At 42.5% G+C, this 1,153,433-nt stretch overlaps 4 protein-coding genes and 1 long non-coding RNA gene across 5 annotated transcripts; 3 read left to right on the forward strand and 2 right to left on the reverse strand.

Annotated features, from left to right (window-relative positions):
* The first annotated feature begins 17,621 nt into the window (after positions 1 to 17,621).
* On the forward strand, positions 17,622 to 721,263 carry LAMA2 (laminin subunit alpha 2). Its single transcript, XM_054974995.1, has 63 exons — positions 17,622 to 17,766; positions 171,904 to 172,074; positions 176,725 to 176,837; positions 208,595 to 208,837; positions 270,825 to 271,004; positions 273,893 to 273,982; positions 279,155 to 279,272; positions 281,700 to 281,878; positions 282,356 to 282,455; positions 290,900 to 291,060; positions 296,720 to 296,860; positions 301,230 to 301,403; positions 400,114 to 400,215; positions 401,055 to 401,266; positions 417,868 to 417,979; positions 441,035 to 441,148; positions 447,157 to 447,284; positions 450,553 to 450,639; positions 467,517 to 467,728; positions 475,952 to 476,058; positions 486,459 to 486,639; positions 490,521 to 490,657; positions 498,942 to 499,178; positions 513,588 to 513,731; positions 518,937 to 519,116; positions 519,280 to 519,468; positions 519,557 to 519,690; positions 527,991 to 528,108; positions 530,214 to 530,348; positions 531,549 to 531,673; positions 536,660 to 536,746; positions 541,035 to 541,090; positions 551,882 to 552,024; positions 552,526 to 552,624; positions 561,769 to 561,880; positions 565,379 to 565,541; positions 569,086 to 569,296; positions 581,077 to 581,193; positions 583,751 to 583,914; positions 584,668 to 584,806; positions 593,537 to 593,639; positions 611,111 to 611,227; positions 618,119 to 618,301; positions 624,665 to 624,819; positions 628,472 to 628,615; positions 630,602 to 630,735; positions 636,615 to 636,774; positions 640,129 to 640,253; positions 644,276 to 644,438; positions 646,408 to 646,552; positions 647,814 to 647,952; positions 662,076 to 662,196; positions 665,325 to 665,501; positions 665,934 to 666,082; positions 676,435 to 676,611; positions 678,208 to 678,400; positions 707,958 to 708,070; positions 709,389 to 709,578; positions 712,501 to 712,656; positions 715,119 to 715,272; positions 716,700 to 716,830; positions 718,686 to 718,908; positions 719,676 to 721,263. Exons 1-63 carry the CDS (start codon positions 17,655 to 17,657, stop codon positions 719,831 to 719,833), a joined length of 9,237 nt encoding a protein of 3,078 aa, XP_054830970.1. The 5' UTR covers positions 17,622 to 17,654; the 3' UTR covers positions 719,834 to 721,263.
* Positions 505,981 to 507,143, forward strand: LOC129326702 (uncharacterized). Its single transcript, XR_008596727.1, has 3 exons — positions 505,981 to 506,538; positions 506,695 to 506,814; positions 507,054 to 507,143. It is a non-coding gene; the product is annotated as an uncharacterized LOC129326702 (long non-coding RNA).
* A 60,607-nt stretch (positions 721,264 to 781,870) lies between the features above and the next one.
* Positions 781,871 to 866,769, reverse strand: ARHGAP18 (Rho GTPase activating protein 18). The gene is made up of 15 exons (XM_054975537.1): positions 866,561 to 866,769; positions 836,123 to 836,322; positions 832,859 to 833,094; positions 825,718 to 825,790; positions 816,299 to 816,453; positions 814,740 to 814,905; positions 810,683 to 810,774; positions 808,201 to 808,278; positions 807,317 to 807,476; positions 805,724 to 805,806; positions 804,986 to 805,192; positions 802,568 to 802,732; positions 791,197 to 791,321; positions 787,203 to 787,264; positions 781,871 to 786,964 (listed from the first exon to the last, which is right to left on the reverse strand). The coding sequence occupies exons 1-15, from the start codon at positions 866,674 to 866,676 to the stop codon at positions 786,873 to 786,875; spliced, it is 2,010 nt and encodes a 669-aa protein (XP_054831512.1). The 5' UTR covers positions 866,677 to 866,769; the 3' UTR covers positions 781,871 to 786,872.
* Positions 866,770 to 907,819: 41,050 nt separating this feature from the next.
* TMEM244 (transmembrane protein 244) lies at positions 907,820 to 928,974 on the reverse strand. Its single transcript, XM_054994581.1, has 6 exons — positions 928,942 to 928,974; positions 919,049 to 919,134; positions 918,442 to 918,515; positions 913,124 to 913,249; positions 910,535 to 910,579; positions 907,820 to 907,914 (listed from the first exon to the last, which is right to left on the reverse strand). Exons 1-6 carry the CDS (start codon positions 928,972 to 928,974, stop codon positions 907,820 to 907,822), a joined length of 459 nt encoding a protein of 152 aa, XP_054850556.1.
* A 56,299-nt stretch (positions 928,975 to 985,273) lies between these two features.
* L3MBTL3 (L3MBTL histone methyl-lysine binding protein 3) lies at positions 985,274 to 1,150,409 on the forward strand. The gene is made up of 21 exons (XM_054996165.1): positions 985,274 to 985,299; positions 1,012,988 to 1,013,099; positions 1,043,896 to 1,044,007; positions 1,045,918 to 1,046,077; positions 1,048,773 to 1,048,908; positions 1,050,238 to 1,050,319; positions 1,051,113 to 1,051,204; positions 1,053,847 to 1,053,951; positions 1,058,675 to 1,058,810; positions 1,067,414 to 1,067,505; positions 1,075,024 to 1,075,175; positions 1,078,901 to 1,078,977; positions 1,094,010 to 1,094,095; positions 1,095,768 to 1,095,878; positions 1,096,924 to 1,097,038; positions 1,102,523 to 1,102,628; positions 1,114,119 to 1,114,268; positions 1,137,000 to 1,137,091; positions 1,140,528 to 1,140,691; positions 1,147,000 to 1,147,062; positions 1,149,138 to 1,150,409. The coding sequence occupies exons 2-21, from the start codon at positions 1,012,998 to 1,013,000 to the stop codon at positions 1,149,279 to 1,149,281; spliced, it is 2,277 nt and encodes a 758-aa protein (XP_054852140.1). The 5' UTR covers positions 985,274 to 985,299; positions 1,012,988 to 1,012,997; the 3' UTR covers positions 1,149,282 to 1,150,409.
* Positions 1,150,410 to 1,153,433: the final 3,024 nt, after the last annotated feature.

A 1,153,433-nucleotide genomic window follows, 5' to 3' on the forward strand; every position in this document is an offset into this window, starting at 1 on the left:
GAATCTACTGCATGAGAGTGCATGGGAGTCTGGGGGGTGGAGAAAGAAAATAGAAAAGGAGTATGAAGGGAACCTGAAATTTCAGAACTGAGGTCCTGATCTTCCTTATTCAGGATTCACCTACATTTTATTTGTTTTCTCTTTCATTATTGCTTTCCTTCTTTTTTATTGCCTCTTCCTTAATCCATTCTGTCATTAACTCTCTCTTGATTTACATAATAGAATTCTGGGTTAGATCTCTTTCTTAGAATCATGATGACCTGTTACAGCTTGCCGTGAGATTCATTCATTCATTCATTCATTCATTCATTCATTCATTCATTCATTCATTCATTCATTCATTCATTCATTCATTCATTCATTCATTCATTCATTCATTCATTTATAGTCCGCCTTTCTCACTGAGACTCAAAGGCATATTACAGAGTACAATCCGTATCAAGTATATTTCCATACAGTATCAAGGACATTTCCATAAACAATGCCATAGGGTAAATAGATACAAGTTTAAAAAGACATAGCATTAGCAAGAATCCAATACGAAGTAGAAGAAAATACTGAAACAGAACATCATCACTTCTAGGATTGACATTAGACAACTTAAAGCACAAGTAGTACATAGGAGTACATATTTAAAGCAACAGATAATATGTAAGGCAACATAATGGTGAAGTCTAAGGTCCCTAACTCATTAGCAAAGCATCTGAGACCCCATCCCTACAATACAGCCTTCCCATTTGAGTAAAAAGCCTTTTTGAATAATTCAGTTTTCCATCATTTGCAGAAAGCCAGGAGAGTGGGGGCTCTCCTGACCTCCTCAGGCAGGTCATTCCACAGGGTAGGGGCCACCACAGAGAATGCCTGTGTACGTGCTGCTGTTGATTTTGCCCATGTGCAGCCTGGCACCTGCAGGAGACCCTGTTCAGATGAGCGAAGCTGCTGTAGAGGAAGATAGGGAGGGAGGCAGTCCTGCAGGTATGCTGGACCAAGGCCATGAAGAGCTTTGTATGTAATAACCAATACCTTGAATTGTGCACGGTAACTGATAGGTAGCCAATGGAGTGGCTGTAGGATGGGAGTGATGCTCATGGTCCTGCTCACTCCTGTTAACAGTCGAGCTGCAGCATTTTGCATTAATTGGAGCCTCCTAGTTAGCTTAGATGGGAGATCTTTGTATAATGCATTATAATAGTCAAGCCTTGATGTTACCATAGCATGGATCCAGGTGGCCAGGTTGGCCATGTCGAGATAAGAAGCCATCTTCCGGGCAAGAGTGATGTTTTTGCCGCTGCCTTAACTTGTTTTTCTAGTAGTCATGCTGGATCCAGTGCTGTGTAGTAGCTCTGGGATACATGGAAAACCTATGTTAAATCAAGATTATTTGTAAATGTTTCAGCCAATTAAAATATTAAACCATTAAATTCATCATTTTCAAGAACAGACATGATTAGGACATCAAAAGAACTAGCTTTAAGTACAAAAAAGTGGAAATTTTGCCAAGGGTGAGTTCAGACCATAATCCAATATTATGGAAAGCAATAATGGGTCGGAGAAAAGTAAGATGGAGAATAAATGAAGATCTATTACAAAATCAGGACAACTTGAACTATTTGAGAGAGGAGGCAAAACATTTTTTTGAATAAATAATAATAATGAAGTTTCAATCCAAATGGTTTGGGACACATACAAGGCAGTTATAAGAGGAAATTTAATTTTATTAAACAACAAGGACAAGAAAAGAAAACAAGAGAAATGGCATGAAATTCAGGAGAAATTGCATAAAAAAGAACAGGAACTAAAGAAAAAATCTGGGAAAAAATCAATAAGACAAGAAATTAAAATACTGCAGGAGCAAATAAGAGCCATTAGCAACAAGGAATTAGAAAGGAATTTAAAGGTATTAAAACAGAAGTTATTTGAAGGAGCAAATAAACCAGGAAAGTACCTAGCCTGGCAACTGAAGAAGAAAAAAGAGAAGAAAATCGTTAGTAGGATAATGGAGGAAGGAAAGGAATTGAAAGATCATCAAACAATTAAGCATGCCTTCTACAAATATTATGCGAAATTATTCCAGAGGAAGGCAGTAAATTTGGAAGAAATAGACCGATATTTGCAAAAAACAGATCTACCAAAGATAACAGAAGAAATGAAGCAGAGACTGAATGCTCCAGTAACAGAGGAAAAAATTGTACAAGCAATAGAAGCAGCAAAGATTGAAAAAGCACCAGGACCGGATGGGATCACTGCTAAATTCTACAAAGTAATGAAGGAAGACCTTGTACCGATATTAAAAGATATAATGAATGATACACTTCAAGGAAAAGGACTTCCAGATACATGGAATGAAGCGAGTATTGCTTTGATCCCGAAAGAATTACAAGACTTGACAGATGTGAAAAATTACAGACCAATTTCGCTTATAAACAATTACTATAAAATAATGGCAAGAATATTAGCAGACAGGCTTAAAATATGGTTAGTGGACTTTATAGGAGAAGACCAGGCTGGATTCCTACCAAACAGACAACTAAAGGACAACTTGAGAGTGGTTATAAATGCCATTGAATATTTTGATAAGCAACCAGACAAAGAAGTTGGCTTTTTCTTTGCAGATGCAGAGAAGGCCTTTGACAACTTGAACTGGGACTTTATGTTCGCATGAATGGAAAAGATGGACCTAGGCAAAGAATTTATAGAAGCAGTAAAAACAATATACAAGGAACAAAGAGCGACAATCTGTGTCAATGACGACCTGACAGAGAAGTTTGAAATAAGAAAAGGTACAAGACAAGGATGTTCACTATCACCGTTGTTATTTGTGATAGTCTTAGAAATATTACTAAGGCAGATCAGAGAAGATGATGACATAAGAGGAATAAAAATAAAGGGATCTTCCTATAAGTTAAGAGCATTTGCAGACGATGTGATGTTTATAGTAGAAGATCCACTACAAACTCTGCCAAGACTACTGGAAAAAATTAAGGAATTTGGAGATTTGGCAGGCTTCTATATAAATAAAAAGAAATCAAAAATAATAACTAAGAACATGACCAAGAAGAAACAACAGGAATTAAGTGAAATAATAAAACTGTGAAGTGGTACACAAGACTAAATATTTGGGAATGGAGCTGACAGCTAAAAATATTGATTTATTTAATAATAACTATGAAAAGCTCTGGACACAAATTGAAAGAGATATGATAAAATGGAATAAACTAAACGTCTTGGTTAGGTTGGATTGCCACAGTCAAAATGAACGTGTTTCCTAGAATGATGTTCCTAATACAAACAATACCAATTGTAAAAGACAAAAAACAATTTGAAAAATGGCAGAAGAAGATATTGGAATTTGTGTGGGCAGGAAAGAAACCAAGAGTAAAGATGAAAGTTCTTTGTGATGCTAAGGAAAGAGGTGGAATGTAGTTACCTGATCTTCGACTTTACCATGAAGCGATATGTTTAGTCTGGCTAAAAGAATGGGTGTCTTTAACCAATCATAAACTACTAACTTTGGAAGGTTATAATAAACTATTTGGATGGCATGCATATATGTGGTACGATAAGTATAAAATGGACGCAATGTTTCAGCACCACTATTTGAGAAGAAATTTATTGTTGACTTGGCTAAAGTACAAAAAAATTATAGACCAGAAGAAACCACTTTGGATTATACCAGCTGAGGTGATCAACCCAAACTTAGAATATAAAGGAAAAGAATGGCTTACTCTCAAAGACTTAACAGAAGTAACAGATAATGAGTTGAACCTTAAACCAAATGAGGAGTTGCCATTCAAATATGGTTGGTTGCAATATAGACAAATTAAAGACTTATTTGATTCAGACCAAAGAAAAACAGGCCTTAGAATCAAGAATTCAGAGCTAGAAGAATTACTGTTGGGAGATAATAGTAAAATAATTTCTAAAATGTACAAATTGTTATTGAAGTGGTTTACAGAAGATGAAACAGTCAAGGTGCAAATGGTAAAGTGGGCTATAAATTGTAATAATGAAATAACGATGGAAGTATGGGAACAATTATGGAAAAATACTTTAAAAATATCAACATGTACCAGTATTAGAGAGAATGGCTATAAAATGTTATATAGATGGTACTTAACACCGAAAAAATTAGCCATAGCCAACAAACAGCTATCTAATAAGTGTTGGAAATGTAAGGAGCATGAAGGTTCTCTATTTCATATGTGGTGGACTTGTCCTAAGGCTAGAGACTTTTGGACCAAAATATGTACTCAGATGTCTTTGATACTTCGTTATAATGTTGCAAAAAATCTAGAAATGTTGTTATTATCATTGCATTTGGAAGATGTTAATAGAAATGATAAGATATTGTTATATTATATGATATCAGCAGCTAGAATAATATATGCTCAGTACTGGAAGAGAGAAGAAATACCTGAAATTGAAGAATGGACAAGGAAATTGTTGTATATGGCTGAAATGGACAAACTAACAAGAAATTTGAAGGAGCAAGATCTAGAAGCATTTTTGGAAGATTGGAAAAAGTTGAAAAAATACATGGAAAAGAAATGGGATGTTAAGGGACAATTATGGTCTTTCGAGGGGTTTTAAAGAAATTAAGTAAGATAAGATATAATTAAGATCTTTACTAATAATAAGAAAAGAACAACTTTAGTATAGAAATAAGGTATTATTAATGAGGGGTTGGAGTGCTGTTGGAAGTCATTATCAAAAAGGGGGGAGGGGAGGGGGTGGGGAAATATACACAGGGGAATTGGAATGTATTTGTATTTGAAAGTGATTATATATTGACCCATCCAATAAAAATCTATTTTTAAAAAAGAAAAAAATATTAAACCTTGGATGAAAGGTTGACATTCTCATAATTTACCAAAGGACTGCTTCACATACTATATTGTTAGAATGTATATTTAAGAGCTTAGATCTGGTACCTGATATGCTTCTCTTTGTCCATCCACTGCAGAGCATGTTCTTTTTATGCTAGGCACTTCGAAACTCCTGGAAAAATATCCATTTTCTGCAAGTGGAATAACCTAGCATCAGAAGAATTGCACTTTGCAGCAGAGGACTACTTCTACAACTAAGAGAAGTGCATGTGTGCATCATGCACAACATCAGGGCACACCTGGGCTAGTTTCCAGGTGTTATGGTGCTTGACAAATGTCTTCTTTTTGCCTCCCCACTTACTTCCCCTGTAAGCATTCGGCTCAGCCTCCGCCATGTTTAATAGCTATTTACTAAGTTACCTGTGATATAAGAATCACAAGGCCCATGGATTAAATACAGTTTGATTTGCAAACCGGGGAATTCTAGCTAGCAGTTGCTGAGTCCCTTCAGGGAGATAGAGGCATGAATGGAATGCCAAATGTAAATGCAGAGTGACCAGAGGTGATTTGTTTACTTTCAACTCCATGTGAAGCCAGCTCAAAAAAGGTCTCACTGTGTCATCCCACTTAGCACATTCCTTTCCCCTCCTTTCATGATGAGATCCCCAGCCCAAGATTGAGGAGAAATCAATTAGCACCCATAAGTTTTTGTAATTCGTTCCTGGGTAAGGTACATTCCCCAACTAAATTCATCAACTCAGCTCCGGAACATTAATTTGCAAACGTTCCTTTATAATTCAACAGGAGAGCAAAACCTTACCCTTTTGTCCCGTGCCGGCAGCACCAATCAAAAGGTAATCAGACCTTTGTAATTCCCAGGAACTGATTATTGGGGTCTTTGTTCCAACGGTTGGGAGGGCTCTCCAGCCTCAGAGCATGTTTTGCCCTATAAGAAAAGGGACTCCTGCCCCATTCAAATTGTACATGCTTACTGGATTCAAGTGCTGTTCCCTTGGGGTTACTTCCCTAAGTCTCTCTCTCCTGGCCAAGAACATGGGATGTTTGAAGCTGCTGTCTTCCTCCATGGACCACGCCACTCCTCTGATCAGTAACTAACTATACCTCCCCTCCCACATGCTATTCCACCTTCTGCCTAGCTTCCTAGGACTCTCTATGTGTGCAACCATTTTTATTATTTGCTCCAGTTTATGTGCATTTTCCTGTTTTAATAAAATATTACTCTTTAAACTCAAAGCACCAGCCTCATCTGCTATCTTGGGGAAGGCACTCTGTAAAAATTGGTGAAAATCCCGTTGTTATCTCTCTCGCATAGCCGTCTTCCTTGCTGATAATCCCCCCATACTCTCTTACTCATGAGGAGACCAATTCCAGTAACATCACCCTCATGCACCTTCCATCTGCAGAGCAGCATCCTATGCCACTTGTTCACTGTCTTGCCTCTCTCATCCTATTGCTGCCTCTCCAGAGGAGCTATGCAGCCAGTGTATGAGGAACTGGATGGTGGCTGCTGCTTGGAAAAGGGCAGTTTCAGGAATGGTGGCTGATGCCTGTGCCTGCTGCGAGGAAGACGGGGAGTGTGCAGCTCTCTGAGCAAGAAGATGGTGATGTTGCTCAGCCCCAATAACCACACATCACCTGTTGATAGGTAGTTGCTGCTGCTGCTCCTCCTTCAACCCACCAACTGCCTTATGGGGGCAACAGGGAGAGGGATCTACGTCACTACTCATGAGGATGGGAGACTCAGATTTGCCTCATAATGCAGTGTCACTTAGTGTCACAGTTCACACAGTTCACACTGTGAAATGTTCAGAATAATAGACATTTTGAACCAAACAAGAGTATATTGGCAAGATAGTTTATTGACAGCAGTTTGACTCTGGTGGCCAGCTGTCAGCCTGGAGATCTGGCCAGACACTTTAAAAGCTGTGAAGTAATAAGTCACATGTTGGGGGGCTGTGAGAAATCACAGAGGAGATAAATAATTGAGAAATTTTCCCCAAACCAAATCTTTCCATCCAGAATACTACAAGCTCATAGGAGCTTGTGCAAGCCAATTCCTCCTTCCTGATCTATTTTTAAGATATTTCTCCCCTGCTTAATTGCTTGCAACAATCCTACTCTCCTGTAGGAAATGAGAACCCACAGTCCTTTTCAGGCTATATGTTGGAGTACTTACAATGTTTTTTCTATATCCAGAGGAGTTAGCCGTGTTAGTCTGTAGTAGCAAAATCAAAAAGAGTCCAGTAGCACCTTTAAGACTAACCAATGTTATTGTAGCATAAGCTTTCGAGAATCACAGTTCTCTTCGTCACATGCATGGAGGGCAAAAAGAAACTGGTCAGATATAGAGGAGGAGAGGGGAGGGCGGAGTAGATGCAAACAGCTCCTTCTGATATGGAGATCAGTTAAGGAAATCAGTTACCTCTGATAATGAGATAACCATTCATATTCCCTATTCAGTCCCAGCTTGACAGAGTCAAATTTACATATGAATTCCAATTCAGCAGCTTCCTGTTGGATTTTGTTTTTGAAAGGTTTCTGTTGAACTACAGTGACCTTTAAGTCTTTGATGGAATGTCCTGGTAGATTGAAGTGTTCTCCCACTGGTTTCTGGACGTTGCCATTTCTAATGTCAGATTTGTGTCCATTTATTCTTTTGCGTAGAGGTTGGCTGGTTTGTCCAATGTACAGAGCAGATGGACATTGTTGGCACATGAGGGCATATATCACATTGGAGGATGAGCAGCTGTAAGAGCCAGAGACAGTGTAGTTGATGCCATTGGGTCCTGTAATTGTATTCTCTGGGTAGATATAAGGGCAGAGCTGGCATCTGGGTCTGTTGCAGGGCCTGGTACCTGTGCTGGTGACTCTGCTAGCCGATTTATGATTGTAAGTGAGAAGTTGTTTAAGGATGGGGGGCTGTCTGTAGGCAAGGAGAGGTCTTCCACCCAGGGCTTCTGAGAGAGAGGTATCATTTTCCAGGATGGGTTGTAGCTCACCTATGATACGTTGGATGGGTTTGAGCTGGGAACTATAGGTGACAACAACCAGTGGTGTTCTGTTGTTAGTTCCTTTAGGTTTGTCCTGGAGCAGGCTGTTTCTGGGTACTAGTCTGGCCCTGTTGATTTGTTTCCTCACTTCATTTGGTGGGTACTGTAGCCCCAAAAATGCTTGTTGTAAATCTCTTAAGTGGGAGTCCCGATCAAGAGCATTGGAGCAGATACGGTTGTAACGTAAGGCTTGGCTGTAAACAATTGACCGAGTGGTATGTTTAGGGTGGTAGCTGGAGGCATGTAGATATGAGTATCAGTCTGTGGGTTTCTGGTATAAGGTGGTATTTATCCGTCCATTATGTAGTTGTACAGTGGTGTCCAGAAAGTGTATCTGTTGTGTAGAGTGGTCCAGGCTCAGGTTGATAGTAGGGTGAAAGTTGTTGAAGTCCTGATGAAATCTCTCAAGGGCTTCCTTCCCATGGGTCCAAATGATGAAGATGTCATCCAAGAATCTTAAGTATAGTAGTGGTTCCAGTGGATGGAAGCTGAGGAAGCGTTGCTCCAAGTCCGCCATGAATATGTTAGCATATTGTGGTGCCATGCGTGTGCCCATGGCTGTGCCATTAACCTGTAGATATAAGCTGTCACCAAATTCGAAGTAATTGTGAGTGAGTACAAAGTGGCCAAGTTCAGTGGCGAGGTGTGCTGTGGTTTTTTCCGGGATAATATTCCTTATGGCTTGCAGTCCATCTGCATGTGGGATATTGGTGTATAAAGCCTCCACATCCATGGTTGCTAGGATGGTGTCATCTGGTAGGTTGTCAATGGACTGTATTTTCCTGAGGAAGTCAGTGGTGTCCCGTAAATAGCTGGGTGTGCTGGTGGCATAGGGCCTGATGATAGAGTCCATGTATCCTGAGACTCCTACTGTGATAGTGCCTATTCCTGAAACAATGGGGCATCCCGGGTTACCTGGTTTATGGATTTTGGGTAGTAGGTAGAATCTTCCTGGTTGTAGTTCCTGGGGTGTGTCCGTATGGATGCATTCTTGTATGTCCACGGGGAGAGTCTTTAATATTTTATCGAGTTCTCTTTTGTATTGCTCCATAGGGTCAGAAGGTAGTATTTTATAGAATGTTGTGTTGGAGAGTTGTCTTTCTGCTTCTTGTAGGTAGTTTTGTTTGTCCATGATGACAACTGCTCCGCCTTTGTCAGCTTCCTTGATTATGATGCCAGAATTATTTTGGAGGCTGTTTATGGCATCTCTTTCTGCATGGCTGAGGTTCTGCTTTAGGTGTTGTTGTTTGTCAATTATCTCAGCCTGGGTACATCGACGGAAGCATTCAATGTAAAAGTCCAATGAGGAGTTCCGGCCCTCAGGGGGTGTCCATGTGGAATTCTTTTTTCTGGAGTTTTGTAACGATGATTGTGTATTGCTGGGTTGGGAGGGTGATTGTTGCGGTGATGGTGTCTGTTCAGAGCTTTGTTCATTGTTTTGTTCAGCAGAGTAGTTGAAGAATTCTTTCAGTCTTAGGCATCTAAAATAGGCCTCCAGGTCTCCACAAAGTTGTATGGTTTGTGCGGGTCTGCTGGGCTCAGTTTGTGGCTGGAGAGGTTGATAATATTGCTAGGTGGATGCAAAGTGTTCTTGTTCCCAGTTGCATGCAGGAGTTTTGAGAATTTCTTCTCCTTCTTGTTCTGTAATTCAGTAAGTAGTGTGCAATAGATAGTTGCTCTGGTTTTGGTAAACATCTGCCAGTTCCTGGTCTGTGCAGAGGGATTGTTTTTCATGGAAGAGTCTAGTTCAGAGATCTCTTGCTTCATCCATTGTTGCTTGCTGTACATCAGTCCAATGAGGTGAATTAAGAGTTTCCTGGATAAGGTGCTGCATAGTTTCTCACTGTAGTCTGTGTAGTAAGTGGATTTAAGTGGGTTCCTCACACAGAGTCCCTTGGGTAGAATGTCCAGTTTTTTGCATTTAGAAAGGAAGATGATGTCTGTTTGTATTTGTGCCAGTTTCTTCATGAGGTTGATGGATTTCCTTTCCATTCGGCTGAATGCGGTGTTTTCCATGGTCATAGATCCAGAGGAGTTAGCCGTGTTAGTCTGTAGTAGCAAAATCAAAAAGAGTCCATATCAGAAGGAGCTGTTTGCATCTACTCCGCCCTCCCCTCCCCTCCTCTATATCTGACCAGTTTCTTTTTGCCCTCCATGCATCTGACGAAGAGAACTGTGATTCTCGAAAGCTTATGCTACAATAAAATTGGTTAGTCTTAAAGGTACTACTGGACTCTTTTTGAATGTTTTTTCTAGAAACCTGAAAAGTGTCTCAAGTAAGCAGATAGGTCTACCTGGTCTGTAGATGGCCCCATTTTACTACCCTACTGATAAGCATTCAGCTGTGATGTGTGTGGTCATGTCATATCACATATAAGGTATGTTTTCCAGAGGAAATATAATGGTGGGGATATAAGCAGCCTTGCTATCTTCCCATATATTGTGTCTATGTTCCCCCCAAGCTCAAGTGAACATACTTGGGTTCATTACCATTTTACCCTTACAATAACCTTAGCAAAATGGATTACATAAAATCATTTTGAATAGGTTAAAGCCACCCAGTGAACTTCATGGCCATGGCTTAATGGATAGAGTGATCATGTAAATGCTAGCATCCTCAGCATGCTTTATATACTTATTGTACAATTCTATTCAGAGTTATCCAAATCAATGAACTTAGACTGAAGTAACTCTGCATTGGATTGCACAGTTAATCATTTTAAGTAGCATTGATTCAGAAAACAAAACTATCAAAAAGAAGTTCTTGAGTTTTCATATTCACTCCAACAACACAATCATTGAACCTAAAAGCATCAACTCTACCATGTCTTGCTTATTCACTTGTTTATCTTCCAGAGTTACATATGTCATCAAGCATCAGCAATGCCCTTCAACTCTCTATATTGGACAAAAAAGACATTCCCTTAACAAAAGAATCAATGGGCATAAATCTGATATAAAAAATCACAACATTCAAAAACAAATGGGAGAACATTTCCATCTGCCAAAACATTCCATCTCTGACCTGAGAGTAGCTGTTATCAAGCAGAGAAACTTCAAAGAAAAATTACAATGCAAGATTGCTGAAATTGAGTTTATTTGCAAATTTGGAACAATGGATCCTGCAAAGTTTGAATCAGGACACAGGATTTTTCTCCCATTAAAGATGCTAATTTTCTGTACTTTACACCCAGGCTCTATCAAGTTAACTACAACATGTATTATAGCTAGCTTCTTGACACTCTAATTTACAATACCCCTCCCACCCTCTGCTTGGATTATAAGGACTCCTTCCTTCTTCCACTCCTTGTATCTGATGAAGGGAGCTCTGACTCTTGAAAGCTCATACACTGGAAATCTAGTTGGTCTTTAAAGTGCTCCTGGACCTTCTTATAGACCAACCATGGCTACCTACCTGAAACTATCCAGCTTTCAAACTCACTGATATGTAACTGCTCTTAAATATCTTTACAGATCAACAGAGGGTCTATCCAAACTATGTCTTTACTAACATTCAAAATCAGGATTATCTTGAATATATGGTTCACACTAAGAACTGAATGTCTATGTGTTTCATCACTGGGTAAGCAAAATACAGAAAAATGTTTTATGTATGCTTAAGAATGATTGATAGCTACAAAGGCATTATTTATGCTGTCATTTTACTGGGAGAAAATGCATGCCAATTCTGAGAAAGCATAAGAAATAATGTGAGTCCTTTGAAAAAAGTGCAAATATCTACAGCATATGGGTCCAGATCTCAATATTGCTTCCTGTGGCCAATGAAAACAACTCTGTTCAACATGGATGAGTACTGGAGAAAACAAATGGATTGTATTTATTTAAACAGAGCAGAACACTTTGTCAGCACAATGCAAAGTGCATCTGAATTGAATTTTGCACCTGATGTAGCTGAGGAAATATGTGAAGAAAGTAGGGTAAATGGAAGATGTCATGTGAATTGTCAGGACAGTGTATCTATGGCAGACTTCTTTATGTTGGTAATATGTCATTTGGTGACCTGTGCATCATCTTGAGTTGCCATAGGCATACTTTCCTGTAACTCTCATGCCAAGTTACAGCAAGAATTCTCTGAGATTGCTTATTGTTGTCCTGGAGCATTTGTCAGGACAACAAACCTCTCCTTAGCTTTTAACTCACAATGTGCCCTTCTTTAAGATGCTGGGAAGCAGTATTAACTGGGATATTTCATAGTTGCAAGGAAGATGTCTGCTTTTTCTTCTGGGAGCTGATCAAGATAATATATACGTATGAGCAAAGTGTGCCTCCAGTTTTAATACAGAAATAAATGTGTCCTAGAGATAAAATATTGTCCACAAAGGGTTGTGCCACAGTACACTGATCTTCAAGTTGCTCCAAGACTCTTTCAGACTAGTCCTAGTTATGTTTATTCCAATGTAAATCCCAGTAAAATCAATGAGATAGGTTTTTGTGTATGAGAGAACTACTATCATCCAGTATTGGCTGTTTTTCTCTTATCCTGCAATGTGTATGATGTGACACATCATGTGAAATTATTTCTCTGGAGTGCATTCTAGATGTTGAAACCCTTGAAGTTTCATTTTTGTAACTTCTATATCAATGTGTTTTCTTGTCCTGTCCTCTTTTCTTCTATTACATTTTTTCGCAGTCTTGAAACTCAGCATCCTCCTTGGCCATCTCAATTCTGTTGTCAAGACCTTTCATTGGCTGTCCTTCTGATCCAATATTTCGACCACAGAGGAAGAATGGCATGACAATTGAATCATATGTATTGATTTTTGTTTCTAATGAAATATCTTCGGCCTTCCAAACCTTTATTAAGATGTCTGTCCTTGGCAGCACATACTCCAGTCCTTTTTCTATAATCCTTATAGCTATTTTATGTTACCTTTACAACTCGGCTTCATTACTGACCTTCCAAAGAATATAAATTATTCTGCTAGAGTGTCACACACTTAGGAACATCATCTTGTACTCTCTTTCTCCATTCAGGGCAACAAAGTTCACTATGTTGTTAAACATATTTCACTAATGAACAATTGGAGCTTCCCTTGAAGACAACTTAGAGACACTCCAGTTGGTATAGAATGTTGCAGTTCAGTTACTATCAGGATCTAGGTGGAATGTGTACATCATATGCATTCTGCAAACATTTCATTGGTTATTATCACTTTTAATTTTCTCTCAGTAGCAGATCAAGTTCTCCTTAGCCTGGCAACAGCAAAAGTCATTTACTTGCCTTGTATTTGTCCAAAAGTAGCTTATAAATATTTTATTTTACTTATTCTTTGTTGCACTAATTTAATGTCTGTATTTTAAAAAATAAAATAGTTTGATCTAACCAAAAAAGTCCAGCATATGATGCTCTTGAATAAAACACATAGTATGTTTGAAAAAGCCTTGCCTGTTTCGTTCCAAGTTGCTTCGTTGTAGCAAGCTATTCATGTATAGTCCTAACACGGGCCATTGATAGATAGAGACAGAGACAGAGACAGAGACAGAGACAGAGACGGAGACAGAGATAGAGTATAATATATAGCACATAGTAGCAGGACTTCAGGGCCACTTCACAGGGCAAAATTTTGAAAAGCAGCATGGGCAACGTTTTCCTTGTGACTGCCTTCTATCCAGACTTTTCTGTAGTTGGACCCTGACAATCTTGCTGTGGGGATGCAAAGCTTCTCTTCCTTTCTTAACTAGCTAAGGTATTGATTTCTGTATACTAGATCTGATAGATCATTCACATTAATGCTTGCTCATTGATCTTCTAGAGTATAGTATACAAGTTCTCTTGAGACCTTTTACATTAATCAAATTGGATTTTAATATGGTATGCTTGAGTCATATTGTAGTAAAGATACTTCCATATTAATACTGGTAAATTAAATATGAATTAAATGCCTGTCAGTTTCCTCTTTGCCAGTTGTGAAAATCTGCTGTGATGAGACAGCTGAGTACTACATCAAAAGGGATCAAATTCCCAAGAGAAAGTTATGTTACAGTGTAATCCTATGAATAACTCCAGTAACTGTTTATATGATGGTACCGTTAGTCAGTTGCAGCAAAACCAAAAAGGGATCTTTGGCACCTTAAAGATGAACAAATCTACTCAAGATTCAATGGACAGGTTCATAAATTCATTTTAATTAATTAATTAACTAATTTGTTCATTCATGGGCAGTTCATTAAATTCATCTGTGTCCAGATTTCTGTTATGGTGTAAAGGACAGAGAAGGAAGCAGTGTGGGAGGCATGAGATTCTCTGCTACGCTGTGAAAAGAAACTGGCTGGAACAATCCATGTGACCAAACTATTACACGACCAATGAAATGGCAACTTACTGTGCTGATGTAATTTAACTACTTAGTAAACTGATAATGTGTAAGACCCGGTCAAGGAGTGGCAAAAAATGCACCGTGTATCTGCACCATAACAGAAATCTGGGTGAGCAGTGAACTGATAAAATTATCCTCAATGCTTAGCAGAACATTACAGGCAACTCATTTAAATGTGTGTTTTCACACACATTTTAAATTCCCTCCTTTCACTTTTAAAATCCTGTCTACAGTCTACAACAGGGGACTCCATCAGAAAGCTTGCCAGCTGCTGTAGAGTAGCCTGTGTATCCTCTAGAAGACCCAGGAAAAGATAATTAAAAATGGCTCTAGGCTTAAAAAAATAAAGTTTTTATCTCATAGGATTTCTTTCTGTGCTGCTTAGCTGATATCTTCCAATCTTGTGCTCTTCCTAATCCATGTTCTATTGCTAGAACTGAATAAAATTTAGTGAACATGTTGGGGAGGGCGAAATAGCTCAGGATATTTTTTTTTTACTACTCAGAAGCGTTCATTAAAGAAAAGTGTGGCTGTCCCTGGTCTACATAATTGGGAACTATCATTATGTTTCAATCATCATGTAGATTTTATTCCAATTTTCAAACCAACACTTGGAGGTTGGGAGCAGAGAGAGAGTATGTATTTCCCCTACACCCCCCCACCCCATACTGAAATAAAGTATGAAAGAGGCTATTACAATCAAAACTGTCCCTTGGGAAATGTGTAGTTACCCCTCAAAACTGTCTCAAATGGCTGAGAGGCAGTGGTGCAGTAAATGGGAAGAGGTTGAAGTGGGAGCTATGACTATGGCATAGAACTTACTAAGCTGTTTCAGCTTCACTGTTTACACTGAGTAGCACATGGACGCACTATATCTGTGTTCTCAATTAGAGATGGGCACAGAACAAAAAAAAAATGAACCAGGAGGTTCATGGTTTGTGGGTTTCACGAACCATGAACCACAGAACTGGACCAGTTATGAACTAGTTCATGGTTCGTGGTTCATGGGATTTAAATGCCCCTTTACAGCCTTAGCAGCAGCAGGGAAAGGGGCGTTTAACAGTTTAAAGGGCCCTTTCCTGCCTTGCAAGCGGCAGGTCCCTTTAAACCATCAGCTGGCAGGCGACAGGGGGTGGGGAAGCGGGCTGCCTCCTCTCTTGCCTTCTTGCCCCTTTGTCAGCACTGCTGTGCACCCTGGCAGCATGGTAGGTGGGGAAGCCTGGAGGCAAGCGGGGAAGCAAGCTGCCTCTCTGCTTGCCTTCCCATCCCTTCACCAGAGCCACTGGGTGCCCAAGCGGTGTGGCAGGCAGGGAAGTGGGGAGACAAGCAGGGAGGCAGGCTGCCTCCTTGCTTGCCATCTTGCCTCTTTGCCGGCTCTGCCGGGCACCCCAGCACCATGGCAGGTGGGGAAGCGGGGAGAGAAGTGGGGAGGCGGGCCACCCCTTCCCGCCTCTTCATTGGCGCTGCGGCAGGCAGGAAAGTGGGGAGGCAAGCAGGGAGGCAGGCTGCCTCCTTGCTTGCCATCTTGCCTCTTTGCCGGCTCTGCCGGGCACCCCAGCACCATGGCAGGTGGGGAAGCGGGGAGAGAAGTGGGGAGGCGGGCCACCCCTTCCCACCTCTTCATTGGCGCTGCGGCAGGCAGGAAAGTGGGGAGGCAAGCAGGGAGGCAGGCTGCCTCCTCACTTGCCTTCTCACCCATTCGCCGACCCTGCTGGGTACCCCAGCGGTGTGGCACGCAGGGAAGCAGAGAGGCAAGTGGGGAGGTGGGCTGCCTCCTCGCTTGCCTTCTCGCCCCTTTGCCAGCACTGCCAGGCACCCCAGTGGCACGGCAGGTGGGAAAGTGGGGAGGCAAGCAGGGAAGCAGGCTGCCTCACTGCTCACCTTCCTGTCCCTTTGTCGGAGTCGCCGGGCGCCCAAGCGCCGTGGCAGGCGGGGAAGCGGGGAGACAAGCGGGGAAGTGGGCTGCCTCCTTGCTTGCCTTCTTGATCCTTCACCAGCGCTGTCAGGTGCCCCAGCGGCTTGGCAGGTGGGGAAGCGCTGAGGCAAGCGGTGAGGCGGACTGCCTCCTCGCTTGCCTTCTCACCCCTTTGCTGGCACTTCTGGCTGCCCCGGCGGCATGGCAGGCGGGGAAGTGGAGAGTGAAGCTGGGAGGTGGGCCACCCCTTCCTTCTCCTTCACCGGCACTGCCAGGTGCCCCAGTGGTGCGGCAGACAGGAAAGCGGGGAGGCAAGCAGGGAGGCAGGCTGCCTCCTCGCTTGCCTTTTCACCCATTCGCCGGCCCTGCTGGGCACCCCGGCGGCGTGGCATGCAGGGAAGCAGGGAGGCAAGTGGGGAGGTGGGCTGCCTCCTCGCTTGCCTTCTCGACCCTTTGCTGGTGCTACCAGGCACATCAGTGGCACGGCAGGTGGGAAAGTGGGGAGGCAAGCGGGGAGGTGGGCTGCCTCTTCACTTGCCTTCTCACCTGTTCGCCCGCACTGCCTGGCGTCCCGGCTGTGTGGCAGGTGGGGAAACGGGGAGGCAAGCGGGGAGATTGACCACCCTTTCGCTGGCACTGCCAGGTGCCCTGGCAGTTCTCAATATGTTGAGTCAGTTACGCGCTGTGAGTTGTATAACTCAATGGAAAAAAAAACATTTCTGTAGGTAGTGGTGCCCTGATCCAAGCTCTGTCATTTATTCATAAATCCACACTCCCAAGACTCTATGCTGCTGGTTTGGCAGTACATGTATCACGTGCTCTCTTTTGCCGCCTAACAACATTCCCTGCCTATTATAAAATACAGTGTTCTAATCTGCTCCAGCTTAGTTTTATCATTAATGTCCTGTTCTCTCTTCATGCCATCACCACCCATGAATGTGACCTTTTATTTACAAAAAATCTAAATATATCAGGTGGCACTATACATGTTTTTTTTTTTAAAGACAAGTTCTTGCCTACAAATTTATAATGTTTTACATCCCTTGGGGCTAATTTTGTACCTAGCAAATCTGATGTGGAAATGGTACTCTAGGTCATTTAGAGCAAGCCCACCTACCAAACCAGATTTAAAGGCTTCCTAAACCTTTCTGTTTTTTAAAAAAGTCTTTAATGATGTGACCTTGCTCCCATATCTCCACCCTAGGCAGGCATATAACCCCCCTCCCCCCTCTTAATGTGTGCTAAACCGAGTTACCTCCCTCTTTGGAAAGGCTCCCTGATTGTTCATTGTCTTGTGACCCTCGGCCCCTTGGCCGGTGCCTGGCTTTGGAGTGAGTCTGGCTGGGGGAGTGAGTAAAACCAGCCGCAGAGGACAGGGGTGTGTCCTTCCGCGGTCCCCTCCCTGAGGCAGCCAGAGGCTTCACTGCCTCCCAGCAAGCGTCTCTTCTCACTCGTTTCGCTAGCCAGAAGGCAGAGAGGTAGCGGTTTTTGCTGCTCCGGAGCAATGGCTCGGGCAGCTTTGCCGCCTCTCTTGGTCCTCACCGCGTTTTTACTGACCCGGTGCACCACTCAAGTTTTGCGGCAGCAGCAGCACTTGGCAGCGCCACAGCAACGAGGTACAGTATGGTTTGGCGGCATGGAAATAGTTCCTTAAAGCTGTGCATCCTAGTCTCCCTGAGGAGTTTCTTGTGTGTGTGTGTTGGGGGGGAATTCCCCAAACAAACCCCAAACTCCATTCTCTTTTGCTTCTTTCTTCTCTTCCTCTCCCCCCTCCCCCTTTGTCCTGAGGCTTTCCCCCGGTGACAGTGAGGGAGAGAGAGAGTCTGCAAACTTGGCAGCAAGTTGGCAGCGAGGTTTTCCTGCCAGTGGTAGCTCTGAACTGCATCTCACAGATGGACCGAAGAAGCACTTTGGAGAGCTGTGAAAGTCGGGATCTAAGTTTCTCTCTTCTAATGAAGCTGTTAAACAGGCTGCTGGGCTTCCACGCTGCTCTGGGGAGACCTCGCTTTCGTGAGGAAATTTGATTACTTCCCCTCTCCCCCACATTTTGAAACAGATTCTCATTTTCATCTTTTAAGCAGAGGGGTCTTGCACGTGTTAGTAGTTATACATCCATCGCCGCCACAGCCCCCCTTTAAAATGAGTCATATGAATATCGGTCTTCACATAGTTTGGAGTTCCTAAATATGAATGGGGGACATGTCATTCTCCTCTGAGAAAGAACACTCACACCCCATGTTCTATTATTATTATTATTATTATTATTATTATTATTATTATTATTATTATTATTATTATTATTATATGTAGGTATTTATGTATGCCAGGACCTGTACTAAGCAGTTCTACATACTGAGTGTCGTCATTTACTAGTGAGTTACACTACAATTTCAGTTCAGTTTAGGCTACGTCTGTGATGGTAGTTCCAAATGAAAGTTACAATGAATGAATACTAGGAAATTAAAATGAACATGGAATACTAAAGCATGACTTCTGGACACACAATATTTTGTGTTTATAACTATATAATTCTGTTGCAGGAATTATTTGCATATTTATTTGTTGTTCATTCTTCAATGTGATCAACAAAAATGGAGAAAATAATTTGGAGATGACGCAGACACATGATTCATATTAATTAGTGACAGCAATTGCTTTAAACTCATCTGAGATACATACAGCTTGATGCTATGAATAATGACTTGGAAGTCAATCCTGCAGTAAAAGTACATAAGCTTGTTAGTAATTAAACCCCAAAGCCTGATGTAACAATAATCACTGGCCATGTTAGGAAAAATATAATTAAACAATGCTAGAATAATGAAGATTGATCATAGTTTTAATGCAACAATCCAAATGTAATAAAAAAAAAACCCTGCAAAGCATCTAAGGACCTTTCATCCATCCCAAGGTTTGGGTGAGAGGGTTACACTTACTTATTAGTTGTGATGTATTACCCACTTTAGAATCTCAAGCAGCTGGCTTCTTGATGCTATTTTTGACTCTTAGGGAAGATGAATGGGGCTTAAAAATCCTATGCACACATGCTTGGGAGTAAATCCCATTGAAATCAGTAGGACTTAACTGCTAAGTAAATGTGTATAGGATTGGGCTGCACGTGTCTTCATAGAATTTAAACAGCATTACAGTAAATTAAGAGGAGAAAAAACTAACCCTGATATGTTAACTACATTTGGAAGTTGACTCATTGGAAAACAGGGAACAGTCAGTCACATTTTAAAATAGCACATTTAAAATATATCATGGCATATAGTCACTACAGTTGTCCTCTATGGTAAAAGGACTTCTTTAGCATTTTGTCACCTTCTCCTCTTACTGATACTGTTATTATTGTTCTTATAAGGAAATATATAGAGATTCATCAAAGTACACGATAATTTACAGAGTAGCATAAGCAAAAAAGACAAGCCATTTCCATGAGGCCTTTGCAGTTTACTCTTCCTAAGTAAGTGCAAATGTGGTTATTTGTTCTTGGGCTTCGTTTCACTTGACAACGAGTACTGTATTAAGTGGTAGATTTTGTGAAAGAAGGCTCTTAAGGAGGCACATAGGTTACAGTTTATTCTGAAAGCTGCGGAAAATAATTTTGGTCATTAGCATGGACAGCTAGACGTGAAGTAGATGCCAGAAATAGATGAAATGTTTCAAAGTGTAATATGGTCCATGGGAGGGTACATATTTGCCACTGCCCTGCTCAAGCAATCTGCTCTGCAGAATAGGTCTTCAACCCCGGAATCTTAGGGGTTAAGACTTATGTCCAGTAAGTATGTCACAGGTCAGAACCTTTTAAAACATTTCTTCCCTGCTGGTAACATTTTGCTACACTAGTACAGGCATCTCCTGAAATATGTCGCTCATCACAAGATCCTCTGTATGTAGAAACATGACCTCACAACTCAATCATAGCAAGAGGATACTATATCCCTCAAAAGGATACAGTTTGCCACTGTTCACTGCGAGATACTATCTATACATTTTTATTCTACCATTTCTCCAAGGGGCTGAGTATTGCTTACATCACTTTCTTCCATGTTAGGTCCCAAACAACCGTGTGAAGTAGTTTAGGCTGAGAAAGAATAACTGTCCCAAAGTCACCCAGAGGCTTTGTGTTGACAGGAATTATGAGTCTGTGTTTCCCCTTGTCTAAGAATCCTAAGCACTTTTCACTGCATTGGTCCTCATCTGTGATGCACTGTGTCTTGCAGTGATCCCTGAGTCTTGCCATTCCAAAATCAAAAAGAGTCCAATAGCACCTTTAAGACTAACCAATTTTATTGTAGCATAAGCTTTTGAGAATCAAGTTCTCTTCGTCAGATGCATGTTACAGAGACTGGTCAAATATAGAAGAGGAGGAAGGAGAAGGGGAGGAGAGAGAAGAGGCAATTGGGGGGGGGAATGGCCTCTTCTCTCTCCTCCCCTTCTCCTTCCTCCTCTTCTATATTTGACCAGTCTCTGTAACATGCATCTGACGAAGAGAACTTGATTCTCGAAAGCTTATGCTACAATAAAATTGGTTAGTCTTAAAGGTGCTACTGGACTCTTTTTGATTTTGCTACCACAGACTAACACGGCTAACTCCTCTGCATCTATTGCCATTCCAAAGAAACCTGTTAGGGTGAAATGAGGAGAGGATTCTGAGAAGTGCAAGATTGAACCAGTTTAATAACGAATCATAAGTAGGCTCCATATCTTTATGATGCTTCTGTAAGTCTCTTCTACCTAAAGCCACTACTGAGGTCCTCTAAACTATGTTAAAATCCGTGCAGTTATTCTGCCCTTTCTCACTGCAGAGGTGTTAATCTTTACAAACAATATTATGTGATAAATGTTGTCATATTGCTTTGAAATATTTTGGTGTATTACTGTGAAATATGTCAAAAGTATTTTGGGCCACGACACAGTTAAGACTTCATACAAGATTTCCAGATGGCTATTAAAATGTAGGTTCCAGCACATCTTGCACCTCAGACAATATGCTAGTCTGTAATTCTACTTTATAAATTGTTTGGAGACATCTGCGGTCAGAAACCTGGAGTTAATTTAATATTTAGCTCTTTGCCTCATATGTTACTTATTCTTCTGTTGACTGAAGTATAACCCCCCCCCAACACATCAGATCTGCTAAGAAAAACAGTATTTTAGAGTGTTGTCTCTTAAAGATCAGAACATACTGTCACTTAGGCAGACATACCTAAAAGATATATAGTGGCTCTTTAAAAGCAAGTTTGCACACATTCCTGCTTCCTTCAGAATATTAGAAAGACTTTTTGTAGGAGTGGAGAAAATATTTTAAGCAGTTCTATGAAGTGATTAAGAAAATTCTCAAAGCTTAGAAGAGTTGTAACTTTTATAGACAAGTTACAACATGACATGAATTTAAGTTTCAGATTTTACGTTGCAGATTTAAGAACTGAGCATTTAAATCTGTATAGTCAGAGTCAGTTTGAAAGTTAGATAATTATTTGGATGTCAATACGTGAGCCAATTTTGATATTTTCAGGTGTGTTAGCCATGTTGATCTGTAGTAGAAGAGCAAGATTCAGGTCCAGTAGCACCTTAAAGACCAATGAGATTTCCAGGGTTTAAGCTTACGAGAGCTTCTTTCATCAGCATCTTCCTTGTATCTTTGTGACTAGTAAAGTTGCAGAAGTGCAACTTCTGCAGAAGTGCAACTTCTACAAAGACACATTCATTGAAGTAGCATAATGATTAATGTCAGCTCCAGTTTAAAAAATAACAATTCAAAATTATTTTGCTCTCTGAAGAATGTCTGATATTGATTATGGTTTGAACAGCATGATGCGTTGATCATGTATGGCTGCTGTGTAATGATGTACTATAGGTGATTTTCTAGACTATTGTTTTGTATGCTTCACAATATTTAACCTGTTGCTCCTGCTTAGTCATGGCTCTCTAGAGCTCTCTCAGCCCCACCCACCTCACAGGGTGTTTTGTTGTGGGGATAATGATAACATACTTTGTAAACTGCTCTGAGTGGGCATTAAGTTGTCCTGAAGGGTGGTATATAAATTGAATGTTGTTGTTGTTGTTGTTATTATTATTATTATAGAAGAAGAATGCTTAAATTCATATGGAAAAATATCCTCCAAAACAATTATTTCTGTGAATGGTATTATACATACAGATGTCTGCATTCTGCCGTCCAGAACAGTATAACATAAACTGCTTATCTGTGTTTGAGAATACTGCACTTGGCAAAAATTTATACTAGTATTCTGCAAAAAGGTGAAATCCTGCCCTCAAGTCATAGTTAACTTATGGCAACCCCTGGTGGGGTTTTCATGGCAAGAGACTAACAGAGGTGGTTTGCCATTGCCTGCCTCTGCAACCTTGGTCTTTGTTGGAGGTCTCCCATCCAATTAAGAACCAAGGCCATCCTGCTTAGCTTCTCACAAGATCAGGGTCTCCTGGGCTCTCTAGGCCCAGGAGAAAGTAAATTCTTTCACATGGATGAAAGACTGCATCTTTATTCAACAAGTATCATTTATTGTTTCTTTCTATTTAAATCTAATAATAAAAGAATTTATTATTATAAATTCATTCATTATAATCCATATATGATATTCCTGCTTTTCAATATTTATTTAGCCAACACAAGAAAGAGTAGACTATTATGCACTCTTCTGCCTTTGAAAAAATGTCAGAAAACCCAGTTAGTTCAAAATGTTGCTAGCCAATTATTGTTGAGTGCAAGATGGAATGACGCTATTACCCTTATTATATTTCAATTGACTACCAGTTTGAATCTGAGCCTAATTCAAAGTACTCTTTTTGACCTTTAAAAATCCAAGTGGTCTGAGCCTAAACTACCTCAAGGATCACCTTCTACAATATGAATGTTCTCAATGGAGACATGAAGATGTTCTGATCCATGAAGCTTGCATGCCTCTTTCTTGGCTAGTGTTCAGGAGGACACTTAAAATTTTCCCCAGCAAATATTTGGGCTATTGCGATTGCTAGTAGACTGTTTTTATCTTTTGTCTGCGAGGATAGGCTCCCATTTTGTTTTTACTTTGTTACTAGCTGATTTGTGCATTTTTATTGACAGGTGTTGGTTTGTTTTATTGTTATTGGTTTATTGTGTTGTGTATTGCTTTTCATGAATTTTTTAAGTTGTTGGATGACTCCATGACATGAAAAAGTGTACAGTCCTGATATTACTGAATCAGTTGGAATTGTTGATTTTACTGATGCCAGAACTGAACCATCTCCTTAAATAACAGCTGGCAATATAATCTCTTCCTTCATGGGTGCATCTGCATCACATAATTGCTGTGCTGCTTGCCAGAGTTTTCCAACAGTATATTTTTTTACTCAACAAGACCTACAGCAGCCGCAGCAATGATACACCAGTTAACTGTTGAGAAAACTTATTTATTTATTTATTTATTTATTAGATTTATATCCCACCTCCCCTGCAAGCAGGCTCAGGGCGGGTCACCATATCATAAATATTAATAAATATAATAATCCATAAAAACTTATCACGAATAATAAATATATTTTCCCAGTCCAACTCAAGTATTCTTTCAATATCCAGTTCTGATATAAGGTGATAGTTTGATGTATATAAATACTGTTTTCTTAATAATAAAATATAGCCTGATACCAAAATCAGCTGAATTCTTGCATTTGCATTGCAACAACTTGCCATGCTTGGCTGCTTTAGCAGCCAGAAAAATTCCATGGGTGTCAGATGAAAAATGCCATCACTAAGCATAAGTGCTACAATGAGACGCTGGTTAACTCCCATATGTGTAAATATTTTGTTAGATTTGTATAATTAATTTATCTTGCTTACAGCTAGCAATGGAATTTGACAAACTCTTCTTAAAGTTATGAAGTTGTTCCTTTAGTAGATATTTGATAAAATGTACAAGTATTTAGTATTTCTAAATTATGCACTTATAAATCAATGAATAAGAAGAGCTAGTGTGGCTAGAATGCTGGACCAGAATCTGGTAGACTAAGGGACTCATTGGCTAGAACTGTCTCACTGTTCTAGTCTGACTGACCAGTGGTTCCATCATGTTTATTAGTGTCTTTTGTGGCAGGAAAAAACAAATGATTGGATTGTGTATATGTGTAATAAAATGTAGTTCTTTTTCATGCTGTCAGAAGCAAAAGAATCTGTTTTTGAGATGGATTCCTGTGGCTTGGAAAGACAGCCTCTTAAAACAGCACCATTGTTTCCAGAACACACATTCTGTTGGTTAGAGATTTAGAGAGAGATGTGCTTCCTCCTCCCACTCACTTCTGTATTGGACAATTCTTTAGTGTGGGTGGTAGTCTTCTGCATGAAGAGCCTGTACTTACTGTTACCAGTAGAATGTGAATCTTTCTGTCCGGTCTAACAAAATATATATGAACTAATTACTAAGACCAGTCTGAATGTAAGCTAAGCAGCCACCAAGACATACATTTTGCTGCAAAGACCACAGTGTGTGTCCACTGCTGAAGGTGCTGCTCACCAATTGATGGCAACCCTCCCAAGAAAGCAGAAGGAGATTGAATCTTGGAAGGGCAGCAATGAAGGGACTTGAAAAGAATAAGGATGTCTTTCTGGGTACCAAGATCAAGATATTCCAAGCTATGTTAAGATATTCCATGCTATATTATTTCCCTTTACTATGTATGGATGTGAAAGTTGGACAGTGAAGAAAGCTGACTGGAAGAAAACTGACTCATTTGAAATGTGGTGCTGAAGGAAAGTTTTACAGGTACTACAGACAGCTAAAAAGACAAGTAATTCTCCCTAAAAGTTAAAATGAGGAAACTGATGTTATCATCCTTTGGTCACATCATGAGAAGACAAGACTCACTGGAAAAGACAATAATGCTAGGAAAAGTGGAAGGTAGTGGGAAAAGAGGAAGACTCAAAATGAAATGGCTGGACTTAATAAATGAAGCTACATCCTCTAGTTTGTATGATCTGAGCAGGGTTGCCATAAGTCAGAAGCATCTTGACAGCACACATAACATATACACACTCACACTTGCTTATACTTCTAGACTGTGTGGTAAAGATACAGCATTAAAAAGTCTATAACAGGCATTCTGAAACAACAACTATTGGTTACAGACAAATTGATGGGTTAAGGCAGAGTTAACTGACATAGAAGTGCCAATCCTTGAAAAAGAATGATGGTTCAGGCTCAAATCATTTGTTCAAATGATTTTCTTCATAAATGAAGCTGAGATCTTGGATATGGATTATTCATATTGTGACAAGCTTGATATGTTAGTAGAACATTCAGCTAGGAGTGAAATGATGACTCTCTGGGTGAGAATAAAGTGTAATGTAGCCCATGAAACACATTTTGCTTATCCCACAATAGGTTGGTACCACAGAAAAGCATCTTTCAGTCTACCAAGTGGGGCAGACTGGAGGAAAAGAAGGGCTGCACCCCCAGCTGGCCAAGTCCCTGCCCTCACAAAACAGGGAGGAAGAGCCAGCCAGCCCTGCCTCTCACTCTGAAGAGCTACCTGCTTGAGTTGCACAGCCTTCTTAGGGTACAGAGTTGTACAATTCCAATGTGGGTAATGAGAATACAAATGTTAGTAGGAGATGTTTGACAAAATGCCATGGTGCTTCTAGAAGCTAGGAAGGAATGCTGAGAAACCAGAGTAAAATCAGAAATAGAATGAATAGAGTGACTATGGAATTAGCAAACTCGTATCAAAATAATAAGTCCAGGCAACTATAAACTCATAAAAAGGGTATCTCAAACTCCCATCCTTTTTAAGTAGGTTCTGTGCCCGGACTTTTCTTCCAGAGCCACAAGCACAAAATCGCTAGACCCTTCTTCCTTTCCAGGCAGGCAAAATATGTTTACTTCTCCTCTGTATTACTCTGCTTTCCAAATCTAACCTTCCACATTTATTTACCAACTTTCCATCTCTTAGCTGTCTGGTTTAGTGGTTAAGAGCAGCTGGACTCTAACCTGGAGAGCTGGGTTTGATTCCCCACTCCTCCACTTGAAGCCAGCTGGGTGACCTTGGGCTAGTCAGCTTCTCAGAACTCTCTCAGCCTCACCCACCTCACACCACCTCACAGGGGGATAGCTGTGGGAATAATAACACTGTTTGTAAACCACTCTGAGTGGGCATTAAGTTGTCCTGAAGGGCAGTATTTAAATTGGATGTTATTGTTATATCATCACCATCATCATCATCATTCTTGACCTGTCTACCCTGCTACTAGCTAGTTTTCCCAGTTTTTCCATATGGTCAGGGACTCTCTTATCAGGGTCTCCTTTCTAGTTTATCCCACTGCACCTTTCAGTACCTTTGGAGCAGCTCTTCACCTATTTCCTTTTTCTGGCTCGGTTTGCTCTGGACTAGCCATGTGGGAGAAGCATAGTTTGGGTAGCAGCAAACTGTTATTGGGCCTTTACTTATAGTTAACATGACAACACACTAGGACTGTGAAAACATGAATGGTTTTAGTCGATTGCTGTACAAAATTATAGCGGTAACATTGCAGCTACTTACTGTTTGGTATCTTTGCCTTGAGTTCACCACTGTCTTTTCTGTACCTTATATAGGCTAATAAATCCTATTTAGTTGTACTGATCTCCATCTTCTTGAGAATTTATTGTGCTAGACCTAGACACACAACGAGTACAACACAGTTAAATGGTTCCTTCTTGTCCCTGGACTTGTATTTCTAGGGTTTGCACATGCAGAGGATGCTCTTTGTAAGATAGACCTGAAGCAGGAATGGGTTTGGATAACAGGCTGTTGTACCCTTCAGCTACTTGGGGCATTTTTGACTATGTCAGTAATACTAACTGATCAGAAATATACATTTTAAATCTGTATAAATTTGAAAATAAATGAAACAGTGCTTCTGAAGAATGTTTTTGTTAGTTTTTACATGAAATATGCTCATTTTTCAACAAGCACCATTGTAGAAGGGGCATTTCTCCTTGAGTATGACAGGACAAAAGAATCTCTCTTATATGGTACTTGATAACTGATTAATTCAGTATCAAAAAGTTTTAACAATCAGTTTAATCAACTCACTGTTGCCAGCCACAAACACACACAAACAGAGTGAGAGAGAGAGAGAGAGATGTATGCGTTTGTATATGAATATACATGGATATATCTACGTAAATTAATGTAAATCAAATATATGATGCAATTGAAATACACATATATTCAGTCAAATGTATTTACATCCATGTCTTGGTATATAATGTTGTGGGCAGACAGGCTTATTCATTTATTATATCTGAGGAATGAAGAATGGTAATTATCTCATACCTTCTTCCATAGTAATTTTAGTATGGATGATCTAAGAATTAGATTATTTTTCTGGGGCATAAATACAGGTAACCAAACAACCTTCTCTGGGTATTCTTCATGCTATTTTTATGTTGTCATAAGTAATTATAAATGTAATTGAATTTTGAAATTATTTATGCAATAACACCATCTAATACCCTGCATAAATTATCGAAAATCATTCAGAACCTGTCAAAATCAAATTTAAGTGATTTGCAACCTTAAATGAGATACTTTATTTTCTCATTTCCCCTCTATTTTTATCTTATAATAGCAATATATGCCTGTAGTCAGGGTAATTTTCATGTATAAATGATAACCTTCCCCTGGGTAATGACCCAAGATATCGCTAAGAGCCACCAACCCTCCTTGCTGGCTATTAATCTTCCTGAAATGCCCTGTGACTTAACTGTAATCTCCTAATTGTATTTTAACAGGTTGAAAACAGAATTATTTCTTTGCATTTTGTCAATCATTATGTACTCCTCTTAGCGGGAGACTTTTTTCCTTCTGTCAATTGAACTCCTAGAAAGAAAAGCAAATTACTTAATACAAGTACGTACTTTTGAAATCAACAGAGCACAGCGAGTCAGATAAAATCACTGTCATCATATTCTTCTAGTAAGTGAGATTATTGCCTGTGGTGGTAGTCTAGTTGCAGAACTAATCTCCTGCTGTAATGGCTCAGTATACATCACTTGTCATTATTCATGGCTGTATTGTATAAAGATTTGTAGGGGACACTGAAGAAAAGTACCTCAACTGGAACTTTGATTGCAGTGGTGTAACAATAAAGGCTCTCGTTATTTTCCTTCACATTAAATGTATATTCAACACTATACATGGTCCTCATAGAGTAATAGTGGAATACTGTCTCCACTAACTATGCCCATATTAGAGGAAAGATATAAGAAAGTCCAAGTCCACATTGTACGAATTATATAAGATGGTGTCCCGAATCTTCTTAGATGAAAAGTCGATAATGATCTCGCGAGGCAGCTGACGCTTCGTTGCATATTTTGAAGATGTCCGACGGACTTCCAAAATGTCGCTTTTTAACTCTTCTTTAGTTGCCTTTGCGGATGTCGCCAAAAGTTCCGACATCAAGTCCTTTAAATTTTCACTTTCCTCCTCCTTCACATTCTGGAGACGCAATACCGTCTGAGCACGATCCACTTGTAGCCCTATCAGTTGATTCTCCAAAAGCTTTACTTCTTTGTTTGTTGCCTTCATGAGTTCTGCGTTTTCCCGAGCAGACTGCTCTGCCCCCGAGGCTGCTTCCTTAATGGTTTTCATTTCACTCTCAATTTAGCCAACCCTTTGACCGATTTCATTCAGCTTATCAACAAAGGGCTTTATAGCTTCGACGACCGACCGCTTAACCAGCTCTTCAAGAGACTCTCCTTTCCCCTGCAAGGCAGCCGAAACAGATTTGCCCATAGCAGGGCTCTGCTTTTTCGTCGCCATCTTAGGGGGGGGGGGGAATCTGCCAACTAAGTTCCGAGACTCAATGAAGGGGAAGATATCCGAACCTTCTTAGCTTCAACTCCCACCAATCCTTCGCATACGCTTGAAATGACAGAAGGGATTCGCTACTTACAGGTTTTCACCTTAAATCTGCTTTTTGCCATTCTCCATGGCCTGGCAGCACGCGATGTGCTGCGCAAGTCTGCCGGCCTCCGTAGGAGCAAACGGGCAATTTACCCCCTGCATCGACTTCAGGGGGCTCTTCCCGGCACGCTCCGGACCCTGACCCCCTCACTGGGAGTCCGGGGGGTTAACCCTCGCAGGTCAACCGCCCGGTCAGGCTGCTCGGGCGCTTCCTCCCGGACCTGCGGAGAGGAGCGTCCAACATGGCCGGGAAAACGAAACCGAATCCAATATATATACCGCCCTTCAGAACAACTTAAAGCCCACTCAGAGTGTTTTACGAAGTATGCCACTATTATCCCCACAACAAAACACCCTGTGAGATAGGTGGGGCTGAGAGAGCTCCAGAGAGCTGTGACTAGCCCAAGGTCACCCAGCTGGCTTCAAGTGGAGGAGTGGGGAATCAAACCTGGCTCTCCAGATTAGAGTCCCACACTCTTAACCACTATACCGGTTGATGTATGAAATGAGCAAGTAACAGCCAGTTAAGGCCCATGGAACTTTGAGAAACAAAGGGAAAGGGAGAATTGAGAAAACTGTATAGTTGTACAGTCAGACAGGCTTTAAGGAATGGCTAGGGGATCTGTTGTCTCAGAGTCTGGCTCCTGAGGAGGCACATAAATATAGTGTGGTAGTAACGTGAGGTTCACATATGATGTGTAGTTGTTCCAGGTCTGAGGGAAATCTAAAGGAACAGTTTGCTTGCTTAGTGAAGATCTGTGTGAAAAATTAGTTTTTGAGACTTGATCTGTGAATATACCTTTAAGAATATGTTACTATTTTTGAAACTTCCGAGCTTAAGAACTATTCTGAAACCAATACACTTATCAAGACTCTGCAACCATCATGCTTATGTACTTAGTTTCAGGTAGGTAGCCTTGTTGGTCTGCAGTGGTATCTGATGAAGGGAACTTTGACTCTCGAAAAGTTATGCCCTGAAAATCTTGTTGGTCTCTAAGGTGCCACTGGACTCAAATCTTGCTTATATTTATATATAATAAATTCTGCTTTTGGTTAAGCAAAAAAAGGATCCCTTTTGTCCTCACAACCACTCCTACATGCTATCCATTCTGTCATATTACTGTCTATAACAAAGTCTTCCTATAATACCAGTAAAACTGAGGAGGTCTAAGGTGAAAGCCTTTGGTGGCAGCAAAAAGGTTTTAGGAACACTGAGGGAGTCAGGGTCCAGCAATGTATAGGTCACACAAGCAGGTCAAAACACCACAGATGGTGTTAGCAGTGGGATTCAAATCGCAAAGGGAAGGTGTTCTCCAGGTTTAAGCCTGGGTAAAGTTGAGAACACCTGAAGCTGTGTTTGTCTGGACAAAAAAAACCCTAGTGTTAGTTGTGTGACCAGGGCCCACCTGAGGTAAAAGTTTAAAGTAAAGTAAGGAGGGGCTGTAATAAAGTTCCAAGACAAAATCATTACACTAACCAAGACAGGAAAGGTAAATAAAAGACTTATTACACCAATACACTTGTAGAAGGTGGAGAGAAATTATTAAACTATCTTTTACTGATTACTTCACTGGTGACAGCTTTCCTACCTTAAGAGTCCATGCACACTATTCAGTTTTGTTTTATTTTAGGACCAGTAGAGATGAAGGTGGTGGCTACAAAAAACAATCCATATAATACTACTAACAAGATAATATATTTCTCTTTTGGTTTTCACAGTCTCCAAATCTGTACTCCCAACTTTTTCATACAAGTTCCTTAGATAGATCAAAATGGATGGCCGTGTTTGTCTGTCTGTAGCAGTAGAAAAGGGCAAGGGTCGCAGCTGACATCTTCAGATACTCACAAAAGCTCATACCCTACCACAAATTTTGTTAGTCTAGGTGCTACTGGACTCTTGCCCCATTCCTTAGATAAAAATACTTCTTCAGAAAAAAAATATACTGTCTTCCTCAAAAAAAGCACACCCTCTTATTACTGAACAACAAAATCTTACAGAAAACAGTAGCACCCGGCTGTTTAACTTTGTTGCCTAAACATAGTATTTTCAGATTTCCCACTAATTGTTCTTTACCCCAACTGTGTATGTCACCATATCCATCCATGCCAAATTCACATCCAAAAATAATTATTTCTAGGTTCAGTGTCTCTTTGCCCCCTCACTAGTCTAGAGATCTAGTCTAGATATTTTCTCCTGCTCTTGGGATGTTGTTTATTTTGAACCCAGTTTTAGAAATGATAACTACTGATCCCACAACATGCCTTAAACTCAAGTCCATTGGCTGGTGCCAAGTTGAGTCTTCATGTCTCTGACAATTGCATACCTCCTTTGCCTACAAAACCACCCTGTCAATAGGCTGCATAATGGTAAACTTGCAAATTAAAACAATTAATTAGGTTAACTCTATACTCAGCCCTGCTCCATGCTTTATTAAACACCCCTTTAGACCAGATATACCACTATTTTTAGATTTCTACTCATGATTGCTTGAAATGCCTTCTCTCCAATCTCAGCTACAGTAACGATATAAATCTGAAATTAGTGAGATCCAAAGCTAAAGGATTGAGCCAGTAGTCACCTTAGCTCTCCTGAACATTAGAACTGAGGGCCAAGCTACAAGTAACAAATGACACTTGAATGGCAAGTGGATTGAATGGAGAGCAAGTGGAGGGAGGGCAAGTGAACAGGGAGGAATACACTTGCCGTTCAAGTGTCATTCATCTCTTGTAGTTTGGCCCTGAGTAAAAGGCAAACCATTGTTTTGCATGTGAAACTTATTGTCTTTAATGCAAATATTCCAATAATGCCACATTGGACTGAATTTTTCCTAGGCATACTCTTCATCTTTCTTTTCTGAACTCTTTTGTACAACATCTCTGTCCATATCACATATCTTTTCTAGCTGCTCAACCTCACTAGTCCAAACTGAGCCAGCAAAAAAGTTGCTAAAAGACAGTGGTTCACTCTGTGAATTAAACAAATAATATACCCAGTAATATACCCAGTGAGAGCTGCTGTAGTATTGTGTAACATAGTGGTTACACACTGCTGATTACCACACTGCTGATTCAAATCCCACTACTGCCATGATCTTAGCAGGTGTCCTTGGGTAAGCCACTCCTCTCAGCCCCAGCTCCCAGGCTGCATTCAGGGGATAATAACAATACTGATTTTGTTCACCACTCTAAGTGGGCACTGATCTGTCTAGAAGAGTAATATATAAGCTGTTGTTGTTGTTTTGTCACCCTTACCCAGATTTTCTTTAGATCACCTGTTTAAAACTTTTCTAACTTGGACATCTGCACAAGAATTTTGGAAGTCTTTGTATGAAAGTTTACTCCTAGTTTATTTTTAATTGGCCAAGAAACAATTTCTGTTTTCAGAAATATGCATTTTCTTTCCTCACTACCACAAAGTGACAGAGTGAAAACATGCATGTACAAAAAGTGAACTCTTGATAAAGTAATTTATTTAAACAAAAAAACTCCAGATGTTGGTTGGTTAGTTGTGGGGAGTTTTGTTCATTTCTGCTGTTAACAGATGTGCTCTCAATTTTTCTTCTTTTACATGACATAGATATCCGAGTACAGCCATTTCCCATATGCCTCCCCCCTTTCTGGCTTCCTTTGAAATTAATTTTTCATTTAAAATATGTCTATGCCACTTTCCACCCAAATAGGACCTCCAAGATAGTGAACATTACTGTAAGTATGATCATACTGGGTAGTTCTGCATCGTTTAATGTCATACCAATTTTGCTTATGTTTTGTTTCAACATTGTTTTCAGTTCTGTATCAGATTTCTGCTTGCTTTAAAATTTCTGCAATTCTTATCCTATTATTTTGTTTACTGAAAGTGTCAGCCATTGATCATATTTGCTTATATTGTGTAATCCATCTTGGGTCTGAGCGAGAAGGTAGACTATAAATAACTTTCAACATTAAAATAGCATTTAAAGTAAAGTATAAAACATATAAACACGCGTAACACCAAAATGAAGGAGGGGTCAATAACAGTTATTCAGGATATGCCTTCATCCACTGACAGAAGACAACAATAGAGGGAGAAAGACAATTTCTTACATAGGGAGTTTCATAGTTTGGTGCCACAACTGAGAAAGCCCTTCCTTGGGTTGTCACCCATATATTTTCAGATGGTGGTGGCACCCAAAGATGACCGAAGTGGATGGGTAGGTTCATATGGGAGAAGATGGTCTTTAAGATATGCTGCCCCCAAGCCATATAGGGCTTTACAGGTCAATACTAGCACCTTGAATTGAGCCCATAAGCAAATTGGGTGTCAGCGTAGATGTAACAAAACTGGAGTGATATACTCTCTATGTCCCACTCCAATCAACATTCCAGCCACAGCATTCTGTACTTCCTATAGCTTCTAGAAAGTCTTCAAGGGTAGCCCCACATAAGGCACATTGAAGTAATCTAATCTAGATGTTACCAAGGCATGTACCACAGTGACAAGATTTTTCCTATTCAGGAAAGGCTGCAGCTGGCTCACCAGCTGAAGATGGTAAAAGGCACTTGTGGAGTTGTGGCTACTGCTGCCACCTGTTTATCCAACAGGAGCCCTGGGTCCACTAGCACCTCCAAACTACGAACCTTCTACTTAGGGGGAATGCAAACCCCATTCAAAACAGAAGCTATCTCAGTTCATGGATCAATCTTTCCTCCCCTACCCACAGCAGGACCTCTACCTTCAGGAACCTGTTCCTGGTTTCCACAGCCTCCCTGGGATGTGGCCAATTATGAGGCAAATGTCTGTCAATTTCACCAATATATTTTCTTTAAAATGACAACTAATGCACATTTGATACACATCTTAATGATTTATGTTTTATTTTTAAAAATCAGACCTCAGAAATCAGAGAAGAGGGCAGTGAAATAAACAGCAGTGGGACGGGTAGATTGATAACACAGTAAGGTGCCTGCTGCCATCTAGTTGCAGAGCAGTCTGGGCCAAAATCAGGATGGGAAGTTTTCTCCTCTACTAGTCAGTGGAGGGATGTGGCATGGAAAGTATGAATTATTTATAAATGATGGACATGCATATTCACTCAAGTGGGAAAAATATTCTTGAAAACACACTACAGTGCATGAAAATGCAAGTATAATTTCAGCCTGGGTCAGTATGAGGCAGTTTCATATGTTCAGAATCAGAATTTGTTGCCAACAATACATTTTAGTTGAAAAATTTAACTTGCTATCAGCTATTTTTTTTTTAAAAAGGCATTCTCGAATCCAACCAGAATAAATAATGAAATTTATGTATACTAGAAGGTCATACAGGAAAAGCAAAAATATCCTTCAACCGACTAAAAGACTTCAAAGTAGTATTTTCTGAATCACAACTGATTTTAATCAGCACTCTTTTAAAAATTGTGTTGAATGATATGTTTCCTTTTTTCTAACTTCATGTTTGTACTTTTTATTAAGAGTTATATATAATTAAAAACAAACTTTAAAAACTACAATTACACACATACTAATGAAACAAACAAAAACAACTAATCAACATATAAAAACATACATAATACAGAAAAAAACTGAGGCTTGTAATGAATATATGCTTTGAAAAAATTGTGCCACATGATTAATAAAGAAGATACTTGTGAAATGTCTGAATATACTTGCTCCAGCACTCAAATATGACACGAGGCAGTAATTCCACAGACAAGCTTGACACCCCTTCCTCTACCTGCTGACAATTATGTCCTGCAGGCCATTACAAAGATCAACCAAATAGAGGTCACATCCTTCCTTGGAAAGGTGGACTCCCATCACTTTTATAGAGGTGCTGCCTATCATACCTAATCAAAGGATGAGAAATGCTGGCCCCTTTGTTTGCTAAAACAGCCTTTTCAAAGGCTGTCTTGACATTCCTCCTGGCCTTCTTGATTCCATCCAGTTTGCTTGCACCTCTCCAGAACCTCTCTGAAGGAGTTCCATCCAAACCAGCTGCAATTCAGGGCATAAATGTCTAATTCTTTCTAATCCTTCTGCACCCTAATTATAAGTGCAGGACCTTTTGTCTGCACCAGAACACTCTCACCTAAATGAATAGCCAAAACATCAGGACATCTGGCTTTTCTCAAAACTTGGTGGAGAGAGAGCAGAACCTGGCCTCACAACATCCTCCATTTACCACACCATATGATGCTCGCAAGAGGGGAAAGGCCAAGCTGTAACTCAACTAGATTTGGCCCTCCTTTTCTTTGAAAGCCAATCGAGTGACCTCGCAGTTTGATGTAGTGGATAACAGCACAGAACTCTAATCTGGAAAACCAAGTTTGATTCCCCGTTCCTCCACTTTAAACCAGCTGGGTGACTTTGGGTCAGTTACAGCTGCTGGACACACTCTTAGCTCCACCCACTTAACATGGTGATTGTCATGAGGATAATAATAATATACTTTGTAAACCGCTCTGAGTGGACATTAAGTTGTCCTGAAGGGCAGTATATAAATTGAATGTTGTTGTGTTGTTGTTGTTGTTGTTGTTGTTGTTGTTAAAATGAGGACTCTGATGGGGCTTCATGATATGCACACACTTGCAAGACGAAGTGTATGTATTATTCTCAAAGCTGACTCAGTTCAAATGGTCAAACAGGACCTGTGTTACCTAACTCTTGAAAATCCTGTATCGCCTCTGGCCAATCAGCTGTCTAACCAGGCCAGGTAAGTCCATGCCTGCAGCTGTCAAAGCAGCACCAAACTGAAACAAACAGTCCCCAAACAGCCTTGGATTGTCTCCTGGCCAATCTACCATGGTTCTTGACTTGATAGGGCCCCAACTTGCCACAGATCCCCATCTGACTGATCTGCTGTATCATGTAGCCCGGAAGGTTCCAACTTGACTCAGGCTTTCCCCTGCTGGTCTGTTGCCTCTCTCAGTCAGGCCGGTCCCCCTTCCTGCATCTCTCTCAGCCACTTTGTATCTCTCAGGCTGGGGGGGGGACACTTTGCATCTCTCTTAGCCAGGCAGCCCCCTCCCATCCTGCATCTCTCTCAGCCACTTTGCATCTCTCCAGGCTGAGGAGAGGGAACTTTGCATATTTCTCAGCCAGGCAGGCCCACTTTGTGTCTCAGCCAGACAGGCCCCCTGTTTTGCATATCTCTCAACACCTTAGCATCTCTCCGGGCAAGGAAGCCCCCGCCCCTTTGTATCTCTCTTGGCCACTTTGCATCTCCCTGGACCCAGCAGGCCAGGCAAATGACTTTCTGTTGCTGCACGAGGCATCACTCACCATTCCCCTATATCTATCAGCCTGACAGGCCCCACCCTGTCTCCTACGGTGTTCCTCCAGCCTAACCATCCAACCAATATCCAGGTTAACTTTCTTCTGTGTGCTCCTCAGTCATTATGATATATCCCTGATTAAGAACATTAAGATGGGCTCTTCTGGATCCAATCAGTGGTTCATCTACTGTAGCATTCTGTCCCGTTTTTGACTGACATTAAATTTCAAACAACATAGAACCAACTTATGTGGTTCATAAGTTGGTTCTATGTTGTTTGAAATTTAGTGTCAGTCAAAAATGGGACAGAATGCTGCAGTAGATGAACCACTGATTGGATCCAGAAGAGCGCATCTTAATGTTCTTAATCAGGGATATGTCACAATCTCATAACCAAGGGCTCCCACCTTTCATCAGCTAAAGGTACCCCTAACTCTTTGGCTATGTTCTGAAAATGTCTCATGAGCTGCTCACATTTGCTTAAATGTGCTCTTCCAGCAAACAGAAAAATCATCAAGGTAGTGTGAACAACACAATGTGCCTGACCTCTCTTTGAGTCATGTAATAAATTGCTCAAAAGCAGCACACAATATAGAGCAAGTAATCAGTAAGGTTTTGTCCACATAAAAGTCCCCTTGGGAAAAAAACCCCCAAGAAGATCAAAGTCCTCAAGGAGGATGGGTAATAAGCAGACTTAATGTTACACTTGCCCAGTAAAGTCTCTTTTGCCACAGTACTACAACATCCTAAATGCCCTATGAAAAGAACCATACCTAACCAAGACCAGTTCTTCAGGGATACCATCATTGAACTCTCCACCCTTTGGAAAAGATAAATGGTGAATAAGCCTATATTCACCTGGGACCTTCTTAGATACAACTCCTAATGGGGAAGCCCGCAAAGTTGGCATGGGCAGCACCTTAAAGGGGCTAACCACCCTACCTTCCTCAATCTCTTTAGCCAACTTACTGTAACTACCTCTTCCAGACCTGTCATTGATTTAAGTTTCTTGGACATACAATGCACCCTAGCTCCCTTAAATGGAATTCTTAAAAACCTTTGGAAAAATCCTGACCCAAATACAATGCATCAACTTGATTGGGGTAAATCTGCAATAACTGTAACAGTTGAGCCAATTTAATTGGCATTGTAGCCCTTCTCAGGCCCTAAACTGCGGGGGCTTCCCATTTTGGCCCCACGATGCCCTGCACCTCCATAGAAGCTCTTAAATTTGGAACACATGCTGCCTGGAAGGGGGCCACCACACATAAAACAGTCATGTCAGAATTTACAAGGCTTCTTATTGCACCTACTTCCCCCAGTGAAGTCCCAACAGACAAGGTGGGATTGAACCCACTGTTTACCCATGGAATTCAATGGGGCTTCAGCCAGACCTTTGGAAACCAGGTGACCCCTGTATACATAATGCCCACCTACTGCCTGAGCAGGGCTGGTACACTATGCCCATAACTGTTTTTCCTATCCCAAAGAAGACCTAGATCCAGAGCAGCTCGCATCCTGAACATCTCATCGTACCTTAACCATGCTGGCCCAGTATATTAAGTAAAAGCTCTATGAATTATGTCTGGATATTTCATTTGGGTTTGTGTTCTTGTTGTTTTTATTAATATTTCATTAAAGCGGAACCTCTAGCAGGCTGCACTTGAATAATTACTCCAGTATATATAGTATAGGTGGTTAGACCATGTCTTTTCCACCGATTTCCATTTTATCTTCTCTGTGTTCTCCTTCTTACTTCTCTCTTTCTGCTCAGGCTCTCTAAATAGTAAACAGAAGATATCCACATATTCCCCCCTCCATATTTTCAACTTTATGGCTGGAAACAGATGATCACCCAGAGGCAGGGAAACCTCTCCATGAGGGTAATGTTGTAGAAGGCAAGCCACCCAACCAAAGATCCTGTTGGCCTCAAGATTGGAGGAGTCCCCACCATTCTGGGAGCCTTTGACCCTTCCAAACTTGCTAATAAGCTCCATATATTTGCCCTGGGTTCTGCCCATAGTTAAGACAAGGAGTAGGCCCTGAAGACCAGGCCCCCATGCTCTTCAGCAGTGCTTGTTCCTCCCCACTCAGAGCCTGGCAGAGCAGAGTTCCAAGCTGGTATGGCCAAAGGGATGCCCCATCCGTGGGGTTAAGTTCTGCCTCACATGAGCCAGAACTCCCTACTGCTGCTTCCATTGCCATCTCTGGAACCAGTGTACATGCAACATCCACTGTAGCCTCAGGCATTCCTTTTTCTTCACTTTCCAGTTGTGCTAATCTGTCAGAAAGGTCAGATAACACCTTAGACTTTTGTGCCCTACATGATAGCTTTGCAGACGTCTGCACTCCCTCAGAAGATTCCCCACCTAGTCTTGTCTTCTGGCCCCTGGCCTTTCCTAGGCATCTAGACATGCCACAAGGTCCCTGAAGATCAGGATACTTACATCAGGAGTCTCCAAGTTGTGGGGTAGATACGTGCTCCCCCTTCCTTTTTGGTAGCTTTTTCTTGTTGGTATTCCACCATGCTGTTACAGCAATCCACAAAGCCTGACACCTAATAACTGTGATGATTGTCCTTTAATATACATTTATTCTGTTTGTTGTAAATTAACTTCTATTCATCAAATCCACGCACTGCTACCCAGAGGTTTACTTCTAATCACTTGTTCTGACCTTTTCTTCCTTTGCTCAAAATCCCAGTTCTTGCAAAAGCAGCCACAATAACATAATATGACACTAATAGCAGTTCTTCAGGCCTTAAAAAGGCAGCAGAATTTAGTGGGGAAAATTGGGGGCAGGTGGCTTACCAACACCCACCCAGGGAATGTAGATCCCTGCTATGCCAGTATCAATAATGTATGAAGCAATTCACCCTTCAGAGTGGCTGCGAGTCACCCCTGCAACCTCCAGGTAGGCTTTTACTGTTGCTGCTAGTAGTACTCCTACCAAATAAAGTGAAAAGAGTGTGTGGGAGGGAGAAGCCTGGCTAGGCCAGAGGCCTGTAGGGGCTGGATCTAACCCTGCTGTAGCCTTCCCAGCTGATTACAACAAGCCTCAAATGTAAATAAGAAAAAGTCTCTGCCAAACCACTGAGCCTGGTGCTGGGCCCTGGTTCCTGCTTGGAGTTTGAAGGCAGCAACCAGGGGAATAGAACAGCTTCTCTAGGGTTGCCAGTCCCCTGCTGGGGGCAGGGCATCCTCTGCTCCCACCCTCCACCTCCTGCACCCCGTTTACCTGGCTGATGGGGGAGGAACGCACCTCCTGGGACATACTCCCAGGTGGCGCTGCATGCTCCCGTGGGCCCAATTGGGCCCAAATAAGCCTGCTGCAGAGTGCAGGAGTACTCCTGTGCTCCACAGCGGCCAGATTCGGGTCAGATCGGGGTGCTGCAAAGCCACGCAATGATATCACCTCGGAAAAAGGGGGGAAGGTAAGTGCCTTGTCCCCCACCTCCCACTGGGAGGACAGGGGGACCTGACAACCCTAAGCTTCTCCAAGGCAGCTTCTGTTGCTTAGGCCCAAGGGCCTCCAGCAAAGTCAGCTATCCTCGGCCCACTGAAGGATATCCCTTCCTACACATACTTTTTATGAGTCCTGCTGACTGTGCTAGGCCAACACTTAGCTCCTTAAGGCAACCAGGAAGGCTCCAGGAGGCTTTCAATCTCTGTGGCAGAAGGAAGGGGGCATTAGAGACATCTCTTACAGCCCCCACCAGATTGGCTGATCATCCTCAGCCCCAGCAATCAGGCCTTGTGCCACATTTAATCACGTGGCCTGAAGCTCACCTTTTGTGATTCAGATTCACAGTAGCCCTGTTTACAAGTTACAATGAATGCATGTACAATCTGTGTACAGTGTACATTTGATTTTTAAAAATTATACATATTTTGAGTAATTTTCATGTTACATTCAATACATGTATACCTCAAAGTGTGATTGAAAGAGTAGATATATCCAGATTCTTGTCCCCAGTTTCATTTGTAAAGTGAATACATTTTGGATCTTTCTTTCAAACAGGTGTATGCATGTACAAGACATACAAGATGCAGGATGCCATGAAGATACTTAACTGTTGTATCCCCATTTTTACCATGTACCACCTTTTGACATGCTGCATAAAACAGGACCAAATCCTGTTTTCATATTGGAACCACCATTGTTATGTCAATAAAAATTGGATTTAAATTTAAAATAGTTTTAGGAAAGTCAGTCAGTCACTAATAGCCTATTAGAAATTTGAGATCGCTTTGCATAAAATACTTCTACTGCTTTTAGAAAACAGTCCCGATTCAGATGACCAGGGCCATATTGATGCCATTTAGAAGCTTATGATGTAATCTGTAACCAGGTGATCATCTGTAACTTATAACCATATTGTTAAACTTAGCATTATCATCTATCTAGTTATCTGAGTGCACTATTAAGTAATCGCAAATAATAATCAGAGGGTTTTGTGAATCAGCCACTGGGAGAAAAGGCCAGGGCAAAAAAGAAAGGGGTCAGCTAGAAATGGAGAAACTGATGAGGAAAAGCAAATATTACAAGGATATGAATGTTTTAATCAGAAATTACTTAAATTCATGGAACAAACTTACTTTAAAACAAGGTGCCTGATGAAGCACCTGTTTTTACTAAAAGTTTTAGAAGGATATAATTCTGTTTAGGATTGCACTGCGTATATGCTAGTACAAAAAAATATAAGTCTGAGTATGCAGCTTCTCCTACTATGACATGAAACATACTTGATCAATTTAAAACATACTCTGTGAAGTGATTCTGCAAACTATGTGCAATTAATCTTTCTTGGGATGTTGTAAGGCTGAGTTTAAAAAGGATTGGATGAATTCATGGACAGTAGCTAAGTTTAGAGCTGGCAGCCAAGATTTATCAGGGAGTGAAACTTAATTTGAAAGGTATCTCTGAAACTTGGAATTTTATAAGTTATTGAATGACAAGGTGAGCCATAATGAGCAACAAGGACAACATGTTCTTGGCATTTTCATATGAAGTCCTGGCATCAACCATTGCTTGAAACTGAATTTTTTATCAGGCAGACTTGATAGGACTCTGCTGTATATGATATTTGTGTAAACAAAAGAAATAAATTTTAAAGTTAAACATAGTACAGAAGTGATGTATTGGTTGGAATCTTTAATGGACATACATGGCTTTAAGTAGTTATCAGTTTCCTGGAAGTATCCCACATAAAACAAAACATGTCAGCTGGACTTAGTGAATATCTGCTTTAAAAAATTTAAGGAACAAGATTGTTCAGAATGTTTTTTCCAGGCCCATTTATAGGATAGAATAAATATTTGTTTTAGTCTGGCACATTTATTCCACTCCTACGGACATCAACTGTAATGGGATGCCCAACAACTAGGTGGCTCAGTGTCTATCTTCCTCAGTGACTGGCCTTACTATTTGAGCTCTCAATCAAGCAGGCCATTTTGGAAAGTACAGGAAACGTATCTTGTAGATGCTGGGCTACCATAGGATGTACTTCCCAATCATGTTCCGTATTTAACAAAATTAGTAGCTATGTCCATATTCATCACATGTAGTTGCTACAAAAGCCCCAAACATTTGAGTGGTAAGCATACCTTTTTGTGTCTAGCCCATGCCAGTCATACTCCACATTCCCAGCCACCTCTAGCTCCCTATGCCTTGAATGGATCATGACAGTTGACCCTGGCCTTTGAATACCATATTGGTTAAAAGGCTTGACTGGTAAGGGTGCCATTCCCCCACCTGGGACAGGGATCTCCTGCTCCCACCTTTTCCCACCCACCCCCACTTACCTGGCCAGTGTGGGGGGGGCGCAGCCCCCTGGCGCACCCTCGGGCGGCGCATCACACTCCCACACCCACAGCGGTCTGATTCGGGCTGAATTGCACCTCACAGCGGGCCCAATTCAGGATGAATCACAGCCTGCAGCAGGCTGATTCGGCCCCCTGGTGACCACAGGAATGCTCCCGGGCCACCCTTTGGCCTGCGTGGAAGTGACATCATCATGTGACCCCCCCCCCCCAGAAGCACACGCACAAGGATGCAGAGAGGTACATGCCAGGCTCCTGATTTCTCGCCAGAGAGACCCTATTGACTGTAGATTTTTCTGTAGAATATTTACTGGCTTGTTGAGATTTATGATGATGGCTTTGAACTTTCTATGTACTGTCATATGTAGAGGTTCATTCTTGAGCCTGTGTATGATGTTAAGTGAATATCAAAGTCATTCCTTTCATCCTCAGATGGGGAAGGAATGATAATTACCCTGTAGCAAAGAGTAGTCAGTAAAGGGAAAAAATGATTTCCTCGGGATTTAGAATATGAAAGGAATAAATTAGGGCTTGTGTTGTGTGTGGGCAGCTGAGTGGAGAGAATCCTACTTCTTATAGAACCCACAGTCAGAAGTTCTATTCTGTTGCCATCTCGATACAATTAAGTTCTGAGAAAGGAAAGAGGGACCGGTACTAACCTTAAAAGTCAGTTCCAAGGGGTATGTTTTCTTTTATACTAATAAACAAATAGTAAATTTCAATTCATCCGTTGTGTCCAGGAAATTATAAATTAAATAATTGTTCAAGTGTCCTACATATACATCTGGATTTGGTTACTATTTTCACATCCTATCCAGAGCAAGTGCATCATGACATATTGGAAATCTGATAATGTTACAAAAGCCTCTGAGTGCCATGCATTCTCTTCTGGAGTGCAGTTTCCTGTAGTCTTGCAGATGTGCCAGATAAAATAAATGGGTGTCCAAAATCAACTTCCATTATTACTGTTCTTTTTTAGTTCCTGTCACTGCTGTGATTTGCTGTTAAACATAACTGTACATAAAATTGAGGAAGTAGTACAGAGTTTCACCCCCTTGGAGTTTTTCATTGACACAATTTACTTTTAAATGAAAAGCAAATGTAGCTTACATGGATGCTTTGTAAAGATAACATAGTTAATATTGCATTTCTGTTATGGCTAGGTGTATAAATACTTATTTTCAATGTGATGGACTTCCAAGGTGCTGTTTACTTTCAAGTTTCTCCCTTGGGAATGACTGTTATTTATCATTCCATCCTACTGACATTAATATTTCTGTAACTAGGCTTCATAAGCACATCTCTCTGTTTCTTCCCCCCCCCCCTCCCATTTAGTTACAGTTAAACAAAATGGACAAACTATGTTGTAAATGAAAAACCAAATACAATATTGTTGCTCTCTTAAATTCGAGTTTTACAAAAATAATGTTATTTTCAGTGCTTAAAAGTTAAATACTGCAAAACATTATCAGATTGGAGAGTGTTCCACTGGTAAAATGTGTCACCTGCTACTTCCGGCATAACACTCTCCCTCCAGTGGTGGCAGAGGATGTTTTCTGATTCCCCCCTCACTAGAGACACCATTTTGCCTTCTATGCTGTTTCCAAATCCCTTGTTTCTGAAGAACAGCATTGGCAGGGTGCTTAGTGGGCTGCAGAAGGAGGGAGGAAGCACAATATTTCTGTTTCATCCGCAGATGGTTTTGTTTCAGCATAGTTCTGTTTCATCAGCAGAGCGACACTGTTGGTTCTTTGGGTCGAAAATAAGTGCCTTTATTTATTTATTGGACTTGGACCCCTCCTTATGTTTCAAATTCAGAAACTTAAGGAACTTAAAATGTATTAAAAATCTAATCCCTTAAATTCACACTATTTAAAATTCCAAGGTGAATATTAAAAATAAATACAAACAGTATAACTGCGTGCCAAATGACTCCGAAACACAACTGAATGCTCTGTGTTCCTGAGAGAATTTCCTACAAGGTGGTTTCACGACATAGCATAGGGTTGCCAGATCTCTTACTGTCAACTCTCTTTTCCCACTGCCACTTGGAGTAGCAGCAGGAGGGAAGCAAACAAAAATCACTGTCATGCTGATGGTGTGACATTACTTCTGAGGGAAACCTGCAAGTAATGTCAGTCCTCCCCAGGAATTGCCAGAAATTCAATGGTTTTAGTATATAGTTTCCAGCCATTCCCAGAACGCTGTGACATTGCTTTTAAGTTTTCCCTAGCAGTGATGTCACATTATCACCAATGGCAACCCCCCATGTTCTTGCCCCCAAACTCCCATGCCTAGCAACCATAATATGGCAGTTTGCTCTGGATGCATTAGCAAAGTCTTCTAAAGGTGCCACCCTGTAAGTGGGTATGATCAGGGCTTTTTTTCTGGGAAAAGAGGTGGTGGAACTCTGTGGGTTGCCCTCGGAGAAAATGGTCACATGGCCAGTGGCCCTGCCCCCTGATCTCCAGACAGAGGGGAGTTGAGATTGCCCTCCACACTGGAGCGGCACGGAGGGCAATTTAAACTTCACTCTGTCTGGAGATCAGGGGGCGGGGCCACCAGCCATGTGACTATTTTCAAGAGGTTCCAGAACTCTGTTCCACCGCGTTCCCCCTGAAAAAAAGCCCTGGGTATGATCAACATCTGCTCATATCCAAGCATTCTTTGTTGCATTTCCACATGGTGGAATGGCCTGCCTGGTGAGGTCAGAAAGAGCTATATACTTTTATTGTTGCACAGCATAGAACAAAATTGTTCCCAAAAGCCTTTTGATAAAGGAAATAGGATCACAATCAATGTCTGTGAAATTTTAGGTAATTTTCTATGCTTTGTTCATTTTACATATACTGTTCTTTAATGTTGTAGTCAAGTTTTGTGGCATTGTTAATTGTACCTATTATACTGCTTATAATTGCATTAGCTTTTGTTTCTCTGCTCTTGCAACTACAGTCTCAAGTGCCAATAGTTCAACAACAAATAAAAGCAATAATAGTAACAGCAACATACAACAACAACAATAATGATAGCAGCAAAATTATAATCATTACAGTTAAAACCCTGGATTGTCCAAATATGGCTATCTGTTAGATTTGATTACATATGAAAAAAAAATTGGCTACTGCTAAAGTAATATTATAATCACTTCCAGCCAATAAATTCTGTGATTTATAGTAAGCTGGGACACCAATCCGATCCTTTAAACAGGGAGAAACAAACATGATTCCATACCTTTGGAATTTTGGACAGTCCAATAGACAATGGAGCAAGGTGCCAAGGCTCCCTGTATCGCAGTTTCAGCATCTATCTGCTAATGGAATCCTTCCAAAATAGCCATATAGTTCTCCTTTTGAGATTGATTTAAAATGAACCAGCATAAAGGCTTGTCAATATTTAGGGACCATCAGGTAATTGAGATATGCTGGGCTAGTTTTTGGATTTGCCGGTCTCAGGTAAAGAAGAGAACAAACTCTGCGGGTCCAATTTCTAGTACTGAGCTCATCTAAATCATAAAGATGTCTCAAAAATCAAATTTTTAGTAAAAGTCAGACTGGGGCAATCAATGTCATTAGGGAAAATCCCCAGCCAATCCAGGCTAGAGGTTACCAAGTTCTGCCAGTTTGATTTAATGGCATCCATCCTTAGTAAAAACAGCCCACCCAATCCCGGAGAGGCATGAATTAACTTGAGCCATACTCAAAAAGCAGATACCAAGGCCCTTGCTTCTAGGAAGCGCATATTTAATTCAGCTTTCGTACAGTTCCTGCCGCACAGCGTGGAGCTCCTGTGATTCTTTGAAGAAATCTAGTAGAAAAAGTATCAAGTTGATCATGGCAACTAGAAATACAAATTGGGGAACCATCTAACAACTGAGCTCCCACTTTCAAGTTATACACTAAGAGTGCCGCAGGTATATATTGGCCTCCTTTAGAAAAGAAAAAAACAAGTTATTGCATTGGTCATTCAGACAGTTAACTGTTGGGTCCCCTCAATATGTTGTTTCCATGACAAATTTTATCAAAAAAGTATTCCCAAATATTGGAATTGTTTAAAGTGTTCTAACTTTTGCCTGATAATTTTACAATTATAAATTGGAGGTTGCTGTCACTTTGTAAAAAAATAACCTTAGGCTTATTATTATTGATTTCCAATTTTTCTCTGGTACAGTACTGAGAAAAGGATTTCAGCAAATGCCAAAGGCCACTCGGGTGCGGAAAAGGAGGAGAGTATCATCGGCATATAACAATTCAGGAATTTCAACATTGGCTGGGAGGAAGAGTGATGGTCAAAATTCATCTCTGAGGAGTCAAAATTCATCTCTGATTAACCCCTCTTGGCAGAGGAAAAGATCTAGACAAGTGTCTTAGATTGGTACAGCAGCCACATGAATAGGAGGGCTCATATAGTCCTTCAATTAGCCACAGCATTCTGAGGTCAATGGAAGTGGTTCACAACTTGATCTGTAGCTGGTTTCTTAGTAGAGTCAAAAGTTGCTCATAGATCGATGAAGGCAACATATAGGGAACTATTTAAGATCATATATTTTTCCTGCAGATGGTAGAGAATTGTGACTGCTCAGGGCCAATAAAATGTTCTGATTGAATCCAGTGTTCCCGTTTCTGGTGTAAATATGAAGCATATAATTTCCCTAGCACCAACAAAAGACTGATCGGTTGGTAATTAGCTGGATTGAGTTTGTCCCCTTTTTTGATAATTGGTAAAATGATGGCTTGATGCCAGGATCTGGGCATTTTGCTTGAGTCGTTGATTAATGTAAAAATAGGTACCAGAAATTGGGCTCAATATCCAGTATTGGAACAAAGGACTTTGGGGATAACCCAATTGGGCCCAGGGACTTTCCCTGGCTTTAATTTCCTGCCCCCTTTTCTTTAATTTCTTGATTAAAGTCTCTCTCTCTCTTTGGGCAAGATTCTGGGCCAAGCTTGGGAACATTTCTTGCTCCCGCAGAGACTCTTCATTCATTGGTGGTCCGTCGAACAGGCTGATGTAATATTCTTCCCAAACTGCTGGAGAAATGCAGCAACCCTTTCTCCCACAGCACCAGAGACCAAGGACCAAAAATTTTTTAAGTCATTGTTTTGAGAGGCAAGAATTAGAGAGTTCCATCCCTTTCTACTTCCTTCATACTCTGACCACTTGCTTGAATTTCCTTTTAAGCTGGTTCAACTCGATGTATGTTCGGGAACTGTAAGTTCTTCTCAGCTTGAACTTGAGTTATTTGACATTTAAGAGATCGGCATTCTTTATCAAAATAGTTATTATTGCCTGGCAAATGTTGTTTCCTGTTCACCCTTGAGTCTCTAGAAAGGATTGGTTTCAATAGCCCCACAACCTTGTCCAGCATTCCTGAAGGAATTCTGGAGGAGCTTCCTGGAGTATGATAAATTTTGAAAGATCTAAGGAATTTTAAAGAGCAGCCACTTTTCCTTCCACCTCTGCATTCCATCAAACTGGTCTGAGTGTAGTCTGGGCCCTCAGGAGGGGAGCTTGATGTTCTGGAAAAGATTCCCCTGACAAACCCACCAAGAAAAGTGTAGCCAGCAGGTGGTTGCTGCCGAGATAAGGCCCCACCTGTAAATTAGCAGCAAAAGTGAGTAGTGCAGGGGAAATAAGAAAATGATCAATCAGGCTACGCTCTTGAGGGAAGAAAAACGTATATTCTCTGAATTTATCCACCCACCTTCTACCATTGAGCACTACCAGATCATGTTCCAATATTAAATTCAACATCTTCAGTCCTGATTGGTTGATTTTTACTGTCCTTAGAGCTTCTATCGTAGAAAAACCTATCTCCAAGAGATGTAGATTTTCTGTTTCCTTTCAGCAACCAATCCTTATCTTGAGCACCAATATGTGTGTTAAAAACTCCAGCAATTATTAAGTTAGCCTTGTAGAAAGATCAGCTTAAGAAACTTAAAAAATTCCCCAGTCTAATCCAACAATTTTTGACCTATCATTGCTTGAAAAGGGTGGGGGGAGTTAGATTGACACAACAACAAGGGCAGTTCTGGAAGCTCAAGGTATACTGCAAGTGCCAGAGATAGAAGTTCAAAAACCTGGCAAGGCCAGCTATTGGGTGCCCCTCTCATCCATTTTTGTGCTTTCAAACAATATGATATATATCCTGTAAGGGAGCAACTTTCAAGGCTCCAAGTTTCCTGGAGCAAAAAAATAGAATGCTTACGTAGAAAAAGTTCAACTACAGAAATTTGGATTTGAACCCCTCCCCCTGCAATGTTCCAGGTAACCAACTTCATAGAACTCTCCTATCATTGCTGAGGGATCTCTGTAACAGTGCTAGGATCTATTAGAATGCAACCATTCCTCTTTTGGATTGTAATCTCAGGTTCCGGGGGTGGGGGTGGAGTGGGGTGTAAAAAATTTCAACAAGAGTATTCAAGTTGACACTGCTAAATTTCTGCCTTAATTTCTCCAAATTAACATCAAGGTAGTGGAATCTTTTAATCATTTTATCCTGCTCAGGAGTGAAGGGCGCTAAAAGAGGTGAAGAAGTTAGTTTAGATCGCATCCCATTCCACTTTGCCTAGGATTGCATTGTTTTTAATTGTGTAATCTGCTTTTAGTCTCAGTGAAAAAAGTAAATGAAGTACATATAATTATCTGATGTTTCTGGCAGCAAACATACGAAGTTCAAATAAAAGAAAAATGTACATTGAAATCTATATAGGTATCAGTCACTATCACATTTGTATCCTCCATTCCTGTAAGAAGCACAATGCATTTTTCATTGTTTTCATTTCTTCTTCCTTAAACAGTTAGGAACTGTGCTATTTGGCTTGTATAGTGGTATACGTAGAAGAATAAATGTCCTTTGTACATTACATGTTAGCTGCAGGAGACACTATTAGAGTAGAATTGTACCTTTGGCAGGTACAATCATCGGATATAATGTAAATTACTACTGGCCTTGGTAGTCAATTATCAAAAGTCCAAATTCATTGTCTTTGGTAAAAAATCTCAAGCACACCATAAATGGCAACTTCATGGTAACAACATTGAGGAGGTCCCCTTGATCAAAGATTAGTTTGGTCAGTGCAAGCTGCTCAAGTTAAAAAAAAACTGGCTACAGCAGAAACAAATATAATCTGTTGCTTCTTTTTTTCATCTGGGGTTCAGTATATTCCAGCTGCCATTAAACTCTTCAATGCCAAGGTGGCCGTACAAAGTTTATATGGGGCGAGTATTTGGATTGATAAAATAGGGGAATCCTTTGCAGCACTGTATCTTGGGTTGCCAGCACCTGGGACAACTCCTGTCAGGTGCCACACGTCACCACATGTGTGCGTATACAAAGTGCATGTGTGCGCGCTCCCAGGACTGTGTGATGATGTCACTTCCAGGAAGTGACATCATTGCGCAGGGTGCAGCAGCCCCCGGGAGCGCTCCCATGATTTGGGCCATGGCTCTCCTGTCTGCGGGGCAGGCAGCCAGACTGATGTGAGCAGCCTCTCAGACCCTCCTGTGCAGCCGTCCACGCTGCCACTGCCAGCTTTGCATGCCCAGTGAACCAGCTGCCCCATTGGTGAGGCAGGTGGCCAGGGCAGTGCAGGCAGGCTCCTAGCTTTCCTGCGCAGCCACCCATGCTACCGCTGCGAACTCCGCATGCCCAGCAAGCCAACTTCCCCGTAACCACAGTGGGCGGCCAGGGCGGTGCAGATGGCCTCCCAGCCCTCCCACGCAGCCGCCCGCGCTGCTGCCACCAGCTCCATGCACTCCCGGCCAGCAGCCATGTCTGGCACCCTCTCTTTGGCGCCACCCGGGGCACACAACCCCCCCTGACCCCCTTAAATATGGCCCAATCCTTTGATTCAGTTCTCCTTAAATTTCTATGCTCCATCTCTGGAAGTCCAAATTGTGTAGCGGGGGTGGCCCTTTGACTCAAACTGGGACAATCATCTCTTGAAGCTCAGGCTTGGATTAAGATTTTTTTTCTCTTAAACTTAAAATCATACACTCAAACATCCAAGGGCTATTTCAGCTTGATTAGAGAGGACTCTTTTGTTTCCCATTGGGATAAACTTGTAGAGCAACAACTCCAGTTCCTTAATCTTTCCTTGGACTCCCTCCATCCAGTCACCAGACAAGAAGCCATGAGAATGATTAAGAACCATTTATTTAGGTATGACTAATAGCAAAATTTGTAGAACGTGGTGTGTTTGCCCTACTCAAGGTGTTGGTATTCTTCCTGACTATTGCTTCCTGACTATTGCTCATATTTGACTGTTCCTTGGTATAGGTGTGCTTTTATTGGTGCACCTAAATGCCTTACCATCTAGAATTCTACAAGGGAGGTATCATAGGGTACCATATTCTGAGATAGATCAAGATATTAGTCTATCTGTAGCAGTAGAAAAGAGTAAGAGTCCAGTAGCACCTATAAGACTAACAAAATTTGTGAGCTTTGAGCCACAGCTCACTTCTTCAGATAAGGTGCTACTGGACTCTCACATATTCCGAGAGTATGTGACTGTGGTACAGGTAGTGTGGACAATCTATATCACGTGACTTTTGAATTCAGCTATTTTTCTGAGGCTAGGAATTTTTAAATTTTTCCTGTGCTCCAAAATATAGAGTATATATTTTGGAGCACATTACCTCTTTTATTAGAAGATAATAGTAGATCATCACTCTTTCAGTTGTGAAATTTTATGCACTTTTGATTGATGTGGTCTAATTTTTAAATTTTAGTAGTCTGCTCCAAAGTTATGAAGTAGTATGAGGTAGAGGGGGGTATGTTAATATTGCAAATATGGTAATATTGACAGTGCCATCACTTGGATAGCCCAAGCTAGCTCGCTCAATCTCTTCAGTTCTTGGAAACTACGCAAGGTCAGTCCATTTAGTGGCATGTAGCATATTTCAGTAAATATTGCCCATAATTATCTCTATTGTGACACCATCCAGGTTTGATTACTATAATAGGGTGTATTCATCCATCCTCTAAGCAGCCTTCCTTCAGCCTAAGGATTCCACTGCCCAGGTCATCACTATATTCAATAGATCAACCAAGTTTTTAACGGGCTTCAACCTTGCTGACTAGAAAATTCCAAAGAGAACTTTTTCATCTATAAGCCTCCTGAGGACAATAAAATATAGGTGTTAATTGGCTCATATCACTACATGTGGTTTAATATACCTGACCTGGAAGACATGAAAAGAGCTTATATTCATATTTTTCTAACACTTAGATTATGTGACCTGCTGAGAGCAGGTTTATATTGGCACACTGAATTCCAACTTGTTTATCTCTTCTGCTGTTAAAAATTTTCTACATTACTAGATGAGGCTGCAGAGCAGAAGCAGAAGTACAAAAGCTACTAGTGCCTTTTCAAAAAAATATTGCTAGATCACTGTTTCTGTACTGATGTTGTACAGTTAGAAAATCTCAGTCATCAATAGTTTGTAAACAATTGGAAAACAAAACAACTAGGTTCACAAAGTTGTGAAAGCATACTGGAGGAGAGTCCTATCACTAGGTCACTCATTATGCTACAAAAAACCTCAGTAATTACTGGCAATGATAAAGCAACTGCATTTCGCACATCAATTGCATGACAACAAATGCTGTATTGAGAAAAAGTGTTATAGTTTTTGAGACACAAAACACTGTGCTTTGAATGTTTAGAAAGTACAGTGATTCTTGAACAGTAGTGTAACCTTGAGGGAAGATAGGTAACAAAATAAATGGGAAATGTAATGCTTTCATTACATTTTTTCAAAACAACAAGTTTATTAAATGTATATGAAGGGTATATCATTGAGAGAGAGACAGCAAGAAGAAATAATTACATAGTACATGTAAACGGAATTAGTACGACTAGTTTTTTTGGCAGGAAGAATGATGATGTCCTTGTATTTGTGCAGCTTGACTGTGATTGAACCTTGTTTTGAAATGAAGCAGCAGCAGCTGTGGCCTTGAGTATCTTCTGAGAGTAGGTGTGGTTCACACCCACCATCCCAGCAGGATGGTTTTTGTTTTATTTGGTATGAACTTGGCTGCCTTGTAACTGAACTTGAATGAACACAGAAAAAGTACAAATTTTCCTTTGAGATGAGCTTATTCTTTTTCCTAGAACAGTGTGCCAAAAAGGAAGGTCTTCAGCTTCAATGGTGTCAGACATGAAAAACAGTCCCTGTGAGGAAGGTTTTTTTGTCCTTCAAAAACTTTAGTTGGCAGTATGGATGTTCCTCATATCACCATTGAGAACAGCATACAGACCAGAGAAACCTTAAACAGAAGTGGTTTCAGCATAATACTATGCAGCAGTATTTCAAGAAGTGTGCTTGGACAATACTGAAATGTTATTTATGACTGAAGTATTATTTATGATAAGTTCAACGATTGAAGGAGAGGCAGTTTTTTGCCATTTAATGTCTCACAGTTCTGGCTTGTTAGGACTTAATAGCTGAACGTATTTAGATAGATAAAGTCTGTGAATTCAATGTATTGAAGATTGCTACCCTATTTATTTTGCCATAGGCATAGGGTTGCCACTCACCAAGAAATAGTAGGGGACTTCCTAGCAATGCTCCCTATCCCTAGCCTTGCTCAACGGAGCAACTGGGAGGAAATTGGGGGGGTGGGGGTGGAACAACACATGGAAGTTGCTTTCTGTTTCAGAACAGGAAACGATGTCATGATGCTCTAGGAACTTCAAACTTCAAAACAGGAAGTGTCTTCCAAGAAGTCTCCTTCCTCTTCAATGCTCCTAGGGATTGCCAGCCAAAGGTGGATTCTTCAGTTTCTTGACACCATTACAAAATGGGAATTAAACCACAGCACTTGAAACAAACAAAGAGCAAAATATTTACTGAAGCTTTTGTAATATCTACAGTGAACACAATATTTACTACAAATCACCAGAAACACACACATTTTATGTAAGGCAATCTAAAGCAGAACTTCATGGCTTTATTGCTTTTTGTATGAGTTTTGAACTATTGAGCAGTTGAACAAAAACAATAAAAATTCTTCCTTTTTAGAAACCTGACTAGATAGATTTCTTTACAGCAATTGATCAAAATCTAAAAAATTAACAGCAATTCACAATTATCCTGCTGCATTATAAAATAATAAAATGGCAACATTCTATCCTTAGCTAGGAATGTAATACTTTTAGATGTTTGTGTTCATATATTCATAGTAGTTGCAGCTTGTAAAGAAGTTGTTTTGCAGGTGATGGTTCTGAGTATGAACAGAGAATGTGTATAACGTTTTTATAAAATTGCTGAAACCCCACCGTTCAGGTGTTTGACAGGAACAGGAGAGCAGTGGGAGTCTGAAAGACCCACACAATTGGCCCCTCTTCTGTGGTTTGGTCATTTAAATGTTAGCTCATAGAAAAATGGTTCCCATGTGGGCAGGCTAATGTCTTAAAGGGCCCCTAATTCCACACTAAGTAGTGGGGAGTCCATCAAACAATATGCAACCAGTTTCAAGCTAATTTTATGTTCTGTATTCTGCTATTCCTACTCCATTTCTGTATTTCAGTGAGTACCTTCCATGTACACATACAATTTAAGTAGAAATGACATATATTAAGGCTGGAACCCAGGTATCTGTCATATTCCATTGCTGTGAAGCTTTCCTGCAGAGAAATACACTTTAACTGCAGTTTCACAGCAGGTCAGTACTTGCCACTATTCAAATATAAAGGAAAATGAAAAAAGCCAACTGTATTTTAGTGACCTGTTGGCATTTAACTTCAGTGTTAGTTCAGATATAACGTTCAATACATTATTGGCTGTAATTGCAGCTATTCCATGCTTTTCAAAAAGTAGTTTGTAAAACACGTCACCTCCCCTGACAAAAGTCTTACCATTCCCTTTATAGAATATGTCTTCTCTTGAAGAAAAATTACTGTTGACATTTTTCACATAAAGCCACCTCGCCCTTTAAATCTTATCCAGGTGGAGATAAGAGCTTTATCCTCAAAGTTAAAGCCCTGCACATAAGAACAAAAATAAGAATGCCTGGGATAGAATAGAAAACAATTGTGAGCAAAGGACCATACTTTCAAACTCACATTTTATTCCTATAATAAACAGAAAATGTTTGAAGAACTCAGGTTTTTTTTAAAAAGAAGTTGTTCTTACTGCCAGTTCCCACTTGATCAAAAACTGTAAGTGGCTTGAAATAATGTTTTTGCTTTTCCGCTATGACCCCATCTTGCATACATAAAAAGCACAATTAATTTTAATTGAGTTTAAACATATCTTCCAAAAGGAATATAAAATGTCAGACTAAAAATTCTAAATGATAAACCCTGTTTTCGAAAATCGAAAGGTGCTTTATACTGTTAGAACACTGACTCTCTAGCTCTGTCTATTCTGACTGGCATCAGGTCTTTCTCAGCTCTTATCTGAAGTATATTTAATTGAAGATGCCAGATCTTTGGACATTATGTTTGAAAAACATGTATCATTGAACCTGATGCTGTCAAAACAGCATAGACCTATATATTGGAAAAGCAGCTTCCATACCTCTGGCTGTGTATGTGAACTCTGAGTAAGCAGTTATGATGACCTATCGTTTTTGTAAGGTTTCTAAAGTATATTCAGAGTGGCACTTGAAGAGAAGAAATGAGAAAGTTCTGTTTGGGAAATGAGAATATCAATTGTGTCCTAAAACTCTTTACACTGTATTCTCTTAGAAGAGAATAGGAGCACATCCACTGGCTTCGCATTCTGTGTACAGTTGAGTGTTTGCATTGAGGTGCAGGGATATTGGTAAAAGTAATGCCGACAGTAATGCTACAAAACAGAGTTGCCAGGTCCCCCTTAGGGGAAGCTGGGGAATGTGTGCAGGGGGTTGGGGGTGGTGGATACTTACCCTTGCACCCACCCTCATCTCTGGAAAATGACATTTCTGTCATGATGAGGAAGTGATGGATTGCACCAGGGGCTGATTGTTTAAAAACTGGCTCCAGATACTATGAGAATCAGCCCCAGCTCAACCTGTCACTTCTGTGTCATGCTGGAAATTGTCATTTTCAGGTGACACAGGTGAGTGCATGCATGCTTCGTGCACAAGCCTGAGGGCTGGCTTCCCCATTTCCTGGAGCCCTCCAGGTCAAGTAAGTAGCAGCAGGGAAGTGGCTGGTGGGAGCTGGAGGAAGGGGTTCTCCCCACGTTAGTGAGGGATCTGGCAGCCCTGATGCAAGAAACATGGTATCAGTTATGTTGAGGTGTCTTCACTCATACAAGTGAATGTGTTGTGGGGGGATTGCTATTGAATACACACATAAGATGTCTGAAATAAGTTTTTTTTAAAAAAAAATCAGTTTGGGTGTCAGGATTGGGCTTGACAATTTCTCATCAGAGAATGAGGACACCATGGTGGTAGATCGCATGGAGGGCAGAACTATGACGGATCCTGAAGTACCTGGGCACTTTGACCTCCAGAGGCCATCAGGGGACTTGTGGCCATAGGTGGCTATTGGACCAAAAGCCTAGGAGGCTTAGGAACATGAGGCAGCACCATAGCCTGGGACTGCTGAGGGACCCATGAAGCAGAGCAGCTTATTGCCAGGGATTTCATGGTTGTTCCTAGGACTTCAAGAGCAGAGCAGACAGAAAGCATGGGCAGAAGCCCATGGACTGCTGACTCTTTGTATCCGTGATGAACCTTGTGTTTGTTGAATAATGAAATGAAGTCTTGATTGCTTTTTGACTTTTACATTTTTTGGTTAAATTTTCAAGTAGTACAAAGCCACTATATTACTATATTTTGTGGGCACCTGACCATCCTAATTGAGTCCTAAATCTTGGTTATGATTCTCTAGTGTATGGATTTTTAGTACTTGGTCTGATTTCTATCCTAATCTGACACTTTAGTCATAGAATGATGGATGTTCTGAAATGTCCCTGTCTTGAATTCTCGATTATTCCTCTTATTATCAGTTTCAGTCTTGCATGGAATCTTATGTGGTTTTATCTTTGTTCATTTTTAGAATTTTTTTATTACTTATTTTCTAGGAATCAGTTCAGTTCCTGGCTCTGAGGCCTGGCCAGACAGATATGGCCTTGCAACACTGGAGATTCCTCCCCCCCACTCCCCAGTACACTTGCAGGATCATGTCAAATCATTTTGAACAGTTTGTGCTAGGAGGATGACATGCATGGCCCATTTCCATAAAGAGCTGTGAGTAATCCTCCAAGGAATACAGAAATGTCTTAATTTTTGTAGGCATATTCACAAAAGCAACATATAAGGCATTCAGGGAATGTTCTCAGCAAGGATTAATTATTTTAATATAATAAATATTGGCTCAATTCAGGCCATCCTACAAAACATGTTTGTATATGAGCTCTGGACTTTTCCTCTCCCCCTCATATACAGCATCTTTCTCTATTTCCTGTTGTCAATGCTTGGTGAATTGTGACGGCCTATGGCTATAGACAATAAACTTTTGACTTTGACTATTTCCTGTTTAGCACTGTTTAGTTTGCAATGACATCTAAATTACAATCCATGATTAGTTCTTGCCCTCCAAACCAGAATCAGAAATCTACTTCAAACGCACTGATTCTGATTCCAAAGGGAAGCACTGGCATTTGTTTGCCAGTTTGGATATCACAGCAAACTCTAGTTATCACTAAATGGGTAATTGACAGGAAAGCTGTGCACAAGAAGAAAATAGAAGAATCACAGCAAACTCTAGTTAGTACTAAATGGGTAATTGACAGGAAAGCTGTGCACAAGAAGAAAATAGAAGAATCACAGCTTGTTTTCAGTTAACAACCACAAAGGATCATCTGAAATGAGACACAGTATTTGTCTGGTTGTCATTATTTTCAAAATAATGGACTCGACAAAGGAGAGACAGTGTGTATAACATAAATTAACAAATAAATTTGTGCTCTGAACACCTAAGCCTGAAGAAAATTTATGTGTGGTCTCAAAGCCAACTTCTAGCATTTTATAGGCTAGCTTGTCTAATTAACTGTAATACATCAGTTCTCTGGATTTTCCTCCCTTATTCTGGAAAAGTTTGTGATTTTGGGGTTAAACAGATGATGTACTGAAAGTTACATGAACTGTCCTCCCTGTCTTTATATCTTTACGACTCAAATGTAGTGATTAGGGGTCTGCACCCCACAAAAAATAAAAATATCCAGGCTATCTAGATCTGTATTTGATTGTGGGGTGGTGGGCTAGGCATTTGCCCCAACCCAGTCACAGGGCTGCAGTCAGGCTCTGGGGGTCTGTAACTCGGACCTCCAAAATGCAATCTTGGCCAAACTTGGAGGGTGGTTGGAGGAGAGACGGCTGAAGACTTGCTGTGAGTTTGGCATCTCTGAGAGCAAAGGGATGGTCCTAGGGTCCCCCAGAAGTGATGGACCATGGACCAGCGAACTGGTCTGTGAAGAGGGGCAGGTCCATGAAAAGTTCATGGTCTGTAACCCATGAAATGCTATTGATCACGGACCAATGGTACATGATTTTTTCCGGTCTGTGCCCATGTCTACTAATGAGATGAGATTCAGGAGATTCAATCATACAGTCAAGGAAGTCAAGAGAATGAAAGAAAACTTAAAATTATTAAATTAATTTTTAATTTTTTTTAATAAAACAATGCACAGTTATAATCTGTACAATATTTTAATATTTGCAGTTTTCACAGGCTTAACTTTGTTGTGCTCATTATGCACATGGTGCAAGTAATTGAAGACTTTTAATAGGATATAGTGCTCCCAGTGCATAAGGGTTTATTTATTTAAATATTTATCAAATGGAGGGCAGCTTACAGTTTAACTAAGAATCCCTCAACAACAATAATAATGCCCAAAATTACTAATTTAAAACCAGAAAGAAAGTAGTATATTAAGGAGCATTATGGGCAGTAAAAACCAGTAAAATTCACTAAAAGCTCAAGAGAACAATAATGTTTATTTATCTGGTGCCTAAAATTAAATACACGTGGTGGGGATTCCACAAACAAGGCACCATTAAAAAGACCTCACCTAACCTATCTGATCTGATTCTTTTAATGGGTGACTGAAATGTATATAGTGCCAAGACTTCCTTGTTGGGATAACAACTGAATAGCTATATAGACTGAAATATCTATATTATAAGCAGTAGTAATGCCACATAGTTCCTGCAATATGGTTCCTATCAATGGGTAGGATTCAAACTAAATTTTCCAATGGCAGAATGGAACTTTCCACCTTACCCCTCCCACAGCAACTCACTGATCTCCACAAAATGCTGATTCTGAGGGATAGGAGACTCTGGGGAATGGCATGGTGGGGGGAGTCTTCTGTGGGAAAGGGGATCCGTGGAAATTGCCTAGTCTAGATTCAACCTAGTTCCATACAGATTCTGTGAACTTACATAGATGGTCATATTGGATAAAGTTTCTTCTCCACTCACTGAAAATAAGAAAAAAATGAGAGCCACACAATGCTGGGTATAATGCTCCCTGTATTTGTGTTGTAGCATAAGCTTTCGAGAATCAAGTTCTCTTCGTCAGATGCATGATACAAACCAGTTTGTATCATGCATCTGACGAAGAGAACTTGATTCTCGAAAGCTTATGCTACAATAAAATTGGTTAGTCTTAAAGGTGCTACTGGACTCTTTTTGATTTTGCTACCACAGACTAACACGGCTAACTCCTCTGTATTTGTGTTGTTTGTGTTGACGTGCCATCTGTGTTATGAAAACATCTTCAGTATATATTACTGACTAAAAGAGGAGAGAGCCATCTTAGAGAACCACATACCTGAGCAGCATTTCACCCAAGAAGGCCTGCCTAGCCTCGACTAGAGCCAGGGCCTTTTCGGTCCTGGCTTCCACCTGGTGGAACGCTCTGTCTGCTGAAATCAGGGCCTGGCAGGACCTACTATCTTTTCACCAGGCCTGCAAGACAGAGTTGTTCCGCCAGGTATATGGCTGAGGCTGGGCTTCCTCCGCCCTGGAAAAAGGGCTGTCTAAATCTTAACCCTCCCTATGAAGGCTGTCCACCATCCTGTTTTAAATGTGTTGTTTTTAATGTACATGAATTTTTTAATTGTATTTTTAATGTTGTTATCCGCCCTGAGCCCGCTCGCAGGGAGGGCGGAATACAAGTCTGAAATAAATAAAAAATAAAAATAAAAAAGGAAGATGCTTCTTTTTTGCTTTTTACTTTTATTTCTAGTCAAGCCTTCATTTTCTGACATTCCTCTTTTGGCTGTGCTGTCAGATTCTCTGCCATATCGATGATCCACAGAAAAGTGTTTTATATTTTATTTTACCACTTAGCACTTTTAATTAGCAAAAAAATACAGATAGATAATTGCTGAATATAATGTTGCCTACAAAGCAATCAGTTATCTCTGGCTTTTAAAATACCTGGTGGTTTCATTTCCATTCTTTTATTAGATACCCCTCTGTGTAGAAAAGAGAGGAATATATATCCTCCTTCTCTAGTGTTGACTGGTCTGGCTTGAAAACCAGCTGGAGAGCAGGAATGGGCATAGAGTTTCTGGTGATTTCTGGAGAAGACCAACATAATTTCTTGGAACTGATATTATAGCCTCACTGATGGCCATTCCTTTTTGTTCTCCCACTGTTGCTCAAGAAACAGGGGCCAGGGTATTTCACCATGGGACTGGCAACCCTATTCTTCTGTGCTCAAGATACAAGTTAATATCTAAAAAGTTGAATGACACCACACTGTAGAGAGTAGAAGAATTTTACCAATATACTAAAAAAAGTGCTGGATAATATATCAAGGAGTAGTTCAAGAGTGGCTTGTTCACAAAAGATAAGAGAATGAATGTTCAGTTTTTATTATGCCTGTTGATCTCTTCCTTGAAGTACATGGAAAATAAACCCACCCAATTGCGTTTGGAGTTTGATAGATGAAAAGAGACAAAATTTATTCTTGGCTAGTGACTCTTGAATTAGATTGAATAAAGTTATCAGTGCTAAAAAGAAAGGACAGCTGGTATTACATATATTTTACACTGATATTTTCATCCATTATATATAGCATAATGAAAATGTCAAGGTATTTAGGGTTTTGCTCGCTTCTCATTAAAGTTAGCCCGAAAGCTTTTGTGAAGTATCGAGGTGTATTTTGTTCACGGTTCTTTTTACTGGGAAGATGGCTCTCTTATCAACTGATAAGCTGCCAGTGTAACTTCTATGATACCCATTGGTTAAAGCAGTATATTTGGAAACTATGTACTTCTCTTTCAGTCGTAAATAGAGAGTTATATTTTTCTAAGCCTGTTGAAGTTAGTGGTCTTGAAAGGGTATAACTCTGTTAAGGATGGTGCTGTACTGTGAATTTCTGTAAAGCAAAAGCCAAAAAGGAAGAAATCTTTAAGAACAGATTTAACAACAAAAACAATTTTTAAAAAGGTGGAAAGTGCTGCTTATGGTTACACTTTTTGGAGATCTACTAATTGTAGATTATTTGAAGACTAAAGTCCTCAGGAATATTTCCAAAGCATTTTACAGACTAGAAATAGGGATGCCAACCTGCAGGTGGTAGCTGGAGATCTCCTGGAATTACAACTGATTTCCAGGCAACAGAGATCAGTTCCCTTGGAAAAAATGGCTGCCTTAGAAGTGGACTCTATGGCATTAAATCCAGCTGAGGTCCCTCCCTTCCCCAAACCCCACCATCCCCAGGCTCCACCCCCAAGAAATGTCCTAATCCGGAGCTGGTAACCCTAACTGGGAATAATTAATCTAAATGTGCAATGTGTTATTGTTTAGTGGGGTTTTTAAGTGCTGGGGTGGTGTAGTGATTAGAGTTTCAGACCTGGATTCAGTTGCTGCTCTGCCACAAATCTCACTGGATGATCTTGGGTTCATTCTCTCCTAACCTTCCTCACAGGTTATTGTAAGGATAAAATGGGGGAAGGGAGAACCATTTGTGCTGCTTTGAACTCCTTAAAGAAAAGGAGTATCTAGTAAACTTGTACTAGATAGATTAAATATATAGTTAAATATATGCATCAGCCTTAGGCCAACTCAAGCCATTCATTCATGCAGCCTATACCATCTTCTCTTCCCAAGTCAAACCAGATGAGATACTGGAAGATCCGTGAATGCATTTCTAGCACAAATTTTATTGTGAAATAGCTGCAGGAGGCCTTGGTCTGGATCATAGACATGTTGAAGGGGTAACTCATCCACCCAGATCAGAATCATGTTGAGCGGGTAATCCATTTCCTGACCTCAAACATCTCTCTCCCTCCTTCAGTTATTATTTTCCTTGTTGGGGAAGATACAAAGCCAATTTTTAAAATCTTTTCTCAAATGAGAGAATTCCAAAGGCCTGTCTGAAAAAGTATGAAAGTAAAATAATTACCCCTATCTATCCTACGCATGCACCATGGTGCTGATCTGAAATGGTTATTTAACAAAAAAATGCACTGAAGAAGTTCCATGTCTAGAGCTGCTGATGTCTTATCTGGTTTGATGTTGAGCAACAGCTTTCTAAGGTTTCAGACTGAAGTTATACCCAGATAACAAATCCTGCTGGGCCCTAGTCTCCTCAGACAGAGAGTTCCACCAGGTCGGAGCCAGGACTGAAAAGGCCCTGGCTCTGGTAGAGGCCAGACGGACCTCCCTGGGGCCAGGGACCATCAGCAACTGCTTATTAGCTGATCGAAGCGACCTCCAGGGAACATATGGGGAGAGGCAGTCCCGAAGGTATGCTGGACCCAGTCCGCATAGGGCTTTATAGGTCAACACCAAAACCTTGAACCGGACCCGGTACTCAACTGGTAACCAGTGCAGTTGACAGAGGATGGGTGTTATATGTGCCATGGCTGGAGCTCTGGCAACCACTTGTGCAGCTGCATTCTGAACCAGCTGCAGTTTCTGGGCTGCCATTCCCCTAGTGGGGGTGGGGAATCTCCAGCTCCTAGCCTTTGCCCCCTGCCTCTATTTACCTGGCCAGCAGGGGGAAAAGGCAATGGGCCCAGAAGGCAAGAAACCTAATAGGCAAGCACACAGTGGGCATGCTTCTAGTGGGCACAATGATGTCACTTCCTGGAAGTGACACCATTGTGCCCAGTGGTGAGCATGCTCCCACACTTTGCAGGGGCCCAGTTTTGCCCGCAATGGGCTGAATTGGCCCCATACAAAGTGCACAAGCAAGCCCGCTGCTGGTGCAATGATGTCACTTCTCGTGACATTATCATGTCAAGGTCAGGAGCGCATGCATGCTTAGTGCATGCGCAGGAAAGAACCTCAAGGTAAGTGCCACGACTCTCATATACACAGGAAGGGTATAGGGACCTGGTAACCCTAATACATAATATGCCATGAGGTATTTGAATAGAAGTGGAAAGAGGCCAAAGAGGACGTGCTGTGTCTCAACATACTTTTGCTGCTATAGGCTGGGAATAGAATCCCCTTTCATTTTGTGCTGAAGCTGAGGGTTGTTCTAGCCATGGAATGGGAGGGGAACCACTGCAAGAATAGTTTCTCCTTACAAACAAGAGCCAAATTGAATGGGTGCCTTAATTTTTTAAAAAAGCAAATAGATAGTATTGGGTTTGCTTTTCCTTTTTATAACGAGTGTCAGCAATTTTATTAAACTGTAAGTTATATCAGATTTCTTCAGGGTCACAAAATGATCTGATCTAGGTTTGGTCATATGAAAATGTAAAAAATGTAAAAAGTGTTTAGAAATTTAACAGATTAATTTGATGAAGAAAATACTAAAATATGTATGTTTCAGACCGGGATTTAAAACTGTGAAAGAGACTTATTTTAGACTGTTTACAAGCCTCTGGGTGTGATTTTCAAACTAAATCAATGGATATGCCATATTTATTAAGTAATAAGAATTTAAAAATTATAATTCCCACAAATACCTTCTTTACAATTCCATCAGAACTAGTTATGTAATGCTGTGCAAAATCTCCCTGGCAGTAGTTTCATAAACTAAACTCAGTGTGAATTTGAAATTATTTTCATAATGTAGCCTTTGTTTCCTTATCATATACACTGTTGTATCTACATATGGGCTTGCAACAAGCTGCATCTGTCCCAGTTACACGATAGAAAAGAAATTATTCCAAGAATGCTGTGACCACAGCTAAGCTACAGTGTAGAAGCATAATGTTCCCCACAGTGCGGCTTAATGACAGAATGGTAAGGCCGAACAACTGGCAATCCTTACTATGTTGTGGAAGCAGATTATATATGTGAGTGATTCTTCTCTTTGTCCTCCAGGACAGGTTTATAAGAATTCCAGGTGATGAAATCATGTGACATTGTAGAAACTATTATCACACTGCAGCTACCACAGATACAGTTTTCGAGGCATGAGGGAAATGGTCTAAAGAATATTGCCAATTTACCATGCAAATTATAAGACTGCTGCTTAGGGTATCATTTGAAGAAGGACGAGAAAGATCAGAGAAGACCACATGTTTCTTGGGGAAAATGTGCGTAATGGAAAAAATGAGCCAAAATTATGCACAGAACTTGGTGGTTTGGCTTGTTAAAGTGGCTTCCAGAATGCTAAACCAAATCCAGGAAACAAGGTTGTAACAACTCCCCTCCACTGAAATGTTAGTGTGTTTTGTTTCAGTACTTACTGTACAAAGGCCACACAGGCAGGCCAGACAGTGAGGGGCCATCTGACAGCATCTTATTTTCCTTAATGGCAAGTCTGTTTGCACTCATCGTGCAACCAGTTGGCTCCAAAGGTGAGAGACTGAGCCCTTCATGTTAACTCCATTGGCAGGAAGGGGATGTGCGTGCTGTGTATGGGTGAATTTTTACCCAGTGCTTCCTGGGCAATGAGGTTATGGCATTGGCACTGAGTGGTTCATAGGGATTAAAGATTTGCTTTGTACCAGGGATGGGAGCAGCAGACAGCATGGTATCATCAGGGCCAGCATTGCAATCACCATCTCTTTCTGTGTGGTTTTACACACAGTGGAAGGAAAGGTCAGCCAGGCAACATCTATGCCGGCATTCACACAAATGTGGATTTGAGGAGGAAGGAGGCTCCTTCATCCTCTGAGCCTCTGGCTGCTGCAAAGGTTCATGTTATACAGATTAGAGTGAAAATTGGAAAGAAAAAGCAATTATTAAAGGACGGCCAGGAGGTCCCAGGCATGTGGAACTGGTTGATGCCCATTCAGTGACCTTCTGCTGCTGCTGCCCTTTGCTTAGGTGCCATGGTGCCCCATGGCCACTCACTGTGACTTAAGAAGTCCTCCAAAGGTAGTGGATTGAGGAGCACCAGGAAGAACTTCTTCTTGCTCAGAAAGCCTTAAGGCTTTGGGGGCTTTTCTGATTAAAACTGTTAACCCAATGCTAAATGATGGGAAGGTAGCTGCATGTATTGCACAGTCGCACATGTACGCACCCCCAAGTCTTTCCAGATTAGTATTCGTTGTGGAAGGACTGATCTGGGGGGCTTGTTCCCACCTTTTTTTCTTCTTCAATTAGATCTGGTTTAAGTTTTAGTCAGAAAGGGTGACTGGCAGTCAGCAATCTGTCCAGTCTCCCACTTGTGAAAAATAGAGTGGGGAGGGAAATCCTCCCTCTACTTCCCTTCCTGTGAAGGAAAAACCCTAGCTCTCTCTTTCTATGCTCTTTTATGCACTGTGCAAGGACAGGCTAGTGGCTGGTGGATTTAAATCCCATCCCTGCATGGGCTCCTGCAGCAAATTAGGGAGGAGGATTCATCTGAATGGCCCCTCATCATGGAAATGAAACAAGATGACACAGGGAAACGTGACTTAACAGCAGGACTCAAAGGAAAAGAATATTGGTTTTGTCACTAAAACAGGAATCTTTTTTTTTTCATTTCGTTGTGCTGTGTTGGACTGGTTGGCAATAGAGTGCTTTCCTTCTTGCATGCCATGCTGGCACCCCTTGTTTCCCACCATTGTGCGCCCAGCCTCCACTGACACTCACCTTTGTGGTCCATTGTTGTGTGAGTTTTCATGTGCTTAAGGAGAAACTCATTGGATTGACAGGTTTTTGGACAATGAGAAAAGAACTGTGTGTGTGCAGCTGCTCCACACTTGCCTTGAGTGTGCTTTCCCCATTCCTTGGGGGTCCATGCTTACAAACTCATAGGCCGTTTCCGTATGGCTTACCTGCCTCCAGAATGTCGCGCCATGTTGCGGGGAAAACGCGAAATATCGCGTTTTCTCGTGCGAGTTTTGCGCGACGTCTCGCGACGTCGTACAAAACTCGCGCGAGAAAATGCGATATTTCGCATTTTCCCTGCAACATGGCACGACGTTCCGGAGGCAGGTAAGCCGTCTGGAAACGGCCATAGTCAATGGAAGAACTGTATTTTCTGTGTGATTTTGGTGCTGTTGTATGCAAATACAGCTGCCCCAGAGCCTCACCCCCTTGAAAAGATGAGTGTGCATTTGCGTATGCATGGTTAACACACATGCAAGGGGCTGAAACTCATGAAACAAACAAACAAAAAATGGATCAGTTCTGAACCTGCAGAAACTGGTAATGAGACACAATTGTTCTTTAACTGCGGAACCAACACTGAAATAGAAACTTTCTAGATGCACTCCCCTAATATATTCATTTTGGACAGGGCTAAAGCCTGAGCTGTCTTAACCAGATCCAACATTACCTGAAGACTCACTCACACTTGATTTTTCTATGCTTCTCTACTTTGCTGCCCGTTCCATAGAACAAATTGTGATAATAAGACAGGTGATTGTTTTGTTTAAAAGAAATTTTTAAAAATTAAGCTAAGAAAATACATTGCGTTTGTGTATTATGTCAGCATCTGGGTCCTTTTTTATGTCAGGGAATCTTGGCTTGCAGGCTTTGCAAGAAGAGCTATTGCATTCTGTTGGCTTTTGTTATGGATGTTTGTTCTCACATGAACTTTTTGAGGTCAAACTTATGATGACTCAATCACATACAGAAATGAGCAATGTAGGCTCATCAAAAGTGAGAAAAGCATGGAAAAATTACCACTGTCATAGAAATCAGAGGGCAGTTGGGGGATGCTTAACCTGCTTCTTCTCTGGGGAAGCTGGGATGCATAGATGCAAGTTCTCCAATTCAGGAGCCTCATCCAATCGCTTTGAAATGGTGGATTGGAGTGTTGAGAAGGATAAGAAGGAAGAGTTTGGCAGTTTAACTGCTGACCAACTGACAGAGGGGACGGTTGTTGGATTTTGATGGAAGAAGGGTTAGGAAGTCTACTGGTTAGGTAGGAAATCTATTAGGGACTTAATGTATAGGTAGGTTTGAATGACATTCCTGTCAAAAAACAGTTACCGGTTAAAAGCCTTTTTTATTATGAGTTTCAATCAATCAAACAAGAAAATTGCTTCATAACTGTTACACTTTTTCAGGCCCCATCAGTAACTTTGTTACTGTAATACTGCCAGGACTGAGAAAAGGAAAACAAAGACTCAACCAAGACTCGCTTACCACTGAAATAAACCTGTTTCTGAAGAGCCAAGCTACAAGTGACGAATGACACTTGAATGGCAAGTGAACAGACTCATGTTTATTCCTCCCTGTTCACTTGACTCCACTTGCACTCCACTCGATCACGTAGTGAGTCTGTTCACTTGCCGTTCAAGCGTCATTCGTCACTTCTAGCTTGACCCGTAGTTGTTTTCATCATGCCTACTGTATGGTTCCTTCAAGCCTTATAGTCGGCAAAGTGAATGCCTACTGGCACCGTGTCCAAGCATTGTTCTCATTGAGAAGACGAAGTAGTCCCAAAAGCCTCAATTATAAAAATAAAAGTATATATTTAAAAAAGTTTGTAGGGTGTGAAATTTTGGTCCGTAGTTTCTAGGTGTGAAGATGGGGTGTCATCACAGAAGCACACTAAAAAATGTGAATAAACATTTGGAGTAGTCCTAATTTTTGCCACTTCAATGGTAAAGTACATTTGTTGCAGTGCTGGCAAAATTGCTGGTAACCTAATCACAACACTTAACAGTATTGGAAACCCAATCACAAGCACATGTGCAAATTTTAGGATTTAATTAGTGGTCCAATAAATTTAAATGAGACAAATCAGAATGAAATCAAAATCATTTGGCTTGTAGATTTAACTATGACTACAGAATCCATCCTATTGAACCCAATGGGAAAAGTTTGAATTTATACGAATAGAAATACATGAGTAGAGAAAAATTGTAGTGAGACTCTCAACAAAAGCATAGGAAAGCATTTGTGGCTTAATTCACTTTACTAAGTCTTCACAGGAACATTCTTGGATGTACACTTGCAACTAAATTCAAAGGAAATAGTGAATTGGAACCAAGATGCATAAAGCTTCTATTTTCTACTGCAATTAGGGTTGCCAGTCCCCTGCTGGAAACGGCGGATCCCCCACCCCCTCCACCTCATGACCCTCCTTACCTGGCTGGTGGGGGGAAAGGTGGGCGAACATGCATCCTGGCGTGTGCTCCTGGGCGATGCACTGCATTCCTACATGCTGCAGTGAGCCAATTTCAACCTGAAATGGGCTGGATTCAGCTCCAAATGGACCAAAATCAGCTTGCTGTGGAGCACAGGAGTGCTCCATAGCTGGATGCGCCACTCTATGAGTGCTCCCGCGCTATGTAGTGGGCTGACTTCAGCCCAAAATGGGCCCAATTCAGCCCCAAACAGGCTGAAATTGGCCTGCTGCAGAGCGCAGGAGCACTCAAGGGCCTGTCGCACCACCCTGAGATTGCGGGAGCACTCCCAGGGCAGCATGTGTCCTATGCAATGACATCCCTTCTTGGAAGAGACATCATTGCATAGCCCCGGGAGGACATCTGTAAGGTGAGTGCCAGGTCTCCAACCTCCTACCTGGAGGTTAAAGGGACCTGGCAACCCTAACTGCAATCTAGAAGTTTACTGCAATTGTGCATTAGCAGATACACATATATTTTCAGGAGGTTAGCCACCTCAAAAGTTATACCGTGGAAATCTTGTTGGTCCCTAAAGTGCCTCTGGACTAAAATCTAGTTGTACTACTGCAAACCAATGCAGCTAGCCCACCTCGAAATATACATGTACATGTGTCATGTCTGTACCCCATCCATGCCATTGTTTGATGCTGACCTGTTATTCTGAACCAGTGTTTAATACTATAGCTTGATGTCATGTTGCCAATGCCATAACTGCTTTGCTTTCACAGGCTTACTGAAGCTGCAGGTGTCTTATCTAACGGCTTTGGGAGCTCTCAGTACTTCTGACCTTGTACACTGCTCACTACCATGAATTACTGTGTTTCAACTTTAATCTCCTGCTTTCTCAGTGTCTAGACTTGATAGTTAAAATATGTGAGAAGTTCTCAGGATGGGTTCGCGCCAAAAGTTATGTTTTACTGATGGGAGGGGGGAAAAGGAGTAATTGTGTTCTTTGAGAGAAATGGTTTTCCCACATGTTGCCATTCCTGTCAGCCTTGCTGTACTGCTTAGTTGCTTACCTGGCTTCTAAGTAATCCTATGGATGTATCTGTGGAAATGATCTGATTCCTGAATAAAACCTTTTAACCAAGAACCTGGATTCTTGCTGTAATGGTACAGGGGTCTATCTGCCATAGCCTGTCATCCATAGCTTGACAATCTGCTAATGCACAATTGCAGTGAATTCCGAGATCATGGTAGAAAACAAAATGTATAAATATGCATCATGTGCCCATATAATGGCATGCATCAGGAATCAAATGAGACTGGAAGAAAGCATTACAGCAATTTAACATGAGACTACATATGTTCAATGCACATGTTGTGCATACAGGGATAGCTACATGCATGTGCTGCACCACATCATGCATGCATTTCTACATTTTGGACTGTGTGAACTTGTTCCAACTTTGACCCGGATAGCCCAGGAGAGCCTGATCTCGTCAGATCTTAAAAGCTAAGCCGGGTCAGCCTTGGTTAGTAATTGGATGGGAGACCTCTAGTGAAGTCCAGAGTTGCTGAGGCAGGCAATGGCAAAACCACCTCTGTTAGTCTCTTGCCATGAAAACCCACTGGGGTTGCCATAAGTCAGCTATGACTTGAGGGCACTCTCCACCACCAAACTTGTTCAGAGGAGTTGCTGAAATTCATGTTTTGATTATTCGTACATGTGCTTCCAATTCATTCACTGGTTCCTTCAATAAGCCCAAGTATGTTTCTGTAGAAGACTGTCAATATTAGGGGAATCTATGCATAGGAAGACCGAGAGGCAAAATCGAAAATGGCCTGCTCTGCAACAGAGAGGAAAGTGAGAAAGAGCAGGCTTTCCCCTGCCTAACATGAACCTAGGACTGAGGCTGCTGAGGCGGCAGCCGTGGCAGCTTTTATGGAGGGCTGGAACTACTGGCTTGCATCTGCCTCACGCAGGGTAAGTGTTGCTTGCTTGTGGCAACAGTTGTTTATACCTGCTGCATGCAGGCAAATTCCACCAGTTTGTTTGGGGCTGAGATGGCCCTGGGGGGAATATACCAAGACTAACACCATGAATGGGGTATTTGTTTATTTCTTACTTTTTTACTTCATTTATTATCTGCCTTTCTTGAGGAGACTCAAGGTGGATTACAGAGTTATAAAGACAATGCAATCAAAGCCTGTGTCTGTCTTTAAATGGAGAACACAAGATCTTCTATATCTGCAGTATTCTGTTTCTGTGTGCAACACATATCCTCTATATTTAAATGTACAGATACAACTGAACCCTCCTAAACAAATACAAGCACTCACTTTATTTCAGTCTAATTTCTTATGGCCAAATATTTTTTATTTACTGCTTTGTTTTAACTAGCTTTTTGCTATATGGAGAAATTATGATAACCTTTTGTTTCAAAATTCTTGCTTTCCTGATCATTGGACTTAAATTTTCAGGCTGTATGATTAGCAAAAACCCATTTGGTGTGATAGGATGCTGGCAATTGCAAGCATGGGAAACTTCAAAGGCATTATTTCTGGAATGAAGCTCTGTAGTTCAGAAGAACAACACATGTTCTGTCATCATGAATGCATTCTTCCACCACATGGTGATCTTTGGAAGTGAAAGGATCCAATTCATGTTTGACTCCCTATTGAAATGATAACTTTTGTGAGGAATGTAATAGAAATGCCTGCTTTCACCTTAACTAAAGTGGTTAATTAAGATGAAAATGGTGGTAAGATTAGTTTAGTATTTTGTCAGGAACTGTTTTTCTCTTGTGTCTCACATTATCATAGGGACTACAGCAAAACATTTGGAAGTTAGAATCTCAGAGGGGAAAAGTTGTGGGGGAGGTTATAGTGAGTGCGTGTTTTTAAAAGCTAAAGAAACTTAAATGCAGGTTTTGACAACTGGGAATGTTATATTGACAACTGGGAATGTTGTAAATTTGACAACTTGGAATGAATATGCTTATTTGTTGTTTATTAAAATATTTATTGGCTCTTGGCTCAAGGCCGTTTACAAGTAGCTACTAAAACATTACAGACTGAAACCAAATACCTCCCCCGCATACCCTCCACCAAAGATGCTTGCTATTTGTACCTCATTGCAAGCCTGGCAAATAAGCAAGTTTTGCAATGCCTCCTGAAAAACTCCAACAAGGGGGCTCCTTTCACCTTTTTTGATATAGGAAGATATAGATGTGCCATCCCAGTGCTACCAAAAAATTAAAACCTTCAGATTGATCTCATAATACTCTTCTACGGAGTGTGGAAACATAAGAAGCCTAGTTCCAGTAGTAGGAGCCTTATTCCTTCTGCAGTGGAAGGAAGTTATATGATCCAATCCTCTATTAAGCATAATAACCGTAATGTAATATCCATATTTGCTATATAATGTTTTGGTAGTTAATTGTAAACTGGTAACTTTAATGTGTTGTTTTTCATAAAACATAGCTTTTGTGTAATGCCAACCATTTGTATTTGCTTTGTTCCCACAATAATTCATTATTTTCAAGGGATTCAAGCTTTCTTGGAAACAATTTCTCCATGCACAAATTTATAGCACCTGATCTCTCTTCAGACATAACTTTGGTTTTTGTATTATGAACAAAAGCATAAACAAGGAAAAGGTTACAACATTTGGATTATTTTTTGTGGTTAAGTGACTAGCAATGTTTCCATTCAAATTATAAAAACTGGAAAATAGCTTTAGTAAGACAATTTAGTTTTCTGTGAACAGATGTTACTCCAATATAAATGGTAGCTACAGCGCTGTAGTTAAAATACAAACTCTTTTGATTCAGTATGTTTAAAACAGAATGAAATTAAATTAAATAATGCTTATAATATGGAGGGTTCAAGATGATAAATCAGTTAAATGCATATGTAACCCTCAGAGTCCCGAGGGCCAAGTTCAATGTCTAGAGATATGTTTACAAATTCAAAATGTAAATCTAATTTATTTAAATATAACAACACAACTATGAAAACTTTTCTAAAGTTATCAATAGTGGGTCAGTAACCAGTGACCCCAGAGCAGAGTCCTACTCACAATCCACTTGGTAGAGTGTACAGGCAGTTCTGTGGGTTTGGCCAGAGGCTATGCCTGAAACAGCATCCCAAATATCCAGAAGGCCTTGCAACAGGAGGACTCTTTTTGTGAAGATGTATGAATCCTGGAGCTTGCTTGTTGCCCTAGGAGCAGTTCCCCTTTCCTCCTGGCAAGATGAAGTGGGGCAGCTCTGTACTAGGGTGCTGGTCTCATGCAGTCAACAGAGTTCAGCTGCCAGCAATTTCTGCTCTTCCCACCTAGCAATTTCAGCTTTATGACTTTCTCAGATCCAAAGCTTGGAAACAAGCTTCACCTTCCAAGGAGCAGTAGCTTCAGCATTCCTCTCTCCCTTCCAGTCTTTTCAGCTACCCTAGTGCTGCTTTATACTACCTCTCCTAGTCACAGCGACCTTTTTTAACACATGCCCCATGAGCCTTTGCTGAACATCAAAATTAATACAAACCTAGGGACACTTCAGCTATCTGCTAATCCTCCTGTCTGCTAGTCTGGTCTATCTATGTAACTGTAATCTATTAATCAGACTTAGGTCCTAAGCCCCAAGCCCTTTTTTCAGTACAGGCCTACATATATATTTCCAGAGAAAATAAATTACCTTGAATATTTTAAGATACTCTTGTATATTATTTTACATATATAGTATAGATCATGCAGAGTAATGAAGAATAGTTTTAAAGAGATTGTTGTGTATCATTACATTTTTTGCTTGATATACAATGTTTTATGAAGATTTGGATCCAATTTTTTGGTATCTGTAATGCGTTATTTCCTGTAGTTTAAGGCATTGTAAAGGGCTCCATCCATTAGCCTGCGAGAATCAGACAATAAAGCTCTTCTAACTATGATATGGTCATGTGGAACTAGGATTTCTGAAGAGGCCCAATGTACAATGAAGTGTGGGCACCACACTTTCAGCAAGGTAATTTCTGTGGCTTATCCAAAGTGTGGTGGCTGGGAATCCATAGTGTATCAGACTTTTTGGGGGAATTCATTCTGAGACAAATATAAAAGGTGTGAAGAGGAGAAAGTGGTTGCTTGAATGTACCCAAAGTTAACGCGACACAGTGTTGTCCTTATAGATCATATAAATTAGGCCGTATAAATTAGGATGCTTGCTGTTAGCCAACAAGGTTTATGATTTTGTACAAAATTCAGAAGATAGGGACATAGTAAGTTAACTCTCCATGTGATAGCTGACTATGGACTACTTTCTATACAGTGTCCTTTTGTACCACACAAACAGATTTTTTAGAAAGGAAGCCAAGTCATAAAAGCATGAGAAAAAAGAAAAATAGAGGCACAAACATGAGAGAAAAGTGTTTTATATAAAGAGCTATGAAAGACCATGAAAAGAAAGGAAATGAAATGATATGAAAATAAAGGAAAAACTGGTTCACAGAGACTTGTATTCTGGAAGAAAATCAGCTATTCTTAGCTTTCACCTGCAAAGTATCTTTCTGTGTCTCTGTGATGGGTCCTGCATGTGGCCAAACTATCAGGCCTTCTCCATTTTCACTTTCTCCTCATAAAATAGTCTTTCATTGCTGAGAAAACTATTTTGTAAATACATAGAGAGGCAGATACTCTCTCATGCTCATATATAAAGTGAATTACTCATAACCTAAATTCTGAACGTTCTTTTGTGTTTCATATTTAGTATGCATGTATCCTACAAAATCTTTTTCTGATGTATTATGACTGATATAATCGCTCCTTTTATAAGTTGACAATAGGACAGGCTCAGAGTGGGCATTCTTGTACAGCACCACATTGTGTGCTTTATTATATCCAACAACGAAGCAAAAATGTCTCCTGAATCTGGCCAAACCATGTGTTCTGATCAGTTAATTAAGAAATATTTTTTGTCCGTACAGGCACATGCATTGGCATGTCAGTGGGAGGGTAGATGGGGAAGCGAGAATCACATCATTTTGTTACGACTATAAATTGTATATTCATTGGCCTTGACATAGTTATTTTTGAAATAGGATTTACAGAGCATTTATATGGTCCCTATAACAGACCCCCCCCTTCACTCCCCCACTGTGAGGCAAATTTTCCCTCCAAAATTCAGTTGGCCTGCTTTTGCTGAGCATCCTCAAGTAGCACGTTAATTTTTGTGGTTTGAAAGTCTGTTTGTCCCTCCCTGACTGTCAGATATAATTTTGGCTTTTTAGCCCAGCCCAGGAACTTGATGGGGAGAAGCAAGAGCCCTCTTCCTTTTTGTTGGAAATGGCACTGGAGACTGTATAACATTCAAAACGCAAGGATTGAATAAGTGTAGTCAGGGAATGAAAGTGCTGTGGTAAAATTTTGTTACACTTTGAGTAACAGGCTAAGTAGTTTCCTTAAAGCTTAGTTTCTTATGTTCTTGGTTCTTAGCAGTGAGAAGTGTTTAACTTATTACTTTAGTTACAGTAACGTTTCTTCACAGAGTTTCCTATGACCGCTCAGGTTTTCTGGAGTTAGTTTATAACTATTTTCCCTTCACAACAGACCCAGGGTCATCCTCAGAGCCAAACCCGCTTTAGAAACTGGGCAGGAATTAATCTTCTCCTAACCCTGCTTTTTTTGGCTTGAGAAGGAGTCTAACTTACTACCGAGTCACTCATGCCAAAACTCACTCCCAGTTCTATGGTGTCTGTGTCAAGCAGGCTTCAGCTTCTGCTGGCATTTATACTAAGAATTCTTAAATACAATTCTTCTTCAAGACAGTGATGTTACAGTTAAGACAAAAGATTTCTCTTCCCTCACTCCAGAGGGGAACCTGTCTGACCTTCCCTGTCAGAGTCACTCTATGAACAATCCTGTCAGAAACCCACTGTCAGCCCTTCAGCTGGGTTCTAACTGACCAATCAGAGAGGAGGAAGCAGCCTGTCACTCAAGCTCTCTATTCCAAGCAAGAGTTAACTCTTTTCCTCCCAGCTCTCTAATTTCTGCACTTAGAAAACCTGCTTTCAAATGTAGTTCATCACAGTCCCAGTGACTTACTAAAAATAGTATAACACCAACGTAGATTAGTTAGGTCAATGATGGCAAACCTTTTTGAGTGCCCAAACTGCAACACAAAACCAACTTATTTATTTCAAAGTGCCAACACAGCAATTAAACCTGAATACTGAGGTTTTAGTTAAGAAAAAACAACTCATACAGTTGTCCGAACTAATTAACATCTCTTTCTCACTCACTCAGGAGCCACAACTGAAAGAAAAGCAAGTTAAATCAAAGCAGTTTGCCCTTCTTTACACCAGCAGCCCGGCTTGCAAGCAAGCAAGCAAGCACTCTCCCTCTCTCTCTCTCTCTCTCACTCAAGAGCCACGACTGAAAGTAATGCAAATTAAATCAAAGCAGCTTACTCTTCTTTAGAAAGGCAGCCCAGCTGCTGCCTCTGCTTCCTGCTGTTAAAGAGACGGGCAGCAGGGAGGCAGCCTTGAGGAAAAGGAATCATGTGGGCAGGGCCAAAACCTATGTGATCTCTGCTCAGAGCTACTGGAATGCCATTCCAGGCATTCCCCCTCCAAATGAGCCCTGGACCTAGCAATCAGCGACTTGGCTCACGTGCCCACAGAGAGGGCTCTGCGTGCCAGCTGTGGCACGCATGCCATAGGTTCGCCATCACTGAGTTAGGTACTCTCCCATCAGAGTACTCTCATCAGAGACAGAAAAAAGTATCAATAGCTGACAGCATAGTAATTCCATCAGAGACCCTAGCCACACAGCAGGTACCAATCAACTACAGAGTGACATATTAGCAATACTGCTACACTACCTATGCACAGAAGGAACCAGTCCACAAATGGAAATGCTGGCACACATGACCACAACTCCTATCCCCAAAACAGAATATGGAAAACACAGTATAGTGCCTTCTGTAATGTAAAAGGGAGCGGGGAGAGGACAGGGTCCTTTCCAGGGCTGATTTGGCCTTGAAGGGAGGAGTCAATGAGCCCAGGCCTGGCAGCAACAATCAGGCGACTTGATACCAACATGAGTTGCACGATTCCCCAGGCCCAGCTGTTCACTGCAGTTCAACAGCAGCCACCATATGAAAGCCAGTGTGTTGTAGTTAAGAGTTTCAGACTAGGATCTGGGAGATCTATATTCAAATTCATACTCTGCCATGAAATCTTGCTGGATGACCTTGGGCCTGTCACACATTCTCAGCCTAGCCTACCTCACAGCGCTGTTGGGAAGAGAATGATGTAAGGTGTTTGGTGTCCACATTGTGGAAAAAGGTGGGGTGTAAATGTGATAAAAATAATAAATAAAGCTGAACATAGGGACGGGGTAAAATGTGGGTGGGTGAGACAGTGGGAAGGAAGCAGGGGAAAGGATATGGGGGCTACCAAGAGGAAGGAAGAGGAAATACTGTGGAGAGGAGGATATGGAGAAAATGGAAGTGCCACTTGTAAGTCCTTGCAGGTTTCCCACTGTGAAACTGGGCCCAGCCTAGCAGCCAGATTGTGTGGTGCATTTTGGGTGGCCCCATGTAAAAATCAAGAGGATCCATGAGGATCCGTGCTTTTGAAGTATGTTTTTGTGCTGTGGTGGTGACACGGATTGGTGGGTGCGTGATTGTTTGGGTGCTGTCTGTAGATCAGGACATATCTATAATATGAAGGCCTTTTTGTTTTGTTTCAATATAAAAATCATATGAATTCATGAGGAGCTGTTTAAAATCATCTGGACCTGACTTTTACCCCCTCCCTTTGATCTGTTCCCAGAGACAGTCATTCCACTCTGCGCGGGTGGGGGGGGGGCTTCATTCCAGGCTCAAATATGGTTGCCAGCTCCAGGTTGAGAAATTCCTGGAGAATTTGGGGTGGAGACTGAAGAAAACAGGGTTTGGGGAGGGGAGGAACCTCAGGAGGGTATAATGCCTTAGAGATCTCCCTCCAAAGCAGCCATTTTCTCCAGATGAACTCAACTTTGTGGCCTGGAGATCAATTCAAGGAGATCTCCAGCCACCATCTGTAGGCTGGCAGTGGCAACCCTTGGCCCAGAGCAGAGCAGTGCATCTAAGCTTGCGCAGAAATAACAGAGAACAGCGCCTCTGCAGAGCACTTTCTGTTCTCAGAGGAAGATTCTCTAACTCCATTCCATGTTCCCATTGCAACTTTTTGGTGCTATAATGTATCTCAATGGAGCCAATGCAGATCAATTGGCATTTGCGGCTCCTATATCTAACGGAACTTTCCTGGGAGCAGCCCTTTGGGTGTCTATAACTCAGACATATGAAATCCAATTTTCACCAAACTTGGCTGGAGGAAAGCCTGCTGAAGACTCCCTGCGAGTTTGGCATCTCTGAGCATGAAGGGGGCTTGTCCAGGACCCCTGGAAGTGACAGACCATGGACCGATGAAGTGGTCCGTGAACAGGGATAGGTCCATGAAAAGTTCATGGTCTGTGGTCCGTGAGACGCGATGAACCACAGACCAATGCTCTATGGTTTTTTCTCAGTCCATGCCCGCCTCTCCTAATAAGTACCAGCTTAGAATAGTAGAAAAATATAGCTCACAATTAGGGAACAATATCTATTGAAATAAAATTTAAAAGTATTCAAACTTTAAAAATTCAGAGTTTACCTCACATTCACTCCCCCACCCCCCACCCCTTTCTGTGTGGAATAAATGGGTGCATAGTAAGGTTACATTCCAGCTCTTACACTCATACATACTATACACAGCCCAGTGGTCTGCTTTTACACCCATGCCTCTCCAGTTGCATCAGAGGTTGTAGACCCTATCCAATCTCCAGGGCTTTCTTCCCTTTAGCCTTCCAACCCTGTCCCCACTGCCAGCCAATTACATCAAGGCCTGAATCGTTGTTTTACAGTTTTGCACCCAAGACATGATTGTCCATTGACCTGGTCATTGGTGACATCCCCAGCCTAGTTGTCTCCAAATGCTGGCATCTCGATGCCATCCATCTGCATAAACTCTTACTAGTGAACTGGGTCTCATGCTCTCATTCGTAACACTGTGTGAATCATTGTGATAAACCCAATAGTTGCCCTGTAAGTACCAATGCTGTGTGTGTGTGTGTGTGTGGGGGGGGGGGGTTAAATCTCTTTATGTCATACTGCACTTCCCAGGCCTGTTGGATCTCATTGTTGTCATGAGATTTAAGATTGACATGAGATTGTCATGAGATTGTCATGTTGTTAATGAGATTAAACAAAGTATTGCCAAATGTTCCATCCACAAATTCCTTAGTATCTTGGGTCATTCATTTTTCTGTGATGCTGGATTCTCTACCAACTTGCAATAACTCCCCTAAATGCATAGCTCATTTATCAATGTACTAGTATCAAAAGGTAAAGGGCGGGCAGGTGGGCATTGCTTTCTCCTTCATGACTGATCCCGGCCAGGGGAAGGTGGAGGGCAGACATTGCCACTTGCTCTGCTCCTGATCCAAGCTGGGTGAAGGGGGGTGGACATTGCCACCTGTTCTGCTGCTGATTTCAGCTGGATGAAGGAGGGTGGGCATTGCCACCTTCTCCGCTCCTGATCCTGGGCAGGTGAAGGGAGGGTAGACATTGTTGCCTGCTCCGCGCCTGACCCCTGCCGTGCACCTCATCTCAGCCAGGTGAAGGCAGGGGGTGGGCATTGCCGCTTGCTCCAGATCCCAGTCAGTTGAAGAGGGGTTGGACATTACTGCCTGCTCTGTGCCTACCCTGGCCGGGTGAAGGTGGGGGGCAAGCATTGCCACCTGTTCTGTACCTGATCCCAGCCAGGCGAAGGGGGAAGGGCATTGCTGACTGATTCACATCTGATCCTGAGGAGTGAAGAGGGGCGGGCATTGCCACCTGCTCAGCACCTGATTCTGGTGAGTTGCAGGGGGAGTGAGCATTGCCACCTGCTCCACTCCTGCTCCAGGCTGGGTGAAGTCAGGGGGCGGATACTGCCACCTCCTCCGCTCCTGATCCCAGCCACATGAAGGGGGGGACAGGCATTGCTTGTTGCACTGCGCCTGATTCCATCCAGGTGAAGGGGGGCGGGCATTGTTGCCTGCCCCATGCCTGATCCCAGCCAGGTGAAGACAGGGGGCAGGAATTTCCACCTGCTCCACACCTGATCCCAGCCGGGTGAAGGGGGGTGGGCATTGCCTCCTGCTCTGTGCCTGATTCCATCCAGGTGAAGGGGGGCAGGCATTGCTGCCTGCTCCGCGTCTGATCCTGGCTGGATGGGGGCGGGACGGGCATTTCCACCAGCTCTGTGCCTGATCCTGGTCTGGGCTTCCCACCACTGCATGCTCTCAGAGGGATGGTCTGCCTCTTCTGGTCTTCCCCCCACAACAGCGCCCTCTGGAGGCGCAGCAGGAGAGGAATTAAGTTGTCTGGAACATTGTTAGCCTTTTCTATAGCGGTATGAGAAAGGGGTATGTGGTTGTGAAAATTCCTTCATTTACTTCATTCCTCATCAATCCTCTGACTAATGAGTTCAGTGGCTGTTATCTAGGATAGGTCCCTAGCAGATGAAAAGTCTTCTTGCCTCACAAGAGACCATTCTCATCTTGTCATTAACTATAGGCTTACAGCTTTTCCAATCACACAATACTTGCTCAGTGCACCTGTCTTTCACGTAGCAGTTAGCTGCAAAACAGTGCTGCCAAGATAACTTTTATATTTTATTTATTTATTTATTTTATCGTATTTATATTCCGCCCTCCCCGCAAGCAGGCTCAGGGCGGATAACAACATTAAACATATATAACGAATAATAAATGTGAAAACAATAAGATGTATGAAATATCCAATGCAGTTAGATTCTCAGTTAGATTCTTTAAAACTTTCTTCCCTGTGTTGAAGAGTTCTTTAGAAGCTTAAAAGGAATCCCTCAGGATGCAAATCAGTAATGGTGGGTTAAGACCTTTAAAACAGACTATCAAACTGCAATGTGAAGTTGTAGGAGAATGTTTGATTTACAGTGTAATCCCATTCAGACCAAGATTTGTTATCTCAGTCAACAACTTCCTGAATCCTCAAACCAGCCTTTTAGTGCACTGCTCAAAAAGAGGCCAAGTCAAAACTCTCCTCTTAATTAAACAAAATCAATTTGAAGATTAGTTCTTTTTTTAAGTATGGTTATTTTTGTGCCGATTCATTCTTTTTTGGGAGTATCCTTCAGTTTCTGGATAATATGTACTTTGAGCTGGAAATAAACATGTTTCTTAGTGTCATTTGCCTTGTAATTGTGTGACAGGTTCACTGTGCTTTTACAATGAATTATTTAGTATCCTGACACTTCCTTGATTCTCTTTGTCTCATTCAGTCAGATTGCTGGTGAAATGGATGTGTGATTGTGCTGAGAAAAAAATTATGACCGTCTAAGTGAGATAAATATTCTGGGTTGATAACAGAATACCCTCCCCCCTCATTTTTATGATAGTTTAATAAAGTGCTTTAAAAGGCTGCTGATTTCCTTAGCAAACAAAGATGCAGGAGGACATGTTCTTCTTTCAATACTGTGATATAGTGTGGCTATCGTACAGAAATGTTGGAGAACTGCACATCATCTTTTTTTTTACATTCTGGACCAGAGGATGAGGCGTGGAGTTCCCTGACAATAGGGACTTTTCCTGGATCATTTTAGAAAGCAAACATTGAGAAAGCAGTCTTGTAAAGGTTTTCATGAATAAGAAACAGCATGTACCATTTTTCCTATGTCAAATTTTCTCAGCAGTGTTTCCTTGCTGGTGAGGTCAGCTGCTAGTGATTTCTTCTGCAAACAGCTTCAACTCCAAATATTCCACTCAGGTTGCTACAGATGTGATAGGAGCAGGGCCGGCGCGCCCATAGAGGCCAGGTAGGCAGTGGCCTCAGGCGTGAGGGCCCTGGAGAGGCGCCGGAGGGGGTGTCGGGGGCCGAGGCGCGCACCGCGGAGCTGGCGTGGCTGGCTCGCAGCTGCTGTAGCCAACCAGCCCTGTGCCGCTGCCGCCACCACCACACACCCCCAGCAGGGCGCAGCAGCCACGAGCCGCTGCCGGGGTGGCATGCGGAGTGCGGAGCAGCCTCCGCCCACCACCCCAGCCATCCACCGGCGAATGCCCCACCTTGCGCTGTGCGATGACGTCATCACACAATGATGTCATCGCACAGTCTATGGTGCGCGCTTGCGGCGCACGCGCAGGGGGGTTGCCACAGGCGCCAGAGACCCTGGCGCCGGCAGTGGATAGGAGATGAAGTGGCATTTCTAGAATGTACATAGCAGAAACGATATTGCTTCATTATATAAATGGGAACCTTCTGTAGGAAAGTAGGGCCTCAAACTCATACCTTGATGCTGCAGGATGTGAGCAGAAACATTAGTCAGTCTTGCCTCTAGCTATTGTAGTTGCTGTTCCAGTATCAGATACTTGGTTAACACTGGCACCCACTGCCAATCCGTACAAACTCTCTAACGCCAGAAAGAATCACAGGTAATCCACAGGATTGTGCCCTTACCACTGGCAGTGGCTTCTGTATTGTCTTCAGTCTTAAATAAAGAATAATATTTTGATGTATGCAAAATATCTTCTGCAATATAAGCCTGTGAGAGGTGTTCATTAGCTATATATTTTTCTCAATGAAGCTATTAAATGTTAGCCCATTCCCTCCTTAATAAATAAATACACTCACGTCAAGCAAAAATAATAATTATCTGTTTGTTTAAATATTACTTTGTACTTTGGGAAGATACTTCTGGATTTCTCCCCTAAAATTGAAAGTATTTAAAAACCAGCCTTGCAAGTACATTTACAATAACTTAGATGAAATGCAACATACCTGGTTATGCTGCAGAGGATCTGAAATTGTATTAGTGTGTAATAATGTGTTTTAACAAGTCAGCAATTTCATGTAGTGGTAAAGTTATACATTTCTACTTCTAATATATATATTAATATATTAATACATATATTAATGTAATAAGACGTTGCTGATCTAGATCGTACTTAAATTTTATGCATGACTGCCCAGATTTCTTGTTTATATACTCTTTCGGAAATGACCAGGTTAATGTCCAGGTTAGTTCAGAGAAAGCCAGGATTGGATTGCCTTCTGTCCAGACTCAGACGCCATGGCTGGCTCCCTGGCCAACCTCCCATCCTCAGCAGGTGCCGCGGCCAGCCCCTCGACCAGATCCCCACCCATGCACCTCAAAGTTACACCTGGAAGTGCAGGTGGAGGGGGGGCCAAGAGATGCAACCCAGGCGGGGAAAAGTCCTGCAAGCCCAATGGAGCAAAGCACCACCAAGAACCCTGCCAGCCAGATGGAGCAGAACATCGCCACCAAGAACCGTGCCAGCAAGCCCAGTTGCCCTGCGGCCCCCAAACACCCAGAGGCCCTGACAGAGCGGCAGGGACACGAACCGCAGCAAGGGTGGGGCTGCCCGAAGATGCACAGCCAAGCTGGAGCCACAGGGAATCATCCCACCCTCTGGAGCTATCCAAAATGGTGAGCCACCTCAGAGATGAAGGACCAGTCAATGACTGGCCCACTAGGTGCAGCCTATGAGAGGAGGCAGGGCCGGGGGAAGGAATGGTCAATCCACCCCTGAAGGGGTAGAAGGAGGGCAGATCGAGGCAGTTGTGGCCACCACTGGTCCAGGTGTTGGGCCTCACCCTGAGGGCTGGGCTCCAGGGTGGAGTTGGTAAGCAGGGGGGAGGGTATAATGAGGGCTCCTTTTTCGAGGGCCAGGGAGGAGGAAGGAGATCTGTTCCTGCAGTGAAAGACAGCCTCCTCTGGAAGCACACAGCAGCAACAGGGGTATAGTCCCCAGGACAGTGAGCCCCATTCTGAGGCCTTGAAAAGGGTAGGAGCCCTCCAATGCCGAGGGAAGTTGTTTGACCTGAGGCTGATTAGGCGGCTCTGAAGACAGAGACCAGGGGCCAGGCGGCATCTCTGCAGACAGCACCACGGTGGATAGGTGCACGAGGGGCAGGGACATTCCCAGACCCGACACCTTCATATGGTATTTTGTTGTTCCCAAGTGTGGATCCAGAGTTGTTTGTCTCCCTGATAAAATTAAAGATAGTCTGGTGAAAGACTCTAAAAATAGTTTTTGCTAGCAGATAAATGTGTTGTACAGGCTAATACTGAGCCTTTTCTCTTGTTACAACATACCTTGGGACTTGGAAAGCAGTAGCACAAGTTTATAGACAATTTCTAAATTGTCCCTTATCCAGGCACTATGGAGGGCCAGATCTACTTTATTTTAGCAACAGAATTGTATCATGAGCTTTCAAATTATTTTCTCTGTACACTTACTTGGAAGTCAGCCCTATTGAATTTAGCGGGGCTTACTTCTAACTAAATATAATTAAGGCCATGCTGTAATTGTATCTTCTCTGTAATATTGTTCTGTGATTTAAGAGATCATGCAATATGATTTGTATTGGAACTTCATACAAAACCATCTAAGATCCTTATTAAAGAAAGATCCCTTTCTGATTTGTGATAGTAAACTGAAGTGCTTTCCGGTTTTCCCACATGTGCTACATTTTCTCAAGTTTAAAAGATCTTTCAGAATGAATATCATTGTATACTACCAAGACTATAGGATGCAAGTAAGCCTGTTCACTATGAAAGTAATCTCCTGACACTTAGCAGAGTCTTTCCTGAGTAGAGGCTTGCTAAAGACTTGAGGAATTTCTCTTATGTTATTCTCTTGGTAAAAGATACTGACAGTTCCTGTATTGATTTCACCAACAGCACAAGCAAACCTATGGTATAACATGATCACTGTGAGTGTTTGGATGCTAAGGGATACATATTTAGATTGAAAGTACATCTCAATGGAAATTGCTGCACCTGCTTATGCTATTTTGTGTTCTGTTACATAGATTTCTGTTTTAGGAAACAACATTTTATGTTGACATTATTGTACAATAACACATGGTTCCTAAGCTGCTTTATTTACAGCACTTTATTGTTTATGTAAAAACAGAATTGTTTCTTCAGCATCATGCATTATGATGCTTATGATATTTTTGTAATATTTTTAAAAACTCTGATCCCTATGTATCACAACATATAAGTATGATTGATAATTAAGCATAGCAACACTTTTTGTGTGGAAAGAACTGTTTTGTCTATCTAGGCTTAGCAAGTACCTGTCAGTGGCAGGCAAACTCGTGGTGATTTGCCTCTCTACCTGCTGATCCCTGGTGATCACTTGGAGGTAGCAAGTCACCAGGAGATCACCCAGTATTGGCAGGGAGCCTAGATAAATTGCTAGACACGTGCACTTCCACATGCCATGTGATGACATCACTAGGGGCATGAATCTAGAAATTTTAATTGTGGTTTCAGATCTGGAGTTATTAAGTGAAATGTTTAATGAGTTAGGGTATTTTTCCAGTGAGGTGTTCCCAGGTCAAGATCAAAATTTGTTTTTTCCCTGTTTTCATGATTTTTATAGCTATTCTTTTTAATGGGGAAGAGAATGGGGACCAATTGGAGGCTCTGCAGCAATTGTTTTGGGTCTTAACAGTACCAATATTGCACAGAATCCAATCCTCCCTGTTATTTAAAGAACCTCTAAGTTTTGATTAAACAAAGGGGGTCCACAAGGAGAATGATGGAGGCAGGAGGAGGAACAGGGGGAGGAGAATGGCAACTTTCTGCAGTTTGGGATTGGCTGGGAGTGCTCTTTGCTTCTTCCCTTGCAATGATCTGATTGGAAGGGAGAAATTCTCCAGGAAATTAGTACAAATTCAGAGTGACATGCAAGCTCTTGCAACATTGCTGGTAAATGCTGAAACTCAAAAAGAATCACAGATTTTCCAGGAAGGGATTTGACTACAAAGTAGCCAGGACTAGTGTTTCCATTTCGGAGAGTCACAAAAAAGACCCAGAAACAGTTATTTTTGTGATTTCTACAGCTCTTGATTTTCATTACGCACATTCCTAGACATCACTTGTGTTTAGACCAATGGATTGGCCCCAAACACTTTGAAGCAGGGGTAGGATTAGTACCCATGCTCCCCGTGGCTCAGCCTTTCCAGTCTTTCAGTAGTTGCCTAGAAAGATCTGGCAATCCTATTTCTAGCACAAGCTGAAAGATAACATAAGACTTGAGATTTGGACTTTTTAGGAAGCTTTGATTAAAAGCTCAGATATTGGTTTGCTTTAATTAAAAGCTTAAATGCATATATGGGTATTAAAATTGACAAATTCCAAAGTAAAACTCTGAAAATTATTCAATTACTATAAAATTAATCACCTAGCTAACTCATATTTGTTCAGCTATAGAAACTGGTATGTATAAACATTAAAAAGGAAAGTCAAATTAATGTGTAAAACCAGTGCTATGTAAAACAACAATGGTAGCAAGCCAGTCTTATGTTTGCTTTTGTAATTATCGGAGAACTCTTCCAGGAGCCTATTGAGTTCCAGTCTACAGGAGGAGGTAGACTGTTCTGTAGCCCACTGCAATCATTTTGCTAAGCACTTTGTGGATAAAGTCTCTCACATCTGTTCCAGCTTGGACTCTATATTAGCAGTGAGAGGATCAGATGGTCCCAGTGTGTCGATTTGTTCAGTTGTGTGGAATACCTTTCAGATTGTCCAAGCTGAGGATGTGGACAGGATTCCTGGAAGTTTGAGAATGACAACCTGCTTGTACGACTTTTGCCCTGCTTGACTGCTTAAATATCCTGGCCCCAGGAGTTAGTAAATGCCTTCTGAGAGAGGGGTGATTAGTCCTGCCTTGAAGCAGGCAGTGGTGCATCTACTCCTAAAGCAACCTACTCTGGACCGAGGAGAGCTGAATAACTACTGTCCAGTCTCAAATGTACCATTCTTGAGCAAGGTGATTAAACAAGTGGTGGCTGGGCAACTTAAGGGATTCCTGAATTAAGCATATTTTTTAGATCCATTCCAATCTATTTTCAAATCTGAGTATGGGACTGAAACAGCCTTTGTTGCCCTGGTGGATGACCTGCACTGGGAGATGGACAGGGGAGTGAGATCGTGTTAATTCTCCTGGACTTCTCAGCATCTTTTGATACCATCAGTCATACTATCCTTTTGAGGATGAGACTTACAGGTACTGTTCTATGGTGATTTCAGTTCTACCTCAATGGTAGGTTTCAGAGTTCAGAGCTAGGGGACTATTGCTGGGTCCCTTCACCTCTGGCCTACAGGGTTCCACAAGGTTCCCTCATGTCACCCATGCTTTTCAATATCTATGTAAAGCTGCTGGAAGAGGTCATCTGGAGATCTGGGCAGAGTTGCTGGTGACATTCAACTCTATCTCACACTCCCAGAAAATCTCAAGGAGGCTGTGGAAACTATGAACAGGTATCTGGAACCAGTTTTGGAATAAGTGATAACAGAAAGTTAATCCAGACAAAATGGAGGTGCCTACTGGTGGGGTGAAGTTTTCACTAGGAAATGAGTTATCTCCTGTTTTGGATGGGAGTACACTCCTCCTAAAGAAGCAAGTTTGGAGCTTTGGATGCTCCTGGATATGGGCCTCCTGTTGAATAAACAGATGGCAGTGGTTGCCAGAGGTGCCTTTTAACAGGTTCAGCTGGTAAGGTAGCTGCAAGCCTTCTTGGAGGGGAAGGATCTCTTGTCACTGATAACATCTAGATTACTGAAATGTAATCAGCTACAGTTGGTACAGAATGCTGCTGCTAGAATGTTTCCTGGAGTGGGTTATGGGGACAATACAACTCATTTACACTGACTCCACCCCAATTTGTTTCCAGGCCCCTAACTGTAACATCATTGTCTTGAGGAAGAATTCTAATAGAGAATTCCAACCTTAAAAGCCAGCACAAGCTGAAACCCATTTACACAGCCACTATAGAATTGGAGGTGTGTTCTTGGCAAGAGTGAGCAGATAGTAAGCAGAGACTCCTATTCAAGCCTAGTGAAGGAGGGTCAATTTTTCTTAGAAGAAGAAGATTAATTCCTGACCAATGTCTAAAGGGGGGTTGGCTTTGAGGAGGACCCCAAGTCTATTGTAAAGAGAAAACTATTTTGAATTAATGTCAGGAAGACTGAGTTGTAAAAGGGAACTCTGTGGAGAAACATTGTTGCTATAACCAAAGTATTAAACAAAACACCTCTGACAATCGAGTAATCTACAAAGAGCAAGAAATGAAATACCAAACTAGAACTTTCTTTTCCAACCTTTACAAAGAAGGAGCCATAAAAGAAGAAGAGATGGAGAAATATTTGCAAGAGACACCAATCAAAGAGTTTACGACCGAGCACAGAAATATTCTAAATCAAGCAATAACAATATAAAAGATTAACTTTGCCATCAAAAAACTAAAGTCCATATAAGGATCTTGTGTCCAAATGAAAGCACCAGAGATGGCTGCACTAGCTGAGCTGTCACGCCCAATGCACAGCACCGGTTTGTTCTGCTGTTTTGTCTTCCTGACGTCCTCAGGGGCGGGCTCTCCTTTATATTCTGTAATTCAAAATTTAAACAGGCAAACCGCATACCTATTTGTATATACAAACCCAAGAGGTAGTTAACAACTATTCTACTCCGCAAAGAAGCCCAATGGATCTTTAAACTTAATACACTGAGATCTTTGGGGTTAAACAATGACTTAGACCTCTCCTGCTACCTCTGAAATGCAATCTCTTGTACTCGATATGTCTGTACCTTTAAATTTTTTTACTTTGTTGATGTGAAATTGTATTTAAACACACCTATTTTGGGTTCGGTCACTGAAACAAGCCGTCTTGATTGTGTTGAATAGCCTGGAGCTACGATTGTAAATTGCTATTGGTGCAGTGTTTATAATTGCTTTTCACTGGGTAAGTTCATGTACTACCTCTTGGGTTTGTATGTACAAATAGGTATGTGGTTTGCCTGTTTTAATTTTGAATTACAGAATATAAAGGAGAGCCTGCCCCTGAGGATGTCAGGAAAACGAAACAGCAGAACAAACCGGTGCTGCGCATTGGGCGTGACGGCTCAGCTGGTGCAGCCGACTCTGGTGCTTTCATTTGGACACAAGATCCTTATATGGACTTTGTTATTTTCATTAATTTCCACTAGTGAGTGGATCAGAACCTTTGTACTGGTGCGGTTTACCTAGTGTACAGAAGCCTAATACATGCACCTATGATTAAGTTGTTCAATGTTTATGAATCTGTGTGAGTAACACTAATTAATAATTTGGAAGTGTACTTTATTCATTACTGCCACCCACTTGTTTGGTTTCACTGTCTGTGATAACATCAAAAAACTAAAGGCAGCAAAGGCTCCAAATCCAAATGGGCTGACGGTTGCCTATTATAAATTGTTTGATGATATATTAGCCATAGCCCTACAAAAAGTGATGAAGGAGATACAAGGCAGGAAGATCCTACCACGGACATGGCAAGAAGCAAATTTAACTTTAATACATGAAGAAGGGAATGATCCATTAATACCACAATCATACAAACCCATCTCTTTAGTGAATGTGGATTATAAGATATTTTCAACAATAATGGCAGAAAGATTAAGATGTATCTCAGAAGTAATCCATGAAAATCAAACAGGCTTTATCCCAAAGAGATACATGAAAGACAACATCAGATACACAACACAATTGAATATTCAAGAAGGAAGAGCAAAAAAATTGCATTTATGTTTCTAGATGCTGAAAAAGCATTTGATAATATGTCTTGGAAATTTTTAATGAAAGCATTGCAAAGAATGAATTGTGGGACTGAGTTCTTGGAATGGATGCAAAGTATCTACACCAACCAGCAAGCCAGAATCCTTGTCTATGGTTCATTTATGGAGAAAATTGAAATAACAAAAGGAACATGACAGGTGTGTCCAATGTCACTGTTACTGTTCATTATTGCCTTGGAAATTCTGATGGTGAGAATCTGGCAAGACAGTAGAATCGATGGAATAAAGGAGGGGAAAGAGATATAAAATGAAATCCATGCAAATGATGTGGTTATATCAGTGACAAATTCAAACAACTCTTTGACTTATATAATGGAACAAATATTAAAATTTGAACAGTACTCTGGATATAAGTTGAACAAAAAGAAAACAAAGATGATGTTATTTTCAACAACAACAAAGAAACAAGAAGAGATTAGAAAAATAATGGACTGTGCCATCACTACAAAGCCTGTAAAATATCTAGGAATAAATGTATCAGCATGAAATAAGAACCTATATAAGGATAATTATCAAAAAGTGTGGACAAACATTACTGAAGACTTGCAAAGATGGGAAAAATTGAATATTTCATTGCTAGGAAGAATCTTTGCTGTTAAAATGAATATACTACCATAATTGAATTTCCTGTTTCAAATGGTCCCAATTCATAAAGAACAAAAGATTTTAAATAAGTAGCAGAAAGTGATAAATGACTTAATATGGAAAGGGAAGAAACTAAAAATAAGATTTAAAGTATTACAGGATGACAAAAAATGAGGATTGGCAGTACCGAATATTAAACGGCGGCATTGGTTTGGATAACCAATTGAATTATAAATCTGAGTAGAAGACACATCAAATTGAAGACAATGGACACTAAAGAGAGCATTCATAATTACTTATGGCTTAAGAAATCACTAAAATCCATTCAAAACAAGATGGAAGAGCTGGACTATTTAAAATATGGTTTCAATGCAGAAATAGATTGAACCCACCCACCTCACCATTGATGTTGCCAATAAATGCTCACTGTGATGTTGCCATCAGAAATAGAATTTATTAGCTCAACTATGAATCTATGATAGACAAGCAAGGAAATGTGAAAACTTGCCAAGACATTCAAGCTCAAGGGTTGATGTATCACCAAACAGTATCTATGTTTAAAGAACAAACTCTCAAAGAAGGTGGCAGATTAAGAGAAAAAACAGAATTCATGTCATTAATAAGTGGCGACTTGAAGCATTTGTTAGGCAAAATTTACAAAATTTACTGTAATATCACACAGAAATGGAGCTAGTCAAAATCTCTATGTTAAAATGGATGAAAAGCTTTGGAGAAACTATCCTATGAATCAATGAGAAGATCTATGGACTAAAGATATTAAATTTACAGATTGTCAGTTGTTAAGAGAGAACTGGTATGAAATGTTCTTTAGATGGTATACTGCCCCCAAAGACATCATAAGAATTAGTGAGGAGGACTATAGTGGACAGGGAAATGTTAGTGCTCGGATGCAACATTTTATCACATGTGGTGGACATGTAAGAAAGCACGAAGATAGTGGATAAAGATACATGAGGAGAGGTAGAACATTCTCAAGCTCAGGCTTGAGCTAAACCCAAAAAATATACTACTAAACATTTTACCGAATAATGTTACAAAAGAACAGGGATATCTTTTCTAATACATGGTGCCAGCTGCAAGAGTACTATATGCATGAAATGGAAACAGATTTGTGCCCTGACATAGCGGAAAGACAAGATGTACAAATATGCATCAGTGGCCAAATTAACTTCTTATGTGCAAAATAGACCGACCAATAGTCGAATTCTGGAAAAAATGGAAAGATTTATTTGATTACTTAAGTTAAAACTAAGATAAATTAAGGTAATTGTGTTATAAAGATAAAACACAGGAGAAATGACTGATTAAAAATTATTGACATTAAAGTTTGGTATAAGCAACTAAGGAGAGGGGATAAGAGCTATTATATAATTTAGTTGTACTGTTATATACTCTGACTATATCTTTCTATTACCTTAATCTAAATTTAAATATAGTGCTTGTATAAGTTTCTGTGCACTTTCTATTGTTATATCTTTTCTTTTTAAATAAAACAAACAAAAAACTCCTGTTGTGGACCACCCCAGCCCAGACCCACAGCCAGGTCCCAGCCCCTCAGCCCCTCGGCTTCTCGGCCCTGGGAAATCTTGGCAGTTAAAGATCAAGTTTATTTTGCCTGCTAAAGGGTACAAAGAAGGAGGAGCAAGGTGCTGTAAAACAGCTCCCCATGAGACTGGCTTAGTCAGTGCCAAGAGATGAAGTGGAGAGGGAAAGGGACACAGGCAGGTACATACTGCTAGGGTTGCTTGCTCTAGAACACCAAATGCTGACCGCCTGTTCATTGTATGTCTTTTCCATTCTACCATGAGTGAATGAAATGATAACAGTGTATGGATCCTGAGTTACTCCAGCCAGGCTATATATCTATATGGCAAGACAATTCCAGGACATGTCTGTTCTAGAAAGATTCTGTGCACAAGGACCTCTGCTTTTATTAAAGTCTGTCTTTTATTACAGTTACTGAAATAAATCTGTAAGCCGCTAGTGCTGCCTCAGCAGCTGGATAGTAGACATGGTGTATTTCCAGAGCCAGTGAGAAAGGGGGATCCAGGTGACAAAATTCCCCGGACCCAAACTGAGCTTGAAGGCCCATGAAGCTGGAATTGTATTACATTCAATAGCAAACTAAGTAAGGGATTCCCTGGGAATAACTACTACAGAAAAGAAAGGGTATCTCATCCCCAAGGAGTATCAAACTATTTCAATCCAATACTTTAATAGTTAATTTTTAGAAATTTTTTCATTTAATTTTTTAAAGTGACAATGTGCTCTAGTGCATATAATAAATATAATAAATAATAAGAAATAATCATCCAATAAATAGTCATACATCCAATAAATAATCAATACAATCAATGGCCATTCCTTTCCTTAATCCACTGTTCAAGAACCCTGCCAAGTCTGTCAAAAGAAATCTTGAGTTGTTATTTCTTTGATTTCAGGTTCATAGAGGAGAATACACCAAGGAGTCCCAATGGGCTTCAAGATAAGAGCAATGTCTTTTGCAAATTTGATGAAGGCAATAACATCAGTTTAACATGATTAAATCTTGTCGTGCTCATCGACATTTTCTCCCCCACCCCCCAACACTTTCTTTTCTCTCTCCACTCCTGATTTCAGGGCTTGAAAGATAACAAAGGGAGAGAATGGTACCCAAATGGCTATCCAAGTTTGTTCCCTAGCTTCTAGAGGTTTCTCTCTGAGCGTGTCCAAAGTGTATGTCAAACAATATTACTGAGTGAATGTTTATGCAAGGATCTCTCTCTCCCCCTCCCCGGATCCTGTGTTTGTGTATGTGTGTGTGTGTGTGGGGGGGGGTTCTTCCTGGTTACCAGTGGGAAAATAATTTGCCATGGAGAGAGATTGCATAGTCTTCCCATGTTACAACTTTACCTTGTGAGGAATTAACATCACCGACCAACTTCACAGAAGCCACTTAGACAACTCATGAATCTCTGCTATAAAGATGTTTACTAACTCAAGATAAACATACACAGAAATAATAATAAATGCAGTAACCACAATCTAAATTACAACAGTGTCTGAACAGCAACAAGAGAAGTTAGGAGTTGGATTACAATTTCCCATTTACAAGCAAGTGTAAACACCAGTTTTTTACCTCTTAAGTCTAAGGATTATTATTATTATTATTATTATTATTATTATTATTATTATTATTATTATTATTATTATTATTATTATTTTATCGTATTTATATTCCGCCCTCCCCGCAAGCAGGCTCAGGGCGGATAACAACATTAAAACATTTAAAACATTTCATTAAACATAAAACATTAAAAACATTGTTTAAAGATATTAAAAATAGCAGCACTCTTTTCTTGGTGGCAGCCAAGATTTTCTTAGTCAAAAATCTGTACAATAGCAAAGGAACAGTTACTAAAGCAAATACTAGGAAAATACAACTAAAAACGTAAGCAAAGGGACAAACATTGACCACCATGCATTCCATAAGAAAAAGAATTTTGTTTCCACCCATACATCTAGGTTACAGTGATGATGTAACTTTGGGATTTCTCTATCATGTTTAATTGTGGGTGGTGCAAGAAAGCCATACAACCTATCTTGAAGAGAAGACAGTTGATACGCTTTTCTCTGCAAACCTTTACAGAAGATCTTCAGACTTCAGCAGTGCACATTAAGGCACTGCAGGAAAGCTGGCATCAAGAGGGCAAGAACAGGAAAGGTGACACAAGAAGACATGCCAAGTTAGGGAAAGTGGTGCTGTGTGTTCAATAGGGCTTATGTCTTCTGTGTGCCTTAGTTCAAGCCTATTGCTTGTCTTTATTTCATGATATTTATTTCTAGATATGTGGGTGCATAGGATTAAAGCATCACAAAGGAGTCTGCCTGCATTTAAGCATGTTTATTAAGAAGTAAATTCTACTGAACTCAGTAGAATATACTTACAGGTAAGTATATATATATAAAGTCAGACAGCTCGTCCTATGTAATTCAGAGAAACAGGCAGATATTGTTGTTAAGGTCTCTGTTCTGTAAGAGAGAATATGAGAATGATAGTTGGAAATAAGGATCAAAAGAGAAAAAGCTTTGCCATCTTCAGCAGTTTAAGTTGTGTGTGAAAAAGGAATGAATGAAGCCCAGAGGGAGAACTTATCTAACTTCTTTTCTTTCAAAAATATGATAACCCAAGCAAATTTGATCTCATCAGATCCTGTAAGCTAAGTAGGATCAGAATTGGTTTCTAACTGGATCGGAGACCACCAAGGATGACCAGGGGTTGCTATGAAGAGGCAGAGGCAATCAGGGCTGGTGCTGGAATTTCTGGCGCCTGAGGCCGGGGGCAGCTTCCGGGCTATTGCCACCCCCACACGCGACTGCATGACCGGACTGTGTGATGACATCACTGTGTGTGACATCATCACGCAGCATGCTGCTGCGAGCCCGCCCCATTGGCATGGCAGGCAGCTGGGATGGTGCGCCAGTGGCCTCCCAGCTCTCCCGCTCAGTTGCCCCGTGCTGCCCTGGCCGCCTGCCGCACCTGGCCTGCAGCTGTGTGCAGGCAGCGGCGGAGGCAGCGGCAGCATGGGGCACTGAGTGGCAGGGCTTGGATGCTGCCCGCTCAGACTGCCCCGCGATGCCGCCACCAGCTTATGCTCCTGGCCAGGTGCAGCAGCTGCAGGCCAGGTGAGGTAGGTGGCTGGGGCGGCACGTGGGAGTCTTCCCAGCCCTCCTGCTCAGCAGCCAGCACTGACACCGCCAGCTCTGCAATGCGCCCCCCCGCCCCCGGCACCCCCTCCGTCTCCTCAGCACTTGAGGCAGCTGCCGGACCTGCCTCCATGGATGTGCCGGTTCTGCAAACCACCTCTATTAGTCTCTTGTCTTGAAAAACTCAGAAGGGTCACCATAAATTGGCTACAACTTGATGACACTCTCTACCACCAGTTTGTGTGCATTTTCTTGAAATCTTTCCAGGTCATGAGTTGCCCCGCAACCTGGACTCAGAGCCTGGAGCCTACCTGCTGCTCACTTTCCCCTGCAGGCCGACAGAAAGCTAGGTTACAAGCCCTCTTAACAGGCCAACATGGGAGCAGGCAAACAGCCTGCAGTGGTGGGCACTGGCAGTGAGAGACAGCAGCATGGCTGGGGATGCCTAGGATACACCTGGCTTGCCTTGACCTGTCAAGGGACAGTGTTGCCACACAGAGCAATGCTGATGGAAGGTGGTGAAGGGAAGCAGGCTTGGTGGACTTCTGGGATGTGCTCCACAAGGGTGGAGTTGAGCTGCGTGCCACCTGGCAGACAGGCAGACAGGCAGGCAGCCGGAGAGCTAACCTTGGCTGGGAGAGGAGAACCGGCCATAATGGCAGGGTGAAGATGTAGGAAGAACCCAGTGCTGAGGACACATTGGGAAACTGAACCCACCCTTGCAGGGTCCAAGAACAGCTAGGACTGGCCCTCAAGGGAGGGGTTGGCCAAGGCAGAGGGAAGTATGAGTGGCATTGGCCCACACCTTGGACTAAGCCCTGGAGGCAGGATCTTGGAAGTGGAGCTAGGAAGGGAGGAGATAAAAGATCTCCATAAACCCAGGCCATAGAGGAGATGCTAGGAGGTATTGTCCTTGCTACTGAAGTGCCCCTCTTCTAGAGAAGGTAGATGGAGCCAGTAATGCAACCTGGCTCCTTTCCTACATCTGAGGCCAAAGGGGGAACCCCTGCAGGGCATGTCAGCAAGATGATAGAGAACTAGCAGGTGGCTCTGGGGCAGGAGGGGTGTGACAAAATCCATAATATGTCACTGGTACTCTGGGTTGTGCCTGACCATACTTGCATGCTTTTATCCTTGGTTTTTGTATAATAACTTTATAGCAATATAGTAGGACAAGAATCCAAAGAGGCAACTAGAATGAAGTTTTATCTGATTATTCAATTCTTCCAGTGCTTTTATTTTAAAAGCATATCCTATGTCAACTTTAATCCAGAATTGCATGTAATCTCCTGTGGGCACTTGGTGTTCAAGCACTTGTGGTCATTCTCATTCATTTGAGCCTTGGGGGCAGGATGGACTTGTAAGAGCTACATTCTATTTTCACAGTAGTCAATTGAAGACACACACACACACACAAATTACTACTATGGAAAATAGTCTTTCCAAATGATGCATGACATCATTTGGTTCCCATGCTCCATGCCTTTAAGGTTTTACTCAAAAAAGTAGAATTTCAGTGCTTACCTGTGCTAGTTGTTTGTGGCTTGTTTTACACCATATCCTATTGCACTGTGCACCGTGCAAATCAAAAGTAAAATTTGTTCTTTAATGATCCTGGGTCTTTTCCTTTGTTTTTTCCCTAATTAACAATTATTAGTATATTCATGGTAACAGGAAGCCAAGTGTTTTGTTATTATATTTGGTTTGGATCAGGGTCATATGGGGGGTGGGTGGGGGTGGACTCAGGTGAAATCTTTGTCCACAGGCCTATGGTGGCTCTTAGCAGCCATGTGTATTTTCATGATAAAAGTATTTGTGGTTTTTTATGGGCCAAGATTTGTGTAAACTATGAATAAACATTGGCATAGTTACATTTTATCACATTTCAGCTGATGAAACATTCATTGAAATTCTATATGACTGAAGAACTAGAAATGCATCACTAAATAGTTAAGTAGACTGAGTGATAGTGCAAGAAAAATGTAATACATGGAAGAATTCCTCAGTATTTTGTTCACCTAAATTAAATGCAAATACAGATGTTTGTAATCTCTCGATTGTTAAAAAATGAGTAAAACATCTGTGTAAAATAGCTTCTGTACTAAAGTATTTCTTTTTTTTTATAATTGGTCACTTAAGAAAACTCTACATATTTCTTCATTGTGTAGAAGGACGCCCTAAAGTAGTAGTTAATTGACACTTCTGGACAATCTTGTTAAAATCGTGCTTGAATTTTAAAGGGAAATAATGAATGTTTCCATGTCTGTTTTGTGGTTGCTTACACTGTGTCTGATAGCTGACAGATCTTCTTGAATGCAGTAGTTACAAACATTCTATTTCTAAACATCTACACTGGCATTTTTCCATCAGACAATCACAAGTGAATGAGTGGGATCCCAATAGCCCTTCACATGAGTGGAAGAATTTCTACTTGTACATGGCGTAGGCATCATCCGTTATTTCTGTTGGTTTTCCTGTCTAGGTGCAAACTGTGCTGAATCCCATACCATTCAGGAGGAACCACAAAATCTCAAGAATGGATTTTTGGGAAACACAGGAAATGTAATCAGAAAAAGAAGGCAGGAAACCCCTCTCGCGTGAGCTGAACTCTTATCTCAGGTCTCTAGATTCCATCCAATGAGCACAAACTAGAAAAAGCTAATTGTGATTAAATTCCATTGAGTGCAATGAGATAGGACTCTGCCTCGAGAATTAATAATTCCTTCTGAACTTGGTATATTTATATTTATATTTATATTTATATTTATATTTATATTTATATTTATATTTATATTTATATTTATATTTATATTTATATTTATAGCCCACCCTTCCCACAAGTGAGCTCAGGGCGGGGTACAGCAATAGAATGACAATAAATTAAACAATAAAATCATCGTCTCAATTATCACAAACAATTTCCAGCAACCTAGATGGGCCCCCCCTTCCCTTTTCCCTGCACATCATACACATAAGAAAGGGTGGAGGTGTGACTATAACTTCGACTATAACTCATCATGCATGGGGGGGGGGCAGATGATCATATGGACCTCCTGCTGGTAGCAGGAAGGTTGATTAGGCCAGTGCTGGCCTCAACCATATGCCTGGCAGAACATCTCTGTCTTACAGGCCCACTGAAAAGATACAAGATCTTGACAGGCCTGAGTGTCTTCCAACAGAGTTCCACCACGTTGAGGCCAGGACAAAAAATGCACTGGCCCTGGTTGAGGCCAGTGGAGCCTCCCTGGGGCCATGGACCACCAGTAGGTGTTTATCTGCAGATTTAAGTGCTCTCCGGGGTACATACAGGGAGAGGCAGACCCCCAGGTATGCTGGTCCTAGTCTGTTTAAGGCTTTATAGGTCAAGACAAAAACCTTGAACCTGATCCAGAACTCCACGGGGAGCCAGTGTAGCTGTAGTGATCAGTGTTGCAAGACTGTGCCCACATTACCCTCCATAGTCATGCCTGATGCCAAAGTGCTAGTTGTGACAATGTAAGGGACCGTAACCAGTAGCTGAAGCATATAAAACTATGCTTTTCTCAGCCAGTTTGCAGGCATGGTAAAATTCTTTGCTGGATCTATCTGCTCGTAACCACCTAGGCTCCATAGCAAGATTTACAATGCCACAGAGTTACACCTTTCTAAGCCCAGTGACTCCAATGAGCTTAGAAAGGTGTAACTCTGCTTAGAACAGCAGTGCTAGTAGCATATCCTTAGACCAAAGCAATGGAAACAAGATAAACATACCTATGATTTGTTTCTCAGCCTAACGTATTTTCTTGAAATGAACATTTTATTCTGTCTTGTGTGACCCCCCCTTCAATTGAACTCATATAGAAGAAATTAACATCAGATAAATTCCTTACAAAGTTAATTTAAAAATAATAAAGCCTAGTAAGATACTTACAACTACAGCATTTTTAATAATTAGTCATATCAGAAATGGCACTTCTGAAAGAAAATAGCCATTGATGCAGTCATCTTAGCTAAAGTACTTCAGAGAAGAAAGTAATTTCTGTTGTGCCTCTTGATTTTACCCAGCCATATTAATTATCTGAATTTATTCATTTTGCTGTGGGCTGAGTATTTGAGAGTTATATGCATACGTTTATGAGATGAGGTTTTGAAGCATCCTGTATCCAAATTGTGGTTAGAACAGAGCCCTTCATAGGAGTTATTTACTTCTAATAAATAAATAAATAAAAACAAAAGAAATTGTGTCGTAAGGTAAGAGCGCAAAAATGTTTCCTATTTCATAAGTTTTAGAAACAAATCAGGAGACTATATGCAGATATGCAAAATTAGAGGAATGCTGCTTACTATTTGAAAAGCAAACTAGGGTTTATATTCCTATTTATTACATTTCTAACCTGCCCTTCCCACAAGTGGGCTCAGGGTGAGGTACAGCAGTTATAAAAATATAATATAATACAAATATTAAAAACAATTCATAAAACAACAGTTCATCATAAAATCAACAAACAGATAATTACTGTCCCAAGATGGGGTCAATTCCAGATGAACCAAAAAAGCTCCTTTTGGTTTCTTCGAAAGGCCGTCATTTACTACCTTAATCTCTATCATTCTAGCCTTTCCCCACAAACGTCATCCCTTAGAGATGAGTCATCTGTTCAACTAAGTTGGCTGGATAATGAAAATTACAGTGAATGAATGAAAATGACATTTGCTCATCATGATCAGAAACCAGAAGGAGTAGGAGACGTTCCTTCCCTTTTACTCTTCCTCCTCCTTTCCTTTGTCCCCCCTCCCCACAGCATATACTATGCTGGGCGCAACTGCTCATGTGGCTGAGCTGGCAGTGACAGCACTGTTGGGAAGAATTTGTCATCCCTGCAGAGGATTAATGCTATGTTCACCTGAGCTTTGAGGAGATAGTGGTTGAATCACTGCACAGTATGCACCATCAGCTCCCAAACCAGCCCAGCCTCTAAAGATTTGGTGCAAAACAATTAACTCCAGGTTTTCATGAATTGGGATGGGTGAGACCCATAGTGGCTCAGGAGGAAATGAGATTCTGAGCTGGCCTGGACAACAGGCACTTGACATGAATGTTGAAGTTCCCCAGAACAACCAATCTGCGGCTGTCCAACATTATGCCTGAGACCACCTCCACCAGCTCAGACAGGCACTCACTAGAGAAACAGTAGAATGCCTAATCTATGCCTGTATCTCAACACAAGAAACAAAGTGGTGTTCATAGGCTCAGCTCCCATAATTCAAATGTGGCATGTGGCTTGATTGGTTGGGGTTGAGAAGGTTCAGCCAATCAAAGGGGGAGCATCAAGGAATTTATCTAACTGCCCCCTTTCTTCAGCCAGCATTCACCACAGCAATCAATCCTCCCTCTTTCCCAGAGTGAATCACAAGAATAGCTGGTTGCCAGTTGGGGCTGAGCAGGAATTTTGGGGGTTTCTCACCAAACTGATAGGTGGAGCCGCTTTTTTGCCTGCTCGGTAATATTTTTGGTGATAGGGGTTAAGTAGGCCTGGTTAAATCACTGGTTAGGCAATGGCTAATTTGGCAGGAATAGGGTGAGGTAGGGTTAATCAGTAAACACCCTGAGGCATCATGGTGACGGGTGTCGGTGTCCAGAACAGGCTATCACATGCTGTGCAGTTGGGTGTGCTGTGAAGGAGCACCCCGGGTGCTGAGTGGCATCTCTTGAACCTGGTAGGTTCGAGAGGTCCATCAGGCCCATCAGGGGAGGTGGATGAATCTGTGCACCTCTCAGTACAGGAGGGCTGCGCAGGCTATGATAAAAAGGTGGGCAAAACTGCCTGCCAAATTTGGAGTCAGGGTGGACTTGCCTGGTGGGCACCCAAGGAGAATGTCTAGTGTAGCCTGCCCTCAAATAGTAAGCTTAGGTTATAAGTGTTGATGGAGATAAACAGTGTAAAGTTAAATGTTTAACTAAAGAAACAAACTAGTTGACCCACATAACTTGTATCTGTGTATTTATACCCCATGTCATATTTGAGTGCTGGGGCAATAATCAATTCCAGCAATAGTTTGCTCTAGGAACCTATGGAAGGAGAAAATCAGTTAAATGATAGCCACCCCTCTTCCCTGACCTTCATATTGGGGCTGAGGAAGGACCAGTTGACCAAATGGATTTGACTGAGAGCCCGTTTAGTGTAACCGTTAAGAGTGCAGGACTTTAACCTGGAGAACCAGGTTTAATTCCCCACTCCTCCACTTGAAGCCAGCTGGGTGACCATGGCTCAGTCACATCTTCTAGGAGTTCTCTCAGCCCCACCCACCTCACAGGGTGTTTTGTTGTGAGGATAATAATGACATACTTTGTAAACTGCTCTGAGTGAGCATTATGTTGTCCCGAAGGGTGGTATATAAATCGAATGTTATTATTATTATCATATATCCCGTTGTTTTCTTCAGCCAGGTTTTAGTCATACAAGCCAGATTGATATTATCGTCCTGTAACAACTGAGGCAGGAGTTCAGGAATCACTCAAGGGGCAATTTTCCATTGGCATAAATGCTGAACAATAGCATTGTGTCCCCATTCATTGCAACAACATCCTCATCTCTACCCAGGTCTCACACTCCATTCAGAATGAAGTCCAAGATCACCTCTCTTCTGGTTGGCTCTATTATCAGGGATTCCAGTGCATTAATATATGATGTCTATAATCCTTTATTCTCTGGCATGACATGAACACTCATTTGCCTAGCCAATATGAGGGTAGTTGAAGTCACCCATTGTTACATTACTATTTTAGTCTCCTTTTTTATTTACTTCTGCATCTCAAAATCACCCTCAGGGTTTTGATTAGACAGACAATAGTACATCCCTGCTTTTAAGTTGCCTTTAGGGCTCAGTATCGCCACTCAATTGTTCTGGTTATTTATGAATTTGGCTCTATGTCATTCTTCAATATACTGGCCAACACTGTATCCCATTGATTTCCTCTATTCCACCAGGTTTCTGAAATGCCCACTTGTCAGACTCTCCCTACACCAGGTCAGAGTCTGGAGCTGTGGTGCCCTGCAGCATCCCCCTTTTTAAAGCCCAGCTGTTGATGTGCCTCAGAATCTGGAGAGGAAGAGGGTTATTGCAGCTCCTGCCTCATCCTCTGCCAGTTGCTGAAGCTCCTTGGGAGTGGTCTGGCCCTTGTTCCTTGACCTGACCTGGGCCAGCCCAATAAAGGATTGGGAGAGCCCCCAATTAGGAGAGCCCAATAAAGGACTCTCCTAATGCCTCTCTTCAGGGATGGGCCCAAGGTACAGTAATTGAAAGGAATCTGGACCAATGTCCTCCCTGTCTAGACCCACCCTTCTCCTAAGCCCACCCTACTCAGAGGCCTTAAGAGGCTGTTCTGCTCAGATCCTAGGAGGCCTCAGCTGCTGCTGACTTCCCCCTCTAACTTATTACCAGGTACAGTGTGCTGCCTGAGCCCTGCCTTGAGTCATGTACCAAGCCTCCAACTCTCTGAGGCAACTGCTGGTGCACTGTTGGGCGTGGTCTTGTACTTGGTCCTTTCCCCACAGTTCCTGGTTGAGCTTCCTGCCTTAGTGGTGCCTGGGTGAGGTTGCCCCCCCTGCCAGAGGCTCCACTGGAGTAGGTGAGTGCAGGGTTTGGGCCATCATCCCTGTATACTACTATATCTCAAGTGGTCTCCAAATCCTTAGGAGTGGATTTGGAGGAACTCAGAGGGCTTCAAGTAGGAAGAGGAAGGTGGAATCCCTTTCATGACTTTTGTTATATTCACAGTTTGCAGGACCAAGTCAATGGGACTCAGTTCTGAGAAAGTGTGTTTAAAATCACAGAGAACATTAATTTTTTTCATAGTAACTCTTATCCAGATCTTCCTGTCTCAAGATTCCAAAGACATGTGAATGGCACTGCTGCAGTAGTTCAGCTGGAAGACTGTGTGTCTCTTCAGCATGTGTGGATTTATTTTTTCCTTTGGCCTTGGCCAAAGATAAAGCCCACACACAGGAAAACTTATGCAGACACTGGCTGAGCAGCAGTTAGCTTTCTTTTCTTTTTGTTAATATATATTCTATGACTATTATTTCCTTGGACTATATAAATAGATTAAGGACAAAACTGATGAGTCAAAGTGGGGGTGGTTGGTATCCAATCTCACTGTTACTGATTTGCCTTTGTTGAAGCTGGGCCATTTCCACACTACTCACCTTCAATCGGAATGCCGTGGAACGTTGCGAAAAAAACGTGGAAGATAGCACTTTCTTGCGCGAGTTTTGTGCGACATCGCACAGAACTCATGCAAGAAAACACTATCTTCTGCATTATTTTCTGCAACATTCCGTGGCATTCTGATTGAAGGTGAGTAGTGTGGAAACGGCCCTGGTCTTGTTAAACTAAGATCTTTTTGATTAATACAACACCTTTCACAGAATACAGTGCAAAGTAAAGTAGTCTCTATTGTTGTCTCCTCATTTGGGCAACCATTTTATCTACCTTTTCACTTTTGAGTTGCTTCTCATTTGGAATGTTCTGGAAAAGGTTGTAAGGAATGGAAGAAAATTGCAAGGTTAGGCTCCTTAGGATAATTCACATTTCTGTGTGTCTGTCACAGACACAGCATTAAACCATGAATCTTCATTTCTAGAGCAGAGAATAATCCTACTATATAAAAGGGAAGCCATATTGGTGATGATTCACTTTTTATCACCATGCAGGCACACTCACATGCCCCTCCACAGGGATAAAAGGTGAATCTAGGGCAATACAGCTTGCCTCAGATGCCCTGAGTAGTCCACTGCAGTGGCCATGGAAGGACCTTGGGAGGGCCATGCTTCCCCTGCCCCCTTCCACCCCGCCCCCATTTACCTGGCCGGCATGGGAAAAAGCAGGGAAACGCACTCCCACGCACCACAGTAACCACTTTTCAGCCTGAAATGGGCCAATTGGGCCAGCTTTGGAGCGCAAAAATGCTCCAGGGCCCATTGCACTGCCCCAGCAGCACTCCTGGGCTCTGCAGTGGCCCAATTTGGGCTGAATTGGGACCAAACAGGTTTGCTGCACAGCTCAGGAGTGCTTTAGGGCCTCTTGTGCATCCCTGACAGCATTCTTGGGCTGTTTCAGCCTGCTGCGGAACACAGGAGCACTGCAGGGCCCCTTGTGCTGCCCCAGCATTGTTCCTGGGCTTCGCAGCAACCCAATTCAGCCTGAAACGGGCCCAATTCGACCTACTGCAGAGCGGTGCTCCCAGTAGCAACCCGAATCAGGCTGCTGTGGAGCACAGAAGCACTCCAGGGCCCATTTGCACCACCCCAGCAGTGTTCCTGGGCTCCATAGTGGCCCAGTTGGTCCCAAAACGTGTCTGAAGTGGCCCAAGTCAGTCCACTGTGGAGTACAGGAGCGCTCCCCGGATTGTCACGTGACCTGCACAATGTCGTCACATCCTGGAGGTGACATCATTGCATATCCTGGGAGTGCCCGTGCTTTGGGTATATGAGGACATCCCAAAGGTGAGTGCCACGTCTTTCTGCCCAGAGGATAAGGAGACCTGGTAACCTTATGCCTGCATGAGGCCTCTGAAGGGCCAAGGAGATGGCAGGGAAGCCCAGCATGGTGGCGCAGCCCTCCCAAGGCCCCTCAGTGGCCACAGAGGTGGCAGAGAGACCCAGCATGGCAGTGTGGCCCTCCCAAGGCCCCACAACTGGGCCCTCCAAATCAGTTTTCTAAAGCCCGTTACATTTTTCCACACAATGGGCTCTGTTGCTAGTCTTTCATGATTTGGATGAAACAAACTATAGTTTTCTGTGAACATGAAGGCATTGAACTTCCTACGTGTATACAAGGAGAGAGAACAAGCTTATTCCTCAAACAAAAGCTATGGTTTGTAATTATGCGTGACCCTGCCATCATAGTGCACCGAAGTGCACCAGGCCAGAGGTCATAGTATAAAATGGTACATGACAACATATCTGTTTCACTGTTCAGAATATGTACTCTTGATTAAATTATCTGTTGGGCATTGCAGGTAAATCAGCAATACAATCTTGTCATAGGTAACAAACTGTGATTACAAAGTCTAGAAAAAGCAAAAGGGCGAGGAAGAGTGCAAACTTGGTCATTCTATATAAGGCCAGATAATTAATGTAGCAGTGGAAATACAGTGCAGATGCTTAGCCCATTTCTTCTATCATGCTTATTTTCCAGAGTGCTGGAGGCACTATTATTCCCAAACATGGCCCTGTAGTGTTGTCATGTTCATTTCAGCACCGGTGCTAAAAAAGGGAAAATGGTAGAGATTACTTTCTTTTCTGATACTTACAAGTAGACTCAGGTGGAACTTGTATTCTGCTCTGACTTTCCCTACTTGTACTGTAGGGGATGTTTTCCTCACTGCAGCAGCAGCAGCAGCACACACTCAACAAGCACCTTACGCTACTGACAATCAATATGTGTAATAAAAAATATAGACTCCTTTTATTATTTCCAAAGCTTTGTCACTTGACTAAAGCTGCAGGCTCTTTTATCCTCCATGGGGATTGGCATTAAAAGCAAAACTAAATAATAGAAACTGCAGATTACTAGAGGGACCAAGTGTTGAAAAAATGCTAAAAAGATTCACAAAAAGCAAAGGATCACATGAGAGGAAACTGTATTCAAAGAACACATTCACTTGCTTCTTGCTAATTCAGTCGCCATTGTACTGGTAAATTCCAGAGTTTCTGATAGATAAAACATGTAATTACAACACATAGTAGTTCTAAATAATTTGAAAAATATTAAGCTTGTGTTTTTTCCTGTAGCCTGTCATGAAGTGATGTGATCATGAAGGGGAAAACAAGCACAACATTTCCTCCTCCTCCTCCTTTTTAATCCTTTCTTTCTCTGAATCATTGTTATGAATTTATTTGAAGTGTCTTATGTGTTGTGGGAGAAGTCATTAATTGCCTTTAAACGGTATTGAGAATCTCAGTAGTACAGTCAGATTTTTAAAGATAGTGAAAGTAGTAAAATGGCAGCCTACAAAAGCATGCATTTGGTAAGGGATGTTTGACCAATTGCAGTTCAGGCAAGACTGTGCTTTATCATAGTTCCTTGTTTCTTTTTGTTTTTTAGGCAGTCTTAAAAATGTATTACTGTTGATTAGAGAGATACAGAACACAGTTCATCAGATATTGTTACTGTGTAATTCCTGTAACACTTCAGCATTGTCCCTGGACGCAGTCTTTCAAGGCAGTAAAACTCCTGCTTGCATCACTTCCTGCAAACTGTGCAAAACAGAATTATTCAGGAGACCTTTTTTACACAGGTAATAGGATGTACTCTAAGGAAATGGCTCAAATAGATGCTTTGATAAGGGATAGGGAGGGGCTGTAGACTGTACTACTCTGCAAAATTGTTTATGTTTTTTCAACATTGTTTTGGCTCTGTATCAGATTTCTGCTTGTTTTCAAATGTCTGCAACCTATACCCTATTGTATTGTTTATTGAGTCTCCCAGCTGTTGATTGCATTGAATTACAATGTGAAATCTACCATGAGACTTGGTGAAAAAGGCAGACTATTAAAGAAGGAAGGAAGGAAGGAAGGAAGGAAGGAAGGAAGGAAGGAAGGAAGGAAGGAAGGAAAGAAGGAAAGAAAGAAAGAAAGAAAGAAAGAAAGAAAGAAAGAAAGAAAGAAAGAAAGAAAGAAAGAAAATACCATCCATTAGTCTCAAGATGTATTGCCTGGCTCCTTTTCAAGCACCATTGAAATGAATGGAGGTTATGAATCAGACTCAGCAATGCTCAGTGGACTTCATCCATAGATATGATTCTTTCTTTCTTTCCAAGTGGGTATTATACTGGGTTCCATAAGATTTCTATGTTAAATAATTAGCCACTTTCCGTTTTAAATAATATGGCCTCTTTATGATATAGCTTACATTCCCTTCTGTACTCAGGCTATTTATTTTCAAAGCAATTACTTCCCTTCAGAAACCAACTTTTGGCATACAGTATCTGACCTTTTATATTTGTGTTGCTCAGCTATTTGCATAAAAATATGTTCTTTGATCATATATCAGATCAGGCCTATTTTCATATTATGAGTTCAGAAGGCCAACTGCTATTCAGATCACATCTTCCTGTCCTTTAATTATGGAATTATTAAGGTTGAAGTTGACTAAATGACCGCGAACACCAGTCTCAACTCAACCCACTGCTCAGGAGGACCATCAGCCTTTCAGTTCTCACTGACCGACCTAAAATAGAGTGAAGTGATGCTGCAGTGATCACATGAAGCTGCCTTGAACTGAGACAGAACACTGCACTATCGAGGTCACTATTGTCTTCTCTGACTGGCAGCTGCTCTCCAGGTAGAGGTCTTTTGCATCACCTACTATTTTATCCACTGAATGGGGGGTGCTGGGGTTTATCCTGGACCTTTTTGCTGCTAAGCAGATGCTGTACCACTGAGCCACAGCTCCTAACCTAATACCTGATATTGCTTGTTAAGCAAAGGATTTAAGTGAGACAAGGTCTATACTCAAGAGAAATGGGGAAATATTGATTGATTTAGAGTATTTAACAGTCAGGCAACACCAGGAAATACAATACAAAAATAATTGTCTATTCAATAGCCTTTCCAGAAGACCCCAAAGGTAGATGTCTGCCTAACCCCTTTCAGGAGGCTGTTCTACAGTATTGGGGCAGCAACAGTGGGACAAGCTCAGGACTGAGCTGTGATGGATTGTATTTTCAGAGAGAGAAGACTCCTAGGCATTCTGTTATGCTGAGTGTAATTGCAACACAGTTTCATATTGAGAGAGACAGTTTTTCAGGCATATGTGCCCCAGATCATAAAGAGCTTAAGATAAATACAAGTTAGGGCCCTTGGCCCAGCCTAGGAACCGGCAGGAGACCAGGGAGAGCAAGGACATGGGCTGTCAGCAACCATGGGAAAACAGGAAGTGATATCCTGTCTCTCTAGGTATTGCTGGAAAACCATAGAGTTTATCACAATTCCTGAAGAAGACTGATGTCACTGTGGGTTTTCCCAGAAGTGACATCATGCTGTTGCTGATGTTTTTTTTTTTTTAATTATCCAGCCAGCTGCTGGAGTGCCAATGGGGAACACTCACTGGGGGTGCAAGATCTCCCACCTCTCCAGTGGGTATTCCCCAACCCTGTCACCAGCACTTTAAACTGCATCCAGAAACAAAAAGGCAACCAGTGAGGAGACTTCAGGATAGGCAACCTCTGTTAAGTGGTTTAGTAAATAGCTGATAATTAAAGTTCTACTGCTTTTTATTTCAGAAATGTCTGCTGTTGGGTAGATAAGCCACATAACATATGGTACCTTCTTTAGTTGACAAAATTCTGGTGCATCTATGTGGGGTTTTTTGCAGCGTATACAAGCTGAACAAGCAGAAGGGATGTGTGCTATATATGGTGTGAACTGGGCTGTGCCTTGGCTGTTTCACTGTCATGTAAAAAGGAAATTCCTTATCTTTTCCCTTTATTTCTAGGGAATAGAAATGGAACAGTAGGTCAAACTAGGTGAAACACAACAAGTATATATCTTATTAAGTTCCACATGGTATTTACAAAAGGGATTAAAAAAAACAGAAATAAGTATGGTTTCTTCTACTCAGTGCCAGAATGAGGGGGATAATCAGATTTCATTCATGTAAACAGCATTAGCACCAGCTGTATTATCCCTTTGGTTATTATGATGCAGTCTATGAGCTGTCTGGACGATGCTGAATTTATGTTTATATCTCTCTCAGCCACACACACTTTAAAAGTATTTAAATGCAGTTGGCTTTTTTAACCAAATGAATGAAGTTGCCAGTCTGTAAAAACAATATAAACATATGCTTCTATTACACAAAAATGTGAAGGCCAACAGGAAAAAATTTGGATGGGTATTAGGGGTTCAGGATTTTAAAAAGTCTGCATCAACTGCAGAATTGATTTTCCCCTTTGTGTGTGTGTGTGTGTGTGTGTGTATGTGGTTTTTCTCCCTTTTCACATACCCCAATGTTTTTTTCCAGCAAAGTCAAACTAGGGCTTTTCTAAAGTGCAGGATGTTTTTTCAGTGTGAGACCAGGCCCTGCTTTTCACGCCCTCCCCCCTGCATCCTGATTGGTTGAACTGCAACCAATCCAGATTGTTTTTTTAAAAAAGCTTGCCAGTTTCCTAAGCCTGTCTGCTGCAATATGGCTAAGAAAAATTTTAAGAATGGACTAAAAAGTCTGTTGTGTGTGCAGGCTAAACTCAGCAATAAGAAGTAAATCCCTTGTTTATTTTTTTAAACAACAGTGTTGCAACGTTGTAACCTTGGTGCATTAAACCAAAAAGATACTTTGCAAGTTTCCTCAGCAGATCAGCTGAGGAAACTGACTTGACCTCAGCCCATCAGCTGATGGAACTGATGAGTCCTCAGACAATCAACTGATGAAACAGCCCACAACAGAAATGGTATTTTTAGGGTGCAAAAAAATAAACAGACACCACTTTACTTCCATTCCCTCAAGTTCAGAATTACAGACCTTGAAAGTGAATCCGATCCTTGTGGACTGAATACCCAGAAATCCTGGTATAAGTATACATGCGAAAAACACCCATGTTGCAAAGACATGACTAGAAACATGGATGGTTGTAGTATAGTTAGTGACAGTCAATGTTTAAATGCTCTCTATTGCTCTGCATGTTTATTGGGGGTGTGCATAACAGAAAAAAATGAACCAAAATTACACACAGAACTTGCTGGTTCAACTTGTTAAAGTAGCTTTCAGAATGCTGAACCAAAATTGGAGAAATAAATTGAAACAAGACCCTCCCGCCAAAAAGTGTGTAGGTTTTGTTTCCATTCGTACCTTGCAATAGCAAGCAGGCAGGCATTGGGTTCACTGTACATGGCAGCATCTTGTTTTCCATGCCCGTTAGGTCCTCACAAGGGGAGACTCCTCCTCTCTTTGCCTGTCAGCTTTGAAAATGTTAGGAAGGGAAACTTCAGTCAGAGGCTGCAATTTGAAAGGCAATTGCCTGGGAGTAAACATTACTGATTATTAAGGGATTTACATCAAAGTAGACCTGCTGGGGTGGTCTCTCTCTCCTTGCTTTCTCAATTAGCACACTTGGGATCACTGTGAGAAAGTGTGTGTGTGTGTGTGTGAGAGAGAGAAAGAGAGAAAGAGAGAGAGAGAGAGAGAGAGAGAGAGAGAGAGAGAGAGAGAGAGAGAGAGAGCGCTGTTGAATCAATCAAATGATAAAAGCTTTAGATCTGGAGGACTTAACCGTGTTAGTCTGTAGTTGCAAAATAGTAAAGAGTCCAGAGGCACCTTTAAGACAAAACAACTTTATTGTAGCACTAGCAACAAAGCCTATTGTGGGGAAAAATCCAACGGGCTCTAGAAAGGGGAGGGTGGGCAGGTGGGCATTCCCTCATCCTCTGTCACTGAACCTGGCCAGATAAAGGTGGGGGTGGGCATGGCCACCTCTTCTGCACCTGATCCCGACCAAGTGAAGGGGAGGAAGGCATTGCTCCACACCTGATCCCAGCTGGGTGAAGGCAGGGGGCAAGAATTGCTACCTGCTCTGCTCCTGATCCCTGCTGGGTGAAGTCGAGGGGCGGGCATTACCTCCTGTTTTGTGCCTTATCGCATCTGGGTGAAGAAGATGTGGGCATTGCCTCCTGCTCTGTGCCTGATTCTGGCGGGGTGAAGTGGGGGGTGGGCATTTTCGCCTGCTCCACAGCTGATTCTGGCAGGTTTAACAGGAGGCAGGCATTGCCTCCTGCTCCATGCCTGATCCTGGCTGGGTGAGGGGTGGTTGGGCATTGCCTATCAAGCTATGGATGACAGGATCTGGTAGACAGATCCCTGTACCACTGCAGCAAGAAATCCAGGCTCTTGGTTAAATGGTTTTATTCAGAAATCAGATCATTTCCATATATATGTCCATAGGACTACTCAGAAGCAAGATAAGCATCTAAGAAGCAAGAGTAAAAATTGACAGGAATGGGAACCTGTGGAAAAAACCTTCTTCTTAACACACACGTTTGCTCCTTCCCCCTCCCAACAATAAACATGATTTTGGCAGGCACTCTGTGTGAGAACATCTCTCATATTGTACTATCAAGTTGAGTCATGGAAGCTGGAAGCTCAAATTAAATATATACCGCTGGTTAGGAAAGGCACAAATAGGTTTAGGAAAAGGCCAGCATGGTTAACAAGCAATGTAATAGAAGCTGTAAAAGGTAAAAAGGATTCTTTTAGGCAGTGGAAAACTAGTCGGAGTGAGGTTGATAAAAAGGAGCATAAGCTGTGGCAAAAAAAGTGCAAGTCTGTGATCAGACAGGCAAAAAGGGAATATGAGGAGCATATTGCAAAGAACATAAAGAAAAACAATAAACAATTCTTTAAATATATTAGAAGTAGGAAACCAGCTAGGGAGGCAGTGGGGCCCTTGGATGACCAAGGCGTAAAAAGATTACTAAAGGGTGATAGGGAAATGGCCGAGAAGCTGAATGCGTTCTTTGCTTCTGTCTTCACTGTGGAAGATAAGAAGTGCATGCCCACTCCGGAAGCACTGACTTTGGGAGGGGTTTTGAAAGACCTGAGTCACATTGAGGTGACGAGAGAGGAGGTTATGCGACTGCTAGATAATTTAAAAACTGATAAATCACCGGGCCCAGATGGCATACATCCAAGAGTTCTGAAAGAACTCAAGTGTGAACTTGTAGATCTCCTCACAAAAATATGTAATCTGTCATTAAACTCTGCATCTGTTCCTGAGGACTGGAAGGTAGCTAATGTTGTCCCCATCTTTAAAAAAGGTTCCAGGGGAGATCCGGGAAATTACAGGCCAGTCAGCCTGACGTCAATACCGGGTAAGTTGGTGGAAACTATTATCAAAAATAAAATTAGTGGGCACATTGATGACCAAAAGCTGATGAGGAAAACTCAGCATGGGTTCTGTAAGGGAAGATCTTGTCTCACCAATCTGTTAGAGTTCTTTGAGGGAGTGAACAAACAAGTGGACAAGGGAGACCCGATAGATATTGTTTATCTTGACTTCCAGAAAGCTTTTGACAAAGTTCCTCATCAAAGGCTCCTAAGTAAGCTCAGTAGCTATGGGATAAAGGGCCAAGTCCTCTTGTGGATCGAAAACTGGCTAATTAATAGGAAACAGAGAGTGAGTATAAACGGGCACTTCTCACAGTGGAGGGTGGTGAGCAGTGGGGTGCCACAGGGGTCGGTATTGGGTCCAATGCTTTTTAACTTGTTTATTAATGATTTGGAATTGGGATTAAGCAGTGAAGTGGCTAAATTTGCAGATGACACGAAATTGTTCAGGGTGGTGAAAGCCAGAGAGGATTGTGAGGCACTCCAAAGGGATCTGTCGAGGCTAGAAGAGTGGGCATCTATGTGGCAAATGAGGTTCAATGTAGCCAAGTGCAAAGTAATGCACATTGGAACCAAAAATCCAAAATATAAATACAAGTTGATGGGGTCTGAACTGGCGGAGACTGACCAAGAGAGAGATCTTGGAGTCATGATAGATAACTCACTAAAAACGTCAGCACAGTGTGCGACTGCCATAAAAAAAGCTAATGCTATGCTAGGGGTTATTAGGAAAGGGATTGAAAACAAATCAGCCGGTATCATAATGCCTCTGTATAAATCGATGGTGAGGCCTCATTTGGAGTACTGTGTACAGTTCTGGTCGCCACACCTTAAAAAAGATATCATAGCACTGGAAAAAGTACAGAGAAGGGCAACTAAAATGATTAAAGGGTTGGAACACTTTCCCTATGAGGAAAGATTGAGGCACTTGGGGCTCTTTAGCCTGGAGAAAAGACGACTGAGGGGAGACATGATAGAGGTTTACAAGATAATGCACGGGTTAGAGAAGGTAGAGAAAGATGTGTTTTTCTCCCTTTCTCACAATACAAGAACTCGTGGGCACTCTATGAAATTATTGAGCAGTCGGGTTAGAACAGATAGAAGAAAATACTACTTTACACAAAGGGTGATAAACACATGGAATTCGTTGCCACAGGAGGTGGTGGCAGCTACAAGCATTGCCAGCTTCAAGAGGGGACTGGACAAATATATGGAGCAGAGGTGCATCAGTGGCTATTAGCCACAGGAGATAGATGGTATTCTCTTTGTGGGGAGGTGGTGCTCTGTTGTCTTGGTGCTGGAAGGAAGGCAGTGGGAGGGCTTCTGGTGTCCTGGCCTCACTGACAGTCCTTTAGATGGCACTGGATTTCTAGCCACTGTGTGTGACAGAATGTTGGACTGGATGGGCCACTGGCCTGATCCAACATGGCTTTGCTTATGTTCTTATGTTCTTAGAACATCTCTCATATTGTACTATCAAGTTGAGTCACTGGAAAGCAAGACATAGCAATGAACAGGAGTGAGTAGTATACAAGGTCATGAGGACTGAAAGTTTCAACAGTTTGCTAGATAAACACCTGCAATCATTCTGTGAAAGAATTGAACAGAAGAAACAGTTATGGCCCTGGTAATAGGATATCAAGGTACAGCATGAACCATTGATTTAAAGAGCTTTAGTATTGGCATGGATGGGGCTCAGACATGACATTGCCACCTGCTCCACTCCTGATCCCAGCTGGGTGAAGGCAGGGGGCAGGCATTGCCACCTGCTCCATGCTTGATCACAGCCACATGAAGGGAGAGATGGGCATTGCTACTTGCTCTGCGCCTGATCCCAGCCAGGTGAAGGTGAGGTGGGCATTGCCACCTGCTCTGCTCGTGATCCCAGATGGGTGAAGGGTCGTGGACATTGCCTCCTGCTCTGTGCCTGATTCTGGCCAGGTGAATAGGTATGGGAATTGCCACCTGCTTTGCTCCTGATCCCAGCTGGGTGAAGGCAGGAGGCAGGCATTGCCTCCTGCTCTGTGCCTGATCCTGCCCTGGGCTTCCCGCTGTGGCATGCTCTCGGGAGGTCTGACTTCGTTATCTGGGCTTCCCTCCACAGCAGTACCCTCTGGAGGTGCAGCAGGGTAGGAAGTGAGTTATCTTTTATATAGCTTAGCTTTTTATATAGTAGGATAAGCTTTCAAGAACTACTGCTCTGACGAAGATGCTCTTCTTGTGTAAGAATCTGCCAAGTAACCTTCAAAAGACCACTGTTTGTTAGTAAGAGTTTTATTGAAAAGTTACTAGTTCATGATCTTACGAGGTCATTTTCAGGAATGGTTAGCATTCCCCCCCTTTCAGGCATATATAAATACATACATACCTATACCTATACCTATACCTATACCTATACCTATACCTATACCTATACCTATACCTATACCTATACCTCTGCCTGCCTGCCTGCCTGCCTGCCTGCCTGCCTGTCTCTCTCTCTCTCTCTCTAATTCTGCTTTCAGAAGAGTGTTGATTGAAGCACTAAAGTGGCCTAGGATGAAAGTGTTCCTGAAACCACTAACTGATGTTTTTCAGAGAAAACACATCTTTTAAGGCAGTCTGGAAACCGCATCCTCTGCCATGTGATCTTTTTTCACACAGTATAGAGATGTAAACTTCATATTCTAGGTGTATGCTTAAGCATATACGTAAAAAATGTAATATGTGAAGTAGTTCCAGGCTGCAATTTCAGTCACATCAACGTTATATAAATAATACCTATTGAGTGACAGCAGTGAAACATGTGATCAGGTGTACTCCTGGCAGTGAAAAAGGCTCTAGGAATGAATCCTGTCTCAAATTAAGCCCTATCTTTCCTCTAATACAAAAAATGACACTTTTCTGAGCTATATTGCCCACCTGTATAGATGGCTCTCCCACTGAAGACACCACACTTCTTACTTTTCCCCTCAATGCATGTCTTTCCCCCCAATTTCTTCTCATTTGCAGTGGGAAGTTCTATAACCTTACATTTGTGTCCCAATTAAGGACAATATATTTGATGTCTATCTGGGGTATATCACTATGTGGAAATCAACTTTCTCAACTATTTTCCTGAACTTGAAAAACCTCTAGGAACAAAAGTAGTTCATTTTCTTCAGTAGTTCATTATCTTCAGCAAGTAAGCCCAACTGATGCAATTTGGACAGTGAGATATTCTTAATTATTGGGGCTTTTTAAGAAAATGGCTTGATGCCCCCATTCTTTTAACCCTTTCACTATCCAGTGTAATAGTTTCTCTTGTATAGTAGTGTATAAAATTAAATAAATGTCATTAAAATGTTTTTTTTAACTCTACATAGGGCTAAAAAGTCAGAGACTCCAGCTGGTGTAGAACTCCACAGCTCACTTACTATCGGAGCTAGACAGAGCAGGCATATTACTCCCATTCTGCACTCACTCCATTGGCTAACCATCAGTTACTGGGCTCAATTCAAGGTCATGAGTATCACATCCAAAGCTCTTCATGGCCTTGGCCCCTCATATCTGTGCAACCATCTCTCTCCCTATATTCTACCACAGCAGCTTTGCTCAGGGCCTTCTGCAGATACCTACCTGTATTTGGGCAAAATAAACAGCTCTCTGTACATGCACTTTCTCTATGATAGTTCCCACCTTATGGAATGGCCTGCCTGAGGACACCAGGAAAGTTCCCACTCTCCTTGCTTTCCACAGACAATGCAAAACTGAATTATTCAGGACAGCTTGTATGATGTTCTGTCATCCTTAAACAAAAGAAATGGCACTGGAGGTGTTTTTAAAATTCTAAAAATAACTAAAGTTTATTTACTTTAGAGGGGAAAGGTCAGGTGAAATCAGGGGCTGAAAATTTCTTAGGTAGTTCAATACACACACACACATGTTCAGTACACATATATCTATATTACTGAGATAAAATCTGAACATGCACAGACTTCAGTTCTTATGCACTTCACAGATACTTAAAGTTTTTTGTTTTAAGGCTTTAGTTCCGTTGGTTTTCTCCAAACTAGTATACTTTCTTTCAGTATTCTTTTTCTCTTCTGGAGTGAGGAATGCTGGTACCCACTTTTTAATACCCTGATCCCCTTCTCTTCACACACCTGTGCTTTCCTTCAGTTGTTAACTGACTCCGAAGGTCTCCTCAGGCAGTTTCTAACCACATCTGACCAAGGATCTTTTCACTCTCCAGAGCTACTGCCCTGTTTGACTAGGTAAGGAAACTCTCCTCTCTTTAGATCTATCCCCTTTCTTTGGCCTGTTTGGGAGTCTGCACCTACTTCCCAAACTTCCGTGCCAATTTTCCCTAGTTCTCCTGCTGGTCTTAAAACTGCTCTCCATTAGGACTCCATCTCCCAACTCTTCACACTCAACCTCTATCTGCTAGCTCATGCTATCCAATCAAATCCCTTGGAGTAGCCTGTCACTCAAAGCTCTCTGATTCTGTGAGGGATTAACCCTTAACAGTCCTGCAGCTGTGTGTGTACAACCCTTCCAGGCTTTTTAAAACATGCCATCTATCACAGTTCGCTACTCAAATTATAGAACTGTGTCATATGAATAGCTTAAAGAGATGACTTTGTGAGGGACTGGAACTGTATCCTATGCTAATGGGTAATGTCTGCTGATACAGATAATTTCCATGTTGTTAAAGATGTCATGTTAATTAGTTAAGCTTTATTGCAGAAAGATTTCATCTTTTTGTTCAGATTTATGCTTGTTTTCAAATTTTCTGCAACCACATTCTTTATTATATTGTATTCAATTGTGTTTGCACTTTGTAATCCACCTTGAGTTTAACTGAGAAATGCAAACAAACAAACAAACAAACAAACAAACCTAATATATAGTCTCAGGCAGAATTTAATTTGTTAGATTTATTTATTTGCTGTATTTTTTCCTGCCTGTTCTTGAATCCAGTTGTTGGATTCCTGTAAGGTTCTGCCAGGTAGATCTCAATAACTTCACTACATGAGACCAGAACTGCATGAGTTAAAGCTTTATTGATAATCTACTAGTTCAACAATCCATTACACTATTTCAGGTTCGTTGCCAGGAATGAAGTTCTGCACCAAGCCCCAAGCCTATATTGAATTCTAAGTATAGCCCAATTTCCACCCCCCTTAGCTACCAGCCTCCAATAGCTACAGTGTATGTGTAAAGCAAAAGTAAAACAAAGCAACTAGGAATGAAAGCAGAGAGGATGTTTTAGAAAGTTCAGGAGTTTCAAGGTTATGTATCTATGACAACAGTTCTTTTTCTCAAGCTGAAATTTGGAGACAGGCAGATAAGCTCAGGAGCCCCCCCCCCCTTTGCATGCTTTCACAAGACAGAGATAGAGGAGACAGTCACAGCTCCTAATATCAGAATTCTAGCATAAGAGCACAATGTCCAGTAGAGTCCAGTCCTTTGCCCAGGCTCTTACTGATCAGATCAAGGGTTGTCAAGGGTATGGCAGGGGATGCCAAGACCCTGACAATGCAATACAGAAGAGCTTCTGTCTTAAATAAAGCACAGGTTATACTCTCATATTTATTTTTTATTTATAGTCCATCTTTCTCACTGAGACTCAAGGTGTATTACATTGTAAATCAATATGATCAACGGCGAGGACATTAAATAATCAAAAACAATAGGGGATGCATTGCAGAATGTTTTAAAAAAAGCATACGTTTGAATACAGAAATACACTGCTGAAACAAAATGTAAGTAATTTGACATGACATATTAAATGATGTGTACCCAGTAGGAGCATATCCACTGACAGTACCTAGTAGTATAGTCTACAGACCATATAAGATCCTCTTCCAGGATACTGAAATTAATCTTTGTTATGTGTTTACAGCAGATACTCACCAAGGAGAGAACCGAACAGTTTCTTTTCTTACTAAAGTGTCTCTTGAAATGAAACAGATAGTGTGGTCAGGGGAAATGTTTTTTCCACAAGCTATTGGATTCCATTTCCAGATTGCACTGTAGCTTAATCTCAAGCATCAGACACTACAATCCTGTTTCTGAATTGCTCTCCCTTGTATTTTTGTTTTCTGTTGGGTTGGCTGAGGGTACATGCATTATTGTTTCCTTGCAGAACACCAATTGCATTCTTAAACCTAGGGAATTATGTTTGCTGCTGTTTGAACTGCTGTAGTATGTTAAACAAAAAGAAAAAAGAAATGAATATTTTACATGTCTTGCTGGCATCTCTGTCTCACTTGCTGTACCTCTATTGAATATTCATCAAATTAATTAGATGGTAGGTCTGAAATACCTGTTTTTTATTACATATTCATTGATGGAATATTACATTTTTGTTCTTTTGATGTAACTCAGAGTGCTGTACCGGTAACTCCTGTATTACTCAATCCCCTCTTCTCCAGCCCCCACCTTTGTTCATAACCATTTCATCCCTTCTGATTTATGTCTGTTACGTGTGTGTGTGGTCATGAATTCTAAGTGTATTCCTATGAATAAAAATAGGTCAGTTGCTTGTACAGATTTAGGGGGGAAAACCTGCTGATGCCTTTTAAGACTCTCATTTGACGTGCTCAAGTTTAAAATACATGTCAGTCAAGGTTGACAACACTTCTACCAGGTAGAGCCCCTGAAATAGCTGCGCAGAAGATCCCCCTCCTTTTTTTTTAAATGCTAGGAGCTAAATCAATTTCTTTTGAGGATCATCTTTTAAAAATCTCTGGGATAGAAAATGAGAGGGGTCTTACTCCCTGAGCAGTTAAATATAGATGTGACACACTATAGATGGGCATTTTCACAAGCCTGACTGCTGTCACTGTATGAGTTTTGCTGTATTGTGCTCATTTTGTTGCTGTAACCCAGTAGCCGCACACCAGCTGTTTCTTTACCTGCACAATTCTTAAACAGGCTTATGAGATGCAATAGTTAGAGATTTCTTGCCCATAGATAGCAATTAATCCTAAACATAGTTGCAAAGCAATTTAGCTGTTTTAAATACTGGACTATACTGTCACACTTTCCTCTTTTGCTTCACATTTATATGAGCTATATACTTTTTTCCTTAATAAAACCTGAAACATTACTTGGTGCTAAAATAAACTTCCTGGCTACGTGAGAGTGCCTTTGCAGGCTGTCTTTCCCTATTTTACAAGCTTTCATATCCTATTAAGTCTATTTCCCGATTTTAGTGTTCTAGGCAAGGACTTCCATATTCAAGTTTATCTGGAAGCTTGGTAATGTAAGAACAAAAATCTCTTTGATTGGCTCTAATGAACTGTGAAAAGAAGGAGTTCATAGAATAGATCTCTCAGTGTTCACCCTGCTCTTTCTGGGGGGAAAACATACCTGTTTCTGAGGACTGAGGGGGATCCTCAGAAAAAAATAAAACAGAATGTAGTATGAGGGACTAGAGCAAGAATCTCTAGCTAGACTTGACAGCCTCATAACACCCACCAAAGTATTCAATCAATATGTGAAAAAGTAAAGTGGTCTTGCCAAATGTGTTGTTCTCCATATAATAAATGGTAAAAGTGGAAATTTCCCACAGCAGGAACACCAGGTAAACACTAATAAATTACTATCATTCGAGAGAAGGTTCATCTAAAAATACCTGGTGATGTGCCACAATAACATGATAGTCCATTCAAGTTTAAATCCTCTTACTAGTATCTCTGTAGAAAGGGACTCAAAAATAATGAAAAATAAGTTTATATCTTAGAGCAATTAACAGCTGAATAATTTCTATATTTAAGTAGCCTAATACTTTGAATTAGCATGATAGACCAATCTATACACTATCAATACCATTCAGGTGGTGTCATTGAAATACCTCAGAGGAAGGACTATACATGCCAATATCTGAAGGATTTAGAGGATTGGAACTGATGTATATACTCTGCAAGAATCAAAACAGTTGACAGTGCAAGTGCAGTCCTAAACAGAACTACAACCCTCAAAATCCATTGAAAGCAGTGGATTTAGAAGACTTAGAATTATGTTTAGGATTGCATGGTAACATGATAACTTGGGAACATTTGATCAGCCATCTCTCGAAGCAATAATTATTCATCTCTTAAAATCTACTCTGAAGAATCATTCCAGCAAGCCTCAGTATCAATAACAGAAAGCACTTAAACATGACAGAAAGCCTTAACAGATGAAATGTGAACATAGTTCAGTGAAGTATCTGAAGATATTATCTGAGGGCCAAGCTACACATGACGAATGACACTTGAATGGCAAGTGTATTTCTCCCTGTTCACTTGCCCTCCACTCAATCCACTTGCCGTTCAAGTGTCATTCGTCATGTGTAGCTTGGCCCATAGTTATTCAAAACTGGAATTGCTTCCAACAGGTACCAAATATATTTAACAAAGATCTCATATACAGACAATTGCAGAGAATGGAAAGATCAATTAGAAAAAAATCCTGAACATATACTAGAACATATTCTAGCTTACTCCTCTACTTAATGCCCTACAGAGACTGTTGCCAATAGAAGTGTGCACCAAAAAGTTTTCATTTTCAGTTCTGGGTAATTCCAGAATAATTCAGTTTGTTCTGGGTCTGCTTCTGTTTGTTTTGTTTTCATGAGTTTTGGTCCATTATGTATGCATGAGCAAACACTTGCTGTTCTTTTCATTGGGGGTGGGTGGGAAAACAAGGCTTTGTGGCAGCTGTTTTCACATTTTACCAAAAATAGCATTAACTATTAGTACCCCTCCTAGTATAAACCATAGATCCACTGAGTTTTTCATCAAGCACAATAACACGTACACAACAATGGACCTGTAGAAAGTGAATTTTGGAAGAAGCAGCAGCAGTGGGGTGCTTCCAAGTAGAAGAGCGCTCCAACTAGTGCAGTGCAGCTACATTAAAAACAAGCCTGCTTCATGTTCACTTTTTTCTTTTTGTATAGTGCCAATAACTTACTACCTTTGCATTCTGCTGTTGCCTGTTGGTTTCATGTTTCCTTGTTCTTTGTAGTTTTGTTCCCAATGAAGAGCGAAGCCAAATCCTTCCTTTTGATGCTTGGAGTTCCACTGCAAAACAGGGCATTCTCAATACCAATCTTCTCCATTGCCCAAGTGCAGGAAGGCAGAATGATTGACTGCATTCCCCCCCCCCCAGTTTTCCCTATAAGTTTTCTTTTTGCTTTGGGGGCAGGTAGATTTGAATAAACAAGTTTATTCAAATGTAAGTCTCATCAAGATGGGTAGTTGTATTTGTCTGTAGCAGTGGAAAAGAGCAAGAGTCCAGTAGCACCTATAAGATTAACAAAATTAATGGTAGGGTATGAGCTTTTGTGAGCCACAGCTCACTATCTGATATCTGAAGAAGTGAGCTGTGGCTCATGAAAGTTCATACCCTACCACTAATTTTGTAAGTCTCATGTTATTCAGTAGTGCTTACTCCCAGGGAAGAGTATTTCAGCCTGTGGATTTCAGCTTGTGATTGAAGTCTCCCAAATGTTTCCAAATCTGATAGGAGGGGCGGGGTCACCCCCCCCCCCACCGAGGGAGTGTGAGGACCTGATTGGCAAGGAGGCAGAGAATGTCATTTCCTGGGTAGCTACAGGGCGGGAGTGAGGTGGAGAGATGCACTCATGCACATTGGTCTCATTCCCCCTTCCCACCAACAGAGCTAATTAAGAACATAAGGCCTTCCCCTCCTTGGGATCCAATTGTTGAGCAATCCAGGAAAACAAGCTTCTGCCATGTGAGGCCAACCCAGTGCCTGCCTGCTGCTGGAAGGCACGAACCAAAACAAAACTCACAAACTTCTTGGTGGGAAGAACTCATTCCAATTTAGTTTCCCTGATATGGTTCAGCATTCTAGAAGGTGCTTTAACAAGCCGAATCAATGAGTTCTGTGTGTATTTTCAGCTCGTTTTTCTGTTATACACACCTTTAGTTGCCAGCCATATAGTACTATTCTGGGCAGAGCCGCATCTTTCTAAGTCCCTTGATTTCAATTGACTTTAAAAGATGTAACTCTGTTTAGATAGGTACTGATGATTCATGCCAACTAGATATGGAGTAATAACTAAGAACATAACTGAACCTTTACTACTAATACAATCCTGACTCAGGTCTTCAGAGTGATGATGATTACACCTTGTATTGGAAAAATGTGTTTATCATATATCAAATTCCATGTAGAATCATACTAAACTCAATCATCATGCTGAAATACCTTTATGTGTACCACTGAGGGGGGAAAAAACATTGATGAAAAAAATGCCAAAACCTGGCCTTGGAAATAAAGCACACTCGGAAACAATTCATATAGTTGTGCTAAATATGGCCAAAATATCCTGAAACAATGAGAAGGAACACATATGCCACAAAGGAACACAAAACAAAAAGCCATAATTCTCCAGCCTTGTCATAAAACCAGTAAATTTCTAAATAGTCACTGATACTCTATGCAGAGAGATATTTTGGTTTTGAGAATCCTAGCCGAGTAGGAATCAGGACTCAGGACTGCAAGAAAAACAGGAAATAATAATAGTCGTAATATTTATGTAGCACTTTTTCTAAAGTCCATTATCTTGGTTACCTTTACCGTTTCCTTTCCTTTCCTGGTACAGCTCTTTTGGCCAGAGTCTTAAGACTGATCCCGCATTAACAAAGACCAAAATACTAAAACTACTGTTGCCAATAATAGTGATAAATGAATCTCACTCCAGTCACAAAAATTTCCTAATTTTAGGCTGGATTACTAAAAAGTAAGATGCCAGTGACCTGGTTATGTATGGGTCCTTATCTTGTAAAAGAAAAGAAAGGCTCTGATTAATATTTGTGAGCTGCTTCTTCTCAAGTATCTAAGTAATCCATCTTTGTGTCTCCTCACTGAAATTTGGGCATTCAATTACTAGATGAGCCAAGGTGCCTATCTTCCCTGTATTACAGAAACATTTACATTCTGAAAAGGGAATTTTCAAAAAGTGACCTTTCATTTCTGGAGTTAGTACAGTGTTCAATCTAGCAGCCAAAAAAATATCTTGATATCGAGGTATCGTCATGGATAGACATGGGCACGAACAGAAAAAAAAATGAACATGGTGTTCGTTGTTCATTGACATCCACGAACAATGAACACTGACGAATATGATCCTGTCATGAACATGTTTGTTGTTTGTGGGAGCCAGCAGGCTCTCCTCCAGCCATCAAGATTCCTACTGCACCACTCCCAGAAACCCTACCTGAGCAGGCAGCAGGAAAGGTACCAGAGCCTGGCAGCAGCCCCAGAGCCTGGCAGCAGCCCTGGAACCTGAAGGGCTAGATCCCTATCCCACCATACACAAAGAAGATTCAAGCTCCAATGCACTCACCCTGTCTCTCTAACAACAGCTGTCTCTCCCTGAAAGCCAGAGCTGGGAGCCCCCCTGGTCTTTTCCTCTTGTAACAAATTTGGAGCTCCAGTCCACACTTGGAAAGAAGACCTGCCTATCAAGCTAAATTGGGTTTAGATTGGGGTTTCCAGGGCAACAGCAGGAGATCAGACAGAATTCAGACAATCCCTGCCTGAGTTGCCATGGGAATTGATTGCAGGTGCCAGACTGTCTGGCTTGACGAACAGCAACGAATGAGGCTTGCAACAACCACCTGTTCATTTAGAATGGGGCCTCATGAACAGCTTGTTCGTGAAGAGCAGATTGGGCTGTCCGTGGGTTTTTTAAAATTCGTATTGCTGTTCATGTACATCTCTAGTCATGGACTTTAAATATGCTGGTAAAGTGTCTGGAGGTTCGAGTCCATTATATGCAAAGGAACAGACTAGGGCTGTGCACGGGTGGGGAGATTCGATATTCCCACTTCGGGTTTCCCCGAAGTGGGAAACCGATTCGGAATACCCCCAAATCCAAAGTGGCAAGCCGCTTTGGATTCAGCTTCCGGAGATCGCTTCGGTATGCTCTGTGAAGATTCGGAGCATACTGAAGTGAGGTGGGGAAACTCCCCACCACCACCACCCACCCTCCCTGGGGCAACCCCTCCACCCCGCAATTTGAGGGGCAGGAAGGGCCTTCAGCAGTGCGCCGAGGCCATTTGAGGGGCAGGAAGGGCCGGAGGAGGTGGCTCCAGCCTTCCCCACCACCCCGCAGGCTTGGGCGGTGGCACAGCAGCGGCAGCATGGCAGCAGAGGTAGGTGGGGGAGGTGGGGGGAGGAGGGGTTGATGTTTAAAGGGCCCCGCCGCTGCTTGTAAGCAGTGGTGGAGCCCTTTAAACAATTTAATTTAATTTAATTTAATTTAATTTAATTTATTATATTTATATTCCACCCTCCCCGCTTTCGCAGGCTCAGGGCGGATAACAAATACAAACATGTTTAAAAACATTTAAAAACATTAAATAATACATTTTAAAACATTTAAAAACATTAAATATAACAATTCATGCTGCATAGTGGTTCATACATGCCTCTGTGTTTGCATAGGGGTGATGGTTTAACCCCCCCTTCACGGGGGGGGGCGGGCACTGCCCGGCGTTAGCCATATGCCTGGCGGAATAGCTCTGTCTTACAGGCCCGGCGAAATGCAAGCACATCTTGCCGGGCCCTTGTCTCGCAAGACAGAGCATTCCACCAGGTCGGGGCCAGGACTGAAAAGGCCCTGGCCCTGGTCGACGCCAGGCGGGCCTCCCTAGGGCCAGGGACACTTAAAAGATGTTTTCCGCCAGAGCGGAGAGTCCTCCGGGGCTCATATGGTGAGAGACGGTCCCTCAGATACGTCGGTCCCAGTCCGCGTAGGGCTTTGTAGGTTAACACCAAAACCTTGAACCTGATTCGGTACTCCACTGGCAGCCAATGCAGCTGGCGTAGCACTGGTGTAATATGCTCCCACACCGGTGCTCCAGCAATGACCCGCGCTGCTGCATTCTGTACCAGCTGTAACCACCGGATCAGGCCCATGGGAAGCCCAGCGTAGAGCGCGTTACAGTAATCCAACCTAGAGGTGACCATTGCTTGGACCACTGTAGTCATGTCACGGGGAGACAAATAAGGGGCAAGCTGCCTGGCCTGCCGAAGATAATAAAAGGAAGACCTGGCAACTGCAGTGATCTGGTCCTCCATCTTCAAGGAGGATTCCAGAATCACCCCCAGGCTCCTAACCCTCGGGGCCAGTGTAAGTGCTGCCCCATCAAGTGTAGGAAGCCGAGGTCCCAAAGCCATCTCCCCACGACCCACATACAGGACCTCCGTCTTTGTGGGATTCAATTTCAGCCGACTTTGTCTCAACCAACCAGCCACAGCCTCAAAAGCACGCTCCAGGGCATCAGGGGCCGATCCAGGCTGCCCGTCCAACAACAGATAAAGCTGGGTGTCATCCGCGTATTGGTGACACCCAAGCCCGAAACTCCGCACCAGCTGGGCGAGGGGGCGCATATAGATATTAAATAATAATGGAGAGAGTATCGCTCCCTGTGGCACACCACAAACCAGTGGCCTACGAGATGACTCCCTCTCCCCGAGCGCCACCCTCTGTCCCCGATCATGGAGAAAGGAGACCAGCCACTGCAGTGCTGTCCCCTGAATCCCCACATCGGCAAGGCGGTGGGTCAAAAGCTCATGATCGACTGTATCAAACGCTGCTGACAGATCCAGCAAAATCAGCAGTGCTGATCCGCCCTGATCCAGATGTCTGCGGAGATCGTCTGTGAGGGCGACCAACAATGTCTCGACCCCATGTCCCGGGCGGAAACCAGACTGGAAGGGGTCTAGGGCTGAGGTCTCCTTCAGGAAATTCTGCAGTTGCTTCTCTGCTGCCCGCTCAATCACCTTCCCCAAAAACAGAAGGTTGGAAACTGGTCGGTAATTGAGCAGGTCAGCAGGATCTAATGATGATTTCTTCAGAAGAGGCCGTACCACAGCTTCCTTCAGCGCCTTGGGAAAAACCCCAGAGCTCAAGGACAGGTTTATAATCGCCTCCAAGGAATCGCGAAGCCCGTCAACACTGGCTTTCACCAGCCATGATGGGCACGGGTCCAAGGGGCACGTGGTAGGCCGTACCACATGCAGAATCCTGTCCACCTCTTCCCCAAAAAGAGGGCTGAAATGATCTAATATGGGTCCCGAAGGTTTCTGAAGCATTTCCAAATGTTTCGGAAAGCTTTGCTTCGGTATTCCAAAGCGGGGCCAGCATTCTGGCCCCTCTTTGGGAATACGGAGGCTACCGAATCGGGTCCGCTTTGATTATCTTTACCTGAAGCAAAACCCGAATAGCGCAGCCCTAGAACAGACCCTTCTTGCTCGCTGATTTGTGCTTCTGAAATCTAGCAGCAATAACTGCTTTTTGACCCTTTGGAATGAGGTTTTCTCACTTCCTTCAGAAAGCAGTAAAATTGGAGTAAAGCCTAATTGTTCCAGTCTCTGGTCAACTAGCCTCTTCCATTTACTTTGGAAGGGATCTTCTCTTAATCTAAAAAGGAGTTTAGATCTGTAGTTAAAGAGGCTCTTGATTCGAAGTCTAAATGCATCCAGCAAAGCTAGTGATTCTAATGAAGAGATTGCAAATTCTTGACGGATAGCTATACTGGATACGCATTTTGGTAACCTGGTTATTTTTCTCAGGAATTTTAATAGGTTTTGGGAGAATGTAATACCTAAATATCTAAATCTTGTTACTTGTTCAATGTTCGTATCTGCCATCCTCCAATCCTTTTTCTTCAGATGGCATCCTCTTGCAAAGACAACCACTTCGGATTTCTCAGCATTTATAATTAAGCCTTCATCAGCACGGTAGGAGTTAAAGCTAGCCAGCATGCATTTCAATCCTATCGATGTGCGAGAAAGTAGAGCAGTATCATCAGCATAAATTAGGATTGAGAGATCTTGATTGTTGAGGGTGGGTGCATGGTGGGTAGGTTCTGAAACTGCTTTAACGATTTAATTGATGTAAAGATTGAATAAATAGGGGGATAAAAGACAACCTTGTTGGACACCTTTAGATGTTGGGATGGGATCCGTAGTCTGGCCTTCAGGGCTACATCTGATTTTCACTTCTGTGTCACAATACAATCTAGTCAATAGCCATAGCAAGTGCCTGCTGATCATAGTTTCCTTTAGCTTCTGCCATAGTCTAGTTCAAGATATGCTATCGAATGCAGAGTATAAGTCCATGAAGGCTACATAAAAATGATTATTTTCTGTAGTGGTATACTTTTCAATCAAATGAGCCAAGACCAAGCAGTGATCGACTGAAGAGCATACTTGGCAGAACCCACCTTGTTCTTCACTCAAAATTTCTGACTTCTCCATCTATTCTTTCAATCTTATGCTTAAATAAGCTTCATATAGTTTCCCGATTACTGAGAGGAGGGTAATTGGGCGATAACTCTGTGGGTCCTGCCTTTTCCCTTTATTCTTGAAGATCGGTACCACCAGAGTTTTCTTCTAGATAGATGGAATACATCCTGAATCATTTATCATAGAAAAGAGGGGAGTTACCTTTACAATAATTGTCAACTAGACCAATACAAGTGGGGACTCATAAGGATGTGCAGGGGGCATCTCATTTTTCTCTCCCCCACCACGCCCTGCAGGGGGAATCTCATTTTTCTCTTCCCCACCATGCCCTCCTTCCCTTCCCTGCCTCCCCATAGCCTCTTCCCCTTTTACTGCTTCCTTCTCTCCTTTCCATGCACCTTTGTCTGTATCCTCTGTCTTCACTTTTACCTCTTCCAGCAGCATTTCTCCTATGGTCCAGTTGTGTGGAACCTGCAAGGACTTGTGTGTGTGGGGTACTTCACTTTTCCCTGTATCCCCTTTCCCACTCTATTTCCTCTTTCCTTCCTCCTGGCAGCCTCCATATGCTCACCTTTCCCTACATCATGATCTCCTTCAAACCCACTAAACAGCTTACTTTTTATCTACCCCCATCTTCACTTATATTTCTTAATTTACTTCATTTATATACTACTTTTCTCCACAAAGCAGCTTATATCATTCTTCTTTCCTCTATATTATCTTCATGACAACTTTGAGATGCAGGTTAGGCTGAGAGTGTATGACTGGATCAAAGTCATCCAATGAGCTTCCACAGCAGAGTGTTGATTTGAACCTGGGTCTCCCACATCCTACTCTGAAACTCTAACCACTACACTACACTGGCTTTGGGCAGGGGGCTGCTGTTGAGCAGTAGCTAGCAGTGAGGCCTGGGTGAGTCATGCAAGTCATGTGGTATTAAATCATGTGGTGGTTGTTTCTAGGCCTCATCCCAATGAGTTCTCCCTCAAAAGCCCAAACACCTCTGGAAAAGGCACTCCCACCTCTCTTGAAAGAAACCAAGCCTAGAATACTGACTTAACTGTAACTTGGTTACCTGCAACAGCCACTGAGGGCATCTGGTTAAAGGTACTACAGGAGTTCCTTTCATAATTTTGGTTTTTTTAAAACCCGCATTTTTTTTTTTTAGGTTTCAGATTTTTCTGCAAATCTGGGTTATTTTTCAGGAGTATAGGAAGATCTATCTTGTCTCCAGATTTTTTTTTTAATTTTTTTTTTTAAAATAGAGAATAGGGAATAAAAGGGGGGGGGATAGAAAGAAAAGAAAGAACAAAAAAGAGATTGCATATCTATTACATTGCACCATTCACTCTAATACATGTCTTAATATTCCGCTAATCAGCTCTCTATTTGCAAATTTTTCCATTTATCTTCTATAATGTCCATAAAGGACCACATCTTAGTTGAAAATTAAATTTCTCCAAACTTATCTTGTATCCGATGGTTGTTGTGGGTTTTCCGGGCTGTATTGCCGTGGTCTTGGCATTGTAGTTCCTGATGTTTCGCCAGCCTGAAGCCTGAAGATGCCAGCCACAGCTGCTGGTGAAACGTCAGGAACTACAATGCCAAGACCACGGCAATACAGCCCGGAAAACCCACAACAACCATCGTTCTCTGGCCATGAAAGCCTTCAACAATTATCTTGTATCCATTTGTAAAAAGGCTCCCAACTGTCATTATAGGTTGCAGTGTCCAATTAAACTCGACAATTTGTCCATTTCAGACATCTCAAGTATTTTTTCGACCAGGTTTTCTTGTGTTGGGATAGTTATTTTCCAAAATCTCGCATATGCAATCCTAGCTGTTGTAATTATATTCAACATCAAATGCTTTTGCTCTTTATTGACCGGGGCCGATATGTGGTTTAATAAAAAAAGTTCTGGTTTCAAAGGTAGTGGAGTCATAAGTATCTGCTGTAGCATTATATGTACCATCTTCCAGAACTCCACTGCTTTTTTGCATGTCCACCACATATGATAATAAGATCCCGGTATCTTCTCACACTTCCAGCAATAATTTGACGTATTTAAGCGGGATTTAGCTAACCTAATTGGGGTTAGGTGCCACCTATAAAACATTTTATATACATTTTCCTTCAATGAGGCCGATTTTGTCATCTTTAAATTACTTTTCCACATTTGTGACCATTGCTCTAAGTCTATTTTTATGTCCCACATTCTCGGCCCATTTTATCATAGTATCTTTGACCTCCTCCCCCTGTAATTTTCCCTTTATAAGTATAGCATATATTTTCTTTATCATTTTAACATTGGTACCACATAGTATCACATCAATATTTTCATCCTTTTCGTAAAAACCTCCCGTTTTGTCTTTTTTATATCTAGATTCCAGTTGTGCCTGGCCCCACCATCCCAACTCAATGTCTAGCTCTGCCATTTCTTTTGGATTTTTTAAGAGCCCAGCTGGTTTCAATAAGATCTTATAGGTAGGAGTTTTTCCCTCTTTTTTCAATGAAGGATGTGTAAAAGCTTCAATTGGGGAAACCCCACAAAGGGATTTTCTCATAAAAAGTAGATCTTATTCTTTCCCAGACCAGTACTAGTGCTTTCCTTATCCAGTGATTTTAAAAATATTTATGGTTTTCCCATTTTGTATACCAGAGAAACGCGTGCCAGCCCATCAACAGGTCATGTCCTTCCAAGTTTAAAAGTCTTTCATTTTCCATTCTCCAGATTTAAGTATCCTCAAATCTTTGCCACTTGGATATTAGTATATAAGATTATTAACCCTGTATTACAGACCTGTAATTGAATGCTTCAGACTAACCAAGGAGCTTGTGTCTGAGTCAGGATTTAGACCCCAAAACTTCTACAGTTTAGTTTTTTGCTTAACTATGTGCTACACCTTTGTTTACTGGAGACTCTTGCTCAACACCCCAAAAACAAATGTTAACTTCTCCTATACTTTTGAATTCCACAGATCTAAACATGGGTTGAAATGCTTTAGAGTTTAGGATCAAAGATTGGAACTGGTCCACTTGCGAGTCCTTTCTGTGTTAACCTCAGTGGTTTGCATAACTGCACTCACTGTCTTATCAAGAGCTTGGTGTATTTCAAAATCTGATAGACAGCCTTTAAAACACTAGAAGTGACTAAAGAAAAGTTGACATTCTATTATTCACAGCAACACTTACTGTATTACATTGTTTCCATGGGCAGGAGAATGTGTGATAGTATTTCAGTTATACTGTCTAAATTTCAACCCTTTCCCATAAGATATTCATATGATTGCTCAGGTTATATGATGGGAGGGAAGGTATGGGAAGAACTGTTACCAGAATGGATTCCCTACAACGTATCTCCTTTCTTGCAAGCATACTAACAATTTGGGAATAAGCACTTCATGTAAGAGATAAAACAAATACATCATTCTCACAATTGTAATGCTTAGGATTTCATTGAGCAAGAGTGACTTGCACTTATAAAATTCTGTGCCTTAAACTGTTTCTGAAGTTTTCTCCAAGGAGACAGCTGGCAATACTAATGCAAGTTTAGTTTATACCTCACTAGCACAATATTCAATGCTAAATATTTGTCAAAGAGCCTTCAAAGGAATCTGACATTTAGAGATAATCCTCAAGATATAGATTCGCACATCATAACACACTAGATAACTTTGACTACATTAAACTAGCAATATTGAGAAATGTGGCTGATGTTCCGAGTAAACTGTCAAAGTGTTGTGCTAAAATTTAGTTTTCAGTTTATATCTTAAACACATGATGGTAGCAAAGCAAAACACTTTGAAAACTGTGGAATCATCCCGCTGCCTACATCATAGGGTTGCCAGCTCTGGACTGGGAAATACCTGGAGATTTGGGGGTGGAGCCTGGGAAAGGCAGAGTTTGGGGAGGCGAGGGAGCTCAGCAGGGATGTGGTAACATAGAATCCACTCTCTGAAGCTGCCATTTCCTGAACAGGAAATGATTATTGTAGTATGGATATCAATTTAAATTCCTGGAGAACTCAGTTTTAATTCCTAGCGAACAACATCCCTAGAAACTTCTGAATAGAATGGAAAGAGTTCTCCAATACTCTGATCAGCCAGGCCATCTTGACAGTGTTTCTCCCCTTTGCTACATTCTGTCAGCATCAGTTCTGTTCCTTAGTCCCTGAATGCCTGTGTCTATATACAACCCCGTAATTCTATGTCAATGGAGTTCATGTGTTCTTGTATGGCATGGGTCTCTGTTCGCTTGAAATGTCAGGTGAACTGGGTATGGAATTTCAGAAACATTGTAGAAATGTAGAACATTTAAGGAATATGGTTGTTATGGAATGATGATTCCCCACCCCCCGAAATTTACATTTCTAAGTATAGCCATTAATGCCTCATCTTTTTTGTCTTTTAAAAGTCTTTTTCATTTTTCGTCAAAGAGAAATTAAAATACCCTTTTGTTACTTCAGTCCTTGTCTGTGGGTATGTGTTATGTGCCATCAAGTCGTCTCTGACCTATGCAGCCCTATGAATGAAAGACATCCAAAATGTCCTATCATTAACAGATTTGCTTATGTCCTGCAAACTGGAGGATGTGGCTTCTTTGATTGAGTCAAGCCATCTCATTTTAGGTCTTCCTCTTTTCCTACTGCCTTCCATTCTTCCTAGCATTATTGACTTTTCCAGAGAAGCTTGTCTTCTTATGATGTGACCAAAGCACGATAGCCTAAGTTTTGTCATTTTAGCTTCTAGGGAAAATACAGGCTTGATTGGATCTAGTACCCACTTATTTGTCTTTTTGGTCATCCATGGTATCCTCAAATCTTTCCTCCAGCACCACATTTCAAATGAATCATTTTTCTTCATTGTCCAACTTTCCCATCAATACATAGTAATGGGGAATACCATACTTTAGATTATCTTGATCTTGGTTCCCAGAGAGACATCTTTATCTTTAAGGATCTTATCTAGCTCCCTCACAGCTGCTCTTGCAAATTTCAGTCTTCTTCTAACTTCTTCATTGCAGTCTCCCTTTGGGTTGATGATTGAGCCAAGGAATAGAAAATCTTGAACCATTTCAATTTCTTCATTCTCAGCATTAAAATTGTGTAATCGCTCAGTAGTTATTACTTTTGTTTTCTTGATGTTTAGCTGTAATCTTCCTTTCTCTTTTAACTCTTTCTCTTTCATTGGTAGTCATTTCAAGTCTTCACTATTTTCTGCCATTAACATGCTGTCATCTGCATATCTCAAATTGTTAATGCTCCCTCCACCACTTTTCATTCTGCTTCTTCTATATTTGACCCAGCTTTCCTCATGATATGTTCTGCATATAGGTTGAACAGCTAAGGAGATAATATTCATCCTTGTCTGGAGAGCTTACAAGGGTCTTGCAGCTCCTCTTGAGCATATTCAGGATCTCCAGAAGTCCCCAAATCCCAGTTTGAAAAACACGGCTTTCAAAAATCTAAGCTAAAAAAATTCACTGAAAAAGCTGTGTTGCTGAAAAGCTGTGTTCAAAATTCTTATTCTATTTCTGTCACTTTTGCTCTTGCTTCTCATCTATCTTTAGCAATTTTAAGAGTTTGATCAGTGATGCATAGAGGCTTTTCTTTTGTCTATAGGAGTAGCCTTTGTACATTCTTCCTTTATAATGTCTCTGGATTCAGCCCATCAGTTCTTCTGGCTCCCACTCAATTGAACTTTGTAATGCAAATCTGTTCTTTTACCTGGTCTTTAAATTTTCAGAGTTACGATTTAGATGGTACTATGATTCTTTTAGTGTTTATCTTTAGTGTTGTTCTAATTTTTGATATTAACAATTCCTGCTCTATACCATAATCAGCTCCTGATCTTATTTTAGCTGAAAGAATAGAACTTATCCACCTTCTGCTTCTGATTATTTAATCTATTTGATTCCTCTCTGGTGATTTCCATATAAACAATAGTCTATTTGCTTGCCTAAAACATGTCTTTGCAATGAGCAAGTTGTTGGCTTCTCCGAGTTGCTCTCTTGGTTCATTTTGTGATCCTACACCAAATTTTTCAACATTGGCCGAATCCACACTTCCTTTTTGTTTCCGCTCCTTTTTCGCAAGCGGTGCACTGTTCATGCAGATACTCACACACTTTCCCATTCCGCTTGTTCCCTGCCATCACCGTGCCACAATTGCGCCTTCCTTCCAAACCACATGATAGTGGCGGAAATCCATTTTCTCCCCACTTTTTTTTTTTTTTTGCACAGCGCAGAAAGGTCGGTATACCGGTAAATCAACTGTAGTGAGCAGCGGTTTGCGCGGGAAAAGAAACGGTCACCAGAGCATGTGCATGTCACACGGGGACCATTTCCCTACTGTGTCCCGCCATTTTTAAGAGTGCGAGGAGCCAAGCCGAGCAATCCTGTATTTCCCACAACGATTGTCTCCACTAAACGGCAGGTGCGGAAAACAAATATATTCCTGAAAGCTTAGGACACAGGTGTGAGATTCTACCATGTGCGAAAGACAGAATGCATCATCTCGTGATGTTGTGTGGCTGTGCTATGAAGCATGCCAACCACAATCTGAGCCATCATCACAAATATCACACTCTGAGCATCCATGTTGTTAACTACTAAAAGCAGAAAACCACTCTGAGCAGCAGAATTTCCGGACAATGCCTTTAATGTGACAATCTAATTTCAAATTTGCCTGCCATACCAACCAGCCAATTGTTAGAAAGTGGTCTGTGATGAGCAAAAAATGAGTCAATCAAAGATGAGGGGGAGGGTACATTGCCATTTCTTAAAAGTCGGAATATCGGTATACCAGAAAATTGGCCTTAAAAAAAAAAAAAGTGACGTGCGCCATCAATTCTGACGGCAGAGGATGGAACCGCCCACTGTAACGCTTTACTCAGTGGCATGTGGAGAAATGATTGCGCCATGAAGACGCACTGGAAGGGTGAATGTGATGATGCACAGCATGGTAATGGAATGAACCTGATTGCCACGACTGCGCAAGATAAGCAGATGGTGAGTGAGTGTGGATTCGGCCATTATTTGATTCTGCTTTGTTTCCTACTTTTGTGTTCCAGTCAGTGCATTTTGTTGATGTGTACGATCAATTTCTTCCTCTTTAGCATCTGTAGTTGAGATGTAAATTTGAATGATTGTTAGGGGTGTGCACTGAAAAAAAACTTCCAGGTGAGGCCCAAGGGCAGCCCAGAGTAGAGTGAGTTGCAGTAGTCTAGCCTGGAGGTGACCGTTGTGTGGATTACTGTGGCCAGTCCCCAGGGTGAAAGATAGGGTGCCAGTTGCCTTGCCAAAGATGAAAAAAGGCAGACCTGCAACGGTCGTGACCTGGGCCTCCATTGAAAGTGTGGCATCCAAGGTCACACCCAGACTCTTCACCATCGGCGAAGGTTTCAATTTTACCCTGTTGAGGGCTGGGAGCCAGGTCTCCAGCTCGATCGCCCCACAAACCAAACACACAAACTCCGTCTTCAGGGGATTCAATTTCAGGCAATTCTGATGTAACCATACCATCACAGCCTCAAGACCCTTGGCCAAGGAATCCAGAGTGAGATCAGACTGACCATCCATCAGCAGATAGAGCTGAGTGTCATCCGCATACTGGTGACAACCCAGCCCAAAGCTGCGGGCTAACCAGGCAAGGGGGCACATATAGATGTTAAATAGCATCGAGGAAAGAATCACCCCCTGAGGGATGCCGCATACCAAAGAATGGTGAGTGGACATCTGTTTCCCGAGTGCCACCCTCTGTCCCTGATTGCAAAGGAAGGAGTTCAGCCATTGCAGGGTTTTCCACAAATCCCCACATCAGCAAGGCAGTGGGTCAGAAGATTATGATTGACCAGGTTGAACGCTGCTGTAAGATCTAAAAGTATCAGCAGTGCTGACCCGCCCTAGTCCAGGTGTCACTGCAGATCATCTGTGAGAGCGACCAGAGCCATCTCTGTACCATGGCCAGGCCTGAAGCCAGACTGGAATGGGTCCAGGATAGAGGCATAATCCAGGTATACCTGCAGCTGTTCCGCTACTGCCCTCTCAATTACCTTACCCAGGAACGGAAGGTTCGATGTCTTATCATATTATAAGAATAACCCTGTTTCTTCCGAGTTTGTCATTTCTGGGATAAAACACTTTGTAATTCTCTGAATGAAAATGCCCATTTGTGACTTTAATAGAAATGAAGTTTAGTACTTTCTAAAGTAGGATCCACACAGCATTGGATATTGCATTGTTGTAATCATTCCAGAGAATGATTATGATGGGGCAATATCCAGCACTACATGGATCCAGTTGGAATACGGAACATTTACAAATTTCAAAGCATGCAGATATAGCAGCAATCTTTAAAATCAACAGCCTCATTTACAGCTTTCCTCTCTGTTTCAGATCTGTTCGTCAGGAACACGTATCTCTTGCTAATAAATGTATTGGATACATATGCAAAAGACACAAATCAGCATGTGCTTTGTAAATGCTGCTGTACTTACAAAAATTATCTACAGCAAAATGCTCCCAAGTAGAGATGGGCACAGAACGGGAAAAAAATGAACCGCTCGGTTCATGGTTCATTAATTTCCACGGAACACGCAACACGAACTTAAGAAACTCACCCAATTTCTGAACCGGTTCGAGGTTCGGGGTTCAGGGGGGCCCAACACCACAGCCAGCCACCAAGCCACCAAGCTCTCCTCCCTCTCCCACTCTAGAGAAATGGAAACCGGGAATCACATGGCTTCCCCTATTTATGGAAAAAGCCAAGAGATTGAACAACACAGGAGCACTCTGGTTGGCAGAAAAACCTACTAACCACATCCAAAGGGGATAGTCTCAAATATACAGTACAAAGAAAAAGGAGGGCCCACAATCCAAGGAGACTGTACAACAACTCAGTGTCTATTAATCAGCATTCACATTTCATTAGAACACCTTTCAAACTTCCCAAACAGTGTCCGAACCGGGAGTTCCTTTTGGGAGCGGCTCAGTTTTCAAGAATACCATGGACCGCTCTTAATCACCTGAGCGGCCACGACAGTTCTTTGCCTGTAAAAGGAAATTATATAATAGAAGAATTTTAGTGGACTAATAATCATGATGATATATCAAATGAACACTGTTTGGAAAGTTTGAAAGGTGTTCTAATGAAATGTGAATGCTGATTAATAGACACTGAGTTGTTGTACGGTCTCCTTGGATTGTGTGTCCTTTTTCTTTGTACGAGCAGAAAAACCTGCCTAACACGGATTTGGAAAGAAGAGATTGGTGTTATCATGGCTGCTGAAGGCCCATCTCCTTAGTTGCCTTGGAGATTCTAACCCTCTCCCCACTTTTCCTGGCTGGATAGGCCAGAGTGGGAGCTCTTTAGTTGGCAGGGACAGCTGCCAATCAAGCCTGGAGGCCTCAGATTAGGGGCAAGCTAAAAACTGCCACTGTTGTCTGGGCGAGGGAGTATTTGGCACCAAAAGTGTCCAAACCAGCAACGGAATGATAAGAAAAGTTTGTTTGGTTCAGAAAAACGCGGTCCCATGGAACGTATGGTTCTTTGACTACGAACTGGTCGTTCCATATGGAATTTTGTTCCGTAGTTCGTTTTGTGCCCATCTCTACTCCTAAGATGTCCTTGTTAAAAAAAAGAATGATTCTTGAATACACCCAAGAATATGCCTTAAAACATTGGCAATAAAATTTGCTCCCCCCCCCAGACCCTCCTTTATTAAAACCAGAAACTGTGCCCTGCTTTGCACTCTTACAGAGCTATCATGAAAGCAGTTAGGCCCTTTCCAAACAACAATGAAAAACTTAAACACTGAGAATTCTTTTGGATTCATGATGTCCCTCTCCAGTTCATGCTATTATTGTTTCTCAGTCAATATGTTTCCTTTGGCAGGTGGCTACTTTATGTTCTTGTAGCATCTGAATGAAATCTGTTTTGCATCTTTAAAAAACTGAAATGTTGTTGCCTTTTCTGATATGACCTGTGCTATCAAAAGTTAATTTCGATGGTTGAAAGCTGAATGATGTATGGCACACAACTTGAAAGCAATACTCTTTTCTTATTTTTCCTTGAGAAAAATATTTCAAAGAAGAAGGCTTTTGTATGGAAGATAATATAAAAAAACCTCACTTGGTCAAGTTCCACAATATAAATGAATTTTAATATAAAATATAATGAATTAAATGCAAATATATTATAGTTAATATATGAGCATCCAAAATAAAGAAGTAATTTTAAGTGGGCAGTTATCTTATATGAGCTGTTTGAAGTGGACTGTATGACACAAGGTCATAGAATTATCCCAGCCATTTTTCAGGCCATCTCAATTCAATTACCATTTTTGCTTCATTTCAAATCATTATAATATGTGTTAGTAATAGGTTAACGAGATATAGCACTCCCTTGCCGTAACTGCATTTGGAGAGTCCAATTATATAGCAGTCTGACTCATTTCCCTATTGCTTTGCCACTTTATCTGAAAATAGAACAATACAACCAGAGAATCCCACATTAATTGCCATTCTGAATTGTTTCCCATTTTGTTTTCTGAAACAATGGCTCTTCTGTGTGAACAAGTTGCCCTTCACTTATTTATTACCAAAGGCTCATCTGTAAATGACCTCTTGGGTCACAGAGGCTATTCAAAAATATGTATGGCCTCTTAATATGCAAAAGAAATTTCATTCCATATAAATAATTAGGCTAAGCTGACTCAGGGTGGGGAAATGAATGGAATGTTCAAATACTAAGGGAATTGTTAAAAATGTAACTAACTACATGTAAAGAATAGGTTGTCTTGAAAACTGTGTGCAATTACTTTATTTCGCAAACAAAAGTTAGTTGTCAGAGTGATCACCTTGCATTAAAAAGACACTTTCACAAAATAGCCATGTTTTAGGAGTAAAGGGTTATTTTGAACAAGAAAATTAGTTATGAATTGGCTGCAATTAGAAGTGGAAAAAATATGATGTAGATATAACAGTTATGGAATACTACAAATGACTGATGGAATAAATCAGTATGGACAAGTAAGAAATCTTTCTGGGGCAGCTGTACACTTGGGCTAGGATTAAAAAACTATGTCACATGGAAAAAGCAGTATGTTATATAACTTTTTCCAAGGAATGACAATAAAGAATATTGAAGAACAGACTGCAGAGCACTCCTTGGGCATATCACAGATGGCTCAACTATCTGGGTTTAGCTCTTCAAAAAGAGGCGGCGGGGGGGAAGATACTTGCATAGATGAAGTGTTGTCTGATGACTGTGGATAGTACCCATCTGCTACACCTAAAGCAGGGAGATGTAGACATCAACTCAGTGGGCTACCTTTGTGAACAGGAATGAGTCTAAATAGCTGGTTATTTAAAGTAAGCTATTAAAATGTTCATTGGCATAAACAGTGCTGTAGAAGAAGCCTAAGGGCCGTGTTCATAATAAAAACCTTACATGTGCAGTCTCAGAGCCAAGTAAATGAAAAGAAGTAGAAATTAGTTGTAGCAAGTGCAAGGACTTGTGAGAGGCATCTTATTCCTCCACACACTATTTCCTTTGTTGTTTTCCTGAAAGACCCTATATTGTCGAAGGCTTTCACGGCCGGAGAACGATGGTTGTTGTGGGTTTTCCGGGCTGTATTGCCGTGGTCTTGGCATTGTAGTTCCTGACATTTCGCCAGCAGCTGTGGCTGGCATCTTCAGAGGTGTAGCACCAAAAGACAGAGATCTCTCAGTGTCACAGTGTGGAAAAGATGTTGGCAGGTCATTTGTATCTACTCAGGAGGGGTGGGGTTGAGCTGAGTCATCCTGTAAGAGTTTCCCCGGGTGTGGAATGCTAATGGCGGGAGGCTTCACTGTATTCTGAGGAGGTTCTTTTGCATATGGATTGGTGCTTGATGTGCTAATCTTCTCTGCAGGGCTATTGTCGAGTATAGAGTGTTTTGTTAGCCTGGTGTTTTTCAGAACTGGAAACCATGCTCTATTCATTCTTAAGGTTTCTTCTTTCCTGTTGAAGTTTTGCTTATGCTTGTGAATTTCAATGGCTTCCCTGTGCAGTCTGACAAAGTAGTTGGAAGTGTTGTCCAGTATTTTGGTGTCCTGGAATAAGATACTGTGCCCTGTTTGAGTTATGCTATGTTCAGCCACTGCTGATTTTTCAGGTTGTCCAAGTCTGCAGTGTCTTTCATGTTCTTTTATTCTTGTCTGGATGCTACGCTTTGTGGTCCCGATGTAAACTTGTCCACAGCTGCAGGGTATACGGTATACTCCTGCAGAGGTGAGGGGGTCTCTACTGTCTTTTGCTGATCATAGCATCTGTTGTATTTTTCGGGTGGGTCTGAATACTGCTTGAAGGTTATGCTTTTTCATAAGCTTTCCCATCTGATCAGTAATTCCTTTGATATATGGCAAAAACACTTTTCCTGTAGGAGACTGTTTTTCCTTGGTTGTTTGATTCATCCTGGGTTTGATTGCTCTTCGGATTTCATTTCTGGAGTAGCCATTAGCCTGAAGCGCGTGGTTTAGATGATTAATTTCCTCATTGAGAAAGTGCGGTTCACATATTGATGGGGTTTTTGAATCATCTCAACAACATCCACCTGAACATACAATTCACAATGGAGAAAGAAATCGAGGGAAAACTCCCATTTCTGGATACCTTGGTCATCCGCAAAGCAAACTTTCAGTTAGGTCACAAGGTCTACAGGAAACCAACTCACACTGATCGGTACTTACACAAAAACTCCAATCACCACCCCCTACAAAAAAGAGGCATAATGAAAACATTAGTGGATCGTGCAAGACGGATATGTGAGCCGCACTTTCTCAATGGTGAGAAATGGAGGTGAGGCGTCTCCTTAGCTACATTAACATATGTACTCATGCAGGAAGGATGGAGTTAAGAGTTGCTCTTCAGTGCTTTTATTCTTCATAGTTGGTAAGTTTACCCAGTTCAGCTTGTGTCAATGTGCAATTGAGTCATTAACAAACTGACCTTCACTATAACATCTATATATTTCCCGATGTCTTGCTCTGAAGAGTAATGATATGATGGTACAATGTGCTATCTTGATTATACACCAGGGTCCTGTTTCTTCATCTTAAGGTATTTAATGTCTTGAAGTTGTAATGCTTACTTGATCATAACAGCAAAAGAGACTAAATTGATTTGAGCTTCCAACACTTCTGTTCAGTTGCATCTGTTCTCTAGCAGCTGTTGAGGGTTTTAGTCATGAATACAGTGGCAACAATTATAAATCAGATTTAAAATGGCTACTGAAGGGCTTTGTTTAAGTGTTTATAGCCAGAGGTGTCAACTGTAAAAGTGAATCAGTTTACCTCTATCCTGGGACAAATATTTCAGGGAAAATAAAAGCAATAATCATGTATACTTTAAAACCTGCATCCCCTACTTTTAATAGGAAAATAACATTGCACAATCCTAGGCTTTTTTCTCCATCATGTTCAGTCACCTCACCTGCAGCCTTCTCCTCTCCAATGTTCTATTGCTACATCTCTTTCTTCTTGCATCTATCTTGAGTTTCAGTAACAAAATAATTTGGCTCTCTTGTAGGTCAAACCATGTGACACCCTTCCTTAACTGATTGCAATGACTTTTTATCTAGTACTGTACCCTGTACAAACTCCTTTCCATGCATTCAAAGCCTTCCATGACTTCCCCCTGATTTCTCTGCCCTTCTGTCTCAATATATCTGTGACTTCCTTTTACATTGCCACCCACCATAAACCTCCCTATACAGGTTTGGGGCTTCAAGGGCAGTCACAATAAACCACCTGTCTAGCTTCTAATTTATCAGGTAGAAACTCTTGACCCAAATATACATGCTCCTCTTCCAAAGGCTCCACCAAACCAGGCAACAAGCTCCCTATATTCACTACCCCTCACCCAGCTGCTGCCAAAAGTTACTGGAAAAAGGGAATAATGTGTTTATTCCCTCTATACACTGCCACCATTTAGTTAAATTAGGCACATGTGACCAGAATGCTTGACAGTTTTGTGTGTGTTTTATTTCCCCTCAGAAAAAGCCAGCCAGGGTGAAAACAGAAACCAGAATAACTTTTATTCACAAGATGTTTAACACAGGAGAGAATGACTGAAAACATAGATATATTGTTGTTATAATGGGGTGGTTACAATGTATGAACACAGGTGTCAACACTATATCTCTGCTGCCTTTTATCAGCAGCCTCAAATCCTTCTCCTCCACTAACTGCTTTAATGGATTCCAACTGACACTAGCCCCAGCATTTTGCCAACTCCCTGGGAGAATTCAAATCCATCCTCAAAGTTCACTAGTTTGTGCTATTTTTGGTTTAACTGCTTAGTCTCTATACCTCACAGATTATATGTCTATGCACTGGCATTCATGTAGGCATTATCCTTGAAAATGCATTTCATCCCCATCTCAACCTTCTCTCCGTATTTTTCCAGTCATCATTTAGACTGTAAGCTCCTTGAAGGGTGGAACTTGGGTTTTTTCCTTTGTTACTCAGTAAAGTGGGATGTAGATGCATGGTGCTATTAAAATAACCAATAAGAGGGACAGTTTAACTCAGCCAGGTTTATGGTTCTTATAGTCAAGTCTCTTGTCTTCAGTGATAGACAAATAATACATTTGAAGAAGCACATAGCTTCGTAAGATAATAATAGAATACACTGTCCCTTGTTATCCACTCACAGATTCTGGTGGTATAATATTGAAACCCAAATGTGATTAAAATGTACAGAGGCTATAAGCTTTTACTATGAGAATGCCTTCATTCTAATACAAAAGTCCAGATCAAACTAGGATGCCACATTTTCATTTACAACTTTTGGGTTGATCTCATTGTGCTTAAGTATATCTCCTCCTAAAATTATAATGTTATATCCTATCTTAAGAGGTTCAGTCCAGCATCCAATTTTGTATGGATATTGCACTTGTGAAATCAATGGAATTTGATATACATATAACTGAGTTCAAAATTGCAGGCTATTTAAAGAAAGCTGACATGTCATTAAGATGTATACATTATTCTTGATGTTGAACTCAGTTGTAATATGCTATTTTTTTGGGAAATTATAAGGAACTTTGATTAAAAGAATTGTTAGGGTTTTAGTATTGAACTGGATCATGTAGCAGACATATCAAAAAGAATAAGCCTGATATACATAGGGAAAGACGGAGGGATAAGGCAAAAATATGTAAGATGCAGACAGATAATTAGGATGCCAGCTCTCTAGTTGTCCCCGGGGGGGGGGTGAGAAAGGAGGGAGTAAGGCAGGCAGAGAGCCCTAGAGTATACAGTGAAATGGTGCAGGTGTGCTCCAGAGGCCCTGTGGTGATGTCATTTCCTTTTGAAACCAGAAGTGAAGGCCTCTCTTTGGGGCCAATTCAGCCCCAAACATACCAAAAACACTCTATTTGGGACCATTTTCTCCCCAAAGAGATGCTGTCGCTTCCAGCCTCAACTAGAAGTAATGTTGTGAGGGCCTCTGCAACACATGTGTGCTTTGCGCACATGTGAGATGCACAGACCAGGACCTGCCACCTCCCCCCCCCCCCGCCCCATTCCCCAGTTTCCAGAAAACGGGGAATGGTAATCCTAATAGATAGATACAGTTTGTCCTGAAGAAAACACAAGACACTGTATGCTAATCTGTTTTTTTAAATAACAACAACTGCATTTATATATGGTTTTTCTAGATAGATTAGTGCTCCACTCAGAACAGCGAACCAAGTCAGTGTCTTATTATCATTGCTAATCTTATTTTTCTATTTTTAAACAATTAGGTTAGTGGATCTAGACAGTATATTTAGAATTTTAAATTTTATATTACAGCATATGCATTTTTGATTTTGCCAAGTTCTTAAACACTCTAACTGCTCTCACAGAAGGGCAGGAAAAACTGCTTTCATTGTACAAACTGCATTGAGCAGGACTGAGGTGAGCAGGGACTTTATTCACACATCCCCTTCCTCATGCCACTAACTGCTTGAACTTGCCACTCCCAGTTTCTTCCAGCTTAGAAGCTCTGACTTGATACCAATCTTGTTTCTCGTCTTCACAAACCAGCAACTCTCCTCCCTCCAGCAGTTCCGTTGTGGATCACAGCTGAGCTGTGGCTGAGGGTCTTTTAGTACAAAAACAGCTGTGAGTAGAGGTGGGCACGAACCAAAATACAAACCAAAATTACGCACAAACCAGGCTGGTTCGTGGTTTGCGAACCATGGTTCATCAGATCCCATTTCTGATGAACCGCCACGAACTTTTAGGCTGGTTTGTTTGTTTTGTTTTTTGGTTCGTCTCTGCAGACAGCCTGGTGCCAATCAATCAGTTTCCTAGGCAACAGGGGATGGACTTCCTGCAGATCTTCTGCTGACCCGGAAGTGAACTTCTGTTGGCCAGAAGTGACCTGCTGACCCCAAAGTGGTGATTTTCTGACCTGGATGTGACGTTTTAATGAATCAAATGAACTGGTTCGTGAGCCAGGGGCAGGTTCGTGAAAGTGCATGGTTTGTGAAATTTGACGAACCACAAACCACATGGTTTGTTTTTTTTCCGGTTCATGCCCATCTCTAGCTATGAGTCACCATTGTGAAGCTGAACTGAGCTGAGCATCACCATTGTGAAGGCAGTGTAAAGCCCTTCCCCTTCTGGATTGACTGCAGGCAGATCTTTCATACATAGGTTCTGCTTTAGGATTGCCAATCCAGGTTGGGAAATTCTTGGAGATTTGGGGGTAGAACCTGGGGATGGCAGAGTTTGGGGAGCAGAGGGACCTTAGCAGAGATGTGAGGCCATAGACTTCACCCTTCAAAGTAGCCATTTTCTACAGGGGAACTGGTGTCTGGGGTTTGGAGATTACTTGTAATTCTGGGTTCCACATGGAGGTTGGCAAACCCACTATATTTGCAGAAAGCCTGCTCTATCCCCTTTAGATGGTAGCGAAGTTTTTTTCTTTGTTCTGACTTAAAAGGGAAAGCTCTACAAGCAGAGCAAAGTGCAGGCAAGCTGTGTGCCACCTGAGGGGAAATGTCTGTAGAAACATCCCCATGAGTCTTTATAATTATGCATTTTCTTACCTTAACTTTGTTCCTTAACTCCTGTTTTCTCATTTAAATATTCTCACATAAGCAAAGTTTACAGAGCCCAAGGCTCAAAGGTTCTTGTTCAGAAATACTTATATTAACAGCCTATATCTTGTAATGACAATTCAGCCACCTCTCTTACTGATCAAAGATTGTTCACCGTTTCCAGTTACCGGTGCCATGAGTAGTGAAACTTTTAAAAACAGAAACTTGTATGTAGAGAATTTGTCCTCCAGTTTCTTTCATGTTTCTATTGCTGTTCCTCCCAGTTGCATGTCTATGTGAAGTAATTCATATGTTTGTGCCTTTCATGAGAAACAGTCTTAGCATTGTGATTGTACATCATCTGCCTAGATGAAATGTCTTTTACATTATGCATAGTTTGCAAAGTTTCGGCTATAGTGTTAGAAGTTAATGCATTTTACTTTGCTTTAAGAAAGAGCAAAGTCCTCAGCACAAATTAGTTTTATGATCTCTTAATTTGGTATGAAAACAGCACCCTGCCATATCCCCAGAACACTAGGGTGCTTTCATAGCTCTGAGCTATGGCCTTGAAATTAATGGAGGACAGTTGATAATAATGCTAATGATTTTTTTTGTTATTTTGACACTAAGATGTCCAAAAAAATCCAAGAAGTCCATTTAGGTTAAAACTCCTTATGAAAAAGGTGTTGGAATCCCCATATTAAACAATTGTACATTGCCAGAATAAAATCCTTACCATGCTATGGTTTCTAATGCAGTGTTGACACCATGGCTGGCATGTCCTATTTATTTGTTGGAATAGCACATTTTAGAATTCAGCCATAATCTAATTTGAGCAAGGCTGTTCAAGGAAAAGATCATAGTGCAACACAAATATTTTATTTATTTACAGTATTTATATCCCACTTTTTGCTGAACATGGTCCCTAAACAGCTAACAAGCAGTTCAATGAAATGGTGGTAAACCCCTTGGAATAAAGAGGCAAATAAAGAGGAACAAAGCTTGGGTACTAATGGGCCACTTTTATTGGACAACAACATAAACTCTAACACAGCAAGGGCCAAACCAGCAGTAAAGGCCTGTCTAGGCCTGTCTGGGCAAGCCCCACAGCCTCAGGTGCAAGTCATCCATGTGACTGGCTGGGACCTGGCCGGCCAGGCGAAGTGGTCCCCCCCCTTAAAGCTCCAACCTCCCAAGCCATGAAGCCTGGGGGAGGACTGGCTTGTTCAGGGGTTCCCCACCAGGCATTCTGTCCTTGAAACTGGGTCGTGAAGCAGCAAGCCACTCCTGACAGACCCCAATTTCCCAACAATGGGGATATGGTAAGGATGCTTACCGGCCTGCTGACTTTTCTCAAACTCCATCCTGCCATTAACAACTTATTCGCAGCTCCACCTTGAACCTATATCATGATCCCTGCATGCAGTACAAGGCAGGTGAAAATACACCTCTCCCCAACGACCAATAGGGGGAAAGGGGAGAAAATGCCTACCTGGCCCTGGCAACAGGCAACCGGCAAAACCTGCACTGCTACAGGGTGGGCAGATGGGCCAAACACAAGGTGACCACTGAAGGGCCAGGGGGCGGAGATACCTTTTAAGGCACTCACCTCCAGTCCACTTCTTGAGTGCCCAGATGGCTGGAGGCATGCCCTGCTGCTTTCCCCTTCTGAGGTGGCAAAGGCAGCTCCTGGCCCTAGCAGCTGGGTCTGAGGGTCAGGAAGGGCTGGATTCTTGAGGAAATCGAGGTTCAAATCCCCACTCTGCCATGGAAGTCTGTGAAGTGACCTTGGGCCAGTCACTCTGTCTTATCTTATGAGCATAAAATGGAGAAGAGAATAACGCAAGCTACTTTGAGTTCCTACTGGGAAAAAATAAAGGATATTAATGAAGTTAAAATAAAAATAAAGGGCAACTAGCTTCAATTTGAAGTGGACTGATATTTGGATGTTACACCAGCAATGCTAGTTATTAATATTGTTAATAATAATAGTAACAACTGCACATATACCACTCTTCTAGACAGATTAGTGCTCCACTCAGAGTGGTGAACAAAGTTAGTGTTATCATTCTCCCCATAATACAGCTGGGGAGCTGGGGCCAAAAGGAGTGGCTTTAAGAAGTCCTTTCAAAGCTGTTGATTTAATGCTTTAATTTGAATTGGCTTAGGTCAAAGCAACAGTTTGTAAATTAGTATAATTTAGTAGTCTGCTTCAATCCAAAAGACATGCAGTAATTGTGCAGAGAGTGGCATGTTTTGATATAGCTGATGCAGCTTCCAATCCAAAGCAAGTGTGTTAGGTTAGTCCTCTGTACCACATAACAGTTGCAGTCCCTTTCTAATGCTGTACTATCAAGTTAGAGTATATTGTGCATGCATATTCATTTGGGCACTTTTAACCCACTTTTATGATTTCAATGTTGATTCAAAGCAGCCTGCATTATCAAAAAAGGAGCCACAATGGAAGACCAATTCTGTAAGAAATGTAAACTCAAATGATCAGACAACAAATCCACATGTCATCAACAAACTTATGCACTGGGAGGAATCAGGGACAGGACATGCAGTAACAGCTCTGCGCTTGGTAGAAAAAGAGTCTTCGTAAACACATACGCACACACGCACGCATGCACGCACTCGCATGCACTCGCTCGCTTGCTCACTCACTCACATTATTGGCCATAACTGCAGTGAAGAAAAGAAAGAAGGACTCTGTACCTATGAACTACCACATTGCAGTGTAGCACGTTAAGTTTTCATGGTGTACATGTGACTAGAGATGGGCCGGTGGCAGGGCCCTTTAAACTACCCAAACCCCAGCCCCCCTACCCCCTACTCCTCCACCCCCAGCCCCAGCCCCACACTTACTTTCCCCTGTGGTGTGGCATCCTTCCTCTCCTCCTGGGAGGGGCAGGAAGGCAAAGTTGTTGCTGTGCTCCCACTCCTGCACCGCTCGGGGGACCCCATCCTCTAGGGTCATGTCAAGATGCAGACGGGCCAAGGAATGGAGGACAGGGCTAAAGAGGCAAAAGAAGGGCATGATGTTGGTTTTGAAATACACCTTCACAAGGAACATCACTGCCTACGGCTTCATTTGTACTACTACCCATTGACCATCATGACTCCCAAACTGCAAGAATCTTACTTGCTTGCTGTGTTGGCTTTACATGACAAATGGCTACAGCAGCCATTTGAGGGGCAGGGAGGCCGAAAACAGCCTCCTCCTTTGCCCTGCGGGTCTGCAGGGCAGCAAGGGAGGCAGAAAATGGCCTTCTCGCCCCTCAAATGGCTGCCATGATAGTTTAAATGGACCTGCCCTTGCAAGTCCCTTAAAGGGGCAGTTTACATGGCCATTTCCCTGGGGAAATGGCCATTTAAACTGCCTCTGTAAATACGACCCAATGAACCAGTATACAGTTCATGGAAGTTCCGTGAAAAGGAGCTTCCATGAGCCCTGGTTCACGAACCCCAAACCGGCCTGGTTCGTGGGGTTTTTTGGGTGGTATTTGGGTTTGTTCCCATCTCTACATGAACAAGGCATTTTTTCTTCATAACATTTGGCAATCCTGCTAAAGTACATGGCCTGTCCTATTTTCTATGCAAACATTAGGTACAGTGTGTAGCAGAAAGAAGTCTTCATCTGCATGGCATTTTGAAGCAGGGAGGAAGAGGTTTTTGATGTAACAAACTCCATTTAGCATCTTAATAAAGATAAATTCTAGCCAGTCTGTCTAGAAACCTGTACTGTGATATCTGAAAATATATTAAATATCTAATGGAAACATGGCTATCAATCACCAGTTTTGATCCAATAAAAATATTAAAAGGAACACTAAAGACAAATTGAGATTATGACAGAAAAATCTGAAATCAGAGGAGTTAAAATTTTGCAGATTGACATGCCAGTTACGCCTTTGCACTATATTCTAACACAGAATTCCATTAATTCTATTGACAAAATCAAATCCCACATCATCAAGGATGTGTTTCAAGAATGATGGTGACCTTAGTAGAAAGCTATAATGACTGTTATGTTCTCCAGACTTATTCTTGATGAGCTGAAATATGATCTGATAGACACTTTCTAGAGAAGGGGTAAAGAACATTCTGTAATGATTGTTGCTGATGTTGTTGTGTGTTTGTCAATTCCAGAAAACTGCTGTGCTTTTAATGCCAAATCATCTACATGAATGTTACAGCGGAACATTTCTGCAGCCCATATCCACAAATCAACAATGTATACATTGAGCATAAAGCTATTGCTTAAAGTATCCATGAATCTGAACCAGTGTTCTTGGCATCCCCCCCCCCCAAATATTGTATATCTACATACCAAGAAAATACAATGTATATATAATGAACAAACCCCTATTAGTTTCTTAGTGGAATTTCAGTTTTCAAAGCAATGCCTCCATTCATCTAACACTAAAATTGTTTCTATAACCTCCATCTTTATCAGGGTATAACAACAACAACAACATTAGGTTTATATACCGCCCTTCAGGATGACTTGACACCCACTCAGAGTGGTTTACAAAGTATGTTGTTATTATCCCCACAACAAAACACCCTGTGAGGTGGATGGGGCAGAGAGAGCTCCAGAGAGCTGTGACTAGCCCAAGGTCACCCAGCTGGCTTCAAATGGAGGAGTTTGGAATCAAACCCGGTTCTTCAGATTAGAGTCCCATGCTCTTAACCACTACACCAAACTAAGGACACTGTCTGAGAGGGATTAAACGCAGACTTGCGTTTTTGTTATAGTGCAATCCTGTACAGAATAATTCTGAACAAAATTGAATTGTTAACACACTTGGAGGTTTTTTAAAGGATGAAAATCAGGTGTTATTTCTAGGGGGGGTGACAACACATTTACACTAGAAATGGTACTAGAACAATTTAGTCTCATTTGAAGTTTGTGTTATTGTACCAGAAGAAGCAACATCTTGGGTTATTAGTACTTGTATATATAAAATATAGTGTGTATGTGTGTGTGCTAGGGTTGCCAACTCCAAGTTGGGACATTCCTGTAGATTTCAGAGTGAAGCCTAGAGAAGGTGAAGTTTGGGAAGGGGACGGACCTCAGCAGGGGAGGGCATTTTTGCCTGGACATTAGTTGTAATTTTGGGAGAACTCTAGGCCTCATCTGAAGCTTGGCAACTGTTGTGTGAGTGAATGACAATTCTAGTGAAATTGTAACCTTTTATTTTTTAAAATGACATTTATTTATTTTTATGAAAAAAGAGAAAAAGTATATCTGAGACACTGTCAAAGAAAGATTTACAAAATATGTATTTTAAACTTCTTTTGGAGAAAATATTATTTTTACTACTTTTCTGACATGAATACCCCAATATATACGCAACATTGTGTGCAAATCTGGTCCTTAAACCAAAAATTCTGAGATATTCCGATGTGCTGGAAACTCTTTAGCATTTCATTTCATTGAATGATGTATTAGGCTGTCTAACAACCATAATCACACTTGCTTTATTTCCATAAATGGCTCCATATTATACTTAGTTTTTTTCTCTACCCTTTACCTGAAAGGATGCTTGTTTTACATAACAAATGAATTCATTTATTTTTAGCCTGTGCTATTTCTGAATTGTTGTTATTGTGTGCTTGCAATGACAATGCAGAGCGATTCATTTACTCATGTGATTGTCTGTTGAGGACAAAAGCAAGGTGAAGAGTTTGCATTTAAAAATTCTTTATAACCTATTAAAAAAAATAAAAGGCCACCCAGGATCTGTAGTAAATTACTGAGACAACTCAAGAGGATTTAGTTTTTCAGAGAAAACTGTTATTTGTCAGGCTTTCCTACATGATTAGAGAGGGCAAAAATGGGAGCCTCCTCCATCTTTCTTCCCAAGGCCTATGGAACAGCTCGACAGACAGTTGGTGGCATCTAGGGCTGCTAGTTCCCTGGTGGGGGTAAGGGATTCTTTGCTCTCAGCCCCTCCCCCCCATTTACTTGGTCAGTAGGTTGCTTTGGCTTACCCAAGGCTACCTACTGAGGTCATGGCAGTAGTGGGATTTGAACCAAGAGAATGTTGATTCACAGCCCAATCACTTAACCATCATACTACAGCAGCATAAACAAGACAAAATTGGTTTAAGCTTCATCTGTCTGAGAAGCAGCCTGTGTCCCATACTTGCTATTTGTTCTGTTCAAATTAGATAGCAAACTCTGGTTTGGCAAATATTTTTCAACTAGGACCCTGATAGAAACCAGACTGAAACTTGGGTTTTGGAGTCAGTAATGTTTAAGCAGGTCTCTTTAGTCCTGTCCATGTAATGAGGTCCTATAAAAATTTCTGTTCTGATTTGTCTAAGCAACAAAACCACATAGTTATACATATAAAAGAACCAGAAATATTGGGTAGACATCACCATCACCTGGAACAGATTTTCTAGATGCCATCTTTCAAAATGGCTGCTCTCAAATTTTAACTGCATCTGTTTGAGCTCCTGAAACACAGATGTCATTATGATGGCCGAATATATGTTTTTGAAGAGGTTCAGTTTTATGCTCCTTAAATTTATAGGAACTTCAGATTTTATGCTACATGGGTTTTATGTTAATTAGTATTTAGAAGTGTCATCGATATCCTATTATATAAAAGGCTAAGCATGTTCTAGACAACTGACTTCCTACTCTGATGCACCACCAGAGAGCAATGTTGTGGAGGGAAGACCAGGCAAGGCAGCCCATCCCTCTAGAGAGTGTGCCTTGACAGGAAGCTGAGGCTGGAATCCAGCACTGAGCAGGCAGCAATGCCTGCCCCCCACCTTCACACAGCTGGGATCAGGAGGAAAGCAGCTGGCAATGCCTGCCCCTGCCTTCATCCAGCTGGGATCAGGAGCGGAGCAGGTGGCAATACCTGCCCCCCCACCTTCACACAGCTGGGATCAGGAGCAAAACAGGTGGCAATGCCTGCCCCCCGCCTTCACACAGCTGGAAACAGGAGTGGAGTAGGTGGCAATGCCCACTCCCTACATCACCCAGCCTGGATCAGGAGCGGAGCAGGTGGCAATGCCTGCCCCCTTTCACCAGACCAGAATCAGGTGTGGAGCAAGAGCCAATGCCAGCCACCCTTCACCCAGCTGGGATCAGGAGGAGAGCAGTGGCAGTGCTCACCCCCTTCAACCAGCTGGGATCAGGAGCAGAGCAGGTGGCAATTCCCGCCCCCTTCACCCAGCTGGGATCAAGAGTGGAGCAGGTAGCAATGCCCACCCCTCTTCACCCATCTGGGATCAGGAGGGGAGCAGGTGACAATGCCTGCCCCCACCCAGCTGGGATAAGGAGCAAAGCAGGAAATGATGCCCACTCCCCATTTACTCAGACTGGATCAGGAGTAGAGCAGGTGGCAATGGCCGCTTTGCCTTCAACCCACTGGAATCAGGCACAGAGCAGGCAGCAACGTCTGCCCTCCCTTCACCCAGCTGGGATCAGCCACAGAGCAGGAGGCAATCGCCACCCCCATTCACCCAGCTGGGATCAGGAACGGAATAGGTGGCAATGCCCATCCCCCTTCACCTGGCTGGGATCAGGCATGGAGCAGCTGGCAATGCCCACTCACTGCCTTCACCCAGCCAAATTCAGGAGCAACCAATAAAGACAAATGCCCCCGTATGGGAAAGTAAACTAATTAAACCACTATTTATATCAGGTGTGAAAACACCAACGAGATCAAAGTGTTGTAATACATAAACACAAATTAAGCCTGTATTTGGCATGCAATGGAACTGTAAGAATGGATACACTCTCCTCCAATTACAGATTTACCAGTCCATAAACACAAAACACCATAATTAGCCCTGGTGTGACTTCTTTTGTGGTAGAATTAGTCCTGGTGTAATTTCTTTTGTAGTGGAAATTATTGAATGGTGATCCCCACAGAAGCAAGATGAAAATAACCGATGATAAACTCCAACAGGATACCGGATGTTTTCCTGTTTCACAGCATTCTTGTTCACGGGAATTGCTTCTCTGTAATATACGTCAAAAACATAATGACCCCTATCTGCCACCTTTTTACAACAGGATTCTAAGCGTGTGTTTACTCACTCGGTTCCAGCTAACAAATTTCATGACCGTATTTCATGCTTGGTCAAAGGCTGGTGCAGAAACGCTCTACAAGCTGAGTATTTAACATAAATCATAAGGTGAAATCTTAAAGCTACAGTTCCCATTTTTCACGGCTCCAATGACTAACACTGTTACAATTCTCAAGTCATTAACAGTAATAGCTTAAAATGATGTTACTACACAAACCCTGAATAGTCAATGAGAGTATTCAGACCAAAAGGTCCTAAACAGTCTAACTCAAAAGTCCAGTATGCCTCCCTTCTCATTAGTTCCTTATTGAAGTCCCTGGATCTTTCCTTTTGAATGACTTGTAGAACTGAGAATCTGAGCTGTCTTTCTGTGTTGTGATGGTCCACAAAATGTTGTGTGAGGGGTGCATCAAAACATTTGTTCCTTATCCTGGAAATATGCTCTTGTATGTGCACTTTAATCTGCCTGCTTGTGCTGCCAACATAAATGCGTGGGCAGCTGCATTCAATAATGTACACTACCCCACTGGTACTACAGGTGGAGAAATGATTTAAAGGTATCTCTCGGCCCGATGTGGAGACCCTAAAGGTCGCCCCCACAGCCACCAGATTACATACATTGCACCTCCCGCACTGGAAGTGCCCTTTAGGGCAGGATTCTGTGGTGCTAATATTTGTAAAGTGGGAATGGACCAACCTATCCAAGCACCCAGGTAAATGACACACCAGGTGCCAATGTCTCTTGACGATCCTACTAATGTCCCTAGCCAAATGTGTGTAATCAACTGCCCATCTGATGGAAGATGCCGTTTGATTGTATTTCTCCCTAAATAATTCTGGTCGCTGCCTGTGGGCTGCCCTATGCATTGCTGTATTGATCACTTGTTCCGGATAACCCCTCATTTGTAATTCTCGGCTCAAGGAATCTCTAGCTTTATAGTAATCTGCTGGTCTAGTGGAATTCCTTTTCAAACGGAGGTACTGGCCATATGGTAAATTGTGTCTCAAATGGTGAGGATGATGCGAAGAGAAATGCAGGTATGAATTACGAGCCGTGACCTTCTTAAAGGGACGGATACCTATGTGGTCAGAATCAGTCCTGTAAGTGGCCACATCCAAAAAATTGATGGAGTTGATACTGCTGCTTGATGTAAATTTGATATGAGGGTGAATATTGTTCATCCATTCGGTAAATGTATCGATGGATGTGCAATCTAAATATATGCAGTACATATCATCAATGTACCTCTTAAAGAGATGAATCTGAGAGTAGAAGGGGTTGACACGCGGGTTCAAAATGCTGTCCACTTCTAATTTGGCCATAAATATATTAGCAAAGGAAGGTGCTGCGACGCACCCCATTGCCACCTCTTTGATTTGGTAAAAATATTCTTGCTGGAATTCAAAATAATTCTTTTCAATGAAAATGTCTACAAGAGACAAAAGAAACATCACCAAATCATTCTCAAGATCTCCCTGACGTAATGCTAACTCCACCACGTTTCTAATGTCACCATGTGGAATGGATGTGTATAGAGCTGTCACATCCATGGTTAACATCATGGCACCAGGAGGTAGCCATTTGCCCTCCACTAATTTAATGAACTCTCTTGTGTCCTTGATGTAGGTGTCCATACTAAGGACCGCAGGCTGTAAATAGTGGTCCACAAACTGTGTCAGTGGCTCCAAGACTGAATTGCTTCCAGATATAATAGGCCTGCCTGGGAGGGGGGAACCCCCTTTATGAATTTTTGGTAGGATGTAGAAGCAAGGGACATGTGGAGTTGTATTTATCAAAAATTTGCTGACATCTGCGGAAATGACCCCTAATGCAAAAGCCTTCTCTACCGTCACCTTGATAATATTCATAATGCAACTGGTAGGATCCTGGTGAATGGGGAGATAGCTCGATTCATCACTGAGTTGGCGGGATACCTCCCAGAGGTAATCCTTGGTATCTAAAATAACAATCCTGCCTCCCTTGTCAGCAGGCTTGATGACTATTTCCCGATCTGACGTTAGGTCTTTAATAGCTCTCCTCTCCTCACTGTTCAAAGTATTCCATTTTTGACCAGCAGATTGTTCTGCTCTTCTTATATCTCACTTGACTATTCATTCAAAGGTAGTGATACTAGCATCATTAACAAAAGGAATGAAAGACGATTTTACACAGAATTTTTTTAGTAGTGTTGGTAGATACAGCATTATCACCAAAGTGCATTCTTAGTTTCAACAGTCTAATTAACTTAAACAGGTCCACCTGAGTTTTGAAGGCTTCATATCTAGGGGTGGGCACAAAGCTCAACCCTTTGTTTAACAATTGTTTCTCATGCCTAGATATGGGTCTGGTGGATAAATTAAAGACCAGTTCTACCTCTTATTCTGCCTCTGTGGTTTGGGACCTTTGCCTATTTTCATAGGTTTGGGACCTTTGCCTATTTTCATAGGTTATCGTATGGCTTCTAAGCTATCTACCCGAAGGCCCCTCATCCCCAGACTGTTCTGGTTCCGAAGGGTCAGAGGTCTCATATTCAAAGGTGTAATTCCTAGACCAGGAAACCTTTTTTCTTCCTAATGCCTTTACTGCCTGATTTGTCCTTCCAATCATATACTGTACCTGCCTCATAATCTCGGCAGTCCCTGTGATATTTATTGAGCTTCACCTCTTTGATCTTGTTCTCAAAGGTCTTTATATCTCTATCTAGTTCCCGTAGTTTGGCTTTAAATTCTTCTTCCGTATGACTGCTCTTAAGGGAAGAGGAGAGGTTCTCTATCTCTGCCTCTGTGGAATATACTTCTTGTTGTGCTGTGTCTACCAATAACAGTATTAGGTCCATGGAGCATTTGTTGAGGATCGCCCTCCCCTTGGACTTGAAATCCTCCTTGTCCTGAAACATGCCTGGAGGCTTATATATACGCAAGCCTCGAGGAATCTTTTTAGTGACATGATAATGGCTCAAGGGAGAGACATGTAGCTTCATTTTGGTTTGTTTAACTTTCAGAGTTTCCAAAACTTTCCAATCATCTTTTTTTCTGACATTGGGTTCAGTAACAAAAGGGGAATAGTTCCTCAGAATTCTATCCCTTTCCGCATCAGTATAAACAAAAACCTCCTCCAAATTATTCATGGCCCACAATAATTATGAAATAACAAAGGGCAAATACGGGTAGAGTTACCAATAAAGACAAATGCCCCCGTATGGGAAAGTAAACTAATTAAACCACTATTTATATCAGATGTGAAAACACCAACGAGATCAAAGTGTTGTAATACATAAACACAAATTAAGCCTGTATTTGGCATGCAATGGAACTGTAAGGATGGATACACTCTCCTCCAATTACAGATTAACCAGTCCATAAACTCAAAACACCATAATTAGTCCTGGTGTGACTTCTTTTGTGGTGGACTGGCATTTGTCTTTATTGGTAACTCTACCCGTATTTGCCCTTTGTAAATTCAGGAGCAGAGCTGGTGGCAATGCCTGCCCCCCATGTTTACCTGGCCGGGATCAGGCATGGAGGAGGATGCAATGTCCAACCCCTCTTCACTCAGCTGGGATCAGGAGCAGAGCAGGTGGCAGTGCCCATCAACCTCCTTCACCCTGCTGGAATCAGTCACGGAGCAGGAGACAATGCCCGCCCCCTTCACTGGCTGAGATTAGGAGCAGAGCATGAGGTAATGCCCACCCCCCCTTTACCCAGCTGTGATCAGTCACAGAGGAGGAGGCAATGCCCTCTTGCCTGTCCTCCCTTTCTAGACCCTATTGCATTTTTTCTCCCACAACAGGCTTTGTTACTAGTTGAACGTAACTGTGAAAGATTGATTATTACAATGAAATAGTGCAGCACATAACATGAAAAAATTGTCATTGTTATTCAAATCAAAGCATGCATTTGGTATATGTAAATGTTTCTCATAACTTTTTTACACATAAGTTATCAGGATGGAGCAAATATGAAAAAGTTGTTGATTTTTATCTCTTCAACTATACTCCTTTACAAATATAAGATTTCTTTAAAAATCTATCAGAAACACTGCAGAAAAGCCTATAATTAAAGCACATGTAAAGCACTTTATTTTTATCTAGTTATTTATTAATTTCCTCCCACCTTTCTGCCCTCACAGGGCACCAAGGCAGCTAACAAATGTAAAACATACAATTTAGAATCTCATTTTAAAAGCTATTAAAACCAACACATAAATGCATAATTAAAACAGAATTTAAAATAAATACAAAAGATAAAAACAGTTGAAAACTGAGAGGAGGGATCACGGAGGGAAGACCAAGCAAAACATAAAAGTCTTAATCTTCTGGCAGAAGACAGCAACAGAAGGGGACATGTGTATTAGGGGTGTGCATGGGGAAACAATCCAGAATACCCCTAAACCCGAAGTGGCAAGCCACTTTGGGTTTAGGGCATTTCAGCCGCTTTGGTATGCTCTGTAAAAATTCGCAACATACAGAAGATCAAACCAGGAATTGTTGGCTTTTTCACATGATGGGAGGGGTGAGTGAAAAAGCCAGCCTGAAAACTTTCAAAGCTAAGAACAGTGATGAAAAGCCCTGCTCTGAGCTTTGAAAAACTCGAAGTCGGCTATTTCACCCAATGGGAGGGAGCTCCCTCTTCCTCCCTCCAATTGGATGAAATAGCTAGCTGAATACTTTCAAAGAGCAGCACTGAAAAGCACTGCTCTGAGCTTTGAAAAACTCCAAGCTGGCTATTTCACCCAATGGGAGGGAGCTCCCTCTTCCTCCCTCCCATTGGATGAAATAGCCAGCCTCCATACATTCAAAGCTCAGAGCAGCACTGAAAAGCCCTGCTCTGAGCTTTGAAAAACTCCAAGCTGGCTATTTCACCCAGCTTGGAGTTTTTCAAAGCTCAAAGCAGGGCTTTTCAGCACTGCTCTGAGCTTTGACTATCGAGGCTGGCTATTTCATCCAATGGGAAGGAGGAACAAGGAGCTCCCTCTTCCTCCCTCTCCTTGGGTGAAAAAGCCAGCGTGGCCAGGCAGCTGATCCAAGGGGAGGGATGCTCCTTTGCTCGCAGCTTTGCAGTGACAGGGAAAGGGCATTTCCCTCCCCCCTTGGATCAGCTGCTTGGAGGGGATTTTCCTACCAAACAGCTGATTCTGGGGTTTAAATGCCCCCTTTCCTGCCGCTTTGCAAGAGAAAGAGGCATTTAAACCCCAGCTGGCTTGGATCAGCTGCTTTGTGGGGATTTCCCCGCCAAACAGCTCATCCCGAGTTTAAATGCCCCTTTCCCTGCTGCTTTGTAGAGGGAGGGAAAGGGGCATTTAAACCTTTCACCTGAAGCTTCCCGAAGCAATACAAATTGTTTCAAGAAGCTTTGATTCGGGGTTTCCAAATCAATCCCAGCATGCTAGGCCTGATTCAGAAATCCTGAATCTTTGCAAATCAGGTCTGATTTGGGTATTTTACCTGAATTGGAAACCTAAATGGCACACCCCTAATGTGAATCTCTTTGGAAGGAGAGTTCTGGATTGTTGGTGACTCTGATGAGAAGGCCCTCTCCTGGGTTGCCACCCACCAAAACTTGGAAGGTAGGAGTACTCGAAGCAGGGCTTCTGAAGATGAACACAGTTGTCAGGTAGGTTCATTAGGGTGTAGGCAATCCTTTGTGTATGTTGGTCCCAAATGTCAGCACCAGCACTTTGCATTGTGCCTAGAGTAGCAACAACGACGATGACAATGACAACAACAACAACGTTTGATTTATATACCGCCCTTCAGGACAACTTAAAGCCCACTCAGAGTGGTTTACAAAGTATGTCATTATTACCCCCACAATAGAATTAAAATTGGGAGCCAGTGTCGATGATCCAAGATCCTGGAGTGATATGTTCCCTGTGACCCACTCCAGTCAACATCCCGGCTGCAGCATTCTACGCCAACTGAAGTTTCCGAACAGTTTTCCAGGGCAGCCCCACATAGGGCACATTGAAGTAATCTAATATAGATGTAACCAGGGTATATACCACAGGGGTCACATCTTTACTGCCTAGGAAAGGCCACATCTGGCTAACCAGTTGAATTTGGTAAAAGGCACTCCTGGCCACAGCTGCCACCTGCTTATCCAGCAGTAAACCTGGGTCCAAAAGCACCTCCAAACTTGTTCCTTCAAGGAAATTGCAACCCCATCCATAACAGATGATACCTTAAATCCTGGGTTAGACCTTCCACTCACTAGTAGTACTTCCATCTTCTCAGGTTTAAGCTTCAGTTTGTTAACCTGCATCCACTCCTAAACTGAATGAGTCCAGTACACATGTTCTGTGGAGTTAAAACAAACCAACCCAATTGCTCAGGCCACTTTTATATATTTACAATATGAACAAATATATCTGAAGAGATCCAGTGAAATATAGGCTTGATGACTTGGGAAATGGCATTTTGGCCATCTATGTCACTAATGTTGGAACAGCTGAACTTTTTAATCACACGAAGTGACAGCAGAGCTGTAGATGTTGATACATGAAGGCTAGCTAACTGGAAAACGCAACGAAAGAGAGAAAACAAAATCAGATTAATGCTGGAAGTTAAGCTGTCACCATGTTTTAATGCAAGTGGGGATGCCTGGAGGGAATTGCATAGTGGTTTCAGCACTTCAAGTTGTTTTCTGAAGAAGTCCAATGTTCTTAGAAACCCAAATTTGGTCATTGTTTGCCTCTATCTGAAGTAGAGTTTTTTCTGTTTCTCACAGGTTTTTTCTATTTCCGTTCCCCTGTTCTGTTCCCCTTGGTTTGTGTTGTTTATGCATTTGTGAGCCACTTATGGGTATCCCTTGGGGGCAGAAATGGCAAAATACAAATTGTTAGCTAAGTAAACAAAACATTGTCTAACCGATGGATGAATTACAAAGATATCGGTAAAGATGTATAAAAATGTAATGGTAATTGGAGATGGGCATGAACCGGAAAAAAACCAAACCATGTGGTTTGTGGTTCGTCAAATTTCACGAACCACGAACTTTCACGAACTTGCCCCTGGTTCACAAACCAGTTCATTTGGTTTGTGAAAATGGCACATCCAGTCCAGAAAATATTCACTTCCGGGTCAGCAGAAGGTCACTTCCAGGCCACCAGAAGTTCACTTCCGGGTCAGCAGAAGGTCTGCAGGAAGTCCATCCTCTGTTGCCTAGGAAACTGATTGATTGGAACCAGGCTGTCTGCAGTTACAAACCAAAAACTGAATCAAACAAACCAGCTTAAAGTTCATGGCAGTTCATCAGAAATGGGTCTGACAAACCGCTGGTTCGTGAACCACAAACTGGCCTCGTTTGTGCTTAATTTTGGTTCATATTTCATTTCGTGCCCATCTCTAATGGTAATAAAGCATCCCATATTTATGGACAAAACTGTAGGTTATTAATACAAAGATTTTAAGGAAGCTAGGATTTCTTTGTCCTTCTTTTATCTACATTTGGATAAACAAAACATCATTTTGCACTATAACCATATAATTTATAGGACCTGTTTTCTTCTGCCATTTTGCCTTTCATATCTCAGTGCAATCCCTATGTGTTATAAATAATAAATTACAGATTTTTTTTTGAATTCAGATGAAAAATATGCAATAGTTATGAAGAGTGTTCCTGCTTCAGTGGTCAGTGAAAAGAAATGTTGAAATTTGTAGAAATAGCACATCAGTTATGGGTGTGTGATGTCCCTACTATGCTACTATGTCCCAATAGTATTTCTAGAAGACAGCAAGTATGTATTTACTATGAACTGGGACTTTTGTGCAAGATTATCAACCAAATTACATTATAGTACTCTTGCTGATGAGCTGGAAACAGAAGGGCTCTCAAGCTCTCAACTTAAGTATATGAAGTAAGCCGGTTGATGTTTGTACCTAGGTAATACTGGTAACCTGATCATTTTGTGGAAGTCTCTTTGTTAATTGGCACGTGGGAGAAAAAGAACAAGATGATTTTTGCTGTTTTTTTCCCCATTCCAGAAGTGAGTTCTATTGCTGGAGTGTTGCTGAGTGTCTTACTCAGCACTTTCTTGCTCAGCTCAGTTTATATAATTGGTATTTCCAATACATTCCTACTGGGTTGCAAGCCCATGGGTAACCCTATGAGCTTCTTCGGACTATTTTGTTGATTGTCTGAACCAATCCCATTAATTGTCTGAACAAAACTTTCTGAATATTTTTGACAGAAATCTTTCTATTGTTAAGCTAGGAACACTGCACCATAAAAGCAGCAATTCTTTGATCATTAACGATAGAGTCATTGGCTTGGATTTCATGATTCACGAGTGGAGTTGCGTCTATGAGAGGTAGCTTTGGGGCCTTCCCTTCCCCACTGAAATTATTTTTGAGGGACAAGGAACTCATACAATTTCTAAGGATTCCACAGGAGTAGCTTTCGGGTGTTGGCACTCAGGAGCTTTGGTGGGAAGGGTTGAGGCAGAAACCTCCTTTCAATGATCTTAAAGTCCAAGGCACTGAGAACAGTTTAAAAAATCTCACTGCAAATGTGGAGTCCTCTATGCTAGTCATTTTGTTTCCTTCTTATATTAATTGGTAAATACATACATTTTATAAATTTTAAATTGCAAAATAATATTTGAAAATAGAGTCCTGAGAAGACAAGAAAAACTTCACCCAGAGAAGTGATAGCAGACATGGTAGTAATCTAATATTCATGATGAATATTAAAGTAAGCATAGAACAATATTCAAATTGACTTTACGGTGTTTTCAAACCAGCTGTCTGTTGGCATTTATAGGCAGGATCTCTGTACTGTTCACCAAGATGCATATTTTTTGCACACTAATTCTCAGCCATGGTACATAGTCATTGCTTTTCTGACAGCCATCTGCTCTGAGCTTTTCATTCACCCACAACATGAACTGGGAATAAGGAAACAAATAAACAATTTTGGAAAGGAAGCTAGTGTTGGGCCGTTATATGGATTTCTTGTAAACTTTTGTGGCTTCAAAAGAATGATGAAACCCAAATTTAGCAAGAAACTAATTGGGAGTCCATTCAGCAATTCACAATTGCTGTACTTGAGCTCCTCATATTCTTATGAAACAATACTTATAGCCTTGTTTATGAAAGCAAATGTATGAAAGGTGCTTTTGCAATAAGAGTATGATACACTTCCTACTGAACATAGTAACAATTTTCCTTAATATAGCCCACCTTTCATCTCTTGGCCATGTGGGGTATATTATACCTGTTATAGAAGTGCCATACAGCTCCTTCTCCCACTGAAATCAAAGTTTCCATTAATATCTGTGGCATATTTTTTTTTCTGTAGTTGAGAAGTTTGTTGAGACTAAAATCACACTTGCCTTCCTATTTGGGACCATAGTGAAGAGGCTGGGCAACAGATTTGCCTCTCACCCCCACTATGGCTCTGTTCACACTGCTTTTACTAACTCTCAATGAAGCCAGTAGGAGCCATTAAACAGAAAGAAACTGACCCATACTTCAGACATTGATACCCCCAATGTCAGAACAGAAGTGGGGTGGTTGCTCAGTGACAATAATAGACAGATGCTGTAATCAAAGTTGAATTTTTTCCATTTCCAGATGGAAAGCAGCAGAGACTGTATTTATAACACAGTATAAATGAATCTCATATTGTTTTTCAGGGAGGAACACTCATTTTTAAAACCATCTTTGGATGAAAAGAACATCACCTGTGAAATTTATTCCTAGTGCGCAAGAGGGGGGGAAAGTTCCTTGGGGTTAGAGGGGGGGGAATCAACAATTGAAAGGAGCTGCAACACAGACAAAAATACATCAGCTTTCTTTTAAATAAGAAAAGATAACAGAGCTGTTTAAGGCTCTCTAAAGAGCTGGTTTGAGCAGTGAACATGAACTGGAAGGCTGAAGTATTGGACTTTGTTCGCCTTTGGACAAATAGTTCTTAACATCATTTTTTCCAGTCTGCAAGCACTGTCTGGACAGTGATTTCTAGAAATGGAACTTGTTTTCCATTTGTATAAAAGTCTTCTCTTACATTGTGGATTGAGTGCATTAAGTTGCTCCCTGTGGTGCACAGCTGGAAACCATCCTTTGCAGCAACATTTTGTTTTGTTTTGTCTCAGCTTTTTTAAAATCCCCCTCACTGTGTTCCAAGTACCAGCACAGCTTAGTACTCCAACTGGCAAGCCTCTCTCTTTCTCTCTTTTTCCTAAGGATGCTTCTTAGAATATCTGAAACTGTCAGATTTATTTCTTTTTGTCGTTTGATATAAATTTAGTGTCATTTCAAAGTCTTCATGAGATGATAGGTTTGAAAAAGTTACCATTAAATGTAGGCAGATTGTTCCCTTTGCTGCTTTGAAGTGGCAAGTGATGTTTGTGGTGAGTAAACTGGGGAGATAAATGTTTTCATATAGCAGAGTGTTAGAGGAAACTGTGGAAATGCTGGTCACAAAATGGGAAAGTTAGGCTTATTGTATTATCTTTTACAAAGCATCTTTTAAACTGACACTGAACCTTAGGTGCATTTCATGACAGATCTTTTATATTAAGTATGGACTGAGGCTTTGAAACCTTCTCAGCTTGTGTGACCCATCAAGCCAAACACATCCCCCCTCCTTCAGCCGTGAATGCTGGTCCTTCCAAGGGTTTGATAAATACCTCATTTTGCTGGGCATTATTAAGCACTAGTTGGCCAGTGGGCTACATGAAGCTTGGTGACTTGCAAGTTATGTTGCCTCTATAATCCTGCATGTTCTCGGGGAAGTCTCTCACACTTTTCTGCACTGCTCCACATTTTTTTTGTATTTTTGTTGGTTTTATATCTAAAAAAAAAAGCACAAGGAGAAAATAACTTGGTTAATATATGGCCCAACTATTCATGGCCAAAGTATTCTTTCACAAGTTGCTTATCATTTGAAAATTCATTAAAAAGTACGGACATTCCTGCTTTAAAGACTTTTAAATGCTTTAAACACTGGGTCTAGAGGGCTCTTACAATTGCAATGTTTAAGTCTTAATGGGCAGGAAACTTTCTGCCTGTAAATTTGTACTGCACTATAACAGAGTGAATGGGCAGACATAGAATGGAAGAATCTTTAGATAACACAGAATACATATAAATAAAAGGTTTCTATGCTATGAAGTGTTTTATAATATATTATGTTATTTTAAGCAAAATTAGCTATCATATTTAATCCACTCCTAATATCAAAACAGACACAGCTGATACAAAGGCCGTTTCTCATGTCTTAACCATCGTGCAAAATCGTGCAAAACTCACAGAACGACGGTGTCTTCATAGCGCAATTTCCCATCATGATTCCAACTGGTGTTGCAATTTCTGACATCATCACACCACGAAATGGAGTCATGATGGGAAATTGCACCATGAAGACGCCGTCATTCTGTGAGTTTTATGCAATTTTGCACGGCCTTAAGACGTGGGTAAATGGCCAACGAGAGATACACATGGAATGAGATAAAGGGAAACCAAGAAGGTTCTAACCCAGGACCTTCCCATTTAGAGTTGCATCAGCCTTCTTTCTATGGAATAGAATCACATACGTAGAGTGCAAAATTTCTGTTTTCCCAAAGTAAGAAGTACTTCCAATCTTTGTATCTGTATCTGACCCTAATTAACATAATAGCACAATAATGATTTTATGTGTGTGTGTGTTATGTGCTGTCCACTTTTCCTAGCGTTATTAACTTTTCCAGAGAATCTTGTCTTCTCATGATGTGACCAAAGTACGATAGCTTTAGTCTTGTCACTTTAGCTTCTAAGAGGAATTCAGGCTTGATTTGATCTAGTACCCACTTGTTTGTCTTTTTGGCTGTCCATGGTATCCGCAAAACTCTTCTGCAGCACCACATTTTAAATGAATCAATTTTCTTCCTGTCAGATTTCTTTACCAGCCAACTTTCACATCCATACATGGCAATGGGGAATACCATAGTTTGGATTATCTTGATCTTGGTTCCCAGAGAGACATCTTTATCTTTAAGGATCTTATCTAGCTCCCTCACAGCTGCTCTTCCAAATCTCAATCTTCTTCTGATTTCTTCATTGCAGTCCCCCTGTTGGTTGATGATTGAGCCAAGGAATAGAAAATCTTGATCAACTTCAATTACCTCATTGTCAACTTTAAAATTGTGTAATTTATTTTATATATTTTACTTCATTTACACCTCGCCCATCTCCCTAATGGGGAACTAATCAACTTACATCATTTCCCTCTCTTCCATTTTATCCTCATAACAACAAATGAGTGAGGTAGGGTTGACTGAGAATTTGTAACTGGCCCAAGGTCAACTGGCAAGCTTCCATGACTGTCATCCTCGTCCATCACATCCTAGTCCATCACTGTAGCCACTATACCACACTGGCCAAGTGTAGTGCCATTGCAGAAGAGGATCCCCCAAAGAGGATTAAGGAATGGTGTCTCATGATACTTTTTATTGAATAAACTGTGATCATAGGGTGTGCATCTAGAAAATTTTTGCTGTGGCTTTGGGCTGTTAAGTGAAACATTTAATGTGATTGGGTAGTTTTCTAGTAGACCATTGCGGGTTCATGGTTGAAATTTGTTAGAGTTTTTTGGGGGGAATGAGAGATTCTCACTGGTTTTGTGGCCATTCTTTTCAATGGCAAAGGGGAGGGGGGGACCAACTGGAGGCTCTATTGAAGTTTATTGACCTCATAAACATATTTTGACACCAAGGTGAGCATTCTATGTAATTTTAACTAAGCAATAGTGCCCTAAAACGCACACAAACAATAAAATTCAGTGTACATATTTTGGTGGTAGACTACGGTGCATCCTGGACTAGTAGGGTAGACTAAAATAATTTTAATTTTTCAAAATTCTGGCCACCACTAAATAGCATTAATCTTGCTATTTTGCTACTATACTTTGTTAGAAGGTATTTTCCCATTCAGTCTAAAAATAAATTTTTGTCTACAAATCCATTCTAGCTAGATGTTGTTTCATTGGGTCTCAGTAACTTTTTTATGACCCTTTTGAGAAACATGTTGAAATTTCTCCCTTGGATTTCAGTGGCTTTAATGGGAAAATAAATTGAGTTATTTACACAGAGGCAAATAAAATAAAAAACTCTTAGCACCTGGGTGTCCCTATTCATGTTATCTTGCCTCTGGTTTATATACCTTTTTGAACATATACAAATAGGACTCACCCTTTATTTCTAGTTTACAATGACAACCTTAAGGGGGAAATAAATCAGCCTTACAAACTATCCTTGTCAACTGTGTATCAAATTGATTAAGATGCCAGCCCCAAGGCTTGGCAGTCCACCAGCGACAGTTCTAGTACCATGAGTTCATGGTGGGAGAACTCCTCCACCTTCTGGTGCTTTAGTGCTTTGCCTGCCATCTCTGTTCATGTATGCCAGCAGGGAGGGATGAATATGACAGGATTCCTTTGCTCTGAAATACTGGCACAATAGACAATGCCTTTTTAAAATATATGACAATAGCTGCCTCTGTTTTATTTATTTATTTATTTATTTTGCTGATTATGTATTACATTCTGGGGTCAAATTTTGTTCTTAGTTAATGGCATTGCATTGGTGCAGGTTTTCTTCCAAATAATTTTTGGTAAACCGCTACAAGAATAAGTACATAAAATATAGATATTTAAAAATGCATAGATGTAAATGTATCTTGTCGTCACTAATAATCCTAGACTCTTTTTTTGGGTTTTTCTCTTATGGATTTTAACATTGTTAAATGAATTCTTTCTCACATGATTTCACTTTAAGCGCTTGCTTTTCTGGCATGGTTTCGGACATCCTGTGCTTCTTTTGGATTCATCTTTACGACTGGATGCTCAGTTAGCATCTGTTACATAACAAGTACTTCTGACTAGCTTTGCGTGGTATAATACTTGTAACCCTTTTGAACAGTTATCCATGATCTGGTTGCATCTAGGCTTCATTACTGTAATGTGTTCTGTGTGGGACTGCCTTTAAATACTTCAGAAATTTCAGTTGGTCTGAATACAGCCAGGCTTCTGAGTGGTGTGAATTGTTCTGACAAGAGATTGCAGCCTTCCAGTTTGTTTCTAGGCATAGTTTAAGTGTTGCTTACGGCTTATAAAGTCATGGCGGCGAAGAACAGCATATCCTAAAGACCATAAGTCCTGTTTTAAGCCACCTGTTGCTTTTTATTTACTGAGGTATGCCATGCCTTCCAAGGTTACTTTGTAGTTACTGGATAAAGGACTATTTCTGGAGCAACACCTTATTTACAGAACTACCTCCACTTTTAAATCTATCCAGTCCCTATGTAACCCATGCCATGTTTTAACATTTTGTTTCTATTAAAAGCTTTAGAATTTAGATCCTAAGAGCATAATCAGTTAGAAAGTTATACCAAATGCAAGAGCGCCACTCCCAGTGGGGTTTGCATTCCCTTGGTGAGGGCAGGGGATCTCTTGCTCCCAGTCTCTGTCCCCTGCCACCTCTCACCCGGCCAGTGGAGGAGAAAGGTGTGGGAATGGGTAGAAAACCCATCAGAGCATCTCCTGAGCGCTCCAGATTGCTTCCACATTGCACCGGGAATGACATCATTCCTTGCGCATAGTGGAAACTCCAGGTCATGCCAGGAGCCGATTTGGTAAAATTGGGCCCTTGTGTGACCTGTCATTTCTTCATTGTGCTGAGTAACACGGGGTGATGCAAAGCATGCAGGAGAGTGCTCCAGTGGGTTCTCCACTTGTTCCCCCATCTTTCCCAACTTGCTGATTCTGTGTGTTACTGGATACTATTTGCTAGGAATTGTGTTTGTTCAGTATACCTTGAAAACTATTGTAGCTAGAATGATTTTTTTAAAGCAATTTCATAATTGTTTCACAAGCCACAAGAGTGCTGTCATATATTGACTTGAATCATCCCAAACTCTCCTACTGTGAAAGATAATTTAGGAGAGGGATCTCTGTACGCTGGATTAGACCTACAGTATTGTTCAAATACAAGTTTGACCTATGTTTTGACATCAGAGTTTGTCATTGCTTCTGATAACTATATTTTGTGTTATTGCAGGCTCTGTTTTATTGTTTATTGTATTATAGTTTTTATTGCTTTAAATCAATCTGTTTTGCTACTTTTACTGAAATATATGCTGCCTGTAGGTTATTTTAAAGGAAAGATCAAAATCCTTCAAAAAATTAATATTTAGAAAGTGAGAGAAATGATAACTGTCACCTTGCAGATTTATATATTACACCTGAATTAATTCAGAAAGTGCACCTGTATCTTTTCATGTATGTGGAGGTGGGGGTGGAGGGAGCAGTGGTACATAGTCCTTCCTTGGGACACTATGAACTTTCTACTATAGGGTCTACTAGTGTGCCCTGTTCCAGTGTATCAGCAATCACAACAGTCTTTAAGCTAAAATCAAAATAGTTTAATTATTTAACAGCTTTCCTGAGCTTTCAAAGCATATATTACAGATCAAAGTGAAACTGACAGTAAAATTAAAGAAATGCTATCTTAAAATTTAAGTAATTGTTATGACAAATAAAACTTCTTATAAGCTACTATTAAATATAACATGAAATGACAAAGAAAAAATATAATGAGATTAAACGAGGACAGACTTACCACTGAAAATAACATCCATAACCAAAATTAACAACTCTGTGATTAAAACATTCCTATCCGCTTATGATAGCAATTAAAAATGAGAGTACGTCAAAAGAGACTGAATTTAAAAAAGAGTTTTTATTAAGTTGGCCAAATTTCTTTAATAGTTACTAAGTCTAGCCCCAGTGTTCTGCAGTAGCTGCAGTTTCCGAACAGTCTTCAAAAGTAGCCTCAAGTAGAGTGCATTGCATTAGTCCAATCTACATGTAAAGGATATGGCTTATTGTGGCTAGATCTGACTAACGCAGAAATAGGTGCAGCTGATGCACCAGCTGAGGTTGGACAAAAACGCTCTGAACCACTGCAACTTCCTGGTTTTCCAAGGTGGCTGTTCTTTGGAGCAGCACTCCCAAACTGGAAACCTGACTTTTCAAGGGAAGCATAACCCCATCCAAGACAGGAGAGATTCCAAGTTCTTTCTACTATCTCAGAAAGCCTCTGTCTCATCAGGATTCAGTTTCTGCTTGTTCATCCACAATCAGCTCATTACTAACTAGTCCAAGCACTGTTTATTTTATTTATTTATTTATATTATTTATACTCAAGGAGGTTCAACAAACTCCTTGGAATTAGGTGGAAAAGAAAGGTAGAGCCAGGATATCATCTGCGTATTGGTGAAGCTGCATCCCAAACCTCCTGATGGAGATTTGGGCTGCATATCTATATGCATATCTATATGAAGACTTTGCTAGAGGCTCATATAGATATTAAATAGCATGGGGGATAAGGTTGAACCTTGTGAAACCCCACAGGCCAATAGCCAACGGGCAAAACACGAATGCCTCCTGCATAACCTTTTGAGACTGATCTCTCAGCTAGGACTCAAATCCTAGCTGACATGTTGCCCCTTAGTCCCAGAGCTAAGAGGTGACAGAAGGGTACCATAGATGCTGCTCTTGAAGGCTGCTGAGAAGTCCAGCAGGACTAGCAGGGCCACATTTCCTTTGTCTAGTTCTCAGTAAAGGTTTTCAACCAAGGCGACCAGTGAAGTCTTTGTCCCAAATACTGGCTTGAAGCCAGAGTGAACTGGGTCCAGAAAATCAGTCTCTTCCAAGAACCCCTGAAGCTGAGAGGCAACCACCTGCTCTAACATCTTGCTCAAGAATGGAAGATGGGAGAATGACCAGAAATTTTCCAACATAGTTGGACTCAGGGAGCGTTTTTTCAACGCTGGCCAAATTACTGCCTTTTTGAGCATTTGTGGTACAATTCTGCTCTTCTATTCCCCTTCCCCACTCAAGTAAGGGGAGTGGTACAATTTGTGGTACAATTCCCACTCCCCTTACCCACTCAGCCAGTACTCCACTAGCAGCTTTTCTCAGCCAAAAAGGGCAAGGGTCTAGAGCACAGGTAGTAGCCTCTACCTCTGCAAGGACCTTGTCCACATCCTCGGGCTGAAAGGTAAATAAATTGGACAGGCAGGCACCAAAGGTACACTATCTGGACATGCATCCATGCCCGCATCTAAGAGCAAATCTGGGTGATTTTTAATGCAATCCTTAGAAGAGTTACTCCTGTCTAACCCACTGAAATCAATGGGCTTAGACTGGAGCAAGCCTTGGTGGCAGACTTACTGGCTACCTGGTTTGTGAGGCAACAGCATGGGGCAACGGCATCTGTGAGGTAATGGCATTCATGGTGGTGGGGACCTCCAGACCCTGACAGCTCCAATTGGCCCCACGTGACTGTGTGGGAACCAATCAATTCAAACTACCCACCCAGCCACTTGGGAGCAGGCTGGCCAAGCCCTGGGGAGGAGCCTGGCTGTGGACCTGGGCTTTGCAGTTCCCTGTCAGGTCCACCAGACAGGCTTTTGGGGAGAGCTGCCTGCATCACATGGGTACTCATGCACAGTTGGCATTCCACCCTCCCTTCCTCAGCCAGAGGCTAGTGTGGTCTGGCAATTCGAAAATGCACGTTGGGTCTTGGGAGGGGACAGGAATTGTGGTTACTGTTTATAATTCTGTCACAACTTTGGGGAGGGCAGTTTCGCACTGGGCACCAGTCTTTTTCGGGAAGCACAGCCTCCATGCACTATTTCCTCATAGCTGGAGATCCCCTTAAGGGACCTTGGGAGGGACACAGGACAGGGACAAGCCCAGCTTGGCGGCTGCCAGGGAATGCTTGCTCCCAGGTGACAGGGGAACCATACAGAGGCATATGCCCATCTGGTGCCCACTTGCAGTCATCCCATGAGGCCCCTCCTCAGCTGGCAGTCTGAGGGGCGAGGGGGGTCATCAGCTGGCAGGCAGGCTAGCAGATGCTGGATATCCATCCCCATGTAGCACCAAGGCTCCTTTAAACTGTAATCAATCAAGTTCTGGCCTTTTAAAATTCCAGTGGTGGTCTCAGTGTTTCTTTACCTTGCCTCTTGCACTCGCCACTCAGGCTGGCCCTGCAACTCTTCCTAAGATTGCACTATTTGTCTTCAAAGTAAATAGCAAATTTATCACAGCAGGCCAATGTGTGATCAAAGTCCAGTTCTCTGGGGCTATGATGTGAAATCCCCCAAACCACAGGGAATAGCTCAACTGGAAGATGTGTTTAATGATAATACATTATTAAAGAGTTAATGGTTAGCTCTTATAGGATAAGATGTCTGCTAGGGGAAATAAAATATTTCATGTATACTTGTGTGAGTGTGAGAGAGAGTATTAAGCTAAAAAGAAAGCGTATACTACTGTGCGTATCCCTTTTCCCTTGCTATCTTTACCTCCAGATTTTACATTCCAATAATTATTTCCCCAAAGCATATACTGCAAATTCATCCCTGTGTCATCATGTTGTCTGTTAATACCATGTGTCCCCATTAGATGAAGCTATATGTTGCACTTGAAAGCTGTGTTACGGCTAAATAATTATTGGTCACACAGTCTCAGACATAATATCAAAGCTGTTAGTGAATCTGAATGTACCAAAGCCACTGATGATTCATTTCCACTTTCAGCACTTTACACTGTGTAGCCCTTGGAGCAGAAAGCAGGAAATATTTCTGAATGGGTACTACAAAAATAAAACAGGTGTAACAATACAATTGGTGCTGTAATCTATAAAGATGTGGCAAATTCAATAAAGTCCTAGCTATTGATTGACTGGTTGTACAAATTGGACAAGTTAGCAGCTAATTGGGTGCCTTGCTTAGGCAATATGTTTAACATGGCTTTTAAAGAGAGCATTGGAGTCACTAACTTCGAATGTCAGAGAGGATAACTGTACCATGACCAAAAGGGTCAGTAATTAAACAGCACACAGGTTAATTGCTGGGACAGACTAGAGAACAGAAATGGCACTTCAGAAGAAATTGGCAGTCGAACACTGTATTAATTCAGCAAGGAGAAAGAAGTTTCATAAATTTATTACACATTTATTACACATTCAAGCTCACCCTTGACAATTTTTCTTGAGATGAAGGTTCATGCTCATTAAAGTGTGGAGCTAGAAAATGGGCTAACACTAAGCTCAGTGGGGGGTGGGAGTGGCAAAGATTCTATTGAAGCTCTTAGACTCAAACCTAAATTTCAACTGTTGCTGATGAGGCTAGTTTTTCAATGCCCTATCCTGCATTAGGATTTTGCCATTGCATCTTAATATTTGTCACAAGTTAATTCAGAAGAAGATGGTTTACCTGAAATATTTAGATATTGGAGATACTTTCTTATGGAGTCAAAGGATTTAATCCATTTTTTGTTAGAGATGGGATAGGTGACTGGAGAGACTGGGGGGTGGGGGCAGGGACATGGAGGGCAGCCCTTAGTAACAGCATGACATCACTTCCAGGAAAACCCCAAAGTGCTGGCAGGTCCCTCTTGGAATAGCTGGAAATTCTATGGTAAAACTATAGAATTTCCAGGAATTCTTCAAGCAGACTGACATCAGCCAAATGCGCATTTCTTACCTGGGCAAGCAGCCTGAAATACCTCATGAATCCCAGCTGTCATGTTGTTTGGGGACAACACAGGTCAAACCTTGGAACCATAGTGGGCTCACAACAGCAGTGAAGTATAAGGAGTGCTTGTTGGTTGGCATAACCAAAGAGCGTGTATATCTCTCACCACAAAAAAATATGTTATTGGGGTAGGGGGGAAAAAATCCCCAGACGCAAACAGCGTTAGGGTTTACTAAAATTAGATGTTTTTGTTGAAAAATTATGGCAGTTTATGTTAGCTGTCTTATATTTTAGGTTCAAAACATTGTTTTTGTTTGTTCAAATTGAAAATAAAAATTACAGCTTTATAATGGAGCAAACTGCAAAAGGAAAGGGGTTCATATTCTCAGAAGGAAAAATTCTGCCTCATATGAAAATACGTTTTCCAGCTCGGGATATTTGGGTATTGTCAGACTCAATGACTTCTGCTAGGTCAAACATGATTGGTTTTGTGGGACATTTTCTTCCTCAAGATACATTGAAATTTGCCTAGGGGCTGAAATTATACCCCGAATTCAATATATGTCAGTTTTATAAATGAAAGTGTTTGTGGGTTAATCACATTACAGCATATTAATTGTTGCCTTCTTTATTTACATTTAAATAAAAATATTGAAAATGTTGTATATGTTTACAGTATAAGAGTTTTTCTTTCAGCTCATGTCCAAAATTCCACAGAAAAAAAATGAGAAAGTCATTAGACTTTCATTTTCATGCTGTACATTGGGAAAGAGTGAAATGCTTTGGAAGACAAGATTTTTATCACAAAAAAAGAAATAAATATTTAATAAGAGGGTTTTTTTTCAGTGCTTTCCCAAATTCCCCAATGTTTCTATTGGAAATTTCATATTGTACAGTTTGAAAATGAAGAGCCTTGCCTTAAAAAGCATTTTCTCATTCTAAAAGAGAAAATATTTAATTGGAGGATTTTTTCTTCGGTACTGCTCCAAATTTTCTAAATTTAAAAAATATTTAAAAGTTCTTTTTAAAGGGGGAGGGGAATATCCCCCGCAAAATGTTTTCAGATTTTTAAAAATTTCTAACCACCACCACCCCCGTGATAATGGAAAGTGCCATCAAGTAATTTGCGGTGACCCCTACTGGGATTTTCAAGGCAAGATACTTGCAGAGGTGGTTTCCCATTGCCTTCCTCTGCCTAGCGACCCTGGTCTTCCTTCCTATCTAATTACTAACCAGCTCTGAGATCTTACTCTGCTTAGATTCCAAAATCTAATAAGATCAGGCTAGGCTGGCCTATGCAGGTCAGGGCCTCCAACCCTTACTGGTCTAGATATCTTTATGGAATTTGGATGCAAGACTCTCCACAATTTTTATATAGGATTTTTTCCATGTTTAGTTTTTTTTTAAAATCTTGTTTCTAAACCCATTTCTCATACACTTAAATAACTAAGGCAAAACATGCATACTTAGCATATGCTTTAACTGCTGTAATGATTCAGGTATACAATACAATATACAATTCTTTTCCTGTACTTTTCACTTCACTATGATATGGGAATCTCACTTTTTTTTCCTTGTAGGTTTGTTTCCAGCAGTGCTAAACTTGGCTTCTAATGCACTCATCACAACCAATGCTACCTGTGGTAAAAGAGGTCCTGAAATGTACTGCAAGTTGGTGGAACATGTACCTGGACAACCTGTGAAAAATCCTCAGTGTCGGATCTGTGACCTGCACAGTAGGATTCCAAACTGTATGTGTGCAATTTCTTTTTCAAAATATTTACATACTTTCTTGAGTGGGAGGATAGAGAATGTTCAAATTCTTTATGGATTTGTCTAAACCAATATTGATATTGAAGAGAAAGAGGCTTCCAAAGAAATATTATCATTCTTTGTTGGAGTTTTCATCTTCTATTTAAAATAAGGCACATATGGCACAATCTTTAACAGCTAGGGTTGCCAGCCTCCAGGTAGTGGCTGGAGATGTCCCAAAATTACTGGTCTCCAGGCCACAGAGATCAGTTCACCTGGAGAAAATGGCTACTTTGGGGGGTAGACTCAATGCAATTATGCCATGCCAAGGTCCTTTCCCTCCCCAAACCTCACTTTCTCCAGGTTTCTCCAGGTTTCACGCCCCCCCCCCCCCAGATCTCCAGGAATTTCCCAACCTGGAGCTGGCAACCCTATTAACAGCTCTACTCAGAAACTTAATGTGGCTTATTCCTTGGCAAGGTGTCCCTCCTGTGGTGTCACTATGGCTTTTTCATCTTTTTTAAAAATGGAAATTGAATATTGTTATATTGATAGATCATTTTAACAATAGGAATGCCAGGTTCTGTGAATTCCCAGATTTCATTTGAAAAAAGTAAGTTTCTATCTCCTTCAGTGGCTAAGAGATGTCTTTCCCCTTATTTCTTTGCAAGAGAAGGGGCTAGAGACCATTTTTTAAAATTAAAGTTGAGAATGCAGAGAACATGTCACACTTATTGTTACAATGGTATATTAATACAACAATATTCGAGTGCTGATTTTTTAAAAAAAATTAAAAGGTTTCCTGGTAGCAGATGGAGAAAATGTCTGCTGCAGGGATAGGGTCAGGAAAAATGGCTGCCCTGTGATGGGAAAATTCAGAGCAGCCATCCAGGCATTACTGTGATCTTTCCTAAAACAATGGAGCAAATCAGGTTTGAGAAATATTGGAGAAAAGGTAGGGAAACCTTGGGAAATGCTTGAATGTTTCACAATGCTGTTGGGGGAAGGATAGGAAAAAATGCTTCCCAACAGCATTGAACACAGGACAGATAACCCAGAAATGCCCTTAGTCTACTTTTATGAAGATAAAGGTGAAACAACCTTTTGAGTAATTTCTACTTTTTATTTTTATTTTCATGTGGCAAAGTTCTGTTCTTATGATCTCCCACTTCCAATGATAATTCATAGACTTGAACACAAATGTTTCAACAAACCTTTAACTCAAACATGTTTATGTAGCTTGGGCATATCCTGTTTCATGTGCTACAGACGTTTCCACTTAGTGTGAATAATTCCTGTATTTGGAAGAAACCATATAGTCTTCTTAACACTGCAGAATGATAACGGTATCTGGTGTGTTCCTGTTACAGGAAAGCATATTTATATTTGAGTGACAAAGCATGTATATTTGTTCCTCCAATATGCATGCTTCCCTATACTTTGCTCAGGAACTACAGCCATGTATGTTAAAATATACATTTGCATGGCATAGTGTGAAGCTAACACACTGCTGACAAGAATGTTCTCAATCTCAAAAAATAGCAATGGTTTAATTCAGACCAGAGCTTTCCCCTTTATCAGCTGGTAAGCAATGCTCTTCTTCTGGACAAAATTAATTTTGCAAACAGAGACTTAATAGTAATATTATAAAATTCTAATATTTAGACACTTAATTAAACCCCACTCCCACAAATTTCTAATCTGAATAATAAAAAGTAGGATTACTCTTAAAATTATTTACAAATTATTTGCAAAACATCAAAACAAAACATCAGTTATACATTACCATTTTGGAAGCTTCAAAGCAGTGAAATCAGAACTTACTTATTTTTGAAAATAAATTAACAGTACCTCAAATATTGACAGGGTACAGATTCATTCTGAGGAGTCCATCTTAAAGTCCCATGTTATCTATTACTTAGCACTTCCTGTGCATTGTAATTCTTATTCTCTGTTGTTAATCTGTGGTTCAGCCAGTCAGTCTTTCAATATAAACCCATTACATTTTAAAGTATGCAAAATGTTCATTTGGCACCTTGAAGAGTTTTATTTACCCAGAGATGGCCCTTTAATAAGAGTGCCATGTAATGTAACCAGACTTTAAATGGTCCCCTTGGAATTTGTGAATCTGGTGCACCTCCCCTTAATTACTTTAGAAGGAAATGAACACACACTCCTTGGTTAATCATATGTGAGCACAAATTAAAGACCATACTTTGATGGGTTGCCTGTGTAAACCAACTCCCTTGCCATTCATCATTGAGGTTGGTCCCTGTATTAAGATTGCAGTTTTATCCTTCTTATAGGCATAAAATATATTATTTCCCATTTTAAAAACAGGGAATACATTTCAGCAATTAATTAGTGGTTTCATATTAATTAAGATTAAATTTCCATAATGGGATTTCAGTTAATTGTATAGTTATCTCTCATCCCTACTTTTCATGAGTAACCCCCATATCAATTTGATTGAGGAGACTGATAGCAACATTTCCAATTAGACAACTTTTATCATTATCACCTTGGAGATCTGGGTTTGATTTGCAGCTGATTTTTTTCCTAGGATACTTCAAAGCTCATTGCAGAAAAAAGATCAGACATAGTAAAAAGATCAGACAGTACCCAGAGCAAAGAGTGTCTTTCCCTGTTTCTCCTTGTATCTTTTTAAAATATGAAGATGATTCCAATAATAACTCAATTCTCTTCCTAATTTGATAACATGCCAGTGTCGAAGCTTCCTAGTGCTACTGAATCATTTGATATTTACATACAGTTTATGGCATTTTAGGTTTTAAGACTGACACTCTCCCTCCCTCCCACAAAAGCTTTAATTGTGCTTTCAAATGTTCCCAGAGACATTCTCGTTTCCAGTAATGAGGCTGGATTCTTTTCCTTTAGTGAGCTGCTGACGTGATACAAAACTATGAAATTAAAGATCAGCAATCTGGCTAGTAGATTTAAATGCCAAGTGATTTAGGTTAACTAAAATCCAGATAATATGTGTTGTATTCAATGAGTAAACTGAGGGTCTCACCACACGAGACAAAATACGCTTGAATTACATGGATAATTCAAGTGTACTTTGTAATTTGGGTGTATTTGAGTATAATTCGAGTGTAATTCAAGTGTATGTTGTCTCGTGTGGTGAGACCCTAAGTGTGCACAAGCAGGGTCCTCTTACTGCATTCAGCCCTCCATATGCAACAGGGTTATGCACACATTGATGCTCAGCTAGATACCTGTATCTAAGTAGTATAGGGCCCCATGCAGGTCCTTTTGATGGATATGCATGCATCTAACTCAGTTTCTGGTTGGTGCTGACAGTTCCTCCTGTTGGGATTATACCCATTATTCCCCAATGGATTATTGGCATTTTTGTCCTTCCCATTTAGTTCCAATAAACACATCCCTATGTAAACTTATGTTACTCTAAACAGGTCATATTTTTCATTGTTTGTTGTATACATTTGTACACTCTGGTTTTGGAGACAGTTTGAATGTTAGCCAAGCCCTTCAGAAAATCTGCATATCTCCGGTTTCTTTACAGTTCTGGATACAACATCTTCAAAACCAATAAACTTAAATTAAACCTTGTTTAGCAGAATAGCTGCTTCCATCCTAATATGCTGAGGTACTCCCTTATAGTTTTACCAACTATAGCCTTCAAATACCAGATGAGGTATATCTCTCAATTTTACATCAGGTTTGTAAATAACTACCTGCCTTGTTAACTTTGGTAATTAAGAATTCCCTACAGATGATAAGGAAGGAAATGGACTTTTTTCCATCGAAGACCACAAATGAACAACATAAGAATGTGAGGCAGGCAGACGAGCGACTCTTTCAGGTTCTCTGAATTCACAGTTTTCATATGTATATAAAAGTAAGTCTCTAGACCCCTGGCTTGTGCAGATATCAGGAAAAGACAAGAGAAGGGGCTAGAGAGAGACTTGTATATAAAAAATGAAACCTGGGAATTCAGAGAACCTGCAGCATCTATTATTACAATGGTGTGTTGATATAGCAATATGAAAGTGATAATTTAAAAAAGATTGAAAACAACACCAGGAGAGGAAGGGGAGTGGGGGGGGGGAAGATAAAGGTGGTGGTGGTTCAACAATGATGAAGTATTGTAATATGCTCTGTAAGATAGCCATTTTGTTTCTATTGGTGTTTTAAATAAATTATTTTAAAAAACCAGTGATGAATATCCAATCATCAGAAGTGGATTGGAAGTAGGAGGGACAAACAAAACTAAAAGAAACATTGTGCATGAGAAACAACATTGAGATAAAAGTTGGTCTCAAAAGAACTGGGAAAAATGGGTGGGGGTAAAAAAAAAACCCATGAAGAAAACTCCTATGATGACTACGAATACTAGGAGAATGCATAAAGGCCAGCAGATTCAGTTAGTTGCTTAAGTTGCTGTTTGTTTTAAACTGATCAGTTACTAGGGATCTAAACAAGTCTTCAAAATGCATTTCACAATAAAGCTTTTGGGAGTCATTTTTAGTCTGCAATATGTTGTGATAAGCTTATGAAAATATTTTAAGGTAAAGTCTTATATTGTATAAAATGATGGTACAGTAAGTGAGAGGAAACTGAGTCTTGTTCGCTGATTATTTAGTATGTTTATTTTGAACCAACAGTGCGGCACCCAATAACAAATGCAATTGATGGCAAGAATACCTGGTGGCAAAGTCCTAGCATTCAAAATGGGATGGAATACCATTATGTGACCATCACACTAGACCTGCGGCAGGTAATGCTTATATTTAGTTTCTGCCAACACATTTCAGTTGTCAAATCATTAATTTCTTTTTTTCCCAGTCTACTAGCAACACATTAAGCATCATCTCTAGGGTTATCATAAAACACTAAGGAACTGACACAAATAATGCAAAATACGACCTGTTTACAGTAACCTAATTTGTTCATTTTGTGCATCCTCAGGTGTTAAAGCCACAGTAGATGTTCCTGTAGCTGGCTGGTCCTTCACGAATAACTGCTTACATAAGTGGCTTACTAGTGTCAGCAGAATAAGGTCATAAGATTCTCACAAAAGATTGCTGCTTATTGTCAATGATGAGAAAAATTACCCCTTACAGGCATGAAAGCAATCTCTGGTGAGCCTCCTTTTCCAGGATTGCACTGCTCAATTTTGTAGACCATTCACATAAACAGTTATCTGTGGGAATTAGTCAGCTGCAGTAACATCTGCAATGCATATTTTGAATATTGTTTAGAAATATTAAATATCCAGTATTGGGTCCAGAATTTGGCTAGGGTGTTAAAGTTAATACTGATGTGTCCTTCAGAATACAATTGCAACATCTTTCTTTCTTTCTTTCTTTCTTTCTTTCTTTCTTTCTTTCTTTCTTTCTTTCTTTCTTTCTTTCTTTCTTTCTTTCTTTCTTTCTTTCTTTCTTTCTTTCTTTCTTTCTTTCTTTCTTTCTTTCTTTCTTTCATATATGTTTAAATGAAGTAGATGCATTTTCATTTTGGGGGGAGCCAAATAATCTTTTAAAGATATGTCATTTTACTATATAAGCTCTGTGTCAGTTTTTTAAAAAAATAAGTCTAGTGTACATGGCTGGCTAACGAGTCCTGATATATTTGCTCAGACTTAGTAGGAAATAGCCTCAGGTTTCTTGTTGCATTTCCTGCCAATCATTTACTTCTTCTTCCATAGTAGGTTTTGTTGCATTTTCTGCCAATCATTTACTTCTTCTTCCATGGTAGGTTTGATGAAATGACAGCTGTGTAGGTTTCTAGAAGGTTGTTATCATATGATCTTCACAAGTGTGCTGGATTATGGCAGCTATGCAAGTAAGAGGACTTGAAGTGTCAGAAGAGTTTTTCCCCCCTATAGCTAATGCAAATATAGAATAACAAGTATGAGCCATAAATAATCATATTTTTAGACTCTTGGACTGCTACATCATCCAAGAAATTCAAAATAAGCTTGATAACCTAAGAGGTTCCACCCTTCTCTTTATCCATTCTTTATAAAAGATTGCCACATTTTTTCTTGGACCTGCTGTTTTGATTGTAGGGCTGGCCTCAAAACCCATACTCTGAATGAGAGTAAGTAGAATTTCAGCAATAGATAGTAAGTTCAGTTCTGATGTGATGCCCTAGTGAGCAGGAATGGCCAATATACCCTGTGGCACAACTCTGACCATTTAAGAAAAAAAACTTGGCCCTCAGATCCAATTTAAAGGAGATTCCATTGTAATTGACCTTGAAAGTACATTACTAGGGTTGTGCACCACAAAAGTTTCCATTTCAGTTTCGGTTCTGGAGGGTTCTAGAATAATTCCATTTCATTACTGGTTTGTTCTGGGTCAGGCAGTGCCAGCCTAGAAGAGATCCATTTGGGGTTTTTTTGTTTTCATGAATTTTGGCCCATTGTATGTGCATTGGCCGTGCATGCGCAAATGCACACTCTTCTTTTCAAGGGGACATAGGGAAACGAGGCTCTGGGGCAGCTGTTTTTGCATGCAACAGCACCAAAATCATACAGAGCACAGTCCTTCCTCTAAACCATTGACCCACCTAGTTGGAAAGAGAGGTTCCATGTTTATGGACCTTGAGGAATGCTTGGGGAAGGCATGTGTCAAGGCGAGTGTTTAGCTGCATATGCATGCACACACTGTTCTTTTCGGGGGTGGGGGGAGTTGGGTAAATGAGGTTCTATTCAAACTTAACCAAAGACCACATTATCCCAAAACTCTTAGATCCAATGAGTTTCTCCTCAAGCACATGAAAACTCATATAGCAGTGGACCCCAGACAAGGTTAGTATTGGCAGGCACACACAATGGCAGGAAATTTACTGGCAAAGTGCCACTAGCACAGCACTCCAGCATGGCGCTCAAGCAGAAAAAAGCTCCATTGTTAACCAGCACAGTGCAGTTGTTACTCAAATGGGGGTCTCCTTGTGAGATGGGGGAATTAGCACTTAAGGAGATGCAGTGAGAGGGGGAAACTGGGATCTCCACCAATATATACCAGGATTGTTCCCTTAGAGAACTCTCAAATAGGCAGGCAAACGTTCTACAGGAAAGGTTTCTTTATTAACAGAGAGGTAAAATGCAAACATACAGGAAAACACACACAGCATACACACAGAGCTAATTATAAAACGGGAAGGAAAGTGGGAGAGAGTAGCTGGGATGGGAGAATATTTTCCACTGTGAGAGAGAGAGGATATCCGTAGAGACAGCAGGAAGGAAAAGGCTCAAACATGGCAGGAAGGAAAAGGCTCAAGCATGTGTCTGAATTTGTATGAGTGAATGCAAGGACACACATACAGTGAGCACATGGCAGAGCAGCCCAATTATAGAGCAAAATGTATCCTGGGGCAAAACTCACATCATGCTCCCTAAGTGAATGACTTGATGGCTGTCTTTGGAGGTGGACAATGGAGTTGGGAGAGGCTTCCTAAGGTGGACTATAAGTGTGAAAAGTGCTTGATGACCTGCGATTGCTGGATGGGAGGGGCTAGCTGGTTCCTGAATAGCATTGATTAGGAAGGTGGGTGAGGGAAGGACAGAAGGGTGTAGATGAGATTAACTCAGGAAATCTTGGAAGACCTCTTTGTTTTATTTAAGTGCTTCTCTGGGACGTGGAGGGGCAGCTAGTCAATCTGACACACCTTCTAGTAATTTTCTAACTCTAGCTGGGGTTGGCATCTGTTCTGCCTTGCCAGACAGAGTTTTGTGTTTAAGGCATATGAGGAAAAAGGAAATATTCCATATTTATGAATTGTTCTTTCAATGTAAGGAAGGGCAACACAGTGAAATAAAAAAATCACATCTTTATGATAGTGACAAAGCCACTCAATTATTACCTTTGAATCCTGCCGTTATGCCATGTTTCCCTGTGCCTTGTAGTTTTGTTTCCACAAGGAGGGGCAAATCCTTTTCACCCTAATCTGCTTTGCAGCAGCCCAGGACTCTGCTAGCCACCAGCCTGTCCTTGCAGGGCTAGAGGTGGTTTTTTCTTTCATGGGAAGAGAAGTAGAGGGAGACTGGAAAGGTTGTTTTCTGTTAGTCTCCTTTTGTGATTAAAACCATTAACTCAGAGTTGAATGAAAAGGAAAAAAGAAATCTCACTAGATCGGTCCTTCCATGTGGAATACTGGTCTGGAAAGATGTGGTGTGTGCATATGTGTGAGTATGCAACACACGCACCTGCTACCTCCCAGTCATATAATGCTGAGTTAACAGTTTTAATCAGAAAAGCCCCCACAGCCTACCAGATAGCTTACTTGGCAAGATGAAATTCTTCCTGGTGCTCCTTGACCTGCTATCTTTGGAGGACTTCTTAAGTCACAGTGAGTGGCTGCACTGGCACCATGGCATCTAAGTGAAGGGAAGCAACAGCAGAGGCCTCTGAATGAGCATGAACCAGCTCCTCATACCTGGGACTCCCTCAGTGAGGGTCTCCTTTAAGAATGGCTTATTCTTTCCAGTTTTCATCCTAAACTGCACAACATGAACCTTTGTGGCATTGGGGAGCTGAAGAAGACTGCTCCCTCCTCAAACCCACTTGTGCACTCCCACATGGATGTTGCCAGGGTGGCCTTTCCTTGCATTGTGACACACAGAAAGGGATGGCAATGGTGATGATAGTGCTGATGGCACCATGCAGTTTGCTGCTCCCCTCGCTGGTACAAAGTAAAGCTTTGATCCCTACGAGCCACTCAATGCCAATGCTACTGTTCAGGAAGTGTTGAAGACAAAAATACACTCATGCACACTGCACACATCTATTTCCTGGCAATGGAGTTATTGCTATAAGGGCTCAGTTTCTTCCCTTTGGAATCAATTGGTTGCATGATGAGTTCAGACAGGCTTGCCATTAAGGAAAACAAGATGCTGCCAGATGGCCCCTGACCACCTAGCCTGCCTGCTTGGCCTCTAAGCAGTAAGTACCAAAATGAAACACACAAATTTTTCAGCAGGGGACTAGTTACAGTCTCTTTTCCTGGATTTGGTTCAGAGTTCAGGATTGCAGAGATTATGGAATAGATTGGACATTTTCTTTTCCTACAAGTAATAGCCTGTAAATTGCTGAAATGCATTAGTGAATGTTATTATTGATAATTATGAATGTATACTAGAAAGCTTTTAGCAAATGCTAATGTTACGAAAAACTTGAAAAATAATTGCTGTTTTCTTCATTAAGCAAATGGAGACCTTTTTGGGGAGCTGAATTATATTCCTTTCATGATTGGAAAGCCTAATAAAATAATAGCATAACACCATCATAAATAACAATGTATTTGTAGAAGCAACATTAGCTTTAACTGTACAAACAGAAAAACATTATTATTCTTTGTATAATGATGGTATTTTGTTTGAAAATGTATAATTGTCATGAACCATGTTATGTCCATAATTGTGCTCCTGGTAAGACTCCTACACTGCAATCTTAAACAGACTTACTCCAGTCTAAGCCCATTGAATTCAATGGGCTAGTTATTTTGTTGGAGAAGTGAAGACCCACCTCTGTAGTTATGGCAGCCAGCCTAGTACACTTTTGGTAATCATTGGCTGATGGATACTATACTAAAGAATCTTTCTCTAGCATGGAAGACCACTTTCAGCATGCCATTTAATGAATTGTTTAACTTCTGAAATTCTGGTATATGTGTGTTCCTTTTAAAACAAAGTTCTAGGCTTACAGAATTTCATTGAGTATTATAATATTTCCTAGTAAATATATTTAGGATTTGGGTTTAATTATAAATAACATATAAGTACTGGGTGTTCTAACATCTAGATTTGATACCCAGTTTTAGTGGTAAGGCTCAAAATGTGATGAACTGGTAGAAACTTTTGAAGCATTGTAATAACAGAGATCATGAATTTAAGATGTAGCTGTGTCTTGGACAGATTTGCTCCTGTTTTAAAAATATATCTAAGCATTTTATGAGGATTGAGGATCTAACCTGTGAAAATGTTTGTTTGCAGAATAAATAATAGTATATGGGAATATCTGGGGTCACAAGATGTAGCAGAATTACTATTGCAGCAGCTGTTTATCTCAAAAGAGACATTTAAATTTAGAATCTTTGCTGAAGATTAAAACTGCTTGAAGGGTAGCAACATTTTATTTCTAACACAGAGTTAATGTAAGGATGTTGACAGCAATAGATAACTTTAGGACATTTTTAATGGCTACACTGCTTTTTTACATTTGCAAATGCATAGTACATTTTTCCATATTCTTCTTATAAGGGCTCTGAGGAAAGCAATCAGTGTTTCTCAGCACTTGATCATAGTTATTATTTTGCACTGATATTTGCTTCAAGATATTATAGGTTTCAAGATATCTTATTTGGGTAGGTGGGTTGGCACATAGAAGTGGATTCAATTCTATAGTCATATATCTGAAATTTAAATTCCCCATTTCTTGCATAGATATCACACAAAATATGAGTAGGCTTCAGATATGTTGAGGATGTTGGTTGATAAATTTAGCCTGCAGAGTGAATAAAGTCTGTATTCATTTAAGGAATAAAAATCAGGAACTATGTATGGCTAAACATGTGCTCAGATGAGGAGCTAAGACATTTGAATTGTTCAGACATTTTTTCAAAAAATGTGGTGTGATTTGGACATACAGGACCAAGGATCCTAGATTTGGGTCCTGATGGCAATCAACTCCCATAACTAAGCAGACCCTTAGAGTCTAACTAGCTTGCACTAGGGCTAGTGCTTATTGTGCAGACATTGGTGAGGATCAAGCTGTTTGCATTACTAAGCCACCTCTTTTTTTAACCTTTGCAGATGTTTAGATTTAGAAGCAGTGACATCCATAGTATTGATGGCAGTGCAAAATCAAGTACCTTAATAGCTCAAGTAGAATTTGATTATCTTCATCTTACAAGAGAGCAGTTAGGTGCTTTGTTTTTGAACATTCTTGTATTTGTTTCTCTCAGTGGCCTAACACAATGAAATTCTTAAATGGTAGTCCTTAGGATACTTTCAGAGGCACTCACCAAGAAACCACTACAAAAATTAGAGGAAGAAGAGATGGAGGTTATGATGGACTGCAGGTTTTTCGAAGTGCATTGAAATTAGAGAGCTGAGAGGGGAAGGATTAACTATTTCCTAGAATGGCAGGCTGCTTTCTCTTCTCTGATTGATTATTTAGAACCACTCTGAAGGCAGACAGTTGGTTTCTGACAGGATTTTGGAGTGAGGGAGTCTGACAAGAAAAGTCAGAAAGGTTCACTTTTAGAGTGAAGGAAGAAGGCTGCTTTGCTTTAACTGTAGTGTCACTGTCCTGAGGAAGAGTTCTATCTAAGAATTCAAAGTCTGTCAGCACAAGCTGAAGTACACTTTACATAGATACCAGAGAACTAGGAGTGTGTTTTGGCGAGAGTGATTGGATAGTGGGTTGAGATTCCCTTTCAAGCCAAAATGAAGAGAGGTTATATCCTCCAAGGAGAAGAAGATTAATTATGGCTCAGTTTTGAAGGGGGTTAGCTTTGAAGAGAACCCTGTGTCTGTTGTGAAGGGAAAATGGTTATAGCCTATTCAGAAGATAGAAATACCCTCTAGTTTCAAGAAAGGAGTGAGTTAGGTGCATAAAGAAAGTAACTCCAGAAAACCTGAACCATAGAAAACTTCCTGAAGAAACACTGTTACTGTACCTAAATTACTAAGTAAAACGCCTCTCACTGTTAAGAACCAAGAATATATGAAAATAAGCTTCAGGGATACTATTTTGCCTTTTATACAAAGTGTATTATGTGATACTAACAAAATTTTACCTCTGCATTTCCATCCCCTGATTACCTTTACTCAATCCTGTGTGTTTATTTCTCTCTGAACATTACACAGTCTCTAGTGCCATTTCCAACAAAAAGGAAGAGGGCTCCTGCTTTTCTTCATCAAGTTCCTGGACTGGGCTAAAAAGCCAAAATTATATCTGTGAGTCAGGACAAACAGACCTTCAAGACCACAAATATTAACACACTACTTGGGACTACTCAATCAAAGCAGTCAAAGCAGGGAAACTGAATTCTGGTGGGAGAATCTGTCTCACAATGGGAAAGTGAAGGGTGGATCTATCATATAGGTTTTTTGAGGTTTTCACTATAGCCCTTTGCAATGTAAACAAACAAATAAACATCCAATTGTGCCTGGTAGGCAAATGGAAGACCACTTCTGATAAACAGAACATGTACCACTGCCAACCTAGGTGTCAATTTCCCCCCTTCCTTCCATCATATGTATCATTTCTTTTAGTTATAGTAGAGGACTATTAGCCTGTAGAAAGAACTAAAGTTCAATTTGAAAAGGTGGTGTAGTGCTTAGATTATTGGACTAGTATCTGCAAGACTCATGTTCAAATGTTCTTCTGCCATGAAACTCCCTGTGTCATCTTCAGCCTGTCATTCTGTCTCAGCCTCACTTACCTCTCTGGGTTGTGTGGGTATAAGACCATGTACATTGCCCTGAACTCTTTGGAGAAAAGGTGAGCAAAAATGCATCAAATATAGATAGGGAAGAAGAAATTTATCCTGGGGTGGCCTGTAATATAAGCAAGCATAGTGGGTGACCAAAAAAAACCCCAAACCAATCAAACACGGTAAGATTGCCTTCTAAGAAATGGATGCCATGGCATGATACATAAAAGGTAAAATGCCAATTAAATTATAAATGGTTTACCCAGGGCTTTTTTTCCAGGAAAAGAAGTGGTGGAACTCAGTGGGTTGCCCTTGGAGAAAACGGTCACATGGCTGGTGGCCCCACCCCCTGATCTCCAGACAGAGGGGAGTTTAGATTGCCTTCCGCACCACTCAGTGGTGCAGAGGGCAATCTAAACTCCCCTCTGTCTGGAGATCAGGGGGCGGGGCCACCAGCCATGTGACCATTTTCAAGAGGTTCCGGAACTCCGTTCCTCCACATTCCAGCTGAAAAAAAGCCCTGGGTTTACCGTTTGGTACTTAAGCAGCCTTTCTGTGGACATTTATGCACAACTTCTTCACAGAATGGGCGACAGATGGGAATCAGATCAGATTAAAAATGAGAGCTTATTTGTATGTTATTTCTGTGTATATTATCACTAAATTGAGAAGCAATGAATGCTCACCAATGAATAATTCCTTAACTTTTTGGTAATAATTTAGGTGGGTAGCCATGTTGATCTGCAGTTGAACAGTGGAATTTGAGTTCAAAGGCATCGTAGAGACCAACAAGATTTTTAGAGTGTAAGCTTTTAAAAGTTCCCTTCTTCAGACACAGCTATCTTCTGCTCAAAATACACAAGCCTGGCAAACCAGAATGCCCTATTCTCTTGTCACAGCTAGGGCTTTTTTCTGACAATGCCAGCACCTCTTTCCATAGTACTGGCAGCTCTTTATGTGGTATTGGCACCTCTTTCAGCCAGTGGGCATGGGTCCCAAAGGTGGCTAAAATCAGATGGACTGGCACCTCTTTTTTAATAGAGAAAAAAGCACTAGCTAATGCTATAAAACTAAGGAATAGGCACCCTACAGTAAGCATTGCTTCTAACTGTATGGCCTTCAATTCTCTTTGACATTTATTGTCGGCATTCTGTATGCCTGGTATTTTTTCCTATTGAACCATATTTGTATTGGAAAATTAAGGAAGAATTCCTAAAAATGCTTTAAATCCTTTCCCTTTAATGTTAAATGGGATCCCTTAGAGGGTCTAACAACAGGAATGCCACTAAAGTACTTAGTTTGTGATCCTAAAGTGCTATGGCTAAGAACTGCAGGAGATAATGTAGCTAATAAAGAGCTTCTAGAAGCTAGTAAAAAGCTTATAGTTAATGACTGCAACATTAACTTGAAAATCTGGAACTGTGACCTGAAAACAAAAATCTATGAAAACAAAGGAAAGTAACAGCAAATGTGCATTATTCTGCACTCTCCACCCATAGCCATCATGGGAGTGGGCAAAGCTAAGCTCCACTTTCAAAATGGTGAGGCTCAGCAGACTGTCACATGCCATTTCCCTTCCTTCCTTCTTAGCCCTTTAAAAGGCTGTATCATTACAGCCTGTCTTATTAGAGAAAGGGAAGAGTGGGGAAGAGTGGTTTCCATGCTGGGTGGATTGGAATCCAAAGGGCTTGCCCTTACGTCTGCACTTTTGTGCAGATGCAACAGGGCAAAGGAAAGAAGACCAGTTGGGAGAGCCAGTGGCCTCTGTGTATTTTGCACTCCCATCTGGCAGCAATGTCACAACTCCCTTTTTATCATGTGGTTAGATTTGGTGCCTTAAACCCTCTTATTATTTCACCCTCTGGATAGGTATCACTGCCACCAGGAATTCAATTCCAATCTGGTTAATTAATTTTTTCCTGACTATTGTGCCCAAGTGTTAAGGCTCCTTCATGGGACTATGTGGCCCTGATGATGAGACTGGTATATAGAAATAACTTATAACTCTTGGGTGAACGGAAATCAAAATAAACCTTTATTAGTACATGAACGTATTGGTTTTAGGTTGTTGGATAATTTTTCTTCAGAAAATAAAACTGGGTATGTTATTCTTCTGACTTAGGTGACACAATCACTTCTCTCTCCTTTCACTCAGTTCATGTGCACTTGTGTTTTGCTGGCATCACTTCCGGAGATGTCAAGGAGTGTGGCATATGCTAATGAGTTATACTAATGAGCTATGCTAATGAATTCCTGCAGCTCTTTTTCTACGAAATGACCCCTGGGCAATGTAATAGTGTTATAATAATATGTGTATCAGGTTCTCTGAATTCCCAGCTTTCATTTCAAAAACAGAGAGTTTATAGTTTCTTTCATTATTGAGGTATGCCTTTCTTCTTTTATGTTATATCTTAGACATCAAATATGGGAGTTCAGAGAATGTGGTGTTTATATTGTTATAAGGTTGCCAGTCCCCCTCTGGGGGTGGGGGATGCCCCGCTCCTACCCTCCACCTCTGCCCCTGCTCATCTGGGTAGGGGGGGAAAGGCGGGGGAAACGTGCCTCCCAGAGTGCACTCCCAGGTGGCGTGGTGCACTCCTATGCTCCACAGTGGGTTGATTTGGGCCCCAAATGGACTGAATCAGGCCCATTTTGAGTCCTGAATTGGCCTGCTGTGAAGCACAAGAGCTTGTCAGGGTCCTCCTTGCAGTGCTCCCACACTCTGTAGTGGTCTGAATCAGGACCATTTAGGGCTGAAATCAGCCAACTGCAAAGTGCAGGAGAAATCCAGAGCCCATCACCCTGCCCTAGCAGAACTCGTGCGTTTCACAGTGGACCAAATTTGGCCACAAATGGGCCCTATTCAGCCCCAAACGGGCTGAATTAGGTCCATTTGAGTCCCAAATTGGCCTGCTGTGAGGTGGGCGCACCCCATGTGCCTGTGTGGTGATGTCATAGTGCAGCCTTGGGGGGCACCCCCTGTGCATGCACGAGTAAAGAATAAAGAAGAAGGCAAGAAGGAGGTAAGAGCTAGGTCTCTCCCCTTCTCACTAGGAGGATAAGGGGACCTGGCAACCCTAGTCTCATCTGAGGGTTAGTTAAGAGGGAATGGTGGTGGCTCCCATTACACTAGGAGGTGAGGATCTGCCTCCCAGTAATTTGTTCTTTGTTTTTCACCCCCCCTCCCTCCACAGCCTTCTTGTGGGTAGGGTTGCCACCTCCTTTTACCCTCCTGGTGAGAGGGAGCTGCCACTTACCAGGGGCAATCTCCTTGTGCTCACGGAAAGCACACAGGCAATCCTGGCAGGTGTGATTACCTCAATTCAGGAAGTGACGTCATTGCACCCAGAAGGAGTGAGACTGCTGAGTGCTGGCCAGGGAGGTTTTTTGCCTCCCAGGCACATTCCTTGGGACTTCTCCCCTGCTATCCAAGTGAGTGGCATCGGGGGACAGAGGCTTGGACTTCCCACCCCCACCAGAGGACTGGACTATTTCTGTGATGTATTGTCGAAGGCTTTCACAGTCGGAGAACGATGGTTGTTGTGGATTTTCTGGGCTATATAGCCATGGTCTTGGCGTTGTAGTTCCTGACGTTTCACCAGCAGCTGTGGCTGGCATCTTCAGAGGTGTAGCACCAAAAGACAGAGATCTCTCACTGTGACACTGAGAGATTAAAATTAAAACATTGGGCAGGAATGGTGTGTGCGTGTGTCACTGAGCATATCTAGTCTATGCAGCTGTTCCTTCAAGGATACTGTATCTTCCCCTCTTCCTCCCTTCAAGGCAGCTGGGGGAGGGGCCCTTTTCCATGGCTGGCAAATCTGTTTGCACAAGATCTTGTGCAGCACCTCACTATGCATTTTAATACCAAGGAATTGGTTGCACAAGATCTTGGGCAAGTGGAAAAGCAAATGAGGATACAATAAGTTTGATTTAGTATAAGTGGCTATCATCGTCTTTTTCTTGCTTAAGAGCTCTAGTGAAAGGGCAGTTTTAAACAAGATTCAACCCACTATACTGAAGTTGATTAAAATAAAATTATAGTAAAATTGTTTTTATTTGCTAATTATTACATTGCTACTAGGATCTGGAATCTATATTAATGAATAAGCTCATGATACCTGCCATAGCAGTTGTTATAAGATGCATGTGTTAAAATTTGGGGAAAAAAATACTAGGCCAGTTTACATTCAACTGAAGTGCCAAGAGACAACTTTATATAACCATGAGGATTAAAATTTAGTTAAAAAGAAAAGCCATCCCATTGTTTTCTATACTTTTTTTGCATTCGAAGGGCAGCTTTTACACAGAAAATTCCTTGGCTACTGGTTATAGAGGGCAATAGGAATGTGATGATTCCCTTCAATTCTGCTCCAAGATTGACAGTGTCATTTATGTATTTGCAGCTGACATAACTAATGTTTAAGAATAATCATTAGTCCAAATAAACTGTCACAGTAAATGAATGGGAGAAAAGAACAACGTATATCAGTTTGCTGTGGCAACTCCATAAAAGACAGGTTTGACAAAATTAAGTCTTAAAATGTTACAAGCTATACATAATTCCTATGTATATATTATTCATATTACAGATATACATGTTGCTGTTCAATTGTATTTCTTTGGATGACACTGTTCTGCAAGCTAAATTACACAAACAGCTCCTAACTAATGGATTTATTTTGAGCTAGAAGAGCAGGTGGGAGCCATACACAATGAGATTTCCTGCTTCATTGGCTAGTGCTATGTAGATTAATGACTCATTTCAGCACAATATGAATAATATTAGTGTAGTGAATTACCCTCTGCAATAGGATACTGTTTCTTGCATCTTATGAGCCATTTGTTAGTGGGCAGGGCAAGATATGGAACTGTGTTTCACAATGCATACTGTATAGATTGGACCAATTACCAGTGAAAATGAAACTTGTCCCTTAGCATATGGGCCACCTGATACGATGGATTTTGACAGGGTTTAGGTATATTTTATTTATTCAGATTTATTACCTGCATGGTCATTTAAACCTCAGGATGGAAACAGCATTTAAAAAAAGAAAGAGAAAATCTTACTAATCAAAGTGTGTACAAAAATAATTCAACATACCAAAATGCCTGAAAAAAATCAATGAAAATATAATATGCAAACAGATTGCATACGGATTTAATATACAGTCAAATCTGTATACTCCAGCATTCATTTTAGTGGGTGAGATCCTTCTCTTACCCATTTGCATGTGCCTTTATGTTTGAATCATCTAGCATAGCCATGAAAAACAACACCCAAACTAGCCCTCTGTCTCGGAGGTAATCTGAAAGCCACCTTGAATCATGAGGAAAGGCAGGGTAAAATGTTTTAATTAATTAATTAGTGACATTGGCCATTTCCACACGTACTGGCATAGTGCTAACCTTTCACAATGAGGGTGTCTTTGTAGTGCGATTTCTGATGTGATCGCGCCATGATCCTGTTTTTGTGGCGCGATGATGTCAGAAATCGTGCCAGGAAGGCGCCCTCATTGCCAGAGGTTAGCACTATGCTGGTACGTGTGGAAATGGCCATTGCCTTCCGCATGATATCAAGATTCCATTCTGAGCTGACCATAGACACTACAGAGTGCAAAGTGCCATGGTTGAGGGAGGTAAGAGATAAACAAGGTACAGGACACTCAGGCCTCTAGTGACATCTGTATTTGAATGGTGCTAGATTGATTCTGAGAGCAAACAGAGATATCAGGCCACTGATACAATATGTGTTCAGCATCTAATGAGCTGCCATATTCTGCAGTAGTGTTTTCCAGCTGTCATCCAGAACATACTTACATCAGAACAGTGGTGCTTTCTAGGGGTTTATGGAAATAAAATCTCCATCTGCAAAAATCATGAAAAAAACTGTTTTTGAGCCTTACTTCTGACTCTCTGGAATGGAGATGCAAGTCTGGGCTGCTTGGCAGTCACAGAAACTTCTCTTCTGAACATTCTGTGATATTTTTCAATTTCAGGTACTTTCTAGTCTTCTTGACTATTGCTATTTGCTTCTTCACAGCAGCAAGCAAGTGCTTCTCCATTATCATGGTTTTTTAAAAAATACTTTCCCCAGGCACCTGACCAGCAGACCCATCTGTCGACCATTGTGGCTGGTGGACCCTTTCTGTGCATCTTTGTACATAGAAATGCTTTTATGCACAGAAAAAGGCCTCTTTCTAAGTACTTTTATGCATAAAAAGAAAAGAGGCACCAATAGAGTCTCTGTGCACCATGAGGAAGTATCATGGTATGCAAATTAGGTGGAAATTTGGCCAAAATAAATAGTTAGGGAAAAAATTAGAGGACCCACAGGAGATCATAGGCAAGGGGGCATTGGACATACATGCCAGTCTGTTCCTGGCAGATCCAGACATGCTGTTGAGCTTGCAACTGAGTGGTGAACGTGAGAATGAGTGAATAAATAACCCCCCATTTGGCACAGAATGTTGATTATCAAATGCAATTGAATATGGTTCACTTGCATTCCCCACCATAGGAGTCAGTGAAATAACAGGCATGTGCCACCAACACTTGCCTACTTTAGGGTCCTTTAACATCAACCCTCTTGTTTGTGTTCTGGAAACTTGGTGAGAAAATGGTTCATGGGGATGACTGTATTCTGTGTGATTTTGGTGCTGTTAAGTGCAAAAATAGCTGCCCCAGAGCTTCCAATTGGTACCTCTCCCCTTCCCCATTGAAAAGAATGATTATGAAATCATGAGAACAAAAAATACTAATTAATTTTGCATCCAACCCAACAATGTGCACCTGAATATTTCACCCAACAGCCACAGATTTGAAGGCAAGTGTGTCTTAATGGAAACTTCCCAGGACATTGCTTGTGAGCTCTTCCCCCTTTTGCATAGCAATTGTTTATTTGTTTGTTTACTTTGTCACTGAGATTCAAAGTGGATTACAGTGTAATTCAATACAAGCAACAGCTAGGGCAATCAATAAACTATACAGTAAGGTATGGATTATAGAACATGCAGAAATTTCATCTAGGGCTGGAACAATGTTGAAGATAACATAGGCAATTTAACATGGCATAATTAACAATAAAAGACAGTGCACAACTGTAGTATAGTCCCTATTGAAGCATCACCTCAAACCATTTCCTTACAACACAACCCTATTACCTGTGTAAGAAAGCCCTCCTGAATAATTCAGTTTTGCATAGTTTGCAGAAAGCTCCTGATAATAATCAAGCTGTTGTGTTCTGTACCAATTGGAGCCTCCTAGTTAACTTTGAGGGGAGAACTATGTAGAGTGCATTGCAGTAGTCAACTCTCAATGTTACTATGCCATGAATCCTAGTGGCCAAATTGGCCACCTCAATGTAGTGGACCAACTTTTGGGTTAGCCCAAGTTTGTGGAAGGCATTTTTTGGCAACTGCAGTAACTTCTTTTTCTAGCAGCAGTGCTGGACCCAGTATAACCTGTAGCTCTTAATCAAGTCAGCAAGGGTCAGCTGAACTCCCTCAAAAGTGGGGAGTAGTTCAATAAATAAATAAATAAATAAATAAATAAATAAATAAATAAATAAATAAATAAATAAATAAATAAATAAATGACAGTTAAAATCTTTAGACTCTAAAAGAGATTTTTTACAGTGTAAGAGTAGAGGTCATAACTTGTTATTTGGAGAGGTAAAGAAAGTGCCAAAGAGAATAATTTGGCAACCTTACTTGAAGAAATATGTGCTGCTATCCTAGGTTGTGACTTCAATCTTAGTTGAGAAGGTATATTGGATAGGTCCTAGAAAATCATCTTCAATTTTTTTTACTAGGGTTGTAATTGCTACATTTCTGGGTATATATGTTAAAAACCAAATACTAAAGGCAGTAACGGCTCAACCTAAATTAATTATTGAAGAACAGGAGGTGCAGTTTTTGGTTGATTTACCTTTAAATTCTTAACACCACAACTTCAGTTACAAGGCATTGTTTATAAGTGGTTCATCCCATTCAAATTAAATGTCTGATATTATGGAAAATGAGTACATATAAAACAAATTTTGAGGCTGAAAAACTATTAGAACAGATAAGCTCTCAAGAACAAGAAGAGTTTGAGTTCTAACTAAACTGAACTGAACTAAACTAAAAGCTTTACATGACTCAAGAAAGTTTTCTGGGTTTTCTACTTCTCAATTAAGAACTAATTCTGAAGGATCACTCAATTGGTTGAAAGAGAAATGAAACCTGCCACCTGCTGATTAGTCTTACTATTCAAATTTCTAAACTTGATTTGGAAATCTTTTGTCTTATATTTTAGAAATAAATAAATAAATAAGAAATAAAATTAGTTTGATTTCCCTCCAGTTTCCAGCATTTTTTTGTTTTGTTTTAAGCTGATGAGGAAATCACAGGACACAGGAAATCATGGGAAAAAGCTATGCAGGATGGGGGGGGGGGTCGTGTAGAAAGGAATGGAATTTGGTGACATTTAACAAAACAAACAAACAATAGGGCTGGCTGGACCCATCCCTAAATTATATGTTTTTGCCTTCAATTAGTTTCTATCACTTCCCATCTCCTTCAGTGTAGAACTGTTGTGAAATTCTGGAAGAGTAGAGAAAAGATCTGAATGGCCCATGCTCACCCAATATCATCAGCTCTGAGAAGCTAAGAAAAGTTGGCCCTGGGTTGTAATTGAGTGGGAGGTAGAGGTAGGTAGGCAATGGCAAACCACCTGTCTTCATCTCTTGGTTTAAAAACTCTATGGAGTTATCATAAATTGGCTGTGACTTGATGGCACTTTACATACACTGAGAAAGAGAGAGAGAAAATAGCTTTTAATTTTATGTCAGGGTTCTGACTTCATAACCGATCTCTTGTTATTTTACAAAGCTACCTGTTTCAGATTAACTGATGAATGAACACAAACTGGGAAATGCAATGTGGTATACAATTCTATGGAATGTAAATAATTTGGCATCATTTCAACTAATAGCTTCTGGAATTGGTCTCAATGAATGTCTGAAGTCAAGACAAACGAAAACTCTGTTAACTATGGTATATTTCAAAATGATCATTGTTTGTTGTTCTAATAAGCACTGGTACTGTTTCTTTCAGTATTAGGAAAATACCTTTATGTCAACTAAGCTCTGTATTTGATGATTTGAGGGTTTTAAAATCTTTTCTTTATGAGGGTTTTTGACATTAGTACAGGAACCCAATATGTGTGGGATAAAGGGAAGGGGACAGCAGAATTTAAACTTGCTTTTGTTCAAAACAGATGGTCAGTTCATCACCATCAAAAATGGTTCATGCTGAGTGCCTAGACATGTGCAGCAATATGCAGGAAACTCTTTATTATGCATATATGTCTCTGGACTGGAGCATGATTCTCAGTATATCTTATAAAGTTCAGGGCAACAAAGAAAATTAAGTATGTTTATAAGGTTCACTGAAATATATGCATAAACTATAAGTTTAGTACTGTTTATACTTCCTGGAAAGAGCTCTCTGAGTCCCAGATGAAGGTTTTCCCAATCTTGCTACTGAGATCTTTTTCATTGAAAAGCCCCCTTCCTCAACTTAATGGGAGGCCAGTTTTGTGAGCTCCTTCTGACCCCACGCAGCTGCATGGGAGCCTTGTTTCAAATTGCTTGGCCAGGCAATCAGGAAGTGATTGGCTGGGCTTCGGGGCGTGTCTAACTGGCAGACCTGTGCATTCTTGTCTCCTCTCACATCCGCTGGCCAGGCCTTTAAAGGGGAGCAATCTGGGCTCTGCATGCAGTCTTCCACAGTTGATATCTTGCCTGGCCCATCTTTGTTTCAGGCATTGTAATTCTGCTTCTCCAGGAGAATTTGTGGGTGGTGGTCCTGGGTTTGTTTGCACTGGTCACAACTTGTGGGCAGTTTGGCATTGGGCATGAATGCCTTTGGGGAGAAACATGACCTGTGTGCATTGTTTCCCCATAAGGATCCCATTAAGGGATCTTGGGGGTGATGCAGGGTAGTGACAAACCCAACTTGGGTGCTGTTGGAGCATGCTTGTTCCCAGGTGATAGGGGAACTACACAGAGGTGTATGCCCAGGTAGAGTCCCACTTACTGTCATCCCATAGTGCCCCCTCAGCTGGCAATCTGAGGGGATGAGGGGGTCATCAGCTGACAGGCAGGTCAACCGATCCTGGATCTGTGCCCTATGCAGCACCAAGGCTCCTGTAAGTTGTAAGCAATAAAGTTGTGATCTTTTTAACTCCATTTGTGGTCTCTGTCACTTCCAGCCTCACCCTCGCTCCCTTAAACTGGCTCCACAAGGGAAGTGCTTTACTATTGAACTATTTTACCTGCATCTTTCAACAATGTACAGTTTCCTGCCTTCCACAACAGGGAGAGGACACGTGACCTCTAGCCATATATGTAACATTGCTAGACAGACCACCAAGTAACAAGCCCATCCAGTATGTTTTGATTTTGTATAATTTGCCACACTTCCAGACATATTTCACAAAATCTGTCTTGCATGTTGAAGAGTTCGGTATGATTTTCTAGCACTATATTTAGCCCAGTAGAAGGTATAATTTGATAGGCATCTGCCTGTGCCTGAGACCAGCATGACAACCATTTCCATTAATAGTTGAAATGATGCACATTTCCAAATGGCAAAGGAAAAATTCTATCTTTTAATAGATAAAAGCAGATGGTTTTAAAAGTATGGTAAGGTATTAGAAAATATTTTTGTTTGTGAATTTTTTATTCAAGTATGTAGCAACCAGATTTTCATAACATGGTGTCAGTAGATGAAATTCTCTAAAGTATTTGTCCCTATCCATTCACCATGGAGTAGATACCCTTAAAGCTTTATTTGGATGCCAGTTCCATTGATCACACGGAATGAACTTCCACCGAGATGCACTTGAGATTACAAGCTTAATTAAATACAACTTTGAATGTTGGGAATTTTCTTCCCCAGTGTTTTTTTTTTTATCCAATGTTCCAGCTAGCTCTTATTCACTGTGGAATTTAATGAGCTCCTAAGATATACCTCTGTAATCATTGACCTAAAACAGAAAGCATTTAATTTTAGATTTGAAAGAGATATTTGTCATAAGAAACTTCCTAGATTGTTTGTAGATTACATATAATTTAGGGTATAAAACAAACTGCACACTTTGTAAATGTCCAGAAAAATCAGTAATATAGAAATAAAAGAAAATATTGCTTGCACATTGCACAAAATGCCAAAGTTCCATTTAAGGATACATAACTGACATAGCTGTCACTACTTGGCTTCAATTTATTAAACGTGCGAATTCAGAACTTGGCATGCCCAGGTGAACTAAAATGGCAGTCAACCAAAATGAGTGGAGGGTAAGTCAGTTGACTCCTAACCATCACATAGCGTCAAGAAAAGCCCAAAGAATAGCCTTAAAGATGAAGTCTTTTTAAAGTAAGCAGCTATGTATCTTAGGTAAGTGGAAAGAGCATTCAAATCTATCCAGTCTGAATCAGCCTTAGAATAACAATAATTATCACTCCTTCTAAAAATCACCTGGCTGGCCCCCTTATTGTGATCACAAAAGAAGCAAACAAGCCACAGGCAAGGTAGAAGCTTCTGTATTCATCAGAGACACCCCAGGCCAGGCATGCAGGGAAGCAGAACTTTGTAAGTTAACACTCTTACCCCAGGAAGAAAAAGCTCAGAACAGCTTGATAAGAGTGAAATATGCTCCAGAAAGCATGGAACTACTCTGACCGTGAAAAAGCTTTTCCTAATATCCAGCCGGTACCTTTCTGCATGTAATTTAAGCCCATTGCTTCGAGTCCTATCCTCTGCTGCCACTGGAACAGTTCCTTGCCCTCATCCAAATGACAGTCTTTCAAATATTTAAAGAGAGAAATCATGTCCCCCTTCAATCTTTTCTCCAAACTAAACATTCCCAGGGTCCTCAGCCTTTCCTTGTAGAGCTGTCTCCAGACCCCTGATCATTCTTGTTGCTCTCTTCTGTACCCTCTCAATTTTCCCCGCATCTTTTTTGTAGTGAGGCCTCCAGAACTGCACAAAGTACTCCAGGTGCAGCCTGACCAAGGCAGTATAGAGAGGGACTATGACCTCCTGCGATTTCGATGCAATGGCCCTTTTGATACAACCCAAGACCGAGTTTGTCTTTTTTGCCACTGCATCACACTGACTGCTCATATTTAGTTTACAGTCCACTCTTACTCCAAGATCTCTTTCGCATACTCTACTACCCAGAAGTGTATTCCCCATCCTGTATTTGTGCTTTACATTTTTGTGGCACAGATGTAATACTGTGCACATATCTATGTTGAATTGCATCCTGTTCACAACCACCCACTTCTCCAGAGCATTCAGGCCTTGTTGAATTTTAACTCTATCTTCTTGGGTGTTTGCCACTCCTCCCAATTTGGTATCACCAACAAATTTAATGAGTTTACCCCTTCATCCAGATCATTGATAAAAATACTGAAAAGTATCGGGCCTAAAACCGAGCCCTGTGACACCCCACTGGACACCTCCCTCCAAAATCCCAAATGGCTCCTGCACTAAGCAGAACCAAATACAATATCTCCCTCCTTTCTTTGCAATAGGCTTAGTCTGGAGTAACTCTTCTTAGGATTTTGTTGTAAGAAAAGTCCAGGTGCTTAGTAGTCCTCTTGATCCTCCAGAAGCTGGCTGCAATTGCAGCCATTTACAACTCTTTCATTGGAATGAGGGCAGCCAGCAAAAAGCTCTTCTTGCAATACCCCCACCCACTTTCTGAAAAACTTGTTAGGTACCAGGGGTAGTACTGATGGGCACCATACTGGGGAACTCTGCCCTATCAGAAGAAGAAGAATCACTTGTCCAAATGATGCAAATGGTGGATTCTGCAGTATGTAAGAGATATATTTGCTTGGTCAACACATTGAAAATAAGATTCAAGGTTAAGACTAGGGGTGTGCACCAGAAAAAAATTCAGGTAAACCCAAAGTGGGAAAAAGTTTCGTAAACACTTGATATCCTAAGCGGCAAGCTGCTTCAGATTCGGGTATTTCAATCACTTAGGTATGCTCTGTAAAGATTTGAAGCATACCAAAGTGAGAGGGAAGCTTCCAGCAGCCATCATTTAAAGGGCTTTTTTCAGCTGATGAGATGGGAATCCCCCTCTCAGCTGAAAAAAGCCCTTTTAAATGCCAGCCGCTTTACAGCTGATGGGATGGGATTCCCCTCTCATCAGTGTAAAGTGGCCAGTATTTGAAAGCAGGGAGAAGAATTTAAATATTCCTTTCCCTGTCACTGCGAAGCAGTGGCATTTCTTCCCTCCTCTTGGATCAGCTGCCTGGCCCGATCCAAGGGGAGGGTAGCTCCATTTCTCACTGCTTGACAGTGACAGGGAAAGGAACATTTAAATGCTCTTGGATCAGGCAGACGATCCAAGGGGAGGAATACTCCTTTACCCACCCCTTCTGACGACAGAGAAAGGAACATTTAAAAGCCCTTTCCCTGTTGCTGCAAAGCTACAGGGAAAGGGCATTCCCCCCCCCCCCTGGATCAGACAGCTGATCCAAGAGGATGCTCATTTGCCCACTGCTTTGGAGCAACAGGGAAAGGAACATTTAAATGCCCTTTCCCCGTCACTGCAAAGCAGCGGGGAAAGGGCATTCCTTCCCACCTCTTGGATCAGCTGCCTACTGAGGCAGCTGATCAAAAAGGAGGGATGCTTCTTCACAGTGACAAGGAAAGGGCATTTCCCTCCCCCCTTTGATCAGCTGCTTGGCATGGATTTCCCCATCAAGCTGCTGATCCAGGGGGTTACAATGCCCCTTCCCATGCTGCTGTGCAGTGGCATGAAAAGGGGCATTGTAAGCCCTGGGCAACTTCCATCTGTGGCTTGGCAAGCCAGTGATTCAAGGGGTGATGCTCCTTTCCCCGCTGTTTCACAGCAGTGGAGAAAGGGCATTCCCCCCCCTTTGATCAGTTTGGTGGGATTTCCCCACCAAACAGCTGATCCTGGGTTTTAAATGCCCCTTTCCCTGCTGCTTCGCAGTAGCATGGAAAGGGCCATTTAAACCCCTTGACCCGAAGCTTCCCGAAGCAATACGAATTGCTTCAGGAAGCTTTGATTCAGGGTTTCCAAATTGGGCCCTGCATGCTGGGCTTGATTTGGAAATCCCTAATCTTTGCAAATTGGGTCCAATTCAGGTATTTTACCTGAATTGGAAACCCAAATAGCACACCCTTAGTTAAGACTGTATTGAAAATTAAGAATAAATCATTCAGTTCATTTATCCAAAAGGTATTCATAGAATGCAGTTGCAACAGAATGACACTCTGTCAGGGATTTTCTTTAGAAAAGCATGATCTGCAGATTCCAATTGCCTACACGGGTGATTTAATACTCCTTTTTCTCCTTCCATATGTGATAGTATGTCATAGCAAACTTTGTACTTCCTATGAGGTAAATTAATGCCAAGCTGCACCTGATCTTTAGATGATGCTGTCATCTTTAAATCAGAGCTTTAAATATAACTCAACTGTTGGCACGTTTGATTTTAATGCTTTGGAATGTTTTTCTTGCTCTCTTTCTTTGATCTCAGTGATGCAACCCAATAAGCTATATGGCTAAGGTGTAATATAAATGCAATTGGCAATCTTTAGAACAACTGAGCCATTTTACTCTTGCCCTCTTGCCCCCCAAACTGGCAGCTGAAAACTGAAAATGACTCCTCATGATAATAAATAAAGGAGATGCTCTTGTAAAGTACAGTCTCTCCCTAAGGTATTCATACTGGGGGGAAAAAACCCTTAAATTACCAAGTACTCCAAACAGTCCAATTTATTTCAAACAGGTTCATTCTGTGAGAAGGTAAAATATACTCAAGTTGTATTTGGACTGCATTGTGTTGCTTGCTATAAATGATATCCATTGGTCTGATTCAGTGTGGCTGTGACTACTGGCTGCAGTTCACTCTTAATGTGGAAAAGACAAAAGTAGAGGGTTTATACTTGAAATGTCAGGAACAAAACTGCATGAGAGTGCAAGGCTGAGCGACATCATTTCTACTTTTCACACATCATAGTCTGTTTTTGTGAATGTAGACTTCAGGAAGAGTATCACGTTTACAGTCAAGTTCCTGTAAGTGAGATCAATCGTTCGTCACCCAAGGCAAGGACTGGTACATCCTCCCTTTCTGTAGGTTCAATTATTGTGACTGCAGTATAGTCATCTAATGGAGATCGCATTGATTGTCCAACAAGATTATGGAGAGCAGGCAGATGGTTTTCTCTACAAATCATACTGAAAGCTGGTTGACTTTACACACAGTGCAATTCAGCTTTCCAATATGGCAGTACATCTTGACTGCTGGATTTTGTTGTGTGTGAGGAGAAACTCTGGATTCAATATCAACTGTAGTCTCTCTTTCACTTTCTTCTCTAACACCTCCGGTGTGTTAATTTAATTTTTCAAATTATCTTTAATCCCTTCTGGGTGATGGGATAAGAGAGGAACTAGCCATGTTTCTTTTAACTGTATAAGGTTTACTGGATAAGGTTGACATTTTTTCTAGCTTTCCTATAATGCCTTTAGACATTTGCTTTAAAAACAACTTACTGTCCTAAAACCACTGATTGCATGTAGGTAAGCAACATGAGGTGTGGAAGAAGGTAGTCTGACATTTCAATAGATAACAGGCTTTCTATTTCACTTTGGCGTTTATGCTTCTGCTGCAGAAAAACAGTAGGAAAAGAAAGATTGAAGGCACAAAGAAGTGTGCGTACAAGCAAAGTTGAGTTTATGATGACAGGTCTGCTATTACTGTGGCTGGGTGATAGCAAGAGATCAGCAACAGACATTGAAAGTGAAGGACTGGAACTCATTTCAGAGTGCAAGAGGATGTCTGGAATAGGGTTGCCAGCCTCCAGATGGTGGCTGAATTACAACTGATCTCCAGGCCCCTGGAGAAAATGACTGCTTTAGATAAATCGCTGCTTTTGCCTCCCCCCCCCACCAGATGCCGTCCTCTCCAGGCTCCACCCCCAAAATCTCCAGATATTTCCCAAACTGGAGCTGGCAACTCTAGTCTGGAATGTAGCCTTTGTGTCTTGCAAAGACAAGTAATGGTTCAGGGTCTGAAATGAATAGGATTCCAATATTATATCTAAGAGAAGAATGCTACCTTATCTGTAAGAAAGCAGAGGAAGGCAGAAATTCCACAAGGGTAGTTTTCTGTTTCATAGTGTTGTGGTATTGCAGGGGGTGGGGGAAGCGATTGGTCATGTAGAAAAACCAACAGGAGTTGGTCAACAATTCTATTTTCTGATGTCCTAATAATCAGTCACCATGGAAAATTTACTGGTTTATTTGATATAGGCTTGATTATTCATGATCTGCCACAGCCTCTTCTTTTCTCAATCATTTGATGTATTAAATGTTGTTGTCACATGTTGTTGTCACATATGTTCATTAGTGGTTGCTCCCCATCCTGGTTTTAAATCTGCATAAACAATGAGTCATTCTGGCATTGTAAATCTGCAAAAGCAGTTTTGTCCACATTGTATGTGTCTGTGAAGTGAAAGGTGGGGGCTGTAACCACTGGTGACATCACAAGAGATGGCTTGGCAATGGTACAAAGGAATTAAAATATGCTCACATGAGTTGGCACTGAGTGATTGGTTGACACAAACCAAAGAAAACACTGGTTCAGCATCCATCTTTTGGGGTAGCCAACCACACACAAACCAAAACACTATTTAAATTTACTAGCACCATTTATTCTGCCGAAATTTCATTTTTTGCTTGTTTTGGAGACCTTGGAAAAATAGCATGTGCTGCATAATACTTTGTCTAAGATCTTTTGACGTGCAAAAGCATTGTCTGATTTACTTACTTACTTTCTTGATTTATACTCCACCTTTTCCCCTGATGGGGACCCAAAGCAGCTTAAATTGTTCTCTTGTCCTCCATTTCTTGTCAGGTAAGGTAAAATGAGAGTACGTGACTGGCCCAGGGTCCCACAGAATTTTCCATGGCAGAGTGGGGATTTACACCTGGGTCTACCAGATCCCCAACTAACTCTTTAACTCAATTGTAATATCCTTGATATGGTTAAAATTTTGATATGGTTTTAAAATTTTAGTAAGGGTACTAAACATCTAAAGATCTCTTACTTCTCTTTCAAATTTATTTGTTTGTTTGTTTATTGTCGCCCACTCAATACCTGCACCTCAAATCACATTAAAATTCTCAGCAAATAAAATGACCTTACAGAGCATTCTAAAAACTCTTCCCCCTGCATCTCCTCAACCGTTCTGAACCAGTTGCAGTTCTGGGTTGCCTTCAAGGTTAGCCTCATGCAGAGCATGGTACAGTATTCCAAATATAGCCTAAATGATTCTATACCTATATATCACTAAACTCTTGGCTGCAAAATGAACAGGCAAAATGTAAAGCAGAAAATCTCAATGTAATTCTTCCATCCTTGAATATGTAGTAATTCAGAGAGCAGTTAACAGCCCAGTTTTCTCAAGAAACTAGACTCTAAGAAAACTTAAGATTTAATTATTTTTGCCAATGGGGCCCAAAGTTTGTCACCACTGGATTTAACCAGCCATGATGGACAAAGGTCCAAGGGGCAAGTGGTAGGCCTCACAGCAGTCCTATCAACCTCATCCTGGGAGATGCAGCTGAAGTGGTCTAAAACTCAAATAGAAGATGGCCAAGGGCCTCCTGCTCAAGTACTGTATCAACTGAGGCCGGTAAGTCCTGGTGGAGGGACAAAATTTTACCTGCAAAAAACTCCCAAAGGCCTCACAGCTAAGTCTCGAATCAACAATTTGCCTTTTGCCCTGTGATAGGGAGACTAAAGATCAAATTATTATAAATAATTGAGCTGGGGGGGAGCTTGCAGATGCAATGGAAGTGGCATAAAACTCCTTTTTGGTCGCTTTCACTGCCATCTCATTGGCTTTCATAAGCATCCTATAAGAAGTTCTTGCCACTTCGTCACAAGTATACAACCACACTCGCTCTAGTTTTCTCAGCTCACATTTAACCCATCGTAGCTCCTCAGTATACCACGGGTCTAGTCTGGTATGGGGGCACAGAGGGCAATGGGGAGCAACTTGGTTGATGGCTTCAGAGAGACAGACATGCCAGTCCTCTACCAGCACATGCAATGAGCCGTCAGGGGGCATTGGATCCCACAGAGCATTCCAGAACTTGAGCGGATCTATAAGTCTCTGTAGGAGAGCATAAATCAGCTTGCTGCCTATGCGAGGGGGGTGGCGCACCCAAATGGACCTTCAGGACAAAGTGGTCTGACCATGGCACTGCTTCAATTACATCTAGGTCCACGTGAATCTCCATCCCAAAGATCAAATCTAGTGTGTGGCCTGCCCGATGTGTAGAAGCTGCCACAAATTAAAAATTCGGCTACTAGCTGTGAGACTTTTGGGAGCTTCTTTGCAGATAAAATCTTGTCTCTCCGCCATGATCTGCCAGCCACAGTTGATACAGTAAGGGAACTGGAGGCCCATTGGCTGTCTTCCGGCCCTTATTTAGATCACTTCAGTCTGGTGTCCCAGGAGGAAGTTGACAGGATCCTGCAGTGGGTGAGGCCCACCATGTGCTCCCTGGACCTCTGCCCTTCGTGGCTGGTGAAAGTCAGCATGGACGGGTTAGGGGCCCAGTTGGAGGCTATTATTAATCAATCATTGAGCTCCAGGGTTTTCCATGGAGTGCTGAAGGAAGCTGTGGCGACGCCTCTCCTGAAAAAACATCTTTGGACCCCACCGATCTGTCCAATTACCAACCAGTCTCGAACCTCCCATTTCTGGGGAAGGTGATTGAATGGGCAGTGGCAGAACAGCTGCAGATTTTCCTGAAGGATTCTTCTGTCCTGGACCCATTCTAGTCTGGTTTCCACCCAGGACACAGGATGGAGACAGTACTGGTCGCCCTTACTGATGAGCTTTGCAGACATCTGGATTGAGGTGGATCAGCGCTGCTGATTTTGTTGGATCTTTCAGCAGTGTTTGACATGGTTGACTATGAACTATTGGCCCACCGCCTCGCTGAGGTGGGGATCCGAGGGACTGCCTTGCACTGGCTCATCTCCTTTCTCCATAGTCGGGGACAGAGGGTGGAGCTTGGGGAGAGCTTATCTTCACACCAGCCTCTGTTCTGCGGCATTCCACAAGGGGCGATACTCTCCCCTTTGTTATTCAACCTGTACATATGCCCCTTTGCCCAGCTGTCACGAAGTTTTGGACTGGGTTGTTACCAATATGTGGATGACACCCAGTTGTATCTGTTGATGGGTGGCCGGCCTGACTCTGCCCCTGATGTCCTAGTAAAAGCTTTGGAGGCTGTAGCTGGATGGGTAAAGCAGAGCTGGCTGAAGCTGAACCAGGTAAAGATGGAGGTCCTGTACTTGGCCCGTGGGTTGCCAGATTTGGGAATCTGATTCCTGACCTTTGATGGGGCGCCATTAGTGCATTTCTCATTGGTCTTAAGTCTTGGAGTGATACTAGATTCCTCCTTATCGATGGAGGGCCAGGTCACGGCAGCTGCCCAGTCTGTGTTCTTCCATCTTTGACAGGCCAGGCAATTTGCGCCCTATCTGTCGACCCATGACCTAACTACAGTGATCCATGCAATAGTCACCTCCAGAACTGACTACTGTGACTTGCTCTATGCAAGGCTTCGCTTGGGTCTAACCTGGAAACTGCAGCAGGTCCAGAATGCTGCTGCACGTGTCCTAATGGACACACCATACAGGCACATATTATTCCCATCCTGCAGCAGCTGCACTGGTTCGTCATCGAATTCTGGATTAGGTTCAAGGTTTTGGTTTTAAACTTTAAAGCCCTAAACAGATTGAGAGCAGCATACCTGCAGGACCGTCTCTCCCCATACGTACCCTGAAGAGCATTAAGATCTGCAAATAAGATCCTACTGGTGGTCCCTGGCCACAGGGAGTCCTGGCTGGCCTTGACCAGGGCTAGGACATTTTTAGTCCAGGCCCTAACCTGGTGGAACTCTCTGTCGGAGGACACCCAGGCCCGCCAAGATCTTATATCCTTTCAGCGGGCCTGTAAAACAGAGATGTTCCTCCAAGCATACGGTTGAGGCCAGTCTTCGATCATTTAGGAGCCTCCCTACTGGTTTCTTGCCAGGGGGGCAGTGCTATCATCTGCCTCCCCATAAGCCCAGTCACTGGATTATTATAAACTGTGGCCCCACCCTACCCCTTTATGTTCTGCTGTTTTATAAGATGATTGAGAAATTGGAGGGGGGCCGCCATCTGAAATGCTTGTATTTATGATCCTTTTGGTTTTTAACTGTATTTGTATGTTTTAATGCCTATTGAGTGTTTTATTGTAACTAGAGTCCTAGTGCTGCCCTGGAAGACAGTAGGTCCACAGCCTGTGAGGAGATGGCATCATCAGCATGGACATTGAAGTCAACCAAAACTAATAGCTTGAGATATTCAAAGGCACAGTCAGCCAACGCCTCTAGCAAGCTTGACAGGGTAGCTGCTGGTGCATTAGGCAGCCGGTACACCAGACAGATAGCCAAACTTTCCACAGCACCCCATATCAGGTCTACACAATCAATGCCAGTGATCTTTGGTGCAGGGAGTGGCTTGAAGGAGAAAAACTCCCAAGTGAGTATCGTCACCCCTCCCCCTCCCCAGCCACTAATCTGGGACTAATGAAGCCCAGGGAGGTTAGCTCATTCAGAGTGACTGTTTCACCTTCCCAAGTCTTGGTTATGCATATCAGATCCACCTTACTTGCTGCAAAATTGTCCTGCAGTGTATAGGTCTTATTATTAATGGACCCGGCAATACATAACATCAGAGTCAGGGAGGAGCATGAAATCCTAGCCCCACTACTAACATATCTCGGGATGGGATGAAGGTTGGAAGGGCTGACCTGTATCTCCGTGTCCTTCCTTTATAACATCTAGCCCCACTGCCATACTTTCCTCAGCCCTGGATTACTGGGATCTCCAACTCCACACTGGTTCCTTACCAAAGTCCATTCCACTCAGCCCCAGATGAAGCAGCCTTCATCTGGAGCAGCATAGGCAGGGTCGGCAGACATTCCCTGGCAGCAACTCCTTTCCGGCCAGAGCACTCAGGGGCAGGGCTGAGCAGGTGGAAAACTCAGCCCTTGATGGAGCAGTCTGTCTGGTAAGCAGAGCGCAGGCAGCTTCAGTTGCTGGTCAGCAAACCATGGTGGAAGTCTGTTGCCTTTGTGGGCTTCCTGGGGGCATCTGCTTGGTCATTGTTAGAACAGGATGCAGGACCAAATGGGCATTTTTCAGATCTAGGTGGGCTCCTCTTATGTCCAGTCCAGTTTATTATGATGACAAATGTTTTCATTTCTAGCAAGCTTAGCTAAATGTGAATGAATTTTACCCAGAAGAAGCATGAGAACTTAATTGCCTGCTTGCTGCTAGATGTCTGCAAGTCATGGTTAGAGCACAGGGATGGTCAATAATAGGAAATGCTCCATGGCACAGCTTTATGCAGCACTAAACTGCACACTGCTGTCCTTTGAGGATAATCTGAAGAGCAAAGGCATAAGACTCGTGTCTTTTTCAAGCATGGTGTTAAACCAGAGCAAAAAAACCCAAACATTAGCTGCTGCTAAATTACTGAGCTGAGAATCCTCTATCGGGGAAACCCCCAAGTACTTAGTCACAGTAGCAAAGTATTAGTGTGAAATCTCCATTTCCCTCCTTTATTCATTTAAGTGCCAATGCTAAAAAAGCTGCCAAGGATCCATGAAAAAACATGAAACAGCTTTACTTATTTCATCTGTTTCATTCTGTAATTATAATGTTCCAGAACTTCAGTTGGTGTGAACTGGCAGTGGTCCACTGAAAATGCAAGCTTCTACCAACTAACTATATGGAACATTGTCTTCTGGTTTTCCACCATAAAAATTTCTGTAATTTCTCTTCCTTAGCCCCTTCACGTCTCCTCTCCATAGCTAAAAGCAATGAATCCTGTTTATATCTTACATTTCTTCAAAATCTAAGATTGAAAAATGAGACTTCTTATGATTGTCTATTTTTTTCCTCAGGAGAGCCATGTTAGCATAGGAGAAATAATACCATTTCTAATGCTATTTCTTTCCTCTGGGATTACCTGGAGAAGCCAAAGTAGCACACAGCAGCCCAATCCACACATTACAGTGAATGCATGTATATTCTGCATGTACATGTTAGAAAGAGCCAAAATGCATTCACATTACAAATGAAACTAGGATGGTATGTGTGTTCACTATGACTTGTGAACAGGGCTAGTGTCAGTGATGGATCTGTGGACTGAAAATTGTTCATGGATGGATTGGTGATGCATAAAATACGGTGTGAGGTCTGTACCTGGACCCTGGTCATCCATTTACCCCCAAATTCAAGATCTAAACCATATTAAATATTCTGCCCAGAGTTCCCTTATTTGTATTTACAAAAGTTGACTTCAACAAAAAACAATTTTACATCTATTGAAATCCCTTTATTTTCAATCCTGTTACTGAAATGTATATTCTTGTAAATTTGCTCTATTTTTTTATCCTTATGGTCATAAAATCTGATGATAATGATTAGATGGTCCACCAGCATGGGTCTAGGTGACAGAAGAGCCTGTGTAGTTTTTTGACAGCCATCATGGCTAAAGTTCAGAAGATTAAAATGGGCACTGGAAAGTCCAGGATAAGTCACATTGTTCCTCAGCCTGCTGTAATGGTTCCAGGTGTGCTGTACTGAATTTCTTGGAAATAACATTAAATTAAAATGTGAAAAATATGTGTATGCTTCTGTGTAGGTTTTGGTGTGTGTCGACACCTGACAGTTACAAATAACAACAAAATTGTGAAAATCGTTGCTACGGTTGATTGGTTTGTTGCTACTATCAAACTATCTTGGCACACAGTGTTCTGCATAATAACGTCCTTTCATATCTGAAAAAAATTAACAGCTCTCAAGATGTCCAGATCTGGAGGAGGTGTGCTCTGCTGTCCCATTAATTCATACAGTGATATGCGTTGTATTAAATTGCAAGGCTTATTTTTATTTTCTTTACAAAAACTTGGTCTATGCTTAGTTGAAGAACTTGTTGTCCTGTATATTTTATAAGGGCCTGTGCATTGATAATGGCAGCTCTGCCTTAGTCTGGGGTAAGGGATTGAGTTTGGGATGATGGATGGTACCCTCTACCACCCCACCCTGCAGTCCCCTCCTCATTCTGTGCGCAAATTAGTCTGCTTCAGAATTCCATTAGAGCAATTCCACTTTTCATTTTCAAGAAATGGAAATCACACACTTTTATTGTTAAGGAGACCGTTGTGGTCATTGGCTGGCAGGTGGGTCAGCCAATGTTCAGATCAGTGCCTTATGCAGCGCCAAGCTGTAAATCAATAAAGCTTATGGCCTCTTTTAACAACATCATGGTTGTCTGGTGTATTTTGCCGCCTTCATCCTAGCTCTCCTGTAAATGGAAATCACACACTTTTGTTGTTAGGAAAGGACTTTATTTTATTTCAGTGGACATACAGTCCTTGGTTTTTGATACACTTTCAATGCAATTCTAAACAGTTACTTCAGTCAAAGCCCATTAATTTCAATGGGCTTACATTGGAGTAAGTCTGTTTAGGATTGCACTGTTAGTGATAATTCGACTGATCACTCGGCCGGGATCAGTCACAGAGGAGGAGGCAATGCCCGCTTGCCCACCCTCCCTTGCCCATTGTATTTTTTCCCACAACGGGCTTTCTTACTAGTTGTTCAATATCACTGACATTTAATAATGCTGTTTGCTTTAAATTGCTGCTGCTGTTTTAGTTGTTTTAGTTGATTTATGGTTTTTAGCTGATAGTTTAATTGTGGAATTGTTTGCAATGAATAAATAAACTGATAGAGCATTGTAGATTTGTTATGGTCATTAGTCCAGAGCTGGGAACAGCAGAATACATTCAATGGAAAGTGGAAAGCCAAGCTACAATATCAAGCTGTATAATCAGCACTGCAGGCTGATAAGCTACATAAATAAAAAATATAGACAGATGTTATTGTGACTGCTTCTTTACCTTCTTCCAGGTGTTCCAGATTGCCTATGTCATTGTAAAATCAGCTAATTCTCCAAGACCTGGGAACTGGGTTTTGGAACGTTCATTGGATGGCACTGACTATCAACCCTGGCAGTATCATGCTATCACAGACACGGAATGTTTGACTCGCTACAACATTCCTCCCCGTACTGGACCCCCATCATATGCAAAAGATGATGAAGTTATATGCACCTCGTATTACTCCAAGATCCATCCTCTGGAGAATGGTGAGGTAAGATGAGAAATCAGCTGTTGATGATGGCAGTTCAACCACCAATTGAATATATACATAACCTCAATGTCAATATATATGAATCTGCATTTTAATATCTTGACAGAGTCTAGGGCTACCAGGTCCGCCACTGCCTCTTATCTGACCAATGAGGAATAGAAAAGTGACCAGAGGCAGGCTGGAGCACATTGTGCACATGCTCTGCAGGCCCCAATAATGTCACTTCTGGTTTAAACCAGAAGCTATGGTATCTCAGTGTGGCCAATTCTCTAAGAATCAGCTCCAAACATAACACAATTGCAATATTTTGGGCCTGCTGAGATGCTGTAGCTTCCAGTTTAAACCAGAAGTGATGTCATGGGGAGCTTGTGAAGCACTTGTGCACTTCATATGTGCACAGAAGAAGAGGATCATCTCCCCTCCAGAACCCCCACCCCCCACTTTATAGGAGGAGGGGCCTGGCAATCATGTCAGAGTCTGTCTTCTTGAAGTCCTCAAAGAGACAATTTAATCTCCAGAAGCATATGGTTGTTTGCATAACAAGGAATCCAAAGAGACAGTACCAAAAATAATACATATTGAGAAAGCATGAATCAAATTTAAGAAAATGTCCTTCATGTAAAAAGGAGCATAGGTACTCTGGAACCTTTTGGCAAATTTTACAATTTTTTCCTACTGCAAACCTGATGGTATTTTTAATTATATTACAAACTATTTTTATTTGTATCACAAAATTATTAGGTCCTTTTGGTTTAGAAAACAAATCAACTAAGTGGGGAGCATGGCAAAGGATTATAATACTAGAGCCCTGAGTCACCCAATGAAGCTGATAGGCAATAGATGCAGAGAAAACAAAAGAAAATACTTTTTCAAACAGTGCATAATTAACTTGTGAAACATACTGTCATGGGTTGTGGTTGTAGCTACCAAGACAGATGGCTTTATTGGGGGATTAGAGAGATTCGTGGAAGACAGAGACATCCGTAACTATTAAATATGAGGGCTGAGTGGGGCTTTCATATTTAAAGGCTGCACAAAAGATGACTTATGTTCCCTTCACAGTTTGCTGCACTTGCACTTTAGAAGCAGGGACCTCTTATATAGACTCCAGTAATCCTGCTGTATGCACTGGATACTCAGTGCCTGCCATTCTTGTGCTCTTGTGTCCTTTGAAGGAATGTATGCAATACTGCCTTCACCCACAGGAATGAGCAGGCAGTGTCTGCATCTCTGTTAGAATTATAATCCAGAAAATAGGAAAATACGTCAAATGTGTGTGAGTTTTCCTTTCATCTCTATTTAGGACTATGTGGCATTTTGACAAGATTAATGTATTGCCCTTTAAACTAATTTTTCTTGTTGGTTTAAAAGTTCCACCTTATTAAAAGCTGTACAAAGCTGGCATCACTGTTTTTGACTCCTGTGATTTTCATTAATCTGAAAACTAAAAATTAATGGTTACCATAGTGATTTTGGCTTCATTTCATTTGCGCTGAAACTACTGCTATTTGCAGTTAATTTTGTTCTTCATAAAAGCACTTAGTTTCTTGTTTTTACAGATTAGAAATAGTGCCTACATTTTATTAATGTTGTTACACAGAAATTATTGTGGCGATATTAACTCTACAATAGTATGTTAACTCTAGTACCTTTATTTTCCTGTAGAGGAATTTGAGCTTGAATTTAATGGGACTTGCACCTTTTTTTAAAATGACCTCACAGTTTTAAGTACAGTGATAGATGCATACATAACATGTTTTGCGTTTATTATCCTTTTTGATTTAACTAGTAAAGTCTGAAAAGTGCTCTGAATGCACGTGTGTAAGTGAATGAGAATCATATCCTACTGATTTATTGAGTACATTTCCCCACATATATGTGAATGAATTCTGATTTCATGATTTCAGCTATTACTCTGCAGTTCTGAACACAATCAAATGCATAGCATTTAACATTCCACAGGAGAGGACAGGAGGACACACTGGTAACATCTTTATTGTTATATAAGAATGCTCAAGTGATTCCCACCGCCACTGTGCATGGCTGAAAGCAATTTATTGTATGTATTTCAATATGAAATAACAGGTTCTCCACAGATTTTTAAAAAGAAAGACGTTCATTCTTTGAATTAACGATGTACTTCAGAAAATATAATAATCATATTAACTGACCAAAATAAGCATCAGCAGCTTTACTGGGAAGTAATTGATTGTGCTATTTGGCACATTAGTGTTCATATATATTTATATACATGTGTACTACTGTCAAAATGCATTCTTCTCCTCCTTTAGAGATTTAGCTGCTAAAATCCATGTGAGCTGGGGCTGCTGCCTGATGAAAAGAAATGCCTATCTTAAATGAATTCAAGTCTTCAGATACTAAAGAAACTTATTGGTGTATTCTTAGAATCTCTCTCCAGCATCCTTGAAGTTATTGGAATATGGGAGAGGTTTTACAAGCCTGCATGTAGAAGATGCCAGCATGAATTTTTAATGAATGAATCGCTCCACGCTATTGTTATCTCTTTTTAAAATTGGGTTGATAGTTTTCTGAATTGGGGGAATGATATCAATACATTATACCTTGATTCTAGCATGGCATTTGACAAAGTATCCCATGGGTATTTTGGCTAGCAGATGGATTCACAGATGGTTGGAAAACCGTACTCATTGTTTCAGATGGGTAGCCATGTTGGTTTGCAGTAGAAGAGCAATACTCAAGTCTAGTAGCACCTTAAAGACCTACAAGATTTTTCAGGGTATAAGCTTTCAAGAATCAAGTTGCCTTCATTCGATACCTTAAGCAGATATCTAATGAACAGAGCTTGACTCTCAAAAGCTTATACTCTGGAAAATCAGTTTGGTCTTTAAGGTGCTTTTGGACTTCAATCATACTCAAAGACTACTAATCAATGGCCTTTCATCAGGCTGTAGGTATGTGGCATACTGAAGGAATTTGTCCTGGTTTCAACTAGATTTACAAGTTATGAGCTTTCAAGAGTCAAACTCGGTCACAAAGGGAGCCATGAAAGCTCATACCCTGGAAATCTAGTTGAGTCTTTAAACTGCTGCTGGACTTGAATCTTGCTTTTCTACTGCAGAACAACACAGCTACCAATCTGAAAGTGTCCTGGTTCCAATACTCTTCACCATGTTTTAGCAATTTAGTACTTTAGTAATTAAAGGCTAACAAGTGTCATTTGCCTTTACCAACTGTAGAAAAGAGCAGAGATTCAGATTTCAGATTGCTGCAGAGCAGGAGCCATAAATGCTAGAGGTAATAAAACAATTAAACTCCATAGCAAGAATTCACACCTAATCTCTCATCTTCTCCATAAGATTTCCCAGAATGATTTCCCTTTACATATCTATAGGGATGCAGATTTCTGCTACTGGTGTGACTGGGAACAATAATATAAAGACTAAGAAGTGAATGAAGCAGAAGGGCTTACAATGAAAAGTAATATCCAACATAACCATAAAGAGTGGTGGAAAGTATTTCTCCATTGTAAATGTCTTAAGAGCTCAAGTCATGGATCAGAATGGGAGTGATGGGGGGGGGGGGTAAGTTCTTTTTTCCTGCATTTCCTGGATTGTTTCTATGGAATTTTGAACATACTGCACGTAACTAACTGTTGGACTCACCTGACATAGGAAACATGAGCTTTTATTTTTTTTTACATATGAACTGTTCAGTGTATACTGAACCACTTATCTACTGCAACCCAAGCACTTACATTTTGGCTGTATCCACAGGGTGAATAGTTTTCAGTGCTGCTTTCATGCAGCCAAGAAAGCAAAATTTTGCATGATTTTCTTTAAATAGTTGGGTAGCAGGCAGAAATTCAACAGACAAAGCTTCCCAGAAAAAGGAAGGCAGAGACACCTTTAAGATGGTGCTTAAAAGAATAAGATAAGTGATTTAACAAGAGTTCCACATTAGCCAATGGAAATTTGCATGGGAATGGGGAACACTTTGTGCATTACAATTTTCCACTACTAATGTGAACAGCTGCCAATCATACCACTTTTTCACTAAAATGTATCATCTTGAACTGAAGCTGTTCCTTTGGCCACAAAGATCCCATGAGCTATTTCATCATTATGAACCACTGTAAGAAGGGAGGCCTGACATGGATGGCCCAGGCTAGCCCTATCTCATCAGATCATGGCTGCTAAGCAGGGTTGTCCCTGGTTAGTACTTGGATGGAGGATCATCAAGGAAGTCCAGCGTTGCTACTTAGAGGCAGGCAGTGGCAAACCACCTCTGTCTGACTCTTGCCTTAAAAGCCCTACAGGGCATTCCTCCAGTTGTGACAAGCCAGGGTAACCGGGTTGCAGCTGTGGTAATTAACTACAGGCACTGACTCTCGCTGACTCCTCCACTGACTTTTGCTAAACACAATATCTGAGAACTTTCAGTTGTTAAGATACAGCTTTCAGCTATAAAGATACAGCAAACCGACTTTAGCGTTAAGCTCCTGATTAAAAAACATTTTAAAAGATGGGTCTCAGTAAGAGAGCATGTGAGTGACCCTGAGGATCAAGCTACACTCCCAGTTTGCAAGCAGAAAAGAACAGAAGGCTATTTTACTCCAAAGGAGCTTGCAACTTTCAGCATCCCAATTGCCAATCGTTATGCTCCTCTAGCAGATATTACAAACTTGGAGGAAAATTTCACTGCAGAACTTGAAAATCTATCACAAAATATTTCTCAAGAGGAAAGAAGTATTGAGGAAACTGGCAGTAAAGTGAGAGATAAATATGCTTTGAAAGAGCTCTCTCTTTTGACAGTCAAAACAGTAGACCTTATCTCTCTGATCTCTCAATATGCATTTTATCAGAAAGGGAGTGGTTTTTATATTTCAATGATGTCCTTGGTTCTCATTCCTTCTCCACTGATGGAAACGTAAAACCACAAGCAAACACTTCTGTGGACCTTTTGAACCTCCCAGAATGGGACTCTGTTTCAGCAGCAGAGATTAGAGGCCTTATTGCTTTGCTAGCCTCTGGCAAATCACCCAGAGAAGACTTGATTCCACCAGTTTTATATAAGGCTTTTCCGGACTGGTGGGCTCCAGTGTTGACCAAAGTCTACACAAATTAACAACACGGGCGTAATCCCCCCCCCCCCCCGGGTTGGAAACTAAGTATTATTGTCCCCATTCATAAAAAAGGGGACAGATCAGTTCCACAAAATTACAGACCCATAAGATTGCTTGATATTGTGGCCAAACTATACAGCAAACACTTGCTTTCCAGACTAGAAGACTGGGTGGATGAGAAGTAAATTATTTACCCAGTTCAAGCAGGTTTTTGAAAGGGCCTATGGACTATTGATCAGTGCCAAACTCTCTATCATTTGGCATATTTGGGTAGTCATAGTTACTTGAAGTCTTTATATGTAGCGTGTGTTGATTTGGCCGCAGCATTTGACTATCGATAGATCCTGCCTGTGAGCAAAGTTGGCTGTCTTGAACATAGACTAGAGATTATTTTTCTTATTACAGAAGTCACACAGTGGCACTTCTGCCCAAATTAGAGTGGGAACTTCTGGCTCATTAACAGACAGAATTGTTATTGGGGGAGGGGTGAAGCAGGGATGTGTGCTGGGCTGGCCCCTTTATTATTTAACTTGCACATTAACAACATAGTTGAGAATTTATCCAGCCTCTGCTTTTTTCTCCCTTCTTTGGGCCAACAAAAAAATTCTATTTTGCTTTATGCAGACAATATGGTTTTAATTTCCCGGACTAAACTAGGTCGGTGTAGCTTATTACATCAACTTGGGCATTAATGCACAGAGGAAGCTCGTAATATCGTTAGTTGTTGTAGATTTTCCGGGCTGTATGGCTGTGGTCTTGGCACTGTAGTTCCTGGCGTTTTGCGAGCAGCTGTGACTGGCATCTTCAGAGGTGTAGCACCAAAAGACAGAATTCTCTCAGTGTCAATGTGTGGAGAAAATGTTAGCAGGTAATTTATATCTACTCAGGAAGGTGGATTTCGGCTGAGTCATCCTATAAGAGTTTCCCAGGTTTTGGTATGCTAATGGGGGGAAGCTTCACTGTATCCTGAGGAGGTTCTTTTGCATATGGAACCACCTCAGGATACAGTGAAGCTTCCCCCCATTAGCATGCAAAGCCTGGGAAACTCTTACAGGTTGACTCAGCCCAAACCCATCTTCCCAAGTAAATATAAATTACCTGCTAACATTTTCTCCACACATTAACACTGAGAGAATTCTGTCTTTTGGTGCTCCACCTCTGAAGATGCCAGTCACAGCTGCTGGTGAAACGTCAGGAACTACAATGCCAAGACCAAGGCCGTACAGCCCGGAAAATCTACAACTAACATTCTCTGGCCATGAAAGCTTTCGACAATAAACTCTTAATATCAACTTTGAAAAGACTAAAGGAATAGTTCTTAGGAAAAAGGCAAAACTGTTCTCCTGGAACATCTTTGGTAACCTTATCAGTCAATGCAGTTCCTTTAAATACCTTGGTGTAACTTTTAAAGAAACCTTAAACTGGAACGCCCATTTGGAAACAGTAAAATCTTCAGCGCTAAGTCTTATAGATCCAGTTTTCAAATTATTTCAGAGCAAGGTCATTCCTCATCTCCTCTACGAAGTTGAAGTTTGGAGATGGAGAGAAGGAAACCTATCTAGTATAGAAGTAACCCTGAACCATTTTTTAAGACATATCCTAACCCTCTCCAGGGGGTCTCCAGCTGCTTTGATGAGAGCAGAATCAGGTCTCCCCTCCCTTAGAGTCCAAGCACATCTGGCTATTATAAAATACTGGGTAAAGAATAAAAATCCACACAGAACATCCTTTGTTTTGTGTGGAACATTTTGTGTATGAGTGCATATGTGCAAGCTTTGTCTCACCAGGACCAGGAGGAATAAAGGTGCTATTTTCCTCTATTGCCTACACTCAGGAGAAGTGAGGCACCCATCCCACTGAAGAGGATGCTGATATAATATCTGTAACTCTCAAGTAGACAAGCAGATGGTTTTTTTTTCTTTTCTTAGTTCTGCCACAACCTTCATGTTGTGATGTATTTTCTCTCTGTTTCCGTGCTTTGCAGTATTTCTAGGTGTAGAATAGAGATCTTTCTCTGTTTAAGAAAGAGGCTGTGCCAAACTCTTTCCCTCATGCCTTGAAGCTTGTGCAGGCTCACATGCAGACTCCAGGCTGGGGTAGGGGCAAACAGGAGTAAGGAGTGGGGAAGCTGAGAGTATCACTTCTCTGCATACATGTACAGCTGTGTTGATGACCACTGATGCAAGGGAGGGCTGGAATAAGTTTGATGGATGTCAACTGAAGATACAACGAGCCGTGGTGGGGGGAATGTGGGAAATTACCATCTTATACACACACAAATACACACATCTCCTCTGGGGTTGTAACAGCACCTTGTTCAAGGGGCCATAGAATTGGATCCCTTGGTCCAATTTCCTTGAAACTTGGGGATTCTTTAGGATACAGGTAGCAATAACTTTGCTGAAATTTTGGTGTCCTTTGGTTGAAAAATAGCCAGTCCAGCTGCCTGAAAAAGTCCCCCATAGGGAATAATGACAGAACTATGGGTTGGGGGGGGGAGGGAAATGGAAGGAAACTTTCCTCACTTTGTGAAAGGAAACAAGCAACAGACCACAACAAGAAAGGATGGCAAACACAGAGTTTTCAGTAGAAAGGTAAAATTTAGTCCCCTAGACTTTCCATGTCCCTGTCCAGCTCGATTCACAACCGCATCTTCGATAGTATGCAGAACTTCGTAACCACCCATATACTCATGCATATAAAGCCATTTCCAGCATAAAATTTCCCCTCTCTGCACAACCACAGTTCTTTCACGTGATTCCTAAAACAGCGGTCAAGCAGCAGCCCAGCAAAGAGCTCCAGCCAGCCACTGAAATTTTTAAAAAACCCTCTGTCACCATTCATTTCATTCTCTTACAGTGACTGACAACAGAAATTTTACCTTTCTGCTGAAACCTTTTTTTGCCAACCTTTCTTGTTGTGGTCTAGTCACCTATTGACCAGGACGTCTATGCACTGGCCACTTTCTATCAAAACTTTTAAATGACAGTGTTTGTTGGTGGATGTGCTCTTTCTTGATCATACTTATATACAGTTCAGGTGACAAGTGAGGTAATTCAGCATATCTGACTCATGAGGAAATGAAAGCATCTTTCAATGAATTCGTTCAACGACTGAAAAAGCATCCGTATGCCACAGAGTGCTCGATATTATATACATTCTTTCTCTGGTATAGTGGTTAAACTGTGGATCTAAGATCTGGGATACTCATGTTTGAATCCCCACTATGCCATGGAAGTTTGTTGGGTAACTTTGGGCCAGTCATACACTCTAAGCCCAAACTAACTCACAGGGGTGTTGTGAGGATAAAATGGAGGGATGGAGAACAATGTAAGCCTCTTTGGAGATCCATTGGGGAGAAAGGCAGAATATAAAAGAAGTAAAATTAAAAGTTAAATTACATTGCTGTACCCACTAGTGGTGTGGCATTCTCTTTATCCAGTCAGAAAGGGTTACACTTGCATGGAGAATTTTTACACTCACAAGAATAATCCATTAGTAGAGTTTAATTCATAGAGTCACCACTAGAGATGGGCACGGACAGCAATACGAACTAAAAAAACCCACGTACTGCCCAATCTGCTGTTCGCGAACAAGCTGTTCATGAGGCCCCATTCTAAACAAACAGGTGGTCATTGCAAGCCTCGTTCATTGCTGTTTGTTGATGTTCGTCAAGCCAGACAGTCTGTCACCTGCAATCAATTCCCATGGCAACTCAGGCAGGGATTGTCTGAACTCTGTCTGAACTCCTGCTGTTGCCCTGGAAACCCCAATCTAAGCCCAATTTACCTTTATAGGCAGGTCTTCCTTCCAAGTGTGGATTGGACCTCCAAATTTGTTACAAGAGGAAAAGACCAGGGGGGAGGAGGGCTCCCAGCTCTAGCTTTCAGAGAGAGACAGCTGCTGTTAGAGAGACAGGGTGAGTGCATTGGAGCTTGAATATTCTTTGTGTGTGGTGGGATAGGGACCTACCCCTTCAGGTTCCAGGGCTGCTGTGAGGCGCTGGGGCCAAGCTATTATTTATTATTGATATCTTTCCTGCTGCCTGCTCAGGTAGGGTTTCTGAGAGTGGTGCGGTAGGGATCTTGATGGCTGGAGGAGAGCCTGCTGGCCCCCACGAACAATGAACAATGAACATGTTCGTAACAGGATCATGTTTGTCAGTGTTCATTGTTCATTGTTCGTGAATGGCAACGAACAACGAACACTATGTTCAGGGGGTTTTCTGTTCGTGCCCATGTCTAGTCACCACAGGTCGGAGACAACTTGACAGCACGTAACACACACACAAATTTTAGTTTTATCTTTTAGTTTCTTGTTTGACCCTTTCTGTGTTATCTGTAGTCAACCCATGTCTGTTTTTTTATTTGTAAATCTGTATGTATAAATCCACTTGGAAATTATTTCTGGAAATTAGTGTTTTAGAAATTAATGATGCCCATGAAGAGCTCAGTAACCTAAAAAGGCTTAGACGTTTTGGATCTAATTTGGTCAATGAGTGGTGAAAGTGAATAGGTAATGGCCATGAAAAAATATTTTTTTCCTAATATGACTAAGCCCATGTTATACTTTTTAGGATCTGAGAGCAGATGCTGAACTTTATAATCTGGTATAAGTAGATAACATGACCTAGTCCCAGCTAATTATGAACTAAGTTCTGAGTTATTTGATTAAAAAGTATCTTAAATAGACACTCAGAAAACATCACAAAACATTTGCTTATTTCCTTTATTCAAACCCCATTTGATTGTTATTTAAAATTATAGGTATGAGCATACTCCCTATGGGAAGATACAGAGTATTGATGCAGCACTGATTCTTCATAAGCATAAGAGTGCAGTAAAAAGGCTTTAGAAGAGGCTATTAGTTATTAAAAAATGGGAGTCAGACAAGGAAACTGTACTGGAAACAGCTATAATAAGTGTACATATTGGATATGCTTTTCTGCACTCTAAGGTATGTAGTTTTTAACCATGGACAGCTATACCACCTACCATTTTATAATTCATTTTACTGTCATACTCAGTACATGTAGAGATAGTACCATTTCATACATGAGAAAAAACCTCTGCATTGAAGACATTTTGTAAACTCTAGTCTTCAATATAATAATGCAACATAAGCCATTTGCCCAAAACCAAAAATTTAATTTATGAAAAATAAATAACAATGAACAATCCAATTGAACATTCCAACAGAATGGAGGAATCAGACTAATGCCAGAGCAGCTCATTATACTCATTATACTCTCTTCTCTGTGAGACCCTATGGAGGAAGTGACACAGAGAAAATAGAATACAGGGTTTGACTCTACACTAGGGCAACTTAGTCCCTCCTTGACTGTTGTACTTGGATATTTAAAACCAAGATAAAACTATTTATGATTTATCAGGTGGAGGAATTCAAGGAACAAGGAGGTCAGAGTTTTCCAGTTGTTACCACATGTGCTCCCTTGCACATGTTTCTTTAGACACATGTGGACTTCCGAACTTGGGTCTAAGACTCAGCCAGAACAGCAACCAATTTGGGGGAATTAATCTCAGTGTCAGGGGGAACCCTCTTCCTGCTTCCCCCTGGAAGAGGGTTCTGGGGGAACCCTCTTCCCGCTTCCTGGCTAGCTTGGAAAACTTACACACTTGCCAATTAGGGAGAATAGAATATGCGATCTAGGGATCTTTCACCTGGATAGTGGGCAGGCAAGCTCAAAGTGCCTCTAATAGGCTTCCAGTAACCATAAAACAACCAGATCTTTTCCAAAGTAAAGTATAGGCCATTCTGGGCCCAATTCAGGAAGTGAAAGGTACTCAAGCCTAACAACAGTGCAGTTGTTGTTCAAAGGGACAAACATATGAAGTTACATGACAGGAGAGAAAGTAAAAGAAAACCAAGTCTTTGGCTGAGAGAGTACTCTGCACCTGGTCATGGCCACAAGAGAGTATGCATATGGGGGATATTTAAAGAAGAGACAAAGGAGACTTTCCAGAGGAAAGGAGTGAGTGAACAGAGAAGACCTGTCATAAGTCTGCTGAACTGGATAGGTTACATTGTCTGCTGTGATGGTCCAGGTATTGAGAGAGGAGGGCCTCGGGCAGGGCTTTTGAAGGTCCCAAGGAAAAGGACGGCTGGTTTCAGAAGAGAAGAGAGGAGTGGACAACCTCTGAGCCAGCAAAGGGGATTAGGCTGCCTGCCTTTGCTAGCTAAACTAGCATACAGAAAGAGAGGCTCCTCCAGAAAACAGCAAAAAACAAAAAGCAACCCCCCCGCCAGAGAAGGATACAATCAATTAGGAAGTTACAAAGTTATTCACGATCTATTAAAGTGCCCAGAGCAAACAATGAATAGACACTACAGGTTCACATACAGCCATTCATAGCAATAATGTTATACATATAAATAGCAATAATTTACATTTCAATAAATATATTAACAATCCTTCCAGTAATATTAATCATTGTCCAATAAGAATAAATAATCCATCTTCTTAACTTTATCTCTCACAGAGCTGTCGGCATAAGGTCTTAAAGTGACATGTGCAGATGAATTGTGAACAAGGCAGGTAAGTACACTGAATTCAAAATTGTTAATATCCTCTTTTTCTGTTTATCTCCTGACAGGTCAGATACTGCATCCCAGAGGGGTGGACCCACATGAGCCCAACAGGGAAGCCTGCTCACTCAACCTGTTCCATCAATTCCACTTTTTCAAGGGCTTGATATTAGATATATGCATTCTTTCTCGGGTATAGTGGTTAGACTGTGGATCTAATATTTGGGAAACCCAGGTTTGAATCACCTGCAGTACCCAGGGAGTTGTATACATCCTGGAAAGTGGATGCCCAAAACTGTATGTGGGGAGTACCATTAGACCCATATGGGCAAGAATACAAGAATATATCTCCAGGATTAAAAACAAGGTGATCGATGGTCCAGTTGTAGCACATTTTGCTGAGCACCCCTCTAGGGAGAATGAGTTTAGATATACTGTCCTGGAAGTAGCAAGATCTGGTCCCAAGCAAGCTGTACAGCATTATTTATTTCAGAAAGAAGTACAATGGTTTTTCAGAATGTGTTCCCTAGTTCCTGGGAGATTGAATAATGAACTGGACTTGTCCAGCTTCATAAAAGAATTAGAGAGACTGTTTAGTATTATTCCTTTAACTACACTTATATTTGGCATAATGCCTTTAAGATTAGTCTGTAGCTAATTAGGAAGACGTAAATGTAGCACCATGTTATGGGTGCTCAAGGAAAATGGTTGCTATACCAGTTTTCACTGGAGAGTTGTGAGTTTCAGACCATTTGATCGGGGTGAGGAAATTGATGTACTGAAAATGCATTACTTTGGGCATGAGGGACATACAACAAATGTTGTTGGTTTATATTTGCTTTATTATTGCAGGATGTATCTATACTGTTATTGACCTTGAAAAAGTGGAATTGACGAAACAGGTTGAGTGAGCTGGCTTCCCTGTTGGGCTCTTAGGGGGTCCACCCCTCTGGGATGCAGTATCCAACCTGTCAGGAGATAAACAGAAAAAGAGGATGTTAACAACCATTTTAAATTCAATGCACTTACCTGCTTTGTCCACAATTCATCTGCACATGTCACTCTAAGACCTTATGCTGATGGCTCTGCAAGAGATAAAGTTAAGAAGATGGATTGTTTATTCTTATTGGACATAGATCCAGAGGAGTTAGCCGTGTTATTCTGTAGTAGCAAAATAGAAAAGAGTCTAGTAGCACCTTTAAGACTAACCAACTTTACTGTAGCATAAGCTTTCGAGAACCACAGTTCTCTTCATCAGATGCATGGAGGGTATGAGGAAACTGGATACCCTGGATATATATAGGTGGTGAGGGGAGGGAGGAGTAGATGCAATGAGTAGCTTCTGATAATGGGATCAGTTTGCTTCTGATAATGAAATCAGTTACTTCTGATAATGACATAACCATTCATAGTCTCTATTCAATCCAACTCTGACTGAGTCAAATTTACATATGAATTCCAATTCAGCAGCTTCCCGTTGGATTTTTTGAACGGTTTCTGTTGAACTATGGTGACCTTTAAGTCCTTGATGGAATGTCCTGGTAGATTGAAGTGTTCACCCACTGGTTTCTGGATGTTGCCATTTTTAATGTCAAATTTGTGTCCATTTATTCTTTTGAGCAGAGGTTGGCTGGTTTGTCCAACGTACAGAGCAGATGGACATTGTTGGCACATGAGGGCATATATCATGTTGGAGGATGAGCAGCTGCAAGAGCCAGAGATAGTGTAGTTAATGCCATTGGGTCCTGTAATCATACTTCCTGGGTAGATATGAGGGCAGAGTTGGCATCTGGGTCTGTTGCAGGGTCTGGTACCTGTGTTGGTGACTCTGCTAGCTGATTCATGGTTGTAGGTGAGAAGTCATTTAAGGTTGGGGGGCTGTCTGTAGGCAAGGAGAGGTCTTCCACCCAGGTCTTGTGAGAGAGAGGCATCATTTTCCAGGATGGGTTGTAGATCACTGATGATACGTTGGATGGGTTTGAGTCAGGAACTATAGGTGACAACCAGTGGTGTTCTGTTGTTAGTTCCTTTAGGTTTGTCCTGAAGCAGGCTGTTTCTGGGTCTGACCCTGTCGATTTGTTTCCTCACTTCATTTGGTGGGTACTGTAGCCCCCAAAATGCTTGTTGTAAATCTCTTAAGTGGGAGTCCCGATCACAAGCATTGGAGCAGATAATGATTGTAACATAAGGCTTGGCTGTAGACAATCGATTGAGTGGTGTGTTTAGGGTGGTAGCTGGAGGCATATATATATGAGTATTGGTCGGTGGGTTTCCGGTATAAGGTGGTATTTATCTGTCCATTATGTAGTTGTACAATAGTGTACAGGAAGTGTACCTGTTGTGTAGGGTGGTTCAGGCTCAGGTTGATAGTAGGGTGAAAGTTGTTGAAGTCCTGATGAAATCTCTCAAGGGCTTCCTTCACATGCGTCTAAATGATGATGATGTCATCCAAGAATCTTAAGTATAGGAGTGGTTTCAGTGGATGGGAGCTGAGGAAGCGTTGCTCAAAGTCTGCCATGAATATGTTAGCATATTGTGGTGCCATGTGTGCGCCCATGGCTGTGCCATTAACCTGTAGATATAAGCTGTCACCAGATTTGAAGTAATTGTGAGTGAGTACAAAGTGGCCAAGTTCAGTGGCGAGGTGTGCTGTGGTTTTGTCTTGGATAATATTCCTGATGGCTTGCAGTCCATCTGTATGTGGGGTATTGGTGTACAGAGCCTCCACATCCATGGTTGCTAGGATGGAGTCATCTGGTAGGTTGTCAATGGACTGTATTTTCCTGAGAAAGTCAGTGGTGTCTCATAAATAGCTGGGTGTGCTGGTGGCATAAGGTATGAGGATAGAGTCCATATATCCCGAGACTCCTACTGTGATAGTGCCAATTCCTGAAACAATGGGGCATCCTGGGTTACCTGGTTTGTGGATTTTGGGTAGTAGGTAGAATGTTCCCGGCCGTGGTTACTGGAGTGTGTCCATATGATATGGATACATTCTTGTATGTCCATGGGGAGAGTCTTTAATATTTTATTGAGTTCTCTTTTGTTTTGCTCCGTAGGGTCAGAAGGTAGTGTTTTATAGAATGTTGTGTTGGAGAGTCGTCTCTCTCCATGCATCTGACAAAGGGAACTGTGGTTCTCAAAAGCTCAATAAAGTTGGTTAGTCTTAAAGGTTCTACTGGACTCTTTTCTATGTTTCTTATTGGACAGTGATTGATATTACTGGAAGGATTGTTGATATGTTTATTGAAATGTAAAGTATTGCTATTTATATGTATATAATTATTGCGATGAATGACTGTTTGTGGACTTGTAGTGTCTACATTCATTCACTGTTTGCACTGGGCACTTTAATAGATTATGAATAACTTTGTAACGTAGTGATTGATTGTATCTTCCTCTGGTGCAGGGGGGACCTGCTTTTTGTTTTTTGCTGGCTGAACAGCAATAATTATAGGAGCCAGCACTAGGGTGCCAGTCCCCATGTGGTGGCTTCAGAGTCCCTGGAATTACAACTGGTCTCCAGGTGACAAAAATCAATTCCCCTGGAGAAAATTGCTGACTTGGAAGGTGGATTATATGGCATTATACCCAGCTGAGGTCCCTCCCTTCTCCAATCCTTATTCACCCCAGGCTCCACCCCTCAAATCTCCAGGAATTTCCCAACATGGACCTGGCAAGCCTAGCCAGCTCAAAAGAATATCAAAGAAGTAATTGTAACATCCAGGAATTCAGGGTGATCCCTAGGTGTGAATGTGTGTGTTTCCTGAATTTGAATGAGCTAGGAAGGAGATTTCCCAGAAAGGTAACAAAAAGGTGATTGCCTGTAAGCAGAGCAGACAGAAAGAGATGGCAGGGTGCAAAAACGCTGGCAGGGTGGAGGCTTCGCCCATGTCTGTAACAGGTTGACAGGAGACATTCAGGCAGGGCCAGTACAAGTAATCAAGCCCATCTGAGTGCTTTGATAGTAATCATATTTTTTTTGGAAGAGGCTCTGGAGGCTTGAAGGAGTGGAATTAATCCTGAACTGGGAGTAGAAGTTAGCAAGTTTTCAGCTTTTTCTTGTGACACTGATTGCAGTCTTTGAAAGGGATCTCTGTTGGGGCAGAAGAAAGTGCCAAGTCATCAGCCTATTTATTCTCTCTTACTTCAACCCACTTTGGGATCTTGATTAACAGTACCTTGCACTGCCTTTGTCTGAGTTTGCTAGCTTTTATTACTCTGTCACAGCTTTCATGTTGTGATGTATTTTCTTTGTGTGTGTGCACGCGTGTGCATGTGTGCACACGTGCCAGGGTTGTGCTCTTGCTCCCATATTTTCAATTTTTCCCTGTTTGACCTTCCTCAGAAATTTGCTTCTATTGACCCCCATGTTCCTAAGTTGTCTGTCACCCAATTCCCATTCCTTTACATGCTGATGATGTTGAATTTTGAAATATTTGCTGAATATTGCGAGGCTAAATCCTTATATGTTAAAAATCAAAGATTTCCCACCCTAAAGCCATATTAATGCATCCCATAATCTAGTTGCTTGATGCCCATTCTTGTGAATAAGTTTGTTCCTTCAGTTATGTGGATAGTTTCAGGTATGTGCTATGGCAGTCTGCAGTTGATGAGCAAGATCTGGCTCCAATAGCACCTTAAAGATCAACAGTTGGTCTTGAAGTACTTATTGGAGCCAGATCTTGCTCTTCAATTACCTGGGTATCCCTTTTTTGGAATCTGCTTTACAAGTGAGCTTTGGCCAGTAGCAGAATATATCTTGGGGCTGTTCAGAGATTCCCTTTTCCCCTTGGCAGGTGCTATATTCCTTCAGTCTTATGAGTGTTTAAAGTTATGGCTCAGCTATTACACAGAACTCCAATTTGGATTCAGTCTTTTAAACCTTCAATTGAATGCATCCAGACTGCATTTTTATGTGCTTTTTCTGGAGCGCCTAGATATGTAGCTTCATTTGCTCTCTGCCTGGAGGTGAATATGAAGAGAATTTCAACTTTGTCTTGGTGTGCACTGTGCAGTAGTTAAATTTAGGCTGTCTCTTGCCTTATCTGATTCCCTTCCAACTATGATGAGTTGGCTGCAATCCTATTTCCATTCATCCAACCAGAGGATAGATAAGAAAGTTGCTAACCTGGGTTTCTCAATGACTTATTTATCTGTCCTAGGGTTAAACAAAGCCTGTGCAGCAGTGACTGGAAGGCTTGAGGAACTAGACTGGCAATTGCTTGTAGTTGATGTTAAGTGTGTCTGCTCACTTATCTATCAGGGTTTTATGCTTTCACCCTCTCCCCTTCTTATAATAAATATCTGTCCTATCTCATGGTCCCTGCCTATCACAGGCTGTTTTAAATATGTTCCCTTTAGCAGAACTAACTAATAGATTCACAGGAATTCAACAAGAGCAGAGGTTATGTTCCTGTGGAGCTCAGGTTGTAGAATTCATTACACATTTTCTTTTTCCTGTAAAATGTATACTGAGCAAAGAGTCAACATGTTACCCCTGCTATGGCTTCCTGTCCAGCCCACTCTGTGAATTACTTCCTGCTACGATATTTCAGTTTTGTCATTTTATTTTCTAGGGAGAATTCAGGCTTGATTTGATCTAGAACACACTTATTCATCTTTCTGGTCATCCAAAATTCTCCATCAGCACTGCATTTCAGATTAATCAATTTTCTTCCTGTCAGCTTCATTGTTCAACTTTCATATCCATACATAGTAATGGGGAATACTGTAGTTTGGATTATCTTCATCTTGGTCCCCAGAGAGAGATCTTTATCTTTACGGATCTTTTCTAGTTCCCTCATGACTGCTCTTCCAAGTCTCAAGTCTGATTACTTGGTTGCACTCTCCGTTTTCATTGATGATTGAGCCAATAAATAGAAAATCTTGAACCATTTCAGTTTCGTCGTTGTCAACTTTAAAATTGTGTAATTCCTCAGTAATCAGTACTTTTATCTTCTTGGTGTTCAGCTGTAATTCTGCTTTGGCACTTTCTCCTTTAAACTTCATCAGTAATCATTTCAGGTCTTCACTATTTTCTGCCAGTAACATGGTGTTATCTGAATATCTCAAACTGTTGATGTTGCTTCTACCAATTTTCACTCCATCTTCTTCTGAATTTAATCCAGCTTTCCTTATGATATGCTCTGCATAGAAGTTGAGCAGATAGGGAGATAATATGAATACTTGCCTGACACCTTTGCCAACTGTAAACCATTCTTTCCCTCCATATTCTGTCTTAACAGTTGTCCAGAGTACATGTTGCATCTCAAAACAATCAGACGTTGTGACACCCCCATTTCTTTTAAAATTATCCATAGCTTTTCATGATCCACACAGTCAGAAGCTTTGCTGTAATCTATAAAACATAGGCTGATTTTCTTCTGAAATTCCCTGGTATGTTCCATTAGCCATTGTAAATTTGCAATGTGTTTTCTAATGCCTCTTCCTTTCCTGAATCCAGCTTGAATGTTTGGCATTTCTCATTCCTTATATGATAAGAGTTTTTACTGTAGAATTTTGAGGATCACTTTGCTTGTGTGGGAAATTAATGTGATAGTCCGATAGTTGCTGTACTCTTTGGCATCCATTTGTTTTTGGAACTGGAATGTAGACTGAACATTTCCAGTCTGTGGGCCATTGTTTTGTTTTCTGTATTTCCTGATGGTAGAGCAGCACCTCAGTGGAACAGGCTTTCTCAGGAGATGGTGAGTTCTTCTCTGGAGATTTTTAAGCAGAGGCTAGATGGCCATCTGACAGCAATGCTGATTATGTGAACCTAGGCAGATCATGAGAGGGAGAGCAGGAAGGGTTACATCAGTGCTTAATTCTCGTGGACCCTTCTTACATGCCAAGGGTAATGCTGATCGCCCCCTTATGCTCAGGAAGCAATTTTCCACAGGCCAGTTTTGCTAGGGATCCCAATGATGTTTTGCCATCTTCTAGGCATGGAGCACGGGGTCACTGGGGTTGAGGGGGGGAAATAGTTGTGAATTTCTTGCATTGTGCAGGGGGTTGGGCTAGATGGCCCTGGAGACCCTTTCCAATTCTATGATTCTATATTTGTTTACAGGTTCTTCTTAAGATTTTGATGGACTCAAATTTTGTAGCTTGAAATCACTCTATTGGTATTCACTTTACTTTCTAAGATTTCTGGTTGTTTGTAAAAAAATGCTTCTTCAGAGGTATCTGTCATCCTTCTATATAGTTATAGAAGGTATCTGTATTTCTTCTGTATAGTTTTTCAGTGTATTGTTTTCATCTGTCCTTTATTTTGACCTGATCAGATGCTGTATTTCTGTGTTGATCTTTCAGCATCCCAAGCTGTGGCTTGAATTTCTCTCTAATTTCACTGATCTTGTTGAACAAATCTCTTCTTCTTCCTTTTTTTTTTGTTGTTCTCCTCTATTTCTTTGCATTGGTTGTTATAATAGATTTCTTTGTCTCTGCGTGCTGAAAAGCTGCATTTATAATTCTATTTCTGTCACCATTTGCATTTACGTTTGTTTCTCATTTGTCTTTAGCAATTTTAAGAGTTTCCTCAGTAATCCATTTAGGCTTATCCTTTCTTTTGACTACAGAAAGCCATGGCTTGCTGACTTATCAATGGGCCAGTTTGCGCAGCTGCAGGGAGAGGGTGGCAGGTGGAGGCTTGCGGCAGTAGCCAGGTGGGTCCATGGCAGGCTCCTTCCGGCCCACATGGCCTGGGGTGGTCCTATCACCTCCGCTGGGCCTGCCCAGCCAATCACGGGCAGGACCCATGCCTTTAAGGCACAGCTCCCCGATACTTGCATAAAAGTTTTCAGTTTCTTCCTCCTCAACATAAACTTAAATGATGGTTATGTTAACAGGCTTTCCATGAAGTCTGATTGATATTAATTGGTCAGACTTTGCGTTGTAGCTCTTGGCTGCTTGTTCTGTCTCACCTCTCTATTAGAGCAACACCATTTCAAGTTTGTCATTTACGCAGTTAAACACGTGGTTTTCTGACTGAAAATGTCCTGAGTTGATCCACATTAGTTCACTCACACCCTGGATTGCAATGTTTAAATGTTCCACTTCTTGTTTTACACTTTCTAGCTTACCTGGATTCATACTTCTCACGTTTCATGTTCCTATTATGTGTGTTGCACAGCTTTGGATGTTCTTTTTGCATCTATTCACATCAGCAACTGGATGTCCTTTTGGCTTTAATCCAGTACCTTCATTAAGAACAGTGCTATTCATACTTATCCTCTGCTTTTCCTCAGTAGCCAATTCTATTTATTTATTTATGTCATTCAACCTGGGAGGTCTTCTCTTCCAGCACTATATATTCTTTAATTTTGGATTGTCTCATCATAGGGTTTTCAAGGTAAGAGATTAGCAGAAGTGGTTTACCAGTGCCTTCTTCTGTACAGCACTAACCAGGGTTAGCTGAAGTGAAAGATCATGTGCCAGTATCAGCTTCCACTACTGCTGCTGCCCAATAGCTGGCCTCTTCTCCCATCACCATTGGAACAGTCAATTCTTTTCTGCGGATGTGACCATTGATTCCTGAAGAGGGTTCATACATCTTAGTTTAGTGTCTCAGCATTAAGCATTCTGCATTGAGTGACTCTTCCAGGAGTTTAGACTCTTGACCAAGCCTGTGCTCCTGACAGTGTTGCTCTCAGCTTCACTGATTCACTTAAACCTCCTCACCATGTTAATGTGTGTATCCAAGATGGGGGTGCTGTCAATAGACATAATTAAAAGTTTTTAAATTGTGCAGTCAATAGGCATAATTTAAAAACTTTCCCTTTTTGACATCATGTTCATTATTAACGGGTGTGCTGGAGAATATAGCTGAATGACTGTAAAATGCTGCATCTTTTCTTTCTGTTGGGTAATGTGGTAGCTCTTGAACTGGTTCCTGCCAAGTCTAAACCCTATACCCTTCTTGATGTAGAATAAAGATAAGTGTTTGGTACAGAAGTCACTTACCTTGTGCCTGCTTACAGCGGGCAATCTCCTTGTGATTCTCTCTATTGCCCACCACCAGTGTTTTGGGGGAGAAAAATAAAGAAAACAAAATCCAGCTTCTATGTTGGTATGCCATTAATGGTTGTACCCAGAAGTGACAATGGGTAACTCTTGGAATCACCAGTTGTTCCTAGAGCTACTCACTGTCACTTCCAGGTTGTACCCAGAAGTGACATAGTGACTTCAGCAATGTTATCAACATAACACACATCCTTCCCCCCCCCCACTAACCTTCCCACTGGATGCCAGACTTGGCCTGGCATCTCTGTCTACAAGATAATTTCCTGTCCCTGTAAATTTGATTTAACAAATGTGTCAGCCAGTCTCTATCTAATTTTGCAAGGCAAAAGTTTAACAGCATGTTTAGAATCCCAAGGAATTTTAGCAATCCATAATTAACTCCAGTGACTTTTTTAAAGACAAAAAAAATTGCATTGGGGGGTGTGACATAAAATTTAGCTATCTTTAAAAATTGTACAGAAGTTAGACCTTGGACGTTAGACCTTTTATATTATTGCTGTGCCATTGCATTCATTTTCCATGTTCTCATCTGCTAGCACCAGGATCCATTTTTAAGGTCCATTTCTGAAATGTAAGGTTTGACTCCCTTTGAAAAACTACTTTTTTCCTGTGTAACTCATTCTTAATCCATGCTAGTGTAGTGTCAGGGCAGCATTGTCAGGAGTGCTGAACTCTAGTGCCTCTCACTGCCTGCCTGTTAGATCTTCTTCATGCCTTATTGCTTGAATAGGCATTCAAGACAAACTGATTGGTTGATAGAGAAAGGCCTGGAGAGAAGGAAAAAAGGACTTACAAATGAACTGAAAATCCAATTCTCTACACAGCCTGATTTAATCCTTTCACACTGGGAGTTTCAGACTGTCAACACCACAGGGCCAGGGGGCCAACATGTCTACAAATCTGCAAAACTAAAATGTATTCAGCACAGCATGATTTGAAAAATTGCTGCCACATCTTCCTGCCCAATAAATTTGATGAGTGTAACAAAAATAGTTCCTTAAAACAAAGTCAAATAAAGAAAATTTAAAAAACTAATGCAAATACTAGCCCCCAGGGTCATACCAGACTGGAAAAATGGTGTGTGTGTGTGTGGGGGGGCATTGAAGCCTCTTCTCCTTGTGTGTTGGGATCCCAGTCTGAATTGGGCAGCGTGTGAGAGGGTACTGAGGGGAACCCACAACACATGGCTTTCTGAAGACAGAGTGTGGAAGCCATACACAACTTCTGTCGACTGTAATGTGTGAATCGTTATTCATGTCATCTTCTTGCTTGACACCTCAGTCTGTGCAGTGTTGAGTGTATAAAAATTGAATTGTTCTCTGACTGCTTATCCCTGTTTATCCACTTACTTCATTACTTGCTTGACTGCTGTCCTGTCTATTCCTCAGCTGGTCATTTCTCTTTTTAAATGTTCAGTATTTTCTAACTAAGAGTTCCAAGATAGAAATAGTTCCAAAGGGACAGAGCTCAAGAGTTAAAATAGAAAGGAAGTGAGAAAATAAAGGAGCAAAGCAAGAAAACCCTAGGGCTTGGCTATGAAGGATAGACTGAAGGCAAACTGGTGGCAGGCTGGTGCTAGCATTTCCATCATTCCCTACCTAGGAGAAGAAGATAAAGCTCTTCCTCCTCAAGCAACAGAGTGGTTTCTCCCCCTCCCTGAAAGAGGTGGGTACAATTTTCTTGTCCATGTGTGGGGGCTCTCCCCTGTGCTGCAAGACATGTGCCTCTCCACTGTTCTGCATGGTAGGCATAGCCAATTAACTTTTTCTCATTCAGGCTGTATTATTCCCCTTCCCTCTTCTCACTTGGGGGACTGCTTTGCTGACTCTGCCTCACCCATCCTTCTAAGCTGGCTGCCTCTTCTGGGTTCCATCTGGAAAAAACAGACAGATCCTCTCATTTTCTTTCTCAGGGTGGGGTGGGGTGGGGGGGTCAGCTACAAAAAAGAATGGGGAGGGCACAGTCCAAGCAAGTGCTTGGAGTGGGCATGATGAAGAACTTAAAATTCCATTTTGCCATATAACAATCAGACAAACCATGGAGACGTTATTGACTGTCCAGATGGCTTCAAAATCAGTGCACAAGTTCCCAAATTCACTTCAGAGGGCATTTTGACCCCTTTTCTCTCCCCCCCCCACTAGAAATCAGTAGCAGCAGCTTCTCCCTGAAGTTCCCACTGCCCCAACTCTACAAGCACTGAGGGTGGGAGGGAGGCAGGCAGGGGTTGCTTTGACTTATGTGTCTTAATGGTGTAAATATTTATTTACTTCATTACACCCCAGTTTTCTCCCTAATGAGGACCTAAAGTAGCGTACAACATTTTATCCTCATAATAACCCTATCTGTTAAGTTAAAATCAGTGAGTTGTGTGGGAATAAAGGAAGTTGGGGCCATCCTTGGCTTTTATACAGAACCCCAGAACCATTAAACTGCCCCAGTATGGTGGAGGATTTTCCTGCCAGCATTGGTGTGTTGTGAAGTACACACAGCAGCAGTGGCAATTTGTAGCCTGTCTCTTTCTTCGCCTCCTCGGTAGACCACCTTGCTAAGTCCTGTGGTCCCAGCAGGGTCAACACATTTTTATCAAGCATGTCCAGTCTTTTTGTTGAACCCATCTGGCAACCTTACGTAGAAGTGAAAATATGTTTGTAGATTAGTCTGTATGATGCTATGTGATTTTTTCCCTACACACCTATATGCTGGAAATATGCAATTAAACCATGAAAGCATATCCATGTTTGGCTTACATACATGATCTTTGAAGTCAAAAATTGTCAGGTCTTGCCAGGTACTTCCCAAAACACTTCACTGCATCACAGGAGTGAATGAGTTAAAGTTGGTTTTATTAAAGAAGAATACCAGTATCAAGATACTATGACAGGAGCATTGGCTGAAGTGACTCAGGGTAGCAAAGCGAGGTTAATTATAGGTCAAAGTCCACACCTGCCAGTGGGAAAGAAAGTCCATTAGGATTTTGGCGTGCTGAGCCTGGGAAGAGGGGAGGAGAGAAAGGATGAGCTCTGCTCAGTCTCTTAGGAGTTTGATGCAGTCTCAGCTGAAACTTCAAGGCCACATTCTCAAGCTTGCCAGGAAATTTTAACCAAAACACCTGCAAGATAAGCAGCTAGCAACCATTCAGCAAAACAGTTTCCCTCTGCATGTTCTCAGAGGTACACTACACATTGCAGCAAGAAATCCATAACACATGACAGATACGCTGGAGGCATATCTGACAAAAATGTTCTGATAGCTATTAAAAATCTATCCATTCAAGAAAAATGTGTCAAAAGGACAGGTTTACCCTTGGCTTTCCTTTTAGCTTCTTCTGGTATTTTTAGAAATTTACTGGCATTCAAAACCAAAGCAAGTTAATCAGATAGGAGTATTTGGAGTATTAATGTTTGCATTCAAAGCAAAAACAAATTATGGTTTTATTAGATTAGTAGAAGAGGGCAGTATTCTTAATTAGCTTTAATGAATTCAAAAATACCTTTCTAACTGTATATACATACGCTTACTGGACTGCATCCAGATGTAGACTAGGTTTAATTTAGCTCAATCACAGAAAGTTATAGAGTATATATAAAACTTTATCTTAAATTACCAAACGAGTTATAATGGAGAAAATTCTTTTGAATGGATGCATTACCCATGAGCTTAAAAGGGAGGGTGGTTGTAGCAGTCCAGTTTTAAAAGCAAAAGGAGATATGTGAATAAGGGAAATTAAACACTCCCCTGTCCTAAAACTGGACCATCAACAACCTATTTTAAGCTAGTGTGGAATTTACCCATTTAACCAATTTTCTCCATTATATCTAATTTTCAGTTAGAAGCTGAAGGGAGAGGGGCTGTTAACTGAGTTGAATGCTGGCTGCCTGCTATCTGATGGCAGTTGGAAACCATACAGATACAAGGATGCTATTTAGCAAAAATTAATGCAATCATAGATTTCTAAAGTCTTGTCCCAAAGACAAATAGTTGAGATAACATCAGTAGTTCTGTACTAAGAGAAAAGATGATTTTATATTTGAAATAGGTTTTGAATATGAAAAGTAAAAAAACCCCTAGTTTTTGGGATTCTTTCTGCTCTGTATTAACTGCTCAGTAAGCTTGGATTGTGACCTTTCCAGTTTGCACAGAGAGAAATTAACCCTCTTAAATGTAGACATTATGCAGACGGAAGGAAATTATTGGAAAACTTTTATTACTCAGACAACAAAAGGAAAAGAGATGTTGCCATTTCCTTGGGGAAAGCTGAACAAAAAATCTCCCCTAGTGATGACACAATAACATTTTCCCCATTTTGGCTTTCTTTTGAAAAAGTTTGGTTGTCATTAATGTCATATGTGGAAAACAAAGTAATGATTAATAACATAATTGTTTGACTCTGCAAGATAATATGGAATGAATCATTTAAATATAAGAATTTATAAAGTACACACTGTTCAGAACAATCCATTTGGCTGTCTCTATTTGACTTTTTCTGTGTTCAGTTACTATACTACCTTGAACAATATGGTATTAAGGAAGAGAAATGGTTATATGAGAATATTACTGTGATGGATTGCACTTAACAGCAGGTTTCCAAAGTGCACCACAATCAGAGAGTTAGGAGGGGAATGGTTAATTCTTCCCTAGAATGGACAGCTTGAGTGACAGGCTGTTCTCACTTCTCTGATTGGTCATTTAGAACCAGTCTGAAGGCAGACAGAATTTTGGAGTCAATTTGTCTGACAAGAAAAGTCAGACAGGTTCACCTTTAGAGTGCAGAGAGAAGACTCTTTTACTTTAACTGTAGTATTACTGTCCTGAGGAAGAATTCTATCTAAGAATTCAAAGTATAAATGTCAGCATAAACTGAATCACGCTTTATACTGAGACGAGAGAACTGGGAGTGTTTTTTTGACGAGAGTGATTGGGTAGTGGGTTGAGACTCCCTTTCAAGCCAAAAGAAGAAGGGCTATATCTTCTGAGAAGAAGAAAATTCATTCCCACCCAGTTTCTAAGGGAGGTTTGGCTATGAGAGAACCCCAGGTCTGTTGTGAAGAGAAAACAGTTTTAGACTAACTCCAGGAAACCTGAACTGTCAGAGGAAACTTCCTGAAGAAACACTGTTGCTATAACTAAATTACTAAGTAAAACACCTCTCTTTGTTAAGAACCAAGAATATATGAAAATAAGCTAAGAAAATTATTTTGCTGGTTACTCAAAGTGTATCCTGTAATACCAACAAAATTTTACCTCCTCATTTCCATCCCCTGACTACTACTCAATCCTTGCCTGTTATTTCTTTTTGAATGATATACAGTTTCTAGTGCTATTTCCAACAACAACAACAACAAAAATCCAGCTCCTGCTATCAAGTTCAAGGCCTAGCAAGTTCCTGGGCTGGGCTAAAAAGCCAAATATGCCTGTATGTCAGGGTGGGACAAACAGACTTTCATAACCACAGATATTAACGTGTTACTTGGAACTGTTCAGATGAAGCCGGGAAACTGAATTTTGGTGGGAAAATCTGGCTCACAATGGGGAGAGTGAAGGGGGGGGGGTCCATCATAGTTACTTATAATGCAAACTTTAATTTTATTATTTTTAATTGATGTATCTAGTGAATGCAAGTGTTTTAAAGTATATTTGTCTCATTTTTACATGTACATGTTAAAAGTTTTAATATCTTAATTAAATGTATGAAGTGGCTATAGAACTGATTCAGCAAGATACACAACAGAGTCTGAATTTTATTTGTGGCCAAATTCATATGTCATTTTTCATGTGGTAATATAAGTTGATATGAATTTCATTTTTTAAAATGTTGTGAATGAAGCAGTATGTTTCTGGCTTGCGACTTCATTACTTTCAGATCAGACATATAGAAGAGAGCCTAAAGGAAGAGGGCAGCCTAGAAGCTTCTGTATAATCTTGCAAATCACTAAATTTACAAGTTTTTGTCTTGCCTGCTTAGGAAGTAGCTCTAATGAGAAGGGCAATGTATCGCTCCAGCTCCAAGCTAAAAACTTGAGAAGAATATATCAGATGAATGCAATTAATCTGTGAAGGAAAACCCCACCTTAGCTGTAGTGATGAAGAATTTCTTGTGATCATATATTTAAGAATAAGATATAACAAAAACACTCCAAGGCTGTTTCCAAGTGGAGGGAAGTGAAAAAGAAAATGGTTGGGGAGGGGGACATAAGATGCTCCCTGCAAGTCTTTGTTGGTCTCCCACTTGTTTTATATATATATCACTACTTGCTTTGCACTGTTTTCCTGACCAAAAATAGTTGCATGAATCTTTGTCACTTGTGTGGCTGTTAAAAGGCGGAGAGTTTTTATGAGGAAAAATAGTGACGGCCACCCTTAATCCTTGCAGAGATCAGTTCATTTGTATAATATTTGTGACATTACAGTAATAAGCTGAAGAAATTAGTTTCAGTTAGTGACAGGTACTCTTCTTTTCCATGGCTATAGTCATAAATTGATCCTGTTTTACAAATTATTTTGTGTTATGTGGCTGGAGTTGCCTTTTTACCCCAGCACACAGCAGAGGGCTTGATCGCAGCTTACTCTATTGTCAGACTTCACACAGTGTGAAGGGGTTGAGTGGTTCTTGTTCTTCCTGTGGAGAACATTTGATCTTTCAAACTGTAAAGATATTTTCAAGGTACAGACTACTTCACTTTAAAAAACTGTCCCATCTGTGTTTTTAAGATGCTTGTCAAGTTCATGTTCCAGTTGGAGTCAAACAGAATCTGACGCTTTAGGTACAGCTTGTGCTCCAACACCGCCCTGTTACACAGATGTTTTATGTACAAAAACAAGCAACAAAGAAATGGTTCTCATTCCATCCAGCCTCCTTGTCCTCTGGTCAACTTCTGTGTTGAATCATACACTAGAATAAAAATAATTGGTATATTTGTATAATATCAATGTGTGCTTGCCCATGATTGATGCAGCCATTTTCACCAGCATGCATGTGACTTTGTAAGCAAAATACCATGTGAACTGGCAGCATGTAAGTACATTGTGTTGTAATAAAATGATTCCCAACTAATGGTAGTACTATTCCACATGACTTTTGTTCACGCAGTTCTCATTACTCCCAGTAAAGCTTTTTTGATGATCAAAGGGAATCTCCTTTCTTTTTCTCCGATGGTTGGTTGGATGCATCCCTTTCCCCCCGCCTTCTTTTTTGGTATTATAAAACATTTTTTCACTGCACTTATTAAAATGAAGAGTTAGGGCTGTTTCAGACAATAGCCCTCCACAAGGACATGTGGGCTGGGAGTTCCATGTCTCTCAAGCACACAAAGGCCATTTTCTGGTTTGGGTGCACGAGGAAAAGAAGCTTTGGCCTCTGTTGGGAAATGTATGTATAATGACAGCTGCATACAAGTTTCCAAGTGGAGCAAACAGCAGCTCTATGAAGCCATTCAGTTCACAAAAATACCATCAGCAGAAGGCTCTCCATTGCTGTGTATCTGGAAGACATGGTTCTTATTTCTAAAGTGTTTATTAAGGCCCCTGTCCTGCATACCTTCTGTTATCTTACCACACTCTTTTTCCTTTTTAAATGCTTTGGACTTTCTTGCCTTTAATATTAAACTTTTCCCATTTAAGTCACTTATTTTCCTCATGATTTCTCTATTTTGGTTTTGTCATGTCTTCTAATCCTTGTTTTCGCATGTTAATTTTTTCCCTCTTCTTGCATTTTTGGTTTATTTTTCCCCTTCATTTGACAAGTTTGATGCCACTCTTTCAGTCTAAAGGTGAGTTTATGACAGTTTCCCTCACAGCTCTCCTTTTTCTGCCATACCTTTTTAGATTACAAGACAGAGCTTTATTTCACTTTTACTTCTGTACAGTTTAATGCATTCTAGGTACAAGCACTAAATAAATGATGATGAATCTTAGGGTCTAGGTACATGAAACATTGGGAGATTCCTGACAAGATCCCAGGATTTTAAAATAGAATTAGCAGTCAAATGGGTCATAATTTTATGTGGGACTATGTATGTGTGGAGAGGGTTTTATTGGCAAAATGAGGGCTGAATTAATTACTAGGCTGATAGCTTTATCCCCTGATTATTGTTAGGCCATTGCCCAACTCAGCCACAAAGCTCAGTGGGTAATGTTGGGCCGGTCACTGACTCTCAACTTATTCTACCTCACAAAGAGGAATGAAGGGGAAAGAAATACATATTCCCCCCCCCCCAATTCAGAATGAAGAGACAGACACAAGGCTTGGGTGAAAATAGGGCCATTTATTGACCAAGATAACTTAAGAATGGCAAGGCGTATAATTAGCAGTACAGGTCGAGCCAAGGGGTCAACTGGACCTCCTCCTTGACCTGCCTGGGCGAGCACCCCTTGCCCCAGGTGCAAGCCATCCAAGTGAATGGCTGTAACCCGGCCGGCCAGGCAAGTGGTTCCCCCCTCCAAACTCCATACACACCAGCCATAAAGCCTGAGGGAAGGACTTGTATAGGGGGTCCCACGGGCAGCCTGCCCTCTCAGCTGGCAGCTGTACAGCCCGCCAGCCAATCCCAGGCAGACCCCCACTCCCCACCAATGGAGATGCACCACCGGGTGCTCACCGGCCCGCTCTGCCTACCCAAACTAACCTGCCAGAAACCTAACTTTGCAAACTGCAAGCCAAAATTGCTCACTAACTACCAGGACAAGGTAGGAGAAAAACACCCCTCCCAACAGCCAATCCAGAAAGGGGTGAAAAAATTCCTACCTGGCCCTGTTAAACAGCAACCAGCAAAACCTGTACTGCAACAACCAAAAGAAAAAGGGGTCCGAGGTGGGTGGGTCGAGCTTTCTGCAGTGACTGCACAGAGGAGAAGGCGGGGCCAGCCTATATAGGCCCAGACCCCGCCTTCCCAAATGCCTGGATGCCCGGGAACGCGGCATCTTTCTCTACCTCTGTGCGGGAGGGCAAATTAAGGCACCTGGATAAGCACGCGCTGCGTGCTCCGGGAGTGCCTCTTTGCCCCCCCCCCCAATTTGGAATGAAGAGACAGACACAAGGCTTGGGTGAAAATAGGGCCATTTATTGACCAACATAACTTAAGAATGGCAAGGCGTATAATTAGCAGTACAGGTCGAGCCAAGGGGTCAACTGGACCTCCTCCTTGACCTGCCTGGGCGAGCACCCCTTGCCCCAGGTGCAAGCCATCCAAGTGAATGGCTGTAACCCGGCCGGCCAGGCAAGTGGTTCCCCCCTCCAAACTCCATACACACCAGCCATAAAGCCTGAGGGAAGGACTTGTATAGGGGGTCCCACAGGCAGCCTGCCCTCTCAGCTGGCAGCCGTACAGCCCGCCAGCCAATCCCAGGCAGACCCCCACTCCCCACCAATGGGGATGCACCACCGGGTGCTCACCGGCCCGCTCTGCCTACCCAAACTAACCTGCCAGAAACCTAACTTTGCAAACTGCAAGCCAAAATTGCTCACTAACTACCAGGACAAGGTAGGAGAAAAACACCCCTCCCAACAGCCAATCCAAAGGGGTGAAAAAATTCCTACCTGGCCCTGTTAAACAGCGACCAGCAAAACCTGTACTGCAACAACCAAAAGAAAAAGGGGTCCGAGGTGGGTGGGTCGAGCTTTCTGCAGTGACTGCACAGAGGAGAAGGCGGGGCCAGCCTATATAGGCCCAGACCCCGCCTTCCCAAATGCCTGGATGCCCGGGAACGCGGCATCTTTCTCTACCTCTGTGCGGGAGGGCAAATTAAGGCACCTGGATAAGCACGCGCTGCGTGCTCCGGGAGTGCCTCTTTGCCCCCCCCCCCCAATTTGGAATGAAGAGACAGACACAAGGCTTGGGTGAAAATAGGGCCATTTATTGACCAACATAACTTAAGAACAGCAAGGTGTATAACTAGCGGTACAGGTCGAGCCAAGGTCAACTGGACCTCCTCCTCGACCTGCCTGGGCGAGCACCCCTTGCCCCAGGTGCGAGCCATCCAAGTTAATGGCTGTAACCCGGCCGGCCAGGCAAGTGGTTCCCCCCTCCAAGCTCCATACACCCCAGCTGTAAAGCCCAAGGGAAGGACTTGTACAGGGGGTCCCACGGGCAGCCTGCCCTCTCAGCTGGCAGCTGTACAGCCCGGCAGCCAATCCCAGGCAGACCCCCACTCCCCACCAATGGGGATACACCACCGGGTGCTCACCGGCCTGCTCTGCCTACCCAAACTAACCTGCCACTGCTAGGGCCAAGCCTCTGCTTAGGCCCTAGCACCCCACATCTGCTGCAAAGCTAACCACAGCCCTTGCCGCATGTTGGTCAAAAAGATATCATTGCCTTTAGCCAACAAATGCACACCGTCGCCTCTGTAGAGGTCAGCGTACATGTCCCTGATCTGAGGGTGGGGCAAATAAATCCCCAACCCCACACCCAAAGCCGTCCTCATGGCCTTATTGGCTTTACGCCTAGCACGTTCAACTCCATTATGGTCCAAGGCTTTACGCCAAATCCTACGTGGGAGAATAGCTGACCAAAAAATCAAAACCCCTGGCCAACGCTCTGCAATATACCGTAAGTCAGCCTGGGCCTGCAGAGAAAGGGCTTTTCCCTTGACTAAACCCAGGTCATTCCCCCCAAGATGTATAACTAAAAAGTGAGGGGGAGGAGCACTCCTACCCTCAAACAGGAGTGGCAGCAAGCCCGGCTACCTAAGGCCCCGGCAGCCCTGCCACTCAACCTGGGCCCACTGACTGAGACCCAGCTGGGACCCCATCGGCGTCCTTCTGGCCTGATGGGCGGCCCAAAACACCATGCTGTGTCCACATATGAGGATCCAACACCTCCCACGGCAAAACACAGCACCTAAGAGAAAAACAAACGATTAGACTTGATCCATTAAATCAATGGCAGTGGGCGCACATACCCCCAATATGCAGCTGATCTCCACCGGCCCACCTTTTGAATGGACACCATTGGATAGCCCATTGCAGCCGCAGTGGAGGCTGCCCCAATCCGAAATGAATGTGTACAAAACCTAAACCCCACCAGCCCCAGCTTAGCCAATGCTCTCTTGGTCACTGACCAAAACTGGTACAGTGTGAGGGGGGTCCCATCACTATGTCCAAACAGCAGCCCATCATCATTCCCCTTGTTGCCCATAAAAGTGCACAAGGCACGAACCGGACACAATTCTGCCTCAGCACAGGGGCCAAGCTGGACCGTCACTCCCTTGTGATGCTGATCTGTCTTAGTTCTGCAAATACGCAGGGAGACACTATCCCCTGAAAACTGGACATCACTCACCATCAACGCACGATCAGACTGATCCGATCGAGATTGGGCCACCAGTTCACCTACCCAAAGGGCTCCAAAAAAGGCCATCAAAGAAGCCGCATGAAAAAGAGCAGCCTCGTATCCAGAGAGACACACCTTCCACCAAACAGCTCCTAGCCCCCGAAGAATAGCGGGGGAAATGGGCTGCCGTCCATCAGGCCTGTTTCCAGCCTCTCTGGACCAACCCTCCAACATTTTCCTGATCCTAAAATCACCAGAAAAATCGGCAAATCCCCGGGCCTTGCTGGCAAAAGCTAAGGCAGCCAACAAACCCCTAATAGATTTGACAGACAAGCCCTTGTCTGTCAAACACAGAACTGCATAAAGTATTCTGCAGGGATGGGCCAAGCTTGTTCCAAGTGTGCCTGGAGCCGAAAGCACGCATACTGCCTCACCGCACAATCGTATGACTTCCTTGTACTCGGGGCGATGGCCAACCATATCGCTCTAAGCGCCTCTACCCTCCAAGGTTCCATAATTCCTGAGGCATCCGAACTGGCTGGAGATCGGCTTCGGGGGCAAGCTGACGAAACCGTTTCATCTGCTGGCAAGACAAAGCGTCCGCCACACCATTATCCACGCCCGGAACGTGTTTCACCCTGAACAATATGTTCAGCCTGAGACACCGGAGTGTGAAGGCCCTGACCAGCCTCATAACCCTGGGCGATCTGGATGAGAGGGAATTAATCACCTGAACAACTCCCAAGTTGTCACACCAAAAGTGGACTGTTCGATTGGCAAGCTCATTCCCCCACAGCCAGACCGCCACCAGGATAGGAAAAAAATCCAAATATGTGAGGTCTTTGTTAATCGAACCATCATGCCAATTGGCTGGCCATTGCTCCGCACACCAGTGCCCCCGGAAGTAAACCCCAAAGCCAAAGGATCCTGAAGCATCAGATGAAACTCTCAACTCGGCCTCCAACAACAACTCGTCCCGCCAAAAAGTGACCCCATTGTAAGAAGCAAGGAAATCCTCCCATACTGCCAAATCATCCTTAATCCCTTGCGTCAGCCTAGCTCTGTGATGAGGCAACTGAAGGGTGGCCATGACATCACAGAGGCATCGAAGAAAAGCCTGCCCAGGGGCTATCGCCTTACAGGCAAAATTAAGGTGCCCAATCAGCTGCTGTAACTCAAAAAAGGACACCTTGCGCTTATCCCTAAAGGATGCCAGGCACCCCTTAAGGTCCTCTACCTTGGCAGGAGGCAAGCAAAACACTTGCTGGACAGTATCCAGTTCAATCCCCAGGAATGTTAAAACCTGAGCAGGGCCCTCCGTCTTCTCATGCGCCAAAGGGACCCCGATCTCCTCCGCCAACTCCTGAAAACCCACTAGCCTGGCACACTGTCCAGACCCCGGGGCCCAATAAAGAGGAAATCATCAAGGTAGTGGGCGGAGTCACGGCACTGAAGCCGATCACGCAAGGCCCACTCTAGGAACGTGCTAAATTTCTCAAAGGCCGAACAAGAGACGGAGCAACCCATAGGGAGCGCCCTGTCCATATAGTATTGCCTGTCAAATGAGAAACCCAGCAACTCAAAGTCATCGGGGTGCACGGGCAGAAGGCGAAATGCCAAATTAATGTCGCATTTAGCTAGTTCTGCCCCCACCCCACAACGCCGAACAACCCTAACCGCTTCATCGAAGGACGTGTACCTGACGGAACAAAGGTGTTCCGGAATAGCATCGTTCACTGATCCCCCCCTTGGAAAAGACAGGTGATGGATCTGGCAGTACTCACCAACTTTTTTGGCACCACCCCCAAGGGGGACACCCGAAGGTTAGGAACAGGAGGGGCCGAAAAAGGCCCCAAAACCCTGCCCTTGGTACACTCCTTGAAAATTTTTAGCCGAACAATATCTTCTAACCCAACCACCGAATGCAGGTTGGCAGACATAAATGGGGCCCTCGGACCCTGAAACGGAATTCTAAACCCAACAGTGAACCCATCTAACAAAAACTGTGCCGCTGGTCGGTCAGGATATCACAGTAAAAGGCGCTTAAGTGCCTTCAGATTTATGGGAGTGGGGCCCCTTGTCAGGGGCAAATTGGCTAGGCCCCCCCCGGCCTCTTGCCACCTCCCCTAGGCCTGGGCTTGGGACAGGCCGAGAAGGAATGGGGACCAGAACACCTAGGGCATTCGTGCTTGAACCTACACCCCTTTCTGGAGCACACCCCCTGATAAGCAAACTCCCAGCAAAGCAGCCGGGGCTGAACTGACTGCCCCGCGGGGGCGCGGGTACCAGAAGGGGTGGAAAGGCGTTGCCCGCTGTCAGCTCTGTCACTCATGTTGGGCTTTGCTGGGGCCATCAGCTGCAACCACAGCTGCTGGTGAATTTGGTCCAAGGGCAAAGTGGGGTTAACTGCAGCCCACATACGGAACTCTTTATCGTACTGCAGCCATGCTGCCCTGACGAAGTCCATGTACCCCCTGTAAATTATATCTATATACTGAAACAGGGGAGCCGCCCTATGCGGTTGAGCCCTGGCTATGACCCCTGCATAGATAAGCATGCCAGGCAGCCAGTTAGACCATGTGTGATCAACTTTCCTCCTCCTAAGCCTCTCCTTATCACAATCATCAAGCTCATTTTTGTCCTTCTCCAGTTCCCTGAAGAGAAGGGTAAAGATGTCTACAAACTCCCCCCGCAGAATCTTATCTCGTGTAGCTGGGGTCAAATGATCCCCCAAGGGCAAAGCCATATCACCAAATGGCAAGGCCCTGTACGGGACCACACCCAATGGGGAAGCCTGATAATAAGGGCCCAGAGGGGGGAATGAAGGCCACACAAACAGGCTGAACAATGGACTGGTTAGGAGTCACCCCACCAGAATTGGCTGCCACAGCTCCAGGAGCCACAGGAGGAACAACCCCACTGGCCTGCCATGGCCAAGCTTGCTGGCCCCAAACGGGCATAGCTCCGGCCACTGGTGCATAATAGGGCTGACCAGACCAAGATGAACAGCCCGGCTGAGCAACCATCTGCTGGTTCCCAGCTTGCTGCTGCCACAACCCAGTACCACCAGGAACCGGAGCGGGGCCAACAGGCCCCCAAGGCCAAGTGTGTGCGTCCTGCGAAGCAGGTGACTTACCATCAGCCTCAGGGGGATCCATTGCCACTGCCACTGGTGCCATGTCAGATGCCCATGCCTCATCAGGCTCCATACCACTGATGCCAGCTGCTTCACAAGAGTCTTGGCTGCCAGATGCCTCTTCCCTGGACGTCCCAGCAGCACCTTCAAGGGTAGACAAATGAGCCAACACATCTCTCTGAAAAGTTGAAGCAGTAACCCTCCTGTTTGCTGTTTTGCTCCTGCCACCGGCTGCCTGCACTCGGGCAACACCCCTAGCCTGCTCCAAAGCTGCCAGCTTCTCAAGAATTTTCTGCCTGCCCCTAACCACCTCCTCCTCCTCATCAGATGATGAGTCAGGTAGAACCACCCGCTTGGAAGCAGTCCGTTTGGCAGGCTGCTTGCCCTTGCTCTGTCCACTACCCTTCTTAGGTGGCATTGCTGCTATAAGAGGGCTTGCCCTTTATCAAAATTAATAACCCTTGTAGGCAAGTTAATAGACCAGGCGTGCTATGGCACTGCTAAAACCGTTGATTAAGCCACAAAATGGCTGCGCCACCAGCCCACCTGCAGCTCACAAAATGGCTGCCCCACCAGGACCACCAGCCTTGGGCTCTGCAGTAAAGTGGCCTGAGCAGTTGGGCTGTCTAACCTACACCCCAACTAGCAACCCCCAGTGCCGCTTTTAAAAACACGCAGGGCAGAGCAAGGGGGGTGGGTGGGTAACAGGGACAAAGTTGAGTAAGTGGGAGATCAGGCCCTGCAACCCACACGCTGCTGCAGGAGCGGCGCATGTCGATGCCCGGCCCAATAGCCAAACCCCAACTCAGCCTGCTGCTGCCGCCGCTTAAATAGACGCCGGTCTTGCCGCCAAAAAAGACACCGCTGCAGGCTCAGCTGCTCCAGTCGCCTCCGCTGAAGAGCAAGCCCGACTCTCCAGACATGCCGCGCACGTCCCCGTTCTCCGAGGGAAAAGCGGCCACTGCTGCTGCAAAGCCGCTGAGCCCGCCGCTCAAAGACGTGCCGCCGCACGTCCTTGCCCTCCTGGGCACAGCCGCGGCAAAAACAGCACCACCACCGCCTCAACAGCCACCTCCAAACTCCCGACACACGGGAGCTAAAGAGAGGGCGAAGAGCGCGCCCTGCTACCGCGCCACCCCAACTCACTCCTCTCCCATGCAGAAAGCTGAGGCAAACGACCCATTGCTCTCGAGCTTTCTGCGGCGACTGCACAGAGGAGAAGGCGGGGCCAGCCTATATAGGCCCAGACCCCGCCTTCCCAAATGCCCGGATGCCCGGGAACACGGCATCTTTCTCTACCTCCATGCGGGAGGGCAAATTAAGGCACCCGGATAAGCACACGCTGCGTGCTCCAGGAGTGCCTCTATGTAGCCATGCACCCCACAACGTAATTTTTTTAAAAAAATTAAAAAATGGGAGACGGGTCAGTAACATTTAAGAAATAATGTGTGAAAATGTCCTTTAGTAGATTGGCTTTCAAGACATAATGCACACAACAGGGTTATTGTCATGTGGTATGGAGGGTGCTCACTCAAGGATTGCTCTGAGAAAGGATACTTCAAGCCTTAAAAATTTATTTAGAATGCCAGTTCCCTTAACTCTTGTTTCCCATCACTGTTCAGAGCAGCAGCAGGAGAAAAAATAAAAAATGGCTGTTTGGTCAATGACATGATGTCACTTTTGGGGGAAAAACCCAGAAGTAGTGTTACACCTCTCTAGGAATTGCTGGAAACTCTATAGTAAAACAGAAGTTACTTCTGGGAAAAATGGGAAGTGACATCAATCTTCTCTAGAAATCACCAAAAACTCTATGGTTATACCTAGATAGATGTGAAATCACTTCTGGGTTTTTTCTGGAAGTGATGTCATGCTGGTGCTAGTGGCCACCTCACAAGTCTCCCTCCAGCAACCTTAGACTCAAATGGTTTCTTCTTCACATGCTGTTTTATCTAGGAACTTTAAAAATCCTTCCTATACTACAGGAAGTACATACCTCTGCTGGCTCTACCTGACTTAATCTTAAAAAGGGCGTATCACACAACACTGAGGTAGTCAGCAAAGTTTTTTTTTTAAAAAATGTTCCCTTATGGGTGTTTTTTTTTTAATTTGCAGTTTATAAAACATCAAGATAAGGACCTGTGAACATTTCTCCTTGTTTGGTTCATTGTGTTGTTTTGTTAATATGAGGGAACATTTAAAAATACACAAACTATGTAGTCTGGATTGAGTGTGGCCTGGGTCACATGGCATAAGTGTTTTATGCATGAAGCCCGTAAATCAGTATTCGATCCGTTTGAAATGGAGTCGGCATGGCTCTCCTACATTCTGTACCATCAGAAGCAGCTTCGAGTTGGAGTCTGGGTGTAATTTTATACGTATTGAATACCTCGTTTGAATGAATCAATGTAGTGGCATATTTTCCGGGGGGGTTGTTTTGTTTTTATTTGCGAATGCATAGCTTCGTTGCTACACTACTTCCGCAGACCCTTCCTCATGGCCTGCAGCTGTGTACTAGTTGTGGCGGCAGCAGCAGCAAATTTCTTTTGGGGGACTGCGGAAGGGAAGGGGACGGAATATTGACAGAAGAAAGCAAAGGGGAAGGGGAAGGGGAAAGTGGGAAGGACCTAGAGAAACAGCTGCGCTTCAGGGTTTGTGCTTTGAATGAGCTGCTGAAGACGCAAATCCTTCTTCCAGGCACAAGCCCCCCTTCCCACCCCAATGCGAGGGCATCCTGGGAGAGAGCAGCAGCAGCCCACCCCTGAATGGTCTTTGGGTGTCCTTGCGTCCAGCAGGCTTGTGCCTGGAAGAAGGATTTGCGTCTTCAGCAGCTCATTCAAAGCACACACCCAGAGGCGCAGCTGTTTCTCCAGGTCCTTCCCACTTTCTCCTTTCCCTTCCCCTTTGCTTTCTTCTGTCATTATTCCATCCCATCCCCCCCAGTCCCCCAAAGAACTTATCACTTTTCCTCCACTCCTTTCCAGCATATGTCACCATCCTTCTGTATTCCTGTCGCATAGCCTTGGTTTTGTACAGCATTCAAAAGCCATGAGAGGAAAATGCTTTTGGTGCCAAGAGGACAATTTACCTAACAGGATCGAAATCTACATCGCAGAAATGTTACCTCATTATTAGATTAAAAAGGCAGGGGTGAAGAGCTGCCATTGCAGGAGGAACACTAAACTTATTTCATATTAGATGTTTTATGCTTCATAGCATTTTCCGTCCTGTAACTTCAAACACTGATGATAACTTTTCTGCGGAAAATCATGCATTATAAATGTATTACGTTTCACAGCAGCATTACCACAGTACCGCTGACTCCCCCCCCACCCAAATGGACGAAATTGTTTACATATCATAGCAGCATTACTACTTCACCAAACAAAAAAGAGTGGTCATATTATAGCAGTGTTACTGCGTTACCACTAATAAAAAAAAAATTGGTTCTCACATCACAGCAGCGTTACTGAGGTATCGCTAATAAAAAAATGGCAGAAAAAGTAACGGGAGCTGAGGATGATAGACCAATCAGCTCCCGAGAAGAAAAAAAAGGCAGGGGGGCTCAAAAGCAGAACTGGAGTATTTGATTCTGCACTGACAGAACCCGAAATGCTCGTGGCATGCCATCGGCTTTTTTAAAAAAAATCAGGGAATGAGTGCAGGTGGAAAAAGTAGTTAAAACCGGTCAAACCCCATTTCTGCTTCCCATGACCCCCCAACACATGCAGAACTCTGGAGAACATGGGAAGCAGAATTGATTCAGAGATTCAAAGTGACCATGCATAAAACCCTATAGTCTATTCTAACATCAAAGCTTTTTTATATTATTCTGATGATTGTGTGTATAAAGCCTTAGTGCTTTTGTTTTATTCACATCATCTCTCATAGTACATTATCAATCAATGTACTGAAGAAAGAAGAGTGACAAAAGCTGAAGAAGGCTGAAGTTGACCAAGACAAAATCTAGTGCAGAAAGGAACAAACTCCTTGTCTCCTAACTTGCTTTGCCTCCCCTACTTAACCTAGTTATAAAGTCCGGGCGTCAACCCACACCAGTGAACTTGTTGAAAAGTAGCATGCTCCTGTGTCTCAACTCACCCCTCTGAAAAAAAATTACTACAGATGATAGTGATACCACCTGTACTGTATCCTTCTCCAACAATCCAGATGAGTGGCACATCACTTCACCATATTTGACTTTTAATGGCCAATCAGAATCGTTTGCTGAGCAAATCAATGTTTGATTGTATGTAGCTCAACAAACAGATTGGGAAGCAAGAATTGCTCATCTAAGAAGAAAGTATACTGTTTTCATGACAGCTGCAGCAAGATTATTGTATACGCAGAAATGGAAAGTGCAAGAAGTACCTACTGTAGAGGACTGGATTTACAAATTGCTGTACATGGCAGAAATGGACAAAATGACAAGAAAACTTAAAGACCAAGACCCAGAACAATTTATGGCAGACTGGGCGAAAATGAAACAATATTTGGAGAAAAAATGGGATGTGAAAGGAGAACTGTGGCAGTTTGAGAACTTTTAAACTATGATACTACAAACAGAAGAGAGAAGTGACTTTACCAATAGAAGAAATGTGTGTTTATATTAATCTAAGCTAGGATTATAGTTAACTATAGGAGGGGTAGAATTTATAACTGATATTTAGAAGTGGGATTGATATATTAGAAAAAGTAATAAAGCATACATATAGTAAGGGAAGAGGAAATTATTTAGAGTAATAAATGTTATTAAGTTAGAATATTAACTTAGTTATCATAAAGTTTGAATTATGGTTAAGTATAAGATATGAGAAGTATGCTGTTAATTATGGGAAGAAGTATTAGTAAAATTAATTTGATAAGTATGTTATTAATTTTGCGAAGAAATATCAGCAAAACTAATATAGTATGTATAGATTATAGAGTAATTAGGGCTTAGAGTAAGGATTGTTATGTAGGGATGCTTGATTGTTTAATATAGGATATGTTAAGTAATAAAGGGGGTAGAGGGTTGGAAAGCTGTTGGAAGTCAAGAAGGAGGGGGGGAAAGGGGGGTTAGGTTAGATTTAATCAGATAGGGTTTAATTGAAATGTTGTTTGAAATTATGCTCACCAATAAAAATTTAAAAAAAAAGAAAGAAAGTATACTGTTTTTATGGTTGCTTGTCTTTTGATACCTAATTTTGGAGAATGTTCTGTGAAGTCTTCATTGATTGTAAAAATACCTTATATATTGTCAATTGTGCAAAGAATGAGCAGCATATGTTGTCCTTATGGCCAGAGCAAGTCAGCAGCAGAATTGATATCCAAATGGAAAACCAGCTTCTGGAACTTTGTGCTGGTTGGAAGAATGTTCTCAGTTATCTATTCTCAGTTATCTATTGCAAAGCATAATTATTCCATGATCTACCATTCCATGACTCAGATGCGACTGCTGGATCAAAGCATAGTGGCAGTTATATTGAGACAGTTAATATGTTTGAACCTTTCTAGGCTCAGCACATCAATGTGCAGGCAAATTGTTGAAAAGGCCACAATCATATTTATCAAAGGCTATTTCTGATTAATGCATAGCACTGATGGCAAAGAACACTCTATCAGGCATTCCTGAGGAGATAAGGATACATAATACTTTTCAGTGCGTGTTAACTCAATGCCAGATGTGTCACGTATAGGTAAGCTGGATGTCACTGTCTAATGTGCTACCTAGCAGACCAGTTAAGTATTTTATGGTTTTCATAAGCATTACTAGTCGTAGAGGGAAGAAAGTTGCTTTGTGCTTAATCAATCAATGGGATGAGGATCAGTCTTTGTTGCAGCCAACGTTATGACAATGCCAGCAATATGAGTGGTACATATTCCACGATGCAAAAGCAAAAGAGTGCAATGGTTTTGTTGATTACACATCAGGTGCTGCTCACTTGTGAACATTATTGAAAACCTCCTATGGGTTGTTGCACTGAAAATGTTTCATTTTTAAAAAAATCATTCAACCATTATAAAAGTTTTTCTAAGTATCAACCAGATGTCAGAAGATTCATAGATATTCACTACCAAATGGATGCCTAGTATCCAAATCCATCTCAGAGAAATATTGGAGTGCCAATGTAGAAACTATAAATTCACTAGTTCTGGGATACCACAACATTCACAACAAGAAAAGATACAGAGGTCCTCAATTACACACTCTCTTTGGGATGCTGGTACTTTGTGTGAGATCTAGAATGACATACTTCAGCCGTTCAGCCGTTCAGCTGTTTAAACTTTTAAAGTGCTCAAATTGCTCTCTTGCAACTATTTTTCAAAAAGAGCAGGGCAGTTTGATGAGTGCAAAACTAAGGGAGTTGCAAGGACTGCTAACCATGAGGATAAATCAGCCAGACATAAGGTAACTATTCACACATTCAGCAATGAGGAAGTCTTATTACCTTCATCACCAGCACTGGCAAGCTGAAGAGTGCATTAGAACATCAGATCAAGGACTACAGTAATATGGACAAAACCTTTAGTACCCTGACTTTTTTTTATTGGTTTAGATTTGAAGTTCCAAGTTGGTACAGGTATCATAAGTTAGTATCAGAAATACACAGACAATCTCCTGTAGATTTTATGAAAGAATTTCAGCAATGTGTTGATTTCACATCCTTCTTGGGGCCAAGCTAAAAGTGACTGCTACTCTGGGTTTATACCCATGTCTGCTGACAGTATTTTAAATTGATTTGTAGTTTTATAATACAGAGCTGTGAGCCCCCACCCCCAAAACATGTGTGCAGCAGGGCAACCCAAGGTGCATGGGCTTGCTGCCTGATCTGCCCACCCAGAGACATTGTCTCGCTGCCTTGCTCCCATATACTGGGTAGTTTGGAGAAGAGGAATTGCCCCTCAGCTCTCTATGTACCATCACCACCACTTTCCTTCTGCTCTCACTTCCATTCTCAGGAGGAAGATGGCAACCCAGCTGTCCCTTGCCATGCCACTAAGATCCTAAGGTGGATGCATGCTACTTGTTCTGCCTCCCCTTACCCAGCTTGTATCAAATCTACATGAATGGAAAGAAAGGCTTGGACTCAGCTTCAGTGGCGTTTCTATGCAAAGGGAACAGGGAGAGAGAGGACAGGTAGGGCAGCAGAGGCATCCTCCCCATCCCAGCTCTTTCCAGTTTCGAAAGTTCCCTGAATCCATTGCTTCAGCGTTCACATGATCCTGTGCAGGATCAGTAAGGTAGGCAGAATTTGTGCTTTCACTTGGGCACTTTCACAATGCAACCCCCCCCCACCCCGGGGCTATTCCTGAGGAATACTTTGACCCTGCTTTTCAAAAGAAAGAAATACAAGCCAGCTCATAATACAAAATCTGTTCATTTTTGTACACAGTGAAAAATTACTAAGTGACCCCTGCCCCCAGGCAGAGCGAGCTGCCCAGCAATCTCTTGCACTGTGAACATGTTTGGTCAGTGTAGTTAACAGCAGGAAGACAGTGGTGGGACTGTGTGGACTTGCTGGCTGGGTCACTATTTTCCTCCTGTGAAAGGAGGTGAGAACAGGAGGAAAGCAGTCGTGGTGGCACATGGAGAGCTGAGGGGAAATCTCTTTCCTCTCCCTCAGCAAGCTGGGACAAGGTGACAAGGCCACACCTCCAAGTCAGCAAGCCTGCACTCCTAGTGCTGCCCTGCTGTGCACCTGTTCTGGAGGGGGGCGTCTTTGGGCTCTGTGTTAAAAAACTACAAATCAATTAAAAATGGTGTCAGCAGACACAGGTATAAACTCAGGGAAGCCGTCACTTCTTGCTTGGCACTTAGATATTAAAGGTGATAGAAGCAAATTCGTTTGGATTACTGTGTTATCACAGAATTGAATGTGATAGGATGTTTCTCAAATGTTGAAATTGCATTGCAGCTCTGTTTGTACTAATGATCACTGACTAGCTGAGAAAATTCCTTCTGTCGTTTAACAAGGGATGAAGAATGTCTTGTCTTCCACCATGACTCAAGAATATCACACAGCTTTATCCCTTTTAAGCACTGAGAGTGACTTCGCTAGATCTTTTAATTAGATGACATTGTTTATAACTTTGCCATAGCCAAAACCAAGAAAATTAAAAGTTAAACAAATCAATGTAAGGAATGAGTTATGTTTAAAGATTTTCTCTTTTATTTGACTATACATGCTAATTTTACATAATTTGTTGATGGTTGTATGATTTCTTTTTACAATATGTAGTACATATTTAAGCCCTTTACTACTATTAGTTCCTCATACCCTTAATCTGGAAGAAGCAAAGTTCTCTTTCTGTTTTTTATCTCTCTCTCTTTCTCTCTGTGTAATAATTCTAATCCAACATTAGTAACAACACACAACAGGGGTTGGTTTCTACTGGCAAACTCTGTAGGGATAGAATAATTATAGCCTGCTGTCTCCTGACTCCGGTCTGATTTGGAACTTCACATGGCTACCATTTCACTTTTTAAAAGCTAGGAAGATTCAATCATGGATCTCGCAACATCTAGCTAGTTCTTTAATCATTAACATATCATCACTGTCTCCATGACACTGAGGATAATTTTCCATTCATAAATATCTGATCAGTATGTTCTGCAAAAACACATCATGTGGTCCTTTGGTCAGAATGCATGTATGAGGAAATTATATGATGGCATTCTTTCAACCAACCACAAACCTCCATATATATATATAGACAACTATGACTTTAAAGAGAAGACTAGTTTATAACTCCTTTCAAGGCTACAAAAGGGATCAAAGAGCTCTAAAAATGTACAAGAACTTTTCCTTAATCATCTTGCAGTGGCACTTGTCACTGGCCCTGAGTAAATTCCAGCTGCCTTGATTTAAATGCAAAGTGTATATCTCTTGAAAATATTCTAGAAAGAATTCTATTTTTTTTTCTTGAATGCTAAAATTCTTTACCTGATGTGAAACTTTTATGTGTACAAGGATTTTTATATGACGAATTTAAACATGTATGATGAACTCTACTTGAAAGCAGGTTTCCTATGTGCAGCAATCAGAGAGCTGGAAGGGAAAGAGTTAACTCTTGCTTGGAATAGAGAGCTTGAGTGACAGGCTGCTCCATTCTCTCTGATTGGTCAGAGCCAGCCTTCAGGCTGATGGAGTTTTTGACAGGAGTGAGTGACAGGGAAGGTCAGACAAGTTCCCCTCTGGAGTAAGTGAAGAGGAAATTTGTGCCTCAACTGTAACATCACTGTCCTAAAGATGATTTTTTTAAAAAAAGAATTCTTAATATAAGTGTCAGCATAAGCTACAGCCCACTTGACACAAACACCATAGATCTGGAAGTGTATTTTGGCAAAAGTGATTGGGTAGTAGGGTGGAGGCTCCCTTTCAAGTCAAAATAGAAAGGGTTATATCTTCTTAGGAAAAGGAGATTAATTCCTGCTCAGTTTCTAAAGGGTGGTTGGCTCTAAGGAGGACCCTGGGACTGTTGTGAAGAGAAAACAGTTTTAAACTAACTCCAGAAAACCTGAGCTGTCATTGGAAACTCTGTAAAAAAACATTGTTGCTGTAACTAAAGTATTAAGTAAAGCACCTCTCACTGCTAAGAATCAAGAATATAAGAAACAAAGTTTCAAGGAAACTATTTTGCCTGTTACTCAAAGTATATTATGTACTACCAGCAAAATTTTACCTCAACACTTTCATTCCCTGGCTATACTTATTCAGTCCCTGCCTGTTAAATAAAGTTGTTATTTCTTTTTTAACATTATGCAATCTGCAGTGCCATTTCCAATGAAAAGGGAGAGGGCTCCTGCCTCTCCCCATCAAGTTCATGGGCTTGGCTGAAAAGCCAAAATTATATCTGTGTGTCATAGTAGGACAAACAGACTTTCAAACCACAAAGATTAACATGCTACTTGGGGGCTGCTCAGCCAAAGCAGGGGAGTGAAGGGGGGGGGGTCCATCATAACATGCATTCCAAAGTTCTGAAAAATATTTATATTTATTTACAAAATTTATACTCTGACTTTCTGCCCTCATCATGGCCACTAAGGAGGGTAACAGATTAAAAACCATTAAATCCAATAACTTATCATTAAATCCAAAGCTAAAAATACAAACACATATAAAACAACTAATAAAACATAAGCTTTTGATGAATACATTTGTTAAGAATGATCTTTGAAGTCTCTGTAAGTTTAATAGTGCTAATTCTTTCTCAAAAATATTTATTGACTTGCAGATTGGGGTGCAAAAATGTACACCCCACACCATAAGAGCAGCCGCATGTGACCTGCAGTGTTCAGGGTACATACAACGGAATCACACCAGTAACAATTTCAGAAAACTATAGTATAAAAACACACACACTATTATTCCATACTATTGCAATACATCATGTGTATTTTCTTAAACTTCTGTTGGTTCTGATGGAAATTGATTCTATGGGCTGGAATATTTTGTGCCTTTACTATCCTTATGCAATTATATGATATTCTCAGGTACTATTGTAGTATTTAAAGAGCTAACACTGGAAACGCATGAAACGCAGGGAATGGCCCAGCAAAACAGATATGCTTACCAAGTAAAGCTTGCTGCAAAGGAAACCACACCTGTATTCAGTAAATGCTATGCTATGCTTAGAAATCGATAAGGGAAACCTGCTTCCTGAAGAGTAGATACTGCATGTAGCCATGAGAATAATTGAAAGTAGACAAGGAAAGCCAGCTGCATATGGGAGGATCAGAAACACCTGTCCCTAGACACTGGACTAAGGAGGGAGCAATAAACCCCTCAGTGAGATGAATGGGCTTGTGTCTCCCTAATTAGATTAACTGAACCTCCCAAGGCTGTGAGAAGTCCATAGCAAGAACTGAGCACACTCAAAGTAACTTTCTGCACATTCCAGAGGAGAGGAAAGGGCTCCTCTCCCTTAAGACTCAAAAGGGAACAATCTCTGCCTGAATGGTACAAGGTTGCTGAAGTGACACTTTGGTATGCTTGGCAGAGTGTTACACTGTCAGGCTGGTGAGGAATAAAGAGAAGCTCTATGAATGAAAAAGTGTGGGAGTAGAAAGAGATGTTCCCTGAGAAGATAAAGCAAAGCTAATTGGGAAATATTGTAATTAAGTTGTTGATCAAAGTTATTCCTCCAATAAGTGACCACCAGGTCATTAGAGGTGCCCCCCTAGACAAACCAATGGGGGGGTCATAATTATGCCTAAACCAATGGAACCCCAATATTGTAATGAGCCAAAGGGTATAAAACATCTTGCACAGCCATTGTAACTTTGATGAATGTGGTGCATGTGTGATTCTTCATTCTCTGTGTAACCAGCATTCTTCCACATTTAATAAACGTAGCAGACTTGCTTCTTACACAGGACTCCGCATTTGTTTCTTCTTTGGAATTGGCTAAGGGACATTTGAACCACTGATTGTGTGGAACAAACCTGGGGGCTCATGCTATTGTTGCGTCCCGATGGATACTGCTGGCACGGGAAGACATTGACGTCTCTCAGAAGGTGCACTCTGACAGGATTTAGTCAGCCTGTGGATCTCAGTGCTTCATGGCAGCGGCATCTAGGGGAAGCCGCAATGGACCTGGTAAAAGCCAATGGAGTCTTGTGACAGAAGCCGAGGAAACGTGTGACTGAAGCTGTGGGAGGAAAAAGGTATAGGGAAAAGCCCTTCCCTGGGCAGGGGCCCTGAGTCCAATTGTTAGTCTCAGAATAGAGCAGTGGCACTGTTCAATGCAGGGGAGGAGGTGGAATCCACTAGACTAGAGCAAGGAAAGAGGAAAGAACCCAGAGTGTATGGAGATGCCGGCGCCAGTGTGTGTGTTTACATCTGAGTTCGCTCAAGCCAGCCAGGAGGGGCTGTGAAGAGCATGGCCAAGCTCAGAGAAAGCTGAATGTGTGTGTGTGTGTGTGTGTGCATCCTGAAGGGAGGGGCGCAGACTGGCTTGGTGGGGCAAGCCAAGTGTGTGTGAGTGCAGGGCTTGAGGAGGCAAGACTACAGTGGGACTCGAGAGTGCGAGTCAAGTGAATGTACACATGCCTTGGTTAGGCAGGTGCACAAACGGGCTCAATCATGGGAGCCTGGGGATTTGTGGAGGCACCTCGACCAGGCGAGGAAGGGCTGCCAGGGCTGAACAGAGGAGCCTGAAGTGGAAATGACTTGACAAGTCCAGGCTGGGTGCTGCAGACCTGAGGAATAGGCACCTCGGTGGTATGGGGAAGAGAAGGGGGGCCACCAGACTTGGCACTGCAGGTCTGAAGAGTAGAACGCCCCGACTGTGCACCAGGTTTGGTGGAGCCAGCCTGAGGAGAAAGCACCTCAATAGTAAGAGGGTGTGCCGAACCTGGCAGTGCAGGTCTAAAGAGCAGGCACCTCAGTAAAATGAAGATGCTGGCAGGTTGCTAATAAGAGCCTGTAACAGCGAGAGGAAAAACCCTCTGCCTCTGCCCTCCAAGTCATTTGGAGTCCTGGGAAACATCAGGACTACCTGAGGTGGCCCAAGATGCGATGTCTGTCTGTCATGGGTGTTCATCTTGTGTGACAAAAATAGCAAGTGTATATGAGCCTGTGAGTGTGTGTGCTGAACAACAGAAAAGGAGGGGGTGGGGAGTTGTAGATGGCGACACCACTTCCCTCTGCCTGGGCTAACATGGTGCATGTGAAAGAACAGTCTTGTATCTCAATGTTGTGTGCCAATGTTTTAGATTTATGAGCCAGGAGTCCAAAGCTGGGTGTATCCTTCAGGAAGGGGAAACCAGAATCCCCCCCCCAACCTGAAGGGGTGTCTCATGCTTCTCCTGGTAGTATCCTACCTCTGACCTAATCCCCTTCCAAAAGCAACTGGCTTGGAGCCCCTCCAGAGGTGACACACGAATAGACTGCCAGTGGTCTTGGGACCCTGACGGCTGCAAGACCCGTGTCTCTCGGAGACACCATGGCCGCTCATTTTGAAGGGAACAGGAGACTCCTAGAAACATACGGGAGCTGGAAAAAGGGGAAGGGACTGTGGAAAGAGGGGGATGGGGAATCGAGGTAGTAAGTGATTGGAAGCCACCATTCCAGGCTCCCCTCTGGAGCAGATGATTCAGAGATGGACTCGAATTGTAGGCACAGGGAGAGACACAGACCAATATCCAGTTGAGAAGCTGATGACATACTACATGGGAAAATGGCCAAAGTATGTGTTGGTAGATGGCACTAGGTGGCTGATGATGGGGACTTTTAATTGAGATAAGATCAAAAACTTAATTGAGTATTGCAGACAGACCGGAAATTGTAAAGAATTTGCCCGAATCTTGCCCGAATTTGAATTTGCCCGAATCTTGTCTAAGGCAGCAAGAGTATGGGGGGGTTATGGACAGCAAAACTGACAAAACGCCCTGTCTACAAATGCCCTTAAGAAGGGGAGACAGGCAGTTCTATGTTAGATTTGGGAAGGACGCAGAAAGGAAAAGCCTGATGAAGCAATCATTGTCTGCAGACTCAGACCTGCCACTTGTGGGGGATCCGATGGACCAAGTGATAGTTGCTACAGATGTCCCTATTCCCCCACCTCCTTGGCCCTCTCCAAATATTTGCCCTCCTAGTGCCTCCCCAACCCAGGTGGATGAGATAGATGGGAATTCTATGTCACCCCCAGATAGCCAATGCACCCCCAGCCCAACGCGACCAATGTTGGCACAGTATGTGCAGAGCACCCAGTTTGCGGCACACCAAGGAGCAGAGCTAGATAAGACCATAATTGCACTTAATGCCAAATTGCAGAACCTCCTAAAAGAAGCAGGATGCAAGACCCCAACAGCTTGTCAATGCCTAGCAGCTGCGGCTCATAGATGCCCATTGGGAACTTGCAAAAGAGGAAGCATGATCTTAGACACAAGCACCCCGGGGCAAGAACTAGGAGAACACACAAGGGTAGGAGAGTGAAGCACCAAACTATTTGGTGCAGCAACAGCAGCAGAGGAGGAAGCGTCACAGGAGGAGTCTGGACTAGACGGGTAGGATATGGTAACAGCGCTAACACCAATAAGGTTAAGCCAGTCCCCAAATAGAACAGGCACGTCAGAAGGCTCAGGCAATGGGAGCAAAGGGACAGTTACCATGATGCCTTTGCAGAAGACGGCCACACAGCAGGGTCAATCGGTTTTCGTCTATTGCCCCTTTTCAAATGTGGATCTGCTGGCATGGAAAAGAACTCTCCCAAAGTACAGAGAGAACCCAGATAAATTGGCCCAAGAGTTTCAGAATTTATGTAACATGTACTAGCCCACATGGCTGGACTGCCAGCAGATACTGAACCAAGCACTAATGGCAGAAGACAAAAGGCTTGTGATAGAGAAGGCAAGGGCCCTCTGCCAGGCTGAGGAGGAAAAACGACAACCACCAGGAGACGTAAATGACATCCTTCCCCTGACAAACCCAGATTGGGGCTACGCCACTTACTGCTCGTGGATAACAAAAGGGATGAGGGAGACCATCCCCAAGGTAGTAAACCTGAACAGAGTATGGGAGATTAAGCAGAGAAAGGATGAGGACACCTCGGAATTCCTAGGAAGACTAATGAAGGATTTCCACAAATGGGGGGTCATGGATCCAGAAGCTGAGGGAACTAGGGTCACACTCAGGGCAGTATACGTGGCCAACTCATATGAGGACATCCGCAGGAAATTGCAAAAATTAGAGGATTGGCAGACAAAAAGTCCATCAGAATTAGTGGAAATTGCCTTCCAGGTATATGCAAGTCTGGACAAGGAAAAGCAAAAAGAAAAGTCAATGTTATTGGCACAAGCACTACAGTCTCAGATGATGCCTAGGGTAGAGCGGGGGTGGGGCATGCAAGGAGGAGGTGCAGAATGCTGCCAGGACAAAACCCCCAAACAAGGGTAAATTGCAACCAGTGCCTGAATTGCTACCAGGAGGGACATTGGCGAGCCAATTGTCCCAACTCGCCACGGCGCCAGGGGTTCCTGCCACTCCCTCCATATATTCTGCCCTCGGAGGCCCCGGCATTCCAAAACATGCAGACAACAGCTCCCAGGCTGGCTGGCATGCAAGCTCAGATGCCCCTCAGAAACCAGAATTTGGCATAGGGGTGTCAGGGGCAAGGATTGACAAGTACCCCACTCGCTGATCCCCTGATAACATTAAGGGTGGGGGATAGAATATATAGCACTTTGGTGGATTCTAGAGCTACATTCTCTTTCTTTCCAGAGGCACTCCCGGGCGTCATGGAACCGGACCAAACCACATCAGTAATAGGGGTGGCTGGGGTTCTGATAATGCAGAGATTCCTGCAAGAGTGTGATGTCTTGGTAGATGGCCACCAGCTAACCCATTCCTTTCTGCTCACTCCAGATTGCCTGATCACACTTCTGGGAAGGGATCTCCTCTGCAAGTTAAGAGCCAATTTAGAATTTACAGAGCAAGGGGTGATCCTCCACCTCCCAATGGGAGACGCACCGCACTAACTGGCAGTGTTAATGGCAGCCACGAATGAGTCAATAATAGAAGATAGCACTCCCTTGGAGGGAGTGAACCCATTAGTCTGGGCAGAGGTGGAAACTCCAGGCCTGGCTCAGGGCACTGAGCCAGTAAAAATAACTTTGAAACCGGGAGCACAGCCAATTTGAGTAAAACAATACCCACTGTCGGTGAAAGGCTGCCTAGGACTCAAACCAGTCATTGGGAAATTGATAGCAGAATGGAGGCTAGAAGAGTGTTCGTCCCTGTATAACACCCTGATCCTCACTATCCCAAAAGATGAGGTGCAAATAAAGTGGTGCCTGGTTCAAGATTTGAGGGAAATTAATGCAATTGTCACAAGCGCTTATCCTGTAGTCCCAAATCCCTGCAATATCCTCTCAAATATTCCGGGGGACCATAAATGGTTCATGGTTTTGGACCTCAAAGATGCTTTCTTTAGTGTCCCACTGGACCAGGGTTTGAGAGATTTGTTTAGCTTTGAGTGGATAGACCCCGCGGCCAGGGTAAAATCGCATCTGAGGTGGACAGTGCTACCATAGGGCTTTGTAGACTCACCGACACTTTTTGGCAACTGTCTGGCAAAGGCACTGAGGGATTGGCAAGGGGAAGAGGAAGTGACATTGTTGCAATACGTAGATGATCTCCTCTTGACTGGGACAGACCACAAAATTGTTAGGAAGGCCACAGTGCCCCTTCTAAATTTGGGCGCGGGGGACGCGGCTTTTGGGTCTCAAAAAAGAAAGCACAGCTGGTTCAGGAATCTGTCACATACCTGGGATTCACTATATCTCATGGACAGAAGGAGTTGCTTAGAAACAGGAAAGAGGCAATTTTCCAACTTCCTCTACCCCACAATAAAAGAGCCCTCAGAACGTTCTTGGGAATGGCAGGGTTTAGCTACTCATGGATCCCAGACATCTGTGCACTAACCCAGCTCCTAGTCGCCAAGTGCTGCCAAGGTGAACTTGATGTTCTAGTATGGACACGGGAAGAAATTCGTGCCTTTAATGAAGTAAAGAGGACCTTGATGTCTGCCCCAGCTTTGGGGTTGCCAGACCTTAGAAAACTGTTTCAGTTGTTTGTCCATGAGAAGGGGGGGGATACATGAGCAGAGTGTTAACACAAAGAATAGCATCCCAATGGAGGCCAGTGGCCTATTTATCCAAGCAGTTAGACCCAGCAGCTAGAGGATGGCCAACCTGCATAAGGGCGATAGCAGCCATGGCCATGGAAGTTGAGGAAGCTAGGAAACTGACACTGGAGCCCACACTCTGTTGCATTGCTCTTTCAGCAAAGGGGAGCAAAATGGTTAAGGAACTCGCACCTTGCTAGATATGAAGCACTTCTCCTTGGCCCAGACAACCTAATATTTGAAGCATGCACTAGACTAAACCCAGCAACCCTGTTACCAATACTGGAAGAAGAGGTGGAGCATGATTGCCTCGAGATTATAGATAGTGCCACAATGAGCAGAATGAGCCACTTCAAAATGCAGAACTGGAACTTTTTATCGATGGTAGCTGCTTTATTAGAGATGGAGTGTGATACACGGGGTATGCAGTTACCACAGAGCATGCGGTCATTGAGGCTGCACCACTACCAACATCATACTCAGCCCAAGCAGCCGAATTGTTCACGCTGGCAAAGGCGCTCGGGTATGGAACAGTTCCACTACACCTAATTATCATTGAAAGCCTCAGCCTGATATAATACTTTGTTTTAGCTTCAACCATAAGAGGAACAATGGGGAAAAATTGAATGATGAATATACTTCAAGGGCACTGAATTTCATATTACAGTGTGATTTATTAATAATTACTGCTTTGACAATGAACAATCTCTTTAAATATCTCACAGAAGACAATGCCTTTGACAAATTAGTTTTCATCCAAAAATGACAAATGCAAAAATTGCACTGTTGTAGGAAATAAAAGGATGTATGGAAGAAGCAATTTTAAGTTTCAGGTGAATGTGGATGAAGCAAATGCTGTGTTGAAAAAGGACTTGTTCTGTTTCACTTGTTCACGCATGATACTATACCTCACACAAGTTGTCCAGCATATAAGAGTATTTGCTAAACAATTCATTAATGTTTGCTGACATTCTTATGGGAATTGAATTAGTTGAAGTAGCCTGGGCAGTGGCTAGGGCTCAAGGAAAGCCTCACATATGGAGGGAGAATATCTTGGGGGGAATAGAGAAGATGTTCTTTAGGGAGACAGGATATTCTTAGACAGGAAAGGACAGAGGCAATCCATGAAGGGAGCTTAATCCTGGGGGGAAGGAGACCTTGGAGGAACAGCATTGCCCATGAGCCTGCCCGTCGGTGCCGTGATACCTCCAGACAGCTGTTGGTGGGGGGACCAAGGTTAACTTTCAATATGGGGGAACCTGGATCTTCAGTCCCCAAGGGCTGGGTCCAGGCAAGTGGCAGGCACAGAGCAGGTCTCCCTGGTGGGAGAATACCCACTCCTGGTGGGGCAGGAGAGGAGGTTCATGGTTACAGATGACAAGTCTGGCCAGGGCAGCTTTGCACGCCCAGTGCTCCAGGGGATTGGCGGCAGGGGGGCTAGGGGGGCTCAGCAAGGAACTCTTGCACCATTACCTCCACTGATTCCTCCACAAAGGCATGTGTGGGCTCCCTGATGCCGCCAACCTCCCAGCTCGCCACCAAAGACTAGTACTGGGGAGCCTTGTTGGGTGGGCTCGCACAGCATGGGGCACCAGGCTGATCTGCCTCATCCTCCTCTGCCACTACCAATGATATCTTTTCCATGCCGTCCTCCCTCTGGCCAGATTGTTTTGCCTGGAACCTGTCTGCAGAGGTTCTGCATCCATAGCTGAAGCTCAGCATTGTGCATCGTGATGCTGCCCCTTATACAGGGGTCACAGGTGCAGGCCAGTTTGTACACCCTCTCTTGGCAGAGAGGATGCAAACAGGTGACCACATCTGCCTGCAACCTCCTCACTAAGTCCCCAACTCTGGGGAGAAGGACTTCCCCCTGCTCCAGTTCTGTGGCCAGGACCTGGTCCAGCCCACAGATCAGGAGGATGGCTAGCCCAGGCTGGTCGGTGGCTTCCTGAAATGGCTTCAGGATATGGACCATTTGGGAGAGGGCTAGTCAGTCTATGGAGATAATGCTGAGCTCCTCTCCCACCTGCAAAAGGGGTACACAGGACATATCCTGTACCACATTTCTTTTCTCCAACAGACGAGCCATCATTACGTAGGTGGAATTCCAATGGGTGGGCATGTCTTCAAAGAGCTGGTTCTCGGGATGCCCCTCTTCCCCCTGCCTCTTGTGCAGCAGGTGAGAAGAATTAATGCTGTGGGGAAAGTGGGCAGCCAGATGTCGGCACCTGTCCAACAAGGCATGCGTGTCCAACATTCCCTGGTCCCAGGTGGCCTTGATGGTCCTACCCAGCTCAAGAGCATCCCTCATGACTAGGTGCAGCTTGTACATCAGGCAGACAATGCCCTCAAGGAACGTGTCATTCAGGGCTGCCACCATGTTTCTACCGGCATATATGACCATGTAGCCACGGACATCACCACCCATGGGCACCCACTCCCTCAGTTCAGCCTTGATTGTGGCGGCAATGTTGTGGCGGTCCTCATCCATCTCCTGCTCATGGAGCAGAACCACTCTGTAGCCCAGTGACAGGACTGTTCTCTCCTCCTGGGGCGCTGATTTTACCCTGGTGGTCTAGAGGTCCTCCAATTGCCACCAGTGGGCAGTGAGAGTGAGGTAGCCATGTTGATGAATGCTCCACGGGTCCACCGTGAAGTGCATGGTTCGCCCTTGTACTCTGGACAGCTTGTTATGGACCAGTTCTACCACAAAGTGGTAGATGGATGGCAAGACTTGCCAGCCAATGGTCCGCTGAGAGGGCATGGTATACCAGGGGGTGAAATGACGCAGCATCTGCTGAAAGCCCAAGGCTCCCACAACAGATAAAAGTAGTCAATCTGGGGCAGTCATCTCTGCCACCACACGAGTGCCCGCTTCCTGAGCCCTCCCCCTGTTTCTTTCATTTGACAGTGCCACTGACCCTGAGGGAACAATCTCCTGAAAGGTAGCCTGGCTGGAAGTTCCACTCCCACCCACAGCACCCTTGATGCAAGTGCAAGTCTTCTTCCTCAGGGTGGACTCCTGTTCCCCTGTCCCTTCTCTCTGCTCATAAGCCCTCTTCATCCCCCCACTGGATGGTTCTCCTTGCTCCAGAGGCAACAGATTCGAGTGGTGCCTCTGCAGCTGCTTGCGGAGTGTGGTGGATGACAGGTGCTTGAGGTCTGAGCCCCTACGCACTAGGACATCACAGGCCCCGCAATGCTCCACACAGGGGTCATTGGGTAGGGTTAGGAAGTGCTGCTAAAGTGTGAGCCTGAAACAGTGATCAAGATGGGTGGAGCTAGGCCAGGAGGACGGAGTGAGGGTGGACTGCAGGCAGGGGCAGCCCCAAGAGGTTGGGATGTGGAAGAGCTGGATGTTTCTCCAAGACCCCCCAATGCACTCTGAGATCCCTCCTTCTCCTCCCGAAAAAGTTTTAGTAACTGCTCTTCCTCTGGCTATGCTGACAACTCTTCTGCCTCCTCCTCCATCCCCACAAGTGGATCTTGAAAAAGAGGCTCTGACTCTGAGACCTCCTCACTATTGCTGGGCACCAGTGGGCCAGCAGGATGAGCTTGGGATTTGTTCCCCCCATGACCACCCTTGCCCCTCACTCTAACCCTCATGGAGCTAATAAGAAGAGCTCCCAGCCAAGGAAACCACTAAGCTTGGCCCCAGAGCCTGGCAGCGACCCTGAGACTGGGGTGGGATAAAAGGCCTCTAACCCAACACACAAAACACCTTCCCAGCCAGGAAAGGTGCTCAAAGTAAGAATAATTAATAAACAAAATAAAAAAGGGTACTGTGAGCCCTCAGCTGAGGAACTCACTAAGCTTGGCCCCAGATCCTAGCAGTAGTCCTGTGACTGGGGTGGGGGGGAAAGCTCCTAACACACCACACAAACCACCTTCCCAGCCAGGAAAGGTGCTCTAAATAAGCAAGAGACTGTTTATCAGTCTCTTTTTAAGCAGCAACTCCACCCAAATCCTTCAAAATCTGCCCTCTCTCACTCCATCCAACTCACAACAGCAGTTCCTCCCTCCCTCTCTGCCTGCTGGAAAGTGAAACCATGCTGCTGAGAGCTATGAGTTATGTACTCTTTGCTTACATAGAGCAGAATGGGAGCTTTCTGGTTGGCAGGGAGAGCTGCCGATCAAGGTTTTGAGGGCTAAGTTTGGTGTTTCTACAGCTGCAGAAGGTCTGCAGATGTTCATCCCCTCCATTGCCTAGGGAATTAATGGATTGGTTAGCTAAGCAATGACTCCCTCAAGAACCAGGTATTACAAAGAACTAATCAAAATATTTACTGTCAAGTGCTACAAGTCAAAAAAGTGCATCATGCTTCAAATATATACAAAGTCATAAATACTATACTCAATATTCAATACAAATAAAGCATAAATATACACAATTACACACAATTCATATTCCAATACATCAGTACAGCAGTTAAATATATAGCTAAGACATATATAAATTCACAATTCCAAAATACATTCCGTATAAAGTCAAAATTCCCAAACGTCTGCCAAAGTGCTGTAAGATTTCTAGCTGCAGTGAGAAAACGGCACAGGAGTAGAGGTATTCCCCTTTGCTCCCAAATGTTATTCAATAACACAGTCAAACGGCCTTTATAGCCCAAATTACAGAATGCAGCTCCTAGAGGAAAGTTCAAATCGTAGTGTAACTTCTAAACAGAGCCCAAAATAAGGTGCCGCTTCAGAAGATGACTCTGTCTCTTTTCAGTCAGAGCCAGCAACTTCTCTATCAGCCCGACAAAATGTTAGCACTCTTTATTTTGCTAAATAAGCTTTTTCAAGGGCTAAATTATTGGCGTATCCATTGAATCAAACAGACTGGAAGTACCCGAAGGGGCTTCGACAGAAGCAATGTCCGTCATTAGATTGGTGCCAGGCTCTCTGGCTTCACAATCTGATTATGAACTGAATGAACCAGCCTAAAAAGTCATGGCAGTTCATAAAAAGGGGGGCCCACAAACTGCTGGTTCGTGCCTGTTGAACCAACCTGGTTCGTGTTATTGTTGATATTGTTACTCAACAAACAAAAATATAATATGATAAACAGCTAGGACAGTCAATGAACAAATACAGTAGGTCATGGGTTGCAGAAATCTGAAAACAAGCATAAATTTGAAAACAGAGAGGAGAAATTTCTGAAACAGAAAGCCCTCCTGAATAATTCAATTTTGCATAGTTTTCAGAAAGCCAAGGGAATAAGAGCTTTCCTGACCTCCTCAGGTAGACCACTGTACATGATGAGGCCCCCCCCAGAGAAAATTATATAAGGGCAGCTGTTGGTTTTGCCCAACTGCAGGTTGGTATCTGCAGAAAGTCTGGACCAGATGAGCGAAGCTGTGTGACAGAGTATAAGGAGAGAGGCAGTTGTACAGATATGAGGGGTCAAGTAGGGTTGCCAGGTCCCTCAAGTCTCCCAGCGGGAGACTGGGACACTGGCTCCTACCTCATTGGAGGCTGTCCTTGTTGTGCCCGTGCGCACGCGCGTGCGTGCGTGCAAAGTGCGCGTGCACGCTCCCGGTGTGCGTGTCACTTTTGACGTCATCATGTGGGGAGGAAGGCAGAGAGCGCGGGCAGCACTCTCTGTCTTGCCGGCGCTACGCCCCTTGTCCCTGCTGGCACAGGCAGCACATGGGCAGCGACAGCGGCAAGAGAGCTCTCGTGCGCGCTGTGGCCGCTGCTGCCCCTGTGCTGCCCATGCCGGCAGAGACAAGGGGCGCTGCAGCAGCGGCGATGAGAGAGCAGGCTGTGGCCACCACAGCTCGCTCTCTCCCCACCGCTGCCCCTGTGCTGCCCGCGCTGGCAGGGACAAGGGGCGCAGTGGCGGCGACGATGAGAGAGCAGACTGTGGCCACCGCAGCTCGCTCTCTTGCTGCCGCTGCCACACCCCTTGACCCTGCTGGCGCTGGCTGCAGAGCGCCGGCAGCAACCGTGGCGAGAAAGCGGGCGGCGATAGCAGTGAGAGTGGCGTGCTCTTGCAACCGTTGCCTGCTCTCACGGTGTGGGAGCATGCCCCGCACCCCCCCTGCCGGCCAGGTAAGCGGGCGCGGGGGAGGGAGGGTGGGATCGGGAGATCCCCCGCCCCGAGCGGGGGGGATGGGAACCCTAGGGTCAAGCCATGGTATTCTTTATATGTGGTAGTTAAAATTTTGAACTGAACTTGAATTTTCACAAAACTGACCCGTTTCATGAAACAATATGTTAGTTTTGTGATTCATCAGAACCAGGGGCCTTTCAATGGCCCCCTTCACCCAGAGATGCCAGAGAAAGACAAGCAAAGAATAAATAAGGGAAGCTTCAGTCAAGCTAGGCTCCAGAGCCAGGCACAGGCCGGAGGATAGGGCGGGGGGGAGATTGGGTTGGAACTTGGAGAAAAAAAGGCACCCTCACCCAAAATACCTTCCCAGCAAGCTCCCAAATCCACTCTCCCTCTTTCCAAAAAGCCAAATGTTTTCCAAAAACTCTTCACTCCACTCTCTCTTCCCAAAAGCTCCCAAATCCACTCTCCCAATTCCAGCAACAATTCCTCCCTCTCCCTTTGTTTACTGGAACTGAACCACGAGGCAGAGAGAGCTGTACCTTAAATAATAAATGCTCAAATAGAGCAGAACAGGGGCTCTCTGGTGGTTGGCAGACAGACCTGGCCATCAGGGTTTGGAGACTGGTGTTCCCATGGCTACAGAAGGCCCATCTCCTCACTTGCCTAATCCACTGCCCCTTGCTGCACAGGGCAAACTGGGAGATCTCCAGTTGGCACGAAGAGCTGCCTATTAGGGTTTTGAGGGCTAAGATTGGGGTTTCCAGGGCGATGAAAGGTCTGCAGACTTTCCTGGCCTCCGTTGCCTAGGGAATCAATAGATTGGTGCCAGCCTGTCTGGCATTACGAATCACCCCGGAAGCTTATGAATCAGCCAAAAAAGTCATGGATTTCGTGAAAAACACGGTCCCATGAATCATGTTTTCATGAAGCATGAAATGGCCTGATTCGTCACAAAATTTGGGTCATATTTCGATTCGTGCCCATGTCTATCAGTGAGTCTACCACCAAAGACCAAAACAGCAATGGAAAAGACCCTGCCCCCACCCTGCTTTTTTACTGTCAGAAATCAAGCTTTCAATGGGCAATAATGTAGTTGTCTAGCAATGGTCGCAGAGGGCATTTATTTCTTAAAGCTATAGGCACTGCTTCTATTTTGTTGGGGCAGATTATCCCCCCAGTCCACCCCTCCACAATTTTTCTGTAAACCTGGGCTTTTCTTGGGCTTGTAGAAAAATCTGTCTTGTCTGTTCATGGTTTCAGTTTCCAGATTTAAGTATCCACAGATTTGGCCAAGTTGAGAATTAGATATATTAATTACATTAACTCAAATTGGTGCTTTCCTTCCCTTATTAAAATTTCACCATGCCCAGACTTGTAGCCTTTGAAAGAATTTAGCCTTTATGAGATGATAATATTTCATATCAAAACAAAAAAATATTCACCAATTTAAACAATTCTGAGAAGGCAGAACTGAAAGTCCTCCAATACAGGAATGTTCTTTGTTTGGAAAAAAAAGTGAACCTAAATGCTTTGAACAACATTGCCAAACAGCTGGGATTTTGTGAGTGAATATCTCAAATATCTTGGGGCTGAATATACTCTGTGGATTTTCTGGCAAAGTATCTTACTTAAGATACCAAAACTGTGCATAGGAAAAATAAAATTTTTTGTTAAATCTGTAAAGAATCTACCGTACAGTACATAACTTCAAACAGAAGCACGTGCATTTTTTAAAATATAGAAATCTAACATACAACTTTTTAAAAACTTTTAAAAAGCTCCCAGTAGCATCATTTCCCCAAATGCACTAGGTATTTATTCTTACATTACTACAAATGAACATGCTAGATTTTTTGAAATTGTAGACATTCTTATTATTTTTTTAAATATAATTTATTCCCAGACGTTAGAGTAATCAAAAATTAAAGCAATAAAATGTAATTTCAGGGAACAAGATTTCAGATTACTTAAAACACAAGGTACCAACCGATGATAAATTTCTCTAGGGTGAACAGTTTTTAAAATCATCCTATCCTACAATAGTTTGCTTAACAACCCAATTCCCCCCCGCCCCCCAGTAAACAAGAAGGGTATGCACATAGGCTTTTTAGTAAGTGTGTTTCCAGCCCTGGCCTTGGGATTATATGACATTTCCTGTGCATACACAGACAGTTTGTAGTGATATCAGTAAAGAGGAAATTTAAGTCCTAAAGTCATAAGATCAATGTTATTGGCTATGAAAGGGGATAAAGAAAGGCAAGAAAGGAACCAAAATTAAAATACAATAAAAACAAAGCAATTCCTGGTATAAACAGTAGTATCCAAATGTGCCCCATCCACAGCTAACTCAATAGTGTCTGTGTGATCTCATGTACAGTGTCAAGGGTTGTCAGAATTGCTGCTTTAGAAAGAGGCCTCCCACCAATTACTGTTGTTGCTGAGTGGCAGCAGGAGAAAAAGAAAATTAAAAGCTCTGCTGGCTTCTTTGCCAATATGTTACTTCTGTGTGCAATCAGAAAATGACAATGGATATGTCTTGGAAGTGCTGGAAACTCAATGGTAAAACCATAGGGTTTCCACCAATTCCTAGAGGTATCTATTGTCATTTCTTGATTACGCGCAGTGACGTAGTGATGTTGGTGATGTCACATGCCCCTCCATGTCCCCTCCCCCCCCCCCAATCCTACCGCTGTTTGCCATATTTAGTCAGGCCTGGGGAAGAGAGAAAAAGGGGCTTTAGAAAGAAAGCTAGTATGGGGAGGAGATAAGAAAATTATGAAGGGGTGATATGAGAAATAGAAATCATGTCTAGAGAAGGAGGATTTTAGCTGGATGGGAGAAGATGGCTTCAGCTATGGGATGAAAATGAGTGAAGGTAAGAAAAGCTAGTGGTGACCAGGCTAAGCCACAATAGTGTGAGAAAGGTGAGTGCAGAAAAAATGTTAAGACTGGTGATTTATTTATTTATTTAGAAAATTTGTGTACCTCATCTGCAGGTACACAAGGTACTGTACAAAATAAAAAAATTAAAACAAACATTAAAAGTTATAATTAAAATCCAGCATTAGAATCCCAGTCACAGAATAAAACCTAGACCATAAAAAGAGACCACTTAGTTGCTTAAAATAACACTTTCTAGACTAAGAACTTGCAAATAGTGTTAAAAGGTCAGTACAGCATATGAAGGAATGATGCAGGAAGCATTTCCGAATGGTACACAGAATAGAAGGGAAAGAGATAGGAGGATAGAAACTCTGGAAGTGGGAGAAGGGTGTTAAATGATACATTGCCTCATCCTGAAACTTGAGTGTAGTCAAAGGTCAGTTTAGGGGTAAAACTGTACCTGGACTGCAGTTTGAAAACTGGGCTTTTTAACTTTTAGATTTAAAGGGTTTCTGATTATGTGGCACCAGAAACAGAGGAGGAATGAAGTCACTTTGAGCTACTCTGTAAGGAATGCCAGTTTGTGACAGGAGATGATCCTATCTTTGAGTCAAACTAGACGTGCAGGTTTTTAAAGAGTTGGTCCCAGGTTCCCTAGATCCAACTTGGGTTTTCCACAGCCACATAGCAACTGTGGAGAATGGCTTTTTTAAAAAGGAGAGCTCAAAAAGCCTCAGAACACCACTGCAGGGAGAAGACAGCCCCCCCAAGCTGTTTTCCAAAATAATGAGCCTAGAAGGGTCTCTGTTTTGCTGCTCAATGTGCCCATGGAGCAGTAAAAAGAGGGGAGAAAACATCCCTTTGTGCTGTTTTGACATGGGAAAAAGCTTTGAGGGGGAGACAGGAGCTCTTCCTTCCCCTGCAATGGTGTTCTGAGGCACTCCTTTATTTTTTAACAGCCATTCCCCACAGCTGCTGGGTGGCTGTGAGGAACCTGAGTTGGGTCTGGGGAATTCAGAGCCAAGCTACAAGTGACGCCTGACACAGGTTGGACACTTGTCAGCTTCCCTCAAGTTTTGATGGGAAATGTAGGTGTCCTGGTTTTACAGATTGGCTCTCCATTTAATTGAAGTTTACAGAAACCCGCTCCCCCCACCACACACACAACCAGCGGAGGGAAAGGGGGGCACCTGGTGAGAGCCCAATGCTTGCACTCCCCTCCTGACCGCATGTTCTCCCTCCCATAGACTGCTGCTCTGAAAGAGAGAAAAGGGCAATATTTTTGGAGAATGGCTGTTGGCTGCACAGCAGTCCTGGTAGTTTTTAAAAGGCTGAAAATATTCAATTATTCTCTTCTGTAGATTCATACATCTTTGATCAATGGGCGGCCAAGTGCAGATGACCCTTCTCCAGCATTGTTAGAATTTACCTCTGCTCGCTATATTCGTCTGAGATTTCAGAGGATACGGACGCTGAATGCTGATTTAATGATGCTTGCATACAGAGATCCCAAAGAAATTGACCCAATAGTTACAAGGAGGGTAAGTCCTAGCTACTAGATTGTCTGTTTGCAATGCCTCTTAATGCTACTGTTAATAATGCCTGGGATTCAAACAAAATTGTGACATTTTAACTTATTTTCCCCACTTCCTCTCCTCCTCTCATTTGCCACAGCTTTGAAAACTGAGAGAAATTTCAAAAATAGTTTGTTATAATTCATGAGGCTGGTCATTTGACTGTTCAAAGAAAAAAAAGTCAAATGTTTCAGTGAGTGTACACAAATCCAAAGAAGCTGTTTATATGTCTGTTAAGTTGAAAATGATTCATGATGACTCCAGTAAGGGGCTTTCAAGGCAAGTAAGACACACAGGTGGTTTGACGTTGCTTTCCTCTGCAGAGCCACCCCAGTTGTCCTTGGTGGTCCCCCATCCAAGTAGTGACTCTGCTTAGCTTCTGAGTTCTGATGAGATTGAGCCACACCATTCCACCATTTCGAATTAGCTGTTTAGATTCTAACAAATGTTTTGCTTTGCAATGTAGAATACAAGAACAAAAAATGTTTTTGTTTAGTTTTTAAAATTTTCCAGCACAGAAGGGGATAGGTTTCAAGGGATTTCTATCATTTCATTGTTATGGTTGTGTTTCAAAACACAGGCACACTTTCCCCAGAATCTCCCAGTGTTGTGGAACTGCTCACCTCTCCCCACAAGTGCTTAATGTCTCAGCAGACCATGTGGAAATAAGGGAAAACACTCCCTCCTTAAAGTTCTACAAAATTCAGTTGAAGATCATAGCAGCAAAACTTTTGGATAAAAAACAATGTCCATTTCCAGACGGCTGACCTGCACCCGGGACGTCGCGCCACGTTTCGGATTGTGCAGGGGAAAACACGATATTTCATGTTTTCCCCGGCACGATCGGAAATGTGGCATGACGTCCTGGGTGCAGGTCAGCCGTCTGGAAATGGCCAATGAGAGACTAGACTTAGAAGTTTGGAGGAACCCATTTATCTCTAGTTTAAAGAATGATGAAAAGTGGACTTTTCAACTCTTCTGTGCCCATTTATGGGGAAAGACAATAATGTTAGGAAAAATGGAAGGCAGTAGGAAAAGAAGAAGAGTCAACATGAGATATTTTCACTCAAAAGAGGATGCCACAGCCTCCAGTTTGCAAGACCTGAGCAAGGCTGTTAATGATAGAGGTCGTTAATTCTTAGAGTTGCCATGAGTTGCAAGTAACTCGATGGTGCATAATACACACATAACTCATTTTGGTGATTATGAATATGGAATCAGAGAATGATAGTTATTCCAGGTGAATTAACAGAGTACAAATAAATTATCAATTGTTTACATGGCATTGGTGGCCCTTCATTCATCCTATGACATTTAAATTATTCTTGACTCTGCTTCATCATTTCCTCTTCTTGGAACAACAGAAAGGAAAAGTGTTTGTTTACATGTTTTGTTTAATGGGGTTATCAATGTGACACATAAGCAACAGTTCTTCCTTGATAGTTAAGAGCAGCAGGATATAGATTCAGACGATTGCTATCAGAAAATTTCTCATAACTCTTATGAGGTTGTTCTTCTCTTCACATGTTTTGCTCCATTTAACCTTCCCTCTGTGTCACTGCCATGAACATTTTGTACAGTAAAAACTCAGTTCTGAAATTAGCACTAGATTCAAATTATCTATTGTCTTTACTCTGGTATATGAGTGCTTTTAAATATTTCTATACATTGGAAGGGAAAAATGAAAATGTTGAAATGAAAACTTCTTTCTGTTTGTGACATTCTCAGCAAACTATCCAGTTAAGGTGCTTTTTTTGGTCTATCAGTCTGTCACCACCAGTTCAGACCCTGTCAGTGAATATATGAATTATCATTTCCCCCGCTGACTTGTATCACTTGGCACTTAAAGCTCATTAAAAAGCTTGGCTTATTGGAACTGAAATCCAAGCTGACTTGCTGGGAGGATTCCTGTGCCCATCTTTCACCATCCTGGTCCCGCTTACCTGATCAGCGGGGGTGGGGGAGGAGGGGGAGAGGCATGCCTGGAGCCACCAGAGCACATGGATCTGGAGGACCCAATGAAACACATCTGGTTGAAAACTGGAAGTGAGAGAATCTGAGCTGGGCCAAATCAGGCTCAAACAGTGAAAAGAGGACACAGAATCAGCTTTCCCTTGCCTGCTTTGGAGGTGAGGGGTCCTGGTATCCCTAGTACATCCAGGCACCTTCCTGAATTCCTCCACCCCTCACTGTCACCTCTCTTTGCCATTGTTGATGAGGAGCAACGGTATGGCAAGATCAGGCAGCTGACTTTCTCATAAAAGTCTCTGCCTCTATCTGTCCATCTGTCTGTCTCTCTTATTTCTATCTCGCAGTGCATTCTCGGAATGGTAGGATCCAGAATAATTAATAACTAATCTTAAGTGTTCTGGGGAACTACAATTCCTAGAATATCCTACAGTACCTAGAACACATGATGGAGGGGCAGGAGGAGGAGGAAAAAGAGGTACCTAGTGCATTCTTGGAATATACATGTCCTAATGCCTGAAACAAACTATCAGACATTCTCAGTGCTTTACGGTTGTGAGTGTCACTTTACTTTAAATCTGGGCTTTCCATGTTGCATGAGGTCATAGTAAGAGCAACAAGACTATGAAGTTCATCAGCATCTTTGTTTTGCTTGGTTTCACAAAATGATGAATTTTGTGTTTTTATTTTTGATTTTTAAGTCAAAAAATTTATAGTATAAATTGATACATTTCCCCTGGTGTGGTGGAAAGGTGTATATGAAATTAAATATATTGATACTGATATTTTGCCTATCTATGATCAGGAAGCTGCTTAAAAATATATAATGGATTACAGTTATTTATCTGTCTATCTATTTATTTATTTTTTAATCTTTTTATTGGCAGTATTATTATTCTGTTAAAGATATCTCCGTTGGAGGAATGTGTATCTGTTTTGGCCATGCAAGGGCATGCCCACTGAATCCAGCTACTAATGTATGTATTTTTCTAAACTCTTTAAATATAACATTGCCCTTAAAACAAAAAAGGCTATTTCATTCACTCTGATCTTACACCAGCCATTCTGAAATATACACTTTTGTTTCTAATGTATTACTTTTACTAGTATTATTCTTAATACTGGTATTAGTATTAGTCCTTTTCAGTTAGATTCTCCCCGCCCCTCAAAAAATCAATCACATTATTCAGTACAATTGCTGCCATTGAAGCAATATGCAGAACTCTACATGATGGAATAGTAGAGTTTTGCTTTTGGAAAGGAGAACTCTTGCTTATTCTAGAGAGATGACTTAATTAGCTGATGTATTGGTTGCTTCATTAATTTGCATGCATTTGCACAATCTAATAATTTTGGAGGACCTTGAAGAAGGGCCATTGGTTATTTTAATTGTGAAAAGCCTTACCTGTTAATAAACAAAATCTACCATACTGAATAATTTAAAGAGCATGTAAAAGACAGATTTACATTGCTAGTAAAATTGCTAAAGATAGAGGAGAAGCAAAAGGAGAGGTGATAGAAATAGAATCAGAATTCTAAATGCAGCTTTTTAGCAAATTGCATGCAGAGACAAAGAGAACTATTATAATAATCAGTGCAGAGAAATAGAAGAGAACAACAAAAAAGGAAGAACAAGAAATCTGTTTCACAAAATCCAGGAAATCAAAAGGATTCAAACTCCATCTAGAGATGTTGAAAGATCAACATGCAAATACAGCATCTGATCAGGACAAAATAAAGAAAATACTGAAACGATACACTGAAGAATTATACAGAAGAAATGGAAAGATAACAGATTCCTTCAAAGAAGAATATTTTGACAAATCACTTGCAATATTAGAAAATGAAGTGAAAGCTGCACTCAAAGAAATTGGGAGAAACAAAACACCAAGAGTGGATGGGATATCAATAAAGCTATTTCAAGCTACAGTTACTGACTCCATCAAAATCTTAACAAGAATATGTCAACAAATAGGGAGAACAAAACAGTGGCTCACAGGCTGAAAATGCTCAACCTATATTCTACTTTTTTAAAAAAAAGATATCAGAGATTGAAGCAACTATCAAACCATTCCATTAATTTCCCATGCAAGCAAAGTGATGCTCAAAATTCTACAACAAAGACTCTTACCATCAGTTGACTCAGTAAAGGAAGCCGTGTCCTCCAGTTTGTAATATCTATCTGAGCAAAGCTGTTAATGATTCTGGAGATCTTTCCTCCATAGGCTCACCATAACTCAAAAACCACTTGATGGCACATAACATTTTCTGGGGCCAGTATCCCAGCCCCCCTCCCACCAGACTCACCTGCCCCATGGGCCAGGAGGCCACCAGGACCCCTGATCCAAATGGGGCCACCGCGATGATGGTGGTGACCAGCTGGGCGGCAGGACCAGACACCACCCGGAGGACCAGTTGAGAGATGGGACAGGACCACAAAATTGAATAACAGTATACCAGACTGTTCAAAAACAATTTCGTATATACTTGACTTATTAAACGTTCCCCGTCATATACACAATTGCAATAAGTCAATAGTTACAATTGTGACAAATCAATAGTGGGGAACAACCCCTATACAATCAAAGGACGAGGTTAGAGTCCCAATATAAATAATTTCACACTGCCAAGGTTTCGGCTGGTAGGTAGTTGTATCTTGATCACGTCGCAGTGTAGCTGCGATGCCAAGGACACCGGCGAAGCTGGCTGAAGGTGCTGAAGATCAGATGGAAGGGTGGCAACGAGCTATACCGGCCCAATCTCATTTGGCTCGTTTCAGAAAAGATCCTTCATCAGGCCACCAGATCTACGATTTTACAATATTCATCATAAAAAACAAGATACAAATAATCCTATACTTTTATAATAATTCCTACATCAGTTTACTCACTGTTATAGTTCCAGCAATTCATAATCATGGGCGGATCCCATGATTTTTATATAAAATAGTTTAGAGGTGTCTTATCCTCACCCTTGACTTGGAGTTGGAATTGAATTGAATGTATGGCTAATTGGATGTATTCTGCCTTATGAATTGCTGGAACTATAAATTCAAGAAAAAAAGTCAAGGGACTGACAATTGTTGACAAAGAAATTTCAGCATCCAAAAGAACTGTGACAAATATGCTATGGATGTGGTATGTGAGTCTTATTTCAAGAAGAGATTAGAGTGGCTTAACTTGTTTTTTTTTATTTCAAGTACAAGGTACATCGATAGTTTTATCCCCCATTTACAAATCAACAAAACATACATGTACTTTTTCACACCACTCCTAGGGATAATCACTTGAAAAACATTAATTACAAGTCTGAAATTAATTACAACATTAGATGCTTGTGGCTTATACTTCAACACAGAAAACTGTATTCGTTTTATTATGATGCCTAAAATGTCTGCTAGATTTTAGAAAGAAATTAGAAGTCATCATAGTTTCACCCTGCAGCATACAGTGGTAGATTATAACCTGCTTTGAAACCTCAATTTATTTAGGATGACGTCTTATTTTAAAATGTTCCTGCCACTGGCTGCACTAACCATTTCTAAATCCTATTTTTGTGCCCAATCATGAAAAGACTAAAGCAATAAAGTGTCTAATCCTGTTGAAATTAAGTACCTTTAAGACCCATTGATATCAGTTCGAGAAACTGCAAATTTACTTAACCTCTTACTGAAATAACAGAAGAGTCTAGATTAAGCCTTGTAAAATCAAATTCCCTAACCCAGCACTTGGGTGAAGTAATATTAGAAAACAAAACAATAGAACTGGAAAGAAATTTGCCAATGTTCTATCAGCAAAAGAGTTCATCTTTTATTTCTCATTCATTTTGTAAATCATGGAAGTAAATCATGTAAATCATGCTTGGAAAATGTATCTATACAGTTTGAATACCATCAGTGAGCCTTTCATTATATTTATCAATATGTACTTTATACAAACAAATTCTATCCATTTAACAGATGTCTATAAATAAATTATGTCTGTTAGTAGACATGGGCACGATCTGAATTACGATTTCAAAAAAACCCTGATTTTGGCGTTTGCGCCATCGTGACTCAGCTAATCGGTTCCGTCCACGGCAACCGATCCAGCAGTCGGGGGTTTGCTTGTTCGGGACTTGATCGGATGTATCAGTTTCTGTTCGGAATTGCAGACACTCTTGAGCCAGTAATTTATTCCCGGGGCAACGGAGCCAGGGGAATGAGCTGTGTTTGCCCTCCTTCTGTTGCCCTCGAAACACGAATGGAAGCCCAGCTTTCCTTGATTAGCAGGCTTCCTTCCAACCACGGAGCAGCAACCCAGGGGAGGGAGGTGGAAGGGGGTGTTCTGAAGCCATGGGCACAAAGGAAAGGCAAAAGGCAGCGCGGGAGGCTGGGAGGCCACCCGCACTGTTCGTCTTTCCCCAGGACAAGGGGCATGTGGGCAAGCCAGCCGCCCCTTGTCCTGGGTAAGGCAAAAGGCAGTGTGGGTGGCTGAGAGGCTGCCTGCACCGTTCGTCTTTCCCCAGGACAAGGGGCGCGTGGGCAAGCTGGCCGCCCCTTGTCCTGGGGAAAGGCAGAAGGCAGTGTGGGTGGCTGGGAGGCTGCCTGCGCCGTTCGTCTTTCCCCAGGACAAGGGGCGCATGGGCAAGCCGGCTGCCCCTTGTCCTGGGGAAAGGCAAAAGGCAGCGCAGGAGGCTGGGAGACTGCCCGCGCGTTCATCTTTCCCCAGGACAAGGGGCGCGCAGGCAAGCCAGCTGCCCCTTGTCCTGGGGAAAGGCAAAAGGCAGCACGGGAGGCTGGGAGGCCGCCTGCGCCATTCGCCTTTCCCCAGGACAAGGGGCGCACGGGCAAGCCAGCCGCCCCTTGTCTTGAGGGGCAGATGAACGGCACAGGCAGCTGCTGAGCCACTCACGCTGCCGCCAGCTCCGCAGCACACCAGGACAGCCAGTTTGCTGCATGGGGGGGGGTGACCCAGGAGCGCGCGCACGCGTGCAAGAGCCTGACTACGGTTGCCCTGGGCACTGGCAACCGTAGATCCAGCCCTGGGAATGTCCCCTCCCTGAGGGGAGGTGGCTCGTTGCCGGGTTAAAAACTCCCCCCCCTACTCTAAGTGTGTGTGTGTGTGTGAATGTCCCTCCCTGAAGGCAGGCAGCTCATCACCGCTTCCCCCTGCCCACTGGGCCTGGCGGCCGCTGCCACCACCCACCATTCCTATATCGCTGGAAACAGCGGGGCGCCCTCCCGCTTTGGCCTTCCCGATTCCTGATCGGAAATGTGACTTGATCGGTTAGAATTGGTGGCCTGGGCACGGCAGCGACCCGGATACACGAACGGCTTAATCGGTATTTTTTTTGGATCGTGCCCATCTCTATCTGTTAGTGTGATACTTTCTGTGCATGTTGCTGAGTGATAAACTGAGTGATAAACTGGGCAATCTGAGATTTCAGGAGCTTGCTTGCAATGTATTTTGTTTTCCTTTGAGGTTCAAATGAATTAATTAGCTTTTGTCAAATACTTAACAGTTTGATAGATTTTGTATATCATTCCTATAACAATTAAATATATATAATTTTTTAAAAGCTCTTTATTATGAGAAAGCAGTACCCCAGTATTTAGATTCAGCTTCAGCCTTTTATGCTATTTATTAAATTTACATCCTTCACTTCTTCCTGGACAGAATTGTGTCCTCAGTGTGTTGATGGCACCCAGACCCTGTGCGCTGTATTGTCTCTGTATTACCAGTTGCTTTATCTAGATATTGAACATCATTGGTAGTAACAGCCCTGTGGCACATGGAAGCACAGTTCTCGAGGCACCATCAGTGATCACTTTTGTGGTTGGATTCAGTAGAAGAGATTTCTATCAATAGATTGAGACTTTCTCATCGCTCCCATCTTACTGCAGCCCAAAGGGCTCCACCAAAAGCCAAAATGCTGCTATTGGGAAGAGAACCTCTAGGAATAGCATGAGTGATGAATCTGCAATAGAAGGAGGAATTCAGCAAAAAAAAAGTATTTGTGGAAATCTATTGCTGGATCCAACTGCTTTTTAAGTCATTTAGGTAGGAGTGAAATTATTGTAGCATCAGGATGGATAGAAGGATAGAAAGATAAATGATTTGCAGTTTTAAGCTGTTTTTGAAAAAAACTTTCCATTATAATTCAACTAGAGATCATCTTGTGAATGTGAACACAACACATGTGGAGAAAGTTGTAATCGATGCTGCCCTGGATTTAATCAGAAGCCTTGGCAAGCTGGGACCTTCCTTGTGAAGCATGAGTGTGAAGGTAACTGAGAGATTATGCCCAATGCTTTTTACAACATTTGTCAAAAATACTTTGCGTATTCATCATGACATATCCAGATTTAGCCCTATAAGCTGCATTGATGGAAGACTGTCCAGCAACTATATGTCAGTTGCTCTGGGCTCCCTGGAGAGGGAGCAAATTAAAAATGACATAAATTAACAGCAAAATTATAAATACCACCTCTCATAGTGTATTCTGATAGCATAAACTTAAAAAATCCTTTTCTTTATTATTGACATCAGGAGCTCTCTGGATATACAATTTGCTTTAGAAATATAAGGCATTATTTATTAGCATTAGAGTTCGATTTGTGCTGAGGAAGGAGGATGCTGCTCACAGAATAAAGTTAACATGTGCCTTATAGTTTTAGAAAAAAAAATAGAAGCCCTTTATTGTAAAGGAACTCTGCACATTGATAGGAGAGGAAGAGTAGGCGTTCCATCTATCTGTCTACATGAGGACAGAGAAAAATTGCAGAAAACACGTCTTGCCTTTACAGCAGTTAGAGAAGCATGAGGCGAAGGAGTTAGCTTGAAGGAAGGAACCCCTAAGAATAGCATCTAGGTAAACAAAGGGAAGAAGGCAGAGCAGATGAAGGGAAGGGAAGGGTACAGGAAATTGACTGTCAAGCTTTGCTGCCTCTGCTGCCTCCCTCTGAAGAACTAGTGTGCTCTGTACAAAGGAACATTGCACAGTCTTCCACTTTCAACACTATTAAGTTGCATTGATTTCAGTGAGAGAGATGAAAACATGTCAGTAATTATTGCTAAGAAATCAGTGGCACTTTTCTAATGCAGAACCTTGGCTTGATTGTGTCTTTTAAAGCTTGCTTGAATTTTTGTGCACACATGACAAAGTGTCCTAATAAATGGTGGCGGTGGAGAGTGCCCTCAAGTCATAGCTGACTTATGGCAACCCCTGGTGGGGTTTTCATGGCAAGAGACTAACAGAGGTGGTTTGCCATTGCCTGGCTCTGCAGCCCTGGTCTTCGCTGGAGGTCTCCCATCCAATTACTAATCAAGGCCGACCCTGCTCAGCTTCTGAGATCCCACGAGATCAGGCTCACCTGGGCTGTCCAGGTCACGGTGTTCTAATAAGTACAACTCTGGTAAATAAATGTCAGCATCTACATAGTTTACACATTGATTGTTCAGTATTTCAAAGTAGATGTTGATGGTAGATAGCAATCAAATGATAAATATCTATCAAAGTAGATATCAAGTAACATTATTTAATAAATAATGGCCTTATATTAGCCATCGTTTTCATGATAGTTGGTGCAGTTAGAAAAAAGCTATGTTTGTGCTGATTTTAAAACAGCACTTTTCCACATGCAAACTATTTCTCATTTTTAAAAAGATTCATACCCTACCTTTCAATCAAATTAATTCTACCACAGTTTACAACAGACAAAATTATATACAAACTAGCCACACGCAGTACTCTGGCTGGTGGCAGAAGCAGAGGCAACCGTCCTTTGACTTTTGCCTTCCCTGAGCAACTGGCGATTGGAGTAGAGTTCTTCCTGGCAGGAGGGAGGAGCAAGTTCCCTGCAGCTCTTCAGTCTCTGGCCAGTTGCTGGGATAAGGCTGGTCTTTTTCTTTCCATGGTATTCTCTTTAGAACAGAGGAAGTGTTACCTCTCCCTGGCCCTTGGATCTTCCCTTCATCTCTGAAAATACAGAGCAAACTACTGAGCAAGGGATTGAGGATTGTCTCTGAATATCCAGATGCTGCAGTCTCTAATTCTTGTTTCTGTTATTCACAAGCCTTTATTTTAATCACCTGTCTATACAAGAGGGACACTGTTTCCCATTTTTCTGAAATATGGTAGCATTGGTGATTTTCAGAATCAGCACATTCCCTTAGATTCTCATCCATGCTGGACAGAAATCAAAGCTCTCACAGCCAGAAATGTATTCTGCCTTTTATTGTCTATAAAAGGAAGCACTTTCCTTCTGCCTGTCTGTGATTAGACAAACACGAGAATTTGGGAGAGGGGCCTTCAAATTTCATCCTTCAAAATTTCATCCAAATCGAATGGAAAGCAAACAAGCTTTAGTGAGAAATGTATTCTGATTGGAATTTATGCAAACTAACAAAAAATAGGATTACTTCATTAGGTTTTGATTCCAAATCATCTTTGTTTCAAAATAAATTAAAGCAAGTGGGAATTGCGGGGGAGGGGGGGAGCTTTCATTTTGAAATGAATGCACATCCCTACATTATTTGTTAGTTGCTTCTTATTAATTTTAAGAGCGGAAAAAGCTCTTTGTGTGGCAGGCGCCAATGCTACACATAGCACAAGTGTCAAAATGTTTAAAGAAATCATCAGTGCTTCAGTTAAATGTTGTTTCTACATGTCTAAAGACTGTTGTGTTTGGTAACAGACTTTTCTTTTTTTCAGCGTGCAATTGTCATGGGAAGGCTGAAGAATGCTACTATGATCAGACTGTGGCAGACAGAAAGCAGAGTCTGAATATCCACGGAGAATACATCGGGGGTGGAGTGTGCATTAACTGCACACAAAACACTGCAGGCATCAATTGTGAAACCTGCATTGATGGGTACTTCAGGCCCAAAGGGGTAAAGTATGCTCCAGTCTCCTATAGTCTAACCCATCAATTCAATGAGAGGAGATAGGCTCTTAAGTAAAAAGACACAGTTTTGATTGCCATTTTATTATTCTAATTCTGACAGCCTACTTGTTTCCTTTCACAGTAGAAAATCTGTAAAGCTGTGGTTTATAAGACTATGCAACTAAATTGTGTTGATATGAAAGAATTCTCTTGAGAGTCATGGCCTCCAGCTAATATTTTATCTTTAATTGACAAAGGATGTAATACTGTAAACACCACTTTGGAATCAGTAGGTGCATGTTGTGTCTCAAAGCAGTGCAGTATTATTGCAATTGCTAAAGGGAAGAGAACTGAGAAAAGAGATTGCCGAGTATGATAAACTCTTGGAGACAGTATAGGTAATACTGGAATTTCCTAGTTTTGTCAAGTTGCGCTATCAGCAGATTTACTTTGTAATCTGATTGCTATTTCTTTGCACACACAGGTGCTGCCTCGTGACCGCAATCCATGCCAACAGTGTCATTGTGATTCCATTGGCTGTTTAAATGGCACTTGTGTGAAGAATGAGAAACAGGCGGCAGGAGGTCTGATTCTTGATAAGTTCACCATGTTGAATATTATATACCACACTGTTAAACACTGAAGAGTAGTAAGCTCTTTTCACTGTGCCAGTCCTTTCAGAAATACCATCTCACAGGACACCTTTGCAAATCCATTTGCCTATGTTCCTGGAGAACATTCCCTTAGAAACCTATGCTATTTATTCCCTGACATTGTTCTCCTTCAGTTCTCTATGTGTAACTAGAGATGGGCACTACCTGGGAAAATTCTGAACTGTGTGATTCGTGGTTCGTTGTGTTTCATGAACCACTAACTTTCACGAACTTACCCTGGTTTGCGAACTGGTTTGTTCAGTTTGTGAAAATGTCACTTCTGGGCCCGCAGAAGGTCTGCAGAGAGCCCATTCCCCCCACCGTTGCCTAGGAAACTGATTGATTGGCACCAGGCTGTTTGCAGTGACGAACTAAAATACAAACCAAACGAGCCGGGCTAAAATTCATCATGGTTTGTGAGAAATGAGCTCCCACAAACCGACCCGGTTTGTGATGAACTTTGGTTCATATTTCGGTTCATGCCCACCTCTAGTTGTAACATTTGCATTTTGGGGTAGAATCTTCCCTATGGGCTTCATTTTTTTGTTATTTCCATTTTCCCTTTGCACTTATGTTTGGAAAGTTAAATTATTTGTTAAAAAATGCTCACAAAATATTCCTCCAACCATTTTCCCTAGTGAGTGAGCCTAATTCTGTGCTTAAAAACAAGTTGTACATTTGAAACATGCATTTGCACCCTTGTAAAGGATTTTTATACCTCTTGCCAAAAGGAAGGAACTATCCTTTCTGGAGATAGTGATTTAAAATTGCAAATCCTCAGCATATCCCATCTTTTCTTCTCCATTTCTATTTGCCAAAGTGGAAGAGAAAATGCTTCTCTCAATAAGATAAAACAGGAGAGACATTCAGACAGGCTTTAGCTTATTTTGATTGTGCTCCTCTGTTTTTGTTTGAAAATAGACCAGACCCACCCCTTTTTGCCACTTAAGACATTTGAAGAGAAATAAAAAAAATCACTCAGATGTCATTGTTGTCATACCTTGATCTGCATGTTTTTCAGCTGAGAATTTGAATAGCCAAAACTTGGGACTCTTCCTCTTACCTGGATGAAATTTAGCAGGGGTGTGACATACAGTCCCAGCCAATGATAGCTCTTTTGGAAAGAAAGTAAAACAAATGAACATAAATGTGTTTCTCATTGAAACCAGTGGAAGCAAATAAAAATGGTATAATGAAATTACAATATTGCATGCACATCACCAAGTATTAGAGTTACCAGCTCCCTGGTGGGGTCAGGGGATCTCCTGATCCCAGCTTCTGCCCCTCCACCTCTCACCAGGCTGGCGGGCTGGGAGAGGCATGGGAATGGGCCTGGAACCTACAGAGCACATGAGCTCCAGAACACTCTCATGTCACATGTCTTTCTAGATGCAATGCAGAATTGAGAGGTTGCTGGGGGGGGGGGCAAAGTTTGAGGCTAATTATTACTGAATTGGCCCCAGCATGACCCAGGGCTTCTGGGTTGCACTGGGAATGACATCATACCCAGTGTGATGCAGGAGTGTTCTGGAGCGTGCAGACATAACAGGCATGCATAAGGTAAGGCCCTACCATCTCACCCCCCCCCCCAATGATTCCTCACCCACCCCTCTTTCATCCCCGGGGAACCTGGCAATCCAACAAAGTGTTGGTGTGTGTGTGGGGGGGGGAGGGAATTCTGTGCATATCCATATTATAGATATTCCTCCTAGAGTCTCAGCAAGAAAGGTGGGCAAAAAATCAAAAGTTCCATTCTTGAGTAAGGTGATTGAACAAGTGATGGGCGGGCAACTTCAAGCATTCCTGGATGAAGGGGGCTGTTTGGATCTTTTCCAGTCTGGTGTCAGGCCTGGTTATTGGACTGAAACAGGCTTGGTCACCCTGGTGGATCACCTGCACTGGGAGATGGACAGAGGGAGTATGTCTCTGTTGATTCTCCTGGATCTCCCAATGGTTTTCAGTGCCATCACTCATGGTATTCTTCTAAACTGCCTTTTTGTTCTGAGATTGTCAGGCAGTGTTTTGTGGTCGTTCCAGACCTATCTGGAGGGCAGGTTTTAGAAGGTGGTCTATGGAGTTATAAAAGGTTCCATCTTATCCCATATGTTCTTCAACATCTACATGAAACCTCTGACAAGGTCAATATTGGGATGTCACCAATAAGCAGATGACAGTCAACTCTGGGCCAAGCTACAAGTGACGAATGACACTTGAACAGCAAGTGGATTGAGTGCAGGGCAAATGAACAGCGAGAAATACACTTGCCGTTTAAGTGTCATTTGTCACTTGTAGCTTAGCCCTCTGTCTCACACTTTTGGCTAATCCCAGGGAGGCTGTAGAAACCCTGAACTGATGCCTGGGGGCAGTGTTGGAGTAGATCTGGGCTAATTCACTGAAGCTAAATTTCAAAAAGACAGTGGTTACCCTTGGATTCTAGATTGGGTTGCACTCCCCTTGAACGAACAGGTCCATAGCCTGGAGGCACCCTTGGTCCAGGTCTACTGCTGGATAAGCAGGTGGCAGCTTTTAGCAGATTTTTTTTAAAAAAAAGATTTTTATTGAGTAGGTTAACATACATATTCCATACTACATAATATAACTGTAATTACCCCTTTATATATATATATGTCCCCTCCCCCTCCCCCTCCCCCTCCCCCTCCCCCTTTTCTTTTAGATCCCCAATAGCACTATAACCTCTTTATTTCTTATCATTGTCTCTATTCTAATATTTGTCCCTAATATTTTTTTTAATATAAATTTTTATTTTTAATTACTAACATCTAAAACTACAAAAAAAGGGAAAAAGGGAACAGGGGGAAAGGGAAGGGACAACATATAAAAAACACACACTACATCTACAAGTATTGCATTCCCTTCATAATACAATTATTTAAAGTTAAACTTTCTAATATGCTATTAGATTGGTAGATCTTATAAAATACAAACTACAGTCAGGATCAGGTCTTCTTCCCCCCTCCCCCCCTGCATCTCGGTCGCAGCTCTCTCTGAACAGCTATAGTAGCTGCGCTCGCTCCCTCCTCCCCATTCCCCCCTTCAGATTCTAAATCTTCTCCTTGCTGGAACTCTTGATGATTAAACACAAAGTCCCTCAGCTGTGCTTCCGATGTTATCTTGTAGGCTTGGTCTTTATAACTGAACCAGATACCTTCCGGAAATAACCATTTGTATTTTATTTCACGCTTCCTCAGAAGAGCTGCAAACCTTTTATATTTGAATCTTCTTTTCCGAGCTAAAAATGGAACGTCCTTCAATATCTTAACCTTGTTGCCCAGAAAGTCCAAGTCCACATTGTACGAATTATATAAGATGGTGTCCCGAGTCTTCTTAGATGAAAAATCAATAATAATCTCGCGAGGCAGCTGACGCTTCGTTGCATATTTTGAAGATGTCCGACGGACTTCCAGAATATCGCTTTTTAACTCTTCTTTAGTTGCCTTTGCGGATGACGCCAAAAGTTCCGACACCAAATCCTTTAAGTTTTCACTTTCCTCCTCCTTCACATTCTGTAAACGCAATACCGTCTGAGCACGATCCACTTGTAACCCTATCAATTGATTCTCCAAAAGCTTTACTTCTTTGTTTGTTGCTTTCTTGAGTGCTGCATTTTCCCGAGCAGACTGCTCTGCCCCAGACGCTATCCTTCGCATACGCTTGAAATGATAGAAGGGATTCGCTTACTTACAGGTTTTCACCTTAAATCTGCTTGTTGCCGTTCTCCATGGCCCGGCAGCACGCGATGTGCTGCGCAAGTCTGCCGGCCTCCATAGGAGCAAACGGGCTATTTACCTCCTGCATGAACTTCAGGGGGCTCTTCCCACAGCGCTCCGGACCCTGACCCCCTCACTGGGAGTCCTGGGGGTTAACCCTCGCAGGTCAACCACCCGGTCAGGCTGCTCGGGCGCTTCCTCCCAGACCTGCGGAGAGAAGCGTCCGACATGGCCAGGAAAATGAAACCGAATCCCCATATTTGTCCCTAATATTAAAGGTAAAGTTCATATATATATCTATAAATTTTAATCGTTATCCAAAGACCACAGTTCTCCTCTCACGTCCCAGTTATTCTCCAAATAGTCCTTAAACTTTCCCCAATCATTTAAAAATTCACTTGGATTTTGCTCTTTCAACTTTCTTGTCATTTTATCCATCTCCGCCATGTACAACAGTTTTTGAATCCAATCTTCAATTTCTGGTATCTCTTCTTGCTTCCAATATTGTGCATATAATAATCTTGCTGCCACCAACATATAAAATAGGTTTCCTGTCCTTTACATTGACCTTTTCCATATTCAGTTCTAACAGTACCAGTTCAGGGCTCTTCAACAATTTACTTTTCATAATTAATGACATTTCTGCATAAATCCTAGATCAAAAAAGTTTGGCTTTTTCACACGTCCACCACATATGGTAAAAAGAACCTTCATGTTTTTTACACTTCCAGCATTTGTTTGACATGGCATTACTTACATTTGCTAATTTTTTCGGTGTTAAATACCACCTATACATCATCTTATACCCATTCTCTCTTAGATTTACACATGTAGATATTTTCAGTGTATTTTTCCACAAATATTCCCATGCCTCCATTGTAATTTCTTTATTAAAGTTAACTGCCCATTTCACCATTTGAGTTTTAACCATCTCATCCTCTGTGTACCATTTCAATAGGAGTTTGTACATCTAAGAAATCATTTTTATTCCCCCTCCAAATAAAAGCTCTTCCAATTCTGAGTTTTTACTTCTAAAACCTACTTTTCTTTTATCAAATTCAAATAAGTCTTTAATTTGTCGGTATTGTAACCATCCATACCTAAACGGTAACTCCTCATGGCCCTTTATTTTAAAAGAATATCTGTCCATCCACAATAGTTCTTTGTATGTTATCCAATCTTCTCCCTTGTACTCAGAATGTGGATTTACAACTTCAGCCGGAACAATCCACATGGACCTTTTCTCCCCTATAAACTTCTTGTACTTTTGCCAAACCATAAAAACATTTCTTCTCACAAAATGATGCTGAAACATACTATCCATTTTATGCTTATCATACCATAGATATGCATGCCAGCCAAACAAATTGTTATGACCCTCCAAAGTTAACAGTTTATGGTTAAATAATTTTGCCCAGTCTCTCAACCATGTTAAACATATTGCCTCATGGTACAATCTCAAGCAGCTTTTAGCAGCTTTGACTGGTTAGCCAGCTGCAGGTTTACATGGGGCAGAAAATATCTGTCCCCTGTGGCACGTGCCCCAGATAAATCTAGATTAGATTACAGGCAATGCACTCTACATGGGGCTGCCCTTGAAAAGTCTTTAGAAACTTCAGTTGGTGCAGAATGCTGCCACCAGGATGTTGATTGGAATGGGTCATAGGGACCATATCCATGCAGTCGTGGCCCATCTACTCTGGTCACCAATTTGTTTCCAGGAGCAATTCAAGGTGCTGTTTGTTGACCTTAAAAGTGCTATATGGCTTGGGACAATACACCTGATGGAATGCCTCTTCCCTTACCAACCTACCAAATCACTATGGTCATCTTCACAGGCCCTGCTTCAGGTGCCTCTGCCTTCTGAGATTAGGCAGGTAGCAACACAGGAGAGAACCTTCTTGATCATGGTGCCAAAACTCTGAAAATCTCTCCCCAGAGATTCACATGCCCTATTCTGTTGCCATCTTTTGCCAGTAGGTGCAGATTTTTGTCTGATGTTCCCTTGGTGATCCATCCTTCCTGCCCTAAATTTTAATTACTGTTTTTATGTGTATTTTAGCTTGGTTTTAATTGTTTTACTGATGTGTTTTGTTTGGTGGTAATGGTTTTTAAGATGTTTTTAAAAAATGTATTAATCTGTTTGCCACCTCGGTGGCCCTAATGAGGGCAGAAAAGAAGGATACAAATTTTGTAAATAAAATAAATAAATAGGTAAGTAAATAAATAAATAAATAGAGAGGGAATTGGACATGTTAAGGCTGTTTTGAACAGCAACTACACATTTAGTATGCCACCTAGTATCAAGGGTAATTTGTAAGCACATATTGCTGAATATCTTTTAAACAAGTATATATTGTTTGTATGTTAGGGATTTGTACAAGAATGACTTTTGCATATTTTCTCATGACTGAAAAGATTTTCCTCAGAAACAACTTTCAGATCACAATCCTAAGAGCACTTTCCTTCAGGTAAGCCTCATTGAATAGACCTCAGAAGGAGTCTTATTAGACCTCCTGAAGATTGCTTTATAAGACATTTATCCAATCAAATATGATGATGTAAGCATATAAGATGTAGGTTTGATTGTTCCTGAGCAATAAGTTTCTTTTCTTTCCCTTAATAAACTCATTCTAATAAAGTGTGAGGACTCCAGGGCTTTGCACCTGAAATTAAAACATATTCACTTGCTGAACCTTTTTGGGAGGAAATAATTCCTACACAGTTGTGAAGGTAGAGAAAGTTCTGTGTATGGAGCCTATTAATGAGTCAGGAAAAATATGTTTCAATCCAGATAGCATATATATATATATATTTAAAAGCCGATTTTTTTCAGTCTCTGTAAGCTGGAAAAAGGATGGCACTTGTTTGAAGGAAGAGCTGAAGAATGCATTTATTTTTTAGTGGATTTCTCTGTATATTTGCAAATCAGCATGGATTAGATATATTGAAATAGAGGTGCTGGTTTTTTGCTTCAGGGAAAAATGTTTATTTGGAATAAAATGAAAACCTGTTTCTGTGAGGTATCTGTCTACCCAAGCAAGAATAAAATTACTCTAATCCTTGAATATAATGGAGGAGATGATAATGAGCAATTCTCTCCAAAGTTAAAGCATACAAATGGTGTCTTTCCTGAACACTGAGGCAAAGGATTATGGGATGCAGTAAAAGATTTATTCAGCGGTTACATTACAGCAGTTTGTTCTGTGTTGGTACAATTGCCTGTTATAGAATTGTTAAAAGAGAGCACAATATTATCATGTTTACTGCCTTGCATGTTTACAAAAAGATTTGAGTCCACAAACGGACCAGGAATTGACTTTACAGATAAAAAGAGATAGCACTTTAGATCACACACACTCATCATGATGCCTTAGATTACTATGAGTAGAGCTTGAAGTATTTAATTTGACTATTTAAGTTCCAGCTCATGTCACTCTCAATATAATAGTAATAACATTTGATTTATATACCAACTTTCAGAACAACTTACTGTAACTCCCACTCAGAGAGATTTACAAAGTGTGTTGTTATTATTATCCTCATGACAATCACTCTGTGAGGTGGGTGGGGCTGAGAGAGCTCAAAAAAGCTGTGACTAGCCCAAGATCACCCAGCTGGCTTCAAGGAGAGGGGTGGGGAATCAAACCCAGTTCTCCAGATTAGAGTCCTGCTGCTCTTAACCACTATGCCAAACTAGCTCTCACTGACTCTCAAACTGCATCACTATTTTTTCTTCGAAACTTACTTCCTGAAAACACTGTTTATCTGGTGTTCATTGTCTTTTTTTCATTCATGCAATCAGTGATGCACAGTCCAGGATACAAAAATTCCTCCATGAAGCACTTTCATAAATACATATGCTACAAGGAAGCAGTTTCTCAAGGACTCAACATTTATATGTGAAAACAACCAAACACTGTTATGCTTATACTGGCCCAGTTACTCAAGATCCACTTCTCTAGTAAAGCCCTGCCTGAGTGCTAAATAACTCTGGCCCTACAGAGAGTCCTCCATCCTTTCTCATCCTTCTAATACAGACTGTGAGCTCTGTATGATAGCACGTTTGTGTTCCGTGTCATCAATATGTCATACTGTTCACATTAATAAATATTAAATTATAATAAGAGGAAAGAGAAACTCAGGATGAGGAATGATAATCTGTGATGGCTACCTAGTCAGTCCATGGCTAAACTAGTCTGAATCTTACACTTCCATGCTCAAGTCCAGTACTGATGCATGCAGTTGTGAGAGGGGGTGGGGGAGGAGGTTTGGCTGCCACTGCTGAATGGAGCTCAAGCAGAGTTTGAGTATGGGCCAAAGTGGCACATAGCAGGCACATTCCTCAGCTGCACTGCTATTATCAGTATTCAGCAGGTTACTAGGCCTGGTGATCAGCCCCTTCTGCCTGCATGAAGCATTATAGTCAACCCCAGCGCACTCTGCTTGTAAATAGTTCAAGATTTGGATTATCAAATTTTAGAAGTTAGTTTAATTAAAAAAAAACAAGAAAAGGAAAAAATGTAATAATAATAATAGATTTGTTACATTTTGATCAGTTTCCCAAGAGTATTTCATTTAAAATTCAGCTTTCTTAATATGAGTGAATACCTAGCTAAGCCTCATACTTGCTTTGTCTTGCTGCAGACCTGCTCCCAGGATTCTGCCACTGTAAACCTGGCTATGCAGGTGAGAGGTGCGACAGGTGCTCATTAGGTTACAAGGGCTATCCTCACTGTGCACCCTGCAACTGTTCTCTGAAAGGCAGTTTAAATGATGACCCCTGCCTAGGACCCTGCATTTGTAAGGTATGGATTATAACCTTTTTTTCTCTCAATGATGGTAAACTTTTAATCTGATCTAAGAGGGATTAGAAGCCTTTTCTTTATCCTTTCTCTCACAAGTAGCTCTTAACTGTGCCTGAGTGTCAGACAATTCCGACCCCCTTCTTGAAGTATGTCTTTTTGACATGAATGTATGAGGTACCTTCATCTTGAAGAGTTATTGGGCATCATACTGGCAAGGTACTATTGTGAAAAATGCATTTATTTATTTTATTTAATTTATACCCCGCTCTCCCCACAAATGGGCTCATTTGGGTAAACTGCTGCCTAATCCTATAGAAACAGATAATACTTGAGACCATAAAAGACATTTATTTCTAACTTGACTCTATCAGATTGTGTAGCACTAAAACACTTACAAAACAATAGTTGACAAAAATCAAAACAAAAGTTCTTTTCTATTTGGATTTATCTAAAATATGTAATTCTGGTCAGATCTGGTTATCTGTTCATGCCTATATTTTAATTAAAATAGTGAACTGAAAACTGAAAATGCATAATATATACATTTCTCTTCTCCCTTCTCCCCTCCCCTCCCCCCTCCCCTGTTCTTCTCACTCTCTTGTGAAAGGGAGAAAAATTGTTTCCACGGGGAAGAGGAAACATTTCACATTGTCAAAACCTACACAAATGGGCTTATACCTGTCAACCTAGTCTCATTACAGCTTGCAACAGAATGCAGAAAAGGAGATGTCTGTGAATGCACATCCCATTGAAAGGGTGCAGTTCAGATGGACATTATCAGCATCTGAATGTGCATTTTCCATCTTTATTCTTTCTGAATTAATCATGTGTGATTAGAAGTATATAGGCTTGAGTAAGAATGAAAGCAAAAACTCTCTCCTCCCTGTCACCTGATAATGGATATAGGAGAGGTTCATTTGCCTTCAATGGAAAATCTGATTGGCTGTGATCCTGCCCTAAAAATTCTTTTACAGCCCCCACCGCAGTAGAAAAAGTGGAAATTATAGTACCATTTGTCCACTACCTCAAATGGCAGCTTTCACCAGCTCTCATGAAAATGTGACATACTACATTCATTTCAGTGGAATATGGTGGCTGTCCTCCAGAGTAAGCAGAGTTGCAAAGCTGATAACCCTGTTTCCCACTATCTGTAAAAATCTAATGACATTTCTATCTAGTGTTTTCTTTTGAAATCTTCAGCTGAGCTAAAAGAAGCACTGGCTTCATAAATTATAACTACAATATGTGACCTGTTTCCATTTTTAAAAGAAACTATTAGTTTTCCATTCATTCACTATTTATTCATTTTTGTTTTCATTTTCCCCTTGTTTTCAGCAGAAAATGCATCTGGATTGTCTTTAACATCTTTGTTTTCCATCCAGTTTGGGATGAAATGTTATGGGCTTGTACCCTTCTTACAATATTTCTGTTTTATAGGAAATTAGAATTAGAGTGTGCACAGAGGTGTACGATGGCCAGTCTAAAAAAGCAGGCAGCATAGAATGGGCCCAGGGAGGCATTTGGCATACCAAGCTGCAGGTATACATGCTGTACAATTTGCATATTCCAGATATTGCTGGTAAAGGGAAAAATATGTGCCTTGACCATGTGTGCTTTCCTTTGTCCAGCACGTGTCTGATATAGGGATGTCACAATGTTTCCCGCTAAACAAAATGCGAGATGGAATTTTGTAACAGCGATGTATTATCAGCTGCATGAAGTGCCTATACCCTGTAATGTCCACCACTGAGTAGGACTCAATGCAGTCATCTCACAGTTGCAATTGGTGATCCTGATTTTTCTTGGTTGGCACTCTTCCCATGTCAGCACTACATGCTCCTCCCATGACTTCTAATGTGGCCTAATGGCAGTGTTGTTTGCAACAGCAGGGAGCTGAGAGGCAGTCAGGATCTTCTGACTGTCTTCCCTCCTTTTGTCCTAATTCTGAGCAGGGGAGTTACTGGGCCCACTTTACCAGCCTATTGTTGCAGAAACAATGTCTTTTTCATGATGCCTGGTAGTTCAATCACTCTGTATCCCCAGGGTGGGACTAAACACATTACATGAAGATAATGGGCCTGTACAGGTGCTATGTTAACAATCTCTTTACATGGAGTGGGAACCCACCTGCCACCTGTTTCAGGAGTATGACATGCACAATTGTGTATTGTGCTGTATTGTGCAAATAGGGCAATGGTGATCTTGCTCTTGAAATGCACAGCTGGTGGGCTACCACTCCACATGAACGGAATGCTAACCTAAGCTCTGCAGGGGGCTGAAGGTCAGTGGCAATCAACTACATTTACTTACAGGTGATGTACTTAAAACAACCTGCATTTCATTTCATTTCAACTTTGTATTAAATCAAAGTTTCTTTGTTACTATTTAAGAAACGTTTCCTTATACATTGTATATCTACAGAACTTTCCTGGTGATGCTCAGCTATGGGGTGAGGGGACAGAACCTTTGTGTGTGAGTGCAGAAGCTTCCCTTCAGCATTAATTAAGGGACCCTGACACAAGCTGAAATTCTTCTCAGGGACAGGAGTCTAAAGAAAAATGTCACTCGATTAGGTCGTGCTGCATATACTTATAAAGAATCAGTTTGACAGCTGATCAGCTCAGAAATCTGCTCAGGGTATTAACCTTGTTCCCACTTGGCACATGCATAACTCTGAAATACTCTTTCTCTCTCAGAAATAAAATTGCTTCTTATCAAAGTTTTAATACCCAAGCTAGCAAATCTAGAGGTTCAGATAATGGGCAAGTTTTAATTATATTCTTAAAATGAAGAATAGAAGAAGGGTAGCATTACAAATGCACAGTATTAAAATGCATCTGAATTGGACCAGTGATCCAGAGTTCAAATTATTTATGATTCAAGTGCAAACAGAAGGGAAGAGAATAATTTCTAATCAAAATGGATGTATAGGCTAGTACCAGACCAGAAGTTGTTCTGTGATCCTATATGCTTCGTCATTCTCAGATTCAAAGTACAGGTTTGTAGAGAGATGTTCTGATGTGATTTCAGTGCATTAGCATTTCCCTGTGTCTGCTTTGCTTCATTGATTTGTGTTGCTCCATAAATCTCCCTACAATATTTAGAGCAAAACTGGATATCCTGGGAATTCCACATATAGAGATCTTCTCCAAACTTGTTGAATAACAAGAACAAGGGGATCAAAGAGATCTATATCTTTAGCCTAATGAAGAGTGTACCAGTGTTGAGGGTGACTTTCCCACCCTCAAATGGACATTTCTATGTATTGTATGAGTCAAACAATGTTTTCAGAAGTCAGGGAAGGCTTATGATTGGCAAGAGGTTTGAAGAACTCTGTGAGTCACTTTCAGTGCAATCCTAAGAAGAGTTACTCCCGAACAGTTATCCCATTGATTTCAACAGGCTTAGACTGGACTAACTCCTCTTAGGATTGCACTGTCAGAGAGATAATGGCAGAGTAAATATGCTCTATTTCCCTCTCCTGCTTACCCCATTCTGTCTTCAACCACCTTTTCAAACCTATTCTCTTCTCCCTCCATCCTACTCTTTATCCTCTTTAATGCTGCCATACAGGTCATGCAAGCTCAATACAACATTGCAAGCTACCTACAGGTAAAAGCAGAACTATGAAACCAAGTGGTCATATGCATACTAAAGCTTCCTTTTTAATTTTTAGTGCAGACTTTGTTCTTAGCTTTTATCTCCATAAAAACCCAAGAAATGGATTGTATAAAAGCAATAGTAGATACTTGGTAATGAGCTCGTTCCATGAGCTACTGTTCACTTTGTTAAGTGAATTTCAGAAAATGATTGAGTTAATTGCCTTGGGCAATATAACACCAAACTGAAAACAACTTTTTTTTTTCATTTTTAGGAAGCTTTTTTAGATGTTACTCATTCAGTAGTCCTAATTATAAATTGCTTACTCACAAAAGTTAACACTTCACTAAGCACTGTGATTTGGGTGTTTTATTAATCAAATAGGTTTGCTTTTTTTGTTCTTTCCCTATACCAGCCCCAAAATTGCATGATTGAGATCCCGTTCACCTAAATGATAACTACTCAAGCTGTTCTCATAATGGTATGAGAAACCTTTATTTACAGGTTTTAGAGCGCAATGTATACTCATGCTTCACATTCTTTCTTTTATATCATTTATATATTTTTATACCAAAGCATAAAACTCTGGCCAGAAGTGTAGCCACTATTTGTTGGATAGTAGATATGAGGGATACCTTGTAAGGATGGTGGTGTTTGCTGACACTTCTATGAATAGAACCAATAGCAGGAAATGTATGAAAAGAAATGTATGAAAATAATATTTTTCTAGATGAATAGGCTCTTTTTCTTTGCTCGTTTTTTACTTTTAAATTTCCCCTTTCCCCTTAAACTACTTTTAATTTCCCATCTTTCTTTCTTTGGTAAGGTACCATAGAGTTCCAGAATTTCTTTTGCAGCCCAGTTTTTCACCTTTGTACAGTATCTTTAGCTGGGAAGTGAGAGAGTGATTTTTCAGCAAATAGTGTTGGTGAAGCAACGCACGCTTGATTCTGGCTGTGATAGGAGAGGCACTCTTCCCATGGAGTGCTCAGCCTTTGCTGGCAGACACCCAACTATCCTCATCCATCTGCACCACTGTGGATAGGATTAGGATATACAAAATAATTTCAAACAATGGCTTTCTGACAATAACTCTCTCTTGCTGAATTTGAAAAAAATATGTTTAGTTTTGCCTCTGGATCTGTTATACCTTGGAATTAGGATACCTGGAAAACATATGTAGCTGTAAGTGAATCATACTGGTGACTACCTGACAACTGATTGGTTTTTAGATATTGTGTCCTAGATACTAGTAAAAATGTGTGCTGCTAACAGTGCAATCCTATGCAAAGTTACTCCAGTTCAAGTCCATTAGAATCAGTCATAGGACTGCACTGTTAGATTTCCTGACTGAGTTTATTGCAGCGGATGTATTCATAACATACATGGAAACACTGCTGAAAAAGAAGAGAATGGATTTTGCTCAAAAGCATATTTAGCATAATCATAAATCCAACTCAGACAATCAGCTACCGTTTGTTGTGCATGACCAAATATATAGCACAGTAGTTGGTTGGTCATATCCAAAGACCATAATGTTCCTATGGCTTTTTTCTGCTTCGGTCATTTATTCATTAGTGAAAGGAACATTGCTATCATGGAAATTCAACTGTGTGGAAAGGGGGAAAGATTAGTATCCAAAATGAGAAGCCATGGTCAGCCATGTAACCTTTAATTGTATTATGCCGTAAGATATTGATGCGTGTTGCAGGAGCCTCCAGTAATATCAAGTATACACAGTGCAGGGAAATGGATAAGAATAATTTTTAAATACATACATAAACAATACCCCTGCATCTCATACGCTGCTTCTGGGCTTACTGAATGTTCATGTGTTAGACACCATGCTGGAACAGGTATGTGGTCCAACACAATATCCCTAAAAACTGTGATGTTTGGGGCAGGTAGAAAGATTGGAGCCTCCTTTGAGATAGAAATATTTCTTTGAAGTCTTCCTTTCTGAGTTGTTATATCAGAGCTGGGAAAAAACCACAAGTTGAATTACTTGTAATTAATATATTATTTTAAAACCCTCTTATTTTCTAATGTGGTTTTCTAGGACCATGTTGAAGGAGAGAACTGTGATCGTTGTAAAGTAGGCTTCTTTAATCTGCAGCAAGACAACCCCAGAGGCTGTGAGGAATGTTTCTGCTCAGGAATAACAAATGACTGTGTGGGCTCTCACTGGACCTACAACACTGTAAGAAAAACTAGAGAACACATGTATATATATTACTAATGTATCTTTTTAAAAAAAATCGTTCTGTTTTACAATTCCTCTCTCAAAAATAAAATAAGACAATTCTTCACAATAAAAGCTAAATTTTGATAATGTTGACGTAGGGGAGATGTATAATCTATGCCTAGGAGAAAAATGCAAGCAAATAACTCAAAGAGAAGATGTGTGGGAAAAGAGAGTATGAGCAAGCCAGAAATGTTAAGTTGTTTTATATGACTGTTAAATTATCAGTCATGTTGTACAGTTAGAATTATCATAAGTTCAACATTATCTGAAATGAACTGCTGTTTCATGTAAATAAATGAGAAAATCACACATGTCCATAAAACCATATGTGAAATGAGTGATATCTTAATGAAGGTATTTTATGGGCATATTCAGTGAAATGAACTCTTGGAAAGTTAACAAAATCATAAAGGTTTGAAGCTTCTTGACAAATCTTGGGATTATAGGATGAGCTATATTAGGTTTCTTCCTGTGACTGGTCATGGACTTGGTACTACCAGTTTTCGGCTTCCTACACTGATCCTCAATGTGATCCTCAACCTTGAGGCAAAGGAAGAGTAACATTTTCCCCAGTAAAAACTAGAAAACATGAAAAAAACAAGAATATTAGAAGATGGAGAGTTCGGGAAAATCTCCACTGAAAATAATGGAACAGCATGATGGTATGAGAGGTATTCTGTTTGAGAAGGGATGATGCTAAGGTTGTACTGACCCCTTGTGAATGTGGCTTTGTCAGCATGTAGTCTGCATTTGTTAATTCTACAGTGCAAGTGCAAATTAGTTGAGAGGTTATCTAAGCATTTTGACAGATGTCTGGATAAGGGGAGATACTAGAGCCACACAATATTGCTTAAAGTTTCATTGCATGGCATCTTTAAATCACCTACAGTCTTTGATCACATGCTTAAGTCCTGTTTTAATAATCTTTCTGCAGCTCTCTGGGCTCAAATGCTTGTTCAGAGACTTCCAGTGACTATCTGCTCTCACTCATAACATATACCATGTTGTAAGCTTTAAGCATACCTTAGTGAGAGGTTGTATGGAGTATACTGAGGCTTCCGTTCCTTTGACAAAGCTCCACAACAAAACCTGGTACCCTGGGTTTTGCAAACAACTCTTTTGGCTTAAGTAACTATGTGTGTTAGTTGTATTGTTATGTGAATAAAATGAAACACATGCTGGGCTCATTTTATGGACCCTATAACCAGGATTCTCTTTAAGCTCACAGCTGAGCCATTTCACAACTCTGGTAGCGTTCAGTCAGTAGAAACCAAAAGCCTTGAGCATGTCTGTGTTCTTATGGTTTGCTTGTGAATTCCATAATTTTAGAGGTTTCCCAGGGCAGGAGTTCCCTACCTCACAAGTCTTTTTTTTTTCCAATGGCACTAACGAAGTGATGTTTGATCTCTGTGACCAATATTTTGAGCAAGAAAACTGAAAAGGGACTGTTAAACAGTTGGACTTGCATCTGATAGTCTGCTGAACTCTCTTTATTCTTTTGTGCTAAAGAGACTGCTGAGTGCCTTACAGCAGGGGTGCAAAACATAAGATACACAAAGCTGCTTTGACAGCTGAGATGTTTTGAGAACTGTCAATTGGATTTTTAGGTAGAAAAATTTTACACTTTTTATAGTTCAGAGAAATCTTGAAAATTGTATTTACTATCTTTATTTCACAGTTCTAGAAAACCAGAAGATAAATATTTAAATTATTTAACCTTTTAATTTCAAACTTTTGGGGTTAACAATATCAGTCCTCTGTATTAAGTACAGAACTGTACAGTTTCATTCCTTGGAGTTTTACAGGAGAGAAGAATGAAATCGTTCTACTACATCCAACCTCCTGAGTGGATTTTAGAGCTGGAAAGGTTTCTGCAATTCACTCCCCAGATAGTGGGCAGTGCTTTATTTACCACTTGAAGGCAGGTCCAACGATAAATCACTGATTCATATCTCAGTTGCTCTTTTACAATACACTGAGGGAGTGCTATTTCCTTGCGTGGTGCAGAGAGCATTCTGCAGCTCAAGGGGCCTGTAATCCAGCGAGAAGTAGATTAAAAAAAACACACTAGCTGAGCCAGGGGCATTGATCCTATTGATAGCCCTCTGATCCAGAAAGGGGGATGTTTTAAACTATAACTCGTATCAGAGTTTGCAGGTACTCTCTGCTTGAATGCAAACAGTTTTTCTTCCCCAAGAGGAAATGTTTCCAACCCAAAGCGTTAGGTGGTTAATTAAGGCAATAGAATGGTAGGAGGTGGAGCACTGACACAGCCTTTACCAAACTGGGGAAGTTTTTATGTACCCCACTCACATTCAGAAAGCACAGCCATTCCCTCCTCTGATTCAAGTTGCATTTCTCATCCCAGAAGAGAATGTCTCAATCCAGAGTGGAGTAAATATAAAAACCCTTTGCTATTACCACTATCCATCCCAGTAGCCGCCTGGTCCAGAAGGGGTTAAGAATATTGTTGATCATAAGGGTGTGTATGTATGTGTGGGTGGGTGGAAGGAGGTTCTTATGCAGCCTTGTGGACTGCACCAAGTCTTCCAAGGAGCTTAGAAGTAGTGCTTTTACCTACCCCTTGCTGTCTTGGAGACATTCATGATATGAGGATGAAAGAGGAAGCGAGAGGAAGTGAGAGGTCTCTTCCTTTACTTTATTTCCAGAATGGACTCCAAATCCTCTGTGAGCTAAGCTACAAGTGACTCCAGATTAGGGGTGTGTGCTTCGGGTTTCCAGTTTGGGTTTTTAACCTAAATCAGGCCCGATTTGGATTCAGGATTCCCACCGATTTGGGAATTCTGAAGTAAAATTTCCCGAAGTGATTTGTATCGCTTCAAGAAGCTTCGGGCAAAGTGACTACAGCCGCCTGCCTTGCCACTTTTTTCAGCTGATGGGAAGGGGAGGAGGGGGTTACCTCCTCCCCCTCCCATCGGGTGAAAAAAGCAGTGGGGCAGTGAGCTTGAAAGCAACACTTTTTTCTTGCCGTTTGCAAATAGCAAGAAAAGTGCTGCTTTGAGTTTCAGTGTGCTCAGAAATCTTTATGGAGCATACCAAAGTGTTTAAACACCCAAATTGTTTTCCTGCTTCAGGTAAACCTGAAACAGAAACCTGAATCTTTTTCGGGTGCACACTCCTACTCCAGACACTAGTTTTTTAACATGTCGGGGATGCAATGTTACCTGGAAACTGTAATTGAAAACAGCATTATGTGCCTAGTGCAGAGAGGCTGGGGAGAGGAAGAGCTTTTCAAAGACAGTTTTCAAAGATGCACAGGATCCTGGGGGGAGAGGACCTTTAAAATTGTCTTCTTGCAAACTCTACAGAAAGAGGAATAGAGGACCCTATCCCCACCACGGGGAGGCAGGAGAGGGGAAGAGCTGGTAGATAATCTCTTAATGCAAGATAACGTTTTCCTTTTCCCTGTCCTATGCCTGTATTTCTGGAACTAGCCAATGTATTCTACTATGAAAGATGTTTGTTATTTATTTAAAATATTTGTATCCAGCCTTTCCCGTTCAGCTTACTAATGCAAACATGGACCAAATAACACAATTAAGACAATACAATTCCACATTATAAAATCACAAAACTTTTGAAGAAAGCAGGATTAGATTACTCATGTGCCAAAAAATTTAATATGCTTTCAGTTTAAAACTTGCCCCTTGCAAGAAAGCCCCTTGCAAGAAAAATTGTGCAAGTTTCATTGTGGATATTTATAGGTAAAGAAGAAAGATGGATGAACTTATAGTGCTGGTGATTAGAACCAGTGTCTTAAATGGAACTCATACAAATAGGAAACCTGCTGCCATATTGTCTTCAAAGACAGCCCCATGTAGAAATAATACAGTCTTGAGGTTAGAGTAGCATGGGACACAGTGTGACTGCCAGATGTAAAATTGCAGCTAATAGATGCACTTACATGTACAATTTCTTACTGGTCTTAGATACAAAAAATCATGAGTGAACCCTTGAACCTGGAAAACTTAATGACTGTTCCCTGCTGATACCATGTAAAAGTCAGAAGTTGACCTTTGAGTAATTTAACTTTTGTTCCTCTTAATGTAACTGAGAATTTGTACAGGATAACCAGGAATCTTTTTATTCATAATTTTATATGCCCAGTTACTAGGAGATATATGGTGAGCCCTATTCTCTACATCTATATTAGATGGCAATTTACTCCTTATTCTGCCAAACTTTTACATAAGGAATATATATCTTGAAATGAGGGAAGGAAGCTTGACGGAATGCAAGGAAGGAAATAGATTGTGCAAGCTTGGTTGTGGATATTTATGAGTATTTTCTTCTGTCACCATAGATTGGGAGCATGACTGGCTGGTACCTGACAGATGTACCTGGTCTCGCTCGAGTTACTCCTCAGCAGGACAGCTTTGATGGACCCCAGCAGCTTAGCATCAACAATGTGGCTGCAAGGAGCTTATTGCAGCAGATTTATTATTGGAGCGCACCCAGTCCTTACTTGGGCAACAAAGTAAGTGCAGATGGTCTTTGTATGGGTGTTAATTTGATTTATTAATAGCGAAAGATTTTAGCAATTTTTTTTAGCTCTCATTAGTGGGATGCATATTTGACCAGGAAAATTGCTCACTGAATGCAACTGACATCGGCGCACCAAATATCCCCACGAGGCTCAAGGCAAAGGGTAAGTAGACTAAGCGAAGTGTTTTTGTTCCCGTTGTGCCCTGGCAGTTTCTGGTGACAGGTGTTAGGAAAGCTCACATAATTTGCAATATTACATCTAAAATTAAATGACTGGTGGTTTATTCTGTGTGAAAAATGTGAACTTCATTGGTGTCTTGTTTCCCCCCATTACACCTTGAGATTTTAATGTTTTTTCCCACTTAGTTTACACAGATGCTGACAGCAAACCATCAGATGTTGAGGGGGTGTGCTAGAAGAATGTGTAATGCTTACTGAAAAACTAACTACAAGGAGTTTTACCCTGGGGTTGCAGAGTGATGTACTAAGTTGTTTGCTAGCTTTATTATAGCTTTTAAATCAATACAATTGCTGGAAAGCTGACCCACCTCCTAAGGTCCTATGTCTTTGTGATACATATGCTACTTTTCCGTTCTGGCCTGCACTCAGAAGCCATCGAACAGACAAAGAAGGAACTCTGTTCACCTCTCAAATGTACTATAGCTTAGACATATTGGACTCATTGCGGTTCTTTTGCTAATCGGGCCACTATAATTTACAGTGACATCCTAAGCAGACTCAGTGGACTTAGAAGGGCATAACTCTATTTAGGATGGCAATGATTTCCCCACCTCCCTGACACACACATACACACACACACAGAGAGAGAGAGAGAGAGAGAGAGAGAGAGAGAGAGAGAGACTTTTTTTCACTTAGAACCACAGTCTGTGCTTTTATGCTCGCTCTAGGGCTTAACACAACCAACAAATAAATTATAGTGTTCTTTTGCTTTTTAAAAAAATGTCATAGAGTCAGCAAAGTCAGAAATCCTGGCCTCAGTGGAGCTCTTGAGCCTTAAAAAGTGTTATCCTAAGTAGAGTTACACCTTTCTTCTATGTCCATTAAAGTTACTGTAATAGGCAGATTTCTAGTAGGGTTTCTATTGGGTTTTAGTTAAGGCACGTTAATTAAACAAACTGCATGCAGAAAGCTCTCATCCAAGTTAGAGAACCAATAACTGTTTATTTATTTAAAGAAATATATTTACATAACTTTAGTGGAGAGAAAGAACTAGTAACTGATTTAACTAGCTAGGATGGCTTTAGATTGAAAGTAGGCCATCTCTTTCAAGAGGAGACACCATGCTGCCTCTCCTGGTGCATGCAGGGAAGAAGAGAGACAGGAGGGGGAGAAAAGAGAAGTTCCCCTGGCAGGAAGGAGACTGATAGCAGCCTGTCTATCTAACTGACACTATGGTTGTTGCCTTCCTCCTTCTCTGCTGGTAGTCCTAAAGGCCGAGCAAGAGACATCGCCAGACCCTACTTCTAAAAACCCCTCTTGATGGATCTTGGCTCAGTGTACCAGGCCCATCTTCATTCGGAGAGCTTCAAAAGGTTCTCTCTGGAGAGGTTTAGTTAAAACATCAGCCATCTTTTTATTGCTAGGACAGTAGACTAATTTAATAGTCCCATCTTTGTATAGATGCTTAACTATATGGTACTTCAGGTCTATGTGCTTCGAAGATGTATTGGTGTCTTCAATTTGTGACATACGCATGCATGTTTCATTATCCTCCTATATGATGACAGGTGTAGGTATATTTAGGCCTAGATCTTCAGTTATTTTGAGTAGCCACTAATTTCTCTGCATCCTAATGCTGCTGAAACATATTCAGCTTCTGCAGTAGATCCAACAGTGATGGTCTGTTTCTTACTTGTCTAGCTTATGGCTCCACCACCATAGAAGATTATGTTGCCACTTGTGGACTTCCTGTCAGATTTGTCCCTGGCGTTATGGCTCCACAAGCATCTGCATCCACATAAAGTGTCAATTTAGGCATGTTGTCTGCTGGTAGCCTGAGTTTAAGGCTTGCAGTTTGCTTTAAATATCTTACTAAAGTCATTAGGGCATTCCAGTCTTTCTTTGTGGGTTTGGTAAACTTTCTGCACAATAGTCCTACTGCTGAACTAATGTATGGTCATGTCATAGTTGAAATGTATAAGATCTTACCCAAGATTTCACGATATCTGTTCTCTTTGGGTTGCTCTTCAGACACTTCATTTTGTTTGCTATAGTTAGGCTCCTTTGGAATGTATTTGGGAGCACTGTCTTCCAATTTCAGGTCTTTCAATACATCTCTGATACTTTCTTGGCTGAAAAGGAAGATTCCATTAGCTTCTCTCTGTATTTGAATGCCTAAATAGTTAGTCACGTTCCCAAGCTGTTTGATTGTGACTTCCTTACTCAGATGATCTACAACTTCTTTGCAGTCATTTGAGTTCTCATAGGCCAAAATTAGATCATCAACATAATCTAGAATGTAAATCCATTGTTCATGTTTACATCATATGTATAGGCATGGGTCAGACTCGCTTCTTTGGAAGCCTGCCTTTAGAAGCATGTCATTAGGTTTGTCGTTCCAGCATTTTGCACTTTGTTTTAGGCCATAGATTGGTTTCTGAAGCTTGTGTACGAGATCTTCCTTGCCTTTTTCGGTGAAACCTGGCGGTTGTTTCATGTAGACTTCTTCTGTTAGGTCACCGTGTAAGAAAGCAGTCGTGACATCTAGGTGCTCTACTTGCATTCTCTTGCATGCTGCAACACTAAGGAGTGTTCTTATCATAGTGTGTTTCACAACAGGTGCAAATGTCTCGTCGTAATCCTCATCAAACCTTTGTGTGTAGCCTTGGGCAACAAGTCTGGCTTTGTAACATTGAATTTTACCTTCATTGTCTCGTTTCAGTTTAAAAATCCACTTGCTCCCAACTGCTTTCTTATTTCTAGGGAGTTCAGTGAGCGTCCATGTGTTGTTCTTGTACATGGCATTTAACTCTGTTCTTGCAGCTTGCTTCCATTCCTGTGCTTGAGTGAGTAGCAAGCTTGAGATGTCTGTCCAGTATCTGGGCTCCAGTTCTTCCTCAGCCCTAATCATCAGGTTTAACTTTGGGGCCAGGATACCTTTGTTGGAGCGTTCTGACCATCTCAGCATGTGCTGTGTGGCTTTTTCAGGTCCCCTCTGCTCTTCAGGTACTGTTTGTACATTTGGTAGAACGTCTTCACTTTCCCCCTCTGCTTGTTGGGCAGCTTCATCTGTCAGGATTACATCTGGATTACATCTGGATTCCTGATTCCCTCTCTTCCCTTGTGTCTTGGACGTTGGGAATGGCAGGATATCGGAGCTGTGTCTTGGCTTCATCTGGAGTTACCCCCTCTGAACCGCGAGGGTCTGCGTTCTCTTCAAAATGAACTGATCTGCTTACTATCACTTCCTTGGTCTGAAGATTCAAGTTTTTGTAACCCTTGCAGCTGGCAGCGTAGCTTATGAATATGCCAGCCACTGCTCTATCATCTAGCGTGCACCTATTTTCTTTTAGAACATGTGCATAAGCTCTGCATCCAAAGACTCTTAAGTGCTCAACTGATGGCTTGTAACCAAACCAAAGTTGGTACATTGTAGCACTGGTGGCCTTAGTGGGTAGCCTATTTGGTGTGTAATTATCTGTAAGGGCGGCCTTGCCCCAAAAGGTGTGTGGTAGGTGTGAACTTTTAATCATGCATCTCACTGCATCCAGTAGATAGCGATTCTTCCTTTCAGCTATGCCATTTTGTTCTGGACATCTGGGGAAGGTTCTTTGGTGAACGATGCCTTGGTCTCTCAGGGACTGTTGGAGCTCATTGGACATGTATTCGCCTCCTTTGTCTGAGCGTAGGACCTCTGGCTTTCTTCCAAATCTGTTGGACACCATCGCTATGTATTCTTTGAGCCTGCAAAACACTTGAGACTTTTCCTTTAAGAAATAGCAAACATTATACCTGCTAAAATCATCTATAAGTCTATATGAACCAGCTGGACTGGGGCATTTGTCTTCTCCTGGCTTCTCTTTTGGAAAGGCTGCCGCACTGCCTTGCATTCTAAACAAGAAAGACAGCTTTGGTTAATTTTGCAATCATTAATACACATATTTCTGACAAGCCTCTTTGTATGTATTTCCTTTATAGTTTCTAAGTTCCTGTGACAAAATCTTAGGTGCCACAGGGTGGTACATTCTTTATGGTCGCAGGTTGTAGTGAAATTTCCTTTCTCTTCTCTATTTTTACAGAGGACTCTTACTGCAACATATCAGTAAAGTCTTTCTCTTCATCATCTTCCTCTATGTCTGGTTCTTCTTGATATTTGTCCATGTAAAAATTATTTTGGGCAGTCTCTGATATTTTTTCCAGTATATAAAGTCCTCTTTTGGTACTGCCTGAGAGAGATACCTTTGACCTTTCCATTTTTTGCAAGTACAATGTTCTGTTTATCAAAGTGTTCCTCCAGGTTATGTTGTTTGCAGATTTGCTTTATAGAAAACACATTGCTTTGGAATTCAGCAGCATACAAAACATGTTGTATTTCTAGCTGTTCTTTGGAAGTGTCTCGTGGAAGAGGAATGCTGACAGTTCCACATCTGATAGCAAGGATTTCATGTGAGTCAGCCAGTTTTAACTTGATGGGCTGTTTTAAGTCCTTTAATTCTTCGAAGAACTCTTTAGAGTGAAAGACTGATACTGGTGCTCCACTGTCTAATACTATGGTATTTGTATTTGTAAGGCTGGTGCTGACTGAATTCAGACTAAAATTCTTTTGCTGATCTGTCTTGCATTTAAAATTACTTGCTTTTATGTTAGAAGAGGGAGGGGGAGCTCCCATTGCTCTGGGAGAAGAGCAGTCGATTTGCTCATGGCCTATACTCCTGCAATTGTAACATATTAATTGTTTTGCCTTTGGAGTGGTTGCAAATGAGTTTTGCCCTGTCTCATCCTGAGTTCCTGTAGTGAACCTTTGTTTGTTTAAGGATTCTCTCCTTCTGGCCAACATAGTCCCATTAGGATGCTTGCCAATTTGCTAGTTTGAGAAATGTCTTTCTCCAGGGCTGGAGGTGGCACCTTGCATTTTTATTTATTTATTTATTAGATTTTTAGTCTGCCCTCCCCACCAGGCAGGCATTTTGCTCTCAGGGAGACTTTATGAACAAACTGGTTAGGCAATTCTCATAAATTTGAGTTTAAAGCTTTACATCTTGCAACTTCCTTTTCAATTTTTATGACTGCTTCTTGAAAATTTAATTTTCCCTTTATTTCAAGTTGGGAGATTACTGGCAGAAACGTGTGGTTTAGAGATTTAAACAATGCCACAACCTTGGCAAAACCATCTTTTTCTCCCCCAGCTTGGGCATACTGAAAGAACAGGTCCTGTAGTTTTCTCACATGACTTTTAAAGCATTGTCTATCTGAATATTTTAATGTTTGCAATTGATCTTGCAAAAGTGACCTGGTTGCCCAATCATCTGTCTTGTGCTCTTTAAGTATAAGGTTATACATCTGCTTAGCTGTTTCACAGTCCTGAATCAATTCTAGATAATTGGTAGAGAGAGAACTTACAATGACTGCTTGTGCTACATCGTCTTCCTGGTTCCACTTCACTCTCTTGTCACCTTCAGCTGGTGGGCCTTCTGTGAGGTGTTTCTCCAGGTGCTTTTTCTTGAGATTAAACTTCAGCCTTATTTTCCATTCAGCAAAGTTATCATCCTCAAGAACAAAGACATGTGTGTCTTAATCCTTTATAGTAGCAGCCATGAATGCTTTATAGTTTCTTTCTCTCTCTCTCCTCAGAACTCAAATAGTATGTTCTGATAATTAACTTGGTGAGGCTTGGTCCATAACCATTACTGAGTTTTAGTTAAGGCACGTTAACTAAACAAACTGCATGCAGAAAACTCTCATCCAAGTTAGAGAACCAATAACTTTATTTATCTAAATAAATATATTTACATAAATTTAGTGGAGAGAAAGAACGAGTAACTGATCTAACTAGCTAGGATGGCTTTAGATTGAAAGTAAGCCATCTCTCTCAGGAGGAGACACCATGCTACCTCTCCTGGTGCATGCAGGGAAGAAGAGAGAGGGGAAGGGGAGAGAAGGGAAGGAAGTTCCCCTGGCAGGAAGGAGACTGATAGCAGCTTATCTATCTAACTGACTCTATGGCTGTTGCCTTCCTTTTTTCTCTGCTGGCAGTCCTAAAGGCCTGAGCAAGAGACATTGCCAGTCCCTTCTTCTACCAGTTTCTCCTACCACACTGGTTCAGTGGCAGGATAATCCACATGTGGAGAAAATATTCCTGGAAAAATACTGGCGTCCACTTCAGATTGGGTGTTTGTTTATCTGTCTGTCTATTTATTTATTTACAGTCTACTTTACTTACTGAGAATCAGAGCAAAATTACATAGTGTAAGATGGTACAATCAATAGAACAAGACATATAATAAGCAACCAAACAGAACTAGGATTACAGAAATCTGAAACAAAGCAGAAACTATTGTCGAAGGCTTTCACAGCCGGAGAATGATGGTTGTTGTGGATTTTCCAGGCTGTATAGCCATGGTCTTGGCATTGTAGTTCCTGACATTTCACCAGCAGCAATGGCTGGCATCTTCAGAGGTGTAGCACCAAAAGACAGAGATCTCTCAGTGTCACAGGAACTACAAGGCCAAGACCACGGCTATACAGCCCGGAAAATCCACAACAACCAAAGCAGAAACTGTTAGATATGATAAATTAAACAAGGCACAAAATAATATTATATAAGTAAAAAAACAAGAACAGGATAATACATGTAGCAAACAGATTACATATTGTACATAGTTCGCAGTATGTAAAAGTCCCTTTGTGAGCCATTCCATTATAAAATAACTGTATTACCTTTACCAAAATGCCTTCCTGAATATTTTATATGGTTTTTTGAACCATAGGAACCTTCTTGACTTCTTCAGGCAGGCATTGCACAAGGTAGGGGGCATAACAAGAAGGTACATGTACAGGCAGTTGTTGATTATGCCTGTTTTCAGGGAACCTCCAATAGGCCCTGCTCAGATGTGGGAAGCTGTTGTAGCAGTGCATAGGAGAAGCAGTCCTGTAGATATGAGAGACAAAGGCCTTGGATGGTTTTTGTGTGCCAGTACCTTGCATTGAACCCAGAAACTAATGAGCAGCCAGTGAAGAATGGGGGTAATATAAATGCTCTGCTCTAGTTCCTGATAGTAACTGAGTTCACACCAATTCTATACCAGTTGGAGTCTCTGATTTGCCTTCAAGGGTAGAACCATGTGGAGTGTTTTACAGTACTCTAGTCTTGATGTTACCAATGCATGGCTGTTACCCAGTGGCTAGGTCAGCCAAGTCAAGGTAGGGGGTCATCTTGTACTCTAAGTTAAATTAAGACTTTTTTTGCAACTTAATTAACTTGCTTCTCCAGCAGTAATGCTGGATCCAGCATAACCTTGAGGTTCCAAATCAAACCAGCAAGGATCAGCTGAACTCCGTCAAAGATTGGAATCGTGGTGTCCTTCAAGGCCTTAGCCTTCCCAACCAGCATTTCCTCCATTTTGTCAGAATTTAGTTTTAGTTTGTTCACTCTTAGCCATTTAATCACAGCAGTCAGGCAGTGGCTCAGGACCTCTACCAAATCACCAGGAGGTTTGGATAGAGAAATATAGAGCTGGATCTTTCTAGCTTATTGATGACACCCAATTCAAAAACTGTGGACTTTACATAGATATTGAATTGCAGTGGGAATAGGACTACATCTTTTGGAATGCCACAGGAGAAATCCCGCAACCCTTTGAGTCTAATCTGTAAGGAATGATTTAAGCCAATCCGAAGCACTTCCCCTGGTGCCTACTGAGGTTCCTAGAAATCTCAACATGATGGTATGGTCCATTATATCAAAGGCTGCAGATAAATCCAAAGGCATGGCCTTTGTCTACATTCAGATGGAGATAATCAACTAAAGCCAACAGCCCCATCTCTGCTTCATAATCTAGCATGAAACCAGCCTGAAAAGTATTCAGAGCAGATGAATTATCCAATTAGACCTGGAGTTCATCTGCCACTGCTCTCTCAATCGTCATGCTCAGAAAGGGAAGATTGGAGACTGAATGATAATTGGCCACATCTTTTTTCTGTAAGGATTTCTTTTAAAATTAATGGTCATAGGAAGATGCCCTGAGTCAGTGACTGATTTTTAATAGGCACCAAGGACTTGCTAATGTGGCTTACATGATTTCTGAAATCAGGATGGACAAGGATCCACATCACAAGTGGTAGCTTCACAGATCCTAAGTTCCTTTCAACATTAATCACTGTACTTAGGTCAAAATGGTCCATAAACAGACCAAGCAATACATTAGACATTTCTTCTGTCTGAGCTATGTTATAACCAGCATCCAAAGCACAACATATTTTAGTGATTTTATCAGCCAAAAACTTTGCAAAAGCTTCACAACTAATTTCCTTTCCTGAGACAATAAAAACTTAGATTTAAAAGTTAGCAGATGCAAAACTACCTTCAACAATCAGGATGGTTATGAACTAGCTGTTGCAATGGGTGCAGTGAAGTAATATTGCCACTGTCACTGCTGAGTCATATGTCTTCCCTCATTAGAAGAACTCATTGTCCATAGTTCACACTGCTGGATTCTGTACTAGTTTTCCACCAGCATTTGGTGGAAGTCTCCCAGCCCTCTTCAGGTCATCCACCTCCATGGTAAACTGCAAGGCAAGGTTCTGCCCCAGAGGCAGAAGAGGTCAAAAAGGAGCATCCTTTACACTAGTTTCTAGGAGCTTAATATTCCAAGCTTCTCCAGCAGCCTCAACAGAACATTTGTTTGGAATCCCCAGAGAACTTTGGAATCTAGTAGGATTCCTGTATCTCTGTGAGTGGGCAGTAACCACCCCCCCCCTTGCAGAGTGTTGGACCTACATTGACCCTTTCCTTGAGTTGACAGTGGTCAGAGAACTGTGCAAGCTGAACCTCCAGCCCCCAAACCAGACCTTCCCTCAAACACTTAGTGCAAAAAACTAAGTCCAAGGTGTGACCTTTTCATGTGTTGAGCTAATCACTACTTGAGAGACTCATAGCAGCTTAGAATCATAGAATTATTATAGAGTTGGAAGGGATCTCTAGGTCCCTCATCTACTGCTTTTCTGTTAGAGCAACTATATTTCTAAGATTTCTACAGCACATGTGAAAAGGTAACCACCATTATATTTTATGAATTGTGATAGCAAAAGCAACAGAACAAGATCAGAGTCCACCACGAGAGATACACAATTTTCCAAGCCTTCCAACAAAGCAGCAAAAGAGGAACCATGAGTAACGTTATTTTCCTTTCTCTGCACTTTCATGTGCCGTTAGAAGGGCAGAAGAATGGCAGAGGTAATATGTTTTCTGTTGGTGCATTGGGAAAGTAGCACAGATGTCCCATCATGGAGATTGTGCATTCCACCCGACTGTCACCACCCCTTTATATAATTCACAGGAACACGAGAAAAAGAGCCAGCCAGCCATGCTTCCTTTCAACACTTGAACATCTGGAGATGATTATGCTACAGTAGACTCCTTGATTTGGCTAAATTCATAGCGTTCATTGTAAAGGCTAAACTAGCCTATGTATTTGCATATCTAGAAACACTTGTAGATTAAGCTACCATTCTTAAATTGAATACTTTGGAACATTCCTTTGCACATGAATCATAATTAGACATGGGCACGAGCCGCATTACAAACCAAAAAAACCCACGAACCACCCAATCTTCCGTTTGCGATCCGGCAGTTTGTGAGTGTCCGTGTCCAACCAACCAGCGTTCGTTAGAGGCTCAGTTCGGTGCGTTCTTCCGTGGTTCGTGAAGCCAGACAGTTAGGCACCATCAATCAATTCCCTTGGAAACGGAGCCAGGGGAATGCCTGAACTTTGTCTGCATTCCTTCTGTCACCCTGGAAACCCGAATGGAAGCCCAGCTTACTCTGATCGGCAGGTCTTCCTTCCAACCATGGAGCTGCAAAGTGGTTACAACCTGGGAGAAGACACATGGGGGAGGGAGGGGAGGGGTGTTCTGTAGCCATGGGCACTCCAATCTCATCCTTGCAAACCCTGATAGGCAGCTCTGATGGCCAACCACAGACCTCCTGTGTTGCTCAGTGGGACCTCAGCTTATAAAAAAACAGTGGGCTCCCAGGCTGGGTTTCACTTTCAGTGAGCAGTGGAGTGTGACAGAGCTGTTGCTTGCTACTTGCTAGCCTTTGGGGAGAGAGACAGAGAGAGTTTAATTGGAGCTTGGATCCCTATTGCAATCTTGACCAAATTTGGGTAATGGCTGGAGGAGAGCTTGTTAAACACTCCTCAGGAATATAGGCTTTCTAATTCCAATGGGGGGCCATTCTGATGCCCACAAACCACGAACCTCAAACCGGTTTGGCAACAGGAAAAGTTCATTGCAGTTCGCTGGTTCTGGTTTGTCATCAGCACCGAACCACGAACCGCCGGTTTGTTAATTTTTTTCAGTTCGTGCCCATGTCTAATCATAATACATTTGTAAAATTCAGCAATTGAATTAGGACAAGTAGACTATTGGAAGCACTGCTGAAAATGCCAGGAATCTGAACACCTGTAAAAGTGAAATAACTTTCTTTCTATCTTTTACACACACATGCGTGCGTGTGTGAGCACACGCTCTCTCACTCTCTCTCTCTCTCTCTTACAGTATAGTTTATTTGAAACTCTAGGAAGATTTCCCCTGATACTTTCTCCAGACTTCTGTACTTAGCTGTTTGCTCTTGGCTGAAAATCAGTATGACAGAAGGTAAGTGAGCAAGTAAAGATTAAACTGCATCACTTCCAAAGAATATGGACATCTTGTTCAGAGCTATAGATCGCTAAAGATGCTCACGTCCATTCAGCACAAATGAAGGCCTTATTTGTTTGCTCCCACAGGCAATAAACCTTTCTTGTACTTATGGCAGATATTTTGCAGATCCCTTTTTTCACTCAGCAAGGAAAATAATGACATGAATGCGTGCAATTTGTCTGAACAAAGAAGGCATTTTTCCTCACTTATAATTTGGAAGGACTTTGCGGTTTACTGTCAGACATCTCTGTATGAATGAAACAATTTGCCTTAATAACTGAACCATATAAATTTTTGATACTAAAGTAATACTGAAAGCACTCACAAATTACCATAGTACATCTTAACTGTCATGTTGCATCATGTAAATTATAGCCATGATGACATACTTAGCTGAGGTGATTTAGTGTATTGCTATGGAAATGGAATAATGCAGGTTATTATTTGTAAACTCACTAAAACATTTCTCTAAATAGTTGAAACTGGATTAAACCTGCCTTTCTAGATGATGTTTTCCAGCAGTGCGACAAACATCATAATCACCATTGCACCTGTAATTGTCTGTGATTCACTGCTTAAGGTAGCACCAACTGAGACTTCCACATACAGGATCTGGTGACCCTGTTGCCAATTTTCCTACTACCTTCTCTTGCTTTAGGACAATATTTAGTGGGAGGTGTCAAGGATTTGAATCCAATCTGTATTGATGCATATCTGAAGTGTAGTCCATCTTCAAAGAACTTAATGCCAAATTTTTGTCATTAACAAGGATCTGCCCCTAGTTTTCAAATGTCATGATAGGGTGGTGGCATGAGATACTGATTATGATCCAAAGAATCCTGTTGTGTTGTAATTTACCTTTCCTAACTCACGACATGTTACCATGTTGTGACTGGATTTTCTGCATGTAAGAGACATTAGCAGAGCACTCTAGCAGAGCCCACTGATTTAAATGGGCTTAGACTGGAGTAACTCTACTTAGGGGATTGCACTGTATGATTCATAGCTGCCATTGATACATGAACATAACTGTTTAGGATGGTACAGTGATATTCTAAACAGATTTACACCCTTTTAAGCCTATTGACATCAATGTATTTAAAAGAGTGTAACTCTGCTTAGGTTGTCATTACAAGAAGAGATGGGCACGAACAGCAATACAAACAGAAAAAAAGCCACAAACAGCCCAATCTGCTGTTCACGGACAAACTGTTTGTGAGGCCCCATTCTAAATGAACATGTGGTCATTGCAAGCCTCATTCGTTGCTGTTCGACAAGCCAGACAGTCTGGCACCTGCAATCAATTCCTTTGACAACTTAGGCAGGGAATGCCTGAACTCTGTTTGAATTCCTGCTGTTGCCCTGGAAACCCCAATCTAAGTCCAATTTAGCTTGATAGGCAGGTCTTCCTTTCAAGTGTGGAACTCCACATTTGTTACAACAAGGGAGCAAAGACCAGGGAGGAGGGGGGCTCCGAGATCTTGCTTTGCAGACAGTGGAGAGGGAGAGACAGTTGCTGTTGGCATTTTGATAGAGAGAGTGCATTGGAGCTTGAATTTTCTTTGTGTGTGGTGGGATAGGGATCTACCCCTTCAAGTTCCAGGGCTGCTGCTGGGGCCGAGCTATTATTTATTATTGGTACCTTTCCTGCTGCCTGCTCAGGTCAGTTTCCTGGGAGTGGTGCAGTAGGGATCTTGACCAAACTTGGATGATCACCAAAAGGGAAAAGGCTTCCTCAAGAAGACTGTACCAAGGAGATATAAAGGAAGCACGCCAAGAATTGTTATATTGCCCTATGTACAATAATACACTCAAAATTACAACAATGGGTGCAATGACAATTGTTTACAATAATCATAGGAGCAAGAAAAGTTCAATATTTACAATAATCATAGGAGCAAGAAAAGTTTCATCAAATCCTATTGAACATTCAACAGGTAAGTGGTAATCACGTTGCTGTTAATGCATAATATCCCAAAGTCCATGGAAGCTAATTGAAGGCATCCAGTAACGCTGAGTGGCAGGAACGCTGAGTGGCAACGAGCTTACCGGTCCCATTCGATTTGGCTCGTTTCAGGATAAAACCTTCATCAGGCCACCAACCTATAAATTATCATTAAAAATCCATCATAGACCATGCCACAATAACAATCATAAATACAATATCCAAATGCACTAATTAATACTCACTATTTTGATTCCAACATAATCTTAATACGTGAAGTTAACCACCAGATACAGAGTCAATGTAAAGTCCATTCAAAGGTAAGGGGGAGATCATTCTTAAGACCATAAATACTATCATCATTAAAAAAATCAATTAAGTGCATTCACTGAACCATTTCATTAAACCCTGATCCTGAAAAGACCCACATCTATATATGGAGTCTACTTTTTTAAAAAGGAAACAGGACCAAGTCGGAATCCTGAAGAACAAATGTTCTCCATTGCGAATGACCCCCCAGGCCCACCAATATTTTATTCAGATTAAAATTATAATGTTAGAAAGGGTATTTATCCTTTATATCCTTAAGAGAATTTTCGTCCCAAATACAGACCAGAGAACTCCACAGTCTGCCTAATTATCCAAGTTGTTTATACACCACAATGGGTGCTGAATCAAAGGATCGAAGGAAGGTAGAGCATAAAACATTCATTAAAAACGGAGAAGGAATTGGTCAAAGCAAGAGATAGTGACAGCTGTCAAGGGAGCACGTCCCTATCCGGTTTGAATTATCACGGAAATCACAAGAAGACTGAATAGTCAATTTCGGTATTTAGACCCTGCGGAACCATGGTTTTTAATCTGAAAATCCATCTAATCTCTGCCTGCAAGAGGCGACGTTTATTCGCTCCCAATTTAGGCAACACCTCCAATACTGAAAATTTGAAGGTTTTGTCCCTACCATGCGTCTGCCACAGATGCTGGTGGAGTGTTGTTATCTCACTACAGTTTTTGACCCGTGAAACGTGTTCCTGGATCCGCTGACGGATCGGCCGGGTAGTGCAGCCTACATATAGGAGGGGACAGGCACATTGAAGGAGGTAAACTACATTATCAGTATTACAAGTGGAGAACCCTTTTGATTGGGCTGATTGACTAGATGACGGATAATTTATATCTCTAAGATCACAAGACAGGGCGCACACACTGCAATGTCCGCAGGGGAAATGCCCCTGCGGCAAGGATTTTTCTTCCAAAGGTATTCTAAAATTGGAATGAACTAATAAGTCCTTTAAGTTCCTAGTGCGGCGAAATCCTATTCTTGGTGGAGACTCACATCCCGGAATCTCAAGAAGGATGTGCCAGTACTTCCTAATGATCTTAGTAATCGGGCCAGATAGAGGAGAATAGTCAATGGCCCAAGAGATGCCCGTGGTTGCAGGATCCTTTTGCCTATAAGTAAGTAATTGCGGTCGGGTCAATCCATCAGCTTTTTTCATAGCACGGGAGATCACCCAATCTGGGTATCCTCGTGCTTTAAAAGCCCTTCCCATCCTGTTTGCCTCCCTATAAAAGTCAAAGTGGAACGACGCATTCCTCTTAATGCGCATGAATTGTCCCACTGGGATGTTTTTCTTTAAGACAGGGCGATGATGGGAAGTGTACTGTAAATAAGCCGCCCTATCAGTCGGCTTCCTAAAAGGTTTTACCCCCAAGGAAGTGGCAGATCGCTTAAAGACAACCACATCCAAAAAAGGCACACTCTCCAAACTGCCATGGGATGTGAACCGTATATTAGGGTCTAGGCTATTAAGCCAGTTCACAAACCCCTCAACCATCGAGGCATTCTTTATTATGCAAAAGACATCATCTATAAATCTCCTTACACAAACCAGTTGTCCGAAAAAAGGGTTATTCTCAACACTATAAACATATTTTTCCTCCAATGCGGCCATAAAGAGAATCGCAATACTCGGGGCCGCGGGGCAACCCATCGCGACTCCCTTAACCTGGAGGTAAAATTGGGATTCAAATCTAAAATAATTTTTCTCCATAATAAGATCCACAAGATCTAGAAGAAAGCTAGTGGGGGGGATTTTTGAAGATCTCTTTTCCAAATAATGCTCAATGACAGCTCTGGCCTCATTATGAGGAATCGAAGTGTACAGTGACTGAACGTCAAGGGTGAGCAAATAAGCCCCTACAGGAATCTCCATATCTTCCACTAGTCTAATGAAGTCCGTGGTGTCTTTGATGAATGATCTAACCTCCATCACAAAGGGCTGTAAAATACTATCCAAATAAATAGCCAATGGTTCCAAAATGGAACTACATGCAGAGACGATTGGACGACCTTGAGGGGGTCGATCAGGCTTATGAATTTTTGGTAAACAGTAAAATACAGGAGTCCGAGGGTCCTGATTATACAAGGCATGATGCATAGGCAAATCAATCAGATTATCAGCGAGTGCATTATCTATAATAATCTTGATGATACGCTGAATTTCTGAGGTGGGATCGTGATCAATTGGAAGATAGTACTTACGATCCCCCAATTGTTTCAATACCTCCTGTCGATAATCCTCGCGATCCAGAAGTACAATCCCCCCTCCCTTATCCGCCGGTTTAATAACCACGGTGTCATCTTCCTGTAGTGACCGTAAAGCTATTTTCTCTAGCCTGGTCATATTTTGCCATTGGTTTCTAGGCTGGCCTTCCAAGAGTTCTACCTCTTTAAGTACTAATTTCTCAAAGGTCTCTAGTTGGACGTCTGAGACTGGTGGCGTAAAGGTGGATTTTCTTTTCAGACCAGGAATCACGGAAGTCACCTTTTAGGAAGCCGACTGATAGGGCGGCTTATTTACAGTACACTTCCCATCATCGCCCTGTCTTAAAGAAAAACATCCCAGTGGGACAATTCATGCGCATTAAGAGGAATGCGTCGTTCCACTTTGACTTTTATAGGGAGGCAAACAGGATGGGAAGGGCTTTTAAAGCACGAGGATACCCAGATTGGGTGATCTCCCGTGCTATGAAAAAAGCTGATGGATTGACCCGACCGCAATTACTTACTTATAGGCAAAAGGATCCTGCAACCACGGGCATCTCTTGGGCCATTGACTATTCTCCTCTATCTGGCCCGATTACTAAGATCATTAGGAAGTACTGGCACATCCTTCTTGAGATTCCGGGATGTGAGTCTCCACCAAGAATAGGATTTCGCCGCACTAGGAACTTAAAGGACTTATTAGTTCATTCCGATTTTAGAATACCTTTGGAAGAAAAATCCTTGCCGCAGGGGCATTTCCCCTGCGGACATTTGCAGTGTGTGCGCCCTGTCTTGTGATCTTAGAGATATAAATTATCCGTCATCTAGTCAATCAGCCCAATCAAAAGGGTTCTCCACTTGTAATACTGATAATGTAGTTTACCTCCTTCAATGTGCCTGTCCCCTCCTATATGTAGGCTGCACTACCCGGCCGATCCGTCAGCGGATCCAGGAACACGTTTCACGGGTCAAAAACTGTAGTGAGATAACAACACTCCACCAGCATCTGTGGCAGACGCATGGTAGGGACAAAACCTTCAAATTTTCAGTATTGGAGGTGTTGCCTAAATTGGGAGCGAATAAACGTCGCCTCTTGCAGGCAGAGATTAGATGGATTTTCAGATTAAAAACCATGGTTCCGCAGGGTCTAAATACCGAAATTGACTATTCAGTCTTCTTGTGATTTCCGTGATAATTCAAACCGGATAGGGACGTGCTCCCTTGACAGCTGTCACTATCTCTTGCTTTGACCAATTCCTTCTCCGTTTTTAATGAATGTTTTATGCTCTACCTTCCTTCGATCCTTTGATTCAGCACCCATTGTGGTGTATAAACAACTTGGATAATTAGGCAGACTGTGGAGTTCTCTGGTCTGTATTTGGGACGAAAATTCTCTTAAGGATATAAAGGATAAATACCCTTTCTAACATTATAATTTTAATCTGAATAAAATATTGGTGGGCCTGGGGGGTCATTCGCAATGGAGAACATTTGTTCTTCAGGATTCCGACTTGGTCCTGTTTCCTTTTTAAAAAAGTAGACTCCATATATAGATGTGGGTCTTTTCAGGATCAGGGTTTAATGAAATGGTTCAGTGAATGCACTTAATTGATTTTTTTAATGATGATAGTATTTATGGTCTTAAGAATGATCTCCCCCTTACCTTTGAATGGACTTTACATTGACTCTGTATCTGGTGGTTAACTTCACGTATTAAGATTATGTTGGAATCAAAATAGTGAGTATTAATTAGTGCATTTGGATATTGTATTTATGATTGTTATTGTGGCATGGTCTATGATGGATTTTTAATGATAATTTATAGGTTGGTGGCCTGATGAAGGTTTTATCCTGAAACGAGCCAAATCGAATGGGACCGGTAAGCTCGTTGCCACTCAGCGTTCCTGCCACTCAGCGTTACTGGATGCCTTCAATTAGCTTCCATGGACTTTGGGATATTATGCATTAACAGCAACGTGATTACCACTTACCTGTTGAATGTTCAATAGGATTTGATGAAACTTTTCTTGCTCCTATGATTATTGTAAATATTGAACTTTTCTTGCTCCTATGATTATTGTAAACAATTGTCATTGCACCCATTGTTGTAATTTTGAGTGTATTATTGTACATAGGGCAATATAACAATTCTTGGCGTGCTTCCTTTATATCTCCTTGGTACAAACTTGGATGATGGCCGGAGGAGAGCCTGCTGGCCCCCATGAACATCCAACCATGAACATGTTCGTGAACAGGTCATGCTTGTAAGTGTTCGTGAGTCCCTGTTCATGGATGGCAATGAACAACGAACATCATGTTTGGTTTTTTTCTGTTCGTGCCCATCTCTAATTACAAGTCTTCCAGACAAGCATGCAAGTATATTTAAGAATGTGTGGCTTCCAGGGTTTATTACAGGGATACTAGTGCAACACCAGTATATTTGCAGCAAACTCAGCAGCTGCGTAATGCATGATCAAAATTAATGTAACTTTGGTTACTTGTATATATTGTTTGTAGAAATATGGAATGTTAAAGCAAAGTGTGTGCCAAGAGGCCAAGTGTGTGCGTCCTGCAAAGCAGGCGACTTACTATCAGCCTCAGAAAGTGGAGATGGATATGATTATCAATGTATCAGTGCTCTTCAGTGAAAGTAGAAAAAGAGACAATGGATCCAGAAAAATTTCCCAAATGGCATTGGTTTTGTTTATGTTTGTTGTAAAAAAAACCTTTGCTTACAGGATATTATTTCTTTACAAGTGGGAACCCATGAGGACACGTGAGAAAGGATCTGGCTTCCCCATTCCCTCTCTTCTGCTTGCTTTCCCCCTTTCCCTCCTCCAGGCAGCTATCCCTTTCCCTCTCTCATTCATTCCTACCTACTTACCTTGTTATGCTTCTTCCCCTACATCAATCCCCCACCCATTTTCTGTTCCCATCTCTTTTTTTCTTTTCACTTTTTTGCTTCTGCCCCTCCAGCTGCCTCCCTTTAGTCCTTTACTTAGTTTGTCTCCCTCCCCCTCTCCCAAGCTGACAGTAACCAAGGCTAGGAAGTGTCATCTATGTTGGTCTCACAGGATGCTCTCTATGTAATACTTTTCTTTAGACATTGAATCTATTACTCCCAATGCCTTTTCATTTCATAGTTTTTTGAAAACCTGGGCCCTACCCCAAGGCTTTAGGCACCCTCCTTTTCTGTACCTGATCCTACTATCTGGATTTTTCAATCCACATTGTAGGGCCAGGTTCAGAATTATATATATAAATAATTTTTATACAACTCTCAGAATGTTGTGTAAATTAAAATCACACAAAAAGAATGTAGTATGTTACAATCTCTCTCTTTCCTTTGAATTTTCCTGAGAAAGATTATCTCTGGTACAACAATTAACAGTGCTAATTGGATTAAAAGAATGCAAAGCAAACTTTTTCAGCCAGACTAGAGAATGTTCTATGGTTATTGAATGCTGGGGTACCTCTGAGACTGTGAAGATTGAACAGGCATGCAGATACGAATCAGAAATCCATCCAGCTATCTCTTGGGATAAAGTTAGTGTCTGTATAGCATGCAAAATGTGTGAGTATGTGTATCTATCTAGCCAGTGAAAACAGGGAATGTTCAGTCAGGACCATTAAGAAAGGAAATAAGATAATGCTTCACCAGAAATAACTGTAAATATATTCAGTAGGATAAGACAATCATCCATGCCTATTCATGCATGCCATCTGCTCTTGTTGCTGTATTTCGTGTTGATGCAGAGTTGTGAGGGAATGGCCCTATGATTCAGGGAAACTGCTGAAGTGTGTATTCAGGCTTCAGTTTGAGAGATGGGTTCATTTATCATCATAATAAGCTATTACCATTGATAGGTCACAACTCATTGAGAGAGACAGTCAGTCTAATTGGCTCAACTCTGTCAGCTTTCAGAGTTCCTCAAGGAGATGAGCATACTTTGCAGGTAATATTCAATTGCAGAACAAACTGCTTGCTTAATAATTCATCACATTTCAAATTGGGGAGGTAGAATTGGGAGAAGCGGTCAATCCTCAAGACTCCATACTACAATCTGGTGGCAGTTTGGCCTTTTTTCTATTAGGGCTGGGGAGGAAAATGTAAGTTTTTATTAAAAAGTTGGTGCAGCTCTTGCCTTTGAGATTTGCTTTTTAAAAGCCTTCTATTCATATATGTTCCTTTTCTAAAGGAATTTGCTGTCATTAATCTGAATCCATTTGGAAAATGCAGTCTTTGCCCACATGTCATCCTTTCCCTGAAGAGCCATGTAAGATAGTGAAAGCTAATGGAATTCTTTTAACGAACTATTGTAGCCAAGATTGTGTTTTAGAGATTAATCAAGAAGTATAGACTTATCCAGATATCATTAGATATCAAGTAATGAAACATCTGAGAAGATAAAGGTCTGTAAGACTTTAAAGGGCACTTTCCACTCTTAGTTGGGTTTTAGGAAACCATGTCAAATAGTGAACAGTTTCTGTTATTTATAAAACATTTTTATTTCTTTTCTTTTTTTAAATACAGGTATCAAATGATTCAATTAAATGGCTACTTCTACTTCCCAGTTGCTTTGATTTTGAGGGTTTTTTCAGATAGCAGATTTCTAAGGATGATCCCTTTCTCTGAATAAGAAACTAAAAAACCTTCATTTTTAAGTCAGTGCATCTTATTGGCCCTAATACATTTAATGCACTCTACAAGGGTCTCCTCCAGATGTCTAACTTTGTGCTGATGTCTCTGTGTTAGGTGCCATCAAGTTGCCTCTGACCTATGGCAACTCTTCACTTATGTCTTTACAACAGTGGTCTTCAGCCTTTCTAGACCCAGGACCTCATTTTAACCAGCAGCATGTGAGAAGAAGTTGAATGTTATCACAATCATGTGACAATCTTTCTATATATGCAAGCACACTAACAGCAAATCCTTCCAAAAAGTAGCAAAATGATTGCTCTATAGGAGGGAATCTGCAGCCTGTCTGAGGGCCTCAGTTCATGATTACACCGCCTTACAGTATCAGTCTATGTTTGTGCCCTACTTTGATGCAATGCAAAGTTAGAATAGATTCAAAAATACTATTTACTGTTCCCACTTATTCTTCCAACTGTCTTGTATATGCACACAGGCACACAAGAGATAAGATAGGAGGAAAATAGAAAGAGGGATGGATGAGTGTGGGGGGGGGGGGGTTGTACCAGCACCTAAATTTAAAAAAAGGAGTTTACCTTTTCCAGGAGTTGACAGAGCTGATGGGCTGTACTTTATCAAGTTTTCTGCTGTGCTGATCCCAGTTATGAATGATTAGACAGAGTTATCTTAAGCATTTGCCCCAAATAACCTCAAGTTCAGCTTGCTTGCACTAAATAGGAAACTTCTCTTGTAGTTTCCCATAATATTTAGAAAGGGGGTGAGTAATCTTGTTCTAGACAGTTTTATTATTGGAACCATTGTTTGGGACATTGTTTTAGATCAGTAGGCATGACTTTACATTTAATTCATTCAGATTGCCATAAAGCTGCCTTCAGAATTGTAAAGATTCAATTCCCTGCAGCTCAATCATAGTAATATTTACTGTTTATTGATGGTTTGTACAATCACATACAATGTCATACTGTTGGAACTCACCGAGAGTCAGTAAAGTGTCCTCTCTGTCATGCATGTGTGTGCGCACGGACAAACACACACGCACAAAACACTTTCAGTCCCTAATTCTGTTATTTAAATTGTAAGCAGGGATTTCTGGTAAAAGAAGCTCCAAAACAGAGGTGCGCAAACCCTGTTCCTTTAGCTCAGTGGTGTTTATGTTTTGCCTATGTTCTTGGATATCCATGGAATATCTTTGGTGTGTCCTACTGTTCCAAATATCTGCATGTGAGAGGCTCCCCCCTCCCCCCAAAAACATTTATGCACACCAGGCCTTTTTTTCAGCGGTATCGTGCTGGAATGGCATTCCAGCAGCTCTGCAAAGTAGTCACGTGTTCAGGTGGCCCTGACCAGCTTGAGAGGGAAAGGAATTCTTTAATCCCTGCTCTTCAGCTGGTCAGGAGAAACCCCAAATGGGCTTTAAACTTTAGCTGAGAGGAGGGGGATTCCCCTCCTCCCCAGCTGAAGCCTTCCTTCTTCCCTCCCTTTGTTCCTTTCTCTTTCCTTTTCTCCATGTTCTTCCTTCCTTCCTTCCTTCCTTCCTTCTTTCTTTCTCCTGGTGGGGGGGGCAGAGTGGCCACACCATACATGATGATGTCACTTCCCGGAAGTGACATCATCACAGGTCCCGGGAGTGCACACGTGCTTTTCATGTGCATGTGCATGCAGTGACAGGGGTGTCACCTCCTGCTGGGAGTTGACCCGGGTGAGAGTTCTCCCACTTCTTTCCCTAGAAATAAAGCCCTGATGCACACACTACACATTATTGTGCTGTGACAATTTGTATGTGTTTCTCTACATTTATACACACTTGCATGCATAATATTTCTGGTTGCACCTATTTCTATGCCATTTTACTGCACTCCTTTTTTAAGCACTTGCACATAATCTTAGCTGAAAAGCTATAGGCACAGGCTTTTTTATATTGCAGATTAAGATTTTCTCATATCCACATTGCTGTGTACAAAACATCACAGCCTGATGGAAGTTCTATGCGAGAGGGAGTGGCATGTGCATCTGTGTACTCATGAGAGGTAACTTTGCATAGAGCCTCCCAAATAGGGTTGCCAATTCTGGCTTGGAAAATTCCTAGAGACTGTGGGCCTCGGAAGGGTAGAGCTTGGGGAGGAGGAGAAGCCAGCAGGGATGTGACAGCATAGAGGCCACTGTCTCCAGGGAAACCGATCTCTGTGGTTTGGAGGTCACTTGAAATTCTGAGGTAGGCATCCCTACCCCCTCCCCAAACTGGTGTCATCTCACACCTCTTGGGCTGCCAGGTATGCTTACCCTCTGCGCAGGAGGTAGGACCTTGCACTTACCTTGGTTGATCTCCTTGCGTGCATTTTTCACACAAACATGCTCCTGTTTTGTGTGATGACGCCACTTCCAGTGATGGGCATGCTCCTTCACAGGGCCAGTTTGGGTCCCTGTGAAGCATGGGAGCATGTCTGCCTCTGGGATCGATAACATCACTTAGGGAAGTGATGTCATCATGGCCAGTGGGAGAGCACCTGCTGTGTGCTGACCCAGGAGGTTCTTTACTTCCCATTCCCATTCCTTGGGCCTTCCCCCCCCTCCAGCCAGTTGAGTGGTGGCAGGGGGCAGAGGCTGGAAGCAAGGGATCCCCCACCCCCACCAGGGCACTGGCAGCCCTACACACCTTCATAAACATTTGTTTTTTCCAGATACCAAACTGCCATTTGCTACCCAGTGGCTTGTGACAGGTGAACTCTGTTCTTGCTCTGTAGCTAGAATCTCCCAACATGCAGTGTGTTTAAAGAGCATGAATGTATCTCCATGCTTTCGTGCAAAGTAAATGTCTCTCACATGTATAGTGGATGAGTCTGTCTTATAATTTGAATTGACTACTGTCTCTAATACTTTAAATCAGTTGAAACCATTAATGATAGCATCAGCAGCAGATGGGGTATTGAAGGTAGCTTATCACTGTTGACTTACTGAGAGTGGTTACCAGGGTGATTTAATTTTAGATGAAGCAATTTAGATCACGATGCAAATGAAAACAAACAAAAGAATCTTGATTCATATTGCCAATTAAAATTAAAATTTAATCTTTAAAAAAACCCAACCAAATTGTATCCCCATGGTTGTCATGAAATGCAGAAGATGCCAGACTATTTTTAATTCATTCATCTTGTACAATTTTAGGCTCCGATTTTCTGTATAGTCATTCAAGTGTCACAGAATGGGCAAATTATGATCTCATAACATGATATTTGAGACTACAGTGCACTGTGGTTATTCTACCTAATCTGAGCACTGGTTCCATTCATAAATTTTGCTGACAGACCTCAGTGCACAAGCCATGCAGTTCCTGTAGTGAGGCCCAAAGTTGCTTCCTTTTCCAGTTAGGGTTGCTAGGCCTGGCCTGGCAAACAGCAAGAGACTTGGGAGAGACGTGGGAGGACAGTGATCATAGAAAGACAGACAAAAACTTGGAAATGGCATCAACTTCTCTAGGAATTGCTGGAAGTTCTATGATATCATACCGCTGGCAGCTGGGGATATCCCATCCTCAGTGGGCACATAGGGAAACTATTTCTAGGTTACTTTACACCATCTGAGTAGCCCCTCAGAGTCCATGTGCCTGTGCAATCTCGGTATAACCTCTGCATCACCAGCTGATTCTGAAAGCAACTGTGATTTTAGAAGCCCTGTTCACATGTTACAATGAACACACACACACACATCCTGCATCTATGTTCATATATTTGTTTGAGTTCACTTTACAGCTGAAACTACATATATCACATGTTCAGTTGTACATGCATGGAATTCAACATGAGAATTATTCGATGCATGTAGTTTTTAAAAATCTAGTGTACGCTGTATATGGATTGTATGAGCATTTGCTGCAACTTGTGAATAGGGCTAAATGCTGAGCAAGTTTACAACCTTTTTCTAATACAAACCTGCCCCCCCCCACAGAGAACTAAAAAAGAAGTGGTGTTAAGAGACAACAGATACCCCACATTAAGTCCTAAAAGCAGCTGCTGGGGGGGGGGCAGGGCAGGATTTATATCCAGGGATATGCTGCAGGAGAGGTATTGCTCTCCCGTGTTGTTTTCAGTTGTTCATCTGGAGCCACTTGCGCTTTGGGGCAAACATACAGACACCATGCAGGTACCTGTATGAGCAGTTATCACACAACTCACTTATGTCAGCTGAGCTGACACTTTTTAGCTTCATTTCTCTTGTGCCATTTGTATGTTCTCAGCCTCCATTGACTAATCTGGTTGTCTCCACAAATACATACCCAATTGCAACTCCTCTGCTAGCACATATTTCACAACACTTGGCTTGTAGTGGACATTTCCTGTTATCTTTTGTTAGTTGAAGAAAGAGCTTAGCATGTGTCAAGAGGTTAGTCTGATAAAGAATGGCACTGTGAATGTGGCATGAGCCCTTCCTCATTCTCATAGATGTTCATGTAAACAAAAAGGCTGCCATCCCTTTGCTTCATACCTTGTTACTGACTTGAACAGGACTTTAAATAGGAAGCAATCTAGATAGTACTTGCAGAGAACAGCTACTTTTGCTTTGCATCATGTTTCCTTTTTGTGCATCACTGTCATTTATCCTGAAAATATTTGTGTGCTTCCATTGTTAAAAGATACTAACTCTGCTGGGCTGTGTTGTGTATGTGACCAAGGCAGGGACAGACTGGCCATTATGTTTCTGCCATCTTCTTAACCCAAATTACACATCTATTAAAACAGGCAGTACGTTGTCTTGGAAAACTTAGTACATAAGATGCTAAGAATAATCTTTGTGCAGCTGGTGTAGTATCCTAATAGGAATCAATCCCTTGCATGTTGCTTATTTTTTTAATTTCTTTTCTCCTGTTCTTGAAGAGGTATTTCAGTTTATTTGTTTTTAAATTACTGTCAGTCAGCCAAAAGCACATATGTAGTTTGTACCTCAGGCAATGAGATTTAATATGCTAGCCACGAGAAAACCCAATGGACCGAGCAAATTATAAGAATTGTCCAGAGCTTCCAAGGTTATAAATATGGAGTAATAAAAATAGCATTTCTAAATTTCCATCTTCAAATAGTTTTATTGAGGTAGTGCTGGTTTAATTTTATTTATGCTGTCTAATAAAAGTAGTGAAATATTTCATTGTATTCTGTGATTATTCTTAGGGCACTACGCACTGTATTAGGATAACAAACACAATTTAATTACATTAATTTAAAATAATTGGAATTGTTTACTAGATATTTGAATTACAGGAGTCCCTGGATTTTTTGTTGGGGAAAAGGCTCATTTTATCTTAATCATTCCCTATAATATCCTTTTCCAGTGTTTTCTTTGTAAGATGTACTCATTTGTGCATCTTTGCCTGTGGTACAAATGGTGTCTCCTGTGCACTGCCTCTGTGTCATGCACCCAGTTCTGAAGAATAGGGACAATCTTAAATACTAACAGCCAAGTTGCACTGATCAGAGATTCTTTAATCCAGAGACTGGAGCGATGAACGGACAAGACAGATCTTCCTACACACCTGAAAAATGCCCCAGGTTTGCAGAAAAATCTAAAAGAAATACATTGGGGTTAGTAAAAATCAAAATGATTAAAAGAGTGCCTGTAGCTTTAACCAGATGCCCTCAATGGCTGTTACTAGGCAACCATAACAGTTTCATTTGTATCCCAAGCTTGGCTGCTATCTGTAATATGCATGTGGTGAGCATGTGGGAGCTGCCAGGAGGAGGGAAAGAGGAAATCATGTGGGGAAGGGGATACAGGGAAGAACTGAACCCCCACCCCACAAGTCCTTACAGGTTTCCTACCATGCAACTGGGCCTGGCTATGCCAGCACCATGCAGCTGGGTCATAGGGGAGAAGCTGCCTGGGGTGGAAGGGGGAAAGGTGAAGACAGGAGACAGACAAAGGCTGGTGGGAAGGAGAGAAGGAAGCAGGAAAATGGGAAGAAGCTATGGAGGGCATGGAAGGGAAAGAGGACATGATGGAGGAGAGGAAAATTAGATGCCCCATCCCAAGTTCTTTTGGGTTCCCATTTGTTCTCTTCTATATATCTAAGGTCCAGCCTTGAGATACAATAACCAGGAAATTGAGACAATTGCTGTTCTGTGTGTATTCCCCCTAAAGAAGCAGGTTTTTGTACTTTTGTGATGATTCTTATTAGGATTTTCATGTGTACCACATAGTTTGTTGTTTGTTCTTTAAAGCACTGGGTTAGGAACAAGATAGCTGTATATCTAAATGTTTATGAAATGTTTATAGATAATTGTTTAATAAATTTATCTGACCCAGTTTCCTCAGACTTGTTAAGAACTGAACTGCTTCTGAAGGACTTTTCCTGTGTCCACCCTTGTGCCCACGGCAGGCCACCGAGCGGTTCCTCCTTTTGCTGCCCCCACGGGACATTCTACCTTGTTCTGTTCCTGGTTTTTTCCAGTTGTTGTGAAATAGTCTTCCACAGGTAGACCCATAAGGTACCAGTGCTAATACTCTTTCCCACAACCTGTAAGAAATTTATTTTTCAAAGGGCTTTTTCTAGATGAACTGTCTCTTAAGTTGAACATGAACTGATAAATCTTTTGTTCATTGTTATGCTTGAAGCCTATGGTAGTTCTACAGTAGTGTTACATAATGTTTTTAACTGAAGTGCTTAGCATTGTAACCATGGCTGTAAGAAACCTTGGATATATAAATAAAATAAGTACAGTAAGGTGTGGCCCAGGAGATGCATGCAGCTCTTTCCAGATAAGGTTATCAAAAACCTTTGATTCCAAAAGACTATCTTCCTGGAAAATGTAGACATGTAAAGATAAAGGCCTTTCCCAGGCATATGATGATAATCCATAAAAATGTTATCATAATTTGGAGTAAAATGGCAGCTATCATATTTAATGACTGAGCGATAATCTTCAAGCATCTGACATGAACTGTGTACAAGATGGAGACTGAAAGACCTAGAGAACCATTAATAGTGTAGAACAATTGATTCTGGCATTTCAGCTTTAGTTTATTGATTGCATTAGTTACATTGCCTTACATCTTTTGCCTTACATTTTTTTGCGTCACTGATATCCTATAATTTACTTTTTATTTGTTTTCCACGCATCAGAACTTCACTCAGAATTAAAAAAAGAATACCATTTAGTTATTTCCATGATAATACATATATATGTATAAGAATTTTCATTATTCAGCACAAGGTTCTACTGAAAAAGGTTGCACTGTTTACTCTAATGGCTGGTTTGGCCAGCCATTTTTTTTTAAATATCTTATGTCACTGTTAGATAGAGCACTGTATTAATGAGAGATAAATTAAAGAATAAACACATTTATCCTATCAGTACTTTTTGAAGAACAAAAAATCTTTACCTTATGTGAGGAAGCACAGCCAGTATGGTTGGGTCCATGGTAGGATTCCCAGTCCCCTGGTAGGGATGGGAGTTCCCCTGCTCCCAGTCTCTGCCCCTGCTGCATCTTACCTAGCTGGTGGGGTGGAAAGGTGCAGGGAATGGGCCTAGGAGCTCTGGAGCACCTCCTGCACACTCTAGAGGCTTCGTTGTCTAGCTGGGAATGATGTCACTCCCAGAGCAATTATAAAGGTTCCAGATAACATGTGAGCGCTGTGCTTGTATGCCCAGTAAAATCCCCAGTGCACAACCCCATCATGACACTCCCTGTTCCCCAATTTGGACCCTGGGGGACCTAGCAACCCTAATCCATGGTAAGCTGGATCCTATTCAGTAATCAAAACACATGGGCCGTTTCCACACGGCTTACCTGTATGAGGCATGTCCCGGTAAATCGCGCAAAAAACGCAGAAGATTGCATTTCCTCGCGCGAGATTTGCACGATGTCACGTGACATTGTGCAAATCTCACGTGAGGAAACTCAATCTTCCGCGTTTTTTGCGCAGTTTACCAGGACATGCCTCATACAGGTAAGCCGTGTGGAAACGGCCATGGTGTTAAGGGTGTATGTCTAGAAGGTTTCTGTTTCAATTTTGATTCCAGGGGTTATGGAACAATTACCGCTCATTACTGATTTGTTCCAGCTGGGGTGGTTCCATGTGTTTTTGTTCCCATGAGTTTTGGCCCCTTGTGTGCATGTTGGCTGCACATGGTTGCATGCATGCTCTTCTTTTCAAGGGGTGAGGCTCTGGGCAGCTGTTTTTGCAAGCAACAGCACCAGAATCACACAAAAAACAATCCTCCCTCTAAACCAGTGAACCACTGAGTTTGAGCATGCAACATTGGGGTTCTATGATTATGGATCCCAAGGAATTCTTGGGAAGGCAAGTGCCAAGGCGAGTATTGGGCAGTTACATATGCACACACTGTTCTTTTCACATTATCCTCAAACCTATTGACCCAATTAGTTTCTCTTCAAGCACATGAAATCTAATGGACCACAAAGAAGGCAAATGTTGGAGATGGGTGGGTGCACACAACAAGTGGCATCATACCAGCATGGCATGAAAGCAGGAAAACAGTCCATTGCCAACTGGTCCAGCACAACACACCAAATTTCTTTTTAAAAGACATCCTGCTTTAGTGACAAAGCCAATACATTTTATCTTTTGAGTCTTGCTGTTATGCAAGGTTTCCCTGTGCCTTCTAGTTTCATTTCTATGATGAGGGGGCATTTGGGTGAATCCTCCTCCCTAATCTGCTGCAGAACCATGGGCTGGGGTTCCTAGCTGTTGACCTGTCCTTGCACTGTGAGTAAAAGCACACAGAAAGGGAGGGCTAGATGTTGGTTTTGCCTTCATGGGAGGGAAAGTAGAGGGAGGATGACCCTCTTTTTTCTCTAGTTTTTAATAGTAAAAGTGGGGGACTGGACAGGTTGCTGGCTGCCTGTCTCCTTTTTTGACTAAAACGATTAACCTAGAGTTGAATGAAAAGGAAGAAGGGGGAATGACAGGAGGATAGGCAACAAGAATCCCATTGCTGTGTCAGAAAATAAAAAAAAAACTGACCAGATCGGTCATTCCACCTGGAATATTGATCTGGGAATGCATGCATGTGCACCCGGTCATTTAACTGTGGGCTAACAGTTTTAATCAAAAAGACCCCAAAGCTTTCTGGGTAAGATGAAATTCCTCCTGGTGCTCCTTAACCCACTATCTTTGGAGGACTTCTTAAGTCACAGTGAGTGGCCCTGGGACATTATGGCACCTAAGCGAAGGACAGCAACAGTAGAATGTCACTGGATGGGCATGAACCAGCTCTACCTGCCTGAGACCTCCTGGCTCTCCTTTAATAATTTCCTTTTCCCCCAATTTTCCCCCTAATCTGCATAACATGAGTCTTTGCAGCAGATAGGAGCTCATAGGCTGCAGGAGACCCCCCCCCCCGCTCAAACCCATGTGCGCACACCCACATGGATGTTGCTGGCTGGTCTTTCCTTACATTATGTGTGAAAGTGCACAGAAAAGGATGGTAAAATTGGCAATGGCAACCCTAGGGCAATGGCACCATGCTGTCTGCTGCTCCCTCCCCAGTGCAAAGCAAACCTTCGATCCCTACAAGCCACTCAATGCCAATGACATTGCCCAGGAAGCAATGAAAAAATGCACTCATGTGCTCCATGCACATCTCCTTCCCGTCAATGGAGTGGATGTTAAGGGCTCAGTTCCCCCCTTTGGAGTCAATTGGTTGCATGATGAGTGCAGACAGATTTGCCATTAAGGAAAACAAGCTACTGCCAGAGAAGGCCCACCCCGCTACCTGGCCGGCCTGCCCAGCCCTGTGTAAGTACCGAAATGAAACATTAAAACTTTTCAGCGGAGGGGGGGGGAGTTGTTACAGCTGTGTTTTCCAGATTTGGTTCAGCATTCCAGAAGCCGCTTTAACAAGTTGAACCAGCGTGTTCCGAGTGTATTTTTGGCTTGTTTTTCTGTCATGCACACCCCTACATGGTATACTCTCAGGCCATCTCACTGATGGTAAACAACAGTTTTGAAGTTCATTTCAGAAGCTCAGTCCAATCCCTTGCTGCTTTTTAAATAATATTATAAAGGACTTAACCACAATCCAGTTTAGGTTCTTCATATGAATTCATGAAGCTGCCTGATACCAGATCAGACCGTTGATCCATTGTGGTTGGCAGCAGTTTTCTAAGGCGTCAGCTCATACCTCTCACAACTCTGCTACCTGGTTTTTTTAAAAGGGAGATACAGAGAGTTTAATTTTAGAGCAGGGCTTTGCAGATTTGGTTGTCTGCTCATCATAAGTGGTAGGTGCCTATTATCCTTGCCTCCACCTCAGTGACTGTTATTCCTGTCCAGCACTAATACCCTGAGTTGACTACAAACTGCAGAGAGGTTCTTCTGCTTAGAAAAAAAAGGTAACACCAGGAAAGAAGCAGGTCTGGTCTCACTTCAAGCTTATTCTGCCTCCTGCAAAGTCCAGGAGTGAAAGAACCTATTTTTTCCATGAATCCTGAGCTATGTGCAGAAGAGTTGGGAGGTTTTGCCTTACTTTGTATTGGGTTTTGAATATGGAAAGAAGTATGGGAACCAACCTCCAGGTGGAGCCTGGAGATCCCCTGGAATTACATGTGATCTCCACACGACAGAGATCAGTTCCCATGGAGGAAGTAACTGCTTTGGAGGCTAGACTCAGTGGCATTATACCCTGCTGAGGTCTCTGCTTTCCCCAAACCACATCCTCCAAAATCTCCAGGAATTTTCCAACCTGGAGTTGGCAACTGTAGAAAGGAGCTGTGTAAATATCTGTAGCTGTTGTGTCTTACGTCCATTATGAAGAGAAAGAAAAGGCTCTTTCATTCTGCATGTCTTCTGCACATACTACGGAAGTCATTTTTTCTTTTTTTTAAATTTTGCAGAAGACTGTGCAATTATCAACACAAAGCAAGGGACTTTGTCCCCAAGTTCTGCATGCATTCCAGTGGACAAAAGAAGGGAAGCAGATTACCATAAATAAAGGCTGCCTATAAAGTCAAGCAAAAAATTGTGAACCCACTGGACCTTATTCATCTTCAACATCATTATCATTTATTACACTTCCTGCCTGGAACTGCAGGAAAGTGTGTTAAAAACCAGGAAGACCACATATCTCACTGATGGGCTTTGTTTAGCTTTTTGGGTCGCAAGTTCTACACTGAACCTCCATTTCAGGATTTTTTTTTTTTAAAAAATCTATGTTGTGACAATAGTCTTACCAACTTCCTGGTGGGGCCTGAAGATCTCTTGGAATTACAACTGGTCTCCAGGCAACAGAGGCCAGTTCCTCTGGAGAAAATGGTGCTTTGGAGGGTGGACTTTATGGTATCACGTCTCTGCTGAGCTTCTTCCTCTCTCCAAATCCCAGTCTCCTCAGCCTCCACCCCCCAAATCTCCAGAAATTTCCCAGTCTGAAGTTGGCAACCCTATGCAATAGGCATCACATTTGGGAGAATTCAAGAAAATTGTGATGGAAAGAGACATAAAAAATGTTCAAAGCCATGACTAGAAATGGGCATGAACAGCAATAAGAACAAAAAAAGCCACAAACAGCCCAATCTGCTGTTCGTGAACAAGGTGTTTGTGAGGCCCCATTCTAAACGAACAGGTGGTTGTTGCAAGCCTTGTTCACTGCTCTTCAAGCCAGACAGTCTGGCACCTGCAATCAATTCCCTTGGCAACTTAGGCAGGGATTGTCTGAACTCTGTCTGAACTCCTGCTGTTGCCCTGGAACCCCCAATCTAAGCCCAATTTAGCTTGATAGGCTTGTCTTCCTTTCAAGTGTGGAGCTCCAAATTTGTTACAACAAGGGAGCAAAGAGCAGGGGAGAGGGGGGTCCCAGCTCTGGCTTAGTTTGCAGACAGTGGAGAGGGAGAGACAGTTGCTGTTGGCATTTTGACAGAGTGCATTGGAGCTTGAATTTTCTTTGTGTGTGGTGGGATATGGATCTACCCCTTCAGGTTCCAGGGCTGCTGACAGGCTCTGGGCCAAGCTATTATTACTTATTGGTACCTTTCCTGCTGCCTGCTCAGGTAAGGTTTCTGGGAGTGGTGTGGTAGGGATCTTGACCTGGATGATGGTTGAAGGAGAGCCTACTGGCCCCCATTTACAGCCAACCACAAACATGTTCGTGAACAGGGCCATGTTCGTGGTTGTTCGTAAGTCCCTGTTCGTGGATGGCAACGAACAACGAACATCATGTTCATGTTCTTTTCTGTTCGTGCCCATCTCTAGCCATGACATACTTTATGGACAATCCACTGCATGATGTTTGTCAACATTTGAATGAAACTATGAGATAAACACCCTTATTTATTTCATAGCGGGTATCCCAAATTATATCTGTGGAATATAGTAATATTGCCCCTGTAAACCTCCCTATTGATTTGCTTAAGTCTTAGCCATCATAACCGGTATTTCTATTGTGTTAATCCTGCATCGCAGTTTTTAATTATACTGTTTTAAAACTAACACAATATGAATATGAGCATGCCTCATACATGGTGTCCTACAGAGCTTTGCCTCATCCAAATCCACACTTTATTGCACAATTAATGAGGCAGGACTCATACAATTACATCCAGATATCTGCTTTGCATTTCAGACATTGTGTCAGCCTTTATTTAGTGAATGTGGAAGTTCTTCCTATAATTCTTCAACTAACTCTTTTTTCTGTATCTTGCAAAAATGAACAGCTGCAACTAACGTTCTTGTGATTCCTTCGGGTTTTGTTTATCAATGTACTATTATTATAGATGCAAAGTGGCTTGCAATGCATAAACGTATCAATCTACATTAAAAAGATAATGAAGTAATATTTAATAAAACTTGTAATAAGGATTATTTTATAAAACAACAACCATGAACAAAATACAATTAAAGACATGGCTAGAAAGATATGCCCCATTTCCCCCCAAATAACCAAACAGGCCATCTCAAAAAAGCAAGTATGTAGCATAAAGGTAAGGGGGAAAGTCTTGGTCTGTGGCCCATCAGTGCTATATTTAGGGTAGATTACTTTATGCCTAAATCCTAGAGCATCCCATTGATGTCACACCAGTGAGGCGACATCACTTCCAGGTTTAAAAAAATTCCTCCAAGTGGCCTACTGAGGGTTGGCAGGCAATGAATTCAGCAGTGCTTTCTGCCATACTGTTCAACCTGTCAGTTAAGAGCTTCTTTTAAAACCCTGCTTTCTCTGCTCTATCTTGTATTGATGTCATACGTGGTGACCAGAGACAGGGATTTTTCAGTTGTGGCATCTTACCTTTGGAATGACCTCTCCCCTTGAGGCTCAAAAGTGTTCATTGTACTTTAGCTGCTCCCCCACCATTTTAAAGGTGATTTTATGGTCTACATCTAGTTTTGTGGCAGTATTTTTATGGCTTGTTTTAATGTTGATACTTTTTATGTTTATTTTAATGATTTTATTACAGTGTGTCTTACTTTGTGAGATACCTCAAGCAGGTCTGTGGAGAAGCAATATATGAGTTGTATAAATAAATAAACTGTGAAGATTTAAAAGTTAACAGCAGACCTAGACGCTACTTAACAGACAGTGCAGCCAATACAGACTGGGCTATATGTGCTTCCAGTGCTCTCCTGGCATCAGGAGGGAGGTGGCTGCATAGCTGTAGTGTCAACAGATTCAATACTCTATGGACATCCCATTTTACTAACCAATTCTTGAAGTTCAAAACTATGAATGACAGTGTCTGATCCCTGCAGCTGATAAGAGATTGAGTCTGAACCAGTGAATCTTTGGCAGCAAAATCTGTTCCCCTTCTCTAGACAACAAAGAGCCCCCACCTCCCAGTTATCATCCAGAGTTCACACCTGACTACTGGAAGCATGGTAGAACTGCTTTGTTTGGGCTATAATTGAATAGCCAGAATAACACTGGCATTCTAATGTAATATTATAATTGGATATTCTGTTTTTATTTATTTTTCTCTTGCACTGCTGTTAGACAGCCCAAGCCCCTGGGAAATTAAACTAACTAAATATAATATAATTAACTTCTAGCTTGTCTAAAGATGCCACAGGTGATTTTAATTTCCAAAGTAAAAACTATGAATTCTCAGCTGTAGATAAGGTCCCTAAACAAAGCAAGATTTTTTATGAACTGCAGTTGCAGTTCCTTGGGAAAAAAGTGTTGTGAAATATGTTGCACAATAAACTCTGTTCCTCAGCATTGTGCAAGATACACAACAACCATGTACAGTGCTGCCCTAAGTAGAGTTAAGAGTGTTCTGAGCTGATAGATTTCAATGGCATATAACTATGGTTAGGATTGCACTGCTATTCTGTTCTGAGAGCCAGTTTGGTGTAGCAGCAGGACTCTAATCTGGAGAACCGGGTTTGATTCCCCACTCCTCCTGGGTCAGGCACAGCTCTCTCAGAGCTCTCTCAGCCCCACCCACCTCACAGGGAGATTGTTGTGGGGATAATAAAGACATACTTTTAAACTGCTCTGAGTGGGTGTTAAGTTGTTCTGAAAGGCAAAATAACAACAACAACAACAACAACAACAACAATAATAATGTGAAACAATCTAGCTGTGTTTTTGGTTGAGGGAACCATGCACAAGCCATTTCTCCTCCTTGCCTCCATCTATGAAATCACTTAATGTTTTTTTTTTCTTTTTTAAATGAAAGGATTTAAATATGTCTCAATTAAACATATGTCTCAATTAAAAAAAATACTTCCAAATTGGGAATGAGACGAAATTAAGCAAGCACTTTCTTTTTGTATCTTTCAGCAGCTTCTTAGATTCTCTTGTATCTAGGGAAATAATAGAACTTTATACAATACCTCCAGTAGATCTCAACTTCTTCATTTTGCTCTAGTGGAGGCAGTATATGTTCAGGCCTGCAATGCTGAATACAGAACCACACACAATCAAACTAGATCTCTGTGACTTTTCTTCTTCTTTTTTTTCTTCTTCTTCTTCATTGTATAAGTATCCCAAACATGTAATGCCACAGTTCAGTAAAATGGAAATATCCATAGGAATAATTTGGAATGTTTTGCATACCTCAAATTTTGTACGGCTTCAATATCAGATTATTTATCATGTCCCTCACTGTCCCTAGAAAATGGTTCAGAATTGAGACAAATACTCCTTATTAGAGATGGGCATGGACCGGGGGAAAGTCAGGACGTGTGTCACGGGCTGGGCCAGCCCAAGCAGGGTGGTTCAAGTCCAAACCTTAATGGCAGAGTCTGAGGGGAGTTCCAAGAGCAAAAGCCAGGTCAAACCGGTGGTCAGAGCACAAGATAACGCCAGGAGTGAGTCCAGAGTCCAAGAGCAAGGTCAGGTGCAATCCAAGGTCATTTACCGGTAGTGTCAGGTCCAAAAGCAGGCACAGGCACGGGCAAGGTTCACAGAACACGGAGTGGTTGCAGGCAATAGACACGTTGCTTCCACGCCCGGCAGTTCCTCCAGACTGGCTCTTATAGCCAGGTGTGGTTTTCAGCCAGCTGCTGGGGCTCCATCCTGACACTACTCATCATCACTCTCCAGCAGCTGGCATTGGCTCAAGAGGCGAGCACTGCGCCGTCTCTCCTGCAGTTCCAGTCTCTGGCGCTGCCTGCGGCGTTCCTTGGGCGTGGGTGAGCGTGGGGGGGTGGAGGCTCTTGGCTGCGCTGCACCTGTAGAAGTCCCTGGATGAGCTTCCCCTGTGGTGTAGGGGCTAGAGGGTGCTGGTGTCTCAGCTGCTGGCTGCAAGCTCTGATCAGCCAGCAGCTGTTGCTCCTGATTGCTGGCTTCTGCTGAATCAGGGCTAGGGCTGGCTACACAGGGCTCCTCTTCTCCTGAGGAGTCCTGGCTGGCTACACGAGGCTCCTCTCCTCCAGAGGAGACCTCACTCTCAGACTGGGCCATGACAACGTGGTCTGTCACGTTTCACGGACCACGGACCATGAACTTTTCATGGACCTGCCCCGGTTTGCAGACCGGTTCATTGGTCTGTGGTCTGTCACTTTTGGGGGCCTGTCACCTGAATCCAGCCCCACGGGGAGCACTTGTTTCTGTGCCACTTGCAATGAGGGGCAGGAAAATGGGTGCTTTAAACCCTGCACTTTGCTTCAGCTGAAGCCAGCCCCACTTGTAGGGCTGAGTTCCATGCGCGAAAACAGGGGCACGAAAACAGGCACTTTAAACCCCGTGCCTTACTTCAGCTGGCAGGTGGAGAAATCCTGGGGAAGGCATGGACCAACAGACTGACGGACTGGCCCAAAAGTCGTCAAGTCTGTGGAAAATGCATGTACCATGACCTCCAGTTCACAAACACTGATCCGGGCCAGTCCATGTCAAATTTTGGTCCATTTTCCAGTCCATACCCACCTCTAATCCTTATTATAGCATAAAAGAAAAATAGTTTGGGACAAATATATTTATATAAATCATTTAAAACAAATATATTTATAGCATAAAAGAAAAATAATTTGGAACAAATATTTGTATCACAAGCTCTGAGGTGCCAAATACAATCCACATGAGCTGTCCTATTTTTTCTTCTCTATAGAACCTGTCCCCTTTTAGGTTAATCAAAAACTTCTGTTAGTCCAGAATGCTGCAGTAAAACTGTTCTTGGGTGTGGACCAAGACTGGATTGTGCCAATCTTCTAAGATGTTCATTGGCTATCTGTTGATTTGTAGTATCAAATCAAAGTTCTGATACTAAGGAACTATTCAGCCAAGATCCAAGACATTTGAAGAATCTCTGGCACTCGTGTACTCTTATGTGGGCATTGTGTCCCTGTATTAAAGGTCAAGTAGGTGGTGTTGAAACAGGGTGTTCTCTCAGTGGTAGTCTCCAAAGGCTTTAGAATGCCTTTCCCTCTCCCTATGACTGATACCATTGTTGGATTGGGAGGGGTCAAGAACACAACTCACCTAATACCTTTTATTAGGAACAAACAAATAACATATAATAGTGTATGAGCGTGTGAGTTCTCTAGAACTCTTCATCAGGCTGGAAGTTATAAAAAACAGGGTTGGGGGTACCTCAGATTATACGGCATGTTTTTGGTGCCAGGTTTCTTTATTTCACCAGGTTTTTGATTAATGGTTTCCTTTGCTTGGTTGTCTGCTTCTTATGGTGATATGCTTGTGCTGTTTTTAGTAGTGCTGCTATTTTAGATGATACATATATTAGGTTTAATGATTGGCACTGGCTTCTGATTACTAAATTATTTGTTTTATCATTTGTGAGTTGCTTTTTTGTATTGTAAGCTGTCATTGGCATATATTTATTTAGAGACACTATATAAATATTTTAAGAAATGCAAGCAATAACTAGTAAAAACTTGAAATAGGTTAGAGAGATTTGCCCAAGGTCTCTCAACTGTCTTCACATTTGAGGGAAGATTTGTATAAAGGTCATTTGGATCCAAATTGGGCAAACCATATACTGTATCACTCTCAAATTCCTTTTCTCATAGAATTTTGAAGAAGTAGTTTGGTGTTTTATCCTTAGTGGCAATAAAAATGAGACTTTCTAAGTTCCCTGCCCTAGATAGTACAATGGCTTGACTAAACCCAGTTTATTTAATTTATTTATGCAATAGGGGTCAAACAACAGCTGCCTTTGACATTAATCAAATAAATAAACTTGATTAAGTTTGGTCAGCTGTATCTTATAATTTAAATAGTTGATTTAATTATACTTAATCTATTGCTACTGCAAGCCCTCTCCAAGGGCAAAAAACCCTATACTGCTCTACTTTTTATTATCTTAAAAACAGAGATCGTTTACCCTTACTTCAACATTAGTCTGAAATAACAACCATACTGTTCCTTGGAGCTTATTTATATAATTATAGGTTGAGTGACAACTCACAAACTCACTTCAACCTGTGATTTCTTTACGTATTCAAAGGCTAAAGAGAATTGAAAAAGACTAAACTCTTTCCTCACCTTTCTTTCATCCCAGGCTTTGTGATCAGTAGCCTTTCTTTCTTTCTTTCTTTCTTTCTTTCTTTCTTTCTTTCTTTCTTTCTTTCTTTCTTTCTTTCTTTCTTTCTTTCATGTGTGTGTGTGTGGAGAGAGACATGGATTTTAAATCCTCTGAATCTTGTGAAGCCCTTAATCACTAACACCATTTAGCATCTCCAATAATTAGCACGCATTATAAGAGTGAAGGGGGAAAGGCCTTCCTTTCCAATATGCACTTTAATCATCTTAACTGAAAAGGCAGAAGGGTACTAATATATATTAAGGAGCAACTAAGCTTCATCAAGTGAGTTTGGATATGTAACAATGAACACATTACAAAACTAGACTTGAATTGCACAGCACAAAGAAACATGTAGTTCAGTTTAAGGATGTAAATTACCTAGCAGCTAGATGCAGTAAGGGTTTTTCTTTTGTGGGATCCTTTCCTCAAACCCCAGCCTTCAGTCATAGTCCCTTTTATCCATACTTACTGTAAGCAGCAACAGTGTTTGGGTATTTTTTGTAGATCGACTAAATCTTCCATTGGAGAAAGTTTTTAGTTTTTATTTTTAGACGCTCAGGAATAACTGATAAATGTGAATCAGCCTTAATTCTTTGGAGCAGCTTTAGCCACAGGCTTGGCAATGTTACCTCAGGCAGCAGTTGGTGGGGAGTGGGGGTGTTACCCCTATGTCAGACTTAGGGTTGCCAATTCTGTTTGGGAAATTTTTGGAGATTTTTCAGGAAGGTTGCTGAGGAAGGTTGCAGAGACAGGAGCTCAGTGAGGATGTGATATCACATGTCCAGGTGAAAGGTTAGCTCTTCCAACTCCTCCCCTTCTTGTGAAGTCACCTCCACCAAAATTTAATTTTTTAATTTAAATTTCTCACCTTATATCACTCCCCGTGCCTTTGTAGGATTATGAGTAGACTTACTTAGGATGGCACCATTTGTATCTTTATAGGTGACAATCAGTTTTTCTCATTCCTTATGGTATTCCATGAGAGCAATGGAAGTCATAGAACACCCATCCTTTATAACCATTGTAGGTCTTCCATCTCTCCCTCTGAAGGTGCCATTTCCTACAGGGAAACTTATCTCATTAATTTGGATATAAGATGTAATTCCAGGGGAACTCTTGGCCCCACTTGCAGGTTGGTAAGCTGCTTCTACACAGGCATTTTACCTTTCTGGAGAACAGGAAGCCTCCAGTTTTCATGGAAGCTTTCATACAACATCATCCCCATAATGAGCATGACTTGAAGATCTCCCAAGACATTCCTTTTTTGCTTACTTCATTTATATCCCAACATTCTCCTCAATGGAGATGCAAAGCAGCTTATACCATTCTCTTTGCTGTTTTATCCTGTTCCAACACTCTAACCACTATACCACTCTGGCTCTTATTTTGAGTCAGATAAAAGGAATACCTCCTTTCATTTGGCTCAAAGGAGGAACTTTTCTTTACACTGTGGCTCACCTGGGAAGGGGGAAAGTTGGGATTGCTATACTGCAGGGAGGGATTGGCATTATCTCTATTGCATCTGTGGTTGTAAAAAGGCAATATAGAGGGAAACTAGTAGGTACAGCAGAGAGTGATGCAGGGATGGACTGTATGTGTGCTGTTTCCTCCATCCCATGCTGTTTGTGTTGCTTCCTTGGAAGCATTTTCACACCCATTGTGTGGAAGTAGCCTTGGAAACAACATACAGCCCTGCTCAGTAATTTTTTTGTTTAATACACCTAGTTCACTGCATTCTAGGGATGCCAACTCTGGGCTGGGAAATATCTGGAGAGTTGGTAGTACAGCCCAGGAAGGGTGGGGTTTGGGGAGGGAAGGGACTTCAGTGATATATAATACCATACAGGGCATTCTTCAAACCATGTCAGGTCTATGGATGACAGGCTATGGGAGATAGATCCCTGTACCCTCACAGCAAGCACTCTATGGTCTTGGTTGAGAAGGATTTATTCAAGGAATCAAATCAGGTTCATAGATATGTCCACAGGTTGATCAGACGGTTGTTAGGAATAACAAAATCTGTAAAACTATGGCTCATATAGGTCCCAAGTACTCATCGCCCTCCCAACAGGAAAACATAACTTTTGGCATGAATCAGTCCTGAGAACTCCCTAAATAGTTTACATGCTTCGTCTAGACAGGAGAGAGGCAATAGATTAAAAATGAAACACTGTATTCTTCTTCCCCTGAGAACTATCAGGTTTGCAAGGTCAAAGACACTGGGCTTCAAAGCACATGAGATAAGACACTCTGGATACAGCAGGCCTGTGAATACAAGGCAAGTTATGGCATCAGCAATATGATATCAAGACACAGCATAGAACAATGGTTCATAGCAACACATCAGCAAAATTAATGGCATGGATGGGTGACAGACATGACAGTTTTCTCCAGGACAACTGACTTCTATGTTAACGAGATCAGCTGTAATTCCTGAAGAGCTCTGTGTCCTATCTGTTGGCTGGCAACCCTTGTGTTCATTACTGAAGATTTGGAAGGGGGGGGGAGAGACAACATAGCATAGTATAACTTTGTGCCAGCATTACACTTAGTATTGTATGGACAACAAAACCTCTGCTGGCTCCATTACTATCTCTGATGCTGTATTCTGAGAGAAAATTATATAAACTGAATATGTAAAGAAATGTGGCTTGCAGGGCTTATATGAATTGGATGAATACCCATGCAGACATGCCCTTAGGTGATAGATTCTATGACTAATACAGTTTGGATAAGCTACAGAAATATAGCTTGCTAAAAATGTGACATCCATGGAATTTGACATCCTATGTCAGCGTGGATACTGCTTGAAAACATCTGGCTGTCTCTGTCAACCCTTTCAGTGATTTAAAACTTTAACAGCTAAATTTTATATTTGAATCTAAATATATGTTTGAGTCTAAATATATTTGAATCTAAATATATATGTTTGTTCTCAAAGAGACTGCAACCATGAAGCTGTACCTGAATTGCACAGACAGAAGTTAGATGTCTTGCTAATTATTCCTTTATAAACTTTATAAACTACTAGAAACAAAGTGATCACAAGCAAATGTATAATTAATTTTAATAAATAAATAACATTTTAACATGTACTACTTAAAATTCATAGAGTAGGAAGAAAGTGCTACTATCTTCATCTTTCCAATGATTTTAATTTTTTTGTTATACAAATCTGTTGACAATTCATGTCAATATTAATTAACTACACGTGACTGTGTGGAGCACGAGTTGGCTTCATGGAGAACTCATAAAAGAAGTAGCAAGCAAGCAAGCAAGTAAGCTTTTATTGGCATATATATAATATAAAATTTTAAATACAGAAACGAGTCCATACAGAGTAAGATTAAAATTACAGATAGGAACAGGACAACAGTGTAGCAAAACCAATATAGGATATTACTTGGCAGAGCGTATAGCCATAGCACTGTACAGAAACTTTGCTACTATTTCAGTTATTTCCACATCTGGGTTGTCAAGCAGAAACTGAACCTTAAAATCATCAGAAAACTCTGAAAGTTGGGCTAATATAGGATATAAAGGATCCCGGTGTGGCACCAGATAAAAAGGACATTGGAGAAGAACATGGGAAACAGTTTCAGCACAGTCCATCGAACAAGGACAACATCTGCTAGAATAAGGAATCCCATGAAATCTACCAGCTAAAATGGCTGAAGGAAGAACATTAATTCTGGCCAGAGAAAAGGCTCTATGCAAATTGAGAGCCAGAAGTTGGTAAAGGTATACTGCTGGGAAGCTTACATTAGGGACAACCCGCAAGTTTAGGGGAGAACAAGTTCTATTAGCAGAACTATAGAGAATTTGTAACTCTAATCCCAAAAGACTGGATTTTATTTTTGAGAAGGCCTCAGACTCAGAAAGCAAGGATAAAGATTCTATAGATAAATTCAATGAACCTATTTTAGCTTCAATACAGGCTGACCAACTAGAGTTGACAAATTCAGATAATAAATGATACGTATAACTAGGGGGGGTCAGAATTAAAATGGACTCTCAATCAATATTTGATAGTGTGAAGCTATGCCTTGGTGGCCAACAGATTCTGACCACACTCTAAGCATAAGGCAGCATATGGAACACACGTACGAACACCCATGATCTTACACAGAAAGTTAGAGTGAACACGTTCAACTGAATTGATGAATCCAGAGTGGGGCCCCGTACAATAACTGAGCTCCAATTTTAGCATTGAAAGCTTTAAGAGCAGCAGGCTTATATTGGTTACCTTGATCAGAAAAATAAAAGCGAGATATTGCTGCAGCACTATCTTTGGCTGCATTAATAGCCATCCCATGGTGGAAGGTCCAAGTGGCGTTAGATCGGAAATAGACACCCAGGTATTTAAAGTGCTTAACTTGTTCAAGTCTATTACCATTGACAATCCAGTTATACAGTCTCCGGGAAATTGGAAGAACCAATACCTTAGTTTTTTCATAGTTCAACTCCAGTCTGTTGGTTACACAGTATTCAAAGCAACAGTTCAATAAACGATTCAATCCAACATGGGAAGAAGACAAAAAAACCATATTGTCCGCATATAATAACAAAGGGATAGAAGCGGAGCCAAGTCTAGGACTAGTGACAAAAAAGGGGCAAGATCATTTTTAAAAAGATTAAACAAATGGGGGGCTCAAATGCACCCCTGCTTAACCCCCTTCTTAATAAAGATCTTGGGAGAGAGTCTCCCAAAGGAAGAACACCTGACCTGGCAAGATGGTGATGTATAAAGTCTTTTGATAAGAGATAATAACCTCTTATCTAGTGATATCCCCTCAAGCTTTGCCCAGAGAAGTTCCCGTGAGATAGAATCAAAGGCTCTCTTAAGGTCCAGAAAGGCAATGTACAGTTTAGATCTTTTCCTTCTTATGTATTTATTAATCAAATAAGCAAGGACTAAACAATTATCCAAAGCTGACTTCCCCTGACAAAACCCCACCTGTTCTGGACCTAATATTTTGCTAGATGATATCCAAGTGCTGAGCTTAATTTGTAAGAATTTAGTGTATAGTTTCTCAATAACAGATAGAAGGCTGATTGGTCTGAAGTTAGAGGGGTTAAGATGACAACCATTTTTATAAATGGGAACAATTATCGCATTGGTCCATGCATCTGGCATCTGACCTGTCTTATTTGCCATACTGAAGAAAGAAGCAAGCAGAGGGGCCCACCACTCTGGATCAGCTTTCAGCACCTCTGGTTTTATCACATCTGGACCAGGAGCTTTACCTGATTTTAGTTTATCTATAAGCAGGGCTCATTTTAAGGGGGAAAGTGCAGGAACACAGTTCCAGCAGTTCCCCAAAGAGGTCACATATCAGGTGGCCCTGCCCACCTGACCCTCGGCCATTTTGGGCCTGTTTCAGCCTGGATTGGGGCCGAAAGGGCCTGGATCAGGCCTCTGTCAGGTGGTGGATCACTCTCTCACTCAGCAGCAGCCTGATCCTGACCATTTTGGGCCCCGTTTTGGCCACTTCCAGCCCCTTTTTGCCATTTTGGGCCCAATTTCAGCCCTGAATGGCCAGGATTGGGTCCAAAACAGCCAGGATAGGTGATGTCAGGGGGTGTGGCACATGCAAATAAGTTATGCCAATGACACACTTCTGGTGATGTCAAGGGGCGTGGCATATGCTAATGAGTTATGCTGATGAGTTATGCTAATATGTTCCTCCAGCTCTTTTTCTACGAAATGACCCCTGTCTATAAGAATTATTATTTCCTCTGAAGTGACAGGAGACCACTTTGGGAGACCATCCAGGGGAGAATAAACCAGTTGCATTCCATTAGGGAGATCCTCACAAAATAGGTCCGAAAAATACTGAAACCATGTATTTGGGGAAATGGCTGATATATAAGGGATCCAAGAGCAAAAAGCACCATTAATTATGGTCCAGAATTGCCTGGAATCATTCAGGGTAATGGCGCATAAAAGTTGTTCCCATTGTTTATTAATAAAGGTCAGCCTCTTAATCCTTATAAAATGATGTAAATGATATTTAATTATCTGATACTCCACTGACAAGCAGGTAGCTGCAGAGTCACAAAAATTATGATAAATAGTACATAGATGGGCTTTTATATTCCTGCATTCCCCATCAAACCACGCAGCCATCTGAGAACTCACTACTTGCTTTGGTATAGCCCTTCTGGAATCCTGTTTTAAGGATTCTGTAATGAAATTTAATAAGTTCCCATAAATTTGTGTCACCTCTAAGGGATCAGAAGAATTTATTATTGCAGATTTAAGGTCTAAACTGATGTTTGATTTTAGTACCTTTAGAATCTTATGTCATAGACCTGGAGATTGTGGAATCCTAGACAGAAATTCCACATCCTGAGTCAGAGCTGAGTCAGAGGAATTCCCATTAATGTCCAAGACACAAATCAAGGGTAAATGATCACTAAGAATCTGATCTCCAACTGTAAAGCCAGAGACATGTGACCTAAAAGAAGGGGAGACTAAAATATAGTAACACTACAGCCCCTTGTAGAAATATATGTATACTCATATGATTTGTCAAAGCTTGTCAGACCATTCAGCCAAATTTTACAGAATTGGGTGCAAAACTGTGCTAGCTTCAAGCCTGCAGGATTTGACAAAGTGTCCTTAGAGTGTCTCATTGAGGCAGTAAATAAAAACATGGCATCCTGATCAAGACCCAAATTTCTAAAAAGAGACAAATTATCAATACCAACTTTTGCATTAAAATCTCCAGCTAAGAATATTTCTACATAGGGTAATTCTTGTTCTAGCTGTTCAAGATAGGCAGCCAGACTGCTCCAATAGGAGGACAAAATAGATCTATCAGAGAAAGACGGAATATAAATATTTAATATTATTAAAGAAGAACTTCCACAATTTATCATAATGGCTTGAGTAATAGGGGGACAGCCTGGGAGATTAGTAGAATTTAAATCAAGACTAGAGGAGACAAGGATGGTTAGACCTCTATGAGGGCAACCTGTACTACTAGCCCTAGATGCTGGAAGGGAGTAGGATTTAAATCCTTCAATAAAAAAAGTAATGTATAGAGTGACCCTGACAGTAAGTCTCACTGAATAGGCTTCAATAGGGTTTTTAAACCTGTTGAGGATTGTTACATTGTTCTATTGACTTTAGCTGCCATCAACATTTTGCAGCCTTAACCCATGCTGAGTTCGGTTTGTCAGTGTCTAGTAAAATTAATGAGCTTAGAGGCATCTAAATGTGCATAGGATTGGGTGGTTAACAAAAAAGAAAGACCTTTCTATTGTCAGTAGACATGGGCACGAATCGAAATACGAAGCAAATTTCATCATGAAATGGGCTGTTTCATGTGTCGCGAAACAGCGTTTTGTGGGGCTGTGGTTATCACAAAATTATCATGAAATTCACGACTTTTGGGCTGTTTCATTAACTTCATGAACAATTCATAATTGCAGACAGGCTGGCGCTGATCCATTGATTCCCTAGGCAACAATGGGCCCAGACCTTTTCTTGCCATTGGAAACTCCAATCATAGCCCACTTACCCTTGATTGGCAGCTCTCCTAGCCATCTGGAGAGCTTCCATTCTGCCCTATGCAGCCAGGAGCTGGGGGTCAATCCCCTAGGCAACTAAGGAGGTGGGTCTTCTGTAGCCATGGGCACACCAATCTCACCCCTCCAAACTCTGTTAGGCAGGTCTGTCAGCCAACCACAGACCTCCTGTTCTGATCTATGTCACTGTTTTGCTGGGATTGGAGTGGGAGAGTGTGTGGAAAGATTTCGGATTGTGCTTTTGGCTGCTACTGCTGCTGTAAAGAGACTGAAAGAAGCCTCTTATTTCCAGCTCTTAGCCTTGCTGTGGGAAGTTGTTTGGGTGAGGGTTCCTTTTTCCTCTACCCCACCCCACTCCTCACTCTGTCTTCCCGGCCCAGTTCCACCATGGCCGGTCCTTCGTCCTCCTGTGATCCAGCAACTCCCAGTCTCCGTTTTAGTCATGCACTCTGGCAGCACCTCCCTTCCCACTCTTCCCAATCAGCATATTGCAAACTGGGAGGGTGGGTGGAGGAGAGCCTGCTGAAGTCTCCCTGCGAATTTGGCATCTCTGGGTATGAAGGGGGTCGTTGAAATGCCCCAGGTTCTGATGAATCATGAAACAAACATCATTTCGGCAAATGTGTCAATTTCATGAAGTTTCATGATTCGTGATTCATGGATCGTGACGAAAAATGAAACTTTCATTTCAGGCTTTTTCCATTTCGTACCCATGTCTAATTGTCAGGCAGCATTTGACATGCCTGAATGAGTCTCATTCCTGAACGAGCATGTGCAAACTTATCATTTACTTTAGAAATTAAATGGTGAAAAAATTCTTTAGGATCACATTTCAACATGAGTATTAGCAGTTTCTTAGTATGTTTAAAGAATGTAAGTAAATCATCACAAGTTTCAAATTACTTATTCCATGATATTGATATTCAAGTTAATGAGACTACTTCAGAGTAAATAGCATGTGCATACCAATTGATGCCTAATTCTAGAATCCAGTCATACATCTACATGGACTTAAAAGTCCCTTTTCATTTCTAATTTATGAGATTCCACAGTTCTATTAATCGTATGGTTAGCAGGCAAAGCAGCATTTGTGCAGATTTGTTTTCTGTGGGACTAGTAGAATTTATCTTCTCAAATGATTAATGGGGTTTGGTGCTGCTCAGAGCTCAGTTGGATACAATCTTCCTTATGGTAGAAAAGTTAGAAATGTTAGCACAGAGAGTTGTTTATTTATTTGAAAGACAATTACTGCTGGGCTATCTGAAGATTTTTAAAAGGAATAATCTGTTTGTAAAGGGTGGGGAGCGGGGGGGGGGCGTGATTTGTGAATGACCTAGCAGCAAATAGTTTCAGAATAGAGGGAAAATGCCAGTTGTTACATGTATGTAGACTAAAAAATGCAAGTATAATTTGACCCAATGAGCCAAATCGGTCCATCGGTCATGCACAGTAGCCTGTTAATAATCTTACTGGCTTTTGCAATCCCATTGGCTTCACATGGCTACCCATCTAAAACATTTTTGAACTGACATCATTCCTTAGGCACAGATTCTTAATCAGTGAACGGATTACCAGGTACTTCTCTCTTCTAGTTGTCATCTTTCCCTATAATTTTGTAAGAATAAAGAAAATGTGAAAAAATTATAAATTATCAACCAGATCCAAATAAGATTTTTATTTTAGAAACAGTGGGGTAAACTTTAACATGACTGTTCCCAGACTTTCACAAACGTAACTTTGTACCATAATTATAAAAATGTTAATTGAAAATAATATCCTACCTGAACGTAAACATCTTAAAATAGAAATCTACATTTCCTCAGGATATTGACGTAGTTTTGCTAAATCCTACAAAATGTGAATAATGTACCTTCACAGATGAATAAGTGCTACAAACTTAACTAATTCTCAACCCTTCCAAGATGAACATTATTCCCATTATTTTGTTCCTCTGCAGTAATATGATCACGAAGACCCTTTTTAGTTGGGATAAGCTAATTCGTGTAGTTGTGACTGTGTCTCCTATATGGTAGGTTTGATGGATAGAAGTTTTTGTATGCATTCTACAATCATTTTGAAAGGTATAGATAAAACCAGATTGATTTGATTCTGGAAGAAATTACTTTCTCTGTGTCCTGTGAGAGAAACAACAATTTCTGGGATTTGATAGGGTTTTTTAATGCTCTGATCAGCACATCAATAGGTAACTCATACTTCTAGTAATCATGTGGTTACAAATTAAAAATAAAGTTATTTAATCTTGTTGCAAATTACCCAGCCTAGTCTAGCTGCACGGGGTTGAATGCAGCAATGATTTATATAGAGTGAAGATTCAGACCACTTAATTTATTTCTGGTTATTATAAATTATTAAAATATTTGCCTTTTGAAAAGTCTGGTGATGCTTAGAGAAGTCAGTAATATAATGGAAATATTACAAAGAATAAATACCATCCAGACATATTTTGAGCAATGCCTTAAAAACAGTATAGGCTCTTTTAATGGGTACTGAAAGTTCTATCACAAGGTCAGGACTGAACATCCAGCTGGTTTTTATTCTTGTTCATACGAATGATGCTTGAATATGCCACCATATAACAAAAATGTAAATGTTTAAGGGTTGTTTATTACTTAGATGAAGCAGCCCTTGCATATAACTGTACTACTTCTGTTATCATTTGTGAAATACGTAATGTAAAAGTGCTCTCTATGTGAAGATTCCATCATACATGAAAATCTTGTATGTGGCTACAAGCCTTCTGTAATTGTTATGTGGTGGCTTCCCACTTGATAACTGAAAAGCTACAACTGCATGAGAAGAATATACAACCTTAGTGGCTGAATGTTTACATCAGCCCTCAGGGTGAGCAACATAAGCTATCAAAACCTAATTTGGTCTTGTAAACAGGCTTAGAAAAGTTGGTGTAGAGAGAAAAAAACATTTATTTTGAGCTACAGGTAGCAAACTCGTATCTCAACTAAGCCATGACTTTATTGTGTGACCTTACATCACACAATATGAAGATAATATGCCACTGTATAACATGTGTAGAATAATATTGGCCTACTTTACAGTTCAGTCATAGAATTATTGAGATGTTCCATGTGAAGGGTTTTGAGCATTTTATAAAGACACTACACAAATAGTAAATTCACTATACAGACATCCTTATAGTTATGATTAGTATTGGATACAAGCCACAAAAAAGCTATGTTTCAAACCACAGGTAATTGGTAGGAACATAATGTAAGAAGATCCCTGCTGGATCCATCTGTGCTTGCCAATTGCCCACAGGTAGGCAGATTCCCCCATATATTCCACATACTCTTTCAATAGAGTGGAAGGGGGGAATGGGGGGGGGGAGATGGAATTGCATTGAGCAACTCTCCAGGAATTGCTCCAATTTCTATGATACTTCCTAGGCTGTTGCTTAACATGGTGACATCACTTCCAGGTCTTCACCCAAAAATGACACTTGCATTGCATGATGCTCCTGCTCCCCATCTCCAAAAGCTCTGGGGGTTTCCCAGTGTAGGCCTGGCAATCCATCCAATGATGTATTTAATTCAATATCCTCCTTCCCTCAGTGGTCAACAAATGTCCTGGAAGGTTTAAATATCTATAAAGATACATGTACCACCAAACTGAACACTGATTTGGCCATCGCTCTTGTACCTATACCTATGCTTCAAGTGATCATTCCACTTTTTAAAATGCTCCTAAAGCACCACAGGTACACTTATATACTTAGAATTTTTTTAAAAAACTTTCAGAAACATTTTTGAAGAGTAAGACTGCTCTGAAAATTAGAGGAGGGATGGTTTTCTCACAATTGTATAGCGCTCAAACAATCAGCACAATTGGCTTCTGCTGCAAACTGCAAAGCTGTTGTTTTGTTTTGTTTATCAAACCCAGCCCTTATGAGGAAAGGTGCATTTGGACTGGACACAGTAAGAATCTTCCAGCTCTGCCCCACTCCAGTAAACACTTTACATTTACTTTTCTTGGAAATAGTAAATTAACAACAACAACAAAATTCGATTTATATACCACCCTTCAGGACAGAGATGGGCACGAACAGCAATACGAACAAAAAAACCCCCCACGAACAGCCCAATCCGCTGTTCTCGAACAAGCTGTTCATGAGGCCCCGTTCCTGGTGAACATGTCTTCGTTCCAAGCCCTCTTCATGGTGTTCATCAGCCATTCGTAAAGCCAGACAGTCTGGCGCTTTTCAATCAATTCCCCTGGCAACATAGGCATGGACTGTCTGAACTCTGTCTGAACTCCTTCTGGCTTTCCTTCTGGCTTGTAACCCCTCAAAGTAGCTTCCAGCAGACAGTCCAGTTTTTTCCACTGTGAAAAGAAAATGACAGGAAAGGGACAGACCCATGGATCATGCCTTTCCCTGGGTGCAATCTCTCTGAAACTTGGGGGGTCTTCAGAGGACAGTGAGGACTATCTCCCCTGCAAATTTGGTGGGTATTGGACATTGAGAAGATCAGTTTGTAACCCCTTAAAGTAGCTTCCAGCAGACAGTCCAGTTTTTGCCGCTGTAAAGATAACATAACATGAAAGGGGGAGACCCATGGATCATGCCTTTCCCGGGGTGCAATCTCTCTGAAGCTTGGAGGGTCTTCAGAGGACAGTGAATACTATGTCCTCTGCAAATTTGGTGTGTATTAGACATTGGGAAGGTCAGTTTGTAACCCCTCAAAGAAGCTTCCAACAGACAGTCCAGTTTTTGCCACTATGAAGAGAAAATGACATGAAAGGGGGAGACCCATGGATCATCATGCATCTGATGAAGAGAACTGTGATTTTCGAAAGCTTATGCTACAGTAAAGTTGGTTAGTCTTAAAGGTGCTACTAGACTCTTCTATTTTGCTACTACAGACTAACATGGCTAACTCCTCTGGATCTTTCTCTTCTGGCTCTTTCTCGGGGTGCAATCTCTCTGAAACTTGGGGGAGGGGTCTTCAGAGGACAGTGAGGACTATTTCCCGTGCAAATTTGGTGGGTATTGGACTTTGGGAAGGTCAGTTTGTAACTCCTCAAAGAAGCTTCCAGCAGACAGTCCAGTTTTTGCCACTGTGAAGAGAAAATGGCATGAAAGGGGGAAACCCATGAACTCTCCTTTCCCCGGCTCAAGTTCAGCTAAGTCCAAAGGGGGCCATTCTGGCTCCCATGAACCTCCAACTACGAACATGTTTGTGAACATGTCATGTCCATCGATGTTCGTGAATCCCTGTTTGTGGATGGCAACGAACAATGAACATCGTGTTTGGGTTTTTTTCCCTGTTGGTGCCCATCTCTACTTAACACCCACTCAGAGCGGATTATAAAGTATGTTATTATTATCCCCACAACAATAATCACCCTGTGAGGTGGATGGGGCTGAGAGAGCTCTGGAAGAGCTGTGACTGACCCTAGGTTACCCAGCTGGCTTCAAGTGGAGGAGTGGGGAATCAAACCCAGTTCTCCACATTAGAGTCCCGCGCTCTTAACCACTACACCGAACTGGCTCTCAGAATTCCAGAAAAGTAGATTTCTTTGTTGGAGCAACCCCCCCTGCCCAATGATACTTAGTCGTTTTGAAGACATTATCTTTCATAGACATGCGCTTGTCACATAAGATGGAACTAGGTACTAAGCAACATTCTTTTGAGTAAGTTGGCAATTAAACTTACTATGCAAGTGCTTGAGAAAAATTGGCCTGTGCATTGCATTATCTGTGCCTGCTAATATCTGGTAATACAATTCACAGCATGACGGAACAGATTCTTTGAGGGGGAAAATACAATAATGATTTCACAGCTAAATCTGTTTTAGTGGGAATTTTTTTAGTATTATTGATAACTTTGTGTAATATGTCCTCAGTGACAGCAGTGTTGCTATCAGGGCTGTTTTCTTTTTATACTCCCTTCAGGACACAGTCATTCATATTACTTCAATTTTAATAATTTGTGTTCCACAGACCTAAGAACAGCATGATTATCAACAGGGACAGAGGATTGTTTTGTATTTACATTAGAAATTAAGCTGTATAAGAAACTTGGGAAATTTGAGGAACATGGAAAACCTCTGTCCCTGTCAGTCATAAATATTGCAGTTGGTTTTGATTGCCCATATTTCTGTTCCAAACAGGATGCTGAATCCTGTCACAAAGTGGGTTATTTGGAAGGACAGCTAAGCCCACTGTGAATTAATAACTATTTATACACTTAGCAAACTAACAGGGATCACTGACACAAAATGTTTTAATTTTTTTAAATAATTTCATTAGATTCCATCCTGGAGGTCTCAAATAACCTTAAATAAGTACGTAACAGTCCAAACTAAAGGCACAACATTTTCACCTGCCTTCTAAATTATTATATTTTTAGTGTCCTTTTCATTACTCACTCATTAATTCAACGTACAGAGTATTAACAGTGACCATAACAATATCCATCAGGTATTTTTTTATGCCATTTATCATTCCATAAGAAACCCACCATCATAATGACTGACATTCACGCACACGCACGCACACGCGCACGCACACGCACACACGTATGATTTTTATTATTTAATATATACATACGTGTGTGTGTGTGTGTGTGCGTGTGCGTGTGCGTGTGCGTGTGCGTGTGTGGAGGAGGAGGCCTGTAGCCTGCTTTGGATTTAGTTTAACATGCTTTGGATTTTTATTACAGGTTCTCCTCATGTCACCATAAACTTTTACTTCAGGAGGGCCCTGGTCACAACCAACACTCCCCCCCCCCCACTCTGAGTTTCAGGGTTACTCATGTTTACCCAGGAGTTTACCCAGGCTTTTTACCTCAAGACCACCTTCCCTTTGGGACTTGAATCCCACTACTAACACCACCTGTGGCATATTGTCCTGTATGTGCGACCTATGCTTCCTCCCTAGCTTCCTTATGCCTCCTTCTTTAGTCTTCCCGAAAGGTTTTCACTGCCACTAAAGGAGGGGGCAGAGTTTTCCCATTTTTGCTGCTGCATGTGCACATAATACCTCCACATGGAGCAGCAGAAATGGGGAAATGTCTCCCCTCCACACTGTTTTTTTGTGGAGAAAAGAGCTTAGGAGAAAGACAGAAGCTCTCCCTCTCCCAAAAACAGTTTTCTGAACCCATTTGCACTCTCCTTTTTTTATAATAGCCAGTCCCCAGAGCTGATGTGTGTTTGTGCAGAGCACAGGTTGGCTCCATGGTGTGTGTTATGTATTGTCAACTCAGCTCTGACCTATGGCGACCCTGTGAATGAAAGACCTCCAAAACATCTTGCTTGCTCAGATCCTGCAAACTGGTGGACGTCGCTTCTTTTATTGAGTCAAGCCATCTCATTTTAGATCTTCCTCTTTTCCTACTGCCTTCTACTTTCCCTAGCATTATTGACTTTTCCAGAGAATCAGGTCATCTCATCATAATGTGACCTAAGTATGATACCTCAATTTTGTCATTTTAGCTTCTAGAGTGTTCAGGCTTGATTTGATCTAGTACCCACTTATTTGTCTTTTTGGCCATCCATTGTATCTGCAAAACTCTCCTCCAGCACCACATTTCAAATGAATCAAATTTCTTCCTTCCGCTTCATTGTCCAGCTTTCACATCCATACAATGTAATGAGAAATACCATTGTTTGGATTATCTTGATCTTGGTCCCCAGAGAGACATCTTTATCTTTAAGGATCTTATCTAGCTCCCTCACAGCTGCTCTTCTAATTTCTCAGTCTCCTTCTGATTTCCTTGTTGCAGTCTCCCTATTGGTTGATGATTGAGCCAAGAAATAGAAAATCTTGAATAATTTCAGTTTCCTCATTGTCAGCTTTGAAATTGTGTAACTCCTCAGTAGTCATTACTTTTGTCTTCTTTTAATTTTTTTTTAAAAATTCTAAGCAACAAAGAAGATGTAGAGAAAAAATAAGGAAAAACATTAATACTCGATACACTAAGGAAAGATTAGGAGACCGCCTCTGGGACCCCCTGTACAAGTCTTTCCCTCGGGCTTCACGGCTGGGGTGTATGGAGCTTTAAGGGGGGAACCATTCGCCTGGCCGGCCAGGTTACAGCCATTCGCATGGATGGCTCGCACCTGAGGCAGGGATGACTCGCCCAGACAGGTCGGGGAGGAGGTCCGGGGTGATCCCTTGGTCCTGACCTGTACCGCTAGTGATGCCCTTGCCGTTATTAAGTTTAATGTTGGTTAATAAATGGCCCAAATTTATACCCAAGCCTTGTGTCTGTCTCTTCATTCCGAATGGGGTGGCAAGATGGCACACCCGGCTGCATGTGAAACATGCTTAGGCTGGGTGTCACTTTTTGCCTCACTGCACGGATGAAAGACAGCCTTACATTCCTGGGCATTCAGGCTTTGGGAGGTGGGGCCTGGCCCTGTAAAGGGTGGCTCCGCCTCTGTAGGACTCAGTCAGCTTTGAAAGCTCGGCCCACCCACCGCACCCTATGGCAGTAAAGGAATAGCTGGTTGCTGGTTACCAGGGCCAGGTAGGAATTTTTTCTCCTTTTCCCAAATTGGCACAGGGAAGAGGTGTTTTTTGCCTACCTTGTACTGTCTTTTAGGAGTGGTATTTGGAGTGGTGGAACTGTAACCTCGGTCCTTGGCAGGTTAGATTTGGGTAGACAGAGCGGGCCGGTGACCACCTGGTGGCACCTTCCCATTGGTGGGGAATAGGGGTCTGTCAGGGATCGGCTGGCGGGCTGTACGGCTGCCAGCTGAGAGGGCAGACTGCCTGTGGGACCCCCTGTACAAGTCCTTCCCTCAGGCTTCACGGCTGGGGTGTATGGAGCTTTAAGGGGGGAACCATTTGCCTGGCCGGCTGGGTTACAGCCATTCGCATGGATGGCTCGCACCTGGGGCAGGGGTGACTCGCCCAGACAGGTCGGGGAGGAGGTCCAGGGTGATCTCTTGGTCCTGACCTGTACTGCTAGTGATGCCCTTGCCGTTATTAAGTTTAATGTTGGTCAATAAATGGCCCAAATTTATACCCAAGCCTTGTGTCTGTCTCTTCATTCCGAATGGGGTGGCAAATGGAAAATCTTGAATAATTTCAGTTTCCTCATTGTCAGCTTTGAAATTGTGTAACTCCTCAGTAGTCATTACTTTTGTCTTCTTTTAATTTTTTTTAAAAAAATTCTAAACAGCAAAGAAGATGTAGAGAAAAAATAAGGAAAAACATTAATACTCGATACACTAAGGAAAGATTAGGATACCCTTTACACAGATTATCTAGAGCACAATCACCATACATCATTTGAATATCATTCAAGTCCACAATGACCATCCTCAGAGATATTTTCTCTCTCTTCCACTATGTCTCATTATTAAACCAAACACCAAAAATATTATTATAAAATATTTAACAATATTTGCTGCTATATATTGTCGAAGGCTTTCATGGCCGGAGAACGATGGTTGTTGTGGATTTTCCGGGCTGTATAGCCGTGGTCTTGGCATTGTAGTTCCTGACGTTTCGCCAGCAGCTGTGGCTGGCATCTTCAGAGGTGTAGCACCAAAAGACAGAGATCTCTCTGAGAGATCTCTGTCTGAGAGATCTCTGTCTTTTGGTGCTACACCTCTGAAGATGCCAGCCACAGCTGCTGGCGAAACGTCAGGAACTACAATGCCAAGACCACGGCTATACAGCCCGGAAAATCCACAACAACCATCAATATTTGCTGCTGTACCCCTCCTACTTCCAAACCAATAGCATAGAACACTCCATGATCTATAGTACATTTCAGTTCTAGCAATACTATTCTACAATGCACTAAACTATGCCAACTATACTATACTAATCAAATTAAATAATATGTTTCCATTTCAGAAACTTTGAAAATTAAGTCTCAAACATTCCGAAATTACTTTTGTCTTCTTGATGTTCAGCTGTAATCCTGCTTTGACACTTTCTCCTTTAACTTTCATCAGTAGTTGTTTCAAGTCTTCACTACTATCTGCCAGTAACGTGGTGTCATCTGCATATCTCAAATTGTTAATGTTCCTTCTGCCAATTTTTACTACAGCTTTTTCTAGATCTAATCCAGCTTTCCTTATGATATGCTCTGCATAGAGGTTGAACAGGTAGGGAGATAATATGCATTCTTGTCTGACACCCTTGCCAATTGTAAACCATTCTATTTCCCCATATTCTGTCCTAACCGTAGCCTCTTGTCAAGAGTACAGGTTGCACATCAAAACAATCAGATGTTGTGGCACCCCCATTTCTTTTAACACTATCCATAGCTTTTCATGATCCACATAGTCAAAAGTTTTGCTGTAATCTATAAAACACAGACTGATTTTCTTCTGAAATTCCCCAGTGTCTTTCATTAGCCATTGTAAATTTGTGATGTGATCTCTAGTGCCTTTCCTGAATCCAGCTTGAACATCTGGCATTTCTTGTTCTATATACAGTAAGAGTCTTTGCTGTAGAATTTTGAGCATCACTTTGCTTGCATGGGAAATAACGCAGTAGTCCAATAGTTGCTGTACTCTTTCGCATCCCCCTTTTTTGGAATTGGAATGTAGACTGAGTGTTTCTAGTTCGTGGGCTATTGTTTTGTTTTCCATATTTGTTGACAGATTCTTGTTAAGATTTTGAGGGACTCCATTTCTGTAGCTTGAAATAGCTCTATTGGTATTTCATCTACTCCAGGTGCTTTGTTTCTCTCAATTGCTTTGAGTGCAGCTTTTAGTTCACTTTCTAAAATTTCTGGTTCTTCATCAAAAGACTCTTCTTCAAAAATATTTGTCATCCTTCTATCTCTTCTGTATAGTTATTCAGTGTATTGCTTCCATCTTTTATTTTATCCTGATCAGATATTATATTTCTGTGTTGATCTTTCAGCATCCCAACCCATGACTTGAATTTTTCTTTGATTTCCCAGATCTTGTGGAACAGATCTCTTGTTCTTCCTTTTTTGTTGTTCTCTTCTATTTGCCCCCCATCGGAAGAAAGAGACAGACACAAAGTCTGGAACTAAGGACCACTTTATTAAATACAACATCAACCATTAACTGCGGCAAAGGCAAACCAGCAGTAAAGGTCAAGCCATGGGGTCAACCCTGTACCTCCACCTTGACCTGTCTGGGTGAGCCCCACTGCCCCAGGTGTGATTCGTTCTTGGAATGGCTTCAACCCGACTGGCCAGGCAAAGGGGCCCTCCCTTCAAGCTCCTAAAGCCTCACCTGTATAGCATAAGGGAAGGACTTGCTCCTGGGGTTCCCTGGAGGCAGTCTGCCAGGTGGTGATAATCGTGAAGCATACCCTCCACTCCTGGCTGACCTTATTTTCCCACCGATGGGGGTGCTCACCAACCCGCTCCCTATTCCCAAACTCTCTCCTGCTCATGACCACCTATCTAGCGCCACCCTGGCCAATTACCTCAAACCTCTGCTGTGCAAGACAGGCAAAAAACCTCTTTTCTTCCTTGGCCAATGTGGGGAAAAGGTGAAAAAATTCCTACCTGGTTCCGTACTGGCAGCCAGTTAATCCTGCACTGCAACAGGGTGAAGTGGGTGGCCCAAATGTGTGGAGCAACTGCTGGGCCAGGGGGTTGAAGCTGCCTTTTCAGGCATCCATCTCCACCCCCCCCCACACCCCAGGTCAGTCCAAAGCCTGAGTCAGGCTGGGATTGAATAGAGACTATGAATGGTTATCTCAGTATCAGAAGTAACTGACTTCCTTAACAGAAGCAAACTGATCTCCATTTCAGAAGCTACTGTTTGCATCTACTCCTCCCTCCCCACTCCACTTATATATCTGACCAGTTTCTTCTTGCCCTCCATGCATCTGACAAAGAGAACTGTGATTCTCGAAAGCTTATGCTACAATAAAGTTGGTTAGTCTTAAAGGTGCTCCTGGACTCTTTTTGATTTTGCTACTACAGACTAACACGGCTAACTCCTCTGCATCTATGACCGTGGAAAGCAGTGCTTGAAAATAATATGATTTCAAATAATCCCATATGTTTCTTCCTCATTTCCCTCTTAAGAGTTCCGCCACCTCTTTTCCCTGAAAAAAAACATGCTGGGGGTGATGCCACCTGGTTTCCAAGAATCAATAGTCCTCCCTGGAGGCATAGCTCAGAGGAAATCTGAAGGACAAGCTGCACCATTCCATCTGCAGGCAAGACTGGGCTCTGCCTTAAAACATAAACGCCAGGACCAGTCTCCAGAACCCCCCTCAAAATCCTATGCTACTTGGAGGAAAGAGGGTTAGGTGTGGGCACCACTGCCTAATTTTCCACATGAAGTGGGCTGAGGGATTATCTAGTTCCCTCCCCCACAATCCAACTGCCACGAGGATTGGAAAATTCCAATCATATACGGTTTATAGTAAGACTCCCATACTTACTGGTCAATGGGCCGCTGCTCAGCCTACCAGTACCCCTGCATTAAACCCAGAAGCCATTGGGTCCCAAGGCAGCAGAAACTCCAAGGAAACTACTGCTCAGCTCACCAGTGCCCCTGAACTAAACCCAGAAGCCATTGGGCTGCAAGGCAGTGGAAACTCCAAGGAAACTCCACTTCTAGGTGCCAACACCCTGGAGATAAGGCTCGGTGCCCTGCCAGTTGCTGGAGCTCTCATAAAGAAAGGCCAGCTAGCAGCCGACTGGCCCAGGTACAGTAAACTTTCTTAAGTCTCGTTTACTTGTCCCCTCCTCAGGTCAACCTCATCCTTCTCCTCTGCTTCCTGAAGAGGAAAGTTAGCCCCCAACATGCTGCTCCCTTTATGACTGTCCCTTTAGGACTAAGTCAAGTAACAACCCAGTGGCCAAACTGCAAAACCCAAAGGCAAGATCCAAGGCAATGCAACCCAGGAGCCTAAACATGGGAGTTGAGACACTGTCACCTGACCCCTTGGAGCCCCCACAGCCAGGCACTAGAGGCCAGTGGACTTACCTACCTTGTTAGTCAGGTCCACTGTCACCTCAACGTGACTGGATACAGAAGCCTGTGCCAGATCTGCTACTGGCCATCAATTGTGCTAATCTGGTAGAAAGATCAGATCACATTTTAGACTTCAGTGCCCTGTGTAACAGCTTTGCTGATTTCAGCAGATGCAATAACACAGCATGCCATTAGGTGGCCTAAGTGACAAAACCTAAAAAACTGCTCTTTAGGCCCACAAAGGCTGCAAATTGAGAAGGGAAAAGGGGGAGGGGTTTAACCAGCCACCACCCTGGGACTAGATCCTTGCTAAGCCAGTAGAAATAATGTGTGCAGCAAACCACCCTTCAGATGACTGCAAGCCCCCTCCCCCACTTGAGCCTCAGCCAGGCCTTCACTGCTGCTGCTGCTGTAAGTACTCTCTCCAAACAAAGTGAAAACAGCGAGGGAGCCTAGATAGACTGGAGGCCTGCAGGGACTGGGCCTAACCCTACTTCAGCACTCCTGACTGAGAGACACTGATAGCAGTATTTCCCTCCTCTCCTTGGCCACTTCATCATCCTCAAAGGAAGAGTCTGCAGGGCCACTTTGCAGGAGGCCTATTCACTGGCTGCTTGCCCTTAGCAGAGCTACTACCCTTTCTGGGTGGCATGATGAGAACGTACAGCAAAGTAGCATAATGTACTGTAAAATGACTGCTTTTAGAACTTCAAAGCCCAATAGGAACACAGCACCCCCAAAATGGCAGCCAAAACACTGTGTAAGTCTGCAGAGGCCTCTATAAAATGGCCACCAGTGCAAGAAGGCTAAGCAGGCCACCATGAAACACACTCAAAATGATCACTCCCAGCACAGGATAAGCTACAAAAAACCCACAAAAATGACCACTACTGCCAGTAAGCAGGAACCAAATCAGGCCACACAAAACCCACACTCAAAATGGCCACCCCTGGTGCTGTGCATATTGCAGATGCCTTCACAACATGGCCACCATTGCGAGGAAGCTAAGCAGACCACTTGGTGCCACTCTAAAAATGGCCACCCTAGCACAGGATAAGCTGCAAAAGCCCCACTAAAATGGCTGCTACTGCCAGTAAGTAGGAGGCAAATCAGGCCACACAATGCCACGCTCAAAATGGCCATCCCCAGAGCTGTGCATATTGTAGATGCCTTCACAACATGGCCGCTACTGCCAGGAGGCTTAGCACGCCACCGGGTGCCACTCTCAAAATGACCATACCCAACTGAATAAACTGCCAAGCCCTTCCACAAAATGGTCCCTGCTGCCTGAAGACCTTAGGTTGGGCTATTGCTGCTGGTAATACTCCCTCTCAAGTAAGTGTAACGGCAGTGGAGGGAAAAGCCTAGATGGGGGGAGGGGGCTACCAGCATCCACCCTGCTAAGCCAGTAGTAATAAAGTATGAATTAATCCATCCCTCAGACGGCTGCAACTCACCCCTATGGTCTACAGCAAAACCTATTGCTGCTGCTGCTGCAAGTATTCCTTCCCAACAAAGTGAAAAGGGGGGGGGGAGCCTAGGTAGGCCAGAGGCCTGCAAGGGCTGGGTATAATCCTACTTTAGCCCTCCTGACTGATAGACAGCAGGTCCCAAATGTAAGTAAGAAAAAGTCTCTGCCAAACCAATGAGCCTGGCACTGGTCCCTGGCTCTCCTCCTGGAGTTTGAAGGTAGCAAGCAGGGGAATATCACAGCTTCTCCCAGGCAGCTATCCCTGCATAACCACGAGGGCCTTCGGAAAACAGCCTCAGAGGAGCTTGGCTGAGAGAGCTTGAGATGAGCTCTGCTCAGGCCAAGCACGCAGAGTGACTGCCAGCCGGCTAGGCAGAGTTGCCTCATAAGTCTCCTTTCTCCACATCCCCAGCCTGAGACCCAGATGCCATGGGAATGCTCTGTCTCCTCCTCCTTCCAGGGAGGCAAAGAGCAGCCCCCAGCCTTATCAGTGGAAGCTGCTGGCAGGGAGGGCCATATTCTTTGTGATTTTCTGACTGGAAATGTCCTGAGTCAGTCCACGTTCGTTCATTCACACCCAGGATTGCAATGTTTAAACATTCCATTTCTTGTTATTTCTAGCTTATCTGGCTGCATACTTCTCATGTTCCATGTTCCTATTATGTGTGCCACATAGCTTTGGATATTCCTTTTGCATCTGTTTACATCCGCAAATGGACATCCTTTTGGCTTTAATCCAGTCCCATCATTATGAATAGTGCTATTCGTACTTGTCCTCAGCTCTTCCCTAGTAGCCAATTAAGCGCCATCCGACTTGGGGATCCTGTCTTCCAGCACTATATCTTTTTCATTTTGGACTGTTTCATCATAGGGTTTTTAAGGTAAGAGATTAGCAGAAGTGGTTTACCAGTGCCTTCTTCTGCTTTGCAGTACTAACCAGGTTTAGTTGAAGTGACACTACCATTGTCTGTGAAAGATCCTCTGCCAGTGTCACCTTCCACTTCTGCTGCTGCCCAATTGGCCTTCAAGAATTCTTCTGTTCCCATGACCATTGGAACATTCAGTTCTCTTCTGCTGATGTGACCACTGATTCCTGAAGGAGGTGGATGCATCTTAGTCTGGTGTCTCAGCTTTGACCATTCCATCTTGAGAGACTCTTCCAGGAGTTTAGACTCTTGAACAAGCCTGTGCTCCAGATGGTGTTGCTCTCAGCTTTACTAACATGCTCAAACCCCCTCACCGTGTTAAGGTGTGTATCCAAGAGGGGGTGGCTCCATGGAGAACTCATTTAAAAAGTAACATGCAGAGCGACACTCAGGATAGTGTTCTTAGGATGGCCCTATATATCTTTAAGTAGCTTACTTGGCCTAAGCATTCAAATGACTCCACTTCTTACCATTATGAAAACTCATGAATGTGCCTTCAGGAACTTGCTTTTCTTAATGGAAGCAAAAGTAACTTCTATAGCAGACCTGTGACCATGAATGCAGCCCAGTTGTTTTAAATTGTTAAGCACCTAAATAGCCACAAAACACGTATGATCCTTGCCTCAGTGGGTCCCAACTTGTACAAGCCTATCTACATAGTAAGAAATATATAGGAAACAACCAGATATTTCAGTTTGGAGTCATTGTATTATTTCAGCATTTCTACCTCTGCAGCCTGGTAATACTGGAGCTTTAGCCTGGTATTGTTCTATACTAGCTAATGTGGCTGACAAGAACCAATTTGGAACCAATGTGGAGATATGCAGACTGCACATCTAATTTCTTGTAGTGATTGCCTTAATAATAATAATAATAATAATAATAATAATAATAATAATAAACATTCAATTTATATATATATTGAATTATATATATATATATATATATATAATTATATATATATATATATTGAATTATATATAAATTGAATATATATATATTCAATTTATTTACATACAATTTATATACAGGACAACTTAACGTCCACTCAGAGTGGTTTACAAAGTGTGTTATTATGCTCAGGACAATCTTCCTGGGAGGTGGGTGGGGCTGAGAGAGCTCTGAGAGAGCTGTGACTGACCCAAGGTCACTTAACTGGCTTCAAGCGGAGGAGTAAGGAATCAAACCTGGTTCTCCAGATTAGAGTCCTACTGCTCTTACACCAAACTGGATTATTTTCAATAAAAATAAGAAGATTATGCATGCTAAACGAAGCACCCCAAACTAAACTTGACTTTCAGTGAAATCCTAAACAGATCCAGAGGAGTTAGCCGTGTTAATCTGTTGTAGCAAAATAGAAAAGAGTCCAGTAGCACCTTTAAGACTAACCCACTTTACTGTAGCATAAGTGATTCTCAAAAGTTTATGCTACAGTAAAGTGGGTTAGTCTTAAAGGTGCTACTGCACTCTTTTCTATTATCCTAAACAGAGTTACTCTAATCTAAGACCAGTGATTTAGGATTTCACTGTAAATGTAGGATTTAGGATTTCACTGTAAATTGCCACTAGCTAATCTCATCTTTTGCATACTCTCCTTGATGTAGTTTCCCACTAAGTTGCCCCACTAGAATGGCTACTTCTAGACAGATGTTATATGATCCCACATAAAATCTATGATTTTCCGTATATGTGTTTTGGTCCTGTTTCACTGAGTTGTCAAAAACTGGCTCTTCATATTTTTCTTTACTATCTTTTTCTAGATCTTCATTTGCCCTCTATATTTTTCTCATTTGTCATTTGAATCCTTTCCAGTATCTTTTGCAAGTTGTCTATGAATATATTGCAGACTCCACCCAAGAACCTTCAGGTCTTCCATTTATACTTTTTCTGAAATTGGAGAAGATTTTGATTTTTTGCTTCTTATACATTATTTTATTTAAAAAATGTACATTATTACATAATATATCATTTTTATTTTATCCTGACAATGATAACTGTATATTTAATGTGAAAATTTCCTTTTAACTTGATTTTTGGGTTTTCTGCACAGGTTTTTTTCCATTGGTTTTAGTTCTATTCTGCTTCAATTTATCCCCTCAGTTCAACATTAGTTTGAGATTTTTGGTTTCCCCTGGGTTTTTCCCACTATTTTTGAGACCACTTTTATCCTAATATTTTTCTTGAAGCTGATTTCAAGTTGATTTTTTTCCTCTATCTGTTCTGTTTGTCCCGCACATTCCTACCCACTTTCAACTCACTTTTTGATGATTGGACGTTCATCATCATTCAATCACTCCTCCCCCCTTCTTTTTATCCCCTTTCTGTTTTTTTTTAAAATCATCAATTTCATATTGACCTACCATTTTAATAATAAGTGTGGCATGATTTCTGAATTCCCAGCTTTCATTTTTTAAAAAAGTCTCTAGCCCCTTCCCTTGCAGGTGATGATGGAGAGGGCCCTCAAGTCAGAGTTAACTTATGGTGACTCCTGGTGGGGTTTTCATGGCAAGAGACTAACAGAGGTGGTTTGCCATTGCCTGCTTTTGCAACCCTGTCTCTCATTGGAGGTCTCCCATCCAATTACTAACCAAGGCCAACCCTGCTTAGCTTCTGAAATCTGACAACATCAGGCTCACCTAGACTATCAGAGATCTAAGGAAAAATACAACTTACTTTTTTGTATCATCAATTTCATATTGATAGATCAAACTAATATTTTAATAAAAGGTGCAGCAGGTTCTCTGAATACTTGGCTTTTGTTTTTTTAAAAAATAAGTCTCTAGCCCTTGCCATTACAGAGATATGCCTTTCCCCTTATATCTCCTCAAGGAAAGGAGCTAGAGACTTACCCCCTTTTTTAAAAAAGCTGGGAATTCAGAGAACCTGCTACACCTTTTATTGCAACATTAAATCATGTGAAATTGATGATACTTTAAAAATAATTGTAAAAACCCTGAGGCCCAGGGGATCGGCGGGGAGGGGGTAACCACTTCTGGTGCCAGAAAAAGTAGCATGGTTTGAAAAGCACATAACCGCTGCTGCTCTTGGCTCCATCTCAACAGAGATTGGTTAGCCCCACCATAGCAGCCCTCTATCTCCTGGCTCTGGGTGAGTCCAAGCAGGACTCTCCTGTTTGGATGAGGGGAACTTAGGTTTGGGTGGTAGAGTTGCTCCTCTTTTAGGCTTCCCTAAGCAAAGACTTCCTCATGTGTTCATTCTCAATCTTTTTTAAAGCATTCAGCCCTTATATCAATCTAGTGATCTATCAATATAAGCATACGCAAAATGACAGCACCAGTGATGCCACCGATGACAACCTCCTCACTTGAAAATCCTGATTATTAAGGCACATTCAGAACAAAATAAACTGACTCCACAACTGTAAAAATGCAAAAGGTAGCAGACGTGGAAGAACTGTACTCAACGTTTGGGGATTCCAATGCTCGGGGATTAACTACATAGAAATTCAAGAATAAATCGAGAGTGCAAAAAAGCCCTTTGTCTTCTGCTGTCACCTTATTTAGATACCAAGTGCACAATACATATGGCATTCAGGATGCATTGCAGGCTATTTACAGGTTTATCTTTTTGCAAATTTCAGCAAACTGCAAACAACGTCAGCATAATAGATTTATTGGACTTTGCTTATTCTGTTTTCTTTTGAGCCCTCAGTAGTTTAGTGTTGTTATTATTAATGTAGCAAAGTTTTTAAACTTATGCCAGTCCAAAAGTCACTAGTATCTAAAGGTTTTCAGTTCATTTTGACTTGACATCAATAGCATCTCCTTTCCCGTCAGAGAGGAGTGTCATCTGTGAACATTGGAATGAATGGGGAAGCAATTTCACAGAGGAGCTCTTATTGTATGTTACAGGAATACAGTCTCCAGACTAGTTTTTTCTTCTGTGATTCAGTAGTGTAAATATGTGTGTGGCAGAATTTTAGTATCATTTCACTGTTAACTGTGCTTAGATCAATCTCTGTAATTCAAGCAAGTTTTAAAATAATTGAGTGATTTAATAGGGGAACCTACTGAATAAAAAATATGGACAAATTTTGGTGTGTGTGTGAGGGTACAGTATACATGGATCTATGGAAATAAGTTAATTCTGTCATAAACATTATGTTTTAAAATTCTTAACAACACAAGCACAACCAGGATGGTGCATGTTTTCAGCTTTTTCAGTGTAATATCACAAAATGCAATTTTTGTGTTATTGTTGTAATGATGTTAAACTGCATCACATATGTTCAGAATTTTAATGTAATATGAGAATAAGAAAAGGTGGTGGTCTATAAGTCAACAGGGATGGCAAATTACTAACAATTTGGGAAAATTAGCTATCCCTCAGTGCCCAGGCTTAGATGAGTTTCTCTCGTGTTTCTCTTCCAAGATGTTTTTCATAAATCAAGTTTCAGTATTAAATTCACCATTTTGACCAGCAATAATTTTTAATGCTAACAGCCTAGTATTAAGTTGCACCGTAATGTTATCTACTTCCTATTTAAATATAAATATCTATTTGGGAAGTGAAGTGTTTATAAGGCACACACACAAAGCAGCACACACACACCCCTCATCAGATGGCGCCTAGATAGTTTTGAAAGAAAACAATGTGACGCAAGTAAAAATTGTCTAAAGCTGCATAAATATGCATACCACCCACAAATGTGAGAAGAGCAGTGACTTACAGACTATGACAGATATTCTCTGCTTTCATGCCCTGCTTTGAACTCTGAGAAAATTTCTCTAAAGTCCTGGGAGCCTGCCTTGGAGGAGCAAGAAGTCAGTTTTTGTAGAAAAGGGCAAACAATGTTGTCCTCTTAAATGTCTCCTTGAGTTTATGGAGGGAAACATTAGATGATAATTTAATTTAAGGTAATTTAAGAGTGGTGTTTAGAAATGATTGATATTTCCAGCCCATATGGATTCTTCCATATGCAGTTACACTTCTAATAAAGTCTATTGTGTTAAAGGTTCCCACTGTATTTTTCCAAACCAGCTTTGTGCCTCTCATGCTCTAGCTTCCTTGTTTTCCAGAGATACACCTTCAGTAGTTTCCCTGCCACTGCCTGAAGAATTTGATTTATCAGATAGATAGTTCCAGGCCAGTTAATACTTCACTCTTTGAATGAAGCAAGACCAGAATCTCTACTCCCCTTTCTTAGGTCTAAATAGTAATATGAACTTAAAGCAGCTGGCTCATAGGGGGAATATCCTAGAAAATCTCTCAAAGCCCAAACAACCAATTGTAAAGGTTTTATTTCATACACACCCAAACAGCTACTGGAGAAATCTACAAGGTGAACTACTGAATACAAACAATGAAAGAAAAACATAGTTACTGGCTAGCTAAACTTATACAATCTTAAGATATCTCTCTGCCAGGGAGATGAGATGAGTCATCTCTTATTCCACCCAGCTGTCTGGTCAAAGGCTTCCCTAAGAAGCAGGGTGTTCACTTTTCGGTGTTCACCAATCAGAAAGTGGGGAGCTCATTCAAAACTCCCACAGTAAGCTTTTCCTTATGATCCTAGAGTGTTTTGCACATGGCCTGATAATGGACAGAAATCAAAATGGTCTCCTCCTGGCAGTCATTGTCTCTGTGATGGGACTGGTTCTTTCTAAAATAGTGTTCCTTCCTGAACACATTGAGCATAATGCTATAGAGCTCACTACATTCATATCTGAAGCTTTGGGCACTTTACAAAAAACAGAGTCATGAGCGTGATTTTTTAAGGGGGCTGGATTTAAAAAGAACTTGTAAAAAGGTATTGGAAATGAGGTAACCATCATTTGCTTTGGAACATTGAAAGAAATTGTTACCAAAGGACAAAGGGGAATACACAAGGCCTTTACACATGCACCTCCCAACCCAAAGGGTCAAAATCTGTGAATACTCAGGCACCATTTTGAGAGGGACATTTCAGGAGAAAGGGATAATGATACAGAAAGATGGCAACCTAATTTGATCTTTATCAAACAGACCCAAGCTAAAAGAAGAAAAAAGGAAAGAAAATAGCTGCAAAGCCAAAGCATTCCCCAATGCATTAAAATTGGGAAATATCCTAGAACTAATAAATCACATAAATGTAAGTTGCTCGAACTGAGAATAAGCAATCAAGAAGCAATTTAAATAATTCTAGTTTAACCCATCCTATTAAACTAGAAATGAAGTCTGCTTATGAGGAGGTCTGAGTTCATTGTTCCCAAGAGCAAAAAGAGGAGAGAAAGATGTGATGTAATGATTTGCTATTTGTTTTTAAATGTTTGCCTTTGGACCATTAATCCTGATCCTCCTTACATTTACCTTAAATTTATACTTCAGGAGGGCTCTAGTCACAACCAAAACTCTTTTTATTTTCATTCACATACAACTTCGGGTATTCTCTTGTTTGCCTAGGCTTTTACCTTGAGAATGCCTTCCCTCCTTTTTTTGTTTGTCTGACCTTTATTTTGCTGCCTCCCAAAAAGGTTTTCACTGCCACCACCTTAGATCTCTTCTGCTTAACTGGTACTACATGAAGGTTTTGTTATAGATGGTAGTGTGACAGAACAGCCAACACGTGAGGGTGGCTGTAAGGCAAAAAAGGGATCTTTCTTTTTCTTAAACAAAGTAGAATTTATTTATAAGTACATAAGCATGATGGTTGCAGAGTTTTGATAATCATATTGGTTTCAGAATAGGTCTTAAGTTTGGAGATTCTTACAAGTATTTTCATAAACTAACCGTACAATCCTAAGGTGAGTAAGTCCAGTCTATGCCCATTGATTTCAATGGGCGTAGACTGGAGTAGCTCTTCTTATGATTGCATCATCAGTCACCAAAGTAATTTTCCACACAGGTTTTCACTAACAGAATAAACTCTCTTCTCATACACACAGACATAGATTAACTCAGGCTTTTCTATACAGTTTGCCTGACCTAGCTAGAATAATCTTTGTCTCAGGCTCACACAGTTTTCCTGACTTTGAGAATGGGGCTCTCAAGCTTCAGCACACTTTACCTGATTTAGCCAGAATCCTTTCTCTGAGACATCCAAAGACTGACTGAGGCACACACGCAGTTTACCTTTCTCAGAGATACATGCAGATTAACTCTCTCAGGCTCCACACAGTTTGCTTGATTTAGCCAGAATTTCTCAGAACTCCACACAGATTAACTGAATTTAGCAGAAGGAATACTTTTTCTCAGACACACAGAGACATTCTCAGGCTTCCACACAGCTTGCCTGTTTTGACCAGAAAGAACACTTTTCTCTTGGCAGACTGACTAAAAGCTGCAGTTCATCTCCTAAGGTGTAGCTACCATCCAATCAGAGATGACTCCATTCACCCATCCAGCCTCCCTCCTTCTTTCCCCAGAATCCTGCATTTGAACTCACAGTAATAATTCCCCTTCCCCCCACATTAGCAAGCAGAAATTAAATCCAAATTAAGTAGTAGTAGTAGTATTCTTTATTACAGCACTTAGCCAGTACATTTACCATAAAATTTAAGTGCACTTTTTACAACCATTTAAAACATGAAGCATATAAGTACAAATTAAGTAAATTACACACAAAACATTACAGGTGAGATTGATTGTATGGAGGGCAGTCAAGATGCAACGTCAGGGTTCAAAGTGAGAAAATGGTAGCTGGAACAGGGAGCACAGAAAATCAGGTTTATGATAGGAGGGCTAAAACAAGGAGGATGAAAGCAGCAGCAAGTGGGGAGAAGTTAGAAGGAGGAGAAAGATTTTGCAGCTAGTCTTAGAGTTTAGATGAGTCTAGACAACAATTTTAAGATTACCAGTATCCCAGTAGAGGCAGGGGATTCCCTGCCCTCAGCCTCTGTTCCCCACCACTCCTGCATGACCTCTCACCTGGCTGGCAGGGGGAAAGGCATGGGAAAGGGATGATGAGGGCAAAGCCAACTCCGACACACTCCAGAGCACTGCCATGTCACTCTGGGAATGACATCATTCCTAGTGCAACGCAGAAGCAATGGGTCATGCTGGGTGTTGATTTAGTAAAAATCAGCCCCATGTTGCATCAAGAATGATGTCATTCCCAGTGTGACATGGGAGCACTCCAAAAGGTAAGAAGACACTAGTGTGCCGCCCTTCCTCCCAGTTTGGACTTGGGGTGGGGATGGCATCCTTTTCTGTCACAGTGGTGGAGGAGCAGCCTGTGGGTAGGATTGGCTTTAAATTGTCGGCTCAGAAGAGCTGCTTAAATATTAAAGTTTCATGCCCTTTCTTGACTGCAGAAGGAAACTGAAACTTGGGGTCTATGTGGAGAATACTAATGAAACAGGTGATAAAGTTACCTGACTGAACAACAGCTTGATTAGATTACTGAAAGTTAAGGGGTTCCCTTGAATAAGGTAGAATAGAAGGTTATTGTCCTGCAAGCAGCGTTCATTAATTTTGGCCTGGGTGAATGAGAATCAGAGAACAAAGTCTCAGCTGGGGAATGTGCTGGTTCTTCACAGGGAAGTATTTGTTGGAATAATAATAACAATAATAATAATAAAAATAAAAATAAAAATAAAATACATGGAGATATCAGTAACCTGAAATACCTGAAAGATGGAAAATTGAAAAATGAGAGGATAAAAGATGGATTATGTCAAAGGTATGATTTAGAAAGGAAAACAATTGCTGAAAGCATAGAAGAATTAAAACAACGGGTAACAGCAACAGCAGAGAAAATAGATATGATGGGCAAATAACGCAGTATAAAGAAAATTTGCAATTTCGAAGCAATCAGCAATTATTCTATAAGTCAATGGGAGAAAATACAGTGCAGAAGAACATCATCCCATATAAAGAAGATGCCCTGAAATTCTGGCAAGAAATTTGGGGGAGCCCAGTAGAGCATAGCAGAAATGCCTCATGGATTAAAGACATTAGTAAAGAATTTAAAGGGAAATGGATGAATGATGTGGTAATAACAACTGAAATGGTTGCCAGACAAGTGAAGAATGTGAATAACTGGAATGTGCCTGGGCCAGATGAATTGCATGGGTTTTAGCTAAAGCATCTAACAAGTTTTCAAAAACATATGGCAGTGCAATGCAATGAAATGCTTCAAAATTCTACCAGTGAAGAATGGCTCACAAAAGGCCAGCTTGGTGTAGTGGTTAAGAGCACAGAACTCTAATCTGGAGAACTGGGTTTGATTCCTCACTCCTCCACTTGAAGCCAGCTGGGTGACCTTGGGTCAGCCACAGCTTCTAGCTCTCTCAGCCCCACCCATCTCACAGGGTGTTTTGTTGTAGGGGTAATAATGACACACTTTGTAAACCACTCTGAATGGGTGTTAAGTCATCTTGAAGGGTGGTATATAAATAGAATGTTGTTATTATTGTTGTTGTTGTTGTTGTGAAGGATGAAGGAAAAGGCAATGAGCCTGGCAATTACCGCCCAGTCACATGCCTTCCAACAACATTCAAACTTTTCACAAGGATATTAGCAACATCAGTATTATGATTATTTAATGGAAAACAATATGTACCCTACTGAACAGAAAGGCAATTTTAAAAAGTCAAGAGGCACTAAAGATCAACTGCTAATAGACAAAATGGTACTGAAAAATTCAAGAAGAAGAAAGACAAATTTGAATATGGCATGGAGTGACTACAAAAAAGCATTTGATTCACTGCCACACAGTTGGATTAATACTTGCCTGGAAATTTTTGGAATTAGTGAAAACATCAAGCTGTTCCTTAAGGAAATATGCGAAAATGGAAAACCATGTTAATGGCCTAAGGTGAAGAAATTGAGGAAGTTTGTATCAAAAGAGGTATATTTCAAAGGGACCTTATTGCCTTTATTATTCAACATCTCATTAATCTCCTTGACAGTGGTGCTAGAGAAAACAAAAATGGGTTATTACGTTTCTGATCCGGCTGGGAAAATAAACCATCTCCTGTGCATGGATGATTTGAAATTGTATGCAAAGAGTCCCACTGAACTTGAATCATTGCTTAATACAGTGAAAATGTACAGTGATGATATTCAAATGAAATTTGGCTTAGATAAATGTGCAGTAATCTCCATGCAGTGGGGAAAAGTAAAAAATATTGTCAGAATAGAACTTGAAAATGGCTACAATATGAAATAATTATCAAACAATGAAAATTATAAATTCCTTGGAATATTAGAATTAGATAGTAGAAAGTAAAAGAACTGACTCAGAAAAAATATATCAAGAGAGCACGAAAAATGCTGAAGTCAAAATTAAACGTGGAAATACAATCAAGGCCGCTGGAAGGGCAATTCCAGTGATCAGATATCCTGCTGGAATAGTAGATTAGACGCAACAAGATTTAGAAAAATTGGATCTAAAAATGTGAAAACTAATGAACGTGCATCACTCTTTACACCCAAAAAGTGATGTTGATGGGCTATATTTACTACGAAAAAATGGTGGAAGAGGACTGTTACAAGTACATCAAATGGTGGAAGAAGAAAAGAGAGGCCTGAATGATTATATCAGTAGAAATACAGAAAAATTACTTCAGGCTGTGAAAATAGAGAATATATTAAAAACAACCAAAACAAAGGCTGAATACAAGAAGAAACAGTTTGAGAATAGATTAAATGGCTGGAAGAACAAACCCTTACATGGGCAACATCTAAAAAATATTGAAGGAAAAAGTGAAAACAGGGCATGGTTGAAGATGGGTACAATCAAGAAAGAAACTGAAGGTCTGATCTTCACAGCACAAGAACAAGCATTGCAAGTGAATGTTATGAAAGCCAACATTCAGAAAATCAGTGAAAATCCAAAATGTTGACTTTGCCAGGAAAAAGATGAAACTGTGTCCCACCTTATCTCTGAATCCAGCAAAATTGCACAGATGGACTACAAAGCTAGACATGACAGAGTCACAAATCTGATTCATCATTGTGTAAAAAGTATAACTTGCCAGTATCAAAGAATTTATGGGAACATCAGGTGGAAAAAGTGCTACAAAATGAACAAGTCAAGATCTTGTGGGATTTCAGAATGCAAACTGGTCAACACCTTGAAAATAATACACCAGACATAACAGTCATGGAAAATCGAAAAGTCTGGATAACCGACATTGCAATTCCTGGGGATGCCAGAATCAAAGAAAAAGAACAAGAGAAAATTATTAAATATAGAAATCTGGCAATAGAAACCACCCGACTATGGAAGAAGAATAGAACAGTAGTCCCCATTGTTATTGGGGCACTGGGAACTATTTCAAAAAACTTTGCAATTCATATGGAAAAATTGCAGCTTTCTGACATAACACCTACAGAACTGCAAAAGACGGCGCTACTTGGAACAGCGTACATATTACACCAATATCTGGTTGATACTTAGGTCTCCGGTGGAAACTTGTTAGCAAGGCCAATCAATAATAACATGAGACCTCTGCTTATTGTTGATTGTGTTTCGGATAATGTGAATAACAACAACAACTTATGAACATGCATCACTTTTTACACCCCAAAAGTGATGTTGACAGGCTATATCTACCAACCACTAGTACAAAGGGACAGGATGAATCTTAATGACAGCAGTATAAACAATTTTAAAACATTCTGTGCTTTGCTTATATTTTGTGCTTTAACATTGTCCTTAATCATTTTTGGTATCAGTTACGTATAAATTGCATAAAATTTTGCAAACTGGCATTTAACTTGTAAATGGTGGTATGTAAATTACCTGTGTGTGCATAGTGCCAACCAACTTATGGCGACCCCCACCCCCAGCAAGGGGCTTTCAAGGCAAATGAGAAACAGAGGTGGTTTGCCATTGCCTTCCTCTGCAGAGTTTTTCTTGGTGGTCTCCCATCCATGTAGCGACCCTACATAACTTCCAAGTTCTAATGAGATCAGGTTATACCATGTTGCCTTCCCTCCATATAACCTCCATATAAATGACTTAAAATATCGTAAAAGAAACAAATGAATCAACAACACCATCACTGAGTAGGGACTAAATAAAAAGGTTCAAAACAATAATATGCAAAAAATCAAAAAGAAAAGGGGGTGGGGAAAATCTGTACATCCCCATTTTCGACTCCAACCTTAATAATCCATCCACTGCACCACATTGGTTTTCAGACTTGAAAGTGATGCTAACTTATCTATATAGCTTCTCCATATCACATTGTCACATTGAAAAGATGCTTACTCTCTGAAATATACATCAGCTACACAACCATTGGAATCATCAGTTGCTGATCAGCACACACAGAGGCTGGTATATATTGAAAGCATCTTTTAAGAACAATGCTAGGATATGATCTGCTAGATGATTAAACCTAAACAAAACCCTTCTACAGTCTTCAATTAGACCATTCTAGCTGTTTCAAAAATAAAATGCTTATGGATTTTTTTCTTGATCATTATGACTGGATCCATCACATTATTTTATTGTACTTGTGGATAGTAGAAAGAATCATATTCGTCTGCAAATTATTTTGAAACTGCCCTCAGCTAAATGAAAGAACAAGAATACAAAGGAATACCATGCCAAGCTTTCATTTAGACCATTGTATCTCAGGCAAACTAGTGTGATTATAGACATAGTGTGTGTACTTTTGTCTAAAGGAAAAGTGAAACAGCTACAAATCTTTGATGGGGAAAGTCGCAATGATGAAGAAATTATTGACAACAATATTTAAATTGCTGCAGGATTAAGCATGACCATTTTGTAACCGAAAGAACAAATAAATATCATAAAAACATGAGCTTGAAGGATTCCAGTGGTCATCTAGTCCACCCCTCTGAATAATGGAGGAAATTCACAGCTACCCCCTTCCCACCGTGCCTCAGTAACCCTTGCTCAATGCTCCGATGAAGGCAAAAAACCTCCAGGACCTTCTCTGGCCAGTCTGGCTTGAAGGAAAATTCCTTCTTCATCCCAAAGTGACAATTGACCCTGGGCACATAAGGAAGGGCCACGATAGCCAAGCATTTGCTCATCCTTTCCTAACCATATAGTTTAATAATTTTTTTCTTTGTGTCTTTGTGGTTTTCCGTTTATGTCTTATTCATTTATGTCTTTTGATATCCTCCAGCAATTAAGAAATCTCCCTGAGACATGATGAATTATAACTGTGTTAAACTGTGTACTAGGATTTTCAAGAGCAGAAGATGCTCCTCTTTCTCCCTTTTTGCTTAGGGCTGTTTGTTTCCTCCCTCCTTCCCTCTCTCGCTCTGTTTTCAAATGCATTTAGCCTTTCAATAGGTATCCTAAAGAATAAAGGATATTTCATATCAGGTCAATACACAAGATGGAAGCTGCAGTTCTATCAGCCTTACTACCTGCAAAATAATTATTGTTATTATTTTGCATTTATATATACTCTTTCATTCTAAATAATTCATGCTACTTACAGACTGTGGTGTATGCAGAAAGAAACCACTTAGCTCACCATTAGCATGCTGTGCTTTCTTTGGTGACACACAACAGTGGTACATCTTGCGGAGTTTCGGAAATGGAAATGAATAATTGTTTCCAAGTGGTATACAGTGCAATCCTAAGCAGAGGTACCCCATTCTAAGACCATTGATTTCAATGGGCTTAGACCGGCATAACTCTGATTAGGATTGCGCTGATAGCATGCTAGAATTTAGTGCAGGGAGAACCTGGCTGCAAAATAGTAGTTGAGCTTGTAGACTGAAGATAACTCCACATCCCTAGGGGAATGCCCTCTTCACTGATAGCAGGTGCTGTTAACAGAACTGATCTCCTTGCAAGCAGGGGTAATAAGCAAGATCACCACCGATTTTTACAGGGTCCCCTCCCCAAGGAAACTGACAAGACAGGTGTTCTTCGAAAACAAAGAGTAGTTTTTATTTAAGGGGAAAAACTCTTTCACACACAAGAGGCAAATAAATGATTTACACAAGCACACCAGAGTCCTAGGAAATTAGCCAGAGGTTGGGATAGAATGAGGGACTCAGGAGATAGTTACCATCACAGGAGTAGTCTGCTGGGAGTTTGCCTGCCACGGGAGGACACGTGGGATCCCTAAGGTTCTCCCTGTGGCATTAATCCATGGTTTCTTCAGCTCAAGCTTGCAGAAGCCAGGTGTCCCCTCACCACCACCCATGAAGAAACCCAACCTGCTGGGTGAACCTCACAGTGCTCCGGGAAGCAGTCCGACTCAAGTGCTCGGGTCAAGCAGGTAGGAGCGAGGGAGAAGGAAAGAGGATTAGGAGTAGGAACCATCAACCATCACTGTAAGAAAAAGGAATGATTTGGAACACCAAATCAAACAAAAATCCTTTTGATAGCCAAATAAAAAGAGATCCAATTAAAAAGAGAGAGAACTGGGTCTTCTTGATCAGCTATACTTTTAGCTTCTGTGGGGGTCCACGGGATTTTCTCTGTAATTTCTTGGCACTCTGTCCTGCTTCCCTACTAGTTTCTCCTTCACTGGATGAAAGGGAATGACTGGTTCCTCCTTGGGCTGGACATTAAATGGGACAGAGAGTACAGCATCTCTTGGTAAGGGCTGGTAGGAATCAGGGCTGTGGAAATCAGGGAGAGTCTATGGGTGAATGGAGGCTATCAGGATGGTTTGGTGACCTAGTTGCACCTAGGTGCACTGTTCTCCAGCCTGGCTAGCTAGAAATTGGGCTGCTTGCCTTGCCTGGGCAAGCTGTTCTAGTTCAGCTACTCTGTGTTCCAGTTCTAGCATTCAAGCTTGGAACTTCATTAACTGGGATTCATTTCTCTGGGCAGCTGAAGCAAAGGCATTTTTATCAACCAGGAGATCAAACTTTTCCAACCTCAATTTTTCCAATTCACGAGCCTGAAGCTCAACTGTTTCCTGGGTTTCCTGAGTCATGCCTGCACAGTCATTTAGGGCAATTCATAAACCCCATGCTGCAAATGCATCCTTTTTAGAGCTAAGTTTCTTAGCTTCACACTGATTTTTAAATGCATCTCTTAAAATCTGAATGGAATTTGGTCCTTTAAAGGAGCCCATCTCCCAGGGATTCTGACCCCGTTTCACAACCCACTTCTCAATTTTATCAAGACTTGAACTCTGTTTGAATATTTTCTCTTTTTAAAATTGGTGGTTTTCTGCAATAAGTAATCTAGATAGGAGAGGGTCCACACTCCTTGGTCAGGGAGTCCCTGCTCACTCTACATGGTTGTTCAGCTTTAGAGCCCTTAATGATTTGTGAACCACTGCTGGTTTTTCTTCCCAGCAATGGACCTAGACAAATGGACTGAGTCCCAGGGACAGGGGACTTATCCTATTCTTTTAAACTTTGGTCCTGCTGTCCAGCAGGGTTACAAGGGGGGAAATGAACTTGGCAGAACTTAAATCTACAGTTCAGTTGGAGTTTGCAGAACACAGGAGAGGGTTTTTAGGGACCATGCTCGGATGACTGGTCAAGTATATTAATTTTGGCTAATTTTCGGGAGGAAATCCTTTGTGCTTGACTGGGATAATTGCTAACCCTAATTAAAAGGTCTATGCAGCTTGGTGGCTGATTTTTAATGTTAAGTGGCTCAGTGGCTGAAATTTAAATTCTCAAGTCTATTAGAGAGGCCTGCCCTGACCTCTAAACAACTGGAGGGAGTGTATCCTGACTCCTAACAGTTGGGTTCTGCTTTCTACAAAGGAGAGGGCTGGGGAAAGGCAAATAAATGGTTTACACAAGCACACCAGAGTCCTAGGAAATTAGCCAGAGGTCGGAATAGAGTGAAGGATTCAGGAGATAGTTACCATCATAGGAGTAGTGTGCAGAGGAAGTGGGCTTCAAATGTCCTGCGTCTTCGGCCAGGGAGGAAGGTTTAAAGAGATATCTGAGGGAGCAGTGCTAAGATTCAAAGTAGGTGCCTCCACACAGTTCAATTTGATTGGGGCAGAGTCAGGATTCTTATAGGGCTGAATGTGCCCTGAGGCTGGAGGATGACTTCAGCTAGTGAGACAAACATCTTAATGGTTGTCTCCTGGGATGGACAAAAGGCTCCAGTACCTTGATTGGTGCTGCTAGGGTATGACAAAAGAATTAGATTGGTAGCTCTTGGTGCCTTACAAAGAAACTGCAGTAATTAAATGTTCCTGAAACTGACTGATGAATTGAGAGTTTTGATTTAATATTCCCGGGAAGAGTTTTAAACTTACCAGAGCTGATTGATGACCCTCGATTGCAGGACAGGATCTAATCAATGGGAAGAGGGGAGATTGGAATGTTTAGGGTGGTGACTCATGAGTGCCTTTATTGTCAAAGATAGCACATCCATAGCATGTGGAGGCAGGAGCCAATCACGCCCAGTCACTTGGCATATATTTGTCAGACTGTGGCTAAATAATGATCTTCCTACAGATTCCCCTTTACAAGCAAACAAGAGTCCATTGTTTGAATAAGGAAACTTTACTGCAGAAAAAGTCCATTATAGTCCACGATCCTGAATAGAGGACTCAGGATGGTACACGATCATTGTTACCAATGAAGGGCAAAGCATGAGGTACAAAGTAACAGTTCCCAGCTGCACCAGCCTCCCCCCATAGTTCTCAAAACAACATCTTTCAGTCTTGGGAAGTTGCTCCCTCTCAAGGCCAATCCTTGGTGGAACGGTGTTAGACAAAACAATCTCATCCGGTGGGAAATCTGCTTGGGAACTGGTGCACCTGTGGGGAAAGCACTTAAACACTAGAAGCATTAGAAAATGGAGTCAGTACAGTTTATATATACACTGGACCTGACATTTCTGCCCCCCTTAAAATAAATCCCCCCCTGGTTTATATGGGTAGCGAGTATGGAAAGCTTTGGTTAATCTAGGAGCATGAACATGCACAGAGTTCACCCATTCATCATAACCAGAATCAAAGTCCTTCCACCTGATGAGGTAAAAAAGCTGATTACGTTTGAATTTAGAGTCCAGAATTTGTTGCACTTCATAGTGTACTTGGTCGTCTATCAACGTTGGAATGGGTGGAGCTTTGACATGCCACTTGTCGTCGGTTGGAGCTCTTTTCAAGAGGCTGACATGGAATGTGTCATGAACATGGCGCAAATTCTTGGGTAAATTTACAGCAACAGTCACTTTATTGATTACTTTGCGTACAGGAAAAGGTCCAAGGAATTTTAACGCTAATTTGCGGCTGGTCTGGGCCAGTTTCAGATTTTTGGTAGATATGTAAACATGATCTCCAGGTTGTAAATCCCAATCGGCCGCACGATGGCGATCTGCGTACTTTTTGTAATCCCGTTTGGCTTTTTCGAGATGTTGCTTTATAAGAGTCCATTGTTGAGCGGCCTCCCCCCACCATGAAGACACATCTGGCGAACTAGAGGGATGGAGAGGGGGAGCGTCCAACGGGAAAGGGTTAAAGTGAGCTCCATATACAACTTTGAAAGGAGCCTCTCCAGTGGAAGCATGCACACTGTTGTTGTATGAAAATTCAGCTAGCGGGAGAAGGTCCACCCAATTATCTTGTTGGAAGTTAATGTAGCAACGAAGGAACTGTTCTAAGATCTGATTAGTTTTTTCGGATTGTCCGTCGGTTTGTGGGTGGTGGCTTGAGCTGATTCCCTGTTCAATATTCAACATTCGTAAAAGCTCCCGCCAGAAGTTGGCAACGAACTGTCCGCCGCGATCCGAAATCACCTTGGACGGAAAAGAATGTAATTTTACGATGTGTTTCAAGAATAAATCCGCCAATTTTCGAGCGGTGGGTACAGCAGTACATGGAATAAAATGCGCTTGTTTGGAAAACAGATCCACCACTACTAAAATGCAATTATGTCCCTTTGAAATAGGTAAATCAGTGATAAAGTCCATGGATATTATTTCCCAAGGTTTGTTAGGGGTTTCCAACGGTTGTAAGAGACCCGGAGGTTTCCCTTTTCGAGTTTTGGCGCTGAGGCAAATGGGGCAGGAGCCTACATATTGGGAAATGTCTTTGCGCATGCCCGGCCACCAGAATTGCCGTTGTATTAAATGTAACGTTTTCAGGTACCCATAATGACCAGCTGTGGGGGCATCGTGACATCGTTGCAAAACCTCCCGTCGGAGGCTGTCCGGGACATAAAATTTGTTCCCGGCTAGCCAATCCCCCTGTGGGGATTGATTCAGTTTGTTTTTAGGTGCTTTACCCCCCTCCTTTTCCACCTCAGCTTTAAGTTTCGATTTCCACTCTTGGCTGTGCGGGAGGGGCTGGCTTGCTCGGCTGCGTGTAGTCACCACGCCTCCCAATTGCGTAGGTGAGAAGACTGTGTCTATAGTCTCCTCCCGTTTGCTTTTGTGTTGGGGCATGCGCGATAGGGCGTCCGCGAGAAAGTTAGTTTTGCCTGGGAAGTAATTCAGAGTAAAATTGAATTTGGAAAAGAATTCTGCCCATCGTAATTGTTTGGCATTCAGTCTGCGAGGGCTCCGAAGGGCCTCCAGATTTTTATGGTCTGTCCAAACCTCGAAGGGGTGTCTCGCCCCCTCTAGCCAATGCCGCCAGTTAGTGAGGGCTGCTTTTACAGCAAAGGCTTCCTTCTCCCACACATTCCAATTTCTTTCAGCATCAGAAAACTTCCTTGAAAGGAATGCACAAGGCCGCAGCTTTCCATCCTCCCCCCTTTGCAATAATACCGCTCCAATGGCCGTATCGCTGGCGTCAACCTGCACTATGAAAGGGCAGTTTTCGTTGGGGTGGCAGAGGACGGGTTCTGTTACAAACTGCCCTTTCAGGCATTCAAAGGCTGCTTGGCAATCGGGTGTCCATTGTATTTTGGAGGAGGGTTTCTTTGCCTTGTCCCCTTTATCTTTGGTTTTTAATAGTTCTGTTAAGGGGAGCGTGATTTGCGTGAAATTTGCAATGAAGTCTCTATAAAAGTTGGCAAAACCCAGGAAGGACTGCAGTTCTTTACGGGTGGTGGGAGTTTGCCATTCTTGGATCACTTGTATTTTAGATGGATCCATCTTTAAACCCTCTGGGGATATACAATAACCAAGGTAAGTGAGTTCAGTTTTATGGAATTCACATTTGGATAACTTGATGGGTAATTTATTCTCCATTAAAGTAGCTAGAACTTTCTGAACTAGTTGAATGTGGTCCTCCTCGGTGTCTGAGTAAATTAATACATCATCAAGATACACCACAACTCCTTTATAGAGGAATTCATGTAGGACTTCATTTATCATGGACATGAATACAGACGGGGCTCCCGTCAAACCAAAAGGCATAACTAAGTATTCAAACTGTCCGAGGGGTGTATTGAACGCTGTCTTCCACTCATCTCCTGCCTTTATACGAACGTGGAAGTAAGCATCTTTTAAATCTAATTTCGTAAAGATCTTACCTTGGGCCACGACGTTGAGCAGGTCTCGGATGAGCGGGATGGGATAGGCGTTGTTGGTTGACACAGCATTAAGTCCCCTAAAGTCCGTGCACAGCCGAAGTCCCCCATCTTTTTTCTTCACGAAGAGGACCGGAGCCGCATGGGGACTATTGGCTGGGCGGATGAACCCCCGTTGGAGATTGGTGTCGATGAATTTCCGGAGCTCTTCTCGTTCATGGAGATTCATAGGATAAAGTCGGCCTTTGGGTAGTGAGGCTCCGGGTAGGATCTCTACTGCGCAGTCGGTTCTTCTGTGCGGGGGCAGAGTATCAGCTTCTTCTTCGGAGAAAGCATTTAAAAAAGGCCAATAATATTTGGGTATTTGATTAATGTCTTCCTGGGTGAGAAGAGCTTTTTCAGTGTGGGTGGGATCACTACCCCAATTTTGGTTCCATCGATGGGTTTTACAGTTGGCGTGGGTAAAGGTGACGCATCCTTCTGCCCAATTTATGTGGGGGTTGTGATCACATAGCCACTTGCTGCCTAGAATTAACGGGTATTTGGCTGTGGAGCTGATGACGAAAGATCGTTTCTCCCAGTGTTGGCCCATGCCCGTGACCACTGGAATTGTTTCAGTGGTAACAGGGTTCATGTTGGTGCCGTCCATTTGTTCAAAAATAACTGGGTTTCGCAATTCCCGGACTGGTAGGACCAGTCCGTTGACTAGGGCTGGGGCAATGATGTCTCTTGAACAGCCCGAGTCAATGAGTGCTTGCACACGGATGTGCATCTTCCTCTCCGGGTTCAGCAAAATCACTGGTATGAATAATATGGACCCATGCGGCCGTGTTGTGACGGGCTTGGGGTGGATCTGTCGGTTGGGCCCTTTTACGACAGATCCATTTCGTTTCCCGACTGAGGACTTTCTGGATTCCCCTCTACATTTGGGGTAGCGGGGTCGTATTCCATGACTTCTTCCACCTCTAACCCCCTGTCTGAGGTAGGTCGCTGGGGAGTGCCACGACCCCTGCCCGCTCTGGGAGCTGGTGTTGGGCGTTGAAATGTAGGAAATGGAGTAGGGGTTGGACGCCGTAGTTGGAGTGGAGGTCTTTGCACAGGCCTGTAGGGGCATTGTGCTGCAAAGTGACCGGCTTGTCCGCATTGCAAACACAACCCCTGCTGCCATCTAGCATCTCTCGCTCCGCGGGTGGCGTATCCAGTACCCCGTCCTCCCTTCTGTAAAGTTAAGGCTCGTCTCTGTCCCGTTTGTTGTTGTTGTTCAACCAAACGGACTTCCAAAATGCGATTTTCGACTTTGCATGCAAGTTGAATCCAGCCCAACAGAGTAGGAGGGTTGTCCTGCATAAGGGCTCTATCCAGAAGTCTCGGGTTCAGCCCTTGTTTGAACAGAATTATTTTGGTGGATTCCTCACACCTAGGGCATTTAGCAGCTAGTTGTCGGAATTTCGTAACATAGTCTCTTGCCGACATGCTGCCTTGTCTAATGGCTTGCAACTCTGTTCGGGCCCTAGTTTCTTCCAAGGGGTCTTCGTATTGTGCTCGGATAGCATCCACCAACCCCTGTAAAGTATTGAGTTCTGGGGCCCCAATATTGTATAATCCTACATACCAGTCTGCTGCTTTGCCTTGTAAACGAGAACCGAGATGCTCAATTTGGCTGGCCTCGCTACCAAAGAGATGTCCCCACCGGTTGAAGAACTGTACTACCTGCACTAGGAAAAATCCCAGTTTGGAGGGATCCCCGTCAAAAGTAGCTTCCAGTTTCACCCAGCCCATGGGAAGGTCTTGTCTCGGGGCTGGTGCCGGGTAAAAATCCATCGGAACCATCAAGGGCGCTTGCACGGGAAGAGGTTGTTGGGGCCATGGTTGTGGCAGCGGTACTGGCTGTGCTGGCGGCGGTAGCACCGGCTGGGCTGGCGGCGGTGGCACTGGTTGGGCTGGCGGCGGCGGCACTGGTTGGGCTGGCGGCGGTGGCCTTGGTTGGGTCGGTGGCGGTAGCACCGGCTGGGCTGGTGGCGGTGGTAACGGCTGGGCTGGAGGCGGCAACCGCGGCCGGGCTGGCGGTGGCAACACCGGAGGTGCTGGCCGTAGCGGTTGAGTTGGAGGTGGCCGAATAGGTTGGGCCATGATCGGCCGCTGCGGGGCGGGTCGGCGGGGTCGTAGTGGTATAGGCCCCACTGGTTGATTCGGAGGGGGTAATATTGGTTGGTCTGGAGGCAAACGTACCGGTTGCTGTAGAGGTATTAGTTGCGGTTGAAGCGGGAGGGGCCGCAGCGGCGAAGGCCTGATGGGTGCTGGGCCGCGCGGGCTTGCCCCTCCCGGCGTCGTTAATCTGGGAATCAGGGGTTGTTCCCGTGGCACTGGTGGACCTTCCCCTGGGATTTGCTGAATGGGAATAATTACTGGCGGTTGATGTGGCGATCCCTCCCTTGGAGGAGCTGGAGGCTCTTCTAACTGATCCGGCCGGATCGTTATTGGGGAAGCTGGAGGGGGTATCACCGGCGACGTTGTCAGACGGGTTGGCCCTTCTCTAGGCACCTCAACTGGAGTATCTTCGGAAGGCGGACCTCCGTCCGGTCTAGGGGGTTCCGTTGGAGTTTCTCCAGGCACCTCAACTGGAGTATCCCCGGAAGGCGGGATTTCGTCCGGTCTAGGGGGTTCCGCGGGAGTTTCTCCCGGTTCTCCAGGACGGGTTTCCTCCTCTCCTTCCAATATGGGAGGGTCGATAGGGTCCTCGCCAGTGGGGCAGGATCCCTCTTCACCCTCAGCAGGGTAACTTGGGTGCGGCGGCTGCCACGGGACGAAATCCCTCAGATGGGGAATAACGCTTTGTAGTGTAGCTATTTGTACGGCCATCTCTTCAGGTGATGGTCTCTCTCCTGCCACCATCACCGAGAGCAGATGTATGGCATGAGCTAGGCTTTCCTCCATGTCGATCAATCTAGCTTCCAGCTGTTGGATTCGACCTGGACCCGGTTGTCCCATCGTAGAACCCCCTGCGGCTGCAGGGGAAAACGGCCCCCAGGGTGGAGGGTCTCCCTGATCGTCTTGCGATCTCGCTGCTAGAATTCCTTTGGCTAGGCCCGTCACTGCTGAAATGCCGGAATCTACAGCAAGGGTGCGATTTTGCATCTGCACCCAACTTGATTCAGGAACCTCCGGTGGCTCCTTCCACTGGGCAAGTTCCGAATAATCCCAACTTAGAACGCCGCGGTGGGACGTGTCCCATTCCGTGTGCTCGGTCGTCCTATTCCAAAACAGCCACGGTTGGCTGCTGTCAAATTCAGGGACTGTCTCTAGGCTCCGGCGCCCGTCCATGGATAATTGTTGGTGCACCCCACTGGCCCTGCGCTCCCTCGTTTCTCGGGGTCTGGGTCCCCACTCCGAAGGTGTGGGTAACGAGAACAAGGGGAGGGCGGTGGCCGTCGGCCTTTCCCCTCCACTGCCGAGATCGATGAGAGGCGGGGTAGTAGTCGAAGCTCCGTTCCCTGTTGGTACAGGTTCCTGAGGTTCTTGGGGTTGCACTGGTTGATCGTCGGGAGACGCATACGGATCAAACAAAGGATCCCTGTCCGGGACTGCCTTGGATTCCGCTGGGCCCGACTCAGGCATGATTGGTAACAAAATGTCAGACTGTGGCTAAATAATGATCTTCCTACAGATTCCCCTTTACAAGCAAACAAGAGTCCATTGTTTGAATAAGGAAACTTTACTGCAGAAAAAGTCCATTATAGTCCACGATCCTGAATAGAGGACTCAGGATGGTACACGATCATTGTTACCAATGAAGGGCAAAGCATGAGGTACAAAGTAACAGTTCCCAGCTGCACCAGCCTCCCCCCATAGTTCTCAAAACAACATCTTTCAGTCTTGGGAAGTTGCTCCCTCTCAAGGCCAATCCTTGGTGGAACGGTGTTAGACAAAACAATCTCATCCGGTGGGAAATCTGCTTGGGAACTGGTGCACCTGTGGGGAAAGCACTTAAACACTAGAAGCATTAGAAAATGGAGTCAGTACAGTTTATATATACACTGGACCTGACAATATTCACATTCCATTCATGTCTCATTCTCGTGGATGGGAGAGCATTAGATTTCAGTGGCTTATGTTTTTATATCATAAGCAGGTATTAAAACAGCAGAGGCCAGGCTGACTGCTCACAGCACAGCCAACCAGCCTCTCTACGGTTGCCAGTTCTCCCAGGTGGAGTGGGGTGTTGTACCTCTACTCCCCTTGTCTTCCTCTGGCAAAATCAGCCCCAAGCGAAGTGTCTGAGCACTCCCATCACTGGTGCAATGATGTCACTTCTGGAAGTGATATTGCTGTGCATGCTGGGAGTGCTAGCACCACCCTTGTGACCAGAGTGCCTGCCAGTGGCAGGCAATTGCTGGGTGCCGTGCTACTTCCCGCCAATTGCCAGCGACTTGTGGAAAAGCAGGCAAACTGCTGGGAGGGCGCCCACCACTGGAGCACACTTGAGATCCCTAAGCATCTCCCTGTGGCATTAGTCTATGGTTTCTTCAGCTCATGCTTGCATGTTGGTGTCTTGAGCCTCCTCAGTTGGATCACTCCACTCTTTCAGTCCTTCCAGGGCATAAGCTGCTGGGACAGTGCAAGTTGCAGCCCTCCTGGACACAGTATCATCTAATTTGTAACTCTTACTGCTGAGATAGTAGTTTGTTGTTTATTGCACATTTTTATTGCTAGTTGTATGAGACACAGAAAAAGCAAGCAGCTGTACAGCTGCAGGCTGTCGACCTGATAACATGGAATAAAGGAAGATATACATAGAGTTTGATCATAGTTGAAAACACAACAAGGAATTTTTCATGCTGACATCCATGTCTGTTATGCAAAAGTATTAAAGCTGTGAATGTCATTAGCTGATCTGTAAGTTTTGTAGAGAAGATTCTGATAGGTCTGAGTCTATAGCAAAAGTATATTGGTGATGGTGAGTCTGAATACCATACCTTCTATATTCACATAACAGATATTGATCTTTGTTAACAGGACTGTGTTCAGAAAAAGAAAAGGCCCAAACTGTGACAGAACCCAGAATCTGCTTTCACTTTTGAGCCTGAGCCCCAGAAAAATATTAATATTATCTAATAAATACATCTAATCATGGCATGTTTAGAATACTTTTTTCTTGACATTTACAGTACTATCATAAGCAGAGTTATATTATTCTAAGTCCATTGATGTCAGTGGGTTTAGAAAAGTGTAACTCTGTTTAGGGTTACACTGCATTAAGCATTAAGAAGCAGGGCTTTCTTTCTTTTCTTTTTTTTTGCAAGGAATATAGCAGTTGACTCAGGACAGAGCTCTTGAATCCCACCCTCTGGCACTGTGTTATTAGTTGGTTTTAATATTACTTACAAGTGGTTATTGATTATTTTTGTTATTCTAATGGTTTTAGAAAATAATTCCTCAAGTGTCAGTAATCTGAGAGCATTTCATCAGTCTGATTATGAAGTCATTTTTGGTGCAGACAGCTGGTAGGGCTAATGGTAAAGTTACTGGATGTATCCTTTTAGATTTCTGCTGATCAGGCAAAAAGATGACACCCCTCCATCCCATTTGTATGGCCAAGAAAATGTTATATTTAACTTTCACATTCAATTTTCATTCTATCTATACTTCAGGATGATAAAAAGAAAAATTGGCCTTTTCCCACAAATGTACACTTTCCTGATCTACTTCACTGCCTTTTAATTATTGAATTATAGTTTATTAAGAGCAAAGCAACTGTTACAAACATTTAAGAGCAAAGCAACTGTTACAAAAACTCAGCAGCTGGTCAGCTTGTCCTTTTCAATTTTTCCACTTTCAGGATGAGATAGAGGTTTGGATAATATTTATAATTCTGATGAAGCACTTAGTAGATTTTTAATAACCCTTCAGTGAGGAAAACCTGGCATATTCTGCAACCGTGTCACAGCTGTCAACATTATTTTTTGCCAGATTGGTTGGCATCCAAGTGTAATTCAGGATTACCCATCAGCACTATAAAACACTGTGTGGGCATACTGCACCTAAATCATCTCCACCTGGAGTACAAGGCTGAGAGGGAGACCACGATCTAATTACCTATTAGATGGATAAATAGGGAATTAGTATATAGAAACAGCAGCCATATGAAAAATGTAGGTTCATGGATATTTCTATGAGCAAATAAAATTAAGCAGTTGGGAAAAGAGGTTATTTTGGTATGGATATTTTTGAGTTCCCTATCCATAGAACACTTTCATCTTCCCTCAGCTACAGAAACAGTAACCACCTGAAAAGGGGAATAATCACATCATTTTTTCCTAAAAATTGGTGTCAGAAGTAGTGTGTGTGTGTGTACAGATGTGCAAATAAATTCATACATTTCCCCCCTAAAGTTTGTTGGTACCCCCCACCATAAAAAGTGGATTGACTGGAGTTTTGTCTAGGTGTCTGTGAGTGTAAAAGTGTATATGTACCTATACTAATCATACAGGAAGTTCGCCTTTCAGGCTGGGTATGTTGGACAACATTATCTTTCTCTGTTTTTCATGTCAGAAAATTAAGACATTAACAATGCAATCCTAAACAGAGTTAACACTCTTCTAAACCTACTGACTTCAATGGACTTAGAAGGATATAAGTTTGCTTAGGATTGTACTGTAGATCAAGCACATGTTCTTTAGATGCTTAATTCTGCCCTGAATTTCATATTGGCTATAAATAAGAGATCCATGTATACAACTAGATGATGTAATTCATATTCTCTTCACCATGCTACAAACCATGCTTTCTGAAGGGTAGAATCAAATTAAGGCTTGTCTGTTCAGTGGTTAGGGAAGCTGGTAAAATGCATTGTGTGTGTGTTTTTGGTGTTAAGCTTGCTTTACAGAAAGAAGTCTGTAATATTTATCCCTATCTGTGTATGAATGGAACAATAGGATGTTAATTCTGAAACGCAGCAAAAAAAAGTGACAGGGTAACTCTGGGATGTAGAAAATCTTCAAAGGCCTTTTGAATAACAAAATTATTTTATATCCTTCAAGAAAGAATTATTTTGAAATGAACAATGAACTTATCTAAACTGAACAATGAGTCTCATTTTTATTAATGTTTTGTGCATTGCTTAAAATGTAGTAAAATATACTTGGAAAAAAAGATTAATTATTTTGATTAAGAGGGCAACCAGTATACATCAGGGCATCCTGGATTGAGGGAAAGAGCAGGCTTCTGTATATGCACTGCCATGATGAATGCAGACCTACTTGCTCAAAAGGGTGTCTCATAAAGGGGGGAAATGCATATCCAGAAGATATAGTATTTGAGTGCTCTTTAGGGCTGCCACCCTCCAGGTGAGGTCTGGAGATATCCCAGAATTACAACTGATCTCCAGACTAAAGAGATCAGTTCTCCTGGAGAAATGCTTGCTTTGGAGAATAGACCTCAAGTAGGGATCTCATTCTCCCAGTGGGGGCAGGGGATACCCCACTTCCACCTTTTGCCCCCACTACTGCTTACTTGGCTGGCAGAGGGAAGGCGGGGAATGGGCCTCTTCAGCATGCTCCCAGGGTCAGCATGATGACTTCACTGATGCCATTACGCCACCCTGAGAGTGCTCCCACGCTTTGCAGCAAGCCGATTTGGCCCCCAAACTGGCTGAATTGGGCCCATTTGGGGCCCAAATTGGTCTGCAACAAAGTAGGCATGTGCTCCCGAGCCTTGTGCACTTCCAGGAAGCGATGTCATCATGCTTGTGCAGGGCCACATGTGCACTTCTTATACATGCAAGGAGAGTCCCCAAGCACTAGGAAGGTAAGAGCTGGGTCCCCCCTCTACCACTGGGAGGGTAAGAGGAACTTGCAACTCTAACTTCAAGGTATTATACTGTGTTAAGGTCCCACCCTCCCCTGACTCTACTTCCCAAATCTGCAGGAATGTTCAAATCCAGAGTTGGTAGCACTAGTGCTCTTGCACCACAGATGTGGCCAAATGAATCAATCATTTGTGTATATACAGCATGAAATCATCACAAGTACATTGAGACTGAAGTATATTGCACAGATTGAACTTTATAGCTGACCATGATTAACAGGTTTGTAGAGAAAAAGACACTTGGAGTTAGCCATGTTGAATCACTGAAGCAAAACTGTCAATACTTTTTTTTTTGCTAGAACCAAGCAGCATTTACAATGTGGTATATGAGTTACATAAAACTTTCCCTAGATTGGATGTTAAAGAGAAATTGAGGTGCATTAGGATTCAAGTGGTTTATGAATCTCTAAAAATATGCATGTGTATCTAACTAGCATGCCTTTTTGATCTCCTACACAACTGGGCCGTTTCCACATCTTACCTGAAGCCGGGCCATGGCACAACGTTGCAGATCATGCCGGGGAAAATGCGAAATATCGCATTTTCTCACGTGAGTTTTGCGCGACGTCGTGCAAAACTCGCACGAGAAAACATATTTCGCGTTTTCCCCAGCATGATCCGCAACGTTGCACCATGGCCCGGCTTCAGGTAAGCCGTGTGGAAATGGCCCTGGTATGATAACTCACTATACCAGTAGGCTGGAATAGCTATCAATGATTATTAAAACTCTTAGATTTGATGACCCTAAGTTTAAGTGTTTCACGTATCTCTGCTATTGTTTGGCATAGATATACATTTCCTTAACTGATCCTGTTAGATATTGTCAGACAATATACTGTGCCACATATATAAGGTCTGTCCTAATCTATAAGGAGAAATTGATTGATTAAAGACGACATACAAAGATAAATGCACTTTCAGGGATGATGCTCAAAAAGCAGTCAGTAATATTTGTTAGTCTAGCATAGGGTAGTTAGTGGTTCAGAATTGGATTGCGAAGTCCACAACTTAAGGTCTTATGAAATTGCTGCATGCTCTTAGGCAGACAGCTATATTTTTAGCTTCAGGCCTCCTACTTGCAATATGAGAAATGCGTATGACAATCTGGAATATGAGAACATTATTGCACTGCATTGGTGGTTATTGGTGGTTGGGCTGTTTGTTGGCTTTGCATCAGGGCGCAGTTGCCCCTTTGGGATCTAAATAGTACTTAACTGATTCGGTTTCGTTTTCTCAGCCATGCCGGACGCTCCTCTCGGCTGGTCCGGGAGGAAACGACCGGGCACCCTGACCGGGCGGCTGATCCGCAAGGATTAGCCCCCAGGACTCCCAGGGAGGGAGCCAGGGTCCGGGACGCGGCGGGAAGAACTCCCCGAAATCAATGCGGGGGGGGAATTGCCCGTTTGTCCCTATGGAGGCCGGCAGATGTGCGCGGCGCCTCGAGTGCCGCCGGGCAACGAGAAACGGCAAGTAAAAGAAACAGGCGGAAGCCTGTAAACAAGCGAATCCCTTCTGTTCTACAAGCGTTTGTGAAGGAGAGGTTGATCTGAAGAAGACTCGCTCTTCCCCTTCGTTGAGTTCCAGAATTTTGTTGGCGCCCCCCCCCCAAAATGGCAGCAAAGAAGCAAAGTCCCGCTCTCGGTAAGTCAATCTCGGCTACCTTGCAGAAGGGGGAGTCGCTCGAAGAGTTGGTGTGCAGGGCGGTGGTGGAAGCTATAAAACCCTTTGTTGACAAGCTGAACGAAACTGATCAAAGGGTGGGCTTAATTGAAAGCGAGGTGAAAACCATTAAGGCAGCAGCGGGGGGGGGGGCAGAAAAGTCTGCTCTGGAAAGTGCGTCACTTGTGAAGGCTACAAAAAAGGAGCTGAAGTTGGTGGAGAACCAGCTGATCGGGCTACAGGTGGAACGAACGCAGACAATTTTGCGTCTCCAAAACGTGAAAGAGGAGGAAAAAGAGGATCTGTGGGAGGTGGTCTCGGAACTATTGGCGATACCCGCGAGGACGACTAAAGAAGAGGTTAAAAGCGCCATTTTGGAGGTCCGTCGGGCTTCTTCAAAATATGCAACAAAGCGACAGTTGCCTCGTGAGATCATTATTGACTTTTCATCTAAAAAGATTCGGGACACCATCCTATATAACTCATACAATGCGGATTTGGACTTTATGGGTTTGAAAGTCAAGATTTTGAAGGACGTTCCATTTCTAGTCCGGAAACGGCGTTTTAAATATAAAAAGTTTGCAGCTCTTCTGAGGGACCATGGAATAAAGTACAAATGGTTATTCCCGGAAGGAATATGGTTCAGATATAAAGATCAGGCCTATAAGATATTATCAGAAGATCAACTAAAGGATTTTGAGAATAAAAACCCAGAACTCTGCTGCACCAAGAACGAAGAAAAGGAGGAGCCGGGGGGGGGGGAGGAGGAGTAGAGCATCGCAACAGCAGTTGCACAGAGAGAACTGCGTCCGGGACCTAGAAGGGGGAGGAAAGTTTAATCAGAATTTGAAATGTTTATTCTCTGTATGATTAACCACTCCATCATTATTCTATGGAGCTATTTTTGTATTATGACAGTATGAAGGGAAACATTGAAGTGTAGTGTTTAGTGTTTGTAGTTCATTCCCCCCCCCCTTTTCTTTTTCCACCCCCCTTTGTCCCTTCCCTCTCCCCTTTCCTTGTGATAGTCTGGTGTAGTGTTTTGTAGTTATGAAAAATAAAAAAAATTATTAAAAAAAAATAGTACTTAACTGTAGTATCCACAGCACACACAAACATAACCAATGACAATACCTTGTTCTTAGCATTTTCATGCTTGGAAAGTAGTGTCAGCTATGGGTTACTGTAAACCACATCTGTTGTCATAAAATAACTTGGAGGCATTCCTTCTGTTTCTTGTTGCGGCAAAAAAACATAAGCAGCAGACACCGTCAAGGACTATATAAAGGGCATTCCTATCCTAACTTCCTTGCTGTCTTTCTACCCGTGGTCCTAGTGCTGGCACTAGACCCCCTCGCTGCTAAGATCTCTGCTCCGCCTCAGAATTGTAAGTATGCCCATGTCATCGTGGGGTTCCTGCTCATGCATCCGTCTCTAATTTTCCTACTCTGTATTTCTTAGCTCTTGTATGTAATCTTCTATGTGTGTGTAAGTTCAGGCATACGCCACACTATTAGAAAATACACCTTATTGATTGAATAATTGTAGTCTGCCTCTTTGTCACGTGAGTCTCTGGAAAAAGGACCTTGGTATACATTGGTTAGATCCGCGCTAAATTTAGTTCTGGACTGCTAAGCTAATTCCCCATCCAAATAAAAAGCAGTTCCAGTAACAGTTTAATGGCATAAAAGACTTAAAGGTTACTGTAGTTCAACAGAAACCTTTCAAAAACAAAATCCAACGGGAAGCTGCTGAATTGGAATTCATATGCAAATTTGACTCTGTCAAGCTGGGACTGAATAGGGACTATGAATGGTTATCTCATTATCACAGGTAACTGATTTCCTTTACAGAGGCAGAGTCAGGGGGAGTCCAGTGGCACCTGGCGTGGGCTTTCGAGGACCACAGTTCTCTTTGTCAGATGCATCTGGTGGGGAGGACTGTGGTTATCGAAGGCTTGTGCTGCAGTGGAATTGGATAATCTAGGTGGTGCTCCTGAACTCTTTTTGATTTTGCTACTACAGACTAACACGGCAAACTCCTTTGAACCTTTATACAAGCAAACTGATCCCCACACCAAAAGGAGCTGTCTGCATCTCCATATCAAAGGAGTTGTTTACATCCCCCCTCTCCCCCTCCCCCTCCCCCCCTCTCCTCCTCTATATTTGACCAGTTTCCTTCTGCCCTCCATGCATCTGACGAAGAGAAAGTGATTCTCGAAAGCTTATGCTACAATAAAATTGGCTAGTCTTAAAGGTGCTACTGGACTCTTTTTTATTTTGCTACTACAGACTAACACGGCTAACTCCTCTGGATATAAAGGGTTTGTAAGTATATATTAGTTTACTCATGATATCTCTGAGTACAGTCAGTCCTGTGTCACGGATGTGGTATTATCATTCTTCAGATGAAAACTAAGTTTGGTTGGGTTAGCTATACAACACAGTGAATATTACATCCCTATGGAAAATATTTACAGGTAATAAACTTTTTAAAGAAAAACACTTCTAGCCATATACGCTTATTGAAACAGACCAATGGAATCCTACTTTCCTTTTTATCTGTCACACTAATACAAATTTTGTACAAAGGTCTTGTCAAATACAGAAAATGCTTTTTAAACTACTGTCTTTTTCAACAAACACCGCTTCATCAGAACTAAAATATATAATCATAGCTAAGAATTTATATTAAAATGATAAGACCTACATATTTTGTTTCCATGGTAAGAGCTTCATTAGAATTCATTTCTACATCTCTTTTCACCCCTTTCCCTAAATACAACAAAAGCACATAAAATACTCCTTATGACTTTCCAGCCAGTATTTGTTATTTCTAAAAAATGCTAATCCAACTCAGGGCTGGATTAATGATGGAACGTTCCCTTAAAACATAAGCACGTAAATTAAAGCAAACAGATGTTCAAACATTCCGTATGTGCATCCTGGAACTCACATGAGGCACATACTTACTTACCATCCATCTGTTAAGGTGGCTTGTTCTCCATTCAGTACTTTGTCACAAGTGCCAGTCAGTTTTGAGGTCAAGCTGCCATTCTATTGAACAGTAAGACTGCCATTATTTTCTTGGGGATTTCTTCTGCCTGTGCATTGAGCTATGTAGCATCAAACAGATTTGTTTATCCTTGATGGTTTCTTGATTATTTAAGGAACTATACAGTAAAAGTAAAAGCTGAATCAAAATACTTAGCAAAGGAGATAATCAAAGTTTAGTAGGCTAAGGTATATCTTCTATTTATTTTGTTTCAAGATGCTCTAAAAGTACCAGAGAGGATGAATGAATTGTGGCATATACACAGTTTAAGTAAATCTGGTAAGATAGCATTCGTTCTGAAGACAATTAGAATGCCATACCTTTTGCCCGTGCATGATGGCATCATGCACTGAACACACTTTAAAAGGCTGTTTTCACACAGCAGATCTGAATAATTATTATGGATCGAACATGTATTAGTTTCAGAGGGTAACCATGTTGGGCTGCAGTAGAACTTTGAATCCAGTAACATCTTGAAGACCAACAAAATTTTCAGAATATAAGCTTTCAAGAGCTGAAGCAACCTTCATCAGATACAGATACCGCCTAGTTACTGATAACAACCAACTTGCAGTTTCAGTTTGATCACTTTCAGCCATTTATCCACAGCACTCAGGTATCTTTCTACCACATCCCCAAAAGTTTTGGACAGAGATATGGAATTGCATGCTGTCAGCATACTGATGGCATCCAAAAATTATGAATTCTTTCTCCTAAGGTCCTTACATAGAGATTGAATAGCATGGGGGATAAGACACAGGACAAGCATCATACTGAAGATAATGCTTGAATGGCAACCCTTTGAGTGTCTTTAGTGGATGATCCTCCACCTGAATGCAGACAAAGGCTGTGCTTCTTTGTTGCTCCTCTTGGATCTATCTGCAGCCTTAGATTCAGTAGATCAAGCCATCTTGTTGAGACATTGGGATGCAGAAGTGGGTATCAAGGGATATGCCTTGAACTGGTTTAAAGAATTTTTCATGGAATGAACTCAAAGGGTTGCTGTTTGAGACTAGCTATATCTGGAGTGGGAATTATCTTGTGGGATTCCACGGGGAGCAATCTGATTCCCCCATGTTATTCAACCTCTACATAAAACTTTAAGGGGAGCTTGTTCATAGCTATAGATGCCTTCAATATACAGATGACACCCAGCTCTATATCTCTTTAGCCAAATCACAGCAAGAGGCAGTAGAGATCTTGAGTTGTTGCCTGACAGCTTTGGTCAAATGGCTGAAAGCAAAAAAAAAAAAATTAAAATGGAAGCCAGACAAGATGGAAGTGATACTGGCTGGAATGGAAGAGGTCTTGAAAGATACTGTATTTCCCACTTTTAATGGAATTTGTCTTACTCTTTCCGACTCAGTTAAGAGCTTAGGGATTCTGCCGGATCCAGTGCTACTGCTAGAAAAGCAAATTATGGCAGCTGCAAAAAACGCTTCCTACAACCTCAGTCTAGCCTGGAAGATCTCCTCCTACCTCAACATGGCTGATCTGGCCACCTGGATCCATGCCATGATAATATCATGACTTGACTACTGCAATGCACAATACATAGGTCTCCCCTTGGGTTGCCAGGTCCCCATAGGCTCCCAGTGGGAGGGGGGCTGGTACTTGTAGAAAGCACATGCATACTCCTTGTCCGGGGTCTGGGTCCCAGCCCCCAGACTTGGTAGGAGGGAACAGCAGGTCAACCGGGCTGACGGGCATACAGAGGGGGCAGCCAGCAGCCAGCAGGCCAACTGGTCAGCCAGCAGACGGCAGGTCAACTGATCGGCCAGCTGACAGCAGGTCAACCAGTCTGACTGGCAGGCAGAGGGGGCAGCCGGGGGACAGCAGGCCAACCCCTCCCATGGGCAAATGGGGCCAGAACCTGCCAGTGCCAGGGGCAAGGGGCAAAGGCCCAGGGCCTCAGGAGGCAGGGGGAGACAGAGAGAGGCCAGCGAGTCCCACTCCCCTAGGGAAGGAAAGGGGACTAAGCAAGGCAGAAGGGGGCAAGGGCAGAGGGATTGGGGGCCCAGCAGTCACCCACCCAAAGGCCTTACCTGAGAAGGAGAAGCAGCAGCAGCCCCAACAACCCAAAGCCACGCCCCAGCTAGAAAATAGTAGCCTGGCCCAGGAGTTGCCAAAAGCCAAGCCACTCCAGGTGGGGCTAGTGGAGGCACTCGGCATGAAGCCCTGGGCAACCAGCCAAGGAGCTGCAGCTGGACCCACCTTCAGCCATCAGCTCAGCCAGGGAGGCCGGGCTGCTAGCCAGGGAACTGCAGCTGGACAGACCTTCAGCAATCAGCCAAGGCAGGGGGGCTGGGCAGCCAGGGAACAAGGCACAGCTGGTGCTGGTCAGTGGGGCCAGATCAGCTACCCCAGCTGCAACTGCTTGGTGCAGCCCAAGACCAGGCTGGAAGAGGGGTGGGACAGTAGAAGGAAGCCCTATAAAAGCTGGCTGGGAAGAGCCCTGGGGTGGTGGATGTGAGTAAGGAGTGATGATGTGGAGTGAGAGCGGTGCAATGCAAGAGTGGAGGTTTGGAGGAGAGTTCTGGAAGGAGGGGATGAAGAAGGACACAGGGGGCAAGCAGGCCAGGTTGAGCAGGCCAACAAGTGGACTGAGAGGGAGTCTGGGTGAGGTATACCGCCCCTCCTTCCACAGAGCAGGGTCCTGCAGCATCCCTGGCCCCCCTATGATGTCAGGAGCAGACCGTCCAGTGCCACGCCCAGTGGCAGCGGCGGCAAGCCCTGACACTCCTGAACTCAGCATGATGACATGGCTTCTGGAAGTGATGTCATCATGCTGGCCAAAGAAGTTCTGCCACACTTCATACATGACCAATTATTTCAGAATTGGCCTGTTTGGGGCCAAAAATCACCCCTGCAAAGTGTGGGAGCACTCCTGTGGCAGGTGTGACAATGTTACTTCAGGAAGTGACATTGTTGCACCCCATAGGGAGCATGCCTTCTGAGTGCACCCACCAGTGGTGGGTGATCACTGGGTGGCTTGCCTCCTCCTACCAATCATGAGCAATCGGCGGGCACTGGGCAAACCACTGAGATGGTTGTTGTGGGTTTTCCGGGCTGTATTGCCGTGGTCTTGGCATTGTAGTTCCTGATGTTTCACCAGCAGCTGTGGCTGGCATCTTCAGAGGTGTAGCACCAAAAGACAAAGATCTCTCAGTGTCACAGTGTGGAAAAGATGTTGGCAGGTCATTTATATCTACTCAGGAGGGGTGGGGTTGAGCTGAGTCATCCTGTAAGAGTTTCCCAGGGTGTGGAATGCTAATGGCGGGAGGCTTCACTGTATCCTGAGGAGGTTCTTTTGCATATGGATTGGTGCTTGATGTGCTAATCTTCTCTGCAGGGTTATTGTCGGGTATAGAGTGTTTTGTTAGCCTGGTGTTTTTCAGAACTGGAAACCATGCTCTGTTCATTCTTAAGGTTTCTTCTTTCCTGTTGAAGTTTTGCTTATGCTTGTGAATTTCAATGGCTTGTGAATTTCAATTTCACATTAAAAAGTGAAATGACTCAGTAAAGGGATAGGGAGAGATTATAGACTTTACTACTACTACTACTACTACTACTACTACTACTGCTGTAAGTATGATACTACTGGGTAGTTCTTATGTTGTTTAATGTCAGTCTTAGAATTGATTATGTTCTGTTTAAGCATTTATTCAACTCTATTTTGGATTCCTACTAGTTTTAAGTCTGCAAATTTGCATGTATATACACTATTACATTGTTTATTGAAATGTCTTTGGAATCTACTGTATTGACCAACACTGTGTAATCTGCCTTGTCTCAGTGAGAAAGGCAGACTATAAATAACATTAAAAAGTGAAATATATAAGCCCTGTCAGTTGTGTGCAGAATTTTAATAGTAACTGTCTTATAGGTGTAAATGTTAGTTCTCTTGGAAACTGGGGGCCAATCCACAAACACCCAGCGGTATTCACCTACCTATGTTACCACTGAAAAGTGCTTGCATGTAAAAGCAAACCATGTTCAAGGAACAAAGTTTGAATTCTTCTCTACACGTGTATGATTGCATTCAGTATTAACATGTCAGCACTGTATTTCCTGAGTTTCAGCTAATGTTAGATGGAATTAGGCCAGTTAATGTAAAATCATAGGAATGTCCTCCCTAAATGGAATTTTATTGTTTTAAAGTTAAGTTAAACTGGTATGTTGCACTTGCTAAGGTAATGTTAACTGCACGTATCTGTAGTAAAATATGGGTTTTACATGTGCAGAATAACGAGTGTAATAGGTAATGGAATGTCTAAGTGTGCAGGATGAGTCAATTTTAACACAATAATATCTTATTGCTTTTTTCAATTGTATTTCCTTTGAGAAGGTGAAGAATTTTAAAAAATCCATTATAATGCTTCAGTTTTGTAGTTTAAGGCTCTAGGAGCAAGCAACATAGGTTTTACATTAAATTCTAGTATTGTTACACTTCTGGTGATCATCTCCCACCCATCCTGCAAAGAAGAAGAAATCCTATTATATATTTAGGGAGCCCAATTGGTCAGAAACTTCTCCATTAAAAGCTCTACTGAAATGAAATGATCCTCCCAGTGGATTATACCAGAAGTGGCATGTTTTTGGCTATGTTTGTTAATGGAAATTTTAAACAATGATAATGAAACACCATAATCTCCAAGGATGCCGATAGTGAGGCATACTTTCTTTTAAAAAATGATTGAAAATCTATAGATTTCTGTCATAATTAAGGCCGTTGTTTATAATTTATTTAGTATCCTTTATGTACTTGGATTTGTAAAGGACAAAGAAGTGACCCAGTACTTAGAAAACCTGCTTTATTTTTCATTAAAATTGGTAACGTTTCACAGCACAAGCTCTTTTGTTCCACAGATTCTTCATTTGCACAAGTGGGGAGGGAGGCAAATGATGGAAGGTATTGCATTATCCCAATTGGAACAGCCTTGAGAATAATCAATTTCCTTCCTTGCAGACTGCCCACGTAACTGCTTTCTTGGACAGCGATATGGAGAATGGAAGGAAAGAAAGGGGAAGATTCTATTCCTAGGCTCTTTTGTTTCACTTAAACACGAAACAAGGCTTGTTGTACTCTTCTTCCACTTTCCAGTGGAAGGAAAAAAGCAGTGCTGCTAACATTTTCATTTAGTTTTGACATTTACCCTAAGAACAATCAATGCTGTCCACTTTTGTTCTTTGGAATGTCATGATGAGTATCCGTAAATAAGTTGATTATTAACAGCAAATGGTTCACACAAAACAGTTGCATGGAAAATATATTTAAGGGTAAATGGATACTTGAGGTTAGTCACCTTATGTCATATTTGTGACAGTGGCAAATCTGGAATAGGTGGCAACATGCCAGTTTATGCTCCTACGTGAGAAAAAAAGAAAAACTGACGATCTTTTTAATTGACTTTGTTTTATTTCCTAGGGGCAGATAAATACTGATCTTCCCTCTATTTTAGATTATCTTTCATAAAGAGCATTCTGTTGTAGCAGCTTAATGGCCAGGGGGACTGATATGTAGTTCTCTGCACCAACCCCAGGAGGTGGGGGACAGAAGGGAAGCAGAAGAACAGCTCCGATTTCTCACACTACTTTAACAATTAAGTACCATCCAAAATAAGAACAAGAGATTACATTTTGAGTGTGAAGATTTTATTTTTCAGAATGAGAAAAATTAGAATATAAGGGTTTAGGTTGCTAGAATTATCGTGACATAGCATATGCTATCATTAGGGAATGATCTCATTCATGCCAGACCTTTGGGGAAAAGATATGCAAGCATGCGTAGATTTTCAATCTGTGCCCAGAGGCACTTGTAGTTTATTTGGAGCATGGAAGCAATGGGTTCTGAGAAGGAGAAAGAAAGAATAGAGAGATGGAGATGTTCATAGTGATTCTTTCCTTGGGGCTCTGTATCATACTTTTCACTATACTCAAAGTCCTTCCCCTTGAAATCACTGTAATTGGAGGAGAGTAGTATAAAATGGTTAAAGGCATGTCTTCTGTTACGTGATCAGCATCCTTCTTTTCTGCAGATAACAGCTGCTGGAGGTCATCTGAAATTTACCATTTCGTATGATCTCACAGGGGAAGAAGATGCCACTGAAGCAATGCTTCAGTCTGATGTCATCATAGAGGTATCGTTTCACCATTTGGTGTGTTCAGTGAAAGGGTGATTTGTTAGGGAAGATTTTCAGTGGTAAGCAAATAAGCTGACTTCATAAGGCTATTAATTAAAACAACCTTAATTGTTTGTACAAACTGATGTACTATGACCTTGCATCCCAATGTAATTTGGACTAATTTGGACAATGGAGGGAGAGCTAGGAAAGAAAAGACAAACATAACAGTGTGTTAGTACAGATGCCATTGGACATGTGTGCTTCCACACAGAGGTGTGATTTCAGTTGGACCTATTTATTTAAACTGAAGTGACTTCTTAGTAAGTAGGCCTAGGCTCACTGTCAAAACATTATAAAAATGTTTGACGTTCACACTGAATAGGCAAAATTAATAGATCTGCACTATTGCTGTTATATTTCTGTATAACTGATAAAGAACTTCAGTGGAGAATCAATGCAGTGTTATGGTTAGAATATCAGAACAAAATCAAGGAGTTCTGAATTCAAATCCTCACTTACCTTAAGCCAGTTATATTCCTCTTTCTGTGCTAAGCTACAACATGGGAAAATGTGTGCTACCGTAGGAAGATAGAAGTTAGCATATTTTTGTAATAATACAAAACTGATACTTTGTCTTACAAAAAGTTATCTACATTTTTCATGTATTAGCTTGTCCTATCATCAGCTAAATTTGCATATCCAAAGTAATACAACATTCTAGGCTGTATATCGTATATATGAATACACTTTGTTCCACAACTTTGTCCTAAAGCACTATGCTCTATACAGGGTTGTAGCAACATATGTTGTTTCCTGAAAATGTTTGCACCCATAACATTTATTATAATTACTAGGGAAGTGGCCTGAGAATCAGTACATCTCAAGAGGGAATTCATCTGAACCCATTTGAAGAACATACTGAAGAAGTCTTGCTGAAGCACGATTTATTTATGCTGCATGGTACTGACTTGCTGGTCAGCAAAAGGGAATTCATGACTGTGCTGACAAATATAAAGAGACTCCTCATAAGAGCTACATACAGCTATGGGATGAATGCCATCTACAGGTAATTGTTAAAAGTGCATTTTTTCTATTATGGTGAAATATTTTTCTTTGTTCATAATGGAAGTTCTATTGAGAAGGTGGATCCCAATTTTTTTCAATATCTTCAGGCTTTATTCAGTTGCAGCTAGTTTCAGCTTTGCACTTAAAAATGGTGTACAGTGAAGAAAATGTTATAGCAATTCACTGCAAGAGAGTAATTTCCAGTGCCTGGCATTTCAGTTGTATTGAGATTCCTAATTGTGTCAGCACTATTAGTAATATCCAGTGCTTCAGTAAAAAAAAAACAGCAAACAATTTCAGCTGCTATACGAAAGTCTTGTTCAGGAAGGATTTTAAAGAACTCAGAATGGTTTATTAAAATAGGATATTAAATATAATTCCTGAGCTAAAATATTAGCTGCAACAAACAGTTGCAATTTATAATGTAAATGGTTGTGTAGGTTTCTGAAATAGGACTGACTTCTTTATAGCCAACTCACCCTTCACTTTGACTAACCATTTCATTTTCTATGTTACTTTAAACTAAAGAGATTTTATGTAGCTTCAGTTCCTAGCCTAATACTATTGTTCTTTCTGTTAGTAAAGAGGGAGGTGAAACCCCTTCTGATCATCGAAGAAGCTGTCCTGGCGATCATGGGACTCACATGAACAAAAGCAATGTGAGCTTTGCATGTGAGCAGGGAAGTCAGATGAGATTAAGTGGAAAAGCTAGTAGGATAGAACCTTTGATGTTTTTCTGTATGTTGTGGTACTAATACATTCAGAAATAACAAAGGGAGACAGAAATTACTAGAACTGGAAATGAACAGTGAGGTAGCATAGTTTGTGGGTGAGGTCCAATTTTCATGATGGTGAAAACATAAGGGGATTGTGAGGAGTTCTGTACAGGCAATGAAATGGCAGAGGAAATGTAACTGCAGAATTATGCATGTTAGGGCAATCAGTCCTAATTTCACATATACCCATTGTGCTGAAAGACCAAGAAAAAAGACCTGGGAGTTGTGAAAGAGCTGACTAAGCATACAGCAGTGATAAAAAGACAAACTCCATACTTGTGTAAAAGAATAAAACTGCTACTATAGTAATATCCTTTTAGAAGTCCCTAGTACAACCTCATTTGTGAACCTTTCTGAATATCTACAAGCAGGGCTTCTTTCAGCTGGAACACAGTGGAACAGAGTTCTGGCACCTCTTGAAAATGGTCACATGGCTGGTGGCCCCACCCCCTGATCTCCAGGCAGAGGGGAGGTTAGATTGCCCTCCGCGCTGTGGCCCTCCGCGCTGTGGATTTCATCTCCCTCTGTCTGGAGACCAGGGGGCGGGGCCACTGGCCTTTTGACCATTTTCACCAAGGGCAATTCAAACTTTAAAAACTCCCCCCTTGTTCCAGCTGACCCAAAGTGATGTCATTGTGAGGTCTTGAGTTCCACCACTGAGTTCCACCACCTCTTTTCCCAGAAAAAAAGCCCTGCATACAAGTATTAAAAGACGATGACAGGAGATATGTAGGCTTAAAAATAAGACTTTCTCATGGACAAATATGGACTTCGGTCTCTTTATACGCCAAATGATGGCCAGAAGAAATTTTATGAGAGATTCTTCCAGAAATGTTTAGATATTCAAGAAGGAGAGACTCTAATTATTGGAGACATGAATGGTGTCTTGAACTGTAAAATTGATAGATAGGCAAGGGCAGGACAAAACCTGCCTAAATGTGTATTCAATTACATGTCAATTTTGGTAGTAGAGAACTCCTGGAGATCGCTACATAAAAAGGATAGAGATTATACATTCTTCTCAGATAGACTTCAAACATACTCCAGAATAGATTATATGTTGGATATTTAAGAGTAGACACAGGTAGAAAATGCAGAAATTTACCGAAGGATCGTAGCAGATCATAATCCGATAGAGATAGTATGTCAAACAGGCAATAAGAGACAAAGAAGATGGAGATTGGATGATATGGATAAGTGCTGATCTCATCATATCAAAGGCAATTTATTATTATCTGAATATTATGTGTAGTGCAGATCTTTAAAAAGTGGTGGTGTGATGTTACTTAAAGCGTTACTGAAAATGGGAAGGGCTGTAGGGATGTGGGTGGCATGTGATATCAGCAGCATCACCAACATCACTATGTCAACTTTCAGGTAAAACTACAATTCCATAGTTTCTGGTGATTCCTAGAGCTACCTGCTGTCATTTCCAGGTTGTACAAGAAATAATGTGCCAGTAACTAGGCCAGAGCTTTTGGAATTGTGGTATGAGCAGAAAAGTGGGCAAGTTTGCAGTTGGATCCTATGTAGAATTACTCCAATCTAAGCCCATTGAAATCAATGGACTTAGATTAGAGTAACTCTGTTTAGGATTGCACTGAAATTATTCAATATAGTGAGAATCAAAATAGATAGAGAAGAACTGCAAAAGGTTCTCTCCAAAATCAGTGACTCAATGACAGCTTGGCAATCCATCCAGCCATCCATTCAAAACATTTCTATGCTGCCTTTCCACCCAAATAGGGTTAAATGTGATTAAGAGTGAAGTGATGCAGTTTAGAGCAAAACATCTTAATGTTAAACATACACCTATGAGGTGTTGCGCTAGTAGTGGCTGACGAGAAAAGAGATTATGCAAGCTCAATAAAAGTGTTGGCTCACTATATGGCTGTAGTGAAAAATGTCCATTCTATGCAAAATGGTAAGAAAAGCAACTGGAAAAAAAGGCCAGTATCAGAAAGACTTTAACCCAGGCCTCAATAATTCTGGGTACCACTGTGACCTGGAGTTTGCTTGAGAAGCCCAAAGTTCCATTGGCCCTCTTCCAATAAACTCTGTTATAGAGTTTCAAAGAAGGTGAAGGGAAAGGAGAAGTCAGCCCTTAAAAGGAATGCCTTGCTAAACTTTTAGTACATAGCTAATTAGATAGAATACAAGCTCTGCTGAAAACAGAACTCAATCACTGTGGGCTCTCCTTTGGCTTTTTTGGAACTTCTGCTCTCTCTTCCTGCAGCCAGGGAAAGGGGCTGTGCTTAGTGGGGTGGACAAATAACAACAACAACAACAACATTCAATTTATATACCGCCCTTCAGGATGACTTAACACCCACAGAGGTGAGTGGGGCTGAGAGAGCTGAGGTCACCCAGCTGGCTTCAAGTGGAGAAGTGGGGAATCAAACCTGATTCTCCAGATTAGAGTCCTGCACTCTTAACCACTACACCAAACTGGCTTACCAAAAGGTAAGAGACTTTTCCCCCAAGGGTTGGAGGAGCATAGAGAAACCTGGCCTGGAATGGAAGCAACAGGACTTTCAGTCTTCAAAGTTGACTTTCAGTGGTATACGAATCATTCAGAGCACAATAATTTTATATTCAGGATTGGTGAACTTATTATGTACTTAAGATTATGATCCAGATTTATTGAATCACACCTAGGGTTGCCAGTTCCTGCACTGAGGTGGGGGATCACCTGCTCCCACTCTCCACCACCCCCCGGCTGTGATTACTAGCCAGCGGGGGGAAAGGCAGGGGAACACGCCTCCCAGGCTACGCTCCTGGGTGGCACGGCACACTCCTGTGCTCCACAGTGGGCCGATTTGGGCCCCAAATGGTCAGTGCCCCCACATTCTGCAGCAGGCCAAATTTGGCTCGTTTGGGGCTGAAGTTGGCCTTCTGCGAAGTTCAGGAGCACTCCAGGGCCCATTGCGCCATCCCAGCAGTGCCGCTGTGCTCTGCAGCAAAACTATTCCATCCCAAATGGGTCTAATTTGTGGGTTGAAATCAGCCCACTACAGAGCACAAGAGCACTTCAGGGTCCATCGTGCTGCCCCAGCAGTGCTCCTGTGCTCTGCAGTGGGCCAATTTTGGCCTCAAATGGGCCTGATTCAGCCCTAAATGAACTGAAATTGGCCCGTTGCAGAGCATGAAAATGCTCCCAGAGGCAGCACATGGCCTGCATGATGACATCACTTTCTGGAAGATGAGTGGCAGGTCTCCTACCTCCTGCCCAGAGGGTACGGGGACCTGGCAACCCTAGTCACACTAGAAAATGATGTAATTTTCTGGTGCGACAGAAGAACCATGGGGTGTGCTAGACCCGAGCTTAGTAAAAATTTCCCATTTTAGATGATTTTTACTGAGTTTAGGCTTCAGTGTGCCCTGTGGCTTCCCCATTGTGCTGGAAAATGAGTCTGAAAGAGGGGCCATGGGGCATACTGAAGCAAAATACAGTAAAAATGCCTCCAAATGGAAGATTTTACTGTGCTCAACTTCAGTGTGCCCTACGTCTTCTCCATTGCTGGAGTGAGGGGGGAGCATGGGGGTGTGTGCACATGATTCTTCTCCCCCATGCCTACCCTCCTCCCACTGGCCAGGTGAGCAGAGCTGGGGGCAAGAGGTGGAGGCAGAGGGATGGGAAGCCTATGCTGACCCAAACTTTTTTTTAAGCTAATGTTGTCTGGCAGGTCAACTGCTACCACTAGCCTGCTATGTAACTAGAATGGAAGTAAAGGAAGAAAAATACCCAAGAATTATTTCTTTTCATCTCAAGCATGGAATCTTTTGGTGCAGGGGTGAATAGATTTCCAACAGGGCCTAGAAGACCCAATCCGTCAATGGCTGCTGGCATTAACCACTTCCCTGCCATCACGGAAAGGAGGGGATGGGGCAGTGCAAGTAGTGGGGAAGGGACTCGTGGCAGTACCTGAGAGGGGGAGGTATGGAATGTGAACTAGAAAGCTCCCAAGCGAGAGATAGTTGGGAGGGGTTGGAGTGGTCCCAGAGAGGGAAAGGAAGAAATAGGGGAGTGGCAGCAGCTGCCATCACCCACCTTCCTGCCTTTGCGGAAAGGACGGGAGTCGTGGGACACATTCCCCCCCGGCTCAAAGGGGTCCAGTCAGTCCCGTTGACAGGGGAGCCACCATGCTGGGCAACCATGCCATATCCCTATACAATAAAATCTGCTGTGCGATCACAGCCGAGCTGTCCCTCATGACCAAGGAGGGAGCAGTAACAGGATAGTCCCTCGTGAAGCGGCGTCTGACATAACCCGCCGTCCTGCCTTCATGGAAAGAAGGGGATGGGCAGGACAGGCGAGGTCATTTGTAAGGGTCTGAGTGGTTCCACAGAGGGAGAGGTAGAAAGAGGGACCAGCAGCCCCGAGAAATGAGGGAGGCCAGAGCAGTTCCACACCGCTCCGAGACACCTCACCTGTGCAAGCAGTACAGGCACTACTCATAACAGTTTTGGCAGCACCGCCAGACACCAACTGCCTTCCTGCCTTTGCAGAAAGGTGGGGATGGACGGGACAGGAGACATTGCTTGGACGGGTCAGAGTGGTTCCTGAGAGGGAGAGAAAGAAATGGGGCAGCAGCAGCAGCAGCTGGCATTGGCCACCTTCCTGCCTTTGCGGAAAGGACATGAGTTGAGGGACCCATTCCCTCCTGCTCAGATGGCACAGTGTTTGCAATGGATAGGGCCACCATGCAGCTCAACTACATGTGCAACAGCTCCTGAACTGCTGCACAAGTGCCCAAAGGAGGCTGCCGCCAGCTTCACCCACTTTCCTGCCTTCACAGAAAGGAGGTGTCATGATGACCTGGCTGTGCCAGGAAGGCCTAGAAAGGCCTCAGAAGCCTGTTAGCAGTGGGAGTGGGGCAGGCTAAACCTGATCCAAACGTGCCAGCCCTCATTCGAGATACCCGCAGGACTCGACGGGCAAGGGTGTGTTGCAACGGCATGGAGAACCAAGGGACAAAATGTTTTAGTAGCCTGCGGAAGCCCACGCACTCCACGATGGATATGAGTAAGCCATGTAGGGCAATCATCTCTGCCAAGATGTGAAGGCGCGCCTCTTGAGCCCTCAACCTCTGCCATTCTAAGCGGCACTGACCCAGACCCCGAGGGGACAACCTCTGCGAGTGCAGCTTGCCTGAGCGCTCCGCTCTCACCAGCGTCACCCTCACGGCAAGGATTCTTGCCTGGGATGGATTCCAGTGACCCTCCCACTGATCCCCGCTCAGAAGAGCTGGTCGCCCCCTTTCTCCCCCCCAATGGATATTTTTCTGGGCAAGGACCACAGGCTTGGGTGGTGCGTCTTCAGGTGCCGAGTCAGGGCTGTTGATGACAGGTGCTTTGGTTTTTGCCCCTGCGCACCAGGACATCACGGGCATGGCACTGCACCACACAGGGGTCATTAGGAAGGGACTGAAAGTGCCTCCATACGGAGTCGTTGAAACATGGACCACTAGCTGTCCTGGGGAAGGAGGAGGAATGGTTACAGGTTATGCTGTGGAGCTGGCCAGGGACGATGGAGTGAGGGGTGGACTGCAGGTGGGGACACCACCGAGAGTTTGGGATGGGGATGGGAGGGATGTTTCATAAAACACAAACCATTCCTCCAGGGATCCGTCACCCACCCTCTCCTCAAAATGTTGAGAGAGATCCTCTCCCCCCAGCGGAAAGACCTCTTTGGCCTCCTCCACAGCCCCCACAGGTGAATCTGGGGGAGCGGGAGTACTCTCTGCTGCCTCCGAGCCACACTCAGTACTGCTTTCCACAAGTAAACCAGGAGGACTGCCTTTGCACTTCACCCCATGACCACCCGTGGCGGCCACCACAACAGGAAGACTAATTGTGCCACCAAACTAGAATTAAGGAGGACAGAAAAGGAGAGAACACTGTGAGCCCTAGCCCAGCACACCCACAAGCCTGACCACCAGATCAGGCACTGATATTGATACTAATAATAATCATTGTGAACCCTCAGCCGAGGTGCCCACAGAGCTTGGCCTCAGAGCCTGGCAGCAGCCCTGGAACCAGAGGCTGGGGCTAGAGCCCTAGCCCAACACACCCAGAAGCCTGACCAGATCAGGCGCTGATAATAATGTGAGCCCTCAGCCAAGGTGCCCACTGAGCTTGGCCGCAGGGCCTGGCAGCAGCCCTGGAACCAGAGGAGATAGCTCCCTATTCCACCCACCACAGACAGAAAAAAGCCCAGCTCCAATGTGCTCTCCCTGTCTCTCTCCCAAAACGCTATTAACAGCTCTCTCCCACTCCACTGGTTGCTGAAATTGAAAGCCAGAACTGGGAGCACAGTGCCCTTTTACAAGCAGAGGTCTGATTGAGAAATGCAGGAGGTCTGTGGTTGGCAGTCAGAACTGCCTAATAGGGTTTGCAGGGATGAGATTGGAGTTCCCATGGCCACAGAATACCCCCTCCTCCCTCCCTTCCCCCTGGTGTCTGCTCCCACTTTACCGATTGTAACCAATTTTCAGCTCCACACCTGGAAGGAAGACCTGCCCATCAAGCTAAGTTGGGCTTTGATTGGGGTGTCCGGAGCAACAGAGGGAGTGCAGACAAAGTTCAGGCACTACCTCGCTCCATTGCTGAGGCAATTGATTGAAGGCGCCTGAGTGTCTAGCTTCCCGAACGGCGGCCGAGCACAACGAACGAGGCTTGTGCCGACCACTTGTTCGGCTGGAATGGCGCATCACAAACAGCCTGTTTGCGAGCACCCAAGCGGCCTGTTCATTGGTTTTTTCCATTCGTAATGCTGTTCGTGCCCACGTCTAGTTGTGACAACCTATAAAGTTGTGACAACCTCCGCCCCTGCTGCCCAGAATGTGGAGGGTGGGTATGGAACTTGCTGCTCCTGCCAGGGCTGCTCAGAAAATGGCATTGATCAGGCTGCTGGCCGGAGGAGGGATGGACGCTCCTCCTCTTAGTCAGGACCACACCTCCAGTTCAGCCTTGCCCTGGTGCCAATTCAGCCCGCCAGTGAGTCTGCGAGCTTCTCTTGTCATGTATGTGCTACGTCAGTCTGAGTTATGGCAAATAACATACAGACACCATATTATGGTTGAAATGGCCACAGCCTTATTGATTACAGCTAGATGGAGCATTGGCCAGGAATATGGGCAACAGATTTAAGTCATCCTGAAGGGTGGTATATAAATCGTATGTTGTTGTTGTTGTTGTCGTTATTGCTGGCTGCTCTGGCGGGGGCATCATACCCACTCAGCCATGGCGGCGGCCCGTGGGTGGCTGGGCACCTGCCAGATTGCCTCCCATGACCTGTAGGGGGCTCCTAGAGTTTTTTTTGGGGGGGGAACAGATTTTCCAAGCCATGATTCATGTGAAGTAGCTCACAAAGGTCTCAGGCAGAGGTCTTTCATGTCACCCACTGGCTTATCCTTTTTATTGGCAATGGTGGGGATTGAACATGGAACCTTCTGCATGCCAAGTAGATGTAGAACCACTGAGCCACAGCCACCTCCCCGATTACCCTACAAACATGTGGCATGTAGGGGTGGTGAAAAATGTCATCAAGTCACAGCTGACTTGTGGCAACCCGGCAGGGCTTTCATGGCAAGAGACCAACAGAGGTGGTGTGCCACTGCCGATATGCAACCCTGGTCTTCGTTGAAGGTCTCCCATCACATTGCCAACCAAGGACGACCCTGCTTAGCTTCCAGGTGGCAGTGCGCACCGGCACAGGCTGCGCTGGCCTCCCCCCAGGAACAGCGTGCACTGGGGTGGCTGCATCACTCACCAGGCCACATTGGGGGCCCAGTACCAGGTGTGACAGGGCAGGGGGCCCCATCACACTGGCCAGGTCCTGCAGGAGCCGCCGTGTGCACCCAGCCAGGCCACTCCACCTGGACAGGCTGTACCAGGCCACCCCCGGATGCAACAGAGCCAGGGAAGCCCCCCCACCAGGCCAATCAGGCCCCCACAGGGCCACCCCACACACCCACAAGGCTGGACTGGGATGAGGCAGCCCCCCACGCACAGCGGCATGGGGGGAAGTCCAGCCACATCAACCAGGCTCCTGCCCGGCCACAATGTGCCCCCATAAGGCCGTGTGGCCTGTTTAGGCCACACTGTCGGCTGCGCCAGGTGCAGCAAACCTGGCAAAGTCCTTGCTGGGGTGGCCAGTCCCTGCTGGTCCACCGCGCAAACACGCCAAGGCCTCACCACCCAGCCATGTTGCCCTGGGACTGCCCCGGGTGCAGGGGAGCCGGGGGAAGCCCATCGGGCCAGCCACATCCCACTGGGCCACAGCGTGAGCCTGCCAAGGTCGTGCCGCCCGGCCATGCTGCCCCAGGACCACCCCATGCCCAGGAGAGCTGGCCAAGACCCCCTTTGCCAGCCAGGCCCCACCGGGCTGCCCTGCATGCCCTGGAAGGCTGTGTGGCCTGGATAGGTGGCAGAGGGGGGGCTCCCAGATTCCCTCCCCAAACATGGCCCCCCACAAGTCTCCCCATGTGCAAACCCACTGCACAGGCAGGGGAGGAGTGGGGGAAACCCCACACCTCCCCCAGGTCCCCAAGAACCAAGGGAATGAGGTGGGGGCCAGGGGAGAGGAGAGAGATGGTGCGTGGAAGCCCTCCCCAGGGAGGGAAGGGTGAGGGGCTGGGCTCCCCCATGGCCACCCTCCCCATGCCAGACCCTGGCAGGAGTCTACGTAACTCCCAGAGACAGCTTGCCTCTGTACGTGCTGCTCCTGCCAGGGCTGCTCAGAAAATGGCGTTGACCAAACTGCTGGCTGGAGGAGGGATGGACATTCCTCTTCTTCGTCAGGACCACACCTCCACTTCAGCTTTGCCCCGGTGCCCGCTGATGAGTATGTGAGCGTCTCTTCTTATACAGGACAGTCAATGTGCATGATGTTTTTCAAAGCACCAGTAGGCAAGTACCTCCCTGTTCTAAAATTTGAAATAAGGAAAATGACAAAGAGAAGGGAGAGAACATGAAGGTGTAGAAAACTGGGGGGGGGGGAACTTATATTAATCCCAATGACATGCTTATGAGCCTAGTTTCTATTGTATGAAAGTTTTCAAGTTTTTTCTTGGTTGTGCCCCTTCCTCACATACATAACACATTTTTCACCCCATTTGAAAGATGAGGAATAAGCAACTCTGCACCTTATTCAGGAAGGCATTCTGGAGCCTTGGGCCAACTGCAGTAAAGGTCCTGATCTTCACAACTAATTGAGGTTCTTACTTCTGAGAGTAAGTCCTGACCTGCTCAATTTAGGGTTGCCACCTGGTGTGGAAAAAAATGCCCTATCCCTTTAAGAGGCTTAAATGTCAAGGGTGATCTGTTGAAACTTTTTGTGGCATGGAAGTAAATAACATCACCAGTTAAGTAATGCCTCATTAATTTTTTATTAAAGGAACAGGACATTTTTCTCCAGGGTATTTGGCAACCCCATTTATAACTTAGAGGCAACATTACGATTGCTTCATTTGACAGAAAAAAGTTGTATCTGGTATGAATGAGTCTGGGTTCCTTAATCTTTAGGCTGGCTAAGTCCAAAGTAAATGTGTCAAGGTCTGCCTTAGCATGTATCCTACTGTGCCTTTCCTGCAGTCTTTTGGTTATCTGCTCTGTGGACACCATGGACTAGTGGTCTGATCCAGCATGGCAGCTCTTATATTCCTGTTGTAGTCTCCATGACAATATTTTGTCAATGAAGAAAACATCAAGACTGAAAGTCTGACCCTGACTAAAAGGGAATTCTCTTCCCATTTCCTAACTCTCTTCTGAATATTCCATTGTTTTCACGTCATATTCCTGGAATGTACTATTTGCACCTATCGCTCGTTTTTCACATTCTTTCTCTTCTGCTGTGAAATTTGGTTTCCATAACTGTTGTCTAGAATCACTGATATGAGATTTACTGTGCTTTCCAGATATCTCAGTTTAATTTTTTTGTTGCATTTAGGACTGACTTATTCTCCTCCTCAGTTCTCTTGGCCTTATCTTTCCCTGATTTTGTCTTTAACTAGTTCTTTGCCTTTTGAGGATATATGTTCTTGTTTTGCTAGCCAATTTTCTGCTGTTGATACTCAGCCATGTCTGCCTCTGATCATTACTTCTCAGCTGTGGATGTGAAAAACCTTCTCCCTCCCCTCCCTCTGGACTTTTTCCTTTTGCTTTGTTCTCATGTTTGTGGCTATCCATGGAAAAATTGTGGAATACCTTGGATATTCTTTTTTGAGCAGCTTCTGCTTATCTGGGGTTCTTGTTTTTCCCTTTAAAAAATCAGTTGCAGATACTGATGCTCATTTTAGCACCAGGTCACTGATTGCATGCTGACTATTTATGTGAGTTGTTCATGTGCATCAGAATTAGAGATGGGCATGAACTGAAATACATACCAAAGTTTGTCACAAACCAGGCTGGTTCATGGTACATGAACCAGTGGTTCGTCAGAGTGCATTTTTGACAAACCGCAATGAACCACTATGATTTTTAGGGCAGTTTGTTTGGTTCGTTTTTTGGTTCATCACTGCAGACAGCCTGGATCCAATCAATCTATTCCCTAGGCAACAGGGGGATGGACTTCTGCAGACCTTCTGCAGCCCTGGGAACACCAATGTCAGCCCTGCAAAGCTTGATAGGCAGCTCTGGCTGCCAAACAGAAAGCTCCCATTCTGCTCTATGAGAGCAAGAGTATAACTCCCAGCTCTCAGGTGAGTGGGTTCAGTTTCCAGCAGGCAGTTAGACATGGAGGAACTGCTGTTGGATTTTCAGTCACAGAGGGAGCTATTTGAAGCTGGTGCTCTGGTGCTTCAGGGCTCTGAAGCACCCGCTTCTGTTCCATAGCCAGGCTCAGGGGCTAAGTCTAGTGCGTTACTCATCTGAGGAGTCTTTTATTATTATTTTGAGCACCTCTCCTGTAGGGTTGCCAGTTCCAGGTTGGGAAATTCCTGGAGATGGGGGGGGGGGGGAAGAGCCGGGAGAGGGTGCGGTTTGGGAAGGAGAGGGACTTCAGCAAAGTATAATGCCATAGCCAGCTCCAGGTTGGGAAATTCCTGAAGATGGGGGGGGGGGGCTGGAGAGGACAGGATTTGGGAAAGGGAGGGACTGCAGTAGGGTATAATTCCATGAAGCCCACCCTCCAAAGCAGTCATTTTCTCCAGGGGGACTGATCTCTGTCACCTGGAGATCAGTTGTAATTCTGGGAGATCTCCATCCACCACCTGGAGGCTGGCAACTCCTTACTCTCCCAGTGCCAGCCCCAGGGGCCAAGCCTAGTGGGTTCCTGTGAGGACTGATAGAATACTTTAATATATTATATTTCTTATCAGTATCATTATTATTTAGAGCACCTGTCCTGGATGGGAAGGTGTCTAGGTTGGTCAGGACTCTGGACCATCCCCTGTCCTTGCCAAGTGAGAATGCACTCCCCACACACAAAGGGAATTTTAGCCTCCTTCCCCATGAGTCCTTCCGTCCCCTAGTCCACCAGTGCCTGCCACCCCCTGGTTGCATCCCAGCAGAGGGAATCGGTTGTCCATAGCTGGATTCATTCCAGGAGGATCTGAACATACCCACCCCTTTGGGAATTCCTTGCCACTAGACCATCCGGGACCTCGACATCCCAACTGCTTGCTGATGCAGCAGCCCACATTACCCACACCTGACTAGGGGATTCTTTCAGTCTCTCCACTTCATCAAACATGGGTGTATGAGAGGTTATACCCCCTACCCCCTACCCCCAGTCCAAACAAGTCAGTTGAAGTCAGCGAAAGTCCTGAAAAAGATCCAAAGCTGAATTTCCCAAGGTTGGTTCCCATGCATTCCCAGCTGTACTGATCAGACCTCTTAGCAAAGTGCAGCCAAGATACAGTGAAGGAAGAAAACTACACTACGCATTCACAGTTATGGCAGGCAGGCTGGCTTGCCTGCCTGAATCCTGTCCCCTATTTAACTCCCTCCTCATGAGTCCCCTCAAGAATTGCCCACCCTGTTATGGATATGGATTCGGCTGATGGAAGGCTTCCCTCTTGGCCACCCCATTGGGGTGATGGACTCTGGTCACTGCAGCTCTCACCCAGGACTCTCTTTTGTCTCCCCCAAGAATTCCTTTCCTCTCAAAGAAGATTTTTGTCTTTTCTTTCCGTCCTTTCAAATAATATTTCTCCTCAAAGACTATGTCTTTTCCCTCAATAAGATTTCTGTTCCCCCCACCCAGGATTGACCTTCCCTCATGGATTGCCTCTGTCTTTTCCTGTACAAGAATATTCCTGTCTCTCCAAAGAAATCTACTCCTTCCCCCCAAGATTAACTTCCTCTCATAGATTGTCTTTGTCCTCCTGTCCTTTAAAAGAATTTTCCTCTCTCCCCAAGAACATCTCCTTGACTGTCCCCTCAAAGAGTACTTCTGTCCCCATTCCAGCCCCAGAGCAGTTTTTCTGCTCCCAGGAACTGTCATTCCACTCGGGGGCGGGAGGGGGGTCATTCCATTCTCAGAGGAAGATTCTTTAACTCCATCCCATGTTTTCATTGCAACTTTTTGGTGCTGCAATGTATTTCAATGGAGCCAATGCAAGTAAATTGGCATTTGTGGCTCCCATTATATCTGATGGAACTTTCCTGGGGGCACTTGCTTTGTGGGATCTATAGCTCGGACATTGGAAATCCAATATTTGCCAAACTTGGAGGGTCACTGGAGGAGAGCCTGCTGAAGACTCCCTGTTAGTTTGGCATCTCTGACTGTCAAGGGAGCCATTCTATGGCCTCTGGAAGTGACATGATGAAACTGTTGCCATTGGAACTGGTAGGACAGAAGAAAATGCCCCAGCCTCATTGCCCTGTTGCTATTCTTCTGCTAGTCTTCATTTGCTCATGAAGTGTTTGTAACAATGAACTTCCTGGTGCTTTCATGTCAGACTGCAGTCAAGGTCATTTAGGTCCATGTGGTTTCAGGACGCATGAAACTGGGTTTGTTGGTACTCATACAGACAATATTCAGATTCAAATATGTAATGAAAATTAGTGCTATTTGTTAGATACAGCTGTGGAATAATGTTGCATGAAATGCAGATGATATAACCCAGAGGGTTTCCAGCAATATTGCATGGTAAGGGTGTTTTTTTTAAAAAAATCTTGGGTTCCAACAGTTAATGTAATGGGAGATCGTAAACTATGCAGCCATTGCTTCAAATGCTGCATCTCTTAATCTTGTTTGCATTTAAAAGTCAACAGTTGTCTGCTACACTAGCAATCATATTAAATATTTGGTCTCGAAGCTGGAATTTCTCAAGTATCTCCAGGATCCAGTGCCCCATTACTGCCAACATTATGTACTTTAATGTCTGCAGAATGGCACTGAGGGATAGAAATTACTACATTGAAGTGGGAAAAAATTGCACTGCAGCTTTTTTCAATGAATAAAAACTGTTAAACACATTAAAATACCATTTACCAAATAGCAGAACCTAATGAAAATTGGAACTGTTCACTGAATACAAATGTGGAATAATACTGAGTGAAATGTTCTGTGTGTAACTGTTTCTCATTGTTTGAAATTGTATTACAAGCACTAGGAAAGGGCAATCTGTGGTTCACTAGGCAAATAGGATAATAAGAATGCTAGCAAATTTTTCTGTGTTTATAGATCTTAAATTCGTACATTTACTCTTAGCCTTTAAAAAAACTCAGAAGTCTAATTTCAACTAAACTTCATAAGTTTCACTTTAAATGTAAGTTCACAACGAGACTGGAACATCGAGATGAAAGTTGTTTTCTGTTGATTTGCCTATACAGGAACATTTTTTAAAACCTTTGTCAGTTCCTCATACATAAAAAAGTATTTAGGACCAGTACAGACATAATGCCCCTGATTCCTTGATTGCTGTTAAAATATTATGTAACATAATGATGTATAACCATTAGAGATGGGCATGTACTGAAATACGAACCAAAATTTGTCACAAACCAGGCTGGTTCATAGTTCACGAACCAGCAGTTCATTAGAGCGCATTTCCCACCAACCGCAACGAACTTTAGGCTGGTTTGTTTAGTTCGTTTTTCAGTTCATTACTGCAGACAGCCTGGTGCCGATCAGTCTGTTTCCTAGGCAACAGAGGAGGAGGGACTTCCGCTGATCTTGGGAACGTCCTGGGAATGCCCCTGGAATGACATTTTCCTAAACCAAATGAACTGGTTTGTGAACCGGGCAAATTTTGTGGCAGTTCATGATTCATGAAACATGATGAACCACAAACAGCACAGTCCTTTCCCCCCTCCAGTTCTTGCCCACCTCTAATGTCCTTTCCATCAAAGTGACAAACTCAAGCCCACACATTAACTGGAGTGAAAATTGGCCACAACTTTATTGAAATACAGCATGAAGGAGCATTGGCAACACATTTGGATCGGATCCCAAAGTATTGGCTGACCCACCTGCCAGCCAATGTCCCTCACCTCCCCAGACCACTGCTGAGGGGGGGACCCAAGGAGTGACATTAAGGGGGAGATCATATGGGTGCACACCCCTGTATGATTCCCCTGCCACCTGGGAGTGAGTATGCCCCGGCAGCCCCCAAGGTGGGCATGCACCTCCATAACTCATTCCCAAGATTCCATAAGGGAATCCCCTCAATGGGGAGGCTGGGTACGTAGGCCCTGCCTCCCCCAAAAGAGATCTGATCCAATGACAAACTGCCAGACAAAGATGTGATGACAAGAACAAACATAACCACAAGGAGAGGTGAGTGGGTTTTGCAGCCAAGACTGAAGTGCAGAGGAGTGGAGCCGGCAGCTGATAAATACACAGCTGCTGGACCAGAGGGAGAACTGCCTCCCAGAGGTCTGAGGCCAGGCCCTACCCCTAGCATGGTCCTTCCCGGCTGCCTCTGATAGGCTGGCTGGGAATTTCAAAACAATTGGTTTCTGTGCTCGCCCGGGAGGATGCCATGCGAGCTCCCAACATGGCAGCTGCCATGCCCCGTCCTCACCCATGGCAGCAACCTGGCCCTCAAGTGAGTCTGGTGGCTGTCACTTCTGACAGGAGTGGTTGCTCAGAAACAGAAGCCTTTGGGTGAATTCTGCATGCTTCTGTTTCCCAATAGCCAAAAGATTCTAAACTTCCTTTTCGTAAGTATGTAGGGGCTATGGCAAGACAGAGTAAAATAGCACTTAAGTGCCCTCTTAATCTTGCCTTGTAGCTGCTGGGTTCTGTGAAAGCCATTCTGTAAACAAACTGGGTTACAGTATAACTGGTATGACTCTCATAGACAGCTGTGCTGGGCTCACTGATTGCTGTGGACAGACAGTTGTTATGCACCTTTATATCTAGGGGAGAAGGGTGTGGACTATTTCTTGCCTGGTTCTAGAACACAACAAAAGGGCATCTCCTTATTTTAGTTCTGTTTTCTTCTATGCAGACTACTGTTTCTCCAACTAAACAAATGTTGAGAAGTTGTACTTTAAAAGTAGAATGAAAGATTTCATTACTTTTGGAAAAGAAGATCTTTTATTTTGTATCAGTTCCTCAGTTTTGGCTTTTGACAAGCCTGATTTTGTGAATGTGTGTAATGGATGGAAAAATATACAACATGGAAGCTAAGCTCAGTGCTACTGATACATCCTTATGTGACAGCTGTCTAGTGTGGATCTGCTGTAGTTTAAACATGAATGATGTCAAGGCAAATGAGAGGCCACAGAATGAAAGACCTGTCTCACTTTAAGCCAATAAATGGTAGCAGGCCATCTTCACTACTCAAGGTTTCCCCCTTGTTTAGTTTTAGAAACATATGAGATATGTGCTTCTCTCACAAGTGAACTATATCTTATTCATGCAATCTAGGTTGAGTGGTGTCAGCCTGGAAGCTGCTGATCGCTTTTCATCTGGACAAAAATATGCATCTGCTGTAGAAGTTTGCCAGTGTCCTCCAGGTTATTCTGGTACCTCCTGTGAGGTGAGTACAGTAACTGATACATCTCCAATGCAGTGATACTCTTGACATTCCAAAAGCAGGAAGAACGATAACAAAAGAAAAATAAATCAATTATACTTTTTAGTTATCTTTAGCTTCAGATCACACAGAAACACTCTGCTTTCCCTGTATCTGTAAAGAAGATATAACATTGGCTCCCTGTTAGTCAAGGTTAATGCATTGTGAATGGTGTGGGAATGAATGCTTTCTTTTCACACTCTCCCCTCTCTGAAGTAAACTCCATCTTCTACAGTAACCAGAGTTCCTGGCTAACTTGGATCTGAAATAATAGCTTAAAGTAGATTTTAATTCATGGGTTAAGAGGAGACCTGGTTACTAATAACCAGGGTTTTTTATGACAGTATTCACAGCAGGTACTGAGTACTGACACCTTTTTTCAGGGTTCTCCCAAGTCCCATGGGGAAGAGAATTGGTGGAAACTGGTGCAACTTTATATATGAGAGCTGACACCCTTTTTTTCTTTCAAAAAAGGACCACTGTTAGCCATGATTAACACTGATGGCAATATTTTCTTTTGCTGCATTTAGGAAGCAATCCCAAATAGGTCTACTCAGAAATGTCTCATTTTAGTCAACGTGGTTTATTCCCAGAAAATTGTTCTTAGGATTGCATCCTCTTTTTTTTGCCACCTATTTTGGGAATGCACTTTCTGCAGTCACAAAAAAGGTGCCAAAAAAAATGGAAGCCAAATGGCCTGCAAACGTTTTGCAAATGGAGACATCTTCAGTGTTCCGTGAGTAGCCTGTCTCTTTAAGGGCATGTGGAAATGGCCTTTGTGTATTGTTCCAAAAAAGGCAATATGACATGTTAAGGAAAGGAAGCCATTACAATGGAAGACAAACTTCCCAAAGTTCAGTCCTGTAGGCATATAAAAAATGTAAAATATTATTACATAAATAGGTGTAATTGTGAACTCATTAAATTGTCACTTGGGCCAAACTAGATGGTCAATATTTTAAAGAGTGGAGTCTGGGTTCTCTGGATGCATCTCAGGTTCCCTGCAGACACACTACAGCTGCAGGAAATGGCTATTAAAAATAAAGATCAGCCCATTTTAGTTCAGAACGCTACTGGTAGGGGGTAGGGTTCCTGTCTCCCCTCCAAAACCTTTCCAACCCGATTGCAACCTTTAAAAAAGCAAACATCTAGTTTGGCCCTCAGTTTACTGAAATATGCAACAACATTGTTTCATAACAGAATATTGAATTTAATGATAAGATTTTATTTTGCTTTTATTATTCTCATATACTTAAAGTTTTGCACTTTTTATAGTTTGTGTGGTTCTCATTTTTATTCCTTGGGATTTTTTGCCTTATTGGTTTAGAGATCCTTGCTGAAGGTTATAAATGCTACATTCCTATATTTTCTGTATATTTACGAAAAAATAGCATACAACCACACTGTGTACATACATGCTTAACTGAATCATAAAGGAATTGTCTATGGTAGCTTTAAATGTGGAATTCCTTAACAACAAGCCCATGCCTCTAAGGAAGCAATTTTAAACACAAAGATGTTCTGTTTCACAAGATGATAAACAATATGCCATTTATAAAGGCACTCTAGGCATTTTCTTGTCAGCTCTCCTCTCCTTTAAAATATACCATAATATTATTTATTTATTTGGGTCCCAGAGCCTGGATTCATAGCAAACATTCTTGTTTGTTCCTTGGATTAGATATTAATGTTAAAAAATAGACCATGTATAAAGTTTGAAGACAGGTTTTGAAGGTTTTTATAGTGTTTGAGAAACCTATTTGACCAGAGAGGAACAAAATAAATGAATGTATACACAAAATATTGCTTCTAATGCAGAATTTTCACATTATTTTCTCATACCATGCTCACAGACAGACAGACAGACAGACAGACAGACAGACACCTTTATTTGTCTTCAGAGAAATATTATTATGAGTTCTCAAGGTTGGGATTGCGGGTGGGGGGGGGGTGATCTTAAAGATTTTCTTAACCAGACAAAGGACAGCCCTTGAAAGCTGCCTAAAGTATGTACAAATAAAGTGGAAATACAATTGGATGAAACACTGCATTTATCCAGAGACTTTTGTGTTCTTGATTGCTCTTGCACTCTCCGATAGTGTTTTAACTTTGATGTCAGGAGTGGCAATTGTACAGGTTGCTCACCTGCAATCAAGAGCTTTAACACATGAGGGGAATATCAACTGCTGAACTTCTTTTCTGAAATTCTGGTTCACATCATTTGAGCTTTCTATCTTGACCCTCCTCAGTTCCCTTCCTGCCTTTTAATTACATTTTTAACATCCCTTATTGATGCCTCTAAATAAAGGCTCCTTAACTGAACAGTATGGTTCTATCTTAACTGAAATCAAATAGGATTGACCAACTATGTAAAAGGTACATAAAGAACATAAAGAGTCCATTGCTGTAAATTATTCCATTAACCTGATTTAGTATTAACGAATCTGCTTCTATTTGTGTTTAACTGTGTTGAGCCCATTTGAATATAAATGTTTTAAATAAATAAAAATTATGATGATTTTAAATGAGCAAAGTGATTCCCAGACGTTATCACGGCCTCACTATACTACGGTGATGTAGTACATGAGCAGTTCATTTATAGATGGGAAACTGTGATTAAGAGATAAAATGGACTATGTACATTACAAATAAATGTCAGTTATATACCAGTTTAACCATCATGGCTTTCCACAAAGAATGTTTGTTTTTGTCGTACCATGGATAAAGTGCAGAGAATTGGCGACTTCCGGTTTGGGATTTATGGAGGTCTAACGCAGCTCCATTTGCGGAGCTGACCGGACTGCCGTTTTAAGCGGCCGGCGGGGTGAAAATAGCCCGCAGCCGACTGCTCTCAGGCGGAGAGCAGGCAAAGAACGCTCGAGACCCTAGGGCGCGTTGATCTCGGACGAGGGGGGGCTCTACACAACGGGTCCCCTCCCGATCCTTGAGGTCCCACCCTGAGACGGGTCGGCTACAATCTCTGCGGCAGTTTTGGGGCCAACTCGGCTGGCATAAGACCTACATACCCAAGCTTCGATTGGGGGAAAGAAGTGGAAAGGAGAATCTGAAATCGAAACAGCGATTACAACCCGAGAAAAGTGAAGGGAAGGTAAAGATCACTATCTTCCGATACGGGACAGATTGATAAAAACAGAGAGGAAAAAAAGTAGACTTTTAAACTGCAACAGACTAGTGAAAAGGAGGGGAAGCTTCGGCAGGAGTTGTATTAGAAAAGAGACTAAGTTTAAAGAAGTTATTAAAGAAATCGGACTATTGTTTTGAATACCTGTGGCTTTGGAGCTGTGAGAAAAAGACACCATCGCGAGATCTGCTGTGGGAAGACGGGAGACAGGAAGTGCGTAACAACAATAGAGCGGCTGGAGAGAAGCGGCCCTGGCTGGAGGGCAGGAAGAAGGGAATCGCCATCTTTGAGAGGGGAAGGGCCGCGGCCTCAGCGGAAAAGGAAGTAGGCCATATTGGATTATAAAATCATAGAGAGACCATAGAGAAAAGACGCCCGACATTTTGGACCCTTTAAAATTAATTTATGCAAGAAGACCGGGACATTTGAAATAAAAAAGGTACTAAATTTAATGCCACGGAGTTAAGGAAGAGAGCGGACTCGTGGGAGCGAGCTAAAGCAAGCCCCACGATGTCGAAGAAAGAGTGGCAATCGGCAATAGAAAACCTGGATAAAAAACTTTTGGAGGTGATTAAAGAATTTAAAGACATGAAATTGGAGCTGATTAAAGAGGTTAAACAGACAGTAAAATCGGAGCTGTCAGAAGTAAAATCGGAGCTGTCAGAAGTGAAGAAAGGTATGGAAACAATACAAAGTGAATTACAAGGGACGCAGCAGAGAGTTAAAACAGTAGAAGGAGCGATGGAGAACTTAGCAGATACGCAACAAACAGAGATGAGGCTGATGAGGGGAAGGATGGCGGTTGCGGAAAGCAGACATATGGAGAAGCAGCTCAGATTTTGCGGCCTGCCGGAAGTGGAAGGAAAGACAGCGCAAGAACAGATGACGGAGGTGTTAGCTGAATACCTGGGGAAGGAGGAGGAGGATGTTGTGGCTATCCTAGATGTGGCATATCGTGTGAATTCGAGAATTGCAACCCAGAGGAAACTACCAAGAGACGTGATTGTACAATTTACAACAAGAAACATGAAAGAGAAGATTGTGACTATACAGTTTCAAGATCCATTGGAGATCGATGGCAAGACAATTATCATAATGAAGGAACTACCCAGATTAGTGCTACTAGATCGGAAAAAATATAAAGGGCTAATCCAGATGCTGAAGGACATGAAAATCAGGTACAGATGGGAGCTCCCAGAGGGTTTGTCCTTCGAATTTGGAGGCGCTAAAAAGCGTATCAGATCTGAGCGGGAGATGGAGCGATTTATAAGGGACAATGAAAAAGACTTACCAACAAGATTATGAATATGGAGTGTAAAGTATTATCTTGGAATGTAAATGGACTAAATTCACCGAATAAGAGAAAAAATATTTTTCACTGGCTATTAAAACAAAAATGTGATATTGTTTGTTTGCAAGAGACTCATATTCGAAAACAGGATGTAAAATATCTAAAACTGGGAAAATTGGGCAAAGACTTTGTAGCGGCCTCAAGTAAAAAAAAAAGAGGAGTGGTGTTGTATGTAAAAGAGGAGCTACAACCAAAATTTATAATGAAAGATGTGGAAGCCAGATTTGTAGCAGTGGAATGTACTTGGAATTTAAAGAGAGTGTTGGTAGTCGGAATCTATGCACCCAACGGTGCAAAAGAGAGCTTCTTTGAGGATTTGAGGAAGCATTTAGATGATCTTTCATATGACCAAATAATTCTTGCTGGAGACTTCAATGGAGTGACAGACTTGGAACTGGATAAAAAGACTACAATGACACAAAAGAAAAGAGGACTATTACCAAAGCTCTTTTTTGAGTTGATTCAACAAGAGACTCTTGAAGATGTATGGAGGAGAGAATATCCTAAAAGTAGGCAGTTTACTTTTTATTCTGCAAGGCATTCCACGTTATCAAGAATTGACATGATCTGGGCCTCAAAAGATTTGGCGTTATGGACTAAAGATGTAGAAATAATGCCGATGGTAGGCTCAGATCACAACCCAATTATGTGGAAGCTGGGGAAAAGGAGGAAAAGGAAAGCATGGAGAATAAGTGAGGATTTGTTACAGGAAAAAGAGAATATGGAAATATTGAGAAGAGAGACAAAGTTTTTCATTCAATACAACGTGAATAAAGAAGTACCAACTGATAAAGTTTGGGATGCTTATAAGGCGGTTATAAGGGGCATACTAATGGACTTAAATGGTAGAGCAAGAAAGAAGAAAGAGGAGAAGAGACAAGAGATTGAGGAGAAAATTAAAACTAAGGAAATACAGCTAAAAAAGAGACCAGGGAAAAAGAAATTATACCAGGAAATTAAGATATTGCAAGAACAGCTAACAGCAATGAGTAATAAAGAATTGGAGTGGAATCTCAAAAGGCTGAATCAGAAAGTGTTTGAGGGTGCAAATAAACCTGGGAAGTACCTGGCATGGCAACTGAAGAAAAGAAGGGAAAAGAAAACAATAAATAAAATTTGTGAAGATGACAAAACGTATTTGGAACAGAATACCATTAGTAGAGCCTTTTATAAATTCTACGCTAAATTGTATAATAAGAAAGAAGTAAATAAAGACTCAATAGCGTCATATTTGGAGAAAATGACACTTCCAGAAATCTCGGACGCTTGGAGAAATAAATTGAACAGTGAAGTAACGGATGAGGAAATAAGTAAGGCAATACAATCTGCAAATCTAGGAAAGGCGCCAGGGCCAGACGGACTTACAGCTAAATTTTATAAGACTATGGCCAATGAGCTGGCACCATTCCTAAAGGAGGTGATCAATGGAGTTTTAAGGGATCAAAGGATTCCAGACACTTGGTCTGAAGCGAACATATCATTGATCCCAAAAGAGGGCCAAGACTTGACTAGTGTGAAAAACTACAGACCTATATCGTTACTCAACAATGACTATAAAATCTTTGCGAAGATACTGGCGGAGAGACTGAAGGGGTGGCTTTCGGAAGTTATAGAGGAGGAGCAAGCAGGCTTTCTGCCAGACAGACAAATAAGAGACAATTTAAGGACAGTGATTGATGCTATTGAATATTATGATAAGCGTTGTGATAAAGAGGTTGGTTTCTTCTTTGTTGACGCTGAAAAGGCATTTGACAATTTAAACTGGGACTTTATGTTTGCCACTATGGAAAAGCTACAATTAGGAGAAAGATTCATCAGAGCAATTAAGGAAATTTATAGAGACCAGACTGCAGCAATTGTGGTAAATGATGAACTGACCAAGAAATTGACTATAAGCAAAGGAACAAGACAAGGTTGCCCGTTGTCTCCACTGTTGTTCATTTTAGTATTGGAGATTCTGATGATACAAATACGACAAGATGAGGAAATTCGAGGAATAAAAATAAAGGACTATTCATACAAGGTCAGAGCATTTGCGGATGACATAATGTTAATTGTAGAGGACCCACTGGAGAACATGCCAAAAGTGATAGATAAGATCAAGGAGTTTGGGGATTTGGCAGGTTTCTTCATTAACAAAAAGAAGTCAAAGATAATATGTAAAAACATGACTAAGCAGAAACAACAATTGTTAATGGAAACAACGGATTGTGAAGTAACAAGTAAGGTGAAATATTTGGGAATTGAACTGACTGCAAAGAATATAGATTTGTTCAAGAATAATTATGAAAAATTGTGGATTCAGATTGAGAGAGACTTGATTAAATGGAATAGGCTCAATCTGTCATGGTTGGGTAGGATTGCAGCGGTTAAGATGAATGTGTTACCAAGAGTGATGTTTTTGCTACAGACAATACCAATCATCAGAGACTCTAAACAATTTGAAAAGTGGCAGAGGAAAATATCAGATTTTGTATGGGCAGGCAAGAAGCCTCGAGTGAAAATGAAAGTTTTACAAGATGCAAAAGAAAGAGGCGGAATGCAACTGCCCAATCTGAGACTTTATCACGATGCAATCTGCCTAGTTTGGCTGAAAGAGTGGATGACATTAAAGAACAAGAAACTATTAGCCCTAGAGGGATATAAAAAAATATTTGGATGGCATGCATACCTATGGCATGACAAAGTAAAGGTCAACTCGATGTTCCTGCACCATTTTGTACGGAGAAGTCTATACACAATCTGGAAGAAGTACAGAATTTACCTACAAGAAGGAACTCCTTGGTGGGTGGTTCCATATGAGGTGATAGACCCGAGAGCTGTTGACAACGAACGACAATGTTTGACATATAAAGAAATAACTAAAATAGAAGCATCTAAACTTAGAATAAAGACGCAAGAGGAACTATCACCGAACTACGATTGGTTCCAGTATAGACAGATCAGAGGTTTGTATAACTCGGACTCTGTAAAGGGAGGTATACGAATAGAGAATTCGGAACTAGAGCAGACCCTTTTTAAAGAGGACAAGAAAAGAATATCCAAGGTATACCAAGTACTGTTGAAATGGTATACTGAGGATGAGACAGTTAAAACACAAATGGTGAAATGGGCTATAAATTTTAATAAAGAGATAACAATGGAGGCATGGGAATACTTGTGGAAGACTACAATGAAGACAACGACATGTACAAATATTAAAGAGAATATTTACAAAATGATCTATCGTTGGTACATGACACCAAAGAAGATTGCGCTAGGGAACTTGAACACTTCTAATAAATGCTGGAAATGTAGGAAGCATGAGGGCTCCCTCTATCACATGTGGTGGTCGTGTGATGTAGCTAGGCAGTACTGGGGGGAAATAATAAGAGAAATGAGCGAAATTTTACAATTTCAAATAAATAAGAACCCAGAACTCCTGCTACTAAACTTGGGAATGGAGGGAATTCCAGCCCATCATAGGACGTTGATATTTTATATGACAGCAGCAGCCAGACTTTTGTATGCGCAAAAATGGAAAGTACAAGAAGTGCCAACTATTGAAGATTGGATTTACAAATTGCTGTACATGGCAGAAATGGACAAGATGACAAGAAAACTGAGAAATCTGGACTCAGGGCAGTTTAACACAGATTGGGAGAAGCTGAAACAATATCTGGAGAAGAAATGGGAGGTGGGAGGAAAACTGTGGCAGTTTGAGAACTACTGAAGTATAATAAAATGTAGAGGGGGGTGACTTTACTGGGGGGGGAAGAGATAAATGTGAATTTATAAGCAGTTAGAATAACAGATTGATATATATATATAGATATATATAGGTTAATAGATAGAATATTGATAGAAAATAATTAATGATAAGGTTTAAATATAAGTATTGGGTAACCAACAATATTTTCTTTCTTTGATAAGATTTGTATGCACCAAACTGAATGTACAGAAGAGTCAAATTGATTGACTATGATATGAGTTATATAGAATTACCATAAAAAGATACAATGAGTAATATATAGAGAATAAGTTAAATTGTTTGATTTAAATGTAAGATCTTAAATGTAAGATTTTTATGGTTTATGATATATAGAAATATTTAAAACTGGAAATGGGATAAATTGTTTATCCAAGATAGAACCAAAGACTTACAGTTTGGGTATATAACAAGAAAAGTAGTTAAGGATGTACTGCTTAGTATAATGGAGAATGTATACTTGTTTTAGATAGAGGAATTTAATAGAAGTAAGGGAAAAGGGACAAAGGGTGGGAAAGCTGTTGGAAGTCAACAAAAGGGGGGGAAAGGGAGGGGGTTAGAAGTGAAAAAATTTGGGGAAAATTGAATGTAATGTAAAAAATAATGGATTCTAACCCAATAAAAATTTTTTTCAAAAAAAAAGATAAAGTGCAGAGAATTGTCTGGTAGAGAACCCCTCCTCTCTTTACTAAGCTGAAGTCCCCAGGATTCCCTGGTGAGAGGAAATAACTGAGAAACTAGTTTTCAGTCTGTAGTGTGTATATGTTCACTGACGTACCCTCCATTTCTCTGCGCAGTCATAGCTGAAGGATTCTTTTTTTATATATAAAATAGTTTTTTATTGGATGGGTCAATACAATCGGATTAAAACACATGTACAGTTCATTTTATTTCCCACAGATATATTTCCCCACCCCCTCCCCTCCCCCCTTTCCATATTGACTTCCAACAGCACTCCAACCCCCCATTATTATCATCACATTATTTCTATACTATAGTTGTTCTTATCTCGTTATTGGTAAAGATCTTAACTAAATCTTATCTTACTTAATATCTTTAAAACCCTCAAAAGACCATAATTGTCCCTTAACATCCCATCTCTTTTCCATATATTTTTTTAGTTTTTTCCAATCTTCCAAAAACATATTCGGATCTTGATCTTCCAAATTTCTTGTTAACTTGTCCATTTCAGCCATGTACAACAATTTCCTTGTCCATTCTTCAATTTCAGGTATTTCTTCTTTCTTCCAGTTTTGAGCATATAACATTCTTGCTGCTGTTATCATATAATATAACAATGTCTTATCATTTCTATTAACATCTTCTAAATGCAAAGATAATAACAACATTTCTGGATTTTTAACATTATACTGAAGTATCAAAGACATCTCAACACAAATTTTAGTCCAAAAGTCTCTAGCCTTATGGCAAGTCCACCACATATGAAATAGCCTTCATGCTCCTTACATTTCCAACACTTATTAGATAGCTGTTTATTGGTTATGGCTAGGGGTGTGCAAAGGCACAGTGGTTCGGCTTTCCTGATTCGGGTATACCTGAATCAAGAAGCCGATTCGGGAACAGCTGTACCCGAATCGGCAAGCCGATTCGGGTATCGATTCGGCTTGATTCGGGGGTTCGGGAAAGCTTTTCAATGGGAAAAAGCCTCCCATTCAATGGGAAAAAGCATTTTCCCACCGAATCAAGCCAAAATTGATAGGGGCCTTCCTCTAACTCCCCTCTAACAACCCCCCAAGTTTCAGACCGATTGGACTTTGGGGGGCCATGTTATGGCCCCCCAAACTAGGTCCCCCTATCCTCGCCTATAAAAGAGCATAGCTTTCGGTTGCTGCTGCTAATCTCCTATTTTGTGCTTGCTGCTGCTGATCTCCATTATTTCCTATGAGGGGAAAATGAAGAGGCAGGCTTCCTTTGCCAACCCTCGGGGGCCCTTCTCCCACCTTTCTTCCCACCCCCCACCAAGGCGCAGCCAGCTCCCACTTGGGGGGGGGCATTTCATGGCCTCCCAAGTAGGTGCTCTCAGCCCCCAAAGTCCACCCCCTACAGCCCCAGACATACCCAATACCCCCCCCAGCTGCTACACAGACCCAAATTCCCACATTAGCCCCTCACAGACCCAAATCCACCCCCAGTAGCCCCACACCCATAACCCCAGGAACAGGCTTGCCAGCCTTCTCCCTTTGTTCCCTATGCTGGGAACTTCTAAACTCCCTTTCCCAGGGCAATTCTGCATATCCCAGGGGTGCCACAATGGTGGGCACACTTCTGAGTGCCAACTTGTCCCTGGGAAAGAGCACCTGAACCACAGACACCCTCCCTCAAATTCCCCCACCACCTACAGAGATGGCTGGCCGGCCAGCCCCATTGTTCCCTATGATGGGAACCAACTGCACAACAAAGAATAAAACATGAACAACACAAAATAAAGTTTTTTAAAAAAATATTTTCTCCCTTTCAAAGTACAAGTAGGCAAAGCATTATGACACATTACACTAGCAGTCCCCCACACAGAAAAATTAACACAACTCACTTAACATCAGAGAATCACAAAAACACAATTCCTGTCAAAAACACTTTATTTCTTGAACAGCTTTAGGTTACACAGCAGGGAGGGGGCACACCAAAGGGCATTCCAGCATTCCACCTCACAAAAATAACACAACTCACTTAACATCAGAGAATCACAAAAACACAATTCCTGTCAAAAACACTTTATTTCTTGAACAGCTTTAGGTTACACAGCAGGGGGGCACACCAAAGGGCATGGCAGCAGTATCTTACACAAAAATAACACAACTCACTTCACATTAAAGAATCACCCCAAAAAATTGCTGTCAAAAGCACTTTATTTCTTTAACTGCTTTAGGTTACACAGTAGGAGGGCACAACAGGGCATGAAAGCAGTGTACTACACAAAAATATCACAACTCACTTCACATCAGAGAATCACCCAAACACAATTGCTGTCAAAAACGGTGAAGTGGGTTGTATTATTTTGTGTAGTACACTGCTATCATGCCCTGTTGTGCCCTCCTACTGTGTAACCTAAAGCAGCTGGCTGAGCCTTGGTGGGGGTGGGAGGAAAGGTGGGAGAAGGGCCCTTGAGGGTTGGGGAGCATTTTGCATGCAAAATGCCACCCCTGGCAAGACAAGCCTCCCCCAGCTGTAGGTTGTAGAGAAAAGAGCACTTACTTGGGGAGGCCATGAAATGCCCCCCAAGTGGGAGCAGGCTGAGCCTTGGTGGGGGGTGGGAGGAAAGGTGGGAGAGGGGCCCCTGAGGGTTGGGGGGCATTTTGCATGCAAAATGCCACCCCTGGCAAAGGAAGCCTGCCTCTTCATTTCCCCCCCCATAGGAAATAATGGAGATCAGCAGCAGCAAGCACAAAATAGGAGATTAGCAGCAGCAACCGAAAGCTATGCTCTTTTATAGGCGAGGATAGGGGGACCTAGTTTGGGGGGCCATAACATGGCCCCCCAAAGTCCAATCGGTCTGAAACTTGGGGGGTTGTTAGAGGGGAGTTAGAGGAAGGCCCCTATCAATTTTGGCTTGATTCGGTGGGAAAATGCCTCCCCCAGGCTTCAGAGAAGCCTGGGGAGGCTTTTTCCCATTGAAAAGCAAGCAAAATGCTGGCCCAAATCGCGCAGAATCAATTCGGGGCATGTCGATTCGGGTTTCCCCGAATCACCCCGAATCAGGGTGATTCGGGATTTTTCCGGGTTTCATTAACCCGAACTGCACACCCCTAGTTATGGCTAATTTTTTCGGTGTTAAATACCATCTATATAGCATTTTATAGCCATTCTCTCTTATACTGGTACGTTTTGATATTTTTAACGTATTTTTCCACAATTGTTCCCATGCTTCCATTGTTATTTCATTATTACAATTTATTGCCCACTTTACCATTTGTACCTTGACTGTTTCATCTTCTGTGAACCACTTCAAAAACAATTTATACATTTTTGAAATCGCTTTAGTATTATCTCCCAACAAGAGTTCTTCAGATTCTGAGTTTTTAATTCTAAAACCTGTTTTCCTTTGGTCTGAGTCAAATAGATCTTTTATCTGTCTGTATTGTAACCAACCATACTTAAAAGGCAACTCCTCATTTGGTTCGAGCTTCAGCTCTTTATCTGCTACTTCTGTTAAGTCCTTGAGGGTAAGCCATTCTTTCCCCTTATACTCAAAATTTGGGTTGATCACCTCAGCTGGTTTAATCCATAGTAGTTTCTTCTGGTCAATATATTTTTTGTACTTTAGCCAAGTCAGCAATAGATTCCTTCTCAAATAGTGGTGCTGGAACATTGCATCCATTTTATACTTTTCGTACCACATATATGCATGCCATCCAAAAAGCTTATTGTAACCTTCCAAGGTTAACAAATTATGATTGGTTAAAGACACCCATTCTTTTAACCAGACTAGGCATATCGCTTTGCGGTAAAGACGAAGATCAGGTAACTGCATTCCACCTCTTTCCTTCGCATCACAAAGTACTTTCATCTTTACTCTAGGTTTCTTTCCTGCCCACACAAACTCCGATATTTTCTTCTGCCATTTTTCCAATTGCTTTTTGTCTTTAATGATTGGTATTGTTTGCATTAGGAACATAATTCTGGGCAGCACATTCATTTTAACTGTAGCGATCCGACCAAACCACGATAAATTTAATTTATTCCATTTTATCATGTCTCTTTCAATTTGTGACCAGAGCTTTTCATAATTATTCTTAAATAAATCAATGTTTTTAGCTGTCAGCTCTATTCCCAAATATTTAGTCTTGTGTACCACTTCACAGTTTGTAAGTTCCCACAATTCATGTTGCTTCTTCTTGGTCATGTTCTTAGTTATTATTTTTGATTTCTTTTTATTTATAAAAAATCCTGCTAAGTCTCCAAATTCTTTAATTTTATCCAGTAATCTTGGGGAGATGTATTGTCGAAGGCTTTCACGGCCGGGGAACGATGGTTGTTGTGGGTTTTCCGGGCTGTATTGCCGTGGTCTTGGCATTGTAGTTCCTGACGTTTCGCCAGCATTGTAGTTCCTGGCGAAACGTCAGGAACTACAATGCCAAGACCACGGCAATACAGCCCGGAAAACCCACAACAACCAACAATCTTGGGAAGGTTTGTATTGGGTCTTCTACTATAAACATCACATCATCTGCAAAAGCTCTTAACTTATAAGAAGATCCCTTTATTTTTATCCCTTTTATGTTGTCATATAGCTGAAGGATTCTTGAATACATTTCTCCCAGATGCAAGGCCACAATTTTTGTTTAGATTTGAGTTCACAGCTATTGACAATTTACTACTATGTGTACTGTCAGGGTCCTGCACATATCTAGTTTATCTGTGATCCTTTTTAAAATGAGTTTGTTGCTTTAACGTATTTTATAAGGTTTTCTTTATTGGAAGTTTGGGCTTTCTTTCCAAGAAAATAATTTATACATAGGATCTGTAGTACAATCCCATGCCCCTTATATAAAGTAAATGAAAAATCATAGAAACATACGGTTGGAAGGTGCCTCTAGGGTCATCTAGTCCAATGCCCTACACAATGCAGGAAATTCACAACTACCCCCCCCCCCGACTGCCCCAGTGACCCCTGCTCCATGCCCGGAAGATGGCAAAATACCTCCAGGATCTCTAGCCAAACTGGCCTGTGGAAAATTGCTACCTGACCCCAAAGTGGCGATCGGCATTACCCTGGGCATGTAAGAGGGCCACAAGAACATAGCACTGAAGTAACCTGTTCTGCCCTTCCCCCTCATGATCTGCCCAGGTTTACAGAATAAGCATTGCTGTCAGATGGCCATCTAGCCTCTGCTTAAAAACCTCCAAAGAAGGAGAGCCCACCACCTCCCGAGCAAGCCTGTTCCACTGACAGACTGCTCTAACTGTCAGGAAGTTCTTCCTAATGTTTAGCTGAAAGCTCTTTTGATTTAATTTCAAGCCGTTGGTTCTGGTCTAACCTTCTGGGGCAGCAGAAAACAACTCTCTGCCATCCTCTATATAACAGCCCTTCAAGTACTTGAAGATGGTTATCATATCACCTCTCAGTCATCTCTTCTCCAGGCTAGACATTCCAAGCTCCTTCAATCTTTCCTCAAAGGACTTGGTCTCCAGGCCTCTAACCATCTTCATTGCCCTCTGGACATGTTCCAGCTTGTTTATATCCTTCTTAAATTGTGGTGCTCCAAACTGAATACAATACTCTAGGTGAGGTCTAACCAGAGCAGAGTAGACCGATACTATTGGTTCTTGTGATCTGGACACTATGCTTCTGTTTATACATCCGAAAACTGCGTTTGTCTTTTTAGCTAACACATCACAGTGATGACTCATGTTCAGTGTATGGTCTACTATGACCCCTAGATCCTTTTTGCACATACCCCTAGATCCTTTTTGCACATGCCAAGACAAGTCTCCCCATCCTATAATTATGTATTTTATTTTTCCTCTCTAAATGCAGAACTTTGCATTTAACTCTGTTGAAATTAATTTTATTTGTTTTAGCCCAGTTTTCCAGCCTGTCCTGTATCCTTACTCTGTCTTTGGCTATATTTGCTGCCCCTCCCAATTTAGTATCATCTGCAAATTTTTTAAATTTTTTTTTTATTTAATACAAAAGAAGAACTACAACAGTGACTTGAACAACAAATATAGGGAATAATATAACAATTATACAAAATTGTTGATTACAAGAAAAGAACAAAAAGAGGGAAAATAAAACATTTCAATCAATTGCTTACTATAGTCAATAAATGTTAAGTATAAGTAGCATTCACCAAATGCTGAAGAGACATATTCCATTTGTGGAACTAAATTTTCAAAATATCCTGATATAAATTGTTAAGAGGAGGTGTTTCAGTTTTATCAACATAATCCAAAAAGGACCACAATTTTTCATAATAATTGCTTGTAGTAGAATTAGCAGATAGACTCTCAGTTATTTCATCAATTATAAGCTGATCCCATACTTTCGTATACCAATGATTCAGTGTTGGTGGGGACTTATTTTTCCAAAAAAAGGCTATAGACAATTTAGCTATAGCAAGTAAGTTATTTATTAAGTCACGTTGTGAGACTGGTATGTTTGTATTTTGCCAGAGGTTTAAGAATATTAGTTGCGGTTCGAGAGGCACGTCGTAATTTGTTATTAACTTTATTTGCTTTAGTATTTCCTCCCAAAATGCTTTAATTTTAGGGCTCGTCTGCAAATTTAATAAGCATTCCCTCTATTCTTTCATCAAAATCATTTGTAAAAATGTTGAACAGAACAGGTCCCAGGACTGATCCCTGAGGAACTCTACCTGTCATTTTTCTCCAAGAGGATGAGGAACCATTAACTAGCACTCTTTGGGTGAGATCTGTCAAACAGTTACAGACCCACCTAATAGTAATAAAATGCAAACCACATTTTATCAACTTGTCAGCAAGGATATTATGCGGAACCTTATCAAAAGCCTTACTGAAATCAAGATAAACTAGGTCTACAGCATTCCCCTGATCCAGCAAGGTAGTAACTTTCTCAAAAAAAGGAGATAAGGTTAGTCTGTCATGACTTGTTCTTGAGAAACCCATGCTGGCTCTTAGTAATCACAGCCATCCTTTCTAAATGCTCAAGGACTGACTGTTTGATTACTTGTTCTAAGACTATTCCAGGTATAGATGTCAAGCTGGCAGGTTCGTAGTTACCTGGATCCTCCCTTTTCCCTTTCTTGAAGATGGGGACAACATTTGCCTGCCTCCAATCTTCTGGCACTTCGCCTGATCTCCAAGAATTCTCAAAAATAATGGACAGAGGCTCCGAAATTACAACTGTGAGTTCATTTTGTACCCTTGGGTGCAATTCATCTGGCCCTGAGGACTTAGTTCCATTTAAAGAAACTAGGTGTTTATGTACTATCTCTATGCTGATCCAAGGCTATAACACCCTTCTCCCATCATGTGTTCTGTTATTGCCATGTTGAGCATGAGCACCATTTCCCTCACAGGAGAAGACTGAGAAAAAGTAGGAATTGAGCACTTCTGCCCTCTCACTTCCCTGTCCCTGCAATTTCACTTCCCTGTCCCTGCAATGGGCCTACTATGTCCTTGTTCTTTTTCTTACTTTGAACATACGCAAATAACCCTTTTTTGTTGTTTTTAGAATATCTTGCTAGCCTAAGCTCATACTGAGCTTTAGCTTTCCTAACACTCTCTCTACAAGCATTGGTTATTTGTTTATATTCATCCTTGGTTATAAGGCCCTCCTTCCATTTCCTAAATGAGTCTTTCTTATTTCTCATTTCATTAGAAAGCTGTTAATGAAACCACTTCTCCCATTTTTCCTTCTCATAGGAATCATTTGTGATTGTGCTTTCAATATTTTGCTTTTAACAAACTCCCAGTCCTCTTGAACTCCCTTCTCCTTAAGTATTAATGACCATGTGATTCTACCCAGCATGGTTTTCAGGTTGTTAAAATTTGCTTTCCTGAAGCTCAGCCTATATGTCTGACTATATACAGCTTTTCCCTTCCCCAAGACTGTAAATTCCAAAACTACATGGTCACTGCTACTCAGGGTGCCCACTACTTTCATCTCATCAACTCATTCTTCCCTGTTGGTGCGTATCGAGTCCAAGATAGCAGAACCCCTTGTTTCCCTCTCTACTTTATGAAAAATGAAATTGTCAGCATGACAAGTCAGGAATTTATTTGACCTTTCATTTTTAACAGAATTAGATTTTTAACAGATATCTGGGTAATTAAAATGTCTCCTGTATTGTCGAAGGCTTTCATGGCCGGAGAACGATGGGGAACAGGTGTGAGGTGCAAAGAGCCCAGAAAATCCACAACAACTGCAATCTCTCATGACCACTGTGTCCCGTCTCTTTGTGAACTTTGTAATTTGTTCTAGGAGTTTCTCATCCATGTCTTCTGCTTGGCTTGGTGCTCTATAGCAGACTCCCACCATAGTATCACTATTGTTTCTTATTCCTTTTATTTTTACCCAGAGACTCTCAACTGAATTTTCACGCTTAGATACATGTATTTCCTCACAAGTGCATACATTCTTTACATATATTGCTACTCTTCCCCCTTCCTTACTTGTCTATCTCTTTTGAACAAGTTATATCCCTCAATCCTAGTATTCCAATTGTGAGTGTCATTCCACCAAGTTTCACAAATGCCTATTTATGTCACAGTCCCCTTCCTGTATTAGGACTCCAATTTCCTCCTGCTTGTTTCCCATACTCTTTGCATTAGTGTAGAGACATCAGAAGCCTTGAGTTATATGCCCTGAGGTGTATGTTTCTGTGCTTGCCTGTGTGTTAATGTTTTCTAGCTTATGTTCCACTCCCTGTAGGTCTTCAGTGTTCCCTTCTCCAGTTACAGGCTTTGAATTTTTCTCTCACTCCCCCATAGTATTTAGTGTAAAGCCCTCTTTATCAAGTTTGTGAGGCTGTTACTAAATCCATTTTTTCCTACCCTTGTGAGGTGCAAACTATCTCTCGATAGAAGAGCTTCATCTCGAAAGCGTAAGCCATGGTCCAAAAAATCAAACTGCTCCTGATGACACCATCTACGTAGCTAATCATTTATTTGCAGCATTCTTCGTTCCCTTCCTAGAACCACAACCTATGTCAGGAAGAACTGACGAAAACACAACCCGTGTTCTCAGGTCCTTAACCTTTTTACCCAGAGCCACATAGTCTCTATTAATGCATTCTGGACTGTGCCAGGCAATATCATTTGTTCCCACATGTATCAGGAGGAAGGAATAATAATCTGTGGGTTTGATAAATCTTCCTACCCTTTCATATTCTGGATGCATGCTCCTGGTAGACATCATACCTCTCGAGATGATGTCTGGTCAGCACACTTTACCCTCTACCCCTTGCAGTAGGGAGTCCCCAGTTACCAGCACATGCCTTCTCCTATATTGAGGAATGGAAGCTTGAGTCTTCTCATCTGCAGGGGCCTGAGTAATTTCTTTCAAGGTTCAAGGAGTCTGGGGAGTACCTCTTGATCCAGTAGTCCAGAATCTATATCTATGGGGAGATGCTGGAACTGATTGCTTAGCATCAGAGGCTCAGACTGTCTCCTGATTATCTTCCTCCCATAGGTTACTTTCTTCCATGTGCCCACTTCTTGTTTTGGATGCTCCTCCAAATCCTGAGATACCTTTCTTTCCTCCTCATGTTGCCCTCTGGAAAGTACTTCATGTGTTCTGTCCATGTGCTCTTCACCTTCCCTTATTGAACTGAGTGTGGACAAGCATGCCTCAAGTCCCTGTATCTTCTTCTCTAGTAGGGCTACCAACTTACACTTGCTGCAAGTGTAGTTACTGTTACCCTCAGGTAAGAATACAAACATGCTACAGACTGTACATGTCACTGCCTCAGCTCTTTCACCAGCTATGCTGTTGCAATTCATTTCAGAGGTAGTTTAGGTTTTATGGTACTTCCCTGATAATTCCCCTGCCAAACTGCCTCAGAAGACAACTTGTGAAAGGTTGGCAGAAGGAGAAGAAAAACTCTAACACCTATAAGATGTATGAGAGCTTCTAACAGGGCCCACAGGCCAGACCTACAGGCTAAGAGCCAAAGGGAAGAGTGAGGAGGAGCCTAATTCAATTCAAGACTCACCAAGCAGAGGCTGGGGTCAGCAGTCGGTCTCAGGCAAAATAGACGGTCTCCAATTAGCAACAATCACCCTTCTCAATTAGTTCCAACCCAAGCAAAAGCGATAAACAGAAAAAAAAACCCACTTACTTTAACTGGCACCACTTTGCAGCAGGCTCTTTGCACTCCCCCACCCCCACCCCAATACTGTCCTCCCACACAGTAACCTCAGCTAATCCCCCCCAGTAGTTAAGGAAGGCAATAGAAAAAGACTCACCACTCCAGCAGCTCTCTTTCCTGCTCCCTCTCAGAGCCCAAAATATTGTTCAGGAATTGTTCAGGAAAGGACAGAAAGGGAGTATTTTATTTATTTATGTCATTTATAGTCCACCTTTCTCATTGAGACTCAAGCTGAATTACATAGCATGAGATTAGTACAAACACACGGGCACCATGTGGGACGGCATGGAGCTACAAACAAATTAGGAAAAGGGAAAGTCTGGGTGATTGGTGACTCTCTGCTGATGGGTATGGAAAGTCACGTGTCCAGGCCTGATCCCATGGCCTGAGCGATGTGTTGCTAGCCAAGGGTGAAGATCAAGGATATACAGACCAGATGGCCCAGTTGTCAAACCAACTGACCATTATCCATTTGTGATGGTCCATGTGGGAACAAATGACTCAGCTGTGAACACCACTGAACACATTAGGGCTGGCTATGAAATCCTCAGAAGGCAACTGAAATGAATGGGGACACAGGTGGTATTATCTTGGATCCTGTCGGTCAGAGGAAGAGAAATGCAACAGGAACAGAAGATTATGGACCATTGGCTGTGTCCATGGTGGTGGCAGGAGCTTTTGGATTCTGAGAACATGACCTACATTTTCTTGAACGTGGCCTTCATGCAATGGAGTCTACCTGTCCAGGAAAGACAAGTGCAAATCTTTCCTCTCAATTAAAAGTGATGAATGACACCTACAAAATGTCACTTTTGTTGAGAAATGCCATGATGCAAAGTGCTGAATTTCATGTGATACATTTTATAAGAATCTTTACTGTGTTTATCATGACTGACTATTTTAGATAAAGAGGTTTCCGTGGGAAATAAAGAGGTTCCTTAGATATGCAAACATACACTCACATATCCTGACTAGACATGGGCATGAACCCTGTTCATTGTTTGTTGCCATCCACGAACAATGAACAACGAACAGAACAGAACATGTCCCCTTAACGAACATGTTTGGTGTTCGTGGCCCTTTAAAGATCCCTTTAAGCTATCAGCTGGCAGGTGGCAGGGGGGGATTCCCCCTTGCTGCCTGCCAGCTGATAGTTTAAAGGGCCCTTTCCTGCCACATGCAAAGGGAAGGGCCCTTAAACACCCCACAACCCCCAGCCCCCACCCGCCTGCCCCACCCCAGCACCGCGGGTTGCTGCTGTCAGGTGCAAGAGGGATGGAAGACTCTCTCTGTCCCTCTGACAGTGGGCAGAGCCGGTGCCATGGGCCACTTCTGCCCGCTGTCAGAGGGACGAAGAGGCTCACCTTGTTTCTCTGACAGCGGGCACAGCCAGTGCTGCTGTGGGGCCACTTCTGCCCACTGTCAGAGGGACAAGGAGAGACTCTCCTGGTCCCTCTGTCAGCAGGCAGAGCCAGTGCCACCACAGGGCTGCTTCTGCTCACTGTCAGAGAGACAAGGAGAATCTCCTCGTCCCTCTGACAGCGGGCAGAGCCGGCACTACCATGGGGCCGCTTCTGCCTGCTATCAGAGGGATGAGGAGAGACTCCCCTGGTCCCTCTGACACTGGGCAGATCTGGTGCCGCTGCAGGGCCGCTTCTGCCTGCTGTCAGAGGGACGAGGAGAATCTCCTCATCCCTCTGACAGCGGGCAGAGCTGGTGCCACCACAGGGCCGCTTCTGCCTGCTGTCAGAGAGATGAGGAGAGACTCCCCTGGTCCCTCTGTCGGCGGGCAGAGCCGGCGGCACTGTGGGGCTGCTTCTGCCCGCTGTCAGAGAGACGAGGAGAATCTCCTTGTCCCTCTGACAGTGAACAGAGCCAATGCCACCGCAGGGCCACTTCTGCCCGCTGTCAGAGAGACAAGGAGAATCTCCTCATCCCTCTGACAGCGGGCAGAGTTGGCGCCGCAGCGGGGCCGCTTCTACCTGCTGTCAGAGGGGTGAAGAGAGACTCCCCTGGTCTCTCTGACAGCAGGCAGAGCCGGTGCTGCCGCAGGGCTGCTTCTGCCCAGCGTCAGATTGACAAGGAGAATCTCCTCATCCCTCTGACAGCAGGCAGAGCTGGTGCCGCCGCGGGGCCGCTTCTGCCCAGTCAGAGGGATGAGGAGAATCTCATCCCTCTGACAGTGGGCAGAGCTGGTGCTGCCGCAGGGCTACTTCTGCCCGCTGTCAGAGGGTCGAGGAAAGACTCCCCTGGTCCCTCTGACAGCAGGCAGAGCCAGCGCCACCGCGGAGCCACTTCTGCCCACTGTCAGAGGGATGAGGAGATTCTCCCCTGGTCCCCCTTGCACCGGGAGAGCTGGCGCCACCCCCTTTGCTGTCATTTTCTCTTCACAGTGGCAAAACCTGTACTGCCTGTTGGAAGCTTCTTTGAGGGGTTACAAAACTGACCTTCCCAATATCCAGTACCCACCAAATTTGCAGGGGACATAGTCGTCACTGTCCTCTGAAGACATCCCAAGTTTCAGAGAGATTGCAGCCTGGGAAATGTATGATCCATGGTTCCCCCCCCCCTTTTGCTGTCTATTTTTCTTCTGAGTGGCAAAAACTGGACTGTCTGCTGGAAGCTGAAGGTTTAAAGCCAGAAGGAAAGCCAGAAGGAGTTCAGACAGAGTTCAGTCCTTGCCTTTGCCAGGGGAATGGATTGAAGGCACCTGAGTATTTGGCTTCCCGAACAGCAGCTGAACGCAACAAATGAGGCTTGTGACGACCACCTGTTCGTTTGGAATGAGGACTCACGAACGGCCCATTCGCGAACAGACGAACGGGCTGTTTGTGGGGTTTTTTCATTTGTATTGATGTTTGTGCCCATGTCTAATCCTTACACTGCTTCATCATGATACACTGCTGTCTAAAGACGGCAAATATGAAAGTGCAACTAATTGTAGGAGCCTTTTCTAGTGTGTTGCTGATCAGTTGAAATGACCCATGCTGTAGTAAAAAGTATCCTCACGTGCCATGTTCATACACATTCTCTGCTATTTGGAGTTGCTGCATGGGGATGCAGCTCACAAACCAGTAGGCTTGTGTGAAAGGTGACTGTTGGCCTACTTTTATTTCTACCTGTTTGACTGATGTTTCCATTCACCTTTGACCTATGTGACTCAAGCAAAAGTTTAGCTATGATTGGCATTTCAGAAAAGACCCTTTCTTCCTCTCTGTCTCTTTTCAGTCATTTGTCTTTTTCAATCTGTACCTCTTTGTATGTGAAGCTGTCCTGTTTCTCTTCTTCATTTCTTGCTTTTATCTTACCATTTCAGAAGAAATATCAAGCTAAAAACTCCTTTAGTCTTGCACCTGCCAGTTCAATTAAGGTCAGTGCATAGATACTGTTCTAGTATTATGAGTTTTCTAGAGATGTTTTAATACTTTTCGATCATTATCATGGTGATTCTCAAATTGTGGGTGGGCTTTCTTAGCGAAATAATACTTGTATGGACGCAGAACACTCGGAAATCAGCATTGAAAACTAAGGAAAGACCGGAAGTTGTTTTAAATAAATGTATTGTTTATTTTTTTTGTAAAGAGGAAATTTTGCTTCAACTTCCCAACTTTATTTAGAAAGACTTGCTGTTTTGTTCCAACAGTATTTTTTCTGGTTTTAGGAAGGAATCATAGATTTCTTACTCTATTCTGCTTTTTAATGCTAGTGTTGGATCCATGCCCTACTGATCCACAGTCCATTACACAAAGCACCAGACTGCATGAAGCACAGTCTGTTGTAGAACAGATGGTTGGTTTGGATTAGAGAAGGAAGACTCAGCTTAAAGGAGGACAAGCCCCAAAAGTTTGAGAAACACTGCCATGTCAAATTCTTTTGTTTGTAAAATTCAGTCTTGCGTTTTCTTGGGTTTCTTTTTCCTTCAATGCCGTGTGAAATAATTTTTAAAATATTTCATCTTCTGCAGTCTTGTTGGCCAAGGCACAGAAGAGTTAATGGTACTATTGTTGGCGGAATATGTAGACAGTGCACATGCTTCGGACATGCGGAGTCCTGCAATGACATCACAGGAGAATGCCTGGTAAGTGTTGAGTGACAGAACCGAGATCACCTTGGTATACCAAAGCAATTGAATTAACTACCTTAGGGACCATGAGTTCTTAAGGAAAGAAGCAGTGATTTGACAGGAGAGATCTTTATATTCAGCTGCTTCTGAAGTTAAAGATAAAGTGGTCACGACAAATAAGAGTGAACAAAGAGGTTTCTTTACATTGTTTTGAAAGGATGGCAAAAGAAACAATAGGCTTTATTGAGAACAACAAAGAGAACATTTCAGCAAACCTATATTTCAATTCTTGTGGTTTTCATTTCTTTCATAAAGTATCAGTCAGTTAATAGTGAATGTGATTACAATATGGCATGCAAGTACCACTATTGAAGCAGTGGATATTGAAGAAATTCTTAAGAAATAAAAATGATTTGGGGGGAAATGAGAAGAGTACAGTTTGAACTAAATGGAAAGGTGCCTGCTAATTCAGCAATTACATGCATTTATTATCCAGAATAATCATGCCCAGTACACCACTGTTTTCAGCCTGCTCTGTACTATTTCGAATGGGTGAATTACGCTGAATAGACTGTTCTGATTAACTCAAGGGCATTTTAGTTTTATATTGTCTGACATGGCATGAAGCTTGAAACAACATTTCTCATTTCATTAGTCTTGCAGAAATGGAATTTGAACCACTGCCAATTTAGAAGGATATCATACTCCTATTTCCCTGCAGAATTTCTAGCCAACTCTGCATTGTGTGTATATTTAAATATTCCTCTCACCCCCACTCCTCCTTCCTTTCTTTTTCCCAAGGTAAAGCTTCAGGGAAAACCCAAATGAAAATTCAAGGTTTTTACAATGTAATTTGGCATTTGGAATTATCACTGGAGTCTGTATTTTCCTCTGAACACGAAGTTTAATCAGTCTGAACTTCAAGACAGCTGGAATTTGTGGTCTACTTAAATTTGCTTTTCCAAGGATAGATGCCTAAAATAATTTTCACATCCATTCAACATTCCACCTTAAAGATATATCTAAAAAGAACACTGTCCCAATAGATACAGTTTAAAATACTTTGCTTAAATCCCATAAAGAATCATTTGTTTGAAATGGGTTTCTTTTTCCTCATGAGTCGTCAGAGAATCCATTCCATTTCTTTGTTGTCCATTGAGTTTCCTAATGATAATGAAATTAGTTAAAGGGTTGCAGCAAAACTGGTTGATGGTTTAGAACTCTATTCTTCAGCAGTGTAAAAAGTCCTTTATTTTACAATGCAATTATAAGCAGAAATATGACCTTCTAAGTCCATTGCACCAGTAGGCTTAGAAGGGTATAACTGTGTTCAATATTGTACTGTTAGTTGTGTTTTTGTGCCTGGAATGCTAGAGCTAGTTTGCTCAGTTCATGCTCCTAGTCGACATCAAATTACTGGTGGTGAAATGGCATCATATAACCTGATCTCGTCAAATCTCAAAAGCTAAGCAGGGTTGTTACTTGGATGACTCTGCAGAGGAAGGCAATGGAAAAAAAAACCTTTGTTCCCCATGTGCTTGGAAAGCCCGTTGCTGGGGTTGCCATAAATCAGTTGTGACTTGACAGCACATAAACATACACATCAAGTTACAAGCGGAAAGCAATCCTAGTTTCTAGTAGTTACACTGACAGAGCAGTTTGGCCTACTTCAAACAGCTCTAATTTGACTTAGTCATGACTAGAGATGGGCAGCAGTACGAACAAAAAAAGCCATGAACAGCCCAATCAGCTGTTCATGAACAAGCTGTTCCTGAGGCCCCATTCAAAACGAACAGGTGGTCATTGCAAGCATTGTTCATTGCTGTTCATTGCTGTTCATCAACCCAGACAGTCTGGCACCTGCAATCAATTCCCTTGGCAATTTAGGCAGGGATTGTCTGAACTCTGTCTGAACTTCTGCTGTTACCCTGGAAACCCCAATCTAAGCCCAATTTAGCTTGATAGGCTTGTCTTCCTTTCAAGTGTGGAGCTCCAAATTTGTTACAACAAGGGAGCAAAGAGCAGGGGGTAGGGGGGCTCCCAGCTCTGGCTTAGTTTGCAGACAGTGGAGAGGGAGAGACAGTTGCTGTTGGCATTTTGATAGAGAGAATGCATTGGAGTTTGAATTTTCTTTGTGTGTGGTGGGATATGGATCTACCCCTTCAGGTTCCAGGGCTGCTGCCAGGCTCTGGGCCAAGCTATTATTTATTACTGGTACCTGCTCAGGTCAGGTTTCTGGGAGTAGTGCAGTAGGGCCCTTGACCAAACTTGGATGATGGCTGGAGGAGAGCCTGCTGGCCCCCATTAACAGCCAACCACAAACATGTTTGTGAACAGGGCCATGTATGTGGTTGTTCGTGAGTCCCTGTTCGTAGATGACAACGAAAATCATGTTCATTTTTTTTTTCTGTTCATGCCCATCTCTAGTCAATGACTAAGGTTGAAATCCTTTATACACTGGGATAGTGTCATTGAACATAATGAAGCTTGTTTCTGAGTAAGAATGCATAGGATTGTGCTGCATGTCCAGTGGTGCTTTTAGTTAGACATGACCCACTTGTTATTTGGGTTTCATAATGACACAAGTCTAGTCTAGATATGTACCAGAATGAGATGGAGAATGCTAAGGTAGTAGAGCGTGCAGTGCCTCTTGAGACTCCTGGTGAAGGATAATGGTTGATCAGGTTTTGTTATATTCCTCTGTGTATTGCAAAGGAAGCAAAGAGGAGGAATAGAAACTTTTCCCCTGCTGTACACGTTTTCTATATGTGTGGAGTTTTTAATACAAAGGAAAATTCAAAACTAGAATTCATCATTTGCATTAGGAAGTGGTACAGTTCTCACGGCTGTGCAATTACCACTTCATTTCACTCCAAATGTAGACCAGGCCTTAGAGATAGATAACTTTTGTTGAGATGAGGACAGTATGTTACATAGCTCCTTTTTTAAAAAGTTTATTGAAACTGTAAAATATGAACACAATGTGGCTAGAAACCCTTGGTTCTTATACATACATTCAATATTGGATGCAGCTCTTAGTTAAGTATACACTTGGATTTACTCTCAAGTAGTATATAGCAAGACTCTTGAAGCATTTGATCTTGGTAGAAGTTGCTGCTGGCCATTGACTTGTTGGTTCTGATTTATTGAACTCTGCTATTGGTTATCTGTAGGGACGTTATCTGGAAGAAACACTACACTACTGAGAAGGAGGGGGAGAATACATCAATGGATACAATAATGTTACATGTACCAAATCTAACACTTATCCAGTGCTTTCTGTATGCTCTTCACTGTGGTATCATTGCACTAAATTATCCTGTAGAAACAAAGCACAAAGAAACAAAGTTTTAGATATCTATTTTTGGATTTCTTGTTGGTTGTAAGTGAAGTAGGATTGGGAGGTACCAATGCAGACTGTTAAATGCTGCAATTCAATTTGGATCATAAGCCTTTTGAAGTGAAAGAGAGAGAAGTTTGAGTGCTGAAAAAAGAGGAATGCTTCACATCAAAGGAATTTTTTCTGTTGAGATGTACTGAGCCTTTTGGCCTTCTTATTACTATTCATGGTGTTTTTTCAGTAATACAACAGACAATTTAGGCAGCTAATTTACTGATATGTTACTTCTTTTGACTTTTTCCAAGCTTTGAAATATACTTGAAAAGAAGCTGAAATATGTTTCTTTGACTCATAATAAAAGCTTGGTTCAACTGCAGTAACATAGGCCTATGTTTAAAAACCCCTTTCTAACACAGAGAGCAACCTAGAAAGCCCTTTGATCTCCCAACACAGCCTTCTAGGTAATGTATGTGATATGGTTATTTTGCCTTTATGGTGTATCTAATCATTTCTTCTGTGGGTAGTACAAGCCCTAAACATAAAGAAGTTCCTTTTTATCATGTTACAGATATTCTGTTCCTTGGTCTAGTGTTACCAGATTAACAACATTTAGCCCATGTGAAGATCAAATTTATTGTGCTGTATTCATGTTATCTGCAATGCAAATGAAGGCCCATGTTGGTAAAAAGTATAGTTGGAAAAGAGTTCTGAACAATCACATGACAACATGAGGCTAAGTTCAGACTTTTTGATTAACAAAACCTGGTTTAGTAGTCAACTGTTCCCTGCAGGATAATACACTTGTCTCTTACTCCTTCTCATTTGGACTAATGCACTCCTTCCTACTCTATTTTCATAGTAGTGAGTAGGGTTGCCAGCTCCAAGTTGGGAAATTCTTGGAGATCTGGGGTGTGAAACCTGGAGAAGGTGGGGTTTGGGGAGTGAAAGAACCTTGGCATGGCATAATTCCATATAGTTCACCCCCAAAAGTAGCCATTTTCTCCAGGTGAACTGATCTCTGTGGCCTAGAGACCAGTTGTAATTCCAGGAGATCTCCAGCCACTACCTGGAGGCTGGCAACCCTAGTAGTGAGTGATAACAATGGTTTACTGGACCAACATAATCCTGGTGCCTACTAGAAGATACTCAACAGAAGTACTTTTATATCTACAATTTTCTCCTGCTTTGCTATTTTTCTGCATACTTCTATATCCATGTAGTATCTGTGGAGTATCTTAGATATTTTTGCTTTTCTGGATGACTTCAATGCATATGGAATTCAGTACAGCAGAGAATAGGAATGTGTGTGGTAACTAGCTGAACTAGTTGTGGGTACACATTGTTCTTTTGAAAATAATGCAGTGACAAAAATTTGCCCTCAGATATAACTTAAGTCTCTGTTTACCGGTGTGATATAGGAAAAAGCCACTCAGGACAGGAGAGTCTACATGCTGCTATGGTAACTTATGAATCAGATTTTAGTAGGAAAATGCCCAGCGTAAAAGAAGATGGCATAAAATATTTTATATTAGTTTTTCTTTCCTTTAAAATCCAGAATTCATTGAAGATTCTGACAGGGAATTTTCCATATGAGGCATTAGAGCCAAAGGATGACACATGGTTTTTAAACTCCTGATAGCACTTGCAAATGTCATGAGTTAAAAGCTACTGCTGGCTTGAAAACTACAGCTGAAACTATAGTATTAATACTTCAAACAACATATATTTATATAATAGTATTATCTAATCAGTATTTTCAATAACGCTACTCATCTTCACCTTAAGTTATTTATAAAAACCAAATTCTCTGTGAACATTTGAATATTTACAATAGTAACTGAAAATGCTGCTTGTCAGAGTACAAGAGATGCAGAAAGAACCATTCAGGTAGACTTTGAAGTCTAATTATAAGGTTCCTTGAGTCTGATAACTTATTTCAGAGTCTGCAGATATACATGTTGTGGGCACTGATTTAACAGAAAATGGAAATAGCTATACAGAAGAGCATCCAAAAATGTCTTTTGAGTATTCATGTGCAGTCACTGTAGTCAGACCTTATAATTAAAAAAAATAGAGCTGTTTACACGTAAGCTACATAACTGAACCTGGAATGCATGAAGGTAAAAGGACATTTAAATATATCATTAATGTATTCAAAAAGTTAGTAGGAAGACCCTTTATCTGAGATTAAGAGCAAGAAAAATGACATAAATTGGAAGATAGGCCACATGATTGCTTTCCCCCATGAAGTAAGAATGTCCTTCTCAGTCATTACATTGATGTGAGCCTTGGCTTAGGGACTGAAAGGTCTCAATTGCCTGGTGGATGGTTTCTCTAAGGACTTAGATAGAGATAATATATCCCTGTAGATCCATATCTTTTAAAGCTGAATATTGATTTATTAAAATGTACTCTAGATGGGTTTGCCTTTGACAAGGATTCTTGAGCTGCAACTGATAAAGAAAGCAGCAGGCTACTCCTTGAGTTGAGGAAAATGGGACAATGTCGTCAGTCTCCCTAAAATCAGCCCTGTATCTATTTATTCTTTTATACTAATTAGATAGCTGTGTGCGAGCTCATACATCCAGTAAGGGGAAGATAGACTATATATCTGACTGAATTTTACAATTCTTGTGTTTAATAAGGTTTGTAAAAAGGTTTGTATCTTCTCCTACCTGTTTAGGACTGCAAGCACAACACAGGTGGCCCATATTGTGATAGATGTCTTCCTGGTTTCTATGGAGATGCTACTAAAGGGAAACCTGATGATTGTCAGCTGTGTGCCTGTCCACTGAATATCCCTTCAAACAAGTAAGTACTAAACTATATGACATAAAATTTATGTTAAGTTGTCACTGGAACATCCTTGATCAGTTATTGGCAAATAGTGAAAAAATAGATCTTATAATAATAATATACAAAGAAAATACCATTCTAACATTGTCTTGCATGGGTTCTTGAAAAAAAAGATTAGTATCATTGACTTACAGCACAGATTAAACCTTATTTAGATAGATCCATATTAAAAACAATGTCTCTGAGATCCCGTTTCTGAAAATAGCCCTCTGTGCCACTCTACAGAAAAGTTCCATAGTTCAGAGGGAAATGTCTGGCAACTTGGCTTTCTAGCAAGGAAGCTATATCCATATGACTAGGGAAAACACTAAAGTATGAATAGGAATGACCAAATTATTGATCTTGTGAGCCAGATTCTTCAGAGCTGTTTGTTAGTCAGTTTCTCAATGAATTTATAATACATTTTCCCAAGTAGTCTGTTCTTCATTGGCAGGATACCAGAACAGGAAAAGGGCCTCTCAGAACCATGCAGGATTTAAGACTGAGAGACAATCAACAAGGCTACCGCCTTCCAGGGAAAAGATTTGTGTCATGCCTCTGGCTCAGGAAACATAGCAAGCACAGGTTACTCATAAGAAGGTCAATATGAAGTAGCTGAACCAGCAAGGCTCTCAGCCAGGACTGAAGCTTAAACAAGGAAGCTTAAGGAAGCAGCCTCACCTATTCTTTATGATGTTTCTGGCACCTCATCCTGCAGTGTCTTAGTTGGGCCATAAGCCGGTGAGGAGGAGCAGTTTTCCTTAATTGTATGAGCACCTCTTTGTGCAGGACTACATCCTCAAGGGACCCAAAGGTCAGGCCCATGTTGAGGATGTTCCCAAAGTATGTTGCTTTGCTGAATCCCCTAAAACTAGGGGCTCAAGTAGGGTTGCCTGCTCCAAGTTGGGAAATTCCTGGAGATCTGGGGGAAGGGGGTGAAACCTGGAGAAACCTGGAGAAAGTGGGGTTTGGGGAGGGAAAGGACCTTGGCATGGCATAATTCCATAGAGTCCACCCTCAAAAGTAGCCATTTTCTCCAGGTGAACTGATCTCTGTGGCCTGGAGACCAGTTGTAATTCCAGGAGATCTCCAGCCACTACCTGAAGGCTGGCAAACCTAAGCTCAAGGTCTTGGGGAGTCCAAAGATGGATCCAGTTTCCAGATCTTGCTGCTGCCCTTCAGATGAGGAATTTGTTGAAGGGTCCAGTCCTAGATGGGTCCTGAGAGTCCACAATTCTATATGACAGAAGAAGCACAAACAATATTGCTTGCAGGTGCCCTTCCCCTGAAAAATTCAGTACAAGAGTGATGTGTGTATGGTTTTCCTGCACCTATCTACTCAACAAATAAGAGGAGATACCAGAGATACAGAGTCCTCTTGGCTAACCTCATAGGAGGATTACCTGCAATAAGCTGCTGGTGACTTTCATCTGGCCCCTTTCTTCAATGAATGTGTGGTGAAATGAGAGGTACACCTCCTAGTAAGAATCACAAAAAAATCAAGACATGGATTAGATGTTGTTCATGGGCTGTCAAATGACTATGCCTGGCCTACAGTACGTTATTAACCACATCTAGAAGTGTGTAAGTGATCCTCATACATACAAGGTTATACTTCACAACCTTGAACTTTTTTTAATTCACCAATAGAACTATGTCTTTATTATTTTTCCAGTTCATATACTACACTTAGTATCTGAAATAATTTTATAATTCTGTAGATGTTCATTTCAGTGATGGAATAACAACAGTTCCAACCCTTGTTTATATTTATTCTTCTACTCTGCCCACTTTTAACCAAACATTATCCTAAGCCTCCAGTTTACTGTTGTGTCATTTGGCAAATGGAATGCCTGTGTAGTGAAAATAAATCTGAAGGTGAAATAAAAGAAAGAATAATTGAAGATGGATCTTTTTAAAGTAGAGTGACAGATACCCTGTTGTTTCAAACTGATTGTATCTTCCAGCGTCTGAGCAGATTACCCCATTACAGTATGTCAATCAGATACTAAAGGGGGGGGGGGAAACATGGAAAACAAATGCTATGAGGCAGAGGTACACAGCTAGAGTAAAATACAATCCTAGGGGATTGTAAACATGCAAATGACCGGGCTGCTGAGATACAACTGTGTTACTGCTATTATATATACATATATATTTTTAAGTACAAAGAGGAAAGCCTGAAATGAAACTATAAAGCTACAGCTCTGAGTTATGAAGCCAACTTCAAATTTCAGTTAGGTGATGTAATGACAGCTGCTATAGCATAGCAGTCAAGTGGTTGGGTTGTGAATCAGAACTCTGCTGGATCAAATCCCACTACTGCCATGAGCTCAGCAGGTGGCTTTGGGTAAGCCACTGCCCTCAGCCTTAGCTCCCCAGCTGCATTGAGAATAATAATAATACTGACTGTGTTCACTGCTCTGAGTGGGTCACTAATCTGTCTAAAAGAGTGGTATATACATAAAGTTGTTGTTATGAACGATTGTCAGTTGCTATTCCAGTTTCCAAGTGGTTCGTTAAAAGAACATTAGCATCCCAAAATAAGTAAGGCAGAACAGTCGTTGCACTGTGATTCCTTTCTCACAATTATATTAGAATCCTAACTTTCTCCAGTAAGTACATCCTTAAGAGTGGAGACTGACTATAATTTTCACCATTCCTAATTGTGTATAGCTTCGATAGTGATTGTTTAGGTATGTTAAGGTGCAGCTTAGAAGTCTTAACTATGATTTAGAAGACTTAACTGTAAGGCTTTGGCAGACATGTAAGCATTATCAAGCTATTTTACATTCATCTTCTTTCTTTAACGGGACAATTTTATTTCACTCTCTGAGTAATCTGAAATTCCTGAGCTTTCCATTCAATTGTCCTTCAGCTCCAGTAAGATTTAAGTTGGGCTGGAGTGCATTGCCAGGCCTTCAAGGGCTCAGGGAAACAGCTGTAGATTCCTGCTTTTAAATGGTGTAGCGACTCATTGATAGACTAAAGTCCCATAACAACATGTCATTTGGATGTTGCCACCCGTTTGAGCTATATACAGGGTCGGCAGAAATAGCAGAGCGATTCCAAAGTTCTCTACTGGCTGGAGCCAAACCTAAGCCCTGTGTGAGACCAGAAGGATTTTCTCCATGCTCAGTTTTGAAAGGAACGCTTTCTGAAGAAGGGCATTAACCATGGAGCTAATGAATTTCTTTTTGTGTTTTCTTTTTGCCCCTCTTTTTGCACTACATAAACAACGCAGTTTTAGCCCAACGTGCCATTTGGAGCAAAGTCATGGATTAATATGTGACGAATGCCCCCTTGGGTATTCTGGCTCACGTTGCGAGAGGTAAGCAAGCATCAAATAGAATTTTATTTTCCTTTTCTCATAAGACTTTATTCAATAGCTGTTTAAAAGCAAATGCCCCTTTGAATGCCAAAATTGCCACATTAATCATAAATATCTTTGTTCCCATTGTTTCCCATAATCAGAAATGTAGAACAGTAATGTCATATGAGGGTCCTGTTATAACGAGATATGGCATTTTCTGTTTCAGTTTTGTTTAGCTGCTTTGTGAGCCAAGAAAATTGTTTTTATTTAATGTTGCAGATAAATATTAAGCATCAAAGAAAGTATTTCCCATGGAAGTAATATTACTTGATGGAATTATTTTTAGTTTGTTGAGCACCTGTTAATTTTTGCTATTATTTTTATGTCTTCCAATTTTGATTTAAATATTGAAAGTGTATTTATTCAGCAATTCATTGAATTGCCTGTTCATCTCCTTGGCAAACTATGACCCATAAAATGCAATTGTGGAAGCTGCATTTTTAAAATCTTAATTATTTTAAGTTTACATTATGAAACTTTACTGCCTCTAATTTTCTACTGAAGTTGCTTATTTGGTATATGGAATTATATAGGCTCCAAATAAAATGTCAGTGTTAAATAAATTTCCAAGGGGTAGCTTGGTAAATGTACATGACTCCAAACTGATTCAGAAAAGCTAATACAGAAGTTTGACAAGGGAGCTAGTCTTTCCCTGGGCAAACTCCATGTTTGTGCATTTTCTTTTGTTGCATCTCTTCTCATTTCCTTTTATACATTGTTCTAAGAACTGAGTTGGACATTAGAGAAGACACTGGTAAATTAAGGTACATCCACAAAGTGCATTTTTAACTTTTAATGGTAATCACTGGAAGTAAACAATATTTTTAAGTTGATGTCCAAAGAGGGGTTTTAGCCAAGAAGTTTTCAGATTCCTGTTGTCAATTGGATAGCTTGCTGTGGTTTAGGTAAATGATATGATACATCACCTTAGAGGGCAAAGACATTGCACAAAATTGTCTTTATTTTTTCCTCCTGTAGTCTTAAAATTTCAGAAGGAGTACAACTTTAAATCATCTATAGTAGCTCTTCTAGAAAGAAAATATGCTATGGGTGGATTCAGATAGTGAGCTGATACATTTCAATACTTGTAGGTAGTAGCCATCAGTGATAAGGAAAAAAAACCCTTGGTTGTGATGAGATTTTCTATCACCACACAAAAGAGCTAAGACTTCCCCTCTATAACATGATAATTTCTGTCACCACTTTGAATCAAATTGCCATTTTAGGAGGCCCATATATAAACTTTGCCAGTCAGCCACTTTATGTTAGTGAATGTGTTTTACTCTGAAAACCTCTATCAGCTGCCTCTGTGTCTAAGGCGTCACAGAATCTACTCCTATGGCACTATTTAAACATTTCCACAGTACAGCTGTACTGCCCAGACCTGGATAGCCCAGGCAAGCCCGATCTCCTCAGATCTCAGAAGCTAAGCAGGGTTGGCCTTAGGGTTACCAGTTCCCTGGTGGGAGTGGGAGATCCCCCACTCCCACCCTCCATCCCTTGCCACCACTCACCTGGTGGGGGGGCGGGGGAGGCACAGGAATGGGATTTCAGAGTGCACTCTTAAGGTAGCATGATGACATTACCTCCCAGGAGTGACTTCATCATGCTGCCCTGAGAGCACTGCTGTGGTTTGCAGCAGGCTGATTTGGGCCCCAAATGGGCTGAATCGGCCCACTGTGAAGTCTGCGTGTGTGAGGAGAAAAGACAAGGTATTTGCCAGGCTCCCTCTCTCTCACCAGGAGGATAAGGGGACCAGGCAACCCTAATTGGCCTTGCTTAGTAATTGGAAGAGAGACCTCCAGCGAAGACCAGGGTTGCAGAGGCAGGCAATGGCAAACCATCTCTGTTAGTCTCTTGCCTTGAGAACTCCAGTATGAGTTGCCATAAGTCAGCTATGACTTGTTGGCACTCTCCAGCACAACCTCATAGCCATTCACTGTACATCAGACAGGAGATTCGTACAAAGAAGAACAATCAATGATGGCCAACATATCGGTTTGATCACAGGCCCTAACAAGCCCCAGTGATGGCTGCCAGTGATGACCTCCCCCCAACCCTGGCAAAATAAAATTTGAATAGTAAAGGCCCACACATTTGGTTCAGCTCTTTTGGTGAAAGGTCTTGCAGCCGTATGAAATGCATCCAATGTGTACTCAGCTTCCATGATGCTTCTGTAAGATCCAAATATCACCTATACCATGGTGCAAATGAACCTGATAGGACTAACTATGTTTACTGTTCTAAGCAGGGTTATATTTTTGTATTTATTTGTTTATTTAGAACATTTGTATCTTGCCCATTTATCTTATAAGAAATTCCCAAGATGTATTGCAATAAGTTAAAAACCACTAAAAGTATGATGATTCTTTAGAAAAAAACAGCTATACAAAAAGTAACATACCATTCCCACACAGAATAAAAAAGAGAAATAGCAGAATCAATAGAAGTGTCATAGAACCTGTTAATTATCCATTTTGTAGTTTAACATTAACTATGAAGACCTTCTTAAAGAGGGGTATCTTCTACAGTCTGCAGAATGCCTGTGAGAATGGGGCAACAGACTTCCTTGTTAGAACATTCCAGAATTACAAAGCTGCTCTGAAAAAAGCCTTGTCTGTCATACCTATCCACCCTGACCTGAATAACTCAGGCAAGTCTGATCTCATCAGATCTCGGAAGCTAAGCAGAGTCAGCCATGGTTATTAATTGGATGGGAGACCTCCAACGAAGATGAGGGTCACAGAGGCAGGCAATGGCAAACCACCTCTGTTAGTCTCTTGCCATGAAAATCCCACCAGGGTCACCATAAGTCAGCTAAGAGTTGATGGCAATCTCTACCACCACCACATAGCTATTCAATGTATAACAAACAGGAGAGTTGTACAAAGAACAACCAATGATGGCCCCAGTGCCTGGGCTACTTGGGAGGCCACCTGTGAGATATTTTAAACATCATTTTGAATTTGGCCCAGAAACTAACCGGAAACCAGTATACATGGAACAAAGGATGGGCAACATGCTCTGAGCAGCAGGGGCAGTTGCAGGTTGGTGGGGGGGGAGGCTTGGCAAGGAGTGTTCAGGGGGCCCCCTATGTCCAGTAAATGCCCTCACCTGTGCATCCTTCCTGTGCTCACTTGCAAGCTCTCCTACCCTCTGCAGTCACAGCTGCACAAACTGCCTACACACCATTCCCCTGATGTTGCTGGGTAGTGGGTGCCATGGCCACCAAGAATGCTCATGCTTTGTGCACCCCTACATGCCCTTCTCCAGCAGTGCTAGGCAGCATATGCAGCTGGGAGTAGAGGTGACCAAGCATTCACAAGTAGAGATGGGCACGAACTGAAATATGAACCAAAGTTCATCACGAACTGGGCTGGTTCATGGTTCGTGAGCCAGCAGTTTGTCAGAGCTAGCAGCAGTTCCCTTCCACTTTGTTTCCAAAGGGCTGTGCAAAACGCTTGGTTTTCATTCCCTTTGGCAAAGCCTGAAACATGCCTGGAAGGGAGGGGAAAGCAGCTATTCAATCCTTTCCTGGCTTTTAAAGCCAGGAGGAAAGTGCAGTAATGTTACAATGTTGCAACATTGCAACACTTTCTTGACTTTGAAAAAAAAAAAGAGTGTGTATGTGTGCATACCCCAAAGGAGAAAAGGAAAACCAGCCATTTAGCCCTTCCCTGGCTTTTAAAGCCAGCAGGGAATAAGCAAACTCCTGCGAACATGGGAAACAGAACAGCCAGCAGGTAGCAGCAGGGAAAGGGACATTTATACCCTGAATCAGCTGCTTGTCGGGGATCTCCAAAAGCAGCTGATCCATGCCTGCCATGGTGAAATGCCCCTTTCTGTGCCGCTATGAAGCGTCAGGGAAAGGGGCATTTCAACCCCCCCCCGATCAGCTGTTTGTCGGAGATCTCCCCGACAAGCAGCTGATCCAAGCTGGAATGATGAAATACCCCTTTCCCTGCCACTTCACAGCAGTAGGGAAAGGGGCATTTAAACTCCACGAACCATGAACTGGTTCAGGAATTGAGGCAAGTTTGTGAAAGTTCGTGGTTCGTGAAACAGGACAAACCACGAACTGCATGGTTCATTTCCCCCCCAGTTCATGCACACCTCTGCTCGCAAGCAGGCAGTGAAATGCAGGCATCAGAAGGGATGCATGAGTAGGGAGCCAGCAGTTGCCCCAACAGAAACCACAGAGGCCTGGCAGCTGCCCCACCACACCATGTACTGCAGCTGAAATTGTACTGCAAGTCTATGGTTGACAGCAAATTCTAAAAGAACTATATTTCAACTTTAAAATGTGAAAGGCCTGTTATTTGAACAGGACAGTAATGCAATGGGGGCATATCCACTGAAGGCATTTATTTATTTATTTATTTTCATACTTTTATTCTGCCCTTCCTGTGAGCGGGCTCAGGGCAGATTACAACAGTTTAAAACACATCATATATTGTGAGTGGTCAGGAAATTCTTGGGGTATGTATAAATAGAGGGCAAAATTAGAAGGCCTGTATTCTTTTAAAATGTAGACTTTTAACCATGCTTCCTTAACAGCTGAGAAACCCGCCTGAATGCCATCTTAGGAATGAAGCTGAAAACACCACACGTAAATAGTCTGCCATTTTTTTCTTTGTATATAAATGTGGAGTTATATTTGGCTGAAAACACCTGCCACAAAGAAGGCTTAGGAATTCTCCTGCTTATTTTGATGGCTGCTACGTCTGTGTACTATTTCTGTCAGTCTTTTCCTGTCTCATGGCAAGTCATCACCCTTCTCTCAAACCTAAGGGCTGGGGAGTTAATGAATGCAAGAACAAATCAGCTGAAGAGTACTTTTGTGACAGTTTGTCAATTTAGGGGTCACTGCCAGCTCTCATCAGCAACAAGTGGTATTTATAAGTGGAGTGTAATCCATAGATTAGCAACAGGGAAGGAATTTGAGTAAGTGGTAGATTTCTTTTAATTGTAACAGTTGCATGAAAAAATGCCCAAGGCTATTTATTATAACAAACACACCAGCATTTTGAAAACCTTCTTTGTAAACTATTATGAAATGAGTAATATCTTCAAGAATTTACATCAAATCTTTTCTTATTTTAGCTTTTGCATACTGCTCTGTGTCATACATAGTTGTTGAATTAACTACCTTAAAATATAGTGCTCTATATACCATTCTGCCTTAGAAAAGCTATGCATGATTTCTCACTCCTACAGCGGTCATTAAAACTGCTTTTGCAGCTATATAATGCTAGTAAGTTAAAACACTTTCTAAAAAAAAATTATTAAAGAAAAAATCAAGTAGCATTGTTCCACTGATTTATGTGCAGTATGGTGAACTGTGCTGGAGTTTGTATTGTTGGATTAGCCATTGATGAATTTTTCTTCCTCTTTTGGCTTCCTGCAGATACTATTTAGAAATATCAACTACTTTGTTCACCTTTCCTCTAGTTCGGTGTAGCCAGTTTCCAGCTGCCTCCTCCCCCTTCTGCTATCATTCTCGTCTCCAACAAATTCAGAGTGGTTCTGACTTTCTAACTACTAAGATAGCATCCTTCTTTCAATCCCTGAAATGGTTCATTGCTTTCTGGCAAGGCCAGATCGAGGCGGGGCAGGGAGGTAGTCTGCCCCCAGCGCCGCCAAAGAGGGGGTGCCGGGTGCAGCTGCCAGCCGCTGGGAGCAGGCCAGCGGCAGTGTGGGCAGCTGAGTGGCTGCCCACGCCATTCACCTGCCCAGGAGGACAGGGAGCACCGGCAAGCTGGCCACTCCCTCTGCCAGGCAGGTGAATGGCACAGAGAACTGGGAGGCTGCCCGCGTCACTCGCCTGTCCCACTAAGGAGGCAGCCAGCTTGCCACGCACTCCTTGTCCTGCTGGGCAGGCGAATGGCGTGGGCAGCCTCCCAGCTCTCCGTGCCATTCACCTGCCCGGCTGAGGGGGCGGCCGGCTTGCCACACGTTCTCTGTCCTGCTGGGCAAGTGAGTAGCACAGATGGCTGGGAGGCCGCCTATGCCATTCGCCTGCCCAGCAGGACAGGGAGCGCGTGGCAAGCCAGCCGGCCCATCAGCCGGGCAGGTGAGTGGCATCATCACGCAGCGTCGGGAGTGCTCATGCGGGCAGCTGGAATTGGGTTGTCCCGTGTGCCGGGAACCCAAGATCCGGCCCTGCTTTCTGGAAAAAAACACAAGATATAAATTTTGAGGTTTTATCAACTCTTATCTCTATTTATTCATCCTATCATTTTTCTGAACAAGCACATCTGAATATTTCAAGATATTTATGGATTGTGAGCCAACGTAAGTTTAGCCAAAGAAGTCCTTGAACTCACTCAAGAGCTGATAGAAACAGAGAAATTCAAAGGGCTAGAAATTGTTGCTGCTTTCTGTGACAAGGAACTAGTTCAAAGATTTAAAGAAAGGTATAATGCTATCTTAGTAGCGAGAAAGAAACTTCTGAATTTTCTGAACTGGGGTAAGATTGTGGAAGAATGGGAACAGCAAAAAGAGTTTCTAGCAACCTAAAGATGACCCTGTGGTCCTCATGGATCTTATGGTGAGAGATCTGTGGCAATTTGTGGATGCCATTTTCAGTGAGTAAAAACAAAATCTGTAGTTATGTTATTCCATTTAAGCTGCACTCATCAAAAAAGTTATGCTTTTTAAGGTATATATTGGATTTTGTGCCTTTAACACCTTCCCCTCCCTTGCTAGAAGAGAACATAATAAATGGTGTAAAGATTTCTGTTCAGTAGTTTAAAGTCTGATGAGATTTCCTCTTTCATATTGAATAATAATCATTTGCACAAGTAATCCACCTTGAATAGCATAATCTGATTCTTCATGATTTTCTGCTATGCCTCTGCAACATAAATGTAGCAATTTGCACGGATGTACCCAAGGAAGAAAATAAAGCCTTATAGCTGCCACAGCTAGGGTTGCCAACTGTCTGGAGAAAAAAAATGTCTTTCCCCCATTAATAGAGACTTAATGGGATGTTATTTACAAGTATCATTTTTTCTAATTTAAAAAAACATTTTTTTCAGAAGAAAAAATCAAATAGCACACAAGTGGGGCTGTGTGCAAACCAAATAAACAAATAAATGCATCACTTAGGTTGCTGAAATGAGGAAAAACCTCCATTGTGGCAGCACCTCTGGTCATTTACCTCCATGTCATGGCAAGCTTCGGTTGCTCATTTCCACACATTAAACCTCTGTTAAAGGGACAGTACATTTTTCTTCAGGCATGTTGACAACCATACTTCCAGTATTCTACTGAAAATGGACATTGGCTGCTATTGTTTATGCTGGCAGAGTGGAATCTGTCTCTGTCTGTGGTGAAATTATTTGCTTTGGAAAATATAGTGAAATTCAGTTAAGTTTTATACCTGATGACGACTCTATTGGGACTGTACCTCTATGGTGCATTCAGCCAATTAGAGTTCGTAGGATGGAGGAACTGGAATCCAGGAACTAATTAAAATGCTTTCTGGCAAGCTAAGCAACTGTACAGGCTAATCTATGAGTTTCTGTTCTTCAAGGGACAGAAGCTGACTGTATTCACGCCCCCTCCCCAAGGTGGAGAGCCTCTGTTCCATTCTCCTGAGTGTGCTCCTTTTCCATGTTAGTTGGATAGGCATCAGAGGGGATGACCTTCTGTCCTTCTGTCCTTGCAAAGAACTCTTGAACCCCTTGTATACCCCCCTTGGGGGTTCCTGGACCCCATCTTGAGAAATGTTGCTCAAGGACATAGCTACAGCCATAAGGAAACTATGCACTTTTTTGAGCTTTTCTAAAATAATTTGGAAAAAATATTTGTTTCTTTTCCATATACTGTTTTGTTCTATTTGTATATAGGATTTTCATGAACCAGAAGAGAATAACAGAGCCAGAAAAGTTCCTAGAGGGAACGTTTAGGATGTACTGAAATGAGATTATATAGTTGGTTTACAGGAAGAGTAGAGAAGGGAAAACAGAGAGGAAAAGAGGAGCAATAGGAGTGGGTTCATTTTTTTTCTACATCAAAATATATTCTGCCTTCATTGACATATGCACACATATATACACAGCCTAAAGTCACTCCAAGACACTTAGAAAATGCCAGCAGACCAAGGTTTATATTAATTTTAATTGGCAGTGTCTGATGAATATACAAAAAAAGTGATCAAAGTGAATTGTCATCAATAGAAGAGTTGTTTGTGGTCGCAAATCCTTGGAGTATTCTTCTTGTGATTGTCTTTGTGCTTTGTGCTTTTCTACTTTTCTACTGACATTACTGGATAAAAGGCGGATATGTAAATGAAACAGGGAAAAGAACAAAATGAACCCAGATTAGTGAAGGAGAAAATTATTAGTAATTGAAAAAGCCATGCATCTCCCCTCAATATATATACTTAAAAAATCATACAGGATTGGTCAAGTGAGAAGATCTATAGGTTCTATGTAATCTATATTGTTTGTGTGTCAGCAAAAGCCCATATCATGCTAATTAATGCATGAACCAGTCAGTACTTTTATTTAGTTAGTTTGAATATTTCTATTCTACTTCAGTGTCCTTTAAATAGCTTACAATTAGAAGCCACAGTATACAACATTGGTCATTAAAGAACAAGTCATTAGACATAAGCAAAATAAAAACTATCCATAAAAGGGAGCAGATCACTTAAAAGCTAATAAGCCCCTAATTAAAAGCCTAGGGAAAATATGTGTTTTAGCCTGATACCTGAAAGAAAGTTAGGGCATTCCATTGACAAGGTGCCACCAGAGAAAATGCCTTGTCTTTAGTCACCATCTACCTCACATCTGAAGGTGGGTGCCAAGAGAGCAGGGCTTGGGAGGCAGATTTTAATTGGCAGACTGGATAGGAAAAGAAGAAACAGTCCTTCAGTCCCCAAGCCATTTATGTTCTTAAGCAACTTTTCTACTGACCAACAACACCTCAGTCTTTTCTGGATTTTGTTTCAGTTTATTGGCCCTCATTCATCCCATTACCGTCTCCAGAAAGATACCACGGTCAATGTTATTGCAAACTACTGAGAGGTCCAGGAGAATTGACAGTCTCACAACAAAGGTTATCAGTCAGGAAAGCCAAGGTCATTTCTGTCCCCAAACTATGCTTGTATCTGGATTGAAATGGGTCTAGAGAATTAATCTCCTCCAAGACCTCCTGAGCTGTGTAGCTATTGTCTGCTCCAGCACCTTGCTCAAGAATGGAATATTGGGCATTTGGGTCCAGTGATGCCTTCTTCAGGAGGGGTCTCTCAATCACCTATTTCAAAGTAGGCAGAACTACATCCTCCTGCAGAAGACATTATTACCTCCTGGACCCAGTCAACTAACCTAGCCTGCCGTGATACAATTAGCCAGGAAGGGCAAGGGGCAAGACAAAGTATGGTGGACACACTTTGAAGCAGTTTGTCAGGCCTCACCAACTGAAAGTCATCTATACAAGTAAGATCAGATTGCGCTCCAGTAACATCCTGAAATTTAACCAGTCCAACAGCAGTACCTAAGTCATGGAGGACACAAGCAATTTTATTTGCAAAATGTATTTCAAAGGAATCATAGTAGGCTTGTATGCTTTCTGGACCTTGAGATAAAAGCCCCTTCACAACCTGGGAAAGCTCTGCTAGGCAGAAATGTATAAATGTCATGGTGGCTTGCTTTGCTGCCATCACGGGCACAGAGTAGGCATGATAATGAGCTTTCACTTGTGTTTAGTCATGTTTACTTGTGCTCTAACCAGCTGCCCAACTGTTTCACCATCCAAAGCTCCTCAGTAAACCAAGGGGCATTCAGGAGACTCCATGGAAGGAGAGAGAACACTCAGGGAAACTGTGTCCACAGCTCAGGTCATCTCCATATTTCACAGGTCAACTAGAACTGCAACAGGAGCACCAAACTTGCTAACTGAAAAATCTGCAAAAGACATTAATCTCCAGGGGTGGGTCATTCTAATTGTCCCCCATCCTTATAAATGTTCAGCAGTCCATGAATCTAAATGGGTTGTCCATGACAAGGGCAGAGTAGAAAATGACCCCATTACTAAACCATGTACTTTATCCCCAGAAAAAAAACAAATCAAGTGTATGACCTGCTGTGTGTGTAGGTATAAGAATGTTCTGGAACAGCCCCATGGTGGTTGTGGCAGCCATGAAGCCCTGAGCTACTTCTGTTAGGGCAGCCCGGACATGAATGTTAAAGTCTCTAAGGTCAAGAAACCTCAGGTTCTTAACACCAAGTCTGAGATTGTCTCTGTCAGCTCAGGCAGGGACACTGCTGGGCAGTGAGCTGGGTGGTACACCAAGAGAATCCCTATTCAGTTCTATGACCTTAGCAACAGATACATTTATTCAAAACTGAGGGTCACTCAACATTACTTCCTTCACAAATTCTCCACAGAGCCAACCCAGGCTTGCGTAGACACACAGCAGCTGTGGGGAATGGCTTGCATTTTAAAAAACTCCAAAAGCTACCGCTGGAGGAAGGAGAGCTCCTGCCTTTCTCCCAAGCTTTTTCCCCCAGTGCAGAAAGAGTGGAGGGGAGAGAGTTTGCCATTTTGTCTGTTCCATGTGGAAGTATTTGTGCATGTGAGGCAGCAGAAATGGGAAAACTGCCCCCCTCCCCTCGCTGGGTCAACCACCAGATGAACACAATCAATCCTAGACACTTGGTAGTCTGCTTTTAGTCCTCTGTTCTCTAGCCCCACCATTCTTCTCCTTATGCTGTTAGATTGGCTATCCAAGAATGGTAGAACAAGGATGACTGGCTCTAGTATCAGTCATGCTACCTTCTTTCTCTGCCACTGCAGTGGTGTTCCTGCTGCTGTAAAAAAGCCAAATAACCAAGGGCCCTTTGGCTCATGCCTTTTGACTAACACCAAAGGCTTAATCCTTTGGCAAGTTAACTTGTTTAAAAAGGGAGCAGAAAGTGAAGAGAGTGCTGCCCATGTTGTGTGTGTGTGTATACAACACAGAGATTCATTTATAGGCCACCTTTCTGCCACTCAAGGTCAGTGTCTTCCACGCTCTATCATACTTGTAGGAAATCCCTACAAAGCAGGAGATGTAAGTGTACTCATCCTTTGTACAATCTCCAACCCATTAGCAGGGACGAAGGTTGAAGGGCTCTTAGTTTTTCTGCTTTGATCTTGATGATGCTTAATGACAGACAGGTCTATGCATAAAAAGAGGTCCCTGGTATATAATTTGATTAGAGACAATGGTGTTGACCAAGTGCATGTTACCAAAACTTCGCTGGAGGACTCTTTTCTCGAATATTACTTGGCATCATCTAATTCTAACTAGGTATACGGTCCTTCATCAACCCCAAAATGGGGGGTGGAGATGGGCGTTGCACTTGTCCTTGGAGAATGTTTCTTCTTCCACAGGTTTCTGGTGCAGACAACGGCCAACTTGGGTTGTACATACCTTGTGCTGGGTCTCAGGGACACATTAGGTATACTGCTGGTATGCTTACTGTCCACCTAGCTTGCTGATAGTTGATGGTAGTTGCTGGCTGGAGCTGACAGCGTTGGTCTTAGAAGTGGAATTGCAGAGGTCAAGTCTTATAGGGTTGAGGGACTTCAACATCCATGCTGAGGCTTCTGTGACCAGTTCAGCTCAGAACTTCGTGACCACTATGGTAATCGTGGAACTGACACATATATTGGATCTTCTTTTCTGCACTGGAGATGATCTGGTAGGAGTGTTAATATTGCAGCCTGTGTCATGGTCAGCTCTCTGCTTGCTGCTGGTGAAGGTTACAATGCCAGGAGCAGAGGACTTGTCAGGATGGTCTGATCCCAGAGACTGATGGACCCAGTAGGTTTCCAAATAATTCTGGAGACTTTTCAGAGCCTGGATGGTGATCAGAGTCAGGTGCTGTTGACAGAGTTGCTTTCCCACAAGGAAGACTCTGACTCCTTGGTTTACCAGGGAGCTGGAAACTATGAAGAGGTTAGGGAAAGAGCTATGTCACTGGTTGAAAGTTTGCACTGAATCAATAGAACATGGACAGCTTCTAGTAGATTTCATCATCTTTGGATAAGAGCAATATGGGCAAGTATTGAACCGTGTCTAATCTCCCCTTTCTAAGCAAGATGATTGAGAAGGTTGTGGCAGCAGGCATTTCTGGATGAAACATTTGCTCTTGACTCATTTCAGTCTGGCTTCAGGTAGGATTTAGGACTGAAACAACACTTTTTGTGTAACTTGTGTTGGTTGATGATTTCACTTCCATTTGGATGAGGGCAATGCTTCACTGTTGATACTGTCAGTCCTGTCAATGACATTTGATATAGTCAACCATGATATTTTGGTGGACCGTCTGCAGTGGTAACCCTATTAAAAGGACACAACATTTTGCTCCAAGCCTGTTGGCAACTCTAGATTTACATCTGTATTCATTCACATCATGATTATTCAGATCATTAGATTTGGCTGAGTGTTTAAAACATGGAATCACGTGCAGTTTTTCCTCTGTGCTTGCATAGTCAGATGCAGCCTCTATTTTTTTGTATTTTTTTTAAAATTTTAAACTATAAACTACACACCACAACACAATAAACAACAAATGTAGAGAACAAGAAAAAACACACATTTCTAAACATAACACACTAACAATACATATATCTATAAAATTAAGAGGAAAATAAAAAACACCTAGATTACTCTACAAGTTGAGTTCCAATTTTCTCCACAAGTATATATCATTTCTAGAGTCCCACTTATTCTAAGTTAGTCACAAAACTCCTCTTTTTTCTATTGTTCCTGTTTCTTAATCCATAAATCCAGATGTCATCAAATCCTTATTATCCATTTCATGCAAAAAGTCTATTAATGGTTTCCATTCAGTCAAGAAGTTAACTAATGTCATTTTTCTAATTAATGCAGTAAGTTTTGCCATTAACGCAAACTCCAAAACTTTTGTCAGCCATTCCTCCACTGTAGGCAATGTTGTAGTTTTCCACTTCTGTGCATAAAGTACTCTTGCTGCTGTAATAAAGTATAAAAACAGTGTTCTAAAACTTTTTTCCGACTGGCTGTCCATTATTCCCAACAGAAAAGTCTCTGGTTTCAGCTGAAGTTTAATCTTCAAAATCTTCTGCATTGATGATCGTATCTGCAACCAAAAACTCTTTGCTTTCATACATATCCACCACATATGAAAAAATGCCCCTTCTTGTTTAGCACATTTCCAACATCCATTTGACGCCCCCTTACACATTCTAGCCAATTTTTCAGGACTCACATACCAACGATACATCAATTTGTGAAAATTTTCTTTAATACTGGAGCTTAATGTAAATTTCAGCCTTATAGTTTCTGTACAGTGGAACATTTCCATACAGTGTAAATTTCAGCCCTCTTGTCCACATATTTTCCCATTGCTCCATTAATATATCACATCCACAATTTTTTGCCCATTTAATCATACATTCTTTTACTAGTTCTTCCTCCATCTCAAACCTCAACAAAAGTTTATACATTTTCGAAATAACATGTTCATCATTTGTACAAAGGGCTATTTCAAATTCAGTTTTAGATTTCTCAATGTCATAATGACTCTTGTCTAGTTTGAATCTCTCCAAAATTTGCATATATGGAAACCACTGACAGGTGTGCCATTCTGCTGCTAAGTACTCTCAGATGCATCCTTTAAATGACCGAACTAGAGAGATATCATTCTGTCTTTTTGTGCCTGCACAGCCAGTGGCTTCTATCAAAAATTGGTTGTAAGATTCTGATTGCAAGACTATCTGAGTTCATGGGCAGACACTGAAGGTACACAGTAACACTAAGTAGTAAGTCTCAACATGACAATCTCAAATTGATTTTTTTTAAAAAAAATCGATATGCCTTTTAAAAATTGAATGCATTGGCAAATGGATGGGGATATGTCAGCCACAAGAAAGTCTAATTATTTGACAGAACAGCATAATTGCACAAATGCCTGGATGCAGTCAAGCACACCTTGATAAACAATTGGCTCCCTGCTCACAACTAGCAAGCAAGTAATGACCCCAACTTGTGATTCTTTGGCATACTCTTGGCTGAAGTTTGGTAAAAAGGCATAATTTGCAGCCCAGCATACCTTCGGGACTGCCTCTCCCCATATGTTCCCCGGAGGTCGCTTCGATCAGCCACTAAGAACTTGCTGATGGTCCCTGGCCCCAGGGAGGTCCGCCTGGCCTCTACCAGAGCCAGGGCCTTCTCAGTTCTGGCTCCGACCTGGTGGAACGCTCTGTCTGAGGAAACTAAGGCCCGGCATGATTTGTTATCTTTCCGCCGGGCCTGCAAGACGGAGATGTTCCACTGGGCATTTGGTGGGGGCTAGGCTGTCCTCTCACTGGCCATACCACTGAAGACCTTCCACCACCCATGCAGGACAATGCTGCATTTTAATATTTAATATTCTACACCCGCCAATTTTAATGGTTTTTTATACGATGTTTTAATGTTTTTATAATGTTTTTACTGTTTTTAATTTGTTAATTTGTTTTTAATTTGAGCCCGTCTGACGGGGAGGGTGGTCTAAAAATGTAATTAAATAAAATAAATAATAAATAAAACATTAAGAAAAAAAAATCTTTTTATATATCTGAAGTAAGACATACAAATTCAAATTTATATGTTATGCGTTGGCATTAATAGGTACATTTTGGATTATGGTTATGGTGGGATATGCCTTTCCTTGAGCTGGATAAAGTTGATTGTGATCACAAGGGTCCCAATCAAATAATTGACACCTGCTACCAATGACCCACATAATTAGTAGGGAGGCAACACATTTCTCGAGTGAAGCAGTTCGACAGACCCACTTACCTGCAGCAGACAATGATCACAATCACAATCGACTGTGAGCCAATCAAGGATATCTTTGAATTGCATCAAGCAACTCTCTCAAGCAGTCTAACCAGTGAGGGGGCACGGACCTTCCCTGCGGGCTCCCTCACAGCACGGTGCGTCCCTGTGAGCAGCAGCAACTGGGATCGGGCCCGTTTTGGCCTTGATCGGGGCAGCTGCAGAGCACAGGAGTGCTCCTGCGCTCTGCAGCGCCTGAACACCAGTTCAATCCATGGCAAAACTGGCTTGTTTTTGGGCGCTGCAGAGCACATGAGAGCTCCTGCGCTCCGCAGAGCCCCAAAACGGGCCTGTTTCAGTGTGAATCAGGCCCGTTTTCGGGTGCTCTGCAGTGCCCCAAAATGGGCCTGTTCTCCCACATTTTCAGGTGCTGTGGAGCACATGAGCGCTCCTGCACTCCACAGTGCCTCAGAAACAGGCCCAATCCTCACTGAAACAGGCCTGTTTTGAGGTGCTGTGGAGTGCAGGAGCACTCCTGCGCTCCACAGCACCTCAAAAACAGGCCAGTTTCAGCATGAATCAGGCCCATTTTGAGTCCCTGTGGAGCCTGGACTTGCTTCCAGGGGCTGTACGATGACATCACTTCTGAAGTCACTTCTGAAGTGACGTCATCACGCCTGTGGGGGCGCACACGCACACGCTTTGCATGCACGCATTCCCTCTCCCCCAAGGTAAGTGCCAGGCCCCTATCCTCCACCCGGAGGTTGAGGGGCCCTGGCAACCCTACTTGGGCTGCAAAATAATGCTTTTGCTACCTGCATTTCCACTCCCACCCACCCCAAAGCTGGGCAGAGATAACACAATGATTTCAATCTTTTCATTGAAAAAAGGAGGTGAAAACGATTTCATTTCCGCCTTTGCAGCCAAAACTAGCTAAGGGTGGGGATAAAACAAAAACAGCTGGATATCTGATCCCTCACCATGCAAATTTGCAACATTTCAGCAAGTCTTGGAGATAGCAAAGTTCCCAGGATATGAGATCATAAGAAAATCTATGATCTTGCTCCTGATTCCATCCTCCTTCAAATAAATCTGCTATGTTTTGATCAGCATTTTCCCAGCAAGAAATCAGAAGCCAACTCCCTGCCTATCCCTTATTAGTTGGGAGTCAGCTTCTGATGGCTGCAAGTAGCTTGTTACTGTGAATACAGAAACACAGGTGGAGAATGGCTGTAGAGCCCATCTGCTAATTGGCTGTCTGATCACCATTGGTGAATGGGAAGTGAGCCAAACGGGCAGGTGTTCAAGCATGCCTAATAATTGGTATCCACCCATTGGGATGGATACCACTGGGATGAAACTTTAAAACATTCTTTCAGACATACAGGATCTAGTCACAAGCTGACATCAATGCAACTCAGAAGTATTTAAAGGGCACTTTAATTAGGTAAAATTGTTCCCTGAATTAACTTGTATATGTATATATATATATATACACAATATACAAAATACACAAATATTCATTCTTATTTTGCAAACCATTGTATTCTGAAGCTGTATTTATTTGCTGATATGAAAGGTTTTCTCTTTGTTTCTCTTCTTAAACAAATACTTTGTCAAGGAGGGGAATTTCACACTTCTTGGTTAGTTAGTATAGTAGAACATCCTTGTTGGCTAGTTACACAAAATGGGCTACATTAAAAAGGGTTCTCAAAATGATCTGATTTTCTCCAGGGTGCCAACTGACAGATTTCTTATTACGCTTTTGTCTTATCTTCCATTCTAGTGACAGGTTCCCACCCCTTCCCTTCCCCCCAATCTTATACTGAAATTTAATAACTAGCAGAGCTGGCAGGATTAGCTAGGCCACAGTGCTATTGAAAGAACTTTTAAAAAGATGTAAAAGGAAAACCTAACACTTGAAAGAAAATCAAACGATCTTTAGGGATTCATAAGACAACAAAACGATAAGCATTTCTTTCTTTTTCTTGACAGGCCAAAGTAATACTTTAAGATGTTGTATCTGTTGCCCTAGGTGTGCAGAAGGCTATTTTGGACAACCTTTAATACCAGGGTCATCATGCCAGCCCTGCCAGTGCAATGACAACCTCGACTTCTCCATTCCTGGCAGCTGTGACAGCTTGTCTGGAGCTTGTCTGAGATGTAAGCCAGGTACAACAGGCCAATACTGTGAAAAGTGTTCTGATGGGTATTTCGGAGATGCTCTTGATGCAAAGAACTGTCAACGTAAGTCCTGCAGTCTTGCTTCTCCTGTCAGAAAGCATTCATTCCCTATGGGCACAGCTCATGAGTGTCTGTCAAATAGGACATGTGCTGATCTGCATGGTATTACATGAAGTTAAAGTCGCATTATCCAAATGTTGGTGATTTCAGGCTTCCTGACTTACTATGTCAGTATTCTCTGAGTCACTGCATTATTCTACATAATCAGCCCCTTTCTTTTCATCTGAACTTCTAATTGTGCGAATAGTTTGATGTCTCCCAGACTGTATAGATAAAGCAGAGTATGCTATATGTTTATATACATATATAAGCGTAAGAAATTACCGTGTAACTAATTGCATCCAGATGTTTTGGGACCTCATAAGAAACATTTATATTGCACCAACCACCTTTTGCCTGTATCCTGGGCTTGTGTTCTTTTCATTCTGGTGCCTCAGATAAGGCTCACCAGGTTTATGAAAAGGGTTTTCCCTCCATGTGACTTGGATGCATACATTTATTTACTCCTTGAAGAAACTGAAGGAGAATCAAAGACAAGATGTTGTGGTATGTTTATTAAATTTCACACACTCAAACCCCAAACAGATTTTCTTTTTAAACAAATGGCTTTTAACTCATACTCAGGGGACCAACTGATTAGTGCTTCTGGGAAATATTTTTCACATAGATAAAATTGGAAGAATTTCTGAGTTTGGGTTATAGTTTTGTTGTTCACTTTTTCTGTATTGCGTGATGGGGCATATTGCATGACTCATAAGGAGCTATTTACTCTTAAAATTCCTTTCTGTTGTTCACCCACTCTCTGTTTGTTGTCTGGGTTGATAGGTAAATAAGGTGAAATATGTGAACAAGTGGCCCTGTCTTGGGTTCTGTGGCTCTTTTTGCCTTCTATTAGAGTCAAGAGCTGTTTCTGTATCTGTCTCCATTCAAACTGCTTATTATGGAAGGAAAAGTAAGAATCTCTGAAGAGTCAGACCAGCCCTCTGTACTGAATCTGTACTGAAACTGCAAAAGAATGGCAGTGCTGTGTCAAGTTTTTCTCTCACCTACAACATCAAGAACCAGCACTTTGAATTGTGCCTGGAAACAAATGAGCAGCCAGTAGAGATTTTCAACACTGTAGGGATATGATCCCTGTATTCAGCCCCTGTCAGGAGCCTGGCTGCTGCATTTTGGACCAACTGGAGTTTCCAGACCATTTTAATAGGCAACCCCACATAGACCACATTACTGTAATCAAACCTGGATGTAACCAGAGCATGGGTTACCAGGGCCAGATCATGCTTTTGTTGGTGTGTAAACCAACCTGTTACAGGCACTATGTTCGATGGAGAAGACCTTGAGATCACATTCCCCCAGTGAAGGGAGAGGAACCCCCGCTCCCACCCAGGGCCGGCGCCAGCATTTCTGGCATTTGAGGCGAGATACCTGCTTGCTGCCATGCCAACGGGGTGCCTGGCCAGGTCTGGCACCAGCATTTCTTGCGCCTGAGGCCGAGTGGAGGGGCAGCTTCAGGATTGCTCCTGGCCCCGCACGCATGCACACACCCAGACTGCGAGGCAGCGGGCGGTTGGGTGGGAGGGCTAGGAGACTGCCGGCCCAGCCAGGCACAGCGGGTGGCTGAGGAGATGCATGTGTGCCATTGAGGACATGCAATGGCTCACTGAGGAGGCTCCATTGCTCCGTGCACCACCCCGGACACCTGCTGCACCTGGCCCATGGCTGCTGCTCCCAGCCGGGGGCGTGTGTTGGCAGCAGCAGCAGCACAGGAGAGCTGGGAGACTGCAGTAGCTGTGGGCCAGGCATGGCAGGTGGCTGGGGCAGCACGTGGGCAGCTTCCCAGCCCTCCTGGTCAGCCACCTGCATGCTGCTGCTGCCAGCTTCGCAGCATGTGCCACTGCTCCTGGCCCCGGCGCCCTCTCCGGCACCTCAGCGCTGGAGGCAGTCACCGGGCTTGCCTCAATGGAGGCGCTGGCCCTGCTACCACCTTTTGCCTCCTGCCACTGCTTACCTGGCCAGTGGAGGGAAAGGTGGGGTTACTGATATCATCACACTGCCCCGAGAGTGCTCCTATGCTTTGCAGCGGGCTCCCCAATCTTGCACCATGACATCACTTCCCAGAAAGGTAAGCACTGGGTCCCTTCTCCCACTGGGAGGGTAAGAGGACCTGGCAACCCTAAGAAGACCTTGGCCTCCAATATAGGCCAGGAGAACCAGCACCTATGAACCTTTAGTGCAGGTGTGTGTGTGTGTGTGTGTGTGTGTGTGTGTGTGTGTGTGTGTGCGTGCGTGCGTGCGTGCGTGCGTGCGTGCGTGCGTGCGTGCGCGCGTGTGCGTGTGCGTGTGCGTGTGCGTGTGCGTGTGCGCGCGTGCAATCCCCTCCAGTACAAGTTGACTCTGCAGTCTTTGAGTAGCGTTTCCATTGACCAAAAGCCCCTCAGTCTTGTTTGGCTTGAGCTTCAGTTTATTGGTCCTCCCATTACCTGCTCCGGGCACCTATTCAGGACTTCCACAAACCCACTAGTGGAGTAATAAGTTCATTTTACCACTATTGCCATCACTAGGCATAATAATGTGCTCTCGCCTGTGTTTGGTCACATTCTCTTTGAGTTTTCCTCCTGTTGTACTCCAACCATCTGCCCAACCCCTTCATCACTCTACACTCCTTAGGAAACCTAGCCTTGCAACTGACCCTGAGGGCCAAGCTACACATGACGAATGACACTTGAATGGCAAGTGGATTGAGTGGAGGGCAAGTGAACAGGGAGAAATACACTTGCCGTTCAAGTGTCATTCGTCATGTGTAGCTTGGCCCTCAGACATGAAAATCTCAAACTTCAAGACTTTTATTACAGGACTACATTTAACAGAAAACAGATATGTCAATAGTGGTTAATACACATGTTCAAAAAAGGTAGTTATCAGATGATGAAGCTTGTCTGAACTTTGATTAGAGAAAAAAATATGCCCATGGGCAAGTGGAGTACAGGGAAGGCATGCAAGTCTTTAACAGGTCCCTAGTTTACATATAGATTTCTTAATCCAAAACTTGGGTCCCGTTACTATACTCACATTCCCTGTGTAAGGATATTCCTTGCCATTCACAGCAGCTCTTTTGATGAACAACTCTAGGAAATGCACACTTGAGTGCCTAAGGGGGAAGATTTATAGTTTTCCTGAAGTCACTGCCCCATACTAGAGGTACAGAGGTACACTGCCCCATACAGTTTTCATCCAGAATCGGCAAGGACCTATCCTTTCTCTTGAAGTTCTCCTAGGATGCTGGCTCAGGAAGAGAAGGATTAACTTGTCCTCCCAAGAAAGGGCGAGAGAGATCCTCCATAGTGCATGACCCTTGTATTGGAGCTCAAATGACAAGGAAGCTGTTGTGAGTAGCTGAGACTGTCACTCACTTAAAAGAAAAGGCTGGACAGGACCAGGAAATTGTCGAAGGCTTTCACGGCTGGAGAATGACGGTTGTTGTGGGTTTTCTGGGCTGTATTGCCGTGGTCTTGGCATTGTAGTTCCTGATGTTTCGCCAGCAGCTGTGGCTGGCATCTTCAGAGGTGTAGCACCAAAAGACAGAGATCTCTCAGTGTCACAGTGTGGAAAAGATGTTGGCAGGTCATTTATATCTACTCAGGAAGGGTGGGGTTGAGCTGAGTCATCCTGTCAGAGTTTCCCAGGGTGTGGAATGCTAATGGCGGGAGGCTTCACTGTCTCCTGAGGAGGTTCTTTTTGCATATGGATTGGTGCTTGATGTGCTAATCTTTTCTGCAGGGCTATTGTCGGGTGTAGAGTGTTTTGTTAGCCTGGTGTTTTTCAGATCCATGCTCTGTTCATTCTTAAGGTTTCTTCTTTCCTGTTGAAGTTTTGCTTATGCTTGTGAATTTCAATGGCTTCCCTGTGCAAAGTAGTTGGAAGTGTTGTCCAGTATTTTGGTACAGTAGAGACCCCCTCACCTCTGCAGGAGTATACCGTATACCCTGCAGCTGTGGACAAGTTTACATAGGGACCACAAAGCGTAGCATCCAGACAAGAATAAAAGAACATGAAAGACACTGCAGACTTGGACAACCTGAAAAATCAGCAGTGGCTGAACATAGCCTAACTCAAACAGGGCACAGTATCTTATTCCAAGACACCAAAATACTGGACAACACTTCCAACTACTTTGTCAGACTGCACAGGGAAGCCATTGAAATTCACAAGCATAAGCAAAACTTCAACAGGAAAGAAGAAACCTTAAGAATGAACAGAGCATGGTTTCCAGTTCTGAAAAACACCAGGCTAACAAAACACTCTACACCCGACAATAGCCCTGCAGAGAAGATTAGCATATCAAGCACCAATCCATATGCAAAAAGAACCTCCTCAGGATACAGTGAAGCCTCCCTCCATTAGCATTCCACACCCTGGGAAACTCTTACAGGATGACTCAGCTCAACCCCATCCCTCCTGAGTAGATATAAATGACCTGCCAACATCTTTTCCACACTGTGACACTGAGAGATCTCTGTCTTTTGGTGCTACACCTCTGAAGATGCCAGCCACAGCTGCTGGCAAAACGTCAGGAACTACAATGCCAAGACCACGGCAATACATCCCGGAAAACCCACAACAACCATAGGACCAGGAAACTTGGCAAAAAACAGGAAAAATAATGTATCCATATCTTTCATGCCCACAATGCACTGTAGTACCAAATGAGAAATAGCATTCAATTGATTAATAGTATAATACAATACGCTGATGTAGTGCATTGTGATATGTTCTTTACAAATGTCATTTTAAAAGCAATGGGTTTGACAAATCAAACTAAGAATGGAACTACAGCTCCTGACATATTGCCACTCTCCTTGAGTCATTGACATGCCTGAAGCTTTGAACATTTTCCCAACATAGACAGCAGCCTAGAAGGCTGTATCAGGAGTTAAATTTTGAAAACATACAATTAAAAAAGGCATTCAGCATAGATACATTTTTAATGTATACTTAGGTTCTTTGCTTTTTTGTTAGCCAAGCTGACAGTATAAAGTCTCAATATATTCATATTCATGTGTTTGCAGTTACCCAGGTTTCCCCCCCATTACACCCCCCCCCTTTTTTGCATATTTCTTGGTTTGCCTTAAGCAGTAAAATCAGAAAGACTGTGTCTTTACTTTGTTGTTTTCAATTTTTACTGTTCATTAAAGAATCAGATTTAAGGCTGGGAACCTGCAAAGCAGGAGTCTTGCTCTCAAATTATATTTGGAAATAGTTTTCTTTTTTTCTTTTCTCCCTTACCAGTAGTTGCAGCATCATTTGCATTAACCAGTTCAGACAACAGCTGGGCTTTGTCTCTTGCTACCTTCCAGAATCCCTACATTCTTCTTAAATATTCCAAAATAAATGTGGTGAACTTATATTTCAGATTTGTTTTTAATGATGGCATCACCACAATTTTGTACTGCATACAGCTGATGGTTATCCTTAAAGGCAGATTAGGAAACAGAATTAAAGTAAATCTCTAATTATTGTTGCTATATTATCGTCAACATAGTTTAGAACATTCCATTTTCTTGTTTATTACTTAGTGTTACAACTGTTGATCACTTTATATTGCTCTAAGAATAAACTAGATATTATACAGAAAAAAGAAATGGCACAGTCCCTGCCTAGAAGATTCAGCAGAGTTGAACAGCTGCATCATAGGGCCAAAGCAGACATGATTTTTTCTTTAAGTAGTAGATGTATGGGGGACACTTCCTATTAGGACTGTGGTATGAGGACTGGTATAAGTTCTGACTCACTGCATCTCTTTCTTGACTTGCAAAGCTGCCATCTGTCCAATTTGAACAAACATGTTTTTTCAGGTGGCAAAACTGGACAGCTACACAACTGTTTTGGGGGGGGGCGGGTTGCTGGGATCTCTGTTTATGGAACCGCCAGCATCATGTCTGATGCATCATTTTTGAATATTCCTGGGTCTGACCTCTAGCTATGGACAAGCAGGTTGGTGTTGTTGCTAGGAGTAGCTTATTTTGCCTACATTTGGCCAGGAAAATTCACCTTTTTGTACACAGCTGAACTAGCCACACTGATCCATTCTAGGAGACTATTGTAATAATAACATAACAACATTCAATTTATATACCGCCCTTCAGGATGACTTAACACCCACTCAGAGCAGTTTACAAAGTATGTTATTATTATCCCCACAACAAACACCCTGTGAGGTGGGTGGAGCTGAAAGAGCTCCTAGAAGATGTGACTCACCCAAGGTCACCCAGCTGGCTTCAAGTGGAAGAGTGGGGAATCAAACCCGGTTCTCCAGATTAGAGTCATGTGCTCTTAACCACTACACCAAACTGGCTTTCTCTAATGTGGTCTGCCCCATATGTGCTTTACCCCTAACCTTGAGACAAGATTATTATAATGTGATCACAGGGTGTTTGTTGTGGGGATAATAACATACTTTGTAAACTGCTCTGAGTGGGTGTTAAGTCATCCTGAAGGGTGGTATATAAATTGAATGTTGTTATGTAATGTGATCAAGATACCTTGAAGATTTGACAACTATAATCACCACAGAATGCAGCAGCCTGGCTATTTACAGTTGTTAGTTGCGCTTCCCAAATGATGCCAGTATTATGATCGCTCACTGGCCACCTGTTTGCTTCAGGGTCCAGTTCAAGTCCTGGTTTTGACATTTAAAGCCCTTTACAGTCTAGGTCCCACATACTTTATGAGCCCAAATGTACTTTTACATTCCTTACAACAAGGTCTGGTATCTTTTCCTTCCTTAAGGAAGATGAGATTGGTGACAACCAGGGCATTTCTATAGCAGTCCTGTTCTTTTTGGAATCAACAATCAGCTGGAATAAAGACTGCCTCTTCTGTCATCCAAGTTAGGTAGCAGTGTAAGATTGTAAAGTTTAGATGGGCTTTGTTCTGATTTAGTTCTAATGGTGTTTAATTGAATTAATATTTTAGCATGTCAGGTTTCTGTTGTGTTTTAATTTTTTTATTGTACGCTGCTTTGAGCAAGAAAAATCAGAGTTGTGCCAATGGTGTGATATCAGTTCCATTGAATAAGTGGAAGTGATATTACTGCATTGGCATGCTGCTCTATTTTATTTATTTATTTAAAACATTTATTAGCCACCTTTCTACCTTGCAGGAATGAAAAGCGGCTTAAATATAAATAACAGTCAGAAAATGAATAAAACAAAGTTTAAAGCATAATTTAGGACTGCCAATAAACATAAAAAAGATTAATTAAGAAGCTGTTCTAAATAAAAATGTCTTTAGCTGCCTCCTGAAGCTCAGCAGTGTGTGGGGGGGGGGCAGGCATACCTCCCTGAGGACACTGTTCCATAGTTGTTGGAACAGGCTCTCTTTCATATACCCACCAGGTGAGTTTCTTTAGCTTAGGGAACAGTCAGAAGTGCCTCTCCCTGTGTTCTTAACTCCCAGGCATGAACATATAGAAGATGATCCTTCAGATACCCTGGTTCCAAGTCATGTAGGGCTTTAAAGGTTAAAACCAACATGTTGCATTGTCCTTGGGAGCAGATTGCTAGCCAGTGTAATTGCTGTAACATTGGAGTCACATGATCCTGTTATCTGGTCCAAACCAGCAGTCTAGCCCCGGCACTCTGCACTAGCTGCAGCTTCCGCATACTCTTCAAGGGTAACCCCAAGTAGAGTGCATTGCATTAGTCCAATCTAGATGTAACTAAGGCATGGATCACTGTGTCTAGATCTAACTGAGCCAAAAATTGCTGCAGCTGCTGCAAAAGCTGGATTCTGGGATTCACACAAAACTCTATAGCAAAATCATAGATTTTGAGGCAAATCCTAAAACATCTCACTGATGCGGTGACATCACTTCCAGTGTTTGCCAGAACTGATGTTGTGCCTTGGTGTTATGTCATTCCCCGCCCCCCCTTTCTCCCTCTCTCATTGTTTGCCATTGTCTGGCAACTCTACAGTAAGGGAGTAATAAATTTTTAACAAAAAAGGTGCAAGGTAAGCCACCGTGCTATGGAAGTCCTTGGTGTAGGCTTAGCCAATCCATCTGTTGCTAAGAGTCTCAATTTTTGGATTTTCATAATAAATATCTATACATGTACACACACATACACAAACACACATGATTTCTTGTTATTTACATACATTTCATGTCCTCCAAAATGCATGAATTATAAGGCTTTCTTGGTTTGATTCTTGGTTTCCTTGTAGCTTGCCGCTGCAACGTCAATGGTTCATTCTCAGAAACCTGCAATTTGCATACTGGACAATGTGATTGCAAGCCTAACATTGTAGGGCGTCGATGTGATGAGTGTAAGGTAAGCCATAAGAAGCCAATCCAATCTAAATGTTCCTCCTGTTCCTGTTTGTTATAACAGAATGTGTTTTGATTCAAATAAAATATCATGTATAATTTCAAGCATACAACAAAGGATGCTAAGTGACTCCCCACCCCTACTCTCAAGTATAGTGTTCATTTTTTAGATTTCCTAGATCAACATTTAAGTGATAAATGGAACATGGTACATTCAATGCACAGAACTTATCCATTAAAAAAATCTAATTCAAGCAAAGTAAATATGCCTCATGAATATTTAATGCCTATAAAAAAGAGTACATATTTTCAATTCTATGAAAGAAAAATATCGGCAGACTGGCTGACTTGCCAAAAAAAAACAACCCCAAACCCAAAATGTTTGTAGTCCTTACTTTTAGAGTTTTCTTTTACATCTTTTGATGGCATGGGCTGCAGATTGAATATTCCACTCTAGAATCATGATACACATGTAATTCTAGTTTGCAATCCTATGCTTGTTTATTGGGGAATGATTACCACTGAAATCTTATTTATTGATGAGTAACCGTGTTTAAGCATGAGGTGTCTGAATGGTTTTACTGTAGTCTAGGGGCAAAACTCACTTAGAATATCTGCTATATGAATTTCCTTACTGCCCAAACCCTATTCAATTCAGTGAAGTTTTTGCCCCAAAAATGTTCAGATAAGGAATTAGGTAAAACTTCTGCCTTAGACTTCTGTTTTTGAGGAACTCTGTTCTGTGGATTACAAATAATTTAAACTTTTAAAGTGAAAGTATTATCACTCAATGATTTCATAAGATCTCATGCCATGGAAATTTCCAGCTTCTATATGCAGCATCACTGCTAATGCATTTCTTCTCCGAGTACTCCAAAATACATTAAGCTAGGATGGTGTAGAGAGTAAAGTATCAGACCAGGATTGGAGAGATCCAGATTCAGCTATCTCCTCTGCCATGGATGATCATGGGGTAATGATTATTGGGGATTAAGATTCCCTCTCCCCAGTTTACCATGGGATCGGACTCAGAAAAGCTGAACTATCACCAAATAGTTGAGGTTATCTGGGACCCAGTTCTGAGCCCTCCATAGTACTCCCAGTAACATCATAGGGAGCACTACGAGGGTTCTGTGGGTAATCTGACTCCCTTCAAATCTTATTCACTGTTACTGTAGTACATGGTGGTAGTTCTGTGGCAGTAGGTCAGATAGATACTCAGCATGAGAGAATATTTTCTCCCCTTTCCCTTGCTTATATTCTGAGAGCCTGAGGGCCAAGCTACAAGTGACGAATGACACTTGAACGGCAAGTGGATTGAGTGGAGGGCAAGTGAACAGGGAGAAATACACTTGCCGTTCAAGTGTCATTCGTCACTTGTAGCTTGGCCCTCAGAAACATAGGTTATAAAGGCTACTTTCCTGGGAGTGTGCACAATTGAATAGCATGGGACTTCCCCACAGATTTGTTTAGGATTGGAAATGGAATTTCCTAGATGTCTGATGTTATATGGTTACATGTCCCAGAGTGCAATGAAAACCTTCAGCACTGTCCATATGAGAGCGTGGGCAGGGGGAGCACAAGCAAAAAAGTGAGTTAGGCAAAAGAAGCCTTCCTTCTGCTTAACCAGCCAGCTTAACACCAGTACTACCACTACACACCACAGAAAGGGGGGGGGGACAGGAGCAGGAAGAATGTTTCTCTTCTTGGCCAGCTGTCCCATTGCCTGTCACTGTAACTGCAGCAACAGGAGATAAATTGGAGAAGCGAGGGATAAAAATTGAAGCTGTGATGCTCACTTTATTTTGAAGGTAACTTTCTGAGGTTTTACACTGATCTGGACTAAGAAACCTGAAAAAAGTTTTCGGCAAAGAAAGCGGGCATTGTCAGGGCAAATTCTTACAAATGTCACAACTCTTCTATCAGATACAAATGTGTTAACATACCTGGAACATTAAAAGCTGTAATTCTGAACTAATTGTACCTTATTTGGTTTACATGGGCAAATAAATGTGCTGAAGTTGTAAAATGGTCAGTGTGTGTAGTGTACCCCTCTAGCATGCTATAACTTCTATCTGTAGAATACACTGGCTTATAAGGGAGTTGCTGCAACGTATTTTCTTTTATTTCAAGATCAATTATAGTCCAGCATTCCCATGGTTAACATCACCTTGGTCTCTGACTCCTGCTTCTTCTTGTTTTAAGCCCTATAATACCAACAGTGCCCCAGATTAGTGCCCACTCAGAGCAGTGATGAAAGTCAGTGTTATTATCATCCCCACAATATAGCTGGGGCTGACAGGAGTGGCTTACCCAAGGCCACTTGCTGAACTCATGGCAGTAGTGGGATTTGAACCAGCAGAGTGCTGATTCACAGCCTAACCACTTAACCCCTATGCTACAGCAGTGCATTAGCCCAGCTCCTGAGTCCTTAGTCTTTTCCAAAGTCAAGTTCCTCCACTCCTTGGATGTTTCCTGCACTGGAGTTCTGTAGCTTGTGCACAGGCTTCCCCATCCTTCTGCTGCTCCTTCTATTACTTTATTGCCTTTGCCTCTCTTCCACTCCTCTCCCCTTCTCCCTCAGTCTCAGTTGCTCTTTATTTGAAATCTTACCTTGTCTCCAACCCCTCATTCCTTTATGCAGCCCTTTCTCTTCTTCCCAACCAGTTTCACTGTCTACTCTCCACCTCTTCCTATCCAACCCAATTCTTCCCCATTCTTCCTCCAGCCATGCCTCTTCCAGGGGCAGCAGAGGGCCTCCTGCTTAGCCAATGAGTTCAGCACCAAGAGCAGCCTACTCATCCCTGTGGGTCGGCTGACAATCAGGCTTGCACCCAGTACTGATGCCTTTGCAGCCTCATCCTTCCAGGGCCCTTGAATAGTGGTGTTTTTGGTCCCCAATAGGCATGCAGGGGCAGAGTTGTAACGGTCAGTCCAGGCTAGTCCTCATGCATTGCATTTATTTATATTTTTAGCTTTGGATTCTATGTACATTTTCATATTCTTGGCTCGATATGCTTTCTTACTCTTTTTTCTTCTATACTTTGGTTTTCTAAATCATTCTTTTTTGTTCTCTTCAAAAGCCCAACTACTTTGGGGCTACAGAAAAGCAGTTCTGCATACCATGTGGCTGCAATCCTCTAGGATCCATGTCACTGCACTGTGATGTGTCAGGGAGATGTATCTGTAAATCAGGATTTACAGGTAAACGATGTGAACTAAGCAGGCAGGTGTATATACGAAAAGAGAACCCATCGACCTCTCAGCAAATCAAAGCACCACCTCCAAGACGGGGTTTCATAAGTGCAAGTGGGTGTCCACGAGGTGCTTTCAGACCTGCCACTTCGGTAATCAAAAAGACCACGTACAGCATGCACTGTATTGGCATGTGGTTGTGCTGTGTTCTAACACATTAACAACGGAGTAGAAAGCAATAGTCATTTACTCATTTTGTCAAGTTTCACAATGTTGCTTACCACTACATGTAACATTCCAAAACATGAAAAATAACGAAGACTGCAATTTACTTTAGGGTTTCCAGCCTCCTGCTAGGGGCAGGAGATTCCCTTCCCACACCTGCTGCTCCCCACCCCCACTCACCTAACCAGCAGGAGAAAAAAAGTGTGAAGAGGCTGGCTGGAGCCCCTGGAGCAAGTGAAAGAAATGTATGTGTGCTTCAGAGGCCTCCTCTGACATCACTTCTGGTTTAAAACAAAAGAAAAAGGGGCTTAGTGGGGACAAATCAGCCCCATCACTTCTGTTTTAAACAGGAAGTAACATCAGCAGAAGCCTCGAAAGCACACATGCACAAGGAAAAGGAAGACACAGACACGTTACAACCAGCGAGACCTCCTGCCCCCTGCTTTGAAGATAAGGCGGGTGGCAACACTACTGTCTACACCTATTTGGGAATCTGTCTTACTGAATTTAGTAGAATTTACCATGGTTTTTGTTTTTACTAGCAAATATGTCATTTGTGCAGAAGTAGTCATCTTAATGAAATTTCCCATCACCTTTGACAATAGGCATAAAAAGAGAAAAACAATAACCATAAAAAGAGAAAAAACAATAAACAATGCAACAAAGACTGACAATTCACCATGTCTATGGCCGTTTCCACATGTTGTTAAAGCGACGGGCTACTTACTAAATGCTGGCGTTTTTTTTTTTACAGATTTTAGATGCCTCCAGTTTCAAAGCGGAAGCACGCAGTTTGCCTTTCGTCAGATCAGCATCTTTTCTGAGACCGGGATTTACCGCTCTTTCCTGTGCCGGGTCAAGGATACTGATCAGACTAAAGACAAACTGCCTGCTTCTGCTTTGAAATCGGAGGCATCTGGAATCTGTAAAAAAAAAAAAATGCCAGCATTGAGTAAGTAGCCTGTCGCTTTAACAACATGTGGAAATGGCCAGTTATGTAGCTGGGCTACTACGACATGCATGTGCATTGGGTCATTTTTATTATGGTATATAATATGGTATATATTGTAAGGTCAGTGTTCCATAGAACTTGAGAACCACTCTCATGGTCCTGCACAAACCAATGAAGAATTTCAATCAGTAGGTCTACCTTAGAGTTATACTGCCATCATCAAGACTCTTCTACACAGGTGCAAATTAAGTTCCTTTAAAGCATGAGGCAGCCACTCTCTCCCAGCCTTTCACTGCCTCTACCTGCTTTCTTCACCAAAGGCAGCTAACGCTTCTTCTCCTTTCATTCCTTCATATCTTTGAACACAGCATGGCAGGGTGCATATGCCTCTTAAGGCTTCCCAAATCCTCTTGAGAGGAATCTTCTGGGAAGTCTGGAAACTCTCTCTGTTGGCCATGCTTATCTTTCTGCCCATACCATTGAATGAAAAAGGGAAGGGAAATTAGCTGCTGTGGTGCAGGTGAAAAAGTGATAGAAGAGGAGGCAAGTGAGGCAAGGATATCAGTGACACTGAGTTGACCACAACATGTAATCTGCAATCTGAGACCACCAATTTTGGAGAGATTAAAATTTAAAGTATGATGTTTGCTAAAATAAGTGTTGTAGAGAAAAATGGAAAATGAAATGTATTATTTCTTGTTTTATTTTCTCTTATTTCTAATTTCTTTTTTTCTCTTCTGTATGCTTCTTTCATAATTTCTTTCTCTTATTTCTTTGCCCTTTCTATTAGGCTTTTAATTCTATTAATAAAATAAAAAATGTGATAAAAATGGAACTCAAGAGTGTCTGTTTTGCTTCTCTCTGAGAGAAGAAATACTTGGACAGTGATGTACTACAAGAATGTAACTTAATTTAGAATAATAAAAATAATGCTTTGATTTCTGTGACAATATTTCTTTAAGAAATATTTCTATATTGAAAAGCAATAAATAGTAAATATTATCCAATGACTTACTCATCCTCTAAGAGATGTTCTTTTAATTTGGTTCAGATCAGGTCCATAACTAGGGGGGTAATAAATTGGTGGTCTCAGATTGCAGATTACATGTTGTGGTCAACTCAGTGTCACTGATATCCTTGCCTCCCCAATTTCAAAGCGGAAGCAGCCAGAACTTGGGTAATGCTGGAACTTGAATGCTCAAATAATTGTGGTTATCAGAAATCACTCTGGCTTTAACTATATGTTACACTGTTTTTGTGTCTGCCCCATTTTCCCAATCTAAAATTCATTTATTTATTTTATTTATACTTATATATTTTTTATTTATTTATAGTTTTATTTAATCGTAAAACTATAAAATCAGTAACAATCCTAAAACACTTGTTAAAATAGTCCAAGCGCCTTATCTATAGGCTACTTAAATAAACAGTCGGGAGTTCACATACAGGCCATACATATGGGCATAACACATGGCCAATGGCAGTCCCAGAAAAGTGGTAGTCTTAGGTGGAAGAAGAGGGGACACTACCCACTGGTCCTCAGTCAAAGGCCCAGAAGCTGCTATTTTCCCTACTGGGGTAACATATGTGTCAGTAGGGCAAACAAAATTTTCCTGGGGCCATTTCAAGTCAGCAAAATGGCATGGACAGGAAGTTTTAAGTCACCTTTCCCCACACAACACAGTCCAAATCAAAATTTGACTGTCATGCACCTGAGAAACTAAGTTTCAACAGGAAGCACCCAGTTTGGTGTAGTGGTTAAGAGCACTAATCTGGACTCTAATTTGGAGAACCAAGTTTGATTCCCCACTCCTCCGCTCGAAGCCAGCTGGATGACCTTGGGTCAGTCACAGCTTCTATGAGATCTCTCAGCCCTACCTACTTCACCGGGTGATTATTCTTGTGGGGATAATAATGATATACTTTGTAAACTGCTCTGAGTGGGTGTTAAGTCATCCTGAAGGGCGGTACATAAATCGAATGTCGTTGTTGTTATCTATCTGACAGGACATGGGTGAACCTATAAACAATCTAACTTGTAGTTTGTTTTCTCAAGTTACCTATCTCTTTGTACATGGAACTATAAATATGTGAAGGCCAATTTAAATGTCTGCCTCTGATATATGGACAGTCATTTCTTCCACTGTCTTCTTGTTCGCAATGGTGTGTGCAAAGGTGGCTGTTTACTGGTTGGCACCTTTACATACTGGTCTGGTGGCCAAAGTAGATATTACATTTTTTGTTAAAGAGTCAAATCAAGTCTGAGAGCCAAGCTACAAGTGACGCCTTACCCAGGTTGGACACTTGTCAGCTTCCCTCAAGTTTTGATGGGAAATGTAGGCGTCCTGGTTTTACAGCTTGGCTCTCCATTACAGCTGCAAGGCCAGGATGCCTACATTTCCCGTCAAAACTTGAGGGAAGCTGACAAGTGTCCAACCTGGGTAAGGCGTCACTTGTAGCTTGGCTCTGAGTTCCCCAGACTCAACTCTCCCCCCACCCCCATGTTGCATTTCGCAGCTCAGTTGGTCTTTCCTTAATTTTAAAACAGACAGTCCCTGTAGCTGCTGTGTCACTGCAGGGAGAGTGAGTTGAGTCTGGATAACCCAGACTAGACTCTTATATCTGAATAGGCCCTGAGTTAGGTTTTCAAGCACTTCTAGTGGTGTGCAAAAAGTCACTGAGCATAAAAACAGAAGCTAAAAGTCAATATGAACAGCAGATGCTAAAGTGAAACCTGTTCTCAGCAACCCATGGTCCCACATGCACATGTTTACATGCTTTACAGCATGTTCCAAATATCTCCTTTAAGCTTCCTCCAAAGCCTTGGGTGTGCTCAGTGAAATTTTTCCCATCTTTCCTTTGAACCACACACTCCCATGCTGTTAAACAGACTGCTTTTTAATTTCGCATCATTTTCAAAATGATGGTTTGCTGTTTAATATATGGAGGGATGCTATTTAACCAAAAAAAAGTCCAGGATTCTGATTGTAGTATTTTAGAATATTTACTATATTTATGAGGTATGTCTTAGAAGGACAATAAAAGATAAGTTCTTCTAAGTGGATATCAGTCACTGATCAGAATATTTTTTGCATTGACAGAATTGTGGATTACTAAAAGGAATTTTAGTTTGAAAGAATATTTATTTTCTACCTTTTATCTTTACAAGTAGAATTTACTATCTTGTATCATGCTCTTCATTGAGAAACAATTTGCATGCTGTGCTGTGCTTAACTGTATTGTTCTGAATGGCTGTCTGGAGAATTTTATTTCCTTTTCTTTTTTCACTTTGAAAACAACAACAACAAATGACATGGTTTCAGATTTAATTAAACCTTAGGATTTAATTGCATGAGTGTAAGCATTCCTTTCTTTTCTCACTGAAATGTGTGCTTTCTTAGTAAACAACAGTGAAACGTAAATGTGGATAATTACATGCAGATGGTATCTACTTGCTTGGGGGTGGAAACAGCCTGGAATCTAGGGTTGCCAAGTCCCCTTACCTTCCCAGTAGGAGGGCTGGTACCTGGTACTCACTGCTTGCTTGGCGATGTCACTTCCGGTGACATCACTTCTGGGTGACATTATCACATACACGCAAAAGCATGTGCTTCACAGCGGGCCAATTTGGTCCTCAAACAGGACCAATTCAGCCCATTTGGGGCCCAAATCGACCCACTGTGAAGCACAGGAGTGCTTTCAGGGCAATGTGATGACATCACTCCCGGGAAGGGACTTCATCATACTACCTCGGGAGTGCAACCAGGACTCCCATTCCTATGTGTCACTCCCTGCTGCCCATATGAGTAGTGGCAGGGGGTGGAGGGTGGGAGTGTAGGATCTCCCCACCACCACCCTACTGGAATCTGAACTACACAAGTTGTTTCCATACTGAAGTGGTCCTGCCTTTATGGATCAGATACAGGGCTGAAGTTATAAATTGAGTCAATGATGAAAGGCCAAGGTTCGAGGGTCTGTTACCCAAGTGAGCTCTTCCCAAGTGAGCTCTTCCCAGTGTCTTAACACAGATACTCCTTTCACATATTTCTCTCACATGCTAAGAAGTTGGCAGCTGGAAAGGAGAAACTAGTTAGAACTCATTAGCAGTCTAAATTTGGACCAGAGCCCCACAGCTGCTAAGCCCAATAACAGGATTTCAAATCCATATTTTGTTATTGTGTTCTAGTACTAAACAGGGCACTGACCTCAACAGTTCCTAATGCTGCTATATTGCCTAGAGATTCAAATAATAGCATCGTTGTTACATTCAGCATTTATAGGATTACCAGTGCTGGGTAGGGAAATGCCTGGAGATTTGGGGGTGGAGTCTACTGAGGGCAGGGTTTGGGGAGGGGGTATAGAGTCTACTCCAAAGAAGCCATTTTCTCCAGAGAAACTGATCTCTGTAGTCTGGACATCAGTTGTGATTCTGAGGGATCTCCAGGACCCACTTGGAAATTGGCAACCTGAAGATTCAGATGTATGTTCATGATCTGTTATTGTTGTGGAGGTTGGCTGATATGTACTGACAGGTACCTTAGACCTATCATAAGGTTTAACTAGTGACTTGGTTGTTCTGTAGTGACTCAAATTGGTGATTTAATGAACAATCTAGTGTATGGGAAGGGAGTGAGTGGAGCAGGATGTGAGCTGCATACCCTGGCCAATTCCACACGACTTACCTGAACCCGGGACATTGCGCTACGTTGCAGATCATGCCGGGGGAAATGTGAAATATCGAGTTTTTTCGCGCGAGTCGTGTGGAATTGGCCCCTATCATTTCTCTTATTATCAAGATGTGGTGTAATTATTAGAGTGTTTGACCCAGGTTCAAATTCCCAAACTACTATGGAAGTTTGCTGGGTGATCTTGGGCCAGTCATACACTTTCAGCCTAACTTACCTCATGGGGTTGTTGTGAGGATAAAATGGAGAAGAGGAGAATTATGTAAGTCACTTTATGTGCCCACTGGGAGAAAGGACGCGTTAAAAATGAAGTAAATAAAATGAATACATATTCCAACTTTTTAATATTTCAAATGTTGGGTGTTTTTCATATATTTCAGGCTTCAAATATGAATTTTGGTGAATTAAAAGCAGCATTTGGTTACAGGCAGAATTGTCGGGCCTCAGCATTTATTTAAACGGCTTGGCTATGCACTGTTTATTTTTCCTTTGGCATGAACCTGTTAGACAAGCAGATCATTACCAGTTCTGCACAACAAGGCCGATTCCAGACGGGCACAAGTAAAGCGAGTGCTTTCGCTTTTCCAGCGACCTCACTCGTAAAAACCCGTAATGTCCCATGCCTGCTTACCTCCGGTTCATGGCGCTGTGTTGCGCTCCAGAAGTGGATGGTGTGAACGCCGTATTGCGGGTTTGCACACTTCTGGACACTTTGTCGCCGTGGAGAGGCCCTCCCCTTTTCCTCCTTCCTTTGTCGGCTGGCCGGCAACAATATTCCCTTAATTTTTTTTTTAAAACCGGGCGCCATTTGCGCAGTCGCACGTTTGCACAAATGCACAAAAGTTGACGCTGTGTATTCGCATACCTGCACATTTGCGCATTTGCGCAAAACACGTAAAAAAAATTTTTAAAAAAACTGAAATGCGAACCAATGAAGGCCCCCGACGTCAACTGTGACGGGGAGGAAACAACCAATCCCGGGTACCTCAGTTGGCCGTGCGAACATCCGGAAGCGGGACGGCACGGCACGCTGCGAGACAAAGCGGATGGAGACGAAAGTGAACGTGTGGCCGGTAAGCGATTATTTCCGCAGAAAAACCGCAATTTCTGGCCATCTGGAATCGGCCCAAGCCAAGAGGTTTTTGGAGTTTTTGTGTTTTTTAAGTAAAACAATTTCCAAGTTGATCATTTATTATTGATCCTCCACTTAAGGCAGAAAGACAAAAACATGGCTTGTTTTCATCCATTTTTCCCTCTACACTCTGTGCACCCATTCCTTCTGTACTATTATATTCTGCTTGTTATTTCTATTTCTACTAAAAACTTTCCCTTTGCCTCCTGTGACAGCCTGGAACCTTTGGCGTACAGTCATCCAGAGGCTGTGTTCCTTGCAACTGTAATTCATTTGGATCTAAATCTTTTGATTGTGATGAAACTGGACAGTGCCACTGCCAACCAGGTGTTGCAGGAAAGAAGTGTGACCGTTGTGCTCATGGATTTTATGGCTTTGATGAAGGAGGATGCACCCGTATGTATACCGTCATGTTTCATTTATTCGCTGAACAGTACCCCTTTATTTTTTATTCTTTGTGGGGGGGTTTCAGGGTTCACAGTATATTTCAAATGACATTTCAGTATATTTCAGTTTCATAATTGATAGTCCTAGATTATATTTTTATGGTATTTGAATTTAGGAAAATTTGGTAGAAATTAGTTATGCTCATAGTAGTTTTTATTTTATTTTAATTATGCTCAAAATAGTTTCAGCGTAAGGCTTCCCAGCAAAGCCCACTCAGAAGCTCTTAACAGATGATGATGGGTGTCAAATGGGGAGAGATGTTTGCTGAAATATTCATGTCCCAAGGAACTATCCAGCCGTGGCCACATAATTCTATTCTAGGCTGCACATCAGAAAGAAATGTTTATATAAATCAGTAAAAATAAAATGCTAGGCTAAGCTAATCTCTAGAAGGAAGCATTTGAATGGAAGCCTACCATCACACAGGGAAAGTGAGATTTTACTTATGGAACCTAGGGCCAGTGCAAAATATTACACGTAGCCTGAGACATTATCAGCTGGGGACTGCTTCCAGTGAAGTGAGGTGTGGGGAATAGGAAATTCTCAACTAAAATATGAAAATATGAAAATACTTCCCCATACCACATTTCTTAAAATTACTTTTTAGCTGTTATATCTTTAAAATTAGGGAGTATCTAAGTTCTTTCATACTTACTAAATACACCACTAAAATAATAGAGACCAACTGGGCATCTCTGGTAAGGTTAAGAATTCTATTGCCAGAGTTCTTTTACATTTATCAGCTGAATGGCAGCCAGACATTATGAAGGTAAAGATTTCCCATCATAGAGGTGCAATGATAGGAAAAGCTTCATCTTCTGGATTAAAGGTACAGGCATTCTGACAGAAAAAGCTGGCAAACCTATGTTCCAGATGATCTTGGTTGTAGACCACAATTGCAGAAACTCACAGTCTTCCCCTTAATCTGCTACTATCTGTTTTGCTTAGGTAGTGGATCCATATAGGGCACTTCACTGATCCTTGTCTTATCAACTTAAAGCTATTTCCTTTTCTTACATAACTGCCTTTAAAAAAACTGCATCTCTATTATTATATTACTTAAGCTTATTGTGAAGTTCCGATTTAGGGACAAATTTCTAATTTTCTGATATTTCTCCAGCATTCTTCACTGTCACTCTTTTTCAGAGTAGTCAACTTCCCCCCAAAATGTTTATCTTGTATTACAATGCCAGTCAATAAAACTTAATACCCTAAATATACCTGTTAAAAAAGATAAAGCAAATGTTTAAAACCCCTAACCAAACTGTCTGGCAAAGCCATTTTGGCACAGGCCCTGTTGGCAACTGTGAGCCAGAAATGTGGAAGTTTTCCACTTCAGAAAAAGCCTCCCAAAATTATGAGCAGTGAGCTCTTCCTCTATGAGTTGAAATGTTGTTTCATTTTTTAAGTTATGGCCCTGGTTTTGTCTTTGAAGAATTTTTTTACTGTAAAAACTACCAAAATCATCTCTGAGGGACACATTTCATCTTGATGTGATCCATGAGAGCATCATTCCTATATAATTAGGACAAAGATTTCTCAGTGAAGGAAACTATAGTCAGTGGATGGAAAACTTCTCCAGGGAAATTGCCAACTGCAAAGAAGTTGCTGAATCAGACAGACTTGCTGAGGAAAAAAAAGGATATCATAAATGAATCAATTTTGAGAGTGACTGTTCCTTCCTCCATTTGAAGCATTCAAATGGGGCAATTACAATGGTCAGTTTATATTTCTAATAGCATATAATTGATAGAAACACTTTCTAAGTCTTAGTATTTCTTCTCTGAAGCAATTGGCATGACTCATTAAAATCATAAAGCCTGAACTTGAGTTTACCCTGCTTTTTTACAATCTAATTTTACACTTCCCAAGTTCCTAAAATATGAACTTCAAGGTGATGAAATCTCCTTGTTCTGTTTATATTCCCTTCTTTATATTTACACATCTTTGAAGTGCTATCCCTACCTGATCAAGACAGAGCACACAAAGCTGCTATGTACTTATACTTCTGCCCCATCTTGCTCCAGTGCTTTCTGTTGTGACTGACAGGAGCTGTTAAAAGTCTCAGGCACAAAAGTCTTGCTCAGTATTCCTCTCTGCTATCTTTTCGCTCAAGATGCTAAGTACTGAACATAGGCTCTAGTACATGCAAAGCACATACTCTAGCTATGAGCAATGTACTCTTCCTATTCTGGTCAACTGTTGCAAGGGCCTCAAGGCTATTAAAGGTATTTCCAATCAATTCCATCTGTGGATTAGCAAAGAAATAACCTTCTTGGGCAGATGAGTATATTTTAAGAATTGTGCCGATTATGTTCACAACCATAGCTCTGTACTGTCATGTCGCTGTTCAAGAAGATTGGATCTGTAAAGGCAAGATTATTGTTGTGTAAAAGTTTAAACATGTCAGCACTTGGTAAGGGTAAGAGGTCACCACTTGGATTCACTGAAGAGAAAACCTGAATTGAAAAGAAAGATATAACTATAGTCTTAAAGCTCTTAGCACGAATGGGGATGGAACAAATACCTTGTGAAAGATCTTTGCGACATGTCATTTTTGCAAGAGTTGCAGGTTTGGAAAGCTGATTTTTTGTTGTGAAAACTTTCTGCCAACATATATCTGATTTATACCCAGAATGCCTCAATTTGGCCCATATCCTTCACTATAAAATGGCATCTTTTTACATGATTCAATGATATGAAAGTTGCATTAATTTGTTTTTACATCATCATAAATTGTGCTTCATCACAAACAAAAGGACAAAAATGATATTTCAGTATGCCAAATGCAAGAAATAAAACTAGCAAACTATTGATATAATAGCTATAATTTAACAATCTTGTGCTCATGGACATTCTGGTGAGTCAGGGTTTCCTATAGCACTGAATAATTCTTTGGATGTACTGCAACCAAAAACTGGATAAAATGTTTTAAACCATTATCATTAAATAAAATAACAAAGAAACAAGCAATGGATATGCATTTGGTCAGCATTCCTTGACAGTGATGCAGAGACCCATAAAATAGCTAATGCAATTTCCAGCATCCCCATCGCAACCACCAGATTAGAACAAAAATGTTTAATATGATAAAACAGGTCAACAGATTATGCTATTTTAAATCTGGCAGTTCAGAACACTAAGAATGCTTTATTTTACTGTGGGGGGATTAGAAGGCATTCTGCTTAAGAGCAAGTTGCGCGTGTATATTTCTTTAAAGATTTTTTCAAAATAGTAAAAGTTATAGCAGGATAATTATATAGTACCATAAATAGTAGCACAAGTGATGCAAATAAATACCTAAAAGAATTGTAGAAAACAGACAGTTTTCATTTCTTATGCTCACAACCACTGTATGCAGGCTAATGTACAAAAGGATTATTTCCCCTCCCTCTGCGAATGGATAGGCAATGGAATGTGCTCTGATAGAATTTTCGCTTTTGAGGGGAAGTAATTTATCCTCCGCCACACACATTAAGAATGTCATGAGTTTGTCAGAGAACCTGTTCAGCAGGTGAGCTTACCCTTTTTGACACAATCAAACTAGTTTTAGAAGTGTTGAACAGCAGGACTTGAGTCCCGTGGCACCTTAGTGACCAACAAAATTTCTTTGGAACATACATAAAGCTCGGAGGCCTGAATATACATCACTTTCAGTTCCTCAGTTCAGAATGTATTTAAATGTGTCCCAACAGTTGGTAAGCATAAAATGTTGGTAAATATATGAAAACCTGAATGGAAATTACTGTAGTCAGAATCTGGATGGTATGTATAATGGTTACAAATGTTTTGTTTCTCTTTCTTTCTCTTGCTTCTCCTTCCCCATGAAGCTTGTGAGTGTCCTCATCTTGGTAATAATTGTGATCCACACACTGGTCGTTGCATCTGCCCTCCCAATACTGTAGGAGAGAGGTGTGATAAATGTGCACCAAACTTCTGGGGTCATGACATGGTCAGTGGGTGCAAGGTGAGTGGATCTGTATTTCTGCCGTGTGTGCCTCTTCTTGTTCCATTTATTAAATTGCTGCTGTAAGTAGCCAAGAACGCAATGGTAGTTTTCTAAAGAGTCAAATAACTGAGTTTGGTTTTGTGCATGTTGACATAAGACTAAGCAGCTAGATCTTCCCACTGCTATGAAATTCATTGGGTGACCAGTCTATATTCCAGTATAGATACGTTAGGATTTTTGGACTCATGTGCATAATTTCACTTTTAGTTAATTGTATTTGGCATTTTGATGTATAGAAACATCACTGAGGAACTCTACCTAACTTGTTTGGGATTTTCCCATCAGAGCTGTATTGTTCCTTCCCAGTTGTTATAGCTCCCTCAGCTGTACTTGCCACATTGCGAGAAATATAACATTGCATCAAAACACATCCCTTTGTACTTTCTTTCTGTTCTTTCTCACAACTTGACAGCAGCAGTATACAGAACTTTGATATCCCAAGAATTAAACTGGAAGGAGGGTATCAGTATCAGACGTCCCTTCTCCCATGCCATGGCCCAGATTCAAATAAGTAGGCTCCATGGCTGCTAAACAGAATTTAAAAACAGCGGGAAATCAGCTTGTCTAGTTTAGCCATTTCAGGTCCAAGGTATGCGTTACATAGTAGATCTATCATTGATCTCCATGAACATATATATTAAATTGCAGCTGTTAGAACAGTGGTGGAAAGATTGTTAATTCTTTCCTTGTGCCATTTCCCAATAAGAATCACCTTCTTGTTTGCTCTGCAGGAGGGAAAATACAAGCTTATGTCTTCCTCCCTCCTTGGGATAAACAACAATAAAGGTATATATATGATTTCAACTGGGAAAATGACAAGGGGAAAGGCTTTTGCGCTCCTTCCCCTCATGTTTCACAGACCACAAATAGAGACTATAAGAATAAAAAATGGTTTAAAATGATTTTACTGTGAAGAACAACTAAAAGAGTTTGCAGTACAATTGGGGAATTTTTTTTTCAGCACAAGAGTCTATTTTTCCTCTAGGACAAGCTAAGGTTGCTTCATATTACCAGTTCTTAATGAATGTAAGGAAATGTGTCTAAGTTAACACTAGTGTTCTATGCATGGTCACTTTATAGCATCTCTGAATCAGTTCTGTTTCCCATGTTCTCCAGAGTTCTGCATGTGTTGGGGGGTCATGGGAAGCAGAAACAGGGTTTGACCGGTTTGAACCGTTTTTTCCACCTGCGCTCATTTCCCGATTTTTTTTAAAAAGCCGATGGCATGCCGCAAGCATTTCGACTTCTGTGCAGAATCAAATACTCCAGTTCTGCTTTTGAGCCCCCCCCCTCCTTTTTTTTCTCGGGAGCTGATTGGTCTGTCATCCTCAGCTCCCATTACTTTTTCTGCCATTTTTTAATTAGCGATACCTCAGTAATGCTGCTGTGATGTGAGAACCATTTTTTTTTATTACCAGAAATGTAGTAACGCTGCTATAATATGACCACTCTTTTTTGTTTGGCGAAGAAGTAGTAACGCTGCTATGATATGTAAACAATTTAATCCGTTTTTGGGGGGGGGGTCAGCGGTACTGTGGTAACGCTGCTGTGAAATGTAATACATTTGTAATGCATGATTTTCCTCAGAAAAGTGATCATCAGTGTTTGAAGTTACAGCACTGAAAATGCCATGAAGCATAAAACATCTAATATGGAATAAGTTTAGTGTTCCTCCTGCAATGGCAGCTCTTCATTCCTGCCTGACAGTAGTGGGATTTGAACCAGTAGAGTGCTGATTTGGAGCCGAATCACTTAACTACTGTGCTACAGCAGCTTAGAAAGCTGCCGCTGGGGGAGGGAGAGCTCCTGCCTTTCTCCCAAGATTTTTTCCCCTGTGCAAAAACACCCCTCCCCCCGAAGAAGAACAACCAACCAACAGAAATCTACACTGAACAAGCTAAACCTCTGCCAACAGAAAAGCCAACTGAACTACTATAAAGAAAGAGCAAGCCTAACAACAGGGAAAAACACCCCCACACCCCCACAAAGAACTAGCAAACATTTACAGCAGAAGAACAGGGGGAAACCTATAAAACAAAGAACCCAAACAGCAGGACAAAACAGAAGAAACCCCTACCCAGAAGAACAGAAAAATAAACACTAACTATAAGTAATAGTCCAACCAAAGCACCCCCCCCACACACACACACACATACAGTAAGAAAACCAGCAAACCCCCCAACACACATACAGTAAAAAAAAACCAGCAAAACCCCCAAATTACCACAACAGCATAAAACAACCTCCCCACAGCAAATATAAATCAGTAAATAAATATACAGCCAGAAATCAAAGCACCCCCCTACACAAAAGCCCAACCAAAGCACTCCCCCCTGCCACAGCAAAAAAGTAGGTTTCAAAATGCAAACTGAAAAAAAACTTTTTCCTTCCTCCCCAATCCTATCCCTCACAGACACCAGGCCAGCCCCCTCCCCCAAAAGAGAGAAAAAACCCAATGAGTCTAACAACTCTAAAGCCAGTCCTTCAGGAGCAGAACTCCGAGTGTAGGTTTCAGCAGCAGGAATCAGGAAAATTTAGGCAGTCACAGAATTCAGTAAACTTAAATTCAGTATTATTCAGTAATGCTTATTTAAGCTCAGTATCACTGAATTTCGTCGAATGAGGTAAAATTCAGAATTTTCGCCTAATTTCTAACCCAAAGTGCACATCTGTATTTGTAATCCATGTAGATGGGAAGGTGCACACTTTTGAAATCCTAACAATGGGTCTGAATTTCCTTGCCCCTGCCTTCTTTGCCATGTTTGCCATTTCCCCCATGGCAGCAGAGGACTTTTAAAAAACTTTTTAAAATCAACAATTGCCAGATTTCTATAATGCAAGAACATTATAGTGAACTGTTGCCATGATTTACTAACTCCTCTGAATTCCCACCTATCATTTTTTTTAAAAGAGTAAATAGATTTTTACCTTGCTTAGAATAGGCTAGAGACTTCCTTTTAAAAAGTTAGTAGATTGTAGCTATAGGTCATGGCAATAACTGTATTATAACAATCTAGCAGTTGCCAGTTTTTAAAAAAGCCCTCTGGGGCAATGGGAAAATGGCTGCTGCAGGGCATGAGGCAAACAAAGTGTGGGTGAAACCACTATGTGGATGCTATGTTTCTAAAACTAATGCCTCTGCATTCCAAATGAAAGCTATATGGAGAATCATCATTTTGTGAAAGCAGCCAAGGTTGGATTTTGATGTGATCACTAGGTTCCCAGGTGCCTGCCAGTGGCGGGCAAACTCTTGGGATTTGCCCCCTCATCTGCCAATTCCCCAGCAATTGGTGGAAGGGAGCGAGCTCCCGGAAGTTGCCCGCCACCAGTAGGCACCTGAGGAGCATGTGCGCCACACGTACACTCCCAACCGGTGCGGCGATGTCACTTTTGGAAGTGACGTCATTGTACTGCCTGCGGGAGCATTCCCATGCTTCGTTTGGGGCTGATATGGGCCCCAAACGGGCCAAATTGGGCCTGTGCAGAGAGTGGGAGTGCTCGCACAGCCAACGTGGTGGTGTCATTTCCAGAAGTGGCATCATTACACTGGGCGCACACATGCAAAGCAAGCATGCAAAAGAGGACCTCATGCAGCGCACAAGGTAAGTGCCAGGGACTCCACCCTCCTGACAGGAAGTGAGGGGTACCTGGCAACCCTAGTGATCACAGATAAGATAACATCTCTGATTCCCATTTAACTCATTTGGCAGAAAAATAATCAGGTTGATCTTCTCCTCAAACAACAACAACCCTGTAATCCCTTTACATATTATAAAGTACTGTATCATCAATAGTAATGTAATGAAGTTTAACACTGCTATAGTTTCCTCACATGTATATTATCTGAATGCAAGCAATCAAATGCCATAATGCTCTCTTTTAAATGGCTGTATTCTATGGTAGTTCAAATCAGTTAATTAATGCAGACCTTTTTTAAAATTGAAAATCTCCTCTCATGACCAATGCTTTTCTTCAGCACACAGATCACTGGGGTTCTGCAAACCAGATTAATAGGGGCAAAGGCCCCTGTTTCAGCTCTGGGATCTCTTCTATCTGTCTTTGCCTTGCCTAGAATATGAGTGTATTAGTATGGCAGCTGCTGTGGCAGTCTCTAAATTAATAATGATATGTCAGCCAAGTCTCCCCTTTTAATGCATTGCAACTAATTTCTCCAAGGCAAGGTGTGATTTCCCCCTCTCTACATGAGCTTTTAGCAGAGCTGATTTCAGAGACCATCATAACTCACTGGCAGGATAATACTGCATGTGGCTGCCTCCTTGCAAAACAAACATTACATTTGATTGTAATTTGCTCTGCATATGGTGAACAATTTGCCCAGTAGGCATTATCCTCTGGCATTCTTTACTGTGCAGGCTTCCTGCTCCAAATGAGGTTTTAATTCTTAAGCTAAATGCAGCAGCTGGCTTGCAGTTCTTAACTGCTAGTGGTCCTAGCTACGTACAGTCCAGGTTTTTGACTAAGGCATAAACTGGGTTACTAAAGCTGTGAATTACTCTTTTAAATTCAACTTGAGTTGTTGCCAATAATCATTTGAATGAGATTTTGATGTGAATAAAGTACTACATTTCAGCTATATTTTCAAAAACGTTGCCGGCTCGACTAGGGAATATGGATTTCAAAACATTTTGTAATAATTTAGGATCTGAATTTTGCTTTCCTCATTTTTCAGAAGGTATGTTACTGTTTTGGGGTATTTTTGATTTGGTCATTCCTCTCCCCCCAAGGCAGAAGGATCAGGGAGAGAGGGAGGGAAAGAGAGGAAGCCAGCTCCAGGCTTACCATGCCCGTGTCGTGCTTCGGCACAGCGCTTGGGGCGCAGGCTGGGGCCAGGCAAGGTTGCTCACCTAGGTGAGTGCTAGTCTTACAATGTCCGTTCAGGCAAAGTTCAAAGTCAACAGTGCAGGTCAAATCCAGTCAAGACAGTCCAAACAAGGGTCAGGCTGGTGCAGGGTCCAAAAGCAAGCTGAGGTCAAAGTCCAGGAATCAGTCCAAGGGGGGAACAAAGTTCAAAGGAGGTAAGAAGGTCTCCAGGCGCAAGGCTCCAGTTGCAGAGTGGATGACGACTGAAGTTGTTTCCATGCTGCTCTGAGTTCAGCGTCTGTTCTTATACTCAGCCTTGTTTAAGAGGCGGACGGGCCAGGTGTCTCCTCGTCCTTTGATTGCCCTGCCAGACTATGCTGGCATGGTAAGTCGAGGCCAGTTTGGTACCTTCCCCTTTAAAATTTAAAGGGCTATGGATGCCTGCCTGTTCTACCTGACCTTCAGCTGTTAGCTGTTTCAACTTTTCCCCGTACTTCTGTTTTTCCTCCATTAAACTAAATAGTTTCAATAAAATTTTCACTACGCAAGTAAATAATACAGATATATTGTTTGGGGGTTACAATATAGTCACAACGATGCCAGTGAGAATTTGACATGCCCAGTTCAAAGCCACTTAAGACTTTGTAAGCGAGTATCAGCAGATGGAAAAGGGCTCAGAAACAAAGTACAACTAGCGCTGCTGAAAAAGCCACTTTAAATATTCAATATTGAATTATATTACTATCAATATTATTATCAATATGATAATATTATTATCAATATTGAGACAGACAAGGACAGTTATAAAGAGAAAAAAGTATATTTGCAAATAGAGTACACGGCTGCAAGGTGAGCTCTGAGGCCTTTTAATTAGTTTAAAATCAGCAAATGAATAGTGTTACATTGATATAACCGGATAGCATTATGTGTACCAGGTTCTTTGATTTTCAGGCTTTCATTTTTTTAGTCTCTAGCTCTTTCCATTGTGGAAATATACCAGAACAAAGAACAACATGCTATTTCAAAGGCACATTACATCACACTGGAGAAATGAAAGTCACACTTAAGGCAAAGCACCTGACCTCTTTTACACCTTTGGATTGACTATTGTCCATTTTTTCAAGCTTAGTCTCAGGACAGAGCATCTGCAATTCTATCCCTGTTTATACCTTCTTCTTATCAGTTTCCCCTTATATGGTCATTTCACATTTCCTTCAGACTTCATATAGAGATGAGCACGAACAGAAAAAAAAAACGAACATGATGTTCATTGTTTGTTGCCATCCACGAACAGGGATTCACGAACAACCACAAACATGGCCATGTTCACAAACATGTTAATGGTTGGCTGTTCATGGGGGCCAGCAGGCTCTCCTCCGGCCATCATCCAAGTTTGGTCAAGATCCCTACTGAACCACTCCCAGAAACCTTACCTGAGCAGGCAGCAGGAAAGGTACCAATAATAAATAATAGCTCGGCCCCAGCAGCAGCCCTGGAACTTGAAGGGGTAGATCCCTATCCCACCTCACACAAAGAAAATTCAAGCTCCAATGCACTCTCTCTATCAAAATGCCAACAGCAACTGTCTCTCCCTTTCCACTCTCTGCAAACTAAGCCAGAGCTAGGAGCCCCCCTCTCCCCTGCTCTTTGCTCCCTTGTTTGGAGCTCCACACTTGAAAGCAAGACCTGCCTATCAAGCTAAATTGGGCTTAGATTGGGTTTCCAGGGTAACAGCAGGAGTTCAGACTATGGGCCAAGCTACAAGTGATGAATGACACTTGAACGGCAAGTGGATTGAGTGGAGGGCAAGTGAACAGGGAGAAATACACTTGCTGTTCAAGTGTCATTCGTCACTTGTAGCTTGGCCCAGAGTTCAGACAATCCCTGCTTAAGTTGCCAGGGGAATTGATTGCAGGTGCCAGACTGTCTGGCTTGATGAACAGCAATGAACAAGTCTTGCAATGACCACCTGTTCGTTTAGAATGGGGCTTCACAAACAGCTTGTTTGCGAACAGCAGATTGGGCTGTTCGTGGCTTTTTTTTGTTCGTATTGCTGTTTGTGCCCATCTCTAACTGCATACCCCATCAATTGTGCTGCACATATCCTATTCCATCTGTTTCTGCAGATGTGTCTAAGGAATGTCTATGTATCCTATGTTTCCTAGACAGTAGGAGGAGAATGGAAGCCAAGAGGTCTCCTTTTCTGGTCTGCAGCCCGAGAGGCCAAGGCAGAGAGCAGTTACTTTAAAACATGCACAAAGAATATATATTTATGTCTCTTTTTCTATACGTGTGATTAAATTGTGATTACATGATTGATCTAAAGTCACTACTAAAATTTTCTAATCCCACAAGGTCATAGCCAACTTATGGCAACCCCTGCTGGGGTTTTCAAGGCAAGAGACTAACAGAGGTGCCTGCTTCTGTAACCCTGTTCTTCTTTGGAGGTCTCCCATCCAAATCCTAATCAAGGCCAACCCTGCTTAGTTTCTGAGATCTGACAAGATCAGGCTTGCCTGGGCTATCAAGGTCAGGGCAATTGCCAAGTATTACATATTAAAAAATATTCACAAGCAAACAACCCTCTGAAGAACCCCTTTCCCTCCCCAAAACTGTTGATTGGGCTGATTTTAAATCAGGGAACATGCAAGCTATGCATGCACAAGGAAGGGATAACAGGCAGAAATGTAGATAAACATAATACAGATTTTTCTTTCTTCACTTCAGAATTGGAGGCAGCATAGAGTAGGAGGCACATGTGCCTGTGTGCAAGCCAAGAGCAGTTCTGCTCATGCAGAGAAATGTCCATGATGATTTCCACAGATCTTCCAGTCAAGCTGCAGCTCCTTGTACAACATCCTGCACTGTTCTACAGGTCCTGAGACACTTAGGAGCAGCAATTTGTATAGAACAATATACCCGCCTGTGTATCTAGCCTATGGCCACTAAGATAAAACACTCATTTTAAGCAATAAAATGTGTAAGAATAAAGCCAATGCATACTTCTGTGTCTCTTTTTTGCCTACACAAGCTGGTATTTTTTTAAGTATGACCCTACTGGGTAGTTCTATGTTGCCTAATGTCAGTCCTAGAATTCCTTATGTTCTGTTTCAGCATTTCTTCAACTCTGTATCGGATTCTTGTTACTGTTATGTCTTTGTAAACTTAATTTGTTTATCCTATGGCATTGTTTACTGATATGTCCTTGATACTGACTATACTAATCTCACTGTACATAATCTGCCAGTGAGAAAGGCAGACTATAAATGACACAAATAAATAAAATAGTTACTTAGGCTGCTAATATGAATTTGTGAACAACAGGCAGTGGGTTTCAGTCATGTTTGAGAAAGCTGAGTTTTCACTTCATTATAGTTGACACTTTGTCAAAAAAATTTTTAATCTTCCCTTTTCACTATAGGCCTGTGATTGCAGCGTAGCTGGATCCCTCAGTTTACAGTGTAACCCTGATACTGGCTGCTGTTTCTGCCGCCCAGAGTTCTCTGGGGATAAATGCTCTGAATGCAGGCTTGGATATCGCAACTACCCACAATGCATTGCCTGTGAATGCCTGACAGCAGGGACCGAGCAACATACTTGCGATTCAGAAATGGAAAAATGCTCATGTGCTGATCATACAGGACAATGCACCTGCAAGGTACGAAAAAGAGAATAAATAATTAAGTAATTATGTGTTCTTGTTTCTGATAGGTGCCTCAAGGAGCAAGAAATGAAAGATTAATTGACTGTGAAGAGAAAATATTTAAACCATAAATAGGTTGCATTGGTTTTATTAAGAACATGGTCCTGTTTGTAAGGGATAAGAAATGCTGGATTCCTTACAATCAAGTGACACCACAATCCTCAGTAATGTTGCAGTTTCTTGACATGCCTTTCATCCTTGAATGATTGTTCAATAGCTGTGGTGGAGTTTACGGTTCCATTAGGAAGTATATACAGTGACTTATGAATAAGTTAAAATTAGTCAGCAAGGCATGTAGCTGATCACCGTGGTCACTTCCTAATGTGAAGACTGCAACACATTTGTACTGCCAGCTATCCATGGCATAGGTAGCATAGGTAGAGGTATTTTTAGTTTGGGGTGCTTGAGGAACCACTGGTTTGGTTCATATTCTGTTCCCTGGTCATTTTTTTCATTTGGCAGTTTAACTATTTATGAGCAACCTGAGAGTGTTCAGCCGGTAGCTGTATATGTATTCAAACAGTACAGCCACTGGTGGTCTTAGCTATGGGACAACTGGTGAAGCTTCCCCAGACCACACATTGCCCCCGGCCCCGCAACACATCTGTTCTGGTTACTGTCATCTTCTCTGCCGCTTCTGCAACTTCAGAGGCAATAGCAAGGGATGGAGGCTGGGGTGGAGGGGTTGACTCCCCGACCACTGTACAGCACTGCCTTGGATGGCTGCCAGCCCTCTGAGGGCCAAGCTACAAGTGACGAATGACACTTGAACGGCAAGTGGATTGAGTGGAGCGTGAGTGAACAGGGAGAAATACACTTGCCATTCAAGTGTCATTCGTCACTTGTAGCTTCGCCCTGAGTCTCAAACTGCAGTCAGCCATCCTTGCACTCCAGGCTGCTGCTGAATAGGAAGGTAGTTTGTGTATCACATTGCCTGCAGTTAAACAGAAACCCCCAGAAGCTGTCAAGCAAAGAAAGCCTGTGCCCTGTAAAAGTGCTGACGGAAACAAAAAAAGCCCAGGGCCACTCTGTCCTAGTGCCCAGAGAGTCCAAAAGCTAGGATTAGCAAAAGCTAGACAAAGAAAACACCTCCATAGAAGGTAGCAGCAGCCTGGGCTACCACAGACGCATTTTCCAGCAGTGGGATCCTCACCAAGCTTCCACCCTCTCTGGGGTCACTGCAGCTGCAGAGCCCAGCAATCAAGTGAGTGGACAACTGGAGTGCTGGGAAGCAAATCTTGCCTACCTGCCCTCTCTCTACAAGCTGAGTGCTACGTCCATCAGTCCTGTGGCCTGGCTGGCCTTGTTGCTTCTGGGATGGATAGACCACTTTGCAGCTGCTCCCTGGTGCATCTGCAACAGGCACTTTGCACTGCAGATGTAAGTAAGGCACATGCACTCCTGTGAGGCTCTTATATGGCTGTTTTTCATGGCATCAGCCAACCTTGTTTTTCTTTCTTCACTGGGAACAGCCTTATCTCCCAGTGCAAGCTCACTTGTTAACAGCCAAAACAATCCCAGTCCTTTATCCTTGCAAGAAGAAGAAGAACTATGGGGTTTATTTGTGTGTGGCGGGGAGCACTGGGGAAGATGATTCCATTCTTCCCTGGCCCCAGATAAGGCTTGCTAGCTGCCAGCAGTTGCTTGCTGTCCCTAGGGCTTCTGAATGTTCTTGGCTTTGTCAAATTGCTCTTCTACTCCCTTTATTCTTGTTCAGAGTGGGTTGGATGGAAATAAAAGGAGCAGGAGGCATCTTTGACTTTTGCCCATGACCTCAGATTCTCTAAAACTACTCCTGAGTATAGTGCAGTCAGCATGTTATCATTTATGCATGTTTTCATACAGCTCAGTGGGATGTAATTTCACCAACAACCCGTGTCATTTAATTACCTGGCCCAAGCATCCAGTTTCACTTGCTGTACAAATGTGCAGGAGGCCACAAGGCAGAAGAAAATGAAATTCTACCACCACAGCTACTGTGCAGCCCCCAAGCTGTTCAGCTGCTGCTCAAGTCAAATAGCAATGAGGCAAAGAGATATGAGGCTTGGGTCCCAAGTGATCTCACCTATTGAAAACGGGGTGTTCACCTGCTGAACTTATTCACCACAAAGTTTGCAGCATCTCAACTTTTAGGCACCACTAACTTGCATCAGAAGCCTTCTTTTAGAATGCTCAGCATAGCTAAAAATTGCATGATATGAGTCAATGTATACTTTTCTTGTATTTCTTCACATTGCTATTCCTACTCATGGTTCTAACAGCTTAGCATATGCAACAGCCAATATGATACTGGTAGTCATCATGGTAGTCCTTTAAACACACATTATAGTTTCAAGTCTGTGTATGTGAGTCATCACAAGATCTTAATCAGATAAACAAGCCATAAGGCGATATTAAATCCAAGTTGTCAAGGCCTCCTATATCCATAAGCTGCCTGACTGGGAAGTTGGGAGCAAAATGCTCAAAACTGGGAGTGAAACTTCACTCCCCAGAGTAACAAACTGCTACTGATCTCTCTGGTTAACCTTCAACTTGAGGCCAAAAAAACAAATCTCAAGTGCTACCGGGCCTTAAGCAAAAAGAAGTCAGTCTTGCAGGCTGGCATACATGACAATCCCATTTAAACTTTCAGGAGATATGCAAAGAACATTTAACATACCTGTTAAATAGTGGGTTCAGACGCTGAGTGATTCAACAAGCTCTTTATTTGATCAGAACATCACTGAAAACCTAGGCAGCAAGCCGCACATATATACACAACTTTCATTCCCAAACCACACCCCAACTATCTTAACATCCAATGAGAATACGCAGAACAGGAACACTTCATTTGCATCAACTATATACATTATAACTTATTTACAGCTCAGTAATTGGTCTTTATCGTGCTGCCCTGATTGGCTGCTACCAGCAAAACACAACCAATGACAGTGCAGGCTTCAGTACCCTTGTTTGAGCTAGAAGCTTGACCAATACATAACAATACCCACGGACAGAAAACTTTTAAATGCCATTCTTCAGTGTTGTCAGCCTATGTTAGAATGCTTCTGAATATTTGGTCTTATTATTGAAGAGCAATTCACTGGCCACTTAGTTTGAGCTTCATTGGTTTTTATGTAATAGTCACAATGAACATGGTCATATTGATGTGGTTTAACAATGTGTAAAAACCGTTACAGAAGACAAAATAGAATTTTTTCAGCCCCACTATTTTTCATTTTTTTTTAAAATGTAGATCTCATTTATATGACTTAGCATCAAAACAAGAACAGAGAGATGAAATTTGTGAGGGATTGTCATAGTTGAAAAAACAATTCAATAAATAAATTGTCATGGATTTTTAAATGCATGAAAAACAATATAGTAGGAAATATATAATGTTAAATGTTTAGATAATTGCTTTTAGCTAAAAGGCATAAGGGCCAATTCTTTCCCTCTCTAATGGGGTTCAGATGGCAAGTTAGGACCTTACTGGTTTAGAGGTTATTTGGGAGAACACACAGTTACTTCTTCCTATGCAGCTTTATTGCATTTTTTTCTGCAGCTGTTTTTTGGACATTGTTCTATTATGTATTTTAAAAAAAATTATATTGTTGTTAAGCTGCCTTGTGAAGCCCAGAATAGAAAGTTGGGGTATAAACACTACAAAAATAATATAAATAGCTAAATGAAAAGCTAAGATGTTGGAGTTCTGTTGCATTACACCGTCATAGTGCTTTGTTGGAAGCATTGGATAAAATAAGAAAAAGTAGAGATAAAGGGATTGTTCATAAGATATTACAAAGTGCTGGTCAGTTTTTTCTCTCTCTTAGACAGGGCAGGCATTTGAAATTCATGCTTAAATAAATTTCAAGCCTTTTAAAACAGAAGTGGGAAGATACGTCTTTTATACATTTTTGAGTGTGCCAAACCCTAATCCAATCTGTGCCAAGCTGATTTCAGACTGTTCTTGAAAACAATTTTTTAAAAAGATGGTGACATATTTTCATTGAGAATGAAAGACCAAAGCTGACTACAAGGAATATGCTGCTGGAAATTAAATATGCCTCAGTCTTGTTTTATATTTCATGTCTAGGAATATTGCACTGGTATGCGGCTACCCAACTGGATCCAGCATGATTTTTATTTCACTTCTACAATATTCCTTAATTTCTTGGAGTACTTTTTAAAACACTATTTTTTAAAAAAACATTGTTTTAAAAAAACTTTTTAAAACATTTGTTCAATGTAGTTCGGTCACTAGTTTCCCTTTCAGGGGGAGGCCACCAAATTCAGTATTCAGACATCAGCTGTGAGGCTTTGGGGAGCTTTTTTGCTGAAAATTTTTTGTCTCTCCGCCATGACTTGCCAGCCACAGTTGATACAGTGAAGGAACTAGAGACCCCTTGGCCATCTCTAGGGTCAATATTTGGTCAGTTCAGTCCACTCCCCGGGGAAGAGATTGACAGGACCCTGCAATCAGTTAGGCCCATCACGTACCCCCTGGACCTATGCCCATTGTGGCTGGTAAAGGCCAGTGCCGATGGTCTGCGGTCCTCGTTGGAGGCCATTGTTAACACATCCTTGGGCACGGGGGGGGGGGGTTCCTGGGCCACTAAAGGAAGCTGTGGTGAGACCTCTCCTGAAGAGACCATCACTGGATCCCACTGACCTGGTCAATTATCGCCCAGTCTCGAACCTCCCGTTTCTGAGAAAGGCGATCGAACAGGCGGCGGTGGGACAGATACAGGGTTTTCTGAATGATGTCTCAGCCCTCGATCCCTTTCAGTCTGGGTTCTGGCCAGGACATGGGATGGAGACGCTGCTGGTCACCCTAACAGACGACCTTCACAGACATCTGGACCGAGGTGGTTCAGCGCTGCTGATATTGGATTTGTCAGCAGCGTTTGACACAGTCAAGTACGATCTTCTGACTCACCACCTCGCCGATGTGGGGATACGAGGGAATGCCTTACAGTGGCTTTTCTCTTTTCTCCACAGTCGGGGACAGAGGGTGGCACTTGGGGAGAAATTGTCACCCCGTCACCCATTGGTGTGCGGGGTTCCTCAGAGGGCAATACTCTCCCCTTTACTGTTTAACATCTACATGCGCCCCCTTGCCCAGTTAGTGTGAAGTTTCGGGCTTGGGTGTCATCAATATGCAGATGACACCCAGCTGTATATGATGATGGACGGACGGCCCGGCTCAGCCTCAGATGTCTTGGAACATGTGTTTGCAGCTGTGACTGTTTGGTTGAAACAGAGTCGAGTGAAACTGAACCCAACAAAGATGGAGATCCTGTACTTGAGCCACGGAGGACTGGATTCAGGACTCCAGCTCCCGGCCCTCGATGGGGCACAGCTTGTGCCAGTTCCAAGGGTTAAGAGCCTGGGGGTGATCCTAGATGCCTCTCTGAAAACGGAGGCACACGTCACAGCGGTTGTCAGGTCTTCTTTTTTCCACCTGCGGCAGACCAGGCAACTTTTTCCTTACCTGTCTACTTGTGACTTAACTACAGTGATCCAGGCAACGGTCATCTGTAGGTTAGATTTCTGTAACTCGCTCTATGCGGGTCTACCCTTGAGCCTGACCGGAAGATTACAGCTGGTGCAAAATGCAGCGGCGCGCATCATTACGAAAGCACCAAATAGGACGCAAGCATGAGCTGCATTGGTTGCCAGTGGAGTATCAGATCAGGTTCAAGGTCTTGGTACAGACCTATAAGGCCCTGTGTGGACTGGGGCCAGCGTACCTGAGGGACCATCTCTCCCCAAATATTCCCCAGAGGCCCCTCCGATCAGGAGTAAAGAAATTGTTATCAGTCCCTGGCTCCAAGGAGGCCTGCCTGGCCTTGATTACAGCCAGAGTTTTCTCAGTCCTGGCTCCTACCTGGTGGAACACTGTGTTTACCAAGAGCCGAAACAGACGTGACGCATTTCACGTGCCGTCCACGCGATTGCACTTACACGTGTCTCCAGCGGGTTTTGCTGTTCACGTGCTGCCCGTGTGTTTCGGCACCCCCCCTACACGCGTTCGCGGTCGACCGTCCACGGGTTCTCGGCTGTACTTCTGTGACGCGCTTCCCTTGGCGCATGCTCACAGGAAAATGGCCGAGAAATAGGCCATCAGTTGCTGCACCTGAAGTGGCCGGCAGGTGGCGTCATGCATTGATCGTCACTATAAGTTGGCATCGCGTCATAGCACTCTATGCGCGCTGTCCGGGTTTGCCGACGCTTGTTGGGGTTTGCTGAAAGGGCTGTTCGAAGTGACGCGGGGTGCCAGCCCCAAGAGCAGCGGGCAGGTCCTGCACCCGGCATGACCAGAGCCCGCCACACGCTGACTGGCCGCATGTGTGCAGGACCCACGGCTGTGCAGACACCTGTTGGCGTCTCTGGCCTGAAGGACTGGGCTCCCCGGTCCTGTGCCCGCCGATTCTGTTACGTCTTGAGGGCCGGCTCCCCGCCTGCATGTCCGCCCAATGAACATTTTGCTGACATTCAATTCCCTGGATGGTCCAATCCACCTTTCTTTGTGGTGGGGGCGGATCTTGGGGTTGCCGAATCGGGGCGCCTCGTGATGATTGATGTGTTCCGAATCCCCTCGGGGTGCGTGGAGTGTGGCTGTGGACCGTTCGCCGAGGGGATATAACAGTCCTTCCAGACGCGAGCGCGCCGCACAGCGTGGAGCGATGCCGCCTCGTGTCCGAGCGCGCAGCCCCTGGCGTCGGTTCGAGGTCCACATGCTGCTCACAGCGATCCTGCGCATGGGCTACGCGGGGGAGCTCATGCGCGGGGCGCGGGCACGTGCACCGCACGCCTGGGAGGCGCTCTCCCGCGGCCTGGCGGTGTCGGGCGTCGCGCGCTCGCCACAGGAATGCCGTGGGAAGTTCCGCCAGCTCCGGGACCGCTTCCTGCGCTGGCGCCAGGGGGGTCAGCTCCGACCACCGCCACACCACCGCGCAATGGAGCGCCTTCAGGAGGAGTCTGAACGGTTGGCGGCGGCGGGACAGCAGCCGAGAGGTGAGCAGCTTTTCCGCTTTGCGCGCTTTGCGCCGGCCCTGACTTTCTTCGCACGCCCCCTTTGCCGGTGGGGGACAAAAAAGTGCGCGGTGCGCCGGCTTGGCGGGCCAGGGGAGCGCGGCGCTGGAGCTCTGTGTCTTGACTGTTTGCTCTTCTGCAGGGGAGGAGCACGGGGCAGAGATCATATCCGTGACCAGTGGAGAGGAGGCGGAGGAGGTGCCGGGCGCGGTTGTCCTCCGTGCGCCGCCATCATCGCCCACCGGAGTGGTGGCGGATAGCCCGATCCGCCCTGAGTCCGCCACAACCATGGAGCAAGGTGGGTCTGCAGGTGTGACATGGATGTGCGGATGAGGGCGGGGGAGGGCTCCCCCCCTGCCGCGGCCAGGGCGCTTGATGGGCCTGGCGTTGGCAGAAGTGAATCTTTTGCCCGCCCTTGAAATCCCTGAACACATAACGTTTTGTACCGGCACAGACTCATCCGGTTCCAGCGCGGGGACTTCGCGGGAGGAGGGGCGCAGGGCAGAGCTGGAGCGGGAGGCTGTGCCCATAGCAGTGCGTGGGCAGGTCGCGGTGGAGGCCTGCCTCAGAGTGTGTAAGCGGGGTGCCATTTCTGCTTCGAGAGGCGGGTGGGCCATCAGGGTTTTGGGCCACTGGCGACGGCGAAGATCTGTGGCTATGTGGTGGCCGCGGTATTGATCACCGTGCCGGCAAGATCCATTGTCCTATGTTTCCCCAATGGAGACAGGTGGGGGGGGAGGGAACCCATTACTGGAGATGGGGTGAGCTGCCGGGATGGCGGGTGCGTGGCTCTCATTGTGCTCTCTCCTGCAGTGAACCGAACCGAGGCGGCGGTGACCAGGATGGCGGAGGAGATCACGGCTATTGGTCAAGCGGTCCAGGACATGCGCCGGGACATGGCCACACTGCTGGGGAGGGGGGGGGGCGGGTGACGGTGCACACTCATAAAGAGAGCCTGCTGTGATTGGGGTTTGTTCAAGCACGGTTGCGTTGTAAATAAATGTTTCTTGTATCCCTGTTTACAGTCGTTTCGTGAGGAGACCCCCCCCCACCCCCCACCTCCAGGGGCCACACTACCCTGCGCGTGCCTGGACATGTCCCGAGCTGAGAGGGACAAGGGGCTGGGGAAGCCTTCAGGTGGCTCTTGCCAGGCAGAGGGGGCACACATAGCACCCATCTTTGGCATGCAGGCTTGCTCCCTTCTCCTTTGAGGCCTACTGGCTCTTGCCAGGCAGAGAGGGCACACATAGCACCCATCTTTGGCATGCAGGCTTGCTCCCTTCTCCTTTGAGGCCTACTGGGTGGGTGCCTGGCGTGGGACGGGCGAGAAGCGTGCCTGGACATGTCCCAAGCTGAGAGGGACAAGGGGCTGGGGAAGCCTTCAGGTGGCTCTTGCCAGGCAGAGGGGGCACACATAGCACCCATCCTTGGCATGCAGGCTTGCTCCCTTCTCCTTTGAGGCCTACTGGCTCTTGCCAGGCAGAGAGGGCACACATAGCACCCATCTTTGGCATGCAGGCTTGCTCCCTTCTCCTTTGAGGCCTACTGGGTGGGTGCCTGGCGTGGGACGGGCGAGAAGCGTGCCTGGACATGTCCCAAGCTGAGAGGGACAAGGGGCTGGGGAAGCCTTCAGGTGGCTCTTGCCAGGCAGAGGGGGCACACATAGCACCCATCTTTGGCATGCAGGCTTGCTCCCTTCTCCTTTGAGGCCTACTGGCTCTTGCCAGGCAGAGAGGGCACACATAGCACCCATCTTTGGCATGCAGGCTTGCTCCCTTCTCCTTTGAGGCCTACTGGGTGGGTGCCTGGCGTGGGACGGGCGAGAAGCGTGCCTGGACATGTCCCAAGCTGAGAGGGACAAGGGGCTGGGGAAGCCTTCAGGTGGCTCTTGCCAGGCAGAGGGGGCACACATAGCACCCATCTTTGGCATGCAGGCTTGCTCCCTTCTCCTTTGAGGCCTACTGGCTCTTGCCAGGCAGAGAGGGCACACATAGCACCCATCTTTGGCATGCAGGCTTGCTCCCTTCTCCTTTGAGGCCTACTGGGTGGGTGCCTGGCGTGGGACGGGCGAGAAGCGTGCCTGGACATGTCCCAAGCTGAGAGGGACAAGGGGCTGGGGAAGCCTTCAGGTGGCTCTTGCCAGGCAGAGGGGGCACACATAGCACCCATCTTTGGCATGCAGGCTTGCTCCCTTCTCCTTTGAGGCCTACTGGCTCTTGCCAGGCAGAGAGGGCACACATAGCACCCATCTTTGGCATGCAGGCTTGCTCCCTTCTCCTTTGAGGCCTACTGGCTCTTGCCAGGCAGAGAGGGCACACATAGCACCCATCTTTGGCATGCAGGCTTGCTCCCTTCTCCTTTGAGGCCTACTGGGTGGGTGCCTGGCGTGGGACGGGCGAGAAGCGTGCCTGGACATGTCCCAAGCTGAGAGGGACAAGGGGCTGGGGAAGCCTTCAGGTGGCTCTTGCCAGGCAGAGGGGGCACACATAGCACCCATCTTTGGCATGCAGGCTTGCTCCCTTCTCCTTTGAGGCCTACTGGGCCCGGCAGGACCTACTATCTTTCCGCCGGGCCTGTAAGACAGAGTTGTTCCACCAGACTTATGGCTGAGGCTGGGCCTCCGCTGGCTGGAGGTTACAACAGCTACCCCCCTCCCTATGAGAGCTGCCCACCACTGTTCTTAAGCTGCTGCTATGTTCAATTGTACTGTTGCATTATTTGTTATTAACTGTATTGCCGCCATCAGGAAAAAGAGTGCTGCTATTTTTTATATTTTTGTACAATGCTTTTAAATGTTTTATATGGAATGTTTTAAATGTTCTTAATGCTGTTATCCACCTGCTCACGGAGAGGGCAGAATACAAATACAATAAAATAAATAAATAAAATAAAAAATAAAATTATCAAAGTAATCCTTTCTCTAGTGTCACAGAGTTGTTCGGGTTGTGATCCACTCTGAGCCTGTATTGCAAGGAGAGCAGACTATAAGCCAAATAAATAAATAAATGAGAGTGCTGTTTTCTAGTCCACACAAGATATATGAATACAGACTCTGAAACTGCTTTATAGCAGAGTTTTCCCGTTCTGCCAAGTAGGGATTGAAATTGACAGGACTCCTTTTTATCAGTAAGGGAAAATATGTGCTCCAACATATTGGACCAGAAAGAGCACACTGCCTATAAAACTTTAGAAAAGAAAGGATATAAATGGTAAAGGGCAGTGGAACTACTGCAGGGGGAGGGATATCTTTGCTAATATTGTTAGTCTAAAAACTAAATGAACAGTTTCCAATTGAATTGTGCAATGGGAGAAGACTCCACCTTTAAATTTTAAAATATAATAAACAATCAAGTAACAATAGGCAAATGGAGGAAGTTTGAAGGAGTTACATTTGGCTTTCATCATGAGCCTTTGGTATTCTTATAAACACAGCCCTCACAGTATTTAGCTGAAGAAAAAGCCATATTTTCTGACATTTTTCTGAGTATTAAAATATTATCGTTTATAGCTGCAAAAATGTGATTTCCTCTGAACTGAAATGCTACTTTGAGGTAAGGTGTTTGAGTCTCTAAGTCAGCTGAGTAACAAATGTGGTATTTGGCTTCCTTAGTACAACCATTACAAGAAAAAAGCTGCACTTCTGTAAAATCCTTTGCATACTGAGAAGTAGATAGTGGAGGCCATACTGTAGACAGCAACTGTTATGTATTGGGTTAAAATAAGGCTTAGCAAACCCTCTGAAAGTATTGAATGTTATGCACTGTGTTGAGCTTCAGGTTATGTCAAGGTTCCTAATAACTGAAGTCTCAGAATGGTTACATTCTGTGGGCAGCAACCAATTGGTCCTCTCTAATAAAGACCAATCGTTGGCCTACTAGTCCAATACATTCTATATAGTTCATGGAAATGATGGCATTCTAAAGTACATGTTCCTGTTGGTTACTGGTTATTATCAGGGTGGGGTTTGTGTTGTATATATTGAACTTCTCACTCAGTCTGCTGTTTGAGTCTATCTGCAGTCATCATCTGTCTGTTCTGGCTTCAGATCACTTTGTTCTGAAAGCTCGTCTGAGCATGCCGCTCCTTTCCTGGGTGGGCGGTGAGCGGATTTACGCTCGCCCGCGGAGGTTTATGGATCCAATTGGTTTCCAGGCGGCTCTGCGGGATCCGATGCCCCCTGGCAGTACGTTAGATGAGCTGGTGGATGATTGGCATGGCCGTCTTTCCAAAGCCATCGACACTATTGCCCCCTGCCGTCCTCTCCGAGCCCGCAAACGGGCAGCTCCTTGGTTTACCGAGGAGCTTCGCCAGATGAAGCGGTCTCTGAGACGACTAGAGCGAGTGTGGAGGCGGGGGCACGACGAAGAGGCAAGAACATCTTATAGGACGTTTATGAAAGCCTATGAGGTGGCAGTGAAAGCAGCAAAGAGGGATTTCTTTGCTGCTTCCATTGCATCCGCTAGCTCACGCCCGGCTCAATTATTTCGAACAGTTTGGTCCTTGGTCTCCCTCTCTCAGGGAGATCACCAAGTTCTTAATTCAACTATTGGCTGCGAGGCTTTTGCGAGCTATTTTGCGGATAAAATCTTGTCCCTTCGCTGTGGCCTGCTGCCCACTGTTGATACAGTAAGGGAACTGGAGACCCCTTGGCCGTCTTCTGGGTCCGTATTAGACCATTTCAGGCTGCTCTCTCAGGACGATGTTGACAGGATCCTGCAGGGGATGAGGCCAACCACCTGTCCTCTGGACCCCTGCCCATCCTGGCTGGTGAAGGCCAGCTCGGAGGGGCTACGGGACCATTTGGAGGCCATTGTTAACATCTCCCTGAGCTCTGGGGTTTTTCCAGGAGTGTTAAAGGAGGTGGTAGTGCGGCCCCTCCTGAGAAAAACATCTTTGGACCCCACCAACCCGTCCAGTTACCGCCCAGTGTCGAACCGCCTGTTCCTGGGCAAGGTGATTGAGCGGGCGGTGGCGGTACAACTGCAGGAATTCCTGAATGATGCTCTAGTCTTGGACCCATTCCAGTCTGGCTTCCGTCCTGGCCATGGGACGGAGACAGCCTTGGTTGCCCTCACAGACGACCTTTGCAGGCATCTGGATTGAGGCGGGTCAGCGCTGCTTGTGTTACTTGATCTCACAGCAGCGTTTGACACGGTTGACTATGATTTGTTGGCCAGCCGCCTTGCCAACATGGGGATTAGGGGGACAGCCTTACAGTGGCTGGTCTCCTTTCTCCAGGGTCGGGGACAGAGGGTGGCGCTCGGGGGAGATCTATCGCCCCGTCACCCTTTGGTGTGCGGGGTTCTCCAAGGGGCGATACTCTCCCCGATGTTATTTAACATCTATATGCGCCCCCTCACCCAGTTGGTGCGGAGGTTTGGGCTGGGTTGTCATCAATACGCGGATGACACCCAACTTTTTCTGTTGATGGACGGCCGGCCAGACATGGCCCCAGACAATCTGGCCAGAGCTTTGGAGGCTGTGACGGCATGGTTGAAACAGAGCAGGCTGAAATTGAACCCAGTGAAGACGGAGGTCCTGCAGCTGGGACGGGGGCTGCCAGATGTTGGGATCCAGCTCCCTGCCCTGGATGGGACACCACTGGCAACTTTGCCAGTGGTAAAGAGTCTGGGTGTGCGCCTGGATGCCTCCCTATCGATGGAGGCCCAGGTCACGGCGGTTGCCAAGTCTGCATTTTTCCATCTTCGTCAGATCAGGCAACTTGCCCCCTACCTGACACCCCAGGACCTGGCTACAGTGATCCATGCAACGGTCACCTCCAGGCTAGATTACTGTAACTCACTCTACGCTGGGCTACCCCTGGGCCTGATCCGGAAACTACAACTGGTCCAGAATGCGGCGGCACAGGTCCTGACTGGTATACCTTACCAGTCACACATCACACCTGTCCTGCGCCAGCTGCACTGGCTTCCGGTTGAATTCCGAATAAGGTTCAAAGTGTTGGTTCTTACCTTTAAAGCCCTGAGCGGGTTGGGACCGGCATATCTTCGGGACCGCCTCTCCCTGTACGTTCCCCGGAGATCGCTTCAATCAGCGAATAAATATTTACTTGTGGTCCCCGGCCCTAAGGATGCCCGCCTCGCTTCAACCAGGGCCAGGGCCTTTTCAGTCCTGGCCCCAGCCTGGTGGAACGCTCTGTCAATGGAAACCCGGGCCCAGCGGGACATATTATCGTTCCGCCGGGCCTGTAAGACAGAGCTGTTCCGCCAGGCATTCGGTGATTGAAGGGGGCGGTGCCATGTCGGCCTCCCACCTTTGGGGTGGGGGGAGGGTTCTCCCCACCACTGCACTTTGTTAATTTGTTTTATTATTTGTATATTGATTTTAGTTCTTGTTTTTATCGATTTTAACTGTTCACCGCCCAGAGCCCCTGGGGATGGGCGGTATATAAATTGAAAAAATAAATAAATAAAATAATAAAAGCATGTTGTGTTGAGCTGAAACCACTCTGGGCTGAAATCATTCTGAGCACCAAGCTCAGTACATAATAGTAACCTTGGTGAATTACTGTGATTTAAGAAATTATGTACTAATTTTTGATGAATACTTTTTTAGGCACCGTATCTGAAGTCCAGCTGGAAACAGCACCCTTTTTTTCCTGGAAAACTTGAGGGCCAAAACAGCTGAGATATTCTAAGATCTGGATCTTCCCAACATATTTACAGAATTTTGTACATCCGTACAGGGTACTGATTCAGAATGGAATCACACAGGGAGGGGAGCAACCCCCTCCCAACCCTGTAATACCCCCAAATCCACACCCAAGCACACACCAAAATCCTTTTCAATGAAGTCACTCCAATTTCCTTTTACACACCAATCTCAAATTGCACATAAACTTGCCCTTCAGATACACAACATTCTATAACCCTAATAATCACTCCACCAGATTTGAAAATTGTACGAGGTAAGGCAGCAGCTCCCCTCAGCAGCGCACAACAAATACCTGCTAGGAAGGGGCTTTTAAGTAGATACTCTGCTGCCCCTCCCCCTTGGCTGGAACATTGCCTGCCCTGGTGAGTGCTGCCCTGCGCTTCATTTGACAGAAGGAGATGGGGCAAATGAATCCATGGCTCCTAATGCCATGAATGTCCCTTCCCAATTGCACTGCGAACTGTTGATATACTTGTAATATCAAGTTTTATTCCACAAAATCAGTATGCCTTCCATGTTTTAATCCTAAAATGTATGGCATGCATTTATTAAACATTGTAAGGATGATATGTTTGTTCAGATATCTTTCCTTATGCCTACTTATGAGCTAGTGCATGAAAAGGAGAGGCTATTGTCTCTAACCCCCTCACCCCTCCTTTTTTTCTATAATAGGTTAATGTGGAGGGTGTTTACTGTGACAGGTGCAAACCTGGCAGGTTTGGACTCTATGCCAGGAATCCACTTGGCTGTAGCAGCTGCTACTGCTTTGGTCTGACATCCCAGTGCAGTGAGGCACAGGGGCTGGTCCGCATGTGGGTAAGTAAAGAACTGCTGAGCCATGTAATGTGATAATGTTGTTTCCTGCTGGCATCTTTTAGTTAGGCACAGAGATGGAGCTAAGAAGTGAAGAAACGTTTAAGCAATTTTTCCTCCTCTGTACTTTGAGAAGTGGGTAAAGGACCATGTTCCATTAGGCAATCAGGGTCAAAACATTTTAAAAGTCTCTGATAAGGTAATAGATGTCAAGCCCTAGAGTAAAGCTATTAAAACCACTGTAAAAGCCAATATAGTCCAGTGAAGGGAAATTGTTCCATGAGAATATAGCACTCTAGTGCTTTGTTTCTAAAATGTGAAACAGTGAAGAAAATCATAGTCATTTAGTCTCACCCAGAATAACCATGGATTACTGATATATAAGAGAATTTAATTGATTTACTGCTCACATTTTACTTTCAAGTATTTAAAGCAATAGCCAATGACCTCAGTCCCTTAAAAAAGTGGAAGAAATCCACTGATCTCTAGATGTAGGCTTGCCATGTGCCTTATTCCAAGGAAACATTTCTTATTTAGTATTAATAAAAACACTTCTAGAAAAGAAAAGATGTACCATATCTACAAAAAGCAACTATAATTCAACATACTATGATAGTGGTATATTCTAATAAAGTATTATTAACATTCTGACACACATATGACATTATAGATCCAGAGGAGTTAGCCGTGTTAGTTTGTAGTCGCAAAATAGTAAGAGTCCAGTAGCATCTTTAAGACTGACCAACTTTATTGTAGCATAAGCTTTTGAGAACCACAGCTCTCTTCATCAGATGCATGTGATGAAGAGAACTGTGGTTCTTGAAAACTTATGCTGTAATAAAGTTGGTTAGTCTAAAAAGGTCCTACTGGACTCTTTACTATAAGACATTATAGTTTCACAATATGTTGCTTATTTAGAGTACCACAGGTGGCACCCCTGTCTCTGGCAACCCTTGGCAACCCTATGAGTGAGCAAAAAATCTGTGCTCTGGGTAAATTGGAGAAGCACCACAGTGTTGAAAGAGTAGGAAAGAAAATAAAAATTCACTGGACAGGAAGGATTATAACAATAAAATTAGCGTTTCAAGACTGAAGTGGTAACCCAGTGACTAATGTGCTTAATCTGAAGATGGAGAAAAGTAAGATGTAACAACTAGAGAAGTATTTCGTGCATTTCTGCTGTTTTTGTGCCACAGTTGCTATTCTACTTTTGTCTGTTTTTCTAGTTTGGACCACCCATGATTAGCTAGCAGATTAGCATAATCCCCATTTTCATGGGAGTCAAGATACACTAATTCAGCATGCCTAACACACAACCTTCCACCTGGAAGTGGCCTTGGAAATTATAAAATGCTTTAACTAGATTTCATTTGGATAATTGGTTCCAGAAGAATGCTGGCAATTTGGAAAGAACCAAGGAGTACTGTGAGCACGAGTATAGAAAAGACAAATGAGGAAACTGGATGTATAAGGCTAGAGTAGAGAAAATGAACTGGACATTTTAAGATATTTAGAAGTAGGTCCTTAGTACAGATGGGCACGAACCAAAAAAAGCCATGAACATCCCAATCTGCTGTTCGTGAACAAGCTGTTCATGAGGCCCCATTCTAAATGAACAGGTGGTCACTGCAAACCTCGTTCATTGCTGTTGCTGTTCATCAAGCCAGACAGTCTGGCACCCGCAATCAATTCCCTTGGCAACTTAGGCAGGGATTGTCTGAACTCTGACTGAACTCCTGCTGTTGCCCTGGAAACCCCAATCTAAGCCCAGTTTAGCTTGATAGGCAGGTCTTCCTTTCAAGTGTGGAGTTCCAAATTTGTTACAACAAGGGAGGAGAGACCAGGGGGAGGGGGGCTCCCAGCTCTGACTTTGCAACAGTGGAGAGACAGTAGCTGTTGGCATTTTGATAGAGAGAGTGCATTGGAGCTTGAATTTTCTTTGTGTGTGGTGGGATAGGGATCTACCTCATCAAGTTCCAGGGCTGCTGCCAGGCTCTGGGGCTAAGCTATTATTTATTATTGGTACCTTTCCTGGTGCCTGCTCAGGTCAGGTTTCTGGGAGTGGTGCAGTAGGGATCTTGACTTGGATGATGGCTGCTGGCCCCCACGAACAGTCAACCATGAACACGTTAGTGAACAGGGCCATGTTTGTGGCTGTTTGTGAGTCCCTGTTTGTGGAACAACGGACATTATGTTCATTTTTTTTTCTGTTCGTGCCCATCTCTAGTCCTTAGCAAGACCGGTGGGATATCAAATTAAATGCCTCTTCCCATTTATCTACTCTACTAAACAAATGTTAGGACAAAATATGGGAAACAGAATAGCTTCCAGTTGACAAACGTGTCAGACAACAATGTATATTATCTTTCTATCTGTTCTACCTATATGTAGAACATAGCTGGATTAGGTTTAGAAGGTGGAGTGAAAATTATTAGAAGGAATGTTAAGAATTTGAGATACATATATGACACCACATTACTGGCAGAAAATACTGAAGACTTGAAATGACTGCTGAGGAAGGTGAAAATGCCAAAGCAGAATTACAGTTGAACATTAAGAAGACAAAAGTAATGATGACTACTGAGGAATTACAGAATTTTAAGGCTGACAATGAAGAAATTGAAATTGTTAAAATGTTCTGTTCTTTGGCTCAATCATCAACCAAATAGGAGACTGCAACCAAGAAATCAGAAGGAGACTGAGATACACCATGAAGGAACTAGAAAAGATAATAAAGTATGTGTTGGGTATCAAGATAATTCACTCTTTAGTATTCTCCATTACTATGTATGTGTATCAAAGTTGGATAATGAAGAGGGTTGACAGGAAGAAGATGGATTCATTTGAAAGTAGTGCTGGAGGAGATTTTTATGGATACCATGGATAGCTAAAAAGTCGAATAAGTTGTTTCTAGATCAAATCAAATCTGAATTCTCCCTAGAAGCTAAAATGAAACTGAACTATAGTACTTTGGTCACGTCACAAGAAGACAAAACTAACTGGAAAAGACAATAATGCTAGGAAAGGTAGAAGGCAGTAAGAAAAAAGACTCAAAAGGAGATGACTCAGTAAAGGAAACCACATCCTCCAGTTTGCAAGATTTGAGCAAGTATGTTAATGATAGGACATTTTGGAGGACTTTTGGAAATGACTTGATGGCACATGACACACACAAGTTGAAAGTGATTTGACAGCACATAACACACACACACACACACAAAGAAATGCAGCCTAGAATCTTCAGTAAAGCATAAGCACATTTTGGTATGGGCATTTTTCTGTCTTTCTTCCTGACACACAGACTACTTGAAAATCTTGATATGGCTTCTGTGAAAGGTTATGTTCAGTACCGAAGTGTGATGATATATGAATGCTGAGCACTTACATTTCCATACAGACCAAGGGCAACTGTATAATAAGCGTCCCAAATCTCTTTGTATGAATTTTGTATTCCACATGCAGTTGAGAAAACTGTAGATAAAAACATTAGCCTATTGAAGCCTCTGCACCCTTGATTTCACATTTATGGAATTCTGTTATCCCTTTTCTTCCCATAATCTTTTAAAAACAATTTGGAGGAGATACAATGGAAAAGAAGTAATCCCCATACATTTATTTGACCATTATTCTTAATAAAATGTGTCTCTTATTGAGGAAGGTCCTTCTATTTTCTTTGTTAAATTTTCTTATCTACTGGAAATCTATATTGATTTTTCACAAATATATAAATATTTAAAATGATGACATCAGTATCTTAAAGCAGGAACAGCAAGTCTCCAATTGTTGAATACTCAAGAAATGAAAAAGCAGGTTTGAGTTGGCCCTGTAACATTCTATGAAAAAGTGATAAGGTTTAGGTCCTTTACAGAGTTAGGTATGGTCTATTTTTATTAATCTGATAGAGTTCGGGTTGAGAAAGGAATGCAACTGAGTTGGTAAAAGTAATGTATTAGTCTATTCAAAGCATTACCTCTTCTGCAAGGGGCATGTGTATGTGATTTAAAATTGTCCTAATGATTAATTATCTCTCCTTGAATTCTCAAACTTAAATTAGGTTTGCAGCTTCACATTATAGTCTATCTGAACATTTCCAATCTATTTCAGAATAGATTCAGTGCAACTGATTTTTAAAAAATCCTTTAATATATAGGTATTCTTTGGCACTGAGGCATACATTTCAAATATCTCGTGCATTAACCAGTTTCTTGCTGATTAGCACGTCGAATGTTTGGGAGCCATAGACACCTCACTTGGCATTAGCACTTCAAAGAAGCATGCTGTCATGCTACTGAATTTGTTACAGATACAGGTAGAAAAATAATTATAGCAGTTCTGAGCTTCACTTTTTCATTGCCAGACTGGCATTTTGTGAATTTCTACAAACTGACTGATGTTTTCAGGAATGTTTTTATTTGCTTAATTTACCCATAATTTCCATGTCTGCTTCAATAACATCTAATTCTCAATGTGGCCCCATGTTAGATACTTAAATCCAGAGATTAGGGCCATTGGCAGACAAGACAGATCTTTCTCTCTAGAGCTGAGAAAAGTCCCAGGACTGCAGAAAAACCTGAAATCTAAATAAATAGATGAATAAATAAAAAGAAGAAAAGGGAGAGAGTTAAAACACCCCCAAATGATGAAAGGAGTATCTGTAGTTTTAAAAAAAGGTGATTTCAGTGGCCATTGTCAGGCAACCACAGCAGTATTCAAGCCTTAGTTTGTATCAAGAAAAGGCAGGTGAGGGGGCAGGGCCCTTTCCAGGGCTCAAATGGCTTTTGAGAAAGGAGGTAAGGGTAGACTGGGAATGAAAGCCCTGGGAAAGAGCCTCACCCCCTCCAAAGGAAAATGAGAGGAAGAGGCAATCTGGCTGCCCCTGCCCCACTCCATCAACTGCCCATTTGTTGCTTCCCCTGCATCAGGTAGGGCTTGAGTGGGCCAAGCACCATTTACCTTGCCGCACCCAGGGCTTGGGCAAGCCAGGTGCCACTTCCTTCACCTCACCCAGGGCTTGGATGGGCCAGGCACTGATCACCTCCTTTCCCTCTGTACATTCTGTTTATATTCTTTATATTCTTAATTTGTCTGCATACATTTTATTAGATTACTGTTTGCTTAATTAAATACTCAAACAAAAAAAATTAACAAACTTCAAAATGAAAAATAAAAAAAAATGTTTTTCCTCCTAACCATTTTAATTGTATATAGTTGACTCTGAAGCCAGATCAGGTAATCGTTCCTCTGGTAGATGAAAATGTCCAGCACCGAACTATCCAAGGGATTGAATACCAGCATCCGGAGACTGTTGCAGATGTTGAACGAGTGATGAATGACCTACGCTCAGAACTATTTTATTGGAGACTTCCAGAACAGTTTGAAGGACAGAAGGTAAACAATTATGCTGGGAACTGGTATTTGTAACTCTTTCTCATTCTTTCATTATGAAGATTACACTGAACTAGAATATGTTTCTGAAAAATAAGAATTTTTGATGTCACTATTTGTACTGTTTTTCGAGTAAATATTTATATAGTTTGTTTTGTTTTGTTAGTTGATGGCTTATGGGGGAAAGCTGAAATATGCTATCTACTTTGAAGCACGGGAAGAAACTGGCTTTACAACCTATAAGCCCCAGATCATCATCAGAGGTGGGCTTCCCACGCATACTAGAATGATCGTTAGGCATGTAGCTGCTCCTTTGATTGGTCAGTTGACAAGGCACGATATTGAAATGACAGAGGTAATTTTTCAGTGTATTCTGTTCAAGAAATTGTCCTTGGCACTTTGGAAATAGTAAATGCATTTGTGGTGTTGTCCTTTCCTTTTAGCACGAATGGAAATATTATGGAGATGACCCCAGGGTCACTAGGACTGTGACCCGTGAGGACTTCATGGATATCCTGTACAATGTTCATTATATACTTATTAAGGCTAGTCATGGGAGCTTCATGAGAAAAAGCAGGTAATAGTTTTGAATGGTGTTCTTAAAAATATAAGTGTAAGTGATAGTCATCCATGTGTACCCAGTATTTAAGGTTAATTATTTTGTATAGTAAAGACATAGGCCACAATCCAGCACAGAGTTATGTGCACTTCTGTCAGTAGGTTGTAGCATACCTAACTCTGAACTGGGGTGACTACAGAAAAGGCTAATATGCTACTTTTTAAATGAAATGATTGTTGATAGAGGGTTCTTTTTTTAACTATTTTTGATTTTTTTTATTTTTGTAACAGAATTAAACACAACAATCCACAGTGAGCTAACAATACTTATCTAAACACAACATATAGTCCAATCAGGTTAAACATAAATAATTAACCATAAATATATTACTGGTTTGTAATCAAGGCAGTTTTTTAGATACTGAACGGATCTAATGGATAAGGTTTACACGGATTTATCTCATGGGCAATCATGTAGTCCAAGACTGGTAGCCAATCTTCCCAGAAGCTAGATTCTAAGTTAATCGAGTCCTCTTGCCTTAATTGGTAGGATATTTTTTCCATAAAAAAGGTCCCAAATTTTATTGTGTCAGACTGCAGTAGAAGAGGGTTGAGGATTCTTCCACATAGAAGCTATGGTGGTTTTTGGCTGCAGATAATAGTGCTGCTATTAGGTCTCTTGGGCCTGAAGGTATGTCTTGATCCATCCAAAGGATTAACAGGATCAACTCAGATTTAAATGGGACTTCATATCTTCTAATTTGCTTAATATATTCAAGCACTTCTATCCAAAATTTCTTTATAACTTTACAGGTTCACCAGCAGTGATAAAAAAAACCTGCTTCACCACATAGAGCTTTTTTTAAAAAGAATGAGCATTGTCTTCTGGGTAGGATGGCCTACATAGATGTGTATTAAAATCCCTACAAAGTAAAGATGAGGCAGCAGCACAGGGCAGAAACAGAAGAAGAGAAGGTGCTAGAATGAGTTCATTACCTTTTCAGAGCAGCAGAAACAAAGAGTATTAATTACACAGGAATATAACGTGATCTAATTTTAAAGCACTAGGAATGGGATATGTATTTTTGGCTCAGTTCAGATATACATTAGACCATGAGTTTAATTATAGTTTAATGAGACATCATGCTTTGTGGGCAGCTGTTGAATCAGAATCCATAGTTTGTCGGTTAGTATTTTTTATTAGTTTTTCCATTAGGGGTAGGGGAGAGGGGGAAAACAAGAGACAAAAATATCATACATTCTGCTTGAAACAACATTCTGCTTATCCACATTTTCTGCACTGCTCATCACTTAACTGTGATTGCTAGTAAGAAATTACAATATTGCTTTCATATAATTACTAGGGGTGTGCAATTCGGTATTCTGATTAGGTTAAAATATACCGAATCAGGGCCATTTCGGTTTTTTTCAGTATTACCAAAACTTTTTCTGAATACCGAAAAATGTCGGTAATACTGAAACAGAGATTGCCGAAACGATTCAGCCATTGTTTTCAATGAGAAAACCTTCTCCTGGCTTTCCGGGAGTCTGGGGGGGCATTTTCTGTCCAAATCACACCAAACTTGGTGGAGACGTTCTACTAACTCTTCTCTAACTACCCCCCAAGTTTCAGAAAGATTGGACTTTGGGGGGGGCACTTTTTAAATAAAGATTTTTAAAACATATTTTCTCACTTTCATAGTACAAGTAGGCAAAGCATTGTGACACATTACACCAGCAGTCCCCCACGCAGAAAAATAACACAACTCACTTAACATCAGAGAATCACAAAAACACAATTCCTGTCAAAAACACTTTATTTCTTGAACAGCTTTAGGTAACACAGCAGGGGAGCACACCAAAGGGCATGCCAGCAGTATCTTACACAAAAATAACACAACTCACTTCACATTAAAGAATCACTCAAAACACAATTGCTGTCAAAAACACTTTATTTCTTTAACTGCTTGAGGTTACACAGCAGGAGGGCACAACAGGGCATGAAAGCAGTCTACTACACAAAATAACACAACTCACATCACCGTTTTTGACAGCAATTGTGTTTGGGTGATTCTCTGATGTGAAGTGAGTTGTGTTATTTTTGTGCTTTTATGCCCTGTTGTGCACTCCTACTGTGTAACCTAAAGCAGTTACACCACCTAGAAAGATAACTTGTTTTTCCCCATAGAGAACCATGGAGAGTGTAGGAGGATGGGGGCACCTTATTTGGGGGGACATAACTTGGCCCCCCAAAGTCCAATCTTTCTGAAACTTGGGGGGTAGTTAGAGGGGCGTTAGGAGACGGTCTCCACCAAGTTTGGTGTGATTTGGACAGAAAATGCCCCCCCAGACTCCTGGAAAGCTGGGATAAAGTTTTCTCATTGAAAACAATGGCCGGATCAAGCCGAAACGTGAATACCGAATCGGCTTGCTGTTTCGGTATTCCCTGAATACCGAATCAGTTTCCTGATTCAGTTAAAACCGAATCAGGTTTAATGAAACAGGCAGGCCTTGCACACCCCTAATAATTACTACATTCAAATCTTTATATTTGTTTCTCATCCAGTTGTAAAAGGGGGTCCATGGTGCATCAAAATCTTCTTCCATTTGTCCTTTCATTAATAAAGTTAGTTTGTCTAGTTCTGCATTCTCCATTATCTTCGCTATTAACTCCTCCTGCTGGGGTATTACTGGTCTTTTCCAGTAAAACGCTAGTAGAATTCTTGCTGCTGTCACTGCATGTATAATAAAATATTTCTAATATTTGTCCAAATCTTCTGGTATACAGTTTAACAAAAATATTTCAGAGTTTCAATGGAATTACAATCTGTAAAATTGTTTGTAAAAGTCTGTGAACCATTATCAAAAATGTATGTACCTCTTTGTAAGACCACCACATATGATAAAATGTTCCCTTATGTTTCTCACACTTCCAGCAGTTATTAGATACATTTTTATATATTTTGGCAAGTCTATCCTGTGTTAGATACCATCTATAGAATATCGTATATGTTCTATTTAAATGACACTGACTTGATTATTTTAACAGAATCAGAATCCGTAGTTTGAAGTACTAACTGGTTTGGCACAATGTCTGAACTGATAAACCATAATTATAGATGTTGTTCTGCCTCCAGAGGCCACTGTACCTAGATATTGAAATGCCAAGGTGACAGAAAGTTAAAGAAGATTAGCATCTCTAAAACATAGCTTGTTTATATATTTGGAAGATATATTTTTGATTCTAAACTGTGTTTAATGCAAACCATAGCTTGGATTAATGTCTGAATTGATGCTATGTATATTTCTCATGAGATTAACAGCAACGTAGGGAAGGCAGTTTAGACTGGGAATGTGGTATAGCCCTTTCCCTCTGCTACTGCTCAAGCAGATTAGCAGCCCCATCACCATTTCATTTAATTAAAAAAAATGCCAAGAGATCTAATCATAGCTTTCCAGCATCACATGTTATTTGGCCTGGAGGTGATTTCATGTTTCACCACTATTTGTTGCATTGCTATTTTAAGTGTGCTGTGCAGGCTTGAGCAACATGGAAATAAATATAGGGGTATTTTAAATCTCTGATTCCATATAACGGTCATTTACAACATGTTGCAGTGGTGACAAATGATAGAGGCCAGGAGGAACAAAGCATTGAGAATACTGTATGGGCAAAATTGCCTTCAGTCAAGGTGCATTTTTTCCTATGTCTTTTTTTGAATTGGTTCCTTAATTCTGAACATGTATAAAAATGTGATTGTCAGAAATGTTTGTAAATTCAGAGCTGCAGATCACTGATAAATTGCAGCAAAACATTATAAAAGAGCCCTCATACTGATGGTAGGTTTAAATGTAAAAATAGCTTAATTTCAGTGGTAGCTCTGTATTAGCTATATAATTTAGCAGCAATGCTAATCACATTTCTGCATGAAAGCGATGCTATTACACCGAGTGATTCAGAGGCTGCCACTGAAAAGCTAGAGCCAAACATTTTTCTCCTGCTGCGTTAATTTTGTTGTTCCCCTTTTCACATTTACTGCTCAAAACTGAAACATTTCTTACATTGGATGGCTGTTTCCTTTTTGAAGCAAGTGGACTTTTAACAATAAATCTTTCAGAATTGGAACTATATTTTCCATTTTATTGTTAATTATTTCAAAATTCTTAATATTGATTGGGTATCACTATTTAGACTGAACTCCATTAAGTATGCTTGAGGAACATACTTAACCCTATCTTGTTATAAATATAACACCAGTAGCTTTTGTAATACCTAACTATGTTCTTTTTCATGTTAACAATGCTATCCAAAGAATACTTTTTTGGGATGAGTCCCTGGGCGCTGGCAACCATAGATCCGGCCCTGGGAATGTCCCCTCCCTGAGGGGAGGCGGCTCGTTGCTGGGTTAAAAACTCCCCCCCTCTACTCTAAGTGTGTGTGTGTGAATGTCCCCTCCCTCCCTGAAGGGAGGTGGCTCATCGCCGCCTCCCCCTGCCCGCTGGGCCTGGCGGCCACTGCCACCAACCACTGTTCCTATATCGCTGGAAACAGCAGGGCGCCCTCCTGCTTTGGCCTTCCCGATTCCGGATCAGAAATGGGACTTGATCGGTTAGAATCGGTGGCCTGGGTTCGGCAGCGGCCCGGATCCACAAACGGCTTAATTTTTTTTTTTTATCGTGCCCATCTCTAATTATGAGTAAACTTTCTTAGGTTTGCACAGTTAGATGCTTTCTGTTAATAGTTTGTTTGAGCAGCACATATACAAATTTTGTTTTCTTCAAAGTGATGGAGCCCTTTTTTTAAGCTACTTAGAGCTTTCAAAACCACTTTCCACCGCTCACATGTATAACTTTTTCTCCTTACTGCATTCTCTTTACTACCTACTTATGCTTATCCTTCTCCGTGGCCATGTGGAGACACAAACAGTCACAGCAGGGCTGCTATTTCTTTTTTGTACAATTTCAGGTAGATAGCCATGTTGGTCTGCAGTAGAACAGCAGGATTTCACTGGCACCTTAGAGACCAACAAGATTTTCAGGGTATAAGCTTTCAAAAGTAAAAGCTCCTTTCTTCAGATACAGGGAGAAGTGGAGATCCCTGAACTTTTATAACCCAGTCAGGAGGTAGGTGGGGTGAAGCAAAGAAGGGAATCAAGATGTAAAGGTACAGTGTGGCTTGATTAAAGCAGAAATTAGCATCTATAGTGAGATAAGAATCCTATGACTCTATTGAGCCGAGGGTTCCATTGTTCTGAACTAGTAAATGAACTCGAGTTCAGCAGTCTCATGGATGGGAGCTGAGAAAATGCTGTTCTAAGTGAGCCATGAAAATGTTGGCATATTTTGGTGCCATAGAAGTGCCCACAGCTGTGCCTTTAATCCTTCAGATCTCCCACCCACTCACACCCATCCTGTACGTGAGATTTATTGATGACATTTTTATCATCTGGACACATGGTAAAGAAGCACTGGAGGACTTTCACCAAACCTTCAGCAACTTCTACCCCATCATCAACTTTACGATAAATCAAAAATGGTGTGTTTAGGATGGTGACTGGAGGCATGTAGATTAGACATGGGAATGAACAGGGGAAAAAACGAACATGGAGTTCGTTGTTCGTTGCCATCCATGAACAATGAACATTGATGAACATGACCTGTTCACGAATATGTTCATTGTTCATGGGGGGCAGCAGGCTCTCCTCCAGCCATCAAGATCCCTACCGCACCACTCCCAGAAACCTTACCTGAGCAGGTAGCAGGAAAAGTACCAGTAATAAATAATAGCTTGGCCCAGAGCCTGGCAGCAGCCCTGGAACTTGAAGAGGTAGGTCCCTATCCCACCACACACAAAGAAAATTCAAGCTCCAATGCACTCTCCCTCTCTCTCAAAATGCCAACAGCAACTGTCTCTCCCTCACTGTCTGCAAAACCAGAGCTGGGAGCCGCCCCCCCCCCGCTCTTTGCTTCCTTGTAACAAATTTGGGTTTCCAGGGCAACAGCAGGAGTTCAGACAGAGTTCAGGCAGTCCCTGCTTCCAGTTGCCAAGGGAATTGATTGCAGGTACCAGATTGTCTGGCTTGACGAACAGCAATGAAGGCTTTCAATGACCACCTGTTCATTTAGAATGGGGCCTCACGAACAGCTTGTTTGCGAACAGCTGATTGGGCTGTTTGTGGCTTTTTTTAGTTCATATTGCTGTTCGTGCCCATCTCTAGCGTAGATATGTTTGCCGATCAGTAAATTTTCTGTATAAGGAGGTTCTTAAGCTTCTGTCATGTATTTGTACACTAGTAACTAGAAAACATGTCATGTGTGGATCGATTAATTGACAGGTTGATGACAAACTGTCTGCATGCAACCAGGTGGATCCCAAGGGGAGAGACTGAGCTCCAATGTAGTGTGGTGTAGCATCACTCTGTTGGTGGGAAGGGGGTTGTGCATGAGTGCATTTTGCCTTTGGCACTTCCCAGGCAATGTCATTGGCACTGAGTGAGTGGTTGGCTCATCCTCATAGGAAATGAGATCAATTCACAAAAGGCTTGCTTTACGCTGAGAAGGGGAGCAGTAGATGGCATGTCACTTTCAGCATAATATTGGCAATACTTTTCTGTGTGCTTTTATGCACAATGCAAGGAAAGGCCAGGAAGTAACATGCAATGCCTACATGGGCGTGCACACATGGATTTGAAGAGGGAAGGGTCTTCTCTTCAGCCTCTGAATCCCTGGCAGGCACAAAATCTCATGTTACACAGATTTGGGTGAAAATTTGAAATAATAAACAACTATTAAAGGAGAGCTGGTGGAAAGGCTAATTTATGCAGATTAGGGTAAAAATTGGAAATAAAAAATTGTCAAGGAGAGTTTCATTGAGATCCAGGCAGGTTGTTGCTGCCCAATCAATAGCCTTCAGCTGCTGCTGTTCTTCTGCCACTGCAAGCCAACTGTGACTGCAAGAGTCAATATAACATAATGGGTCAAGGAGGACAAGGAGATGCAGCATCTTGCCTCAAATAGACTGTTCTTTTCTGGACTTTGATTAAAACTGTTAACCCAGAGTGCAGTTTCACCAAAGTCTTTCAGATCAGTATTCCACGTAGAAGCACCAATTTGCCAAGATTGGGCTGCCTAGCTTCAGTTTGTTCTTCATCCTTCAACTCTGGGTTAATGGTTTTAGTCGGAAAACTTGCCCAGTCTCCCAACTTAATTCATAAAACATAGAGAAAACTAAAAGGGTCACCCTCCCATCTCGTTAACAAAACAAACCCACCACCACTCCCAATCTCACTGATGTGCACTGTTTTATGAAGAAAGGGAATCACTGGAGGCTACTAATAAAATGTTGACAGTATGGTAGCACACACACACAACATTTCTCTGCCCATGCTCTATCATGTTTTTGGTTATGGTGTGAAACATTATGGCCTTGTCAAGTCAAGATAGATCAAGGGCCAAACGCAAAGGGTCATGGTAATGTGGTCTGCACTGTCTACTCTGGTCAAAAACACAGTAACTTGCAAAGCAGAACAGGTGCTCAGAGGCAGAAGACATCAATCGATGTGCCAATCACAGTTCCATCAAGTCTTTCCACTGTGCCAGCAGGTCCAGTATAACAAGAAAGCTGATGCTGAGATTAAGGTCTTTACTGGGAGCCCTTTGCTCTTAATTTTGAAGCCTGGGAAGAGAGCTATACATTCAATGCTCTTTCCAAACCTTTTAGTTCTGGAGTGGAGCTGAACAGCGTTTGGTCAGATCCATCTGACCATCTCCATCCTTCTGAGCATCCCATTCAAAATGTCCTTATTTAGCATGATAAATGTGTATGTTTTGGTCTGTTTGTTTGAGTGTCCTTATGCTGCGTGACAGATAATTGGGACAAAATATTAGATCTTAAAACTTTCCTAAAGGCAAGTCCCCAGTGTCTCCGTAGCACATCTTGTTAGCTTTGTTTGTTCTGCTATGTGATCAGTTTCAGGATGATTTTGCCTCATTAAAATATCATTCCTTCATTACACAATTTCCTTGTGGCATATCTGTGAATTGTTAACAGCGTCCCAGTTTAATATATGGCTTCAATCAAATTTAGGCCTTTGACTCCAAATTTTGGTTTTGGCTCCAAATTAAAATCCAAACAGAAAACCATTATGAATTAATTACATCAGTTTCATTGGTACAAATTAAGATTAAGTAAGAGCAAGGAGAGGTTGAAATATATCTCTTTTCGTTTGTTTTTCTTATGTGGATGATTCCAAGAGGTTTGAAGTGGGCTAAAAAGTCAACGTTAAAGATCTTTATTGTTTCTTATTTGGCCCACCCTAGAATATCTGAAATCTCCATGGAGGTTGCAGAGGAAGGAAATGTATCAGGAAGAACTCCTCGTGCTCAACTGATTGAGAAATGTGACTGCCCTTTGGGATATTCTGGCTTGTCTTGTGAGGTATAGTAATTCTACATTGCACTTTCTATTGTATTCAGGTTATCTGTACTGGTGGCATTGGAAAAGGTTCATAACTATTCTTGATTAAGACTAGAAAAAGAATAATATTAGGAGAAAATGATGGAGGCATCATTGTCTCCAATGTATCCAGTCATTTTTCAAAAATCTGCCTCTTCAAAAAAAAAAAAACCACAACCCTTTCTTAAGATGACATATCTCCTTCATAGCTCATTCAAAAAAATCTATAGTCTGTTGTGTCAAAATCTCAGTTCTTTCCATCTTTATGCACTCTGGTTCATGTGTTTGATACTTGACCTACCAAAGCAATACAGCTGTTTAAGAAATACTAGGCTGAGGAACTGGAGTTGTTATTATTTCAGCACTTGGCACATTTGAAGAAAGGTCAGGGTCAGGGAATCAAAGTCTCCCCCCTTCCTTTTTTTTTTTTTGTTCTTGAAGATTTTGATTGTTCAAAGAAGTGAAAAACATCTCTGAGACATTTACAGTGCAATCCTAAACTAGGATTGCTATGACGAGGCTGGCAACTGACAAGCGGCTCACTTGCCAGTGACACACTGACATCACTTCTGGTGGAACTGAAAGTGCTGTTATCACATTGCTGGTGACACACTGGCATCTGGTGAAAAGGCTATAGTTTAACCATAGAGTTTTAACTAAATGCTAGAGCATCACTGGCAGCATGCTAATGTCGCTTCCAGTCATGCCTGAAGTGGTCTCAGCACATTGGGACATTGGGCCACCACCACCCCATTTCCTTATTTTTTTCCACCACCTAGATAAACAGCAGCAGGAAGAGCCCATGGGAATCCCCTACCCCTAGCAAGAACTTGGTGACCCTATCCTAAGCAAAATTACATTCTTCTGAGCCCATTGATTTCAATCAATTTAGAAGGGTATAGCTGTACTTAGGATTGTATTACTACAGTCCAAGCCATTAAAGGCTGAATAAGACATCCCCAATATATATGTTTATAGCTAATTATATAGCTAATTGTATTGAGAGTTTGCAGAGGATCCTGTCAACATCTCCCTATGAGCAGGTACACTGCGGGGCAAGAGATGATAATAATAGAACAGAGCTCAAGTTACCCAATATTATATTGGTTAACCTATAAAATTAAGGCCTTTAAATTGCAAGGATCCTTAAAGCAACTCTGTCCTGTTTTTTAAGCTCTTACAGCTGAGCTATAGATGCCATCTGTACTACGTTTACACATTTTTATTTTTATTGTTGCTGTTTTTATTTATATAGCACTTAAAACTTCTTGGCACTGTAGAACTAGATAAGAGAGGCTCTGCCTCAAGGCATACAATCTAGCAAAGATGCAACATATTAGGAAGGAATGGGAAGGAAAGGGATAGGAGGATGAGAAGATGTAGAATTGCTTTTTTTGCATCTGTCAGCTCTGATAATAATTTTCAATGTGCTTACCAATTTTTATTGCTGGCTAAAAAATAATGTATGGGAGCTGGATTAATTTTACTTCCAGGGCTAATGGTCTCAGGACATGGTAGCATTTTTATTATTTTGAATTCCTTATTTTTATGGTCTTTAAATTATATAAGTATAAATAACGTACCCATGAAGACATATTTTGCTGCGTATCACTGGGCATTAGCCTGTTATCTATCAGGCAGTGTGTAGGCAGATATTAGCTTGTCATCTCTGAAAAACACACCAAGGACAATGGGAAAACAGAGTGCTTTGCTCACTTAGCACAGCTAGTGGAACAATATATTTTTTCCTACAACATTTTTCTTAGGAAATAGAGGGAGGGATTGCATGATATACAAGGAGGAAGCATCTAAATGAAAGGCTTCTCCAGCTGGAGTAGGAAAAGCCTGGTACTGTTGTGCTACCTCAAAGAAAACTCTGGCAGCTGAGTTTTCAATTAGAATTGGTTCTGTTACATCTGAAGTGTCCTGTGCATTGTTTGTGAAACAGCTTGAGGCTTGCCTTTGGAGATGGAGAGGGCAGGTTTCTTGTCAAAACTAAGTCAGGATGAAGATGTGTTTGCAATCTTCTCGAATCCTTCCTTGCTGAGCGCACAATATAATGGATTTTTAAACATATTTCCTGGCAGGCATGCTCCCCAGGTTTTTATAGACTCGTTTCCACATCAGCTGGCAGAAGACCAGGTCCTGCTTTAGGTGCCTGTGTGCCATGTCAGTGTCATGGGCATAGTGACATGTGTGATCCTGAAACCTCTGTATGTCAGGTACAAAACTTTTCCTAAAGTACTGACTGTATTCTTTTTCTTTGTACATGTAGAAAGTGTATTTGCACCATAATGAAATAGCAGCCATTGTGTACAATAGATTTAAACTGTAATATGATTTGCTCAAAGAAGGTCATTATCAAGGGGGTGAGTTGCTGAAATGTCTTGTACTACGTCTTGCCCAAGTGGCAATGCAAGAGCCAATACAGTCAAGCTGACAGCATAAGAGCTACTTGCAATGACTTTCTTGGGTTTCTGCTTGCACAAAAGCTCTTGCGCAAGTGGAAATGTTCTATGAGAACCAAACCAATGTCTCAATGTACAGCAGCAGCATAATGCTTGGGCACATAACTCAGGAAAATATTCACTGTTACACTGTCTAATGTTGCAAGCTTGGTTTTTTCCCCCATAAATATGGATCATCCCTGAGAGAGAGACTCTTAATGTCATTAGGAGTTGTATTTCCTTTAATTTTTGAACTCAGACATAGGGACTGTGAAAATGTTCCATGAGATAACATTGGAAATACAAGACTGAGGGGAAAATAACCAGTTTAAAGTAGAGAGTTGAGGGGACTATAAGATATTTTAAAAGGCATGCTCATGATGAACCTTACAAAAGGGGCTGGATCTAAACTAAATTTCCAGGTGCAGGACAGAACTTTCCTTCCCCCCTCCCCCACATTGCAGCCCACAAATTCTGCTTCTGAGGGAGAGGAGACCCTGAGGAATGGCATGGGGGAGTGCAATGGCAAGGAGGAATCAGTGGGAATTGCCTGTTTAGTCTGGATCCAACCCAAGGTCTGTTTTTAGGAAAGCAGAACGCACAGACAAGGGAACAAGGCAAGTTAGAAATAGCAGCCAGGATTATTGATTTGAAATATTAGGAAAATGTTTGTCTATGTATCTCTAATTATATACTGTATTGTGCCTGCCTTTTCTATATTTCTGGCATACTTGGTGCAGTGGGCAAGCTCCACTTGTGAACTTTTAAAGGAATCTGGCAGGTGACTATCAGGAACAGAATAGTAGAGTTGATGGTCCTTGGCCTGATCCAGCAAAACTCATGGAAAGTCCATATTTCAAAATTATCAGTGAAACAGACTTGATAAGTTCTTGTGTCCATCAAATCTCTTTAGTAAGCTAAGAATATTGGAGTTCTTTCTGGCTGCCCCAGAGTAATATTTTCTTTGTTTCGCAGAACTGCCATCACAACACCAGTGGTGACCGCTGTGAAAGGTGTGCTGTTGGGTTCTATGGGGTTATTCGAGGCTCTCCTGATGACTGTCGGCCTTGTGCGTGCCCTTTGCCTGTTTCCAGCAACAAGTAAGCAATAAGCTTGCATTATAAATCCCCTTTTGCTTCAATACAGATCTCACAGTTTTCTTGGGTCAGCTGTCTATGATGAAAAAGTACAGAATATGGACACACATTAAATAGTGACAAAACTACCCCAGTAAATTGTTTTGCTTCAGAAATTGCTTCCAGGCTAATCATCAATGGGGAAATTCATAAAGGGTGAAAAATGTAATAATAAATGGATAATGAATGAGAAATATAAAAATTATCCTCAGAACAGAGCACTCAAGTTCAGTGTAGTCACAAGGGAGCAATAGAGAGACTTATGCTCATATTTTTTGCTGCTATAAAAGCATTACAGTGCCTTGCTATGGGCTTTGTAATTTATTGAGTTCTTATTTAATGTTTTGTTGGTTTGGGGCAACTTATGAATGATCAAATAATTTAAGAGAGACTATCCAACTGAATCCATTTTGTTCAGTGTGCTATGCTAATGACCTTTACCATCCCATTCTTCTTCTTCTGTAACTTTAGATGTTATTAATTTTATGCTGAGAAGTGTCTAATTTCTTGCTTTTTTTAACCCATTCTCTCTATCCTGTATTGGACTACTTTAGACTAATATCATGTTAGCCTCAGTCTTAATAATAACAAGTATTTTATTGCTTTTTCTGAAGATTCAGTATCCTTTTCTTTACCACAGTGATACAATTTAAACTGAATATCCTTGTGAGCATCTCTTGGCTATAGGCCTTAGAATTAATGCATGTGCCTCAGTGCAAGAAGGTAGTTCTATGCGCACTATGTGTATCTCTTTTTGTTGGTAGAAATGCTGTGCTTACCACAAACTACCAGCCTCAGATGACAGAATGCCATCTTTTTATCTCTTCCAAATAAAGGTGAAGATCAGCTTCTTGATATCAGATTAAATTAGGGTCCCTCTGCCTCTGAAATGAGAGCATGATTCTGTAGGTCAGACTGTTTAGATCACAATTCCCTATGCCTTAATTATATTCGGGTGCTTGGATTTATACAAGTACGTACCTGTATAATGAATTTGTCAGTAGCTGCTTATGTAATGGTCCACTGGGTGGACCAGGTTCCAGAGCTGAGCACCAATGAATATAAAGTGGAACCAGTGCCCATACTGGAGGTCAAACCTATGGAGATACCAGGATTGCTTCCTCAGCACCATGGTTGCTCAGCAGATAGCAGCACCTGATAAGGGTACAGACAATAACATCGCTGGCCCATGCCATGTACTACTTTCCGTTCAGCAGCTGAATTGAAGTACTAGTTCTGCTGCTTCTGCTGCTTTCCCCTTCTGCTCTCTACTGGGTCCTTCTACCCATTTGACAGTGTCAGAGGTGGAAGCTGAGTGTTCACTTCTGGACTACCATACAAAGTGGTGCTGGCGTGTGGGTCTATATCAGTTTGAATCTAAGTGCTCTGCCTTAATTAAATTGCAGGTGGTTGAACATACTTAGATTTTTCTGGAGCAATGGAAAGTGTAAAATCCTGGATGAATTATTCTTGTACTTTTCCTCCAAAGTAGTAGCCACAATCCTAAGCATCAGTAACAATTCAAAGTCTTTAAATTTTTAACATGTTTTGCTATTTCTATACATTCAGCACTCACTGGCAAATGTGATGAGCTGAAAAAAAAACAACACTGGAGAATGTGACATGCTTTGTGGGTCAGTTTTTACTGAGTTGAAAATGTGTTGGATAATGAGTTTGTGAGTAGTAGATCAATTTGTTTATATTTTTTGCAAAGGTGTAATTTTATTACTCATTCAAGCAATATTGATTTAATGCATTATAAGCAAGTTAGAGAAGGCTGCTGACTGCACTATGGCAAAGGGGATGTTTTTGTGCCGGGCTACAACTGCCACAGTGCTTTTTCAGCATTAATTTAACTCAGCACTTGTTATACAAATAGTTTGAAAGGTAAAGGTGGTTGCTCCCATCCAGCTTAGATTGTATACCTTCTCTTCCTCTTTACTTACATTCTCACAAGTATTGAGCACACTAGCCAGGTTTAGAGAACCACATAATCACTTCCACATGGCTACATGGACTTTTCAGCCCTTTTTTCCCCTCCAAAGACCAGTATTAATTTTTTAAAATTATGAAATGCTGCTGAATCACAGAAGAGCTTCCATGTTGCACTGAGGGTCAAGCTGATAATCAAAGAAAAATTCCTTAAAGCAACTTACTGCAAGTTACTGGAGACAAATTTGCACACAGGATAAAGGTCAGGTCAGAGCTTAGTAGGTCTTAGTAGGTTAAGAGAAATAATGGGACAAAATAATGACCATTGGCTGATATAGCCAAGACTGGTAACCTTGTTAGTTTGAGTCCTGGTTACATGTGATACTGTCACTCATTTATAATTACATATGTGTGTGCCATCAAGTCACAATAAACAAATGGTGACCCCAGCAAGGGACTGTCAGGACAAGTGACGACCATTGCCTTCTTCTGAAGAGCAATCCAAGTCTTCCTTCATGGTCTCCTATGCAAGTACTAACTGTGCTTTGTTTCCAAGATCTGATGAGATCGAGCTATACCATGTCATTCCACCACCCCCATTTACAAGAATGTATACTGTTAACTTCAGAAGTGTAATTTTGCAAGATGCAACAAAGCTCCCAAATGCACACTGTCCTACTTTAGAAACCATCTGGATAAAGTGGATCACGGTGCAGATTCGGATATCAGACATGAGTTGCCAACCAATTCTGAACTGAAGCTGGCGGGGTGGGGGTCATCATCATACATCTGTGCGACAGCAAATCATAGACTGTTAAAGATGTAGGTGAGGTCCAAAATGGCCTTGGGGCTCTATAATGAAATGAGGTCATCAAAGGGAGATAGTCTCTAGCATCTTGGGATGCACTCAGTATGAACAGAAGCATCCCAGGCTAAATATTATGTCTATTGTTCTACTAAAGGGACACAGCCTCATTTGTATCCTAAGTGTGTTTGGGAATAATCAGCCTAATGTGACATGCTCTCCTTCTTAAGTCCAGACCATTAGTATACTAAATAATTATATATCTATTAAAATGTATGCTTATTTATTTAATAAAGTGTTTGTATCCTGCCTTTCCTTGAAGCTCAAGGCCAACATCACAGCTGGAACATCACAATTCAAAACTAAAACATTAAAACCCATTATACCCTCCTCCTCCAGAAAGATGCCTGTAGTTTAGACCCTATTAAAAGCCCTGTTAAATAAAATTAATTTGCTGTGCTTCCTGAAGATTTCTAACAAAGGTGCTGATTAGCATGTGGGTTGTGTGTCATTTCCCAAAGATATAAGAGATTTTTTAAAATTAACATACTTGTTATGAAAGACGTGACTCAAGGCTGGCACCAGCATGTCCTGAGCTGGGGCTGCTGGCAGGGTCCTGGACTTCTGGTAGGTTCCACTGCCAACAACATGTCTCTTCTCCATCCACATACCTCTCCTGCTACCCATCCTTTCCCCACTCACTCATGAGCACTCCAGTGGCCATGTTCCAAGCAAAATATATTGTCCTGCATTGTTGAGGAAGTGCATGCAGGCAGTGCTCCGGGTAGCCATGGCAGCAGCTCTCTCAGCTGCACACACTGTCCAGCGTCATCAGGTAAAGAGCATAGAAATAGTATGGGCAGTGTTAAGTATAGGCAATGGAAAGGCTTGTGAGCAGAACAAGGATGCATAGGCAGATGGGGAGTACTCCAGTAGGCAGTAGAAAGGGAGCTGCAAATGAGGAGCCTAGTGGTAGGCAGAAAGCCCTGTGCATTCTTTGCCTGGTGCCCCCCAAGACCTGGAACTGGCCTTGACTTGACTACGTATTTTCATGCCCTCATTTGCATCTAGAGATGGGCACGAACCAGGAAAAAACCAAACCATGTGGTTCGTGGTTCATCATTTTTCATGAACCACGAACTGGTACATTTGGTTTGTGAAAATGTCACATCTAGGTAAGAAAATCATCACTTCTGGGTCAGCAGAAGGTCACTTCCGGGCCAGCAGAAGTTCACTTCCGGATCAGCAGAAGGTCTGCAGGAAGTCCATCCCCTGTTGCCTAGGAAACTGATTGATTGGCACCAGGCTGTCTGCAGTGACGAACCAAAAAACAAACCAAACGAACCAGCCTACAGTTCGTGGTGGTTCATCAGAAATGGGATCTGATGAACCATTGGTTCGTGAACCATGAACCGACCTGGTTCGTGCTTAATTTTGGTTCGTATTTCAGTTCATGCCCATCTCTACTTGCATCTAGTTGCATTGAAATTTTGTGTAATTTTTGTAGCATCAACCAATGTAGGTGGCCTTGAGTACGCCATTCCTCTCAGCCCCAACTCCCCAGGTGTATTGTGGGGATAATGATAACACTAACTTGTTCACTGCTCTGGGTGGGACACTAATCTGTCTAGAAGAGTGGTATATAAGTGCAGTTATTATCTTCCCAGGTAGAGTTGGCAGCAGGAAACCTCCTGCCCCCTGTTGTTGTCACCTTCTGCTGCTCATCTGGGTGGTGGGAGGAAATTCTTGAGCGAAATGGGAGCAAGATCAGCATCCCCAGTGCAATGATGTCACTTCTGGTATAATCCAGAAGTAATATCATCGTGCTGGGTGCTACTCTAGTATTTGGGCAAATGCCTGAGTGTCACTCGGTGCAATGACATCACTGCAGGGGTGTGACATAAGTGACATCACTATGCTCGGTCTCAAGACATTTGGAATTCTTCTTACTGACATGAAGGCCGATTCCAGACGGCCCTCTGCCTCCCGAAACGTTGTGCGTCGTCGCGCGGAAAACGCGAAATATCGCATTTTCTCGCGCGAGTTTTGCGCGAGGTCGCGCAAAACTCGCGCGAGAAAACGCGATATTTCACGTTTTCCGCGCGACGACTCGCGACGACGCGCAACGTTTCGGGAGGCAGAGGGCCGTCTGGAATCGGCCGAAGTATATGTAAAAAGGGAGGATAATGTTATATTTTGATTTTTTGGTTTAGCTTTAGCCCCTCATGTGTCTCAGAAGGAATCAGTGATTACCGATGTACTGCTTGCCCAACTGGATATGAAGGACAGTATTGTGAAAGGTAAGGAAAGATATTGCAAGATAAAGATAAGGTTGGTTGAAAAAATTGTGAAAAAGCAAGCATACAACATTTTATATGTTGTTGATCAGAAAGGGGCTTCTTTATTTAAATTACTGTAATGCAATGAATAAGTTGATGTACATCATCAGTTCATGGGCTATTATGTGACAAATGTGTCTTTTCTGACCTCACCAGATTTTTGTTTGACATCTTTTGATTTCATATGATGTAATACATGGTAGAAATTTCAGATAACAAAGCTGTTATGCAGACTTCAGGTTAAAATGCATGGATTGCAAGTGTGACCCCCCCCCCACACACACACAAACTTCCACCCACCATAAACCTCTCTTCACAGGTATGAGGACATCACAGGCTGTAAAGGGCAGTCATAACCAACCACCTGTCTAACCTTTATTTTTTAGGCAAAGGGCCTTGACCCAAATCCACACAGGGGATCTGCCAGTTCTCTGCATTTACTTCCCCTCACCCAGCTACTGCCTAGGGCTATTGAGGAAAGGGAACTTAGAGTTTACTTTCCATATATATGCTGTCACCATTTACTTTAGATAAATTGGCACACTGGTTGTGACCAGAGTGTTTGAGGTTTGTGTGTGTGTGATATTTTTCCTTAGTCAACAATTTCAAGCCAGACAGGGTTAAACAGAAACAAAAATAGAACTTTTATTTACAAGATAGAACATAGAAGTGAATATTTTCAAAACTCATATATATTGTGGATAAACAAGGAATGATAACTATGTAACAGAACAGATTAAAAGCCAGCTATCTTTTGGCTGCCTCCCTTAGCAGACTCTAACCCTGCCCCCCTCTTCAGTAACTCCCTTTCCAACATACTCCAACAATCACTTGCTCTCATGGGCTGTTTCTCAGGAGAGGCAGAGCTGGAGCCAGTACTGTTTGTTAAAGCAACTTTACACAGTGGAATAAAATTTCAGCACATTCCTTTTATGAAGCTATGAATATATATTTTCCATCTGTAACCATTTTATTTGTATAGATGTTTGATCAAGGAGTCTACAATTAAATGAATATCTAGATTCCATCTTCAAACTACAATCCTGCATATTGTCAATATAAAACTCGAAAGAATTATCCAAATAATTCTATAGGGATTGTTTCCAATCTGCTGCTGTTTAATATTTTCATCAATAACTGCAGAGTATGTTTATTCACAAATGAGAGAAAGCTGAAATAATCGTCAGCATTTTAGACAAACTAACAGTGCAATCCTATGCAAAGCTATGGGAGTAACTGCATAGGATTGCAATATAAATATTTCACATGCACAGAATAAACTAGAGAGATGAACAGAGATTAACAGAATTAAATTTAGTGAGAACAAACATACATACATATTTTATATTTTGTCTTATCTTTGAAAGAATGAAAACCACACATTTCTGATGAAATCTGATGGCAATACCACTGAAAATTAATTTGGAGTCATTAGGAATAACTATGTGAATATGACTCAGCAATATTAAACTGTGTCACATAATTTACTTTGTATAAATTTACACTTTTAATCTCAGTGAGAAAGGTGTACTATAAATAACATAAATAAATAACACCATTTAGTCACATTCAGGAGTATTGTTTGCAAAACTAGGGAATTCTAAGAGTCTGTCAGAATTAGTTGAGATCCAATTTAGTGTCATAGATAGACTAAAACCAGGGATACCTGACTTCAGACCTCCCTTTGGCCATAAAGTTCACTGTGTGCATGTCAGTCTAACCTACTTCACTGGGATGTTGCGAAGATTAAGATAGATGAAAGAAGATTCATGTGGGCTGCCCAGAGCTCGATAAATAAAAAAAGAGATAAAATGAAAGCCAGATAGGTGAGTAAAGAGATTTCAAAGGGAGAAAAAATTAAGCCAAAGTTCAAAGCCTACTCCTGAATACATTCAAGATTTTTCAAATATATATATATATTTTTAAAATGTAGTTTAAGAGCATTTATTCTAATTTTTATATCTCATTATTTACATCTTTGTCATATGTGTTATGTTTTGCACGTAATGTATTTAGTTTGCATCTTATTTCTGCTTGTTAATAAGATTTTTAAATATTTGTTACTGTACTTTTAAATGTGGACTTCTGAGGAAAGAAGGAGAGGAGCTGGATGGATTAATGCAGTCTGTTCTAATTGGATGGTAGCTGTACCCTAGGGGATGAAGTGAACTGCAGTTTGTAGTCAGTGCTGAGCAAAAGCTTTTCAGTCAGCAATTATAAATCTCAGAGAGAGGTTATTCTAGTTGAGTCAGGCAAACTGTGTGAAGTCTGAGGGAGTCTGTGTCTCTGTGTGTATGTTTCTGAAAGAAAGTTAACAAGCCAGCAGATTCTGATTAAGTCAGTCTTTGGGTGTCTCAGAGAAAAGATTCTGGCTAAATCAGACAAACTGTGTGTGCACCTGGGTCAGTCCGTGTGTATCTTTGTGAGAGAATAATCTGTCTAGTTCAGGCAAGCTGAGTGAGTCTATGTCTGTGTGGATGAGAAGTGAGTTTATTCGGTTAGTGAAGACCTGCATGGAAAATTACTCTGTGTGACTGAATCTGTGAATATACCTTTAGGAAGATGTAATTATTATTGAAACTATCAAGCTTAACAACTATTCTGAAACCAATACACTTATCAGAACTCTGCAATGGTCACGCTTAAGTTCTTATAAATAAATTCTACTTTTGTTTAAGCAGAAAGATCCCCTTTTTGCCTCAAAGCACCCTCATGCACTGACAGTTCTGCCACACTACCATATATAACAGAGCTTTTGTATATACCAGTTAAACTGAGGAGGTCTAAGATGAAAGCAGCAACATAAAAGTTACATGAACACAAAAGGGAAGGTGTTCTTGAGGCAAAAGCTTGAATAAAGTAGAGAACACCTGAAGCTCTGTGTATGTGGAAATAAAAAGAGTGTTGACTGGGACCTTCCTGAGGTAAAAGTTTAAGGTAACGAAAGGAGGGTCCAAAAGGTTTAAGACATATAAAAACAAGCAAATCATTACAATATGTAAATGCTTCTGAGGAATAATCATATGTGGTCAAATGCATGGAAAGGGGAAATGTGTCCCGTACCCAGGGCTTTTTTTCTGGAAAAAGAGGTGGTGGAACTCAGTGGGTTGCCAGTACAGGGAGGAACTCTTGGTGGGAGGTGGGGCCCCTCGTACCACATGTGCGCGTGCAAAGTGCACGCATGCTCCCAGGGCCAATGACATCACTTTGGGTTAGCTGGAACAAGGGGGGAGTTTTTAAAAGTTTAAATCATGCTCAGTGAAAATGGTCACATGGCTGGTGGCCCCGCCCCCTGATCTCCAGACCCACCCCATGATCTCCAGATTGCCCTCTGCTGGAACGGTGCAGAGGGCAATCTAAACTCCCCTCTGTCTGGAGATCAGGGGGCAGGGCCACCAGCCATGTGACCATTTTCAAGAGGTTCCAGAACTCTGTTCCACCGCGTTCCAGCTGAAAAAAAGCCCTGCCTGTACCTAAATGGTCGCCCTGCTCTCTACAAAGCACCACAATTCCACAGCTAAAGTACTACATTCAGGCATTTATCAGTATACTAATTCACATTCTGTAATCCGATTTGAGTCTCAGTGAGAAAGGCAGGAAATAAATAAAAAATAAATGATGCTGATAAACATTACAGTGCAATATGCTACTAAATATAGTAAAAGATCTAGAAGACAATTTCTAAAAGGCATATTTAAGTTAGGTTCAAAAATGTAAAAGCATGTCAAAAAAGAATCAGTGGCTTTAAAAGAGAGAGATTATATTTAAATAAAACACTAGGAAGAAATTTCAAAAGATTAGAATAGTTCAATATAATAAACCAGCTCAGAAGGTTACAGTAGCGTCTTTATTGGACATTTCTCAGAAAAGCTAAACAGATGCCTGTTGGGTATAGAATGGCCTATTCTGGGATGCTAATAAGATCATGAGGTTTGACGAATTCATTCAGTATGTGTTTTAGAATTATACAAGTTGGTTCACATACTTGCTACTTTACGTTCTCTATAATGCTTCTGGTTCCCCCATGTGTCTTTCTGCTGTTCTTTCCATTAACATATGAGAACATAACCAATAGCAGATGTAACTTGGTATACTTGGAAGGGGATAAAAATTATCATGGTCTTTCCATGTGCATATGGATGGTCCTGAGACATATGTGAACTGGACCCAGTTACTCCTTCACAGAAAATCATTTTCACTGCCATTTTTAAAACTAATTTATATTTTACTACAATTTTTCAACCTATAGGTGTGCTTCTGGTTATACTGGGAATCCAAGAATTCCAGGTGGATCTTGTCAAGAATGTGAGTGTAATCCATATGGTTCGCTGCCTGTTCCTTGTGATCCTGTCACTGGGCAGTGCATGTGCAAACCGGGATCTACTGGCTGGAAGTGTGCAGGCTGTGAACCTGGGCATGCTCGTGAAGGCATAGCATGCGTGTGTACGTATATTAACACTACTTCTAGAATTTGTGGTGGCTTGTTTTCCCTTTCAAATATAAATTGTTATTTTGCAGAATATTTATGAGAATGAGCACCAGACTTCTAATTCCCATGGTGTACTAGTCTGTCAATATTTTGAGTTTATGGACCAACTCATTGTAGACTCTGACACATAAAAAAATGGTTTGAAAACCTTGCAGTGTCAAAGAAATTATCATTTCATTTCCAATTTCTACAGTTGTTTCCACAGCTACACTGAAAATAATCTAAAATATACTGAGTTTTAATGTGCCCTCCTTATTATGGAATGAATTATTTTGTGATTATTATTTTGTGATTCATATTTACATAGAATCAGAAAAGATTTTTTTCCTAGTCCTCTCAGAAACTTTTAATCAGATTTTGTCATGCACTCCTGATGAAATCCAGAGCTGGTAGAGATGTGTAGTACAGGAGGTTGAGGAACAAGGACTGTCTTTTTCAATAAGAGGAAAAAAATAATAGCCATTATAGTAGTGATAGCACTGACAGTCTCCTCTGCTGTCACTTCTTAAAAAATAGATTTTCCCCCTCTTTTATTATTGCTTGGATTCTGGTTCTATAAAGATGATAGTGTATTTCTTTCTCCATTATAAGAATGACTTCCTATTATGTTTCTGACTTAGACTTAACAAATGTTGTATTGTAACTCGGGTTGCCAGTCCCCTGCCAGGAGCAGGGGATCCCCCCACTCCCACCCTCCACCCCCTGCTCCCATTTACCTGAGTGGCAGAGGAAGAGGTGGGGTAACACGCCTCCCAGGGTGCAGTCCCTAGTAGCATGGCATGCTCCCACATGCTGTGGTAGGCCAATTTAGGCCCAAATGGGTCAAATCGAGCCCGTTAGGGCCTAAATCAGCCCACTGCAAAGCATAAGAGTACTCCAGGGCCTGTTGCACCACCCAGGCAGCACTCCTTCACTCCGCAGTGGGCCAATTTTGGCCAAAACGGGCTCGATTCAGCCCCAAATGGGCCTAAATCTGCCTACTGCAGAGCACAGGAGCACTCCCAGGGGCTGAATGTGGCTTGTGTGATGACATCCAGGAAGTGATGTTATCACATAGTCCAGAAGTGCGTGCACGAGGACATCTCAAAGGTGAGTGCCAGGTCTCCCACCTCCTATCTGGAGGCTAAGGGGACCTGGCAACCCTAATTGTAGCCCTATTTTGGATTGTTTACTCATTTGATACATAGATAAATAGGCAGAAAAGGAAATTCACAGGAATATTAAAGCTCAAGCTAGGATTTTTTTAATGCTTGTTTTGACTAGATATTTGTTTAATTTGCTACCACAAGCACAAGGCACAACACAGTCATTACAAGCTGGGGTCAAAATATATATGATGAAAATCATGAATTTCTGTCAGACTGAAAAGGTAGATTACATATACCTGTACTGGTAAATAATACTCCATTTTCCAAATATTGTCAAAGGGTTCCTAACACTAAGCAAAATAAGATTTCTTTAACCTTTCATCATGCACTTGTTAACTTCATAGTACGCCAAATTTTAATGATCCATTTTTGATATTTATGTGTTTGTAAACTTCCAGTTACTAGCTATAATCATTTTTTTTAGTGTAATCATATCCTGAACCACTGATCTGTATTTTTAAAACATACTTATTTATCAAACTTAATGAACAAATGTTAGGAACTCTGGGCAGCTTAAAACCCACCATTCTGTAAATTTCATGAAATTTCATCCAAAAATTCTTAATATAACAATTCTACCACATCATGTGTTTGATAACCATGACCTTGAAATGCGGATGCTGATATCCAAGAATCAGGCCCACCTTGCTACAAATCAGATGATTCTGCAAATTGTGGGGGGATCTCCCAGAAAAATTTGAAAACCTGTGAAAATTACACCGGGAGGATTAAATTCCCTTCAAAACAAATGTGTTTTCTGGGCATGCACAGAGATACTGCTACTTTTCTGCTCTATGGATTGCATTGGCAATGAAGGCTGGGAAACATGCCAGGGCCAGTAGCACCAGCAGAGAAGCCCAAGAGATGCACAGCATCTGGGGTTGCAGGCTGGGAGGCATGCATGCCTCAGCGGAGTTGGCAGCAAGGGTGAGAACAATGAGTGGGGAGAAGAGGTACTGGCCACATCAAATCTACAAACAAGGTTGACTTCACACAAGTAAGGGGGGCAGGGGCAGTAGCGTGAGCTCAGGTCAGGCAGGAGTGAAGCCACTGCTGTAGCAAAACTTGGTGAGGACAGACTGCAGGCAAACTCCCACCTCAGTGAAACTGTTGGTGTGGGGTCCGGATGGGGACAAACTGCCACAGTGAGCCTATGTATGAGCTAGGGGGTTAAGAAAGGTGAGAAGGCAGGGAAGAGTGGCAACATGTGGTGTGAGGGAGTCCTCCCTTCTGTTCCCATAATTAGCTTATTCAGAGTCACATTTCCAACATTGATAAGATGGGATAAATTTGATTTAATCTTCTAGGTGTAAGATACCAATGATAAATTACTTTATAATAGTTTTCTTTTAATCCAGTGTACATGGCGTATGCTGAACTTAACTTGCTGTTTGCTCTTTGGGCAGGGTGATACCTGTTTTAGTTCCATGCTTAGTAACGTTCTAGCCAACTATAAGTACAATTGTGGAGAAAATGGAAGCATTAAAAAGAAAGTAGTGGCTAGGTTTCATTAGTGAAATCAGTGAGTACAGGTATTGAAAGAGTTAAATCCCCTGTCCCCTGTTCACGGGTGTAAAATTTGTATTTTACAGACTGATCAGATAGCTTCAGCACATGCAGGGTTGCCAGGTCTCCAGGGTCCAAATTGGGGTCATGGGGGTTCTTACCCTCATGTGTGAAGCATGTGCTCATGCTACCACACTACCCCAGGGCTGCAGAAAATGATGTCATTTTCCAGCATCATGGGGGAGCGTGCTGAGCACTAATGCCTCCCCCCCCCCCAGGAGCCTTCCTCCCTGCCAGCAGTCTCACTATCACTGTAAATGTGTGAGCGGAGCATGCATCACTAATGGTGATCAGAACTGTCATTTCTGACATTTGTAGTCTTCTGTTGGATGAAGGGCAGCTGATGTGCGGGCCAGCCCATTAGTTCCTCTTTTCCAACCTCTTCTCCTGATCATCCCTTTTAGCGGTGATTATTTCTATCATCTCTGAAGACATCAATTATAAATAATGAGAAACTTGTCAAGGCTTGCAATGAATGTTAGCTTCTTGCTCCATTTGAAAAGATATAGGCCAGAACACCTTTATTTGTAAAATGATTCGCTAGAGTGATACTAACAGAACAGGTATATTTTAAGATTTAATTTTGTGTACAGTTTTATAAAAACAACTTTGTTTTTTACAAGCATGCTGACTTGTGAGGCATTTTACATTCAGGTAGGTCTAAACTGGACTGCATGTGTTATGCAAAGCAGATTTGTGGTGAAAATCAAGATCTGTGCTTTCTGATAACCCATCAGTTAAATATGGCATGATTTTCCTCTTTCATACATGCAAACAGCTGTAAAGACCTGGACAGAACGGTAATGAAGATACAGTGATTCTGACATCTTTAGAGATCAAACCAAGAAAACGTGTTTCTGTATAAATGATATAAATCATCCTCCTCTGATGTTTTCTGTTGTCCCAGTACATTTCAAATGCTACTAAGGTCAAATCACCCTGTCTCTTTAGCTTAACTGCAGGCTCAACTTTATGCAGCTACTCTTTCAAACCAATTATACTGCACAGGGTATTAATTCATGTTGATTATTTGCAACACACATAACAGGCAATGGTTGTTTATTCAGAATATTTTCATGTCTTCATAGCTGATTCAAAATCATTTTATCACACTGAATTGTTAGTTTTCATTTGCATCCCATTTTGTGATATTCATTACCAACTGTTTCCAAAAACACTGAGGTTACTAGAAATTGCTCTTTAAAATAAAATACTGTATGTCACTGTTTAAATTGGGAAATCTCTCATTGTGCTGCTATCTGTTTGTTTAGTGCAATGAAGTGTTTTTTAAAGATTCTAGTTGTTTTAAAAAATGATATTCTGCTATTTATCTGATTTACAGTTTCAAAATGTCTGCCTGACAGATATGTATGACTACTTGACCAAATAGGATAGATGTTGGTATATAAAACACGCAGCTCACTGTAAAATCCATGTGTTATTTATGGAAATGTGCTTTCTTTTTTGTTCCATACACAAGCACACAAATGAGACTTGGACCACTAATAGGTTTTTCTGACATGTATACATAAAGTAGAAAATATTGCCCCTTTACTAGTGCAATTATAGTGCACTTCAGTTCAAGCAGCAAATTAGTGGGAGTGGAAGGCAACAAGAATTTAGTGGAGAAAGGATGCTGCTGAAAGTAACATCTCCTGTTGCCTCCTTTGCAACTTGACAATTGCCTTCTCACTGCACTAAATCAATTTTCCTCCTGTCCAATGATTTGCTTTACTGTTCTCTGTACTTCTTTGGTTAAAGTCTTCCTTTAGCTTCTTGGTGAAACAGTATCAAACCTGATTTTTTTATGAGAAAAGTTTTCCATGAACGTGATTGATTATCAGAAACTACAGGAGAAGATAAAATCTGCACATATCATATTTTTATCCTGCCCTTCATTCATGGAGCTCAGAGTTGTAATATATTTAAACTCTGTTGGGTGATAGGCATACGGTAGCAGTCTGTCTCACACACTCACATAAATTAGAATTGCCATCTAGCACTCAGCAGGAGACTATGGGGTGGAGACATGGCACACCATTGTGTGATGGTGTGATGCCTCTTCCAGACGTGACATCATTGCATCAGTATGACACTGTAGGATTCACTGGAAACTCTGTGGTTTTACTATCGAGTTCCCAGTGAATCCTAGAGCATCATGTCCACACAATGACTTCACTTCCAGATTCACCCTGGAACTGACAATATGCCATCATTCTGGTAGCAATTTTCAGCATATTTTCCCACCACCACCCTCCACACACCTCTCTAGCTGATCTAAGAATTGTTTGTGCAAATAACTGTATGGGCAGTTTTACAACTGAATCCAGCAATTGAGGCTTCAGATGCATATCCCTTAAAATAAACAGTACTTTCACTAACTAGCTGTTTGGAAGACTGAATGGGCAAATTGAAACTGATCCCCCCAGTCCTTCTCTCCACCAAAGTTTTGACTGGTGAGATTGCAGCTTATTTTATAGGGCTATGAATGTATAGGCCCTAGGATTGCCATATGCCTCAAGCACCCATTGGCACTCCAGCAACCAGTGGGAGAAAAAAATGGCCATTACTACCAGTGTGACATCACTTCCAGGAAAAATTCTAAAGGGGTGTCAATCGTATCTAGTAATTAGTCACAACTCCATGGTTTTACCATAGAGTTTCCACTGATTCCTACCGAGGGCTAATGTCACTTCTGGGCTTTTCCTGGAAGTGATGTCACACCATCATCATCAACCATACCCCCATGCCCGCCCCCTTAGACTCTAATCAGTTGTCAGACATGGCTTGGGAACCCTAACAGGCCATACTGCAGCACATGCACACTGTTAGACTAAGGCCAGCAAGTTTAAGCATGCATATTATTTCTAGGCAATGATTCTAATATGGTTGTGAAGAAGCATTGCAAGAGGCTTGTGGATATGACCAGTTGTCAGTGTGTGGTAGTGAAAAGTTTGTAAAGGAAACTAAGCTTTTGCTTCACATTTTCTGCAGTAATCAAAAGGCAGTAGGCAAAATAAGATGAAATTCAGGTGTTGTCTCCTTGTCATCAAAAACTACTTACGCTACACAACATTTTTCAGAACATACAATTTTAATGTTTGCCTTGTGTTTCTATAAAAAAATATAAAATATTGCTGAACTGATGATGATTATAGCACTTCTATTTGAAAATAAGAATCTTCTTCATTGTGCATTTCACTCAGCATTGTGCTACTAAAGAAGTCATAACCCTATAAAGACATTTGAAGGGCAATGGATTTTAGAGATGGGTGATGAATGGAGAGAATATGCAAATACCTCTAAAAGCATTAATTAATGATAATATGTTGCACTTATAATTTGTCCAAGGGCTTGAAGTACTTCATATACATTATCTCAGTAATGGCAGAACCCTGTAAACTAGGCTATATGATTATGGCCACATCAGAGCTGGAAGAGACAGTAACTTGCTTGGGCCATGCAAGGACATGCCATCACATTGTTCTTGCACAATGACAGCTCCTCTGAGACACCCTAAGCAGTTCTGTAAAATCCTATTTGCAAGAGGAAAATAGATGACATAGTCTAATCGGAAGCTGGAATATGTTAAGAAGATAGAAGCTTAGTTTGACGTGCATGTCAATGCGGTAGGATTATATAATGATATATATTTTTGGGGAGGAGCTGTGGCTCAGTGGTACGGCATCTTCTTGGCATGCAGATGGTCCCAGGTTTAATATCCAGCACCTCCAGTTAAATTCATTTATGTCAAAGATCTCTTCTTAAAACCCTGGAGAGCTGCTGCCATTCTGAGTAGACAATACTGACCTTGATGGACCAATGGTCTGATTCAGTAAAAGGCAGTTTCATGTGTTTTATATTTTAATATACTGTATTAGTGCAATTCATGTTTGCCAGCTCTATTTAAGAATCCTGTCCACAAAATAGGTAAATAAGAGTGTTTGGTTTTACATCAGCTGAGAGCTAGTTTGAATACTCAGTATATGAGTGATTACAGCTAACCATTTTGGAAAGAAGGCCTGGGACAAATGTAATTTTCTAATGTTGAAGGGAGTGATCATATGATCGCTATGATTTTAGTGATTTTAATCTGCTTAGATAATTTTTCTTATTAGTCTTCAAAACAACATTATGTTGGTTAATGTATGATTATTCTTCTCATCAATCACTTACTGTCTCAAGATCATTTTACTTTACTTTTGAAACTCAATTAAAAATGTAGAATTAATGTAAAATGGGTTTGTCTTCTGACCCAGGTTTTTGTATTTTTTTAATTACAGAATGAAAACTTTATAAGTAGTAAATGACTCCGCTTGGCAGGCATTGCTTACTAATGTGTAGGTGTCCTAAAAGGACAAAGAGCCCTTTCTGTTCGTTTTTATATAGAAAATGTATTCCCTACCTCTCAAGAAATCTGCTTGAGATGGCTCATAATGTAAAAGCAATGCAATAAAATCATAAAAACAGCAACCTATGAAAACATTCAGCAGTCTGTGCTTTACAGTACATACATTTCGTTGTATTCTGCCCCCAAAAGAGTAGAATTTTCCCCAGTGTGAAAATTACATAGAATTTGGAGTTGTTGTATGCTCTGAGAACTTTTCTGTTTAAAAAAGAAAACTGTATGGGGCAAATAATTGTACTTTGGGGATACTGATATCATAAAAGAACAATGTTGTACCCCAACATCTCTATGAAAAGCAAGTACAATCAGAGTAGTCATTTTTACCAACTTTTTCTATTGCCCAACTACTCCATGCCTATATCCTCCCCTCCTCCAATTCTGCCAGCCTGAACCACCTGAACATGCCCTGCTCTTTTTAAACTCTTTCATAAATGTTCCTTTTATTACCTTATCACTGACATTCTTTACATGGCACTTATGTGAGATGACCTCTACCTCTTCCCTTTGATTCACAACTGACATTCCACCTGTCATGGAGTGAGCAGGTTTGCCACAGATGGGACAGCCCTTCCAGGGATCTCTCCTTCCCCCAACACACCCTCCTTTCCTCCTGCTGAGACCTGGAGCCGGCAAAGGCCTGAACTGAGTGCCAACACTCTGATTCTAGGGCTTTACTAGATAAGGCCCAGAGCATGCTCCTGTATGGTTGCCAGGTGGATTTTAGAATAATACTGAACCCAGGGAGAGAGGGGGTAGCACTTAACAGGGTTTTTTGTATTTGTACACATGCTTCTGCCCCGGTGGGATGACATCACTACCAGAAGTTATGTCATCATGTTAACCTTACTTCTGGGAGCTCTGGCTGGCTGGCCACTCCTGGGTGGCACCAGGCAGCTGCAGGAGGCCAGGCACCAGGGGTGACTAGCCACTCCTGTGCAGTGCCATGCAGCTGCAGGAGTCCAGGTAGGAAGGCTGGCCACTCCCACTGGTGCTGCGTATGAGGCTAGGTGCCAAGGATGGCTGTCCTAGGGGACACTGTGCAGCCACAGGAAGTCAGGCGTGCTGTCTACTCCCACCAGGAGGCTGGGTGCCTGGGTTGGCTGGCCACTCCAAGGCAGAGCTGTGCAGCCACCGGAAATCAGTCACCTGGGCTGGCTGGCCATGTCCCAACTCCCTGGCCACTTCCCCTAGCTGGCAGAGGCACTCAGGAGGCTGGGCAGACAAGCTGCCTGGGAGGGGGAGGAGGCAGTTCCAGGTGTCCAGTATTTGGAGATTGTTTCTCCTAGACAATCCACAAAAATACCAGACTCTTCAGCTGAAAAACGGACACCTTGCAACTCTATGCTCCTGCCCCCAAGCAGCCCCCTCTTTAGTCAAGGCATAGCCTGATGTACGGCTAAATTTAAGGCACAAAAAATCCAGAGTGGGGCAAGAAATATAGAAGTAAGTAAATAGGAGAAAAGTTATAAAATGAGACAGAATTATTACAGGGCAAAACTCATAAAGAAAGAAGCTGGCCAGAAAACAACAAAGCTCTCTGATGCAACTGCCTTATTTAGGTCCTGCTGTATTTCACTACTTGATCCCAGTCGGCCAAACTTACCCCACTATAGGATAGGATTCAACTCCCTCTAAAAGCAGTCTCACCATCACTCAGTTTCAGGTGGAGAACGTCTCTCTGTATGCGTGGCCTTATATGTTCTCCGTTTCTGCTTTTCTCTCCATTTTCCCTTAGTCCCATCCTAAAGTTTGGAAGGCACCTGGGAAACGTAGGCTTTCAGGGAAATCGACATCCAGGCCTGAGGCCTATATGTGACTAAAAGGTTGACTTTAAGTCTACAAGCTGCTCTACTCCCTAACCTCAAGCTTAGAATCATGATACTACCATTTCCAGAAAAGGGATGATTTAATTCTTATTCACAATATAAGTGATGCTTAAATATATACAAGAATGATCCTGTCTGGGAGTGGTGCCACCGTATGCCGTGATCTTGGGCTCTTTGCTTCCTTCTTAATATCACCAGTTACTTGTCACACCCACAATGCCTTGACCCACAAGGCTCACCAGTCTTGCAACCTTTGCACATGTACTTTGTGCTCCCAGCATGACACAATGACATCACTTCTTGAAGTGAAGTCGTTGCACTTTGCATGGGAGTGCTCTTGTGCTTCACATGGGGCTGATTCTTTTAGAATCCACCTGTTGGGACCCAAATTGGTTCCTGTGAAGTGCAGGAGCACTCCTGCATGATGCATGATGATGTCACTTCAGGAAGTAATGTCTCCGCACCCCACTGGGAGTGTGCTCACCACACACTTCGCCAGGTTGTCTGTTGGTGGCATCAATAGCCAGTGATCTGCAGGCAATGGGGCAAACCATTGGGAGTTTGCCCACCTTTAGTGGGTACCTGAGAAGCCTACAAGGGGATGCTGTAATGCAGGGAACAGTCGACATTCAGTTGTCTGTGACCTGCCTCTACCAGCCAAGAGGCAGGTGAATGGGCCTGAAACGGGGCCGCCATGCTTCCTAGTCACATGGAAGCCTCGTAGCTGCCTCAAGGGCTGACCACGTGGCCAGCCAAGAGCAAGGAGTGCTGCATTAGAGCCAGCCCATGCACTGGCCTTGAGGGAAGCATGGAGGCAAGCTCGTCCCGCTCCCCTCACATGTCCAGCCCCAGGCAAGATGCTGGGAGTGGAAGGGGATAGTCCTGCCTCCATCCCATCTCAGCCTAAGGCCCTTACAGCTCTGACACTCACTAGAGACAGGGGCAAATGAAACTGGGGTGGAATGTTTCCACAGGTGGTGGACCAGCCCCAGCCTTGGGATTGGCTCATGCCTTTGGGGTGGGGATAGGGCTGGAGCTGGGGAATAGGGAGAATTCTGCAGTCAGGCCAGAGAGAAGGCCAGAGGAGTTGCAATGGGGGAGACCTAGAGAAAGGGAAGAGAAAAGGAGAGAGCCTCCAGGGAAGCAGTGGAGGCTGAAGGTGATGTAACCCCCACTCTTCCCTATCTGAGGCCTGGGGTAGCCCTGTGGAGAAGGCTTGCCAGCATGGTGGAGTACCGAAGGATGGACCCTGAGGCCCCCAAGAGTTTACCCTTCTTTCCCTTCCCTTGTCTGTATTACCCCACCCCCCATGTCAGTTTAGATGCTAAGTTCCTCTGGGTAGGGATCTTTAATTTGCACATCTCTAAAATACCAGGCACACTAAATTTCTATATAAATAAAATTTTATATCACACTGCCCTGTTTTCAAGTTCTTGAAAATTAGATGCACATATTTGCCAGCTGCTGCTTACAGCTTTGTTTTTTCTATTTTTTATTATACTGTGAGTTTTTTTGTCCAAGACACCAGTTACTGGAGTTTAGTGGCCTTATATTTTGAAGAATTTTATATGAGCTGTAAAATATTTCTGAGTAGAACTTCCTAGCATCTGCCACAAATATTTAGCGGAGATAAATATTCTTTATTGTCCTTCCCTACAGTCTGTGATGATGAGTGCACTGGAGTCCTTCTCCGTGACTTGGATCAGCTAAACCAGATGGCTTTGAGTGTCAATCTCAGTGGCCCGCTTCACCCGCCATATAAAATGCTGTATTCTTTTGAAAATACAACCCAGGAATTAAAGGTATATTCAAAAATATTGCAAGCTTTAATCTGCACACACAGGCACACAAACCCACCATTATTTTTCAGCAAGACTGACTGTGCTTGAAGTTGATGAAACTGGATAAATAGTTCTATTACTTCAAGAATATCCCTCAATGCTTATATAGTTATTACAATGAATTAGTGGCATAGATAAGCAAACTATACGTTGTTAATGAGTGTCACTTGGATGGAAGGAAATTGGATTGTATAAACGTGAAGCTGAAGTGTGTGCAGTGAATGGAAAATAACGTTCCTAAGTTCTGATAAAGCATCTACATTACATATTAAAGTGATGGGTATATCGAATACATGCGTAAATGGTATGCTGTCATATGAAAGTTATTACAGAAAGTGTTGGATATGTCTCCAATAGCAATCATTAGTGTTAAAACAGGATTTTCAGTCACCACTGTGTGGTTTTGTCACTTACCGTAATTTTTACAACTGTAATGTAAAGTGTTTGATTTTACTCCCTCAGCATTTATTATCACCACAACGAGCACCAGAGAGACTCCTCCAGTTGGCACAGAAGAACTTGGATACCCTTGTGACAGAAATGGATGAGCTTTTGACTAGGGTGAGCTTAGTGGATAATGGGAGAGATCTTGCATTCAGTTTAGAGAACAATGTATTATGTGATACCCTAACCCCACCCCCTTCAGGCTCCATATTTGGGATCCTATTCACCCATGGTTTCCAATGAAGAGAGGAGTGGGGGTGCCCATTTGTTCCTCATCTCAGCAACTCCTGTGCAGCCTCAAGTTGGTAGTTGAGGACATCCTCATCAGCCCCCTCCCTGTCCCATTTAAAGACACCTGGCAAGCCATGCATGTCCCTTTGTGGCCATGTTCCCACATGAGGATTCCTGGAGCAACCACTGATCAGCTGTCACAGTGGTAGTTTTTTAAAAAAAGAAACCATTTTCTGTGGCCGTCTGTTGGGTTTCTTGGCTGTTCCCAGTTGGGTCATAGATTTCCCTGTTTCCAGACATATTCTGGAAATTTCCAGACATATTCTGGAAACGGAATATATATATATATATATATAAAGCTCCAAGGTTCATTTCCATATTACTGAATGGCATCCCTATTTAGGAAATTATGGAGAAAGGGCTGATTGTCATTATTTCCAATATCATTGCTAACCAACTTCTACAGGTAATGTAATATTAAGATTCCAATAATAAGAGAATAGGGCCTGATGATGGAGGGATATCTGGAAAATTAATTATAAATTAAAGGAGTATGTATGTTCTGAGGCTGAATTCTATGAGACAGAAGCATAAGAGGCTGGCATAGGTTGGTTTTTCCTTATCTCTCCCTTTCCCTAAGCCAGGCTTGAAAGGGTGAATCAGAGGATTGGGGGCATGCTTGGAGGAAAAGCAATGCAACATGGGTTAGCTTCATTACAAAGAAGAAATCAAGTGAATTCACCTCTCTTTACCTCATCCGTCAGATGAATGGAGAGGTGGGAACATCCTAACACTATCCACTTACACTGGCAGTGACATTAATTCAACCAACTGTTTCATTACCTATGCACAAAGTGTGTGTTACCTCTGATAACTCCTCTAGTCATGGCATTACAGAACAGAGATATTCACATATACTTTCTACCAAAAGTTGTTTTTTATGAAAAGGAAGAACATCTTAAAAGGATAATAACAATAACAACAACATTTATATACCGCCCTTCAGGACAATTTAATACCCACTCAGAGATGTTTACAAAGTATGTCATTATTGTCCCCACAACAATAATCACCCTGTAAGGTGGGTGAGGCTGAGAAAGCTCCAGAGAGCTGTGACTAGCCCAAGGTCACCCAGCTGGCTTCAAGTGGAAGAGTGGGGAATCAAACCCAGCTCTCCAGATTAGAGTCCTGCGCTCTTAACTAGAGATAGGCAAGAACCGGAAAAAACCAAACCATGTGGTTTGTGGTTCATCACATTTCACGAACCACAAACTTTCACGGACCTGCCCCTGGTTTGTGAACCGGTTCGTTTGGTTTGTTAAAACATCACATTCAGGTCAGAAAATCGTCATTTCTGGGTCAGCAGAAGGTCTGCAGGAAGTTCATTCCCTGTTGCCTAGGAAACTGATTGATTGGCACCAGGTTGTCTGCAGTGATGAACCAAAAAACGAACCAAATGATCCAGCCTAAAAGTTCATGGCAGTTCATCAGAAATTAGATCTAATGAGCTGTGGTTCGCGAACCATGAACTGGCCTAGTTCGTGCTTAATTTTGGTTTGTATTTCGGTTCGTGCCCATCTCTGCTCTTGCGAGCCAGTTTGGTGTAATGGTTAGGAGCGCGGGACTCTAATCTGGAGAGCCGGGTTTGATTCCCAGCTCCTCCACTTGAAGCCAGCTGGGTGACCTTGGGCTAGTCACAGTTCTCTGGAGCTCTCTCAGCCCCACCCACCTCACAGGGTGTTTTGTTGTGGGGATAATAATGGCATACTTTGTAAACCGCTTTGAGTGGGCATTAAGTTGTCCTGAAGGGCGGTATATAAATCAAATGTTGTTATGTTGTTGTTAACCACTACACCAAACTGGATCAAGTTGTATTCACATTGTAAGAAAGAATGGAGGACCTATAATCACTGTTAGCACTATCCATCAAACCCTGACAAGCAACATAGTGTTAAAAATACAAGGGATGCTTGCAAATATCTCAATAATGATTATGTTTATGAAATAAACTCATCTTATTGAAAGTAAGAATAATTTATTATACCTGAGTGAATGTATCTTCTAAGATGCCCTGCTCTCTTCAATACCTTAGGAATGAACTAGAGAAGAGGCTAGGAGTCCTGGAACAGATTTTCCTGGCATTTTAAAAATAAAAATAGTAATGTCACGGGACAAAGTTCAGATTGGGATTCAGAGGGGGCCCCTGGCAAGCACTGAAAATATGTTAATCAGGTGTGTGTGAAGCAAGCACACAGTCCTGGCCCTGACAGGATGATATCAGTACTGGAGTGAGGTCATCACACCACCACTCCTTCCGGGGCAGAAGGGCTGGCAAGCCACTCCTGGGAGGTGCTACACAGGAGGCCACGCGACCGGGCTGGCTGGCTACTTTCCTGGCTGTAGTGCCCATGCAGGAGACTGGGCAGCCAGGCTGGACTGGCGAGGAGGGGGATATGATGCACGAAGGCTCCCCCATATATCTGGTATTTCAACTATATTTAACTGGACAGTCCATAAAAATATCAGACTCTCTGGGTGAAAACCAGACACCTGGCAACCCTACACACGAACATTGTGATTATTCCTGGATGGCAAGAAGATGAGTGCCTAGACTTTCTCTTTGAAGGTTAGTATCAGCACAGGGACTGCTATTTCTTCTCAAAAACTCAAAAACTCTGAGATGGTCTGGACACAGATCCCAGCATCTCATCTAGTTTAACAAGTAGAGTAGATTTGGAAACAAGTTAGGGGTAGGGGTTCAAGATTTGTTAGATCCTATGTAAGAGTGGAAGGAGCTTATGTCAGAGGATTTTCCCTGCCCTCCCCCCAGCAGTCTTCTATGTACCCAAAAAACCTTTCTGCTGAAGTCTATGGAACAGAGTATGCACGAATAATGTGAAATCAGCTTCCCATGCTCAGGACATGCTATAGGAAGATAGGAAAGATTATCTTTCAGAAGCCTCCTTTTTGCACTTCTAGAGTATCGAGGAATGCAGTAAAATTAAGTTGTACAGAGATGTGCAGCATGTGGTGCCTTCAACAGGCTATTCAACTCTAGCTTGTAAAAACTATCACTTGCTGCATTCCTTCATATAATATATTTCATATATACTTCTGATACATAGAGATTTCAGATATAGTGACTTAAACAGTTGCTAATTGCAAAACAAGTGGGCATTTGAATCTTTTACTTATTACCATATGCCAAAGAAAAAGCATATAATACTTGTAGAATAAAAATAGCCACAATAAATAGCCCATGCAAAGAAAATGGACAGAAATCTTGACTTCTTTAACCAATAAAAAATACTCCAGAGTTAATCAACAAGAGCAAGCAAAAGTCTTGGAACTGGGATTCTGGAATCTTGAAGGAAGTATTACTATGTTCACAGATGCTCAGTAATCTGTAAGCTCTGTGTATGAATGTTAATTAGTTTGCATGAGATTTTAGTTGCAACATTTGTGTTGAAAGAGTAGACAAAAAATAGTTCTGCTTCTGTGAACAGATGTGATTTTGTTTTATATTATTATTAATAATAATAATATGGATTTCTTTCTATTAATTGGTTTAGTGCCAGTTTTGCCTTTCTCCCCACTCCAGCTTGCTTCCTCAACTGGCAGGCTGGGCTGCCTAACTGTATGCATTCTTACTCCTGAGAAAGGACTCTGGCTTTCTATTTCAAGTGGCAAGCTTTGACTCAAGTTGGCAAAGGACTGTGGTGGAGAGATTAGTATACTACTTGGGATATTTACGGAGTACACCAGCTTATGTCTCAGGCCATATCCCAGGGGAAAAAAACCGGTCAGATACATTCCTTCTTAGATGCCTTACGTTCAGCTTCAGGATAATATCTATGTGACTTGAAAACTATGTTGCACTGTGTGATAAAAGTTTAATCCTATACATTAAAAGGTATTGGCAGAACAGTTTTATATTTCTCTCTCGCTCTGGACAGCAGTTCTGTAAACCAGACAGAAAAATAGAATGAGCAGTGGTAACAAAGTGGTGCCAGAATTTGTCATAAGATGTACTTTAGTTTTGTCCAGCTTTTTATCAGTTATAAAGTACCAAGAGAAAATACGGAAAAAGTCAATCTTGTGGCACCTTAAAAACCTAAAGAATTTGTTGTGATATGTGCCCAGTTTGTCAGATGCAAAGGATTTTTGAATAGGGTGTTTTTAAAAGAAACAATTTGTCATTTTGATTTGTGGTTATTATTTGTACAGTGGAATAAGTCCGGTGCTTCTAAGAGATGTACGACAAGACAGAAAATCCTGTAATAAATATCAAATCTTAATTATGACTTAGAAGCAATCAAGCAAACTTCATTTAGAAAAGACAGGGCGGGGAAATCTGTTATTAAAAACACTTCTGTTTTGTAGGTGGTAAAATCCTCTTGAGACGACACCTCTGTTGTTTGTTATTTCTTTTATTAATCAGACTCTAAATTTTGCTGGAACTGGAATTTCATTAGTTGATCACACAAAGAGCACTATAGTAATATAAAGTGTGCCACCTAGTGGGCAAGGAATCTAAGTTGAGGAACTGATGTCAATAATGATGAAGTTTCAGTGTTTCTTGGTATACTGTGAGAGGTAAAAGAATCTGGAAGGTTGGAGCCCAGCACAATAATTTATCTTCCCACTGTTTCATTTGTTCTTTCAAGATCAGATACTGTAACTTACAACCATATATGTGCTAACAAACTAGGGAAAGTTGCCTAGCCAAATAGAGTTACCAACTGCCTTAGAGAGAGAAAATGTCCATTCCATTTCCTTTAATAGAGGCTTAATAGGATGTGATTTACCAAGTAATGCTATTTAGCTTCGTGCTATGAAAAGCTTCAGCTGGCCATTTCCACATATTAAGCCTCTATTAAAGGGACATTTTCCTCCAGGCCTGTTGGCAAAAGTATGAGAAGAATTTCACCATTTCCTGATTACCTGTTTTTCTGATCATGCCCAGAAATGTGGCAGGATTTTTCTTAACACATGGGAAGAAAACACAAAATATCTTACCTAGTGATGTCAGATCAATTTTCTTTCCTACTGTTGAAAAACTGAAGAAACTTTTGTTAAAATGTTTTGGTTCATTTTGTTAAAATGTTTTGGTTCATTCTTTGCTTCTGTTTATAAATTTCACAGATGCTTCATACTTCTCCCTTTTTGTTTTGGTAAACTATTGGGAGTTATCGGCATATGTGGGATTCAGTTACAAACTGCAATGGAAAAAACAAAAGACCATTGCTGCTTGTTTGACTGAATGGCACCAGGGTAAAAGTTTGCATCATAAACATTTGCTTGATTTTACATACTGTGCTTCAGTGGAGAGACGTGATAAGCTGTGCCCTCCAAGAGACAGCTGGGAAAATATGAATGACTTGAACTGGGGAATCCTGGATTGATATGAACACAAAATGTCTTTCAGCCTATCAGATTGTGTGCATGTTATGTGCCATCAATTTGCTTCCAACTTATGGCGATTCTATGAATGAAAAATCTCCCAAACATCTTATTATTAACAGACTTCCTCAAATCTTTCAAATTGGCAGACGTGGCATCCTTGACTGAATCAAGCCATCTCATTTTTGACCTTCCTTTATTCCTACTGCCTTCTACTTTTCCTAGTATTATTGACTTTTCCAGTGATTCTTGTCTTCTCATGACATAACTAAAGTACGATAGCCTTAGTTTTGTCATTTTAGTTTCTAGGGAGAATTAAAGTTTGATTTGATCTAGAGCTCTCATGGCTGCTCTCCCAGGTCTCAATCTTCTGGTTTCTTGGTTGCAGTCTCTCTTTTAGTTGATGATTGAGCCAAGGAATAGAAAATCTTGGAACCATTTCAATTTCTTCATTGTCAGCATTGTCATGACTTCCTCAGTAGTCATTACTTTTGTTTTCTTGATGTTTAGCTGTAATCTTCCTTTGGTGCTTTCTCTTTTAACCTTCATTGGTAGTCATTTCAAGTCTTCACTATTTTCTACCATTAACATGGTGTCATCTGCATCTCTCCAATTGTTAATGCTCCCTCCACCACTTTTCTTCTAAATCTTCTCTTTCTTCTAAAGCTGACCCTGTTTTCCTCATGATATGTTCTGCATATAGGTTGAACAGCTAAGGAGATAATATACATCCTTGTATGACACCTTTACCAATTGGAAACCATACTCTTTCCCCATATTCTGCCCTAACAGTAGCCTTGTCATGAGTCAGCCTCAGCCTCAACTGGTCACCTTACCTCTTGCCCCTGAGTCCTCCTCAGAGGATGAGCAGGAAGAGCCAGCAGGGGCTACTCTAGAGCCAGAGCCAGCCATGGAAGAGCCAGCAGGGGCTACTCTGGAGCCAGAGCCAACCGTGACAGCTGCTGCTCCGAAGGAAACTCAGCAGGAGCAGCCAGAAACCTCTGCAGAGGCTGTTGGAGACAGCCCCAGAGCAAAAGAGAAACCTGAGTGCCCTGGGCCAGCTGAGAAGAGGAAAAATAAAGCAAAGACAGCTCTGTTGGAGAGGAGAAAAAGTGCTCGTTTGCAGGCACAGCACTGGCTGGGGCTATTAGACAAAGAGACAACACCTGCTCCTCGTTAGGACAGTATAAGAGAGAGAAGCTGAAGAAGCCAAGTGTGGAAGCAACTCAGCTCATTGCTTCCTGTGACCAGAGTGCTGTGGCTGCAAGCTGCTGACCTGCCCTTGCCTTGGGCCCTGCTCTGCTTCTTGATTGATCGGACTCTGACCTCGGCCTGCCTTCTGACTTCCCTTCTGCCTTCTCCTCTCTCTGACTGATGTATTGGCTCTGACACTTGGCCTGACTTCTGGACTCTCGTTTGCTGGCTCCTTGGTTATTGACTTCCTGGGACCATCTGCAGTACCAGTGAGCCACCTGCCTGTCGTGGCCAGCCCTGAGTACGACAAGCCTCTTGTCCAGATTACAGATTATACATCAAAACAATCAGATGTTGTGACTAGAAATGGGCAGGAACAGCAATACGAAGACACGAACAGCCCAATCTGCTGTTTGCGAACAAGTTGTTCATGAGACCCCATTCTAAACAAACAGGTGGTCATTGCAAGCCTCGTTCGTTGCTGTTCATCAAGCCAGACAGTCTGGCACCTGCAATCAATTCCCTTGGCAACTTAGGCAGGGATTGTCTGAACTCTGTCTGAACTCCTACTGTTGCCCTGGAAACCCCAATCTAAGCCCAATTTAGCTTGATAGGCAGGTCTTCCTTTCAAGCTCCAAATTTTTAACAACAAGGGAGCAAAGAGCAGGGGAGAGGGGGAGCTTCCAGCTCTGACTTTGCAGACAGTGGAAAGACAGTTGCTGTTGTTATTTTGATAGAGAGAGTGCATTGGAGCTTGAATTTTCTTTGTGTGTGGTGGGATAAGGATCTACCCCTTCAAGTTCCAGGGCTGCTGACAGGCTCTGGGTCAAGCTATTATTTATTATTTGTACCTGTCCTGCTGCCTGCTCAGGTAAGGTTTCTGAGAGTGGTGTGGTAGGGATCTACCCCTTCAAGTTCCAGAGCTGCTGCCAGGTTCTGGGGCCAAGCTATTATTTATTATTGGTACCTTTCCTGGTGCCTGGTCAGGTCAGGTTTCTGGGAGTGGTGCAGTAGTGATCTTGACTTGGATGATGGCTGGAGGAGATCCTGCTGGCCCACATGAACAGTCAACCATGAACATGTTTGTGAACAGGGCCATGTTCGTGGTTGTTCATGAGTCCCTGTTCGTAGATGGCAATGAAGAACAAACATCTTGTTCGGGGGGGGGGGTCTGTTCATGCCCATCTCTAGTTATGACACCCCCATTTCTTTTAACATCATCCAGAGCTTTGCATGATCTGTTGATATACCATCTACTCCTAGTGATTTGTTTCTTCCGGTTGCTTTGAGTGCAAGTTCTTTGTTAAAAAATTCTTCTTTATTGGTATCTGTTATCCTTCCATCTCTTCTATATAGTTCTTCAGTTTATTGTTCCCATCTTTTAATTATTTTGTTCTGATTGGATAATATATTTTCATGTTAATCTATCCATGGCTTGAGTTTCTCTTTGATTTCCTACATCTTGTGGAACAGATCTCTTGTTCTTCCTTTTTTGTTGTTCTCTTCTTTTTTTTTGGTATTATAATAGATTTCTTTGTCTCTGCATGCAAGTTGCTGAAAAGCTGCATTTAGAATTCTGATACTATTTCTTTCCCCTTTTGCTTTTAGTTCTTGTCTGTCTTTAGCAATCAAGAGTTTTATCACTTATCCATCTAACCTTCTCCTTTCATTTGGTTACAAGAATAGTCTTTGCACATTCTTCTTTGATAATATTTCTGGTTTCAGCCCATAGTTATTCTCATTCACGATCAATTAAACCTATACCCTATAGAAATTGTGGTTTATATCCTTCGATCAGGGACAGTCTAAACTCTAATAAATATGGGTTCTCCTAGTTCAATTGTTCACTTCTACCAGTGGTACATACATGAGGGAAGAATATGCAGGAATGTGTAGAAATTCCAGACATAAATTTTGTCAGGATAGGGTTTAATGACTGGATCGATAAGAGCCTTTGTTACAGATCAGTTGTATTAGTACCATAAAAGACTCTACAATATTCATTAGTAGCATGATCCAGAGAAATGTGATGGGTTCAAGCCACTTTGAAAAGAACAAGGCTGAAGTGCATAGTAAAACCCTTACATTTCATGGTTTCAATGGAACTTTAGTTTTTTTACTCTGGATTGTGAACCATGCTTTGAGAATGATTTCGGCAAACAAAATCAAATAATAATCTTCAGTTATCCCTTTGTGTCCTGTTTCACTACATGTTCCAAGAACCAAAAATAAAGCCTCCAATGCCTCTTTAATGGTAAAGGTAATAAAATGTAATTGTGTACTTGGAAAAAGTGTGTGTCACTTCCAGTATATCTGATCAATAATTCATTGATTGCCTTTTGCTTTAGGTAGGGGTTCTGAGTAGATTCAGACAGTTGGAGTGTCTCCTTGTCATGTTCATTAATTACACTTTTCTTTAATCTGAATCGCCAGGCGACCAAGGTGACAGCGGATGGGGAGCAAACTGGACAGGATGCTGAGAGGACTAATGAGAGAGCAAAGAGGCTTGGACAGTTCATCAAGGGCACTCTTCAGGCTGCAGAAGGTATTGGAGAATGAAAAACGTATCAATAGCATCTCAAGCCAAGCGAGGCACATTTTGGAAAGAAGAACACAGAGCAGTAACTGAGAGATCACAGGCTGAAAGAAATTGGTTGATTAAAAAGATAGGCTTTAAATGAATACAGTTAGACAAACCACAGCCAACTAACTGCAGACATTCTGCAACCTACAGAGTGCAGTTTGCTACAACTGTTGGTCTTTTGGCAATTACGAGTACTGTACAGCAAGAAATTAAATGTGTTCCTTCAGGAACATTCAGGTTCTTGAAGAATAGCTATGATGATTAAATAACTAATGGCTAACTTCTGTTTTGCTATTGTTTCTTTTCAAGGCAGTAAACATTTCATTTGGGAGAAAACCTCATGTAGTGTTAGCATTCTGCCTGTTGAATTAAAAGTACATCTTTTATTTTCTCAAAATGGCTTTAAAAGTACATTACTACTTGCTCTTAATGTTGCAAATAACTGCTAGCCATAACGGTGTTCTGAGACTGAGCCAGCTATTCTTATACAGAGAAATTGATTCTGTGAACATCAAAGTGCAGTGGACAGCCAATAACTAGAAGCTATGGGGGAGGGGGGGAAACAGAAACAATAACAAAAGAGAAACAAAAATATGTATTGTCGAAGGCTTTCATGGCCGGAGAACGATGGTTGTTGTGGGTTTTCCGGGCTGTATTGCCGTGGTCTTGGCATTGTAGTTCCTGATGTTTCGCCAGCAGCTGTGGCTGGCATCTTCAGAGGCCTCTTGGCTACACCTCTGAAGATGCCAGCCACAGCTGCTGGCGAAACATCAGGAACTACAATGCCAAGACCACGGCAATACAGCCCGGAAAACCCACAACAACCATCAGAAACAAAAATAGTTGAACTACAATTTGTAGAACATTTTAACCATTGTCAATCAATTCTAAAACAAAATAACTGTATAAAAATTTTCATTCTAATATTTTAACATCTTGTGTTTTGTTCCTCAAATCCAATGGCATTCATATTTTTATGTGGGTGGGGGTGATTAAAATCAAACATGAGCCTTATAAATTTGAAGATTTTGCAAAAAAAAATGAATGAGGACAAGTTGTTCAGGGTTTTTCCTCTTAAGTTCATTTCAGCTGCAGGATATATCTGAAGGTCTCATTACTCGTTGCACAAACCTCATGCTTTGTAACTAGACATGGGCATGATCTGAATTACGATTTCAAAAAAACCCCGATTTTGGCGTTTGCACCATCGTGACTCAGCTAATCGGTTCCGTCCATGGCAACCGATCCAGCAGTCGGGGGTTTGCTTGTTCGGGACTTGACCGGATGTATCGGTTTCTGTTGCAGAATTGCAGACACTCTGGCACCAGTAATTTATTCCCGGGGCAACAGAGCCAGGGGAATGAGCTGTGTTTGTCCTCCTTCTGTCGCCCTCAAAACACGAATGGAAGCCCAGCTTTCCTTAATTAGCAGGCTTCCTTCCAACCACGGAGCAGCAACCCAGGGGAGGGAGGGGGAAGGGGGTGTTCTGAAGCCATGGGCACAAAGGAAAGGCAAAAGGCAGCGTGAGAGGCTGGGAGGCCTCCCGTGCCGTTCGTCTTTCCCCAGGACAAGGGGCAAGTGGGCAAGCCAGCCGCCCCTTGTCCTGGGGAAAGGCAAAAGGCAGTGCAGGTGGCTGGGAGGCCACCCACGCCGTTCGTCTTTCCCCAGGACAAGGGGCATGCGGGCAAGCCAGCCGCCCCTTGTCCTGGGGGAAGGCAAAAGGCAGTGCGGGTGGCTGGGAGGCTGCCCGTGCTGTTCGTCTTTCCCCAGGACAAGGGGGGCACGGGCAAGCCAGCCGCCCCTTGTCTTGTGGGGCAGGTGAACGGCGCAGGCAGCCACCGAGCCACTCGCGCTGCTGCCAGCTCCGCAGTGCACCGGGACAGCCAGCTTGCTGCGTGGGCGGGGGGGGGGCGACCCAGGAGCACACGTGCGCACACGCAAGATCCTGACTACAGTTGCCCTGGGCGCTGGCAACTGTAGATCCGGCCCTGGGAATGTCCCCTCCCTGAGGGGAGGCGGCTCGTTGCCGGGTTAAAAACTCCCCCCCCCCTCTACTCTAAGTGTGTGTGTGAATGTCCCCTCCCTCCCTGAAGGGAGGCGGATCATCGCCACCTCCCCCTGCTCGCCAGGCCTGGTGGCTGCTGCCACCAACCACTGTTCCTATATCGCTGGAAACAGCGGGGCGCCCTCCCACTTTGGCCTTCCTGATTCTGGATCGGAAATGGGACTTGATCAGTTAGAATCGGTAGCCTGGGTTCGGCAGCGGCCCGGATCCACGAACGACTTATTTGGTATTTTTTTTTGGATCGTGCCCATCTCTATTTGTAACTATGTGACTGCTCCTTGGCCTGCATCCGGCTTCCTGTTTTAAGAACTAAATAATGAGTGATCAAACATAAACAACTCTTGTTTCCTTGTAACTGAATGATAATTGCAAAGCAGTAGCTTTGCAGTTTGTTATTCAGTAGCAAAGCAGTTTGTTATTCAAAAGTCCAGTGGCATGTTAAAGACTAATACTGAAATAAACATTAGTCTTTAAGGTGCCACAGGACTTTTTCTTTTTTAACTGAATTTTAGCCAGTTGATTGTGCCATTATTTTAACTATCAGTGTTTGAGAGACACTGAGGAGAGTTGTTGTTTATGTCTGCCAGAAGTCTTACTTTTTTGGGACTCAAAATATCATCTCCCATAAAAATAATGGCACTTTTTAAAAATGTATCTCTGCATTTGATGATAAAATGTTAAACATAAGTATTACTTTTTTGATGTATTATTGTTTTGACTCCAGTTTGGAAAGCAATTTTTTTTTCAATTGGAGCAAAAAAAGAGTGAGAATAGCCCCTCTGTTCTTATCAGTTTCTTTATGCAGAGATGGTGGGTCTCCTCTGTTCTCCTCCCCTGTCTTACATAAGAGTTGACAAAAACCATGTGTATTGTATAATATATAATGAGACCGTGAATCATCTTAATTTTTTTCTCTGGCTTGCACTCCTAGTGGAGTGACTCTCATAAAATACAATTGTTTGGTAAGGGGGAAAGGGGACAAAGCCTTAATTTTAGATGTATCATTCAGATTCTATGTTGCCTACCCTTGCCCTAAATACTGCATGTTGGAACCAGAGGTTCAGTTCTAATAATGATGGAGCCTTCCTCCAATATATGAACACATCCACTGGCAAAACCTGTCCATTATACTACTACAAGACTCTTTGCACCAGTGTTCTACTATTACCAGGACAGAATCTTTGGATCTCACTACGAATTTTCTTTTTTGGTTAGTTACTGTACACAGTAATGGCATACAGTAAAAATAAACTGAAAAAATATTTTTTCAGTTAACTGATCATTGGATTAAAGGCTGTTTGAATTTCTACTATAAATTAAAATCTGCTTAAGAGAGGATATTTAATGTGCTGTGTTTTCCTTTTGTTGACATATATTTTATACTCTTTCTGCAGCTACATATGCAACGGTTTTAAAATTGAATGAGACACTTGGAACCCCTGACAAGCCCTTGGAGAAAAGTCTTCAAGAATTACAGAATGATATTCACAAAATGATGGCAGAACTCAGAAGAAGAAAGCTGCAAGTGCAAGAGGAAGCTGCTCAAGATGAATTAGAGTGAGTAATAATGCCACAAATATAAGTTGCCTATATGTTGGGGCCAAACAACATTTTTCCCAATCAAAATCCATTTAGCAACTCAGGGTAGATTGGTGGTAATGCTTGTTTGAAAAATGGTGCAGAGGAGCTCTATAGTCACAGTCCAAATTTCTTTCACACAAATGCACTCAACTGATTTACAGTGTAAACCCCGCCCCCCAAAGATCCAATTACAATTCTATTTCTTTCATATTTCTTTGAAATTCATTAGAGTTTACAGACCATTCAAATTAACTGTGACTTCAGTAACAAAGGGATTCTGTGCTGTGCTTTGGAATGATCCAAACTTGTAACCCCAAAAAGATTTCCCTATCTATAGGAGCCAAATATTTCTCAGCTAGCCACATGCTGCAAAATTTCTGAGGTTGCATTGACATCCTGGAATAGAATTGCTTATACAAGCAATAAGTATATAAACAATACAGTTATAATAGTTTTGAGAGTAAAACAAGCAATACATTTAAATTCCTTTAACCTGATTAAAAAACATTACATATTTGTTTTCCCTAAGCCTAATTGCATAACATTTCTCCTTCTGTTTCTTTCCCCCCTCCAAGTCTCTATGTCAATTAGTTTATCCTAAGTAATCAAAGAAATCCTTCCATTTTTTCTAAAACTCAGTTATCAGTCTATTTTGTAAGTAGGTAGTCAATTTGGCCATTGAAGCATATTTGTGAATCTTATCTCTCCACTCTGGGAGATCAGACAGGCATCATCCATTTTCCTGCAAATATTAATCTCACTGCCATCACCATATAATGGAAGAGGTCTCCTTGTTCTTTTCTCACATTAGTTGGTAAAATATTTAAGAGCATACTTTTCGGATTTAATTCAAATCTGAGCTTGAGGATCTTTTCCATCTCTTCATGTATTTTTATCCAGTATTTTCATGATTCCTTACAAGTCCACCACATATGGTAAAATGTTGCATCCATATTCTGACATTTCCAACAATGTCCACTGTAACCCTTACTAATCCTTGCAATATCTTTGGGAGTAATGTGCCATCTAAAGAACAATTTATATCAATTTTCTCTCAATAACTGGCAACCTGTAAATTTTATGTCCTTAGTCCATACATTTTCCCATAAGTCCATCGGAATAGTTTCCCCAAAATTTTGCATCCATTTTATCATACAAGTTTTGACTTGCTCCATTTCTAACATTAAAAGAAACATTGATCACTGAAAAATTGCTTTGATATTTAGAAATGTTTCCCTTTAAAAAGAAAAATTAACAAGAAATTCTGATTTATTACAATTCTCTATGGATTTTTTCCAAAGGTCACTTTATATAGGAGCATTTTATTTACCTAAGTAAATAAATGACAGGATGTTTGAGCTTGTGAAAATGGACAAAAACTCAGCAAAAAAATCCAGCCTTATAAATTATTCACATATTTTTAATTCAGTTTTTGTAACTCTAAAATATTATAGCTAACTCATACCTGTGTTAATAAATTCCTTTCTATAGATGACTGTATAGAGGTTTTGCTCTTTTATTTTATAGACATGCACATGAAAGAGCATAGATCTAATGTGGAAGTCTGTATTTCAAAGACTGTACTACTGTCATTAATCATGTTGGTATTACAAAAACACCCATCCAGATAATAAGATAGGCAAAGTAATGAAGCCTTCTGGTACATGAGAAATAATAGAGATAAACATAGAAAAGTAGGGAGCTATTTTATCTTTAGGATAAGATTGCAACTTGGAATACCCTCTAACCCAAGAACATGGCCTTGTTTAGGTGAAAAAAACCTGATACTTTTTGAAGCAAAATCCCCATTCTAATATTCAAGGAATTATACACTCACATGCCAAAACATGAGCCAGAAAAAGTCTAGATATGATTAGCAGATTTCCTATATGCCAAACTGTTCCTACTCTCAACCCTACTCTATATGCCAAACCACTCCTACTCTTATCCTTTCAATAGTTGAAGAGATCTTCCCAAAACCTTGAATCTTGTTGTTGTTGTTATTTGTCATTTGCACTGTCAGACTCAAATACTGGGGATGCGCACTCATACTGACAGGCTGCACCAGATTCCCATTATTTTGCTTGGCACTTTCCTATGTAGCAATCCCTTTGCCACATTCCTACCACTGCCCATTGCTACTCATGGAGCAACCCTTCTTCTTCATCTCCCCTCCCAACTTTAGCATACACACAGCAGTGACTGGAGGACTGTGAACCTGGAGATGCCTGCCTCCCTCCCTTGCTAGAGCACAACTGTGCAGACATTAGATTCTTAGTGCCCTCCAAGTGTAAGTTCCATGCTGAGGACAGCAGATGTTAGTTACAGGCAGGGGCAGCAGATGGGCACAGTCCCCCGTCTATCAATCCCCATTAAGGCGGAGACACAGCTGTGAAACAATCCAAACATTATTGAACGGCATCAGGAATAGAGCCCTGAATGCAAATCAGATTAATAGGGTTTCTAATGCTTTTGTTCTAGCAAGTCTTCCGTGCCTCTGAAAGCTGCACTGCCATGCCACAGAATGTGACCACAGGTTGTATTGTAGGCTCAGCAGGTGCTTGGGATTGCACTATGAATGCAGTCTAACCGGGTCTTTACCCCCTTTGAAAGGCTGCCTGAAAAGAGCGAAAAGGATAGAACGGGTGATGGGCTCAAGTACTTTGCAAATTATGTGAGCTACATCTTTGAGAGAGTAGTACCATCTAGGTCCATCTTCAGTCCTTGTATTCCTCTTGGTGATTCCCACAGAGTGGGGTTCACATATTGAGCCAGCACTTACCCATTCCTTGCAGAACTGGAACTGTATGTGCAGTTTCTGTTTGGGCTGCTCTGTCTCTGCAAGGCAAAAAGGGTCATGAGTGTTTGGTCAACAGCAGCAATGGTTAGGCTGACTGGGTGCTCCCTGTTTCTACCAGTTGTGTGTAACGTTACACTGACATGACATCACACCAAAATTACAGTGCTGTTCTGACCAGCATATTTCCAAGTGAAAAACCCTTTCTGCACCATGCATACTTATCCTGTACCCCATGTGTGGAAACATTGCAGCCATGTACATGTTGTGGATTTTAAAATCATTGAAGTGTACTCACAGAAAACTAATCGAAGGCAGTATTTTGTTTGTGACAGAAGCATGCACCAGTATGAAAGAGGGGAAAATATAAATCACTGTAAGAACATTCAAGTCTCTGAGGTATACACCTTCAGTAAAAAGAACCCCCAAAACAAAATAAATAAAAGGTTCCTGCTTTGGAGAGCAGAGTACAGAAGAAGAGAGAGGCTACTTCAGAATGCTTGAAGTTTGAGAATTTTAATGGCGTATCTTCAGAATAAATAATCTTGAGTAGGAAACAATCAAACTGTTAATAGAACAGATCTTTAGGAATCTGATCATCACTACTCCTTTGTAATGTGTCCTAATACATTGTGATAACATGAGAACATTTTAAATGGATATTATGAACACTTGGAATAAAGAATGAGAAGTACATTAACAATGGTTTCTGGTATGTTACAGAGAGGCAGAAGCCCTCTTGAAAAGAGTGAATAAATTGTTTGGAGAGCCTAGGAAGAAAACGGAGGAGCTCAAGAATGAAGTCAGAGACAAGCTGGTAGACTACCAAGACAAAGCAGATGATGCTTTGGACCTGTTGAGAGAAGCAACCAATAAAATTAGGGAGGCAGATAGATTGTCTGCAATCAACCAAAGAAACATGACAGCAGTGGATGTGAGTGATCAACAACCTGTCCATTTATTTTCCTATTTACCTAAAGAGAACACTAGGTTTTTTACGTATGTGCCATCAAGAAAAAGAATGTGCTGTGTAAAATCCACATACAGGTTACAGTTATGGGCACTTTTGTGTATAACATTTATTTGGGGGGGGGGCGGAAATTGTCTTACATTCAGTGTCATCTTTGTTTTTGGCGAATATGGGTACTAGTCAGAGTGGGTTGACAATTAATTATTACTAAAATGTAGTTTTATTCTTCTTCATTGTTGTGTCTGTGCATTACATGCATTGGGGTAATATTCAAACCTGTACAGAGTGTTACTTGGAAATTTTAAAGAGAACCTTACATTTTTTTTTCTGGCATTGAATTTACCAATCTTGAGCTCAAAGGCAGAGTATGCATGACCCAACTGGGTGGAAACATGCCTTTCTACTCAATTCTTCACTGACAGCAGCAGCATTGGGAAGGATCTTCTTCTCAGTCAGATTTTGTAAGCTCTGGCTCTTGGACCTTTGCTTTCTGATCTCAGGCTGTTTTCATTTTTGTCTTTTGGATTTTGACTTGGTTTCTTATCAGCTGTTTTCACTATCTTGGCCCTGAACTCACTCCGTTGTTTTTAGATTTTCCCTGTTTATGGCCCTCAAGACTATTTAAACATTGACTGAAATGGGGTGCTAAACTACATAGGGCAGATAGAATTCTCTATAATCTGATTTTGTCTGTGAGAGGGCCATAGAACAGATTTGTCTATCCATATGGATCATCCCTCCATTGAGCCCAACAACTGCATATCTGAAATCAGGGACTGTACACAGAGATAGATCATTCCTGTATTAGATTGATTCCAAGTTGTCCTTCTGGTATCAGATGATCGTCCGCTTTAAATCTTGGCCTCTAGATCATTGGCAATGACCTTGGGAACATTTGCCTGAGTCTCACTATGCTTCTCAAAGTTCTTCCCTGACTAGAATCTAGAATCTTCATTATGGCCACAGAGATGCTTATTGTGACTTTAGATATACTCAGTACCAAGAATATGGTTCATACCTTGTATCTTATCACTGCTCCCATTCTTCCATCATTCATACTCACCCTATTGTTACTATGATCAGCGATAGGCAGATCAGTACTATCAATGAAATTGAGACAGATACGCTATCTGCTCTTCCTGTCAACTTTGTCTAGACTGAGATCAAGACCATAGTGAGAACCCTCCTTTGAGATCAACTGCTACACTTATGAAACCTCCTCTTTACATGTCTCTTTCCATGCCTTGCCTGCCCATTCATATTGCACCACTCATTCTCAGTCTCACCTTCAGACCTTGATCTAGTGGATCAATTCAAGTCTTTGGTTGTGATTTTTGAATCGCTAGGAGTTATTCTAAATCCACTAAGTATTTGAGGACCTTGATTCCTCCCTCTGTTCAGCTATCTGATTCTAGGGCTTCCCATGCTCTTCAGTTCCTTCACTGGTCCCTTCTTACTCTTTTTTGGAGAAGGAAGAGAATGATACTTCTGACTCTGACATGTCTGACAAAGATCAATATTCAGGTCCAATAGCACCTTGAACCCCTGAATCTTGCTCTTCAACTGCAGACCAACACAGTTACTCACCTGAAACTATGTCTTACAAAGCTTCTGATTCATCCTTGACACCAGCAGTTTGTGGTCAGAAAGCTTCTTCGCATGCTGAGGATCTCAAGCTCTATTCAGAGTAACTGATATGTATGGCTACCTCCCTGGTCTCAAAATCAAACTACTTCTTGTTCTGCTGGAAAACGTAAGTATTCCAACTAGTAGGCACTAAGTCTAATTTGCCTATAACTTTGCCTGTGCAACCAGCAATAGTATCAGTGGCCAAAGGATCATAGCGTCAAAAGCCATAGCTCCATTTAGCTGATCCAGTCGGATTGTGGTCAAAGCATCCCAATTAAAGGGCAAAAAACAATCATGTCAATGCACAGACATTGTTTCTGTCTCCTACAAGATTCCTATAGATGGTCTTGGGTTTTATCCATGCTAGTTGCAGACAGGGCTTGGTCTGTTACATACCTGAGATTGAACTTCATATACTATCCATCTCTACCTGTCATTTGAATCCAACTCACTCTTGGGCTTATGGCTTCCACAGCAGCGGGCACTCCATATGTCAGACTTCATAGATATAGTTCAGTGGCATTTTTTCATCCACAGGGCCATTCCAAGATATGCCATATTCCATCACTTTGCTGGTAAATAGACAAAGAAAACTTTCTCAAACAGGTTTCCTTTATGCAGCTGATGCATACAATTACTGTGGCCACAGATGCCTCTGCTTGGAGATGGGATGCTCATTGCATATTAATAGGCCTACTTTGTCTGCAACAGCCATGAGTTTCAAGGCTTCTTCACTTGTCCATAGGAATTTTGTTCTATCTACCATGGCATAGGGATCTGTCGTCTCAGGACATCTGCGTAGTCGCACAAAATGCTTCCTTCCCTGCAATAGGTGTTTTTTTCCTGCTGCGGTAGGTTTGGAAGAACTGACAGAGCAGGAATGACCATCTCTGCCCACTTGGACCATGAGTATATCATGCCTGACCTAAAGAGGGTGGAGTCAGTGCCAGAAAAACAATTTAAGCTTAGCTGTACAAGTTTCCAAGTGATTATCCGTGCAGACTTGTATATTCCCCTCATGTGACTGCTCAGAAAATTCATCACACTTCTTATCCTTCTATGAAAATCAGATTTTTTTCCAAATTACAAAGAGAATTCAGTGCTATCCTGACAAAATTAATTGACACTCTGTTTTAATTCTTGGTTGAGGAATTACACAATACAGCTATGAAACAGATAGAAGAGAACCTATTTACCAGTAACACAGTACAATAGAGTAGGTTTGGGCACAGTTTCAGACAACTATACTCAGATAAGCCACCCACTGAGACCATGGGACCAGAAGAACAAAGGTCTCATGAACAGAAGCTGGACAAGGGGTCACAAAGGGCCCATCACTGAAAATCCACCCTTCCCAGGTATCCCAGAGCTTCTGGAGCAAAGGAGATGGACAGCCAGGAAAGAAGCTCAGCTGTGCTGGCTAAGTGCCCATCCACCATGAGGGTTGGCAGGATGGTGGCCCTGGTATCAGCATTACACACTCACCTTCATAAATAGCCTCATTCCTATCTAAGTGATGGTTAAAATTGCCAACTCCAGGGTGGGAAATTCCTGGAGATTTGGGGATGGATCCTAGGGAAGGAAGGGCTTGAGGAGGCTAGGAATTTCAGTGGGTTATAATACCATAGTGTCCACCTTCCAAAGCAGCCATTTTCTCCAGGGGAAATGATCTCTGTCACCAGGAGATCAGTGATAATTCCAGGAGGTCTCCAATCCACATCTGGAGGTTGGCAAGCCTAGTGAGTGTGGGATCAACAGCTCCACTATACCTTACTATTGCCCACCTTGACTCATGCCTGCCTGCTCGGATTCCTGCTTGGCTTGGCTCCTGCCAGCCTGTATTTCCTTTGGTCTCATGGTCAAAGAGCCCTGATCTGCTCAAAGAGCAACTGGGGCAGACAGATCACACTACTCTGCAGATAGAGGATCTTGCAGCTGAAAACCAAGCACTGTGGACCCAGCTGTCCCAGACAAGTGGTCTGGTATTCAGAGATTCACTGCCTTTGAAAGTGCAAGTTCCCTTTAGTCATCATGGCTAGTAGCTACTGATAGAGCTATTCTTCATTACTCTATCTAATCTTCATTTCAAGCTGTCTACACTTGTGGCCCTCGTTGCATTTTCTGAAAGTAAATTCCACATCTTAATCACTTGTTGTATAAAGGAGTATTTCCTTTTATTTGTCTTTTTATCTGCCCATCAGCTTCACTGAATGCCCTTGAGTTCTAGTATTATGGGAGAAGGAGAAAAAGTTCTCTCTATCCATCCTCTCTAGTCTGTACATAATTTTATAAACCTCTCATGTCTCCCCTTAGTCACTCTTTTCTAAACTGAAAAGTCCCAGACTCTTCAGCCTTTCCTCATAGGAAAAGTGTTCCAATCCCCTAATTATCTTCGTTGCCCTCCTCTATATTTTTCCTGATCTGTGGTATTCCTTTTGAGATATAGCAACCAGAACAGCAAAGTATTCCAAATGAAGAGTGCACTATAGATACATATAGAATGATATTATAATATTGGCTTTTTTATTTTCAATCACTTTTTTAAAAATCTACAGAGTCGTTTCCTTTTGCTCTGCCAGCTTAAAGAGGGAGGGCTTAAGGGTGTAGGAGGGAGATAGGCAGGGTGGAGGTATAAAAGGCCACAACTTTATTGCTTACAGGTTTTAAAAGAGCATTGGCACTGCATATGCTGATTGGTCTGTCAGCTGATCACCCCTCACCCCCTCAAGGCACCAGCTGAGGGGGTGCACCATGGAATGACATCAAGAGGAAATGCCTCTGCATGGTTCCCCTGTCACTGAGGAGTGAGCATGCCAGACAGCCTCTGAGATGGGCTTGTCATTGCCCTGCTCTGCACCCCAGATCCCATAAGGGGATCCCCACTATCAGTAAACAGAGCATACAGGCCGCGTTAACCCCAAATGGATCCGCTCTAATGCAAACCACCACAAAAGCCCCAAAATGACTCCCACCAAAGCTCCTAAAGCAGCAAGCAGCACCACAACCCAAACATCCTGCAACCAAATATCCTGTCCCCAGCTGGACAGGTGCACACCATCAGGACAGTACAAGACCCCAGCTGAAAGGAAATTTCAGGGTGGTGGATGATGCAGCTCCTTGCCACTTTCACAAATCTTCTGATCACCTTGGCCCCCATGCCGCCTGGCCAAGTCCACCTTGCTGGGGGAAGAGGCGCCCCACCAGGAATGCCTCTTAAGCTAGTCCAACCACAGCAAATGGGTCCCAGGGAATCGCTGAAGAAAGAGTCCCAAGTCCTTGATGACAGCACGAGAGAGGTCCAAGCCCAGCCTTGAACCCAGGTCATTCTCCCCCAGCTGCATCACCAGGATGTCCGAGGGTTCAGCCTCCAGCGGGTGACAAAAAATGGTAGAAAGAAAGGTGTTCCAGCGCATCCCTCAAACTCTGAGCCACTGCACTCTGATGTTCCTCTGCAGTCCTAGGTGACTGCCTCATCCCAACTCCAATGCATAACACCCAGCCCAATGGACGATGCTGTGGCCGAGAATCCAGACAGTGCGCCTCCACCCTGAAGAAACTAAAAACAGGAAGGGGTAAGTTCGAGGTCTGGGCATACACAGACTCTGTACATACCTGATTTACACCTGTCCACAGCCTGTATGCGGTGTGTGGGCAGGCCCAGGTCCATGGCCGCAGTGGCCACCCAATACGGAAGTAGTGGACCCATGTTCCTGGGTGCCCTGGATGCCAACAGCCATAAACATGTCTCCTGGCCTGTCTTCAAGTACCTTTGCAACTCAAGTACCTTTGCATGGTTTTAGGTGTGAGTCCCTGGTCCCGCAGAAAGGCCATATATTTAAGCACTATGGTTTCCAAGGTGAGGGGGTGAAGGCCCCCCCCCCTACCTCAGTTGCAAAGGCAAGGAAACCTGCCAGGGCCCCCTAATAGGCCCACAGGGTGGAGGTTGTGACTGAGGCAAATTCTCCCTGCATGATCATTTGCTGCCAAGGTTCCAAAGATCCTCTGAAAAGGAGTCCAAGTCCCAGTTGGCCTTTGTGGCCAGGGCTAAGAACCGTTCAGCCTGGAAGCAAGACAAGGCATCTGCGATGCTGTTATCAACACCTGCTACATGACAGGCTGATAATGAGATGTTAGCCGCCAGGCAGGCAAGAACCAGCCTCTGCAGAAGGCTAATGACCTGTTCAGAGTGTAAGGACTGACTGTTCACTACCCAAACCACCGCCTGGTTGTCACACCAGAAGTGGACCTGTTTGTCCCTTGGGGACCCCTGCCAAATGACCACTGCGACCAGGATGGGAAAAAGCTCAAGGTGAGGTCATGGAGGAGGTCGGACCCCAACCAGGCCGCCGGCCACTGCTGAGCACACCATTGTTTCTGGAGGAAGATCCCAAAACCCATGCTGCCGGAGGCATCAGAGTGCACCTGGAGTTCAATGCCCAGCTCCCAAACCTTCTGCTAGTGGGAGGCCTCATTGTACCCATCCAGGAAATTAATTCACACGTGGAGATTGGCCCTCATGCCCTTGGAGATCCGAATGTGATGATGGGGGGCGGAAACCCTGGCCACGGCTCTGGAGAGGCAGGCACAGAAGGCCTGGCCGAGTGACCGCTCTGCAGGTGAAGTTGAGTGACTGGATATGTTTGAGAGTGGCCTTAAGGAGAGCCAGGATGCTCATCAGGAGCTCCCTGAGGAGTGCCAACTTGCTGGCAGGCAATTATGAGCTACTGGCCACCAAGTCAAGCTTGATACCCATATAAGTGAGACAAGTAGTAGGGCCCTCCATTTTCTCCTGGGCCAGGGGAACACCCAGGTCACCAACCAGGGCCTAGGAGGAGGCCAGGTGATCGGCACAGGCCGCTATCAGGAAATCATCCAAATAGTGACTGAGTGGAGGTACCCCATGTGCCCCTTAGCTACCCGTTCCAATAGAAGCTGAAAGCCTCGAAAGTCACACAGGATATGGAGCAGCCCGTGGGCGTGACTTTGTCAAAGTACCTGGAGGCCCCGAACTTAAAGCCTAGGAGACCAGAGTCCGCTGGGTGAATGAGCAGCAGGTGAAAGGCCAACTGCACATCATGCTTTGCCATGAGGGCTCCCTCTCTGCAGGACCTGACCAAGTGTATAACCTAATCAAAGGATGTGTACCTTACAGAACAATATTAAGAGGGAATGGTGTCGTTGACAGATGCCCCATGGAGTAGGATAGGTGTTAGATTAACCCATACTCACCTGGGGCCTTCTTGGGCACCACTCCAATGGGGAAACTGTGAGGTTAGTGATGGGTGGGGTGGCAAAGGGGCCAGCAATGCAACCAGCTGCAAGCTCCTAGACCACCTTGGCCTCCACAACCTCCAGCAAGTCCCTAGCGGATTTGAGGTTGCCCAAGGTGGTGGCCACCATGGGACTACTAAAGGGAATGCAGAAACCCTGGAATAACCCTCCACCCCCTGCTGGACTTTTACTCCAACAGAGAGGCTGCCTCTTTCCTCTGACAGGAGTTATTCCATGGTCCCTGCCCTCTCCACAGCATCACGGTATTTCTCCTTACCCTCCCTGTGCCATTCCAGCTTTGCCACACAGGGCATGCTGATACTGTTCAGCCATCACAGCTTCTGTCTGAGCTGGGACAGCTGTAGATGATCCTCAAGGCTTGTCCCTGCTGCAGTTTGTGGCACCATGCGCCACATCTGAGATCATTGTGTTGCTCATCCCCCACCGAGATGAGTTGCCACATTACTGTTTTGGATTTTAAGAGTAACTTTCCATTGACATGAATGCTGCACTGTGTCACTGTTCTTAATTGACACAACATTATGTACATTTCTTACAAAGTCTTGAGCCCCAGTCAGAACCAAGTCCAAGATTGCCCTTTTAGTTGATTCTGTGACCAATTGTTCCAGTGCACAATGATGTCTAAGAATCTCATTTCTACAGCATAACTCAAGCACATGTTTACTAAGTCAATGGGAGGGTAGTTGAAGTCACCCAGTATCAGAGTATTATCTGCTTTAGTCACCTTCATTATTTCCTTCTCCACCTTGAGATCAGCCTCAGGGGTTTGATCAGGTGAATGATAGTACACCCCCAGTTTTAAGTAACAATATTTCCACCCATATCCCTTCTGTTGGGGAGTTCATTTCCCTAACATTTTCTGACATTTGATTATATGTGCTCTTTGTTATACAATGCAATCCCTCCCCCAAAATATCCCTCCCTGTCCTCCTTATAGAACTTATACCTAGGTATGACCATATCCTATTGATTTTCCACATTCTATCATGTTTCTGGGACATCCACTATATTTAAATTGTCATTTAGCACTGACAACTCCAGCTCCCTCATCTTAGCAGGGAGACTTCTAGCATTGATATAAAGACACCTATAATGTATTTTTTTTCAACAATCCTCTGCTCCCTCTATCTCTTTGTCTTCACACATGGCCCTCCTTTGAAATCCTACTCTCACTCCCAAATTCTATTGTGTTTCTACCAATATTACCCTGAGCGTTCACACAATTATCCCATTAGACTGACTTGTCCTGAACCAGAGGCTCTGCCACTCTTATTAGGTTTCCTCTTGAACACTGGCCTTATGGACCTCCAAAACAGCCAACTGCTGGATCCATCAGCTGAAACAGGAAAGAATTGGTCATGAACTATGTCGCTGACTTTTGGGTGCTGGCCCAGGACCTCTTCTGGAATGATGTGACATTGATAAACCAATTTCAAGATAGCCTTTCCAACAAGGTTCTGGATGAGTTAGCTCAGGTTGAGTGATCATCCTACTTAGCCAAAGGATTATTGGATGCCTAGACACCTGCCAACATACCCAGGAAGTGCCATGCCCCAGCCATGAGTGACCCTTCCCAGGAGCCATGGAGACGGCAAGACCTGGTTTCCTGCAGTCTTGCAATATCCATGGCTCCCAGTGCCCAAGTCCAGCCATTTCGATGAACCAGTGTGGATTGGGAGCTTATCTTCACCTGACACCTGAAGAAAAAGAGCACAGATGCCATGCAAACTTATGCTTATGTTAAAGGAGGGGGTCTACATACTATACCACATGATGCCCTCGGAAGTGATCCCTCTTAGGTCCAGGCAACACCAGGCACATAGCCTTGAGAAGTGCTACTTAGCCTGAGGTACTCTTTCAGAACCTCTGGGCCCCAGCTCATCCTTGTGATCCTCCACTTGCCTGACTAATGTGAGGTGCAAGCTGAGGCCATTGTGGACTCAAATGCCCCCGTTATTTCATGGACCTTTCCATTTTTGGCTCATCATCGCATCCCCTTTGCACTAAGGTGACCCTTATATTGGTGGAGGCCAGAGATGGTTACCGCTTGGCCATGGGGCCAGTCACCCAAGAGATACTACCCCTTATGCTTCCAGACCCAGCACCACCAAGAGGTATTCTGCTTTAATGTAGTGTCATCACCACATTTCCCCCTCATGTTGGGCATATCCTGCTAGGTCAGCCACCATCTCAACATTTGCCAATCATATCGACCTCTCAGCTTCCAATCTGCAGCATGCCATCACAGAGACCAACCCCAGCTGGCAAGGATGTAAATGGAAACCCCACTTCCAGTACCCTCCCAACTCCTGTCAAAATATATGGAATTTATGGATGTGTTCATGGTCAAAAAAGCAGATTAGTTCCCTCCCCATTGGCTCTATAATTGCACCACTGATTGAAACATGGAACCCCTACATGTAGATTGGTCACTCTTTGTCAGAATCTGAATTAACCACTCTGCAGGACTTCCTGAGCAGGAACCTGCAGTGGGGGTTTATATGCCTGTTCACATCCCCCATCACTGTTCCAGTTCACTTTGTCAAAACAAAGTATGGCAAACTGTACCTCTACTAGCAGGCAGTATAAAAGTTCACTATCAAAAGTTCACTATCTTATACTAGCAGGCAATATAAAAGTTCACTATCAAAAACTGCTACCCCTTGACTCTGATCCCTGAGCTGTTAGAATGGGTCTGTGGTTTGCCCATTTACACCAAACTTGATCTCTGCAAAGCATACAACCTGGTCAGATTTAATGAGGAGATGAATGGAAAGCACTGTTTTGCACCTGTTGTGACTGATATGAATATCTGGGCATGCCCTTTGGACTCTGTAATGTGCCTGTGGTATTCCAGCATTTCATGAACAACAGCTTCCTTGTCCTATTGGACCAATGTGTCATAGTATTTACATTGCCTGTCAACTTGGATTCCTGCTTGGGGAGTCCTGCCTGCCTGTCTTACCTCAAGTCTGCCTGTGCTCAAATAGTCCCCATCTGCTTCAAAAGCAACCTGAACACCCTCTATGTGAGGCCAATTAATCTTGATTATTAGCGTAGCAATACTTTCAGTTCTTTTGCACTCCAACTAAGAAATTAAGTGAGCATATGTCAATTCAGATTATAAATCAAACTTTCATATATCTTTGTAGTTAGTAACTGGTATAAAGGATTTGCCTTGATTTAATTTTAATTGCAAAGTCTTGAAAGCACATTATACTGTAGATTAACAAATGCTTAACCATGACATAAAGAACAAAGTCTGTCTCTGGTGAAGACAAATGTTTCAATTTCTTGCTTATGCCTTAGTCAGTTTGTGCTGGAAGGTTCTAGTTCTTGTTTTCATAAGCTCTTTAAAGGCTTAATGGACAAACAGTTGCCACATTCCAAAGTTAGCACTGAATTTTCAGTTTCAATTCAAAGTAAAATGTAAGATTCAAAAGGATGAAAATTGTTTCTTCTCTGCATGCTCCTATGACGTACTTACCACTATGTATTTGGTAGATTTAACTCTCAGCCAAAGCTGGAGACTTATATTTGTTTTTCATTTGTATAAGACTATCACAATCCTTTTGTCAATCATATGTAAACTTTAATTTCTTAGGGTATAGGGTCAAACCACATAATGAAAATCCAGGCATGTGATTTGACATGAAAAAGCAACCGGTGTGGGGGGGGGGCAGCCCCAGTAAGAGGAGGCAGTACAAAATAGGTAGCTGTTTTTTGTTTGTTTGTTTGTTTGTTTTTGTTCTACTAAAGATTAAAGCAACCAGGGCAGGTCAATTTTGATTGGAGAAAAGAAGCTACAGGAATGAGTTAACACCCATTTTCTAGTGTTATATTCCCAATCAATATTGGGGGCATCCTATGAGTGTTTTGGGGGACCAGTTTCCATTCATGGTAGTCCAACACCACATGTGGTTTGGCCCTAATAAGAATGTTTCACTGGGTTTCCCCCCCTAAATTATGTGCAAATACAAATAGAAATGCATGAAAATCAGCAGAGATTCTTTATTTGTAGTAGCCAGTTTAGTGTAGTGGTTAAGAGCGGTGGGACTAATCTGGAGAACTGGGTTTGATTCCCCCACTCCTCTGCTTGAAGCCAGCTGGGTGACCTTGGGTCAGTCATAGCTCTTCCAGAGCTCTCTTATCCCCACCCACCTCACAGGGTTATTGTTGTGGGGATAATAATAACATACATTTTAAACTGCTCTGAATGGGCGTTGTCTTGAAGGATGGTATATAAATTGAATGTTGTTGTTAGTATTACTGTTTCTGTGCCCATATCCTTTCACATATATATCCCTCACACCTATCACACATACACCACTCGTACCACCTATTCACATTTTTGTATATAGAAAATTCATCTTAGCAGTCTTCCATATTTACACTCCATGTACACATACAGCCTAATTTGTACATTTTCTCTTTACTACTTCCATCTTCTGCTCATTCTGTTCCTAGATCCTTTTGCAGTGACAATTTAATTCTTTAGAAGTCAAGATGTTTGTGCGCATTACATAACAAGAGAATCAATAGCAGAAGGAATCTCAAAGACTGATGCCCACATTTACCTAAGGGTTTCTTCCCATTTCATGTCTCTCTGGAGATAAATTAGCAAAACTACCGGTAGAAAGGGTGTGACTATTCTTTCAATTAATCTCCCATCCCTCTTTCTAATTGATGGTGAACTCTCCAAAATGGCATTTTTACTGCTGTTCAGAATAAGCACAATGAAGTTAACACGAAGTTTTGTTTAAAGTGAAATAACATGCAAACAAATGTATGTGCATTTGAACCATTTTTAATATAACTTATAGAAAAGGAAGCAAGCTATAGAAGATGGAAGACAGGAAGCTGAAAATACTATAAAAGAAGGGAATGACATTCTTAATGAGGCTAATGACCTTGCAAATGGAATCAATTTAGCTGTAGAGGTAAGTTTAATAAAATTGGTGCCGTGTCACAACAAGACAGATTTTCATAAAATTGAAATAGGGAAAATAAGAGTAAATTGATCTAATATTTGTGGAAACTACATTATTTGTTTTGCAAACTATAGATTGAATCCAAAGAACCATGAACAAAATGAATTAATAACAGCTGATATCGCTCTCTTCTTCTGCATGCAACCTTCTGTAGCCTCACTATGACTTGTAGTGCTGGGGCAGGGAAGGGTACGACATTAAGTGGAGATTAGCAGAAATTTTACACACATGCCCCTCTTGTGCTGCCTCTTGTTCTGTCCATGTAAGATAATTTGTTACTTATATTTCTGTGATTTGGAATTTTAATGGGTTTTAATTGATGTAAGTCATTTCAAGTCCTGCTGATCAGGAGAAAATATTTTATTTTTAATACATGTTTTTTATTTATTTACAAAATTTATACCTTTCCTTTCTGCCCTCATCAGGGCCACCAAGGAAGCTAACAGATTAAAAATCTACATAGTAAAAACACATCTTAAAAACCATTAAAACCAAACAAAAATACATCTTTCAAACAACTAAAACTATACAATAAAATAAAATACATGTACATGAAATGGCAATTAAATTAGAGCAGGAAGGAAGGATCACTGAGAAAACACCAGACAAAACAAAACAAAAAAGTCTTCAAACGCTGGTGGAAGTTGGCAACAGAAGTCTCTCTGAGGGGAGAGTTCCAGAGCTTTGGTGCCACAATGGTTATCTTCCAGCCCTCTCCTGTGTTGCCACCTGCCTAATCTCAAAAGGTGGGAGCACTTAACAGGGCCTTAGAGGATAACCGTAGTGTCCAGGTAGGTTCATAAGGAAGGAGATAGGATTATTTGTATAAAAGAGAAGAGTGGTCATCCTATTTCTGTGAAATTTCTGCTTGTAAAATTTAGGATGAAGACAAAGAGTCTGGTAAAAGTGGGCACATATTTCCATTCAGGGACATTTATTTTTCAGGTTAGAAAATGTGCATTCACACCTCTTTCACCACAGAGTACTATAGAAATAAGTTTAGGGTAAACAAAGAAAAAACTCTTTTGTACTATTTTACTTCCATGTATGTCCCTTTTTATTCTGTGGTCCGTTTGCTTGTACAGCTGAGTCATAGGCTACTGTTATGACCAGAGAGACAGAGAGTGTAAAAAAAAAATCATCACCATTTGAATTAAAAAATGTAAGTTATTTCTTGGTGATCTCTTCTTCACACTGATGGACTTTGTGTAGAGCAATAAGTTAGCAACTTACATGTGAAAATCCAATCCTCTCCTCTCGGTTGATGCGACAGCGTATGTTCAAGGGGAAGGCATTATACCCTCCTTCTTAGTTTCGTTTTGTTCACTGCAGCAACATTAGGGAACATTCCCTGCCTCTACGGTTATGGGTTCTGAATTTCCAGCTTTGGAATCAACCCCTCCTGCTGTCTCTCTTTCTGCCCTCATGGTGTCAGTAGCCCTGTTCACATTATAGTGAATGCATATAAAATCTCTCTAGAGTGTACAATGTACACATGATTGTTTGTATGTATGTTGAGTAATTCTTATGTTACAACCAGTGCATGTACAGATGAATGTGTGATACAAATCCTACATTTATCTGTACTGTTTCGTCTGTAAAGTAAAATGCATTGGCTCTTTCTTACAAACAGACCTCTTCACTGGAGGTCTCCCATCCAATTACTAACCAAGGTCAGCCCTGCTCAGCTTTTGAAATCTGACAAGATTGGGCTTGCCTGGGCTATCCAGGTCAGGGCAAGTGGTAATGTACCACAATGCATATAAGTACTTGGTAAACTGGTTGTATTTTTATATCAATCAGCCAAGAGATAAGGAACATTGTAATATACTGTATATGATTAAATAGTTGTCATAGCCACCCAAACAGGCTTATCTAGCAGTTACAAACATACCAATCAAATTACCATATGGTGAATGGTTATGTGTATCTATCCATCATTATTGTATAACCTGGAGCTAACCTATGTGAAAATATTTCAAAAACAGCATTCCCTTCCTGCCTTATGTACAAAAGCAGTTTCATACATTGTGGAAGTGGATTAATTCAAGGCAACGCATAGAAATTGGTTCTTAGACTATGTATACATTTTTTACTGGCTTTTGTATGTTGATACAGCAACAGCATGTGCATTTCTAGTCAATATCCTCCTGTCATGACATACTACTTTTCTTCATGGCTTTCAAAGGATATAAAACTAAAATTGTGATTTTACTTGAATGACACATTTCTGTATGAATAGAATCACTCAATATTTTCTCTAACGACTCATTAAGATTTTATTAGTTCATGTTGTACAGCTGAAGGAGCCTGATGCCATTGCATCTATCTGCTTCTGAAGGCAAGCAGGTGTCAGCTTGACCAGCACCTGGACAAGAGCCTCAATGAGAATCAAAACCCTGAATTTACTGGAGAATAATGAACAGATAATTGTAATGCCATGAAAAAAAAACCAGACAGAAAGTTTGTATTCATTTGCCTAAAGCTTTTGTTTTGTGGTTCTCAGTATGTGGATGATGTTCGGGACAAAATAAGTCCATTATCTGATGAGCTAAAGGATAAAATAGACGATCTGTCCCAAGACATCAAAGACAGGAGACTTCCAGAAAAAGTATTGGAGGCAGAGAATCATGCAGCACAGCTGAATGATTCATCTTCAATACTGGATGGGTATGTCAACCATGAGTTTCTAATTTTTTAATGTGAAATAGAATATTCTATAACATTCTCTTAATGATAAAAGCTTGTTTAATATTCCATTCTGGAACAATGAAAGGCTGTGGTGGATCAAACTAATGACCCATATAGGTGATCATTCGATTCCATGCAGAGCCAACCAGATTCCCCTTGAAGGACCACATGGGAAGCTCAGAACCCAAGCCTCCCCCATTGTTGTTTTCCAGTATTGGTAGTCAGCGGGCTGCTTTCTTTAAGCTTGTAGGCTCTATTTAGTCATTTATGACTAATAGCCATTGATAGACCTGTCCTCTTTAAAATAAGGAATTTCAGACTTGGTTATGGTATCATTATGGTCTTTTCCAAGATGAAGTAAAAATTGCCTAGTCATTACTAAATACAAGACCCAGGCTGCTATATTCAGCCTTCTCTTCAGTTTCATGGCGAGCAGCTAAAAATGAAAGGGATAAGATTAAGTTATTCTGAAAATTCTGGCACCTAGGACTATCAGAGGCTTAAATGTGTCATTGATTATATCATTTCATAAGTGATCTTTGCTTTGGACTCTAACAGTACAATTCACTTATTTGTGTGGACTGGCTTTAGACAGTGCATGCAAGTTTATCTTTTCTGTTAAGAAACGAGTTAGAGGCTATACAGCTTGAAGAATGTGTTCTTTATTTGTTGTTGTTGTTGTTTCACTTTCCCCTGTACTTTCAATAGTTGTGATGACTTTTATGCCAACAGGATCCTCGATGAAGCAAAAAATCTCTCATTCAATGCCACAGTTGCTTTTAAGGCCTACAGTAACATCAAGGATTATATTGATAAAGCTGATGGAATTGCCAAAGAAGCTAAAGCCCGTGCCAATGAAGCTATACGACTGGTAAGAAAAAATGAAAATTTCTCAGGGGAACATAAAAATACAATCCCAGCAGTCAAAGTCTGACATACTCTTTCTGGATCTGCAAGTAAATTTGCATCAGGCCCCATTTACATTGTCCATTTCCACACACCCTTAAAGGGATGGCCCACTCATGGAATGCTGGCAGCTTTTCCCCAGGAATTCAGACGTCTCCATTTGCAAAAAGTTTGCAGGCCGTTTGGCTTCTGTTTTTTCGGTGCCTTTTCCGGGAATGCATTTTCCATGGTCACAAAAAAGGCACTGAAAAAACTGAAGCCAAAAGGCCTGCAAACATTTTGCAAATGGAGATGTCGCCACTGTGAGTGGGCTGTCCCTTTAAGGGCATGTGGAAACGGCCATTATCTAGAAAAGCATGGGTTCTGTAGAATCTGTGGTTGTTTTGATGCTTCTCTGAATAACATCTGCATTCAAATAATTAGGACAGGCTACATAGTTTTGTACCATACTGGTGACATCTCTCTATCTAATAAGAAATGTGACACTAGTATAGTATATAATTATTTAGTTTTTCTTAAATGGGTGGGTGAAGGATGCCCCATACCAGCTGAGGAACAATCATGGAGAAGCTGACAACAACAACCAAGTTTTTTTTGTGGTGGTTCTCACTGGTACTAAGTACCAGACCCCTTTTTGGGGGTGTTATGGCTTGGGGGGTTCTCTCTGATCCTTAGTTCCCCAGTAACATGCCATCACCCCAACTGGAACAGGCTTTATTCTTTGTCAGCCATTGGAGAGAGCTGGTTAGCCTCTGACTGTGCATGAAGTCCTGGTAGATGACCAGGCAACAGGCACGTGAATGAGAACTGACACAGCTTTGCCCCCTGCTCCAGTCCAAACAAGGAGACAGACACAAGGCTTGGAACTAAGGGCTAATTTATTAAACACAACATCAACAATTAACTGCGGCAAAGGCATACTAGCAGTACAGGTCAAGCCATGGGATCAACCCTGGACCTCTGCCTTGACCAGACAGGTCAAGGCAACCCTGCCTTGACCTGTCTGGGCGAGCCCCACTGCCTCAGATTTGGTCCATTCTAGGAATGGCTTCGACCCGGCTGGCCAGGAAAATGGTTCCCCCCTTTCAAGCTCCTAAAGCCTCAGCCATACAGCATGAGGGAAGGACTTGCCCTGGGGTTCCCTGGAGGTGGTCTGCCCAGGTGGGCACCAGGTGGGCACCCCTCCTGGCAACATGGCTGCTGGGAGGGGGCTGTATTATCTTAACAAGAAAAGTCTTTACTGAGCTACTAAAGACTACAGAATATAAAGAGATTGCAAGGTAGAGGAAATAAAGTTTGCACCAAGGTTTTGCAGCTACCAGGAAAAAAAAGAAAAGCAGTTGCCATTGTCTAACAGTAAGTGTTACCCCAGCATATATTCTTCTGCTGCTTGAGATGGGTGCCCAATGCCTAGGAAAGGAAAGAAAGCCTGGCCTCCATGACCCTCTGTCCACTATCCTAGGATTCAGCTTTTTGTACGCTTTCTTCCTGAGATGGGGGCGGGGGGGGGGAGAGTTCCTTCCTCTAAACTCAGCCTCCTCCCTAGCTGGCCATGGCTAGATGTATCACTTGTGGGCCTTGACTCACAGATCTCTGTTTTTTATGACAGAGCCAAAAGGCTAGAACAACAGAGTTATTTACCACAAGCTGTCAGTTTCTCCAAACATCCTAAGAGATGTTTGGAAGAAAGCAAATGGCACTTCAGTTGCCCTCTCTCTTCCTAGCTCTCTAAGCTAACTCAGAGCTTGATTATGAAAAGGTAAATCAGAGGCTAATTTGATATTAAAAAGGCCCTAGGCCTAAACATAACAGGGTGGATCTCTTAAGGCCTGAAGGGGGAATTGGTGGAAATCAGTGCAGCCACATATATGAGTACTGGTACCTTTTTTTAACAAATTGACTACACCTATCTAGATACTGTGTTTACCAGGCCATGAACTGGAAAATGTTTAAGAAATTAGGCAAATGATAAATGCAATAAATAAACGGATTAGAAAGATTATCTGTTTGTGGTGTGAGAAACAAAGCAGACCATTAAGATAGCAGCTGTGGGACATCTGTCACAGTTACTGAAGGATTACACTGAAGGCCAACCAGCTCATAAATGCTGAGAAATGGGTGTATGTAAAGCTATTACAAGCACACTGCAACAATTTTACATTTGTATTACAGGCAAATACACTAGTGAAAGTTCTTATAACTACTGTTTCAGTAAACAAGAAAAATATATTCTATAAAAATATATTTTATAAAAGCAGTTTATAAACAGCAAGAAAGAAGTTTCAGATTACTATTCTTGTTTGTACACACGTGCAGGTTCATTTTGCTGTTACAGAGGTATAAAATGAAATAAAATAGCTGCTGAATCTATCTAGTGCACTTTTCCCCCACCATTCCTCCAAAGAGCACAGAATGGCATACATGATTCTTCCTTGCCAGATTTACCTTCATCACAAACCTGTGGGGTAGTTCAGGCTGAGAATTGGTGACTGGCTCAAGAACACCTAGCAAATTTCATGACACAGTAAAGAATTGACTCTGAATCTCCCAGATCCTAGTCTGACAGCCCTAATAACTACACCACACTGGTATATGTCTAATATTTCTATTATTAGTTTTTTATGCCACCAAAATGATACTTAAAGCACTGAATGAAAAAAGTACAGAACAATTAAAATTTAAAACAAAAATACAGTCATAAAAGCATACCTAAAAGCAGCAGCAGAAAAAAAGAAACTAAATCAAGGCTGCATTCATAGATCATTTGCAACTGGATTTTCCTGAGTGTTCAAAGTGATCTTGGAGGTGAATGACTGCTTTAGCTGGCCCCTTCCTCTCTCGCTTGGACCTAACTGCAGCGATCCATGCAACGGTCACCTCCAGGCTGGATTACTGTAACTTGCTCTACACAGGACTGCCCTTGAAACTGACCTGGAAATTACGACTTGTCCAGAATGCAGTGGCACAGGTACTTATGGGTACCCCAATGACAGCACACATTCAACCAGTGCTCCACCAGCTGCACTGGCTCCAGGTTGAGTACCAGATCTGTTTCAAAATTGTGGTACTAACCTTTAAGTCCCTTCACAGTCTAGGACCAATGTACCTGCAGGACTGCCTCTCCTGGTATGTCCCCTGAAGAGCGTTGCACTCAGGAGGTCAGAATTTACTGGTAGTCCCTGGGCCAAAAAATGTCCCGCTGTCTTCAACCAAAGCCAACATCCCCCTGGGGTCTGGTGATCTCCTGGAAGTACAAGAGATCTCCATACTACTGAGTTCAGTTCTTTAGGAGAAAATGGCTACTTTTGGAATGTGGGCTCTAAGGCACTATGCCCAAATAAAGTGTATCACCTCCCCAAACCCCACCATTCCCAGGATCCACCCCCAAATCTCCAGGAACTTCCCAACCCAGAATTGGCAACCCTATATGCAAACAAGTTATGAAAAATAAGAAGTTTATCAGGCTTGTGAGTTGCATTTTGCTTGAAACACTATAAGTGTTTACAAGTTGCATAAGTAGGAGAAATTTTGAAAGTTTAAAAATAGTCTGTAGATGCAATCATCTAAACACTTTTCTAAAAATCTATAATTATATTCTAATATTATCTTCTCATGCACATGTAATCTTAAAAAGAAGAGTTAGTTAGTGATTAATTACTTATTTGTTGCGAGCTATGGCCTAATGGCACAATAATGTTATGTTGTTATTGAGAGTATGTTTATAGCTAGCAATACTATCTGTTTTATGATATGAGTCAAATGTATTCTACCCAGATAAAAAGGGTCTCAAACTGCTTACTAGTGATGTTGTATTAATAAGGTTCTAAAATTTAATACAATTAATGTGCAGGGCCGGATCTAGGGTCCGGGGCAACCGTTGTCTGGCCTTGCGTGTGCGCACAGCACGCGTGCGCTCCCGACGCGGCGTGATGATGTCAATTTGGTGACATCATCACGCGGGCGCCGGAGGCAGCATGCGGGGCTGAGAAGCCGCCCGCGCCATTCTCTTCTCCGCAGGCTAATGGTGCAGGCGGCCTCGCAGCCCCCCGCGCTGCCTTTCACCTGCCCTGCAGGACAGGGGGTGGCCAGCTGCCCTTTGCCTGCCCTGCAGGACAGGGGGTGCACGGCAAGCCGGCCGCCCCCTGTCCTGCGGGGCAGGTGAAAGGCAGCGCGGGGGGCTGGGAGGCTGCCCATGCTGCCGCCTGCGCACTCTGGCAGCTGCGCACCCCTCCCTGGCGGCGCCGGGGGCAGACTACCCCCCCTGCCTCCCCCATCGATCCGGCCCTATTAATGTGCAGAACTTTTATGTCTTAACAAGCGGTTTTAACAGTAAAGTTGTACTGTTTTAATATTTCAATCTGGTAACAAACTCACATGATGTTAGTATGAAGACCCACATCCTGTCCACCCATAGTCACTCACAGGAGCTGCCATGCATTCCTGTGACTATGTGGAAATGCCCATTCCATGGCGGAAATAAATAGGAATGTCAGCTCATGCAAGTTATTTTAGCCCTTTTAAAATGTTCAGAGTATCTGTGCAGGGCAATTGGTACTTCAGCTTTTCTCAGAAGTAAGATGGAAATCAGAGATAAAATGATTCATGTAGCAATAAACTCCAGTTCACCTTAGTCATTAAAAGAGCTGTAACTGAAAGGGAAAATGTGATGTCATCCAACCCACACAAAACCTGCTTCAGCTATGAGCAACTGTATGATTGGAAGTGATACTTTCCCTATAGGCTTTTTTTCAAAATACAAGTCAAGCTTGTATTCATTCCTAAATGGATGAAGAATTGATGTCACCAATCTAACAAGTTATACTTTTGAGTATAAAAAAAATGTGGATAATTATAAACTACTACTATAAGCTACTACAAGTTGATCTAGAAAATTATACTAAATTTAGCTTAATTTATTTATCTACAGATTTTTACCAAGGTTTCTGCCATCATAGGGCCACCAAATTAGAAAAAATTGGAGTCTCATATTAAAAACCATCAAAATCAGTACACAAATATATCATTAAAACAATTTTAAAACAGAACTTAAAATGAATACAAAAAATAAAAACAACAGTTAAAACATTGAGAAGGAGGGGTCATTGAGGGGATGTCAAGAGAAATAAAAAATTATTCATACTGGCAGAAGATGGCCACAGAAGGGGACAAATGAATCTCCCTGCAGAAAGAGTTCCACACTCTTGGTGCCACTACTGAGAAGGTCCTCTCCCAGGTTAGTTAGAGTGGTTTAGAGCAGTTAGAGTGGTTTCATATTCTGGACTTTGGGTCATTTGTGGTTTGAGCATATAAAACCATAGTAATATCTCTTCAACCTGGACAAGAGTGACCATCTTGGAGTAAGACCAAACAACTATCACCTGACAGTTGAGATGAATAACTTTGGCCAATTTAATAAAAATATTTCTTAAACTTAAATAGTAAGAAAACACATTAATGTAACTAGTATCAAATTGACAAAACGATTTTTAACCATAGAACTCTAAATTTAGGTTTAGACTACTAATAACGTTTAAATGCTCTTGTTTACTTGTCTTTTCACTTAATTTGTTTTCTTTTTCTTTAAACATAATGTGTGACCCACAGGACTTTTGTTGTAAGGATTTTTTTAAAAAAACTATAACAAATGTCTCTGTAATGATTTATTTCACGTTTCATTTGTCTCTTATTTGTAACTAATGTGTTTTGAAACTACAATAAAGTTTCTAAATTTTAATGGTATTAGCTTACATATTATACCTGTTCTGCGCCAGCTGCACTGGCTCGCTGTGGAGTTCTGGGTCAGATTCAAGGTTCTAGTCTTGACTTTTAAGGCACTTAGCAGACAGGGACAACATACCTACAGAACTGCCTCTCGCCCTATATTCCCCGGAGGCTGCTCTGATCAGCAGACAAACAACTAAGGAGGTTCGCCTTGCCTCAACCATGGCCAAGGCTTTTTCAGTCCTGGCACATACCTGGTGGAACTCTCTATCTGTGGAGGCCTGGTGTCAATAAGATCTGTTATCCTTTCACCAGGCCTGCAAGACAGAGATGTTCCACCAGGCTTATGGGGGTTGAGGCAGATGAATATCCAACTGGCCCATCCCAGTGAGGGGGATAGGTGCCCAACCCTGCACTGATTGCATTTTAACCACCCTGCCCTGTGGTTTTTAAAGCAGTGAATGGATAACTGCCTCTTTGATTGAGGGAAAGTGTACAGAGTTAGTGACTTGATTATGATGGGCATCAAGGGCTTATTAATGTGATCCTTACATGATTTTGGCAGCCAGGATGGGTAGAATCCAGTGTGCAAGTGGTGGCCTTCACAGATGCCAGGATCATATCAATATCTATCATAGTACCTGGGACAAAATGATTCCTAAGCAGGGCATATGACGTATTAGACATTTTTTCTGCTTGGCCTATAATACAGCTGTCATCCAGATCAGAGCATATTTGTGTTATTTTTATCAACAAAAAACTTTGCAGTAGTATTACAACTAATTGTCTGCTCCTGGAATGGTAAAGATTTAGGATGTCAAGATGTCAAGAGACCTTAAAGAACTGGCATGGTCATGAACTAGCTGACACAATGGTATCACCACCGCTTCATAGGTCTTCCAATGGCTCTATAACATTCAATTCCAATTCATTTCAAGTTTTCTGCCAGCATTCTTCTAGACATCTTCTGGCTCTCTTTAGGTCACTCAGTTTTGCAGTAAACCAAAGTGCCTCAATGATGGGAGGTTTATTTATTAGTTATTTATTTAATAATTAATTAAATTCATTTATTTTATAAGCCAATAACATTTATTAATCAGCTTATTAAACCAAATACTTGAACACATGACATGTAACTTTCTACATGCCAAGCAAATGATCTAACATTTAGCCACTGTCTCCCCATCATCATCCCCACATGAATCAGTTCCAAACCCTGTGAAATGCAAACTCAACCACTCAAATTGCAAGTAGGTCTTCTGTTTTCTCAAGAAATAGGTTTGATATGATGGCATCTTTGAGAGAGGTCATTAAAGTTTCCAGCACATTGTTGTAGACTTCCCTTGCAGGGAGGTTTATGTATACATTGCTACTACTCTGTTTATTTTGTTTGATACGCCCACTGTTGTTGATTGTTGTTTAAACCCTCACTTATATAAGTATTGTACATGTATATGCACGTGCTACCAAACTGTTCATCAATAACAAAAATATATTTCATCTACATACATTTTATTCATATATTTAAAATATTTTTATATCACCTTTCCACCCAAATAGGGTGTCCAAGGCAGCAAACATCAAGATATTAATAACATTTAAAACATTAAAATAGCATTTAAAATGTATATATAAATATCTAATAATACAGTTAAAACATACAAAAATCAAACAAAAAAGAGTTTACTGGTGGCATGTCACACAAAACAAGAAAGTCTTCACCCACTGGTGAAAGACAATGAAAGCAGGAGACAGACAAATCTCCCAGGGGAGAGAATTCCAAAATTTCACTGCCACAACCAGGGAGGGCCTTTCTCAGGTTGCCTCTTCCAGCCACAGATGGCAGAGCACCCAAAGCAAGGCCACCAAAGATGACAGCAGTTGATGGAATAAGTCCATGTGAGAGAACATGGTCCTTATGGTATGCTGGCCCCAAACTGTATAGGACTTTCACGTTCAAAACTAGCACCTTGAATTGGGCCAGAAAGCAAATTGGGAGCAAGTATAGCTGGAACAAGAATGGAGTGACATAGAGCGGAACTACAAGTGACAAAAGGCACAGATTGGACACTTGTCAGCTTCCCTCAAGTTTTGATGGGAAATGTAGGCATCCTAGTTTTGCAGCTTGGCTCTCTGACTGCTGTCCAATGGACTTTTCAACTGTCACTTGTCCAACATTCTGCCAAGCTGCCTACATTTCCCATCAAAACTTGAGGGAAGCTGACAAGTGTCCAACCTGTGCCTTTTGTCACTTGTAGTTCTGCTCATAGTCCCTGAGACCCATTCCATTCAACTTTCTGGTTATAGCATTTCTTAGCAATTGAAGCTTCCAGACAGTCTTGAAGGGCAGCCTCCTTGATGAAATATATGATAGACTGTGTATTAAAATTCTTGTATGTGAGTACTCCATGTGTCTCTCTGTTCAGTCATCATTACTGTTCCACAAACATTTGACATTTTAATAGAAGTAATGTTATTCCTTTGATTTTATGCTGTAACTTACAACATCCTTTTCATACATTTATCACAGCTTGACTTACAAATTGCAACATGTTTGTAGCAGGTCTCATACATACTTTAGCAAGGCAATAGCTGTGTTCATATAGATGCTTAAGTATGTTATATAGACTTGTAAACTGTAGTAGAGAAAATAGATTGGAAATGTTCTGCTTCCTCGTTCAGTGTTAATTTCATTACATGCATTTAAAGCATTTTTTCCTGTTTCATGGCCATTGGCAGTTTGGGAGGCCTATGCTTTCATCTAAAGCTAAATACATCAGAAAAAAATAGTTGTGTTGTAAGAGAAGTATCACAGTGATGAAAGTATAATGAAAATACATTGATGATCATTCTAAATGTTCATGATTCTTTGGCTAAATTATAATGCTTTACTTTTTTAGGATTCTAAATGTATCAAACCTGCTGGTTAGCATACATACTAGTGAGACCACTTGTTATTGTGTTTTCCCTATAGGCATCTGGTCCAGAAGGATCATTAAAGGATGGTGCTAAGAGTGCTCTGCAAAAAAGCTTCAGGGTTCTTAATGATGCCAACAGGCAAGCAAATGATGTTAAAGGTATATATTTCACCTTTAAAAAACAACTGAGTTTTACTGAAAAGCAAGTAAGATTTGCAGTGACCTCCATGCTTAGACACCTCTATAGGAAAATACTTTGATTTACAATTTTATCTCTATATTAATCCAGGGATATTGACTTTAATTGTGTACCCATCTAAAGTGGCAGGCTCCGAGATGCAAGATTTAAATCCCACTTCAGTCGTGATGTTGAGTGTTTTTGAGGCAACTTGCTGTTTCCCATCTTTTGCTTCTCATCTGTAAAAACAACACAATAAAAATAATGACCTAAATGACCTACAGAGAGAATGTGAATGATAATAATAACTATCTCTCTCTATCCTTAGACTTAGGGACAGGGTAATTTATATGAGAATAAATAATGTGTTTAAAATCTCATGAACAGAAGGCAAAGGAAGATTATGAAATGGGGGGGGGAGGAGTTCAAAAGGAAGGAAAAGTGCCTCCTAGCTACTACATCACAATATCTTCATCTAATTTTATTCTAAAAAAAAAGTGTGCAGGTTGTTGAGACTTTGGGTTGCCAGTCCCCTGCTGCGTATATATCCCCTGCTCCCATCCTCCACCCCCTGCCCCTGTTTACCTGGCTGGCAGGGGAAAAGGTAGGAGAATGTGCTCCCAGGGTGTGCTCCTGGGGGATGGGGTGTGCTCCTGCACGTTGCAGTGGGCCAGTTTCGGCCTATTTGGGGCCACTAAATTGACCCACTGTGAAGTGCAGGGGCTCTCCAGGGCCCTACCAGAAGCACTCCACAGCAAATCGAATTGGGCCCATTTGGGGCCGAAATCGGCCCACTCCAAAGCACAGGAGCACTCCAAGGCCCATTGTACCACCCCAGCAGTGCTCTCATGCTCAGCAATAGGCTGATTTTGGTCCCAAACAGGCCCAATGCAGCCTGCAGTGGAGCACAGGACTACTGCCAGGAGGGCCCTGGAGAGCTTTGTGCTTCACAGTGGGCCTGTTTAGGCCCCAAAGGGGCCCAATTTGGCCCCAACGGGCCAAAACCAGCCCAGTGCAGAGCACAGTAGTGCTCCCAGGGGCGGCATGAGGCCCTGCATAATGGTGTCACTTCCAGGAAGTGACATCATCACACAGATTGGGAGCACACACATGCGAAGACATCTACAAAGGTGAGTGCTAGGTCTGCTGCCTCCTGCCCAGAGGGTGAAAGGACCTGGCAATACTATTGAGACTATCGCCAAGGAACATGCAGTGACTTGTAAAGGCAGCCACTGAAACTGGACCTTTTGTGGCAACACAAATGAATCTAACCCAAGGAGCTTGCATTATATTACAATAAGCACTTGTTAACATAATATTCAAATGTATATATGCTTCTAGTCTTCGTCAAAGATCACAGTGCTAAGTGAAACTTCTGCCTTTCTGAAGCAATCTGATCCAAGTGCAGAGAGGCTTCTTATAAACTTACACATTTGGTACTCATGTGTGGTCATGAAACTCTATTACAGGTTAATTGGAAGGTTATGAAGCTGATTTTTCTTTTTCATTAGAAAGTTCTGGCAGTGATGAAACTGCTTAGCTGAAACATAAAGCTTTAATGTTTTTCCCAGCGCTCAATTCCTGTACATATGGTAATATATTGTGACACATTTCACCCTCCCTGCAGGAGTCAGTTAAGAGTTCTGGTGTGAATAGAGATAAAGCAGAATTAGATGCTGAAATTAATTATTTTTATTTGGTTTGTAGCTTTTGCTTTAAGATTATTATATCATAGGTGCTATTAGCATAATCCGTTTTCCATGGCTTAGCATTTCTGGGCTAGACAGAGAACCTTGAGGTAAAAACACAGAGAAAAACCGCCTTAGAATTTCCCAAAACCCCTGTAGGAAACTAGAATTGAAAGACAAATGATAGGGACTCCATAAAGAGCTAGTAGGCAGAAATGATCATTAGCTAAGAATTTGTCTCTCTGCACTACAGGTAGTACATTAGTTAAAGTAATGAAAACCTGTAAACCACTCAAGTAATATATCCTCCAGGAAGCCAAGCCTGGGCTGTGACAGAGATAGGAATGTTTTCTTGCCACGTTATGACATCTACCTGATTTGTAGCCAATTACATAAGGTATAAAATGGCTGTTAATCAGGAAAATGCCATATATTACCACCAAAATTGCTGAAATAGTCCTTACAGAGCAAAACGACTGATGGCAGCTATTAAAATTGAGATTTACTCATTTTTTCTGTCTCTATGGGATTGGAAGGGGGAACTAGTGGGAGAAATAGATGCTACAGCTAGAATTTTGCACAAATCTGATTTTTAAGATCTTGACTGTGAATGAGTAAATGTTGCTTTCCTATAGCTGTAGTGTATTTCAAAATAAAAGCAAGATTCTTGGTTTTCCAGTATATAGCCATTTGTCTTGCATTAAAAATTACTTTTCAAAAGTTTATTGTATATGTAGATACTTTATTTTCCAGAGCTTTACTTTATTTGGGATGGCTCTGGTGCAGTATATGTAAAAAACCCTATGACATTTTATCCATGCCAAATTAGAACTAAACCAGATGTTTGTTTTTTTAGAATTGAGTCCAGAGTCCCCATTTTTGTTGTTCCACGTGGAGTATTCTGTGCACGCAGAGCAGCAAAAGAGGAAAATAACTCCCCCCATCAATACTGTCTCAAAGTGACTGGGGGCAGGAGCCCTCCCTCCCTCCAGAGTTCTGAGCCCAAATTGTCTATTTTTAAAAAATAGACAATCACTTATGGATATATAAGAAATCATTAACTTCTGGATGCATTTTGAAATCACCATCTGCACGCCTCTATTCAGAATCTATATTTTTGTCTGGATGAGATCGTCCCCCCCCCCTCTTAATTATCAGAAAATGTATGGCTAAAAGAAAATACAAACTTAAGAAGCGATGTGATTTTTTTATATAATTGGAATTGGTACGTAGTTACATTCCCCATATCATGTGGGTAATACATACAATGTAGAGACTCCTGATAACATTGGAATTGAGAGTCATATCGGAGAGACAGCAGTGGTTGGGGAGCAGGGAGCACTCTTGCTGAGCGTTGGGCCTTGGCCCTTTAAATGTTAAAGGGGCATTCTTTTCTACAGGGGTAGACTTGTTGTAAGGCAGGCACTCTCCTTTAGTCTCCCTCCCTGCCCCATTTTAATTCCATATGGGAACTGAGGAAGGGCATGCTTGTCTTTTCATTAAATATTAGGATAGGAATATTGTCCTGACATTTCCAGAATGACTTTCTGATAAAATAACAATACCTCATTATATAAGCATGTCCTTGCTTATTTCTTGCTACAGAATTAAAATGATAATTTTTACCTTAACATTTCTAAATGTGATTATTGTTCTTGCCTGCAGGCAGAGTTAAATATATCTTTTTTTCCTTCCAAACTACTGACAGTCTTGTAGACCAAACCAGAGTTCTTTTTTTTTCTTTCAACAGGAACCTCCACAGTAAGCCTCATTACTTCTTATTTATGTCAACTTTACTTCCACATTTGGTTACTATTTATTTATTTAGAAAATTTCTATGCCGCCTGTCCAGAGAACTTTCTTGAGATGGTTCTTGTTTTAAGATAATCTCTAAAGCTTGCTTAGTGAAGAGTATTGAAACACTGACAGTCCTAAATAGAGTTACACCATTGATTTCAATGGATTTAGGGTTGCAGTGTTAGCACCGCCGGCGCCAGGGTTTCTGGTGCCTGTGGCCACCCTCCTGTGCACATACGCACAGTGTGCACGCATGCCCCCGGACTGCGTGATGACATCATCACACAGCAAAGCCAGGCCCATTGGCCAGCAGGTGGCTGGGGCAGCGCAGGGAGGCTGCCTGCACTCCGCACGCCGCCCCGGCCACCTGCCGGGCCTAGCCTGCGGCTGCTGCACCCAGCCGGGGGTGTGTGGTGGTGGCGGCGGCGCGGGGCTGGCCGGCTGCAGCAGCAGTTGCGAGCCAGGCACGCCAGCTCCGTGGCATGCGCCTCCACCCCAGCAACCCCTCTGGCGCCCCCTCCAGCCCCACGGTGCCCGCCTCACCACCTCAATGGTGGCACCAGCCCTGACTGTTAGTACTCTTGAAAGGCAGCTGTTCCACAAAACTGATGATAAAAATATTTTTGGCATAGTTCTACACTTTTTAAAAGATTCTGGTTTATTTTTTCTCTGACCCTTTGTTTTGTAATATGTATTTAAGTCTCTTTTGCGATCATTATCTTTGTATCTTGAGAAAGTCCCGTAAGTTTTTTGCTTTTCCTTGCTTTACAGCTACAAAAATGTATATCAGCAAAATGGAAGCACATTTCACAATAAATCAGTGTCACTAGAGTATATAATTGGAAGAGAGTTCAACAGTTCCTAAAATACTTGGATATACAGGTCATTCTCCAGTTATATACCAGTTCATAAACAACTACAAATATCAGATTTCTGAAGGTGGTCGCTTCAAATAGTTTAAATAATTTCTTGCATGACTTTGTTTATACCTTTGGAGTGTTCTCTCTTAAAAATTACTTAGTTTTGAAGTTTGAAAAAAACCTTGTAGGTTTCTACCTGCTCTCTGCCTATGCCTTGAATTTAGAGATGTCTGCATTAGAGAAATTTCATGTATCACCATTGATGGACACCATTCTTGAATTATTTGGGACATTGTGCCCTCTAACCTTTGCCATGCTTTGACAATATCTGTTTTTTTAACTTTTTTATTGGATTAGAAATATTTTAATATCCATTACAATCAATCTCCTTTAAATATTCCAATTCTAACCCCCTCCCTTCCCCCCCTTTTGTTGACTTCCAACAGTTTTCCAACCCCTTATCTATTTTCCCCTACTCATTTCAAACTTATTGTACCTGTTAAACATATACTTTCACTCTCTTCTAAGCTTATCTATTATATCACAGTGCTATCTCTATTTCTCTTCCCATTTAACTTAACAACTAAATAATACATTTCTGGCATATATTCTTCAATAATCATTTTAGTAGCCTATACTCTATCTTACTCATTCTGGTCTCGTCTATGGGACAAACAATTTGTCCCTCTTTATACATAACTTTAAGTACATTATAAACATGGCATGCATTCACTATAAGTCAATCAATTTAACCCATACTCCATATATTACTCTTTGCTTCCTTCTATATATCTTATCTTCATACTGTTTTGATTATCTAATTTCTCCATTATGCCACTCTGTCAAAGATAGTCAGTCACTTTAACCCATATACACATTCAGCATAGGTCAATCAATTTGACCCATATTTTGTATGCTACTGTATATTTTCTCCCCCTTTCTTATATTCATTCATTTTAATTATATAAATTCTCCATGATACCATTATCTGCCAGCAATGAAATTAATTAGTTTCTATCCTTATAGATCTTATAATAACACCGCTATTACTTAATACTATATATAGTAGTCAAATAAAATAATTGCTTAGAAATTTTCAGTTGACTCTCCACCCCCCGGTATAGTCACTTCTCTCTTCTTTTGTTGTATTTCAGTAATTTTCAAACTGCCACAGTTCTCCTCCCACCTCCCATTTTTTCACCAAGTACTGTTTCAGCTTCTCCCAATCCGTGTTAAACTGTCCTGGATCAAGGTCTCTCAATTTTCTTGTCATTTTGTCCATCTCCGCCATGTACAGCAATTTGTAAATCCAATCCTCAATAGTTGGCACTTCTTGTACTTTCCACTTCTGCGCGTACAAAAGTCTGGCCGCTGCTGTCATATAAAATAGCAATGTCCTGTATTGTGCTGGAATATCCTCCATTCCCAAGTTCAGTAGCAGGAGTTCTGGGTTCTTATTAACTTGAAATTGTAAAATTTCACTTATTACTCTTATTATTTCTCCCCAGTACTGCCTAGCTACCTCACAAGTCCACCACATGTGATACAAAGATCCCTCATGCTTTTTACATTTCCAGCATTTGTTAGACATATTCAAATTCCCTAGCTTTGACAATATCTGTGTGGAAATGATGGCTTGACCTAAAACAACAGGGCAACTCTCATGTTATTCACTAGGTTACAGTCATGTCCAGAGGTGGTTCTACTATCAATTTACCTTTTGTGACTGTTCTTAGGGATATAAATGAAAATCAAAGATGTAATTTAGCTTTTTCTTCCTATTATTTCTACTGCCTTTCTTAACAATCTCCTCAGTGTCTGATTAGATGATACAACCCCAACCCAACTTATATTTAATATGTGACCCTGCACTCACTTTAAATGGGAAGGGGAGAATTGGTTCCTAAGCTTGTGCACAGAGACAGGAAAGGATTCAACAACAACAACAATGTTCTACCACCGTTCAGGATGACTTAACACCCGCTCAGAGCGGTTTACAAAGTATGTCATTATTATCTCCACAACAACAAATACCCTGTGAGGTGGGTGAGGCTGAGAGAGCTCCAAGAAGCTGTGACTGACCCAAGGCCACCCAGCTGGCTTCAAGTGGAAGAGTGGGGAATCAAACCCGGTTCTTCAGATTAGAGTCCCACCACTCCTACCACTGCACCAAACCGGATCTCTTCATCATTTCCTCCTTTGCAATCCACATGCTTTTACCAGTAGAAAAGGGGGCAGAACTCGTTTATCATACTGCCAGTTTCAGGTGTTTGCCCAGAAGACATGTGGAAGTGGTAGTAAGACAAACAGCACATACTCCTACAGCCCTTTTTTGGTAGTGAAAGCATGTGAAGCAGAAGTGAGAAAATGATAAAGCCTCTGGTGCTGCCACACGTGTGTTCAGAAGCTGATCCCCCTCCCCCTTACTCTCTCTCTCTCTCTCTCTCTCTCTCTCTCTCTCTCTGTTTTTAAGGTGAGTGCCTGGTCACACATTAAATGCGAGTTGGGTTGGGGTTATTTCATCTAATCCCCAACCCAGCTTGTGTTTAACATGTCATATAATCAGAACTTCAGTTTCCCGCATTGGGGAATAGTGAGTAATATACACAATGAAATGACATTACCATCCCTGCTTTCTTGTTGGTGGGTCTCTCTTAGACTCCTGAGAGCGCAGGTGTTCTCTTGAGTTCATCATCATGTCTTCCGTGCAGTCCCATATGTGCAAGTCATCCACAAACATTCTAAAGCTCCTAGAGGCGTGAGGCACTCGCCTAGCTCTTTCGCTTGCTTTCCCCACAAGTGTGGCTATAAAAGATGGGGCGAACAGCTCCCTCCCTCAGTTCTTCTTTTGCCCCCACTGAAGAAAGTTGCCTCTCCTCTTCATTCTTTGGATCCATTGTGCTTTATATAAGTTCGGAGCTTTGGTTCCAGGGCGTTGAAGGCCCTTTTCATGAAGTATTCCTTTTGTGGATTAAAGATGGCACAATCAGATAGGCACAACAAATGCCTCTTCAGTCTGAGCAAAGGCCATGACACCTTGTGGTGTGAGGTCTGCAAACAATTCACTCTTAAAGTGCATCATGAAAGCACGTTGCGACTCAAAGCAGATTTTTGGGAGTCAGCCCTGAAGGGTTCTACGGACTCCAACCACAATGCCACAGATAAAGAACCACAGCACCCAGAACAAGCCTCCTCGGTTCCACCCAGAATATTCGGCATCTGACATGTATTTGTTATCCGCCCTGAGTATTTGTTATCCGCCCTGAGCCTGCGAAAGCAGGGAGGGTGGAATATAAATATAATAAATTAAATTAAATTAAATTAAATGGCTCAGAAGGACCAATTGGTTCTAGCCACGTCTTCCTCAGTTCCATCCCGGTGCCAGAGTCACCAGCTAAAAAGGCTAAGGTCAAGTTGAAGCATGTCAATAAACCCTCGACATCGAAGTTACACAAGAGGAAAAAATCCTCTCCTTTAGGTCCAATCACTTTGGTTCCTTCAAGTCCATCCAACTCCAACTCCCGGACATCCCTCTGCTTTAGTTCCATCTCTCTCACAGGATAAAATTCCTGAAGTCATTGAACCATCTACAGCCATTTTCCTGCTGCCACTCTCTCCAAAATGGGCTGTTGAAAGGCAGGGAGGTTGCTCAGTTTTGTCTGATAATAATGATCAGCTAGAACTGGCTCATCATCAAAAACACCATCAGTTCCATTACTCTCTGTATGGTTCCTCTTATCATTATTATGCATATGGATATGAAGGCTTGCCAGGTATGTATCCGCCTCTTCATTACTTCTTTCATGATGGAAACCCATATGTATGAATTCACTCAGAACCAAGGCAAAAACAAAGCCTACGTTGGTTCCTAGCACTGTTCCAGAAGACAACACTGCTCTGGAACTGACATTGTACCTTACTACACAAACTGATGCTGATGTTGGTTCAGATTTTGCATCGGAAACATCTCCACCAGAATTCCTTATTGAGGACTCTGCCATTTCTCCTAGTGAGGATCTCTGCTTATACACCAAGCAGTTAGTTCAGATGGTGAGATCTTTTGTAATTGTGGTGAACTGCTCTGCTCTAACATCTTCAGATCTTGTCTTCATGGTCCTTCTCTCAGAAGCAGGCAAACCTGTAGTATTTTCGCTCATGCAGGGGATGCTTGACATGACTGAAAATGTGTGGTTCAAACCAGCCCCTGCGTCAAAAAACCTGGACAATATGTGTAAGACCAAACTAGAAGGGTCAGATTTTCTCTTCACTTACCCACCCCCTACCAATTCCATTGTCACTGAGTTCCTCCAAGGGAAAGGCCTCCAAAAAAGCACAGGCCACTTGGCTCCAATTGATAAGGAAGGCAGAAAACTAGACATACATGGAAGAAACGTTTATGCTTCTGCAGCTTTGATCTTTAGAACTGATAATTATGAGGCTATTATGGTCTGCTTCCAATTTTTTTTTTTTGGCAAAAATTAGGCCCATATTTGAATCTACTTCCTGATGAACAGCAAAGACTCTGTCAGGCTCCACATTGTGGTCATCAAAGCCAGAAGGGGGTGCTCCCTCAAGGTTGGCCTGACTCTCCAACAGGGCTTAGGGATGGCCTCAGAATTTGGGGGGAGGAGGGGGGTTTACCGCACCTTCGCCCCTCTCTTCCTCAGTTAGGCCAACAGGCTTCTCAGGCTTACTAGCTTATCTCACACCTGCTTTTTCTCTCTTGGTTGCTTCAGCTCTCCTATCTCCTAACTACCCTCACCAGTCTCCCCTTGATGCCCATTTTTATGGGGCCTTTCTGGTGGGAATCTCTGCCTCCCCTTGGCTTTGCCCTATCTCTAGCATTTCCACCCCGTCCTTGGGTAATTGTCAGCTAAGCTAGCCTATTGGGGAGCCTCCCCTGGCGTCCCCTCATTCAGGGCTCCTCCTCCGGGATGCCCTGCCCACCTGTAGAGTGGGACAGACTGGGTCTCATCAGGTTCTGTAGTGTTGCTGCCACATGGGCAGGGTGCATCATTTCCTGGCCTAGAATGGGCCTCTGGCCTCTGCTGGCCTGCCTGCTCTGCTTGTGACCTCCCCTGGCCCTGCTGCTTTGGTGGGGATCAGAGCAGATCTTGCCGCCATGCTGGAGGTCTCCCCCAGCTGAGTCTCTGCTTGCCAGGCTGCGGTGGGCCTTGCCGGCTTGTTGGCCATCTGTGCTGGTCCTGCTGCTTCTCCCAGGGCTGCAGTGGGCCTGGCCATTGTGCCGGTGGTCCCAGCAGGCTTGGCCACCTCTCACTTGGCCATGTGGACCCCATAGCCAATTTGGCAGCCGCCGACATCTCTGCCACTGGCTGGTATACTGGATGCTTTTGGTGGTCCTGTTGCCTCCAGGCTGCTGTGGGCAGCCTCTCCAGACTCTCCCCCAGGCCTCCAAGGTAAGTCTGGGGGTGTGGGTTGTCACCCCAGGACACTAAGAGTCTGGGGGTGTGGGTTGTCACCCCAGAACACTACGATCTTGCAAGGAGAAGTTCTAATGCTCTCCAAACAACAGATTAACTTGGCCAGGCATATTAGGGATTGCTTATGCAGAGATGTAGCCTCCAGTATTTTCATATGTAGACAGGCGTGGCTCAGACATATTTTCATCTATTATGGATGATGCGCTAAAGAAGGTTAAGGATAATATGATGGCAGCTAGCTCCTTGGGTATCACACCTCTCTACCCAAATCCATTCAGTCAGAAATATTCCCCTCAGCCACATACACCTTATAATTTATACAATTGATTCCATTCCCAGCCATTGCACATGTCATCCAGAGGCTCTCAGTCTTCTTCTTCTACCTCTGCTCAGCCCTGTAGGAGGTACTTTATAACCAAGCCAAAAGATAGTTAGATGGTTCCTGATCCCCAAAGGATTAATCTGGCTTGAATAAGCAGAGTTTTTTATGCCAGACCATCTTGTGCCCTGCCAGGCAGCCGCTCACTTCCTCTGCAGGCCTGGGGGTCAATCACCCAGGAAGCTTGGGTGTAGTCCGTTGTCAACCAAGGCTATTGCCTGGAGTTCAAGGCCACTCCTCCAAACATGCCACCTCTGCCCAACTGTCCACCTCCCCTCACCCTGCTTATAGAAGAAGTGCAGTCATTGTTAATAAAAGGGGCCATACAACTGGTTCCATATGCTTGCACAGATGGAGTGTTTTCCTGGCATTTCATTGTGGACAAAAAGTCAGGGAGCTCCTGCCCCATTTTAGACCTTCATTCCCTAAACAAGTTCACAGTGTTCAAGAAGTTGTGAATGTTGTCATTAAAGGAAATTCTATCTCTGTTTAAAGTTCAAGTTTGGTTCACTACTGCTGGCGAAACGTCACAGCTGCTGGCGAAACGTCAGGAACTACAATGCCAAGACCACGGCTATACAGCCCGGAAAATCCACAACAACCACCTTGGTTCACTACTGTTGATTTAAAAGATGCATATTTTCATGTTCCAATAAATGTTCACTTCAGAAAGTTCCTTCACTTCCAGTGTGGCTCCAAAAAATATGAAGGTTCTTTTTTTCAGTCCCTCCTCTGCCCCAGATACCTGAAGTGAGCTGTGACTCACAAAAGCTCAAACCCTATCACAAATTTTGTTGGTCTTATAGGTGCTACTGGACTCTTACTTTTTTCTACTGCTATAGACAAACTAAGATGGTTACTCATCTTGATGTAACTTTTATTATGATTGTTTTATTACAATGTTGTTATCCGCTTTGAGCCTGCTTGTGAGCAGAACAGGCTACAAATTCAATAAATGAATAAATGAATAAATATTCTTCCCTACACCTAAGCATGACCCAGAGAGGTTTTTGCATATCCTGGATGTTAAACATGCTTTGTGCTTCAATTTGGACAGGACAGCTCCTTTCTGAAAGGACTTTAATCTCTTTATTTAAAGGGCCCCAAAAGGACCAGAAAGTCTCTATACAGACTATTTTGAATTGTGTAGTGTGGCTCATAAAGGCTTGTTATAAGCAGTCTAAACAACCATGCCTGTTGCACTTAAGAGCACATTCTATGAGGGCTCAGTCCACATCATCCTTCAAATTGGGCATCCCTCTTGTTGAATTGTGTAAGGTGGCCACCAAGTCTACGCCGTCTACATTATGCTATTGACATAGACTCCAGAAAGGACACAGCTGTAGGCAAGATTATCCTGAAGAGTCTCTTCCATTAATGAACTTCACTCCTCCTTCTGAGTAAGTTAGCTCACTAATCTCCCATGTGGGACTGCACAGAAGATACAGTAATGAAAACAGGGTTGCACTTACCTGTAACTGTTGTTCATTGAGTGGTCTTCTGTGCAAACACACATCCCTCCCTCCTTCCCTGCCATGAGCTCTTCTTTCTTACCTTCCTTCTGCACCAGTGGCTTAGAGAACTGAGGGAAGGAGCTGCTTACCCCAACTTTTATAGCTACACAAAAAGGTGAGGTAAGCGTCTTGCACCTCTTAGAGCTTTGGAATGTCCACCACTGGCTTGCACATACACAGTTCCTATGTGTGCCTGCACAGAACATCATTTGATGAACAACAGTTTCAGGTAAGTGCAACCCTGTTTTCTTGCCCTCCTGTCATTCTTCTGCCCTCTTTATTTATTATTCAGCTGTTGGGGCTCAAAAGTCCCAACACTTTTGAGGCACAAGTCTGAGGCACATCATATGGAATGAGTACGTCAAACTTCTTAGTACTTATTTCTTAACTGATATACAAGTTGAGTGTTGTGTGCTGTGTTCTACCACAATTTACTGCATTAAGTTCCTTATTATGGTTAATTGTTTCCTGACAGAGTTCTTGTCTATTATTCCAGAAGATACATAAGAAATAGAAATATATTTCTGTATTTCTGTAAAACTAGGAGAAAGTACTTCTGTTGCATGTGAAAAGAATCCTAAAAAAACAAAAGTTTAGTTCGCTACAGGTGACTTCAAAATATAGCCTTCAATGGGACCAAGTAATTTCTTTAAATATTAATAGTGAATTTAGGAGATTCCATCCTCCATTATGCATAGGAGTCCCTCAGGAAATTTATTTTGCCCTTTATCTCTCTAATATTTAGAAAACAATTAAAATGTGTTTGAGATATTAAGAGGGAAAATATTAAACAGATGGAGCTTGAATATTGAAAATTTGAAGATCCACAGAGATTAAACTTATTAAAAGTCATAAAAATAGTCTGGTTCTGTGGTTACAAAGCTAGAAACATTTCAAAGCAAGGCAATTCTGAAATGTAAAAATGGAATAATTGGACTAATTGGGGCAAGCTGCACAGGAGGCAAACAGTCAGCAAAACAGACATTGGGCATAACCATGTGGAAATGTATCTGATATGTAGAAGCTATTTTAAAGGCTTTTTATATGCTATATGCTTTAAAAAATTAGAATTATAATGGAATTATATTTAAAAAGTGGTATTATAGAACAAGTCTGTTAAAAATTCCTTGGAAGAATGTTCAGTTGTAGAAGACATTCCTGTCATTAATATTATTTGATGGGCAGGGGGGACTTTACTCTGCCCACACCTGTTTCCCATACATATCCATTTGGAAGTTTTGGTATTCTTGCTTCTGTTTGCCCTGATCCATAATTCTAACACAAATCTGTGGATCAAACTAGAGAAGGGAATAGCAAATCAATGTATGGTTTATGGCACTGGGAAGGATTTTTTCCTGATTTACATTATACCTGGTGCTGTCTGGTACATCAGAGAATAAGGTACACTTGTGATACTTGGATGTTTGCCACACACCAGAAATAAATTTGCAGGAGCGATTTAGATAAGGAAACTGGCACAGGAGGATTTAAATCCCTTGTCCCCTCCAGAACCATGGCCCAGAGGCAATTTGTCCTCGCCTGCAGTTGTTTTTAAAGTGTAAAAATATGCAGGAGGTGTGTGATCAAGTCTCCTGTCATCCTGTTTTGCCTTGAAATACAAATAAACTATAACATTTCAATAGTATATTTAATCATTCTTTGTCAAATTATAAGAAAGCATTTCCCTTTCACTTTAAGAAAATATGAAGAAAAATGTTAACTGATTTTTTAAAAAAATCTTTGTAGCAGATCTTTCAGGAGGGAGCCTCATCCTATCTCATAATTTGGCAAAGGAGGTCTTTCTTTTACACAGAAGCCATTTTGCAATCCAATTAGGGAGATTCTGGAATTATCAAATTTAGTTAGTTAGTTAGTTAGTTAGTTAGTTAGTTAGTTAGTTAGTTAGTTAGTTAGTTAGTTAGTTAGTTAGTTAGTTAGTTAGTTAGTTAGTTAGTTACCTACCTAATATACCACCTTTTCCCAATGGGGATGCAAAGCAGCTTGCATTTTCCTTCTCTGTTTTATCTTTACAATGCTTTGAGATACGTTAAGGTGAGAGGGTAAAACTGGCCCAAACCCAGAGAGTTTCCATGGCAGAGTGATGATTTAAACCTGGGTGACCCAGATCCTTGTATGACACTCCAACTACTATACTACTCTGGGTTTCCAATCTAATCATTATTATTGATTTCATTTCTAGCCTACTTTTCATACTGAGACTTAAAGTGGATTATAAAAGGAATTACAATTACAAAAGGGATTACAATGGGAAAAACAATTCAAACAATAAAGGTTTCTAATAAAGAAAACAATGCAGAGGGGCTAGGATTGAAGAACTGGAAAACAATGCAAACAGAGAAAAACTATTTAAAGCAGCAGTGTAGGCAAAAACGGTCTGAGGCAGGGGCCTCAGACAGTTTTTGAGCCTGTGGGCACCTTTAGAATTTTGAGATGGGGTGGTGTGTACCACCTCACAATGGCTGCTGCAAAAAGTGGAGCCTAAACATAAATGGCTGCTGTAAGAGGAAGAGCTGAACACAGTTTTCCCCTCCTTGCTTTGCAAAAGAATTACGGAAGGGGTATAAAAGCAAATGAAAGATAGCCCCAGTGGTGGGAGAGAAAGAGAAGGGAGAATAAAAAGAAGAAAAGTCTGAAGGAGAATAGAACGACAAGCCCACGTGATTACTAATAATCCTGATCCTCCATTGGCTGCAGCTGTTATTGCAGCTGTGGAAAACCCTTTCATTTGAAAGAGGGCATCCTGTAACAAGCCCTTACTTACAATGGCCTGGCCCACTTTCTGAAAAGCTCAGCAGGTGCCAGGGGAAGTACTGGTGGCACCATGGCACATATGGGTACCACATTGGTAACCCTGGGCAAAGGCAACAAAACTGTGTGAGGTTTAACATACCATGGTGAAGCCATGCTACAGCCCTTCCTAGGCAGGAAGGATCTTCACTCTGAGGTGCATGTAATGGTAACTAGATTTGATCAGTGCAATGTGCTGTATGATGGGATTGCCTTTTAATTTGGTCCAAAAGCTACCGTTGATATAGAACACTGCTGCCAGAATGTTGATTGGAGCAGGTCATAGGGACCATATAGCTCCATTCTTGTTCCATCTACACTGGCTCCCAATTTGTTTCCATGCCAAATTCAGGTGTTGTTGACCTTTAAAGCTCTATATGGCTTGGAGCAGCATACGTTTATAGCTGCCTACTGCCATATGAACTTACCTGAGCACTCTGATCATCTTCACAGGCTCTGCTTTGGGTGCTTCCACCATCTGAGGTTAGTCAGGTGGCAATCCACGAAAGGGCCTTCTTAATCAGTCCCGAAACTTTGGAACTTCCTCTCCAGGGAGGTTCATCAGTCTCCCTCCATCAGCTGAATACTTTTTGTTTGGTTTGGTGTTCCCTCAATAACTCTTACTAGCTCTCCTCCATGTTTATGTGTTTATATATGTGTATATGTTTATATGTTTTATTTATTTTAAATATTTTATATACATTTGTATTTTAACACCATTTTAATGTTTGAAATTTTTTTAATGTTTCAAACGTGTGAAATGATTAATGTTTCAGTGTTTGAAATGATTGGTGCCAGTTTGGTGTAGTGGTTAAGAGTGCGGAACTCTAATCTGGAGAACCGGGTTTGATTCCCCACTCCTCTATTTGAAGCCAGCTAAGTGACCTTGGGGTCAGTCACAGCTTATAGGAGCTCTCTCAGCCCCACCCACCTCACAGGATGATTGTTCTGGGAATAATAATAACATACTTTATAAAATGCTCTGAGTGTTAAGTTGTCCTGAAAGGTGGCATATAAATCAAATGTTGTTGTTAATTTGTTTAATGTTTGCTGCCTTGCTGACCTTGAGTTGAGTGGAAAGGCAGCATGGAAATGTGTTGGATGGATGGGTAGATGCATGGAGCATTGTATTGCAACAAAACAGAGGGTGATATATACCATGAACATTGCAATACACTACTGCCCCACACAGAATGACCACCTGAGCTGGTCCATAGTACCCTTGTTCTAACCACTTTATAAGGATGCCCTCCTGAAAATTTATATTTTGTATATTCAGCAAACCATAGAAGCATGGTGGTCTTCCTGATAATATCAGGCAGGCCTTTCTATATAACAGAAGATATCTAGTATTTAGATGTTTGCCATGGAGACCCTTCTTGGGTCATTTTCCAAATTTTACCATCAGTTCAGTGCCTTAGTTTGCAAAACAAAAATACTTTGTTGCTACACATTTCCTTCTCCATACTAATACAGATAAATAATGAAAAATATTTCTGAAATTATGTTTAATCACTAATCAGCATTTTCCTTGCCAGACTGCGCTCCTGACTTTTTGACATATGTATTTATAAATATCCATACATTTAAATTCTAACATATCTTTATACATTCTTAAATAAATCATTTTTATGGAGTAGGTCATCTTGCAAAAGCATCACTGTCATGCAGAGTATCTTGAAAGGAATATTAAATCGTACTCAAAAGAGGACATCAATTCTTTCAGTAGCTTATTGAATGTTATATTTCTGTCCTTAGTTTTTCATTTTAATCTGATGGTGGTGTATTATTTTTTATCTACAAATGAGTTTTCCCTTAAAATCAGTATGTTTATTTACTTCCACCATGTATCTCTCTCTCTCTCTCTCTCTCTCTCTCTGTCTCTGTCTCTCTCTCAAAATAAATTTTCAGTGTTGTCACGAATGTTGACCATGTTAGAGTTAATATGATTTCACAGGTTTGAATGGGCATTTCAGCTGTAGCAGCTGTCCCGGGTCAAGTTAATCTAATGAGAATAAGTAAAACACTCTCATTGTGCACTTCTGAGCTCATTGGCCCTCTTTCTTCATGCACACACCCTTGAAAGAAACCCCAAATGCAAGAATGAAGAAACTCTGGAGTTACTACAGAACAGGGAGAAGGCGATATCAAGGCACCCTTCCAGGGTCTTCTATTCAATTTCCTTATGATCACTGAGTTGTCCAGTAAATCTTCCCTTTGTGCAATTATACATTCCATATGGATTTGGATATTAGCTGAAAATGTTTACATTAACAATTCTATAAATACTAGGTGTCTCATAACAGAGGTACTAAAGAAACTTATGGGTTTTAACACCATGGAAATCCTTGACTTGAATTTCAGAAGATGTGATTGATATTCCTTTACTGCTGTTATATATCGTTCCTATGTGCAACTTTGTAGAGGTGACAGGGGTGTCAGAAAAGCTGTTCTTATTGGTATTTCATGTGATGTACAGTCTAAATTACTTATGTAACTATTTAATCATTAGTCCACTGATTACAAATTAATAGAATCTTGGGCTTGGAATGGAACCTGAGTTTAAATCCCTGTCCAGCCTTTGGGCCAGTATGGTATAGTGGTTAAAGTGTTAGTCTATACCTGTGGAAAGCCAGGTTCATATACCTGCTTCTGTGTAACCCTCTGGGAAACCTCAGGCCAGCCATTCTCTCTCAGCTAAAACTACTTCACAAGGCTGAAATGAGCTAAAATGAGGTCACTTCTATATATGCTTGAGTTCTTTGATAAAAGAACGTATTATCAATGTGATGGCTTATGAACAGTGCAATATACAAAAACTATATACGACACAATTTTAAAGGTGCCGCTGGAGAATACATCCTGTTATCATTTCACTTGCTAATAATTTTACAATATCCTTGATAAATAATCATAGGAACCAGTAAATTAAAAATTAAACCTTTGGTTTGTGCACTTTTTGTAGAAAATGAGGATAATCTAAAAGGCATGCAGAATAGGTTGAAAGATGCTGAGGAAAAGAATTCCAATCTCCTGAGAGCTTTGAATGACACATTGGGGAAACTGTCAGCAATTCCTAATGGTAAGTAATACCATTTTGTACAAAGTTTTCAGCATGAAAGAGATGCTTGGGACATGAATGGCCTCCAACAAAAAAATCCAAATGTATCATGTTTTCATTTTTATGGCTGTTTCTAGCCATAGTATTCTTCCTTTCCGCTGCTCTTTAATTTTTTTATCTTGAATTACTCTTTTTCTTCACTATGTGATCATCAGTACTTGTGAAATGCAGTCAGGGATAATCTTTTCAGTGAGACCATGTCATGCCACCATAGTACTTTATGTCAACACTACTGATCTTTTGATCTAATAATGCCATTACGTATTCTCTGATCAAACACTTATTTCCCCAATTGATAATATGACCTCTAAAAGGGTAAATGATCAGAACCACCCTGTGTGGGTCAAACGCAGTCCTTTACTTTACATTCTACCTGGCATTCTACCTGGCTCCGCAAAACCCCTATTAACTTTCCTATTATCTGTAGGAGGTGCCGAGTTCTGGACAGATGCTTTTGTAATTAGAGTAGTCAGCTTCTCTATATTCTCATAAATATTCTGCAAAGTCCTCACAATCAAATAAGTCTGCGATACTAGTATATTTAAAGTAGCAATATCCCCATTAACTTCCTGAGGAGATTCCACTGATTCATGTAAAGTATCTAAGGAAGGCATAACTTTATTAAATTGTTGAGAGTTCAAAAGGTTACAGTCTCCTAATATGTTATCCTCCACTTCTGTAGGCAGTGGGTCCACAATATCACTGCTCTCCTGCCAGGTATTAAATCTGTTACTCGTTTTAATATTAGATTTTTTTAAAAAAACATCAAGCTTAGTTTGTTTGGGAGAAGGCAAGAATGGGCATCAAAAGGACAACCTCTTTTCATACTCTAGCTATCAGATGGGTGGAATAAACAAGCAAAAAACATAAAAGACTCAAGTACAATTTAACAGCTCACTGTAAATAGTCACTGTAAAGTAACTATATCTATAGCTAACCTTAACGTGAAAGAGTGTGGAAGTCTCCCTGTCACAATCTCCTGTCTCCCCCACTGCCTCCCTCACAAAACTGAAAGACTAATTAAACAAAGTCAGCATCCTCTCAAGGACGTAGTAAAAAAAAAAAATCCCCAAACACTCAAGCCTGCCAAAGAAGCCACTTTAAGATAACGATCCACAACCAGTAAACCAAAAAGAATAAAATAAAAGAAATTAAAAGAAGAATTAAGGTTAAAAGCACTAAAAGCAAAATTAAAGAACTATTCATGGTGCCACAAAAAATGTCACCACCCAGTTCAAAGCAGAAATGCCACCAGTGAGATTTGACTTAGTAACTGAAGTCAAATGAAGCCCCATGGAGGGTGGGGAATGCATCCTTGTGTTGCCTGGTTAACCCAGTGGGTGATTCTGCCTGTCATTCTTTGTTTCACTGTGGTGACTTTATTCCCCGCTCACACAGCTGAACATAATCGGATAGCCATGAATATTGTTCGGTGGCCTCAGTAATGCCAGTATGCAGACCCTTTCCATGCATACACAGTGAACATTCCTGTTCAGGTTTTAGCAAAATATGACCCAAAGGACCTTTCTTTCGGCAGCCTGTAAATTGGGCTACAATGTCAGGGAACAGTATCAGTTCAGTGCCAGTGAAAATTCAGCTGCATTACTGGGCTTTATCTTTCCTCATCTTTTGAAACATATTATATATTATATTTTTTCTGTGTGCCTTTATATCCAGTAGGTTCTGTAAGCTGTTTTAGCTCTTTAATGATGCTGCTGAGCTGTGTGCCACAGAGGAAGGAATATATTCATTTTTTGCTTTGGCTTGGCAGGAGCTCTCTCTTTCTTGTCATTCTTAGAAGATCCATTCCAGAAGATATTTTTTCAGGAATGAAAGCTAACACACTGCCTACCTGTCAACCAATCCATCATATCCAAGATTTTAACATTTGCCCGAAGTATCTTTACTTTCTCTTACTGTAGAAGGATAGTATTGAGTGAACTATTCAGAGAGGAGAGTGATCTAGTGAAGGAAAAGTCATCATTTCCGTAGAAATATCAACCATCCTTTCATTTAAGAGACTGAAACTGATTGAAAGAGTTTACATCCAAAGTATATAAATAGCAGCCAGACTTTGATGCCAGTATTTTATCCATATAGGACAACCTGGCCTGACATCATAGAAGCATTACTGTACTTCCTTGTGGGAAAGAACTGTTCTCTGGCACTGAGGGACAGAGAGAAGAACTTAGCATCCTAACTTCTCTGTGCCAAATTGTGCTGCATCACAGATTTCTCTGATTCAACAAAGTTGTGGTCTAATTAAACCATCACACAAGCATCTGCGCTCTTCTCTTTGCCAATGCAGGTGACAGAGGGTTTGGGAGATATTTGTAACAAAATGAAGTCATACCCAGAAGCTGGCTTCCAGGAAAATAACACTTTCATATTTTTTTATAATGTGGAAGTTTGAATTTCAGACGTGATTCTTGAAAGTTTTTTTTTTAGTTCAAGTAATGTTTTTGCATTCTTCAAATTTTACAAAATGGATAGTACACTTCCTCTGAAGACAGTTTCTTGTGACATTCACACTGCCATCCTAAGCAGAGCTATACACTTCCAAGCCAACTGATTTAATGGCTTTTGAAGGGTATAGCTGTATTTTGGATGTACTTAAACAGCCAAATCTACTGATGACACAGTTCTTATCAACAACAAGTTCCCTGATGATACATCTGATGAATATAGTCTGCTCTCTCAAACAGTGATAATAGATCAGTTGTTGTAGATTTTCCGAGCTGTATAGCCGTGATCTTGGCATTGTAGTTCCTGACGTTTCGCCAGCAGCTGTGACTGGCATCTTCAGAGGTGTAGCACCGACAGACAGAGATCTCTCAGTGTCAATGTGTGTCTTGACACTGAGAGATCTCTGTCTTTCAATGCTGCACCTCTGAAGATGCCAGTCACAGCTGCTGGCGAAACGTCAGGAATAGAGATGGGCACGACCTGAATTACAATTTGAAAAAAAACCCCAATAATGGCGTTTGCACCATCGGGATCGGGCTGATCGGTTTCGTCCATGGCAACCGATCCAGCGGTCGGGTGGGGTGCTTGCTCGGGTCTTGATCGGATCGATCGGTTTCTGTTCTGGATTGCAGACACGCTGGTGCCAGCCATCTATTCCCGGGGAAACGGAGCCCTGGGGAAATGGAGCCAGGGGAATGCCTGAGCTGTTTCCCCTCCTTCTGTCGCCCTGGAAACGTGAATGGAAGGCCAGCTTTCCTTGATCAGCAGGGCTTTCTTCCAACCACGGAGCAGCCAGCAACGTGCCCGTCCCGTCACCATTTGGGAGAAGAAAGGGGAGAGTGGGGGGAGGGGTGTTCTTCTGTAGCCATGGGCACTCAAATCTCATCCCTGCAAAGCCTGAGAGGCAGCTCTTACGCCAAACACAGCCCTCCTGCATTGCAGACCCAGGCTTATTGTGAGTGAAAAGGTGGCTTCCTGAGAAAAATATAAGCAAACTGATTGGGAGAGGAATGGGTTAAGAGAGAGAGAAGCAGAAGCTGTTTTGCGCTCCTCCTGAGTTAATTTAGTGCCGTTGAAAGGGTTAAGAAGAGATCTCTTAGTGTTAACTCTTTCAAAAAACCCTTGCTTTGACAGCAGCTATCAAGCTGTTTTGCGCTCCTCTCCTAGTTCGTTCAGTGCTGAAAGAGTTAACTGAAAAGAGATATCTCTCTCCTCCTCCTAGCTTCTCAGCCCAGTGCCTGCCTGCTTTTTGCAAGAAGTTGGTATGTGATTTGATGTTTCATTTGTGTTTTTCCTATTTAAAAAAACATAGGATCCACGAGGATCCGTGTGGATCCTGGTTTTACTTTCTTCCTGTTTAAAATATGCTTTTGGAACACTGGCTGCTTGCTTTTAAAATCGGGTGGGATGGAGGATTCTATCCTTGCTTTTTTAAAAAAGCTGAACAACAAACCGGGACTCCACAGTATTGTAAGCCAAAATGTAATCTATTTTTCTGTATTATAAAGTGCAAAGGTGCTATAAATATAAACATAAATACAGAACATGTTATACAAAATCGTCTAGAAGTGCAAAAATACAGAGTCCAAACATTTACAAATGTATCACAATACTTTTGCTGTCCGGAATAATCAAAAATTTTTTAAAGTGCCAGTTGCCAATATTCTCCACAGAGCCGGTAGGTAGGGAGTTGTGCACAGTGCTATTTATTCACAGTCCATAAAGTTGGATGTAGTTAGACGAACGCCGACGGGGGTTTGCAGGCAAATATCATTAACCCGTTTCGTGAGTAACACGACTCACTTCCTCCTGGGCGTGAAGCAATTCGGACTGATCATACTGCGAAAGAAAATTAACTGTAAACTTCTAGCAAAAATTCATATAACGTAAAGTAAAGAAGCCAAAAAACTCACAGTATGTTACAAGCACAAAGGCATACTCTCCTACCGCTCCACAGGGTCGTAATTCACGGACATGTAACAAGTGAACGGACTACCGGTTGAAATAATCAAAAGGAGGAGGGGCCAATCACAAATTGGAGGAAGGTCTTTGCAGAGATTCAAAAAACTTACACTAAACCCATTATAAGTGGGGAGATTATAAGAAACAGGAGAAATTAATTTCTGAGTTCAAACCATGAGGTGACAGCGTGTTTAACTGAAAAATCCATTTGGATTCTAATTGCAGCAGCAATTTAGCCTGATCCGTAGCAAAGGGGCGATCAAGTTGTTCAATTACAGAAACCCTGAATTCATTGTGTGGGTGTTTCTGCAGATGAAAGTGATTAACAAGGGGCGCCTCCCAAATCTGATTCCTGATCCTAGATTGATGTTCCTGGATCCTAATCCTTAAAGGGCGAGTCGTGCTCCCTATGTACAACAAGGGGCACTGACACTGAATGACATATATCACATTTTCAGACTTGCAGTTTGAGTATCCACGGGAAAAGTGATCAGGTATTATTTGTTGTACTTTAACCATAAAGCTACATACATTGCATGAGCCACATATGAAATGCCCCTTCGGCAAAATGACGCGGGGTGGATTATTTGAAAATTCTGATCTCATCACTATATCCCCAATTGACCGCGTGCGTCTATAGCCGACTGATAGTCCTGATTCACAGCCACGGACACCACTTATAATGTGCCAGTGTTGCCTAATGATCGATGTTATTTTAGGGGCCAAAGTGGTGTCTTCAAGACCCCATTTGATTCTACTGTCCACCCTCCTTAGCCTGGGTGTCAGTAAATCAGCCCGATCAGTATTGTCAGCACATTGTCTAGCACGCTCAATCGTATGCCGTGGGTATCCTCTCGCTCCAAAATTCTCCCCTAACTCACAGCCACTAGAATTATAGAAGCAGGGATTAGTTGAATTCCGCTTCAACCGCAGGAATTGTCCCAGGGGGATGTTATCCCTGAGACTCCTCGGATGGAAGGACTGATAGTGCAAATAAGAGCACCGGTCCGTCTGCTTCCTAAAGGGGCGTACTGCCAATTTATTGTCTTTTTCAATGTAGATGGTAACGTCTAGGTAGTGTAGGCTGCTGGTGCTGCCAGTCCATGTAAATTCAATGTCAGGGTGGAGGGAGTTAAACCACCTCCCCAGTTCATTAGCAACATCCCGCTTCAGTAGGACAATGATGTCATCTATGTACCGCCTGTACAAAAGGATTAAGTCTTTAAAGGGGTTCTTTTCATCATCAAACACCCATTTGCTCTCTAAGGTGGACATAAAGATATTTGCGATACTAGGAGCAGCCGCGCATCCCATGGCCACCCCCTTTGACTGGAAATAATAATGCTCATTAAATCTAAAGTAATTCTTTTCCAGAATAATATCCAAAATATTCAAAAGAAAGGAGGTGGAGGGATGTTGCGCTTCACGTGTTAGAAGGGCATCCTGCACCACCAGTCTAGCCTCCTCGTGGGGGATGGAAGTGTACAGTGATCTCACATCTAAGGACATAAGATATATGGAAGGCGGAATCTCCACAGACTCTATAAGTGAAATCAAGGACATGGTGTCCTTCAAATAGGCTGGCGTATTAGCTACTAAAGGCTGCAAAAAATGGTCCAAATAGCGTGATAGGGGTTCCAAAATAGAATTAGAGCCAGAGAGCCCCTTTTTTAAAAAGCTGGCTGAAACTTGTTGACAGGGTGTCTCTTTCTCTCTCTCTCTATTTGGAGAGGCATGGATGGGTTAGAAACTCCCCCCCCCTCTGCTCTAAGTGCGTGCGTGCGTGTGTGTGTGTGTGTGAGAGAGAGAAAACATTCCCTCCCTGGGGAGAGGTGGCTCGTCGCCGGGTTAAAAACTCCCCCCCCCTGCTCTAAGTGCATGCATGTGTGTGTGTGAGAAAACATCCCCTTCCTGAGGGGACGCAGCTCGTCACTGGGTTAAAATTTTTTTTCCCCATCTGCTCTAAGTGTGTGTGGGGGGGGGGCGCCCCTCTGATCCCAGATCCCAGATCGGAAACGGGACTTGATCGGAGTGAATCGGAGATCTGGGGTTGTCACCAGCGTGGATCCACAAACAGCTTGATTGGTATTTTTTTTTTTATCATGCCCATGTCTAGTCAGGAACTACAATGCCAAGACCACAACCATACAACCTGGAAAATCTACAACAACTAAAGTTCTCCAGCCGTGAAAGCCTTCAACAATATAGTGATAATAGAGTCTATATTTATCTTTAGATAGACAACATACTCAACAATGGCAAAATTATTGATTATACCAAGCTACATCCGTTCAAAATCAAAGAGCTCTTCCCACAGTGGAATGTTTTTATTAAGCCTAACAGATTCTAACCAAGATGGCCTTGCATGCATACACTACATGGCAAGCTGTTTTGTGGTTCTTATTTTTTTCTTTCTGCCTACAGATACTGCAGCCAAGGTGCAAGCTGTCAAAGACAAAGCTGCACAAGCTAATGATACTGCAAATGATGTACTGGCCAGGATCAGAGATCTCAACAAGAATCTTCTTGGTGTAAAAGACAACTACAGAAAACTTACTGATGATGTGACCCAAACAAATGCTGCTGTAAAAGATCCCACCAAAAACAGTAAGATTTTATTTTTCTGTCTGCTCTTGTTTCTTCAGACACATTCTTTTGGAATGAAAAATAACTGCTAAGATATGACTTTATAGAATATTAGGGCAAAGACTATCACATCCTCACTAAACAATCAGGGAAAACACAGATATGTACACGTCTGTCCTATATTGACACAGGTATATCCAGGCAAATTATCTGTGTTTTAGATTCTTCATATACATCATAATTGTCAATACATTCAAATAATAAATTTGCTAAGTTCTTTACATGTCTCTATTCCTACGAAGAACTTAGTGAACAATCCAGAGAAGGTCTCCACTTTTATTCAATGGGACTTACTTCCAGGAAAGCATTCTTAGCATTGCAGCCTGATAGTGCTTAGGATTGCACTATAAGTCTTTGAATTTAAAAAATAGGAAACTCCTTGAAAAATTATTCCTAGAACAGTGGAAATAAGTGTAAGCTTTTGTAGTATGAGTGTATCTGCTAAACTTTAAAGGGGAAAGGATAAGAGGAAAATGCAATAAAGCTGTCTTTTTGTTGCGGAAGATGTATTATAGCCTCTTGGGTAATACAGCCATGTTGAGCATATGTTTTATGCTGATTCCTTACTTATTATGTTCTCTAAGTAGCAATATTTTGGAAATAGGAGAATTGAGCAAGAATGTCTCCAGCACAGCTTTTGTGACCTTTAGTGTAATGATGATATAAGGATAACCATTCCTTTGAAAGTCCTTTCTGTGTATTGCAAAATTTAAATTTAAATAAATTCAGTAAACCAAAGGTTTTGTGTATAGAAGCACTGAAATTCTATTCTAACAATTCTGTGTTCTGCATTTGGAAATTAACTAGTTCCATCATGCACAGGGCTCATTTCGGGGGGGGGGGGGGAACGTGCCGGAACACAGTTCCGGCAGTTCCCCAAAGAGGTCACATGTCAGGTGGCCCCGCCATTTGGGGCCCGTTTCAGCCTGGATTGGGGCCGAAACCGCCCGGATTGGGCCTCTGACGGGTGATGGATTACTCTCCCACTCAGCAGCAGCCTGATCCTGACCATTTGGGGCCCCTTTTTCGGCTGATTTCCTTCAGCTTTTTTTCTACGAAATGACCCCTGATCATGCATATATTATATACAGTTATATAATTTTGGAAGAGTTTGAATTTTGAAACATATGAAGGATCTGACTGAAGTCCTGTCATGGTAGCTATTTGCACTAAGTCAAACTTATTGTATCCCCAGTTGCATTTCTACTTGTGTACAAGAGTTTATGCAACCAAGTTCTAAGTCTTAGCCTTGGTGTTGCATAAGGTCTTGTGCATGTTTCTGCTTATGTATCAGTGAATCCAAGCCAGTAATAATAATAATGAGGAGGAGGAGGAGGAATCAGGAAATATCACATCTATACAGAACCATTGTTAACAAGAAGCAAAACCCTCCAGAGATTTTTTCCCTACATTCAGTAGCTAAATTTCACTAACTGTGCAATCTTATGCAGTTACTCCAGTATAAGCCCACTGAAATCCATGAGCTTAGACTGGAGTAACTCTGCATAGGATTTCACTAAAATTGTAGATCAGATATCCACTTTTGTAGCCAGGTGCTCTAATGTATGTGTCTTAAGTTGAAAAAAATACTGCACTTGTGCCAAATTAGAACAGTACGTTGTAGTCTGTATATTTCTCCGTGTTTCTGTCCAGTAAGCTTTTCAAATATGTTGATGTTCGTCTTTGAACTTATCGTCTTAAAAGTTTTTTTCTTCTTTTTTAATCTCCAAAACTTGCCTACAGAAATCAGTACGTATAAGGTTCTGATTTTATTATTCTTTTTAGTCTTATTTCTCTGTATGCTTTATTCAGGGCTTTTTTTCTGGGAAAAGAGGTGGTGGAACTCAGTGGGTTGCCCTCAGAGAAAATCATCACATGGCTGGTGGCCCCGCCCCCTGATCTCCAGACAGAGGGGAGTTTAGATCACCCTCAGTGGCACAGAGGGCCATCTAAGCTCCCTTCTGTCTGGAGATCAGGGGGTGGGGCCACCAACCATGTGACTATTTTCAAAAGGTTCTAGAACTCCGTTCCACCGCGTTCCTGCTGAAAAAAAGCCCTGGCTTTATTCCTTTTCTCAAATATGCTTGCATGGTCCCCATGTAAGATGTTGCATTAGAATACCTAACTATTTATACAGCGGCACTAACACAGCCTGTACTAGTGAAAAGGACACACATCAGCTAAGGAAGGGTATCGATGTTACATGTCTATTCACTTTTTAAAGCCACATTAGAAAATAGATAGAAAATGGCAAAAGATACACATCATTGTATTGGAAAGGTTAGATGCAATTGAAAATTTAGGAAACTGGGGAACTTCTTTGGAAACTCCGTTCACTTTAAATTCAAATTTATATATCCCTGTGTTACAAACACCAACTGCTTCTTTCATTTTTACTTGGTTTTCTTCCTTGTAATAAACTTGGTTGTCAGTGGAATCAGGACAAACAGAAGGGAGTGCTGTTTACAACACTGCATTATCAATAGTGTCCATAAGTAGTAATGATAACCACTAGCTTTGATGTCTTTTGAAAAGGAATATATAGGCTAATGGATATGGTAGTTGAATGAACTTTCAATCTTTACTCTAAGTACTAAATGCTGGACTTAAACAATGGGGCATAGCTGATATCATATCCTGTTTTTGAGCTCCTAGAATTATCTGGATATGTTTATATTCTTCAGCATTAAATGATTACAGAATATTCAGGCTTTTTGAAGCTACACTAGGAGTAAGCTCCCTGACATTAATTTTTTATGCATAATAATTAAAAGAAGTTTCTGTTGTCATGTGGTTTAGATTTTCTGATCTTCACACTTACTGAAGAACAAGCAGTGAAACCTTGAGGGCCGCTGAGGCTGAGGTGGCTGCTGGCCAGTGCAATAGTGGTGTGACTGGTCCATTCTCTAAAGTGACCATCCCCAAAGGCCAGACACCAGGCAAACATGCTGTAGTGGGGCCACATGAGCCAAGACCATGGCAGTAACTGTGCTGTTATGCCCACAAGATGTCACAGGGGCATAATGACACAGCCGTGACAGACAGGAGGGAACTAACCAACCATAGGTGGTAGCCATTGGAATCCAACCCTGCAGACATAGGAAGAGTGGTGGGGAGGGGGCCATGCACTGCTGGGCCATGTCCATAGCACACACACATCCCAAAGACACAGACCTCTGCCAAACAAAACAGACGGTGCAGTACCAAAAAGGGGGGGGGGGTCCTACCACCCTTACACTAGGAACAATCGGTGTACAAGAAGTAAGCCCCATGTTATGCAATGGGGATGACCCCTTGGAAAGTGGATAGGGAGAGCAAAATGAACACAACTCTTGCCATGGGTGCCCAGCCCTCACTGGCAGGAGTGCTTCCCAGCACCACAGCTAGAGTGCCAAGTGTGGCCCCAGGGAACACCTTGGGTGACCACTGCCATTGCTGCAATTGGTAGAACAGGAGGAGGGGCTACAGGGATGGGGGCCAGCAAAAGGCCATGGATCACCACCAACAGGTCTGCAGGCAGTCCCTTAGAGCATGCTTGCTGCCCATCCATCTCCCCAGCAACAGCCACCAGTTGTTTGAGGTGCCAAGTAACCACCCCTGATCCTCTGTGAGTACCTCCAAGCACTGCTGAACCCAGGTCACAGCATCCATCCATTTGCACCAAGTCTTCAGCCATTCTCTTCTCAATGGCAACCCTCAGGGGCCAGAGGGTGGGGAATATGCACTGCACTGGGTGTGGGCCCTGTCCCAGGGGGGCCAGGCAATAGCTCTGAATGCCTAGCTCCAATGGTGACCATACCAGCTGCATCATCCAGGGCCAGTCCAGGGCACAACAGCGCCCTAGCAGCCTCCACACATCCCCGTGGCTCCCACTCCCAACTGAGGACATGGCATCCACTTGCTTTGGTGCCTTGTCTACAACAGCCTGGGCACGGATGAGCAGCCAGAGACTCCCTGATTCCTAAGATCTGGAAGATGACCAATCTGACCTCCACAGCCTGTCCCAAAGGAGTGAGGGCATGAAGATGCTCCACAACACTGGCAGAGGTGGTCAGGGTGTTGGAGCCTTGGGGTAGCAAGGGCCTGGCCTGGATGGGTCTGACAGGTCAACTGGGGGGGGGGGAATCAATGGGCCCACAACAGCACCAACATCCTCATCTTCTGGGCCCATGGTGAGGTCCACAATTCCAGCGTCTATGTGTGGTGCTGCCTCATCACTGGCCTTAGCAGCTGATGGTTCAGCACTAGCCTCCTTGCTGAGTCACTTGCTGTCATGATCTGGCTGTGCCAGGAAGACCTAGCAAGGCCTCAGAAGCCTGTTAACAGTGGGAGTAGGCCTGCCTACAATTCCCAGGAGCCCCTGGGCAGTTTTGGTGCCCTTTTTGGCCAATCAGAACACAGGGGGCTAGTGCTATAGAAGTCTGGGAGGAAAAAAAGCCTGGGTTCTTTCTCTCAGGGAGCAGGCCAGAGGAGGTTTCTGCTAGGGGGAGAGGCCCTCACCCAGGTAGGGTGAGAAGACAGGTCTAGCAGACAGAGGGACAGGGAGTTCAGTCGCGCTAGGGCCTTTTGTTTATTTTGCTTTCACCCATCTATTGTTGCTAATGCACCTTGCTTGCTTGTTTGTTTGATATTAACTGTTTGTTATATCAAACTGTAATATCAAACTGTTTGTTTAATATTAACTGACCTTCTTGTAAATAAACTGTTTTGTTTGTTGTTACTCTGCTGGTCCTCACACCTGTTTATTGGCCAAGCTATAGAGGTCAGAAGGGTTGGGAGGGTACTCTGGGCCTTCCCAAGGGACCCTAAATCCCAGAGTGGTGGCAGTGTAAGGTGGCTCACCCCACCTGAGGCATGACACTTGTCTACAGGAGGAAAGGCATGAATGAGTGGGTTGCAAGTTGGGGAAATCCCTGCTGCCACTTCAGGGGCCACAAGTACACATACCCACCAGATAAGGCCTCAACAATGCAGCTACCCTCCATGAAAGATGGGATCACTGCACATACCATGGCATCAGCACTGAGCATGCCTTCCACCCACCGATAGGGAACATCCTCAGCCATGAGGATACATGCATGCTCCCAAGCTCGCCCAAAGGAGTTGTTCTACCACTTCAAGTCAGTTACTTCTCTCCAGTCAGTGTAGCTCAGGGTTGAGACCAGTTCTGCTGCCATGTGCGGTGAAATGCCTCATGAAGCTTCCTGTGACAGTAGCAAGGGCCTCACGACACGAGCATGCTTCACCAGCAACACATACAGCAGCACCTTCTTCATTTTCATCCAGTTAGGTTGACAGTGGGCATTGCCACCCACTAGGCTCAGCACAGCCATGGCAACATGCTGAGGGCTGGGCCAGGCACCTCCAAACCACAGAATGTATCCCTCTCTCTTGCTGTATATGAGATGGATGCAGGATAGCAGCAGAATGCCTTCAGGGCACAGATGGAAGAATGATGGAAGGCGATGAGGCCTGGTTTGCAGGAGGGCACCAGCCATGGTTCCTGGGGTGCAGGCAGGTACTTCACAAACAATTAATGCTTCTAACTAGCTCTTCTTCCACTTCCTTAAGTGACATCATTGTGCTTGGCAGCGGGCATACTCCTATGGTTCACAGAGGCCCAAATTCCTTAAGTGACGTCATCGCGCTCACTTGGAGCATGCTTCTGTCAAAATAACTTCCAGGTAAACGCCAGGTTTGCCCGCTGCCAGGAGGGTAAGGGGACCTGGCAACCCTAATTTGGTACCACATACCACCAGAACAGAGTCCCCAAGGTAGTGAACACCATGAGTTTTGGCACCACTTTTTTCAGAAAAAAGCACTATTTGAGTCTTACTAAATCATTCAAAACCATTATAAAGCCATTATGAAGTTGAAGAGTGAGGAAAAGACAGAGGAGATGAGCTGCAGTGTCTACTCCCTGTAATCACAGTCACATCTAAAACCTACAGTTGTTTTAACCCAAGGCAATTATTTTATTTCTCTGATTTAAAATCGCATAACTAATGACTGCTAACTGGTTTAGCAAATAATGAAAACTAATGAAGTACCATTTTGATCTAAAATGTTTTTCTTAAGACAATGATAAAAGGTCCTGAACTCTGAACATTTAACTTCTGGCTTTTCCATAGTACAGTGCATCAGAGAAAACTATAACCTCATTTGGCTATTTATATACAGACTTCTCCCCTAAATGCTATTCATTTGCTTTTGATATTAAGCTAAACTTTGAAATTATTGTTATTCTTTTTAATTAATAGTTTTTTTTCATCTATTATTCTTGTTTGTAACATCTCTTATGCCATTTTTATTTTCCACACCAAGTTGCTGATGCAGATGACACTGTTAAAAATCTGGAAAAGGAAGCGGATCGGCTGATGGATAAACTCAAACCAATCAAACAACTTCAGGATAACTTGGGAAAAAACATCTCTCAGATCAAAGAACTGATAAATCAAGCAAGGAAGCAAGCCAATTCTGTAAGGCTTTTTTTCCTTAATGCGTTGAGCATTGCTTTTTGTGTTTCCTTAGCTGTGTTATTTCATCCATAAGGCACTCTTAATAGAATGAAGATAAGCAATGGGATCCCAAATAATTGTGCTGATCACAGGGAAACTGGGTGGATTTGAATGATGTGATCCATATCACCACAGGTTTGTGTGCTGGTGATCTAAGAGCTGCTGGTAGCATGAGACCCTGTATGCTCATTGTAGTCCTTGCATGCATGACTAAGCTACTGGGAAAGCAACAGTGATATCACGTGACTGGGGTACCCTTTCATATGTATCAAATATATCACAAGTAACCCAATATTTATAACTAGATTTTGAATATACATTTGTTTTGTGCTTTGATGGGTTAGTGGCTTAGGAAACAGTAAGTAAATTGATACTGGCAAACACTGAAGTAGTTAAATTTTATTAGGTTAGATCCAAGGCCTCTGCGGAGGAAGCTAGTTCACAGAAACAATTTTTACTATATTTTCCTTTCTCCTGCATCTCCTGAAAAGACACTGCTGTGGATCAGGTGACCCTCTAGAATAATATGACATGGAAAGAGGAAATATGGCAAGTGGGAGGAGTCTTTGGGGGGGGAATTTGGTCAAATTCCCCTCTTATTGCAGCCCCCCACCATGCTGCACTTCATGCAGTTCTGGAAGATCCCCCAACCCTTTGCAGCGGTTTTTAGTGCAGCATAGTGAAGTTGTTGGAGAGGATGCAAGGTGCTAAAAATAAGACCCTCAAATTTGCTCCATTAGTGGAAGCCAAATACTAATATAATTATTTTGTAGAATTACTCATTAGTTACTCAAATACTAATAATTCTGATTTGATTAGGCCACATTGCTTTAACAATATATAGATTGCAGTATCGTCAGGCATGGCTGTTATATATGGAACCTGCAAGCACCTTTGCAATAAATATCAAAAATGTTAAATGGAATCACTTTCCCATTTTCTTGATTTTTTTAAAACCTTGTGTCCTTGGGTTAAGAGCATGATTCTCTAGCCTCATTACTGACTCCCAAATCTGTCTTTGCAGTGTAATTACAATTTAAACTCAGGAATCAGCTGATAATGTGGAACTTATTTGCCATATGACCTACAAGAATCTGTAAAGAAAATCCTTAGAGATGGGCATTTTGAGCTACTGTTTAATTCAGGCCAAAGCATCATGCTGCAGTGGAAATACAAAAATGAGACTGCAATAACAATGACACAACAGGCTGTTCACTTCTTAAGTAACACTTTATATGAACAGAAGCCAGGCAACGAATTATTTCTTTCACCTCTGAAATAATTTCCATCTATGGATTTCAAAGTTATTTTCCTAGCATTAATCATGCCACTGAGTAGTCAGACCTCTCTGCTATTATTTTTCACTGTGTCGAAGGATAATCCACATCAATGGTAGATCAGTAATTTACCCCAAATGGTATTTTAATCATACTATTAAAGCAAGTATTAAAACATATGGAAGGCTTTACTGCTAATTGCTCTCAACCTGTTTCTTCAAGATTTGAATCATGTGTTCACTTAGTGCTTTCAAAAGTTTGACCATTTTTAAACACATATATATATAAACTACAGAATGGGACATAAAAAATATCCCATTTCAGTATTTTTCATGATGTAAGCAGAGTTTTTTCTTAATAATAATAACAACAACATTCGGTTTATATACCGCCCTTCATGACGACTTAACACCCACTCAGAGGTGTTTACAAAGTATGTTATTATTATCCCCACAACAACAAACACCCTGTGAGCTGGGTGGGGCTGAGAGAACTCTGAGAAGCTGTGACTGACCCAAGGTCACCCAGCTGGCTTCAAGTGGAGGAGTGGGGAATCAAATCTGGTTCTCCAGATTAGAGTCCCGCGCTCTTAACCACTATACCAAACTGGCTGTCACCACACCAAACTGGCTCTTAATCATTCTGGACTGCAAAATAAATGTATCACATACTCATATACCTAAAACTATACCTAAAACTAATATTGTCTTAATTGATTCTGTTCATTTTCACATATTGAAATTAATAAATCTTCTTTCAAAACAAATTGTTTTGTGGGTTAGACAAGATGCTACATTCATGTAGGTTCACTTGAACTCGTCCTTACCAAATGTCCCTCTGGTGTACATTTTCTAGCAGTTTTCTCTAGAGCTGGTTCACACGTACAATCTGACTTTTCCCCATGTTGTATCATGTAACCAATTATGCCACCGAAGATCAAATGTATGTGTGATTAGTAAGGGGTCGTTTACAGAAATCACTGTAGCCATTTCGGTCACAGAAGACTTCACATTTTGAACATGATACTCACATACCATTGTCAACTTTTATTTTCATAAACTTGAAAAGTCAAATGAAATTGCTTTGTTTAGTAACAAGAATATGTACACTTGGAAAAACAAATGCTTTTGGACCTTATTGAGTCTTTTATTAAAATCACATAAAAGCCCTAGCCTTCTGTTCATAATGGCAATAATATTTCTGTAAGTACCAAGTGAACCCTTAATGAGTATTAGATAATTAGTTTTAGAAGTTAGAAAAGTTCCTCTGAGACAGAATTAGCAACAACTGCCAGTAGAATTAAAATATGTGAAAGATTCCACTAATGCAAATACTATGCTTTAGAGGAGCCTGCATTAAAAGCAAGGTAACAGATGGACCCTAGACTGTGTACTTGCCTACTTTTGTGAGTTCATTAGCTATTTACTTCTGAATATATTCCACAACTGAGTTGTCATTAAAGAGGTGTCAACCCTTACTTCTCCCAGCCGAGCCCACTTAGAGTCAGGCTCTAAAAATTCAGGCAGTCAGACAAAATAATCAGCAAGCAATTCAAATTTATTTAAAGCCCTAGCCTGAGCTTAAAAAGTTTCATAAAAGGTTATGAGGCATGTAGTAATCTCTGCCTTTCTCGTCCTCTTCTCCCAACACTACCATACACTTAATGTGATTGCTGTTGGACCCGGTTTATGTGGGAGCTGTCAGGACAGAAAGGTGGGTGGGTGGTCAGCCAGCCTGACAGGCCAACAGCGCAGAGTCTGTCATTCCCTGCCTTCTTCCCTCCCTTCCCTGGCACCTCAGATTCTGTTTTTGCAATGTCTAAAGTGTTGTGCTTCAGTGCACTCTGCGAAATGTCGTCCCAGGGTGTCACAAAGATACAGTGCCCAGATGCTGCAGAAACAGCTTCTGAAGCATTGGAGAAGAGGAGTGATATAAGGGGAGACTTCTGTGTCCACGCACTCACAGATCAGTTGCCTGCTGCCACTGTCATCACAAGCAGCAGCTACGACACATTAAAAAGTTGGAAGCGGGAGGAAAGGGAGGGGAGGAGAGGTAGGAGGAGATATGTAACAAGGAAACTTGGCTCAGCCATACAAGAATTGGCAGGCTATGATGCTCACTTTGGTACTCAGGCTGTAATGCTCACTTTGGTACTGTGCTCAGAAATATGAACAAAACTCAGCATTTCTGAGTCTGCTTAGGAACATACGACAAAGAAGTAACAAAACAAATACACAATCCATTTGTTTTTATTTAGTAACATCTAAAAGTTTCCTAGGCCATAATGAACTGCACAAACTGAGGTTTTTTTCCTGTTCTCCCTCTCCCATTTTAAGATTAAAGTTTCTGTTTCTTCTGGAGGCAACTGCATTCGCACATACAGACCAGAGATAAAGAAAGGAAGCTACAACACTGTTATTCTCAATGTAAAGACAACAGTTGCAGACAATCTACTTTTTTATCTTGGAAGTAACAGATTTGTAAGTCTGGATTTCTATTTCCTTTTGTGAGAATGTTAGTAAGCTTTGTTCACTGACATCTTAACATATGTAGAAATGAAAATGTCATCAATGCTGCAGCATAACACCAGGGGGACTATGGAAAGCTAGATAATTATTGTAGCTTGCAGTAAAGGCAAATAAAAGAACCACCTTTTCAGTTGTTACAGGCTGTCAAAATTATGCAGCTAGCAGGTGTGTTTGGTGTTTATGGAAAATCTGGTTCAACAACATTAATGATATAAAATCTGGAGTTAAAAATGACTAGTGTTGTCTTGTTTGTACCACTCAGGTGTTGTGAAATTTGCTTCTTTGGAAGCAAAGGGCAAAATACTTCTTCTGTGCGAGTCGACTGAAATCCATAGAATTTGTTCAACAATACTCTTGCATGCCCCATTTTAATGAGGTTTGCATAGGAAAATCTCAAGCAACTAGTTGTCTGATCTCACTCTATTCCATGATTTCAAGTCAAGGCTTTCACAGTTACTAGTAGTAAAAGATTCTTATTTTCATGGTCCCATTGGCATATAGCTAGCTATGTGTTAGAATATGGTATATGCTTTACAAACTGTGCATCAATATACAGAGATCTGCAAGACAGGAAGATTTTTCAAACCTGTTATTTTTTCCTAAATACTGTTTCTTTCCAGCCTTTTTTCACCTGATTAGGAGCCTGAGATCAGAAGTCTTCTCCCTTAGAGAAGACTTGAGGTGAACTGGTTATAGAAAAGAAGCGTGAACTAGGAAAAAGTTTAGCACTGAACTCCACCCGTTTATTCATGCTACATTTTAAATTCCCAAATCCCAACTACCCCTTTTTTGTAGGAAATGGTTTGTAACACTTGAGTCATGCCTCCATAACTTTTAATTTGGCTCTTAGTGTTTCTAAGAGAATTAGACAATATACAAGACCTACTAAATAAATGACTTTTATTCATTAATTTGAAATATTTTAGACCACATTTTCCATCAACATCTTCAATATTAATGTTATTGTTGTTAGACATGTGTTGAAACATTTACAATCTTTATTTTCACTAATTTAAGAGAAGAAAATAAAAACTGCTAAACTAATAATATTTTACTTTTAAAATATTTTGCTTTTTCTAGTAACCTTGCAGTTGATAAAAGAGGCTCTTAGCAGAATAAAAGATTTGTATGCTATGATTTGTATAGTCCTAGATGCTCGTGTTCTTTGCATGTCACCCATATATCATACAGTAACTGCTTCCAGCCCACTGCAAATTACTTGACCTTGAAGTATGGGGAGATACACAAAGATCTTTCAATCCCCATTCTGGTCCAGCATGCTGTATATGAGCACATTTCTACTTATATGCTAAAGGAGACTTGGAGACAAGTTTCTATAAAATGAGATATTAATCCTTCTATGTATTGATGCTGTGCCGGCAGTATGATATAGCATGCCCATTATTTTTATTACATAGTCAAATTATGTTGAATAAGCCAATGAAGTGAGAAACGTGTTCTGAGAAATATAATTTACTGACCCTAAAAAATAGGATGCGCTGACCTGGATAGCCTATGCAAGCCCAATCTCATCAGATCTAGGAAGCTAAATGGGGTCAACCTTAGTTAGTAATTGGATGGGAGACCTTCAAAGAAGACCAGAGTGGCAGAGGCAGACAATGGCAAACCACCTCTATTAGTCCCCAGCAGGAGTTGCCAAAAGTCAGCTATGACTTGAGGGCACATCCCACCACCAAAAGTAGGATATATTGTCATAGTCAGATATGGCATGTAGTTCATTATAAAATTATATAAAATATCTTTCTGAAAATTGAGAGTTAAGGAATCTGTATGGGGGGGGGGTCTTCACTCTATATTTTCATGTCTTATTACTAATGCCCTATTTCTTAGTTCTAGTATTGGTACTGATTTTGCTCACAAGTAATATACTAATTTCATTTGTATTGTTGATTTTTGACAAAAAATGTTTTATTCTAGACTGACTTTTTGGCCATAGAAATGCGTAAAGGCAAAGTGGATTTTTTGTGGGATGTGGGATCTGGTGTTGGACGTGTTGACTATCCAGATTTGACAATAGATGATGGATTTTGGTACCGAATTGAAGCATCAAGGCAAGTATTTTTTCCCATGAGTCTTTCTCCAGCCACAAATGCCACAACTGTGTTATAATATCAAATGGAGATATGTTTCAATTTCCATTTACCTTTAAATTAAATGTGTACATAGAAGGTAGATATACAGATACAAGAGTTGTTTAGAAATGGAATTGATGAATGATGATCTACAGTAAAAAAAAAATTTAGATGGTTAGTGAACATTGTTTTAGCTTTTATAATGTTAGCACATTATGTTGAATTGTACACTAGTCTATGAGAAATGCTTCATGAATGAAATGGGTGCAGTCTTGTATTTTCTGAATTTTCTGCCTTTCTTGTGTAATGTTCTGTGCAGGGAGACTAAAAAAGTCCTGTCTGGCTAGGCCAAACATCTATCTATTCTAACATACAGAAAGTTGATAGCCAGCCATAGATTTCCAGAATTTTCACAGTGTATATTATCTATAGTACATTTTTGTCTCACCTTGCTCCAGGAGATCAAGATAGTTCTGCTGTCCTAACAGTCCTAATTTTTATCCTCAAACCAACCTTGTGAGGTAGCTTAGGCTGAGAGCAAGTGATTTATGAGGTCACAGAATCACAGAGTGGGAAGGGGCCGTACAGACCTTCTAGTCCAACCCCCTGCCCAATGCAGGATGAGCCTAAAGCAGCCCTGACAAATATTCATCCAGCCTCTTCTTGAAAACTGCCAGTGAAGGGGAGATCACCACCTTCTTAGGCAACTGATCCCACCTTTGAACTACTCTGAACGTGAAAAAGGTTTTCATAATATCTAGCCAGTACCTTTCTGCATGTAATTTAAGCCTATTGCTTCAGATCTGTCCTCTGCTGCCAACTGGAACAGCTCCTTGCCCTCCTCCAAATGACAGCCTTTCAAATATTTAAAGAGAGCAATCAGGTCCCCCCTCAATCTCCCCTTCTCCGAACTAAACATTCCCAAGGCCCTCAGCCTTTCCTCGTAGGGCTCAGTCTCCAGACCCCTGATCATCCTTGTCGCTCTCCTCTGCACCTTCTCGATTTTGTCCACATCCTTTTTGAAGTGAGGCCTCCAGAACTGCACACAGTACTCCAGGTGTGGCCTGACCAAGGCTGTACGGAGAGGGACTATGACCTCCTGCAATTTCGATGCAATGTCCCTTGCATCGAAATTGCATTGAAATCTTACCCCAAGATCTCTTTCGCATAATACTGTGCACTTACCTATGTTGAATTGCATCCTGTTCACGACCACCCACTTCTCCAGAGTATTCAGGTCTTGTTGAATTTTAAATCTATCTTCTTGGGCGTTTGCCGCTCTTCCCAATTTGGTATCATCACTAAATTTAATGCGTAGCCCGTTTACCCCTTTATCCAGATTATTGATAAAAATATTGAAAAGTACTGGGCCCAAAACCGAGCCCTGCAGCGCCCCACTGGACACCTCCCTCCAATCTGATGAAATGCCATTGACCACCACTCTTTGGGTGCAGTCCTCTAACCAGTTCCCTATCCACTAAACTGTCCTATAGTCCAGTTTGCAGTCTTCCAGTTTACCCATTAGAATATCATGGGGAACCTTATGAAAAGCTTACCTGAAATTTAGGTAAATCACATCAAAAGAGTTCCCACAATCCAGTAAGCTCGTCACTCAATCAAAGAAGGAAACCAGGTTGGTCTGACAAGATCTGTTGGGAACAAAACCATGTTGACTTCCCCGGATCACTAAGTGGTCCTTCAGATACTTACAGATCGAGCCCTTTAAAATCTGTTCTAATATCTTCCCAGCAACAGAAGTCAGACTGAGTGGTCTGTAGTTTTCCGGGTCATCTTTCTTCCCTTTCTTAAAGATTGTGATAACATTTGCTCTTCTCCAATCTTGTGGTAAATCCTCAGGCCCCCAGGAGGCCTTGAAGATGATGGACAGAGGCTCTGCAAGTTCTCTAGAAAGTTCTTTGAGCACTCTTGGGTGCACACCATCCGGCCCAGGGGATTTTTATTCGTCCAGTGCAGCCAGGTGCCTCTCCACAACCTCTCTGTCAATGTCAACTAGCCACTAGGGGTGTGCGCTTCTGGAATCCAATTTGGGTAAAATACCCGAATTGGACCTGATCCAGAAAGTTTCGGGATTTCCGAATCAGGGCCAGCATGCTGGCCCCGATTCAGAAATCCCGAAGCAAAGCTCCTGAAGCATTCCGATTGCTTCCGGAAGCTTCGGGGAACCTGGGGGGTTAGATTTAAAGGGCCTTTTCGCAAGCGGCAGGGCCCTTTAAACCTAACCATTCCCTCCCACCCTTCCTCCCCACCCCACCCACTTACCTGGCACTGGCAGAAGGGAAGGGTGGCCCTCTCTGCTGGCCAGCGGTGGCGGCCACAGCAGCGGCAGGAGGGAAGGCCCTCTCTGCTGGCCAGCCGCGCCAGCCATGGTGCCAGCAAGAGGGAAGGCCCTGGCTGCTGGCCAGCCGTGCTGGCGGCAGGAGAGAAGGCCCTCTTTGCTGGCCAGCCGCGGTGGCAGCGGTGGCAGCAGGGAAGGCCCTGGTTGCACAAGGTAAGTGGGGTGGGGGCTGGGGTTAAAGGATGGGGTGTTTAAGGGTGGGGGCAGCCCCCTCCTTTCCCATCACTTCAATATGCCCGGATCTTTACGGAGCATACCGAAGCGACCTGGAAACCCAAATCTGAAGTGGCATGCCGCTTCAGATTTCGGGGATTTTTGGATCGGGATTTTCGGATCCCAAAGTGGGGAAAAGATCTGGAAATCCCCGAAATCCGAAGGGGCATGCCACTTCGGATTCGGGTTTTCAGGTAAACTCAAAGTGGGAAACCCGAATCTTTTTGGGTTGTGCACCACTACTAGCCACCCAGATGTCCTCTCATGTCTTCTACCATCTCTAGATGGGCTCGAGTTCTTCAGGGAGAAAGCAGAGGCAAAAAAAGTCATTAAGCCTATCTGCTTTTCTCTATTTCCATCAGTATTTCTCCTTCCACTCCCAACAACAGTCCAATTGCCTCTTTTACCTTGCGTTTGCTTCTCACATATCTGTAGAATTTTTTCTTACTGTAGCAAGCCCCCCTAGCCAGATCCAGCTCATACTGAACTTTACCTTCTTTGATGGCTGATCTGCAGTACCTAGTAACCCTCATATATTCCTCTTTAGAGGTCTGTCCTTCTCTTCATTTCCTGAACATTTCCTTTTTCTCCCTTAGCTTATTCTGGAGCTCTCTGTTCATCCACATCAGTTTCTTGGAGCCATTACCATGTTTCCGTTTTGCTGGAATAGGGCTTGAGCTTGCAAAATCTCGTGTTTGAGAAGAGCACACCCTTCATTCGCTCCTTTCCCTTCCAGCACACTCCCCCACGGAATGGCTCTCATCATGCCTCTGAGTTCATTGAAGTCGGCCCTACGAAAATCTAACCTACCAGTCTGGCTACAAATTTCCTTGGTCCCCCACAGCAACTGGAATTCAAGGAGGACAGGTCACTTCCCCCTAAGGTTCCCACCACATTCACCCCATCTACCAATTCTTCCCTGTTGGTTAATATTAAGTCTAGTATGGCTGAGCTCATTGTACCTTCCTCCACCATTTGAGAGAAGAAGTTATCAGCCAGGCAAGTCAGGAAGTTGCATGATTCTTGTTGCTTTGCTGAGCTTTTCTTCCAGCAAAGTGAGCTTGAAAGCTAAGTGGGGATCTGAACTCAGGTTGCAGCATTTATAAACCTTTGTGATCAGATTCCTGCTCTACATACTTCTGAACTATCTATTCACCCCATGTCCTTTGCCCCCCCCAACCCCAAAATCTGGGTTCCATTTGATACAAAAACAATTTTAGCCCATTGTACTGTATTTATCATGAAGATTGTTTTTGTTTTTCCTTTGTGTTAAACCGTATTGCCTAGAACAGAAAATGTTATGCTTCGTATAATTAACATTGCGGTAGCACTAATGACTTGCAAAGCTAATTATATTGTTAATTCCAATCTGTGCTATATGTGTTTGTGTGCACTAAGTACTTAATGACTCTTCTAGTTAGAAATGTGGAACAGAATCCAGTAATTTATATAACATCAATTTAAAATCAAATCTGATTAAGAATATTAATCCTAATTTAATTTAATTTTGTTCTGTCAATTCTTTTTATTTTTATATACTGATGTTCACAAACTAAATAGCTTTACAAATAATTTAAGTAGGACAGTTGCTGTAGTGCAATGTGCCTTAATTTTATGATACCAGTGGATCCCTCCATACCAAGGAGATCAAATTAAACTGTTATCAGTGAAATTCTTTGTATGGTTACTCAGAAGTAAATTGTCTTAGTTCAGTGGGGCTTACTTTCATGTAAATGTGCATGGGATTGCAGGCTTTCTGAAACAGCTGGAGCAGCTATAAAACTACTATGGGCATTTAATAGAATAAGGAAACCTTGGATTAATTCATTCCAGATGTGTAACAATGGAGACTGAGGTTCCCTTTATATCTTTCAGGAGTGGTGTGCAAGCTGTTTTTCCATGGTTGCATCTTACAGCACTAATATTCACTTTAAAGGTTCAGTACTCTGTTGATAAGGCCAACTAAGCAAGTCCTTCCCAGACTATCTCTGCCTGACCAAAAATTGGGTGGTGATAAAGGCAGGAAGGATCCTCATGATTGGCATTCTCCATTTTGTACTTTAAAAGTGCAATCCTAAGAAGAGTTACTCCAGTCTAAGCCAATTGATTTAATGGACTTAGAATGGAGCAACTCTTCTTAGGATTGTACTGTAAATTTTAGAGTATTGCTAAAGATTAAAATAACAGAAAAGTGGCTCTGGAATGGCTGCTATAATGTATAAAGGGTGCCTGAATTACCGTTACTGGGCCAGAATTAATATTATGCACTGATACAACGCATTAATTTACAGCAAAACAATTTACACTTTCAATCTTAAATAGAATTGAAACCCTAAGAATAGTTAGAATTAAATAAATTTAGAAACCTTGCAGTCATGGAAAATTTTAATATTGTTAGCATTAGATCTGACAGGAAGTCCAAAGACAGTGTTAATTAGATGTCTGTACTTGTTTACTAGGTTTTTCTATGAAATATACTAATTCATATTTTATTATGTTAATATAACATCCTAATTGTACTCTAGTAATACTTTTCATTTACAGTCTAATTATACAACAGACACCATTAGAATTGTTTAATGCTGTTGCTACTAATTTGCATGATAGTGCAATTTATGTTGTTTCCCAGATAATATTCACTAGGGTATGCTCTACATATTCTGTAAGGTTATCTACTTGGTGAAGCAAACCAGATTTAGTATTTGTTTTTTTCAAATAAATGTTTGACATATCTCTTTTCTTTTTAAATTAAATAAATTATAGAAGAAGGAAAGTAACTACTTTCTCTTAAAATGGTGGGTATTTGTTTGGTACTTGACAGAAAGAAATACCCATAATAAAAAGTAGTCGTTAATAAAAAAGTATCAAGAAAGTGTTCCCTCCACCTGCAAAGGGTGGTTGACGGAATTTTAGGAAGATACAATGAAGGGGAGGAGATTGTAAGGGTCTGGCACTGCTAGCCCACACACTGCTGTGGTGGTTTCCTTGAGACTTCTTTCCCAGATGCAAAGAATAAACTTGGCTGCTTTTCCCCAAAATTACCTGCTGTTTAGGACATCTTCAAGCAGCAATCTTGTGGCCTGTCTTGTGAAAAAACCAGTAGGCTTACTCATTTTCAGAACCTCAACACTCAGTCCCTTTATTCTGAGATTCAGCGATGTCTTCTGATCTTGTGTACAGAAATAACCAAAATATTTTCATATATATGAGAACATTGAATTGTGACAATTCATAAGTTCATTAATTAGTATATTGATGGTAATCATACCTCTACTTTTTTTTTGTGAAGGACTGGACGAAATGGAACAATTTCAGTGCGGGCACTGGAAGGTCCTAAAGCCAGCATTGTAGCAAGCACCTTCAGTGCAATTTCTCCACCTGGTTACACCATTCTGGATGTGGATGCAAATGCTATGTTGTTTGTTGGAGGTCTCACTGGAAAAATAAAGGTAATGTTTAGCCAGTCCCAAATCAGTCATTTTGTCTTTTTTCTCTTTTGTTTTCCTCTTTTTTTTACTAAACAATAATAATTGGGCCCAGTGTAATAAATGACAGATCACTTTCTTGAAACCAGTCTTGAAGCAGTATTCCAGAAAGACTTAAAAGAAGCTGCACATAAGCAAGTGATTTCTGGATTCCATGCAAACATCTTACATTAGTATAAATTGTCTCAAAATAAAGATAATTTTCTGTTTCCTATAGGAGACTGTTTTTAGATTTATATTTTTAATGCCGATGTCACTTTCCAATGTTTAATGTTGTACATCATAACTTAGTTAAATACATCAACAAATATACTTTGTTGAAAGTGTTCTCCATGAAAACTGTCAGTCTGTTTTCATGGGAAAACATACTTGATTCACAATACATAATTTCTACATGCCAACATTTATATAGTTTCCACCACCTTTGGACATATACAGGAAGATTTACCGACTGAACCAGAGGTATACCCAAAAGGCTTTGTTTGCTTGTTTGCTTTTGTTTGTTTGTTTGTTTGTTTGCTGCCATAGCCTGAAAAGTATTGCAACAGTTTGATTTGCTAGTATCTGTGTAGTGCTCTACCACCACCCTCCTTACTTGCTTCTTTCACTTGTGAGTACCTGTGAGTACCTGTGAGGTGGTGAGTAGACATGGGCACAAAACAGAAAAAGCCCAAAACTCTCGTTCCATGTTTCGTTGCAATCCATGAATCGCGAATCACAAAATTGACACGTTTGCTGAAATGATCTGTTAGTTTCATGATTCGTCAGAACCCGGGACATTTCAACGGCCCCCTTCATACCTGGAGATGCCAAACTTGCAGGGAGACTTCAGCAGGTTCTCCTCTACCCAACCTCCCAGTTTGCAATATGTTGATCGGAAAGGGTAGGAAAGGAAGTGCTGCCAGAGTACATGACTGAAACGGGGACCAGGAGTTGCTGGATCAGAGGAGGATGAAGGACCGGCCATGGTGGAGCTGGGCCAGGAAAACAGAGTGAGGGGTTGAGTGGGGTGGGGTGGAGGAAAAAAGGCACCCTCACCCAAAGACCTTCCCACAGCAAGGCCAAGAGCTGGAAGTAAGAGTCTTCTTTCAGTCTCTTTAAAGCAGCAGCACCCAAAAGCACAATCCCAAATCATTCCACACACTCTCCCACTCCAATCCCAGCAAAACGCGGACATAGGTCTGTGGTTGGCTGACAGACCTGCCTAACAGGGTTTGGAGGGGTGAGATTGGTGTGCCCATGGCTACAGAAAGCCCCGCTCCTTGGTTGCCTAGGGGATTGACCCCCAGCTCCTGGCTGTACAGGGCAGAATGAAAGCTCGCCAGATGGCTAGGAGAGCTGCCAATCAAGGGTAAGTGGGCTATGATTGGGGTTTCCAATGGCAACAAAAAGTCTGGGCCCATTGTTGCCTAGGGAATCAATGGATCGGCGCCAGCCTGTCTGCAATTATGAATCGTTCATGACGCTAACGAAACAGGCCAAAAAGTCGTGAATTTCATGATAATTTCATGATAACCATGGCCCCACAAAATGCTGTTTTGTGACACATGAAACTACCCATTTCGTGATGAAATTTGCTTTGTATTTCAATTCATGCCCATGTCTAGTGGTGAGAATCAGTGTGCAAATTTGAAAGCGCTTGAATCCACTAATCCCCTTCCTATCACAAAGGGGAGGTTTCTGGCACCCTTTTGCCCTTTTCTTGCTATCAGTGATTTGAGGCTCATTATAACCACTGATATTTTAAATGTAGGATGACCAGGTTATAAACTGAGCTTTGCTATGCCATTAAATTCTCTGGTACAGAGAGGATGAGGCAGCCTGTCCTCCTGTTTGCTCTCTCCACCTGTTTCATGACGCATCTGGAGTACTGCTGTGCATATCTAAGGGTTGCCAATTGGGAAATTACTGAAGTGGCACCTGCCATTTTCATTTTAAGTGATCAGTGCATAGGATATGTTCATGAATATATATTTTATAACATTCCTGTTGCTTCTCAACATGCTTTTTTAAAAAATATGTTCTGCTTCAGTTTAAATAGAATTCACAGTTCGTATGCACTATGAAGTTCTCAGAAACTGCATTAAATTCACACATTGCCAATTAAAACATTCACAGTGACCTTGGGACAGATCACCCAAATGATTAGACTTTCAAGTCATGCCTCCCTTTGAAAGTCAAGTTGCTCTTCTCCATATGCTTGCACATTAATATTATTAATATTCATAATTGCTTAGTGAAAAGTAGCAGGTGCTTGTACATCTCAAATCGCTAAATATCTGGAATAGAAACTAGCCCATATTGATGAAGTGAAACAAAAGAAAATTGGATACTTTTGAAAAGGACAAGCTGCTCTTGGAACAAACGCTCTTCAAGCAGTCCATATGACCTCAGCCAAGTAGTTTTTGGAATCTATTATTATTGCTGGTCTGCTAGCAAAAAAAAGTATACGATATTACTAATTTAACTTTGTCAAGTGGCTTCTGTGGTTGCTAAGTAAGTTACGTCTCTTTTTCAGACATTTTGAAATAGCCTGTATGATTGTAGCAAAAAACACCTGATTGTCCTGTTTGAATATGGAAGAACTTTGAAGGCTCATAAATGGGTCTCTTGGAAGTATTACAGTTTTACTGAGGTCCATCAAAAATAATCCAATGGTTTATACATTTATAAGACAATGGTTTATAGTAAGGTGGTGAAATTTGCAAACCTTTGTGATTAACAATTTACCATATGGACCAGTAGCCATATGGTTTGGATTCCAAGTACCCACTATCCAGCTGCTTGTATGTGCAGGCTGAACATGAATGTTCTTTAATAGGGGGCAAGGAAATGTAGATCAGAACAATATGTAGTGTTCTTCAGAACTAAACAGAAATAAATTAGTCTCTCAGTGTTATAGCTTCAGTGGTGATCATGCTTTGCAGTGAGCAAGAAGCCATGAAATGATGGAGGAGGTGGATCTTTGGTGGATCCCCAACAAAGAGGACAGCCTCCATGGGAAGAGCCGGCCATTATTCTTCTTGTGGATGCAATGGACCCACCCACTGATAACCCATCACAGATCAGCAAAGAAGGCCAAGCATTCCCAATCTAACAGAAAAACACATTCCTTGAGCATGAAGGACTGTGTCCTCTTCTTTTCATAGCTGAGTGGGTTCCAAATCAATTGGAAATGCCAAACAAGATGGGGTCAGGTAGCTGACAAGATCACTGTGAACAAATACTACTTGACTGATGAACCAAAGCTCATGCAATTGTAACATTGTCCATAAACAATGATCTCGGAACTCAGTCCAGCATGTTTTCCATTTCCAGAAATCTGATGCTGTGAGAATCACTACTTTCACTGGCTGTATGGGAGAGACTTATTTAGATGGCAAACCAATAGGACTGTGGAATTTCAGAGACATTGAGGGAGAATGTAAAGGATGTGCTGTCAGGTAAGATCATTCTGTGTATTATTTGTTTGGGGGGCATTGATTGAATGTATAGCTTTTTTGATTAAATTTAATTGTACTTATATTAAAAAGGTGAATGAAACAAAGAATTTAGCATATATATTTTAGGATTTTCTTAAATCATCAGAGTGTAAGAGACTGCAAAAGTTATTAGATAAAAAGTAATACATTAAATGCTACATGGAATCATGGGGTTATATCCAGTGACTCATGGACTTAACTACAGATTCTCTCTCCCCCCCCCCTTATACAGTCCTTTCCAACCCTTGGGAAATTGATTGGGTCAAGGGATCTATTCAGACTAATGGCCATGAGCGTCAGGGGACTGTACTGAAAATGGAGAAGGTAGTGAAATTTTCTTCTGCCTCTTCTGGGAGTGCAGCTCTTCTGGTGAAAGAAGATGTACCTTCAAGTCTCTTATGGTGACCCTATGAGTTAATTACCTCCAAAGCTTCCTATCATTGACAGACTTACTCAGGTCTTGCAAACTGAAGGCTGTGGCTTCTTTTATTTGAGCTAATCAATTTCATGTGGGTCTTCCTCTTTTCATACCACCTTCAACTTTTTCCAGCATTTTTAAAATATGCAGGAGGGGCAATTGCTCTCTCCCCCACCCCTTTCCTCTTCTCAGTACAAATCAACTTTCTTGGCCATTCGTTGATTATTTCCCACAACCCTAGGAATCAGCTTTCCTGGAGTGAGAAAGGATGACAGGGGTGAATGGAAAAAAGAAAGATTAGCACCTTCCACTGACAGATGGCTGGATCTAGCCTATTTATTTACACATGAAATAAAAGTGGGGACTGAGAATTAAAGAAAATTATTTAAAAGTAGGGCCTTTAAATATTTAAAGCTCACAAAAGTTTCTTCCTCAATGTCACCTCCCATTTCACCCATCACATCCCATAATTCTTCCTTATAGCACCAGGAGACCCTTTGGGAAAGTACTGGATGTGATAAAGGAGGGAGAAACAGGCAAAGATCCTTCTCCACTGATACAAGGCTTGGTTTCAACCACTCATCTGAACAGGGCCCTCTGTAAATGCCACCTTGCACATGGGCAAAATCGACAGCTCCCCGTACATGTGCGTCCTTTGTGGTAGCCCCCTCTTTAAGGAATGGTCTACCTGAAGTGGTCAGGAAAGCCCCCACTCTACTGGCTTTCCACAAACATTGCTGTCAGTTCCTGGCGGGTCCTTCGGATTGGCCAGCGGGGTGTAGGCCGTGCTGGACACAAGGGACAGGTCCACTCAACTGCTCTAACCACAGCCATCTGGTCGGCGGGTGTCAAGGTCCCATGCAGGTGCTACTAAGGGCTCCCCCACAAGCCTCAGAACAGAATGGGGTCCTCCAGTCTGAGGGCAAGCTGTTCCCAGACCCTGAGGTTCCCGTTCACAGGGTGCTGCATCTTACAGCAGAGGCAGACATCTCACTCTCTCCTCCCCGGCCAGGGTCAGGAGCCCTCCTTTTATCCCCTAGTGCCAACCCCACCCCAATCCCACGTGCCCACCCCCAGGGTGAGTCCCACCACCTGTGCCACCTGTGACCACACCCCTGTGAGCTCCCCCTGCTGGTCTTGCTGAAAGGGCTGTTGAACAGTCTGACCCCACTGTTCCTTCCTCCTTCTGTGCCTCTCCCCGCCTAGCTCTCCTTCGGGAGCATCACCAACCCATGGGTGATTGGTGGCTGTCCGTGGGCCTGGGGGGCGGGTCTCATTGGCTCTGCTTGGAAGAGCACTGGCCAAGGCAGCATACCCACACTGGGCGTGGCCCTCTGCCCTCGGGATGCTGTGCTGCAAGCCTCCGGCCTGCTGCTCTGCTCTGCTCTGAAAAATACAAAAAAGGGGGGGGTAGAGAGCTTAGCCACAATTCAGCCACACACTACACAACCAAAAAAGCTCACCCCAGGCGGAAAAATGCAACTTTAAGCAATGTAAATGTGTAATACAAAAAATACAAGGAACATTAAGTAATTCCAAAGAACAGTAATTATACAATATTATTGCCAATAATAGCTGAGGCTAGTATAGTCCCCAATTGCATAGAAAGGGCAACGGCCCTAGTAGACATATATAACAGCCATAGTCCAACAAGCTGTCCCGGTCCAATACATGTAGAAACCGCTGAAGGTAAGCAAATTAAAGCCACTGAGGCAAAAAACGTCCCGGTCCGACGCTTGTAGGAGCCGCTGTAGAATGAGCGGGAACAGATGAGTAAGGCACTGGGCCAAACACAACAAGCCGTCTCAATCCGACGCTTGTAAGAGCCGCTGCAAGGTGAGCGGGAACGGAGAGCTGAGGCAACGAGCATAAGCCAGCCAAATCGTTCTCTTTATCTCGTTTCAGACCTAATTACGTCTTTCTTCAGGCCATAACATCTCTAAGAATGTACAGAAACAGCCCACCTCTACTTGTCTCTTGCCTGGAATACCTCATGATGAATTTGTCACCAAATTCATCATGAGGTATTCCAGGCAAGAGACAAGTAGAGGTGGGCTGTTTCTGTACATTCTTAGAGATGTTATGGCCTGAAGAAAGACGTAATTAGGTCTGAAACGAGATAAAGAGAACGATTTGGCCGGCTTATGCTCGTTGCCTCAGCTCTCCGTTCCCGCTCACCTTGCAGCGGCTCTTACAAGCGTCGGATTGAGACGGCTTGTTGTGTTTGGCCCAGTGCCTTACTCATCTGTTCCCGCTCATTCTACAGCGGCTCCTACAAGCGTCGGACCGGGACGTTTTTTGCCTCAGTGGCTTTAATTTGCTTACCTTCAGCGGTTTCTACATGTATTGGACCGGGACAGCTTGTTGGACTATGGCTGTTATATATGTCTACTAGGGCCGTTGCCCTTTCTATGCAATTGGGGACTATACTAGCCTCAGCTATTATTGGCAATAATATTGTATAATTACTGTTCTTTGGAATTACTTAATGTTCCTTGTATTTTTTGTATTACACATTTACATTGCTTAAAGTTGCATTTTTCCGCCTGGGGTGAGCTTTTTTGGTTGTGTAGTGTGTGGCTGCTCTGCTCTGAGGCTGCTGAGGTGGTGCTTCCTGTTGTCGGCGGTGAGACCCCCACAGCATTTCTTCTCTCCCGTCCGCTCCTTCAGGTGTCAGCACTGCCACTCGCCCTTTGGCGCGGCAGGTGAGGCTGTCATGGGGCGTAACCGTCAGGGGGGGGTGGCCTGCCATTGCCAGAGTTGCCGGTGTCGCCCTCCAGCAGGTGAGTGAGTGTGAAAGGAGGGGAAGCTGTGTCGGCAGTCCGGGGAGCCTTGGGGGCCGCCCCCAGACAATTGCAAAACTGAATTATTCAAGAAGGCTTTTTACTCAGATAGGAAGGCTGTACAGAAATGAAGTGTTTTCAGAAAGATGCATCAGTAAAGATATAGGAACCATAGACTTTACTACTTTGTGCTACTATGTTCCATCTGTTGCTTGAAGTATTATTCTACAGAGTAGTTCTATGTTTGTTCAATATGTCTCTCTTAGAATTGTTTATACTCTATTCAGCATTTCCTCAACTCTGTATTGGATCTCTGCTGGTTTAAAACTTTGCAAATTTGGGTTTATGTATCCTATAATATTGTTTATTGAAATGGCCCTGAAATTGACTGTACTAAATCACACTGTGTAATCTGCCTTGAGTCTCAGTGAGAAAGGCAGGCTTTAAATAGAAATAAATAAATAAAATAATGAAAGCACCATGATTTGACTTCTTTGTTATGGTGACCAACTTTGTGAAAGTCCAGTCAAGTTTTTCTGCCTCATATTCTTGAAGTGAATCTGATTGCTTTCAAGAGAGTTTACCACATCAAAAAAGAAACTTGTAGCTATCTTATATTCCCCACTTGTTTCTCAGGAAGTATTTATTTGCAAAACCTACAGGAACTGTAATCTTCAGTTTCATAAAGTACCTCTATATGAAGCAGAGCTTCAAATTGTCGTTTAAGTTATCCCAAATTCTGGGTGATCCTGTTGTATTCTGAAAGTTTCTTTCATTTCTAGCCCACAGGTGGCAGACAGTGAGGGAACTGTTCAGTTTGATGGAGAGGGGCATGCTATTGTGAGCCGCCCAATAAGGTGGAACCCAAATATCTCCATGGTCATGTTCAAGTTCAAGACATTCTCTTCCACTGCTCTTCTGATGTACCTTGCTACACAAGATTTGGTAAAATTAACCTAAATGCTTTCCAACCTCTTTTTTTTAACTTTCCAACCTCTTTTGTTAACTATGTTGTACAGTATTTTATAAACAGAGATTAAAATGTATGTCTGTGGGCTCGTGCTGGATTGGGTCAATATAGCCCCCTACTTTGACACGGCCAATTCAGCCACCTGGATCCATGACATGGTAACATCAGGATGTGACTACTGCAAAGTCTGTCCTCTAAGTTAACTCGGAGATTCCAATTGGTGCAGAACACTGCAGCTCAGCTGTTATCAGGAGCTAGGAGGACAATGAATATAACTCCCATTCTACAATCACTCTATTGGATAACTATCGGTTACTGATCCCAATTCAAGGTATTGGCTATCACATACAAAGCTCTTCATGGCCTTGGTCCATCATGTCTATGGGACCACCTCTCTCCCTATATTCATCTGAACGGGGCCTTCTGCAGATGCCAACTTACACATGGGCAAAATCAACAGCTGCCCATATGCATGCATTCTTTGTGGTGGCCCCCACTTTATGGAATGGTCTACCTGAGGTTAGGAAAGCTCCCACTCTCCTGGCCTTCTACAAATGATGCAAAACTGAATTATTCAAGAGGACTTTTTACTCAGATAGGAGGGTTGTACTGTCAGAAAATGGTCTCAAGGGAGCCATCAGTAAAGGGATAGGAAGCCCATCAGTAAAGGGATAAGGAGGAACTGCAGACTTTACTACTACTGCTGTAAATATTGAGGAAACATAGGCTTCACTGCTATGGCTAAAATATGATCCTACTGGGTAGTTGTTTCATATGTCAGTCACAGAATTGCTTAAGTTCTGTTTCAACATTTCTTCAGCTCTGTATTGGATTTCTGCTGGTTTTTATGGTCACTACATAAATGGACGTTGCCTGGTAGGGCTCCATGCAACTGGCCATTGCCTGGTGAGGGCTTCTGTGCAATTGGGCCTGGCCCAACCCCAGCCACAAACTGGCCTGGAGCCAGCTACAGCACACCTCGACCCACTGGCCTCATTGTGCAACTGGGCCAAGCCCAGCCCAGACTGACCACTGCACAACTGGGCCTAGCCTAACAGTCACAGCAGCCAGCATGCAACTGGCAACATGCAACTGGGCCAGACTTTTCTAGGGAGAGATTGCAGGTGGAGGGAAGGAGGGAAAGCTGAAGACAGGGGAGCAGATGAAGATAGGCTAGGTGGTGAGCGGGAAGACAAGAAAGAAACAAGAAAATGGGAGAGGCTTTGGGGGCTTCCAGGGGAGGGAAAGAAGAAATAGTGGGGAAATATATTATTGGGTAAATTGGGTAAATGAGAAGCTCCACTGGTTCATATAAAATTATATTATAATATAATATAATAATATTATAATTATATTATAATATAATATTATAATTATATTATAATATAATATTATAATTATAATATAATATAATATAATATAATATAATATAATATAATATAATATAATATAATATAATATAATATAATAGTTATATTATAATTATTATAATAACACAGTATAATAGAAATATCTTTGTGGCCACTTTTTCACCCCCTACATTATAACTTACATATGTACTGTCTTTAAAGAATATTAATTTGGAGCCTTGGACTGAGAGTTACTTTTTCTAAGATCATATTTCTTATGTTAGCTGGATCTGCATTTAATGATTAATGGAAGCTGCTATTGCTGCATCATATCATGTCATTCTTAACAGGTTAACTTCCTGATTGGAAATTAAAGAGCAATATCTTTTCATTTTAGCCAGTGACCTTCACAGGAACTAAAACAACCACTAATGAACTGTGTTATGGTGCCTTATTTGCATTATCATAGCTTTGAAAAACTTTTTCATGTTGCTGGAAGAAAAAAAACCAGTCACCATCTCTGATTATTTGGCACTAGAAAAGCGAACCTGTCTTTCAGTATCCAAATAACATTTCTAATGCTTCTCATTAACAGAAAGATTTCATGAGCATAGAGCTCAGTGATGGGCGTATTAAAGTCAGTTACGATCTAGGTTCAGGAACCGCTTCTGTTATCGGCAACCAGAACCACAATGATGGGAAATGGAAATCATTCACCTTGTCAAGAATTCTAAAACAAGGTGAGTTCCTGCAGTGATAACATCATAAATGTCCTAATTATCTTACCCAGCGCAGCTAACTATCTAATCATGGGGAAGATGATGTACAAAATTGCTAGGTTTAGAGAGTTTAAAAGAAAGCGATTTAGCAACTTCTTTTGCTTCAATTACAGATGGCTTGGGTTAGCTGTAACTGATTGCAGTGTCAAACAGGTCTCTTATGATTTTCTTTTGAAAATGGAAGCTTAATTTTTCAGGCATAATTCTGCCTTACAGCTGCCTAAATTATACTCTAAAATGCATTCAAGTGAAAAATGTTTTTTTTTTAATGCAGTGCCCCGATGTTGTTGAAAGTTCATAAAACAAACCCACACTACTGTTAGAATGTAAATTGATTTTGTACTTCATGATATCTTTCATATCTTGGATTTCTCAAAGTGATTTAAAAGGCTGTGAGTTAAATGCTAGTAGTGTAATGTCTCTGTCTGCAAATATACAATAGGCCATTTTTCTTAAGAGTCACTGTCCCCTGGGCTGCAAGGAAAAAAGGCTTCCCATAAATGGTAGATATCTTTAATTTATACAATTCATATGATTACTATAGTTGTGACTGAATTTCATCTAAAATAAAATCCAAGAAAGAGCATATTGAGGAACCTAATCAGGTGAAACTTGCATAAATTCAAACAAGGGTATATGTGTCTGTGTCTGTGTATCAATGACAATGTGAGCTTTTCAAGAGATTCATATAATCTCTTTGATCCCTAAAATCTGGATATCTTTTCTTCTGTAAATGAAAAGAAATTTTCCCAGTCCTGGCCACCAACCAAACTCTGTTTTGGAGTCAAACTCTGTTTTGGACTCAATTTCTTGTTCTATATTTATTTAGAGCAAAATTTGGACACAAATCTTGCTCTTCTGTTGCAGACCAACGCAGCTACCCACCTGAAACTGTATTTATTCAGATTTCTCACATACCCCTATTCCAAAAATAAATGCCCATGCACAGAAATTGTTTTTCTTAGCAACAAAGGGGATCTGATGGAAGAGTGAGAAGTTTTGACTTTTTAACTATTGGCGTTGTCATCTTGGATTCCCTTTTTTCTCTTAGCAAGCCTGTATACTAGCAAAGTGGCTCTGGTTCCTCTTTTTCTTTTATTGAAAATATCTGAATATATTTTCTTACTTGATTGCTTACTCAGGACAGCCAAATTAATTAGAAATATTTTAAACTTACTCTTTTGGACAGATCTGTATTAAACTTTCTTCTCTCCCTTCTCAGCAAACATATCCATTGTAGACATAGACTCAAATCAGGAAGAAATCATATCAACAGTTTCTACAGGAAAACACTTTGGCCTCAACTTGAAAGCAAATGAGCCAATATATTTTGGTGGATTGCCAACACTGAGAAATCTAAGGTAATGGTACTTAACAAATAGACAACAAGAAATGTTGTGTCTTGTGGAAGGCAGCAAACAAAGATGTCCCATAATATTTCTTATCTTATTTTCCTTCCAACCTTTATTTGCTTCTGCCTGTTTTACCTTTTTCCCCACCTGAAACTCTGCTGATCTACTAGGTAGCTGCAAGAGCTAGGGCCAACTGAGCACATGTAAGGAGGGTCCTTGGCATTCATTCCCTTGTCTCTTAGCACCTGCCTTTAAATGCTAGATCACATGTTGAGCAGGAAAAGGTGATCACTGTTCTAGTTATACATTGTTGCCCCAATCCACATATCTTATCAGAATGTATGAGCTCCACTGCATTCATAGAGCTCCACCATATGGAACATCATCTCCATTCATTTCATTTGAGGGACCTGACTTAATGCACACATATCTTTATGCATACTAATCAGATCTGTTCATTGAAAAAATATCATGTACAATTTAAGCACATCTCAGTGCTTGCACATGACTCAAACAGTATGACCATCATGCTGTGGAACACCAACGTTGTTTAGATTGCCACACTTGCCTCGGTTTAAATATGACTGATGCTGTGGATGTTGAAGAAACAAATCATAATGAAGGCCCCAACTACCATCTGAAGAACCTCAAGACAAGGGCTCCATCACACCTATGCACTGTCATGGGAGATGTTTCCTTACAATGCAGTTCCATGCCATTGGGAAGAATGCTGAAATTTGGCAACCCATGGGTAGACCCAAATGCACTGAGTCTTCCTCATCATGTGACAAATCCAACACAATTGCTCCTGTAGTAGGGCTTCTTAGTCTACACATTTGCATCAATAAGTTGGATTTGCCATGTGGGGAAGTAGCTGCATACCAAATGTGTGTGTGTGTGTCTGTGGGTGAAGAGTATCTTGCTCAGTTATGTAGTGAAATTTAGGTCAGGTTCCATTGTTCTTTTCAAATGGCATTTCTACTTTTTTTTTTTTGAAACAATTTCAAAAGTAGATTCTCAGGTGGCATCGAGGACCCCTGGTCAAGAAAAGCCTTGGTTTTGTGCCAAAGACTGAACTAGATCTTTCCATTGTTTCCTTTGGGGATGTTCTATACAGAACCATGGACTAAAATACAGTAATTGCCTTACACTTTTAATTAAAACCTCAAATTCTTGAAAACCAATTTTTTAAAAAATACACTTCCTTTATTGCTTGTAGAGAAAGCTACTCCTCAGTTCTGTGTCTTATAAAGATCGACACTGCTTCTCTATAAAAACAAAGAATGGGCAGCACATTTAGCAGTGCAGAAGCTTTAGGAGGAAGGTAGAGCTTAATTCCATTACAAGCATGCATCTGGAACCTGAACTGGGGGCAGTTTGAGGAGAAACCAGCCGGTTATATCCAAAATTTCTTCACTGCAATCATGTCCTCCCAAGCCTTCATTTGTTTAACAGAAGCAACAGCCAAGCTGTTAAGGCCCAAGGTTGAAGAAGAAGTATAATCTGCTTATTTCTTTTAAGTCTCAGAATGCATTTTTTATTTATTTTCCTTTTTTCCACAAGAGATCTGTATTGAATTACTTGGTCAAGGTGAAGATTCCATTGTAATTTTTATTATGTATGCAGTATGATCATAGGCCTTCAAGTCTTTCTAATACATGGGAAGAGGGTGAAGTGTTAGGATTTAATAGGTCTTTTAACTGATATGAAATAACCTTTGGAAAGTTTATGGAAATGCTTCTGCACAAAGTATAGATACATTAGCAGTTCTATTTAGCTGTAGCAGCTTCTTCTATATGAAACAATTATAGTCACCTTGTGCTCATTCAAGAACATACAAAATGAAGAACATGCCATCAGACCTCAACCAACTCATAACAGCCCCATCCACGGTGCATTCTAGGCAAGAGATAAGGAGAGGTCGTTTGCCATTGCCTTCCTCTGTATAGCAACCCCAGTCTTCCTTGGCTCCCAAGCTCTGGTAAGCCCTGGAAAATCTGAGTTGTGCAAAGTGAGGAGCTACCAAAGTACTCCTAATTAGCTCACTTATTATTATGTAAGCTCTAAAAATGCTGCCATTGCATTTTAAAAAAAAAATCTTTGCTCTAGCTTTAGGCCTTATGAAAAAAAATCAGTGGCATAGATATAAAATGGCCAAACTGCATAAACTGTAGCCCTTTTTAAAAAAATACTTGAATATATCTAATGGTAAACATACCAAAGAGTTTCCTTGATGGATGGGCATGAAGATCCATCTAGTCCACCATCCTGATTGCCATAGTGCTAGATTTTTCTGGAAGTTCACAGGCACAGGGCATAACAGTAAGGACCTTTCATTGTTATTGCCCTAGCAGATAGGTGCATTATCCTATTATATAAAGGCTAAGGGTGTTCTAGACAACTCACTTCCTACCCTGGTGTGCCACCAGAGGGTGCTACAGTGGAGGAAAGACCAGGCGAGGTAGCCTGTTCCTCCAAAGAGTGCGCCATGGTGGGAAGCTGAGGCTGGGATCAGGCATGGACCAGGCGGAAATGTCTGACCCCTGCCTTCACACAGCTGGGATCAGGAGCGGAGCCGGTGGCAATGCCCTCCTGTTCCTTCATCCAGCAGGGATCAAAAGCAGAGCAGGTGGTAATGCCTGCCCCTCACCTTCACCCAGCTGGGATCAAGAGCAGAGCAGGTGGCAATGCCCATCCTTGGGCTTCACCCAGCCTAGAACAGGCATGGAGCAGGCAGCAATGCCTGCCCCCCTTCAACCGGCCAAAATCAGGCACAAAGCAGGAGGCAATGTCCGCCCCCTTTCACCCAGCTGGGATCAGGCGCGAAGTAGGTGGCAATGCCTGCCCTCCTTCACCTGGCTGGGATCAGGAGAGGAGAAGGTGGAAATGCCTACCCCCCTTCACCCAGCTGGGATCAGGAGGGGAACAGATGGCTATGCTTGCCCCCCACCTTCATCCAGCTGGGAACAGGAGGGGAGCAGATGGCAATGCCCACCCCTCCTTCACCCAGCTGGGATCAGGTGCAGAGCAGGAGGCAATGCCTGCCCCCCTTCACCTAGCTGGGATGAGGAGCGAACTAGGAAGTGATGCTCGCTCCCAACTTCACTCAGCCTGTATCAGGAGCAGAGCAGATGTCAATGCCTTCTCCCCCTTCAACCTGCTGGAATCAGGCACGGAACGGGCAGCAATGCCCACCCACCCCCCTTCACCCAGCTGGGATCAGATGTAGAGCAGGAGGCAATCCCCGCTTTCCCCCCCCCATTCACTCAGCGAGGATCAGGAGCGGAGCAGGTAGCAATTCTACTCCCCTTCACTCAGCCAGGATCAGGCATGGAGTAGGTGGCAATGCCCACCCGCCGCCTTTACCCAGCCAGGTTCAGGAACAGAGCAGGTGGCAATGCCTGCCCCTCACCTTTACTCAGCTGGGATCAGGCATGGAGGAGGATGCAATGTCCAACCCCTCTTCTCTCAGCCAGGATCAGGAACCAGAGCAGGTGGCAGTGCCCATCCCTCTCCTTCACCTTGCTAGAATCAGGTGTGGAGCAAGAAGCAATGCCCACCCTCCCCCTGCACCGGCCTGGATTAGGAGCGGAGCATGAGGTAATGCCCACCCCCCCACCCCTTTACCCAGCCAGGATCAGTCACAGAGCAGAAGACAACGCCAGCTTGCCCAGCCTCCTTTTCTAGAGCTTGTTGTATTTTTCCCCACAATGGTCTTTGTTACTAGACTTTGTATATGAAGGCTGAATTTAGATATCATGGCTGATTCCTCTTGATAGAGCCTGTCACACATGCATTTGTGAAACCCTTTAAGCAATCTAAATGAGTAGGCTTGTGGTAGTGAATTCTATGTTCGTTATACACTGTGCAAAGAATTTTTTTACAAATTTTTCCAAAAAAATTTCATAACGATATACAACAAACAAAAACTATTTTGTGGTTTGTCTACTTCTGAGAGGAGAATTTTCATCTATGTTAAACTGGAATGCTATTTTTAATTTTTTATTAGAAAATACATTTGTATAAGAAGTGACCAGTGATAATTAGAAGTGTGGAATAGGGTAGAAGGCTAGATCTTCATCAAGCCAGTGGGCAGAAGGCCCCAACCATTGGCAAAGGTTGTTCTGGCCCTGGAGATCCAGTATGCAGTAACTTTGCAGCAAACAGTGAGCTGATTATCCAGCTAGCACCATAGAAATAGCACAGCTTAGCAACCTCTTCTGTTGCTACAGAGGACTCTAGTTACAGCAGATTTGCACAGCAGGTCTTTCTCTGTGTCTTCGCCTCTATATGGGTTTTTCTCCACCTTTCCCTCCCACTGCCTGCCCTCTTCCCTTTACCAATACATATGCCTTCCTCCTCCATGGGACTGAGGGATCATGCAGACATTTTTGGAGGGTGAGAGAGAAGGCACAGCTTATCCATTCCCAATCAGGCAAGTCCATGACTATTGTATAACCACTAGCTCTATGAATTTGTTTATTAACTAATGAAAAAACAAAAAAAACCCCATTATTCTGGTTATTATAACACTTATAACCAAAACTAATTTAAAAACGATGACAGTTAATATTCATTATCCTGGAGTCTGGTTGTATGGTTGAGTTCAAGTAGAGTTCAGACACAAAAGGAGGAGGAGACAGCTAGTAGATACAAAACTGAATCCTCGGCTTTCTTCCTCCTCCTGTGTTGTTTGTGTGGAGCTGGGGTAGGGCCACTGAGCAAACCTCACTCCATCCCATCTGGTAAGGGTGATGATGGGCCAGTGGATGGGTGATAATCTCTTCCCTTCCGCAGTCTCTTGGATACTGATATTTCAGCATCGTGGCTTCTGTGAAGTCCCACATCAGGACCACGCGCACAGGCCAGCCATCGAGAAGATTCCCAGAGTTTTCTAGAAGACTAGGAGCACCCCTCCTCCCTTTGGTGCTTTCCTGACAAAACCATCACACTTCCCAGCTAACATTGCATCTCCTGACACATGCCCAGGCGTCTTGTGTAGACTCTCAGTCTCATTGCTCTGAGATTCAGCAGTCATTTAAAAATGTGCAGAGGGTCTTTTTTAGTCAGCACAGAGTAACTGCTGGGTGACCTTGGGTCAGTCACAGCTCTTCTGAGCTCTCTCAGCCCCACTTTACAGCGAGATTGTTGTGAGGATAATAATAGCACACTTTGTAAATTGCTCTGAGTGGGCATTAAATTCTTCTGAAAGGCAGTATATAAATCAAATGTTACTGTTGTTGTTATTAACTTTATTCAACAAAAACAAAGAAAATAACACAAGGCCTAGCTCAAGCCTTCTCTAGCAGCCCTTCAGTTAGTTTACACAGACATGAGTAAAATCTGAACTGAAACTGCTCCAGATTTTAGTATCCTGGGACTAACATAAAACAAGAAAGAGACTCCTCGGCATTACGATTACCACTGCTAGGATAGAGTTCTTGTTGCAATTGTGTTTATTGTGTCTCTAGGTCATTCCTGTATGACATCATTTCTAACAAGAGCCAGTTTGGTATAGTGGTTAAAGTATTGGGCTGGGATCTGGGAAATCCAGATTCTAATGCCATTCAACCTGAAAGGCTTGCCTGTGGCCTTGGGCCAGTCATGTTCTGTCGGCCTGGCATGCTTTGCAGGGCTGTTGTGTGGATGGAATGGAAAGGTATAAAATATTATAGCCACCTCGAGTCCCCACTGAATTTTGGATAAACACCACAACCATCTTTTTAAAGGACGTCTTACGTTTCTACTCAGAAAGGGTGTCCCAGGACAAGAAGTCCTTGACACACCAATTTTCATTTAATTGGCTGCTATCAGGGCCCCTGCTGCAATCCTTTAACAAATTTATACTTCATTCTAGTGGTCATCATTTTTCTTGTTGATGGCCTGCAGATTAAATAGTACTTCATCTCTAATTCAGTCACTGTAAACTGTGAATGCTGTAAACTGTAAACTGTTAGCCTATGTGAGAAGCAGAATTCCCCTGCTGCATTTTTTTCTTTAAGCTGCTAATCAGCAGCACCTCATTATGACTTTTTTACCATCCCCTTTGAAGGAACCATGAAACACATTTTAACCCTATTCTGAGACATAAAGGGTATCGGTCAAAATTTTATAAATTGAGGCCATTGAACATCTCCAATAGCAGATTTCATCATTGTAGAATAAGATAAAAGCTCAGTGGCTTCCTAAGTACTAACATTTATTTGCTATGAGCTTTTGTAAGATCAGCTTACTCCTTCAAATATTTGTACGTTCACAGTTTATAACTGTAGTGTGTGTGACAAATCTATTCCTTTAATCTGGAGCTGGATTACCCTAGTCCATGCTAGAATTTTTTTTAAAAGTAGTGGCTGTTACTGTGACTTCCCACAGAGACTCTAATTTCTTCAGTCCAGATAGATAACACTGTATTGGGGGGGGGGGGCAGGCTTGCTGTCGAATCCTTTAAATTCATTTGTCTATGCATATTGATGATTACAAGAGAAAGTAAAAATTCAGTGGTTTGCTGCCTTGTCCACCACTCAGTTTTCCTACAGGTTTTTTTGCATCTCTGTTTTGCTTTATGGGCTCAAAAGACCCAAGGTCTTCCCCACCACTCTTCTCAGGGGAGGCCAGCTGCCCTCCCATTGATTGAACTATTCAGTTCAGTATTCCCCCTGAAACTGAAAAAGGGTGTTATTTTTATTGCTCCTTATTTGTTAAGGAGGACAGATGGAAAAGCCTATTTTAGATCCAGGTCATCTAATTTTGTGTATTGTAGACTTTACTGTTGGCTGTCTTATTCACACATACCTCTATCCTTTCTGCAGAGAGTCTCTTTGCTGTTGGGGTTCAGACTTCTAGCGGCAGAATTCCAGCACTATGTTTATAAAATGCACGACAACTAGGGTATCCCATTTGAGACTGCAATAGAGTTCCCTTTGCCTTTCCAGTCTTAGTTGATCCACATTTTACTAAGATTGCTCAGTGTTTTCACTTTCACAATTGCAGTTCTGTGTTCTTATATATCTGTATGTGTCACCTGGGTAGAATGTGGTCTTTAGTTTAAATTTCTCACTCCATGTGATACCCAAATTTGTTTTCTTCTTTCCTAGACAGAACATATGTGCACCATTCTTATGCTTTCAGTGCTCTGTTCTTCCCAGGGCACTCTCATGATGCTGTGATTTAGTGCCATCTCAAGGCTAAACTACATGAGACGCCTGACAAGTATCAGGTTCTTGCAAGTTTAGCTGGGTAGTGTAGTCAAGCCATCAGCAGCAGGACAGGAGGAAAAGAGTCAGTGAAGAGAGACCGAAGCTGCCAGCCTTTTGCCGCTGCTAGCCATCTGTCAGCTTGGGGCTTGGCTCTCTTTGGGCTCCCCTCACTGACTCTTTTCCTCCCATCCTTCTGGCTGTGCTGCTGCTGCTCTGCAAAAATCTGCTCTGCTCGGGTTTTCCTCCAGGAGCTCAGAGCGAGGTATGTCAGAGCAGCAGTAGCAGGGCCAGAAGGACAAGAGGGAAAGAGTCAGTGAGGGGAACCTGAAGCTGCCAGGCAGCTAGCAACAGCAGAAGTCATTGCTGCGGCTCTTGCCACCACTGCGAGACTCAAGATCCAGAGGAATTAGCCATGTTAGTCTTTGATCACAAAATAGTATAGAGTCTAGTAGCACCTTTAAGACTAACCAACTTTATTGTAGCATAAGCTTTTGAGAACCACAGTTCTGTTTGTCAGATGCATGGATCTGACGAAGAGAACTGTGGTTCTCGAAAGCTTATGCTACAATAAAGTTGGTTAGTCTTAAAGGTGCTTCTAGACTCTATACTAGTTTGCTCGACTCAACCATTCCTTCTCACAGAGAAGAGAAGGAGTCTCTTTCCCCTCTCTGTGAGTTGGGATGGTTGCGTCTAGTAGCGATGGCAGCAGCAGCTACTTCTGCCACTGCTAGCCACCTGGCAACTTCAGGCTCCACCCACTGACTTGTTCCCTCCCCTCCTACTGCTGCTGGTGACCTGACTACACTACCCAGGTATACTTGTGAGAAACCAACATGTGTAGGGCATCTCATGTAGTTTGGCCCTCAGGAGCTACCCTGCAGTGTGGGGGCCCTACTATGAGGGTGTACCTCCAGGTGGCTCCTGGTTTTCTGCAAAATGACTTTGTCATTCTACTACTACTTCCTCCAAGAGTACTAAATATACCTTACCTTTCTGTGTCTTTTGTTTTACTGCAAATGCTCCATATCATTGCAGTGCATTGCAATAATGTTTCCGCAACTGACACCAAGGTCTACATATTGTGATTTGAGATATGGCCTATTTGGCCTTGCAACACACTGTGATGGTCCAAGGCCTGCCGTTTTGTTTGCTCCTTTGCTGCCAGGAACCCCCATCATTGGGGAATGCCCTTGCTGTAGCACTATGGTTAAGTGGTTCAACTGTGAATCAGCACTCTACTGGTTCAAATCCCACTACTGCCGTGAACTCAGTAGGTGGTCTTGAGTAAGCCTCTCCTCTCAACCCCAGCTCCCCAGATGTATTGTGGGGATAAAAATAACAACACTAACTTGTTCACCACTCTGGGTGAGGCACTAAACTGTCCAGAAGAGCAGTACATAATCACAATTATTATTATTAATCCAAAGGTAATCTGTTTTTGTTCATCTGGCTGTTTTTTGCTGAGTAGATTGTTTTGCTAGCAGCACAAAACTCATTCTGTTTGTCCTTTCTTTGTCACCATCAGGCTGTTTCATTGTTTTCAATATTCTGGTGTGTATCTGCTATGTGTTCACTTTAGCTGATGGCTTTGGCAGGCTTGGTCAGCTCCTTTTCCTGCATCATAACAGTAGTCTGTTTTTTTCTGAGTGGCAATTTCTGCTCCTTAACTACCATATTTTGCACCTCTAAGTGGGTAAGAGTCTCTACTGAGGCTATAGCAGGACTTGGACCCTTCTTCTTGTGCTATTGACTATGTCAATACTAAGCTTTCTTCTTCCTTATTGGATCTCCAAAGACATTTAAAGTGTGTAGGGGGTTTCCCCTACTTTTTGCACTCTCCCTGGTGCTTCATTTTAAGAGTACAGCATTTTCACCTGTGTAATGACACTGTGGGTTTCTCATCTATGCCCCGCCCCCTTCATAGAGTTTCACAATGTTAATGTGTCCAGTGCCTTCCAGGATTCCCTACCAGGGATTGACTTTCAGCCCTCATGTCTCACAACACTATCAATTGTATTAGTCGTTCAAGGTCCAAGTGAGCCCTGGCAGTATCCTCACACAACCCTTCCTTTGTGGGTTGGTAGATACTATCACACTCTCCCTTGAGTGCATGACTATTCAATGCCCTTTACCTAGCACAGCTGTCCCTTCCAGAATACTGTTTTTTTCTTGCTTGTATTTTGGCAGGTACACTTCTTTAGAAGCTTGCCTGGGTTAATGTCAATGTGATGCTGAGTATCTATTGGGAAGGTGTTCCTTCATAGTCTCTTACTTTGAGAGCTTCACACTCACCTCCTTTAGTAAGTGATCTTGCTGTTCTCCCAATGTGGGACTGCACAGAAGCCATGAAGATGAAAACAGGGTTGCACTAACTGCACGAACTGTTGTTCATCGAGTGATCTTCTGTGGAAGTACACATCCTTTCCTCCTGCCCCACTGTAAACTCTCTTAGTTCTTGGGTGGTCTCTGGCAGCTGCATGGAGAGAACTGAGGGAATAATGCCTCTCCTCCTGGACATTTGATGTTTTTGGTGGGAAAGCACAAAGAGAGGAGGAACGCTCCTAGTCTTCTAGAAAGCTCTGGAAATCTCCTCCGTGGCTGGCCTGCATGTGTGTAGTCCCAATATGTGCCTAACCAGAAGACCACTCGATGAACAACAGTAACAGGTAAATGCAACCCTGTTTAACCACATCTAATGGCACCATGGGCAATGTAGGCCCCAAGATGTCTGTGATAGTGTTGGACTGGATGAGTCAAACATCAGCACCAGCCTGCAAGCATGCAGCATAGGAGTAAGGGGAGGGATTAAAAAGTGCAATAATTAATCTAGCAATGAAGATTTTTTTAAGAAAGAAAAAGAAAGAAAGAAAGAAAGAAAGAAAGAAAGAAAGAAAGAAAGAGTGCACAAACCTAATGCACTAGCCTTAGCTTTTCAGAGAGCCCTTATGGTGGCGCTAGGGCACATGCCCTTTACAGCTACTATGTCAGAGTCCAGTTTGTGCTCATATAGTATTTTGAAATGTTCAAGTTGCTTGACATACATGATTCCATTGTTATCTCTACAATAACTCTGTAAGATAGATCATTATTATTATTAACAAATTGCAAACTGGATGCTGAGACTAGGAGTGGCAGAACGTTTGTGGCATAGTTAAGATTTGTAGCTCAGTCTCTTAGCCACTGTGCTAAACTGGTTCTCAGCTAACAATGTATATAGAGAAATGTATAACAGAAAGCATTTATTTGTATGTTTAACTTAGGGCGAGTCATTTGAAGCAGTCTGAAAAATCTTTGTCATTATATAAATGTGATTTGCTATAAACATTATAATTACATATAAAATTGCTTTCTCTTTCTCTCTCTTTTTTCATTTTGATCATAGTATGAAATCAAGGTAAAAGACATCCAATTTAAATCAATACTTGCATGCTTTATGCTTTGCATGAGTTAAGCGCAGCTTGCAACAGGTGGCAAAGCAAAAAGCAATTTGTGTGTGTATTTGTTCCAGCTGTTGCTCTGGGGCTGTTCATTTGGCAACAGATCCTGCTGCAGCAAATCAAGTTACTCCTAAGTGCTTAACACAGCCTTGCCGCACGCTGTGCGCACACTTGCTACAACAACACTTTAGTTAGCATCTTTGCACAGCTGTTTACATCTTGCTGTGTTTGGTCTTTTCTCTTTTCAATTAATTATATCAGGACTGGCTTGATTTTAAAAAAAGAATCTAAGTGGAAGCCGTGTTTAAAAATTCAGTTGGAGTTTGTGCTCAGTATGGAGCAAATTAGTGACTAAACATGTTCATAAACCTGTAAAATCAAGTGACAATCTCAAAATATTATTTATTTTGTTTAGAAAAACATCTGACCCATTCAGCCTAGAAAAACATATTCTTATAGGCAAGGATATTTCTTGTGTATAAGAGTATGAGAGTTGCCTTTGATGGATCATTTCACTTAGTCTACCATTCTGTTTCCAGCAGAAGCCAAAAAGTGCTCAAAAGCAGGGCATAAAGATGATAGCCTACCTTATTGTTTGACCTATTACCTGGCAAGCAAGAGTACATCGCTGCTGTTAACAAGCACTACATATAGCCGGTCATTGAGAGCTGTGTTGGTCTGTCTGGGAGCTGAAAGCCCAGGACTACAGCACAGACTTAGTGACAAATTTTAAGAACAGAAGAAAATATTAATTTTCATATTTTGTCCATTGCTTTAAATAATGGGGTCTTAAGATCTTTTCCTCGGTTTATACGAATTGAAATCTCGAATTTAATTGTGGCTCTTAATTATAAGAATAAACTCTAACTTTTTAGAGATTATTTTTAGAAAATTTAGAATAAAAATTTTTGTGTCACTGAAGATTTTTCCCATGAAGTGAAGCCTTCTATATTTCTTGTTAGGATTGCTTATTGTCAGATGGGGAATGACTTTAAAATGACACTGGAAGATGTACATTCATCTTTGAGACTCAAACTATGAAAGAAGCAGTTATATGAAAAAAAATGTATGTTTGTACATGTGAAAAGGAGCACTAGTTTTCATTTTCCAGTTCAAATTGTTTCCCAATGCTACTTTTTCACTCAAGCTAGGTGATATGGGATACCGATATTTTTTTCCTATAATATAATATAATATAATATAATATAATATAATATAATATAATATAATATAATATAATATAATATAATATAATATAATATAATATAATATAATATAATATCTTTCCCACCATGTTTAAAAAAGCAGCTTGGGGAAGCCAAGTTTGGAAAGAATTAAGCAGCACCTACTTTCCTGCTCACTTCTGATCAAATGTGGCCCACCCCCAGGCTGCTTTAAAATAAAAAAATCAAGAAACTCTGCTTACTTTGAGCAATGAAGCTCTAACAGATATGCTTTGGAGAGGCTGATTACCTCTGACAAATTCCAGGCTGGTGAGCCTTTTTCCTTCCTTTGTTAGTATCAACTATCAGGTATTTGCAGCTTTTGTAATAAACATGCTATGCTTTGCTGGGATGGCTATAACACAAAACAAAGCCTGACAATAACTCAAAAAGTAATTGGTATGTACCTGGATGATCAATAAACTATAATGACCAGTCATTTTGCAATTAAGATTATGCATATATTAGAATTATGGGTTTAATTTCTTACTTTCTCGTGTATTTTCACTTGGTAAACTGACCAGGTTGTCTCTATCTGAAGATGCTGCCAGTCTCTGTATCCCATTATTGCAGTAGCATGAATTTAAGGATTAACAACAGTTGCTGTTTCTTCAAAAAGACTAATGTTTTAGAGGGGGAAAGTTTACATTTATGAAGTAGTTCTTCCAGGCCAGAGGAGTGGGGAATTAATATGATAAACATTCTAACAAAATTGGGCCTAGTTTAGTACAGAAAGATATATGACTGTGGATGATTCCTGAGTGCCCTTTCTGACAGAACACCCAGATTAAGACTGTACATGTTCGAGTCTTTAAATCCTGTACACAGAGAGAGTTTTATGCCACCATACTGCCAGTTTTCAGCAGATCTTTTTTGTTGTGTGAAATTGCAGATTTACTTGCTGAAATGTACTAAAAAATACTATTTAACATAATGTACGTTAAAATAAGGAGAAGATTCTCGTTTAACACTAACCTACTGATTCTTCTTGTAAGAAGAACTATTTTGACTGGGAAAATCAGAAGAATAGATATGAGCTGTACCTGTCACATCTATTCTGTCTGAGAACAATATGGTAATGACAGTCCTAAAACAGAAGCAGCTCCAAGAAGTGGGTCCCACCTTCAGTGCTGCTGCCTTAGCATCAATGGTGGGAATGGGAGGAGGACAGTGGCAATTCTCACCTGCCTCCAGCACTGTCATCTTAGTGCCATTTTTGGCAGGGGGCAGAGACTCCTCCTCCACTTTTCCCTGCAATCCACATGCCTCCAGTGACAGCCCCCCCCCCCCACTCAGTGATGGGAAGAACAAGAGGAAATCTCTCCCAGGAGACAATTGTCTACACACTCTGTGTTTTGAGATTTTTGGGAAATCCTGCACCCTCTTTTTAAAATTTCAGATTTTTCTGCAAACTTGGAGGGACAGAATCCTCAGGTTTGAAGAAAAATCACCCTTCTATCAATGTGGCCCTGATCCACAGGTTTAAGGTGTCTGCAGATGGAACCAGGTTAAGAATTAAATATATTGAGTCTATAGCTTGTTGGCCTTGTTTTATTGAACCACAATGTCAGCAATACCTACTCCAAGAACACATTCGAAATAGCTGCAACTTTTCAGAAAATGTTCAGTTCTCCCTGTAGTGTTATTAATTTGATATTTTAAAAGTAGGAAAGAAAACATTGTTTCTATCAATGTTTTACTGAAATGCCCAATGTGCAGTAAGTTTGTGATGCCAGCCATGTAAAAGAAGAAACATATGAATTGATAGGAACACATAGCTTTAATGTAATGATTTGAACAATTAGGAGAAGTTTAAAAAATATACTCCCATACTTATATAAATCACCACTGCAAAGATTTCTGGTTCCATTGGCTTACATGTTGCTTTCTCCAGGAATCAGTAGGGCTATGGCCATTTCATTTGAGGCATCTTCATACATATGACCTGGGTCATTATCTTTCCTTGATATGATTTTATATCTTATATCTTTTAATCTGCTTATGGCACCATCATCTGTTTCATAGTTCACATGGTTAACAACAACACTACTAAAATGACAAAAGTAGGGAAAAGGTCTTCTTTTCTGGTATATGATGGAAGACAGAGTTTGTGCACAAGGCCACAATCCAGAAAATGTCAGGGAGACATCAGTTTATACTGTAAGACTGCAGGCAAATTTTTCTTCATTTTTCTCTTTTGATTCACACAATTTGTATTAAGCATATTATTATTAGTCTCAGCTTGAGAGGAAATCTGCTTTAACTTTATATTTTAGGCCTGAAGTAAATTTAAAGAAATATTCAGGCTGCCTCAAAGATATTGAAATTTCCCGGACACCGTACAATCTTCTAAGCAGTCCTGACTATGTCGGCATTACCAAAGGATGTACACTGGAGGTTAGTATGACTGTTTTTTATGATTCCTGAATGACCTAAGAATTATCCCGTATCCTATCAACAAAAAAAAGTGCACTATTCAGAGTTAACCTATTCTAACAAATAAAAGGCTGACCATATGATGTATCAAAATGGGTAGTCGTGTTTGTCTGTAGCAGAAGAAAAGAGCAAGAGTCCAGTAGCACCTATAAGACTAATCTTACAGGTACTACTGGACTCTTGCTATTTTCATATGATGTATATTATCTCTTTCTATCAAGGCCTGTTGGTCTACTTCCAACATGTTAGAAAATACTACTGCTCATTATTGTAACTCAACATTTTTATGCAGGATTTCCAAATATAAATGGTGGGTACATTTGAAATGGTTGTGACATACACAAAACCCGGGGATTCATTATTCCTTATTATTCACTCTAATATTTCCTAATGTGGAAAACAGTACAGTCATGGTCAGTTTACGTCTTATTTATGAGTTGGGTTCAGCAGACAAGCTGAAGTACTTACCAAAAGATGAAGCAATGATAAATGATGAAGATTAATGTATGAGTAAATTGATGATAAAAGTATAAGCAAACCACAGTGCAGGGAAACTCAGGGTGTTGGTTTTAAAGCTAAATCCTACTCAGAATTCACACTAGCCCACTTTCCAGAATTTTGTACTATCCATAAATCATGTCACATATCAACAGGCAGGGAGGAGCTAGCAAAGTTATGTCAAAGGAGAGATTATTTGTTAAAATGAGGCAGTGGGGGGCCAGGTTGGTGTTGGAAGGGCCTTTAAAAGAATGACATACTTTATTGACAGCCCCATGACATCTATATATATAAAGACAAGTGTCCTGGCTGATTCATCAATGCCCAGCCCAAACCCCTGAACCTAGAAACATGAAATTTGAGGAGAAATTTCTTTCATGATGTCAACACTCATTAAGAAGGGATTTTAAGAAATTTGTCCCTTAAGGGAGTAAAAAAGGGTAAAATATGTTTCCCCAACGGAATGCAGCTTCCCTGTGTGGCTGGCATGCTGCTGCCTGCTTGTGCCCCCGCCCACCCCCAGCTCGGCCACTCTTCCCTGATTGGGCCAGCCTGTCAAGGTCATTTGCATATGCAGGATGATTAGGGCTCACAACATTCCACACCTCATCACCCCCCCCCAGAAACAGTTGGAACACACAGGTCATTTGCATATATGGCCTAATTGATCCTCACCCCCCCCCCCACATTCTAAACAGTCTGTAGTTGCTATCGGGAGTCATTGAAAGTGTCCTGAGGTAAAATGCATCTCCCAGTCTTCCCCTAAAAGTTCACTAGGGTTGCCAATCTCCCTGTGAGCCTGGCTTTCCTGTGTGGCTGGCAGGCTCCTGCCTGCTTGCACCCCTTTCTCTGATTGGTCAGCTGTGGAACTCTGTGTTCTGAGGTAAAAATCAGGTAAAGAAAACTGCAAACAGTTGAAGAAAGACAGTACAAGATTCCTGAATAAGGACAACACACTTCGCTTTATTCAAATACCTTTGTGAAGCTCAGGTACTATGCTATTATACTACAAAATCAACTCAACCCCCCCCCCCCCCACAAACCAAAAAATGTTACATACCCATAAGTATTATAACTGGATTTAAAGTAGTTAAATACCATAGCAAAGCACATGTATTAAGCTAGTATTTGAATAATGGAGTATTATCTACAGGTTGCTTCCATCACCAATAATAATGAGGGAAGTCTTTAGTGTGGGAAGAATTTAGACAATGCACTCCAAACTTACTCTCAATGTTATACCATATTGGATAATCTGCCAGAAAGCAGTCATATGAATAATTATTATCATATTATGCCTTTCTGACATGGAAGTGTCTTGTAGGACAACCTTCATGACAGTAGTTGCTGGGTTATAATAACCCAGAGATCTAGGAGAACTGGATTTGATTCCCCACTTCTCTGCTTGAAGCCAGCTGAGTGACCTTCAGTCAGTCATAGCTTATTGGAGCTCTCTCAGCCCCACGCACCTCTCAGGGTGATTGTTGTGAGGACAACAACAACATACTTTGTAAACTACTCTGAGTGGGTGTTAAGTTGTCCTAAAGGGTGGTATATAAATCAAATGTTATTGTTGTTGATATGATGATCATGATCATCAGCCATAAACTCCCCAGTACAGCCATGACTTCTCCTTACTAATTCCATCATTAATACCATCTGTCCCTCTTCTACCTGCTCTGCACCATACCTGGAGTTATGGTAGGAGAGGGAAGCTTCCATATGGCAGGATAACAACAACAACAACAAACAATGCTTTATATACCACCCTTCAGGACATCTTAATGCCCACTCTTCACTACATCAGCATTGGCAAGTGTCTTCCTTACAAGCTGATGTAGTGAAGATAATTGTTGAAGAGGATGTGTTAAATGATGGCTTGATAAAGCGTAGCAATGTGAAACGGGCTGTTACAACTGCTGGTGCTCCCGTTAACTGCCCATTAGACCTATATTCCATCCTGTCTCCCATGGGGATTTCTCAGTCATCCTCCATTGACGGCTTTTGCCTACAGAAGAAGAAACAACAGATTTCATATTGGACATTGCATCATATGAATTCAGTACTCTTGTTGCCTATCATCATTTAGGAATTGTAACTGTTATACTGGACTATTGAGCATTGGGTCTGAATACTTATGCATGGAGTAGATTATAAGTTATTGAAAAAAAAATTCACTTTGCACTAGCACTTTGAACAATCAAATTCTATATTGTTAGTGTGGTCTTCTGGGACCTGCGATCCCCTTCTATTTTCAGATTGTTGAGACCAGTCCTTTTGATTGTTTTGTTTTCTTACAAGCTGAAGACCATGACTTCTTTTATTGACACTGTTTATTGCCTATTAAGTTAAAATCAGCTCTCCACAATTGTTCTTTGAAACCTGCTGGATACAGCCCTGACTGTACAGCTATTTTTGGCTTAATCTAAGACTTTCAGATGTTTTTCTATTACTGAATTATTAACAAATTGAACAGATACTTGTACAGCAACTGCTTGAAAGTAAACTGCTGTATTACTTGTTGTGATTTGCGGTGACAATACAGTGTTTCTGTTATGGGCCATGCTAACTCAGTTCCTTGTGTTCTGCAGAATGTCTACACAGTCAGCTTCCCTAAACCAGGTTTTGTGGAGCTGCCACCTGTTTCATTTGATGTGGGAACAGAAATCAACTTGTCTTTCAGCACTAGGAATGAATCTGGCATCATGCTCTTTGGTACTAATGGGGCACCCATAACCCCAAGGAGAAAACGCAGGCAGACTGGGCAGGTACAAGATGATTTGTTGTTTGGCTTATTGTTCTTGCAGCATTGGTAGCATTTGTCCTGGACTGACAAATGAACTATTTCAACAAAGGATTTCTAATGTAACAAAAACAAGAGGCTCAGAAAGTTGCCTTGAAAATTGTTCTTATCAAAGCTTTGTGGAAGGCACTTGCTTTTGAAGGGAAAGTTACACTTGATGCATTATGTGCGTGCTAATATCAAACTACTGTTGTCAGTAGCTAAAATCTGAAGTGCATTCTTAACAATTTCCTGATTTAAAAAAAAAGATGGAAGAATTTGCAACAAGTTATTTTCTGTCGTGCATAAAGGGAAAGAATGCACTATGTTAGGTAATGGTCTTGGGAGATCAACAAGCTCAGGGTAATAATTATCTTGAAAAGGTTGTATTCCTAATAATAGTGGTTTCACATTGCAGGTCTATTATGCAGTGTTTCTCAACAGAGGTCGACTAGAAGTACACATCTCTACAGGGACAAAGGATCCTCGTAGGCTAACCATCAAGCCTGAATCTGGCGAGTTTCATGATGGCCGAGAACATTCCATCCGAATAGAAAGACTTGGAGGGTAATAAATAAGAATATGACGGGGAGTGGATAAACTGTATTAACCCTGCTCATCTTTTCTAGTCAAGTAACTTGAAATTATGAGAACAGAAGAATGGAATCGCTATGCAGTTTTCATTTAAAAGTCATGTTCTGACAGTGATGATTTCATTATGGCATAGGTCATCCTTTAGTGTAGGCAGTACCACTTAAGTTTTTCATTAATCTAAATTGCTATGTTTAACCTTTGATACTTTTTGCAAATACACTTTATTAATCTAATTTGTGTGGCTAAGGAATTGGATCTTGAACTAATATTAAGGTACAGCTTTGAAAAAGAAGGAAAAAGTGACATTAGAACTTAATGTCACCCACGCTAAATTGAAACTAAAATTTCCGTATGTTTTTAAAGTAAGCTTGTGGTGGAAAGTTAGGACAGCCAACTTCTAACCAAGAAAAATGGCCTACTTGTTTTAGGATCAGATTGCAACAAAACAGAATTGTTCTATCTATAAGTTTTCACATTACCGCCACCAAGGATCAATCAAGTGGAAAGAGGGTTATACTCCCAGACCGTATACTCTCTCAGATGCTTTGGATGCTGCCAAAGCTTGCGTTCTCTTTGCTCAGAAATTCAAGTTTTGGAAGCTTGTATTGATTTATAACATAGCTGAGCATAACAGACATGAGTTTTTCTCAGCTCAAATTTGAACCAGAGATGAATTCCCTTCCCTCTTCTTTGCTTCCCTCATTCCTTCTCATCTTGTGATGGCTGTGGTGATGATGGTCTTTCAACTTACTAGCTATTCAACCAGTCAGACAACACCAGATAGTCTCTATCTCCCTTATGGCCTCTTCTTCACCTTCCACTCATCTGAGGTACACCAAGGACTCCCTTGAAAATGTAGTGACCAGGATTCCTGACAACTAATAGACTGCTAATAGATACTGAAATGCTGAAGAAGGGAGAGGGAGGTCAGGATGGAAGAAAAGGTAAGAGGAACTCTTACCACCTGACCATATGTGACTGACCCCATCATTGCCAGTACTGCCAGCAATAGCAACCATAAGGTAAAGAGGAGGAATAAGGAAAGAGAGAAAGCACAGGATGGAATAGTGGGGAGTGACTATTCCAAGCAGGGCTCATTTGGAGCCGGAACGCACAGGAACGGCATTCTGGTAGGTCTAAAAAGAGGTCACGTGGGTTTTGGCCCTACCCACGTGATTTCCTCCCTGTGCAGGCCGAGTGGTGCTGGGCTTCAAAGGAACAGTAAGCTGCTTGGATTCCTTCTGCTCTTTTACTTTACTTGGGGGGGGGGGAGAAAATGAGTGAATGCCGAGTGATGCTGGGCTCCAAAGGAACGCAAGCTGCTTGGATTCATTCTGCCCTGCTCTTTTACTTTCATTTGTGACAGGGTGGGGGGAGAGAGAGAATGCTGAGTGGTGCTGGGCTCCAACGGAACGCAAGCTGCTTGGATTCATTCTGCCCTGCTCTTTTACTTTCATTTGTGACTGGCGGGGGTGGGGGAGAGAGAGAGAGAGAATGCCGAGTGGTGCTGGGCTCCAAAGGAACGCAAGCTGCTTGGATTCATTCTGCCCTGCTCTTTTACTTTCATTTGTGACTGGTGTGGGGGGGAGAGAGAGAGACTGCCAAGTGGTGCTGGTCTCCAAAGGAACGCAAGCTGCTTGGATTCATTCTGCCCTGCTCTTTTACTTTCATTTGTGACTGGTGTGGGGGGGAGAGAGAGAGACTGCCAAGTGGTGCTGGTCTCCAAAGGAACGCAAGCTGCTTGGATTTATTCTGCCCTGCTCTTTTACTTTCATTTGTGACTGGTGTGGGGGGGAGAGAGAGAGAATGCCGAGTGGTGCTGGTCTCCAAAGGAACGCAAGCTGCTTGGATTTATTCTGCCCTGCTCTTTTACTTTCATTTGTGACAGGGGGGGGGGAGAGAAAATGAGTGCAAGCCGAGTGGTGCTGGTCTCCAAAGGAACGCAAGCTGCTTGGATTCATTCTGCCCTGCTCTTTTACTTTCATTTGTGACTGGTGGGGGGAGAGAGAGAGAATGCCAAGTGGTGCTGGTCTCCAAAGGAACGCAAGCTGCTTGGATTTATTCTGCCCTGCTCTTTTACTTTCATTTGTGACGGGGGGGGGGGAGAGAAAATGAGTGCAAGCCGAGTGGTGCTGGTCTCCAAAGGAACGCAAGCTGCTTGGATTCATTCTGCTCCTTTACTTTCATTTGTGACGGGGGGGTGGGAGAGAAAATGAGTGAGTGAGTGCAAGCCGAGTGGTGCTGAGCTCCAAAGGAACACAAGCTGCTTGGAATTCATGCTGCTTTATTTTCATTTGTGACTTGAGAGAGTGAGTGAGTGGGTGCAAGCAGGGCTGGCTCTCCAGAGGAGGGTAAGCTGCTTTGAGTTCATTGTGCTTTAAGGAAATACCTGGAGACTTTTGCAGAAAGAGGCCTGAGGGGTGGATGTTGCCTTCTGACACACTTCCGGTGATATCAGGGGGTGTGGCATATGCTAATGAGTTATGCTAATGAGATATGCTAATGAGATATGCTAATGAGTTCCTGAAGGTTTTTTTAATAGGAAATGACCCCTGATTCCAAGTCATTCTTACCTCAGAAATGGCCTCCAAAAAGCGAGACTGCTTGCCAGGGGAACCATATAGCTTGATTTTCTTGGGTCCAGTTCAAAATTTTATATAGCCAAATGGCCCTGATCTGAGGATACTTGAGTCCAGAGACAGGAGCCATGAACAGGCAAGACAGATCTTCCTATACACCTGAAAAATAACCCAGGTTTTCAGAAGCTTCTGAAATCTTTAAAAAAAAAAAACATTGAGAGTTTAAAAAATGATGATTAAAGAAACGTCTGTAACTTTAATCAGATGTCCTCAGTGGCTGTTGCTTAGCAACCAAGTAACAGTTAGGTCAGTATTCCAGGCTTGATTTCTGTCAATAAAAGACAGATGGAGTGGGCAGAGGCCTTGCCAGGGTAGTTTGGGCCTTTGAGGGAGGACTCGTTGGGGTCAGGCTCAAAAACAACCACTAGATGACTTAATGCCATATGCCTAGCATGACTCACTCAGGCATGGCTACTTTCTACTGCTCAACAGCAGCCCCCCACCCCCAAGCCAATGTAGTGTAGTGGTTAGAGTTTCAGAGTAGGATGTGGGAGACCATGGTTTGAATCACCACTCTGCTTTGAAAGCATATTGGGTGACTTTGATCCAGTCACACGCTCCCAGCCTAACCTACCTCTCAGGGTTGTTGTAAGGATAAAATGGAGGCAAGAAACATGATGTAAACTACTTTGGGTCCCCACTGAGGAGAAGGCAATATATAAATGAAGTAAATGTGTAAATGTAGATGAAGATGGTGGCAGGTAAAAGGTAATTTGTTTAATAGGTTTGAGGGCAAAAAGGACGAAAGGAAAGTTGAGCATATGGAAGCTGCCAGGAGAAAGGAAAGAGGAAATAGTGTGAAGAAGAGGATACAGGAGAAAGTGAAGAACCCCCGCCCACACACACACACACACACACAAGTCCTTACAAGTTCCCCACCATGCAACTAGGTCATAGGGAAGAGGCTGCATGGGGTGGAAGGGAGAAAGGTGAAAATGGAGACACACAAATGTGAGTAGGAAGGAGAGAAGAAAGCAGGAAAGGGAGGAGAGGCTATGGGAGGTAGAGAACGGAAAGAGGACATGGAGCAGGAAGGAAGCATGAGATGCCCCTTGCAGGTCCCCACTTGTATTTTATTTAAAACATTTCTATGATGTCTTTCCACCCAAATAGGGACCCAGTAGAGCTCAGCAGGGCAACTCAATGTCTAAAAATGATCAAAGAAAAGGAAAAATCAGTAATAAATGTCATTGGCTCGAGGCACACATAATTCGTTCTTTCAAACAACAGCAAGCATTTAGAAGTATGGTGAGACTTCTCAGTCATCTTCCACTCTGCATCTCTTTCAGAATTACACTAGGACATACTGGTTTGAAAGCCTTAATAGTTTTTAAACCCCTGTTACTTCAAATGGCACCTACTACTAGACATGGGCACGAACAGCATTATGAACAGAAAAAAACAACGAACAGGCCGCTTGGCTGCTCGCGAACGGGGCCGTTCGTGAGGTACCATTCCAGCTGAACAGGTGGTCATCACAAGCCTTGTTCGTTGCGTTCAGCCGCCGTTCGGGAGGCTAGACACTCAGGAGCCTTCAATCAATTGCCTCAGCAACAGAGGGAGGGACTGCCTGAACTCTGTCTGCACTCCCTCTATCGCCCCGGACACCCCAATCAAAGCCCAATTTAGCTTGATGGGCAGGTCTTCCTTCCAAGCATGGATCTGCAAATTGGTTACGATCGGTAACGTGGGAGCAGACACCAGGGGGGAGGGAGAGAGGAGGGGGGTGTTGTGTGGCCATGGGAACTCCAATCACATCCCTGCAGACCCTGTTAGGCAGTTCTGACTGCCAACCACAGACCTCCTGAATTTCTCCATGAGACCTCTGCTTATAAAAGGGCACTGCGCTCCCAGTTCTGGCTTTCACTTTCAGCAAGCTGTGGAGTGGGACAGAGCTGTTGATAGCCTTTTGGGAGAGAGAGAGGGAGAGTGCATTGGAGCTGGGGGGTTTTCTGTGTGTGGTGGGTGGGATAGGGAGCTATCCCCTCTGGTTCCAGGGCTGCTGCCAGGCCCTGGGGCCAAGCTAAGTGGGCACGTTGGCTGAGGGCTCACTTGACTATTACTATTATTGGTATCAGTGCCTGATCTGGTCAGGCTTCTGGGTGTGCTGGGCTAGGGCTCTAGCCCCAGCCTCTGGTTCCAGGGCTGCTGCCAGGCCCTGGGGCCAAGCTCAGTGGGCACCTTGGCTGAGGGCTCACATTATTATCAGTGCCTGATCTTGTCAGGTATCTGAGAGTGCTGGGCTAGGGCTCTAGCCCCAGCCTCTGGTTCAAGGGCTGCTGCCAGGCCCTGGGGCCAAGCTCAGTGGGCACCTTGGCCTAGGGCTCACAGTGTTCTCTCCTTTTCTGTCCTCCTTAATTCTGGTTTGGTGGCACAATGAGTCTTCATGTTGTGGTGGCTGCCACAGGTGGTCGTGCAAAGGTAGTCCTTCTGGTTTACTTGTGGAAAGCAGTACTGGGTGTGGCTCAGGGGCAGCGGAGAGTACTCCCGCTCCCCCAGATTCACCTGTGGGGGCTGTGGAGGAGGCCAAAGAGGTTTTCTGCTAGGAGGAGAGGATCTCTCTCAACATTTTGAGGAGGAGCTGAGTGACGGATCCCTGGAGGAATGGTTTGTGCTTTATGAAACATCCCTCCCATCCCCATCCCAAACTCTCGGTGGTGTCCCCACCTGCAGTCCACCCCTCACTCCGTTGTCCGTGGCTAGCTCCGCAGCACAGCCTGTAACCCTTCATCCTCCTTCCCCTGGGACAGTTAGTGGTCCATGTTTCAACGCCTCCATAGGGAGGCACTTTCAGGCCCTTCCTAATGACCCCTATGTGGTGCAGTGCCCTGCCTGTGATTGTCCTGGTGCACAGGGGCAAAAACCTGAAGCACCTGTCATCGATGGCCCTGAGTAGGCACCTGAAGATGCACCACCCGAGCATGTGGTCTCCGTCCTTGCCCAGAAAAATATCCATTGCGGGGGAGAAAGGGGGTGACCAGCTCTTCTGAGCGGGGATCAGTGGGAGGGTCACCGGAATCCACCCCAAGCAAGAATCCTTGTCCTGAGGGTGACGCTGGTGGGAGTGGAGTGCTTAGGCTGGCCGAACTCGCTGAGGTTGTCCCCTTGGGGTCTGGGACAGCGCCACTTAGAACGGCGAGGTTGAGGGCTCAGGAGGCAGACCTTCGCGTCTTGGCAGAGACAATTGCCCTACATGGCTTGCCCATATCCATTGTGGAGTGCGTCAGCTTCCGCAGGCTACTAAAGCATCTTGCCCCTTAGTTCTCCATGCCGTCTCTGTGCACCCTTGCCCGTCAAGTCCTACAGGTATCTCGAATGAGGGCTGGCACGTTTGGGTCAGGTTTAGCCAAGCCCACTCCCACTGCTAACAGGCTTCTGAGGCCTTGCTAGGCCTTCCTGGCACAGCCAGATCATCATGACACCTCCATTCTGCGAAGGCAGGAAAGTGGGTGAAGCTGGCAGGAGCCTCCTTTGGGCACTTGTGAAACAGCTGAGGAGCTGTTGCACATGTAGTTGAGCCGCACGGTCACCCTATCCATTGCAAACACTGTGCCCACTGAGCTAATGTCAGCTCAGTGGCTCATGTCAGCTGCTGCTGCATTTCTTTCTTTCCCTCTCTGGAACCATTCTGACCCATCCAAGCAACCTCCTCTCCCGTCCATCCCCTCCTTTCCACGAAGGCAGGAAAGTGGTTGGTGTCTGGCGGTGCCTCCCAAACTGTTATGAGTAGTGCCCGTACTGCCTGCACAGGTGAGGTGTCTCGGAGCGGTGTGGAACTGGTCTGGCCCCCCTCATTTCTCGGGGCTGCTGGTCCCTCTTTCTAGCTCTCCCTCTGTGGACCACTCCGACCCTTAGGAACGACTTCTCCCTTCCTGCCCATCCCCTTCTTTCCGCGAAGGCAGGACAGTGGGTCATGTCAGCTGCCTCTTCATGAGGAACTATCATGTTACTGCTCCCTCCTTGGTCACTAGAGACAGCTTGGCTGCGATTGCACAGCTGATTGTACCATATAGGGATACAGCACGGTTGCACAGCATGGTGGCTCCCCTGTCAATGGGACTGACTGGACCCCTTTGAGACGGGTGGGAATGTGTCCCATGACTTCTGTCCTTTCTGCAAAGGCAGGAAGATGGGCGATGTCAGCTGCTGCCGCTGTTCTATTTCTTCCTCTCCCTCTCTGTGACCACTCCAACCCTTCCCAACTACCTCTTGCTTGGGAGCTTTCCAGTTCCCGGTCCATACCTTTCCCTCCCAGGCACTGCCACGAGTCCCTTCCCCACCACTTGCACTGCCCCATTCCCGCCTTTCTGTGATGGCAGGGAGGTGGCTGATGCCAGCAGCCGCTGATGGATTGGGGTCTTCCAAGCCCTGTCGCAGGATCTTCCAGGTACAGCTCGTCACCGTGGCTGGAAGCCCTTCGTCCCCCTCTCCCACTCTGACTACTTCGTCTTCCCTCTTTCCTTCTCTCCCTCCCAGGTACTGCCACGACTCTTCCCCACCACTTGCACTGCCCTGTCCCCTCCTTTCCGAGACAGCAGGGAGGTCGTTGATGCCAGCAGCCACTGATTCAGGGTCTTCCCGCCCCCTTCGCAGAACCTTCCAGGTACGGCTTGTTGCTGTGGCTGGAACCCCTTGGTCTCCCTCTCCCTCTCCCTAACCACCCAACGGCCGCAGTCATCAACCACCTTGCTGCGTAAGCAGATAAGTGTCCACCTCCGACAGGGAGTCCTGGTGGGCAGGCACATGGGGGGTGGCACCATTGAGTGGCCAGACCCCCCACACCCAAGAGGGGAGGCGGACCGCCACCGCCTCCCTGAGCCCGCCAGGCCCGGCAGCCGCAGTCATCAACCACCTTGCTGCATAAGCGGACAATCTGTCTGCCTCTGACCCGGAGTCCTGGCGGGCAGGCACATGGGGGGTGCTGCCAGTGAGCGGCCAGACCCCCCTGCCCCCAAGAGGGGAGGCAGCCCACCACCACCTCCCCAAGCCCGCCAGTCCTAGCAGCTGCAGGCATCACCCACCTTGCGTAAAAGGATAATCTGTCCGCCTCCAACCCTGAGGCTTGGTGGGAAGGCACACGGGGGGTGCCACCAGTGAGCGGCCAGACCCCCCAGACCCCAAGAGGGGAGGCAGCCTGCCACCACCTCCCCAAGCCCGCCAGTCCCAGCAGCCACAGGCATCACCCACCTTGCTGCGTAAAAGGATAATCTGTCCGCCTCCAACCCTGAGGCTTGGCGGGCAGGCACATGGGGGTGCCAACAGCGAGCGGCCAAACCACCTCCCCCCCGCCCCCAAGAGGGGAGGCAGCCCGCCACCGCCTCCCCAAGCCCGCCAGGCCTGGCAGCCATAGTCCTCACCTCACCCACCTTGCTGCATAAGCAGATAATCTGTTCACCTCCGAACCGGATGCCTGGCAGGCGGGCACATGTGGGATGCCACCAGCGAGCGGCCAGACCCCCTGCCCCCAAGAGGGTAGGCGGCCCCCCACTGCCTCCCCGAGCCCGCCAGGCCCAGCGGCTGCAGTCCTCACCCTCGTTGCTGCGTAAGCAGATATTCTGTCTGCCTCTGACCCGGAGGCCTGGCGGGCAGGCACATGGGGGGGGGTGCCACCGGCGGGCAGCCAATCCCCCCACCCATGAGAGAGGAGGCGGCCCACCTTCAGGAGCACCGCATGGGGCCAAAGTGAACTTGGGAGGGTTGCTTCATCTGTGTTGAATGGGAGTTTCCTGGGGGCGTCAAATTTGGGAATGTATAACTATGAGATCCATATTGCAATCTTGACCAAACTTGGGTGATGGCTGGAGAAGAGCCTGCAGCACATTCACTGTGAATATGGGCTCTCTAAGTGCTAAGGGGGCCGCTCTGATGCTGATGAACACTGGACACCGAACACGTTCCTTAACGGGACATGTTCAGTTCTGTTCGTCTGTTTGTATTCGTCGTTGGGAACGAACAACGAACAGCCTGTTCGGGTTTTTTTTCCTGTTCGTGCCCATGTCTACCTACTACTCCCTTTCTAATAAACCTCTTCCTCTCAAATAAATATAAAAATTAAATTCTTTTTCTGTAGCATAGTGTTTAAGTAGTTAGGCTGCTGTTCAGTGCTCTGCTGGTTCAAATCCCACTAGTGCCTGAGCACATCACGTGGCCTTGAATAAGCCACTCCTCTCAGCCCCAGCTCTCCAGCTGTATTGTGGGGATAATAATACTGATCTTTTTACTTTTCTGAGTGGGGCACTAATATGTGTTTATAAGCACAGGTGTTGTTGCTTTTGTTTTTGTTGTTATTGTTATATTACCAGGATTTCGATCCTGCTCTGTGGGCAACGGCACTAGATACTTTCCTTTTTTATTTTCTAAAATTGTAATTTGTTATCATTTTTGTAAGCTGTCTAGAAGGCTGTATATGGTGGGAAAATCAGGTTAAGCTATTTTAAATAAATAAACAAACCCCAAACAAAAGTCTTTTCCAACTACATTGGTACTTCATAATTATTTATTTAGTCAAGTATCAGTTCCTAAAAATATACTTCAATTTTTTCTGAAAGGTCAGCAGTATTCCTATCACCAAATGCCAGCTGACAAATATTAATAATAATGTGTTATCTAATAGACAATGCCAAAAGAAATCCTTTTTTGTGTACCATAACCAAATATAATATACAGGATGATGATAACTTGTTAGTTTGCGTTAAAAGCTAAGAACACATAATTGCTTTCACAGTACCCTCTAGTGGACAAAAATAGAGGTGGTTCAGACTTACAGTTTCATAATAACCCCTTCTACAAACATATATACAAAAGACTTTGATGTGAGGGGGTTAGAAACTGAAAGAAATGTATTAAACAAACCTTTTCATCTGTTAGTCATCACAGAGGCTTTATCTAATTAAAAGCAGAGGACATTTTTGAAAACTCTTCAGGATGCTAATTGCCCATATAATTATGAACTAATTGCTTCCCATTCTAGGATAATTATAGGCTAGTACTGAGTACTAAGGCATGTTATTGTGTACTGGTCTTCTGTGCCAAAATGTATAAATGTTTTCTCTGGTAACTTGGAATATAACAGAGGTCACTGTAAATTATTAGGGATGTAGCTAGCAACAATATATATCTACTTAGGAAGAGTCAAGTGATTGTGGAAATGTCCATTTTTACTGAAAAATCCCTACCAAAATATTTCAAGCATTTAATACAAGATAATATTGTTGATATTATTATAAAATCCTAGAGCTGGGAAAACTCACAGAATTATCTCGGCCAACTACACTGCCCATATACTGAATATCCAAATGACTAACAGTCACTTCTGTAGGGTTTATTTAACTACAGTTACATACCACTTTTCTTCAGTCATTAGACTCAGGATGGTATACATAGAGTTCCTAGGAGTGTGTGACCAGTCCCACATTTGCTTAGCTTCACCAAGATGGCTGGCTACCTAATATGCTCTCCAGCCATACCAGAGTCTTTTTGCTCAATCTCTTTGGGCACTTGGTTCTAATGCTCAGCTATTGTTTAATCTTCTCTAGTATCTTTAATATATAAATCTGTTAGCTCAGCAACAGGAAATATGTATAAACACGTTTATGCATACTTCCAGTTGCTCTAGTGTTCTTCTAGAGTACAGGGCAAAGCTTGAACTGGGCATTTGTATATTATTAACTGTTAATTGTTTTGCAGGTTGTTTGCTATACAAGTAGATGAAGACAGAAGTCAGTTTCAGAGACTCCAAACAGACCAGTCTATTTCCGTCAAGAAGCTTTTTGTAGGAGGGACACCACCTGAGTTTCACATAGCCCCTATCAGAAACATTCCTCACTTTGAGGGTTGTATATGGAATCTTGTCATCAATGCTGTGTAAGCATGTTTTATTACTGTTTGTCCTAGAAGCCAAGAAATTTTTCTCATCCTGTATCCCAATATTAGTGACATATGCCTGTCAACAATGGCCTCTTCCACATGCTCAACTTTACAATGGGTTTTCTGTGTATTTGGCCCATGTGGATTGGATCCACTTATTCGTCGGTTCTGGCCCCCATTAAGCTCCAATTGTTTAATTCCATACTTGAGGAATTTGAACTGAAGTGGTGCCTGGTTTTTATTTCTGCATTAGAAAAATGCCCCATTTTGGCTGCGAGCTTCAGGGGGGAGATGACATGTCAATGATTTCTTCAGGGTGGTTTTGTTTGGAGCGTTGTAATCTTTGGACATTAGAATGGGTTGTATGATTAACTGAGGTGTTCTGCAGGGAAACTTTAAAATATTAAGTGTGATTTAAAGTTTTTATGTTAGCCATAACAATCTTTTTTCCACCAGTGTAGCAACCCTTTTAAAATTGTTATTAAAACAGCAACATTGCAACTTTTAAAAAAATTTAAAATCATGAAAATCAATGTGTTGTCCTGATAGCTTCTTGTGTTGTAAGAAAATGATTTATTGCCAAGATTAGTGTGCACACACAATGACATTTTTTAAAAAGGATTATGGCTGAGAGTGGTGGGGAGGAAAGGGTATAGTTACACATTGCTATTCAACCAATCACGGCGCAGGGGGATAAAGGGGAGGCAAAAGATAGGGCCAGGGCTTAAACCAAAGAAAACATTCGGCTGTGCAAAAAAAGGCCACCTTTAGAAGTTAAAAAAAATCAGGGTGTGTGCGCAGGGAGAAAAGCTGCAGAAAACCCAGGGAAAGACCATTTTTGCATCAGATGCAGCCTTTCACTATGCAGAATGCAAAAAAGTCTGGGAAGCAGTTTGGAGACTGAATTGGGGTATTTAACTAGAGATGGTCACGAACCAAAATTCGTGATGAACCAGGCTAGTTCATGGTTCGTGAACCAGTGGTTCATCAGATCCCATTTCTGATGAACCGCCACGAACTTTAGGCTGGTTTGTTTGGTTCGTTTTTCAGTTCATCACTGCAGACAGCCTGGAGCTGATCAGTTTCTTAGGCAACAGGGGATGGACTTCCTGTAGACCTTCTGCTGACCCAGAAGTGACCTTCTGCTGACCCAGAAGTGGTCATTTGCTCATCCAGAAGTGACATTTTCACAAACCAAAACAAACTGATTTGTGAATTGGGGCAGATCATGAAAGTTCGTAGTTCATGGTTCATGAAACTTAACGAACCATGAACTGCATGGTTCTTTATTTTTTCTGGTTCGTGCCCATCTTTAATTTTACCATGCCTGCAGAACTCAGAGGAGACATCAAAGCAATATGGAGTCAGAACTGTTTTAAAAATCCCCGTGTGGAAAAGGCCAATATATGAATGGTATAACCCAAATACTTTTGCAACATTCTGTTACATAGATTCAAAAAACAAACTCATAATCTAACTTGAATATTTTCTATAATTATAAATTTGTAAATAAACAAGCCCCAGGCTATATACAAAGTCACAGTTGAAGAACTGATCCTGTTTGTCATCACTGTTTTCATTATATCTTCTCAGTCCAATGGATTTCGCCCAACCAGTGTCATTTGAAAATGCAGATATTGGCCAGTGTCCTGATCTAACACCACTGCCTGAAAAAGAGGAAGATAAAATTTCCCGCACAACAGACTTGATCCATCCAGAACCAGATACTAAGGAAAAGGAGGAAATTGTGACTCCTCCTCCTCTACCACCCTTACCACCCTCACATGTAAGTGTGCTTTGTTTCTCTGGGACATGTCTTTTGAGTCAAATGTTCTTATGCAAGATCAGGAAACACATTGCCGCACCCTAGTATGGTTACAGTGCATTAACAATTCCTTAGATTAACTTAGTTTTGCAAACAGATGTAGATACAGAGCCATCATAAGAACATAAGAGCTTGCTGGATCAGACCAGTGGTCCATCCAGTCCAGGATCCTGGACAGCAGCCAACCAGTTGCCCTGGAGGGTACACAGGACATAAAGGTAAAGGTCCTTCCCAGATGTTGCCTCCGGGCACTGGTATTCAGAGGTTTGCTGCCTCTGGATATGGAGACTCACTTCAGTTGCTGTGGCTAGTAGTCAGTGATGAACCCCTCATCCATGAATTGGCCTAGACTCCTTTTAAAGTGAACTCTGCTTGTGGCCTCTCTATTTCCACTGGAAGTGAATTCCACAGTTTAATTATTCATTGAGTCACTATTTCCTTTTGTCAATTCTGAACCTATTTCCCAACAATTCCATTATGTACCCCCAAGTTCTTGTATTATGAGAGAGGGAGAAAAAGCTCCCTCTACTCACTTCCTTTTTTTCTGTGGTAATGACATTAACTTCCATCCTATCTCCCTCAACCATCAACTTTGTCCAGTATTTCAGTGGCGCTGCTTGCTATGTCTGAATGGATATAACATTTGCTGTGTTTCAAAGTATACTGAATTTGATCCAAGGCTTCCATGAGTGGAGAAAGTTTACAAAAGTATATTTTGTTGCCTTCCTCTTCTCCCACTCCCACTCCTTGCCCACCCATCTGCAGGTGGGGTGTGCAGGAAGAAGGGAATATCAGAAAAATCACCCTATACACACACGAGGACACAGAGAGAGAGAAAATGTTTCACAGCCTTCTGCTCATTTCAAGGAACTTGCTTTACTCCGAGATGCGGGGTGATTTTAACTGATTTCCCCTTCTTGCTGCAGCTCCTTATGTTACATGGCATAGTGTTCAGTGGCTGCTGGTGGAAGAGGAATGCATTCAAATTGCTTCCACAAACTCAGTTGGCTCACTAAGTTCATGTGCTCAGATGTGTGTTGAGTTCATACCAAAAACTCATTTCGCTAGTGCACGCAAGCCTAATGGAGATTGGACTGCAGTATGAGAGGAGAAGGGGCTTCAGCCTTCCTCCTGCACCCTTTTCCCAGCCCTGAAATGAACCTTCGGGATGCTACAAGGGGCTCCACAACTACTCATGCGGTATCCCTAGATTTCTCCAATAAGGCAAATAGCAGCTCCCTGGCACAATTCAAGTTGGGATAACAAGAAGTACTGCAAGACCATTTTATTTGCGTTTAATGGGATGCAGGCTGCAAGCATTTGAGGGGGAGGTAATTTGGGGGTTTACTGTATTTTAAAAATTAGGATACATATGCTGCCATGAACCAAAGGTGGAGTATAAATATTTTAATAAGTAATAAATAAAACAGAAGGCTGAATCTCATCTCACTCACCATGGTCCCAATTAGAGATGGGCACAAAACAAAACACGAACAGGGCTTTTTTTCTGGGAAAAGAGGTGGTGGAACTCAGTGCTGGAACTCAAGACCGCACAATGATGTCACTTTAGGTCAGCTGGAACACGGGGGGAGTTTTTTAAAGTTTAAATTGCCCTTGGTGAAAATGGTCACATGGCTGGTGCCCCCCCCCCCCCGATCTCCAGACAGTGGAGTTTAGATTGCTCTCCGCGCCGCTTGGCAGCACAGAGGGCAATCTAAAAGCCCCTCTGTCTGGAGATCAGGGAGTGGGGCCACTGGCCATGTGACCATTTTTAAGAGGTGCCGGAACTCCGTTCCACCGCATTCCCGCTGAAAAAAAGCCCTGCGGAACAAAATTCCGAATGGAATGGCTGGTTCATCTTCGTTCTTCTGTGCCTCCACACATGGGTACTGCGCACGCGCAGGCCAGCCGCCGGAAGATTCTTCACCGCTTACCTAGCTCTGAAGGGGCCGTTTGCCGCGCGCCTCAGCGACCGTTTCCCGCCCAAACGGTCACATGTCTTCCCAGCGGCCAACGGCCCCTTCCCTCAGTTCTCTTCTTGCCGCCGCTTGAGGAGAACGTTTTTCGCTCGTAGCTCCGTGCTTCTTGTGTCTGTTGGATTGCTTTTTTGTGCTTGACTTGGATTCTGGACTTGACCTTTCTTCTGCCTTGTGATTTGGACTGACTGATTCTGGTAGTGTATCGACCCGGACTGTATTTGACTTCGCGTTTTGGCTTGCCCCTCGTAATGGCTTCTACAGCCCTGTTTAAACAGTGCGCCCAGTGCCGTGCTAAGATGGCCCAAACGGATGGGCATAGCCTTTGCCTGCTTTGCCTTGGGGAGGAACGTGTAGTCCCCACTTGCAGGATCTGCCAGGGTTTCACGCATAAGACCAGGCAGGAGCGGTCCGCCCGCCTCAAGGCTTCGCTGTGGCAGTGGGTCTTGGACGCCCCTGGGCCCTCCGAGGTGGAGAAGCCGGGGGCCGCACAGAAGGCTGACCGAGTCCCCACCCATGCCGGGGGACAGTCTAGAGCGGGCTCTGTGGCCTCTTCCAAGTCTGTAACTGCATCCCGCCCGGCAAGCAAGTCGGCGTCAAGGGCAAGCTCGGTGGCGAGGTCATCGAAATCGCCGCATAAATCGGCTTCGGTGAGGTCGGAACCGGGGAGGTCGACTCCGAGGCCGGAGCCGAGTGGATCGGATCCGATAAGGTCAGCCCCGGCGTCGATCGAGGGGCCTGCGGCAGTCCCGGGACCGGAGGCTGCACGGAAGGCGTCGACCAAACGGGCGTCGGTTCCAAGGGCTTCCTCCGAGCCGGTTCCAAGGAAGAAGGCTAAGAAGACCAAGTGTCGCTCTTGGTCCCCTCGGCGCCGGTCTGCAGAGGAAGTGGTCCTGGTGTCCCCACCTACGCCATCACCTCACCTGGACTCCCCTGACCGTCCCCTCCTTGAGGAAGAGGTGCCGGATCCAGGGCCTATGTGGTCCTGTCGAGCGGGCAGCGTTCGCCTACGCCGGAACCGAGCCCGGCTCCGCACCGTCGGATCCGAGAGGCGACTAGGGACCCGTCGCCTGCACATTCTGCCCGTAGCCAACGGTATTGGTCCGAGGGGAGTGTCGGATCAGAGCGAGTTGGATCCGAGCGGTCCGTGGCTACGCGTCACCAACAGGCTTCAGGTCTACCGGATGCCTATCGGTGCCAGTGGAAGGGGGCTCCACCTGGCTTCAGATCATCGGATCCGGGGCCGTCGTCGTCTGGCCATCGTGAGTGGTTGCCCCCACCCTTCCCAGAGGGGGGAACGTCAACGCCAGCGTCTGAGGAGGATGTCGAGGACGCAGGGTTCGGTTACGGTTCCGAATCGTTCTCCAAACCATCCCCGGACGACAATGTTGGCCCTTCCACCAGCTCTCCCTTCGAGGACCTGCGGATTTACACAGACCAAATGGCCCACATGTCCAAGGCCTTGGAGATTGACGTGTCTTCTGTGGTCCCGAAGACGAAGGACAAGTTGTTGTGCAGAATCTATGGGGAAAACCCGGCTATAGTAGGTTTTCCTATGCTGGAGGGCTTGGAGGAGATCATCGACAAGGTCTGGAAGTCACCATCGGACCTGCCTGCCACGTCCAAGCGCATCGAACAGATGTATAAGATTAAACAGGGGACGTGGCAGTCCCTCATCAAGCATCCTCCACCGTCATCCTTGATAGCCGAGGAGATTCAGCACAAGAGGTCGGGGCCCTCCTCCGTCTCACCGGATAAGGAGGGGAAGAAGATGGACGCACTGGGTAGGCGTCAGTATTCGGTTGCTGCTTTAGCCCTCCGGATAGCCAATTATCAAACAATTATGGCGGGCTATCAACTCTACCTTTGGGAAAAGCTGGCGAACTATGTCACTGACCTCCCTGCTGACAAGAAGGCGGTGGTGTCGTTGCTGCAGACGGAGGCAGTACGATTGTCAAAGCAGCAGATGAATGCTGGGGAGTCATGCGGCTGACACGGCTGCTCGGGGCATGGTGTCAGCGGTGCTCCCGAGGAGGCACTCGTGGTTGCGGTCGACTGCCCTCCCGCAGGAGGTGAAGGCCAAGATTGAATGTCTGCCCTTCGAGGGTGACTCCCTCTTTTCTACCACCACCGACGAGGCGCTTAAAAAGAAGAAGGAGGACCGGCAGACGGCACGCTCCCTGGGGGTCACCCCGGCGGACAGGTCCACGTTCAAGTCTCGGTACTCTTCGAGGTATAATCCCTACCAGTACCGCAGCAGATATCAGCCCTGTCCATACTATCAGCAGTACCCTTCCTCGCAACGCCAGTACACCCCAGCGCAGCACCAGGGCAGGAGGCGTAGGCCGTTCAAGCCCCGCTCGTCTCAGCCTCCGCCCCAGCAAAAGGATCCGCAAGGGGCTGGAAGACAGTTCTGAGGGTCCGGCCCTGCGGCAGCCCTGAACTTTTCGGACAGACTCAGACCCTTCTTGTCTGAATGGGAGTCAATAACATCTGACTCATGGGTCTTAACGATTGTTGATAAGGGGTACGGGCTGGAATTCACTGAACTGCCGATGTGTACTTCACTGCTAAGTGCGGTGAATAATACCTTAGTTGAGCTGGAGGATGAGATTAAGTCCCTCTTGGCTAAAGGTGCTGTGGAAGAGGTGGCCTTTGTGGAGTCTGGGAAAGGTTTCTTTTCCCGGTTCTTCCTGGTCCCTAAAAAGGATGGGGGTCTACGTCCCATTTTGGATCTGAGGGGCCTAAATGCCTTTTTAAGGGTGACCAAGTTTAAGATGATCACACTGCCTGCTGTAATTGCCCTTTTGAAGAGGGGGGATTGGTTCGCTGTCCTGGATTTAAAGGACGCTTATTTCCACGTGGGGATCTTGGAGGAGCACAGGAGATTTCTGTGCTTCGTTTATAAGCAGCGGGTATTCCGTTACAAGGTTTTCCCCTTTGGCCTTTCCACAGCCCCACGTGTGTTTACCAAGTGCGTGGCCCCTGTGGTTTCCTTTCTTCGAGAGCAGGGCTGTACCATCTATCCCTATCTCGATGATTGGCTTATAACAGCGGGCTCGGAGGTTAAGCTGCTGCAAGATGTAAGATTGGTGCTAGACACTTGCGAACGCTTAGGCCTCCTGGTGAACTTTGAAAGATCTAAGCTGACACCTAGCCGTGTTGTGCCTTATATTGGGGCAGTGTTCGACTCATTGGAGGCCAAGGCTTTGTTGCCCCCAGAACGGGCACGTTCCTTGAAGGGCCTAGTGTCCTTGTTTAAACGAAGTCGTTTTCAGCCTGTGCGCATGATTCAATGCTTACTGGGGCATATGGCTGCTGCCACCGCGGTGGTCCCCTTTGCGAGGCTGCGGATGCGCCCGCTCCAGAATTGGTTTGTGAGGAGATACAACGCCTTGCAGCATCCACCAACTGCTAAATTCTCTGTCCCTAGGGCCATTATATCCTCTCTTGACTGGTGGTTGTCGGATATTAATTTGTTTAAAGGGACCCCATTTGGTTACCATCATCCCGAGTTCTCGGTGACCACGGACGCCTCCCTGCAAGGATGGGGGGCTTTCTGTGGGGAATTATGTGTTCAGGATGTGTGGTCTGAGAGAGAAAAGGGTCTCCATATTAATGTGCTTGAACTGAGGGCTGTTCGTTTTGCACTTATGTCATTCACAGCACTCTTGCAGGACCATCAGGTGCAGGTGCAGACGGACAACACTACCGCCATGTATTACCTGAACCAACAGGGCGGCACGGTGTCCCTGATCCTCTGCAGAGAGGCCACGCTCATTTGGGAATGGGCGATCAGGAATGGGGTGACGCTTCGCGCCATTCACGTGGCTGGGTCAGACAATGTGCAGGCGGACACCCTCAGCAGGGTGCACATGCTGAACCACGAGTGGGGGCTCAACGCAGAGTACGTTGGGCCGATCTTTCGGAAGTGGGGTCACCCGAGCATAGACGTGTTTGCGACATCGGCGAACACCAAGGCCGAGGTCTTTTGTTCTCGAGCAGGGAGCGATCCCCTCTCTATTGGGGATGCCTTCCAATTTACTTGGGCCCAGGGACTACATTACATGTTTCCGCCTTTCCCACTAATACCCAGGGTATTGTGCAAAGTGGAGAAGGACAACACGGACTGCATCTTAGTGGCTCCGTTCTGGCCACGGCAACTCTGGTTCCCGAAGCTGCTGGAGATGTCCGCCCGTACTTACGTGGCCCTTCCGCCCCGGCGGAATCTCCTCCTGCATGGGAGGCTCTTCCACCACGAGCCCAGGAAACTACACCTGACCGCTTGGCGGATTCGACCCCGTCCCTAGGGTTCTCTGAGCCGGTCGAGAGGGTCTTGTTAAACGCTAGGAAGCCCTCCACACGGCGTACCTACAGGGCGAAGTGGAGTAGGTTTGAGGCTTGGGCCGCCTCTAGGAAGGTGGCTCCTATGTGCAGCCCCTTGGGGATGGTCTTGGACTATCTTTGTGAGCTGAAGGACCGGGGCCTTAGTGTGGCGTCTCTGAAGGTGCACCTTGCGGCCATCTCCGCATTCCACGACCGGGTGGATGGCTGCACTGTATTCTCGCACCATAAGTCCCGCCAGTTTTTGAAGGGGATGCTCAACCTTTACCCACCTGTGTCACCCCCTGTGCCCCAATGGTCTCTCTCCCTGGTCCTGGCTAGGTTGATGCTGCCCCCTTTGAGCCTTTGGCTACGTGCCCTGTGGACTTGCTCTCCTACAAGGTGGCATTACTCGTGGCGATCACTTCTGCCAGGCGAGTCAGCAAGCTGGCTGCTCTTAGGGCGGACCCCCCATTCCTTCGCTTTCATGCGAATAAGGTGGTCTTGCGACCATGTCTTTCGTTCCTGCCCAAGGTGGTGTCAACCTTCCACCTTTCACAAGAAATTTCGCTGCCTGTGTTTTTCCCTGCGGCGTCTACTAAAGGGGAAAAGGCCCTCCACACTTTGGATCTGCGGAGGGCACTGGCTTTTTATTTGGAAAGGACTAGGGTGTTCAGGAACAGCCCCCACCTTTTTGTGTGTTATGGAGCGAAGGACAAGGGCCGCAGGGCGTCTGCACAGACGGTGTCCCGTTGGATTGTGACAGCCATTGTGAGGGCCTATGCCTCGGCTAAGGTGGACTGTCCTTTGGGTATCAGGGCCCACTCCACACGGTCCCAGGCGACATCTTCGGCATTGCTCAGGGGTGTGCCATTAGCTAATATTTGCAGGGCTGCAACGTGGTCGTCCGCTGATACTTTTGTACGACATTACGCTGTTGATGTAAATGCCAATGAGGATGTGGCTGTAGCTAGGGCCGTCCTCCACTCCTTGTTTCCCTAGGAGTATGCTGATTTAATCTACTCCAATGGGGGAGGCGGAGGCGCTGTATATAGTTGTATATATATATATATATTATTGGATGTTGTGGGGTTAGTATGTATCCACATGTGTATGTGTGTATATATGTTTGTTCTTTTTCTTGTTGTATAATAAAATTGAGTTGGATTTCACCCCACCTTCCTTATTGTGTGAAGCTTGGTACTCTCCCATGTGTGGAGGCACAGAAGAACGAAGATGAAGACAGGGTTAACATACCTGTAACTTATGTTCATCGAGTTCTTCTGTGCCGACACACAACCCTCCCTCCTGCCCCGCTGTGAACTCCAATGCAGGTTGTTGTACTTATATGGGCTATAACACGAGTTGCTTAGTTGAAGTTATGGCTCTGTGTATTGGATGAGCGGCGGCAAGGGAGAACTGAGGGAAGGGGCCGTTGGCCGCTGGGAAGACATGTGACCGTTTGGGCGGGAAACGGTCGCTGAGGCGCGTGGCAAACGGCCCCTTCGGAGCTAGGTAAGCGGTGAAGAATCTTCCGGCGGCTGGCCTGCGCATGCGCAGTACCCATGTGTGTCGGCACAGAAGAACTCGATGAACATAAGTTACAGGTATGTTAACCCTGTCTTCATTTGCAAAGAAACGCGTTCCGTGGCTCCACGTTTTTACAGAACAAATGAATTTACCTACTGTTCTGTTTCTGCGGCACCATTCACTCCATGACCCAGGCAATGGTTGCAGTCTTTAGATTGCCCCCAATCTGAGGCCTCCACACTTTTTTTTTTTTTTTTGAAAAATTTTTATTGGGTTAGAATCCATTATTTCCACATTTACATTCAATTTTCCCCAATTTTTTCATCTCTAACCCCCTCCCTTTCCCCCCCCTTTTTGTTGACTTCCAACAGTTTTCCAACCCTTTGTCCCCTTTCCCTTACTTTTATTAGCTTCCTCTATCTAAAACAACTGAGGCCTCCACACTTGATTGGCAGCTGTCCATGCCAAGTAGAGAGCTCCCATTTCTGGCCAATCCAGCCAGGAAAAGGGGAGAGGAGGGTTAGGATCTCTAAGGCAACTGAGGAGATGGGCCTTCAGTAGCCATGGTAACACCAATCTCTTCCTCCCAAACCATGTTAGGCAGTTTTTTATGCGTACCAGAGTGCTCCTGTGTTGTTCAATCTTGGCTTTTTCCATAAATAGAGGACGCCATGTGACCTGGTTTCATTTTCTCCAGAGTGAGTTTGGAGACGAACTTGGGAGGGATCTTTGACCTGCAGTGCACTTCTTGCTTCTTGGAAAGACACTGAAAATCTTTTCTCTTTCTGCCTTTTCTTACTGGGGACTAGGGAAGTTTTGAGGAAATGGTGCTTTTTTCCTTTCTTCCCCCACCCCATCCCAGTCTTAGCTTTTCACCTCCCCCCCTCCCCCCCAGCCTAGTCCTAGGCCTTTGTGTAGAGCTGGGTTCCTGCTTTTCTAAGTGAGATTTATTTGCTTTTTCTCTGTTTCTTCCCCTCTGCTTTTTGGAGCTCCAATCTTCTGGTTTGGTTTCTGGGGGTTTGTGGGTGCCCCTTCCCCAAGAAGCCCTTCTTTTATTTGCTTTTCTTTCTTTCTCTGCTTTTTGGATGGTCTGTCTTCTGTTTTGGGTGGGTCCCCTCCCCAAGGAGCTTCACTTTTCTGTAGGCTGGCTCCCTGTCTGTGCACTTGTGTGGTGTAGTGCAGTTTTCCCTTTTTCTCCACACTCCTCCAGTGCCTTTTACTTTTATTTGAAGTGCCTCTACAGCCTGCGCCACTGTCTGGGTGGTGTTTTGGGGGGCTTGTGCCTCTGGTGTGCTGACTCACACCCGCAGAGGGCTGTTTGCTCTCTGTGTGAACTTGTGTGGTGCAGTGAAGTCTGACCTCTTTTCTGCATGTTCCTCCACTGCCCTTAACTTTTATTTGGAGCACTTCTCCAGCCAGTGCCACTGGGCTCGTGCCTCTGGTGCGCTGACTCACATCTGTACGGGGTTGCTCAACTGTCTCCACTGTGCACACCATCAGGCTCCACACTTGCATGCTTCTCTAGTGCAGCTCGCTTTTGCTGTGCGCATGCACACCATCAGCGCACACACTTTTGTTTTATTTTGAGCCAGTGTCCAGCTGTGGGCAGTGTCTGGGTGGAGGTGATTTTGGGGGCTGTCCGCTGACTCACAACTGCAAGGGTAGCTTTACTGTCTGCAGGTGGGCAGGCACAGGGGGTAGAGGAGAGCCTGCTGAAAACTCCCTGCGAGTTTGGGCTCTCTGCCTGTGAAGGGGGCTGTCCTGGGCTCAGACAAACCTCGAACCAGTTTGGGAACCAGTTGTGGTTCAGAAGTTCATGGTTCGTGTTCCGGGAAAATGAATGAACCACAAACCAAGCGGTTCATTTTATTTCGTTCCGTGCCCATCTCTAGTCCCAATCTAAATTGCATCCATGCCCACCGAGCAATTAAGCACATCTGATCACTCAGGACCAGAGAGGGGCCGATTCTGCATGGCTTACCTGAAGCTGGGACGTTGCAGAACATGCCAGCAAAACCGCGATCTTTTGCGTTTTTGCCGGCATGTTCCACAACATCCCGCAACGTTCTGGCTTCAGGTAAGCCGTGCGGAATCGGCCAGGGTTCAAGGGAAATATCACATATTTAGATCCTCGGTCTGTGTGCAACCACCTAAATCTGTTGAAAGAGAAGAACTTTGAGGGAGTTGCCCACCGAACATGCAGAGCATCTTGAACTCCAATAGTCAAGATCAAGCCAAACATGAAGGTCTGCCCCTGTAAAAATTTGCAACAGGATATATTGCCTGATTTGTGCAGCAAGGAGATTCTGCTGCTTCTGTTCTTAGAATCATAGAATCATAGAGTTGGAAGGGGCCATACAGACCATCTAGTCCAACCCCCTGCCCAGTGCAGGATCAGCCTAAAGCATCTCTGACAAGTATTCATCCAGCCTCTTCTTGAAAACTTCCAGTGAGGGGGAGCTCACCACCTCCCTAGGCAGCTGATTCCACTTTTGAACTACTCTGATGGTGAAAAAGTTTTTCCTAATATCCAGTCAGTACCTTTGTGCATGTAGTTTTAGCCCATTGCTTTGCGTCCTACCCTCTGCTGCCAACTGGAACAGCTCCCTGCCCTCCTCCAAATGACAGCCTTTCAAATATTTAAAGAGATCAGTCATGTCCCCCCTCAACCTCCTCTTCTCCAAACTAAACATTCCCAAGGCCCTCAGCCTTTCCTCGTAGGGCTCAGTCTCCAGACCCCTGATCATCCTCGTCGCTCTCCTCTGCACCCTCTCGATTTTGTCCACATCCTTTTTGAAGTGAGGCCTCCAGAACTGCACACAATACTCCAGGTGAGGCCTGACCAAGGCAGTATAGAGAGGGGCTATGACCTCCTGCGATTTCGATGCTATGGCCCCTTTGATACAACCCAGGATTGAATTAGCCTTTTTTGCCACCGCATCACACTGACTGCTCATATTCAGTTTACAGTCCACTCTTACCCCAAGATCCCTTTCACATCTACTACTGCCCAGAAGTGTATCCCCCATCCAGTATTTGTGCTTCTCATTTTTGTGGCCCAGATGTAATACTGTGCACTTGTCTTTGTTGAATTGCATCCTATTCACAGCTGCCCACTTCTCCAGAGTATTCAGGTCTTGTTGAATTTTAATTCTATCTTCTTGGGTGTTTGCTACCCCTCCCAATTTGGTATCATCAGCAAATTTAATGAGCAGCCCTTCCACTCCTTCATCCAGATCATTGATAAAAATATTGAAAAGTACCGGGCCCAAAACCGAGCCCTGCGGCACCCCACTGGATACCTCCCTCCAATCTGATGAAACGCCGTTGACCACCACTCTTTGAGTGCGGTCCTCCAACCAGTTCCCTATCCACTGAACTGTCCTATAGTCTACTTCACAGTCTTCCAGTTTGCCCATCAGAATGTCATGGGGGACCTTATCAAAAGCTTTACTGAAATCCAGATAAATCACGTCAACAGAGTTCCCCCGATCCAGTAAGCTGGTCACTCGATCAAAGAAGGAAACCAGGTTGGTCTGGCAGGATCTGTTAGGAACAAAACCATGCTGACTTCCCCGGATCACTGAGCGGTCCTTCAGATGCTTACAGATTGATCCCTTTAAAATCTGTTCTAAAATCTTCCCAGCAACAGAAGTCAGACTGACCGGCCTGTAGTTTCCCGGGTCATCCTTCCTCCCTTTCTTAAAGATTGGGATAACATTCGCTCTTCTCCAATCTTGTGGCACATCCCCAGTCCTCCAGGAGGCCTTGAAGATGATGGACAGGGGTTCTGCAAGTTCTCTGGAAAGTTCTTTAAGCACTCTTGGGTGCACCCCATCCGGCCCAGGGGATTTGTATTCATCCAGTGCAGCCAGATGCCTCTCCACTACCTCTCTGTCAATGTCAATTAGCCACTCAGGTGTCCTGCCACATTTTCTACTATCTCTAGATGTGCCTGAGTTCTTCAGGGAGAAAACAGAGGCAAAAAAGTCATTAAGCCTGTCTGCTTTTTCTCTGTCCTGCACCAGAGTTTCTCCATCTACTCCCAACAGTGGTCCAATTGCCTCTTTGACCTTGCATTTACTTCTCACATATCTGTAGAAGTTTTTCTTGTTGTAGCAAGCCCTCCTGGCCAGACCCAGCTCGTACTGAGCTTTGGCCTCTCTGATGGCTGATCTGCAGTACCTAGTAACCCTCATATATTCCTCTTTAGAGGTCTGTCCTTCTCTCCATTTCCTGAACATTTCCTTTTTCTCCCTTAGCTTATTCTGGAGCTCTCTGTGCATCCACATCGGTTTTTTGGAGCCCTTACCATGTTTCCATCTTGCTGGGATAGTGCAGGCTTGAGCTTGCAAAAGCTCGTGTTTGAGAAGAGCCCACCCTTCACTCGCTCCTTTTCCTTCCAGCACACTCCCCCATGGAATGACTCTCATCAAGCCTCTGAGTTCATCGAAGTTGGCCCTACAAAAATCTAACCTACGAGTCTGGCTACGAACTTCCTTGGCTCCTCACAGCAACTGGAATTCAAGAAGGACATGGTCACTTCCCCCTAAGGTCCCCACCACCTTCATCTCATCTACCAATTCTTCCCTGTTGGTTAATATCAAGTCTAGTATGGCCGAACCCCTTGTAGCTTCCTCCACCTTTTGAAAAAGGAAGTTATCGGCCAGGCAGGTCAGGAAATTGCATGATTCATGACTCCCAGCACACATAGGGGAAGTTGAAGTCACCCATAATTACAAGGTTCTGATGTCTGGATACTCTGCCAATTTGTTCAAAGAGGGCAGCATCCATTTCTTCTCACTGGTCGGGTGGTCTGTAGCAGACTCCAACAACAATACCCTTTGTCCTTCCTCCCCTTATTTCTACCCATATACTTTCCACCGGGCTGTCCACCCCATTCTCTGTAACTTCTTGACAATCAAGCCCTCTCCTCACATACAACGCCACTCCACCTCCTCTTCTACTCTTCCGGTTTTTCTTGAACAACTCATACCCATCCACTAGCACATTCCAGTCATGGGAATCATCCCACCAAGTCTCAGTAATTCCTACTATGTCATAGCCCTCTGTTTGCAATAGAAGCTCAAGCTTTTCTTTCTTATTGCCCATACTTTGGGCATTGGTATATAAACACTGGTAGCCTTGTACCTTTGTTTGACCTTTCCTACCCAGGTGGGTCCCCACTGTGTTCACTTCATCATTGAAGTCGCCATGTCGATCGTCCCCTGCCCCTTGCGGCATCAGTTTAAAGCTCTCCTGATGAAGTTCTCCAGGTTCGTTCCATACGTTTTCTTCCCTGCCCTTGAGAGGTGAAGCCCATCTTAGTGGAGGATGCTTCTCAAATGCTGCTCCAAGATTTATTTTGCTCCCAGCTTCTTTCCCCACCCCCAGCTTGGCAGAAGCCAGTTTTGGTAGGTGGGAATCAAACTTTGGAACTGACTTTAACATTTATCCATAGATATACCCACAAATTCATGTGTCATGTTTTGCATATAAAGAAGTTAGAGTATTTTATTTCTGCTTCCTAATGTGTGGTTTCTAATATTTGTTGCCGAGTTTAAATGTAGGCCTCTGAAAAAAGAATGAGGGAGGCTGAATGGGTGAATGGAGTCTGTGTGTTTCTGAAAGAAAACATATATTCTAGTTAAGTCAAGCAACCTGTGCAGAAGCCTGAAAGGGATCTCATTCTGCCAAGTTCAATTAATCTGTTTTGTGTTCTGATACATTCTCTCTAAGTCAGGCAAACTGTGTGTGCGCATGAGAAAGAGTCTGTATGTGGTGTTTTCTGCATGCACACTTAAACTGGGGTTTCTGGATATTTGAACCACAAAGATCAGATCCACTTTGGGCCTCTGTAATTCCACACCAAATAGTGTCTATTTATCTTTTCTGCACTAGAAAAATGCCTCGATTCTGCTGCAGGCTTTCAGTTCTGTCAATTAATTTAATTTAATTTATTAGATTTCTTTCCTGCCCTCCCCACAAGTGAGCTCAAGGCGGGTTACAACATTATACAGTAATACAATAAATTAAAACAACAATACACAATAAAAGATAAAATATACGATTTCATAGTTCCAATACAAAAGTTAAAACCACAATCTAAAATGCAGCATGAGATGGTTCACCGTAATACATCCCACATACCAGTATCATGAAGGTAGGGCAGGCAGGTTGCCAGAACGTAAAACAAGTGGACCAAAGGCTACAGCAGAGAGGCCAGCTGGGCAATGCGTCCACGCCTCAACCATCAGCGGAAGTCTGGTGGAACATCTCCATTATACAGACCTGATGGAACTGTAACAAGTCCCACAAGGCCCTAGTCTCAACGGAGAGAGAGTTCCACCAGCTGGAGCCAGGGCCAAAAAGACCCTGGCTCTGGTCGATGCTGGTGAATGTCCTTTGGGCCAGGGATCACCAGAAGGTGTTTGTCAGCAGAATGAAGCACCCTCTGGGGAACATATGGCGAGAGGTGGTCCTGCAGGTATGTTGGTCGCAGTCCATTTAAACATCATAGTCAATACCTTTAACTTGATCCGGAACTGGGATCAAGTGCAACTGACACAAAACAGGTCAAATATGCATCCTAACCGGAGTCCCAGTAAGGATACATGCTGCCAACAGAGTAAGCGATAGGACTCGAAGCAACGGGCTTAAATTACATGCAGAAAGGTACCAGCTGGATATTATTTTTATTTATTTATTTATATTTCAATTTATATACCGCCCATCCCCAGGGGCTCTGGGCGGTGAACAGTTAAAATTGATAAAAACAAGAACTAAAATCAATATACAAACAATAAAACAAACTAACAAAGTGCAGTGGTGGAGAGAACCCACCCCCACCCCAAAGTTGGGAGGCCGACATGGCACCGCCCCCTTCAGTCACCGAATGCCTGGTGGAACAGCTCTGTCTTACAGGCCCGGCGGAACGATAATATGTCCCGCTGGGCCCGGGTTTCCATTGACAGAGCGTTCCACCAGGCTGGGGCCAGGACTGAAAAGGCCCTGGCCCTGGTTGAAGCGAGGCGGGCTTCCTTAGGGCCGGGGACCACAAGTAAATATTTATTCGCTGATCGAAGCGATCTCCGGGGAATGTACAGGGAGAGGCGGTCCCAAAGATATGCTGGTCCCAACCCGCTCAGGGCTGGGTATTAGGAAAAACTTTTTCACGGTCAGAGTAGTTCAAAGGTGGAATCAGCTGCCTAGGGAGGTGGTGAGCTCCCCTTCACTGGCAGTTTTCAAGAAGAGGCTGGATGAATATTTGTCAGGGCTGCTTTAGGCTCATCCTGCGTTGGGCAGGGGGTTGGACTACAGGGTATGTATGGCCCCTTCCAACTCTGTGATTGTGTGATTTTGGACCAGCTATAAATTCTAGATCAGTCTCAAGGGCAGCCCTCTGTAGAGCAAGCTACAGTAATCTAATCTGGAGTAGAGATGGGCACGAACAGCAATATGAACAAAAAAACCCCCACGAACAGCCCAATCTGCTATTCACGAACAAACTGTTCGTGAGGCCCCATTCTAAACGAACAGGTGGTCATTGCAAGCCTCGTTCGTTGCTGTTCGTTGCTGTTCGTCAAGCCAGACAGTCTGGCACCTGCAATCAATTCCCTTGGCAATTTAGGCAGAGATTGTCTGAACTCCTCCTGTTGCCCTGGAAACCCCAATCTAAGCCCAATTTAGCTTGATAGGCCGGTCTTCCTTTCAAGTGTGGAGCTCCAAATTTGTTACAAGGGAGCAAAGAGCCGGGGGGGGGGGCTTCCAGCTCTGACTTTGCAGACAGTGGAGAGACAGTTGCTGTTGGCATTTTGATAGAGAGAGTGCATTGGAGCTTGAATTTTCTTTGTATGTGGTGGGATAGGGATCTACCCCTTCAAGTTCCAGGGCTGCTACCAGGATCTGGGCCAAGCTATTATTTATTATTGGTACCTTTCCTGCTGCCTGCTCAGGTGAGGTTTCTGGGAGTGGTGCGGTAGGGATCTACCCCTTCAAGTTCCAGGGCTGCTGCCAGGCTCTGGGGCCAAGCTATTAGTTATTATTGGTACCTTTCCTGGTGCCTGCTCAGGTCAGGTTTCTGGGAGTGGTGCAGTAGTGATCTTGACTTGGATGATGGCTGGAGGAGAGCCTGCTGGCCCCCACAAACACCCAACCACGAACATGTTCGTGAACAGGGACATGTTTGTGGTTGTTCGTGAGTCCCTGTTCGTGGATGGCAACGAACAACGCACATCATGTTTGTTTGTTTTTTTCTGTTCGTGCCCATCTCTAATCTGGAGATGACTGTTGCTTGGAGTACCATAGCTAGGTTGCCAGTCAAGAGATAGGGAACAAGCTGCCTGATCTGATGAAGATAGAAGAATGCAGATCTGGCAACATCCATGACCTGGGCCTCCTTTAAAAGAGAGACATCCAGGACCATGCCCAGGTGGCAGCTTCCTTAGTTGATCTGCTGAGGAAACTTGCAAGGATTTTTTGTTTGTTTTTAATATACCAACCTTACAATATTGCAATATTGGTGTTTTATAATCAGTGTGGTGTAATGGATGGTATGTCAAATAAGAACCAGAGAGACCTGTGTTCAAATCCCCACTCTGCCATAATGCTTACTGGATTACCTTTTGTCACTTAATCATAGTCATTCACTCTTGTGACTCGACCTACTCATCATGTTGTTGCAAGATGATCATACAGATTTCCTGAAGCCCCAGAATAGGTACAAATGAAACCTATCCAATTCTGACTTTGAAAACTTACTAAGCACTGAAATGTATTATATATTTAAAAAGTAACTTTAATACTAAAAATAAACCAATCCATATTCCCCCCACTTCCATCGTCATAAAAAGCCTTGCACTTTGTTGCCTGTGACAAAAGTATGACATCTGTTTACTGTATTCATTAAAGTTATTTCTGTAGAAATATAAGCCATTCAGGAAAAGCAAGTCAGTGCCTCTCATGTTTAATACAATCTCCATAATAAGCTACCCATTCACTCCAGTCTTCTTTGGAGGCCCTGCTCTGACTGCCCCTGCCATCTGAGGCTAGACCTTCTTGTTTGTGGTGCCAAAACTTAGAAACTCTCTCCCCAAGAAGATTAATCTGTCTCCCTCTATCATGGTCTTCTGCCAGCAGCTAAAGACTTTTTTGTTTTGTTAAGCATACCCCAATGTCTGTTATTGGCCCTCTCCCTAGTTGGATTATTATGTGTGTGTGTTTGCTTATATGTTGTTATTGAATTGTTTGTTTTATATATACTTTTTAAAATGCTGCTTTATTATTGAAAACTTTTAATGTTTTGATGTTCACCGTCTTGGGGACTCTATTCAGAGCAGTTAACAGGGGCAGTGTTATCATTATCCCCACAATACAACTGAGGAGCTGGGGCTGATTGGAGTGGCTTACCCAAGACCACCTGCTGAGCTCACAGCAATAGTGGTATTCAAACCAGCAGAGTTCTGAGTCACAGGCCAAACACTTAACCACTATGCTACAGCAGCTTTGTAATCTCCCTTGAATCTCAGTGAGAAAGGCAGACTATAAATAAATAAATAAATAAGGCTCTTTTCATTACTTCACGGTGAGCTTGAGCTTGACTATTCATGTATTGTCAGCATTTGGATCAGTAATTCTGGAGCTCTCTATTTAACTCTTCCTTAGCATGGTGTGTTCAAAGGATCACAAAATATAAGGGGACTATTTTCTAGCCAAGATCAGTCTTAATAATTTTGAGCAAATGATTTTCATACATGCAGTACAAAGCAGCATTTTTATTAATTCCCACAAGGTGGCATAACTGTGACATATGGAAGGTAGTACATTGTTACAGTTTGCAAATCTTTTTTAAAACACATAGTTCAGTAATATTAATAATGTGATGTAAACAAGTTGAGCCAGATAATTTTAGAGCTAACTCTGGTTCCCTTCTTTCAGATTATATAGCTGTGAGACAAGGCGTGACTGGACTATCCTAAGCATGAAACAAGATTTGTACTGAATGTTTATATTCAGTTTCCTTTGGAGATATGTTCTACATTAGTCATTTCCAATCCAAATGATTTTGTTAGTTGTGCCAACTTTTCCAGGCAAATAATAGGAGGTTTATTTATTAGCTGTCTCATTACCAAAGAAGTTTTAAAATACTAGTTTTTACAAGTAATAAGATGGCAAATGATGCTGTCCAAACAAAAATGTCAAAATGAAAATAAATTAACGCCCATCTCAAATGCCTTATTTGGAAATATAAAAGAAACCTTTAAAAACTTCAGTAGATTCAAAAGCACTATAGATCAGATTGGAATGATTTTTCTTCGTAAGGTGCAAGAAGTTGTGGGTTCAAATATAAACAAATATTCCTTGGGGGATGAGGTTAGCAGTATATCCCATGATTTTTGTAAGGCAATCATTTATCCAGTTTCCCTTTTAAGAGAACTCAGATAAGCAAGATAGGGAAAGTCTCTTGCCTTCTTGGAGCATCACTGCCATTCAAAATATAACTTTTTGTGCTAGAAGCAAAATTGGAAAGCTAAAACATTTTAGATTAAAATTTTGAAAGGACCTTTTCTACTAGGATGTTAGAGCAAGGAGCATGAACACATCAGTTTCACTTTATGCTGAGATAATATCAGTTATCAATTGAGATTCCCTTGTCAGTAATGGTTGTGGACATGACCTAGAGGTGGGAGGCCTCTGGGCAGGGGAATGGGGAAGTGGGCAGAGCAGTTTTCCCATGGACCATATTTTCATTTTTTTTCCAATAGAAATTTTTTACATTTCGGGGAGCACTAAAAAATAATTCCAATGAAATATTTTCTCTTAGTTAAGTATTTTTTAGACAAGGCTTTACTCATTCACAATGTATACTATAAAGGTATTCTATAAAGATTTTTTTGGCAAAAACTAGTTGTTAGTTCCTTATTTACACTTCCTAGTTCCTTATTCAGGACTCTTAATATTCAGGACACTTAAAAAAACTCTACACCACAAAATAAGCTTGGAGCACCATGTATCAAAAAAACCCACATTCAAGGGATTCTGCCCTACAAGTAGATCTATGTTGTTCATCGTTGTGTCTTCTGAGTAGTCCCACATTGGATCTGTGCATGTGCAGGCCAGCTGTGGATTTTCCAAAGCTCCTGGATGCGCAGGATGCTCACCTAGCCTTTTCATGTGCTTTTCACCCACATGGGGCTATAAAAGGCTGGGCAAGCAGCTCCCTTCCTCAGTTCTTTTGCTACCACTGAAGAAGGATCTCTCTCTCTCCACTCCTTGGTTCCATTACTATGTGTGAGTCAGGAGTTCTATGGTGACAAAGGCGTCCTATTGCAGGCAAACATAGTCCAATCCAATAGGTACAAGAAATGCCTATTTTGTTTAGGCGAAGGCCATGATTCCTTATGAGTGTGGTCTGCAAACAGTTCATGCCGAGAGCATGCCATGAAAGGGAATCACAACTAAAAACAGCATTTTGGGAGTCAGCCCTGAAGGACTTTACCAACTTGAACCAGACAGCCACAGATAAAAAACTGCAGTGCCCTGAGTGGGCCTCCCCGGTTCCACCTGCTTCTTCTGCACCTGAGTCAGTTTCCAAATACCAGTTGGTTCCAGCTGTGTCTTCATTGGTTCCTCCTCAGTGCTAGTCAGAAACACCTACAAAAAAGGCATAGCTCAAGTCCAAACACACTGAGAAACCATCTACATCAAAGGTGCGTAAGAGGAAGAAATCCTTGTCTTTGGGCTCAGCTACCCTGGATCCTTCGAGTCCATCTAGGGTTCCAAGAACTCTCTCCCCGACACCAAAACAACATTCTACATCAGTTTCATCTCTCTCTGAGGGTGAAATTCCTGAGATCATTGAGCCACCCACAGCTATTTCCTTGCTATTGCCATCTCTCGTTCGATGTTCTGAAAGCCGTATGGATTCCTAGGTTCCATCTGCTGATAACAACCAACTGGAACTGGCTCTTCACCACAGACACCATTGATTCTATTACTCCTTGTATGGTTCTCCTTACCATCATTACTATGCCTGTAGACATGAAGGTTCACTGGGCATATACCCACCCCCACTATTTCTTCCATGAGGAAGACCCGTATATGCCTGCACACTCTGAACCAAGATGAAAGGCAAAATCTTCATTGGTTCCTACTACAGTTCCAGAAGGCAATGCAGCTCCAGAACCAACGTTGAATGTTTCTACACAATCAGGTGATGACTCCGACATAGGTTCCAATTTTGCAGCGGAATCATCTCCATCAGAATTCCTTACAAAGGACTCTGCTGTTTTGCTGAGGAAAGACCTCCACTTATACATGGAACAGTTGGTTTGAATGCCAATGTCCTTAGAAATTGAGGTGAATTATTCTGCTGTGACCTGCTCAGATCTGATCTTCAAGGCCCTTCACTCAGAAGCAATTTGCCTTGTAGCATTTTCAGTTATCCCAGGAATACTTGATATGACCAAGGATGTGTGGGCAAAACCAGCTTTGACTCTAGTGATATCAAAAAAGCTGTATAATAGGTATAAAACCAAACAAGAAGTGTCAGGTTTCCTCTTTACTCACCCTCTAGCCAATTCCATTGTTACAAAATCCCTCCAAGGAAAAGGCCTTCAGAAGAGCATGGGCAATTCAGCTTCAGGAAACCTGACATATTAAGTAGCAAAGTATACACCTTGGCAGCATTAGCCTTTTGAATTGGCAGTAATGAAGCCGCTATGGCCCTCTATCAGCTTTTCCTATGGCAAAAAATAGGTCCACACTTTAATTCCAGATGGCAAACTAAGAGTAGCTAAGATCTTGCAAGGAGAAGCTGTAAGCCTCTTAAAACAACAACAGCCAGGCATATTGGGGATTGTTCATCCAGAGATATAGCCTCTCTTATAGTCATCCATAGACGTGCGTGGCTTGAAACCTCAGCATGGATGAGGGTAAAAGACCTTCCTTTTGAAGGATCAGACCTGTTGTTGCCCATAGACAAGGCTATAGACAAGGCACTGAAAAGATCAAAGACAACTAGATCTTTTGGTATCATTACTCTCTATCTAAATCTGTTCAGGCAAAGGTATTCCCCTTGGCCGTATCTTCCTTGTAACAGATACCATCAGTTCAATACCCGACCATTGCACTCAGCTTCCAAGGGATCTCAACAGCCTTCATCCTCTACCTCTGAAACACTTCAAAGGAAGTGTTTCAGAACCAAATCAAAGAACGCTTCTTGTTCCCCTAAGGATCAATCTGCTCAAAACAAACAGAGTTTTTGATGTCAAACTGCCACCTGCTCCCTTAAGCAGTCAGTCACTACCTCTTTAAGCCTAGGAAATTATCAATCTGGAGGCTTGGGTGTTGTCCATAGTTAGCCAAGGCTACTGCCTAGAATTCAAGGCAACCCTTCCACACATTCCACCTCTGTCCAACCCTCCCCCACCTCCCACCTTGCTCATAGAGGGAGTACAAACATTGCTGACAAAGGGAACCATAGAACAAGTCTTATTCCCTTACATAGATGGAGTGTTCTCCTGTTATTTTATTATAGACAAAAAGTCAAGGGGCTCTTGCCCCATTTTACACCTCTGTTTCCTAAACAAGTTCATAGTGTTCTAAAAGCTCCAGTTGTCTTTAAGAGATGTTTTACCACTGTTGACAGTTCAAGTTTGATTCGCTAATATCAATTTACAAGATGCATATTTTCATGTTCCAATAAATACTTAGTTCAGAAAGTTCCTTCACTTTCAGTGTGGCTCCAAAAAATACCAATACAAGGATCTTCCTTTCAGTCTCTCCTCTGCCCCCCCCCCATATTTTTACCAAGGTCAAAACAGTAGTGGTCAGTCATCTCTGAGAAAAGGATGTGCCATTTTCTCCTATCTTGATTATTGGCTTCTGGTGGACCAAACCAGGGAATCACTGTCCCAGCACGTATCTTTGGTTCTGAACATGCTGGACCAACTGAGCCTCAGGGTCAATCTGGAAAACGTCATCTCTGGTTCCTCAACAAAGAGGGTGTTTTTTTTGGTGGGTGCAGTCCTAGACTCTGCTTCCCCACTCTGGATAGACTAACCAAATTTCTTCTCACTCTGAACAAGGTCCTCTCCTGCAGGTACCAAAGCACAAGGCAAGCACAAAGACTGTTAGGTTTTATGGCTTCCCTGACTCTGATAGTTCCATTTACCAGACTGAGGCTTTGCCCTTCCAAAACTGGTTCATCAGAGTATTCCACCCACACTGCCAAAACCTGTACAAGCCTATCTCAGAGTTCATCCACAGGTCCCTGAAGTGGTGGAGTGACAAGCAGAATCTCCTAGTGGGTACCCCCTTTGATTCTTCCCCAATCCAAATTTCTATTAATACAGATGCTTCCTTGTTGGGTTGGAGAGCTTGCTCTGAGAACAATCAAGTAAAAGGTAACAAGCTGAATCCCACATGTTGTTCATTGTCTTCCGTTTTATACTATTTAGTTCAGTTAAAGTACCAGGGTCTAGCTAACTGTTCTATTAAGGTCCATCTGGTGGCTATTTCCACCAATCATGACATCATAAATGGGAAATCTCACTTTGCCCTATTGGAATGCAGATCTTTCCTCAGAGGTCTAACTTACCTATTTCCCCCAGTTGCCAGTCCCATACCTCAGTGGAGCCTCTCCTTAGTTCTAACCATCATTATACATAAGCCTTCGAGCCCCTGTCTGCCTGCTTGCTCAAAATGCTGTCAGCTAAAACAGCGTTTCCAGTGGCCGTAACTTCAGCTAGGAGGGTGAATGAATTGCAAGCTCTTAGATCCAACCCTTCTTGCATTAAGATGTTTTCAGATAAGATCGTTCTCCGTCCAAGCCTCCCTTTTCTGCCAAAAGTCACCTCTGCATTCCACATGAACCAAAAAGAGTCTAGTAGCACCTTTAAGACTAACCAATTTTATTGTAGCTTAAGCTTTCGAGAATCACAGTTCTCTTCATCAGATGCATGGAGGGCAAGAAGAAACTGGTCAGATATATAGGTGGAGAGGGGAGGGAGGAGTAGAGGAGGGAGGAGTAGATGTGATGTATGTGTGATATATGCCCTCATGTGCCAATAGTGTCCATCTGCTCTGTACATTGGACAAACCAGCCAACCTCTGCGCAAAAGAATAAATGGACACAAATCTGACATTAAAAATGGCAACATCCAGAAACCAGTGGGAGAACACTTCAATCTACCAGGACATTCCACCAAGGACTTAAAGGTCACTGTAGTTCAACAGAAACCTTTCAAAAACAAAATCCAACGGGAAGCTGCTGAATTGGAATTCATATGTAAATTTGACTCAGTCAGGCTGGGATTGAATAGAGACTGTGAATGGTTATCTCATTATCAGAAGTAACTGACTTCCTTAACAGAAGCAAACTGATCTCCATATCAGAAGCTACTGTTTGCATCTACTCCTCCCTCCCCTCTCCACCTATATATCTGACCAGTTTTTTCTTGCCCTCCATGCATCTGATGAAGAGAACTGTGATTCTCAAAAGCTTATGCTACAATAAAGTTGGTTAGTCTTAAAGGTGCTACTGGACTCTTTTTGATTTTGCTACTACAGACATGGCTAACTCCTCTGCATCTATGCACATGAACCAAGGCATTGTTCTACCATTTTTCTGACACCTTAGAAGAACATCGAAAGACATTTGCACACTCTGGATGTTAAACGTGCCTTTCACTTTTATTTAGATAGGACAGTAGCTTTTTGGAAGGACCCTAAACTTTTTGTATCAATTAGCGGGAACAAAATGAGTCAGAAAGTCTCTGCCCTTACTATTTCCAAATGGATAATATGGCTTATTAAGACTTGTTATGAAGAGTGTAACCAACCATGTCCACTACACATAAGAACACACTCCATGAAGGCACAGTCCACTTCCTCTTTCATCAAACTGGGCATCCCACAAGTTTACTTATGCAAGGTGGCCATTCGTCAATACCATCTACCATTCATCAAACGTTATGCTACTGATGTGGATTCCAGATGAGATGCAGCTGTAGGCAAAGCAGTCCTGAAGAGTCTTTTCCACTAAAGAACTTCATGCTCTCCATCTGGGTAAGTCAGTCCCATGTGTGACTGCACAGAAGACACAACGATGAAAACAAGGTTGCACTTACCTGTGACTGTTGTTCATTGAATGGTCTCCCGTGCAGGCACATATCCCTTCCTCTTTCCCTGCCATGAGCTCTTATTTCCCTTCTGTACCTGCAGCTTAGAGAACTGAGGGAAGAAGCCACACCCCATATTTTATAGCTGTGCAAAAAGGCCAGGCAAGCGTCTTGCACCTCTAGGAGCTTTGGAATGTCCATAGCTGGCCTGCACATGTGCAGTTCCTGTGTGTGCCTGCACAGAAGACCACTCAGTGAACAACAGTTACAAGTAAGTGCAACCTTGTTTTCCCTGGTCCACATCTAAGTTTTTGCACTAACCGCTTCAAAGTAGGGTGCCCCTCAGACAAACACAGTCTAAGAAAATGGGGAAAGCTGTTTCCTAAAATAAGCTTTGGTCAGCCTCGAATCACGTACCTCAAGTCATATACCCCAGACTCTGGAGACTCTCATACAAGGGCACATGCAGTGATGCCCAGTACCAGCATTGGTTTTGGCATTTGTTCTATTTGGAGTGCCTCAAGAAGCTCCCAGGATTATATTGGAAAGATAGTTTGAGTAAGAAACTGGGCCAGCAGCATCCCAAAGCAAGCTTTGGACCACCCCAAACAGAAGTCCCCTGAATGTGAGAATGTATAATACGTGGTGGTTCAAAACTTATTTGGGGGTGCAGCATTTTTTATATATCTTCAATATATGTGGTTGAATTAATGAATAAGGAACTAGGAAATGCAACAAAGGCACTGGGGACCAACTTCAGTCTTCTAAGTAGCATAAGCACAGCAGTTCAAAGCTTCCTCTGTTATTGGGTCTATGTGCAATTTTGTTTGTTTGTTTTAAAGCATTTATACTTTATAAATATGCCATATAGTACAATTCAGTATGCTAGGTTATAAATGTTTGTTTGTTTTTTAAACAAATAAGTTTAGGTTTAATATAACCCACACACATACACACACACACACACACACACACACAAATCAGGTTTTTTTTCTTGAGAAAAAAACATTTTTTCCTCAGGGTGTCAGAATTTCTAGACATTTTACATCTCTATGTAATCTCACATCCTTTACTCAGAGTGTGTAGATTAATACTAAGACAGCTTTCTGTTTGAACGTTTATTTCACAAAATATGGGGCAATGCTATTGGACTTGAGATGATCAACGTTCTGTAGCTACAGGTAGCTCTTTTGAACACTGCTCCCCTGCATGGCACCTGCTCCACCTTTCAGAAAGTGGGCAAGGCCTTTGTCTAGTGGGGCTTGTGATTGGCAGATGGTTTCATCCTTGAAACATTGCTGCCAAAGGAATGGGTAAGTTACACACTCCCTGAGATGCATGCCTCATATCAAGGATAGAAGTAAATGTGGCGATTTCGGTTGATAGTAATCAACATTGTGGCTCTCTGTGAGCTGAACAGTGAGTAGACCTACGGGTTACAGTGAGCAAGGGATAGCTTGGTTCTTTCTTGTACTTACTTTCCAGTGTATTTCCTGTCTGCTTAAGCATTTTCACCACATTCTTATCATGTATACCCCTGTCACTAAACAAGGTCACTTTTGGAGGGTTCTGTCTCTTACTCATTTGTTATGTCTTTATTCTGCTTTTTGTGCTGCACATAATGCAGGCTTAAGCATGCCTTAATTTGCATTTTGCTTGGGCAATGTCTTCAAGTACAATCTTGATGTTTAAATTCTGATCGTTGGTATACTATGGTTACAGGGCTCTGGCTATTTAGAGTTTCACAGCCACCTTCTGCTAGAAATGCTTCAACTTGTGACCTCACTGACTGCTGCTCTTGCCTCATGTTATTTACTACTTCTTAGGATTTGCTTGCTGCTGAAGTGAAGAGCGCCCATATTTCAGCTACCTTTGATGCCCTGACGGTATCTTTTACTGTTTTCTCCTGGTTTCTTTCAGTTTTATTTAACGCTGCCAGATGAACTGCAGTGCTGTTTCACTGATGTTATCTTTCTCCTTTGGTACTAAATGGTGTTTTCTCTACTTGCTGAGTGCTAGTCCAGCTTTGACTGGAAACAAATGTGTGAGACAGTGAGATGGCAATCTTCCCATTTGCTCAACTGAAAACATCATTTTCCTGTCATTCTGAAAATAGCACAGCAGAAAGATTAAAGCAATTAATTGAAATGTTCCTTTTGAAGCTTTTGTCTAATGCACATGTCTAACTTTTTAAAAATTGTGCATGAAATGTTAACTCAGATGCAACTATTGTCCATGGACATCTTTTAGTATTATTTCAGCTTTGCTGAGTATAGTCCTTGATCTTTTTTTTCGCCTGGACCAATCCAATCAAAAGATGGTTCTGAACTGACTTAATATGTTTTCATCTCTGTACCTGTTCTTCATTATAACGGGGGGGGGGGGTGTTACCTGCCTATGTTAAAATTGATGTGGGTATTAATTAGGCAGGATCACGGAAAAAATTAGTAGTTGCTGAAAAACTGTCATCACACATTTGTTTACAGGGCACTTCCAGACATCCTTCTGGCTTGACATACTAACTCAGTGGTAACATTAAACTAGGAAGTGCCACAGGAAGTATCTTTAAAGGAGGGAATCTACCCATTGTGAGGGCACAGTGTCTGTTCTTCTGGGCATCACTTCTAGCACTGATCATGCTTATTTCACTTGTCCATCTGGGCAAAAGCCGCAATCAGCGCTCTGAATACATGGATTGGGTTTGACCCGTATTTTCATTCACTGCCTTGATCACCTATGAAAAGTGTCTGGAAGTGGCTTTAGTGTTTTTCTGCTTTCCTTCTTTCTCTTGTCATTGCATCCGAGTATGAATTGAGAAGAGAACTGCAATCCTAATAAACCATTTGAAGACTAGTTCTTGAGAGTTGTGAAGATTCCGCTATATTTTACAAATGGGAAAATACTGCTAAAAAATCAAAAAGAAGGAAAGTCCCCTTCTGTTTCTGTTTCTTAATGCATCTTTTAGGTGTCTTGGAAATGTTTTATAGGGAAAAACACGCCCTTTGAATTAGGAAGAAAATAGAGATAAGGATGTGGGTTAATTCATAGCTATTAAATAAAATTGGTGTCTGTGTGTCTGTGTACACACACACGTATGTATGAATAGGTATATCGTGTCCCTTCAATATATATTTTGCCCAGTGATACTGTTCCAAGACTTTTTATGTCAGGTCAGTAATTTAATCTCTTCATACCATACCCATGAGAATAATGAGAGAGTAAAGACTCATCCATACTTAAAATTTTCACTAGTCTGTGACACTGATCGGGAGTCTGTAACAGTATCATAGAAATTATTATGTCAGAAATGTAATTTTTCCCCCAAGTGAAATTCAGGTTATATTTGTCAGAAGGCTCCACTTTCTTTTCTCTTTCAGTCTTTTCTTTTAGCACAAATATAGAAAGAAGGCCTAGTTCCTCCTCCTGTCACTCTTGGTATAATTTTTTAAAGGCATAAATATCTTAATCACAGAATTTAGAATAATACTCTAAATAAAAACCTCAAGGTTTCAAGTTAGCGATCAATTAAAAAGCCATATTCCATTCTGCATGATATGAGGTCATGCACATTTTCAGAACCACAGGACACAATTTTTAGCTTCAATGTAAGTTTTCTGTATAATAGAGAACATTCCAGTCTCCTTTTAGCCTCTTCTGCAATAAGGATATTTTATATGGGATCTAGTATAAATGTTGCAGTGCCTGAACAAGGGACAGCATAGGGTCAAGTGTCATGAGATCCACAAATTAATCTTCTTAAGGTTTTGAAGAGTAAATAATAGCCATGTGTCCTGGACAGAATGATTTAACCTTCCATGCCATTTTCCTAATCCCAATCAACTCTCTCAAGCCACTGTTTGCCCTCTGGGGTAAATATATAGCAGTTGCTATTTATTCTTTTTTTAAAAAAAGTGGAGGGCAATCAGTTCATAGATCCCCTGACATTATATCTAAATTGTAGTCCCTGGTACTGACACAAGAGAAGTCGTTGACATGGTTGCAGTGCTCTAAGCCTCATTGGCTCAATTGAACTCCACAAAAGGATTTTTGATGATTGGTAGTGTAGCCCTTTAGAGCAGTCTGTTTTAGGCCAAGTGTTGTAGCCTTCTACCTCTTTCATAGAAACAGTGCTATAATTAATAATTCTATTTTAATAGTGGTGGGGAGAAGGTGTTCTGGTTTTGAATTTTGAGTGCAGTAGGAATGCGGTACTCCCAGCTGCCACACAGTGGCTTGAGCTGGGGACCGTACTTTGCCACCTCGGAAGGAGAAGCAGGCAGAGACATCTCCCAGGCATATGGGGATATAGCTGGGGGGGCGGAGACAAAGCCTTCAGAAGACGGCTCCGCCCTCCCTGCTGGCAGTTGCTCTGCGTGCTCGGCCCACCCACCTCACCCTGTAGTAGTGCAGGATTAGCCGGCTGCTGTTCCCAGAGCCAGGTAGGAATTTTTTCTCCTCTCCCCATATTGGCAAGGTGGGAGAGGTGGTTTTTCGCCTACCTTGCACTGCAGGCAGAGGTTTGAGGTAATTGGCAGTGGTGGTGCATCGTTGTAAGTCACTGGCAGGAGAGAGTTTGGGGATAGGGAGCGGGCCGGTGAGCACCCCTTGGCAATTCCCCATTGGTGGGGAAATGGGGTCTACCAGGAGCGGATGGTATGCTTGTGACGGCTACCACCACCTGGAGACTGTCTGCAGTGAACCCCATGTGTAAGTCCTTCCCTCATGCTGTACGGCTGAGGCTTTAGGAGCTTGAAGGGGGGAACCATTTTGCCTGGCTGGCCGGGGAAAAGCCATTGCATGGATGGCTCCTACCCGGGGCTGTGGGGCTCGCCCAGACAGGTCAAGGCGGTGGTCCAGGGGTGACCCCGTGGCTTGACCTGTACCGCTAGTTTGCCCTTGCCGTATTTAATGGTTGATGTTATATTAATAAAGTGGCCCTTTAGTTCCAACTCCTGTGTCTGCCTCTTCATTCCGACTGGGGTGGCAAAGGATAGCTTTGTCTGACTTGTTTAACATTTATGTAATTATTTAACTGCTACAACCCTAACTTGATTGGCCTGGGCTAGCCTTATCTCATCAGATCTCTGAAGCTAAGCAGGGTGGTCCTCCTGATTAGTACTTAGATGGAAAACCACCAAGGGTATCCAGGGATGCCACACAGAGGCAGCCAATGGCAAACCACCTCTGAATGTCTCTTGCCTTGAAAGCCTCAGCAAGGGTTGCCTGCAATTTGATGGTATTTCCTACCACCACTGCCTAAAAAAAAGCTAAAGCAGCCATGGATGACTGGGACTTCCTTATACATAAAATACACCCTGCTGGCATAGATGCAGCATCACTTACTAATTCTTCGTGTTTTGATTAAAAAGTGAAGCATTTGAAGGAGGAAACAAAAAGAGGCATGATATTCTAGAGTATTCCTCTTGTACTGCAGAAAATGGAACTCTACCTTACATGCAGCTGAGGCTCTGGGAAGAAGACCCATCCTTCAATTTAAAAAGCATTGTCTCCTTTGAGAGCAAGTAGTGCATAATGAAGAAGAGTATATGACATTGTTTTGTTTTGCAGGAATTTTGTGCAGCGGACAGGGAACCAATTGCCTTAGAAGGTGGCAAGCAATTTGGTCTCTCAAGGAACAGCCACATTGCCATTGCATTTGATGATACCAAAGTTAAGAATCGGTAAGTTTAGTTTTGGGGATGTGGTACACTGGACTCTGAATGTTTCTAAGCAAATCATTTCAAGTACAAGGAACCAAGCAAAATGATTTTAAGAATGTTTTAATGTGACTTTAGTTCAATAACTGCAAGCTTATTTCATTCTACTTTAACCCTACATAGTATTTTAACACTAAAACTCTTCCAAAAGCAGTGTGACTCAGTAACCAATGTCTCATTTCTTTCCAAAAAAAATTAACAAAAAGAAAGAAAGAAAGAAAGAAAGAAAGAAAGAAAGAAAGAAAGAAAGAAAGAAAGAAAGAAAGAAAGAAAGAAAGAAAGAAAGAAAGAAAGAAGCATGTCCAAAGTCAAGGCAACTAATATCATCATTATCATTAGCTTCCTAGAATGATTATACTATAAACTGTATTTTGAAGAATGACTCACATATCTCATTCAAATACAGTAGAAACTTAATAGGTTTGTTGGTTGAAACAGTATTTTATTTATGTGTTCCCTAACCGTATTTATTATGCCATCCATCCTCCAAGAAGTTCAGGAAGGTGTATATGCTTCTCTCCTCTCTTTCATTTTATCCTCAGAAGAACCTTGTAAGTAGATATGGCTGAGACAGAAGTCCTGTTCATATATTACAGTGAATGCACGTATATCCCACATATACATGCATACATCTGTTTATAAGAAAGAGCCAGTGTGTGTGCATTTTACAAATCAAACCAGGAACCAGTACCAGGATAAATGTGTGGTTCAATCACATTTTCAGCTGGACATGCATCTCCAGTCCACATCTCCAGTCCACAGAGTATGCAGTCCATGCTGTAGCCTCTGGAGCTCTCCAAGTCCCATCTGGTAATTGGAGTGAGAGGTCCCTGTAGGCAATGTATAAAACTGCCAACATCCAGGATCTTACTCTGGCAAAGTCCTTTGAGATGAAGGTTTCATGTCTTGGAAATCAGTGGATGAGCTGGACGTTACTCCATTTTTAAGCTGCTTTTTCAGGCCTTCATCCCATTTTTTTTCCTCAGCTGAGCTACCAGTGGATATGGCTATTCCTAGCTACTGGTTGCCAGCCGAGCATGCCCTGCCTCCAGCAGGCGTATGGCAACAAGACCTTTGGTAGATACATTAACATTGCATCCTCACATACCCTACCAAATTCAGAAATAGGATATTAGTTTTTTATGTATCTCATATGCCTTAAAAATTATTTTGCCTATTAGCAACGTCAGTTTTATGAGAACAAATGGAAAATGAAACAGATTAATATTTTCTGCTGGTTAGTTTTAACATTATTTCTTCCTTTCTTTTTCCAAATGCATAGGCTCACAATTGAATTTGAAATCAGAACAAAGGCTGAATTTGGCTTGGTTTTTTACATGGCCCGGATCAACCATGCTGATTTTGCTACTGTTCAGATACAGAATGGCTTTCCATACTTCAAATATGACCTGGGAAGTGGGAACACCAGCACAATGATTCCTAGCAAAATAAATGATGGTCAGTGGCATAAGGTATGGTTTAGTGATGGACCTCTAGGTTGTCTCCAGAACAGAAAACCCAGAAAAGATACCCTCCTACCTTATTTATTCTCTCTCCGGAAATGGGGAAAAGTAAATCAAAGTGGCTTGCATCCAACTATCCAAGCACCAGGACAGCAGCCACACGGGGTTTTCCAGTGTTCCTCTCCATTCTTGCAGACGCTTATGACTACCAGGAAGTTCTTTCATGTGGTCATGGAACTTGCATGGAGGAACAGTTGCCAGAGAGGCTGGAATGAGGAGGAGCAAGGAGATGAAATCACCACCTCCCTTCAGTGGAGCTGTTCTTGTGGAAGATGAAGGAAGAGCAATTTCATCCTCTTATCCCTTTTCACCGTCCTCCCTGATCAGTGCGGCTGTTCTTCCATGCAGGTCCTATGAACCCAGGGGTCACGTTTGTGGGCACTGGAAAGGGCTGAAAGGAATTGGGAGCAACACAGGAAAACTGCACTCTGTGCATGTGTGTACATCATGAGTCATTACCTTTCATTGTCATTTTGCTTTTCATGCCCCTGTGAAAGATCTGCTGTTGCAGATTATTACCATTTGATTGCCTAGTGTGCAAAATGCTACATGCTCTCTAGAATTTCTGGCAATAATTGGTTTTAAATATACTGGAATTTTGTGAACTCAAATACCCATCCTCACCAGCTAACTTCCTTGTTATTTTATCCCACATACTTTCCTTCAGGAAGCAGGAGAAAAATGGGGGGCAACAGTGTTGCATGCATCATGATGTCATTTCCAACAAAAATATGGAAGTGACACCACAGCCACCTTCTGATGTTCTAGGAATCCCTCAACTCACTCTAGTCTTCACCATAGAGATATGGGGAATTCCTACAGTATTGCAATGTGGCTGTGATGGCACATCTGGGTTTTCATGGGAAGTGATATCAGAACATATGTGATGCTGTTTATTTCAAGGGTTCTATACCCTAAATGTTCTTGCTACTTGCGGGTGCTAGGTTGGATCTCATGACGCTTGACCTTAAGCTGTCCCTTGTTCAGGGTCCTAAGGAATGCATACTCTTCTCTAATACAGCACTATTCAGAGCACTGAATATTCAGATACCACTACTGTTATAGTACTGGATGACAGGGCTTGTGAGAGTCCAGCAGTGCCAGGTAGGCCATGTTTAATGTTTACTGTGCAATCCTATGCAGAGTTACTCCAATCTAACTCTGCATAGGATTACACTGTTAGAGTGCTTGATTCTGCAGAAGGAAGTCTTCCAGCATTACCTAACCAAATACTACACTGTCCACCTGATATATATATAATATACTGTATCACTTCAAGGGGAAAAGAAATGAACAAACACATGAACACACATGAAGCTGTCATACTGAATCAGACCATCAAGGTCAATATTGTCTACTCAGACTGGCAGTGGCTCTCCAGGGACTCAAGCAAAGGTTTTTCACATCACCTACTGGGGAGCCAGTTTGGTGTAGTAGTTAAAAGAAGCAGGACTCTAATCCAGAGAACCAGGTTTGATTCCCCACTCTGGGTAATCTTGGGACAGTCAGCTCTCTAGAGCTCTCTTAGCCCCACCTCACAGGGTGATTGCCATGAGGATAAAAATAACATACAGAGATTTTTTTCTGGGGAAATAGGTGGGGGAACTATCTCCCGGGGCAACTCCTGGCAGGAGGTGGCACCACTCCCACCACCTGTGCATGTGCTTTGTGTGTGTGTGTGTGTGTGTGTGTGTGCTCCTGGGACCGCGCAATGATCATCGTGCACACGCTTGCGGGGGGACCCTCAGAGCAATCCTGCAGTTTGCTCCGGTTCGCCTCCTAGCCCCTTACATCAGGCCATGGCCTGGAGCTGCTGGTACATGCATTGCTCAGCTGAGCCACGGCTCAGCATCTCATCCTGCTTCACCAGGGGAGACCAGTGGTGAGCTGGCATGCACACTGCTTAGCTAAGCCGTGGACTGGCGCTTCACACAGCTCCAGCAGGGGAGGCTGGCTGGGCAAGTGAACATGTCACAGCTCACTGCAAAGCAGTGGTGTGGGCTGCTGCACATGCAGCTCAGCTGAGCCGCAGCCTGGCACCTCACCCCACTCCAGCAGGGGAGGCCAGCCGGGTAAGTGAGCAAACATGCTGCGGCCCGCTGTGAAGCGATGGTGGGGGCTGGCATGCATGCAGCTCTGCTGAACTGTGGCCCAGCCAGAGGTGGGGATCCCAACCCACCTCCCTGATGAAGTGGAGGGGGAGAGGCGCCTGGCATGGGCCAGCACACTGTTCCCCCACTCACATGTTCTCCCCCCCACCCGCAGGAGCAGGCTTACCTTTTAAAATGGCCATTTCCTCCAGGGAAACTCATCAGGGGGCGGGGCCAGCACACATGTGATCTCTTTAGAGAGGTGCGAGAACACTGTTCCGGCGCATTCTGGCAGAAAAAAAGCCTTGATAACATACTTTGTAAACTACTCTGAGTGTGACATTAAGTTGTCCTGACGGGTGGTATATAAATCAAATGTTGTTGTTGTTACTTAAGTCTTTTTTAAAAAAAAAACCTGAAGATGCTGGGGATCAAACCTAGCACCTTCTGCATGGAAGCAGATGCTTTCTGCCTCCCCAAAGAAATAGGCTTAGCAGCTGTTCCAAATGAAGCTCTTTTTAAAAAATGTCATTCTTGTCATTATGCCTTGTATTTCATTATAATTTATGAACACATCACACTTTTTGCAGTTTCATTAGCAAAAAAATGAGGCTTATAGTTTAGATCATCTCTTTTATCCAAAATGTAGGCTTTCAGGTTGATTCTAACCTAAGAGACTGAGTAGCAAGCCTGACACCAAAGTACCATATTTTAAAAACCACACTTAATACTTCTAGCAATGGTATTTGATTATATTTTGTAATTCTGGTTTCTTTTCTAGATAAATATAATTCGATCAAAACAAGAAGGCATCCTTGTAGTGGATGACACCAGAAACAGCACAGTTAGCCCAAAGAAAGCTGATATTTTGGATGTTGTGGGGATGTTGTATGTTGGAGGATTGCCCATTAACTATACAACTAAAAGAATTGGTCCAGTAAGAGAAGAATGTTTCTTTTGTGTTTTTAAAATCCTAGCATTCTTTACTTGCATGTTAGCCACTGTTATCATGTACATGTTATATCTATGCTATAAAAGAGAAAGCAAGCATTTTCTCACTGTCCTTGAAAAAAATGGATTAGTACCAAAAAAATCTCGTTTGACCTCTCTTGTGAGGCTGAATTACTAACAGTGAATCGGATGACTTTGGATCAAGTAGAGATGGAGCTTAACTGTAGCACAAAAGCATGCGGTTTTGTGTATCACGTGTGGTGGTTTGCCTCAAGATGACCACTGTTGCCACAAGCTATAATACTGTTTCCGTGGAATTTACTTTCACAAGATTTGGTGACAGTCAGTTGCCTAAATGGTTTTTTAAAAGACTAGACAGATTTGCAGAGCATGTCAATATATCAGATTATCAACATGGCCCCATTTGTGGATACATAAATCCAGAGAGAGATGCTAGAATGATGGTGGAAGAAGACTTGGGACAAATCTTATAAGACACAGGTGAAAGCTCGTTTTAAAGTGTACTCTGTGGCAGTTATGTCGGCAAAGAAACAGCACTTTCCCACCACTATTGATTCTGCACCACGTATACCAACAGAGCTGTTCTGGGTGATCAAATGCTTGTTGGGATTTCCCATGCAGGAGGAGGTGGACTGCTCGGTGGCCCACTGTGAACATTTTGCTCAGTACTTTGCAGATAAAATCTCTCACATCCATTCTGACTTGGACCTTACATTATCAGTGACAAGGGCAGGTCAGATTGTATCAGGACGCTGGCTTGTACAGTTGCTCGGGATACTTTTCAGTTCATTCAGTCTGAGGATGTGGACAGGATCCTTTGAAGTTTGAAGCATACCACCTGCTTGTATGACACTTGCCCTTCCTGGATCCTTAAACCTAATAGGGTTGGGAGGACAGGCTGATTGGGTCCAAGAGGTAATTAATGCTTCCTTGAGACAGGGGGTGGTCACCTCAGCCTTGAAGCAGGATGTGACACATCCACTTCTAAAGAAGAATATTTTGGTCCCAGGAGATATCAATAACTATCGACCAGTCTCAGCTGTTCCATTCTTGAGCTAGGTGATTGAATGGGTGGTAGCCAGACAACTTAAAGGTTTTCGTCTTTTCCAATCTGCTTTTAGGCTTAGTTATTGGACAAACAGCCTTAGTTTCTCTGGTGGAAAACCTGTGCCAGGGAATGCAACTCTGTTAAGTGTCCTGGACCTCTCAGAAGCTTTCAATACCATTGATCATAGTATCCTCCTGGACTGCCTTTTTGGGCTGGAATTGAGAGGTAGTGTTTTGCAGTGGTTCTGGTCCTAACTGGAGGGTAGCTTTCAGAAGGTGGTGTTGGGCAACTGCTGCACATCCCCTTGGCCTTTGGCCTGTGGGGTTCCACAAGACTCCATTTGCCCCTTATGCTCTTTAACATCTCTTGGTGGGATTATCTGGAGATTTGGACTGGATTGCCACCAATATGCAGATGACACACAGCTCTGTTTCATGCTTCTGGCTGATCCCAAGGAGTCTGTAGAAACCTTGAATCAGTGCCTAGAAGCATTTTTGAAGTGGAAGTGAGCGAATAAACTGAAGTGTAATCCAGACAAGACAGAAGTGCTACTGGTAAGCTAAAGGCCTGACCCAGGCTTTCAGCCATTATCCATTTTGGGTGATACTGCAGTTCTCTTAAAAGAGCAGGTCTGTAGTCTGGTGGTGCTCTTGGTCCCAGGCCTACTGCTGGATAAGCAAGTGGCAGCTGTCGCTAGGAGTGCCTTTTACCAGCTTCGACTGGTTAGTGAGCTGTGGACTTTCCTGGGCTGAAAAGATCTGGCTTCTGTGATACATGCCCTGATTACATCTAAATTAGGTTACTGCAATGCACTCTGTATGGTGCTGCCTTTGAAACATGTCTGGAAAGTTCAATAGGTGCAGAATGCTGCAGCCAGGATATTGACTGGAATGGATCGTAGGGACCATATCAGTCCAGTCTTGGTCTATCTCCACTGGTTCCCAATCTGTTTCTAGGCTTAATTCAGGGTATTGGTGTTGACCAAAATACCTGGAGGACCTCTGGAACTCTCTTCCCAGTGAGATTCACCTGTCCTCTCCTGTTGTTATTTCTGCCAGTGGCTGAAGACTCTTTTGTTTCTTTTTGTGTTCCCTAAGTGATTCGTCCTTCCTGCCCTATGTTTCAATTGTTTTTGTTTTTGGATACGTATTTTAGCTCTGGTTTAAATTGTTTTAATGATATGTTTTCTGTTGGTTTAATTGTTTAATATATGGTTTTATTATCTATATTCTTAGTTTGTTTAGTCACCTTGGTGGCCCGGCCCTTATGAGGGCAGAAAGGTGGGGTATAAATTTTGCAAAATTTAAAAAAAGGAACTTCTGAAGTGGAGGACAAAAGTATTTGATGGATTAACACACTACTTTTCCATCTGGGCTCAGGTTATCTATAGCATTGATGGCTGTATCCGAAATTTTCAAATGACTGAGTCACCTGTTAACCTGAATAACCCTACCTCTAGTTATAATGTTGGAAAGTGCTTTGTCAATGCACAGGATGGAACATACTTTGCTGGAACAGGGTTTGCAAAAACAGGTAATAGTTTATTATTCTTAAATTAAAGCATATGGGGATATTCTAACATTATTTAGAACTTCATGATCGGGTGCTCTAAATAGACAATTGCCATGGGAGGCATGAACACAGTAAAGAATAGAGGCTGGAAAAGTGTTGGTAACTATCTTCTATGGAAGCCTCATTCACATTGATCTTAGTTTTTATCATTGTGATTATTGTGATAAAGATGGTGATGTTCATCATTGTTATACTGGTATCATTGTTATTCTTATTCACATTAGTGGGATTTACACAAGTGGTCATTCTAATGAAAATGTCAAAAGAATTTCTCACAGTTCCAAGGGAGGTGGGAGGACATGGGAAACACAGAGATAGAGGGCTCTACTTCCCCAAACTTCCTGAAACCACACAATGTCAACAGGTAGCTCCTACTAGACCTGTCCACCTTAAAATCTTAGGCAGAATCTTACAGGCTGTTTGATTTATAGCCTGTCCTCCTCACAAGCAGACTCAGGGCAAGTAACCTCAACATCAAATATACATAAATACAATAAAATCTTATCATAAAACCAGTTCTATAAATCTAAAATCCATTTGGTCTCTTTTTACCATGCACACATATCCAGCCAAAAATGTAGCCTTGCTTGCTTGAGAACTGGCCTGCACATAACACAGCCATTTTATACCCAAGCAATTGAGGGAGGACACAGGCTTTCTTAACCCAACAAGTTTTAACTTTATTTTGGAAAACAGAGGAAGGAGGAAGGATTTCACACTGGAGTATGTAAAACAGAGTTAAAATAATACAGAAAGAGAACACAACCTGAGTAAACTTGTTTCCTAGCTTAATAGCTTACAGTTTTTAGGGTCCTCTTGAGTCATGTCAGCCTGACATGGGCCTGTCTTGCAAGGGACCTCCTCTTCGATGGTTGTTGTGGGTTTTCCGGCCTGTTTTGCCGTGGTCTTGGCATTGTAGTTCCTGAGACTTTTGGTGCTACACCTCTGAAGATGCCAGCCACAGCTGCTGGCGAAACGTCAGGAACTACAATGCCAAGACCACGGCAATACAGCCCGGAAAACCCACAACAACCATCGTTCTCCGGCTGTGAAAGCCTTCGACAATACATCGACCTCCTCTTCCTTTGCTTGCTCCTGAGAAAGGCAAGTGTAACTCTCCCTCAAAATTTTATCAGTCTTATTATAATCACACTCCCTTGCATGGTTAGGTTCTCTTGGTGCTAAACCTATCAGTTATTTCCTTTTGGAAGAGTAACCCTATTGCTTCTCTTTGTGATTTGTTGTCCTGTTCCCCCTCTTACTAGAGAGGCTGCGAAAAGGGATTGCCTGATTCTGAAGTGGAGTTAGAACAGGAAATGATGGGGACCGGGATGAACCTCTTGACAGGATTGTTATATTTGTGTTTCCATTTCTTCCTCATTTCTCAGTTGGAGCATATAAAGTGGGGACAGATCTGCAAGTGGAATTTGAGTTCCGTACAGCTCGGACAAATGGTGTTTTGTTGGGAATCAGCAGCCAAAAAATGGATGGACTTGGCATTGAGCTGATAGATGAAAAAGTGAGTATAGCATGATTAGAATTGCTTCAGACTTCACTGGGCTTCTCAACCACATTAAGTAATTTTGTCTTGATGTTCTGTCTCTTAATTACTGTCTTTTATTGTGTGAGTTTTTCAGGGAAAACAGAGAACCAGTGAGGTGTAGAGGTCAGTGTGTTGGACCAGAATCTGGGAGACCTGGGCTCAAACCCCTTCTCTGCCATGAAGCTCACTAGTTGACCTTGGACCAGTCATTCTCTCTCTATCTCACAGGACTGTTGTGAGGATAAAATGGAAAGGGATGACCCATGCATGCTGCTATTAGCCCCTTGGATGAAGGCCAGAATAAAAATAAAGGGGGCAGGCACCTAAATCCAGAAGGGGACCAGTTTTCATTTGTAGGAAGACTTCTGCATTCCTGCTGAATGAAGAACTACCTGGGCAAAGGTTGCTGTTGTGATTGCACAGTTCTGGATCACAGTAACCAGCACTCATTGCTGGGTGCCTAGTGGCCATTGCTGGATTGGGAACTGTTCCTATAGCCTCGGTCAGTCTGCACTTTCACTTTTAGTGGCACTAGCTGCCTGTTTGATGAGAGGAGGTAGTTTCCCTCTGTTCAAACAGGTGATTGTTGGCACTATCGGAGCTGTCATTGCCATCTGTTAGATCCCAGAAGTAGTGTGTGTGCATCCTACTGCTGCATATGCATATCTTTGATACTGTGTCAGGGTGGGTTTAAAATCAACACACACACAAACAGTATGAGAATAATTTATTTTAAAATTAGAAAGTCAACCATTTAGTGAAATTGTTTGTAATACAAGAGGGGGGGGGGAATCTCTTAAAGGAGTACTTTGTTTTTAGAGAAGACTGGTCCAGGGAGGCTAGATCTCTCATTTCAGTCCTCCTGGCTTCCATCTTTACTGCCAGCTGCCACTTGAACCACTAGTGGAAAAACTTGCCAAAAGCAGACTTGCACCAATGACACAAAAGCAGTATTGCACTAACAGCATAACCATAGGATTTTGTTCTAATCCTAGAGCATTGCATCAGTCACATCGGTGATGTGACATCACTTCACAGGAAGTGATGCTAACACCATTGGCATGATACCATTCCCCCTATCTCTACCTGCCTTCTTGTCCCCATGGTTACCAGCTGATTACAGTGGCAACCCTTGACTCATCTGAAGCTTGGTATCTTTAGAAAGTTTTCTCATATTTCATAGGCCCAATGTCCTGTGGTCAGTGCTATGATTTAACAGTCTCCTTCTAAAGCATACAAGATTGGGGTTAATTGCCCAACTCTGCCCCAGCATATGTTCCCTGGTACTTATGGCTATGCATTGCATCTTAAAAAGGATTATTGAGCTACTTTTCTTTAACTCTTTCATCTCTGTTTGGGTGTATGCTACATGATCACTATTCTGTAACCTCCTGTACAGCTAGTGGATAAATACATGTTTTTCAAGTTGGTCAAGTTTTTTACAATTATTTTAATCTTCAGATCTATTGCTGACATATTTTGTGTCTATTTTATTACCTATTTTAGAGTTTGGCAACAGTTTGTCCAGAGTTTTTGAGCTTTCTTGCCAAAATCAGTCCTAAAGCTTAATTTCATGTGGATCTCTATCTGACTGCAGTACAATTTCATTCATTCATGTTTATAAATATTTAATCACTACTTCTTGCAAAGGTATTAAAGTATGCCGTTATTGCTTTTAATGCCATATAGCAGCCTATGTTGACATACTTAGCATATGTCATGCAGATCAGATGTCAGGCAGATCAGATCAGCCAAACCTTCAGTTAGCAGATTTTGTTTTGTTTTTATAGTTACCCATTTTTCTGAATCATTTTTATACTTTGCTCTCTAGGTGATGTTCCATGTGGATAATGGTGCAGGTCGATTCTCTGCCATCTATGAACCTGCTGTTGCAGGTAGCTTGTGTGATGGTCAGTGGCATAAAGTTATTGCAAACAAGATAAAGCACCGTCTAGTACTGTCGGTGGATGGATACCAAGTAGAAGGTGTCAGTTCAAACGCAGCCTCCTCTTCAGCAGACACTAATGATCCTGTCTTTGTTGGAGGATATCCTGGTGAGTACACTAGCTATGTCTCTAATGATCTACAAATGTCTTTCAAAACAAATTGTAATCTCACTGAAATCAACAAAAATATATATCTTCTGGCTCATATGCACCATTGTGTAAAAAGCCATGGCAATCCTTACCAAAAATTTCTATTGCTTGCTTTGCAGATTGGTTGGATATGTATGTATTTATTGTTTGCTTGAATTCATTTATAGTATGCTTTATGTTAATCATAAAGCACCAGTTAAGAATGATTAAGCCCTCGGCTTACTCTGCTTCTCTATATACCAACCTGACTACCAAAATCTAATTTGAATAAAACTTCTTGTGCCACAAACCCATGTTTAGGTCTTTGGTGAGTCTGGAAAAGAAAACAATTCCAAGGCTGCACAGCATCCATCAAGAATATTTTTTCTGCATGCTGTTGTGAAATTGACTTAGCACATATATGGTATATTAAAAGAAGGCACGTTGAATATGTTGTGCTGAAACATAGAGGTGGTTGCTGTCTCTGCAATATAAATGTTTTTATCCTATTTAACTAAAAGAAAATGCATGGAAAGCGTAAGTAGGAGGCTTAACTGGATTCCCTATTAAAGAAGAAGAAATTTACATAATCTGAGGTGGCTTCTAAAAAAATAAGTAATTCATAGACATTCGGTTTTTGTTGAGCTCCAGTCTCAAATGATGCACAGAAAATGAAATATAAGGAAAATGATTTCTTTTAGGAGAAAAATAGGTTTGAATAATCACTTTGTTTTCTCTTCCCTCAGATGGCCTGAATCAGTTTGGCCTGACCACCAACATCCGTTTCAAAGGATGCATTCGATCATTGACGCTCACAAAAGGGGCTTCTAAACCTCAAGAAATTAACTTCAGCAAGGCCTTGGAGATCAAGGGAGTTCAGCCTCTATCATGCCCTGCATATTAACAGCACATCATTCATCTCAGATAATGTGCCTGACCGGTTTTTTTAAAAAAACACCCTGATGTGATGTTTAAAGAATTCTATATTTACCTTATCTTCGTAATAAAAGGTCCTTGTGCAAATATTTTGATTTCAGCCTGTGACATATTAAGAACGGTGTGTTTTCAGTGTGGGTTTCTAAACATCTTCCCTTTGGAGTGAATAACTTAGCAAGTTTCTTTTGTGCAATTTGTCATTCTTAGTTTTTTTCTATTAGTTTGAAGTGAAGATATTTAGCATATTTTTGATGAACAAAATCATACAGGCCTAGATCTATGCTTGCCAGTATAAATGGGCTTCTTCCAAAGCAGTGATTCAGATAGTAAATGTGTCTGTTGAGACAGACCACTGTGTATTCCAGTTACACATGTTGGTTGATAGTGGTGGATCTTACAAGGTTAATGATGTCTTTCTTGGTATTTTCTTGACTGTGTGGCCTTTGGCTCTATTTATGTAGTTCCCCCATGAACCTTGAGCCAGAATGTAACCAGCAAAACAAGCTTGGCCCATTACAGAAAAGTGGTAAGAAAAAATGTGCTAAGTGCTGAGCCATCAGCTTTTGGAACTTCCATTATGACATCCAAAAAGTGGAAATTCTGCACTATGTACACCATTTTAAATTTAAGTAGGATGGAATAAAATGTTTCAGCAAGGTTCAGTGTTCTGCTACTTAGTATAGTCAGGACAAAAATACCAAAGAGAGAGAGAGAGAATTTTAAGAGTGTGTATTGTGGCTAGCTTTTGTACATCATAATAGCCAGAAAGGTTATCCTGAAGAATAAGCATATGCTATCTGAAACCTGTCACTTGTTATGCGTTCTCCACAGTAACATGTATAAACTATACTCACATCTGCAGTTCATGCATCTCTGCAGAGGAGACATGACACTCTCCTCTTGATTATTGCACAGGCAATAGGATAATTAGATGTGTAAATCACTTCCACATCTGTAAGCTCCATCTCCACATAATGTCTGACCCTGCTCTTAATTAGAGCTAGAGATGGTCAAGCACTTTCCTCTTTACATGCAAAGGCCTACTATGCTGCACTTCAGATTCCTAAGAAAAATTGTGCAAGTACTCCATCAGTGTCTGAGGTTTCTTTTAAAAACAAACAGAAAAGATTATTCAAGGACCCTTTAAAAACTGTGTTGGTTCAATTTTGCCTAGCATCTAAATTTCCTTGATTTTCAAGTGCTCTGCCAGGGTTTGCTATGCTCTGTTTGGTTTAATATATGGTATCCATGATATGAAAAACGTATTTTCTTTACATGTGTGCTGGGGAGGAGAGGAAGAAGGAAGGAAAATGGTAATGTTTACTGCCTAACCAGTTTGTACAATGTTATTACAAAGAACATTTTGAACTGAAATCCTAATATATCATTTGAACAGCATTACAATATTATGTGATTCTTTTTAACAATATGGTTATTCCTACCACACATGTTTCTACAGGTTAGGGCACTGGGAACAAAATAGTATTTTCACACCTTGGTGAGCTAAGTTTAAATAAGCCACTAATACACATGTTGGATTATCATGACACTGTAACATATTTTAAAGATTTAACATATGTCTTAATCACCTTTTTTCAAGCCAGGTTTCTGGGTTAGAAATAAATGACATTTAGAAAGGCAACAAAACATAAATGAAGTCATTGGCCCGCTGTGAAGCACAGGAGCTCTCCAGTGCCCTCCTGGCAGCACTCCCACTCTCTGCAGTGGGCCAAATCAGACCCATTTGGGGCATGGAATCGGCCTGCTGCAGAGTGTGGGAGCACTGCCAGGATGGTGCAATGGGCTCTGGGGTGCTCCTGCACTTCATAGCAGGCTGATTTCGGTCCCAAACAGGCCCAATTCAGCTTGCTGCAGTGCGCAGGAGTGCTGCCAGAGGACCCTGGAGAGCTCCTGTGATTCACAGCAGACCAGTTTTGTCCCCAAATGGGCCTGATTTGGCCCATTTCAGGATCAAATCAGCCCATTGCGGAGCGTAGGAATGGGTGGCGTGTCCCCCCTTCCTCTGCTGGCCAAGTAAGTGGAGGAGGAGGGTGGAGGCTGGGAGCAGGCAACTTCTACTCCTTGATTCTATATCTTGAACCTCTAAGTGGGTAAGAGTATCTACTGAAGCTATAGCAGGACTTTAACTCTTCTTCTTATGCTATTTATTATGTTTGGGACTCAAATACTCTACACTTTCCTCTTACTTATTGGATCTCCAAAAACATTTAAAGTAGGGGTGTAACCCCTTGTTAACTTTTTGCACTTCTCTGGACCTCCATTTTTAGTGTACAGCACTTCCACCTGTGTCATGAGGACATTGTGGGTTTCTCACCTATGTCCCCCCCATTCATAGTGTTTCACAATGTTAATGTGTTCAGTGCCCTGGCCAGGATTTCCTACTAGAGGTTGGCTTTCAGCGCTCATGTCTTACTACATTATTGGTTCTATTAGTTGTTCAGGCTCCAAAAGAGACCTGGCAGTATTCTCACACAACTCTTCCTTTATGGGTTTGTAGAGGCTATCACACTCTCTCAAATATATGACTGTTCAACGTCCTTTACTTTGCACGGCTCTCCCCACCAAAGCGCTGTTTTTTCCTTGCTTCATTCCTGCTTGTATTTTGGCAGGGACAGTTTTGGAGAGCTCCCACCTTCTTTAGAAGTGCCTCTGAGTTAATGTCAATGAGACACTAAGGATCTGTTGGGAAGGTGGTCCTTCATAGTCTCTTATTTTGAGAACTTCACACCTACCTCCTTCAGTAAGTGAGCTTGCTAGTCTCCCAGTGTGGGACTGCACAGAAGCCACAAAGATGAAAACAGGGTTGCACTTACCTGTAACAGTTGTTCATCGAGTGGTCTTCTGTGGAGGCATACATCCCTCCCTCCTGCCCCTCTGTGGACTCCCTAGAACCTTAGTTTCTGGGTCCAGAGGAGTTAGCCGTGTTAGTCTGTAGTAGCAAAATCAAAAAGAGTAGCAAAATCAATAAAATTGGTTAGTCTTAAAGGTGCTACTGGACTCTTTTATTTAGTTTCTGGGGGATGTCTGGAACAGCATAAAGAGAACTGAGGAAATATTCCCCCTCCTCTTGGTCATGTGATGTTTTTGTGTGCCAAAAAGAAAGTGCCAAAAGGAGGAGGGGCACTCCTAGTCTTCTAGAAAGCTCTGGAAATCCTCTCTGTGGCTGGCCTGCATGTGTGCAGTCCCAATGTGTGCCTGCACAGAAGACTACTCAATGAACACTGTTACAAGTAAGTGCAACCTTGTTTTCTGTAGGTTAAAAAAACACAGATGGATACATTTGACAAGATGGCAGCTACCTGTGCTCCTATATTAATACTGTAGCTTTCAAGTACAGGAGGTGTCTAAGAGATAGATAAGTACTTTATTCTCAAGATACCCCTATAGCAGGGGTACTGCAGTCCAAGCTCTGCTCACGACCTGAGTTCAATTCCGGTGGAAGCTGGGTTCAGGTAGCCAGCTCAAGGTTGACTCAGCCTTCCATCCTTCTGAGGTCGGAAAAATGAGTACCCAGTTTTCTGGGGGTAAAGTGTAGATGACTGGGGAGGGCAGTGGCAAACCACCCCGTAAAAAGTCTGCCAAGAAAACGTGTGACGTGCCCCCATGGGTCAGTAATGACTCAGTGCTTGCACAGGGGACTACCTTTACCTACCCCTATAGCAAGCTGGTCAGTCCTTCTACATTCGTCCCTATTAGCCATGTGGCTCAGCATGGTCTGCCATTGCCTGAACCACACTGAACATTTGAACCACTCAGACTGTAAACACTTGGAAAAGAGCAGTATATATTGACAGTACCATCTAAGTCAAAAATGTGGTGAATAAATACACTTAACTGAAACGAAGACTTTTATCTCCTGTAAGAGATGCCAAAGGTTAGTATTGTTAGTGTTAGTCTTGTTAATAACAAGTACAGGGTGTGTAATCTGCCAAATGAGGATAATACCATGCCCAGTTAAAGTGGTACTAGTCTACAAAAGCTTCTACTGCAGTAATCCAGAGGTCCTTAAGATGCCAGAAAGCTCTTTGTTGCTTATCTTGAATGAGAATTTGAATATATTTCATCATGACTTTCCTAAAAATAAAGAAAAGAATTAAAAAGGACAAACAGATAACAATGCAATAAGGCCAAGATACTATTAGCAACTTCCTGTATTAGTAGTCATACTTCTTATCCTTACTGAAAGGACAGTTTATGAATATGAAGTATCATAAACCCCTTTTTCCTCACATGCCTTAAGCACAGCATACTGCCCGGCCAGGCAGAACAGATACCAATCCCAGCTGGAGTTGGAAAATTGCCTGAAAATGTGTCAGATTGACTAACTGCCCCTCAATGCCCCATAGAAGCTGTTAAGTGAAACAAAGAGGTCTTCCAGGAATTCCTGCTTTATCTCATCATCAACATCCTTCCATACCATCCCTCACCCACCTTCTCAATTAGGGCTATTCAGGGATCTGATAAGCCCTTCCCATCTAGCAATCACAGGATATCAAGCACCCTTCCCACTTATAGTTCCTCCCAGGTATTTATAATCAAACCTTTTCCACTTTATTGTTTCACCTCCAGATAAACCATCAAGCTATTGTTTCAGGGGCAGAAGACATAATTCTGCCCCAGGGTACATTTTACACTATAACTAGGCTGTGTGTGTGTGTTCCTTGGACCCATATATAAACCCTCAGACGTGTTTGAGCCTTCTTGCCACAAAGCACTGACCACTCATGCTGCTGCCTCTATGGATGTCCTCCCCCTCTCCTAGAGTGGTAAAGGTCGCCCTGTACTGAACCTCTCTCCCTCTTCCTCCCTGATTTTCTAGTTAGCCTTGTATGTATGCTGGTTGTGATTTTCTGTGCATTTGCCTTTTATTGAGCTATTAATAAAGAAATCTTTCCTTTAGAACATCTGCCTGTTCATTTAAGATTTTCTCTAAAGGAACAATCCTGGTATACATTTGGAGATCTCCATTACCTCCTCTCGCTGCTGCTTCTTGAATGCTAATTCCCCCAACTCACAAGGAGACTCCCCATTTAGGGTAACACTTGGGTCCAGATTCCAGTCTGGTGGCAGTGAGCTACAAAACAGCCAACCATTGGTTTGCTTAAACATTAAGTCTGATATATCACCTTATCAGATCATACAAATAATATTCCATGGAATTAAGAGAAAATAAACCACATTTTCCTCTCTAAGTGCTGTCTTTCATTATGCAATGTTATTTTACAGACAACCAATGATATATGCATACATATCTTACAACTCGGCTAAATAAGTTGGAGATGTAGCCCAATTCAGCTTATGCAGTGTTACATCTGTATTCAGAGGCACTAGAGATCACATTGCAAATTCAGAAGAAAATCAGCCTGTTTTATAGATTACAGCAGAGATTTTGTCTGTGTGGATCATGAAAAGCTGTGGATAGTGTTAAAAGAAATAGGGGTGCCACAACTTCTGATTGTTTTGAGGTGCAGCATGTACTCTGGACAAGAGGCTACTATTAGGATAGAATATGGGGAAATAGAATGGTTTCCAGTTGGCAAGGGTGTCAGACAAGGATGCATATTATCTCCCAACCTTTTCAGCCTCTATGCAGAGCATATCATAAGGAAAGCTGGATTACATTCAGAAGAAGGTGGAGTGAAAATTGGTAGAAGGAACATTAACAATTTGAGATATACAGATGACACCATGTTCAGCCCCAGCGCCAGGGTTACTGGCGCCTGAGGCCATCTTTGCGCATGCAGCGCAGCATGCGCACTCCCGGGCTGTGTGATGACATCATCGTGCAGTGACGCCGGGGCCATTGGCCGGTGGGTGGCTGAGGCAGCGCGAAGAAGCCGCCTGCGCTCCGCACGCCGCCACGGCCACCTGCCGTCCCTGGCCTGTGGCTGCTGCGCCCGCGTGTGGCAGCGGCGGGGCTGGGCGGCGGCGGCACTGCACACGTCTCCACCCCCAGCACCCCCTCCGGCACCCCCTCCAGCCCCGCAGCGCCTGTAGCCCCCACCTCATGGCTTCAACGGTGGCGCCAGCCCTGACAATGTTACTGCAGAAAATAGTGACAACTGGAAACAACTACCAATCAATGTTAAAGGAGAAAGCACCAAAGCAGGATTACAGCTGAATGTCAAGAAGACAAAAGTAATGACTACTGAGGAATTACCCAATTTTAAAGTTGACAGTGAGGAAATTGAAATTGTTTAAGATCTTCTATTCCTTGGCTCAATCATCAACCACAGGAGACTGCAACTAAGAAATCAGAAGAAGAATGAGACTTGGAAGAACATCCTTGAGGAAACTAGAAAAGATCTTTAAAGATAAAGATGTTTCTCTGGGGACCAAGATCCCCAGAGATACCAAACTGGGAGGAGTGGCAAACACCCAAGAAGAGAGAGTTAAAATTCAACAAGACCTGAATACTCTGGAGAAGTGGGTGGTTGTGAACAGGATGCAATGTTACCAGAACTGCTCTTATTAATGGGGGAAATTAGCTATAGCAGTCTGTAACTTAAAATTAGCGCGGATCTTAACCTATGTCTACGGAGGTCCCGATTCCAGACACTCTAGTGAAAAAGAGGCAGACTACAAATAGGTTCCAAACACGTGTATTTAGTGTGGCGTAAGCCTAAACTTGCACAAGCATACAGAGAACACACAAGGTCTAAGAAATACAGAGTAAGAAATACAGAGACGTTCGCATTAGCTGGTTCCCAACGATGGTGGGGAATACACACTTATCCTGAAGCGAAGCAGAGACACAACAGCGAGGTGGCCCAATGCCAGCACTGGGACCACAGACGGACAGCGAGGGGTTCTGGATAGGATGGCACGAGCACCGAGTGGTCTGGGAGACCAGCTTAAATACCCCAAAACGTACCCTGGGGCTGGTGCTGTACTTGGTGGTTCTCATAGTTTAAAACAAAGGTTCTAATGGGTTACTGAATGGCTTGGATGGGCCACTTTGGTAATCTGATTGTGATAAGTGACACCTCAGGAAGAGGGGACAAAAGAGGGAGGGGGAAATCCAAGTGGGCTGAAAAGATGTTCCAGCGGACAGGGCTTGTCCTGATGTCATCAGCTCTGGAATGCGGAGGTTTCTTTGAGATGCATTCCTTAAGTGCTTGGGATGGTCGGCACTTAGTTCCTTCTCCGGGGCGGCTCCTAAGATATGCAGAGCGGGGCGAGGTACTCTCGCTGCAGACGTGGTGTGCCCACTTCGCCGAAATGGCTTCCCAAAGCAGTCTTTTCCTCTGGGTCTTCTGGCTGCCTACGAACATGGATGCCGGCTGGGCATAGCTGGGGCTGGACAGCAGGCTGCCCGGTAGCGAGGGCGAGCTCGGGGACCGACCCGCGGGAGGCTCCAGGCGGGAACTGACCAGGGAGCGCCTAGCCAGGCTCGCTGGAGGTTTCCCCGGCAGGCGCCCGGCTGCTAGCAGCGGCTTGGGCCCATATGAGGCAGGCTTCCATGGAGGCAGGGGAAACAGCACTTAAAACACAGTCCAAAGCAGGGAACAGGCACGGTCCGTGGCAGATGGCTATACAGGCACGGGGCACACTTGTACTAAAGTCCAAACACACACTGGGAAGTCCAGATACAGGGCAGGGCAGGGCTGCCCAGAAAAAGAGTCCTTTGTGCAGTTAACCAAACATGGAGCCAGTGAACTACACAGTCTATTGCAGCAGCAAGGTAATTAACAAGCAAGCAGGAAACTGACGTGTATCAGGACACACACGTGCAAGGCAGTTTTTGGTGCAGCAGTAAAACAGTAATGCAGGAAACTTTAACACAGTTCATGGCAGGCCTTAAAGCAGGAGAGGGGGCCTACTTGGTAACAATTCCCCCCCTCGGAGACCCCGTGACGTCAGGCGCGTGGGTCTCCGAACTTGACTTCAAGGCGAGGTGGTCGGCAATGTCCGGTGGTCGAGCTTCGAGCGAGGAAGGAGTGGGAAGGGAAGGAGGGGGAGGCGTCACTCGAAAATTTAGTTTAGAGAACCACCTAACCGAATAAGTACAATTTAGATCAGCCAATGGGCTGCAGGTCTCTGGGTTCACACCAGGAGGTGTGCTAAGTGCAATCATCAGAATAAATAGTAATAATTCATAGCAATAGTAATTCATAGTGATATAAGCAGCAATGAGCAATTCATGTATATAAGCAGCAACAATTCATATTTTGCGTACATAGATCAATTCATAACTGGAGCTAACTCATTCGCAATTCATGGTGGATTAAAACACTAAAACCAGGGGCAATTCATATACATGGATTAATTCATAAGCATAAGATTAAAAGTAAAGGCAATTCATGGGTCAATTCATGAATGCAGGACTAAAAGCAATTCATACAGGATAAAAGTGAAATGTGCAAGCAAGGCATAGACCAATTCATGGAAGGTTGGACAATTCATAGGTGATTAAAACCATAAATACATAAATAAAAGCAATGATTCAGGAAGTTAAAACCAATAAAAGCAGCAAGAGTAAAAGCAAGTGCGTGGAAACAATTCATGAGGGGAGGCGGCGGAAGGGCTCATAGGGGGCAGAAAAATAAACTTCGCAATTAAAAGACCAACTCATGCGGCCAGATTAAAACCCAATTCATACAATCTAAAACCAATGTTTAGATACCCTTTAAAAAGAGACCGTTCATGAGAGGTCTCGGTTAAAACCAAATTCATAGGATGATAAATAGGCTAAAATCACTTCGGCGGAGGGAGTCAGGTTAAAAGGCAATTCATAAGGCTAAAAGAATATTCATAGGAACAAAATTGATGGGGGATGATTAAAAGATCCCAGTTCATGGGAAGATCATGGGCGCACTTGCAATAGATAGAGCGAGGGTCTAGTTCGGGGCTAAATTCATAGGGGTGAAATTCATGGAAGGCAATGGAAAGAATTTCATGGAGAGCTTAAAACAATGGAGCAGCAAAGATCACAGACGGCTCAGTCCGCAGTACAGCTGCTAGACTGGGTTGCATATATACAGGAACAAGCAAGCTTAGTCCATGTGTTCCAAAACACACTTCCACCCCCCCCCCTTGCTGTCTGCGTCAATCCGCAGAGCAGGGTCGGCTGGCGGCAAGAAGGGCTTCAGGCACACAGTTCTAGTCCTCATGGAGGTAGTGCCGCTGGCGGTCGTTTGGAGACGGGCCGTGGGCTGGGGGGCAGAGAAATATGTCCCCCCCAGTCCACAAGAGGGCCTCGGAGCGGTGTCCAGCAGCAAAGCGTCCATAGGTCTGGTTCAGGATCCGTACACATAATAAAACATAAGCATAGTTCATAACACTATAAATAATAACACAAGCAAGGGATCAAAACGGGGCGCCAAGAACAACCCTTAAGGCAGAAGAAGGTCGGGGTTATAGTGATCCAAGCGGTAAGACAGCTGGAGTTGCTGGAGCTGTCAGCGGCTCCAACAGCCCAAATAAAGCAGTGAGGCACATAACAAAACTTGGAAGGCCAAAATAACAATGATCGGGTGCAAAGCCAAATTGTAAATTCCAGTGGCAGTGGGGCTCCAGCCAAAGAGGGTTTCCCACCACGAGTGCTCACCGGTGGCCTTAATCCGCTGGGCAAGGTCCAAAATCTCTTTGCCATTGTGGGACACAACCAAAGCAGTAGTGTCCCCGTCCCTCTGGATGCTCTGGAGGGTGCGGTGGAGCTGCGGGTGGGTCAGGAGCTCGTGGATCAGCTCCAGACCGATGCCAAGGGAGATGGGCTTCACATAACGATAGATGGAGGGTGCCACCAGGATCTCTTCTTGGGTCCAGACTGGTACCGTGTAGGTGAAGTCGCAGGCTGCCACCGAAGACAGGTTGCAGAAGCAGCGGTTGACTCCCGGGATCACGGGCTTGAGCTGGAACGAGTTCAGGATCACAAAGTCACAGGCCGTTCGCACGCAGGCACATCCTTTCCCAAGGTAGACCACAGTGGAGCTGTTCTCCCGGATGACCTTGAAGGAGCACTCATTGAGGGCGTCGACTTGCGGGGCTACACAGGGATGATGCGGTGCAAAGGCTTGGTCTTGGCAGATGAAGCCGGTCTGGTCTCGATGCTGGCACCCTTGGAGGCTGACGAGCTGCCATCCGTTCGGGGTGAAGCGAGCCCAATGATCGGGGTGGCGGGCGTAGAGGACTTCGGTGTCGCTGACTTGGAGTCCCAGAGGCACGACTGGATACACGTGGAATGACTCGTGCGCACTGGCCGTTAATAAAAATAATTTAAGCTCCTGGGTGGTCGGTGAGACTGAGGAATTTACGAGAGACCACCAGGATTCAAGCTCCAGTTCTATGGGTGACAATTTGGGCATAATCAATCTTTTAATTTCCAGGGGCAAGTGCCCGTCCGTGGCTTGCCGAATCAGCCCCATGGCCACAGCCTGGTTTAATTGTTGGGCTTGCATACATGCCATGGCTATTGACACGTTGCGTTCAAAAGACTGTGTTCCTTTGAGCAGCAGAGAAAAATCTCTTTCAATTTGACTCTCCCAGTTAACTAAAATGGAGCTGATCTCGTGTTGCCCATTTGAAATGGAATTTAGGGACTGCACCACCAGTTTACCTAAGTCGGAGATGCTAGTCGTGACATGGGCAAACTTATTAGCGAGAGTCTCAATATTGACCGAATCCATGATTGCTAAGCCTCCGGCTGCAGGAGCAGTCCAGTCGGCGATGCTTCGTCTGGCACGCGAGAGAGAGGGGGAGGGATCGATTCACAGTTGCAGCCATGCATTCCAACCCTTACTACCGGCCTCCAGATAGGGAGCGCACTGCGGCAGCCTCTGGGTTATATTTAGCTCAGCTAAGTCTATGCGGATCTCTTTTAAAGACATTTGCGGGCGGACTAGAACTCTCTCTCGAATGTCAGTTTTCAAAACATGGGAGCCCACTATATGCGTGCCGCCTTGGCTTAATTGTTCATTGCTAGCAATCAAAGGGTCAATTTGGATGGCGTGGGTCTCCTGGGTCCGGATCAGCAGGGAGTAATTGCCTGGTTCATGAGTCAAATTTACAAAGAGCAGCCCAAGCCGGTGAAATTTTTCTACTAGGGGCTTGGTTTGGCATTCGGGCGTTTGTTGAACCAGTATCCAATCGGGTGGGCCGTGTTTGGCTAGGTCTTCCTCCTTTACAATCCAGGTCAGGTTCTCCCAGCATTCTATAGCAAAGGAGAGAACTGCGCCTGAAGGGGGCGTGATAGTGACAGATGCAGACTCAGTGGCAGTAGTGCCTAGTAGGATGGTCATTCTAAAGGGGTCTCCTGCCTTCCATACTGCGGCCGACACTAGAATAACTTCACAGTATGGTCCGAAAGCCTCAGTGACAAATGGCGAGGTTTCGAAGTTGGCAGGGGTGGTATATTTGTCTACCACCGGGACTGTGGTGGGGGCTGGCCTGATACGGGGAAGAAACATATATGGAATCGGAGCAAGTGGTGAAACCGTATCAGTAGGCGAGTAACACACTAATTCTTGGGACATAGTTTTCACTCCCACACATAATATAACAAGCTCTGGAGGTCGGATCCACTGCTCTTCACAACTGCGGAAGTTAGTGCGATCCGTGGGGGTGGTCATATTAATCTGCTGCACAACCTTGCAGACCATCATTTCATTTCCTGCTAGTGTATTGATACATCTCCAGTGGGGGTAGGGCATTAATTTGGACGGGCGTCCCTCTATTAGGGTGCCTGCCAGCACAAGCAAACACAGAGTAGCCAGGTGCCTCATCTCCCGGCCTTCTTTTCCTTTCTGTAGTGAAAATATCCTGGGGAGACCTGCGGATATAAGTACAGGTTCCCTGAGTTTGTTGCAGCAAAATGAATGAAGTAAAGCGGGGGGGGAAAGGAGGGTGTTTTTCTGCCAGCACTGTCTATTAGGCGGGGTTCGAACGAGAAGTCCCGGAGCATTAAGCAAGCCTTCCAGCTTGTTGCTCTGGGGGACTCCTATGCGGAGGCTTCTTCCTAAAGCATGTATATTTCAGGGGGGACGTCTTTGCGTCGGGCAGGGGTCAGCTGTACGTTAGGCGGGATTATGCAAACTCGCCCTAGGGGTTCCTGGGTGCCTAGACTATGTGGCCTTCAGGTGCCCCTTGCTCGGTGGCGGGCTGCTTTTATCTTGCGGGCTGAGAGTTATCGGTCCGGCTTGGCCTGGCCTTGCCGCTTTAAAAGGAAAAAAAACTAGAGAGCGGTATCCAGCAACTATAAGGGTTGCTGCGGACGGGGACCTTCGCTTAACTTCCTAAAAATGGGCTTTCGTCATATGTTTGCAGGACTAGCAATTTTTGGAGGGACCCCCTCGGGAGGCCCCATTTTCTGGTTTAAAAAAAAAAGGTACACCGGGCAAAAAGAAAAATATACTGAGCAAAAGAAAAATGCACTGAGCAAAAAGAAAAACACACGGAGCAAGAAGCATACGGGTCTGGGGTACTTTTAGGTTGCCCTTACTTGGGGTGCCTGGCAGGGCTTTATTATATCTTCAATATGTCTCCCCCCCTTCTTTTCCCTTATACGGTACGGGCAAGGGAAAAGATTACATCGGACGGGGTTGGCGGCTGCCGGCGGAAAGGGCCGAAGTGGAGCCGAAGGCGCTCGGCAGCGTTTGTCTAAGAGCGGCGGAGGCGTCGGAAATCTTTCGGCGCCGCTGGGTCTGGGTTGTTCGGGGGTCATCTTGGCGCGGGGGATTCTGGCTATGTAAATGAGGCACGCTGCCCCTTGTGCGTAGCGAACGTACCTCAATAACATATTCCAGAGGGCACATATTTACAGAATACTGGCGGGTCTTTTACCTTTGCACTAAAGCGTACTAGATGGTGGCGCCGTATAGCAACTCACCATGACGAATATGAACATTAGTAAAAGAGGGGGTTGACGGGCTGGACGGGGGTTTCCTTCAGGGGAGGCACGGCCCTCAAAGCCAAAGCCGACCATCATGCGAAAGCGTGGGTCTGGCAGGTGAGACCCTGAATCTACGTAGATGCGGGATCTTCACCAGCATGGCGGGTGATATATTTTCGAATACAGGGATCGCCTTTTTTGGTGGTTCCACTATGTTCGAAAGAATGTATTCACCTCTGGGCTAAAGCCTCTCCAAACACTTTCACACACAGCGCTCTCTTTTGCCTGTGCAATTTTTTTCCTGAACACGCGGCTTACACCGCGGCGAATCACCTTCGCTGGTGGTCCTATTTGGCTTTGGTTGCCGTGTTTCCCCCTAGGGTCCCAACTGTGGGGCCCGCCTAATGAAGTTAAAGAATAGAACTGAAAAAAACTCTTAACTTTTATACATATATTCTGCTGTTACTTTCATACTAGAGCTACAAAGGTCTGGTCTAAGGGGACACAGGGTATCTCTGGCCCAGGGTGAAGGGACATCTGGCGAATCACTGGGCAGAGGGGGGCTGGGCTGGCGGCTGTTCCCCCAGGATCATACACAGGCGGGGCGGTTTGGAGCGGCTTCCCTTTCCATTCCTTTAATTGAGAAGCATGGAAGTATTTTAGCCAAGTGCCTCCTGTCTTCCTCTGGATGGCTACCTGATAGACGGCTGGAGAGACTCTTTTCGTGATTGGGACGGGGCCTTGCCATTTGGCCGCTAGCGAATGCGCCTTCTGCGAGAACTTCCTATATAGAACGAGCTGTCCTTCTTCCCACTGCCTCGGGTTCCTGACCCATCCTAGTTTGCGGTCCATATCCTTCTGAGCTGTGCCTAACTTCTGGGCCACTTGCATGTGGACGGCGTGTATGGATGAGTGGAGGTCCTGAACCCAGGCGTCATTAATTACTACGGGTTGCATATCAGAAGGGAGCTGCGTGTCTAGCCAGAAGGCTTCTGGGAGCTGCATTTTCCGTCCTGTCATGACCATATGGGGCGTGAGTCCATGAACTGCGGTGGTGCCCCTGATGGCCATTAGAATTATGGGGAGTTTTTCATCCCAGTCTCTCCCTGAGGAGCGAACCATTTTGCGGAGAGCCTCCTTGAGGGTCCGGTTGGTTCTTTCTATGGCGCCGGAAGCCTGGGGATGGCTGGCTATGTGAAAGCGTTGTTGGATGCCTAATGCCTTGCAAAGTTCCTGGGTGACTTCTCCAATAAAATGTGAGCCCAAGTCGGAATCCATGACTCGTACAGTGCCCCATCTTGAAAATACATTGTTGAACAGTAGTTTGGCCGTGGTGGCGGCAGTGTTATGTTTACACGGGAATGCCTCGACCCATTTACGAAAGGGATCGATGACAGTGAGACAGTAGCGATTGCCGCGGGGAGTGGGAGGAAGGGGACCAATAAAGTCAATCTGTATACGAGCCCAGGGTCCATCAATTCTCTGAAGCTGGAGGGGAGCTCTGGGTCCAGTTGGGTCTGCATTGACCATAGCGCAGGACAGACAGTTGTCCACCCATTGTGCTACTTCGGTACGTATGCTAGGCCACCAACCAACCTCTTTGACCCTCTCCAGAGTCAGGTCCTTGCCTCGGTGTCCCTGCTTGTGGACAAACTGAATCAGGTCGGCCCTGACTTCCAATGGCACTACCCAGTGGCGTGCACCGGCTGTATCTACTGCCCAGACTATGCCTTCCTCTTCTCGAATCTCTAGTCTTCCTGTCTGATCTCTTCCTGCGGCTAGGAGGTCAGCTACTTCTGGGTCGGACATCTGCAGTTGGGCTAGGTCTAGTGTACCTGCAGTTCCCTGAGCCTGGTTGCGGGCTTGTGCCCGGGTGGTGACAGGGTGGAGGGGACAATCTGGGGCTGGTTCCGGTAAGGGAGCATTTTCTGTGGCGGCTGCCTTGGCTGCGAGGTCTGCCTGGTCATTCCAATAGGCGGTCTCTGAGTTCGTCTTTTGGTGTCCCTTAACATGTGTGACCTGCGTTGGGCCTGTACGAGACTGAAGGAGCGTAGCTACTTGCTGCCATAGCTGTAGGTGGGCTACGGGTTTCCCATCACTAGCTCTCCACCCCTGATTCTGCCACACCAGGAGCCAGACGGTGGCGGCTTTGGCCGTCCAATCCGAGTCTGTGTAAATGGCAAGTGGGCTTTCTGGGAGCTCAAACTCAAGCACTGCCAGAAGCGCTTGCACCTCAGCCGCTTGGCTGGAATGGGGGCGGGCTGGACCTTTGAGGGTATATGCATCGCTCACTCGCACAGCGCCGTAGCCTGTCCAAGGGGAGCCTCCAACGTGAAAGGAGGAGCCGTCACAGAACCAGCATGTGAAGCCGTTCAGTCGGGCTTCTTCTAGTGGGACTCCCCAAGTGACTGGCCAAACAACCTGCGGTGGCGGGTCCAGGGGGCACTCATGCTCGGTCCCGGTTACTAACAGGCCATAGGGGGCTGGTGGCTCAGTGGCTTCCTTCTTAAATTCTACTCCGCGGTTGACCAAGGCTAGGGTCCATTGTGCTATGCGGGCGTTAGATACTTGCCCGTCCTGTATTTTTCCAGATAGGATGTACTTGAGGGGCGTGTGGGTGGTCTGAACTATCGTGTGCGAGCCACCTATGATAAATTCCCAATGGGTCAGACTCCAAACTAGGGCAAGGCAGGTCTTTTCGCATGGGCTGAACTTGGTCTCTACTGAAGTTAGGTTGCGAGAGGCATAGGCTACTACTCTAGCGGCTCCCGCTTGCTGCTGGGTGAGCGTGGCTCCGATGCTTTTGTCCGAGACAGCTAGCTAGATAAAGAACGGCTGGGTGACATCCGGATGGGCTAGAGCTGGGGCTGCGGCCAGACTACGTTTCAGTTCGGCCAAGGCTGCCTGCTGATCTGGCCCCCATTCCCAGGGAGTGTTCTTTTTAAGTAGGGCATAAAGAGGGTGAGCCTTATCTGCAAACGACTCGATGAAATCTCGAGAGAAGTTGAAGGTTCCTAGAAGGGCTCTAAGGGAGGGGACGTCGGTGGGTGCAGGCAGCTTGGAAATGATCTCCATTCGCTGGGCGTCCGGGGTGCGACCCTCGGGTCCCAGGGTCAGACCCAGGTACTTGACGCTGGTCTGAACCAATTGGGCCTTCTCCCTGCTTGCCTTGAACCCAGTCTCGCGGAGGAGTTCTAGGACTTCCCTCGTGACTTGGCGAGCTAATTCTTCTGTGGGGGCGTGGACCAGGATATCGTCCACGTAGCTCAGAACATGGGGCCTCGAGGAAGGTTGGAGGCGTTCCCACATCTGAACTACATGGGCATGGCAAATGCTGGGGCTGGAGTGGAATCCCTGGGGTGTCCGCTTGAATGCGTATTGCTGGCCGCGAAAAGTGAACGCGAACTTGTACCAGCAAGACTCATGCAGCCGGATGGAGTGGAAAGCGTTGGCCAGGTCTATGACCGAGTAGAACCGGGACCCAGCGGCAATGGCCATCAGGATCTCGTTGTACTTGGCCACAACCGGGGCAACTGGAGGGGTGGTGGCATTCAGGGCACGGAAGTCGACCGTCATTCTCCAGGTCACTCCATCTGCTTTCAGAACTGGCCACAGTGGGGCGTTGCAGATGGACTGCATCGGGAGTATGACGTCCCACTCAAGGAGTCCTTCAATGGTCTTGGCTATCCCTGCCTCGGCTTCGGCTGGGTACTTGTACTGTCTCTGGGGAGGGGGGTCCTTTCCTTCAATCAGGACGCAGGCGCCCTTCACTATCCCACACTCGGCTTTGTCCGTCACCCAAACTTCGGGCAAGTCCTGAACCCAGGGGTCTCCTGTGATGGGGGCGAGAGGCAAAGGGGCCTTAAGGGCTGCACATCGATGGACTGCATTGACAAAGTCTGGGCCTCCTGGGATGCGCCACAGGAGCCCGTTCGCTAAGTCAATGGTCAGTCCCTCGGCTCGGAAGAACGGCATACCCAAAAGTCCATCATCTTCTCCCCGGTTTGCGCATGCCAAAATCCGGGTGGCCAGGCTCCCAACGGAGAGGGGGATATCCTGCCAGACCGGGGATTCCTGCGTGCCGCCTCCAAAACTGGCGAGCTGCATGGTAGTAGAGGTCTGAGTTCCCTTTGTAACTAAGGTGGGCCGGAGTATATTAAGTGAGGCTCCGGTATCTATGAGGAGGGTGGCAGGCTTCTTCTTTTCCCTGGGAGTCCCGATCCCTGCCTTCACTGTCGGTCTCCCCCATGTGTCCGGCTTTAGTTTGGCAACTATGCCCACGGAAGGAGACTGGGACTCGGGGCGACCCTATTCTTTTTTTTTTTTTGAAAAATTTTTTATTGGGTTAGGATCAATTATTTTCACATTACAATCAATTCTCCCATTTCCCAATTTCTAACCCCCTCCATTTCCCCCCCTTTTTGTTGACTTCCAACAGTTTTCCAACCCTTTGTCCCTTTTCCCTTACTCCTTTTATATTCCTCTATCTAACAAATATATATTCTCCCTTTATTCTAAGCAATAATTCTTTAACTATTTTTGATACTCTGTACCCTAACTTTGAGTCCCTTTTTCCATGTTGGATAAACAATTTATCCCATTTTTCATAATTTCAAATATTTCTATAGATCATAAACCATATAAACCATACATTCATATAAGTCAACCAATTTAACTTATGCTCTATGTGTTACTCATTCTACATATCTTCTTCTTTCTGCTTTAGTTATATTTAATTACATTACTGTTTTTGTTCCCCTTCAATTATAAATCTATATAACTATCATCATATAATATCAATTTGACTCATATATATCTTCAGATAAACTTATTCAGTTTGGTACATTATACAAATTTTACCAAAAATAATGTTGATTAGTCAGTCCTTATGATTAATCCTTATGGTTAATTATTTTCTATCAATATTCTATATATTATTCTACATATAATAATCTAATGACATAACTGCTTAGAAATTTTCATTTACCTCTTCGCCCCCCCGGTAAAGTCACCCCCCTCTGCATTTTATTGTATTTCAATAGTTCTCAAACTGCCACAGTTCTCCTCCCACCTCCCATTTCTTCACCAAATATTGTTTCAGCTTCTCCCAGTCTGTGTTGAACTGTCCTGGGTCAAGGTTTCTCAATTTTCTTGTCATTTTGTCCATTTCCGCCATATACAGCAATTTGTAAATCCAGTCTTCGATAGTTGGCACTTCTTGTACTTTCCATTTTTGCGCATACAAAAGTCTAGCTGCTGCTGTCATGTAAAATAACAGTGTCCTATGTTGAGCTGGAGTGCCCTCCATTCCCAAGTTCAGTAGCAGGAGTTCTGGGTTCTTATTAATTTGAAATTGTAAAATCTCACTTATTACTCTTATTATTTCCCCCCAGTACTGCCTAGCTACCTCACACGTCCACCACATATGATACAGGGAACCCTCATGTTTTTTACATTTCCAGCATTTGTTAGAGGTGTTCAAATTCCCTAGCGCAATCTTCTTTGGTGTCATGTACCAACGATAAATCATTTTGTAAATGTTCTCTTTGATATTAGTACACGTCGTAGTCTTCATTGTAGTCTTCCACAAGTATTCCCATGCCTCCATTGTTATTTCTTTATTGAAATTTATGGCCCACTTCACCATTTGTACTTTAACTGTTTCATCTTCAGTATACCATTTCAACAGTACTTGGTATACCTTAGAAATTTCCTTCTTGTCATCTTTTAAAAGTGTCTGCTCTAGTTCCGAATTCTCTGTTCTTATGCCTCCCTTTGCAGAGTCCGAATTGTAGAGATCTCTGATCTGTCTGTACTGAAACCAGTCATAATTTGGTGATAACTCGTCCTGTGTCTTTATTTTAAGTTTAGAAGATTCTATTCGGGTTATCTCCTTGTAAGTTAAACACTGTTGCTCAGTATCGACAGCTCTCGGATCTATTACCTCATATGGAACCACCCACAGGGGGGTTCCTTCTTGTAAATAGTCTCTGTACTTCCTCCAGGTTGCATATAGGCTTCTCCGTATATAATGATGTAAGAACATCGAATTCGCTTTTACTTTATCATACCATAGATATGCATGCCATCCAAATATTTTTTTGTATCCCTCTAGGGCCAATGATTTCTTATTCTTCAGCGTCATCCAATCTTTCAACCACACTAGGCAGATTGCGTCGTAGTAAAGTCTTAAATTGGGCAGTTGCATTCCGCCTCTTTCTTTTGCATCTTGTAAAACTTTCATTTTCACTCGAGGCTTCTTGCCTTCCCAGACAAAATCTGATATTTTCCTCTGCCATTTTTCAAACTGCTTAGAGTCCCGAATAATTGGTATTGTCTGTAGCAAAAACATTACTCTTGGTAACACATTCATCTTAACTGCTGCAATCCTTCCCAATCATGACAAATTCAATCTATTCCATTTAATCAGATCTCACTCTATCTGAGTCCATAATTTTTCATAGTTATTTTTGAATAGATCTATGTTCTTAGCCGTCAGTTCAATTCCCAAATATTTCACCTTACTTGTTACTTCGCAATCTGTTATTTCCATTAGCAATTGTTGTTTTTGCTTAGTCATATTTTTACATAATATCTTTGACTTCTTTTTATTAATATAAAAACCTGCTAAATCTCCAAACTCCTTGATCTTGTCTATCACTTTTGGCATATTCTCCATTGGGTCCTCTACAATTAACATTATATCGTCCGCAAATGCTCTGACCTTGTAAGAAAAGTCCTTTATTTTTATTCCCCGAATTTCTTCGTCTTGTCGTATTTGTATCATCAGGATCTCCAATACCAAAATGAATAACAGCGGAGACAACAGGCAACCTTGTCTTGTTCCTTTGCTTATAGTCAGTTTCTTAGTCGTCTCGTCATTCACTACAATTGCTGCATTCTGGTCTCTGTAAATTTCCTTAATTGCTCTTATGAATCTTTCTCCCATTTGTAGCTTTTCCATAGTGGCAAACATAAAGTCCCAGTTTAAATTGTCAAACGCTTTTTCAGCATCAACAAAGAAGAAACCAACCTCTTTATCACAACGCTTGTCTTAGTATTCAATAGCATTAATCAATTGTCTCTAATTTGTCTATCTGGCAAAAAGCCTGCTTGTTCCTCCTCAATAACTTCCGAAAGCCATCCCTTCACTCTCTCCGCCAGTATCTTCGCAAAAATTTTATAGTCATTATTAAGTAACGATATAGGTCGGTAGTTTTTCACATTAGTCAGATCTTGACCCTCTTTAGGGATCAATGATATGTTAGCTTCGTTCCAAGTATCTGGAGTCCGTTGATCCTTTAAAACTCCATTGATCACCTCTTTTAGGAATGGTGCCAGTTCATTGGCCATTACCTTATAGAATTTAGCTGTAAGTCCATCTGGCCCTGGCGCCTTTCCCAAATTTGTTGACTGTATTGCCTTTCTTATTTCCTCATCCGTTACTTCATTATTCAATCTATCTCTCCAAGCTTCCGAAATTACTGGGAGTTTCATTTTATCCAAGTATGTCGCTATTAATTCTTTGTTCACCTCTTTCTTGTTGTACAATTTAGCATAAAATTTGTAGAAGACTCTACTAATGGCTGTCTGTTCCAAATATGTTTTATTATCTTCACATATTTTATTTATAGTTTTCTTTTCCTTTCTTTTTTTCAGTTGCCATGCCAGGTATTTCCCAGGTTTATTTGCACCTTCAAACGCTTTTTGATTCAGTCTTTTAAGATTCCACTCCAATTCTTTGTTATTCATTGCTGTCAGCTGTTCTTGAAGTATTTTGATGTCCTGATAAATTTTCTTTTTCCCTGGTCTCTTCTTTAACTGTGTTTCTTTGACTTTTATTTTTTCCACAATCTCCTGTCTCTTCTCTTCTTTCTTTTTCCTGGCTCTACCATTTAAGTCCATTAGTATGCCCCTAATTACCGCCTTGTAGGTATCCCAAACCTTGTTGGTTGGTACTTCTTTATTCATGTTATATTGTATGAAGAATTTTGTCTCTCTTCTCAACATTTCCAAGTTCTCTCCCTCTTGTAACAAATCCTCATTTATTCTCCATCCTTTCCTTTTTCTCCTTCTCCCCAATTTCCACATGATTGGATTATGATCTGAGCCTACCATCGGCATTATTTCCACCTCCTTAGTCCATAACGCTAAGTCTTTTGAGGCCCAGATCATGTCGATTCTCGATCGTGTAGAATGCCTTGCAGAAAAGAACGTAAATTGTCTACTTTTGGGGTTTTGTCTTCTCCATACATCTTCTAAAGTCTCCTGTTGTATCAATTCAAAAAAGAGCTTTGGTAACAGTCCTCTTTTCTTTTGTGCCGTTGATAATTTTTTGTCTAGTTCCAAATTTGTCACTCCATTGAAGTCTCCAGCAAGAATTATCTGGTCATATGAAAGTTCATCTAGTTGCCTCCTCAAATCCTCAAAGAAGCTTTCTTTTGCTCCGTTAGGTGCATAAACTCCGACTACCAGCACTCTCTTTAGATTCCATATACATTCCACTGCTATAAATCTGGCTTCCACATCTTTCATTACAAATTTTGGCTGCAGCTCCTCTTTTATATACAACACCACTCCTCTTTTTTTCTTATTAGAGGCTGCTGCAAAATCATTACCCAATTTTTTCAGTTTCAAATATTTTACATCTTGTTTTCTAATATGGGTCTCTTGCAAACATACAATATCACATTTTTGTTTTAATAGCCAGTGGAAAATACTTTTTCTCTTGTTTGGTGAATTTAGTCCATTTACATTCCAAGATAAAACTTTACATTCCATATTCATAGTCTTGTTGCTGGTAAGTCTTTTTCATTGTCCCTTAAGAATCGCTCCATCTCTCGCTCAGATCTGATACGCTTTTTGGCCCCTCCAAATTCAAAGGACACACCTTCTGGTAATTCCCATCTATACCTGATTTTCATGTCCTTCAGAATCTGAATTAGTGCTTTGTATTTTTTCCGATCTAGTAACACCGATCTGGGTAGTTCCTTCATGATGATAATCGTCTTGCCATCAATCTCCAATGGATCTTGAAACTGTTTAGTCACAATCTTCTCTTTCATATTTCGAGTCGTGAACTGCACAATCACGTCTCTTGGTAGTTTCCTCTGGGTCGCGATTCTTGAATTTACACGATATACCACATCAAGGATAGCCACAACTTCCTCCTCCTCTTTTCCCAGGTATTCAGCTAACACCTCAGTCGTCTGTTCTTGCGCTGTCTTTCCTTCCACTTCCGGCAAGCCGCGAAATCTCAGCTGCTTCTCCATGTGTTTACTTTCCGCAACCGCCATTCTTCCCCTCATCAGTCTCATCTCTGTTTGTTGCGTGTCAGCTAAGTTCTCCACCGCACCTTCCACTACTTTGACTCTCTGCTGTGTCCCTTGCAATTCGTTTTGTATTATTTCCATACCTTTCTTCACTTCTGACAGCTCAGTTTTCACTGTCTGTTTAACCTCTTTAATCAGCTCCAGTTTCGTGTCCTTAAGTTCTTTAATCACTTCTAAAAGTTTTTTATCCAGGTTTTCTATTGCCGATTGCCACTCTTTTTTCGACATCGTGGGGCTTGCTTTAGCTCGCTCCCACGAGTCCGCTCTCTTCCTTAACTCCGTGGCGTAAAATTTAATATCTTTTTAAATTCAAATGTCCCGGTCTTCTTGCAAAAAAAAAAAAGGCTTTTAAAAAGTCCAAAATGTCGGGCGTCTTTTCTCTATGGTTTTTCTATGATTTTTGTAATCCAAAATGGCTTACTTCCTCTTCCGCTGAAGCCGCGACCCTTCCCCTTTCAAAGATGGCGATTCCCTTCTTCCTGCCCTTCGGCAAGGGCCGCTTCTCTCCAGCCACTCTATTGTTATTACGTACTTCCTGTTTCCCGACTTCCCACAGTAGCTCTCGCGATGGTAAATTTTTCTCACAGCTCCGTAACCACAAGTATTCAAAACAATAGTCCAATTTCTTTAATAACTCCTTAACCTTAGTCTCTTTTCTTATACAACTCTTGCCGAGTCTTCCCCTCCTTTTTAGTAGCCTGTTGCAGTTTGAAAATCTACTTTAATTCTTCTTTACTTTTTACAATCTGTCCCGTATCAGAAGATAGTGACCTTTACCTTCTCATTCACTTTCCTTGGGTTGTAATCGCTGTTTCAATCTTAATTTCTCCTCTCCACTTCTTTCCCCTTTTGAAGCTTGGGTACGTAGGTCTTATGCCAACCGCATTGGCCCCAAATCTGCCGCAGAGATCTTAGCCGACCTGTCGCAGGGTGGGACCTCAAGGGTCGGGAGGGGGCCCGTTGCGCAGAGCCCCCCCTCGCCCGAGATCAACGCGCCCTGAGGTCTTGAGCGTTCTTTGCCTGCTCTCCGCCTGAGAGCAGTCGGCCGCGGGCTAAATTTCCCCCGCCGGCCGCTTAAAACGGCAGTCCGGTCAGCTCCGCGAATGGAGCTGCTTCAGACCTCCATGAATCCCAAACCGGAAGTCGGGGCGACCCTATTCTGATCCTGCGCCCTGGTCGGTGGAAGCGGCGCTTCCTCTAAAGGGGTTGTTGGGGCTCAGGCGTTCTCGGACCGCAGCTATCGGGGGACCCGGAAAGGAAGGGTCCGGTGGTAAGGGGGGCGCCGTTGGAGGTACTGGGGGTTGCTGCTGGTCTTCCCAATCCATGATCGCCTTCATCAGAACGGACGTGGGCTTACCATCGAAAAGCTCCATGTTCGCTCCAATGTTTTTGAGGCGCATCCAAAGTTCCCAACGGAGGGGGTCCCTGGACTGGGGCGTGCTGCCGTGGTCCTTGTAGCCCTCGTGGTCGCCTTGCGGCGCTCCCCAAGCGTTAGACTGATCTGGAGGTGGGTAGACCTGATGGTTATACAGGTGCGATGCTCGAGAATGGGAAGGGGCTAGGGGCGCATCTTGCGGTCGGGGCTCGTGGGGTCCCTGCTGGGAGGAGGAACCGTAACTCGGGGTGGGTACAAAGGAAACTCCCGGGCGGTAGTCCCTTGGCCCTCTTCCCCGGTTAAAACTGCTGCTCCTTCCCCTCAGGATTCCTCCCCTTGCCTCCGAGTACGAGTTGCGTCCCTGCGGTCGGTACTGGGAGTGGGGGCCATGATTGGCGTAAGTGACTGCACTTATCGGCTCGCTCTCCTTCCTACAAGAGGCCGGGGACTTCACATGGCGGATCGCTCCGGTCTCTCGCAATAGGCCAGCAATGCTCCTGATGCGAGCTTCCAGGTCTCCCCATGAGATGCTCCCGGGTTCTACTCCTGCCAGGGCCAGGCGAGTGGTGCTGTTGAGCCCATCTATGACTGCCCTTCTAAATTCTAGCTCATCGAAGTCGGGCACATCGCTTGCATCTAGGTCCACCTCGTCTGCTAGCTCAGCGAGAAGCTGCTTCCTAGCTAAGTAGGCTTCTGGGTCCTCTCCGGGTTTTTGGGACTCTGCAATGTACAGGGCCTTTAAACTCTTGGTGGGCCATAGGAACGCACACAACTCTTTAATTGCTCCGTACTGGCTGCGGGTGGCTAGCCTTCGGTTAGAGATATAGGCGTTCAGGGCTGAAACTATCTCAGGGGCGGCGCATTGGCGGGCCAGTTGGGCCACATCGGAACCACTAGCGGAGGGCTGGGAGGTGGTCACATGGGTGAACCACTGGATAGCCGTGTCTCGGTTTAGGGGCCCCATGCGATCGGCTATGGCTTGGAGCTCATCGGGCCTCCAATTGCGGGTTTCCTTAACGACCCGGTCTGTCTTCTTGCCGTCCTCGTCCATGGATACTATTTCTTTAGTAGCTATTGGATGGAGGGGTTGTGGGGCTTCCTCGGGCTGGAGCGACTGAGATGCCCAGCTATCCTTACTGTCTTCTGGGAGGGCCAAGAGGGCTGAGGGGTGCACGGCGGAAATTACGGCCTGTTGCATCCCCAAGTGTCGCTTCAGGGCCTCTAGCTCCCTCTTACAAGCTGAATGATCCGCGGCTGCGGTTTTAGACTGGTTGTGGTCCGCCATGAACCGGGCGGCATGGGTGAGCTTAGTAATCTCCTCTTGTCCCTCAGTTAATGCGAGCTCAGCCATATCGGCACGAGCGGTGGCCGCTTCAGCCTTGTGCTGAGCGTCCTGGAGGGCAGTGGTTAGTCCTTGCTTTTCTAATATGAAATTGACGCGTTCGGCGCGCCACTCAACTGCTCTTCTCTCGTACTCTTTTTCCTGTTCAGTTAGCTTAGTCCTGAGAGCCTGGATTTCTAGACGCAGGGCGTCCTGTTCTCGCTTTGACCTCTCCTCTAGCTCCTCCTGCGCTGTTTGCAACTTACTAATTAGGGACATGCTGTCCTGTAGGGCAGTAAAAAGTGCCCAAGCTCAATATCTATCTTTCTTGCTAGACCTAGGTTTCTCCTTGTCACAGAAGTCCTGGAAGGCGCTTCTAACTATCTGGAGCGGGTCGGGTCCCTTGAAGGAACCGGCTTCCCAAGGGCAGTCTCCCTTCTTAACTAGCCACTTTTCCAGGCGGGGCACGGTGGGGTTTGCCCGGTACATTTTTCTTTTCGTTTAAGGCTACTCAAGGGTTTTAACAACTTTTTCCTCTCTATGTTCCTTTGGGAGGTTTATCCTTCCCTCGGGTCCTCAAGGATTTTTAAACTGGGTACTACACAGGTTTTTACCAGGGGTAATTTTTAAGGGTCCTACTTTTAGGTTCACAAGGGTATTTTTAAGGGTCCTACTCTCGGTTCTTCTCCACCGGGGGAGAAGGAAAAATTCCTATTCCTGTTTCAAGCTTGCCTACAAGCCACGGGACCAGGAAAGATTACTGGCTCAGAAGGTGTTCCCAAGCTCTCTAAGCCCAAGAACAAAAACGCTCAGTGCTCCCAAGCCTCTGCTCAAAAGCCAAAGCTCAGGGGTCTCCCAAGCCTATACTCGGAAAACCAAAGCTCAGGGGTCTCCCAAGCCTATGCGCTCAGAAAACCAAAAAGTGTTCCCAAGCCTCTGCTCAGAAACTGCAACTAAGGGGGTCTCCCAAGCCTCTGCTCAGGCAACCAGAAATGCTCCCAAGCCTCTGCTCAGAAGCTGCAAATGCTCTCAAGCTCTCTGCCCAAGAACTAAACTCAAAGTGTCCCCAGGCCTCGTGCTCAGAGACAAACGGTTAAACTGTCTCCAAGCCAAGACCAAAAGACTGAAAGCGCTCAAGGACTGCCTCTGCAAGTCCCCAAGCAAAAGTGCCCAGGAGTAAAGCTTACTGTACTCCCAAGCGAGGTGTGCTCAAGAGTTCAAACAACTCCCAAGCAAAAATGCGCCCAAGAGTCCTACTAACTCTCAAGCGGAAAAGCGCCCAAGAGTCTTCCTTAAAACTCTCAAGCGAAAAGCGCTCAAGAGTCTACCTTAAAACTCTTAAGCACGGTGCGGCCGGCTGCCGCGGGGCTTCAGGAACCTGGCTTTAGATTCCCAAAGCTAACTAAACGAACGGACTAACGATCCCTTCACGTTTCCTCCGGAGCGGGGATTGAAGCCTAAGTGCTGGCAGGAACGGGGTTTGGACGGGCTTAGGAGAGACGGGGGAGGGCGGAAGAGAGTTTTATATGTGCTGCTTCAGGATGTATATATGCGTATATATCTATAGCCTACTTCTGGGATCCCACCCACATAGACGCGTTTAGGCGGCCCGGAAGGTGGCCAGGAACTTCACCAGTTCAGAGGTCCTCACCCACAGTACACCGGTTATAACGGCTGGAGGGCCTTGCGGTGCACCACAAAAGGCAAATAGTCCAAAGCTGGCTGATGGAGGAAATGGGGAAAAGCCAACCCACAAGATAGAAATGCTCGCTAGAGCCGCACACACTCACACTTTTAATTCCCTGAGCTAAATTGCGCTCTTTACACAGAGGTCTGGAAAATTTTCCTCTAAGTCAGTTCGCCAAAGACACGCGTGTCGACTCACGTGTATTCACACGAACTGGGTTATGCCCGCATTCTCCACCAGTAAACTGTTACCAGAACTGCTCTTATTAATGGGGGAAATTAGCTATAGCAGTCTGTAACTTAAAATTAGCGCGGATCTTAACCTATGTCTACGGAGGTCCCGATTCCAGACACTCTAGTGAAAAAGAGGCAGACTACAAAAAGGTTCCAAACACGTGTATTTAGTGTGGCGTAAGCCTAAACTTGCACAAGCATACAGAGAACACACAAGGTCTAAGAAATACAGAGTAAGAAATACAGAGACGTTCGCATTAGCTGGTTCCCAACGATGGTGGGGAATACTCACTTATCCTGAAGCGAAGCAGAGACACAACAGCGAGGTGGCCCAATGCCAGCACTGGGACCACAGACGGACAGCGAGGGGTTCTGGATAGGATGGCACGAGCACCGAGTGGTCTGGGAGACCAGCTTAAATACCCCAAAACGTACCCTGGGGCTGGTGCTGTACTTGGTGGTTCTCATAGTTTAAAACAAAGGTTCTAATGGGTTACTGAATGGCTTGGATGGGCCACTTTGGTAATCTGATTGTGATAAGTGACACCTCAGGAAGAGGGGACAAAAGAGGGAGGGGGAAATCCAAGTGGGCTGAAAGGATGTTCCAGCGGACAGGGCTTGTCCTGATGTCATCAGCTCTGGAATGCGGAGGTTTCTTTGAGATGCATTCCTTAAGTGCTTGGGATGGTCGGCACTTAGTTCCTTCTCCGGGGCGGCTCCTAAGATATGCAGAGCGGGGCGAGGTACTCTCGCTGCGGACGTGGTGTGCCCGCTTCGCCGAAATGGCTTCCCAAAGCAGTCTTTTCCTCTGGGTCTTCTGGCTGCCTACGAACATGGATGCCGGCTGGGCATAGCTGGGGCTGGATAGCAGGCTGCCCGGTAGCGAGGGCGAGCTCGGGGACCGACCCGCGGGAGGCTCCAGGCGGGAACTGACCAGGGAGCGCCTAGCCAGGCTCGCTGGAGGTTTCCCCGGCAGGCGCCCGGCTGCTAGCAGCGGCTTGGGCCCATATGAGGCAGGCTTCCATGGAGGCAGGGGAAACAGCACTTAAAACACAGTCCAAAGCAGGGAACAGGCACGGTCCGTGGCAGATGGCTATACAGGCACGGGGCACACTTGTACTAAAGTCCAAACACACACTGGGAAGTCCAGATACAGGGCAGGGCAGGGCTGCCCAGAAAAAGAGTCCTTTGTGCAGTTAACCAAACATGGAGCCAGTGAACTACACAGTCTATTGCAGCAGCAAGGTAATTAACAAGCAAGCAGGAAACTGACACGTGTATCAGGACACACACGTGCAAGGCAGTTTTTGGTGCAGCAGTAAAACAGTAATGCAAGAAACTTTAACACAGTTCATGGCAGGCCTTAAAGCAGGAGAGGGGGCCTACTTGGTAACAGCAATTCAACATAGATAAGTATACAATATTACATCTGGGCCACAAAAATGTGAAGCACAAATACAGGATGGGGGATACACTTCTGGGTAGTAGAGTATGTGAAAGAGATCTTGGAGTAAGAGTGGACTGTAAACTAAATATGAGCAGTCAGTGTGATGCATTGGCAAAAAAGACAAACTGAGTCTTGGGTTGTATCAAAAGGGCCATTGCATCGAAATTGCAGGAGGTCATAGTCCCTCTATATTCTGCCTTGGTCAGGCCGCTCCTGGAGTACTGTGTGCAGTTCTGGAGGCCTCACTTCAAAAAAGATGTGGACAAAATCGAGAGGGTGCAGAGGAGAGTGACAAGGATGATCAGGGGTCTGGAGACTAAGCCCTACGAGGAAAGGCTGAGGGCCTTGGGAATGTTTAGTTTGGAGAAGAGGAGATTGAGGGGGGACATGATTGCTCTCTTTAAATATTTGAAAGGCTGTCATTTGGAGGAGGGCAAGGAGCTGTTCCAGTTGGCAGCAGAGGATAGGACTCGAAGCAACAGGCTTAAATTACATGCAGAAAGGTAATGGCTGGATATTAGGAAAAACTTTTTCACCGTCAGAGTAGTTCAAAGGTGGAATCAGCTGGCTAGGGAGGTGGTGGTGAGCTCCCCTTCACTGGCAGTTTTCAAGAAGAGGCTGGATGAATATTTGTCAGGGATGCTTCAGGCTCATCCTGCATTGGGCAGGGGGTTGGACTAGAAGGTCTGTATGGCCCCTTCCAACTCTGTGATTCTGTGAAGATCAAGATAATCCAAACTATGGTCAGGGCTGTATTTGGGGGCAGGGGGGTCATTTTGTCCTGGGCACCGCCGAAGAGACAGTGCTGGGAGCAGCTGCTGGCTGGGAACGTGCAGCAGTGCGGGCAGTTGCGCAGGAGGGCTTGGAGGCTGCACGTGCCACCCTGGCTGCCTGCTGTGCCAACGGGGCAGTCAGCTCGCTGGGTGCACGGAGCTGGCGGCGGCAGCACAGGGGGCTGTGTGGGAGGGCACCAGCACCACTATGGCCACCTGCCACGTCATTGGGAGAGCCGCGGTCCAAATCGTGGGAGCGGTCCCAGAGGGCAGCCACACCCTGTGTGGTGCCATCACTTCTGAGAAGTGATGTTATCACACAGTTCTAGAAATGCACATGCACACATGTGCATGTGCACATGACAGGAGTTACCCCTGGTGCTGGCAACCCAAGATACGACACTGACTACGGTACTATGTATGGATGTGAAAGTTGGCAATGAAGAAAGCTGACAAGAAGAAAATTGATTTATTTGAAATGTGGTGCTGGAGGAGAGTTTTGTGGATACCATAGATGGCCAAAAAGACAAATAAGTGGGTTCTAGATTAAATCAAGCCTGAATTCTCCCTTGAAGCTAAAATAACAAATCTCAAGCTATTGTACTTTGGTCACATCATGAGAAGACAAGAATCACTGGAAAAGACAATAATGCTAGGAAAAGTGGAAGGCAGTAGGAAAAGAGGAAGACCTAAAACGAGATGGCTTGACTCAATAAAGGAAGCCGTGTCCTCCAGTTAGCAAGATCTGAGCAAGTCTGTAAATAATAGAACGTTTGGAGGTATTTCATTCATAGGGTCGTTATAGGTCAGAGGCTACTTGATGGCACAAAACACACACACTATGTTACATCATCCTTATCATCACATTCAATTTATATACTGCCCTTCAGGACAACTTAATGCCCACTCAGAGCGGTTTACAAAGTATCTTATTATTATCCCAACAACAAACACCCTGTGAGGTGGGTGGGGCTGAGAGAGCTCCAGAGAACTGTGACTAGCCCAAGGTCACCCAGCCAGCTTCAAGTGGAGGAGTGGGGGATCAAACCCGGCTCTCCAGATTAGAGTCCCGTGCTCTTAACCACTACACTAAACTGGCTCTCATCAATGTGTTTGAATGATGGCTGACATAGACCCATTCTAGAATTACTAAAGTGCACTTTGGGGGCAGAGTTTTTTGTGAATTGAGGGCCAAGCTACACATGACGAATGACACTTGAACAGCAAGTGTATTTCTCCCTGTTCACTTGCCCTCCACTCAATCCACTTGCCGTTCAAGTGTCATTCGTCATGTGTAGCTTGGCCCTGTGTCAGATGAATCTGCAGAAGGTTAGAATGGATGGGAAATTGCAGAGTGTAGTGGACTGTCTTTATCAAAGCATATGCCGCATCACTTGCCTGTTCAAGAGTATAAGTTGAAATACACTTATAGTGACCATTTCAGACAAATTTCTACCTTTTGGAAAGTACACACAACTGTGCCTTTCAATGGTCAGTTTTCCAACTACTAGAAAGTTTCTATACAATTATGCTGTAGAGGTACACAGAAGCTTTGAAATCCTGGGTATAATTTTAGCTTGACATTTTCCCTTGCAGTACATATGAACCAACATAATCCTTGCTGAAGATTTCGCTATGTTTTTTGTTGCTGAACACAATTCATGTCAAAAAGCACTTTTCAAACAGAACTCCATCCTTTGTATAAAGCAACTTCTTCAGTCCTCTGTGTCTTTATCTTTCCGAAGTTTACAGCTATATTCCTACAGGTGTGCTTTGAACAAACAACATAAGAACAGACAAACAGTTCCTGTGCTCATGAACTGTCTAGTTCTCTGTATTACAGAAAGAGAAGGAGACCTGGATGGTCTGCCTGGTTACAATATTCTTCCTTTTAAATTTTATATATAAGATGTTTAGAGGTGAAGTCTTGGGCATCTTTTGTTGGCTTTATCACAAAGGAGATTGCAAGTTAGTAATGATACTTTCCTTTTCTCATTCTGCTTTAGATAGTTGAATTTTTTGGCTTGAAAGAAACTTAACAGCATAAATGTTAAAGATACTAATCATGTATATAGCAAAATATAATTAAGTCAATAAAACTCCTTTGTATGTGTGGGATCTAATCTCTAAGGAGCTCTGTGCATATAAACTGGCACAGACCTATTGTATTTATTTTGATAGCTGTATGTTACCAAATAAGTATCCTTAGGTTATTCGATTCCCACTTTGAAACACAATCACAGAATCCAATTGATGGCTGTTGTGGGTTTTCCGGGCTGTATTGCCGTGGTCTTGGCATTGTAGTTCCTGACGTTTCGCCAGCAGCTGTGGCTGGCATCTTCAGAGGTGTAGCACCAAAAGACAGAGATCTCTCAGTGTCACAGTGTGGAAAAGATGTAGGTCATTTGTACCTACTCAGGAGGGGTGGGGTTGAGCTGAGTCATCCTGTCAGAGTTTCCCAGGGTGTGGAATGCTAATGGCGGGAGGCTTCACTGTATCCTGAGGAGGTTCTTTTGCATATGGATTGGTACTTGATGTGCTAATCTTCTCTGCAGGGCTATTGTCGGGGATAGAATGTTTTGTTAGCCTGGTGTTTTTCAGAACTGGAAACCATGCTCTGTTCATTCTTAAGGTTTCTTCTTTCCTGTTGAAGTTTTGCTTATGCTTGTGAATTTCAATGGCTTCCCTGTGCAGTCTGACAAAGTAGTTGGAAGTGTTGTCCAGTATTTTGGAGTCCTGGAATAAGATACTGTGCCCTGTTTGAGTTAGGCTATGTTCAGCCACTGCTGATTTTTCAGGTTGTCCAAGTCTGCGGTGTCTTTCATGTTCTTTTATTCTTGTCTGGATGCTACGCTTTGTGGTCCCAATGTAAACTTGTCCACAGCTGCAGGGTATACGGTATACTCCTGCAGAGGTGAGTGGGTCTCTACTGTTTTTTGCTGATCATAGCATCTGTTGTATTTTTCGGGTGGGTCTGAATACTGCTTGAAGGTTATGCTTTTTCATAAGCTTTCCCATCTGATCAGTAATTCCTTTGATATATGGCAAAAACACTTTTCCTGTAGGAGACTGTTTTTCCTTGGTTGTTTGATTCATCCTGGGTTTGATTGCTCTTCGGATTTCATTTCTGGAGTAGCCATTTGCCTGAAGTGCGTGGTTTAGATGATTAATTTCCTCATTGAGAAAGTGCGGCTCACATATCCGTCTTGCCCGATCCACTAATGTTTTCATTATGCCTCTTTTCTGTCGGGGGTGGTGATTGGAGTTTTTGTGTAAGTACCGATCAGTGTGAGTTGGTTTCCTGTAGACCTTGTGACCTAACTGAAAGTTTGCTTTGCGGATGACCAAGGTATCCAGGAATGGGAGTTTTCCCTCGATTTCTTTCTCCATTGTGAATTGTATGTTCAGGTGGATGTTGTTGAGATGATTCAAAAACCCCATCAATTCTTCCTCCCCATGGCTCCAAATGATAAATGTATCATCCACAAACCGGAACCATACACTAGGTTTGTGGGGTGCTGATTCTAGAGCTGTTTTTTCAAAATGTTCCATGTAGAAGTTTGCTATAACTGGGCTGAGTGGGCTCCCCATGGCCACCCCATCCATCTGTTCATAGAATTCGTTGTCCCATTGGAAGTAACTGGTTGTCAGACAATGGTGGAATAAGGCTGTTACATCCTCTGGGAAAATCTGATTAATAAGTGCAATAGTGTCTTTTACTGGAACCTTGGTAAACAGGGATACAACATCAAAACTGACAAGTATGTCTTGTGGATTGAGTTTCAGAGAACTGATTTTGTTGATGAAATCTGCTGAATCTTTGATGTAAGACGAGGTTTTCCCGATGTGGTCCTGCAGGAGATCGGCCAGATGTCTAGCTAATTCATATGTCGGTGAACCAATGGCACTCACAATGGGTCGGAGTGGGACTGAATCCTTATGTATTTTGGGGAGTCCATATAGTCTAGGTGGCTGTGCTTCAGTCTTGCATAGTTTTCTGTGCATGTCGGGATGTAGTGAGGAATTCTTGATCAGCGCATTTGTTAGCCTGGTGATTTTGCAAGTGGGATCTCGTTTTAGTTTTTTGTAGGTGGAGGGGTCCAGAAGTTCCTTAATCTTCTTTTTGTATTCCTCTGTTTTCATTATCACTGTAGCATTGCCTTTATCAGCTGGTAGAATGAACTGAAAGCCTTCGACAATGAAATGAAAGCCTTCGACAATACACAGAATCCAATTGTTCCTGCATCATTGTCCCCTTTTCACATTTGCAAGGGTGGGGAGAACCCACAAAGACTTGTGGAGGTGCATCTCATCTTCCCCTCCTCTCCTATTTCTTTCTTCCATTCCAAGATAGCCCCTATGGCCTCTCCTCCCTTTCCTGCCACCTTCTCTCCTTCCATCCCACCTACCCATCTACTAATCTATCTCTGCCTCCCCATCTTCAACTTTCCTTCCTGCCTTCCCCCAGCAACCTCTCCTGAGGAAAACTATGACACAGTTGTGCAGCGCAAGCTGCCAGGCCAGGCCAAGCCCAGTTGTGCAGTGTGGGGTTCATACGCAAACAAAATCTTTAAATAAATAAAGCAATTTAGAATAAAATGAAAGAGCCTTACTGAACCAGAACATTGTCTCTAGTAGATGGTATTCAGAGGTATGCTGTAACTGATGAAGGATCGTATTATATATCATGGCTAATAGATATTAACAAGCAGGGTAGATTCAAAGTCTAGGCTTGCCAGTTGCCTGCCAGTGGCGGGCAATCTCCCCGGAGCTTGTCTGGTTGCCCACCAATCGCTGGTGAGCAGTGGGAGGTGGCAATCCCTCTAGAGATCGGCCACCACCAGCGGGTAACCTGGGAAAACATGCACTGGGCACGCTCCTGGCATGATGTTGTTGCGCTGGCTGCAGGTGTCCTCCTACAGTTTTCTGGGGCCGCATAGGTGCATGTTCATGGCTGGCGTGATGACATCACAACCGGCTGAGAGCATGCTTCGCATGGACATGAAGAGACTTCCTTAGGTAAGTCCCAGGTCCCCCTGCTTCCTGCTGGGAGGGTATAGGGACCTGGAAACCCTAGCAAGGACTCAAGGGAGCATCTCCTCTTTTCCTGCTTCCTTCTGTTCTTCTCACCCACCAACCAAACTATCTGCCCCCCCATCTTCAGCTTTCCCTCCTTCTCTCCCCCTGGCAGCATCTCCTTGGGAAAAGTGTGGCCCAGCTGTGTGGCACCAGCCTGGCAGTTCCTATATCTTCTCCCCTTTCCCTGCTTCCTTCATTCTTTCCCATTCACCCACCCACCCACCTTTTACTAGCCCCCCAGCAATATTTATTATTTATTTACTTCATTAATACTCAACTTTTCTTCAAAATGAGGGCCTAAATAACTTACAGTATTCTCCTTTCCTCATCTTATCTTCACAATAACAATGTGAGTTAGGTTAGATTGAGAATGAATAACTTGCCCGGCCTCACCCAGTTTGCTTCCATAGCAGATTGGGGATTTGAACATAAATTTCCCAAATTCTAATCTGAAACTCTAACCACTATACCACACTGGCTTTTGTAGGGTGGCAGTTTTTGAACAGTTGAAAACAGCTGGGCCAGGGTGAATCAAGTAATTGTGTGATAGCAAGTCAGCTGGTAGTTGTTGGCAGGCTTAGTCCCAATGAATCATCCCTCAAAGGCCCAAACAGCCCTGGAAAAGGCCCTGCCCCCTCTCTCTGCCTTTTACAGAGAGAAACCAATGCTTGAATGCTAGCACTACAGTGTAATTGCCTAATAATGGCCACTGAGTACATTCATTTCCTAAAGCTACAGGTGCTGCTTCAGGTTTATAGAAATATCCAGGGCTTTTTTTCAGCTGGAACGCAGTGGAACGGAGTTCTGGAACCTCTTGATAATGGTCACATAGCTGGTGGCCCCGCCCCCTCATCTCCAGACAGAGGGGAGTTTAGATTGCCCTCCGCAGAGGGCAATCTAAACTCCCCTCTGGAGATCAGGGGGTGGGGCCACCAACCATGTGACCATTTTCGCCAAGGGCGATTTAAACTTTTAAAAACTCCCCCCTTGATCCAGCTGACCCAAAGTGACGTCATTGGTCCTGGGAGCGTGCACGTACTTTGCATGTGTGCATGTGGTACCAGGGGCACCACCTCCTGCCAAGAGTTGCCCCCTGTGCTGGCAACCTACTGAGTTCCACCACCTCTTTTCCTAGAAAAAAAGCCCTAGAAAGATCTATTGTGCCTATTCATGGATCCAGGCTCTGGATTTAGGTATCCACAGATGGGACATAGTGAGCCCCTTCAAAAGTTCAAAATGCCATACTTGTTTGAGAGTGAGAGTGGGATACTAGATTGAATGTTCCCCCCATACCCCCCTTCCCCACTGAGGGGTGAGTTTAACTGTTTTTGAATGGGATCTATACTCATATGCTTCGTGAACACACACCCTTGGGTTAGGCATCTCTGGGAGTAACCACAGGATTGCAAATAAGTGACATAATTTTAGGTTTTGCTATTACCATGGAATTATTTCTTTGAATAAACCACGCAAGCAACACTAAAATTAGGTTTTCCCTCAGCAGCTCTTTCCCATCTGCTTCAATAAGACTGTGTAAACACAAAGTAAATTGACCATTTCAGTATGCCTTGTCTTAAGACCCTCTTAATAACAAAACCAGCTACTGGGTTTCAAGTGATCTTATTTTTTCAGTATTTCAAATTTTTAAAAAACTGAATAACGCACTGCCTTCCTTCTATTCTCAATTTAATGTAGCAACAATCCTTTGTTTCTGGGTGTCATTGCTAATGAGCACAATGAAAGCAAGTTTGGCACCCTTGGCCTTACAAATCTTGCTTTGGGTTACAATAGGCTGAATTGGAAAGTGGTCATATTCCCAGTGACATGTGTGTAGTCTTTTGACTACACATGGTAACATCTGTTCCTCAGATCCAGTAAGCCTAAAAAATTCACTTGGTCTAGAAAGAATGCATGCATGCTTGTTAGTGGATGCACAGGGTTCCCTGTTCCCATTACTGTAATCCTCACCAGCCTCAATGGATGAGATCATTCACTCTTCAAAAATTTGATCATACTGGTGAAAATGGCTTACATTGGTCAGACAATTGGACTCACTAGCTAATAATGTCAATGTGGGCATACGAGGGACTGCCTTACAGTGGCTTGTCTCTTTTCTCCACAGTCGGGGACAGAGGGTGGCACTTGGGGAGAAATTGTCATCCCGCCACCCATTGGTGTGCGGTGTCCCTCAGTGGGCAATACTGCCCACTGACTGTTTAATGTTTATATGCGCCCTCTCGCCCAGCTGGTGCGGAGTTTTGGACTTGGGTGTCATCAATATGCTGATGACACCCAGCTATATCTGATTCTGGACGGATGGCCTGACTCTGCCCCAGATGTCTTGGAGCGTGTCTTCGAAGCTGTGACTGGATGGTTGAAGCAGAGTTGGTTGAAATTAAATCCCATAAAGACAGAGGTCCTGCATGTGGGTCTGGGGGCCATGGGCACTGGACTCCGGCTCCCTGCTCATGATGGAGTGCTACTTGCGCCGGTTTTGAGAGTGAGGAGCCTGGAGGTGATCCTGGATACCTCTCTGACTATGGAGGCACAGGTCGCAGCAGTTGCCTGGTCTTCATTTTTCTATCTAAGACAGGCCTGGCAGCTTGTCCCCTACCTATCAACCCATGACAACTGCAGTGATCCAAGCAATGGTCACCTCTAGATTAGACTACTGCAACTCGCTCTATGCAGGGCTTCCCCTGGGCCTGATCTGGAGGCTACAGCTGGTCCAAAATGCAGCTGTGTGAGTAATTGCAAGGGTCCCAATTAGGGAACATATAACACCTATACTACGCCAGCTGCACTGGTTACCAGTTGAGTACCGGGTCCGGTTCAAGGTTTTGGTGTTGACCTATAAAGCCCTATGCGGACTGGGCCCAGCATACCTGCAGGATGGCCTCTCCCCATATGTACTCCAGAGGATGCTTCGTTCAACAAATAAACAACTGTTGGTGGTCCCTGGCCCAAGGGAGGCCCACCTGGCCTCAACCAGAGCCAGGGCCTTTTCGGTCCTGGCACTGACCTGGTGGAACTCTCTGTCTGAGGAAACCAGGGCCCGGCGGAATTTATCATCTTTCTGCCGGGCCTGTAAGACAGAGATGTTTCACCAGGCATATGGGGTTTTTTTATAAAAAAATTTATTGGTGAGTATATCTTTCAGATTTAATACATACATTCACTTAATATCTAATTAACCCTATCCCCCACCCTTTTCCTCCCCTCACCAGGCATATGGTGAAGGCTAGGTTGGGCCCCCACTGGCCACACTAAAGGTCTGTCCACCACCCTACATATGAGCCAGGGCTTGCAAAGCAGTATTTTATCATCGCCATCTGAAGAGAAGCTGTATTGTATAAAGTTGTTTTAATGTTATTTGTATATTGTTTTATCTGTTTTTAACTGTATTTATGTAAATTGAAATGTTGTACTCCACCCTGAGCCCGCCTATTGGGGAGGTTGGACTAAAAATCTAATATAATAAATAAATAGATAAATAAATAAATAAATAAATAAATAAATAATGGATCTTCAAATTTGCCCTACAGCAGCCATCATCCCTGAGCTAGCAGCTTGTGTCTTTCTTCCAGTCACTGTTGCATGGCAAAAGGCAATGGGTGTTGCCAATAATCGAGTGAAGGCAGAACAAATTCCACCCCTGCAGATGAAATATTGGAATGTAAAATTAAACATTCAAATTCTACTTTCAGTATAACTTTTTTTAAAAATCTAAAAACACAACCAAAATTATGAACCAGTCCTGGGTATACAGGGAATGCCAGAGTCCAACTACGAGGAGCCAAGCAAGAAGAGCCATGCAAGAAGCAAATTGGGAAGCCAAGTTGTTAGCTCAGTTTCATTATCATGTTCAGCAAGTGGAGAAAAGAGATTGATCAGAGCGTGGAAGGACTGCAGCTAAAGTGTAGGGTTGAGTGTTTAGCCCCTCCCCTTTTCCGGTATGCTGTAATGGTTAAAATGTTATACATGAAATGGGGTGACCTCAGTTCAAATACCCACTCAGGGGGGAAGCTGACTGACTGACCTTCAGCCAGTTACTACCTACCTGAGGGGGTTGTTGTGGTAATAAAAAGAAAAGGAGAAATCCATATATACCTTCTCAGGAGGGGGCATTTAGAAATTTAAGCAGCACTTTCTCCACACTGCATTGCCTTCTTCCAGCCTTCAACACTTAATCACTAAGAAAGGGTCCTCGTGTTATTGAATATTGTAGCATTGTCATTTCCTGACAAGAAAATCCAGAAGGTGAACAATTACAACAGCACGTTGTTCAATGACATGCACATTCCCTGTGAGACCTGCTTCCATAAGAGTTCTATTGACTATCTTATTAAGGAGGCCGTGTGTGTCTGTGTGCTCATGAAAGAAGATGTTTGCGCCTGTCGGCTTCTTCTGTTGATCCTGTATGTGTATGAAAAGGTGCCTCTGTGAGCAAAGGGGAGAGAGTTAGTATGCATCTGCTGTAAAACGGCTTAATTATTTTTAGTGCATTTAGATAGTGCTTGAAATGAGAGGAAGAAAAGGGAAGATTTTGTGTCAAATTAGATGAGACTCATTAGACTGTGGTCCATTTAACATCTTTAGTAAGACGTCAACTATTTGCTGGCAAGGTTGAATTATGTACATTTGCACTTTGAAAGGGTTTATTTATTTAGAGAATTTATACTGCACTTTTATGGTCAAATACCTTCTCAGAGCAGCTGACAAAATTATTTTAAAATTACAATAAGATAATAAATTGGATATTAAACAACCAGATGTTTCACAGAGAAGGGGGAAATTGGCAAGATAGTGAGGCTGAGCAAGTAGATCTTGCTTATCTTTTGATGCCAGCTGATCTTTCCTTGGCTTGGTATTGGCCAGTTGCCAGGCAGCAAAGCCCTACATAGGCAAGGGACGTGTTTAAAAAAATCTAGTCTTGCCCAGGCTAGATCCAAAGCCTCCCTTGCCCAGACTGGCTTGATTATGAAACAATTTCTTAGTGATTTTTCATGATGCTTTTCTGGGTGACATACTGGGATGGCTTTAGGTTCATCTGAAAAGAAATGACAGAGGACACCTCACCGCATCCCATTCATTTTGAATGCTCTAGATTTAGAGTATATTAGCATATGTGTCTTTGTTACCTTTTGGATTGCTGCTACCAAGGAAACAGTCAAACTCCTTTTGAGTCTCAGTTATATCCAAATAGATACAGCATGTGTGAAAATGTGATCATTGTACTTTGGATTTGTTTTACGCAAAAAAAATAAATTTTTACTACTTATTTTTGTTAGAAAAAACATGTAAGGGATATGGTGGGGCAGGGGCATCCAGTGGATCTCCATGCTCTGCACCCCCAAGGTGAGAAGTTTACAGCCCTACCTGCCCCAGCTTCTTGGGTCCCAAGCCAGCCTTTGTTGCAATGCTAGTGCCACTGAGACTTAATTAGACTGACAATGAGCGGAGTATCTGCTGTGGGGGAGGGGCAGGAGGATACTTTGGGCTCCTTTTATGATGTCAGGGTGAGGGCTGGGGCTACTTGTCAAGACATGTAATCTGCAGATAATCAAAGGCATACTTTCTTTATCTGTACTATACAGTGATGATGACAAGTCCTCATATTGAAAGAAAAAGGCTTAGTCATGTTGATGTCTTGATAAGGCTAAGCCTTGATAAGCTTTGATGTTGATAGCGGTTGTTGTTGTTGTTGTTGTTTAACAAATAGTCCTCTTTTGGCCTTATGGATGGCATAAGCCCATGATTTTTTTAAAATTCCATTTTAGATTTTCTGATGATAGCAGTATTGGTTGTGTCTCGAGATGAGCACGAACGGGGAAAATTCCAAACTGTGTGGTTCATGGTTCATCGCGTTTCATGAACCACAAACCACATACTTTCATGAACTTGCCCCGTTCGTGAACCAGTTCATTCAGTTAGTGAAAATATCACTTCTGGATCAGCAGAAGATCTTCAGGAAGCCCATCTCCCCTGTTGCCTAGGAAACTGATCGGCGCCAGGCTGTCTGCAGTGATGAGCCGAAATATTAACCAAATGAAGCAGTCTAAAATTCCTCATGGTTCATGTGAAATGAGTTCCCACAAACCACCGGTTCGCGAACCACGAATCAGCCCAGTTCGTGATGATCTTTGGTTCATATTTCAGTTCCTGGCCGCCTCTAGCTGTGTCCATACATCCCTGGACAATTTGTGATCATCGCACTATATTAGTCACACTCCACACATAGCTGCCCAGTCAGCTTTCCAGGTTACCCCCAATAGCATGCAGCCAGAATTATGTGCCTGGGAAGCTCAGTTAAAACAAGGGAGTCATAAAATAGAGATAAAATCATGGGGCTCCAGGTTATATGTCTGCTCTGGCTGCCATCTTCCTAGTTGTGTCCATACATCCCTGGACAATTTGCTATCATTACACTATATTAGTCATTTGCAATTGATTTTTCCTGTGTGGATAAGCCAGTAAAGCTCAGAATGATTGCTGCAGTGCAACATTTGCAAGCGTTCAATTATGTTTTGATTCATGGTCTCTGATGAATGCCTTCTTTGCTTTTATGTGTTGATAATCTTCAAACTCAAACAAAGAGTATATAAGGAAGACTCACTAGCTTTGAGAGCTGCTGTATCATAGTGGTTAAGTGATCGGGCTGTGAGTCAGCACTCTGCCAGTTCCACTACTGCCATGAGCTCAGCAGGTGGCCTTGGGTAAGCCACTCGTCTCAGCCCTGGCTCCCCAGCTGTATAATAATAACACTGACCATGTTCACCACTCTGAGTTGGCACTACTCTGTCTAGAGAGTGGTACATAAGCACACTGTTGTTATTCTTATTATTATTATTAATCACGATCATCATCTGTTTGTGGACCACTATGCACATTCCTAGGAGTGCCTTGGGATGATGGATCCCCACACAGTTCCTTTTGTACAGATGGATTCTGATTTGCCCCCATAACATCCATTTTCTTATAATCAGATTGCCTTTATTAGATCAATACCAAGTTTTTGCTTAGTGAATTTTATTTTCTTAAATTTACATTATATATATATATATATATATATATATATATATATATATATATATATATATATATATAAGAATTTAAAAATAACATGCATTTGTACTGATTGTGCTGAATTGTAATACAACAACTTGCTAGATTACAAAGCCAAAATGATATATTTGTCTACATAGAACCATTACTTGTGGATTTAGCACTGTCATCATTCAGTGGGGGACTTGGTGCAGGAGTCTCGCATCTCTCCTGGTTCTCATCTGCAGCACCATCTCAAACTCTGTAGCTGGCCCATAGCATTGCTAGAGCTCATTTAAAGGCAGCACAGTGGGAGAAAGTAGCTCTACCAAGCACAGAAACCAAATCTTATTTTCTAGTCTAATGGAATGGAACTAGAGCAGAATGATTTAAATGTCCTTGTTAGTACTTAGGTGAATTCAGCTGTGGCCAGCCTTAAAGAACTCTGCCACAGTGTCACTTCCCATGTATGGGGGAAGCCATAAAAAGTCTGAAACACTTGTACCAGCACATGCTTTATGACAGCTCTACTCGTGCTCGCACTTACTGTTTGCAGAGGATCATTGATTTTGCAATGCAGGATTGATCGCCTTAAAACAAATACTTCCTCATATGACAAGGAACTATTAAATGCATTTTGATAAGCAAGTCCTGTAATGACTAGCCTTATTGAAAAAAGCAGGAGAGTTGTTATTGATTTCAAATAAAGACTAGGATTTAGTTCCAAACAGATTCATATAATTTTACATAAGTCTTATTTTAAACTGTATAGATAATGGCACAAAATTCATTCGTGCTTAGAATTAATGGTTCATTTCAATTACAGCATGTAGCATTTGAAAGCATTCGACTGTCTCAGGCTCATTGACATAATATTAAAAACCTTAACTGTGTTCAAAAGCAGAACTGATGAGTAAGAAAAATATAAAGGTATAAAGCTATAATGGACTTGCATTTCATGTAGACTGTTACTTGTAGAAGGGATTTGAGGTGGCTTCTAGGGTCTAGAGTAGAGGTGGGCACGAATCGTAATATGCCTAAAAATTAAGCATGAACTGGGCTGATTTGTGGTTCGTGAAAACGCAGTTCATAGGGCCGCATTTTCCACGAACTCCATGACTTTTTGGCCTGATTTGTCAGAGTCATGAGCGGTTTGTGAAGCCAGACAGGCTGGCGCCGACCAATTGATTCCCTAGGCAACGTAGGTCTGGAATGTCTGCCGTAGAAACCCCAATCTTAGCCCACCTAACCTTGATAACCTTCCAACTGTGGAGCTCCTATTCTGTTATATGGGAGCCAGGAGCAGGGTAGATACAGCCCTTCTGTAGCCATGGGAATGCCAATCTCATCCCTCCAAACCCTGTTAGGCAGGTCTGACTGCCAACCACAGACCTCCTGTTCTGCTCTATGTGAGCATTTGTTATAGAAGGCACAGCTCTCTGCCTCGTGCTTTCAGTTTCAGCAGACAGTGGGAGAGTGAGGAGCTGTTGCTGGGATTTGAATGAGAGACAGGGAGAGTGGAATTGAGCTTGGCTGCTTCTCTTTTAGAGACTGAAAAGCCTCTTCAGCTTCAGTCTTGGTATTGCTGGGAAGGGTGCCTTCTTTCCTCCACCTCACCCCAGTCCCAGGGCCACTGCCTGGCTCTGGGCTGGGGCCTAGTTTGACTGAGGCCTACTTTGGGGGGGGGAGATTTTCTTTATTTCTCCTTAGTCCTTCTGGGTTTAATTATTATCTATTTTGTGCACTTGTCCTGCCTGCTCAGGTCAGGTGTCTGTGTGTGGCAGGGTAGGGCTCTACCCGCCCCCCCCATCTCAGGGCCATTGATAGGCTTTGGGGCCAAGCTAAGTGGGCACATCTTGAGAAGGGCTCCCACTCACTCTTCTTTTTATTTCCCAGTTATTCTTGTTTTGCAGCACTATGAGACTTAGAGTGGGGGGCAAGGATGGTCATTGGGGGGAAGTGCAAAGGTTGTCCTGGTTGCCCATCACCCAGCAATACAGGGGGGCGGGAGTCTCAGTGGCACCAGAGACTCCTACTCAAGAAGATCCACCTATAGGAGCTGTGGAGGAGGCAAAAAAGGTCTTACCACTGGGGGAAGAGGATCTCCTAAAACTTTTTGAGGAGAAGGAGGAGAAGGGATCTCAGGAGGAATGGTGGGGGGTTGGAGAAACATTCACCCCCCATCCCAAACTTTTGGGGCTGTCCCTGCCCTCAGTCCACCCCTAACTCCATCTTCCTAGCCCAGCTCCACACCGTGGCCAGTAATCCTTCGTTCTCCTTCTCGTGACCCAGCTCCTGGTCCTCGTTTCAATCTCTCACTCTGGCAGCACTTTCAGATCCTTCCCAATGACCCCTGTGTGGCACGGTGCCATTCCTGTGATGGCCTGGTGCGTAGGAGCTGCAACCCTAAGCACCTGTCATCCATAGCCCTGTGCAAGCAGCTGCAGAGGCACCACCTGAACCTGTTGCCTCCGGCCTCACCCCACAAAACATCTGGCGGGGGGGGGGGGAAGAGGGCTTCAAGTTCTGATCTGGGAGAAGTGGGAGAGGAACAGGAGTCCACCCTGAGCAAGAAGCCTTGCCCCAAGGGTGCTGCAGGTGGGAGTGGAATGACCAGGCAGGCCAACCTTGTGGAGATTGTTCCCTCAGGGTCAGGGACAGTGCCCTTGAAAAGAGTGAGGTTGAAGGCTCAGGAGGCAGGTGTTCACATAGTGGCGGAGATGATTGCCCTGGAAGGACCCCCTTTGTCCATCATTGAGGGAGTGAGCTTCCACAGGCTGCTGCATCAGTTTGCCCCATGGTTCACAATGCCGTCACGGCACACCATTGGCTAGCGAGTCATGCCCGCCCTCTACTACTGTGTGCGAGACATGGTCCTTAGGGAGCTGTCAGGTGCCAAAGGCCAGACTGTGCACTTCACAGCAGATATGTGGAGCGGCTGTCATCACAGCTATCTTGGCCTCACTGCCCACTGGTGGCAACTGGAGGACTGCCACTGCCTCCAGGCAAAGACCAGGGCCCCCGAACAAGGTGTCACCCTTGGGGCCGGGATACAGGGTAGTTCTGCTCCAGGCATGGGGGATGGATGAGGTTCATATGGGGAAGAACATCACCACCATGATCAGGGCGGGTCTGAGGGAGTGGGCGCCCGGGGGGCGTCATAGTCACTGATGCGGGAAGCAACATGCTGGCAGCCCTGAAAGAGGCATCCCTTCTGGGCCTTGTCTGCTTGGCGCATAAGCTGCATCTGGTCATGAGGGACACTCTCAGGCTAGGTAGCAAGCCCAGGGACGCATGAGATGAGGGAACGTTGGCCTTATTTATTTTATTTTTATTTTATCACATTTCTAGACCGCCCTCCCCATCAGACAGGCTCAGGGCGGTGTAACAACAGTTTAAAACAGTAAAAACATTATAAAAACATTAAAACATTATATCATAAACAATTAAAATTAGCGGGTATAAAATATTAAAATACAGCATTTTCCTGCATGGGTGGTAGAAGGTCTTCAGTGGTATGGCTGGCGAGAGGACAGCCTAGCCCCCACCAAATGCCTGGTGGAACATCTCCGTCTTGCAGGCCCGGCGGAAAGATAGAAAATCCTGCTGGGCCCTAGTTTCCTCAGACAGAGTTCCACCAGGTTGGAGCCAGGACCGAAAAGGCCCTGGCTCTGGTAGAGGCCAGGCAGACCTCCCTGGGGCCAGGGACCATCAGCAAGTGCTTAGCAGCTGTTCAAAGCGACCTCTGGGGAACATATAGGGAGAGGCGCCAATTGTTGGACAGCATGTGGCTGCCCACCCAATTGTTGGACAGCATGTGGCTGCCCACTTCTCCTGTAGTGTGAAGTCTTCATGCAAGCTGCTCCAGAGGCAGAGGAAGGGGGGTGATCCCGAGCACTACCTGTACCAAGACATGCCCACCCACTGGAATTCCACCTATGACGTGATCAGTTGTCTGGTGAAGCAAAAAAGCCCGATGCAGGACATAATGTCATCGGTGGCCATTTTGCAGAAGGGAGAGGAGCCCGCGAGGAGGGGACAGCCACCAACATCACCCATCTGTCATGCCTGATGGTGGTCACCTGTTGGGGCATGCGGGTGGGCACGGGGGGATACCGCTGGCTGGTGGCCAAATACCCCACCCCTGAGAAGGGAGGCAGCTGACCGCTTCCCCGAGTCCATGAGGAGGAGGAGGCCACTGACATCATCCACTTCCCGAACGTGACGGTGGCCGTCTGTTGGGGTGTGTGGGAGGGCACAGGGGGGTGCTGCTGGCTGGCAGCCAAACCCCCTGCCCCTGAGAAGGGTGGTAGCTGACCACCTCCCTGAGCCCATGAGGAGGTGGCAGACACTGACATTACCCACATCTGAGGGTCCATCACTTCAAATGGAGCCATAAGTCAATTGGCATTGATGGCTCCAATTCTATCAAATGAGGCTTTCCTGGGGGTGCTGACTTTGGGGGTCTATAACTCGGATATCCATATTGCAATCTTCTCCAAACTTGGAGGGTGGGTGGAGGAGAGCCTGCTGAAAGCTCCCTGCGAGTTTGGGCTCTCTGAGTCTGAAGGGGGCAGTTCTGGGCTCTGACAAACCATGAACCGGTTCACAAACCGGGTCAATTTTGTCAAAGTTTGTTGTCTTCAATTACTTCGCAGGTTTTTTTCTTTGCAGATTTTTTTTCTTCCTGAAAATCAGACAAGGAGAAGTAGATTTAAGGTATAAGAAGGGAGACAGGGCAAAAAAGCTTATTTGTGTACTTACTGCATTTCTATACAGCTTTTAAAAAGTAAAACCATAAAGTATTTTCCAGAAATATAACATTTCATTGAAAGTAGAACATTGGTCAAATTAAAACCACAATGTTGACTACATTTGTAAAATCAAACTAAATTCTAGAACTACTATGACAGAATCAAAACAGCCAACACCTCGCACTGGCATCAGAAGCAAAACAAAATAATAAAAATGGCATTACTCTTATGAAGTAGATTTGACTCTTTTGCCTATCATTTAAATTCTGAAGACATTTTCAAAAGTGGGGCGTAAAATGCTTCCTGCTGTAAGTGGTTTGGAATATGAATGTAAAAGTGACACAGACGAGAATGTTTACTCACATTTTCTTAACGTTTCCTTTCAGCTTCCTCTTCCACATGAATTGCAATCCAAATTTACATAACTAACGTTAAAAAGGCTCAAAGGCAACTTAAAAGCTCCTGTATGAAAATGCAGTTCTACAAGAGAAAGAGGCTGCACAGCGTTTGCAACTGTTGTAGCTCACTCCTGATATGGAAGAGATAAATGAGCACTATTAAAGCCTTATTAGATAACTAATTTGTAGAACAACTGGAGACAATTACAATACAATGCCATAATTAATGCTTAGGCATTTCATCTTCAAAGGACTTCATCCATATTAGTTCATTCACTCTGCTAAGCAAGAACGTAAACATGTATACACATCATTTTTAAAATTGCAGATTACCATGTTTTCATATTCAATTTACTGAATAGTGGCAGGTTTCCCACATTACATTACTCATGCAAGTAGGGATCGTGTATGAGTCTGCTTTCAACAAAATGTCAGAATCGACTCTAAGAGAATCTTGAAATAGCACTGTGAATAACACCCTCCCACACACCGCCCCACAATCACATGAAATATCAAATCAAGCAGTTTCTATGCACTGTATAATTGCTTTTCAAAGGCCCAAAACCTATTGATGATTAAATCCTGTTCATTATTTTACACATATAGTAATAATTGACAGCATCAGTTCTTATGTTTCTGTCATATATTTTTGTACTGATCCTGCAGTACACATTCTTATGAGCAGAGTCCTGCTTTATACCAGGTTTTTGTGTACCAGGAGAACATGCTACATGCAGTCCCCCTTTTGTGTGAACGCATGTATATTCCAACTTCAGGACATGAACTCAGAACCTGGCTTTATTGCAGGTATACATTTGTGTGTACTGTAGTGTGAAAATATGTGTGCACAATATGTACACAAAATGGTATTTTCACATACTGGGAGAAAAGCATGCTATTTTAGTATGTGAGGCAGGAGCACCAAAAATGTAATGGTTGACAAGGGCTAAATTCCTTGTCACCCTAGTCCTAATTTTCACCAAGAATAAGCTCACCCAACTTCATACAGGCACTGGAACTCACATGCAGTTGTTCTCCAAATAAATCTACCCACATAGGAAAACTAGGTATCAGGGGAGCAAAATTCTAGCCTAGCCTTTTCCCTGAAGTAGCAATTTTGTGTGTGTGTAGGTGATAGGAGAGTCTGCATCTACAGTCTAAGTAGTACAGTCCCGAAATGCAAGTGAGAACAAAACCAAAGAGACCCATGGTTTTCACACATAATAAAGATGTTAGTCTTCAACCAATTTTAAACTGATTAGTTTAATTGATTTTTTTTTAAATTATTCTGACACCCACTCTTTTTTTAAAAAGTATATTTTATGAAATATCAAGAACCTTTAAATATAAGATAGCCTAGTTTTAATGGATGTTATTGTGGTGTTACTCTTTGTTCATGTTTCTAAAATTTACAAAATCTACATTATGTGTAAGAGGCAAAACTACCTCCTATATTTACACCTATATTTGCTATTACCATTCTAGCGCCTACATTAAAATTTCTAAAAGACTTTCAACTATTTTCAGGAAACTGAGTATAGTTAAAGGTAAACATTTGTATAACCCTTTTAATTTCTATGGGAGAAGAGGTGTTTATTTTTGCTAATAAAATTATCTCTAGTAAAGAAAACCAAGTTACTTTTAAATGAAGATTATTGCATATTTTCTGATTTGCAATACCCTCAAATAATGCAAATCTGGAAGGACATTTGGAGCAATATTTCTGCTCTATCTTCTGCAATATATCTTGGCTTATTTTCCACTCCAAAACAATGGCAGGAAAATATTGTATCAGTGACCCACTTGAAGACAACACCAGTCTGATAGAATTTTAACTGGACATCCCATTCATGTTCACCCATTATGAGAAGCTCTTTTGAAAGAAACCTGGGCTGTAGACTTACCTGGTTCTCTATTTGCAAGTCCACAGGATATGGGACATAGCACAAGGTGGCCACTGTCTTTGCTGCAGCCCAACAGCTCCCCGGAGCCCTAGCAAGGTCCCATGAGCAATTTCTACATTTGAAATGCCCAGTCAGGCAATCAGCATCAGGCTAACCAGACTGGGGGAGGGGGGCAATTCCCCCCTCTGGTATGCCTTCTGGGTATTCTGCCTTGATCCGGCTCCCCATCCCCTGGTCCAATGTCGTTGTTTTAATCCTTGAAAGTTCATATGTAGCTTGGGTGGCTTTGACTGGTGTTTCTGTGCTCTGTAACTTGTCATTGGTTGTATCATGGTTTCAGAATTCTGCTGTGTTCTCTCTCTGTCACAATTACAAGGTGATGGTTTTGGCACTGGTCTTCCTGGATCCTTTTGGAAGAAAATATGACCTGCACACCCAGTTTTCCCATTCTTCTGGATTCTGGGGGTGAGCCATTGCAGGTGCAAGCCCAGCTCGGGGGCTGTTAGGGCATGTTGAATTCCAGGTGGCAGGGGGACCCACACAGAAGTTTGCATCCAAAGTTCTCCTTCAGCAGTGGTCTGGGGGGGGGGGAGGACAGCCATTGGTCAGCCAAAGCTTGGATCTGCACCCTATGCTGTGCCAGGGTTCCATAAGCTAACTTGTGACCTTTTCATTGAAGATCAGTTTGGTCTCTGGGCCTTGTCTTAACCTCCCCCATCCCCTTTGCCGCTACAATCAAAAGTTATCCCAGAACACTGTCATAAGGAAAGATAGTAGCATGACTTCCTTACTTTGTTTTCTCCCCTTTTCCTTTTTTCTGCCAGGATTCTTTTCTTGCCTAAATGACAATTTGTCTCATCATCCATACATTTAATTTAAAAGAGCTGAAAGAACTACGGTCCCTTTCGGGCAACTATGTAATTACTGAGAAAACACTCTGGAAACCCAGAAACTGCAAATATATTTAAGGTATTTCACTGTGAATAGACTTCAGCTCCTACGATCCATTTTATTATTGTATTTCTAAATTGCTTCCTTGTGGTTCCCTATCAGAGGTTCCATTCAATCTTTCTGTACTGTTTTAAGAACACATCTGAAGTAATGCCAGCTGACAGGGGAAAGTAATTATTTTATATACAGTACATGTTATGACTGTCACAGTCTTTATTAAGTAGTTCAAAAATCCAGAGCTGCAGTGTACTGTTCAGGAAGGAAAGGAGGCTGTATATTTTCTATTTCACCTGGAGTAAGTTATATTTGATATGTTTGATAGATGAACACTTGCTGCAGGAGGTTTTCAGTCAAAGTCAACTTTTCTTTAGTTTTGGGAAAGAGGAGGGCCATTTATCTTGCTCCAGCTAAGTGGAGCTTGGTTCTTGAAAGCTAACTAGTCCAAGAGTGACACTGTAGCTATAATGGCATGTGAGACAAGCAAGTAACAGCTAGCTGGCGTTTGGTTTTACCAACAGCAACAAGCCCATCTGACTGCATTGTTTGTCAGTCACAACCCTATTACAAAAGGCTACAACCAAACATTAGGTGCTTATGGTTATATTGACATGGCTGGCTTTGTGTTAACAAAATGAATTTAGAATACAAAGTTTATTCCTAGTCCTTCTCTTACTATATTCTCTCAATCCAGTCTGTGTCATGTGGTGTCTTTTTATAAATGGATGTATTGTATTGTATTGTTATGCAGCACACTCCACATCTTGTAGTGGTAAGAAAGTACAGGGATATCACCTATCTTGGTTTATTTCCTTTGAAGAAGAGCGCTCTGGAGACTTGTGACATTTTTGTAGTATTTATTTTGTTTAAAAAATACAGGTTGAGGCGTAGAAGCACTCCTATATCAGCTGTCTGTCTACTTCTTTTTTATACTTCCCGGAATCTAAAATGTGCTTTCTTTTCATACAGATATACATCTGCCCCCTTCCTTCAGCTAAGAGGGAGGGTCATCTCTTTTAAGCTCCTATATACACCAGGCAAGAGCCCTTGTCTAACACTTATGGTCCACTGAGGAGATAACCACGGTAGGCTACACTGTACAACCATTATCAGAATGCAATCCTGCCTTACTTTTCCAAAGAAAACTCAAGGCTGCTAACAAAAGACATGTGGAATATGAGTGGAAGCAGATTGGTGGAAAGGGCTTCGCTGCCTCTCTTCTCCTGCAGAGTGGCTAGCTTCTGGTGCAGTCTGAGAGAGGAGCATGTTGGGAGGCACTTGAGCCAAACAAGCTGATCCCACCAGTCCAGATAATAGGCTGAGATATGTGAGCATGGGTGGCACACTTTGCAGGGGGATTATAGTGTAACCTTTAGCATGTCTTTGCATATTGTTGCCAGTAAAGTTCCCTGCACTTCTATTTTGATGCTCTGTTGTACAGCTGGCACGGATGGAACCTGCCATTTAGATTCAACCCTAAGCTCTTTTCAGTCTCTCTCATTTCTTTTGTCTTGGATTCTACTTTGAATTATAAGCACTTTAAAAAATTGCCAACAGTGCCCATCTAGTTCACATTGCTTTTCATGGGACATTTTTAGTAAAAGGCACCAATTAATCAGATGGTAACTCTGTGTGTACAAACCAAAAGCTTTCCATCTGCTTTGTCCATTGCTAGAGCTTTGAAAATGAAAAGGCTACAGCATCTTTTTATTGCTGCAAAGAAACAAACTGCTTTTCCTTAATTAATTTCATGTGTACTTTCCCTGCCAAGCTACTGAAATCCAGCGTGAAGATGCATAATTGACAAGGTCCAGCAAACATTATGGAGATGCTTTACTAAGTATTTGTGCGGGCTGTTGCAGATGCAGCATTTTTCAGAAAGTAAATTAAGCTTTTGTAATACCCAAAAAACTAAACACATTTCAAAGAAGAAATTGCCCATCTATTAGGGGTGTACACTTTAAAAAATGGTATTTTTTGAATTCAGGTATAGAGTATTAATTCATGGTGACCATATGAATACCTCCAAATGCCCTATTATTAGCAGCCTTGCTCGGACCTTGAAAACTGGAGGCTGTTGATGGCTTCCTTTACTGAGTTAATCCATCTCATTTTGGGTCTTCCTCTTTTCCTACTACCTTCCAATTTTCCTAGAATTATTGTCTTTTCCAGTGAGTCTTACCTTCTCATGATGTGACCAAAGTCTCAGTTTCATCATTTTAGTGTCTAGGGGAAATTCAGGCTTGATTTGATCTAAAGCCTATTTATTTGTCTTTTTGACAATCCAAGGTATTTGTAAAACTCTTTTCAAGCACCACATTTCAAATTCATCCATTCTCTTCCTGCCAGCTTTCTTTATTGTCCAACTTTCAGATCCATACATAGTAATGGTGAATTCCATAATACGAATTATCTTGATCTTGGTTCTCAGCAATGTATCCTCCTTATGCTCAAGGATCTTTTCTAGTTCTTTCCTGGCTGCCCTTCCAAGTCTCAGTCTCCTGATTGCTTGGTTGCCATCTCCATTTTGGTTGATGATTGAGTCAAAGAATAGAAAATCTTTAAAAATTTCAGTTCCTTCATTGTCAGCCTTAAAACTGTATAATTCCTCAGTGGTCATTACTTTTGTTTTCTTAATGTTCTTCTGAAATCCTGCTTTGGCATTTTCTTCTTTAACTTTCCAGCAGTTGTTTCAAGTCTTTACTATTTTCTGCCAGTAATGTGGTATGATCTGCATACATTTATTACCTGAAATATTTACCCCCATCATCTGTACAAGGTAGCCAGATGCTTCTCAGCTCCTGCTAGCTTTCCCCCAGAAATCATTTTGAAAGTGGCTGTATGACATTTTTGTGGTAAATTTTAAGTATGTATTATGGGGATATACATGTGGAAATGTTTAGTCTGTATCATAGTGTTCAGGTTGGACTGGGGGCTTGGAACCTTTTAACATTGTGCCACCAAGTCAAGTGGATTGTAGTAAAGAATGTATTGCTTCTGTAGCAGCAACATACAAATATACAAGTAGTTTGATGAACAAGAGGTACACTATATTCAAACTGAGACACCAGCAGAACTGGAGGTCTGAGTAATTTTTTTCATAAAGAGATGTATATTTTCAGAAGTGTTTGTCTGTATTTTACAGAACTGAACAGAAAAAGATACAGGGTTTTTTATGTATTATGTTTTTCAATTAATATAAGTACTCAAACAAATGAATGACTGCACATTCAGGAATAGCTGTGCTTGATAAGATGCACACTGCATCTTATTAATTGCAAAACTCAATGGATGGTAAAAGTAAGCAAATATTTCATTATGCCAGAATGAACTTGAGAACTTAGGCAGGGGGTGGATTATACAGCTGCTTGCAGGAAAGAATGCTCTTCATCTCCTGCGAATGGAGGCTGGCTACTGCTTAGCTTCCATCAATAAACATCTTTCATCAATAAATTGGCTTCTAACCACTGCGACTTGCCAGTTCTTTGTCAAGTAAAAGATGGTTATTTAACTTGTACTTGGCATATAAGAAGGAAGACAATGTCTATGCTCTGGTCAGACATAACTGTCAAGGGTTCCAAGCACCTCTGCCTCAACCCAGCTAAGGGGAAGAGACACAGGCTGCCTGGAAGGCCTTTTTCAAACCGCACACAAATTATAACACGGGCAAGAGGAGAAACTCTCACTCTTGCCTAGGTAGGCTGCCACCAGCTCCCCTATCTATCCCAAGGCTAAGGAGTCAGGGAGAAAAGCTCCAGTACCTATTAGGGAATTAACCAAACAGAAGGGTAGTTTGAAAGGAGAGGTCTCAACACAAAGTGCTGTTATGGTAGGTGGTTCTTGAGCACACATAGGGTGAGTTCAACAAATATTTTATAGCTTTGAGGCTTTAGAGTCACAATAACCCACACAGGGTAAAAATACAATTGTTTATTAATCAGAATGCAAGGTTATCACAAAGCACAAGACAAAATGTGAGAACAAAACAAAAAAAAACTATAGCTGTTAGCACTACATACCACAGTTATTCCTTAGGAGGCAAAGCAAGTTGGTTTCACAGATGTAGCAATCAAAATCTCTGGTCAAGAGTCCACAAAATCAAGCAACACAGCAATACAGCAATCTCAAAGTTGGTAGCTTCAATGTCCCTCGAACAAAATGAGCCAGAAGCAGAACAAAAGGGCAAGGGCAGTTGTTTATTGCTGACACCCACCACTAGCTCAGACTCCATGTTTTTAGTAGCCAATTTATGCTAGTTGAGGCCAGAGTAGCTCAGGCTTGACAGCCAATCTGGTCACAACTTGCCATAATCACCTGAGAAATAGGTGTCTAGTGCAAAACGGAAATGTGTCAAGTCTACAGCTCTTGGCACATGGCCCAAATCCACAGGTGCAAATTTGATTGCCAATTACAAAAAAAAGTTCAGCTATGGAGGCTCGACTTGACACCCGCCTGAACAGCTTATTTCATCTCAAGGACAGAAGCAAAAGTAGCTTGCTACTAGCAAGAGACGAAGAGGCCTCTCAAGGGGGAAGAGAATTTCTCTCAGCAACGAAGCCTCTGAACTAACTCTCAAGAAATGCTTTCCATTGAAACATAGCATTTTTTCTTCACAATAACAGAGGGTTTTCATCATAGGCATGCACCTGGATTATTGCTATGATGAATTGCTTCCTCAGTCTTATCCTCTTCCTCACACCTGCAACTGAAGACTTCCTGGTTTTGAAAATCTTCAATGGAACTCCAAAGGGTGAGGGGCAATGGCTCAGTGGAAGAACCTCTGCTTGGCACGCAGAAGACCCTAAGTTAATCCCTGGTAGGTTATGTTAAAGAACTCCACCTGAGACCCTGGAGGGCTGTTGCCAGTCTGACTAGGTAATACTGCCCTTGATGGCTCAAGAGTCTGATTTGGTAGATGTGTTTTCACGTTGTGTGACATTCAAATGTGGGCACCTCGAGAAACTGGAGTTTTTCTTCCTCACATATTGGGATTCTAAACCAGAATAGTTGAATGGGGATTCAACCTCTTTGTATTTGGGAGGAACACTTCTTGCATGGACCCTCAAATAGTAGAAAATCCACCCCAGTTTTAATTTTGTGGGGGAAATTGGCTGATAATAGCTGACAATCAGTGTGTTCTGAAGATTATGACAATTAATTAGTGGCAAAGGCACAGTATTCTCTCCATTTATTTCAGACTTACTAGTCCATAGCCTGCAACCAGTACTTTTTTGTTTTAGATCATATAAAAGGCTGCACAGATTTGTACCAAATCCCACCTTGGGACTTGGGAAAGCCCCCCCCCCCCGGTTTCAGTACTCAGTACTGGTGAGTACCACTCACACAAAAAATCCTGCTTGGAACTAGGTTCGCTTGCCTACCTTCTCATGCAGCATCAAGCCGTCCAAGATGACCATCTAATGAGGATGCTGAGGCTGGCAGCAAGGAGCCAAGTACTAGTTCTGGCAACATGCACTGCTGGAATGAGAACTGGGTAGCAGATGCTAGTGTGCTCAGTGCTTGTTGGACTCTGGCCTTGTCCAGGGACTGGCCCATCTGTCTTCGCTTTCTTCACTATTCCAGATTCTGTAAGCTTCTAGAACGCATGCTGTCCCTGCCCCCAGCCCAAGTGCTTTTTATTTTTTAAAAAATACAGTATCTATAGTCCATTTCCAGCTTGGGCACAGCACCCATGCACTGAGGATCCCAAGCCTTTTTTATCTTCTCCTCCCCACACACATAGACATATGCCAAGTGTACATGCAGCTTGTAGTTAGGCAGCATGATAGGGAATGGGATATCTGTATGCACTCCCATTTTCTTATCCATAGTGCTTGTGCAGCACTATGGTGTGTATATATCTAATATTTTATATTCTTGGTATATATGTCATAGGCTAACTCAGGAAAGAAAGAAAAAAGAGGCGTTCTAAACTACAGATTTCCCTGTGAATGATTACTTCTGAGTGCCCCCATTCCTTAATGTTATCTGTATTGAGATAATTATTTACAGAGGGCCATACTCTTGGCATTTCTCTATGGCTGTTCAGATGTAAAGTTTCCAGAAAGTTGAGGCCATGGGGTCGGAAAACAGAAATTCAGAAGGAATAAAGAAATATATTTAATACTTACTTCCTTATCAAAGCTAAGCTTATTTTACATCTTTAACATCATAAAATGCATCATTTATAACTTACCATATATATTTTACTATTTGGTATATTCATGGAACTTTAAAAGTATAAATACTTTCATTTTCTATAACCAAAATTGCTGTCCTGTATACTACCTTAGCATCTATGTGTATCACAGTTTTTCTGCCATCAGAAAGGTAGGAAAAGACCAAAGTTGAAATGAGAAAACATTTTTTTTTACCAAAGAATGTCATGTTTAGGCCGAAACAGTCACATAAAATCACTACAAAACTGAAGAAAATGGACTGTTTAATGTATTTTAGTCACCTTATGGCATATTCATTATTGTCTAAATAATCTATTGTCTAAATAGTCTAAATAACCTTGAAAATATGTTGTGTACGTCTACAGTCTAGATAGGAATTATTTAATGGTATGGATAGCATTACATTGAAAAAAATCAGGCTACACAATCTGAGTGACTAAAACCTTGATTTAAAGGGTACATCATTAATATTTTTCCATAGCATTCTCTTTAACTACATTTTTTTTCTATTGGAAAATCTCAGGGGAGAAAAAACTTTTTCTTAATTTTTTCAGGTCCGAATCTCTACTGGATAGTGGCAAAATTCCTGTCATATTGTCTGGCGGATGAATGTATGGGGAAAAAATACCTTGGCTCCCTACCAAGGAAGGATAGCTGGCACATTAACAGTGCAATCCTAAATTCTAACTCCTCAAATCAATGGGCTTAGACTGTAGTAACTCTTCTTAGGATTGCACTGTAAGTAGCTGTGGTTATGATGATGCCTTATTTCAACAGGGTAATGACTCAATGAAAACTTTGCAGCAGATATGATGGGAGATTGACAAAAGGAGTGCTGACCAACATACAATCCCATACAATCTTTATTATGAGGAGATAGTGTCTTCTGAAATGACTGCAGAAGGTGCCCAGCTGCACACTTGTTGAAACTCTCAGCTCCTGAAGTAGCTCTCACAGTTCCGTGCTCGGTAAACTCTTGGGACTAGATAACATTTAGAAGAGGATTATAGTGGAATACTTTCAAATCACAGCCCACCTTCCCGCAACCAGGCAGCTAGTAATAAAATTTAGAGGAGAGATACAATCATGGATTAAATCTCTTCTACTAAGAAAGTTGAAATGTCTCTCTTCTATGAAAAGCTGCAAGTGATATGATGGCTCCTGTTACCACTTATGTATTATATCATTTATAACATGGGCAAATGGGTTTAGCAAAGGTTTTACCATTTTAAAAAACCTGCTGATCAATGGTGATATTAGGATGAATTCACATGCCCTTGTCAACAAATCCTATCACTCCTACATCTTTTTTCTGCTGAGCAAATCGGTTTCTAAATGAATGTAGTGGCAGATATTAAATTGAATGCTTCTTTCTCCTAAGCAAGGGTTTTTTTTTGTTTATAATTGTTAACAGATTTATTTGTTTTGTTTCTTTACTTTGAACATTTTTATGCCACTTCTCTAAGGAATATGCCCAAGGCAGCTTTCAAAATAAAACATAATAAAAAGTTGTTAATTGAAACTCAGCATTAAAATCCACCCAGGGCATAAAAGTGTAAATCACTATGAAGCTTAAAATAAGTTTAACAGCTTTCAGGCAAAAACACACTGTAGTAGTAGTAGTAAAAGATTGCCCCTTTAATTAAAAGTTGGGATAAATAGAAATGTTTTGGCCTTGCCCTAAAAGGCACCAGGTAAGCCTTAAGGGAAAGGGCATTCCATAGGTGAAGTGCCACTACTGAAAAAAAGCCCTGTCTCTAGCTGCCACCCTCCTCACCTCTGAAAGTGGGGGCACAGAGAGCAGGGCTTGTGAAGCAGATCTGAACAATATGGTCCTTCAAGTACCCTGGGCCCAAGAACTTTAGGGATTTAAAGGTAGGAACAAGATCTTTGAAATAAGCCTGGAAAAAATGGGTTGCAGTGCAGAACTTTTAGCATATAAATGATATGGATCTTATATCCAGCCCCCAACTGCTGCATTTTGGAATCTGCCCCACAAAGAATGCATTACAATAATCTAACTTGGGTGTAATAACATGAATCATTATGGCCAGATCATGCTTTTAAAGGAACGTCTGATGCTTATAAAAGGTACTATGCACTGCAAAGCAGACCAAGGCCAGAGTAGAGATCGACATGAACCGGAAAAAAATGAACCATGTGGTTCGTGGTTTGTCACATTTAATGAACCACAAACTTTCAGGAACCTGCCCCGGTTCACGAACTGGTTCGTTTGGTTTATGAAAACGTCACATCCAGGTCAGCAAATTGTCACTTCCAAGTCAGCAGAAGGTCTGCAGGAAGTCCATCCCTTGTTGCCTAGGAAACTGATTGATTGGCGCCAGGCTGTCTGCAGTGACGAACCAAAAAACGAACCAAACGAACCAGCCTAAAGTTTGTGGTGGTTCCTCAGAAATGACTTCTGATGAACCGCCAGTTTGCAAACCACGAACCTGCCTGGTTCATCACAAACTTTGGTCCGTATTTCGGTTCATGCCCATCTCTACCTCTTAGCATGAGCTGTCAAGTAACAGTAGAGCCACCATAGCATGATATCCCCTACTCCCAAATCAGCCAGCCTTTAGAGAAGGCTACCACCCAATAGCATTGTGTGGATGCAATGATGGTAGAGAAGTGAATTTGCTTTGCTGCCATCACCACCACAAGGGTAGGCACAATAATGTACTCTCATCTGTGTTTGGTCACATTCAATCTGAGGTTTCTTCCACTTGCCCAACTGCTTCATTGCTCCAAACTCCTAAGTAACCCAAGGGGAAATCCTCTCTGCAGGAGAGAAGACGGTGCTCTGCAGCAATTTTGTCACCAGTCTGGGTCACCTCTCTGAATTCCACTTCGCTGGACAGAAAACTCCTGAGAGGTGTTAGGAAACCAACCAGATCCATCAACTTCCTGTGGTGGATCATCCTATGCAGCCTCCACCTCTCACCACTCTTAGAGAGATGTGAACCATCCTCCCTGTGCTGGAAAACAAAGGAAACATTCTTGTCTAAGACTATCACCTGAAAGCTAGATTTCCCAGTTATTAGAAAGCCATACTAGGATACTACTTAAAACTTTTTTTCTTGTAAGGCTATTTTAATTTTTTTTAAAAAAAATGTTTTAAACGACAACAGAAAATGCATTAAAAAGCTGAGAAAGCATTCATATAGTAATTTTAGGCAAGCATCAAAAAAAGAGAGAGAAAGGCATAGACAAAATATGTATAACAGCACAGCTAAATTGCAAAATATTACTCCTCTCCCTCTCCTTAATTACTTATACTCAAAATTTTATGCTTAACATTGTGTATTCATTCTTATACTTCTCATTTTGTATTAAACATTTTAAACCTTAGTTTTATATGTCTATGTTCATATTTACTATTCTTAATTTTTTAAAAAAAATTCCAAGTACATATTCAAAGAAATCTTCATTTTTCCTGAAATTCTAGTGTTGGCCTGTTAACCATGCTAATAGTTAAACTGTCCAGTAAGCTATGTTGCTGCCCAATGTTGTACAATGTGAACAATGCTTTTCATTATTGACGAGGTAGAAAGAGAAGCTCTAAATTAAGAAGTCCTTCTAATGTACATGAAAGTTGTGCTAAATGAAGATTAAAACTTGCATCACAGATGCACTTCATACCATTCTGTGCTATTTTGATCCAAATCACCATTTTATAGAATCATAGAATCATAGAGTTGAAAGGGGTCTTATAGACCATCTAGTTCAACCCCCTGCCCAATGCAGGAACAGCCTAAAGAATCCCCAACAAGTAGTTGTCCAGCCGCTCCTTGAAGACTGCCAATGTGGGGGAACCTACCACATACCTAGACAGCCAATTCCATTGCTAAAGTTTTTCCTAACGTCCCTTCTGTAGTTTAAACCCATTGTTTCCAGTCCTATCCTCTGTTGCCATTCAATTTTAAAAATTACACGCAATCCCCCAAAATGTTTAAATATGTAAAAGAAAAAATGTCGCACAAAAATGATACAGAAGTGTCTAAAAGCCAACAGATAAATCTAATCACTTATTTTCATGTTCTACAACATAAGCCATTTCCACACACATTGAATAATGCACTTTCAATGCAGTTTAGCAATCCTTTGGAATTGGATTTTTTGTTTCACACATGCTGCTTCCACACACATTGGATAATCCACTTTCAATACTCTTTAGTGAACATTTGGAACTGCTTTTCCAAGTGTGAAACAAAAAATTCACTTCCAAAGGATTGCTAAACTGCATTGAAAGTGCATTATTCAACATGTAAAATATTTGTTAAAGAGTATTTAAAGTGGATTATCCAATGTGTGTGGAAGCAGCCATAATAAACACTATCTAATATTTATTACTTGTTCATTGATAATATGTTAGGCTTGTCAATAAACCAATACACTCCCCCACAATCTTAACGGTGGGCAGAAATGAGATCCCAGAGGACAGGCTAGTCACCCAGCTGAACGGGCGCATTCTGGCTCTAAGGGGAACCATGCCTGCTGTTCTCTTTATAGACATGTTCAGATGACATCTAGCAACCAAATTTTAAGATATTTTGTCTTCAATAAATTTCTCTCCTACATTCAGGCAGCATTGATGCATAACCACTTTAGCAATAAATGCCAACGTTCCTTACATTTTGAAAGAAATGCAACCATTTCACATTTTGGGTGCGTTTTTTTTTTTTAAAAAAAAAACCTTTGAGTTCAGCTGTAGAACAATGCTGCCACCTATGGAGACTGTATAGAGAAACCCAACATATAACCAAAGTGCAGAGAAACTAAGAGATTAAAAATATTCATGTGTATATAATCAGGAATGGATGGCAAGACAAACTGGAAATGAAGACATTACTATCTTAACACTGAGCCTTTACTATTCACAGAAACTATCTTCTACCACTGAAGCAATGAATTGTAAAATTGACAGGCCAATTCAGGATTCAGATACAGTTCCACAGGTTAGAAATACCCACAGTAATAAATAGCTACATAACTGCAAAAGTAAATCAGAATCAAATAGTGGAAACTGCAAAAATTGCCATTAGCCATAGCAGCTTAGTGCTGATTCCATAGAACAAGAGATGCAGACTGAGGAAGTGCTTTTCACTTGCAATCAACTAATATTTTAAATAAGTGTTGCAAGTTTTTGGATAAAATAATTTTAGTGTCAAGTCAGATGTTTCAGTGCTCCAATTCCAGACATAATACAATAACGGTAAGATTTCAGATTAAACTAGTAGCCAAAACTATAAGTCTAAAATTATTATAACAGCATGCAAAGAAAAGTCCAGTAATACAGGAATGATGGCTTGCTTCACTCCTTGAATTCAATGGATTGGATGCTCCAGTCTGTAAGCAAAAGGTAGTGAAGGTAGATGTTCCCTTCCCTCAGCAGGCCTGTGAGCCCTCTACCAAAGGATGCTAAGGGTCGGGACAGGAGACCCTCCTGAATATAGCAATGGGGGCTATAGTAAGGAGGGAGATTTAGGCAGTAATTCCTGTTCTAACAGAGAGATCTTGTGGTGCGATTCCTGTGGTGTAGTGGTAAAGAGCAGCAGGACTCTGGAGAACGGGGGTTGATCCCCCAGTCCTCCATTTGAAGCTAGCTGGGTGACCTTGGGTCAATCACAACTCTCTCAGAGCTCTCTTGGCCCCACTCACCTCACAGGGTAATTGTCATGAGGATAATAACAACACACTTTGTAAACTGCTCTGACCCTGACCTGGATAGCCCAGGTGAGCCTGATCTCATCCGATCTCAGAAGTTAAGCAGGGTTGGCCTTGATTAGTAATTGGATGGGAAGCCTCCAGTGAAGACCAGGGTTGCAGAAGCAGGCAACGGCAAACCACCTCTGTTAGTTTCTTGTCATGAAAACCCTACCAGGGGTCGCCATAAGTCAGTTATGATTTGAAGGCACTCTCCATCACCAAACTGCTCTGAGTGTGGTATTGTTGTCCTGAAGGGTGATATATAAATCAAATATTATTATTATGACTGTTGCAAGAGTGAGAGTTGATGTCACCTGATTCTTTTTTCTTACTGTGGCTCTTTATTTTGCATGGCATTTTTACCAGGAGGATCTCCCAACCAACCACACTGGTATTTGGGGGAGTCACAGGCTGCTGGTGGTAAGGGGAACATGGGAAAAACTGAGGGCTCATTTGGAAAGGGAACACGCTGGAATAGGCATTCCTGTAGATCTGAGGTCATGTGTGTTTTGTCCCCACCCATGTGATTCCTTTTCCTCCCCACTGCCTCCCCTCCAAAGGAGGGTAAGCTGCTGCTTTAAATTCATTCTGCTGCTTTATTTTCATTTGTGACTAGTGATTGAGTGAGTGCATGCAAGCAGGGCTGCTGGGGCTGGCTCTCCAGAGGAGGGTAAGCTGCTTTGAGTTCATTCTGCTTTATTTTCAGGAAATACATGGAGATTTTTGGGGAAAGGGGCCTGAGGGGTGAGTGTTGCCTTCCGACACACTTCTGGTGATGTCAGGGAGTGTGGCATATGCTAATGAGAGATGCTAATGAGTTCCAGCAGTTCTTTTTCTACAAAATGACCCCTGGGAATACCTTATACTTTTGAATGGTAAGCTCCAACACAACACTTAGAAAAAATGATTGAAAATAAGAATATTAGTCAACAATGACTATAATTTATTCTTAAACTTTTCCTATGAACACTTTAAAGCACTGGGCTCTTTCTTGCATACTGCATTTACTTTTTCACTATTCTAATACCACCTTGATTGTGAATTTAACCAGGTAAACCAAAAAACCCCACACATAATACTATTTAGTTGTATACAGTCTGGAAAAAAAATCATACTCCCTTTGCAGTCCCGCAAACATTTTTTTTTACTTTATACCCCGCCTTTCACCCCAATGGGACACATCATTCTCCTTTCCTACATTTTACCTTTTCAACAACCCTGTCAGGTTGGTTAGGCTAAGAAGGTGTGACTGGCCCAAGGTCACCCAGTGAGCTTCCATGGCAGAGTGGGATTCGAACCTAGGCCTCTCAGATCCTAGTCTGACACTCTAATCACTAAGCTGCACTGGCTCTTTTGTTTTTCATGTTCTCCCCTCGCCATAATATATCTCGCATTTTTCTGTATCATGCACTGTACAGTCAAGATCACTATAGAATAGTTACAACTTAAAGAATACATGCAGAATACTTTTGTTAACTATTTTTTTTGCTAACCTGGTTACATTCATACCAAACCTGGTTCAAAATAGTGAAAAAGTGAATTTTCCAACCATTTCAGTGCAGATGACGTCAGGATTGAAATCTGTATCTATCATTGTGAGTACAAAAGTTGGAGGCAATAGTTGTACTGGGTCAAATAAAATGGTATTCAATGATAAAATTTCATGTTATAGAAAAGAATAATGAGGGAAGGCTTCAGCTTCTTTCTTTCTACACCACCCCACCTTGAAGACATCAACATACTGCATAAAACAATACACACACACAAGTGGAAAAGAAATGCGGATTACTGTGCTTCATTTTATATACAAATCTACATACGTGTGAAAATGAAAAATAAAAACTCAACAGTTGATTACACAATCAGTATTCCTCCTGTATACATCATGTAACTTCCAATAATTCAAATAAGAACAGCATTAAGAAAATTCTTTTAATTATACAAAGCTTTTTAGACATCGATAAAAAGATAATGGCACTAACTCAGCAATGAAGTTATTAAAAATAATCTACAGGCCATTTATATATTTTAATGACCACTACAGCTGTTCTCACCAGCAGTAATTGTTCCTGATTTAAATCCCCAGAATTCTGGCTTGGATCAGTTCCAAACTCTAAAATATTACAAAAATGGTTTGCAGTATTAGGCACCTACATTACCCTTTAAACTTATTCTAGATTCAAAAAAGTTTACTTAGGAGTTTTTTCTTTGTCAGCAACAGCCAGTGAAGAGTGTACATCGGTAGGACCTGCCAGCTGCCACTGTGTCACAGGCAAGGAGGGAGGAGAAAGTCCTTACGGGTAGCTGCCTGAAGGCAGTGAGGAGGGAAGCAAGAGATATCTCAACACCATGTGACTAGGCAACTGCTCTCTGCCTGTGCAGGTGGCTGGCTGCTAGCCAGTTAGAAACCAAATGTTTGCATGGTGCGGAGTCTGTGGACAAAATGCTTCCTCTGGCTCATAATGACTGCAGGTGAGGAAGTTCCTGCTGGAACTTAGGAATCTATGCTCCTTGTGTAGAGAGAATTCATAAAATCCCTCCCATTGCTTCTAGATAATTTCTGTGGTTGTTGTACAGCAGGCAATTAAAGCACACTTCAGTGGGAATATGCTGCCTCTAAAAATACTCTTCAGAAGTGGCTGCCTCCAGTTCTTGTTTGTTTAAATAGCCTTTTGATTATGAATGCTGTTGCCTCTCTGCCACTTCATCATAGAGCCAGAAAAGCTGCAAGAGCATTAGTGAAACTATCATGCACTGTAACCAGCTATTATCACAGGAAGATAGTGGTAATTTTCTCATTATGAAAATAGGTGTAAGTCATCCTATGACTTAATACTTTTTTTTAAAAAAAAAAATCCTCTTTGTCAATATACAGCTTGCGAAGTGTTGTAGAATAACTATGGAATTGGTTTTTTTGTTATATTTCTACAAGCCTTTGACTTTGTTTCATAAAGAACAAAATCAACAGGCATTCAGTCAATGATAAACCAGCCCTTAAGTACTGTGAGCCACATTAATAGCAGAGAAGTACTAATCTGCACACAACTAGTATACATAGAACTACCATCCATCAAGAAGACAAAATATTTCCTCTCCTCCCAAAAGTCAGCTTTTGACATCATGTTAGGGTATGTTGCCATAAATCTACATGCAAATTGAGCATTACCTACCTGGCATGGATGCCACTGGAAAAGAAATCAATTCTTGCTGGTTCAGGATCTATGCAGCCGTGTAAATATTTTAATCTCCTCCTCAGGTGGGCACACCAGAATATGCAGAAAGTACTTTAACACGCAACACACTATCCTAGTTCAGTTAAACTCTCTCACAGCCATTATCATCCTGAACTACAGGAATCTGGAGCTGCTTTGCCACTGAGACAATGGTTGGCTAGGGATCAACAGTCAGAAAATGGTAGCAGTTTGGCTATATGGCATTTAGTAGAGGAATACACAGATGCATAATAGCAACGAAGTACATTCAATAGTGTAAACATATAAATTTCTGTATATTAAGCAATCATGACTCATGATGACTGCTTTCTTTAGACTTCAGGGCTTCTATACTAAGTTATACTGATTTAATGCTATCTTTGGACAAGTCCAAGAAATGGTGGGGGACTGTTTTTTTAGTGGTAAGTCCATGTAGGCAACTGGCCATATAACATTTAGATTACATAATGTTGTTCTTACACGTTCATATTATTACATGTCTTGTGAGGCATTTACGTCACACAGGACTATTTGTATGCAAGTTCCAAACCAGTTTTTGCAGGGATTCCATTTTTGTGTAGGAAAGAAATAATTTGTGATGCAGCCCTTACTCTCCACACCTGTACTTTTTACCTGAGAATAGCTGAAATTATAACTCACATGGGTCTCCAACAGACAGCTCATAAACTATTGGTAGCTTGCCAGCTGCTGCAGATAGCCTGTGCAATCCCTAGAAGACCCAGGAAAAGATCATTAAAAGTTTCGCGCTAAGCTTTTTTAAAAGTAAAGCTTTTATTTCAAACAACTTTTCTCTCCGCTTCTTATCTGATAGCTTATCTCTGTGCTCTTCCTAGTTCTTGTTCTGTTTCTAGGAGTGAACAACACTTGGTAATTTTGGGGGATTGGGGAGTAGCTTGGGAAATTTTTCACTGCTCAGAAGTAGCTTTTATTAAAGAAAAAGTATACTCCTGCTTTAGGAAATGAGAAGCAGATAGTATTTTGCAACAATTTACTTTGTTATACAGAGAAGGGGGAAATATCATGCAGTAGGAGCAAGGGTTGAACTTAGCTATGCTCGTCAGATGCCCAAACCTAGCCTAGTCTATTTCATCAGGAAGGACTGTTGTCATGGGTTGCAGTTTCTGTGACCTGCATTCCTCCTTCAGCCAAGGCAGCAGCCAAATGAATATGTGCATTAAGTATTTCCAGCACTGCACAGATCAAACATACCTGAGAATATGCTATACTAATAAACCAGAATAATCTCTATACCACATGACTATTGAAAGCAATAGCTATAATGGCATAATACAAAGATACATAATATGAAGCCATAAATGTCTCTATCCAGTTATGACATTATGTCACAGTAATTGGAATATATAAAGGAAGTAGCAAACAAAAATTCAAGCCCTTTATAATGTCCTAAAGGTAACTTCAGTAACACTATATGAACTGTCTTCAGTGTTTGTAAAAAAGTTCAACTGAGCTGCCAAGGCTACTGGGTGATATTGTATAGTTTCATAGTATATACCAATGTACTATATGTCACAGGAGTTATTGCTTTCAATAGGCCTCTGGAAATCCCTCAAGCATGTATATACTAACACAACACACCTCTAATTTGTTTTTTCCCCTACCTGTCAGTCAGGGGTTGCCTGCTAGACCCTATTTGTACTCAGCTGCAGCTGCCTGAAAGCAATTCCCATAACCATGTCAGCAGGAAAAAGAGTTTCTGCAGCTATAGCAGATATGACTGGAGAAGGGTAGGTCAACAGGCTGAATGGGTAGACAGTTTGGGTTGCTCTTAACATCCATCAGAACTGGGATGTATTGAATGAAGTATGTTTTTGGAAGTTTGGGTTGGCCCTCATTGCACTGCTTCTGTTTAGCACAGCTAAACTTCAGCTGTCGTTGTTAGATAGCAATAATCAAAGGCTATGCTGTGTTTAGTTTTCTTTTATGTGAACTCCGCTTGGCCTTGGGCAGATCTGTGGTTTGCTAGAATTGTAATTTTTAGACAGCCCAATCTTAACTCCTCCTGTGGATACACTCTTGTTAGATTGATGCTTCTGAGTGAGGGAAAGCAGAAGAATTTGTGAAGAGCAGTTGTGCTGATGAACTTTTTAAAAGTAGCAAACGGCTAGAGAAACTTCCACATTGGTTATTCTCCTCCTCCTCTGCCCTCCCAGCCTCTGTAGCATTGTAAATAGTGGTTCAATAATTATTCCAGTCTACCTAATCCAGCAGCCACTTTGGCACAGCTGTTTATAGCAGACTAGACTAAAGGAGGTAGACTAAAGAGAAGTGGCTTATTCCCATTTACCACAAGGTTTTAATCCAGTACTATATAGTATATATATATACTATATACACAGCTGCTCTGTTTCCATATGGAGGACAAGCACTTTGAAGATGAGGGCTAATGAGAAATGTGGTTTTGCTAAAGTTGTTACTTTAGATCTTAAGATAATCCTGGTCTTTCATCGAAAATGAGGGCACAAAAAGCACTTGAAGTTAGATGGACCATAGTAAAGGCACAGTGCTTCCCATGAGAAAGTGCTATCCCCAAAGAATAAAACAACTACTGTTGACTTGGAAGATGGGGAGGGCAACTCCTTGTAAAGCCAAATGTAGCATTGCCAATAGCCCTTTTAACAATCCAATACATTTTAAGTATCAAACAATACATTGTTGTCTTATTTTGTTGCATCTGACAAGACAGTCCAGAGTGTATCTTCCATTGAAGATTCAGGAATTCAGCAGTTTTTAGATTTTATAACCCACTCGGCATTTGGGTTTAGTTGATATAAATCCTTCATGTAGGTTTCAATGTCAAGGCAGCGTTCACCTGTTTAGGAAACATTATTATGTAAAGTTACAGATTTCTAAACTTATACCCATATACCTATGTAAAATTGCACATGGATATTGGCAGGGGGAACTGGTAACTTTTCATATACAAAGAAATTCTGACATGGCAAGGGGAACTATCATGCAAACAATCAGTCTCTGTTAATATCAGATTTCAGGATGCAATTTAATAAAAGTTTGAATCTGCTTTAAGTCTGCACAGTAAACAGCCTTACCAATATTTCCCCCAATTTCATATAAAAACACCTCTTCTTTCTTCAGATCTTGGACAGTTCCACTAGAAACAAAATGTAACAAGATGATTAGGCATAATGCCAAATAACTTGGAACCAAGTGCTTATAAAATTGCTCACCAGTTAGGGAAACTGCCAATACACTAAAATTATCCTTGCATTTCTGTATTTTCTCCATCTGTTAACTTACTGAAATAAGAAAGAAGTCTATCATACCTGAATGATAATGGAAAGAGGAATCACACACTCCAACAAACTATCTGGATGTACAATTACCTGAAGGAATACAGATTATATATTTCTGCCTGCCCTCATAGTGGGTCATTTGATTCGCTCCATTTGCTCTCATTATCCAATTTTAATGTTGTCACAAACAATGTTCAGGTTCTACATTTCATGCTTCTGGCATTTCTCTATATTTTTAATTGTTACTTTTAGAATTTCTGCTGACATTAATTGGGGGCGGGCAGAAAGGGAATGATTTCACTTGTGGTGCTATGATTCCTGATCCTCTCATCCTGCCATCAGAAGTGAGATTTTAATGTAACATATATAACATTGGATTTATACACCGTGCTTCAGGACAACTTAACACCCACTCAGAGCGGTTTACAAAGTGTGTTATTATTATCCTCACAACAATCACCCTTGTGAGGTGGTTGGGGCTGAGAGGGCGCTGAGAGAGCTGTGACTAGACATGGGCATGAACCAAAAAAAAATTAACGATCCAGAGGATCGTGGTTTGGTACAGACCACGATCCCGAATTCCCGAACAGCAACGAACATCTCCCATTCCCGAAACGAATCGTGGATCGTGGAGGCCAAAGAGGAGGGGCGCCCCGCTGTTCCCTTCCCAGCGATACAGGAACGGTGGGTGATGCCAGCGGCCGCTGGGCCTGGTGGGCACAGGGAGGAGGCGGGGGGTCTCGCTGCTCGCTGGTGGCACCCCCCACGTGCCCGCCCGCCAGGCCAAAGTGGAGCGCCTTGGTATTCCCAACGAGGGCAGGAACGTGGTTGAAGCTGGCGGCAGCCAAGCCTGGTGGGCTTCCATTGGTGTTTCCAGGGTGACAGAAGGAGGGCAAACAGAGCTCAGGCATTCCCCTGGCTCCGTTGCCAGGGGAATAGATTGCTGGCGCCTGAGCCCGAATGCCACGATCCAGGCCTTTCCCGACTGCTGGATCATTGGCCGTGGATGATCACGATCTGCCGGGTCATGATCGCGCGATCGCCATTTTCGTGGGTTTTTGACATTCGTAATGTGATTCATGCCCATCTCTAGCTGTGACTGACCCACATTGCATTGTATTTTTATAAATGTTGTACCTTGCCCTGAACCCACTTGCGGGAAGGGCAAGTTAGAAATTTAATTTGTTGTTGTTGTTGTTAATGATGATGATGATTGTCCGGGGTCTGAGTCCCAGCCCCCAGACTTGCCAGGAGGGAACAGTGGGAGGCAACCGGGAGGCAGCGGCCCTGCCACTCCAGCCAGCAACTAGGTACAGAACCTGCCTACTCCAGGAGGAAGGGGCAAAAGGCCAAAGCCTCAGAGTGCTGGAGGGAACAGGGAGAGACCAGCTAGCCCCACCCTCCAGGGGGAAGAGAGGGGCTAAGCAGGACAGAGGAAAAGGGCCAAGGCAGAGGGAATAGGGACCCAGCAGCAGCCCAAACAGGGCCCTTACCAGCCAAAGAGAAGAAGCAGCCACTACAGCCCAGAGCCACACCCCGGCTAGAAGACAGTAGCCTGGCTCAGGAGTTGCTAGGAGCCAAGCCCCTCCAAGTGGAACTGCCACAGGCATTCTGGGGGAGAAGATGGGTAGCCCCACCCAGCATCAATGAGCAGGCAGCCCAGAAGCTGGCCAGGGCAATTCCTTGCAAGCAAGGCCAGGGAAGCTCAGCAGCACAGAAGCCGGCTGGGGCAGCTCCTCGCGAGCAAGGCCAGGCAAGCTCAGCCGCTCAAAGGCCTACTGGGGCAGCTCCTCATAAGCAAGGCCAAGGAGACCTCAGCTGGGAATGGCTCACATTCAACCCCACCCTGCCAGCAAGGCAAGAAAGCCTAGAAGGGATTAGTGATAGGAGGGAAACACCTGAGGGAAGGCACAGCTGGGCCAAGTCAGGAGAGGGAACAAGCCTGGAAGGAGGGAGAGGCAGAGAAAGGAAACCCTGTAAAGGGTGGCTAGGAAGAGCTCTGAGGTGGTGGGTGTGAGTAAGGAGTGATGGCGTGGAGTGAGAACAGAGCAGTGCGAGAGTGGAGGCTTGGAGGAGAGTTCTGGGAGGAGGAGATGATGGAGGACGCACGGGGTGAGCAGGCCAGGTTGAGCAGGCCAGTGAGTGGACTGAGAGGGAGTCTGGGTGATGTATACCACCCCTCCTTCCACAGAGCAGGGTCCTGAAGCATCCCTGGCGCCCCTCTGACATCAGGGCCGGCCCAGTCGGTGCCCCGCCCAGCGGTAGCAGCAACAAGCCCTGACAATGATAATAAAAGGCCACCCAGCTAGCTTCAAGAGGAGGAGTGGGAAATCAAATCAGGTTCTCCAGATTAGAGTCCTGCCACTCTTAACCACTATACCAAACTGGCTCTCTCACACCAGAGTTTACAATTTCAATCATTGTAGAAGTGATATATTGGCTGTTAGGTAAGAAATGGATCATCAAACAAATTGAAAGGTTCAGTTCAAGTTCTGGAGAGGAGAAGCAAGCCTTTTTCACAGAAAAGGTTCTCAACACGAGGCATGTTACAGTGGTGGAAACTGCTTTGCATGTGCTCACCTGTTTATTTTTAACTGAAAAACAGTACGAAAAATTATTCAGTCAGGGAAGAATTAAAAAGCACCCTTTAAAAACGAACACCAACATGTGTATAAGCATAACTTGAGGGGGGGGGGGGGAAGAATTGTACTTCATGTTATGACTGATGGAACAAGCGCTGTCCAGCAGAAGCCTGCAGAAATGCTGCACATTTAAATTACACATGAAAAAAGAATCTCTTTCTCAAAAAAATAAAAGATGTCTGCGTGATCCCTTACAAGCTTGCAATACTTCAGGATATGAAGTATAGTAATTTCAAGATCTGTTAACAGACATAATAATAATAATGGCCTGAACCGACATGACACTCTTCTACTATAACTAAAGCTACCTTCAAACTGGTTCCAAAGGATCAGAGGACTGTGAAGTGAATTGGGGGGGGGGGAGGGGGGCTACTGCAGACAGATGAGGAAATGTGCAAAAAAATGCCTTCGCCATAAAAGCCCAGGCCCAAGACTTACCTGGGGCCCTAGTTTGCAGCCTGCAGGGAGTGAAGGGGCACACGGCATGGTAGCTACTATTATCAGGGGCCTGATGGCTCCCTTCGGATGGGGCAGGTCCCTGCCCTGCATTCCAGGAGCCCAACCAGATGGTGGGTTCCTCAACGGGAGGGCTTTCCCATCAGTGGCCCATCAGGATGCAGCCACCTTCTGGCTACTGGCAGGGAGGAAAGGCTGCAGAGCCACTGGGCTACTTGTCATAGTGCCAGGCAACAAACAAATGCAAACCTGTTTGTCAACTACTAGAATCTTTCTTTTATACATTTAAATACACAGACTCAAATTTTACTAAGATCTCTTTCCTTTCCAACCCCTCTTAATGTGACCACTATCTTCTCTCTCACAAATCTATATACAAATATCTAAGCTCCATAGATGAAATCCCTAAGCCAGCTGACAAAACAGGAAGCAATTCCTAGTTTACATGTATTACAGCATTGCTGTATGTCAGTAAGCATGGCCAAGAATGACCACTAGAAAATTAAAGAATAATGCAGACTTTTTTTAAAATTAGTTTATTGACTTCTTTAAAATGAATGCTTTGGCAGATACTATCAAATTAAAAATCCATTGAACTTTTGGATAGAACTAGTCACATTTTTGTTGCTGATACAAGCTGCTGCTTAAACCAATGAAGTGTTCAGAAAACAGCAAAAGATGGGGGGTCATACCTTTTTTGGCTGAGAAACCTGGCAACTACATCGCCAGCTTTTAGTTCTTCTGTCAGCTGAATTGCCATGGAAACTTTGGAAAGATGAGGTGCTTGCACCCGTATTACTCCCTGAGGAACATCAGCCTGCAAAGCAGTAATGAAATTGGAACATAGCAGCTTGCAGATGGGTTTGAGGAGCTTCTCAAAACACAGTGCAGATTAATTAATTTGGACAGATCACATTCGGAATGCTCAAGTAAAATGCATTGTTTTTCTCAGAGCAGGAAAAAAAACTTATATGGTTTATTGAAATGCTTATAGACTATCTTTTCCATAGTAATGGAACACCCTGTTACATATTTTCACAGAGATAATATGATAAAGTGTCACCACCATATTTAGGCAGAGGTTCAGCATATTATGGACAAATTTAATTTTAATTTAATTTTAATTTATTATATTTATATTCCGCCCTCCCTGCTTTCGCAGGCTCAGGGCAGATAACAAATACAAACATCACCCAACCATTAAAAACATTTAAAAGCATTAAATAATACATTAAAAACATTTAAAAGCATTAAATATTACAGTTCATACTGCATAGTAGTTCATACATGCCTCTGTGTTTGCATAGGGGCGATGGTTTAACCCCCCCTCCACTGGGGGGGGGCACCGCCCGGCGTCAACCATATGCCTGGAGGAATAGCTCTGTCTTACAGGCCCGGCAAAATGCAAGCAAATCTTGCCGGGCCCTTGTCTCGCAAGACAGAGCATTCCACCAGGCCGGGGCCAGGACTGAAAAGGCCCTGGCCCTGGTCAACACCAGGCTGGCCTCCCTAGGGCCAGGGACACTTAAAAGATGTTTTCCACCAGAGCGGAGAGTCCTCTGGGGCTCATAAGGTGAGAGACGGTCCCTCAGATACGTCGGTCCCAATCCGCGTAGGGCTTTGTAGGTTAACTCCAAAACCTTGAACCTGATTCGGTACTCCACTGGCAGCCAATGCAGCTGGCGTAGCACTGGTGTAATATGCTCCCACACCGGTGCTCCAGCAATGACCCGCGCTGCTGCATTCTGTACCAGCTGTAACCACTGGATCAGGCCCACGGGAAGCCCAGTGTAGAACGCGTTACAGTAATCCAACCTAGAGGTGACCATTGCTTGGACCACTGTAGTCAAGTCACAGGGAGACAAATAAGGGGCAAGCTGCCTGGCCTGCCGAAGATGATAAAAGGAAGACCTGGCAACTGCAGTGATCTGGTCCTCCATCTTCAGGGAGGAATCCAGAATCACCCCCAGGCTCCTAACTCTCGGGGCCAGTGTAAGTACTGCCCCATCAAGTGTAGGAAGCTGGGGTCCCAAAGCCATCTCCCCACGACCCACATACAGGACATCCGTCTTCGTGGGATTCAATTTCAGCCGACTTTGTCTCAACCAACCAGCCACAGCCTCAAAAGCACACTCCAGGGCATCAGGGGCCAATCCAGGCTGCCCATCCAACAGCAGATAAAGCTGGGTGTCATCCGCGTATTGGTGACACCCAAGCCCGAAACTCCGCACCAGCCGGGCGAGGGGGCGCATATAGATATTAAACAATAATGGAGAGAGTATCGCTCCCTGTGGCACACCACCTACCAGTGGCCTACGAGATGACACTCTCTCCCCAAGCACCACCCGCTGTCCCCGATCATGGAGAAAGGAAACCAGCCACTGCAGTGCTGTCCCCTGAATCCCCACATCGGCAAGGCGGTGGGTCAAAAGCTCATGATCAACTGTATCAAATGCTGCTGACAGATCCAGCAAAATCAGCAGTGCTGATCCGCCCTGATCCAGATGTCTGCGGAGATCGTCTGTGAGGGCAACCAGCAATGTCTCGACCCCATGTCCCAGGCAGAAACCCGACTGGAAGGGGTCTAGGGCCGAGGTCTCCTTCAGGAAATTCTGCAGTTGCTTCTCTGCCGCCCGCTCAATCACCTTCCCCAAAAATGGAAGGTTGGAAACCGGTCGGTAATTGAGCAGGTCAGCAGGATCTAATGATTATTTCTTCAGAAGAGGCCGTACCACAGCTTCCTTCAGCGCCTTGGGAAAAACCCCAGAGCTCAAGGAAAGGTTTATAATCACCTCCAAGGAATCCCGAAGCCCGTCAACACTGGCTTTCACCAGCCATGACGGGCATGGGTCCAAGGGGCATGTGGTAGGCCGTACCACCTGCAGAATCCTGTCCACCTCTTCCCCGAAAAGAGGGCTGAAATGATCTAATATGGGTCCTGAAGACGGCCAAGGGGCCTCTAGTTCATTTACTGTATCAACAGTGGCTGGTAAGTCGCGGCGGAGAAGCAAGATCTTATCAGTAAAAAAGCTCGCAAAAGCCTCACAGCTTATCTCCAAATTCAACTTTTGATGGTCTCCACCTGATTGGGAGACCAATGAACGGACCACATTAAATAATTTAGCTGGGCGTGAGCTAGCTGATGCGATGGAAGCTGCATAATATTCTTTCTTCACAGCTTTCACCACCATCTCATAGGACTTCATAAACAGCCTATAAGATGTTCTTGCTTCCTCGTCACGAGATCGCCGCCACACACGTTCAAGTTGTCTTAGCTCCCGTTTCTGTTGCCGCAGCTCCTCTGTATACCAAGGAGCCTGGCGATTCCGGCAGTGAAGAGGATGACGGGGGGCGATTTCATCGATGGCCTCAGAGAGCCGGACTTGCCAGCCCTCCACTAGCTCATCTAATGAACCACCGTGGAGCATCCCGCAGAGCATTCTGGAACCCAATTGGGTCCATAAGAATCCGCGGGCGAGCATAAATTTGTTCACCGCCCTTGCAGGGGGGGTGGCATGCCCAGCCGGGCCTTCAGAACCGCGTGGTCTGACCATGGCACCAACTCTGCTTTATCCAGAACCACATCCAATCCCATCCTGAAGATCAAATCTAGCGTGTGGCCTGCTTCATGTGTGGGTGCTGATACAAACTGGGAGAGTCCCAGTGTTGTCATGGCTGACACCAGGTCCGTAGCCTGTATTGAGGTGGCATCATCTACATGGGCATTGAAATCCCCCAGCACCATCAACCTGGGGTACTCCAAGGCCCACCCAGCAACCACCTCTAGCAGGCGCAGTAAGGCATCTGCTGGTGCGCTGGGCGGTCGGTACACCAAGCAGACGGCCAAACTCTCCTCGGCATTCCACACCAGGCCCACATAATCAATGCCAGAGATCTTCGGGGCGGGAAGCGGCTTGAAGGAGAAACCCTCCCGGACAAGGATTGCCACCCCTCCCCCCCCGACCCTCAGTTCGTTACTGATGAAGGACTGCATAATCCGGGGGGGTCAGCTCACCAAGAGCAACTGTTTCGCCTTCCCTCACCCAAGTCTCGGTCACGCATACCAGGTCCATATTAGCTGCCATAAAAGTATCATGCAGCATACTGCTCTTATTATTTATGGACCTGGCATTGCACAACATCAGTGTCGAAGGAGGATTTTTCCTAGCTCCAACGCCGGCGTGCCTTGGGATGGGGCGTAGGTTAGAAGGGCACCGAGCCTCTCCACATCTCCGTGACCTTCTCCCTTTAAACCAGGCCCCACCGCCATACCTCCCCTGTCCCCAGAGGACTGGTATCCCTGGCCCCATCTCAGATGCCTTCTTCATATCCATCCCCCTATCACAGCAGACAAGCACTTGAAGTATTAGTTTTACACACACACCAAATTCTGTTCTGCTTTTAAGCAACAACAGGAACACTCTTATGATAGTTTAACTTCCCCTTTTCAGAAATCCCAGAACATTAATGAAGTTTATACAATTCTCAATTGTTACTGAGAAAGGTTACTTCAGATTCTGAATAATGTATCAACTACTAAAAGACTGTTCTTTTAAAATAAATTGTAATAACATACAAAATTCCAACTCATTAGTTCTATCATGCGGTGATTATTCTAGGCCTTACCCACCACCACTGAACTTGGCTCTTCATATGCTAGGATAATAATATCAAAAGCATTAACACACTAGAAGAGTGGGTCTTACACAGCAGTATGGTGACTTCATCAAGTTTTTCGAGTTATTTCATATGTAAAGAAGAAATTAAAAAATCATGTTGCAGGACCATAGTGGGGGGTGGAGGGAGAGTTAAACAGAAACACACAGCCACAGAGAGCCACATACTCCAGGAACATTAAATACTGTGACCCAAGGGATAATGCCGTTAACACTGGCATAGGTTCAGATGCAACACCAAACAAAGCAGGAACCTTCAATTCATTGGCTGTCTCTCCTTCCCACAAACTATAGTTCCTGGTTTGGGCAAATGTCTCCACCAGCACTGCAGGATTGTAAGTTACCACTGCTAGTTTGGACACAGCAACAAACTATGATTTGTCTAAAACTGAAAAGTCACTGATCAGTTTGTGGCACATATCCACAGGAGGCTGTCAGGATATAATATGTTCTGTGGTTCCTTGGTCAGAGTTACGCCATGTTTAATACTGTAGTCGTTAGCCTTTCTCTCCCTCCAGGTCCAGGTGTTATTTTGACGGTGCTTTCCATGGGAGAGAATACTCTTATCTGTTTCTACAGCCAGAGACCTCGACAGGCCAAGCCTTCCCACAGCAAAGTTCTCATTGCTATGGAAGATGGGGGGGGGGAGGCTGGGAGTGAAGGGTTAGATGTACCACATGTTATGTTTTCTTTTTTCATTCTCGACAATGACTGTGTTCAGCGAAGATCCTTTATAGGCCTTGGAATATGGATACTTGTGTCAGAGCCTAGTCTTTCAATAAACCTTTTGAAATCAAGAAACTGTGCTTCTTGCAGAAGGGGGAGACGAACTCTAGACAACAGGGATTCCATAGTCTGACATTTTGTCGAGAATCTACTTTTACTCCCCCGACCCCTCACCCAGGGAGGATGGATACCAGCGGGAACCTGACTGATCCGTCTGTGCCTGGACAGAAGGGTAACGGGACTACAGAACTGCCTGCCGGTGGTACCAGGCAGGACCGAGCAACTCTTGAGGGAGTTCAACCTAAAACGAGTGGGATCCATGAACATGAACAGCTGATATCATTGCCAACTCCTTGGCAGTGGGGCTCCAGACCCCGGGAAACCAGGGAGAGGCAAGCTGGCACCATGTTTTCCCGCTCGATGATTCATCTAAGTCGGACTGCCGGGTCGACGGAGCAGGGAGCAACGGGAGGACCTGTTTGGGAAACGGGTCGCCTGTCCACGCTCTTGGCGGGCGCTACTTGGACCAGCTCCCAACAGTGGTTTAGATGGGATGCGGAGGCCGGGCACCTGGTGGAGGATGTCCAACGGGGGGAGGCCAGTGGGCCTCAGAACTGGGAGACTGCGCGTAATGAACTTTTAAGTTGGGATTACACCAATGTGGGCTCAACTGGAACTTGGGACACTGGCGCAGGAGCCCCAGCCGCAGACCCACGTTGGAACCGATTACAAAATCAAGCTCATGTGGTGCAGTATAGAATACTGGCCATTACGGGAATGGCTAAGGGCTGGATGGCTAGTGCTGCGGAAGAGGAAGAATGCCCCAGGGAAACTTCGGTGGGTGAAGATTGGGTACCGGGGGTTTCAGGTGACGCTGAGGAAGAAGCAGATAGACAGCAGCGCGACTGGGAAGAGACCCTGCTCCTGCCGGATCAGACCGTGCCAGCCGAGGGGGAGGAGGTGGAGTACGGCACTCCTGCCCATTACCAGCAGCTGGAAGGCCGGCTGGATGCGATGGAAGGGGACCTGGCCCAAGCTGTCTATCTAATCGGCCTGCTGGTGCAGGGTGAGGGCTCCACCCGGCCGGTTTCTCAAGCCCGGGAGGCAGGAGGGGCGCACGCACCGCAGGCCATTTCGGTTATCTAAAGACTTTACACTTGGTTCAAAGACAATTTTGGTGGCCAGGAATGAGAAGGGATGTGTCACAATATGTGTCTTCCTGTCCTACTTGCATTATGGCCAAGCCTAGAAGGGGAAAGCCTCCTGGATTGCTACAGCCCCTGGAAGTTCCTAATCGGCCTTGGGAGGTGATCTCTATGGACTTTATCACTGATCTACCCCACTCAAAAGGTTGTACTTGTATTTTAGTAGTGGTGGATTTGTTTTCCAAACAAGCTCATTTCATTCCGTGTACCACTGTGCCTACAGCTAGAAAGCTGGCCAGTTTGTTCATGAAACATATTGTAAAACTGCACTCTTTTCCTTCCAAGGTGATTTCGGATCGCAGTGGACAGATCGTTGCCAACTTTTGGCGGGAGCTTTTACAACTGGCAGGCATTGAACAAGGATTAAGCTCCGCCTACCATCCCGAGAGTGATGGGCAGTCTGAAAGGCTAAATCAAGTGTTAGAGCAATTCCTCAGGTGTTACATTAATTTTCAGCAGGATAACTGGACCGAGCTGATCCATTTAGCAGAATATTCGTATAACAATTCGGTCCACAGTTCCACAGGAGAAACACCTTTTAAAATTGTGCATGGCTATGAAGGAGTCGCGTTTCCATTTGACTTACAACCAGAAAGCCAGCAAGCCGGAGACTTGGGAGATTGGTGGACCTCCATCTCCAAGCAATGGACCTTAATTCAAAAGACTCTGGCCAAAGCGAAAGCGGATTATAAAAAGTATGCTGATCGCCATCGTGTGGGGCAGTGGGAATTGCAGCCTGGGGGAAAAGTCTACATCTCCACCAAGAACTTTAAAACAGAGCAAGCCAGCAAAAAATTAGGATTGAAATATTTGGGATCCTTTGAAATCAAAAAGTCATAAATGGGGTGACAGCAGAACTCGAACTCCCGAAGAATCTACGCCATGTACACCCCACATTTCACATCAGCCTACTGAAAAAAGCACCACCCCCAGATGAATGGCATCCTGAGCAACCGATACCCCATCCAACTCTGATTGATGGCCAAGTACACTATGAAATAAAAGAGATTTTGGACTCAAAACGCAAACATAATAAACTCTTTTACCTAGTTAGCTGGAAAGACTTTGAGGAGGGGTTCAGAAAGTGGGTGGAGGCTTCTCAGGTCAGAGCCCCAAGGCTCCTTGCTAAGTTTCATTCTAGGTACCCAGAAAAGGCGGGGCCAGAAGGGTGAGAGGAGGGGTCTTAAGGGGGGCAGAATGTCAGGATCTAATATGTTCTGTCGTTCCTTGGTCAGAGTTACGCCATGTTTAATACTGTAGTCGTTAGCCTTTCTGTCCCTCCAGGTCCAGGTGTTATTTTGACCGTGCTTTCCATGGGAGAGAATACTCTTATCTGTTTCTACAGCCAGAGACCTTGACGGGCCGAGCCTTCCCACAGCAAAGTTCTCATCGCTATGGAAGATGGGGGGGGGGGAGGCTGGGAGTGAAGGATTAGATGTACCACATGTTATGTTTTCTTTTTTCATTCTCAACAATGACTGTTCAGCCAAGATCCTTTATAGGCCTTGGAATATGGACACTTGTGTCAGAGCCTAGTCTTTCAATAAACCTTTTGAAACCAAGAAACTGTGCTTCTTGCAGAAGGGGGAGACGAACTCTAGATAACAGGGATTCCATAGTCTGACAGAGGCAACATGAGAAAATTCAAGGCTCCTTCCATGATTTTTAAGCCTCATGGTTTGGGATTATGTCTGAAACATGCACAGTCTTTCTTTAGCCCCTTACTCTGTACCTGCAACTGCCATAGCCAGCCCTTACCTCTGTGAATCCACAGAAAGAATTTACTCAGCATCATAACCAGGCTAGTAAGGCCTACTGTAGTCAGTATGTGCTTACACAGCACACAAACTGTGATGTGTAATGAACCCTCTCAGTTTACAGGTATGTAATCAGATTGCCATGTAGGCCAACTCGATTTGTACTGTGGTGACCAAATACAAGGGAGGAGAGGATTACTGTAACATTTACTGGTGAAGGAACTAGGACACATACATTAGGAAAATACCATCAGTTTTCCTGCCCTTCTTTACACTGGCCCTACAAAAGAGTGCCTTTCCCCCCTTTAAAATCTTAAAGGAAATGTTAAAGGGGGAAAGGCATTTTTTTTCTTATTAAAAAAGATGTGCCTGTATTCTAAGCTCATTTCATGTGTGCAGATACAATTTTAAAAAATTATTGTGAGTAAATAGTCCTAGACTATGCCACAGTAATAAATCAAGATGGGTAGCTGTGTTAGTCTGACTGTAGCACTAGAAAAGAGCAAGAGTCCAGTAGGACCTATAAAACTAACAAAATTTGTGGTAGGGTATGAGATTTCATGAGTCACAGGTCCGGCTCACTCCTTCAGATACAGCTAGACTGTGAGTCCATCAGTTTTTATACCTTAGAAAGTGGAGTGATTTCAGATGCCGAATGACAATTGCAGGTAAATGACAATAGCTGGTGTGATTGTATAGAGGGGGATATGCCATGGTAATCACTCTCTCTTCTTCATACAGAGCAAATTAATGAAAGAGTTCTGTATTCCTAGCAAACAATAGTTTGCTAGAGCCCGGAAAACCCACAACAACCATCAAACAATAGTTTGTAATTATGAACAAGCCACAAACTATGTTCTTCCTTCATATCTAATTTCCACACCTAAGCTTGTGGTTCAGAAGCCCTTTCAAATTATGGCTGGCAGCATGTTCAAATGTATTGCATTTGTCAGGGCTTGCTGTGGCCACCACTGGGCAGGGCATCGGCATGCCTGGCCCTGACATCAAAGGGGTGTCAGGGATACTGCAGGACCCTGCTCTGTGGAAGGAGGGGCGGGTATACATCACCCAGACTCCCTCTCAGTCCACTCACTGGCCTGCTCAACCTGACCCAGTCCTCCCCCTTGGCCTCCTCCATCTCCTTTATCCACCTTCCTCCTTGCCGCTCACTTCCAACTCCACTCCATCACTCCTACTCAACCCACACCACCCTGTGGGTGGACTTTCCTTATATCCTAACCCTCATCCCAGGCTCCACCTGCCAGGCCACATCCCTCCTTTGCCTTCCAGCATTGTCCTGGGCTGCCTCAAGCAGTTGCAGCTGGGGTAGCTGATTTGGCTGCATTGGCCCACTACAGCTGTGTCTTGTTGGCTGGCTGTCAAGCCTCTCTAGCTGAGCTGATTGCTGAAGGCAGGCCCAGCTGTGGCCCCTTGGCTGGCTGCCCAGCTTCTCCAACCGAATGCCTCAGGCAGCTCCATCTGGAGTTGCTTTGCTCCTGGCATCCCCTGAGCCAGGTTATTGCCTTCTAGCTGGGCTGTAGGCTGGGGCGCGGCTCTGAGCTGCTGTGGCTGCTTCTTCTCCCTGGCTGGTAAGGCCTCCACTTGGATAGCTGCTGGGGCCCTGTCCCCACTGCCTTTGCCCTCTCCCTCTGCTCTGACTCCCTCAGGGTTGATCCCATGCTCCCTGCTTGGCCCCTATCCTCCCACTGGAGGGTGGTCTTACCTTGTTCCGGAAAACAGCAAAATATCACGAGAAGACGCGATAACAGTGTCTTCTCGCGAGATTTTGCGTGAGATTTTGCTGTTTTCCAGAACAAGGTAAGCCGTGTGGAAATGGCCATCATTAAAATTATACATGATATGTGTTTGCAAGACTAGATTTCTAGTTTCCAAACAATATTCAAAACCTAAACCACCATAATCCACATCTTCTTTGATATTCTGTATACAGATATACTGCTACAGCAGAAGAAATATCCCTTTTTTCAAAACCCTTACAAAGCAGTGTCTTGTCTTCTGAAGACTGTGGTTAACTTATTTCTAAATTTTTATATCCAGAAAACATGGAACAAGTTCACTCATTGTTTTCACACAAGATCAGACAAATTGTGCCTCACAGAGCCAAACAGAGCCTGGGCTGTGTACCAGGGCTGCTAAAGAATTCCCCCCATTTTTCCAGTTCAGACTGAGGTGGGGAAAGGAGTCATCATGGCTAGTAGGCCAAATTGCCACAAAATGTGTATGTTCAGATTAGAAATAATCTACTCTTTATCCTTTTCCTCACATGCTTATAGGGAACCACTGAAGCAAGTGTAAATATTTTTGAATATCTTTTCAGTACTGAAAAAACATACAGTCATTAGAGAGTCAGTGACCTCTTCTTAGAACTTTCTCTAAACCATTATGCATATAGTCACATGTCCTCTTCACCTTATTTCTCATGATTCCTCATTTTTCAAAATATTGGAGCCAGGTTGGAGGGGAAAGAATTAATTATGAAGAGACAGGGAGGGGGGGCAGCTACCCTTGCTCGCACACCCCTTTTGGTGTTTAAATTTGACACCCTCCTGGCCATCACAGAAGAACTGGGCAGATGAATGAAGAACGTGGCTGCCACCAGAGCCTAATGTCTGGCTCTAAGATACCAGTGGATAAAAAAAGAAAAAGAAAATCATTGTGTCCTTCCACCTTGTGTAATTTTAAATGCTTCCACAAGATGTCTCTCAAGAATTCATTGAGACTGCATGGTTTCAACTGAAGTGGGTCTGTTACATTAATCCAAACGACAATTTAAATTAAAAACATTATAAAAAGACCCAAGCTTCGTGTGAAAGTTGTTCTGTTTTACATTTATATTATACTCAGGATACTTGTTCTATTGGAAATCTTACCATGGCTGAATATTAAAGTACAGGTTTAACCTACTGATAACAAGCAGGTGTTTACCCAAAGACATTTTACGTGCACTCATAACAATTTGAATACAGTTTTCAAAATGAGATTTTGAAAATCTAGACACCAAGCCAGCCCTTCCACTGTGTTTGTCAGGATCAGCTGCAACCCACAGCAGCCCCAGGAAGCACCTCTGGCATCACTGAGAAAAGAGGGTTGCCTGATGCAGGCTGTCACCCATGTACCCAGCATGCCTTTCCCATCCAGTGCTTTCCTGCAGGGTGCAGCAAGTGGAAGCCTCAAGCAGTACTGTAGCACTACAGCAGCAGCCAGGGCCTTCCCCCACTGCTGGGTCTTGGACCTGGGGTGGCATGGCCAAGGCCAGTGACTGCCCTGAGTGGCCAATACACCCAGGTGGTGGCCATAGGGCATTCCTCTGGCACTGGGATTGGTGATGGTGTATAAGGAACATCCCTTGGGAAACCAACATGGGAGCTGCTAAGGGACTGAGCAGTCTGTGAAATGTGACTGATGCTAGGCAACATGTTCATGGATTTCAGACACCTCTGCAGGAGTCTTAGTTTGTGTGTAATTGAGGATCCATACAAGGAGGACCTGCTCCTGGAAAGAATTCACGATGCAGGCACAAGGTGGCTGATGAGTGAGAAAATCTCCAATTCAAAAATCATGTTAGGATTAATGAAAAGTATTAATAACTCTACCATTTGCTACTTACCACATATTCTGGTTGCATAAATAGTCTTTATTACATACTTTTATGGTGAAATTTAGCATGACTATACTTACATCATTGACATTTTTGATATCATTGATGTTTTTGTCTTGTTTCTCATGCTTTTCTCGGTCAGGAGCCATTTTTTTCAGCAGTTTCTTCATTGCTTTGTCCTTCTTCTCCTTCTTCTGACATTCAGTGTTTTGTTTTCTCACTTGGTTCACGAGAAAGGTAGGTATCTAAGTAAACATACAATGTAGTGATACCAACATTTATATAATTTTCTTAATCTACCATAAAGACCTGTTAACCACTTTTAATTGCAAAGCTATTGAAATATATCAGTTGCTAACAATTATGTCCAATAACAATTATGTTTTCTTATACAAACTACATAAAAACCCCAACTGCAATATTTTAGACTTGGCAGATTAATATATGATACTAGCAATAAAGCCCTTTGTACTTAACAATACTACGGGCTCTAGGAGGGCCTTGTAAGGGCATGCTCTGCCCAGTAGCATTCCTGCGCTCCTCAGCAGGCTGATTTCGGCCTCAAACGGGTAAAAATTGGGTCAGTGCGGAGCACAGGAGCACTGCACCGGCAACGTTCCTGCACTCTGCAGCAGGCCAATTTAGACCTCAAAGGATGGAAATCAGGCCGGTGCAGAGGGCAGGAGCACTCCAGGGCCCCTCATGCTGTCCCTGCAGTGTTCCTGTGCCCCACACCAGCCCGATTCAGCCTCAAATGGGTAGAAATAAGGCGGTGCAGAGTGAAGAAGTACTACAGGACCCTTCATGCTGCCCTGGCAGCATTCCTGCGCTCCGCAGTGGGCCGATTCCAGCCTCAAACAGGTGGAAATCCAGTCAGTGCAGAGTGCAGCTGCACTCTAGGGCCCCTCACACTGTCCTGGCAGCGTTCCTGCACCTCACACTGGCCCAATTCGGCTTCAAACAGGCAGAAATTGGGCCTGTGCATTTGAGGGGAGGGGAGTGCAGGCAAACTGAGCAAGTCGCCACTGAACCCCCCACCCCACCCCAATGGAGGCTTTGGGGGGGCAGGGCAGGTGAGCTAGTCATGCCTGCTGCTGTGCCCCTCCGCTGCCACCCCTGATCTAGGCTTTGGGGGGCAGTGCAGGGAGCCAGGCATGCCCTCTGTGCCCCCCATCCACCGCGTGCCCCTTGCCCCCAATCTAGGCTTTGGGGGGCAGCACAGGGAGCCGGACATGCGTGCCGCCATGCGCCCTCCCACCCTCCATATTTGCCAAGCATTTCACCTTTGGTTTCTGTCAGCAAAAGGGGGGCAAGGGGTTTTTGACCTTTGAGGAACGAATCATTGGGGTCAGGCCCAGCAAAAACTACTGGGGAACTTACTACCACATACCTTGCTTTATTCACCCAGGCCCAGCTGTTCACTACTGTGAAACAGCAGCCACCCCATGAAAGACAGTGTGCATAGCAGGTAGAGTTTCAGAATAGGATCTGGGACACCCAGGTTCACCCCCACCCCACCCCCCGCTGTCATGGAACCTCACTGAGCGACCTTGAGCCAGATAGATATTCTTAGCCTAACTTAGAGGGTTGCCATGAGCATAAAAGGGAAAAGAGGAGGAGGATGCAGGCTTCTTTAGGTCTCCATTGTAGAGAAAGTTGAGGTACAAATGAAATAAATAAATAATAAATATACCTCAAGATAGGGAGGAAGATAGAAGTTTTGTTGGTTGGTAGGTTGGAAGGAGAAAAGGAAGGAGGGAAAGATTTGCCATGAAGAGGGAAAGAGAAAATAGTGTGGGAAGGAAGATACAGGGGAAAGTGAGCTGCCTCTGCAAGTCCTTGCACCTTTCCCACTGCCCAAATGGGCCCAGTCCGGTGTCTGGCACCATGCAACTGGGCTGGTGGCTGTCTCCACCCAGGAGCTGAAACTGAGCAACATTTTCCTAGGGAGATGAAAGGAGGGGGAAATGAAAAGGGGGACAGATAAAATTACACTATATCATGGGTGGGAAGGAGAGAAGGAAGCAGGAAAAGAGGAGAGTCTATGGGGGCTCTTATGGAAAGGAAAGAGGAATAGTGAGAGAGGGGAAAACGAGAGCCCCCCCCACAAGTCCTTATGGGTCCCCTGCTTGTATAATATAATACCTGTCCAGTGTATTGTTACCCTGTTCTTCCTTCTAGGAATACATGATTCTCCCTTCCCCTTTTATCCTCACAATAACCCTGTGAGGAAGGTGAGAAAGACAGTATGTGGGGGGGAGGTGGCCTATGGTCACCAAGCAAGTATCATAGAAGAGTGGGGATTGGAAGCTGGATTTCTCAGATTTTAGGATGACACTGCTGCTACACTTACTCCAGCAGCTTCAGAAGTGCACCTATTTAGTTTTGAACTACAATTAATTAGTTCTTGGGCTGCTTTGCATATGGAAGGCACTTCTCCCTATTTGAAAAACAGTTTCTTTGCGATAAAATGCATATTTTAAAATAATTAAACTTACTGTCCATAGAAGATTTTGATATTTAATCATAAAACGCATGACATTTGCTGTCCCAGCTGCCATAACAAACTCGTTTTGCTCTGTGGTCTTGGAGCCCATACCATGAAACATGAAGAGGTTAGGAGTCATAACCATGGCAACATTCTTTAGGGTCATTTTGTTGCTATTTTGATGATCAATTATCCTTTGAAGAAATTCAAGCAGGGCCTAAAAGGAAAACAGCATTAAAAGAGTAGTTATGCAAAGAGAGGAGTAAAACATAATTTTCAATTAGCATATTTGCAAAGATTATTGTTGGTCCACTTGTGCACAGTATGTTCCACTTGCACCTCCTGTTCTCAGCTGGACAAGTAACCTTCCATTAAAAGGCAGATACATGAACCATTGTAACTCGACTCTGGCATCTGCCACATTGTCAGGCTGTCCTGTGCTTGCATCTACTCTTGCTGGAGCTACTGCTTGTGCATCCATCACATGTCTGAGAAACTTGGCTGTTGCATCTCCAAGGCAAAGTTGTGGCATATGTGTAAGTGCAATGGAGCTGGACAAGTGGCAAGATGGAAAAGGAATGCTGAGGAAAGAAAGCAGCTGGCAGAGAAACACCTTCCTTCCACCCACTGCTCACTGGTTCAGAGTACACATATTGTGCAATTAAAAGTACACATACATTTTCCTAGATTCAATGAATTAGTGCCTATTTTAGAATGATGTTTCAGAAATGTCTCAACACTATCTAACCTTTAGAGTATCTCTGTTTCCATCAGGGAGAAGAAGGACCAAAAGATTCAATGCTTGCAGCTGATGCTTCTTTGTTGGAAGTCCTGTCAGCAAAACACACAAATGTCTGTTTTTAAATCATTTTGCATATATCTCAAACACGTTACATGATATTTTTATTGTTAACAGATAAATAATGCTATTTCAAAAGCATGATAAAAGAGTAACACATATTACACCTATTTCTAGATGTTTTGTGAAGAGAAATCCTTCCTGTGAGACTACTATTATTCATATCAATAAGGAATCACCTACTGAAGCACAATGTTCTCTGTTAAGCAAATGTCCGGTATTACTGCATAATAAGTAATTTGTTGTTCTGAATACAGGGTGATGTCCCAACTAGAGGTGGGCACGAATCAAATTATGACCCCAAAAAATGCATGAACTGGGCTGGTTCGTGGTTCGTTAACACGCAGTTCATGGAACCACATGGTAATGAACCCCCACGACTTTTCCAGGCCTGGTTCGTGTGGGTTGTGATTGTTGGTGACCCCAGACAGGCTGGCGCCACTGAGAGGTGTGTGAAATTGACAGCCTCATTCTCCTGCTGCCAGAGAGCAGCAGGAGAAGTGGGCTGTCAGTTTCACACACCCCGCGCAGGGTTCAGCCCCTGAGTTGAAGCTGGTGCGGGGTCTGTGAAGCTGACAGCCCCCTTCTCTTGCCTCCGGGGAGTGGCAGGAGAACGGGGTTGTCAGTTTGACAGACCTGGCACCGGGTTCAGCCCGTGGGCTGAAGCCAGTACAGGGTTTGTGAAACTGACAGCCCCCGTTCTCTTTCCATCCAGGGCGGCAGGAAAACGGGCTGTCAGTTTGACAGCGAAGGAGAACGAGAGCTGTCAGTTTGACAGACCCGGCGCTGGGTTCAGCCTATGGGCTGAGGCCAACGCGAGGTCTGTCAAACTGACAGCCCGTTTTCCTGCCACCCTGGGCAGAAAGAGAACAGGGTCTGTCAGTTTCACAGACCCTGTGCTGGCTTCAGCCTATGGGCTGAAGCCGGCACGGGATCTGTCAAACTGACAGCCCCCGTTCTCTTTCCTCCCTGGGCAGCAGGAGGACAGGAGAATGAGAGCTGTCAGTTTCACATACCCCGCACTGGCTTCATCCCATCGGATGAAGCCTGTGGGGATGTTTTGAAACTGACAGACTTCTCCTGCTGCTTCAGGGCGACAGTAGAAGGGAGCTGTCAGTTTCAAACACCCCACACTGGCTTCATTCTCCTGCTGCCTGCTGCGGTGCAGGGCGTTTGATTTCCACAAACTACAAACCACAAACCGATTTGTGAACTGGTACAAGTTTGTGGATTTTGTGGTTTGTAGTTCATGGAACCCCGACAAACCACGAATCAGGTGGTTTGTGTTTTTTTTCAGTTCATGCCCATGTCTAGTCCCAACTCTCCTTTGTATGTCTAAACTATTAGTTAAATCCAATAGCAATAATGTTACCAGCAATGATTAGCAGGCTTTCAGTAAAGGTTCACTAATTTTATTCACAGCAGAAGTTTTACATACTTGAAAATCTAACATTACAATCAGATGCTGCCAGTGATGCTTACTCTGTACATCCTGGAAAGCCCTGAGATACTCCACAGTGAGGAGTGGCTGAGGAAGTTCACGGATAAAGAGTTTTAGAAGACTTGCAGCATCATGTTGCTTTACGGTTTCCCAGTTGAATGTCCCTTCATAAAATTTTGCTTCTAACTCTTGACAAAGACTCTGAAAGACAGAACAGAAAACAGCCAAATATTCAGATTATATAAATTTCATATCTTCAATAAAGTAATGCACATATACTTCATGCAAAAACTAGTACAGTTTGTTAAAATAGTTTTGCACTGTATTGCCAGGGAATTTTTACATGCAGCACTAAAAACATGCATAACATTTTCCATGAATGCAAAGCAATGTACTTAGTTATAATGCATGTTTGACTTTGTAAATGCTCTCTGATGTTTCAACATTCAGTAGCTCAAGAGGTTATGCAAAGATGTTTTCACAATCATGTATGAAAATTTCCTCTGTAAAGATTTCACAAAGTCTCTATATCAACATGTTAGATATGATATTGAAGAAGTCATGCATTGTGTCTTCAATTTTTTAAACAAACTGCATCCATTTCAATCCCAGTTGACCAAGACAGCAGTTCAACATATTGCACTTCATTGTTCCATGAAGTTAAATATATTACTGTCCTGGCTTCAGCATGTGACACTCCACAGACAGCTTGTATGCATGTCTTACTGGGGAGGCTGGCATACGTCTACACTGCCACCTGGATGGACAAACACGGACACACTGATTGCAGGATGATTTTAAAAAAATCCTAGAAATATTTCTTACCGATGTCCATCTTGCTACCAAAGATGCGCTTCTAGGTTTGTATGTCTAAAGTTAATAACAAATGCATCATTATCCTCTCCAAGCTCAAACAGTACTTTACCTTTACTCTTGTTGCAACACCTGGTATTCGAAGAAGGCCTTCTGTATCCAGCGTTCCTTCTTCTATCTGGAATATAAGCTGCCAAGAAAAATGGGAAATATGTCAGCTTCATAGCTGGGAACTAAAATTCTTCTATGGGTATAAAGAGTGAAAAGATGTCTTCTTGTGAAAAATAAGGATCTCCCATGCTTTTTACATTATTACTGCAACCAAGCTGGCAGAATCCTTTATATTCTGCCAAACTACTGGTTTCTTTTAAAGATCAAAGTACTTAGCTATGATTGTATGTATAGTTGCTTGGATTAAAATCAGATAGGAATCAATTAGAATTAAGGTCACATTGCAGCCACGCTTAATTTAAGTTGTTTATAGTCTGCCTTTCTCACTGAGACTAAGGGGGTTACAAAGTGTATATCATTACAATGAACAAGTTGGACATCCAATAAGCAATGTAATAGGATTAGGATTGCAGAAATCAGAAACGAAGCAGAAATCTGAGACAGAGCCAAAACAAAGCCTAAGTATTAACATGACATCTTAAACGTTGCAGAAATTTCATAGGATAATGCATACATTAACAAACACCATGTATTATACACAACAGTACAGCAGTCTACAGTCTCTTTCCCTTCTTTAAAGCATTTTTCTGAACCATTCTGTTGTAGTATAGCCCTTTTACCTGTGTCGAGAAGCCCTCCTGAATAATTAAATTTTGCTTAGTTTATGAAATGCCAAGAGAGGAACTTTCCTGGCCTCAGGGCAAGTCATTCCATAAGCTGCAATAGAGAATGCACAGGTACAGGCAGTTTTTGATCTTGTACCAATGGAGTGACTGCAGAATGAGAGTAATAAGCATGCTCCATCCAGCTCCTGGTAACAGCTAAGCTGAGGCATTCTGTATCCACTGGAGTCTTTGAGCTTGACTTTGATAGGGGACCTATGCATGGTATATTACAGTAGTCTAGTCATGATGTTACCATGGAAGGGATCCAGGTGGACATATCAGCCAAAGTCAAAGGAGGGGTCATCTTCTGTGCTAAAGTGAGTTGGAAAAAATGTTTTTTGCAGTGACATTAACTTTTTCCAGCAGTAATGCTGCGTCCAGTTAGATCCTTAGGCTCTTATTTAAGTCAGTAAGGGTCAGCTGAACCCCATCAAAGGTAGGAAGCATGAAGCCCTTCAAGATCTCAGCCTTCCCATCCAGCATTTCTTCTGTCTAGTCAGGATTTAATTTCAATTTGTTCCCTTTTAGCCATTTAGCCACAGCGGGCAGGCAGTGGCTCAGGACCTTTATTGCATCACTAGGATGTCTGAATAAGGAGATATAGAGCTGGAGCATTAAACCAAGCTTTTTGTGAAACATTTCATGTAAACTAGGTGCATTCTGCCCCCACAGTCTGTTTGCCACAAGAATGGTCAAATGGACTGAATATATTCTTTTGGCAAGTGTTTATACAAAACATTTCAGAGAAAGAGGAGGATGCATGCAAAGTATCTGCATCCCACCAAATATAAAACATGCACATAAAGCACAATAGTGATTCACTCTTATTATCAAGGAGCAAGGATGTAAAAATATTTCTCTGACATATTTACTCTTTGCTTATGCAACTTCAGATGTATATTTTTCATATCAGTTCTTGAAATTTTGGAGCCAATAACTCAGGAGAGAGTGAATTTTCCTATACAAATAGAACTAGAGTATTTTACACTGTGTGAGCTACCTGTGCTTTTTACAATGGACAACACAAAAAGTGGCACCTATGGTCTCCATCAATTCCTGTGTTAATTCACATGCAGTCTACATGCAGGGGCAATGAAACACTGATGGAGATGACTTGAAGAACTCTACAGATCGGACTCTGTAATCAGGTATTTCTGGATCCCAAATGTACCCTAGCTGTAGAAGTGGATTGCGAGTTCCCACATCCCATCATCAGATGTTACAGGGCTACTTACCTGAATAGACCACTTGCCTGTTATGCAGGCAAAGTATTGTACAGATTAGCTTTCAGAACACTATGACTATTGGCCAGATGATATTACAATGGCCACAGGTTCGACCCTATTGCTCTTTCAGTACCTGACAAGGTGCATGGGGTGGGGGGTGGGTGGGAGATTCTCTGGCTCCACCCTGAAGCAGCCCCAAACAGGATTGAGCCCTCATGGCATTTTTTTAAATGTTCAAGCGCTTCCCTAAAATTGCAGTAGTGGCCACAACTTGAACCTATGGCTGTTATAATTTTATTCACATATTTTAATGACATGTTTTAATTACTGTAATAGATTGTTATTTTTGTATTGTTGCTACTGTTGCCATGTACTTTGGGTTCTAACTGTGTCAGGAAAAAGGCAGGGTGTATAAATATTCTCAAAAGATAGGTATATACTGTTCCTAAATTCCCCAGCACACAGAAAGAGTGCTGAAATTACACTAGATTCCAAGAGATATGTCAGAAATGGACTGGCTATGACTACTCACTTTTTGAAAGATTAGGGGTATCTTGATGCCTGGAACTCTCTTCTGATCTTGCTCTAGCAAAACTGGCAGTGGGACTCCAAAAAGACCAGATTCTGCATGAAGCAAGAGACAGACACTACTTACTTCTCTTCCAGTTTACGAGATGGCAGCACATTTTTTCTGTTTATATTTTTCTTTTATAATGTGTTCAAAGCTACTACCTAGTACATCTGAGCAGTCTATTAAGACTACAATTCTATTGTATAATTATATGGGAGTAAGCCCCATTGAATAAACTTACTCCTGAGGAAAAATGTTTACGATCATACTGCAAGTCACCCTCAGTATAATTTAAGCATACATATTGGCACAACTACCTTATGTCCATCCATAACTGAATAGCCTTTAGTGTCTCCTAATAATAAGGTATACCACAGTGAAAAACATCAGCATATTAGAATCTGTATTATTTTAAATATTGCAGTGCTGACCCTACAAAGCAGATTTTCAGAATTAAATGAAAATTAAAATTACAAGAGATTTAAGAAACTATTGATATTTTATTCCTGATAGCTTAAAATTATTCTGTCCTCCCAACATTTCTCAGCATTCCTTCATCTTCTGTTACTACAGAATCACATCTGTACTTAAGCTTACTCTTTTGTATTCGGTCTGTTTTAATTGGCTATTATAGCTGTTGGTTGTTGTGGGTTTTCCGGGCTGTATTGCCGTGGTCTTGGCATTGTAGTTCCTGATGTTTCGCCAGCAGCTGTGGCTGGCATCTTCAGAGGGGTAGCACCAAAAGACACCTCTGAAGATGCCAGCCACAGCTGCTGGTGAAACGTCAGGAACTACAATGCCAAGACCACGGCAATACAGCCCGGAAAACCCACAACAACCATCGTTCTCCGGCCGTGAAAGCCTTCGACAATATTATAGCTGTTGTTAACATTTCTTGAATCTTTAAAGCACAGTTGCTCTTCAATAATGAAAAAGTAACTAAAAGTAAAATTATTCCTGGAGATATACTTGCAAATAATTTAACTCTTGAAATAACTCACTGAATGATAGAGGAATAATTGTTGATTGATTGGTATAGTGGAGTAGTTTGATTATGCATTGGAAGCCCTGACTCCCAGTGACCACAAACTCCCTAAGTAAAATTTGACAGCCACTGCTCTCTGAGCCTCATCACTCTTTATTATCCCCATGGTGCTGATAATATCTTATTTTAAAGGGCAACTGTGAAGGTGATTGCTGCAAATGTTTGGACACATGAAGTGGCATGCTGAAATACGAGGCAGTACTGTTAGTGATCACTGTATGGTCACCAACAGTTGAATGTTCTGAAGTAGGTTTGATATGTTTATTGTACTTTCACAGAACAAGCTCAGAGGGACTCTGAAGTGGCACCTACAGGGTCCATCTGTTTTCCAGACCTGAAGGCAAACACAACTATCCTGTCCAAGCTCAAAACACCCATAATTCCAAAGGTATCGACATAGCTTTTGTACATGTGCTTAAACTGTACACACCTTTTAAGGCACATACAAATAAATATGGGGGAAAGGCAATTCCAGTCACATTCTGCAGCTGGTTTTGTTCTGGAAGAAGTTGTTTTCTGTGCTGAGAAATGGAGAACTTAATTGTGCCCTGCAGTCTCTTTCATCACTCACTGTTGCTTTCAATTATTTAGCTACTATACTGTCATCTCTGCTGAACCTTGACACAAAGTTTGATCCAAGCAGGTATTTGATTAAGTGGTAACATGTTTCAAGTACTGTAAAACAGTAAAGAGAAACTCAAAATTAAGAAAGATAGCAAAATGATAACATTTTCTGCATACAGGGGCCAAGGAAGCCTGCAGGAGAGAGAAAGAGGAAGTACTTGCTTCCCCCTTCCCACGGAAACTTGGAAATGTTTACTGAAATATTTTTTCTGATATATGAAATGAGAGACGTCTTGCAGTTACTGTCATCATAGAAAGATCTACTTCTTAGCCTATTTGTGAAGTGACAAATAGACGCAGGCGGCCATGCCTATTTTCTGCATTCTAGAAGACTGAGTCAGCACCTCACTGGGCAGAATGTTAAACAGATCCTCAATGGCTGTAGCAGATCAGATTCTCACATATATACATACCTGAACAAACATCCAGAAAGGATCTAATGCAATATAATGAACTGAAGATTTCCAGCAGTAGTATTTTTTACTTACTGTGCTATCTGCAGCAGGGTTACACCCGTCTAAATCCTTGGAAGTCAATGGGCTTAGAAGGATAGAACTCCGCTTGGGACAGTGCTGGGAGCCTCTTATAGAAGCATTACACAAATGTACTATATATGTAGATGATGAAACTGGCAATAACACATTATTAGTCTCAGGGTAAATGAGTGGGGTATTGTGAAATTATGGCTGACAGGTGGAGATGAGGTCTCTCAGCTAGTGGAACTTCCTCACGTTCTAGTAGATGTATCAACATCTTGACCAAATTCCTCTAAGATCACAGTTACCATTTTAAAAGTAATGCCTTTTGTTTCTTTTCACTGTTTTGTTTAAATGACCAATTAAAGTGGTTTGTTCTAATCCTGAGATGCCCACTAAAATAAAATTATAAAATATAACACATATATGGATAGTCTGGTCCACTTAATATTTTAAGTGGATCAGTAATTAGAATTCAGTGCCAGTAATTAGAATTAATATACTGGAAGCCCCCCGATTATTTCACTCCTGGTAATTTTTTTGATGATGACACCATATTTGCCATAGTATAGTTTTGGCATAACAACATTTGCACACAAATGCAAGAAAATGTCAAAAAGAAGAAAATTATATGCTTTTAGTAAAATTAGGGACTGTTTTAAAATCAGGAAATGGGAGTGCCATTCCACACAAAAAAAACCCCACAAAAATATCAAGCCACAGGAAAAGTGTAGCAGAAACATGATGGAAATGCAGTTTTCCTAAACTGATGGCCAAAAACATAAATGAAAATCTTGGTGAGAGTGCCAGTCAATCATTTTAAATTGCTGTTTCAGCACTGCCTCGGGACCAGAGCCACTCTGGACAACTATATTCCCTCCCTTTCAAAAAAAGGAAAAAAAGATAACATTATGTTTGAGACATTCAGAGCTGAATTTCTATAGACTGGAAAGAGTTTAAAGTAAAATAATGGAATGTTCAAGCAATGGAACAACATGAAGATCAAAAAGAAGAGGGAGGGCAAGACAGAAAAATACAAGGCAAGCAGAATGAAGTGACAAGCTGATGAAACTAAAGCAGCATTATAAATAGGGGGTTGTAACATCTGCCTAGGACAAACAGTAAGAACCAGTCACACAACGGAAACGCTGAAAAAACATAATACTTTGTTTATATTCTCTTTGGATAGATGCCTCTACAATCCAGTTTCTCTGCATTTTGCAGCTTTGTCTACTATACAGCACAATCCCACCAAAGTTAAAATTTAGTAGAAGATGTTTAAGTACATGTTAACATTCTGCCACTGAAAATGCCCATAAAGAGTTTCACACTGGCTGGATTGTGCTCATTTTACAAACTTACTTACATAAAAATATCATGTTGCCCCTCACAATGATGTGAATGTATTGTTACAGATTGTTCAATGCACACAACAAACTAGTAGAATTCGAGAAGGAGCCATGACTCATTGGTTGAACTTCGTATACAGGAGGTCCCAGATTCAATTCCAGATAAAGGAATCACGCAGCAAGTGATGTGAATGGCCTACCCAAAACCCCAAAGAGTTTCTACAGTCAGAGCAGACAATCCTGACCTTGACAGACCAGTGGTCTGACTCACTATGTTCATATAGACTCCTGGACCATGTTTTCTTAATGTTCCAAAGTGACAGACACTGTCAACGCAATCTTCCTCCTCACTCTAGCCAAGAAAAGAAATTAACACCTTAATGCCTAACTGTTATGTTGTCCTGTGTTAATAGTCTGTGTATAAACAAGGTTGATCTCAACAGCCCATATGCTGGAGAAATTTTGTGGACTCAAGGTTACCCCTAAAATACAAAACTTTCTCACCACAAACAAAATCAACTCACCTTTTATTTTAATTTTTATTGCTTTTTGTGGCTTAAGTTCTGTTCCAAGTATATCAAACAGGGCAGTCAGTTCAATCAGCGCTAAAGAATGGATTTTCTTCATATCCTGAATGGCAAGGTCCCCAATCTTTGTTGTACCCGTTTTATCCTTTGGCAGTCTGAAATTCTAATAAAAGATCATAGTGTAAAATTATAATTCCAACATGTTGCAAAAAAGAAAACATAGTTCCCATTTGGTATATGTTTGGATGGCCTATATGACAACTATTGCCAGGCATGAGGGGCTGCCATAGGCAACATTTTGTCATCACTCTCAGTGGATTACAAAATTTAAAAAATATTTTTTAAATATTAAATGTTGTTATTATTTGGTGAAATTGCTCATTATATTTATGCAATTATTTGCTTTAAGAAATTCACTTGATCTACTTGTGGCTTGGAATCTCTCCCCTCCTGCCTACCTCTACTACTTAATTTAAAAGGAGGGTGGAACACACTGGTCTAGAACTTTTTAAAATAACCTAACTCTGAAACAATTTAAGGACTCAACTTATTCAGTAGCTTTATGGTGCAGACAAGAGCCTGATACATCTTTTTTAAAGTGATTCAATAACAGGCCACACCTTAACCATAGAAGAGCCTCTGGGGAGGCACTATTTGTCCCACTGGGAGTTGCACATATACCTGGGGCAAGCAGGCACCCCCCCACACCGCCATTTCACTGGGAAAATGTCATGAGGAGGAAGCCCACACAGTGGCCCTGATTAGAGATGGGCATGAATCAGAAAAAAGCTGAACCATGCTGTTCGTGGTTTGTCAAATTTCATGAACCATGAACCATGAACTTTCACGAACCTGCCCTTGGTTTGCGAACCGGTTCGTTTGGTTCCTGAAAACATCACATCCAAGCCAGAAAATCATCACTTCTGGGCCAGCAGAAGTTCACTTTCAGGTCAGTAGAAGGTCTGCAGGAAGTCCATCCCCTATTGCCTAGGAAACTGTTTGATTGGCACCAGGCTGTCTCCAGTGATGAACCAAAAAACGAACCAAATGAACCAGCCTAAAAGTTCATGGCGGTTCGTCAGAAATGGGATCTGACGAACTGTGATTTGCAAACCACGAACCAACCTGGTTCGTGCTTAATTTTGGTTCGTATTTCAGTTCATGCCCATCTCTAGTCCTGATCCTATTTGGAACCCAGTACACTTAGTACATGAGCTCCTTCACAGCTGACTGAGAGAAGGTGAGGTTGGGAGAACCCAAATACTACATGTTAAAAATTGTATCGTATAATTAGGTCCTCAGGAAAAAAGCTAGACAAGAACTCTTTTCCTGAACCCAACTTTCTGTGTGGAGAAGTTTGTATCTGCAATTTAAAATGGGAAAAATAATACCACCTCATCCTAGCAGAGTTACTCTATTTCATCTGCTAGTTGCATAGGCCAGTCATAAAATGCAATGTTCTCAGGCTCACTCCAGGCTCATATACATTTAGAAGTCAGGTAAAAATATTGAGTGTGAAATGAAAGACATTGAAGCAAGAGAAAAGGAGCACCTACAGGAAGAAGTGTGTCATCCTCTCTGTGCTTAGAAACTTTGCAAGCTGAGTTATCTTTGAGACTTGCTTGTTCAGAAAATGATATTTCCAGGTTGATGTCCGTTTCAGGCGCTGGTGCATTCTCACTCAAGCTATCTCCAATACAGTGGCCATGTGCTATATGTTGGAAAAAAACAAGAGGAAAAGAAACAACCATTTAAAATACTATTTCCCCCTTTTTGTTTGTAATTCATGCCAACAAAGATTTAACCCCTCTAACAAAGATTTAGCCCCTCTATGAGTATGACTAATTAATAGTTGTTTGAATCAAAAGAACCATAAGCAGAGTTCTTGTCACACAGCAGGGCTTTCCTACTGTAGTTTCCTGCATCTGATTAAAAGCTGTTCTTGGATAGTGGAATAACCATCCAGAAGCATGGGAATCTGTAAAGGGGGCAAGGGAGTGAAGAGTGCAAACTGGACACTCTATCTTCTGTGTACTACTAGATCTTGTTAGGTTGAAACCAGTTCTGTCCCTGATTTACATTAATTTGTTACTTCACAGAATTTGATACTTAAAAAACAGCTTCTTTGCAGTGGTTTAGAGAAAGTCATCATCGTGTGTGGAGTTTCGTATTCTTTCTTCCTCACAAGAGGTCAACTTCAGGCCTGGTCTACACATCCATGGGAATGGAGGTAACTGAAGAAATGCTGTCTATTTGACTTCAGGTGTTTGGATATTTCCTCATGCTAAAAGCTTCCTGCAAACAGAAAAACAGCAAAGTAGGCAAAGGCCTACTATCTTGAAATGGTAGTTTTCTATTTGCAGGAGTTTTACTTTTTTTAATGTGGGCACCAATCAAAAGTGACAGCCTGTGGTCTGAAGGTATACAGATTTTTTTTAAAGGTTTCATACATCTTAAGGATAAAATGTTGTCCTCCCACAACGAATGAAGACTTAATCCAGGTTTTCCAAAACCTGTTTTGATCCTTTGTTGTTGTTGTGCTTTATCCTTAAAGTGCCTGAAACCATTAAAAAATCCATTTGTTTCCAGAAGGCAAGGCAGGTTAACGAGCCCATATGAAAGAGACCAATAGTCTGAAGTAGGAAAATTCACTTTACCATTTCATTTAGTTAAGTTTGTTGACCCTTCCTTGAACATTAAAGATGACATGCAATTTTCCTCAGTACTGTATTTAGCCCAAATAATTGCCAGTTTCTGAACACACATACGCAAGAGTTTTATGTCAAGTATACATCTTTCAAAGCACATGCTAGGCACTCTCACACATCAATGCTTTAGTATACTTTATGTGCATCCTAAATATAATATACACAGTGGAATTAAGGGTAGCCCCTACAAAGATCTGACAAAACTGTTCACCAGGAGTGCCAAAGTGTCATTTTCACACTATGAGACTGCTTTGCCTTCATGCAATAGGCACTTTCCATAGACCACCAAATTCTACAAATCTTTCTCTTGCCCACTGCTCTTTCTCAGGTTTTATTATAATTTTATCCACAGTGTTTGCATGAGATTACTGCCCTCCTGGCTAGCAGCTTACCTGCTTGAAGCTTTTGCCTCCCTGCTGGCAGAAGAACAACAGATGCTCTTCCAGCATGCAGGGAGTGAGGAGGAGGCAGAGCCAGAATGCATATAAGGGGGCTCCGCCCCTCGGCCTCCTGCAGTTGCAATTTCGCTCAGCTTGGAGAAAGCAGCGCTTTCTCCCCGAGCGAAGCAGGAGGACCGCTGCTGCTAGGAGCTGTCTCGGTTGGCTTTTAGCCTCGAGAGGGCTGAGGGCGCTGGTGGTTTGTGGCACGGCAGCAGCGAGCGGTGACTGCATCGAGCTAGGGCAGCGACTCGAGAGGAGTGGTTTAAAGTGCCTTGCCTGTCAGTCGCGGTGGTCTGCGCAGAGCCACGCCGTTCGTCGGGGTCTCATGTAGGCCAGCAGCGGGCAGTGCGCTGCTCCATTCACCTTGTCGGTCGCCCACGGCATACAGTACAGAGCCACGCCATGCAGTTGGGCCTCATGGGGGCCATCAGTGGGCAGGGCCCTTCCCCCAAGTAGCTTTCCTGGCCTGGGGGTGGCCTGGGATTGTGAGAGGTGGCCATAGGTTTTTGAATCAGCTATAAACTTGGCCTTGCTGTGGGCAGTTTAGGGTTGTGGTCTTGCGCTGCTGCGGGCGATGTTTGAGACCTTTTGCAATTTGTGCCATACCCCACCCCCCACAAATACTTTGGGCAGATAAGGGGACCCCCCCCCCCGGGCAATTTGTGGCCCCTTAAATTATTCTGTTTACCAGGAGCTTGTTTATAAGGGCCTTGGCCAGGGCATAGTTTTTGCTAGGCCCAGGTTTTTTTTCCCTTGTTTGCTAGGCCGCGGCAGTTAATTGGCGGCCACATGGCTTCAGGGAATTGGAGGCTGCTGTTAACTGGGGCCTATTGTAGTAGGCCTGTTGGCCATTATTGTTTTGGGTGGTTCTCAATCTCAACATGCCTTGGGATCAGATCCACCTGCAGTTATGGCTGCAAGTGATTTCCCCATCGAAACCTAATACAGGTGACCGCTCTGATAGTGGCCACCTGATTCAGAGGGTGTCCCAACCTTTGGTAGGGTGTCCCCTACCAAAAGGGTCATCAATCACCTTTTACACCTATAGTCCACATTAGGAAGCTTCTCTCAACTCTACCGTTCACCTCTGGAGATAGCCATTAAGCCACTGTTTTGGGAGCAAAGGCATCAGCTTGCCCCAGGGAGCTTTTCACTCTATAACTAGACTCCCCAGCCATGTGCTATGTATGTGCCAGTTTGGTGTAGTGGTTAAGAGTGTGGGACTCTATTCTGGAGAACTGGGTTTGATTCCCTACTCCTCCACTTGAAGCCAGCTGGGCAACCTTGGGCTAGTCACAGTTTTCTGGAACTCTCTTAGCCCCACCCACCTCACAGGGTGTTTTGTTTTGGGGATAATAATGACATACTTTGTAAACTGCTCTGAGTGGGCATTAAGTTGTCCTGAAGGGCAGTATATAAATTGAATGTTATTATTATTATTGTGTGTTCTGGATCCATATATCCACCCTGAAGTTTGCTTGAGCTGCCTCTTCTCTTCGTGGAACACTGCTCATTCTCACTGCAGCCTCCGTGGACCTCCCCCTTCTTCAGGACTGGTAATTATCACCCTATCCCAAATCACTCTCTCCCATTTTCCTCTGTTTTCTTAGCTAGCCTTGTATGTGTGCTGTGTATGCTTTGTGCTTATTTGATTACCTTTTTATTTCTCCTTAAATAAAGAAACCTTTGTGGTTGAACATCTGCCTGTTTCATTCAAGAATTCTCTAAGGGAATAATCCCCGTGAACATTGGTGGAGATTCCTAGTTATCCCTCTTGCTTGTCTCCTTTAATGCTAAGTCCCCCAACTAATTAAAGAGACCTCCTATTTGGGTAACAGTAGAACTAGAAACAGTAATAGTAATCCTGTTCAACATACCTCAGGAGTCCACTGCAAAGAGTCTTATTTTCTTCAACTATCTTGGGTTCCACAGGGCAATTCTGGCATATTTGGTCACATATAATTGTCCTAATAGCCCTTTAAACCCATTTGTATTTTATACTGGCCCCTATCCATATAAAGTTAATTACACTTATGTCCCATTGATTCTACTTGGACATGAGCATGAAAAATTTCCTCTGGATTTGTTCCTGCGTAAGTATCAAAGACCAATGATCTTCTTGAAATAGAAGTACTTAAATAGATATGCAGCAAAACACAGTAGTAAGGAAGAGGTTCTGAGTGTCAGAAAAGACTACATTACTTCAGACTGCAGGAGTAGGATTTCAGTTTTCAAATTTTCCTACATTAATAATTCCTTCTAAGTGGAAAAGTAGTAAAATGAGCAAAAGGTTACAATAGAACCTCTGTTCTTGATATGCTAAATTTTATATACATAGTTTTTACACGGGGGAATAATAAAAATGTGACAGACCCTCACCATGCAGCCTGAAGCTATACAGCCCATTTTAACACCTCAGAGCATTTTGCCACTGTATATGTAGACTACGTCATAAAAGTATTCAAATCTACATTGTTCTGGGTAATAATAAATTTTGAACAGAGTTACTGTTAAGTTCAAACTCACAATAAATCTAAATTAATCTTCTAACTAATTAAATTCCTAATAATTTCAGTCATAAAATAACAAATGGCAAATTCATATATGCCTTCCCCAGTTTCTTTTGTTTCTGAAAGACCTAATCCACAACTCTGCAACTGCACTGATTCCACTTCTGGCCCACTCAGTTCTGGCCTCTTCCAGATGTAGCACACCCAGGCTCACTTACCATGCAATAGCAGGCTACTGTGGGACCAGTTGCAATAGATCCTGCCCAGGACTCACTAAATACATGTGCACTGGACAACAAGGAGGCCTTGAGTTTGCTAGACACCAGACACTGGAGTTGGAGGAGAAAAGCTGCCACCAGCTGAAAGCTTTGTTTTGTTTTACCTTTATTATGAGCCAGCTTGGATTCAAAAGGTAAACGAAACTTATTTACAAACCACAGGAAACCATCATCACTATACACTCAACAAAATGCTCTGATACTATATGTGAAACAGTCCCTATAGTTATATATGCCTTTGGTCACAGTGGCTACACAGAGCCACATGATGGGCAGTGCAATCCTGAGGCCCACCATGCTGCTGGCACCCACATGCTCGCACACCTGTGGTGCCCCTCGTCCGCTCCCTAAGGACTTTTGCAGGAGGGTCTTCCTGGAAGCTGATCCTGGCAAGGTGCAGCCATGGGAGAATGCTCTCTAGTTGTCCTAGCAACACTGGCAGAATCCACCAATTGCAGGGCAGATGCAGTTGACAGCACTGTGAGTGGCAGGGAAAGGCCTAGTCAATCCGTGGGCTGGGTCGCTGCACCATTGCCAGCTGCCAATGCTATTCTCCTGCCCTGCAGAGAGTGGGTGCACAGGGCAGAAAGATCTCTGCGATTGAGCTTGTGGCACCTGAAGAGAGGCAACTGCCTCTCAAGGAGCCTTGATCCATGGGGAAGAGTTACTCTGAAGGTGCAGACAGGGTGCCTGCCCACACACTTGCCCAACCTCAATTTCTGACAAGTGCCAGGCTGGCAGTTGAAGCACCGCTCACTTGCGAACTCCTCACCCCCTGCCGCTGCCACTCTGAGAAACATGCATCCCCTCCTTGAAAAGGAAGTCCAGAAAGGCATCAGGACTTGGTGAGGGTTGCGCCTGCAGCCCCCAGAACTCAGGAGCTGCCCCTTGGAGAGGCAGCTCCTTAGAGTCAAGTGGGGGCAGGTTCTGAAATGAATGATGAGAATGCCCATTGGAAACGATTCGGTTTCGTTTTCTCAGCCATGTCGGACGCTCCTCTTCGCAGGTCCGAGAGGAAGCGCCCGAGCACCCTGTCCGGGCGGCTGATCTGCGAAGATTAGCCCCCAAAACTCCCAGTGAGGGAGGCTGGGTCCGGGACGCTGCGGGAAGAGCCCCCCGGAATCAATGTGGGGGGTTAATTGCCTGTTTGTCCCTACGGAGGCCGGCAGACGTGCGCGGCGCCTCGAGTGCTGCCGGGCCATGGAAAACGGCAAAGAGCAGAATTAGGCGAAAGCCTGCAAGTAAGCGAATCCCTTCTGTTACTACAAGCGTACGCGAAGGAGTGGTGGGATTTGAAGCTAAGAAGGCTCGTTCTTCCCCTTCGCTGAGTTTCAGAATCTGGTTGGCGGTTCCCCCCCCCTAAAATGGCAACGAAAAAACAAAGTCCCGCTCTGGGCAAGTCAGTTTCGGCTGCCCTGAAGGGAGAGTCGTTGGAGGAAGTAGTGCGGAGGGCGGTTGGTGAAGCCATAAAACCCTTTGTTGACAAGCTGAACGAAACAGATCAAAGGGTGGGCTTAATTGAGAGCGAAGTGAAAACCATTAAGGAAGCAGCGGGGGGGGGCAGAGAAGTCTGCTCGGGAAAGTGCATCACTCGTGAAGGCTACGAGTAAAGAGCTTAAGCTGGTGGAGAACCAGCTGATCGGGCTACAAGTGGAACGAACACAGACAATTTTGCGCCTCCAGAATGTGAAAGAGGAGGAAAATGAGGATTTACGGGGTCTGGTCTCGGAACTACTGGCGACACCCGCGAGGGCAACTAAAGAAGAAGTAAAAAGCGCCATTTTGGAAGTCCATCGGGCTACTTCAAAATATGCAATGAAGCGTCAGCTGCCTCGCGAGATCATCATTGATTTTTCATCTAAGAGGATCCGGGACACTATCCTATATAATTCATACAATGCAGATTTGGACTTTTTGGGTAATAAAGTTAAGATATTGAAAGACGTCCCATTTCTAGTTCGGAAAAGACGTTTTAAGTATAAAAAGTTCGCAGCTCTTCTGAGAGAACGTGGAATAAAGTACAAATGGTTATTTCCGGAAGGAATCTGGTTCAGTCACAAAGATCAAGCTTTCAAGATATTATCAGAAGATCAACTAAGGGATTTTGAGGATAAAAATCCGGAATTTCAGTGCACCAAGCAAGACGAAAAGGAGAAGTCTGAGGGGGGGGGGAGGAAACGAGCACTGCGGCTGCAGTTGCTCAGAGAGAATTGCGTCCGGGACCCAGGAGGGGAAGGAAAATTTAATTTGAATTTAAATTGTAATTTGCATTTAGTAAGGTCAACCACTCCATCAATATAACATAAAGCTTTAACTTTTGAATAATGGCAGTATGGAGGGAAAACATTTTGTGTAGCATAGTTGTTACATGTTGTAGTTGTTGTGTTTTTTTTTTCCTTCCTCCCCTTGTTCCCTTTCTTCCCTTTGTATTGTTAGTTAATGTAGTTAATAAAAAAAAACAGAAAAAAAAGAGAATGCCCATTGGAAACAATGGGAGAGGCTGAAAGGGCCATTGGATATGATGGGAGCCACGAACGCCCATCGACTTGCAGTGGCTTCACTGAAATACATCACTGCATCGAAAAGATGTGAGGAGAATGTGGGGTGGATCTCAAGAGCCGTGTTCTGGTGCCAAGATGACGGCCTCCAGAGTGAAATTATGATCTCCAGGACCAGATAATCTGCTCCAGGGTCCATCATCCCATCCCCAGTGCAAGATTCCCAAAGTCCATCCCTGCCCCTGCAAACAACAAAAGGGAGACTGGTCTGGCCTTGTGGGGGAGGAGCCCCAGAGATCCTAGGATGTTGCTCCCACATCCTGGCATCAACCCCTCTCCCCCATGCAGCAGTCTTCTGCCTGCAGCAGCACTGATGGAGAATGAGAGTCCTCTGTGCCCCCACCTCCCATTAGACACACACAGGCAACACTCCAAGTCTTACCCCCTGCCTGCTGTGAATTTAAGGGAGGAAGGAATCTGGGCAGGGATGGAGTCTCCAAGGTGCCACTGGATTCCTGCTCTTTTGGCGGCAGAGCCACACAAAGGTATGGAGGCACCTGGAGCCTCTTCAGAGCCACCCTATTCATACCAACTCAGAGCCAGAGACCATTCACCAGGATGTGTGAAAGGGCAGCCCTATGAGGAAGTGGCGGAGGGGGGGGGCTTGTCATGCACAAGCAAGCAAACATATAGGGAGGGAGTTGTTGTTTGACAAGACTTTATTGAACTGCTTAAAGTGAAGAGGATGTCTGGATATGTTGTCAACATCCCTCGCTTGAGTAGGGAGTTATCCCTGTTAGCATGGCAGACAGGACCAGGAGAGCCATTCCTCATGCTGCTTTTTCAGGCATGGGGTTGACTTAAGGGGAGCATGGGGAACTGCTTTTGGGACTGGCTCGAACGGCAGTTTAGAGGGATTACTGGAGGCTGGAAGAGGCATGCTCCTCAGCTTCCCTGAGGGTTGCAACCTGCCTGAAAGGGAAACAGAGATGTATGTGGTGAGAGGTGTTGCCTAGTGCAAGCCACAGTCAGGTCTGCCACGTCCAAGGAAGTGTCCATGGCTCTGGGAGGCAGCAGATGCTCCATTGGCACAGGTGCTACCAGCAACCAGATGATGGATGCTCCCCTCCAGCAAAAAAAAAAAGTGCTCCTTGTCTGCATCTGGATGTTCTGCGGCTGTGGGGCTGCTTGGAGCTGTGATCCTGTGAAGGACACCATCATGGAGTTGTGCGCAAACCATCACATGGGAGTTGCAAGAGCAAGCACCCAGTCACCCTGACCTGCACCTGCACTCTCCCTTCTGCCTGAGGGGAAGCCCAGCTGAGACGATCTGAATGGAGCCCTGTCATAGGGTGTTGGAAGCCCCCCAAACAGCTGTGTGAAGCATGGCTCCTCTGTGGCAGGCATGAGCTGCACAGGCTCACAGGCAGGGGTCGCACTCTCCCGGTGAGCCTCAATCACAGAGGCCAGCATTTGGGGACGCACGGGTGAGGGGAGAGGGGAAGCCCATCTGAATGAGCAAGCTGGGGCAGCTGCCTTCCCAGCTCCTTCTTACCTGTCAGTGCACCCTGACTACTCCTCGAGCCAGGACTCAGGAGACAGGTAATCTGCAAAGGAACTTGTGTGGTAGTTCTTAGTCAGACATTCTGGACGTAACTCTCCTCCCGTATGTGAGTGCGAAGCATGCCTCAAATTTCACAGAGCTCCCTCCTGCACACTCTTGCCACACCACTGCATGCACCCTCTCCCATTCCGTGCTCTAAGTTCCTATGGCAGGGGGATCTTGGGCAAAGCTTCCGGCCACCACCTTACTTACCTAGAGTCATGGGAACCCTGGCTGGAGGTTATGTAGGGTGTTCAAAAACCTGATTGGGTGTGGGGAAAGAGGCTTGGCTGCGGAGGTGTGAGCAGATCAGTTGCCATGGTAGTTGGCATCCTATGCTCCGCCAGGCCACTTGGGCAGGGCCAGGCACATGAGGATGATTGACTTTTCCTGCACAATGGGCGCCTATGGGCTATGCCATCATTTTTTGTGGCATAATTTTCTACCACTGCTGGGGACTTTCCCATGCCTAAAACGGCTTAGGGAGCCGACTAAGTTGTGCCCTGCCCCTGGCCCACTGGTACAGGGACTTATGTCCCAGTTACACCCGCAGCCAGCTGCCATGGCTGGGTGCTGGCAGGGGCCCTGGGTGGAGCGGCGCTGTGCTGCAGTGTCATAGGGGCTTATGCCAGCATAAGGTCAGGATATGCCAGCATAACTCCTAGTTGGTTTCCAGGGTGCTGTGGGTCCCCTGCCCTCAGAATTATGCTGCAAATCTATGTTGTCAAGCAGGATTTTTAATTTTTTTAAATTATGGTTTCAAAAATGATACAAACCAGTCCTTGGATGTACCTAAACAAGCTTCTCTCCATTACAGACCATATTCAGATGCTGTGTGTATGTGTGTGCATATTTTTATAAAAGAATCTCCTTTGCAATATACATTTATTACCTTAAAACAACAGAAGAAAAACAAAGTGAAAACTTGGCAGCTCTACCTTCTTTCGCTTTCTCCTCTGTTTTATCTTCATTTTTGCTTGTTCTCTTGGTCTGGTTCTCACTGCCAGTTTCCTAAAATGTGGAAAGCAACATGTTTTAAAGCTTAAACAAATCATTTAAAAACACCTTTGATTCTACCAGATCTTACTATCAACATTATTTATACCCAGCTTTTCTCCCCAAAGTGGCTTATAACATTCTCTCCTTCTCCATTTTATCCTCACAACAGCCACAGAGGTAGGCTAGGCTGAGAGTGTGTAACTGGCCCAAGTTCACTCAGCAAGCTTCCATGAAAGATCAAACATTTGAACCTAGCTCTCCCTAGTTCCTAATCTGACACTCTAACCACTACATCACACTGACTCTCAAGTTGCCTTATTCTTAAGGCCCTACAACTAAATCAACAACCTCCTGTCTACTTTCTACTTTATACATTTTTATAAAGGTATCTCATCAGGGTTAAGGCAATTTGCAATTACAAACAGAACTCACACAATAAGGCTGCAATCACTGGAGAGTTTCCAGGGAGTGAGCCCTACTGAATAAGATGATACTTACTTCTGAGTAGACCAGTTTACATTTATTCCCTACTAGTTACAAAGCCCATTGTGGGGAAAAATACAACAGGATCTAGAAAGGGAGGGTGGGCATTGCCTCCATCCCTGTGACTGATCCTGGCTGAGTGAAGAGGGGACGAGTGTTGCCTTCTGCTCCGCGCCTGATTCCAGCAGGGTAAAGGAGGATGGGCACTGCCACCTGCTCTGCTCCTGATCCTGGCTGAGTGAAGAGGGGTTGGACATTGCATTCTCCCCCATGCCTGATCCCAGCCAGGTAAAGGGGGGCAGGCATTGCCACCTGCTCCATGCCTGATCCCAGCCTCAGCTTCCTGCCATCGAGTGCTCTCTGGGGTGGGGGGGCGGTGTGCCTCACCTGGTCTTCCCTCCATGGCAGCGCTCTCTGGTGGTGCACCAGTGTAGGAAGTGAGTTGTCTAGAATACGCTTAACCTTTTATATAATAGGATTCCCTATTCCCAATCAGTATCTGCTGAGAAAAGTCCAATGAAATCTACTGGGAATAGTCATTATTACCAGCAAAATCCTGATTTTAATGGCCTTAGACTGGAGTAACTCCACTTAGGATTTCACTGTAAATCTACCTGTTTTGCTATAGCTGCTCCATCCTAATAAGCAGCATTAATTAGAGAGTTCACATTAGGAAATGCATTTTTACACTACTTCCCAATGGGTTTCATTTAGCCTTGACGACATAGTGCAGTTCTGGGAACAAACAAACAGAGCATTTCTCTGTAGTGAATTCTATGTTTCAAGTCAATCCACACATTACAGATAAGTTTGGCAGCCAATATAATTAGTAGCAGTGATACTGCATCTAAGAATATCACAACAGTGCATATAAGGCACAAACATGAGGTGATGCGTATTAGAGAGTCTCCAAGAAAGAGTACTAAATTCTTGGTCCAATCCTGTCACTCTAGTAGAGAAAAACACTTAAATTTGCAAGATGAGAATGAGATTTGTTTTTTACACTTTTTTGAATACCCAGCAATATTCAGCCAGTATGTGAAATGCAGTTAACATTCTGAAGCCACGTGGGGTTTGTATGCATGTTCAGCAAATACAGACAAATCTGGAATGCGTGCCTCCTGGTAGCTCAGAAAAATAAAATTACCAGTGAAAAGGAAGCCTAGGATAAGCCACAATCCTTAGGTTCCAGCTAAACAATATTTCTGCATGTTCATTTTAATGGATTGTATTTAAGTATATTATTAAAAGAAATCACTGGAAAAGCATGATCTATGCAGCTTTCCAGTCCTATCAATCTTTTGCCTTGGTGACATTTTATTAACCTTGAGCACTTGCTTCCACATGACCCTTTAATGTGTGCAGCACATAATATAATATTTACAGAAAATACTGCCAGGTTATATAAGGACTTCACTGGAACAGGAAAGCACGAAGTCAGAACAGGAAAGACCATTAGAACACTGCATTTGATGCTTTGGTTGCAGTTCTATGCCTCCATGAATTTCCAGACTGGTTTCCACCACAAAAACCAGGACACTCTTAAAATCAAAGCTTTCCCCATATTTGGATCCTTTTATTACAGTACATTAGTGGACTGATGGATTTTCAGACCTTACAGGGAAAACAAAAGTAACAAAATCACTGCCTGCAGAACGATGACATTCTTTGTGCAGTGTTGTATTCACAAATTTCAGGGAGCACAACTGAAATGTGAAACTCTGCCTGGAGGTCAGGAACATGTCAAGGAAATATTTCTTAAATGTTACCTTTAGTATTTTTTTTTTAGTTCCTCTCTATTCTGACGCTGCTGATGGCACCACAGACTACAAACGCCATTTATGTTTCCCTGAATGCAGCTTTTTGTACAACTGATAAACATGCCAAACAAGCAAGTACCTCTCTGTAAAAAAGGATGTGTTCTCCGTCCTGTCCTTGCAAACTGGAAAGCTAAGCTGGTTATGCAGACTAATGACATGGCCAATGTCTTTACCTTAACAACCCACAACTTATGTGGCGCAGGTTACCAAGAATAGCAGGGGAGTCACCACAAGGTTCAAAGGTATCTTACCTCTCCAAGTTTCAGCACTGCATGATCTGCCCCATGATTCCTCAAAATATTACAGATAGGTGCAGACATATATGCCAAGGATTGCACCAGGTATACTTGGAATACTTGCAAGAAAATCACATTCTGGTGATTTTAAAAACATTACTGTTCCAAGTAACCATGTCTGCACATATGTGTTATGAACTTATGGGACTTTTCAAAAGCTCCAGAATATTTCACACCAACGTCCTAAACATAATTTTATTTTTACACATTTTATAAAAATCCATCTAAGCTCTTTGTCTATATAGTGGTTCAGATTTTATAATATCAAAAACAAAAAAGATTAACAATGCAATTCTTAGGCCCACGAGACTGTCAGAGTCCATGTGCCAGTGTAACAATGGCGGTGCCAGTCCACTCCCTAAGGACTTTGGCAGGAGAGCTGTGTCAGCAGCCAAGCCCAGCAAGGTGCGGCTAGGAGAGAATGCTCTCAAGTTGTCCTGGCAACAATGGCAGAATCCACCAATCACATGGTGGCTGCAATTGATGGCACCATGAGCGGCAGGAAAAGGCATAGCCATGCTGCAGGCCAGGCCACGTTTGCTGTCACCAGCTGTCAATGCCATTCCCCTGTCCTGAAAAGAGCAAATGCACATGGCAGAAAGATCCCTGCGATCAGGTTTGCCACAACCCAACAGAGGCACCTACCTTGAGAAGAGCCCTGCCCCATGGGAAGGGGGAGTTACACTGAAGGTGCAGATGGGACACCCGATTGCCCAGCACCCCTTCCTGACAAGGGCCAGGCTGGCAGCTAAAGCATCGCTTACTTGCAAACTCCCCACTCCCTGCCCTCGCCGCTCTGAGAAACATGCACCTTCTCCTTGAAAAGGAAGACCAGAAAAGCAGCATGATCAGACAAGGGTCACACCCACAGCCCACAGGACCCATGATCAGTCCCCCAAGTCTCAGAGAGGCAGTTCCTTAGGGGCAATCAAGGGGCAGGTCCTGAAATGAATGATGGGAACGCCCACTGGAAACAACGGGAGAGGCTGGATGACCCAGTGGGTATGATGAGAGCCACAAATGCTCATTGATTTGCAGTGGCTCCACTGCATAGGAATGATGCGAGGAGAATGAGGGGTGGACCTCGAGAATCATGCTCCAGTTCCGGGATGACAGCCCCCAAAGCAGAATAACAGGCTCCGGGACCAGAGAAACTGCTTCGGGGGCTGTCATCCCACCCTTAGTACAAGATCCCCAAAGCCCCTCCCTGCCTCAGCAAACAGCAAAAGGGAGAGTGGTCTGGCCTTGTGGGGGAGGAACCCCAGAGATCCCAGGATGTCACTTCACTTACCACCCCTTCCTGGCATCAACTCCACCCCCCACCCCCCCACCACACACACACATGCTGTGGTCTTCTGCCTGGCTTATCAGATGCAAGCAGTGCTGTCAGAAAATGGGAATCCTCTATGGAGCCCCTCTGACACACACAAGCAACACTCCATGCCACAACCCACTGCTTGCAGTAAATTTGAGGAGGTGGGGGGGAGGAAAGCTAGGTGGGGCTGTAGCCTCCAAGGTGCCATTGGACACCTGCTCCTTTTGGAGGCAGAGCCACACAGAAGGTGCAGAGGCACCTGGAGCCTCCTTGGGGCCACCCCATCGGTGCCGGCCCAGAGCTAGAGACCCTTCGCTGGGATGCATGAAAGGGCAGTTCTACAGGGAAGTGGAGCGGGGGGGGGGTGGCTACTGTCATTCACAGGCAAGAAAACATACAGGGAGGATGTCATTGTTCAACACAGACTTTACTGAACTGCCAAAGGTGAAGAGGATGTCTGGACACATGTTGCCAATGTCCTTTGCCTGGGTGGGAGCTGTGCCTGCTAGTGTGGTGGCTGACACGAGGACCGCTATTCCTTGTGCTGCTTTCTCAGGAGTGAAGGTGGCTCACCGTCTGCCTTGGTAACCACTCCTGGCTCAGGAACTGTTCCAGGCTTGAATGGTAGTCAAGAAAGATTACTGAGGGCTGGAACAGCTGTGCTATTTGGCCTCCCTGATGGGTTGCGACCTGCCTGACAGGAAAATGGAGACATGTAGGCCACAGCCAGGTCTGCCACATCCTGGGAATGTGTCTATGGCTGGGTGGGTGGAGTTGGCAACTCCATCATCATAGGTGCTGCTGGCAACGAGGGATGCTCCTCTGGCAAAAAAGTGTGTCTTGTCTGCATCTGGCTGTCCTGCTCCCATGGCTGCTTGGAGCTCTGATCCTGTGAGGGAGACAGTCATGGGGTTATGTGCATGCCATCACAGAGGAGTACTGAGAGCAAGCACCCACTCCCCCTGACCCACCCTCACATTGCCTCCTCTGCCCAATGGGGGAACCTGGCTGAGGAAGACTGTACAGAAACCTGATGTGGCCTGCCGGAAGCTCCCACCAAACAGTGTGTTGACCATGGCCCCCTGGGTGATTGCCTCTGTGGCAGGCATGGGCCACACCAGCTTGTGGGCAGGGGCCATGCTCTGCCAATGAGCCTCACCTGCCAGTGTTTGAGTGTAGTATAGGTGAAGGGAGGAGGAGGCCAATCTGAACAAGTGAGACAGGGCTGTTGCCTCCCCTGTTGGTGCATCCTCACCCCTACCTGAGCCAGGACTCAAGAGACGGGTAACCTGCAAGGGAACTTGTGTGGCAGTTGTTAGTCAGAAATTCTAGACTTCGCTCTCCTCCCATATGTGAGTGTGAGGCACACTCTGAATTTCACTAAGTCTCCCCTGCGTAGTCTTGCCCCACCACTGCAATCAACTTCTCCCCCTCATGCTCTGAGTCCCCATGGCAGGGAGGTCTCAGGTGGAGCCTCCAGCCATCTCCTTACTTATCTAGGGTTATGGGCACCCTGGCTGGAGGTTATGCAGGGTTCCCGAGAAGCAGATTGGGTGCAGAGAAAGGGGCTTGGCTGCCATGGAGGTGGGAGCAGATTGGTCACCACAGCAGTATACTCCACCAGGCCGCTTAGGCAGGGCCAGGCACAAGGGGGCATCAATCTTTCCCATACAATGGGTGCCTATGGGCTGCGCCATCGTTTTTTGTAGCATAACTTTCTGCTGCTGGGGTCAATCCCAGGCCCGAAATAGCTTAGGGACCCAACTAACTCATGCTCTACCCCTTAAGGCCTTCCCCCCTGGCCACCAGTGCAGTGACCCAGTGCTGCTCCACTGCAGCCCTTCACAGGTGCCCGGCCACAGTGGCTGGGCACTGCCATAATCACAATGGCAGTGCCCAGCCACCATGGCTGAGCACCTGTGGAGAGCTGCAGTGGAGCAGCGCTGGGTCACTGCATTGGCATGGGAGGGTTACACTGGCATAAATCCAGGATATGCCAGTGTAACTCCTAGTCAGCTCCCTGTGCACTTTCACCCCCCCCCCCACTCTTAGGACTGTGCAGCCCATGGATTTTTCCATTTTCATAATCAGTAGGGAAACATTGCAAGCTGTGAAATAATCAAAAATCTCTACCCAAGGAAAGTCAGTTTTCAATAACATCTTTGTGATTTAAACACACTGAAATGGCAACTGTTCCACATTCGTTTTAAAAATTATTCAGAAATAGAAGTTAGAGGCGGGAATATGGCACATGTACCCTCTCTCTAAAGATCTGCATGAAGGCAGGCCCTGCTTCTAAAAGTAAAGTGTTTCTCTTGCAAACAGCAAAAAAACCTCCCAAACAGCATGCAAAGTATTCTCAAATCTAAAGAAAAAAACTTCTTTTTAATTATATTTATTTGCATCATTTATAGTCCCCCTTTCTCACTGAGACTCAATGCGGATTAGAGTGCAAGTCAGTACAGTCAATATCAAAGACATTTCAACAAATATGTAATGGGTATATACATGCAAATTTGCAAACATTTAAAAACCAGCAAAAATCTACTACAGAGATGAAGAAATGTTGAAACGGAGCACAAGCAATTCCATGAACTGCATATTAAACAACATAGAAACTACCCAATAGGGTCATATTTATAGCAGTAGTTGTGAAGTCTATGGTCCCTCACTGTTTACAGCAATAGTAGTGAAGTCTGTGGTCTCTCCGTATCCCTTAACTGATGTGTCTCTTGAAACTACTTCCTTACAATACATCCCTCCTATCAGAGTATAAAGCCCTCTTGATTCAGTTCTGCATCATTTGTGGAAAACCAGGAAACTGGGAGCTTTCCTAACTTCCTCTGGTAGACCATTCCATAATGTGGGGGCACCACGGAGAATGCACGTGTATAGGCAGCTGTTAATTTGCTTATGGGCAAGGTGACACCTGAAGAAGGCCGTGTTCAGATGAGTTCTTATCTTTTTGCTAGCAGAGATGGTCATTCTGTCACTTTACTAATCTCTATGAAGCCTGAAATAGACAAAGCATCTTTTAGGAAATGCTGTCTTTTAAGGCTGTTCATGCATGGAAGCGTGTATCTTACTTTTCACATATCTCTAATTATCAGCTTTGATACAGATGTTTTTCAGTGAAGGCAAACAAAAACCTTAAGAAGGAGCTTACCTTTTCTGTTGAACTCGTTTGCTGCTTGAAGATATCTCTCACGTCAGGAACTTGATACTGTTTGTTTTTCTTTCTCATGGTTTGTGTGACAGTCTCCACTCGCTTCTGTACGGCTGCTGCCTGAGTGCGAGTCAGGGTAGCCAAAACCACCATGCTTTCTTGGGAGTCTCCTGCACTGTCACCAAACAGGTTTGACAATCCTGCTTCTTTTAACCACTCTTCCTCCAATTCTCCTTCTGTATCAAGTAAAAGGAGGACAACTGTTAAAAGATATATATTCAAGACGTAGATAATGTTGGTATGACTACTGCATAAACTACTAAGTATTACAAGGATTTTGGTTTGGGATTTTGCATGGACCAATATGGCTGTACAACTTTTTCTAATTCTTTGTATATCATTGTCACATTTAATAGATCAGTTATTCTATTTTCTCTAACTTTGTATCCATTTTTCCTCTTTCATTTTCAAATTAATGCCTTGGTTAGTATTGCAGTATTGATTATAATCAGCATTGCTTATAATTGTCAGAATGCTAGCATCTGCCATACCTATGCAGGAGGGGGGTGGGGGATGGAGGTTCCCATGAACTGACTGACTGTTTTCACTAAACTGCTCCTAGCACTGGGAAAGGAGTCTCTGTGGCCTTGAAGGCTTTATCCTCCCCTGTACACTTAGTTCCCAGTGGGGAAGGGGGGGAGGAATACTAGCCTGGGAGGGATTTATGTGTCAATGCTGTTGTAGTGCCTTATTCTGGACGATGATCATCATAAGATTATGATCATCATAAGATGATCATCATAAGATTATGATACTAGACTTGTTCAATAAAGCTTGACAAATCTTGTGGAGACTTTTGAAAATGTGTCTTGGCAGATCCTTACAATAATACTGAATTAGTATATTTTAATTTCACACAAATCCCATGACATGAAGTTTAATTTAAAGCATTTTCTTCTGAAATCTGTATGTGGATTTTAGAACTTATTTTTGCTAAATATTATTAAATTCTAGTAGCCCTTCTTAGGTTTAATGAATGAGTGCAGTTCCTAATGAAAACAAACACTATTTCATTCTAGAATATTACAGGGGGGTGGTGCATGTTAGAGAGAACTCCAAGTCTCCTTCCATTTGGAGGTTTTGCTCCAGATTCATGTCTAAATTTGAGCATTTTTTTTTAGGAGCATTCACACAACATCATCCCTAATTGTCTACTTTCCATGTTTTCTTCCATTTTATTGCAGTCTTTCACAAACGTGGTTGAATATGATCTTTTGGGAAAGATCACAGTAAAAGTGCCCTACACACTGTGTGGATGAGATGGTGTGCTTTTTTGCACATAGAGCCCATTTCAGTCCATGTAACATGGCTCAGTCCCCCATGGCCACTACCACCCTGCCAAAGTATTTTTTCAGACTTCTTTATAAAAAAGAAATCAGTAATAAACATATTTCTGCAACAATATGTCAAGTACCTATTTCTAAAAAGAAAAACCCCTGAAAAGTCCTCCGGTCGATGGGGATGGGGATAGCAGCTGCCAAGGGGCTAAAGGAAGGAAAATGCAGAAAAAACTACAATATTTACAGTATTCTGTTGATGCCATGTATCCATACAGCAATGGACACATCGAAAATCGCCACTGTATGGGTGCTACTCAAGCAAATGTCCCAAGTGAAGGATAGATATTTTCATATCAATTAGAATTTGTTTTAAAGAATTATATCAGTATGTTTTTGAAGTGCTGGTCATACTTATCCTTAGAATTAAGTTGACTGCTACATTTAATTGTTACTTATTTTGAACAGGAAAATTCTGCACTTCCACTATCCACAATGTAAGTCTTTCAAAAGTTGCAAATGCTGTAATTTTAGAATTATGTTTTATTGAACTGTTTGATCATTTAGGTTTTTTAAGTTTTTTCCTATGTTAAAACTGTTTAAGAACCTTATATTCCCATCATGTGATAGACTAATTTTTCTCATTAGAGAACTTATGGTTTTATTAATCTTCTGATACTTCACAGATAAGTCTTTTGACATATTATCAGGTGTCGCCAACAGTGCATAATTTCCTTCCTTCTTCCACTGTGAAGGGATTCTTTTTTATTGTAAGCTTAGCATAAAAGTCAAAACAACGTAATTGGAAAATGAGAATGTCTTTTTGATTCCACAGATATAGTTGCAGAACAAAGACAAAAGGGAAGACAAAAGTTCTTTTAATGCAATGACACAGCGTTGTCTGATTACAGATAATCTTTTCTATAAAAGAACTGGATGAATTTCCCCTTACCACTACCCTAATCTAGCAACAGTATCTTGATAACTGTACAAATGTAAAAGAAAAAAGAGGAAATCGCTTTCACTGTAGGGAAGAAACACATTTTTGTAACTGGAATTGCTTCTCCTAGATCTATACAAACCAATGAAGTGGTGAACGTCACTAAACCAAACTGTGTGCAGTTTATACTCTATTCTACTGTAATCTGAAAGTAAACTGAACAATTATAAAATGCTATTGATTGTGCTCAACATTGGAAATGCATACTTCTCAAACAAAAACTTCTTATAAAAAAGATCAGACTTCAAAGGGTGGGGAATTTCTGCATTGGATTCAATAGCCTTGGTATTCTTTGTCATCAGGTAACAATGACAGACACACTTGCAAATATGTGGATAAGTATTCATCCTTTACTTACTTATTTTAAACTTTTAAAAACTACTGAGGGCATGGAGAAGGAAGGAAAAGTATATTACTAGTCACCATGATATATGCACACAACAGTCCACTGGAACAATGCTGTTATTTCTGCTGAAAGAGTGCTTCATTTGTTCCAGGATACATTTTGAAGAGCTACAAAACAGATTGGACCAGAAGGACCACAACATGCTACAGGCATGTGCCATGGACAATGAATGAAGCTGGTTTTGAGAAAGAAAATGATACTGGCACCTTTGCCCTGGTGTGCACACCAATGTCTTTTGTTGTCTCTTGATAAACAAGTTTTACAAAATGGAACAAGCACACACTATGGGAACTTACCTCCTTGAACTCTCTTTTATCATTCCAATTTATTGTCTGTATCCAGTCAGTATTAGTTTTCCATAACACTCTCAAATCTCTGCACAGCCACTAAGGGGCAGATGTGCACTGGCACAAACCAACTGCCCACTCATCTCAAAGATACATTAGCCCCAGTATGTTGTACCATGAGCAAGATGGAAGGGTCTTAAGTTGAAATGTTTTTATCAAGTCTAATTTAATTACCATCAGGCTCCTTAACAACAGCCACTTCTTGTTCTTCATGATTACTGCCTCTGGTTTCATGGATGTTTTCCAGTTCTTTCCAGTAGTCATCCATGGATAGCTCATCCAGTGAATCCTGAGAACCTGAGCGATTGTAAGGGGGCTTTCCTGGAGACTTCTTCAAGTTCTCATGGTTCATTGTATACTGGCCAGATCTCCGGCTATATAAAAGTAGACACAAAATATAGGGATTTGTGAATATGGAACATAGTTCGATGACACCAACAAGATCAGTAAAGAAGCACAATTTTCACACTAAAATGTATGTCAAACTTTTTTTCATTTGATGTAAGCATTTCTCTTATAATCATTCTTACAAATGTCAGCACTGCTAAACATTTCAGTTACAATAGGGCAACAGGATTCTAGTTCTCCAAGATCTGAATATTTTTTTAAAATTCCTATTAGTTTTAACAATATCCAAAATTCCATCAAAGTTTGTTCAGAAGACAGAATATCTTTTACCCAAACTAGGACAACAGTTGATTGAATTGCCTATGTCTTTGTGGCAACGTTAGAGATAAACACATCAAATAAGGATAAACTCTCCGGGGATGTCATGTACTGAAACAAGGAAAACAAGCTGCATATGTTGAAGTGAGTAAATTGAGTCTGGTGTTCAAATCTGGAACAGGCCTTTACACAGTTCCTATTAAAGGATGTAGCAGTTTTGATTAGCCTTACTAATACTTGTCAAAACATTGACCATTTATTTATTTCCAAGATAACATATATCCTCCCTTACCTATTTATAAAATAAGTTATTTCTTTCACTGGAAAAAACTAATTATTTGTTTTGACCAATGTAATTACCATTTCAAACTACATCTTGTAGTTTGCCATTTTGACTCACATAAGAAACATCTGCTGTTTGTATAATGCCACTGTCAAACTATACCAAACTTACTCATTTTTTCCATATTTTTATACTAACAACTGCAGTTCTTATGCTTAGCCGTAGAGATGGGCATGAACCGAAATACAAACCAAAGTTCGGTGGTTTATCAGAGCCCATTTCTGACGAACCATCACGAACTTTAGGCTGGTTCATTTGGTTCATTTTTTGGTTTGTCACTGCAGACAGCCTGGTGCTGAACAATCAGTTTCCTAGGCAACAGGGGATGGACTTCCTGCAGACCTTCTGCTGAACTGGAAGTGGCCTTCTACTGGCCCAGAAGTGACCTTCTGCTGACCCAGAAGTGACGATTTGCTGACCCGGATGTGAAGTTTTCACAAACCAAACAAAATGGTTCACGAACTGGGGCAGGTTCATGAAAGTTCGTGGTTCATGAAATGTGACGAACCATGAACTGCACGGTTCATTTGGGGGGGGGCATGCCCATCTCTACTTAGCTGTAACATTTAGACAATATTTAGGAATGACCAGCTCTGTATCAGATTTCTGTTTTTTTCCTGTATTGTTTATTGAACATCCCAGCCATTGATCATATTGGCTACACTGTGTAACCCGCCTTGAGTCTCAGTGAGAAAGGGAGACAATAAATAATGTAAATAAATAAATAAATACTGGCAATCCTTGGTAACCAGAGAGCCAGAAAATGTGAATGTCAGTTGCAGAAGATTTGTATTAAGAGAGGGTTTTCTTAATTTCCCAAAAACCCTCTGAGATACTTCATAGTGATGCAGAAGCAGATAGGGACCAGGGACAGGGCTTTTGCAGGTGTGGCACCTCACCTATGGAATGCTCCTTGAGGCTTGCCTGGAGTCTACTCTGTTTTAGTCACCAGGCCAAAACATTCGTTTTTATTCAGGCTCTAACTAAGAGGGTTGTCCTTAAAAATAATTTCTACTAACTGCTTCTAACCAGAGGGCTGTTTTAGGAGGATGATTTTAGGCTGCTGGTAAATATTTTCTATACTTCCTGAGTTTTTAATGGCTACTTTCATTTTTGTAATCTTTATGTATCTTTTTTCATTTTATCACTGGAGAGGCATCATGCACATTTACGATTGCCAACTCACACTTGGGAAATACGTGGAAATTTGGGGGTGGAGCCTGCAGAAAGTAGGGTTGGGGGACAGGAGGGATCTCAGCAGTCCACTGTCCATAGCGGCCATTTTCTTCAGGGGAACTGATCTCTGTTGGCTGGAGATCAGTTGCAATTCTGGGAGATCTCCAGCCTCCACCTGGAGGCTGGCAACCATATGTAAACTTTCTAAATAAAATGATTTTGTCATTCTGAAGAGTAGAGTTCTTACTCACACTGTTTTCTATGTTCACCTGTTCTGCAGATGATATACAGCAAAAGACATATTTGTGGACCAGAGCACCATCCACAAAGTACTCAAATGTCTGCTTGACCCTGAAACCATACAGATACATCAGTTAAAAGTAATCAAAAGTAAGATCCTGAGTGCCAAGGACTTACTGAGTGAAATGTATGTAAATCATCTCAGGGACTTTCCTTCAACATTTGATTCTTAGCCCTGTTTTAAGGGTCATGTTTAACTTGTAATAAGGCAAGATGGCTTAAGTGCTAGCTATAGTCATGATAAGAAGTCAAGTTTGTTCCCTTCCCATTTCTAATCTTACAGCACAATTACACAAGTGTGCCATCACAGTTTTTCAGGAGATATGCTTGTTTACAGCTGAGCTACTTTACACAGTAATTGCCTTAATATATTACTTAACTGCAGGAGAACAAAAGCTCGATACTTTTATGCGACTTTCTGTGTTTCATTTGCCACACCTGGTACTGTTACTATGCTATCTCCAATGAAACTTGCACAGGAATGTCACATTCCATTGAGAAAAACAGCACTCATGCAGTCACACAGCTTGGTGGATTAAAGCCAGCTCTTCCTCCATCTCTCCAACCCCCTTAGATTGATATTCTCTTTAAAAATAACTGCTGGAGGAAGTGGTTTTATTGCCAGTTCTGATCTCAAGCTAGAGCACAGTACTTTAACACAGATTAACAACTGTACTATGCCCCCGCCCTTTCACAGACCTATCATGAATGCAACCTCTCTCTCCAGAATACTTCAAGAGTTCCAGCTGGGCACAGAATAATATTTCCTCCTTATCATGGTTTGAATTCCAGAGTGTGTTCTAAACATATTGTCTAACCTACTCCCGTCACTCAGATGCTACCTCAAATTTGGTGCAACTGTTGCTGTAGTGTCACTACACATGCAATCCCATTATTAATTGGTTAGCTGCAACCAATGAGCAAAGGAAATCAAAGGATTGTTCAGAGATCACTGAATTTGCTTTGGGCGTAGCTTAGCATCGGGCATAGTCCATCTTCTCCTGAAGGTATGTTTTGCAGCATTCTCTTCTCCTTTCCAAATTAGTCATTACTTCCATAAAAATGCTTTGGGACATCTGTTTTTAACTTGTGGCATATCTTTAACTTAAAAGCAGGAGAGGGACTGAGGGGCAACCTTAACTGAAAGTGGGAGGAGAAGACTGACCACTCAAAACTATGGCTCACTAATTCAGATATAAAGTTAGTAAGAGCCAACATAGGAGCCCTGATCCAAATCCCCTCTCTGCCATGGAAGCTTGCTGGGTGACTTTGGCTGCAATCCTGTGGACACTTTCCTGGAAGTAAGCCCCACTGAATAACATGACACTATTTCTGAGAAGACCTGCTTATGACTGCTTCGAGTCAGTTATCCACTCTCTACCTAACCTACCTCACATGGTCGTTATGAGAATAAAATAGAGAGGGGAGAATATTGTACGGCACTCTGGGTTTTCTTTGGGGAGAAATGTGTGGTATAAATGAAATAAGTAAGTCCCATGAGGAGGACAGTATCAACACATTTACATTCTTATATAAGTCACCTCTTTAAGACAGAACTAGACATGGCATCCAGCTGCTACTGATAATGGCAGTTCTTCCTCCATAGTAATTAATTAAGTGGATGAACACAGAGGAACAGATATGAATTGTGAACGAGCACCTGCAAACCAAGTACATTTTGGCATAATTAGTAATTAAGATTAATAATTAAGCATCATTTAGGGTGATTGTTTAAATCTGTTTTTATTAACTTCTAATAAATCAACAAATAGGGGTGTTGTCACTGCAATATAGAAGGGGAGAGACTATTTGCAATACAAGAAGATGCAAAGCTGAAAGGTTAATCGTCATCATAAGCACACACAACTACATGTATTTATGTTTACCCCATATCAATGTTTCCCAAAATGAATGGGAAGCAAGAAATTTCTAATGTTTGTGGCTTTGTCCATTCTTCCCCTAACTGGACAATTCCAAGCACTTTTGCCAACTGAATGGATTTTCTGTAGCAGATAGTGTGACTGTACCATTTAGAAACACGTAGAATATCTGCCGCCAATCTTAGATTCCTAGAACTGTATATGATATTTTTTTCTTATTGATCTTCTGAGATTTCCCAACAGAATGTTAACAGGGTTGGAGAGAATATCATGCTTGGTCATTTCCTGATGAGCACAATTTTAGGACTGGACCAGTGACAGAAAATCTGTCTCTCATCTATTACAGAAGTGTTTAAAATTATCATTTTAATAAAATTTGTGAGATGCACATAAGAAGTTACTAACAACACAATTTTATATTTTCTGACAAGTTGATAAAAAGGCATGCTGCATGTTATTACCCTCTGAGCCGCCCACACCTATGGGATCTATGGAGCCAAAAGGTACAGGGAAACTCCATCTTAGATTAAATCATGATAGGAATTAAGTTTAATAAAACAACATCGTGATGAGGCATTCAGTCTCCATGAGAAACGGACACATCCCTTAATCAAGGGCTTATACTGTAACTCCATGGGAGATCCTCACATCCAGGCCAAATTCAATTACTACAGAATGATGCCACCAGGATGTTGACTGGCCTGGGTTTTAGGAACCGTATCACTCCAGTCTTGGCCCATTTACACTGGCTTCATGGTTGTGGCACCCAAACCCTGAAACTTTCTCTCCAAGAAGACATTTTCTATTCCCCTCTGTTGCCATCTTCTGCCATCAGCTGAAACCTTTTTGTTTCATCGGGTGCTCCTTTAGTTACTCTTTCTTGTTATTTTTATGTTTTTGTATGTATATTTTAGCTTTTAAGTGTGTTTAAGTGTGACCCCCCCCTTACATACTGTAACCCACCATAAAACTCTCTTTACAGGTTCTTGGCTTCACAGGAAATTCATGCCAGTCACAATTCACTACCTGTCTAGTCTCTAATTACTATGTCAAAAAGCCTGACCCTACTACATACGGGGTCCTCTCTCTCCTCTTCCTAGAGATTCCACCAGATAAGGTAGCCAGTTCCCTAAATTCAGTACCCCTCATTTAGCTACTGCCTAGGGCTAGTTGGAGTAAGGGAGCTCTGAATTTATTTCCAAGACATACTGCTAGCATGTAGTTACTCAAACACATTGGTCATGTCTGTAAGCAGTCAGCCTGGCTTCCGCCATGTTTAATAGCTATTTAATAAGCTACCTGTGATATAAGAACATTCCTTTCCCCTCCTTCCGTGATGAGATCCCCAGCCCAAGACTGAGGATAAATCAATTAGCACCCATAAGTTTTTGTAATTCATTCCTGGGAAAAGGTACATTACCCAACTAAATTCATCAACTCAGTTCCAGGACATTAATTTACAAATGTTCCTTTATGATTCAACAGGAGAGCAAAACCTTACTCTTTTATCCTACCCCGACAGCAGCAATCAAGAAGTGATCAAACCTTTATTACTCCTAGAAAATGACCGTTAGGGTCTTTGTTCCAATGACTGGAAGGGCTCTCCAGCCTCAGGGCAGGGTTTGCCCTATAAGACTAGGGACCCTTGCCCCATTCAAAGGGTGCGCGCTGCGCCTCTAGACCTGAGAATCGTACCCTTGGGGATACTTCCCTGAGCCTCTCGTTCACTCCTGGCCGAGAATGCTGGGCATTTGAAGCTCTCTTCCTCCACGGACTACTTTACTCTCCAGGATCGGTGAATATACTTCCACCTCCCTCATTCTATTCCACCTTCTGCCTAGCTTCCTAGGACTGTGTGTGTGTGCAACCATTTCATTATTTACTCCTATATGTGTGTGTGTTTTCCTCTTTTAACAAAATATTACTCTTTGAACTTAAAAGCACCAACCTCATCTGCTATCTTGAGGGAAGGACTCCGTAAAAATTGGTGAACGATCCCATTGTTACCCCTCTCACATAGCCATCTTCCTTGCCACTAATTCCCCCCACAATTCTCTTATTTTCAAGGAGACCAATTCAGATAACAATGTCCAGACTGAATTGTGTGTGTGCTGTAGGCCACCCCTACCCCCCTTTCACACACACACGGCCCCACTCACCTGGCTGGCAGAAGAGGGGCACAGGGTGGGGAGAAGTTTGTGCACATGCTCCCACACTGCCCCGTTGAACTAGCAATGGATGGAATCCCAGTGCATACTGAAGCAGAGCTGAGTGGAAACTTCTCCTTTAGAGACAGTTTTCACCCAGTTCTGCTTAAGCACTCACAGCGACTCCTTCCTCCTCCATAGCGCTCATTTTCCAATGCAACAAAGGAGTTGTGGTGTGTGTTTGTTCACTGAAGCCGACCTGAGAGAAAATTGCCAGCAAAGTTTTCACTCAATTCTGCTTTAGCGTGCACCAGGATCCCTCGTTGTGCTGGAAAATATCATTTTCTGGCATGACAGAGACGTGCAAAAGCATGGGAGGTGAGTACCACGCTGTCCCCAGCCACAGCCCCCACTTGGTTCCATGGGATCCATGGCAACTCTAGTCTGCTGTTTTCCCTGAGTCCACGCACATCCAGCCAGCCAGGGATAAGCAGAGAGGAAAAAAGAATTAACTTTTATTTACAAGATTAACAACATTGGAGTGTATGAATAAGTCAAACACAAGGATACATAGCTCTTAACATGTGAACTCATAATCCCCTCCTCTTCTGACAGTGAATGGTTACAACATAAAAGTGAATGGTTACAACATATCTGCTGCTTCCCTCGGCAGCCTAAAATCCTTCCCCCCTTCTCTGACAGTGCTAATAGAACTCAAGTCCCAGTAGCCCGAACAGTCCATCAGGTTCATTGGGAGAGGCAGAAATGGACCTGTCCAATTGTTTGGTTTTAATGATTTTTATTATATATGTTTTTTAATCTGCTAGCCATCTTGGCAGCCTTGATGAGTGCAGAAAGATGGGTATGCTTTTTGTAACTAAATAAATAATTTGAATGACCAGTTCTTATGGGCCAATACATGGAGATTTCATTCCCCTCTTCCTCGTCATCCCTTACAATACAGCCTACTTGGTAACATAATCAATTCTCTAATCAACAGAATAACTTCATCTGCTGCTCAATGACATGCCCTTTGTGAGTCACTAAAATACCCTGAAAATCTGATTCTCGTCACTGGCCAAAAAAGGTGCACATTTATGGCATAAAAAGACACACTGAAGTCTCCTATTTTTGGTTCAACTTCATGCCAGGACTGTTCCTCAACCATTGCAACTTTTAACTATGCTTATGCTTCAGATCAGGTGCCAGATGAAACCCCATCCTTCCCTTCCTCCTTCCCTCTCTCTTTCTCTCCCCATCATTCTCATTCTCAGCCCAGCTCTCTCCCATGCTATGCTGCTCACTCACCCCCTTTCTCTCTTGAAGCAACATACCTCCCTTCTTCTTTTCACCTCCCGCATCAGCTCCTGGGCATCACGCCAGTTCTTCACCTCTCCCTTCCCTTCATCAGTCTTGCTGGGCTAGGTTCCAAAGCCCCATGATATATCCTTCTGCCTTTTCTCCTACCTTTCAGCCCAACTCTTCTCTCCCAAGTCCAGTCCAGCTTTTGCTGCAACATCAGCTCACACCTTTCTATACCTCCCTTCTTTTTTTCTCAATCTGGAAGCACTATACATACAGGTGCATTCTGTTTGGACTAGCTGCGGGTGGACACATTTAGCTTAAAAGGGACTGTTTCCAGTAAGCATTGCTTAATTGTTCTCCATTGGATCCCACGATTTCTGTGTTTGATTGCTTCTTTTCATTACATAATCATATTTCATGCACGGCATATATTAAGCCCACTTCTTTTTCTCGTATGACTACCATTGCATTCAATAAAGATCACACTTAGTTCAAGTAACTGTTTCAAAGTTTTGAAAGTGGAGAAGGTATTGTTTGAAAATAGGGCGAATCTGGGGGAAACACAGAAGCCATTTGTAAGAAAGTATGCATGGATTCTGTTTTCAATACAGAATGCTCTGGAAAACTGGGAGACATTGAGAAGACAAACACACTAAGCTATGCTGCAGTCTAATATTCTGAAATAAAAGGACATCTGCCTACAATATTTTTATGTTGTAAGAATTACTGCTTACATTCTGGTAACTGGATTGTGAGTGGAAACAAAATATACATCTGAATCTCCAGCTCTAAAAACCAAGTAACGTTCTGGATAGGCTGAAGAAAGGGAATACTACATTTCCTACATTGTGCTCAATGATTTTGCATTACCTAGCATGCAACATCAGTTTTGCATCACTGCTTGCAAATCAGGTGGGGCCAGCTGGACATGTAAATAAGCTGTGTGCACCACTTCTTGGACCATTTTAATACAGATCAATGATAAGTATACATGTATGCTATTCCTTTCATCCAAATTTGATTTTGTATATTTTCTGAATGAAATATAATATAGGAAGTTGAAACAGAGTCATACAAAATGTAAAATGAAAGAAGAAATTATCCGCAAATGGCACCTCAATTATATTACAGAAACAGCTTAAATAAACGTTTAGAGTTTTCTTGCTCAAGTTGAATAATATGTTTTCTTTAGTTGAGGTAATCAGGTTTTTGAAAATATATACAAATACAAAGAAACAAAAGCACAAAGGTTTAAAGCAATTTACACTGCATATTTCCATCTAAAAGGGAAAAAAATTAAAGTCCAAACATTTCTAGTTCTAACAACTGAAACAACGAATTTTAGAGGTAGAGACAAGCCATGAAAGGAGATTTCATTATCCTCCACAAATTCCTGAGGCTTCCACATTCATATTCTCCCTTCTATTACCTGCCAAAATATTTCATTTACTTTGAAAACTCAGGAAGGCAAATTAATTGTGCAGAAAAAGAACAGCTATATGCAAATATACTTGATTGGATTAATTTATTTATGACCACAGAATTTGGATTAAAAGTGTTTGAAATTTTACAGCTGGTTTTCCAGTTGCCCGCTAGTGGTGGGCAATCTCCACAGACCACCACCAATCAGTGGGAAGTGTCAGGTCCCCCAGAGATTGCCCACCACTGGCAGGCAATTGAGGAAAGCACACACTGGGCACGCTCCTGGTGGGGTGTGATGACATCACTTCCTGAAGTGATGTCATTGCGCCAGCCGGAGACATACTCCTGTGCTTTGCTGGGGCCGATTTTGGCCCTAAATGGGCCAGAGTTAGCCCTGTGCAAAGCGCGGGAGCATGCCCATGGCCAGCGTGATGACATCACTTCCTAGAAGTGACATCATCATACAAGCACCGGGAGCACACACGTGCTTGGTGTACGCATGAAATAAAGGGCATAGAAGGCATGAAGTAAGGGCCAAGCTACAAGTGACAAATGACACTTGAACGGCAAGTGGATTGAGTGGAGGGCAAGTGAACAGAGAGAAATACACTTGCCGTTCAAGAGTCATTCGTCACTTCTAGCTTGGCCCTAAGTGTCAGGTTCCCCCTCCCACCAGGATGGTATAAGGACCTGGCAACCCTACTCACAATTCATATAGAATACACCAATAAAGTTGCATACATATATTGCAAGTCAATAGATTCCATAGGACTAGAGGCTATCATTTCATATTCTTAACCTCTGAGGATTTAGTTTCATGCCTTAACACTATTAAACCCATAAGTATGTAAATTAGACGAAATTAAGCAGTTCCAGAACAGTCTTCCTTGATGTCTCAAATGGTGAAACTTTCCTCAATTTCCTGCCATAAATATGCCAAACTTTACTGAGGCCTGAAGTTTCTACATACATCTCACTTGCATCCTTATCGGCAAAAGCACATAGTACAAAATATGCCATAAAGATCTGCTATTATTACAGAATGCTATAATCCTTTCAACTTTATTGATAATGGAAGGTAACCCAAAAAAATCTTGAAGTTTAACAATAGATATCACCTCCATGATTCTTATGAACAGATCCAAAAATAATTTGTGGTCCACATCTACATATTCTATTCTATATACCACTGCTTAAGGTTTGTAATCAGTAGACTGCACTGTTACAGAGAGCTACAAGCACAGGGTGGGCAGGGGGGGGGGACTCTTACTACAGGGTTTGTAGCTTCCCACTATTAAAGGCTAGATGGCAGAAGCTCTCACAGGATCCAGCAGATATTGAGCTACGGAGCACTCCACATGCACGTGTGCATATACACATATAGCCAGTCTGGGAACACTTGTCCCATTATGTTTCTCATCAAAGACCTGATACTTACAAAGATGATTTCATTGAACACACACCAAGAAAAGAATGCACTATTGTAAACATTCTGTGACATCTATAAATGCCATAAATATATTTTCAAAAACCTGATTACCTTGACATTCTGGGACATCTATAAATGTCATAAATGACTATAAATGACATAAATAAAATAATCTAAAAATAATGACACGTACATTTCAACACTCATTCCTATTAATTGGGAGCCTTTATTCTTCAGTGTTTAGAAACACAATTTTGTATTTCAGGTCAAAAAGGAATGCATCTACAGGTATCATATTTAAAAATCATAACATTGTGATGAATTGCCTAGGATCCTGTACTCCACCACAAGACTGGTGAATACTTCTTTTCACATGCTCCAGAACCGAGTTTCTAATACTTTGTTCTACCATGAGGGATATCAACCCCACTAAGTATTTTTAGTCTTGTTTATATTGTTATAAGTCCTTCCTCATCTTTAAGTTCTGTGGAAACATTTCCATGTGTTTCTAGATCTGTATCACAGCTGTTTTCAAAGGCATGTGCCTTATATCCTGAGGATGAGGAAGTTATGATTTAAAGGAAATGGAACACTTGCTCTGTACAATACTTTTAAGGATATAATCAATTATCATTTGTAGTAACTATTTAAAGACATTTCTGTTTATGGTAAAATAAGTTACACACAAGCAAAACTAGATTCATTGCTCTCAGCCATTCCTTTGTCAGAGGTGGAGAAAAATGGCATTGTAGACGTGGCTTTTTAGATAATGCAATTTGCTGTGCTCATTAACAATTGTGTAAAACTAATCCAGTATATAACAGGGCGTACTACAACTTATTTGGTTTTGCCTCAGTAGAGAAGAGGCAGATGAACTCCTAGTTCAGAAGAACTGATGCTCTGGGGCTACAAAAGCAATTTGGATTTGACCACTGGGTTACACTCATTCGATATACATCTGTCTTCTACACACCAAATCATCTTTCTACATGTTTGACTAGAAAGCAATGTTGTATGTTGTCACAGTATTTGACTCAAGGTTGCATCCAATCAAAACGCAGAGTAAGGAACACATGGCAAGGATACCCAGGTAAGGTGGTATTTGGTAAGATACAAGCGGATTTGGGCAGAATGACGTTAAGCTATTTTCAAGATGATGAATCCTGCTGCCTTTCCAAGTTCATTCTCACATACTTCCTGCCTTTAATAGTTCAGCTCTCTCTCAAAGGAGAGAGACAAATATGTTGAAGGAGTGGCTAGATCAAACATCAGACTAGAAGACTTGTAGCTATTGTATGCAAAATTATTATAATATAGGGACAATCATAGGAATAGCATTATGTCAAACAATCCCAACAAATACCAAGACTGGTTCTCAATATAGGTTGTGGCAAGGCTTGCTTAGCTGCCCGTTATGGCTTCCTGCTAGTAAGTTCCATTGCCCACCACCACTAGAATTTTTTTTTTAAATGAAATTGCTGATGTTAGCAATATTGTGCCCTCTCACGTCCTTGCCCTGAGCCCCAAGCTTGGCCTGGAAAGCCCTGTTGTGGCACATCATTAGGTCATGACCTGTTCATGATCATGAGAAAAAAACAAACTACTGTCAAACTAAAAGCAAGTTCCATATTGCAGATTAGAGCTAGATTGCTCTGAATATGTTGTATTCTGTAATGGTTGTACAAGTCCCTCCTAACAATGGGTGGTGCTGTTACATGTATGAGTGCTTGGTTTGGTTTTATATTGTTTCTAGTTGTTCTGTGTTCTGGGGGAAGTTGACTGTTAGACAATTTCAAGGTCTGTGCTTGAAGCTGTGCTGTGGACATTTAAAAGCTTTTATTAAAGCTGGATTCCTTGAACAAGCGTATTACAACTGATGGCAGCAAATTCAAGATGAGAGGAAATTTACCAGTCCTTTCTCCCTGGAATCAACCCGACTGACTTTTAGCTTCCGGTCTCTGTGACTGATTGGAATGATCAGGCAGTAGCACAAAGTCTGGCACTCTTTTTATAGGATGATGCTCAAGCATTTTACCTGCAGCTTCCTAGTACAGATTGTGGTTCCTACAGGCTGCTCTGTGAGCACTTTAAAGGCTTCTTGAATATAGAAAGGCATGGCAAGCAAGAAGGACAAAACAGGTGGAATCTCATGCTATTTGATACAAGACTATTTGATACAAGCTCCTCCTTGCCCAAGTGACAATTTAAATGGTGCTGAACCAGTCTAACCAAATCTGGGGCTGGCAATGCAAAGAGGAGCTTAAATCCAGTGGCAAGCTGTGTGAAAACCCAGCTTATAAATGGATTAATAGGGGATCTTCACACCCTGCTTGTTAAAGAAGGAGCCATTTTAGACAAACCAATGGCCTATATTGTGTACAAAGTGGGAAGCAGGATATATGCTTTTAACAGTAGCAGCTGTTAATTCCATGTTTTAGAGAGATTCTCTTCCAACACCAACAGCTTTCCAGGAATAATGCCGGTGACACCTCAAGTTTTGATGGGAAATGTAGGCATCCTAGTCTTGCAGCTTGGCTCTCTGACTGCTGTCCAATGGACTTTTCAACTGTCACTTGTCCAACATTCCGCCAAGCTGCCTACATTTCCCATCAAAACTTGAGAGAAGCTGACAAGTGTCCAACCTGTGCCTTTTGTAACTTGTAGTTCCGCTCCTAGACACCATGCCCTAGAGTTCCTGAGGGAGAACAGTTGTTGCTGCAAGGAAACTGTTGGATTGTTTGAACCCAGTACCATGCATTCGGGCCTGTTGATCAGTAGAACCTTGTTTCAAACAGGGCCAAAAAGAGTGTACTGGATTAGAGAACTTAAGGTGACTGGCCAAGAAATACAACTCACATAGAATCAGAATGTAGGGATAGTTTCTAAGGTAAAACTAAGGTATTTCACAGCCTCTTAAAGATGTAGAGGTTAGAGTTATGCCGGAGCTAAGCCAGTAAGTGAACTGGGCATTTATTTGACAGAAGCAGCAATAGAAAGCACTGTTAAGAAACAACTGGAGCAGAAACAGAAATGCAAGTGTGTTTTCATACAGTAACAAACAACCTGGGAGATATGATCAGAGGGCTGAATAGCACAGTGATCAAAGTGTCAGACTAGGACCAAAGATGACGAGGTTCAAACTCCCACTCTGCCACAGAAGCCCACTGGGTAACCTTGGGCCTGTCATCATCTCCCAGTCTACCCTCACAAGGTTGTTGTTGTGAGGATTGAAATGGGGAGAACAATGTGACAAGCAGGATATAATTTTGTTTAACAATTGTGCTATAGTCAGGGAGTATGCTAGTGAAGCGACCCCTACTTTGAATCCATTTAGTACATCAAGCCACTGTGAAATAAAAGTTAACTCACTGGCCAAAGAAAGTTTAATAGCACATTCCACATCATCCTGGTCTTCCGCAACAGGATGAGATTCCTTGAACAAGTGTGTTACAGTACTAATGGTTGGCTCCTATGAATCTCAGCCTTTCCCTTATCCTAACTAATGGTTGCATCCATAAAGGTTCCCCTGGCATTGCCTTTTCAGGGATCACAGAGGCCTGGCTGGAGAAAAGGATGGTGCACACTGCACCATCCTATCTATCTATCTATCTATCTATCTATCTATCTATCTATCTATCTATCTATCTATCTATCTATCTATCTATCTATCTATCTATCTATCTGCATGATCTCTGATTTTTCCATTTAATTTTAACAGAACAAGTATATTGATAAAATAGGTGAAAAACAAACTCTGGGATGCTGTTATGGGAAATATTTCTTTAAATATTTATTTCCAAACCCTATTTTTAACAAATTTAGCTAACATTGATGAAAAGTATCAAACCTTCAAAAACTGACTGTGACTAAAGATTTGATGCTGATACTTCTATTTTTAAATGTGACTAATTTTGTACATGATTTTGCTTGTTTCACTTCTGTGCATAGTTATTTCAACTGGGAGGCCTGGGAGGGTGACCATTGCAGTCCCTGCCACTCTGTTTAGCCATCAGTTGCAGCCCACCTCCCAGAGCATCCTGCCTTGGAGTCTCTCTCACTCAGATGCATGCTATGCTAAAGACGGCTCAGTCTGCCTCCCCAGGGCCCCTGGGAGCACCTCATACTGGACAGAGGGAGTTAACCTGATCCATCAGACCTCTTAATGATTTGTACTTCAAAGAAGTCTGGGGTGTTCTACAACTCTGTTGATGTCTGTTTGTGAGTGGATGAAATCAACTTCACAATCCTCCCTGCCCCACCTCCCCTCTCCAATCTGTGGCTTCCCTTTAGGGCTACCCCATCACACATCCAAGAGGGTGGGCTCTGACTCAGGGATGCCCATGCTGTGGCCAGTCTTTCTGATGTCACTGGAGTATTGATTTAGCAGGGGTCCAGTGGCACTTTGAAGGCTAACCCCACATTTAGGGCCCCTCTCCCTCCCTCTGCTGGCTGCAGTATGCAGTATGCATGGGGAATGGGCTGGTGGGTGGTTTAGGGACTTGTGGGTTGCTCTGGGAAAGGAAGGGTCTCTGGGTCCCACATTGCCCCACAGCACTGCTGGCATTTGATAAGACATGGGCAGGGAACCCATGGTGGTTACAAGAGAGCTGCTTCCATGGGTGCAGTATAGAGGGGTTGTGAAGAAGCACCCCCTCTGTGATGGATCTCCAAAGCAGCTCATTAGCTGGACCATCCTGTACCCCCTTTTGTGGTTTGCAGACGCAAAACGTGAGCTCTATGGCTTTTGCTTGCCTCTCACCTCACCCCATGTGGGGATCCTGGTGCCTTTATAATGAGCTATGTCTGTCTGTGCAATGATCTCTGTCTGGCCCCATGCAATCAGTGGTGATGTCAGGGTTAGAGCGAAGCACCTCAAGCCTGCGGGCATGCCTCCTTTGAAACTACCTTCTTGGCCCAGTGATTAGGATGCTGGTCTTGCATAGAGATGTGGGTCTGAAGACAGCCTCTCTATTTTTTATCTTTTTAAAAACTTTTGGGGGGACAGGTATGTGTAGCTTGGAGCAGGGATGGTTGTGTGTGGCCAGCATTTTTGCTGCCCATCAGACCCTTGCTGGGGAAGGGGTAGGCATCCTGTCTGCTGCATGAGTAGGGAGAGACCTATGGGCTAGGGAGGGGAGGTTTATTGTTTCTGAGTCTTCCATCCTTGGCAGCTGGCTCTCTGCTGGGGGTGGGGGATGGGAGTGGCATCAAGGGGTAGCAGCTAGGTCAATGGCTAGTGATTGGCAGCTCCTGTGTGTGCCACTCATGAAAATGTTATCAGCTGATGTTGTCTGATTGGTAGGTGTTGCTGAGGTTGCATACTTGCAATACCATCTGTGCCTTCCAGAGGGTGTGCACTGCTGTTTCCTCCATGGTGTGTCCAATGGGAATGGACCAGTGTAGCTACAATTGTGCTGGCAGCCACCTCCTCTGCAGCCCTGAGGATTGTATTGCCCAGTGCTATAATGTGTATGCTAATAACACCCTACTGAATAGCTCAATGGTTTAATGCTATAAAAGTGTAACTACATACCGAAACGTGCTACTGGTTTATTGTGAGTATGCTACCCTTTTTCTGACCAAACAATATATTTTATGTTATTTTTTACAAAGCACGTGTTTTCTGTTTAATTTCTATTTTTCAGATAGCAAAAATAAAGGTACTTGTGCTAAGGTAGCATAGGGTGCATCAGCTTGCAGTTTTCTCTCAAGTATTGAGAATATTTTCAATTTTGTCTGAAGAAACTAGACCATTTATAACTTTTAAATTCCATAAATATGTCAAAATTGTAATTTTATATGCTAAATAACTTATAAAAGATGGATTTTATGTTGTTAAAGCAGTAAAACTAGTTTAGATTTGATAGGACAGTAAGTATTGCATATATTTCAATTTTTCCCCAGTGGTGTCTGAAGAAGTGAGCTGTGACTCACGAAAGCTCATACTATACCACAAATGTTGTTAGTCTTATAGGTGCTACTAGACTCTTACTCTTTTCTACAGTTACAGACAAGACTAACATGGCTACCCACTTTAATTTTCCCCCAAATATCCTTTTTTCAGGAAAAAAGGGGGGAAAGCCATTTTATTTCCATGGCTCCAAAATTTCAAGAAATGTTAGCTCTCTATATGGGGTAGAGAGAGTAATGGGAACATAGCTCTGTTATTTCTGTTGGATGCTTGTCACGTACCAATCAATCAGTCAAGGTATTTATTAGTTTCCTTTCTATCTTAACAGAACCAAAGGCAGAGTACAAAGTAAGCTGCACAACAAACCGAAGAATACATAAAAAGAACATAATTTTAAAGCACAACTTAAGTTTATCAATAAGTGAAAAGATTAACCTAATGAAATACCATTGTGAATTCAGCAGCCCTTTATCCTTCCCAATATCACTAGCCCTATAGACAAGGGAACAGGCCTTCATAACCCACCCAAAGTGAAAGTCCCTCTGATGTCACCTCTTTGATTCTGCCCCCTCAGAAATCCAGGATTTATCCCACAATCTCAAGAAAAAAGTTGATGCAAACATACGCAGGACAGTGTTGACTCTGGGCCTTGCTCCTGCAAACCGGCAAAGACATCAGGAAGGAGTTGCCTGGTGACCTCTTAGGCATCAACGGCAGACAGCTGGATGATCCGGCTTCTCCTTTCTTCACCAGAAAGGTTGTTTTTGTGCTCTCTCTCTTGGCTGGGATGTTGAGCAGGGCCAGCGTCAGCGCATGGCAAGGTGGAGCAGCTGCCAGGGCCCATGGCTTCTGGTTGGGCCCACTGCTGCTGACACCCTACTCACACATCTCCTCTGACACCTGCATTCATGCCCTTCCACTACCTGCTTATGAGTGCTTTGTGCTCCCAGCAGCATATGCTGACTAGTGTTGCTGGAGAAGGGCATGTGGGTGGTGCACAACATATCAGCATTCCTGGTGGCCATGCCAGTAGCACTCCTAACTACATCCACCACCCAGCACCATTGGGGAAAAATCATGCAGGCAGTATGGGCAGCTGTGACTGCAGGTGGTAGGAGAGCTTGCTAGAGGGCAAAGGAGGCAGGCAGATGGGACACATGGGTGGAAGGTCAAGAAGGGGAGTCTAGTATTTGGCATAAGGAGACCCTGAGCAGTCTTTGCCCAAGACTCCCCAAAACCTGGAACTGGCCCTGATGTTGAGCATACTCAATCAGTTGGCCTTAGGCAAGTCTGAGATGTATCACTCCTATCAAGGTCAATTAAGTATTATTACAAGCATGGGTGAAACTAAGGACTCTTAAGATAGTATATAAAGTATTGGTAATAGCCCTGAAATACGAACCTCAGCACAGACTAAAACCTTGGAATAGTGCTGTGCAGCTGGCCAGTTTAAAGGGGTCTGTCCATGGTTGTTCTCCAGAGGATCTTGACAGCAGAAGGGGAATAAGCATATTATTTTCTTCTGTAGATGTGGTTTTTTTTCTGTAGAGTACTTAAGCTACTTAATGGCATGCATTTTTATTCACTATTCATGTGTTCATTGCCTCCTTATCCCTCAGGTATGCTAGAAAAATAGAGAGGTGCCCTCAAAGCAAAAGAACCAATACACTTGTCTACATCATCACTATCTTGAGGGAATATTTGGGGAAGGAGCAGAGAGAGAGAGAACTATGAACAGAATTTTATCTTTATTGAATACAAGGACAGACAGAAAGGGAAGAAAAAGGAAACATTTCAAAACACACACGATAAAGTACAATTCAGGGACTGCAGAGGAAAAGCAATCAGAGAATCCACCAGGGAGGAATTAAACAACACCTAGCAAAAGTGGTCCCTCCTAAGTTAGATGTGTCCACCTAAAGCTAATTCAAGTAGAGCCCACTCATGGAGTATGTGTGATATCACCAAGACAGAATCAGAAGGAAGGAAAGGGGGTGCTGCAGTGACATTGCAGAGAAAGAGGGGATAGGTTTAAGAGGGGAGCAAGAATAACAAGGACAGAGAGAAAGCAAGGGAGAAGAACAGAGAAAGGTCACTATTTTTACCTGATCTGAATTATGAATGTAGTTGAGAGTCACAGTGATACAGGAACAGTTCCAGACAGGGTGGATTTGATTTAAATCAAACTGATTTAAATCATGATTTAAATCATGATTTAAATCACTAGTCAGTAAGGCTTGATCTAAATCATAGTTTTCTACATAAAGACTAATTCTTGCTGGTATAACTTTAATATGCAAGTATATGAAGATTTTTAGAATAACAACTTTTCATATTAGTTTTACAGTTGTATAAAATATTGATTTTAATACTATTAGAAACATATTATAGTTAATTTATTGTGAGATGAATTATCCCCAGTTTAGGTTAATCATTCATATTTGGACAACTTTTCTGTTGTACTTTATTGGAAGGAGAAAAATAATCATTACCTTAATAATAACAATTTAAATAGTTTTATTTATTCAACTGAAACAATAACATTACAGCATATGTTATTTGCTTAAACAAACATCCATGTTTGTTAACTCCTCACACTTAGTTTCTTCTTGTGCAGATCTATTCCACTCCAAACAATCAGAAAAATATTGTTTCTATTCACTGAACTTCTTGAAACTTAGCACTGAAGGGGTTGATTCTGTCTTCATAGGTTTGTAGAACAATAGGATTAAGGTCTTTTTCTCAACTCTGTTCATGTTATAACATTTTTGCTGTGAAGAAGAAGCATGTGATCTCTGCTGAGCTGACACAAATTCAGTTTTGAGAACTGCAAAACCAAGCATCTGTGATAATATCCTGTAGGCAGAGAAACTGCCCAATAATCTTACAAAAACCTCTGGAAGAGCATGACATTGTAAATGGATTAATGGAATTTATTTACCAAAAAAATTAAACATATACAGCCTTATTCTACATAATTAAAAACTAATCTTTATTTCATGCTGGAATAACCTTTGGATGGTGATATATTTTCCTCAAAAAGCATTTTATTTAAAAAAATCCAATTTAAATTTTAAAAATCCGATTTAAATCAAAAAAATCTGATTTAAATCAAAAAAATCTGATTTTTTTGATTTTTTAAAAAAAATCATTGATTTTTACCAACCCTGGTTCCAGAGTAGAACTTAACCTAAAGTACCAGCGATGGAGGAATAGTCCTGGGAGAAACTGAACCTTCAGTGCAAGCCATCACGAAGTCCTTATATACTCAAAAATTGTGCCCTTTTCTGCTAGTGCTGGGATCAGATTTTCAGGGTACTTGAGTTACTCCAAGAGGAGGTTCTAATTGGACAGGAGATCGATCTTATTGATTAGGGACTTTATGCATTTACCAGGTATTCTAAGGGATGCTGTTGAGGGGAAAGGAATGCAAGTTTAATGATACAAAGGAACTTTCCATTATTCTCATACAATATTTTTAAGACATGAAGAGATGTGGGGACAGTCTTCAATTTGATAGACAAATTATACTAAACAACACTCAACAACAGAAATAAGATAAAGCCAACATAATAAGGGTAACCAACAGTTAGTGTCTGGCATCTCTATTACATAGGCGTTTTGAAACAAATTCCTGAAACTCAGGTATTAACTCTTGAGTGGCTGACAAATTCTAATGAATACTAGTACAACTCCAGTCTTTACACACAATCCCTCAACATTTTGACTGAATGTATAAATTCTTTCTCTTTTGTTCATTTTGTTCCCATCCCATTTCCAAGTCTAAAATATTGTTTTCACATTTATTTTTCTGAGGTGAAAGGTGTGTGTATTAAAATGGACCCCAATAGCCTGGCTTAAAGCCTATTCTAAGCTGCCTCTTGACAGTGCAGCATAAGGCTCTTCATATAGTTGCAGAACAAATCCCTCAAGTGTGATTCAGACAAAGACATTGAAGATAATCCTAATAAGAAGCAGCAAAAGGGGAAATAAATCTATCTGCTGTCATAAGATCCACAACTGCAGAACACTAGAGGCTGTTCTTGTCTGGGTTCAACTGCAGAAGATGGGTAGAGTTAATATAGCACATTAAAAAAAAGTACACTGCTTCCTGGAACAGGGGCATAATCAAAGACAGATTGCAGCAAATAGGGAGTCTCTCAAAATATCCAGTTGTACAGTAAACTTTTTTCTGAAATAAATGTAGGGTTCCTATTAGCAGCCATACCCCTGCATTATTTTGGAGGGTAAATTCTACCACTGCCTTATCTTAGAATGCCTAATATCTCAAGGCAATGCTTTCACTGATACACTATTACAGTGATGAGTCATTTGTTTCTTGACAGCACCACACAGCACCTAAACAACAATATGAGAAATATGTTTTCTAATAGAGATGCATAAAATGAGCTTTCTATTAACCTATGCCTAGCACTGTCATACTAAGGCTGCACTATATGGCAATGTTTCTCTTTGTAGCTTTTGTTGCCACAGCAAATGCCTCTGCAATGGAGCATCTCATGGCAGTTTTCTCCACACTTTCCCTGCCTCAACTCCTCATGTCCACAAATCTCCCTCCATGACACCAGATGGCTTATTTAAAAAACAGCAGCTGTAACATTATAACACTGAAACAACTGATTAGATATTGTAAATCCCCAACTTTAATTTTTTAAAAGTAAGTCTGTAGATATTTTCATAGCAGAGATAAAGAGTGCATATTTCCTGTGGTGATGGGGAAATAGCAGCCATGGGGGACTTGTAGCACTGGTTAGCACTTTTTTATCTCACTGTTGTTGAAATACAAACTATCATTGTAAACTTTCACAAGTCAGAAAAAGTCTTTTATTTTACCAAGCATCTTACCCATATTCACTCCATCATTCTGCAAAATAACAATGAGCAGTAATACTCCATGTAATTGCATAAAATAGAATTCTCATGTGTATTCTAGAAATACCAGCGTCTAGCTTTTCCAGAACATCACAAGATTATACCATTGTAAACTGCCTTAAGGACTATGTATATGAAGGTTGTTCTGAACTATTAAATACCAACAAGCATGGTGGCCAACAAGCCTCCATTTTGGTTCCTACTTCTCTCCCGCAATATGGAACCAACTCTCCTTTCTCAGTCTTTGCATGCGCCAATAAGCAGATTTTGGTCCACTGCCACAACAAGGGCAGATAAGCCAGTAGAGTAAGTGGGACCATGCCTAATGTTATCAAACTTACAGAGCAAACTGAAAGAGAATCACCTAGTAGTGGGTTATTAAACACCCTTCCAGTGATTCATCAGTGTGCTTTTAGCCACAATGCCATCTTAGCATTCCTCTACAGAAAGAACAGTACCCACATTTCTATCTCAGAAAATAAGTTGGAATGTCCCAATAACATAATTAAGGCTGTTGGAATTAGCCACCACATGTCACCACATGTCACCAGTCAAGCCAAAACCGCCTCCAGAGTCCTTCCCTGTCTGGATATCTTTTTACTTACTTTTATTTACTAGAGCACTTGGAAAACACCTTTTTACCCAGTCAAGTAACTCAGCAGACCAGCCCCATATCTCCCACTTAAGGCTGGAAAGAAAGGAATCTTCACATTTCTCTAAAATTTTCATTTGGCTGCTTAGATTTACAACCTAATTAATTATGTCCTGTTCTCTGTATGGCTGGTTATACAACCATCAATTTGTTATTAATTTTCAACTCTTGTTTGGGAGAGGACCAGAAATTAAATATGAATTTTCACTTTGTAGACAAAACTACAACTCTTTTTAAAATTGTATTGTCGAAGGCTTTCACGGCCGGAGAACGATGGTTGTTGTGGGTTTTCCGTGGGTTTTCTCAGTGAGAGATCTCTGTCTTTTGGTGCTACACCTCTGAAGATGCCAGCCACAGCTGCTGGCGAAACGTCAGGAACTACAATGCCAAGACCACGGCAATACAGCCCGGAAAACCCACAACAACCATCTTTTTAAAATTCTTGTTATAATTTCATAATGCTGACCTGGATAACTCAGTCTAGCCCAATCTTGTCAGATCTTATAAGCTAAGCAGAGTTGTCCCTGGTTAGTACTAGAATGGGAGACTACCAAAGAAGTCCAGGGTTGCTACGCAGAGGCAAGTAATATCAAATCACCATTGTTCACTCTTGCCTTGAAATCCTGTGGGGTCACAGGATTTGAAATCCTGTGGGGTCACCATAAATCAGCTGCAACTTGACAGCACTTTACACTCACATAACCTTAATAAAAATAAAAACAATGAGCAGGGCTTTGCTTACAATGTGAAAAGCAGAACATACCCTACCTCTCCCCTCAATAGCTAACAATCAATTCATGAATGTCATGGCTAGCTGAAGGAGCAAATAGGAAGTAATTAAACTGGGAAGAGTTTCTGCAGATCCCAGCACCCAGGTGATTATTGGTGGAGGTCCAGTAAGGCAAAGGGGGAAAGAGGGACCATTCTGCTAGGTTCCACACCACCCTAGGAATGGCCATTCTTACTAGACAACCTGAAGTTGCAATGGTGTCTCACTTTTTATATTTTTAAAGTTTATTTATTGAAATGTAAATACAAGAAGCCACTTAAAACTCTTCCTCATAACAAGGGAAGCAGAATATTACAAAACAAAGGTGGAGATACTACAGATTCAGATCAAATCATTTATCACACTATTAAATGAACCAATAAATGCTTAAGTAGTAAGGGTTAAGATCTTATACAAATGTTGATTCCATACATCGCAGCACCTTTTTCCAGTGTAAGTCTGTTCTGTTAACATCTTTATTCTTCTGCAAAGCCATAAGCTGAAGCAAAACATAGAAATGTTTTACCTTTACAAAGAAAACCTTCCTTTGATGAATTTTCCTTTGCTTCCAATGTTTAGCAAAGATTAGTCTAGCTGCTGTTTTACTTTCTTAAGCCACCAAAAGATAAGAGGACAAGAGGGAAAACACTGGCATATAATAGATTGCCAAAGACATGGTATGTAATATTCTCCATTAAAATCAAATAAATGAATCATGGCAAATTCACAACTAGTATGGAAGTTACCTTAAACAAAGTCCTTGATCCATCTGTATCAGACCATCATATTCTGGCAATCAGCAGCTCTCCAAGGAGTCAGACAGAGGCTCTCCCAGCCATGAGCCCAGCAACTCTTTGAACTGGGCATGTCAGGGATTGAACCGACATTTTGCACAGAAAGCATGTGTTGTACCACTGAGCTATAGCCCCTACCCTACAGTTCAGGGTTTTCATCAGCTAGCTCATCCCCTCACTTCCTTCCAATCATACAGAAGTGCTACAACATCATTGGCAGGAGAACAGGCCCATGAGGATAGAACACTAAGCTCTAAAGCTCAATTTAGCAACACAAATGCTGAATTTATCAAGATTAATTTTGGTTACTTCTTCTATACAGAAAATGAAGTAAATAAGAGAGGGCCACAGTATGGAAACAGTTTTCTTACGATCAGCCTTCTAACATGAACTTCATCTCTTCATAAGTAACTTTAAATATAGTGCACAGTTGTTATGAAGCAAAGACTCTAATATAGTTTGCCACACATTTTAATACCATGAGACATATCAAAAGACACATGGAGAACTGAATAAGAACAATTACATAGATTTTCTCAGCTCCTAGATGCATTATAAGCAATCTGCATGCGGGTGGGAGGATTGTTGAAAGTCAGAAGTTGGTAATTTCAATTTTTGTTGTATACTATTTTTAAACAACTGAGAACATAATCCTCTGTACACTTACTGGGAAGTAAGTCCCATTGAACTCCATGGTGTATTCAGACATTGTGATAAATTATGGTTTGATCAAGCTGTGGTTAGTTGCAACATATAAACGAAATTTATTTTATTTACTTAGAAAAAAATTATGTCCCCTCTTTAGAGATCTGATTAGGATAGCTTATAACTAAAATAGTACAATCAAATCATTCAGCCATTTAAAAATAAACCATTAAAAACAAGCCAGAGCATTTTTAAAAAAATACAACCCATACAAGTTATTAATTATAGAAGACTGTCCTTAGGCTAGAAGCAGATTATAACAACAATAAAAAGATCAGATGCCTAGTTAGAAGCCTGGGTAAAAAGAAATGCTTTGGCCTGACAGCTAAACGACAGTAATGAAGACACCAGGCAAGCCCAAGGGAAAGGGCGTTCCGCAAGAGAGGTGACACCAAAGAAAAATACTTGTTCTTGGTCACCCCCTGCCTCACTTCTGAAGGCAGGACAAGGAGAACATGGCTGAAGAAAAGAATCTTAACTGGCAGGCTAGACGATACGATACAATCCAGTTTCTGGTTAGCACCAAACAGATTTCAAACCAGGCTTAGAAGGCAGTTTGTTAAGCAGAGTTTGTACTAATGGTTCTTTGTTATAACATCAGAGTTTATAAACTAATTGAGTAGCACTGCTTCTTGCAGTCACAGCAATATAGAAAGGGTATCTTTTCTCCTGGGAGACAGGCAAATGGGGTTTACACACTTCACAGATACTGGTAGAGTGTGGGAAAAACACCATTTGACTCAGGAACATCAAAACAACTGGAGTTTGATTCGATGCATCCAAATCAGGACACTTTCAATTTTAAGGAAGCCAGGCAACTCTCAAGAGACTTCACTTCAGGAATAAAAGTTCTTTACTGATAAGATGCCAGTATCACAAACTTACACCATCCTTGCTAGGAGTAGCAGCTACAGACAAGTATTGAGCAGACAGAGGTTTCCCAAAGCTACTCTTAATCCCCCCCCCTTCTCCTAACAGTCCTCTAACTCAGCAGATAGGAAAACAGGCTGCATGATTCATGGACTCCTCAAAGTCAAGCAGACTCCGGAGAGATTACAACAGGAACAAACACCTCTCATTCTCAGTTTCCCACCTGGGTTCAAATAACAGAATCACCTCAACAGGTGATGCTGGGAGGTTCTGAGCCTGCAGGGGGGCATTGAATATGACAGGTGATCCTGAGCACCTGACATCAATCACACACCTTGAATAAGCAGGAGTGGTCTTAGCCAAAGGGCAACAAGAGCTGCTGCCCTCGGACCCACACTGGGAGGGTCTCTGATCTCCCACAGCTCTTCCCCCCTGAAAAAGAGGGGAAGAAGAAGAACAAGCTCCTGCCACCATTTGCACTCACCCTATCTGGGGCTTGGGCAGCAGACTTCTGGCAGCTTCTGCCCACCTTGCAACAGGGTGAGTGCCGTCCCTTGTGAAGCCCCAGTGGGGAGGCAGTGATACTGAGGCCCCATCCTAGACTTTTGTCCAGGGCCACGGACCACCACATTGCACAAGGAAAAGATTCAGGAAGAAGGAGTGAGAAGCATCAGAGATGGAACTCAGTTTGTTGTGAAGCCTGAGCACAGCTTTATACTTGGTACAACACAGTTTAAACAAATCATGATTTATCATACCTTCTGAATGTAGCCACTGAGACTTTCAAGTAAGCATGTTTAGAACAGCATTGCAGGGCCAAATATGCTCCTGCACGCAGATACACATTTAACTACAGACTGCAGCAATCCCAACATGAGCTTAAAAAAGAAATCCTGTACAACAGCACCACTAGAAATGATGACACAAGACAACTGCATGGGTTCAACTAGTTTTTATTTATTTATTCAAATAGCTGATCTACCTCATTGCTTATTTAAATAAGCTGACCATATTGAGGGAAGGCTGCGCTAGGCATCCAAACACAACTGCCTTTGGGGCAGGTCAACCCTGCCTACAAACCTGGCCAAAGTTTCTGTCAGTCTTGTTTTTCTTCGCCTGCCCATGCACTATATGCTGGGAGGTTCTGAGCCTCATCTGCCTCCACTGATATGCCACAAGGCCACCACCAGGTTTGGAAAGATACTAGTTAGCAGCACCAAGGGCTGCTCTTTACCAGCATACCCAGCCACAAGGCAGCTGATGGCCTGTTCTGGAAACACTCTCCATTATGCCTGATGCCTCAGGGTGTTAGCTGATTATTCCTACATATCATAAGTAACCTGCCCTATTCCCACCAGACTAGCTGTGGCCTAACCAGTCCCACACCAGGCATATTTAGCTAAACACCCTTCCCTTGATTGACATCCCAGAGCAGGTGAAAAAAAGGCTTCAGCCACAGCCAGTCAGGTGAAACCCAAAAACTCCTGCTTGACCAGCTAATCCCGCTATGTCCCAGGAATCAGCCACAGAAGCAAAAGCCCGAGGGGGGGGGGGGCTCCATATAGCTATTAGCTGCTCCCTCTTCATTGACTAGATACACTCTAGCCCTAACCAATAGCATCCTATGCCACATTTGAAGGAAACGTGGGCCGGGGGGGGGGGGGGGGACACGACAACTAATCTGCAGCATTAATGCATTCCAAAGATACAGTAGCTAGACATTCTCACATCTTTATTTTATTTTTATTTTATTTATTTATGTCAGTTATGGTCAACCTTTCTCACTGAGACTCAAGTGTGAGTCAGTACAGTAAATTTCAATGAACAATATAATAGGACAAATTTGCAAAGATTTAAAACCAGCAGATATCCAATACAGTGTTGAAAAACTGCTAGAACAGAGCAAAAGCAATTCTAAGACTGACATATTAAAGAACACAGAAAATACCCAGTAGGATCATACAGACAGTACATAATAATAAAATCTATGGTTTCTGTCTCTTTGATGCAATTCCTTACAGTACAGCCCTCCTATCTGACTAAAAGCCCTCTTGAATAAACCAGGAGAGTGGGAGCTTTTCTGACCTATTTAGGTAGACCATTCATAAGGTGGGGGCCACCACAGAGAATAGACATGTACGGGCAGCTGCATATGTGCAAAGTGGAACCTGCAAAAGGCCTTTTCAGATGAGCAAAGCTACCATGGTGGGGCTGTCCAGTAAATAAGCTGGACCAAGGCCATGATGAGCTTTGTGTGTGATAGCCAATACTTTGAATTGAGCCCAGTCACTGCAGAATGGGAGTAATATTCATTCTTCTACTAGCTCCCAATAATAACCGAGCTGCAGCATTCTGTACCAACTGGAGTCTCTGAGTTAACTTAGAGGGGAGGCCTAGGTGCATTACAGTAGTTGTCTCAATGTGACCATGGCATGGATCCAGGTGGCAGATCGGCCATGTTGAGGAAGGGGCCATCTTCCACACTAGACTGAGTTTGTAGAAGGCATTTTTTTGCAGTTGCCTTAACTTGCTTTTCTAAGAGTAGTGCTGGGTTTAATATAACTTCTAAGCTCTTAACTGAGTCTGCAAGAGTAAGATGAACACCATCAAAACGGCGGAGTACAACGTCCTTCAAGATCTCTGCCTTCCCAAGCAGCACCACTTCCATTATGCTTCAGTTTAAATTTGTTTGCTTTCAGACATTTGACCACAATAATTAGGCAGTGACCCAAGATCTCTACTGTATCCCATTGTGATTTGTACAGTGAGATACCGAGCTGTGTGTCATCTGCATATTGATGGTATCCAATTCCATCGGTATGAATGATTTCTCCCTAAAGTTTTACATGGAAATTGAATGACATGGGGGATAAGACTGTGCCCTGTGGAACCCCACAATATATTTCCCACTCTTAGGATAGCTGGTCTCCAACAGCACCCATTTGAAATGGTTCCTTGAGAAACAATTTGAACCAGTCCAAAGCACATCCCTTGATGCTGTCTTCTTTGAATTGCATAACAATATATCAGAGTTAAGTTAAAAGAGTTAAGTCCAAAGGCCATGGAATACAAGCATGATCTGTTGGCCCCAACGAGTATAAAATGGAAAGTGAAAAAAGTTTTATTTGCCAGTAAAACACTATGACATAGTCTCTACGGAACTGTGATAATAAACATCTTGGAACTTTGCTTTTTCTTTGCCTAGAGTATCAGGGACATCTCAATCATAGACAGGATGTTGAACACAAGTCACAGTAAAGTTTTCTTCTTAGAGATGCTTGGTGGATGGGTTTTAGTTCAAATTCGGGGTCTTATTGACATGGGGAGATAGGAAGGAGAAATCCATTGTGCCACTGCTATCTAGAATGATGGGTCTGCATGTGGATCACTGGGTGACCTTGTGGAAGTTCCTCTCAGCCTTATTTACCTGATAGAGGCATTTCATATTTCCTAGGCTTCTAGAAAGCAGGATATAAGGAAAAACTATACATAATGTGCTCACTTGCTTAAATCATCTGGAAAAAAATGTGCCAAAGACCCCTTGCCATCATGATCCCCATCTGTTCCTGCTCACTGAGAATAACATGGTGTGGTTTGAAATACGTCTATGGTTTGCACTTAAATTCTAGATGTTAATCAAAAGAAAAAAATAAGAATCAATTGGCACCTTAAAGACTAACAAAAGGATAAGTTTCTGTAAATCAGAACTTGCTTCTTCAGCTGTATACCCTGCTCTTTTATTATGCTGCTACAGACCAACATGGCAACTAACCTAGAATATTCAAAAGTAAGTCATGTTGATTTTTAATGAAATTTATATCAATATTACATATGCTTATATTCACACTCTTACTCTACGGTGACCAATGTGTGTGTGAAGAATCCTGCTTTAGGTGGGGAGGGATCCCACAACATATGATCTACAGGACTTACATTGGCCTTATCTGTTAGGACTCAGAGTAACATTTCTATTACTCTGATATTAATGTAGATCATACACTAGTATATGATCTAATTCCAAACCAGGCCTTAAAGTATGCATCAATAGATCCACAAAATGGAGCTAGAGACACATTGGGGGAGATTGCTCTACAAACCTACAGAACATCCCAAGTTTGTAGAAAAACTGAAATCTTAAAAATGATACATTGGGGGAACAAAACTCGCCAAAATAATAGAAATACCTGTAGCTTTCAGAAAACCATGCCCATTGAGCTCTCAGGCGCCATTTTGGAGGCTGCAAGGCAACTTCAACAATATTTGTGGACCTTCCAAGCTTTGGATTCTGTAAAGCAAAACCACAGAGGTGGAGAAGCAGGGGAGCTCCCTTGTCCACCTCCTGTCATGTTCTCTAATGGAAGAGGACTCACTAGGGACAGGCCCAGCAGCACCTACCAAGGCCTCATTATACACACCACTCTGACCAGCGTCAGCAGCCAATGCACAACTGGACCCAGCCTGGCACTGGCAGCCAATATGCATTACATTACTAAGAACTATAATTGCAGTTGGTGAAGGTGCGCCCACTCTTCTGAAAGCAACTGTTGCACCCCACTTCTCAACTCCCAACCCAAGTAAAGGTGCCTGCAAAGGTCAAGGATCACACACTAAGAATGTTCAAGATTCCAGTCCAGTCGCACCCTAAAGACCAACAAAGGGTTTCCAGGGTATGAGTTTTTGAGAGTCAAGCTCCCTTCTTCAGATACATAAAAATGTTCCTTAACTCTCATCCTTAAAGCAAGCTTTCAGCTCTAGCTTTTGGCTGCATGCAATCAGTATTTTCATACAAATACACACACCCCTCAGAGGCAGTAAAAGCGAAGTACTGAGGTCATTAATGAAAACTAACACTTGGAGAGGAAGAAACCAAAGTTCACATACCAGGAAATATTATTTGTGCTTCTGTAATCTATGGAAGACTCTTTACTCATATTAAGAAGGGAGAAAACACCTCTGGTAAACATCTGCCATTCTAGCGTCACAACAAAAAGTTCTTTAAGGAAATATTCTGCTCCGGAAAAAAAAAGGATACCAGGTATTTGTCATGAACGCGCGGTTGCTCTCCTGCCTGCAAACGGGGGGTGTGAGTTTGCCGGCCGCACATGCTTGAGTGCCAGCTCGCTGCGACTTGCATTCGTCCCGTACACCTGCCGAGAGCCGCGGCGCAGCACCTCACCGCTGCTGGCATTTCCTGACATTTACACTGGGATCATATGATAGCGCCGCGCTCCCTGCGGCCAGCTCCAGGCAGCGTGCCTGCGTCAACAAGCAGCTCGGACCGGCGGCGCGCCTCTGCCTCTGCCCTCGGGGCCGCCGCGGCGCGGGTGGGATCGCTTCGCGGAGCGCTTACCTCACGGGGGACGTGTCCGCGCCCTCCTTGCCATGGCTCGCCGGCCCGTCGGCGTCGCCGGGGCTGGGGTGATACGCCGTTAAAACAACCCCCTGGGAACTAGACCACCGGCTCATGCTGCGGGCGCGGGCATAACTGCTGCTGCTGCAGCTGGGAACAAAACGAGGCCAGCGGACGGAGTTCCTGCCTCGCCCGGCAACTTGGCCGGTTCGCATCCAGCGACTCCTCCCCTTTGAGGTCGCAGATTGAGGCAGGGCGAGGGGGGAGGAGTTCGGCGCGATCCGGCTTCCTGTCTGGGGCCAGTTACGCGCTGCGACTCGTGACAGCGTGGCTCGCCGGGACCCCTGTGGCCGTTCCGAGGGGCTGGCGCTTCCCAGTCAGCCACACAAGCAAAGGATCGTCTCTTCGTCCTCATCCTGGCCAGGTTGCAAAGGAGGAGTTCTACCTGCATCTACTTCTGCTGTGTAACCTAACATCAGTTACAGCGGCTCTTTGGCCCTCTTTCACGGGACTTCCTCAAAGCAAAAGAGCCAGCAGTGAAACAGGAGAAGTAGCTGCAGAGATTAGGACAGAAGAAATCTCCTCACATAAATACACTTAGATCCAGAGGAGTTAGCCGTGTTAGTCTGTAGTAGCAAAATCAAAAAGAGTCCAGTAGCACCTTTAAGACTAACCAATTTTATTGTAGCATAAGCTTTCGAGAATCAAGTTCTCTTCGTCAGATGCCTGATCAAAACATCTTCGTCAGGCATCTGACGAAGAGAACTTGATTCTCGAAAGCTTATGCTACAATAAAATTGGTTAGTCTTAAAGGTGCTACTGGACTCTTTTTGATTTAAATACACTTAAGTAGTCTTGTGCAGTTGCATGCTACTCGTTTTTAAAAAAATAAGGCCTATTGAGCGAAATGGCACTGTTACAGGATTGCAGCTCTAAATTAGATGCATTTCCCATCTTACATTTCAAGTACCTCCCATCAAGGGATATGCGAGAGGTAACATTTGTGTGTTTTTACTTTTTGAGCACTTTTGTTCTCATCTACCTGAGTACAATAAATTTCCATAATGCCAGATATTTTTGGTTGAAGAACATGGAAAAAATGTATTGTGAGGGACTCAGTTGGACCAGACAAAAAACAGAGCAAATATTTGTGCTGATTGTCAAACGAAACTGTTCGTTATGCTAGTCTGATACAGTGAGTGGAGTGGTGAACTGAGGGGAAACAATGGATTCAGATCCCCCGTCAGCAACAGACCAATCATTCTCAGCCCAGTAGTGCAATCCTGAAACTTTCCTGAGAGTAAGCTCTGTTGAACAGACCAAAGTTGGATTCTGTAAAAGATTGCTTCCTAATGGTTGTTGGGGTTTTTCCGGGCTGTATTGCCGTGGTCTTGGCATTGTAGTTCCTGACTTTTCGCCAGCAGCTGTGGCTGGCATCTTCAGAGGTGTAGCACCAAAAGACAGAGATCTCTCAGTGTCACAGTGTGGAAAAGATGTAGGTCATTTGTATCTACTCAGGAGGGGTGGGGTTGAGCTGAGTCATTCTGTAAGAGTTTCCCAGGGTGTGGAATGCTAATGGCGGGAGGCTTCACTGTATCCTGAGGAGGTTCTTTTGCATATGGATTGGTGCTTGATGTGCTAATCTTCTCTGCAGGGCTATTGTCGGGTGTGGAGTGTTTTGTTGGCCTGGTGTTTTTCAGAACTGGAGCCCATGCTCTGTTCATTCTTAAGGTTTCTTCTTTCCTGTTGAAGTTTTGCATATGCTTGTGAATTTCAATGGCTTCCCTGTGCAGTCTGACAAAGTAGTTGGAAGTGTTGTCCAGTATTTTGGTGTCCTGGAATAAGATACTGTGCCCTGTTTGAGTTAGGCTATGTTCAGCCACTGCTGATTTTTCAGGCTGTCCAAGTCTGCAGTGTCTTTCATGTTCTTTTATTCTTGTCTGGATGCTACGCTTTGTGGTCCCGATGTAAACTTGTCCACAGCTGCAGGGTATACGGTATACTCCTGCAGAGGTGAGGGGGTCTCTGCTGTCTTTTGCTGATCGTAGCATCTGTTGTATTTTTCGGGTGGGTCTGAATACTGCTTGAAGGTTATGTTTTTCCATAAGCTTTCCCATCTGATCAGTAATTCCTTTGATATATGGCAAAAACACTTTTCCTGTAGGTGACTGTTTTTCCTTGGTTGTTTGATTCATCCTGGGTTTGATTGCTCTTCGGATTTCATTTCTGGAGTAGCCATTTGCCTGAAGTGCGTGGTTTAGATGATTAATTTCCTCATTGAGAAAGCGCGGCTCACATATCCGTCTTGCACGATCCACTAATGTTTTCATTATGCCTCTTTTTTGTCGGGGGTGGTGATTGGAGTTTTTGTGTAAGTACCGATCAGTGTGAGTTGGTTTCCTGTAGACCTTGTGACCTAACTGAAAGTTTGCTTTGCGGATGACCAAGGTATCCAGGAATGAGAGTTTTCCCTCACTTTCTTTCTCCATTGTGAATTGTATGTTCAGGTGGATGTTGTTGAGATGATTTGGAGCCATGGGGAGGAAGAATTGAGGGAGTTTTTGAATCATCTCAACAACATCCACCTGAACATACAATTCACAATGGAGAAAGAAAGTGAGGGAAAACTCTCATTCCTGGATACCTTGGTCATCCGCAAAGCAAACTTTCAGTTAGGTCACAAGGTCTACAGGAAACCAACTCACACTGATCGGTACTTACACAAAAACTCCAATCACCACCCCCGACAAAAAAGAGGCATAATGAAAACATTAGTGGATCGTGCAAGACGGATATGTGAGCCGCGCTTTCTCAATGAGGAAATTAATCATCTAAACCACGCACTTCAGGCAAATGGCTACTCCAGAAATGAAATCCGAAGAGCAATCAAACCCAGGATGAATCAAACAACCAAGGAAAAACAGTCACCTACAGGAAAAGTGTTTTTGCCATATATCAAAGGAATTACTGATCAGATGGGAAAGCTTATGGAAAAACATAACCTTCAAGCAGTATTCAGACCCACCCGAAAAATACAACAGATGCTACGATCAGCAAAAGACAGCAGAGACCCCCTCACCTCTGCAGGAGTATACCGTATACCCTGCAGCTGTGGACAAGTTTACATCGGGACCACAAAGCGTAGCATCCAGACAAGAATAAAAGAACATGAAAGACACTGCAGACTTGGACAGCCTGAAAAATCAGCAGTGGCTGAACATAGCCTAACTCAAACAGGGCACAGTATCTTATTCCAGGACACCAAAATACTGGACAACACTTCCAACTACTTTGTCAGACTGCACAGGGAAGCCATTGAAATTCACAAGCATAAGCAAAACTTCAACAGGAAAGAAGAAACCTTAAGAATGAACAGAGCATGGGCTCCAGTTCTGAAAAACACCAGGCCAACAAAACACTCCACACCCGACAATAGCCCTGCAGAGAAGATTAGCACATCAAGCACCAATCCATATGCAAAAGAACCTCCTCAGGATACAGTGAAGCCTCCCGCCATTAGCATTCCTCACCCTGGGAAACTCTTACAGAATGACTCAGCTCAACCCCACCCCTCCTGAGTAGATACAAATGACCTACATCTTTTCCACACTGTGACACTGAGAGATCTCTGTCTTTTGGTGCTACACCTCTGAAGATGCCAGCCACAGCTGCTGGCGAAACGTCAGGAACTACAATGCCAAGACCACGGCAATACAGCCCGGAAAACCCACAACAACCATCGTTCTCCGGCCGTGAAAGCCTTCGACAATACATTGCTTCCTAAGCTTACAGAGTTGTAGAGAGGCTAAAAATGCGGACAGGCTATGTATTTATCTTCCCCACTTTTCTCCCCACTAGGGACTCAAAATGACTTACAAAGAGGAACAAAAATATAAATTGTTTATTGTTTATTTATGTTATTTATAGTCTGCCTTTCTCACTGAGACCTTGAACAAAGTAACACATACACAGTATAACACCAACATCCTGAATATTGCTTAGCTATTTGAAGAGGTAATGGGAAAATGCAGCAATTAAACGTGTGTAATTTTTGTTCAAAAAGTTGCATAGTGTTACTAGAAGGCTTATCTAGTTAAACTCTGCTCTCTAACTATGACTGCAAGCCATATCCATTGAAATCAATGGGAACTTGGCATCTGGCTTTTAGTGGGATGCAGCTTACATCTCCCATTTCTCTTTGATCAACATGGAAATAATTATTTGCCAATATCAGCCTGAGTCAATGCAAAGTTAGGCACGCCAAAACCCACTGAAACCAATAGGCTTCAACACCGCTAAGCCTGCACAGGGTCAGCAGAGCCCTATAAGTGACGGGGGGGGGGGGGGACATGCCAGATTTCTAAAAGAAAGTTGCCTCAGCACTGATTCAAGCTAATGCAGGACACATCATTAGCTGCATTTTATTAGAAAGAGGTATGTGAATTGTATTACAGTCTTTTTCCTGGAAACACAAGCTGACTGAAACCACAGGTTCACCTCCACTATCCCAGTCCTCATATAGTGCTACTTATATAAGCGCTACTGGACTCTACTATTTTGCTACTACAGACTAACATGGCTAACTCCTCTGGATCTAAGTCCTTATACATACAGTGAGAAAGAACCATCAGGAAGGAAGCTTTAACCAGAAGACATTTCCCCTTATGTTTTCCTCTCCCTAACAATTAAAATTATTAAGACCAATGTGATGTGGGCAACATGTCTAAAAAATTATTTTGCAGGTTGTGTGTGTAATTGTTATTGACCTGTTTGCAAAGCTAGTTTGGTGTTGGTGCAAAACAAGTGTTGTTGTTTGGCTGAATTCTTGAGCCCCTTCCTCCCCAAATTGGTTCACACACTGAAAAAGACTGTGGAGTGTTTGGCCTGGGTAGGCCTCTCCACACTTCTGACTTGTTCTGTAGCTGATTCCTTTACTCATCCATTGATGCTCATCCCTTCAACTCCAAACAGTTCTGAGTCTTGTGCAGCCTAATCCTATGAATAAATGTTTATTCTGAAGTAAATCGTAGTGGGGCACACTCCTGCCTAGAAGATATATGTGCCAGTGTGCCAGGGTTGTTGTGAAGATAAAGTGGAGGAGAAGAGAATTATGTGATCCACTTTGGATCTCAGTATATATAGTGTGTGTGTTTGTATTTATGGGCGCCTGTTGCGGGATGTGTGTATTAGAATTATCGCATGGATAATTCGCATGGGTTGGTTGAGACTGAACCACTTCATGGATAGCAGCATGTTTATTTACTATGTTTAAAAAGTCACACCCTGTATTTAGAAAGCTACCCCTAATGGAGAAAAATCTTCTGTACTACCCTTCTGTGTATGTGTTAATGTAATAAAACAATTGCACTGTGCACAGATAATGGGATCTTTTTGTCTGAGTGTGCAGATATGTCTATGTCACAATCCTGCAGAATTTTATTCAGATTGGAGGGGGGGAAATAGTTACAGCTGGTAATGTATTTCCCATTGAACTTTATGGAAACTAAACAGGAGTAAATAAAAAAATTAATGGGTTAGGGAAAAGGAAATCAAAAATATGGATATACCCCTGTCTGCCATTCCCATGTCCCTGTACTTGTACATCCACTTCGAATGTGCTGTTATAGCATAGTGATTAAGTTGTTGGGCTGTGATGCTGGTTTGAATCCCACTACTGCCATGAGCTCCGTAGGTAGCCTCTCTTCCCCAGCTGTATTGTGAGGATGATAAGAACACTAACTTTGAGTCTCTCTACACAAGACCTCCTACATGAGGACGCTCAAGATGCAATGTTAGCCAGCTCTGTCAATTTTACCTCCGCTTCAGGGAGGCGAAGATGAAAGTAACAAACACTCTGAGGAGCGATCTCTGCCAGCTCTGTCTTTTTAAACTACCCTCCCATAGAGAGGTGAAACTGACAGAGCCTTTGGCACTGTCTTTTTAAACTATGCTTCCTGGCTAACATTGTGTCTTCCTACACTTGAGCGTCCTCGTATAAGAGGGTTCACCACTCTGAGTTGTCACTAATGTGTCTAGAAGACCTACCGCTATAAGCACAGATTGTTACTGTTATCCTTAGACTTGATCGAACCTAACAACCCATAGTATATACAGTTTTCTCCAAACACTAAGAGGCTTGAGAATGTTAATAATACTCATTTAATACAGGTAGAATATTAATATTATCTATAAAACATGTAGGAACAACATATGAACAGATCACACAATTCTCTTAGGGCCAAACTCTCCACCTATGGCATAGAAAGTGTTTATACATGAGTCAGCTCAAACTGCAGCTCAGAGTATTTAATTGGCCTGTCCTTCTAGCTTATGTCACTGCAAACATTGTTATTTGCTATGACATTCTCTTTGTTGTTAAGAATGTGTATGACAGCAGACTATGGGGAATACCTTGGTTTCATTGAAATACTCCCTGAAGCTAGGAAATAACGTGTGCACCTTAATAGAGAAACGTCTTGCATCAGCTTTTCATTCAATATTTAAAACAGTTTTGAATGCTATGGATATTGAGATCTTCAAGATATTAAACTCTTCTGTGTGACTGCCTACTAACAGCTCTCTCTTAAGTTATAAAACATCTTACAAAGGATATATAAAAATTAATGGGTGGGGGCACACAGTTGGCAGCACTGTATGTATATATTTTATAAAGTAACAACAGTTTTCAAACACTATAAACCAACCCAAAATGTTATACTGTATGGTTGAAACCAGTAAGAGTTTATTTTATTCTATAGTCAAGCCCAAAGTACAGGTTAGGTGCTATACAATGAGTGAACGTGTAAAAGGAACATTCAGAAGCAGCATGTTTCCCATGAGCTGTCACTAAAAACTGCAGGCAGAGAAGCCCCTGAAAATAGGAAAGGAGGAGGCCAGCTACCTGAAAACATTTCACGAGGGTGGGATGCAGAAGAAAGATGGCAGTGGTATCAAAACAGAATGTGTTTCCTCACTTGGTACTGGAACAATAGAAGGACAGTGTTTTAGGAACAGCTCATTTGCAAGTAAAGCAGAATTAAGTGCAAAGGATTAAAGAGTCAGTCGCCGCTCATATTTTGTCTTTCCTCCCCATCTGAAAATATAGTAAAGTGGACCACTCATGCATGGGGTTCCTTGGTTAGCAGCACTCTCCACTTTGACCGTTTTGAACAAACGTGCATTTGTTTTCAGGAGTCCTAGCAACGTTAATGAAAAGGCATGGGCGAGATTTCACATCTTAAGACCAACAATCATAAAGGGTGTTATCAAGAGCAAAGTTTCTTTTTAAAGATCATGGGGGCCACACAGTACAGCCTCATAGACATGAATCATAAACTACTAATTAAACTTCAGTTAATGCAAAGGTACAGAATATCAGCACAAGCTAGGTCATGTAAACTTGTAAAAGATTGCTAGGTGTAGGAATAAGATGTGTTTTTCTTCCTGTTCTTCTCAATGCATCTTGTCATGTATTTAATTTTATAAGCATTTCTTTGTTTCATTCACTTATGTATTTATGCACAGTATTTTGCTGAACATTAAACATATCCAGTGAAACTATATATACTATTTTTGCATACATGATAGAGATCTTTCACTGCACTGTATAAAACCAATATTTATTTAAGAAGCAAATCTGTTCTCGTGTTTTACTGAAGCTGAATCTGGTACCTCTTGAGTGTCTGAATCAAAGCTATGCAGTTCTATGCAATTGGCTATCCTCCCTGGGTGTGTATGTTTGTTGTTTGTTTAAATATGTATATTTTTATATTGTTGTGTTGTTTTAATTTGAAGTGTTATTTTAATGTTTTAAATATTTTAATATATATTGTTTGCCACCTTGGGGACCCTATTTGGGTGGAAGGTAGGATGTAAATGTTTCAAATAAATGTGTGTGTGAATTAACAACCTCCAAAACATCCTATCACTGACAACCTTGTCCAGGTCTTGCAAGCTGAAGGCTGTGGCTTCCTTTATTGAGTCAGCCCATCTCATATTGGGTCTTCCTCTTTTCCTACTGCCTTCAACTTTTCCTAGCATTATTGTATTTTCCAGTGAGTTGTCTTCTCATGATGTGACCAAAGTACAATAGCTTCAGTTTACTTATCTTAGCTTCTAGGGAGAATTCAGGTTTGATTTGATCTAGAACCCACTCATTAGTCTTTTTGATAGTTCATGATATCCATAAAACGCTTTTCCAACACCACATTTCAAATGAATCATTGTTCTTCCTGTCAGCTTTCTTCATTGTCCAACTTTCATATCTATCTATAGTAATGGAAAATACCACTATGAATTATCTTAATCTCCAGTGGCACTTCTTTACATTTACAGATCTTTTCTAGTTTCTTCATGGCTGCATTTCCAAGTCTCAATCTGATTTCTGAGTTGCAGTCTCCCTTTTGGTTGATAATTGAACCAAAGAATAGATAATCTTTAACAATTTCTTCACAGTTAGCCTTCATATACTGCATTCCTTCGGTAGTCATTACTTTTGTCTTCTTCTTGTTCAGCTGTAATCTTGCTTTGGCACTTTCTTCCTTAATCTTAATCAGTAGTTGTTTGAAATCTTCACTATTTTCTGCCAGTAATATGATGTCAAAGAATCAATGAAAGTTAACTAATATTACACTAAAACAAAAACTTTTTTGTATCCAATGTTTCCAGTTTATTGTATCTGAAGGATGAATAAATAGAATAGTAAATGCATTTAATATATGTTAGTTGTTCCATCCAAAAAGTGCTTAGTTAGCTTTCACAGATTCTTTGCCTTACTCAGCTTTTCCCATGATACTCTCTTGTTACCCAGTAATGTGATGTCATCTGCTTATTTATTTATTTATAGTCCACCTTTCACACTGAGACACAAGGTGGATTACACTGGGTAAATCAATTTGAAATTGTTTGAAATTCTTGCACTAATTTTTACTCCACTTTCTTCTAAATCTGCACCAATTTTCCTTATGCTATGTTTTGCATATTTGATGAACAGATAGGGAGATAGTATGCCTCCTTGCCAACTGGAAACTATTCTCTTTCCTCATATTCTGTCCCAACAGTAGCCACTTTTACAGATTACAGATTACATATCAAAACAATAAGTTGTTGGGGCACACACAACCATATCTTTTAAAAGGTCCATAGCCTTCTATGATCCATACAGCTGAAGGCTTTACTGTAAACTATAAAAGGCAAACTGATTTCTTCTGAAATTCTCTGGTACGCTCCAGTAACCACCATACATTTGCAATGTGATCGCTAGTGCTTCTTCTTTTTCTGAATCCATTTTATGCATCTGGTATTTCTTTTTCCATATATGAGAGTTGTTCTTGTAAAAATTTAAATAAATACATACATAATAAAAATAAAAAAATAAATGTTCTGCATTTTTCTCCACTTCTTTGTAAAACTTGCGTCTTAAAGAAATATAGGGATGCATGTGGACAAGAGACAAAACATTTCACATAAATGCAGCATTAAAATTAAAGGTCCACTACAGCATCATGAAAGTTCTGAAAAACATGTAAACTGTTTATAAAAGATCCACTACTCTTAACGTTTTTGCTACTTTGAGGCAATGATTGACAATACATTGATTGCAGCTTCATCACCTAATGTATTAGAAGGGGTTGATTTGTGCCAGTTTCTGGAAGTTAATGACTATCTTGCTTTTATGACATTATAATTAATCTTGATAATTCCTGTCATTTTCCTGCACCAACTAGAGAGTCATAGCAAAAACATACTTGGGTTGGGTGCACAGTATTTTTTATATAGCTAGCTTCATCATCAAAGTTAATGCAATATTACAGTTCTTTCCACACTTTAAATGATATTTCAGCTTCCCTCCAACCCATCTTTGTCCCAGAAATCATTCTTCATGGGTATGTTGGTGCAGTCTAGTGGATGCTTTTGTAACTATTTTAATAAAATTCGAGTCCATTAGCCCCTTAAAGACCACGAAAAAACTCCAGAGTTATAAGCAGATACTGACAAAGTGAGCTTGGACTCTCAAAAACTTGCACACTGGGAAATGTTGTTGGTCTTTAAGGTGTTACTGGACTCAAACTTTATTCTGCTATGGATGAACACAGCTACTCACCTATGGATAGGTTGCTTTGCATTGTTTCTACATAATTCCAGAAGAGTAACATTTCATTTGCAATTCAGTCCTGTCAACGCCACCAGCAGCCAGCAGTTCAGCAGAAGAAGGAGAGGAAGAGATCAAGGCCTTTCTGCTCAGAGCAGCTGCCAGAACAATAGGAGGACTATGTTAATTTCTAACAATATTGTGCATATTTTCCATAAAGTGCCTTGGGAGCAAAATGCTGACAGGCAGATATAATTGTTAGAAATAAATCCCATGATATTCTGGCTGAATCGCATCATTTAGTGAGGCAAGCTTCCTCCTATGACTTTGCACAGGTTCCGCTACATGTTTAAACTGGGCCTCAATTAGGGTTGCCAGCTCCAAGTTAGGAAATTTCTGGAGATTTGGGGGGTGAAGTCTGGAGAAAGCAGGGTTTGGAGAGGGGAAGAACCTCAGCAAGGTATAATTCCATGGAGTCTATCCTTCAAAGCAGCCATTTTCTCCAGGTGAACTAATCTCTGTGGCCTGGAGATCAGTTGTAATTCTGGGAGATCTCCAGCCACCACCTGGAGGCTGGTAACCCTAGCCTCAATTCCTCCCAGGGAAGTGTGTACAGGATTGAAGCCATGAATCCTATGCACATTTCCTTCGAAACACTAAGTTCAGTGTTGCTTATTTGTTTCTAATTAAAGTAAATATTTCAGTCATTGCTTCCAGTGTTTCCTATGCTCAGCTTTAGAAACCAGCATTTTTTGTGGTTTCTGGATAGTAATGCAAGGTTTAGCCTCCAACGTCCATCAGTCATAAAAAATGAACTGCAGTACATAAAAGGTAATGGCTGGAAAAATCTCAGATACTTTAGATGTATCAAATACCTAACATTAATCGATCATAAGGATTACTGCAATCTGCTTTACACACTGCAAGCATGATATAAACGCTATATATGTTATGATCATCGGCATCTGAGAAGCTGAATCCTTTTTTGTCTTGAGATAATGTCTAAGAATATAGTGTTTGTTATGTACTGACTAGTAACAAAGCCCATTATGAGGAAAAATACAACAGGCTCGAGAAAGGGGAGGGCAGGCGGGTGGCCATTGCCACCTCCTCTGTGACTGATCCCAGCAGGGTGAAAGGGGGGGGGATTTCCACCTGCTTCGCTACTGATCCCAGCCGGATGAAAGGGAACGGGCATTGCCACCTGCTCCATGCCTGATTCCGGCAGGGTGAAGGGAAGGCAGGCATTGCCACTGCTCTGCACCTGATCCCAGCCAGGTGAGGAGAGACTGGACATTGCCTCCTGCTCCATGCTTAATCCTGACTGGTTGAAAGCAGGGGCCGGGCATTGCTGTCTACGCCGCTCCTGATCCTGGCCGCATGAAGGGAGAAGGACATTGCCACCTGCTCTGTGCCTGATCCCAGCAGGGTGAAAGGGGTCAGGCATTGCCTTCTGCTCTGCTCCTATCCCTGTTTGGGTGAAAGGAGTCAGGCATTACCTCCTGCTCTGCACCTGATTCTGTCCAGGTTAAGGGAGATGGGCATTGCTGCCTGCTCCACATCTGATCCTGGCTGGGTGAAGGGGGGAGGGGGCATTGCCTCCTGCTCCATGCCTGATACCGGCCGGGTGATGGGGGGGTGGGCATTGCCACCTGTCCTGATCCCAGCTGGGTGAATGGCGGCAGGAATTGCCATCTGCTCTGCTCCTGATACCATCTGGGTGAAGGCAGGGGGCAGGCATCACCACCTGCTCCGCCCCTGATCCCAGCTGGGTGAAGGTGGGTGTGGGCATTGCCACCTGCTCCGCTCCTGATCCCAGTTGGGTGATGGGGGATGGGCATTGCCACCTGCTTTGCTCCTGACCCCGTCAGGGTGAAGTGGGGAGGGCATTGTATACTGCTCTGTGCCTGATTCCGTTAGGGAGAGGGGACAGACATTGCTGCCTGCTCCACATCTGATCCCGACAGGGTGAAGGTTATGTGGGCATTGCTGCCTGTCTGCATCTGATCCTGGCCTGGGCTTCCCTCTGCAGTGTGCTCTTGGAGGGACGGGCTGCCTTTTCTGGGCTTCCTTCCATGACAGCGCCCTCTGGAGGTACACCAGGATAGGAAGTGAGTTGTCTGGAACACAGTTAGCCTTTTATATAGTAGGATAAATAAATCATATGTTGGCCCCAGAAACCTAAGTAAAAGATTCCATGTTAGGGCTGTTAGCAGAGTTTATCATTTAGCAGTGGAAGTATAATTATAGGTGGTTGTGAGCTGGTTCTGTTGGCTGGTGTGTGTACATGAGAGAAAATAACAAAGCACACACTTGCTTATATTTAGAAAGGAAATAAGAGTTCTTTATTGTAGGAACTCCATGCTCTGATAGAAAAGGAGGAGAGTGATCATATCTACCTATCTAGTCTAAGGATGGGCATGGATGCTAGGGCAAGTCCTGCATCCATTTTTGCAAGATGGAGGGAGGAAGGAGAGAGATGGTGCTGGGAACAAAGCCAGGAAGAGAAGAGTGAGAAGGAGTAATTCAGGAGGAGGAAATCCTGAGAATAGCAAACTACATATCAAAGGATAGTCAGAGCAGTAAATGGTAAACAGTGCCCTGACCTCTCTGTCTTTCTAACTCTTTGGTTTGTCCCCCTCTGAAACCTGAGGAAAGGGACAGCGCTGAATCTTCCCCTTCCAACATGTGCAGTCTTCATACAACCGATAACATGAGGGCTCAGTTACAGTTATCAAGCTCCAAGTGAGGCCTGAAGATCTCCTGGAATTACAACTGATACCCATACTATTGAGATCAGATCCTCTGGAGAAAATGGCAGTTTTGGACAGTGAGATCTATGGAATTACATTCCTGTTGAGCTCACTGTGTTCCCCAAGTGCCACCTTACCCAGGCTCTGTGCCCAAATCTCCAGGAATTTCCCAACTCAGAGCTGGCAGTCCTAACTTAGGATAACGTTGTAATTAAAGTTAATTTAATGTTACAGATTTCCACACTTTAAAACATGTTATTTCAACTTCCTCTGCAACCATCTTTGTTCTTCAAATCACTCTAAAATGGGTGTATTGGTGCACTCTGGTGGATGCTTTTGTAAATATCCTTTGGTTTCCAAACATACAGGAAAAACAATAGAATGAAAAGCATTCTTCCAAGAAAATAGTTTTGCAGTTTCCTGTTAGCTGCAGGTACAGCACACCTAAAGCTTACGCTGTGGCCTTAACAACCAAAAAGTTCCCTCTTAAAGATCCAACTACCCTTTAAAATGAACAATTTCAGATGCCACTCTTTCTGCTTCTCTTTTAAGCTATCTGGTGGTTAGCTGTCGAGTGTGACAGCACATCAAGAGAATTCAGCATGCCTAACGAATCCCACTTCATTTCATGAACATTTTATTCTGTCCCATCAAAAGGTCTACCAGCCTTCAGGAGGGTCGTGGATTTCTCCACCTGTTTCAGCTGATCTCCAGATGACAGAGACTTAACGCTCTGGAGGAAATGGCAGCTTCAGAGGGTAGAGTCTAAAAGAAACAGAAGTCTTATAGTGGCATCACATCCCCATGGTGCTCCCTCCCCAAACTCCACTCCCAAATCTTCAGGAATTTCCCAAGCCAGAGTTGACAACCTATCTATCAGACAGAATGTATTCAAAATCAAGGGCTTGCTCAACCTTTTCAGGGCACTTATCTTTGCATCAAGAATAGTCATGATTGTTAGAATCTCTGCTTCAGACTCTCTGTACTTTAGTCCCTGGAATCTTATTTGGCTCAGTAGCTGACACCCATGCTTCTTTATTGCTTACGTTTGCCAAACAGATTACAATACCCTTTTAACAATCCTTTATTCCACTTCTTCCCTACCTGTAGTCTTGCAGTGCAATCCTTAAAAGAGTTGCACCTTCTAAGGCCATTACAGTCAATGGGCTTAGAAGGGTGTAACTGTGCTTAAGATGTCATTTAAAACCTGTTAACCCTACACCCAGAAAGCATAGTCCCTTCGTTGTGCAGCAAGCCCTTCAACGTTCTCAGTTGTCAGTTTCCTGATCAAATGTAAACCAATAAAACTGAGGGAAATTTTTTGAAACTTTCTGCATTAGTTGGAGCACATGGAGCAGATCTACAAGACAACACAACATATGTAAGAGAAGATAGCAAAGTTCTCCTATAGTTTTATCCAAAATTGTAAAATAGAACTATCTGAGAAGTTGAAAATAGCATTGCTCCTTTCCTAGCAATGGGCCTAAAAAAAAAAAAAGCAACAAACACCAGTCAGTCAGCTTTTTTCCTCCTGGCCCATTGGCAATCTTAGCATCCTACCATATTCACAAAAATATGGTGAAAACCTAAATAATTTAAAACTTGCTATCTTTAGTGGTATGTTTCACCCTAATCATAAATCTAGTCCTGCCCTAGATTTTTCTTTGCCACCTTCTTGTGACAGAGACTATGTGATCTCCCCAACATATGCAGAGCACAGTGCATTGCATTGTATAACCAAAGGCTGGGATGAATATCAAATTGATTTGTTTTCTTATATCACACTTTTGTCTGTGCATGAACTGCCTTCCAGTGTGGAATTCATTAAAAAAATGCTGCAATAAAATAGATAACGACCACTATGGTACAATATTAAACTACGACCTGACTACACTCCTATTTTGCAGATAATCCATCGGTTACCCATCAGTTACTGGTCTCAGTTCAAGGTTTTGGCTATCACATACAAAGACCTTCATGGCCTTCGCATCTCATATCTATGGGAGTGCCTCTCTCACAGTGCTCCACCACAGCAGCTTCACTAATCTGCACAGAGCCTTCTGCAGGAGCAAAATCCACAGGTGTCCATACACGCACATTCTCTGAGATGGTCCCCACCTTATGGAACAGCCTGACTGACAAGGTCAGGAAAACTCCTCCTTTCCTGGCTTTCCACAAACTGCAAAAACAAATTATTCAAGAGGGCTTTCTTACACAGGTAACAGAGATGTGCTGTGAAGAAATCATTTTTTAAAAAGCTTTGATAAAGGGATAGGGACTGCAAGGTATACGACTGTGCACTGGTTGTTATGGTAGTTAATTATATCATGTCAAAATGCTTTTGTTTCAACATCGATTCAAGTTGGTTTCAAAATTATTTCAGATTTCTGCTTGTTTTCATATTTCTGCAATCTATACCCTATTGTATTGTTTTATTTTATTGAATTGTATTGAATTACATTGTGTAATCCATGTAATTCACATTAAGAAAGGCATATAAATGATGTAAATAAAATAAATAAAAACTACACAATCAGTTTGCCCAGACAACAGAAGCAAGAATCAGGCAATCAGAAAAATCAATGTTCCCCAGAATTCACATGCAGTAACCATAACCACCAAATCCTAAAGTAACAAATACATGCTGGAATAACACTACCTTACAAAGCTTGTGAAACCTAGCCAGAAAATGTGCTTTATGAACGTCTTCTGATAGACCATTTCATAGAGGAGGTGCTGCCAGTAAAATCTTTCTTACAGAGCCCCAGTCTCCCAGCAACTGTTGGTGAGAGTGAAATTTACAGACAGCCTCTGCATAGGGATCCATGATCAGATCTGCTGATTTAATCATTAATGTTAAAAAGCAACCTCAGACTTGGGGCCATGGCACGAATGTGGTCCCCAAACTAGAGTTTCCAGGTCTCCTACTAAAGTAGGAGACTTTCTGCCAGCAACCACCTGACCCCTGTCACTGCTCAGTAGGCTGGTGGGGAAAAAATGAAGGGGGAAGAAATCACCGCTGCCCCACCCTGTCTCTGCCCCCCTATCTCCTGCTGGATGACAACCTCCAGCTTGCCACCCTTCCTTGAACTGCTATTAGCCTCAGTAAAGATGAAAGGCAGAGATACATATGGGTACCTAGTTTTTCCTCTTAGAGCAGCCAATAGCTACTCTCAGAAAGGAAGGAGTTCTACTAGAAAAATAGTGGGGAGAGAGGATTAATTTCCCTGGTCCAGTTCCAATCTAAATCTGTCCCCTTCTCCCATCATAGCCATTTTTAATAAGTAAAAATGTCTGGAGATTCACGGTGCAACCATATGTGGCATTAGTCCAGTGTAAGCCTACTGAAATTAATGTGTTTAGACTAGGGTTGCCAGCTCCAGGTTGGGAAATTCCTGGGGATTTGGAGAGTGGAATCTGGAGAGGGTGGGGTTTGGGGAGGGGATGGATCACAGTGAGATATAATGCCATAGAGTCCCCTTTCCAAAGCAGCCATTTTCTCCAGGGGAACAGATCTCTGATCTCACTCAAATGCTTGAATTTGTTTTATTCTTTACAGGATTAGCATACAAATCTGAGAGATTTTTTTTTAATGAGTTTTTCCACACTAGAGTTTCTCCTCAGGATACATACTATGTAAACCACACCATATTCATACTGCAGTCCTAAGCAGAGTTATGCCCTTCAAAATCCATTGAAGTCAATGGGCTTAGAAAAGTATCATTCTACTCACATAACTGCACTTTGGTGAGTGAAAATGGATACATTCTATAATACAGAGTAAAGATGCCCTGAACCCCCCCCCCCAAAATTTGTGGGTAGTATCCCATTCTTTTTTGCCCCTCTCTCTTCTCTTGATTCTCCTTACCCCTTGTAAGCCCTTCCTTCCCCCCCCCCCCCAAGTTTCCTCTTACTTCTGGTGTCCCTCCACTCCTGCCTACTCATTCTGGGCCCGCTTGGCTATGAGTGAACTGGAGATAATTTGTAATTCTGGGAGATCTTCAGCTACCACCTGGAGGTTGGCAACCCTAGTTTAGACTGGAATTCCTCGACCCAGAAGACTAGCCTGATCTCATCAGATCTCAGCTGTTAAACTGAGTTAACCTTGGTTAGTACTTGGAAGAGAAAGCACCAAGGAAGTTCAGGGTCACTACACAGAGTCAGAAAATGGCAAACCACCTCCGAATGTCTCTTGCCTTGAAAATCCTGCAGGTTGCCATATAAGTCAGCTGTGACTTGATGGCACTTTCCATCACCAAAGTGGGATAAGTATGTTTAGGACTGTGCTGTCATCCAAGGCTCATATAACTTGTAATTTGACCCTTCCCTACGTATACACAATTGCAATCTTCACTCTGCTGGTGCAGGGAGGGCAGAATAGAAATTGAAAATAAATTAATAAATAATTTAACATTAGGAACCAAAAACATACAATCCAGTCCTAAACATGTTCACTTGAAAGTCACATTAAATTCAATGAGATTTATATTTGATGAAAAGTACACCTAGATTTCAAGCTAGAAAATAAATAGAAAAGAGTTTTTTTAAAAAAAATCTTCTAATTTTTGCCTTCAGCGCCAGCACTAATAACTGACTCCTGGTAGCTTCTTAACTTGGTCTTTAGGAATTGTTTATTGTTGTATAACTCACTAATGATATACTCTTATGTGAAGGGGGGAAATGTTCTTTTTTTGCAGAAAGTTGTTAGCTGTAGCACAGCGGTTAAGTGGTTTGGCTGTGAATCAGCACTCTAGTGGTTTAAATCCCACTACCGCCATGAGCTCAGAAGGTGGCCTTGGATAAGCCACTCCTCTTAGCCCCAGTTCCTCAGCTGTATTGTGGGGATAATAATAACACTTTGTTCACCGCTCTGGATGAGGCACGAATCTGTCTAGAAGAGTGGTTTATAAGCACAGTTATTATTATTATTTGATGAATACACAACATACAATCACAGCCTTCCTTAAGAATGTACTGTAGATTATGTACATAAAGAACTCAGGAGGAGTCACTTTTGAAAACTATCTACTTCTCTAATCATAATGAACCATGCAAATTCGTGGCCTATTCTGCCTCAGGCCCAATTCAGAAGAAGCAGACAGATAGAGTCCGATGAGGAGAGGAAACTGAGTTACTTATTCGAATAGAGGGAAGACCGTGGATACATGGGCAATAAAAGCCCAGTAAAACCAATCATTCTTCAGAGATCTGAGAAACATTACATCAACTTTTATCACCTTGGGTTCATTATGTATTCAGTAAGTTATTGGTTGAGTACGTTATGTGTATATATGACTTCACATCATTCTATTGGTTTAGCATAATTAGGGGTTGTCCCCTTACTCAATTACCACTTGTAAAAGTTGTTTATCATTTCAAAGAACAAACACTTTCTTTGGCAACTCTGATATCAGTTCAAGTATCCATTGGGCAGATGTGTGTCATTTTCACGACTAGCACAGATCTGTTCCCATCCTTGATGTAACTAGCAGGACAACTACCCATTGTTAATTTATTCCATTACATGATCTAGGTGCTGGGCAAAGAACATTTCCCAGCATTCCTGAAACAAAGGCTTTAATACAAGTGCCCCAATCTATGGCAGGATGATAGCCATCTATCGCTTGCAATGTTGCCAATGAGGGAACTGAGATTCCACAGGCCTGGATCTTAATTGTTTTGTTCTCACAGATTCTAGAAATGCAGATTCATTTTCTACTGTCAGCACTTTTGTTAGCTTGCAAGGACAAGAGAAAGATGGGTAAGGGGCTTCTCTTAGTGTGGCTGTGTAAAGACAAAAATCATAAAACATGATCACATCTACATTCATATAGTCATCTTTCTGATACATGTTTGTGCTATATCTAGAGTTGCATAAAATATCACTCAGGGACTCTGAGGCCCTCTGCTTACTACTCAGAATTTAGGGGAGGTCAGGGCTGTGTCCCACAATAACAAAGGACAAAACTATCTACTCCTCCAATATAATGAAGGACAAATTATTTTAACCAGCTCTTTTTTCTTTAAGAGAGAGAGAGAGAATGAGAGAGGTGCTGGTGGTACTCTGTCATGATGTTCTCCCATCTCAGACCAAGCCTCAAATGCCCAAGATGTGCCAGTATGCCATCAAGAGTTGTCAGAACTCTGTACCGATGTGTTCTCACTGAAAAAAAGGCCTGATTTTAACTTGTTTTTAAAACATTTTTCAAATTTTTACCAGTGGAAACAGTTTGCCTGTTGCAGAGCCTTTAAATGGGTTGTATGCCATCTATTGGCTGAAATAGACACTGCAGTCTTTCAAAGAAAAGAGCTTCTGTGAGGCCTGCAAAACCCAACTTTATAATCAACTCATCGCTTATGTATTGTGCTATTTTGAGTACATTTAAATATTGATCTTATTCATTACTTTATTAGTGTGTGTAATTATGCTTCTCAGGTGATATTATGCTTAATTTTCTTGTGAGTTGCCCTATGCAGGACAGATGTGTAGGACAAACATGTTTTAATACATAAATAAATACTGGCCTTTGAGCACTTGCTATAATGTACAAATTAGGCAGAACCTCCTCTAGCAGTATCATTTTTAAAGTGGGGGAGAGCAAGACCTTCCTGTGCAAGAGCACCATCCCTTTGAAAATCCCTTTCTTAGAAAGCCCCACTGGATTTATTCTCACCATTCGAAAATATGTGAAGACACTTGTAAAACTTTTGCAGTCTGAGAGCAGAACTACAAGTGACAAAAGGCACAGATTGGACACTTGTCAGCTTCCCTCAAGTTTTGATGGGAAATGTAGGCAGCTTGGCGGAATGTTGGGCAAGTGACAGTTGAAAAGTCCATTGGACAGCAGTCAGAGAGCCAAGCTGCAAGACCAGGATGCCTACATTTCCCATCAAAACTTGAGGGAAGCAGACAAGTGTCCAATCTGTGCCTTTTGTCACTTGTGGTTCTGCTCTGAGTAGGATGTTGTTTTTTAAATACTGTATTTTTACTGAATTGTATTAATTTAAAATAGTTTTGTTTTCATTGGCTGTATCTACCTGGCTGCCTTGCTCCTTCTTGGCTTCCAATTTATTTATTTATTCATTCATTCATTTGTATTCCGCCTTTCTCACTGAGACAAGGTGTATTACATAGTGTGGGATTAGTAAAATCAGTGGCAAGGGCAAGGGCAGGCACTCCCATACAGTGTTAAGAACATGCCCATAAACAATGTTGTAGGGTAAATGAACACAAGTATACAAAGACACAGTATTAGCAAGGATCCAATATGAGGTTGAAGAATTGCTGAAAAATGAGATTGGTGTATTTTGGAGGACCTTCATGATGTGCTCTGATTGCCCCGTTCCTGGGTTCTCCCCTGCTTTGCCCCATTCTCTCCTGAAACATTACAGTCAAAGCAAGTCAACATACCATGTGGATGGGGAGGTGCATGTTTTCAAACCTCCTGCCAGCATTATCGCTATTTCAGTGCTGCGAGTCCCTTTTGCTTGCCACCCCAACCCACAGGACGAGTTGCAGGTTTGGGGTGGGCAGGCAGAGAGTGGCTGGAAGCACCTTTCTGCCAATACCATCCCCCCCACTCCCACTCCCACCTCTCTACCCCCCCACTCACCTGTGTGTCCTTCCCATGTTCACAATCCTTCCCACTGCCTGCACCCACAGCTGCCCTCGCTACCTGCATGCCCTTTGCCAGATGGCTCTGGACAGTGCATGAGGCTGGGGCTAGTTTCCGCCTTGGTTGCCAGGAGCACCACTGCTGTGCCCACCTGCATGATCTTCCCCAGTGATGCTGGGCAGCATGTATAGCTGGAAGTATGGGTAATGGAGTGCTTGTGAGCAGGGGAGGGAAGGGTGGGCAGCAGGAGAAGCAGTTGATGGGAGGATTGGTGGCAATGGGCCCCACCAGAAGCCCTGTGCCTATGGAGCTGCCACATCTCAGCATAAGATAATGCTGGCCTTGACATTTCACCTCATCCCACCCCTCCACAGGGCTTTTTGCCAGCTGTTTAAAAAATGGTACTTGCAATATTCTGCTGGGTTTTTGATAAGTGGTTTTTTTCTGTTGGTGTCTGGAGGTGTGTGCAAAAGTGGTGGACTCCAGGGGATGACCAAGGAAAGTATGGAGAATACCTCCTTGTGGATACTCAGTTGTTTCTATGCATGCCTCTGCATCTGCATCAGCAATGGCTCCACAACCATGTATGTAGAGCCTTTGTTTCCATCTTGTTAGGAGCTCTGACAGCTCCGTGTCTTCATCTTTATGCTATACCTAGTTTACCCTCCAGGTCAACCATCAGTGGCCTTTCAGTCCTGCAACTTTTGAAATCTTGTGCCACTGAAACTAAATTCTATGTGAAGTGCAACAATGTTCTTTGATCCTGATCAAGTAATATCTTGTAAATGCAAATGACCCAATGGTCCCATGGAGTTCAGCATATTCCACTGCACATCCCATTCAATGGTTGTCTATTAAACAGAGAAATGTAGCAACTTTTCTGGGATGGAAAAACTGTAAGTTTCAATTGCTAATAGTCTATCAGCACAATGAATATTATTCACTCTCCTTAACATAATGTAAGGTGTAAACTGCGTCTATTTTTTAAAAAGACTGAGCGTTCAATTTCTTTTTGTATGACAAGTAGGTAGTCTATGTAAAGATTCAGGTTAGAATTCATTTTATTTGCTTTTTTTAAGAAGCAAGGAGAAGTCAGTCTTTGTGTTGTACCATGTGTTCTGTTTTGAAGAGATAATTCAAATATTTGCAAAATTTAACTGTAGTGTTTCTAGACAAGATTTAACATTGTCTGGACACTTATCTGAAGAACACAGGCCTGTTTTAAATTAGAACTCAGAGAATTTTTCTGATCCTGTTGATTCTCTAGTGTTATCTAAATTCTATTGAATTGCTATTACCATAGTAAACATCCCTTGAATTTGGATACAAATGAAAGACATGTTAATGCATACAAGATGTCCTCTGATACAATACTTCATTCTTTTCTGACAATGACATGACACATTTGATAAGCAGGAGATAATGGCTTCCTACATCAGTCAAACAATTAAACGTGTGGTCAGAAAAGGGGGGGGGTTGTTCCTAAGCAGTGAATTATTATTTCTTTTATATTTATTTAGGGTGTTTGTTTGATATACTCAGTGGGTAAGAGATTGAACTAAGTGGACCCATTTGCTAATTATCATGTATGTCATCTTCTGCAGGAATCGTCTAGGATTTTATAAGTGCACAAGCAGGGGGCATCTCATTTCCCCTCCCCCACCATTTCTTCTTTTTCTTCCTTGAAAGCCACTATAGCAGGGAAGGAGGGAGAAAGGAAAAGGCAGCCTAACCAACTGGCTGGGTGCCACCTCCCTCAGGCCTCGGTTGGGCAGGTGCCACTGCTTCCTTAGGCTTCAGGGTGGGCAAAGCTTGGTGCTGCATCCCCTGACTTGCCTCATCTGGACTTCAGGTGAGCCAGGTGCTGCCTCCCTGGGATTGCATGGGGTGTGAGCAGTCTGGACTTAGACCTTCTATCACAAGGCTGGTCCTGCAGATGAGGGGGAGGACATTGGCACACTAGGAGGCATCCCAGTGCTCTTAATGGCAAACCCGCCACTGACGGTAAAATAAATTAGGCTGAGAATATGTAACTGGATGAGGATCACCCAGTGAGTTTCCACTCCAGAATGGGTATTTGAGATCCTAGTCTGAAATTCTAACCACTAACCACTGGCTTTCATATGGTGGCCTCTGCCAAACATCAGCAAGTTGCTGTTGGTTGCTTCTAGGCCTAATCCCAATGAGTTCTAGCAATGGCCATTGAAACCATCCATTTCTTAAAGTTGCAGGTGCTTCTTCTATAATTTAACTCCCTAATGCATTAAAAAAAAGATTGCAGATTTTAAGCCTGGGACATTTTTCAGGTTCAAAGAAAGCTCTGTCTTGTCTGTTCATGGCTCCAGTCTCTAGATTTGGCAGGTCTGAGAATTAAATTGATGATAATTAGGGCATGATCAAATTGATTGATTTCAACAGAAGACAGTTAAGTAAATGTTTACTTATCCCACTGAAATATATGCAACTTTAAAGGCTCAGCTTTGAACACTACTTTTGATGGAAGTTATTGAATAAAAGCAACAAACAATGAATATTTTATAAAAGATTTTGCTGATAGAATATTTTCAATATTCAGATATGAAAATCAATTTACCTGTCTTCTGAATAAAAGTATTATGCAGTTGTTTCACTGTATGGGATTCAGAAGAGGCTTGTAAATTCCTGTCCACCTCCACACTGGCCCCCAGTCTGGTGCAGCTAGTGTTACACACACTTCACGGTTCCTAGACATTACCTGAAATGGACATCCAGGTATGGCTCCAATAGAGTCCTCTGTACATCCCTTTCAATACACCCAAGGCCTTCTCTTCTACAAAATAAGAGTTTGAGATACCAGAATTTGTCTTCTCCTATTAATTTTAAAAACAACATGATGAAAGAAGTATTGTCACAAGTCTTCCTGTGAAAATTTAGTCTGAAGCAGCATTTGATTCTCTCCACCTAAGATCAGACGTAATACCTATCATTTCACAAGAATGTGGTTAATATTCTGTTCCACAGAAGATACTCATGTATTTTACTAATGGGGTTTTGTAGATTCTATTATTGAGAATCAAAGGGATAAAGAAGTTATAGACAAAAATACTCATCACAAGAGCTAAGGGTTGGATCTAGACTAAATTTTCTATCAGCAGAAGTTAACTTCCCTTGCCATCCACTATAGCTCACTGATCTTCCCAAAATGCTGGTGCTGGGAAATAGAGGACCCTGAGGAATGGCATGATGGGGGTCTGCAGCAGGAAGTGAAAAATGGTGAAAATTTAGTCTGGCTCCAACCCTAATTTACCAGCTTTGAAATATTTAAGAAACAAGATACCTTTAAGTTATAAACGACAACAGCTATGGCATCGACAGATTTTCTACATATGAATGTTTGTCCAGCCATTCAGTCACATTGGAAGAAGGCAACCTCTGTAACTAAAATAATGAGTGATCATAAGCTTCCTTTAAACATTTTTAAGGACCATGGATAAGTATCACTTGTTCAGCATAGTATAAATCTGGAATCTGATTCCTACTGTAAAAAAAATATTAATTACCAAATATTGGAATTCATCTCTCTACTTTTAAGTTCTGAATGGTTGGCTACATTTCTGGAAGACTACCGAAATGCCTAAACTTCATGAAACTATTTATTTGAAAAATGACAGAATCTTTTCATCTAAAATGGTCTTTATTAAAGATCTATTCTGATTGTTTCATTGTAGGGTGTTCATTTATGAACATCTTTGTGAGCCAGAATGTTTGAAATTTTGCATATATGTTTAAAAATATTTTTAAAAATTAATAACTGAACTCCCTTTATGTAATGTCCTATACATGAAGCTCATGGCCACTTTGCTTATGAATACTGCCTCATGGACACTTTGCTTATGAATAATGCCTTGTCTTTTATTGGATCTGCCTCATCTTTGTCTTAGTCTGTATTGTGTAGTGTTTTTTATCTTAGTCATTTCAGTCTGTTCTGCCAATATCTGTCTCCTTTGTTTGTTGTTCTCAAGTATTCTTCCACATTTGGTCTGAATTTTGTTTCGTTACAATTGTTAATAACACATTTGTTGCTAAGAAACATGCAATGATATTAAAGTACTGTTTTACTATTTTTATAATTTCACTTATGCCCAATATGTGTATTAATATTTCCACTAGAATCTTGCCCAAAATTTTAAATGCAACCAGATCCTCCCTTTCATATAGGCTTTGGCTTCTGAAGGCAAACTGGTTTTTTTTTTAGGTTTCTCACACCTTAAAGATAAAACATTATGCTCCTGCCGTTAATGAAATCTTAATCCAGATTTTCCAAAACCTGTTTTGATCTTGTTGTCATTGTGTTTTATCTTTTAGGTGTGCGAAACCTTTAAAAATAGATCATGATTTATAATTTTATCAACTTTCCATTTAAATGAGGAGCATCAATAGCTTTATTTTCTGTTGTGTTCTAGTTCCCATTTTAGTTCATATATTCTCTAAATATAGGATCAGCTTATATTTTTGCAGCTAAGCAACCATCCTACTACTAGTAATTTATTGTTTAAACAGAATTCACGAGACCATCAAACAATGGGAGAGAAAAAAACATTAAGATCATCAGTCAAGGATAAATAAAATAGGTACTGAATTGTATTCATTTTGTGCAAGAGGAAACATAGAGTACATGCATAAGGCAAATGCCACTACAATATTTAATGATGTCATACTATACTTGTCCATCTTGTTTGAGTTTTTTCATGTCTGGTCACTTTTTTATAATGTAGATGAGACAACCAGTTCTGCAATTCAGTTATAGTGCATTCCTTCTGAGTCCATTGAAGTCAATGAGTATATAGGGTGTAATTCTTTTTAGAATTGTACTGCTAGAGAATCAGATTACAACTTGAATATAATCATCATGGATTATTGAGATATGCCTGGCAACCAAGTTTAATTAGCCACTGCTGAATTAATTTAGGTCTGCTGTAAATACTTGATGTGATACTGTCCATTAAATTATTGACATATAATTCAAATGCCAACTTTGGCCATCAGATTTCAGACAGTTTTGTTTCTATTTTTTAAAAAAATATAATGAACGGCGTACATGCTTATACAGTAGAATCCTCTGCAGATTTATAGCTTTCTAGACTTACTGCAATCCTAAAGAGTTACACCCTTCAAAAGTGTACATCTGCAAAGGATTGCACTACAATATACCTAAAGACGTTCAAATCTGTCAAAGCATAGCAAATGTAAGGAGTGAGATCCATAATTCCTGCTCTGAGAACTGTAAATATAGGAAGACCAAAGACCAGTTAATAGATCTTATTGGGAGTGATACTAAGCAGATCTATTTAGAAGTAAATCCCATGTTATTCAATGGGGCTCACTCCAAGGGAAGTTTCCTTAAGATCGTAGCCTATATGTATATTTGCTTTATATGTATAGATCCTAACATCTCTTGCCCCATCTATAGTTTAAAACTGGGTGGCAGCACTAAACTACACACGACCAACTGGGTATCTAATAAAGCAGCACAAAACTGGTTATTTGAACTAAAAATACTGATTTATTAGAATATAAACTGTTTGCATAATATTTAATATCTGACTTTTTATATCCAGCACTGATGAAGTTTTTCCAGCCATCATTCTAGTTCAAGAAATGTGTATGACATCATGATTAGTCAACTAATCTTATAATTGCTTAGAATTATATTAATTATATTATTAATATTAATTATATTATTCATCTGACTTTTAAAGGATTGTTAGGAGCATAAACTATATTTCTAAAAATAAGGCAATTTGATGTCCCAGGAAATCATAACAATAATATTATTTTTATTACCAACTACACTTCAGCATACAGCTATGGACCTTGGTTTAAGAAAACATGATAAAAAGCAGCCAGTTTGGTGTGTGGGTATAAGAGATACAGTATATTTTATAAGGAATCTTGAAAAGTGGCAATGGCAATTACACTCAGCTTAACATTCAACATCCTAAGATTGGTGCACCAGAATGCATCCATCTAAACTCTGGATCCCAAGTTAGGGCGCAGATGGAATTATAAATACACCTAATAAATCTATTAAATAAATATTATACATTCATCTATCACAAAAGAAAACATTTGTTTTCTTTCACAAATCGCCACTATTTTTTTCAAATTTTTCCCAGAAGATTTCAAGAGGACCCTCAATTTGGACATGTGGAAGACCTTTCATTTGAGCATACCTGCGCTCCATCTCCTTCACCATGTGAGAATGAGCAGTAAAAAACATGTCAGAGCTGAGCAGGAATCAGAATAGATTTAGGGTTATATGGATGCCACTGCCATTGCCAATCAGAATCAACAATACTGAGCAAGATAGACCAATGGTCTGCCTGTATAAGGTAGAGTTATATGTTCACATGATTCAATGACAGACAACTGTACAAAAAACACTGACCAAGAGTATGCTCCAGGATAAACTTCTGCATGTTTTCTACCTCACTGTAAAAAGATTTTTCAAATATAATGTGATGTTAAATATTATTTCATATATCTAAAGAGTGTTTTAAAAAGTACAAAGTCATTGCTTTCACAAAAGTAAACTGAAATGTAGTGTGTTTGTTTCTTGTGAAACTGCATATTAAAAGACAATGATATACTATAGAACCCAACCAGTTCAAAAACTGTTTTAAAGCATGACATTGCAACAAACATACTGGGAATACCAGTTCCAAAAATCATCTTGAAAAGAAAGATAATATGATAATTCAAGCACTTCTAGATCATCATATACAGAAGAGCACTTGGATCTTGCTGACTGATTCATGGAGCTTCAACATTTTAATGGTATTTACACAAGTCATAGAAAGCTGTGGTATACACGTGAATCCAAAGAACCACACAGCTGATTCCATATGCTTAGGGAATCAGCTACCCTATACTTTTGCAAATGGGAGTTTAGCAATTTGTGAAATGGCATTTTGGGGAGGTACAGTGTGTACAAATTAAAAAACTCACTGAGCATGCCTAATTCCTTGAGTGTGTGCAAAGTAGCTTTTTGGATTTTAACTAATATCCATGATAGTGTCCATCATTAGCAACATTTGAAACAACAATTTTTACCTATAACATTTTTAAGTATACACTGCAAAATAACAGTATTACTCTAGCACAAAGCAAAAACCAAGCTATGCATACTACAGAAAAATGCAGACACATGGAAGTTCCCACTTCACACTCTTAAATGAAGCTCAAACTAAGATATGAGATTTTGAAATAGCATCCATGCATGTGGAGCAAGCACACCTAACAGAAAAGAGAGAGAAGGAAGTTCCTGTGTCAGGCAGCAGTGTGTGTGCTGCATTAACAAGTATCTTATAAATACTGAATTGTAAAGAAATCACAGTCATCACTTCATGCACTAGAAAATAACTGTAAAATATCAATGTCTGGAGAAAGTACTTAAAATATATTTCTATTTTCTTTCAGTTAGTTCTGGGATATGCACATCAGTTATAATGCGTCAGAGGCTATTCTTATTTCATAGTGAAGTAAAATTCATTTCTATTTGATTGTTCACAATCTTTCTCCCTCACCCCCATTCTAAAAAGCACTGAATCTGATGAAGAGAAAAACAATACAATGAAGGGGGGGCACAGTTACACAGCTGAGAAGTCAATCACATTCTGTCCAAAAATAGTGTACTAGTGAAGAATCATCCTCATTTACTGCCATGTACTACGTGGATTTTATGTGAAAATTCTGCTCTAAAGGTTCCTAATCTGTATGTACCAGTGAGTGAGTGAGTGAGAGAGAGAGAGAGAGAAAGAGAGAGAGCTGAAACTCCACTTCCTCAGCATATTTGGGAAGATTTTTTGACATTGACAATGTAGACACGAGAAAGGTAAATTATTGCTTAGGAATTTCAAGTGCATTTGTGTGGGCTACTATGGGACAGAGGGTGCTGGAATAGATGGTAATTGGTTTGATCTAATGGGACTTTTATTTTCATCAGTGTATGAGTAAAGAGAGAGGTAGAGAAAGGTGTTATTTTCTGTGGAAGGGGGTGTTGGTGAGAGAGAAGTTGAGGAAAGTATGTGCCTGGGAGATAGTAAGAATGAAAGCCAGGGAAGAGATAATGGGAAGAGAGAGATAAAGAGCTAGGCAAGTGGGCTTGCACACACATTGGGCTAATGAGAAGTGTATGTGAGATAAGAAAATATATCTGAGGGATATGTGAAATATAAGTGTGTGATCTACACAAAACCAGAAAATATTGCTCAGCAGTGCAATCCTATGCAGAGTTTCTCCAGTTTAAACCAACGAAAATAAACTGCTTTAGACTGGATCTTACTGTAAGTTTGTGTGCGTGGAGGGAGGGGGTGCTCCACCCAACACTATATGTCCTTTTTGAGGAGTTTTGGGTACCAGGAAAATGTCTCTAACTATGGTGTGGCAGGAGCCCGGAATGCTGCAAATGTTGTGAGGATCCAGCAGAGGACCGACTCCATCTGGGCAGGACTCCATCCTCTTGGGTTGAGGCAGGAGAGCCCTGCGAGAAGCGCTGCGCTCAGACGCCAACGCGTGCCGTCTTACCTGAGGTGCAGGTAGTGCACCAGCTTGGTCACCATGGTAACCATCTCGGCAGAGTCGGCCTTCTCGCTGAGGAGAGAGTTCCGGATCCGAGGCGAGCGGAGGGAGGGAGGGAGGGCGAGCGGCCGGTTGGGCTTTCCAGTGGGGCTGCGGGGACCCAGTGCAGCTCTTCTGTCTCCCCTTCCCACCTTTGCAGCCAGGGACAGAGCGGCGCTGTGAGGCGGCCTGGACTCCCTGCCTTTCACCTGCCCCGCATGATGAGCGCTGCTGCTTCGGGGCGAGAAGGAACGGCGGGCAGGCCTGTGGCTGGGGGCGCCAGAAGAACCAAGGCACAGCTGGACTTCTCTCATAAGCTGCTTCTCCTTCTGCTGCAGCTGGTACATGAAGCCTCCCGCCCCCCCCCCCCGGCCCGTATTAAGGGCACCCGAAGCAGCAGTAGGAAGGCTTGCAGACGGCCAGCTGTCGATGTCTTATCACTGATCAGGCGTGCTTGCAGAGACTTATGGCAGAGCCCTCCTCTCCTAGGGTTGCCTGTTTTGTTTCTGGCAGTGAGCCTGTGTTTTTCACCAGCAGTTCCCCCCATCCCATCCCAGGACAAATGGGGTGAATTTGGGGGTATGTTTTCACCTGTCATGTGCAGGTACATGAACCTTGTCAGCAAAAGAAGGAGCAGCACTGTTGGGAAGGCTGTTGTTTACCATTTATGTTTCGTTTTATATATCCAGCTTTTCTCCCCATTAGGGATCCAGAATGGTTTACAACATTGCTTTTTCCTCCTCCATTTTCTTATCACAACAATGCTATGAGGCAGGTTGAACTAACGACTAGAGACAGTGACTAGTCCACAGTTGCCTAACTGGCTTCCATGGCAGAGTGAGGATTCAAACCAGGATCTTCAAGATCCTAATCTAACCACATGCTAACCTCTATACCTCAAGGGTGAACAAGACATATTATGTTCAAGAATATTGGAAAGACCTGGTATTGATCCCACTGGACATGTTTTGGATTTACCTCTAGGATGCCACCATTCCACTTTAGTTGTGGACATAGAACTAATCCACTCAGCATCTGACTTGAGGCAGTCATATTTTGTCCTGGCCACATTATTGTTTTTAGTCACCCACTCACAGTGAATGGGTCATCTGACTTTTCACACCAATCTTCTGGATGTGGATGGTTCAGTGTCCCACAGATTTTCAGCTTTGGCTTGTGATGAATCAGGTGACTGTTTCATTCCATATGAACCATCATTACAAAGTCACCAGGGAAGAGAACTGGTTTTCAATAATCTTTGCTGAAGTGGGACTTAGTACAATTATTTTTAGAGTTGCACTTATATTTAAAAACACATATATACAGAAAAGCATGAAACCTACATATGATTGTTATGAAACAGCAATCACACAGGATTTTCCTGCATGTACCCATCATGGCAGGAAGCCACAGCTGGCTGCCACACATAATAAAATACATGCGATAGCGCTCCTGAAGATTTACTCATAGGTTTCTCACTCTTCCATTTATAAAAGTGATTTCTGTATAGGAATGTGTACTTTGTGTTTTTGATGCAGTTAGATACTGAGCACATTGAAAGTTGTGATGAGCTAACTAAGAAAGGAGAGATTAAATCTCAGTTAATACCTGAGCAGATGGGTAATTATATAGGCCCTTAATCTGAAAAGTAAATGTACAAAGTAAATTACTTTTTGACTAATATAAAAATACCAAGATTAATTTATGTTGATACCAGTTAATGAAGATTTAATTCTATTGTGGAATCTAGAGTACATTGGATTATAGTTAATAGTCTATGTAATGTGTCATTAAAGATTCTTTAACCACCTAAGGAGAAATTACCTATTCAAAATAAATGTTCTGCAAAGTATTTATGTATTCATTGGTATACTTTATAGATGCACTGATATAAAAGACTGAATGTATATACTCTTGAGGCTGATGTTAGTACAAATAGACTGCTACTCAGTGCTCTGTGTTTTGGAGTTTGACAGTGCAATCCTAAACAAAGCTACTCCATTCTAAGATCATTGACTCTGTTTAGGATTACACTGTGAATAGAGTAATATCTGATAGTCATGATGATCAATAGGATACAACATAGGAAAGTGACCAAAGTTGCAAGAAGACCATGTATAAAGAGACAAATATGATAGTTGTTTGAGGCACAGAAACTAAGATCAAAGTGAGACAGGAAGAAGGTATGGTGGGATCTAGGCACATGGCTATGCCACAATCTATAACTATTGTCAGACCATCTTGGAAATGCTGGCTATTTCGACTGAATCTAGAATAGCCTAGGTTAACAGCTGTGTTAGTTTAAACCATCCAGGATACAACATAGGAAAGTGACCAAAGTTGCAAGAAGACCATGTATAAAGAGACAAATATGATAGTTGTTTGAGGCACAGAAACTAAGATCAAAGTGAGACAGGAAGAAGGTATGGTGGGATCTAGGCACATGGCTATGCCACAATCTATAACTATTGTCAGACCATCTTGGAAATGCTGGCTATTTCGACTGAATCTAGAATAGCCTAGGTTAACAGCTGTGTTAGTTTAAACCATCCTTTAATATTTACTATGTTTCCTTTAAATATAAAAATAGATTATTTCAAAGGGCCACTTACAGCATTATTTTTAATATATCCACATCTGTGTTTGTTCATATGTTTACCTGCCAGTTTTCATGTCAATTGTATTTTGTTGAGGAGGCAGATAAAGGTCTGGGTACAGATTTAAGGGTGGGGGGAGCCTGGAGAACCACCTGCTTGAATATCTCTGGAAATGACACAAAATCAGTGAAGTTATAATAGTTGTTTTACAATGTTAGTAATGCAGAAATTAAGATTTGGAAACCCTTGATAGTAACACCAGAAGCAGCCCCAAGGTATAACTGCTTTAGCACAATGATAAGTATTCTGGCCCTTTCTGACCTGCAGATCCAGCTGATAGGGTCGGGGGCTGCCTTTGCTGCCATCTGGGCACTCAAGAGGTGGGGTGGAGCTGAATGCCTTAAAAGGCAGCTCTGTCCCCCAGCCCTTCAGTGGTTGCCTCATGCTCAGCCCACTCAGTGCAGGTTTCACTGGTTGCTGGTTGTCTGGGCCAGGTAGGAATTTTTCCCCTATTGGCCACTTGGAGAAGTGTTTTTCACCAACTTTGTACTGTGTGCAGGGGTCGTGGTGGAGCTGTGAATAGGTTTTTAGTGGCAGGATAAAGTTTGGGAAAAGTCATCGGGCTGGTGAGCATCTTTGGCATATTCCCATTGGTGGGGAATTGGGGTCTGTCAGGAGTAGCTGGCTCCTTCACAGCCCAGTTGCAAAGACGACTACCTGGTGGGGAACCCCTGGACAAGCTGGTCCTCCCCCAGGCTTCACAGCTTGGGTGGTTGGAGCTATATGGGGAGGAACCACTTCGCCTGGCCAACCAGGTCCTAGCCATGCTCATGGCTGGCTCACATCCAGGGCAGCAGGGCTTGCCCAGACAAGTTAGGGCAGAGGTCCAGGGGTGACCCCAGGGCCTGACCTGTACTGCTAGTTAGGGATTTGCCATGTTAGAGTTTATATTGTTGTCAAATAAAAGTGACAAAACAAATCTCCCTCACTAGGTTCTTTAAGCCTGTTATGTAAATGTGCTATTTATATAAAGTGCTCATTGCTTATTGTTAATAGAACAACATACATTCATAATTTTTTTTACACTTCACTGCATATAACAATAAATACAAGTCAATAAATAGCAATTACTTCCAAAATACAATATTAACTGGCAATATTTCCATGGCATCTGTCAAGAGAAAGAGTTAGTACGTCCGAAGTGAAAACATTGTTAATGATGCTTTAATTGCCCTTGAAAAAGCCGGTGTGTGCGAAACAAACTTGGCCAACAGTTTGTTGTGCTGACTTGGAACCGTGAGCTCTTCATGGGAACCTGTGAGATTTGGCAACTGTGCTTCATTAGAAGTCACTACATGATTGAGGAGAGTGAAGAGCCACGGGAGGAAAGACCTAATACCAACCTTGAAGATATAAGTGGATTGCACTTTATACGGACTGTGTTTTGAATGTATTTATTTATTGCTGGTTAATATCGTATTTTGGAAGTAATTGCTATTAAATGACTTGTATTTATTGTTATATGCAGTGAAGTTGTGCTGGAATGCAGGCAGGGAATCTGCCACAAGCTTCACAAGAGTCCAGAGTTCAACCAAGCCGAGCGGGGAACAAGCAGGGAGCGTAGTCCAGGGAGCCGAATTCAAAGGTCAGAGCCAAGAAAGCAGTCAGAGCAGAGCTGGGTCGCAGTAGAGCCGGGCGGATCTGTGCACAGGTGCTTCTGCAACGAGGGACTTGGCGTCCTGGCTTAAGAGCAATCACCTCCAGGGCAGTGCTGCATCCTGTTAAGCCTCAAGGTCACTACACCGCTGTTTGAGTGCCTGAAGCCTTGCACTTCGTCTCCTTTCCTGTGCAGCAAGACGCTGCCGCACCCTACGCTGCCTTTCAGGCTCAGGGGAGCTTGGTGGGGATGTTGCCCTGGTCTCAACTGCTGGTGCAGGTAGGGGAACAGCCTCTGTCTCTGAGTCTGCCCTGGATTCCTCCGCCTGCTCTGGCAAGGGTTCCTGCTGTTCCCCTCCCTGCTGGTCTTCCAAGCGGCTGACTCTGGAGGGGCTTGGAATATCCCCACTCCTGTCATCCTCCCTGAGGTCTTCATTCTCTGAGGACTCAGAGCCCACAACAGAAGTGTAAAAAAATTATGAATGTATGTTGTTCTATTAACAATAAGCACTGAGCACTTTATATAAATAGCACATGGTTTACATTACAGCAGGGCCGGATCTACGGTTGCTGGCGCCCAGAGCAACCAAAGAGTGGCCACTCGCGTGCACTCAGCGCACATGCACTCCCAGGGCTGCATGATGATGTCACTTCCATGACAATCCAGCCCGTTGATCCGGCCCTGCATTACAGGCTTAAAGAACCTAGTGTGGGAACTTTGTTTTGTTAGTTTCTTATCTTTTCCCACTTAAGCCTCTGTTTAGTGAGCTGTCAAATAAAAGTGGCTTTTAGTACCCAACCTTTGTGTCTGCCTCTTTATTCCAACGTGTGTGTGTGGGGGGGGGGTGTCAACATTTCTTGTAGACATGTATGTTAGTGCAAACAGGAAGGTGCCAAAAAGACTCCAGAGCTGTAAGCATAGTTCAAAAGGCAACAGTTGCCAACTGGCCAACTGCAAATTCCTTATGCTCTGTGTGATGCCTAATAGACTGACAGTGCTAAATGAATGTTAATCTTTGACTGTATGGTACTTTAGTAAAGGTAGGTAGGTAAAGGTGCAAGCACCGAGTTATTACTGACCCATGGGGGGACGTCACATCACGTTTTCTTGGCAGACTTTTTATGGGGTGGTTTGCCATTGCCTTCCCCACTCATCTACACTTCCCCCCGCAGGAAACTGGGTACTCATTTTACCAACCTCTGAATGATGGAAGGCTGAGTCAACCTTGAGCCGGCTACCTGAACCTAGTTTCCACCAGGATCGAACTCAGGTTGTGAACAGAGCTTGGACTGCAGTACTGCAGCTTACCACTCTGTGCCACTTTACTAGCAGAATCTTAAAGGCAACAGAAAACCCCTTATCCCTATGGAAGGCCCCTCTTCACACCCTGGCTGTAACACTTAGCAGAGCTTGCCACTTACATCCTTCCAGTTGTGTGGAGAGTTTCTATGCCTGTGGCAGACTCCTCATGTAGAACCTTCCCCTGCAATGAGGAGTTTCCAAATGCCTAACTATGTTGAATCTTAAATCCAGGGTCTGGAGAGTCATTACAGTAAAGTAATGTGGATGCTAACATATAGGGATGCCATGTGGATGCTAATATATAGGGGGACACAGAGTAGAGCAATAACACCATCCTCATCTATCTTCCACAGAAAAGCTAGGGAAAGACCCTCTGCAATATGCTTGGTCCATCTCTCAGTTACTTTCTGTTAGTCATTGTTACATTGTTACATTGGAAGTGACATCATATCACTCTAGGAATCACTGGAAACCATAGAGTTTCGGACAATTCCTGGAGTGATGTGATGTTACTTCTAGATCTTCCCCAGAACTAACATCACACCATGCATACCACCCGTGGTGTTTTCTTTATTTCTCTCCTGCCACTGCTTGGAACAGTGATGGCAATAAGGATTGCCAGCAGGAGGTCTCCTGCCTTAGTAGGACATCTTACAACACTACTGTCGTGGATCAGCCAGGCAAGACTGGCCCTGATGAAGCAGACAGCTACAGGGAAGAGGTAGCAGCAGCCACAGCAGGGCCCTACCCACCTTCAGCTATGAGCAACCTGCTGCCAGAAGTCCCAGCGACTCTACCCAGTAGGAAACCACTGCACAACAGCGGCAGCCCATCTGTCTCAGCCCAGGACACACCAATCAGCTCCCCACAACCCACCTTGCCTTCCACATCTCCAGAGCCACTGGAATGCAGACAGAAAAGAGTCTGGCACAAACTACTGGGGAGGAAGCAAAGTGCACGATTAATGACTCAGAGGTACCTGGAGCCAATCAGGAGCAGAGAGAGTGCATGCACTGGCCAGGTGCAGCTCAGCAACAAAACAAATGTCTCAGCATTAAAAGATAGGCCGTTTTCACACTGTCTATAAATCGCGCGAGACTCACGGAAGGCTGCCGGCTTTCTCCCGTGATTTTTGATGCCATCTGTTTACAAAATGCCACAAACAGTGATTTACGGCATTTTGTAATCGGATGGTGTTAAAAATCTCATGAGGAAGCTGGCAGCCTTCCGTGAGTCTCCCGCAATTTATAGACAGTGTGAAAACGGCCATGGAGAGAGGGGAGAGACTGGTTGTGGAAGCAATGAGTTGACCTCTGACCCTGCTGCCACTGATCCTGACTCTGCCTAGCTCCTGCAACCTTGGGCTGCCTTGGACTTCCACCTCAACCTGCCCCAGTGATGACCATCTGGCCACTACTGATCCTGACTCTGCCCTGCTCCTATGACCTCGGACTGCTCTAGACTGTGACTTGGACCCTCGTGCATGACCCATGGACTGGACTCTGACCCCACTCTAGTTTGCCCTGTACTCCCCTCATGCCTACAAAGATGAACAACAACCCTGCACTGCCTGGCATCCAGGGGGACCTGTGACACGTATTTTCTGGCATGCTCAACTAGTTCAAGAAGACAGACTTTTTCTTTAGAGATTGCAGTAATTGGATTGGTGAAAACAGAAACTCAAAGAGTAACTGTTCAGGGTTTTTTTTCTGGGAAAAGAGGTGGCGGAACTCTCAAGAGGGAAATGAGGAAGAAACACTCGGGTTTCTTTGAAATAATATTATTTTCAAGCACTATTGCTGGGTATTTTCAAGTGGTGCCGGAACTCCGTTCCACTACATTCCCCCTGAAAAAAGCCCTGACTGTGTTCAAGTCCAATATCTGTCATTCCAATGCGCACACACGCATGTGTAGAGGGATTCAAGCATCAGCATTCTAATTGGCTTCAAGGAAAGGAGACTCTTCACAAAGGTGAAGAGATGGCCTATGCACACACACACACACTCCGTTTGTCATGTACCCTAGGAGTATATGAATTAAGCTTCCATTAAACAAAGCTTAGTGATTTAGCATTTGTGTCACTCACACAATTCTACACAACTGTAATCATTAGTAATTAGCCTACCAGTGTAATTAATCTGAACTTCTGAATAGCAATTTCAATGCTACTCTCCATCCTGTATGTGTGTTTATACTGTGTGCAAGCCACCAACTAAATTCTGCAGCCAGAATTCAACATGTAAATTAAACACTTGCTTATATTTGCTTATTTTGCGTCATTTATAATTGTACTAAGACAGATTTTCAAAGCACTTGTGGCATGTTGTAGGAGAATGGAAGAAAGGAACATCTGGAAATGGATAAAAGGATGTACTTTTTGGATGAACATCAAGAAGAGAATACTAAGAGGAATGAGTCATACAGAGTACATTCTCAACTACTCTTTTGCTTTTGAATTTCATAAGGTCCACATGGTTTCAAACTTTTATCTGCAGTAACATGGACTAGAAACTGTGGGATTTCAAACAAATACAATGAAATTCGCAGATTGCTGAAATGTGTCAAATACTAGATCCTATCTTCATACATCCTTGTAAATATGCATAAAGCACTGTGCCCAGTACTTAATCAGTGTAAAGACAAAACCCTCTAAATGTTAGCTTTAAATTATATGTTGTTTAAAATGTTAATATGCATTAATAACATTAATAATAATCACATTGGATTTATATATCACTCTTCAGGATGACTTAACACCCACTCAGAGTGGTTTACAAAGTATGTTATTATTATTATCCCCACAACAAAACACTCTGTGAAGTGGGTGGAGCTAAGAGAGCTCCTAGAAGCTGTGATTGACCCTAAGTCACCTAGCTGGCTTCAAGTGGAAGAGAGAGGAATCAAGCCCGGTTCTCCAGATTAGAGTCCCAAACTCCTAACCACTACACCAAACTGGCTCTTGTTCTAAAATAAACTACACATTGTATTAGGGTATGTGTGATTTACTAGTATGCTATTTTTCAAGCTCACATGAAAGAGATGAATTTGGCTATTTTATTGCTAGAATTTTGGATAGTGAAAAACCATAAATTATTGATAACTATAAACTTTTATGTGCTTAGCCAAGACTTGTGACTGTGTACATCAGATTAAAAATTAAGAATTGATACAAGAGTTTAAAAGAAAACAAAAGATTAAATGGCATGATTTCATTCAGCTACAATAAAGAAGCAGCTACTGGACCAATACCCTTTAAAAAGTGCCCGGTTAAAAATAGATACCAGCTTCACCCATGGCTTAACCTGTCTTCTAATCTACTAAAGCTTTGTGCCATACAAATTTACTAGATACGCTATCTAACAGCACTATAAATAGTTTGACGCCAATGCAGTTATTTTCTCTGCTAAAACAAGACCATGAATTGTTAATATAAAAAACTAGAACAAAGCTGAAGAAAGAAACAAAAACAGTAATCGTGTCAAAATATAACATCAATAACATTCCTGGACATATTAAAGACCATGAAAAGAACATATTTGCATTACTAAGTTCTATTGAAAGTGAACCAGATGAACTGTAAGTTAAAACTTCTCATATTATCAAGGAAGGAGGTGCAAAGACTATTCCTGTAGCCCTAAGAAATGAAAAGCCTTGATGAATAACTGATGAAATTCTTAAAATTGCTACAGACAGATGAGAAGCAAAAGTAAATGTGACAGAAACAGAAACAGAATTCTAAATGCAGCATTTGAGCAACTTGCATGTAGAGACAAAGGTGACTATTATAATAGCCAATGCAAAGGAATAGTAGAGAACAACAAAAAGGAAGAACAGGAGATCTGTTTCACAAGATCCAAAAAATCAAAGGGAAATTCAAACCTTGTTTAGGAATGCTGAAGGATCAGCATGGAAATACATTATCTGATCAGGACAAAGTAAAGATGGAAAGAATACACTAAAAAAATGTAGACAATAATACTAGGAATAGTTGAAGGCAGTAAGAAAAAAGGAAGACCCATGAGATGGGTTGACTAAATAAAGGAAGTCACACAACCTTCAGTTTGCAAGACTTGAGCCATACTGTTAATTATAGGACATTTTGGAGATCATTAATGAATTAATGATCTCCAAAATGTCCTATAATTAACAGCCAGGTGAGTGGTGGCGGGGGTGGAGGGGGGCTGAGGGTGGGAGTGAGGAACCTGGGATTCCTACCACCAGGGCAACTGGTTGGACATTGTTAAACGGTATGCTTAACTAGATGGACCACCAGTCTGTTCCAGCTGTCTCTCCTTATGTTCTTATCAAAAAGAGTCCAGTAGCACCTTTAAAACTAACCAATTTTATTTTAGCATAAGCTTTCGAGAATCAAGTTCTCTTCTTCAGATGCCTGATACAGAGACTGATACAGAGATGCAGTCTCTGTATCAGGCATCTGAAGAAGAGAACTTGATTCTCGAAAGCTTATGCTAAAATAAAATTGGTTAGTCTTAAAGGTGCTACTGGACTCTTTTTGATTTTGCTACCACAGACTAACACGGCTAACTTCTCTGCACTTATGTTCTTATGAAATCAAGCGGTCAGTGGGTAAGACTTCATGTTCTTTATGTTCTTTATAAATATATGCAGAGCCATCTGTTCCTTTTACATATATTGTAACTTGAATGAACATTACAATATTAATTAAGGAAGCGCCCTCTCTTTAAAATCTCTGTTTTTTAAACTTGCAGGTAATGACTATTTGAAACAAGAAGTTTAAGCTTCAGTTTTCAAACAGCTTATTCTGAAGTGGCTCCTTTGAGTTCAGTGTCATTAGGTTGTAAGATAATTAAGAATCATCCACTATTATGAATTTAGAATCCTTTAATACATGTTATATGTTTTCAAATGGCAGAATCCAGGATATTCCACAGGTGCTAGACACTGTACGTTACAACTGAAAAATACTGAGGAACTGATAATTTGAAAATTTCCATCTTGATATGTATTCAGGTATGTCTCTCACTGAAGAAAAGGAGTCATATGTATCCTCTATAACATCAAATGGATATTCATGGTCAGTTTGGCTTGTGGAAGGTCTGAATTAAGTTCACATGAAACATGTAAACATTAAAAGTATTATAAAGACACTATAAAATGCATTTAGGTCAAAGTCATGTGAAAAAACAAAAATTACAGAAAAGTATTATGTCCAATATATATATTTCTGGTTCTTCATTCCTATATTAAACTGACATTGGTATCCTGAAATTATGGATATTTTCTTCAGGGAATCCACAAAATCTGTTCTAAATTGTGCTTGGAGAAGCTCTATGCTTATGCTAGAGAGTTCTTATCTCATAAAAGTTATGTGTGTGTTTATATTTCTCCCACAGAGATTAATGGGACATAAATTTTGGGTAGAACTTGTTCTATTTTTTTCATATTTTCTTTTTATAAATGTCTTGCAACACCACTAAAATATGCTGCCTAAACAGAATACCATGTAAATAGGGCTTGGTTGACTTACCAGTTGGCCAGGTTGCAGCTGGGTGGCAAGGCAAGGTGCAGGGCTGTCTTTTTGGGAGGTGTAGTGGCCACTGTTATGAGGGGTGGGGAGGCCTCCAGTTTCCTGAGCATGTCTGGGTGCCCTGTCAAGTGCTGGGTATTTGCGGGGAGGTAGAACCTTGTTGTTGCCGTACAGCTTGTTCTGGGTCTTGTCACCATTCTGCGCGGTGTTGGCAAGTTGTGGTTCATGCTTGAGTGGTCTTTGATCAGATGCCCAGGGTGTAGCCAATTGCCCATTTCGGGGTCAGGAAGGATTTTTCCTCATGGGTCCAGACTGGCTGCATGCCCCAGGTTTTTTCTACTTTCCTCTAGGCATTGAGCAGGGGTGGCCAGGGTGTGTAGGGGAGGGCTCCACCTTTGGCACTCTGCTATTGGTGCGTTGGTGGGAGTCAGGCAGCATGCCCATCTCTGGTGGCATTCTCAGGGCATTAAGCTGAATCCACTATGGTGAGATCACAGTTGCTGGGCAGCTCACCCCTTTTGGGGTCCCCTTAAGGGATCTGGGGGAAAGTCAACAGGTACAGGTTGGGAGCTGATGGCAGGCTTGCCTTCAGGTGGCAGTTAATCATCAGGGCTGTGCCTGGGACAGGCGTTACACCTTCTGCCATCCCAAATTTGGTGCCCAGACAGGCTTTCGTCTAATTGCACACAGGTCAGTCAATGCCAGGGATCCATACGTTGTGTAGCACCAAATCTCCAATGGCTGTAATTGATAAAGTTGTGGCCCATTTTCTCCCAAGCTTATGTGTTATAAAAATCTTCTGGTTTTACAAAGTAAAATCAGATTTATTATGATGATATTTTTAAAAGTATCCAGTTTGTTATTGTTAAGACCTGTATGAAATGCTGAAATTCTTTTTACTTTAGAATGAGACTTTATTGAAAAAATAAAAGTGCTAACACATTTTAACTTGGATTTGTAAACATTAAATTTCTCCATCTCTCAAAAGTTATAATAAGCAAAATGGTGGTTAAAAATATCTATAATTCTGACCAAACAAAATCTACATGCTGAAAATAACCCACACATAAAAATACACTTTCAAATATCAATACAGAATTCAGGGAAGAGGTAATGGAGATATATGAAATATACACGTCAGAAATAATCCAGAACTGGATAAATAAAATTGTCTTTGAACAGGTAGTATGCCAAGCTTTGTCCAACACAAATCATTGAAATTAGGCCAGAACCTAAGGGATATACAAGAATATGTATCAGTATTAAGAATGGCTAGCAACTATTTAAACATAATTTTTCTTCTGTTTTTAAAAAAAAATCTTTTCTAGTTTATAGATGTTTGTATAAATGAAAATAGAGTAAAATATCTTGTCTTCTTACTATGTATTCCATGGCTGAGTATTCCCAAATACAAGAAGTGGATATGCAAAACCACTTTCAGTCATTACATTACAACCTTGTCAATATTTATTTATTTGTTTGATTTAAAACATCAGCTTTGTTTAATTTAAAACATTTCTATGCTACTTTGCCACCCAATTCAAAGTTTCTAAGGTGGGGTCAAATTAAGTATGTCCCAAGAAACATTTTGAGCAAATCTACACATATCTACACTGTTTCCCCTTCTGAGGGAATTCTACGAATTGTAGCTAGTGATTTAAATATTTTTATCAGTTAGCAAATTCTGCATTTGGTAAGAAGGAATGTTTATGTAAATCTATCTTCACTCAATTAAAAACAATCTCCAAATGAGGTCTACCGTACAGTCTTTAATTTCCTTCCAAGTAGTTGTTAAAAAGATATGCCATGTAAAAGTCACAGTCTGCTAGGGATGCCAGTTTTTCAGCTGGGCAGTGCAGCTGTACCTTTAACAAGAACTTCACTTAAAATCAAAATGTCTGCCTAACAGCAAACAGTCCAGGGATTACTGAAAGAGAGGAAGGTCTGCGGAGTTGCATGCATTTAGCTGAGTCAGCAGCATATGTAAGAGAAGCTGACTATTAGGGATATAGCAAACTTGCATGTATTTGGCTAGTCAAGCATGGAAGGTCAAGTCCTGTCAGGAAAGAATTTTAAAATGTACCAACTTTTAAGTTTACAGAGAACACTGCCAACTCCTATCTCAAAGCAACTCCTGCAGTTTAATAGTTGTCTACCAAAGAAAAAATGAAGTCCACAGCAGCTGTTAAAGAAAACAAAGCTTTCAAGGCAAAGAATAATCAATCTATTTGCTGCTAGTCTCCATTATCAGTTTCAGTAGACTTTTGAGTATAGGTATCTTTCATTTCAGGAGAAGCGGGGTAGGATCATAGCTCCCCTAGACGGAATGAAGAGGCAGATGCAAGTGTTGGGAACGAAAGGGCCATTTTTATTTGGCAACAACATATATTAACATAATACAGCAAGGGCCTAACTAGTGGTACAGGTCAGGCCCTGGGGCCACCTTGGACCTCTGCTCTGACCTGTCTGGGTGAGCCCCTCAGCCCCAGGCATGAGCCATCCAATGTGCATGGCTGGGACTTGGCTGGCCTGGCAAATGGAACTCCCACCAAGCCTATAGCACCTCAGCCATCAAACAATGAGGGCCTTTCTTGAACAAGGGGTCCCACGCGGCAGTCTGCCCTCTCAGCTGGCAGCCGTCAAGCAATAACAGCGATCCTAACAGACCCCAATTCCCCTTCAAATGGGGATGTGCCAATGGTGCGCACCGGCCCACTCATTTCTCCCGAACCCTAGTCTGACAGGGAGAAACCTATTTACAGCTCCACCACACCCCATGCAAAAGTGTAAGGTAATCCAATTTGCAGAAAGGAGAAAAAAATTCCAACCTGGCCCTGGTAACCAGCGACCAGCAAATCCTACACAAATGCAGGGTGGGTGGGTGGCCTGAGCAATTAGCAACTTCAGGGGGAAAGAGAGGTAGAGCTGCTACTTATACTGCCTGGTTCTGCCCTCTCCCCGTGTCCCGGATAGCCAGGAGAGAGCGTGCTGCTGCTCTCCCCCCGACAATGCGGCAAAAGGCAGCCCGTCTTAAACAGTTGCACTGCAGGCTGGAAGGGTTGGATTCCCATATTATTCTCCAATTATATCATATGTGTCTTCCCCTGTGCGGTCTGCAAGACTGGGCAAATAAAAACGTTTCAGATTTATCAAACACATTTATCCTGTGGTTCCTTGTTTATTTTTTTTAAGCACGAATAAAACTGAATAAAAGCAGTGGTTGCAGTCCTACTCCAAAGTCCCATTTACTCAGTCAAACTTACTTCTTCTTAAGTGTGCATTGTCCAATGGTACCACCCAGACCCATTCAAACAGTTGTTCTGGCCCTTCATTTCAGCAAGATGCAGATTTCACCCTAAGGAATTTACCTGTATAAGCCCTGATGAAACAAAACGGGTAGTTTTGAGCTAGTAGTCTTACGCACATTCCTTTCATTTCAGTGGGCCTTGTGCAGGTGAATTTCATAGTGACAATCTTAACCAAATGACCTTAGAAGTTCCATTTAAATTAATGTACTTTGGAGCAAAGAGGTTTGGGCTATTCGGCCCATACATTTGTGTGACGTTACAGCCAAACTAGATGTTATGGAGTCATGGATCTGAACAGTAGCCACTGATGCCATTTCTCTAAAATGGCATCGATGGCCACAGCTCTGATCCTTGGCCGCTATAATATTTAGTTTGTCCCTTGTAAGTCAATAACCATGTTCACCATAGTAGGAGATGAGGCATATTTTAACATTGGACTTGCATCACTCTTATTTAAAAATGCTTTGAGATAGAGTGGTATTTAATTACTGGTATTACAGCTATTCTATTTTGAAAAATAAAAATGCAAATATTTATAGCATACCTAAAGCAACCCACCAGTGCAACATCATAGGAAATTCAGACTTCACTACAAAAAGAAAGAGTTAACGTTAGGATTAATGGCAAAATGAAAAAAAATCCCTAATATTACATATTATATTAATTAAAGGATTCAAAATGAAGAGCAGATAATTTATTGTCTCTACGAGATGGCCCATATTTGTAACGCAGTCGGACAAAAAGTTTCTGTTTCTGTTTTGTTAGTTTGCTCACAGTGACATTATCTTCAGGAATACGGTGGTTCCACGTGGCTGTGATCCATTTTAATTTAATCACACTGGGCCTCAAACAAGATGTAAACACTGACAAACAATATTTTTTAAAAATTGACTATACTTGATCAGTCCCAAACATTTTGCTATTGACTTGGAGAAGATTTACAATGTTAATTTTTAAAACTCTTTGTGTTCTAGGATAAATATTGTTCATGATGGATATAGCAATCTGAGGGCTGTTAATATTTTAAAATAGACTTTGAGAATAGAAAATATCAGCTAGCAGGAATACAGTTAAATATCTTTCCCATGCACTGGTGCTCAAGCCAGCATAGGTGGATTATCAGCTGCTCCAGATAAAAACTGCAGATGAAGCTCTTTTTCAAGAAAATATGGAAATGGAAGTTAGTGAGGGCACTGAAATTTATCAAACAGAATAAACACAAGTCTATTTCTTGATTTTGGATGTGAGTTAGAAAACACTTCAGTCACAGCTTCTAGGAGCTCTTTCAGCTCCACCCACCTCATGGGGTGTTTTGTTGTGGGGATAATAATGGCATACTTTGTAAACCACTCTGAGTGGGCATTAAGTTGTCCTGAAGGGTGGTATATAAATCAAATGTTGTTGTTGTTATTAAATACCTTCCTTCCACTTCAGTGAGAGGCTCAATCATAATTTAAACCTTATGACTGAAAATATTCTGAGGTTTAAAGGTAAAAAAATTACACATTATGAATGCATGTGGAAATATTAATTCCATACAGCTTCATTTGTGATAGAATTTAATATGTGCCAACTGTAACATTGAACCATGTATATATCAACAATAGTTGGATTAGTTGCAGACACTTCAAACCATTTGTTCTTTAGGGTACTGCTTGATCTGATTTCTTTGAGAATCAGATCCTAAACTCCCTAAATGGGTGAACAGCATCTCTGTTCAGGAAAGCTGAGTACCAAAGACAAACAAACCCAGTAATGCCAGAGCACAGTCCAGAGAATCCTCCAGCCTTTTCATCACCCACAGTGGAGGGAGGATGCAGTATATGATGTCTTCCATGTGACTGTTCTCCAGAACCATCTCCATTTTTTCCATCCCATCTGCTGGAGTCAGCAGGACATTTGCTTGATCCCACAAGAACGAAAGGACAGAGTAGTTTGGTAGGGCAAGAGTTTGTTACATCATCCATCACAACTGAATGGTTAAAGAGTCAGTAGGTTTTCTTGGGCCGAATCCACACTACCTATTTGATTCCATGGCTTTTTCGCAAGCGGTGCCCTATTCACGCAGATACTCACATGCTTTCCCGTTCCGCGTGTTCCCCGCCATCACCGCGCCACTATTGTGCCTTCCCTCCAAACCACATGATATTCGCGGAAATCCATTTTCTTCCCTTTTTTTTTAACAGTGCATAATAGTCGGTATACCGGTAAACCAACCCTAGTGAGCAGTGGTTTGCGCGGGAAAAGAAATGGTCACCGGAGCATGCGCATGTCACACGGGGACCGTTTCCCTATTGAGTTCCCCAATTTTCAAGAATGTGAGGTGCTAAGCTGAGCAATCCTGTATTTCGAACAACGGTCGTCTCCAGTAAACGGCAGGTGCGGGAAACAAATTCAAGATATCAGTATACCGGATAATTGACCTCTTTTCTTTTTTTTAAAAAAAAGGGAAGTGACGTGCGCCGTCGATTCTGATGGCAGAGGATGGAACCGCCCACGGTAATGCTGTACTCGGTGGCGTGTGGAGAACTGATTGCACCATGAAGATGCACCGGAAGGGTGGATGTGAGGATGCACAGCCTGGTAGCAGAATAAAGGCGATTGCCACGACAGCGCAAGATAAGCAGAAGATGAGTGTGGATTTGCCCTTATTCTCTTGGCATAAACAGTCCCCTAGACTGACCGATTTAAAAATATTACTTTAAATCTTCCTATGCCTTTAATAGACTAGCTTGCAAACTGTGGCCCTGTGTCAGCTGAGTTAGACCAGCCCAGAACATTGTATCATATATCCTATTGAGTTGTGTGTTTTAACTGTAGTTTTCATTTCATAAGCTCCTTTGGGTCCCCATTGTGGGAGAAAAGCAGAATAGAAATACTTATATAAAGTAAGATTAAATATAAGGTCTTTGTGGCATACAAATGGGCTTGGAAATAATGTTAGGGAAAAGCTTTACTTGCTTAATACCAACGTGACCATATTTAAAAGTGAAAGAACAAAGCCAATAAAAAAGTTGGCCACCTCAGCAGGGTAGCCTAAGTATCCCCAATAAATCCAATGGCATTCTTTTTTTAAAAAAGAACTAACAGATCGTCTTTTATTGTAAATATATTTACTGAACTGTGTACATACCAGCTGTTGTGATGGCAATGTGAATGACTGTGACAGTGATAGCATAATCCCAAACCCATTCTTCCACAACCAAAACAAAAAGCAGTGCAGACATGAAGTAGGTTATCTCCAGTGACACGAGAAGAACTGAAAGAAAGAAGACAAGTTACTGCACTAGACCCGATATGAGTGTTGCCAGCCCAATGGCTGCTAAATTTATGTGATAGACTGGAGTTAGTAAAGCTGTATCTTTAAAAAGTTGGGAAGTGTATTCTCAAAATTCTAGGATCAGTGTGTTAAGTGGGTTTTGATAAGGAAGTATGAGTAGTTGCTAGGGAAGCTCTTACCTTTTTCATCACAGTTTGTATGTATGCTTTTACAGCGCAAGTAGGCAGAATCCTCCTGAGGCCTAGTCACATTACATAAACCCTACATGTACAATGTACATTCCTGTGTAAGAAAGAGCCAATAAGTGTTCACTGTACAAATGAAACTGGGGGCTAGTACTTGGATAAGTTGTTTAAATCATACGTTCAGTCATATATGTGTTGATGTTGAATGTAACATGAGGGGGAAGATGGCTAGGAGCTGCAGAGCATGTGGCAAAATGGCATGTTCATGCACTCCAGAGAAGGGGCGGCGCTAGGGTTTGCTGTGCTCACGGCTGGCCGCCCAAGCGCCCCCCCCGCGCACGAGCATGCGCGCACCTGCCTGCGTGATGACATCATGCGTGACGTCATCACGGGAGCGCACGCGCCGCCGCCGGCCCAATCGCTGCGGCAGGCGGCCTCCGAGCTCTCCCGCTCGGTTGCCTCTGCCGCAGCAGATGCCTGCCTGCGGTGGCTGCGCCCGGCCGGGGGCTTGTGCTGGCAGCGGCAGCAGCGCGGGGTGGGAGGAATAGGAGGCTTCTGCTTTGGGGGGGGCGCTCTCGCCCCCCGTGCCTCTTCCAGCACTCCCTCCGGCACCCCGCGCCTGCGGCCACCGCCTACCTGGCCTCAATAGGCGCGCCGCCCCTGCTCCAGAGGCCCTAAAAACAGCACTTCCAGTGGAAAACTGGAAGTTGCAGGGTCTCAGTGGGGTCAAATTGGCCCCCCCCCCAACATAGTTAAAATGCTAAGATTGAGGCTGATTTGGCCCCAAAGAGATGCTGCCGCTTCCAGTTTTACACCATAAGTGACATCACCTGAGAGTCTCTGGAGGATGCATGCTGCCTGCCCACCTCCCACCCCCGCTGCCTGCCTACTGCCCCCCATCACCTGCTGTCAAGGTAAGGAGGCTGGCAACCCTATTGTGAATAAGTTCTCCATTTATTTTTTTCTGTTTATGTTGATTTTGAAGTTGTAATGCATAAGGACAATCTATTTTTATAGGCATTTTGGATTACCCCTGGTGATCCTTTTAGAAAACGCAGTCAAAGCTATTTCCTCAACAACTATTGCTCGCCCCGCCACCCGCTCAGCCTGGATGGTAGGAAATATCATCAAGACCTGAGGGCCTCAATGTGGCACCTATAGGCACCAGGTGCCTGCCAACACCTTTCTTGGCACCTGCCAAGTGTTTTTAGAAAGTGAGTGGAGCCAGGTGGGGCTTCTACCTGCTGGACTTCTGACTGGCCATTGAAAGTCTGACTGGCTGTGCAGATTTTTTAGAAGTTTTCTCAGCGACACCTGCGTTGCCATCCTCCGGGTGGGGCCTGGAGATGTCCTGGAATTACAACTGATGTATGCAAGGAAATATTTTTAAACAATATTTTCATTTTAAAAGGCATCCAATTAAACAGAGCTACTGCCTGAAACATTGAAGAATTTTTCATAAACCCATCCCAGCATTTTGTAGCTGGCTCCACTTCCTGAAACAGTCAATTTGTGGTTGTAAGTAACCACCCCTTGCATCAGAATTCTAAAGGTGCCCACATGTACAAAAGGGCTGAGGACCATTGATCAAGATGGTCATTTTTATTTTCAGACCGAATGTTTTGGTGATGTTTCTCACCTAGGAAGAAGGTATTCTATGGAATGAAAAGAATCCTATGCTGTCTTGAGTTGTATAGTAGAAGCAGATTTTAAATGTACCACTGCACAACTCATAAATCCTATGAAAATTAGATATTTTATGGATTCTTGTGAATGGATTATTTCGTAGTTTCTTATAATACCATGGTGTCAAAAAAAGCACCATTAACAAGTCTACAAATACTTATTTTTATAAACATAGCAGACTCCCACAATTTTCTCTTTAATTTCTTCACCACAAAAGTATTTACTGTAGCCCACAGCCTGCCATGATCAAAATCCTATTACACACAGCATTACTGTTGCTTAGACAGCAGTAACCTCATGAAGGAAATTAACTTAAAAGTTTACAAACTACAATATTGCCTTGAGCAGCTGGTTCTCTGTCTAGACCAGAAGACAATTCAACTTAACCTCCAAGGACCTGATCCCCCATTAGCTAAACTCTGTAGTTCAGCACAGACTGACTTTATCAAACTAAAAACAAGTTTACAGTGATTAAATAATGCTCACTATCTCTTCACACCAGTTTTGCAACCTCTGTTGTAACAATAAGACTAATTAAAAGAAAGTAATATTACTTCCATTTTCCAAGATATTAGGGAAAAACTGAACCTAATTTATTCCTCAGACTTTCAACAGCTAGTATGGTTATTACAGCAATAATGAATCTACTTCTGTTACACACACCGACTTCCTTTATCTCCCAGAGGAGTCAGCAAGCACTTGAGACAAGAAGGAAACAGTAAAGGGTGAACTTAGGACTCCCACATCTGCCAGTGGGGGCGGAGAGTACCCTGCTCCCAGCCTCTGCCCCCTGCCACCATTCACTCAGCCGGAGAAGGAAAAGGCCCCAGGGAATGGACCCAGGGAGCAAACAACCTCCTGGGCACAACAGCATCACTTTCAGAAGTGCAGTCACTGTTCCTGCCAGGAGTACACACACTTGGTGCGCACACGAAAACAATTTCCAGGTAAGTGCCAAGTTTCCCCCCCCCCCTTTCCCACCAGGAGGATAAAGGGACTGGCAACCTTATGGACTACTAAATTTTAGTAATCATCTTCCCTGTATTCTTCTATATCCTGAATTTAGAGCAATCAGAAGGCAAATCTGGTAGTCAAAAGAATTTTTGAAACCAGTGCAGATATTGCTGCAGCTGTCTCACAGAAATGGTGCATTTGGATAAACCATGTAATTCTGGGGAAACAACCTCATGCAAGAATGGCTGTATACATGAAGCACTCAAGCCAAATAGCAACTAACCGACTGAGTTCTGAGAATGCACAGCAAATGAGTGGCAGAAAGTAATAAAGCAGTACAATTGTGAGTGCTGCACAAATGCTGGCAGAACCTAAGGAGAACCCAGGACCGCAGCTGACTGAGCATTAATTAGTTTTGCTCCTAAGCACTTTTATGAAACCTACAAACAGATTAGGATGAGTATTGAACTGTGGAAATACTGGAAACTCTTTTTCAATATTTATCTCTGTACTCTGAACTGTCAGGAGGACTAGGGTTGCCAGGCCAAGATTAGCAACCAGTGGGCAGGGTTGAGGGGTGAGGATGTGCAGGGGGGGATCAGCTTGCTCATGCAAAATTATCTGTATAGAAACAGCAAAACTAAACTATTGATGGACCTTTGGTCTTGCCCAGCACAGCTCTTATGTTTTGATCATACTACTTCAGAATGCAGACATGAGATTATATGCCTTATATTAAGAAAACAAGAGAACTTTGGGAACTACAGCTTTTGGAGTGTGAGGAGCCAAGCCAAGCAATCCTGTATTTCCCACAACGATCGTCTCCAGTAAACGGCAGGTGCGGAAAACAAATATATTCCTGAAAGCTTAGGACACAGGTGGGAGATTCTACCATGTGTGAAAGACAGAATGCATCATCTTGTGGTGTCATGTGGCTGTGCTGCAAAGCATGCCAACCACAATCTGAGCCATCATCACAAATATCACACTCCGAGCATCCATGTTGTTAACTACTAAAAGCAGAAAACCACTCTGAGCAGCAGAATTTCTGGACAATGCCTTTAATGTGACAATCTAATTTCAAATTTGCCCGCCATACCAACCAGCCAATTGTTAGAAAGTGGTCTGTGACGAGCAAAAAATGAGCCAATCAAAGATGAGGGGGAGGGCACTGCCATTTCTTAAAAGTCGGAATATCGGTACACCGGAAAATTGACCTTTTTTTAAAAAAAGGGGGAAGTGACGTGCGCCATCAATTCTGACGGCGGAGGATGGAACCGCCCACTGTAACGCTTTACTCAGTGGCATGTGGAGAAATGATTACGCCACGAAAACGCACTGGAAGGGTGAATGTGATGATGCACAGCATGGTAGCGGAATGAACCCGATTGCCACAACTGCGCAAGATAAGCGGATGGTGAGTGAGTGTGGATTTGACTACAGCGATCTGTTCCCCTGGAGGTGAGTTCCCCTGGAGAAAATGGTTGCTTTAGAGGATAAACTCCAGGGTCGGCATCAGCACATGGCAAGGTGGGACAAGTACCAGGAGAAGGGCAAGTGGGTGGTGCACAGAGCATCAGCATTTCTGGTAGCTGTGGCAGTGACACTCCCACCTGCATCCATTAAACATTACCAGCAGGCAGTGTAGGAAGCTGTGACTGCAGGAGGTGGGAGAAATTGCTATTGGGTAATGGGAAGATACATAGGCAGGTGGGGACATGTGTGTAGGAAGGCAAGAAAGGAAGCGTAGTAGTGGATATGGGGGGCCCTGAGCACTCTCTGCTCAGGCCCCCTCAAAACTTGGAATTGGCCCTGGCAGAGTCTATGGCATACTCTGCTGAGGTCCTTCATATCCCCAGACCATGCCCTCCCCAGGCACCACCCCCAAATATCTAGGAATTTCCCAACCTAGAGTTGGCAACACTACTTTGGTGGCACTTCTCATCTTGAACTTCCTTCCCTTAGCTGTTTGAGGGGCACCCAATCTACTGAGTTTTTGGTGCCAGGCTAAATTTTTTATTTTCTTTTTTCAGGTTTCTGGTTGATTGTTTAAAATGTATTTATTTGTTACTGATTTGCTGTTACTGGATTTAAAAAAAACATTTTATTAGCAGATCTGATTTTATGGCTATTATTGCTGATTTAATTGTTCAATTGCTGGTTTATTTTTATTGTATTTGTGATGTTTTATAGATTAATTTTGCTGTATGCTGAGAGTCACAGGTCATAAATAGCATAACGAAACATTCTGAAATTGTAATACTTTATTTTAAAATCATTTCTCCATTCAAATGCTCCAAGCTGTTAACAATCTAGAAGTTTTAAGAATAGAAAAAGAAAACTTACCTAAATAATTTGGGTTAAGCCATGAAGGATTTGTCTTAAAATCAAAGGGTGCCAGTCCATCCAACATTTGCAGCCTGTATGATGATTTTCCAAAGGTTATTCAAAAGATGATTTATAAGGATATCCAAGCACTGGGTACTCTTTGTATTGTCAAACATAAATTCAAAAACATGTCTCTTGAGTCTCTAAATGATTTGCAGTGCAATCCTATGCATAGTTACTCCAGTCTAAGGTCATTTAAATCAATGACCTTAGACTGGAATAACTCTACATAGGATTGTACTATCAGTTTGCTAAAATTATACATCCTAAGAAACATGACAGATATTTTAAATAATGTTCAGTTTTTATACAATTATTCAAGAATGCAGTCAGAATATGCGTCAGCAATGTGTGTCAAGCCTGATGAGGCAAAGGTGAGAAAAATGTTGTGCATCTCAACATGCCTTTGATACCATAGTGGATTTTTAACATGTAAAAAGTAGGTGAGACCATAATCTGAAACAGTGCAATGTTACCAGCATTGTGGCACATTTGTATTCATTCATTCATTCATTCGTTTGTTCGTTCGTTCATTCATTCAGGATCATTTTTTAAGTTTTCTTACCTGAATGCTGTGAAACAAATGCACAGGACCACATAATACACAGAGTAGAATATGATCACACATATTAGCAGATTGAGCAAAATAACCTGCAAAGGACACAGAAAACTAAACTTAATTTGGAAGCCATGTTTTGCATCCCAAAACCAAATAAGAATTGGGCATGACTTTTTTTTCTTTAAAAAGTTTCCTGTTTCTTCTCCACTGTAGGTAATACAGAATGTTGTTAAAGTATATTGCTGCAAATGTATATCTAGAAAATATGTGGATATTTGGGGAAATGAGGATGGGTAGAAATGCAATTTTCATTTTGATCCAATATAGATGCTTATATTTGAATGTTTGTGATACATTCTTTTTAGGACCAGATATAGTTCCTTTAAATGGTTGCAATTATGTAGTTGGGAAAGATATAGATAATTTTTCCTTGAATCTCACTCTCTCTCTCTCTGTAGCAATTTAGACTTTATATTAGGTATATTGAAGATATTGTATTATTTATATTTTATAGGCTGCTCGACTCACTGATCTTTGAAGTACTTGTTATTTATAGTATGTTCAACTCACTGATCTTATCTTTATCTCACTTGACTCACTGATTATGGTGATGGAATCATTTATTTATTGTTTAAGTCTTTCTCCACTTTTTGGTGTACTGCTTATTAACCTGTAGCTCATATTCCTGTTAATTAATGTTTAATTATCTATAAGAAAAATTAATAAAACATATACACAATGTAATTTTCATTTCTGTACTTACATGTCTTACATGTTAAGCATTATGACTAGGAAGCTTATTATGTGTAATCATTAAGTACCAAATTTCCCTGTATACGGTTACAGCTAATCAGTATATCAAGCATCAGAAAATAAGCTTCTCATTGCTGTAATTATACTTAATATGATTTTAATGAAACGTTGACACTATGTCTTTACAGTGTTCCATCATATTGTTCCACTGTCAAGAGCATGAATACTTTTTAGTTCACAATAAGAAAAGCTCATAAATTGATGATTTTTTTTTGCAAATTTTTGTTTTTCATAGCAGACAGTAGCTTACATTCATAAGGTCCCTTTTTGTGTATCAACTTTAAAAGATCAGATGAAAGGGTCATTTATTTCAAAATGTTTTTAAATAACGAAGTGGTAATTATAATCTATGAGTGACAATGAGAAAATTTCACATTCATTTAATTGGAATAAATACATATTTGTGGCGCAAAAATTACTTCTCACTACTTAAAATAATTTGGCAATTAAATGCACAGGAAGAGCAAAAACCCTCTTGGATTACACATCAGTTCTTCACTTGCAAGAAATGTTATTTTCAGTGTGTATGAATACACAGAAACTGTGAGATCTAAACAACATGCAATGCAAGAGCCTATAACATTTATTCTGTACAAAACTTAAATGTACAGAATAAGTTCAGAAAAGCAATTGGTGATAACATAAACTTCCTGGTTTTACCATGCACTTACTAATGTAACCTGTAGTGGAAACATAATGTGTGGTCTCAATACTTAAATGAAAAGAACTCGCTTGGGGCCAAAGTTTGCAGGCCGCATGGCGAGGGGGTGCAGGCATGGCCATCATCTGCTGCTCCAGCTAGCCCCTTTAAGTGGCTCCCGTGGCCAGCATGGCGAGCCACAAATTCAAATTTCAGCCAGCCGATCAGTGCCAGGCTGGCTGGGGTCTTGGAGGTGGGTTTCTGACTGTCAGACCTGAGAAACGCAGTCTCCAGTCAAGTCCTCTATCCAGTTACTTAGGACAGGGCTGGTTGGGCCTGTGTGGCAGTTGAGCTCTGGCAGGCATCGCTCCCGCCCACCCTTTTCTGGAAGTGGGACGGTATGAACTTTTGTGACATGGGCTTTTCATGGGGCTTGGTGTGGGATGTGTAGGGTGTGTGTGTTTAATTTTCTGCATTTTATGTATTTTCATTACTGCTGTCACAAATTTGGGGTGGCGGTTTTGGCATTGGGCACAGATGCTTTGGAGGGGGGAACAGGGCCTGTGTGCATGATTTTCCCCATAAGGGATCTTGGACCAGGCATGGCAGGGACAAGCCTAGCTTGGGGGCTGTCAGGGCCTGCCTGCTTCCAGGTAAACGAAGAACCCATGTGGATCCCACTAACTGTCATCCCACGGTTGCCCCCTTCAGCTGAAGGGGCTAGGGGTTCACTGGCTGGAAGATGGGTCATCCGATGCTGGGATCAGCACCCTATCACTGTAATCAATAAGGGTGTGGCCTTTTCTGCTCCAGCTGCTGCCTCCTGTCCATTTTGTTGCCTTGCCCCTGCACTCCCAGCCCTCGAGCTGGCCCCACAATCAAAGCTATTGATAAATTCTAGTTCAGCAGTTTCTCACTAGAATCTCTTTGACTATTTGTTGTTTACAGTGAAGAATGGTGACTTCAGGTCACCATTAGGACGTTTTGGGAGACTGCAATGGTCATCCATGAGCTCAATTACTTAGTCATGGGTATTCCATTAATACTTTTTGCAAATGCAAACTCTTACACATACAAGAGGTATCTGCAACATAACATGGAAGGATGAGTACAGCCAAGTAAACTTGTAGAATTTATTAATTATGTCTGGTAAACTAACCAGAGTTTGCTGCACATCATGATCTGAATGCTAGTCCAGGACTGTATCCCTATAGAGATTTCTCCCTGGATGAAAAACACAACATGCCCCAACTTTATTTGGCCACTTCTACGTTACAACATGCAATTTCTGAGCACTGCTTTTGAAGGCACCTAGGCTTTCCCTGTTAAGCTGGAGCATTAAAGAAGAACCTCCTTTGCTCTGACTGAAATAGGGAAACGATGCACTGACAGCAGGCAGAGCTTCTGTGTGAAAGCTCTGCCTATACCAAATCCAGAAGGAAGGAACAAAACCTAGCCCCACCTTCCAAATGGTGATGCTAAGTTCTGGTATTCCCCATCCTCTTTTAGCCCATTTACAAGGCCTTTTTTTCCTTAGCAACTGTGCTGCAACTCAACTGTGATGTATGGCCGAGCTGTTGATGACAGGAAGGATTGCTAGGTAGCAGTGAGGGGGATAGTGGCAAAATTTTCTTCACCAGCACTTTTGCAAGGAGGGAGGAAGCAAGTAAGAAGAAAAGGCTACACCAACAGAGAGTGCTGAGGGGATGGGGAGTGTGAACGCCATCCCCATACACCTTCATCCCATTAGCTGCTGCTTGAACAATGGAGGTGGCTTTTCTTGCACCTCTGCATAACGAACCTGGATTGTTTTACTCCACCAAAGTAGTGAATGACTGGATTGCTAATAATTGGTCAGGTTAGAAGGCAGAAAAGCAATCCAACCTTTGACCAAAATCTGCTTGAAATACAAAACAAAATGCATAGTGAGAAATGCTTGTTTCAATAGTTGTGGGCCAGATTAAGGGTCTACAATGGGTGTTGTCTCTTACATAATACCTTTTCACTAATACTCTGAAAGGAGGTTAAACAGCACATTAAATAATTATGTGGTGGCAGATGACTGGGAGGTAAAATCAGCTGCCAATAAGTATAAACATAAATAAGGCAACACATTTATGAATTCAAGATCTATGGAGTACTTATTTCAGGACATGTAGGCCACTGAATAGGAAGTGATGTAATAGAATGTGGAAATACTCATATGATGAGATCAGATTTGGGAAGATGAATTAACCAACTACTTTTCACAAAGAAAAAGCAGCAAATATAAGGGAAAATTCAGAACTAATTTTGAATGGAAACACATACTTATGAGGGTGGTGCAAAGATACATTTTACGATAGAGAGCAGCATGCCATTAATCATTTCTGTAGCACTTTTTAACATACAAAGTGCTTTGCTACTTATTCAAATAGTCTCTCTCTCTTTCTCTTCCCAGAATAAAGAAAGGCCATATCTACATATCGTAGGGTAACAATAAATCATTTTAAGCTAAGGGTGGCAGTGTCACAGAAGAGTAGTAGTACATGGCGTTAATTGGCTGGAACTAACAATGTCTTGATATTAAACTACATCCTTGGCAGAGGGCTATTCCTTCATTTATTGTTGCAGTTCTTCGACGAAACATATAAAAAGAAATACATACTTAAAATCCACATTTAGATACAATAATAAAAATATAAAACAGTTACATTACAATCTAAATACTGTAAAATTTCTTTAGCCTGAATCCTGCCATACAGAAGCTGGCTACTTGGTAAGTAATCTTGGCATCTCTATCGGAAAGAAGAAACTCAAATCTAGGTTTTTCTGAGAGGCCCGTTTTTTTCTGGAACAATGGGATAATGATCTCACTATGTGCCACCTTATAGTACGGGCATGTAAAAAACATATGTTCCATGGTCTCTATCTCCCTTAAGTGACAGGTACAGAACCTTTAAGTAAAAGGAATATTCTTGTACTTACCTTCAAGTATGGCAGAAGGTTACAATTTCAATTTCAATTTTTTTTTTAAAAAAAAAAGTACAGCAGAAGGAAGGGCAGAGCATCTTACCAGAGAGAAGGCTCTTCAAACCCTTTTACTTCAAGAGTTGTTAACTAATTTGCCAGTTCTGCAAAGTATTTGATGTTTACCCAAACCCTGGTGTTTTGTAGGCTGGAACAGTTGGTTTGGCATTCTAGATCTTCAATTCTTTGCCTGACTAGTTTTTTTGCATGCATTTGAGGGGAGAGACAATAGGTGACTTCGAACAGCCTTTAACCAGTTAGATTGAAAGTTGTTACAAAATATCAGGGGGAATAGATCTTGTGAGTTAAGATGTCCATTTTATCACATATATATGGATAAAATGCAGACTCAGGCTTCAGCTTTCAAACACCCTGACTCCAATCTCACCCTTGCATTTGACACACACCTAGGAACCTGTAAAATGGTTCCTAGGAACTTAGATTGGAACTTAGATCTTGCGGTACAAAACACATACTGGGTGGACCCATAAAGGAGCCATATAACAGTTGATCTAAAGTCTTGGCCTTAAATAGTTTAAGAACTGCAGGGACAAACCAACCCCCTTGAGATCGATGAAATTTTGCAATACTATTTGCCAATCTTTCTCCTTGGTTTTCAGCATAATTACTATTAGAGCACAGACCAGAAAAACCCCATGGACAATTGGCCTGTGGTCTGTCACGTTGCACACCATGGACCATGAACTTTTCATGGACCTGCCCCGTTCACAGACTGGTTTGTCAGTCCTTGGTCCATCTCTTCTGGGGGCCCTAGGATTGCCCCTTTCGCACTCATAGATGCCAAACTTGTAATGAGGTTTCAGCAGACTCTCTTCCAGGCACCCTCCAAGTTTTTCCCCAGGGCCCTCCTCAGCCCAACAGGAGTTCTAGAAAGTAAAACTGTCATCAGCGTATAATAGGACTGATACTGTCCTATTGGCATGTTTGGGAGGATGGAGTGCCGGTGAATTAAGCCAACTAACTAGATTGTTTATATAAAAGAAATAATGCCGGTGCTACAGGAAACCTTGCCTAATGCCTCTAAGGGTTTGGATGGGTTCAGTAAGATGGCCTTGCCTACTGCATCTGACCCTCAAAAAAGTTTGATCATATACAGCCTGAATGAGGCCTAGAAGTCTTCTATCGATGGAGGAGTCAGCTAGTTTATCCCAGAGTCACATTCTTGATACAGAATCAAATGCAGATTTGAAATCAACAAAAGCTGCATAAAGTGAGTTTGTTCCCTTAGATGCATATTTCTCAGTAAGATGTTGAATGATCGGAAATTGGCAAAGGGCTAGCTGGTGACAAAGCTATCCCTTGCTCCTAACTGCTGTTTCCTGACATTGTGTTACTTAAAGAAAAAGTCAGCTTTCTTCCTACTTAAGTGCAACCCTGCTGCAAGTAATCTAAATGTCCCCCCCCCCTGCCCCGAGGAATAATCTGTCTGCTGTTACTCAAAAAAAAAATACTATCTTGGTATCATTGCCTAGATTGAAATGCCAAATTAGGTGTTATAAACACCTAATTAGGTGTTACAAACAGACTGCTACCATATAGCAATGATTCTCCATTCATTACTGCTGTGAATACAGAGGTATTCGCAGCATTGCACTTTTCTCCACACTTTCCCCACAGCTGCTGTTTCCTCCCCCTATAACGGAAGGCTTTCTACTATTTTTTCCCTTCAGTACCCATGTGCAGAACTAACATGGAAGCCAAGCAAGGTTATGAAAAGGGCTTCTTTTCCCTCTCCCCCTTAGGCTATGCTGTCATCAGTGGTTGCAGCCTGGAAATTGTCCCTTTTTTCTCCCCTCTCCTCAATGAGAGCACTTTTCTGTTGGAACATACAAAAACCAACCATCATGAAGATTGCACATCAGTGCTACCCTCATGTTGCCATGGAACCCCTCACTGTTCTTGATGACAGTTAATGTTGAAGGGAAGCAAGAAGATTGTTTAATGTTTCCAAGCCAGTAAAGTCAGTTTAATATAAAGTTCTTGTCTAGTTGTTTGGATAAGATATTGGTTGAGAAGTATAAAGAACCTCAAATCTTAAGGTAAGTGGAGCCTTCATCCCTTCAAGACATGGATGAGTTGAATGCTCTCTAGAAAAAATCGCATTGATGGGTAATGTATTGGTGATGGTGGCTGTGTCAGTTTTATTTGGTAAATAAATTTTGGGGTAGTGGTTAAGAGCAGCAGGATGCAAAATCTGAAGAACCAGGTTTGATTCCCCACTCCTCCGCTTGAAGCCTGCTGGGTGACCTTGGGTCAGTAACAGTTCTCTCAGAGCTCTCTCAACCCCACCCACCTCACAGGGTAATTGTTGTGAGGATAATGATAACACACTTTGTAAACCTCTCGGAGTGTGGCATTAAGTTGTCCTGAAGGATGGTATATAAATGAAATGTTGTTGTTGTTGTTAAATGTTGCTGCTTGCACATAGCAGCAGGCCACATGTTCTGCCAGAAAAAAGAGTATTGCCATTTGATTGGGGCGGGGAAAAGGAAGAATAGAAGTTCAAAATGAGTTGGATTCCATGGAAGATTTCTGCAGACTGTACTAGGCAATTTCAGGTGGGTAGCTCTGTTGGTCTGCTGTAGAAGAGCAAGTCCAGTAGCACATGAAAGACCAGCAACATTTCCAGAGTATAAGCTTTTGAGAGCCAAAGCTCCCTTCATCAGAATGTACTAGCTACATTCTCTTTTCTGCTCACACATCACTGGATATACATATCATCCAATATTTGAGAATACTGATCTAAGATGCTTCTAACCAATCAGGGATGGGAAAAGTTACTCAAGTAACTTGTGGAACATTTTCTGTTCAATTCTTTCTAGGGAGTTGGGACCACTTTTAGGTATCAGAGTCAGACAAGCTATGGCATTGAATGTTGTTTTTATGTTTTACTTTATGATTCTATCCTTACAGCAATATTGTGGGGAGATTATTATTATTATCACTTGACAGTAAGAGTGACATTGAGAGACACGCATTCAGATTTGACAGAGGGATAGATGGTAACAATACCTATAACCTTACCAGTCACCCTATGCTTAATTGCCAGTTTTGGTGTAGTGGTTAAGAGTGTGGGACTCTAATCTGGAGAACTGGGTTTGATTCCTCACTTCTCCACTTGAAGCCAGCTGGGTGACCTTGGGTCAGTCACAGCTTCTAGCTCTCTTAGCCCCGCCCTCCTCACAGAGTGTTTTGTTGTGGGGATAATAATGACATACTTTGTAAACCGCTCTGAGTGGCTGTTAAGTCATCATGAAGGGCGGTACATAAATCGAATGTTATTAATGTTATGTTATTTCTGGATCAGGACAGAGTTTGACATCTATCTGAAATAGCTTTGGGAATTAGGTGATCTGTTTGCTCCTTGGATCTTGTGTATTTTAAAATACCTTTTAAAAGATTCTCTCCAAATAACTAGATTTTCTATACTACTATGTCAACAAAAGATATATATAGTATTTTTTGCGAAGTATATGCACGTTAGATGACACAAGAAACGGAAAGCTGAATCAAACCATTTGTCTGATTAGCAGTGACTCTCCAGGTCCCAGGAAGAGGTCTTTCACATAACCTAATTCCTGATCCTTTTAACTGGAGATACCAAGGAGCTATCTGGGACACTACTGGGCCAATGCCCTTTCCCCCCAAATGAAATTAAATTGACAAATCTCTTGAATCACTTGGTAAGCTAAATATGAGCATTCAGTGTGATGCAGCAGCAAACAAGGCAAACACAATATTGGAGTGTATCAACAAAGTTATAACAACCAGATCACAAGATGTCATTGTCCCACTATATACCATATTGGGCAGGCCCCATCTGGAATACTGTGTGCTGTTCTGGAGGCCTCATTTCAAAAAGGATGTGGACACATTTGAAAGGGTGCAGAGGAGAGCAACCAAGATGATCAGGGGCCTGGAGACCAAGCCCTACAAAGAAAGCCTGGGGGGACTTGGGAATGTTCAGTTTGTAGAAAAGGAGGTTGATGGCAGACATAATTGCTTTCTTTAAGTATTTAAAAAGCTGTCACTTAGGGGAGGGGAGGGAGCTGTTCCTGTTGGCAACAGAGGATGCAAAACAATAGGTTTAAACTACAGGAGGGAAGGTACCATCTGGACATTAGGAAAAACTTCATCATTTTAGGAGTAATCTAACAATGGAATTGGCTGCCTAAGGCTGTGGAGGGTTGCTTCTCATTGGCAGTCTCCAAGGAGCAGCTGGTCAAATACTTATTGTGGATGCTTTAGGCTGTTCCTTCATTGGGCAGGGGGTTGGACTAAATGGTTTGTAAGGCCTCTTCTAACTCTATGATTTTATGATTCTATCTATGAAGTTATCTTATAGTGAGCCAGATCATTGGTCTATTAATATCAAGTATTGTCTTTTCTGACTGGCAGTGGGTCTCTGGAGTCTTAGTTAGAGGTTTTTCACATCACTTATTACCTGATCCTTTTAACTGGAGAGTCCAAAGGTTGAACCTGGTACTTTCTGCATTCAAAACTGGGGCCCTGCCACTGAGCTACAGTCCCTCCCCTTTACATATGATGAAAGAAGAATCAGACTTGGACCTCATGGACATTTTTTTGAGCCCCTGGTCACTCATGAATATATATTGAGGTCAGTGAGTCCATATAGATGATCATTTACCAAGTGATAAATGACCATGATATGCATGTAACTACTTAGAATACTATATATAGCTCTAGTTGTCATAGCAGTACAGAGGTTGTAGTTATTTTCAGAGAATTTTTTAAAGATGTGAAAAATATATAAAAGATTAAAAGAGCAAACCTCTTTATGACCTGATCCCAAAAGGCTATTGCAACTAGGTGCCAAAAGTTCTCTGGTCCAAGTCCAAGAAAGCACTTAAATACAGGATAACTGGTTAGCCTGTGTATATTGCTGACACACACACACACAGTCTGCTCCAATATGTATGTTTCAGAAATCTGAAGCCTTTCAAAAAACTTTGTTTCATCTAGAAGCCAAAATACAAACATAGTGTGACTTGTAGGTCACTATTCTGATATGCAGAAGCTATTATACTGAAATAATGGACACTGCTTTTATATTGTGGACATTCATTATACATTTATGCAATTTCTGGGCAGACTAAAGCAGTAGCTAATGATACAAGAACTTGGGTTCAGGCGAAATCACCTGCAAGATTTATACCTTTGTAACTGTGTTACGTATATAGAAAGTGCTCTTTATAGTCAAGGTTGTTCTAGCAATTATTATCAATCCATAAGATGACCGCCCACTAGCACCCCTCATTTGAACATTTCAAAAGCCAATAACAACAAAAAATAACTAATTAAACAACTGCTTGGGGTCATGGCAATTGCTCTTCCAAATACTTGCCGCATGTCGAATGCAGTAAAGGCTATACAACACCAACTTGATTTCCTTTACCTTGGTCTCAGCAATTTCAATCTTTAGAGCCATGTAAACATGATGAGTAAAAGAGCACTGATGCTGTTACATTCCTTACATCAATATCAGAAGGAAGAAGCGGCTGTTTTTCACTCCCAAAGTATTACTGTATCTCCAATGTGAGACAGAGCAGAATGGCATTATTGGATTAAAGTGAACTGGGGCAGAAGCCATCTGCAAGCCAACTCTAAGCTGCTGAAAACCAAGCTGACAATCCTGAGCAGTTCATTAAATGTCCAAACGGCTTTTCAACATGTCAGGTGAAAACTCATCTTGCTCATTTGGGTATCATGAGGTCTAATGTATCAATATTTTGCATTTTCTGTTTTTTATTAAAATACTTATACTCTACCTATTCATAGCTCAAAGCACTGTACAATACCAATCCTAACGACATATAAAATGGGGGGTGGGGGGGAAGCAACCAAATCCCTGCCCACAAAATACGTACAGCCTGCACACCATTCCAGGCCCTAGTGCATGGGCTGGTAACATTTTTGGCCCACGTGCCCCTTACGTCTACCTGAGAAGATGTTGATGTTCCAGCAAACAAAATGGGCGGGGAAAAGGAGTGTTAGCTGTAGATACACTTGGAGCAAGCCAAACCTCACCACATTTGCCATGAACTTTACTGGTGGCTGTTAATGGCAGAGTTTCCTAGTGAATGCAGAAAAAACATTAGTGTGCATGACAGATTGCATCTAGAGAGTGCTTGTTCATGGTTCCTCATCCTCTTGGAGAAGAGTGACAATCTGACAAGTGTCCAACCTGTGCCATTCGTCACTTCTAGCCTGGCCATCAGGGATCAGTCCTAGGACCTGTTCTGTTCAACATATTTATAAATGATTTGGATGAAGGAATAGAGGGAATGCTTATTAAATTTTCAGAGGGTACTAAATTGGGAGGGGTAGCAAATAAGGTTGACAACAGAGTCACAATACAGGATGATCTTGACAGACTAGAAAACTGGGATAAAACAAAATGAGTTTCAACAGATATAAATGTAAAGTTCTGCATTTAGGTAGGAAAAATCAAATGCATAATTATAGGATGGGGAGACTTGTCTTGGCAGTAGTATGTGTGAAAAGGATCTAGGGGTCTTAGAAGACCATACACTGAACATGAGTCAGCAGCATAAGATGCTGGCTAAAAAGGCAAATACGATTTGGGGCTGTTTCAACAGAAATATAATGTTCAAAGCAATGGTATCACTCTAATCTGCTCTGGTTAGACCTTGCCTAGAGTATTGTGTTCAGTTTTAGGCACCACAATTTAAGAAGGTTATAGGTGAGCTGTCTGGAACGTGTACAGAGGAGTGCAGTGTAGATGGTGAGGGGTCTGGAGACCAAGTCCTATGAGGAAAGGTTGAAGGAGCTCAGTATGGAGAGAAGAGATGACTGAGAGGTGATATGATAACCATCTTCAAGTACTTGAAGGGCTGTCATATAGAGGATGACACAGTTGTTTTCTGTTGCCCCAGAAGGTAGGACCAGAACCAATGGGTTGAAATTAAATCAAGAGTTTTTGGTAAACATTAAGAAGAACTTCCTGACAGAGCTGTCCCTCAGTGGAACAGGCTTCCTCGGGAGGTGGTGGGCTCTCCTTCTTTGGAGGTTTTTAAGCAGAGGCTAGATGGCTATCTGACAGCAATGCTTATTCTGTGAACCTGTGCAGATCATGAGGGGGAGGGCAGAATGAGTTACATCAGTGCTTAGTTCTCGTGGCCCCTTCTTACATTCCCAGGGTAATGCAGATCACTTTGGGGTGAGGAAGCAATTTTCTGCAGGTCAGTTTGTCTAGGGATCCTGACAATGTGTTGCCATCTTCTGGTCATACAGCAGGGGTCACTGGGAGTGTGGAGGGAAGGCAGTTGTGAATTTCCTGCATTGTGCAGGGGGTTGGACTAGATGACTCTGGAGGTTCCTTCCAATCCTATGATTCTATAATTCTATGCTGAGAAACAAATGTCCACACAAAACCTGGCTTTTTCTATAGAAAGAAATATGAGTCTTTTTATTTAAGGAACTCCACCTAGGACATGAAAGAATAGCATTCTATTCTAACTATTTAGGCTAGGATGCTGAGAGATGCAGGAAACATGTCCTGCACTCATGGCTGCAAGATGGAGAAGAGAGTGAGGAGAAGAAGGTGAAGATGGAAGAAAAGAAGTCCCTAAAAGTTCCAGTGTGCACTTCAGAGGGATAGCACCAGTATAGTAGACAGGATGGATGCATTGGCCTTCACCCTTCTATCTCTCTGACTCTATATAGCCTGCTCTGTTGCCTGAGAGTAGGGGAAAATATAAAAGTCCTTCACTTCCTATAGCTGTGCAGGTTTCTGAGATGACAATGGGCATAAGCCATGCTTCTTGTATTCTTTCACTCTGCTGGCCCCACCAGTATTGACAATGCCTTGGTTGTTTGGGCAGAGATCTGATCTTGGGTGCCAAGCAAAATTGTCTGGTGTGCTTCTGTCCGCTCCTGGGGTTCAGGTTGCCCACCCTTGCTCTAGCAAATAAAATGACCCCCTAAAACCCTCTAGGGATGGTGTCTCCTCGCATCTCCTCAGGGAGCTGTTCCAAAGTCCATGCTATGGTAGATGCCTGGCAGGCTGAAGTGTGGGAACAACCAATAGGTATTTCCTTATATAAAACTGTGCACTTTGATCATGATGCACAGAAGCCACTCGTGTCTCCTAATTCCTAGAGTTGTGCAAATCATAAAATGTATTTACTGCTCTTACTTGAAACATATACATGAAACTCTGTTATGCTGAGACAGTTTCTTAGTAGTTTTGCTCTACAAAGTCTCAGCAGAGGTCTTTCTAGTACATGAGGTCCTTTTTAAATAGTAGACACTGGATGTGAGATCTACAAAACACCACCTGATTATCCCCTGAGTTCTAGCTCCTCCCTGAGGCCAGAGCTAGAAGGAGACACACTATCATTTTTCTTTCAGTTTTTTCTGGAAACAAATATTTTATTACATGTGACAAAAATCAAACTTAGTCCAAGCTGAAATCCAGAAAAATATTATTCCAAGATAATGTTCTGCATTTTCTCTCTCTCGAAATCACAGTATATTGCAATTGTTGTTGATATTATTCACAAAGTGTCATTTGCCTGCAATACTATAGCAACAGATATATTAAAATGAAAATAAACTCCTGTTTGAAGGTGCTTCAAAGATATGTTTGCTTTTTTAGTTGATTTGGATTTGAATTTTAAGAAACCAATTGGGGACATAGAAGGATAAAGTAATCTTATGTTTTATTTCAAAATTTGATGTCTGCAAATAAAAGAGATTTTTCTACAAGAGATTATTATTTCCCTCCTCTTTGGAAACAGAATTTACTCTATTGGATTTATCAGGTGTCCAGTGGCTTTATTATTTTCCTGAAGATCTTCCCAGAGGATCAGTTCTTAGCACCGTACATAGAAAGATGTTACTCATTCCAGTTCAGTGCCCCCAAAACATCAAATGAACTCTGCAGGAAGCTGCCGTTTGCTTCTCATACCCAGCATCCAAGGCTGTCCGGACTCACACCTATGAACTCTAAAGTTGCAGATTACCTGTATGAATTTGGTCTATACAACCTTTTTGTCCTTTCAAACCTGACAGTTCTGCTCAGTTCTTTAGCCAAAGAGGTCTTCGCTAATTTATGCAAATATCTGTGGATTGGGATCTGCAGGACTTCCATTAAGATTTCACCTTGTTCATAGAGATTGTCATACTTTTCTCACATCAAAGATGCTACACTTGGAGGCTAGAAATATGTCATTATTCTGGAAACTAGCATATACAGCTGACCTGAAAAACCATTTGATGGTATATCTAAGCCCAGTTTACAAGTTACAGGGAATGCAAGTACAATCTGCGAAGAGTGTATACCTTAGTTTTTTAATAGATTAGTTTCATAATTGTGCCCAGAGAGGAGACCAGACAGGCAGAAAGGTGAGAAGGAAGGCACAGAACACCAGAGCCACAACTGGAATCCATAACTGCAGATTCCACTCAGTACGGGTGGAAAACAGCAATCGTCGCTGCCACTACCCCAACTGCTGGCAGTGAACCCCTCAACCTGTTAGGGCTAATCAGGGAAAGAGAAACGGTTATAATGCAAGAAATGGTGGAAGCTGCTATTCATTCTTGGCTCCAGCCTTTTGAGAGTGTGGACAGCATGCCAGACCTGGAGGTGGCCATGATGCCCTTTGCCCCTGCAAGAGACCCCTCTTTCGGATCATGCGGGGAACCCATCCCTGCATTACTCTGTGCTATGGTCTCCAGACCAATGTATAAATGCTATCCAGCTAGTTGGGATGATAAAGCATTTAATACTACACTCTATAAACCTAGGTAAGGTTACTTTTGCTAAAAGGAAGATACAAACTCCAGAGGTTGTCCAATTACACCCTAGGTAAAATTCATTTCCAGGCCTGGTCAACTAGCCATAACAAGTCCACAGCAAGGACCATTAAAAATACCAGCAGCAAAATGTTAAATTCAAGGGAGGGGGAGCAGGTGGGATTGCTGGCAAAGAGGCTGAGCAACTCCTGCCCATCCTTCTTTAAAGGAACAGCATGGGCCAGAGGGAAGCCTCCTGGCCCCATCCCTCCAGTGTCCCACAGCCACTGCCTAAACGTGGACTGGAGCCATGGGTGGCAGCACAGGACCCTCTTAGTTAATAAATCAGGGCCGACCCTGCTTAGTTTCCTAAATCTGATGGGATCAGGCTAGCCTGGGGCGTCCAATTCAGGGCCACCCAAGTAACAGAACCTATTATTCAAGGGAAAACCTTTCAGTGGAAAACTTTTCAGAATGCCTCCAGAATTTAAAAACTAAAACAAACAAACAAACAAACTGGAGGAACCTCTGAATGATTTAAGAGGTTGAGAAAATAGTAATGGAGTCCATTTTGTACAATAGATGTGTGTTTTGTTTGAGTAAGGCCAAAATATATTCTTTGAAAACAGAGACTCAAATTTCAACAAATTTCCAATTATCAATAAAAATCGCAAGACATTTTAAATTTTGAAATTCACAATGTTAGGTAGTCTATATGTTCTGTGGTTTCATTTGGGTTTCATCTGGGCTTTAATTTTTGCAGGTTTTAAAATATTTGTAACTCTTTACTATCCTAAGTGAAGTTACACTTTTCTAAGACCATTGACATCAATTGGCTTAGAAGGGTGTAACTGTGCTCTGAATGGCACTGTAAACTTTCATAAACTTTTCCTACAGTAAGATTTGGGTCCAGTAGCACCTTAAAGACCAACTAGATTTCCAAGGTGTGAACTTTCAAGAGTCATTGCTCACTTCGAAAGCTCACACCTTGGAAATCTAGTTGGTCTTTAAGGTGCTACTGGACCTGATTCTTGGTCTTCTACTATAGGCCAACATGTCTACCCACCTGAAATTATTTTCCAACTTTTATCATCATAATAATACATCTAGATTATTCCAGTGAGCTCATGCCATTTTAACATGTCAATATTTGGGAACAGTTTGTTTCTTTTCAACCTGTGCCAGTCATTGCTCTCAAATGTTAAATTAGGTTAGCTGCTACTTGCCATTTGGACTGACTGAAATCAACTCCTTAGTATCAATTATTATAGACCTACTCCTAGCAAAGTTTAGACAAGCAGAACAAACACAGTTGTGCCAAGGGTAATCCAAAAATGAGTATTTTAAAGTAATTTTTTGAAGTAGTTATTTTAATGGAACAATAAGAGAAACTGGTTAAAGGATTATAATCTCTTTCTGGGTTTTTTTACATCTGGATTGTGATCATTATTTTGGACAGCTTTTAGATTATTTTGAAGGGCTTTGGTATATACTGAAGGCTGTCACCCCCCCAAAACAACTCAACTTGATATATTACAGTTATAGTAAGAATTCCCATAAGCCAGTCCTGTTGTCCTATTGTGACTAACTTTAAAGGGTTAAACTATATCTGCAGGCAGAATGGGTGTGGAAGTTCATATTGCAGGTTGCTCTAATAAATTCTTAATTTTGTAATTATCTCCATGCCTTCTAGTGATAGGTCAAAACCTCTCTTCCAATGTAAGCCACAAAATACAGAATAAATATATTTTCTGGATGAGTTGCAGTTGCAGACCTTCTTAGAGATCCTTCAGGAAGAGTACATGAAAATGAGAACATCTGGGAAATGCATTTTTTATCATTTATTTTCAACATACATTATGATTCAGTAACAAACTATATACATTTACCACTCCAACAGTATAATAAAAATATTAAATCAATTGCTTTGGACAACCTTTTATTTAATTTATCACCAGGTTTGGGAAACATAATACTAACTGGAGAAACAATCACAGTATTGCCAGAAGCTGACATTTAGGTCCTAGGCAATCATGACACTCGGAAGCAGAGAGCAGAAAATGAGAAGATGAAAATCTAGGGAGTGCAGAAACTTTGGGGGGAGGGGGAATTCTGTGGGCCAAGATCCCAAACAGCAGCATACAAGAAGCTCTGCCTTGCTAGCCCAGCAAGACTCTCTCCTTATTCTTTCTGTAGAATGTGAATGCAAGAACAGCTTGGTTCAAAAGGAAACTTTTTAATAACAATATAAAAACATGGCCTGAGAATGGTGGGTAAACAGATTAATTTTCACCTATTGCTGTGCTGCTGTATGAAATGTTAAGGCATTTATAAAGTATACTGTGACAGAAATTAGTCTTCAAGTCAAATTGTACTTATTTGTATTCCAAAGAGCTGCCACTAGAGGGCAAACTCAATGGGCATCCTCCAATATAATTAAGGAAAAACAACTGACAGGGAATCTGCACAGCCAGGGAAATGTACACATTGCATCATCATTCTCACAAGCGTATTTCCAGAAAATTATGTTTAAAGCTAAGCTCCATTCTTAATTGGCCACATTCTTCCCTGGATTAAGAATGAAGTTTTGCTTTTAGCACATACTGTATATAAAACGTTAGTAATTTATTTACATGACAAGGGTATGTATTAATCCCCCACCCACACCCTTTAAGTAAGACCATGTACATCAACATCTTATATGGGATTTAAGCTAACTTTGCATTTACTCTTGCAAGATTTGAGCTGCTGTAGTTTAATAGTATCTTGTCCTGGATAGCCCTGGCAAGCCCAGTATTGTCAGATCTTGAAAGATAAGCAGGGTCGGCTTTGGTTAGTAATTGGATGGGAGATCGTCAAAGAAGATCAGGTTCACCATGCAAAGACAGGCAATGGCAAACCACCCTTGTTAGTCTCTTGCCTTGAAACCCCAAGCAGCGGTTCACAAATTCAGGATCCCGTCGATATCTATGATTTAATTGCAGTCGCCACCACCACCAATGTGCTTTGGACACTGAGAGTATTATACAGATGCCCACTGAAATTTCGACAGCTAAATGTCATGCTAGCAAGCTTTTTTGCTAATGCTACAAACATCTGTATTTTTAAACTTCCTTTTATATCAATGAAAAAATGTGTCTTCAAATACATGTAACAACATCTCACCTTGGCAAAAAAAAAAGGCACTTGCTGAAATTCCTGTGCCAGGCTTAATCTCTCACATTTCATGGTGTACATAAAACATACATCAGAAGAAGCCATCAAGTCATCTAACTTGCACAGAAGACTGGAGCACATTCTGTTGACAGGCTGCCTGTGCAGCAACCAGCACACTGAACTGATTAACAGTAGCAAAAGCTTTGTTTATTGAACTAACAAACTGGACAGAAAGAGAAGAGCTAACGTAGCTGCTTTGATAGTGGAGGCAGCAGGTGAGAGTTCTAGAAGAAAAAAGGCCTAAGAATAGCATTCTGTAAGACAACGAAAAGCCCATTTTGAAATAAGGTACTCCCCCTACACCCCTGTCTCACTAGAGCTTGCTGCCCTGTGCAGGATCTTTTTCTCTTCTTTGTACATGAGACATTGTTATATTCTAACACATTCAAAAAGAAATAAGGGAAACCAAGATCCTAGCTCCAGGAAGTCAACCCTACAGATGACATGATACTGTAGTCACTGTCACTTTGCCTAGAAAGGGCAGATTAGAAATTTGGTGATAAATGGCCACATCATGTTTGTGTAGGGATTTTTTTAAAAAAGTAGTGAGTGGCTAACTACTTCTTTGAGTAGCGAATGGAAGGTGCCTTGAGTTAGTGACTGATTTATGATAGACATCAAGGGCTCATTTGTGGAATGTTTACATAATTTTAGCAGCCAATATGGGCAAGGATCCAGAACATAAGTAGCGGCCTTCACAGATCCAAGATCCTGTCAATGTCCATCACTGTAACTGGGTCAAAATGGTCCACAAGCAGACCAGATGATATGTAAATCAGAAGGTGTTGAGATACCTTAAACAGTTGGGATGGTTGTGAATCAGATGATGCAATGTTTGCAGACAATAACATTTCTTTGCTGCTCTTCATAGGTCTTCCAATGGGCTTTATAGCATTCAGTGCAAGTTTTTTTGCTAGCATCTTTCTAGACATCTTCTACCCCCTTTCAGTCCCCCAGATCCATCAACTAACTGAACCAAGACACATATTCCAGATGAAGGAACTCCTTTCATATACTTTGGTCACTCATCAATCATAGGGGAGTCTGTTTTACTGAAGAAAAAATGTTGGACGATGTACATGACTATTATTTTTCATCATAAGTTCTCTCTTGCAAGATTAATAAAAATATAAGAACATGATAAGATGTTCTGGATCTGACTGAGAGTCCACCTAGTCCGTTATCCTATTTCTAACAGCAGCCAACTCAACCAAGAACTTCTGGTTAAGTAAACATTAAGGAAACAGGCCTCTTCCATTGCATGTCCCCAGCATTTGATGTTCAGAGAAGTATACTGTCTATGAACATGAAGGTTCCATTTGATAAATCTATCATCAAGGAACAGTTAATTTCATAAACTTCACTAGGATACTTCTATACTCCTCAGACACATGGTGCTATATCCTATATCCTGCATAAAAGCATTGGTGTGCCCAGTCCATGACCACACTTCAGGGCCTACAATATGCTTGTTTGGAAACAAATTATAGTTAGCAAAGATTCCACTTCTTCCTGCAACTGTCCCTCTATTCTGTTTTGTTTCTATGGTGGCTTCTAGTTCTCTGCTTAAGTAGTCACTTTTTGCCTTCTTAAAGTAGAACCAGCATCCCTGAATTGATCCTTAATTATCAGTTCATGTTTTCTGGGAAAGTGTGTGTGTGTGTTAATTACTGACTTTTTCTTTTCAGCCAAAAGATTTTTCATTGTTTTATTTTTCATTATTGTAATTTTATAATCATTTTATAATAAAACAATGAACTATTGCTGAAAATAAAAAGCAGCAGTTAAATTTCTTCCTCTCTTGCTTTCATGCATGTGCACTCATGCTCACACATGCACGCGCGCACACACACACACACACACACACTAGTAGGACAAAATAAGTATGGAATGAATCAGGAATACTGTAGTCACCATGAATGGTGAACAGGAAATTACCAATTAAGCGGAGAAACAAATGCTGTTGTAAAAACAAATCAGCCACATTTAATGTAGCTTTGAGATACCTCAGTAGTTCTCTGCCAAACTAGTCTGGATAAATTGGTACTGCAAATAAATTTAAAGTTAAATAAATAAGCATGATTTGAAAAATAAGATTTGGGGTGGGGAAAGACAGGGAGTTAGCAAGAAGCCGCTAGAATTCAGTGAGTTGGCTGTAATACTAGATTCTTCATAAAAGCTGAGTGAATAAATGACATCCATCCAAATCTAAACAACAAATAAGCATGCTAAAACCTCAACTGGTTTCTGATACATTTCATTGAGGAAGTGTCATTTCTAGTGTTGTGTGAGAGGGAGGTAAATATCTTTTGATTCTATACCATTCATGGTTTTATAAATTTCTCCTATGCCACTCCTTAGTTGGTTTTTTTAATAAACTAAAAATTCCTAAATACCTTTTCTCATAGGGAACTTGCATCCATTCAATAACACTGACTCCTTTTCTTCACCATTCCCAGTTCTACAAAATTCTTTAGAGATGGGGCACTCACTATTTTATTTTTTTAAAATAAAAAGCCCTCTAATTCAGAAATTTCCCCTTTCAGTGTTGCCACCATTAAGTTGACACAATCCCAAAATCAGTCACCTCAAGTTGTTTAATGTAAGAAGAAGGAGCTGAATTAAAGGTCCAAAGCTATGGTTTAAAAAACATAAAAAGATGTTCTATGGGAATGATAGGATTATTGGTGGGGAATAAAATGGGTGTATTACTGCCATAGGGATGGTGGCAAAGAGAGCCAGTTTGGTGTAGTGGCTAAGAGTGGTGGCAGTGGTTAAGAGTGGCTAAGAGTGGTGGAGAACAGGGTTTGATTCTTCACTCCTCCTCTTGAAGCCAGCTGGGTCAGTCACATCTGAGTCAGTCACAGCTCTTCCAGAGCTCTCTCAGCCCCACCCACCTCCCAGGGTGATTGTTGTGGTGATGATAATAATGACATACTTTGTAAACCGCTCTGAGTGGGCGTTAAGTTGTCCTGAAGGGCGGTTTATAAATTGAATGTTGCTGCTGCTGCTGTTATTATTAAATACTGTGGCATACATACAAAATTATGGCAGTTGCTATTTATGCCATCCTGTATAAGAAAGTAAACTGAGTTAAAAACACACACACACACACACCCCAAAAAAAGGGTTTGGTTGATTTAAAGAGGTTACATAGGCTAGCCAGAGGTCAATGTTTAACTCTATCAGCAAAGTGCAGATTTCTTAGCTGCATATCGCATTGCTTGTATTCTGGCATATATTCAATGTGCAGCTTTTAGTACTTTTCTCTATGACAGTGCATTGTTGTAGAAACATATTCCAGTATTTTTTAAAGGTTTCATTTTACTTGCAATGCTATCTCATGTTTTTATAGTGGCAACTAAAAGTTGCAAGAAAAAGAACTACTGAGTTGACGCGACTCTTTCTGCGACAGTTCCAGGGGAAGTCTTCATTTGTATTGTGCTATGTGTACTGACCCTGGGAGTTTCCTAGCCTGTGGTCTTATAGAACATTCAGTCCTGCATATTCCTTAGTGTGCCTTATGGTTATCAGTTGTGCTGAATCAACATAGCTGACTCTTGAAAATTCAGTTCCTCTATGGGGCATTAAAGCGCCCTCCATCCTTTATAAGAAATGAGGAAACTAAAATTCTCCTAAAGCAATGCTGATACCACTTGATCAAGCATGAGACAGCATGGGGTTCTGAATTTGCTGATTCTTGTGTGTGATCATTTATTTCCCTTGCTGCTTCTAATCCCTGATACTGCATCTTATTACACACCTGACTGTAGCCATCTCTCACTTCCTTCAAATCCCTTCTTAAAACCCAGCTTTCTTGTGAACTCTTTAGCACAACTCCTCCATTCCTTTCCTCTACTGAAATTAAGCCAGAACACTTAGAACTGGAATTAACACATGCATGTCCCCTGTTTATCCCAGGTATCACCTCCTTTCAAATCTTGTATCTTCTTACATGTGACAGGTTTTAGCTTGTAAACTTCTCAGGACCAGGCTCTGTCTTGTTGTACTTTGTAAAGTACCATGTATATTTATGACTAATACCAATACTAATAATACCAATGCCAATAATAATAATGGCTGCAGTCTCAACAATTCTTAGCCTGATGTTAGCAAGACAAATGCGGAACAAGGGATTTGAGAACTGAAATATACAAACAGCAAAGAGTGATTCCCTCTATATGAGATTCTCATAGCTCAGTTGTAAGCAGTGCCAGAAGAGCTAGTCAATATCATATGCTTTCTCATCAACCAAAATGCAGAAAAAAAAACCAGACCCATCTCCAAGGAGCTGTTGCCAAGTAGGCCCCCTCTCCTGCTTTAAGGCCTGCCATGAACTGTGTTAAAGTTTCCTGCATTGCTGTTTTACTGCTGCACCAAAGACTGCCCTGCACGTGTGTGTTCTGGTACACGTGTCAGTTTCCTGCCTGTGTGTTAATTGCCTTGCTGCTGCCATAGACTGTGTTAGTTCCCTGACTCCATGTTTGGTTAACTGCACAAAGGACTCTCTTTCTGGGCAGCCCTGCCCTGACCTGTATCTGGATTTCCCAGTGTATGTTTGGACTTTATTACAAGTGTGCCCCGTGCCTGCATTGCCATCTGCAACGGACTGTGCCTGTTCCCTGCTTTGGACTGTGTTTTGTGTGCTGTTCCCCCTGCCTCCATGGAAGCCTGCCTCATATGGGCCCAAGCCGCTGCTAGCAGCCGGGCGCCTGCCGGGGAAACCTCCAGCGAGCCTGGCTAGGCGCTCCCTGGTCAGTTCCCGCCTGGAGCCTCCCGCGAGCCGGTCCCCGAGCTTGCCCTCGCTACCAGGCAGCCTGCTATCCAGCCCCAGCCATGCCCAGCCGGCATCCATGTTCTTAGGCAGCCAGAAGACCCAGAGGAAAAGACTGCTTTGGGAAGCCATTTCGGCGAAGCGGGCACACCACGTCCGCAGCGAGAGTACCTCGCCCCGCTCTGCATATCTTAGGAGCCGCCCCGGAGAAGGAACTAAGTGCCGACCATCCCAAGCACTTAGAGAATGCATCTCAAAGAAACCTCCGCATTCCAGAACTGATGACATCAGGACAAGCCCTGTCCGCTGGAACATCCTTTCAGCCCACTTGGATTTCCCCCTCCCTCTTTTGTCCCCTCTTCCTGAGGTGTCACTTATCACAATCAGATTACCAAAGTGGCCCAGCCAAGCCATTCAGTAACCCATTAGATTCTTTGTTTTAATCTGTGAGAACCACCAAGTAAAGCACCAGCCCCAGGGTACGTTTTGGGGTATTTAAGCCGGTCTCTCAGACCGCATGGTGCGCGTGCCATCCTATCCCGAATCCCTTGCTGTCCATCTGTGGTCCCAGTGCTGGCATTGGGCCACCTCGCTGCTGTGTCTCTGCTTCGCTCCAGGATTGTGAGTATTCCCCACCATCGTTGGGAACCCGCTAATGCGAAAGTCTCTGTATTTCCTACTCTGTATTTCTTAGATCTTGTGTTCTCTTGTATGTTTGTGCAAGTTCAGGCTTACGCCACACTATTAGCAAATACATGTGATTGAAACTATTTGTAGTCTGCCTCTTTTTCACTAGAGTGTCTGGAATCGGGACCTCCGTAAACATAGGTTAAGATCCGCGCTAATTTTAGTTACAGACTGCTAAAGCTAATTTCCCCCATTAATAAGAGCAGTTCTGGTAACAGAGCTAAGAACATAGCAACTGTGTTTGAGTCCATAGATACATCATCTCACTTACCAATCACAGAATGGCATACCAACAGCACTCCTTCCCCATGTGAGCCCAATATGGAAACAGGCAACCACATAGTGATGCCAGCACTTGTCACTGGTCTCACCTGATCCTACACATACACACAACATAAAAGAAGGCACACAGGCAGTGCATAAACTTCTGCTGAAGGGAGGACTGTAGAGTGCCCATTAGGAGCTTTATAACTACTATACTTCTGGGAGATCCATGGGAGGGGGTTTGAATCATCCTCTGCAAACAATGCCATTTGACAAGTGGACACACAGGGAAGAAAATACAGTGATTTCAACCATACAGCTCAGTTAATTCAAAAACTCAGAAGAATCTTTCACATAAAACTTTCCCAGGCAAGAGTTTAGGTCCAGGGTAAGGAAGATCATGCCCCAACAAGCTACTTGCCATTTGCCAAGGAAAGCAAAGGGGACACAGACACTATGACAGCAACAGACAACTGCACATTCATGGAAGGCGTTCCTATCATCTCCCCAACAGCTCACTGGGGGAAAGTACTGATGCGGGAAACGAAGCTGAAACACAGTATAAGTGTTAACATGACATGTTAAACAATGCAGAAATTACACAGAAGGTATCACTCCTTCCTGCGGCCTCAGACCCTGTCCGCTGCTCCTTCACTTATGGCAGTTCCCATTGGTTCCTTCTTGGCCTTGAAACGGGGTTTCTTTCCCCTTGGTCCTATTTTCCTTTACAGATTATGGCACCCTGTTGGTCCCTGACATCACTGTGTCTTCCACCACCTTGGTACAGCTCACCTCCCAGGTAAGTACTACATGCTTGTGGTGGTCTCTCTCTGGGGCCAACCTCTTGGTTTCCCTCTCTTGCCTGAGGGTCCCTGGGCCTTTCCAGCCTGCCTCTGGCCTTCTGCAGTCCTGCAAGCTCCCATCACACACACAACTGATTTGGTACACACACATCTGTGGCAGTGACGGTAGCAAAGAAAAAACACCGTTCTGCCACCATTGCATCTTTATGCTGTAGGCCACCAGAGTTGTTCCAAGTGGTTACAGGCTTGTTGGGATTTGGCCTGCAGGAGGAGGCGGACTGCTGTGGCCATTTTGCTCAGCACATCCATTCCTACTTGGACTCTACATTAGCAGTGATAGGGTCAGATGGTGCCAGAATGCCAACTTGTACAGTTATTTGGGATAGTTTTCAGTTTATTTTTGTCTGAGAATGTAGACAAGAACCTTCCAAGTTTGAGACCTACCACCTGCTTGTATGACCCTTGCCCTTCTTGGACACTTAAACTTTCCAAGAGATGGTTAAGGCCTTCTTGAGGGATGCTGACTGAGGTCACCCCAATTGAAACAGGCTGTGACATGCCCACCTCTAAAGAATCCTATCCTATCCTACCCTTTCCTTTCATTCCCTTAGAAGCTCATTGGTTCATAATCTTGAGCAGTGGAAAATATTTATTCCTTATTTTTGTATGCAAAGGCTAAAAGGACTGAGACATATTTTGCAATTGCTAAAGTAAATTTTGGATCCTTATCTCTAAGCAAAAGAGCCAGAGTTTCTGGAGTATAAGGGGATGGTTGGTTAATTAAAGGCTTAATATGGTGATCCCTTATGGTTTCAAAGACCCTACATTCGAGCAGGAATGAAAGGATGTATTGATCCTATTAAGGCCACAAGGGCAGATTCTGTTGGAACAGGGCCTTTTCAAAAATCTCCCTGTAAAACCATTGTGAGTATAATATTCAGTCTTGCAAATGAGAAAGCTCTGCAGTATCATTTGATGGTAAGATAGTACATCTAGGGGGTATTGATTTGGGGAAAGATCAAAAGATAGGGGTGAACAAGCTCTACGGGCTCTTGAAATCAAGCTGCAATAATCAATTTTTAGGACACGGTTTTTAATCACAGAAAATGCTTTGCATCTCAAAATTATGATCAATTGACACTCCAACTATCATCAGTTTCTCCTCCAGGGCTTTCATCCAAGTCGATTTGTGGGTATCCCAATTTAGAGCGTCTAACAAACCATCTTCAACATGGAGCAATTTTAATCTCAGTTTAAAGACATATAGCCCAAAGAATCCTTTCAACTAATGAACAGTCTCAGATGTTCCATTCTTGAGCAAGACAATTAAAAGCACAGTGGATGGACAACTTCTGTGACATCACTAACAGGTAACATCATCGCACAGGCACAGGAATGCACACACGCTTCGCAGCGGGCCCTCACACAGGCCCAATTCAGCCTGTTGCAGAGTGCAGGAACACTCTCGAGGGGGCGCAATGACATCACTCCCAAGAAGTGACGTCATCATGCCACCCTGGGAGTGTGGCTGGTAAGTCTGTTCCCACACCTTCCCCCCCCTGCTGGCCAGGTGAGAGGGGGTGGGGCAGAGAGTGGGAGCAGGGGTCCTGGCAACCCTATGTCAAACCTTGCTACATATACCAGAGTGCAAAAACAGAGGGGCGCCACAGAGTAATACAATCAGTAGAAAAAAAGAACCTACCGCGGTTACAAACTGTAAACTAAATTCAAAAATCTAGAGAGCACAATAGCACAGTGATTCTATTAGTACAAATTTATATTCTTTACCAAAATGCTAATGCTTTTCATAAATATCAAAACAACAGTTATTCGTTCACATCCTATTAACAAACCATTACAGTGAAAGTTAAACCATTTACAATCAGTCACATAAACAAACTGGCAAATGATGGGAGTCCCAAGGGTTCCTGGATCTATCCAGTGTAATTCTAATAATCACTTCACTCTTAAGTTGTTCTTTTGCTTAGGTGGTTCCAGCACCAATGACTACCAACTCCCGGAGGGGAACGGTCAAGGAGGGACCCCTAAAGTCCGCCAGGAAGAATCTCCACACTGTGAAGAACTCAGCAGGTATGCCAGCTATTCTCCTGTTTCGGATGTGCTTTGTCAAGAGCCTCCCCAAACAGCAGCAGTCTACAATGCCAGTTAAACAAGGTAATTCTTCATTTCTCTAATGCAATAACTATGTTCTCTTCTTTGGATGTTTGTGCAAAGTGTTCTCTTTAGCTCAGTTCTGACATTGCACAAAACTGCATAGTTAATTAAACAAGGTATGGTTAGTGTGGTTGTTTGAATGCTGGCCATTCCATTAATGATGGTTAGCTCAGGCCTATCAAACCAGGATCCAAAGCTGGTTTATAAAACATAGTTGGGTCTTAAATATGTTTTTGGGTGATGAATGAATGTAGACATCCTGGCTTAGTCCAGATACATTTCCCAGTGATACCTACAGGTCGAAGGCAATAAATTTGAGTAATTGTTTATGAGATGAATTCTAGTTTCAAAGTTACCTATATATCCATAGTTACCCCTAACCACAATATTTTCTAACTATAGTTAAAACATGATTCTGCAGGATTTCTGAACTGAGTTTGTGCATATAGTGCCATTTCTCTAGAACAGAGTTGCCTAACAAGTGTTTTAGAAAGTGGGCAGGTCCAAGTAAGGCTTTTATCCAGCAGGGCTTCTAATTGGCTATGCAGATTTTTTTAAAGTTGCTTCGGCAGCAGCTGCAACCACAGCACAAGGATTTTCAGTGTATGGCTAAAGGTAAGCTGTTTGCATGCAAGAAAATATTTTTATACTGTATTTTCATTTTACAAGTCATCCTGTTAAGCAGAGCTTCTGCCTGAAATGGTGAAAAGTTCTTGTTAGAGTTATGCATGACTTTACTCTCCTTGAGCTTTTGCTGCTGTCTCTGCTTCTAGTGGCAGCCATTTTTTGGTTGCACCCACCAACTCATGTTAGAATTCCAAAAGTACTTGCAGAAACAAAAAAATTGGGGACCTCTGCTCTAGAATTGCAGTCCATCAGTATCCTAAATTGCACCGTTGCAGTCAGGGCCGGTGCCAGAGGTTCTGGCACCCGCGGCGGACTGTGTGATGACATCATCGCAGACGTCATCACGCGCCGCAGGGGGGCTGGGCAGCTCGCGGAGCCCCAAGCACAGAAGCTGCAAGCTGCTGCTGGGCAGCGCGTGGAGGCTGCTCCATGTGCCGCCCCAGAAACAGCTCACGGGTTCTGCGCCCGGCTGGGGTGGAGAAGCACGCAGCGGAGCTGGCGTGGCTGGCTGCAGCTGCTGCTGCAGCCAGCCAGCCAGCTCCGTGCGGCCGCCGCCGCCACGCACCCCAGCTGGGTGCACAAGCTGCGAGCCGCTGCTGGGGCAGCACCCGGAGGCTGCGCCCGGCTGGGGTGTGTGGCGGCGGCGGCGGCAGCACAGAGCTGGCTGGCTGCAGCAGTAGCTGCAGCCCAGTCATGCCAGCTTCGCTGTGCATGCCTCTGCCCCCGACGCCCCCTCTGGCGCCCCACCAATGCCCGTGCGCCAGAGGCCACTGCCTACCTGGCCTCCATGGGTGCGCCGGCCCTGGTTGCAGTGTAGGTGAGGCAGCAAGAAGGCAGAGGGTGTCAGTTTTTACTTCCATTGACTTCAGCGAGAGTGCTTATACTTACACCAGCATGTTTTTTGGCATAATAGGCAGGCTGTTTCTCAGGACGCTTTGGGTAGCAACTAGATCCTGCTTCCTCCCCACCCCCACACACTCCTCAGGTTGACCATTTTTGTTACTACTCCAACACAGTTGCACTGAAACAGGTTTATACAGGATTATCACTGGATTATACTGGCAAGTGGCCGAGTTTCTATCATAAGTAATTTACAGAGCAATCCTGAGGTGGGGGTGGGGAGGGGGAAGTGCTCAGGTTGCTAACTAGCCTCTACTCTGGCTTATCTGACACTTGTTGTCAAACAAGGACCAAACAGGCTACAGAAACCTGATAGATAATAACAATAATGCAATTTTAATGGAAGTGCCAAAGCAATGAGTGCAAAAAGTGCAAGGTAAGTATTCCAATATATATACTTCAAAAATATTACGGACTATCCATCTGCACGCATGTAGCCCCAATGCATGGAATACAGTCCATACAACACATGTATAATAACGTGAATATAAATACAAAGTTCGTCTTTCAAAATGTACAGTTCCAACGGGTTGTTTCTTCTTTCTTGCAGGCAAACCTGCCAATGAAGGGCAAAGAGGGTCCGACGGGAGCCAGAAGGTCAATAAGGAAGCTCCCAGGCTGTTGGCAACAGGTGCGCTAGCAATTTAGACAGCCCGTTTCACGGAGTATTGCTTTTAGTCAAGCCATTCCTCTATTGCATCATCTTCTCCAAACAGCATTTTAACCAGCATTGGTAAGTTTCTTCCTGAGTCTTGACAAAGCAAATTTTGTATTTTTATGCAGAGTGATAGAGAGTGGCTGGAGACCTGCAGTGAGTGGAAAGAAGCTTTGTCTTGAAGGCATGAGTGAATGGCAGCCACTGGTCACCTGGAGAATCTGGTAGCTGTTGCTTGGGAAGGCTAGGCATGTACAGAGGGTCTGCTTGGGAAGCTGGTGGCTGTGGCTCATTGCTCAGCGCCACCCCCATTCTAATGGATCCCATTCCTGCTCCACTTCTGGAGGGGATGGCCTGGGACCAACCAAGAGGAACGTCCTCCAGTGAGTGTATGCAGGCTTGGATGGGTGTAATTTTTCCCTCTCCCAGAGCCACTGCCCTGGTGTTTGCACACTTTGACTCCTCCAGGGGGGTATACCAAGGCTTCCCTGGTTGGGTTTGCCCACCCCACCAAATAAATGGACTCCTTCCCACTGACTCATCTGTCTGATGCCCCATTCCTGCTTGACAACAGCCTGTGCCTTTAAGAGGGTGTGATGTAAATGGCAAGCCCCATCCCTCTCCAGCCTCTGACCTGGTCTGTGTGCTGAACCACACCCCCATTGCTCTAGATGGTGGTTGGTCATTTGCGCGTCCATCTCAGCCCTGCCATCACTGTCACATGATGACTCGAGGTGCAGTGGCATGGTTACTGTGGACACTAGCATGGTCTCAGAACCTCTTGCCTCCCTTTATTTAACAGGCAGGTATTGAGTAAGTATAGTCAGGGAATGGAAGTGCAGAGTTAAAATGTCATTGGTATCACAAAATACACTTCTCGTAACAGGCAAAATAGTATCCTTGAAGATTATTTTCATATATTCTTAGTTCTTTCTTCAGTTACAAGTTTGCCAATTGACTTAGAAAAAGAGAGAACCCTGAAAGACTATGCTAGCAATCCTAAACAGGTCTATTTAGATGTAAGTTCCATGTTATTCACTTGTGCTTACTTCCAAGGAAGTTTCTTTACAATTGCAGCATATGATTGAAATCTTCCAAAGCTTTTATCAAGTTTGGCAGCACTTTTTCTCACAGCGATTCTGAACTCCCTGATTTGGTTGAGGGGGAGATCAGTGCCTGAGTAGCGATACAAAACAAACCAAGAAGCACCCCAGCAGGTCTTCTCAGATACAAATTCCATATTATTTAATAGTGCTTACTTCCAGGGAAGTGTCTTTTGAATTGCAGAGATTCCTTCCAAACATTTCCAAAGCTGATAAGAGGGGAGAGGAGCGGTTTCCCCTTGCAAGGACTGGATTGGAAGGGTGCGTGTGGTGCCCTCAAGTTATAGTTGACTTCTGGGGACTCCTGGAGGAGATTTCTTGGCAAGAGATTATCAGAGGTGATTTGTCATTGTCTGCCTCTGCAGCACTGGTCTTCACTGGAGGTCTCCCATCCAGTTACTAACCAAGGCCGACCCTGCTTAGTTTCTGAGATCTGATGCGATCAGGCTCACCTGGACTATCCAGGTCAGGTTGTATTGGAAGGGAGGGAGATCCATTTCCCAGGTAGCTACATTGTGTGTGTGTGTGTGAAGGGATGTATTCACATTGTGCATTGGTTTCATTCTCCATTCCAGCCAGCAGAGTTAATTAATAATGTAAGATCTCTCCCCTTGGGATCTGATTGGCGCTGTTCAGGAAAGCAAGTGAGCCCAGTGCTGTCTTGATTCTGGAAAGTACAAACCAAAATGAAACACACAGACTTTTTGGTCAGAGAGATTTGTTTCAATTTAGTTTTCTGGATTTGATCCAGCTTTCCAGAATCTGCATTAATGAACTGAACCAATGAGTTGCGTGTGTAATTTTGGCTTGTTTTTTTCCATTACCCACATCCCTAGTTGAACTGCAACCAATCCAGTTTTTTTCCTGAATTTTAAAAGCATTTTTAAACAGCAACATTGCAATGTTGGTGCCTTTAAAAAAATCTTGCAACTGACAAAAACTCTGCAGAGACTCCTGAATCCCACTTGATATTTTAAAGTTTTCCTCTGTGCTTCCTATGTTTTTTGGTCCATTATTTTTTGCCATTTTTTAAACAATGTTGTTGCCTTAAAAAAATGCAAGTTTCCTCAGCTGATCAACTGACAAAACTGACATGACTTTTTTTGACCGTCCTCTGAGCATAAAGCAGGGGCCATTGGGTATATGTGTGAGAGAGAGGGGTGAATTTCCTGCATTGCACAGTGGATTGGACTTGATGACCCTTGGGTCCTTTCCAGCTCTAGGTTTCAATGTATCTTCTATGGATCTTGGTTCCCTAGACAGCATGCAGAAGAAATGGGACAGCTTTCCAGTGCAGAAAAAAATAAAAAAACCTGACACCTCTTTGGTTCAACTCCTTCAAGTGCAGAATTACAGAGGCACAGAGTGGATCCAAACCTCAGAGATCAAATACCCAGAAAACCAAGTGTAAGTGTGCATTTGGAAAACTTCTTAAACCCAATGAACAACAGCAACAGCAACAACAACAGCAACACAATGTTTTAGTAGAGTATTAATCACCTCTGTAATAAGAATTAGAATTTGAGTTCTAACTCAAATAGGTAATGTTCTTTTTTATTAGATCAAAGTATTGTTTAACTCCCAAAACTATGACAGATGTATTGTTTTCATACTTATTGTTTGTATAAGATTGTATAAGTTTCAACTTAATATCTAATCTAGAATCTGTATAATGTTTTTACTATGCACTTACTTTACTATACTCTCTTTTCTTTTAAATAAAATTCTTTATAAAAAGAATAAGAATTAGAATTCAGATGAATAATATTAATATGTATAATAAAAGATATATAATATTAAATTGACTTTGTTATTTTAAAAGCTGGTGGTTCATTTGTGTGTGTTTTTAGAACTATTGCTCTCATCTCCCTCTAGCTAACAAATTCCTTATGTGAAACAAATCACAAGATTTCTATTCAAACTACCAAAAGCTCTTTAGGAATTAGCTAGAATAAGTCAATCTTTGTAACATTGTATGAATAACACAGTTATTTACTGAATATAGTACAAAAATAATGCATTTTAGAATGCTATTCTAATTTTAAATCAACCAATTTACTCTTTAGTTACTGAAGCCAGATGTTCATAAATTTTGCTGTAAAACCTGATATTTCATTTTTAAATTGTATCTGTAGAGCAAATCCCCCCTATACCTATTCTAGGTCTTTGTAGTTAAGGTAAGGTATAGATCTTTTAAAATAAATAATGCTTTGTTAGCACTTTTGTTGTCTGTTGTTTGGTAAATGAACATGGCACAGATCTAGATCAAAAAATCACTGCAAAGTTGATTTTATCCATCTGTAAAGGACCTAACACTTGCAGGATAGTGTACTGATAAGTATTTGTTGAGGGTGTGCCTAGACGGAAGCGATCCTGGGAAATACCAGTCAAGAATTCAAGTCAGTTCTAGTAAAAAGTAAAACGATATTAAAGTTTGTTTGTTCCATGGCTCAGCCTCTTGTGACTTCTCTTGTAATATGTACAATTATAAATACTGTGTAGTGTCAAAGAGAAACTGAAAGTAAAACAGTGAAGTGAAACATGGGCCAGCAGATGCCTCCAGTAAAACTGGTATTTTAATAAAATGTTGCACAGAACTGCAAATAAGCATTTTAGGAGAAGCAGATAAAGGAAGATAACAGCCTTTGATCAGTACTGTTTCTTTACAGATCAGGTGAAGAAGCAAGAAAGCCATTTCAGACTTTTCTGTTTAATGACAATATAGTTAAGAAAAAAATGATAAATGATTAATAAATTATTAATAAATCCACAATCCAGGTATTGTGCCTGTCATTTTTATTGTTGCTGGGGCTTACAGCCTGAAGTAGTCATTTTTGATCAGGCTTCCCAGAACCAGTGTCATTCACAGCAGCCAGGCACTTGAGATCAGCCAGTGGGGAAAATCACAGAACAGAACCAAGCAGTACCAAACCGCAAGCACAAAGCATTCCCTTGCTTCAGTTTGCTTCTATTGGGCTAACTTGCGACATTGTCTCTTTCTTCAGTTTGGCTTGGGTGATGATTCTCTGATGTGATGTTGCTCCTCTTGATTCACTTTGGTTCTGGGAGGATTCTATTCCCATGCTTCAGTTTGCTTCTGTTGGGCTTTCTCTAGGATGAGCACAGCTTGTATTTGAAGGTGTACCTTGGCCACAGCAGCCTTGTTCCAGTGAGTTTCTGCAATGAGAGTCAGCTTTGACTTTTTCCCCATAGAAAACAATGGCTAGGAGCAGCTTGTTCAGGGGCCCATAGAATAGGACCCTGCAGTCCAATATTCCTGAAACTTGGGGGGGGGATCTTTAGAGGACAATCAGGAATGGGTTCCCTCCAAATTTCCTGAAGTTTGATTGAAAAATTATCCTCCAAGCCTACCAGGGCCGAATCCACACTTCCCTACCTTCCGCTTTTCATGTGCATTAATCGCTCTGGATTCTATCCCGCAATGTCCCAGTCTGTTTTCACATCCCTTCTCTTACTGCCGCTGCCTCATGCTATACTTCGTCCACATCCCTGGTAGAATCGCGCAATACGGGGCAGGTTTAGATCCAACGTCGCCGATGATGACATCGTGTTCATTTTTTCCCCATTTTTTCAACAGATTTCCACTATAGCGTTTTTTTGCTAAATTGCTATGGCGAGGCCACACCCCTATGATGCCTGTCATTGGTTAATGTTATTCTATGCCTTCTTCTTTGAAATCCATTGGAACATTATTCTGGCAGGCTAATTTGAAGTGATATTGGGGGTGATCCAAACTCTCCAAACGGGCAGACTAATTATTTGACGCGTGTATGTAATGTTAGTGTGAGGATCCTCCCTCACTGGCACCCTCTCCTGATGGCCTGCCATCCTACCAACTCTCCAGGCAGGTGTCCTCCAGCCTCAGACGGGCAGGGAAGGGGGTTGCACCACCTTGTTCCTTCTCCTGCCCTGGGAGTAGCAGCACGCTCCAGCTGTCTCTCCCTGCAAAATCCTCCTCGGCCTTCACAGGAACTTGAATTTAAAGGCCTCCCCTGGCCCCACCTCCCTGGCTCTGGCCCCAATCATCACCCCGTCTCCCTGACTGGCCCTGCTCCCAGCCTATCTGATAGGAGGGCTGGGTAGACTCTGTAGTCTTCTGGCTCCACCCCCTCCATCCCCACCTAGGGTGTGGCATTTGGTCTGCTCTCTGCCTGGCTCGCCCCTGCTGCTTCTGAACCTTCCCCAGTGGCTCCCTTGGCATCTTGGAGCCTGCGCCTGCCTGCCTTGTGCTGATGGCAACCTCCTGTGAGCCTGGATGAAATGTAGCCATCTGGACAACTGCAGGAGACAGGTGAGTCTGCTGAGTGGCTGCAGGCTGTTCCCCAGAGTTGTGCCTGGGCGTCGGCTGCAACTGGCCTAAGGGTGGGAGAGGCCTGGAGGCCTGTAGGGGCTCCTGCAACTGAGGTACTGCCAGAGGCTGTGCTGCAGGACCTAAAGGGGGTGCCTGCTGCTGCAGGGCTGGTGGTGAGGGTGGACAAAAGGCCGGCGTCGCTGGACACACCCCCTCCGGTGGGGTTGCTGGACCTGGCCCAGGTAGGTCTTCAAACATCCGGGACATGAAGTCAGCATTGGCATGTAGCCGGCCAGGGCGATGCTGGATTGAATAGCTGAATGGCAGTAGTGAGAGATACCATCGCAGGACCCTGTTGTTATGGTTTTTCATGCGAGCCATCCATTGCAATGGAGCATGATCGGTCACTAAGATAAAGGGGTTGTTAGAGAGGTAGTATTGTAAGGCCCCAACAGCCCATTTCACCGCCAAGGCCTCCTTTTCTATTGTTGCATACTTCTGCTCTGCCTGTTGCAGTTTCCGGCTAATAAACAGGATGGGGTGTTCCTGTCCGTCGACCTCCTGAGACAGGACAGCTCCCAGCCCTGTTCCCGAGGCATCGGTGTGGACTGTGAATGGTTTCTCAAAGTCTGGATTCCGAAGGACGGGGGCCTGGGACAGGGCGGTTTTCAGGGTGTCAAAGGCCCTCTGCCGGATGGGGTCCCACTGGATGGTGTTGGGCTGACCCTTTCGAAGGCAGTCGGATAAAGGACTCGCCTGGCTCGCAAACTGGGGGATAAATTTACTGTAATATCCCACCAGGCCCAGAAAGCGTCTCATCTGCTTCTTGGTCGTGGGAGGAGGAGTTTGTTCCAATGTAGCCACTTTTTCTGGCAGTGGCTTTAGCTGTCCCCGGCCAACGAGGAACCCCAGGTACTTGAGCTCCCGAAACCCCACTCGGCTTTTCTTGGGGTTGACTTTCAGGCCCGCTACCTGCAGTGCCTGGAGAACAGCCTGTAGATGCTGTAGGTGTGATGGCCAGTCCGGGCTGAAAATTATTATGTCATCAATATATGCCAGGGCAAAGCCCTGACATTGAGCTAATGCCCGATCAACCAACCTCTGAAATGTAGCGGCAGCCCCATGGAGCCCAAATGGCATCACTTTAAATTGGAACAGGCCTTGTGGAGTGGCAAAGGCTGTCTTCTCCTTATCGGATGCCTTCATGGGGATCTGCCAGTAGCCCTTAGTAAGATCCAGGGCAGACAGGTATTGGGCTGTGCCCAACTGGTCGATCAAGAGATCAGCCCTAGGCATAGGATAGGCGTCAAATTGCGCCACCTTGTTCACCTCTCTGTAGTCCACACAGAACCTGGTGCTTCCATCAGGTTTAGGCACTAAAACTATTGGGCTGCGCCAGGCGCTGTTGGAGGGTTCTATTATGTCCATGCGCAACATATCGTCAACTTCCCGGGCTACCGTCTCCCATTGCTTCCGGGGGATAGGGCGCCAGACAGCTCGGGCTGCTTGCCCTGGGGGAGTGGTAACTGCATGTGTCACCCAGGACGTTCGTCCTGGCTTGCAGGAGAAGATGCCAGGCACCTGCTCCATCAGCTGAAGAACTTGCTGCTGCTGGGCCGACGTCAGGTCCTTGTCCAGTTGGGGCATAGTGTCAGTGGATTCATGACTTCCCCATGGGAGATCTCCTTCAGGGAGGGCATGAGGATCATCAGCCAACTGGCATGTGGCAGGCTCCCGCTCCCTCCATTCCCTAAGGTCATTGATGTGCAGCCTCTTTTTATGCCGGCGATGGGGTCCACACTGTACCTCATATGACAAGGGGCTCACAACCCGGGTAATTAGAAACGGTCCCTGCCAGGGGTCACTGTGGCCTTGCGGTAAGACCCGTCGGCTTACCAGAACTTTGCTGCCAACAGTCAGAGTCCGTAGCCGGGTTCCCCGGTCATACTGCTCCTTCTGCGCCTGTTGGGCCGCCTGGAGGTTCTGCCGAGCTGCTTCCTGAGCCCGGTCCAACTGGTCCCGTAGTCGTCTTACATACTCAGGCGGATCTATACCCTCCACTGGAACGGGGTCGACCCATCGGGACTCGACTAGGTCCAGGATCCCTCGGGGCTTCCGGCCATACAGCAGTTCAAAGGGAGCGAACCCCGTTGAGGCCTGTGGGGTCTCCCGCACAGCAAACAGCAAGGGATCCACCTACAAGTCCCACTGGCTTGGCCTGTCATGTGCTAGTTTACGCAGCATGGACTTCAAGGTCTGGTTGAAACGTTCAACTAGCCCATCTGTTTGTGGATGGTAGGCAGACGTGTGGATCTGTTGGATGCCCAGAGTCTGGCACAGTTGCTTCATCAGGGCAGATGTGAATGGGGTGCCCCGGTCTGTCAAAATCTCCCTGGGTAGCCCCACATGAGCAAAGAACCGGAGTAGTGCCCGAGCTACCCCTGCAGTTTTCATGTTGCGGAGGGGAATGGCTTCCGGGTATCGAGTGGAGTAGTCCATGAGAACCAGGAGGTAGCGGCAACCCCTTGGTGTCCGTGGCAAGGGCCCCACAAAGTCCATGGCCACCCTCTCAAAGGGTGTTTGAATGATTGGTAAGGGAGCCAAGGGTGCTCGGGGAGGAGGTCGAGTTGAGGTCCGCTGGCACACTGCACATGTCTTGCAGAATTCTTTCACGTCTCCTGCCATCGAGGGCCAAAAGAAATGGTCCAATAGACGTGCCAGAGTGTTCTTGACACCTTGGTGTCCTGCCCAGGCATGGTCATGAGCAAAGGCTAGAACTTCCTTCCGGAACTGCTGGGGAACTAGCAACTGCTGTACTTCCTTCCCCCGTCCCTGAGCTATCCTATACCACACACCTCTCTGCTGCACAATTCAGGGGAGCCGGCGTGCCCGGCGCTCATCCTGGATCTCGCCTTCCCTCACTGCCACTGCAAGGCGCAGAGCCTCCAGGGTTTCATCATTCCCTTGAGCTGCCAGGAATCCAGGGTCAGTGTCCCATGTGGGGGGACATTGAGGGGGCTGGTCCAACTGGGGCTCCGTTGATGGGCCAGGATGCCCTGCCACCTCCTCACCAGCCATTGCCTCCTGCGAAGCCGTCAATGAGTGCAGGATCCGGAGAAATCCCGGGGCATCCCGCCCGAGGAGGACTGGGTAGGGGAGCTCTGCCACCCGGGCCAACTCTACCTCTCGGGTTGTGCCCTGGCATTTCATTGGCACCCGGACCACCGGGTACTCTTCGGTGTGCCGGTGAAGGCAGGTGATCACCACAGTCCGGATTATAGGCAACCGAGGTGGCAGCAGTCGGGTGCGAATCATTGATACAGAGCTCCCACTGTCTACCATAGCCTTCAGCTTGCGCCCCGCAACTGTCACCATTGCTAACAAGGGAAGAGGACGTGGAGGGCTCGTGGTAAGGTGTATTTTGGCCCCCTCTCTGGTACCCCCTCCAGTCAGCATGTGTTCAGGCTGCATGTGGCCCTCCGGGTTGCAGGTGAAAAGGGAGCTTTGTGAACTGGGCCCCAACTTCCCCAGGCCAGAACGTAGAGGCCTGGGCAGTTGTGAGCGCATTCTTATCTGTTGGGATGTCCTCTTTGGGGCTGGCCTAGGTGGGGGCCCTTGAGGCTGCTTACTTGCCCAGCCATTTGTGGGCCTTCTAGCCTTTCTCTTCTGGAGGTTTGGCTCTTCCCTCCTCTTGGGCCGTCCTCCCTCCCAGGGGGCATCCCTGACCTCAGCTGCTAGGAAGTTTTCTAGCAGCTTCGTGGCCTCTGGCAGGCCCCCTGGCTTGTTACAAGCCAGCCAATGCTGGGCCTGGGGTGGAATGATCACCATCAGTTGCTCCAACACAACCTGGTCCACAATCGTTTTCTCACTTTCTGTAGCTGGCTGTAGCCACCGAGTCGCAGCATCTCGCAAGGCAGTGACTAAGGCCCGTGGCCGGTCCCCCTTTTGGTAAGTCATGGACCTGAATTTCTGCCTGTATGTTTCCGGTGAGACCTCGTACCGGTCCAAAATGGCAGCTTTCAAGGTTTCATAATTGCCCCCCTCTGCTTTTGGGAGTGCCTTGAGGGCTGCCTGAGCATGCCCTGTCAAATAGGGTCCTATGATAAAGGCCCACTGCTCTTTGGGCCAATGGGCTGCGTCCGCTGTTCTCTCGAATATTTCCAGGTAGGCATCAATGTCATCATCAGGTCCTAGCTTTCTCAAGGAGAACCAGGGGGTTCCAGCTGCCCTAATTGCAGCCCCTATTGTGGTGAGCCCAACTGTTCCAGACCTGAAGACTTGCCAAAGGTCCTGGACCAGGGCAGCTTGGGTCCCCATAATCTGCTGGGTAACATCCTGGAGGAACTGGTTCTGGTGCTCCACCAGCCACTGGCCAAACTGTGTAAATGTTGCTGCCGAAAGACCGCCAGTCGCGGTCTCCTCGTGAGTCACGGTCTCCTCGTGAGTTGCGGCCTCCTCGTGAGTTGCAGCCTCCTTGTGAGTTGCGGCCTCCTCGTGAGTCGCGGTCTCCTCGTGAGTTGCGGCCTCCTCGTGAGTTGCAGTCTCCTCGTGAGTCAGGGTTGTCAAGGCACGAGTAGGCACCGGCACAGGCCTGCCGTGGAGTGGATGCCTCATAACAGGATCAGTGCCCACATTCTCCACCACTGTGTGAGGATCCTCCCTCACTGGCACCCTCTCCTGATGGCCTGCCATCCTACCAACTCTCCAGGCAGGTGTCCTCCAGCCTCAGACGGGCAGGGAAGGGGGTTGCACCACCTTGTTCCTTCTCCTGCCCTGGGAGTAGCAGCACGCTCCAGCTGTCTCTCCCTGCAAAATCCTCCTCGGCCTTCACAGGAACTTGAATTTAAAGGCCTCCCCTGGCCCCACCTCCCTGGCTCTGGCCCCAATCATCACCCCGTCTCCCTGACTGGCCCTGCTCCCAGCCTATCTGATAGGAGGGCTGGGTAGACTCTGTAGTCTTCTGGCTCCACCCCCTCCATCCCCACCTAGGGTGTGGCATTTGGTCTGCTCTCTGCCTGGCTCGCCCCTGCTGCTTCTGAACCTTCCCCAGTGGCTCCCTTGGCATCTTGGAGCCTGCGCCTGCCTGCCTTGTGCTGATGGCAACCTCCTGTGAGCCTGGATGAAATGTAGCCATCTGGACAACTGCAGGAGACAGGTGAGTCTGCTGAGTGGCTGCAGGCTGTTCCCCAGAGTTGTGCCTGGGCGTCGGCTGCAACTGGCCTAAGGGTGGGAGAGGCCTGGAGGCCTGTAGGGGCTCCTGCAACTGAGGTACTGCCAGAGGCTGTGCTGCAGGACCTAAAGGGGGTGCCTGCTGCTGCAGGGCTGGTGGTGAGGGTGGACAAAAGGCCGGCGTCGCTGGACAGTTAGAATGATGGATTTCTGCTATAACAGTAATTTCAACAGTTAAAAATAATTAATTTTAACAGCCACCAATATTTCCAACTGTTCGACATCCTAAAAATGACATGGAAATGGAAATGACGCCACCCCTAGATGTCTCCGCGGGGATTTTGGAGCACCCCGATTAAGATTTATGGCCGGAATTGTGCAACAGCACTGGGAAAGTCCCCTTTTTTTAAAAAAAGGGGGGGAGGGCGGGCAGGCAGGCATGCTGCAGAGAGAGTGGAAAAGCTTGATAATTGCACAGCAAAGGGATGGTGTTCCAGAAAGGCTGCAAACATGGAAGTGGGGTGGTTTGAACTGGGCGGTCTCGTTGTGAAATGCTTCTATTTGTCCACATCCACGGTGAGACCCACACAAGAGAAGCGTTCGAACGCATGACAAATTCATCTGAGGCACAACGTGAAAGATGCGAGAGAATGGCGGGATTGAGGTAAGAGTATGTGAACAGCCCTCTGAGAAGCGAATAATGGGCGGGGGGAAAGCGGAAAACCTGAGATGTGTGGATTCGGCCCAGCTATCCCTCAGATTGATTTTCCAGTTGAAAACAATGTCTGGACTTTACCGAAAATTCAGTAAAAATTTGGAATATCTGATTTTTTATTGAGACTACTTAGATTTCTCCAAATCAGCCAAAATTCAATATTTTAATCAGAACTCTGAATCAAACGGCACATCCATATTTATGGGGAGCTTTGGGGGGCAGGGCTAGTGTCACATAGCATCATGCGATACTGCAACATCACTTCTGGTCATGTAACTAGAAGTGACAGTATATGTCGACTCGCCACTAGTAATCTCCCAAATCTAGAGCATTACGGCTACATGTGATGTAACTTCAGATTATGCAACTAGAAGTGACATTGCAGCATTGCCCAGTCCATATTAGGCTCTATGTAGCTTATACTTTACAGGAACACACAGATCACCCATGTCACATATAATTTGACTCAAAGCATATAGTTCCATGTGTGATTTATATATAGCTATTAGGATAAACTTCTGAGTTTGGAGCTATGAGAATTAAATTGGGTATGGCCTAACAACACACAGACTCAAAACCAGATTATTGATTCAACCCTGGAGTATGTAATGGAGAAACACACGGCAGAAAAAAAAGGACTCTAAAACAATGGAAAGGGTTGTGGTAGAAACCAGAAATACCAGAAGGGTTGTGGTAGAAACCAGAAATAACAGAAATAAATTCCTCTCCAGTGTATACTTCAGAAAATGTGGCACATATAATCATTTTCATAACATGTATAAAACCAAACAAATATAAAATATCAAAGCAATATTTAATCTTGCAGAAACAAATGAACATCCATCTGATTTTTCTACTGGCACATTGACATATTTAGCTCTAGAACATCATTAGGATCTCATAGATGATCATAAAGCAGTGCATTTTTAATGATATGGGACATAAGCTAATGCAATATTTTTAAAAACAGGTAACATATTGCAAGTTTGAACCAATTAAACATTTAAATACCAGTTGAGAAACATATACTGTAAAAATATTGCAAATAATTGTTAAATGTAATCTAGACAAGTTTGCTTAGGTGTACTTGCAGATTTTTATAAACAAGCCACATTAATTTTAACTTGCTTAAGGTTGCTTACAAGAGCAATATGCCATTTTTTTTAACAAGTATCACATTCATGCACTAAGGGATAAAACTGCACCATATAGACAAATTGTGAAGAATTTACAGAATGGATCACCAGACCAATTCAAAAGATATGAACAAAGCAACAATATTTTCTGGTGCTGCCTGGAAAAGTCACTGGAGATTTAAAATGATCAGAATTATTTATAGTCCTTGATGTCAGTAGTGAATTTTGTACAGATTTATAGGCTTCATACTACTTATTCTATGACAGATACCGATGTATAAAATTATCTTTTATAAAATTATGTTTTCAAGCTTGAAAGGTATATCAAAGTATGATCCAACAGACATTTGAAGTCTTAATAGTATCATATTTATGTTACAAGTAACCTGGTCTGGGAAAGACAAGAACACAACAAGAGGCTACAGCAAATGGAAATTTACGCGCGGCGGGCCAGGGGGCGGCAGGGGGAGCAGCGCGGCCGGGTGTCCTTGGTCCTTGGTCCTTGGTCTTTGTCTGGGGATGGGGATGGGGAAATTTATTTTTGGCAACCTCTTCTACATGCAAAACTTAAAACTTTTGTGGTACAAAGTTGTAATGTTATAAAATGGTAAAAATGTCATGAAATTGTAATTTTACTAACAATCCAACTCAAATAAGTATATAGATAATTCAAACAGTATAGCTTCTATAATCATATTAGGCATAAATATTAAACATAACTTTTAAACATTAAGTAAAAAGTATTAAATACTCAGTAGAGATGGGTTGAAGGTTTTATCTTAAATCCTGAGCAGCTTGAAACCTTCAAGTGAGAACTGAAAACACGTTTCTCTGTTTTAGAGAAACTGTTTGTCAGTACAAAATAAATGGGATGGATGTTTTTGTTGCACTCTCCCAACCAGGAGACAGACTCCTTCTGAGAGTTTAATGGCTTCTTTCATTAACAAACGCTAGTCTTTTTCATTAAGTGAGGTATCAAAATATAAATGTTTATTTAAATAAAACAGAAAAATAGAACAGATGAACACAACAAGAATTAAGTTTCCTAACATTTCTTAATGAAATCTAACTCAGTCAGATTAACGATGAAATGCATTCAAGTTACCGTAGCACATATTACAAGGGTAACTTTCCTGCCTAGATCTTTATGAGATTTCTTTTGGCTAAAACCCTAATCTGCTATTTGGATTACCATTTTTATATATTATCTTATGCAGAAATCTAAGATCTTTTCATATGATAACATAGATAAATATCAAACCAATCATAATTTAATTTTTTTTTACTATTTCCAGTCATGTGACATTCTACCTAGCCAAAAGTACCACTATGCCCGGCTGCAAGATAAGAGAGATGGATAGTAAAAATGACAGGAAAATATACATGACCAGATCATCCTTGGTCTCTGCTAACAATTACAGAACATTTATCTGATACTGTTCACTATTTTTAATTGGCTGTAAAAGATAAAGAAGCACCAGTTATACACCATACTAGAAAAAGAACTACAGTGAAATTCATACAGCGTTATTTAGAATGCATATGTTTCACTAAGCATGTGTTCTAAACCATAATCAGCAGTCTACTGGTTTGAATCCCACTACTGACATGAGCTCTGTAGGTGGCCCTGGGTCAGCCACTCCTCTCAGCCCCAGCTCCATTGTGGGGATAAGAATAACACTAACTTGTTCACTGCTCTGGGTGAGGCACTAATATGTGTAGAAGAGTGGTATATAAGCACAGTTATTATTATTTATATTTCCATGACACCATCCCTTGACCTGTGAAATTAAGTATTTTGATAAATATGAAAGTGATACAAAATATAAATGCATTGCATAATGTGTGAGTGTACATATACAAACTTTAAAAATTGTATTGGATAATACCGCAAAGCATTATTACTGAGAAAGCTGCTTTCACTGCTTTCAGTGTGGAGAGCTGCTTGTAGATCAAAACAACCTGGCGAGCTGTCTTCATGCAGAGTGCACTTGATTCTCTTGGCTTTCAATTCTGCTTTCGTTCAGCATGGGTAAATCAATGTGTCAGCAGTAAACATTTGTATCACTCCTCTCTGAATGACCTTTTAAATTTTACTGCCTATCGTGTCAAAGCAATTAAAATTAACAATTTTACTAACAGTTACTAAGCTGTTACAGTTACTAAGCTGTTAACAATACAGTTACTAAGCTGTTAAGATCAATTAATGGCTCTTAGGCTTTATCTATTGATCTAGTGACATCTTCAAAACCCACTGGTAACAGACTATACATACTTCTCTTCTATCCACAATATATACACAAGGATTGATTACATATTCTTATCTTCTAAATTACATATTTAAATGACATATTCTTATCTCCTAAATTAATTAGTCAAACTCTTTACATCAAGGATTTGTGACAAGTTGTGGACAGACTATGCTTGGACAGAATGTACACTGAGAATAAATGACATCAAACAAATTGGAAACTAAATAAATCACTTTTATTTAACAAAAATTTCTTCTGAAGTCTCTTTAGAAATTAAACAATAGAAACAAATAAACTATGTGGCATTCCTCAAATGCACGTGTAGGATGCTATGGAAGTGGTACTTAGAGGGAAATTAATCTCCATTGCCGCCTGTCATGAAGAGCAAAAAGAAAACATTAGAAATGAAATGATATCTAGAATAAGAAAACTAGAAGATGAACACAAAAAAGGCCGCCCAATCTATAAACTTACTTGATTGAAAATTAAAGGAAAAAACCTCCTCACATTCTATACAAACTATTAAAGGCACCCAGGAAAAACTCAAATTAAATCTGTAAAATTAGCCGATGTATTTGCTGAATACTACCAAACCATTTGTACATCAGACAATCCTGACACTAATCATATTTTAAATTATTTATCATCACAGGAAATTTGGAAAAAAACTCACAAGAACATAAACAATATCTGGACCAACCAATCACAACAGAAGATGTTACAGTCACTATCAAATCCTTGAAAAAAATAATAAAGCTTCAGACAGGGATGGATTCCCTGCCAAATTTTTACAAAAAAATACATTCACCTACTTTCAACTCCACTAACTGCCACATGCAACTCTGTTATGATAGGAGGTAGCATCCCTCTATCTTGTCAGAGGCTGAAATAGTAGTTACTCCAAAAAAGGACAACGATATTACAAATACTAAATCTTCTCAACCAATACCCTTACTGAATCAAGACCAAAAGATCTTTACAAGCATATCTGCCAAAAGATATTCTAAATTTAAATAACCAACTACATTCACCTAGACCAGACTGGCTTTATGTCAATAAGGAATCTTTTTGACAATACATGTAACACTTTAATTATAATTAATTTCTGTGAAGCATACAAAACCCCTGCATTACTTCTGGCCTTTGATATAGAGAAGGCATTTGATTAAGTGGAAATACCATATCTAAAACTTTTACTTCAAAAAATGGGTTTTGGTGACCAATTCTAAAATGCCATTAATGCTCTTTATCTTTCTCCAAAAGCTACAGTTAGGACTAACAATGTACATTCGATAGATATCCATATAGCAAGGGGAACTAGACAAGGCTGTCCCCTTTCCCCATTTCTGTTTGCCATAACTATAGACAGGGCCGGTGCTACCATTAGACCAACTAGGCAGCCGCCTTGGGCACAGACCTCAAGAGGGGCATAGTTTTATACAGATTACTTTCTTGAAAAAAATGCAACTAAGAAAACCTATTGAGCACCCCCTAAATGGTCCTGTCCACAGACATCAAGCAGCTCAAAAGCTCACCGTAACATTTATTTATTTATTTATTTATTTATTTATTTATTTACTTATTTGATTTATACCCTGCCCTCCCCACAGATGGGCTAAGGGTGGCTAACAACATTAAAAAATACATTAAAATCACAGAAACATACAATCAATAAAATTTTTTAAAAAATGATTAAAATACTCCAGGAGCAGGCTATTTAAACAAATATTGGGAGTCCGTATACAGGTATGGCAGATGGCTGAGGGCAGCTCCAGAAGAAATGGTGGTCTTAGATGGAAGAAGAAGGACACTCGCTGGCACTCAGCCAAACGCCCAGCAGAACATCTCCATTTTACAAGCCCTGCAAAACTGTAACAGGTCCCACAGGGCCCAGATCTCCAGCGGGGAGAGCATTCCACATGGCCAGGGCCAGGGCAGAAAAAGCCCTCGCTCTGGTTGAGGCCAGATGGATGTCCTTTGGGCCAGGGACCACCAGGAGTTGCTTGTCTGCAGAGCGCAACACCCTGCAGGGGACATAATGGAAGAGGCGGTCCCGCAGGTATGGAGGTCCCAGTCCATGAAGGGCTTTAAATACCAAGGTTAACACCTTGAACCGGATCTGGAACTCCACTAGAAGCCAGTGCAGCTGGCACAGCACATGATGAATGTGCGCTTGGATGGGCCAATACAGCTGATGCATTCTGGATCAGCTGTAACTTCCGGGTCAGGCCCAAGGGCAGTCCAGGATAGAGTGAGTTGCAGTAGTCTAGCCTGGAGGTGACCGTTGCATGGATTACTGGGGCCAGGTCCTGGGGTGAAAGATAGGGCGCCAGTTGCCTGCCCTGTCGAAGATGAAAAAAGGCAGACCTGGCAACAGTCATGACCTGGGCCTCCACTGAAAGTGTAGCATCCAAGGTCACACCCAGACTCCTCACCATCAGGGAAGGTTTCAGTTGTACCCCATCAACAGCTGGGAGCCGGTTCCCAGCTCGATTGCCCCATGATCCAGACACAGAACCTCTGTCTTCAGGGGATTCAATTTCAGGCGACTCTGATGTAACCATACCATCACAGCCTCAAGACCCTTGACCAAGGAATCCAAAGCAAGATCGGACTGGCCATCTGTAATGATTCCAAGTAAATGTGTGCATGTATCTTTAAATGCTTGATAGATAGGTGAAGAGTGGGGGGTGAAGGAGATGGATGAGTGAGTGATATGATTGGTTGAGGACTGAGAGGGTGGGTGGAGTGAATGCAGTTTGAGACTGAGAGTAGAGAGAAAATTTTTAGTCAGAAGAAAGCAGGCTAGCTGTGTGCTGCCTGAATATGTTGAAGTGTTTATGAGAGAAATATAACCTGTGTGGAACCTGAACTGAGCATGTTTGTGAAAGGACACTCAGTCAGGGAAAGAGAGGCCAGCTGTGTGAATGAGAGTAAATGAAATAACTTTAAGAACCAAGAACTACGTTTATGAAACCGATACGCTTCTTGACTAAATAAAAGTTTATTTTTGTTTTGTTATATCCCAGTGTAGCTGTCATTGCTATATCCCATTCCTATCTTCAGGGCCACATAGAACCACAAAGGAGCCTGACGCTTAGGAACGTTACCAAAGGGAAAATTTAAATAAAATATCTTGGAATAAAATATTCCTGGTGGCAGCAGACTACCCAGAGAGTTAAGGGATAGATTAAAAGAAAAATCTACCCTAGAGAAAGTAAAGGTCATAACACCATCCATCAGCAGATAGAGCTGAGTGTCATCCGCATACCGGTGACAACCTAGACCAAAGCTGCGGGCTAACCGGGCAAGGGGGCACATATAGATGTTAAACAGCATCGGGGAAAGAATCGCCCCCTGAGGGATGCCACATACCAAAGAATGGTAAGCAGACATCTGTTCCCCGAGTGCCACCCTCTTTCCTAGATTGTGAAGGAAGGAGTTCAGCCATTGCAGGGCTGTTCCACGAATCCCCACATCGGCAAGGCAGTGGGTCAGAAGATTATGATTGACCATGTCAAATGCTGCTGTAACATCTAAAAGTATCAGCAGTGCCGACCCACTCCGGTCCAGGTGTCGCCGCAGATCATCTGTGAGGGCAACCAGAGCCGTCTCTGTACCATGGCCAGGCCTGAAGCTGGACTGGAATGGATCCAGGATAGAGGCATCACCCAGGTATACCTGCAGCTGTTCTGCTACCACCCTCTCAATTACTCAAAGTTATCTCAGAAGTCTCAGTCAACTTGAGAGGAACAATCCTTAGTGAAACTACTCCTTTCTAGCTCTCCAGAGAGCCAGCTAAAAAGAAGAAAGCAAACAAATTAAGTAACTGCAGACAAAAGTATCTCCTTTTCAAGTACAACACAATTCTCTCTCTCATTGTCTCACAGCAAACATGAGAAGGGGGTGGGAGTAGAAGACACTCTGTTGTGCCAGCCAGGAAAAAGGTGGGGAAATAGCTTCCAATGCTAGAAAAAGAAACTTTTCAGCAACTTGAGGAAGCCAAGCAAGAAGTGAGAAGGAAAACAAAAGGGAAAAGGTGGGAAACTGCCTCCAGAGCTAAGAAAAAAACCCACTTCTTAGAGCAAACTGTATCCCAGAAACACCAAGAGAAGAGGCAGAGTGGAAAACACTAAAATCTTCACAGCTATTCTGCTGTGTCTGGAAAGAAATGGGCAGAAAGTCAGCTTCATGGCTGCAATAAAAGGGAGGAAAGTAGGGAAATTCTGCTGTAGCAATGCGCATAGCATACTTGCTGCAGAGGAACAAGTGCAGGGAAAAATACCTCTGCACTAGAACCTACAACTATATAGCCAAGCTTTTAAGGTTTCCTCAAAATCTGAAAATCCTTTAAAGAGTTATGATGACCTCGTCCAATCCTTAAGGCCACTTTTGGTAGGTGCTCGAGAGGGAAAACTGGTCAAGACCAATTTGTCATCTAAACCTTGGTTTGATCAAAGCTGTATTTGTGCTAAAAATGCTTTAATCTATGCCTATAAGCTAGCACTGAGAGCTGATGAAAAGACCAGACAAGATGCATATTGTTCTCTTTCATTTTTAAAAAAGAAAGATAAATCACTGGTTGCTCGCTGTAAGAAAGAACATACCAGAAAACTGTGGGCCAATATAATTGAAGCAGCTATGAGCAAAAACTCAGTGGTGTTCTGGAAACTAGTGTCAAACCGCGCCTCCACAGCCGCCTCCCCCTTGGCTTCCTGTATCCCCCCAGATAAATGGACTTCTTTTTTCCAAAAAATGTATGATGATCCTATTCAACCCCCTCCTGCCCTAACAATAGAAAATCTGGCCAAATGCCCCCAGTTCATGCCGAAGAGGTAAAAGCTTATATTAGCCAGTTAAAGAATGCAAAAGCCCCTAGGCTTGATGGAATATCTCCAGAATTACTAAAAACAAATAAGGACTGGTGGGCAACTTTCCTAGCCTCCCTATTTACTTATATTGATGAAACCGGCTACATCCCCAATGATTGGGGAATGGCTATAGTAGTCCCCTTCCATAAGAAGGGAAAGAAGGAGGATCCATCCAATTATAGACCAATCAGCTTACTAAGCATTGTAAGCAAGTTGTCTACAAAACATCTGCTGGAGAAATTTTTAGACTGGCTAGAACAGGAGGATATAATTGCTGATGAGCAAGCTGGGTTTAGAGCTGGCAGGTCAACAATAGATCACTGCCTAGTAATGCAACACCTTGTAGAGAAATACGCTACAGGAGACCAAGCATCACTTTACCAGGCATTTGTTGATTTAAAAGCAGCTTTTGACACAGTCTCTAGAAATAGACTTTGGAGGAAACTGCAGGCCTCCTCTATTGATAGGCGACTGCTGTTCCTTTTTGGGGCTATGCACAACCAAACTGCCCTGAGTAAGGTGCAGCCGAATTGGGCATTTGACTGACTCCATTCAAACTTACAGGCAGGTGTGCCTTCTAGCCCCCTTTCTGTTTATCTTCTACATCAACAATTTGGTAAACCTTTTGAATGACCCTGGATTGTACCCTCCCAAATTAGCAAATAGGCACATTCACGTACTGCTCTATGCAGATGATGCTGTATTACTTTCTAGGACCCCCATAGGGCTGAAACGAGCCCTAAAAAAAATCTCCCAATTCTGTGATACTGAACACCTTCTAACTAATTACCAAAAAACTAAGATCCTGGCTTTTGGTAAAAATCCAAAGATCAGACGATGGGAGCTTCAGGGGCATCAGTTAGAACAAGTTACCAGCTTCAAATATTTGGGTGTAGTTTTGCAAGCCTCAGGTACCAAAACAACACATAGCAGCTTCATTGCTGATGTGGGAGAAAAAACAGCACACGGTATACTGAAATTCTATCGATCACAAGGGGGGCAGTATGTACCGGCTGCACTCAGATTGTTTAAAGCCAAACCATTGGCCCAATTAGTATACGGATCATTCTTGGGGCTGCCATCCTCCTCTTTCTCTCAACTTGAGAGAGTGCAGTCCAAATTCCTTAGAGCCCTATTACAAGTGCCCAAATGCATGCCTAACTCATGGGTTAGACTGGAAACAGGAATGTTAAGGGTAGAGGCCAGAATCACCATCCTTTCCATTTTCAAATGGCTGTCAGGACGTCTAAACCTGCAAGGTCTGCCCCTTCTGTTATTCCAAGACAAATTTCAATCTAATTGGCAAAAGGCGACTCTGAAATCCCTGGGAAAATTTGGGTATTTCCCCTCAAAGTTTGCTAGTCATGGGGTTAGACCGAGCAAAATCACTCATTAAGCAGAGAGTGACAGACATTGAAAGACAAACAGATTTACTTAGAGCACCAGGTTTTATTTCTTCAGATACTACTAAATATATTGCCGCTCCTGCAGCCTATTTTTACTTTCTTGAATCCAGTAACTCTAGAAGGGCATTTGCTTTAGCTAGAAGTTCAACTCCACCCTCTGCCATTCTGGAAGGAAAGTTTAAAGCTGTCCCTTACTCTGTTAGGCTTTGCTCCTATCCCCTAAGAGAAACTGACTCAATGGAGCACATCTTCTTTAACTGCCCAAGTCACAGTAAAATTAGAGCGGAAACCATCAGTCCATTAGTAGAAAGATTCCCTGGAAGTTCAAATAAAATCAAACTTGATTATCTTTTGTCTGGTCGGAATCACCAGACACCATGTCAAGTAGTAAGATTCTGTGGCCAGGTCTACAAGCAACATAAATCACATAAGGCAGACTGAATGTATTTTAACCTTTTAAACAACTAATTTATGATGATCTTATTTTTTTTACTCTTATATTTATTCATCATTCTTCCCCTGTATCCAATCTCGACTGTTTTTAAACTGATTTGCAAATGGTTTTATATGTACTGGTCGCAGACTGTAATAATAAACTTGACTTGACTACCTCTGCACTAAGAACAGCAGAAATACCTGAACCTACTTCATGGGGTGAATTATCCTAGCTACCACCAGAAGAAGCTGAGAAATGGAGAAAAGTGGAGGGTGTGGTGTCGGTGTTGAAGAGAATGATAGCACATTGAAAGAGCTCCATCTCTCCCATGCCTGAAATTTAAAATTTATGTTGGAAAGTAAAAATATTTACCCTTCCAACGTAAAGCTACACTAAGAGATCCGAAAGGCAGATTCATATTTATTAAAGGCACTATAGAAAACCAAACTTACACATTTGGCTCAATTTATGCCCCAAACCAAGACAGCCTAATGAAATTCTAAAACAAAGTTCATTAGAATACACATGTATCACTTAGTATAATGTGCTCTAAACCATATTTTCATGACAAACCCACAGAAACAGCAGCAACATAATCTAAGAGTATAATGGAGAGCAACAAATAGAAACAGAAGGATTAAAAGTATCCTGCTCACTAGGTTGGAGGCAAGTTCTGACGACAACAGGGCCAACAACAAAGATTCTCAAGTCAAACTCCATGGTCAAGTAACAGATTCCAAAATCAAAGACTATGACCCATCAAGGCTCAGGCAGCCAGAGCCTAAGGGCTCACCAACAGCCAAGTCCAGAATACCACAATTGTGACTAGTTAATCCCATGCTAACTGCGGCCTTATAAAGGGAGTTTCTCCTACAGGTGAGGCTGGGTTCATTAAGCTTCTTTCTCCAAGCTGGCTCATCTCTGCTACTCAGGAGGAGTAGATCAGATCCTGTACTGGCTCTCCTGACATTTCCTCAGCAGGGGGAAGGCTGTGGGCTGCCAGGCATGCGCTCCTGTGCTTGGTCCATGCCTCTGCCCTTACCCTCAGCCTTCACTGCTCCTGGGGTTCTTTGGGAGACAGTGGCAGGTCTGGCAGCAGGCAGGTCCATGCTAAGGCCGCCCGGCTTGATGACACTGTGGTTGCCAACCCTCCTGGAGATCCCCACAAATTACAACTGATCTCTAAATGACAGATTTTAACATTCTCCGAGACATGGAGGCTTCTTAGGCTGGCCTATGTGGAATTATACCCCATATAGGTACTACCTGACAATTGATGCCAACCCACCTAGAGAACTCCGAGAGTTACAAATGACTTTCAAATGACAAGTTTTAATTATCTCAAACAGAATGGTGGCTTTGGAGTGTGGCTTCTGTGGAATTATACCCCACTGAGGACCCTCCATATTATGATTGCCGTACCTGGAGATCTCCTTCCATTTCAGCTGAACTCCATATGTCCTATTTTACCTAAATTGGAGACAATGGTGGTATTGGGTATTGGCAACTGGGGTGTCTGAAGCACCTCTTTACAGTAGTTGCCAACTCGCCTGGAGATCTGTTTCAGTTACAACTGAACTCCATATGGTGACGTTATCTCTCTTGGAGACAATGGTGTCATTGGAGGTCAGTGCCTGTGGCATTATACCCCTCCGAAGCCCATCTTACTGTGCTTCCTAATATCCAGCTGGTATCATCTGGCCCATAATTTAAACCCTATCCTCTGCTGCCAACAGGAACAGCTCCCTGCCCTCCTCTAAGTGAAAGCCCTTCAAATACTTAAAGAGAGCAATCATGTCCCCCTATGACATCATGCAATTTGGATGTTATACCTCTGTTGATAGACCCCAAGATCACACTCACCTTTTTTGTCACTTCATCACACTGGCTGCTCATATTTAACTTACGTTCCATCTGAACCCCAAGATCTTGTTCACACACACTGCTAACCAGAAGCGTATCCCCCATCCAGTATGTGTGTTCCTCATTTTTGCTACCCATATGTAGAACTTGGCACTTATCCTTGTTAAATTGCATCTTGTTCACATCCACCCACTTTTCCAATGTGTTCCAATCTCGTTGAATTCTATCCCTATCTACTGATTTTGTTTGCTGCTTCTCCCCATTCGATGTCATCTGCAAATTTAATGCATAGCCCCTCCACACTCTCATCCAGATCATTTATAAAAATATTGAAAAGTACCAGGCCCAGGCCCGAGCCCTGTGGCACCCCACTGGGCACCTTCCTCCGTTCAGATGAAATGCATTGACATCTACTCTTTGAGTGCGGTTCTCCAACCAGTTCCCTATCCACCTAACTATCCTAGAGTCCAGTCCACAGTCCTCTAGTTTACCCATCAGAACATCATGAGGAACCTTGCCAAAAGCTTTACTGAAATCCAGATAAACTACATCAATTCTCACGATCCAGTAAGCCTGTCACTTGATCATAGAAGGAGATGAGGTTGGTCTAGCAGGACCCATTGAGGACAAATCCATGCTGACTTCCGCATATCACTATGTTGTCCATCAGATGCTTGCATACAGACGTGTTTAATATCTGTTCCAATATAAAAATTTTTGTCACTGCATCACACTGGCTGCTCATATTTAACTTACGTTCCATCTGAACCCCAAGATCAGCTGTAATTCAAGGAGAACTCTAGGCCCCATCTGGAGGTTGGCAATCTTATCTAGTCTCCCACTCTTCAAATCAGCTCTGCTGTTCTCCTCTATATGCTTGAATCATCTCTCCATGCACTTACTGACACTTTAAGCAAATCCCTCTCCAAATACCCACACTTTGTGCAGCTTTCTGACCGACATGTCGCCCAGTTTTGTTCACATTCATCCACTGTTCAATGTTCACACACAGCCCCTAGCCATTATTGTTGCATTCACCTTCATTTTGACCCACTGACTGAATTGATCTATGGGGAAGCAGTTTCCTTATTCAAAGCCAGCACATGTTCTCTTGCAGGGGACAGTCTCTAGAGTTCAGGGGTGTGTGATTTGGAGTGATCCAAAGATTGTTTTGGGTTGCAGGGGGCTTATATTTTCACCACTTCCTTATTCAAAGCCATGTCTAATACAGGGTGCTTGGAAGAAGGCCACATTCCAGGCCTTACGTCCAGAACTAGAGACTGGATCAGCACCAGCACATGTCCTCTTGTAGGGGACAATCTCTGGAGTTCAGGGGTGTGTGATTTGGGGTGATCCAAAGATTATTTGGGGTTGCAGGGGGCTTATATCTTCACCGCTTCCTTATTCAAAGCCATGTCTAATACAGGGTGCTTGGAGACAGGCCACATTACAGGCCTTAGGTCCAGAACCAGAGACTGGATCAGCACCAGCACATGTCCTCTTGTAGGGGACAGTCTCTGGAGTTCAGGGGTGTGTGATTTGGGGTGATCCAAAGATTGTTTTGGGTTGCAGGGCGCTTATATTTTCACACTTCCTTATTCAAAGCCATATCTAATTCAGGGTGCTTGGAGACAGGCCACATAGGAGGCCTTAGGTCCAGAACCAGAGATTGGATCATCACCAGCACATGTCCTCTTGTAGGGGACAGTCTCTGGAGTTCAGGGGTGTGTGATTTGGGGTGATCCAAAGATTGTTTTGGGTTTCAGAGGGCTTATATTTTCACCACTTCCTTATTCACAGCAATGCCTAATACAATTTTTTCCAGGCAGGCCACATAGGAGGCCTTAGGTCCAGAACCAGAGACTGGATCAGCACCAGCACATGTCCTCTTGTAGGGGACAGTCTCTGGAGTTCAGCGGTGTGATTTGGGGTGATTCAAAAATTATTTGGGGTTGCAGGGGGCTTATATTTTCACCACTTCCTTATTCAAAGCCATGTCTAATACAGGGTGCTTGGAAGAAGGCCACATTCCAGGCCTTAGGTCCAGAACCAGAGACTGGATCAGCACCAGCACATGTCCTCTTTTAGGGGACAGTCTCTGGAGTTCAGGGGTGTGAGCTTTGGGGTGATCCAAAGATTATTTGGGGTTGCAGGGGGCTTATTTCCCCACTTCCTTATTCACAGCAATGCCTAATACAATTTTTTTCCAGGCAGGCCACATAGGAGGCCTTAGGTCCAGAACCAGAGACTGGATCAGCACCAGCACATGTCCTCTTGTAGGGGACAGTCTCTGGAGTTCAGCGGTGTGTGGTTTGGAGTGATCCAAAGATTGTTTTGGGTTGCAGGTGTCAGATCTGTGGCTAAATAATAATTGTAATCCAGACTACCTTCTGCAATCAGACAAGAGTCCGTTGTTTCCAAAAAGATTTACCGAAAAAGCAATCATTATAGTCCACTGGCCCAGATGCAATATCTGGGCTGGTACACTTGTATTGTTACGAATGCCAGGCAAAGCATAAGGTACAAAGTATCAGATCCCAGCAGATCCAACCTCCCCCCATAGTTCTCAAAACAATCTCTTTGAAGCTGAGAAAGCGAAAGTTTCCCAAGGCTGGAAAAGCGATAGCCAAAACAATCCTCTTCTGTGAGATAGCTGCTTGGAACATCTTGGCACCTGTGAAGAAAGCACTTAGAATACTGAAAGAATTAAAATGGAGTCTCTTTGGTGACAGACACAGGAAGAACAGTCTAACCCTGACATTTCTGCTCCCCCTAAGATGCCCCTCCCCCAGGTTTATGCAGATAACGATTATGAAATGCCTTAACTAATCTAGGAGCATGAACATGTACACAGTGCACCCATTCATCAAACCCAGAGTCAAAGTCTTTCCATCTGATAAGATAAAACAGCTGATTTCTTTTAAGTTTAGAGTCCAAAATTTGTTGTACTTCATAACGGGTTTGATCATTGATCAAGGTTGGGATAGGAGGGGCTCGAGCGTGCCATTGGTCTGCTGGTGGAGCCCTTTTTAAAAGGCTGACATGGAAGGTATCATGAACATGGCGCAAGTTCTTTGGGAAATCTAAGGCAACAACCTGCACCCGGCTTGAGTCCCCTGCGGTGGCCTCGGTTCCCGTACCCTGATAGGGCGGTTTGCCGGGACCTTGCGGGGCCTCTCCGTATTCCGTATACGATTCCGCACAGGTTGCTCCAGGACAAGGTCTTATTTCCCCCATGCCATGGACCCCCGCACCTTGCTCTTCTTGCGATCTCCCCGCCAGGATTCCTTTCGCTAATCCTGTGACCGCCGAGATTCCAGCATCCACGGCTATAGTTCAGCTTTGTAATTGTATGCACGAATGTTCATTCGGATCTTGGTGTCCTGTCCACGGGACGACCTCCGCGTAGTCCCAACTCATCACATCGCGGCGCGACGTTTCCCAAGTGTGGGTACTCTCCAAGGCTCTTCGATCCCATTCCAACTGGTCAGACTTTTGATTCCAATAATACCAAGGTTGACTGCTGGAGTGCTCTGCAATCACCTCGAGACTCCGTCGGCCTTCCATCGGGGCTTGCACGAACACCGTACTTGCTCTCCTCTCCCTCGCGTCCCTTGGCCTCGATCCCCACTGTGTTGGCGTTGGCAAGGAAATCAGCGGGTCAGCGGCGGCTGTGGGCCGGGTATCTGTCCTACAGGGCGCGAGGGTGTAGATTGGAATCCGTCTTCTCCGGCTTAGGCATTGGAAAAATGTGATTCGTAACAAAATATCAGATCTGTGGCTAAATAATAATTGTAATCCAGACTACCTTCTGCAATCAGACAAGAGTCTGTTGTTTCCAAAAAGATTTACTGAAAAAGCAATCATTATAGTCCACTGGCCCAGATGCAATATCTGGGCTGGTACACGTGTATTGTTACGAATGCCAGGCAAAGCATAAGGTACAAAGTATCAGATCCCAGCAGACCCAACCTCCACCCATAGTTCTCAAAACAATCTCTTTGAAGTTGAGAAAGCGAAAGTTTCCCAAGGCTGGAAAAGCGATAGCCAAAACAATCCTCTTCTGTGAGATAGCTGCTTGGAACATCTTTGCACCTGTGAAGAAAGCACTTAGAATACTGAAAGAATTAAAATGGAGTCTCTTTGGTGACAGACACAGGAAGAACAGTCTAACCCTGACAGCAGGGGGCTTATATTTTCACCACTTCCTTATTCAAAGCCATGTCTAATACAGGGTGCTTGGAAGAAGGCCACATTCCAGGCCTTTGGTCCGGAACCAGAGACTGGATCAGCACCAGCACATGTCCTCTTGTAGGAGACAGTCTCTGGAGTTCAGGGGTGTGTGATTTGCAGTGATCCAAAGATTGTTTTGTGTTTCAGAGGGCTTATATTTTCACCACTTCCTTATTCAAAGCCATGTCTAAAAGACGGTGCTTGGAGGAAGGCCACATTCCAGGTGTTAGGTCCAGAACCAGAGACTGGATCAGCACCAGCACATGTCCTCTTGTATGGGACAGTCTCTGGAGTTTAGGGGTGTGTGATTTGGAGTGATCCAAAGACTGTTTTGGGTTGCAGGGGGCTTATATTTTTACCACTTCCTTATTCAAAGCCATGTCTAATACAGGGTGCTTGGAAGAAGGCCACATTCCAGGCCTTAGGTCCAGAACCAGCGACTGGATCAGCACCAGCACATGTCCTCTTGTAGGGGACAGTCTCTGGAGTTCAGGGGTGTGTGATTTGGGGTGATCCAAAGTTTTTTTCTGCTTCAGCTGCCGCTCCTTTCTTCTTATTGAAATGTTCTGGGGGCATCCTATTTTGAAGCTGTTTACTCAAGATCTGGGTTTTGTAGGATGACCCAGTATAGGTCCACTTAGAGTGCTGAGTCTTCTGAATATGGAGGTGTATAATATGTGCCCCTGCAAACTTCATTTTGGAGTTACAGCTTTTCAGTTTTCCCACAATATTTTTTTTTGGCTTTGCGAATAACGAATAAGGAACTGCGAATAATGAAGTGCGAACCAACTTCAGCTTCGTAAAAACTAGCTATATTTAAATATAATTTCAAGTATACAGTATTTACTAAAATAGTGTTTACTGTATTATATTATAAAGCTGTCAGATGTTGGGAGATTGTCCATTATTAGGCTGATGATGAGATAAATTTAAAACTTCTATTAGAAAACTTCCCACAATTCTGGAACTTTAATCTGAATCATGCTGCTCTCCCTCATGGCTCTTTTTAAAATATAGTGTGAAGAATCATCTTGCCTAATGGCACCCTGTGAGCTGGCGTGATAAAGCCAGAGGGCCTGTGGGTACCATGGCACCTGCCAACACTTTTTCTGGCATCTGCCAAGTGTTTCTAAAAAGTGAGCAGGGCCAGGTGGTACTTTTGCCCAGCACGGTTTCTGATTGGCTGTACAGATGTCTTAAAAATTTGCTTCAGCAGCAGCTGACACCACATCATAAGGAGGATCTTCACTGTGTAACTGAAACTGTGTGTAAGAAAATTAAATTTATATATTCTGTTCATTTAAAAAGGAATGCTGTTAAACAGAGCTTTTTCTGGAAATATTGAAGTGTTACTTTTAGAGTTATGGTAAATCTCACTCCTTGATATTTTATGATTGGCTCTGTGACAGCCATTTTGTGGTTGTGCCTCATTACCCTCTATAAAAAATGGAAAGGTGCCTGAGGGTTCATAAAGTTTGGGACCATTGGATTAAGCAATGGTAGCTTGGGTGAATAATAGCAGTCCTGAAAGAAATAAAAAAAAATCTCAGCTAAGAATGGTAATAGTTTGCAGAAACTCCCTCAAGCAACTGTGAAATAGATATAGAGGAGGTGAGAGCCTCATTGGATCAGTGGCTTCAAGGGATCAAAGATAACTTGGAAACCAGCTAATCATGATATCTAGGAATTTTGGGCTGTGATGCCGATTATGGAGTTCCTTGCTCTGAAAAGCTTGCCTGGCCAGTTCTATCATCCATTTTTAGAAAATGAATTTGTCCCAGAGGGGTTTTGACCATCTGGAAAGTTAGATAGCTGCTGTTGAATTTCATGTTTTACAGTGCTTTTTAAACAACTATATTTATATTGATTTCCATTTATAAAAATATACAATTACAATTTAAAGTTATAGCAAAATGTACAGAAAAATAATTAAAACAGCCCATTACAATATTTCAAATCAATGTGAAGAATACTTAAATCTTAATCCCTACAGCACCATTGGTTCTGTGCAACCAATTTAAGGTTAAGTTGGATATAGCTCATTTTGAATAAAAATGAGAGTACATAGCATAAAAATACAGAGGCATTTATACTAGTAAGCACTTGGTTTCTGTTTAAAGAATAAACATTTAGCAGAAATATTCAGGATTAATATGGCCCATTGTTTCTTTGATGTGATTTGAGAGCTAAACTCTTATCATGCCAGAGAATTCCCAAACTCTGCAATTTTATCAGATTATCTTTTTGGGGGGGGGCAGCTGTTTTCTCATGATTGTGAGAAGGAACAACAATAAAGAGTTTGGGTGTTTAATAATGTGCTATTGAATAGAATTTGTGTTCATGATAAATTATTAATATTGAATAAAATAGGGTTCTGTGTGTGTACATTAAGAGCTTGACACACATACTGATAAATCCCAATATTGTGTTATTATATTTATACCCATATACCGACCTGAGCAGTATATCTTTGCATTAATTTGAATCTGATGTTAACATTTCAGAGCATTTTTGTCCCACCTCCTTTTTTAAAAAGTTGTTTTATTTTTCTTGCTTTATTGCTCTTTCTTCTAGTTGTATGTATGCTGCTTGTATTGTTAATTGTGTTAACTGCTTTTTGTTGAAAGGCAACCTATAAATTTGAGAAATTAACCCTGGGCATAATAGTGTACTCTCAGGACCCAGTGATTTCAATGACAACTGAGTATATTGCAGGCTACCTTATCATAAGTATTATGGAGAGCCAGTTTGGTATAGTGGTTAAGAGCGTGGGATTCTAATCTGAAGAACCGGGTTTGATTCCCCACTTCTCCACCTGTAACCAGCTGGGTGACCTTGGGTCAGCCACAGCTTCTAGGAGCTCTCTCAGCCCCACCCACCTCACAGGGTGATTGTAGTTGTGGGGATAATGATAACATACTTTGTAAACCATTCTGAGTGGGTGTTAAGTCATCCTGAAAGGCAGTATATAAATAAAATGTTTGTTGTTGTTGTTATATACTTTGCTATTATAATGATATATACCCTGGAACTCTGTACATTTGAAAAAACCCTACTTGCTCACAACTGAGTATGGAGTTAAGCATGTTTAAATCCACAGTGGGTTTAAGAGTGTTTAATAATGTGCTATTGAAGAGAATTTGTGTTCATGATAAATTATTAATATTAAATAAAATAGGCTTCTTTGTGTGTACATTAAAAGCATGATGTACATACTAATACACTGAAACTGAGGGAAAACTGAAGAATCAGCTGTTCAGTATAAGTCAGTTATAAGCATATTCACACATCTCAATGAAAGTGCTTTTGAACTTTTTTGCACTTTGTACAGATGCAAGAAAAACCTAAATATAGTTCTGAGCAATTAAGAATCCAGCTTTACTTCAATTGAGGGAGGTGGGTAACTAACTATTTTCAGCCTATGTTGGTATCTGGTATAGCAGTCTACTTGAAGCAGGTACATCTAACACTGGCATAAACTATATCAATTCAGTTCTAAGCAAGTAGAGAAGTATTCTTCCAACCCATAGCTTGAGTGCATAAGTAGATTTTTAAACACAGGATAAATCTCCATTTGTGAAGGGCAGAGAGTATTTATTTATTTATTTATTTATTTATTTATTTATTTATTTATTTATTTATTTATTTATACTCCACCTTTCTCACTGAGGCTCAAGACAGATTACACAGTGTAAGTGAATATGATCAACGGCTGGGCCATTCAATAAACAATACTATAGGTTATGGGTTGCAGAAATTTGAAAACAAGCAGAAATCTTGTACAGAAATGAAACAAAACATAAGCAATTTAACATGACATATTAAACAACATGCTAACTACCCAGATCTCTGTAACCACCCAGTAGGTGCATACTCATAGCAACAGACAGTACACAATATGGTCTACAGTCCCTGTTCCTTTACCAAAGCAATAGCAGATGATACATCTAGCCATAGTCATAACAGATCATGTATCTAGCCATATCTCTGGGACTGTTAACTGAGGGCCAAGCTACAAGTGACGAATGACACTTGAACGGCAAGTGTATTTCTCCCTGTTCACTTGCACTCCACTTAATCCACTTGCTGTTCAAGTGTCATTCGTCATTTGTAGCTTGGCCCTGAGTTCCATTCCACATTAAACCTGACAAAGCTATCAGCTCCCTTTCATTGACAACACAATGCAATAGTTATCCATGTTATTCTGCTGTTTCAAATACCAGCATTAAATAAAATTGTCAAATAATGTTAAGTTAGAAATATCCTGAACACTCTCAGCACTGTTTTATAGTGTTTTAAATAAACAATGTTGAAATAAATATTGAAATTGCTTAATTTCTTCTTATTGTTTTCAGTGATTTACAGGTTTAGCTATGTTTTCTTATTAATGCAAGTTGGTGGAAGAACTAAAAGAATCTATCAAAAAGAATAAGAATAAATTTTAATAACCATGGTGCATCTGAATCCTTCTCAATGGTCTATTCAGTAAGAATTTTGTAACGTGAGTTTTTTTAAATGTCACAATATACTTCTAATTACACATTCCTATCCTTTTCAGCCTGTAGTTTCAACTTTTTGTCAGCATTCACAACTCCCACTCTGTCAAATATTAGTCATTCATTATAATGCTTCACTGATGTAACTATACTTTTTCTTTTAATACAACATTGATCACTATTAAGATATCGAACAAAGTATAATCTGTATTTGAGGAGTTTTTGTGTGTCAGCTGAATTAGACTTGAAAATCTGAAATGTAGTCATAGAGAAGCTTTATATGAAAAAGAAAAAGGATGTTTCAGCCTCCCACTGAACCAGCATCAAGCCCAGCCTTGTGTCTTGTGAGTAGGAGCAAAGGCTCCAGCTGATTCCAGTTTTCACTCCAGTTTCATAGTCACAAATTACAGTTAAGGGATTAGTCTGTAACTGCCAGTAATCAGTGTACTGTGGACTGCAGGAAGTACCTCAAAGTTGTACATACTTCACGTTAGGTCAGTGGTTTTAAAATTATGTTCCTAGAATCCCTGGGTTCTTCTGTAGTTTTTCAGGAAATCTGTTATGAAATGGATTAACAATCGATAAAAATGGACAAAGTTCCTCGAAAGACAGCTTGCTCGCCAATACTATTTGTTTGCACTACCGATCATTCAGCAGCATCCCCCCACACACTGTTGTGATGCAGGCAGTAACAAGAGACAGCAGTTTTTCAGTAGCAGCCCTCTCCATGGACGTTCAACTGATGCATACTATTCTGGTTTTTAGGCTTCAGGTTATGACATTTTTATCTGTCCAGGTTTTTGTCGTAGTTTTTCCCACCTTTTAGACATTATATTTGGCCATCTTGATATTTTATCATCTATTTTACTGGATATCTGTCTTCTTGTATATTTTGTCTGGCCTGGTTCCCCTAATGATCTATGACCCGTATATACTCTTATTATTAACTCTTACTCATCTGCCTGTACACACACATTCTCTGTGGTGGCCCCACCTTATGGAATGGTCTGCCTGAAGAAGGCTCTCACTCTTCTGGTTTTCTGGAAACCTGAATTATTCTAGATGGCTTTTTTATGCAGGGCTGTGCTGTACTGTACTGTAACAAAATAGTTCAGAAAGATGCTTTGGTAAAGGGATAGGGACTATAGACTACATTACTGTGTACTGTCTATTGCTGTAAGAATGTTCCTATGAAGTAATATCTGCATCATTTAATATGTCATGTTTAAATTGCTTATGCTTTGATTCAGTATTATTTAGTTCTGCATCAGATTTCAGTTTGCTTACACTTTGTTTCAACATGGCTCTGTATCAGATTTCTGTTTTTATTTTTTGCTATATTTGTTTATTGAATGTTGTAAATAAATAAATAATGCAAAACAATAAAACAATATGCGTTGGGTTGTTTATATTACTGATCACATGTTTATTTTTGGTTTTGTTTTTTAAAAAATATTGGTTGTGGGGTTTTGTCTTATTTTGTTTTGTTTCATTGTGAACTTCTTTGAGCAGTTTTCTGAGGAGAGACAGCATAAAAGTGCACTAAAAATAAATGTAATAAATATACCCTGATCAGGATGGCCCACGTTATCCCAGTCTTGTTCGTTATTAGAAACTAAGCAGGGTCGGCCCAGATTAGTACTTGGATGGGAGACCACCCCCAAGGAAGTCCAAGGCCAATATGCAGAGACAGGCAACAGCAAACCACTTGTCTATCAGCTGACCTGGATGGCCCAGGTTATCCCAGTCTTGTTAGATATTAGAAACTAAGCAGGGTCGGCCCATTTTAGTACTTGGATGGGAGACCACCAAAGAAGTCCAAGGTCAATATGCAGAGGCAGGCAACAGCAAATCACCTCTGTCCATCTCTTGCTTTGAAAACCCCATGAGGGATTGCCATAAATCAGCTGCGACTTGATATCACTTCACAATAAATACATTTCATATTATTACCAGCCAATGTTAATTTTTTGCTTTGGATTAATTATACTAACTATATTACTGAATAGCAGAGGTTTGTTCATTTTTATTAGTTAATATCTGAATGCAGGGTACTATCTAAGTTTCTCGGGAAGATACAAATATAAGAAATAAATAAGAGAAAGCATCTGTGTGATCACAGCATTTCTCTGTGTGATCATATGTCACCAGATTTTTTTTTGCTAAATATCATTCCTCCTAGGTAACAAATGAATCTTGGTGATGGAAAGTGCCATCAATTCATAGCTGACTTAAGTGACCCCTGCAGGGGTATGCAAGGCAAGAGATTAACAGGTGGTTTGTCATTGATCTGCCTCTGCAACCCTGGTCTTCTTTCTTTCCATCCAATTACTAACTAAGGCTGACACTGCTTAATTTCTGAAATCTGACAAGATAGGGCTTGTCTGGGCTATCCAGGTCAGGGCAAACGGGTCTTACTGAATTTAAATAAGTCAGTTTCATGGCTCCAGAAGAATAGGTCTCCTGCTGATAGCAAACTTCATGATCCTATCCTGTCATTTGGATAACAAAACAGGACCACTATTGATAAGACAGAGCGGTTGCATATTTTAGGAAATGATCCAGATATTCTGAAAAATATTAGTTAATTTTAAAAAAGCTAACAATGAAATGATTTGATGAGTGCTGAACATGCTCATTGTTCCCAGGAGTCATAGAATGCTGTACGGTGTTAAGTGCCTTTTAAAACCTCAAAAAATGGAAACAGAGTAGATGGAGTAATTGGACTACTCAAGCCCCTAACAGTTTATAGTATCTTTAAAATAAAGATCAGGGTCAGAGAATACATGTTATGAGGCGTGTTTTGAGGTTAATTGCTCCTTTCCTTTCCTTATTAGGGCAGAATGCTATAAGTTTTGTGGACTTTTTCCACTATTAACTAAAATAATTTTGCAGGGGCATGGACTTACAATGGAAGGAAAAAATATTTCCAGGGGATATATATACACCCCTTCTACTTGTTCATGCTACACAGATTGAGTGGGGTAAAAATATTAGTATCATGTATTATTCTATTGAAGTATATTATTTTACTAAATAAGAAACTTTGTGCTCATCTAGGCCCAAGCCTCAACAGTCAGGGCAGTTGATCTGTAGTTTTCCAAGGTTCTTGGTTGGCCAGACCCCCTGACCACAGGTGAAATGCTCGTTTTTTCCCATATGATTGCCTGTGAGCTCCGGCTTGTATTTCATACTACAAAAATATGTCCCAAATTCTATACCACTTTTGTGCAGTAACTTAACCTTTAAGCAGCACTTCTGAATTTTTAAAGCACTTCATGCTTATTCTTGTTGTCCCTCTTACAAGCCTGTAAAGTAGGCCAGTAGTATTATACGCATAGTACAGACAGGCAGCTGAGGCTGAGAGTTAGCCATCTGATAAATTCATAGCAGAGATGCAATTGTACCTGTGAACTTTCTGATCTGTCTACAGATCAGGACTTTCTGATCTGCTCATGTGTCTGAGAGACCTCTACACATCCATTACAACACGGCCATTTGGCTCTTCCTACCACATATTAATGCCTTTAAATGTCTTCATATGATCATTACTTCTCCTCAATAATCAACCATTTCAATACCAACTACAGCAGTACTGCAAGACAAATGCAGCCCAGTGTCACTGGTGCCTGCATAACACACTGTTAAGAAACACTCTCACAATCAAGAGTCATTGTAGTCAGGTGTAAAGCTGAATACAAGTCTCCCAACTCACCCCAAGTCCCACCTCTGTCGCAAAAGTAACAGAGGACTTCAACCTCTTTCAGCTTCATCTCTGTATTTATAACATGGGAATAACAGTACCTACCTAAAAGAGTAAAGTGCTGTATAAATGAAAAGCCACTGAAAGAGTATATAATTCCTTCCTGTTAATCCAGTTGTGTGAGTACTGATTCACATAACTGTTTCTGTGGAACATTCACTTGATGTGGATAATGCAATTATTATGAAAAGTGTGTTGCATCTAAACACTGACCCATGTTCACGACATGTGCTGGTCAGTTGCTATGAAAGGGGCCTATGTGCCCATCCATTGAAATTGTGGTGACCTTTCTTTCGCCTGGTGGAAAATGGTTGAGTATAGTGTTGAGTAAAGTGCAGCTGTGTTTACATACATACATATGTGTGTGTGTGTGTATATGTGTGTGAATATGTTTACATGTATTTTAATCTATGTATTAGGATGTTTTATGATTTTAAATTGTATATATGATGAAATATGTTTTTAAACTTGGTTGTGATCCGCCCTGAGCCTGCTGATGTGGGGAGAGCGGAACATAAATTAAATATAAATAAAATAAATAAAAATAAAAGTGACCCAAAGTAATTCTACAACAAAAATCTGAGCCTCTGGAGAACAAGTATGATTTTGTCAAATATATACTTAAAATGAAAATCAGGGGACTTGGGGTGGGAGGTCTGAAACAGTTTTCAGCCTTTTGTTAGTAACTAATATCATCATCATCATCAAGTAGAGTCAAGTTGCAACCAACTTATGCTGACCCCTCAAGGGGGTTTCAAAGCACAAGATGAGCAGAAGTGGGTTGCCATTGGCTTCTTCAACATAGCAACTCTGGTCTTCCTGGGTGGTCTCCCATCCAATGACTAGCCATGGGCAACCTTGCTTAGCAGCTCTGACAATCTTAGTCTAGTCTGGCCTCCTCAGGCTACTACAATAATAAATATACATATTTAAATTTAGGATACTTTCACAACTGGTGATGAGAATAGTTTTTTAATAACTTGTAATGCTATTAACGTGGGACAGAATGAAGAGGAAATGCATTTAAAATATATATATATATTCCTGTCAGTGAATGTGTAGGTTCTACATTAAAGCTGAGGGACAAAAACATTTCTGGGGCCATATTAAAAATGCCCTTTACATGTATTTATTTATTTCAAATTTGTATTCCGCCCTCCCTGCAAGCGGGCTCAGGGCGGATACCAACATATTAAAAATACAATTAAAATACAATAAAAAATTCATATTCATTAAAAACAACACATAGTTTAATATATAGATATCTGTTTTTATCCTGCCTTTCCTCCAAGGCACTTGGGTGGCATTCATGGTTCTCTTCTCTTTCCTTTTATTCTCAGAACACTGTGACGTTGATTACGTTAAGCGGCTGCTTAGTGAATGACTGAGTGAAGATCTGAATCCAAGTCTCCTGGCTGTTCTAGTCTGACACAATCACTACACCACAAGAGCTAACAGATACTTATATCTAAATAGTTTCAGGCAGGTCATTGTTGGTCTGCAATCAAAGAGCAAGATCCAGATCCAACAGCACCTTTCTTGCATCTGACAAATGTAGCTTTGACTCTCTAAAGTTCATACCTTGGAAATCTATTTGGTGTTTAAGGTGCTCTTGGACCTGGATACTTACATCTGGAAACCACTCTTCCTTACTTAAAAAAAAAATCTGTTTATACTTTCCTAGCTTCCTGATAGGGACAGACTCCACTGATCTGACTTTCATTGGTCAAAAGGATAACAACATCTCTGATTCTGCAGCCTCTTGAAAGAAAAGTAATTTTTGAAAGGAGCCTAAAAATAGAGATTTCAGCACTGCTGAGGGTTGCCTTTTATTATTCCCCCAGCGTTGCCGTTAAACCAGTGGATCTACTGATGCACCTTGACAATGCTACTCTTGTGGCTGTATAGGGGTTGGGGGGAGGCACCCTCGATTCTTGCCGCTGCCTTTTCCAGAGAGGCACAGCAGCGAAGGGAGGAAGAACAGCCACCCGGGCGGCTGCTGCAGCGGCAGCAGTTTCCCCTTTCCCCAGCCCTGACTCTACGGGCGCATGCTCACTTGTGCCCGCAGCCCTGGACCATATTTGTCAGGACTACTCGAGAGACGGAGAAAAAAATAGAGAGAGAGAGAATTTGGGGGGGTAAGGAAGCGGCTGGTTCCGATCTAATTGTTACCCCATTAAGAGGGCTGCAATGCAAAATGCTGAGGATGCCTTGAATTTTCTCTGATAGCTGAGGATGAAAGTTAGAGACAGATAAAGGGAAGCAAGCGCACCTCCTCTCCCTCCCTTATGAAACGTATCGGGGGGTGAAGAAGGAAAGGGGGGGGAGGGGAAGAGGGCTCAGTTCCATCCCGACCTCTAGCACCGGGGATGGAACTTAATGTGGGGAAAGTGGGCAAATGACTCCGAAGCGGCCGACGAGTGGGTGGGTCACTGGGGACCTTTCCTAAATCCTAAGTGAGTGCTCGCGAAAGAGGAACAAAAGAGAGAGAGGTGCCTTTGCGTCCGATCCCCACCCCCTTTACAAACACATGACGAATATTGGGGAGAGCGGGGGGGGGGCACGGCAGTGAAATGTGGAGAGCATTTCACAGTCACGCTCATGGCGGGGTGGGGGGAGATTTCGCAGCCTGCTGCCCCACTGGGGAGCGTGTGGCCGAATTCTTGACACTTCTAAAGGGAGGTTGGCGGGGGGGGGGGGTCTCATTCCGTGGGGAGCGACAGCAAAGATTTGGGGCGGTGGTAGGGAACACCCCATACTCTTTTTTTTTTTTTTGGCATGTTTACAGGCTACCTCAAGAGGTGGGGATAAAGGCTGGAAGCGCGCTGGGAGGGCAGGGAGAGAGGACTTTTCCCACCCAGGTTTGCCTGCAGCGGGATATACCGGTTGAATGTGCGGCGTGTGTTGTGCCTGCTCTCCTGCAAAAGGCCTATTCGGCTCCGCGCGCAGAAGCCGCCGCAAGCCCCGGAGGGGTTTTTCTTTCTTTCTTTCCCTCCCCACCTCTCCTTTGCAGCTTCTGGACTTTGTGGTGTGCGTGTGCGCGTGGCGGTGTGCGTGTCTCTTGTGTGTCGCTATATCGAAATATAATACTGAGCTCCCCAATTCCGCCATTTTGGGCAAACTTTGCACACGCACGCACACACCACACGCTCAGAGACGCTCCCGGCAGTGGCGGCGGCGGCGGCGGGGAGAGCGCTTGATCCCCGTCTCTTTCTCTCCATGTAAACATGTGCGGGGTGGGGACTGGGGCTGTCTTCCCGGGGGGGGGGGGGTGCGGCTGAAACTGCAGCCCCCTCCCCCACCCGAGGAGAGACGCGGCGATTGGGATGTGTGAGAGAAAAGGGACGTGTTTACCGTTCTGGTGAAGATGCTTCGTCTGAAGCAGAACCGCGCAGAGGTGCCCCCCGTGCGGGGAGAGCTTTGCAACTTTGCTCGCCGGTTCAGACCCTGCGCTTTCTGTCGCCCGTGCAAATAATAAGAAGCTGTATTGACACACTTGTTAGGAGGGGAGATGGGAAGGCGTTTCATTCTAACGCTTCGCAGGAATGAGTGTAAGGGAACGAACGCCAATAAAGGCCTGCTGGGCGGCGTGTGTGTGTGTGTGCGTGTGTGTAGAAAATAACCGAAATGTGGGGTGGGGACTCTGCTGAAGCCCCCTCCCCTTTATTCACACACGGCAGAGAGAAGGAGGAAGTACGACGGGAAAAGTTTGAGACGAGCGAGCCTTTTCCAAAAAGGACCCCCTCAGAAGTGTCTAGTCAGGGTATGTGAAGGGAAGCTGGGCTGAGGAGACCTCCGGGGAGACACCTCCCTGTGAAAAAAGGTGGGTCATTCTTCTGAGGGGGGACTCTGGCTGTCGGAGCGAATCAAGATAAAATTACCCAGAACCGTTTCTCTTGGAAGGGGAAAAAAGAGCCCCGAGGCTTTCCTAAAGGTGGGAAATACGGGAAGAGAAGGGTAAGGACCGTATTGTGTTCATTTCAGGCAGCTTCCCAGATTCCGTTGCAAGCGCCATAAGAAAAACGGGACCCGATTAACAAACGAGCCGTTCATTATGCAACTTCCCTAGTTACGGTTTCTGCCCGTCTCTCTCACCTTTTGCCTTATGTCTCATCTATTGGGGCATTTCCCTTCAGAGAAAGTGGAGACGGTGAGGTTATTGACACACACGCACGCCCTTTTGGAAAGCTGATTCACTGGACTTACAGCTTCTATAACGCGAGGGAAAGGGACAAAGTAAGTGGCTGGGAGAGAAACTTCATTAGCTGCCTGAGGCACAACTTAGATTTGATACTAAGTTTTGCCGCTGTATGACTGGGACTTTTGGGAAGGTTGCACAAAGGGACTTCTGTCCTCTCGCCCTCTCAGCTTTTTAAAATTTCAGCACAGGGGTTTTTAGGGGGTGCGTGGGGTGGAGGAGAAATGGATCTTGAGTGAGATGAAGAGTATTTCTCCAGAAAAGTTTCAAGTACAGCAGAAATATGTACTCCAAAACTGGCTAAGGAGGGACCCCTACTGGTGGATCAGAGGTATCCATCTAGGAAGGAAAATTCAAATTTAGGCCTGGGTAGTTAGGTTAGTTTGTAGTGACAGTACACGGAATTTCTTTTGAGTTGAATGCTTTTTTTAAAAAAAAAATGAAGATATGCCTTAATTTTCATTTTTCTACTGCCAGTCTTACCATTTCTGTAACTACAGTATTTCTGTCGAATATATCAAATGAGAATTAATGGCACAATGTTTATGAGGGTTGTTGTGTGATCAAATTAAATTGTTTGGTCAACATTGAAACAGATATGGCATTGTAGACTGGTGTGGGTATGTTTGTATTCATTCCCACCCTATTTGCTTCATTTTATTACAGAATAGCATTGATTGGCTATGTTCCCATTTATTTCTAGTGCATTTGTGCCAATACAGGACGATTTAGATGGGATTTAGTTTCCACTGAAGAGTTTACTTTTAATTAAATTATTTTTATGAGCATGTGTTGCACTTTAATACAATTTTATGAAGGAAAATACACTGCCTGCAGTATCTAGACATGCATCACATTTACTTTAAGATGAGTATTCATAAGAGCAGGATTTACACAATACAATTTATTTATTTATTTACTTTATTTATACCATGTCTTTCTCCCCAACAGAAACCCAACGTGGTGTACATCATAGCATCATAGAGTTGGAAGGGACCTCCAGGGTTATGTAGTCCCACCCTCAGCACAATGCAGGAAATTCACAACTACCTCCCCCCACCCCCAGTGACCCTGGCTCCATGCCCAGAAGATGGCAAAAACCCCTCCAGGATCCCTGGCCAAACTGGCCTGGAGAAAATTGCTTACTGATCCCAAAGTGGCAATTAACATTGCCCTGGGCATGTAAGAAAGGGCCACGAGAACAAAGCACTGATGTAACCCATCCTGCCTTCTCTCTCTACCTAGGTTCACAGAATAAGCATTGTCGACAGATGGCCATCTAGCCTCTGCTTAAAAACCTCCAAAGAAGAGCCCACCACCTCCAGAGGAAGCCTGTTCCACCGAGGAACTGCTATTAATGTCAGAAAGTTCTTCCTAATGTTTAGCCAAAAACTCTTTTAATTTAATTTGTTCTTGATATTGACTGTAGTAATCTCACACTGTGTAATCTGCCTTGAGTTTTAGTGAGAAAGGCGGACAATAAATAAATAAATTCTCCTCTTCTCCATTTTATCCTCATAATAACCCTGTGAGGTGGTTTGGGTGAGAGTGAATGATGGCCCAAGATCACCCAGTGAGCTTCCATGGCCAAATGGGGATTCAAACCTGGGCCTCCCAGATCCTAGTCCAATAATCTAACCTCTATACTATGCTTTTTAAATAAAAAGCATCTACAATTTAGTTTTGAGATTATAGCATACAGATAGGTTTGATTTGTTTTTAACTGTGTGGTGAAAAAAGGACTTGGGAAGCTTTCCTCGCACTTAAGATCTTTTGTGAAACAAAAATAACAAAATTATTCCTACAATAATCTGAGAACAACTTCACAGCTTTAAACAATATATAACATAGCAGATGTAGAAATTAATGGTAGAATGTTTTTGAGCCTTGCGCCCTCTACTGGACCAAATATATCTATGATAAAGAAGAGTTGATGCTTTTATGACTAGGTCAAGATACCTCATAAATCCTTTCCTCTTGTCAATAACCATAAAAGGCAGAGGTGATGAATTCTTGTCAAAGTGCTTAAACATGTCTAGTATGCAGACAACTTTTTTAAAAAAATCACACCTACAGAATGTCCATTTCATTAATTTTGTTGTCAGGTAGATCATTACTTTCTGTAGTTGTGAGAAAGTGATGTCTCTGAAATATGGTTTCTGCAGATAGATACAGAATAACTGCTTTCTTGAGCTAAAAAGCAGATGTGCTAAATGGAGATGTGGGGGAATCAGAGGGTCTTTCCTTGTGAGACATTTTGTATTTGATGTGTTTGTTTGTAGACGTAGGAAGTGCAGGAATATGTTTCACACGGCATTTTCATTCAAACATAGAGGGACCCTAAAGAATCAGATCTTTTCTATATGTTGAAGGGAGGAGCCGCATTTGAAGATTGGGATTATGCTTCATATAAAGTACGCTATGCATGTTTTTTACAATCAGTTAAGTGAATTTAAGTTCAAAATGTCTAGGCTTGTCTGTAATTCTAGGTATAGTTAGTTGGAGAGGAAAGGGGTCTTTTCCATCCCCTTCCCCCCAAAAACCCCTTTTTGGATGCTTTCAACGACCTAAACATCAGTTTTTTCATTTATTATATCTACCTCTTTGGAATTTCTGGATAACCGGGGGAAAGAGAGCATTTCTTACAGCTGCAGGAAAAAATATCTCCACGTGGAGAATGTAATATTGGGGGATTCTCTTTTCTTTGTGTTTTATTGGATGAATTCTAGTTCATCTTAGCTGTTGACAGTGCTGGGTGTATTGATGTTCCCTGATATGCACTGTATCTGCAATTGCTTTCTACAGTGTACTGTTAAATGAATCAAAATAATGACATGAAGATAGCTTTTTCACCTCCTGTGACATATTTGTTAGGAAGTTTAGGGCTGTATTTAGTTGGTATTTATAGCAGAACTGTCCTTTTAAAGTCAGCTTCACTTTATCACTTTTATTCTGAACTGTTTATCATTTGAAATTTTGAGAGTTCTTAAGAACAATGAATCGTTTGAGCACAGTGTGATGTTCATTATGCAATTGTATTAAGGATTCACTTGTTGGGTTTAATTGGGCTTTTCCTGTTGTATGTTGACAAAATAGTTTTTTGATTGATAGAATGTGTTTCTATTAACACTTCTCCTGTTTTAACATGAGGACAGGTATTCATGTGAATAGGGAGAGTTTTATTATGGTGATTAATCAAGATGCAGGAAGAACAAGCATACACTATTTCATTTAATGTTTCAGGAACAAAATAATCAGTTGAAGAGCAAATTTGTGAATAGTGCAGTAATTCAAGAAATAAAATGGTTCAAGAAAGAATAATGTTCAAGTTAAATTTAAGGAATTATTTGGAAGCATATTTCATTTATTTTTAGTTATTTATTTACATTATTTATAGTCTGCTTTTCTCACTGAGACTCAAGGCGGATTATAGAGTTTAAGTCAATGCCGTTAGTGACTGGTACATTCAATAAACAATACAATCAGATAAAGATAGCAGAAATTTAAAAACAAGCAGAAATCTGATATACAGCTGGTAGGTATACTATGGTAGTATGTCTGTCCCATTACTAACACATCTCTCTGAACCACTTCTTTATTGTGCTGCCCTATTACCTGTGTAAGAAGGACCTTCTGAATAATTCAGTTTTGCACAGTTTGCAGACAGCCAAGAGAATGGCTTTCCTGGGCTATAGAAAGGGAGTTGCTGTAACATAGTGGTTAAATGGCTAGGTTCCAAATCAGCGCTCTTCTAGTTTGACATCCACTACTGCTATGAACCCTGCTGGTGGCCTTGGGTAAGTCGTTCCTCTCAGCCATCTCTCAGGCAGCTGTTGATTTTGCCTGACTGCAGGGTAGCATCTGCAGGAGGCCTTGGCCGAATCTACACTTCCCTACCTTCCACTTTTCATGTGCATTAATCGCGCTGGATTCTATCCCACAATGTCCCAATCTGTGTTCACATCCCTTCTCTTACTGCTGCTGCCTCCCGCTATACTTCGTCCACATCCCTGGTAGAATTGCGCAATACGGGGCAGGTTTAGATCCAATGTCACCGATGACGACATCATGTTCATTTTTTTTTTCATTTTTCAGATTTCCAGTATAGTATTTTTTTTGCTAAATTGCTATGGCAAGGCCATGCCCCTATGATGCCTGTGATTGGTTAATGTTATTCTATGCCTTCTTCTTTGAAATCCATTGGACCATTATTCTGGCAGGCTCATTTGGAGTGATATTGGGGGTGTGGGGGTGATCCAAACTCTCCAAACGGGCAGACTAATTATTTGAAGCTTGTATGTAATGTTAGAATGATGGATTTCTGCTATAACGGTAATTTCAACAGTTAAAAATAATTAATTTTAACAGCCACCGATATTTCCAACTGTTCGGCATCCTAAAAATGACATGGAAATGATGCCACCCCTAGATGTCTCCGTGGGGATTTTGGAGCACCCCGATTAAGATTTATGGCTGGAATTGTGCAACAGCACTAGGAAAGTCCCCTTTTTTTAAAAAAAAGGGAAAGGGTGGGCAGGCAGGCATGCTGCAGAGAGAGTGGAAAAGCTTGATAATTGCACGGCAAAGAGGGATGGTGTTCCGGAAAGGCTGCAAACACGGAAGTGGGGTGGTTTGAAGGGGGCGGTCTCGTTGTGAAACACTTCTATTTGTCCACATCCACGCTGAGAACCGCACAAAAGCGTTTGAATGCATGACAAATTCGTCTGAGGCATAACGCAAAAGACACGAGAGAATGGCGGGATTGAGGTAAGAGTATGTGAACAGCCCTCTGAGAAGTGAAAAATGGGCAGGGGAAAGGTGGAAAACTTGAGACGTGTGGATTCGGCCCTTGTTCAGATGAGTGAAGCTACAGTGGTGGAGCTTAGGGAGAAAGGCAGTCCTGTAGATATGAGAGACCATGACTCTGAAGCGTATGTTGTAACCAAAACCTTGAATTGAGCCAGGTAACTGATGGGTATTCAGTGGAATGACTCCAGAATGGGAATAATGTGCATGGCTGTCCAGATCAGAGTTCTACCGCTCTTAACCACTACACCAAATTGGCTCCTGGTACAAATTGGTACAAAAGTTTTTAGGTAATAATCATACATAATTAGGTAATAATACATACATAATTTTTAAAAAGCTATATAAACAATATATCTAATCATGCATCCAAATGATTAATTCATTTAACTAGATAATGTTACCTCCAAAGTAGTCTCTCCCAGATCAAAACCATTACTACCTCTTTGACAGCTGATTAGTAGTAGAATTTTATTGAATTGAAATATCTGGCTGGAAGATCTGTATATAATAGTAGAGGGGCTTTTTTCTCTTTATGTTGTATTGCAGTTTTAAATGGAAGTTTGTTGTTACTTTTCTGAGCTGCTTTGAATCCTGGTTTGCCGGAGAAAAGCAGCATTCTGTTGAGCTAGACACACACTGGGATAGGACGAAGGCTGTCATGTGTGCCATGAACTCCAGAGCCATGTCTAGTATAGTGGCAGGTTTGTAATGAAAATTAAGAAAAGCTATAAGCCTGTGAGACCTCATTACTTCTTTAAACTCAGTGAGAGAATCTGTTATCTGGTAGAGTGATCAGCACATTTACAGGATCTCCAGTGTATCTTGTGTGCCCAGTACCATATATGCATATTCAGTATGTACAGCATTTAAATTATGGATGATAACTGTTCTTTAACAACAGAGTCGACATTAAAATGGCCTTAAGTTTTGGTTGGCAGCTGAAATGCCTCTCCAACTGTTGGAATTGAAGCCAAGATCAGAAGACCTAGAAATATTATGTTACTTCGATGTATTGTTGAAGGCTTTCACAGCCGGAGAACGATGGTTGTTGTGGGTTTTCTGGGCTGTATTGCCGTGGTCTTGGCATTGTAGTTTCTGATGTTTCGCCAGCAGCTGTGGCTGGCATCTTCAGAGGTGTAGCACCAAAAGACAGAGATCTCTCAGTGTCACAGTGACACTGAGAGATCTCTGTCTTTTGGTGCTACACCTCTGAAGATGCCAGCCACAGCTGCTAGCGAAACATCAGGAACTACAATGCCAAGACCACGGCAATACAGCCCGGAAAACCCACAACAACCATTATGTTACTTCCCTTCTGCCCTAAGTAACTCCACCAACTGACATGCCAGTTTGTGTTCTATCAAAGGCTGATTCTGCACATGTTGGATAATGCACTTTCAATGCACTTTATCAATCGTTTGAGGTGGATTTTTTGTTCCGCGCACAAAAAATTCCGTTCCAAATGGTCTATAAAGAGGATTGGAAGTGCATTATCCAACGTGTGCAGAATCACTCAAAGTTACAGCCTGCTCAGTACAAGTGAGCAAAGCCCATAGTAGGTGTTCCACATCTCTCAGAGACAGCAAAATTAATAATACAGCCAAACTGTCTCTTTTCGTTGCTCATAAGGAAAGTATCCATTTCACCATCTCTGCCCGCCTTCCCCTGGTTGAAATCAGGTGGATTAGTATAGTTAATTAGCCTACTCTCACTGGTCAGATGGCAAATAAGCAGTTGATTTATAAATGGCAAGCAATAAGTAATGAAGGGGTTATAATAAAGCAAACCTGTACCAACGTTGTAGAACAGTCTGCAAATGGGTTCGCTGTCCTGCTTGCATCCTCAAAGCAAGTATTTCTAATAAGTAATCCAACAAAATTTTGTGCACATTCCTGCTTGGTCACCCATTCAGCAGACCCACCTTTGGCTTGGGCCTAGCAGTTCCCCCATTCTGAATGAGAGCATATACACACATACACATTTGAACACACATGAAACTGTGTCAGAAACTAAATCAGATGATCTGTCCATCAAGGTCAATATTGTCTACTTAGAGTGGCAGTGGCTTTCCAGATACTCAGAAGTCTTTCACATCACCTACTGCCTGGTCCTATTTCACTGGAGATACCAGGGGCCAAGCATGGGACCTTCTGCATATTAACAGAGGCTCTTCCTTTGAGCCATAGCCCCTCCCCAATCAGAGATCAGGTACAGCCATTGAATTTCTCCAGGAAGAGAACAGAATCCCACCACAAATGGAAGCAGTCACTTAGATGGAAGAGGGAAAGTCTTGTCTGCTTATCTGCTGCTGTAGTGAAAAATGTATAGTGGCATCATATCCACATTTTTTTCTGTTCAGATCTGATTGAAATGAATGAGGTCCCTGCACTGATTTGCCTAGATTACCAGACCCTTTTTATCCCCAGCCCTTACTGGGCTTGTAAGACTTGTCTCCTGTCTTTCACAGACATAGTACTTAATTTGAGTATATGTTTTACACACATCTCTAAATGTATATTAATAGATGTGCCACAGATTATATATCATTTTCAGGCTTCAGCTGTAATATATAATGATAATAAACATTCTCCTGTGGTCCAAAAGTGGGGCAGTCCAAACTCCTGGGTAGCTCCTCCTCCTTCTCTTACGCAGGGCCGGCAAACTTTCGATCCTAAGGGGGAGGGGCTTCCCCAGCTCTTCAGTTTTTTCCGGCCCTGCTCAGCAGGGAAGACGCACTTCTTGCTCCTCTGGAGCAGCGATCCTATTTAAAGAAGAACAACAAGAAGAAGGCTGAGCGCTTGGCTCGCAGGGGATAAGGAAGGACCTGTTCCTCCCCCCCTCCCCCCCCGCTTGTACGCCTGCCGGGGAAAACAACAGCGACGCAGCAGCAGGCTGCGGTTGTGAGCCGCAGAGCCGACGTCCCTCCTGTTAGAGGGCCCGGCGTCTGCAGGGGCCGCGGCGAAGCACGGGAAAAGCGGCTGCCGCGGGAACGGATGTCGGCTGCTTTTGGCGCCAAAAAAGCGGCGGCTGCCCCGAACTGAGCACCGGAACGCCTAAACACGGTAAGATCCTCTGAACGAGGAAAAGGGGGGGTAGGTGTGGTGCTAAAAGGAGCCTGGAAAGCAGCCCGTTTTTTACTGTAGGCACCCAGGTTTAGCTGCCTGAATTTAAGTAAACCCGCCTTTTGCACTTTCATTTTCAGGCTGGGCGGGAGAGGCCCTTTGGCGGGAATATGGAAAAGGAGAGCCACCCTGCAGAGGTAGCTGCTTGTGGTATGGAGTCTCCGAGCTCGCCGTTGTCTTCACACTCTGCTCAGGGGGAGAGCCGGGAGACAAATGACCCTGACCTTTCTGGGCAAGAGGCAAAGGCAAACATTCTGGCTTGGATAAGGACAGAAATTCAAAAAGGGCTAGCAGGGGCAGTGAAAGACCTTAGAAAGCAGGCTATCACCCCCAGACAGGAAAAATCTAGGCCAGGCCCTTCTGAAGGGAAAAGGCAGAGTAAAACCACTGCCCATTCCAAAACAAAAAAGAAAAGGGTGGAGGACTGGTTAGGGAAGGACTCAAGTGCTTCTGATGAAACCCAGTCGTGCTCAGACATCTCTGACCAATCTTTAGAGAGCGAGGAAGGAGAGTTGTCTGAGGAGGAAGAGGAGGAGGCAAGCCAAGTTCAAACCAGGCTTTTCCCTCAGGAAGTATATAACAAGCTTCTGGCTAAGGTGCTGAGGATCCTAGAGATAACACAAACAAATCAAGGCTCACAGGATGCAGACCAACCATACCCCCAAGGCTTGGAAAGGGCCCTGCCAAAAATGGGACCCAAGCAATCAGGAGTACCGCTCCCAGCCGCTTTTCATAGTGTTCTCAAAGCCGAATGGGATAACCCGGCAAAGCCTAAGGTGTACCACTCTGTTTTTCATAAGCTTTATTCCATGACACCTGATACAGCTAAGAAGATCAAGCTTCCTATTGTGGACGACCCGGTCTCCAGCCTTGCCACTTCATCGGTCCTTCCGATGGACACTGAAGGTATGCCTAAAGATCCTTCAGACAAAAAGATTGAACAAGCGCTGCGCAGGAACTTTGAGGCTTCGGCGGCATCGCTGAGATCTTCGGCTACGGGATCCTTATTTGCCAGAGCTGCATACACTTGGACATCAGACTTAGCCTCAGCAGGAAGAGAGGTTCCCAAGGAGGTCAAGAACGAAGTTAAGAAGATAGCTCTAGCCACTGCATTTGCAGCAGACGCCACACTCGATTCGTTCCAGATGTCCTCAAGAGCCATGGGTTTCAATGTGGCTGCAAGACGTAACAGATGGCTGAGAAACTGGGACGTTGACCCCCAGGCACGCAGCAGAGTGGCAGCTATTCCTTTTGCTGGAAGCAAGTTATTTGGAGAGGCCTTGGACAGATATTTGGTAGAAGACACTGAAAAGAAAAAGGTTCTGCCCTCAAAGAAAAGAGACGCCAAGTTCAAGAGTAGGCATTCCTTTTGTGAGGGCAAGAGAGCACCAAGATCGGGAACTGACAGACCATTCAAAAACAGGTGGCAATCTAGACAGCGGAATGAAGGCAGATCCTTCAGCTTCAGGAAGTCATCCGCGCAAGCGAAAGGCCCGAAGAAAGGCGGACAAGCATGACTATCAACAGTCAATCTCTCACATAGGAGGGAGACTACAGAACTTTGCCGAACAGTGGAATCCAACAGTATCGGACAAATGGGTACTGGACATAGTATCCAAGGGTTACTCCTTGGAGTTCGAAACGATTCCACGACGGCGTTTTATACAGCTTCCAAGGAACCCCTTTCAACCAAAACACGTCAAGATAGAGGAAGCCATTCAACACCTACTAGAGATTCAGGCCATAGAACCAGTACCAATGCAGCATCGGAGGATGGGAGTGTACTCAGTGTTTTTCATCGTTCCAAAGAAAAATGGGGATGTCAGAGCAATCTTGGACCTAAGTTGGCTGAATCAGTACATAACGTCCCGCAAATTCAAGATGGAGACAATGAGGTCAACCACTGGAGCCATACAGAAAGGAGATTTTCTGGCCTCCATAGATCTGTCGGAGGCCTATCTGCACGTCCCCATTCGAGTAGCACACCGGAAATACCTCCGCTTTGCTTACGACGGGACACACTATCAGTACAAGATCCTGCCATTTGGACTGAAGTCTGCTCCGAGAGTGTTCACCAAGGTGTTGGTAACACTTATTGCCTTTCTCAGAACACAGGGAATAGCCCTGTCCCCGTATCTGGACGACATCCTCATCAAGGCCCCATCCCTGGTGTCAGCTCGGGAGGCAGTGAGGGTGACTACAGACTGTCTGGAAAGGCACGGTTTTATCATCAACAGACAAAAGAGCTCACTCGAACCAGCGCAGCAGATAGTCCATCTGGGAGTGATTGTCGACACGATCAAAGACAAGGCCTTCGTGTCCACGGAGAGACAGCGGAAGATTGTGAACACGATACGGTCAGTTCAAAGAGGGAGACAGGTGGAAGTGATGCACTTGGCAAAGCTGCAAGGAATGTTGGTTTCGTGCCAGGAGACACTCCAATGGTCGAGGTTCCACACACGCCCTCTGCAACAATTTCTTCGACCTTATCAGAAGGCCATTTCTCACAAACGGCACTTATTAGTAGAAATACCAGATGCCCTGTCCAGGGAGTTGGATTGGTGGACGGAGCCGAGCAGATTCCTGGAGGGATCTCCGTTGAGAGAACCAAAGAGACTTGTTCTGACCACAGATGCAAGCCTGACAGGATGGGGAGCGCACATGGAAGGCAGGATGATACAAGGGTCATGGAACAACACGGAGAAGACATTCAGTATAAATATGTTGGAGTTGAGAGCCATAAGAAACGGCCTTTGGAAACTCGAGGACTGCCTGAAGGGACAGCACGTCATGGTCCACACGGACAATATGACGGCCAAAGCTTATATAAACAAGCAAGGAGGCACCAGGTTCAAAACGCTGTGCAAAGAGGTGAGGGAAATCTTCCTCTGGGCAGAATTGAATCTGAAGTCCATAAAGGCCATACACGTAGCCGGTCAGCAGAACGATCTGGCTGACTGGCTAAGCCGGAACAGAGTGGACCAGTCCGAGTGGAGACTGAATACTCAGGTATTCCAACAGATATGTCGAAGATTTGGAAAGCCAGAGGTGGACCTGTTTGCAACGCCCCAGAATGCTCAGGTCCCGAAGTTCTTTTCCAGACTGAGGGAACGCGGAGCATTAGGCACAGATGCATTGAGCATAGAGTGGCCGAGGACACTTGTGTACGCATTTCCACCATTACAGATCTTGCACAGAGTAATTCAGAAAGTGTTGGAACAACAGGCAGAAGTGGTATTGGTTGCCCCCTTCTGGCCAAGGAGGCAATGGTTCCAAGATCTGGGAAGGCTGTCACTGGAAAAACCATGGAAGCTTCCCTACAGGGAGGACCTGTTATCACAAGGGAAGATACTTCATCCGAATCCAGGCTCCCTAAGATTAGCAGCTTGGAGGTTGAGCGTGGCCAACTGCAAGAACTAGGGTATTCCGAGAAGGTGATTGCCACAATGATGGCGTCGAGAAGGAATTCAACGAACAATAGCTATGATAACACATGGCAGGTCTTTAGTGCATGGTGTGCAGAGAAAGGTCTGACTCCAATGACAGCATCAGTAAAGAGGATCTTGCTATTCCTACAAGAAGGGCTGGATAAAGGGCTTAGCACCAGCACCCTAAAAAGACAGATAGCAGCGATTTCAGCAGTTAGAGGATCCAAGAAGGGAACATCACTCACAAAACATCCTCATGTCAAGAGGTTCCTGAGGGGTGCTATGCTGTTAAACCCCCCTCAAGTGCATAGGTTTCCCACTTGGAACCTCAATCTGGTACTTACATCACTTACAAGAGAGCCCTTTGAGCCTATGGCAACGTGCTCATTGAAACTGCTGACTTTAAAGGCAATTTTTCTGGTCGGAATTACGTCAGCTCGAAGGGTGTCCGAAATTGGAGCACTATCAGTTAATAGAGACTTGTGTATCTTCCACAATGATAGGGTAGTGCTTAGGTTAGACCCTACCTTTGTCCCTAAAGTGAACTCGCTCTTTCACCGGGAGGAGGATATAGTTTTGCCTTCCTTCTGTGCAAACCCCAAACACGATAGGGAAAAGGAATGGCACAAGTTAGATGTGAAAAGGGCACTGAGTTACTACATAGACAGAACCAAACATATTTGCAAGACAGAGAGAATGTTTGTTTCCTTTAGGAAGTGTTCCCTGGGAGGGAAAGTGACAACATCCACGTTAAGTAGATGGATACGAGAGTGTATCATTTTGGCATATAAGGCTAGGAAGGTGGAGCTCCCTGACGGAATAACAGCACACTCACTAAGGGGTGCAGCTACATCAGCGGCCTATAGGGCCTTCCCATCATTAGAGAGGGTATGTAGAGCTGCAACATGGAAGTCTGTACATACCTTCACTAGGCACTACAAGGTGGACCAGATGGCATCTGCAGAGGCAGCGTTTGGGAGGCGGGTGCTCCACCATGTACTGTAAGTTAGCGATAGCATGATAGAACAGGAAATACCCACCCAAGGGTACACTGCTTTGCAACATCCCAGGAGTTTGGATTGCCCCACTTTTGGACCACAGGAGAATGGAAGATTTGCATACACTTACCGTGAAGCTTCCTTTCTCGGTGGTCCGGAAGTGGGGCAGTCCACAAACCCACCCAGTTTATCTTAGACAGGACTATGTACATAATAAAACAGAAAAGGCAAGGTGGGGGGGAAAGTTTATGCTTGGTTGCATTTGTTGGTTCTGAGTTATTTTGTTAGTGTTCTAGACTTGTAGGACTGAATGTTTGGAGTTGAGAATGAACACTGGAGGGGTGATCCGGGCTTGGATACGAACTGAAGAGCTGGGGAAGCCCCTCCCCCTTAGGATCGAAAGTTTGCCGGCCCTGCGCAAGAGAAGGAGGAGGAGCTACCCAGGAGTTTGGACTGCCCCACTTCCAGACCACCGAGAAAGGAAGCTTCACGGTAAGTGTATGCAAATCTTCCATTTCTTTTTCATTTTTCTTTTTGAAAAGTGTATTTGAAGAATTGAGGGGTGATTTATGATTTTTTAAAAAACAACTTAAATATCAAAATATTCCCACAGACACATTTTTGGAAAGGAGATTATTCATTTCAACCCACATTAGTGATTTTAGTAAATTGTCCTAGTCATACTTTAAAATGTTACTTGATTGTATGAACTGAGAGGGCACTCTATCCACGCAACCCCACTCAGTGATTCAGCATGTAAACCGCTCTGTTAAAGTACATAATTAGAGCTGTATATTGTATTATGAAAGCTTTGATTATTTGATAGGTGTTGGCTGTTTAACTGCATGTGTGAATTTCTTAATGTGGTCACTATATCATGAATATGTATTTGTGAATTGAAGCATACCCAGCTTTTTATTACTTGCATTCATTTTTCAGTAGGCTCTGAAATGGATTCCTAGAAATTAGATTGTATTTTAATGTATTCTAATCTTAATCCTACCATATTTACTCCAGTTTTACAATGATTCTGTTTCACTGCAATTTTTGTGATATGCTCATTGATCAGCAATGAACATTTGAAAATTAGTAATTTGGGAAACAGTCTATTAAGAATTCCAGAATTCTTACTAATGCATTGGTTTAGGGATTTGGTAATTCATACAATAGCTTCAGGACAAACAGTGCAATCCTAAACAAAGTTACTTCAGTTTAAACCCATTGACTTCAGTAGGCTTAGACTAGAGTATACCTCTTCTTAGAATTGCACTGAAAGTGTATAGTGGATCCATTGACACATATCTGGTCAGTGCATGTAGTTAAATCATCACAGTTTTAATATTTTTGTGGTAGTTGCTAGTTATAGATTCTTCTTTTATTAGCTAGTTTCTCTTCTTACTACTTTTCTAAAGATCTCACTCTTTGATCTCAATTCTTCAAATTCTTCTCTCTCCTTTGCATTGAAGAAATATATTTTTGGCTGATACACTGGACTTCAAGAGAGGATACATATAAAAGCTAGTAAAGATTACTATTTCTGTGACAGTGGTTTGGATCCAATAATCCTGTCAGCGGAAAGTGCAGATGGCCACAAGCATTTCAGCTCTCCTCATCCAGCAATCATTTCTGATCATGGGACCCCCAAAGAGTACTAGCCATGCAAGTCTGGAGGCTGCAGAAATCTCCTGATCTTTAACAATATCCAGACTGAGGGAATAAATTTTCCCAAGAATGTTTGGCCAACAAGATGCTAGAGGTGAAAAAATGCATATCTTCTACATCAAAGGAAGGAATTGATAAAAGGCATTCTCTGTACCTGGAATCAACCTAACAACCTGGATACCACAGAAATGCATGGATCAAAATCCCTTTTGAAACTCCAGAATTCATCACACCTTCTTGGCCTTGAAACATGATGTAGGCTAGCAAGATTAATGTTAAGGAAAAAATTATTTAAAGGTTCTCTGCGTTCAGATTACATTTCCTAACAGCCGTCACCCAATTAACTAAGACACCAAAATAGTGATCCATAAAGAATAATGAGCTTTATTAACAATAAAACCCAGACACAGTGCCATGTTCCGACATATGCATCAAGATCAGTCACAGCAGAGAATCTTATATACCTTTCAAAACTAATAGTTTACAGAATAAAAGAGCAAAGGTTAACACAGGGTTTATAAAAATAAGTCTTTGGAAATGCTGCCTTCAGGAATTATGGCACCTGATGGGGCTGGATGACAAGACAGTAAATGCTTCCTGATATAAACATGTCAAATTCTTCCTGATATAAACAGTGTGCATAAGAACCTCCCTGAGAGACTGTTTTCCAAGGCTATTTCTTGATTAGAGAAAAGGATAACAAAGAATGTTGACATTCCTTTGATTATTGTAAGGTTACTATTACTTTCAGTCTTATGACTTCTCATCTAAAGAAAGAATGTTCCCTGAAGGATTCTTCTAGCTTCTGTGTAAAAATGTCTGCTTCAATAGAGCTCATATTTGGGTAAAAGGTTACAAAAATTCCCTAACAATTAGTAATCACAGCTAGTTAAATTTCTTTTTCAAAAACAATTTCAGGATAACATAATAAGCAACCCAGGAAAGATCATTTGGTCATCTCTCAGATAGTATTAGCATATCTGTGTCAACACCTACTCCAGGTGTATCCACCATGAATATTTTGCTACAGGTTGACTATGCTATCCTATCATTGCTCAAACTTCACAGTACACACCAATAGGGTCTTGGATTCATAGTTGCACCGATCAGGATTCAGCCCCAAATGCACCAATTAGCTTCAAAAATCCTGGTACAATGCCAGGAAAGATCCCAGTCCAATGGCAATTCTTCCGTATTGGCACCAAGGTAAATTCCACCCTTTGTAGATAACTTGCATCCAGAACCATCTTCCTCTATCTACAAGCATGGCAATATTGGTCCTTTCCTTTTCTAGACCAGCAGAGTATGATTTCTTCTTTCTCATTCTGTTTTTTCTCACATTTAAACTTTTGCACCCTTCTTTCCAGTTTCCCTCTATTAGCAGTCCCATTTCCTGTAGACTGGCTTTATTATTGTTGTTGTTATTATTTCAATTTATAAACTGCCCATCCTCAGGGGCTCTTTAGGGTTGCCAGGTCCACCTAGCCCCCTGGCGGGAGTTGTAGGACCCAGTTCTTTTAGTTTTCACTTCTGTGTGCATGCGCATTGTGCATGTCCAACTGGCTTCTGTGATGTCACTTCTGGGAAGTGATGTCATCACACAGGTCACTGGAGCCCTTGGAGCCTGAAACTGCTGTTTGGGGGTGCGGGAGCACTCCCGCACCCTGCAGCAGCCCAATTCGGGCTGGATCTGGTCTGTATCTGGCCAAATTGGGCCGCGGCAATACTTCAGAGGGTTGGGCTATCATCCCTCACTGGCTTGTTTTACAACAACTGGCCGTTACCCATTGCATCTTGATTAGGGCCTCGTTCCCTCTTACCCTTACTTAGTTGTTTGCCTCACAGCACCTTCTGATACTAGTTTGGGCAGCCCATAACATATCTGTTCTCTCTGAGATGGTTTACTTTGGATAAACAATGTGGGGAGAACATAATTTGGATTAAAAGTAACTTTAATTAAGAAGTTGTCTTAAAATAACACAGCTGTATAGTAGGATTGGGTGAGCTTACTATCTCAGTTTTCCACACTGATTCTCTGTTTCTAGTCTGTAGCTTGTTAGGGTAGACACTTGCTGGTTAAGTGTTTTGTCTTCCTTCGGTCTTCTCTTTTCCTGGGATATCTGTGTCAAATCGGGAGTCATGTATAACAGTTGTATATGTAAGTGAAACAATTTCAGTTTTACCTCAGGTCATGTGTGGGTTGTATGACTGTAGGGGACACTGATGTGTCAGGTGTTACATAGGGACTTATTTGAGTAACAATGCATTTACTTTTCACAATGTTTGAAGCAGCCGACAAAATGTAAGGAAATAATAATAGTAATATAAATAAAATGAAAATATTCTACAAATTATACACACAAAGAGTGTATGTTTCTTTTCATATTTAATCAGTGCATTAAATGATAGGTTAAAATTTTGACAGAAAAGTTAGATACAGCCCACACCATAGACTAAGAAAGCATCCACAACTGCTGTTGGACAGCAGCATTTCTAAAGAAGCATGCCATTGCATCATTTTTAAGCTTCTTCGCATTTTTATCATCCATTCAGTAGAAGCCATTAAAACACTCAAACTGAAGAAGTAAGCTTACATTCTGATTAACGCAATGTGTTCTAAATAGGGACATTTGGTGATTACTTGAAAGCTTCTTTAAGTATGTCACTGGCAGCTTGCTTCACTAAACTACGGTACTAGTGTCCTTAGCTGCCAGCTTACTTGTAAATACAATATCAGTATATAGTTTGGTTGTATAGATTGTGTTATGATTTTATCTATGTGGTTGGAATGGTACCTTGACATTTTAAATTTGTCACATTTGATAGGTATCGCTTAGGGTTGCTAGGTGCCCCCACACCCTGGGTGGGAGGTGGGAGGCCCGGCACCTACCTTGGTTGTGCACATGCGAAACACGCATGCACTCCTGGCCTGCGCAATGATGTCAGTTCTGGGAAGTGATGTTATCGTGTGGGCCATGGGCCACCCTGGGAGCACTCCCACAGTCTGCAGGGGCCCAAATCGGGCCCAATCCGACCTGAATCGGGTCTGATCTGGGCAATATCAAGCCGATTTGGCCTGAATTGGGCTGCTGTGGAGCGTGGGAGTGCTGTTGTGCTCTGCAGTGACCCAATTCGGGCCCAGTCTAGGCCGATTTGGCCCCAATTTGGCCGATTTGGGCCTGATCTGAGCCAATTAGGGCCAAATCGTGTGCTGGGAGGCACGTTCCCCTCTGCCAGCCAGGTAAGCAGGGGCAGGGGATGGGGGTGGGAGCAGAGGATTCCCCGCCCCCAGCTGGGGACTGGCAACCCTAGTATCACTTGAGGTAAAATTAACAGAAATATCCAGATTTATATTTCAGTACGCTTTTAATTAATATGCTTCTCTTGTGTGTTTGCCACCTTATTATGCAAGCCATCCCTTATGTGTTGTCTAGGGATGTTATTCAACTTGCCTTTTGATCTGCATCAGAAGCCCTGCTTCATGTGTCCCCATTTTCAGAGATGAAGTGGGTGGCTGTTAAGACAGCCTTTTCTGTTGTGGCCTAGTACTTGTGGAGTGCTTTACCCACAACTCGGTGCTTGCATCTGAGACTGGTCTCTTTCTGGTACCAGGAAAGGGCTTTATTTTCCTGGTTTTTTTCCCAGATATTGTATGTATTGTCTTCAGTTGCAAGTGCATTCACTGTCTCTCTCATTTGTTTTCTCCTGTTGGTAACTAATTATATAAAGTTTTAAGTAGGAAGTACTGATCCTAGGATAGCCAGATTCGCTGGCGCCCAAACCAGGGAACAGTGGGGTCAGGGGGGCCTGACTGGGAGAATTTACTGTGCATGCATGCTCTGGAGCCTTCATTGTTGCTCTGGGAATGACCTCATTCCTAGTGTGATAGCAAAGGTTCCTCATCCAGGGGAACATGGGAACCCAACTGGTCCACATCCACCCTGAGTGAATTGCTTACTCTTTTGACTGGCTCTTGATTCCTTGTGCTTTACAATATAATATTACACTTTACTTTCTTACTTTTGTAATAAGTCCCCCCTTCTGCTGCTTGTAATTTTGGTTATAAATCTCTCTTCCAATTAGGGTTGCCAGCCTCCAGGTAGTGGCTGGAGATCTCCCAGAATTACAACTGGTCTCCAGGCCACAGAGATCAGTTCACCTGGAGAAAATGGCTACTTTGGGGGGTGGACTCTATGGAATTATGCCATGCCAAGGTCCTTTCCCTCCCCAAACCCCACTTTCTCCAGGTTTCACCCCCCAGATCTCCAGAAATTTCCCAACTTGGAGCTGGCAACCCTTCTTCCAACTGAGTGTAACATTTCATGCATCTCAAGAACTAAGCTTTGTATGATAAAAGCTTATGTCGTAATACATTTGTTGGTCTTTAAGTTGTCACAGATCACTGTTACTTTCATAACTGTAAGGACTTATCTTAACATTCATCTCAAAATATGTCTCTAATATATCTTAATTATTTATGTAATTGTCCCAAGTAAAGGAATTTTGTGGGCAGTTATCTTCCTGTCTCTTTAGAAAAAAAGTTGGATAACATGAGATGGTGAGCATTGTAGGGAGGGTTTACTTGCATGAAATGGCAAAGTATACCTTAACAAGGCAAAAAGACTAGCTCTCTCCTTATATAGGAATGGGAGGAAAGGCTGATATCCTGATTAGGAACTTCTCCACATTTTGTATTGAATTTTTCCAATTTCTATTCCAATTTAAATCTCTTGTTGGAATACTGAGTGATAATGTTGGGTTCACTACACAGTAAATCCATAGGGAACAATTGTTTTACTGTCATCTGTGATATAACAGGTACTGTCCTGTATGTCTTTGTGTGACTCACAGTCACATTCCAGACACACTTTATATTGTAACAGGCTTCGTAGAATTTTCCCAACAATAATATAGCTGTTTGATTGCTAGAAAAATTCTGGAATGCTTCCTTAAGCGAGATATTTCAAATGAGAAAGAGCTGCATATTTATTGCCCTATAAACTCGTAGTCTGAAAAGATCCTCAGGGTATCATCATTTCTGTTACACTGAATAAACATGAAAGAACAGTTACAACTTGTTTGTGTTGCTGCTTTTGAATTGATTATTCAATTTCAAAAGCATCTACTCTTTCTTTATCCCCACATGACCCAAGGTGGCGTATAAAAAAGATTTAAAATATTTCAAAAATAAGTACATACACCAACAATCAAAAGTAGCCAGAGCGAACAATGCACACAATGAGTATCCTGTTGAAAGTACTAGCACTTACATTAGCAACATCTATTGTATTCTCTTAGTTCCAATATAACTTAATCTTGATTAGCTTTAGCTGGATCAATGCCAGTGTTTTTAAAGACTGACAAATCCTTTGTATTTCAAATGTTTAGAGTAAAGCAAACTGTATTATCTAATATTGTTTCCATAGGACCTGTTAATAATAATTCCTTTTTGGTTCATATTTTTGTGAAGTTAATAGAAACTTCAGGTTCATTGTTAGTCTTCTGTGCAGTCCCACACTGGGACTGCGCAGATGCAGGCCAGTCATGGAGATTCTCAAGCTCTAAAAACCTATAGGGGGAGCTTCATCTTAACAACGTGCATGAGTAGCATTTTCTTGCCTAAACACTGCATTGAAGATTGGAGCGGCCCCTTATTCTTCAGTTCATGTTTTGTCATCGCTGAGAGGGGTTCTTCTCTTGCTCTTTCTTCGCTGTTCATTCTTCTTGGTATTCTCCTGTCATCATGTCTCACAAAGCCCTCTTTAAGTGTTCTAAATGCGAGACCAAAATGCTGCATACAGATGAAGACGACTTTCTTTGCTAGTGGAGTCAAATAATGTGTCTGCTTGCCAGCATTGTTAAAGGTTCACTCCAAAGGCATGAAGGGACTGAGCTTCTTGTCTGAAAACTGCCATTTGGGTAATGGTCATGCATGGCAGTCATGCGTGGCTCTGTTTCATCGCCTTGCCACGAGAGAAATGCAGCAAGATTGAGGACTTTCCCTTTGAGGGCAGCTCCTTGTTCTCTGAAAAGATTGATGATTCTCTTCTCCAAATGAAGAAAAATCAACAAATAGCCCATTCTCATGGGGTCATAGCCCTCCCCACCAACAGCAACACCAACAACTATCCAAGTACTGCTATCAGGGATGACAGCACTTCGAACAGCGCTCTATTAGGTGCTCCTACCAGCCTTACCAACCTCAGAGAAACTGTACTACCTCCTAATTTTGCACAGGTGGGAGACAATCTTCTAAGCTCAGATCCAAGCAGTCTCAACCTCAATCTCCAAAGCAGTCTCAGGGACAAAACCCCCTCTTTTGACTGCCTGACCCACATCCAACGCAATCTGGCCTTTTCCTCAACAGACTGGCCTCCTTCAAAACACATTGGGACATACTTACCAATGACTCCTGCGTGATTACTATTATTAAACATAGCTACCATTTACGTTTTGAAGAATAACACACACACACCATATCCCTCCCAAGGAACTTTACTACAATTCCCGCACAGCCGCTCCATTTAGCCATCACTGAGTTGCTTGTGAAAGGGGCGATTCAAAAGGTTCCACATGAGGAATCTCCTCTGGGTTTCTACTTGAAGTATTTCATTGTAGATAAAAAGGTTGGTGAGGTTAGATGAATCCTAAATCTCTGTCAGTTAAACGTGTTCATTAAAGTTAAAAAAAAATTCTGATGTTAACTTTATCAAGTATAATCCTACAACCTGACTCTTGGTTTGCAGTGGTAGATCTTAAGAATGCATACGTTCACATTACTACACCCCTTTGTATAGGAAATACTTGAGATTTTGTTATAGTAATGAGACCCAGCAGTATGCTGTCCTTCCCTTTGGATTGTTCTTGGACCCAAGAGTCTTCACTAAGTGTATGGGGTTTGTAGACACAGCGTTCAGGTTACAGGGGGCTGCATTTATCCTTACCTAGATGATTGGCTGCTGGTTGCCCAATTGAGAATTACTCCCAGACCATATTGATCTTTCTCTATGCGCAGTATCCACTCTGGCCCTTATAATTAACTGGAAAAAATATCCCCATATGCTATCTCAGAGCATTCAATTCATAGGTGCCAGGCTCGATGCTACTGTGGGAAGGGCCTTCCTACCACTCGACAGGGCAAGATAACTCCAGTCCCTTATCAGACAATTCCAGACCAAGTGCTTTCAATCCACCAGGTCCATTCAGAGGCTACTAGGCCTTATGGCTGCCAAACTAGTGTCGTCCCTTTTGCTTGCCATTTCATGAGAACATTACAGAATTTGTTCCTGAGGCACTTTGATCCTTTCAGGGATTTGCAGCTAGTCCGTTTTTCTATTCCTAGGCCCTTAATTCATAGAATCATAGAATCATAGGGTTGGAAGGGGCCATACAGACCATCTAGTCCAACCCCCTGCCCAGTGCTGGATCAGCCTAAAGCATCTCTGACAAGTATTTATCCAGCCTCTTCTTGAAAACTGCCAGTGAAGGGGAGCTCACCACCTCCCTAGGCAGCTGATTCCACTTTTGAACTACTCTGACCGTGAAAAAGTTTTTCCTAATATCCAGTCGGTACCTTTGTGCATGTAGTTTTAGCCCATTGCTTCGTGTCCTACCCTCTGCTGCCAACTGGAACAGCTCTTTGCCCTCCTCCAAATGACAGCCTTTCAAATATTTAAAGAGAGCAATCATGTCCCCCCTCAACCTCCTCTTCTCCAAACTAAACATTCCCAAGGCCCTCAGCCTTTCCTCGTAGGGCTCAGTCTCCAGACCCCTGATCATTCTTGTCGCTCTCCTCTGCACCCTCTCGATTTTGTCCACATCCTTTTTGAAGTGAGGCCTCCAGAACTGCACACAATACTCCAGGTGTGGCCTGACCAAGGCAGTATAGAGAAGGGGCTATGACCACCTGCGATTTCGACGCTATGGCCCCTTTGATACAACCCAGGATTGAATTAGCCTTTTTTGCCACCGCATCACACTGACTGCTCATATTCAGTTTACAGTCCACTCTTACCCCAAGATCCCTTTCACATATACTACTGCCCAGAAGTGTATCCCCCATCCAGTATTTGTGCTTCTTATTTTTGTGGCCCAGATGTAATACTGTGCACTTGTCTTTGTTGAATTGCATCCTATTCACAGCTGCCCCTTTCTCCAGAGTATTCAGGTCTTGTTGAATTTTAATTCTATTTTCTTGGGTGTTTGCTACCCCTCCCAATTTGGTATCATCAGCAAATTTAATGAGCAGCCCTTCCACTCCTTCATCCAGATCGTTGATAAAAATATTGAAAAGTACCGGGCCCAAAACCGAGCCCTGCGGCACCCCACTGGACACCTCCCTCCAATCTGATGAAACGCCATTGACCACCACTCTTTGAGTGCGGTCCTCCAACCAGTTCCCTATCCACCGAACTGTCCTATAGTCCAGTCCACAGTCTTCCAGTTTGCCCATCAGAATGTCATGGGGGACCTTATCAAAAGCTTTACTGAAATCCAGATAAATCACGTCAACAGAGTTCCCCCGATCCAGTAAGCTGGTCACTCGATCAAAGAAGAAAACCAGGTTGGTCTGGCAAGATCTGTTAGGAACAAAACCATGCTGACTTCCCCGGATCACTGAGTGGTCCTTCAGATGCTTACAGATTGATCCCTTTAAAATATGTTCTAATATCTTCCCAGCAACAGAAGTCAGACTGACCGGCCTGTAGTTTCCCGGGTCATCCTTCCTCCCTTTCTTAAAGATTGGGGTAACATTCGCTCTTCTCCAGTCTTGTGGCACATTCCCAGTCCTCCAGGAGGCCTTGAAGATGATGGACAGGGGTTCTGCAAGTCCCTTATCTCTACAATTAGATCTCTACATTGGTGGACCCTCAACCAGAACCTACTTAGGGGAGTGCCCTTTGGAATTCAAGCCCCTGATATTTCTGTCACCACTAATAGATGCCTCCCTCCTGGGCAGGACAGCTCATTGTGGTGATTCTTCCATCCAGGGTATTTGGTCTCCATCTGAAGCTAGGCTGCATATAAATGTTCTTGAATTACAAGCAATACGTTAATCTCTAGCTTCTTTAGCAAGAAGTGGGTTCAGGTACACACCAACAGCACCTCTGGACTTCATTACCTGAACAAACAAGGGGGAACAGCATCGCTGACTCTCTGTGCCGAAGCATCAAAACTATGGCTCTGGTCCATAAAGAACAACGTACTACCTCAGGCAATACACATGGCAGGCACAACAAACAATAGAGCAGACTCACTAAGTAGATAATTCTGTCCTCATCACAAATGGGTGATCAACAACAACCATATACATCCCATTTTCCAATTGTGGGGATTCTCAGATGTGGACCATTTCGGCACTTCCTCCAACACCAATGCAAAGATCTTCTGTTCCCTAGTGGGCTTGGACCCCCAACTTCCTAGAGGATACCTTTCAAATCTCCTGGAAACAAGACCTCTTCTACACTTTCCCCCCTATTCCTCTACTACCAAGAATCCTCTGCAGAATCAGATATTTCCGTACCCACTGTATCTTGATTGCTCCTTTGGTTCCCCATGCTGTGGGACATGGCACAAGGTCGTTTCAGACACCTACCAAAAGTGCTGGGCCTCCTCCACCGAGACCATATCCTCCACCACGATATAACCACCCTCAATCTTACAGCATGGCTACTGTTCCCCAGGCCTCTTCCTTCTTCAGGGAGGTAGTCCAAATTATAGTGAATGCCCGCAAACCTTCTACTAGATTCTCCTATAAACACAAGTGGAACCGCTTTGCTGCCTGGGTATCTGGCTCAGAGTACGTTCCCTTCTCTTGTCCACTAACAATTATATTTGAATATTTACTTTCACTCCTACACCAAGGACTGGCTGCCTCATCAATCAAGGTCCACCTACCTACGATATTGGCATTCCATGAATTAGTGGATGGCAAGTTTGTGTTTTCCCACTATGCTTCCAAACAGTTTCTCAAGGGTGTGCAAAATCAAAAAGAGTCCAGTAGCACCTTTAAGACTAACCAATTTTATTATAGCATAAGCTTTCGAGAATCACGTTCTCTTTGCCAGATACATGGAGGGCAGAAGGAAACTGGCCAAACACAGAGGAGGAGAGGGGGGGAAGGGGGGAAGGAGGAGAGGGGGGATGTAAACAACTCCTTTGATATGGAGATGCAGACAGCTCCTTTTGGTGTGGGGATCAGTTTGCTTGTGTAAAGATTCAAAGGAGTTTGCCATGTTAGTCTGTAGTAGCAAAATCAAAAAGAGTTCAGCAGCACTGCAGCACAAGCCCTCAATAACCACAGTCCTCCCCGCCAGATGCATCTGACAAAGAGAACCGTGGTCCTCGAAAGCCCACGCCAGGTGCCACTGGACCCCCCCCCGACCCCGCCTCTGTAAAGGAAATCAGTTACCTGTGATAATGAGATATGTGCGTAACACATTTCTCCCCAAAAACCCTCCAGAACCACAATGGAACCTTTCACTGATGTTAGCTGACCTCATGTTACCCCCTTTTGAACCCCTGGCTCACTGTGATCTTGCACTATTATCTTGGAAGGTAGCACTCCTAGTAGCTGTCACTTCTACTAGGAGGGTAGGGGAAATTGACCACACTCCATGTGAATCCCCTGTTTATACAGTTCTTTCCAGAAAAGGTTATTCTATGCCCTACTTTAGAATTTCTCTCTAAGGTAGTTTCCAAGTTCCACCTCCAACAAAAGGTTGTATTACCAGTGTTCTTCCTCACTCCTACTTCAGATTCGGAATGCACACTCCACAATTTAAATGTAAAAAGAGCGTTATTGTATTATTTGCACAGAACAAGACTATTCAGAAAATCTGAGACTCTCTCTGTATGTAATCCTGGGCCATGCAGGGGTTTGTCCGTCTCTAATCAGTCTTTTCAGGTGTATATAGCAGCTATTAAATGATGTTAAATCCTCGTCAAGGTTCCATGCCCTTGCGGGTCAGGGCTCACTCCACCAGAGCTCAGGTATCATCCGCTGCCTTCCTACAGGGAACCCCTCTGCAAGACATCTGTCAAGTTGCCACCTGGTCATCAACGGACACCTTTATCCGGCACTACTCCATAAACACAAATCCCAGAAGAAATGTAGTTGTAGGAACAGCCGTCCTGTATTTTCTGTTCAGCTAAGATTCTTCTTACTCCCTCCTCCATTGGTGAGTAGCTTGTTATACCCCCAATGTGGGACTGCACAGAAGATGAAAAAAAGGATTGCACTTACCTGTAACTGTTGTTTGTCTAGTGTCTTCTGTGCAGGCGTGCATCCCTTCTTTCCTGCCCTGCTGTGTGTTTTTTCTTGTACTATTTTTTATCTCCGGTGGCTCAGGCGAACTGAGGGATGAGGGGACACTCCACGCACGCGCGTTGTCCAGACAGAGCACCCCCTACAGGTTTTTAGAGCTTGAGAGGAAGATTGTTTGAATCTTGCCTAATAATTCTTATTTACAGTAGGCTGTTATCAGTATTTGGGGGTGGACAGAATTATTAGTAAAAATCATGTGATATGTGATATGCTTAAAAATTATCAAATGTGACATTGGATTAGAAAAAACATTTTCATACTGCCATTTTTATTTATTTTACAGTATATGCACCATGAACGAATCAGCTTCTAGTGTAAGTGGGCAAGATTTTGATGTATTTAGTGTAATGGACTGGAAGGATGGAATTGGTACCTTGCCTGGAAGTGATCTAAAGGTAACATTTTATAATCTTCATTACGCTTTGAAAGAAGTAGCATAACCACAGATACAGAGAGAATGTAGTTTAATGCTGTATAAATATTATGTAGTTGGTATATACTCTTACTGTAGCAGAATGCCAAAAGCAATGGCAATCTGTGGTAAAATAGGGACTAGTCTTTTGCAGAGGCAAATGGAAATGTGAAAGTATTTATCCTTCAACTTACTGAAAATGTAAAAATCAGAGTAATTCAGTTCATGAATAGGATAACATTGCTCTGTTCATAATTAATTCAGTATCAGTTTATACCTGACATTCTCACTAATGGAATGCCAATTTGATAACTGTTTAAACAAAAGCCTCATTACTGCTCGCTTCTGTGCATTCTCAGGAGAATCTATGCTACTGTCACCAAACACACTTGGTTTCTTTAGTAATTGCCAGAAGTCCCAGTTACTACTGCAGAGCATTCATTTTATTGGCAGCATTCTTGATCTCATAAAAGTTTAGTCTTATTTCCTGCTGATTTGATTGACTGCTGTTTTATAACTTAGTCTAATTCAATTGGAATTTACCATTCATTGTCAATTAGTACTTATGGTAGTGGCCATGTTTATAGGCCAGCAGGGCTTGGAAAACAGGGTTTAATGATACACTCTTAGATACAGCCTTGGTGGAACTAAAGTAGTGTTTGTAACCTTAGTCTCTGACTAAACTTCTTCTGATATCATGAAATGAACTGTGCCATCTCTAGCAATACCAGTCCTAACACAAAGTAGGGGAGAATCCTCCTCCATGATGACTAAAGAACATATAATGGCCTAGACAATCTATCTGTAATGAAACTGTTGAATCTGTCCATCAGGTTTTCCTGAACATTAGGAAGGAAATCCCATGAGGCAGAATGGATGTGCTTCACTCATTATATAGAATAGTTTAACTCTTAGTCTTGTAGTCTACTCAGTAGCTGTTTGTACTTATGAAATTCATGATTAGTTGTTATGTGATGTGTTCATGCAGCAGCCATTTGTTTCTTCTTCTTTCTGGGTGATGAATGTTGTTTGCTAAATAAATTATTCATCTTCATGGCTTCTGTGCAGTCCCATATGGGACTGCACATGCACAGGCCACCCACGGAAGATGAAGATCCTCAAGATATCTAGCGCTTTCCAAGGCATGTGAAACATTTCCCCTTCCCTTTGGCATGAGCTGGCATTTTCTGCCCATACTGTCATGTAACAGAGGAGCGGAGAGTGCTCCTCCCTCAGTCCTTCCTTTGTCACTGTGGAGGTAGGATCCTTTCTGGTGCTTTCCATCATTTTTTCCATGTGAGTTAAAAATATCTGTTCTTTGAGAGTTTTTTTCCCAAGTGGCATTTTTCAGTAAGTGTACTACTTAAAAGAAGCCCTCTGAGAAAATGCTCTGGGGGCTCCCTCAGAGCACTCAGTGCCCTCAGATCCGTCATCAGAACTGACAGCTTGACCTTTGCAAAGATTGGCATTGGTTCTGAGGAGTGCATTGGAGCCAGTGCCAAAGAAGGCAAAGTCTAAGTCTAAGCACATAGCCAAAGGCACTCCTAGACATTGACATTCTCCACTGAGGGCTGGATCCAAGAAAGCTCCCCATACAGAGCATGTGTTCCTGCCTCACAGACCCTCCCCTTCTCTGAAGGAGGTTGAGAGTTCACCGTCTTGGGATGATGATATAATGAAGGTCTGCAGTCTGTCTGCAGCATCTGACTTGTAACACAAACATCCACGCAAATCGACTTTGGTGCCTGGATCTATGCCTTTGGTTCCTTTTGCTTGGAGTCTTCATCAGATACAGTGATCCCCCTATCTTTCAGCTCCATCCCTGATGTTTTACTCACAGTGGGGACCATGGAACCAACAAGTGATGATGTATCCAATAAACCTTGGGGTCTGACACCAACCCTCTTCAAATCCAAGCCATTATCAGGTCCTCAATGTTGATGACTGATCCACCTTTGGATTCAGAAGATGGAGTCATGCCGTGCTCGGAATTTGAATCTGATATGATATAACAACAACAACAGTTGATTGATATACCACCCTTCAGGACAACTTAATGTCCACTCAGAGTGGTTTACAAAGTATGTTGTTATTATCCCCACAACAAACACCCTGTGAGGTGGGTGGGGCTGAGAGAGCTCCAGAGAGCTGTGACTAGCCCAAGGTCACCCAGCTGGCTTCAAGTGGAGGAGTGGGGAATCAAACCTGGCTGTCCAGATTAGAGTCCCGCCCGCTTAACCACTACACCAAACTGCTGTAGTGGTTGGTTCTGTCACCTGGATGAAATGGTGGGAGATCCAATGCCCATCTCCCTGTCAGAAGATTTCTGCTTCTACTCTGAAAAGCTCATCAGAATGGTGAGATCGTTAGGGATGGATGTGATCTGCTCAGATCTGAAGCTCTTAGATCCAACATTGAATGTCCTATACAATAGCAGTACTGGTCCATGCTGCAGGGAAAACAAGACATTGTCTGACACATTTGGGCCAAGCCTGCATCAGCTGCACTCTCTTCAAGGTAGTTAGAAAGAATGTATAGAATGAGAAAGGAGGATTGTCAGTTTCTATTTATCCACCCTCCTACAAAATTCCTGCTAGCAGAGATATTACCTTCCAGGCAATGAGCAGGAACTCATACCTCCTCACTGCATAGCCTCGCCCATTTGATGTATTCCTCCTGTGCCTTGGCTTTTAGGGTAGCCAGCTATAACACAATCATGAGTAGATACCAGATGTTTCTTTGAGAATGTATGGCTCTATTCTTGGAATTGCTTCCTGAATTGCTTCCTTGGAATTGCTTTCTTGGAATTGCTTACCCGAACTAATCCACGCCGAAGGGGTCAAATTGGCCAAACAACAGCTCAATGCTGCTTGACATGCAAAAGATTGCTCCAGCCATTCCATGGCCTCCTCCATCATCCTCTGTGACAGAATGCACTTTAAAGAAGGTTCCCTAAGTGCAGCACTGAGAACTGGAAGGGAAGGACAATTGCCTAGAATTGCCTAGAATGAGAGATTGATTGATTGACAAGCTGCTCCCTTCTCTCTGATTGGCCAGTCAGAATCAGCTTTCAGGATGACAATTGGTTGCTGACAGGATTTTGAGTTCAGTAGGGATTGTGGGTGGGTCTGACAGGGAAAGTCAGACAAGTTCCCCTCTGGAGTGAGGGAAATGTAACATCATTGTCTTGAGAAGGAATCTCAGTTAAGAGTTCTAAGTATAAAAGCCAGCACAAGCTAAAACCCATTTACACAGCCACGATAGAACGGGGGGGGGGGGGGCTTTTTGGCAAAGAGTGATTGGATAGTAAGTGGAGACTACCAGTCTTAGTTTGACTACCAGTCAAACTAAGCTTTAAGAAAACTATCTTGGCTGTGACTTAAAGAGTATTTTGTTCTTCCAACAAATTTTACCTCAGCTCTTTCATTCCCTGATTGCCTTTATTCCATCCCTGCCTGTTCAATAAAGTTGTTTATTTTGAATGTTATACCGTCTTCAGTGCCATTACCAACACAGACAAAGAGGGCTCCTGCTTTTCCCTCATCAAGTTTCTGGGCTGGGATAAAAAGCCAAAATTATAACTGCTTGTCAGGTTGGGGCTGACCAGCCCAAGCAGGCAAACTTGGATTTTGGTGGGAAAATCTGCCTCAGAGTATGAGATTGGAGGAGGAGGTTCATCGTATCCTCAGTCAGCATTCTCTCTTCAGATTTGCACAGTGAAACCAGATCTAAATTGGAGGTCCTTCCATTTGAGGGCAGGAAACTATTTTGTTCAGAGAAAGATGGATCCTTGGACAGAGTGCGAAAAAAATAAGCTAACAGCTTGATTAGTGGACTTAACAACTTGACCCAATCTTGCCTATAAGTCCAAGTACTTTCCTAGGCATGGTTAGCAGCAGCAGTACCATCATCCTTAGAGGCGCTAACCAATCCCCCTACATGCGTCTTATTGTCCTCCTTATGGCTCTCAACAGCAAGGGAGGAATATTCAGGGAAAGTGTACCAACAAGCAGACTTCTCAGTCACCTGCAGACTATCTTCCGAAGCCCAAGCCTTTCCTGTGACAAGGGGATAATCCCTATTCCCTAGACAGATGGTCTTTGTTAAAACATGGGAAGGGTTCACTTAGGATTCCTGGGTTCTTTCTATTAGGAAAGGTTAATATTTAGCATTTACCACATTACCAGTTGGCAGATTGCCTGTTGCTAAGTCATTGGTTCTCCACTCTGCTTTAGAAGAGGAAGTTTCCCAACTCCTTGAAGAACACGTTCTTGACACTCAAGTTTCTAAGGATTTTTTATTCAAACTATTTAATAATAGATAAGATGGATAGGGACAAGAGGCCTATTTTGAACTTTAGGGACCTCAGTAAGCACTTAAGGGTGTCCAGGTTCAGAATGTTGTCTCTTTATGATGTTATTGCATAGTTGGAAATAAATTCTTGGTTCACTGTTTTAGACCTGTTTGCCTGTTGCCTGTTTTCATATAGCCATTCACCAGGAATGGAGAAAATATTTACACTTTCAGTGTGGGTCAGAACACTTTCAGTACATAGTATTACCACTGGGCCTTGCTACAGCACCCAAGGCATTTACCAAGTGCATGGCTGTAGTGGTTGCTCACCTGCATTTGAAGGATTGCACCATTGTTCCTTACTCTGATGATTGGCTCTTTACTGAATGTTCAGCTGCTGCTTTGTGCATCTAAAAAGTTTCCATTTTGGTTCCACGTCTCTTTACTAATTTGTTCTGGCTTGAGTAGTATTGGCTCGGAACTGATCTGTTTGGGGTTTTTTTCGTTTTCATAAGTTTCAGCCCCTTCCTCATGTGTTGGCTGTCCTTCTCACCCTAATCTGCTTTGCAGCAGTCTGGGACTTCCTGTTTAAATCAGCCAGCTGTCATCCTGTCTTTACACTGTGTAAAAGCACACAGAAAGGGAGGGCTCAAGGTTGGGTTTTCCTTCATGGGAAAGGAAGTAGAGGGAGGATGCCCCCCCCTTTCCCCCCTATTTTTTACTAGCAAAAATGGGAGACGGGACAGGTTGCTGGCTGCCAGTCTCCCTTTCCGACTAAAACCATTAACCCAGAGTTAATTTAAGAAGACAACGAAATGGCGTGAAGAACTCAACAAGTCTCCTTGCTTTGCCAAAAACTAAACAATCTGACCAGATCAGTCCTTCCACATGGAATACTGATCTAGAAAGACTTTGGAGTGCATGCGTGTATGAGTGAGCAATGCACACACCTGCTAGCTCCCTGTCATTTAACACTGGATTGACAGTTTTAATCAGAGAAACCCACAAAGCCTACCAGAAGGCTTTCTGAGCACTTCCTGGTGCTCCTCGATCTGCTATCTTCGGAGGACTTCTTAATTCACAATGAGTAGCCCTGGAGCCCCATAGCACCTAAACAAAAAGCAGCAGCAGAAGGCCACTGAATGGCCATGAACCAGCTCCACATGCCTGGAACCTCCTGGCTCTACTTTAATTATTGCTTTTTCTTTCCAGTTTAAACCCTAATCTGCATAACATGAGACTTTGTGGTAGCTAGGGCCTCAGAGGATGAAGGAGACCCCTCCCTCCTCAAACCTATGTGTATGTACATGCCCATGTTGATGTTGCCCGGGCATGCCAGGCATTGTGCATAAAAGTGCACAGAAAGGGATGGCGACGCTGGCACAGATGGCACAGATGCTGACACCATGCCATCTGCTACTCCCTTCCCCAGTGTGAAGGAAACCTTTGATCCCTATGAGCCACTCAGTGCCAATGCTATAACCTCATTGCCCAGGAAGCACTGAAAAAAATGCTCTCGTGCACCATGAACATCCCCTTTCAGCCAACAGTTAACAGACGGCACCTAACTGCCTGGCCTGCCTGTGTGGCTTCTGCGCAGTAAGTACCAAAATGAAACACACAAAACAGAGCCTCTGGGCTAAGGAGCCCCCTGTGCTGGAAGAGAAGAGCCAGGTGCCCCCTCGTTATCCTGCGTGAGGCTTGCGCTGCCTGAGCCAAGGCTGCTGCTCCATGCCCCGCTGGCTGCGCTTGACTCTCCAGAGGACGGCTGTTCCACGTCCCCGGACCCTCACTCTGTCTGCAGACCCTCTCCTGACAGGCCAGCCGCTTGGCTCTCATGCCCTCCCCAGTCTCTCACGCTCCCACCTGGCCTCTTTGGCAACTGGCTGCCATCTCCTCTCTTTCGCAACTCTCTACCTCAGCTTTTCATACTGGCTGGAGCTGGTCTCTGCTGGCAGAGCCAGCATGTGCAATTGCAGCAGAACGCCAGGTCTGTGTGCTCGGAGGGGAAAGGAGGAGGAGAGTGAGAGAGAGGCGTGCTGGTTGTGCACCAGGAAGGACAAGAAGCTGCCCCAAACACCGGCCTGGCAGCAGGGATGGTGGATGCCACATCTGCCTCCTTCCTGGCTCCCTCACTGCTGCCTCCTCCTCCAGCTTCCAGAGCCAGGATGGAGGGACTGCATGGCAGAGAGGCTGTGCAGGCGCCCTCTCGCCACCGCCGCCTCCTGCTCCTGGCGCCAGGACCGAGAGGCTGCTTGGAGAGCTCAGCAGAGTGGAAATTCCTCCGTCAAAGGGGTGGAGCCGCACCAGGCCCTCCGGGTGGGCCTGCCATGCGCTGGGCTTCTCAGCTGTGCGTTGAGTTGGAAAAATTTGTGCACGATTGCGCACAAACTCGCATTAGCGGGAACATTGTAGGTGACCCACAATGACGAGCATGATCTCTGTTTATTATGCTTGAGAGAAGGCCACAATGTCAGGGCCTGCAGAGTCTGCCAATAGATTACCCCAAGGCCAGAAATGAGAGGGCTCTCCGTATGAAGGTTGTATTGTAGGAGAAAATCTTACCTGGTTCTGTTCCCCCAGCAACTAAATCATCTGTTGTGAAGGAATGCCCATCTAGGGCTGGATCTGTATCTTCCTCGAGGTCAGATCCAATGGACAGAAAATCCCATTCTCTGAGGCCTCCTTCAGAGGCATTCTTCGAAACCACCACCTAAGAGAGATGGAGGTCAAGGAAGCTGTTCTAGTCACTCTGAGAATTCCTTCACATCTTCTGAGTTCTCTGGAGCAGTCTTTCTCTAAAGGTGAGACTGAACTCTGTGACTCGAGGATTCACCTACTGGTTTCATCTGAAGAAGAGGTCTGGAGACTGGATCTGAACCCAGACTTGAGCAAGACCCTCAAAGATCCTCTGTGCCACTGCTGAATCTGAGAACTTCTACCAGGGTTTGGGTGGAGACTCCTCGATCCAAGAGGTCATGGCCATCAGATCCACACCCTTTATCAGAACCAACACTGTTATGCCCACTAACATCACTATTCATGCTGTATTCCCCCACCATATTGTTGTCAGTGGCCAGGAGGTCCAGGAAGGCTTGCTTCTATGGATCTGATACTTTCAACCTCGTTGGGTTGGGGATGGCAACCTCCATCCTATCCTTCTAAATTGCAGACCTATGACTCTGAGGATGAGGGTGAATCTGTGGCAACGACATCTGAAATCAGATCCAAGACAGCATTGGATCCATTTCCAGATGACAATGTGTGCCAAAGCTTGGGTTCCCCCAGTGAAAATCTCCAGATCTCCTTGGAACTGGATGGCTAAGGTGCTGGACCTAGATGCGTCTTCATTCAATCCAAAGATGAAAAATAAAATTCTCAGACGTTTCTACTCAGATTCAACTTCAGCTATAGCCTTCCCTATTCTTGAGGGTCTAGAAGAGGTGATCATAAATATATGGAACAAGCATGCAGAGCCCCCAGCTACATCAAAGAAGATTGTGCTCATCTATAAGATAAAACACAACATAGCCATCTCTTGTGAAGCATCCATCACCTTCTTGGCACAGAGGAGGTGCGGCAATGTCACTGTCTGGGCATACATTCTTCCTCTCCTGATAGAGAGGTCAGGAAACTTGATGATATAGGCAGAAGGCAATACTCAGTTTCGGCTTTAAACCTGTGAATCAGTAACTATCAAAACCATCATGGACATTTACTAGCTGTATCTCTGGGAAAAGCTGTCATCTTAATGCCACTGATCTCCCAGAGGACAAACAAAGCTGCAGAGCTGCAAACAATGGCTATTAGACTGTCTAAGCAGCAGATGAATGTGCACAGACATGCTGTTGACACTAGAGATAGGCACGAACCGAAATACGAACCAAAATTAAGTACGAACCAGGACAGTTCGTGGTTCACATCAGATCCCATTTCTGACAAACCACCACGAACTTTAGGTTGGTTCGTTTGGTTCATTTTTTTGGTTCGTAACTGCAGACAGCCTGGTGCCAGTCAATCAGTTTCCTAGGCAACAGGGGATGGACTTCCTGCAGACATTCTGCTGATCTGGAAGTGACATTCTGCTGGCCCACAAGTGACTTTCTGCTGACCTGGAAGTGATGATATTCTGACCTGGATGTGACATTTTCACGAACCAAACAAACCGGTTTGCGAACCAGGGGCAGGTTCGTGAAAGTTCGTGGTTCGTGAAATTTGACAAACCACGAACCGCCCATCTCTAGTCAACACCTCTGTTAAAGGTATGACTTATGCGGTGCTGTTCTTGGCTCAGATCTATGGCTATTCTCCCTGAAACAAAGACCGGAATGGAGGAACTCCCATTTGAGGGCACATCTTTATTTTCTTCAAAGATGGATGAAACGCTGTCTCAAAAGAAAAAGAGCAGGCAGATGGCAAAATAACTGGACCTTACACTCACTGAACAACACACTTAAATCCCAGGTACCTCCTACACCACCACTACTCTTACCAGCAGTATGGGCAGCTTCATTGCCAGTACCTACAAAGCCAATCAACACCACAGAACCCTTTCAATTCACCTCCGCAGTCCCAGTCAAGAAGATGGACTTCTTATAGATCGAAGCCTTCTCAGGCAACACGAGCATGACAAGGACCCAAGGCCCTTCTAAGCAATTCTAACTGAGCTCTGACCTTTCTATTACTACTGAGACAGATTGGCATCTTATCTCTCTGAATGGGAGTGAATAACATCTGGTTTTGGGGTCTTAAGATTGTAAAAAATAGCTATGGGTTAGAGTTCACTGAGTTGCCTGTATGTGTATAACCTGCTACAGCTGTAAATAATTCCTTACATGAATTGGCAGAGGAGATTCAGTCCCTTTTGAGAAAAGGGGTCATTCAAGAGGTTCAGGGCTTAGATATCAAATGTGATTTCTTCTCTAGGTTTTTCTTGGTCCCTATGAAAGAGGAGGGCCTTTGACTTATACTAGATCTTAGAGACCTAAACCCGTATCAAAATTTCACATGATCACCCTCTCATCTGTACTACCATTCTTAGAAGCAAATAACTGGTTTGCAGTCCTTGCCCTCAAGGATACATATTTTCATATTTCCATTAGGGTGTATCTTGCAAAATTAGTGTGTGAGAAAATTCAAAGCACCCTCACATTCCCCTAACCATAAGTTTTCCATCCTGAGACAGGTTCTCAGATCCCTCGAATGGTGGGGCAAAGACAATAATGCTTAAAAGTATGCCTTTTGGCACTGGCATCAAATCATACTAACAACAAATCCATCTTTATTCAGCTGGGGTGCAGACTGTGGTGCGATGGCTATACAAAATGAATGGTCTGATAGGGAGAAAGCATTGTATATCAGTGTTCTGGAACTCAGAGCCATACATTATGCTCTTGTCTTGTTCACAGCTATACTCCAGAGCAAGAACATTCAAATCCAAACAGACAATGCCACAGCAATGTACTACCTCAACAAGCTGGGAGGCACAGCATCACTAACCCTTTATGCAGAGGCTAGTGCCATCTGTAATTGAGTAATTCACAATGATGTTTCCATACAAGCTATACCCACATTGCTTGTTCAGACAACACCAGAGCAGATGTGTTGAGCAGGGTTCTGGGTTCCAGTCACATCTATTTATGTCCAGTGTTCCTGAAGTGGAGTATTCCAAATGTGTTTACATACATCTGTTTACAACAGCCGTCAATGGCAAAGCAGGAGTGTTTTGATCTGTGGCAAGCAGTGATCCTCTCTCTATAGAGGATGCTTTTCAACATGTATGGACGGGTCACCTGTTTTACACATTCTCACCAATTCTATTAGTGTCTAGGGTTATTTGCCAAATAGAGAGGGACAATGCAGATTGCATTCTCATTGTGCTCTAGTGCCTTTTGGCCCAGACAAATTTGGTTCCCAAGGTTACTCACTCTGTCCAAACAGAAATATATCCCACTGTCAGACACCAGACGTGATCCAATGAGGAACTCTATTTTACCATGATCCGCACCCCCCATGCATTTGATGGCATGGCATATTCAACCCAGATGGTGAATTCAACCCAGATGGTGAATTGTACAACAAATCCTGCTGAACACTAGGAGACCAACTAGGAGGTCATACGTTTCTAAATGGAAACATTTCTCAAAATGGGCACAGGGTAAGGGCATTACATCAGAGAGTTGCCCATTACCTTAAATATTTATTTATATAATTTGAAGTTAGAGGGTTTGGCTACCACATCCCTTAAGGTCCACTTGTCAGCCATATCTGCCTTCCACGTTCAGGTGGAGGGCAAATCCATTTTCTCCCATCAAAGATCCTGCCAATCTCTTAAGGGAATGTTCAGTCTTTATCTCCCAAGATCATCACTGGTCCCACAGTGGTCCTTGTCATTAGTGCTGTCACATCTTATGTTAGCAACTTTTGAACTCCAGCCACTTGCACTTTGAAACTACTGTCATTGAAAGAGCTTCTTGGTGGCAATTACCTCAGCTAGGAGAGTCAGTGAATCGTCAGCGCTCATGACTGACCTTCCTTCTCTCAACTTCATGAGAACAGGTTAGTCCTCCATCCAATTCTCCAATTCCTGCTGCAGATGTTGTCCCCTTTCCACCTGTCTCAGGATATCACCCTACCTGTATCTTTTCCAAGCCTGCAATACAGGGCAGAGAAAGCACTACCTTCATTAGATGTCAAAAGAGCGTTGTCATTTTATTTGCACAGAACAAAAATGCTTCATATAGACCCTCATTTATTTGTGTGTTTTGGGGGCCCAAATAAGGGAAAGTGGGCTTCAGCCCAGACCATTTCTAGATGGATTGTGTCAACCATCCAGTTAGCGTACCAACATGTACGCTAAGCCCTCTTCATCTGAGGGCGCATTCTACCAGGTCTCAAGTATCCTCATCATCCTTCATGTGAGGTGTTCCTCTCTCAGACATTTGTAAAACAACTATATGTTTATCATCAAACACCTTTGTTAAGCACAGTGCTGTAGATTTCAATTCTACATGACATGTAGCAGTAGCTAGAGCAGTGTTGCAATCCCTGTTGGCCTAAAGAAAAAAGTTTGTGCACTTTTAAATTATTACAAGTAGGTATAGCCCTTTCAGGCACAATTTCCAACAGTTGCATATTATTTTAATACAGAGTTTATTGTGTTGATGTGAATAAAGTATGTCTTGGAGAGATTCACCCTGCCTCCTCATTGTGTGTAGCTTGGCAATCTCCCAGTATGGGACTGCACAGAAGAATGAAGATGAAAACAGGTTTGTACTTACCTGTAGCCATTGTTCATTGAGTTCTTCTGTGCAGGTACACATCCCCTCCCTTCTGCTCCTCTGTGAACTCATTGGTAAAGTCCAGTAAGGGTTGTGGCGACTTGGGAGAACTGAGGGGAAAGGGTTGCTTCTCCTGGGTAATGGCATGGTTGTTTAGGCAGGAAAACGAGCTAGGACGTGACTGGGAGAGGTGGACCCCTAATGGAGCTCTATAGAAGCAAAAGAAACTTTTCCGGTCGGCTGGCCTGCACATGTGCAGTCTCAATGTGTGCCTGCACAGAAGAACTCGATCAACAATGATTACAGGTAAATACAATCCTGTTGTAATTCATTGCACATCATACAGCAATACCTTGAGTAGTAGGATAAGCACATAGGCCAGCAAGACAGCTGTTGGTAGAGATACAGAAAGTGCCCCTTAGAACAATAGCTGAAAAGATTCATAGACTGCCTTTGTACAAACTAACTCCTGCTTACTTGTAAGTTTTGGCTTGCTCTACCAGATGACTTGTTAACCAGTTAAATGCTTTGCTTTAGGGAATTTTCCAGAAATACCATGTCACTGCTCTTCTCTTCCCTCTCTCAACTCAAAAATCAATTAGTACTGTTCTCATAGTGGAATGACCTTGAGGAGATAACAAGGAACAAGAGCATCTCATTGAGAGAGCTGAGCACTTAGTTTTCAAATTAACCCTTAGATAGAATAGGGCTCTATCGCATCATAGTGACATTGCTTTTTTCCCTTGTGGGGCTGCATAGACACCACGAAGATGAAAACGATTGTTCATTGAATGGTCGTCTGAGCAGGTAGACATCTCTCCCTCCTTTCTCTGCTGTGGATTACTCTCTGTATGCCTGTCCTCTCCATGGCAGTGAAGCTAGGACTGAGGGAGAAGTTGTCCCCTCCTTGGTCATAGGCTGGTTTGGGTGGTAAAATGCTGACCCACGCCAAGGGGAGGGGGAGCACTACATGTACCTTGGAAAGCTCTAGAAATTTTGAGGATCTTCATCTCCATAGCTTGCTTGCGCATGCACAAAAGACCACTCAACAACAATCACAGAAAAGAACAACCCTGTTTTTTCTTTTATAATCTGAGGAAGAGCTTTCATAATCTGTAGCTATCCATTCAGCCTCCCATTCTAGCTTAGTGTTTCTCCTTAGTTTTCTCTTAGTTTATGTATAAATTCTTTAAAATGACAAACAACTGTGATCTGTCTTCTAAGTTTCTACACATAACAGTTTTCATAGTTGTTGCAACCATACTGACTAGTGAACCAGTGATGTGGAGTATGTTTTTACCCATGTTTCTTAGTACATGTGAGGAAAAATTTCATTCTTCGTTCTGATGCTGCCTTCTTCCATAAGGTGGTATCTGATTTTCATCTGTCATAAACATAATTTTTCCTGTTTTCTTTTCCTGTTCCAAAGAAGACAAGGATAACTCTTCACACTCACTAGATATTTAAAGCACTGGATTTTTGCCCTAAACTTAAAAATGGATCCTCTTTTTTCAGAGATCATATTAGCGGGTGGTTGTTGGAGTCACTCAGTGCTGTGATTTAATTAAACATCCCACTGTAGCTGGGGTCAAGGGTCATCATACCAGAAGAATGAATTTTTTTCCCTAAGAGATGTTTCTGTTGATGATTTATGCAGATCTGTCCTCTGATTTAAACCTTTAGATCCATCAGACATTATGCCTTGGATGTGTTGAGAGCTGTTACAGAGTTTAACAGAGCAGTCCTCAATGCTTAGCTTTTTGAGGCTGTTGCTATGTGGGACTGTGCAGAGACTACAAAGAAGAACAACTGGTTGTTTACCTATAATTATTTTTCTTTGAGTAGTACTCTGTACATTCATGCTAACTGCCCCCTGCCAAATCATCATATATTTGTAATTAGAGGTGGGCATGGACCAAAAAAACTCCATGGACTGCTGGCCCATGGTCCGTCGATTTTCACGGACCGTGAACCATGAACTTTTCACAAACTAGCCCGGTTTGTGGACGGTTTTGTCAGTCCATGGTCAGTCACTTCCCGCATCCCTGACTCCACCCCCTTCACACTCAGAGAGCCCAAACTCGCAGAGAATCTTCAGCAGTCTCTCCTCCAGCCACCCTCCACGTTTGGTCAAGATTACATTTCGGACATCCAAGTTACAGACCCCCAAAGCAGCCATCCCCAGGAAACTTCCAGTAGATACTGGAGTCGCAAAGGCCAATTGACTTGCATTGGCTAGCAGCACCAAAAAAGTTGCAATGAGGCAAAATTAAACAGAAAAGGGTGGGGGAAGAGCCCCCTCACTCACCACACAGACACCATCCCATCTGTTGCTAAGGGAATTAATTCTTGCTTCTTGCTCTCATAGAGAAGAATGGGAGCGCTCTGCTTAGCAGGCAGAGCTGCCTGTCAAGGTTTTGAGGGCTAAGATTGACTGCAGAATGTCCACCCCTTCATTGCCTAGGGAATTAATTCTTGCTCCTTGCTCCATAGAGCAGAATGGGAGCTCTCTGGTTGGTAGGCAGAGCTGCCTATCAAGATTTTGAGGGCTAAGATTGGTTGCAGAATGGAAGCTCTCTGGTTGACAGGCAGAGCTGCCTATCAACATTTTGAGGGGTAAGATTGACTGCAGAAATTCCACCACTCCCTTGCAGAATGGGAGCTCTCTGCTTGGCAGGCAGAGCTGCCTATCAACATTTTGAGGGGTAAGATTGACTGCAGAACATCCACCACTCCCTTGCAGAATGGGAGCTCTCTGCTTGGCAGGCAGAGCTGCCTATCAAGATTTTGAAGGCTAAGATTGGTTGCAGAATGGAAGCTCTCTGGTTGGCAGGCAGAGCTGCCTATCAAGGTTTTGAGGGCTTAGATTGGCTGCAGAACGTCCACCCCTCCATTGCTTGGGGAATTCATTCTTGCTCCTTGGGGCTCTCTGCTCAACAGGCAGAGCTGCCTATTAAATTTTTAAGGGCTGCAAAGGTCTGTGGACGTTCCCTCTATTGCATAGGTAATTGATAGATTGGCAATTGATAGATTGGCAGCAGGATGTCTGGACTCACGGACCAACAGACCAGCCCAAACGTACCAAAATTCATGGAAAAAGGTGTACCCCACAAACTGTGTGTTCGCAAACCACGAACCGGGCCGGACCGTGTCTAATTTAGATCTGTTTTCTGGACAGTGCCCACCTCTATTTACAGTATGTTTCTGCAGGTGACACCAAGAAGGAACTAGGAAGATACTTTATTACCACTTGAGGCATGTATGGATAGCAAAGCCCTTCTCTTGAGAAGAGAGCAGGAAAACTAGCTCTGTAATAGTCCTATCCAGTAATTCTGATTGCTCATGATCCTCCCGATGCCCACAATCACTATTTTGTGTGTATAGGTCAAGGCTCATATTTTCCAGTTTCAGTACACACAAACGTGTCCCCATAAACCTAGATTTCTAATCATGCACACTAAAGCTGGAAAATACATATGCTGCCCTCATAAAAATGGTGACTGAAGGTTTCAAGAGGATCACTCATAATGTGATCTCCCCTTATGTATGGTTGGATTGCCAAAATCATAATGACTGAACAGAGCTGATGTTTTTGAAGACAGCAATCCTTTAGTCACTCACTCAAGGAACATCAGTTACAAATTTCTAATGGAATATTTTGGAGTGCCAGTGAGATGCTAGACAGCTATATTATTTTCATGTGATTAGTTTAAATTTTGTAATATTTCATTCTGCTGTATCTTCTTCATAATATCTTTTGTACTATATCAGCCTATAGTTGTGAAGCAAATCTCTGAAATATTGTTTTAAAAATCATACAAAATCAGAGACAGCATTTTAGCTACTTAGTTTATATTATTGTATTATTTGTAGAAAGTAATTTTTATACTTTGTCATGGACCATTTTTATGTTTGAAGATAGTCTACATGCAAATGGCAGTTCTTACAGTCTTGTTCATTATCCAGTTGTTTCACTGCAGTTTGTTTCAAAATCCAAATGAGTAATGAAGCTTACAAGTGAGAAAAATAAAAAGAAAAGTGGCTGTTCAGACTGGATCCTGCTGTTGTAGTCTAGTATGACTTATAAGGTTTGGAACTTTTTCCATTCGGCAGGCTAAGCAGCGTGTTCAAATCAGAAACACTTCAGTGCTTCACAATTTCTGTGCACTGCGTTGAGGGCCAGGAGAGTTGATACCTTCCAAAGTGAAGAGCGCATATAAATGTGAAGTGCCCTGCTTTTCTGAATCGCTCTGATGAGTGCACACAATCACCATCACCTCTGGATTCAAGTGCTTTCATCAAATTGGACAAGCTGCAGTAATTTAAAATTGCTCCCTGGTAGAGTGGTGGTGTATAGAGTATTTAGGCTTTCATGCTTTTCTTTTTCACAAGTACCATGTTTCCACAGTGGAATTACAAAATGTGACTAGTATATTGGCACTACATTTAAACAAGTAAATGTATGAGTTTAAAAACCATCCTCAAAATAGATAAAAGCAGAGGACTGTTCAGAAGAAGAACATGGTGAAGCTAATAGCCTAGCCAGGATAGCTAGAGATACATCTGCCATCAAACCTGTTTGGTTATCCTACCTCTTTCCTATAAGTGTCATTAGTGCCTGTTTATATGCAAGGGATGACCAGTGTCTAATAACAGTCTTCCTGGGTTAGTTTCAGAGGTCAAGCCCACTGGTTAATATTTGGGAACAGTATGAAAGCATGTGGATTGAACAAATGTGTTAAAGAAAATTAATGCTTCTCAGGACTGACAGAATAAAGTTTATAGCTACTTTTTAGTTTGGGTGACTTTGTGGTAGGATAGACATTTTCTTTGTTAAGAGCCATGAAATAAATTATAGAGGAGGTGGAAAGGAATTTTGTAAGGTACTCTTCCTCCATGGAGGTTTTGTTTATTTCAACAGAGGATGAGACTACAGTAGGAATGGTTAAGTGGATGACGGTGAGAACTGGGAATGGATTTGGATTTTAAAAAATCTCCCTATACTAATGATTTGTGAACCAGGGAATGATATCTCTTCAGATGACATTCTTCTGTTTTAATCTCTTCTAAACTAAATTAATATTTCTGTCTGAAGAAGTGATGTATGTTTGACCACATGTTGACATACCTGTTTTGAGAAATGCAGATCATATCTAGTGATATACGGCCTGCCAAGAGATGCTCTTCATAGTGTACTGAGTGCTCTAATGCTTGCTCTCCAAGGTTCAAAACTTCACCCTGTTGTCTGGAATTTTAGTGGTACTATATTTGTACCTAAATGGTTATGGTAGGATAAAGATTTATAGTGTATGCTTAGCTGCACATCATAGTAAAGAGACAAAAGTGCACAGTGTGATTTATCAGTAGATCATTAATTATGCAAACAATCACACATTCAATGTTTACAGTAAACATTAACTATATGTATTAAACATTTATTTATTTATTTATTTAATTTGATTTCTATTCCACCCTCCCCGCATCAGCAGGCTCAGGGAGGATTACAATTTATACAATAATATAAAATACATGTACCTTTAAAAACCAATAAAACTCATATTTTATTTAATATTTAAAAACACACAACAAGCAATACAGCAGCAGATTTTAAAAAGACATATAGCAGCAGATTTCTCCAGCAACCACCACCCAACCACCTCCAAGAATATATGGCAAAGGCTAGGTGGTAGATACCCTTTATAGGGGCACAGCTATCTCTAGGTGGCCGGTAGGGAGGCCCAGGGCGTCAACCATATTCCTGGCGGAACAGCTCTATCTTACAGGACCTGCGGCGGGATAGCAAATCCAGCTGGGCCCTGACCTCTTTAAACATTGAAGAGCACATGAGGTTGTAACCGTTTGAGATTTTGGTAAGTGTTCAGTATTGTGGTGTGTGTGTGTTTTCTTTCTAAGAAAGCTTGAACAGGTGCTGACTTGGTTCATGTTCTGCTTGCCCATCAAGAGTAGTGAGCCGATTTTTTGACAGGTAGTTCAGCTGATTTTGAGCAGCTTGTGCCTATGTGTTGTGTGTAATCAATCAGTATCTGTGTGAATTGCCTGTACCACACACACCAGATATTTAAAGCAGGAATATAATCAAATCACATAGAGATTTAAAAGTGGTAGGAAAAAGCTATGTCATACATTTTATTGTTTGTTTAATTTTCTGAAGCAATGTTAATGGCTGCCAGTCATGTAGATTGATTGTAGTTCATGCATACAACCTTCTTGCATATTATCATGAAAGCTCCCCTTCATTGCAAAATAAAAAAAAACCTTATTTTCTCTGTTGAAAAATAATACAGGAATATTTTATGCATGAAGTGCACTCAAACAAATGAAGTGTAAAAACATCAAAATAGACTTGAACTTGGGTAAATTCTACTGTGATCTTTGATTCTGTGGAAGCTCTTGCACTTCCTAGGCAACTGATTGCATCATATGTTTTGGTTTTAAAAAAAAAAAAACCAAAGCAGAAGGAAATGAAACTCCATCAACCACAGCTGCTGTGTTGTTTCAAACCTGTTTGCCACCATTCTCAAATCTGATGCATCAAGGTAACTAATCCAAGGCTTGGTTCTCAAGTGATAGCAACTATCGGTCAATATATGTTTGCAGTGACATTCATAATATTCCTTGTTTGTTCTGGAAGTATAAAACAGCATGGAAATAAGTTAGAGCCGCAGTATGAAAAATGACAATGAAACTAAATAGCCATGGTCTATAGCAAACCCCCCAAAACATGTAATATTTTTTACATGTTTAAATACATTCAGTTATATTTTCAGTGAAACTGTATAACATATTTTTGTAATGCCCACTAGATGGTACTGCTGTGCTACATTTTTTCCTGTTCCATTTCCCTTTTAATTTTAATACTATTCCATTATAGACGCTTACTTGTTTTTCTGCTCTAATATAACACTTTCCATCAATTTGTATGTAAAAAGAAGGGATTGGAAACTATCATTTATTTGACTCATTCAAAGTGTGTTTCATATGGCCCCCAATATAGACCTCATCTCTTTGTAAAATGGGTCCCAGTAGCTCAGTCTCATTGTTAGCTAATCCATAACCAGACTCAAGCATCTGAGAAGGGCAGGAGTTTAAAGAACCTTTGTCTGAAGCTCATCTTATGGACTCTGTAGACTGAGCCACTGTGCTGGCTTGTTATCTGTTGCACAGTTCAAAGTATGGCCCATTTACTAATTAGTTTAGAGAAATAACAAACCCTCAGTAATTAAATTTTCATTAGTACAAGAAAGGGAATGTTCTATTAGTTGTCTGATTTGCAGCCTAAGTTGTTCTTCAAGAAGTCTAGTCCATCAACCACCATGTGCTTGATCCCGTGTTGTAAAGTAGAATTACCAGCAAGGAACCAGATCAGGAAGCTCGTGTTCAGCTGACCTTTGCTGCTTCAGTCAAGAGACTAGGAGTTATACTGGACCAGCATTACTGCAGGTGAAACAAATTAATGCTGCTGCAAGAAACCAGGTTCTTCCAACTTAGTTTAGTTTGAAAGATAGCCCCCTACCTTAACTCAGCTAATCTGGCCACCTGAATCCACACCAGGGTAACATTGAGTCTTAGGGTTTCCAGATCCCCTCACTCCCCCGGTGGGAGATTGGGACACTGGCTCTTACGTCCCCATCTTCTGCTTGCTTTTATCTTGCGCACACGTGCGTGCAATCCCAGCTGGCGTGATGATGTCACTTCTGGGAAGTGACATCACGCAGTTCAGAGGGTGACCCAGGAGCGCTTCCGCACTGCCAAAGGGCTGAATTGCCCCCCGCAGGGCCTGATTCAGCCCAAAACAGGTGTGCTGCAGGAGCGCACTGCCCCACTGGCCCGGTAAGTGGAAGCAGGGGGTGGGAGGTGGGAGCAGGGGATCCTCTGCCCTGGGTGGGGGAATGGCAAGCCTATTGAGACTAGACTAGTATAATGTACTCTTTATAGGGCTCCCCTTGAAATCCACTTGAAAAATCAAGGTAGTGCAGAATGCAGCAGCTTGGTTATTATCTGGAACTAAGCCATGGGATCACCAACATGGTACCCATGAGCACCATAATGCTTGTCAACAACTTTCCAGGTGGCTACCAAGTGTTTTAAGAAAGTGGGTGGGGCCAGGTGGGGCTTTTGCCAAGCAAGGCTTCTGACTTGCCATTGGAGATTTAATTGGCTTTGTAGATTTTTAAAATGTTGCTTTGGCAGCAGTTGACACCACAGCACAAGAACCTTAACTGATTAAAGGTGAGCTGCAGCAGCCATTTTGTAGCTGGCTCCACCTCCTGTGGCAGCCATTTTTTGGCTGAGGCCATTACACTGTACCAGAATTCCAAAGGTGCCCACAATCTCAGAAAGGTTGGGGACCTCTGAACTAGGCAGTTATGCATATCATACCCATTCTGCTGTCACTCCATTGGCTTCCCATTAGTTACCATATTCAATTCAAGATACTAGTTTTCACATACAAAGCCCTTCATGGCCTTGGTCCAATCTGCAGGAGTTCCTCTCTCCCTATACTCTACTACTGCAGCTTCAATAATCTGAACAGGCTCTTCTACAGGTGCCACCCAGCAAATGAGAAAGATCCTCAGCTGCCCTCCTATATGCATTCTCTGTGGTGAGCCTCAGCCTATAGAATGCCCTGCCTGAGAAGGTCAGGAAGGTTCCCACATGTTTGGCTTTTTGGAGATTATGTAAAACAACTGTTCACTAGGGCATTTTTATACAGGAAAATGGGCTGTGTTAAAACAATTATTCAAGAAGACATTTCAGTAGAAGGAATGAGACTATAGACTATACTATTAATAAACATCTGTTGCTGTATGCTTTTATCCTGCTTTCACTGTGTTATATTTCTACTTGTGTAATACCACTTCTTGAATTGTTTAACATGTCATGTTTAATGTTTATGCTTGGTTTCAGATTTCTAGTCCTATTACATTGTTTATTTATTTGATTTTATTGACTTACATTATGTAATCAATCAATCTATTAATATTAATTAATTAAACACAGAGAAGGGCTCAAAATGATAAGAGACAAAGATGAAGTTTGTAGATAGAGGTACATGTAAAGAACAGAGATGGCAGAGAAAGGAATCCATGGACCATGGTGAGCACTTGCATCCTGACAGCACTAAAGAAGAGGAAAAACTCAACTCACTAAAAGATTAATATTAGGCTGGCCTTCTGCTGTTGCTCTAGGCTTCTGTTTGCTTGTGGGTGCTATGAATTGGGCTGGCTGGTTCAGCTTCCCTCTAGTGCTCTTAATGGACAGATAGATGGGCTGGGAAAACTGAGCCTTACTTTGCCAAACTAATCTAAGGCCTCCAGAACAACCTGGGCTCCAGGAATTTTGTAGTCCTAGTGCTCCCTCTCTCAACAGTCTTGGGTTTTGCTAACCTCTCAGAGCCTGGTCCAAAGTAGAGAGGCACAGGTGGAAAAGACTTGTTTAAGCAGGGCCATTGTAGTGTCATGGCTAGAGTAGGATATGGGAGACACAGGTTTGATTCCTTGCTGTGCCATAGAAGCTTGTTGGGTGACTTTGGGCCAGTCACATGCTGTTTTCCTAACCTACTTCACAGTAGGGTTGCCATCCCTCTGCCTGGGGCAGGGGTCCCCTGATCCCCCCTCCCCCCCGTGCCCATTTACCTGGCCGGCGGGGGTGCGCGCTCCCTGGGGCGCTGCCTCCCCGGGTGGCGTGGTGCACCTCTGAGTGTGGGGCATGCTCCCGCCCCACGATAGCAGGCGGTGGCGGCGGCAGAGAGAGAGAGCAGGCGGTGGTGGCAAGAGCAGGCTGCTCTCACTGCCGCCACAGCCACCGCGGCCTGCTCTCTCATTACGGCCGCTGCTGCCCCTGTGCAGCCGGCGCTGGCAGGGACAAGGGGCGCGGCGGCAGCGAGAGAGCAAGTTGTGGTGGCCACGGCCTGCTCTCTCGCCATGGCTGCCGCTGCCCCTGTGCAGCCCGCGCTGGCAGGGACAAGGGGCACCCCGGCAGCGACAGAGAGAGATCTGCCCATTCTCTCTTTCCCCTCCCGGCGCGCATGATGTTGTCACGCGGGGTGCCCTTTGACCCTGCATGATGACATCACTCCTGGAAGTGATGTCATCACGAACATTGGGACCGCGCATGCACGACAGCAGGAGTGGCGACAGGGTCGGAGCCAGTGTCCCAGTCTCCTGCTGGGAGACTTGAGGGACCTGGCAACCCTACTTCACAGAGTTGTTGTGAGGGGGAAATGGAGGGGAGAAGAATGATGTATGCTGTTTTGAGTCCCCATTGGGAAGAAAGGCAGGATATAAATGAAGTAAAATAAATAGAAATAAAATACTAGCAAAAGATGAGACAGCAAGAAGACCCTAGTGAAGCCTGTGGAGCTTTAAAACTAAGCTCCAACTAATCATCAGGTCATGGAAGGGCTTTAAAGCTATGCATCTGCACTTTGAAGAGGACTTGGAAACATCTACAGACAGGGACTTCCGGTTCGGGATCCATGGAGGTCTAAAGCAGCTCTAAGAGCTGAGCTGTCCGTGCCGCTGTTTATGGAGGCTGGAGGGGCACAGATTGCCCGCAGCCCCCTGTTCTCAGGCGGAGAACAGGCAAGTACGCACTGTACCTGAGGGCGCGTTGATCTCGGGTGGTGGGGGGCTCTAAGCAACGAGCTCTCTCCCGCCCTTGAGGTCCCACCCGAAGACAGGTTTGCTAAGATCTCTGCAGCGGCTCAGGAGTCAACTTTACTGGCATTAAGACCTACATGCCCGAGCTTTGATAAGCAGTAAGGGAAACGGATTTGTTTGATTAAAAGAAGCAGCGATTACAACCCAAGAAAAGACGTTTAAGAAGGTAAAGATTGCTATCTCTCAAATCGGGACAGATTTAAGCAAGCAATAAAGTTTAAAACTGGATTTAAAAACTGTGACAGATTGATTAAGTGAAGGGGAAGATTCCGGCAAGGGAAAATTTAAAAAGTGACATTTTGAACTGTAGTTAAGGCAGAAAATTGGATATTGTTTACATACCTGCGGTGGGAAGAGATACTGGACTGTGGGAAAGCTTGAATATCGCAAGAACTGCTGCAAACATTAAAGTAACAGGAAGTATATCAGGACCATAAAGAGACTGGCAAGAGGCGGTCTGTGTTAACACCGGAAGTGGAAGTTCGCCATTTCGGAGAAGGGCAAAGTTTTGGCTTCAATGAAACAGGAAGTAGGACATCTTGGAAGAAGGTAAGGGCGTTTGCTTCAAGTTAAAACCATAGAGAAAAAATGTCCAACATTTTGGACTGAGCAAAACAACTTTTAACAAAAACCGAGCAAATTGGGACTTTTTAAAGCAATTGGAAGCAATAAATCAGCGCCATGGATTTAAGGAAAAGGGCAGACTCGTTGGAGCGTGGTAAATCTAGCCTCACTATGTCGAAGGAGTGGCAAGCTGTGATGGAGAATCTTGATAAAAAAGTTTCTGAAGTTACAGAAGGCAATAAAGAGCTTAAAGGTATGATACAGGAGATGGCAAAATATTTTAGAGACTTTAAAGAGACACTTAAATCGGAAATGGCAGAACTGGTAAAAGACGTATCAGATACGCAGCAGAGAGTTAAGGTAGTAGAAAACACAATGGATTTGCAGAAGACAGAGATGAGAGGATTGAAAGCGAGAGTGACCATCGCGGAAAGTAAACAAATGGAAAAACAACTAAGATTTCATTCGATCCCGGAAACAGAGGAAAAGACCGCCCGAGAGCAGATTACAGAAATTTTGACAGAATACCTAGGGAAGGAGGAAGAGGAAATTGAAGCTCTCCTAGATGTGGTGTACAGAATCAACTCAAAATTTGCGTCTCAGAGGAAGTTACCAAGGGACATGATTGTGCAATTTACGACAAGAAATACAAGGGAATTAATTGGGACTAAACAGTTTCAGGATCCACTAGAAGTTGACGGAAAGGCGGTAAGAATCATGAAGAAACTGCCCAGATCGGTGTTGTTGGAAAGAAAGAAATACAGGGAGCTAGTTCAGATGTTAAAAGAAATGAAAGTAAAATACCGATGGGAAATACCAGAGGGACTGACATTTGAATTTGGCGAAGCAAAAAGAGCATCAGATCTGGTCAGGAAATGGAGGGTTTTATTAGTAAAAATGAAAAGGACTTACCAAAACCCACAAAGGCTTGATCATGGAGTGTAAAGTTCTATCTTGGAATGTAAATGGACTAAACTCACCCTGTAAACGTAAGGTTATTTTCCACTGGCTTGTAAAACAGAAATGTAAAATTGTATGCCTACAAGAGACACATCTCAAACCAAAAGAGGCTATCAAAGATGCTCACCCACCCAAACTTGCCAAAAACCACAAATGAGCACTGATGCAGTGAACTAAATTCTTCACACAATGTTCACAAAAATAATTTAGTGAATTTGAGAGTAATATACAAGAGTGAATACAACATGTGAAATTCTAAAACATCATAATCACTATAATATCATCACAATCAATTACACACAGCAAGGTGTTACAACACCGAGTAGCATGTGTATCCTCAGAAAAGGGAAGAATCCCAAGAGTTCTCTTATGAGCTGTCTTCAGTCAGTACACTGAGGATTCCCGCTGAAACCGCGGGGGCAGATGAAAAGTCCCTCCAGACAAAGTGGAAAGGAGCTGGAAGACTGGGAGGAGAATGGAATGTGCAGGTGGAGAACAGAAACCGGGAGCCCCCGAGGGGGACCTCCCCGCCCAACAAGCCTCCGGGTATCTCAAGCTTGTTTCATGAGCACTTCTTCACGGGGCGTGGTTTCTCCTACCACGATGGTATTTCTCTATACAATAAACAAAGGCAAAATGCAGCATCTGCCATCATAATCCTTACCAAACCACCTCTCCGATTCCCAAACACTCACCCGACTGACTGAAGACAGCTCATAAGAGAACTCTTGGGATTCTTCCCTTTTCTGAGGATACACATGCTACTCGGTGTTGTAACACCTTGCTGTGTGTAATTGATTGTGATGATATTATAGTGATTATGATGTTTTAGAATTTCACATGTTGTATTCACACTTGTATATTACTCTCAAATTCACTAAATTATTTTTGTGAACATTGTGTGAAGAATTTAGTTCACTGCATCAGTGCTCATTTGTGTTTTTTTACAAGAGACACATATCAGAAAGCAAGATGTAAAATATTTGAAAATGGCAAAGCTGGGAAAAGAGTTTGTAGCTGCCTCCAAACAGAAAAAGAGGGGTGTTGTATTGTATATAAAGGAGGAACTACAGCCTAAAGTGGTGTTAAGTGATGCAGAAGCTCGATATTTGGCGGTGGAAATAATTTGGAATTCAAAAAAGACATTGGTGATTGGAATTTATGCGCCTAATGGTGCAAAAGAAATTTTTTTTACAGACTTACAAAAACAGTTAGATGAATTGTCTTATGATCAAATAATATTGGCAGGCGATTTTAACGGAGTTACGAACTTGGAGGAGGACAAGAAATCTAAGACTACACAAAAGAAAAGAGGACTACTACCAAAGTCATTTTTTGCAATCACGAAACAGGAAAGTTTAGAGGATGTATGGAGGAGACAGTACCCCAAGAGTAGACAATATACATATTATTCTGCAAGACATTTTACACTATCAAGAATTGACATGATCTGGGCCTCCAAAGAATTGTTGCTTTGGACTAAAGAGGTGGAAATAATGCCAAAGGTAGGCTCAGATCATAATCCAATTGTGTGGAAATTTGGTAAGAATAGTAAAAGAAGAGGATGGAGAATAAATGAGGACCTGTTACAAATGGAAGAGAATATTGTGTTACTGCGAAGGGAGACCAAGTTCTTTTTGCAATGCAATTTGAATAAAGAAGTATCGACAAACAAGGTTTGGGATACATATAAGGCTGTGATCAGAGGGATACTAATGGACTTGAATGCAAGAGATAGGAGGAAAAAGGAGGAAAAAAGACAAGAAATCATGGAAAAAATTAAAGCCAAAGAGATTCAACTCAAAAAGAGACCAGGCAAAAAGAAAATATATCAGGATATTAAAATATTGCAGGAACAGTTATCGGCAATGAACAATAAAGAATTGGAGTGGAATTTAAAGAGGATGAATCAGAGGTCGTTTGAGGGAGCAAATAAGCCTGGGAAATATTTGGCATGGCAACTAAAAAAGAGGAAAGAGAAGAAAATTATTAGCACGATACGAGAAGATGATAAGTTACTAAGTGATCAAGTCGCCATTTTAAAGCCTTTTTTAAATTTTACGCAATTATACCAAAAAAAAAGAGGTGAACAAAGATTCAATAGCAGATTATCTAGATAAGATGAAACTTCCGACAATCTCAGAAGGATGGAAAGAAAGATTGAATAAGGAGGTGACAGAAGAAGAAATAAAAGAAGCTATTCAATCAACGAAGCTGGGGAAGGCCCCAGGTCCAGACGGATTAACGGCAAAATTTTATAAAACAATGGGCCAAGAACTGGTGCCTCTCTTGAAGGAGGTAATGAATGGTGTTATGCAAGACCAAGAGATTCCTGACACTTGGAAGGAGGCCAACATATCATTGATTCCAAAAGAAGGACAAGATTTGACTAATGTTAAAAATTATAGACCAATTTCATTGTTGAATAATGACTATAAAATATTTGCAAAGGTATTGGCGGAAAGAATTAAAGGATGGATGTCGGAATTCATTGCAGAAGAACAAGCGGGATTTTTACCTAACAGTCAAATTAAGGACAGTCTGAGAACAGTAATAAATGCCATTGAATATTATGATAAGCATTGCGATAGAGAGGTTGGTTTCTTTTCCGTAGACGCAGAAAAAGCATTTGACAATCTGAACTGGGACTTTATGTTCGCCACTATGGAAAAGCTGCAAATGGGAGAAAAGTTCATACAAGCAGTTAAAGGAATTTATAAAGACCAAAGTGCAGCGATTGTAGTGAATGATGATTTGACAAAAAATCTAAAAATAAACAAAGGTACAAGGCAGGGCTGCCCATTGTCTTCATTGTTGTTTATATTGATCTTGGAAATACTGATGATCCAGATACGAGAGGACGATACAATTCGAGGTATAAAGATAAGAGAGTTTACCTACAAGGTCAGAGCATTTGCAGATGATATAATGTTGATTGTAGAGGATCCAATCGACAATATGCCAAAGGTAATAAAGAAGATAAAGGAATTTGGAGACTTGGCCGGTTTTTTCGTAAACAAAAAGAAGTCGAAGATACTATGTAAAAATATGACCAAACAGAAACAACAAGAATTGATGGAATTAACGGACTGCGAGGTAACAAACAAAGTAAAATATTTGGGAATTAACTGCAAAAAATATAGACTTATTTAAGAACAACTATGAGAAGCTGTGGATACAAATAGAGAGAGACTTGATAAAATGGAACAAGTTGAATCTATCATGGTTGGGCAGAATTGCGACAATAAAAATGAATGTGTTACCTCGTGTGATGTTTCTGTTACAAATGATTCCGATTATCCGAGACTCTAAACAATTTGAAAAATGGCAAAGAAAAATTTCGAACTTTGTGTGGGCAGGCAAGAAACCACATGTTAAAATGAAAGTGTTACAGGATGCGAAAGAAAGAGGTGGCTTGCAACTGCCCAACCTAAGACTGTATTATGAAGCAATTTGTTTGACATGGATAAAGGATTGGATAACGTTGAAAAATCGCAAACTTCTGGCATTGGAAGGCTATAAGAAAATATTTGGATGGCATGCATACCTATGGTATGATAAAATAAAAGCGGACTCTCTGTTTCTGCATCATTATATTAGAAGAAGCCTCTTCACAATCTGGAAGAAATATAAGATGTATCTGGAAGATCAAATCCCCTCTTGGGTGGTCCCGTATGAAGTAATAGACCCGAGAACTGTCGATAACGAACAGCAATGTTTAACTTACAAGGAGATAATACAAATACAACAGTTAACGTTAAAAATAAAATCAGAAGAAGAATTGTCTCCTTGTTATAATTGGTTTCAATACAGACAGATCAGAGATCTTTATAAATCGGACTGTTCAAGAGGAGGAATAAGAATGGAAAACTCAGAATTGGAGGAAGTAATGCTACAAGAAGGCAAGAAACAAATTTCAAAGATTTATAAGATACTTTTAAAATGGTACACTGAGGATGAAACAGTGAAAGTACAGATGGTGAAGTGGGCAATAAACTTTCATAAAGAAATAACGATGGAGTCCTGGGAGCACTTGTGGAAGAATACAATTAAGATTACAACGTGCATGAATATTAAAGAAAATGTGTATAAGATGATATACAGATGGTACCTAACACCAAAAAAAATTGCGCTGGGGAATGCTAATATGTCAGTCAAGTGCTGGAAATGTAAAAAGCATGAAGGATCACTATATCATATGTGGTGGACATGTGAAGTAGCTAAACAGTATTGGGGTGAAATAATAGAAGTAATAAATGAGAATTTACAAATACAAATAAATAAGAACCCAGAATTGTTGCTTCTGAACTTGGAGATGGAGAATGTTCCAGTGCAGTACAGAACATTATTTTATATGACAGCTGCAGCAAGATTATTGTATGCGCAGAAATGGAAAGTGCAAGAAGTACCTACTGTAGAGGACTGGATTTACAAATTGCTGTACATGGCAGAAATGGACAAAATGACAAGAAAACTTAAAGACCAAGACCCAGAACAATTTATGGCAGACTGGGCGAAAATGAAACAATATTTGGAGAAAAAATGGGATGTGAAAGGAGAACTGTGGCAGTTTGAGAACTTTTAAACTATGATACTACAAACAGAAGAGAGAAGTGACTTTACCAATAGAAGAAATGTGTGTTTATATTAATCTAAGCTAGGATTATAGTTAACTATAGGAGGGGTAGAATTTATAACTGATATTTAGAAGTGGGATTGATATATTAGAAAAAGTAATATAGCATACATATAGTAAGGGAAGAGGAAATTATTTAGAGTAACAAATGTTATTAAGTTAGAATATTAACTTAGTTATCATTAAGTTTGAATTATGGTTAAGTATAAGATATGAGAAGTATGCTGTTAATTATGGGAAGAAGTATTAGTAAAATTAATTTGGTAAGTATGTTATTAATTTTGCGAAGAAATATCAGTAAAACTAATATAGTATGTATAGATTATAGAGTAATTAGGGCTTAGAGTAAGGATTGTTATGTAGGGATGCTTGATTGTTTAATATAGGATATGTTAAGTAATAAAGGGGGTAGAGGGTTGGAAAGCTGTTGGAAGTCAAGAAGGAGGGGGGGAAGGGGGGGGGTTAGGTTAGATTTAATCAGATAGGGTTTAATTGAAATGTTGTTTGAAATTATGCTCACCAATAATTTTTTTTTAAAAGAAACATCTACAGACAGTGAAGAGATTTGAAAATAGGTGTAATATTCTCCCAATGGCTAGCCCAATAACAAGTGGCTTCTAGAGTAGAACTACGTTGAATATGCCATAATAATTGAGCCTTGAGGTAACAGTAGTATGGTAGCATGACCTACTCTTCCACCTGAAAAAAGGGGTCTCTAAAACATATGCAACTGGAAAAAATGCACATTCTACTACTTGGTTCACCTGGATCCTAATTTTCGGAGGAAATTAGGATCCAGTTCTCAAAATGATGCTGTCATGAAAAGTACTGATAGCTGCAGGCCTATTTCAGATATTAAGCTGGCCTGTGATTCATCTTTCTAATCATACTCTGGGAAAGCAAGGAAGAGAGACCTATAAAGCCAGCAGGGGAAAACACCATTGGCTCCAATTGCTCTGACAGATACCTCTTTGGAATGTTTGTTTAACTGGAAAAAAAAAACCCTGTCATCTTGGAAGAGAGATGAAGTCCTAGGGATGGAGCTGGGAAAGTGCTAGCGGCTGCGGGTGTGTGTCTATCCCCTACCCACTCAAGGACAAACACTCATTCCCGTAGGAAATGTCCAGGTCTGTTTGGTAATGCTCAAGGTATAGTTACAGATTAGGCTCTTGCCTTTTATTTCTTTTGTATTAGCTGCAACCCTATCTTACGGTAACGTCCTATATACTGAGTGCTCTCTATTTCTCTACCTTTTATATATTCTTCTGTAAGCCAATAAAGCTCTTTCTTTAGTTAAGTTAAACTGTTGTGTCCTTATATACAGGTCTTCTGCTCAAGCCATTTGCTAGAAATCTACACACTCAGAGACTCACCAGCTTCTCAAACAGCTGGTAAACGTTCAAACCTGTTCAGTTTGGGTGGTGACAGCCTACCAAAGGAAAACTAGTAACTGGGAGGGAGGAGGAAGCATAATAGATACATCTTGGGATTAATTTAGCTCTATGATGTATCCAACAGTGAGGGCCCTATTTGCATGATAGATCTAATGTGGTGTAGGAGTCTGTGTGTTGAACTGGAAAGGCCTTGATTCAGATCTCAGCCCTAAAACTCAGGTAACCTTAGACAAGTCACTCACCACATAATTTATTTCACAGGGTGGTTGTGAAGATAAAATGGAGGCAGGAGAACTGTGTAAGTGGCTATTTGAAGCTATTTGGAGGAAGGGTGAGGTAAAAATGACTAAACCAATATAGACATGACAGGATCTGTGTAGTTTGTCTTATGGACACAGATGCCATCCTATCTGTATCCCAGTTACTATGTATTAACTCTGACAGGAATGAAATATAAGGTTGGTACCCTGTACATGCATTTTTTTCTTCTACAAAATATTCTAATCATTCTGGATATTGTTAGCTGTTGGCTGTTAAACCTATTACTGTTCAAGCATCATAGACCATTTTCTTTTACAGAAACAATGGCTATATTAAAGCCATTGATTGAAGGAACCAATTTGGTATAGCAGGATTGTATCTACTATTGTTCAGAAATAAAACTTACAACATTTTATAGCTACTAAACTAGCGTATGTCAGAGCTGGGTCAAACAAATTCTGTTCCTCATAAAGGGGAAGCAGGACAGAAGACAAAATGTATGTACCATCACAGTAGTTGCTGCTTATTTTGTTGACTGTGATTGACTTGGAAATGGGTGGGGCTTGCAAGTTAATGTATGGATTATAGAATTTAGGCAGGAAATTATGGTGATGAGTTTTATTTAAAAAAAAAAACTAGATGGGCCTGCAAGCCTGGCAAAATAGAACAAAATGTAGTTCTTCTAATTTTTACCTGTTTTTAAACTCAGTTTCGGGTGAATGAATTTGGAGCGTTGGAAGTGATCACAGATGAAACGGAAATGGAAAGTGTTAAGAAGGCCACAGCTACTACAACATGGATGGTGCCAACTGCTCAAGAAGGTTACTTAGTAATTTTGTTTGTGCATTAGACAGCCTTTCAAAAGACAAGTTTAATTTACCTGACAGAGTTGAAGATTTCTGAGACTTTTTAACTAGTAAAAAGAAGCCAGTTACACACTGTGAGAGCTGCTGCCAGTCTTAGTAGACCATACTGGCCGTGATGCACCAATGATTTGATTCAGTATAAGGCAGTTTCATGTGTTCATGTGTACATAATTGTATAAAGGTTGTTTGAAAACCAAATTACTTTCTAGCTGTGAAGCTGAATTATAAGTGTGATACAATAAAAGTAAATGATGACTACAGACTGATGTGTCCTGAGAAACCTTTTTACAATACCAGATGATGGAAACTAAAAATTTTCTTATATTACCACGATTATCAACTGTACCTTATCTCTGATACTGGCTTCAGTTCCAGAATACTTGAAGGTGGTTAGCATAATCTTAATTTTTCAAGTTCTGGTACTTCCAAACCAAACCACAGTATTCTCTTCGTAGAAATCGGCTTTTTCTGGGGAAACGTGATGAAACTCGTGGTAGTAGTTGCCAGTATCTGAGGCAACTATCTGCAGGAGGTTGCTACCATGCTCCTGGACCGCACAATGATGTCACTTCCGGGAGGTGATGTCATCATGCAGGGCTCCACTGCAAAGGGCTCTTTAAATTGTAAACCCCTGCGCTTCAGCTGCTTGGCGGGGACTTCCCTGTCAGGCAGCTGAGGTGAGCCGGTGGAGTTTAAATGCCCCTTTCTGTGTGCAATGCAGTGGCACAGAAAGGGGCATTTAAACCCAAGCTTCAGCTGCGTGGCAGGGACATCCCAGCCAAGCAGGCCAAGTGAGCCCGCATGCTTTAAATGCCCCTTTCCATGCCAGTGCGCAGCATAGGACATTTAAACCCCAGCTTCAGTTACCCTTTCCTGCCCTCAGCCGGCCCACGGGGAGATGGCATCTCCCTGCAAGCCAGCTGGCACTTAAAGGGCCCTTTCCTTCCCTCAGCCGGCCTGCAGGGAGATGGCATCTCCCCACAGGCCAGCTGGCATTTAAAGAGCCCTTTCCCTGCCTCTTACACGGCAGGGAAAGGGCCCTTTCCTGCCCTCAGCCCGCCCATGGGGAGATGGCATCTCCCCATGGGCCAGCTGGTAGCAGGGTAGGGTTGCCAGGTCTCTCAAGTCTCCCAGCGGGAGACTGGGATGCCAGCTCTTACCCTTTCACTGCTTTGGATCTCTCCACCATGCGAAGCATGGGTGCGTGTGCGCATGCTCCCGGCGTGCGTGATGACATCATTTCTGGGAGTGACAACACAGTGTCAAAGGGTGCCCTGTGGGACGACATCACACACGCCGGGGAGGGATAGAGAGATTGGGCAGCTCTCTCTCTCTCGCCGTCGCCACGCCCCTTGTCTTTGCCAGCACGGGCTGCACAGGGGTGGTGGTGGCGACGAGAGACTGGGCCATGATGGCTGCAGCGGCGGCGGCGAGAGCAGCCTGCTCTTGCCACCGCCACCTGCTCTCTCTCTGCCGCCACTGCCTCCTGCTCTCGCAGTGCACCACCCGGGGAGGGGAGGCCCCAGGGAGCGCTCCCCCCCCTGCCAGCCAGGTAAGTGGGCACGGGGGGTGGAAGGGTGGGATCGGGGGATTCCCTGCCCGGGGGGGATGGCAGCCCTAGGGCAGGGCCACGGGACATGTGACTGATTTCAGGAGCTGCCAGAACGCTGTTCTACTGTTTTCCAGCTGAAAAAAAGGCCTGGAAAATAATAGTTAAATGTAGACTGGTTAGAATGTTGGCTGTTATACTGTAACAGGCAAGTATAAAGTATCCTGTTACTGACAATTGGGAACATGTCTTTTGTTGACTTGGTTTACAAATAAGTCTGTACAGCTGAACATTTACTCCTCTTTCCATTTCGTAGCCTTCTTAGAAAAGACAGAAATATCACTCAACCTGAAGGAAACTGCTAAAGCGGATGGCAGTAATTTCTGCGAAAATTGTTCCCATTCTGGTTTCATGGAGGAGTTTGTAACTGGAGAGAAGCTTTGCAAGCAAAAGTGTTCCCATCAGATTAAAAACAGGTGAGCCTGATCTCCTCAGAAGCTAAGCAGAGTTGGCCTTGGTTAGTAACTGGATGGAAGACCGCCAACGAAGACTAGGATTGCAGAGGCAGGCAATGGCAAACCACCCCTGTTAACACATGCAAAACAATGTATTAGCGTAACTGCTGTTGTGCCATAAGAGAACATAATGCCAACATGGCAAACTAAAGATACTATATCCCTGGGGGGGGCAGGGGGTAGTCTGCCCTCAGCGCTGCCAAAGAAGGGGCACCGAGCGCAGCTGCCAGCTGCCGGGAGCGTGCTGGCAGCAGCGCAGGCAGCTGAGCAGCTGCCTGTGCCATTCACCGTCCCAGCAGGACAGGGAGCATGTGGCAAGCTGGTTGCCCCCTCAGTTGGGCAGGTGAATGGCATGGAGAGTTGGGAGGCCGACCGCACCACTTGCCTGTCCCGCTGAGGGGGTGGCCGGCTTGCCATGAGCTCCCTGTCGTGCTAGGCAAGCGAGTGGCACAGAGGGTTGGGAGGCCACCCATGGCATTTGCCTGCCCCACAGGACAGGGAGCTTGCGGCAAGCTGCCCGCCCCCTCAGCGGAATAGGTGAGTGGTGCGGGTGGCCTCCCAGCCGGCGGTGCTGCTGCTGCTCCGCTGGCAGCACAGCCGCCCTGTGTGATGACATCAAAGTGACATCATCACGCAGCGCCAGGAGCGTGTGTGCGCAGTGCATGCGTGTGTGCGAGGGCGGCCGGACTTGGGTTGTCCCGGGTGCCGGGAACCCTAGATCCAGCCCTGTCATTGAATTGGCCAACTTTAAATTGGCCACTTTTAAATCTACATGATAGTTTTATTGTACAGTTGTCCTGTTTTAACTTGAGTATTTTTAGAGAAATAATATTCTTCCTTTTGGGACTGCTGAAGGCTCTATAACATAAAATATATTTGATGCTGTCCATAACTATTTAAATTAGTGAGAGTTCTGCAAATAACTTTAATGAGTTAGGAACTTTTTCTAAACTTTTGTAACTTTCATAGCAGAAATAAAGTACTTGAAGAATAAACATTGGTAAGCAGATAAAAAGGCATTTGGCTGCTAAATGCATTTACCGTGGAATGTTCCATTGATTTCAGTGGAACCCTGAAAATAGAATTAGTTTAACTGCTTGATCCTCTATGCTGTCACAAAGAGCTGTTAGTCTCATTTTAAGTTCTGGCATTAGCAGCCACTGGTTGGCTCTAAAAACACTGTTCTCTTGACTTATGCTATGAATGGTAGTGGACTTTTAAAATTCGCACAATGAGGGCTACTTATTGACACCCCCCCCCCCACAAGGAACAAAATGTAAGTAAATAGTAAATTTGGAGGCAAGAGTAGAATGACTATTGGGAAATTATTGTGTTGTTTCAGCTAAAGTCAAACTTTAGCTGACTGCTCAAGTCGCTCGCTTTTATTGTCTGTACTTGTGCGCAATACACTTCTGGGGTGGTAAATCAAATTCCTGATTTTTTTGAGTTAAATATTTTTTTATTTTTTAAAAAAAAATTAAATGGTCAGTTATAAAATTTTAAATAAAAATTGAAAGTATTTGTATCCTAAACAGTATGAGTGTAGTCATCATGCTAGAGGACATAAACCTCCCCACCTCCTCCTCCTCTCTTACTGCTGCTGTCTGTGCCACCCCTGCCCCTCCAAAATTGTGTTCCTGTAGGTCAGTGGACTCAAAGGAACAATACAGGGAGCAAATCAGGGATCTACAGCAGGACAGGGGAATTTGCAAAAATCTCTCATCTGCAGATGGAAAAGCCAATCTGTCAAAGGAGCTGCAGTTGCACCAACAGAATAGCACTTTAGGAATTAAGCCACTGGTTTAAAATGAAAGTAAAACAATGCAAAGAAATATCCGATTGGGAAATACCATTTTGCCCTGCTACCAAGTACCTGCTCATTTTTGTTTATAAAAGATTTTGAAATTTAGCCTTCAAGTAAGGGGCCTTGGTTAGTAGCCGTAGTAGTAATAGTATAGAAAAAACAGACAGATACCTGCCTCTTGTCTTTAAACCTATCTTATTTTGCCTTACTTGTAGACTGTTGGAGCAAAGCTTTTGGGAGCATGCTCTTGGGTTCAATAGATGCTCTATTTAAGTACTAACCGATATGCTTGTTATAGCAGCAAGTTAATGTATGTGTTTGCTGAAGAAATACATTAATTTTACAATGAGAAACGTGATTTAAACCAATCTACGTAGGCTTATCTTGTTTCAGTAACAAATAAATGAAGTCACTCTAATCACCACAAAATACTGATTATATGCTTGCTTTCATTGTGTTGTGTTTAAGTATCAGCAGTTTGTTTTGCTTGGGTTTTTCTCATTTTAGCTTGTATGTTTCATGGTTCATAGGGTTTTAGTTTATTATTTTAGTTGCATTTGTCAATATTAAAGTTTGTTAGTTCTTTCTTTATGATGCCCCTTTAAACAGTTTAAATGACAGACAGGTAGGCAAACACTTTAAACCAGGCTACACCTGTTCAGTGAAGGCTGTCAACTGAATAGCTGTAGTGTCTCTCTCATATTAACATTTTTGGCACTTGTTATTTTAATGGTGTGTTCAGAAGCAGACATTCTGGGCTTTATTTACATTTATTCTTTGAAGTCATAACCTTTTTGCTTTTTCAAAATGGAAGAAATTAATGTAGACATTGTAATTTCATTTTCATTCTAGAGAACAAAAGGAGGACAAAGAAGTATCAGAATTCAACGGTGAAGACTATTCTAAGGGTGGTCTAAAAAGAAAAGCCAAATCACCCCCAAAGGGAGAATGTGTACAGGACAGAGAAGAGAAGAAAGAAAAGGAAATAGTTAGTATAAGTGGAGGACTCACTTGTAGAGGCATCTCACTCACTCACTCCCCTCTACGTCCTTTTCCCCTTCTCTGTTTCCCTGTAGCTTTCCCCCCTTTTCCTGCTTCTTTCCCTCCTTCCCACTCTTTTTTGTCTTCTCCCTATCTTCACCTTTCCCCCCTTTTCATCCCCAGCAGCCTCTTCCTTGTAGCCTAGTTGCATGTTGCTGGCTAAGCTGGGCCCAGTTGCATGGTAGGGAACTTGCAAGGACTTGCAGGGCGGGGGAGTGACTTTCATTTTCCCTCATATCCCATTCCCCACACTCTTTCCCTCCTCTGGCAGCCCTCATATGCTCACCTTTTCATACACCCTTCTCTTCTTCAAAACCCCTAAACATCTTTTATCTAGCCCCCCCCCCTTCATCTATACTTATACATTTACCTCATTTTATACTGCCTTTCTCCACTATGGGGACTCAAAGCAGCTTAATCATTCTCCATTTTATTCTCAAAACAACCCTATGAGGTAGGTTAGTCTGTGAGTGTGTGACTGAATCAAAGTCAACAGTGAACTTCTATTGCAGAGTGGTGATTCTAACCTGGGTCTCCCAGATCTTACTCTGAAACTCTAACCACTGCACTACTATTGCTTTTGGGGGTGAAGGCTGCTGTTGAACAGTAGCAACTAGCTGGGCCCGGGTGAGTCATGCAAGTCTTGTGGTATCGAGTCATTTGGTGGTTGCTTTTGGGCCTGGCACCAATGAGTCCTCCCTCAAAGGCCAAAACAACCCTGCTCTTTCCCTTTTATTGACAGAAATCAAGCCTGGAATGCTAGCTAAACTGAGGGTAGCTGGTTAAAGGTATCAGCACTCCAATGTTTTTAATATATTTTTTTACATTTCAGAGTTTTCTGCAAACCTATGGCATTTTTCAGTTGTGTCCGAAGATCTGTCTTGTTTGATCATGGCTCTAATCTCTGAATTTAAGTATCCACAGATTAGGGCCACTTGGCTATTTGTATATAAGATAGCCCACTTGATGGGTTAGTAGGTTAACTATACTCATGGTATAGGTTTTTACTCATTTTAAGTCATTCAGATGGAGTCAAATTTTGTTTGTGCCTTTTAAGGTTGCAGAATGTGATTAATACCTGTAGAACAATCAAAATGTAAATGTCTTTGTGGAATACTAATTTATGTGTAACCATTCATATTTAAGTATTCATTATCAGTTATATTAATGCAACATGCTAAGTGTCTGTGAGAAGTCTCAGGGAAATGATCAAACCTTACCCTTTGCTCTATTACTAAAGTAAATTAAGTAATTTTCTAATTTTTCAATTTATGAGGAGAAGCCCGAAGGGAGGATACTAAGAGTTTCTCAAAGAGCAACACGCAAAAGGAAAAGAGAGATGGCAATTTTAAAGCAAAGTAAGTCTATGTGTGACATTGCATTGGTATATAATTACATCCATTCTCCCACCCAACTATGTTCCTTTTCCTGACAGACATAAAGTTGGGGAACCAACATTCCCAAGTATACCATGGCCCGTTTTGGCTCAGAAGTATGGTATGGGGAAGGAAGGGACTTTAGTCTTCCCTCCTGTGTCATTTTCCCAAGCCAAAACTGCAGCACATACAACAGGGCAAATAGGTCCCCCCTCGACAGCCATTTTGGCTCAGGGATAACATCTAGTCTTGCCCTTATACTTGCACCCAAATATGTAATCAGTGCCTTCTTTTGTAGAAAAGGCCCACTGTTCGCTGTTACATGAGATCCTAATCCATTTGCAATACAGCAATTGCTTTAAGTTTTGTAAAACTAAAAGCTCCAAGTATTGTCTTTACAAGTTTTATTTTGTCTAATAGTTTCATTTACACTTTAGCTCCATTAATACCATTTCATGGGGCATTTTTAACTATAAATGTGATTAGGATAATTAAGTTGCTTGATTGCTCCCAAGGATTTTCACTTTTTGTAATTATCATGTATCTTTGCTAGTTATTAATCAACATTGAGCAAAATTTAGCTCTGCTCTTCATCTTAAAAGTTAAACACATATATCAGCTGTATCTCATAAGTGTATGAAAAGATGTTTGAAGAGCTTTCTAACTGAATAAATGACTACTACTTTAAATAAATAACCCCCAGTGACTTATGCCAATTATTTGTTGAAAAACTGTTCCTGTGTGCATAGATAAAGCTGTTAATTTCTAATTTCAGCTTTAATGTCAAAGGAAAAGAAAGCATGGAGTTGGTCATCATACTTGGAAGAAGAAAAGGCTATAGCTGCACCTTCTAAGATTTTTAAAGAGGTAATACTGTTCTCTAAGTCCTTGCTGGTAGTCTCTTAGAAGGAGTTTTGATCCTTTATTTATTATAATAAATTTGCAGGGCAGATATCTAAATAAAGATGTCATGTCCAAATATTGGTAACTATTGCTAGTCAGAAGAGGTGGTAGTGACCTTGCTGGATTAATTATCTGAGTCATAAGGCAGCTTCTTGTGTTCATGGAACCTGTAGAAAGCAAAGAAGAACATGAAAATGATTTGTACATCCTTTATACTTTCTTCTGAGTTTTGTATAAAAGTAGAGCTTGCTCAGCTTTCCCACAGGCAGACACACAAGCTATCCCCACATTGGGAGCACATAGTTCTTTGTCCTCATCATGTGTATGTGTAGCATTTGTGTGTATGTTTAGCTCATGATGTAGGGTATGCCATGAGCACACGTGACCTATGTTGCATCATGTGAAGCTGTCTTTAAAAAATTGTTGAAACATCTAGAGCAAATGTAGGAAACTAGTTGTTAGTTCAAAACAAAACCAGAACCATAATACTTCTTAGCTTGCAACCATAGTAGTTGAAATTATAACTATATAACATAATTTTTAATTTAAATCATAGAACCATAGGGTTGGAAGGGACCTCCAGGGTCATCTGCACAATGCAGGAAATTCATAACTACCTCCCACCCCCAATGACCCCTGTTCCATGCCCAGGAGATGGTAAAATACCGTAGGGATCCCAAGCCAAAATGGCCTGGGGAAAATCGCTTCCTGGCCCCGAAGTGGCAATCAGCATTACCCTGGGCATGTAAGAAGGGGCCACGAGAACTAAACACTGATGTAATCCTTCTGGCCCTCCCTCTCATTATGATCTGCCCAGGTTCACAGAATCAGCATTGCTGTCAGATGGCCATCTAGCCTCTGCTTAAAAACCTCCAAAGAAGGAGAGCCCACCACCTCCCGAGGAAGCCTGTTCCACTGAGGGACTGCTCTAACTGTCAGGAAGTTCTTCCTAATGTTTAGCCAAAACCTCTTTTGATTTAATTTCAACCTGTTGGTTATGTTCTTTATATATATCATATCACCTCTTAATCATCTTCTCACCAGGCTAAACATACCGAGGGATGAGTTTTTTATGTTGGGAACTGTAGAACATAAAACCCATATTTTTGCAAAAATTAATGCTGTCTCAATTTTGTATAATTTATAGTAATTTCTGTACATAATTTTCCAGCCATTTTTGTCTTCTTACATATCTATTTTTGGTGCTATTCCAACTGTATTCCAATATAAGTGAGAATGATGTATACTATAATTAAGATGCTGGGAATATAATTGATTTTTATGTGACAAATTTCTTTGCAGTTCAGTGGAGAACCGGAATGACAATGACAACTAGAAAATGTTACTTAGTAACATTTGGATCTCACCTAAAAATTCTGTATCCACAGAAGCGCAACTTCTCTAGCTCCCCTTTCATGCTGCAGCCCAGAATGCCTCCCTCCTGAAATGGGAGGCACAAAGATAGCCCACAAATGGGGATGGGGACACACAAAATTAGCTTGGGATACTGAGAAGTCTGCTGGGTGATTTTCATCAGTCCCTCCTCTCCTTGCACCATTGTAGGTGGAATCCAACACTATATTTTTAAGCCTTAAAATAACCCTGTATTACTATTTTTCTCTCACAGTTTATGGATTGACTTGCCTGAAACCATTAAGTGTGTTCATGGCAGAGACGATGTTTCAATATTTTCCCATCATTACTGTTACATTTTCAAATGCAGTTATGGCAACATGCACATGAACAAATTATTAGAATTTTTTAATTCATTATAACTTCACCACGGACCAAAAGGATTGAGTGGGAATCTAGGATCTTGTATATAAGGAAAAAACCCTACATTGATAATCTGTTCTACTTCAGCCCAATTTTCAAGCACATAACATTTTCCCAATTAAATTTTGTTTAGCTTAGATTGCATCTGTCCTGGTCATGTGCTTTGTGCTTTACTAATCAGCTGGATGTTCAAGAAGTAGTCCAAAGATACAAGGAAGATTTAGCTATGCTGCAGGTTTCTCAAATTGCCATCTCTTTCTGATACGCAGATAGCAGAATTATCCTGATTGGATGTACAGATAGGAAAGGAAATAGAACAGGCTGTGTACAGCTGTTGTGGCTTGTGGGTCTCTTGTTCACTTAGTGACAGGATCTGGACATCAAAGAGCATTAAAAGTGTACATAGAAAGGGACATTAAGAATTTGGAGAGAAAAACTGATGATTCTGTTATAAACATAGAAGAGAATGTGTAGCTGTTCTGGGAGAGAGAACATACCAGAAGAACTGTGCCTCTCCATTGTAATATACATGTGAGGTTTTCAAAAGCCAAGATTTTTTGTTTTCATTATCCAGAAAACAACTTTTTAAAACTTCCATTTAGGCACTTGATTAAGGGTGAAGTTTTCTCAAGAACTGAGAAATTTACTGGTTGTTGCATGAGTGCCATCTCTGGTTAGCTTTAAGAGCAGTTGAATCTGTTTATTGGCAGAAGATCCATAAGATCTTGAAATATTTGCCCATCTTTATGTATTAACTCTTGGTTTAAAATTGCTTATACTGAAAATATAGTAGTATTTTAATGAATAAATAACAAAACTTGACATTTCAGTACCAGTCCTTCCCATATAACAAAAATGCATTTAAAGTCGGAATGAAACTAGAAGGAGTGGACCCTGAACACCAGTCAATGTACTGTGTCCTTACAGTGGCTGAGGTGAGTATAAGAACTGTACAGCACGTGGGGGATTTTGGAGTGCATCACTTCTTAGTACAATTCTGTGCGGGAAATAAATAAAGTGCAAAAATATTCTTCTTGTCACATGCATTTACAACCCCCACCCCAAAAAACTGGATTACCAAAGTGAGTAAAAGGGGAAAAATAAAAAGTACTGTGCTGAAAGAGGACTGATACCAAGCAGAGATGATTAGTAAAGTATAATTGCAGTCAGTGGGAAAACAAACCTATTAATCAGTTCTTGGGTTGTCGGTGGTAATGGGGAGCTATAAGATGACAACTGTTTCTGAAAAGAAAAACCAGATTTTCCATTTATAAACTGTATATAAATCTAGTAAAACTTGATGCACATGTGTATTGATATGTTTGCAGTACTGAATTATGATTTCAGGTTCTTTTTCCATTATGTTAGATATTTGTCTTCAGATGCTGAATGCTTTTTTTTCAGTGAACAAAGTTTTCATCATCGTGGCTTCTGTGCAGTCCCACATGGGAACTTTGCACACACAGGCCAGCTGTAGACATTCTGAAGCTCCTAAAAATACAAGATGCTCATGTGTCCTTTCCCCCATGTGCTTTTCCCCCCACTGAAGAACATCTCTCTCTCTCCATTCCTCAGTACTATTCCTTCTCCTGGTTGCAAACTGTGGCCTTCAGCTCCATGTTGTCAATGATCCTCTTCAAAAAATGTTCCTGTTGTGAGATGTACCAATGGTCATGATGAATGCCTCATCTGTTTGAGTGAAGGCCATGACACCTTGAGGTGCTTAGTGTGCAAGCAATTCACGCTGAAAGCAAGGCATGAAAGGGTATCATGGCTATAGGTTGTGCTTTGAGAATCAGCCATCAAGGGTTTTGCCCCATCGACTCCATCAGCCACTGACAAGGAATGCATGTCCTATAACTCCTAAGGCTGGTTCCAGAGATGCTTCTGTTCCATCAGCAACTTTGTCGGTTCCATCACGAAGTCAATCTGAGCTGCCTACAAAAAAAGTGAAGTTAAGGACCGAACATCTTGAGAAGCCTCATTCCACAATATTGGCTGTGGTGCATTATATATGTGGTGCATTATGGCTTCAGCCGGAAAAGCAATAAACATATTATTATTATTATTATTATTATTATTATTATTATTATTATTATTATTATTATTATTATTATTATTATATAAAAAAAAGTTCCTCGTCTCCAGCTCCAAACCCAGCAGGCCATTTGGGTCCAACCAAGATTCCAAGAACACCATCTCTGACTCCAAGGTGACACTCTGCTTCACCACCCTCTCTTTCATAAGGTGAGATTCTCAAGGTTATAGAGCTGTTGACAGCCCTTTTGCCCTTCCCTCCATCTCTAGCTCTCTCCTTGAACATCCAAAACAAATTCACGGGCGAGCAGACGCCAATAACTGATTGGAGCTAGCACACCATCGTAGGCACCATTGTTGGGTCCAGAACTTGCCATATGCCTCTTCTTTCCACCATTACTATGCCTGTGGCTATGAAGGTTCTCCATACATATATCCGCCTCATCATTAATTTTATCATGAGGAAGATCGCTATGTGCCTTTCTGTTCGGAACCAAGGCAGAAACCAAAGTCCTTGATGGTTCTGTCTTCCTTACTCAAGGCAGTTGCCACCCATGACCCACCATCTGGCCATTCTGACAATGACTCTGAGGTCAGTTCTGATTTATTGTTGGAACCATCACCACTGTATGCAGTCAATGAAGAATCCATTGTATCTCCTAGTGAAAATTTTCACTTGTATATTGAGCAGCTAGTTAGAATGGCAGGGTCCCTGGAGATAGAGGTCAACTGCTCTGCTCTTCAGGTCCAGTGTTTAAAGTCCTTCATTCTGACACTGTGGGACCTGTTTCCTATCATGCAAGGCATGCTTGACGTAACTAAGGACATTTGGGCCAGACTAGCTTCAATACCTGCAACTTCAAAGAAGCTCAACAATATGTATAAAACTAGGTGAGAAGGGTCAGGTTTCCTTTTCACTTGCCCTCCTGCCAATTCTATTGTAACAGACTCCCTGCAGACAAAAGGCCTACAGAAGTGTTCAGGTTACACAGCTCCCCTTGATAAGGAGGGAAGGAAGCTTTACATACTGGGTCGCAAAGTGTATGCCTCTTCAGCTTTAGCATTCCAGATAAGCAACTATGAGACTATTATTACTCTTTATCAACTTTTGACAGGATCCTACAGCGGGTGAGGCCCACTACGTGCTCCTTGGACCCTTGCCCTTTATGGCTGGTGAAAGCCAGCGTGGATGGGCTGAGGGTTTTACTGGAGGCCATTATCAACTTATCTTTGAGCTCTGGGGTTTTTCCCGGGGCATTAAAGGAAGCCGTGGTGAAGTCTCCTAAAAAAACAACTCTGGACCCCACCGACCCGTCCAGTTACCGCTCAGTCTCAAACCTCCCATTTATGGGTAAGGTGATTGAATGGGCAGTGCTGGAGCAGCTGCAGGCTTTCTTGGAACATGCATCGGTCCTGGACCCATTCCAGTCTGGCTTCCGCCCGGGCCATGGGACTGAGACAGTGTTGGTTGCCCTCACAGACGATCTCTGTAGACATCTGGATCGAGGCAGGTCAGTGCTGCTAGTATTGTTGGATCTTTTGGCAGCGTTTGACACAGTTGACTATGAATTGTTGACCCCCACCGCCTTGCCGATGTGGGGATACAAGGGACTGCCTTAAAGTGGCTTGTCTTTTTTCTCCATGGACGGGGACAGAGGGTGGCGCTAGAGGAGAGGTGTCTGTACGCCAACCATTGGTATGCGGCATCCCCCAGGGGGTGATTCTCTCCCCATTGTTGTTTAATCTGTATATGTGCCCCCTCGCCCAGCTGGCATGGAGTTTCGGACTGGGTTGTCACCAGTACGCTGATGACACCCAGTTGTATCTGTTGTTGGATGGCCGGCCTGGCTCGGCTCCAGAAGCCCCGATTAAAGCTTTGGATGCCGTGTCTGGTTGGGTGAAGCAGAGCAGACTGAAGTTAAATCCCATGAAGACAGAGGTAATGTACTTAGGTCATGGGACGTTGGAGGGGGGGATCCAGCTTCCAGCCTTTGATGGTGCACCACTTGTGCCCATTTTGCCGGTCAGAAGTCTTGGTGTGATGCTGGACTCCTCTTTATCAATGGAGGACCAGGTCGCGGCAGTTGCCCAGTCTGCTTTTTTCCATCTTTGGCGGGCCAGGCAGCTTGCTCCCTATTTCTCGACCTGAGACCTGGAAACAGTGATCCATGCAACGGTCATCTCCAGATTGGATTACTGTAACTCGCTCTACGCAGGGCTTCCCTTGAGTCTGGCCCGGAAATTACAATGGGTCCAGAACGCTGCTGCCCGTGTCTTGATGGGTGTGCCTTTCAGGACACATGTAGCTCCAGTTCTGCAGCAGCTACACTGGCTCCCCGTGGAGTTCCGGATCAGGTTTAAGGTTTTGGTATTAACCTATAAAGCCCTAAATGGACTGGGTCCAGCATATCTGAGGGGCTGTCTCTTCCCATATACTCCCCAGAGGGTGCTGCAATCAGCTGGTAAGCACCTACTAGTGGTCCCTGGCCCCAAGGAGGCTCGATTGGCCTCAACCAGGGCCAGGGCCTTTTCGGTCCTGGCCCCGACTTGGTGGAACTCTCTGTATGAGGACACCCAGGCCTGCCATGATCTTGTCTCCTTCAGGCAAGCCTGTAAGACGGAGATGTTCCGCCAGGCGTATGGTTATGGCCATCAGGGTTTCCACCAAATGAGCCTCTCTCCCAGTCTTTTCTATGTCTGTAGGGGGTATTGACCATCTACCCCCATATGTGAGTGACCACGCATGGTTAAGCCGTACCTCCACCTCCCTCAGATGTTATATGGTTTTTATACGGTGAGCAAGTGTTTTATTAGAAAGCTGTGTTAATTGATTGTGATTTTATATTGTATATTTTATCTTCTGTTGTGACCCGCCCTGAGCCCGCTTGTGGGGAGGGCGGGATATAAATATAATAAATAATAATAATAAAAATAATATTCTGCCTTCAGACAAGCTATTCTCATAGCTGACATGTGCAAAATGGCCACTTGGTCAACTCCTTCTACTTTCATCAAGTACTGTGCCATCGATATTGATTCCAAGTGGGATACAGTATTGGGCAGAGCAGTCCTGAAGAATGTTTTCAACTGAAGAGCTTCACACCCTCCTCCATGGTCAGTCAGCTCGCTATTCTCCCATGAGGGACTACACAGAAGCCATGATGATGAAAACAGGGTTGCACTTACCTGTGACTTTTGTTCATCAAGTGGTCTTCAGTGCAGGCATACAGCCCTCCCTCCAACCTCGCCATGAGCACTTCCCTTCTCCTTCTTCAGTGGCAGTCTTGAGAACAGAGTGAGGGATCTGCTCGCCTTTCCTTTTATAAGTGCGCTGTGGGGGGAGCATGCAAAAAGGAAAAGTGAGCATCTTGCATTTTTAGGAGCTTCAGAACATCTGCAGCTAGCCTGTTCATGCACAGTTCAGATGTGTGCCTGCAGAGATGACTACTCAATGAACAAAACTTAAAGGTAAGTACAACCTTGTTATCTCTCTGCAACACATAAAAGCAGTATACTGTTTGGATAATTCATTCTGGTTGCATTTGGTCACAGATTTTTTTTAAAAGAGCTTTTTGATTACACTTTTATTTGAATATTCCTTTTTGCCTGTTACTACCCTAGGTTTGTGGCTATAGAATCAGACTTCACTTTGATGAATACCCGGATTGTTATGATTTTTGGGTGAATGCTGATTCCTCTGACATTCACCCAGTTGGTTGGAGTGAGAAAACAGGACACAAGCTTCATCCACCAAAAGGTAGCATCTTGCCTATTAATTGTTATGCAGTCTCCTTTGCTCTGCATATGTGTAATGAACAGAGTGGTGTATTTATGGAGAAAGGGATCTGGGGCACACAAATAGTAAATTGCTATGCATGTTACAAACTCTGATTGTGGAAAAAATCATTTTCATTATTCATTTTCTATTCATGTATTGTTATTCTCAAAGTTATTGAATTCTGAATCATACCTTATGAAACAAAGTATCAGTTTTACAATATTTTATTTACAATATTCAGTTTTATAACCATAGCTACTCCTTGAAATGATGTAGAAATGGTGGGGAAGAGTGGAAGCCTTTACACCCACAAGCTACTGCATGCATATGATTCTACATGGTACATTTCCTACTGCAAAGTTGCCTCTTTCTATTTTCTGATATTGTTAACAGCTGTTCACCTTTGTGGCTTCTGTACATTCCCACATTGGGGATTGCACACATGCAGTCCGGTCATGGAGAAGATTTCTAGAGTTTTCTAGAAGTCTAGGAGCACCCCTCCTCCCTTTGGTGCTTTCCCACCCAAAACATCATATGACCAGGAGGAGGGGCACTGTTCCCTCAGTTCTCTTTTTGTTGCCACAAAGAGAAGATCTCCATTGCTATTATTTTCTTTTCCCTCACCTCATCCTTGAGACTGAGGAGAATTACTTCTTTTAATTTTTTTTACCAATAGATATTCTAGTGAAGAATATAACTGCATTTGAAGAAGAAAACTTTGTCTTTCTCTTCGTCATTATGGCTCAAGAGAGGCTTCTTCAAGGTGCTGGAAAATGCCAGACTGATTAAAGGGACCTGCTCCCTCACGAGCATCCTTGAGTACCAAGGGCAAAGTCCAGAGATGTGCCCCCCCCACAATGGCTCTTTCTCCTAAGCCGTGGCTTTGTGCTAGTCTGATTGCCTCCCTGGCATCCTTGATTCCCAAAGGCTAAGACGAGAGGTTTGTCCTTGTAGAGACAAACCTTGTAGAGACAAGCCTTGTAGAGAGTTTTCTGCTTCTTTAAAAACACTTCTGAGTTGATGTCAATGAGAATTAACATTCAGAAGTGTTTTTAAAGCATCTGTTGAGACAAAGCATCTGTTGAGAAGGTGATCCTCCATAGTCTTTTACTTTGAGAGCTTAACATTAGGGGTGTGCACTTCAGGTTTCCGATTCAGGTAAAATACCCGAATTGGACCTGATGCGTAAAGATTCGGGATATCTGAATCAGGGCCAGCATGCTGGCCCCAATTCGGAAATCCCGAACCAAAGCTTTCCGAAGCATTTGTAATGCTTCAGAAAGCTTCAGGGCTGAATTTAAAGGGCCCCGCCACTGCTTGCAAGTAGTGGCGGGGCTTTTTAAACATCACCCCAGTCCCCCAGCCACACACACACACACCCCAACTTACCTTGTCGGCGGCAGCAGTGGCTCTGGCCCTCCCAGCAGAGCAGCAGAAGAGGCAGAGAGAGCCCTTCCTGCCCCTCAAATGGCCAAGGCGCCATGGCGACCATTTGAGGAACATGAAGGAAGGGCTTTCTCCACCTCCTCCTCTGACGTGGCCATTTGAGGGGCAGGAAGGGCTGGAGGCGGCGGCTCCAGCCTTCCCCACCACCCTGTAGGCTCAGGAGGAGGTGGTGCAGTGGCAGAGGAGCCGGCTGGCTCCAGGCCATCACAGCCTCGTGCTGCTGCTGCCACCACCACTGCAGCGACCCACCGCCCAGCTGATGACCCTCCTGCTCTCTCTCCAGCCAGATAAGTGGGTGGGGGTGGAGGAGTTGCCCCAGGGGGGTGGGGGTGGAGGGGTTGCCCCAGGGGGGGTGGGAGATGGAGATGGAGGGGTTGCCCCCCCTCACTTCAGTATTATCCGAATATTTAAGGAGCATACTGAAGTGAGTAAAATACCATAATTCCGAAGCAGCTTGCGGCTTCGGAATTATGGTATTTCCGAATTTTTTCCCCACTTCTGGTAAACCCGAAGCAGGAAACCCAAATCTTTTCAGACCACACCCCTACTTAACACCTCCTTCAGTAAGTGAGCTTGCTATTCTCCCAATGTGGGATTGCAGAGAAGCCACAAAGAGAAAACAGAGTTGCACTTACCTATAATTGTTGTTCATCAAGTGGCCTTCTGTGCGGGCACACATCTCTCCATGTTGCCTCACTGTGAACTTTCTGGGGGGGTGGGGTCTCCAGTGGCGGTATGGAGACAACTGAGAGAATAGCATCCCTCCTCCTGGACATATGATTTTTTTGGCAGGAAAGCACTGAAGGGAGGAGTGGTGCTCCTCGTTTTCTAGAAAGCTCTGTAAATCTTCTATGTGGCTGGCCTGTGCATGCACAGGCCCCAATGTGTGCCTACATAGAAGACCACTCAATGAACAACAGTTACAAATAAGTGCAACTTTGTTTTCTGATGTTGTATACAGCTCTTAATAGTATCAGTGGCCCCAACTTGGGTGCCTACCACTGTGTTTCCTTGAGCACAATGCAGGGAAATTAATGTATTTCTTTTTTAGTTTAAACATCTTAGTTAGGCTTTTGAGACTTTTTTTTTTCTTTTTGGGAGACTGGGGCTGGTTGGCAGTATCTGTTCCAGCCAGAAAGAGGCTTTGAGACACAGGTGCAAACCTGAAACAGCTTCAAGGACAAAACTTGACAGATGCTGGCACTGGCCTCCTGACTTACTGTCATGTAGCATAGTGGGGATGGGGTGATGAGTTCTTTCTCCCCTCCTTTACCTGTGAGGACAGGCTATGGCCGGGTTTATCATCAGTTTTTTGGCCCTTTTGATTGGCTAAGAATTTGTGATGGCTGCAGGCAGCTGGTCTTGAAAGGAGTTTTTTCTCAATCTATCCCTACCGTGTTCCTGTTCTTGCACCCCATTCCTGCACTTGCTCCTGCTTCTGGATGCTATGCAATTAAAGGATTCCTGTGCTAGAATCCTGTGTGCTTTTGTCTTTTGGATTTCTGCACTTAAGAGCTAAAGCTCCCAATTGGTCTCTGAAACTTGCTGAAGGTAACATCTGGAACAAGTTAGAAATTCCTAGTGTATGTAGCCTAGTTTAAATAGCCTGTTGTTGTTTTCTTTGCTTCTCTCCACACTTCTATATATATATATTTGTTTGCCTTTCCAATTTTTTAAAATAAATATTTCTTTCTTCGGTGTGGAGTTATGAAGAATTGTGGTTTCAATCCAAATCCAGTTCCTTTTGAAACTTTGCCTTCTGACATCACCAAAGGTCACTGCCAGCCCCCTGGGGATCCAGACAGACAGGTGGGGACCTCTAAACAAATTCTCTTTTTCTCCAAAGCAAAGAACCAGACCTGGTTTTTCTCTCCTTCACTGAAATAGGAGCTCACCATGCATTGCCCTTGTAGGCGTTGCAGGGAACACACATTTGGAAGCTGCTGCCTCCACTGTAGGAGTTAGATGATTTGAAGTCATCTAACACAACCTGTTTTCAACATTCCAAAAGTTTCTATAGGTTCAACATGGTTGGGGACCCGGATCTTTATGCATATTACACAACACAGGGGTTTGATTTAGGTGCAGGTTTTGTTTAATTGCCAGCTCTAGGTTGGGAACTTCCTGAAGATTTGGAGGAGGAGCCTGGTGTGAGTAGGGTTTGGAGAGAAGAACCTCAGTTGGGCTTAATGCCATAGAGTCCACTCTCCAAAGCAGCCATTTCCTCCAGGGAAACTGATCTATGTTGTTGGGAGATAATTCCAGGAGGCATCCATGCCCTACCTAGAGGTTGGTGACCCTAAGAATTTGGCTTATTCAGACTTTTATAAGAAAGAACATTTGTAGAACCTGAAACTTGTATCAAGTTTTACCATGTTCTGAAGAGTCAAAAACCAAGAGGATCAGACTTTCAAATGTACAGCAGTTCAGGCTTTTATGGAAATCAATTAACAAAGGAAAAATGTGTTTCTTTAGGGAAGAATTTATAATTTTTATATTGGGTATTGTATTGGATCTTGTCCATAGTATAGCCACACTAATGTAAATTGTGATGTAGTTAATTATGATTAAAATGTTTTTAGGCTTTCCTCCTAGATAATTACAGATTTAAAATGAAGAGTGGATAAGTAGTTGTCTATCGATAATTGTTTAAATAGATTTTTCTATTTGTACAGATTTTATCAGCATTTCTCTTATCAAATACGTGATGTTTAGTAATGAATTATGAAGGAAGGCCTATATTTAAAAAAAACCAGAAAAACTTTGAGACAAAAATGTAATGAATTTTTTTAAAATTTATGTATTTTTGTGCACCTGGCATGGGATATAATTAATTTTCGTAACATGTCAAAATGATTCCGTAACTGTGCATTTAGAAGATAGCAGCTGAACTTTAGGTCTGTTACCCTGCTTAATTCTGGCTTTCATTACCTAAATCTCTGTTCTGCACATTTTTCCAGGGAAGCTAGCAAGTCGTCATGCTTTGCCTTTTTCCTACACTGGCCTTAAAGTCATTCTTCTGTCATGTCAAACAGCCTTTTTGATCATCTCAGACTTGTACTGTGAAATAGTGTTAATCTGCGTTATCTTTATTTTTAACATTCTCTGACAGTCCTTCATGTACTTGTTGCGTGTTTTTTAAAAAGAGTCAATAGGAAGGAAATAGGTGTTATTCGTTTAGTGCTATACCACGAATAATATTTTTGCCAATTACTCTACCTTTAAAAAGTCAGTATTCAAGGTGGCATAGAACAAGCTTATTAAATATACTGGGTTGGACCCAAAGAACTACAAGAGAGTGCCACTCACAGACACCTCTCTGCCCCCTCTCCTCCCTTCATCTGAAGACTGGAGAACCCTCAGTTACACCATGCGAAAAAACAGCACATGCAAGGACTAATTAAATGTCCAACTAATTAAAAACATCAAAAACAGAAAAGGTGACAACTGTCAAACAACACCTCACTTTTTCAGCAGTGATAAATCAAGCTCACAGGTCTATTCAACAAATTACAGGAAATGTTTTTAAGAACAGATAGTATCCATTTGTTAGTGAATATTGTACATTGAGGGTTCCAGGTGGATCTTCTGTCAGAGGGAATTTTTCTGTATAGGAGCTCTCCTGGACTTTTAACCTCCAGGCTTTTTTCACAGGCTGTAATGTTTAGTTGACTAACTGGTTAGATTAAATCAGTGGTACCCACTCTACAACATGTGCAGAACCAAGTTTGCAATTACTATCACCCAAGTAACCACTGTACTAAAAAACATATGCACATAATAGCATAAGATATAACTTTTAATATTCAGTATATAACTATAACATTTTTAATAACCAAAGAATGTAGGTTTATCTCTCACCTCCACTGCTGAACCTTGGCCAGCCATTGTGTAGCAGAAGTGTGGGGAAGAGAACAAGAAGGCAGAGATGGAAGTCAAGTCTGGTCAGGTTTCCTATTTCAGGATCCTGCTTGGGTTATGCCATTAACATTCGAGAGGTGGGGGGGAGGCAGCAAGCCAGCATGTTTTGCTTCCCTTGCGGCATGCTTGCTCTCTCTATGCTTGCTCTCTCTATGGCACACGGCAGCGTATTTTCATCCATCTTCATCTCACCTGAAAGAAAAAGAAGATTGTGAGGGAAGCAAAGGGAATGCAGTAACCTGCTCTGAACCAGCCAGTAGCATTGTGAAAAGCCTGTTTTCATAAGACACCCGTGAGCCCTTTACTCCCCTCTTTGCTTTCTTGCCTTGTCACCAGTACAAAGACGGAACAGCAAATCAGGCAAGTGAGAGTCTCTCTACATGAGGTGTCTTACATGGGGATGCTCAAGTGTAGGGAGGCGCAATGTTAGCCGGGAAGCGTAGTTTACAGGAGAGTAGTTTAAAAAGACAGAGATCACTCTTCAGAGGGTTTGTTCATTTTATCTTTACCTACCAAAGGGGAGGTGAAATTGACAGAGTTTCAGGGAAGCAAAGATGAAATGAACAAACCCTCTGAGAAGTGATTTCTGCCAGCTCTCTTTTTAAATTACGTTTCCTGGCTAACCTTGCATCTTCCTACACTTGAATGTGCCCGTGTAAGATGTTTCATGTAGAGAGTGGCAATCTGAGTGAGATTGCCAAAATACCTGGAGTCTCCTCAAGATAGCATTTGAGAAAAGAGTAAAACCACCCTTTCTACACTGTGACCATCCTGTATGGCTGCTGTGATGGTGTCTCTGCTGTGGCCAGCTTGTTCTCCTTCTGGTAATTTCCTGGGGACTAGAATGAGAATGTCATGGCTATGGCAAAGGGAGGGGGAGTTGTTGAAGAGAACAGTCCCTTTACTCCCATTGTTACCTAGATGAGGGCTCCTTGCAAAAGTAGGGTAAATTAGCAAAGAAGGAGCAACAAGAGGTAGTTAAGGTAGAGATCTCCTGACAACTTTTATGGGGTCCTTCTCATGAGGATGCCAACAAGACGGATGCTTTTTTCCAAAAACAAAGGTAGCTTTTATTAAAGAGGAAAAATATCACACAGAGCTAGATAAACACAATGGCATACAAGAGCATAGGAATACAGATAGAAAGGGGGGGGGGGAATAGTATCAAGAATACTTAGTTACCTACTAGAGATCCACGAAAAAGGGAGTCAGCAGCTGGCTTTTTTGGGGAGGGGCTCAGATTGGGATCTGAGGGTGACACACTTGGATTTAGACAAATGTGCACACATGACTGGATCAGAGTCCAGATATTTATAGTATGGAAAGGACCTTGGAGCTGAATGGTCCAAGGTACTAAAGACTTTATTGTATTTTGATCAACATTCTGGTGGGAGACAAGGAATGCAATTGCTTGTTTTAGTTCCTGCCAATTAAACAATAATTCCACATTCCATCCTGGGGACAAGAGGGGCAGTTGCTTATTCAGGTGTCCAATAAAACTATAATTCACCAAATATCTCTAAAGATTGGTGATGTGTTACAGAGTATTAATTAAGTCTTCTTTTTCAGGAAAAAATAAAAACTTTCCAGAGATGACAAATGACTGCTGATATATGGATAGGGTTGCACAGGGGTTTCTCACCAAATGGGGATGAAAGGGGAAGGGGTCTCAGGAGAGAATTTTCTCGGGACCTTTCTTGCCAAGAAGCTGCAATTTGTGAGGCTTGGGAAGGCAGAGTGCAATAAACTTAATTGCCCTGCATTCCATTTGCTCTAGTCCTGGTGGACATGTGCGGTGATATGAAGTATATCAGATTAAGAGGATCATATCTTTCATATCATATGCAGCTTTTGCAACAGGAGCTATAGCTTACTACTCGCACCATTCCTGGCATGAGGCCTGCACCTAAGGTAGGGTCTCAGCTTACCCTACTTCCAGTAATGGCTGTTTCTAGGTTGGAACTATCTGCCAACCACAAGCCCACCAAGCAACAGGCTTGCCTACTTTCCTGATATGTGGGGAAGCCATCACATTGGGGAATAGTGCATGCTCAGAACAGTCACAGGTGGTATGTCAAAGAGCCAAATGTAGCTCCCAGGCCATTGGGTGATCATCACTGGATTAAATGATTAAAAATATTTTGATCAGCTAAATTATCCCTACTAATTAGGCAACTTATTTTTTAAAAGTTAATTATTTTTAATGTTGCCTGTAAAAATGCTGATGTTAAGTCTATCTTAGAAGAGATGCCCCTTCTCTTTTACATCTCTTCAAAGATGGTGTTTGTTGCAAGTTGTGTGGGCATCATATAAAAGCATTTTTCCAAACGATTGTGTTACTTATATGAAAATATTAGCAGATTTATGCAATTGGTTGAAATTAAAATAACTCATCAATTAAAATGTCTTTAATCTGATGACAATCCGACAAGCTTTATAAGTAGATGTCCTATGACACATATGTTTATAGTTGAAATTATATAGATTTTATGTTAGACTTCATTGTCTTATTTTAAATTTTGTTGTATTGGTACCCAGTACATATATGGTAGACACCAGAATCTATAAAATGTAAAGGAGAAAAAAAATGATCGCAACATGCAAAATGCAACATTTACCTTAATCCAAACTGTTTCAGTAGTCTCTAGAGAGCTGTTATCTGCATGTATCTATGGATAACACAAAACTTGGAGTATTATCGAAGGCTTTCACGGCCGGAGAACGATGGTTTTTGTGGGTTTTCCGGGCTGTATTGCCGTGGTCTTGGCATTGTAGTTCCTGACGTTTCGCCAGCAGCTGTGGCTGGCATCTTCAGAGGTGTAGCACCAAAAGACTACACCTCTGTAGTCTTTTGGTGCTACACCTCTGTGGTGCTACACCTCTGTGGTGCCACACCTCTGAAGATGCCAGCCACAGCTGCTGGTGAAACGTCAGGAACTACAATGCCAAGACCACGGCAATACAGCCCGGAAAACCCACAAAAACCATCAAAACTTTGAGTATTTGTCCCTTCCTTCTTGAATTTAGGAAATTCTGAATTCTGGTCAGATTTTTTTCTGCAAAGTGTGTAAGGGGATAGACTTACCAACATTCCTTGAAAAGATTAATTACAAATTAATTACAAAGCTGACAGATTACTGTAATTGACATAATGGTTCTTTAAGTTGCATGAATATTTTAGCTTCCTTCTCAGTTTCTTTCATGGGCTTTTCCAGGATATAAAGAAGATGAATTTAATTGGTCCTCATATCTGAAGAAATGTAAGGCCCAAGCTGCCCCTAAATCCTTGTTTGAAAACCAAAATACAGTAAGTATTCTCTGATTTTCTGTTCCTCTCTGTGGAGGGTTTTTTTTGTATAACATACGAATCCTTGACCTTGTTGAAAATATGTTTCTTATCAGTATGTTTCTGGACCATGTAAATCTAAAACAACTGAAATAACCTCCTAAATAAGATAGCTGGGAAATCTTTTGTGTTTTCCCACTACAAACCCCCTGCCCAGTTGCCATGATGATGATGATGATTACAACATTCGATTTATATACTGCCCTTCAGGACAACTTAATGCCCACTCAGAGCCGTTTACAAAGTATGTCATTATTGAGACTTCCGGTTTGGGATCCATGAAGGTCTAACGCAGCTCTAAGAGCTGAGCTGTCCGGGCTGCTGTTTTGGAGGCTAGAGGGGCGAGGATTTGCCCGTAGCCAACTGTCCTCAGGCGGAGAACAGGCGTAGAACGCTCAAGAACCTGAGAGCGCGTTGATCTCGGGCGAGGGGGGGTCCTGCGCAACGGACTCTCTCCCGTCCCTTGAGGTCCCACCCGAAGAAAGGTTTTGCCAAGATCTCTACAGCAGTTTTGGAGCCAATTTGTTTGGCATAAGACCTGCATGCCCAAGCTTCATACAGGGACAAGGGGACTTGAAGTGAATTGAATACAGAAACAGTGATTACAACCCACGAAAACGACTAAGAAGGTAAAGATTACTATCTCTTGAAACGGGACAGATTGCTTTAAGAAATAAAGTACTAAAGGAAATTTAAAAACTGCCACAGATTGATTACAACGAGGGGAAGTTCCGGCAAGAAATTTTTTTTAAAAAGGACTATGTATAACGGAGTTAGTAGAGAAAGCTGATTATTGTTTACATACCTGCGGAGAGTAAGAGATAGTTGACTGTGGGAAAGTCTCAACATCGCGAGAACTGCTGTGTATGGCAGAGGAACAGGAAATACGTCAGAACGATAGAGAAGCTGGAGAGAAGCGGCCTTTTCTATGTGACAGGAAGTAGAAGATCGCCATTTTGAAGAAGGGAAAGGTCGTGGCTTCAGCGGAAGAGGAAGTAGGCCATCTTGGATTAGAAGTATAGTTGAAATAACCATAGAGAAAAGACGCCCGACATTTTGAACTGTGTAAATGTGTTTTTGTTTTTTTCTTAAAGGAATAGATCAAATTTGGGACTTTTAAAAGTAAAAGTATATAAAGTTAAACGCCATGGAGTTAAGAAAAAGAGCGGACTCGTGGGAGCGAGGCAAAGCTAGCCCCACGATGGCGAAAAAGGAGTGGCAAGCAGCAATTGAAAGTTTGGATAAAAAAGTTTCAGAAGGAAACAAAGAAGTTAAAGATATGATACAAGAGATGGCAAAAGAGTTTAAAGAGACACTTAAGAAGGAATTGGCGGAACTGACGAAAGGTATGGAAAAAATACAAAACGACTTGCAAGCCACACAGCAAAGGGTTAATGTAGTAGAAAATGCAATGGACACTTTAGCAGACACGCAATGAACTGAGATGAGGGCGATGAGAGGCAGAATGGCTGTAGCAGAAAGTAAACATATGGAGAAACAACTGAGATTTCGTGGTTTGCCGGAAAGTGAAGGAAAATCTGCCCAAGAACAGATTACAGAAGTTTTGGCTGGATACCTGGGGAAAGAGGAAGAAGAAATTGCGGCTTTCCTAGATGTGGTATACAGAATAAATTCAAGATTCGCGACCCAGAGGAAATTACCAAGAGACATGATTGTGCAATTCACGACTAGAAACACAAGAGAAATGATTGTGAGTAAACAATTCCAGGACCCATTGGAGGTCGACGGCAAGGTGGTGATTATTATGAAGGAATTGCCCAGATCGGTGCTGTTAGATCGCAAAAAATATAAAGATTTAGTCCAGATTTTGAAGGACATGAAGATAAGATATAGATGGGAAATACCAGAAGGACTGTCCTTTGAATTTGGAGGAGCTAAAAAGCACATCAGATCTGAATTGGAGATGGAAAAGTTCATTAGGGACAATGTAAAGGACTTACCAACAACAAGATTATGATTATGGAGTGCAAAATAATATCTTGGAATGTAAATGGACTTATCTCGCCTAATAAGAGGAAAAATATCTTCCACTGGCTATTAAAACAAAAATGTGACATTGTATGTTTGCAGGAAACCCATATTAAAAAGCAAGATATAAAGTATTTAAAGTTTGCAAAATTGGGAAGTGAATTTGTGGCTGCTTCAAAAAAAAAGAAAAAAGGTGTGGTGTTGTATATAAAAGAAGAATTACAGCCAAAATTAGTAGTGAGCGATGTGGAAGCCAGATATTTAGCAGTGGAAATTATGTGGAATCTAAAAAAGGTGTTGGTGATTGGAATATATGCACCTAATGGAGCAAAAGAAATTTTTTTTGAGGAATTGGGAAAACAACTGGATGAACTATCTTATGATCAGATAAGTTTAGCTGGAGACTTCAATGGAGTTACCAACTTGGATGAAGATAAGAAATCAGGAACTGCACAAAAGAAAAGAGGATTACTACCAAAGTCTTTTTTTGCAATAAAGGAACAAGAGACTTTAGAAGACGTGTGGAGGAGACAGAACCCCAAAACTAGACAATATACATTTTATTCTGCAAGACATTTTACTTTATCACGAATTGACATGATCTGGGCCTCCAAAGACTTAGCGTTATGGACTAAAGATGTGGAAATAATGCCTATGGTAGGCTCAGATCACAACCCAATTATGTGGAGATTTGGGAAAAGAAATAAAAGAAAAGGATGGAGAATAAATGAAGATCTTTTGCATGAAGAAGAAAACATTGAGTTGTTACGAAGAGAGACCAGATTCTTTATACAACATAATATGAATAAGGAAGTTTCGACTAATAAGGTATGGGACACTTATAAAGCAGTGACCAGAGGCATACTAATGGATTTAAATGCAAGAGCTAGAAAGAAAAAAGAGGAGAAGAGGTTAGAGATTATGGAGAAAATAAAAGCCAAAGAGAACTTAAGAAGAGACCGGGAAAAATGAAGATATATCAGGATATTAAAATCCTACAAGAACAATTGACGGCAATGAACAACAAGGAATTGGAATGGAATCTTAAGAGAATGAACCAGAAGTCGTTTGAGGGTGCAAACAAGCCTGGGAAATATTTGGCGTGGCAACTAAAGAAAAGAGAAGAGAAGAGAATCATAAATAAAATTTGTGAGGAGGATAAGACATATTTGGAGCAGGCAGCCATTAGTAGAGCTTTTTTTAAATTTTATGCAAAGCTGTACCAAAAAAAGGAAGTGAATAAAGACTCTATAACGAGGTATTTGGAAAAGATGAAGCTCCCTGCAATTTCTGAAAGCTGGAGAGAAAAATTGAATAGGGAAGTGACGGAGGAGGAAATAAAAGAGGCAATTCAGTCAACAAAATTAGGAAAGGCACCAGGTCCGGATGGACTAACAGCTAAATTCTATAAAGTAATGGCTAATGAACTGGCGCCTTTCCTGAAAGAAGTGATTAATGGAGTCATGAGAGATCAGAGGATCCCCGATACTTGGGGAGAAGCTAATATATCATTGATTCCTAAGGAGGGACAGGATTTGACCAATGTTAAAAATTATAGACGAATTTCGTTGCTGAACAATGATTACAAAATCTTTGCGAAGATTTTGGCTGAGAGAATAAAAGGATGGATGTCTGAATTTATTGCAGAGGAGCAAGCTGGATTTTTGCCAAATAGACAAATCAAAGACAACTTAAGGACAGTTATAAATGCTATTGAATACTATGACAAGCGTTGTGATAGAGAAGTTGGTTTCTTCTTCGCGTACGCTGAAAAAGCATTTGACAACTTGAACTGGGACTTTATGTTTGCCACTATGGAGAAGCTGCAAATGGGAGAAAAGTTCATACGAGCAGTGAAAGAAATTTATAGGGACCAGAGTGCAGCAATTGTGGTGAATGATGATGTGACTAAAAAATTAACAATAGGTAAAGGTACAAGACAGGGTTGCCCTCTGTCACCATTGTTGTTTATTTTGGTTTTGGAAATATTGATGATTCAGATACGGGAAGATGATGCAATCCGAGGAATAAAAATAAAAGAGTTTTCCTACAAGGTCAGAGCATTTGCGGATGATATAATGTTAATTGTGGACGACCCAATTGAGAACATGCCAAAGGTAATGGAGAAAATAAAGGAATTTGGAGATTTGGCAGGATTTTATGTAAATAAAAGGAAGTCAAAGATACTATGTAAGAATATGACTAAACAGAAACAACAAGAACTAATGGAAATAACGGACTGTGAAGTAACAAATAAGGTGAAATATCTTGGTATTGAACTAACTGCGAAAAACATAGACTTATTTAAGAATAACTATGAGAAATTGTGGATACAAATAGAGCGAGACTTGATAAAATGGAATAAGTTGAATTTGTCATGGTTGGGAAGAATTGCAGCAGTAAAGATGAATGTATTGCCAAGAGTGATGTTCTTGTTACAAACAATTCCAATTATCCGAGACTCCAAACAATTTGAAAAATGGCAAAGGAAAATATCGGACTTTGTGTGGGCAGGCAAGAAACCTCGTGTGAAAATGAAAGTATTGCAGGACGCTAAAGAGAGGTGGAATGCAGCTGCCCAATCTAAGACTATATTACGAAGCAATATGTTTGGCATGGATAAAAGAATGGATGACGTTGAAAAACCGCAAGTTATTGGCTTTGGAGGGATACAAAAAAACATTTGGATGGCATGCATATTTGTGGTATGATAAAGTAAAAGCAGACTCTATGTTTATACACCACTATATCCGGAGAAGCCTCTTCACAATTTGGAAGAAGTATAAAAATTACCTACAAGATGGAATTCCTTCTTGGGTGGTTCCGTATGAAGTAATAGATCCGAGAGCTGTTGATAATGAGCAGCAATGTTTAACCTACAAGGAGATAACTCGAGTAGAATTTTCAAAATTGAGAATAAAAACAGAAGAAGAGCTGTCTCCATGTTATGGATGGTTTCAATACAGACAGATCAGAGATCTTTACAATTCGGACTGTTTGAAAGGAGGAATAAGAACGGAGAATTCAGAATTAGAAGATGTAATTTTTCAAGAAGGTAAAAAGGAAATTTCAAGGATTTATAAAGTACTTTTAAAATGGTTTACAGAGGATGAGACAGTAAAAGTCCAGATGGTGAAGTGGGCTATAAATTTTCACAAAGAAATAACAATGGAGGCGTGGGAATACCTGTGGAAAACGACTTTGAAGATTACAACATGTACAAGTATTAAAGAGAATGTCTACAAAATGATTTATCGTTGGTACTTGACACCAAAGAAAATTGCGCTAGGAAATATTAATATGTCGAATAAATGCTGGAAATGTAAAAAACATGAAGGATCATTATACCACATGTGGTGGACTTGTGAGGTAGCGAAGCAATACTGGGGAGATATAATTGAAGTAATCAATGAGGTTTTGCAAACCCAAATAAATAAGAACCCAGAATTGCTGCTACTGAACTTGGGAATGGAAGATGTTCCAATGCAGTATAGAACATGGTTATTTTACATGATTACAGCAGCAAGACTTTTATATGCGCAGAAATGGAAAGTACAAGAAATACCAACTACAGAAGATTGGATCTATAAATTGCTGTACATGGCTGAGATGGACAAAATGACAAGAAAACTTAAAGATCTTGATCCAGGACAATTTAATGCAGATTGGGAGAAATTGAAACAATATCTAGAAAAAAAATGGGACGTGAAAGGGGAACTGTGGCAGTTCGAGATTTATTGAAATGTAATAGAAGAAGAAGAGAGAAGTGACTTTACCGGGAAAGGGGGAATATAATTATAGAAATCTAAGCTACCATTGGGATTATGATAAAAGTAAAAATTATAGAGTATTAAATAATAGATGTTTTACTATGGATATATAAGATATATAAGATTAAGCTAGCTAGATATTATGTACAATATATAGTTTAAGTAAAGAGTATATAATAGATATTTGAGTATAACAGTTACCTTATAGACTTGAAATAAGCTCAGAACAAGAAAAGTAAAAGATGGGTGTGTAATATTAGAATTAGGAGGATTGTGGAAAGTAAAGAGTTTAGATAATCGGAAAGTAAAATGGATGTAATGTTATATTTTTAATATCTTGATTGCTAATATATATGATTATGCTAGCATTATCTTCGGTAGAATATATGGTTTACCTGAGGTATTTAAAGGGAAAGTTGTACCATAGAGATATAGAGATATTTTAGTAGAGATTTAATAAGCTTAGAGAAAAGAGTATTAAGTGTGTGTTTAACAGGGTATATGAGATATTAAGTAATTAAGCAATAAAATAGACTAAGGGTTGGAAAACTGTTGGAAGTCAACTAAAAAGGGGGGAGGAAAGGGAGGGGGTTAGAAATAGACTTACAAGGGGGTAACGAATGTGCTGAATGATATTATAATCTAATCCAATAAAAAATTTAAAAAAAATACAAAGTATGTCATTATTATCCCCACAACAAAACACCCTGTGAGGTGGGTGGGGCTGAGAGAGCTCCAGAGAGCCGTGACTAGCCCAAGGTCACCCATCTGGCTTCAAGTGGAGGAGTGGGGAATCAAACCCAGCTCTCCAGATTAGAGTCCTGCGCTCTTAACCACTACACCAAATTGATACAATGGCATCACATGAAGCATCAGGGGCCAGCACTTTCTTCCATGGGTAGCTTAGTCATCTCATAAGATCTGCTTAGGATGAGCTTGGTAACATTATACAGCCATGTAGATGTAGAAATAAACAGCAAGAGAAACATAACTCAGAAAAATGGCACTGCAATCCCTAACACCTCTTCCAGAAATTACACATAAAACAAGAACTGACCTGGGGTAGATACAGAAAACTTCTGCAATACAAGATGGCTTACAAATAGTTCTGTATAGATCAGTTAGTCTCATCTTGACAGAGTTTTTCAGATATTTGCTAAACAAGTATGTTTTTAATTTATTTATTAATTAAAATATTTATACCATGCCTTTCCTCTTGGCTCAAATAGTTGCACTGTGGCAAATGATCTCCTATATACATCCCCTGAATTATCCTTTCAAAATTCAAAAATGTCACAAAATGGCAGATGTGGTAAAATGCTTGCCAGGATCCATACTTAGTTTGGAGAGCATGAGGCTATAACTGTCCAGGAAATTTCCTGCTACATGTTATTCCAAATCGGCAAAATTTGTTTTGCAAAGTTTGTTACAGATTGATGTTGGATAAGATAGAATGATAATCAAATTTTAACATGTTCAGATTATTTTGGGGGTTCAAAATGCATGATGAGGACTGTCTGTTTTATTGTTCCACTTTCATGTAATGGGGTCCTACATATTCTTTAACCTCATAATGTTGGTTAATTCAAGAGTTTTTGGAGATACATGACTCATGTAATCTGCTGTCATATTTCTACTTTATATGGTGTTGCCATTAGTGCTTAATATAGCTAATACACCATCTTCTTACTGATCATTTCTTTTAAACTTACCATTTCAGACAGTAATTCCATCAGGATTTCGAGTGGGGATGAAACTTGAAGCCGTGGATAAAAAGAACCCTGCATTCATATGTGTTGCTACGGTAACAGACATGGTAGAAAATCGTTTCTTGGTCCATTTTGACAACTGGGATGAGAGCTATGACTATTGGTATGTCTTTTTAAAAGTTTTCTTAGTTTAATAATAACAATTGGACTTCTGATTAACTTCCCCCCCTGTTCTGTGATTTCCATGAACTGTAAGTCTTGTATTTTATCAGAGTGTCCCTAGGTTTATGATTATTAATGAAAGAAACTCAACAGTCTGCAGCGGCCTGATCATTGCCTGCATTTTTGTGATAATTCGTTAATTCAAAGTGCTAATTGCTCTATGAACTATTTGTTTAACAGACTGTTTTTCAGTCTCATAATTATCAAAAGATTTGTTGAGTATATAAATCAATGTTTCTTCTTTGGCCTACTATAATGGGATGGGACCTTTTTAAAAAAATCAAAAACATAATTCCCTGTGTGACAAGGAAGCACTCAGGAGTGCACAGGAGTGCACTGTGGGGTTCCTGGGCCCATTCCCCACATCTTACCCTCCCCCCACCAGCCGGGAGGGAAGTGGTGGGGAGATGGAGGTTGGGTTTGAGACTCCCCGATCCCCACTAGGGGAACGGGATCCCTCTATAAAGTTGTATTATGTATGCATAATAATTACATTCATTTACATTAATTGTCTCAAGAAATGGAAACAAAGAATTCTGCTCTGATTGTTTATATTTCTTCTATTATATTTTACTCACAGATGGTTAGATCTTTTGAAGCAGAATTTTGGGTATAAATAATAAGCTGAGGTCCTGCAAAGAATTATGGAAGTGGGGAACAATATGAAATGTAGTAGCTGAATGCAGCTTGTTCACTGTAAGATGACAGTGGGCCATGGAACTCCCCCTTCCTACTCTGCACAGTTCTAGAGTTGGGCAGTTTTTGCTCAGCTTTTATTTTTCAGCTAGTCTGCCATGTTTAACTATGAGGCAGCCTTCCTTTAGGAGAAGTGGATGGTTGCTAGGAGATCTGAAAAGGAAGGCAAAATAAAAAGACATAAAAAGAGAGTAAAGAAAATGCAGAAAGTGAGAGAAACATGTTAGAACATGTAAGGCACGCAAAAAGAGAATTTGAGGAGCAGGTTGCTAATAGCATCAGAACAAACAATGAGTATTTAAAAATATATCCAGGACATGGAACTGGAAAGAGAAATAGTTAGGCCTTTGAATGACCAAGGAATAAAAGGACTGTCAAAGGAAGATGGAGAGGAGGCAGAGAAGCTCAATGAATTCTTGCATCTGTGTTCACTGTGGAAAGTGTGGGGCATGTATCCAGGCCACAGCCACTAGTAGGGATCCCAGGTGGGGGTGGAGGATCCCCTGCTCACACCCTTCACCCCCCTACATCACTCACCTGGCCAGCAGGGGGGCGGGAAGGCAGGGGAATAGGCCTCCTGGGTGCACTCCTGGGCAGCAAGATGATGTCTGTCAGTCCCTGGCAGTTGGCTCCCCAAGTTCTCCACAGTTAACATACAGGTGTTCCAGTTGAAGATCTATTCAGTACAAGGTGCATAGACAGTGGAAATTGGCAGAAGTGACATATGTGGGGCTAGCAATGTTAGTTATAGGGAATCTTCATGCCTTAGGACGGAGGACCATTAAGGGGGGGCGGTTTGTAGCGAGACATTGTTTTAGAACAGACAGTGAGAAAGTTGAACTTATCTTAGGTTCTCAGGAGAAGCACACCACAAGCCAGCTTTGGGTGGCTATCAAGGATACTGGCTCAGCGAGTGAGAAAGTGAAAGTAAATATTTGTAAGATAACCTTTTGGCATGGAGAAATAAAGAACTTTCCACACTCTCAAAAGCCAGAGGCAGAACTCATATACATTCATGGCAGATATGCAGGGGCCATATATGACAATTCATTCCTCTGAGTGACATCATCGCGCCACTCAGGGATTGCTCCTGCACTTTTCAGCAGGCCTATCTGTGCCCCAAATGGGACCAGAAGACATCAGAAAAGATGAATGCTGGGTCCCACCCATCTCGTTGAGAGGGTAAAGGAACCTGGCAACCCTAACCAGTTCCTAGCCACTGCCCCCCCCTCCCACTACTCATCTGGCTGACGAGGAGGGGCATAGAAAACAGGAATCGGATCAAGTGATAAGTTGAACATTACAGGACATTTCTCTTTCTATACTTGTATAACTTAAAAAAAACAAGTAGTAATTTGTTCAACTTTAAAGAAGGATGAAATGAGGAGGGAAATCAAACAAGCATTAAGTGATTAAACTCTTGGAAGATACAATAGTAAACAATAACATCTAGGACTCGTGTGTTAACATGTATATCACCCTGATATATTGTCGAAGGCTTTCACAGCCGAAGAACGATGGTTGTTGTGGATTTTCCAGGCTGTATAGCCATGGTCTTGGCATTGTAGTTCCTGATGTCAGGAACTACAATGCCAAGACCACGGCTATACAGCCCGGAAAATCCACAACAACCATATATCACCCTGCTTTGTAATAATATTGCCTTAGTTTGAAATTACCAAATCTGAAAAAAGATCATGAGGTTGTACAGTGAGAGTGTTACAGCATTCTTTGTTTTCTTTTAATCCTTTAATAATAACCACATTTGCCTCTAACCAAGAAATCACTTTTTAAGAACTAAAGGAAGTTGCTGCTTTTGAGAGATTTCAGGTTAATCAAATTACTTAGCTGGGTTTATGATCATGGGGAAATACATATGCATTTCTTTGCCCTGTGATTAGGCTTGCCATGCTCCTGCTGGGGGTGGGACCTCTTCTGTCATCTGACAGCACTCTAGCAGGGAAAAATTGCCATTGGATGATGACATTACGTCACTTCTTGGGAAACTCAGAATGCCACGCTTCTCTAGGAATAAGAAATGTGATGTTACTTTCATGTTTTCCTACACAGGGCATATCACCATTGCTCGACAGCACTTCCCATGTCCCTGACTCCTGAACCCCTGTTGATTCCCAGCCGGTGGCTCACAATCCTAACTATGATCATTATTTTACTTGATTAATCCAAGGCACATTTTTAGATGTGAAGTTCACAGTGAACACTAGATGGTGATCTATGGCTTTTGTAGTATTAGATAATTTGATTAGTCTTACTCCCAGGAATTCATCTGGATATTAGTGGGAAAAGTTTTGTAGATAAGTGTCCATTTATGTTATGTTTGCTAGTGAGCCATTATGAGTTATTGAAAGACTGTTATTTTAGCATTATAGATACACTATTAAATATTTACCCAAATGTTTATCCAGATATTCAAATACTGAGTCCAAAGGCTCTGTGAGACAGTGGGAGACCTAATTGAGAAAATTTAAAAAGTTAACAACTCTATGCTGCAGTCATTAAACTTCCCTCTGAAAAGTAATCCTATTAAAGTTATAGGGTATTCTGGCTTGAAGAGCAAGTTGTGCTAATACAGAAAATATTAAACATTCCTTATTTTGTTTATCTAAAATATTTATATCATCACTCTCCATATACTAAAGGTAGCACAGAACTTTTTAAAAGTTTTTTTTTAAATATAGTAAGAAACAAAAAACTATAAAGAACAACAAAATATTGCTAGCAAAACAGAACTCACTCAAGTTTGCCAATAACAGATCTTCTTTATTAATATTGAATTAATATCAGATCTTCTTCTTTAGCCCTAGCAAATATGAACTCCTCTCCCTATTTAGTAAACAATGCAAATTGTATGCATGTCTGTGTCCCCTGCAGGCTATAAGATGTCTTAGACAGAACCTAAATTGCAAACCATGTATGGAAAAGAAACATCACTCTTTGTTTACCCTGTAGGTGTGAAGCATCCAGTCCACATATTCATCCTGTTGGTTGGTGTAAAGAACATAGAAAAACCCTTGTTACTCCTCCAGGTCTGTATGAAAGAGCACATCTGTACAAATTCATTTCATATTAGAAGCTGTGATTATTAAGAGTACCAAGGGAAGTAGAGAGGAGAAGAAAAATCAGAAGTTCACATTATGGAGTAGACCCAAAGTTGGCGTTGTGTGACTGGAAGCCAACTAGTACAAGGATGAGGGGTAGCCATAGTTTCTGCAGATTCCCTGTACAAGCTGGAGTCCTCTGCACTGAATCCCATGCTGTACCCACTGGGCTCCCCATATTCAGGAATAATTCCTCAGTTGACGAAGAGGACTTCAGAACACTGATAGAGATGGGAAAGATATATTCCACAAATACAATTACAGTTCTTTGTATTCAGTCTTCCTTGTCAAAGAGAACCAGGTTCCCATTTGTCCTGGAATTTGGCATGATTGTTAATAAAAGACATTAACCATTATGGAACTTAATCAAATGAGAAAGTCACATGACTCAAGTGAAGTCAGTTACTGTGAGAGAGAAACATTTCATTATGGACAACTCTAATAACAAGCAAATGGGAATCAATAAATGAGAAAAGCTTCAGAAACCATGAGGCATCGCTTGGGACTCTGAAATTACCTTGTGCAGTCTATTTATAGGCCAACCTTTACATGTACTATAAATATTTAACTTGTCAGTGTGTTAATTGCAGCTTGTTGTATAGCAAATTTTGTAAAATAGCCCACACAGGGTATTGGTGTATTTTACTGCCATATTATGACTCAAAGTATGGGAAAGTAGTGCTTTGAAAGCTGTCACCATTTAACAGTAGGCATTTATAAACACTGAAAGCTCAAATTGGCTTTCTCACAGTAGTAATATTTTCCCCCATGATATCAGTCGATACGAAAATATGTTTTGCATTGACAGTGCCAGCAGGAATTTTGTTTAACACTAGTTCACTAAGAGATTGTTGGCTGAGTAGGTGGCCATCTATATTTAAAACCAGTGCATGCAAACCTCTTGTAGGTGCAAATCACTACTTACTCTGTAGCTTTAAAGTGAAATGCTCAGTTCTCGCAGTCACTGTTTCTTGCATGTTCAAAGCCACAGCAGGCTTGCATGATGTCTTTTGTTCTTTAAGTGTGGTAATGAAGGGTTCAGTCTGTTGTTTTATAGCTGGAATTTTTCAAGTGGAGTACACATTAATATTTTCCATATGAACCTATATTCTGCTAGTATTGAAGCCTCCTGTCTTGGCTGTCATTAGCTTTTCATATATCACTGAGAAGCTTAAGGAAGTAGTGGAGCAAGAAAAAAAGTGCAGAGGAACCAGGGGGGCTGGAAGAAAGGGAAGACAACAGTTATTTATTTATTTATTTATTTAACCACATCTTTCTGCTCTCATCAAGGCCACCAAGGCAGCTAATGGTTCAAAAATGCAGTGTGAGAAAAGGGAGACCAAGGGTAGAAGATCAAGGAGTATAGTTTGGAAAAAATGTGTGAGCAGAATAAAACGACAATAGAGATGAATGGCTCTGAAAGAAGACTAAATAGTCCAGTTGTGAACTAGGGGTATGCAGGGACAGAGAGATTCGGTTTTCCTGCTTTGGAATTTCAAAAGCGGGGAAAAAATCAGAAATAAGTGATTTCTGAAGCAGCAAGCAGGGGTGTGCGCTTCGGGTTCCCAATTCGGGAAAAAAACTAATCAGGCCCGATTCATAAAGATTCGGTATTTCCGAATCAGGGCCAGTATGATGGCTCCGATTAGGAAATACCAAATCAGACCTTCCCAAAGCAATTCGGGGCACTTTGGGTTGCTTTGGGGCCTATTTAAAGAGCTCCCTCGTGGCGGCAGCACAGGCAGCAGAGGCTGTGGCTGCAGCCTTCCCCGTGTCGGAGGCGCCGGCTATGGCCTTCCCTGCTGCCCTGCTGGCTGCTGCAGAGGTGGAAGTGGTGGCGCGGGTGGCGGAGGAGCCAACTCCTGCCTTCAGGACAGGTAAGTGGGGTTGGGGTTGGGGGAAAGGGGGCTCAGTTGGGGGGGCTTCGTGACAGTTTCCCCCCTAACTCTGAATAATTACAAAGCATACTGAAGCAATTCCGATAACCCGAATCTGAAGCAGCTTACTTCGGGTTTCGGGGTATTCCAAAGCGGGAAAACCAAATATTTCGCCATTGCACACCCCTAGTGGCAAGCTGCTTCAGAAACTGCTTATTGCCCTGCTTCGGTATGCTCCATGAAGATTCAGAGCACACAAACTTTCTGCCCCGTTGCTTATTTCACCCAATGGGAGGGGAATGAGAGGGTTCTCCCCCTCCCATTGGGTAAAATAAATGGGGTGGGGCTTCCCACGCTTCAGCTGATCTGCAGGAGGATTTCCCCCACCAGACAGCTGCATTTTAAAGGGCCCTTTCTGTGCCGCTTGCAAGTGGCACGGAAAGGGCCTTCCCTGTACTTCAGCTGGCCCACAGGGGTGTTTTCCCCACCAGCTAGCTGAAGTTTAAAGAGCACTTTCCATGCCAATTGCAAGTGGCATGGAAAGGGACCTTCCCGTGCTTCAGCTGGACTGCAGATGGGGGATTGCCCCCACAGGCCAGCTGAAGTTTAAAGATCCCTTTCCATGCCACTTAACCCTTTAAATTTCAGCTGGCTGACAGGGGGGGCTGTCAGTTTTTTGCTGGGTTGTGCTCCCTTCAATTTTTTTGTGGCTATATGAACACTGTCTCCTATCTTCAGGTCCCAAGGGGGTGAACGTTTCTTATCTGCTTGGAGTTTGTAATCATGTTTGGCCCTCTCCAACATTTGTTTCATTACATCGCACTGTGACACAATTCTAGTCCACCAGTTTTTCAAATCACCCCTCTTCACATCTGGGTCTGTGCCCAGCATTGGCATAAACTTTCCTTCAAAACCTTGAGTCACTTGGAAGGTTTTTTTCTCTGTGAAGCTGAGTAGGCTATTACTGTAACAGTATTCTGCATAAGGCAAGAACTCCACCCAATCCAGAGTTCTGGTCCACTGGAGCTCAGTCATATTGAGGTGCTTCAGATGGTGACAGAGACAAAAGTGGAAGGAGAACCACAAAGACCTGGAGGAGGTAGTGAAGTGGGCATGGGATCACACGGAAGTGCACGAAAACGGAAAGTGGTGGTTGTCGGGGACTCTCTGCTCAGGGGTATGGAATGTCATGTGTCCAGGCCAGATCCCCTACTCCGAGAGATGTGTTGCTTGCCGAGGGCCAGAGTTCAGGATATTACAGACCGACTGCCAAAACTGATCAGACCGACTTATCAGTACCTGTTTGTGCTGGTTCACATGGGAATGAATGACACAGCCGTGAATACCATCACGAGAATTAAAGAGGACTATGAAGCTCTTGGAAGGCAGTTGAAGACATTGGGGGCACAGGTGGTATTTTCTTCCATCCTTCCTGTCAAAGGAAGAGGAATGCAAAGGGAGCAGATCATACTCTAGGTGAATCGTTGGCTGAGGTGGTGGTGTCAGCAGGAGCGCTTTGGGTTCTGGGACCACGGGATAAGTTTTCTCAGAGAAGGCCTTCTGGCACATGATGGGCTTCACCTCTCAAGGTCAGGGAAGAAATGTTTGGAAAGAACCTGGAGACCTTCATCAGGAGAGCTTTAAACTGATGCTGCAAGGGGAAGGGGGTAGGACAGATCAAACAAAGGTACAAGGCTATAGGTGCCTATATACCAATGCCCGAAGTATGGGTAATAAGAAGGAAGAGCTTGAGCTTCTCTTGCAAACAGATGGCTACAATATAGTAGGAATTACTGAGACTTGGTTGGATGATTCCCATGACTGGAATGTGATAGTAGATGGGTACAAGTTGTTCAAGAAAAACCTGAAGAGTAGAAGAGGAGGCGGAGTGGTATTGTATGTGAGGAAAGGGCTTGATTGTCAGGAAGTTCTGGAAAATGTGGTTGATAGCCCAGTGGAAAGTATATGGATGGAAATAAGGGGAGGAAGGACAAAGGGTATTGTTGTTGGAGTCTGCTACAGACCTCCTGACCAGGGAGAGGAAATGGATGCTGCCCTCCTTCAACAGATTGGTAGAGTATCCAGACATCAGAACCTTATAATTATGGGTGACTTCAACTTCCTAGATGTGTGCTGGGAGGCAAGCTCAGCAAAGCGACAAGAATCACGCAACTTCCTGACCTGCCTGGCTGATAACTTCCTTTTTCAAATGGAGGAGCCATACTCGGCCATACTAAACTTAACATTAACCAACAGGGAAGAATTGGTAGATGGGGTGAAGGTGGTGGGGACCTTAGGGGGAAGTGACCATGTCCTCCTTGAATTCCAGTTGCTGTGGGGGGCCAAGGAATTTTGTAGCCAGACTCATAGCTTAGATTTTTGTAGGGTCGACTTTAATGAACTCAGAGGCATGATGAGAGCCATTCTGTGGGGGGAGTGTGCTAGAAGGGAAAGGAGCAAGTGAAGGGAGGGCTCTTCTCAAACATGAGTTTCTGCAAGCTCAAGCCCTCACTTTTCCAGCAAGATAGAAACATGGTAAGGGCTCCAAGAAACCGATGTGGATGAACAGGGAGCTGCAGAATAAGCTAAGGAAGAAAAAAGAAATGTTCAGGAAAGGAAAGACAGACCTCTAAAGAGGAGTATATGAGGGTTACTAGGTACTGCAGATCAGCCATCAGAGAAGCCAAAGCTCAGTATGAGCTGGGTCTGGCCAGGAGGGCTCGCTACAATAAGAAAAACTTCTACAGATATGTGAGAAGCAAACATAAGGTAAAAGAGACAATTGGACTGCTGTTGGGAATAGAAGGAGAAACTCTGATGGAGGACAGAGAAAAAGCAGACAGACTTAATGACTTTTTTGCCGCTGTTTTCTCCCTGAAGAACTGGAGCCCATCTAGAGATGGTAGAAGATATGACTGGACATCTGGGTGGCTAGTTGACATTGACAGAGAGGTTGTGGAGAGGCACCTGGCTGCACTGGACAAATACAAATCCCCTGGGCCGGATGGTGTGCACCCAAGAGTGCTCAAAGAACTTTCTAGAGAACTTGCAGAGCCTCTGTCCATCATCTTCAAGGCTTCCTGGAGGCCTGGGGATGTGCCACAAAATTAGAGAAGAGCTAATGTTATCCCAATCCTTAAGAAAGGGAAGAAGGATGACCTGGGAAACTACAGGCCAGTCAGTCTGACTTCTGTTGCTGGGAAGATATTAGAGCAGATTTTAAAGGGATCAATCTGTAAGCATCTGAAGGATCGCTCAGTGATCCGGGGAAGTCAGCATGGTTTTGTCCCTAACAGATCTTGTCAGACCAACCTGGTTTCCTTCTTTGATCGAGTGACAAGCTTATTGGATCGTGGGAACTCTGTTGACGTGATTTACTTGGATTTCAGCAAAGCTTTTTGATAAGGTTCCCCATGACATTCTAATAGGTAAACTGGAAGACTGCAGATTGGACTGTAGGACAGTTTGGTGGATAGGGAACTAGTTAGAGGACCGCACCGAAAGATTGGTGGTCAATGGTGTTTTATCAGATCGGAGGGAGGTGTCCAGTGGGGTGCTGCAGGGCTTGATTTTGGGCCCAGTACTTTTCAATATTTTTATCAATGAGCTGGATGAAGGGGTAAACGGGCTACTCATTAAATTTGCTGATGATACCAAATTGGGAGGAGTGGCAAACACCCAAGAAGATATAGTTAAAATTCAGCACTGGAATACTCTGGAGGTGGTCGTGAACAGGATGCAATTCAACATAAATAAGTGCAGAGTGTTACATCTGGGCCACAAAAATGTGAAGCACAAATACTAGATGAGGGATACACTTCTGGGTAGTAATGTATGTGAATGAGATCTTGGAGTAAGAGTGGACTGTAAACTAAATATGAGCGGTCAGTGTGATGCAGTGGCAAAAAAGGCAAACTCAGTCTTGAGTTGTATCAAAAGGGCCATTGCATCGAAATTGCAGGAGGTCATAGTCCCTTTTTTTTCTTTTTTATATAATTGTTTTTATTTTTTAGATAGAAAATAGGGAATAAAAGGTAAAAGGAGGGGGGATAGAAAGAGAAGAAAGAACAAAAAAAGAAATTACATATCTATTACATTGCACCATTCACTCTAATACATGTCTTAGTATTCTGCTAATCAGCTCTCTATTTGCAAATTTTTCCATTTATCTTCTATAATGTCCATAAAGGACCACATTTTAGTTGAAAATTAAATTTCTCCAAACTTATCTTGTATCCATTTGTAAAAAGGGTCCCAAATGTCATTATAGGTTGTAATGTCCAATTCATTCAATAAACTCGACAATTTGTCCATTTCAGCCGTCTCAAGTATTTTTTCGACCAGGTTTTCTTGTGTTGGGATAGTTGTCATTTTCCAAAGTCTCGCATATGCAATCCTAGCTGTTGTAATTATATTCAACATCAAATTAAAAAAGTTCTGGTTTCAAAGGTAGTGGAGTAATCAGTATCTGTTGTAACATTGTATGTACCATCTTCCAGAACTCCACTGCTTTTTTGCATGTCCACCACATATGATAGTAAGATCCCGGTATCTTCTCACACTTCCAGCAAATATTTGACATATTTAAGCAAGATTTAGCTAACCTAATTGGGGTTAGGTGCCACCTATAAAACATTTTATATACATTTTCCTTCAATGAGGCCGATTTTGTCATCTTTAAATTACTTTTCCACATTTGTGACCATTGCTCTAAGTCTATTGTATGTCCCACATTCTCGGCGCATTTTATCATAGTATCTTTGATCTCCTCCCCCTGTAATTTTGCCTCTATAAGTATAGCATATATTTTCTTTATCATTTTAACATTGGTACCACATAGTATCACATCAATATTTTCATCCTTTTCATAAAAACCTCCCGTTTTGTCTTTTTTATATCTAGATTCCAGTTGTGCCTGGCCCCACCATCCCAGCTCAATGTTTAACTCTGCCATTTCTCTTGGATTTTTTAATAGCCCAGTTGGTTTCAGTAAGATCTTATAGGTAGGAGTTTTTCCCTCTTTTTTCAACGAAGGATGTGTAAAAGCTTCAATTGGGGAAACCCACAAAGGAATTTTCTCATAAAAAGTAGATCTTATTCTTTCCTTGACCAGTACTAGTGCTTTCCTTATCCAGTGATTTTTAAAATATTTATGATTTTCCCATTTTTTATACCAGAGAAACGCGTGCCAGCCCGTCAATAGGTCATGTCCTTCCAAGTTTAAAAGTCTTTCATTTTCCAAAGTAATCCACTCTCTCAGCCAGGTCAGCACACAAGCCTTATAATAAAGGAGCCAATCTGGTAGGGCAAAGCCTGCTTTTTCCTTAATATCTTGTAGGGCTTTCAGCTTAATTCGTGTTTTTTTGTTCTGCCGGATAAAAGATTGTACAGCCTTTAAAGAATACTTGGGGTATTCCTAATGGAATATTTTGAAACAGAAATAGAACCCTTGGGAGAACATTCATTTTTATCACTGCTATTCTTCCCGTCAATGATAGCTGAAGATCTTTCCATCTTTCCAGGTCTTTTTATCAGTATCCCATAATTGTCTTCATATAAGGAGCTACATCTGTTAGTCATCCAAATTCCTAAATATTTTATCTTCTTTTCAGTTACTAGTTATGATTTTTTAGTTAATTTTTCCATCTGTCGTTTTGGATATTTTTAGTAATCGACTGTCTTTTGAATATTTATTTTTAACCCTGCCAAAGCTCCATAGTCTTTGATTTCCTGCAAGAGCTTCTGTAGTGACGTTAAAGGGTCTTCTAAAATAAATGCTTGTACTTTGTATTCTTGCTTCTTAATTTTGGCTCCTCTGATCTCATCTGAGTTTCGGATCTTGTCCATAAGTGGTTCCAGTGTCAGTATAAACAAGAGAGGAGATAATGGACAACCTTGTCTTGTTCCTTTTTCAATTTCTATTGGTTCTGTTAGTTGGCCATTAATTGAGATTCTAGTCCTTTGTTTATCATACATTCCTCGTATTATTCTAAGAAAGTTTTCTTCACACTGCATCTCATCTAGTTATTTAAACATAAATTGCCAATTGAGATTGTCAAACGCCTTCTCTGCATCAAGGAACATCAGAGCCATTTGTTTTTCTGGATGGGCTTTGTGATACTCCAAAATGTTTAGTATTTTTCTTATATTATGGCTAGTCTGTCGTCCCGTTAAAAAGCCGGCCTGATCTTGGTGGATCATCTGGTCCATTAGTTTCTTCATTCTCCTTGATAATATAGTTGCAAAGATTTTATAATCTACATTCAGCAGGGAGATTGGTCTATAGTTTTTTATTTCCTTCAAATCTGTTCCATCCTTTGGTATTAAGGATATTGTAGCTTCTTTCCATGTTTCTGGTATGGATTCTGTAACCCATATTTCTTCCATCAGCTTCTTAAAGGGAGGAATTAAGGTTTCTTCAAAGCATTGATAATATTCAGCTGGTATGCTATCTGGGCCTGAAGATTTCACCTTGTTTTGCTTTTTAAAGGCCTGTATTATTTCATTCATAGTGATTGGGTCATTTAGAATTTTCCTCTGTTCCTCACCGAATTTCTTTAATCTCATTTTTTTCAAATAGACATCTTGTTGTTCTGACTGGGCAGTCATTTTCCCATAGAGCTTCTTATAGTAGGATTCAACCACCTTCTTTATTTCTTGCTGAAGAACTTTCTCATCTCCTTTTTCATCATTCAGTGACATTATTTGTCTTTTGGTATTTTCTTTCCTTAGCTTGTAAGCTAACCATCTTGTAGGCTTGTTTGCATTTTCAAAGTAGTTTAGTTTGGCATATTTAATTTTCTTCTCCATCTCCTCCGTTAACATCAAATTAAGTTTATGTTGAAGTATCTTTATCTTCATTTTTGATGTACTGTTTTTAGGAGCATTTTTTAAGTTATCTTCTTTTTTTAGATTTGTTTCCAAATTTTGATATTCTTTGTTTCTCTCTTTCTTTTTACTTACCGCATGTCTAATTGCCAGTCCTCTGAAGAAAGCCTTACTTGCATCCCATACTATATCTATGGTAGTTTCATTATTTAAGTTTTGTTTGAAATACCATTCCATTTCTTTGGAAATTGTTTCTTTAATTTTTTTGTCTTTTAATAAACTTGTATTTAGTCTCCACCTAAATTGTCTTTTTTCCTCTTTTATCTTTATTAACAGAGGGTTCTGGTCTCCAGTCACTTGTGGCAAAATGTCTATTTCTTCCATATCCTCCACTAACGATGTTGAGGTCCAACACATACCTATTCATGACCAAGATTTGTGTCTGTCAGAGTAGAAAGTATAATTAGTTGAGTTCAAGTTTCATTTTCTCCATAGATCTACAAGGGCCATTTCTTCAGCCATTTCAAAGAATTTTTTAGGAAGCACTTTCCCCCCCCCTTTTCCCATTCTTCACGTTTCCTATCCAGCTTTTTGTCCACTACTGCATTATAGTCTCCCACAATGCATATGTCATTGTATTTCAATTTGGATATTTGCTCTGAAAGTCTTTGAAAGAATTTTTCTTGTTGCTCACTTGGGGCATGTATATTCACTACCAGGATTTTTCTTTGGCCTTTCTGGAGTTCAGTCATTACAATTCTTCCCTGGTCACAGACATAGATCAATTTTGGGTTCAATCTTCCCTGTATACATGTTACTAGACCTCTCTTTTTAACTTTGTCTGCTGCAATGAATGTGTGTCCCAGGTTCTTACAATTCAGGAGCCTTTCCTCTTTATCTCTGATATGGGTTTCTTGAAGGCATATAATCTCTGCTTTAAAATTTTTCAGGTATGTAAATGTTATTCTTTTTTGAGGGGAATTCAATCCATTAATATTCATTGAGAGTATTTCTAGAGAGTTACTGGCCATTACTTCTTGCCTCTCTTACTACCTTGTTTATTTTCTTCTCAGGTTTGCTTCCTGGTCTGTACTCCTCCTCTTGCTCCATCTTCTGTTTCTAGTTCTGATTCAGACTGTGGGCTTACATTTTCTTCTCCCTTGCCTTCGTTGGATTTCTGGTCCGCCATCAAATTCTTTTGAACAAACGCTTGTGATTTAGGAATTGAGTTAATGTTGAACCTTTGTCCGTTGAAGTTAAAAAGTAGTCCCTCTGGTATCAACCATTTATATTGTATTCCATTTGTGCATAGTAAATCCGTCAGAAATCCATATTCCCATTGCTTCATTCGCACTTCCCATGGAATATTTCATAGGACTATCACTTCTTCATCTTGGCACTTCAAGGTAGTCTCTCACGTTGCTTTAAGAATATCATCTCTGATTCTGCGTCTGATAAATCTTACATGGATTTCTCGTGGTTTTTTGTTCTTTTTTGCATAGGATGAACTGATCCTATAGGCCGTGTCTATCTCTGTTTCCATTTCTTCTGGTTGAATATTTAGTGCTATTGCCAATAGCCCTGATGCCACCTTTAAGGAATTTTCTCCTCCTTCCTCCTTCACATTCTGCAAACACAGCATCAATGCTGCTTTCTCCATCTGTAAGGTTATCAGTTTAGTTTCCATCGTCAACTGGCTTTTGGATACCTTCTCAATCTTCATTCTGTTGAGTCGGCTGCCTCTTCAAACCTATCATTCATAGTTTTCATTTGGTCAAGCAACTGGGCCATGCTAGACTGTATTGTATGGATTGATGCCTGTGTGGATATAGACGTCTGTGCCATAGCTGATGTCACAGATTTGAGGCTTCCAGAGGATGGTTTTTGGCCTTTTTCTTTTTCTTTACCTGGCAACATCTTTAAACAAATATCTCCACTCTATTATTTTTACTATCTATCCTCAGCTCAGTAACTTAAAGTAGTCAGGCCCCATTTACCCCACTCCCTCCTCCTAGCCGCTTAAGATAGAAAAAAAATGTTTTGTTTCATAAACCACAATGTTCCCAAACAGTTCCCTTCCCAGCCAGACAATATTTAAATATCTTTCTAGGAGGAAAAACAACAACATTCTCTCTTGCTGAACCAATTTATGCCCCGGAAGTTACAGTCTTGGGAGATCTTCTTCTTCTTGAAGCTACAAGAAATGGGAGAGGCGCTACGCAGATTCAATTACTTTGTACTCCGTTTTGGGAGCCCCCCAAAGAAACAAAGAATAAAAAATAAAGAATGAAGATCCAACCAAGTAGAGGTCCAGCCAAACTTCAGCAATAAAAAATAATCCACCATTAAGAAAAGGGAAGGATGAAAAGGAACAAAAAACACAAAAACATATGTTTATATCCTGGAATAGGAGAAAGAAAAAATACAGGGACCAGAATCACAGAAGGCAAAATGGAAACAAACAAACAAACAAAAAACACGCAGGCAAAAATCACACTGTAATCCAGAGAGTCTTGATCAGTAACTCAGAGGTCTTTCTCTTTTTCTGTCAATCCCAAAACTTTTCTGAAAATTGGCAACGTAGATCATATGTTGATGTTACTAAATATCAATTGGTGACCATATAGAAGTCTATTGAGCCTCTTCTTCTCTTATTTTAAGGGTAGTCTTAATTTGTCACTTAGTATAAAATAAGCAAAAGTCTGTCCTTATGGTACCTTGGATCTTAAGCAATTAGTTCCTTCTCCTCCCCCCCCCCCGTGATTCAAACAAGGTAAAAAGAAAAGCACAAAAAGAGAAAAGGGGGGGATACTTGAAACTTCTCTAGATTGGTAGCCGCTTGAGTTAGGTTGAAAAGAAAAAAGATTAGATCTCACCCATACGTTCGGAACGTATTAAGACGTTTGCTGTTGCAGATTCATGGTGCTTGTTATTTTCAGTCGTGCTAAGTTATGCAGAGTTCGGGATTCCCAGCTCGCGAGCCACAAGGCTTCCTCTTCACCCTCCGCAAAATGAGCAGAATGGGGGTTGCAAGCCGAGCTGCCGCTCTGCCTGATACCCCCTGCCGCGCTCAAGCTTAGCCCCTCTCTGGGGGGGTGGACTTTTGAAGCTCGAGAGCCGAGCCTCAAAGAGGATGAAAGGATCAGGTTTCTGAGCTGAAGCTCAGCAAGCCCGACAGCGCTGCACCATTTCCCAGAAGTCCCATAGTCCCTTTCTGTACTGCCTTGGTCAGGCCGCACCTGGAATACTGTGTGCAGTTCTGGAGGCCCCACTTCAAAAAAGATGTGGACAAAATCAAGAGGGTGCAGAAGACAGCAACGAGGATTATCAGCGATCTGGAGACTGAGCCCTACAAGGAAAGGCTGAGGGCCTTGGGAATGTTTAGTTTGGAGAAGAGGAGATTGAAGGGGGACATGATTGCTCTCTTTAAATATTTGAAAGGCTGTCATTTGGAGGAAGGCAAGGAGCTGTTCCAGTTGGCAGCAGAGGATAGGACTCGAAGCAACGGGCTTAAATTACATGCACAAAGGTACCGGCTAGATATTAGGAAAAACTTTTTCACAGTCAGAGTAGTTCAAAGGTGGAATCAGCTGCCTAGGGAGGTAGTGAGCCCCCCTTCACTGGCAGTTTTCAAGAAGAGGCTGGATGAGTATTTGTAAGGGATGCTTTAGGCTCATCCTGTATTGGGCAGGGGGTTGGACTAGAAGGTCTGTATGGTCCCAACCAAATCTGTGATTCTGTGAAATTGAGACCCCTGCCAGAAATTACCTTGTTTGGGAAAGAATGTAAACATACCGCATTCTGCATGAACAGGTTGGCTAGTTTCTTTGCTGTGGGGAGTCTGGAGCAAGAGATGAAATGCTATTGTTTGGAGAATAAATCAACTACAACTAAAATCATAGATTTTCCCTTGGAGGGGGGAAGATTGGTGATGAAATCCATGGAGATGGTAGACCAAGGTTGCGGGGGTCTCTAGTGGCTGTAAGAGACCTGGAGGCTTCCCTCCTCCCTCTTTTCCCCATCAAACAAACGAGGCAACTTGACACATACAGACAAAAGACATATATGTCTTTTCTCATTCCTGACCCCCAGAATTGCCTCTGTGTTAAATGCAAAGTTTTTATGAACCCAAAGTGTCCTGCTGTTTTGTCATCACACTCTGAAGCTCCAGGGCTCGAGCTGTGTAGAGAGTCACAAACCATTTGGCCACTTCTCCCCCTAACCAGGAGCCCAAGTAGTTCACCGGCTGGCTTCGTCAGGGAAGGTGTGGCCCCATTCTCTCAAGCACTCTGCTGCATGCACTAGAAAGTACCCCAACTCCTCTGGGTCCCCTTCAAAATGGGCTTCTGCTGCAGCCCCATGGCGGCTGCAGCAAAGGTCCAGGGATTGGCCCAGTCGGAACTCCCACTGGGTGCACGGGTTGGGTCGGTGGGCCCGCTGGCACTGGGGCTCCTTGCTCGTCTGGGGGAGGGATAGGTGGCTGGCTGTCAGACTGAGGCTTGAATAAAAGTTGCAATCCAGACTACCCCTTGCAATGAGACAAGAGTTCATTGATTTCAAAAGCCTTTACTGAAGATAGACAACCAATATAAGTCCACACTCCAAGATCCAAGGATCAGGGCTGAGCTTAGAAATTGTTACGAATGACAGGCAAAATCAAAGGTACAGAATAGCAGTTCCCTGCGGGCCCCATCCTCCCCCTCAGTTCTCAAAACAATCGGCCCGAGGGTGAGAAAGTAAAAGTTTCCCAAGGGTGTCTAAAAGGCAGATATAGGTAGACATAACATTCCTCTTCTCTGTGTGAGCTTCCAGTGGAAGGCTTGCCACCTGCAACGAAAACACTTAAAATACAGACAGGATCAAAATGGAGTTTCTTTGGTTAGAACACAGTCAGAACCTGACAGCTGGCCTTGTGGCACTTGGGAAGTTTAATCCAGCTGGCCATCTTGGCCTCCCGGCTGACCGGGTTAAAAGTTCCCTTCTTTAGGGAAATCAACCCTCTGGGTTAGACACAGTCTGTGGAGCTGAGCCCCCCCCCAGCAATCTCTTGTTTCCAACTTCCTCCTGGACTACACCACTCACGGGGTCCCCTCCACTGGGATCCCCTACATCCAGACTCTGTAGTTGATAGACTGCCAGGAAACACATGTGTGGAGTCTCATGCCAGCTCCAGCCAACACTCCCGCATTGGGCCAAAGCTCTTTGGCAGGGTCTTTAAGGCTTCCCTCGGTCAGCTCTGCTACACCAGTCCCCTTGCCTCCCTCAGCTGCCATGGCTCACAGTTAGTGAGTCAGGTCCAAAGGTTAAAGAAGTCAGTTCTGGCAATCTGTAAGGATGCCAGGCAACTCTCAAGAGACTTCACTTCAAGAGTAAAAGTTCTTTATTGATAAGTTGCCAGTATCGTACACTTACGCCATCCTTGCTAGGACTATTGGCTACAGACAAGCTTCAAGCAGATATAGGTTTCCCAAGGCTACTCCTAATTTCCCCCCCCCCTCCGCTTTCTCCGAACAGTCCTCTAACTCTAGACAGGAAAAAAGGCTGTGTGATTCATGGACTTCTCATGACTAGACAGGCTCCCAGACTGGGGAGAGATTACAACAGGAACAATTGCCTCCTGTTCTGAGTTTCCCACACTGGCTCAAATGACAGAATCACCTCAGTTGCATCTGATTCAGCTTCCTGGCTCCAGCTGCAGGGGTATTGAATATGACAGGTGATCCTGAGCCACTGACACCCCACTGGTCAGCTGGAACCACCCGTGGGTTTTGAAGTGCCCCAAATCTTCCCAAAGTGGCCCGAATCACTTCAGGAAGCTTTAATTCGGCATTTTTGAATCTGGGCCAGCATGCTGGGCTTGATTTGGAAATCCCAAATCTTTACAAATCGGGTCCGATTTGGATATTTTTCCCGAATCAGAAACCCGAATCGCACACCCCTATTGTGAACTATTGAAGTTAAGACTGTGCATAGGAAAACAGGAGAAAGAACTGATCTTGTAAAAATGGAAGGCAGAAGTATGAATGAGGAGGAGTAAATGGTATGTGTGAGGGATATGCAAAGAAGAGAGATGTACATAGTTAGTAGGAGCATACGAGATGAGGATAAGCAGGCTAAATTTCACATATTCAAAATTTGTCATGAAAAATATGGAAGTTGGTCTAATTTCAACTTTGAGTTTAACAACCTGCTCAAAGAACATCCTAAATATCTCATGGGAAGTAATTTAACTTTGTATTATCATTATTGTGCTAGACTATCCTCACGCAAAACAGTTTTCTTGGGAGAAATATTTGGAGGAAACCAGTTCCTTACCAGCACCTTCCAGAGCTTTTAAAGTGGTAAGACGTATCTCTTGTGGTTTCATACTTTATCTTGGTCCTTAGATACAATTGCTACTGCTGCTATTGGGATCAATATGCACATTAGGAGAGTTGCCAATAGCCTGGAGGGAAAAAATGCCATGTCCCTTTAATAGAGACCTAATGGGATATTGTTTACCAGGTAGTAGTTGCTGCCTTGTCATGAAAACTGTCATCTACTTATTTCTGCACATTTAGCCTATTTTGGACATTTTTTCTCCAGATTGTTGGCAACTTTAAATATCAGATCTTGTGATTTGCCACTGCCTTGCTGCTTCATCCACAGCTGCATTCATTTTCTTCAGCCTTCTTCCAGTGTATTTTCATGCTATTTATTTAAGACAAGGATTGCCAGCTACTGGTCCTCAGGACAAAATGAGCTCGCTGAGAAGAGCCATCGGACTCATTTGTAACTCAGAAAGGTGTCTGTCTGGGGCCAATTCACTTGGCTCAAGGCCTATCTGTCCCCCACAGGCCCTTTCAGCAAGCATCCTCTGGAGGGTCATAATTCTTATCCTCAAGCTGGAGTCCAATTATAAAACCTTTATTAGCATGAGTAGGTGTTGATCCATGTTGGTTCTAGAAAGTTTCTCATTCCATCTTCCCCATCAAGCATTCAAGACTGTTAAAATCTACAAAAGCAATATCTAGACCAACGTGTGTTAGATTTACATATTAGCATAACAAACATGCAAGTACAAAACAGTTGTCTAATAACTCAATCTAAATCCAGCTTAGTGTTCAGGAAAGATTTTTTTCTGTCTTGTCCAAATATTTGAAGTTTTAGCAGCAGAGAGTATATAATGTTTTAAAGTTATAACACTAATAAGCTTGTAATAAAAAAGTGATCTTCTGTCTCTTAGATATAGATACTACAGTACTAATTTCAAACAGAGGATTAAAAAACACTGAGTTAATGAAAGAGTTAAAGAATTACACGCTCAACCCCCCTAATTTCCTCGTTTTGAATTCTTGTTAAAGTTCATTAGGCACGTTTTGTCACTATGGAACCTTGCTACTGGGACACTGAACAGTTAAAAAAACTTAGTGTGTTTTTCAGAAATATATTTTCTGTACCTTATGAATAACATGCTGCTGATATGAAATGTGGAGCATAGTTGTGGAAGACAATTCTGTGATACTGTTCACAGTCAAAGAAAGAAAGAACACTATTTAAATAGCACTATTAAGAGCAATTTTACTCTTAGTTTTGATATCTCTTGGCATATGTGAGCTCTTTAATAGTCTTATGAGCTGACACTTAGAGCTGTACTGTAACTAGATATTGCTTAAAATTGCATCAAACTACTTCAATAGCAAAGTCAACAGTAAAGGGTTCTTAGACGTTCCTGATGCCAGTTTGGTGTAGTGGTTAAGAGTGGCAGGACTCTAATCTGGAGAACTAGGCTTGATTCCCCAATCGCCATTCCTCTGTTTGAAGCCAGCTGGCTGACCTTAAGTCAGTCACAGCTCCCTCAGAGTTCTCTCAGCTCCACCCAATAATATTATTATTAATTTAAGGAAGTACAGATACTGGCATAAATTTTAGATTAAATTAGTTTAGCAGAACATCATTTTAAACCGTAAGATAATCTTACCTATATTTTCTTTTTTATATAAAATGTTCAAATAACAATTTTTCTCTGCTTAGAAACCAATTCATGGATTTCAGAAGAATATGAGACTTGAAGTAGTTGATAAGAGGAATCCTGCACTCATCCGGGTAGCTACAGTTGTAGATACTGATGACCACAGATTTAAAGTAATTAAAACTTTCTTTTTCCCCACATCTGTTTTAGAAAGATAATTTTTATGTTTTTGCCACAGTTCAACAATATCTTGTAGGTGCAAATGCTTTACTATGTACAGCCCCCTCCTTGCCATGAATTTTCCATTCATTTCACGGGGAGGTCAGGGAAGCATCACAGGCACAGAAATGTTCCCTTTCAGTTAAAGTTAATGAAGGTGCCCGTATACACAGGAGTTCCATGTCAGTAAGAGATCCTTACACTGATATATCATCCCATGCCCTGTTTTTAGTTTAGGAGTTAACCCAGTTGTAGTTCAGGAACCATTTAATTGAATGCATTGACAATATGAATCAAGCCCAGAGAACTTGTGCCATGTGTGGTGTGGGGCTGTGGCTCTGTGGAAGAGATTCTTCTTTGCATGCAGAAGGTCCCAGATTCAGTCTCTGGCATCTCCAGGCACTAGGTGATGTGAGAGGCCTGGAATCTGAGGCCGTGGAGAGCTCCTGCCAGTTTGAGTAGACAATACTGGAATCAATGGTCCAGTGGTCTGATTCAGTATAAGGTAACTTCCATAACACACAAAGGCCAGCATAGCCCATATAGCCATGTATTGCAGCCCATCAGGATAAAATTTTGTTGCATTTTTTTACATGTCTGGAACATGTTAAATTCCAGAAACGTGTTAAATTCCAGAAAGGCCCCAATACATAGTTGGTGGGCTGTGTTCAGTCTGGAAGTCCACAAGTTGTGCAGGCTTGATTCAGTCTTTCATTCATGACAGCATCTATAATCAAGAAGTCTTTAAGTTTGTTCATCAAAAGTGTAATAAAATAGTTGTTGTTAGTATAATAATCTCAGTAAGGTAATGTAAAAGCCACTAGAATTGGAACATACAAGGGTCCAGTAGCTAAATTTGTATTACTTAGTAATTATGCTTTTCCACATTATAATGTCTGTAATTTGATTAAATGGATTCTCTAACAATAATAACAGTAAGTACTCTGGAGGCTACAAAGGTTTTTTTCTGACTAAGATATGCTATTTCTTGTCTTTTAGGTCCACTTTGATGGCTGGGATAGTATTTATGATTACTGGACTGATGCAGATAGCCCTGACATTCATCCTGCAGGCTGGTGTGGGAAAACTGGACACCCTCTTCAGCCTCCTCTTAGTAAGATGCACTATAAGATAGTAAACTTTTTTTTTTGCAGTTGTATGTACACTTTTAATTGAGTGGAGACTTATTGGACACAGTTTGACTTGCTTCCAAATAAACGTGTGGAATTCAGCTACATGCTGCTGTTAGCAGTCAGACCACTTCCTCAAGCTGAAAGGTCAGTTTATGAATATGGACTATCATAAACCCCTTTTCCTCATGTGCCATGATCACATTGCACTGCCTAGCAAGGCAGAACGGTTCCCAGCTTGGCTGGAGCTGTAAAATTATCAGAATGTGATTCATAGGTAGTCTGGCTAGCTGACATCTTCACACCCCAGAGAGTGACACATACCTAAGAACAAAGAGGTCTCCCAAGCACTCTCAGTTAATCTCATCAACACCCTTCCTCTCTTCCTCCTTTCCTAATCAGATCTATTCAGTGAACTTGATGGCTTGTCCCATCCAGCAATTGCTGTGGTATTAAGCCCTATTCACACCTTTTGTCTATCTCAGGTAGAGCCATTGAGCCTCTCCTAACTTATTGACCTACCTCTGGACAAGCCATTAAGGTATTGATGGTTGTTGGGGGTTTTCCGGGCTGTATTGCCGTGGTCTTGGCATTGTAGTTCCTGACGTTTCGCCAGCAGCTGTGGCTGGCATCTTCAGAGGTGTAGCACCAAAAGACAGAGATCTCTCAGTGTCACAGTGTGGAAAAGATGTAGGTCATTTGTATCTACTCAGGAGGGGTGGGGTTGAGCTGAGTCATTCTGTAAGAGTTTCCCAGGGTGTGGAATGCTAATGGCGGGAGGCTTCACTGTATCCTGAGGAGGTTCTTTTGCATATGGATTGGTGCTTGATGTGCTAATCTTCTCTGCAGGGCTATTGTCGGGTGTGGAGTGTTTTGTTGGCCTGGTGTTTTTCAGAACTGGAGCCCATGCTCTGTTCATTCTTAAGGTTTCTTCTTTCCTGTTGAAGTTTTGCTTATGCTTGTGAATTTCAATGGCTTCCCTGTGCAGTCTGACAAAGTAGTTGGAAGTGTTGTCCAGTATTTTGGTGTCCTGGAATAAGATACTGTGCCCTGTTTGAGTTAGGCTATGTTCAGCCACTGCTGATTTTTCAGGCTGTCCAAGTCTGCAGTGTCTTTCATGTTCTTTTATTCTTGTCTGGATGCTACGCTTTGTGGTCCCGATGTAAACTTGTCCACAGCTGCAGGGTATACGGTATACTCCTGCAGAGGTGAGGGGGTCTCTGCTGTCTTTTGCTGATCGTAGCATCTGTTGTATTTTTCGGGTGGGTCTGAATACTGCTTGCAGGTTATGCTTTTTCATAAGCTTTCCCATCTGATCAGTAATTCCTTTGATATATGGCAAAAACACTTTTCCTGTAGGTGACTGTTTTTCCTTGGTTGTTTGATTCATCCTGGGTTTGATTGCTCTTCGGATTTCATCAAGCACCAATCCATATGCAAAAGAACCTCCTCAGGATACAGTGAAGCCTCCCGCCATTAGCATTCCACACCCTGGGAAACTCTTACAGAATGACTCAGCTCAACCCCACCCCTCCTGAGTAGATACAAATGACCTACATCTTTTCCACACTGTGACACTGAGAGATCTCTGTCTTTTGGTGCTACACCTCTGAAGATGCCAGCCACAGCTGCTGGCGAAACGTCAGGAACTACAATGCCAAGACCACGGCAATACAGCCCGGAAAACCCCCAACAACCATCGTTCTCCGGCCGTGAAAGCCTTCGACATTAAGGTATTCTTTCTGGAAGCAAGATGTCAGCTTTGCTCTAGGGTACATTTTACACTATAACTGGAGTGCCCAGCCCTATGCATAGTGTGTTTGTTCTGGGACCCATCCACATATCCTCAGATTACATCTGAGCCCTCCCTTCTCTTCTGTGAAGCACTGGTCATTTTGCTGCTCCTCCACAGACCTCTTTCTCTTCTTCAAGATTGGTAAATATTACCCTACTCTGAATTGCTCTTCCTTTTTCCTCACTGTTTTCTTAGCTAGCTCTGTATGTATGTTGTGTGTGTGGTTCTCTGCACATTTGCCTTTTATATCTCTATTAATAAAAGAAACTTTTCCTGTAGAACATCTGCCTGTTTATTTGAGAGTTCTCTAAGGGAACAATCCTGGTATATATTGGGGGAGATCCCTAAGTTACCTCCTCTCGTTGCATCTCCTTGAATGCTAATTCCCCCAACTCACAAGAGTAACACTGCCTCCCTTAATTTTATGTGTTAACTGAAGGAGCAATAAGATTATAGTTTCAAAAAAGTATTGATGTTATTAAATGGTATATAAAATGAAATGCCATTTTACAGCCAACTTGATCATTGCTGTAATAAGCTGACCACTTACCGTATCAATGGGGAACAATTCTCCCTATTAGAAAATAGAGGTGTGTACCTGAAAAAGATTTGGGTTTCCTGCTTTGGATTTACCCGAAGCAGGAAAAAAATCCAGAATAAGCCTAAACCTGAAATGGCAAGCCACTTCGGGTTTGGGTATTTAAGCTGCTTTAGTATGCTCTGTAAATATTCAGAGTACACCGAAGATCAAAGCAGCACTTCCCGCAGGCTTTTTCATCTGATGGGAGGGAGGAAGAGGGAGTTCCCTCTTCTCCCCTCCCACTGGATGAAAAAGCCTGTGTAGAGCTTTGAAAGCTCAAAGTAGCCCCGAAAAGAGCTGATTTGAGCTTTTAAAACTTCCAGGCTGGCTTTTTCATCCAATGGGAGGGAGGAGGAGGGAACTTTCTCTTCCTCCCTCCCATTGGGTGAAAAAGCTGACATGGAGTTTTGAAAGCTCAAAGCAGCCCTGAAAAGAGCTGGTTTGAGCTCTAAAAGCTTCCAGGCTAGGTTTTTCATCCAATGAGAGAGAAGAGGGAACTCCCTCTTCCCCCTACCATCTTGTGAAAAAGAGGGTGAGGAGCTTTGAAAGCAGCAGCAGCACTTTTCCTGCGGTTTGCAAAAGGCAAGGAAAGTGCTGCTGCTGCTCTACACAAAGCTTCCCAAAGTGTTCCGAAATGCTTCGGAAAGCTTTGCTTTGGGATTTCCTAATTGGCTCAGCAATGCTGGGGCCGATTCAGAAAGCCTGAATCTATACAAATTAGGCCCAATTCAGGTTAAAAACCCGAATTGGAAACCCGAAGTGCACACCCCATTAGAAAGCATTGGTAGTATTTACTTAAATATTTATACCCTCTTTTGTTACTAATGGGGAACCAGAGTAGTTTACAACATCGTTCTTCCTTCTACCATTTTATCCTCACACCCACAACTTGTAAATTACCTTAGGCTGAGAGAAAGAGTGACTGGCAGAGTAGGGATTTGAACCTCGGTCTCCCAGATCCAGTCCAATAATCTGTTATACAACACTGGTCTTTTTTATATATGTAAGCCTCTTATAAATTGTCTTATATTTCCATTTTCTTATTCATATATTTGGCTTTTGTCTATGTCTCTATTTGTTCTTACCTCTTTTTTTGTTTTTTGTAATATAGAAAGGTAATGTTCAGGAACAAAAAACGGGAAAAAATAAATGTTTAGTAGCTCACTGGGAAAAAATAGAATCTAGATTAGAGATGGGCATAAAATGGTGGGAAAAACGAAGCCTGGGTTTCATGGTTCATCACATTCCACAGATCACGAACTTTCACTAAACTGTCCTGTTGCACAAAATGATTCGTTAGGTTTGTGATTCGTTAGACACTGGGGCCCCATTCATACCCAGAGATGCCAAACTCGAAGGGAGACTTCAAAGGCACCCTCACCCAACAACCTTCCCAGCAAGGATATGAGCAGAAAATAAGAGTCTTTTCAGTCTCTTTTGAAGCAGCAGCAAATCCAGCCAAAAGTTCTCAAATCCACTCTTTCTCACTCCAAATCCAGCAACAGCTCCTCCCTCTCCCGCTGTCTACTGAAACTGAAACCAGGAGACAGAGAGCTGCGCCTTATATAAGAAACTCTCACATAGAGCAGAACAGGAGCTCTCTGGTTGGCAGGCACACCTGCCTAACAGGGTTTGGAGGCATGAGATTGGTGTTCCCATGGCTACAGAAGGCCCATCTGCCCCCCCCCCCGCTCGTTGCTCTCATAGAACAGAATAGGAGATCTCAGGTTGGCAGTGAGAGCTGCCTATCATGGTTATGTGGGCTGAGATTGGGGTTTCCACGGCAACAAAAGGTCTGTAGACATTCCAGGCATATGTTGTCTAGGGAATCAATGGATCAGTGCCAGCCTGTCTGGCATCACAAAAGCATTTATGAATTGAATGAATCGACCCCCAAAAGTCATGGATTTCGTGAAAAAAACAGCCCCACAAAACACATTCTCATGATACACGAATTGGCCCAATTCATCATGAAATTTTATTCGTATTTCGATTCATGCCCATGTCTAATCTAGATTCCTGAATGCCAGAATGTTTCTTCACAGAATAACATGAATTGCTGTATGATCAATATTCATGTAAGCTAGTCATAATATTGGCCTTATGCTTATGTTAACAAAATGAAACACTTGTTAAGAATTTTACTAAGAAGATAATGAAAGAGTTGTGGTAGATCATGAGATTCAAGGGATAATCTTAGATCAGTGGCTAAATTTCTGCTGCATCTTCTGGTGATTGCAATTATATAAATTAGACATTTGTTTAAGATAAAGAGTTTTACCAATGCCTTATTTACTTCCATGGATCTCATTGTAATTGACACCATTAGGTCCAGTTTATTTAAATTCTTGAATGACCTCTCCCAGAGGTTTCATGTAAACATTAAATAGCACGTGGAATAAGATGGAACCCTGCAGGACCTCATAGCATAAATGCCACAGGGCCGAATTGCAGTCCCCTAGAACCATCTTCTGAAATTGGTTGGTCAAGTAAGACTGGGCCACCAACGCACAGTACCTCCTGCTGCCAGCCCAGCCAGCTTCTCCAGAAGGATACCATAGTTGATGAAAGCCACGAAGTTCCAGGAGAATCCACAGAGAGACACTCCCACTGCCAAACAGGGTCATCAGTAAGGGTGACCAGAGCTGTTTCTGTCACAAAATGGTATTGCTGTTTGGTAATTATTGCTGGAAATATTTAAATTATTGATTCTTTTAATTATAACTAGATTATATTTTACTTTTTTGTGAGCTGCCTCTAAACCCTTCTGTGGTGAATTATAAATGTTGTACTTAATACAAACTGCATAAATATCAGTAAGAATATTAATATAAAAACTATTATATAAATGATACAAAACTGGTAAATAGAAACTAAAACTAACTGCTTGGGTAAAGAGGCTGGACTTTGCCTACCACCTGAAAAATGAAGATGACGACACTGGCCAGAACTATATAGGGAAGTAACTGCACTGCTAGGAAGGAAAGATAGTGTTCACATTCTGATGCTATTTTTATAAATATGACATGGACCTGTATTTCTTTCTTAGACCAAAATATATGTACCTTTTCACCTCTCATAATATTTGTATAGGTCTGTTGGAGTTAGTTGAAGCTTTAGAACAAGGAGGATGCCCTACTCCAGGCTGCAGAGGAGTTGGACATACAAAAAGAGCCAAGCATGGCATGGGCCGCCACAGGTATGACTTGCCTGTTACTATTACTATTGTATAAGTAACTGAAGATACCTAATAAGGATGCTTCATATATTTGGTTTAATCACAGTTTATGTTAGGGCCAGGAGGAAGAAAACAGCCTGGCATCTGCTCATTTAAGTTGCATTGTGAGCATTTTGAAATTAACATAGATGATATACCGCTTTACTGGATGTATTTATACTTCGAACTACATTGTATGACAAAACGTTTTTCATAAGATTTTCTAATTGATGTATATTGTGTTTGCAGTGATAGGCTGTCTTTACAGGAGGTGACTCACAAATCTATGTAGCTGGTAAACAAAACTGTGTTGCCTCAAATTTGTATAGATGGGTGTATCTGGGATTCTCTACCAATAAATATCCACAGATCTGCTGTTGAAAGTACAGTGCTTTTTCAATGCCATCAATATTTTACTGAGTATACCAGTAGAGCAAATTCTTTCCTTGTTCCAGTCTGTCAGTTGATTTGGAAATCAAACTCGTTATTCGATGTCACACAAACTTACTCTCTCACAGCTTCACAACAGACGATGGAAGCTTTTATGGATCTCAGCCTTCACTTTCACAATTGGTAGTATGGGTGATAAATAAAATAGGAGTTTGAGTCAAATCAAATGCTGAAATTTTCTTGTAACTAATCTTTGATTTATTGTTTGGATAAATCATTATGTCAGGTTGTTTACTTGGATGCAAATCCCATTAATTTCAATGGGGCTTACTTTCAGGTATCAGTAGACTTTTCTCTAGTATATTTTTATCTTGTCCTTCTTCCAAGGAGTTCAGAATGAAATACATTGATCCCCCTCTCAAACAATAACTCTGAGTTGTGGGTTAGTCTGACAGAGAATGACTGGCCAGTGTCACCCAGCAACCTTCCATGGCGGAGAGGGGGTGGAATTTAATTCAGGTTTCCCAGATCTTTAGCCACTAATCTAACCTCCACACCATACTTGATTGTAGTCTTAGAGCCAAACTACATAATACCACATCTCTGATTGCTCCCCTCCTCCACACACTGTTTTCAGGAACCAGGCCTCTTGAAATCACTGTGTGTGGGAGGGGGGACAGTCTGTCAGTCCCCTGTGCCTCAGCCCCCCTGGCAAGATCAAATCTCCATGCCAATTTAAAAAGTTTTTTGAAGTTTTTAAATGGCACCATAGCAGTCCCCGTAGTATAATCGGGATCGGGAACATGATATATTATTTGACCCTTAGTTGTAATGGGGCATGCTTTTAAATTTATACTGCTTATCTTTTCTCATGATCTAGCAAATTCACTACAAGTTGTTCAGGTTTTCCTGCAATATCTTCTTTATTCACGTTGATATAATGAGTCACCCCAGATTTTGAGATAAACACTTTAGATCTACAACATACATTCCAGCTATTGTTTTTGTTCTTCATTTTGTCTGCAATGGGAGATAGTAAGCTTGACCAGAGCATATCATGGTCAGTAATGGTTATTTATTATAGTTTAAAACTGAAGTGGTTTAGAATTCCAGCTGCTGGGATGGAAACAAACTCTAGTCTTCTCAGGCACCTGCATTAAAGCAAACTCGAGTTTCTTTGAACAATTCCTAAACAAAGAATTCTTCAATTGTGCTTCATGAATAAGGAGAGGGAGGAGAAAGCACACGTGCACAGTAAACAAGCTTTGTTCTTTCCTGCTGCAATCATAGCTTTGCTGTGACATCTGGAAATGGCCAGTATATTTATGAATACATTTTAATTTAAACCATGCAAGGCTATTTAATCAATGTATTATCAAAAGATATGCAGTTGTAATTTACTTATTGTATTTGCTGATGTTTCATCTTAATTTCATTTTCATTCAGTTCATTTTTTATATAATCCAGCTTTATTAAAGTCTTCAGTTGGGAGCTTCAGTTACACACACACACAAACACACACATCCTACAAGTTTGAAAATCCAAGTCATCCTGGAACTCCTACATGGTGCCCAGTCTCTCAATTCAATTAACAGAGACAATGTAAAACTGGAGTAATTATCTCTATCAGGCTTTAGTCCATTGGTTCTTTGATCTCAGTAGCTGAGACTATGCTTTAACTGTGTTTTTTAAAAACTTCATGACTGGTCATTTACAGTGATAAACTGCTTCAGAATCATTTTGATAGCTTCTTGCTCAAAAGCTTGATGAATGTAAACCTATGGTTAATTAATTATGACAAGGGAATGAGAATATTTTAAAATGTAAATATTAATAAGGGATTCTGTAGTGATGGGCAGAGGTTGTCAGACCAGCATACAAATAATTAAAAATATACTAATTAAGGCATTATCCTCATCTTGGCTCAATGAAGATTATTTATTAAAGGCTGTTTAAAGTAGGCTTCTGAAATTTTCCATAACTCAAAGTAAAATCATTTGTGGACTTTCAAGCCCCCTCTCATATTCCTTGCCAGCCTCTGCCATGGTCTAGAAATCCCCTTCTCACTCTGAGGGGAAGGGTGTGTTAACATGGGTAATTCCCACCAATTAGTCAAAGAGGCAGGACTTGTATATTAAATCAGTTGGCTAGAAATCAAAGTGATCAGATTAGCTTTTCAACACTTTATACCTCTCGTGCATTGGAGCCAAGTGCTGGTAAGGACAGATTACATAAAAACCAAAGCTCATGTAAACAAGCAGGGAGGAACCTGGTCCCTGGCTGTTTCCCCACAAGCCTCATGTCTCCTATTGTAGGCAGAGAGGAACTTGATCTCCTTGTGTGTAGAACACATTCCAAAATGTCTGAATGAGCAAGCTGCTAATTGACCACAATGAATGGGGAGTGAAACCAGAGATATTCCAGCAGATCCCAGCAAGGTTCAGGAAACTGCAGGTTTGCATCTGGCCTCAACTGTCAAACAATAAGATTCTTTGCCGGATACCAGACATCTGGAACAGAACAAATCAGTGCCTTGACCTCTCTCGGGCCTACTGTATGCCTTTCCTCTATTCCCTCTCATCCCAAAGATTATGAAGAAGATCAGGTCAGAGAAGGCCACTCTCATTTCTGTGGTATCTCATTTATTACACAGGCTGTGATTTTCCAGGCTGGTGGAGCTGGTGATCTCCCCTCTGTGGAGGATCCCAGCAACATGCTGTTCGAGGGTCAGGTTTAGCACTTGGATCCAGTCTGGCTATACGTACCTGCCTGGAAATTGAGCAGCAACATCTAGAGCTGGGGTACATCCTCTCAACAGGTTCTAGATTTCCTTCAGTCAGGTTTGGATCAAAAATGGACAGCTAATGCTTTACACAGATAGGTGGCAGCTTTCTCTGCCATACCCAGGCAGGTGGATGGGGTATCCTTAACCAAATATCCACTTATCATTCAGTTTTTCAAGGGAGTAACTCAAATCAGTACTTCAATAGTTCACAGATTTTCATTCTGATGCCTTCATGTGATCCTGTCAGCACTTAGTCTTCCATTAGAGCACTCACTAGTCTTCCATTAGAGACAATTGGAGAAGTACCCCTAAAATTCCTTTCTCTCTAGATTCTTTTTCTAACAGCAGTGAAGTCAGCTCACATGGTATCAGAACTGAGGCTGCTGTCAGTATTAGTATTAGTATAGGAAAGGACTTTGCATTATCCATAAAGATAAGATGTATAGAGAAGTGACCCTATATTTACTCCCCTAATAACTCTTTTTTCATTAGTCCCAGGAAATTTCACTCCCTTTCTTCCACCCCAGACCAAATCGCCTCCAAAAGAAGAACTGACATATGCTAGATCTAGTTGGGTTATCCCTTTGTACCTTTCATCCTCAGCATTTAGGGAACAAGGTTTCCAAGATGACATTGAGTAGGTAGCTTAGATAGTGCATTATCCTAGCATGCCAGACCCAAAAACTTCTGATATCACTGGATATCGTAGCCCATTCTATTTAAAGCACTGCAGCCTCAGTGGCCTTTAATGATTTTAAAATTTATGTTATTTATAGTCCACCTTTCTCACTGAGATCCCAGTGGATTACATGGTATAAATCAATAGGATCAACAGGTGGGACAATGCAATAAACAATGCAATAGGGTATGGATAATGGAAATTTGAAAAGCAAGTGTAAATTTGAAAACAATGTGAAAAAATAAGCAATTTGACATGACATGCAACTACCCAGTAGGAACATACATACAGCAATAGAAAATACACAATAGTAGAGTCCCCAAACCATGTCTCTGAACCATTTTCTTACAACACAGCCCTATTACCTGTTTTTAAAAGCCCTCCTGAAGCTTTGCATATATTGCACAAAGGCAGGACAGTGAGATCTTTCCTCAGTCAATGAGATATAACAGCCAAATGGGCATCATCATCAACATTTGTAAAGGTCCAGAGGAGTTAGCCGTGTTAGTCTGTAATTGTGAAATAATAAAGAGTCCAGTAGCACCTTTAAGACTAACCAATTTATTTGTAGCATAAGCTTTTGAAAACCACAGCTCTCTTTACAACATTTGTAAAGTATTACAAAATAAATCCCCTTCCCTCAGCTGATGCTGCCTTTGGTTGAAGGGTTTTGTGACAGGTGGTATCCACAGAATAAAATCAGTCTTCCCGCTTAACGTGGGAGAAACTGCTTTGGATATCCCATGTTAAGATGCTCTCAGAGCAAGAAAGGAACATTGGACACTTACTGTGAAAGTTCTTTCTACTCTGAGGCAGGAAGGGCATCTTATATAAACCTGACTAAAAGGGGGGAAATTATGGTTGGCTGATCTCTGTTGATTTCAAATTGATGTTCTTAACGTTGTTTTTTCTCTCCTTTAACTGCTAGTTCATGTTCTTACGTGTTCATATCAGTGCTTCTAGTGTTGGTTTATCTAGTCGAGCTTTTGTTGTTGTGAGCTCGCTAAGGAGATCCTTCTAGGTGGATAGCTGTGTTGGTCTATAGGACAGCAGAATTTGAGTCCAGTGCCACCTTAGAGACCAACAAGATTCTCAGGGTACAAGCTTTCAGGAGTCAAAGCTCTGACTCTTGAAATCTTATTCCTAGAAAATCTTGTTGGTATCTAAAGTGTCACTGTACTAAATCATGAGGAGATTTGTGGCATGGGGAATTGCCAAACTGAAGAGTGGGTGACTCCCAACCAGTGGAAACAGGAAATTAATACCTAAGACCTGCCTCCTTGACTAATTGGTGGGAATCACCCATGTTACGATAACCTCCCTGCCTCAGAGTAGAAAGAACTTTTGTGATAAGTTTCCAGGGTTTCTTTTTCACAGTATGCATGGCAAACCGCACATGTTCTGCAGAATCTTCTCTGTCCCCTTGAATTTATATCAGCTGCCCTTCAAAAGCAAAGATACAACTCATAAGGCCCTGGCCCAGTTCTCTCATTCCTTGACTGAATGGTACTTGGTGCTGGAGAAAGCAAGAAATTTTCTTACTGGATATTTTTTAAAAAAATTTTAATAAAGAAGAAAAAGATTTAATACAAGAAATGATAAAACCATAAAATACAAACAAGAAAGGGATTAAAATTAAACTATAAAAGAAAGGATCAAAACAACTCTTGGCAAATTGTTAAAAACCCAAGAATTACAATAAACAAACATTTAAACTTTGTTGCATTGGGGGGATTACTTCTTTGGCATTTAAAACATCTAAAACTGGTTTCCATATTTTATCATACTCAAATAAAGGGACTACCATATGCAGGTTCCCAAAAAACGGATTGTGCATAATCCTACTCATCAAATATTGCTCCCAAATTTTCTGATACCATTTTTTTAGCAATGGGCCTACGAGGGATTTCCAATTCCCAGCAATGACCAGATGAACAGAGGCAACTAATGTCAAATCTGGTATTCCTATCTAGCACAGAGTCGGGCCAAAAATCCAATAGGAAAAATTCTGGGGAGTATGGCAACGAAAGACCCACCATGTTGGATATCTCTTTGTGAACCACTCTCTAAAATTCCTGAACGAGATGGCATTCCCACCACATATATAGGGTCGTGCCTTCCTGCTTACAAGATCTCCAGCATAGAGGTCTCAACGACCTATTCATCTGATTCAATTTATGTGGTGTTAAATACCAATTGGACAACCGCTGGTAAAACTGGAGTTTAATATTCCAACAACTAAATTTGTTGGCAGGGGAGTTCCATATGTGTTTCCAATCAGATTCCAAGAAAGCCAATTTTAAAGAATCAGTCTATTTGTTTTGGTATGGCAAAGGGTCTTTACGTGTCACCCTTAATAATAATTTGTAGAGGGTTGAAATCCTACCCTGTTTACCATCTTTCCCACTCCAAATCATTTCCTCAAAAGGAGTCAGGAGCTGAAGCAAATCCTTGGACCTGATCAGCTTGGTGAACAGATGTTTCAGATGAAGATATCTAAACCAAGATATCCTAATTCCAAACCTTTCTTCCACTATAGATTTATCCAGAATTGTCCCATTTTTAATCCAATTAATAATCAACAATATCCCAGAGTCTTTCCATTCCCTAAACTCTCTTAAATCCTTTCCTGGGGGAAACCAATCTTGGTTAATGAAAGATGTTAGGGGAGAGATACCTGGGGCTAAGATCTTCCCATATTTATCCCAGGTTTTCAGCATGTTATCTAATAGGGAATTGGAGGAAGTCACAACTGGCTTGGTTTTAGCTGAGGACCAGATGGTTACTGGTTAGGAAAGTGGTGAAGAAAAGAAACTTTCTACAGAGATCCAGGCTTCTGTTGGGTTCATTCTTAAAGCCTGAATCAATGGAGCCAAAGAAGAGGCAGCATGATATAAAGACAGGTCTGGGACATTGAGACCACCTAAACCTGAGGGCCGACGTAACGTCCAGAACCCAACTCTTGGTTTGCGACCAGACCAAATAAACTCATTGAGAGCCCTTTGCCAAAGCTGTATTTTTCTTGGATGTATTTTAACTGGGAGGGATCGGAATAGAAACACAAACTTAGGGAGAATAAGAGATTTAACTAGTGAGATCCTATCAAACCATGAGTAACTTTGTTTTTTCCACTTAGAAAAAAGGATCAGTACAGATTTTAAAAGCTCTTACTGGATAATAACTTCTAATCAGAGGCCAGATGAACAGGTGTAGGAAGGGGCCTGAAAAGCTTTCAGAAATGCTCATACAAAAAGACCAGCATCACACAAAACCTTTTTCTGGTATTCAGTTGAAAACCACCATTGGCTATTAGTATCTATAGAAGTAAAATGGCTTCTCCCTTTCCCTGTGTTGAAATCCTTTGCATAATAAAACATATTTCAAATTTTTACAGGAAATAACTATGACAAATACATTAAGATTTAGATTTGTTCAACAGATTAAAGTTCTCAGGGCTAAGCTATTGGTTCCCAATGATCAATTATCACAGAAGCAAGGTGATTGCATGTGGTGGTGGTGGCGGTGGCTATATGAACTGCCACCCTTCAAAATTCTGTCTCCAGAGATAGTCCCTATCCACATTCCTAGAAAACTAAAAAAATTCTATTTTGTGTTACCAGGATGGCATAAGAAGAGCTTGCACTTTGTCCATTTTAAGCGCTCACAAAATGTTTGGAGTAACCTTGCCCATGGGCCCCAAGTTTCCAGATGGTGTTGTATAAAGTTGCAAAGCCCAATGGTTGCCCACTCAAAAAGCATCAATTACAGATGAGCTTTGCTGCTCTGTCTGCAAGAAGATGTCATAGTTAACACACAGTCATAAGATGCAGAACTAGCTGTATTTTTAAAAATACAAAAAAAACCCTGCCTTGAGGTGTTAAAGATATCTCCTGTGCAGCTACGTTGATCTCATCGGATCTCAGAAGCTAAGTAGGGTCAGCCCTGGCCAGTATTTGGTTGGGACTACCAAGGAAGTGCAGGATAGCTACGCAGAAGCAGGCAATGACAAACCAGTTCTGAACATCTCTTGCCCTGAAAACCCTGTGTATTCACCATAAATCAGCTGCTACTTGAGACAGAGCACACACACACAGCTACCGAGAGGGAACCTTGAGCAGAAAATGAAAATAGCAGCTTCACTATTTTTTAAAAAAAATTCTAAGTATCATGGCTACAGGGTGGGTGGTATTTGAGAAGCTATGCACCTCAGCCTCAGAGACCTCCATCTGTTCCTACTTAGCTGCAGCCCTCCCAGTTTCCCCTTGCTTATTTGATCCCCCTTCTTTCTACATAGTCTTCATCATTACCCATACTCTCCAAATTACAGGAATATTCAACTGAATTTGTACTGACCAGTTACACAACTCTAAGATAATGTGTCTGTTCTGCTCCCCAGCTCCTAGCTATATTGTTTTTTCTGTCTTGAGAAAGATTAACTGCTGTGTAGTTCAATCACCATTTCTTTAGTGGGAATGTTACTTTTACTCTTTGATCTTGTAAATGTAGGACACCTATCCATGTTCACTCAAAGAGAGTTCATAAAACAGAGTGAACCACAGAAACATTGATGTCTTTATTGTCTTGCCTTACACTGAAACTAGTGAAAGAGCACTGCAAGGTTTAGCATGCTATTAGACATACTCTTGATCTTATTTAAAATGAAAGCCTAAAAGCCTTCAAAATCCCTTCTTAGCCAAGATGATGTCAAGTGAATTATATGTTTTTTTCTCTCCACCAACTCTCTTCTTTTCCGATAGATGTACATATTTAAAGGAAATATCATGTCCCATTGTGTTTTATTGTTAAATCACAATGTAGGATATAGCAGGATACATTTTTGTCCTGTTACTAAGAACTGGAGGTTGTGTGGTTCAGCAGGATTTATCAGTGAATTCAGAGCATTAGATCAGTTCAGACAATTCTTCAAACTATGATCTGGAAGATCAGAAGGAAGCTGCAGGATTGTGCTCTCTTTTTCTCATCACCTCCTGCATGTGGCTTTATTTTATATACTAATTCATACAAACCATAGTTTGCTGTGATATCTAGATCGGTAAACTATAATTTGCACATCCCCTCCAAACCAGGGATGAATCCACATTACCTTGGCGCATCCCGGTGTTGCACTAAATGTTCGCTAAACACCGGGAAGTATAGCGTCTTTCAAGCGCGATTTCTGAATCACGCTTGAAAGATGCTATACTTCTGGGTGTTTAGCAAACATTTAGTGCAACACCGGGACGCTCCGAGGTAATGTGGATTCAGCCCAGAACTTGGGAAACTCACTTGAAATTCTGGCTTGCAATTCTTGTTGGGAGATGAGTGCAAACAATAATTTGCACATCTGAATATTGAGGGATGTTGTGCTAAAAGCAAACTGAATGTGCAGCTATATGAGAGAAAGGAAGATGAGAATGCATGAACCCATGAAATCTATTTTTCAAAATAGGATTTGGTGGAAATAAAGTAGGATAAATACAGTAAACAGTTCTTCGACCTGACCACATAAAGGTTGACAGAAAAATTGTAAAAGAGAGGGGGATTGCTGTTGCACATTACTGGGGGCGATCTATCTCATTATGTTGACTATTTCAGGATGATTATGCATCTGGCTAACACATTGTAGGGTTATTTTTCTGAAAAAATGTATTATATTAAAGTCAAGCATGCAGCAGAGAGGTAAACATAGAAAGGTGTATGGAATGATAGATACAGGCTTGAAGATGAAAAAACAGGTACAATGCATGGAGCTTTCTTTTGTTGTACAAAGACAGGTTTTCTTGGAATAAGGATAAATGAAAAGGAAAGAGTAATTCTATCTCACCGCAGGTGTTTTGGCTTGCTGACGAAGAAAAAGAGAATCACTTTAATATACTTTCTGTTATCTCTGGTAAAGGAAATGGGAACTTCATTTTGTGCGTTCTGTTGGCAGTAATATATTACTATCAAAATTTGGAAGTGTAATTTTAGAGAAAATGTTTGGCACCTAGGAGCTCTGTGCAGTACAATGCAAATGTCAGCTCCTAACTAGATCACTTTGACTTTGAAACTTTTTCTGACAAAAGAAATGTGAATTTTGTCACGTTTTCCATTCTATTTTTAAAAATACATAAAATATATTAAATTACAAAATATATAAGGAACCAGTTTCCAGCATAAATATCTAAAATCTTCATATGCCAACTTTCAGACACATAACAAACCTGAAAGACAGCTTGCAATAAGAGGTAAAAGGGTCTGAAATTATTACAATTTTCATCAACAATTTGTCCTTGCAAAGTACATTGTTGTAATGTCAAAGATGGTGTATGAGCAAAAAAAAAAAAGGTTCCAAGAACTCTTAGCACTTCTCAAGCCATTGATGTTAGTGCTCTCTCCCTCAAATGGAGTGAGGCCTGTCTCCTCATTTCTTTTAGTTTAGCTCTAGAAGCTTGCTGTGTACAGGCACACAGGCCCAATAATGTGCCTGCACAGATGGCTACTTGAAGAACATCAGATGCCGGTAAGCAACCTGTTTCACTTCCAACACCTCACTGTAACATCAAAGCAGGACAACTAATAGCATTAGAAGAGATAAGGCAGGTTAAAAGCAGTAGATTATTTGAAGGCCAGTTGCACATCCAGTCCTGTAAAGATGTGATATCTTAGAGTATTGAACAGATTAAATGGAACGCTACAGAAGGGGGGAAAGAACTGGGCCAACGCAGCCAGACTGAAGTGCAGAGATCTTGAGGTTGGCATATGATGTCTGTGTATATTTGCCATATAAATGAGGTCTAAGGGTCATTGTAGACAGAGTCCATCCTACTGCGGTCATGTCAATGTGCTTATGTTCTGTTTCCAGCATTGTTTCAGCTCTGTATAAGATTTCTGCTTATTTCAAATTCCTGTTGTATTTTTATTGCCTGCTCATTAAATGTCCCAGTTGTTGATCATACTGACTTACACTGTTTAATCTACCTTGAAGCTCTGTGAGAAAAGTGGACTATAAATAATGTAAATAATTTTTTTTAAAAACCTGTTCATCATAATTAGCCTTTTGTTCCTGTTGTGAATAGAAAGGAACAGTGGAGCCCTAAAAATATCACAAATTAGCAAATGTTTCTCTTATACACTAAAACAAGGAAGGTGTATCACATTAAAATAGCTGTAGTATATTCTGAATGGTCCCCTCCAAAAGACAAAACAAAAAAACAGCTATCATGCAGCGTTCACAGTATACTTGGGAACCCCTGTACTCTAGGGTTTTCAGAATACAGAATACAGCCCTAGGAGTTAAATGTGAAGTTTAAAATTTGGATTATGGTATCTTCGTTATTATAGCATTAAAATTGAACATACTGTTTCTCTGTCTATATGAATAATTTCCATCACAAATGTAGTGCCTGCATCAGTAAGTTTCTCTAATAAGGAATCTGTGCTTTGTGACACTCCGGCAGTCAAATTTAATTGGCAGTGTTGTGAAGCTGGAATGCCACAAGGTGTTGCTCCTTCTCTGTGTTAATGAGTTCAGACAAGTTCCTGGCAAGTTGCAATCCATTGGGTGTTCAGTTCAACTAGGAGGTCTTTTCAGAGTCTGAACTAATGGTAGTCTCTCTTGTCCACTTCAATTTTTCAGTGCCGTCAGCTGCCCATACTCTGAGATGAACCTGAACAAAGCACAGATCCTTTCAGATCGTTTGAGTGGTGAGATGCCTTTAAATAATCCACCAGCACATTGGAACAGAAAGACAGAAGTAACTGAAAGATCAGCCTCTCCTGTAATCAAGTAATTATGATAACAGCAAAATTATATTTCTACTTTATGACATAGCTAATAGTGCCTGAAGGCTCAGATATGTATGCTATGCACTGTCCATTCACGGGGAATATTAGCAACATAGACCAGTGATGATTTTTTATATGTATGTTGCTTTTAAAATTTCTGTTTGATTCATTCTTGGTTTATGGGTAAGTTCTGTTGAATCACTGAGCTATCATTCAAAGGCTGAGATCCAAATTTCTGTTTCAGGCATTATCAATGGCTTGTATATAATCCCAGTGGACTTAAAAAACAACAACTTTGAGTAGCACACCCTTGTGTCATACCAAAAAAATTCTTTTGGAACTCTGTACAGTTTCAAAAGATTACAACGCATATGCTGTATGAGAGACTGATGTCATATAAACAGAGGCTGTGCAACTTACACCATTCTTTGAATCCAAACAATATATTTATATAAGTGGAGACCTGTAAGGACTTGGGGGAGGGATTTCATTTTCCCCTCCCTCACCGTGTCCTTTTTCCCTTCTCTGCTCCCCATAGCCTTTTCCTACTTTCATCTCTCCTTCTTGCCCACCTTTGTCCTACCTCTGTCTTCACCTTTTCCTTCTTCCCCTTCTCTGGCAACCTCTCTCATATGGTCCAGTTGCATGGTGCTGGCTGAGTCAGCACCCAGTTGCATGGTGGGGAACCTGCAATGACTTTTCCCTGTACCCCCTTATCCACACTATTTCCACTCCTCCTCCTAGCAGCCCCCATATGTTCACCTTTCCCTACATTCTTCTGTCCTTCAAACTCACTAAACAGCCCCCTATCTTCATCTATATTTATTAATTTACTTCATTTATACCCACCTTTTCCCCCAATGGGAACCCAAAGCAGCTTACATCATTCTCCATATTATCCACTCAACAAACCTGTGAGGTGAATTAGGCTGAGAGTGTGTGACTGGCCCAAGGTCACCTAGCAAGCTTCCATGGTAGAGTGGGAATTTTAACCTGGATCTTCCAGATCCTATCCCAAAACTCTAAACACTACATTACACTAGCTTTTCTAGAAGGGAGCCTGCTGTTGAACAGTAGTAGTGAAACTAAAGAGAACCCTCACGGGAAGAAACAACAATTACAACCAATAAACAACCCAATAAACAACTCTATCATAAGTGCCCGAAGGGCCATACGTATTTCTTATGTAAATATACCAATCAATAGGATGACCAATTGCAAATTATACAATATATACAATAATTCTTCCATGAACTGGAAAACGCTTATATATCTCCAAGTAGTCCAGGAAAATACAAAAGTCCAAAAGAAATGTGTCCTGTATCTTCTTTATACAAAATAGCATTCATGCACAGCTATATCCATACATGGTAAGGTCCGATCTGGGGTCGGCTGGAAAGCTCAGATTTCGTGCAGATTCTTCCTCAGGGGCGTGGCCAAGCCAACACTGTGTGGTAAACCCTTAAACGCTGTAACAATTATTCACTCCCGGACCTGAGCAGCTGTATCTTCTTTAGCACGGCGGTTGTATCTTCTAAAGCGTGTAATTGTTGTTTCTTCCCGTGAGGGTTCTCTTTAGTTTCACTGTTACAGTACGGGAAGTGTCATTGTTTTGTTGAACAGTAGTAAGCAGCCAGGCATGGGTGAGTCATGTAAGTCACATGGCATCAAGTCATCTGGTGGTTGCTTGTGGACCTGACTTCCATGAGTCCTCCCTCAAAGGCCAAAACAGCTCTAGAAAGAACCCTGCCCACTCCCTGTGCCTTTTACAGACATAAATCAAGCCTGGAACACAAACTAAACTGATCGTCGTCGTCCTTCTGTGCAGCCCCACATTGGGACTGCGCAGGCGCAGGCCAGCCGCGGAGAAGATTCTTTTAGCTTCTAGAAATGTGACGGGGACGTTCGGGCCCACCGCGCATGCGCGTCGGTGTTCCCGCCAATTTTGAAGTACAAGTACCCGAACGTCCCCGGCATTCCCTCAGTTCCTTTTTCGCCGCCGTTCGAAAAGGTTCTTTAGCTGTCGCTCGTGTCTTCGGACTGTTCGTCGCTTGTGAGTTATCGCTTCATTTTCTGGGACACGCCTCCACCATGTCCCATTCCTCTCTATTTAAAAAATGCCAGCAATGTGGTACTAAAATGACCCACTCAGACGGTCATGACCTGTGCCTTATCTGTTTGGGCGAGGGGCACGTCGTGGAGCGCTGTAAGTTCTGCATGGCCTTCACCCCGAAGGCGCGGAACGACCGCAAGGCCAGGCTCCGAGCCTTCCTTTGGGACGCCAACCTTCTGCCGCCCAAACCGTCTGGATCGTCCGGGAGCAAGCCCAGCTCTGTCGCTCCCTCGCCGGCTCCGCGTAAGTCGCCGGAACCGCTCCCCTCGGATCCGACGGGGCCGCCCGTTCCGGAGGGCTCGACTGCCTCCGGTTCCGTGAGTGTTCCGTCCAGTCGGAAGGCGAAGAAACGCGCTTCGTCGAAGCCTTCTTCCAAGCCTTTGGCCACTGCGGCTTCTTCGGAGCCCCCGCCAAAAAAGGCAAAGGCCAAGTCGAAAGCCAAGAGCCGTGCTTTATCGCCGGCCCCGACATCATTGGCTGGTTCGCCTCCCAGATCGGCCCCTCCTGCTGAGGACGTCAGGAGTCTCCTGCACACCCCTTCGCCTCCTCGTACGCCTCCTCCGGTGGTTCCGGACGACTATGAATCGTTCCCTTGTTTTTCGGAACCGTTCCAGGAGTTTGAACGCTCCCTGCCATCTGCTCCGGTCCCGTCGGAGGCCTCCGTTCCGGCGCAGCCAGTCTTGTCGGTTCCGGCGCCGTTTCACCGATCCGTTCCAGTGCCTGCTGCTCTACCTCCTTGGCAGCCTGTCCCGGGCTTTGGGAACGTGGCCTCCTGGCAAGATTTCGTGGCTTGGATCCAGCAGTCCGCCCCCTTCCTGCCTGGCCCATCGGCGCCCTTGACCTCGGTTCCGGCGCCGTCGACTCTGCCACTTGCTCCGCCTGCTGCTCGGCCGCATCGCCATCTTTCGGCTCCCGAGCCTTGTACCTCGGTTCCGACGGAGCGCCCTTCGGTTCCGACGCAGACCCCGGCGGTTTTCTCCGACTCCGAGGATGAAGAGGGCCTGGCGTCTCCATCAGAGTACTCCTCGGACGCGGCTTCCGACCCTTCCCCTGATGATGCTGTGGGGGAGCTCCGTTCGTCGTCTCCTAATGACGACTACAGAGTGTTCGCGGAGCAGCTGGTCCGGATGGCCGCGGCACTGGAGCTGGATGTCGCCTCTTCCACCTCAAAGCCCAAGAGCAAGCTGCTGGAGCCGCTGTACTCTGGCTCTCCTGCCTCGGTGGCGTTCCCCCCTGTCGAGGATCTCGTCGACAATGCCCTCGCGCTCTGGCAGACCCCTGCTTCCGTTCCGCCTACGGCCAAGAAGGTCGAGAAATATTATCGGCTCAAGCAGGAGGATTGCCCTTACCTCTTCACCCATCCGAAACCCTCTTCCATCGTGGCCGAGGAGGGTCAAGCTCGGTTCCGACGCGGTTCCTCTTCGGCTCCGTCGGATCGGGAGGGCAGAAAGCTAGATGGCATCGGTCGGAAGGTGTATTCTTCGGCTTCCCTGGGGTTCCGTATCGCCAATTTCCAAGTGATAATGGGCTCCTACAATCTCTTCTTGTGGAAGCGACTATCCTCCTACCTCTCTGACCTTCCCGACGATCGCCGTGCCTTGGTCAAGGCTCTCCAGGCTGAGGCTTTCCGGTTGTCAAAGCAACAGATGACAGCTGGCAAGGACGCCGCCGACTCTGCTGCACGTGCGATGGCATCCTCCGTGCTCTTGCGTCGGCACGCCTGGCTTCGATCTACGGCCCTGCCCCCCGAGAAGAAGGCCAAGGTCGAGGATTTCCCATTTGAGGGTCCCCAGCTCTTCTCAGAGAAAACGGATGAGTCCCTTTCCCTCATGAAGAAGAACCAGCAGACGGCCAAGTCCCTCGGGGTTGCGCCTTCGGTTCCGCAGACGGGTCCGAGATATCGGTACGGCAGGTTCCGGTCCTATCAGTCCCCCTACCAGCAGTTCCAACAGCGCCAAGGAAGGTTCTCCTCCGGTCAATCCTATGGCCACCGTTCCTACTCTGGCCAGCAGCGCCACTCTTCGAGACGCTCCGGCCGGTCCAAGGGACGACTGCAGCCTCCCTCGCCCAAGCCCTCGACTTCGGCGCAAAAGCCCACGGTCTTTTGACTAGACCAGGACGCTTCCCAGTTGGCCTGCAAGGACACTGTTAATATCTTGTTCTTGGACAGGCTACGGCCTTTCTTGCCCCATTGGCGACTCATTACTACTGATAGCTGGGTCCTCTCTATTGTGGCCCGTGGTTATAAGTTATCGTTTACCACTGCACCCCCTCTTTCGCACCCCCCTCGTTGTGCTTCTTGTTGTAATGTTGTGTTACAAAATAATGTTTTGGAGTTGGTTAACAAAGGTGCTGTCCGGGTGGTCGATGTCTCTGCTTCCCCTTGGGGATTTTATTCAAGATACTTTCTTGTGGATAAGAAAGATGGGGGGTCTCGTCCCATTTTGGACCTTCGGGCCCTTAATACTTACTTGAGGGTGGAAAAGTTTAGGATGCTTACTCTGTCACGAGTATTGGAACTCTTGGAGTCAGGCGTCTGGATGGCCATTTTGGATCTCAAAGACGCCTACTTCCACATTTCCATCTTTGAGGGCCACAGAAAATATCTCCGTTTTACCTGTGGAGGCGCTGTCTATGAGTACACAGCCTTGCCCTTTGGCCTGGCCTCGGCGCCCAGGGTGTTCACTAAATGTATGGCCACCGTGGTGGCACATTTACGGTCTAGTGGCTGTTTTGTCTATCCATATTTGGATGATTGGCTCCTGGTGGGTCCCTCCTCTGATTCCCTCCGGGCCTCTATCGCCCTCACCTTGTCCGTGCTAGACGGCCTGGGGCTAGTGGTCAATTTGGGGAAGTCTGTGTTGTCCCCAGGTACGAGCATTAGGTTCATCGGAGTCCACTTTGACTCTCTGCTGGGCCGGGCTTATCTACCCCCGGACCGCTTGAGCAGGCTGTCCTGCCTGGCCCGCCACTTCGTGCATAACCGGTTCCAAACTGCCCTCCTGATTCAAACCTTGTTGGGCCTCATGGCCTCCTCCACAGGGGTGGTGTGTTTTGCTCGCCTGCACATGCGGCCTCTGCAAAACTGGTTTGTTCGGGTTTTCAACCCTCTCGCTATGAGTCAACACCGTGGGTTTTCCATCCCGAGGGTGATACAGCGGTCCTTGGTGTGGTGGACTGTCCCTGAGAATTTGTCCAAGGGTTGTCCTTTTGGTCCCTTCCTGCCGGAGGTCACCGTCTTTACGGACGCTTCCAATCTAGGCTGGGGAGGGCGTTGTGGGCGCCTGTCTGCTCAGGGTGTTTGGTCCTCCCTTGAGGTAAACATGCACATTAACCTCTTAGAGCTTAGAGCGATCCGTTACTCCCTTGCTTCTTTTGCAGATGTCATTCGGAACAAGAGGGTGCAGGTCCTGTCGGACAATACCACAGCCTGTTACTATCTCAACAAGCAGGGAGGAACGGTCTCGCTCAAGCTCTGCAGGGAAGCGACTACGCTCTGGAACTGGGCTATTACCAACAACGTCCTGCCCAAGGCCGTTCATATTGCGGGGGAGAGCAACACAGCAGCAGACGCGCTGAGCAGAGTGTTTTTGCCCCAACACGAGTGGTCCCTCAACAGGGCTTACCTCCATGTGGTTTTCCGCATGTGGGGCACCCCGCTCATCGACCTCTTCGCCACAGCCCACAACACACAGGTTCCCCTGTTCTGCTCCCGGGCCGGGATTGGCCATCGTTCACTGGGGGATGCCTTCCAGATACCCTGGTCTCCAGGGCTCTTTTATGCCTTCCCGCCCTTCCCACTCCTTCACAAGGTCCTGTCCAGGATCAGGGCTTTCCGAACCCACTGTATCCTGATTGCCCCTCGGTGGCCTCGCCAGGATTGGTTCCCCCTTTTACTTTCCCTGTCACAGGGGCGGTGTCTCCCGCTGCCACACGCCCCAGACCTGCTACTCAGGGACGGAGTGTGGCATCACGATGTGGCAGTGCTAAATCTGACTGCCTGGCTCCTCTGCGCCCCAGACTAGGCCTCTCTACTAGGGTGCTTAATGTGATTCTGAATGCCAGGAAGCCGTCTACCAGGTTGTCCTACCAGAGGAAGTGGTCACGTTTCTCTAGGTGGTTAGCCCCCAAAGGGGTTTCCCCTTTCGCTTGCCCGCTGCCTGTCATTCTGGACTACCTCCTGGACCTGTGCTCCCAAGGCCTGGCGTTCTCCAGTGTTAAGGTGCACATGGCTGCTATCTCTGCCTTCCATGAGCAGATTGATGGGAGGACTGTGTTTGCACATTGGCTGTCCAAACAGTTCCTGAAGGGCCTACTAAAGTCTTTTCCTCCTAGGGCCCATCCTATTCCTCAGTGGAGCCTGACCCTGGTGCTCTCCCGTCTGATGCTCTCCCCTTTTGAGCCCCTGTCTACCTGTCCCTTGCCTCTGCTCACGCAGAAGGTGGCCTTTTTGGTTGCAGTCACTTCCTCCAGGCGGGTTGGGGAGTTGTCTGCTCTAAGGTGTGACCCCCCCTTCCTGCAGTTCTTCCCCGGTACGGTCATGCTCCACACTAGTATGCAGTTCCTGCCCAAGGTGGTTTCCAAATTTCACCTGCGTCAAAAGGTGGTCCTTCCTTCCTTTTTTCCTACACCCTCTTCCCCAGAGGAACGTACTCTACACACATTGGATGTGAAACGTGCTTTATTGTTTTATTTACATCGCACCAAGTGTTTCAGGAAGTCTCCTGCCCTGTTCTTGTGTTACTCTGGCCCTCGCAAGGGCTCGCCAGCTTCTGCCCAGTCCATCTCTCGCTGGATTGTGTCTGCAATTAAACTTTGTTATCAGCAAGCTGGAGTCCGGTGCCCGTTGTTGATTACTGCTCATTCTACTCGAGCACAAGCTGCCTCTGCTGCCTTCCTGCGAGGAGTGCCACTCCAGGACGTCTGCCAAGCTGCAACGTGGTCTACCGCTGACACTTTCATTAAACATTATTCTGTAGACGTGAATGCACGCCGTGAATCCGCTGTTGGCACGGCTGTTCTGCATTCTTTGTTCACATAGACACTCACACCCGCCCCCATTGGTGAGATGCTAGCTATTCTCCCAATGTGGGGCTGCACAGAAGGACGACGACGATAAACAGGGTTTCTCACCTGTAACTGTTGATCGTCGAGTCTCTTCTGTGCAGACACACATTCCCTCCCGCCTGCCCCGCTGTGAGTGCTTGGTTTACTCCATTGTTTCTCCGGCGGCTCAGGTGAACTGAGGGAATGCCGGGGACGTTCGGGTACTTGTACTTCAAAATTGGCGGGAACACCGACGCGCATGCGCGGTGGGCCCGAACGTCCCCGTCACATTTCTAGAAGCTAAAAGAATCTTCTCCGCGGCTGGCCTGCGCCTGCGCAGTCCCAATGTGTGTCTGCACAGAAGAGACTCGACGATCAACAGTTACAGGTGAGAAACCCTGTTTTTCTGACTGACCACCCCACAGCCTGCACAACCCTACCTTTTCAGGGACAAGCTAGCTCCCTTTCATGAGGCTTGGGGTATAATCACATCGGACTCTTGGGTCCTGAGAATTGTCAACTAAGGCTACTGCTTGCGTTTTACAAAGTTGTGCAGAAGCTGACATTTCCGAACACACTGCATTTTGGTGTTTCTTCAAGTGGTTCCTGAAGCTAGTTCCCAAACACACTGCATTCTGGTGCTTCTTCAAGTGGTTCCTGAAGCTGGTTGTCAAGAGATGATTCACATCCTTCCCTCAACTGACCCGAACCCTACAGTGCTGGCACTGTACATACCAGGGGTCCTCTGACTTCTGAAAATGCCCCAGACATTGGAGGACAAGAGGAGCCCATGCTGCCCTAAAGCTGCAGGCATCCCAGGAGACCCTTCAAGTGAAGAGCTCCTATGGGGCCAGACACATAGTGTCCAAGCTGAGGGCAAAGGGGTAGAAATGTGGGAGTCACTACTTCCACAATCTCTTTCTCTACCTCCACCATCCTCTCCTCCTACCTCGCCCTGAAAGGCCTGCTGCTAGCCTCAGAGAAAATTGGGGAAGGCTCATCAATGGTGGGCTCCTTCGCCAGTTCCTCCAACATCCTCCAATTCCCTTAGGGTAAGCAGGAGGAATGGAAAACGCATGTTCTCCAAGCATGTGGCACTACATTAACAAGCAGCTGAATTCCTCTTCAGGAATCAAGCTTCCGATGAAGCCCAATCTACAGGTAAGCATATGACGAAAAACGTATTTTGAATATGCCTAGCCTGTCTCCAAGGGAGCCAGAGGTGGGCAGGGAAAGCCTAGTTAAATGTCGCTAATGGACAGCCTATTTATCTATAGAATTTGATTAGGATCTGATCTCTTCTTAATTTGTACACAAGCCTATTAAAAGGGAAAAAACTCTGTTTGGTCCCTAAAAACTACCAATTAAGTTCTGCTTTACAAGACATATAACTAACCTCTCTTAAAAACACTTTGTACGACAGACATAACAGAAGAAGGAGATTTACAAGTTTGTTTGATTATATATACTGGAGAATTGATCCATATATAATTAAGTATATCGGTGCCAAGTTACAATGTCTTTACAAGATGGAGTGAACATACTTTCCCAAAATGTGCGTGGTCTTAATAATATAATCAAACGAAAAAGAATTTTGTCTAAATTAGCAAAACTTAATATAGATATTGCAATACTGCAGGAAACACATCTTCATGCAGTACATGAGGCAGAACTTAAAGCTTCATGGATGTTATGCCAATTTCATGCAAAAGGGTCTTCTAAATCTAGAGGCGTGGCAATTTTATTGTCAAAAAAGGTGCAATTCTCACTGAAGGCTGTAATGAGAGATCCAAGGGGAAGATACCTATTTGTTAAAGGGCATCTTAACGGTAATATGTATACTTTGGCTTCATTATATGCTCCCAACTCTGATCAATTGGGTTTTATAGAAGAAGTGATGCAAAAACTTAAAAAATTCCAAGAGGGTTCGATGGTAATTGGAGGAGATTTGAATTACATAGCTAATTACAATTTGGACAAATCTCATTTTTGTAGCAATAAAAAAGCTAAAAAATCTAAATGTGATACCAAATTGCCAACAATATTTGAACAATTTCACCTAATAGATATCTGGAGAGAGAAAAATGGAAACACCAAAGATTATACATATTTTTCATCACGCCATCACACATACACAAGAATTGATTACATCTTAGTATCCAACAATTTAATTGATCACATACAACAAGCCACAATCGGAAATATAGAATATTCAGATCATGCCTGGGTTAAATGTGCTTTAATAGTAGATTCAGAGGGCTTAAAGGAAAGACACTGGACACTTAATAAGAATCTGTTATTTAATGAAAACAACGTTAAGACTATAGAGCAACATATCAATCAATATCTCACAGAAAATCAAATAGAGTCAACCTCCACCTTGATGATTTGGGATGCATTAAAGGCAGTCTTAAGGGGCCAGTTAATAGCTTTGTCAGCTTTTTTAGTTAAGCAGAAAAATACTCAGAAACAGAGTGTTCAGGATAAAATTAAAGCCTTAGAACGTCAGCATAAAGAAAATGGAGGTAAAAAAATCTATCGGCAACTTATTAATGAACGTAAATTATTAGAGTCTTTAGAAACCCATAAAATTCAAAAAAATCTTCTTTTTATAAAACAAAAATATTGGAATCACTCTCCCAGGACATTGCGCAACATCTCCTGGAAAGTAAAAGAAAAAAAATCAATAAACATATCAGAATCATACAAGATACAAATGGGAAAACTTACACTAAAACAGCTGAAATCTTACAAGCATTTAAAACCTTTTATTCTAAACTATATTCCTCCAACAATCCTGACAAACAGAAAATTTTGGAATATATCCAAAATCACAAAGGGATTAAAACACTTACAGATGTACACCGCCAATTAATGGACAGCCCAATTACGACCTCTGAAATTACAGCTTCTATTAAAAATCTTAAAAATAATAAGGCATCAGGCCCAGATGGGTACCCAGCGGAATTCTATAAGAAATTTGCCACCACTGTAACCCCGCCTCTTTTGGATGCATGTAACAACATCTCAGAGTCAGGGACTCTCCCACCACCCTGGGTGGAAGCGACAATAACCGTAATCCCAAAGCCAGGGAAAAACACATCTAACCCAGGCTCTTACAGGCTGATCTCTCTACTGAATGTAGACTATAAAATCTTCACATCTATTTTGGCCAAACTCCTTAGTTCATTTATAGGTAGCTACATCCACTCAGACCAAGTAGGTTTCATACCTAATAGAGACCTGTCGGATAATATATATAAGGCTTTAAATATAATAGCTCTCAGCAATAGCCAACACTCACAAGCAGTGTTTTTATCACTGGACATTGAAAAAGCCTTTGATTCGTTAGAAATTTCTTTTTTGCAAACGCTTCTCAGTAGGATGAATTTTGGCAACAATTTTATGCAGGTCATGAGGGCACTATATGCGGGGCCAATAGCCAAAATTAAAATCAACAACATGCTATCAGGCTCTATAGACCTCAAGCGGGGCACGTGTCAACGCTGTCCCCTTTCACCAATTCTTTTCGCAATCGCCATAGAGCCACTAGCTGAAGCTATACGAAATAATGCCCAAATTCAAGGTATAGTAGTTAACAAAAAAGTATTTAAGTTAAGTCTATTTGCAGACGACATTTTGTTATATGTCACACACCCAGAAACATCTTTACAACCTCTTCAAGAGGAACTCACAAAATTTGGCCAAGTGTCAGGGTTACGGATTAATCAAAGCAAATCGAAATTACTACCTATTAATGTGTCAATTACGACATCCAAAATTATAAAGCAGAAACACAAGTATCACTGGGTCTCAGACTTACTTTATTTAGGTATAACATTATCACCCAAATTAACTGAGTTACTTCAGCTTAATCATTTACAGAAAATGAAAGAGATTAAAAATATGCTTTACAAATGGAATAAACTGCAGCTGTCCTGGTATGAAAGATATAACTTAATTAAAGCGTTTATTTTCCCTAAATTAATCTTTTTATTTAGGACAATTCCGATCAACGTCCCTTCAAAAATCTTAAGAGAGTGGCAATCACTTTTTAACAAGTTCTTATGGCAATATAAACGACCCAGAATTGCCTTTAAGATACTGAGGAAACAACCACAATATGGAGGTTTTAAATATCCTGATTTGGAACTTTACAACACTGCTTCTAGGTTGTCAAATGTCATTCAAATATTATGCAATAAAAACCAAACAGACTGGATTGAGTTATTTAGCCCATTCCAGTCTTCAAAAACAACTAAAGAAATATTTTGGTCCCCACGAGAACTGCGCACGCATTTAACGGCTCAAAACTTATTTTTAAAGACCCTGCTTAAGACGTGGGATAGATATAAGATTTTATTACTTCCTGAAGTATCCAGATATTCAGTGATCTCAGCCCATAAAAACTTCCCACATCACTATAATACGATGGACCCTAAAGCATGAGAACAAATAAAAGACCTAAGGTTATTGGACATTGCATCACGGAAAGGCATACTAGAAAAAGCTATTATAGAACAAAGAATAGATCAGGAAGTACCTTGGTTTTTTTTATTTCCAACTGACATATCTCTTAAATAGGCTAAAAATTAAAGAAGTAATGAATAATTCTGGAACAGAATTTGAACTGATATTGGACTCACCTACCTATGTCCGTAAAGGCCTTATAGCGAAAATCTACAACATCATTTTGAGCACTAAGGATCTACGGAATACCAAAGTACAAAACAAGTGGCAACAGGATTGTGAAATTGATTTAACTGATAAGGACTGGGAACATGTATGGTTATCCAAAATGATCAAATCTCCTGTAATTAACATTAGACTGCAATCTTATAAGATAATCCAACGATGGTATCTCACACCCCAAAGACTAGCACAGATTTACCCTACCAGAACACCCCTCTGCTAGAAAAAATGTGGGGAGCAAGCTTCTTACTCACATTGTTGGTGGAAGTGCGAACATATAGTAAAGTTTTGGCAAACAATTCTGCGTCAAATTTATGCAATCACAACATATATTATACCTTTAAGACCCGAAATAATTTTTCTCGATATCTGGAAAGATCAAAATATACCCTGCCATAGTAAAGAGTTGATAGTGTCACTCTTAGCAGCTGCAAAAAATGCTATAGCCTCAAAGTGGAAGTCGAACCCCCCCCCCCCAAATCTAGATATGTGGTATTCTAAAGTGTGGGAACAACTTATCATGGAAAAGATCACAGAAAGGATACAATTGACATCAGATTTCAGTAAAGCAAGTAACTTTTATGAAAAATGGCACCCTTTCCTAGAATTTCTTACAAAAAATGATTTCCTAACTACAAAACTACCGCACTACATGATCATTAACCCAGAAATCTGAATCTTTGTATTTAAATATTTAGCTATAAAGAAATTTCTAGTAGTTGTACTTAATGAGTAACTTTAATCTCATGATATTGCATGACTATATTATTTACTCAGCTGTAGACATCTATTGGCATTATTATACCTTACTTGATGTTATTGCTATGTTGCTGGTTGAATGTTATGTTATTTTTGTTTGGAAAAGTTTAATTAAAAAAAAACACTTTGTAAAAGTTCAGAACCCTCTCAGAATACCCAAAGTACACCCAAACACCACTTGGTGATTTAAGGTAACAACAAGCACCTCAGCAAACACCACCCCCCAGAACAAGCAACCAACAATTGAACAGTAAAATGAATAATAAATATAACCAACTTCAAATGAAAGCACCTTCCCATACACATAAAAGCACCTCACACACAGCAAAAAAACAATTTCTAAAATGCAGTTAAAAAAAACCCCTATTTCCCTTCCCCCTCAACTGTATCTCTCCCGGACACCCCAACCCCTTACCCCGAAGGCAGAAAAAACCCAATGAGTCTACAATTCTTAAACCAGCAGCAGAAGTCTTCCAGGTGCAGCAGCAGCAGATCTCAGCAGACAGCAGCAGGAATCCACTGAGCAGCAGGATCCATTTGCAGTCCACATCAAGTACAAAGCAGGCCAGGCCTAGGCCAGATGAAGAGAAAGAATCCACAGCCAGCAGGCAGGCAGGGTCTCAGATTTCTCCAGGCAGCCAGAGCACATACAACACACAAAATGGAGGCTTCTCTGAGGCAAGCCTGCCTATTTAACTCCTTGAAGAGCAGTTTTTGAAAAGGCAGTCTTCTTCTAGAGAATCCTACCAGCCAGAGAAAGCTCCTACAAGGATTGGTCACCCCTCCCCCTCCAGCTCTCCTTCCCCCTCCCTTCTGCCTCTGCCTCACACACCCCTCCCTTCTTCCTGCTCCCATCTGTGAAAAAAGGCTGGAAACAGAGCCTGGGCCTAGTGAGGCCTAGTGGCTCTGGGGAACCCTGCACTAAAGTTACTGCAAGGCCTACATTTCCCATGTTCCCTTTGGCCCCTGTGATTGGGTAAGAGGGGATTTGGAGGGAAAATTTGCACCATTAGCAAAATAGGGGGATGGTGCCTGAGAGAAGAGATAAAAGGCCTCATCACAGTGGGAGGGCGTTCACTTCTAGGGAGCAGAGCTGAGGAGAGGCTGCTGCAGACGGAGTGTTCCCTCATCCAGAAGGGGTGAGACAGTTGGAAGACAGTCACCAGGAGACAGTTAAGAGCAGTCTAGTTAGACGCGTTAGGGTATTTTAGTTTTGTTTGTTCACCAACCTTTACTATTTTTAATATACCAAGTTTAAGAACCAGTTATTAATAAACCTTTTCAATAAAGTTCTTTATTATTCTGCTTGGTTCCTCATGCCTTATTTGGTCATGTAATAAATCAAACCTACTGGGAAAGAGTCAACAAAAGGTGTTAGTTGGGTGCTCTGGGCCCTTCTTTAGGAAACCTGTACCAGAGTGGTGGCAGCCTACAGACAGCTTCCCTGGGCTCCAGCAGCTGTGACACCATGATTACCAAAGTTTACCAAATTAACTCAAATTAATCAGTAAACTTAAGTTCGAGAAAACCGAATCTGATTTGGTATTCCCTTTTGAATTCGGCAATTTTACTGAATCAAATTTTACTGAATCAGGTAAAATTTAGTATTTTAAAAGGAATACCAAACCTGAATTGCACATCCCTAGACAAAACCTCTTTGCAAAAAGCTTTAAGGAGTGATGTCAGTGGAAAATAATATTCTTCAGGTGTTTTTAAGATATGGAGTACTGTGGGTCTAATCCTGAGAATCATAGTGCTTGTAATTGATTTCCTGAATTAAGTGCTTTGCGCAATTAAAATTATGGTTCTAGACATTTACACAAACAACCATAAACATTATAGGGCACAATACTTTCCTATGTTTATATCCCTCATTCATAGCTATATATTTTAATGGAGTTGGCACAAACTTTTCAAATATCTGCCTTGTAGATAAAATATTGTTACACCAATTATTCTGTAAGCCACCTTTCCCCTTTTTATTCATTTTATTGGCTGGAATTACCAGAATTAGTATCTTCGTTCCTTTGGTTCAAATATTGAAGGTATTTAGAAAGTATTACCTGAATTCTTCCTAATATAATACAAATTTTGTGTTTTAATTAGTTGTAGTCATACCATTATATAACAGACTGTGTCTGCATAGCAAACCATAGGCTATCTTTGCATAGACTCTATAACACCCACAGTGGCAATTTCTTGAAATACTGTTACTGTAAATTATCTCATTAAAGCCATGCTCCAGCTCCACAACTTTAAAAAAGTAATATTAAAAATGTTTTGACACCGAATTACAAAATAAATCTTTCCTCTCGGACTTTAACATGGTAGCTATTTTCTACCAAAATGTAACTCCAATATATCATATTCCTAACATCCCAATAGTAAGTGGTTATAACAACATATGACTAGATGTAAATAATTTTGTATGGAAAAGTCAATTATACGCAGCTGATATCTTACAATAGTGTTTGGATTACTGAACGTTTCTAATTAAGAAGCAATTCAATCCCTTGAAACCTAGATCAAATTATTTTTCTTTAATTAGAGTGTCTAAAAGCTTATTTTTCAGTACTCATGGCTCGCTGGAAAGCAGAACAAAATCAGCAGAAATTATCACACTGGTTTCCCTGATTATTAAGGAAAGTTGATGTAAAATTCTGGTAGTATGTTTTCATACTTCAGTATTAAGTTACAAGGCTATTTTTTCTTTCCCTTGTACCATTACAAAGTTGGTGTCATGATGACCCACCAAGTTTCAACTTCATACCACTTTAATTAAATATCTGTGTCCCATCTTCGTGTGGTTCTCTTAAAGCTTATTTGCATTTATTAGTTGTGGAATATAGCACCAAAAAAAGTCCTTTGGCACAATCCAGCATAGATTGTAAATTTACAAATCAGCCCTGTTCGATTGATTGCAATGGGATTTAGATTGCTGGATTGTACACTTTTTCCTTCAAATCATTTCACCTACAAAGAAATGAAAAATGCATGAAACAGATTCGGTTTCATTTTCCCGGCCATGTCGGACGCTCCTCTCCGCAGGTCCGGGAGGAAGCGGCCGAACAGCCTGACCGGGTGGTTGACCTGCGAGGGTTAACCCCCAGGACTCCCAGGTAGGGGGTCAGGGTCCGGAGCGCTGCAGGAAGAGCCCCCTGAAGTCGATCCAGGGGGTAAATAGCCCGTCTGCTCCTATGGAGGCCGGCAGACTTGCGCAGCACATCGCGTGCTGCCGGGCCATGGAGAACGGCAACATAAGCATAAGCATAAGCAAAGCCATGTTGGATCAGGCCAGTGGCCCATCCAGTCCAACATTCTGTCACACACAGTGGCTAGAAATCCAGTGCCATCTAAAGGACTGTCAGTGAGGCCAGGACACCAGAAGCCCTCCCACTGCCTTCCTTCCAGCACCAAGACAACAGAGCACCACCTCCCCACAAAGAGAATACCATCTATCTCCTGTGGCTAATAGCCACTGATGGACCTCTGCTCCATATATTTGTCCAGTCCCCTCTTGAAGCTGGCAATGCTTGTAGCTGCCACCACCTCCTGTGGCAACGAATTCCATGTGTTTATCACCCTTTGTGTAAAGTAGTATTTTCTTCTATCTGTTCTAACCCGACTGCTCAATAATTTCATAGAGTGCCCACGAGTTCTTGTATTGTGAGAAAGGGAGAAAAACACATCTTTCTCGACCTTCTCTAACCCGTGCATTATCTTGTAAACCTCTATCATGTCTCCCCTCAGTCGTCTTTTCTCCAGGCTAAAGAGCCCCAAGCGCCTCAATCTTTCCTCATAGGGAAAGTGTTCCAACCCTTTAATCATTTTAGTTGCCCTTCTCTGTACTTTTTCCAGTGCTATGATATCTTTTTTAAGGTGTGGCGACCAGAACTGTACACAGTACTCCAAATGAGGCCTCACCATCGATTTATACAGAGGCATTATGATACCGGCTGATTTGTTTTCAATCCCTTTCCTAATAACCCCTAGCATAGCATTAGCTTTTTTTATGGCAGTCGCACACTGTGCTGACGTTTTTAGTGAGTTATCTATCATGACTCCAAGATTTCTCTCTTGGTCAGTCTCCGCCAGTTCAGACCCCATCAACTTGTATTTATATTTTGGATTTTTGGTTCCAATGTGCATTACTTTGCACTTGGCTACATTGAACCTCATTTGCCACATGGATGCCCACTCTTCTAGCCTCGACAGATCCCTTTGGAGTGCCTCACAATCCTCTCTGGCTTTCACCACCCTGAACAATTTCGTGTCATCTGCAAATTTAGCCACTTCACTGCTTAATCCCAATTCCAAATCATTAATAAACAAGTTAAAAAGCATTGGACCCAATACCGACCCCTGTGGCACCCCACTGCTCACCACCCTCCACTGTGAGAAGTGCCCGTTTATACTCACTCTCTGTTTCCTATTAATTAGCCAGTTAAGGTGGCTAATTAATTAGCCACCAAGCAGATTGGTGGCTAATTAATTAGCCACCAAGCAGATTTAAGGTGAAAACCTGTAAGTAAGTGGATCCCTTCTGTTACTCTAAGCGTATGCGAAGGATTGATGGGAGTTGAAGCTTAAGAAGGCTCGGATATCTTCCCCTTCATTGAGTTTTGGAACTTAGTTGGCGGACTCCCCCCCCCCCCCAAGATGGCGACGAAAAAGCAGAGCCCTGCTGTGGGCAAATCGGTTTTGGCTGTGTTGCAGGGGAAGGGAGAGACTCTTGAAGAGGTGGTTAAACGGTCGGTCGTTGAAGCTATGAAGCCCTTTGTTGATAAGCTAAATGAAATCGGACAAAGGGTTGGCTCAGTTGAAAATGAAGTGAAAACCATTAAAGATGTAGTGCTCGAGGCAGAGGAATCTGCTCGTGAAAATGCAACACTCATGAGAGCTACAAACAAAGAAGTAAAGCTTTTGGAGAATCAATTGATAGGACTACAAGTGGATCGTGCTCAGACGGTATTGCGTTTACAGAATGTGAAGGAGGAGGAAAGTGAAAATTTAAAGGATTTGGTGTCGGAACTTTTGGCGTCATTTGCAAAGGCAACTAAAGAAGAGTTAAAAAGCGATATTCTGGAAGTCCGTCGGACATCTTCAAAATATGCAGTGAAGCGTCAGCTGCCTCGCGAGATTATTATTGATTTTTCATCTAAGAAGACTCGGGACACCATTTTATACAATTCGACCAATGTGGACTTGGACTTTCTTGGCAACAAGGTTAAGATATTGAAGGACGTTCCATTTTTAGCTCGGAAAAGAAGATTCAAATACAAAAGGTTTGCAGCTCTTCTGAGAAAGCGTGAAATAAAATACAAATGGTTATTTCCGGAAGGCATCTGGTTCAGTTATAAAGACCAAGCCTACAAGATAATATCGGAAGTACAGCTGAAGGATTTTGTGCTTAATCATCAAGAGTTCGAGCAAGAAGAAGATCCAGAATCTGAAGGGGGGCGTGGGGAGGAGGGAGTGAGCGCAGCGATTGTAGCTGTTCAAAGAGAACTGAGACCGAGACGCGGGGGGGGGGGGGGAGAAGACCTGATCCTGACTGTAGTTTGTATCTTATAAGATCTACCAATCTAATAGCATATTAGAAAGTTTAACTTTAAATAATTGTATTATGAAGGGAATTCAATACTTGTAGTTGTAGTCTGTGTTCTTATGTTGTTTTTTCCCTCTCCCCTTGTTTCCTTTTCCTTTTTCTGTTTGTAGTTTTGATGTTAGTAATTAGAAAATATTTTAAAAAAAATGCATGAAACAAAGCATCCCATTTAAGTGTAATGAGGAAGCTATACCCAGTGAAAATATGTTAACGTCTTTGGAATCTAAGTTGAGAAAAAGATTAACTGTGCTAGTTTATGTTATGGATCTGGACCACTGTAGCTCATTTGGAAATATTTCTATCCTTAAGATAAAGATAAAAGATTTATTCAGACTATTGAAATATTGTTCTTTATTTTATGGTAGGAAATGTCAATTTTAGTTTGTGCTATCCATTTTTTAAAATTTGTTACTAATCGCTGATTTTCTCAGTGTTAGTTCACACAGTAGCTCAGCATACGGGACATGGGAATGAGCTTTAAGCTTCTGAACTCATCCCCATGTGGAAAATGTGGTGTTTCATATGAGTGGTATATTGGTCACATGGATGCTGCATATACATTTCAGTGCCTGAAGCAACATGTTGTACAACATGCTCTTGAGAGGCATGCAGAATCCTGAAATTTGTTGCCATGTCCAGAGTTGTTTGCTCAGGGTCTGTGAAAATAGCATTCAAAATGCTAGAACTTTTGTTATCCTTTCCTGTGCACTGAGGCCAGATCTTTAATTTGCACATCCCCCTCTTAGCTGCATCATCCAGTTTAGATACATGTAAGCACCATACAATATGGAATCTGGAAGTGTTCTACAATTTATAATTTTGTAAGGCTCTGATTTATTTCATTCCTTTTGAGATCTTCTCTCCATTAGAATTTTGGTGGGGGAAAGTAATTGTACATAATGTTCCAATGACGTTTCACATGACTCCTTTCAGTATTGCAGGCTTTGGGTTACTGTCCTTGCTACCAAGTACTGAATTTGCAAACATGCTACTACTGCAGTTTAAGTATTTGTTATCAGGACAGTAATCCATATCCTGCCAAGCTAATAGAACAGGATGAAGTAACTAGAGATGCCCACTTCCTAGAGCCTGTCACTTGTATTCAACATCTGCAGTAGTGAATAGTCCACACGCTGCTACAGTGATTGTCTTTTATGTGTTTGGCTCTTCCTGCAATGTTGCTTAATCCGCACACATACATTCTCCAGTGAAGTGGAATCTCCTGCAGGAAGACAGCCCACATGTGTTGAGTATGCATTTTAAAGTAGACTGAAGTGCAGATTGGGAGGACACGGGAGTTTGCAATCATCCATGAAAAGCTCTGACTACTGAATGGTGAAACCAGACCCATGGTTCACCACAGAGCTGGCTGATATAAAAAGATGTCTGGAAGATGTCTGGAAAGATGCTGGCAGAAAACACATGCTGAATCTGATAAAGCATGCTATGGAGCCCATTGGAAGACTTATAAAGCAGTGGTTATAGGAGCAAAGAAAAATTACTTTTCTGCAAACGTTGCATCAGCTAATTCATGCCCATACCAAACTATTTAAGATAGTTTGATATCTTTTCACTCGATGATCTGAACCTTCACTGTTTCAAATTAAATTACCTGTGACACCTTTGCAAAGTTTTTTGCTGATAAAATAGCTCAAATATGCTTTGATCTGGATGCCACCTGTAGTATAGGTGAGCCAGAAGAAATGCTTAACACACCATCAGTCCATTTCTGAATAATTTTGACCCAGTCACAGTGATGGATACTGGCAGATCAAGATGGGTAGCATGTCCAAATCCCCTGGTGATGCAATAGAGGTACTGGGTTGCTGCTTGACCGCTGTTGTCAATTAACTGAAAGCAAACACATTGAAATTGAACCCAGACAAAATGGAGGTGATAAGGGTTGGAAAAGCAGTGATCTTCTGAACTTTGATGGGGTTTGGTTGACCCTGACTCAGTTCAGACCCTCGGGGTTAGCACTACAGCTAGAGAAGCAAATAAATGCAGCTGCAAAAAAAGGGCTTCTCCTAACTCAGATTAGCCCATAAAATGGCCCCCTGCCTTGACACGACTGATTTGGCCACCTGAAATCATGGCACAGTAATATCAAGACTAGACTACTGTAATGCACTCTACATAGGTCTCCCCTTAAAGTCAACTCAGAGACTTCAGTTGGTGCAGAACACTGCAGCTCATTTACTCTCATGAGCTAGACAGAGCATACATACTACTCCCATTCTGCAGTCACTCCGTTGACTTCTCATCAGTTACCAGGCTCAATTCAAGATGACTCTCACATTCAAAGTCCTTCAAAGCCTTGGCCCCTCATATCTGTGCAACTGCCTCTCCTCCTATATTCCTCCACGGTAGCTTCTCTCATCTGAACAGGGCCTTCTGCAGATACCACCCTGCAGTTGGGCAAAGTCAACAGCAACCCACACACATGCTTTCTCTGTGGTAGCCTCCACATTATGAAATGGCCTTCCTGAGGTGGTCAGGAAAGCCTCTGTTGGCTTTCTCAAACTGTGCAAAATTGAATTATTCAGGAGGGTTTTCTCCCTCCTGGACTCAAAAGAGAGGACTCAAAAGAGACTCAAAAGAGACTACAGGACTCAAAAGAGAGCTTCTTTGGTAGGAACAGGGATTAAACACTACACTATTGGATACTGTCTGCTGATGTGGATATGTGCCTACTACTGAGTTTCAGTGCTGCAAAAAATGCCATGGAAAATAGTTATGCTTTGTTTCAGATAGATTTTATGTCTGTGTTCAGCTTTATACTTAAAATTTTTCTGTTACCATTCCCGTTGTGGCATCTGTGCAGACTTCAGTTCATAGTTGGCCTTGGCCATATGCTTAAAAAAGATTTCAACATTTTTGCTGTTCTGAGCATGAACAGGCAGAACTTCCTTCAGGAGCCAAACAGGCTCTAATTTGCATAGCCTTGCTGTAGAAGAAGTGGGAAAGGTAACCTTCACACAGAAGATCTTCATTCTACTCTGAAAGGAAACACTGACATTATCACAACATTACACTTTCATAGTTCAGATTCCTCCCCTAGCTGTAGTTTGCCCTGCAATGGAAAAAAAGTAAGGCTGCCCTGAGAGCAAGCAATTGCTACATGGCTGCATTTCAGTACAGTCCAAGATGTTCTATATAAAGTGTAATTTGGAGCTAAGGCTACTTTGAAGCATCCATTAGCAAGCCTAAACAATCCACACTAGAAGCAGGGCTTACACTGATTCTCATTTTCTTTGTTTACCACAGAGTCCTCAAAGCTAATTTCTTCTCATGAGATTTTACTGTAACTGTGTCCTGTTGTATTTCCTAATTTATACTGCAAACATCAGTACAATGGTATTGTTTTAATTAATATGGTAGAAGAGGGACATCAAACTCAAATGCTTTGGGAGGGGGCAGTAAGCTGGGAGAAATCAACAGCAGCCTGCACACGAGCTTTCTCTGGTGGCCCCTACCCTGTGGAGTTCAGGAGAGCCCCCACTTCCCTAACTTTCTGCAAATGATGCAAAACTGAATTATTCAGAAGACTTTTATATTGTAGGGAGGGGTCTCAGATGCTCCGCTAATGAGTTAGGGACCATAAACTTCACCCATAGACTTCACCACTATGTTGCCTTACGTACTATCTGTTGCTTTAAATATGTGCTCCTTTGTCAACCGTAGAATTACTTACGTTCTGTTTCAGCATTTCTTCAACTCTGTATTGAATTCTTGCTAATGTTATGTCTTTGTAAACTTGTGTTTATTTACCCTACAGCATTGTTTATAAAATTGTCCTTGATACTGACTATACTACTCTCACACTGTATAATCCACCTTGAGTCTCAGTGAGAAATGCAGACCATAAATGACATAAATAAAATAAAATAAAACCATAATTTCTGTGTCTGAGCACCACGCATCATGGTGGGAGTGGGGCAGGGTGGGGGGCTTTCCCCATCAGTTCCAGTGTTCTACTCTTGTATATATAAAATCCCATTACCAGTACACCTACCTCTTCCCACATACTGCTGCTTGATCTTCGCAGTCTTTTTGCATGCCAAAACAATTGCTCTGTTCTCTGTCCAGTCAGACTAAATATACCTGTCAGTGCTCATCCCCTTTTCTATTGACCAAAGGCCAGTAATATTTCCTTTCCCTTGACTATAAATGCTAGGAAATTCCCACAATTCTTGATGGCTAATTCAAATCTATGGGAAGATGGAATGTTTCTGTGGCATGCAATAGAAGCCATTGGTTGAACAACTTCTTTACCCTTCTAAGGAAATAGTTTCTGAAACCTGAAAATTTCAGTAACATTTATGGATAGCAATAAACCACTACAGATTCTTTAAGGGATTCCAGAAAGCTTCATAAGGCACATGGGTCTTATGTTTCACAACCTTGTGGTAGATATTCTGTGCAAAGGTAACAGGAATTGTTTGTATATAATTGTAGACATGATTAGAAATGACATTTAATGAATTAAAGGTAGATTTTTGAATATTCCTTAGGGGATGCCATACAGCTAAGGAATTTGCTCAGAAGACTGAGTGTGAAGGAAGGAAGATGGACAGCACAGAGTCCTCTCTAAATGAAACCAAAGGTAACTACTTACCATTAAATTAAGCAGTGTGAGTTTTTCTGAATGTCTCAAATTCAGTTTTGTGTTTATAGAACACTTCACCCAGTAAAATCTGAACTAGGTTGTAGTCCAGTCATAGGATTGGAACTCTGCTAGGAGCGGCAGATTTCACTAGACCTCTTCAGACCCCTTCAGACCTCTCATTCACTTCTCATGCTGTTCCTAAGGGAAGTCTGTCCTTCAGGAGCAGTATGGGGAGATCAGAGCTGCAGTGAGATGAGGAAGGCATGGAATTTTGTTGGGATACAACCTATAAAATATATCTATAATAAATATTATAATATGAAGACAGCCAGTGTGCTACAGTGGTTACTGTGTTACTAGTTCAGAGGAGATCACAGCTTAAATCTCAGCTCAAATGTGACGCTCACTGAGATATTTTGAAGACAAAATTAGGAGACGGTTATGCCCTGAATTTCATGGAGAAAGGGCAAGATAAAAAGCAAATCACTGTAACTAATAACCAATTTGCTGCCCCTTGAGTGAGTGACAGCGTAAGAGGGGCTGCTCACAGATGAAGAAGGATCAGGGTAGTTGCCAGTTATGCAGAAACCTATGACTAAATTAGCCACACACAAAAAAGTCTTTAAAAATGCCCTGATGGGGGCTAACAGTTGTCCAGAGGAGACAAAATGTTGTGAGTAGCTGCATATCAGTTAAAGTAAAGGGCAGGGGAAAGGAATTCACTGATTCAAGCCCCTGGGAGCTTATAAGATGGAGATTTTGGAGGCTGGATGGAATTTCCAGATTGCTTATTACCCACAGAAATACATATCATAATTATATTAAATAACATGAAACACCATTGTAACCAGTAATTCTCAAACTGAGAAGCAAAACACATGGAGAGGGAACAAAGTTCCAGGAAGGAACAGGATCTTACAACAAACAGAGTTTGAGATACCTCCTGATTTAGAATGAGACAGCCAATTTAGAATTTCCTAATTTAGAGAAATTCATGGGTAGCAAATGGGGAAGATAGGAATGTGAAAGGTGATGAAAGAAACAGAAGAAAAGAAGAGTAAACTGGGCTAAGGAGGAGAAAGAGAAGAAAGCAACTTGAAAGGAGGTAAGGAAACTGGAAGAATTAAAAAGTGAGAACCAGGAAACACGTTCAGAAGTGCTACATTGGGGATTGCTATGCTATACAAACTGGAAGCTATGGAGAGTCAAGAAACACACCGACATTTCTAGTCTCAGACGTGATGCAATGAAATGTCCTATAGGAGCAATAGAACTGCACTAGTTTGCTGTTTTCCCACTTAAATATACAGAGAAAATTGCTAAAACGTGATTTTTAGGCATGATTGACACTAAACAAATGGATTGCTAAAATAGAATGAATAAATAAATGAAATGGTAAAACTATAAAAATGTATTTTAAAATGCACAGCAACCTTTCAAAGATTTTGCTCACATTTTTGAGCCATAGTGTATATTAATGTGTGAAATTAGCTCCAGCTATTTTTTCTAATAAAATATCAAGTTCAAAAGTGATAGCCCATCTAGTACTAGAAGGACTAGGAGTCACTACAGTTTTCCTTGTGATTACTTTTTTAAAAAAATGTTACTTGATATCGATGTATTGTCGAAGGCTTTCACGGCCGGAGAACGATGGTTGTTGTGGGTTTTCCGGGCTGAATTGCCGTGGTCTTGGCATTGTAGTTCCTGACGTTTCGCCAGCAGCTGTGGCTGGCATCTTCAGAGGTGTAGCACCAAAAGACAGAGATCTCTCAGTGTCACAGTGTGGAAAAGATGTAGGTCATTTGTATCTACTCAGGAGGGGTGGGGTTGAGCTGAGTCATCCTGTAAGAGTTTCCCAGGGTGTGGAATGCTAATGGCGGGAGGCTTCACTGTATCCTGAGGAGGTTCTTTTGCATATGGATTGGTACTTGATGTGCTAATCTTCTCTGCAGGGCTATTGTCGGGGATAGAATGTTTTGTTAGCCTGGTGTTTTTCAGAACTGGAAACCATGCTCTGTTCATTCTTAAGGTTTCTTCTTTCCTGTTGAAGTTTTGCTTATGTTTGTGAATTTCAATGGCTTCCCTGTGCAGTCTGACAAAGTAGTTGGAAGTGTTGTCCAGTATTTTGGTGTCCTGGAATAAGATACTGTGCCCTGTTTGCGTTAGGCTATGTTCAGCCACTGCTGATTTTTCAGGTTGGCCAAGTCTGCAGTGTCTTTCATGTTCTTTTATTCTTGTCTGGATGCTACGCTTTGTGGTCCCGATGTAAACTTGTCCACAGCTGCAGGGTATACGGTATACTCCTGCAGAGGTGAGGGGGTCTCTACTGTCTTTTGCTGATCGTAGCATCTGTTGTATTTTTCGGGTGGGTCTGAATACTGCTTGAAGGTTATGCTTTTTCATAAGCTTTCCCATCTGATCAGTAATTCCTGATCAAAACACTTTTCCTGTAGGAGACTGTTTTTCCTTGGTTGTTTGATTCATCCTGGGTTTGATTGCTCTTCGGATTTCATTTCTGGAGTAGCCATTTGCCTGAAGTGCGTGGTTTAGATGATTAATTTCCTCATTGAGAAAGTGCGGCTCACATATCCGTCTTGCACGATCCATATATCATATCTTGCACGATGCCATATATCAAAGGAATTACTGATCAGATGGGAAAGCTTATGAAAAAGCATACCGTATACCCTGCAGCTGTGGACAAGTTTACATCGGGACCACAAAGCGTAGCATCCAGACAAGAATAAAAGAACATGAAAGACACTGCAGACTTGGACAACCTGAAAAATCAGCAGTGGCTGAACATAGCCTAACGCAAACAGGGCACAGTATCTTATTCCAGGACACCAAAATACTGGACAACACTTCCAACTACTTTGTCAGACTGCACAGGGAAGCCATTGAAATTCACAAACATAAGCAAAACTTCAACAGGAAAGAAGAAACCTTAAGAAAGAACAGAGCATGGTTTCCAGTTCTGAAAAACACCAGGCTAACAAAACATTCTATCCCCGACAATAGCCCTGCAGAGAAGATTAGCACATCAAGTACCAATCCATATGCAAAAGAACCTCCTCAGGATACAGTGAAGCCTCCCGCCATTAGCATTCCACACCCTGGGAAACTCTTACAGGATGACTCAGCTCAACCCCACCCCTCCTGAGTAGATACAAATGACCTACATCTTTTCCACACTGTGACACTGAGAGATCTCTGTCTTTTGGTGCTACACCTCTGAAGATGCCAGCCACAGCTGCTGGCGAAACGTCAGGAACTACAATGCCAAGACCACGGCAATTCAGCCCGGAAAACCCACAACAACCATTACTTGATATCAATTATTATACCAACTAAGTATATGACATGTATATTGATAAAAATGTATTTGTAGTGGCCAACTGGCCATGTTTGTCATTCTTTTTTCCCCCACCAGACAACAAGGAATCCAGTAATCAGAGGTCCCATCCTCAGCCAGTCATTTTGTCTTCCAAACTGACAGTCCCAGGCTTACCGTTATGGTGGGAACAACAGCGTAAGCTCCTTCCTAGTGTGGCTGGAATCCCTGCCAGTAAGGTTTCCAAGTGGAGCACAGATGAGGTGTGTTTATTTCAGTGCAGATCTCATGCTAGATTTTCACTTAAGATTTCCTCCTTTTTACAAGTTTGTTCTCATAAAGAGGTAATTTCAGAACTAACTTATTTATTTAAATCATTTTTACCTTGCCTTTCCTCATGGTTCAAGGCTGCTTACAACAGTAGATTAAAAACATTTACAGTTAAAAAAACAAAATAAAGTAACAACTCCCTAAATCCCTTCCTCCCTCCTTAAAAGGTGCCTGCCATTCAAATCCCTTAAAATCCCTAATAAAAAGGGAAGCCTTGCAGTGCCTCCTGAAGATCTTCAAGTGGGGGTGGGGGGCTTCTGTCTGCTCTTCAGAGAGCCAAAACTGCAGAGCACAAACCACAGTGGAAAAGGCCTGAACTCTGGTTGATCCCAGACCAGCCATCCTAAGAGATGGGATCACCAACAGATGGCTGCCTGAAGACTGTAGTTGGTGCGTAATTGGTGCACAGGGACATAATGGAAAAAGACAGTCCTTTAGATATGTAGGTCCCATGATTCCCCATTCCTCCATTTGAAACCAGCTGGGTGACCTTGGGTCAGTCGCAGCTCTTCCAGAGCTCCCTTAGCTCCACCCACCTCACAGGGTGATTGTTGTGGGGATAATAAACTTCGTAAATCACTTTGAGTGGGTGTTAAGTTGTCCTGAAGGTTGGTATATAAATCAAATGTTTTTTAAAAAAAGGTTAAAATATCATTAAGGTCTTTAAAGGTCATAACCATTACCTTGAATTGATCTTAGAAACAGACTGGCAACCAATGTAGTTGTTTCAAAATGGCCAACATATGTTCAGGATGCTGCATTCAGGAGCAGTTCTAGTTTCCAGGTTGTTTCAAAGGCAGCTCCCACATAGAGCATATTATGGTAATCCAACTGTGAGATTACAGAAGTGGGGATTAGTATGGCCAGATCATCTGAATATAGGTAACAAGAGAGTTGGTGAACTAAAGGAGCTGATAGGACACTCCTGGCCCCTATGCCAACCTGCTTTTCAAAGAGCAAGGTAGGGTCCATCTCCAAGCTCTTGGCCTGCTTTGAAAAGGCCAACTCTACTCTATGATGGACAAGCGGATTCAGTCCCTCTACAATATCAGCCTCCTGACCAGCTTTGCCACTGTCTTGTCTAGATTCAGATTCAGCTTGTTCTGCCACTTGACCACAGCCTCAAAAGACCAGTTCAGAACCAAGAAATTTGGAAATTTGGATAATGAAATATCGAACTGAGTATTATTTGGATAATGATAACACCCAGTCCCAACATTCTGGAGTGTCATGTCCCTCGCCTGTCAGGGGAGCTGCCAGCCCATTCTGCCTTCCCTCTCCCCAGCCAAGGCTCAGCTGGGCCTCAGAAATAGAGGTGGGTGGGTCCTGATTACATCACCACCACCCACTGCCTTCCAGGGATGTTGCCTTTTCTTCTGCTTTTCCTCTCTCATTCTCTCTGGCCAATACTTCCCCAGCATCTCCTCCCTGGCCCAGCTCCAGAGCCCCTCTTTTATCCTCCCCGCTCATCACCAACTCCACCCTCAGAGTCCCACCCCCAGGGCACTGCCCATTTGCAAGTCTGCAGGCAGTCATTCACTAAAGCTGTCTTGGTACTAAACCCCAGCTTGAAACCAGATTGAAAGGGTCATCCAAGAAGCCCTCAAGGTGCTCTGCCACCACATGCTCTATCACTTTTCCTAGAAAAAGTAAATTGGAGACTGATATGTAGTTGGCCACCTCATCCCTAGCCAGGGGTCTAATACCTGCTTCCTTCAAAGGTTTAGGGAAAGCCCCCATCTCTTTCTCTGAGATATACAAAGAAGAGCAGGTAGAGCCAGAAGATACAGAAAATTCTTAGCAAAGATTCAGAGATTCTAAATCAGGCCTGAATGTAACATTTTGGATGCACATATAGAATTGGAAGAAATAAAGCAGTCAAAAATATGAAGACAGCATTGACCAAACATCAATCCAAAAAGTATTTTCTCCTTTTTGTATATTGCTTTGCATGGAACACAGGTAAGAACTGATATTAGCATAATTGTTGATTACATAATTGTACTCTAAAGCTAAATCCCATGTATACACACACTTCTTGTATTACCAGATATTCTCTTTTGCTGGCATAGCAGAGGTTTGGATCCATTTCATTGCTTCCTCTGTTTTTTTCTCCTTCCCACTTTAAACAAGTGTATGGAAGTGGATTTGCACAAAGTTACTGTTCACAAAGCCTAACCATTCTTATGAGCAGTGTAACATTGGGCTAGCACTATGATAGCAAAGAATTGGTTGAAGAGGAAACTGCACTTTTCTTTCTGATGTTCCCATCCTGTCTTAAAATAGTAAATAGCCCAGTAGCACCTTTAAGACTAACCAACTTATTGTAACATAAGCTTTCAAGAGCCACAGGTCTCTTCATCAGATGCAAGTTGGTTAGTGGCTAACTCCTCTGAATCTTGTCTTAAGCACCGTAAAGCTGATATATCATAAATACCAAGGCTATAAATGTAAGACCCAATGATTCAGCAACATGTAGATGCCTGCTAGTGTTGGTAGTGAGGTTGGCACATCAAGTAGGCAGGGAGTTTAGATGCCTTTCTTTCAATCCATCATATACTGGGAGGCCATATCATCCAAATGAGCCTGTAGAAACCATGAATTAAAACATCATGTCTCTTTCTCAATTAAAAGAAAAATTGCAATCAGTTCCAGCAGTTGTAGAAAATGTGTCAATACTAGGAGAAGTGGTAAACATTATAGTTAAATCCAAATCATTTTTAATTTTTTTTATTTGAAAAGAGAGAAAAAAGGGGGAAATTAAAATAAGCCTCATACACAATAGAAATAAAATATGACAAAACAGAAATCTTCATATAAGCATCTTTTAAAGGTATCCAAATATCTTAAATTAAGTTCATCCTCAGTTGTCATCTGTGTGCCATACATTCAAATACAGATAAAGTTGTAAGGTCCTCCATTCATTGAATTATGGGAATAGTCACATATGTTCTAGTGTAATCAAAATATGTTGGATGGTGTTAAAAAAACTTGTGATCTTGTCAGTTAAGTAAGCATATATTAATGATTTCCTTGCCTTTGGACCTTACCTACCTCCTTACAATACCTTAAACTTTTACCTCAGGAGGGCCCTGGTCCCAATCAACACTCCTTATATTTTCACACTCACAGAACTTCAGGTATTCTCTACTTTACCCAGACTTATAATTCGAGAACACCTTCCCTTTTTTGTTTGTGTGACATATATATCACTGCCTCCCTAAATGGTTTTTGCTGCCACCAAAGGCTTTTGCTTTACATCTCTTCTGCTTAACTGATACTACATAGATGGTAGTCTGATGGAACGGTCAGCATGTAAGGGTGTTTGTGAGGTTAAAAAGGATCTTTTTTTCTTAAGCAAAAGTAGAATTTATAAGTGCATAAGTGATGGTTGCAGCGTTTTTATAAGTGTATTGGTTTCAGAACAGTTCTTAAGTTTGGTGGTTTCACAAATAATTTTCTCAAAGATATATTCACAGATTCAGTCACACAGTATAATTTTCCACACATATCTTCACTAGCAGACTAAACTATCTTGTACGCAGACATAGGTTCTTACAGGCCTTTCCACACAGCTTGCTTGACCTAGATAGAATAAACTCTCTCATATATTCACAGACTGACCCAGGCTCACAGAGTTTGTCTGACTTAACTAGAATTTCTCAAAACTCCACACAGGTTCATTGAATTTTGCAGAGCGAATACTTTCAGAAACACACAGACTCTTTCAGGCTTCACACAGTTTACCTGACTTAACTAGAATGAACGCTTTCTCTCTAAGAGAAAGGGTGACTGGAAAATCTTTCCCTCAGTACTAATGAAAACTGCAGTTCTTTTAGAACACCTTTTAGGGTTCAACTACTGGCCAGTCAGAGCAGACTCTATTCACTCCCCCAGCCCCCCTTATTCTTTCCTCAGAGGTCTGCACTTAAACCCACAGTAACAAATATTTTAAAAACCCTACATTAACAAGCAGAAATAAAATCTAAACTATTTAGATGCAAAACGTTATAATGTATTGTAAGTAGAGATGGGCACAGAACGGAACGGAAAAAACCCGAACCGTTTGGTCCGTGGTTCGTTCATTTTCACGGAATACGAATCATGAACTTCCAAACCACAACTGGTTCCTGAACTGGTTCAGGGTTTGTCTGAGCCCAGGACAGCCCCCTTCACGTTCAGAGAGCCTAAACTCGCAGGGAGTTTTCAGCAGACTCTCCTCCACCCCCTGTGCCTGCCCGTGTGCAGACAGCAAAGCTACCCATGCAATTGTGAGTCAGTGGACAGCCCCCAAAACCACCTCCATCCAGACACTGCCCACAGCTAGAAAGGGGCTCAAAATAAAATAAAACAGTGTGTGTGCTGACAGTGTGCGTGTGCACAGCAAAAGCGAGCTGCACTAGAGAAGCATGCAAGTGAGGAGCCTGCAGACTGTAAAGCTACCTGTGCAGTTGTGAGTCAGCAGACAGCCCCCAAAACCACCTCCACCCAGACACTGCCCACAGTTGGACACTGGCTCAAAATAAAACAAAACAGTGTGTGCGCTGATGGTGTGTGCGCGCAAAGCAGAAGTGAGCTGCACTAGAGAAGCGTGCAAGTGAGGAGCCTGCAGACAGTAAAGCTACCTATGCAGTTGTGAGTCAGCAGACAGCCCCCAAAACCACCTCCACCCAGACACTGTCCCCAGCTGGAAAGGGGCTCAAAATAAAATAAAACTGTGTGAGCTGATGGTGTGCATACACACAGCAAAAGCGAGCTGCACTGGAGAAGCATGCAAGTGGGGAGCCTGATGGTGTGCGCAGCGGAGACAGTTGAGCAACCACGTGCAGATGTGAGTCAGCGCACTAGAGGCACAAGCCCAGTGGCACTGGCTGGAGAGGCGCTCCAAATAAAAATGAAGAGCACTAGAGGAGTGTGCAGAAAAGAGGTCAGACTTCACTGTACCACACACAACTTCACACAGAGAGCAAACAGCCCCGTGTGGGTGTGAGTCAGCACACCAGAGGTGCAAGCCCCCCAAAACACCACTCAGTCAGTGGCGCAGGCTGTAGAGGCACTCCAAATAAAAGTAAAGGGCACTGGAGGAGTGTGGAGAAAAAAGGAAAACTGCACTACACCACACAAGTGCACACACAGGGAGCCAGCCTACAGAAAAGTGAGGCTCCGGGGGGGGGGGGCGGCACCCAAAACAGAAGACAGACCGTCCAAAAAGCAGAGAAAGAAAAGAAAAGCAAATAAAAGAAGGGCTCCCTGGGGAAGGGGGGCCACAAACCCCCAGAAACCAAACCAGAAGATTGGAGCTCCAAAAAGCAGAAGGGAAGAAACAGAGAAAAAGCAAATAAAACTCACTTAGAAAAGCAAGAACCCAGCTCTGCTCAAAGGCCTAGGACTAGGCTGGAGGGGGGCGGGAGGTGAAAAGCTAAGACTGGGATGGGGTGGGGGAAGAAAGGAAAAAAGCACCCTTTCCCAAAAACTTCCCCAGTCCCCAGTAAGAAAAGGCAGAAAGAGAAAAGAAAAGAAGATTTTTAGTGTCTTTCCAAGAAGCAAGAAGCGCACTGCAGGCCAAAGATCCCTCTCAAGTTCCTCTCCTAGCAATACAGCCAGCCAGCCAGCTCTTTACTCCCTAACTCACTCTGGAGAAAATGAAACCAGGTCACACAGCTTCCTCTGTTTATGGGAAAAGCCAAGATTGAACAACACAGGAGCACTCTGGTAGGCAGAAAGAACTGTCTAACATGGTTTGGGAGGAAGAGATTGGTGTTACCATGGCTACTGAAGGCCCATCTCCTCAGTTGCCTTAGAGATCCTAACCCTCCCCCCCCTTTTTTTCTTGGCTGGATTGGCCAGAAATGGGAGCTCTCTACTTGGCAAGGACAGCTGCCAGTCAAGTGTGGAGGCCTCAGATTGGGGGCAAATGGTGCCAAAGTGTCTGGCTTCCCAGAAAAGCAGAAACAGAACAGTAGGTAAATTTGCTTGTTCTGTAAAAATGTGGAGCCATGAAACGCGTTTCTTTGCAAACAAACCAGCAGTTCTGTTCGGAATTTTCTTCCGTGCTTTGTTTCGTGCCTATCTCTAAGACATAATTCATGGGGGTTGGATATTACTGCTAGATTCTTTAAAAAATCACTGATTATTCTACAGCTATTTGAGACGAAATACTGAGCTAGATGGACTATTGGTTTGTTCTAGTAAGGTGGTTGCTATGCTTTTTATTTTAAACCCTATACCATTTTGTTGGCAGGTCTCAGAGTTCGTACGAAGTTTACCAGGCTGCGAGGAACATGGCAAAGTATTCAAAGATGAAGTAAGTTTGTCAAATGAATTCTTTAATAGGCAAAACTCAATATTTAAACAGAAATAGGATGTTTCTTTGTTGCTGTTGTCATGCAGAAGAGAAGATACTGCCTTCCTCAACAATTTGGGGGGCGTTTGGAATTTATACTAGAATTGTTCTTGGTTTCGAGCTTATTTCTGAACCCATCCAAGCATGGCTTCTAACTAGATCAATGAGGAGCCTGTGCCAGAACTAAGCCTAAAATGTCTATGTTGTCTAGAAGCTAAGTTGGAAATTACCCCACCATGCACATTCCTTTTTTTTCTGTTGTCTTCTCTTTCACTCCTATTGGGGAGGAGGAAGAGGTGATGGGAAAGAGAAGCAGACAAAAGTGAAAGCAGCAGCAGTCCAAATGCTGCCAGTGCTCAGTAGGGGTGTACAGAGACAGAAAGATTTAGTTTTCCCGCTCTGGAAATTCTGAAGTGGGAAAAAAATCAGAAGTAAGTGATTTCTGAAGCGGCAAGCCACTTATTGCCCTGCTTCGGTATGCTCTGTGAAGATTCAGAGCACACCGAAACTTCCCGCCCCACTGCTTATTTCACCCAATGGGAAGGGGACAAAGGGGTTTCCTCCTCCCCCTCCCATTGGGTGAAATAAGTGGGGGTGTGGCTTCCCAAGCTTCAACTGGCCCATGAGGGGATCCCACCATGGGCCAGCTGAAGTTTAAAGAGCCTTTTCTGTGCTGCTTGGCCCTTTAAACTTCAGCTGGCCGGCAGGGGGGATCCCTCTGCCAGTCAGCTGGGGCCAGCCACGGGGTTTGAAAGCACCCCAAAGCTTTCTGAAGTGACCCGAATCGCTTTGGGAAGCTTTGATTCAGCATTCCCGAATCGGGGCCATCATGCTGGGCCTGTTTCGGAAATCCCAAGTCTTTAAAAATCAGATTCAATTTGGATATTTTTCCCAAATCGGAAACCCAAGTTACACACCCTAGAGCTCAGTGCCTCTCTTCCCTTGCTGGCTTTGTCTTTTCCCAATGGTATCCCTCCCCCCACTCCGAAAGCAACCTACCCTCTCTGTCTCACCAGCTTCTTTGCGTCTGCCATTGTCTCCTTCACTCTACACACAACATCCCAAAATATGTTTTCTTTATGTTTGTGATGGACAGAACTGGCTCCAGCTTAGCCTCTGCTGAGAGACAGCCAATGAGAATGGGCTGAATGCTGAGCCCATGAGAGTTAGAGTCCATTGGAGGGAAAAGGAGGATTTGGGGAGAGACTGTGGGAGAGGAGGGTTTGAGACACAGCTAAAGGAGGTAGCAGAAAGATATCTGGCTATTAATCTGTTCTTTTATTTTGAAACCTTCCCTGATTAACTCCAGTATGTTATTAGTTAAAAATCCATTCACTCCTATGTTCCATCATGTAAATAAAGTTTATTTTTGATTTGTTTAACCCTGTCTGGCTTGAGATCATTAGCTGAGGGGAAGTATCTGACACACACAAACACAAACACTCTGGTCATGTTAAATGGGCCTAGTCTAAAAATTGGCAGTGTATATATAAGGAAAGTCCCACTGAGTCCCCTTTTCTCCAGTTGCCCTGAGCTGTAGCTGGGTGAGGGGAGGTACATACAAGGGACTGGCTGCAAGTCTGCAGCAGCCTCTGGAAGAAGAGAGAGGACCCTATGAGGATTTGGATCAGCAGCTCTGCTTGCTGTAATGGAGGCTAGACAGGTGGCGTGTTGTGGCAGACCCTGGCCTTTACCTGCCTTGGATGGCAAGGAGTGTGAAAGGCTTGTGTGTGGAGAGGGATCTCCCCACCACCATAATGTTATTTGCGGAAGCTCAGATAACACTTTGTTCTTTGGAGACTTTTTGTAAAACTCAGTTTTGTTTCTGCTGTTTCTAGAATTTTCTGCAAACAAGGGGCATCCCCAATTTTGTAGAAAAATCTCCCGTCTCCATACATGGCCCTGATCTGTGAATTTAATTATTTGGATCTTAAGCCATATTCAAAATTAGATATATAACGATGGGGTTTTAAGTCTGTACATTATTAAACTTTCAGAGAAATTGACATGATTGCTTTTGCATTTTTCCTTTCAAGCAAATTGATGGAGAAGCTTTTCTGCTAATGACCCAAGCAGACATAGTCAAAATAATGAGCATTAAACTCGGACCAGCCCTAAAAATCTTCAACTCAATCCTGATGTTTAAAGCTGCTGAGAAGAACTCTCACAATGAACTCTGATGGAAAATATGTACAGGGGAAGCCTGTCCAGTGCAGCTCAAAGTTTATTCAAAGCACAAAGACTTAAAGGGATCATCAAACAAGAACTGTCCAAAGGGAAGAAGAGGAAGCTGGAATGGATGGAGTGTTGATATTCTCTGAGAACCAGGGCAACTGAACACTTCTGAGAAGTGCTTTAAGATTTTTAGCAAGATACTCTTAAAAAGAGTAGAAATCTACCAAACTGACAGCTCACAACTAGGCTTCTTTAATTTGGTGAGGGAGATCATTAATGTATATTAAAATTATGAACATATTAGTTTTATTCTAAGAAATCACATGAATTCACCATAGAGCAGTCTCCCCCCACCCTCCCGCCCCCCCTCTGTCTTTCATAACAAATTATCTACAGCTTACTTGGTCTGTAATAATGGAGATTTTTTTGTGTCATTTTGTACCATAGTTCATACTGACAACTGATACTGGACTATGATTTCTCTAGTCTCTTACAAGAAAAAAATGTTGGAGAACAAAACTCTTTTTGATGCTTTGTTTTTGCACGATTGAAAAAAAGGTTCAATGAATTCTTCCACTGGCCTTATTAGTGTTACCACAGTAAGAACCACCAGCAACTTCATTCACTGTCCAGGAAGTAATCGTACCTGTGTTGTGTTACTGACATGTTTAGTCTGCAGCCTGTTGAGACAACAGAAAAAAAATTAAAAATGATTATATAAAAGGTAATATCTTGATTCTAAAATATTTTTTAAAATGTAATACCTTTTATGAGACCCAAATAAAATATCAATAAATCACATGCAAATGTCACTATCATACTCTGTGATATTTTAGTTGGTCCTAATAAAAAGTCTTACATTGTTTCGGATTTTTCTCTGAACCAAAATAGTTACATACAATCTCTGTTTATTTTGGGAAATACCACATTTAAGGACAGATTTTTCAGATGGAGGAAGATGATTTGCTGTGGAGGTTTATATCCACCCACTCACTAGGTGATAGTACTCAGTGTGTCTTCCTTTTAATCTTTACCTAGTGTTTCATCAAAATTAATCTCTGGTTCTATTAACCTAGACTATGGACTCTCACATTTTCCCTCTACTCTTGGGCTTTTAAATGGTGTGTTCCATTTGGCGGTAGTGACATATTTGATCAAATATATCAACTGTGGAGGGGGGGAATGATAATTTTTCCCCTTCTTTCAAGAAGGCTGAAGTGCAAATTAATGCCAGGTCCACCCAGCACACAAGAGTCCTTTATATATGGTCTGAAACATTCCCCTCACCACCACCACCACCTTGAGGAAAAGCTCTGGAGAACTTGAAAGTTTGCATGCTACTTTATGATATTTTTGTTGGTTTTAATAAAATGCATATGGCTTGTTGCTGGATTTTTCCTTGGATCAAAGTAGCTACCTAAAAATTCAGTCCTACAACCGAAACATTTATTCTTCTGGGGAATTTGCAGATCTACTAAGAGGTTTGTTTGAGAATGCATTGCATTCAATAATTTGAAGACAACAGGAAATTGGTCAAGCATGGCAAGGAAAGAGCTAATTAAATAGGTATGGATTTTAGGCATATATCAAGAGACTATCTTTGAAATAAGTCTACAGAGCAAGTCTTTCACCTATTCAGACACCTTGGGACTTCAGCACGTGCCACTAAAAACATGTTGGTCATCAAGATTAGATTGGTTTATTTCAGCCAAGGCTTCCACAAATAGACCAATTTCCTAGCAGCAGTTTTTACTACCTGTCTCAGTAGCTTCTCTGTCCTTGAAAAGCTGCTATTGAGAATTGGATAAACCATACAGAATACACTACAGGAAATACAAGTGGATTTATACAGTGGCCCCAGCCTTGGTACTTAATGCAGAATTCGACATCCTGCGGATCTCAACATACATCCATTCTCCGATAGAGTTTTTTTGAACCTATAAGGCTGCAAAAATAAGCATGAAAATATGTGGGGAATAAGAATCATTGAAGCTAGTTGGGGTGGGGATGTGCTTTGGTGTTGGCAGGTCTTACATTTGCCTGGTAACACATGTAAACAACCATGATGTAAGTATGGTGATGTGTTTACATGTTACCCTAGGGTTGCCAGCTCTAGTTTATGAAATTTCTGAAGATTTGGGGAGTGGAGTCCGGGGAGGGCAGAGTTTGGAGAGGTGAGAGCCTCAGTGAAGTTTAATGCCATAGGGTCCACTCTCCAAAGCCACCATTTTTTCCAGGGGAACTGATTAATATGTCCTGGAGATCAGTTGTGATTTTGAGAGATCTCTAGGCCCCAACAGAGTGATAGTTAATGGTTCGTCATCCTCTAGGAAAAGAGTGACAAGTGGAATTCCTCAGGAATCAGTCCTGAGACCTGTTCTGTTCAACACTTTTATAAATGATTTGGATGAAGGGCAGAGTTTGGAGAGGTGAGAGCCTCAGTGAAGTTTAATGCCATAGGGTCCACTCTCCAAAGCCACCATTTTTTCCAGGGGAACTGATTAATATGTCCTGGAGATCAGTTGTGATTTTGAGAGATCTCTAGGCCCCAACAGAGTGATAGTTAATGGTTCATCATCCTCTAGGAGAAGAGTGACAAGTGGAATTCCTCAGGAATCAGTCCTGAGACCTGTTCTGTTCAACACTTTTATAAATGATTTGGATGAAGGAATAGAGGGAATGCTTATTAAATTTGCCGATGATATTAAATTGGGAGGGGTATTACTCTGCTCTAGTTGGATCTCATCTAGAGTATTGTGTTCAGTTTTGGGCACCATAATTTAAGAAGGATATAGACAAGCTGAAATGTGTCCAGAGGAGGGCAATGAAGATGGTGAGGGGTCTGGAGATCAAGGCCTATGAGAAAAGCTTGAAGGAGCTCGGAATGTTTAGCCTGGAGAGGAGACAACTGAGGGGTAATATGATAACCATCTTCAAGTACTTGAAGGGCTGTCATATAGAGGATAGCGCAGAGTTGTTTTCCGCTGCCCCGGAAGGTCAGACCAGAACCAACAGCTTAAAATTAAAAGAATATTCGGCTTAACATTAGGAAGAACTTTCTGACAGCAGTTCCTCAGTGGAACAGGCTTCCTCGGGAGGTGGTGGGCTCTCCTTCTTTGGAGATTTTTAAGCAGAAGCTAGATGGCCATCTGACAGCAATGTTTATTCTGTGAACCTGAGCAGATCATGAGGGAGAGGGAAGAATGGGTTACATCAGTGCTTAGTTCGCATGGCCTTCTTACATGCCACCTTGGGGTCAGGTAGCAATTTTCCACAGGCCAGTTTGGCTAGGGATCCTGGAGGTGTTTTGCCATCTTTTGGGCATGGAGCAGGGGGTCACTCGAGCAGCTGTGAATTTCCTGCATTGTGCAGGGGGTTGGACTAGATGACCCTAGAGATCCCTTCCAACCCTATGATTCTATGAACAGGAGAACCCTATGTTGTGCGAGTACTACAGGAAAGAAACTATCATTTCTTTCATTCTGCTCACATGGTACTTGTTTACACGTTATTGAAAAGTTAAGAGACAAAACTACACTGGGCCCATAACATCTGAAACAGCGTATTCCTCAGATTCTAAGCTTTAAAAAAAAAAGTGGGTGGTTCAGCTATTCTTAACATCCTTTCTTTGAAATTCATCTGAAAAGGCATCAGATGATTTTTTCCCCAGTCATGTCCGAGTACAGAGCCAAAAGCACCTGAAGTTTTGTTACCAAAAAGAAGAAGGCTGATATCAACTATCGATCAGGCTAAGCAGCTATTTGAAGACAATCTTTTTTAATTTTTATTTTTTTAAATATTTTCAAAATAAAGGGTACAGAAAGAAGAGGAGGAGATACAGGGCTAAAGGAGGGGTAGGATTTTGCACTACAAGAGTTATTAAAATACAGAGTACTCAAAATATATCTTATTCAGAGTTAATCAATATTAAAATAAAGAATACATATACTATTCCAGCTACAGTATATTTTCACATTTACCTTCCAAACTAAATACATCATGCAATCTACTTCGTCATTAATATTTGCCCATTTCCATCTTATCATAGCTTTATAGTCAATATTTAACAATATATCAATATATAATCCTCATTCCATTATTGCTGCACTATTTCATCTTAACTCTTTATTTAACTGATTAATATAGCCATCATCTCT

Source organism: Eublepharis macularius, chromosome 1 (assembly GCF_028583425.1).
Source record: "Eublepharis macularius isolate TG4126 chromosome 1, MPM_Emac_v1.0, whole genome shotgun sequence".
NCBI classification, from domain to species: Eukaryota; Metazoa; Chordata; class Lepidosauria; order Squamata; family Eublepharidae; genus Eublepharis; species Eublepharis macularius.

Coding starts and splice junctions, on each gene's coding strand:
- LAMA2 (XM_054974995.1), top strand. CDS start 17,655: ATGGCTCGGGCAGCTTTGCCGCCTCTCTTGGTCCTCACCGCGTTTTTA. Junction 291,061..296,719: donor TAGGACCCTGCATTTGTAAG/GTATGGATTATA, acceptor GTGGTTTTCTAG/GACCATGTTGAAGGAGAGAA. Junction 611,228..618,118: donor ACTGTCAGCAATTCCTAATG/GTAAGTAATACC, acceptor TTCTGCCTACAG/ATACTGCAGCCAAGGTGCAA.
- ARHGAP18 (XM_054975537.1), bottom strand. CDS start 866,676: ATGAGCCGGTGGTCTAGTTCCCAGGGGGTTGTTTTAACGGCGTATCAC. Junction 825,791..832,858: donor AAACGAGTTCAACAGAAAAG/GTAAGCTCCTTC, acceptor TCCACATTTTAG/GAAACTGGCAGTGAGAACCA. Junction 805,807..807,316: donor GGCTTTCCAGGATGTACAGA/GTAAGCATCACT, acceptor TTTTGCTGACAG/GACTTCCAACAAAGAAGCAT.
- TMEM244 (XM_054994581.1), bottom strand. CDS start 928,974: ATGGCTCTAAAGATTGAAATTGCTGAGACCAAG. Junction 913,250..918,441: donor GCTTAACCCAAATTATTTAG/GTAAGTTTTCTT, acceptor TCTTTCTTTCAG/TTCTTCTCGTGTCACTGGAG. Junction 910,580..913,123: donor CATTGCCATCACAACAGCTG/GTATGTACACAG, acceptor TTCTTTTTGTAG/TGAAGTCTGAATTTCCTATG.
- L3MBTL3 (XM_054996165.1), top strand. CDS start 1,012,998: ATGAACGAATCAGCTTCTAGTGTAAGTGGGCAAGATTTTGATGTATTT. Junction 1,078,978..1,094,009: donor AACCCTTGTTACTCCTCCAG/GTCTGTATGAAA, acceptor TTATTGTGCTAG/ACTATCCTCACGCAAAACAG. Junction 1,094,096..1,095,767: donor CTTCCAGAGCTTTTAAAGTG/GTAAGACGTATC, acceptor TTCTCTGCTTAG/AAACCAATTCATGGATTTCA.